The sequence below is a fragment of the Hordeum vulgare genome, chromosome 7H (assembly GCF_904849725.1).
Source record: "Hordeum vulgare subsp. vulgare chromosome 7H, MorexV3_pseudomolecules_assembly, whole genome shotgun sequence".
NCBI classification, from domain to species: domain Eukaryota; kingdom Viridiplantae; phylum Streptophyta; class Magnoliopsida; order Poales; family Poaceae; genus Hordeum; species Hordeum vulgare.
In genome coordinates this window covers 249938712-250983629 of record NC_058524.1, presented here as the reverse complement: position 1 = coordinate 250983629, position 1044918 = coordinate 249938712, and the positions used below count along the sequence as shown (strand labels likewise).

The window sequence follows — 1044918 nt, the reverse complement described above, 5'->3', positions numbered from 1 at the left end:
GTTTTGCTGCTGTCAATATTGCTTCAGATCTAAAACTCCACTTTCATGAGGTGTAATTTTCACTAAGTCTGAAATAGTGTGTGAGATGCCGTTTTGTGTCTTCTTGTACTAGTGCTCCTTGCTGCCATGCTAGTGGTTGTTAGTTGTTTGTAGTAGAGCGTCTTGCCCTCTTTCGTGCCATGGCTTGCTTGAGTTTATCGGAGTTGTGTAGCCGTAGTTGTGGGGGCGTAGAAAGTGCTATGTGGCTGATTTTGGCAGATTGTAGTCAGTTCTTGTTTTGCTCGTAGTTGTTGAACCGTAGCTCCGATTTGAACGTGTCCTACATGAAACTTGCTTAGAATCTCATGTAGTTTCATTTTATCTTGCTGGTTGTATGTTTTGAAGTGCTCGTAGCCATCGTTGCACACATATTGCATTCATGCCATCATATCTTGAGGTGCTTGTATCTTTTGAACCGTAGCTCCGTTGGAGATGTTCTTTATGTGTAGATTGCTTGAAATGACGCGTAGAATCACGTGAACCTATTGGTTTTGCTGTTTAACAACTATTTAAATGCATTAGTTCAGATCTGGACAGGATTGTAAATTAACATGTGAGGTCGTCTCGGAGGTGCTATACGTCATTTCCGACCTCATTTAAAATGAGTCGATAGGTAGTCTGCTTCACGGAGTCATTCTTCTTCTCAGCGGGATCTCAGGCAAGATGATCATTTCCCCTGATACTATTACTATCATTGCCATGCTAGTTACCGTTTCTATCGTTATGTCTCGTTGCCTACCACATGTTAAATATCAGCCTCTCAACAATGCCATGAAACCTTCAACCTGTTCAACCTAGCAAACCACTGATTGGCTATGATACTGCTTGCTTAATCCTGCTGATAGCGTTGCTAGTTGCAGGTGCATTGCTTCCAAGTGACAACCTGGGTTCCTTGTTATATCACCATATTAATGTTATTTAATTTAATGGACCTATATACTTGGTAAAAGGTGGAAGGCTCGGCCTTTCTAGCCTGGTGTTTTGTTCCACCTTTGCCCCCTTAGTTTCCGGCTACCGGTGTTATGTTCCATAAACGAGCGCTCCTAACACGATCGGGGTTGTTATGGGGACCCCCTTGATAATTCGTTTTAGATTAAAGCTGGTCTGGCAAGGCCCAACATTGGTACTACATTTGCCTAATCACCTAATAAAATTGGATAGGGACTTCTCGGGCCTCGAGGATAATTTAATCAACCCCCGGGCCAGTGCTCCTCATGAGTGTTGGTCCAAAATAGAGCAGCTTATTAACGCTACCCGGGGCAACTCGGCGTTTGGCGTGGTAACCATCGCTCATCCGTCGTGTCCTGAGAACGAGGTACGTGACTCCTATCGGGATCGTCGACACGTAGGGCGGCCTTGCTGGATTAGTTTTACCTTTCACGAGATATCTTGTGCATCGGGATTCCGGTGATGCTTTGGGTAATCTCAGAGTTGAGGTTTTCCATTAGGGAATCCGACGAGATCGCGAGCTTCGTGATTGAGGATTTCTATGCGGCTTGTGGTTATTTGTGATGGACTAGTTGGAGCACCCCTGCAGGGTTAAATCTTTTCGGAAAGCCGTGCCCGCGGTTATGTGGCAACGTGGAAGCTTTGTTTAACACTGGTTCTAGATAACTTGAAGTTAACTTAATTAAAACTTGCCAACTGTGTGCGTAACCGTGACTGTCTCTTTCGTGAGTTCCTTCTCCGATCGAGGACACGGTGGTGTTATGTCTGACGTAGGTAGGTGTTCAGGATCATTCATTTGATCATCAGTAGTTCATGTCCGTTATGCGTAGATCTCCCCCCCTCTTATTTCTTGTACTCGTAAGTTTAGCCACCAAATATATGCTTAGTCGCTGCTGCAACCTCACCACTTAACCATGCCTCACCCATTAAGCTTTGCTAGTTTTGATACCTTTGGAAATGAGATTGCTGAGTCCCCTGTGGCTCACAAATTACTACAACACCAGTTGCAGGTTCAGGTAAAGGTTACTTGACGCGAGCGCGTTGATTGTTCATTTGGAGTTGCTTCTTCTTCTTCTTCTTCATCGATCTAGGATGGGTTCCAGGCCGGCAGCCTGGGATAGCAAGGATGGACGTCGTTCTTCTTTTGTCGTTTGTTTTCGTCCGTAGTCGGACCCTGCTCTTACTCTTGATTTTTATGTAATGTGCTGATGTGACTCTGATGTAGCTTGTGGCGAGTGTAAGCCAATTCTATTATATCTCTCTTCTTTTCAGTACATGTACTTGTATCGATATCCATTCTTGCGACACGATGAGATGCGCTTCTATCCCTGACGAGGCCCTCGTGCCAAATTGAGGATAGGGTCGCATCTTGGGCGTGACAAGTTGGTATCAGAGCCGTACCGACCTAGGAGCCCCCTTGATTGATCGAACTTGGCCTAGTCGAGTCTAGTGAAAAAATTGCTTTGAGTATAGTTATATATCGGAGAGTAGGATTCTTTTTTCTCCTCTTCTATGCTCTGGTGAGGAATCTTGACGTAATATTTTAATTCTACTCCTCTTCTCACTCAAATTTTTTTAGGATCTCGCGGATATTTTAGGAATCTATATGATGCCGATGTGACGGAGTTCTGTCTTGGTGCCTCCTGTCTGACTTGATTTTCTTCCGGGGAGTTGAGCTCCAGGGGATTCTTGAGCACATCGTTATCATTCAGGTTTCTTAGTATCTCAGAACGAAGGATGTTCGTAATTGCTTCAATACTAGTAGTGGCGAGATAACCCGATGTCCCCAGTACTGGTGCAGATTGTTTGGGAGTACTGCCATACTTTGTATCGTTGTGATCACGAGGGTCTGTTGTAGATGAAGGTCCGAGATTCTGGTCGTGTGTTGACGGATGTGATACAGGTGACGGGTTAGTATAGGAGTTGTGTGATTATTACTCCTTGTATCCGTGTACCAGATTGCATGACCAGATATTTCAGGAATTCATAGGTGGGAATTCAAGTAGTTGCTTATAGGACAATCTTCCAACAAATGCATGATGTTAGGTTGGGGTTCGACATCTAGTGGATTTGTTTGTTCACGGTCGACTTACAGCGGTACACGTTGTGTCTTATAGAGTCCTTGTAGCTTGCTATGACTCGGGGACGCTTCGTATGTCGGGTGCACTGCCTTGCACTTGATGGCTACTGTAAAATCGAGCCCGTGCGATCCTGTCCACGAAAATATCGGACAAAATCTTTCTCATGAGTTTGTTCTGGCTTGTTTCATAAGCCTCATCCTTTGTTTTGTTGAATGTGTTAATTCGTGTTGCTTCGATGTCAAGTGGTGATTTCAAATCTCTCCGAAGAGGTATTCTCATATTTTATGTGAGAATGCAAATTCTTTTTTTCGTTCATTTGTCATGTCATTTCCTTTTCAACCGGAGTCATCGTATCAATTCCATTTTACCGGTGTGCTTCTCTTCAGTGGATTCAATCCTCTCTAATATTTGCAAGATCTTTCTCTCATTTTATTCCGGAGTTCATCTCATCTAGTCCAAGTTGTCTTTTGTTTTCCCCGCCCTCCCACCCTTTTCTTCAGTGATTGGATTTTCATCCAAGAGTTTCCTCTTCTTGGTGCTTCCGCTTTCTGTTCTTTTCTCTCTTATCCGGTGATTCGTTGTGAAGATTCCCAGGAGCTTCGTGTTCATCTTTATTCAATCTTGTCATCCTTACCGGTGATTTTAATTCAGCTATCCTTGTTCATCATATCCTAATTATCCTTGTAATTATTTTGCATGTTGGAGATTCTTTCAGCCTATCTTGGTTATTCATTCCTCTCTTTTCATCCAGAGTATTGAAGATATCTCGGAAGTTTCGTGTTTTCAATTCTTTTAATTATTTCGGGGTGCTAACCTCATGTAGTTTTCTTATTCCGGTGCAATATCTCTCGTTCTAGCAATTGTCAACGGTGATTTTCTTTGAGTGGGCCCATAACCCACAGGTTTTCCCAGGATCTTTCCTGGCTCTTTTTTTTAATCTTTCCCGAAGATCTCTAATTCTTTCAACTATGACGTAAGTATGAATTTCATCAGTCATATTCATTCTTGAAGATCTATTTGAATTAACTCTCATATTTGGCTCAATCTTGCATTCTTCTTTATTCCGGAGTGTCTCGGTCATCCTTGGTGCTGTTTTTCGTCATCTTTCTCAGCTTGCAAATTCGAAGGAGTGTTTCTCTCAGTCTTGGTCCATACTCTTGGAGATTCATCATTTAAGCTTTGTGGCATTATCTTATTTGTTCCAATCATGAGTAATTCCTTTCGTGCTATCCGGTGCTTCTTTGATTTGTTTTTATTTCTCGATCCTCCGAAGGCCATCGTTTTAGAAGATTATTCGTTCTCAGCTTTCAGCTTTCGTTCTCTAATTCTTCTCAATTGTTGTCTCTTCGCTTGTCTCTCGATTATTCGGTGCCTTGTTCAAGTTTTCTCTCAGCTGGCTCATGAGCTCTTCATTCTCATGTTTCTCCATTAATTCGTGGTGTTCCCATTCAGTTGTGAATTCTTACCGGTGCTTCCTTCAATTTTGCCTCAAGTGGTGCTTATCTACCTCTCCCTTCAAGATTCAATTCTAGTAGAATAAATGGTATGCTAAATCCGTTGCTTGTCATCAATTTAACTTGGTGAAGGATTAGCATAACATAATTCTTATTCTTGTTCTTCCTTCTTTCAAGAGATTTCAATTCTTCTTCCAGAGTGGCTCATGATATCAATTCTTTTCTCGTGTGGTTATCTTTATTTTCCGGAGGTCCAAGTTCTATCAAGTTTCTCTCCATGAGGCTTCATCTAAATCTTGGCAAGGTCATAATCTTATTCTTTTCTACCATCTTATTTTTGCATCATTCATTTATATACGGAGGTCCTTCTTGGTGGTTCATCAAGGATGTGATTCATTCTCATGTGTTCTTCAAGGTTCCTGTTGGAATACCTCAAGTATTCTTTCTCTTCCATTTTCAGTGCATTTGTTCTTCCGTTATCCTTTGAGGTGGTATTATAGCATTCTTGTTAGTGTAGGAGCCTCGAAGAGAATTCCTTTCAAGGATGACATAAATAAACCCACCAATTCTATGATCATGAGATATTTGCAACCCACGATTACTTCTTTGAGCTATCTTGGTTTGGATTTCACCTAAAGCTTGTCTAAGGATGTTGCTATTATGGTGCTTATCATTGATCCTAGTTCTCAATGTATCCTCTTGGTGTAAGAGTGCTCATTTCTTGTTGCTCCCAAGCTATCCTTGTTTCTCTCAATGGTTGGTTGTCACCTCATAGTTGTTGAGATGATTTTCATAAGCCCACTACTATCTTGTTCTTTTCGTTGTTGTTTTTCCAACAACTCCGTCCAATTCTTGTTGCAAGGATGCTTGCCAAGTTCATTGGAGTTAGTAGTTGTCATTCTTTTCTTCATTCTCTTCTTCCGTTTGAGCTAGTCCCTATTCTATTGTTCCGGAGGCATTGTGTTGTTGCTCTTTGGGTCAATCTTGTTGTTTTATCAAGATCATGGTGTTCCCTTGCTCTATTTAGTTGTTTGTTATGTATATTGTCTAATTCTCTCGTCTTATCGAATTTTTTGTCCCATTTTCCTACCGAAGTGCTGCCAAATTTTTCCGTGAATTCTTGCCTCTTTCTCATATCATTCCTCATCTCTTTGCAACCTTCAAGGATCATTGGTTTCACTCGTTTGTCAAAGAAGCGACTAAGTTTTACCTCGTGTTCTTTCTCATCTTCTCCCCCTTTCATTCTTGGATCTCGGGGCGAGATCCTCTTGTAGTGTAGGAGAGTTGTGACACCCTGATGCCGACGTTCCTGAAGATTCCCCTCTCTTTCCGTTTTCGTCGTGTGGGTATTTTCATTTGTCGCATCATCATCGCATCATTCACATCATCTGCATTGCATCGGCGTCTCCGTTGCCGCCCGTTTTCAAAACTTGCACCCGTTGTTAGTTGCCGGTCAGCGTCGTTGTTCGTTCTGAGTCCGACCGCACACGCATGCGCCCGCGGCACCGTCGTGACCCTGTTTTAAAAAGTGCGCGTAAAACTTTCTCTGATCGGGGTGAAACTTGGCATGCGGTCGTGATTAGTTATAGCTAGGTCGCCTGTCGAAATTCGTCGCGATCGGAGTTCGTCTGGTACCCGAACGGTCGTCCGTAGCGGCACCGTATTCGGTCTACCGTCGGACGTTTGTCGGTGTTTTAAAAATCGTTGCAGCGCCGCCCGTTCTCCCTCTCGTCTACGGATATCCCCTCTACACGGCCGCGTACCCATACCCGCGTTCGGAATCATCTGAATCCGACCCCGCGGTTGGATCCGGAACGCAATTCCGGCTAACCTAGCCCCCCCATTTGTCAATAAATAGACCCCCTCCTAAAATTTAGGCAGCCAACCCCCCTCTGCCTCGAAAATCATGCCTAACCCTAACCCTATCCCACCTCTCTCTCTCCTCCCACCAGCCCCAGCCGCCACGGGCCCGCCGAGCCCAGATCGGGCCTGGGCAGGCCCATCAACACGCTCCCGCCGTTCGGCCGAGCCGCTGCCAACTCCGTGCTGCCCGCACCTCCTCCTCTAGCGCCTCACCGGGAACTGCGCCGCCCCAAGATCCCCGTCGGCCCCGCCTTCGGCCGCCGCTCGCCGGAAGTCCCACCGAGCCCCACCAGTCGCGTGCACCTTGTCTCTCCGCCAACAGGGGCCGACCGCCATGGATAGCATCGCCCTAGCGCTGGCCACCTCCGCCGCCAAGTCTCCGGCCGCCGCGTTTTGGCTCCCGTGCAGTGAGCTGCCCGCCGCCAGATCTGGCCGCCGCGCCGCCGTTGGACCCGCTGCAGCCTCCTCTCCGGCCTCCCGCGGGATCTCCTCCACGTTCGCTGCATGCACCGGCCGCCGCCAGGCCCGTGCCCTCGGGCACGACGAGGGGCACGACGCTCGAGCCGCGCGTGGCTCCAGCGCCACCAACCGCTGCGGCCCAGTGCGCCCAGCAGTCGGCCCAGTCGCCCCGCTCGTCAGTGCCAAGGCCTGGCCAGCTCCACCGAGCAGGCCCAACCGCCTCCTTTCCTGGCCCGATGGCCCAAGGTGAGGCTGGCCATCCCCCCGCCTTGCATTTTTCTTCTGTTATATTGCGCCCCTGTCGGCCCATGTAGTATTTTAGGTTTTTATTACGTTTTAGATAATTCCAGTAAATAAACGTATATATAAATGCCCGTAACTTTTTATCCGTAAGTCGGAACGAGGCATATCTTATATGGTTTTGGGGTAGTTTTGCGAGTAGAACATGATTTCACAACTTGCATAATTATTTGACGTAGTTTTACGAGCCGAACGCCTAGTTTAAAGCGCTGTCCTATTTTGTTTCGTCCCGTATTTATTTTTCTTACGGTCCGGATTGCTCGAGTGCCTTAGATAAAATGCCTATGTTTTAGGGACTATTTATCCATGTATTTTAGAGCGGTCAATTGTATTTTTACGTGTAGGGATTTGCCGGTAGCTTATTTTCCCGTATATAGGCGTTTATCTCGCATTAATGTGTGGCATTATTTTGTGTTGCAAATCCCACATATTTTATATGTTTCCGGGGTAGAAAAATTCCATGGATTTTTCTGTGCAATTAGTTTTAGCATTAGAGCAAGTTAGTTCGCGAGATATTTTGCTATGTTGCCCTTTTGTTTAATTCGTAGGATTTCTTCCGTGCCTCGTTTCAATTAGTTGTCAACTAGGGAGTTCTTCTTAGGTGTTTAGACTAGCCCCTGGTATTTTTAGTTGCAATAGAAATGCATGGTTAGGTGTGTTTTGGTTGCCCTCAAGTTGCTAGAAATAGTGCTGTTTTGGACGTGCTAAAATATTTCTAAGTCTGCAATCTGTTATATTTTGTTGCCGTCTTGTCTTGCTTGCATCTTGTGATCTGTAGCTCTTTTGAGGTTGGCCAATGGAGTTAGTTGTACCCCTTGTGTTTCTCTAGCATGCTGTAAATTTTCATGCTATTTGGAGTCCTGTAGCTATAGGTTTTGCTGCTGTCAATATTGCTTCAGATCTAAAACTCCACTTTCATGAGGTGTAATTTTCACTAAGTCTGAAATAGTGTGTGAGATGCCGTTTTGTGTCTTCTTGTACTAGTGCTCCTTGCTGCCATGCTAGTGGTTGTTAGTTGTTTGTAGTAGAGCGTCTTGCCCTCTTTCGTGCCATGGCTTGCTTGAGTTTATCGGAGTTGTGTAGCCGTAGTTGTGGGGGCGTAGAAAGTGCTATGTGGCTGATTTTGGCAGATTGTAGTCAGTTCTTGTTTTGCTCGTAGTTGTTGAACCGTAGCTCCGATTTGAACGTGTCCTACATGAAACTTGCTTAGAATCTCATGTAGTTTCATTTTATCTTGCTGGTTGTATGTTTTGAAGTGCTCGTAGCCATCGTTGCACACATATTGCATTCATGCCATCATATCTTGAGGTGCTTGTATCTTTTGAACCGTAGCTCCGTTGGAGATGTTCTTTATGTGTAGATTGCTTGAAATGACGCGTAGAATCACGTGAACCTATTGGTTTTGCTGTTTAACAACTATTTAAATGCATTAGTTCAGATCTGGACAGGATTGTAAATTAACATGTGAGGTCGTCTCGGAGGTGCTATACGTCATTTCCGACCTCATTTAAAATGAGTCGATAGGTAGTCTGCTTCACGGAGTCATTCTTCTTCTCAGCGGGATCTCAGGCAAGATGATCATTTCCCCTGATACTATTACTATCATTGCCATGCTAGTTACCGTTTCTATCGTTATGTCTCGTTGCCTACCACATGTTAAATATCAGCCTCTCAACAATGCCATGAAACCTTCAACCTGTTCAACCTAGCAAACCACTGATTGGCTATGATACTGCTTGCTTAATCCTGCTGATAGCGTTGCTAGTTGCAGGTGCATTGCTTCCAAGTGACAACCTGGGTTCCTTGTTATATCACCATATTAATGTTATTTAATTTAATGGACCTATATACTTGGTAAAAGGTGGAAGGCTCGGCCTTTCTAGCCTGGTGTTTTGTTCCACCTTTGCCCCCTTAGTTTCCGGCTACCGGTGTTATGTTCCATAAACGAGCGCTCCTAACACGATCGGGGTTGTTATGGGGACCCCCTTGATAATTCGTTTTAGATTAAAGCTGGTCTGGCAAGGCCCAACATTGGTACTACATTTGCCTAATCACCTAATAAAATTGGATAGGGACTTCTCGGGCCTCGAGGATAATTTAATCAACCCCCGGGCCAGTGCTCCTCATGAGTGTTGGTCCAAAATAGAGCAGCTTATTAACGCTACCCGGGGCAACTCGGCGTTTGGCGTGGTAACCATCGCTCATCCGTCGTGTCCTGAGAACGAGGTACGTGACTCCTATCGGGATCGTCGACACGTAGGGCGGCCTTGCTGGATTAGTTTTACCTTTCACGAGATATCTTGTGCATCGGGATTCCGGTGATGCTTTGGGTAATCTCAGAGTTGAGGTTTTCCATTAGGGAATCCGACGAGATCGCGAGCTTCGTGATTGAGGATTTCTATGCGGCTTGTGGTTATTTGTGATGGACTAGTTGGAGCACCCCTGCAGGGTTAAATCTTTTCGGAAAGCCGTGCCCGCGGTTATGTGGCAACGTGGAAGCTTTGTTTAACACTGGTTCTAGATAACTTGAAGTTAACTTAATTAAAACTTGCCAACTGTGTGCGTAACCGTGACTGTCTCTTTCGTGAGTTCCTTCTCCGATCGAGGACACGGTGGTGTTATGTCTGACGTAGGTAGGTGTTCAGGATCATTCATTTGATCATCAGTAGTTCATGTCCGTTATGCGTAGATCTCCCCCCCTCTTATTTCTTGTACTCGTAAGTTTAGCCACCAAATATATGCTTAGTCGCTGCTGCAACCTCACCACTTAACCATGCCTCACCCATTAAGCTTTGCTAGTTTTGATACCTTTGGAAATGAGATTGCTGAGTCCCCTGTGGCTCACAAATTACTACAATACCAGTTGCAGGTTCAGGTAAAGGTTACTTGACGCGAGCGCGTTGATTGTTCATTTGGAGTTGCTTCTTCTTCTTCTTCTTCATCGATCTAGGATGGGTTCCAGGCCGGCAGCCTGGGATAGCAAGGATGGACGTCGTTCTTCTTTTGTCGTTTGTTTTTGTCCGTAGTCGGACCCTGCTCTTACTCTTGATGTTTATGTAATGTGCTGATGTGACTCTGATGTAGCTTGTGGCGAGTGTAAGCCAATTCTATTATATCTCTCTTCTTTTCAGTACATGTACTTGTATCGATATCCATTCTTACGACACGACGAGATGCGCTTCTATCCCTGACGATGCCCTCGTGCCAAATTGAGGATAGGGTCGCATCTTGGGCGTGACAACTTGGGTTAAGCTTGACGAGCCTAGCATGTGCAGACATGGCCTCGGAACACATGAGACCGAAAGGTCGAGCATGAATCGTATAGTTGATATGATTAGCATAGAGATGCTTACCACTGAAACTATTCTCGACTCATGTAATGATCGGACTTGAGATAGTGGATTTGGATCATGTACCACTCAAATGACTAGAGAGATGTACTTTTTGAGTGGGAGTTCTTAAGTAATATGATTAATTGAACTAATTGTCATGAACATAGTCTAATGGTCTTTGCGAATTACGATGTAGCTTGCGCTATAGCTCTACTGTTTTTATATGTTCCTAGAGAAAATTTAGTTGAAAGTTGATAGTAGCAAACTTTGCAGAGGATTGTCCTCGTTGCTGCATAGAAGGCTTATGTCCTTAATGCACCACTCGGTGTGCTGCACCTCGAGCGTCGTCTGTGGATGCTGTGAACATCCGACATACACGTTTCTGATGACTACACGATAGTTCAGTGCAAAATACTTAATGGCTTAGAAGCAAGGCGCCGAAGACGTTTTGAAACGTCACGGAACATAAGTGATGTTCTAAAGAGATGAAATTGTGATTTTATGCTTGTGCCCTTGTTAAGAGGTACGAGACCTCCGACAAGACTCTTTGTCCACAAAGTAAAGGAGAAAAGCTCAATCGTTGAGCATGTGCTCAGATTGTCTGAGTACGACAATCGCTTGAATCAAGTGGGAGTTAATCTTCCAGATGAGATAGTGATGGTTCTCCAAAGTCACTGCCACCAAGCTGTGAGAGCTTCGTGATGAACTATAACATATCAAGGATAGATACAATGATCCTTGAGCGGTTCGCGATGTTTGACACTGCGAAAGTAGAAATCAAGAAGGAGCATCAATAGTTGATGGTTAGTAAAACCACTAAGTTTCAAGAAAGGCAAGGGCTAGAAGGGATACTTCGTGAAACGGCAAAACAGTTGCTGCACTAATGAAGAGACCCAAGATTAAACCCAAACCCGAGACTAAGTGCTTCTGTAATGAGGGGAACAGTCACTGAGGCGGAGCAACTCTAGATACTTGTTAGATAAGAAGGCTGGCAAAAGTCGAAAGAAGTATATTTGATATACATGATGTTGATGTGTACTTTACTAGTACTCCTAGTAGCGCGAGGGTATTAGATACCGGTTCGGTTGCTAAGTGATTAGTGACACGAAATGAAAGCTACGACATAAACGGAGACTAGCTAAAGGCGAGGTGACGATACGTGTTGGAAGTGTTTCCAAGGTTGATATGATCAAACGTCGCACACTCCATCTACCATCGGGATTGGTGTTAAACCTAAATAATTGTTATTTGGTACTTGCGTTAAGCATGAACATGATTGGATCGTGTTTATTGCAATACGATTATTCATTTAAAGAGAATAATGGTTACTCTATTTGCTTGAATAAATCACCTTCAATGGTTTATTGAATCTTGATCGTAGTGTTACACATGTTCATAACATTGGTGCCAGAAGATACGAGGTAATGATGATAGTACCACTTACTTGTGGCACTGCCGCTTGAGTCATGTTGGTATAAATTGCATGAAGAGGCTCCATGCTGATGGATCTTTATACTCACTTGATTTTGAATCACTAGTGACATGCAAATCATACCACATGAGCAAGGCCTTGTTTTCATTGAGATGAAACAAGATAGTAACTTGTTGGAAGTGATACATTTTGATGTATGCAGTCCAATGGGTGCTGAGGCACGCAGTGGATATCATTACGTTCTTACTTCAATGACGACTTGAGTGGATACAAGAGTATTTACTTAATGAATCACAAGTCTGAAATATTGAAAAGTTCAATTCTGTTTCGGAGTGAAGTTCGTCGTAACAAGAGGATAAACTGTCTACTATATGATCATAGAAATGAATATCTGAGTTAGGAGTTTTGGTACGCAGTTAAGACAATATGGAAATTGTTTCGCAGTCCATGCCACCTGCAACATCATAGTGTGATGATGTGTCTGAACGTCATAGCCACGCACTATTTGTTATGGTGCATGCTATGATGTCTCTTATCGAATTACCACCATCGTTTATGGGTTATGCATTAGAGACAACCGCATTCACTTTAAATAGGGCACCACGTATTTCCGTTGAGATGACACAGTATAGACTGAGGTTTAGAGAAATCTAAACTATCGTTTCTTGAAAGTTCGGGGCTTCGACACTTACGTGAAAAAGTTTCAGTCTGATAAGCTCGAACCCAAAGCGGATAAATGCATCTTCATAGGATATCCAAAACAGTTGGGTACATCTCCTATCTCAGATCCGAAAGCAAAGTGTTTGTTTCTAGAAACGAATCCTTTCTCGAGGAAAGGTTTCTCTCGAAAGAATTGAGTGGGAGGGTGGTAGAACTTAATGAGGTTATTGAACCATCACTTTAACCAGTGTGTAGCAGGGCGCATGAAGTTATTCCTGTGGCGCCTACATCAATTGAAGTGAAAGCTGATGATGGTGATCATCGAGCATCGGATCAAGTTACTACAAACCTCGTAGGTTGACCAGGTCGCGTACTATTGCAGAGTGGTACGGTAACCCTGTCTTGGAGGTCATGTTGTTGAGCAGCAGTGAACCTACGAGTTATGGAGAAAGCAATGGTGGGCCCGGATTCTGACAAATGGCTGGAAGCCATGAAATCCGAGAGAGGATCCATGTATGAAAACAAAGTGTAGACTTTGGAAGAACTACTTGATGGTCATAGGACTGTTGAGTAAATATGGATCTTTAAAAGGAAGACAGACGATGATGGCGATAAGTCACTATTAAGAAAAGCTCGACTTGTCGCAAAGATGTTTCCGACAAGATCAAACAGCTGACTATGATGAGACTTTCTCACTCGTAGCGATGCTAAAAGTCTGTTAGAATTATGTTAGTAGTTGTTGCATTATTTATGAAATATTGCACATATGATGTCAAAACATTGTTTCCTCGACGGTTTCCTTGAGCAAACATTGTATGTGATACAACCAGGAGGTTTTGTCGATCCTAAAGATACTAGCAAGTATGCAAGCTCCAGCGATCCTTCAATGGACTGGTGCAAGCATCTCGGAGTTGGAATATACACTTTTATGAGATGATCAAAGATTTTTTGGTTTGTACAAGGTTTATGAGAAACTAGTATTTCCAAAGGAGTGAGTGGGAGCACTATAGAATTTCTGATAAGTATATGTGGTTGACATATTGTTGATCAGAAGTAATGTAGAATTTCTGTGAAGCATAAAAGTTTGTTTGAAAGGAGTTTTTCAAAGGAATACCTGGATTGAGCTACTTGAACGTTGAGCATCAAGATCTATGGAGATAGATCAAAACGCTTAATAGAAGTTTCAACAAGATGCATGCCTTGACAAGTTTTTGAAGGAATTCGAAATAGATCGGCAAAGAAGCAGTTCTTGACTGTGTTGCAAGGTGTGAATTTGAGTAAGACTCAAAACCCAACCACGGAAGAATAAAGAGAATAGACGAAGGTCGTCTTCTATGCCTTGGCCGTAGAATATTAAGTATGCCATGCTGGGTACCGCACCTGATGTGTGCCTTGACTCAAAGTCTGTTGAGAGGTACAGAGAGTGATCCATGATTGAATCACTAGCAGCGGTCAAAATTTATCCTTAGTAACTGATGGACTAAGGAATTTTTCTCGATTATGGAGGTGGTTAAAGAGTTTGTCGTAAAGGGTTACGTCGATGCAAGCTTTGACACTAATCCGAATAACTATGAGTAGTGAAACGGATTCGTATAGTAGAGTAGATATTTGGAGTATTTCCGAATAGCACATAGTAGCAGCATCTATAAGATGACATAAAGATTTGTAAAGAACACACGGGTCTGAAAGTTTCAGAACCGTTGACTAAAACCGCTCTCATGAGCAAGACGTGATCAGACCCCATGACTATATGGGTGTTGGATTCGTTTGAATCACATGGTGATGTGAACTAGATTATTGACTCTAGTGCAAGTGGGAGACTGTTGGAAATATGCCCTAGAGGCAATAATAAATTAGTTATTATTATATTTCTTTGTTCATGATAATCATTTATTATCCATGCTATAATTGTATTGATTGGAAATACAGTGCATGTGTGGATACATAGACAAAACACTGTCCCTAGTAAGCCTCTAGTTGACTAGCTCGTTGATCAAAGATGGTCAAGGTTTCCTGACCATAGGCAAGTGTTGTCACTTGATAACGGGATCCCATCATTAGGAGAATCATGTGATGGACTAGACCCAAACTAATAGACGTAGCATGTTGATCGTGTCATTTTGTTGCTACTGTTTTCTGCGTGTCAAGTATTTGTTCCTATGACCATGAGATCATATAACTAACTGACACCGGAGGAATGCTTTGTGTGTATCAAACGTCGCAACGTAACTGGGTGACTATAAAGATGCTCTACAGGTATCTCTGAGGGTGTTCGTTGAGTTAGTATGGATCGAGACTGGGATTTGTCACTCCGTGTGACGGAGAGGTATCTCGGGGCCCACTCGGTAATACAACATCACACACAAGCCTTGCAAGCAATGTGACTTAGTGTAAGTTGTGGGATCTTGTATTACGGAACGAGTAAAGAGACTTGCCGGTAAACGAGATTGAAATAGGTATGCGGATACTGATGATCGAATCTTGGGCAAGTAACATACCGAAGGACAAAGGGAATGACATATGGGATTATATGAATCCTTGGCACTGAGGTTCAAATGATAAGATCTTTGTAGAATATGTAGGATCCAATATGGGCATCCAGGTCCCGCTATTGGATATTGACCGAGGAGTCACTCAGGTCATGTCTACATAGTTCTCGAACCCGCAGGGTCTGCACACTTAAGGTTCGACGTTGTTTTATGCGTATTTGAGTTATATGGTTGGTTAAGGAATGTTGTTCGGAGTCCCGGATGAGATCACAGACGTCACGAGGGTTTCCGGAATGGTCCGGAAACGAAGATTGATATATAGGATGACTTCATTTGGTTACCGGAAGGTTTTCGGGCATTACCGGTAATGTACCGGGAATGACGAATGGGTTTCGGATCTTCACCGGGAGGGGGGACCACCCACCCGGGAGGGCCCAAGGACCTTGGGGGTGGCGCACTAAGTAGGTGGGTTAGACCAATGCTGTCTTGCGCAAGAGAAAGAAAAACCAAAGGAAGAGAAAAAAAAGGAAAGGTGGGAAAAGAGAGAAGGACTCCACCTTCCAATCCTAGTTGGACTAGGATTGGAGGAGGACTCCTCCTCCCTTGGTGGCGCAGCCCTTGGGGCTCCTTGAACCTCAAGGCAAGCCTCCCCTCCCCTCCTCCTATATATATGGAGCTATTAGGGCTGATCTGAGACAACTTTTCAAGGGCAGCCCGACCACATACCTCCACGGTTTTACCTCTAGATCGCGTTTCTGCGGAGCTCGGGCGGAGCCCTGCCGAGATTAGATCATCACCAACCTCTGGAGCGCCGTCACGCTGCCGGATAACTCATCTACCTCTCCATCTCTCTTGCTGGATCAAGAAGGCTGAGATCATCGTCGAGCTGTACGTGTGCTGAACGCGGAGGTGTCGTCCGTTCGGCACTAGATCGTGGGACGGATCGCGGGACGGTTCGCGGGGCGGATCGAGGGACGTGAGGACGTTCCACTACATCAACCGCGTTCACTAACGCTTCTGCTGTGCGATCTACAAGGGTACGTAGATCGGAAATCCCCTCTCATAGATGGACATCACCATGATAGGCCTTCATGCGCGTAGGAATTTTTTTGTTTCCCATGCGACGTTCCCCAACATGGAGATGCCCATCAATTGATATAAATGTGAGGAGTAGGGATTGTCATGTGTGGGATGAAGATGTGTCTAGAGGGGGGGGGGTGAATAGACTACTTGTCAAGATAAAATTCCTAACCTAACTCAAGTTCAAGGAAGGCCGAAATTCAGCAGTTCTAACAACTCTAGTACACCCTACACATGCTGGTCAACATATATGGCGGCGGAAAAGTACATACTTTGCATATGTAAAGGAGTATACTTTAGAAGATCCAACGCAAAGAGGTTGACACACCGATTTTTGGCATGGTTCCGATAGGTGGTGCCATCGTACGTCCATGTTAGTGGAGACTTCAACCCACGGAGGGAAACGACTGCAAGAGTCCACGGAGGGCTCCACCCACAAGGGGTCCACGAAGAAGCGACCTTGTCTATTGCACCACGGCTTCCGCCCATGAAGGATTAGCTTTACTCACGAAAGATCTTCACGAAGTAGGCGATCTCCTTGCCCTTACAAACATCTTGGTTCAACTCCACAACACGAAGTAGGAGGCTCCCAAGCAACACCTAACCAATCTAGGAGGCATCACCCTCCAAAACTTAATAGATGTGGTAGACCAATGAACTCCTTGCTCTTGTGCTTCTAAAGATAGTCTCCTAAAAAATCACTTTCTCATAGGATAGGCATGGGTAGGAGAGATTGATTTGGTGGAAAGCTGTTTGGGGAGGCTAGAGATCAAGTTTCAAATGATTGGATTGGAATATCTTAGTCTCAACACATAAGTAGGTGGTTCTCTCTCAGAAAATGGATCTCGCAATGAAGTGTGTGTTCTGAGTGCTTCTCCCACGAGTGAGAGGTGGGTGAAGGGGTATATATAGGCATCACACAAAATCCAACTGTTACACCTAAACTGGCAAACTCGGTGACACAGAAGTCATACTCGGTGGTACCGATTCACACAAAGGTAGTAACTTTTCAATCTCGCTGGGACCGATATACACAAATCGGTGGCACCGAAAAGGTGGCTAATGGTCAGATGGACAAACTCGGTGGCATCGATACTCAAACTTGGAAATTCTTATTTTGTGTACCGAGGCAATAGAAAGTTGGTCACACTGAACTCGGTAGCACCGACATGGATTCGGTTGCACCGATTTGGTGGGAATGGCTAGGGTTTTTGTGCGAGGTCAAACTTGGTGGGTCCGAAATGTGAAAGTTGGTGACACTGAATTTGAGTATGTCGAATTGGAGAGAATGGTTATGTGGGAAAATGATTGAGTATTTTGGTGGCTAACTTTGAGCACTTGAGCAATCAGTTCATTTTACTACCTCACCCCTTTTAATAGTATTGGCTTTTCTATGGACTCAAAAGTGATTTCTCACAAATATAAAATGAAGAGTCTTCTAGCTTGAAGCTTGAGCCAATCTTATTCCTTTCTTGCATAAAGGGGCATATCCACATAAACCTATAGCCAAAGCTCTCCGTGGACTAATCCTGAAATATCTAGGTAAAAGTGTTAGTCCAAGAGACAATGTATGTTGTCATGAATTATAAAAACCACCAAGGGAGCATATTGTGCTTTCAATCTCCCCCTTTTTGATAATTGATGACACCATACAATCAAAGCTTCAAATAAGGATAAGCATTAAAATATGTCATCTTTGAAAGAAACATGACTCGTACAACCCCCCCCCCCCCAAATGTGTGCAATTCCTTTTAAAGGATAGCTGCTTTGGAATGCATAGACATACACAAGATAGAAGGACCACACAAATCATAGACATCCTGGCTATATGCATCAAACATGAGTGAATAAAGGATTTCCATGTTCAAGACTCCCTCTTGCAAACAATGTTTGTAAGAAACAAGAGATCATCACGAACAAGGATATGCTGCATATACTTACCTTGAGGATTTTGAGCGTCTTAACATAGGAGTACAATTGGGAAAAGAAATGTTAGATAACACAAGAGTACTCTATTGTAAAGATGCAAAGAGATTCAAAAGTACCAAGATATTGAAGACATATTGAAGATAGGATTTGATGAAGGATATGTCTCCAAGAAAAATAAGATTTGTTCTCCCCTAAGGATGAATATGTAAAAATTTCCTCTCCCCCTGAATCATGGCATTGAAGATATTGGGAGTGGGTAGGGTAAGATAAGTTCAAACCAATAAAGAAATTTTACCTCTCCCCCCTTAATATGTAAGGTTTGATATATCTCTAGATCTCCCTTTAGGTAGACCTTCCTTCAGGAACAAATATCTCCCCGAGTGTAATTTCTCCCCCATTTTGTGTAAGCTTCTAGCTGATATTTCTCCCCTATAAATAGGTTCATTGGATGGAAGCTTTGGTATTTCTCCCCCTTTGGCATTAATTTCCAAAAAGGCACAGGGTAAGGGCTCATTGAGAGAAAGGAACCTGGATTCTTTTCTCTTTGTAAGGGTTCCTTGAATTTGTCTTTTCTCCCCCTTAGATAGTATGTAGGGTTCATCGAATGTTCTCCCCCTTATATATGGATAAGAGTTCCTTGAATTATCTCCCCTATGTTAGGGATCCTAGATGATTCTCCCTCTTATACTGTATGGGAGCACTAAAAATTTTCTCACCCAAGAGAAGTTTTCTCCTCCTAGAAAAATAATGCTAAAATGGATTTTGTCTCAGAAATTTTTCAATACGTTGTTAGGAGGCAATGAATCATAGGATCATTGATAATATTTATCCCCCTAAGGCAAAAAAACGAGAAGAAAATATCAGAAATTTCTAAGGCAGTGTTAATATCGGAGTCACAGAGGCAAATTGATTCGGCAGAACCGAGAATGAGAATGAGGCCTCTGGGAGTAATCAGTTGGACCAAGCTTCCTAGATCGGTGAGACCGAGTTGCAATGAAATTAAACTCCTTAACTAAAAATAGGTAAAAATAATCTTATCTGCCTCTTTTTGGTTAAGAATCAAAGGATTGTTTCAAGATACCTATTGTAAAAGATAACTATAGTGAAAGAAAACAAAAGTAAAAGAGAAACATAAGGTTGCAACAATTTTTTTATTTGTTTTTGAAAATATACACACAAATAGATGAGATTCAAATGGTTCCAAAATAATATGAAATGTAAAATGTGAACCATGCAATAATCTCACTCTAGATGTGGGGAGGTGACTATGTCACCTATATTGGAGTATTTGACTTGAGGAGTCAAGCAAGGATGCTTGATCATAGGTCATACTCATCGTTAAGCGTGAAATGGGGTTAACATTCTTGTATTAAGCATTTCAGTGTCTACATATCTCTTGAGTTGCTTTACCTCATGAATTGGTGTAAAGCTTTATCAAGGATATGAGTACATACCTTCGAATGATGTTGATGACGTGGCATGTAGGTGAACTTGTTGTGGATGCTCAAAGTTGATGGAGATCATCTTGAGTTGGGAGCTATCCATGTTGTTTTGGGTTCACTTTTCACCTACAATGGTTAGTCACGCAAGGAAGAACATAATATATCCAAATGACTAGAGTGAAATTCAAGATCATAGAATTGTCAAGGATATGATTTTGTTGTCCTCTTCCTCCATCTCCAAAGAAAAGGTTGTTGATACTTGGCCATGTCAAGATTGCTTATGATGTGAGTTGATTGCAATATTATGGACTGTATTTCTTCCAAGTAGCACAAAAGGTTAGACGCAATACGAGGGAGCATAGTTTCCAAGATATAGGATAGTCATATCAATGGCATCATGGAACGGGCAATCAAGCTCATGCCCTTGCATGCATCCGAGTAAGTCTAGCTTAGGTTTGAAGCATAAATGATGTTCAACCCACTTCTAAAATGACAGAACACTTTCGCATCAAGTGGTTTGGTAAAGATATCAGATAATTGTTTGTCAGTACGAACATGCTTGATATCTATATCTGCTTTACCAACATGATCACGAATGAAATGATGTCGCACTTGGATGTGTTTTGTTCTAGAGTGTTGCACAGGATTATAGGCAGTCTTAATAGCACCTTCGTTGTCACATAACAATGGATCTTTTCTCACATGAATGTCATAATCCTTAAGCATTTGAGTCATCCAAAGTAACTGTGCACAACATGATCCAGCGGCAATGTATTTAGCTTTGGCAGTAGATAAGGATACTGAATTTTGTTTCTTGGATGACCAAGACACAAGAGATCTCCCAAGAAATCGACATGTACCCGAGGTGGATTTTCTGTCAACCATGTCTCCAGCATAGTGCGAGTCAGAATAGCCAACAAGATTAAAAGAAGATCCCTTGGGATACCATATGCCAAAGTTTGGTGTACGTATATGGTATCTCACTATCCTTTTCGCATCCAATAGATGACACTCTTTTGGTGCTGCTTGGTATCGGACACACATGCAAACGCTCAACATGATGCCAGGATGAGAGGTACATAAATATAGCAATGAACCAATCATTGATCGATAAACCTTTTGATCAACTGGTTTGTCCTCCTTAGTGAGGTCAAGATGTCCACTAGTAGGCATGGGGGTTCTCATAACTTTGAATTCTTGCATGTTGAACTTTCTAATTAAGACCTTGGTGTACTTGGTTTGAGAGATAAATGTACCTTCTCTCGATTGTTTGATTTGCAATCCAAGGAAGAACTCCAATTCACTCATCATGGACATCTCATCCTTCTTTGACATCAACTTTCCAAACTTTTCACTAAAATGTGGGTTAGTAGAACCAAAGATAATATCATCCACATATATTTGGCGAACAAATAGTTCTCCATTAACTCTTTTAGTGAATAAGGTTGCGTCAATTTTACCAATCTCAAAACCCTTTTCAATTAGAAACTTCGTTAGGCATTTGTACCAAGCTCTAGGGCTTGTTTAAGACCATATAAAGCTTTACGAAGTTTGTAGACATGATTAGCTTTCTTAGGCTTCACAAATCTAGAAGGTTGTTTAACATAAACTTCCTCCTCAATTCCTCCATTGAGAAAAACACTTTTCATATTCATTTGGTAAAGAGTTATATCATGGTGATTGGCATAAGCTAGAAGAATGCGAATGGCTTCAAGTCTAGCAACACGAGCATAAGTCTCACTGTAGTCCATACCTTCCACTTGCGTGTATCCTTGGGCTACGAAACGTGCCTTGTTGCGTACAACTTGTCCGTCTTCATCTTGCTTGTTCTGAAACACCTATCTTGTACCAATGGTGTTCTCCTCGCCTTCAGGCTTTTCAACAAGTGTCCATACCTGGTTCCTCTCAAAGTTGTGTAGCTCTTCGTGCATGGCGATCACCTAATCTGGATCTTGAAGGGCTTATTCAACCTTCAAAGGTTAAATGCTAGAGATGCAAGAATAATGCTCACAAAAGTTAGCTAAATTAGGTTTAGAGCGAGTGATTCTCCCAGTTTTATGTCACCATAGATTTGATTCAACGGATGATCTCTATCCACTCTTGCTTAACTCTTGACAGCTTCTTCTTGTTGAATGGTGGATCTTCTTCTTCATCATCATTATCTTGCACGTTGTCATTGCCGTTGTCATCTCCTTGAGGTGGTGGTGAGGAAGGTTGAGGTGTATCATCATGATGTTCTTCTTCCTCTTGTTCATCATTTCGTGTACCGCTTATGGGTGCTTCCATGTTGTTTTGTGGTTTGCCTTGACGCGAAGTAGGAGCTTCGACTTGAATTGATGAAGTTCTTTCCTTCACCTCTATGGGACGAATCTTGCCAATGTACAAGTCTTTGATCGCTTCCGAAGGTTCCTTATCTCCTACATTATTTGGCAATTGTTCAACTTGCGAACCATTAGTCTCATCAAACTTCACATCTACCGTATCTTCAACTTTTCGAGTTAAGTTGTTGTAGACACGGTAAGTGTGAGAGTTCGATCCATAACCGAGTAGGAAACCTTCATAAGATTTAGGTGCAAATTTAGAGCGACGATGCGTATCAATAATATAGCACTTAGAGCCGAATACTCGAAAGTATCTAACTTGGGGTTTGTTACCGGTGAGTAGCTCGTATGCCGTTTTGCCGGGAAGCTTGTGCAGGTAGAGTCGATTTATGGCATGGTAAGCCGTTTCCACAGCTTTTGCCCAAAAATGTCTTGGAGTCTTGTATTTGTCAAGCATCGTTCTCACCATCTGTATGAGAGTCCAGTTCTTCCTCTGAACAACTCCATTTTGTTGAGGTGTGTGCATTGCCGAGAACTCATGTGAGATACCTTCTTCGTCAAGAAAAGTATCCACATTCGTGTTCTTAAACTCCGTTCCGTTGTCGCTCCGAACCTTCTTGATCTTCACTTCAAACTGATTTTGAGTTTTCTAAGCAAAGTTCTTGAAGATCTTTTGTACCTGTGACTTATGATCAAGAAATAATACCCACGTAAATCTGGAAAAATCATCAACAATGACCAAACCATAAGAATTTCCACTGAAGCTTTTGTAAAAATTGGGACCAAAGAGATCCATGTGAAGCAGCTCGAGTGGTCTTCTAATAGTCATGATTTTTTTCACGGGATGACTTCCACCGACTCGCTTTCTTGCTTGACAAGCACTACAAAGTCTATCTTTGTCAAAGATAGCATATTTAAAACCAAAAATATGATCACATTTGATAAGTTTGTCAATATTACGCATACCAACATGTCCTAGCCTTCTATGCCATAACCAACCATTAGAAGATTTTGCAATAAGACATGTACGAGGTTTGGATATCTTAGAGAAATCAAAAATGTATAGGTCACCTCTACAGAAACCAGTAAAGACAATGTTATGATTGTCGCTATGAAACACTCGGCAATCAAATTTTGTAAATATGACATCAAAACCAAAGTGTGCTAGTCTAGATACGGAAAGAAGATTGCAGCCAAGGGATTCAACAAGCATGACATTTTGAATGGAACTATATGAGATACGACCACCTTACCAAGCCAAGTACCTTACCCTTGGAGTTATCTCAAAAGTCACATACCTTCGAGGTCCACGATTTGGTGTGATCTCATGGAACACGTCTTTATCTCCGGTCATGTGATCGGTGCATCCATTGTCAAGAAACCATTCCTTTTCACCGGCCATGTAGTCTCTAAGGTTCGCTATAATACTAAGGTACCTCATGGTCTTCTGATACTCGATGTCAAAGTCCTCATCTTCATCGTAGTAGCCATGCTCCACATAATCATCATCGGATGAAGTTCCCTCATAAGAAATAAGAGTTTCATAAGAAATTTTACTATGACAATGTTCACGTTTATGCATTCGAATGGCTTCAACAATGATATTGTTAATAGTAAGGACATCTCCTTTGGCACGCATGAGGTCACGAAGCTCAAATAGGAATTTACCAAAATTAGGATCGACTGGCTTCATTTTGTGAAAAGCAATGCATTTGTGGACAATGATATCAAGATTTTTCAAGGAATAATTTGGATATCTTTTCTCTAAGTCTTTCTACAAGGTATGAGCGCACTCAAAGTTTCGCAACTGATTAAGCACATTTCTTGGTAATCCTCTAATGATTAGATTGACAATGTTAAGATTACCAATCATATCAATTACGTCATCATGAGAACGATGTATGGGATCAATGGGAGGCGCATAGGGATATTCAAAATACTTCCGCAAGTGGAATTCATCAAATTTGTCAAGCATTTCATCTTTCCATTGTCTAAAATAGTCCCCATCAAGAATAGCACTATACAACTAAAAATCCCGGAACTAGTCACACTCATCTTCCTCCAATGGTTATTAAACCAAGGTTTTGGAGACCTTGCTCTCATACCAATTGTGGGATCGATAGAAGATGTGTCTAGAGTGGGGGGGAATAGACTACTTGTCAAGATAAAATTCCTAACCTAACCCAAGTTCAAGGAAGGCAGAAATTCAGCAGTTCCAACAAGTCTAGTACACGCTACACATGCTAGTCAACATATATGGCAGCGGAAAAGTAAAAACTTTGCACGTGTAAAGGAGTAGCGTTCAGAAGATCAAACGCAAAGAGGTTGACACACCGATTTTTGGCATGGTTCCGATAGGTGGCGCTATCGTACGTCCATGTTAGTGGAGACTTCAACCCACGGAGGGTGACGACTGCGGGAGTCCACGAAGGGCTCCACCCACAAGGGGTCCACGAAGAAGTGGCCTTGTCTATTCCACCACGGCTTCCTCCCATGAAGGACTAGCCTCACTCATGGTAGATCTTCACGAAGTAGGCGATCTCCTTGCCCTTACAAACATCTTGGTTCAACTCCAGAACACGAAGTACGAGGCTCCCAAGCGACACCTAACCAATCTAGGAGGCACCACCCTCCAAAAGGTAATAGATGTGGTAGACCAATGAACTCCTTGCACTTGTGCTTCTGAAGATACTCTCGTCAACACAAAACCACTCTCTCACAGAATAGGCATGGGTAGGAGAGATTGATTTGGTGGAAAGCTGTTTGGGGAGGATAGAGATCAAGTTTCAAATGATCGGATTGGAATATATTGGTCTCAACACATGAGTAGGTGGTTCTCTATCAGAAAATGGATCTGGCAATGAAGTGTGTGTTCTAAGTGCTTCTCCCATGAGTGAGAGGTGGGTGAAGGGGTATATATAGGCAGCACAAAAAATCCAACCGTTACACCTAAAGTGGCAAACTCGGTGACACCAAAGTCATAAACTCGATGGTACCGATTCACACAAAGGCAGTAACTTTTGAATCTCGGTGGGACTGATATACACAACTTGGTGGCACCAAAAAGGTGGATAATGTATCGAGGCAAGAGAAAGTTGGTCACAGTGAACTCGGTAGTGCCGATATGGATTTGGTTGCACCAATTTGGTGGGAATGGCTAGGGTTTTTGTGTGAGGTCAAACTTGGTGGGTCCAAAATATGAAAGTTGGTGACACCGAATTTGAGTATGTGGAATTGGACAGAATGGTTATGTGGGAAGAACGACTCAGTAATTTGATGGCTAACTTTGAGCACTTGAGCAATTAGTTCATTTTACTACCTCACCCCCTTTTAATAGTATTGGCTTTCCTATGGACTCAAAAGTGATTTCTCACAAATATAAAATGAAGAGTCTTCAAGCATGAAGCTTGAGCCAATATTATTCCTTTCTTGCATCAAGGGGCATCTCCAGATAAACCTTTAGCCAAAGCTCTCCATGGACTAATCCTGAAATATCTAGGTAAAAGTGTTAGTCCAAGAGACAATGTATGTTGTCATGTATTATCAAAACCACCAGGGGAGCATATTGTGCTTTCAATCTCCCCCTTTTGGTAATTGATGACAACATACAATCAAAGCTTCAAATAAGGATAATCATTAAAATATGACATCTTTGAAGGAAACATGACTGGTACAAACCCCCCTAAATGTGTGCAATTCCTTTTAAAGGATAGTTGCTTTGGAATGCATAGACACACACAAGGTAGAAGGGCCAAACAAGTCATAGACATCCTAGGTATATGCCTCAAACATGACTGAATGAAGGATTTCCATGGTGAAGACTCCCTCTTGCAAACAATATGTGCAAGAAACAAGAGATCATCATGAACAAGGATATGATGCATATACTTACCTTGAGGATCTTGAGCGTCTTAACATAGGAGTACACTTGGGAAAACAAAAATAGTATTCTATTGCAAATATGCAAAGAGCTTCAAAAGTACCAAGATATTGAAGACATGTTGAAGATAGGATTTGATGAAGGATATGTCTCCAAGAAAAATACGAACTTTTCTCCCCTAAGGATGAATATGTATAAATTTCCTCTCCCCCTGAATCATAGCATTGAATATATTGGGAGTAGGTAGGGTAAGATAAGTTCAAACCAATAACACAATTTTACCTCTCTCCCCTTAATATGTAAGGTTTGATCCCTTGAGGTAGATCTCCCTTTAGGTAGACCTTCCTTTAGGAACAAATATCTCCCCGATTGAAATTTCCTACGCCTTTTTGTGTAAGATTCTAGGTGATATTTATCCCCTATAAATAGGTTCATTGGATGGAAGCTTTGATATTTCTCCTCCTTTGGCATTAATTTCCAAAAAGGACACAGGGTAAGGGCTCATTGAGAAAAGAGGATCCTGGATTCTTCTCTCTTTTATAAGGGTTCCTTGAATTTGTCTTTTCTCCCCCTTAGATAGTCTGTAGGGTTCATCGAATGTTCTCCACCTTTTATATGGATAATAGTTCCTTGAAATATGCCCCCCTATGTTAGGGATCCTAGATGTTTCTCCCTCTTATATTGTATGGTATCACTGAGAATTTTCTCCTCCAAGAGAAGTTTTCTCCTCCTAGAAAAATAATGCTAAAATGGACTTTGTCTCAGAAAATTTTCAATAAGATGTTAGGAGGCAATGAATCATAGGATCATTGATAATATTTCTCCCCTAAGGCAAAAATCCTGAAGAAAATATGAGAAATTTATAAGGCACTGATAATATCGGATTCACCGTGGCAAATTGGTTCGGTAGAACCGAGAATGAGAAGCATGCCTCTGGGAGAAATTGGTTGGACCGAGTTTCCTAGATCGGTGAGACCCAGTTGCAATGAAATCCATCTCCTTAACTGAAAATAGGTAAAAATAATCTTATCTGCCTCTTTTTGGTTAAGAATCGAAGGATTGTTTCAAGATACCTATTGTAAAAGATAACAATAGTGAAAGAAAATGAAAGTACAAGAGAAACATAAGGTTGGAGAATTTTTTTTAAAATATACACACAAATATATGAGAGTCAAATGGTCCCAAAATAATATGAAATGTCAAATGTGAACCATACAATAATCTCCATCTAGATGTGGGGAGGTGCCTAGGTCACCTATATTAGAGTATTTGACTTGAGGAGTCAAGCAAGGATGCTTGATCATAGGTCATACTCATCGTTAAGCGTGAAATGGGGTTAGCATTCTTTGATTGAGCATTCCAATGTCTTCATATCTCTTGAGTTTCTTCACCTCATGAATTGGTGTAAAGCTTATCAAGGATATGAGTACATACCTTTGAAAGATGTTGATGACATGGCATGTAGGTAAACTTGTTGTGGATACTCAAAGTTGATGAAGATCATCTTAAGTTGGGAGCTATCCATGTTGTTTTTGGGTTCACTTTTCACCTACAATGGTTATTCACGCAAGGAAGAACATAATATATCCAAATGACTAGAGTGAAATTCAAGATCGTAGAATTGTCAAGGACATGATTTTGTTGTCTTCTTCCTCCATCTCCTAAGAAGAGGTTGTTGATACATGGCCATGTAAAGGTTGCTTCTGATGTGATTTGATTGCAATCTTGTGGAGTGTATTTCTTCCAAGTCCCTACAAAAGGTTGGATGCAATACAACGGAGCATAGTTTCCAAGATATAGGATAGTCATATCAATGGCATTATGGAATGGGCAATCAAGCTCATGCCCTTGCATACATCCGAGTGAGTCTAGCTTAGGTTTGAAGCATCAATGATGTTAAAATCACTCCTAAAATTATATAATACTTTCTCATCAAGTGGTTTGGTAAAGATATCAGCTAATTGTTTGTTAGTACGAACATGCTTGAGATCTATATCTCCTTTACCAACATGGTCATGAATGAAATGATGTGGCACTTGGATGTGTTTTGTTCTAGAATGTTGCACAAGATTATAGGTAATCTTAATAGCACTTTCATTGTCACATAACAAAGAAACTTTCCCGACATGAATGTCATAATCCTTAGGCGTTTGAGTCATCCAAAGTAATTGTGCACAAATTGATCCAACGACAATGTATTGAGCTTCGACAGTAGATAAGGATATCGAATTTTGTTTCTTCGATGACCAAGACACAAGAGATCTCCCAAGAAATTGACATGTACCCGAGGTGGATTTTCTGTCAACCTTGTCTCCGACATAGTCCGAGTCAGAATAACCAACAAGATTAAAAGAAGATCCCTTGGGATACCATATGCCAAAGTTTGGTGTATGTATAAGGTATCTCACTATCCTTTTCACAGCTAATAGATGAATCTCTTTTGGTGTTGTTTGGTATCGGGCACACACGCAAATGCTCAACATGATGTGAGGACGGGATGCACATAAATATAGCAATGAACCAATCATTGATCGATAAACCTTTTGATCAAGTGGTTTTTCCTCCTTAGTGAGGTCAAGATGTACATTAGTAGGCATGGGGGTTCTCATACCTTTGCATTATTGCATGTTGAACTTTTTGATGAAGTCCTTGGTGTACTTAGTTTGAGAGATAAATGTACCTTCTCTCGATTGTTCGATTTGCAATCCAAGGAAGAACTTCAGTTCACTCATCATGGACATCTCATACATCTTTGACATCAACTTTCCAAACTTTTCACTAAAATGTGGGTTAGTAGAACCAAATATAACATCATCCACATATATTTGGCAAACAAATAGTTACCCATTAACTCTTCTAGTGAATAAGGTTGCATCAATTTTACCAATCTCAAAACCCTTTTCAATGAGAAACTTCGTTAGGCATTTGTACCAAGCTCTAGTGCTTGTTTAAGACCATATAAATATTTACGAAGTTTGTAGACATGATTATGTTTCTTAGGGTTCACAAATCCAGGAGGTTGTTTAACATAAGCTTCCTCCTCAATTTATCCATTGAGAAAAGCACTTTTGATATACATTTGGTAAAGAGTTAAATCTTGGTGATTGACATAATCTAGAAGAATGCGACTAGCTTCAAGTCTAGCAACAGGAGCATAAGTCTCACCATAGTCCATACCTTTGACTTGCGTGTATGCTTGGGCTACGAGACGTGGCTTGTTGCGTACAACTTTTCTGTCTTCATCTTGCTTGTTCCGAAACACCCATCTTGTACCAATGATGTACTGCTCGACTTCAGGCTTTTCAACAAGTGTCCATACTTGGTTCCTCTCGAAGTTGTGTAGCTCTTAGGGAAAGGTGTTCACGCAATCCGGATCTTGAAGGGCATATTCGACCTTCAAAGGTTCAATGCTAGAGATGAAAGAATAATGCTCACAAAAGTTAGCTAAACGAGATTTAGAGTGAGTGATTCTCCCGTTTTTATGTCACCATAGATTTGATTCAACGGATGATCTCTGCCACTCTTTCTCTAACTCTTGACAGCTTCTTCTTGTTGGATGGGGGAGCTTCTTATTCATCGTCATCATCTTGCACGTTGTCATTGACGTTGTCATCACCTTGAGGTGGTGGTGAGGAAGGTTGACGCTGTTCTTCTTCCTCTTCTTCATCATGGCGTGTACCGCTTGTGGATGCTTCCATGCCATTTTGTGTTTCGCCTTGATGCGAAGTAGGAGCTTCCTATTGAATTGATGAAGTGCTTTCCTTCACCTCTATGGGACGAATCCTGCCAATGGACAAGTCTTTGATAGCTTCCGAATGTTCCTTATCTCCTACATCACTTGGAAATTCTTCGACTTGCGAACCATTAGTCTCATCAAACTTCACATCTACCGTCTCTGCAACTTTTTGAGTGACGTTGTTGTAGACATGGTAAGTGTGAGAGTTTGATCCGTAACCGAGTAAGAAACCTTCATAAGATTTAGCTGCAAATTTAGAGCGATGATGCTTATCAAGAATATAGCACTTAGAGCCGAATACATGAAAGTATCCAACTTGGGGTTTGTTATTGGTGAGTAGCTCGTATGCCGTTTTACCGAGAAGCTTGTGCAGGTAGAGTCGGTTTATGGCATGGCAAGATGTTTCCACGGCTTCTTCCCAAAAATATCTTGGAGTCTTGTATTCATCAAGCATCGTTCTCGCCATCTTTATGAGAGTCCGGTTCTTCCTCTCAACAATTCCATTTTGTTGAAGTGTGTACGTCGCCGAGAACTCGTGCGAGGTAACTTCTTCATCAAGAAAAGTATCCATATTTGTGTTCTTGGACTCTGTTCCGTTGTCGCTCCGAACCTTCTTGATCTTCACTTCAAACTAATTTTCAGCTTTCCGAGCAAAGTTCATGAAGATCTTTTGTACCCGTGACTTATCATCAAGAAAGAATACCCACGTAAATCTGGAAAAATTATCAACAATGACTAAACTACAAGAATTTCCACTGAGGCTCTTGTAAGCATTGGGACCAAAGAGATCCATGTGAAGTAGCTCGAGTGGTCTTCTAGTAGTCATGATGTTTTTCACGGGATGACTTCCACCAACTTGCTTTCCTGCTTGAGAAGCACTACAAAGTCTATGTTTGTCAAAGATAACATCTTTAACACCAAGAATAAGGTCACCTTTGATAAGTTTGTCAAGATTACGCATACCAACATGTCCTAGCTTTCTATGCCATAACCAACCTTTAAAGATTTTGTAATAAGACATGTACGAGGTTTGGATATCTTAGAGAAATCAACATGTATAGATCACCTCTATGGAAAACAGTAAAGACAATGTTATGATTGCCGCTACAAAACGCTCGGCAATCAACTTTCAAAAATAGAAGATTGAAACCAAAGTCTCCTAGTCTAGATATGGAAAGAAGATTGTAGCCAAGGGATTCAACAAGCATGCCATTTTGAATGGAACTATCATGAGATACGACCACCTTACTAAGACCAAGTACCTTACCCTTGGAGTTATATCCAAAAGTCACATACCTTTGAGGTCCAGGTTTGGTGTGATCTCATGGAACATGTCTTTATCTCCGGTCATGTGATCGGTGCATCCACTGTCGAGAACCCATTCCTTTCCACCGACCATGTAGTCTCTAAGGTTCGCCATACGACTAAGGTTCTTCATGGTCTTCTCATACTCGATGTCAAAGTCCTCATCTTCATAGTAGTAGCCATGCTCCACATAATCATCATAGGATGAAGTTCCTTCATAAGAAATAAGAGTTTAATTAGAATTTTGACTATGACAATGTTGATGTTTATGCATCCGAATGGCTTCAACAATTATATTGTTAATAGTAATGACATCTCCTTTGACACGAATGAGATCACGAAGCTCAAATAGGAATTTATCAAATTTAGGATTGGTTGGCTTCATTTTGTGAAAATAAATGCATTTGTGGACAATGATATCAAGATTTTTCAAGGAATAATTTGTATATCTTTTCTCTAAGTCTTTCCACAAGGTATGAGCACACTCAATGTTTTGCAACCGATTAAGCACATTTCTTGGAATCCTCTAATGATTAGATTGATAGTGTTAAGATTACCAAGCATATGAATTTCATTATCATGAGAAGGATGTATGGGCTCAATGGGAGGCGCATAGTGATATTCAACATACTTGCGCAAATGGAACTCATCAAATATATCAAGCATTTTATCTTTCCATTGTCTAAAATACTCCCCATCAAGAATAGGCACTCTACAACTCAAAATCTTGGAACTAGTCACACTCATTGTTGGGTATATTATCCCGCTATGAGACCCACGCTAGGGGTCTGGGTAAAAGACGATGGTGGCTCAACATCTCATACTCAAGACGGGCCCTGAGTTTGGAAGCAGAAGGCACAAGGCGTTTACAACAAGAGCAGCCTATGGCCCAAGACAAGAAGAGGGAAACTCACGACCCATGCAGGAGAAGGATCGCGAGGAGTTCACTTGCTTAAGGGACAAGGCGAGTTAGAGACATATCGGGTCACGAATCGTAAGGCGACCCGGACTCTTGTAAATCCTACAGCCTCGACCTGTATATAAAGGCGAGTCTCTAGGGCTGGTAGGATTATGTTAACATCGATCGAGAGCTAGGTCAGGTGAATACACACCCTTGTAATCGATTTCCACAGCAATATATACATAGTAGGACGTAGGCTTTTACCTTAATCTGAGGTGCCGAACCTGGGTAAACTCGTCTCCCGTTCCCGATCAACACCTTTGTGTTGCCACATAGTTGCGATGGCTTCACCACTAAGTCCTTTCACGAGGACATCTGCCATGACAAAACAACGATAGTTGGCGCCCACCGTGGGGCCTCGCACGGTGGAGTTGAGTTCTCGAAGGGAGCCCTTCCAGGGTTCGGGAGCTATGCGATCGGCCTCATGACCAAGAGTCGTCGCAGAACATGTTACATCAACAATTTAAGCTGGGGCCCCAAGGACGGTTCGATCGAATCAGGGTACCGGGTCCCCTTCGGCAAGATCCACGTCTTCATCGGCAAGATCGGAACATCGGTTCCCGAGCCGAACATCTACACCGACATTGTTGAGCCGTGTGGTGACCCCGACTTACGAGTCGAGTTTGCCGAATGAATGTGCTCAGTGATCCCGAAGATCAATGCTCACCGAACACACATAAACTGAATAACAAGAGTCTTACATCTATACATACTGTTCGATACAATAAATGACCTTTGTTGTCAAGTCTCACATGTATAGGGCCTTGAGGGCCAACACACCAAACTTGACCAATAGCGGAGATATTGGTCGAAAGCATGAACCCATGCCATCAGCCTTAACCTATATGCATTCTGACTGGGAGGCGTCCTAGCTCCCAGGAACGTCACCAACTTACTCTTCACCATTTCATGGTCTCTCATACCTGGTCAATGAAATAACCAGTGGCAAGCCAATGAGTACTTTGAATGTACTCGCAAACATCCCATGATATGGATAGTGCAGTTGATACAATAATAAGTAATATGCAGCCTTTGCAGAAAGCAGGTTTTGGTTGTAAATAAACATGATCAAATACTTGTATGGACATGCATCATAACTAGATGGTATTCATAATAACATGTCACAGATATCCACATATCTGGGGGGGTTCAACACCACCGGTTCACCCTGTATGCCAAGTCATCGAACTTGTCATATCATCTTTCTCACATAACACCTTTAAACACACACACACACACACTTGGTTTATGCGGAAACGACTAGACGTAGTTTAAGCAGGATTACCCAACTGCCCTTGACCGTGGACACAACTATTCAAATAGTTTTACACTCTACAGAGGTTGTAAGCTGTACCCACGAGATCTGGAAAACTTTCGTGTCATCCAGGACTCGCGGTATATAACATACCTGAGGTAAGTACCCGATCAATGCCTTTCCTCCGGAGACACCAGACAAAGAGTTCCACTCGATTGGTACCCATCCCACATGATGCACGTCTTACGAGCACCAACTCTGGACCGTATCATCCATGCGGGGACCAACGGTGTGCCCGGAACACATAAAAACAACATAGTCAACCTACCTGGTACGACCCCGTCACGAGAGTGACCACATATCACTCTCGCCACTAGTAATGTGGCTCTTTGCTAGCTCTGACCAAAGTAGTCAACAAAGCCCCGTCCTATAAAGGGGTAACGTGGTCGCACATGTACGTATTGATTTTTTACCGAATACTCATGAACATATGCAACGGGAATAATTACTCTACATGGCATGCAATAAACATTTTGCTTAAACATGGTCAAAGGGCTGCTTGCCTTGGTCACTTAAGTCCTCGGGGTCTTCGAGGTCTTCCGGTCCAACTCTGAGTACTCCGTCTACCCGTCAACCATCATCAGAAACAACCACAGTAAACCACTTAGCCAGCAGAAATAGAAGTGCTATATAAATGGAAGTCTTGTTTTTCTTGGACCTCTCTCGTCATAAGAAAAATACCTGAAGCTTGCTAGAGGAGATTTGGACCATCAGAGGATTTTGAATGGATAAAAGGAGGAATAGGAGATCCTTTATGAAGCCTACAGAAAGTATTCTGCTAAAAATGAGTGGAGGCACTCATTTGACAGAGCATGATTTTAGAAACATTTAGGAAGTTGTTTCACTCGATTTGGAGTCGATATGAATATACTAGGGATTTTCTAATGTTGGATAAATAGCAAAAGGAAGCTATTTGTTTAATGCAACAAAATCATGCCAGATAAAAATGTTGACTAAGGCTTCAGAAATAGTGCAAGATATAAGAAGGCTCTGGAAATTGGAATCACTCCATTTGGAGTTGATTTGAACCCTCTAGAATTTTTCATTAAAATATTCAAATTGGTATTTGAATATTAACCCCATAGAAAAGTCCCCTGGAAAAATGTGCAATTCACATATCTGGATAGATCTTGAATTTAGGAACCTGTAGAAATTTGGATCAAAAATGAATTTATTTTGGATTTACGAAGTTTCTGATAAAAGACAAATGGGAAGGGGTTCCTACCGCAGGGCTATCCTGCGCCCACTGGCGCTGGGGAGGAAGTGGGCCGGCCTGTTTGCTCGGACTAGCGAGCGGTGGCCACGCAGAAGACGCCATGGTGGGGGCGCTTTCCCCATAGGGAGACGGGAACTCCGCGGGGCGCCTCCACTTATGGGGCGAGCCCAACCCTTGGGGTCGCTGACGAGCGGGCCCTAGCTACAGGTCTATCCCTCTCCTCCCGCTCGAGCGGGTAGGGAGAGGAGGCAGTGATACGTCTCAAACGTATCTATAATTTTTGATGGTTTCACACTGTTATCTTGCCATATTTGGATGTTTTATGTACCTTTTATATCTTTTTTGGGACTAACTTATTAATTCAGTGCCAAGTGCCACTTCTTGTTTTTTCTGTGTTTTTGACTCTTTTCAGATCTGAACGGAATAAAAACCCCGAAATGATATTTTCCCGAACGGAAGAAGATCAAGGGGCCTCTGGGCCAAGCCAGGTGGGCTCCAGGGAACCCACAAGCTCCCACTCGACCACTAGGGGGAGGCGGCGGTGTCAGGGCTTGTGGCCTCCCTGGCCGCCCCATGACCTAGATCCTTGCCTATATATTCCCAAAAATTCAGCAAAAAATCAGGGGAGCCTCGAAAATACTTTTCCGCCGCCGCAAGCTTCCGTTTCCGCGAGATCTCATCTGGAGACCCTTCCCGGCACCCTCCCCGAGGGGACTTTGGAGTTGGAGGGCTTCTTCATCATCATCATCGCACCTCCAATGACTCGTGAGTAGTTCACTTCAGACCTACGGGTCCGTAGTTAGTAGCTAGATGGCTTCTTCTCTCTCTTGGATCTTCAATACAAAGTTCTCCATGATCTTCATGGAGATCTATCCGATGTAATCTTCTTTGGCGGTGTGTTTGTCGAGATCCGATGAATTGTGGATTTGTGATCAGATTATCTATGATATATATTCGAGTCTTTGCTGATTTCTTTTATGCATGATTTGATATCCTTGTAAGTCTCTCCGAGTCTTGGGTTTTGTTTGGCCAACTAGATCTATGATTCTTGCAATGGGAGAAGTGCTTGGTTTTGGGTTCTACCATGTGGTGACCTTTCCAGATGACAGTAGGGGCAGCAAGGCACACATTAAGTAGTTGCCATCAAGGGTAACAAGATGGGCTGTGTCGTTGATGTGAGATTGTCCGTCTACATCATGTCATCTTGCTTAAGACGTTACTCTGTTCTTTTGGACTTAGTACACTAGATGCATGCTGGATAGCGGTCGACGTGTGGAGTAATAGTAGTAGATGCAGAAAGTATCAGTCTACTTGTTTTGGACGTGATGCCTATAGATATAATCATTTCCATAAATATCGTCACGACTTTGCGCGGTTCTATCAATTGCTTGACAGTAATTTATTCACCCACCGTCTACTTGCTTTCATGAGAGAAGCCACTAGTAAACACTACGGCCCCCGGGTCTATTCACATCCATCGTTTACACCTCCGCTTTTACTTTGCTTTGTTACTTTGTTGCTTTCAGTTCTCACTTGGCAAACAATCTATAAGGGATTGACAACCCCTTCATAGCGTTGGGAGCAAGCTTTTGTGTTTGTGCAGGATCTTGTGATACTGCTCCACTAGATTGATACCTTGGTTTTCAAACTGAGGGAAATACTTATCACCGCTGTGCTACATCACCCTTTCCGCTTCGAGGGAACACCAACGCAAGGCTCCAAGGCCACGGGGGAAATCCTTTGCATATTTGCCTAGGAAGTCCCTTAAGGCGTAGCCGTAGCAGAAGGATTCCTGGTGCCGTTGCTGAGGAGTATCAAGCAACACTCCTATTTCTGACGCCGTTGGAAGGTCTTTTGTTGCAGTAGCAGAAGTATTTCTGGCGCCGTTGCCAGGGAGGAGAGATCTATCCAAGTAGGTCTCACAAACTCATCTCCTGCATTTACCTTTTTTGCCAGTTGCCTCTCGTTTTCCTCTCCCCCACTTCACATTTGCCGTTTTCATTTGCCTTTTTCCGTTCGCCCTTCTTTTGCTCGCTTTCTGTTTGCTTGTGTTACCATGTGCCTTCTTTTAGCTTGCATCTTTGCTTGCTAAAAATCCTTTGATATGGATCCTCATCCACTAGCTAATCTCTTTAAGAGTCCCACTTATGTGGAACGGATTGCTAGTGAGTTGAGGGCACTTGACTATTTCTATGGAGTTTTGCTTAAGATGCGTGAATGTGAAAATTGTGAGGAATAAATTCATGAAGTGATTCACGAGGGCTCCTTGGATGAAAAGCATGATTGCAATGGTTTCACTATAAATTCTATTAGTGACAATCATGCTAAAATTATGCAAAACCCCAAGCTTGGGGATGCTAGTCTTGCTATGACCACTACTTGTTGCAAAGACCATGATTGGGGTGATGATTTTTCTTTTGATCTTGAAAATTTGTTCAAGCCTCAAGATGAATATGATATTTGCAATAATATTGAAAGTGGATTTGGAGAAGTCATGACTTTAGTTGATGATAATCCCACTATTTTTGAAGAGCGTCAACTTTGCATGCATGTGGGTCATGAAAGGAATATCCTATGGGATAGCTATATTGTTGAATTTGAATATGATCCCACATGTAATTGCTATGAGAGAGGAAAATATTTTGGTAGAAACTTTCATGTTACCAAATCACCTCTCGTGATGTTGAGATTGCTCTTGTCTCTTTCTTCTTCCTTGCATATGGCAGCTATTGGTTGTCTTGACAATTTGTTTTCCTATAAAATGCCTATGCATAGGAAGTATGTTAGACTTAAATGTGATTTTCACATGCTTTAGGATGCTCTCGTTGTGCTTCAATTCTTCTCTTTTCTGAGAGCATCATAGAATGCCTAGCTAAGGGCGTTAAACAATAGCGCTTGTTGGGAGGCAACCCAACGAATCTATCCTTTTTATTTCTGTTTTGTGTTTTCCACACTTTCATAATTCTGTTATGATTGTGTTTTTTGTGTGTTTCTTTTTGCGTTTGTGCCAAGTAAAACCGTTAGGATTAGTCTTGGGGATGATCATTTGGTCATGCTGGAAAATATAGAAACTTTCTGCTCACGAAAAGAATTTTCGTTTTTTTATGTAATAGCTGTTGAGTTTATTCTTTTTGCTTCTGATTTCTACGCAAATTCTTCAGACTGTCGTAATTTTTCGGAATTTTTGGAGTACCAGAGGTATACGAAATATAAAGATTGCTACAGACTGGTCTGCTGTTAACAGATTCTGTTTTTGTTGTGTTGGTTACTTATTTTGATGAAACTATGGATAGTATCGGGGGGGGGGGGGGAGGGCGGTATTAGCCATGGAAGATTGAAAGTACAGTAACCCAACATCAGCACAAGTAGAATTTAAGTTTGCTACAGTACCTAAGGAAGTGGTGGTTTGCTTTCTCATACTAATGTTATCACGAGTTTCTGTTTAAGTTTCGTGTTGTGAAGTTTTCAAGTTTTGCGTAAAGTTCTTATGGACAAAGAGATCAAGAGTGGCCAGAGCTCAAGCTTGGGGATGCCCAAGGCACCCCGATAGATTCAAGGATGCCGTAAAAGCCTAAGCTTGGGGATGCCCCGGGAATGCATCCCCTCTTTCGTCTTCATTCCATCGGTAACGTTACTTGGGGCTATATTTTTATTCACCACATGTTATGTGTTTTTGCTTGGAGCGTCTTGTATCGTAGGAGTCTTTTATTTTTGTTGTGTCACAATCATCCTTGCTGCACACCTAGAGAGAGAGACAATCAATTGCTCGACAGTAATTTGTTCACCCACCGTCTACTTGCTTTCGTGAGAGAAGCCACTAGGAAACACTACAGCCCTCGGGTCTATTCAGATCCATCGTTTACACCTCCGCTTTTACTTTGCTTTGTTACTTTGTTGCTTTCAGTTCTCACTTGGCAAACAATCTATAAGGGATTGACAACCCCTTCATAGCGTTGGGAGCAAGCTTTTGTGTTTGTGCAGGATCTTGTGACACTCCTCCACTGGATTGGTACATTGGTTCTCAAACTGAGGGAAATACTTACCACTGCTATGCTACATCACCCTTTCCGCTTCGAGGGAACACCAACGCAAGGCTCCAAGGCCACGGGGGAAATCCTTTGCATATTTGCCTAGGAAGTCCCTTAAGGCGTAGCCGTAGCAGAAGGATTCCTGGTGCCGTTGCTCAGGAGTATCAAGCAACACTCCTATTTCTAGCACCGTTGTACGTCTTTTGTTAGGGTTTTAGAATAATTAGGGGAATAAAATCAACTTGGATTGAGATGAAACTTGGCAAGATCATCACATATATCATATGTGACATGCTATAATTTTATAGGAATTTATTGAGAATATTTCTTATAGAAATATTCCAAAAGCTTGAAATAGGCACGAAGGGTTTTGAAGGGGTTTGCCCAATATTTTGAACATGACCATGTGTTGAAACTCATATATATGGAATATTTATGTCCACTGAGTTTTGCTAAACTTCTCTCAAATATTTTCAAAGCAATATAAATAACTTTCCTTCATAAGAGACCATTTCTGGCCTCATAGGATGACATTTAAATAAAATAGTAAAATAACTTCTAAAATAATAATATTGTGGTTTTGGGAAGTAATTTTGATAATGGGTTTTAAATAAAATATTTGGTGAAAAATAACTTCCCTCATTTGAGGACTTGTAGTACAATCCCAACTCATGGGTTCTGCAAGCTTAAATCAAGGAAATGTTTTTTGGTGAAAATGATATTTGGTAAAAATAGTTTTTGGTCCTATACACATGGCATGATCATTAGGCAAGTGTTTAGGTCAAGGAGCTGAGTTGGAGAGTAGCAGGAGCATTGGATTCAAACACAAGCAATAGGCAAACAAGCAAACATCACATCAAGCATCACAAGCATTCACAAAAAAATTAATTCGTCGTAATTTTTGAGATAAGTCAAATCAGTTAGGAGAGTTAAAAATAGGGTGTTACAGACCTTACCCCCTTAAGAAAATCTCGTCCCCGAGATTTCTAGGCTAGGTGTTGGAGAGACACAAAATTTTAAGCTGGAGGCAGCATTCACGTCCCCATTTGCTGTTGTGGGTCTTGAGGTGCTTGATGATATTACAAAGAATGCTCCACTCGTCCTTGTCTGACCATGAGCAGCTTTTTGGTAGTAATCTAGGCTTGACTGAGGGTCAAGGGCGGGCTTGGTGTGCCAAGTTTCGCAAGGGTCTGACTTGCAGGTGCATTCCAAAGTCGGAATACGCGGCAAGGTAATGTGTATGGGTTGTTGGTCCTGTTGGAAATATGACCTAGAGGCAATAATAAAATAGTTATTATTATATTTCCTGTTTCAAGATAATCGTTTATTATCCATGCTATAACTGTATTGAATGGAAACATAAATACATGTGTGGATATATAGACAAAACTGTGTCCCTAGTGAGTCTCTAGTTGACTAGCCTATTGATCAAGGATGGTTAAGGTTTCCTAGCCATAGACAAGTGTTGTCACATGATGATGGGATCACATCATTAGGAGAATGATGTGATGGACAAGACCCAAACTATAAATGTAGCATATGATCGTGTCATTTTGTTGCTATTGTTTTTTGCATGTCAAGTATTCATTCCTATGACCATGAGATCATGTAACTCACTGACACCGGAGGAATGCCTTGTGTGTATCAGACGTTGCAACGTTACTGGGTGACTATAAAGGTACTCTACATGCATCTCCAAAGGTATCCGTTGAGTTAGCATGGATCAAGACTGGGATTTGTTACTCCGTGTGACAGAGAGGTATCTCGGGGCCCACTCGATAATACAACATCACATACAAGCCTTGTAAGTAATGTGACTAAAGAGTTAGTCACGAGATCTTGTATTAAGAAACAAGTAAAGGGATTTGCTAGTAACGAGATTGAAATAGGTATGGAGATATCGACGATCGAATCTCGGGGAAGTAACATACCGAAGGACAAAAGGAATGTTATACGAAACATATGAATCCTTGGCATAGAGGTTCAACCGATAAGACCTTCGTAGAATATGTAGGATCCAATATGGACATCCACGTCCTGCTATTGGATATTGACCAGAGAGTGTCTCAGGTCATGTCTGCATAGTTCTCGAACCCGCAGGGTCTGCACACTTAAGGTTCGGTGACGTTTCGATATAATTGAGTTATAGGTGCTGGTGACCGAAGTTTTGTTCGGAGTCCCGGATGAGATCCGTGATATCAGAGGAGTTCTGGAATGGTCCGGAAACGCATATTGATATATAGGAAGTTGGTATTTGGATTCCGAAAGGATTTCGGGCAATACCGGTAGTGTACCAAGAGTGATGAATGGGTACGGGGGGGGGGGGGGGGGGTCCACCAGGTGGTCCCACCACTCCCCAAGAGGGATACGTGGACTTGATGGTGGCGCAAGAGCCCTTGATGGGCTGACTAGTCAACCAAAGAAAGCCCATGAGGTAAAAAGTGGAAAAACCAAAAGAGGTGGACAACTTGGGGAGGAGTCCTACTCCAAGTAGGATTGGAGGAGGACTCCTCCTCTCCTAGTTCGGTTGAGCCAAGGGAAGGCTCCTTTGGTGGGCAAGCCTAGCCCTCCCTTCCTCCTATATATACTAGAGGTTTGAGGGTTTTTGAGACAATAATTTCAGCCACGTCCTACCCTTTCCTCTAGTTTGTAGTTTTCCTCCAGATCGGATTTCTGCGGTGCTTAGGTGAAGCCCTGCAGGAATAGATCGCCACCATCATCGGCGCGATGTCACGCCGCCGGAGAACTCATCTACTTCCCTGTCCCTCTTGCTTGATCGACAAGGCGGAGATCGTCATCGAGCTATACGTGTGCTGAACGCGGAGGTCCCGTCCGTTTGGTGCTATATCGGGACGGATCTTGGGACGGCGGCGATTTGGATCACGAAGACGTTCCACTACATCAACCGCGTTTATTAATGCTTCTCGCTTAGCGATCTACAAGGGTATGTATATTCGATCTCCCTCTCATAGATGATCATCACCATGATAGGTCTTCATGTGCGTAGGAATTTTTTTGTTTCCCATGCAATATTCCCCAACAGTGGCATCATGAGCTAGGTTCATGCGTAAATGAAATGTCGAGTAGAACACAAAAGAGTTTGTGGGCGTTGATGTTCAATTTGCTGCTCTCCTTAGTCTTTTCTTGATTCGGCAGTATTGTTGGATTGAAGCGGCCCAGACCAACCTTACTCGTACGCTTACGAGAGACCGATTTCATCGACTAACATGCAACTTGTTGCATAAAGATGACTGGCGGGTGTCTATTTATTCAACTTTAGTTGAATCGGATTTGACCGAGGCGGTCCTTGGAGAAGATTAAATAGCAAGTTGCATATCACCGTTGTGGTTTTGCGTAAGTAAGATGCGATCATACTAGATACCCATAGCAGCCACGTAAAGCATGCAACAACAAATTAGAGGACGTCTAACTTATTTTTTCAGGGTATGCATGTGATGTGATATGGCCAAAGACATGATGCGATATATTGGATGTATGAGATGATCATGTTGTAATAGTTAAATATCGACTTGCACGTCGATGCTACGGCAACCGACATGAGACATAGGGTTGTGTTTAAACTAACGTTTCTGCTTGCAGATGCGTTTACTATATTCCTAGGTAGTAGCTTTAGTAGTAATAACATATATAGCACGACAACCTCGATGGCGGCACAATGATGGAGATCATGATGATGGATATCATGGTGTGGCGCCGGTGACGATGAAGATCATGCCGGTGCTTTGGTGATGGAGATCAAGAAGCACAAGATCATGGCCATATCATGTCACTTATGATTTGCAGGTGATGTTAATCCTTTTATGCACCTTATTTTGCTTAGAACGATGGTAGCATTATAAGGTGATCCCTCACTAAAATTTTAAGATAAAATTGTGTTCTCCCCCACTGTGCACCGTTGCGACAGTTCGTCGTTTCGAGACACCACATGATGATTGGGTGTGATAGACTCAAGGTTCACATACAACGGGTGAAAAACAGTTGCACACGCGAAACACTAGGGTTCAACTTGACGAGCCTAGCATGTACAGACATGGTCTCGGAACACAAGAGACTGAAAGGCCGAGCATGAATCATATAGTAGATATGATCAACATGGAGATGTTCACCATTGAAACTAATACTCAACTCACGTGGTGATCGGACTTGAGTTAGTGAATTTGGATCATGCGACACTCAAATAACTAGAGGGATGTCTATTTGAGTGAGAATTTATGAGTAATATGATTAGCTAAACTCAATTATCTTGAACATAGTCTAAGTAATCTTTGCAAAATTTCATGTTGTAGATCAATGGATCGCACAGTAGCATCCCTGAATTTCAATACGTTCCTAGAGAAAGCTAAGCTAAAAGATGATGGTAGCAACTTTGTAGACTGGGTACGAAATCTGAGGCTTATCCTCCAAGCTGGGCAAAAGAATTCTGTCCTTGGTGCAACGCTAGGAGATGAACCACCCGCTACGGCTGACCAAGATGTTTTGAACGCTTGGCAAGCTCGTAAGGATGACTTCACTAGTTCAATGTGCAGTTTTGTATGGCTTAGAACCGGGACTTCAAAGACGTTTTGAACGTCATGGAGCATATGAGATGTTCCAGGAGTTGAAGTTTATCTTCGAGAAGAATGCCCGGATCGAGACGTATGAGACCTCCGATAAATTTTATGCTTGTGAAATAGAGGAGGATTCGTCTGTTAGTGAACATGTGCTCAAAATGTGTGGGTACTCAAACCGTCTAGCTGAGTTGGGAATTGCTCTCCCGCAAGAAGCTATCACTGACAGAATTCTTCAATCACCGCCACCTAGCTACATGAGCTTCGTGTTGAACTATAACATGCAAGCAATGAATAAGTCACCCGGTGAGTTATTTGCGATGCCGAAAGTCACTAAGTCAGAAATCCAGAAAGAACATGAAGTGTTGATGGTCAATAAGACCTCTAGTTTCAAGAAGAACGGCAAAGGCAAGAAGCGTAACTCCAAGAAGAGTGGCAAAGCTGTTGCCCCTCTGACGAAGAAACCCTAGGCTGGGCCTAAGCCGGAACCTGAGTGCTATTATTGCAAGGGGACTGGTCACTGGAAGCGCAACTGCCCCAAGTATCTGGCCGATAAGAAGGCGGCCAACGCCAAACAAGGTATATATGATATACATGTTATTGATGCGTACCTCACCAACTCTCGTAGTAGTGCCTGGGTATTTGATACCGGTTCTGTTGCTCACATTTGCAACTCAAAATAGGAAATGCAGAATAAATGAAGGTTGGCGAAGGGTGAAGTGACGATGCGCGTGGGAAATGGTTCCAAGGTTGATGTGATCGCCGTCGGCATGGTCTCACTTAAGTTACCATCGGGATTAGTTATGAACTTAAATAATTGTTATTTAGTGGCTGCGTTGAGCATGGAAATTATATCTGGATCTTGTTTATTGCGAGACGGCTACTCATTTAAGTCTGAGAATAATGGTTTATTCTATTTATATGAGTAATATCTTTTATGGTCATGCACCCAATGTGAGGGGTTTGTTCATATTGAATCTTGATTTGTGATTACACTCATATCCATAACATTGGGACCAAAAGATGTAGAGTTAATAATGATAACGCAACTTTCTTGGGGCACTGCCGCTTAGGTCATATTGGTGTTAAGTGCATGAAGAAACTCCATGCTAATGGACTTTTGGAGTCAGTTGATTTTGAATCACTTGACACATGCGAACCATGCCTCATGGGCAAGATGACTAAGACTCCGTTCTCTGGAACAATGGAACGTGCAAGTGACTTATTGGAGATCATATATACTGATGTGTGCGGACCAATGAGCATAGAGGCGCGTGGCGGATATCGTTATTTTCTCACCTTCACTAACGATTTGAGTAGGTATGGCTATATCTACTTGATGAAGCACAAGTCTGGAATGTTTGAAAAGTTTAAGCAATTTTAGAGTGAAGTTTAAAATCATCGTAGCAAGAAGATCAAGTTCCTACGATCTGATCGAGGAGGAGAATATCTGAGTTAGGAGTTTGGTGCTCACTTAAGACAATGTGGAATTGTTTCACAGTTGACACCGTGTGGAACACCACAACGTAATGGTGTGTCCGAACATCGTAATCGTACTTTATTAGATATTGTGCGATCTATGATGTCTCTTATAGTTTTGCCACTATCGCTTTGGGGTATGCATTAGAGACAGCTGCATTCACTTTAAATAGGGCACCATCAAAATCCATTGAGACGACACCATATGAGATATGGTATGGCAAGAAGCCAAAGTTGTCGTTTCTTAAAGTTTGGGGATGCGATGCTTATTTCAAAAAGCTTCAGCTTGAAAAGCTGGAACCCAAAGCGAAAAAGTGCGTCTTCATAGGTTACCCAAAAGAGACAGTTGGGTATACCTTCTATCTCAGATCGGAGGACAAAGTGTTTGTCTCTAAGAACAGAGCTTTTCTTGAGAAAAAGTTTCTCTCAAAAGAATTGAGTGGGAGGAAGATAGAACTTGATGAGGTTACAGAACCTCTGCTTCAACAAGATGGTGGCGCAGGGCAGAAAGAAATTTCTGTCGAGGCAACACCAGTTAAAGAGGAAGCTAATGATGATGATCATGAAGCTTCAGATCAAGTTACTGTCGGACCTTGCAGGTCAACAAGAGCACGTGCTGCTCCCGAGTGGTACGGGAATCCTGTCTTGTCTATCATGTTGTTAGACAACAATGAGCCTGCGAGTTATGGAGAAGTAGTGGTGGGCCCAGATTCCAACAGATGGTTAGAAGCCATGAAATCCGGGATAGGATCTATGTATGAAAACAAAGTGTGGAGTTCCGAAGTATTACCTGAAGGTCGCAAGGCTATTCAGAACAAATGTACATTTAAGAAGAAGACGGACGCAGACGGTAATGTGACCGTTTATAAAGCTCAACTTGTGGCAAAGGTGTTTTCACAAGTTCAAGGAGTTGACTACAATGAGACATTATCACTCGTAGCGATGCTTAAGTCCGTCCGAATCATGTTAGCAATAGCTGCATTTTTCGATTAGGAAATCTGGCAGATGGATGTCAAAACAGCATTCCTTAATGGGTTTCTTAAGGAAGAGTTGTATATGATACAACCCGAAGGTTTTGTCGATCCAGAGAATGCTGAAAATGTGTTCAAGCTCCAGCGATCCATTTATGGACTGGTGCAAGCATCTCGGAGTTGGAATCAACGCTTTGATGAGGTGATCACGGTGTTTGGGTTTATACAAGTTTTTGGAGAAGCTAGTATCTACAAGAAAGTGAGTGGGAGCTCTATAGCATTTCTAATATTATATGTGGATGACATATTGCTGATTGGAAACAATGTGGAGTTTTTGGAAAGCATAAAGGATTACTTGAATAAGAGTTTTTCAATGAAAGACCTAGGAGAAGCTGCTTACATATTGGGCATAAAGATCTATAGAGATAGGTCGAGGCGCCTAATAGCTCTTTCACAAAGCACATACCTTGATAAAGTTTTGAAGAAGTTCAAAATGGAACAATGCAAGAAGGGGTTCTTGTCTGTGTTACAAAGTATAAAGTTGAGTAAGACTCAATGTCGAGTAACTGTAGAAGATAGAGAAAAGATGAGGGTCGTCCCCTATGCTTCAACCATAGGGTCTATCATGTATGCAATGTTGTGCACAAGATCGGATGTCAACCTGGACATAATTATGACAGGCAGGTTTCAAAGTGATCCAGGAGTGGAACACTGGGCGACGGTCAAGAATATTCCGAAGTACCTGAAAAGGACTAAGGAAATGTTTCTCATTTATGGGGGTGACGAAGAGCTCATCGTAAAGGGTTACGTCAATGAAAGCTTTGACACTGATCCGGATGACTCTAAGTCGCAAACAAGATATGTAATTGTTCTTAACAGGCGTGCGGTAAGCTGGTGCAGTTCCAAGCAAAGCGTCGTAGCTGATCCTACATGCGAAGCGGAGTACATAACTGCCTCAGAGGCGGCCAAGGAGGGTGTCTGGATGAAGCGGTTCATGTGAGATCTTGGAGTGGTGCCAAGTGCACTTGATCCAATCAATCTGTTCTCTCACAACACTGGTGCCATTGCTCCAGCCAAGGAACCAAGGTTTCACAAGAGGACCAGACACATAAAGCGATGCTTCAACGCCATCCGTGATTACATCAAGGAGGAATACATAAATATTTGCAAAGTGCACGGATCTGAATGTTGCAGATCCGCTGACTAAACCTCTACCACGAGCAAAACATGAACAACACTAGAACTGTATGGGTGTTAGATTCATTACATTATAAATCACATGAAGATGTGAGACTAGATTATTGACTCTAGTGCAAGTGGGAGACTGTTGGAAATATGCCCTAGAGGCAATAATAAAATAGTTATTATTATATTTCCTGTTTCAAGATAATCGTTTGTTATCCATGCTATAGATGTATTGAATGGAAACATAAATACATGTGTGGATATATAGACAAAACTGTGTCCCTAGTGAGTCTCTAGTTGACTAGCCTGATGATCAAGGATGGTTAAGGTTTCCTAGCCATAGACAAGTCTTTCCACTTGATGACGGGATCACATCATTAGGAGAACTAGATGATACCCCGCGCGTTGCTGCGGAAAGGAGTGCAAATATGGCTATCTATAGAAATACAGATAGACACCTATAGACAAATTAGTAACATGGACATAATATGAAGAAACATATTTGCAAGTTGATTGGCGGATTGCCCTTGGCGCAAAATGATTCCCATGTGCATAAAGTCTCTAATAAAAAGAAAATAACTTTGAAGCATCCAGATAAAAAAAGTGGTTCAAATACTTGTAAAATTTGGCCCAAATATTACAATTTGTCTTGATCCCCACCGCTCTGTATGAAAAATCATCCTCGTCAATGTGATTTTTTTACATATAAGAGAGTAAACTTTGCAAGTAGAAATTGGAATTGATACAACCAGTCATCACAATTAGATTAGAACTATATATTAACCACAAAATGGGTAACTTTAAATTTATAACTACTATATTACAAAAAAGTAGACCAACAATAATATATTACAAAGAAGTATTACAACAAAATTAAGTGAAAAAAGTATATCCTAAAACATCGAGCGGCTGCATTTTACAATTTCAATAGAGCATCTTCCAAAAAAAAGGGTGGGAAAAGGTCTCACTAAATTAGTGGGAAACAAAATTCTCACCTCAATTGTGGGATCTCATAAACAAATAATGAATGGGCCACCTTTGCCACATAAGACACGACGACTGACTTATCTTCTTGTGAAATATGCCCTCTTCACGGATGAAACAAATCTTATACTTCCTCCGTCCCAAAATAAATGTCGGTGTTTTAGTACAAAATTTATACTAACTTAGTACTAAATTTGCGACACATAATTTGCGACGGAGGGGCATTCCAAAACCAATAGAATATCAAAGTATTATAAGGTGCGGACATTAAAGCTAAATCACAATATGAAGATGAAATGACTTATTTTTAATTCAAAGCACTAACCTGGGATTCTTGATATGAGCAATATAATAGTGTATCTATTGATATTTTTGCCACTCTGATATGAAAATAATAACAGTAAGAAAAACAGCAGGGAAAATAGGCTGCATTTGCCAAACAAAATCGCATAGAGAAAAGGTCACAACATATATGTGTGAGGTAATAGCTTAGCAACCCTTCAAATTTTGTTGGTAGATACTGACCTATTGAGAAGAGCATTTGTATGTAAGAACATACTCCAATTGAAAAGGCATCCCAGTAAAGTGCATGCACGTACATGTACCTGGATAGGAGAGTATCGGAGGCGTGTCACGTCGTAGCACAGATTGTGCAGACTGCGGTGTGAGTAGTGGGATGCAACTGCAAAACCAGAGCCTAAATGAACATGACACGCATAAGCATGTCAAGAGTGGTATTCATCATCTCACAGTTGAATGTAAGAGCGCAATGATGCTCACCTGATAAGCTGATGTTACCGTCCCGAAGATGGACAGGAGTCTCTATGGAAATTGTCTTTGCTGTTTCGTTTCTTGCTGCCCCCTTGCTTGATGATATAGGATGGCCAGCAAAGAAATGGCGGGCCAACCCGTGTCCCAACACTCATAGAAACATCAAGAGGAAAAACGTACTGGCAAGCGTGGCGGAGGAGGTTCAGAGGAGAGCAGTGGCAATGGAACGGTGGACCAGCAGCCAGCTTCCCATCACTCAGAAAAATTTGGGACGACGCAGAGGAGGTCAACGACCCACGCAGGTCGACTTGGCTATGTCTTCCTCGACGATTTGGCTGCTCAGCAATTGAACCGCTGCCCGACCTGCGACCCAAGAACGAGGATGGGGACAGAGGCAAGGCAGACCGATGGTCTTGCGGGAGAATGGCAGCACTTAAACACAAAGGCGGTGTCCGCTCAGTTGCAGGGTAATGTGGGCGATTAATCCTGCAGTTTCATATGCATTTGAAGCTATAATTTGTGGCATATGAGAGGTATGGTTGTGGCGGGAGATGAGAGTCGCAGCGTGGGAAAGATGACCCATGTGAAAACCTAGCACGCATGGGCTACAACCTACAACCCACATGACACATATGTCGGCTTCCGAAGCCAGCCTAGCAGCGACAGGTCCAGGTCTAGCCCACCTACAAAAACATGAGTGGGGCAGTGAGATCGAAGAATAGGGGGCGCTGGGGAGAAACAACGAATCGTTACTTTCCACTTAGCGGTGGCAAGTCTCGGTAAATTGCACCAAAATGTGATCAAACGGCTGCAAACGTGTGAACTATACGTATCCACGGCTATATCAATTCGGATGACGTGGCTTCATGTGGAGTTAGGAAAATCAGCTAGTGGGGTGTCCCTATTTAGATATAGAAGATGATGTGATGGACAAGACCCAAACTATAAATGTAGCATATGATCGTGTCATTTTGTTGCAATTGTTTTGTGCATGCCAAGTATTCATTCCTATGACCATGAGATCATGTAACTCACTGACACTGGAGGAATGAATTGTGTGTATCAAATGTCACAATGTTACTGGGTGACTATAAAGGTACTCTACAGGCATCTCCGAAGGTGTCCGTTGAGCTAGCATGGATCAAGACTGGGATTTGTCACTCCGTGTGACGGAGAGGTATCTCAGGCCCACTCTGTAATACAACATCACATAAAAGCCTTGCAAGCAATGTGACTAAAGATTTAGTCACGGGATCTTGTATTACGAAATGAGTAAAGAGACTTGCCGGTAACGAGATTTAAATAGGTATGGAGATACCGACGATCGAATCTCGGGAAAGTAACATACGGAAGGACAAAGGGAATGGTATACGTGATTATATGAATCCTTGGCATGGAGGTTCAACTGATAAGATCTTCGTAGAATATGTAGGATCCAATATTGACATCCAGGTGCCGCTATTGGATATTGACTGAAGAGTGTCTCAGGTTATGTCTGCATAGTTCTCGAACCCGCAGGGTCTGCACACTTAAGGTTCAGTGACGTTTCGATATAGTTAAGTTATAGGTGCTAGTGACCGAAGTTTTGTTCGGAGTTCCGGATGAGATCCCGGATGTGAAGAGGAGTTTCGGAATGGTCCGGAAACGAAGATTGATATATAGGAAGGTTGTATCTGGATTCCGGAAGGATTTCGAGCATTACCGCGAGTGTACAGGGAGTGAAGAATGGGTACCGGGGGTCCACCAGGTGGGCCCACCACTCCCCAAGAGGGCCACGTGGACTTGATGGTGGTGCAATAGCCCTTGATGGTCTGACTAGTCAACCAAAGAAAGCCCATGAGGTAAAAAGTTGAAAAACCAAAAGAGGTGGACAACTTGGGGAGGAGTCCTACTCCAAGTAGGATTGGAGGAGGACTCCTCCTCTCCTAGTTCGGCCGAGCCAAGGGAAGGCTACCTTGGTGCGCAAGCCTAGCCCTTTCTTCCTCCTATATATACTAGAGGTTTGAGGGTTTTTGAGACGACAATTTCAGCCACGTGCTACCCTCTCCCCTAGTTTGTAGTTCTTCCTCCAGATCAGATTTCTGCGGTGCTTAGGCGAAGCCCTGCAGGAATAGATCGCCACCATCACTGGCGCACCGTCACGCCACCATAGAACTCATCTACTTCCCCGTCTCTCTTGCTGGATCAAGAAGGCGTAGATCGTCATCAAGCTGTACGTGTGCTGAACGCGGAGGTGCCGTCTGTTTGGTGCTAGATCGGGACGGATCATGGGAGGGCGGCGATTTGGACCGCGAAGACGTTCCACTACATCAACCGCGTTTCTTAACGCTTCCTACTTAGCGATCTACAAGAGTATGTAGATCCGATCTCCCTCTCGTAGATGATCATCACCATGATAGGTCTTCGTGTGCGTAGGCATTTTTTTGTTTTCCATGCAACTTTCCCCAACAGGTCCTGGGGCTGCTCATGCGAGTTAGTGACATCTAGATGTCTCGTGTTGGAACCTAAGGGTCAAGGTCTTCGCATATCTCCCTGCTGACGGGGAAGTCCCTGACTCCCTTAAGGTACGCGAGCTATGGTCGCGGTTGGTCTTCGTCCTCGAGGGTGTTGAAGTGGGTCTTCGAAGGCTTCTCGCGAAAGGGTCTGGATTGGGTATCGTCAATGAGTATAAGCTCGGAGACTCCGTGTTTAGAATAGGCTCTACCGTCTCGGAGGGTTTGAGAGGGGTCCTGGATGAGATGGTTACCCAAGAGTATAGACAAGTCGTCCACTCCCAAGGTCTGCGGCTCGACAAGCGGTGAATCACCTTTAGCAGGTTTTCACCATGACCCAATTAGGACTCTCGTCCTTGGTTTGGACCAATAAGAAGCTCTCTGATTTCTCTTGTTATCCAAAGGTCTCATCGGCTTGGATCGTCGAGGCTTCTTGACATTGTTGATGTAGTCGACGCAGGATTGGTGGTTTACTTATTTTGCTTCTTCTTCATTGTCGTGGTTTCCCAACCATGGCGCTTCTTCGTCTTGTCTAGGGTAGGATAGACTTCCCGCTGCCTTGAGGTTGCTTAGAGAAGCCCACCTTCTCGAGATAACACCTTACTCTCGAGGGGCATAGTGGTCGGTGTTCCTCGGGCTCGTCCAAATAGGACTAAGTGTTCCTCCTCTTACTGGGTGGATAACTACGTCATCCATGAGAATAACAACATACTTCCCCAAGCATCACATAAGCACAATGGTCATGAGACAGGTGAGGGGAACGGGAACTTGCTACGGGTGGTCACTGGCCGAGAGGTTCGCGGTCCTACATGATCTAGTCCTTCATGCCCATGTTCATCATAGGCACGATGGGTGGTGATCGGGCGGAGTACTGGCCATATTCCAACGACTTAGAGTTGTTTATTATGGTCATGACCCGACCATCTTATGGCTCGGTGAAGCTTTGGGGATTTAAGGAACTTAGGATGTGAGTGAACATCTACCATCTTATCGCTAAGCACAATCCTCGGATGCCAATAGTCTGACCTCTAACTCTGCAAAAATCACCCTATTTCATCAAAGATACCATCTCACATAAGTCAACTCCGCACCACTCATGCTAGTCAACTCCGGGGTTGAGGGAAGGACTAAACCCAACACCACTAGTACGATATAGCTACGTTGCACATACATTCCTACACAAGAACCTCAAGAAGGCGTACAAGCTCCTAGCTTGAATCATGACACCACAAATCCAAATATCCAGCTAGATCATCCAATGGACAGGGTACTGCATTCCTATATTAAGGAAACACGTAGTATACCAATCCAAAGTCTTGTTTCCTTTCTACGAATCCAATCAAGTGGTCCATCAATCCGGTCGATCATCACTGGACCCCTTACTCCTACAAATCCAGTATTGATGGGGTTCTACATAATCACTTTAAGTCCTCATAATCCACATTATTATCGCCAGAACTACGTTGTAGTGTATCCACCAACTTTCAATATCATGGCCAACTAATCTCTGAAGCCAACTTATATAGGGCCATAAATCAATTCGACAACTCCAAATACTCGTATTCGCTATTAACCGAGAGACATGGTAACGCGATCGAGATCGTCGGCTAAATCCAATTTACTCCGAACCATGTGGCCTCATTCATAATTAATACTCCATTAAGGTTACCTATTTAAATCCAAAACTCAATTCCAATAAGAACTCTTACTCGTTACTCCAAGTCAGTATGGTAAAATCATCAAACCATGTCAACTACTCGATAAAGTCAATTATACCACCAAGAATTATTGCTCTTGATCATAATCGTCCTACTGAATCCAATCTTACTCCAGGAATATATAGGTTGTGCTACTTATCAACTTGCTCCACCAAGTTCACCTACCTTTATAAGGGTATTACGATCCACCAAGATAGTCTAGCTATATCCTCAAGACACATATCATCATCACAACAACCTTAGTCTAATACTCTTATATCCTAGAATGGTCCTTCTTTTGGCATCAGGCTTATGGTGCTAGCTTAAGAATGAAGGATACTCATTCACCATGATCACTTGTTCCATAAAGAACCCGATGCAAAGTGGGGGTTTATCGGGGCTCGACCGGGGTTCTCGCAAATCCGTGTATCAGACACGTGACCAGAAATTTGAGCCAGAAAGGCTTGTGGAGGTTAGGCTGGGCTAGGGAGGGATCTCCATTCTCGAGGAAAAGCATAACCTCTATAGGTTGTGCCTAGTTGCGTACGTTGCCGTCGGAGTCTTCCGTGCCAACCGTCTGTCGGGGTGGATCCTCGGTGTATCTTGCCTTGCGGGTCTCCAGTTGTAGAGAAAGGTGGGGGAGAGGGAGTAGCATAGAGGGAGTGTAGAAGAGGGCGGTATAGTGCAAGTGCAATCAAATAGGTGTTGGAAAGTCAACTCAAACATCAAGACGAGGCATGTGATATAACCGCATGCTTGTTGCCTAGAGCAAAAGTGCGACTTATATCAAAGCGCAAACAAAAACAAGCAACACACAACATGGTCCCATCCAATCCATTTCACGGACTCGACTTCGTATATGGGATTCACGACTCATCCTGCCCTAGGGGTTCTCGGACTCGACGGTCATGATTGCTTCATGCTCAAGAGAGGAGGCTGCTCAGTCTTCTAGACCTTCACATGGTGTTGCCACATCTTTTGTTGTTGCTTGGTGAAATGACTTGGGTTGAGTTGAAAAGAGTTCTTGATGTCTTCTCGTCAGGGGAGTTGCTGACGAAGGTGGTTCCTCATGGCTGTTATTGACAAGGTCTTCTGTTGTCTTCATAATCTTGTCATTGTCTCCTTGCCTTCCAAGGCATCGAGAGTTCCAAGTGGGCGACCTTTATGCAATGACGTCAGCAAGGCATGACAGAGTCTCGACTTGTCAGTCACGTTGCTCACAATGTCGACACCTAGAGCGGGGGATGAAGAGAACCATTTTCTTGCTCAGTAAGGTGAGGCAGACCAAATGGCGAGGTTCTCATCCACCGGTGGTGGTCGACACAACCTTGATGTTGACACGGTCTTCTATTAGCGATGCACATCATGGTCTTGCACATATTACGTCCTGATCATTGTAGGTGAAGGTGGCATCACTCCAGAACAGTGCCGAGGGTGTCGCCCTCTTCTGGGCCTCGATGTCCTCGTTCCTCATGGAGGTACTTCTGTTGGTGTCGTCTGGTCGTAGCATTGTAATCCTTGTCCTCCAAGTTTGTGGGTGGTCGCTTCGAAAGGTTGTTTCCTTCCGAGTTACCCACGAGGATTTTTGGTAATCCCATGGTCACGCATAAGGGTGCTAGCGGCCATTTGCAAGTTCCGAAGAAGCAGACGAGTGTCAAGAAAATAAGAGTGGAAGTGCTAAGGCAAAAACCTTGCTTCCTTTGAAAATTTAGGAGAGGTGAGAAAGATAGAGGTTTTGCAAGTACTTCTGAAAGATCTAGAAAACAGTTTGTCCTAACCAACGTCCATGCTAACTAAGGGCTTCCTACAGTCAAGATGGCTCTGATACCAGCTCTGTGGGGACCCCGACTTACGAGTCGAGATCGCCGAATGAACGTGCTCAGTGATCCCAGAAATCAATGCTCACCGAACACACATAAACTGAATAACAAGAGTTTTACATCCATAAATACCGTCTGATACAATAAATGACCTTTGCGGTCAAGTCTCACATATATAGGGCCTTGAGGGCCAACACACCAGACTTGACCAATAATGGAGATATTGGTCTAAAGTGTGAACCCATGCCATCAGCCTTAACCTACAAGCATTCTGACTGGGAGGCGTCCTAGCTCGCAGGACCGTCACCAAGTTACTCTTCACCATTTCCTGGTCTCTCCTACCCGGCCAATGAAATAACCAGTGGCAAGCCAATGAGTACTTTGAATTTACTCGCAAACAGCCCATGATATGGATAGGGTAGTTGATATGATAATAAGTAATATGTAGCCTTTGCGGAAAGAAGGTTTTGGTTGTAATAAACATGATCAAATACTTGTATGGACATGCATCATAACTGGATGGTATTCATAATAACATGTCACACATATCCACATATCTGCTGGGGGTTGAACACCACCGGTCACCCTGTATGCCAAGTCACCGAACTTGTCATATCATCTTTCTCAGATAACACCTTTAAACACACACACACTTGGTTTATGCGAAAACGACTGTATGTAGTTTAAGTAGGACTACCCAACCGTCCTTGACCATGGACATGACTATACAAACAGTTTTATACTCTGCAGAGGTTGTACGCTGTACCCACGAGATCCGGGAAACTTCCGTGTCATCCACAACTCGGGGTATATAACATACCCGAGGTAAGTACCCGATCAATGCCTTTCCTCCGGCGACACTAGACAAAGAGTTCCACTCGATTGGTACCCATACCACATGATGTACGTCTTACGAGCACCAACTCTGGACCGTATCATCCATGCGGGGACCAACGGTGTGCCCAAAACACGTAAAAAAACATAGTCGACCTACGTGGTACTACCCCGTCACGAGAGTGACCACATATCACTCCCGCCACTAGTAATGTGGCTCTTTCCTAGCACCGACCAAAGTAGTCAACAAAGCCCCATCGTATAAAGGGGTAACGTGGTCGCACATGTAAGGTTGGGATGGTCGACACATCGTAAATCTATTCCCATTTCCGAAACCAATCACACAAAACTTTACCCGGTGCACCACTGCTTCACAAGTGGCCACCTAACTCATCATTATGACCCTGGGGCATTAGTGGCACCCGACGGGGTTTTCGTAAACCTTTGATATCAACTTTACCATCATCAAGCATATGGTTCTACTATGCATAGCTCTACTATCTACATGTCAACATAATATCAGTGTGACCCTCATAGGTGGTAGGATCATGCTGATATGCAAGTGCTAGGTAGGAGCCATCGGTGACACCGTATTGTTTTTTTTACCAAATACTCATGATCATATGCAACGAGAACAATTACTCTACATGGCATGCAATAAACATTTTGCTCAAACATGGTCAAATGGCTACTTGCCTTGCTCACTTAAGTCCTCGGGATCTTCGAGGTCTTCCGGTCCAACTCTGAGTACTCCGTCTACCCGTCAACTATCATCGGAAACAACCACAGTAAGCCACTTAGCAAGCACAAACAAAAGTGCTATATAAATGGAAGTCTAGTTTTTCTAGGACCTCTCTGGTCATAAGAAAAATATGTGAAGCTTGTTAGAGGAGATTTGGACCATCAAGGGATTTTGAATGGATGAAAGGAGGAATAGGTGATCCTTTATGAAGCCTAGAGAAAATATTCTGTTAAAAATGAGTGGAGGCACTCATTTGAGAGAGCATGATTTTAGAAACATTTAGGAAGTTGTTTCACTGGATTTGGAGTTGATATGAATATACTAGGGATTTTCTAATGTTGGATAAAAAGAAAAAGGAAGATATTTATTTAATGCAACAGAATCATGCGAGATAAAAATGTTGACGAAGGCTTCAAAAATAGTGCAAGATATAAGAAGGCTCTGGAAATTGGAATCACTCCATTTGGAGTTGATTAGAACCCTCTAGAATTTTTGCAAGGTGGTGATTAAAATATTGAAATTGGTATTTGAATATTAAACCCACACAAAAGTCCTCTGGAAAAATGTGCAATGCACATATCTGGATAGATCTTGAATTTAGTAACTTGTAGAAATTTGAATCATCAATTTTGGATCAAAAATGAATTTATTTTGGATTTATGAAGTTTCTGATAAAACAAAATGGGAAGGGGTTCCTACCTCAAGGCTATCCCTGTGCCCACTGGCGCTGGGGAGGAAGTGGGCCGGCCCGTTTGCTCGGCCTGGTGAGCGTTGGACACGCAGAAGACGCCCTGGTGGGGGCGCTTTCCCACCGGGAGACGGGAACTCCACAGGACGCCTCCACTTATGGGGCGGGCCCGACCCTTGGGGTCATTGACAAGCGGGCCCCAGCTGCAGGTCCATCCCTCTCCTCCCTCTCGAGCGGGGAGGCAGAGGAGGTAGCACAAGCCGCACGAGCGTCCAGCCCCGGCGGCACTGGCCGTCCTCGAGGTGGCTCTGATCTCCGGCGGCTCGGGGCGGCGCTCTGCAGCCGCATGGGTGGCCTTGGACCCATGGGGAGGTTGTAGCTGACCACGGCTTCGACCATGGCGTGGGCCGCTGTTGGCATTGCTGGGCACGGTCCTGAGGACACGAGGAGTGGGAGCGGAGCTTGGGGGAGCTTCGCAACGACGCAGGAGGGCTACTCCAGAGGCCCAAAGAAGCAGCGGCCATCCACCGCGCTAGATTCGAGCGGAGGCTGTCGTTGGAAGTTCGACCATTGCCTTGCATGCATGGAGGCAGAGGGCTAGAGGGATATTGAGGGTGTTCTGGGGAAGGGGGAGGGTGATATAGGAGGCAGCAGGGCTCGGGGCTTGGTCAAAAAGGAGGGGGCACACACAGGAGGGCTCGGGAGCGTCTCGGTGCTCAGTGCACGGCGAGAGCATGCGTGCTAGGGGAAACTTGGCGGCTTCTAGGCGTCAAGAATGGCTTGCACCAGCTGGATATAGTCTGGAAGATGAGGACAAGGTGCAGAGCACCATTTCTGCATGCCAAGGAGGTGGTCAGCATGGCCACTCATGTCTACATTAGCCTTTTGACCACAAGGATGTCCTACAAGAAAGGCACGTATGCAGGAAGATGACTCTGTAGTTTGGTTGCATATGGGGCTGGGTAGGTGGGGTTTTGACTGAGGTCAAGTTTGCAAAAGCAAACTTGGAGCTAATAAAAATGATTTTTAAATGGGGAGTCTTGGGGGAAAACTATGTCTAGTAGTGTTATATATGCAAGAACTACAATACTGCTAAGTTTCAGCTCATGAGGAGGAGTGTAGCTAGTACTTGCAGCTCAAAGCTACATTTCAGCCAGAAATGAACTTTCAGAGGTGCTGCTCATTTGTCCTACACGAGCATGCCATATCTTTGTTTGAAAAGATGCCTTGGTATGCTAGGGGCTCTCTGGAAAGAGGTGGGGGCATTACATTAAGCACATGTGCGGCAAGAGGGGTAAAAATGGTGCTGCCAAGGTAAAAATGAAGGGTAGCTACATGGGGTCTCCCTCCAATATTGACCATAGGCCATGGTAAAGCTACTCGAGGTAAAAGGTAACTATATAGAGTTGTGGTAGAAATTTAAGCTCAAGGGTAATAGTGGAAGGGGCCAAAGTAGCTACTTTGGTGAGTGCACACAAGGTGTTTGATGAGTGTTAGGGCTACCAGATGGACTTCAACTGTTATGAAACTTAACAGGATCACATAATAGATGAAAATAAGCTTGGACACCAAATTTGGGATTTGGTGGAGGAGTTTTGCAATGTAGACTGGGAAAACTCATGAAATGGGCAGAAATGGCCTTCTACTTACAAAACTATTCAAATCAATTCCCACAAATCCAATATTTGGTATGGGGCATTATTTGAGCATTAAAGCATGCCCAAAAGGTTTGGGATCAATTGGAGAACTTTATAATGTAAAGTTTCCCAAAGTCAGAAATCAACAGAGAGGGTTTTGAGGGGGTTGGGACAAGTTCTTCTATTCTCCTTGATGCACCACTTGGTGTGGATGCATTATTGGAGTATCAGAACATGTCTACCAAATTTGAGCACAATTGGAGACACTTGGCAATGTAGAGTTGCTCAAATTTGGATTGGATAGATAGGGTTTTAGAATAATTAGGGGAATCAAATCAACTTGGATTGAGATGAAACTTGGCAAGATCATCACATATATCATATGTGACATGCTAGAATTTTATAGGAATTTATTGGGAATATTTCTTATAGAAATATTCCAAAAGCTTGAAATAGACAGGAAGGGTTTTGAAGGGGGTTGCCCAATATTTTGAACATGACCATGTGTTGAAACTCATATATATGGAATATATATGTCCAGTGAGTTTTGCTAAACTTTCTCAAATATTTTGAATGCAACAAAAATAACTTTCCTTCAAAAGAGACCATTTCTGGCCTCACAGGAAGGCATTTAAAGAAAATAGTAAAATAACTTTTAAAATAATAATATTGTGGTTTTGGGAAGTAATTTTGATAATGGGTTTTAAATAAAATATTTGGTGAAAAATAACTTCCCTAATTTGAGGACTTGTAGTACAATCCCAACTTAGGGGTTTTGAAAGCTTAAATAAAGGGAATGCTTTTTGGTGAAAATGATATTTGGTAAAAATAGTTCTTGGTCCTACACACATGGCATGATCATTAGGCAAGGGTTTGGTCAAGGAGCTGAGTTGGAGAGTAGCAGGAGCATTGGATTCAAACACAAGCAACATGCAAGCAAGCAAACATCACATCAAGACTCACAAGCATTCACAAAAATTTTAATTGGTCCTAATTTTTGAGATGAGTCAAATCGGTCAGGAGAGTTAAACACACGGTGTTCGTGTTTTTGTCGGCTTCACACACGGAGCTAGCCTCCCGGATGAGCAAGAAGCTGGTGGAGATACCCTTGTCAATTCTGATGGAGAGTCATCGATAGGAGATACTGACTCGATCTGCCCTCTCCATGAGGGAAGGCTGGACGGTTTCCCTGAGGCGGCGATCTCACAAGGGCCACAGGAGTTGTCCTGCCAAGTCGCCATCTATATGGTGGGGGCCGCAAAGGCTCAGAACCAGCCAAACGCGGCAACCACCAATGGGGCCAGCGGATCTGGGAAGAGGCCGACCCAGGCCATGTCAGATCTGATGGTTGAGATCTCAAAACTCATGGCAGTAGCCGTGATGGCCGATAACCAAGAGGAAGTTAATGCTGAATTGGCCAAACTTCGTGAAGAGATGGCTCAGATACAACACCATATCGATGCGGAGAAGACCCGAATGGTGGTTCAACAGGCTTAGATCGACGAAGAGGTGGAGTGTTTGAAGGTGCAGGTGTGGCGACTTGAACGCCAGCGAGCCGTTTCAGACACTGTTTATCAGAGAAGGTGTTAGAGTCGTGTCCCACCCAACCTTAACCCTACTCGCGTGTTCAGCAGCCTGCATACGCCCAACGCGGACCATAACCCACCTTGCCAGAGCGATCCGCGGGTTGAGATTGTCCAGCAGCGAATGCAACCCCCTTTGAACCCACGGGCGGCTCAGCACTTCCAAACGCCTCAAGTTCACTTCTCCAACCCGGTGGATAGTGTGATGGCTGCGACCCGCCATTTGGAGTCTCTTCCTATTCATGGGAATACCACGTTGGAAGTGGAGGCAAGGAACGCCATTGAGATGTTAAAAACGACGGTAGTCCAGCAGGCGCAGTCTTCATACAGTCGTGATCATCTACACTCCACGCCACAGGCAAGCCACACGAAGAGTCGCCCAGATGATCCTCTGACGGTTTCTAGCGATGGCTATCGACACCAGCCTCAGATCAATCCACCAGAGCCGCCAGCGTCAAATGCTCACGCGCTTGTCAATGCTGCATGAGCCGCCCGGCAGGCAGAGGCAGAAGTAGCGGCGACATTGGCGGGTCAGGGAGTTCCACCATATACCCAGCTGGCTCCTGGATACAGTGGGCAAGGAGGAAGGAATGTAGGTGTCCCCTGCCTATACTTTGCTCTACACAATGAGCGCATGCCTGGAGACTTTAAGGGCCCTCATAAGGTACCCAACTATACACCTGATCTTGAGCCAGGGGCGTGGGTTGAGAGCTTTGAGCTGGCTATGGACATGCTTGATGCTAGCGATGGAGTCTACGCCAAGTATTTAACCATGATGTTGGAAGAGCCGGCTCGCACGTGGTTGAAGAATCTACCCCCAACTCCATTAACACTTGGGCGGAACCCAAGGAGCGCATCGTTAAAAACTTTTGAGGAACATGCAAGCGTTCGATGACCATTGTAAATCTACAACATTGTGTTCAACGGGCGGATGAATCAGCTCATCATTGGACAAGGCGGGTCTCGGAGATCATCGACTCTTCAGATGACATTACGGTGGCTTAGACCATGCTGATCTTGGAGAAGAACTGTCATTTTCAGCCCCTCGTGTTGAAGCTTGGCGCCTCAAGCTGAAGGTGCAGGATATGGGCGAGCTGATGGACACCCTCACCAGGTATGCTGAGTCGGACGGTATGAAGGATGCCGACACTGATGACGAAAAGGCTAGTGAGGTTAAAAGGGGAGACAGAGTTAAGGGTCATTTCCGGACTCCTCAGCGCAATAAAAATCAGGGAGGTCAAGGAAAAAGAAGGCAGCAAGATGGCGTGTCTAATTTTGTTGCTAATACCAATGCCAAACCCCGGAACCAGTGTCGAAACATGAGTCAGGGCGGCTTTCAAGACCGGGACTTAGCGGAAGGAATCCACGCAATTATGAAGAGCTGCTCAAGGGACCTTGCCCTAAGCATAGTACTCCTGATGCCCCGTCTACTCACTCTTGGGAAAACTGTTTTGCGATGTAGGAATTTCGCCTCCAGGTATCCTAGGATCACCAAGGAGGTAACAATGGTGCCCAGCAGGGTCAATTTGGCCCGGGTGGGTCGCGAGGAGGCTCGTTCAGTGACTTTCCTAATCCAGGTCCTCAAGGGCAAGGCGAGACACATAATAATGGTGGACAATCATCTGGCCAAGGCTGAGAGCAGTATAATGGCCAGGGTAGTTTCCTGCAACCAAACATCCAAGGCGGTTTCTAGAGCAATCCTAAGCAGTTGAATGGCGGGCAATACCATGTCTTCACCACTCATACCTGTAAGAGGGAAAATAAGGTAAAGCATAGAGCCATCAATATGGCTGAGCCGGCGGTTCCTAGATACTTAAACTGGTCTGAACAACTTGCCACATGGAGTAGAGTTGACCACCCGCCTCAGATTGATAATCCTGGCGACTTGGCATTGGTGGTGGCGCCTCAGGTTGGGGTATACACGCTCTCTAAGGTCCTTCTGGATGGAGGTAGCAGTATCAACATCCTGTACTATGACAACTTCCGACAAGTGAACTTTGATGAGAAGAATTTGATGCCCTCAACCACAGTTTTCTACGACATTGTTCCGGGCAAGTCGGCATATCCTGTTGGGAAGATCAAGTTGAATGTGGCTTTTGGTGATGAGTCCAATTACAAAAGTGAGTCATTGATGTTTGAGGTGGTCAAAATTAGAAGTCCTTCTCATGATTTGTTCGGGCGACCGGCTTATGCTTGCTTCATGGCTCGACCTTGTTATGTTTACCTTAAGCTTAAAATGCCAGGTCTCAAGGGCACCATCACAGTCAATGGGGATCGAAAGATAGCTCAGGAGTGTGAAGAAGGAGACGCCACATATGCTAAGTCGGCGGGCGCTGCCGAAGAGTTGAAGTTCCACAAGGCTAATGTGGATCTAGCTGACATGAGCCCGCTCAAGAAGCTAATGGTTGATTCTGAGCCGCCCCTTAAGTTCAAACCGGCAGATGATACCAAGCAAGTTGATTTCATCCCTAGCGACTCTTCCAAGCAATTTACTATTGAGACCAGCTTAGATCCCAAATAGGAAAGCGTGCTCCCAATAGGAAAGCACACTCATCGAATTCATGTGTGAGAATCAGTAAATCTTTGCATGGAAACCTTCTGACATGCATGGACTACCGAGAGAATTCGCTGAGCACCATCTCAATGTGGATCCCAAGATGAAGCCAGTCCGTCAGTACCTTCATCGTTTTATTGAGGAGAGGCGTAAGGCAATTCGAGAAGAAGTCGCCCGGCTCTTGGCCGCCGGGTTCATCGTCGAGGTTTTTCACCTTGAGTGGTTGGCTAACCCGGTCTTAGTTCTCAAGAAGAACGACACTTTTTGCATATGCATTGACTATACAAACCTCAACAAAGCTGGTCCGAAGGATCCTTTTGCCCTTCCCCATATCGATCAAATCATTGACTCTACGACGGGTTGTGAGCATTTGTGCCTTCTGGATGCGTACTGTGGTTATCATCAGATCAATATGGCCAAGGAGGATCAGGAGAAGACGACCTTTACCACCCCCTTCGGTGCTTTTTGCTATGTCTCGATGACTTTTGGTCTCAAAAGCGCGAGGGCGACTTATCAGCATTGCATTCAGAATTGTTTACACAACCAGATTGGACGTAACGTCCATGCTTATGTCGATGACATCGTGGTGAAGTCAGAAAAGACGAAGACACTTCTAGGCTACCTCAAGGAGACATTTGACAACCTCCGGGTGTATCAAATGAAGCTTAACCCGACAAATTGTGTGTTTGGGGTTCACGCGGGAAAATTGCTGGGATTCCTGGTGTCCAGGAGTGGCATAGTAGCTAACTAGGACAAAATCAAGGCGATAAATTTGCTTGGGAAGCCGGCTAACATTAATTAGGTCCAGCGTATGGCAAGTCGTATTGTGGCACTGAGTCGTTTCATAAGTCGCCTTGGTGAGAAGGCCATCCCTCTTTATCAACTGCTCAGGAAAACACATCACTTCGTCTGGACCGATGCGGCTAATGAGATCTTCGAGGCCCTTAAGAAGCAACTTGCTGAGCCAACCGTGCTGGCAGCCCCGGCTCACAAAGAGCCAATGCTCTTGTACATTGCCGCCAACTCTAAGGCTGTGAGTGTGGCGGTGGTTGTTGAATGCAAGGAAGAAGGCAAAGAATATCCTATTCAGCGGCCAGTGTATTTCATGAGTGAAGTATTGACCCTGTCCAAACAGCAATATCCGCATTGGTAGAAGCTCGTCTTTGGGATTTTCATGGCAAGCCGAAAGTTGAAGCACTACTTCCTGGAGCACCCAATCACTGTGGTCAGTTGTACGCCGACCGGGGACATTATACAGAACCGGGAAGCCACTGGGCGAATTGCTAAATGGGCAATAGAGCTTGGTCCTCATCATCTGAAGTATATGCCTCGCACAACCATCAAGTCAGAGGCTGTGGTAGACTTCATCAATGATTGGACCGAGTTGCAGATTCCGGAAGTTAGGCCTGATAACACATATTGGACTATTCATTTTGATGGCTCTAGGCACTTGGAAAGCTCATGATCTGGAGTGGTGTTATCGTCCGCAAGAGGTGACAAGTTTTGCTATGTTCTGCAGTCATGTTTCCTTGCACAAACAATGCAGCTGAGCACGAGGAGTTGCTCCATGGGCTCAAGATAGCTAAGGAGATGAAGTCGAGCTGGGTCTAGTGCTTAGGCGACTCAGATTTGGTGGCTCAGCATGTATCAGGAACCTGGGATTCCAAAGATTCATTGATGGCGGCTTATAGGCGTGCGGTAACCGAGGTAGCAGGTTATTTCCATGGCTACCAAGTTGATCACATTGATCGTCGACAGAACGAGGCGGCTGATGCTTTATCCCGACTCGGATCACAATGTAAGCCCGTTCCCCCCAATGTGTTCTTAGTTGTCTTACGTAATCCTTCTGTGAAGTTGCCTTCTGAAGAAGACATAGCGGTTCCTGACCCAGAGTCACGATTGATGGCGGCTCTCCGGGCGATTCCTGACAGGACAATACCTTACATGGCTTATCTAGCTTGAGGCGAGTTGCGAGATGATGAAGTTTTTGCTAGGCAAATTATGCGGCGATGCAAGTCCATGGTCATACACAAAGGCGAGTTGCACAAGAGAAGTACGTGTGGGGTTTTTCAGCGTTGTGTTTCACCGGAAGAAGGGCGAGATATTCTCAACGAGATACATGCTGGCGACTGTGGACATCACGTCGGGTCACGTTCTTTGGTGTCAAAAGCTTTTCGCCATGGTTTCTACTGGTTGACGGCTCATGCCGCCGTAGAGGATATAGTGCGCCGATGTGACGGATGTCAGAAGTTTGGACGTCAAGAACATGTGCCGGCTCAGGAGTTGCGCATGATCCCAATTACATGGCCTTTTGTAGTTTGGGGGCTTGATATGGTTGACCCGTTTAAAATGTCTTTTGACAAAAAGGCCCATCTATTGGTGGCGGTTGATAAGTTTACCAAGTGGGTTGAAGCAGAGCCAGTCAGCAATTGCAAAGCAGAGACGACAGTCAAGTTCCTCAAGAAGCTCATTTTCCGTTTTGGTTATCCCAACAACATCATTACTGATAATGGTACTAACTTGTCTAAAGGGGAAATGAAGGAGTTTTATCAAGAAGAACACATCCGGCTTGATGTATCCGCAGTAGCTCATCCACAGTCCAATGGTCAAGCTGAGCGGGCTAACCAGGAAATCTTGCATGGGATCAAGCCCCGGCTCATGGTTCCTCTGCAGCGTACTCCTGGTTGTTAGGTCGAAGAGCTTCCTTCTGCACTTTGGAGTATGAGAACAACACCAAACAAATATACTGGTTACACTCCTTTTTTCCTCGTCTATGGGGCTGAGGCGGTTCTGCCAAGTGATATAAGGCACGATTCCCCCAGAGTCGCCGCATACATAGAAGCCGATAATGAGCAAGCACATCAGGATTCTTTGGATGCTCTCGAGGAGGAGCGTGATTTAGCTGCAGCACGATCGGCTATCTACCAACAATCGACGATTCTTTGGATGCTCTCGAGGAGGAGACTTGCGTCGTTACCACAGTCGACAAGTCAAGAGTCGGGTCTTCCAGGAGGGTGACTTGGTGCTTCGACTGATTCAAGATCATACGGGTATGCACAAGATTTCGCCTCCATGGGAAAGACCCTTCGTCGTCAGCAGAAACCTTTGCAACGACTCTTATTACTTGATTGATCTACGTCCTGACAAGCCAACCTCGGAGGAAGAGACAACCCGCCCGTGGAAGATTGCTCATCTGCGGCCTTACTACACTTAGAGCCATTGGCTCCTTATCCATGTACATAGTTTGGTCTTTGCCGTTTCAGCCTATATCTTGAGCATGAGTCTTTATTGATTAAATAAGCCGCCCAAGAGGATGAGTCGCTGCTAAGGAGGCCATCCAAACATGGACGCTATTAGTATCAAAGAGAGCGAGTCACCCTATTGTGATCGCTCAAACATGGATACTAGTAAGCCAAAGAAGATCAAGTGCCATGATGCACGGTTCAAACATAGGCACCAATGTATGGTCATGAACAATAAAAATCGGCTTACTTGGGGGCTAATAGCCCCCAGGTCGTTTAGCAGTAATAGCATTGTCTTCTGCTATCCTATGCCCGTTTTCCTTGATCATAGGTCACTTGGGGGCTTCTGACTCATTGAGTCCCGCCTTTACTACCCTCTTGGCTAGCGTAAAATTAACGCATTACAATGGTTATACTGGACTGTATGCTTTGCGACTCGCCCATAAGCCCCGTGTACTCTTGGCGAGTCAATCCAATATTGGAACCGGAACTTCCAAAGTTAAAACATCGAGGTGCTTGCGAGAGCCAGCATATGAAAAATAGACAAACCATGGGTTCAGTGAACCTGCTTCACTAAAGCTTGACTTGATCCTAATCAGCCAGTCTAAAAACATAAAGGTTTTTGCAAAAACCTCTTAGGGTACGACTAGAGCCTTGCAAGCCCGTCTACCCGCCGTGACTCACTGAGCCGGCTTATTTTTTCACCTTACATGGTGTTATATTTTCAGGCAGATATCCAACAGCTATGCTGACTCATTCAAATTGGGTGATGTTAAAGGTTTTTTATTTCAACAAATAGAAGGACAAAAATACTTCCTAACCACCGATAGCTCAAACCGACGACTTATATTACAAGGTAACGCCAGCAAAGTTTGGCATCCCTGTTCATGCAAGTATATAAACAGTTTAAGTATGCTCGAAAGAAAATTACATGGCTCGTAAAGGCCAAACGTTTTTCTATATTAACCTGGTGGCAAGTTTCCTCCGGGTTTATACTTTTTCTTCAGGTTGAAGTTCCGAGGGTCGCCACATCTAAGCCGCCTCCGGGTCACCCTGTGCCGAGTTTTCGAGGTCATGGATCTGGAAGTTGTCCACATCCCAGGTGCAATTGATTAAAGCGTGAAATTCAGCTTCCTCTATCAAGATGGTTGACGGGTCAGCATCAGAGGCAAAAGATGCTTACGACACTGAGGAGTCAAATCCATTGGTGCAAAACTGGGAGTCGCCATGCGCTTATAGTCATCATCATAAGCCGCCTGATACTTTGACAGGTCAAGACTCTTGGCAAGTTGGCTTGCTGCAGGACGAACATCCTTTACGCACTGGGCGTAGTTTTCATGCTTGAACTCTGATTCATCATCCTTATACTTAGGGAACCCGCCGGCTATTTCATTCGGCTTGAGCTCTGGAGCATAGGCTAAACACCGGCTCATAGTTGTGATCAGGCCTTTCCGTGCGGATGATTTCCTTATTTCCTCTATATGCTGGGATATGGTTGAAAGCCGTCTCAGCATGTCCCTGTTATATTTCACCGGGTCTTTGTCACCCCATACAACCTTGACGGTGAGTAAGCCACCGGCATAGAGTTGTTCTGTCAGGGTATATATTGCCTTTAGCTTCAGCACACAGTCATCCTGAAGGTTGGCGGATCGAGGGGCCGCAAGGAGCAAATAAAATATAAGTCGCCTAACACCTTGTATCCTTTACAAATATTATAATAGGCGCTATCTCAAGGACTTACCTAATATGGAACTAGTCGTATTGGAGATGTGTCGACGAAGACCACTTAATTATTCTGTGACTTGTTTCAGCTAACCCTCGGCGTTTTCAGCATGTTTCACCAGGGCAGCTTTATCATCTTCAGTTGACTCTTTGTATAGTAGGTGCTCCGCCTTTGCTTTTTCAAGTTCTACCAAAGTGGCTCAAAGTTGTTCTTCCGCCACAGCCCTGGCATCTTGTTGATGTCCCAAACTTTTTTTCATCCCACTTAAGGATGTGTCAGCTTGACTTATAGTCTCCTACAAAATCAAGCATGATGGATCAGTTACCTTGTTGCTACTTGATCGATTCACATCAAGTCTCAAGCAAATTACAAGCAATACACTTGACACTTGGGGGCTAATGTACTTGTTTTCTTAAAAGTTATTAAACAAGACCCGACTTATCTTCAAGAAGATCACCCGACCCTTGGTGACTATAGGTTGAAGTTTTCAAGATTATTAAACAAGACCCGACTCATCTCCAAGAAGATGACCTCACCCTTGGGGGTACAGGTTGAAGTTTTCAGGATTATGAAACAAGACCCGACTCATCTTCAAGAAGATGACCCGGCCCTTGGGGGATACAGGTTGAAGTTTTCAAGATTATTAAACAAGACCTGACTCATCTTCAAGAATATGACCCGCCCTTGGGGGCTACAGGTTGAAGTTTTCAAGATTATTAAACAAGACCCAACTCATCTTCAAGAAGATGACTCGGCCCTTGGGGGCTACAGGTTGAAGTTTTCAAAATTATTACACAAGACCCGGCTCATCTTCAAGAAGATGACCTGCTCTTTGGTGGCTACAGAGGGATATATGGGGTAATTTATGACACAACACCATACCTCGTATATTTTCTTCATCATGTTTACCAGTCCAGCTTCAAGGTCCCGACTTATGGAAAGGCGGTTTAGATATCCCGCATGTAGCTCTTCAAAGTTCAGCTTCTCGTTATTGGGAAGTTCTAATGGATATTTTCATTTGGCTATCTTGGTTGAGACGTCTCCGGTAGTATGTTTCGCCAACACATTACGGACGGGCGTCGTGTGACCCGTCCTAGTAATGAGAACATCATCTTCTTCGAACATGGCGTCTTTTGATGACTTCAGGGGGCTTGGCGGGTTGAGATTTCTTTCTGACTCAGATCCATGGTCACATCATCAGTTTTTGGTGGATTGGCTTGAATATCAGGGATATTATCCATGTTAGTCCTTTTTGGAGGTTCAATATAAGTTCCTGCTGGTTCAGCCAGAATGTCATGGATAGTGGCATATTTTTCTTCCACTTCAGGCATTTCAATGTTTGGAGCTGACCCGCCGGTTTTCCGTTTCTTCGCTTGATTTCTAAAAAAGGAAAGGTTAAGGTATATATAATTACATGTGAATGACGTGTGAAGTATTGAAGCAAGTGTTGATAAAACAAATAGTAACATACCCTGCGAGGCAAACAAGGGGTGGCAATTTTGAGGATGCTGAATCACCAGATGAAGGAGGAGACACCTATTATAGTGGAAAATTTTGGTGAGCTTGAGCAAATGGACATTATATTTTATAAGGAAAAAGAAGGCACCTCAGTGCAGCGTTTGCAGCCGGATGTTTTCTCAGGCAGACCCGCCATAAGATCACTCGAGGAGCTGCGAGTGTGGCGTTTTGGAGTATACAAAGCCTTCTTCAAAAGGAAGTTAGGATCCGAAAGAGCATCTGGATAATTCATAGGGACTTTCCTACAAACCCGCCTTTGAGGTCTTTCCAAGGAAATATTTGAGTCACAAGATATTGAAATTACCTCAGTATTTTCAGCGTCACTTTCCACTTCATCTTCCTGAGAATAAATTAAGTGATTAGAACAACATGTGACACAACAAAGGGATGGTCTAGACATTTACCTTAGAAAATTCCTCAATATTTTGTGACTCGCCTACACCTGTCTTGGCTTTCTTCTTCTTCTTTGCGAGAGTCTTGACCCTTTTTACAGGCCGCTTTACTGGCCTACGCTTCTAGAAGGGCACGTTTTTCTACAACATGGGAAGTTAGTCCTATAGAGAACAAGGGGAATACCAAATAAGGCGGGTGATGTTTTGATTTATTTACCTCAGGAGACGGATTCATGACGCAAAATGGTTTCAAACCAATCTTGGAGCATGCTTCTTTAGGATCACCACATAATTTCTTCACAAGGCTATTAACTTCTTCCATGTCAAGCATTACGTTGGTGAAGCGTTGAACATTGTTTAAGTCGTTATTGCAATGATACATCTGTCCATCTCGACGGATTAAGGGCGTAATATGACATTCCACCTAGAATCGGATTAAGGCAACTCCGGTCAAGCCATTAGCATTTAGAGCTCTCAGTTTTGCCCAAACAAAGGTGTGGGCGGCTTGTTCCTCTGGAGTCAGTGCGCCGGGAAGCTGGAAATTCATTGGAAGACGCTCTTCTCTGAAACCCGGCAAAGGACTTTCTTGAGCCGACACAATATTTTTACAATAAAACCAGGTTTTCCCCAGCCTTTGGGGTGACTGGGTAAGGTGGCAGCAGGAAAACTGATCTCACGCCGCCTGTGGATTGTGACACCACCAAGTTCTAAGCTGGGGCCGTCAGCCCATTCCGTCTAGCGGTTTAAGTAGAAGAATTCTCTAAATAAGGGGACGGTGGGTTCTATTCCAAGGTATGCCTCACAAAAGACATGAAACTGACATAAGTTACTGATTGAATTGGGACCTAGATCTTGGGGGTGAAGGTTGTAAAAGCTGAGAGCATCCCGAAAGAATTTTGAGCCAGGAGGAGACAAGCCTCGTTCTAAATGATCAGCGAAAACCACGACCTCTCCTTCGGCGGGTTGAGGTTGCATTTCTCCAGCAGTGGCTCTCCATCTAATTATCTCCATGGGAGACAAGGTCCCTACCGACACAAATCGTTGCAAGGCAGCATCGCTAATTTCTGAGGGTAACCAGTCGCATTTTGATGGTCTTGACATGACCCACAAATTCAGGAAGGAGCGAGCTGCGTAAGTATGATTGGTGGGTTATTCTAGCAAGTGAAAATCATTGAGAGAAATGAGGAGTTCAAGAAATAGGTAGTAAAGAAGTTCAGGATTCTTAAGTCGCCTGAATACAAGGCGGCTCACAAAGACGGCGAGTTACAAAATGTTTAAACCAGCTTGTGAGAGAATAACATTGGTTCACAAGAGAACTACGATATTGGATTCTCCTAAGTGTTGGATAAACAATTTTCTACCAAAACATATAGAAAGATGGATCTATCAACGAAATGAAAAAAAGAATTTTAATGGCTCAAGATAGCATTGAAATATGGTGGCAGCACAACTAATGTACACGAGGTTCCCGCAAAATTACACATGAAGTCTATGCGAGATTAGATTCATCTCCATCACGCAACCTATCGACGGAGGGTGTTCTTGCTACAGAGGTCGAATAGATCCGTCCCATCAATGGCGACGGGATGAACCCTAAGATCTCCAGTGAGCTAGGGTGGGTAACCTAAAGCAGATCAACTTCACGAAACGAAACCTTACCTGATGGCGTCGAATGAAGGTGGAAGGAGTTTGGCAACTCGAAGCAAAATATGTGCGGCGATGAAACCCACGTACCGGAGTGCTCGTTAGTGGGAGGTGCAGTAGCGGTGCGTCGCAAATTAAAAACTCGAGGTAGAAGACGTAGAGAGGCTAGGATAAAAGTAAAAGGAGATCCCCTTATAGGTATTTAAAGGCTGAGGGGGAAATGGAAACGGCAAGTGATGACGAGGTGATGTATATACTTCTCGCCCCTCGTTGGATACCCCAAGTGGAAGGTGGAGATGAAGTCAGCAACAAATTTCCCTTACACGGAGACTGTAAGGTTTATCGAACCAGGAGGACTCCTAGGCTCAACAAGTAGGTGTCTTCCACCCTAGCGCTAGCAGAAGACATGGACCTGCACACACAACAAATAACTTTGCTCCCAACGAGTACAGAGAAGTTGTCAATCTCTCCGGCCTTGTAGTTTGCAAAAGGATCAAAACACAAGCGGGAAGGTAATAGTGATTGCAACGGAAAAGTAAAGAAAGTGGTAAATGATGGAGGTGTAAACAATGATGGTGATATGGACCGGAGTCACATGACGTTCAATAGTAATGTCTCTCTCCAAAAAGACAATAAACAACTATGCTAGGGTAAACAAATCACAGTTGGGTAAGTGACAGAATTATGATCGCACCGCAATGCTAATTATGCTCCTTGATAATTAGAGGTTCAATAGTAATGGGCAGTACGCTAAGACAAGTAGACTGTTTATTCATCAACATCTACTTACTAATCATCCACCTTGAGATATCTATCCAGAACATCTCTCTGGTATTAAGTTGCGATCCCCACCCAAAGTGTAAACTCAAAGCAACGAAAAACTGCATTAACAAACTATGCGTAAGGTAAACAATCCTTGCAACCGTAGTCACAAGCACCGTTGTTTTCTCCCTGGTGGCAACAAGCACATCCCCTAGTCTCATGTTTCTGTCACTCAAGCTGGACATCGAGGGGCCCGAACCCACAATCATCCATAACGGTCCCTCTTGGAGTTACGATCTACTACTTGGCCAAAGCAATAAAAAGCAACGGAGAACATGCATGAATCACTAAGGAACATAATATAAAAGGATAATCAAATATATAAATCATATCAATCTGAACATAATCTCATAATACATCGGATCCCAACGAACCGAGCATAGCAATAGCGAGAGAATTACATAGATGCCTTGATCATGTAGGGAAGCTCACAAGGACTAACCATTGAAGCACAAGATTGGAGAGAAGACATCACATAGCTACTGTTCATGCACTCATGGTCCAAGGGAAACTACCCACGACACATCTGGGAAGATTCCATGGTGGTGGAGAAGCTCCCGGAGGTCGATCCTCCCTCCGGCAGGGTGCCGGGAAGAGGTCTCCTGACGCTCCCGATCTCGGTAGCGCTGCTGCGGCGGAACAAAGCAGAAATTCGCGATTCCAGAAAGTCTGCGAGGGTTTCCTCTCGGGACTCTAAATATAGGCCAAAGGAGGGCAGGCGACCTCCTGGCGCGGCCTAGGGCCTAGCCGTGCCAGCAGGCCGCCTGGGAGGCCCCTGTCCCCCCTCTGCCCCCCCTTCGGTGATCCGAAAGCTTCTATTTCGCTCATTTTTTTATATTTTTTCTATATTTTTTCGGGCTTTGGAAAATTGGGTAAAAGCCCCTGCAAAATAGACTTCAGCACACAGAAACTGGCACTGGGCGCACTGAGTTAGTAGGTTAGTCCAAATATGTGTAAAATGATATAAAAGTGTAGCAAAACATATAACAATGTCACCCAAAGATCATGGAACAAGCAGAAATTATAGATACGTTTGGGACGTATCAACATCCCCAAGCTTAATTTCTGCTCGTCCTTGAGTAGATAAATGATAACACAATAATTTCTTTGGTGACATGCTAACACACATATAAGAACTTCAAAGTAAAGCAAGTGAGATATGCAATTCAAGTCAAGACAATAACAAGCAAGAGTCTATATCTAGTATTGAGTTTAGCAAGGTAAGAACATAAAGGTGCAAGAGCTCTCGCTGTCCTTGACTCGAATGTCTCCAAATGGTGTTTGCATGCAAGAAGTGGGAGATGGGTTGAGATCATAAATATTTTTTTAATTGAGAACTCAATCTACTAAACCTCACACTTAGTCTCCTTCGAAATCTTATTTTGACTCATCCCCAGTCCACTTGTTAGGCACAAGTCAAAATGATCCTCTCCCTTTCGACTTTGAGAACTCATGCAATGGATGAACGTAAGCAAGATATGTTGGAACTTAGGATGGAAAATAGAATAATGATGGGTAAGGAAGACAAAAAGGTGTGATTGTCTCACATCAACGAGGACAACCATAGGCGAGAGAAAGCCAAATGATAGATATGATGTGAGGAGTAGGGATTGCCATGTAAAGGATGCACATATGAGCTCTCTCCAATGGAACTGGCGGGGGTGCATCCAACTTGTTTTCTCATGAATACCTAAAGCTCATTTGAGGAGGCTCATCATTGGAATATGCAAACCAAGTTATATAGTGTAAGGATCCCCATATAGTTATGCACGATTGATAATCTCTATGTAGTACCAATATAGTAATGGAGTACGAGTGTGGATCTTTCAAAAGGAATAGTAATGTTGCCCCCTTCTCTCTTTTTATTTCCTTTTTTTATTTTTTTGTGGCCTCTTTGTCTCTTTCTTTTTATCTCGCATTTGTCCTCTTTGGGATCTTTTGTTTTGTCCACTTTGGGATCTTTTCCTCTCTTGAGGGAAACACTCTATGTTTTACATGAATAAAAAGAAAAATCATCACACTTTATAAGAAGTACTCAACATAAAGACAAGTGAAAACTATCATGATGTATGAAAATGTATGCCTCTACTAGTGTAGCATGATATGAAATGATACTAGCGCGTCATGTAGCAGTAATCAGGGCAAGGCCCAACTATCATGCGGCTCTATGATCAAGCAAAAGCATGTATGACATGAAGATCAAGTCATGAGATCATGGATGTTACATGGCAATGTATCTCGGAAAGGCTATGGAAATGCCTTAATAGGTAGGTATGGTGGCTGTTTTGAGGAAAGATATAATGAGGCTTATGTATGATAGAGCGTATCATTTCATGGGTTTGGATGCACCGGCGGAGTTTGCACCAACTCTCAATGTGAGAAAGGGCAATGCACGGTACCGAAGAGGCTAGCAAGATATGGATGGTGGAAGTGCCAACAATCGAATACTCACATTAGTCCGAATAACTCATACACTTATTATCGGTAACTCTCTATCTAGTTAGGAAATTCACAAAGAGACAAGTACCCCGAGGAGGAATGTTTGGGGGTTTGGTTATCCTTGCGCATCCTCGACTCATGGTAACGTGAGGGTACTCTATATATTCCGACCCCTCCAGAGGTTAGCGATCAATTTAGTAGCTAGAGTTCTCAACTAATTTTTAGTTTCTGAAAAACACACAAATTTCCCAAAATACGACACCTATCACTAATAGGCTCAAGCTCTTGGCACGAGTAGTCCAAACATTACTCAAATCAATACCTCAAAACTATTGCAAGTTACCACTATACTTAAATAGCAACCTCAATTACCTACTTATGCAAGACACACAACTCAGTGCAACAAGCCAACTCTCTAAACAAGACAAGCATGATAACTCGAGAGAGTTCCATAATCAACCTAAATAAAAGCTCTTAAGAAGATAAGCATGAAAGCTAAGAGCCAAACACGACAGTAGCTACGAAAAGATGAAGAACACACAAAAAGAATAAGCATGAAAAACTATGTTGTGTTCTAGAGAGGAATGGAGCCTGTCTCTCTCCAAAACAAGGTAGGCTAGGTTCCGACTTGTTATGAACAACATGCAAAACTAAAACAAACTAAAAAGTAAATAGCACAACGCTTCAAGCATAGCACATATCATATGAAGTGATAAAAATATAGTATGGGGATGGACGACCTGATGATTGTTGATAGAGAAGGGGATGCACGGGGGCATCCCCAAGCTTAGACACTCGAGTCTCATTTGAATATTTCTTCGGATGCATGGGGGCATCCCGGATCTTGAGCGTTTGACACTCCTTTATCTTCTTTCATAATCTCTCCCATCGCAATACTTGAAAACTCCCTTCATACAAAACTCATCATAAGCTGATTAGAGTAGTTAGTTCCCTTAATAAAATAATTCAATACCTTCTGGAAATAAATATTCTCATGAAAATCTACTGCTTCTCATGAATGCCAAAAGATATTTGCAAATAAAAAGCAAGCTTAGGATTCGCAAAACAATGAAAACACAAAACATGGCAGAATCTATGAAAACAGAACAACATGTAGTAAATAATTTATTCAGGGCACTTCTGCAACTCAAATCAAAAAACTCAGAACAGATGCGAGAAATAAAATTATATAGGGCATGCTTTCAAAAAAATTCAGATCAAAAATATGATCTGGTGATTTTTGGCGATTTGTTCCGTCAAGCACAGAGAATCTGTTTCTGGACAGCATGTCACAATTTTTGAACTTTCTTGCAATCGGAGGCTATAACTTGGCACAAAGCTTAAAAATAAAGATACAATGATGTTGCTACAGTAGTAACACACATCAAGACCACTAAAATAGAATGTAAAAACATATTGGGTTGCCTCCCAACAAGCGCTTTCTTTTATGCCTTTGAGCTAGGCATAATGCAAGAAGGAGGATCAAAGTTCTTCGAAGTTATCGGAATTATAAAGACCTTCAAATGGATCCTCAACAGATCCTCAACAAGTTCATCCTCATTTTATGCCTCTAAGATAGGCATAACGCCAGAAATTCGCTTGATGACGAGGTGATGTATATACTTCTCGCCCCTCGTTGGATACCCCAAGTGGAAGGTGGAGATGTAGTCAACAGCAAATTTCCCTTACACGGAGACTGTAAGGTTTATCGAACCAGGAGGACTCCTAGGCTCAACAAGTAGGTGTCTTCCACCCATGGACCAGCACACACAACAAATAACTTTGCTCCCAACGAGTACAGAAAAGTTGTCAATCTCTCCGGCCTTGTAGTTTGCAAAGGATCAAAACACAAGCGGGGAGGTAATAGTGATTGCAACGGAAAAGTAAAGAAAGTGGTAAATGATGGACGTGTAAACAATGATGGTGATATGGACCGGAGTCACATGACGTTCACTAGTGATGTCTCTATCCAAAAATACGATAAACAACTATGCTAGGGTAAACAAATCATAGTTGGGAAATTGACATAATTATGATCGCACCGCAATGCTAATTATGCTCCTTGATAGTTAGAGGTTCAATAGTAATGTGAAGTACGCCAAGACAAGTAGATTGTTTATTCATCAGCATCTACTTACTAATCATCCACCTTGAGAAACGATGGAGAAATTCGCAATTCCAGAAAGTCTGTGAGGGTTTCCTCTCGGGACTCTAAATATATGCCAAAGGGGGGCACCGTAGGAGGTGGGACCCACCTAGGCGACCTCCTGGCACGGCCTAGGGCCTGGCCGTGCCATCAGGCCGCCTGGGAGGCCAATGCCCCCCTCTGGCCCCCTTCAGTGAACCGGAAGCTTCTGTTTCGCTGATTTTTTAAATATTTTTTCTGGATTTTTTCGGGCTTCAGAAAATTGGGTAAAACCCTTGCAAAATAGACATCAACACACATAAACTGGCACTGGGTGCACTGAGTTAGTAGGTTAGTTCAAATATGTGTAAAATGATATAAAAGTGTAGCAAAACATATAACAATGTCACCCAAAAGATCATTGAACAAGCATAAATTATAGATACGTTTGGGACGTATCATCAAGCGTGGGAATCTAGGGGACGTCGTAAATCCTGGAATTGATGGCGCATCGATTGTCAAGCTAAACACATAGGCCAAAGAAGCCGTTGGAATGACGTCATGAAGATTCCTAAAATTTTAGTATAGCTGACGCCATTAATTACCACAACAGAAAATCAGGAAACGTTTATAAGCCGGAAATGTCTTCGTTGAAGACAAGCTGAGATTGTGTTTGAGCCACCAAGAATGTGACAGGTTTATTGACGCGAACAAGTTCAAGTCAATCTGGGGCCTAATGTTGGGGCTATTATCCTGCCATGAGACCTGCCCTAGGGGTCCGGGTCAAAGACGATGGCGGCTCAACATCTCATACTCAAGACAGGCCCTGAGTTAGGAAGAAGAAGGCACAAGGCGTTCACAACAAGAGCCGGCTATGGCCCAAGAGAAGAAGAGGGCGACTCACGCCCATGCGAGAGAAGGGTCGCCAGGAGTTTCCTTGCTTAAGGGGCAAGGTGATTTAGAGGCATATCTGGTCACGAATCATAAGACGACCCGGACTCTTGTAAAACCTAGAGCCTCGACCTGTATATAAAGGCAAGTCTCTAGGGATGGTAGGATTATGTTAACATCGATCGAGAGCTAGGTCAGGCGAATCCGCACCCTTGTAATCGATTTCCACAACAATATACACATAGCAGGATGTAGGCTTTTACCTCAATCTGAGGGGTCGAACCTGGGTAAACTTGCCTCCCGTTCCCCATCAACCCCTTTGAGTCACCACATAGTTGTGATGGCTTCACCACTAAGTCCTTTCACGAGAACATCTGCCGTGACAAAACCACGACACTCATCTTCCTCCAATGGTGATTAAACCAAGGTTTTGGAGACCTTGCCCTGATACCAATTGTGGGATCGATAGAAGATATGTCTAGAGTGGGGGTGAATAGACTACTTGTCAATATAAAATTCCTAACCTGACCCAAGTTCAAGGAAGGAAGAAATTCAGCAAATCTTACAAGTCTAGTACACCCTACACATGCTAGTCAACATATATGGCAGCAGAAAAGTAAAGACTTTGCACATGTAAAGGAGTAGAGTTTAGGAGATCAAACACAAAGAGGTTGACGCAACAATTTTTTTCATGGTTCTGATAGGTGGCACTATCGTGTGTCCATGTTTGTGGAGACTTCAATCCACACAGGGTAACGACTGCGAGAGTCCACGGAGGGCTCCACCTACAAGGAGTCCACGAAGAAGCAACCTTGTCTATCCCACCATGGCTTCCGCCCACGAAGGACTAGCCTTACTCATGGTAGATCTTCACGAAGTAGGTGATATCCTTGCCCTTACAAACATCTTGGTTCAACTCCACAATACGAAGTAGGAGGCTCCCAAGCGACACCTAACCAATCTAGGAGGCACCACCCTCCAAAAGTTAATAGATGTGGTACATCAATGAACTCCTTGCTCTTGTGCTTGTAAAGATAGTCTCCTCAACATAAAATCAATCTCTCACACGATAGGCATGGGTAGGAGAGATTAATTTGGTGGAAAGCTATTTGGGGAGGCTAGAGATCAAGTTTCAAATGATTGGATTGGAATATCTTGGTCTCAACACAATAGTAGGTGGTTCTCTCTAAGAAATGGATCTGGCAATGAAGTGTGTGTTCTGAGTGATTCTCCCACGAGTGTGAGGTGGGTGAAGGGGTATATATAGGGAGCACAAAAAATCCAACCGTTACACCTAAAGTGGCAAACTCGGTGACACTAAAGTCATAAACTCGGCAGTATCGATTCACACAAAAGCAGTAAATTTTGAATCCCGATGGGACCGATATACACAACTTGGTGGCACCGAAAATTTGGCTAACAGTCAGATGGCCAAACTCGGTGGCACAAATACTCAAACTCAGAAATTCCGATTTTGTGCATCGTGGCAACAGAAAGTTGGTCACGCTAAACTTGGTAGCACCGGTATGAGTTCAGTTGCACCGATTTGGTGGGAATGGCTAGGGTTTCTGTCTGAGGTGAAACTCGGTGGGTCCGAAATACGAAAGTTGGTCACACCGAATTTGAGTATGTGGAATTTGACAGAATGGTTATGTGGGAAAATTACTGAATATTTTGGTGGCTAACTTTGAGCACTTGAGCAATTAGTTCATTTTACTACCTCACCCCCTTTTAATAGTATTGGCTTTCCTATGGACTAAAAAGTGATTTCTCACAAATATAAAATGAAGAGTCTTCTAGCTTGAAGCTTGAGCCAATCTTATTCCTTTCTTGCATCAAGGGACATCTCCACATAAACCTTTAGCCAAAGCTCTCCATGGACTAATAATGAAATATCTAGGTAAAAGTGTTAGTACAAGAGACAATGTATGTTGTCATGAATTATGAAAACCACCAAGGGAACATAGTGTGCTTTCACCATGCAACAGATGCACTAGAACTACAAGTGTATGAAAGCTCAACTGAAGCTAAGTGGGTGTGCATCCAACTTGCTTGATCATGAAGACCTCGGGCATTTGAGGAAACCCATCATCAAAATACGCAAGCCAAGTTTTATAATGAAAAATTCCCACTACCATATGAAAGTGACAAAACATGAGACTCTCTATAAGAAAAACATGATGCTACTTGGAAGCACAAGTGTGAAAAATAGGTTGTAGCACTACCCCATCTCTCGTTTCTCTCATTTTTTTTGTTTTTTGTTGTTTCCGCTTTTTTCTTTCTTTCTTATTTTCATCTTTCGTCCAGAGTCTCATCCCGACTTGTGTGGGAATCATTATCTCCATCATCCTTTCCTCACTGAGACAGTGCCCTAATAATGAATATCATCACATTTCTATTTACTTACAACTCAATATGAAAAAAATACTGAACAATATGACTATATGAATGCCTCTGGCAGTGTACAAGCATGTGTAATGATCTAGAAGAACATGTATAATAATGATAAACGGTGGCTTTGCCACAAATACTATGTCACGTGCATGATTATGCAACACAATATGACAATGAGCGTAGTAGTCATATGATGTCACGGTGGAAATTGCATGTCAATATATCTCAGAATGGGTATGGAAATGCCATGATAGTAGGTATGGTGGCTGTTTTGAGGTAGATATAAGGTGGCTTATGTGCAACAAAGCATATCATGTCGCGGGGTTTGGATGCACCGACGAAGTTTACTCCGATCCTCGAGGTGAGAATGGGCAATGCACGGTACCGAATAGTCTAGCAAATATCAGGTGGTGAGAGTGTGTACATCCATGGATTCACATTAGTCATAAAGAACTTGCATACTTATTGCAAGATTTTATTAGCTCTCTCGAAGCAAAGTACTACTTGCATGCCCCTAGGGAGGAGGTTGGTAGGAGTTCACCATCACGCGCCCCGACCTAAACAACACTAGGATTTCAACAAGGAATAAGAATGCTCACACATCATCAACATGCCATAATCAATACATAGATGAAGAAGAAATTAACACCCTTTAACTATCGATATTTTTACTAACTAACAACCATTGACTTAAGCCCATTCGTATTACCACATCAATATCGTTAACTCACAATTTCCCTTTCATATTCTACCCATGGTTTTGATTATGCACTCTTTGAATACTTATTATTTTTTGACTAGTCTTATAACCCATGCAAATTACCATCACTATTTATGAACTCTTAATCTAATAGTGATGGTAATTTGTAGGGTGTGGGGACCCCGATCCTAAGCCATAGGAATCCAGCCTGTAACACATCGCATCCCTTTGTGGTCTCACGCACGGTTAACTCCACAGCTGCAGCCTTACCTTAGCCGGGACCGTTTGCGTCTTTTGACTCACGTATGCGAAGGTGTCGCTAGCAATCCAATGTCAAAGAACCCGGATCGACATGTCTAGTCATAAACCAAAGTGGCAGTACCGCACAAGGACAGGCATACATGACCCAACAAAGCAGGTGTCGGTCATCAGCGAATGTAGACGAGTCGTAGCAAGCTACAAGGACTCCATTACATCGCGTGACATTTCCCCAAAGGGGACAGACACAGCAGCTAAGAAGGACACATGCCGGTCAACCATTGTGTCCGGAGCAGTAGCGAACTACCAAGGCTCGTTGGATCACAAAGGGGCATTTCCTTGTAAGGAGTGCTACTAAAGTTCACGACTAAGTAATCGAACCCCATACATATCAAGTACGACACACGTACGCATGGCATACCGATATGTATAGATACATCGATGGCATCACAACATAACCATAAACATACAACCTTTATTTAAGAGGCTCGGAAGAGCCACACACATAATATTACACATTAAGGGTCTCACGACCCATAATAGCAGTCATACAATTACAAGCCAGCGGAAGAGTTATAAACTATCTAGGTACAGACAGGGCAACTAGAAGGCACATGGCCTGACTATACTACATAGCCGACGTAGGGCCAAATCGTAGCTGGGACACCAGCTACTCGTCGTCGTCGATGTCTACGAAGAACCCTCCATTAGGGTCATTAGCAACCTCTGCAACATTTATTAAGCAAACATGAGTACGAAGGTACTCAGCAAGACTTTAGGATGACTAACTACTCATGCAAGGTTTCAAAAGGTATTGTGGGGTTTCATGCGGAAAGCCAGCATTTGACTCGTGGCTAGACAACTTGCATTTTTAAATAATTTTGACAACTTGATTTCTCGCACACGAGTCCACTAACACCACAACAATACACTATCGTGGAATCATTCCGTCTCTGTACGGAAATGCCGTCCACGACACTCACGCTTATCTTGGCAATTTTATGAGTAGCCATTGAAGTTATCTATGAACAACATATGTCTCCAAGTAGTCCATATCCGCGGACGCGACTATTCGAATAGATCATAACCCTGCAGGGGTGTACTTCGTCACACACGCTCTCGCCACTTATCGCCATGTGCACGTCATGCACCTCGGCAACCTTCAAGCGGAAGCCCAGCGAGGGAGTCGGCCACGACCGTTAACCACACCAGTACCTAGTCGAGGTTTATCGCCTATCTGAGAGTAACCCGTACGGAAGTCCGGCCGAGGTTTATCGCCTATCTGAGAGTAACCCGTACGGAAGTCCGGCCGAGGTTTTCGCCACGGCCTCAAACGATGTGCGCAGGGTTCCCAAGCCCACCATCCTGGTGCCACTTGGTACACCGTGCCACTGCCTACCGCATCACGGCCCACCTGTTAGGTCAGCACCATGCACGGCCTCTAGCATTACTATAAACACCAGAAACTACTTGCAACTCCTGGACCGAGTACTACGCGATTAATAGGCCGAGCGGGGTCATATTTCAGGGCCCAGCATGTGGTAGTATCTAGTCTTGGATTACATACACGGAACTCAGTTCCTAAGGACGGTTCCAATGAAACAACCCACCATGTACTCCTACACAGCCTTTCACCGGTACCTTTACCAAATCAGGTTCAACACACAACCTTTACTTACTGAACACATTCTCACAATTCTGTTCATCTCCCAGATGACAGACCATACACAACTCTAAGCATAGCATGCATAGCAGGATAAGGCACAACATAGCTCAGGCAACAACCAGGTATGCTAGGTTGCAAGGTTCGGCTATTTACTGTGACAAGGTTAGGTCATGCAAAGGAAGTGGGTTCAACTATCGTGGCAAAAGCGGTTGAAGCATTTGATCCTAATGCAATAGATAAGTGCAGGAGCAAGAACATGGGAATTATCGGGATGATCAAAAGGGTTGCTTGCCTTGTTGCTCAGAGGAGGAACGATATCCGTCAGACGGATATTCGGTGGAATCCGGGGTTGCGGAGCCTACCGAAATAAATGGCAACATTCGATAACAATCATATGCAATCAAAATGATGCATGAGCATGGCATGAGAATGCAAGGTGATAAGTTATTATAATCAACACGTATTAGGTTTAGAGTTGATTTGAATCATATTCGGTATCACTTCAAACTGGGTATTCACGGTTACCGATTTAATTGATTCGACCTGATGCTCAGATCAACTTGATGTTAGCTTGCATGAGATGTCATGTTATGGTACTGATTTGTAACTAGGACAGTGTGTGATCATTGCATTCATAATGAAATTTGAATATTTTTCCAAATTCCATTTAAAAGTAATTATAAGAATTGAATTATTCCTTATTCCACATTTTAGGGTTCTGTAACTTTTTCAAACATGGTTGAAAATAGCATAATCAGAATCCTTGAATTTTTCTGATACTTTTTATATATAAATTATTTTCATTGGAGTTACAGATTAATTTCTATGATTTTTACAAGTTTTAGCAATTTACTGGAATTATTTCTATACTGGAAATTCTATTTATTGCATCAGGCTGACGTCAGCAGGTCAGCCGACCTGTTCAGGTCAAACCTGACAAGGGGGCCCCACTGGTCAGCCTCTCTAGGACTAATCCCGCGCTGACCAGCCCCTAATTGGGGTTTGACCAGGCGTGGGGCCCTCTGGCAGCGTCTGAGGGGAGGGCAATTATGCCCTAATGGTCGGCCACGTCGACGCCCACTGGAGGGAGGTCGCCGGCGACCAAGCCCGCGGCGGAGGGCTCGCCGGAGACGACCTAATCGGCGCTGCACAACACCAATTTGAACGCGGTTTGCAGCTAGGAACGCTGGTGAAGTGGCCGATCTGGCAGGGGCATCAGGGAGGCTAGGGTCGCCGGGAGAGGCGCCGACGACGAGCCGGAGCGGCGGCCGAAGCTCGGCCTTCTACGAGCGATGGCTCTAGGGCACGGGGAGGGCAGCTGGAGGGCTCATCGCACTCCTGGAGGCTCCAGGAGCTCGAATCCTAGCTCGAGCACGTGGATTAGACACCACAGCGACGGCGACGACATGACCGGCAGCGAGAAGCTCTCGGCCTTGGTGGGGAACGAGGCTACGATGCACGGGAGAGCGTGGGGCGAGAGGGGAAACGACGACGAGCTCACGGCGGTTCCGATGGTGTTGTTGAGGGGCTCGGGGACAGGTAAGAGTTTCCCATTTTTTTTTCTGTTTTTGTTTTTCTATTTTGCTAACTATTGTTTTGCTATTTATTTCAGCTCCAAAACAAAAAGTAAAAACTATTTTAGACCTCCTGAAATATTGTTATAATATTCCCAACCATTTCCAAAGTTTTCAACATTTTTGAAAATTTTTAGTTTCTGATTTCAAATTTAAAATTTGAAACCAGTGGCTTTTTGCATTAATTTAAAATGCTTAAAGTGTCAGGAAAATAGTTTTCTCCAATGCTCATTTACTTTCATGGTTTATCAGAAAGTTTGAACATTTCTTGAGGCCATTTTGGGTTCATTGATTTCAACTAGTTTGAGATTTTCTTTATTTAAAGTAGTGGCTAGGGTTTTGAGTTTTTCCTTTGCCACTTTCTTGTTCTTGTTGAAAAATTCTTAGATGCAAATGCAAAGAAGACATGAGAACAAGACTAACTTGCTTAAAGTGTCAGGGATGTGACAACTCACCCCCACTCAAAAGAATCTCGTCCCGAGATTTAGAAGTCGTCGGGAACAACGCAGGATACTCAAGTCGGAGACGATCCTCTCTTTCCCAAGTTGCCTCCTTTTCAGAATGATTTGACCATTGAACTTTAAGAAACTTGAGGTTTCGACGTCGAGTGGTACGCTCAGCTTGATCAAGAATACACACGGGGTATTCTCGGTATGAAAGGTTATCTTGGAGATCAAGCGTTTCGTGGCCCACTTCACGGATAGGATCCGAAAAGCAATGCCTGAGTTGCGAGACGTGAAAAACATCACGAACCTTGGAAAGATGCGGATGAAGTTCCAACTGGTAGGCAACTTCTCCTCGTTTGGCAAGAATGCGAAAAGGACCAATGTAACGAGGAGCCAACTTGCCCTTGATACCGAAACGATGGGTACCCTTCAAAGGTGTAACCCGAAGGTAAGCCTTCTCGTCAACTTCAAAGGTCACAGCCTTATGATGACGATCATATTGGCTCTTTTGACGAGACTGGGCTGTTTTCAACTTTTCACGAATAATGCGAACCTGCTCTTCTGCATCCTGGATCATATCCGGGCCAAAGAGTTGCCTCTCTCCGGTTTCTGACCAATTAAGAGGTGTTCGACATCTTCGTCCATAGAGAACTTCAAAAGGAGCTTTGCCCAAACTTGATTGGTAACTATTGTTATAAGAGAATTCGGCGAATGGAAGACACTTCTCCCAATTCATACCGAACGATATAACACAAGCTCTGAGCATATCTTCTAGGATTTGATTCACTCTTTCTACTTGACCACTTGACTGGGGATGAAAAGCAGTGCTAAAAGATAGGTGAGTCCCCATGGCATTCTGAAAACTTTCCCAGAAGTGAGAAGTAAAGATACTCCCACGGTCCGAGTTAATCTCGAGGGGAACACCATGAAGAGACACTATTCGAGAGATATATAATTCTGCTAGCTGGCTAGCTGTTATACTCTCACGAACGGGAAGAAAATGAGCCACTTTGGAAAGACGGTCAATGACCACAAAGATAGCATTATTCCCTTTCTTGGTCTTGGGAAATCCGGTAATGAAATCCATGCTAACTTTATCCCATTTCCATTCAGGAATAGCTAGAGGCTGAAGGGTGCCAGCAGGCCTTTGATGTTCTGCCTTAACTCGACGACAAACGTCGCAGTTAGCAACGAACTCAGCAATTTCTCTCTTCATCCTAGTCCACCAGAACCTCTGGCGTAGGTCCTGATACATCTTAGTACTACCGGGATGAATGGTGAGAGGAGAATCATGAGCCTCCTTAAGGATTAACTGCCTTAGATGTGGGTTCTTAGGAACCACTAAACGATTCTGGAAGAACACAACACCTTGATCGTTCATGGAAAATTCTTTAGCGTTTCCACTAAAAATATTCTCCTTGATCCGTGATATACCCTTGTCACGCTTTTGGCCAGCTATAATTTGATCCTTAAGAGTAGGCTTCGCCACCAGGGTAGAAAGGAATCCTTGAGAAACAATATGAAGATTCAACTTCCGAAAGTCCTCATGGAGATGTGGTTGACCTTGTTGTAGCATCAAATTGTTACAATAAGATTTACGACTTAGCGCATCGGCCATGACATTGGCCTTCCCCGGGGTGTAAGTTATCCCTAAGTCGTAATCCGAGATCAACTCAACCCACCGTCTTTGCCTGAGATTCAAATCCGGCTGGGTGAAGATATACTTCAGACTTTGGTGATCAGTGAATATTTCGCAACAATTACCCAGAAGGTAATGTCGCCAGGTTTTTAGTGCATGGACCACAGCTGCAAGCTCAAGGTCATGTGTGGGATAATTATCCTCATGTGGACGCAACTGTCGAGATGCGTATGCGATCACATGACGATCTTGCATGAGAATGCAACCTAATCCTTGTCGCGAGGCGTCGCAGTAGATAACAAAGTCCTTAGAGAAATCTGGTGGTAGCAACACAGGTGCGGAAGTCAGGCGTCTTTTCAGTTCCTGAAAACTATGCTCACACTGTGGTGTCCACTCAAACTTTTTATCTTTATTGAGGAGTTCAGTTAGAGGCTTTGCAACCTTGGAGATATTCTCGACGAAGCGGCGACAATAGCTCGCTAGACCAAGAAAACTCCTAACTTGCTTAACCTATTCAGGTTGAGTCCAATCAAGGACAACTTGAACTCTCTCGGGATTGACAGCAATACCCTTACCAGAGATTACGTGGCCTAGATAGGTCACTTCTGGTAACCAGAATTCACATTTTGAAAATTTGGCATAAAGGCGATGCTCTCGAAGTTTCATCAATACCAGCCTTAGATGCTCGGCATGTTCTTGTTCATTCTTCAAGTAGATGAGAATACCATCGAGGTATACTACGACGAATTTATCCAAATACTCCATGAAGATTGAATTCATCAGCCGAGAGAAGGTGGCTGGGGCATTGGTTAAACCGAAGGACATAACGATGTACTCATATTGGCCATAACGAGTAACAAAAGCCGTTTTTGGAATGTCCCCGTTCTTGATCTTGATTTGATGGTATCCCAACCTCAAATCCATTTTGGAGAAGACTGAGGATCCAGCGTGCTGATCGTACAAGTCGTTGATCCTGGGGAGCGGATACTTGTTCTTAATGGTGACCAGATTAACTGGTCGATAATCTACAACCATCCGATCCGTTCCGTCTTTCTTCTTGACGAAGAGGACGGGGCAAGCCCAAGGAGAAGAGCTAGGACGAATGAAACCCTTGTTCAAGGCCTCATCTAATTGCTTCTTAAGTTCGGCTAGCTCCAGGGGTGCGATCTTATAAGGTCTTCTGGCTATTGGGACAGTTCCCGGAACAAGATCTATTACAAACTCTACATCTCTGTCAGGTGGGATTCCTGGCAGTTCCTCTGGAAAAACATCCGGGAAGTCACGGACTACCGGAATGTCTTCAAGTTCCGGAAGAGGGTTGGCATTTAGAGAATAGAGTTGGCATTTGGCAACTCGAGTAGAGACATTTACTATCTCACCCGAGGGATGGGTAAGTTGGACATTTCTAGAATGAGTATCAATCTTGGCATAGTGAGCTGACATCCAGTCCATGCCCAAGATGATATTAATATCCGAAGATTTCAAGGCTATCAATGAGGCTAGAAAAACTAGCCTATCTACTAGAATTTCATTGTCATAGGTTATTCTAGAGGTTTGCCATTTACTACCAGGGGTTTGGACAACCAATGGGATTGGCATATCACAAAATGACATGTTATGCAACTGTGCATAACTTTCTGAAATGAAGGAATGAGAAGACCCAGTGTCAAAGAAAACGGACGCTGGGTGATGATTAACAAGAAGCGTACCCAGCATGACGTCGGGATCCTCTGCAGCTTCTTCTGCTGACACATAGTTCACATGGCCACGTGCAGGAGTTGGCTTCACATAAAAAGCTTTGCCCGACTTGGCTTGTCCGACGGACTTTCCGGGTTGCTTGGCACCCACATTCTGAGGACACTCACGGGAATAGTGCCCTGGTTCTCCACACTTGTAGCATATCACCTGGTTGGCACGTGGTGCAGCATTGCTAGCTGAACCACCATAAGCTTTTGCTGGAGGGTTGGCCTAATTCGTCTGAGGCGCCACGTAGGATGGCCTCGGAGTGTATCTTGGTGGCAGAGAACTGTTTGGAACCCACAGCCTGCGTTTTGGGAACGCGGAACCAGAAGACGAGCCAAAGTCACGGGAATGCTTCCTTGTGGCTTCGAAGTCAGTATGACTAGTCTCGGCACTGATCGCTTTGTTGACTAGGGCTTGAAAACTTGCACACTCATGGAGGCGCAGATCACGACGAAGCTCAGGGCTCAGACCCTTACGAAACCTTGCTTGCTTCTTGGCGTCAGTAGACACCTCCTCTGTTGCATAGCAGGCGAGGTTACCGAACTCGCGGCTATAGGCATCCACAGACAACTTGCCCTGAGTGAAGGCACAGAACTCCTCTCTCTTTATGTCCATCAGGCCCTCTGGAATATGGTGCAGACGAAAAGCTGCACTGAAGTCTGCCCATGTGGCCACTGGTTCAGCGGGACGCATAGCTTCAAAATTCTCCCACCACAGATTGGCGGGTCCTTCCAGGAAATACGCCACAAAGGTCACCTTGTCGGCCTCAGACACATTCGCAGAGTGAATGTTGCGTGAGATGCTGCACAACCAGTCATCAGCGTCGAGGGGATCGACGGAATGATGAAACTTTGGAGGATTCAGCTTCATAAAGTCATTGAGGGACACTGCAGCATTCCTAGGCTGTCGAGCCGTATTCTGCTCAATACGCTCTAGCAGTCGGTTGATCTCCCTTTTTTTTCTTTCTGCCTCAAGCATCACTTCTACCAGAGAAGGTGGGTGAGGCAGGTCTTCCTGCGACGCTTGACTACCCTCACCTTGCTCATGAGCAGGGGCACGGTTCAACCTGGTGAACACCATCCTGACAAACAAACTCATAGCTTAGACCAATATCATATCAATACTAGCTATGGATTAAGAATGTATTGAACACACGGAATGCAGAAATGAATATCCGAACAGCATGGTAACAAGCAACTGCTATATATACACCATGGCTCATACACACCCTTACATAGTTCAGTACAACCTTAACCGAAGAGCAAACTACTGAAATTATGAAACTACTCATCAGAGGTTTACAAGCTTCCTATACATTATTTATCTAGGCCTCCGGAATTCATTTCACATTACAGGCATACTTCACAAGTCACGCAGGACTGTGAACGTACGGCTACTACCATGCTATCCTTCCGCTCACAGCTCAGGCATCCGCATAGAACATCTCATAGAGATTACCTCCATGACCTGGAAGCTCAACCTGCGGATCAGGAAACACTCTAGCCTGAGATCCCTGGGATCCATAAGGACACGGATGTGGCCTTGGTCCCCTGACTGGTGGTAAGAGGGGTCCCCGAAGAGGTGTGACTCCTCCTATAGCTGGCCAGTCAACGTGGGCCGGAAGATGGGTCCTAACAGGGTTCAACATCTCCATCTCTCCATACCCTGTCTGGACTACCGGTGCCAGCTGCGTCAAAGCTGTCCACAGACGGGCACAGGTAGCATAAAGCTCCATGCGGAGAGCACGAGCATCCTTGTCTCTGTTCTCTAGCATCTCAACAGTGGACTGCAGTAGTGGATCCTCCATAGAAGAATCAAAATAGACTCCACTGAGGTATCCCTCTTCACCAGGCTGAGAGGCCGGAACATAGCAGAACTCTGAATTCTGCAGTAGTGCATGTCTCGCTCTCATAATGGTTAGCGTTGAGTAGGCACCATCCTGTACTGCCATGTCAACAGTGACCCCCAACCCATAGGACCAATGGATTGGCTTCTCCGCTCCAGGGTAGTCTGGAAATACCCTAACAGTGCAGATGTACTGGCTCTGGTTGAAGTCTCGGTACTGTTCCTCCACTGTGTACTCGGGGTACCAGCGGTAACCGCACACCGACATCACCCTGACCAGCATGGCCGTATGACCCGGCACATCAATGCACCTGGTCAGACGTACCACCTGACGAGAAGGACGGCCAGGCATCTGTAATTAGAGAGTAATGCAAAAGCATTAGAGCTCCGAATGAAAAATTGGGCAGCATAACGGCTGTAAATGCTCAAAACAAATTTTGAGACAACCCAAAAATGGAATAGCGTAACCACTCAACTATCAAGTTCAACTCTCTGATCATCAAACTTACTTCCTGCTTCCTAGGAATAAAAGAAACCCAATATCTCTCGACCCGTAGTCCTATAATCTACCGATCAGAAACACGAGCCTAGGAGAAGATGAGTAACCTAGTCCTTAATTCCCGTAGAAAAGACGAGGATGACCAGAATAGAATATCTTGAGAAGAGAACAAGAGTCTTATGTTCCCTTCCACAAACAATTCCCTTATATATAACTAAAGAAATTCTAGACTCAACTTCGACCAGTTTGGCTTAGTAATCCTACAGTCAGTCAGGCTCTCATACCAACGCTGTCGGGACCCCGATCCTAAGCCATAAGAATCCAGCCTGTAACACATCGCATCCCTTTGTGGTCTCACGCACGGTTAACTCCACGGCTGCAGCCTTACCTTAGCCGGGACCGTTTGCGTCTTTTGACTCACGTATGCGAAGGTGTCGCTAGCAATCCAATGTCAAAGAACCCGGATCGACATGTCTAGTCATAAACCAAAGTGGCAGTACCGCACAAGGACAGACATAGATGACCCAACAAAGCAGGTGTCGGTCATCAGCGAATGTAGACGAGTCGTAGCAAGCTACAAGGACTCCATTACATCGCGTGACATTTCCCCAAAGGGGACAGACACAACAGCTAAGAAGGACACATGCCGGTCAACCATTGTGTCCGGAGCTGTAGCGAACTACCAAGGCTCGTTGGATCACAAAGGGGCATTTCCTTGTAAGGAGTGCTACTAAAGTTCACGACTAAGTAATCGAACCCCATACATATCAAGTACGACACACGTACGCATGGCATACCGATATGTATAGATACATTGATGGCATCACAACATAACCATAAACATACAACCTTTATTTAAGAGGCTCGGAAGAGCCACACACATAATATTACACATTAAGGGTCTCACGACCCATAATAGCAGTCATACAATTATAAGCCAGCCGAAGAGTTATAAACTGTCTGGGTACAGACAGGGCAACTAGAAGGCACATGGCTTGACTATACTACAGAGCCGACGTAGGGCCAGATCGTAGCTGGGACACCAGCTACTCGTCGTCGTCGATGTCTACGAAGAACCCTCCATTAGGGTCATTAGCAACCTCTGCAACATTTATTAAGCAAACTTGAGTACGAAGGTACCCAGGAAGACTTTAGGATGACTAACTACTCATGCAAGGTATCAAAAGGTATTGTGGGGTTTCATGCGGAAAGCCAGCATTTGACTCGTGGCTGGACAACTTGCATTTTTAAATAATTTTGACAACTTGATTTCTCGCACACGAGTCCACTAACACCACAACAATACACTATCGTGGAATCATTCCGTCTTCGTATGGAAATGCCGTCCACGACACTCACGCTTATCTTGGCAATTTTATGAGTAGCCATTGAAGTTATCTATGAACAACATATGTCTCCAAGTAGTCCATATCCGCGGACGCGGCTATTCGAATAGATCATAACCCTACAGGGGTGTACTTCGTCACACACGCTCTCGCCACTTATCGCCATGTGCACGTCATGCACCTCGGCAACCTTCAAGCGGAAGCCCAGCGAGGGAGTCGGCCACGACCGTTAACCACACTAGTACCTAGTCCAGGTTTATCACCTATCTGAGAGTAACCCGTACGGAAGTCCGGCCAAGGTTTCCGCCACGGCCTCAAACGATGTGCGCAGGGTTCCCAAGCCCACCATCCGGGTGCCACTTGGTACACCGTGCCACTGCCTACCGCATCACGGCCCACCTCTCAGGTCAGCACCATTGACGGCCTCCAGCATTACTATAAACACCAGAAACTACTTGCAACTCCTGGACCGAGTACTACGCGATTAATAGGCCGAGCGGGGTCATATTTCAGGGCCCAGCATGTGGTAGTATCTAGTCTTGGATTACATACACGGAACTCAGTTCCTAAGGACGGTTCCAATGAAACAACCCGCCATGTACTCCTGCACAGCCTTTCACCGGTACGTTTACCAAATCAGGTTCAACACACAACCTTTACATACCGAACACATTCTCACAATTTTGTTCATCTCCCAAATGACAGACCATACACAACTCTAAGCATAGCATGCATAGCAGGATAAGGCACAACATAGCTCAGGCAACTACCACGTATGCTAGGTTGCAAGGTTTGGCTATTTACTGTGACAAGGTTAGGTCATGCAAAGGAAGTGGGTTCAACTATCGTGGCAAAAGCAGTTGAAGCATTTGATCCTAATGCAATAGATAAGTGCAGGAGCAAGAACATGGGAATTATCGGGATGATCAAAAGGGTTGCTTGCCTTGTTGCTCAGAGGAGGAACGATATCCGTCAGACGGATATTCGGTGGAATCCGGGGTTGCGGAGCCTACCGAAATAAATGGCAACATTCAATAACAATCATATGCAATCAAAATGATGCATGAGCATGGCATGAGAATGCAAGGTGATAAGTTATTATAATCAACATGTATTAGGTTTAGAGTTGATTTGAATCATATTCGGTATCACTTCAAACTGGGTATTCACGGTTACCGATTTAATTGATTCGACCTGATGCTCAGATCAACTTGATGTTAGCTTGCATGAGATGTCATGTTATGGTACTGATTTGTAACTAGGACAGTGTGTGATCATTGCATTCATAATGAAATTTGAATATTTTTCCAAATTCCATTTAAAAGTAATTATAAGAATTGAATTATTCCTTATTCCACATTTTAGGGTTCTGTAACTTTTTCAAACATGGTTGAAAATAGCATAATCAGAATCCTTGAATTTTTCTGATACTTTTTATATATAAATTATTTTCATTGGAGTTACAGATTAATTTCTATGATTTTTACAAGTTTTAGCAATTTACTGGAATTATTTCTATACTGGAAATTCTATTTATTGCATCACGCTGACGTCAGCAGGTCAGCCGACCTGTTCAGGTCAAACCTGACAGGGGGGCCCCACTGGTCAGCCTCACTCGGACTAATCCCGCACTGACCAGCCCCTAATTGGGGTTTGACCAGGCGTGGGGCCCTCTGGCAGCGACTGAGGGGAGGGCAATTACGCCCTAATGGTCGGCCACGTCGACGCCCACCGGAGGGTGGTCGCCAGCGACCAAGCCCGTGGCGGAGGGCTCGTCGGAGACGACCTAATCGGCGCTGCACAACACCAATTTGAACGCGGTTTGCAGCTAGGAACGCTGGTGAAGTGGCCGATCTGGCAGGGGCATCAGGGAGGCTAGGGTCGCCGGGAGAGGCGCCGGCGACGAGCCGGAGCGGCGGCCGAAGCTCGGCCTTCTACAAGCGATGGCTCTAGGGCACGGGGAGGGCAGCTGGAGGGCTCATCGCACTCCTGGAGGCTCCAGGAGCTCGAATCCTAGCTCGAGCGCGTGGATCAGACACCACAGCGACGGCGACGACATGACCGGCGGCGAGAAGCTCTCGGCCTTGGTGGGGAACGAGGCTACGATGCACGGGAGAGCGTGAGGCGAGAGGGGAAACGACGACGAGCTCACGGCGGTTTCGATGGTGCTGTGGAGGGGCTCGGGGATGCGCCGGAGGGAGCGAATCGACGGGAGATGTCTGGCGGCCGGTGGTGGAAGACGATGGTGTTGGGGGCGATGTAGAGCTCGGGGAAGCTTCGGCTTCTGCAGAGATGAACAGGGCGACGAGGCGGAGCTAACAGACTACTCGGAGGAGGGTTCCCATGGCTAGAGGTGCTGCGGCTCGAGCTCGAGCTCGGCTCCAATGGCGGCAGCAGGAAGGAGGGCAAGATCCGAGAGGAGGGAGAGAGAGTTAGCGCTGGGAATGGATGGAGGAGGCCTCGGGGAGCTTATCCCCGGCCTTGCCAGCGCGAGGCGGCGGCCAGGCAGGCGCACAGGTGCGTGGCCGCGCCGGAGGAGGCGGCGGCCACCTCCTGCTCCTACTGGCACGAGGGAGGGGACGAGCCAGGGAGATGGGCCGGGCCAGGCTAGGCGACTAGTTAAAATGCTTAAAGTGTCAAGAAAATAGTTTTCTCCAATGCTCATTTACTTTCATGATTTATCAGAAAGTTTGAACATTTCTTGAGGCCATTTTGGGTTCATTGATTTCAACTAGTTTGAGATTTTCTTTATTTAAAGTAGTGGCTAGGGTTTTGAGTTTTTCCTTTGCCACTTTCTTGTTCTTGTTGAAAAATTCTTAGATGCAAATGCAAAGAAGACATGAGCACAAGACTAATTTGCTTAAAGTGTCAGGGATGTGACATAGGGGTTATAAGCCTAGTCCAAAAATAAAAGGTATTCAAAGAGTGCATAATTTAAACCACATGTAGCACACAAAAGATAAATTGTGGGTTAATGATATCGATGTGGTAATATGGGACTTTGTTGAGCCACACAAGCAGCCCCTTGACCATGACTTGAAACCATTTTTATGCATGTCATATGGCAGTTTACCACCTTGGTAGGTTGTCTCCGATAACTCCTCGTTGACACTTGCACTGAGCATGACTCTACCTTCCTATGAGGTTGTGCGGGTGGGAAGTAGTTAGGATGCTATGCACTCCCTCCGTTCCTATATATAACTCTTTTTAGACATTTCACTAGAGGGCTACATACGGAGCAAAATGAATGAATCTATACTCTAAAGTATGTCTATATACATCCGTATGTAGTACTTTTAGTGAAACCTCTTAAAAGACTTATATTTAGGAACGGAGGAAGTAGTTTCTACGCAAATGGGATGGGAATATGCATGGTGACGGAAAATAAAAGATTTCAAAAACTTTTCGAAAACCCCGTCAGGTGCCACTAATACCCAAGGGAGATGGTGTTGAGTTACGTAACCCCTTGAGAAAGAAGTGGTATACCGAGGCAAGATGTGTGTGTGATTTCAAAAAGGAGATATTTAAGATGTGCTGACCGTCCCAACCTTACATGTGCGACCATGATACCCTTTATGGGATTGGGATTTTTTAAGGTGGTTTGGGCTTTATTGAGTACCTTGGTCGATGCTAGCAGAGAGCCCGCAATACTAGTGGAGGGAGAGCTGAGACACTCTTTCAATACGGGGTCGTGCTTGGTAGGGCGGCCATGGGTTGTTTTCACAAACACAGGGCACACTGTTGCGTGCCCTCATGGATGGTACAATCTTGAGCGAGGTTCGTATTATGTACATCATGAGGGATGGCACCAACGAGTAGACTCTTTGTTTATTGTCGCCAGGGGAAAGGCATTGTTCGTGTGCTTACCTCGGGTATGTTATATACCGTGAGTCTTGGATGACACGGAAGTTCCCTGACTCTTGCGGGAACAACGCGCAACCTCTGTAGAGTGTAAATCTATTCGAATAGTCGTGTCCATGGTCATGGAATGTTGGAGGTCCTGCTTAAAATATGTCTGATGTTTTCACAAACTTGGTGTGCGTGGGTGTGATAAAGGAGATACTTGACCTAAGTCAAATGACTTGACATGATGAGTGGATGATACGTCTCCAACGGATCTATAATTTTTGATGGTTTCATGCTATTATCTTGTCAAACTTTGGATGTTTTGCATGCCTTTTATATATTTTTTGGAACTAACTTATTAACTCAGTGCCAAGTGCCAGTTCCTGTTTTTTCCATGTTTTTGACCCCTTTCAGAGGAGATTTTGAAGCGGAGTCCAAACGGAAGAAAATCCCCGAAAAGATTTTTTCTAGAACGGAAGAAGATCGGGGAGCTTGGGAGCCAAGGCAGGGGAGCCCCAGGGCCCCACAAGCCCCCACCCCGCGGCCAGGGGGAGGCCGTGCTATCCAGGCTTGTGTGCCCCCTCAGTGTCCCCTGACCTAGGGGTTGCGCCTATAAATTCCCTAAAAATCCCAAAAAAATCAGGAGATCATCGAAAGTACTGTTCCGCCGCCGCAAGCTTCTGTCTCCGCAAGATCCCATCTGGGGCACGTCCTGGTGCCCTGCCGGAGGGGGGATTCGTACATGGAGGGCTTCTTCATCAACACCATGACCTCTCCGATGATGCGTGATTAGTTCACCATAGACCTACGGGTCCATAGCTAGTAACTAGATGGCTTCTTCTCTCTCTTGGATCTTCAATACAAAGTTCTCCATGATCTTCATGGAGATCTCTCCGATGTAATCTTCTTTTGCGGTGTGTTTGTCGAGATCCGATGAATTGTGGATTTATGAACTGATTATCTATAAATCTTATTTGAGTTTCTTCTGATCTCTCTTATGCATGATTTCATATCCTTGTAATTCTCTTCGAGTTGTGGGTTCTGTCTGGCCAACGAGATCTATGATTCTTGCAATGGGAGAAGTGCTTGGTTTTGGGTTCATACCGTGCGGTGACCTCACCCAGTGACAGAAGGGGTAGCGAGGCACGCATCGTGTTGTTGCCATCAAGGGTAAAAAGATGGGGTTTTCATCATTGGTTTGAGATTATCCCTCTACATCATGTCATCTTGCCTAAGGCGTTACTCTGTTTGTCATGAACTCAACACACTAGATGCATGTTGGATAGCGGTCGATGTGTGGAGTAATAGTAGTAGATGCAGAAACTATCGGTCTACTTGTCTCGGACGTGATGCCTATATGTATGATCATTGCCTTAGATATCGTCATGACTTTGCGCGGTTCTATCAATTGCTCGACAGTAATTTGTTCACCCACCGTGATATTTGCTATTATGAGAGAAGCCTCTAGTGAACACTATGGCCCCCAGGGTCTACTCCTCACCATATTTTCAGCCTTACACTTTTTACTTCGTTGCACTTTCCGCCGTCAGATCTCACTTTGCAAACAATCTTGAAGGGATTGACAACCCCTTTGAAGCGTTGGGTGCAAGCTTGTTTGTGTTTGCGCAGGTACTCTCGACTTGACGAGGCCCTCCTTCTGGATCGATACCTTGGTTCTCAAACTGAGGGAAATACTTACTGCTCCTGTGTTGCATCACCCTTTCCTCTTCAAGGGAAAAACCGACGCAAACCAGAGAAGTAACAAGAAGAATTCCTAAGCGCCAGGGAAGGACTTTTGTTGCCGCAGCAGTGGACATGAGATGTTCAACCCCCGTTTACATTGGTATCTGTAACTTATTCATATGGATATCTTCAACTTCATGATGCATGCTTTCACAAGTTGATTGATCATGTCAATGCACTCAAAATTTAGCTTTCTGCAACTTACCTGATTAGTGCTAACATGGGTTGCTTGCGAGTATATTCAAAGTACCCATTGGCTTGCCAGTGGTTATTTTATTGGCAAGGCATGGAAGAGCAGGATTATGGAGAAGAGTTTATTGGTGACGAACATGCGAACTAGGATGCTTCCCAGTCAGAATGCTTGTAGGGTTAAGGCAGATGGCATGGGTTCATACTTCCATTCAAGATTTCCGCTGCTATCTATGTTTGGTTTGTTGTCCTTCAAGGCCATGTCTATGTAAGACTTGACCTTAGTGTTCTTTATTTGTATGAGACAGTATGTATGGATGTAAGACTCTTGTTATTCAATTTGGTGTGTTCAGTGAGCATTGATCTCTAGGATCACTCTACACGTGCACTCGGTGACCACGACTTATGAGTCGGGGTCCCCACACTGGATTATATGATTTTTCAGCATTGAAATCACGCTACTCGGATCCACATAGGATGCACAAGCTATCATGGTGCGCTCAGTGGGTGGGCGCACCCTGTTATCTTGTGCTCCACAGGTGGCTCCCTCCGGTGGTCCTTTGCTCTAGTATTTCTTATTTTATTCAGAAAAGTTCATTAAAAAGTTTCGAGCAATTCTGAGGACTTTTATTTTTTGCACAAAAACAACACCACAATAATTCTACTGAAAACAACATTAGTCTGGGTTAGTTCTAAGTAAATCATATAAAGTGCATCAAAACCATATAAAATTATTGTAAACACATGTAAATATGGCATGAATACTTCATAAATTATCGATACGTTGGAGATGTATCAACATCCCAAGATTAATTCCTACTCGTCCTCGAGTAGGTAAATGATAAAAGAAGTAATTTATGAAGTGTGAATGCTAGCATAGTGAATAGTTTTGATCAATGATAATATCAGTCACTTTTATAGCATCATGACCAGCAATTTTTCTGATAAAAAATCATCATGATAGAGTAGCAATCAACTCACATGTCATGGTTTAAACAATGCATTCTATTGAAACTTATCAAAATTGTTCTTAGTCATCAAACAATTGCAATGCATCATCAAATCTAAGTAAGAGCTCCACATACTCAATTATCATATAGTATTCTATGATTGCTAAACTTAGAGCATATTTTTAGAACAAACAATATCCATCGAACATAGAGAAAGATAGGGGCTTAATGTTTCGCCTCCCATTGTAGTTATCATGAAGATAATTGTCAACAATAATGAGTTAAGATCAAATATATTTGACTGGATATATGTGTTTGGATCTTTCCCCACCACATGATGCTTGCAAAATAATAGATTGAAGTTGGAATAAGAAGTTAACTCAATAGGAAAAGTCAATAACATGAAATTAAATAGATTGTCCCTTCGCAAAGGGAAGCAGGGATTTGCGTAGGTGCGAGAGCTCGATGTTTAAAACAGGGATGAATAATTTTGGGTGGTGTGCCTATCGTGTGAATGTTATAACAAGGGATTTCAATATCTTCCATGGTAACTACATTATTGGCGGTTCACAAACAAAATTGAAATTTTACCCCCCAACCATTCAAACACTTTCCATGGCTAGCCGTATCCATGGTTTCCCTCCAAACAATCAACTTTCTAGGGGGGGTTTTTGTTTATTTATTTTTGTATTACGCATGACTGGGCATCCTTTTTACCATCCTCTCTCGTGCAATGAAAAGTGAATAAACATTTATCAGGAGAGAAACCCTCTTAGCATGGAAGATATTGACCTCCCTAATCGCTCCATGAGAGGTATGAGCACACAAAACAGATGTTTATTTGAATGATTTAGAGGTGGCACATGCAAATTTACTTGGAATGGCAATGAAATACCATATATAGGTAGGTATGATGTACTCTCATGGAATAAATTTGACTTAAGGATTTGGATGCACAAGTAGTATCTCTACTTTGTATGAAGTTTTGGCTAGCAAAAGATTCTAAACAAGCACCACATGCTGGAGGATACATAACAATATAACTTCTATGAAAATATACCCAAACATAAACATTATGTTTTCTTCCTTGTGAAACTTCAACAATTTGATCAAGTTCAAAAATAGTTAATGGGTATTCACAACCAGAAAATATGTCCAAGATAATATATTTGTATGTGAAAGTTCTCTTTCTTATACTAATCTTTCAAGAATTGCTTGTATGACCAATATCGTGATTGTAAAACTTCAATAGATTTTACTTTCTAAACCAAACGTGAAACTACTACTAATGGTATAGCAAATTGATAGCGTTAGATTTATGATATTTCAAACATTCACAATTTACTCTTAGGATAAGTGAAGCACACGCGTAAACAACAAACTACTCTCGAAAGATATAAGTTAAGATCAATGAGTAATCACAAAATTAAGTAGCTATGTGTCTATCTCAACAGTCTTTCAGATCTGAGAATATTATTCAAACAACAAACAAAACAAGAAACCAAAGTTGTCAGAATCGTGACTCGAGTCTTAGAATCTTACGATCTTACGATCCAAACTAGCCCCTTCGATTCTACTATTTTGCTCATAAAATCTAAGTTTCCACGATCCTCCTAGTTAAGATTCTACAATTCAAGATCCTAGCAATGGAGCTCCGATCTGATTCAAAATCACGATTCTGACAACTTTGCAAAAAACACTCCAAGAACAACACAAATTATGTGAACGAATAAAAACTTAGGATCAACATAGGCTAACCAATAGTTGTTGATGAAGAGAGGCGGGATGCGTAGCATCCCATAGATTAGATGTTTGAAATTACTTTTAATATTTCCTTGGGGTGCCTTGGGCATCCCCAAGCTTGAGCTTGTGTATCTCGTTCAATCCTCTCATATCTTGGTTTCACCTAAGTCTCAAAAACTTCATCCACACAAAACCTGAAAAGAACTCGTTAGATAGGTTAGTACACATAAGAATAAATCAACACTTCATGTACTGCCAATACAAGTTGCATAATAATTTTCAAACATTAGGTGCTTTATACTATCCTTTGCCCAATTTATGTCCATCAATATAAGCCGTGAAAACTCTAGGATAAGTAGATAACAAAACTGTGACAACAACGTGTCCAAATAGAACAATTTGTAGCAATAAATATAAAAAGTGTACTTGTCTATGTCCAACAATTATGAAAATTTAGGAAATGGAAACGAATTTGTATAAAAGCACTCTGTAAAAATTTCAGAAACTTTCCAAGCTCCAGTAAAATCACATAATTCATATACTACATAAATAAAATATGTTTTTATACAGCACACATCACACATGCAATTCAAGTATTCTAAAGGCAATTCTTGGAACTTTTTATTGATAAAACATGATTATAAGTAATACTTAACAGAGAAAAACAAACAAAATGATGCTCCAAGAAGAACACATATCATGTGACAAATAAAAATATAGCTCCAAGTAAGATATACTGATAATGTTGAAGACAAAAGAGGGGATGCCTTCCGGGGCATCCCCAAGCTTAGACACTTGAGTCTTCCTTGGATATTACCTTGGGGGTGCCTTGGGCATCCCGAAGCTTAGGTTATTGCCGCTCCTTATTCTTCTCATATCGATATCTCACCCAAAACTTGAAAACTTCAACCACACAAAATTTAACAAAACTTCGTGACATGGGTTATTGTAATAAATATAGATATTTCACTTAGGTACTGTCAAGACAAGATTCATAATTGTTCTCACATAATCCTACTGTATTATATCATTCGCATAATTTATATAACTAAATATAAGCTATGGAAACACTAAAGTAAGGAAACATAGCATGCAAAACAGAATCTATCAAAAACAGAATGGTTTGTGAATATCTGAATGAACACCATACTTCCCGGACTTTTAAAATTCTGAAAACTTAGGACAATACAGAGAATTTTGATAGAAAAATCATGTAAAAATTTCAGAATTTTTGACTACGAGTAAAATCAAAGAAATTCTGCACTATACGTAAAAGTTTCTATTTTTGCACAGAATCAAACAAACAAGTATCCACACTGTCCCAAAGGCTTTACTTGGCACCTTATTAAAGTAATAGACACAAAACATGATTAGTACAATATCTTAATCATGTTAACACACAAAAATAGAAAGGATAAGTGTTGGGTTGTCTCCAACAAGCGCTTTTCCTTAAGCTTTTTAGCTAGGCATGATGATTTGAATGATGCTCACATAAAAGTACATAACTGAAACACACTCGGAGCATCATGAAGCATATGACAAACACATTTAAGTCTAACCAACTTCCTATGCATAGGGATTTTGTGAGAAAACAATTTATGGGAGAAATAAACAACTGGCATAGGAAGGCAAAATAAGCATATCTTCAATATTTTCAACACATAGAGAGGAAACTTGATATTATTACGATTCCTACAAGCATATATTCCTCCCTCATAATAATTTTCAGTAGCATCATGAAGGAATTCAACAATATAATGATCACATAAAACATTCTTTTCATGATACGTAAGCATATAATTTTCATTACTACCCACACAATCAAACCTCTTATCATTCATTATAGAGCTGGGAGCAAACTCAAAAAAATAACTATCATGTGATAGTTGATTGATATAATCCAAACTAAAATTAAATTCATGATGACAAGTTTCATGGTTATCATTATTCTTTATAGCATACATGTCATCACAATAATTATCATATATAGGAACTTTGTAGTCATAATCAATTGAATGCTTTTCCAAAATAGTGAACTCATCACTAAAGAAAGTCATGACCTCTCCAAATCCATTTTTATCATTATGAAAATATTCAACACTGATACTTCTCCAATGTATCGATAATTTACGAAATATTCCTGCCATATTTGCCTATGTTCATAATACTTTTATATGGTTTTGATGCATGATACGTCTCCAATGTATCTTAACTTTTAATTTTCCATGTTGTTATATTATCATCCTACGATACTTTTTGGGTCAGAATTCACCAATTTATACTATTTTTGAGCACTAACCTATTAACCCAGTGCCCACTACCAGTTGTTGTTTTCTACGTATTTTTTGTGTTTCGGGTTTTCAGTACAAAACAAAGTCCAATCGCCACAAAACTTTTTTATGATTGACCTAGAAACCTTGGGAGGAGTCCTGGAGACACACGAGGGAGGCACAAGGCAACAAGGCGCAACCAGGGGACGGTCACACCCTGATGCCTTGTTCCTCCCTCGTGGCCCCTCTTGCTCTGTTCTCTCGCTTATAAATTCGCAAATATTCCAAAGACCCTAAATATGATCGCCAAACACTTTTTACGCCCCGCAAGTCTATCTCGAGCTCCGTTCTGGCACCCTGCTAGAGGGGATCAACCACAGAGCGCCTCTTCATCAACCTTGGTTCCCTCGTGTTGATGTGTGAATAGTTCACCATAGACCTACGGGTCCGTAGTTAGTATCTAGATGACTATATCTCTCTCTCTTGATCTTTAATACAGTGATCATCGCATCTTCGATTTGATCTATCCGATGTAATTCTTTTGTATGGTGTGTTTGTTGGGATCCGATGAATTGTGGGTTTATGTTCAGATTATTCATGAATAATATTTGAGTATTCTCTGAGTTTTATGATTCTTATTTGCATGATCATCATATCTTCGTAATTCTCTCCGATTGTGGGGACCCCGACTCATAAGTTTTGATCATCAAATGTACGTGTAGAGTGATCCCAGAGATAAATGCTTGCCGAACACATAGAAACTGAATAACAAGAGTCTTACATCCATTACATACCATTTTACATGAATATGGCCTTTATGGCCAAGTTTCATATATTTGCAGCAGAAATTTTCAACGATAGCATGGACCCATGACATCTGCCTTAACCCTACATGCATTCTAACTGGGAAGCGTCCTAGCTCGTACTAAGTCACCAAGGTACTCTTCATATAGCATGTGCTTTCATGGCTGGCCAATAAAATAACCAGTGGCAAGCCAATGAGTACTTTGAATGTACTCGCAAGCAACCCACGTTTGGAATGAGGCAATCACAATTCATGATATAGCACTAAGTAGGTAAGTTGCAGAAAGCTTGTTTTTGGTGCAATGACATGATCAATCAACTTGTAGAATCATGCATCAACAGGTTGCATATATCCATATGAACAAGTTACATATGTCAAAGCAGGGGTTAAACATCTCATGTTAAGTCATTATGTCAAGTCATCCGACTTAGCTCAAGTATCATATTTACCACTCTCTCACACACAAAGTTTTGTGAAAACATCTGGACGTAGTTTAAGCAGGACCACCAACTGTCCATGACTGTGGACACGGCTATTCGAATAGTTTAACACTCTGTAGAGGTTGCGCGCTTTACCCACAAGACTCGGGGAACTTCCATGTCATCTATGACTTGTGGTATATTGCATACCCGAGGTAAGCACCTGATGACCCACAAGTATAGGGGACCAATCGTAGTCCTTTCCATAAGTAAGAGTGTCGAACCCAACGAGGAGAAGAAGGCTCTGATAAACGGTTTTCAGCAAGGTAATAACTGCAAGCACTGAAAGTAGTGGTAACAAGTGATGGTGTCGTAAGGTGAAACGTAGCAAGCGAAGAGTAACAAGTGATAAGTAGTAGAAACGGTGCACCAAAGTGGCCCAATCCCTTTTGTAGCAAGGGATAAGCCTGAACAAAGTCTTATAAGGGGAAAACGCTCCCGAGGACACACGGGAATTTCTGTCATGCTAGTTTCATCATGTTCATATGATTCGCGTTCGTTACTTTGATAGTTTGATATGTGGGTGGACCGGCGCTTGGGTACTGCCCTTACTTGGACAAGAATCCCACTTATGATTAACCCCTCTCGCAAGCATCCGCAACTACGAAAGAAGAATTAAGACGACGTCTAACCATAGCATTAAACTAGTGGATCCAAATCAGCCCCTTACGAAGCAACGCATAGACTGGGGTTTAAGCTTCTGTCACTCTAGCAACCCATCATCTACTTACTACTCCCCAATGCCTTCCTCTAGGCCCAAATATGGTGAAGTGTTATGTAGTCGACATTCACATAACACCACTAGAGGAAAAACAACATACACCATATAAAAATTCTGAACGAATACCAAATTCACATGACTATTATTAGCATGACTTATCCCATGTCCTCAGGAACAAAAGTAAGTACTCACAAAGCATAATCATAATCATGATCAGAGGTGTGATGAGTAGCATCAAGGATCTGAACATAAACTCTTCCACCAAGTAATCCAACTAGCATCAACTACAAAGAGTAATCAACACTACTAGCAACCTTAGAAGTACCAATCGGAGTCGCGAGACGGAGATTAGTTACAAGAGATGAACTAGGGTTGGAGAGGAGATGATGCTGATGAAGATGTTGATGGAGATGACTCCCCTCCGACGAGAGGAGTGTTGGTGATGACGAAGGCGACGATTTCCCCCTCCGGGAGGGAAGTTCCCCGGCAGGATCGTCCTGCCGGAGCCCTAGATTGGTTCTTCTCAAGTTCCGCCTCGTGGCGACGGCGAATCCACGAAAAAGCTCCACCTTGATTTTTTCTCGGACGAAACCCTTCATATACAAAAGAGGGGGGCCAGTGGGCCACCAGGGTGCCCATAAACCCTGTTGCCTCGGCCAGGGGGGTAGGCCGCGGCAACCAGGCTTGTGGGATCCTGGCAGCTCCCCTCTGACACTTCTTTCGCCCAGTATTTTTTATATATTCCCAAAAAAATCCACGTTGATTTTCAGGGCATTTGGAGTTGCGCAGAATAGAGGACTCAGACTTGCTCCTTTTCTAGTCCAGAATTCCAGTTGCCGGTATTCTCCCTCTTCAAATAAACCTTGCAAAATAAGAGAGAAAAGTCATAAGTATGGTTCCACAAAGTATAATAACAGTCTATAAAGCGATAAATATCAACATGAAAGCATGATGCAAAATGGACGTATCAACTCCCCCAAGCTTAGACCTCGTTTGTCCTCAAGCGAAAACCAAGACCCAAAACATGTCCACATGTTTAGGGATGAAGGTGTCGATAAAACAAAATACGGACATGAGGGCATCATGATCACACATAGAATAGCAATACATCATAGAGATTCTTACGGGAAAGTAACAATTCCTTCACAAAGCAAAGTATGAAACAAAAACCTTACCGAGAAGTAGCCAACAACAGTCCATAGTCATTGAAGCAATTGAAATATATCATATTATCAGAAAGAGTCAAATAAGAGCTTGTAAGGCAAATCCACATACTCAATCATCTCTTTTATTTTCCACAATTGTTACAACTCACGTGGTACTCATGATATCAAAGTTTCAGTTGGACACAGAGAAAGATAGGGGCTTATAATTTTGCCTCCCAACCATTTACCTCAAGGGTAAAGTCAACAATAATAAAGTATAAGTACTCAGCTCCAATTTGATATATGAATATAGATCGTTCCCAAGCATATGACGTTCACTAAGAAAAAGGCTAAATAAGGAATTGGTGAAGATCACCATGACTCTTACAAAGGCAAAAAGTAAAGGTACAAGATAGGCCCTTCGCAGAGGGAAGCAGAGGTTGTCATGCGCTTTTGAGGTTTGGATGCGTGTCCTCTTAGTGCGGAGGAACGTCACTTTATTATGCAGTCTGTCGCTTTTTTGTCTTCCTCATCATAGGTTCGTACAACGCTTATTTTCCACACACTAACAGATCATACATATTAGAGAGCAATTTTTATTGCTTGCACCGATGACAACTTACTTGAGGGATCTTATTCAATCCATAGGTAGATATGGTGGACACTCATGGCAAAACTAGGTTGAAGGTTTATGGATGCACAAGTACTATCTCTACTTGGTGCGGGAGTTTTGGCTAATATGAGGTGGAAGCAATCGTCACATGCTAAGGGATCTCTAATCATATAACATTGTTTGGAACCAAGCAAACACAATTCATTATGTTGTCTTCCTTGTCCAACATCTACTTCTAAGCATGTAATAGTTTGGTGAGTGCTCACAATTGTAAAAAGTGTCTAAGATGATATATTTATATGTGAACCTCTCTTTCTTTATTACTTCTTATTAATTGCAACAATTATTGGGGTCTATGTTGGTCTATTCTCAACAAGTTTAAATCATCATACTTGTTATATGTGAAGCTATCACTTTCCATAAGATCATCTCAGGATCTTTCATGCTATCGTTATTTTAATACTTTTGATCACGGTGCAAAACAAAGCCCTTGACTGAGATACTCTTTATTATATAGCTCACAAGCTCGAATACATCGGGGGAGACACAAGGAAAAAGACTCAAACTAAACACTAAAGACTTATTCCACTAAGAGAAGAAATAAAAACTGAAAAGGAAAGAACTAAAACAAAGGTAAAAGCAAAAGATATAAAGGTTCTACGATACCAGGGCAACTCCCCCAAGCTTGGCATAAGCCAAGGGAATTGCCCATACCAATGCTTAGTTGTCTTCCTTTGGTGGTGATGGTGGTGAAGTTGCAACAAGAGTATGATCCTCCGTCTTCCAAGGCATAGGTGCTCCATCATGGCAGGATGAACGAGTCGCCGGAATCCTCAAATCTGCAGCCAACCGTATTGATTTAAATCTATACTCATACTCACAGTTTTGGTTCTGCAGGTCATAGATCTGGCCCTGGAGTTGATCAACCCTGTCATAGAGCCTGGAGAGGTGCTTCCCAATGTCAATGGTATCCATCTTGTGATTATTGGTGAACTCCGTGATCATCATGTGGTTGGCGTTGAGTCCACGCTCCACCATCCCTTGGCACTTGAAGACTTGTTGCTCCATTGCTTCGAGCCTCGTCTCCACACTTCCGGTCTTCTTAGGCCCCTCAACATCACGGATGTGGAACATCCCCTCGCTCATCTTGATAGATTGGGGGTGCTGCAATACTTCCGTGAGGTAGGGATTGATGACCTTCTCGAAGATCCTGTCCTTAGGAACTTTTGGGGAAGTCATGACGATCTAGATCTGCAACAAAAACATGCTCGAAACGAAAACAGAGGAAAACTGTGCGATACGGAGATCAAAACCCTCGGGCATATATATAATGATTTCTTCTGTACCAGAAGGAGTGCTCCGCAAGAAAACGGAGTCCGGGAGGCACACGAGGTGCCCACAAGCCATGTTGCCGTGGCCAGGGGGGAGGCCGCGGCAACCAAGCTTGTGCCCGCCTCGTGCGCTCTCCGGACTGCTTTTTATTTTTCTAATTTTCCATAAATTCCAAAACGGAGAAAATTTCCTATTGGAAATGTTTGGGAGTACCTCTTCGTTTTCACGGTCTGAAATAGGCTGATAAACATCCCTTATGTACTCCTCTGGAGTTATGATATTGATGATATTGGTCTCAACATTTATGGGAGTACCAGAGATGTAATGCTTGATTCTTTGCCCATTTACCACTCTAGGAAAATTACCTTCTGTGTTATCGATTTTGATGGCACCGGAATGATATACTTCCTCGACAACGTAGGGACCTTCCCATTTAGAGAGAAGCTTGCCTGCGAAGAATCTTAAACGAGAATTGTATAGCAGGATATAATCACCTACATTGAACTCTTGTTTTTGTATTCTTTTATCATGCCATCTCTTAACCTTTTCCTTGAACAACTTGGCATTCTCATATGCCTGGGCCCTCGATTCATCTAATGAGCTTATATCAAACAACCGCTTCTCACCGGCAAGTTTGAAATCGAAGTTGAGCTCTTTGATTACCCAATTAGCTTTGTGTTCCAGCTCAAGAGATAAATGACAGGCCTTACCGTAAACCATTTTGTACGGCGACATGCCCATGGGATTCTTATAAGCAGTCCTATAAGCCCATAGTGCATCCTCAAGTTTACTAGACCAATTCTTTCGAGATCTATTGACGGTCTTTTGTAAGATCAATTTGATCTCCCTATTACTCAACTCCACTTGACCACTAGACTGAGGGTGATAAGGAGATGCAACTCTATGGTTGACATCATACTTAGCGAGCATCTTGTGGAAAACACCATGAATGAAGTGTGAACCGCCATCAGTCATCAGATATCTAGGGACTCCAAATCTTGGGAAAATGACTTATTTAAGCATCTTAATAGAGGTGTGGTGATCAACATTTCTAGTGGGGATAGCTTCTACCCACTTAGTGACATAATCCACAGCAACTAAGATGTGAGTATACCCATTGGAACTCGGGAAAGGTCCCATATAATCAAAGCCCCATACATCAAATGGTTCAATGACAAGTGAATAGTTCATAGGTATTTCCTGACGCTTACTGATGTTCCCTATTCTTTGGCATTCGTCACAAGACAAGACAAACTTACGGGCATCCTTGAAGAGAGTGGGCCAATAGAACCCTGATTGCAATACCTTATGAGCAGTTCTGTCTCCTGCATGGTGTCCTCCGTAGGCTTCAGAATGACACTTCTGCAGGATCTGTCCCTGTTCATTTTCAGGCACACAACGTCTAATAACACCATCTACTCCTTCCATATAAAGCTGAGGATAATCCCAAAAGTAGTGTCTCAAATCAAAGAAGAATTTCTTATTTTGCTGGTAGGTGAAACTGGGTGGTATGTATTTGGCTACGATATAGTTTGCGTAATCAGCATACCACGGTGCATTATGTGAAGTGCGGATGACATTCAACTTCTCATCAGGAAAGTTGTCATCAATAGGTCGTGGGTCATCAAGGACATTCTCTAGCCTAGACAAGTTATCTGCTACAGGGTTATCAGCACCCTTTCGGTCAACAACGTGCAAATCAAATTCCTGTAGGAGGAGAACCCATCTGATTAGCCTAGGCTTAGCGTCCTTCTTCTCCATAAGGTACTTAATAGGAGCATGATCAGAGTGAATAGTGACTGGAGTCAACTATATAAGATCTGAACTTTTCACATGCAAACACGACTGCTAAAAACTCCTTCTCCGTAGTGGCATAGTTTCTTTCGGCACTGTCTAGAGTTTTACTAGCGTAGTGAATGACATTCAACTTCTTGTCAACTCTTTGTCCTAGAACAACACCAACAACATAATCACTAGCATCGCACATGATTTCAAAGGGCAAGTTCCAATTAGGTGGTTGAACAATAGGTGCGGTTATCAAGGCCTTCTTAAGTATTTCGAAAGCTTCCTCACAATCCTCATCGAAAACAAAAGGAACATCCTTCTGTAAGAGGTTGGTAAGAGGCCTAGAAATCTTAGAGAAGTCTTTAATGAACCTTCTATAGAAACCAACATGACCTAGGAAACTTCGTATACCTCTGATATCTGTGGGGCAAGGCATTTTCTCAATTGCATCAACCTTAGCCTTATCAACTTCAATGCCCTTCTCAGAGATTTTGTGTCCTAAGACGATGCCTTCATTAACCATGAAGTGGCACTTCTCCCAGTTCAAGAAGAGGTTGGTATGTTTGCATCTCTGTAAGACTCGATCAAGGTTGGTGAGGCAATCGTCAAAGGAAGAACCGTAAACGGAGAAATCATCCATGAAAACCTCAACAATCTTTTCACAAAAGTCAGAGAATATAGCCATCATACATCTTTGAAAGGTGGCAGGTGCATTGCACAAGCCAAAAGACATACGTCTATAAGCAAAGGTATCGAAGGGGCAGGTGAAAGTGGTTTTCTCCTGATCAGATTGTGCAATAGGTATTTGCGAGAAACCTGAATAACCGTCTAGAAAGCAGAAGTGTGTGTGTTTAGATAGCCTTTCTAGCATTTGGTCGATAAACGACGAAGGATAATGGTCTTTCCTAGTTGCCTTGTTTAGTTTCCGGAAGTCTATCACCATCCTATAGCCAGTAATAATCCTTTGTGGGATTAGTTCATTCTTATCATTAGGAACGATGGTGATACCTCCCTTCTTAGGTATGCAATGTAGTGGACTTACCCAATCACTATGAGCAACAACATAATTGATTCCTGCTTCCAGAAGCTTTAATATTTCTTTTCTCATGACCTCTTTCATCCTCGGATTTAATCTCCGTTGATGATCAACAACTGGCTTAGAATCAGATCGGTTTTAATCTTGTGCTGGCATAGAGTGGGACTAATGCCCTTAAGATCATCAAGAGTATATCCAATAGCAGCACAGTGCTTCCTCAAAGTTTTTAATAACTTCTTCTCTTCGTGATCCGAGAGGTGAGCACCAATAATAACATGATATATCTCCTTCTCATCAAGATAGGCATACTTAAGAGTATCTGGTAACTGTTTTAGCTCGAACACAGGATCACCCTTTTGTGGGGGAGGATCCCCAAGCAGTTCAACACGCAGATTATTGTTGAGAATAGGATATTGTTCTAAAACAGTTTTATCTATCTCATCTCTTTCATCCATATGCATATCATTTTCATGCTCAAGCAGATATTGCTCTAAAGGATCCGTAGGAGGTACGGAAATAGAGGCAAGAGCAATGATTTCATCCCTACCAGACGACTCTTTTTCATGGGGTTGTCTTCCAAACTTGGAGAAGTTAAATTCATGAGACACACCCTCGAAACTAACAGTGACAGTCTGTTTAATGCAATCAATGTGAGCATTGACAGTGTTGAGAAAGGGTCTACCAAATATGATGGGAGAAAAGCTATCTTGTGCAGTAGCAAGGACGAGGAAATCAGTAGGATACTTCGTCTTACCACATAGGACTTCTACGTCTCTCACAATTCCCAGAGGGCAGATAGTGTCTCTATTAGCTAGCGTAATAGTGACATCAATGGGTTCTAACTCACCAGGTGCAATCTCATCTTTGATTTCATCATAAAGGGACCGGGGTATTGCACTAACACTAGCACCCATATCACATAAACCATGATAACAGTGATCTCCTATCTTGACAGAAACAACGGGCAGGCCAACTAGAGGTCTGTATTTGTCTTTCGCGTGAGGTTTAGCAATTCTAGCGGAGTCCTCACAGAATTTGATAACATGCCCGTCTATGTCTTCGTCTAAGAGATCTTTGATAATAGCAACACTAGGTTCAACTCTGATTTCCTCAGGGGGTGCAAGTGGTCTAATGTAACCCCTACGTATCACAGTTGGAGCTTTAGAATAATCCTTTTTCCTAGCAGGGTAAGGTGGTTTCTCAGCGTAGGCACAAGGAACAATAGGATCACTAAAGGCAATGACTTTCTCTTCAACTAGATTGGGTTTAACTATGTTGACTTCTACAAGCGGATGATACTTAAACAACTTCTCTTGGGGAAGATCAATATGAGCAGCAAAAGATTCACATAGAGAAGCTACTATCTCAGAGTCAAGTCCATACTTAGCGCTAAAATCTCTAGAAGTGTTTGTTTCAACGAAAGATTTAACGCAATCAAACTGGAAATTCATACCTGACTCCTTACCTTCTTCAAGCTCCCAATCTTCAGAGTTACGTTTGATTCTTTCCAATAAATTCCACTTGTGGTCAATATCCTTCTTCATAAAAGAACCGGTACAAGAAGTGTCAAGCATGGTACGATCTTCATGAGAAAGCCGAGCATAAAAGTTTTGAGTGATAATTTCTCTCGAGAGCTCATGATTGGGGCATGAATATAGCATTGATTTAAGCCTCCCCCAAGCTTGAGCTATGTTTTCCCTGTCACGAGGCCAAAAGTTATAAATATAATTCCAATCACGATGTACTAAATGCATAGGATAAAACTTTTGATGAAATTCCAATTTCAACCGATTGTAGTCCCATGATCCAGTATCATCACATAGCCTAGACCATGTCAACGCCTTATCCTTCAAAGATAAAGGAAATAATTTCTTCTTTACCTCATCCCCGGGCAAACCTGCAAGCTTAAATAAACCACAAACTTCGTCTACATAGATTAGATGCATGTCTGGATTTGAAGATCCATCTCGTGTAAAAGGATTAGCCAGCAGTTTCGCAAGCATACCCGAAGGAATTTCATAAAAGATATTTTCAGTAGGTACCTCTGGTTGAGGAACAACTCCTCATGCTTCCGTTCGTGGTGAAGATACCCCGAACAAATTCCTCAAAGGAACAGTTTCCATAGTGACAAGTGAGAATAAATTTCAGCACAGTATATAAATGTTTCCTTACCATATTCCACTTACCAAAGGCGCTCCCCTCCCCGGCAACGGCACTAGAAAAGAGTCCTGATGACCCACAAGTCCTTTTGATAAGTAAGAGTGTCGAACCCAACAAGGAGAAGAAGGCTCTGATAAACGGTTTTCAGCAAGGTAATAACTGCAAGCACTGAAAGTAGTGGTAACAAGTGCTGGTGTCGTAAGGTGAAACATAGCAAGCGAAAAGTAACAAGTGACAAGTAGTAGCAACGGTGCAGCAAAGTGGCCCAATCCCTTTTTTTAGCAAGGGACAAGCCTGAACAAAGTCTTATAAGAGGAAAAACGCACCCGAGGACAGACGGGATTTTCTGTCATGCTAGTTTCATCATGTTCATATGATTTGCGCTCGTTACTTTGATAGTTTGATATGTGGGTGGACCGGCGCTTGGGTACTGCCCTTACTTGGACAAGCATCCCACTTATGATTAACCCCTCTCGCAAGAATCCGCAACTACGAAGGAAGAATTAAGACGACGTCTAACCATAGCATTAAACTAGTGGATCCAAATCAGCCCCTTACAAAGCAACGCATAGACTGGGGTTTAAGCTTCTGTCACTCTAGCAACCCATCATATACTTACTACTCCCCAACGCCTTCCTCTACGCCCAAATATGGTGAAGTGTTATGTAGTCGACGTTCAGATAACACCACTAAAGGAAGAACAACATACATCATATCAAAATACCGAACGAATACCAAATTCACATGACTATTATTAGCATGACTTATCCCATGTCCTCAGGAACGAAAGTAACTACTCACAAAGCATAATCACAATCAAGATCAGAGGTGTAATTAGTAGCATCAAGGATCTGAACATAAACTCTTCCACCAAGTAATCCAACTAGCATCAACTACAAAGAGTAATCAACACTACTAGCAACCTTACAAGTACCAATCGGAGTCGCGAGACGGAGATTAGTTACAAGAGATGAACTAGGGTTTGGAGAGGAGATGGTGCTGATGAAGATGTTGATGGAGATGACTCCCCTCCGATGAGAGGAGTGTTGGTGATGACGAAGGCGACGATTTCCCCCTCCGGGAGGGAAGTTTCCCCGGCAGGAACGTCCTGCCGGAGCCCTAGATTGGTTCTGCTCAAGTTCCGCCTCGTGGTGGCGGCGAATCCACGAAAAAGCTCCACCTTGATTTTTTATCGGACGAAACCCTTCATATAGCAAAAGAGGGGGGCCAGTCGGCCACCAGGGTTCCCACAAGCCCTATTGCCGTGGCCAAGGGGTAGGCCGTGGCAACCAGGCTTGTGGGCCCCTGGCAGCTCCCCTCTGACACTTCTTTCGCCCAGTATTTTTTATATATTCCCAAAAAAATCCATGTTGATTTTCAAGGCATTTGGAGTTGCGCATAATAGAGGACTCAGACTTGCTCCTTTTCCGGTCCAGAATTCTAGTTGCCGGTATTCTCCCTCTTCAAATAAACCTTGCAAAATAAGAGAGAAAAGGCATAAGTATGGTTCAAGTATGATAACAATCCATAAAGCAATATATATCAACTTGAAAGCATGATGCAAAATGGACGTATCAGCACCCAAACAACTTCTTTACCTTGATGATACTAAACAAAGAGTCCATTAATTTTACATGCCCCTGACGATGTACATCATATGAGACTCTCTCCAGATCATATCATCCAAGAGGGACTCAGTGGTGTGCCCGCTGTCTTTAAAAACGTCCCATGTTCGCCCTACCAGGCACAACCCCGTATCGAGAGAGTGACTCGGCTCTCGAGCCAATAGTAATGTGGGCTCTCTGCTAGCATCGACCAAGGTAATCAACAAAGCACCGTCCCATAAAGTGGTATTGTGGTCGTACATGTAAGGTTGGGACGGTCAACATATCTTAAATCTCTCTATTTCCAAAACATACACACAACTTGCCTCGGTACACCACTTCTTTCTCAAGTGGTTACCTACCTCAACATCATCTTCCTCAGGCAATAGTGGCACCCAACGGGTTTTCGGAAAGTCTTTGAATTCATTCCTTTTCTGCACCATTTAAATTCCCATGCCACTTGCATAGAAACTACTTACCATCCTATCTACTTCCCACCCTCATAAACCTCATAGGAAGGTGTGACATTCCCAACTTAATCGTACGCTAATCATACACCAAATGCACACAACCAAGATTAGAGAATCACGGGAATATATCACAACACAAGTCTAGACACAAATTTAGGTCATACAAGCTTCATATTACAAGCCAGGGGCCTCGAGGGATCGAATACATAAGCTCGGATGCAACGAGTCAATGAAAGCAATTAATATCTTAGTACAGACATAAGTTAAGAAGTTTGACTTAAGAAGGATATCACAAACATAAGAAATGGGTCAAAAGGCAAGGCCTCCTGCCTGGGAGCCTCCTAACTACTCATCAGCCTCCACGTAGTAGTACGCTCCCTCGGGGTTGTAGCCGTCGCCGGAATCAGCCATCTCCTCGGCTCCATCACCTGGTAGCAACAATCATATCAAGAGGAAAAGGGGGAGCAAAGCAACGGTGAGTACTCATCCAAAGTACTCACAAGACTGACATTAGAACTATGCTCAGTATGCACTAGTATCAAAGGAATGGGGCTATATCTTTGGACTGACTACAGAAATGCCAGAATAGAGAGAAGGCGTAGTCCTATCGAAGACTAGCATCTTCAGTGTCTTGCAGCAATAGAAGAGTACAGATCAATAACACATACGTAGTCATATTATTGCAGCAAATTTATTAAGGAACACCCAAATATTCTTTCACGACTCCCTGCGAGAAAGCAATCTTGGAGCCAATCATTCAAGTTAAGTTAGAGTTCTAGTTGTATTAGATTGGGATACAACTCCAAGTCGTCATGTTACCATGGATTGAATAGTTTAATCATCCCTATAGGGGTGCACCGCATTTCCCAACACGCTCGATCAACTATGTCCGGACACACTTTCCTGGGTCATGCCTGACTTTGGAAGATCAACACATCGCAATCCTACCTAGGCCTAACATAGAGGCCAGCCCGTCGGTCTACATCCTAAGCGCAGGGGTCATGGGCCCATCGTCATTTGCAGTCCCGCATGTTGCGACGGCAGTCAAGGTCAGTCCTAGCACCTCTTATACAAGATCAATGCTTACGTGGACCACTTGGGCGCGCGTCACTCCATGTTGACGTTCGAAGAGCTTCGACTGATACAACGATGCTGAGTGCCCATGACTGTCCCTTCGTGAAGGTTAGTGCAAAAAACTTCAATCGACCAACTCAAGTCAAATACCCAATCCCATTAATGTTTTATTAATTGCGGCGACGATCAACGATCAATGATATGTGGTCCCGTCGCCCCATCTCTGGGATGTGTGGCAAGGGCCTGGAATACCCAGCCTCGCACCATCACAATCACGCGGGAATCCACCCGCACCACACATTTCATCATGTCCCATTAGTAAGTGAAAGTAACAGTGCGTCTATAACATCATAGAAATCTGAGATATCACCCTCAACGGATTCCAGTCGATGTAACCAGCGAAGGTGACTAGGGAGGAATCACCCTCTATGGTGCACGCTTGAGGGGGTTGCACGACATGGTCATTATTGGAAGTGGTGAAGGAGGAATCACCCTTCGTAATCCACCTCCGGTTAACTACACTACAGAGTTAACTTCAAGAGTACATAACAAGGTGTCACCCTCAGTACTCGATAGTAGATCTGTAGGATCGTACAACTAAGGGTGTTGGAAGTGATGTGACAAGTCATGGCTAGTCGATCGGATGAGTCTTTTTATTCCGAGACTTCAAGCCGTCGAGTCTTCGATGATGAAATAGGGCAACTCAGACTAAGTGGGGTCACTCGGTATCACTAATCAACTTATACTAAGCATTTAATATATAGTAAGGTACAATGACAGTTTATCAAAAACATGATATGCATTAGAATAGAGGTATGTACAATAGTAGCAAAATCTAATGCAAGCGACACGGAGAAAGAATGGGTGAGATTGGAATGATCAAGGGAGGTTGCTTTCCTTGTTGCTGTACTGCAAAAGGCTGGTCATCACGGGCATAGTTGTACTCGGCAGGGCGTCAGTCTTGGTGTCTACCGAAGAGAAGAGGGGGAAGAAACAATAAATATAAAGCAAACAGATGCATCACAATGCATGGCATAACAATATGGAGTGCTAGAGATGAGCTAACGCGGTACAACACGTTGTAGATGGAGCGGAATAGTGTCTAACGATATTTCCCAGATCTTTGGCTATTACCGGGCAGATGATTGAGAGGGGGCAAGTTCCATGTTCATCATGCTAGAAGCATGTGCCATATGAATGGATGTCATATTTGGATGCTTTGGATTTTTCTGATCATTTTTCATATACAAAACATTTGATCTGAGTTACAAATTATTTTATATAATTTTTCAGAGTTCTAATAATATTTTGAAATAAACATATTTACTTCAATTCAAAAATGCCATTATGACATCAGCATGACATCATTGTGACATCACGAGTCAACAAGACTGTTGATTGGTCAAACCTGACCTGTGGGACCCATGTGTCATATACAAAGGGTTAACCGAGGGATTTATTTAAATCTAATTAGCGATTTAACAAGGACCCACCTGTCATATTGTCTTTAATTATCAGAGTTTTTAAACTAATCTAATTAGGGGTGGGACCCGATGTTAATAATTGTTAGCTGTTTTAATTAACACCTAAACTAACTGCTATAGTGCGGGCCCACTATCAGTGGCTATTGAGCATGGTTAGCTAGCTAATGATGGGGAGCCACCTATCATCAAGCCACCGTCGTTTTAAACGCGGCGGCTCACGGGCGCAGCTGCGGCGAGCTCCAGAAACGACGACGTGGCTCGAAAATGGTGCTCCGGCCACCATTTCATGCTCCATGACCTCTTATGCGATGCTAGTTGTGGCATGCGTCGATCTAGGCATCAGTAGCGCCGATGGTGGTCGGTAGGGGCATCGGCGATGAGTCGTGGCGGCGCAAGCTTTCGGGCATTGGTGTAGTACAGCGGCAGCACGCGGGCGACACTTTGGAGCGACCTGGGACACTCGACGCAAGCGCACGAAACGATAGGGCCCTAACGCATGACCAAATGGTCATTGGAAGGTCACAGATAGTGAGCTCTCGGCGGTGAAACAGGGCCTAGGGGACGAATTCGACCATATACTACTAGGGGTTTTGATCGTGAGCTCACCATGGTTGCAGGGGAGAGGTCGACGGAGCCGGAGAGGCATTGCAGCAGCTGCAATGTTGGCGATGGCATTGCGACAACCGGAGTGGGAGAAGAGCAGGGAGGAGATGGTGCTACATGCTCCAGCTCGAGTCAGTGCGAGAGAGGATGATTGGGAGGCCCACAGAGCTCCAAGGCGTGTCGAAGTATCATGAGGAGACGAGTGGCCACAAGGTCACCATGGCGCAACCATGGCAGCACTCGGACGAGCTCAAATCTGAGGGAGAGAGGCACAGTAGGTAGTTACTAGGTGCCCTAGGGTTTGCGGGGGGTAGAGAGTGAAATCACAATTGCTCCCTAGGGCGGTTTTGATAATTGATCACAACATATGCATCATTGGACTAATATGTTTATCCAAGTATATTTTAGAAAAGTTCAGAAGATGCTTTGGCTAAAGGCTTATGTGGAGATGCCCCTTGATGCAAGAAAGGAATAAGATTGGCTCAAGCTTCAAGCTAGAAGACTCTTCATTTTATATTTGTGGGAAATCACTTTTGAGTCCATAGGAAAGTCAATACTATTAAAAGGGCTGAGGTATTAAAATGAACTGGTTGCTCGAGTGCTCAAAGTTAGCCATCAAAATACTCAGTCATTTTCCCACATAACCATTCTGTCCAATACCACACACTCAAAATTGATGCCACCAACTTCCCCATTTCGGCACCATCGAGTTTGATCTCAGACATAACCCTAGCCATTCCCACCAAATTGGTGCAACCGAAACCATATCGGTGCTACCGAGTGTGGGTGACCAACTTTCTGTTGCCTCGATACACAAGATCAGAATTTCCGAGTTTGAGTATCGGTGTCACCGAGTTGTGCCATCTGACCGTTAGCCACCTTTTTGGTGCCACCGAGTTGTGTATATCGGTTCCATCGAGATTCAAAAGTTGCTGCATTTAGTACAAGTCGGTACCATCGAGTTTATGACTTTGGTGTCACCGAGTTTGCCACTTTAGGTGTAACGGTTGGATTTTGTGTGGTGCCTATGCATACCCCTTCACCCACCTCTCATTCGTGGGAGAAGCACTCAGAACACACACTTCATTGCCAGATCCATTTTTCTGAGAGAGAGCCACCTACTCATGTATTGAGACGAGGATATTCGAATCCAGTCATTTGAAATTTGATCTCTATTCTCCCCAATTAAATTTCTCCTACCCATGTCTATTTTGTGAGAGAGTGATTTTGTGCTGAGGAGACTATCTTTAGAAGCACAAGAGCAAGGAGTTCATTGTTCCACCGCCTTTATTACCTTTTGGAGGGTGGTGCCTCCTAGATTGGTTAAGTTCACTTGGGAGCCTCCTACTTTGTGTTGTGGAGTTGAACCAAGATATTTGTAAGGGCAAGGAGATCGCCTACTTCGTGAAGATCTACCATGAGTAAGGCCAGTCCTTCATGGGAGGAAGCCGTGGTGGAATGGACAAGGCCGCTTCTTCGTGGACCCCTTGTGGGCGGAGCCCTCCATGAAGTCTCGCAGCTGTTACCTTTCGTGGGTTGAAGTCTCTAGTAACATGGACGTACGATAGCGCCACCTATCGGAACCATGCCAAAAATCACCACGTCAACTTCATGCGTTTGATCTCCGAGCCTCACTCCTTTACTTTACACTTGCATGTTTTACATTCCCCTGCTGTAATCTTAGAACTACATATGAGGGTGTACTTGACTTGCCATAACTGCCCAAACTACCCATCAACTAAAATTGGGAAAAGGCTAAATTTTTATCTTGCAAGTTGTCTAATCACCCCCCCTCTAGACATACTTTCGATCCTACAAGTGGTATGAGAGCTTTGGTGCCCATTGCATTGGTTTCACAACCTAGGAGAGTATGGCATCTAGTGAGGTAAATTATCACCGTAGTGGTCCATACTTTGATGTCACTAATTTTGCTAGTTGGAAGCATAAGATGAAAATGCATATTCTTGGTTTAATCCTCACATACGGGTTGTTATTCGTGTTGGTGAGCAAGGTAATTTCTTCGGAGAAGGGCATGAACCGGATCGTGATGCGACAACTGATGAACTAAAGATTTTGCAACGCAATGGACAAGCCTATGACATAATCTTCAAGTGTCTATGCCCCGAAGAATTCAACAAAATCATACGCCTTGAGAATGCAAAACAAATTTGGGATACTTCGTGCCGGGACCCCGATCCAAAGCCATAGGAATCGAGCCTGTAACACATCGCATCACTTTGCGGTCTCACGCACAGTTAACTCCACGGCTGCCATCTTACCTTGGCTGGGACCGTTTGCGTCTTTTGACTCGCGTATGCAATTGTGTCGCTAGCATTACAATGTCAAAGAACCCGGGTCGACATAACTAGTCATAAACCCAAGTGGCACAACCCTACAGAGATAGGCATACGTAACCCAGCAAAGCAGGTGCCGGTCATCAGCATGTGTAGACGAGTCGTAGCAAGCTACAAGGACTCCATAACACCGCATGACATTTCCCCGTAGGGACAGACACAACAACTAAGAAGGATACATGCCGATCAACCAATGTGTCCGGAGCAGTAGCGAGCTACCAAGGCTCAGTGGAAGCACAGAGGGGCATTTCTCTATAAAGAGGGCTACTAAAGGCACACGACTAGGTGTCGAACCCCATACATATCGCAAACATCATACGTACGCATGACATACTCAATATGCATAGATACAACAATGGCATCACAACATAACCATACAACATCACAACATTTATTTAGAAGACTCGAAAGTGCCTTGCATAATAAGTTCATACAAGTAGGGGTCACATGATCCGACACTCAAGTCATACAAGCAAAGACATACAAGCCATGCGGAAGCATTAAAGCTCTCTGAGTACAGACAGATGAAAGGAACAAGCATAAAGCCTGACTATCTACAGATCCCTTCTGAAAGGGGTCAGGTCATAGCTGGGACACCACCTACTCATCATCATCGACGTCTAGGTAGAACCCACCTGATGGCTCGTGGGTATCTTCTGCAACATTTCTTAAGAAAGCATGAGTACGAAGGTACTCAACAAGACTTTAAATCAGATCTATCTACTCATGCACAAGTATCAACAAAGGGGGTTGTGGGGTTTCATGTAGCAAGCCAGCTTTGACTCTTGGCTAGCCTATACTACAACTTTATTTATTTTTGAACAAACTTTGATAAGTTGTACACGAGTCCAGTACCACCACAACAATACACCATCATGGATTCTTTTCCGTCTCCCTACGGAAATGCCATACATGATACTCACACTTATCTTGATACTTTTATGAGTAGCCATTAAAGTTATCCATGAACAACATATGTCTCTAAGTAGTACATATCCGCGGATGCGGCTATTCGAATAGATTATAACCTTGCAGGGGTGTACTTCTTCACACACGCTCTCGCCACTTATCGCCATGTGCACTTTACGCACCTCGTCAACTTTCAAGCGAAAGCCCAGGAAGGGAGTCGGCCACGACCGTTAACCACGCTAATACCTAGTCCAGGTTTATCGCCTATTTGAGAGTGAACCCACACGGAAGTCCGGCTGAGGTGTCCGCTACGGCCTCAAACGATGTGCGCAGGGTTCGCAAGCCCACCATCCGGGTGCCACTTGGTACACCGTGCCACAGCCTACAGCATCATAGCCCACCTCTAAGGTCAGCACTATGCACGGCCTCCAACATATGCTATAAACACCAGAAACTACTTGCAACTCATGGACCGAGTACTAGGCAATTAATAAGTCGAGAGGGTCCGTTGGTTTCGGGCCCAACGTATGGTAGCAGCTAATATTGGATTACATACACGAAACTCAGTTCCTAAGAACGGTTCCGATGAAAAACCCCGCCATGTACTCCTACATAGGCTTTCATCGGTACCTTTACCAAAACAAGTTCAACACTTAACCTTTTGTTACTCGAACACATTCAATCAATACTGTTCATCAGCCACATGAAACAGACCTGACACAACTCTAAGCATAGCAAGCATAGTAGGATAAAGCACATCATGGGTCAAGCAACTACCAAGTATGCTAGGTTGCAAGGTTTAGCTATTTACTGTGACAATAACATGTCATGCAAAGGAATGGGTTCAGCTACCGAAGTAAAAGAACTTGAAATATTTTGTCCTAATGCAATAAGTGAGAGCAGGAGCGAGAACATGGGTTTTATCGGGATGATCAAAAATGGTGCTTGCCTTGTGGGTCAGCGGAAGGATACACTCCTTCAGTTGGATACTCCTAAGTATCGTGTGGAGAAGAGCCTACCGAATCAAACAATCACAATCAGTACACAACAAGTGCAGGAATATGACGCGTGCTAATGGCATGCCAATAATATGGTGGATGAGCTAATGCATCCATAATGGTTTGGTTTGAAGCTGGTTTGAAACATAGTTTCAAATGCCACTTCAAATAGTTATTTCCATATACTCCTTTTAATTGATTTGACCTCATGCTCAGGTATAACTTATTTTATCATCCATGAAAATAGCACCATTGGATTCTTTGGAATTTTTAATCAATTTTCATATACAAATTATTTCAGTCTGAGTTACAAATTAATATCTCTGAATTTTTGAAGTTTTGAACTAAATTTGGAATTGTTTTAATCACTAAAATGGATTTACTTCATCAGCATGACCTCAGCAGGTCAAAGTGGCCGCTGCTGGTCAAACCTCACCAGTGGGACCCACTGGTCAGTGACTCTATCACTAACTGGAGTTTAAACTTAAACTAAAAACTAATTAACAGGGCTGGGCCCAATAGTGAGTGACTAATTAGGCTAATTAGTTTTAGTTAAAAATTTAATTAATCTTGGCTGGCCCCACCTGTCAGTGAGCCAAGGGACTCAAACCCACCGGCGATGGGGTCAAACCCACCGGCGGCAAGCCTCCGGTGACTCCAGGGATGGCGGAGGGCATCGAAAATGCTCCTCCGACCACCAAATGAATGGTGGAAGGCACCAGAAGATCGGTCGCTCGCCCGCGAGTCCATTTGCACAAACCCTAGGGGCTCAGGAGGCCGGAGTCGATGCCGGCGATGAGCTCGGCGGCTGCCGGAGCTCGGGCCTTGTCGGGCTCATTGAAGCAGGGCACGAAACGGCTGCGACTAAGCATCTACACGACCTACTCGACACGTTGAAGCTGCTGGTGGTCTCAGAAGGAGCAGCCGATCACTGGAGCCTCACCGGCGACGAGCTCCCGCAGCGGACCTCATAGGGCTCCGGTGGAATCGAGGGCTACGGCTTGGAATCGAAAGGAAAAGAGGTGGAAAAGGACCCTGAGCTAACAAGGAGTGTAGAGATGACGAGAATGGGCTCGGGGATGGCCTGGATAAGGAGAACGATGGCGGCGATTGACGGTGACCCGAGGAGGAAGACGACGGTGATATGGCGTCTCAGAGGCTCTTGGTGGCGTTTCTTCGCGCGTGGATCTGCAGGTCGTCGAGGTGGAGCTATTGCGCGGCTCAGAGGAAGGGGAGGACGGCTGGAGCAGCCTGGCGACGGTGACCTTGCACGGCGGCCATGGCAGCAGAGAGAAGAAGGAGAGGCAGAGCGAATGGAGACGAGAGAGCGATGGGGACGGCTTCGGGAGTCTATCTCCTTGTTGCCAGCGCGACGGAGGAGGCAAGCAAGCACGAACTGCGTGCTGCACCCATGGAGAGTGGCGGCCACCTCCTCCTCTGCCGACTGGCAAAGGTGGAAGACGACACGAGGAGGTGGTGGGCTGGGCCTCGGCGACAGGTAAGTTTTTTTTCTTCTTTCTGTTTTGTAATTCTGACATTTGTTTTATTTATTTTTGGCTCCAAACTATTCCCTAAAATATTGAATATATTTGTGGGGTTTTATTTAGAATACTTCCAAGCTCCACAAAATAACTCAACATTTTATAATGGCTAAAATAGTTATAGCTATTCATTTTGACAATTTCCATTGACTTCCATGGATTATTTTAAATGCCAAAAGTGTTTGGAAAATATTAATCATCCGTGAACCAATATTTAACTGAAAAGATGAACATTTTTTAGGGCCATTTTGGGTTCATGAAAAATTCACATCATCTGGAAGGGTTTGATTAAGGTGAAGTGCTAGGGTTTATTCAATCCCCAGTTCATTTTTAATGCAAAATAAAACATGATGCACAACCTTGATACAAACCAAGTAGTAATTCTAGGGATATGACAACTCACCCCCACTCAAAAGAATCTTGTCCCGAGATTTAGAAGTCATCGGGAAGAGCGCGGGGTACTCAAGTCGGAGACGGTCCTCCCTTTCCTAAGTTGCTTCTTTTTCAGAATGATTTGACCATTGAACTTTTAGAAACTTGAGGTTTCGATGTCGAGTGGTACGCTCAGCTTGATCCAGAATACGAATAGGGTATTCTCGGTATGAAAGGTTATCCTGGAGATCAAGCGTTTTGTGGTCCACTTCACGGATAGGATCCGAGAAGCAACACCTGAGTTGCGAGACGTGGAAGATATCATGAACCTTGGAAAGATGCGGAGGAAGATCCAATTGCTAAGAAACTTCTCCTTGTTTGGCAAGAATGCGAAAAGGACCAATGTAACGAGGAGCCAATTTTCCTTTGATACTGAATCGATGGGTACCCTTCAGAGGTGTAACCCGAAGGTAAGCCTTCTCGGCAACTTCAAAGATCACATCCTTATGATGACGATCATATTGGCTGTTTTGACGAGATTGAGCTGTTTTCAACTTTTCAAAAATAATGCGAACTTGCTCTTCTGCCTCCTGGATCATATCCGGACCAAAGAGTTGCCTCTCTCCGGTTTCTGACCAGTTAAGACTTGTTCTACATCTTCGTCCATAGAGAACTTCAAAAAGGGCTTTGCCCAAGCTTGATTGATAACTATTATTATAAGCAAATTCGGTGAACGGAAGACATTTCTCCCAATTCATGCCAAAAGATATAACGCAAGCTCGAAGCATATCTTCTAGAATTTGATTTACTCGTTCTACTTGGCCACTTGACCGAGGTTGGAAAGCAGTGCTAAAGGAGAGGTGGGTCCCCATGGCATTTTGAAAGATTTCCCAGAAACGAGAAGTAAAAATACTTCCAAGTTATGAGTTAATTTCCAAAGGAACACCATGAAGAGACACTATTCGAGAAATATATAACTTTGCTAGCTGGCTAGCTGTTATACTCTCCCGAACTTGAAGAAAATTAGCTACTTTGGAAAGACGGTCAATGACCACAAAGATAGCATTATTCCCTTTCTTGGTCCTGGGAAATCCGGCGATGAAATCCATACTAACTTTATCCCATTTCCATTCAGGAATAGCTAAAGGTTGAAGGGTGCGAGCAGACCTTTGATATTCTCCTTTAACCTGACGGCAAACGTCGTAGTTGGCTACGAACCTAGCAACTTCTCTCTTCATCCTAGTCCACCAGAACCTCTGGCGTAGGTCCTGATACATTTTGGTACTACGAGGATGTATCATGAGAGGAGATTCACGGGCCTCCTTAAGGATCAGGCGTCTCAAGTTTCGTACGGTGGTACCAACACAGGTGCGGTAGTCAGGCGTCTTTTCAGTTCCTGAAAACTATGCTCACACTGTGGTGTCCACTCGAACATTTTATCTTTCTTGAGGAGTTCAGTTAGAGGCTTGGCAACCTTGGAGAAGTTCTTGACAAAGCGGCTATAATAGCTCGCTAGACCAAGAAAACTCCTAACTTTCTTAACCGATTCAGGTTGAATCCAATCAAGGACGGCTTGAACTCTCTCGGGATTGATAGCAATACCTTTACCAGAGATTACGTGGCCTAGATAGGTCACTTCTCATAACCAGAATTCGCATTTTGAAAACTTGGCATAAAGGCGATGCTCTCGAAGTTTCACCAATACTATCCTTAGATGCTGAACATGTTCTTCTTCGTTCTTCGAGGAGATGAGAATGTCATCAAGGTATACCACGACGAATTTATCCAAGTACTCCATGAAGATCGAATTCATTAAGCGAGAGAAAGTGGCTGGGGCATTGGTTAAACCGAAGGACATGACAATGTACTCGTATTGGCCATAACGAGTGACAAAGGCCATTTTTGGAATGTCCCCATTCTTGATCTTGATTTGGTGGTATCCCAACCTCAAATCCATCTTGGAGAAGACCGAGGATCCAACGAGGTGGTCATACATGTCGTTGATCCTGGGGAGTGGATACTTGTTCTTTATGGTGACCAAATTAACTGGTCGATAATCTACAACCATCCGATCTGTTCCATCATTCTTCTTGACGAAGAGGACGAGGCCATCCCAAGGTGAAGAGCTAGGACGAATGAAACCTTTATTCAAGGCCTCATCTAGTTGTTTCTTAAGTTCGGCTAGCTCTAAGGGTGCCATCTTGTAGGGTTTTCTGGCTATTTGAACAGTTCCTGGAATAAGATCTATCACAAACTCCACATCCCTGTCAGGTGGAATGCCTGGCAGTTCTTCTGGGAAAACATCCGGGAAGTCACGGACTATCGGAATATCTTCTAGCTGTGGAAGAGGACTAGCATTGAGGGAATATAGTTGGCATTTGGCAACTCGAGTTGAGACATTAACTATCTCACCCGATGGATGTGTAAGCTGAACATTCCTAGAATGGGTATCAATCTTGGCATAATGAGCTGACATCCAGTCCATTGCCAAGATGATATTGATATCAGAAGACTTAAGAGCTATCAATGATGCTAGGAAGACTAGCCTGTCTACAAGAATTTCATTGTCATAACTTATCCTAGAAGTCTGTCATTTACTATCAGGAGTTTGAACCACAAATGGAATTGGCATATCACAGAAGGACATGTTATGAAACTGCGCATAACTTCCGAAAATGAAGGAATGAGATGACCTAGTGTCAAAAAGAGCAGACACTGGGTGACGATTGACAAGGAGCGTACCCAGAATGACGTCGGGATCCTGTGCAGCTTCTTCTAATGAAACATAGTTCACGCGGCCACGCGCAGGAGTTGGCTTCACATAAAATGCTTTGCCTAGCTTGCCATGCCCAACAAATTTTCTACATTGCTTGGCGGTGTTATTCTGAGGACATTCACGTTAATAGTGACCTGGTTCTCCACACTTGTAACAAATCACTTGATTGGCACGTGGTGCAGCATTGGTAGCTGGACCACCATAGGTCTTGGCTGGAAGGTTGGTATGATTTGCCTGAGGCACCACATAGGATGGCCTCGGAGTGTATCTTGGCGGCAGATAACTATTCGGGACCCACACTCGGTGCTTCTAAAACGCTGAACCGGATGAGGATCCGGAATCACAAGAGTGCTTTTTTGTTGCTTCATAGTCAGTATGACCAGTATCAGCATTGATCGCCTTGTTGACAAGAGCTTGGAAGCTCATACTTTCATGAAGGCGCAGATCACGACGAAGTTCGGGGATCAGTCCCTTGCGGAACCTTGCTTGCTTCTTGGCGTTAGTTGACACCTCTTCAGTTGCATAGCGGGCGAGGTTTCCGAATTCACGGTTGTATGCATCTACAGTCAGCTTCCCTTGAGTGAATGCGCATAACTCCTCTCTCTTGCGATCCATTAACCCTTCTGGAATGTGATGCAGACGGAAAGCTACGCTGAAATCGGCCCAGGTGGCTGCTGGTCTGGCAGGACACATAGCTTCATAATTCTCCCACCATAGATTGGCGGGGCCTTCCAGAAAGTAAGCAGCAAATGTCACGTTATCAACCTCAGCAATGTTGGCAGAACATATCTTGCATGATATACTACATAGCCAATCATGAGCGTCGACAGGATCGACGGAATGATGAAACTTGGGTGGATTGAGCTTCACAAAGTCATTGAAGGACACTTAGTCATTTCGCGGCTGACGAGCCGTATTCTGCTCAATACACTCTAATAGACGGTTGGTTTCTCTCTTATTCCTTTCCGACTCCAGCATAACGTCCGCCAGAGAGGGCGGGTGAGGCAGGTTCTCCTGAGCTGCTTGACTACCCTCTCCCTGCTCATGGCTAGGGGCACAGTTGTGCCTGGTGAACACCATCCTGACAAGCAACTCACAGCTTAGACTAGATCAACATCAATACTAGCTAAGAATTAAGAAATGCACCGAATAATATGGAATGCGGAAATGAACATCCAAACAACATGGCAACAAGCAAACTGCTATATATACACCATGGTTCATACACACCATAACATAGTTTAGTACAACCTCAAACTGAAGAGCAAACTACTGAAAAGATGATACTACTCATCAGAGGCTTTCCAAGCTTCCTATACATTTTTTATCTATGCCTCTGGAACTCATCTCACAACATAGTCATATTCCACAAGACACACAGGACTGTGGAAATACAACTGCTACAATACTACTGTTCCACTCACGAACTCAAGCATCCGCATAGAACATATCATACAGGTTTCCTTCGTACCTGGGAACTGAACCTGTGGATCAGGAAACACCCTAGTCTGAGATCCCTGGAAACCAGAAGGCCACGGATGTGGCCTCGGTCGCCTAACTGGTGGCAACAGAGGTCCACGAAGAGGGGTGACACCTCCGATAGCAGGCCAATCAACGTCTCCATGTCTCCATAGCCTGTCTGAACAACAAGTGCTAGCTGTGTCAAAGTTGTCCACAGACGCGCTCGAGTAGCATAAAACTCCATGCGAAGAGCACGAGCATATCGGTCTATATTCTCTAACATCTGGGTAGTAACCTGCAGTAACGGATCCTCCAAAGAAGAATCAAAGTAAACTCCACTCAGATAACCTTCTTCTCTTGGTTGAGAAGCTGGAATATAACAGAACTCTGAGTTTTGCAACAATGCATGTCTTGCTCTCATGATGGTCAACATTGAATAGGCGGCATCCTGAACCGCCATGTCAACGGTAACCCCCAATCCATAAGACCAATGGATTGGCTCCTCAGCTCCAGGGTAATCTGGATATACCCTAACAGTACACATATACTGGCTCTGGTTAAAATCTCGGTACTGCTCCTTGTTGACCCACAAGTATAGGGGATCAATCGTAGTCCTTTTCGATAAGCAAGAGTGTCAAACCCAACGAGGAGCAGAAGGCTCTGATAAACGGATTTCAGCAAGGTAATAACTGCAAGCACTGAAAGTAGCGGTAACAAGTGATGGTGTAGCGTGGTGAAACGTAGCAAGCAAAAAGTAACAAGTAACAAGTAGTAGAAACGGTGCAGCAAGTGGCCCAATCCCTTTTGTAGCAAGGGACAAGCCTGAACAAAGTCTTATAGGAGGAAAAACGCTCCCGAGGACACACGGGAATTTCTGTCATGCTAGTTTCATCATGTTCATATGATTCGCGTTCGTTACTTTGATAGTTTGATATGTGGATGGACCGGCGCTTGGGTACTGCCCTTACTTGGAAAAGCAACCCACTTATGATTAACCTCTCTCGCAAGCATCCGCAACTACAAAAGAAGAATTAAGACAAAGTCTAACCATATCAATAAACTAGTGGATCCAAATCAGCCCCTCACGAAGCAACGCATAGACTGGGGTTTAAGCTTCTGTCACTCCAGCAACCCATCATCTACTTACTACTTCCCAATGCCTTCCTCTAGGCCCAAATATGGTGAAGTGTTACGTAGTCGACGTTCACATAACACCACTAGAGGAAAAGACAACATATAGCATATCAAAATACCGAATGAATATCAAATTCACATGACTATTATTAACATGACTTATGCCATGTCCTCAGGAACAAAAGTAACTATTCACAAAACATAATCATAATCATGATCAGAGGTGTAATGAATAGCATCAAGGATCTGAACATAAACTCTTCCACCAAGTAATCCAACTAGCATCAACTACAAAGAGTAATCAACACTACTAGCAACCTTACAAGTACCAATCGGAGTTGCGAGACGGAGATTGGTTACAAGAGATGAACTAGGGATTGTAGAGGAGATGGTGCTGATGAAGATGTTGATGAAGATGCCTCCCCTCCGACGAGATGAGAGTTGGTGTTGACGATGGCGACGATTTCCCCCTCCGGGGGGGAAGTTTCCCTGGCAGGATCGTCCTGCCGGAGCTCTAGATTGGATCTGCTCAAGTTCCGCCTCGTGGCGGCGGCAAAACCACAAAAAAGCTCCCGATTGATTTTTTTCTGTACCAAGACGCTTCATATAGCAAAAGAGGGGGGCTAGTGGGCCGTCAGGGAGCCCACAAGCCCCCACTCCGCCACCAGGGGGTGGCGGTGTCAGGGCTTGTGGCGCCCTGGCAGCCCCCCTCTGGTAGTTCTTTCGCCCAATACTTTTTATATAATCCCAAAAAAATCCACGTAACTTTTCAGGACATTTGGAGATGTGCAGAATAGTGGACTAGGATTTGCTCCTTTTCCAGTCCAGAATTCTAGCTGCCTGAATTCTCCCTCTTCAAATAAACCTTGCAAAATAAGAGAGAAAAGGCATAAATATGGTACCACAAGTAATATAATAGCCCAAAAAGCAGCAAATAACAACATGAAAGCATGATGCAAAATGGACGTATCAACTCCCCCAAGCTTAGACCTCGCTTGTCCTCAAGCGAAAACCAAGTTCCAGAAACATGTCCACATGTTGAGGGACGAAGGTGTCGATAAAACATAATACAGACATGAGGGAATCATGATCACACATAGAACGGCAATACATCATAAAGATTCTTATGGGAAAGTAATAATTCCTTCACAAAGCAAAGCATGAAGCAAAAACCTTACCGAGAAGTAACCAACAATGAACCATAGTCATTGAAGCAATTGCAATTTATCACAACATCAGAAAGAGTCAAATAAGATCTTGTAAGGCAAACCCACATACTCAATCATCTCTTTTGTTTTCCACAATTGTTACAACTCATGTGGTACTCATGGTGTCAAAGTTTCAGCTGGACACAGAGGAAGATAGGGGCTTATAGTTTTGCCTCCCAACCATTTACCTCAAAGGTAAAGTCAACAACAATAAAGCATAAGTACTCAACTCCAAGTTGATATATGAATATAGATCTTTCCCAAGCATGTGACGGTAGCCAAGACAAAGGCAAAAATAGGGAATTGGTGATGATCACCATGACTCTTACAAGGGTAAAAAGTAAAGGTACAAGATGGGCCCTTCGTAGAGGGAAGCAGAGGTTGTCATGCGCTTTTGAGGTTTGAATGCGTGTCCTCTTAGTCTGGAGGAACGTCACTTTACATTGCCTCTTGTGATAAAGAACTTTATTATGCAGTCTGTCGCTTTTATGTCTTCCTCATCACAGGTTCGTACAAAGTTTATTTTCCACACACTAATAGATCATACATATTAGAGAGCAATTTTTATTGCTTGCACCGATGACAACTTACTTGAAGGATCTTATTCAATCCATAGGTAGGTATGGTGGACTCTCATGGAAAAATTGGGTTGGAGGTTTATGGATGCACAAGTAGTATCTCTACTTGGTGCGAGAGTTTTGGATAATATGAGGTGGAAGCAATCGTCACATGCTAAGGGATCTCTAATCGTATAACATTGTTTGGAACCAAGCAAACAAAATTCATTATGTTGTCTTCCTTGTCCAACATCTACTCCTAAGCATGTAATAGTTTGGTGAGTGCTCACAATTGTAAAAAGTGTCTAAGATGGTATATCTATATGTGAACCTCTCTTTCCTTATTACTTCTTATTTATTGCAACAATGACTGAGGTCTATGTTGATTTATTCTCAACAAGTTTCAATCATCATACGTGTCATAAGTGAAGTTATCACTTTCCATAAGATCATCTCATGATCTTTCATGCTATCGTTCTTTTCATACTTTTGATCATGGCACAAAGCAAAGCCCTTGACTAAGACACTCTTTATTTTATAGCTCGTAAGCTCGAATACATCAGGAGAGAGACAAAAGCAACAGACTCAAACTAAACACTAAAGACTTATTCCTCTAAGAGAAGAAATAAAAACTGAAAAGGAAAGAACTAAAACAAAGGTAAAAGCAAAAGATATAAAGGTGATACGATACCAGGGCAACCCCCCCCCCAAGCTTGGCAGATGCCAAGGGGAATGCCCATACCAATGCTTAGTTGTCTTCCTTTGGTGGTGATGGTGGTGTTGTTGGAGTAGTCTTGAACTTGTCTAATTTCCACTTGAGCAAAAAGTTCTGCTCCCTTAGATCGTCATTTTCTTTCTCAAGTTTCAACACTCTATGGCAAAGCTCCTGCTTACTCTCCTGCAAGAAAAGAGAGGGGATAAATATCGTCTTAGGCTTCTTCCTGTGGTCAGGGAGGCTTGACTTCTTGAACTACTCATGGGTGCTTGCAGGTTGAGGTAGAGGAGCCTCCTCTTCATCGGAACTCGTTTGATCCTTCCCTTTGGGCTCATAGTCCTCTTCCTCATTAGTGGTCCAGCCATAAGGTTCCAAGTCCCCATTAATCCTAGAGTTAGCACGATCATCGGCCACATAGATCTCTTCTTCTGAATCTTGAGAAGACATCTTGACCTAAATCTGCGGCAGACAACAAGCTCGAAACGAAAACAGAGGAAAACTGCGCGATATTGAGATCAAAACCTTCGGGCGAGTATATATTGATTTTTTATGGGCCAGAAGGAATCCTCCGCAAGAAAACGGAGTCTGGGAGGCACACAAGGTGCCCACAAGCTTGCCCTCCGCCACCAGGGGGTAGGGGGCGGTGGCAGGGCTTGTCGCCGCCTCGTTCGCTCTCCGGACTGCTTTTGATTTTTATAATTTTCCAAAAATTCCAAAACAGAAGAAATTTCCTATTGGAAAAGCATCGGAGTCCAATTTCTTACCGAAACAGATACATCTTCGTTTTCAAGGTCTGAAACAGGCTGATAAACATCCCTTATGTACTCCTGTGGAGTTATGACGTTGATGATATTAGTTTCAACATTTATGGGAGTACCAGAGATGTAATGCTTGATTCTTTGCCCATTTATCACTCTAGGAAAATTTCCTTCCGTGTTATTGATTTTGATGGCACCGGAACGATATTCTTCCTCGATAACATAGGGACCTTTCCATTTAGAGAGAAGCTTGCCTGCAAAGAATCTCAAACGAGAACTGTATAGGAAGACATAATCACCTACATTGAACTCTCGTTTCTGTATTCGTTTGTCGTGCCATCTCTTAACCTTTTCCTTGAACAACCTCGCATTCTCATATGGCTGGGCTCTCCATTCGTCTAACGAGCTGATATCAAACAACCGCTTCTCACCGGCAAGTTTGAAATCAAAGTTGAGCTCTTTGATTGCCCAATAAGATTTGTATTCCAGCTCAAGAGGTAAATGACAGGCTTTACCGTAAACCATTTTATACGGTGACATGCCCATGGGATTCTTATAAGCAGTCCTACAAGCCCATAGTGCATCGTCAAGTTTGTTAGACCAGTTCTTTCGAGATCTATTGACGGTCTTTTGTAGGATCAGCTTGATCTCCCTATTACTCAACTCCACTTGACCACTATACTAAGGATGATAAGGAGATGCAACTCTATGGTTGACATCATACTTAGCTAGCATCTTGTGGAAAACACCATGAATGAAGTGTGAACCACCATCAGTCATCAAGTATCTAGGGACTCCAAATCTTGGGAATATGACTTCTTTAAGCATCTTAATAGAGGTGTGGTGATCAGCATTTTTAGTGGGGATAGCCTCTACCCACGTAGTAACGCAATCCAGAGCAACTAAGATGTGAGTGTACCCATTGGAACTCGGGAAGGGTCCCATATAATCAAAGCCCCAGACATCAAATGGTTCAATGACAAGTGAATAGTTCATAGGCATTTCTTGTCGCTTACTGATGTTCCCTATTCTTTGGCATTCGTCACAAGACAAGACAAACTTACGGGCATCCTTGAAGAGAGTGGGCCATTAGAAACCTGATTGCAATACCTTATGGGAAGTTCTATCTCCAGCGTGGTGTCCTCCGTAGGCCTCGGAATGACACTTCTGCAAGATCTGTCCCTGTTCATGTTCAGGCACACAACGTCTAATAACACCATCTACTCCTTCCTTATAAAGGTGAGGATCATCCCAAAAGTAATGTCTCAAAACAAAGAAGAATTTCTTCTTTTGCTGATAGGTGAAACTGGGTGGTTTGTATTTAGCTACGATATAGTTTGCATAATCTGCATACCACGGTGCACTATGTGAAGTGCGGATGACATTTAGTTGCTCATCAGGAAAGCTATCATCAATAGGTAGTGGGTCATCAAGGACATTCTCTAACCTAGACAAGTTATCTGCTACAGGGTTATGAGCACCCTTTCGGTCAACGACGTGCAAATCAAATTCCTGTAGCAGGAGAACCCATCTGATCAGCCTAGGCTTAGCGTCCTTCTTCTCCATAAGGTACTTAATAGCAGCATGATCAGAGTGAATAGTGACTTTGGAGTCAACTATGTTAGTTCTGAACTTTTCACATGCAAACACGACTGCTAAAAATTCCTTCTCCATAGTGGCATAATTTCTTTGGGCACTATCTAGAGTTTTACTAGTGTAGTGAATGACATTCAACTTCTTGTCAACTCTTTGTCCTAGAACAGCACCAACAGCATAATCACTAGCGTCGCACATGATTTCAAAGGGCAAGTTCCAGTCAGGTGGTTGAACAATAGGTGCGGTTATCAAAGCCTTCTTAAGTATTTCGAAGGCTTCCTCACTATCCTCATCAAAAACAAAAGGAACATCCTTCTGCAAGAGATTGGTAAGAGGCCTAGAAATCTTAGAGAAGTCTTTAATGAACCTTCTATAGAAACCATCATGACCTAGGAAACTTCGTATACCTCTGATATCTGTGGGGCAAGGCATTTTCTCAATTGCATCAACCTTAGCCTTATCAACTTCAATGCCTCTTTCAGAGATTTTGTGTCCTAAGACGATACCTTCATTAACCATAAAGTGGCACTTCTCCCAATTCAAGACGAGGTTGGTTTCTTTGCATCTCTGTAAGACTTGATCAAGGTTGTTGAGGCAATCATCAAAGGAAGACCCGTAAACGGAGAAGTCATCCATGAAAACCTCGACAATCTTTTCACAGAAGTCAGAGAATATAGCCATCATACATCTTTGAAAGGTGGCAGGTGCGTTACATAAGCCAAAAGCATACGTCTATAGGCAAAGGTACCGAAAGGGCAGGTGAAAGTGGTTTTCTCTTGATCAGATTGTGCAACAGGTATTTGCGAGAAACCTGAATAACCGTCTAGAAAGCAGAAGTGTGTGTGTTTTGATAACCTTTCTAGCATTTGGTCGATAAACAACAAAGGATAATGATCTTTCCTGGTTGCCTTGTTCAGTTTCCGGAAATCTATCACCATTCTATAGCCGGTAATAATCCTTTGTGGGATTAATTCATCCTTATCATTAGGAACGAAGGTGATACCTCCCTTCTTAGGTACGCAATGTACTAGACTTACCCAATCACTATGTGCAAGAGGATAAATGATTCCTGCTTCCACAAGCTTTAATATTTCTTTTCTAACGACCTCTTTCATCTTAGCATTTAATATCCTTTGATGATCAGCAACTGGTTTAAAGTCAGGATCGGTTTTAATCTTGTGCTGACATAGAGTAGGACTAATACCCTTAAGATCATCAAGAGTATATCCAATAGCAGCATGGTGCTTCCTCAGAGTCCTTAGTAACTTCTTCCCTTCGTGCTCTGAGAGGAGAGCACTAATAATGACAGGATATATCTCCTTCTCATCAAGATAAGCAAATTTAAGAGTATCAGGCAACTGTTTAAGCTCGAACGCAGGATCACCCTTTGGTGGGGGAGGATCCCCATGCAGTTCAATAGGCATATTATTCTTCAGAATAGGATATTGTTCTAAGACAATTTTATCTATCTCATCTCTCTCCTCCATATGCATATCATTTTCATGCTCAAGCAGATAGTGCTCTAAAGGATCCGTAGGAGGTACAACAATAGAGGCAAGAGCAATGATTTCATCCCTACCAGACGACTCTCTTTCATGGGGTTGTCTTTCAAACTTGGAGAAGTTAAATTCATAAGACACACCCTCGAAACTAACTGTGACGGTCTGCTTAATGCAATCAATGTGAGCATTGACAGTGTTGAGAAAGGGTCTACCAAATATGATGGGACAAAAGCTATCTTGTGCAGTACCAAGGACGAGGAAATCAGTAGGGTACTTCGTCTTACCATACAGGACTTCTACGTATCTCACAATTCCCAGAGGGCAGATAGTGTATCTATTAGCTAGCGTAATAGTGACATCAATGTGTTCTAACTCAGCAGGTGAAATCTCATCTTTGATTTCATCATATAGAGAATGGGGTATTGCACTAACACTAGCTCCCATATCACATAAACCATGGTAATAGTGATCTCCTATCTTTATAGAAACAAAGGGCAGGCCAACTACAGGTCCATGTTTGTCTTTCGTGTGAGGTTTAGCAATTCTAGTGGAGTCCTCACAGGATTTGATAACATGCCCATCTATGTCTTCGGCTAAGAGAACTTTGATAGTAGCAACACTAGGTTCAACTCTAATCTCCTCAGGGGGTGCAAGTGGTCTAATGTAACCCCTACGTATCACAGTTGGAGCTTTAGAATAATCCTTTATCCTAGCAGGATATGGTGGTTTCTCAGTGTAAGCACGAGGAACAACGGGATCAATAAAAGCAATGACTTTCTCCTCAAATAGATTGGTTTTGGCTATGTTGCTTTCTACAGGAGGATGATATTTAAACCACTTCTCTTTGGGAAGATCAACAAGAGCAGAAAAAGATTCACATAGAGAAGCTACTATCTGAGAGTCAAGTCCATACTTAGCGCAAAAATCTCTAGAAGTCTTTGTCTCGACAAAATATTTAACGCAATCAAACTGGAAATTCATACCTGACTCCTTACCTTCCTCCAGCTCCCAATCTTCAGAGTTGCGTTTGATTCTCTCCAATAAATTCCACTTGTGATCAATATCCTTCTTCATAAAAGAACCGGTACAAGAAGTGTCATGCATGGTACGATTTTCATGAGAAAGCCGAGCATAAAAGTTTTGAGTGATGATTTCTCTCGAGAGCTCATGATTGGGGCATGAATATAGCATTGATTTAAGCCTCCCCCAAGCTTGAGCTATGCTTTCCCTGTCACGAGGCCAAAAGTTATAAATAAAGTTACGATCACGATGTACTAAATGCATAGGATGGAACTTTTGATGAAATTCCAATTTCAACCGATTGTAGCCCCATGATCCAGTATCATCACATAGCCTATACCATGTCAATGCCTTATCCTTCAAAGATAAAGGAAATACTTTCTTATTTACCTCATCCTCGGGCAAACCTGCAAGCTTAAATAAACCACAAACTTCCTCTACATAGATCAAATGCAAGTCTGGATGTGAAGATCCATCTCCTGTGAAAGGATTAGCCAGCAGTTTCTCAAGCATACCCGAAGGAATTTCATAAAAGATATTTTCAGTAGGTACCTCAGGTTGAGGAACAACTCCTCGTGCTTCCGTTCATGGTGAAGATACCCCGAACAAACTCCTCAAAGGAACAGTTTCCATAGTGACAAGTGACAATAAATTTCAGCACAATATAATAATGTTTCCTTACCAATTTCCACTTACCAAAGGTGCTTCACTCCCCGGCAACGGAAACAAAAAAGAGCCTTGATGACCAACAAGTATAGGGGATCAATCGTAGTCCTTTCTATAAGTAAGAGTGTCGAACCCAACGAGGAGCAGAAGGCTCTCGTAAACGGATTTCAGCAAGGTAATAACTGCAAGCACTGAAAATAGCGGTAACAAGTGATGGTGTAGCGAGGTGAAACGTAGCAAGCAAAAAGTAACAAGTAACAAGTAGCAGCAACGGTGCAGCAAGTGGCCCAATCCCTTTTTAGCAAGGGACAAGCCTGAACAAAGTCTTATAGGAGGAAAAACGCTCCCGAGGACACACGGGAATTTCTGTCATGCTAGTTTCATCATGTTCATATGATTCACGTTCGTTACTTTGATAGTTTGATATGTGGGTGGACCGGCGCTTGGGTACTGCCCTTACATGGACAAGCATCCCACTTGTGATTAACCTCTCTCGCAAGCATCCGCAACTACAATAGAAGAATTAAGACAAAGTCTAACCATAGCATTAAACTAGTGGATCCAAATCAGCCCCTCACGAAGCAACGCATAGACTGGGGTTTAAGCTTCTGTCACTCGAGCAACCCATCATCTATTTACTACTTCCCAATGCCTTCCTCTAGGCCCAACTATGGTGAAGTGTTATGTAGTCGACGTTCACATAACACCACAAGAGGAAAACACAACATATAGCATATCAAAATACCGAACGAATATCAAATTCACATGACTATTATTAACATGACTTATCACATGTCCTCAGGAACAAAAGTAACTACTCACAAAACATAATCATAATCATGATCACAGGTGTAATGAATAGCATCATGGATCTGAACATAAACTCTTCCACCAAGTAATCCAACTAGCATCAACTACAAAGAGTAATCAACACTACTAGCAACCTTACAAGTATCAATCGGAGTTGCGAGACGGAGATTGGTTACAAGAGATGAACTAGCGATTAGAGAGGAGATGGTGCCGATGAAGATGTTGATGAAGATGCCTCCCCTCCGACGAGAGTAGAGTTGGTGATGATGATGGCGACGATTTCCCCCTCCGGGAGGGAAGTTTCCCTGGCAGGATCGTCCTGCCGGAGCTCTAGATTGGATCTGCTCAAGTTCCGCCTCGTGGCGGCGGTGAAACCACAAAAAAGCTCCCCATTGATTTTTTTTTCTAGACCAAGACGCTTCATATAGCAAAAGAGGGGGGCTAGTGGGCCGTCCGGGAGCCCACAAGCCCCCACTCCGCCACCAGGGGGGTGGCGGTGTCAGGGCTTGTGGTGCCCTGGCAGCCCCCCTCTGGTGGTTCTTTCGCCCAATATTTTTTATATAATCCCAAAAAAGTCCACGTAACTTTTCAGGGCATTTGGAGATCTGCAGAATAGTGGACTTGGATTTGCTCCTTTTCCAGTCCAGAATTCCAGCTACCTGAATTCTCCCTCTTCAAATAAACCTTGCAAAATAAGAGAGAAAAGGCATAAATATGGTACCACAAGTAATATAACAGCCCAAAAAGCAGTAAATAACAACATGAAAGCATGATGCGAAATGGACGTATCACTCCTCCACTGTATACTCTCGGTACGAGCGGTAACCGGCTACTGACATCCTCCAGACCTGCATGGCCGTGTGATCCGGTACATCGATGCACCTAGTCAAACGGACCACGTGAAGAGCAGGACGAGAAGGCATCTGAAATAGAGAGTAATGCAAAGGCATTAGAGCTCTAGCAAAAAATCAGACAGCATAACGGCTGGAAATGCTCAAAAACAATTTTGAGACATCGTGGAAAAGATGGGATAGCATAACCACTCAACTGTTAGGTTCAAGGTTCCATGGTCAGCAAATACTTATTTACCTCGAAACAAACTAGAAAACTCGGATTGACTCTCGAACCACCTCCCTACAATCTATAGGATAGTAACACGTGATCCTGAGAGATAGGTAAGAAGCCTAGTTCCTAATCCCCGTAGAAAAGATGAGGGTGACCAGAATAGAATACTGGAGAAGAGAAGCAAGAACCTTACGTTCCCTTCGACAAACAATTCCCTTATATATAACTAATGCATTTCTAGACTCGACTTCGACCAGTTTGGCTTGGTAATCCTATAGTCAGTCAGGCTTTGATACCAACACTATCGGGACCCCGATCCTAAGACATAGGAATCCAGCCTGTAAGACATCGCATCACTTTGCGGTCTCACGCATGGTTAACCGCACAGCTGCCACCTTACCTTGGCCGGGACCATTTGCGTATTTTGACTCGCGTATGCAATTGTGTCGCTAGCATTCCAATGTCAAAGAAAACGGATTGACATAACTAGTCATAAACCCAAGTGGCACACCTGTACAGAGACAGGCATACGTAACCCAGCAAAGCAGGTGTCGGTCATCAGCGTGTGTAGACGAGTCGTAGCAAGCTACAAGGACTCCATTACACCATGTGACATTTCCCCATAGGGACAGACACAACAGCTAACAAGGATACATGCCAGTCAACCAATGTGTCCGGAGCAGTAGCGAGCAACCAAGGCTCAGTGGAAGCACAAAGGGGCATTTCTCTCTAAAGAGGGCTACTAAAGGCACACGGCTAGGTGTCGAACCCATACATATCGCAGCACGTCACACGTACGCATGACATACTCAATATGCATAGATACAACAATGGCATCACAACATAACCATACAACATCACAACATTTATTTACAAGACTCGGAAGAGCCTTGCATAATAAGTTCATATAGGTAGGGGTCACATGCCCCGACAATCAAGTCAAACAAGCAAACTCATACAAGCCATGCGGAAGCATTAAAGCTGTCTGAATACAGATAGATGAAAGGAAAATGCATAAAGCCTGACTATCTACAGATCCCTTCTGAAAGGGGCCAGGTCGTAGCTGGGACACTAGCTACTCGTCATCATCGACGTCTAGGTAGAACCCACCTGATGGCTCGTGGGTATCTTCTGCAACATTTATTAAGCAAACATGAGTACGAAGGTACTCAGCAAGACTTTAAATCAAATCTATCTACTCATGCACAAGTATCAACAAATGGGGTTGCGGGGTTTCATGCAGCAAGCCAGCTTTGACTCTTGGTTAGCCCATTCTACAACTTTATTTATTTTTTAACGAACTTTGATAAGTCGTACACGAGTCCACTGCCACCACAACAATACACCATCATGGATTCTTTTCCGTCTCCCTACGGAAATGCCATACATGATACTCACACTTATCTTGATACTTTTATGATTAGCCATTAAAGTTATCTATGAACAACATATGTCTCCAAGTAGTCCATATCCGCGGATGCGACTATTCGAATGGATTATAACCCTGCATGGGTGTACTTCTTCACACACACTCTCACCACTTATCGCCATGTGCACTTTATGCACCTCGGCAACCTTCAAGCGGAAGCCCAGCGCGGAAGTCGGCCACGCCCGTTAACCACGCTAATACCTAGTCCAGGTTTATCGCCTATTTGAGAGTGAATCCGCATGGAAGTCCGACCGAGGTTTCCGCTATGGCCTCAAACGATGTGCGCAGGGTTCTCAAGCCCAGCATCTCGGTGGCACTTGGTACACCATGCCACTGCCTACCGCGTCATAGCCCACCTCTAAGGTCAGCAGTATGCCCGGCCTCCAGCATATGCTATAAACACCAGAAACTACTTGCAACTCCTGGACCGAGTACTAGGTGATTAATAAGTCGAGAGATTCCATTGGTTTCGGGCCCAATGTATGGTAGGAGCTAACCTTGGATTACATACACGGAACTCAGTTCCTAAGAACGGTTCGGATCAAACAACCCGCCATGTACACCTACATAGCCTTTCATCGGTACCTTTACCAAAACAGGTTCAACACTTAACCTTTTGTTAATGGAACACATTCAATTAATATTGTTCATCGCCCATATGAAACAGACCTAACACAAATCTAAGCATAGCAGGATAAAGCACATCATGGCTCAAGCAACTACCAAGTATGCTAGGTTGCAAGGTTTAGCTATTTACTATGACAATAACAGGTCATGCAAAGGAATGGGTTCAGCTACCGAAGTAAAAGCATTTGAAATATTTTGTCCTAATGCAATAAGTGGGAGTAGGAGCGAGAACATGGTATTTATCGGGATGATCAAAAATGGTGCTTGCCTTGTGGATCAGCGAAAGGATACACTCCTTCAGTCGGATACTCCTGAGTATCCTGTGGAGCGGAGCCTACGAAATCTAACAATCACAATCAATACATAGCAAGTGCAGCAATATGATGCATGATCATGGCATGACAATAATATGGTGGATGAGCTAATGCATCTATAATGGTTTGGTTTGAAGCTGGTTTGAAACATAGTTTCAAATGCCACTTCAAATAGTTATTTCCATATACTCTTTTTAATTTATTTGACCTGATGCTGAGGTATAAGTTATTCTATCATGCATGAAAATAGCACCATTGGATTCTTTGGATTTATCTGATCAATTTTCATATATAAATTATTTTAATGTGAGTTACAGATTAATTTCTATGAATTTTTGAAGTTTTGAACTAAATGTGGAATTGTTTTAATCACTAAAACGGATTTACTGCATCAGCATGCCCTCAGCAGATCAAAGTGGCCATTGCTGGTCAAACCTGACCAGTGGGACCCACTGGTGAGTGACTCTATCACTAACTGGAGTTAAAACTTAAACTAAAACCTATTTAACAGGGCTAGGCCCACTAGTCAGTGACTAATTAGGCTAATTAGATTTAGTTAAAAAATTAATTAGTTAAATTTAATTAATCTTGGCTGGCCCCACATGTCAGTGATCCAGGGGAGTCAAACCCAGCGGCGGCGAGTCTCCGGTGACTCCATGGACGGCGGTGGGCATCAGAAATGCTCCTCCCACGACCAAATGGATGGCGGAAGGCACCAAAAGATCATCCGCTCGCTCGTGAGTCCATTTGCACAAACCCCAGGGGCTGAGAAGGCCGGAGTCGATGACGGCGACGAGCTCGATGGCTGCCAAAGCTCGGGCCTCATCAGGCTCATTGAAGCAGGGGGCGAAACGGCTGCGGCTAAGCATCTACATGACCTACTCGACGCGCTGAAGCTACTGGTGGTCTTAGATGGAGCAACTGATCACCGGAGCCTCACCAGCGACGAGCTCCTGTGGCAGACCTCGTCGGGCTCCGGTGGAATCGAGGGCTACGACTCGGAATTGAAGGGGAAAAGAGGGGGAAAAGGACCCTGAGCTCACAAGGAGTGCAGAGACGATGATAATGGGCTCGGGGACGGCCTCGAGACGGAGAACGACGCGGCTTTCGACGGTGTGCCAGGAGGAAGACGACGGTGATCTGGCGTCTTGGAGGCTCTTGGCGTTGTTTCTTCACTCGTGGGAAAGCAGGTCGTCGAGGCAGAGCTATTGCGATGCTCAGACATAGGGGAGGATGACTGGAGCAGCCTATCGACCGTGACCTTGCATGACGGCCATGGCGGCAGAGAGAAGAAGGAGAGGGAGAGTGAATGGAGAGGAGAGAGCGATGGGATGGCTTCGGGGAGTCTATCTCCTTGTTTCCAACGCGACGAAGGTGGCAAGCAACCACACAGCTGCGTGCCGCGCTCATGGAGAGCGGTGACCACCTCCTCCTCTGCCGACAGGCAAAGGTGGAAGACGACAAGAGGAGGTGGTGGGCTGGGCGTGTGTGACAAGGTTTTTTTTCTTCTTTCCTCTTTTTCTTCTTTCTGTTTTGTATTTCTGACATTTGTTTTATTTATTTTTGGCTGCAAACTATTCCCTAAAATATTGAATATATTTGTGGGGTTTTATTTGGAATATTTCCAAGCTCCACAAAATAAGTCAACATTTTATAATGGCTAAAATAGTTATATCTATTTATTTTGGCAATTTCCAGTGACTTCCATGGATTATTTTAAATGCCAAAAGTGTTTGGAAAATATTAATCATCCCTGAAATATTGTTTCCAATATTTAACAAGAAAAGATGAACATTTTTTAAGGCCATTTTGGGTTCATTGAAAATTCAGATCATGTGGAATGGTTTGATTAAGGTGAGGTGCTAGGGTTTATTCAATCCCCACTTCATTTTTAATGCAAAATAAAACATGATGCACAACCTTGCTAAACACCAAGTAGTAATTCTAGGGATGTGACACTTTGATCGATATGCACGAAGGTACTCATTCTGTCAGAGAATCTAAGTTGAATGTGCTTCAAAGTCGGCTTGACAATTTCAAGATGAAGGATGGTGAAGGTCTCGCTGAAATGTACTTTAGGCTAGCTCTCATCACCAATGAGATTGCGAGCTTATGAAGCGAAGAGATGACCAACAAATTCATCATTAAGAAGATACTTAGAGTTCTTGATGGAAAGTACGACACTATGTGCACATTGATCCAAATGATGCCAAACTACAACGATCTCAAGCCAACTGAAGCCATTGGTACAATTTTTGCTCATGATATGTCACTCAAGGACAAAGATGAGCTGCACAACAAGTCAAGCGGTGCTTACAAAGCTTCATGTGATGCTCCCTCTACTTCAAAGGACAATCTTGTCACTGATGAAGAGATAAGCTTCATGGTCAGAAAATTGAACAAGTTCTACAAGAGTAGAGGCAAAGAGAGAAGATCAAGCTCAAGACATGATGAGAAACGTTCGCCTAGTCGTGTCCGAAACTGCTATAACCGTGGGAAGTCCGGACACTACTCCAATGAGTGCTCGACTCCCTAGAAACAAAGAGAAGAGTCACCTTGAAGACGAAGCTCAAGGGATGAGTCACCTCACAAAGAGAGAAGGAGTACGGAAGATCGTCATGAACGAAGACACTCACGAAGAGGCGAAGAATCGGAGAATAAGGACAAATACACCAAGAACAGCTCGAGAAGCAGACATCAAGCTCATGTTCGTGAATGGGTTTCTGGCTCCGAGTTTGGCAACCAATCCGAGAGAAACTACCACTCCAACTCTGACTGTAGTCAAGATGAAGGTGTTGCCCGCATTGCACTTGTTTCCTCCAAATCCTACGACCTATTTGATTCACCAAATGAGGGGTTCGAAAACTACTTCATGGCTAAAGGCCCCAAGGTATCACACCCCTAGTATCTTGATTTTAATAGTGATGAGGATGACTTGTTAGGAGAAGATGACTTTCTGTTTGATAAAACTAGTGATTGCACTGAAAATGAACTTGCTAAAAATCGTGCTAGTCAAGAGAAATTGAGTGATGATGATAAGAAAGAGATTGAATGACTAACTTAAGAATTAAATATTCTTAAGTTAGCTCATGAAACTACTCTAGAATATCATAGAGATCTTGCAAGAACTCATGATAAGCTACGCTTTGAGAAGCTCAATTTGGAGCAAGAGCATGAGTTCCTAAAAGCGATCAATGATGATCTTCGAAAGAAGAGTTCTTCTTATCTAGGCAAACGATTACTCTTATCTACTTTTGTTCCACGAGTTAAACCTAAGAACACTAGTAACAAAGGCAAGAAAGTTTCTTCGTCTAGTAACAACAATGCTAAAGCTAAATCTAATGATGTTTTTGCTAGTAGCTCTCTTTATTCCACTAATGATTCTCTTAGCCAAGTTACACTTGAGCAAGAAAAGAACTATTGAAAGGGATTATAGAGAGAGGTGTCTTCAAGATTCTTGCGGGAAGTAAGCAATTTGAGGAAATTGTGCGCAAGGAAGGAGGACATCTAAAGAAACAAGGTGTTGGCTACTTCAATGCCAACGGAGATGATTGGGAAGAAGGTCCATATCCCATTCCTAAGTTTGTTCCTCAAGAGGAGAAGTATGATCCTACTCCTCCCAAGGCAACAAGCTCACAAGATGGCCTTCTACAACAAGACCACAAGGGCAAGGGAAAGCTTCAAGAGGACATTGACTTATTTGAAGAGGAACCCCAAGTCAAGGTCAAGTGGATTCCCAAGGACACTACTAGAACTACCTCATCTAGTGCTACCACAACTCCATGGATTCCCAACAAGTTCATGTGGATCCCCATGAAGAAGAACTATAAAGTTCTTGAGGGGTGACTCCGCCAATGAATTCACTCTTATTCATTTTGGCAAGAATTATATGCAATCAACCTCAACCATATGCATTAGTTCAAGGAGTCACACATTCCCTCAAAGTAAGCAAGGAACAAGGTAATTAATGTATCTTTGGACATCATCCCATGTGTGTTTGACTCCATGTCCATAGATATTCATGCATGTGTTCCTTGTGCTTTGGGACTAACCCATGTAGGTGAGAAGAGTAAGAAACAACAAGGATTGCTCCCAACTTAAGACGATCTTCATCAACATTGAGCATCCACCACTAGTTCACCTACTTGAAGTCTTCTACGACAAAACCCAAGGTTAGTTTATCCCTCTTAGGGGGGTGCCATATCAAGGGGGGGCTTTACTCTAAATCTTGAGTATAAACATCTCCTAAGGATATGAACACATTAATGCTTTATGTAAAAGGGGTAACCTCAATTGTGCTTAATGATGAGTATGACATATGATCAAGTATTCTTACTTGGCTCCTAAGTCAATATACTCATATATAGATGTGTCATCGCCCAAGTGCTTGATAGATGCTAGGATGTTTGTGCATGTTCACCATATTTTATCTATCATCTTATTATGTGAGCATGTTGGTCTGCATTTTTTGCTCATTCGAGGACATCCAATTGAGGGGCACGCATAAGGAACAAATAGATAGTTGCATGTTGGATGCGATCATACCAGCACTAAAGCACCGGATCCCATCAGAACTCCGAAGTTAAGCATGCTTGGGCGAGAGTAGTACTAGGATGGGTGACCTCTTGGGAAGTCCTCGTGTTGCATTCCCCTTTTTAAATATTTTTGCGCCACGTGACAAGGATAACGCGGGAGCGTGATCTATATGACCTCGTTTTCTTATTTTTGAAGTTTACTAGTTTTCTTATTTTTGACGTTTGTGATATGTTTTAGCTTGTGTCTCATTGTTGACGTGTCTAGGGGTGGCGTCGTTGGGTGTCAAGCGCGGTGGGAAAAGTCACAGAGGTCGTGGTGGTGCTCGTGTTGTCGGGGTAGAGAGGGAGCGGTGAAATTCTTGTGTTAAACTCGTCTCCGTTGTCGAGGCAAATGTGGCAATGGACACGGGAGGGGCAAGCATAAGGAACAAATAGATAGTTGCATGTCGCGTGCGATCATACCAGCACTAAAGCACCGGATCCCATCAGAACTCTGAAGTTAAGCGTGCTTGGGCGAGAGTAGTACTAGGATGGGTGAACTCTTGGGAAGTCCTCATGTTGCATTCCCCTTTTTATGTATTTTTGCGCCACGTGACAAGGATGGCGCGGGAGCGTGATCTATATGACCTCGTTTTCTTATTTTTGACGTTTACTAGTTTTCTTATTTTTGACGTTTGTGATATGTTTTAGCTTGCGTCTCATTGTTGACGTGTCTAGGGGTGGCGTCGTTGGGTGTCAAGCGCGGTGGAAAAAGTCACATAGGTCATGGCGGTGCTCGTGTTGTCGGGGTAGAGAGGGAGCGGTGAAATTCTTGTGTTAAACTCGTCTCCGTTGTCGAGGCAAATGTGGCAATGGACACGGGAGGGGCAAGCATAGGGAACAAACAGATAGTTGCATGTCGGACGCGGTCATACCAGCACTAAAGCACCGGATCCAATCAGAACTCCGAAGTTAAGCGTGCTTGGGCAAGAGTAGTACTAGGATGAGTGACCTCCTGGAAGTCCTCGTGTTGCATTCCCGTTTTTAAATGTTTTTGCGCCACGTGACGAGGATGACGCGGGAGCGTGTTCTATATGACCTCGTTTTCTTATTTTTGACGTTTGTGATATGTTTTAGCTTGCGTCTCATTGTTGACGTGTCTAGGGGCGGCGTCGTTGGGTGTCAAGCGCGATGGGAAAAGTCACACAGGTCGTGGCGGTGCTCGTGTTGTCGGGGTAGAGAGGGAGCGGTGAAATTCTTGTGTTAAACTCACCTCCGTTGTCGAGGCTAATATGGCAATGGACACGGGAGGGGCAAGCATAAGTAACAAATAGATAGTTGCATGTTGGATGCGATCATACCAGCACTAAAGCACCGGATCCCATGAGAACTCCGAAGATAAGCGTGCTTGGGCGAGAGTAGTACTAGGATGGGAGACCTCCTGGGAAGTCATCGTGTTGCATTCCCCTTTTTAAATATTTTTGCGCGACGTGACAAGGATGACGCGGGAGCATGATCTATATGACCTCGTTTTCTTATTTTTGACGTTTACTGGCTTTCTTATTTTTGACGTTTGTGATATGTTTTAGCTTGCGTCTCTTTGTTGACGTGTCTAGGGGCGGCGTCGTTGGGTGTCAAGCGCTGTGGGAAAAGTCACAGAGGTCGTGGCGGTGCTCGTGTTGTCGGGGTACAGAGGGAGCGGTGAAATTCTTGTGTTAAAATCGTCTCCGTTGTCGAGGAAAATGTGGCAATGGACACGGGAGGGGCAAGCATAAGGAACAAATAGATAGTTGCAAGTCGGATGCGACCATACCAGCACTAAAGCACCGGATTCCATCAGAACTCCGAAGTTAAGCGTGCTTGGGCGAGAGTAGTACTAGGATGGGTGACTTCCTAGGAAGTCCTCGTATTGCATTCCACTTTTTAAAAATATTGGCGCCACGTGACAAGGATGACGCGGGAGCGTGATCTATATGACCTCGTTTTCTTATTTTTGACGTTTACAAGTTTTCTTATTTTTGGTCCACGTGACAAGGATGACGCGGGAGCGTGATCTATATGACCTCATTCTCTTATTTTTGACGTTTACTAGTTTTCTTATTTCTGACGTTTGTGATATGTATTAGCTTGCGTCTCATTTGTTGACGTGTCTAGGGGCGGCGTCGTTGGGTGTCAAGCGCGGTGGGAAAGTCACAGAGGTCGTCGCGGTGCTCGTGTTGTCGGGGTAGAGAGGGAGTGGTGAAATTCTTGTGTTAAACTCGTCTCCGTTGTCGAGGCAAATGTGGCAATGGACACGGGAGGGGCAAGCATAAGGAACAAATAGATAGTTGCATCCCGGATGCGATCATACCAGCACTAAAGCACTGGATCCCATGAGAACTCCGAAGTTAAGCGTGCTTGGGCGAGAGTAGTACTAGGACGGGTCACCTCCTGGGAAGTCCTCGTGTTGCATTCCCCTTTTTAAATAATTTTGCGCCACGTGACAAGGATGACGCGGGAGCATGATCTATATGACCTCGTTTTCTTATTTTTGACGTTTACTAGCTTTCTTGTTTTTGACGTTTGTGATATGTTTTAGCTTGCGTCTCTTTGTTCACATGTCTAGGGGCGGCGTCGTTGGGTGTCAAGCGCGGTGGGAAAAGTCACAGAGGTCGTGGCGGTGCTCGTGTTGTCGGGGTAGAGAGGGAGCGGTGAAATTCTTGTGTTAAAATCGTCTCCGTTGTCGAGGCAAATGTGGGAATGGACACGGGAGGGGCAAGCATAAGGAACAAATAGATAGTTGCATGTTGCATGCCATCATACCAGCACTAAAGCACCGAATCCCATCAGAACTTCAAAGTTAAGCGTGCTTGGGCGAGAGTAGTACTAGGATGGGTGACCTCCTCGGAAGTCCTTGTGTTGCATTCCCCTTTTTAAATATTTTTGCGCCACGTGACAAGGATGACGCGGGAGCGTGATCTATATGACCTCGTTTTCTTATTTTTGACGTTTACTAGTTTTCTTATTTTTGGGCCACGTGACAAGGATGACGCGGGAGCGTGATCTATATGACCTCATTCTCTTATTTTTGACGATTACTAGTTTTCTTATTTCTGACGTTTGTGATATGTATTAGCTTGCATCTCCTTTGTTGACGTGTCTAGGGGCGGCGTCGTTGGGTGTCAAGCGCGGTGGGAAAAGTCACAGAGGTCGTGGCGTTGCTCGTGTTGTCGGGGTAGAGAGGGAGTGGTGAAATTCTTGTGTTAAACTCGTCTCCGTTGTCGAGCCAAATGTGGCAATGGACACGGGAGGGGCAAGCATAAGGAACAAATAGATAGTTGCATCCCGGATGCGATCATACCAGCACTAAAGCACCGGATCCCATGAGAATTCCGAAGTTAAGCGTGCTTGGGCGAGAGTAGTACTAGGACGCGTGACCTCCTGGGAAGTCCTCGTGTTGCATTCCCCTTTTTAAATAATTTTGCGCCACGTGACAAGGATGACGCGGGAGCATGATCTATATGACCTCGTTTTCTTATTTTTGACGTTTACTAGCTTTCTTACTTTTGACGTTTGTGATATGTTTTAGCTTGCGTCTCTTTGTTGACATGTCTAGGGGCGGCATCGTTGGGTGTCAAGCGCGGTGGGAAAAGCCACAGAGGTCGTGGCGGTGCTCGTGTTGTCGGGGTAGAGAGGGAGCGGTGAAATTCTTGTGTTAAAATCGTCTCCGTTGTCGAGGCAAATGTGGCAATGGACACGGGAGGGGCAAGCATAAGGAACAAATAGATAGTTGCATGTTGGATGCGATCATACGAGCACTAAAGCACCGGATCCCAACAGAACTTCAAAGTTAAGCGTGCTTGGGCGAGAGTAGTACTAGGATGGGTGACCGTGTCTAGGGGCGGCGTCGTTAGGAGTCAAGCGCGGTGGGAAAGTCACAGAGGTCGTGGCGGTGCTCGTGTTGTCGGGGTAGAGAGGGAGTGGTGAAATTCTTGTGTTAAACTCGTCTCCGTTGTCGAGGCAAATGTGGCAATGGACACGGGAGGGGCAAGCATAAGGAACAAATAGATAGTTGCATCCCGAATGCGATCATACCAGCACTAAAGCACCGGATCCCATGAGAACTCCGAAGTTAAGCGTGCTTGGGCGAGAGTAATACTAGGACGGGTCACCTCCTGGGAATTCCTCGTGTTGCATTCCCCTTTTTAAATAATTTTGCGCCACGTGACAAGGATGACGCGGGAGCATGATCTATATGACCTCGTTTTCTTATTTTTGATGTTTACTAGCTTTCTTATTTTTGACGTTTGTGATATGTTTTAGCTTGCATCTCTTTGTTGACATGTCTAGGGGCGGCGTCGTTGGGTGTCAAGCGCGGTGGGAAAAGCCACAGAGGTCGTGGCGGTGCTCGTGTTGTCGGGGTAGAGAGGGAGCGGTGAAATTCTTGTGTTAAACTCGTCTCCGTTGTCGAGGCAAATGTGGCAATGGACACGGGAGGGGCAAGCATAAGGAACAAATAGATAGTTGCGTGTTGGATGCGATCATACGAGCACTACAGCACCGGATCCTAACAGAACTTCAAAGTTTAGCGTGCTTGGGCGAGAGTAGTACTAGGATGGGTGACCTACTGGGAATTCCTCGTGTTGCATTCCCCTTTTTAAATATTTTTGCACCACGTGACAAGGATGACGCGGGAGCGTGATCTATATGACCTCGTTTTCTTATTTTTGACGTTTACTAGTTTTCTTATTTTTGACGTTTGTGATATGTTTTAGCTTGCGTCTCATTGTTGACGTGTCTAGGGGCGGCGTCGTTGGGTGTCAAGCGCGGTGCGAAAAGTCACAGCGGTCGTGGCGGTGCTCGTGTTGTCGGCGTAGAGAGGGAGCGGTGAAATTCTTGTGTTAAACTCGTCTCCGTTGTCGAGGCAAATGTGGTAATAGACACGGGAGGGGCAAGCATAAGGAACAAATAAATAGTTTCATGTCGGATGCGATCATACCAGCACTAAAGCACCGGATCCCATCAGAACTCTGAAGTTAAGCGTGCTTGGGCGAGAGTAGTACGAGGATGGGTGACCTCCTGGAAAGTCCTCGTTTTGCATTCCCCTTTTTAAATATTTTTGCGCCACGTGACAAGGATGACGCGGGAGCGTGATCTATATGACCACGCTTTCCTATTTTTGACGTTTACTGGTTTTCTAATTTTTGACGTTTGTGATATGTTTTAGCTTGCATCTCATTGTTGACGTGTCTACGGGCGGCGTCGTTGGGTGTCAAGCGCGGTGGGAAAAGTCACAGAGGTCGTGGCGGTGCTCGTGTTGTCGGGGTAGAGAGGGAGCGGTGAAATTCTTGTGTTAAACTCGTCTCCGTTGTCGAGGCAAATGTGGCAATGGACACGGGAGGGGCAAGCATAAGGAACAAATAGATAGTAGCATGTCGGATGCGATCGTACCAGAATAAAGCACCGGATCCCATCAGAACTCCGAAGTTAAGCGTGCTAGGGCGAGAGTAGTACTAGGATGGGTGACCTCCTCGTAAGTCCTCGTGTTGCATTCCCCTTTTTAAATATTTTTGCGCCACGTGACAAGGATGACGCGGGAGTGTGATCTATATGACCTCGTTTTCTTATTTTTGACGTTTACTAGTTTTCTTATTTTTGATGTTTGTGATATGTTTTAGCTTGCGTCTCATTGTTGACGTGTCTAGGGGCGTCGTCGTTGGGTGTCAAGCGCGGTGGGAAAAGTCACATAGGTCGTGGTGGTGCTCGTGTTGTCGGGGTAGAGAGGGAGCGGTGAAATTCTTGTGTTAAACTCGTCTCCGTTGTCGAGGCAAATGTGGCAATGGACACGGGAGGGGCAAGCATAAGGAACAAATAGATAGTTGCATGTCGGATGCGATCATACCATCACTAAAGCACCGGATCCCATGAGAACTCCGAAGTTAAGCGTGCTTGGGCGTGAGTAGTACTAGGATGGGTGACCTCCTAAAAAGTCCTCGTGTTGCATTCCCCTTTTTAAATATTTTTGCGCCACGTGACAAGGATGACGAGGGAGCGTGATCTATATAACCTTGTTTTCTTATTTTTGACGTTTACTAGTTTTCTTATTTTTGACGTTTGTGATATGTTTTACCTTTCGTCTCATTGTTGACGTGTCTAGGGGCGGCGTCGTTGGGTGTCAAGCGCGGTGGGGAAAGTCACAGAGGTCGTGGCGGTGCTCGTGTTGTCGGTGTAGAGAGGGAGCGGTGAAATTCTTGTGTTAAACTCTTCTCCGTTGTCGAGGCAAATGTGGCAATGGACACGGGAGGGGCAAGCATAACGAACAAATAGATAGTTGCATGTCGGATGCGATCATACCAGCACTAAACCACCGGATCCCATCAAAACTCCGAAGTTAAGCTTGCTTGGGCGAGAGTAATACTAGGATGGGGGACCTCCTGAGAAGTCCTCGTGTTGCATTCCCCTTTTTAAATTTTTTTGCGCCACGTGACAAGGATGACGCGGGAGCGTGAATTATATGACCTTGTTTTCTTATTTTTGACGTTTACTAGTTTTCTTGTTTTTGACGTTCGTGATATGTTTTAGCTTGCGTCTCATTGTTGACGTGTCTAGGGGCGGCGTCGTTGGGTGTCAAGCGCGGTGGGAAAAGTCACAGAGGTCGTGCCGGTGCTCGTGTTGTCGGGGTAGAGAGGGAGCGGTGAAATTCTTGTGTTAAACTCGTCTCCGTTGTCGAGGCAAATGTGACAATGCATACGGGAGGGGTAAGCATAAGGAACAAATAGATAGTTGCATGTCGGATGCGATCATACCAGCACAAAAGCACCGGATTCCATCAGAACTCCGAAGTTAAGCGTGCTTGGGCGAGAGTAGCACTAGGATGGGTGAACTCCTGGGAAGTCCTCGTGTTGCATTCCCCTTTTTAAATATTTTTGCGCCACGTGACAAGGATGACGTGGGAGCGTGATCTATATGACCTTGTTTTCTTATTTTTGACGTTTACTAGTTTTCTTATTTTTGACGTTTGTGATATGTTTTAGCTTGCGTCTCATTGTTGACGTGTCTAGGGGCGGCGTCGTTGGGTGTCAAGCGCGGTGGGAAAAGTCACAGAGGTCGTGGCGGTGCTCGTGTTGTCGGGGTAGAGAGGGAGCAGTGAAATTCTTGTGTTAAACTCGTCTCCGTTGTCGTGGCAAATGTGGCAATGGACACGGGAGGGGCAAGCATAACGAACAAATAGATAGTTGCATGTCGGATGCGATCTGCATTCCCCTTTTCAAATATTTTTGCGCCACGTGCCAAGGATGATGCGGGAGCGTGATCTATATGACCTCGTTTTCTTATTGTTGACGTTTACTAGTTTTCTTATTTTTGACGTTTGTGATATGTTTTAGCTTGCGTCTCATTGTTGACGTGTCTAGGGGCGGCGTCGTTGGGTGTCAAGCACGGTGGGAAAAGTCACAGAGGTCGTGCCGGTGCTCCTATTGTCGGGGTAGAGAGGGAGCGGTGAAATTCTTGTGTTAAACTCGTCTCCGTTGTCGAGGCAAATGTGGCAATGGACACGGGAGGGGCAAGCATAAGGAACAAATAGATAGTTGCATGTCGGATGCGATCATACCAGCACTAAAGCACCGGATCCCATGAGAACTTCAAAGTTAAGCGTGCTTGGGCGAGAGTAGTACTAGGATGGGTGACCTCCTGAGAAGTCCTCGTGTTGCTTTCCCCTTTTTAAATATTTTTGCGCCATGTCACAAGGATGACGCGGGAGCGTAATCTATATGACCTTGTTTTCTTATTTTTGACGTTTACTAGTTTTCTTAATTTTGACGTTTGTGATATGTTTTAGCTTGAGTGTCAATGTTGACGTGTCTAGGGGCGACGTCGTTGGGTGTCAACCGCGGTGGGAAAAGTCACAGAGGTCGTGGCGGTGCTCGTGTTGTCGGGGTAGAGAGGGAGCTGTGAAATTCTTGTGTTAAACTCGTCTCCGTTGTCAAGGCAAATGTGGCAATGGACACGGGAGGGGCAAGCATAAGGAACAAATAGATAGTTGCATGTCGGATGCGATCATACCAACACTAAAGCACCGGATCCCATCAGAATTCGGAAGTTAAGCGTGCTTGGGCGAGAGTAGTACTAGGATGGTTGACCTCCTGGGAAGTCCTCGTGTTGCATTCCCCTTTTTAAATATTTTTGCGCCACGTGACAAGGATGACGCAGGAGCGTGATCTATATGACCTAGTTTTCTTATTTTTGACGTTTACTAGTTTTGTTATTTTTGACGTTTGTGTTATGTTTTAGCTTGAGTGTCATTGTTGGCGTGTCTAGGGGCGGCGTCGTTGGGTGTCAAGCGCGGTGGGAAAAGTCACAGAGGTCGTGGTGGTGCTCGTGTTGTCGGGTTAGAGAGGGAGCATTGAAATTCTTGTGTTAAACTCGTCTCCGTTGTCGAGGCAAATGTGGCAATGGACACGGGAGGGGCAAGCATAAGGAACAAATAGATAGTTGCATGTCGGATGCGATCTGCATTCCCCTTTTTAAATATTTTTGCGCCACGTGACAAGGATGACGCGTGAGCGTGATCTATATGACCTCGTTTTCTTATTTTTGACGTTTACTAGTTTTCTTATTTTTGACGTTTGTGATATGTTTTAGCCTGCGTCTCAATTTTGACGTGTCTAGAGGCGGCGTCGTTGGGTGTCAAGCACGGTGGTAAAAGTCACAGAGGTCGTGGCGGTGCTCGTGTAGTCGGGGTAGAGAGGGAGCGGTGAAATTCTTGTGTTAAACTCGTCTCCATTGTCGAGGCAAATGTGGCAATGGACACGGGAGGGGCAAGCATAAGGAACAAATAGATAGTTGCATGTCGGATGCGATCATACCAGCACTAAAGAATCGGATCCCATCAGAACTACGAAGTTAAGCGTGCTTGGGCGAGAGTAGTACTAGGATGGGTGACCTCCTGAGAAGTCCTCGTGTTGCATTCCCCTTTTTAAATATTTTTGCGCCACTTAACAACGATGACGCGGGAGCGTGATCTATATGACCTTGTTTTCTTATTTTTGACGTTTACTAGTTTTCTTATTTTTGACGTTTGTGATATGTTTTAGCTTGCGTCTCATTGTTGACGTGTCTAGGGGCGGCGTCGTTGGGTGTCTAGCGCGGTGGGAAAAGTCACACAGGTCGTAGCAGTGCTCGTGTTGTCGGGTTAGAGAGGGAGTGGTGAAATTCTTGTGTTAAACTCGTCTCCTTTGTCGAGGCAAATGTGGCAATGGACACGGGAGGGGCAAGCATAAGGAACAAATAGATAGTTGCATGTCGGATGCGATCATACCAGCACTAAAGCACCGGATCCCATCAGAACTCCGAAGTTAAGCGTGCTTGGGCGAGAGTAGTACTAGGATCGGTGACCTCTTGGGAAGTCCTCGTGTTCCATTCCCCTTTTTAAATATTTTTGTGCCACGTGACAAGGATGACGCGGGAGCTTGTTCTATATGACCTCGTTTTCTTATTTTTGACGTTTACTAGTTTTCTTATTTTTGACATTTGTGATATGTTTTAGCTTGCGTCTCATTGTTGACGTGTCTAGGGGCGGCGTCGTTGGGTGTCAAGCGCGGTGGGAAAAGTCACACAGGTCGTGGCGGTGCTCGTGTTGTCGGGTTAGAGAGGGAGCGATAAAATTCTTGTGTTAAACTCGTCTCCGTTGTCGAGGCAAAGGTGGCAATGGACACGGGAGGGGCAAGCATAAGGAACAAATAGATAGTTGCATGTCGGATGCGATCATACCAGCACCAAAGCACCAGATCCCATCAGAACTCCGAAGTTAAGCGTGCTTGGGCGAGAGTAGTACTAGGATCGGTGACCTCCTGGGAAGTCCTCATGTTGCATTCCCCTTTTAAAATATTTTTGCGCCACATGACAAGGATGACGCGGGAGCGTGATCTATATGACCTCGTTTTCTTATTTTTGACGTTTACTAGTTTTCTTATTTTTGACGTTTGTGATATGTTTTAGCTTGCGTCTCATTGTTGACGTGTCTAGGGGCGGCGTCGTTGGGTGCCAAGCGCGGTGGGAAAAGTCACAGAGGTCGTGGCGGTGCTCGTGTTGTCGGGGTAGAGAGGGAGCGGTGAAATTCTTGTGTTAAACTCGTCTCCGTTGTCGAGGCAAATGTGGCAATGGACACGGGAGGGGCAAGCATAAGGAACAAATAGATAGTTGCATGTCTGATGCGGTCATACCAGCACTAAAGCACCGAATGCCATCAAAACTCCGAATATAATCGTGCTTGGGCGAGAGTAGGACTACGATGGGTGACCTCCTGGGAAGTCCTGGTGTTGCATTCTCCTTTTTAAATATTTTTTCGCCACGTGACAAGGATGACGCGGGAGCGTGATCTATATGACCTCGTTTTCTTATTTTTGACGTTTACTAGTTTTCTTATTTTTGACATTTGTGATATGTTTTAGCTTGCGTCTCATTGTTGACGTGTCTAGGGGCGGTGTCATTGGGTGTCAAGCGCGGTGGGGAAAGTGACAGAGGTCGTGGTTGTGCTCGTGTTGTCGGGGTAGAGAGGGAGCGGTGAAATTCTTGTGTTAAACTCGTCTCCGTTGTCGAGGCAAATGTGGCAATGGACACGGGAGGGGCAAGCATAAGGAACAAATAGATAGTTGCATGTCTGATGCGATCATACCAGCACTAAAGAACCGGATCCCATAAGAACTCCGAAGTTAAGCGTGCTTGGGCGAGAGTAGTACTAGGATGGGTGACCTCCTGAGAAGTCCTCGTGTTGCATTCCCCTTTTTAAATATTTTTGCGCCACGTGACAAGGATGACGCGGGAGCGTGATCTATATGACCTTGTTTTCTTATTTTTGACATTTACTAGTTTTCTTATTTTTGACGTTTGTGATATGTTTTAGCTTGCGTCTCATTGTTGACGTGTCTAGGGGCGGTGTCATTGGGTGTCAAGCGCGGTGGGGAAAGTGACAGAGGTCGTGGTTGTGCTCGTGTTGTCGAGGTAGAGAGGGAGCGGTGAAATTCTTGTGTTAAACTCGTCTCCGTTGTCGAGGCAAATGTGGCAATGGACACGGGAGGGGCAAGCATAAGGAACAAATAGATAGTTGCATGTCGGATGCGATCATACCAGCACTAAAGAATCGGATCCCATCAGAACTACGAAGTTAAGCGTGCTTGGGCGAGAGTAGTACTAGGATGGGTGACCTCCTGAGAAGTCCTCGTGTTGCATTCCCCTTTTTAAATATTTTTGCGCCACGTGACAAGGATGATGCGGGAGCGTGATCTATATGACCTTGTTTTCTTATTTTTGACGTTTACTAGTTTTCTTATTTTTGACATTTGTGATATGTTTTAGCTTGCGTCTCATTGTTGACGTGTCTAGGGGCGACGTCGTTGGGTGTCAAGCGCGGTGGGAAAAGTCACACAGGTCGTGGCGGTGCTCGTGTTGTCGGGGTAGAGAGGGAGCGGTGAAATTCTTGTGTTAAACACGTCTCCGTTGTCGAGGCAAATGTGGCAATGGACACGGGAGGGGCAAGCATAAGGAACAAATAGATAGTTGCATGTCGGATGCGATCATACCAGCACTAAAGCACCGAATGCCATCAAAACTCCGAAGTTAATCGTGCTTGGGCGAGAGTAGGACTACGATGGGTGACCTCCTGGGAAGTCCACTTGTTTCATTACCCTTTTTAAATATTTTTGCGCCACGTGACAAGGATGACGCGGAAGCGTGATCTATATGACCTCGTTTTCTTATTTTTGACGTTTACTAGTTTTCTTATTTTTGACGTTTGTGATATGTTTTAGCTTGCGTCTCATTGTTGACGTGTCTAGGGGCGGCGTCGTTGGGTGTCAAGCGCGGTGGGAAAAGTCACAGAGGTCGTGGCAGTGCTCGTGTTGTCGGGGTAGAGAGGGTGCGGTGAAATTCTTGTGTTAAACTCGTCTCCGTTGTCGAGGCAAATGTGGCAATGGACACGGGAGGGGCAAGCATAAGGAACAAATAGATAGTTGCATGTATTATGCGATCATACCAGCACTAAAGCACCGAATGCCATCAGAACTCCGAAGTTAATCGTGCTTGGGCGAGAGTAGTACTACGATGGGTGACCTCCTGTGAAGTCCACGTGTTGTATTCTCCTTTTTAAATATTTTTGCGCCGCGTGACAATTATGACGCGGGAGCGTGATCTATATGACCTCGTTTTCTTATTTTTGATGTTTACAAGTTTTCTTATTTTTGACGTTTGTGATATGTTTTAGCTTGCGTCTCATTGTTGACGTGCCTAGGGGCGGTGTCATTGGGTGTCAAGCGCGGTGGGGAAAGTCACAGAGGTCGTGGTTTTGCTCGTGTTGTCGGGGTAGAGAGGGAGCGATGAAATTCTTGTGTTAAACTCGTCTCCGTTGTCGAGGCACATGTGGCAATGGACACGGGAGGGGCAAGCATAAGGAACAAATAGATAGTTGCATGTGTGATGCGATCATACCAGCACTAAAGAACCGGATCCCATCAGAACTCCGAAGATAAGCGTGCTTGGGCGAGAGTAGTACTAGGATGGGTGACCTCCTGAGAAGTCCTCGTGTTGCATTCCCCTTTTTAAATATTTTTGCGCCACGTGACAAGGATGACGCGGGAGCGTGATCTATATGACCTTGTTTTCTTATTTTTGACGTTTACTAGTTTTCTTATTTTTGACGTTTGTGATATGTTTTAGCTTGCGTCTCATTGTTGACGTGTCTAGGGGCGGTGTCATTGGGTGTCAAGCGCGGTGGGGAAAGTGACAGAGGTCGTGGTTGTGCTCGTGTTGTCGGGGTAGAGAGGGAGCGGTGAAATTCTTGTGTTAAACTCGTCTCCGTTGTCGAGGCAAATGTGGCAATCGACACGGGAGGGGCAAGCATAAGGAACAAATAGATAGTTGCATGTCGGATGCGATCATACCAGCACTAAAGAATCAGATCCCATCAGAACTTCGAAGATAAGCGTGCTTGGGCGAGAGTAGTACTAGGATGGGTGACCTCCTGAGAAGTCCTCGTGTTGCATTCCCCTTTTTAAATATTTTTGCGCCACGTGACAAGGATGATGCGGGAGCGTGATCTATATGACCTTGTTTTCTTATTTTTGACGTTTACTAGTTTTCTTATTTTTGACGTTTGTGATATGTTTTAGCTTGCGTCTCATTGTTGACGTGTCTAGGGGCGACGTCGTTGGGTGTCAAGCGCGGTGGGAAAAGTCACACAGGTCGTGGCGGTGCTCGTGTTGTCGGGGTAGAGAGGGAGCGGTGAAATTCTTGTGTTAAACTCGTCTCCGTTGTCGAGGCAAATGTGGCAATGGACACGGGAGGGGCAAGCATAAGGAACAAATAGATAGTTGCATGTCGGATGCGATCATACCAGCACTAAAGAACCGGATCCCATCAGAACTCCGAAGTTAAGCGTGCTTGGGCGAGAGTAGTACTAGGATGGGTGACCTCCTGAGAAGTCCTCGTGTTGCATTCCCCTTTTTAAATATTTTTGCGCCACGTGACAAGGATGACGCGGGAGCGTGATCTATATGACCTTGTTTTCTTATTTTTGACGTTTACTAGTTTTCTTATTTTTGACGTTTGTGATATGTTTTAGCTTCCGTCTCATTGTTGACGTGTCTAGGGGCGACGTCGTTGGGTGTCAAGCGCGGTGGGAAAAGTCACACAGGTCGTGGCGGTGCTCGTGTTGTCGGGGTAGAGAGGGAGCCGTGAAATTCTTGTGTTAAACTCGTCTCCGTTGTCGAGGCAGATGTGCCAATGGACACGCGAGGGGCAACCATAAGTAACAAATAGATAGTTGCATGTTGGATGCGATCATACCAGCACTAAAGCACCGGATCCCATCAGAACTCCGAAGTTAAGCGTGATTGGGTGAGAGTAGTACTAGGATGGGTGACCTCCTGGGAAGTCCTCGTGTTGCATTACCCTTTTTAAATATTTTTGCGCCACGTGACAAGGATGACGCGGGAGCGTGATCTATATGACCTTGCTTTCTTATTTTTGACGTTTACTAGTTTTCTTATTTTTGACGTTTGTGATATGTTTTAGCATGCGTCTCATTGTTGACGTGTCTAGGGGCGGCGTCGTTGGGTGTCAAGCGTGATGGGAAAAGTCACAGAGGTCGTGGCGGTGCTCGTGTTGTCGGGGTAGAGAGGGAACGGTGAAATTCTTGTGTTAAACTCGTCTCCGTTGTCGAGGCAAATGTGGCAATGGACACGGGAGGGGCAAGCATAAGGACAAAATAGATTCATTCTCCTTTTTAAATATTTTTGCGCCACATGACAAGGATGACGCGGGAGCGTGATCTATATGACCTCGTTTTCTTATTTTTGACGTTTAGTAGTTTTCTTATTTTTGACGTTTGTGACATGTTTTAGCTTGCGTCTCATTGTTGACGTGTCTAGGGGCGGCGTCGTTGGGTGTCAAGCGTGGTGGGAAAAGTCACAGAGGTCGTGGCGGTGCTCGTGTTGTCGGGGTAGAGAGGGAGCGGTGAAATTCTTGTGTTAAACTCGTCTCCGTTGTCGACGCAAATGTGGCAATGGACACGGGAGGGGCAAGCATAAGGAAAAATAGATAGTTGCAAAGTCCTGGTGTTGTATTCTCCTTTTTAAATATTTTTGCGCCGCGTGACAAGGATGACGCGGGAGCGTGATCTATATGACCTCGTTTTCTTATTTTTGACGTTTACTAGTTTTCTTATTTTTGACGTTTGTGATATGTTTTAGCTTGCGTCTCATTGTTGACGTGTCTAGGGGCGGCGTCATTGGGTGTCAAGCGCGGTGGGGAAAGTCACAGAGGTCGTGGTTGTGCTCGTGTTGTCGGGGTAGAGAGGAAGCGGTGAAATTCTTGAGTTAAACTCGTCTCCGTTGTCGAGGCAAATGTGGCAATGGACACGGGAGGGGCAAGCATAACGAACAAATAGATAGTTGCATGTCGGATGCGATCATACCAGCACTAAAGATACGGATCCCATCAAAACTCCGAAGTTTAGCGTGCTTGGGCGAGTGTAGTACTAGGATGGGTGACCTCCTGAGAAGTCCTCGTGTTGCATTCCCCTTTTTAAATATTTTTGCTCCACGTGACAAGGATGACGCGGGAGCGTGATCTATATGACCTTGTTTTCTTATTTTTGACGTTTACTAGTTTTCTTATTTTTGACGTTTGTGATATGTTTTAGCTTGCGTCTCATTGTTGACGTCTCTAGGGGCGACGTCGTTGGGTGTCAAGCGCGGTGGGAAAAGTCACACAGGTCGTGGCGGTGCTCGTGTTGTCGGGGTAGAGAGGGAGCGGTGAAATTCTTGTGTTAAACTCGTCTCCGTTGTCGAGGCAAATGTGGCAATGGACACGGGAGGGGCAAGCCTAAGGAACAAATAGATAGTTGCATGTCTGATGCGGTCATACCAGCACTAAAGCACCGAATGCCATCAAAACTCCGAAGTTAATCGTGCTTGGGCGAGAGTAGGACTACGATGGGTGACCTCCTGGGAAGTCCTGGTGTTGCATTCTCCTTTTTAAATAATTTTGCGCCACGTGACAAGGATGACGCGGGAGCGTGATCTATATGACCTCGTTTTCTTATTTTGACGTTTACTAGTTTTCTTATTTTTGACATTTGTGATATGTTTTAGCTTGCGTCTCATTGTTGACGTGTCTAGGGGCGGCGTCATTGGGTGTCAAGCGCGGTGGGAAAAGTCACAGAGGTCGTGGCGGTGCTCGTGTTGTCGGGGTAGAGAGGGGGCGGTGAAATTCTTGTGTGAAACTCGTCTCCGTTGTCGAGGCAGATGTGCCAATCGACACGGGAGGGGCAACCATAAGGAACAAATAGATAGTTGCGTGTCGGATGCGATCATACCAGCACTAAAGCACCAGATCCCATCAGAACTCCGAAGTTAAGCGTGATTGGGCGAGAGTAGTACTAGGATGGGTGACCTCCTGGGAAGTCCTCTTGTTGCGTTCCCCTTTTTAAATATTTTTTCGCCACGTGACAAGGATGACGCGGGAGCGTGATCTATATGACCTCGTTTTCTTATTTTTGATGTTTACTAGTTTTCTTATTTTTGATGTTTGTGATATGTTTTAGCTTCCGTCTCATTGTTGACGTGTCTAGGGGCGACGTCGTTGGGTGTCAAGCGCGGTGGGAAAAGTCACAGAGGTCGTGGCGGTGCTCGTGTAGTCGGGGTAGAGAGGGAGCGGTGAAATTCTTGTGTTAAACTCGTCTCCGTTGTCGAGGCAAATGTGGCAATGGACACGGGAGGGGCAAGCATAAGGAACAAATAGATAGTTGCATGTCGTATGCGATCATACCAGCACTAAAGCACCGGATCCCATCAGTATCCGAAGTTAAGCGTGATTGGGCGAGAGTAGTACTAGGATGGGTGACCTCCTGGGAAGTCCTCGTGTGAAATTCCCCTTTTTAAATATTTTTGCGCCACGTGACAAGGATGACGCGGGAGCGTGATCTATATGACCTCGTTTTCTTATTTTTGACGTTTTCTAGTTTTCCTATTTTTTGACGTTTGTGATATGTTTTAGCTTGCGTCTCATTGTTGACGTGTCTAGGGGCGGCGTCGTTGGGTGTCAAGCGCGGTGGGCAAAGTCACACAGGTCGTGGCGGTGCTCGTGTTGTCGGGGTAGAGAGGGAGCGGTGAAATTCTTGTGTTAAACTCGTCTCCGTTGTCGAGGCAAATGTGGCAATGGACACGGGAGGGGCAAGCATAAGGAACAAATAGATAGTTGCATGTCGGATGCGATCATACCAGCACTAAAGCACCGGATCCCATCAGAAGTTCAAAGTTAAGCGTGCTTGGTCGAGAGTAGTACTAGGATGGTGACCTCCTGGGAAGTCCTCGTGTTGCATTACCCTTTTTAAATATTTTTGCGCCACGTGACAAGGATGATGCGGGAGCGTGATCTATATGACCTCGTTTTCTTATTTTTGACGTTTACTAGTTTTCTTATTTTTGACGTTTGTGATATGTTTTAGCTTGGGTCTCATTGTTGACGTGTCTAGGGGCGGCGTCGTTGGGTGTCAAGCGCGGTTGGAAAAGTCAAAGAGGTCGTGGCGGTGCTCGTGTTGTCGGGGTAGAGAGGGAGCGGTGAAATTCTTGTGTTAAACTCGTCTCCGTTGTCGAGGCAGATGTGCCAATGGACACGGAAGGGGCAACCATAAGGAACAAATAGATAGTTGCATGTCGGATGCGATCATACCAGCACTAAAGTACCGGATCCCATCAGAACTCCGAAGTTAAGCGTGATTGGGCGAGAGTAGTACTAGGATGGGTGACCTCCTGGGAAGTCCTCGTGTTGCATTCTCCTTTTTAAATATTTTTGCGCCACAAGACAAGGATGACGCGGGAGCGTGATCTATATGACCTCGTTTTCTTATTTTTGACGGTTACTAGTTTTCTTATTTTTGATGTTTGTGATATGTTTTAGCCTACGTCTCATTGTTGACGTGTCTAGGGGCGGCGTCGTTGGGTGTCAAGCGCGGTGGGAAAAGTCACAGAGGTCGTGGCGGTGCTCGTGTAGTCGGGGTAGAGAGGGAGCGGTGAAATTCTTGTGTTAAACTCGTCTCCGTTGTCGAGGCAAATGTGGCAATGGACACGGGAGGGGCAAGCATAAGGAACAAATAGATAGTTGCATGTCGGATGCGATCATACCAGAACTAAAGCACCGGATCCCATCAGAATCCGAAGTTAAGCGTGCTTGGGCGAGAGTAGTACTAGGATGGGTGACCTCCTGGGAAGTCCTCGTGTGAAATTCCCCTTTTTAAATATTTTTGCGCCACGTGACAAGGATGACGCGGGAGCGTGATCTATATGACCTCGTTTTCTTATTTTTGACGTTTTCTAGTTTTCTTATTTTTGACGTTTGTGATATGTTTTAGCTTGCGTCTCATTGTTGACGTGTCTAGGGGCGGCGTCGTTTTTGACGTTTGTGATATGTTTTAGCTTGCGTCTCATTGTTGACGTGTCTAGGGGCGGCGTCGTTGGGTGTCAAGCGCGGTGGGAAAACTCACAGAGATCGTGGCGGTGCTCGTGTAGTCGGGGTAGAGAGGGAGCGGTGAAATTCTTGTGTTAAACTCGTCTCCGTTGTCGAGGCAAATGTGGCAATGGACACGGGAGGGGCAAGCATAAGGAACAAATAGATAGTTGCATGTCGGATGCGATCATAACAGAACTAAAGCACCGGATCCCATCAGAATCCGAAGTTAAGCGTTTTGGGCGAGAGTAGTAATAGGATGGGTGACCTCCTGCAAAGTCCTCGTGTGAAATTCCCCTTTTTAAATATTTTTGCGCCACGTGACAAGGATGACGCGGGAGCGTGATCTATATGACCTCGTTTTCTTATTTTTGACGTTTTCTAGTTTTCTTATTTTTGACGTTTGTGATATGTTTTAGCTTGCGTCGCATTGTTGATGTCTCTAGGGGCGGCGTCGTTGGGTGTCAAGCGCGGTGGGAAAAGTCACACAGGTCGTGGCGGTGCTCGTGTTGTCGGGGTAGAGAGGGACCGGTGAAATTCTTGTGTTAAACTCGTCTCCGTTGTCGAGGAAAATGTGGCAATGGACACGGGAGGGGCAAGCATAAGGAACAAATAGATAGTTGCATGTCGGATGCGATCATACCAGCACTAAAGCACCGGATCCCATCAGAACTCCGAAATTAAGCGTGCTTGGGCGAGAGTAGTACTAGGATCGGTGACCTCCTGGGAAGTCCTCGTGTTGCATTCCCCTTTTTAAATATTTTTGCGCCACGTGACAAGGATGACGCGGGAGCGTGATCTATATGACCTCGTTTTCAATTTTTTGACGTTTACTAGTTTTCTTATTTTTGACGTTTGTGATATGTTTTAGGTTGCGTCTCATTGTTGACGTGTCTAGGGGCGGCGTCGTTGGGTGTCAAGCGTGATGGGAAAAGTCACAGAGGTCGTGGCGGTGCTCGTGTTGTCGGGGTAGAGAGGGAGCGGTGAACTTCTTGTGTTAAACTCGTCTCCGTTGTCGAGGCAAATGTGGCAATGGACACGGGAGGGGCATGCATAAGGAAAAAATAGATTCATTCTCCTTTTTAAATATTTTTGCGCCACGTGACAAGGATGACGCGGGAGCGTGATCTATATGACCTCGTTTTCTTATTTTTGACGTTTACTAGTTTTCTTATTTTTGACGTTTGTGATATGTTTTAGCTTCCGTCACATTGTTGACGTGTCTAGGGGCGGCGTCGTTGGGTGTCAAGCGCGATGGGAAAAGTCACAGAGGTCGTGGCGGTGCTCGTGTTGTCGGGGTAGAGAGGGAGCGGTGAAATTCTTGTGTTAAACCCGTCTCCGTTGTCGAGGCAAATGTGGCAATGGACACGGGAGGCGCAAGCATAAGGAACAAATAGATAGTTGCATGTTTGATGCGATCATACCAGCACTAAAGCACCGGATGCCATCAGAACTCCGAAGTTAATCGTGCTTTGGCGAGAGTAGTACTACGATGGGTGACCTCCTGGGAAGTCCTGGTGTTGCATTCTCCTTTTTAAATATTTTTGCGCCGCGTGACAAGGATGCCGCGGGAGCGTGATCTATATCACCTCGTTTTCTCATTTTTGACGTTTACTAGTTTTCTTATTTTTGACGTTTGTGGTATGTTTTAGCTTGCGTCTCATTGTTGACGTGTCTAGGGGCGGCGTCATTGGGTGTCAAGCGCGGTGCGGAAAGTCACAGAGGTCGTGGTTGTGCTCGTGTTGTCGGGGTAGAGAGGGAGCGGTGAAATTCTTGTGTTAAACTCATCTCCGTTGTCGAGGCAAATGTGGCAATGGACACGGGAGGGGCAAGCATAAGGAACAAATAGATAGTTGCATGTCAGATGCGATCATACCAGCACTAAAGCACCGGATCCCATCAGAACTCCGAAGTTAAGCGTGCTTGGGCGAGAGTGTTGGGGAACGTCGCATGGGAAACAAAAATTTTCCTACGCGCACGAAGACCTATCATGGTATTGTCCATCTACGAGAGGGGATTTCCGATCTACGTATCCTTGTGAATCGCACAGAAGAAGCGTCAGTGAACGCGGTTGATGTAGTGGAACGTCCTCACGTCCCTCGATCCGCCCCGCGAACCGTCCCACGAACCGTCCCGCGATCCGTCCCACGATCAAGTGCCGAACGGATAACACCTCCGCGTTCAGCACATGTACATCTCGACAATGTGACCTCGTTTTCTTATTTTTGACGTTTACTAGTTTTCTTATTTTTGACGTTTGTGATATGTTTTAGCTTGCGTCTCATTGTTGACGTGTCTAGGGGCGGCGTCGTTGGGTGTCAAGCGCGGTGGGGAAAGTCATAGAGGTCGTGGTTGTGCTCGTGTTGTCGGGGTAGAGAGGGAGCGGTGAAATTCTTGTGTTAAACTCATATCTGTTGTCGAGGAAAATGTGGCAATGGACACGGGAGGGGCAAGCATAAGGAACAAATAGATAGTTGCATGTCGGATGCGATCATACCAGCACTAAAGCACCGGATCCCATCAGAACTCCGAAGTTAAGCGTGCTTGGGCGAGAGTGTTGGGGAACGTCGCATGGGAAACAAAAAATTTCCTACGCGCACGAAGACCTATCATGGTATTGTCCATCTACGAGATGGGATTTCCGATCTACGTACCCTTGTGGATCGCACAGCAGAAGCGTCAGTGAACGCAGTTGATGTAGTGGAACGTCCTCACGTCCCTCGATCCGCCCCGCGAACCGTCCCATGAACCGTCCCGCGATCCGTCCCACGATCAAGTGTCGAACGGATGACACCTCCGCGTTCAGCACATGTACAGCTCGACAATGTGACCTCGTTTTCTTATTTTTGACGTTTACTAGTTTTCTTATTTTTCACGTTTGTGATATGTTTTAGCTTGCGTCTCATTGTTGACGTGTCTAGGGGCGGCGTCATTGGGTGTCAAGCGCGGTGGGGAAAGTCACAGAGGTCGTGGTTGTGCTCGTGTTGTCGGGGTAGAGAGGGAGCGGTGAAATTCTTGTGTTAAACTCATCTCCGTTGTCGAGGCAAATGTGGCAATGGACACGGGAGGGGCAAGCATAAGGAAGAAATAGATAGTTGCATGTCAGATGCGATCATACCAGCACTAAAGCACCGTATCCCATCAGAACTCCGAAGTTAAGCATGCTTGGGCGAGAGTGTTGGGGAACGTCGCATGGGAAACAAAAAATTTCCTACGCGCACGAAGACCTATCATAGTATTGTCCATCTATGAGAGGGGATTTCCGATCTACGTACCCTTGTGGATCGCACAGCAGAAGCGTCAGTGAACGCGGTTGATGTAGTGGAACGTCCTCACGTCCCTCGATCCGCCCCGCGAACCGTCCCACGAACCGTCCCGCGATCCGTCCCACGATCAAGTGCCGAACGGATGACACCTCCGCGTTCAGCGCATGTACAGCTCGACGATGATCTCGGCCTTCTTGATCCTGCAAGAGAGATGGAGAGGTAGATGAGTTCTCCGACAGCGTGACGGCACTCCGGAGGTTGGTGGTGATCTAATCTCAGCAGGGCTCCGCCCGAGCTCCGCAGAAACGCGATCTAGAGGAAAAACCGTGGAGGTATGTGGTCGGGTTGCCGTGGCAAAAGTTGTCTCAAATCAGCCCTAATAGCTCCATATATATAGGAGGAGGGGAGGGGAGGCTTGCCTTGAGGCTCAAGGAGCCCCAAGGGCTGCGCCACCAAGGGGAGGAGGAGACCTCCTCCAATCCTAGTCCAACTAGGATTGGAAGGTGGAGTCCTTCTCTTCTTTCCCACCTTTCCTTTTTTTTTCTCTTCTTTTGGTTTTTGTTTCTCTCTTGCCCAAGACTGCCTTGGGCTGACCCCACCTACTTGGTGCGTCACCCCCAAGGTCCTTGGGCCCTCCCGGGTGGGTGGCCCCCCTCCCGGTGAAGATCCGGAACCCATTCGTCATTCCCGGTACATTACCGGTAATGCCCGAAAACCTTCCGGTAACCAAATGAAGTCATCGTATATATCAATCTTCGTTTCCGGACCATTCCGGAAACCCTCGTGACGTCCGTGATCTCATCCGGCAGTTCGAACAACATTCGGTAACCAACCATATAACTCAAATACGCATAAAACAACGTCGAACCTTAAGTGTGCAGACCCTGTGGGTTCGAGAACTATGTAGACATGACCCGAGTGACTCCTCGGTCAATATCCAATAGCGGGACCTGGATGCCCATATTGGATCATACATATTCTACGAAGATCTTATCGTTTGAACCTTAGTGCCAAGGATTCATATAATCCCGTATGTCATTCCCTTTGTCCTTCTGTATGTTACTTGCCGGAGATTCGATCGTCAGTATCCGCATACCTATTTCAATCTCGTTTACCGGCAAGTCTCTTTACTCGTTCCGTAATACAAGATCCCTCAACTTACACTAAGTCACATTGCTTGCAAGGCTTCTCTGTGATGTTGTATTACCGAGTGGGCCCCGAGATACCTCTCCGTCACACGGAGTGACAAATCCCAGTCTCGATCCATACTAACTCAACGAACACCTTCGGAGATACCTGTAGAGCATCTTCATAGTCACCCAGTTATGTTGCGACGATTGATACACACAAAGCATTCCTCCGGTGTGAGTGAGTTATATGATCTCATGGTCATAGGAACAAATACTTGACACGCAGAAAACAGTAGCAAGAAAAATGAGACGATCATCATGCTACGTCTATTAGCTTGGGTCTAGTCCATCACATGATTCCCCTAATGATGTGATCCCGTTATCAAGTGACAACACTTGCCTATGGTCAGGAAACCTTGACCATCTTTGACCAACGAGCTAGTCAACTAGAGACTTACTAGGGACAGTGTTTTGTCTATGTATCCACACATGCACTGTGTTTCCAATCAATACAATTATAGCATGGATAATAAACGATTATCATGAACAAACAAATATAATAATAACTAATTTATTATTGCCTCTAGGGCATATTTCCAAAAGTCTCCCACTTGCACTAGAGTCTATAATCTAGTTCACATCACCATGTGATTCCAACGAATCCAACACCCATATAGTTATGGGGTCTGATCACGTCTTGCTCGTGAGAGAGGTTTTAGTCAACGGTTCTGAAAACTTTCAGATCCGTGTGTTCTTTACAAATCTTTATGTCATCTTATAGATGCTTCTACTATGTGCTATTCGGAAATGCTCCAAATATCTACTCTACTTTACGAATCCGTTTCACTACTCATAGTTATTCGGATTAGTGTCAAAGCATGCATCGACGTAACCTTTTACGACGAACTCTTTAACCACCTTCATAATCGATAAAAATTCATTAGTCCATCAGTTACTAAGGATAAATTTTGACCGCTGCTAGTGATTCAATCATGGATCATCTTTGTAGCTCTCAACAGACTTTGAGTCAAGGCACACATCAGGTGCGGTACCCAGCATGGCATAATTCAGATTCTACGGCCAAGGCATAGAAGACGACCTTCATCTATTCTCTTTATTCTGTCGGGGTCGGGTTTTGAGTCTTACTCAAATTCACACCTTACAACGCAACCAAGAACTCCTTCTTTGCTGATCTATTTTGAACTCCTTCAAAACTTGTCAAGGCATGCATCTTGTTGAAACTTCTATTAAGCGCTTTCGATCTATCTCCATAGATCTTTGATGCTCAACGTTCAAGTAGCGCAATCCAGGTAGTCCTTTGAAAAACTCCTTTCAAACAACCTTGTATGCTTTATAGAAATTCTACATTACTTCTGATCCACAATATGTCAACCACGTATACTTATCAGAAATTCTATAGTGCTCCCACTCACTTCTTTGGAAATACAAGTTTCTCATAAACCTTGTACAAACCCAAAATCTTTGATCATCTCATCAAAGTGTATATTCCAACTCCGAGATGCTTGCACCAGTCCATTGAAGGATCGCTGGAGCTTGCATACTTGCTAGTATCTTTAGGATCGACAAAACCTCCTGGTTGTATCACATACAATGTTTGCTCAAGGAAACCGTCGAGGAAACAATGTTTTGACATCCTATGTGCAATATTTCATAAATAATGCAGCAACTACTAACATAATTCTAACAGACTTTTAGCATCGCTACGAGTGAGAGAGTATCATCATAGTCAACTGTTTGATCTTGTCGAAAACATCTTTGCGACAAGTCGAGCTTTTCTTAATAGTGACTTATCACCATCATTGTCTGTCTTCCTTTTAAAGATCCATCTTTACTCAATAGCCTATGACCGTCAAGTAGTTCTTCCAAAGTCTACACTTTGTTTTCATACATGGATCCTCTCTTGGATTTCATGGCCTCCAGCCATTTGTCGGAATCCGGGCCCACCATTGCTTTCTTCATAACTCATAGGTTCACTGTTGCTCAACAACATGACCTCCAAGACAGGGTTACCGTACCACTCTGCAGTAGTATGTGACCTTGTCAACCTACGAGGTTCGTAGTAACTTGATCCGATGCTCGATGATCACCATCATCAGCTTTCACTTCAATTGGTGTAGGCGCCACAGGAACAACTTCCTGTGCCCTGCTACACAGTGGTTGAAGTGATGGTTCAATAACCTCATCAAGTTCTACCACCCTTCCACTCAATTCTTTCGAGAGAAACCTTTCCTTGAGAAAGGATCCGTTTCTAGAAACAAACACTTTGCTTTCGGATCTGAGATAGGAGATGTACCCAACTGTTTTGGATATCCTATGAAGATGCATTTATCCGCTTTGGGTTCGAGCTTATGAGACTGAAACTTTTTCACATAAGTGTCGAAGCCCCAAAATTTCAAGAAATGACAGTTTAGATTTCTCTAAACCTCAGTCTATACTGTGTCATGTCAACGAAAATACGCGGTGCCCTATTTAAAGTGAATGTGGTTGTCTCTAATGCATAACCCATAAACGATAGTGGTAATTTGATAAGAGACATCATAGCATGCAGCATACCGAATAGTGCGTGGCTATGACGTTCAAACACATCATCACACTATGATGTTCCAGGTGGCATGAATTGCGAAACAATTTCCACATTGTCTTAACTGCGTACCAAAACTCGTAACTCAGATATTCATTTCTATGATCATATCGTAGATAGTTTATCCTCTTGTTACGACGAACTTCACTCCGAAACATAATTGAACTTTTCAATATTTCAGACTTGTGATTCATTAAGTAAATACACTTGTATCTACTCAAATCGTCATCGAAGTAAGAACATAATGATATCCACTGCATGCCTCAACACCCATTGGACTGCATACATCAAAATGTATCACTTCCAACACGTTACTATCTTGTTTCATCTCAATGAAAACAAGGCCTTGCTCATGTGGTATGATTTGCATGTCACTAGTGATTCAAAATCAATAATGATCCATCAGCATGGAGCCTCTTCATGCAATTTATACCAACATGACTCAAGCGGCAGTGCCACAAGTGAGTGGTACTATCATCATTACCTCGTATCTTTTGGCACCAAAATCATGAACATGTGTAACACTACGATCGAGATTCAATAAACCATTAAAGGTGATTATTCAAGCAAGTAGAGTAACCATTATTCTCTTTGAATGAATAATCGTATTGCAATAAACATGATCCAATCATGTTCATGCTTAACGCAAGCACCAAATAACAATTATTTAGGTTTAACACCAATCCCGATGGTAGAGGGAGCGTGCGATGTTTGATCATATCAACCTTGGAAACACTTCCAACACGTATCGTCACCTCGCCTTTAGCTAGTCTCCGTTTATGCCGTAGCTTCATTAGTGCAGCAATTGTTTTGCCGTTTCACGAAGTATCCCTTCTAGCCCTTGCCTTTCTTGAAACTTAGTGGTTTTACTAACCATCAACTATTGATGCTCCTTCTTGATTTCTACTTTCGCAGTGTCAAACATCGCGAATCCCTCAAGGATCATTGTATCTATCCTTGATATGTTATAGTTCATCACAAAGCTCTCACAGCTTGGTGGCAGTGACTTTGGAGAACCATCACTGTCTTATCTGGAAGATCAACTCCCACTTGATTCAAGCGATTGTCGTACTCAGATAATCTGAGCACACGCTCAACGATTGAGCTTTTCTCCTTTACTTCGTGGACAAAGAATCTTGTCGGAGGTCTCATACCTCTTAACAAGGGCACAAGCATGAAATCACAATTTCATCTCTTTATATCATCTCTTATGTTCCGTGACGTTTCAAAATGTCTTCGGCGCCTTGCTTCTAAGCCATTAAGTATTTTGTACTGAACTATCGTGTAGTCATCAGAAACGTGTATGTCGAATGTTCACAACATCTACAGACGACGCTCGAGGTGCAGCACACCGAGTGGTGCACTAAGGACATAAGCCTTTTGCGCAGCAACGAGGACAATCCTCGATTTTACAGACTCAGTTTGCAAAGTTTGCTACTATCAACTTTCAACTAAATTTTCTCTAGGAACATATAAAAACAGTAGAGCTATAGCGCAAGCTACATCGTAATTCGCAAAGACCATTAGACTATGTTCATGACAACTAGTTCAATTAATCATATTACTTAAGAACTCCCACTCAAAAAGTACATCTCTCTAGTCATTTGAGTGGTACATGATCCAAATCCACTATCTCAAGTCCGATCATCACGTGAGTCGAGAATAGTTTCAGTGGTAAGCATCTCTATGCTAATCATATCAACTATATGATTCATGCTCGACCTTTCGGTCTCATGTGTTCCGAGGCCATGTCTGCACATGCTAGGCTCGTCAAGCTTAACCCGAGTGTTCCGCGTTTGCAACTGTTTTGCACCCGTTGTATGTGAACGTTGAGTCTATCACACCTGATCATTACGTGGTGTCTCGAAACGAAGAACCGTCGCAACGGTGCACAGTCGGGGAGAACACAATTTCGTCTTGAAATTTTAGTGAGAGATCACCTCATAATGCTACCGTCGTTCTAAGCAAGATAAGGTGCATAAAGGATTAACATCACATGCAATTCATAAGTGACATGATATGGCCATCGTCATGTGCTTCTTGATCTCCATCACCAAAGCACCGACACGATCTTCTTGTTACCGGCGTCACACCATGATCTCCATCAACGTGTCGCCATCGGGGTTGTCGTGCTACTCATGCTATTACTACTAAAGCTACGTCCTAGCAATATAGTAAACGCATCTGCAAGCACAAACGTTAGTTTAAAGACAACCCTATGGCTCCTGCCGGTTGCCGTACCATCGACGTGCAAGTCGATATTAACTATTAAAACATGATCATCTCATACATCCAATATATCACATCACATCGTTGGCCATATCACATCACAAGCATACCCTGCAAAAACAAGTTAGACGTCCTCTAATTGTTGTTGCATGTTTTACGTGGTGACCATGGGTATCTAGTAGGATCGCATCTTACTTACGCAAACATCACAACGGAGATATATGAATTGCTATTTAACCTCATCCAAGGACCTCCTCGGTCAATTCTGATTCAACTAAAGTTGGAGAAATTGACACCCGCCAGTCATCTTTGAGCAACGGAGTTACTCGTAGCGATGAAGCCAGTCTCTCGTAAGCATACGAGTAATGTCGGTTCGAGCCGCTTCGATCCAACAATACCGCGGAATTAAGAAAAGACTAAGGAGGGAAGCAAGACGCACATCACCGCCCACAAAAACTTTTGTGTTCTACTCGAGATTACATCTACGCATGAACCTAGCTCGTGATTCCACTGTTGAGGAACGTCTTATGGGAAACAAAAAATTTCCTACGCGCACGAAGACCTATCATGGTGATGTCCATCTACGAGAGGGGATTTCCGATCTACGTACCCTTGTAGATTGCACAGCAGAAGCGTTAGTGAACGCGGTTGATGTAGTGGAACGTCCTCACGTCCCTCGATCCGCCCTGCGAACCGTCCCACGATCCGTCCCACGATCAAGTGCCGAACGGACGGCACCTCCGCGTTCAGCACACATACAAATCGACGATGATCTCGGCCTTCTTGATCCAGCAAGAGAGACGGAGAGGTAGATGAGTTCTCCGGCAGCGTGATGGCGCTCCGGAGGTTGGTGGTGATCTAATCTCAGCAGGGCTCCGCTCGAGCTCCGCAGAAACGCGATCTAGAGGAAAAACCGTGGAGGTATGTGGTCGGGCTGCCGTGGCAAAAGTTGTCTCAAATCAGCCCTAATAGCTCCATATATATAGGAGGAGGGAAGGGGAGGCTTGCCTTGAGGCTCAAGGAGCCCCAAGGGCTGCGCCACCAAGGGGAGGAGGAGTCCTCCTCCAATCCTAGTCCAACTAGGATTGGAAGGTGGAGTCCTTCTCTTCTTTCCCACCTTTCCTTTTTTTCTCTTCTTTTGGTTTTTCTTTCTCTCTTGCGCAAGACAGCCTTGGGCTCACCCCACCTACTTGGTGCGCCACCCCCAAGGTCCTTGGGCCCTCCCGGGTGGGTGGCCCCCCTCCCGGTGAAGATCCGGAACCCATTCGTCATTCCCGGTACATTACCGGTAATGCCCGAAAACCTTCCGGTAACCAAATGAAGTCATCCTATATATCAATCATCGTTTCCGAACCATTCCGGAAACCCTCGTGACGTCCGTGATCTCATCTGGGACTTCGAACAACATTCGGTAGCCAACCATATAACTCAAATACGCATGAAACAAGGTCGAACCTTAAGTATGCAGACCCTGCGGGTTCGAGAACTATGTAGACATGACCCGAGTGACTCCTCGGTCAATATCCAATAGCAGGACCTGGATCCTACATATTCTATGAAGATCTTATCGTTTGAACCTCAGTGCCAAGGATTCATATAATCTCGTATGTCATTCCCTTTGTCCTTCGGTATGTTACTTGCCCGAGATTCGATCGTCAGTATCCGCATACCTATTTCATTCTCGTTTACCAGCAAGTCTCTTTACTCGTTCTGTAATACAAGATCCCGCAACTTACACTAAGTCACATTGCTTGCAAGGCTTGTGTGTGATGTTGTATTATCGAGTGGGCCCCGAGATACCTCTCAGTCACACGGAGTGACAAATCCCAGTCTCGATGCATACTAACTCAATGAACACCTTCGGAGATACCTGTAAAGCATCTTTATAGTCACCCAGTTACATTGCGACGTTTGATACACACAAAGCATTCCTCCGGTGTCAGTGAGTTATATGATCTCATGGTCATAGGAACAAATACTTGACACGTAGAAAACAGTAGCAACAATAATGACACGATCATCATGCTACGTCCATTAGTTTGGGTCTAGTCCATCACATGATTCCCCTAATGATGTGATCCCGTTATCAAGTGACAACACTTGCCTATGGTCAGGAAACCTTGACCATCTTTGATCAACGAGCTAGTCAACTAGAGGCTTACTAGGGACAGTGTTTTGTCTATGTATCCACACATGCACTATGTTTCCAATCAATACAATTATAGCATGGATAATAAACGATTATCATGTACAAAGAAATATAATAATAACTAATTTATTATTGCCTCTAGGGCATATTTCCAACACAGAGTAGTACTAGGATGGGTGACCTCCTCGGAAGTCCTCGTGTTGCATTCCCCTTTTTAAATATTTTGCGCCACGTGACAAGGATGACGCGGGAGCGTGATCTATATGACCTCGTTTTCTTATTTTGACGTTTACTAGTTTTCTTATTTTTGACGTTTGTGATATGTTTTAGCTTGCGTCTCATTGTTGACGTGACTAGGGGCGGCGTCGTTGGGTGTCAAGCGCGGTGTGAAAAGTCACACAGGTCGTGGTGGTGCTCGTGTTGTCGGGGTAGAGAGGGAGCACTGAAATTCTTGTGTTAAACTCGTCTCCGTTGTCGAGGAAAATGTGGCAAAGGACACGGGAGGGGCAAGCATAAGGAACAAATAGATAGTTGCATATCGGATCCTTGACAACGGAGACGAGTTTATCACAAGAATTTCACCGCTCCCTCTCTACCCCGACAACACGAGCACCGCCACGACCTCTGTGACTTTTCCCACCGTGCTTGACACCCAACGACGTCGCCCCTAGACACGTCAATAATGAGACGCAAGCTAAAACAAATCACAAACGTCAAAAATAAGAAAACTAGTAAACGTCAAAAATAAGAAAACGAGGTCATCTAGATCACGCTCCCGCGTCATCCTTGTCACGTGGCGCAAAAATATTTAAAAAGGGGAATGCAACACGAGGACTTCCCAGGAGGTCACCCATCCTAGTACTACTCTCGCCCAAGCACACTTAACTTCCGAGTTCTTATGGGATCCGGTGCTTTAGTGCTGGTAGGATCGCATCCAAAATGCAACTATCTATTTGTTCCTTATGCTTGCCCCTCCCGTGTCCATTGCGACATTTGCCTCGACAACGGAGACGAGTTTAACACAAGAATTTCACCGCTCCCTCTCTACCCCGACAACACGAGCACCGCCACGACCTCTGTGACTTTTCCCACCGCGCTTGACACCCAACGACGCCGCCCCTAGACACGTCAACAATGAGACGCAAGCTAAAACATATCACAAACGTCAAAAATAAGAAAACTAGTAAACGTCAAAAATAAGAAAAAGAGGTCATATAGATCACGCTCCCGCGTCATCCTTGTCACGAGGCACAAAAATATTTAAAAAGGGGAATGCAACACGAGGACTTCGCAGGAGGTCACCCATCGTAGTACTACTCTCGCCCAAGCACGCTTAACTTCGGAGTTTTGATGGGATCCGGTGCTTTAGTGCTGGTATGATCGCATCCGACATGCAACTATCTATTTGTTCCTTATGCTTGCCCCTCCCGTGTCCATTGCGACATTTGCCTCGACAACGGAGACGAGTTTAACACAAGAATTTCACCGCTCCCTCTATACCCCGACAACACGAGCACCTCCACGACCTCTGTGACTTTTCCCACCGCGCTTGACACCCAACGACGCCGCCCCTAGACACGTCAACAATGAGACGCAAGCTAAAACATATCACAAACGTCAAAAATAAGAAAACTAGTAAACGTCAAAAATAAGAAAAAGAGGTCATATAGATCACGCTCCCGCGTCATCCTTGTCACGTGGCGCAAAAATATTTAAAAAGGGGAATGCAACACGAGGACTACCGAGGAGGTCACCCATCCTAGTACTACTCGTGCCCAAGCACGCTTAAATTCGGAGTTCTGATGGGATCCGGTGCTTTAGTGCTGGTATGATCGCATCCGACATTCAACTATCTATTTGTTCCTTATGCTTGCCCCACCCGTGTCCATTGCCACATTTGCCTCGACAACGGATACGAGTCTAACACAAGAATTTCACCGCTCCCTCTCTACCCCGACACACGAGCACCGCCACGACCTCTGTGACTTTTCCCACCGCGCTTGACACCCAACTACGCCGCCCCTAGACACGCCAACAATGAGACGCACGCTAAAACATATCACAAACGTCAAAAATAAGAAAACTAGTAAACGTCAAAAATAAGAAAATGAGGTCATATAGATCACGCTCCCGCGTCATCCTTGTCACGTGGCGCAAAAATATTTAAAAAGAGGAATGCAACACGAGGACTACCGAGGAGGTCACCCATCCTAGTACTACTCGTGCCCAAGCACGCTTAACTTCGGAGTTCTGATGGGATCCTGTGCTTTTGTGCTGGTATGATCGCATCCGACATGCAACTATCCGTTTGTTCCTTATGCTTGCCCCACCCGTGTCCATTGCCACATTTGCCTCGACAATGGATACGAGTTTAACACAAGAATTTCACCGCTCCCTCTCTACCCCGACAACACGAGCACCGCCAAGACCTCTGTGACTTTTCCCACCGCGCTTGACACCCAACTACGCCGCCCCTAGACACGTCAACAATGAGACACAAGCTAAAACATATCACAAATGTCAAAAATAAGAAAACTAGTAAACGTCAAAAATAAGAAAATGAGGTCATATAGATCACGCTCCCGCGTCATCCTTGTCACGTGGCGCAAAAATATTTAAAAAGGGGAATGCAACACGAGGACTTCCCAGGAGGTCACCCATCCTAGTACTACTCTCATCCTTGTCACGTGGCGCAAAAATATTTAAAAAGGGGAAAGCAACACGACGTGCTGGTATTATCGCATCCAACATGCAACTATCTATTTGTTCCTTATGCTTGCCCCTCCCATGTCCATTGCCACATTTGCCTCGACAACGGAGACGAGTTTAACACAAGAATTTCATCGCTCCCTCTCTACCCCGACAACACGAGCACCGCCACGACCTCTGTGACTTTTCCCACCGTGCTTGACACCCAACGACGCCGCCCCTAAACACGTCAACAATGAGATGCAAGCTATAACATATCACAAACGTCAGAAATAAGAAAACTAGTAAACGTCAAAAATAAAAAACGAGGTCATATAGATCATGCTCCCGCGTCATCCTTGTCACGTGGCGCAAAAATATTTAAAAAGGTGAATGCAACACGAGGACTTCCGAGGAGGTCATCCATCCTAGTACTACTCTCGCCCAAGCACGCTTAACTTCGGAGTTCTGATGGGACCGGTGTTTAGTGCTGGTATAGTCGCATCCGACATGCAACTATCTATTTGTTCCTTATGCTTGCCCCTCCCGTTTCCATTGCCACATTTGCCTCGACAACGAAGACGAGTTTAACACAAGAATTTCACCGCTCCCTCTCTACCCCGACAACACGAGCACAGCCACGACCTCTGTGACTTTTCCCACCGCGCTTGACACCCAAAGCCGCCGCCCCTAGACACGTCAACAATGAGACGCACGCTAAAACATATCACAAACGTCAAAAATAAGAAAACTAGTAAACGTCAAAAATAAGAAAACGAGGTCATATAGATCACGCTCCCGCTTCATCCTTGTCACGTGGCACAAAAATATTTAAAAAGGGGAATGCAACACGAGGACTTCGCAGGAGGTCACCCATCGTAGTACTACTCTCGCCCAAGCACGCTTAACTTCGGAGTTCTGATGGGATCCGGTGCTTTAGTGCTGGTATGATCGCATCCGACATGCAACTATCTATTTGTTCCTTATGCTTGCCCCTCCCGTGTCCATTGCCACATTTGCCTCGACAACGGAGACGAGTTTAACACAAGAATTTCACCGCTCCCTCTCTACCCCGACAACACGAGCACCGCCACGACCTCTGTGACTTTTCCCACCGTGCTTGACACCCAACGACGTCGCCCCTAGACACGTCAATAATGAGACGCAAGCTAAAACAAATCACAAACGTCAAAAATAAGAAAACTAGTAAACGTCAAAAATAAGAAAACGAGGTCATCTAGATCACGCTCCCGCGTCATCCTTGTCACGTGGCGCAAAAATATTTAAAAAGGGGAATGCAACACGAGGACTTCCCAGGAGGTCACCCATCCTAGTACTACTCTCGCCCAAGCACACTTAACTTCCGAGTTCTGATGGGATCCGGTGCTTTAGTGCTGGTATGATCGCATTCGCGATGCAACTATCTATTTGTTCCTTATGCTTGCCCCTCCCGTGTCCATTGCGACATTTGCCTCGACAACGGAGACGAGTTTAACACAAGAATTTCACCGCTCCCTCTCTACCCCGACAACACGAGCACCGCCACGACCTCTGTGACTTTTCCCACCGCGCTTGACACCCAACGCCGCCGCCCCTAGACACGTCAACAATGAGACGCAGGCTAAAACATATCACAAACGTCAAAAATAAGAAAACTAGTAAACGTCAAAAATAAGAAAACGAGGTCATATAGATCACGCTCCCGCGTCATCCTTGTCACGTGGCACAAAAATATTTAAAAAGGGGAATGCAACAGGAGGACTTCGCAGGAGGTCACCCATCGTAGTACTACTCTCGCCCAAGCACGCTTAACTTCGGAGTTCTGATGGGATCCGGTGCTTTAGTGCTGGTATGATCGCATCCGACATGCAACTATCTATTTGTTCCTTATGCTTGCCCCTCCCGTGTCCATTGCCACATTTGCCTCGACAACGGAGACGAGTTTAACACAAGAATTTCACCGCTCCCTCTCTACCCCGACAACACGAGCACCGCCACGACCTCTGTGACTTTTCCCACCGCGCTTGACACCCAACGACGCCGCCCCTAGACACGTCAACAATGAGACGCAAGCTAAAACATATCACAAACGTCAAAAATAAGAAAACTAGTAAACGTCAAAAATAAGAAAACGAGGTCATCTAGATCACGCTCCCGCGTCATCCTTGTCACGTGGCGCAAAAATATTTAAAAATTGGAATGCAACACGAGGACTTCCCAGGAGGTCACCCATCCTAGTACTACTCTCGCCCAAGCACACTTAACTTCTGAGTTCTGAAGGGATCCGGTGCTTTAGTGCTGGTATGATCAAATCCGACATGCAACTATCTATTTGTTCCTTATGCTTGCCCCTCCCGTGTCCATTGCGACATTTGCCTCGACAACGGAGACGAGTTTAACACAAGAATTTCACCCCTCCCTCTCTACCCCGACAACACGAGCACCGCCACGACCTCTGTGACTTTTCCCACCGCGCTTGACACCCAACGCCGCCGCCCCTAGACACGTCAACAATGAGACGCAGGCTAAAACATATCACAAACATCAAAAATAAGAAAACTAGTAAACGTCAAAAATAAGAAAACGAGGTCATATAGATCACGCTCCCGCGTCATCCTTGTCACGTGGCACAAAAATATTTAAAAAGGGGAATGCAACACGAGGACTTCTCAGGAGGTCACCCATCCTAGTACTACTCTCGCCCAAGCACGGTTAACTTCGGAGTTCTGATGGGATCCGTTGCTTTAGTGCTGGTATGACCGCATACGACATGCAACTATCTATTTGTTCGATATGCTTGCCCCTCCCGTGTCCATTGCCACATTTGCCTCGACAAGGGAGACGAGTTTAACACAAGAATTTCACCGCTCCCTCTCTACCCCGACAACACGAGCACCGCCACGACCTCTGTGACTTTTCCCACCGCGCTTGACACCCAACTACGCCGCCCCTAGACACGCCAACAATGAGACGCAAGCTAAAACATATCACAAACGTCAAAAATAAGAAAACTAGTAAACGTCAAAAATAAGAAAATGAGGTCATATAGATCACGCTCCCGCGTCATCCTTGTCACGTGGCGCAAAAATATTTAAAAAGAGGAATGCAACACGAGGACTACCGAGGAGGTCACCCATCCTAGTACTACTCGTGCCCAAGCACGCTTAAATTCGGAGTTCTGATGGGATCCTTTGCTTTAGTGCTGGTATGATCTCATCCGACATGCAACTATCCGTTTGTTCCTTATGCTTGCCCCACCCGTGTCCATTGCCACATTTGCCTCGACAACGGATACGAGTTTAACACAAGAATTTCACCGCTCCCTCTCTACCCCGACAACACGAGCACCGCCACGACCTCTGTGACTTTTCCCACCGCGCTTGACACCCAACTACGCCGCCCCTAGACACGTCAACAATGAGGAGCAAGCTAAAACATATCACAAATGTTAAAAATAAGAAAACTAGTAAACGTCAAAAATAAGAAAATGAGGTCATATAGATCACGCTCCCGCGTCATCCTTGTCACGTGGCGCAAAAATATTTAAAAAGGGGAATGCAACACGAGGACTTCCCAGGAGGTCACCCATCCTAGTACTACTCTCGACCAAGCATGCTTAACTTCGGAGTTCTGATGGGATCCGGTGCTTTAGTGTTGGTATGATCGCATACGACATGCAACTATCTATTTGTTCCTTATGCTTGCCCCTCCCGTGTCCATTGCCACATTTGCCTCGACAACGGAGACTAGTTTAACACAAGAATTTCACCGCTCCCTCTCTACCCCGACAACACGAGCACCGCCACGACCTCTGTGACTTTTCCCACCGCGCTTGACACCCAACTACGACGCCCCTAGACTCGCCAACAATGAGACGCAAGCTAGAACATATCACAAACGTCAAAAATAAGAAAACTAGTAAACGTCAAAAATAAGAAAATGAGGTCATATAGATCACGCTCCCGCGTCATCCTTGTCACGTGGCGCAAAAATATTTAAAAAGGGGAATGCAACACAAGGACTACCGAGGAGGTCACCCATCCTAGTACTACTCGTGCCCTAGCACGCTTAACTTCGGAGTTCTGATGGGATCCGGTGCTTTAGTGCTGGTATGATCCCATCCGACATGCAACTATCCATTTGTTCCTTATGCTTGCCCCACCCGTGTCCATTGCCACATTTGCCTCGACAACGGATACGAGTTTAACACAAGAATTTCACCGCTCCCTCTCTACCCCGACAACACGAGCACCGCCACGATCTCTGTGACTTTTCCCACCGCGCTTGACACCCAACTACGCCGCCCCTAGACACGTCAACAATGAGACGCAAGCTAAAACATATCACAAATGTCAAAAATAAGAAAACTAGTAAACGTCAAAAATAAGAAAATGAGGTCATATAGATCACGCTCCCGCGTCATCCTTGTCACGTGGCGCAAAAATATTTAAAAAGGGGAATGCAACACGAGGACTTCCCAGGAGGTCACCCATCCTAGTACTACTCTCGACCAAGCATGCTTAACTTCGGAGTTCTGATGGGATCCGGTGCTTTAGTGTTGGTATGATCGCATACGACATGCAACTATCTATTTGTTCCTTATGCTTGCCCCTCCCGTGTCCATTGCCACATTTGCCTCGACAACGGAGACGAGTTTAACACAAGAATTTCACCGCTCCCTCTCTACCCCGACAACACGAGCACCGCCACGACCTCTGTGACTTTTCCCACCGCGCTTGACACCCAACTACGATGCCCCTAGACACGCCAACAATGAGACGCAAGCTAAAACATATCACAAACGTCAAAAATAAGAAAACTAGTAAACGTCAAAAATAAGAAAATGAGGTTATATAGATCACGCTCCCGCGTCATCCTTGTCACGTGGCGCAAAAATATTTAAAAAGGGGAATGCAACACGAGGACTTCCGAGGAGGTCACCAATCCTAGTACTACTTTCGCCCAAGCACGCTTAACTTCGGAGTTCTGATGGGATCCGGTGCTTTAGTGCTGGTATAATCGCATCCAACATGCAACTATCTATTTGTTCCTTATGCTTGCCCCTCCCGTGTCCATTGCCACATTTGCCTCGACAACGGAGACGAGTTTAACACAAGAATTTCACCGCTCCCTCTCTAACCCGACAACACGAGCACCGCCACGACCTTTGTAACTTTTACCACCGCGCTTGACACCCGAGGCCGCCGCCCCTAGACACGACAACAATGAGACGCACGCTAAAACATATCACAAACGTCAAAAATAAGAAAACTAGTAAACGTCAAAAATAAGAAAACGAGGTCATATAGATCACGCTCCCGCGTCATCCTTGTCACATGGCGCAAAAATATTTAAAAAGGGGAATGCAACACGAGGACTTTCCAGGAGGTCACCCATCCTAGTACTACTCTCATCCTTCTCACGTGGCGCAAAAATATTTAAAAAGGGGAATGCAACACGAGGACTTCCCACGAGGTCACCCATCCTAGTAATACTCTCGCCCAAGCACACTTAACTTTGGAGTTCTGATGGGATCCGATGCTTTAGTGCTGGTATGATCGCATCCGACATGAAACTATCTATTTGTTCCTTATGCTTGCCCCTCCCATGTCCATTGCCACATTTGCCTCGACAACGGAGATGAGTTTAACACTAGAATTTCATCGCTCCCTCTCTACCCCGACAACACGAGCACCGCCACGACCTCTGTGACTTTTCCCACCGCGCTTGACACCCAACGACGTCGCCCCTAAACACGTCAACAATGAGACGCAAGATAAACATATCACAAACGTCAAAAATAAGAAAACTAGTAAACGTCAAAAATAAGAAAATGAGGTCATATAGATCATGCTCCCTCGTCATCCTTGTCACGTGGCGCAAAAATATTTAAAATGGGGCATGTAACACGAGGACTTCACAAGAGGTCACCCATCCTAGTACTACTCTCGCCCAAGCACGCTTAACTTCGGAGTTCTAATGGGATCCGGTGCTAAGTGCTGGTATGATCACATCCGACATGCAACTATCTATTTATTCCTGATGCTTGCCCCTCCCGTGTCCATTGCCACATTTGCCTCGACAACGGAGACGAGTTTAACACAAGAATTTCACGGCTCCCTCTCTACCCCGACAACACGAGCACCGCCACGACCTTTGTAACTTTTACCACCGCGCTTGACACCCAACGCCGCCGCCCCTAGACACGTCAACAATGAGACGCAATCTAAAACATATCACAAACGTCAAAAATAAGAAAACTAGTAAACGTCAAAAATAAGAAAACGAGGTCATATAGATCACGCTCCCGCGTCATCCTTGTCACATGGCGCAAAAATATTTAAAAAGGGGAATGCAACACGAGGACTTCCCAGGAGGTCACCAATCCTAGTACTACTCTCACCCAAGGACGCTTAACTTCGGGGTTCTGATGGGATCTGGTGCTTTAGTGCTGGTATGATTCCATCCGACATGCAACTATCTATTTGTTCCTTATGCTTGCCCCTCCCGTGTCCATTCCCACATTTGCCTCGACAACGGAGACGATTTTAACTCAAGAATTTCACCGCTCCCTCTCTACCCCGACATCACGAGCACCGCCACGACCTCTGTGACTTTTCCCATCGCGCTTGACACCCGACGACGCTGCCCCTAGACATGTCAACAATGAGACACAAGCTAAAACATATCACAAACGTCAAAAATAAGAAAACTAGTTAACGTCAAAAATAAGAAAACGAGGTCATATAGATCACGCTCCCACGTCATCCGTGTCACGTGGACCAAAAATATTAAAAAAGGGGAATGCAACACGAGGACTTCCCAGGAGGTCACCCATCCTAGTACTACTCTCGCCCAAGCACGCTAAACTTCGGAGTTCTGATGGGATCCGGTGCTTTAGTGCTGGTATAATCGCACCCGACATGCAACTATCTATTAGTTCCTTATGCTTGACTGTCCCGTGTCCATTGCCACATTTGCCTCGACAACGGAGACGAGTTTAACACAAGAATTTCTCCGCTCCCTCTGTACCCCGACATCACGAGCACCGCCACGACCTCTATGACTTTTCCCACCGTGCTTCACACCCCATGACGCTGCCCTTAGACACGTCAACAATGAGACTTAAGCTAAAACATATCACAAACGTCAAAAATAAGAAAACTAGTAAACGTCAAAAATAAGAAAATGAGGTCATATAGATCACGCTCCCACGTCATCCGTGTCACGTGGACCAAAAATATTTAAAAAGGGGAATGCAACACGAGGACTTCCCAGGAGGTCACCCATCCTAGTACTACTCTCGCCCAAGCACGCTAAACTTGGGAGTTCTGATGGGATCCGGTGCTTTAGTGCTGGTATAATCGCACCCGACATGCAACTATCTATTAGTTCCTTATGCTTGACTCTCCCGTGTCCATTGCCACATTTGCCTCGACAACGGAGACGAGTTTAACACAAGAATTTCTCCGCTCCCTCTGTACCCCGACATCACGAGCACCGCCACGACCTCTATGACTTTTCCCACCGTGCTTCACACCCCATGACGCTGCCCCTAGACACGTCAACAATGAGACTTAAGCTAAAACATATCACAAACGTCAAAAATAAGAAAACTAGTAAACGTCAAAAATAAGAAAATGAGGTCATATAGATCACGCTCCCGCGTCATCCTTGTCACGTGGCGCAAAAATATTTAAAAAGGGGAATGCAACACGAGGACTTCCAGGAGGTCACCCATCCTAGTACTACTCTCACCCAAGCACGCTTAACTTCCTAGTTCTGATTGGATCCGGTGCTTTAGTGCTGGTATGATCGCATCCGACATGCAACTATCTAGTTGCTCCTTATGCTTGCCCCTCTCGTGTCCATTGCCACATTTGCGTCGACAACGGAGACGAGTTTAACACAAGAATTTAACCGCTCCCACTCTAGCCCGACATCACGAGCACCGCCACGACCTCTGTGACTTTTCCCACTACGCTTGACACCCGACGACGCCGCGCCTAGACACGTCGATAATGAGACGCAAGCTAAAACATATCACAAAAGTCAAAAATAAGAAAACTAGTAAACGTCAAAAATTAGAAAACGAGGTCATATAGATCACGCTCCCGCGCCATCCTTTTCACGTGGTGCAAAAATATTTAAAAAGGGGAATGCAAAACGAGGACTTCCAAGGAGGTCACCCATCCTAGTACTACTCTCCCCCAAGCACGCTTAACTTCGGAGTTCTGATGGGATCCGGTGCTTTAGTGCTGGTATGATCGCATCCGACTTGCAACTATCTATTTGTTCCTTATGCTTGCCCCTCCCGTGTCCATTGCCACATTTGCCTCGACAACAGAGACGAGTTTAACACAAGAATTTCGCCGCTCCCTCTGTACCCCGACAACACGAGCACCGCCACGACCGGTGTGACTTTTCCCACCGCGCTTGACACCCGACGACGCCGCCCCTAGACAGGTCAACAATGAGACGCAAGCTAAAACATATCACAAACGTCAAAAATAAGAAAACTAGTAAACGTCAAAAATAAGAAAACGAGGTCATATAGATCACGCTCCCGCGTCATCCTTGTCACGTGGCGCAAAAATATTAAAAAAGGGGAATGCAACACGAGGACTTACCAGGAGGTCACCCATCCTAGTACTACTCTCGCCCAAGCACGCTTAATTTCGGAGTTCTGATGGGATCCGGTGCTTTAGTGCTGGTATGATCGCATCCGACATGGAACTATCTATTTGTTCCTTATGCTTGCCCCTCCCGTGTCCATTGCCACATTTGCCTCGACAACGGAGACGAGTTTAACACAAGAATTTCACCGCTCCCTCTTTACCCCGACAACACGAGCAACGCCACGACCTCTGTGACTTTTCCCACCGCGCTTGACACCCGACGACGCCGCCCCTAGACAGGTCAACAATGAGACGCAAGCTAAAACATATCACAAACGTCAAAAATAATAAAACTAGTAAACGTCCAAAAATAAGAAAACGAGGTCATATAGATCACGCTCCCGCGTCATCCTTGTCACCTGGCGCAAAAATATTAAAAAAGCGGAATGCAACACGAGGACTTCCGAGGAGGTCACCCATCCTAGTACTACTCTCGCCCAAGCACGCTTAACTTCGCGGTTCTGATGGGATCCGGTGCTTTAGTGCTGGTATGATCGCATCCGACATGCAACTATCTATTTATTCCTTATGCTTGCCCCTCCCGTGTCCATTGCCACATTTGCCTCGACAACGGAGCGAGTTTCACACAAGAATTTCACCGCTCCCTCTCTAACCCGACAGCACGAGCACCGCCACGACCTCTGTGACTTTTCCCACCGCGCTTGACACCCGACGAAGCCGCCCCTAGACACGTCAACAATGATACGCAAGCTAAAACATATCACAAACGTCAAAAATAAGAAAACTAGTAAACGTCAAAAATAAGAAAACGAGGTCATATAGATCACGCTCCCGCGCCATCCTTGTCACGTGGCGCAAAAATATTTAAAAAGGGGACTGCAACACGAGGACTTCCCAGGAGGTCACCCATTCTAGTACTAGTGTCGCCCAAGCACGCTTAACTTCAAAGTTCTGCTGGGATCCGGTGCTTTAGTGCTGGTATGATCGCATACGACATGCAACTATCTATTTGTTCCTTATGCTTGCCCCTCCCGTGTCCATTGCCACATTTGCCTCGACAACGGAGACGAGTTTAACACAAGAATTTCGCCGCTCCCTCTCTACCCCGAAAACACGAGCACCGCCACGACGTCCGTGACTTTTCCCACCGCGCTTGACACCCAACGACGCCGCCCCTAGACACGTCAACAATGACACGCAAGCTAAAACATATCACAAAAGTCAAATATAAGAAAACTAGTAAACGTCAAAAATAAGAAAACGAGGTCATATAGATCACGCTCCCGCGTCATCCTTGTCACGTGGCGCAAAAATATTTAAAAAGGGGAATGCAACACAAGGACTTCCCAGGAGGTCACCCATCCTAGTACTAATCTCTCCCAAGCACACTTAACTTCGGAGTTCTCATGGGATCCGGTGCTTTAGTGCTGGTATGATCGCGTCCGACATGCAGCTATCTATTTGTTCCTTATGCTTGCCCCTCCCGTGTCCATTGCCACATTTGCCTCGACAACAGAGACGAGTTTAACACAAGAATTTCGCCGCTCCCTCTCTACCCCGACAACACGAGCACCGCCACGACCTGTGTGACTTTTCCCACCGCGCTTCACACCCGACGACGCCGCCCCTAGACAGGTCAACAATGAGACGCAAGCTAAAACATATCACAAACGTCAAAAATAAGAAAACTAGTAAACGTCAAAAATAAGAAAACGAGGTCATATAGATCAGGCTCCCGCGTCATCCTTGTCACGTGGCGCAAAAATATTTAAAAAGGGGAATGCAACACAAGGACTTCCCAGGAGGTTACCCATCATAGTACTACTCTCGCCCAAGCACGCTTAACTTCGGAGTTATCAAGGGATCCGATGCTTTAGTGCTGGTATGATCGCATCCAACATGCAACTATCTATTTGTTCCTTATGCTTGCCCCTCCCGTGTCCATTGCCACATTTGCCTCGACAACGGAGACGAGTTTAACACAAGAATTTCACCGCTCCCTCTCTACCCCGACAACACGAGCACCGCCACGACCTCCGTGACTTTTCCCACCACGCTTGACACCCAACGACGCCGCCCCTAGACACGTCAACAATGAGACGCAAGCTAAAACATATCACAAACGTCAAAAATAAGAAAACTAGTAAATGTCAAAAATAAGAAAACTAGTAAACGTCAAAAAGAAGAAAACGAGGTCATATGGATCACGCTCCCGCGTCATCCTTGTCATGTGGCGTTCCCAGGAGGTCACCCATCCAAGTACTACTCTCGCCCAAGCACGCTTAACTTCGGAGTTCTCATGGGATCCGATGCTTTAGTGCTGGTATGATCGCATCCGACATGCAACTATCTATTTGTTCCTTATGCTTGCCCCTCCCGTGTCCATTGCCACATTTGCCTCGACAACGGAGACGAGTTTAACACAAGAATTTCACCGCTCCCTCTCTACCCCGACAACACGAGCACCGCCACGACCTCCGTGACTTTTCCCACCACGCTTGACACCCAACGACGCCGCCCCTAGACACGTCAACAATGAGACGCAAGCTAAAACATATCACAAACGTCAAAAATAAGAAAACTAGTAAACGTCAAAAATAAGAAAACGAGGTCATATGGATCACGCTCCCGCGTCATCCTTGTCATGTGGCGCAAAAATATTTAAAAAGGGCAATGCAAGGCGAGGACTTCCCAGGAGGTCACCCATCCTAGTACTATTCTCGGCCAAGCATGCTTAACTTTCGAGTTCTAATGGGATCCGGGGCTTTAGTGCAGGTATGATCGCATCCGACATGCAACTATCTATTTTTCCTTATGCTTGCCCCTCCCGTGTCCATTGCCACATTTGCCTCGACAACGGAGACGAGTTTAACACAAGAATTTCACCGCTCCCTCTCTACCCCAACAACACGAGCACCGCCACGACCTCCGCGACTTTTCCCACCACGCTTGACACCCAACGACGCCGCCCCTAGACACGTCAACAATGAGACGCAAGCTAAAACATATCACAAACGTCAAAAATAAGAAAACTAGTAAACGTCAAAAATAAGAAAACGAGGTCATATAGATCACGCTCCCGCGTCATCCTTGTCACGTGGCGCAAAAATACTTAAAAAGGGGAATGCAACATGAGGACTTCCCAGGAGGTCACCCATCCTAGTACTACTCTCGCCCAAGCACGCTTAACTTCAAAGTTCTTCTGGGATCCGGTGCTTTAGTGCTGGTATGATCGCATCCAGCATGCAACTATCTATTTGTTCCTTATGCTTGCCCCTCCCGTGTCCATTGCCACATTTGCCTCGACAACGGAGACGAGTTGAACACAAGAATTTCTCCGCTCCCTCTCTACCCCGACAACACGAGCACCGCCAAGACCTTTGTGACTTTTCCCACCGCGTTTGACACCCAACGACGCCGCCCCTAGACACGTCAACAATGAAACGCAAGCTAAAACATATCACAAACGTCAAAAATAAGAAAACGAGGTCATATAGATCACGCTCCCGCGTCATCCTTGTCACGTTGCGAGAAAATATTTAAAAAGGGGAATGCAACACGAGGACTTCCCAGGAGGTCACCCATCCTAGTACTACTCTCGCCCAAGCACGCTTATCTTCGGAGTTCTGATGGGATCCGATGCTTTAGTGCTGGTATGATCGCATCGGACATGAAACTATCTATTTGTTTCTTATGCTTGCCCTCCCGTGTCCATTGCCACATTTGCCTCGACAACGGAGACGAGTTTAACACAAGAATTTCACCGCTCCCTCTCTACCCCGACAACACGAGCACCGCCATGACCTCTGTGACTTTTCCCACCGCGCTTGACACCCAACGACGCCGCCCCTAGACACGTCAACAATGAGACGCAAGCTAAAACATATCACAAACGTCAAAAATAAGAAATCTAGTAAACGTCAAAAATAAGAAAACGAGGTCATGTAGATCACGCTCCCGCGTCATCCTTGTCACGTGGCGCAAAAATATTTAAAAAGGGGAATGCAACACGAGGACTTCCTAGGAGGTCACCCATCCTAGTACTACTCTCGCCCAAGCACGCTTAACTTTGGATTTTCGATTGGATCCGGTGCTTTAGCGCTGGTATGATCGCATCCGATATGCAACTATCTGTTTGTTCCTTATGCTTGCCCCTCCCGTGTGCATTGCCACATTTGCCTCGACAACGGAGACGAGTTTAACACAAGAATTTCACCGCTCCCTCTCTACCCCGACAACACGAGCACCGCCACGACCTCCGTGACTTTTCCCACCACGCTTGACACCCAACGACGCCGCCCCTAGACACGTCAACAATGAGACGCAAGCTAAAACATATCACAAACGTCAAAAATTAGAAAACTAGTAAACGTCAAAAATAAGAAAACGAGGTCATATGGATCACGCTCCCGCGTCATCCTTGTCATGTGGCGCGAAAATATTTAAAAAGGGCAATGCAAGGCGAGGACTTCCCAGGAGGTCACCCATCCTAGTACTACTCTTGGCCAAGAACGTTTAACATTGGAGTTCTTATGGGATCCGGTGCTTTAGTGCTGGTATGATCGCATCCGACATGCAACTATCTATTTGTTCCTTATGCTTGCCCCTCCCATGTCCATTGCCACATTTGCCTCGACAACGGAGACGAGTTTAACACAAGAATTTCACCGCTCCCTCTCTATCCCGACAACACGAGCACCGTCACGACCTCCGTGACTTTTCCCACCACGCTTGACACCCAACGACGCCGCCCCTAGACACGTCAACAATGAGACGCAAGCTAAAACATATCACAAACGTCAAAAATAAGAAAACGAGGTCATGTAGATCACGCTCCCGCGTCATCCTTGTCACGTGGCGCAAAAATATTTAAAAAGGGGAATGCAACACGAGGACTTCCCAGGAGGTCACCCATCCTAGTACTACTCTCGCCCAAGCACGCTTAACTTTGGAGTTTTGATTGGATCCGGTGCTTTAGCGCTGGTATGATCGCATCCGACATGCAACTATCTATTTGTTCCTTATTCTTGCCCCTCCCGTGTCCATTGCCACATTTGCCTCGACAACGGAGACGAGTTTAACACAAGAATTTCACCGCTCCCTCTCTACGCCGACAACACGAGCACCGCCACGACCTCTGTGACTTTTCCCACCGCGCTTGACACCCAACGACGCCGCCCCTAGACACGTCAACAATGAGACGCAAGCTAAAACATATCACAAACGTGAGAAATAAGAAAACTAGTAAACGTCAAAAATAAGAAAACGAGGTCATATAGATCACGCTCCCACATCATCCTTGTCACGTGGCGCAAAAATATTTAAAAAGGGGAATACAGCACGAGGACTTCCTAGGAGGTCACTTAACTTCGGAGTTCTGATGGGATCCGGTGCTTTAGTGCTGGTATGATCGCATACGACATGCAACTATCTATTTGTTCCTTATGCTTGCCCCTCCCGTGTCCATTGCCACATTTGCCTCGACAACGGATACGAGTTTAACACAAGAATTCCACCGCTCCCTCTCTACCCCGACAACATGAGCACCGCCACGACCTCTGTGACTTTTCCCACCGTGCATGACACCCAACGACGCCGCCCCTAGACACATCAACAATGAGACGCAAGCTAAAACATATCACAAACTTCAGAAATAAGAAAACTAGTAAACGTCAAAAATAAGAAAACGAGGTCATATAGATCACGCTCCCGCGTCATCATTGTCACGTGGCGCAAAAATATTTAAAAAGGGGAATGCAACACGAGGACTTCCCAGGAGGTTACCCATCCTAGTACTACTCTCGCCCAAGCACGCTTAACTTTGGAGTTCTGATGGGATCCGGTGCTTTAGTGCTGGTATGATCACATACGACATGCAACTATATATTTGTTCCTTATGCTTGCCCCTCCCATGTCCATTGCCACATTTGCCTCGACAACGGAGACGAGTTTAACACAAGAATTCCACCGCTCCCTCTCTACCCCGACAACATGAGCATCGCCACGACCTCTGTGACTTTTCCCACCGCGCTTGACACCCAACGACGCCGCCCCTAGACACGTCAACAATGAGACGCAAGCTAAAACATATCACAAACGTCAGAAATGAGAAAACTAGTAAACGTCAAAAATAAGAAAACTAGGTCATATAGATCACGCTCCCGCGTCATCCTTGTCACGTGGCGCAATAATATTTAAAAATGGGAATGCAACACGAGGACTTCCCACGAGGATACCCATCCTAGTACTACTCTCGCCCAAGCACGCTTAACTTCGGAGTTCTAATGGGATCCGGTGCTTTAGTGCAGGTATGATCGCATACGACATGCAACTATCTATTTGTTCCTTATGCTTGCCCCTCCCGTGTCCATTCCCACATTTGCCTCGACAACGGAGACGAGTTTAACACAAGAATTTCACCGCTCCCTCTCTACCCCGACAACACGAGCACCGCCACGACCTCCGTGACTATTCCCACCGCGCTTGACACCCAACGACGCCGCCCCTAGACACGACAACGATGAGACGCAAGCTAAAACATATCACAAACATCAGAAATGAGAAAACTAGTAAACGTCAAAAATAAGAAAACGAGGTCATATAGATCACGCTCCCGCGTCATCCTTGTCACGTGGCGCAAAAATACTTAAAAAGGAGAATGCAACACGAGGACTTCCCAGGAGGTCACCCATCATAGTACTACTCTAGCCCAAGCATGCTTAAATTCGGAGTTTTGATGGGATTCGGTGCTTTAGTGCTGGTATGATCGCATCCGACATGCAACTATCTATTTGTTCCTTATGCTTGCCCCTCCCGTGTCCATTGCCACATTTGCCTCGACAACGGAGACGAGTTGAACACAAGAATTTCTCCGCTCCCTCTCTACCCCGACAACACGAGCACCGCCAAGACCTTTGTGACTTTTCCCACCGCGCTTGACACCCAACGACGCCGCCCCTAGACACGTCAACAATGAAACGCAAGCTAAAACATATCACAAATGTCAAAAATAAGAAAACGAGGTCATATAGATCACGCTCCCGCGTCATCCTTGTCACGTTGCGAGAAAATATTTAAAAAGGGGAATGCAACACGAGGACTTCCCAGGAGGTCACCCATCCTAGTACTACTCTCGCCCAAGCACGCTTATCTTCGGAGTTCTGATGGGATCCGGTGCTTTAGTGCTGGTATGATCGCATCGGACATGAAACTATCTATTTGTTCCTTATGCTTGCCCTCCCGTGTCCATTGCCACATTTGCCTCGACAACGGAGACGAGTTTAACACAAGAATTTCACCGCTCCTTCTCTACCCCGACAACACGAGCACCGCCATGACCTCTGTGACTTTTCCCACCGCGCTTGACACCCAACGACGCCGCCCCTAGACACGTCAACAATGAGACGCAAGCTAAAACATATCACAAACGTCACAAATAAGAAATCTAGTAAACGTCAAAAATAAGAAAACGAGGTCATGTAGATCACGCTCCCGCGTCATCCTTGTCACGTGGCGCAAAAATATTTAAAAAGGGGAATGCAACACGAGGACTTCCTAGGAGGTCACCCATCCTAGTACTACTCTCGCCCAAGCACGCTTAACTTTGGATTTTCGATTGGATCCGGTGCTTTAGCGCTGGTATGATCGCATCCGATATGCAACTATCTGTTTGTTCCTTATGCTTGCCCCTCCCGTGTGCATTGCCACATTTGCCTCGACAACGGAGACGAGTTTAACACAAGAATTTCACCGCTCCCTCTCTACCCCGACAACACGAGCACCGCCACGACCTCCGTGACTTTTCCCACCACGCTTGACACCCAACGACGCCGCCCCTAGACACGTCAACAATGAGACGCAAGCTAAAACATATCACAAACGTCAAAAATAAGAAAACTAGTAAACGTCAAAAATAAGAAAACGAGGTCATATGGATCACGCTCCCGCGTCACCCTTGTCATGTGGCGCGAAAATATTTAAAAAGGGCAATGCAAGGCGAGGACTTCCCAGGAGGTCACCCATCCTAGTACTACTCTTGGCCAAGAACGTTTAACTTTGGAGTTCTGATGGGATCCGGTGCTTTAGTGCTGGTATGATCGCATCCGACATGCAACTATCTATTTGTTCCTTATGCTTGCCCCTCCCATGTCCATTGCCACATTTGCCTCGACAACAGAGACGAGTTTAACACAAGAATTTCATCGCTCCCTCTCTATCCCGACAACACGAGCACCGTCACGACCTCCGTGACTTTTCCCACCACGCTTGACACCCAACGACGCCGCCCCTAGACACGTCAACAATGAGACGCAAGCTAAAACATATCACAAACGTCAAAAATAAGAAAATGAGGTCATGTAGATCACGCTCCCGCGTCATCCTTGTCACGTGGCGCAAAAATATTTAAAAAGGGGAATGCAACACGAGGACTTCCCAGGAGGTCACCCATCCTAGTACTACTCTCGCCCAAGCACGCTTAACTTTGGAGTTTTGATTGGATCCGGTGCTTTAGCGCTGGTATGATCGCATCCGACATGCAACTATCTATTTGTTCCTTATTCTTGCCCCTCCCGTGTCCATTGCCACATTTGCCTCGACAACGGAGACGAGTTTAACACAAGAATTTCACCGCTCCCTCTCTACGCCGACAACACGAGCACCGCCACGACCTCTGTGACTTTTCCCACCGCGCTTGACACCCAACGACGCCGCCCCTAGACACGTCAACAATGAGACGCAAGCTAAAACATATCACAAACGTGAGAAATAAGAAAACTAGTAAACGTCAAAAATAAGAAAACGAGGTCATATAGATCACGCTCCCACATCATCCTTGTCACGTGGCGCAAAAATATTTAAAAAGGGGAATACAGCACGAGGACTTCCTAGGAGGTCACTTAACTTCGGAGTTCTGATGGGATCCGGTGCTTTAGTGCTGGTATGATCGCATACGACATGCAACTATCTATTTGTTCCTTATGCTTGCCCCTCCCGTGTCCATTGCCACATTTGCCTCGACAACGGATACGAGTTTAACACAAGAATTCCACCGCTCCCTCTCTACCCCGACAACATGAGCACCGCCACGACCTCTGTGACTTTTCCCACCGTGCATGACACCCAACGACGACGCCCCTAGACACATCAACAATGAGACGCAAGCTAAAACATATCACAAACGTCAGAAATAAGAAAACTAGTAAACGTCAAAAATAAGAAAACGAGGTCATATAGATCACGCTCCCGCGTCATCATTGTCACGTGGCGCAAAAATATTTAAAAAGGGGAATGCAACACGAGGACTTCCCAGGAGGTTACCCATCCTAGTACTACTCTCGCCCAAGCACGCTTAACTTTGGAGTTCTGATGGGATCCGGTGCTTTAGTGCTGGTATGATCACATACGACATGCAACTATATATTTGTTCCTTATGCTTGCCCCTCCCATGTCCATTGCCACATTTGCCTCGACAACGGAGACGAGTTTAACACAAGAATTCCACCGCTCACTCTCTACCCCGACAACATGAGCATCGCCATGACCTCTGTGACTTTTCCCACCGCGCTTGACACCCAACGACGCCGCCCCTAGACACGTCAACAATGAGACGCAAGCTAAAACATATCACAAACGTCAGAAATGAGAAAACTAGTAAACGTCAAAAATAAGAAAACTAGGTCATATAGATCACGCTCCCGCGTCATCCTTGTCACGTGGCGCAATAATATTTAAAAATGGGAATGCAACACGAGGACTTCCCACGAGGATACCGATCCTAGTACTACTCTCGCCCAAGCACGCTTAACTTCGGAGTTCTGATGGGATCCGGTGCTTTAGTGCAGGTATGATCGCATACGACATGCAACTATCTATTTGTTCCTTACGCTTGCCCCTCCCGTGTCCATTCCCACATTTGCCTCGACAACGGAGACGAGTTTAACACAAGAATTTCACCGCTCCCTCTCTACCCCGACAACACGAGCACCGCCACGACCTCTGTGACTATTCCCACCGCGCTTGACTCCCAACGACGCCGCCCCTAGACACGACAACAATGAGACGCAAGCTAAAACATATCACAAACATCAGAAATGAGAAAACTAGTAAACGTCAAAAATAAGAAAACGAGGTCATATAGATCACGCTCCCGCGTCATCCTTGTCACGTGGCGCAAAAATATTTAAAAAGGAGAATGCAACACGAGGACTTCCCAGGAGGTCACCCATCATAGTACTACTCTAGCCCAAGCATGCTTAAATTCGGAGTTTTGATGGGATTCGGTGCTTTAGTGCTGGTATGATCGCATCCGACATGCAACTATCTATTTGTTCCTTATGCTTGCCCCTCCCGTGTCCATTGCCACATTTGCCTCGACAACGGAGACGAGTTTAACACAAGAATTTCACCGCTCCCTCTCTACCCCGACAACATGAGCACCGCCACGACCTATGTGCCTTTTCCCACCGCACTTGACACCCAATGACGCCGCCCCTAGACACGTCAACAATGAGACACAAGCTTAAACATATCACAAACGTCAGAAATAAGAAAACTAGTAAACGTCAAAAATAAGAAAACGAGGTCATATAGATCACGCTCCTGGGTCATCATTGTCACGTGGCGCAAAAATATTTAAAACGGTGAATGCAACACGAGGACTTCCTAGGAGGTCACCCATCCTAGTACTACTCTCGCCAAAGCACGCTTAACTTCGGAGTTCTGATGGGATCCGTTTCTTTAGTGCTGGTATGATCGCATCCAACATGCAACTATCTATTTGTTCCTTATGCGTGCCCCTCCCGTGTACATTGCCACATTTGCCTCGACAACGGAGACGAGTTTAACACAAGAATTTTACCGCTCCCTCTCTACCCCGACAACACGAGCATCGCCACGACCTCTGTGACTTTTCCCACCGCGCTTCACACCCAACGACGCCGCCCCTAGACACGTCAACATTGAGACGCAAGCTAAAACATATCACAAACGTCTGAAATGAGAAAACTAGTAAACGTCAAAAATAAGAAAACGAGGTCATGTAGATCACGCTCCCGCGTCATCCTTGTCACGTGGCGCAAAAATATTTAAAAAGGGGAATGCAACACGAGGACTTCCCAGGAGGTCACCCATCCTAGTCCTGTTGGAATTATGCCCTAGAGGCAATAATAAATATAGTTATTATTATAATTCCTGTATCAAGATAATCGTTTATTATCCATGCTATAATTGTATTGAATGAAGACTTATATACATGTGTGGATACATTGACAAAACACTGTCCCTAGCAAGCCTCTACTTGGCTAGCTAGTTGATCAAAGATAGTCAGGGTCTTCTGACTATGTACAAGGTGTTGTTGCTTGATAACTGGATCACGTCATTAGGAGAATCACGTGATGGACTAGACCCAAACTAATAGACATAGCATGTTGATCGTGTCATTTTGTTGCTACTGTTTTCTGCGTGTCAAGTATTTGTTCCTATGACCATGAGGTCATATAACTCACTAACACCGGAGGAATGCTTTGTGTGTATCAAACGTCGCAACGTAACTGGGTGACTATAAAGATGCTCTACAGGTATCTCCGAAGGTGTTCGTTGAGTTTGTATGGATCGAGACTGGGATTTGTCACTCGGTGTGACGGAGAGGTATCTTGGGGCCCACTCGGTAATACAACATCACACACAAGCCTTGCAAGCAATGTAACTTAGTGTAAGTTGCGGGATCTTGTATTGCGGAACGAGTAAAGAGACTTGCCGGTAAACGAGATTGAAATAGGTATGCGGATACTGATGATCGACTCTCGGGCAAGTAACATACCGAAGGACAAAGGGAATGACATACGGGATTATATGAATCCTTGGCACTGAGGTTCAAGCGATAAGATCTTCGTAGAATATGTTGGATCCAATATGGGCATACAGGTCCCAATATTGGATATTGACCGAGGAGTCACTCGGGTCATGTCTACATAGTTCTCGAACTCGCAGGGTCTGCACACTTAAGGTTCGACGTTGTTTTATGCGTATTTGAGTTATATGGTTGGTTACCGAATGTTGTTTGGAGTTTCGGATGAGATCACGGACGTCACGAGGGTTTCCGGAATGGTCCAGAAACGAAGATTGATATATAGGATGACCTCATTTGATTATCGAAAGGTTTTCGGAGTTACCGGGAATGTACCGGGAATGACGAATGGGTTCCGGATGTTAACCGGGGGGGGCAGCCCACCCCGGGGAAGCCCATAGGCCTGGGGGTGGCGCACCAGCCCTTGGTGGGTTGGTCGGACAGCCCAAGAAGGCCCTATGCGCCACAGATAGAAAATCAAAGAGAAAAGAAAAGAAAAAAGAGGTGGGAAGGAAGAGAAGGACTCCACCTTCAATTCCTAGTTGGACTAGGATTGGAGGAGGACTCCTCCTCCCCTTGGTGCGCAGCTCTTGGGGCTCCTTGGGCCTCAAGGCAAGCCTCCCCTCCCTCTTCCTATATATATGGAGCTATTAGGGCTGATTTGAGACAACTTTTTCAAGGCAGCCCGACCACATACCTCCACGGTTTTACCCCTAGATCACGTTTCTACGGAGCTCGGGCGGAGCCCTGCTGAGATTAGATCACCACCAACCTCCGGAGCGCCGTCACGCTGCCGGAGAACTCATCTACCTCTCCGTCTCTCTTGCTGGATCAAGAAGGCTGAGATCATCGTCGAGCTGTACGTGTTCTGAACGCGGAGGTGCCGTCCGTTCGGCACTAAATCGTGGGACGGATCGCGGGACGGTTCGTGGGACGGTTCGCGGGGCAGATCGAGGTACGTGAGGACGTTCCACTACATCAACCGCGTTCACTAACGCTTCTGCTGTGCGATCTACAAGGGCACGTAGATCGGAAATCCCCTCTCATAGATGGACATCACCATGATAGGTCTTCGTGCGCGTAGGAAATTTTTTGTTTCCTATGCGACGTTCCCCAACAGTGGCATCATGAGATAGGTTCATGCATAGATGTAATCTCGAGTAGAACACAAAAGTTTTTGTGGGCGGTGATGTGCGTCTTGCTGCCCTCCTTAGTCTTTTCTTGATTCCGCGGCATTGTTGGATTGAAACGGCTTGGACAGACATTACTCGTACGCTTACGAGAGACTGGTTTCATGGCTACGAGTAACTCCGTTGCTCAAAGATGACTGGCAAGTGTCGGTTTCTCCAACTTTGGTTAAATCGGATTTGACTGAGGAGGTCCTTGGATAAGGTTAAATAACAATTCATATATCTCCGTTGTGGTGTTTGCGTAAGTAAGATACGATCCTACTAGATACCCATGGTCACCACGTAAAACATGCAACAACAAATTAGAGGACGTCTAACTTGTTTTTGCAGGGTATGCTTGTGATGTGATATGGCCAACGATGTGATGTGGTATATTGGATGTATGAGATGATCATGTTGTAATAGATAATATCGACTTGCACGTCGATGGTACGGCAACCGGCAGGAGCCATAGGGTTGTCTTTAAACTAACGTTTGTGCTTGCAGATGCATTTACTATTTTGCTAGGATGCAGCTTTAGTAATAATAGCATGAGTAGCATGACAACCCCGATGGCGACACGTTGATGGAGATTATGGTGTGGCGTTGGTGACAAGAAGATCGTGCCGGTGCTTTGGTGATGGAGATCAAGGAGCACGTGATGATGGCCATATCATGTCACTTATGAATTGCATGTGATGTTAATCCTTTTATGCACCTTATTTTGCTTAGAACGACGGTAGCATTATGATGTGATCTCTCACTGAAATATCAAGACGAAATTGTGTTCTCCCCAAGTGTGCACCGTTGCTACAGTTCGTCGTTTCGAGACACCAAGTGATGATCAGGTGTGATAGACTCAACGTTCACATACAACGGGTGCAAAACAGTTGCACACACGGAACACTCGGGTTAAGCTTGACGAGCCTAGCATGTGCATACATGGCCTCGGAACACATGAGACCGAAAGGTCGAACATGAATCATATAGTTGATATGATTAGCATAGGGATGCTTACCACTGAAAGTATACTCAACTCACGTGATGATCGGACTTGAGTTAGTGTAAGTGGGTCATGAACCGCTCAAATGACTAGAGAGATGTACCTTTTGAGTGGGAGTTTAGCAAGTAATTTGATTAAGTTAAACTCTAATTATCTTGAACATAGTCTAAGTCCACTTTGAATATATTTGTGTTGTAGATCATGGCTCACGCAACAGTCACCCTGAATTTTAATACGCTCCTAGAGAAAGCTAAGTTGAAAGATGATGGAAGCAACTTTGTAGACCGGGCTCGTAATCTTAAGTTGATCCTACAAGCCGGGAAGAAGGATTATGTCCTTAATGCTGCGCTAGGAGATGAACCACCCGCTACGGCTGACCAAGATGTTAAGAACGCTTGGTTAACACGTAAGGAGGACTACTCAGTAGTTCAATGTGCAGTCTTGTATGGCTTAGAGTCGGGACTTCAACGTCACTTTGAGCGTCATGGAGCATGTGAGATGTTCCAGGAGTTGAAGTTTATCTTTCAGAAGAACGCCCGGATCGAGAGATATGAGACCTCCGATAAATTCTATGTTTGCAAGATGGAGGAGAATTCGTCTGTCAGTGAACATGTGCTCAAAATGTCTGGGAACTCAAACCGTCTAGCTGAGCTGGGGATTGAACTCCCGCAAGAGGCTATCACTGAGAGAATTCTTCAATCACTGCCGCCAAGCTATAAGGGCTTTGTGTTGAACTACAACATGCAAGGGATGAACAAGTCACCCGGCGAGTTGTTTGCGATGCTGAAAGTCGCAGAGTCTGAACTCCGTAAAGAGCATCAAGTGTTGATGGTGAATAAGACCACTAGTTTCAAGAGAAACGACAAAGGGAAGAAGGGTAATTCAAAGAAGAGCGGCAAGCCTGTTGCCAATCCGACGAAGAAACCCAAAGCTGGACCTAAGCCTGAAACAGAGTGCTACTATTGCAAGGGTATGGGTCACTAGAAGCGCAACTGCCCTAAGTATCTGGCTGATAAGAAGGCGGCCAAAGAAAAATCAGGTATATTTGATATACATGTTATCGATGTGTACTTAACCGGCTCTCGTAGTAGTGCATGGGTATTCGATACCGGTTCTGTTTCTCATATTTGCAACTCGAAACAGGAACTGCGGAATAGGCGAAGGCTGGCGAAAGATGAAGTGACGATGCGCGTAGGAAATGGTTCCAAGGTTGATGCAATCGCTGTCGGCATAGTTTCACTTCTGTTACCATCAGGATTAGTTATGAACTTGAATAATTGTTATTTAGTGCCTGCGTTGAGCATGAACATTATATCTGGATCTTGTTTATTGCAAGACGGTTACTCTTTTAAGTCAAAGAATAATGGTTGTTCTATTTCTATGAGTAACATATTTTATGGTCATGCACCCAATGTGAGAGGATTGTTCATATTGAATCTTGATAGTGATAATACACATATACATAACATTGAGACCAAAAGAGTTAGAGTTAACAATGATAGCGCCATGTTTTTGTGGCACTGCCGTTTAGGTCATATTGGTGTAAAGCGCATGAAGAAACTCCATACTAATGGACTTTTGGAGTCACTTGACTTTGATTCACTTGACACGTGCGAACCATGCCTCATGGGCAAGATGACTAAAACTCCGTTCTCCGGAACAATGGAGCATGCCAGTGACTTGTTGGAAATCATACATACCGATGTGTGCGGTCCGATGAGCGTGGAGGCACGCGACGGATATCGTTATTTTCTCACCTTCACTGACGATTTGAGTAGATATGGTTATGTCTACTTAATGAAGCACAAGTCTGAAAATTTGAAAAGTTCAAGCAATTTCAGAGTGAAGTTGAAAATCATCGTAACAAGAAGATCAAGTTCCTACGGTCTGATCGTGGGGGTGAATATCTGAGTTTCGAGTTTGGTGCTCACTTAAAACAATGTGGAATTGTTTCATAGTTGACACCGCCTAGAACACCACAGCGTAATGGTGTGTCCGAACGTCGTAATCGTACTTTATTAGAAATGGTGTGATCTATGATGTCTCTTACCGATTTGTCGTTATCGTTTTGGGGTTATGCATTAGACACACGTGCATTCACTTTAAATAGGGCACCATCAAAATCCGTTGAGACGACACCATATTAACTGTGGTATGGCAAAAGGCCAAAGTTGTCGTTTCTTAAAGTTTGGGGATGTGATTCTTATGTCAAAAAGCTTCAGCCTGAAAAGCTAGAACCCAAAGCGGAAAAGTGCATCTTCATAGGTTACCCAAAAGAGACAGTTGGGTACACCTTCTATCTCAAATCCGAGGGCAAAGTGTTTGTTGCTAAAAACGGAGCTTTTCTCGAGAAGGAGTTTCTCTCGAGAGAATTGAGTGGGAGGAAGATAGAACTTGATGAGGTTGTCGAACCTCTCATCCCTCTGGATGGTGGCGCAGGGCAAGGGGAAACCCCTGTCGTTGCGACGCCAGTTGAGGAGGAAGTTAATGATGATGATCATGAAACTCCGGTTCAAGTTCCTATCGAACCACGCAGGTCGACGAGACCACGTGCTGCTCCAGAGTGGTACGGTAATCCCGTTTTGTCAATCATGTTGTTAGACAACAATGAACCTGCAAATTATGAAGAAGCAATGGTGGGCCCAGATTCCAACAAATGGATGGAGGCCATGAAGTCCGAGATTGGATCCATGTATGAAAACAAAGTGTGGACTTTGGAAGTACTACCTGAGGGCCGCAAGGCTATTCACAACAAATGGATCTTTAAGAAGAAGACGGACGCTGACGGCAATGTGACCGTTTATAAAGCTCGACTTGTGGCAAAGGGTTTTTCACAAGTTCAAGGAGTTGACTACGATGAGACATTCTCACCCGTAGTGGTGCTTAAGTCCGTTAGAATCATGTTAGCAATAGCTGCATTTTTCGATTATGAAATCTGGCAGATGGATGTCAAAACGGCGTTCCTTAACGGTTTCCTTAAGGAAGAGTTGTATATGATGCAACCCGAAGGTTTTGTCGATCCTAAAAATGCTAACAAGGTATGCAAGCTCCAGCGATCCATTTATGGACTGGTGCAAGCATCTCGGAGTTGGAATAAACGCTTTGATGAGGTGATCAAAGCATTTGGGTTTATACAAGTGGTTGGAGAATCTTGTATTTACAAGAAAGTGAGTGAGAGCTCTGTGGCGTTTCTAATATTATATGTGGATGACATATTGCTGATTGGAAACAACGTAGAGTTTTTGGAGAGCATAAAGGTTTACTTGAATAAAAGTTTCTCTATGAAGGACCTAGGAGAAGCTGCTTACATTCTAGGCATTAAGATCTACAGGGATAGGTCGAAACGCCTGATAGGACTTTCACAAAGCACATACCTTGATAAAGTTTTGAAGAGGTTCAAAATGGAACAGTCCAAGAAAGGGTTCTTGCTAGTTTTGCAAGGTATGAGATTGAGTAAGACAAAGTGCCCAGCAACTGATAAAGCTAGAGAGCATATGAGCACCGTCCCCTATGCTTTAGCCATAGGATCTATCATGTATGCAATGTTGTGCACTAGACCGGACGTTAGCCTGGCCATAAGTATGGCAGGAAGGTTCCAGAATAATCCAGGAGTGGATCACTGGACGGCGGTCAAGAATATCCTGAAGTACCTGAAAAGGACTAAGGAGATGTTTCTCGTGTATGGAGGTGATGAAGAGCTCGCCTTAAAGGGTTACGTCGATGCAAGCTTTGACACAGATCCGGACGATTCTAAGTCGCAGACCAGATACGTATTTATTCTTAATGGGGGTTCGGTAAGCTGGTGCAGTTCCAAGCAAAGCGTCGTAGCTGATTCTACATGTGAAGCGGAGTACATGGCTGCCTCGGAGGCGGCTAAGGAGGGTGTCTGGATGAAGCAGTTCATGACGGATCTTGGAGTGGTGCCAAGCGCACTGAATCCAATAACCTTGTTCTGTGACAACACGGGTGCCATTGCCTTAGCAAAGGAACCACGGTTTCACAAGAAGGCCAGACACATCAAACGACGCTTCAACCTCATCCGCGACTACGTCGAAGGGGAGGACGTAAATATATGCAAAGTGCACACGGATCTGAATGTAGCAGACCCGCTGACTAAACCTCTTCCATGGGCAAATCATGATCAACACCAGAACTGTATGGGTGTTAGATTTATTACAATGTAATTCGCATGGTGATGTGAGGGCTAGATTATTGACTCTAGTGCAAGTGGGAGACTGTTGGAATTATTCACTGGAGGCAATAATAAATATAGTTATTATTATAATTCCTGTATCAAGATAATCGTTTATTATCCATGCTATAATTGTATTGAATGAAGACTTATATACATGTGTGGATACATAGACAAAACACTGTCCCTAGCAAGCCTCTAGTTGGCTAGCCAGTTGATCAAAGATATTCAGGGTCTTCTGACTATGTACAAGGTGTTGTTGCTTGATAACTGGATCACGTCATTAGGAGAATCACGTGATGGACTAGACCCAAACTAATAGACATAGCATGTTGATCGTGTCATTTTGTTGCTACTGTTTTCTGCGGGTCAAGTATTTGTTCCTATGACCATGAGATCATATAACTCACTAACACCGGAGGAATGCCTTGTGTGTATCAAACGTCGCAACGTAACTGGGTCACTATAAAGATGCTCTACAGGTATCTCCAAAGGTGTTCGTTGAGTTAGTATGGATCGAGACTGGGATTTGTCACTCCGTGTGATGGAGAGGTATCTTGGGGCCCACTTGGTAATACAACATCACACACAAGCCTTGCAAGCAATGTAACTTAGTGTAAGTTGCGGGATCTTGTATTGCGGAACGAGTAAAGAGACTTGCCGGTAAACGAGATTGAAATAGGTATGCGGATACTGACGATCGACTCTCGGGCAAGTAACATACCGAAGGACAAAGGGAATGACATACGGGATTATATGAATCCTTGGCACTGAGGTTCAAGCGATAAGATCTTCGTAGAATATGTTGGATCCAATATGGGCATACAGGTCCCGATATTGGATATTGACCGAGGAGTCACTCGGGTCATGTCTACATAGTTCTCGAACTCGCAGGGTCTGCACACTTAAGGTTCGACGTTGTTTTATGCGTATTTGAGTTATATGGTTGGTTACCGAATGTTGTTTGGAGTTTCGGATGAGATCACGGACGTCACGAGGGTTTCCGGAATGGTCCAGAAACGAAGATTGATATATAGGATGACCTCATTTGATTACCGGAAGGTTTTCGGAGTTACCGGGAATGTACCGGGAATGACGAATGGGTTCCGGATGTTCACCGGGGGGGCAGCCCACCCCGGGGAAGCCCATAGGTCTCCTGGGTGGCGCACCAGCCCTTGGTGGGCTGGTGGGACAGCCCAAGATGGCCCTATGCGTCATACATAGAAAATCAAAGAGAAATGAAAAGAAAAAACAGGTGGGAAGGAAGAGAAGGACTCCACCTTCCAATCCTAGTTGGACTAGGATTGGAGGAGGACTCCTCCTCCCCTTGGTGCGCAGCCCTTGGGGCTCCTTGAGCCTCAAGGCAAGCCTCCCCTCCCTCCTCCTATATATATGGAGCTATTAGGGCTGATTTGAGACAACTTTTTCAAGGCAGCCCGACCACATACCTCCACGGTTTTACCTCTAGATCACGTTTCTGCGGAGCTCGGGCGGAGCCCTGCTGAGATTAGATCACCACCAACCTCCGGAGCACCGTCACGCTGCGGGAAACTCATCTACCTATCCCTCTCTCTTGCTTGATCAAGAAGGCCGAGATCATCGTCGAGCTATACGTGGTCTGAACGCGGAGGTGTCGTCCGTTCGGCACTAGATCGTGGGACGGATCGCGGGACGGTTCGCGGGGCGGATCGAGGGACGTGAGGACGTTCCACTACATCAACCGCGTTCCCTAACGCTTCTGCTGTGCGATCTACAAGGGTAAGTAGATCGGAAATCCCCTCTCCTAGATGGACATCACCATGATAGGTCTTCGTGCGCGTAGGAAATTGTTTGTTTCCCATGCGACGTTCCCCAACAAGTACTACTCTCGCCCAAGCACGCTTAACTTCGGAGTTATGATGGGATCCGGTGCTTTAGTGCTGGTATGATTGCATCCGACATGCATCTATCTATTTGTTCCTTATGCTTGCCCCTCCCGTGTCCATTGCCACATTTGCCTCGACAACGGAGACGAGTTTAACACAAGAATTTCACCGCTCCCTCTCTACCCCGACAACACGAGGATCGCCACGACCTATGTGACTTTTCCCACCGTGCTTGACACCCAACGACGCCGCCCCTAGACACGTCAACAATGAGACGCAAGCTAAAACATATCACAAACGTCAAAAATAAGAAAACTAGTAAACGTCAAAAATAAGAAAACGAGGTCATATAGATCACGCTCCCGCATCATCCTTGGCACGTGGTGCAAAAATATCTCCCTAATAATAAAGCGTCTAAGGCTTGTGTCGTCCTCACAAAAGCCCCTGATGTTTGCTGAAATCAACCCGCAGTCATGTTTTAAGTCAGAAAAACGAATCATTTTTTGAATGTTTCAGAAACTCCCCTGATATTTCAGGTAATCAACCCGCAGTCCGGATTTAAGTCAGAAAACGAATCATTTTTTGCTTTTCTCAGAAAACCCCCTGATGTTTCAAGTAATTAACCCGCCCTCCGTTTTTAAGTCGGTCAAAACGTTTTTTTGTTTTAACAAAAAAAACCCGACTTTTCAGTTAATCAATCCACATATTATCTAAAACAAAAGTATTCATATCTTTTAAACCGTAACTCCGATTTTAACATGTTATATATGAAATTAGATTAAAAAAATATGTAGAATCTAAATAGGATGTTATTTTTAGCTGTTGAATACTTCTTAAATATTATTTTTGATGCAAACTTAATTTGTAGTGCACAATCCTTTTTTCTCTCTCTTTCCGGCGACGATACGAATTGCAATAAACATCCATTAAATTAAAACCAAATTGAAACGAAAGAAAACCATGGTTAACCACACATGCACACCTTTGGAAAACCTCATGGGGAGAAACAACATATTTCTCATCTTAATCCGAGTGATTATATATTCAAACGCATTTTCGTTGTATGAGCACTAAGGTCATCGTCGGCAACACAAATGTGATGCCATGTGAAAATATATTACGTTCAGAGCATGTGTTATTTTCTTTTCCGTTGCAACGCACGAGCTCTTTTGCTATATTTAAAAAGGGGAATGCAACACGAGGACTTCCTAGGAGGTCACCCATCCTAGTACTACTCTCGCCCAAGCACGCTTAACTTCGGTGTTCCGATGGGATCCAATGCTTTAGTGTTGGTATGATCGCATCCGACATGCAACTATCTATTTCTTCCTTATGCTTGCCCCTCCCGTGTCCATTGCCACATTTGCCTTGACAACGGAGACGAGTTTGACACAAGAATTTCACCGCTCCCTCTCTACCCCGACAAAACGAGCACCGCCACGACCTCTGTGACTTTTCCCACCGTGTTTAACACCCAACGACGCCGCCCCTAGACACGTCAACAATGAGACGCAAGCTAAAACATATCACAAACGTCAGAAATAAGAAAACTAGTAAACGTCAAAAATAAGAAAAAGAGGTCATATAGATCACGCTCCCGCATCATCCTTGTCACGTGGCGCAAAAATAATTAAAAAGGGGAATGCAACACGAGGACTTCCCAGGAGGTCACCCATCCTGGTACTACTCTCGCCCAAGAACGCTTAACTTCGGAGTTCTGATGGGATCCGGTGCTATAGTGCTGGTATGATCGCATCCAACATACAACTATCTATTTGTTCCATATGCTTGCCCCTACCGTGTCCATTGCCACATTTGCGTCGACAACAGAGATGAGTTTAACACAAGAATTTCACCGCTCCCTCTATACCCCGACAACACGAGCACCGCCACGACCTTTGTGACTTTTCCCACCGCGCTTGACACCCAACGACGCCGCCCCTAGACACGTCAACAATGAGACGCAAGCTACAACATATCACAAACGTCAAAAATAAGAAAACTAGTATAAGTCAAAAAATAAGAAAATGAGATCATATAGATCACGCTCCCACGTCATCCTTGTCACGTGGCGCAAAAATATTTAAAAAGGGGAATGCAACACGAGGACCTCCCAGGAGGTCACCCATCCTAGTACTACTCTCGCCCAAGCACGTTTAAGTTTGGAGTTCTGATGGGATCCGGTGCTTTAGTGCTGGTATGTTCGCATCCGACAGGCAACTATCTATTTGTTCCTTATGCTTGCCCCTCCCGTGTCCATTGCCACATTTGCCTCGACAACGGAGACGAGTTTAACACAAGAATTTCACCGCTCCCTCTCTACCCTGACAACACGAGCACCGCCACGACCTCCGTGACTTTTCCCACCGTGCTTGACACCCAACGACGCCGCCCCTAGACACGTCAACAATGAGACGCAAGCTAAAACATATCACAAACGTCAAAAATAAGAAAACTAGTAAACGTCAAAAATAAGAAAACGAGGTCATATAGATCACGCGGGACGTGGCGCAAAAATATTCAAAAAGGGGAATGCAACACTAGGACTTCCCAGGAGGTCACCCATCCTAGTACCACTCTCGCCCAAGCACGCTTAACTTCTGAGTTCTGATGGGATCCGGTGCTTTAGTGCTCGTATGATCGCATCCGACATGCAACTATCTATTTGTTCCTTATGCTTGCCCCTCCCGTGTCCATTGCCACATTTGCCTCGACAACGGAGACGAGATTAACCCAAGAATTTCACCGCTCCCTCTCTACCTCGACAACACGAGCACCGCCACGACCTCTGTGACTTTTCCCACCGCGCTTGACACCCAACGACGCCGCCCCTAGACACGTCAACAATGAGACGCAAGCTAAAACATATCACAAACGTCAAAAATAAGAAAACTAGTAAACATCAAAAATAAGAAAACGAGGTCATATAGATCACGCTCCCGCGTCATCCTTGTCACGTGGCGCAAAAATAATTAAAAAGGGGAATGCAACACGAGGACTTCCCAGGAGGTCACCCATCCTGGTACTACTCTCGCCCAGGCACGCTTAACTTCGGAGTTCTAAGGGATGCAATGCCTTAGTGTTGGTATGATCGCATCCGACATACAACTATCTATTTATTCTTTATGCTTGCCCCTCCCGTGTCCATTGCCACATTTGCCTCGACAACGGAGACGAGTTTAACACAAGAATTTCACCGCTCCCTCTCTACCCCGACAACACGAGCACCACCACGACCTCTGTGACTTTGACCACCGCGCTTGACACCCGACGACGCCGCCCCTAGACACGTCAACAATGAGACGCAAGCTAAAACATATCACAAACGTCAAAAAAAAAGAAAACTAGTAAACGTCAAAAATAAGAAAACGAGGTCATATAGATCACGCTCCCGCGTCATCCTTGTCACGTGGCGCAAAAATATTTTAAAAGGGGAATGCAACACGAGGACTTCCCACGAGGTCTGCCATCCTAGTACTACTCTCGCCCAAGCACGCTTAACTACGGAGTTCTGATGGGATCCGGTGCTTTAGTGCTGGTATGATCGCATTCGACATTTGACTATCTATTTGTTCCTTATGCTTGCCCCTCCCGTGTCCAATGCCACATTTGCCTCGACAACGGAGACGAGTTTAACACAAGAATTTCACCGCTCCCTCTCTACACCGACAACACGAGCACCGCCATGACCTCTGTGACTTTTCCCACCGCACTTGACACCCAACGACGCCGCCCCTAGACACGTCAACAATGAGACGCAAGCTAAAACATATCACAAACGTCAAAAATAAGAAAGCTAGTAAACGTCAAAAATAAGAAAACGAGGTCATATAGATCACGCTCCCGCGTCATCCTTGTCACGTGGCGCAAAAATAAGAAAACGAGGTCATATAGATCACGCTCCCGCGTCATCCTTGTCACGTGGCGCAAAAATATTTAAAAAGGGGAATGCAACACGAGGACTTCCCAGGAGGTCCCCCATCCTAGTACTACTCTCGCTCAAGCACGCTTAACTTCGGAGTTTTGATGGGATCCGGTGCTTTAGTGCTGGTATGATCGCATCCGACATTTGGCTATCTATTTGTTCCTTATGCTTGCCCCTCCCGTGTCCATTGCCACATTTGCCTCGACAACGGAGACGAGTTTAACACAAGAATTTCACCGCTCCCTCTCTACACCGACAACACGAGCACCGCCACGACCTCTGTGACTTTTCCCACCACGCTTGACACCCAACGACGCCACCCCTAGACACGTCAACAATGAGACGCAAGCTAAAACATATCACAAACGTCAAAAATAAGAAAGCTAGTAAATGTCAAAAATAAGAAAACGAGGTCATATAGATCACGCTCCCGCGTCATCCTTGTCACGTGGCGCAAAAATATTTTAAAAGGGAAATGCAACACTATGACTTCCCACGAGGTCACACATCCTAGTACTACTCTCGCCCAAGCACGCTTAACTTCGGAGTTCTGATGGGATCCGATGCTTTAGTGCTGGTATGATCGCATCCGACATGCAACTATCTATTTGTTCCTTATGCTTGCCCCTCCTGTGTCCATTGCCACATTTGCCTCGACAACGGAGACGAGTTTAACACAAGAATTTCACCGCTCCCTCTCTACCCCGACAACACGAGCACCTCCACGACCTCTGTGACTTTTCCCGCCGCGCTTGACACCCAACGACGCCGCCCCTAGAGACGTCAACAATGAGACGCAAGCTAAAACATCTCACAAACGTCAAAAATAAGGAAACTAGTAAACGTCAAAAATAAGAAAACGAGGTCATATAGATCACGCTCCCGTGTCATCCTTGTCATGTGGCGCAAAAATATTTAAAAAGGGGAATGCAGCACAAGGACTTCCCACGAGGTCACCCATCCTAGTACTACTCTCGCCCAAGCACGATTAACTTCGGAGTTCTGATGGGATCCGATGCTTTAGTGCTGGTATGATCGCATCCGACATGCAACTATCTATTTGTTCTTTTTTGCTTGCCCTTCCCGTGTCCATTGCACATTTGCCTCGACAACGGAGACGAATTTAACACAAGAATTTCACCGCTCCTTCTCTACCCCGACAACACGAGCACCGCCACGACCTCTTTGACTTTTCCCACCGCGCTTGGCACCCAACGACGCCGCCCCTAGACACGTCAATAATGAGACGCAAGCTAAAACATATCACAAACGTCAAAAATAAGGAAACTAGTAAACGTCAAAAATAAGAAAACGAGGTCATATAGATCACGCTCCCGCATCATCCTTGTCATGTGGCGCAAAAATATTTAAAAAGGGGAATGCAGCACAAGGACTTTCCACGAGGTCACCCATCCTAGTACTACTCTCGCCCAAGCACGATTAACTTCGGAGTTCTGATGGGATCCGATGCTTTAGTGCTGGTATGATCGCATCCGACATGCAACTATCTATTTGTTCCTTTTGCTTGCCCTTCCCGTGTCCTTTGCACATTTGCCTCGACAACGGAGACGAATTTAACACAAGAATTTCACCGCTCCTTCTCTACCCCGACAACACGAGCACCGCCACGACCTCTGTGACTTTTCCCACCGCGCTTGGCACCCAACGACGCCGCCCCTAGACAAGTCAACAAGGAGACGCAAGCTAAAACATATCACAAACGTCAAAAATAAGAAAACTACTAAACATCAAAAATAAGAAAACGAGGTCATATAGATCACGCTCCCGCGTCATCCTTGTCACGTGGCGCAAAAATTTTTAAAAAGGGGAATGCAACAGAGGACTTCCCAGGAGGTCACCCATCCTAGTACTACTTTCCCCCAAGCACGCTTAACTTCAGAGTTCTAATGGGATCTGGTGCTTTAGTGTTGGTACGATCACATTCGACATGCAACTATCTATTTGTTCCTTATGATGGCCCCTCCCGTGTCCATTGCCACATTTGCCTCAACAACGGAGACGAGTTTAACACAAGAATTTCACCGCTCCCTCTCTATCCCGACAACAGGAGCACCGCCACGACCTCTGTGACTTTTCCCACCGCGGTTGACACCCAACGATGCCGCCCCTAGACATGTCAACAATTAGACGCAAGCTAAAACATATCACAAACGTCAGAAATAAGAAAACTAGTAAACATCAAAAATAAGAAAACGAGGTCATATAGATCACGCTCCCGCGTCATCCTTGTTACGTGGCGCAAAAATATTTAAAAAGGGGAATGCAACACGAGGACTTCCGAGGAGGTCACGCTTAACTTCGGAGTTCTGATGGGATCCGGTGCTTTAGTGCTGGTATGATCGCATCCGACATGCAACTATCTATTTGTTCCTTATGCTTGCCCTCCCGTGTCCATTCCCACATTTGCCTCGACAACGGAGACGAGTTTAACACAAGAATTTCACCGCTCCCTCTCTACCCCGACAACACGAGCACCGCCACGACCTTTGTGACTTTTCCCACCGCGCTTGACACCCAACGACGCCGCCCCTAGACACGTCAACAATGAGACACAAGCTAAAACATATCACAAACGTCAAAAATAAGAAAGCTAGTAAACGTCAAAAATAAGAAAATGACGTCATATAGATCACGCTCCCGCGTCATCCTTGTCACGTGGCGCAAAAATATTTAAAAAGGGAAATGCAACACTAGGACTTCCGAGGAGGTCACCCATCCTAGTACTACTCTCGCCCAAGCACGCTTAACTTCGGAGTTCTGATGGGATCCGATGCTTTAGTGCTGGTATGATCGCATCCGACATGCAACTATCTATTTGTTCCTTATGCTTGCCCCTCCCGTGTCCATTGCCACATTTGCCTCGACAACGGAGACGAGTTTAACACAAGAATTTCACCGCTCCCTCTCTACCCCGACAACACGAGCACCGCCACGACCTCTGTGACTTTTCCCACCGCGCTTGACACCCAACGACGCCGCCCCTAGACACGTCAACAATGAGACGCAAGCTAAAAGATATCACAAACGTCAGAAATAAGAAAACTAGTAAACGTCAAAAATAAGAAAACGAGGTCAAATAGATCACGCTCCCGCGTCATCCTTGTCACGTGGCGCAAAAATATTTAAAAAGGGGAATGCAACACGAGGACTTCCCAGGAGGTCACCCATCCTGGTACTACTCTCGCCCAAGCACGCATAACTTCCGAGTTTTGATGGGATCCGGTGCTTTAGTGCTGGTATGATCGCATCCAACATGCAACTATCTATTTGTTCCTTATGCCTGCCCCTGCAGTGTCTATTGCCACATTTGCCTCGACAACGGAGACGAGTTTAACACAAGAATTTCACCGCTCCCTCTCTACCCCGACAACACGAGCACCGCCACGACCTCTGTGACTTTTCCCACCGCGCTTGACACCCAACGACGCCGCCCCTAGACACGTCAACAATGAGACGCAAGCTAAAACATATCACAAACGTCAAAAATAAGAAAACTAGTAAACGTCAAAAATAAGAAAACGAGATCATATAGATCACGCTCCCGCGTCATCCTTGTCACGTGGCGCAAAAATATTTAAAAAGGGGAATGCAACACGAGGAGTTCCCAAGAGGTCACCCATCCTTGTACTACTCTCGCCCAAGAACTCCGAAGTTGAGCGTGCTTGGGCGAGAGTAGTACTAGGATGGGTGACCTCCTGGGAAGTCCTCGTGTTGCATTCCCCTTTTTAAATATTTTTGCGCCACGTGACAAGGATGACGCGGGAGCGTGATCTATATGACCTCGTTTCTTATTTTTGACGTTTACTAGTGATGGGGTTATTGTCCTAGGGTAGGGTTATAGGTCTGCCCTATAGGTCCTACCCAAGGACTACCCTTCATAGAAGACAAGGCCCTTAGACAGTTCCGACTGAACTAAGGGCGCCCCCATCATCCAGTCGGAGACGATCCACTCGGAGCATACCTAACGTACCGACTGGAATCCACTCTGTACATCGTAACCTCCCAGGAGGGCAACGGTCATACGTTTTCGTACACCATTATTAGCATTTAACGCTTACGTTACTTGTAACATAAGCATTTACTCGCCACTATTCCACCGTTGTCCACTGGGCCATTATGAAGGGCAGCGCACTCTATATAAGCCGCCCTTCCCCACCAGTGCAAGGGTTGGCACTTGCTATAATCCTATAATTCACTCGACACAAAGCTCCCAAGAGCACTCAGACGTAGGGCTTTTACCTCCACCGTAGAGGGGCCTGAACTCATACATCCTCGCCGTAGCTAAGGCTCTGCCCATATACTTTTGTACCCCATACTTCTACTGTCATACTTATACCCACGACAGTTGGCGCCCACCGTGGGGCAGGCGTCTAAGCGACTTCCGGCGAGTTTCCGATTTCATCTTTTCGTCATGTCGTCCGGCGGAGATCTGTGCATGGGTCATGAGATCCTCTTCGGTACCCTCTCCTTCATCGCCGATGATTCGGCATGGCTTCGGGATGCGCCCCTCGACGTCGAGGCGCTCCCTAGTCGCGGGGCTACGCACTTCCGTGCCAGTTCCTGCGGTGTTCTTCTTCTCCAGCAATCGACCCCGGTGTCGATCTTCGCCCCCGTCACGCGCCGCAACAAGCGATCCCGTCGTCCGCGGCTCCAGCCTTGGTTGCGACACGCCCATGCGCGACAAAACGCGTCCTCTCAAGTGGCGGTGCTTGAATCGGTTGTGGTCCCGCCGTCATCCCATTGCTTGGAATCAGTTCCGACTGAACTACCTTCCGAGTATCCGGGTCGCGGGCTTGCAGCCGAAGTTCTCATGGCCGATTCCCACGAAAGTCCCCTCGGGACTGGGCGGAACGAGCATGAGTTCGGAGAATCATCCGGCGCTCGTCGTCAGCACCATCGTTCTTCCAGTCGACGCACTCACCAGAGCAACGTCGAGGTGTTCCGCACACCCATCCTCAACTTGGTTGCAGCCGCCAGAATAGCCGATTCTCTCCAGCCGACTGATTCAGAGGCTGGTAGGGGAATTGAGAAGATCCGTGCCTTGTTGCATACGACGCAGCAACAAAATTCGGCGGTCCCCCGGTCGCACAACAGGATCCACAACAGTTCGGTTTAAGCGAACAAGCATCGGTCGGTTTTCAGTCCCGACTCTCACCAGCGACGCAGAGGGGGCAGCCGTTATAGGGACTCGAGTCGGAATCCGCTTCCCATTTGGTCTCATCCCGAAGATCATCGCCGTTCGCGTACTCCTCCGCGGACTGGGCCTTACGGGCCCCGGCATTACGATGATCATCGTTCGGGCGGTGGCGGGCATGATCCAAGGCCTGATGCAAGAGGGTACATCGCCCAGAAGAAGGTTGACAGAAGTCGAGCCCACCGTGATGGTCACGATAGAGACCGTCCAAGTGGAAGCAGGACCGTTGTTTCTGGCCCCGAGTGCTTCAGTCGGGCCATCCGCTCAGCTGACATCCCTCCCAACTTCCGATTGGTGACGGGAATCAACAAATTCACGGGAGAGTCCAAACCAGAAACTTGGTTGGACGACTACAGAGTGGCGGTCCAGATCGGTGGCGGAGATGACCATGTCGCCATGAAACATCTCCCACTGATGCTCGACGGTTCGGCGCGAGCTTGGCTAAACCAGTTAGCTCCGTCAAGCATCTACAGTTGGGCAGATTTGGCCCGAGCCTTCATCAGAACCTTCGAGGGTACGTGCAAACGCCCTGCTGGTCTCGAAGAGCTTCAGCATTGTGTCCAGAAGCAAAACGAGCCCTTGCGCGATTTCATCCAGCGCTGGACGACCCTCTACCACAAGGTGGAGAATGTTACAGAACACCAAGCAGTCTACGCCTTCAAGGCAGGCGTTCGGTACAGCGATCTATACCTGAAGTTTGGTCGGACATGCGACATCTCCATGAGCAAGATGATGGAGATAGTCGCACGCTATGCAAATGGCGAAGAGGAGGACTGCATACGTAGCGGCAAGCATAAGTCAGTCGCCGATGGAGATGGGAACAACAATCGGAAGCAGAAACAGAAAGCTCAATCCACTCCGCAGGCAGAGACAACAGTCGTTACAAATGCCAAGTTCAAAGGCAAGGGGAAAGCACAGTACACTCCCAAGAAGAGGCAGTCAGGAAATTCCATCCTAGATCAACCGTGTCCAATCCACACGAAGACGGATGAAGAAGGCAATGTCATATTGCCGAAGCATACCACTCGGCAGTGTCGCCTCCTGATCCAAGGATTCGGTGAAGGACAGCCGAGTGAGAAGGACACCGAGCAGGATGATGAGAACAAGGAGGATCCGTTCCCCCAAGTCCATGCAACGTTGACGATTTTTGCTGATGTGGAAAGCAAGAGTCGACTGAAGCTGGTCAAGAGGGAGATAAACATGGCAACCCGATCCACTCACACGTTCCTCAAGTGGTCACAGACTGCAATCACCTTTGATCAGTCAAACCACCCAGCACACGTACCCACCCCAGGGAGGCAAGCTCTGGTCGTCGACCCGGTGGTGGAAGGAGTTAGGCTGCGCAAAGTCCTCATGGACGGCGGCAGCGGCTTGAATATCATGTACGCTGATGCTCTCAAGGGAATGGGCATTCCGATGTCCAGACTTAGCGAGAGCAGTATGCAGTTCCATGGAGTCGTCCGAGGAAGAAATGCCAAATCACTCGGCCAAATTGCGTTGGATGTCGTCTTCGGCTCTGACAAGAACTTCCGCAAAGAGAAGTTGACATTCGAGGTGGTTGACTTCCAGAGTGCATACCATGCGATTCTGGGCCGTCCGGCATATGCACGTTTCATGGCCCGTCCATGTTACGTCTATTTGAAGCTGAAGATGCCCGGTCCCAAAGGTGTGATTACTGTCACAGGCAATCGGCAGCGGGCCGAGGAGTGTCTACAACACGGGTCGAGAATTGCTGATCATCAGATGGCTATACTCGAGCTGGATGAGTACAAGAAGACCGCCGACCCAGCTGACCTGATGCGTTCAAAGAAGCCAGCTTCGGAGTCCGCATTCCAGTCGGCGGGAGACACGAAGAAAGTCAGCATCCACCCGACGGACGACACTGCCGCCCCGTCAAACATCTCCACCACCCTTGATCCAAAATAGGAAGCCGAGCTCATCCAATTCCTCCGTGAGAACTTGGACATTTTTGCATGGAAGCCTGCTGACATGCCAGGTGTACCCAGGGAGTTGGCTGAGCACCGACTGCATGTGGATCCTGCCTCTCGGCCCGTCCGAGAACGCCTGCGTCGGTCCGCCGCGCACAAGAGGAAAGCAATCGGAGAGGAGGTGGCTAAACTTTTGGCAGCCAACTTCATTCGCGAGGTACACCACTCCGAGTGGCTCGCTAATGTTGTCATGGTTCCCAAGAAGGACAAGTCTCTCCGTATGTGCATCGATTTCAAGCATCTCAATAAGGTCTGTCCGAAAGATCACTTCCCGCTCCCCCGCATTGATCAAATTGTTGATTCGACTGCGGGTTGCGAGCGCTTATCCTTCCTTGATGCCTATTCAGGCTATCATCAGATCCGTCTGTATGGTCGAGATTAATTAAAAACAGCCTTCATCACCCCATTCGGGTGCTTCTGTTACATCACTATGCCATTCGGTTTGAAGAATGCAGGAGCAACTTTTATGCGCATGATCCAAAAATGCCTCCTAGACCAGATCGGTCGAAATGTGGAGGCATATATGGATGATATCGTCGTCAAGTCACGCAAAGGTTCTGACCTGCTGACTGACTTGGCAGAAACATTCGCCAACCTACGTAGGTACGATATCAAGCTCAACCCAGCCAAGTGTTCATTAGGCGTTCCCAGCGGGAAGTTACTCAGTTTCTTCGTTTCCGAACGAGGGATCGATGTCAACCCCGAAAAGATCGGGACCATTGTCCGAATGGAGCGGCCGGTAAGAGTACATGATGCTCAAAGGCTCACAGGTTGCCTAGCGGCTTTGAGCAGGTTTATCGCTCTACTCAGCGAGAAGGCGTTACCTTTGTACCGACTCATGAAGAAGTCAGATACCTTCGAGTGGACAAACAAAGCCCAAATCGCATTCGACGACCTCAAAGCCCTGCTTTCCACCCAACCGGTACTTACTGCCCCGCTCAGTAAAGAACCCCTTCTTCTGTACATCGCGGCTACAAATCAAGTCGTCAGCACCGTTCTGACAGTCGAACGTGAAGAAGAAGGCAAAGCGTGCAAGGTTCAGCGGCCAGTATATTATGTTTCCGAAGTCCTGACTCCTTCCAAGCAGAGGTATCCCCATTATTAGAAGCTTATTTACGGGATCTACATGAATGCAAAGAAGGTGGCTCATTATTTTCAAGACCACTCGGTATCTGTCATATCTGATGCTCCGTTGTCGGAAATTCTCCACAACCGGGACGCATCAGGCCGAGTGGCAAAGTGGGCAATGGAGATGCTATATTGCGACATCAAGTTCGAAGCCAAGAAAGCTATAAAGTCTCAAGCTCTCGCTGACTTCATAGCAGAATGGGTAGAACAACAGCAACTGACTCACATCTACTCGGCTCATTGGACCATGTTCTTCGATGGGTCCAAGATGTTGAATGGCTCCGGCGCCGGCGTAGTGCTCATATCCCCGAAAGGTGATAAACTCAAGTATGTGTTGCAGATCCATTTTGATTCTTCCAACAACGAAGCAGAGTACCAAGCCCTCCTTTACGGGTTGCACATGGTCATCACACTCGGCGTCCGTCGCCTGATGGTCTATGGCGACTCAGATCTAGTGGTTAATCAAGTAATGAAGGAGTGGGATGTAAGGAACCCCTCCATGACTGCATACTGCAACGCAATAAGGAAGCTCGAGAAGAAGTTCGAAGGCCTGGAACTTCACCATGTTCCCCGACTGAAAAACCAAGCAGCAGATGAATTGGCAAAACTTGGATCCACTCGGAGACCGGTCCCGAGTGATGTCTGCCTCGAGCACCTACACCTCCCCTCGGTAAAAGAAGATCCTTTTTACAAAGGAACCAGTACAACCGAAGAGCTCAACAGATCAGACTGAAGTCGAGGTCCCCGCTGTGGTTGATTTGATCATGGAGATTCTAGCTGTCATTCCCGAATGGATTGTGCCGTTCATTGCGTACATCATGAGGCAAGAGTTACCAGAAGACAAAGTCCAAGCTAGGCAGATCGTTCGCAGCTGGAAGTCCTTCACCGTCATTGATGACCAGTTATACAGGGAAAGTGTTTCAGGCGTCCTTCAGCGGTGTATCTCTCCTGAGGAGGGACAGTTAATCTTGGAAGAAATTCACTCGGGAACCTGCGGTCATCATGCCTCCTCAAGGGCAATTGTCGCCAAAGCATTCAGAGCTGGTTTCTTCTGGTTGCAGGCGAATGAAATGGCAAAAGATATGGTCGACCGCTGCGAAGGTTGTCGGTTCTATTCAAACAAGTCCCACAAGCCAACGTCTGCGCTGAAGACAATTCCTCTTGCTTGGCCATTTGCCGTGTGGGGGATAGATACAGTTGGACCATTCAGAACAGGCCAAGGAGGATTCACCCATCTGCTGGTAGCAGTCGACAAGTTTACCAAGTGGATTGAAGCCAAGCCTATAAAGAAGCTTGATGCCCTTACGACCATCAAATTTATCAGAGACATCATCGCCAAATACGGGGTTCCGCACAGCATAATCACCGACAATGGCACAAACTTTGACTCGGACAGGTTCAAAGGTTTTTGCGCAGTCCAAGGTATCCGAGTGGATTTTGCATCCGTTGCACACCCCCAAACAAATGGACAAGCGGAGCGGGCGAATGGACTCATTCTTCAAGGGTTGAAGCCTCGACTCCTGCGAGAAGTTGGACATGTCGCCGGCGCATGGGTCACCGAGGTGCCTTCGGTGCTGTGGGGCCTCCGCACAACTCCGAATAGATCGACAAGGCGATCCCCGTTTTCCCTCATTTACGGAGCAGAGGCAGTCCTTCCGAGTGATTTGCTTCACAACTCTCCACGAGTCGAACTCTTCTCCGAAGCCGAAGCAGAGCAAGCCAGGCAAGACAGAGTGTACCTTTTAGAAGAGGAGCGCGAGATGGCACTGATCCGTTCAACAATTTATCAACAAGATTTGCGGCGATTTCATGCGCGGCACGTCAGGAGCCGCACGTTCCAAGCAGGCGATCTCGTGCTCCAAGTGGATCAACAGAGACCACACAAGTTGGCTCCTGCCTGGGAAGGACCGTTCATCATTTCTAAGGTGCTGAACAATGGAGCATATCGACTCTACAACCTCGACAGGGAAACAGACGAGCCCTGAGCATGGAATGGAGATCTATGAAGCGCTACTACACATAACCGCCGACGGAGACAATGTAAAGAACAAGTATCATCGAAGTAATACAAAGCAGATTGATTTCTTGCCAATTCGAAATTCTTCCGCATTTGCAGACTCCGGTATAGAAAACTAACTCCGAGTGTGCACTAAAAGTCACGCTCGAGGACTTAGCTGCGACCCAGAGTCGCCTAAGTGAACATCTCGCTCCGAGTGTGCACGAAAAGTCACACTCGGAGACTTAGCTATGACCCAGAGTCGCCAAAGTACTAACTCTCTCCGAGTGTGCACTAAAAGTCACACTCGGAGACTTAGCTGCGACCCAGAGTCGCCTAAGTACAAACTCGCTCCGAGTATGCACTAAAAGTCACACTCGGAGACTTAGCTGCGACCCAGAGTCGCCTAAGTACAAACTCGCTCCGAGTGTGCACTAAAAGTCACACTCAGGAACTTAGCTACGACCCAGAGTCACCTAAGTAACAACTCGCTCCCAGTGTGCACGAAAAGTCACACTCGGAGACTTAGCTGCGACCCAGAGTCGCCTAAGTACAAACTCGCTCCGAGTGTGCACTAAAAGTCACACTCGGAGACTTAGCTGCGACCCAGAGTCGCCTAAGTACAAACTCGCTCCGAGTGTGCACTAAAAGTCACACTCGGAGACTTAGCTGCGACCCAGAATCGCCTAAGTAAACAACTCACTCTGAGTGTACACGAAAAGTCACACTCGGGGACTTAGCTGCGACTCAGAGTCGCCTAAGTAAAAAGCTTCCTCCGAGTGTATACTCGAGATACACTCGGAGGCTTAGCAGACCCTCATTGAGGCTCATCTGGATGTGAAGACAACTGACAACTACATGACTAACAACTCGCTCCGCGTGTGCACGAAAAGTCACACTCGGGGACTTAGCTGCGACCCAGAGTCGCCTAAGTAAACAACTCGCTCCGAGTGCGCACTAACAGTCACACTCGGGGACTTAGCTGTAACCCAGAGTCGCCTAAGTAAAAACTCGCTCCAAGTGTGCACCAAAAGTCAAAATCGGGGACTTAGCCGCGACCCAGAGTGGCCTAAGTAAAAACTCGCTCCGAGTATGCACCAAAAGTCACACTCGGAGACTTAGCTGCGACTCAGAGTCGCCTAAGTAAACAAATTGCTCCGAGTGTGTATTTTAAGTCACACTAGGAGACTTAGATGCGAACCAGAGTCGCCTAAGTAAAAAGCTTCCTCCGAGTGGGCACTCGAGATACACTCGAAGGCTTAGCAGACCCTCATTGAGGCTCATGTGGACGTGAAGACAACTGACAACTACATGCTCCGCATGTTTGCCATTGGCTTCACCAAGAGACGCCCAAACAAAAACCACGAGCCAAAATTGTGTCAAAAAAACTCAGCGAAATAAGAGCAAAAGATCCGGTTCGAATTCAAATCGGTTCTGCGATCAGTCGGCTCGGTGTGAATCAAGTTTATCCATACCGAGCCACGAATGTATCGGCCAACAGCAGTGGCCAAAGTTTAATACAGACTCCACTCGGCATACCGAGGTAAATGTGCGTTCAGCATAAAGTTTATCAAGCGTCGCCGGGACTGGCAGGCTCCACAAAGGTGTCGAGGTCGATTCCATCTGCAATCTGAGTGGCTGCGTCGAGGAAGGTCTCCATGAAATTTTCAAATCGAAGCTTCTTGGCGTTGGCGACCTGCAACGTCTTCAGCTTGTCTTCACGAGCTTCCTTGCAGTGCACTCGGACCAGAGACAGCACCACGTCCACAGCACAACGAGCGGCAAACTTCTTCCATGCCTGCACTCTACTTGGAACGTCCTCCAGTCGAGTCATCAACCCCTCTATCTCGTTCCGGGAGTCATCTTCAGGCCACAACTCCTTGTCGATTCGGCCGACAACTCTTCTGAGGCGACCAATGAGAGGGCCCACCCTGTTAAGGCCATAATGCACTCGGAACATGTCCCGGTTAGCTTCATTGCCGAGTGGAACATTCGGAAGAAGCGACCGTTCGATTTCGGCTGTTTCAGCCTCAACGTCCCGACAGAAATCTGCAAAGAGAAGACAAGCAGAAAATAAGCGCGGAGTGAACTCCAAAGTCAAAAAGCACTCGGCAAGAACTTACCATCAAGCAGTGCGACCATCTTCTTCGCCCAGTCGCCGATGTAGTTCTCCTGCGCTCTGCACCGAGTGTTCATTACCTTCAGCTGGCCCATCCATTCGGATCTCTCCCTCTTCATTTTTTCTACTTCGGCTAGCAGTGCCTTGTTAGCCTCCCGAGATTCCTCCAAAGATTTCTCTCGGTCCGCGAGAGCCTCCTTCACACCAGCCAGATCATTCACAGCCACCTCCAAGTCCGCACCAAGTTGAATCTTCTCAACCTTCAGAGCATTATACGCCGATCCCATTTCACAAGTCTTCTGTCAAAGAGACACAAAGGGAGGATCAGCCACATTCAACAAGGAAAAAGTCTCGAAAGATATGACAAAACAATCAAAGCTCAAAATTCTTCAGACCCCTGCCAATGCAAGCAATCGACAGCGGTCTCGGGGACTACACCCAGTGGGTTCACTGAGAGTGACCCCACTGGCATGAAGCTCGAACAGGTCGGCCCTATTGAGCTCCATAGCAAACCAACAACACTATGAGATTACTATTACTCGACCCGAGTAACACTACTCTCGGGGACTACACCCAATGGGTGCACTCGGCGTGCCCCCACTAGTACCATTCGGGCAGATCAGCTCTGATCTGTACAGATTATGGAAAATACATATAAAGACAACTGCCGGCACAAGCACTCGGCAGAAGTCTCGGGGACTACACCCACTGGGTTCACTCGGAGTGAACCTACTGCAAAATCATCCTACTGTATCCGAGTATATCGCTGAAACCCCCAGTGGGTACCAAGAGGAATGTAAACACTTACTAGCGCACTTACTCGGATATCATCCCGAAGCTCCAAGCTCTTCTTGTACAGGGATGCGATGGAGTCATACGGTCCCACGGAGTCGCCCACCATCAGGTCTACTTCTACCATGGCGTCCTTGGCAGCTGCTACTTGATCTTCCAGGAGGCGTCGGGCATCATATTGAACAGCCGACGGACTCGACATGGCAGAAGGCTCCCTGGGAATCCCGAGCTCTGGTCCAGTCGGTTCCGCCGTGAGGGCCACCGTCTCAGTCGGCGGCACCGTCCCAGTCGGCGGCACGTTCATGACGGGATTGGCAGCAGGTTGGATAACCCCAGGGACAGGCGCCAAAGCTGGCTCCAACCTCCTATGGTCGTCGTCGTCCAGATGGATCACCTCCGAAGGAATCCCGACTAAACAGAATAAAATTATAGAAAAAGGTCAAGATCAAAGACAGCACTCGCGAAACAGTAATACAGCTCTCGGAGTCGTGACAACGTACCTTGCTGGGACGTGGCGGCGTTATCAGTGTCCATGGGATCATCGTCCTGGCGAGGCAGAGAGGTGGTGGAGGTAGCAGCTCTGTTGAGTGAAATCCACTCAACGGATAAACATGAGTTCCCAAAAAGAGGAGTTCAATCGGATACTGAAGGAAGATGAAAGAGTAAAGATACTTACGCTGAGGCGACCGGAACAGCGATCGTCATCCGGGGCAAGGCTTTCCTAGGTTTAGGCCCACTAGGTTTAGCCACCTTGGACGGCTGGTTCACGGGTTTGGCACAAGCACCCCTGGTTCTCTTCACACTCCGAGCACTCGAAGCCACGGGAGGAGCTGGCGGAGCACTCGGGGCCGCGGGAGCAGCCGGCGGAGCAGCGGGGTCATGACGGCGCTTGGTTCGGTGCACTGGTGGTGAGGGTGACGAGCTGTGCTCTCCACTCTCCTCCTCCTCCTCTTCCGTCTCCTCCTCCGTCTCCCCACTGTCAGAGACGTACTCGGTGCTATCCGCGCTGCCCTCCATGCTGCCCTCCTCTTCCTCGACTGGATTCACGTTCGAGACTGCAGAATGCCAGTTTGTCCACTCCTGCACAAAACACAGTCGGCAACGTCAGTCAGCAAGACAAGAAAAGCAATAAAGCTGAGAAGGTTAAAAGCACTCGACAACACGTACTCACCTCATTCGGAGGAGGATTTTCGGCGCGGAATTGCTTCACCAGCCGGGCTCCCACGGGGTTATCACACGTGCCTGTGATGCTGCGGACCCACGCACTCACAGTCTCCCAGCTCACGTCCTCTGGATGAGACCGAGTGGTATCCGAAGGCCCCGTGTAATGCCACATAGCGTGGTCTCGGGCCTGCAGCGGCTGGATGCGCTGACCCAAAAAAGTCTCCAGCAGGTCCATGCCGGTGACTCCCCTCCGGACGACGGCTATCAGCGCGTCGACCAAAGGATGGATCTGGGTTCTTTCTCCCTTAGAGAGCGCAAGCTTCCTGGGAGGGCCCGGACGGTCTAAACTGAAAGGTGGCAACCCACTCGAAGCATTCGGGCAAGCAATGTCCTGGCAATAGAACCAGGACGATTGCCAGTTCCTAACTGACTCGGATAGTTGGAGGGAGGGATAGCTACTCTTTGTTTTCTTCTGAAAGCCTAAACCCCCGCAGAGCTGGAGGATGTGTGTCTTATCATCCGACTGGCTAAGCTTCTTAACAGTTTGGGATCTAGCGGAGAAGACATATTTAAAGAGCCCCCGGTGGGGAGGACATCCTATGAAGCACTCGGAGAGGGTGACGAACGCGGGAAGATGAGCTATTGCATTTGGAGGAAAGTGATGGAGCTGCGCCCCGAAGTGATTCATGATACCTCGGAAGAAAGGATGGGGAGGCAAGGAGAAACCTCTGGCCCCATGGCTGAGCAGCAGAATGCGCTACCCCTCCTTCGATGCCGGCTCCGTCTCGCCCTCCGGCAGCCTCCAGGACTTGTTGGCGACCATGCCGTGCTCCACCAGCTCCAGCACGTCGTTCTCCGTCACCGAGGAGGGGAGGAATGTTGGAATTATGCCCTAGAGGCAATAATAAATATAGTTATTATTATAATTCCTGTATCAAGATAATCGTTTATTATCCATGCTATAATTGTATTGAATGAAGACTCATTTACATGTGTGGATACATAGACAAAACACCGTCCCTAGCAAGCCTCTAGATGGCTAGCCAGTTGATCAAAGATAGTCAGTGTCTTCTGATTATGAACAAGGTGTTGTTGCTTGATAACTGGATCACGTCATTAGGAGAATCACGTGATGGACTAGACCCAAACTAATAGACGTAGCATGTTGATCGTGTCATTTTGTTGCTACTGTTTTCTGCGTGTCAAGTATTTATTCCTATGACCATGAGATCATATAACTCACTGACACCGGAGGAATGCTTTGTGTGTATCAAACGTCGCAACGTAACTGGGTGACTATAAAGATGCTCTACAGGTATATCCGAAGGTGTTAGTTGAGTTAGTATGGATCAAGACTGGGATTTGTCACTCCGTGTGACGGAGAGGTATCTCGGGGCCCACTCGGTAATACAACATCACACACAAGCCTTGCAAGCAATGTAACTTAGTGTAAGTTGCGGGATCTTGTATTACGGAACGAGTAAAGAGACTTGCCGGTAAACGGGATTGAAATAGGTATACGGATACTGACGATCGAATCTCGGGCAAGTAACATACCGAAAGACAAAGGGAATGACATACGGGATTATATGAATCCTTGGCACTGAGGTTCAAACGATAAGATCTTCGTAGAATATGTAGGATCCAATATGGGCATCCAGGTCCCGTTATTGGATATTGACCGAGGAGTCTCTTGGATCATGTCTACATAGTTCTCGAACCCGCAGGGTCTGCCCACTTAAGGTTCGACGTTGTTTTATGCGTATATGAGTTATATGGTTGGTTACCGAATGTTGTTCGGAGTCCCGGATGAGATCACGGACATCACGAGGGTTTCCGGAATGGTCCGGAAACGAAGATTGATATATAGGATGACCTCATTTGATTACCGGAAGGTTTTCGGAGTTACCGAGAATGTACCGGGAATGACGAATGGGTTCCGGAAGTTCACCGGGGGGGCAACCCACCCCGGGGAAGCCCATAGGCCATAAGGGTGGCGCACCAGCCCTTAGTGGGCTGGTGGGACAGCCCAAAAGGGCCCTATGCGCCATAGAGATAAAAATCAAGGAGAAAGAAAAAAAAAGGGAGGTGGGAAGGAAGGGAAGGACTCCCACCCACCAAACCAAGTCCAACTCGGTTTGGGGGGGGGAGCCTTCCCCCCTTGGCTCGGCCGACCCCCTTGGGGCTCCTTGAGCCCCAAGGCAAGGTCCCCTCCCTCCCACCTATATATACGGAGGTATTGGGGCTGATCTGAGACGACTTTTCCACGGCAGCCCGACCACATACCTCCACGGTTTTTCCTCTAGATCGCGTTTCTGCGGAGCTCGGGCGGAGCCCTGCTGAGACAAGGTCATCACCAACCTCCGGAGCGCCGTCACGCTGCCGAAGAACTCTTCTACCTTTCCGTTTCTCTTGCTTGATCAAGAAGGCCGAGATCATCGTCGAGCTGTACGTGTGCTGAACGCGGAGGTGCCGTCCGTTCGGTACTAGATCATGGGACTGATCGCGGGATTGTTCGCGGGGCGGATCGAGGGACGTGAGGACGTTCCACTACATCAACCGCGTTCACTAACGCTTCTGCTGTACGATCTACAAGGGTACGTAGATCACTCATCCCCTCTTCTAGATGGACATCACCATGATAGGTCTTCGTGCGCGTAGGAAATTTTTTTGTTTCCCATGCGACGTTCCCCAACAAGGAAGTCCCCCTGGATCCATCCCGCCGACAACGCCCGCTGCCGACGCTGAGTGGAGGCCGCCCCCTTCTTCTTCTTTTGCGCCTCAAGCTTGCTGGTCTGCCCCTTCGTCATGGAGAGGACGACGGGTCCGCAGAGGAGGAGAGGTAAGAGGTGACTTGAGGTGTGCAGAGAGCTGCGGGAGGAGCGATATTAATGGGAGGATGATGAGCAACGCAACAGGAAATCCCGCCGGGGAGGCTTTAATAGGCCTCCGACTGGGTCAGTTACAAGTGGGCCCAGGATCTTAACCCCCCAACCGGCCGCTGCAAGATTAGCGGAGAGGATAACGGCGCGGTAATCAAGGAGCCAAAACCTAGTCGATGGCGATGTCTTCATCCCCGCTGAGCGCGCGGCAACCGATATTTGAGGATCCCGAAAAATCTCGCGCTGTCAGTTTGACCACTCACGTCAAAAGATTCCGCAGAAGCACTCAGTCCCTGATGGTTCGTTTCACTAGCATATTCACTCGGATCACTAGCTGAAGATAAAATGGATCGAGGCAAACAACACTAAAGTCACCTCAATAACAGTCGGTTCCAAACTCCAGACATCACTTCATCGTTCCAACCCCGATCCATTCAGGGACTAATGATGGGGTTATTGTCCCAGTGTAGGGTCATAGGTCTGCCCTATAGGTCCTACCCAAGGACTACCCTTCATAGAAGACAAGGCCCTTAGACAGTTCCGACTGAACTAAGGGCACCCCCATCATCCAGTCGGAGACGATCCACTCGGAGCATATCTAACGTACCGACTGGAATCCACTTTGTACATCGTAACCTCCCAGGAGGGCAATGGACATACGTTTTCATACACCATTATTAGCATTTAAAGTTTACGTTACTTGTAACGTAAGCATTTACTCGCCACTATTCCACCCTTGTCCACCGGGCCATTATGAAGGGCAGCGCACTCTATATAAGCCACCCTTCCCCACTGGTGCAAGGGTTGGCACTTGCTGTAATCCTATAATTCACTCGACACAAAGCTCCCAAGAGTAGTGAGACGTAGGGCTTTTACCTCCACCGTAGAGGGTCCTGAACTTATACATCCTCGCCGTAGCTAAGGCTCTGCCCATATACTTTCGTACCCCATACTTCTACTGTCAGACTTATACCCACGACAACTAGTTTTCATATTTTGACGTTTCTGAAATGTTTTAGCTTGTGTCTCATTGTTGACGTGTCTAGGGGCGGCGTCGTTGGGTGTCAAGTGCAGTGGGAAAAGTCACAGAGGTCGTGGCGGTGCTCGTGTTGTCGGGGTAGAGAGGGAGCGGTGAAATTCTTGTGTTAAACTCGTCTCCGTTGTCGAGGCAAATGGGGCAATGGACACGGGAGGGGCAAGCATAAGGAACAAATAGATAGTTGCATGTCAGATGCGATCATACCAGCACTAAAGCACCAGATCCCATCAGAACTCCGAAGTTAAGCGTGCTTGGACGAGAGTAGTACTAGGGTGGTGACCTCGTGGGAAGTCCTCGTGTTGCATTCCCCTTTTTAAATATTTTTGCACCACGTGACAAGGATGATGCGGGAGCGTGATCTATATGACCTCGTTTTCTTATTTTTGACGTTTACTAGTTTTCTTATTTTTGACGTTTGTGATATGTTTTAGCTTGCGTCTCATTGTTGACGTGTCTAGGGGCGGCGTCGTGGGGTGTCAAGCGCGGTGGGAAAGTCACAAAGGTCGTGGCGGTGCTCGTGTTGTCGGGGTAGAGAGGGAGCGGTGAAATTCTTGTGTTAAACTCGTCTCCGTTGTCGAGATAAATGTGGCAATGGACACGGGAGGGGCCAGCATAAGGAACAAATAGATAGTTGCATGTTAGATGGGATCATACCAGCACTAAAGCAACGGATCCCATCAGAACTTCAAAGTTAAGCGTGCTTGGGCGAGAGTAGCACCAGGATGGGTGACCTCGTGGGAAGTCCTCATGTTGCATTCCCCTTTTTAAATATTTTTGCGCCACGTGACAAGGATGACGCGGGAGCGTGATCTACATGACCTCGTTTTCTTATTTTTGACGTTTACTTGTTTTCTTATTTTTCACTTTTGTGATATATTTTAGCTTGCGTCTCATTGTTGACGTGTCTAGGGACGACGTCGTTGGGTGTCAAGCGCGGTGGGAAAAGTCAGAGAGGTCGTGGCGGTGCTCGAGTTGTCGGGTTAGAGAGGGAGCGGTGAAATTCTGGTGTTAAACTCGTCTCCGTTGTCGAGTCAAATGTGGCAATGGACACGGGAGGGGCAAGCATAAGGAACAAATAGATAGTTGCATGTCGGTTGCATTCCCCTTTTTAATATTTTTGCGCCACGTGACAAGGATGACGCGGGAGCGTGCTCTATATGACCTCGTTTTCTTATTTTTGACGTTTACTAGTTTTCTTATTTTTGACGTTTGTGATATGTTTTAGCTTGCGTCTCATTGTTCACGTGTCTAGGGACGGCGTTGTTAGTGTCAAGCGTGGTGGGAAAAGTCATAGAGGTCATGGCGGTGCTCGTGTTGTCGGGGTAGAGAGGGAGCGGTGAAATTCTTGTGTTAAACTCGTCTCCGTTGTCGAGGCAAATGTGGCAATGGACACGGGAGGGGCAAGCATAAGGAAAAAATAGATAGTTGCATGTCGGATGGGGTCAGACCAGCACTAACGCACCGGATCCCATCAAAACTCTGAAGTTAAGCATGCTTGGGCGAGAGTAGTACTAGGATGGGTGACCTCCTGGGAAGTCCTCGTGTTGCATTCCCCTTTTTACATATTTTTGCGCCACGTGACAAGGATGACGCGGGAGTGCGATCTATATGACCTCATTTTCTGATTTTTGACGTTTACTAGTTTTCTTATTTTTGACGTTTACTAGTTTTCTTATTTTTGACGTTTGTGATATGTTTTAGCTTGCGTCTCATTGTTGACGTGTCTAGGGGCGGCGTTGTTGGGTGTCAAGCGAGGTGGGAAAAGTCACACAGGTCATGGCGGAGCTCGTGTTGTCGGGGTAGAGAGGGAGCGGTGAAATTCTTGTGTTAAACTCGTCTCCGTTGTCGAGGAAAATGTGGCAATGGACACGGGAGGGCAAGCATAAGGAACAAATAGATAGTTGCATGTCGGATGCGATCATACCAGCACTAAAGCAACGGATCCCAACAGAACTCCGAAGTTAAGCGTGCTTGGACGAGAGTAATACTAGGATGGGTGACCTCCTGGGAAGTCCTCGTGTTGCATTCCCCTTTTTAAATATTTTTGCGCCACGTGACAAGGATGACGCGGGAGCGTGATCTATATGACATCGTTTTCTTATTTTTGACGTTTACTAGTTTTCTTATTTTTGACGTTTGTGATATGTTTTAGCTTGCGTCTCATTATTGACGTGTCTAGGGGCGGCGTCGTTGGGTGTCAAGCGCGGTGGGAAAAGTCACAGTGGTCGTGGCGGTGCTCGTGTTGACGGGGTAGAGAGGTAGCGTTGAAATTCTTGTGTTAAACTCGTCTCCGTTGTCGAGGCAAATGTCGCAATGGACACGGGAGGGGCAAGCATAAGGAACAAATAGATAGTTGCATGTCGGATCTGATCATACCAGCACTAATGCACCGGATCCCATTAGAACTCCAAAGTTAAGCGTGCTTGCGCGATAGTAGTACTAGGATGGGTGACCTCCTGGGAAGTCCTCGTGTTGCATTCCCCTTTTTAAATATTTTTGCGCCACGTGACAAGGATGACGCGGGTGCGTGATTTATATGACCTCGTTTTCTTATTTTTGACGTTAACTAGTTTTCTTATTTTTGACGTTTGTGATATATTTTAGCTTGCGTCTCATTGTTGACGTGTCTAGGGGCGGCGTCGGTGGGTGTCAAGCGCTGGAGGAAAAGTCACAGAGGTCGTGGCGGTGCTCGTGTTGTCGGGGTAGAGAGGGAGCGGTGAAATTCTTGTGTTAAACTCGTCTCCGTTTTCGAGGCAAATGTGGCAATGGACATGGGAGGGTCAAGCATAAGGAACAAATAGATAGTTGCATGTCGGATGTGATTATACCAGCTGATGGGGTCATAGTCCTAGGGTAGGGTCATAGGCCTGCCCTACATGTCCTACCCAAGGACTACCCCACATAAAGGACAGGACCTTAAGTCAACCCCGACTGAATTAAGGAGTCCCCATCATCTAGTCGGTAACATGCCCAGAATCATCCAGTCGGAGGCTAGCATTCGGAAGGCACCAGGCCAACCGACTGGATACACTCAGTACGTCGTAACCTCTCTGGAGGGAAACTGCCGTACATTTCCGGGTGCGTTTATTAGCATTTAGAGCATACGTTACCTGTAACGTATGCATTCAATCGCCACTACTCCACCCCTGAATCAGAACCGTTGTGGAGGGCAGCGCACTCTATATAAGCCGCCCTCCCCCACTGGTCAAGGGGTTAGAAAATCACTGTATTCCATATTACACTCGGTAACAAGCTCCGAGAGCACTGAGACGTAGGGCTGTTACCTCCACCGCAGAGGGGCCTGAACTCATACAACCTCGCCGTAGCTAGGACTCTGCCCATCTCATTCGTACCCTACACAGCTACTGTCAGGCTTATACCCACGACAGTTGGCGCCCACCGTGGGGCAGGCGTCTAAGCGACTTCCGGCGAGTTTGCGACTACGATCCTTCATCATGTCGTCTGGTGGAGATTGGAGCATGGGTCATGAGATCCTCTTCGGCGCTCTCTCCTTCACCGTCGATGATTTAGCATGGCTTCGGGAGGCGCCTCTCGACGTCAAGGCGCTTCCCCGTCGCGGGGCCATGCACTTCCGTGCTGGCGCTCGCGGCGTTCTTCTTCTCCAACAATCGGCTCCATTGTTGGCTTGCACCTCCGTCATGCGCCGCAACAAGCATTCCCGCAGTCCGCGTCTCCAACGTTGGGTGCAGCATGCTAGACCGCGTCAGATCGCGTCCTCTCAAGTGGCAGTTCTGGAGTCTGTTGTGGTTGCCCCGCATTCCCAGTGCTCGGGCTCGGTTCCGACTGAGCTCCCCTCCGAGTACACGGGCCGCGGACCTGCAGCAGAAGTCCACATGGCCAACACCCATGAAGATCCCCATCAGGCCGGCCGGGGCGAGCGCGAAGTCGGTGAAGCATCCGGCGCGCGCCGTCCGCCTCGTCGTTCCGCCAGTCGGCACACCCGGCAGAGCAACGTGGAGTTGTTCCGCACACCTCTCCTCAACTTGGCTGCGGCTACCAAGATCGCCGATTCCCTCCAACTGACTGATTCAGAGGCAGGAAGGGGAATTGAGAAGATCCGTGCTTTATTGCACACGGCATAGCAGCAGAACTCGGCAGTTTCCCAGTCGCACAATCGGATCCATAATAGTTCCGTCCATGCCAACACGCATCGGTCGGTTCACAGCCCTGGCTCCCATCAGCACCACAGGGGAGGCACCCGTTCTATGATCCGTGAAGATCGCCGCCGCTCACGCACCCCTCCGCGGGGTGGACCCTATGGGTCCCGTCATCATGATGATCGGCGTTCAGTCGGCGACACTTACGACCCAAGACCCGACGCAAGAGGGCGAATCGCCCAGCGAAGAGTCGACACAGGTCGAGCCCACCGCGATGGTCACGATCTGGATCGTCCGAGTAGCAGCAGGACCAACGTGTCTGGCCCCGAGTGTTTTAGCCGAGCCATCCGCTCGCCTGACATCCCGCCCAACTTCCGATTGGCAGCGGGAATCGGTAAATTTACAGGGGAGTCCAAGCCTGAAACATGGTTAGATGACTACCGAGTGGCAGTCCAGATCGGAGGAGGGGACGACCATGTCGCTATGAAGCACCTCCCTCTGATGCTCGACGGCTCGGCTCGAGCTTGGCTGAACCAGTTGGCCCCCTCAAGCATTTACAGTTGGGCAGATCTAGCCCGAGTGTTCATCAGAACATTCGAAGGGACGTGCAAGCGCCCTGCAGGCCTTGTGGAGCTTCAGCACTGCGTCCAGAAGCCGAATGAGCCCTTGCGCGACTTCATACAGCGATGGACAACTCTCTACCACACGGTGGAGAACGTCACCGAGCATCAAGCAGTCTGCGCTTTCAAGGCAGGCGTGCGGTACAGAGAACTGTACTTGAAGTTCGGCCGGATAGGGGACATCTCCATGAGCAAGATGATGGAGATAGCAGCTCGCTATGCAAACGGCGAGGAAGAGGACCGCATCCGGAGTGGCAAACACAAGACAGTCGGCTGTGCCGATGGAGGTAACACTCGGAAGCAGAAACAAAAGGTTCCGCCCACACCGCAAGTAGAAGCTGCAGCTGTGAACAACGCCAAGTTCAAGGGTAAAGGGAAAGCGCAGTCTGCTCCCAAGAAGAAGCCGTTCAACAATCCCATCCTGGACCAGCCTTGTCCGGTTCACACGAAGATGGACGAAGAAGGCAACCCCATATACGCGAAGCACACCACTCGACAATGTCGTCTCCTGATCCAGGGGTTCAGCGAAGGGCAACCGAGTGAGAAGAATCCTGAACAAGATGAGGAGGATAGAGAGGATCCGTTCCCCCAAGTCCATGCAACCCTCATGATTTTTGCTGACGTCGAAAGCAAAAGTCGACTGAAGTTTGTGAACAGAGAGGTCAACATGGCCGTTCCGACTGCTCCCAAGTTCCTTAAATGGTCTCTGACTGCGATCACCTTTGATCAGTCAGATCATCGAACGCATGTCCCCACCCCAGGAAGACAAGCTCTGGTCGTCGACCCGGTGGTGGAAGGAGTCCGACTGCGCAAAGTCCTCATGGACAGTGGTAGCGGACTAAACATCATGTACGCTGACACTCTCAAGGGAATGGGCATTCCGATGTCCCGACTCAGCGAGAGCAATATGCAGTTCCACGGAGTCGTCCCTGGACGGAAGGCCAACTCACTCGGCCAGATCGCATTGGAAGTCATCTTCGGCTCTGACAAGAACTTTCGCAAGGAGAAGCTCACATTCGAGGTGGTAGACTTCCAGAGTGCTTACCACGCAATTTTGGGCCGCCCGGCGTACGTGAGTTTCATGGCACGTCCATGTTATGTGTACTTGAAGCTGAAGATGCCCGACCCAAAAGGCGTTATCACCATCACAGGCAACCGCCAGCGAGCCGAGGAGTGTCTGCAGGAGGGATCAAGAATTGCTGACCAGCAGATGGCGGTACTCGAGCTCGACGAGTACAAGAAGACATTCGACCCTGCCGACCTGATGCGCTCGAAGAAACCAGCTTCTGAGTCCGTGTTCCAGTCGGCGGGGGAGACAAAGAAGGTCAGCATCCACCCGATCGACGACTCAGCCGCCCCGACGAACATCTCCACCACCCTCGATCCTAAATAGGAAGCCGAGCTCACCCAATTCCTCCGTGAGAACTGGGACATCTTCACATGGAAACCATCTGACATGCCGGGTGTACCCAGGGAGTTGGCTGAGCACCGACTGCATGTGGATCCCGCCGCTCGGCCTGTCTGAGAGCGCCTGCGCCGGTCCGCCGCGCACAAGAGGAAAGCAATCGGAGAGGAGGTGGCCAAGCTACTGGCTGCCAACTTCATTCGCGAGGTTCACCACTCCGAGTGGCTCGCAAATGTCGTCATGGTGCCCAAGAAGGACAAGTCACTCCGAATGTGCATTGACTTCAAGCACCTCAATAAGGTTTGCCCGAAAGACCATTTTCTGCTCCTCCGCGTAGATCAAATTGTCAACTCGACTGCGGGATGCGAGCGTTTGTCATTTCTTGATGCCTATTCGGGCTATCATCAGATCCGTCTGTATGGTCCCGATGAGTTGAAAACAGTCTTCATCACCCCGTTTGGGTGCTTCTGCTACATCACTATGCCTTTCGGTCTGAAGAATGCAGGAGCTACCTTTATACGCATGATTCAAAAATGTCTCCTCGACCAAATCGGTCGCAATGTGGAGGCATACATGGATGATATCGTAGTCAAGTCACACAAAGGTTCCGACCTACTGACTGACTTGGCAGAAACATTCGCCAACCTTCGTAGGTACGATATCAAGCTCAACCCAGCCAAATGTTCATTCGGTGTTCCCAGCGGAAAGTTACTCGGTTTCTTCGTTTCCGAACGAGGAATCGACGTTAACCCCGAAAAGATCGGGACCATCGTCCGAATGGAGAGGCCGGTCAGAATACACGATGTTCAACGGCTCACGGGTTGCCTAGCGGCTTTGAGCAGGTTCATCAAACGACTCGGCGAAAAAGCACTTCCTCTGTACCGACTCATGAAGAAGGCAGATACCTTCGAGTGGACAGACGAAGCCCAAGTCGCATTCGACGACCTCAAAGTCCTGCTTTCCACCCAGGCGGTTCTTACTGCTCCGCTCAGTAAAGAGCCCCTTCTTCTGTACATCGCGGCTACAAATCAGGTCGTCAGTACTGTTCTTACAGTCGAGCGAGAAGAAAAAGGCAAAGCGCATAAAGTTCAGCGGCCAGTGTACTACGTCTCCGAAGTCCTGACCCCTTCCAAGCAGAGATATCCCCATTATCAGAAACTTATCTATGGGATTTGTATGACTGCGAAGAAGGTGGCCCATTATTTCCAAGACCACTCGGTATCTGTCGTGTCGGATGCTCCGTTGTCGGAAATTCTCCACAATCGTGACGCATCAGGCCGAGTGGCGAAGTGGGCAATGGAGATGCTGTACTGCGACATCAAGTTCGAGGCCAAGAAAGCTATTAAGTCTCAAGCCCTGGCTGACTTTTTAGCAGAATGGGTAGAACAACAGCAACCGACCCACATCTACTCGGCTCATTGGACAATGTTCTTTGATGGGTCTAAGACGTTGAATGGCTCCGGCGCTGGCGTTGTGATCATATCACCCAAAGGCGACAAGCTCAAATACGTGCTTCAGATACACTTTGATTCCTCCAACAACGAGGCGGAGTATGAGGCCCTCCTCTACGGATTGCGCATGGCCATCTCACTCGGCGTCCGTCGCCTAATGGTCTACGGCGATTCGGATTTGGTGGTCAATCAAGTGATGAAAGAGTGGGACGTAAGGAACCCCACCTAACAGTGTACTGCAGTGCAGTGAGGAAGCTGGAGAAGAAGTTTTAAGGTCTAGAGCTCCATCATGTTCCGAGACCGAAGAACCAAGCAGCTGATGAGTTGGCGAAACTCGGATCCACTCGGAGACCAGTCCCGAGTGACATCTGCCTCGAGCACCTCCATCTTCCCTCAGTCAAAGAAGATCCCTTCAAGGAAGAACCGATACAACCCAAGTGCACAATAGATCCGACTGAAGTCGATGTACCTGCGGTGGTTGATCTGTCATTCCCGATTGGACTGTGCCGATCATCGCATATATCCTAAGGCAAGAGCTTCCAGAAGATGAGGTCCAAGCCAGGCAAATAGTTCGCTGGTCGAAGGCATTCACTGTCATTGACGGTCAATTGTACAAGGCGAGTGTGTCACGCGTTCTCCAACGCTGCATTTCCCCGGAGGAAGGACAGTTGATCCTAGAAGACATTCACTCGGGAACCTGCGGTCACCATGCTTCTTCAAGAGCAATCGTCGCCAAGGCGTTCAGAGCCGGTTTCTTTTGGCTGCAGGCCAACGAGATGGCTAAAGATATGGTCGACCAATGTGAAGGCTGTCAGTTCTACTTCAACAAGTCTCACAAGCCATCATCTGCTCCAAAAACGAACCCGCTTCTGTGGCCATTTGCAGTCTGGGGATTAGACACAGTCGGACCGTTCAAGATAGGCCAAGGGGGCTACACACATCTGTTAGTGGCAGTCGACAAGTTTACAAAATGGATAGAAGCCAAGCCCATCAAGAAACTCGACGCCTCAACAGCTGTCAAGTTTGTTAGGGACATCATCTCCAGATTCGGGGCACCTCACAGCATAATCACGGACAATGGGACAAACTTCGACTCGGACAGATTCAAAGGCTTCTGTGCGAGTCAGGGTATCCGAGTGGATTTCGCTTCCGTAGCACATCCTCAATCCAATGGGCAAGCTGAGCGAGCGAATGGGCTTATTCTTCAAGGTTTGAAGCCCCGACTCCTGCGAGAGGTAGGACACGCTTCTGGCGCTTGGGTCACCGAGTTACCTTCAGTGCTTTGGGGCCTCCGCACCACTCCGAATAGATCAACGGGGCGATCACCGTTCTTCCTCGTTTATGGAGCAGAAGCGGTCCTTCCGAGTGACCTGCTTCACAATGCCCCGCGAGTCGAACTCTTCTCCGAAGCTGAAGAAGAACAAGCAAGGCAAGATGGAGTCGATCTTCTAGAGGAGGAGCGCGAGATAGAACTTACTCGCTCAACAATTTACCAGCAAGATCTGCGACGCTTTCATGCGCGTCACGTAAGGAGCCGCACATTCCAAGTAGGCGACTTAGTGCTCCGAGTGGACCAAAGACCCCACAAGTTGGCTCCGTCCTGGGAAGGACCTTTCATCATTTCCAAGGTGCTGAACAACGGAGCATACAGAATCTACAATATTCAGGGGGAGACAGACGAGCCGCGCGCATGGAATGGAGATCTTCTCAAGCGTTTTTATACGTGATCGTCGACTGAAGCAGTGTAACGAACAAGTTTTGAAGAAATAATATATTCAGCAGATTCAGTTTTGTGCACAGTCAGAGTTCTCCCACACACACAAAAAAAAAACTTAGCTGCGGCCCTGCATCGCCTAAGTACTAATCTCCTCCGAGTGTGCACTATACGTCGCACTTAGGGACTTAGCTGCGATCCTGAATCGCCTAAGTACTAACCTCCTCCGAGTGTGCACTATGCGTCGCACTCGAGGACTTAGCTGTGATCAAGAATCACCTAAGTAATAACCTCCTCCGAGTGTGCACTATACGTCACACTCGGGGACTTAGCTGCGATCCTGAATCGCATAAGTAATAACTTCCTCCGAGTGTGCACTATACGTCGCACTCGGGGACTTAGCTGCAATCCTGAATCGCCTAAGTATTAACCTCCTTCGAGTGTGCACTATACGTCGCACTCGGGGACTTAGCTGTGATCAAGAATCACCTAAGTACTAACCTCCTTCGAGTACGCACTATACGTCGCACTCGGGGACTTAGCCGCGATCCTGAATCGCCTAAGTATTAACCTCCTCCGAGTGTGCTCTATACGTCACACTCGGGGACTTAGCTGCGATCCAGAATCGCCAAAGTATTAACCTCCTTCGAATGTGCACTATATGTCGCACTCGGGGACTTAGCTGTGATCAAGAATCACCTAAGTAATAACTTCCTCCGAGTGTGAACTATACGTCACACTCGGAGACTTAGCTGCGATCCTGAATCGCCTAAGCCTTAATCTCCTCCGAGTGTGCACTACAAGTCGCACTCGGGGACTTGGACGTGACCAAGAATCACCTAAGTCTTAATCTTATCCGAGTACGCACTAAGTGTTGCACTCGAAACAGCATTCAAACAACAGACTAAATGTTTTCATTCCGACAACATAAGTCCAAAAACGATAGCTGACTCAGTGCGGATGAAGATTACCCGCACCGATTTAAAAGTATGACGGCCAACAGAAGTGGCGAGAGTATCTTACAGGTAAACACTCGGCATACCGAGGATAAAGTTTGATCACGCGTCAGCTGAGCCGGCGTCAGGACTGGAAGGCTCCACAAAAGTGTCCAAGTCGATTCCATCAGCGATGCGGGTAGCAGTCTCAAGGAACGTCTCCATGAAGTCTTCGAATCGAAGCTTCTTTGTGTTGGCGACCTTCAATGCTTTCAGCTTATCTTCCTGCACCTCCTTGCAATGGACTCGGACCAAAGACAGCGCAACATCAGCACCGCAACGCGCTGCCGATTTCTTCCAGGATTGCACTCGGTTCGGAATCTCCTCCAGTCGCGCCATCAAGGTCTCCATCTCCTGCCGCGACTCGTCTTCTGGCCAAAGTTCCTTGTCAATTCGGCCGACGACGTCTCTCAGTCAGCCGATGAAAGGACCTACTTTACCTACGCGGATATGCGCCCGGAGCAGATCCCGGTTGGCTTCCTCGCTGAGTGGAACATTCTCCTTAATAGACCGCTCCACGGCCACCGCTTCAGCTTCAGCGTCGCCGCAAAAATCTGCAACAAACGGACAAGCAGACAATAAAAACTGAGTGTACGACACACGGTACAAGCACTCGGCAGAACATATGACTTACCAGCCAGACGAGTCATCATCTACACAGCCCAGTCGTTGACATACTTCTCCTGAGCTATGTTTCGTCTGTTCCGAACAGCCATTTGATTGTGCAGCTCAGTCCTCTGTTTCTTCAGCTTCTCCACCTCGCCCGTCAATATCCTGTTTGCCTCCAGAGCCTCCTCCAAGGACTTCTCTCGTACTTCTAGAGCGTCCTTCATGCCGGCCATGGTGAGCATTGCAGCTTCCAGTTCACCAGCATACTGGTTCCTTTCCGCTCTCAGAGCTTCATAAGCAGTTCCCATTTCACAAGTTTTCTGCACCAACAGACAAAGGGGAATCAGCAAGTTTATCAGTTCACAGGCTAGGTTCTTCAGACCCCTGCCGACGCAAGCAGTCAACAGCGGTCTCGGGGACTACACCCAGTGGGTTCACTAAGAGTGACCCCACTGGCATGCACCTCAAACACGCCCGCCCTATTGAGGTGCACGTTTTCACCTACGCCTCCGAGGCCAATACTACTCGACCTGCGTGAAACTTACTCTCGGGGACTCTTACCGCAAGAATGCTCCGACTGCAATAAGTACTCGCACTCGGAAGTCCTGTCTACGGACACAACCAAGCTAAAGACAAAATGTATAAAGACAACTGTCGGTGCAAGCACTCGACAGAAGTCTCGGGGACTACACCCACTGGGTTCACTCGGAGTGAACCCATTGCAACAATCAATAACACCCAGTGGGTTATACAAGAAAAGTAAGTACTTACTAGACTACTTACTCGAATGTCATCGCGCAGCTCCAAGCTCCGCTGGTACAAAGCCGCAACGGAGTCATAAGCCCTCTTGGCCTCTCCAGCCATCAGCTCCGCCTGGACCATGGCCCCCTTGGCCGCCCCCACCTGCTCCTCCGGAAGACACCGGATGCTGAATCCAGCAATCGACGAACCGGGAATCGTCGGAGGTTCCTGGGGCATCCCAAGGTCCGCCCCAGTCGGCTCCTCTCCCACCAGCACCGGGTCAGTCGGTGGCGGCGCTTCGGTCGGCGGAGCGTCGGCAGCAGGTGTGGCGACAGGAGGAGCAGCTTCAAGGACAGGCTCCAGGACAGGCTCCACGGCGGGGTCGGCTCTCCCCTGGTCGCCCTCGTCCAGGCAGATCGCCCTTGACAAGACGAATAACATGGCGCCTCAGAAAAAGAAAAGGATGGCACAGTCCGTGGGAACAAAACACCCGACTCTCCTACAACATACCTGGCTGGGACGAGACGACATTGTCAGTGTCCATGGGGTCATCCCCTTGGCGGGCCGGAGAGGTTGCAGAAGTGGCGACCCTGTCGAGTGAAGTCCGTTCGACTTGTAAAGCGGGAGTTCACTCGGATAACATAAAGAGCCGAAAGTTAGATTCACTTACGTGGATGTGACGGGGATGGCAACCCTCATGCGCGGCAGGGCCTTCCGAGGTTTGGGCCCACTCGGTTTGGGCGCCCTGGAAGACTGGCCTGCGGGCTCAGCGGCTGCGTCCCTGGACCTTTTCTTGCCTCGAGCACTCGGAGCCACCGGAGCAGCAGGCGGAGCACTCGACGACGCAGGAGGAGCCGAAGGGACGGCGGGCTCGTGTCGACGCTTACTCCGATGCTCTGGTCGTGGAGGTGGCGAGTCGCGTTCTTCGTCCTCTTCCTCTTCCTCGCTATCCTCCTCCTCCGACTCCCCGCTATCAGAGACGTATTCGGTGCTCTCCACGCTCCCTCCTGGCTGCCTTCCTCCTCTTCCTCCTCTGGATCCCCATTCGAGATGGGGGAGAACCAGTTGGTCAACTCCTGCATGAGGTTCAGTCAGAAATGTTAAGCATCGCACGGAGACATAAATAAACGACTGGAATCAAGACAGTTCAATGCACTCGGCTAATGCTACTCACCTGATTCGGTGGAGGGTTGTCCACGCTATAAGGCGTCACTCGGCGGGCTCCTTTGGGGTTCTCACAGGGACCCGCGATTTTGAGCACCCACGAGGTCACCTTCTCCTCGAGTATGCCCACCACGTTGGTCCGAGTGGAATCCTCGGGCCCTGTGTAGTGCCAAATAGCGTGGTCGCGGGCCTGCAGAGGCTGGATTCGCCGACCGATGAAGACTTCCAGCAGGTCAATACCGGTGACCCCCCTCCTGACAACATCCACGAGTGCCTCGACCAAATGTTGGATATCGTTCTTCTCGGCTTTCGAGAGCGCGAGTTGCTTGGGCGGAACAGGACGGTGTAGACTAAACGGAGGCAGCCCAGTCGACGCATTCGGACAGGCTATGTCCTGGCAGTAAAACCACGTCGACTGCCAGTTCCTAACCGACTCGCTCAACTGGAGAGCAGGGTAGCTGCTCCGACTCTTCTTCTGGAACCCTAAACCCCCACAGAGCTGGAGGAGATGTGTCTTGTCGTCCGACTGACTAAGACGTTTTATGGTTTGGGAGCGGGCGGAGAAGATATGTTTGAATAAACCCCAATGGGGAGGGCAACCAATAAAACACTCGCACAAAACGATGAAAGCAGAAAGATGGGCGATAGCATTCGGAGGAAAGTGATGGAGTTGAGCACCAAAATGATTCATGATGCCTTTGAAGAAGGGATGCGAGGGCAGAGAAAAACCTCTGTGAACATGGCTGAGGAGCAGGACGCGCTCCCCCTCCCGAGGCGCCGGCTCGACCTCGTCGTCCGCCGGCAGCCTCCAGGATTTGTGCACGAGCATCCCGTGCTCCACCAGCTCCAGTAGGTCCCCCTCCGTCACCGTGGAGGGGAGGAAATCTCCTTGGATCCACCCCGCCGGCAGCGGCCGCTGCCGCCGTTGAGCAGTCGCCGCCTTGTTCTTCTTCTTCCTCGCCTCCATCTTGCTGGTCTGACCCTTGGTCATGGAGGCGAGGGCGAGTCCTCGAGGAGGAGGAGGAAGAAGGAGCGTAGGTGCGTAGGGGGTGGCGAGGAAGACGGAGTGGGCGGGAGCGAAAGTTTCGGCGAGCGTAACCGAGGAGTCGCGCCGCCCAGAAGTTAAATAGAGCGCCGACTGGGTCACTCGCGAATGGGCCCGAAATCTTATCTACCCGACCAGCTGCGGCGATATCAGTGGAGGAGTTAAAGGCGCGAGGATCGAGGAGTCAGGCGCTACTCGAGCGCGTTGACGTCGTCTCCGCTGAGCGCGCGGAACCCGAAATTTGAGATCCCGGAAAATCCACCGCTGTCAGTTGACCAGTCGAGTCAAAAGATGCCGCGGAAGCACTCGGTACCCGACAGTCTGTTTCGCAAGCACCTCCACTCGGAGCGCTGGTCAAGAGAGGTAAAATGGATAGAGGCAAGCAACGTCCAAGCCGAACCTAGTCTAGTCGGACCCGAACCTCAAGCACTGCTTCGACGTTTCAACCCCAATCCATTCGGGGACTAATGATGGGGTCATAATCCTAGGGTAGGGTCATAGGTCTGCCCTACATGTCCTACCCAAGGACTACCCCACATAAAGGACAGGACCTTAAGTCAACCCCGACTGAATTAAGGAGTCCCCATCATCCAGTCGGTAACATGCCCAGAATCATCCAGTCGGAGGCTAGCATTCGGAAGGCACCAGGCCAACCTACTGGATACACTCGGTACGTCGTAACCTCTCTGGAGGGAAACTGCCGTACGTTTCCGGGTGCGTTTATTAGCATTTAGAGCATACGTTACCTGTAACGTATGCATTCAATCGCCACTACTCCACCCCTGATTCAGAACCGTTGTGGAGGGCAGCGCACTCTATATAAGCCGCCCTCCCCCACTGGTCAAGGGGTTAGCAAATAACTGTATACCATATTACACTCGGTAACAAGCTCCGAGAGCACTGAGACGTAGGGCTGTTACCTCCACCGCAGAGGGGCCTGAACTCATACAACCTCGCCGTAGCTAGGACTCTGCCCATCTCATTCGTACCCTACACATCTATTGTCAGGCTTATACCCACGACACGAGCATTAAAGCATCGGATCCCATCAGAACTTTGAAGTTAAGCGTGCTTGGGCGAAAGTAGTACTAGGATGGGTGACCCCCTGGGAAGCCCTCGTGTTGCATTCCCCTTTTTAAATATTTTTGCGCCACGTGACAAGGATGGCGCGGGAGAGTGATCTATATGACCTCGTTGTCTTATTTTTGACGTTTACTAGTTTACTTATTTTTGACGTTTGTGATAAGTTTTAGCTTGTGTCTCATTGTTGACGTGTCTAGGGGCGGCGTCGTTGGGTGTCAAGCGCGGTGGGAAAAGTCACAGAGGTCGTGGCGGTGCTCGTGTTGTCGGGGTAGAGAGGGAGCGGTGAAATTCTTGTGTTAAACTCGTCTCCGTTGTCGAGGCAAATGTGGCAATGGACACAAGAGGGGCAAGCATAAGGAACAAATAGACAGTTGCATGTCGGATGCGATCATACCAGCACTAAAGCACCGGATCCCATCAGAACTCCGAAGTTAAGCGTGCTTGGGAGAGACTAGTACTAGGATGGTTGACCTCCTGGGAAGTCCTCGTGTTGCATTCCCCTTTTTAAATATTTTTGCGCCACGTGACAAGGATGACGCGGGAGCGTGATCTATATGACCTCGTTTTCTTATTTTTGACGTTTACTAGTTTTCTTATTTTTGACGTTTGTGATATGTTTTAGCTTGCGTCTCATTGTTGACGTGTCTAGGGGCGGCGTCTTTGGGTGTCAAGCGCGGTGGGAAAGTCACAGAGGTCGTGGCGGTGCTCGTGTTGTCGGGGTAGAGAGGGAGCGGTGAAATTTTTGTGTTAAACTCGTCTCCGTCGCCAGGCAAATGTGGCAACGGACACGGGAGGGGCAAGCATAAGGAACAAATAGATAGTTGCATGTCGGATGCGATCATGCCAGCACTAAAGCACCGGATCCCATCATAACTCCGAAGTTAAGCGTGCTTGGGCGAGAGGAGTACTAGGATGGTTGACCTCCTCGGAAGTCCTCGTGTTGCATTCCCCTTTTTAAATATTTTTGCGCCATGTGACAAGGATGACGCGGGAGCGTGATCTATATGTCCTCGTTTTCTTATTTTTGACGTTTACTAGTTTTCTTATTTTTGACATTTGTGATATGTTTTAGCTTGCGTCTCATTGTTGACGTGTCTAGGGGCAGCGTCGTTGGGTGTCAAGCGCGGTGGGAAAAGTCACAGAGGTCGTGGTGGTGCTCGTGTTGTCGGGGTAGAGAGGGAGCGGTGAAATTCTTGTGTTAAACTCGTCCCCGTTGTCGAGGCAAATGTGGCAATGGACACGGGAGGGGCAAGCATAAGGAACAAATAGATAGTTGCATGTCGGATGCGATCATGCCAGCACTAAAGCACCGGATTCCATCGGAACTCCGAAGTTAAGCGTGCTTGGGCGAGAGTAGTCCTAGGATGGGTGACCTCCTGGGAAGTCCTCATGTTGCATTCCCCTTTTTAAATATTTTTGCGCCACGTGACAAGGATGACGCGGGAGCGTGATCTGTATGAACTCGTTTTCTTATTTTTGACGTTTGTGATATGTTTTAGCTTGCATCTCATTGTTGACGTGTCTAGGGGCGGCGTCGTTGGGTGTCAAGCGCCGTGGGAAAAGTCAAAAAGGTCGTGGCGGTGCTCGTGTTGTCGGGGTAGAGAGGGAGCAGTGAAATTCTTGTGTTAAACTCTTCTCCGTTGTCGAGGAAAATGTGGCAATGGATACGGGAGGGGCAAGCATAAGGAACAAATAGATAGTTGCATGTCGGATGCGATCATACCAGCACTAAAGCACCGGATCCCATGTGATGGGGTTATAGTCCCAGGGTGGGGTCATAGGTCTGCCCTATAGGTCCTACCCAAGGACTACCCTTCATAGGGGACAAGGCCCTTAGACAGTTCCGACTGAACTAAGGACGCCCCCATCATCCAGTCGGCGACGATCCACTCGGAGCATATCTAACGTACCGACTGGAATCCACTCTATACATCGTAACCTCCGAGGAGGGCAACGGTCATACGTTTTCACACACCATAACTAGCATTTAAGGCTTACGTTACCAGTAACGCCAGTGTTTACTCGCCACTACTCCACCCTTGTCCACCGGACCATTATGAAGGGCAGCGCACTGTATATAAGCCGCCTTTCAGCACTGGTACAGGGGTTGGCACTTGCTGTAATCCCTTGATATACTCGACACAAAGCTCCCAAGAGCACTGAGACGTAGGGCTTTACCTCCACCGTAGAGGGGCCTGAACTCATACATCCTCACCATAGTTAAGGCTCTGCCCATATACTTTCGTACCCCGTACTTGTACTGTCAGACTTATACCCACGACAGTTAGCACCCACCGTGGGGCAGGCGTCTAAGCGAGTTCCGGCGAGTTTGCGATTTCATCTTTTCGTCATGTCATCCGGCAGAGATCTGTGCATGGGTCATGAGATCCTCTTTGATGCACTCTCCTTCATCGCCGATGATTCGGCATGGCTTCAGGATGCGCCCCTCGACATCGAGACGCTTCCGAGTCGCGGGGCTACGCACTTCCGTGCCAGTTCGTGCGGCATTCTTCTTCCCCAGCAATCGACCCCGGCGTCGATCTTCACCCCCGTCACATGCCACAACAAGCGATCCGGTCGTTCGCGGCTCCAGCGTTGGGTGCGACACGCCCTAGCGCGAGAAAACATGTCCTCTCAAGTGGCGGTGCTCGAATCGGTTGTGGTCCCGCCATCATTCCAGTGCTTGGAGTCAGTTCTGACTGAACTACCTTCTAAGTATCAGGGTCACGGGCCTGCAGCCGAAGTACTCATGGCCAATTCCCATGAAAGTCCACCCGGGACTGGTCGGAACGAGCGTGAGATCGGAGAATCATCCAGCGCTCGTCGTCAGCACCTTCGTTCTTCCAGTCGACGCACTCGCCAGAGCAACGTCGAGGTGTTCCGCATACCCATCCTCAACTTGGTTGCAGCCGCCAGGATCGCTGATTCTCTCCAGCCGACTGATTCGGAGGCTGGTAGAGGAATCGAGCAGATCTGTGCCTTGTTACATACGGCGCAGCAGCAAAACTCGGCGGTCTCCCAGTCGCACAACAAGATCCACAACAGTTCCGTTCAAGCGAACACACATCGGTCGGTTTTCAGTCCCGGCTCTCACCAGCGACGCAGAGGGGGCAGCCGTTCCAGGGACCCGAGTCGGAATCCGCTTTCCATTCGGTATCATCCCGAAAATCATCGCCGTTCGCGTACTCCTCCGCGGAGTGGGCCTTACGGACCCCGGCATTACGATGATCATCGTTCGGGTGGTGGCGCGCATGATCAAAGACCTGATGCAAGAGGGTATATCACTCAGAAGAAGGTTGATAGAAGTCGAGCCCACCGTGATGGCCACGATAGAGACCGTCCGAGTGGAAGCAGGACCGTCGTTTCTGGTCCCGAGTGTTTCAGTCGGGCCATTCGCTCGGCTGACATCCCTCCCAACTTCCGATTGGCGACGGGAATCAGCAAATTCACAGGAGAGTCCAAACCAGAAACTTGGTTAGACGACTACAGAGTGGCAGTCCAGATCGGCGGCGGAGATGACCATGTTGCCATGAAACATCTCCCACTGATGCACGACGGTTCGGCTCGAGCTTGGCTAAACCAGTTAGCTCCATCAAGCATTTACAGTTGGGCAGATCAGTCCCGAGTCTTCATCAGGACCTTCGAGGGTAGGTGCAAACACCCTGCTGGTCTCACAGAGCTTCAGCACTGTGTCCAGAAGCAAAACGAGCCCTTGCGCGATTTCATCCAGCGATGGACAACCCTCTACCACAAGGTGGAGAATGTTACAGAACACCAAGCAGTCTGCGCCTTCAAGGCAGGCGTTCGGTACAGAGATCTATACCTGAAGTTTGGTCGGACATGCGACATCTCCATGAGCAAGATGATGGAGATAGCCTCACGCTATGCAGATGGCAAAGAGGAGGACCGCATACGTAGCGGCAAGCATAAGTCAGTCGCCGACGGAGATGGGAGCAGCAGTCGGAAGCAGAAACAGAAAGCCCAATCCACTCCGCAAGCAGAGGCGGCAGTCGTTAGAAACGCTAAGTTCAAAGGCAAGGGGAAACCACAGTATACCCCCAAGAAGAAACAGTCAGGAAATTCCATCGTAGATCAACCGTGTCCAATCTACACGAAGACGGATGAAGAAGGCAATGTCATATTGCCGAAACATACCACTCGGCAGTGTCGCCTCCTGATCCAAGGATTTGGTGAAGGACAGCCGAGTGAGAAAGACACCGAGCAAGATGATGAGGACAAGGAGGATCCATTCCCTCAAGTCCATGCAACGTTAATGATTTTTGCTGATGTAGAAAGCAAAAGTCGACTGAAGCTGGTCAACAGGGAGGTAAACATGGCAACCCCATCCGCTCCCACGTTCCTCAAGTGGTCACAGACTGCAATCACTTTTGATCAGTCAGACCACTCAGCACGCATACCCACCCCAAGGAGGCAAGCTCTGGTCGTAGACCCGGTGGTGGAAGGAGTTAGGCTACGCAAAGTCCTAATGGACGGCGGCAGCGGCTTGAATATCATGTACGCCGATACTCTCAAGGGAATGGGCATTCGGATGTCCAGACTTAGCGAGAGCAGTATGCAATTCCATGGAGTCGTCCCAGGAAGAAAGGCCAAATCACTCGGCCAGATTGCGTTGGATGTGGTTTTCGGCTCTGACAAGAACTTCCGCAAAGAGAAGTTAACATTCGAGGTGGTAGACTTCGAGAGTGCATACCATGCCATTCTGGGCCGTCCCGGATACGTACGTTTCATGGCCCGTCCATGTTACGTATATTTGAAGCTAAAGATGCCTGGTCCCAAAGGCGTGATTACAGTCACAGGCAATCGGCAGCGGGCCGAGGAGTGTCTGCAGCAGGGGTCGAGAATTGCAAACCATCAAATGGTTGTACTCGAGTTGGATGAGTACAAGAAGATTGCCGACCCCGCCGACCTGATGCGTTCAAAGAAGCCAGCTTCCGAGTCCGCATTCCAGTTGGTGGGAGACACGAAGAAAGTAAGCGTCCACCCGACGGATGCCACCGCCGCCCCAACAAACATCTCCACGACCCTTGATCCAAAATAGGAAGCCCAGCTCATCCAATTCCTCCGTGAGAACTGGGACATTTTTGCATGGAAGCGTGCTGACATGCCAGGTGTACCCAGGGAGTTGGCTGAGCACCGACTGCATGTGGATCCTGCCGCTCGGCCATCCGAGAACGCCTGCGTCGGTCCGCCGCGCACAAGAGAAAAGCAATCGGAGACGTCGGATACCTTCGAGTGGACAGACGAAGCCCAAACCGCATTCAGCGACCTCAAAGCCCTGCTTTCCACCCAGTCAGTTCTTACTGCCCCGCTCAGTAAAGAACCCCTTCTTCTGTACATCGCGTCTACAAATCAAGTCATCAGCACCGTTCTGACAGTCGAACGCGAAGAAGAAGGCAAAGCATACAAGGTTCAGCGGCCAGTATATTATGTTCCCGAAGTCCTGACTCCTTCCAAGCAGAGGTATCCCCATTATCAGAAGCTTATTTATGGGATCTACATGACAGCAAAGAAGGTGGCTCATTAGTTCCAAGACCACTCGGTATCTGTCATATCTGATGCTCCGTTGTCGGAAATTTTCCACAATCGGGACGCATCAGGCCGAGTGGCAAAGTGGGCAACGGAGATGCTATACTGCGACATCAAGTTCGAAGCCAAGAAAGCTATAAAGTCTCAAGCTCTTGCTGACGTCCTAGCAGAATGGGTAGAACAACACCAACCGACTCACATCTACTCGACTCATTGGACCATGTTCTTTGATGGGTCCAAGATGTTGAATGGCTCCGGCGCCGGCGTAGTGCTCATATCCCCGAAAGGTGATAAACTCAAGTATGTGTTGCAGATCCATTTTGATTCTTCCAACAACGAAGCAGAGTACGAAGCTCTCCTTTACGGGTTGCGCATGGCCATCACACTCGACTTCCGTCGCCTGATGGTCTATGGCGACTCAGATCTAGTGGTTAATCATGTAATGAAGGAGTGGGATGTAAGGAACCCCACCATGACTGCATACTGCAAAGCAATAAGAAAACTCGAAAAGAAGTTCGAAGGTCTGGAACTTCACCATGTTCCCCGACTGAAAAACCAAGCAGCAGATGAATTGGCAAAACTTGGATCCACACGGAGACCTGTCCCGAGTGATGTCTGCGTCGACCACTTACACCTCCCCTCGGTAAAAGAAGATCCTTTTACAGAGGAACCTGTGCAACCGAAGAGCTCAACAGATCAGACTGAAGTCGAGGTGCTCGCTGTGGTTGACCTAGTCATGGAGATTCTAGTGTCATTCCCGAATGGACTGTGGCATTCATTGCGTACATCCTGAGGCAAGAGTTACCGGAAGACGAGGTCCAAGCTAGGCAGATCGTTCACAGGTCGAAGTCCTTCACCGTCATTGATGACCAGTTATACAGAAAGTGTTTCAGGCGTCCTTCAGCGGTGTATCTCTCCTGAGGAGGGTCAGTTAATTTTGGAAGAAATTCACTCGGGAACCTGCGGCCATCATGCCTCCTCAAGGGCAATCGTCGCCAAAGCATTCAGAGCTGGTTTCTTCTGGTTGCAGGCGAATGAAATGGCAAAAGATATAGTCGACCATTGCGAGGGTTGTCAGTTCTATTCAAACAAGTCTCACAAGCCAACGTCCGCGCTGAAGACAATTCCCCTTTGTTGGCCATTCGCCGTGTGGGGATTAGATACAGTCGGACCATTCAGAACAGGCCAAGGAGGATTCACCCATCTGCTGGTAGCGGTCGACAAGTTTACCAAGTGGATTGAAGCCAAGCCAATCAAGAAGCTTGATGCCCTTACGACCATCAAATTTATCAGAGACATCATCGCCAGATACGGGGTTCCACACAGCATAATCGCCGACAATGGCACAAACTTTAACTCGGACGAGTCCAAAGGTTTTTGCACAGGCCAAGGTATCCGAGTGGATTTTGCATCCGTTGCGCACCCCCAAACAAATGGACAAGCGGAGCGGGCGAATGGACTCATTCTTCAAGGGTTGAAGCCTCGACTCCTGCGGGAAGTTGGACATGCCGCCGGCGCATGGATCACCGAGCTGCCTTCGGTGTTGTGGGGCCTCCGAACAACTCAGAATAGATCGACGGGACGATCCCCGTTTTTCCTCGTTTATGGAGCAGAGGCAGTCCTTCCGAGTGACTTGCTTCACAACTCTCCACGAGTCGAACTCTTCTTCGAAGCCGAAGCAGAGCAAGCCAGGCAAGACGGAGTAGACCTTTTAGAAGAGGAGCGCGAGATGGCATTGATCCGTTCAACAATTTATCAACAAGATCTGCGATGATTTCATGCGCGGCACGTCAGGAGCCGCACGTTCCAAGCAGGTGACCTGGTGCTCCGAGTGGATCAACAGAGACCACACAAGTTGGCTCCCGCCTGGGAAGGACCGTTCATCATTTCTAAGGTGTTGAATAGCGGAGCGTATCGACTCTACAACCTCGACAGGGAGACGGACGAGCCGCGAGCATGGAATGGAGATCTACTGAAGCGCTTCTACACATAACCGCCGACAGAGACAATGTAAAGAACAAATGTCATCGAAGTAATACAAAGCGGATTAATTTCTTGCCGATTCAAACTTCTTCCGCGTTTGCAGACTCCGTTCTAAAAAACTCGCTCCGAGTGTGCACCAAAAGTCACACTTGGAGACTTAGCTGCGACCCAGAGTCGCCTAAGTAAACAACTCGCTCGAAGTGTGCACCAAAAGTCACACTCGGGGACTTAGCTGCGACCCAGAGTCACCTAAGTAAACAACTCGCTCCGAGTGTGCACTAAAAGTCACACTCGGGCACTTAGCTGCGACCTAGAGTCTCCTAAGTAAACAACTCGCTCCGAGTGTGCACTAAAAGTCACACTTGGGGACTTAGCTGCGACACAGAGTCGCCTAAGTAAACAACTCGCTCCGAGTGTGCACTAAAAGTCACACTCGGAGACTTAGCTGAGACCCAGAGTCGCCTAAGTAAACAACTCGCTCCGAGTGTGCACCAAAAGTCACACTCGGGGACTTAGCTGCGACCCAAAGTCGCCTAAATAAACAACTCGCTCCGAGTGTGCACTAAAAGTCACACTCGGGGACTTAGGTGCAACCTAGAGTCGCCTAAGTAAACAACTTGCTCCAAGTGCGCACCCAAAGTCACACTCGGCGACTTAGCTGCGACCCAGAGTCGCCTAAGTAAACAACTTGCTCTGATTGTGCGCCAGAAGTCACACTCGGGGACTTAGCTGCGACCCAGAGTCGCCTAAGTAAACAACTTGCTCCGAGTGTGCACCAAAAGTCACACTCGGGAACTTAGCTGCGACCCAGAGTCGCCTAAGTAAACAACTCACTCCGAGTGTGCACCAAAAGTACCACTCGGGGACTTAGCTGCGACCCAGAGTCGCCTAAGTAAACAACTCGCTCCGAGTGTGCACTAAAAGTCACACTCGGAGACTTAGCTGCGACCCAGAGTTGCATGAGTAAACAACTCGCGTCGAGTGTGCACCAAAAGTCACACTCGGGGACTTAGCTGTGAACCAGAGTTGCCTAAGTAAAGAGCTTCCTCCGAGTAGGCACACAAGTTACACTCGGAGGCTTAGCTGAGTCCCCTAAACAAAAACCACGAGCAAAACTCGTGTCAAAAAAACTCAGCGAAAGAAGAGCAAAAGATCCAGTTCGAATTCAAATTGAGTTCAACGATCAGTCGGCTCGGTGTGAATCAAGTTTATCCACACTGAGCCACGAATGTACTGGGCAACAATAGTGGCCAAGGTTTAATACAAACTCCACTCGGCATACCGCGGTAAATGCGCGTTCAGCATAAAGTCAATCAAGCATCGCCGGGGCTGGCAGGCTCCACGAAGGTGTCGAGGTCGATTCCATCTGCAATCCGAGTGGACGTGTCGTGGAAGGTCTCCATGAAGTCTTCAAATCGAAGCTTCTTGGTGTTGGCGACCTGCAACGTCTTCAGCTTGTCTTCACGGGCTTCCATACAATGCGCTCAGACCAGAGACAGCGCCACGTCCGCGCGACACCGAGTGACAGACTTCTTCCATGCCTGCACTCTGCTTGGAACATCCTCCAGTCGAGTCATCAACCCCTCTATCTCATTCCGGGAGTCATCTTCAGGCCACAGCTCTTTGTCAATTCGGCTGACGACTTCTCTCAGGCGACCAATGAAAGGACCCACCTTGTTAAGGCGGGAATTCAGTCGGAACATGTCCCGGTTAGCTTCATCACCGAGTGGAACATTCGGTTGCCCAAGCGCCCGTTCAATTTCGGCGGTCTCGGCTTCAATGTCCCGACAGAAATCTGCAAAGAAAAAACAAGGAGAAAATAAGCGCGGAGTGAACTCCAAAGTCAAAGAGCACTCGGCAAGCAACTTACCACCAAGCAGTGCGACCATCTTCTTCGCCCACTCGCCGAAGTAGTTCTCCTGCGCTTTGCACCGAGCGTTCATTAACTTCAACTGGCCCATCCATTCAGATATCCCCTTCTTCATTTTTTCTAACTCGGCTAGCAGTGCCTTGTTAGTCCCCCGAGATTCCTCCAAAGATACTTCTCGTTTAGCGAGAACCTTCTTCATGCCAGCCAGATCATTCGCAACTACCTCCAAGTCGGTAGCAAGTTGAGTCTTCTCAGCCTTCAGAGCATTATAGGCCGATCCCATTTCACAAGTCTTGTGTCAAAGAGACACAAAGGGAGGATCAGCCAGGTTCAACAAGGAAAAACTCTCGATAGATTCTTCAGACCCCTGCCGATGCAAGCAATCAACAGTGGTCTCGGGGAATACACCCAGTGGGTTCACTGAGTGTGACCCCACTGGTATGAAGCTCGAACAGGTCGGTCCCATTGAGCTCCATAGAAAACCAACAACACTATGAGATTACTCTTACTCGATCCGAGTAACAGTACTCTCGGGGACTACACCTAGTGGGTGCACTCGGCGTGCCCCCACTGGTACCATTCGGGCAGATCAACTCTGATCTGTAGAGATTATGGAAAATACATATAAAGACAACTGCCGGTGCTAGCACTCGGCAGAAGTCTCGGGGACTACACCCACTGGGTTCACTCGGAGTGAACCCACTGGAAAATTAACCTACTGTATCCGAGTATGTCGCCAAAACCCCCAGTGGGCACCAAGAGGAATGTAAACACTTACTAGCGCACTTACTCGGATATCATCCCGAAGCTCCAAGCTCTTCTTGTACAGGGACGCAACGGAGTCATATGCTTCCTTGGCTTCGCCCACCATCAGCTCCACTTGTACCATGGCGTCCTTGGCGGCTCCTAGTTGATCTTCCGGGAGGCGTCAGGCATTATATTGAACAGTCGATGGACCCGGCGTGGCACAAGGCGCCCTAGGTATCCCGAGCTCCCTGGGCTTCCCGAGCTCTGCTCCAGTCGGTTCCGCCGTGAAGGCCACCGTCTCAGTCTACGGCACGCTCATGGCGGGGTTGGCAGCAGGTTGGATAACCCCACGGACATGCGCCAAAGCTGGTTCCGACCTCCTTTGGTCGTCGTCGTCTAGATGGATCACCTCCGAAGGAAGCCCGACTGAACAAAATAAAAATACAGAAAAAGATCAAGATCAAAGACAGCACTCGCGAAACGGTAATACAGCTCTCGGAGTCGTGACAACGTACCTTGCTGGGACGTGGCGGCATTATCAGTATCCATGGGATCGTCACCCTGACGCGGCGAGAGGTGGTGGAGGTAGTAGCTCTGTTGAGTGAAATCCATTCGACGGGTAAACATGAATTCCCAAAAGAAGAGTCCAATCGGATACTGAAGGAAGATGGAAGAGCAAAGATACTTACACTGAGGCGACCGGAACATCGATCCTCATCCGGGGCAAAGCTTTTCTAGGTTTAGACCTGTTGGGTTTAGCCACCTTGGACGGCTGATCCACGGGCTCGGCAGAAGAACCCCTGGTTCTCTTCACACTCCGAGCACTCGGGGCCACGGGAGGAGCCGGCAGAACAGCGGGGTCATGACGGTGCTTGGTTTCGTGTTCTGGAGGTGAGGGTGACGAGCTCTGCTCTTCACTCTCCTCCTCCTCCGTCTCCCTACTGTCAGAGACGTACTCGGAACTACCCGCGCTACCCTCCATGCTGCCTTCTTCTTCCTCGACCGGATTCCCATTTGAGACTGCAGAATGCCAGTTCGTCCACACCTACACAAAACACAGTCGGCAACGTCAGTCAGCGAGACAAGAAAAGCAGTAAAACTGAGATGGTTAAAAGCACTGGACAACATGTACTCACCTCATTCGGAGGAGGATTTTGGGCGCGGAAGGCCTTCACCCGACGAGCTCCCACGGGGTTATCACATGTGCCCGTGATGCTGCGGACCCACGCTCCCACGGTCTCCTCGCTCACGTCTTCAGGATGGGACCGAGTGGTATACGAAGGCCCCGTGTAATGCCACATTGCATGGTCTCGGGCCTGGAGCGGCTGGATGCGTCGACCCAGAAAAGTCTCCAATAGGTCCATGCCGGTGACTCCCTTCCGGACGACAGCTATCAGCGCGTCGATCAAAGGCTGGATCTGGGTTTTTTCTCCCTTAGAGAGCGCTAGCTTCCTGGGAGGGCCCGGACAGTCTAAACTGAAGGGTGGTAATCCACTCGAAGCATTCGGGCAGACAATGTCCTGGCAATAGAACCAGGACGATTGCCAGTTCCTAACCGACTCGAATAGCTGAAGGGAGGGTAACTACTTTTCGTTTTCTCCTGAAATCCTAAACCCCCGCAGATCTGGAGGATGTGTGTCTTATCATCAGACTGGCTAAGCTTCTTAACCGTTTGAGATCTAGCAGAGAAAACATATTTGAAGAGCCCCCGGTGGGGAGGAGATCCTATGAAGCACTCGCAGAGGGTGATGAATGCAGAAAGATGAGCTATCGCATTCGGCGGAAAGTGATGGAGCTGCGCCCTGAAGTAATTCATGATACCTCGGAAGAAAGGATGGGGAGGCAGGGAGAAACCTCTGGCCCGTGGCTGAGCAGCAAAACGCGCTCCCCCTCCTTCGGCGCTAGCTCCATCTCGCCTTCCGGCAACCTCCAAGACTTATTGACGACCATGTCGTGCTCCACCAGCTCCAGCACGTCGGTCTCCCTCACCGTTGAGGGGAGGAAGTCCCCCTGGATCCAGCCCACCGGCAACGCCCGCTGCCGCCGCTGAGTGGAGGCCGCCCCCTTCTTCTTCTTCTTCGCCTCGAGCTTGCTGGTCTGCCCCTTCGTCATGGCGAGGGCGACGGATCCGCAGAGGAGGAGGGGAAGGAGGTGGCTAGAGGTGTGCACGGAGTTGCGGGGAGGCGAGATCGATGGGAGGAAGACGAGGAGCGTAACAGGAAGGTCCGCCGGGAAGGCTTTAATAGCCTCTGACTGAGTCACCTACAGGTGGGCCGAAGATCTTATCCTCCCAACCGGCTGCTGCAAGATTAGTGGAGAATATCACGGCGCGGTAATCGAGGAGGCGAAATCAACTCGATGGCGATGTCATCATCCCCGCTGAGCGCAAGGCAACCGAAATTTGAGAATCCCGGAAAATCCGACGCTGTCAGTATGACCGGTCACGTCGAAAGATTCCGCGGAAGCAATCGGTCCCTCACGGTTCGTTTCGCTTGCATATTCACTCGGATCACTAGCCGTAAAGATAAAATGGATCGAGGCAGACAACGCTAAGATCACCTCAAAACAAGTCGGCTCCAAACTCCGGACATCACTTCATCGTTCCAGCCACGATCCATTCGGGGACTAATGATGGGGTTATAGTCCCGGGATGGGGTCATAGGTCTGCCCTATAGGTCCTACCCAAGGACTACCCTTCATAGGGGACAAGGCCCTTAGACGGTTCCGACTGAACTAAGGACGCCCCATCATCCAGTCGGCAACGATCCACTCGGGGCATATCTAACGTACCGACTGGAATCCACTCTGTACATCGTAACCTCCCAGGAGGGCAACGGTCATACGTTTTCACACACCATAACTAACATTTAAGGCTTACGTTACCAGTAACGCCAGCGTTTACTCGCCACTACTCCACCCCTGTCCACCGGACCATTATGAAGGGCAGCGCACTCTATATAAGCCGCCCTTCAGCACTGGTACAGGGGTTGGCACATGCTGTAATCCCTTGATACACTAGACACAAAGCTCCCAAGAGCATTGAGACGTAGGGCTTTACCACCACCGTTGAGGGGCCTGAACTCATACATCCTCGCCGTAGCTAAGGCTCTGCCCATATACTTTCGTACCCCGTACTTCTACTGTCAGACTTATACCCACGACACCATCAGAACTCCGAAGTTAAGCGTGCTTGGGCGAGAGTAGTACTAGGATAGGTGACCTCCTGGGAAGTCGTCGTGTTGCATTCCCCTTTTTAAATATTTTTGCACCACGTGACAAGGATGACGCGGGAGCGTGATCTATATGACCTCGTTTTCTCATTTTTGACGTTTACTAGTTTTCTTATTTTTGACGTTTGTGATATGTTTTAGCTTGCGTCTCATTGTTGACGTGTCTAGGGGCGGCGTCGTTGGGTGTCAAGCGCGGTGGGAAAAGTCACAAAGGTCGTGGCGGTGCTCGTGTTGTCGGGGTAGAGAGGGAGCGGTGAAATACTTGTGTTAAACTCGTCTCCGTTGTCGAGGAAAATGTGGCATTGGACACGGGAGGGGCAAGCATAAGGAACAAATAGATAGTTGCATGTCGGATGCGATCATACCAGCACTAAAGCACCGGATCCCATCAGAACTCCGAAGTTAAGCATGCTGGGGGGAGAGTAGTACTACGATGGGTGACCTCCTGGGAAGTCCTCGTGTTGCATTCCCCTTTTTAAATATTTTTGCGCCACGTGACAAGGATGACGCGGGAGCGTGATCTATATGACCTCGTTTTCTTATTTTTGATGTTTACTAGTTTTCTTATTTTTGACGTTTGTGATATGTTTTAGCTTGCGTCTCATTGTTGACGTGTCTAGGGGCCGCGTCGTTGGGTGTCAAACGCGGTGGGAAAAGTCACAAAGGTCGTGGCGGTGCTCGTGTTGTCGGGGTAGAGAGGGAGCGGTGAAATTCTTGTCTTAAACTCGTCTCCGTTGTCGAGGCAAATGTGGCAATGGACACGGGAAGGGCAAGCATAAGGAACAAATAGATAGTTGCATGTCGGATGCGATCATACCAGCACTAAAGCACCGGATCCCATCAGAACTCCGAAGTTAAGCGTGCTTGGACGAGAGTAGTATTAGGATGGGTGACCTCGAAGTCCTTGTGTTGCATTCCCCTTTTTAAATATTTTTGCGCCACATGACAAGGATGACGTGGGAGCGTGATCTATATGACCTCGTTTTCTTATTTTTGACGTTTACTAGTTTTCTTATTTTTGACGTTTGTGATATGTTTTAGCTTGCGTGTCATTGTTGACGTGTCTAGGGGCGGCTTCATTGGGTGTCAAACGCGGTGGGAAAAGTCACAAAGGTCGTGGCGGTGCTCGTGTTGTCGGGGTAGAGAGGGAGCAGTGAAATTCTTGTGTTAAACTCGTCTCCGTTGTCGAGGCAAATGTGGCAATGGACACGGGAGGGGCAAGCATAAGGAACAAATAGATAGTTGCATGTCGGATGCGATCATACCAGCACTAAAGCACTGGATCCCATTAGAACTCTGAAGTTAAGCGTGCTTGTTCGAGAGTAGTACTAGGATGGGTGACCTCGAAGTCCTTGTGTTGCATCCCCCTTTTTAAATATTTTTGCGCCACATGACAAGGATGACGTGGGAGCGTGATCTATATGACCTCGTTTTCTTATTTTTGACGTTTACTAGTTTTCTTATTTTTGACGTTTGTGATATGTTTTAGCTTGCGTCTCATTGTTGACGTGTCTAGGGGCGGCGTCATTGGGTGTCAAACGCGGTGGGAAAAGTCACAAAGGTCGAGGCGGTGCTCGTGTTGTCGGGGTAGAGAGGGAGCGATGAAATTCTTGTGGTAAACTCGTCTCTGCTGTCGAGGCAAATGTGGCAATGGACACGGGAGGGGAAAGCATAAGGAACAAATAGATAGTTGCATGTCGGATGCGATCATACCAGAACTAAAGCATTGGATCCCATCAGAACTCCAAAGTTAAGCGTGCTTGGGCGAGAGTAGTACTAGGATGGGTGACCTCTTGGGAAGTCCTCGTGTTGCATTCCCCTTTTTAAATATTTTCGCGGCACGTGACAAGGATGACGCGGGACCGTGATCTACATGACGTCGTTTTCTTATTTTTGACTTTTACTAGTTTTCTTATTTCTGACGTTTGTGATATATTTTAGCTTGCGTCTCATTGTTGACGTGTCTAGGGGCGGCGTCGTAGGGTGTCAAGCGTGGTGGGAAAAGTCACAAAGGTCGTGGCGGTGCTCGTGTTGTCGGGGTAGAGAGGGAGCGGTGAAATTCTTGTGTTAAACTCGTCTCCGTTGTCGAGGAAAATGTGGCAATGGACACGGGAGGGGCAAGCATAAGGAACAAATAGATAGTTGCATGTCGTATGCGATCATACCAGCAATAAAGCACCGGATCCCATCAGAACTCCGAAGTTAAGCGTGCTTGGGCGAGAGTAGTACTAGGATGGGTGACCTCTTCGGAAGTCCTCGTGTTGCATTGCCCTTTTTAAATATTTTTGCGCCACGTGACAAGGATGACGCGGGAACGTGATCTATATGACGTCGTTTTCTTATTTTTGACGTTTACTAGTTTTCTTATTTCTGACGTTTGTGATATGTTTTAGCTTGCGTCTCATTGTTGACGTGTCTAGGGGCGGCGTCATTGGGTGTCAAGCGTGGTGGGAAAAGTCACAAAGGTCGTGGCGGTGCTCGTGTTGTCGGGGTAGAGAGGGAGCGGTGAAATTCTTGTGTTAAACTCGTCTCCGTTGTCGAGGCAAATGTGGCAATGGACACGGGAGGGGCAAGCATAAGGAACAAATAGATAGTTGCATGTCGGATGCGATCATACCAGCACTAAAGCACCGGATCCCATCAGAACTCCGAAGTTAAGCGTGCTTGGACGAGAGTAGTACTAGGATGGGTGACCTCCAAGTCCTTGTGTTGCATTCCCCTTTTTAAATATTTTTGCGCCACATGACAAGGATGACGTGGGAGCGTGATCTATATGACCTCGTTTTCTTATTTTTGACGTTTACTAGTTTTATTATTTCTGACGTTTGTGATATGTTTTAGCTTGCGTCTCATTGTTGACGTGTCTAGGGGCGGCGTCATTGGGTGTCAAACGCGGTGGGAAAAATCACAAAGGTCGTGGCGGTGCTCGCGTTGTCGGGGTAGAGAGGGCGTGGTGAAATTCTTGTGTTAAACTCGTCTCCGTTGTCGAGGCAAATGCGGCAATGGACACCGGAGGGCAAGCATAAGGAACAAATAGATAGTTGCATGTCGGATGCGATCATACCAGCACTAAAGCATGAGATCCCATCACAACTTCGAAGTTAAGCGTGCTTGGGTGAGAGTAGTATTAGGATGGGTGACCTCCTGGGAAGTCCTCGTGTTGCATTCCCTTTTTAAATATTTTTGCGCCACGTGACAAGGATGACGCGGGAGCGTGATCTATATGACCTCGTTTTCATATTTTTGACGTTTACTAGTTTTCTTATTTCTGACATTTGTGATATGTTTTAGCTTGCGTCTCATTGTTGACGTGTCTTAGGGGCGGCGCCGTTGGGTGTCAAGCGCGGTGGGAAAAGTCACAGAGGTCGTGGCGGTGCTCGTGTTGTCGGGGTAGAGAGGGAGCGGTGAAATTCTTGTGTTAAACTCGTCTCCGTTGTCGAGGCAAATGTGGGAATGGACACGGGAGGGGCAAGCATAAGGAACAAATAGATAGTTGCATGTCGGATGCTATCATACCAGCACTAAAGCACCGGATCCCATCAAAACTCCGAAGTTAAGCGTGCTTGGGCGAGAGTAGTACTAGGATGGGTGACCTCCTCAGAAGTCCTCGTGTTGCATTCCCCTTTTTAAATATTTTTGCGCCACGTGACAAGGATGACGCGGGAGCGTGATCTATATGACCTCGTTTTCTTATTTTTGACGTTTACTGGTTTTCTTATTTCTAACGTTTGTGATTTGTTTTAGCTTGCGTCTCATTGTTGACGTGTCTAGGGGCGGCGTCGTTGGGTGACAAGCGCGGTTGGAAAAGTCACAGAGGTTGTGGCGGTGCTCGTGTTGTCGGGGTAGATAGGGAGCAGTGAAATTCTTGTGTTAAACTCGTCTCCGTTGTCGAGGCAAATGTGGCAATGGACACGGGAGGGGCGAGCATAAGGAACAAATAGATAGTTGCATGTCGGATGCGATCATACCAGCACTAAAGCACCGGATCCCATCAGAACTCCGAAGTTAAGCGTGCTTGGGCGAGAGTTGTACTAGGATGGCTGACCTCCTGGGAAGTCCTCGTGTTGCATTCCCCTTTTTAAATATTTTTGCGCCACATGACAAGGATGACGTGGGAGCGTGATCTATATGACCTCGTTTTCTTATTTTTGACGTTTACTAGTTTTCCTATTTTTGACGTTTGTGATATGTTTTAGCTTGCATCTCATTGTTGACGTGTCTAGGGGTGGCGTCATTGGGTGTCAAACGCGGTGGGAAAAGTCACAAAGGTCGTGGCGGTGCTCGTGTTGTCGGGGTAGAGAGGGAGCGGTGAAATTCTTGTGTTAAACTCGTCTCCGTTGTCGATGCAAATGTGGCAATGGACACCGGAGGGCAAGCATAAGGAACAAATAGATAGTTGCATGTCGGATGCAATCATACCAGCACTAAAGCATCAGATCCCATCGGAACTTCGAAGGTAAGCGTGCTTGGGCGAGAGTAGTATTAGGATGGGTGACCTCCTGAGAAGTCCTCGTGTTGCATTGCCCTTTTTAAATATTTTTGCGCCACGTGACAAGGATGACGCGGGAGCGTGATCTATATGACCTCGTTTTCTTATTTTTGACGTTTACTAGTTTTCTTATTTCTGACATTTGTGATATGTTTTAGCTTGCGTCTCATTGTTGACGTGTCTAGGGGCGGCGTCGTTGGGTGTCAAGCGCGGTGGGAAAAGTCACTGAGGTCGTGGCGGTGCTCGTGTTGTCGGGGTAGAGAGGGAGCGGTGAAATTCTTGTGTTAAACTCGTCTCCTTTGCCGAGGCAAATGTGGCAATGGATATGGGAGGGGCAAGCATAAGGAACAAATAGAGAGTTGCATGTCAGATGCGATCATACCAGCACTAAAGCATCGGATCCCATCAGCGCTCCGAAGTTAAGCGTGCTTGGGCGAGAGTAGTACTAGGATGGGTGACCGCCTGGGAAGTCCTCCTGTTGCATTCCCCTTTTTAAATATTTTTGCGCCACGTGACAAGGATGACGCGGGAGCGTGATCTATATGACCTCGTTTTCTTATTTTTGACGTTTACTAGTTTTCTTATTTCTAACGTTTGTGATATGTTTAGCTTGCGTCTCATTGTTGACGTGTCTAGGGGCGGCGTCGTTGGGTGACAAGCGCGGTTGGAAAAGTCACAGAGGTCGTGGCGGTGCTCGTGTTGTCGGGGTAGAGAGGGAGCGGTGAAATTTTTGTGTTAAACTCGTCTCCGTTGTCGAGGCAAATGTGGCAATGGACACGGGAGGGGCAAGCATAAGGAACAAATAGATAGTTGCATGTCGGATGCGATCATACCACCACTAAAGCACCGGATCCCATCAGAACTCCGAAGTTAAGCATGCTTGGGCGAGAGTTGTACTAGGATGGCTGACCTCCTGGGAAGTCCTCGTGTTGCATTCCCCTTTTTAAATATTTTTGCGCCACGTGACAAGGATGACGCGGGAGCGTGATCTATATGACCTCGTTTTCTTATTTTTGACGTTTACTAGTTTTCCTATTTTTGACGTTTGTGATATGTTTTAGCTTGCGTCTCATTGTTGACGTGTGTAGGGGCGGTGTCGTTGGGTGTCAAGCGCGGTGGGAAAAGTCACAAAGGTCGTGGCGGTGCTCGTGTTGCCGGGTTAGAGAGGGAGCGGTGAAATTCTTGTGTTAAACTCGTCTCCGTTGTCGAGGCAAATGTGGCAATGGACACGGGAGGGGAAAGCATAAGGAACAAATAGATAGTTGAATGCTGGATGTGATCATACCAGCACTAAAGCACCGGATCCCATCAGAACTTTGAAGTTCAGCGTGCTTGGGGGAGAGTAGTACTAGGATGGGTGACCTCCTGGGAAGTCCTCGTGTTGCATTCCCCTTTTTAAATATTTTTGCGCCACGTGACAAGGATGACGTGGGAGCGTGATCTATATGACCTCATTTTCTTATTTTTGACGTTTACTAGTTTTCTTATTTCTGATGTTTGTGGTAGGTTTTAGCTTGCGTCTCATTGTTGACGTGTCTTAGGGGCGGCGCCGTTGGGTGTCAAGCGCGGTGGGAAAAGTCACAGAGGTCGTGGCGGTGCTCGTGTTGTCGGGGTAGAGAGGGAGCGGTGAAATTCTTGTGTTAAACTCGTCTCCGTTGTCGAGGCAAATGTGGCAATGGACACGGGAGGGGCAAGCATAAGGAACAAATAGATAGTTGCATGTCGGATGCTATCATACCAGCACTAAAGCACCGGATCCCATCAAAACTCCGAAGTTAAGCGTGCTTGGGCGAGAGTAGTACTAGGATGGGTGACCTCCTCAGAAGTCCTCGTGTTGCATTCCCCTTTTTAAATATTTTTGCGCCACGTGACAAGGATGACGCGGGAGCGTGATCTATATGACCTCGTTTTCTTATTTTTGACGTTTACTAGTTTTCTTATTTCTGACGTTTGTGATATGTTTTAGCTTGCGTCTCATTGTTGGCGTGTCTAGGGGCGGCGTCGTTGGGTGTCAACCGCGGTGGGAAAAGTCACAGAGGTCGTGGCGGTCCTCGTGTTGTCGGGGTAGAGAGGGAGCGGTGAAATTCTTGTGTTAAACTCATCTTCGTTGCGAGGCAAATGTGGCAATGGATATGGGAGGGGCAAGCATAAGGAACAAATAGATAGTTGAATGTGGGATGCGCCAGATCCCATCAGAACTCCGAAGTTAAGCATGCTTGGGCGAGAGTAGTACTAGGATGGGTGACCTCCTGGGAATTCCTCATGTTGCATTCCCCTTTTTAAATATTTTTGCGCCACGTGACAAGGATGACGGGGGAGCGTGATTTATATGACCTCGTTTTCTTATTTTTGACGTTTACTAGTTTTCTTATTTCTAACGTTTGTGATATGTTTTAGCTTGAGTCTCATTGTTGACGTGTCCAGGGGCGGCGTCGTTGGGTGTCAAACGCGGTGGGAAAAGTCACAGAGGTCGTGGCGGTCCTCGTGTTGTCAGGGTAGAGAGGGAGCGGTGAAATTCTTGTGTTAAACTCGTCTCCGTTGTCGAGGCAAATGTGTTAATGGACACGGGAGGGGCAAGCATAAGGAACAAATAGATAGTTGCATGTCGGATGTGATCATACCAGCACTAAAGCACTGGATCCCATCAGAACTCCGAAGTTAAGCGTGCTTGGGCGAGAGTAGTACTAGGATGGGTGACCTCGTGGGAAGTCCTTGTGTTGCATTCCCCTTTTTAAATATTTTTGCGCCACGTGACAAGGATGACGCGGGAGCGTGATCTATATGACCTCGATTTCTTATTTTTGACGTTTACTAGTTTTATTATTTCTGACGTTTGTGATATGTTTTATCTTGCGTCTCATTGTTGACGTGTCTAGGGGCGGCGTCGTTGGGTGTCAAGCGCGGTGGGAAAAGTCACAGAGGTCGTGGCGGTGCTCGTGTTGTCGGGGTAGAGAAGGAGTGGTGAAATTCTTGTGTTAAACTCGTCTCCGTTGTCGAGGCAAATGTGGCAATGGACACAGGAGGGGCAAGCATAAGGAACAAATAGATAGTTGCATGTTGGATGCGATCATACGAGCACTAAAGCACCGGATCCCATCAGAACTCCGAAGTTAAGCATGCATGGGCGAGAGTAGTACTAGGATGGGTGACCTCCTGGGAAGTCCTCGTGTTGCATTCCCCTTTATAAATATTTTTGCGCCACGTGACAAGGATGACGCGGGAGCGTGATCTATATGACCTCCTTTTCTTATTTCTGACGTTTACTAGTTTTCTTATTTCTGACGTTTGTGATATGTTTTAACTTGCGTGTCACTGTTGGCGTGTCTAGGGGCGGCGTCGTTGGGTGTCAAGCGCGGTGGGAAAAGTCACAGAGGTCGTGGCGGTCCTCGTGTTGTCGGGGTAGAGAGGGAGCGGTGAAATTCTTGTGTTAAACTTGTCTCCGTTGTCGAGGCAAATGTGGCAATGGACACGGGAGGGGCAAGCATAAGGAACAAATAGATAGTTGAATGTGGGATGCGCCGGATCCCATCAGAACGAGTCGTTGGGTGTCAAGCGCGGTGGGAAAAGTCACAGAGGTCGTGGCGGTCCTCGTGTTGTCGGGGTAGAGAGGGAGCGGTGAAATTCTTGTGTTAAACTTGTCTCCGTTGTCGAGGCAAATGTGGCAATGGACACGGGAGGGGCAAGCATAAGGAACAAATAGATAGTTGAATGTGGGATGCGCCGGATCCCATCAGAACGAGTAGTACTAGGATGGGTGACCTCCTGGGAAGTCCTCATGTTGCATTCCCCTTTTTAAATATTTTTGCGCCACGTGACAAGGATGACGCGGGGGCGTGATCTATATGACCTCGTTTTCTTATTTTTGACGTTTACTAGTTTTCTTATTTCTGACGTTTGTGATATGTTTTAGCTTGCGTCTCATTGTTGACGTGTCTTAGGGGCGGCGCCGTTGTGTGTCAAGCGCGGTGGGAAAAGTCACAGAGGTCGTGGCGGTGCTCGTGTTGTCGGGGTAGAGAGGGAGCGGTGTAATTCTTGTGTTAAACTTTGTCTCCGTTGTCGAGGCAAATGTGGCAATGGACACGGGAGGGGCAAGGATAAGGAACAAATAGATAGTTGCATGTCGGATGCGATTATACCAACACTAAAGCATCGGATCCCATCAGAATTCCGAAGTTAAGCGTGCTTGGGCGAGAGTAGTACAAGGATGGGTGACCTCTTGGGAAGTCCTCGTGTTGCATTCCCCTTTTTAAAATATTTTTGCGCCACGTGACAAGGATGACGCGGGAGCGTGATCTATATGACCTCGTTTTCTTATTTTTGACGTTTACTGGTTTTATTATTTCTGACGTTTGTGATATGTTTTAGCTTGCGTCTCATTGTTGACGTGTCTAGGGGCGGCGTCGTTGGGTGTCAAGCGCGGTGGGAAAAGTCACAAAGGTCGTGGCGGTGCTCGTGTTGTCGGGGTAGAGATGGAGCGGTGAAATTCTTGTGTTAAACTCGTCTCCGTTGTCGAGGCAAATGTGGCAATGGACACGGGAGGGGCAAGCATAAGGAAAAAATAGGTAGTTGCATGTCGGATGCGATGATACCAGCACTGAAGCACCGGATCCCATCAGAACTCCGAAGTTAAGCATGCTTTGGCGAGAGTAGTACTAGGATGGGTGACCTCCTGGGAAGTCCTCGTGTTGCATTCCCCTTTCTAAATATTTTTGCGCCACGTGACAAGGATGACGCGGGAGCGTGATCTATATGACCTCGTTTTCTTATTTTTGACGTTTACTTGTTTTCTTATTTCTGACGTTTGTGATATGTTTTAACTTGCGTCTGATTGTTAGCGTGTCTAGGGGCGGCGTCGTTGGGTGTCAAGCGCGGTGGGAAAAGTCACAGAGGTCGTGGCGGTCCTCGTGTTGTCGGGGTAGAGAGGGAGCGGTGAAATTCTTGTGTTAAACTCGTCTCCGTTGTCGAGGCAAATGTGGCAATGGACACGGGAGGGGCAAGCATAAGGAACAAATAGATAGTTGAATGTGGGATGTGCTGGATCCCATCAGAACTTGTAGTACTAGGATGGGTGACCTCCTGGGAAGTCCTCATGTTGCATTCCCCTTTTTAAATATTTTTGCGCCACGTGACAAGGATGACGCGGGAGCGTGATCTATATGACCTCGTTTTCTTATTTTTGACGTTTACTAGTTTTCTTATTTCTGACGTTTGTGATAGGTTTTAGCTTGCGTCTCATTGTTGACGTGTCTTAGGGGCGGCGCCGTTGGGTGTCAAGCGCGGTGGGAAAAGTCACAGAGGTCGTGGCGGTGCTCGTGTTGTCGGGGTAGAGAGGGAGCGGTGAAATTCTGGTGTTAAACTCGTCTCCGTTGAAGAGGCAAATGTTGCAATGGACACGGAAGGGGCAAGCATAAGGAACAAATAGATAGTTGCATGTCGGATACGATCATACCAACACTAAAGCACCGGATCCCATTAGAACTCCGAAGTTAAGCGTGCTTGGGCGAGAGTAGTACTAGGATGGGTGACCTCCTAGGAAGTCCTCATGATGGATCCCCCTTTTTAAATATTTTTGCACAACGTGACAAGGATGACGCGGGAGCGTGATCTATATGACCTCGTTTTCTTATTTTTGACGTTTACTAGTTTTCTTATTTCTGACGTTTGTGATATGTTTTAGCTTGCGTCTCATTGTTGACGTGTCTTAGGGGCGGCGCCGTTGTGTGTCAAGCGCGGTGGAAAAAGTCACAGAGGTCGTGGCGGTGCTCGTGTTGTCGGGGTAGAGAGGGAGCGGTGAAATTCTTGTGTTAAACTTTGTCTCCGTTGTCAAGGCAAATGTGGCAATGGACACGGGAGGGGCAAGGATAAGGAACAAATAGATAGTTGCATGTCGGATGCGATTATACCAACACTAAAGCATCGGATCCCATCAGAATTCCGAAGTTAAGCGTGCTTGGGCGAGAGTAGTACAAGGATGGGTGACCTCTTGGGAAGTCCTCGTGTTGCATTCCCCTTTTTAAAATATTTTTGCGCCACGTGACAAGGATGACGCGGGAGCGTGATCTATATGACCTCGTTTTCTTATTTTTGACGTTTACTGGTTTTATTATTTCTGACGTTTGTGATATGTTTTAGCTTGCGTCTCATTGTTGACGTGTCTAGGGGCGGCGTCGTTGGGTGTCAAGCGCGGTGGGAAAAGTCACAAAGGTCGTGGCGGTGCTCGTGTTGTCGGGGTAGAGATGGAGCGGTGAAATTCTTGTGTTAAACTCGTCTCCGTTGTCGAGGCAAATGTGGCAATGGACACGGGAGGGGCAAGCATAAGGAACAAATAGGTAGTTGCATGTCGGATGCGATGATACCAGCACTGAAGCACCGGATCCCATCAGAACTCCGAAGTTAAGCGTGCTTTGGCGAGAGTAGTACTAGGATGGGTGACCTCCTGGGAAGTCCTCGTGTTGCATTCCCCTTTTTAAATATTTTTGCACAACGTGACAAGGATGACGCGGGAGCGTGATCTATATGACCTCGTTTTCTTATTTTTGACGTTTACTTGTTTTCTTATTTCTGACGTTTGTGATATGTTTTAACTTGCGTCTGATTGTTGGCGTGTCTAGGGGCGGCGTCGTTGGGTGTCAAGCGCGGTGGGAAAAGTCACAGAGGTCGTGTCGGTCCTCGTGTTGTCGGGGTAGAGAGGAAGCGGTGAAATTCTTGTGTTAAACTCGTCTCCGTTGTCGAGGCAAATGTGGCAATGGACACGGGAGGGGCAAGCATAAGGAACAAATAGATAGTTGAATGTGGGATGTGCTGGATCCCATCAGAACTAGTAGTACTAGGATGGGTGACCTCCTGGGAAGTCCTCATGTTGCATTCCCCTTTTTAAATATTTTTGCGCCACGTGACAAGGATGACGCGGGAGCGTGATCTATATGACCTCGTTTTCTTATTTTTGACGTTTACTAGTTTTCTTATTTCTGACGTTTGTGATAGGTTTTAGCTTGAGTCTCATTGTTGACGTGTCTTAGGGGCGGCGCCGTTGGGTGTCAAGCGCGGTGGGAAAAGTCACAGAGGTCGTGGCGGTGCTCGTGTTGTCGGGGTAGAGAGGGAGCGGTGAAATTCTGGTGTTAAACTCGTCTCCGTTGAAGAGGCAAATGTTGCAATGGACACGGAAGGGGCAAGCATAAGGAACAAATAGATAGTTGCATGTCGGATACGATCATACCAACACTAAAGCACCAGATCCCATTAGAACTCCGAAGTTAAGCGTGCTTGGGCGAGAGTAGTACTAGGATGGGTGACCTCCTAGGAAGTCCTCATGATGGATCCCCCTTTTTAAATATTTTTGCACAACGTGACAAGGATGACGCGGGAGCGTGATCTATATGACCTCGTTTTCTTATTTTTGACGTTTACTAGTTTTCTTATTTCTGACGTTTGTGATATGTTTTAGCTTGCGTCTCATTGTTGACGTGTCTAGGGGCGGCGTCGTTGGGTGTCAAGCGCGGTGGGAAAAGTCACAAAGGTCGTGGCGGTGCTCGTGTTCTCGGGGTAGAGATGGAGCGGTGAAATTCTTGTGTTAAACTCGTCTCCGTTGTCGAGGCAAATGTGGCAATGGACACGGGAGGGGCAAGCATAAGGAACAAATAGATAGTTACATGTCGGATATGATGATACCAGCACTAAAGCATTGGATCCCATCAAAACTCCGAAGTTAAGCGTGCTTGGGCGAGAGTAGTACTAGGATGGGTGACCTCCTGGGAAGTCCTAGTGTTGCATCCCCCTTTTTAAATATTTTTGCACAACGTGACAAGGATGACGCGGGAGCGTGATCTATATGACCTCGTTTTCTTATTTTTGACGTTTACTAGTTTTCTTATTTCTGACGTTTGTGATATGTTTTAGCTTGCGTCTCATTGTTGACGTGTCTAGGGGCGGCGTCGTTGGGTGTCAAGCGTGGTGGGAAAAGTCACAAAGGTCGTGGCGGTGCTCGTGTTCTCGGGGTAGAGATGGAGCGGTGAAATTCTTGTGTTAAACTCGTCTCCGTTGTCGAGGCAAATGTGGCAATGGACACGGGAGGGGCAAGCATAAGGAACAAATAGATAGTTGCATGTCGAATGTGATGATACCAGCACTAAAGCACCGGATCCCATCAAAACTCCGAAGTTAAGCGTGCTTGGGCGAGAGTAGTACTAGGATGGGTGACCTCCTGGGAAGTCCTAGTGTTGCATCCCCCTTTTTAAATATTTTTGCACAACGTGACAAGGATGACGCGGGAGCGTGATCTATATGACCTCGTTTTCTTATTTTTGACGTTTACTGGTTTTCTTATTTCTGACGTTTGTGATATGTTTTTGTGGGGACCCCAACTGGTAAGTCGAGATCATCGTGCCCAGTGATCCCAAGGATTAATGCTCACTGAACACAGATACTGAATAATAGAGTCTTACATCCATACATACTGTTTAAATATTTTTGCACAACGTGACAAGGATGACGCGGGAGCGTGATCTATATGACCTCGTTTTCTTATTTTTGACGTTTACTAGTTTTCTTATTTCTGACGTTTGTGATATGTTTTAGCTTGCGTCTCATTGTTGACGTGTCTAGGGGCGGCGTCGTTGGGTGTCAAGCGCGGTGGGAAAAGTCACAAAGGTCGTGGCGGTGCTCGTGTTCTCGGGGTAGAGATGGAGCGGTGAAATTCTTGTGTTAAACTCGTCTCCGTTGTCGAGGCAAATGTGGCAATGGACACGGGAGGGGCAAGCATAAGGAACAAATAGATAGTTGCATGTCGGATGTGATGATACCAGCACTAAAGCACCGGATCCCATCAAAACTCCGAAGTTAAGCGTGCTTGGGCGAGAGTAGTACTAGGATGGGTGACCTCTTGGGAAGTCCTAGTGTTGCATCCCCCTTTTTAAATATTTTTGCACAACGTGACAAGGATGACGCGGGAGCGTGATCTATATGACCTCGTTTTCTTATTTTTGACGTTTACTAGTTTTCTTATTTCTGACGTTTGTGATATGTTTTAGCTTGCGTCTCATTGTTGACGTGTCTAGGGGCGGCGTCGTTGGGTGTCAAGCGCGGTGGGAAAAGTCACAAAGGTCGTGGCGGTGCTCGTGTTCTCGGGGTAGAGATGGAGCGGTGAAATTCTTGTGTTAAACTCGTCTCCGTTGTGGAGGCAAATGTGGCAATGGACACGGGAGGGGCAAGCATAAGGAACAAATAGATAGTTGCATGTCGAATGTGATGATACCAGCACTAAAGCAACGGATCCCATCAAAACTCCGAAGTTAAGCGTGCTTGGGCGAGAGTAGTACTAGGATGGGTGACCTCCTGGGAAGTCCTAGTGTTGCATCCCCCTTTTTAAATATTTTTGCACAACGTGACAAGGATGACGCGGGAGCGTGATCTATATGACCTCGTTTTCTTATTTTTGACGTTTACTGGTTTTCTTATTTCTGACGTTTGTGATATGTTTTTGTGGGGACCCCAACTGGTAAGTCGAGATCATCGTGCCCAGTGATCCCAAGGATTAATGCTCACTGAACACAGATACTGAATAATAGAGTCTTACATCCATACATACTGTTTCATACAATAAATGACCTCTTCGGTCGAGTCTTACATACATAGGGCCTCAAAGGACAAAGCACCAAACTAGACCAATAGCGGAATTATTGGTTGAAAGCGTGAACCCATGCCATCAGCCTTAACCTACAGGCATTCTGACTGGGAAGCATCCTAGCTCGCAAGAACGTCACCGAGTTAATCCTCACCATATCCTGTCTTTCACACCTGGTCAATGAAATAACCAGTGGCAAGCCAATGAGTACTTTGAATGTACTCGCAAACAGCCCATGATACGAACAAGGAAAGTGAAGGATAACAGTATCATGCATCTTTAGTGTAACTCAACTGGGTGGAATGATCATGTATATGCATCAGGTTACAGAATTACTTTTGAAGAACAGGTTACAGATATCGACATATCTGACAAGGGTTGAACACACCGGGTTCACCCTATATGCAAAGTCATCGGACTTGTCATAACCTCAATGTATTAATGAGGGCTAAACCATCCAGGTTTACCCTACATGCCAATTCACCGAACTTGGTCATATTATTGTCATGATCATAACAACACCTTTTTAACACCACACACACACACTTGGTTTATGCGGAAACACTGGACGTAGTTTAAGCAGCACCACCCAACTGTCCTTGACCGTGGACACGGCTATTCGAATAGTTTACACTCCGCAGAGGTAGTACGCTGGACCCACGAGAAACGGGAAACTTCCGTGTCATCCACGACTCGCGCTATATCACATATACCCGAGGTAAGTACCCGATCATCATCTTTCCCCTGACGATACTAGACAAAGAGGTCCACTCGATTGGTAGCCAGCCTACATGTTGTACGTCTTACGAGCACCGACTCTGGACTGTAACAACCATGCAGGGACCAACGGTGTGCCTGGAACTCATAATAATGGCATAGTCGTCCTACCTGGCACGACCCCATCACGAGAGTGACACCGATCACTCCCGCCACTAGTAATGTGGCTCTTTGCTAGCACCGACCAGAGTAATCAACAAAGCCCCGTCCCATAAAGGGGTATCGTGGTCGTACTGGTAAGGTTGGGACGGTCGACACATCATAAGTCTAATCCATTTCCGAAACCATACTCACACCAAAATCACCGGTGCATCACTTCACCAAAAGTGATCACCAACTCATCCTCACCCTTGGGCATTAGTGGCACCCGACTGGGTTTTCATAAACTCTTTATTTAACTCATCATTATGATTGAGATAATATGCCTTAACATTACTTGTCTACATGATATTAACATGACCCTCACGGGGTAGGGTCAAGCTCGATGCAATGAACTACTTTACTAGTCAACATGACAGTAGCATGATCCTCGTAGATGGTAAGGTCCGCTCATCATGTTTGTGCTCCGATGAGCCATGTGAATAACATTACTATCAATGCAAGTGCTTCGAAGAAGCCTTCGGTACCATCACATCAATGATGAACCGACATCGTGATCACATGCAACGGAAAAATAATTGCTATTCTAGCATGCATCATTTTATATACTTAAGTCATGGCAAAAGGGTTGGTTGCGTTGCTCACGTAAGTCCTCGGGGTCTTCGAGGTCTTCCGCTCCGTCCCCGAATACTCCATGTATCGTCAACTATCGTCGGAAACAACTATAGTGAGCCATATATCCAGCAGAATAAAAGTGTTTTATAAATAGAAGTTATATTTTTCTTGGACCTCTCTGGTCATAAGAAAAATACCTGAAGCTTGATATAGGATATTTGAATCATCAAGGATTTTTGAATAGGTGAAAGGAGCAATAGGTGGCCATTGAATAAGCCAACAGAAATCTTTCTGTTAAAAATGAGTGGAGGCACCCATTTAACATAGAATTATTTTAGAAACATTTAGGAAGTGGTTTCACTGGATTTGGAGTTGGTATGAATATACTAGGAATTTTCTAATGTGGAATAAATAGCAATAGGAAGCTATTTATTATAAGCAACAGAATGAAGTTCGATAAAAATGTTGACCAATGCTCTAAAATTAGGAACTGATTTAAGAAGGTTCTGGAAATTTGAATCACTCCATTTGGAGTTGAAATGAACCCTACAGGATTTTACAAAGCCGGGCTAAATATATTCAAATCCGCATTTGAATAATAATACCACAAAAAGGTTTCTTGGAAAAATGTGCAAGGCACATATTCGGATAGAGCTTGATTTTAGGATCCTGCAAGAGTTTGAATCAACAGATTTGGAGTTAGTATGAATTTGATAGAGATTTTTGAAGTTGAAGCAAATCTGAAAAAGAAAAGCTTAGCTTTGGGGATATCCTGCGCACTGGCGCTTGGTAGGCCTCCAGGCCGGCCCAGTGGCTCGGGCCACCAGCGAAGCGCCACGCGGGAGGCGTATTTGCTGGAGTGCGCCTTCGACCCGAGGGAGACGGTTCCAGGGAACCCGCCTCCACTTAACCGCGCGAGCCCGAGGCTCCTCTCACTGACGGCGGGTCCCGCCGGTCAGCTCCGTCCCTAACCTCCAGCCAGCACGGGAGAGCAGCAGGGGAAGGGGCCGCGTGGGCGCCGTGCCTCGGCCCACCCCCTGCTCAGGCAAGAGCGTCGGCGAGTTCAGGAGGGTGCGCCGCCTCCATTCCCCTAAACAGCACCCGCGGAGGGGCTACCATAGGGGAGCCGGCGTGTATCTGCGGCCGATGATTCCACTGTCCCCGGCAGCAGCAGCGAGGAGGAGGGCTTGGAGGGTCTCGAGGGAGGAGGTGTGGTGTCCTGGGGTACCTCTGGGGTAGCTAGATGGGAAGGGGGGAGCCGAGGGAGCTCGAGCTCAAGCTCGGCCGAAGCGGAGCCGACGGTGGCAGTCGTGGGGAGGGCGCCCCGACGACTGAGAGGGGAAAAGGAGGAGTGGGGTGGCTCCGAGGGTGGCTAGGTGGGAGAATGGACTCGGGGGAGAGGATCTGAGGCTCTGGGCGCTCGGGGGAAGCCATATGGAGAGGGGGAAGAGGAGAGATCTCAGGAGCTCTCTGGAACTCTAAGAGCACAGGGTAGACAGGCATGCCAGAAGGGTTTGGAGGGTAGCTAATGGATGGAGATGGCTTGAACGGTCAAGGGGATGCTCAGGGACATGCTGGGGCAACCTGCCTCGCCAAGAAACGGTCGGGAGGGGCGAAACTAGGTACAGAGCACCCGGTTTGCACGCCAGGGTGGTGGTCACCACAGCCACCCACGCCCACAGGTTTGCAAAGACCAGTCAATCATGTCTGGGAGGTGGGGCATGCTATCAGGAAGAGAACTCTGAAGTTTGGAGGCTAGTGAAGTTGATTTGAATGGCTCTTCACTGCCGTAAAGTTTCTAACAGCAAACTTGGAGGTGATAAAAGTGGGTCTTAGGTGGGGATCCTTGGAGGGAAATTATGTCTGGCAGTGCTAAGCATGGAAGGACTACCAGACTGCGAAGTTTCAGATCAAACAAAGGAGGATAGCTACTACTTGTTGTACAAAGCCACATTTCAGCCAAAATGAACTTGAAGAGGTGCTGCTCATTTTTCCTACATGAGCATGCCATCAATTGATTTGAAATGGTGCATTGAGACACTAGAGAGGCTCTGGAAAGAAGTGGGGGTGATAGCTTAAGCAGAAGAATGGAAAGAGAGGTAAAACAGTGCTGCCAAGGGTGAAAATGAGAGAAAGTTACAAAGGAACCTTCTCCAATAATTGACCAGTGGCCATGGGAAAGTTACTGGAGGTAAAATGTGACTATGTGAGGCTGTGGTAGAAAGTTGAGCTCAAGGGTAAAAGTAGAAGGGGCAAAACAAGCCAAATTAGTGAGTGCACACAAGGTGTTTGATCTGTGGTTAGGCTACCAGATGGATTCCAATGGCTATGAAACTTAACAGGATCAAATAATAGATGAAAATAGGGTTGCACACCAAATTTGGGATTTGCTGGATAAGTTTTCCAATGTAGACTTGAAAAACCCTAGAAAGGGGCAGAAATGGGTTTCTGCTTAGAACCCTATTCAAATAAATTCCCACAAATCCAATATTTGGTGTAGGGGCATTATTTGAGCATTTAGGCTTGCACAAAAAGTTTGAGGTCAATTGGACAAACTTTATAATGTAAAGTTTGTCAAAGTCAGAAATCAACAGAAAGAGTTTTGAGGGTTTTAGGACAAGTTCCTCCATTCTTATTGGTGTACCACTTGGTGTGGATGCCTCATTGGAGTAGTGGAACATGTCCACCAAATTGGATCACCATTGGAGATACTTCACAATGTAGAGTTGCTCAAATTTGATTCTGGACAGATAGGGTTTTAGAGTGATTAGGGGAGCCAAATCAACTTGGATTGAAATGAAACTTGGCAAGATCATCAATAATATCATAGATGACATGCTAGAATTTTACTGGAATTTATTGAGAATATTTCTTATAGAAATATTCCAAAAGATTGAAATAGGCAGGAATGGTTTTGGAGGAGTTTGCCCAATATTTTGAACATGACCATGTGTTGAAACTCATATATATATGGAATAAATATATCCACTGAGTTTCCCTAAATTTTCTTAAATATTTTGAAAGCAATAAAATAACTTTCCTTCATAGGAGACCATTTCTGGCCTCACAGAAAGACTTTTAAATAAAATAACTTTTAAAATAATAATATGATGATTTTTGGAATACATTTTGATAATAGGTTTTAAATAAAAGTATTGGTGCAAAAGAAATTCCCTAATCTGAGGACTTGTGTTACAAACCTCATTTCAGGGGTTTGAAAGCTTAATTCAAAGAAAAGCTTTTTGGTGAGAATAATATTTGGTAAAAATAGTTATTTGCTCTAAACACATGGCATGATCATTAGGCTCATGGAGTATGGAGGTGATTAGGAGAGTGACAGGATCTGTTAGGTATCAAACTCAATCATGCAAACAAGCAAGGCAAACAACAGTCACTTCAAGCATCACAAGTATTCACAAAAATTTTAATTGGTCCCAAATTTTGAAATAAGTTAGTTAGTCAGGAAAGCCAAGAACTGGGATGTGACAGACCTTACCCCCTTAAGAGAATCTCGTCCCCGAGATTCCTGTGCTAGGGGTTGGTGAGATACAGAATCTTGAGTTGGAGGTAGTCTTCATGTCCCCATGTTGTTGTCGTAGTCTTGAGGTGCTTGATGATACAACTTCGATTGTCCACACGTCCATGACTGATCGTGAGCGGGATCTGGCAATAAGTTAGGCTTGACCGAGGTCAAGGGCTTGGTAAGCTAAGTCTGTGCAATGTTCTGGCGTGCGAGTGTATTCCAAAGTGAGAATACATGGCAAGATGGTGTGTCTAGGATTTGGTCCTGGGGTTTTGCATGCCGGTTAGTGACATCAAGATGTCTCGTGTTAGAACGCACTACCAAAGTCTTCGCATGGCTTCCTTTTTACGGGGAAGTCCTTGACTTCCTTTCAGCAGTGAAGCTATGGTTGCAATTAGTCATTGTAGGCTTCTCGTGAAATGGTCCGGGCTGGGTCTCACCTATGAGTCTAAGCTCGGAGGCTCGGGTCCCGAACAGGTCCTGCCATCTTGGGGGTTGCGAGGGTTTCTGGATAAGCTGGCTACCCAAGAGTATAGACCAGTCATCCATTCCCAAGGTTCGCGACTCGGCAAGCGGGAATCACCTTTAGCAGGTTTCCACCACAACTCACTAGTACTCTCGTCCTTGATTTGGACCAAGGAGAGGTCGTCTGATTCTGTCGCTTGTCCAAGGCTTCGTCATCTTGAATCGTCGAGGCTTCTTGACGTCGTTGATGTAGTCGGTGCGCGGTCGGTGGTTGACTTCTGCTGCTTCATCGTCGTTGTCGTGGCTTCCTCGTCGCGGTGGTTCTTCGTCTTGACTTGCGTAGGATAGTCTTCCGTCGTCTTGGGACTGCTTCGAGAAGTCCACCTTCTCGAGATATCACGGTACCTTCGAGGGCATAACAATCGGCGTTCCTGGGTTCGACCAGACACGGCTAAGGTGTTCTTCCTCTTACTGGATGAGTAAGTATGTCATCAGTAAGGATGACACCCTTCCTTCCCAAACACGACATAAGCACAGTGCTCAAAAGTCGGGTGAGGAGAACGGGACTTGCTATGGGCGGGTACTGGCCACATTTCAACGACTTAGAGTCGTCTTCTATGGTCGTAGTCCGTCCATCTTGTGGCTCAGCGAAGGTTTAGGGTCTCAAGGAATTTAGGATGTGGGCGAACAGTTATCATCTTATCTCTAAGCACATTCCTTAGATGCCAATAGTTCGACCGCTAACTTGAGACAACATCACCTCATCTCATCAAGGATACCATCCTACGTGGGTCAACTCCACACCGCTCAAGCTAGTCAACTCCGGGTTGAGGGAAGAACTAAACCCAAACACTTACAAGCATGGAGGAGCCCCAACTGTACATGCATTACTATGCAAGGACCTTGGGGAGACATACAGCTACCACGATTGAATCTGAGGCACAACAAATCCAATTGTCCACCTAAGTCATCCAATGGACAGGGTATTACACCACTATATCAAGGAAACACGTAGTAGACCAATCCAATATTTTGTTTCCTTCCTATGAATCCGATCAAGTGATCCATCAATCTGATCAATCATGACTAGACCTATCACTCTTACAAATCCAACATTGACGAGGTTCTACATAGCCTCTTAGAGTCCTCATAACTCACATATTACTGCAAGAATTACGTCATAGTATATCCACCAACTTTAATAAACATGGCCATCTAATCTCCAAGGCCAACTACATAGGTTGTAAATCTATTTGACAACTCCAAGTATACGTACTCTATATCCACCGAGAAACATGGTATCATAATCGAGATTAACGAGCTAAATCCAATTTACTCCGAACCATGTGGTCTTTATCATCCTCAATACTCTATTAAGATTACCTATTTAAATCCAAGACTCAATGCAATAAGAAGTCTACTTGATACTCCAAGTTATCTTGGCAAACGCATCAAATCATCCCAACTACTAGCTAAAGTCATGTATACCACCAAGAATAATGTTCACGATCATAATCATCCTACTAAATCCAATCTTACTCCAGATTATGCAAGTTATACTACTGTACCAACTCGTTCCACCAAATACACCTACCTTTATAAGGGTCTCACGATCCACCAAAGTAGTCTAGGTATATCCTCAAGACAACTATTATCATCGCAACAATCTTAGTCTAATGCTCTCATATCGGAGATTGGTCCTCTTATGGCATCAAGGTTACAGTGCTATCTTGAGATGGAAGGATACTTGTTCACGGTGATCACTTGTTCCACAAGGAACCCGGTGGTTAGCGGGGTTTATCGGGGACCTACACGAGTTCTCGCAAGTCCGTGTACTAGACACGTGACTAGAAAATTTGAGCCGGAAAGGCTTGTGGATGTTAGTCTGGTCTAGTGCGGTTTTCCAATCTCGAGGGAAAAACACACTCCTACGGGTTGCGTGTGGTTAAGCGTAGCACAGTCAGCGTCTTCAACGTCAGTCGTCCTTCGAAGTGGATCCTTGGTGCGTCTTGTCTTGCTGTCTTCAGTTGTCGAGAGAGGTGAGAGAAAGAGAGAGAGCACAGAGGGGAGTGTCTAAGGGTTTTAGCGCAATCAAACAAGCGTTGAAAAAAAATCAACTCAAACAAGTGCAAAAATTATTTTGAACATCAAAATAAGACAAGTGATATAACCGCATGTTTGTTGCCTAAGCAAAAGTGCGACTTATATCAAAGCACAAACAACAAAAACAAGCAACACACAACATGGTCCATCCGAACCATTTCACGGACTCGACTTCGCATAGGGGATTCACGAATCATCCTATCCTAGGTTCAGGGACTCGACAGTCGTGCTTGCTTCTTGTTCCGGAGAGGAGTCCGCTAAGTCTTCTGGACCTTCTCATGGTGTTGTCACGCCTCTTGTTGTCGCTTGCTGAAGCAATTCGCATGAGTTGTACGGAACTCTGGTTGTCTTCTCGTCTCGGAAGTTGTTGACGAAGGTGGTTCTTCATAGCCGTCACTTACAGGTTCTTCTGTTGTCTTCATGACCTTGTCAACGCCTTCTTGTCTGCTGAGGCTTCGAGAGTCTCAGGTGGACACCTTCATGCACCGATATTTGCATGACATGATAGAGTTCTGATCTGTCAATCATACTAATTGCGATATTGACACCTAGAGCGGGGGATGAAGAGAACCGTTTTCCTGCTCACTAAGGTGAGGCGGACGAAATGGCAAGATTCTCATCCACCGGTGGTGGTCGACACAATTATTTATAACTGACACGGTCGCTCTATTAGTGATGCAGATCAAGGTTTGCATATATTATGTCTAGATTATTGTGGGCGAAAGTGGCATCACTCTGGAACAGTGCCCAGGGTTTCACCATCTTCTAAGCCTCGATGTCCTCGTTCCTCTCAGAGGTACTACTATTGGTGCCGTCTGGTCGTAGAGTTGTCTTCTCTGTCCTTCAGCACAGGTGTTTGCGTGGAAAGGTTACTTCCTTCCGGGCTGCCCACGAGGATTTCAATTTATCCCGTGGTCAGAAGGGCATAAGGTTCTAGCGACCATTAGCAAGTTTTGAAAAAGTAGACGAGGAGTGTCAAGAAAATAAGAGTGGAAGGCTAGAGCATAACCTTCAATTTCTTTGAAATTTTAGGAGAGTTGAGGAAATATGTAAGTTTTGTAAGTATTTTGAAGGATCCTGAAAGCAGTTTTTATCCTAACTAACGTCCATGCTAACTAAGGATTTCCTATAGTCAGGATGGATCTGATACCAGCTCTGTGGGGGACCCAACTGGTAAGTCGAGATCACCGTGCCCAGTGATCCCAAGGATCAATGCTCACTGAACACAGATACTGAACAATAGAGTCTTACATCCATACATACCGTTTGATACAATAAATGACCTCTTCGGTCGAGCCTTACATACATAGGGCCTCAAAGGCCAAAGCACAAAACTAGACCAATAGCGGAATTATTGGTTGAAAGCGTGAACCCATGCCATCAGCCTTAACCTACATGCATTCTGACTGGGAAGCATCCTAGATTGCAAGAACGTCACCGAGTTAATCCTCACCATATCCTGTCTTTTACACCTGGTCAATGAAATAACCAGTGGCAAGCCAATGAGTACTTTGAATGAAATCGCAAACAGCCCATGATACGAACAAGGAAACTGAAGGATAACAGTATCATGCATCTTTAGCATAACTCAACTGGGTGGAATGATCATGTATATGCATCAGGTTAAAGAGTTACTTTTGAAAAACAGGTTACAGATATCGACATATCTGACAAGGGTTGAACACACCGGGTTCACCCTATATGCAAAGTCATCGGACTTTTCATAACCTCAATGTATTAATGAGGGCTAAACCATCCAGGTTTACCCTACATGCCAATTCACCGAACTTGGTCATATTATTGTCATGATCATAACAACACCTTTTTAACACCACACACACACACTTGGTTTATGCGGAAACACTGGACGTAGTTTAAGCAGCACCACCCAACTGTCCTTGACCGTGGACACGGCTATTCGAATAGTTTACACTCCGCAGAGGTAGTACGCTGGACCCACGAGAAACGGGAAACTTCCGTGTCATCCACGACTCGCGCTATATCACATATACCCGAGGTAAGTACCCGATCATCATCTTTCCCCTGACGATACTAGACAAAGAGGTCCACTCGATTGGTAGCCAGCCTACATGTTGTACGTCTTACGAGCACCGACTCTTGGACTGTAACAACCATCCAGGGACCTGCGGTGTGCCTGGAACTCATAAAATGGCATAGTCGTCCTACCTGGCACGACCCCATCACGAGAGTGACACCGATCACTCCCGCCACTAGTAATGTGGCTCTTTGCTAGCACCGACCAGAGTAATCAACAAAGCCCCATCCCATAAAGGGGTATCGTGGTCGTACTGGTAAGGTTGGGACGGTCGACACATCATAAGTCTAATCCATTTCCGAAACCATACTCACACCAAAATCACCGGTGCATCACTTCACCAAAAGTGATCACCAACTCATCCTCACCCTTGGGCATTAGTGGCACCCGACGGGGTTTTCATAAACTCTTTATTTAACTCCTCATTATGCTTGAGATAATATGCCTTAACATTACTTGTCTACATGATATTAACATGACCCTCACGGGGTAGGGTTAAGCTCGATGCAATGAACTACTTTACTAGTCAACATGACAGTAGCATGATCCTCGTAGATGGTAAGGTCAGCTCATCATGTTAGTGCTCCGATGAGCCATGTGAATAACATTACTATCAATGCAAGTGCTTCGAAGAAGCCTTCGGTACCATCACATCAATGATGAACCGACATCGTGATCACATGCAACGGAAAAATAATTGCTATTCTAGCATGCATCATTTTATATACTTAAGTCATGGCAAAAGGGTTGCTTGCCTTGCTCACGTAAGTCCTCGGGGTCTTCGAGGTCTTCCGCTCCGTCCCCGAATACTCCGTGTATCGTCAACTATCGTCGGAAACAACTATAGTAAGCCATATATCCAGCAGAATAAAAGTGTTTTATAAATAGAAGTTATATTTTTCTTGGACCTCTCTGGTCATAAGAAAAATACCTGAAGCTTGATATAGGATATTTGAATCATCAAGGATTTTTGAATAGGTGAAAGGAGCAATAGGTGGCCATTGAATAAGGCAACAGAAATCTTTCTGTTTTTAGAAACATTTAGGAAGTGGTTTCACTGGATTTGGAGTTGGTATGAATATACTAGGAATTTTCTAATGTGGAATAAATAGCAATAGGAAGCTATTTATTATAAGCAACAGAATGAAGTTCGATAAAAATGTTGACCAAGGCTCTAAAATTAGGAAATGATTTAAGAAGGTTCTGGAAATTTGAATCACTCCATTTGGAGTTGAAATGAACCCTATAGGATTTTACAAAGGCGGGCTAAATATATTCAAATCCGCATTTGAATAATAATACCATAGAAAGGTTTCTTGGAAAAATGTGCAAGGCACATATTCGGATAGAGCTTGATTTTAGGATCCTGCAAGAGTTTGAATCAACAGATTTGGAGTTAGTATGAATTTGATAGAGATTTTTGAAGTTGAAGAAAATCTGAAAAAGAAAAGCTTAGCTTTGGGGATATCCTGCGCACTGGCGCTTGGTAGGCCTCCAGGCCGGCCCAGTGGCTCGGGCCACCAGCGAAGCGCCACGCGGGAGGCGTATTTGCTGGAGTGCGCCTTCGACCCGAGGGAGACGGTTCCAGGGAACCCGCCTCCACTTAACCGCGCGGGCCCGAGGCTCCTCTCACTGATGGCGGGTCCCGCCGGTCAGCTCCGTCCCTAACCTCCAGCCAGCACGGGAGAGCAGCAGGGTAAGGGGCCGCGTGGGCGCCGCGCCTCGGCCCACCCCCTGCTCAGGCAAGAGCGCCGGTGAGTTCAGGAGGGTGCGCCGCCTCCATTCCCCTAAACAGCACCCGCGGAGGGGCTACCATAGGGGAGCCGGCGCGTATCTGCGGCAGATGATTCCACTGTCCCCGGCAGCAGCAGCAAGGAGGAGGGCTTGGAGGATCTCGAGGGAGGAGGTGTGGTGTCCTGGGGTACCTCTGGGGTAGCTAGATGGGAAGGGGGGAGCCGAGGGAGCTCGAGCTCAAGCTCGGCCGAAGCGGAGCCGACGGTGGCAGTCGTGGGGAGGGCGCCCCGACGACTGAGAGGGGAAAAGGAGGAGTGGGGTGGCTCCGAGGGTGGCTAGGTGGGAGAATGGACTCGGGGGAGAGGATCTGAGGCTCTAGGCGCTCGGGGGAAGCCATATGGAGAGGGGGAAGAGGAGAGATCTCAGGAGCTCTCTGGAACTCTAAGAGCACGGGGTAGACAGGCATGCCAGAAGGGTTTGGAGGGTAGCTAATGGATGGAGATGGCTTGAACGGTCAAGGGGATGCTCAGGGACATGCTGGGGCAACCTACCTCGCCAAGAAACGGTCGGGAGGGGCGAAACTAGGTGTAGAGCACCCGGTTTGCACGCCAGGGTGGTGGTCACCACGGCCACCCACGCCCACAGGTTTGCAAAGACCAGTCAATCATGTCTGGGAGGTGGGGCATGCTATCAGGAAGAGAACTCTGAAGTTCGGAGGCTAGTGAAGTTGATTTGAATGGCTCTTCACTGCCGTAAAGTTTCTAACAGCAAACTTGGAGGTGATAAAAGTGGGTCTTAGGTGGGGATCCTTGGAGGGAAATTATGTCTGGCAGTGCTAAGCATGGAAGGACTACCAGACTGCGAAGTTTTAGATCAAACAAAGGAGGATAGCTACTACTTGTTGTACAAAGCCACATTTCAGCCAAAATGAACTTGAAGAGGTGCTGCTCATTTTTCCTACATGAGCATGCCATCAATTGATTTGAAATGATGCATTGAGACACTAGAGAGGCTCTGGAAAGAAGTGGGGGTGATAGCTTAAGCAGAAGAATGGAAAGAGAGGTAAAACAATGCTGCCAAGGGTGAAAATGAGAGAAAGTTACAAAGGAACCTTCTCCAATAATTGACCAGTGGCCATGGGAAAGTTACTGGAGGTAAAATGTGACTATGTGAGGCTGTGGTAGAAAGTTGAGCTCAAGGGTAAAAGTAGAAGGGGCAAAACAAGCCAAATTAGTGAGTGCACACAAGGTGTTTGATCTGTGGTTAGGCTACCAGATGGATTCCAATGGCTATGAAACTTAATAGGATCAAATAATAGATGAAAATAGGGTTGCACACCAAATTTGGGATTTGCTGGATAAGTTTTCCAATGTAGACTTGAAAAACCCTAGAAAGGGGCAGAAATGGGTTTCTGCTTAGAACCCTATTCAAATAAATTCCCACAAATCCAATATTTGGTGTAAGGGCATTATTTGAGCACTTAGGCTTGCACAAAAAGTTTGAGGTCAATTGGACAAACTTTATAATGTAAAGTTTGTCAAAGTCAGAAATCAACAGAAAGAGTTTTGAGGGTTTTAGGACAAGTTCCTCTATTCTTCTTGGTGTACCACTTGGTGTGGATGCCTCATTGGAGTAGTGGAACATGTCCACCAAATTGGAGCACCATTGGACATACTTCACAATGTAGAGTTGCTCAAATTTGATTCTGGACCGATAGGGTTTTAGAGTGATTAGGGGAGCCAAATCAACTTGGATTGAAATGAAACTTGGCAAGATCATCAATAATATCATAGATGACATGCTAGAATTTTACTGGAATTTATTGAGAATATGTCTTATAGAAATATTCCAAAAGCTTGAAATATGAAGGGATGGTTTTGGAGGAGTTTGCCCAATATTTTGAACATGACCATGTGTTGAAACTCATATATATGGAATAAATATATCCACTGAGTTTCCCTAAATTTTCTTAAATATTTTGAAAGCAATAAATAACTTTCCTTCATAGGAGACCATTTCTGGCCTCACAGAAAGGCTTTTAAATAAAATAACTTTTAAAATAATAATATGATGATTTTTGGAATACATTTTGATAATAGGTGTTAAATAAAAGTATTGGTGCAAAAGAAATTCCCTAATCTAAGGACTTGTGTTACAAACCTCATTTAAGGGGTTCGAAAGCTTAATTCAAAGAAAAGCTTTTTGGTGAGAATAATATTTGGTAAAAATAGTTATTTGCTCTAAACACATGGCATGATCATTAGGCAGGAGGTCATGGAGTAACGAGGTGATTAGGAGAGTGACATGATCTATTAGGTATCAAAGTCAATCATGCAAACAAGCAAGGAAAACAACGGTCACTTCAAGCATCACAAGTATTCACAAAAATTTTAATTGGTCCCAAATTTTGAAATAAGTTAGTTAGTCAGGAAAGCCAAGAACTGGGATGTGATATGTTTTAGCGTGCGTCTCATTGTTGACGTGTCTAGGGGCGGCGTCGTTGGGTGTCAAGCACGGTGGGAAAAGTCAGAGAGGTCGTGGCGGTGCTCGTGTTGTCGGGGTAGAGAGGGAGCGGTGAAATTCTTGTGTTAAACTCGTCTCCGTTCTCGAGGCAAATGTGGAAATGGACACGGGAGGGGCAAGCATAAGGAACAAATAGATAGTTGCATGTCGGATGCGATCATACCAGCACTAAACCAACGGATCCCATCAGAACTTCGAAGTTAAGCGTGCTTGGGCGTGGGCGAGAGTAGTACTAGGATGGGTGACCTCCTGGGAAGTCCTCGTGTTGCATTCCCCTTTTTAAATATTTTTGCGCCACGTGACAAGGATGACGTGGGAGCATGATCTATATGACCTCGTTTTCTTATTTTTGACGTTTACTAGTTTTCTTATTTCTGACGTTTGTCATATGTTTTAGCTTGCGTCTCAATGTTGACGTGTCTAGGGGCGGCGGCGTTGGGTGTCAAGCGCGGTGGGAAAAGTCACAAAGGTCGTGGCGGTGCTCGTGTTGTCGGGGTAGAGAGGGAGCGGTGAAATTCTTGTGGTAAACTCGTCTCCGTTGTCGAGGCAAATGTGGCAATGGACACGGGGGGGGGGGGGGGGGCAAGCATAAGGAACAAATAGATAATTGCAAGTCGATGTGATCATACCAGCACTAAAACACCGGATCCCATTAGAACTCCGAAGTTAAGCGTGCTTGGGTGAGAGTAGTACTAGGATGGGTGACCTCCTGGGAAGTCCTCGTGTTGCATTCCCCTTTTTAAATATTTCCGCGCCATGTGACAAGGATGACGCGGGAGCGTGATCTATATGACCTCATTTTCTTATTTTTGACATTTACTAGTTTTCTTATTTCTGATGTGTGTGATATGTTTTAGCTTGCGTCTCATTGTTGACGTGTATAGGGGAGGCGTCGTTGGGTGTCAAGCGCGGTGGGAAAAGTCACAGAGGTCGTGGCGGTGCTCGTGTTGTCGGAGTAGAGAGGGAGCGGTGAAATTCTTGTGTTAAACTCGTCTCCGTTGTCGAGGCAAATGTGGCAATGGACACGGGAGGGCAAGCATAAGGAACAAATAGATAGTTGCATGTGTGATGCGATCATACAAGCCCTAAAGCACCGGATCCCATTAGAACTTCGAAGTTCAGCGTTCTTGGGCGAGAATAGTACTAGGATGGGTGACCTCCTGGGAAGTCCTCGTGTGTTGCATTCCCCTTTTTAAATATATGTGCGCCACGTGACAAGTATGACGCGGGAGCGTGATCTATATGACCTCGTCTTCTTATTTTTGACGTTTACTAGTTTTCTTATTTTTGACGTTTGTGATATGTTTTAGCTTGCATCTCATTGTTGACGTGTCTAGGGGCGGCGTCGTTGGGTGTCAAGCGCGGTGGGAAGTCACAGAGGTCGTGGTGGTGCTCGTGTTGTCGGGGTAGAGAGGGAGCGGTGAAATTCTTGTGTTAAACTCGTCTCCGTTGTCGAGGCAAATGTGGCAATGGACACGAGAGGGGCAAGCATAAGGAACAAATAGATAGTTCCATGTCGGATGCGATCATACGAGCACTAAAGCACCGGATCCCATCAGAACTTTGATGTTAAGCGTGCTTGGGTGAGAGTAGTACTAGGATGGTTGACCTCCTGGGAAATCCTTGTGTTGCATTCCCCTTTTTAAATATTTTTGCGCCATGTGACAAGGATGACGCGGGAGCGTGATCTATATGACCTCGTTTTCTTATTTTTGACGTTTACTAGTTTTCTTATTTTTGACGTTTGTGATATGTTTTAGCTTGCGTCTCATTGTTGACGTGTCTAGGGGCGGCGTCGTTGGGTGTCAAGCGCGGTGGGAAAAGTCATAGAGGTCGTGGCGGTGCTCGTGTTGTCGGGGTAGAGAGGGAGCGTTGAAATTCGTGTGTTAAACTCGTCTCCGTTCTCGAGGCAAATGTGGCAATGGACACGGGAGGGGCAAGCATAAGGAACAAATAGAGAGTTGCATGTCGGATGTGATCATACCAGCACTAAAGCACCGGATCCCATCAGAACTCTGAAGTTAAGCGTGCTTGGGAGAGAGTAGTACTAGGATGGGTGACCTGCTCGGAAGTCCTCGTGTTGCATTCCCCTTTTTAAATATTTTTGCGCCACATGACAAGGATGACGCGGGAGCGTGATCTATATGACCTCGTTTTCTTATTTTTGACGTTTACTAGTTTTCTTATTTTTGACGTTTGTGATATGTTTTAGCGTGCGTCTCATTGTTGACGTGTCTAGGTGCGGCGTCGTTGGGTGTCAAGCGCGGTGCGAAAAGTCACAGAGGTCGTGGCAGTGCTCGTGTTGTCGGGGTAGAGAGGGAGCGGTGAAATTCTTGTGTTGTCGTGGGTATAAGCCTGACAGTAGATGTGTAGGGTACGAATGAGATGGGCAGAGTCCTAGCTACGGCGAGGATGTATGAGTTCAGGCCCCTCTACGGTGGAGGTAATAGCCCTACATCTCATTGTTCTTGGAGCTTGTTACCGAGTGTAATATAGAGTACAATGTTTTTCTAACCCTTTTACCAGTGGGGGAGGGCGGCTTATATAGAGTGCGGTGCCCTCCACAACGGTTCTGATTCAAGGGTGGAGTAGTGGCGATTGAATGCATGCGTTACAGGAACGTATGCTATAAATGCTAGTTGATGCACCCGGAAACATACGACAGTTTCCCTCCCGGGAGGTTACGACGCACCGAGTGTATCCAGTCGGTAGGTCCGGTGTCCTCCGAGTCTTAGTCTCCGACTGGATGATCCTGAGCCCGTTACCTACTGGATGATGGGGGCACCTTAATACAGTCGGGCATACTTAAGGTCCTGTCCCTTGCGTGGCGTAGTCCTTGGGTAGGACCTGTAGGACAGGCCTATGACCCTACCCTAGGACTATGACCCCATCATTAGTCCCCGAATGGATTGGGGTTGAAACGTCAGAGCAGTGCTCGATGCTCAGATCCGACTGGACTTGGTTCGGCCTGGGCGTTGCTTGCCTCTATCCATTCTATCTCTCCTGGCCAATGATCCGAGTGAATGTGTTCTGCGGAACGGACTGTCGGGAACCGAGTGCCTTCGCGACATCTTTTGACACGACCGGTCAATTGAGAGCGGCGGATTTTCCGGGATCTCAAATTTCGGGTTCCGTGCGCTTAGCAGGGGCGACGTCAGCGCGCTCGAGTAGCGCCTGACTCCTCGATCCTCGCGCCTTCAACTCTTCCGCCGATATCGCCGCGGCTGGTTGGGCGGATAAGATTTCGGGCCCGCTCGTCAGCGACCCAGTCGGTGCTCTATTTAACTCCGGCCGATGAGACCCTTCGGTTACGCTCGCCGAATCCTCTGCTCTCGCTTGCTTCGTCTTCCTCGCCACCTCTTGCGCTCATACACCTTCCCCTTCCCATCCTTCTCGAAAGCTCGCCATCGCCGCCATGACCAAGGGCCAGACCAGCAAGATGGAGGCCAGGAAGAAGAAGGGCAAGGCGGCGGCTGCTCAGCGGCGGTAGCAGCCATTGCCAGCGGGATGGATCGAGGGAGACTTTCTCCCCTCCACCGTGACGGAGGGGGACCTGCTGGAGCTGGTAGAGCACGGCCAGCTCGTGCATAAATCTTGGAGGTGGCCGGCGGACGACGAGGTTGAGCCGGCGCCACGGGAGGGGGAGCGCGTCTTGCTCCTCAGCCACGTTCACCGAGATTTCTCTCTGCCCCCCCCACCCTTTCTTCAAGGGTATCATGAATCATTTTGGTGCACAACTCCATCACTTCCCTCCGAATGCCATTGCCCACCTTTCTGCCTTCATTGTTCTGTGCGAATGCTTTATCGGTTGCCCCCCTCATTGGGGTTTATTCAAACATATCTTCTCCGCCCGCTCTCAAACCATCAAACGTCTCAGTCAGTCGGATGACAAGACGCATCTCCTCCAGCTCTGCGGGCGTTTAGGGTTTCAGAAAAAGAGTCGTAGTAGCTACCCTGCTCTCCAGTTGAACGAGTCGGTTAGGAACTGGCAGTCGACGTGGTTCTACTGCCAGGATGTAGCCTGTCCGAACGCGTCGACTGGGCTGCCTCCATTTAGTCTAGACCGCCCTGCTCCACCCAAGCAACTCGCCCTCTCGAAAGCCGAGAGGAATGACATCCAGCCTTTGGTCGAGGCACTCGCGGATGTTGTCAGGAGGGGGGTCACCGGTATTGACCTGTTGGAAGTCTTCATCGGTCGGCGGATCCAGCCTCTACACAGGGCCCGAGGATTCCACCCGGACCGTTGCAGTGGGCATACTCGAGGAGAAGGTGACCTCGATAGTGCTCCAAATCACGGGACCTTGCGAGAACCCTAAAGGAGCTCGCCGAGTGGTGCCTTACAACGCGGACAACCCGCCACCGAATCAGGTGAGTAGCATTAGCCGAATATATCGAACTGTTTTGATTTCAGTCGTTCATTTATATCCTCGTGTGATGCTTAATGTTTCCGACTGAATCTCATGTAGGAATGGACCAACTGGTCCTCCCCTGTCTCGAACAGGGATCCGGAAGAGGAGGAGGAAGAAGGTAGCCAGGAGGGGAGCGTGGATAGCGCTGAATATGTCTCTGACAGTAGGGAGTCGGAGGAGGAGGACAGCGAGGAGGAGGAAGAAGACAAAGAGCGTGACTCTCTGACCCCACCGCCAGAACAGCGGAGTAAGCGTCGACATGAGCCTGTCATCCCTTCGGCTCCCCCCGCGTTGTCGAGTGCTCTACCTACCGCTCCATTGGTCCCGAGTGCTTGTCAGGGGGGAGAGCTGACCCGACCGCGGAGCCCGTCGAAGAGCCTGACCCTGAGGCTGCTCCTCCTGCCGCCGCCCCTACCGCCGACGCTCTACCAAACGAAGAGCCTCTGCCGACTGAACCGGCGCTGACGGGTGAGGAACCTACTGGGGCGAACCTTGGGATGAACCAGGATCTCCCCCTGATTCCCGGTTCGTCAAACCCCGAATTCAACATTCGGTGTGTCCCGGCGGAGCAGGTGGGAGCGGTCAAGGGGACCATGGTTCGGGCCGAGCTGATGGCCGGAGAGGCCAAGAGGGTTTATGACTCCGCTGCAGCTTTATATCAGCGGAGCTTGGAGCTGCGCGATGACATCCGAGTAAGTACCCTAGTAAGTACTTACTTTGCTTCTGTAACCCACTGGGTGTTGTCGAAGTCGGTTGTTTGCAATGGGTTCACTCCGAGTGAAGCAAGTGGGTGTAGTCCCCGAGACTTCTGTCGAGTGCTTGCACCGACAGTTGTCTTTATACATTTGGTCTTTATTGTTGTCGTGTCCGTAGACAACATTTCTGAGTGCAAGTACTTACTGCAATCGGAGCAGTCTTGCGGTAAGAGTTCCCTAGAGTAAACTGCGCACAGGTGGAGTAGCTTTAGCCTCGGAGGCGTAGGTGAAAACGTGCACCTCAATAGGGCAGACCTGCTTGAGGTGCATGCCAGTGGGGTCACTCTTAGTGAACCCACTGGGTATAGTCCCCGAGACCGCTGTCGACTGCTTGCGTCGGCAGGGGTCTGAAGAACATAGTTTGTATTGAGAAAGTTGTTGATAACCCTTTGTTTCGTTTTGTAGAAAACTTGTGATATGGGGAGCGCCTATGAAGCTTTGAAGGCTGAGAAGAACCAATATGCTGGTGAACTAGAAGCCGCGACGCTCGCCATGGCTGGCCTGAAGAACGCGCTGGAAGTTCGAGAGAAATCCTTGGAGGAAGCGTTGGAGGCAAACAGGGCGTTGGTGGCGGAGGTGGAGAGGCTGAAGAAACAGAGGACCGAAGTGTACGATCAAATGGCTGCTCGGAATAAACGATGGACAGCTCAGGAGAAGTATGTGAATGACTGGGCTGTCCAGATGATGAGTCGTCTCGCTGGTAAGTCTGATGATTTGTCGAGTGGTTGTATCTTGTGACGAACACTCGGTTTGTAATTTCTATTTGCTCGTTTGTGGCAGATTTTTGTGGTGACGCGGAAGCTGAAGCGGCGGCCGTGGAACGATCCATGAAGGACAATGTGCCACTCAGCGAGGACGCCAACTGGAATCTACTCCGGGCTCATATCCGCGTAGGCAAAGTGGGTCCGTTCATCAACCGACTGAGAGAAATCTTTGGCCGCATTGAGAAGGAGCTTTGGCCGGAAGACGAGTCGCGGGAGAAGATGGAGACTCTGTTGGGGCGACTGGGGGAGATTCCGGCCCGAGTGCAATCTTGGAAGAAATCGGCAGCGCGTTGCGGTGCTGATGTGGCACTGTCCTTGGTCCGAGTCCATTGCAAAGAAGTGCGGGAAGATAAGCTGAAAGGCTTGAAGGTCGCCAACACGAAGAAGCTTCAATTCGAAGACTTCATGGAGACATTCCTGGAGACCGCGACTCGCATTGCTGATGGAATCGACCTGGATACCTTTGTGGAACCCTCTAGTCCTGACGCGGGCCCAGCTGACTCATGATCGAACTTTATCCTCGGTATGCCGAGTGTTTGCCTGTACGATATTCTGGCCACTTCTGTTGGCCGCCATACTTTTAGATCGGTGCGGGTAAGCTTGATCCACACCGAGTCTGTTATTGTGTCTAGACTGTTGGAGTGACAACGAAAACACTTATTCTTTTGCTTGAATGCTGTTTGGAGTTGAACACTAAATGTGTACCCGTAAAATATTAGGACTTAGGTGATTCATGATTAGTGCTAAATTCTCGAGTGTAACATATAGAGCACACTCGGAGGAGCGATTAGTATTAGGCGATGCAGGATCGCAACTAAGTCCTCGAGTGTGACGTGAAGTGCAGACTCGAAGGAAGATTAGTACTTAGGCGATGCGTGATCGCAGCTAAGTCCCCGAGTGTGACGTAAAGTGCACACTCGGAGGAAGTTAATACTTAGGCGATGCGTGATGGCAGCTAAGTCTCCGAGTGTGACCTGAAGTGCACACTCGGAGGAAGTTAATACTTAGGCGATGCGTGATCGCAGCTAAGTCCCCGAGTGTGACGCAAAGTGCACACTCGGAGGAAGGTAATACTTAGGCGATGCGGGATCGCAGCTAAGTCCCCGAGTGTGACGCAAAGTGCACACTCGGAGGAAGGTAATACTTAGGCGATGCGTGATCGCAGCTAAGTCCCCGAGTGTGACGCAAAGTGCACACTCGGAGGAAGGTAATACTTAGGCGATGCGTGATCGCAGCTAAGTCTCCGAGTGTGACGCAAAGTGCACACTCGAAGGAAGTTAATACTTAGGCGATGCGTGATCGCAGCTAAGTCCCCGAGTGTGACGCAAAGTGCACACTCGGAGGAAGTTAATACTTAGGCGATGCGGGATCGCAGCTAAGTCCCTGAGTGCGACGTGAAGTGCACACTCGGAGAAGTTCTTACTTAGGCGATTCGGGATCGCAGCTAAGTCCCGGAGTGCGACGTGAAGTGTACATCGGAGAAGTTAATACTTAGGCGATGCGTGATCGCAGCTAAGTCTCCGAGTGTGACGCAAAGTGCACACTCGGAGGAAGGTGTTACTTAGGCGATTCGGGATCGCAGCTAAGTCCCCGAGTGTGACGTAAAGTGCACACTCGGAGAAGTTAATACTTAGGCGATGCAGGATCGCAGCTAAGTTCCCCGAGTGTGACGTAAAAGTGCACACTTGGAGGAAGTTAATACTTAGGCGATGCAGGATCGCAGCTAAGTTTTTTTTTGTGACCATAGTCTGCAACCAAGGAAGAACTCTGAATCTGCAAAAGAAATTGAATCAGCTGTATATTATTTCTCCAAAACTTGTTCGTTACACTGCTTCAGTCGGCGATCATGTATAAAAACGCTTGAGGAGGTCTCCGTTCCACGCGCGGGGTTTGTCGGTCTCCTTCTGAATGTTGTAAAGTCTGTATGCTCCGTTGTTCAGCACCTTTGAAATGATGAAAGGACCTTCCCAGGCCGGAGCCAACTTGTGTGGTCTCTGCTGATCCACTCGGAGCACCAAATCGCCAGCCTGGAACGTGCGGCTTCTGACATGTCGTGCATGAAAACGTCGCAGATCTTGCTGATAAATTGTTGAGCGAGTAAGTGCCATTTCGCGCTCCTCCTCTAGAAGATCGACTCCATCTTGCCTTGCTTGTTCTGCTTCGGCTTCGGAGAAGAGTTCGACTCGCGGGGCATTGTGAAGCAGGTCACTCGGAAGGACCGTTTCTGCTCCATAGACGAGGAAGAACGGTGATCGCCCCGTTGATCTGTTCGGAGTGGTGCGGAGACCCCAAAGTACTGAAGGTAACTCGGTTACCCACGCACCAGCACCATGTCCTATCTCTCGCAAGAGTCGAGGCTTCAAACCTTGAAGGATAAGTCCGTTTGCACGCTCAACTTGTCCATTGGATTGCGGATGTGCTACGGAAGCAAAATCCACTCGGATACCTTGACTCGCGCAGAAACCTTTGAATCTGTCTGAGTCGAAGTTTGTCCCATTGTCCGTGATTATGCTGTGAGGCACTCCGAATCTGGAGATGATGTCTCTGACAAACTTCACGGCTGTGGAGGCGTCGAATTTCTTGATGGGCTTGGCTTCTATCCACTTTGTAAACTTGTCGACTGCCACCAACAGATGTGTGTAGCCTCCTTGGCCTGTCTTGAATGGTCCGACTGTGTCTAATCCCCAAACTGCAAACGGCCACACAAGCGGGATTGTCTTTAGTGCAGATGTTGGCTTGTGGGACTTGTTGGAGTAGAACTGACAGCCTTCGCGTCGATCGACCATAGCTTTGGCCATTTCGTTAGCCTGCAACCAGAAGAATCCAGCCCTGAACGCCTTGGCGACGATTGCTCTTGAAGAAGCATGATGGCTGCAGGTTCCCGAGTGGATATCCTCTAGGATCAACTGCCCTTCCTCTGGGGAAATGCAACGTTGGAGAACGCCTGAAACACTCTCCTTATACAATTGACCGTCAATGACGGTAAACGCCTTCGACCTGCGAACTATTTGTCGGGCTTGGACTTCGTCTTCTGGAAGCTCTTACCTTAGGATATGTGCCATAATCGGCACAGTCCACTCGGGGATAATTACCAGAATCTCTGTGACCAGATCAACCCTAGCAGGCACATCGACTTCAGTCGGGTCTGTTGCGCTCTTGGGTTGCACTCGCTCTTCCGTGAAGGGATCTTCTTTAACTGAAGGAAGATGGAGGTGCTCGAGGCAGACATCACTCGGGACGGGTCTCCTAGTGGATCCGAGCTTAGCCAATTCGTCCGCCGCTTGGTTCTTCAGCCTTGGAACATGATGAAGTTCTAGACCTTCAAACTTCTTCTCCAGCTTCCTGACTGCATTGCAGTAGGTTGTCATAGTGGGGTTCCTTACGTCCCACTCTTTCATAACTTGGTTGACCACCAAGTCTGAATTGCCGTAGACCATCAGGCGACGGACGCCGAGTGAGATGGCCATGCGCAATCCGTAGAGAAGAGCTTCATACTCTGCCTCATTGTTAGAGGAATCAAAGTGTATCTGAAGCACATACTTGAGCTTGTCACCCTTTGGTGATACGATCACAACACCAGCGCCGGATCCATTCAACATCTTAGACCCATCGAAGAACATTGTCCAATGAGCCGAGTAGATGTGGGTCGGTTGCTGTTGTTCTACCCATTCTTCTATAAAGTCAGCCAGGGCTTGAGACTTAATAGCTTTCTTGGCCTCAAACTTGATGTCACAGTACAGCATCTCCATCGCCCACTTCGCCACTCGGCCTAACGCGTCTCGATTGTGGAGAATTTCCGACAAAGGAGAATCAGAAACGACAGATACCGAGTGGTCTTGGAAATAATGGGCAACCTTCTTCGCAGTCAAATAGATCCCATAGATAAGCTTCTGATAATGGGGATACATCTGCTTGGAAGGGGTCAGGACCTCAGAGACATAGTACACTGGCCGCTGAACTTTGTATGCTTTGCCTTCTTCTTCTCGCTCGACTGTAAGAACAGTACTGACGACTTGATTTGTAGCCGCGATATACAGAAGAAGGGGCTCTTTACTGAGCGGAGCAGTAAGAACCGGCTGGGTGGAAAGTAGGACTTTGAGGTCGTCGAACGCGACTTGGGCTTCGTCTGTCCACTCGAAGGTATCCGATTTCTTCATGAGTCGGTACAGAGGAAGTGCTTTTTCGCCGAGTCGACGGATGAACCTGCTCAAAGCTGCTAAGCAACCTGTGAGTCGTTGAACATCGTGTATTCTGACCGGCCTCTCCATTCGGACGATGGTCCCGATCTTTTCGGGGTTAACATCGATCCCTCGTTCGGAAACGAAGAAACCGAGTAACTTTCCGCTAGGAACACCGAATGAACACTTGGCAGGATTTAGCTTGATATCGTACCTACGAAGGTTGGCGAATGTTTCTGCCAAGTCAGTTAGCAGGCCGGAACCTTTGCGGGACTTGACTACGATATCATCCATGTATGCCTCCACATTGCGACCGATCTGGTCGAGGAGACATTTTTGGATCATGCGCATAAAGGTAGCTCATGCATTCTTCAGACCGAAAGGCATGGTGATGTAGCAGAAGCACCCAAACGGGGTGATGAAAGCTGTTTTCAACTCATCGGGACCATACAGACGGATCTGATGATAACCCGAGTAGGCATCAAGAAATGATAAACGCTCGCACCCCGCAGTCAAATCGACAATTTGATCTATGCGGGGGAGCGGAAAATGGTCTTTCGGGCAGACCTTATTGAGGTGCTTGAAGTCAATGCACATTCGGAGTGACTTGGCCTTCTTGGGCACCATGACTACATTGGCGAGCCACTCGGAGTGGTGAACCTCGCGAATGAATCTGGCAGCGAGCAGCTTAGCCACCTCTTCTCCGATTGCCTTCCTTTTGTGCGCGGCGGACCGGCGCAGGCACTCTCGGACAGGCCGAGTAGCGGGATCCACATGCAGTCGGTGCTCAGCCAACTCCCTAGGTACACCCGGCATGTCAGATGGCTTCCATGCGAAGATGTCCCAGTTCTCACGGAGGAATTGGGTGAGCTCGGCTTCCTATTTGGGATCCAGGGTGGTGGAGATGTTCGTCGGGGCGGCAGACTCGTCCGTCGGGTGGATGCTAACCTTCTTAGTCTCCCCTGCCGACTGGAACGCGGACTCAGAAGCTGGCTTCTTCGAGCGCATTAAGTCGGCGGGGTCAACTGTCTTCTTGTACTCTTCGAGCTCGAGTACAGCCATCTGATGGTCGGCGATCCTCGACCCCTCTTGCAGACACTCCTCGGCTCGCTGGCGGTTGCCCGTGATGGTGATAACGCCTTTTGGACCGGGCATTTTCAACTTCAAGTACACATAGCACGGCCGTGCCATGAAACTCACATATGCCGGGCGGCCCAGAATTGCATGGTAAGCACTCTGGAAATCCACCACCTCGAATATGAGCTTCTCCTTGCGAAAGTTCTTATCGGAGCCGAAGATGACCTCCAATGCGATCTGGCCGAGTGATTTGGCCTTCCGCCCTGGGACGACTCCGTGGAACTGCATATTGCTCTCGCTGAGTCTGGACATCGGAATGCCCATCCCCTTGAGAGTGTCCGCGTACATAATATTCAACCCGCTGCCGCCGTCCATTAGGACTTTGCGCAGTGGGACCCCTTCCACCACCGGGTCGACAACCAGAGCCTGCCTTCCTGGGGTGGGGACATGTGTTGGATGATCCGAGTGATCGAAGGTAATCGCAGTCTGAGACCATTTGAGAAACTTGGGGGCAGTCGGAACGGCCATGTTGACTTCTCTGTTTACTAGCTTCAGTCGACTCTTGCTTTCGACGTCAGCGAAGATCATGAGGGTTGCATGGACTTGGGGAACGGATCCTCCTTGTCCTCGTCATCCTGTTCAGGATTCTGCTCACTCGGCAGCCCTTCGCTGAAACCCTGAATCAGGAGGCGGCACTGCTGAGTGGTGTGCTTTGCGTATATGGAGTTACCTTCCTCAACCATCTTCGTACGGATTGGACAAGGCTGGTCCAGGATGGGATTGTTGAAAGGCTTTTTCTTGGGGGCGAACTGCGCTTTCCCTTTGCCCTTGAATTTGGCGCTGGTTACAGCTGCAGCTTCTGCTTGCGGTGTGGGCGGAACCTTCGGTTTCTGCTTCCGAGTGTTACCTCCGTCGGCATCGCCGACTGTCTTGTGTTTACCACTCCGGATGCGGTCCTCTTCTTCGCCATTTGCATAGAGAGTTGTTATCTCCATCATCTTGCTCATGGAGATGTCGCCGGTTCGACCAAACTTCAAGTACAGCTCCCTGTATCGCACGCCTGCCTTGAAGGCGCAGACCGCTTGATGCTCGGTGACGTTCTCCACCGTGTGGTACAGAGTCGTCCATCGCTGGATGAAGTCACGCAAGGTCTCATTCGGCTTCTGGACACAGTGTTGAAGCTCCACAAGACCTGCAGGGCGCTTGCACGTTCCTTCGAAGGTTCTGATGAACATTCGGGCTAGATCTGTCCAACTATAAATGCTTCAAGGGGCCAACTGGTTCAGCCAAGCTCGGGCCGAGCCGTCGAGCATTAGAGGGAGGTGCTTCATAGCGACATGGTCGTCTCCTCCTCCGATCTGGACCGCCACTCGGTAGTCGTCTAGCCATGTTTCAGGCTTGGACTCTCCTAAGAATTTACCGATTCCCGCAGCCAATCGGAAGTTGGGCGGGATATCAGCCGAGCGGATGGCTCGACTAAAACACTCGGGGCCAGATACGATGCCCCTGCTTCCACTCGGACGGTCCATATCGCGGCCATCGCGGTGGGCTCGACCCTTGTCAACTCTTCGCTGGGCGATTCGGCCTCTTGCGTCGGGTCTTGGGTCGTAAGTGTCGCCGACTAAATGCCGATCATCATGATGCCGGGACCCATAGGGCCCACCCCGCGGAGGGGTGCGTGAGCGACGGCGATACTGATGAGATCCAGGGCTGTGAACCGATCTATGCGTGTTTGCATGGACGGAACTATTGTGGATCCGATTGTGTGACTGGGAGACTGCCGAATTCTGCTGCTGCGCCGTGCGCAACAGGGCTCGGATTTGTTCGATTCCCTTCCTGCCTCTGAATCAGTCGGCTGGAGGGAATCGGCAATCTGGGCAGCCGCGGCCAGGATGAGGAGAGGTGTGCGGAACACCTCCACGTTGCTCTGCCGAGTGTGTCGGCTAGCAGAACGACGAGGCGGACGATGTGCACCGGATGCTTCGCCAACTTCACCTAGGTCGGCATGACGAGGATCTTCATGGGAGTTGGCCATGTGTACTTCTGCTGCAGGCCCACGACCCACGTACTCGGTAGGAAGCTCAGTCGGAACCGAGTCCGAGCACTGGGAGCGTGGGGCGACTACAACAGACTCCAGGACTGCCACCTGAGAGGAGGCGAACTGGCGCGCTCGGGCATGCTGCACCCAACGTTGTAGACGCGGACTGCAAGATCGCCTGCTGCGGCGCGTGACGAAGGTGCAAGCCGGCAACGGAGCCGATTGTTGGAGAAGAAGTACACCGCGAGCGCCGGCATGAAAGTGCGTGGCCCCGCGACGGGGAAGCGCCTTGGCGTCAAGGGGTGCCTCCCGGAGCCAGGCCGAATCGTCGACGACGAAGGAGAGAGCACCGAAGAGGATCTGGTGACCCATGCTCAAAACTCCTCCGGACGACATGACGAAAGGAAGTAGTCGCAAACTCGCCGGAAGTCGCTTAGACGCCTGCCCCAAGGTGGGCGCCAACTGTCGTGGGTATAAGCCTGACAGTAGATGTGTAGGGTACGAATGAGATGGGCAGAGTCCTAGCTACGGCGAGGTTGTATGAGTTCAGGCCCCTCTATGGTGGAGGTAATAGCCCTACGTCTCAGTGTTCTTGGAGCTTGTTACCGAGTGTAATATGGAGTACAATGTTTTTCTAACCCTTTTACCAGTCGGGGAGGGCGGCTTATATAGAGTGCGGTGCCCTCCACAACGGTTCTGATTCAAGGGTGGAGTAGTGGCGATTGAATGCATGCGTTACAGGTAACGTATGCTATAAATGCTAGTTGATGCACCCGGAAACGTACGGCAGTTTCCCTCCAGGGAGGTTACGACGCACCGAGTGTATCCAGTCGGTAGGTCCGGTGTCCTCCGAGTCTTAGTCTCCGACTGGATGATCCTGAGCCCGTTACCGACTGGATGATGGGGGCACCTTAATACAGTTGGGCATACTTAAGGTCCTGTCCCTTGCGTGGGGTAGTCCTTGGGTAGGACCTGTAGGACAGGCCTATGACCCTACCCTAGGACTATGACCCCATCATTAGTCCCCGAATGGATTGGGGGTTGAAACGTCAGAGCAGTGCTCGATGCTCAGATCCGACTGGACTTGGTTCGGCTTGGGCGTTGCTTGCCTCTATCCATTCTATCTCTCCTGGCCAATGATCCGAGTGAATGTGTTCTGCGGAACGGACTGTCGGGAACCGAGTGCCTTCGCGGCATCTTTTGACACGACCGGTCAACTGACAGCGGCGGATTTTCCGGGATCTCAAATTTCGGGTTCCGCGCGCTTAGCGGGGGCGACGTCAGCGCGCTCGAGTAGCGCCTGATTCCTCGATCCTCGCGCCTTCAACTCTTCTGCCGATATCGCCGCGGCTGGTTGGACGGATAAGATTTCGGGCCCGCTCGTCAGCGACCCAGTCGGTGCTCTATTTAACTCCAGCCGACGAGACCCTTCGATTACGCTCGCCGAATCCTCTGCTCTCGCTTGCTTCGTCTTCCTCGCCACCTCTTGCGCTCATACACCTTCCCCTTCCCATCCTTCTCGAAAGCTCGCCATCGCCGCCATGACCAAGGGCCAGACAAGCAAGATGGAGGCCAGGAAGAAGAAGGGCAAGGCGGCGGCTGCTCAGCGGCGACAGCGGCCATTGCCAGCGGGATGGATCCAGGGAGACTTTCTCCCCTCCACCGTGACGGAGGGGGACCTGCTGGAGCTGGTAGAGCACGGCCAGCTCGTGCATAAATCTTGGAGGTTGCCGGCGGACGACGAGGTTGAGCCGGCGCCACGGGAGGGGGAGCGCGTCTTGCTCCTCAGCCACGTTCACCGAGGTTTCTCTCTGCCCCCCCACCCTTTCTTCAAGGGTATCATGAATCATTTTGGTGCACAACTCCATCACTTCCCTCCGAATGCCATTGCCCACCTTTCTGCCATCATTGTTCTGTGCGAATGCTTTATCGGTTGCCCCCTCATTGGGGTTTATTCAAACATATCTTCTCCGCCCGTTCTCAAACCATCAAACGTCTCAGTCAGTCGGATGACAAGATGCATCTCCTCCAGCTCTGCGGGGGTTTAGGGTTTCAGAAAAAGAGTCGTAGTAGCTACCCTGCTCTCCAGTTGAACAAGTCGGTTAGGAACTGGCAGTCGACGTGGTTCTACTGCCAGGATGTAGCCTGTCCGAACGCATCGACTGGGCTGCCTCCATTTAGTCTAGACCGCCCTGCTCCACCCAAGCAACTCGCCCTCTCGAAAGCCGAGAGGAATGACATACAGCCTTTGGTCGAGGCACTCGCGGATGTTGTCAGGAGGGGGGTCACCGGTATTGACCTGTTGGAAGTCTTCATCGGTCGGCGGATCGAGCCTCTACACAGGGCCCGAGGATTCCACACGGACCGTTGTAGTGGGCATACTCGAGGAGAAGGTGACCTCGATAGTGCTCCAAATCACGGGACCTTGCGAGAACCCTAAAGGAGCTCGCCGAGTGGTGCCTTACAGCGCGGACAACCCGCCACCGAATCAAGTGAGTAGCATTAACCGAATATATCGAACTGTTTTGATTTCAGTCGTTCATTTATATCCTCGTGTGATGCTTAATGTTTCCGACTGAATCTCATGTAGGAATGGACCAACTGGTCCTCCCCTGTCTCGAACAGGGATCCGGAAGAGGAGGAGGAAGAAGGTAGCCAGGAGGGGAGCGTGGATAGCGCTGAATATGTCTCTGACAGCAGGGAGTCTGAGGAGGAAGAAGACTAAGAGCGTGACTCTCCGACCCCACCGCCAGAACAGCGGAGTAAGCATGGACATGAGCCTGTCTTCCCTTCGGCTCCCCCCGCGTTGTCGAGTGCTCTACCTACCGCTCCATCGGTCCCGAGTGCTCGAGGCACGAAGAGGTCCAGGGACGTCCCCGCTGAGCCTTCAGGCCAATCTCCCAGGGCGCCCAAACCGAGTCTTGGGTAGGACCTGTAGGACAGGCCTATGACCCTACCCTAGGACTATGACCCCATCATGTGTTAAACTCGTCTCCGTTGTCGAGGCAAATGTGGCAATGGACACGGGAGGGGCAAGCATAAGGAACAAATAGATAGTTGCATGTCAGATGCGATCATACCAGCACTAAAGCACCAGATCCCATCAGAACTTCGAAGTTAAGCGTGCTTGAGCGTGGGCAAGAGCAGTACTAGGATGGGTGACCTCCTAGGAAGTCCTCGTGTTGCATTCCCCTTTTTAAATATTTTTGCGCCACGTGACAAGGATGACGCGGGAGCGTGATCTATATGACCTCGTTTTCCTATTGTTGACGTTTACTAGTTATCTTATTTCTGACGTTTGTGATATGTTTTAGCTTGCGTATCATTGTTGACGAGTCTAGGGGCGGCGTCGTTGGGTGTCAAGCGCGGTGGGAAAAGTCACAAAGGTCGTGGTGGTGCTCGTGTTGTCGGGGTAGAGAGGGAGCGGTGAAATTCTTGTGTTAAACTCGTCTCCGTTGTCGAGGCAAATGTGGCAATGGACACGGGAGGGGCAAGCATAAGGAACAAATAGATAGTTGCATGTCGGATGTGATCATACCAGCACTAAAGCACTGGATCCCATTAGAACTTCGAAGTTAAGCGAGATTGGGCGAGAGTAGTACTAGGATGGAGGATGGGTGACCTCTTGGGAAGTCCTCGTGTTGCATTCCCCTTTTTAAATATTTTTGCACCACGTGTCAAGGATGACGCGGGAGCGTGATCTATATGACCTCGTTTCCTTATTTTTGACGTTTACTAGTTTTCTTATTTGTGACGTTTGTGGTATGTTTTAGCTTGCGTCTCATTGTTGACGTGTCTAGGGGCAGCGTCATTGGGTGTCAAGCGCGGTGGGAAAAGTCATAGAGGTCGTGGCGGTGCTCGTGTTGTCCGGGTAGAGAGGAAGCGGTGAAATTCTTGTGTTAAACTCATCTCCGTTCTCGAGGCAAATGTGGCAATGGACACGGGAGGGGCAAGCATAAGGAACAAATAGATAGTTGCATGTCGGATGTGATCATACTAGCACTAAAGCACCGGATCCCATCAGAACTCTGAAGTTTAGCGTGCTTGGGCGAGAGTAGTACTAGGATGGGTGACCTCCTCGGAAGTCCTCGTGTTGCATTCCCCTTTTTAAATATTTTTGCGCCACATGACAAGGATGACGCGGGAGCGTGATCTATATGACCTCGTTTTTTTATTTTTGACGTTTACTAGTTTTCTTATTTTTGACGTTTGTGATATGTTTTAGCGTGCTTCTCATTGTTGACGTGTCTAGGTGCGGCGTCGTTGGGTGTCAAGCACGGTGGGAAAAGTCACAGAGGTCGGGGTAGAGAGGGAGCGGTGAAATTCTTGTGTTAAACTCGTCTCCGTTGTCGAGGCAAATGTGGCAATGGACACGGGAGGGGCAAGCATAAGGAACAAATAGATAGTTGCATGTCGGATGCGATCATACCAGCACTGAAGCACCGGATCCCATCAGAACTTCGAAGTTAAGCGTGCTTGGGCGTGGGCAAGAGTAGTACTAGGATGGGCGACCTCCTGGGAAGTCCTCGTGTTGCATTCCCCTTTTTAAATATTTTTGCGCCACGTGACAAGGATGACGCGGGAGCGTGATCTATATGACCTCGTTTTCTTATTTTTGACATTTACTAGTTTCCTTATTTTTGACGTTTGTGATATGTTTTAGCTTGCGTCTCATTGTTGACGTGTCTAGGGGCGGCGTCGTTGGGTGTCAAGCGCGGTGGGAAAAGTCATAGGGTCGTGGCGGTGCTCGTGTTGTCGGGGTAGAGAGGGAGCGTTGAAATTCTTGTGTTAAACTCGTCTCCGTTCTCGAGGCAAATGTGGCAATGGACACGGGAGGGGCAAGCATAAGGAACAAATAGATAGTTTTATGTCGGATGTGATCATACCAGCACTAAAGCACCAGATCCCATCAGAACTCCGAAGTTAAGAGTGCTTGGGCGAGAGTAGTACTAGGATGGGTGACCTCCTCGGAAGTCCTTGTGTTGCATTCCCCTTTTTAAATATTTTTGCGCCACGTGACAAGGATGACGCGGGAGCGTGATCTATATGACCTCGTTTTCTTATTTTTGACGTTTTCTAGTTTTCTTATTTTTGACGTTTGTGATATGTTTTAGCGTGCGTCTCATTGTTGACGTGTCTAGGTGCGGCGTCGTTGGGTGTCAAGCGCGGTGGGAAAAGTCACTGAGGTCGTGGCAGTGCTCGTGGTGTCGGGGTAGAGAGGGAGCGGTGAAATTCGTGTGTTAAACTCATCTCCGTTGTCGAGGCAAATGAGGCAATGGACACGGGAGGGGCAAGCATAAGGAACAAATAGATAGTTGCATGTCGGATGCGATCATACCAGCACTAACTCATCGGATCCCATCAGAACTCCGAAGTTAAGTGTGCTTGGGCTAGAGTAGTACTAGGATGGGTGACCTCCTAGGAAGTCCTTGTGTTGCATTCCCCTTTTTAAATATTTTTTGCGCCACGTGACAAGGATGACGCGGGAGCGTGATCTATATGACCTCGTTTTCTTATTTTTGACGTTTATAGTTTTCTTATTTCTGACGTTTGTGATATGTTTTAGCTTGTGTCTCATTGTTGACGTGTCTAGGGGCGGCGTCGTTGGGTGTCAAGCGCAGTGGGAAAAGTCATAGAGGTCATGGTGGTGCTCGTGTTGTCGGGGTAGAGAGGGAACGGTGAAATTCTTGTATTAAACTCGTCTCCGTTGTCGAGGCAAATGTGGCAAAGCACACGGGAGGGGCAAGCATAAGGAACAAATAGATAGTTGAATGTCGGATGTGATCATACCAGCACTAAAGCAACGGATCCCATCAGAACTTTGAAGTTAAGCGTGCTTGGGCGAGATTACTACTACGATGGAGGATGGGTAACCTCCTGGGAAGTCCTCGTGTTGCATTCCCCTTTTTAAATATTTTTGCGCCACGTGACAAGGATGATGCGGGAGCGTGATCTATATGACCTCGTTTTCTTATTTTTGACGTTCACTAGTTTTCTTATTTTTGACGTTTGTGATATGTTTTAGCTTGCGTCTTATTGTTGACGTGTCTAGGGGCAGTGTCGTTGGGTGTCAAGCGCGGTGGGAAAAGTCACAGAGGTCGTGGCAGTGCTCGTGTTGTCGGGGTAGAGAGGGAGCAGTGAAATTCTTTTGTTAAACTCGTCTTCGTTGTCGAAGCAAATGTGGCAATGGACACGGCACGGGCAAGCATAAGCAACAAATAGATAGTTGCATGTAGTATGCGATCATACCAACACTAAAGCACCAGATCCCATCAGAACTTCAAAGTTAAGCGTGCTTGGGCGAGAGTAGTACTTAGATGGGTGACCTCCTGGGAAATCCTCGTATTGCATTCCCCTTTTTAAAATTTTTTGCGCCACGTGACAAGGATGACTTGGGAGCGTGATCTATATGACCTCATTTTCTTATTTTTGACGTTTACTAGTTTTCTTATTTCTCACGTTTGTGATATGTTTTAGCTTGCGTCTCATTGTTGATGTGTCTAGGGGCGGCGTCGTTGGGTGTCAAGCGCGGTGGGAAAAGTCACAAAGGTCGTGGCGGTCCTCGTGTTGTCGGGGTAGAGAGGGAGCGGTGAAATTCTTGTGTTAAACTTGTCTCCATTGTCCAGGAAAATGTGGCAATGGACACGGGAGGGGCAAGCATAAGAAACAAATAGATAGTTGCATGTCGGATGCGATCATACCAGCACTAAAGCACCGGATACCATCAGAACTCCGAAGTTAAGCGTGCTTGGGCGAGAGTAGTACTAGGATGGGTGACCTCCTCGGAAGTCCTCGTGTTGCATTCCCCTTTTTAAATATTTTAGCGCCACTTGACAAGGATGACGAGGGAGCATGATCTATATGACCTCGTTTTCTTATTTTTGACGTTTATTAGTTTTCTTATTTTTGACGATTGTAATATGTTTTAGCTTGCATCTCATTGTTGACGTGTCTAGGGGCGGTGTCGTTGGGTGTCAAGCGCGGTGGGAAAAGTCACCTAGGTCGTGGCGGTGCTCGTGTTGTCGGGGTAGAGAGGGAGCGGTCAAATTCTTGTGTTAAACTCGTCTCCGTTGTCGAGGCAAATGTGGCAATGGACATGGGAGGGGCAAGCATAAGGAAAAAAATAGATAGTTGCATGTCGTATGTGATCATACGAGCACTAAAGCACCGGATCCCATCAGAACTTCGAAATTAAGCGTGCTTGGGCGAGAGTAGTACTAGGATGGGTGACCTCCTGGGAAGTCCTCGTGTTGCATTCCCCTTTTTAAATATTGGCGTCGTTGGGTGTCAAGCGCGGTGGGAAAAGTCACAGAGGTCGTGGCGGTGCTCGTGTTGTCGGGGTAGAGAGGGAGCGGTGAAATTCTTGTGTTAAACTCGTCTCCGTTGTCGAGGCAAATGTGGCAATGGACACGGGAGGGGCAAGCATAAGGAACAAATAGATAGTTGCATGTTGCATGCCATCATACCAGCACTAAAGCACCGAATCCCATCAGAACTTCAAAGTTAAGCGTGCTTGAGCGAGACTAGTACTAGGATGGGTGACCTCCTCGGAAGTCCTCGTGTTGCAATCCGCGACTCGGGAGCGTGACCTATATGACCTCATTTTCTTATTTTTGACGTTTACTAGTTTTCTTATTTCTGACGTTTGTGATATGTTTTAGCTTGCGTCTCATTGTTGACGTGTCTAGGGGCGACGTCGTTGGGTGTCAAGCGCGGTGGGAGAAGTCACAAAGGTCATGGCGGTGCTCGTGTTGTCCGGGTAGAGAGGGAGTGGTGAAATTCTTGTGTTAAACTAGTCTCCGTTGTCGAGGCAAATGTGGCAATGGGCTCATTTTCTTATTTTTGACCTTTACTAGTTTTCTTATTTCTGACGTTTGTGATATGTTTTAGCTTGCGTCTCATTGTTGACGTGTCTAGGGGCGACGTCGTTGGGTGTCAAGCGCGGTGGCAAAAGTCACAAAGGTCATGGCGGTGCTCGTGTTGTCGGGGTAGAGAGGGAGTGGTGAAATTCTTGTGTTAAACTAGTCTCCGTTGTCGAGGCAAATGTGGCAATAGGCACGGGGGGGGGGGGGCAAGCATAAGGAACAAATAAATAGTTGCATGTCGGATGGGATCATACCAGCACTAAAGCACCGGATCCCAACAGAACTCCGAAGTTAAGCGTGCATGAGCGATAGTAGTACAAGGATGGGTGACCTCCTAGGAACTCCTCGTGTTGCATTCCCCTTTTTAAATATTTTTTGCGCCACGTGACAAGGATGACGCGGGAGCGTGATCTATACGACCTCGTTTTCTTATTTTTGACGTTTACTAGTTTTCTTATTTCTGACTTTTGTGATATGTTTTAGCTTCTGTCTCATTGTTGACGTGTCTAGGGACGGCGTCGTTGGGTGTCAAGCGCGGTGGCAAAAGTCACAGAGGTCGTGGCGCTGCTCGTGTTGTCGGGGTAGAGAGGGAGCGGTGAAATTCTTGTGTTAAACTCGTCTCCGTTGTCGAGGCAAATGTGCCAATGGACACGGGAGGGGCAAGCATAAGGAACAAATAGATAGTTGCATGTCGGATGTAATCATACCAGCACTAAAGCACCGGATCCCATCAGAACTTCGAAGTTAAGCGTGCTTGGGCGAGAGTAGTACTAGGATGGAGGATGGGTGACCTCCTGGGAAGTCCTTGTGTTGCAATCCTTTTTTAAATATTTTTGCGCCACGTGACAAGGATGACGCGGGAGCGTGATCTATATGACCTCGTTTTCTTATTTTTGACGTTTACTAGTTTTCTTATTTTTGAGATTTGTGATATGTTTTAGCTTGCGTCTCATTGTTGACGTGTCTAGGGGCGGTGTCGTTGGGTGTCAAGCGCGATGGGAAAAGTCACAGAGGTCGTGGCGGTGCTCGTGTTGTCGGGGTAGAGAGGGAGCGGTGAAATTCTTGTGTTAAACTCGTCTCCGTTGTCGAGGCAAATGTGGCAATGGACACGGGATGCGCAAGCATAAGGAACAAATAGATAGTTGCATGTCGGATGCGATCATACCAGCACTAAAGCATCGGATCCCACCAGAACTACGAAGTTAAGCGTTCATGGGCGAGAGTAGTACTAGGATGGGTGACCTCCTCGGAAGTCCTCGTGTTGCATTCCCCTTTTTAAATATTTTTGCGCCACGTGACAAGGATGGCGAGGGAGCGTGATCTATATGACCTCGTTTCCTTATTTTTGACGTTTACTAGTTTTCTTATTTCTCACGTTTGTGATATGTTTTAGCTTGCGTCTCATTGTTGACGTGACTAGGGGCGGCGTCGTTGGGTGTCAAGCGCGGTGGGAAAAGTCACACGGGTCATCGCGGTGCTCGTGTTGTCGGGGTAGAGAGGGAGCGATGAAATTCTTGTGTTAAACTCGTCTCCGTTGTCGAGGCAAATGTGGCAATGGACACGGGAGGGGCAAGCATAAGGAACAAATAGATAGTTGCATGTCGGATGCGATCATACCAGCACTAAAGCATCGGATCCCATCAGAACTCCGAAGTTAAGCATGCTTGGGCGAGAGTATTACTAGGATGGAGGATGGGTGACCTCCTCGGAAGTCCTCGTGTTGCATTCCCCTTTTTAAATATTTTTGCGCCACGTGACAAGGATGACGTGGGAGCGTGATCTGTATGACCTCGTTTCCTTATTTTTGACGTTTACTAGTTTTCTTATTTTTGACGTTTGTGATATGTTTTAGCTTGCGTCTCATTGTTGACGTGTCTAGGGGCGGCGTCGTTGGGTGTCAAGCGCGGTGGGAAAAGGAAAAGTCACACAGGTCGTGCGGTGCTCGTGTTGTCGGGGTAGAGAGGGAGCGGTGAAATTCTTGTGTTAAACCCGTCTCCATTGTCGAGGCAAATGTGGCAATGAACACGGGAGGGGCAAGCATAAGGAACAAATAGATAGTTGCATGTCAGATGCTATCATACGAGCACTAAAGCACCGGATCCCATCAGAGTTTCAAAGTTAAGCGTGCTTGGGCGAGAGTAGTACTAGGATGGGTGACCTCGTGGGAAGTCCTTGTGATGCATTCCCCTTTTTAAATATTTTTGTGCCACGTGACAAGGATGACGGGGGAGCGTGATCTATATGACCTCGTTTTCTTATTTTTGACGTTTAGTAGTTTTCTTATTTCTGACGTTTGTGATATGTTTTAGCTTGCGTCTCATTGTTGACGTGTCTAGGGGCGGCGTCGTTGGGTGTCAAGCGCGGTGGGAAAAGTCACAAAGGTCGCGGCGGTGCTCCTGTTGTCGGGGTAGAGAGGGATCGGTGAAATTCTTGTGTTAAACTCGTCTCCATTGTCGAGGCAAATGTGGCAATGGACACGGGAGGGGCAAGCATAAGGAACAAATAGATAGTTGCATGTCGGATGTGATCATACCAGCACTAAAGCACCGGATCCCATCAGAACTCCGAAGTTAAGCGTGCTTGTGCGAGAGTAGTACTAGGATGTGTGACCTCCTGGGAAGTCCTCGTGTTGCATTCCCCTTTTTAAATATTTTTGCGCCATGTGACAAGGATGACGCGGGAGCGTGATCTATATGACCTCGTTTTCTTATTTTTGACGTTTACTAGTTTTCTTATTTCTCACGTTTGGGATATGTTTTAGCTTGCGTCTCATTGTTGACGTGTCTAGGGGCGGCGTCGTTGGGTGTCAAGCGCGCTGGGAAAAGTCACAGAGGTCGTGGCAGTGCTCGTGTTGTCGGGGTAGAGAGGGTCCGGTGAAATTCTTGTGTTAAACTCGTCTCCGTTGTCGAGGCTAATGTGGCAATGGATACGGGACGGGCAAGGATAAGGAACAAATAGATCGTTGCATGTCGGATGCGATCATACCAGCACTAAAGCATCGGATCCCATCAGAACTCCGAAGTTAAGCGTGCTTGGGCGAGAGTAGTACTAGGATGGGTGACCTCCTCGGAAGTCCTCGTGTTGCATTCCCCTTTTTAAATATTTTTGCGCCACGTGACAAGGATGACGAGGGAGCGTGATCTATATGACCTCGTTTCCTTATTTTTGACGTTTACTAGTTTTCTTATTTCTCACGTTTGTGATATGTTTTAGCTTGCGTCTCATTGTTGATGTGTCTAGGGGTGGCGTCGTTGGGTGTCAAGCGCGGTGGGAAAAGTCACACAGGTCATCGCGGTGCTCGTGTTGTCGGGGTAGAGAGGGAGCGGTGAAATTCTTGTGTTAAACTCGTCTCCGTTGTCGAGGCAAATGTGGCAATGGACACGGGAGGGGCAAGCATAAGGAACAAATAGATAGTTGCATGTTGGATGTGATCATACCAGCACTAAAGCACCGGATCCCATCAGAACTCTGAAGTTAAGCGTGCTTGGGCGAGAGTAGTACTAGGATGTGTGACCTCCTGGGAAGTCCTCGTGTTGCATTCCCCTTTTTAAATATTTTTGCGCCATGTGACAAGGATGACGCGGGAGCGTGATCTATATGACCTCGTTTTCTTATTTTTGACGTTTACTAGTTTTCTTATTTCTGACGTTTGGGATATGTTTTAGCTTGCGTCTCATTGTTGACGTGTCTAGGGGCGGCGTCGTTGGGTGTCAAGCGCGGTGGGAAAAGTCACAGAGGTCGTGGCAGTGCTCGTGTTGTCGGGGTAGAGAGGGTCCGGTGAAATTCTTGTGTTAAACTCGTCTCCGTTGTCGAGGCAAATGTGGAAATGGATACGGGACGGGCAAGCATAAGGAACAAATAGATAGTTATATGTCGGATGCGATCATACCAGCACTAAAGCACCGGATCCCATCAGTACTTCGAAGTTAAGCTTGCTTGGGCGAGAGTAGTACTAGGATGGGTGACCTCCTGGGAAGTCCTCGTGTGTTGCTTTCCCCTTTTTAAATACTTTTGCGCCACGTGACAAGGATGACGCGGGAGCGTGATCTATATGACCTCGTTTTCTTTTTTTTGACGTTTAGTAGTTTTCTTATTTCTGACATTTGTGATATGTTTTAGCTTGCGTCTCATTGTTAACGTGTCTAGGGGCGGCGTCGTTGGGTGTCAAGCGTGGTGGGAAAAGTAACAAAGGCCGTCGCGGTACTCGTGCTGTCGGGGTAGAGAGGGAGCGGTGAAATTCTTGTGTTAAACTCGTCTCCGTTGTCGAGGCAAATGTGGCAATGGACACGGGAGGGGCAAGCATTAGGAACAAATAGATAGTTGCATGTCGGAGGCGATCATACCAACAATAAAGCACCGGATCCCATCAGAACTCCGAAGTTAAGCGTGTTTGGGCGAGAGTAGTACTTGGATGGGTGACCTCCTCGGATGTCCTCGTGTTGCATTCCCCTTTTTAAATATTTTTGTGCCACGTGACAAGGATGACGAGGGAGCGTGATCTATATGACCTCGTTTTATTAATTTTGATGTTTACTAGTTTTCTCATTTTTGACGTTTGTGATATGTTTTAGCTTGCGTCTCATTGTTGACGTGTCTAGGGGCGGCGTCGTTGGGTGTCAAGCGTGGTGGGAAAAGTCACACAAGTCGTGCGGTGCTCGTGTTGTCGGGGTAGAGAGGGAGCGGTGAAATTCTTGTGTTAAACTCGTCTCTGTTGTCGAGGCAAATGTGGCAATGGACACGGGAGGGGCAAGCATAAGGAACAAATAGATAGTTGCATGTTAGATGCGATCATATCAGCACTAAAGCGCCGGATCCCATCAGAACTTCAAAGTTAAGCATGCTTGGGCGAGAGTAGTATTAGGATGGGTGACCTCGTGGGAAGTCCTCGTGTTGTATTCCCCTTTTTAAATATTTTTGCGCCACGTGACAAGGATGACGGGGGAGCGTGATCTATATGACCTCGTTTTCTTATTTTTGACGTTTAGTAGTTTTCTTATTTCTGACGTTTGTGATATGTTTTAGCTTGCATCTCATTGTTGACGTGTCTAGGGGCGCCGTCGTTGGGTGTCAAGCGCGGTGGGAAAAGTCACAAAGGTCGTGGCGGTGCTCGTGTTGTCGGGGTAGAGAGGGAAAGGTGAAATTCTTGAGTTAAACTCGTCTCCGTTGTCGAGGCAAATGTGGCAATGGACACGGGAGGGGAAGCATAGTCGGGGTAGAGAGGGATCGGCGAAATTCTTGTGTTAAACTCGTCTCCGTTGTCGAGGTAAATGTGGCAATGGACACGGGAGGGGCAAGCATAAGGAACAAATAGATAGTTGCATGTTGGATGCGATCATACCAGCACTAAAGCATCGGATCCCATCAGAACTTCAAAGTTAAGCGTGCTTGGGTGAGAGTAGTACAAGGATGGGTGACCTCCTGGGAAGTTCTTGTGTTGCGTTCCCCTTTTTTAATTTTTTTGCGCCACGTCACAAGGATGACGCGGGAGCGTGATCTATATGACCTCGTTTTCTTATTTTTGACGATTACTAGTTTTCTTACTTCTGACGTTTGTGATATGTTTTAGCTTGCGTCTCATTGTTGATGTGTCTAGGGGCGGCGTCGTTGGGTGTCAAGCGCGGTGGGAAAAGTCACAAAGGTCCATTGTTGATGTGTCTAGGGGCGGCGTCGTTGGGTGTCAAGCGCGGTGGGAAAAGTCACAAAGGTCGTGGCGATGCTCGTGTTGTCGGGGTAGAGACGGAGCGGTGAAATTCTTCTGTTAAACTCGTCTCCGTTGTCGAGGCAAATGTGGCAATGGACACGGGAGGGGCAAGCATAAGGAACAAATAGATAGTTGCATGTCGGATGCGATCATACCAGCAATAAAGCACCGGATCCCATCAGAACTCCGAAGTTAAGCTTGCTTGGGCGAGAGTAGTACTAGGATGGGTGACCTCCTCGGAAGTCCTCGTGTTGCATTCCCCTTTTTAAATATTTTTGCGCCACGTGACAAGGATTACGAGGGAGCGTGATCTATATGACCTCGTTTTCTTATTTTTGATGTTTACTAGTTTTCTCATTTTTGACGTTTGTGATATGTTTTAGCTTGCGTCTCATTGTTGATGTGTCTAGGGGCGGCGTCGTTGGGTGTCAAACGCGATGGGAAAAGTCAAAAAGGTCGTGGCGATGCTCGTGTTGTCGGGGTAGAGAGGGAGCGGTGAAATTCTTGTGTTAAACTCGTCTCCGTTGTCGAGGCAAATGTGGCAATGGACACGGGAGGGGCAAGCATAAGGAACAAATAGATAGTTGCATGTCGGATGCGATCATACCAGCAATAAAGCACCGAATCCCATCAGAACTCCGAAGTTAAGCATGCTTGGGCAAGAGTAGTACTAGGATAGGTGACCTCCTCGGAAGTCCTCGTGTTGCATTCCCCTTTTTAAATATTTTTGCGCCACTTGACAAGGATGACGAGGGAGCGTGATCTATATGACCTCGTTTTCTTATTTTTGATGTTTACTAGTTTTCTCATTTTTGACGTTTGTGATATGTCTTAGCTTGCGTCTCATTGTTGACGTGTCTAGGGGTGGCTTCGTTGGGTGTCAAGCGCGGTGGGAAAAGTCACACAGGTCGTGCGGTGCTCGTGTTGTCGGGGTAGAGAGGGAGCTGTGAAATTCTTGTGTTAAACTCGTCTCCTTTGTCAAGGCAAATGTGGCAATGGACACGGGAGGGGCAAGCATAAGGAAAAAATAGATAGTTGCTTGTCAGATGCGATCATACCAGCACTAAAGCACCGGATCCCATTACAACTTCAAAGTTAAGCGTGCTTGGGCGAGAGTAGTACTAGGATGGGTGACCTCGTGGGAAGTCCTCATGTTGCATTCCCCTTTTTAAATATTTTTGCGCCACGTGACAAGGATGACGGGGGAGCGTGATCTATATGACCTTGTTTTCTTATTTTTGACGTTTAGTAGTTTTCTTATTTCTGACGTTTGTGATATGTTTTAGCTTGCGTCTCATTGTTGACGTGTCTAGGGGCGCCGTCGTTGGGTGTCAAGCGCGGTGGGAAAAGTCACAAAGGTCGTGGCGGTGCTCGTGTTGTCGGGGTAGAGAGGGATCGCTGAAATTCTTGTGTTAAACTCGTCTCCGTTGTCGAGGCAAATGTGGCAATGGACATGGGAGGGGCAAGCATAAGGAACAAATAGATAGTTGCATGTCGGATGTGATCATACCAGCACTAAAGCACCGGTTCCCATCAGGACTCCGAAGTTAAGCGTGCTTGGGCGAGAGTAGTACTAGGATGGTGACCTCCTGGGAAGTCCTCGTGTTGCATTCCCCTTTTTAAATATTTTTGCGCCACGTGACAAGGATGACGCGGGAGCGTGATCTATATGACCTCGTTGTATTATATTTGACGTTTACTAGTTTTCTTATTTTTGACGTTTGTGATATGTTTTAGCTTGTGTCTCATTGTTGACGTGTCTAGGGGCGGCGTCGTTGGGTGTGAAGTGCGGTGGGAAAAGTCACAGAGGTCATGGCGGTGCTCGTGTTGTCGGGGTAGAGAGGGAGCGGTGAAATTCTTGTGTTAAACTCGTCTCAGTTGTCGAGGCAAATGTGGCAATGAACACGGGAGGGGCAAGCATAAGGAACAAATAGATAGTTGCATGTCGGATGCTATCATACGAGCACTAAAGCACCGGATCCCATCAGAGCTCCGAAGTTAAGCGTGCTAGAGCGAGAGTAGTACTAGGATGGTGACCTCCTGGGAAGTCCTCGTGTTGCATTCCCCTTTTCAAATATTTTTGCGCGACGTCACAAGGATGACGCGGGAGCGTGATCTATATGACCTCGTTTTCTTATTTTTGACGTTTACTAGTTTTCTTATTTTTGACGTTTGTGATATGTTTTAGCTTGCGTCTCATTGCTGACGTGTCTAGGGGCGGCGTCATTGGGTGTCAAGCGCGGTGGGAAAAGTCATAGAGGTCGTGGCGGTGCTCCAGTTGTCGAGGTAGAGAGGGATAGGTGAAATTCTTGTGTTAAACTCGTCTCCGTTGTGGAGGCAAATGTGGCAATGGACACGGGAGGGGCAAGCATAAGGAACAAATAGATAGTTGCATGTCGGATGCGATCATACCAGCACTAAAGCACCGGATCCCATCAGAACTCCGCAGTTAAGGTGCTTAGGCGAGAGTAGTACTAGGATGGGTGACCTCCTGGGAATTCCTCGTGTTGCATTCCCCTTTTTAAATATTTTTGCGCCACGTGACAAGGATGACGCGGGAGCTTGATCTATATGACCTCGTTTTCTCATTTTTGACGTTTACTAGTTTTCTTATTTTTGACGTTTGTGATATGTTTTAGCTTGCGTCTCATTGTTGACGTGTCTAGGGGCGGCGTCGTTGGGTGTCAAGCGCGGTGGGAAAAGTCACAGAGGTCGTGGCGGTGCTCGTGTTGTCGGGGTAGAGAGGGAGCGGTGAAATTCTTGTGTTAAACTCGTCTCCGTTGTCGAGGCAAATGTGGCAATGAACACGGGAGGGGCAAGCATAAGGAACAAATAGATAGTTGCATGTCGGATGCTATCATACCAGCACTAAAGCGCCGGATCCCATCAGAGCTCCGAAGTTAAGCGTGCTTGGGCGAGAGTAGTACTAGGATGGTGACCTCGTGGGAAGTCCTCGTGTTGCATTCCCCTTTTTAAATATTTTTGCGCGACGTGACAAGGATGACGCGGGAGCGTGATCTATATGACCTCGTTTTCTTATTTTTGACGTTTACTAGTTTTCTTATTTTTGACGTTTGTGATATGTTTTAGCTTGCGTCTCATTGCTGACGTGTCTAGGGGCGGCGTCATTGGGTGTCAAGCGCGGTGGGAAAAGTCATAGAGGTCGTGGCGGTGCTCCTGTTGTCGGGGTAGAGAGGGTGCGGTGAAATTCTTGTGTTAAACTCGTCTCCGTTGTCGAGGCAAATGTGGCAATGGACACGGGAGGGGCAAGCATAAGGAACAAATAGATAGTTGCATGTCGGATGCGATCATACCACCACTAAAGCACCGGATCCCATCATAACTCCAAAGTTAAGGTGCTTGGGCGAGAGTAGTACTGGGATGGGTGACCTCCTGGGAATTCCTCGTGTTGCATTCCCCTTTTTGAATATTTTTGCTCCACGTGACAAGGATGACGCGGGAGCATGATCTATGTAACCTCGTTTTCTTATTTTTGACGTTTACTTGTTTTCTTATTTTTGACGTTTGTGATATGTTTTAGCTTGCGTCTCATTGCTGACGTGTCTAGGGGCGGCGTCATTGGGTGTCAAGCGCGGTGGGAAAAGTCATAGAGGTCGTGGCGGTGCTCCAGTTGTCGGGGTAGAGAGGGAGAGGTGAAATTCTTGTGTTAAACTCGTCTCCATTGTGGAGGCAAATGTGGCAATGGACACGGGAGGGGCAAGCATAAGGAACAAATAGATAGTTGCATGTCGGATGCGATCATACCAGCACTAAAGCACCGGATCCCATCAGAACTCCGAAGTTAAGGTGCATAGGCGAGAGTAGTACTAGGATGGGTGACCTCCTGGGAATTCCTCGTGTTGCATTCCCCTTTTTAAATATTTTTGCGCCACGTGACGAGGATGACGCGGGAGCTTGATCTATATGACCTCGTTTTCTCATTTTTGACGTTTACTAGTTTTCTTATTTTTGACGTTTGTGATATGTTTTAGCTTGCGTCTCATTGTTGACATGTCTAGGGGCGGCGTCGTTGGGTGTCAAGCACGGTGGGAAAAGTCACAGAGGTCGTGGCGGTGCTCGTGTTGTCGGGGTAGAGAGGGAGCGGTGAAATTCTTGTGTTAAACTCGTCTCCGTTGTCGAGGCAAATGTGGCAATGGACACGGGAGGGGCAAGCATAAGGAACAAATAGATAGTTGCATGTCGGATGCGATCATACCACCACTAAAGCACCGGATCCCATCATAACTCCAAAGTTAAGGTGCTTGGGCGAGAGTAGTACTGGGATGGGTGACCTCCTGGGAATTCCTCGTGTTGCATTCCCCTTTTTGAATATTTTTGCTCCACGTGACAAGGATGACGCGGGAGCATGATCTATATAACCTCGTTTTCTTATTTTTGACGTTTACTAGTTTTCTTATTTTTGATGATTGTGATATGCTTTAGCTTGCATCTCATTGTTGACGTGGCTAGGGGCGGCGTCGTTGGGTGTCAAGTGCGGTGGGAAAAGTCATAGAGGTCGTGGCGGTGCTCGTGTTGTCGGGGTAGAGAGGGAGCGGTGAAGTTCTTGTCTTAAACTCGTCTCCGTTGTCGAGGAAAATGTGGCAATGGACACGGGAGGGTCAAGCATAAGGAACAAATAGATAGTTGCATGTCGGATGCGTTCATACCAGAACTAAAGCACCGGATCCCATCACAACTCCGAAGTTAAGTGTGCTTGGGCGAGAGTGGTACTACGATGGGTGACCTCCTGGGAAGTCCTCGTGTTGCATTCCCCTTTTCAAATGTTTTTGCGCCACGTGACAAGGATGACGCGGGAGCGTGATATATATGACCTCGTTTTCTTATTTTTGACGTTTACTAGTTTTCTTATTTTTGACGTTTGTGATATGTTTTAGCTTGCGTATCATTGTTGACGTGACTAGGGGCGGCGCCGTTGGGAGTCAAGCGCGGTGGGAAAAGTCACAGAGGTCGTGGCGGTGCTCGTGTTGTCGGGGTAGAGAGGGAGCGGTGATATTCTTGTGTTAAACTCGTCTTAGTTGTCGAGGCAAATGTGGCAATGGACACGGGAGGGGCAAGCATAAGGAACAAATAGATAGTTGCATGTCGGATGCGATCATACCAGCACTAAAGCACCGGATCCCATCAGAACTCCGCAGTTAAGGTGCTTAGGCGAGAGTAGTACTAGGATGGGTGACCTCCTGGGAATTCCTCGTGTAGCATTCCCCTTTTTAAATATTTTTGCGCCACGTGACAAGGATGACGCGGGAGCTTGATCTATATGACCTCGTTTTCTCATTTTTGACGTTTACTAGTTTTCTTATTTTTGACGTTTGTGATATGTTTTAGCTTGCGTCTCATTGTTGACGTGTCTAGGGGCGGCGTCGTTGGGTGTCAAGCGCGGTGGGAAAAGTCACAGAGGTCGTGGCGGTGCTCGTGTTGTCGGGGTAGAGAGGGAGCGGTGAAATTCTTGTGTTAAACTCGTCTCCGTTGTCGAGGCAAATGTGGCAATGAACACAGGAGGGGCAAGCATAAGGAACAAATTGATAGTTGCATGTCGGATGCTATCATACCAGCACTAAAGCACCGGATCCCATCAGAGCTCCGAAGTTAAGCGTGCTTGGGCGAGAGTAGTACTAGGATGGTGACCTCGTGGGAAGTCCTCGTGTTGCATTCCCCTTTTTAAATATTTTTGCGCGACGTGACAAGGATGACGCGGGAGCGTGATCTATATGACCTCGTTTTCTTATTTTTGACGTTTACTAGTTTTCTTATTTTTGACGTTTGTGATATGTTTTAGCTTGCGTCTCATTGCTGACGTGTCTAGGGGCGGCGTCATTGGGTGTCAAGCGCGGTGGGAAAAGTCATAGAGGTCGTGGCGGTGCTCCTGTTGTCGGGGTAGAGAGGGAGAGGTGAAATTCTTGTGTTAAACTCGTCTCCGTTGTGGAGGCAAATGTGGCAATGGACACGGGAGGGGCAAGCATAAGGAACAAATAGATAGTTCCATGTCGGATGCGATCATACCAGCACTAAAGCACCGGATCCCATCAGAACTCCGAAGTTAAGGTGCATAGGCGAGAGTAGTACTAGGATGGGTGACCTCCTGGGAATCCCTCGTGTTGCATTCCCCTTTTTAAATATTTTTGCGCCACGTGACAAGGATGACGCGGGAGCTTGATCTATATGACCTCGTTTTCTCATTTTTGACGTTTACTAGTTTTCTTATTTTTGACGTTTGTGATATGTTTTAGCTTGCGTCTCATTGTTGACGTGTCTAGGGGCGGCGTCGTTGGGTGTCAAGCGCGGTGGGAAAAGTCACAGAGGTCGTGGCGGTGCTCGTGTTGTCGGGGTAGAGAGGGAGCGGTGAAATTCTTGTGTTAAACTCGTCTCCGTTGTCGAGGCAAATGTGGCAATGGACACGGGAGGGGCAAGCATAAGGAACAAATAGATAGTTGCATGTCGGATGCGATCATACCACCACTAAAGCACCGGATCCCATCGTAACTCCAAAGTTAAGGTGCTTGGGCGAGAGTAGTACTGGGATGGGTGACCTCCTGGGAATTCCTCGTGTTGCATTCCCCTTTTTGAATATTTTTGCTCCACGTGACAAGGATGACGCGGGAGCATGATCTATATAACCTCGTTTTCTTATTTTTGACGTTTACTAGTTTTCTTATTTTTGACGTTTGTGATATGTTTTAGCTTGCGTCTCATTGCTGACGTGTCTAGGGGCGGCGTCATTGGGTGTCAAGCGCGGTGGGAAAAGTCATAGAGGTCGTGGCCTGTGCTCCAGTTGTCGGGGTAGAGAGGGAGAGGTGAAATTCTTGTGTTAAACTCGTCTCCGTTGTGGAGGCAAATGTGGCAATGGACACGGGAGGGGCAAGCATAAGGAACAAATAGATAGTTGCATGTCGGATGCGATCATACCAGCACTAAAGCACCGGATCCCATCAGAACTCCGAAGTTAAGGTGCATAGGCGAGAGTAGTACTAGGATGGGTGACCTCCTGGGAATTCCTCGTGTTGCATTCCCCTTTTTAAATATTTTTGCGCCACGTGAAAAGGATGACGCGGGAGCTTGATCTATATGACCTAGTTTTCTCATTTTTGACGTTTACTAGTTTTCTTATTTTTGACGTTTGTGATATGTTTTAGCTTGCGTCTCATTGTTGACATGTCTAGGGGCTGCGTCGTTGGGTGTCAAGCGCGGTGGGAAAAGTCACAGAGGTCGTGGCGGTGCTCGTGTTGTCGGGGTAGAGAGGGAGCGGTGAAATTCTTGTGTTAAACTCGTCTCCGTTGTCGAGGCAAATGTGGCAATGGACATGGGAGGGGCAAGCATCAGGAACAAATAGATAGTTGCATGTCGGATGCGATCATACCAGCACTAAAGCACCGGATCCCATCAGAACTCCGAAGTTAAGCGTGCTTGGGCGAGAGTAGTACTAGGATGGGTGACCGCCTAGGAAGTCCTCGTGTTGCATTCCCCTTTTTAAATATTTTTGCGCCACGTGACAAGGATGACGCGGGAGCGTGATCTATATGACCTCGTTTTCTTATTTTTGACGTTTACTAGTTTTCTTATTGTTGACGTTTGTGATATGTTTTAGCTTGCGTCTCATTGTTGACGTGTGTAGGACCGGCGTCGTTGGGTGTCAAGCGCGGTGGGAAAAGTCACAGAGGTCGTGGCGGTGCTCGTGTTGTCGGGGTAGAGAGGGAGCGGTGAAACTATTGTGTTAAACTCGTCTCCGTTGTCGAGGCAAATGTGGCAATGGACACGGGAGGGGCAAGCATTAGGAACAAATAGATAGTTCCATGTCGGATGCGATCATACTATCATTAAAGCATCGGATCCCATCACAACTCCGAAATTAAGCGTGCTTGGGCGAGAGTAGTACTAGGATGGGTGACCTCCTGTGAAGTCCTCGTGTTGCATTCCCCTTTTTAAATATTTTTGCGCCACGTGAGAAGGATAACGCGGGAGCGTGATCTATATGACCTCGTTTTCTAATTTTTGATGTTTACTAGTTTTCTTATTTTTAACGTTTGCGATATGTTTTAGCTTGCGTCTCATTGTTGACGTGTCTAGGAGCGGCGTCGTTGGGTGTCAAGCGCGGTGGGAAAAGTCACAGAGGTCGTGGTGGTGCTCGTGTTGTCGGGGTAGAGAGGGAGCGGTGAAATTATTGTGTTAAACTCGTCTCCATTGTCGAGGCAAATGTCGCAATGGACACGGGAGGGGCAAGCATAAGGAACAAATAGATAGTTCCATGTCGGATGCGATCATACCAGCACTAAAGCACCGGATCCCATCCCAACTCCGAAGTTAAGCGTGCTTGGGCGAGAGTAGTACTAGGATGGGTGACCTCTTGGAAGTCCTCGTGTTGCATTCCCCTTTTTAAATATTTTTGCGCCACGTGACAAGGATGACGCGGGAGCGTGATCTATATGACCTCTTTTTCTTATTTTTGACGTTTACTAGTTTTCTTATTTTTGACGTTTGTGATATGTTTTAGCCTGCGTCTCATTGTTGACGTGTCTAGGGGCGGCGTCGTTGGGTGTCAAGCACGGTGGGAAAAGTCACAGAGGTCGTGGCGGTGCTCGTGTTGTCGGGGTAGAGAGGGAGCGGTGAAATTCTTGTGTTAAACTCGTCTCCGTTGTCGAGGCAAATGTGGCAATGGACACGGGAGGGGCAAGCATAAAGAACAAATAGATAGTTGCATGTCGGATGCGATTTGCATTCCCCTTTTTAAATATTTTTGCGCCACGTGACAAGGATGACGCGACAGCATGATCTATATGACCTCGTTTTCTTATTTTTGACGTTTACTAGTTTTCTTATTTTTGACGTTTGTGATATGTTTTAGCTTGCCTCTCATTGTTGACGTGTCTAGGGGCGGCGTCGTTGGGTGTCAAGCGCGGTGGGAAAAGTCACAGAGGTCGTGGCGGTGCTCGTGTTGTCGGGGTAGAGAGGGAGCGGTGAAATTATTGTGTTAAACTCGTCTCCGTTGTCGAGGCAAATGTGGCAATGGACACGCGAGGGGCAAGCATAAGGAACAAATAGATAGTTCCATGTCGTATGCGATCATACCAGCACTAAAGCACCGGATCCCATCACAACTCCGAAGTTAAGCGTGCTTGGGCGAGAGTAGTACTAGGATGGGTGACCTGGTGGTAAGTCCTCGTGTTGCATTCCCGTTTTTAAATATTTTAGCGCCACGTGACAAGGATGACGCGGGAGCGTGATCTATATGACCTCGTTTTCTTATTTTTGACGTTTACTAGTTTTCTTATTTTTGACGTTTGTCATATGTTTTAGCTTGCGTCTCATTGTTGACGTGTCTAGGGGCGGCGTCGTTGGGTGTCAAGAGCGGTGGGAAAAGTCACAGAGGTCGTGGCGGTGCTCGTTTTGTCGGGGTAGAGAGGGAGCGGTGAAATTCTTGTGTTAAACTCGTCTCCGTTGTCGAGGCAAATGTGGCAATGGACACGGTAGGGGCAAGCATAAGGAACAAATAGATAGTTGCATGTCGGATGCGATCATACCAGCACTAAAGCATCGGATCCCATCAGAACTCCGAAGTTAAGCGTGCTTGGGCGAGAGTAGTACTAGGATGGGTGACCTCCTCGGAAGTCCAAGTGTTGCATTCCCCTTTTTAAATATTTTTGCGCCACGTGACAAGGATGACGAGGGAGTGTGATCTATATGACCTCGTTTCCTTATTTTTGACGTTTACTAGTTTTCTTATTTTTGACGTTTGTGATATGTTTTAGCCTGCGTCTCATTGTTGACGTGTCTAGGGGCGGCGTCGTTGGGTGTCAAGCACGGTGGGAAAAGTCACAGAGGTCGTGGCGGTGCTCGTGTTGTCGGGGTAGAGAGGCAGCGGTGAAATTCTTGTGTTAAACTCGTCTCCGTTGTCGAGGCAAATGTGGCAATGGACACGGGAGGGGCCAGCATAAGGAACAAATAGATAGTTGCATGTCGGATGCGATATTACTAGCACTAAAGAATCGGATCCCATTAGAACTCTGAAGTTAAGCGTGCTTGGGCGAGAGTAGTACTAGGATAGGTGACCTCCTGGGAAGTCCTCGTGTTGCATTTCCCTTTTTAAATATTTTTGTGCCACGTGACAAGGATGACGCGGGAGCGTGATCTATATGACCTCGTTTTCTTATTTTTGACGTTTACTAGTTTTCTTATTTTTGATGTTTGTGATATGTTTCAGCTTGCGTCTCATTGTTGACGTGTCTAGGGGCGGCGTCGTTGGGTGTCAAGCGCGGCGGGAAAAGTCACAGAGGTCGTGGCGGTGCTCGTGTTGTCGGGGTAGCGAGGGAGCGGTGAAATTCTTGTGTTAAACTCGTCTCCGTTGTCGAGGCAAATGTGGCAATGGACACGGGAGGGGCAAGCATAAGGAACAAATAGATAGTTGCATGTCGGATGCGATCATACCAGCACTAAAGCACCGGATCCCGCCGACAGTAGTACTAGGATGGGTGACCTCCCAGGAAGTCCTCGTGTTGCATTCCCCTTTTTAAATATTTTTGCGCCACGTGACAAGGATGACGCGGCAGCGTGATCTATATGACCTCATTTTCTTATTTTTGACGTTTACTAGTTTTCTTATTTTTGACGTTTGTGATATGTTTTAGCTTGCGTCTCATTGTTGACGTGTCTAGGGGTGGCGTCGTTGGGTGTCAAGCGCGGTGGGAAAAGTCACACAGGTCGTGGCGGTGCTCGTGTTGTCGGGGTAGAGAGGGCGCGGTGAAATTATTGTGTTAAACTCGTCTCTGTTGTCGAGGCAAATGTGCCAATGGACACGGGAGGGGCAAGCATAAGGAACAAATAGATAGTTGCATGTCGGATGCGATCATACGAGCACTAAAGCACCGGATCCCATCAGAACTCCGAAGTTAAGCGTGCTTGGGCGAGAGTAGTACTAGGATCGGTGACCTCCTGGGAAGTCCTCGTGTTGCATTCCCCTTTTTAAATATTTTTGCACCACGTGACAAGGATGACGCGGGAGCGTGATCTACATGACCTCGTTTTCTTATTTTTGACGTTTACTAGTTTTCTTATTTTTGACGTTTGTGATATGTTTTAGCCCGCGTCTCATTGTTGACGTGTCTAGGGGCGGCGTCGTTGGGTGTCAAGCACGGTGGGAAAAGTCACACAGGTCGTGGCGGTGCTCGTGTTGTCGGGGTAGCGAGGGAGCGGTGAAATTCTTGTGTTAAACTCGTCTCCGTTGTCGAGGCAAATGTGGCAATGGACATGGAAGGGGCCAGCATAAGGAACAAATAGATAGTTACATGTCGGATGCGATCATACCAGCACTAAAGCACGGGATCCCATTAGAACTCTGAAGTTAAGCGTGCTTGGGCGAGAGTTGTACTAGGATGGGTGACCTCCTGGGAAGTCCTCGTGATGCATTTCCCTTTTTAAATATTTTTGTGCCACGTGACAAGGATGACGCGGGAGCGTGATCTATATGACCTCGTTTTCTTATTTTTGACGTTTACTAATTTTCTTAGTTTTGACGTTTGTGATATGTTTTAGCTTGCGTCTCATTGTTGACATGTCTAGGAGCGGCGTCGTTGGGTGTCAAGCGCGGTGGGAAAAGTCACAGAGGTCATGGCGGTGCTCGTGTTGTCGGGGTAGAGAGGGAGCGGTGAAATTCTTGTGTTAAGCTCGTCTCCGTTGTCGAGGCAAATGTGGCAATGGACACGCGAGGGGCAAGCATAAGGAACAAATAGATAGTTCCATGTCGGATGCGATCATACCAGCACTAAAGCACCGGATCCCATCACAACTCCGAAATTAAGCGTGCTTGGGCGAGAGTAGTACTAGGATGGGTGACCTCCTGGGAAGTCCTCGTGTTGCATTCCCCTTTTTAAATATTTTTGCGCCACGTGCCAAGGATGACGCGGGAGCGTGATCTATATGACCTCGTTTTCTTATTTTTGACGTTTACTAGTTTTCTTATTTTTGACGTTTGTCATATGTTTTAGCTTGCGTCTCATTGTTGACGTGTCTAGGGTCGGCGTCGTTGGGTGTCAAGCGCGGTGGGAAAAGTCACAGAGGTCGTGGCGGTGCTCGTTTTGTCGGGGTAGAGAGGGCGCGGTGAAATTCTTGTGTTAAATCGTCTCCGTTGTCGAGGCAAATGTGGCAATGGACACGGGAGGGGCAAGCATAAGGAACAAATAGATAGTTGCATGTCGGATGCGATCATACCAGCACTAAAGCATCGGATCCCATCAGAACTCCGAAGTTAAGCATGCTTGGGCGAGAGTAGTACTAGGATGGGTGACCTCCTCGGAAGTCCTCGTGTTGCATTCCCCTTTTTAAATATTTTTGCGCCACGTGACAAGGATGACGAGGGAGCGTGATCTATATGACCTCGTTTCCTTATTTTTGACGTTTACTAGTTTTCTTATTTTTGACGTTTGTGATATGTTTTAGCCTGCGTCTCATTGTTGACGTGTCTAGGGGCGGCGTCGTTGGGTGTCAAGCACGTTGGGAAAAGTCACAGAGGTCGTGGCGGTGCTCATGTTGTCGGGGTAGAGAGGCAGCGGTGAAATTCTTGTGTTAAACTCGTCTCCGTTGTCGAGGCAAATCTGGCAATGGATACGGCAGGGGCCAGCATAAGGAACAAATAGATAGTTGCATGTCGGATGCGATCATACCAGCACTAAAGCACGGTATCCCATTAGAACTCTGAAGTTAAGCGTGCTTGGGCGAGAGTAGTATTAGGATGGGTGACCTCCTGGGAAGTCTTCGTGTTGCATTTCCCTTTTTAAATATTTTTGTGCCACGTGACAAGGATGACGCGGGAGCGTGATCTATATGACCTCGTTTTCTTATTTTTGACGTTTACTAGTTTTCTTATTCTTGACGTTTATGATATGTTTTAGCTTGCGTCTCATTGTTGACGTGACTAGGAGCGGCGTCGTTGGGTGTCAAGCGCGGTGGGAAAAGTCACAGAGGTCGTGGCGGTGCTCGTGTTGTCGGGGTAGAGAGGGAGCGGTGAAATTCTTGTGTTAAACTCGTCTCCGTTGTCGAGGCAAATGTGGCAATGGACACGGGAGGGACAAGCATGAGGAACAAATAGATAGTTGCATGTCGGATGCGATCATACCAGCACTAAAGCATCGGATCCCATCAGAACTCCGAAGTTAAGCGTGCTTGGGCGAGACTAGTACTAGGATGGGTGACCTCCTCGGAAGTCCTCGTGTTGCATTCGCCTTTTTAAATATTTTTGCGCCACGTGACAAGGATGACGAGGGAGCATGATCTATATGACCTCGTTTCCTTATTTTTGACGTTTACTAGTTTTCTTATTTTTGACGTTTGTGATATGTTTTAGTGTGCGTCTCATTGTTGACGTGTCTAGGGGCGGCGTCGTTGGGTGTCAAGCACGGTGGGAAAAGTCACAGAGGTCGTGGCGGTGCTCGTGTTGTCGGGGTAGAGAGGCAGCGGTGAAATTCTTGTGTTAAACTCGTCTCCGTTGTCGTGGCAAATGTGGCAATGGACACGGGAGGGGCCAGCATAAGGAACAAATAGATAGTTGCATCTCGGAAGCGATCATACTAGCACTATAGAATCGGATCCCATTAGAACTCTGAAGTTAAGCGTGCTTGGGCGAGAGTAGTGCTAGGATGGGTGACCTCCTGGGAAGTCCTCGTGTTACATTTCCCTTTTTAAATATTTTTGTGCCACGTGACAAGGATGACGCGGGAGCGTGATCTATATGACCTCGTTTTCTTATTTTTGACGTTTACTAGTTTTCTTATTTTTGACGTTTGTGATATGTTTCAGCTTGCGTCTCATTGTTGACGTGTCTAGGGGCGGCGTCGTTGGGTGTCAAGCGCGGCGGGAAAAGTCACAGAGGTCGTGGCGGTGCTCGTGTTGTCGGGGTAGCGAGGGAGCGGTGAAATTCTTGTGTTAAACTCGTCTCCGTTGTCGAGGCAAATGTGGCAATGGACACGGGAGGGGCAAGCATAAGGAACAAATAGATAGTTGCATGTCGGATGCGATCATACCAGCACTAAAGCACCGGATCCCGCCGACAGTAGTACTAGGATGGGTGACCTCCCAGGAAGTCCTCGTGTTGCATTCCCCTTTTTTAAATATTTTTGCGCTATGTGACAAGGATGACGCGGGAGCGTGATCTATATGACCTCATTTTCTTATTTTTGACGTTTACTAGTTTTCTTATTTTTGACGTTTGTAATATGTTTTAGCTTGCGTCTCATTGTTGACGTGTCTAGGGGTGGCGTCGTTGGGTGTCAAGCGCGGTGGGAAAAGTCACACAGGTCGTGGCGGTGCTCGTGTTATCGGGGTAGAGAGGGCGCGGTGAACTTCTTGTGTTAAACTCGTCTCCGTTGTCGAGGCAAATGTGGCAATGGACACGGGAGGGGCAAGCATAAGGAACAAATAGATAGTTGCATGTCGGATGCGATCATACCAGCACTAAAGCACCGGATCCCATCAGAACTCCGAAGTTAAGCGTGCTTGGGCGAGAGTAGTACTAGGATCGGTGACCTCCTCGGAAGTCCTCGTGTTGCATTCCCCTTTTTAAATATTTGTGCGCCACGTGACAAGGATGACGTGGGAGCGTGATCTATATGACCTCGTTTTCTTATTTTTGACGTGTACTAGTTTTCTTATTTTTGACGTTTGTGATATGTTTTAGCCTGCGTCTCATTGTTGACGTGTCTAGGGGCGGCGTCGTTGGGTGTCAAGCACGGTGGGAAAAGTCACAGAGGTCGTGGCGGTGCTCGTGTTGTCAGGGTAGCGAGGGAGCGGTGAAATTCTTGTGTTAAACTCGTCTCCGTTGTCGAGGCAAATGTGGCAATGGACACGGGAGGGGCCAACATAAGGAACAAATAGATAGTTACATGTCGGATGCGATCATACCAACACTAAAGCACGGGATCCCATTAGAACTCTGAAGTTAAGCGTGCTTGGGCGAGAGTAGTACTAAGATGGGTGACCTCCTGGGAAGTCCTCGTGTTGCATTTCCCTTTTTAAATATTTTTGTGCCACGTGACAAGGATGACGCGGGAGCGTGATCTATATGACCTCGTTTTCTTATTTTTGACGTTTCCTAGTTTTCTTATTTTTGACGTTTGTGATATGTTTTAGCTTGCGTCTCATTGTTGACGTATCTAGGGGCGGCGTCGTTGGGTGTCAAGCGCGGTGGGAAAAGTCACAGAGGTCGTGGCGGTGCTCGTGTTGTCGGGGTAGAGAGGGAGCGGTGAAATTCTTGTGTTAAACTCGTCTCCGTTGTCGAGGCAAATGTGGCAATGGACACGGGAGGGGCAAGCATAAGGAACAAATAGATAGTTGCATGTCGGATGCGAGCATACCAGCAATAAAGCACCGGATCCCATCAGAACTCCGAAGTTAAGCGTGCTTGGGCGAGAGTAGTACTAGGATCGGTGACCTCCTGGGAAGTCCTCATGTTGCATTCCCCTTTTTAAATATTTTTGCGCCACGTGACAAGGATGACGCAGGAGCGTGATCTATATGACCTCTTTTTCTTATTTTTGACATTTACTAGTTTTCTTATTTTTGACGTTTGTGATATGTTTTAGCCTGCGTCTCATTGTTGATGTGTCTAGGGGCGGCGTCGTTGGTTGTCAAGCACGGTGGGAAAATTCACACAGGTTGTGGCGGTGCTCGTGTTGTCGGGGTAGCGAGGGAGCGGTGAAATTCTTGTGTTACACTCGTCTGCGTTGTCGAGGCAAATGTGGCAATGGACACGGGAGGGGCCAGCATAAGGAACAAATAGATAGTTGCATGTCGGATGCGATCATACCAGCACTAACGCACGGGATCCCATTAGAACTATGAACTTAAGCGTGCTTGGGCGAGAGTAGTACTAGGATGGGTGACCTCCTGGGAAGTCCTCGTGTTGCATTCCCCTTTTTAAATATTTTTGCGCCACGTGACAAGGATGACGGGGGAGCGTGATCTATATGACCTCATTTTCTTATTTTTGACGTTTACTAGTTTTCTTATTTTTGACGTTTGTGATATGTTTTAGCCTGCGTCTCATTGTTGATGCGTCTACGGGCGGCGTCGTTGGGTGTCAAGCACGGTGGGATAAGTCACAGAAGTTGTGGCGGTGCTCGTGTTGTCGGGGTAGAGAGGGAGCGGTGAAATTCTTGTGTTAAACTCGTCTCCGTTGTCGAGGCAAATGTGGCAATGGACACGGGAGGGGCAAGCATAAGGAACAAATAGATAGTTGCATATCGGATGCGATCATACCAGCACTAAAGGACCGGATCCCATCAGAACTCTGAAGTTAAGCGTGCTTGGGCGAGAGTAGTACTAGGATCGGTGACCTCCTGGGAAGTCCTCGTGTTGCATTCCCCTTTTTAAATATTTTTGCGCCACGTGACAAGGATGACGCGGGAGCGTGATCTATATGACCTCGTTTTCTTATTTTTGACGTTTACTAGTTTTCTTATTTTTGACGTTTTTGATATGGTTTAGCTTGCGTCTCATTGTTGACGTGTCTAGGGGCGGCGTCGTTGGGTGTCAAGCGCGGTGGGAAAAGTCACAGAGGTCGTGGCGGTGCTCGTGTTGTCGGGTTAGAGAGGGAGCGGTGAAATTCTTGTGTTAAACTCGTCTCCGTTGTCGAGGCAAATGTGGCAATGGACACGGGAGGGGCAAGCATATAGAACAAATAGATAGTTGCATGTCGGATGCGATTTGCATTCCCCTTTTTACATATTTTTGCGCCACGTGACAAGGATGACGCGGCAGCGTGATCTATATGACCTCGTTTTCTTATTTTTGACGTTTATTAGTTTTCTTATTTTTGACGTTTGTGATATGTTTTAGCTTGCGTCTCATTGTTGACGTGTCTAGGGGCGGCGTCGTTGGGTGTCAAGCGCGGTGGGAAAAGTCAAAGAGGTCGTGGCGGTGCTCGTGTTGTCGGGGTAGAGAGGGAGCGGTGAAATTCTTGTGTTAAACTCGTCTCCGTTGTCGAGACAAATGTGGCAATGGACACGGGAGGAGAAAGCATAAGGATCAAATAGATAGTTGCATGTCGGATGCGATCATACCAGCACTAAAGCACCGGATCCCATTAGAACTCCGAAGTTAAGCATGCTTGGGCGAGAGTAGTACTAGGATGGGTGACCTCCTGGGAAGTCCTCGTGTTGCATTCCCCTTTTTAAATATTTTTGTGCCACGTGACAAGGATGACACGGGAGCGTGATCTATATGACCTCGTTTTCTTATTTTTGACGTTTACTAGTTTTCTTATTTTTGATGTTTGTGATATGTTTTAGCTTGCGTCTCATTGTTGACGTGTCTAGGGGCGGCGTCGTTGGGTGTCAAGCGCGGTGGGAAAAACCGTGGAGGTATGTGGTCGGGCTGCCGTGGTAAAAGTTGTCTCAAATCAGCCCTAATAGCTCCATATATATATAGGAGGAGGGGAGGGGAGGCTTGCCTTGAGGCTCAAGGAGCCCCAAGGGCTGCGCCACCAAGGGTAGGAGGAGTCCTCCTCCAATCCTAGTCCAACTAGGATTGGAAGGTGGAGTCCTTCTCTTCTTTCCCACCTTTCCTTTTTTTTCTCTTCTTTTGGTTTTTCTTTCTCTCTTGCGCAAGACAGCCTTGGGTGGACCCCACCTACTTGGTGCGCCACCCCCAAGGTCCTTGGGCCCTCCCAGGTGGGTGGCCCCCCTCCCGGTGAAGATCCGGAACCCATTCGTCATTCCCGGTACATTACCGGTAATGCCCGAAAACCTTCCGGTAACCAAATGAAGTCATCCTATATATCAATCTTCGTTTCCGGACCATTTCGGAAACCCTCGTGACGTCCGTGATCTCATCCGGGACTTTGAACAACATTCGGTAACCAACCATATAACTCAAATACGCATAAAACAACGTCGAACCTTAAGTGTGCAGACCCTGCGGGTTTGAGAACTGTGTAGACATGACCCGTGTGACTCCTCGGTCAATATCCAATAGCGGGACCGGGATGCCCATATTGGATCCTACATATTGTACGAAGATCTTATCGTTTGAACCTCAGTGCCAAGGATTCATATAATCCCATATGTCATTCCCTTTGTCCTTTGGTATGTTACTTGCCCGAGATTCGATCGTCAGTATCCGCATACCTATTTCAATCTCGTTTACCGGCAAGTCTCTTTACTCGTTCCGTAATAGAAGATCCCTCAACTTACACTAAGTCACATTGCTTGCAAGGCTTCTGTGTGATGTTGTATTACCGAGTGGGCCCCGAGATACCTCTCCGTCACACGGAGTGACAAATCCCAGTCTCGATTCATACTAACTCAACGAACTCCTTCGGAGATACCTGTAGAGCATCTTTATAGTCACCCAGTTACGTTGCGACGTTTGATACACACAAAGCATTCCTCCGGTGTCAGTGAGTTATATGATCTCATGGTCATAGGAACAAATACTTGACACGTAGAAAACAGTAGCAAGAAAAATGACACGATCATCATGCTACGTCTATTGGTTTGGGTCTAGTCCATCACATGATTCCCCTAATGATGTGATCCCGTTATCAAGTGACAACACTTGCCTATGGTCAGGAAACCTTGACCATCTTTGACCAACGAGCTAGTCAACTAGAGGCTTACTAGGGACAGTGTTTTGTCCATCTATCCACACATGCACTGTGTTTCCAATCAATACAATTATAACATGGATAATAAACGATTATCATGAACAAAGAAATATAATAATAACTAATTTATTATTGCCTCTAGGGCATATTTCCAACAGTCTTCCACTTGCACTAGAGTCAATAATCTAGTTCACATCACCATGTGATTCCAACGAATCCAACACCCATATAGTTATGGGGTCTGATCACGTCTTGCTCATGAGAGAGGTTTTAGTCAATGGTTCTGAAAACTTTCAGATACGTGTGTTCTTTACAAATCTTTATGTCATCTTATATATGCTTCTACTATGTGCTATTCGGAAATGCTCCAAATATCTACTCTACTTTACGAATCCGTTTCACTACTCATAGTTATTTAGATTAGTGTCAAAGCTTGCATCGTCGTAACCTTTTATGAAGAACTCTTTAACCACCTTCATAATCGAGAAAAATTCCTTAGTCCATCAGTTACTAAGGATAAATTTTGACCGCTTCTAGTGATTCAATCATGGATCACTCTTTGTACCTCTCAACAGACTTTGAGTCAAAGCACACATCACGTGCGGTAGCCAGCATGGCATACTTCAGATTCTATGGCCAAGGCATAGAAGACGACCTTCGTCTATTCTCTTTATTCTGCCGGGGTCGGGTTTTGAGTCTTACTCAAATTCACACCTTACAACGCAACCAAGAACTCCTTCTTTGCTGATCTATTTTGAACTCCTTCAAAACTTGTCAAGGCATGCATCTTGTTGAAACTTCTATTAAGCGCTTTCGATCTATCTCCATAGATCTTTGATGCTCAACGTTCAAGTAGCGCAATCCAGGTATTCCTTTGAAAAACTCCTTTCAAACAACCTTGTATGCTTTACAGAAATTCTACATTACTTCTGATCCACAATATGTCAACCACATATACTTATCAGAAATTCTATAGTGCTCCCACTCACTTCTTTGGAAATACAAGTTTCTCATAAACCTTGTACAAACCCAAAATCTTTGATCATCTCATCAAAGTGTATATTCCAACTCCAAGATGCTCGCACCAGTCCATTGAAGGATCGCTGGACCTTGCATACTTGCTAGTATCTTTAGGATCGACAAAACCTCCTGGTTGTATCACATACAATGTTTGCTCAAGGAAACCGTCGAGGAAACAATGTTTTGACATCCTATGTGCAATATTTCATAAATAATGCAGCATCTACTAACATAATTCTAACAGTCTTTTAGCATCGCTACGAGTGAGAAAGTATCATCATAGTCAACTGCTTGATCTTGTCAAAAACATCTTTGCGACAAGTCGAGCTTTTCTTAATAGTGACTTATCATCATCATCGTGTGTCTTCCTTTTAAAGATCCATCTTTACTCAATAGTCCTATGACCATCAAGTAGTTCTTCCAAAGTCTACACTTTGTTTTCATACATGGATCCTCTCTCGGATTTCATGGCCTCCAGCCATTTGTCGGAATCCGGGCCCACCATTGCTTTCTTCATAACTCGTAGGTTCACTTTTTCTCAACAACATGACCTCCAAGACAGGGTTAACGTACCACTCTGCAGTAGTACGCGACCTTGTCAACCTACAAGGTTTGTAGTAACTTGATCCGATGCTCGATGCTCAACATCATCAGCTTTCACTTCAATTGTTGTAGGAGCCACAGGAACAACTTCCTGCGCCCTGATTCACACTGGTTGAAGTGATGGTTCAATAACCTCATCAAGTTCTACCACCCTTCCACTCAATTCTTTCGAGAGAAACCTTTCCTCGCGAAAGGATCTGTTTCTAGAAACAAACACTTTGCTTTCGGATCTGAGATAGGAGATGTACCCAACTGTTTTGGATATCCTATGAAGATGCATTTATCCGCTTTGGGTTCAAGCTTATCAGACTGAAACTTTTTCACATAAGTGCCGAAGCCCCAAACTTTCAAGAAACGACAGTTTAGATTTCTCTAAACCTCAGTCTATAATGTGTCATCTCAACGGAAATACGCGGTGCCCTATTTAAAGTGAATGTGGTTGTCTCTAATGCATAACCCATAAACGATAGTGGTAATTCGATAAGAGACATCATAGCATGCACCATACCGAATAGTCCATGGCTATGACGTTCAGACACATCATCACACTATGATGTTCTAGGTGGCATGAATTGCGAAACAATTTCCACATTGTCTTAAGTGCGTACCAAAACTCGTAACTCAGGTATTCATTTCTATGATCATATCGTAGACAGTTTATCCTCTTGTTACGACAAACTTCACTCCGAAACAGAATTGAACTTTTCAATATTTCAGACTTGTGATTCATTAAGTAAATACTCTTGTATCTACTCAAATCGTCATCGAAGTAAGAACATAATGATATCCACTGCGTGCCTCAACACCCATTGGACTGCATACATCAAAATGTATCACTTCCAACAAGTTACTATCTTGTTTCATCTCAATGAAAACAAGGCCTTGCTCATGTGGTATGATTTGCATGTCACTAGTGATTCAAAATCAATAAAGATCCATCAACATGGAGCCTCTTCATGCAATTTATACCAACATGACTCAAGCGGCAGTGCCACAAGTGAGTGGTACTATCATCATTACCTCGTATCTTTTGGCACCAATATCATGAACATGTGTAACACTACGATCGAGATTCAATAAACCATTAAAGGTGATTATTCAAGCAAATAGAGTAACCATTATTCTCTTTAAATGAATAATCGTATTGCAATAAACATGATCCAATCATGTTCATGCTTAACGCAAGCACCAAATAACAATTATTTAGGTTTAACACCAATCCCGATGGTAGAGGAAGCGTGCGACGTTTGATCATATCAACCTTGGAAACACTTCCAACACGTATCGTCACCTCGCCTTTAGCTAGTCTCCGTTTATGCCGTAGCTTTCATTTCGTGTTACTAATCACTTAGCAACCGAACCGGTATCCAATACCCTCGTGCTACTAGGAGTACTTGTAAAGTACACATCGACATCATGTATATCAAATATACTTCTTTCGACTTTTGCCAGCCTTCTTATCTACCAAGTATCTAGAGTTGCTCCGCCTCTGTGACCGTTCCCCTCATAACAGAAGCACTTAGTCCCGGGCCTGGGTTTAATCTGGGGTCTCTTCATTAGTGCAGCAACTGCTTTGCCGTTTCACGAAGTATCCCTTCTAGCCCTTGCCTTTCTCGAAACTTAGTGGTTTTACTAACCATCAACTATTGATGCTCCTTCTTGATTTCTACTTTCGCAGTGTCAAACATCGCGAATCGCTCAAGGATCATTGTATCTATCCTTGATATGTTATAGTTCATCACAAAGTTCTCACAGCTTGGTGGCAGTGACTTTGGAGAACCATCACTATCTTATCTAGAAGATCAACTCCCACTTGATTCAAGCGATTGTCGTACTCAGATAATCTGATCACACGCTCAACGATTGAGCTTTTCTCCTTTACTTCGTGGACAAAGAATCTTGTCGGAGGTCTGATACCTCTTAACAAGGGCAAAAGCATGAAATCACAATTTCATCTCTCTAGAACATCTCTTATGTTCTGTGATGTTTCAAAACATCTTCGGCGCCTTGCTTCTAAGCCATTAAGTATTTTGTACTGAACTATCGTGTAGTCATCAGAAACGTGTATGTCGGATGTTCACAACATCTACAGACGACGCTCGAGGTGCAGCACACCGAGTGGTGCATTAAGGACATAAGCCTTCTGCGCAGCAACGAGGACAATCCTCGGTTTTCAGACTCAGTCTTCAAAGTTTGCTACTATCAACTTTCAACTAAATTTTCTCTAGGAACATATAAAAACAGTAGAGCTATAGCGCAAGCTACATCGTAATTCGCAAAGACCATTAGACTATGTTCATGACAATTAGTTCAATTAATCATATTACTTAAGAACTCCCACTCAAAAAGTACATCTCTCTAGTCATTTGAGTGGTACATGATCCAAATCCACTATCTCAAGTCCGATCATCACGTGAGTCGAGAATAGTTTCAGTGGTAAGCATCTCTATGCTAACCATATCAACTATACGATTCATGCTCGACCTTTCGGTCTCATGTGTTCCGAGGCCATGTCTGCACATGCTAGGCTCGTCAAGCTTAACCCGAGTGTTCCGCGTGTGCAACTGTTTTGCACCCGTTGTACGTGAACATTGAATCTATCACACCCGATCGTTACGTGGTGTCTCGAAACGAAGAACTGCTGCAACGGTGCACAGTCGGGGAGAACACAATTTCGTCTTGAAATTTTAGTGAGAGATCACCTCATAATGCTACCGTCGTTCTAAGCAAGATAAGGTGCATAAAGGATTAACATCACATGCAATTCATAAGTGACATGATATGGCCATCATCATGTGCTTCTTGATCTCCATCACCAAAGCACCGGCACGATCTTCTTGTCACCGGCGTCACACCATGATCTCCATCATCATGATCTCCATCAACGTGTCGCCATCGGGGTTATCGTGGTACTCATGCTATTACTACTAAAGCTACGTCCTAGCAATATAGTAAACGCATCTGCAAGCACAAACGTTAGTTTAAAGACAACCCTATGGCTCCTGCCGGTTGCCGTACCATCGACGTGCAAGTCGATATTAACTATTACAACATGATCATCTCATACATCCAATATATCACATCACATCGTTGGCCATATCACATCACAAGCATACCCTGCAAAAACAAGTTAGACGTCCTCTAATTATTGTTGCATGTTTTATGTGGTGACCATGCGTATCTAGTAGGATCGCATCTTACTTACGCAAACACCACAACGGAGATATATGAATTGATATTTAACCTCATCCAAGGACCTCCTCGGTCAATTCTGATTCAACTAAAGTTGGAGAAACCGACACCCGCCAGTCATCTGTGAGCAACGGAGTTACTCGTAGCGATGAAACCAGTCTCTCGTAAGCGTACGAGTAATGTCGGTTCGAGCCGCTTCGATCCAACAATACCGCGGAATCAAGAAAAGACTAAGGAGGGCAGCAAGAAGGCACATCACCGCCCACAAAAACTTTTGTGTTCTACTCGAGATTACATCTACGCATGAACCTAGCTCATGATGCCACTGTTGGGGAACGTCGCATGGGAAACCAAAAATTTCCTACGCGCACGAAGACCTATCATGGTGATGTCCATCTACGAGAGGGGATTTCCGATCTACGTACCCTTGTAGATTGCACAGCAGAAGCGTTAGTGAACGCGGTTGATGTAGTGGAACGTCCTCACGTCCCTCGATCCGCCCCGCGAACCGTCCCACGAACCGTCCCGCGATCTGCCCCACGATCAAGTTCCGAACGGACGGCACCTCCGCATTCAGCACACGTACAGGTCGACGATGATCTCGGCCTTCTTGATCCAGCAAGAGAGACGGAGAGGTAGATGAGTTCTCCGGCAGCGTGACGGCGCTCCGGAGGTTGGTGGTGATCTAATCTCAGCAGGGCTCCGCCCGAGCTCCGCAGAAACGCGATCTAGAGGAAAAACCGTGGAGGTATGTGGTCGGGCTGCCGTGGCAAAAGTTGTCTCAAATCAGCCCTAATAGCTTACACTAAGTCATATTGCTTGCAAGGCTTGTGTGTCCTGTTGTATTATCGAGTGGGCCCCGAGATACCTCTCGGTCACATGGAGTGACAAATCCCAGTCTCGATCCATACTAACTCAACGAACACCTTCGGAGATACCTATAGAGCATCTTTATAGTCACCCAGTTACGTTGCAACGTTTGATACACACAAAGCATTCCTCCGGTGTCAGTCAGTTATATGATCTCATGGTCATAGGAACAAATACTTGACACGCACAAAACAGTAGCAACGAAAATGACACGATCATCATGCTGCGTCTATTAGTTTGGGTCTAGTCCATCACATGATTCCCCTAATGATGTGATCCCGCTATCAAGTGACAACACTTGCCTATGGTCAGGAAACCTTGACCATCTCTGATTAACGAGCTAGTCAACTAGAGGCTTACTAGGGACAGTGTTTTGTCTATGTATCCACACATGCACTGTGTTTCCAATCAATACAATTATAGCATGGATAATAAACGATTATCATGAACAAAAAAATATAAACTAATTTATTATTGCCTCTAGGGCATATTTCCAACAGAGAGTAGTACTAGGATGGGTGACCTCCTGGGAAGTCCTCGTGTTGCATTCCCCTTTTCAAATATTTTTGCGCCACGTGACAAGGATGACGCGGGAGCATGATCTATATGACCTCGTTTTCTTATTTTTGACATTTACTAGTTTTCTTTTTTTTTTTGACGTTTGTGATATGTTTTAGCTTGCGTCTCATTGTTGACGTGACTAGGGGCGGCGTCGTTGGCTGTCAAGCGCGGTGTGAAAAGTCACAGAGGTCGTGGCGGTGCTCGTGTTGTCGGGGTAGAGAGGGAGCGGTGAAATTCTTGTGTTAAACTCGTCTCCGTTGTCGAGGCGAATGTGGCAATGGACACGGGAGGGGCAAGCATAAGGAACAAATAGATAGTTGCATGTCGGATGCGATCATACCAGCACTAAAGCACCGGATCCCATCAGAACTTCGAAGTTAAGCGTGCTTGGGCGAGAGTAGTACTAGGATCAGTGACCTCCTGGGAAGTCCTCGTGTTGCATTCCCCTTTTTAAATATTTTTGCGCCACGTGACAAGGATGACGCGGGAGCGTGATCTATATGACCTCGTTTTCTTATTTTTGATGTTTACTAGTTTTCTTATTTTTGACGTTTGTGATATGTTTTAGCTTGCGTCTCATTGTTGACGTGTCTAGGGGCGGCGTCGTAGGGTGTCAAGCGCGGTGGGAAAAGTCACAGAGGCCGTGGCGGTGCTCGTGTTGTCAGGGTAGAGAGGGAGCGGTGAAATTCTTGTGTCAAACTCGTCTCCGTTGTCGAGGCAAATGTGGCAATGGACACGGGAGGGGCAAGCATAAGGAACAAATAGATAGTTGCATGTCGGATGCGATCATACCAACACTAAAGCACCGGATCCCATCAGAACTCCAAAGTTAACCGTGCTTGGGCGAGAGTAGTACTAGGATTCGTGACCTCCTGGGAAGTCCTCATGTTGCATTCCCCTTTTTCAATATATTTGCGCCACGTGACAAGGATGACGTGGGATCGTGATCTATATGACCTCGTTTTCTTATTTTTGACGTTTACTAGTTTTCTTATTTTTGACGTTGGTGATATTTTTTAGCTTGCGTCTCATTGTTGACGTGTCTAGGGGCGGCGTCGTTGGGTGTCAAGCACGGTGGGAAAAGTCATAGAGGTCGTGGCGGTGCTCGTGTTGTCGGGGTAGAGAGGGAGCGGTGAAATTCTTGTGTTGAACTCGTCTCAGTTGTCGAGGCAAATGTGGCAATGGACACCGGAGGGGCAAGCATAAGGAACAAATAGATAGTTGCATGTTGGATGCGATCATACAAGCACTAAAGCACCGGATCCCATCAGAACTCCGAAGTTAAGCGGGCGAGAGTAGTACTAGGATGGGTGACCTCCTCGGAAGTCCTCGTGTTGCATTCCCCTTTTTAAATATTTTTGCGCCACATGACAAGGATGACGTAGGAGCGTGATCTATATGACCTCGTTTTCTTATTTTTGACGTTTACTAGTTTTCTTATTTTTGACGTTTCTGATATGTTTTAGCTAGCGTCTCGTTGTTGACGTGTCTAGGGGGCGTCGTTGGGTGTCAAGCGTGGTGGGAAAAGTCACAGAGGTCGTGGCGATGCTCGTGTTGTCGGGGTAGAGAGGGAGCGGTGAAATTCTTGTGTTAAACTTGTCTCCGTTGTCGAGGCAAATGTGGCAATGGACACGGGAGGGGCAAGCATAAGGAACAAATAGATAGTTGCATGTCAGATGCGATCATACCAGCACTAAAGCACCGGATCCCATTAGAACTCCGAAGTTAAGCATGCTTGGCGAGAGTAGTACTAGGATGGGTGACCTCCTGGGAAGTCCTCGTGTTGCATTCCCCTTTTTAAATATTTTTGCGACACGTGACAAGGATGATGCGGGAGCGTGATCTATATGACCTCGTTTTCTTTTTTTTGACGTTTACTAGTTTTCTTATTTTTGACGTTTGTGATATGTTTTAGCTAGTGTCTCGTTGTTGACGTGTCTAGGGGGCGTCGTTGGGTGTCAAGCGTGGTGGGAAAAGTCACAGAGGTCGTGGCGATGCTCGTGTTGTCGGGGTAGAGAGGGAGCGGTGAAATTCTTGTGTTAAACTTGTCTCCGTTGTCGAGACAAATGTGGCAATGGACACGGGAGGGGCAAGTATAAGGAACAAATAGATAGTTGCATGTCGGATGCGATCATACCAGCACTAAAGCATCGGATCCCATCAGAACTCCAAAGTTAAACGTGCTTGGGCGAGAGTAGTAGTAGTACTAGGATGGGTGACCTCTTGGGAAGTCCTCGTGTTGCATTCCCCTTTTTAAATATTTTTGCGCCATGTGACAAGGATGACGCGGGAGCGTGATCTATATGACCTCGTTTTCTTATTTTTGACGTTTACTAGTTTTCTTATTTTTGACGTTTGTGATATGTTTTAGCTTGCGTCTCGTTGTTGACGTGTCTAGGGGGCGTCGTTGGGTGTCAAGCGCGGTGGGAAAAGTCACAGAGGTCGTGGCGATGCTCGTGTTGTCGAGGTTGAGAGGGAGCGGTGAAATTCTTGTGTTAAACTTGTCTCCGTTGTCGAGGCAAATGTGGCATTGGACACGGGAGGGCAAGCATAAGGAACAAATAGATAGTTGCATCTCGGATGTGATCATACCAGCACTAAAGCACCGGATCCCATCAGAAGTCCAAAGTTAAACGTGCTTGGGAGAGAGTAGTAGTAGTACTAGGATGGGTGACCTCCTGGGAAGTCCTCGTGTTGCAATTCCCTTTTTAAATATTTTTGCGCCACGTGACAAGGATGACGCGGGAACGTGATCTATATGACCTCGTTTTCTTATTTTTGACGTTTACTAGTTTTCTTATTTTTGACGTTTGTGATATGTTTTAGCTTGCGCCTCATTGTTGACGTGTCTAGGGGCGGCGTCGTTGGGTGTCAAGCACGGTGGGAAAAGTCACAGAGGTCGTGGCAGTGCTCGTGTTGTCGGGGTAGAGAGGAAGCGGTGAAATTCTTGTGTTAAACTCGTCTCCGTTGTCGAGGCAAATGTGGCAATGGACACGGGAGGGGCAAGCATAAGGAACAAATAGATAGTTGCATGTTGGATGTGATCATACCAGCACTAAAGCAACGGATCCCATCAAAACTCTGAAGTTAAGCGTGCTTGGGCGAGAGTAGTACTAGGATGGCTGACCTCCTGGGAAGTCCTCGTGTTGAATTCCCCTTTTTAAATATTTTTGCGCCACGTGACAAGGATGACGCGGGAGCGTGATCTATATGACCTCGTTTTCTTATTTTTGACATTTCTAGTTTTCTCATTGTTGACGTGTCTAGGGGCAGCGTCGTTGGGTGTCAAGCGAGGTGGGAAAAGCCACAGAGGTCGTGGCGGTGCTCGTGTTGTCGGGGTAGAGAGGGAGCAGTGAAATTCTTGTGTTAAACTCGTCTCCGTTGCCGAGGCAAATGTGGCAATGGACACGGGAGGGGCAAGCATAAGGAGCAAATAGATAGTTGCATGTCGGATGTGATCATACCAGCACTAAAGCATGGGATCCCATTAGAACTCCAAAGTTAATCTTGCTTGGGCAAGAGTAGTACTAGGATGGGTGACCTCCTGGGAAGTCCTCGTGTTGCATTCCCCTTTTTAAATATTTTTGCGCCATGTGACAAGGATGACGTGGGAGCGTGATCTATATGACCTCGTTTTCTTATTTTTGACGTTTACTAGTTTTCTTATTATTGACGTTTGTGATATGTTTTAGCTTGCGTCTCATTGTTGACGTGTCTAGGGGCGGCGTCGTTGGGTGTCAAGCACGGTGGGAAAAGTCACACAGGTCGTGGCAGTGCTCGTATTGTCGGGGTAGAGAGGGAGCGGTGAAATTCTTGTGTTAAACTCGTCTCCGTTGTCGAGGCAAATATGGCAACGGACACGGTAGGGCAAGCATAAGGAACAAATAGATAGGTGCATGTTGGTTGCAATCATACCAGCACTAAAGCACCGGATCCCATCAGAACTCTGAAGTTAAGCGTGCTTGGGCGAGAGTAGTACTAGGATGGGTGACCTCCTGGGAAGTCCTTGTGTTGCATTCCCTTTTTTAAAATATTTTTGCGCCACGTGACAAGGATGACGCTGGAGCATGATCTATATGACCTCGTTTTCTTATTTTTGACGTTTACTAGTTTTCTTATTTTTGACGTTTGTGATATGTTTTAGCTTGCGTCTCATTGTTGACGTGTCTAGGGGCGGCGTCGTTGGGTGTCAAGCGCGGTGGGAAAAGTCACAGAGGTTGTGGGGGTGCTCGGGTTGTTGGGGTAGAGAGGAAGCGATGAAATTCTTGTGGTAAACTCGTCTTCGTTGTCGAGGCAAATGTGGCAATGGACACGGGAGGGGCAAGCATAAGGAACAAATAGATAGTTGCATGTTGGATGCGATCATACCAGCACTAAAGCACCGGATCCCATGAGAACTCCGAAGTTAAGCGTGCTTGGGCGAGAGTAGTACTAGGATGGTGACCTCCTGGGAAGTCCTCGTGTTGCATTCCCCTTTTTAAATATTTTTGCGCCACGTGACAAGGAGTCCTTGTGTTGCATTCCCTTTTTTAAAATATTTTTGCGCCACGTGACAAGGATGACGCTGGAGCATGATCTATATGACCTCGTTTTCTTATTTTTGACGTTTACTAGTTTTCTTATTTTTGACGTTTGTGATATGTTTTAACTTGCGTCTCATTGTTGACGTGTCTAGGGCGGCGTCGCTGGGTGTCAAGCGCGGTGGGAGAAGTCACAGAGGTCGGGGCGGTGCTCGTGTTGTCGGGGTAGAGAGGGAGCGGTGAAATTCTTGTGTTAAACTCGTCTCCGTTGTGGAGGCAAATGTGGCAATGGACACGGGAGGGGCAAGCATAAGGATAAAATAGATAGTTGCATGTCGGATGTGATCATACCAGCACTAAAGCACCGGATCCCATTAGAACTCCGAAGTTAAGTGTGCTTGGGCGAGAGTAGTACTAGGATGAGTGACCTCCTGGGAAGTCCTCGTGTTGCATTCCCCTTTTTAAATATTTTTGCTCCACGTGACAAGGATGACGCGGGAGAGTGATCTATATCACCTCGTTTTATTATTTTTGACGTTTACTAGTTTTCTTATTTTTGACGTTTGTGATATGTTTTAGCTTGCGTCTCATTGTTGACGTGTCTAGGGGCGGCGTCGTTGGGTGTCAAGCGCGGTGGGAAAAGTCAAAGAGGTCCTGGCGGTGCTCGTGTTGTCGGGGTAAAGAGGGAGCGGTGAAATTCTTGTGTTAAACTCGTCTTCGTTGTCGAGGCAAATGTGGCAGTGGACACGGGAGGGGCAAGCATAAGGAACAAATAGATAGTTGCATGTCTGATGTGATCATACTAGCACTAAAGCACCGGATCCCATCAGAACTCCGAAGTTAAGCGTGCTTGGGCGAGAGTTGTACTAGGATGGGTGACCTCCTCGGAAGTCCTCGTGTTGCATTCTCATTTTTAAATATTTTTGCGACACGTGACAAGGGTGACGCGGGAGCGTGATCTATATGACCTCGTTTTCTTATTTTTGACGTTTACTAGTTTTCTTATTTTTGACGTTTGTGATATGTTTTAGCTTGCGTCTCGTTGTTGACGTGTCTTGGGGGCGTCGTTGGGTGTCAAGCGCGGTGGGAAAAGTAACAGAGGTCGTGGCGATGCTCGTGTTGTCGAGGTAGAGAGGGAGCGGTGAAATTCTTGTGTTAAACTTGTCTCCGTTGTCGAGGCAAATGTGGCATTGGACACGGGAGGGCAAGCATAAGGAACAAATAGATAGTTGCATCTCGGATGTGATCATACCAGCACTAAAGCACCGGATCCCATCAGAAGTCCAAAGTTAAACGTGCTTGGGAGAGAGTAGTAGTAGTACTAGGATGGGTGACCTCCTGGGAAGTCCTCGTGTTGCAATTCCCTTTTTAAATATTTTTGCGCCACGTGACAAGGATGGCACGGGAACGTGATCTATATGACCTCGTTTTCTTATTTTTGACGTTTACTAGTTTTCTTATTTTTGACGTTTGTGATATGTTTTAGCTTGCGTCTCATTGTTGACGTGTCTAGGGGCGGCGTCGTAGGGTGTCAAGCGCGGTGCGAAAAGTCACAGAGGTCGTGGGGGTGGTCGTGTTGTCGGGGTAGAGAGGGAGCGGTGAAATTCTTGTGGTAAACTCGTCTCCGTTGTCGAGGCAAGTGTGGCAATGAACACGGGAGGGGCGAGCATAAGGAACAAATAGATAGTAGCATGTCGGATGAGATCAGACCAGCACTAAAGCACCGGATCCCATCAGAACTCCGAAGTTAAGCGTGCTTGGGCGAGAGTAGTACTAGGATGGATGACCTCCTGGGAAGTCCTCGTGTTGCATCCCCCTTTTTAAATATTTTTGCGCCACGTGACAAGGATGACGCGGGAGCGTGATCTATATGACCTCGTTTTCTTATTTTTGACGTTTACTAGTTTTCTTATTTTTGATGTTTGTGATATGTTTTAACTTGCGTCTCATTGTTGACGTGTCTAGGGCAGCGTCGCTGGGTGTCAAGCGCGGTGGGAGAAGTCACAGAGGTCGTGGCGGTGCTCGTGTTGTCGGGGTAGAGAGGGAGCGGTGAAATTCTTGTGTTAAACTTGTCTCCGTTGTCGAGGCAAATGTGGCAATGGACACGGGAGGGGCAAGCATAAGGAACAAATGGATAGTTGCATGTCGGGTGCGATCATACCAGCACTAAAGCACCGGATCCCATCAGAACTCCGAAGTTAAGCATGCTTGGCGAGAGTAGTACTAGGATGGGTGACCTCCTGGGAAGTCCTCGTGTTGCATTCCCCTTTTTAAATATTTTTGCGACACGTGACAAGGATGATGCGGGAGCGTGATCTATATGACCTCGTTTTCTTATTTTTGACGTTTACTAGTTTTCTTATTTTTGACGTTTGTGATATGTTTTAGCTAGCGTCTCGGTGTTGACGTGTCTAGGGGGCGTCGTTGGGTGTCAAGCGTGGTGGGAAAAGTCACAGAGGTCGTGGCGATGCTCGTGTTGTCGGGGTAGAGAGGGAGCGGTGAAATTCTTGTGTTAAACTTGTCTCCGTTGTCGAGACAAATGTGGCAATGGACACGGGAGGGGCAAGCATAAGGAGCAAATAGATAGTTGCATGTCGGATGCGATCATACCAGCACTAAAGCACCGGATCCCATCAGAACTCCAAAGTTAAACGTGCTTGGGCGAGAGTAGTAGTAGTACTAGGATGGGTGGCCTCTTGGAAAGTCCTCGTGTTGCATTCCCCTTTTTAAATATTTTTGCGCCATGTGACAAGGATGACGCGGGAGCGTCATCTATATGACCTCGTTTTCTTATTTTTGACGTTTACTAGTTTTCTTATTTTTGACGTTTGTGATATGTTTTAGCTTGCGTCTCGTTGTTGACGTGTCTTGGGGGCGTCGTTGGGTGTCAAGCGCGGTGGGAAAAGTCACAGAGGTCGTGGCGATGCTCGTGTTGTCGAGGTAGAGAGGGAGCGGTGAAATTCTTGTGTTAAACTTGTCTCCGTTGTCGAGGCAAATGTGGCATTGGACACGGGAGGGCAAGCATAAGGAACAAATAGATAGTTGCATCTCGGATGTGATCATACCAGCACTAAAGCACCGGATCCCATCAGAAGTCCAAAGTTAAACGTGCTTGGGAGAGAGTAGTAGTAGTACTAGGATGGGTGACCTCCTGGGAAGTCCTCGTGTTGCAATTCCCTTTTTAAATATTTTTGCGCCACGTGACAAGGATGACACGGGAACGTGATCTATATGACCTCGTTTTCTTATTTTTGACGTTTACTAGTTTTCTTATTTTTGACGTTTGTGATATGTTTTCGCTTGCGCCTCATTGTTTACGTGTCTAGGGGCGGCGTCGTTGGGTGTCAAGCGCTGTGGGAAAAGTCACAGAGGTCGTGGCGGTGCTCGTGTTGTCGGGGTAGAGAGGAAGCGGTGAAATTCTTGTGTTAAACTCGTCTCCGTTGTCGAGGCAAATGTGGCAATGGACACGGGAGGGGCAAGCATAAGGAACAAATAGATAGTAGCATGTCGGATGAGATCACACCAGCACTAAAGCACCGGATCCCATCAGAACTCCGAAGTTAAGCGTGCTTGGGCGAGAGTAGTACTAGGATGGATGACCTCCTGGGAAGTCCTCGTGTTGCATCCCCCTTTTTAAATATTTTTGCGCCACGTGACAAGGATGACGCGGGAGCGTGATCTATATGACCTCGTTTTCTTATTTTTGACGTTTACTAGTTTTCTTATTTTTGATGTTTGTGATATGTTTTAACTTGCGTCTCATTGTTGACGTGTCTAGGGCAGCGTCGCTGGGTGTCAAGCGCGGTGGGAGAAGTCACAGAGGTCGTGGCGGTGCTCGTGTTGTCGGGGTAGAGAGGGAGCGGTGAAATTCTTGTGTTAAACTCGTCTCCATTGTGGAGGCAAATGTGGCAATGGACACGGGAGGGGCAAGCATAAGGATAAAATAGATAGTTGCATGTCGGATGTGATCATACCAGCACTAAAGCACCGGATCCCATTAGAACTCCGAAGTTAAGTGTGCTTGGGCGAGAGTAGTACTAGGATGAGTGACCTCCTGGGAAGTCCTCGTGTTGCATTCCCCTTTTTAAATATTTTTGCTCCACGTGACAAGGATGACGCGGGAGAGTGATCTATATCACCTCGTTTTATTATTTTTGACGTTTACTAGTTTTCTGATTTTTGACGTTTGTGATATGTTTTAGCTTGCGTCTCAGTGTTGACGTGTCTAGGGGCGGCGTCGTTGGGTGTCAAGCGCTGTGGGAAAAGTCACAGAGGTCATGGGGGTGCTCGTGTTGTCGGGGTAGAGAGGGAGCGGTGAAATTCTTGTGTTAAACTCGTCTCCGTTGTCGAGGCAAATGTGGCAATGGACACGGGAGGGGAAAGCATAAGGAAAAAAATAGATAGTTGCATGTCGGATGCGATCATACCTGCACTAAAGCAACGGATCCCATCAGAACTCCGAAGTTAAGCGAGTAGTACTAGGATGGGTGACCTCCTGGGAAGTCCTCGTGTTGCATTCCCCTTTTTAAATATTTTTGCGCCATGTGACAAGGATGACGTGGGAGCGTGATCTATATGACCTCGTTTTCTTATTTTTGACGTTTACTAGTTTTCTTATTTTTGACGTTTGTGATATGTTTTAACTTGCGTCTCATTGTTGACGTGTCTAGGGCAGCGTCGCTGGGTGTCAAGCGCGGTGGGAGAAGTCACAGAGGTCGTGGCGGTGCTCGTGTTGTCGGGGTAGAGAGGGAGCGGTGAAATTCTTGTGTTAAACTTGTCTCCGTTGTCGAGGCAAATGTGGCAATGGACACGGGAGGGGCAAGCATAAGGAACAAATGGATAGTTGCATGTCGGATGCGATCATACCAGCACTAAAGCACCGGATCCCATCAGAACTCCGAAGTTAAGCATGCTTGGCGAGAGTAGTACTAGGATGGGTGACCTCCTGGGAAGTCCTCGTGTTGCATTCCCCTTTTTAAATATTTTTGCGACACGTGACAAGGATGATGCGGGAGCGTGATCTATATGACCTCGTTTTCTTATTTTTGACGTTTGTGATATGTTTTAGCTAGCGTCTCGTTGTTGACGTGTCTAGGGGGCGTCGTTGGGTGTCAAGCGTGGTGGGAAAAGTCACAGAGGTCGTGGCGATGCTCGTGTTGTCGGGGTAGAGAGGGAGCGGTGAAATTCTTGTGTTAAACTTGTCTCCGTTGTCGAGACAAATGTGGCAATGGACACGGGAGGGGCAAGCATAAGGAACAAATAGATAGTTGCATGTCGGATGCGATCATACCAGCACTAAAGCACCGGATCCCATCAGAACTCCAAAGTTAAACGTGCTTGGGCGAGAGTAGTAGTAGTACTAGGATGGGTGACCTCTTGGGAAGTCCTCGTGTTGCATTCCCCTTTTTAAATATTTTTGCGCCATGTGACAAGGATGACGCGGGAGCGTCATCTATATGACCTCGTTTTCTTATTTTTGACGTTTACTAGTTTTCTTATTTTTGACGTTTGTGATATGTTTTAGCTTGCGTCTCGTTGTTGACGTGTCTAGGGGGCGTCGTTGGGTGTCAAGCGCGGTGGGAAAAGTCATAGAGGTCGTGGCGATGCTCGTGTTGTCGAGGTAGAGAGGGAGCGGTGAAATTCTTGTGTTAAACTTGTCTCCGTTGTCGAGGCAAATGTGGCATTGGACACGGGAGGGCAAGCATAAGGAACAAATAGATAGTTGCATCTCGGATGTGATCATACCAGCACTAAAGCACCGGATCCCATCAGAAGTCCAAAGTTAAACTTGCTTGGGAGAGAGTAGTAGTAGTACTAGGATGGGTGACCTCCTGGGAAGTCCTCGTGTTGCAATTCCCTTTTTAAATATTTTTGCGCCACGTGACAAGGATGACACGGGAACGTGATCTATATGACCTCGTTTTCTTATTTTTGACGTTTACTAGTTTTCTTATTTTTGACGTTTGTGATATGTTTTAGCTTGCGCCTCATTGTTTACGTGTCTAGGGGCGGCGTCGTTGGGTGTCAAGCGCGGTGGGAAAAGTCACAGAGGTCGTGGCGGTGCTCGTGTTGTCGGGGTAGAGAGGAAGCGGTGAAATTCTTGTGTTAAACTCGTCTCCGTTGTCGAGGCAAATGTGGCAATGGACACGGGAGGGGCAAGCATAAGGAACAAATAGATAGTAGCATGTCGGATGAGATCAGACCAGCACTAAAGCACCGGATCCCATCAGAACTCCGAAGTTAAGCGTGCTTGGGCGAGAGTAGTACTAGGATGGATGACCTCCTGGGAAGTCCTCGTGTTGCATCCCCCTTTTTAAATATTTTTGCGCCACGTGACAAGGATGACGCGGGAGCGTGATCTATATGACCTCGTTTTCTTATTTTTGACGTTTACTAGTTTTCTTATTTTTGACGTTTGTCATATGTTTTAACTTGCGTCTCATTGTTGACGTGTCTAGGGCAGCGTCGCTGGGTGTCAAGCGCGGTGGGAGAAGTCACAGAGGTCGTGGCGGTGCTCGTGTTGTTGGGGTAGAGAGGGAGCGGTGAAATTCTTGTGTTAAACTCGTCTCCGTTGTGGAGGCAAATGTGGCAATGGACACGGGAGGGGCAAGCATAAGGATAAAATAGATAGTTGCATGTCGGATGTGATCATACCAGCACTAAAGCACCGGATCCCATTAGAACTCCGAAGTTAAGTGTGCTTGGGCGAGAGTAGTACTAGGATGAGTGACCTCCTGGGAAGTCCTCGTGTTGCATTCCCCTTTTTAAATATTTTTGCTCCACGTGACAAGGATGACGCGGGAGAGTGATCTATATCACCTCGTTTTATTATTTTTGACGTTTACTAGTTTTCTTATTTTTGACGTTTGTGATATGTTTTAGCTTGCGTCTCATTGTTGACGTGTCTAGGGGCGGCGTCGTTGGGTGTCAAGCGCTGTGGGAAAAGTCACAGAGGTCATGGGGGTGCTTGTGTTGTCGGGGTAGAGAGGGAGCGGTGAAATTCTTGTGTTAAACTCATCTCCGTTGTCGAGGCAAATGTGGCAATGGACACGATAGGGGAAAGCATAAGGAAAAAAATAGATTGTTGCATGTCGGATGCGATCATACCTGCACTAAAGCACCGGATCCCATCAGAACTCCGAAGTTAAGCGAGTAGTACTAGGATGGGTGACCTCCTGGGAAGTCCTCGTGTTGCATTCCCCTTTTTAAATATTTTTGCGCCATGTGACAAGGATGACGTGGGAGCGTGATCTATATGACCTCGTTTTCTTATTTTTGACGTTTACTAGTTTTCTTATTTTTTACGTTTGTGATATGTTTTAGCTTGCGTCTCATTATTGACGTGTCTAGGGGCGGCGTCGTTGGGTCTCAAGCGCGGTGGGAAAAGTCACAGAGGTAGTGGGGGTGCTCGTGTTGTCGGGGTAGAGAGGGAGCGGTGAAATTCTTGTGGTAAACTCGTCTCCGTTGTCGAGGAAAATGTGGCAATGGACACGGGAGGGGCAAGCATGAGGAACAAATAGATAGTTGCATGTCGGATGCGATCATACCAGCACTAAAGCACCGGATCCCATCAGAACTTCGAAGTTAAGCGTGCTTGGGCGAGAGTAGTACTAGGATCAGTGACCTCCTGGGAAGTCCTCGTGTTGCATTCCCCTTTTTAAATATTTTGTCGCCACGTGACAACGATGACGTGGGAGCGTGATCCATATGACCTCGTTTCCTTATTTTTGATGTTTACTAGTTTTCTTATTTTTGACGTTTGTGATATGTTTTAGCTAGCGTCTCATTGTTGACGTGTCTAGGGGCGGCGTCGTTGGGTGTCAAGCGCGGTGGAAAAGTCACAGAGGGCGTGGCGGTACTCGTGTTGTCGGGCTAGAGAGGGAGCGGTGAAATTCTTGTGTTAAACTCGTCTCCGTTGTCGAGGCAAATGTGGCAATGGACACGGGAGGGGCAAGCATAAGGAACAAATAGATAGTTGCATGTTGGATGCGATCATTCCAGCACTAAAGCACCAGATCCCATTAGAACTCCGAAGTTAAGCGTGCTTGGGTGAGAGTAGTACTAGGATGGGTGACCTTGTGGGAAGTCCTCGTGTTGCATTCCCCTTTTTAAATATTTTTGCACCACGTGACAAGGATGTTGCGGGAGCATGATCTATATGACCTCGTTTTCTTATTTTTGACGTTTACTAGTTTTCTTATTTTTGACGTTTGTGATATGTTTTAACTTGCGTCTCATTGTTGACGTGTCTAGGGCGGCGTCGCTGGGTGTCAAGCGCGGTGGGAAAAGTCACAGAGGTCGTGGCGGTGCTCGTGTTTTCGGGGTAGAGAGGGAGCGGTGAAATTCTTGTGTTAAACTCGTCTCCGTTGTCGAGGCAAATGTGGCAATGGACACGGGAGGGGCAAGCATAAGGATAAAATAGATAGTTGCATGTCGGATGCGATCATACCAGCACTAAAGTACCGGATCCCATCAGAACTCCGAAGTTAAGTGTGCTTGGGCGAGAGTAGTACTAGGATGAGTGACCTCCTGGGAATGCGATCATACCAGCACTAAATCACCGGATCCCATCAGAACTCTGAAGTTAAGTGGGCTTGGGCAAGAGTAGTACTAGGATGAGTGACCTCCTGGGAAGTCCTCGTGTTGAATTCCCCTTTTTAAATATTTTTGCTCCACGTGACAAGGATGACGCGGGAGCGTGATCTATATGACCTCGTTTTATAATTTTTGATGTTTACTAGTTTTCTTATTTTTGATGTTTGTGATATGTTTTAGCTTGCGTCTCATTGTTGACGTGTCTAGGGGCGGCGTCGTTCGGTGTCAAGCGCGGTGGGAAAAGTCACAGAGGTCGTGGCGGTGCTCGTGTTGTCGGGGTAGAGAGGGAGCGGTGAAATTCTTGTGTTAAACTCGTCTTCGTTGTCGAGGCAAATGTGGCAATGGACACGGGAGGGGCAAGCATAAGGAACAAATAGATAGTTGCATGTCGGATGCGTTCATACCATGACTAAAGCACCAGATCTCATCATAACTCCGAAGTTAAGCGTGCTTGGGCGAGAGTAGTACTAGGATGGGTGACCTCTTGGGAAGTCCTCGTGTTGCATTCCCCTTTTTAAATATTTTTGCGACACGTGACAAGGATGACGCGGGAGCGTGATCTATATGACCTCGTTTTCTTATTTGTGACGTTTACTAGTTTTCTTATTTTTGACGTTTGTGATATGTTTTAGCTTGCGTCTCATTGTTGACGTGTCTAGGGGCGGCGTCGTTGGGTGTCAAGCGCGGTGGGAAAAGTTACAGAGGTCGTGGCGGTGCTCGTGTTGTCGGGGTAGAGAGGGTGCGGTGAAATTCTTGTGTTAAACTCGTCTCCGTCGTCGAGGCAAATGTGGCAATGGACACGGGAGGGGCAAGCATTAGGAACAAATAGATAGTTGCATGTTGGATGCGATCATACCAGCAATAATGCACCGGATCCCATCGGAACTCCGAAGTTAAGCGTGCTTGGGCGAGAGTAGTACTAGGATGGGTGACCTCCTGCGAAGTCCTCATGTTGCATTCCCCTTTTTAAATATTTTTGCGACACGTGACAAGGATGACGCGGGAGCGTGATCTATATGACCTCGTTTTCTTATTTTTGACGTTTACTAGTTTTCTTATTTTTGACGTTTGTGATATGTTTTAGCTTGCGTCTCATTGTTGACGTGTCTAGGGGCGGCGTCGTTGGGTGTCAAGCGCGGTGGGAAAAGTTACAGAGGTCGTGGCGGTGCTCGTGTTGTCGGGGTAGAGAGGGAGCGGTGAAATTCTTGTGGTAAACTCGTCTCCGTTGTCGAGGAAAATGTGGCAATGGACACGGGAGGGGCAAGCATGAGGAACAAATAGATAGTTGCATGTCGGATGCGATCATACCAGCACTAAACCACCGGATCCCATCAGAACTTCGAAGTTAAGCGTGCTTGGGCGAGAGTAGTACTAGGATCAGTGACCTCCTGGGAAGTCCTCGTGTTGCATTCCCCCTTTTTAAATATTTTGTCGCCACGTGACAACGATGACGTGGGAGCGTGATCCATATGACCTCGTTTCCTTATTTTTGATGTTTACTAGTTTTCTTATTTTTGACGTTTGTGATATGTTTTAGCTAGCGTCTCATTGTTGACGTGTCTAGGGGCGGCGTCGTTGGGTGTCAAGCGCGGTGGAAAAGTCACAGAGGGCGTGGCGGTACTCGTGTTGTCGGGCTAGAGAGGGAGCGGTGAAATTATTGTGTTAAACTCGTCTCCGTTGTCGAGGCAAATGTGGCAATGGACACGGGAGGGGCAAGCATAAGGAACAAATAGATAGTTGCATGTTGGATGCGATCATTCCAGCACTAAAGCACCAGATCCCATTAGAACTCCGAAGTTAAGCGTGCTTGGGTGAGAGTAGTACTAGGATGGGTGACCTTGTGGGAAGTCCTCGTGTTGCATTCCCCTTTTTAAATATTTTTGCACCACGTGACAAGGATGTTGCGGGAGCATGATCTATATGACCTCGTTTTCTTATTTTTGACGTTTACTAGTTTTCTTATTTTTGACGTTTGTGATATGTTTTAACTTGCGTCTCATTGTTGACGTGTCTAGGGCGGCGTCGCTGGGTGTCAAGCGCGGTGGGAAAAGTCACAGAGGTCGTGGCGGTGCTCGTGTTTTCGGGGTAGAGAGGGAGCGGTGAAATTCTTGTGTTAAACTCGTCTCCGTTGTCGAGGCAAATGTGGCAATGGACACGGGAGGGGCAAGCATAAGGATAAAATAGATAGTTGCATGTCGGATGCGATCATACCAGCACTAAAGTACCGGATCCCATCAGAACTCCGAAGTTAAGTGTGCTTGGGCGAGAGTAGTACTAGGATGAGTGACCTCCTGGGAATGCGATCATACCAGCACTAAATCACCGGATCCCATCAGAACTCTGAAGTTAAGTGGGCTTGGGCAAGAGTAGTACTAGGATGAGTGACCTCCTGGGAAGTCCTCGTGTTGAATTCCCCTTTTTAAATATTTTTGCTCCACGTGACAAGGATGACGCGGGAGCGTGATCTATATGACCTCGTTTTATAATTTTTGATGTTTACTAGTTTTCTTATTTTTGATGTTTGTGATATGTTTTAGCTTGCGTCTCATTGTTGACGTGTCTAGGGGCGGCGTCGTTCGGTGTCAAGCGCGGTGGGAAAAGTCACAGAGGTCGTGGCGGTGCTCGTGTTGTCGGGGTAGAGAGGGAGCGGTGAAATTCTTGTGTTAAACTCGTCTTCGTTGTCGAGGCAAATGTGGCAATGGACACGGGAGGGGCAAGCATAAGGAACAAATAGATAGTTGCATGTCGGATGCGTTCATACCATGACTAAAGCACCAGATCTCATCATAACTCCGAAGTTAAGCGTGCTTGGGCGAGAGTAGTACTAGGATGGGTGACCTCTTGGGAAGTCCTCGTGTTGCATTCCCCTTTTTAAATATTTTTGCGACACGTGACAAGGATGACGCGGGAGCGTGATCTATATGACCTCGTTTTCTTATTTGTGACGTTTACTAGTTTTCTTATTTTTGACGTTTGTGATATGTTTTAGCTTGCGTCTCATTGTTGACGTGTCTAGGGGCGGCGTCGTTGGGTGTCAAGCGCGGTGGGAAAAGTTACAGAGGTCGTGGCGGTGCTCGTGTTGTCGGGGTAGAGAGGGTGCGGTGAAATTCTTGTGTTAAACTCGTCTCCGTCGTCGAGGCAAATGTGGCAATGGACACGGGAGGGGCAAGCATTAGGAACAAATAGATAGTTGCATGTTGGATGCGATCATACCAGCAATAATGCACCGGATCCCATCGGAACTCCGAAGTTAAGCGTGCTTGGGCGAGAGTAGTACTAGGATGGGTGACCTCCTGCGAAGTCCTCATGTTGCATTCCCCTTTTTAAATATTTTTGCGACACGTGACAAGGATGACGCGGGAGCGTGATCTATATGACCTCGTTTTCTTATTTTTGACGTTTACTAGTTTTCTTATTTTTGACGTTTGTGATATGTTTTAGCTTGCGTCTCATTGTTGACGTGTCTAGGGGCGGCGTCGTTGGGTGTCAAGCGCGGTGGGAAAAGTTACAGAGGTCGTGGCGGTGCTCGTGTTGTCGGGGTAGAGAGGGAGCGGTGAAATTCTTGTGGTAAACTCGTCTCCGTTGTCGAGGAAAATGTGGCAATGGACACGGGAGGGGCAAGCATGAGGAACAAATAGATAGTTGCATGTCGGATGCGATCATACCAGCACTAAACCACCGGATCCCATCAGAACTTCGAAGTTAAGCGTGCTTGGGCGAGAGTAGTACTAGGATCAGTGACCTCCTGGGAAGTCCTCGTGTTGCATTCCCCCTTTTTAAATATTTTGTCGCCACGTGACAACGATGACGTGGGAGCGTGATCCATATGACCTCGTTTCCTTATTTTTGATGTTTACTAGTTTTCTTATTTTTGACGTTTGTGATATGTTTTAGCTAGCGTCTCATTGTTGACGTGTCTAGGGGCGGCGTCGTTGGGTGTCAAGCGCGGTGGAAAAGTCACAGAGGGCGTGGCGGTACTCGTGTTGTCGGGCTAGAGAGGGAGCGGTGAAATTCTTGTGTTAAACTCGTCTCCGTTGTCGAGGCAAATGTGGCAATGGACACGGGAGGGGCAAGCATAAGGAACAAATAGATAGTTGCATGTTGGATGCGATCATTCCAGCACTAAAGCACCAGATCCCATTAGAACTCCGAAGTTAAGCGTGCTTGGGTGAGAGTAGTACTAGGATGGGTGACCTTGTGGGAAGTCCTCGTGTTGCATTCCCCTTTTTAAATATTTTTGCACCACGTGACAAGGATGTTGCGGGAGCATGATCTATATGACCTCGTTTTCTTATTTTTGACGTTTACTAGTTTTCTTATTTTTGACGTTTGTGATATGTTTTAACTTGCGTCTCATTGTTGACGTGTCTAGGGCGGCGTCGCTGGGTGTCAAGCGCGGTGGGAAAAGTCACAGAGGTCGTGGCGGTGCTCGTGTTTTCGGGGTAGAGAGGGAGCGGTGAAATTCTTGTGTTAAACTCGTCTCCGTTGTCGAGGCAAATGTGGCAATGGACACGGGAGGGGCAAGCATAAGGATAAAATAGATAGTTGCATGTCGGATGCGATCATACCAGCACTAAAGTACCGGATCCCATCAGAACTCCGAAGTTAAGTGTGCTTGGGCGAGAGTAGTACTAGGATGAGTGACCTCCTGGGAATGCGATCATACCAGCACTAAATCACCGGATCCCATCAGAACTCTGAAGTTAAGTGGGCTTGGGCAAGAGTAGTACTAGGATGAGTGACCTCCTGGGAAGTCCTCGTGTTGAATTCCCCTTTTTAAATATTTTTGCTCCACGTGACAAGGATGACGCGGGAGCGTGATCTATATGACCTCGTTTTATAATTTTTGATGTTTACTAGTTTTCTTATTTTTGATGTTTGTGATATGTTTTAGCTTGCGTCTCATTGTTGACGTGTCTAGGGGCGGCGTCGTTCGGTGTCAAGCGCGGTGGCAAAAGTCACAGAGGTCGTGGCGGTGCTCGTGTTGTCGGGGTAGAGAGGGAGCGGTGAAATTCTTGTGTTAAACTCGTCTTCGTTGTCGAGGCAAATGTGGCAATGGACACGGGAGGGGCAAGCATAAGGAACAAATAGATAGTTGCATGTCGGATGCGTTCATACCATGACTAAAGCACCAGATCTCATCATAACTCCGAAGTTAAGCGTGCTTGGGCGAGAGTAGTACTAGGATGGGTGACCTCTTGGGAAGTCCTCGTGTTGCATTCCCCTTTTTAAATATTTTTGCGACACGTGACAAGGATGACGCGGGAGCGTGATCTATATGACCTCGTTTTCTTATTTTTGACGTTTACTAGTTTTCTTATTTTTGACGTTTGTGATATGTTTTAGCTTGCGTCTCATTGTTGACGTGTCTAGGGGCGGCGTCGTTGGGTGTCAAGCGCGGTGGGAAAAGTTACAGAGGTCGTGGCGGTGCTCGTGTTGTCGGGGTAGAGAGGGAGCGGTGAAATTCTTGTGTTAAACTCGTCTCCGTCGTCGAGGCAAATGTGGCAATGGACACGGGAGGGGCAAGCATAAGGAACAAATAGATAGTTGCATGTTGGATGCGATCATACCAGCAATAATGCACCGGATCCCATCGGAACTCCGAAGTTAAGCGTGCTTGGGCGAGAGTAGTACTAGGATGGGTAACCTCCTGCGAAGTCCTCATGTTGCATTCCCCTTTTTAAATATTTTTGCGACACGTGACAAGGATGACGCGGGAGCGTGATCTATATGACCTCGTTTTCTTATTTTTGACGTTTACTAGTTTTCTTATTTTTGACGTTTGTGATATGTTTTAGCTTGCGTCTCATTGTTGACGTGTCTAGGGGCGGCGTCGTTGTGTGTCAAGCGCGGTGGGAAAAGTTACAGAGGTCGTGGCGGTGCTCGTGTTGTCGGGGTAGAGAGGGAGCGGTGAAATTCTTGTGTTAAACTCGTCTCCGTCGTCGAGGCAAATGTGGCAATGGACACGGGAGGGGCAAGCATAAGGAACAAATAGATAGTTGCATGTTGGATGCGATCATACCAGCAATAATGCACCGGATCCCATCGGAACTCCGAAGTTAAGCGTGCTTGGGCGAGAGTAGTACTAGGATGGGTGACCTCCTGCGAAGTCCTCATGTTGCATTCCCCTTTTTAAATATTTTTGCGCCACGTGACAAGGATGACGCGGGAGCGTGATCTATATGACCTCGTTTTCTTATTTTTGACGTTTACTAGTTTTCTTATTTTTGACGTTTGTGATATGTTTTAGCTTGCGTCTCATTGTTGACGTGTCTAGGGGCGGCATCGTTGGGTGTCAAGCGCGGTGGGAAAAGTCACGAAGGTCGTGGCGGTGCTCGTGTTGTCGGGGTAGAGAGGAAGCGGTGAAATTCTTGTGTTAAACCCATCTCCGTTGTCGAGGCAAATGTGTCAATGGACACGGAAGGGGCCAGCATAAGGAACAAATAGATAGTTGCATGTCGGATGCGATCATACCAGCAATAAAGCACCAGATCCCATCAGAACTCCGAAGTTAAGCGTGTTTGGGCGAGAGTAGTACTAGGATGGGTGACCTGCTGGGAAGTCCTCGTGGTGCATTCCCCTTTTTAAATATTTTTGCGCCACGTGACAAGGATGACGTGGGAGCGTGATCTATATTACCTCGTTTTCTTATTCTTGACGTTTTCTAATTTTCTTATTTGTGACGTTTGTGATATGTTTTAGCTTGCGTCTCATTGTTGACGTGTCTAAGGGCGGCATCGTTGGGTGTCAAGCGCGGTGGGAAAAGTCACAGAGGTCGTGGCGGTGCTTATGTTGTCGGGGTAGAGAGGGAGCGGTGAAATTCTTGTGGTAAACTCGTCTCCGTTGTCGAGGCAAATGCGGCAATGGACACGGGAGGGGCAAGCATAAGGAACAAATAGATAGTTGCATGTCGGAAGCGATCATACCAGCACTAAAGCACCGGATCCCATCAGAACTTCGAAGTTAAGCGTGCTTGGGCGAGAGTAGTAATAGGATGGGTGACCTCCTGGAAGTCCTCTAGTTGCATTCCCCTTTTCAAATATTTTTGCGCCACGTGACAAGGATGACGCGGAGCGTGATCTATATGACCTCCTTTTCTTATTTTTGACGTTTACTAGTTTTCTATTTTTTGACGTTTGTGATATGTTTTAGCTTGCGTCTCATTGTTGACGTGTCTAGGGGCGGCGTCGTTGGGTGTCAAGCGCGGTGGGAAAAGTCACAGAGGTCGTGGCGGTGCTCGTGTTGTCGGGGTAGAGAGGGAGCGGTGAAATTCTTGTGTTAAACTCCTCTCCGTTGTCGAGGCAAATGTGGCAATGGACACGGGAGGGACATGCATAAGGAACAAATAGATAGTTGCATGTCGGATGCGATCATACCAGCACTAAAGCACCGGATCCCATCAGAACTCCAAAGTTAAGCGTGCTTGGGCGAGAGTAGTACTAGGATGGGTGACCTCTTGGGACGTCCTCGTGTTGCATTCCCCTTTTTAAATATTTTTGCGCCAGGTGACAAGGATGACGCGGGAGCGTGATCTATATGACCTCGTTTTCTTATTTTTGACGTTTACTAGTTTTCTTATTTTTGACGTTTGTGATATGTTTTAGCTTGCGTCTCATTGTTGACGTGTCTAGGGGCGGCGTCGTTGGGTGTCAAGCGCGGTGGGAAAAGTCACAGAGGTCGTGGTGGTGCTAGTGTTGTCGGGGTAGAGAGGGAGCGGTGAAATTCTTGTGTTAGACTCGTCTCCGTTGTCGAGGCAAATGTGGCAATGGACACGGGAGGGGCAAGCATAAGGAACAAATAGATAGTTGCATGTCGGATGCGATCATACCAGCAATAATACACCGGATCCCATTAGAACTCCGAACTTAAGCGTGCTTGGGCAAGCGTAGTACTAGGATGGGTGACCTCCTGGGAAGTCCTCATGTTGCATTCCCCTGTTTTTAAAAAAAAATCCATGTGACAAGGATGACGCGGGAGCGTGATCTATATGACCTCGTTTTCTTACTTTTGACGTTTACTAGTTTTCTTATTTTTGACGTTTGCGATATGTTTTAGCTTGCGTCTCATTGTTGACGTGTCTAGGGGCGGCGACGTTGGGTGTCAAGCGTGGTGGGAAAAGTCACGGAGGTCGTGGCGGTGCTCGTGTTGTCGGGGTAGAGAGGAAGCGGTGAAATTCTTGTGTTAAACTCGTCTCCGTTGTCGAGGCAAATGTGTCAATGGACACGGAAGGGGCAAGCATAAGGAACAAATAGATAGTTGCATGTTGGAGGCGATCATACCACCAATAAAGCACCGGATCCCATCAGAACTCCGAAGTTAAGCGTGTTTGGGTGAGAGTAATACTAGGATGGGTGACCTGCAGGGAAGTCCTCGTGGTGCATTCCCCTTTTTAAATATTTTTGTGCCACGTGACAAGGATGACGCGGGAGCGTGATCTATATTACCTCGTTTTCTTATTTTTGACGTTTACTAGTTTTCTTATTTTTGACGTTTGTGATATGTTTTACCTTGCGTCTCATTGTTGACGTGTCTAGGGGCGGCGTCGTTGGGTGTCAAGCACGGTGGGAAAAGTCACAGAGGTCGTGGCGGTGCTCGCGTTGTCGGGGTAGAGAGGGAGCGGTGAAATTCTTGTGTTAAACTCGTCTCCGTTGTCGAGGAAAATGTGGCAATGGACACGGGAGGGGCAAGCATAAGGAACGAATAGATAGTTGGATGTTGGATGCGATCATACCAGCACTAAAGCACCGGATCCCATCAGAACTCCGAAGTTAAGCGTGCTTGGGCAAGAGTAGTACTAGGATGGGTGACCTCTTGCGAAGTCCTCGTGTTGCATTCCCCTTTTTAAACATTTTTGCGACACGTGACAAGGATGACGCGGGAGCGTGATCTATATGACCTCGTTTTCTTACTTTTGACCCGCGTGATCTATATGACCTCGTTTTCTTACTTTTGACATTTACTAGTTTTCTTATTTTTGACGTTTGTGATATGTTTTAGTTTTAGTCTTATTGTTGACGTGTCTAGGGGCGGCGTCGTTGGGTGTCAAGCGTGGTGGGAGAAGTCACAGAGGTTGTGGCGGTGCTCGTGTTGTCGGGGGAGAGAGGGAGCGGTGAAATTCTTGTTTTAAACTCGTCTCCGTTGTCGAGGCAAATGTAGCAATGGACACGGGAGGGGCAAGCATAAGGAACAAATAGATAGTTGCATGTCGGATGCGATCATACCAGCACTAAAGCACCGGCTCCCATCAGAACTCCGAAGTTAAGCGTGCTTCGGCGAGAGTAGTACTAGGATGGGTGACCTTCTCGCAAGTCCTCGTGTTGCATTCCCCTTTTTAAATATTTTTGCGCCACGTGACAAGGATGACGCGGGAGCGTGATCTATATGACCTCGTTTTCTTACTTTTGACGTTTACTAGTTTTCTTATTTTTGACGTTTGTAATATGTTTTAGCTTGCGTCTCATTGTTGACGTGTCTAGGGGTGGCGTCGTTGGGTGCCAAGCGTGGTGGTAAAAGTCACAGAGGTTGTGGCGGTGCTCATGTTGTTGGGGTAGAGAGGGAGCGGTGAAATTCTTGTGTTTAACTCGTCTCCGTTGTCGAGGCAAATGTAGCAATGGACACGGGAGGGGCAAGCATAAAGAACAAATAGATAGTCGCATGTCGGATACAATCATACCAGCACTAAAGCACCGGATCCCATCAGAACTCTGAAGTTAAGCGTGCTTGGGCGAGAGTAGTACTAGGATGGTTGACCTTCTCGGAAGTCCTCGTGTTGCATTCTCCTTTTTAAATAATTTTGCGCCACGTGACAACGATGACGCGGGAGCGTGATCTATATGACCTCGTTTTCTTAATTTTGACGTTTACTGGTTTTCTTATTTTTGACGTTTGTGATATGTTTTAGCTTGTGTCTCATTGTTGACGTGTCTAGGGGCGGCGTCGTTGGGTGTCAAGCGCGGTGGGAAAAGTCACAGAGGTCGTGGCGCTGCTCGTGTTGTCGGGGTAGAGAGGGAGCGGTGAAATTCTTGTGTTAAACTCGTCTCCGTTGTCGAGGCAAATGTGGCAATGGACACGGGAGGGACAAGCATAAGGAACAAATAGATAGTTGCATGTAGGATGCTATCATACCAGCACTAAAGCACCGGATCCCATCAGAACTCCGAAGTTAAGCGTGCTTGGGTGAGAGTAGTACTAGGATGGTTGACCTCCTGGGAAGTCCTCGTGTTGCATTCCCCTTTTTAAATATTTTTGCGCCACGTGACAAGGATGACGCGGGAGCGTGATCTATACGACCTCGTTTTCTTATTTTTGACGTTTACTAGTTTTCTTATTTTTGACGTTTGTGATACGTTTTAGCTAGCGTCTCATTGTTGACGTGTCTAGGGGCGCCGTCGTTGGGTGTCAAGCGCGGTGGGAAAAGTCACAAAGGTCGTGGCGGTGCTCGTGTTGTCGGGGTAGAGAGGGATCGCTGAAATTCTTGTGTTAAACTCGTCTCCGTTGTCGAGGCAAATGTAGCAATGGACACGGGAGGGGCAAGCATAAGGAACAAATAGATAGTTGCATGTCGGATGCGATCATACCAGCACTAAAGCACCGGCTCCCATCAGAACTCCGAAGTTAAGCGTGCTTCGGCGAGAGTAGTACTAGGATGGGTGACCTTCTCGCAAGTCCTCGTGTTGCATTCCCCTTTTTAAATATTTTTGCGCCACGTGACAAGGATGACGCGGGAGCGTGATCTATATGACCTCGTTTTCTTACTTTTGACGTTTACTAGTTTTCTTATTTTTGACGTTTGTAATATGTTTTAGCTTGCGTCTCATTGTTGACGTGTCTAGGGGTGGCGTCGTTGGGTGCCAAGCGTGGTGGTAAAAGTCACAGAGGTTGTGGCGGTGCTCATGTTGTTGGGGTAGAGAGGGAGCGGTGAAATTCTTGTGTTTAACTCGTCTCCGTTGTCGAGGCAAATGTAGCAATGGACACGGGAGGGGCAAGCATAAAGAACAAATAGATAGTCGCATGTCGGATACAATCATACCAGCACTAAAGCACCGGATCCCATCAGAACTCTGAAGTTAAGCGTGCTTGGGCGAGAGTAGTACTAGGATGGTTGACCTTCTCGGAAGTCCTCGTGTTGCATTCTCCTTTTTAAATAATTTTGCGCCACGTGACAACGATGACGCGGGAGCGTGATCTATATGACCTCGTTTTCTTAATTTTGACGTTTACTGGTTTTCTTATTTTTGACGTTTGTGATATGTTTTAGCTTGTGTCTCATTGTTGACGTGTCTAGGGGCGGCGTCGTTGGGTGTCAAGCGCGGTGGGAAAAGTCACAGAGGTCGTGGCGCTGCTCGTGTTGTCGGGGTAGAGAGGGAGCGGTGAAATTCTTGTGTTAAACTCGTCTCCGTTGTCGAGGCAAATGTGGCAATGGACACGGGAGGGGCAAGCATAAGGAACAAATAGATAGTTGCATGTAGGATGCTATCATACCAGCACTAAAGCACCGGATCCCATCAGAACTCCGAAGTTAAGCGTGCTTGGGTGAGAGTAGTACTAGGATGGTTGACCTCCTGGGAAGTCCTCGTGTTGCATTCCCCTTTTTAAATATTTTTGCGCCACGTGACAAGGATGACGCGGGAGCGTGATCTATACGACCTCGTTTTCTTATTTTTGACGTTTACTAGTTTTCTTATTTTTGACGTTTGTGATACGTTTTAGCTAGCGTCTCATTGTTGACGTGTCTAGGGGCGGCGTCGTTGGGTGTCAAGCGCGGTGGGAAAAGTCACAGAGGTCGTGGCGGTGCTCGTGTTGTCGGGGTAGAGAGGGAGCGGTGAAATTCTTGTGTTAAACTTGTCTCCGTTGTCGAGGCAAATGTTGCAATGGACACGGGAGGGGCAAGCATGAGGAACAAATAGATAGTTGGATGTCGGATGTGATCATACCAGCACTAAAGCACCGGATCCCATCAGAACTCCGAAGTTAAGCGTGCTTGGGCGAGAGTAGTACTAGGACGGGTGACCTCTTGCGAAGTCCTCGTGTTGCATTCCCCTTTTTATATATTTTTGCGACACGTGACAAGGATGACGCGGGAGCGTGATCTATATGACCTCGTTTTCTTACTTTTGACGTTTACTAGTTTTCTTATTTTTGACGTTTGTGATATGTTTTAGCTTGCGTCTCATTGTTGACGTGTCTAGGGGCGGCGTCGTTGGGTGTCAAGCGCGGTGGGAAAAGTCAGAGAGGTCGTGGCGGTGCTCGTGTTGTCGGGGTAGAGAGGGAGCGGTGCAATTCTTGTGTTAAACTCGTCTCCGTTGTCGAGGCAAATGTGGCAATGGACACGGGAGGGGCAAGCATAAGGAACAAATTGATAGTTGCATGTCGGATGCGATCATACCAGCACTAAAGCACCGGATCCCATCAGAACTTCGAAGTTAAGCGTGCTTGGGCGAGAGTAGTACTAGGATGGGTAACCTCTTGGGAAGTCCTCCTGTTGCATTCCCCTTTTTAAATTTTTTTGCGCCACGTGACAAGGATGACGCGGGAGCGTGATCTATATGATCTCGTTTTCTTACTTTTGACGTTTACTAGTTTTCTTATTTTTGACGTTTGTGATATGTTTTAGCTTGCGTCTCATTGTTGACGTGTCTAGGGGCGGCGTCGTTGGGTGTCAAGCGTGGTGGGAAAAGTCACAGAGGTTGTGGCGGTGCTCGTGTTGTCGGAGTAGAGAGAGAGCGGTGAAATTCTTGTGTTAAACTCGTCTCCGTTGTCGAGGCAAATGTTGCAATGGACACGGGAGGGGCAAGCATAAGGAACAAATAGATAGTTGCATGTCGGATGCGATGATACCAGCACTAAAGCACCGGATCCCATCAGAACTCCGAAGTTAAGCATGCTTGGGCGAGAGTAGTACTATGATGGGTGACCTTCTTGGAAGTCCTCTTGTTGCATTCCCCTTTTTATATATTTTTGCGCCACGTGACAAGGATGACGCGGGAGCGTGATCTATATGACCTCGTTTTCTTACTTTTGACGTTTACTAGTTTTCTTATTTTTGACATTTGTGATATGTTTTAGCTTGCGTCTCATTGTTGACGTGTCTAGGGGCGACGTCGTTGGGTGTCAAGCGTGGTGGAAAGTCACAGAGGTTGTGGCGGTGCTCGTGTTGTCGGGGTAGAGAGGGAGCGGTGAAATTCTTGTGTTAAAATCATCTCTGTTGTTGAGGCAAATGTAGCAATGGACACGGGAGGGGCAAGCATAAGGAACAAATAGATAGTTGCATGTAGGATGCTATCATACCAGCACTAAAGCACCGGATCCCATCAGAACTCCGAAGTTAAGCGTGCTTGGGCGAGAGTAGTACTAGGATGGGTGACCTCTTGGGACGTCCTCGTGTTGCATTCCCCTTTTTAAATATTTTTGCGACACGTGACAAGGATGACGCGGGAGCGTGATCTATATGACCTCGTTTTCTTATTTTTGACGTTTACTAGTTTTCTTATTTTTGACGTTGGTGATATGTTTTAGCTTGCGTCTCATTGTTGACGTGTCTAGGGCGGCGTCGTTGGGTGTCAAGCGCGGTGGGAAAAGTCACAGAGGTCGTGGGGGTGCTCGTGTTGTCGGGGTAGAGAGGGAGTGGTGAAATTCTTGTGTTAGACTCGTCTCCGTTGTCGAGGCAAATGTGGCAATGGACACGGGAGGGGCAAGCATAAGGAACAAATAGATAGTTGCATGTCGGATGCGATCATACAAGCACTAAAGCATCAGATCCCATCAGAACTCCGAAGTTAAGCATGCTTGGGCGAGAGTAGTACTAGGATGGGTGACCTCTTGCGATGTCCTCGTGTTGCATTCCCCTTTTTAAACATTTTTGCGACACGTGACAAGGATGACGCGGGAGCGTGATCTATATGACCTCGTTTTCTTACTTTTGACGTTTACTAGTTTTCTTATTTTTGACGTTTGTGATATGTTTTAGTTTTAGTCTTATTGTTGACGTGTCTAGGGGCGGCGTCGTTGGGTGTCAAGCGTGGTGGGAAAAGTCACAGAGGTTGTGGCGGTGCTCGTGTTGTCGGGGTAGAGAGGGAGCGGTGAAATTCTTGTTTTAAACTCGTCTCCGTTGTCGAGGCAAATGTAGCAATGGACACGGGAGGGGCAAGCATAAGGAACAAATAGATAGTTGCATGTCGGATGCGATCATACCAGCACTAAAGCACCGGCTCCCATCAGAACTCCGAAGTTAAGCGTGCTTGGGCGAGAGTAGTACTAGGATGGGTGACCTTCTTGGAAGTCCTCGTGTTGCATTCCCCTTTTTAAATATTTTTGCGCCACGTGACAAGGATGACGCGGGAGCGTGATCTATATGACCTCGTTTTCTTACTTTTGACGTTTACTAGTTTTCTTATTTTTGACGTTTGTGATATGTTTTAGCTTGCGTCTCATTGTTGACGTGTCTAGGGGCGGCGTCGTTGGGTGCCAAGCGTGGTGGTAAAAGTCACAGAGGTTGTGGCGGTGCTCATGTTGTTGGGGTAGAGAGGGAGCGGTGAAATTCTTGTGTTTAACTCGTCTCCGTTGTCGAGGCAAATGTAGCAATGGACACGGGAGGGGCAAGCATAAAGAACAAATAGATAGTCGCATGTCGGATACAATCATACCAGCACTAAAGCACCGGATCCCATCAGAACTCTGAAGTTAAGCGTGCTTGGGCGAGAGTAGTACTAGGATGGTTGACCTTCTCGGAAGTCCTCGTGTTGCATTCTCCTTTTTAAATAATTTTGCGCCACGTGACAAGGATGACGCGGGAGCGTGATCTATATGACCTCGTTTTCTTAATTTTGACGTTTACTGGTTTTCTTATTTTTGACGTTTGTGATATGTTTTAGCTTGTGTCTCATTGTTGACGTGTCTAGGGGCGGCGTCGTTGGGTGTCAAGCGCGGTGGGAAAAGTCACAGAGGTCGTGGCGCTGCTCGTGTTGTCGGGGTAGAGAGGGAGCGGTGAAATTCTTGTGTTAAACTCGTCTCCGTTGTCGAGGCAAATGTGCCAATGGACACGGGAGGGGCAAGCATAAGGAACAAATAGATAGTTGCATGTAGGATGCTATCATACCAGCACTAAAGCACCGGATCCCATCAGAACTCCGAAGTTAAGCGTGCTTGGGTGAGAGTAGTACTAGGATGGTTGACCTCCTGGGAAGTCCTCGTGTTGCATTCCCCTTTTTAAATATTTTTGCGCCACGTGACAAGGATGACGCGGGAGCGTGATCTATACGACCTCGTTTTCTTATTTTTGACGTTTACTAGTTTTCTTATTTTTGACGTTTGTGATACGTTTTAGCTAGCGTCTCATTGTTGACGTGTCTAGGGGCTGCGTCGTTGGGTGTCAAGCGTGGTGGGAAAAGTCACAGAGGTCGTGGCGGTGCTCGTGTTGTCGGGGTAGAGAGGGAGCGGTGAAATTCTTGTGTTAAACTCGTCTCCGTTGTCGAGGCAAATGTGGCAATGGACACGGGAGGGGCATGCATAAGGAACAAATAGATAGTTGCATGTTGGATGCGATCATACCAGCACTAAAGCACCGGATCCCATCAGAACTCCAAAGTTAAGCGTGCTTGGGCGAGATTAGTACTAGGATGGGTGACCTCTTGGGAAGTTCTCGTGTTGCAATCCCCTTTTTAAATATTTTTGCGCCACGTGACAAGGATGACGTGGGAGCGTGATCTATATGACCTCGTTTTCTTATTTTTGACGTTTACTAGTTTTCTTATTTTTGACGTTTGTGATATGTTTTAGCTTGCGTCTCATTGTTGACGTGTCTAGGGGCAGCGTCGTTGGGTGTCAAGCGCGGTGGGAAAGTCACAGATGTCGTGGCAGTGCTAGTGTTGTCGGGGTAGAGAGGGAGCGATGAAATTCTTGTGTTAAACTCCTCTCCGCTATCGACACAAATGTGGCAATAGACACGGAAGGGGCAAGCATAAGGAACAAATAGATAGTTGCATGACGGGTGCGATCATACCAGCAATAAAGCACCGGATCTCATCAGAACTCCGAAGTTAAGCGTGCTTGGGCGAGAGTAGTACTAGGATGGGTAACCTCTTGGGAAGTCGTCGTGTTGCATTCCCCTTTTTAAATATTTTTGTGCCACGTGACAAGGATGACGCGGGAGCGTGATCTATATGACCTCGTTTTCTTATTTTTGACGTTTACTAGTTTTCCTATTTTTGACGTTTGTGATATGTTTTAGCTTGCATCTCATTGTTGACGTGTCTAGGGGCGGCGTCGTTGGGTGTCAAGCGCGGTGGGAATAGTCACAGATGTCGTGGCGGTGCTTGTGTTGTCGGGGTAGAGAGGGAGCGGTGAAATTCTTGTGTTAAACTCGTCTCCGTTGTCGAGGCAAATGTCGCAATGGACACGGGAGGGACATGCATAAGGAACAAATAGATAGTTGCATGTCGGATGCGATCATACCAGCACTAAAGCACCGGATCCCATCAGAACTCCAAAGTTAAGCGTGCTTGGGCGAGATTAGTACTAGGATGGGTGACCTCTTGGGAAGTTCTCCTGTTGCAATCCCCTTTTTAAATATTTTTGCGCCACGTGACAAGGATGACACGGGAGCGTGATCTATATGACCTCGTTTTCTTATTTTTGACGTTTACTAGTTTTCTTATTTTTGACGTTTGTGATATGTTTTAGCTTGCGTCTCATTGTTGACATGTCTAGGGGCGGCGTCGTTGGGTGTCAAGCGCGGTGGGAAAAGTCACAGAGGTCGTGGCGGTGCTCGTGTTGTCGGGGTAGAGAGGGAGCGGTGAAATTCTTGTTTTAAACTCGTCTCCGTTGTCGAGGAAAATGTGGCAATGGACACGGGAGGGGCAAGCATAAGGAACAAATAGATAGTTGGATGTCGGATGCGATCATACCAGCACTACAGCACCGGATCCCATCAGAACTCCGAAGTTAAGCGTGCTTGGGCGAGAGTAGTACTAGGATGGGTGACCTCTTGCGAAGTCCTCGTGTTGCATTCCCCTTTTTAAATATTTTTGCGACACGTGACAAGGATGACGCGGGAGCGTGATCTATATGACCTCGTTTTCTTACTTTTGACGTTTACTAGTTTTCTTATTTTTGACGTTTGTGATATGTTTTAGCTTGCGTCTCATTGTTGACGTGTCTAGGGGCGGCATTGTTGGGTGTCAAGCGTGGTGGGAAAAGTCACAGAGATCGTGGCGGTGCTCGTGTTGTCGGGGTAGAGAGGGAGCGGTGAAATTCTTGTGTTAAACTCGTCTCCGTTGTCGAGGCAAATGTGGCAATGGACACGGGAGGGGCAAGCATAAGGAACAAATAGATAGTTGCATGTCGGATGCGATCATACCAGCACTAAAGCACCGGATCCCATCAGAACTTCGAAGTTAAGCGTGCTTGGGCGAGAGTAGTACTAGGATGGGTAACCTCTTGGGAAGTCCTCGTGTTGCATTCCCCTTTTTAAATTTTTTTGCGCCACGTGACAAGGATGACGCGGGAGCGTGATCTATATGACCTCGTTTTCTTACTTTTGACGTTTACTAGTTTTCTTATTTTTGACGTTTGTGATATGTTTTAGCTTGCGTCTCATTGTTGACGTGTCTAGGGGCGGCGTCGTTGGGTGTCAAGCGTGGTGGGAAAAGTCACAGAGGTTGTGGCGGTGCTCGTGTTGTCAGAGTAGAGAGAGAGCGGTGAAATTCTTGTGTTAAACTCGTCTCCGTTGTCGAGGCAAATGTTGCAATGGACACGGGAGGGGCAAGCATAAGGAACAAATAGATAGTTGCATGTCGGATGCGATCATACCAGCACTAAAGCACCGGATCCCATCAGAACTCCGAAGTTAAGCATGCTTGGGCGAGAGTAGTACTAGGATGGGTGACCTTCTCGGAAGTCCTCTTGTTGCATTCCCCTTTTTAAATATTTTTGCGCCACGTGACAAGGATGACGCGGGAGCGTGATCTATATGACCTCGTTTTCTTACTTTTGACGTTTACTAGTTTTCTTATTTTTGACATTTGTGATATGTTTTAGCTTGCGTCTCATTGTTGACGTGTCTAGGGGCGGCGTCGTTGGGTGTCAAGCGTGGTGGAAAGTCACAGAGGTTGTGGCGGTGCTCGTGTTGTCGGGGTAGAGAGGGAGCGGTGAAATTCTTGTGTTAAAATCATCTCTGTTGTTGAGGCAAATGTAGCAATGGACACGGGAGGGGCAAGCATAAGGAAAAAGATAGATAGTTGCATGTCGGATGCGATCATACCAGCACTAAAGCACCGGATCCCATCGGAACTCTGAAGTTAAGCGTGCTTGGGCGAGAGTAGTACTAGGATGGGTGACCTTCTTGGAAGTCCTCGTGTTGCATTCCCCTTTTTAAATATTTTTGCGCCACGTGACAAGGATGACGCGGGAGCGTGATCTATATGACCTCGTTTTCTTAATTTTGACATTTACTAGTTTTCTTATTTTTGACGTTTGTGATATGTTTTAGCTTGCGTCTCATTGTTGACGTGTCTAGGGGCGGCGTCGTTGGGTGTCAAGTGCGGTGGGAAAAGTCACAGAGGTCGTGGGGCTGCTCGTGTTGTCGGGGTAGAGAGGGAGCGGTGAAATTCTTGTGTTAAACTCGTCTCCGTTGTCGAGGCAAATGTGGCAATGGACACGGGACGGGCAAGCATAAGGAACAAATAAATAGTTGCATGTCGGATGCTATCGTACCTGCACTAAAGTACCAGATCCCATCAGAACTCCGAAGTTAACCATGCTTGGGCGAGAGTACTACTACGATGGGTGATCTCTTGGGAGGTCCTCGTGTTGCATTCCCCTTTTTAAATATTTTTGCGCCACGTGACAAGGATGATGCGGGAGCGTGATCTATATGACCTCGTTTTCTTATTTTTGACGTTTACTAGATTTCTTATTTTGGACGTTTGTGATATGTTTTAGCTTGCGTCTCATTGTTGACGTGTCTAGGGGCAGCGTCGTTGGGTGTCAAGCGCGGTGGGAAAAGTCACAGATGTCGTGGCGGTGCTAGTGTTGTCGGGGTAGAGAGGGAGCGATGAAATTCTTGTGTTAAACTCCTCTCCGCTATCGACGCAAATGTGGCAATAGACACGGAAGGGGCAAGCATAAGGAACAAATAGATAGTTGCATGACGGATGCGATCATACCAGCAATAAAGCACCGGATCTCATCAGAACTCCGAAGTTAAGCGTGCTTGGGCGAGAGTAGTACTAGGATGGGTAACCTCTTGGGAAGTCGTCGTGTTGCATTCCCCTTTTTAAATATTTTTGTGCCACGTGACAAGGATGACGCGGGAGCGTGATCTATATGACCTCGTTTTCTTATTTTTGACGTTTACTGGTTTTCCTATTTTTGACGTTTGTGATATGTTTTAGCTTGCATCTCATTGTTGACGTGTCTAGGGGCGGCGTCGTTGGGTGTCAAGCGCGGTGGGAAAAGTCACAGATGTCGTGGCGGTGCTTGTGTTGTCGGGGTAGAGAGGGAGCGGTGAAATTCTTGTGTTAAACTCGTCTCCGTTGTCGAGGCAAATGTCGCAATGGACACGGGAGGGACATGCATAAGGAACAAATACATAGTTGCATGTCGGATGCGATCATACCAGCACTAAAGCACCGGATCCCATCAGAACTCCAAAGTTAAGCGTGCTTGGGCGAGATTAGTACTAGGATGGGTGACCTCTTGGGAAGTTCTCCTGTTGCAATCCCCTTTTTAAATATTTTTGCGCCACGTGACAAGGATGACGCGGGAGCGTGATCTATATGACCTCGTTTTCTTATTTTTGACGTTTACTAGTTTTCTTATTTTTGACGTTTGTGATATGTTTTAGCTTGCGTCTCATTGTTGACATGTCTAGGGGCGGCGTCGTTGGGTGTCAAGCGCGGTGGGAAAAGTCACAGAGGTCGTGGCGGTGCTCGTGTTGTCGGGGTAGAGAGGGAGCGGTGAAATTCTTGTTTTAAACTCGTCTCCGTTGTCGAGGAAAATGTGGCAATGGACACGGGAGGGGCAAGCATAAGGAACAAATAGATAGTTGGATGTCGGATGCGATCATACCAGCACTACAGCACCGGATCCCATCAGAACTCCGAAGTTAAGCGTGCTTGGGCGAGAGTAGTACTAGGATGGGTGACCTCTTGCGAAGTCCTCGTGTTGCATTCCCCTTTTTAAATATTTTTGCGACACGTGACAAGGATGACGCGGGAGCGTGATCTATATGACCTCGTTTTCTTACTTTTGACGTTTACTAGTTTTCTTATTTTTGACGTTTGTGATATGTTTTAGCTTGCGTCTCATTGTTGACGTGTCTAGGGGCGGCATTGTTGGGTGTCAAGCGTGGTGGGAAAAGTCACAGAGATCGTGGCGGTGCTCGTGTTGTCGGGGTAGAGAGGGAGCGGTGAAATTCTTGTGTTAAACTCGTCTCCGTTGTCGAGGCAAATGTGGCAATGGACACGGGAGGGGCAAGCATAAGGAACAAATAGATAGTTGCATGTCGGATGCGATCATACCAGCACTAAAGCACCGGATCCCATCAGAACTTCGAAGTTAAGCGTGCTTGGGCGAGAGTAGTACTAGGATGGGTAACCTCTTGGGAAGTCCTCGTGTTGCATTCCCCTTTTTAAATTTTTTTGCACCACGTGACAAGGATGACGCGGGAGCGTGATCTATATGACCTCGTTTTCTTACTTTTGACGTTTACTAGTTTTCTTATTTTTGACGTTTGTGATATGTTTTAGCTTGCGTCTCATTGTTGACGTGTCTAGGGGCGGCGTCGTTGGGTGTCAAGCGTGGTGGGAAAAGTCACAGAGGTTGTGGCGGTGCTCGTGTTGTCAGAGTAGAGAGAGAGCGGTGAAATTCTTGTGTTAAACTCGTCTCCGTTGTCGAGGCAAATGTTGCAATGGACACGGGAGGGGCAAGCATAAGGAACAAATAGATAGTTGCATGTCGGATGCGATCATACCAGCACTAAAGCACCGGATCCCATCAGAACTCCGAAGTTAAGCATGCTTGGGCGAGAGTAGTACTAGGATGGGTGACCTTCTCGGAAGTCCTCTTGTTGCATTCCCCTTTTTAAATATTTTTGCGCCACGTGACAAGGATGACGCGGGAGCGTGATCTATATGACCTCGTTTTCTTACTTTTGACGTTTACTAGTTTTCTTATTTTTGACATTTGTGATATGTTTTAGCTTGCGTCTCATTGTTGACGTGTCTAGGGGCGGCGTCGTTGGGTGTCAAGCGTGGTGGAAAGTCACAGAGGTTGTGGCGGTGCTCGTGTTGTCGGAGTAGAGAGGGAGCGGTGAAATTCTTGTGTTAAAATCATCTCTGTTGTTGAGGCAAATGTAGCAATGGACACGGGAGGGGCAAGCATAAGGAAAAAGATAGATAGTTGCATGTCGGATGCGATCATACCAGCACTAAAGCACCGGATCCCATCGGAACTCTGAAGTTAAGCGTGCTTGGGCGAGAGTAGTACTAGGATGGGTGACCTTCTTGGAAGTCCTCGTGTTGCATTCCCCTTTTTAAATATTTTTGCGCCACGTGACAAGGATGACGCGGGAGCGTGATCTATATGACCTCGTTTTCTTAATTTTGACATTTACTAGTTTTCTTATTTTTGACGTTTGTGATATGTTTTAGCTTGCGTCTCATTGTTGACGTGTCTAGGGGCGGCGTCGTTGGGTGTCAAGTGCGGTGGGAAAAGTCACAGAGGTCGTGGGGCTGCTCGTGTTGTCGGGGTAGAGAGGGAGCGGTGAAATTCTTGTGTTAAACTCGTCTCCGTTGTCGAGGCAAATGTGGCAATGGACACGGGACGGGCAAGCATAAGGAACAAATAGATAGTTGCATGTCGGATGCTATCATACCTGCACTAAAGCACCAGATCCCATCAGAACTCCGAAGTTAAGCGTGCTTGGGCGAGAGTACTACTACGATGGGTGACCTCTTGGGAGGTCCTCGTGTTGCATTCCCCTTTTTAAATATTTCTGCGCCACGTGACAAGGATGACGCGGGAGCGTGATCTATATGACCTCGTTTTCTTATTTTTGACGTTTACTAGCTTTCTTATTTTGGACGTTTGTGATATGTTTTAGCTTGCGTCTCATTGTTGACGTGTCTAGGGGCAGCGTCGTTGGGTGTCAAGCGCGGTGGGAAAAGTCACAGATGTCGTGGCGGTGCTAGTGTTGTCGGGGTAGAGAGGGAGCGGTGAAATTCTTGTGTTAAACTCGTCTCCGCTATCGACGCAAATGTGGCAATGGACACGGAAGGGGCAAGCATAAGGAACAAATAGATAGTTGCATGCCGGATGCGATCATACCAGCAATAAAGCACCGGATCCCATCAGAACTCCGAAGTTAAGCGTACTTGGGCGAGAGTAGTACTAGGATGGGTGACCTCTTGGGAAGTCGTCGTGTTGCATTCCCCTTTTTAAATATTTTTGCGCCACGTGACAAGGATGATGCGGGAGCGTGATCTATATGACCTCGTTTTCTTATTTTTGACGTTTACTGGTTTTCTTATTTTTGACGTTTGTGATATGTTTTAGCTTGCGTCTCATTGTTGACGTGTCTAGGGGCAGCGTCGTTGGGTGTCAAGCGCGGTGGGAAAAGTCACAGATGTCGTGGCGGTGCTCGTGTTGTCGGGGTAGAGAGGGAGAGGTGAAATTCTTGTGTTAAACTCGTCTCCGTTGTCGAGGCAAATGTGGCAATGGACACGGGAGGGGCAAGCATAAGGAACAAATAGATAGTTGCATGTCGGATGCGATCATACCACCACTAAAGCACCGGATCCCATCAGAACTCCGAACTTAGGCGTGCTTGGGCGAGAGTAGTACTAGGATGGGTGACCTCCTGGGAAGTCGTCGTGTTGCATTCCCCTTTTTAAATATTTTTGCGCCACGTGACAACGATGACGCGGGAGCGTGATCTATATTACCTCGTTTTATTATTTTTGACATTTACTAGTTTTTTTATTTTTGACGTTTGTGATATGTTTTAGCTTGCGTCTCATTGTTGACGTGTCTAGGGGCGGCGTCGTTGGGTGTCAAGCGCGGTGGGAAAAGTCACAGAGGTCGTGGCGGTGCTCGGGTTGTCGGGGTAGAGAGGGAGCGGTGAAATTCTTGTGTTAAACTCGTCTCCGTTGTCGAGGCAAATGTGGCAATGGACACGGGAGGGGCAAGCATAAGGAACAAATAGATAGTTGCATGTCTGATGCGATCATACGAGCACTAAAGCACAGGATCCCATCAGAACTCCGAAGTTAAGCGTGCTTGGGCGAGAGTAGTACTAGGATGGGTCGTGGGAAGTCCTCGTGTTGCATTCCCCTTTTTAAATATTTTTGCGCCACGTGACAAGGATGACGCGGGAGCGTGATCTATATGACCTCGTTTTCTTATTTTTGACGTTTACTAGTTTTCTTATTTTTGACGTTTGTGATATGTTTTAGCTTGCGTCTCATTGTTGACGTGTCTAGGGGCGGCGTTGTTGGGTGTCAAGCGCGGTGGGAAAAGTCACAGATGTCGTGGCGGTGCTAGTGTTGTCGGGGTAGAGAGGGAGCGGTGAAATTCTTGTGTTAAACTCGTCTCCGCTATCGACGCAAATGTGGCAATGGACACGGAAGGGGCAAGCATAAGGAACAAATAGATAGTTGCATGCCGGATGCGATCATACCAGCAATAAAGCACCGGATCCCATCAGAACTCCGAAGTTAAGCGTACTTGGGCGAGAGTAGTACTAGGATGGGTGACCTCTTGGGAAGTCGTCGTGTTGCATTCCCCTTTTTAAATATTTTTGCGCCACGTGACAAGGATGATGCGGGAGCGTTATCTATATGACCTCGTTTTCTTATTTTTGACGTTTACTGGTTTTCTTATTTTTGACGTTTGTGATATGTTTTAGCTTGCGTCTCATTGTTGACGTGTCTAGGGGCAGCGTCGTTGGGTGTCAAGCGCGGTGGGAAAAGTCACAGATGTCGTGGCGGTGCTCGTGTTGTCGGGGTAGAGAGGGAGAGGTGAAATTCTTGTGTTAAACTCGTCTCCGTTGTCGAGGCAAATGTGGCAATGGACACGGGAGGGGCAAGCATAAGGAACAAATAGATAGTTGCATGTCGGATGCGATCATACCACCACTAAAGCACCGGATCCCATCAGAACTCCGAACTTAGGCGTGCTTGGGCGAGAGTAGTACTAGGATGGGTGACCTCCTGGGAAGTCGTCGTGTTGCATTCCCCTTTTTAAATATTTTTGCGCCACGTGACAACGATGACGCGGGAGCGTGATCTATATTACCTCGTTTTATTATTTTTGACATTTACTAGTTTTTTTATTTTTGACGTTTGTGATATGTTTTAGCTTGCGTCTCATTGTTGACGTGTCTAGGGGCGGCGTCGTTGGGTGTCAAGCGCGGTGGGAAAAGTCACAGAGGTCGTGGCGGTGCTCGGGTTGTCGGGGTAGAGAGGGAGCGGTGAAATTCTTGTGTTAAACTCGTCTCCGTTGTCGAGGCAAATGTGGCAATGGACACGGGAGGGGCAAGCATAAGGAACAAATAGATAGTTGCATGTCGGATGCGATCATACGAGCACTAAAGCACAGGATCCCATCAGAACTCCGAAGTTAAGCGTGCTTGGGCGAGAGTAGTACTAGGATGGGTCGTGGGAAGTCCTCGTGTTGCATTCCCCTTTTTAAATATTTTTGCGCCACGTGACAAGGATGACGCGGGAGCGTGATCTATATGACCTCGTTTTCTTATTTTTGACGTTTACTAGTTTTCTTATTTTTGACGTTTGTGATATGTTTTAGCTTGCGTCTCATTGTTGACGTGTCTAGGGGCGGCGTTGTTGGGTGTCAAGCGCGGTGGGAAAAGTCACAGATGTCGTGGCGGTGCTAGTGTTGTCGGGGTAGAGAGGGAGCGGTGAAATTCTTGTGTTAAACTCGTCTCCGCTATCGACGCAAATGTGGCAATGGACACGGAAGGGGCAAGCATAAGGAACAAATAGATAGTTGCATGCCGGATGCGATCATACCAGCAATAAAGCACCGGATCCCATCAGAACTCCGAAGTTAAGCGTACTTGGGCGAGAGTAGTACTAGGATGGGTGACCTCTTGGGAAGTCGTCGTGTTGCATTCCCCTTTTTAAATATTTTTGCGCCACGTGACAAGGATGATGCGGGAGCGTTATCTATATGACCTCGTTTTCTTATTTTTGACGTTTACTGGTTTTCTTATTTTTGACGTTTGTGATATGTTTTAGCTTGCGTCTCATTGTTGACGTGTCTAGGGGCAGCGTCGTTGGGTGTCAAGCGCGGTGGGAAAAGTCACAGATGTCGTGGCGGTGCTCGTGTTGTCGGGGTAGAGAGGGAGAGGTGAAATTCTTGTGTTAAACTCGTCTCCGTTGTCGAGGCAAATGTGGCAATGGACACGGGAGGGGCAAGCATAAGGAACAAATAGATAGTTGCATGTCGGATGCGATCATACCACCACTAAAGCACCGGATCCCATCAGAACTCCGAAGTTAGGCGTGCTTGGGCGAGAGTAGTACTAGGATGGGTGACCTCCTGGGAAGTCGTCGTGTTGCATTCCCCTTTTTAAATATTTTTGCGCCACGTGACAAGGATGACGCGGGAGCGTGATCTATATTACCTCGTTTTATTATTTTTGACATTTACTAGTTTTTTTATTTTTGACGTTTGTGATATGTTTTAGCTTGCGTCTCATTGTTGACGTGTCTAGGGGCGGCGTCGTTGGGTGTCAAGCGCGGTGGGAAAAGTCACAGAGGTCGTGGCGGTGCTCGGGTTGACGGGGTAGAGAGGGAGCGGTGAAATTCTTGTGTTAAACTCGTCTCCGTTGTCGAGGCAAATGTGGCAATGGACACGGGAGGGGCAAGCATAAGGAACAAATAGATAGTTGCATGTCGGATGCGATCATACGAGCACTAAAGCACATGATCCCATCAGAACTCCGAAGTTAAGCGTGCTTGGGCGAGAGTAGTACTAGGATGGGTCGTGGGAAGTCCTCGTGTTGCATTCCCCTTTTTAAATATTTTTGCGCCACGTGACAAGGATGACGCGGGAGCGTGATCTATATGACCTCGTTTTCTTATTTTTGACGTTTACTAGTTTTCTTATTTTTGACGTTTGTGATATGTTTTAGCTTGCGTCTCATTGTTGACGTGTCTAGGGGCGGCGTTGTTGGGTGTCAAGCGCGGTGGGAAAAGTCACAGATGTCGTGGCGGTGCTAGTGTTGTCGGGGTAGAGAGGGAGCGGTGAAATTCTTGTGTTAAACTCGTCTCCGCTATCGACGCAAATGTGGCAATGGACACGGAAGGGGCAAGCATAAGGAACAAATAGATAGTTGCATGCCGGATGCGATCATACCAGCAATAAAGCACCGGATCCCATCAGAACTCCGAAGTTAAGCGTGCTTGGGCGAGAGTAGTACTAGGATGGGTGACCTCTTGGGAAGTCGTCGGGTTGCATTCCCCTTTTTAAATATTTTTGCGCCACGTGACAAGGATGATGCGGGAGCGTGATCTATATGACCTCGTTTTCTTATTTTTGACGTTTACTGGTTTTCTTATTTTTGACGTTTGTGATATGTTTTAGCTTGCGTCTCATTGTTGACGTGTCTAGGGGCGGCGTCGTTGGGTGTCAAGCGCGGTGGGAAAAGTCACAGATGTCGTGGCGGTGCTCGTGTTGTCGGGGTAGAGAGGGAGAGGTGAAATTCTTGTGTTAAACTCGTCTCCGTTGTCGAGGCAAATGTGGCAATGGACACGGGAGGGGCAAGCATAAGGAACAAATAGATAGTTGCATGTCGGGTGCGATCATACCACCACTAAAGCACCGGATCCCATCAGAACTCCGAAGTTAGGCGTGCTTGGGCGAGAGTAGTACTAGGATGGGTGACCTCCTGGGAAGTCGTCGTGTTGCATTCCCCTTTTTAAATATTTTTGCGCCACGTGACAAGGATGACGCGGGAGCGTGATCTATATTACCTCGTTTTATTATTTTTGACATTTACTAGTTTTTTTATTTTTGACGTTTGTGATATGTTTTAGCTTGCGTCTCATTGTGGACGTGTCTAGGGGCGGCGTCGTTGGGTGTCAAGCGCGGTGGGAAAAGTCACAGAGGTCGTGGCGGTGCTCGGGTTGTCGGGGTAGAGAGGGAGCGGTGAAATTCTTGTGTTAAACTCGTCTCCGTTGTCGAGGCAAATGTGGCAATGGACACGGGAGGGGCAAGCATAAGGAACAAATAGATAGTTGCATGTCGGATGCGATCATACGAGCACTAAAGCACAGGATCCCATCAGAACTCCGAAGTTAAGCGTGCTTGGGCGAGAGTAGTACTAGGATGGGTCGTGGGAAGTCCTCGTGTTGCATTCCCCTTTTTAAATATTTTTGCGCCACGTGACAAGGATGACGCGGGAGCGTGATCTATATGACCTCGTTTTCTTATTTTTGACGTTTACTAGTTTTCTTATTTTTGACGTTTGTGATATGTTTTAACTTGCGTCTCATTGTTGACGTGTCTAGGGGCGGCGTCGTTGGGTGTCAAGCGCGGTGGGAAAAGTCACAGAGGTCGTGGCGTTGCTCGTGTTGTCAGGGTAGAGAGGGATCGGTGGAATTCTTGTGTTAAACTCGTCTCCGTTGTCGAGGCAAATGTGGCAATGGACACGGGAGGGGCAAGCATAAGGAACAAATAGATAGTTGCATGTCGGATGCGATCATACCAGCACTAAAGCACCGGATCCCATCAGAACTCCGAAGTTAAGCGTGCTTGGGCGAGAGTAGTACTAGGATTGGCGACCTCCTGGGAAGTCCTCGTGTTGCTTTCCCCTTTTTAAATATTTTTGTACCACGTGACAAGGATGATGCGGGAGCGTGATCTATTTGACCTCGTTTTCTTATTTTTCACGTTTACTAGTTTTCTTATTTTTGACGTTCGTGATATGCCTTTGCTTGCGTCTCATTTATGACGTTTCTAGGGGCGGCGTCGTTGGGTGTCAAGCGCGGTGGGAAAAGTCACAGAGGTCGTGGCGGTGCTCGTGTTGTCGGGGTATAGAGGGAGCGGTGAAATTCTTGTTTTAAACTCGTCTCCGTTGTCGAGGCAAATGTGGCAATGGACACGGGAGGGGCAAGCATAAGGATAAAATAGATAGTTGCATGTCGGATGCGATCATACGAGCACTAAAGCACCGGATCCCATCAGAACTCTAAAGTTAAGCGTGGGCGAGAGTAGTACTAGGATGGGTGACCTCCTGGGAAGTCCTCGTGTTGCATTCCCCTTTTTAAATATTTTTGCGCCACGTGACAAGGATGACGCGAGAGTGTGATCTATATGACCTCGTTTTCTTATTTTTGACGTTCACTAGTTTTCTTATTTTTGACGTTTGTGATATGTTTTAGCTTGCGTCTCATTGTTGACGTGTCTAGGGGCGGCGTCGTTGGGTGTCAAGCGCGGTGGGAAAAGTCATAGATGTCGTGGCGGTGCTCGTGTTGTCGGGGTAGAGAGGAAGCGGTGAAATTCTTGTGTTAAACTCGTCTCCGTTGTCGAGGCAAATGTGGCAATGGACACGGAAGGGGCAAGCATAAGGAACAAATAGATAGTTGCATGTGGGATGTGATCATACCAGCAATAAAGCACCGGATCCCATCAGAACTCCGAAGTTAAGCATGCTTGGGCGAGAGTAGTACTAGGATGGGTGACCTCGTGGGAATTCGTCGTGTTGCATTCCCCTTTTTAAATATTTTTGCGCCACGTGACAAGGATGACGCGAGAGCGTGATCTATATGACCTCGTTTTCTTATTTTTGACGTTTACTAGTTTTCTTATTTTTGACGTTTGTGATATGTTTTAGCTTGCGTCTCATTGTTGACGTGTCTAGGGGCGGCGTCGTTGGGTGTCAAGCGCGGTGGGAGAAGTCACAGAGGTCATGGCGGTGCTCGTGTTGTCGGGGTAAAGAGGGAGCGGTGAAATTCTTGTGTTAAACTCGTCTCCGTTGTCGAGGCAAATGTGGCAATGGACATGGGAGGGGCAAGCATTAGGAACAAATAGATAGTTGCATGTCGGATGCGATCATAGCAGCAATAAAGCACTGGATCCCATTGGAACTCCGAAGTTAAGCGTGCTTGGGGAAGAGTAGTACTAGGATGGGTGACCTCCTGGGAAGTCCTCATGTTGCATTCCCCTTTATAAATATTTTTGCGCAACGTGACAAGGATGACGCGGGAGCGTGATCTATATTACCTCGTTTTCTTATTTTTGACGTTTACTAGTTTTCTTATATTTGACGTTTGTGATATGTTTTAGCTTGCGTCTCATTGTTGACGTGTCTAGGGGCGACGTCGTTGGGTGTCAAGCGCGGTGGGAAAAGTCACAGATGTCGTGGTGGTGCTCGTGTTGTCGGGGTAGAGAGGGAGCGGTGAAATTCTTGTGTTAAACTCGTCTCCGTTGTTGAGGCAAATGTGGCAATGGACACGGGAGGGGCAAGCATAAGGAACAAATAGATAGTTGCATGTCGGATGCGATCATACCAGCACTAAAGCACCGGATCCCATTAGAACTCGGAAATTAAGCATGCTTGGGCGAGAGTAGTACTAGGATGGGTGACCTCTTGGTAAGTCCTCGTGTTGCATTCCCCTTTTTAAATATTTTTGCGCCACGTGACAAGGATGACGCGGGAGCGTGATCTATATGACCTCGTTTTCTTATTTTTGACGTTTACAAGTATTCTTATTTTTGACGTTTGTGATATGTTTTAGCTTGCGTCTCATTGTTGACGTGTCTAGGGGCGGCGTCGTTGGGTGTCAAGCTCGGTGGGAAAAGTCACAGAGGTCGTGGCGGTGCTCGTGTTGTCGGGGTAGAGAGGGAGCGGTGAAATTCTTGTGTTAAACTAGTCTCCGTTGTCGAGGCAAATGTGGCAATGGACACGGGAGGGGCAAGCATTAGGAACAAATAGATAGTTGCATGTCGGATGCGATCATACCAGCACTAAAGCATCAGATCCCATGAGAACTCCGAAGTTAAGTGTACTTGGGCAAGAGTAGTACTAGGATGGGTGACCTCCTGGGAAGTCCTCATGTTGCCTTCCCCTTTTTAAATATTTTTGCGCAACGTGACCAGGATGACGCGGGAGCGTGATCTATATGACCTCGTTTTCTTATTTTTGACGTCTACTAGTTTTCTTATATTTGACGTTTGTGATATGTTTTAGCTTGCGTCTCATTGTTGACGTGTCTAGGGGCGGCGTCGTTGGGTGTCAAGCGCGGTGGGAAAAGTCACAGAGGTCGTGGCGGTGCTCGTGTTGTCGGGGTAGAGAGGGAGCGGTGAAATTCTTGTGTTAAACTCGTCTCCGTTGTCGAGGCAAATGTGGCAATGGACACGGGAGGGGCAAGCATAAGGAACAAATAGATAGTTGCATGTTGGATGCGATCATACCAGCACTAAAGCACCGCATCCCATCAGAACCCCGAATTAAGCGTGCTTTGGCGAGAGTAGTACTAGGATGGGTGACCTCTTGGGAAGTCCTCGTGTTGCATTCCCCTTTTTAAATTTTTTTGCGCCACGTGACAATTCCCCTTTTTAAATTTTTTTGCGCCACGTGACAATTCCCCTTTTTAAATTTTTTTGCGCCACGTGACAATTCCCCTTTTTAAATTTTTTTGCGCCACGTGACAATTCCCCTTTTTAAATTTTTTTGCGCCACGTGACAAGGATGACGCGGGAGCGTGATCTATATGACCTCGTTTTCTTATTTTTGACGTTTACTAGTTTTCTTATTTTTGACGTTTCTGATATATTTTAGCTTGCGTCTCATTGTTGACGTGTCTAGGGGCGCCGTCGTTGGGTGTCAAGCGCGGTGGGAAAAGTCATAGAGGTCTTGGCGGTGCTCGAGTTGTCGGGGTAGAGAGGAAGCGGTGAAATTCTTGTGTTAAACTTGTCTCCGTTGTCGAGGCAAATGTGGCAATGGACACGGGAGGGGCAAGCATAAGGAACAAATAGATAGTTGCATGTCGGATGCGATCATACCGGCAATAAAGCACTGGATCCCATCAAAACTCTGAAGTTAAGCGTGCTTGTGCGAAAGTAGTACTAGGATGGGTGACCTCCTGGGAAGTCCTCGTGTTGCATTCCCCTTTTTAAATATTTTTGCGCCACGTGACAAGGATGACGCGGGAGCGTGATCTATATTACCTCCTTTTCTTATTTTTGACGTTTACGAGTTTTCTTATTTTTGACGTTTGTGATATGTTTTAGCTTGCGTCTCATTGTTGACGTGTCTAGGCGCGGCGTCGTTGGGTGTCAAGCGCGGTGGGAAAAGTCATAGAGGTCGTGGCGGTGCTCGTGTTGTCAGGGTAGAGAGGGAGCGGTGAAATTCTTGTGTTAAACTCGTCTCCGTTGTCGAGGCAAATGTGGCAATGGACACGGGAGGGGCAAGCATAAGGAACAAATTGATAGTTGCATGTCGGATGCGATCATACCAGCACTAAAGCACCGGATCCCAGCAAAACTCTGAAGTTAAGCTTGCTTGGGCGAGAGTAGTACTAGGATGGGTGACCTCCTGGGAAGTCCTCGTGTTGTATTCCCCATTTAAATATTTTTGCGCCACGTGACAAGGATGACGCGGGATCGTGATCTATATGACCTCGTTTTCTTATTTTTGATGTTTACTAGTTTTCTTATTTTTGACGTTTGTGATATGTTTTAGCTTGCGTCTCATTGTTGACGTGTCTAGGGGCGGTGTCGTTGGGTGTCAAGCGCGGTGGGAGAAGTCACAGAGGTCATGGCGGTGCTCGTGTTGTCGGGGTAGAGAGGGAGCGGTGAAATTCTTGTTTTAAACTCGTCTCCGTTGTCGAGGCAAATGTGGCAATGGACACGGGAGGGGCAAGCATCAGGAACAAATTGATAGTTGCATGTTGGATGCGATCATACCAGCAATAAAGCATCGGATCCCATCAGAACTCCAGAGTTAAGCGTGCTAGGGCGAGAGTAGTACTAGGATGGGTGACCTCCTAGGAAGTCCTGGTGTTCCATTCCCCTTTTTAAATATTTCTGCGCCACGTGACAAGGATGACGCGGGAGCGTGATCTATATGACCTCGTTTTCTTATTTTTGACGTTTACTAGTTTTCTTATTTTTGACGTTTGTGATATGTTTTAGCTTGCGTCTGATTGTTGACGTGTCTAGGGGCGGCGTCGTTGGGTGTCAAGCGTGGTGGGAAAAGTCACACAGGTCGTGGCGGTGCTCGTGTTTTCGGGGTAGAGAGGGAGCGGTGAAATTCTTGTGTTAAACTCGTCTCCGTTGTCGAGGCAAATGTGGCAATGGACTCGGGAGGGGCAAGCATAAGGAACAAATAGATAGTTGCATGTCGGATGCGATCATACAAGCACTAAAGCACCGGATCCCATCAGAACTCCAAATTTAAGCGTGCTTGGGCGACATTAGTACTAGGATGGGTGACCTCTTGGGAAGTCCTCGTGTTGCATTCCTCTTTTTGAATATTTTTGCGCCACGTGACGAGGATGACGCGGGAGCGTGATCTATACGACCTCGTATTCTTATTTTTGACGTTTACTAGTTTTCTTATTTTTGACGTTTGTGATATGTTTTAGCTTGCGTCTCATTGTTGACGTGTCTAGGGGCGGCGTCGTTGGGTGTCAAGCACGGTGGGAAAAGTCACAGAGGTCGTGGCGGTGCTCGTGTTGTCGGGGTAGAGAGGGAGCGGTGAAATTCTTGTTTTAAACTCGTCTCCGTTGTCGAGGCAAATGTGGCAATGGACACGGGAGGGGCAAGCATAAGGATAAAATAGATAGTTGCATGTCGGATGCGATCATACGAGCACTAAAGCACCGGATCCCATCAGAACTCTAAAGTTAAGCGTGGGAGAGAGTAGTACTAGGATGGGTGACCTCCTGGGAAGTCCTCGTGTTGCATTCCCCTTTTTAAATATTTTTGCGCCACGTGACAAGGATGACGCGAGAGTGTGATCTATATGACCTCGTTTTCTTATTTTTGACGTTCACTAGTTTTCTTAGTTTTGACGTTTGTGATATGTTTTAGCTTGCGTCTCATTGTTGACGTGTCTAGGGGCGGCGTCGTTGGGTGTCAAGCGCGGTGGGAAAAGTCACAGATGTCGTGGTGGTGCTCGTGTTGTCGGGTAGAGAGGAAGCGGTGAAATTCTTGTGTTAAACTCGTCTCCGTTGTCGAGGAAAATGTGGCAATGGACACAGAAGGGGCAAGCATAAGGAACAAATAGATAGTTGCATGTCGGATGTGATCATACCAGCAATAAAGCACCGGATCCCATCAGAACTCCGAAGTTAAGCATGCTTGGGCGAGAGTAGTACTAGGATGGGTGACCTCGTGGGAATTCGTCGTGTTGCATTCCCCTTTTTAAATATTTTTGCGCCACGTGACAAGGATGACGCGAGAGCGTGATCTATATGACCTCGTTTTCTTATTTTTGACGTTTACTAGTTTTCTTATTTTTGACGTTTGTGATATGTTTTAGCTTGCGTCTCATTGTTGACGTGTCTAGGGGCGGCGTCGTTGGGTGTCAAGCGCGGTGGGAAAAGTCACAGAGGTCGTGGCGGTGCTAGTGTTGTCGGGGTAGAGAGGGAGCGGTGAAATTCTTGTGTTAAACTCGTCTCCGTTGTCGAGGCAAATGTGGCAATGGACACGGGAGGGGCAAGCATTAGGAACAAATAGATAGTTGCATGTCGGATGCGATCATAGCAGCAACAAAGCACTGGATCCCATTAGAACTCCGAAGTTAAGCGTGCTTGGGGAAGAGTAGTACTAGGATGGGTGACTTCTTGGGAAGTCCTCATGTTGCATTCCCCTTTATAAATATTTTTGCGCAACATGACAAGGATGACGCGGGAGCGTGATCTATATTACCTCGTTTTCTTGTTTTTGACGTTTACTAGTTTTCTTATATTTGACGTTTGTGATATGTTTTAGCTTGCGTCTCATTGTTGACGTGTCTAGGGGCGGCGTCGTTGGGTGTCAAGCGCGGTGGGAAAAGTCACAAATGTCGTGGTGGTGCTCGTGTTGTCGGGGTAGAGAGGGAGCGGTGAAATTCTTGTGTTAAACTCGTCTCCGTTGTCGAGGCAAATGTGGCAATGGACCGGGAGGGGCAAGCATAAGGAACAAATAGATAGTTGCATGTCGGATGCGATCATACCAGCACTAAAGCACCGGATCCCATTAGAACTCGGAAATTAAGCGTGCTAGGGCGAGAGTAGTACTAGGATGGGTGACCTCTTGGTAAGTCCTCGTGTTGCATTCCCCTTTTTAAATATTTTTGCGCCACGTGACAAGGATGACGCGGGAGCGTGATCTATATGACCTCGTTTTCTTATTTTTGACGTTTACTAGTTTTCTTATTTTTGACGTTTGTGATATGTTTTAGCTTGCGTCTGATTGTTGACGTGTCTAGGGGCGGCGTCGTTGGGTGTCAAGCTCGGTGGGAAAAGTCACAGAGGTCGTGGCGGTGTTCGTGTTGTCGGGGTAGAGAGGGAGCGGTGAAATTCTTGTGTTAAACTCGTCTCCGTTGTCGAGGCAAATGTGGCAATGGACACGGGAGGGGCAAGCATTAGGAACAAATAGATAGTTGCATGTCGGATGCGATCATACCAGCACTAAAGCATCGGATCCCATGAGAACTCCGAAGTTAAGTGTGCTTGGGCAAGAGTAGTACTAGGATGGTTGACCTCCTGGGAAGTCCTCATGTTGCCTTCCCCTTTATAAATATTTTTGCGCAACGTGACAAGGATGACGCGGGAGCGTGATCTATATGACCTCGTTTTCTTATTTTTGACGTCTACTAGTTTTCTTATATTTGACGTTTGTGATATGTTTTAGCTTGCGTCTCATTGTTGACGTGTCTAGGGGCGGCGTCGTTGGGTGTCAAGCGCGGTGGGAAAAGTCACAGAGGTCGTGGCGGTGCTCGTGTTGTCGGGGTAGAGAGGGAGCGGTGAAATTCTTGTGTTAAACTCGTCTCCGTTGTCGAGGCAAATGTGGCAATGGACACGGGAGGGGCAAGCATAAGGAACAAATAGATAGTTGCATGTTGGATGCGATCATACCAGCACTAAAGCACCGTATCCCATCAGAACTCCGAAGTTAAGCGTGCTTGGGCGAGAGTAGTACTAGGCTGGGTGACCTCTTGGGAAGTCCTCGTGTTGCATTCCCCTTTTTAAATTTTTTTGCGCCACGTGACAAGGATGACGCGGGAGCGTGATCTGTATGACCTCGTTTTCTTATTTTTGACGTTTACTAGTTTTCATATTTTTGACGTTTGTGATATGTTTTAGCTTGCGTCTCATTGTTGACGTGTCTAGGCGCGGCGTCGTTGGGTGTCAAGCGCGGTGGGAAAAGTCATAGAGGTCGTGGCGGTGCTCGTGTTGTCGGGGTAGAGACGGAGCGGTGAAATTCTTGTGTTAAACTCGTCTCCGTTGTCGAGGTAAATGTGGCAATGGACACGGGAGGGGCAAGCATAAGGAACAAATAGATAGTTGCATGTCGGATGCGATCATACCGGCACTAAAGCACCGGATCCCAGCAAAACTCCGAAGTTAAGCTTGCTTGGGCGAGAGTAGTAGTAGGATGGGTGAAGTCCTAGGAAGTCCTCGTGTTGTATTCCCCTTTTAAATATTTTTGCGCCACGTGACAAGGATGACGCGGGAGCGTGATCTATATGACCTCGTTTTCTTATTTTTGATGTTTACTAGTTTTCTTATTTTTGACGTTTGTGATATGTTTTAGCTTGCGTCTCATTGTTGACGTGTCTAGAGGCGGCGTCGTTGGGTGTCAAGCGCGGTGAAATTCTTGTGTTAAACTCGTCTCCGTTGTCGAGGCAAATGTGGCAATGGACACGGGAGGGGCAAGCATAATGAACAAATAGATAGTTGCATGTCGGATGCGATCATACCAGCAATGAAGCACCGGATCCCGTCAGAACTCCAAAGTTAAGCCTGCTTGGGCGATAGTAGTACTAGGATGGGTGACCTCCCGGGAAGTCCTCGTGTTGCATTCCCCTTTTTAAATATTTTTGCACCATGTGACAAGGATGACGCGGGAGCGTGATCTATATTACCTCGTTTTCTTATTTTTTACGTTTACTAGTTTTCTTATTTTTGACATTTGTGATATGTTTTAGCTTGCGTCTCATTGTTGACGTGTCTAGGGGCGGCTTCGTTGGGTGTCAAGCGCGGTGGGAGAAGTCACAGAGGTCATGGCGGTGCTCGTGTTGTCGGGGTAGAGAGGGAGCGGTGAAATTCTTGTTTTAAACTCGTCTCCGTTGTCGAGGCAAATGTGGCAATGGACACGGGAGGGGCAAGCATCAGGAACAAATTGATAGTTGCATGTTGGATGCGATCATACCAGCAATAAAGCATCGGATCCCATCAGAACTCCAGAGTTAAGCGTGCTAGGGCGAGAGTAGTACTAGGATGGGTGACCTCCTAGGAAGTCCTGGTGTTGCATTCCCCTTTTTAAATATTTTTGCGCCACATGACAAGGATGACGCGGGAGCGTGATCTAGATGACCTCGTTTTCTTATTTTTGACGTTTACTAGTTTTCTTATTTTTGACGTTTGTGATATGTTTTAGCTTGCGTCTGATTGCTGACGAGTCTAGGGGCGGCGTCGTTGGGTGTCAAGCGCGGTGGGAAAAGTCACACAGGTCGTGGCGGTGCTCGTGTTGTCGGGGTAGAGAGGGAGCGGTGAAATTCTTGTGTTAAACTACTCTCCGTTGTCGAGGCAAATCTGGCAATGGACTCGGGAGGGGCAAGCATAAGGAACAAATATATAGTTGCATGTCAGATGCGATCATACAAGCACTAAAGCACCGGATCCCATCAGAACTCCAAATTTAAGCGTGCTTGGGCGAGATTAGTACTAGGATGGGTGACCTCTTGGGAAGTCCTCGTGTTGCATTCCTCTTTTTGAATATTTTTGCGCCACGTGACGAGGACGACGCGGAAGCGTGATCTATACGACCTCGTATTCTTATTTTTGACGTTTACTAGTTTTCTTATTTTTGACGTTTGTGATATGTTTTAGCTTGCGTCTCATTGTTGACGTGTCTAGGGGCGGCATCGTTGGGTGTCAAGCGCGGTGGGAAAAGTCACAGAGGTCGTGGCGGTGCTCGTGTTGTCGGGGTAGAGAGGGAGCGGTGAAATTCTTGTTTTAAACTCGTCTCCGTTGTCGAGGCAAATGTGGCAATGGACACGGGAGGGGCAAGCATAAGGAACAAATAGATAGTTGCATGTCGGATGCGATCATACCAGCACTAAAGCACCGAATCCCATCAGAACTCCGAAGTTAAGCGTGCTTGGGCGAGAGTAGTACTAGGATGGGTGACCTCCTAGGAAGTCCTCGTCTTGCTTTACCCTTTTTAAATATTTTTGCGCCACGTGACAAGGATGACGCGGGAGCGTGATCTATATGACCTCGTTTTCTTATTTTTGACGTTTACTAGTTTTCGTATTTTTGGCGTTTGTGATATGTTTTAGCTTGCGTCTCATTGTTGACGTGTCTAGGGGCGGCGTCGTTGGGTGCCAAGTGTGGTGGTAAAAGTCACAGAGGTTGTGGCGGTGCTCGTGTTGTCGGGTTAGAGAGGGAGCGGTGAAATTCTTGTGTTAAACTCATCTCCGTTGTCGAGGCAAATGTGGCAATGGACACGGGAGGGGCAAGCATCAGGAACAAATAGATAGTTGCATGTCGGATGCGATCATACCAGCACTAAAGCATCGGATCCGATCAGAACTCCGAAGTTAAGCTTGCTTGGGCGAGAGTAGTACTAGGATGGGTGACCTCCTGGGAAGTCCTCCTCTTGCATTCCCCTTTATAAATATTTTTGCGCCACGTGACAAGGATGACGCGGGAGCGAGATCTATATGACCTCCTTTTCTTATTTTTGACGTCTACTAGTTTTCTTATATTTGACGTTTGTGATATGTTTTAGCCTGCGTCTCATTGTTGACGTGTCTAGGGGCGGCGGCGTTGGGTGTCAAGCGCGGTGGGAAAAGTAACAGAGGTCGTGGCGGTGCTCGTGTTGTCGGGGTAGAGAGGAAGCGGTGAAATTCTTGTGTTAAACTCGTCTCCGTTGTCGAGGCAAATGTGGCAATGGACACGGGAGGGGCAAGCATAAGGAACAAATAGATAGTTGCATGTCGGATGCGATCATACCAGCACTAAAACATTGGATCCCATCAGAACTCCAAAGTTAAGCGTGCTTGGGCGAGAGTAGTACTAGGATTGGTGACCTCGTGGGAAGTCCTCGTGTTGCTTTACCCTTTTTAAATATTTTTGCGCCACGTGACAAGGATGATGCGGGAGCGTGATCTATCTGACCTCGTTTTCTTATTTTTGACGTTTACTAGTTTTCTTATTTTTGACGTTTGTGATATGTTTTAGCTTGCGTCTCATTGTCGTCTTGCTTTACCCTTTTTAAATATTTTTGCGCCACGTGACAAGGATGACGCGGGAGCGTGATCTATATGACCTCGTTTTCTTATTTTTGACGTTTACTAGTTTTCGTATTTTTGACGTTTGTGATATGTTTTAGCTTGCGTCTCATTGTTGACGTGTCTAGGGGCGGCGTCGTTGGGTGCCAAGCGTGGTGGTAAAAGTCACAGAGGTTGTGGCGGTGCTCGTGTTGTCGGGTTAGAGAGGGAGCGGTGAAATTCTTGTGTTAAACTCATCTCCGTTGTCGAGGCAAATGTGGCAATGGACACGGGAGGGGCAAGCATCAGGAACAAATAGATAGTTGCATGTCGGATGCGATCATACCAGCACTAAAGCATCGGATCCCATCAGAACTCCGAAGTTAAGCTTGCTTGGGCGAGAGTAGTACTAGGATGGGTGACCTCCTGGGAAGTCCTCCTCTTGCATTCCCCTTTATAAATATTTTTGCGCCACGTGACAAGGATGACGCGGGAGCGAGATCTATATGACCTCCTTTTCTTATTTTTGACGTCTACTAGTTTTCTTATATTTGACGTTTGTGATATGTTTTAGCCTGCGTCTCATTGTTGACGTGTCTAGGGGCGGCGGCGTTGGGTGTCAAGCGCGGTGGGAAAAGTCACAGAGGTCGTGGCGGTGCTCGTGTTGTCGGGGTAGAGAGGAAGCGGTGAACTTCTTGTGTTAAACTCGTCTCCGTTGTCGAGGCAAATGTGGCAATGGACACGGGAGGGGCAAGCATAAGGAACAAATAGATAGTTGCATGTCGGATGCGATCATACCAGCACTAAAACATTGGATCCCATCACAACTCCAAAGTTAAGCGTGCTTGGGCGAGAGTAGTACTAGGATTGGTGACCTCGTGGGAAGTCCTCGTGTTGCTTTACCCTTTTTAAATATTTTTGCGCCACGTGACAAGGATGATGCGGGAGCGTGATCTATATGACCTCGTTTTCTTATTTTTGACGTTTACTAGTTTTCTTATTTTTGACGTTTGTGATATGTTTTAGCTTGCGTCTCATTGTTGACGTGTCTAGGGGCGGCGTCGTTGGGTGTCAAGCGCGGTGGGAAAAGTCATAGAGGTCGTGGCGGTGCTCGTGTTGTCGGGGTAGAGAGGGAGCAGTGAAATTCTTGTGTTAAACTCGTCTCCGCTGTCGAGGCAAATGTGGCAATGGACACGGGAGGGGCAAGCATTAGGAACAAATGAATAATTGCATGTCAGATGCGATCATACCAGCACTAAAACACCAAATCCCATCTTAACTCCAAAGTTAAGCGTGCTTGGGCGAGATTAGTACTAGGATGGGTGACCTCTTGGGAAGTCCTCGTGTTGCATTCCCCTTTTTAAATATTTTTGCGCCACGTGACAAGGATGGCGCGGGAGCGTGATCTATATGACCTCGTTTTCTTATTTTTGACGTTTACTAGTTTTCTTATTTTTGACATTTGTGATATGTTTTAGCTTGCGTCCCATTGTTGACGTGTCTAGGGGCGGCGTCATTGGGTGTCAAGCGCGGTTGGAAAGGTCACAGAGGTCGTGGCGGTGCTCGTATTGTCGGGGTAGAGAGGAAGCGGTGAAATTCTTGTGTTAAACTCCTCTTCATTGTCGAGGAAAATGTGGCAATGGACACGGGAGGGGCAAGCATAAGGAACAAATAGATAGTTGCATGTCGGATGCGATCATACCAGCACTAATGCACCGGATCCCATCAGAACTGTGAAGCTCCTTGGAAGTCCTTGTGTTGCATTCCCCTTTTTAATTATTTTTGCGCCACGTGACAAGGATGACGTGGGAGCGTGATCTATATGACCTCGTTTTCTTATTTTTGACGTTTACTAGTTTTCTTATTTTTGACATTTGTGATATGTTTTAGCTTGCGTCTCATTGTTGACGTGTCTAGGGGCAGCGTCGTTGGGTGTCAAGCGCGGTGGGAAAAGTCACAGAGGTCGTGGCGGTGCTCGTATTGTCGGGGTAGAGAGGGAGCGGTGAAATTCTTGTGTTAAACTCGTCTCCGTTGTCGAGGCAAATGTGGCAATGGACACGGGAGGGGCAATCATAAGGAACAAATAGATAGTTGCATGTCGGATGTGATCATACCAACACTAAAGCACCGGATCCCATCAGAACTCCGAAGTGAAGCATGCTTGGGTGAGATTAGTACTAGGATGGGTGACCTTGTGGGAAGTCCTCGTGTTGCATTCCCCTTTTTAAATATTTTTGCGCCACGTGACAAGGATGATGCGGGAGCGTGATCTATATGTCCTCGTTTTCTTATTTTTGACGTTTACTAGTTTTCTTATTTTTGACGTTTGTGATATGTTTTAGCTTGCGTCTCATTGTTGACGTGTCTAGGCGCGGCGTCGTTGGGTGTCAAGCGCGGTGGGAAAAGTCACAAAGGTCGTTGCGGTGCTCGTGTTGTCGGGGTAGAGAGGGAGCGGTGAAATTCTGGTGTTAAACTCGTCTCCGTTGTTGAGGCAAATGTGGCAATGGACACGGGAGGGGCAAGCATAAGGAACAAATAGATAGTTGCATGTTGGATGCGATCATACCAGCACTAAAGCACCGGATCCCATCAGAACCCCGAAGTTAAGCGTGCTTGGGCGAGAGTAGTACTAGGATGGGTGACCTCCTCGGAAGTCCTCGTGTTGCATTCCCCTTTTTAAATATTTTTGCGCCACGTGACAACGATGACGCGGGAGCGTGATCTATATGACCTCGTGTTCTTATTTTTGACGTTTACTAGTTTTCTTATTTTTGACGTTTACTAGTTTTCTTATTTTTGACGTTTGTGATATGTTTTAGCATGTGTCTCATTGTTGACGTGTCTAGGGGCGGCGTCGTTGGGTGTCAAGCGCGGTGGGAGAAGTCATAGAGGTCGTGCCGGTGCTCGTGGTGTCGGGGTAAAGAGGGAGCGGTGAAATTCTTGTGTTAAACTCGGCTCCGTTGTCGAGGCAAATGTGGCAGTGGACACGGGAGGGGCAAGCATAAGGAACAAATAGATAGGTGCATGTCGGATGCGATCATACCAGCACTAAAGTACCGGATCCCATCAGAACTCCGAAGTTAAGCGTGCTTGGGTGAGAGTAGTAATAGGATGGGTGACCTCCTCGGAAGTCCTCGTGTTGCATTCCCCTTTTTTAAATATTTTCGCGCCACGTGACAAGGATGACGCGGGAGCGTGATCTATATGTCCTCTTTTTCTTATTTTTGACGTTCACTAGTTTTCTTATTTTTGACGTTTGTGATATGTTTTAGCTTGCGTCTCATTGTTGACGTGTCTAGGGGCGGCGTCGTTGGGTGTCAAGCGCGGTGGGAAAAGTCACAAAGGATGACAAGGATGACGCGGGAGCGTGATCTATATGACCTCGTGTTCTTATTTTTGATGTTTATTAGTTTTCTTATTTTTGACGTTTGTGATATGTTTTAGCATGGGTCTCATTGTTGACGTGTCTAGGGGTGGCGTCGTTGGGTGTCAAGCGCGGTGGGAGAAGTCACAGAGGTCGTGCTGGTGCTCGTGGTTTCGGGGTAAAGAGGGAGCGGTGAAATTCTTGTGTTAAACTCGGCTCCGTTGTCGAGGCAAATGTGGCAATGGACACGGGAGGGGCAAGCATAAGGAACAAATAGATAGATGCATGTCGGATGCGATCATACCAGCACTAAAGCACCGGATCCCTTCAGAACTTCGAAATTAAGCGTGCTTGGGCGAGATTAGTACTAGGATGGGTGACCTCCTGGGAAGTCCTGGTGTTGCATTCCCCTTTTTAAATATTTTTGCGCCACGTGACAAGGATGACGCTGAGCGTTGGGTGTCAAGCGTGGTGGGAAAAGTCACAGAGGTCGTGGCGGTGCTCGTGTTGTCGGGGTAGAGAGGGAGCGGTGAAATTCTTGTGTTAAACTCGTCTCCGTTGTCGAGGCAAATGTGGCAATGGACACGGGAGGGGCAAGCATAAGGAACAGATAGATAGTTGCATGTCGGATGCGATCATACCAGCACTATAGCACCGGATCCCATCAAAACTCCGAAGTTAAGCGTGCTTGGGAGAGTGTAGTACTAGGATGGGTGACTTCCTGGGAAGTCCTCGTGTTGCATTCCCCTTTTTAAATATTTTTGCGCCACGTGACAAGGATGACGCGGGAACGTGATCTATATGACCTCGTTTTCTTATTTTTGACGTTCACTAGTTTTCTTATTTTTGACGTTTGTGATATGTTTTAGCTTGGGTCTCATTGTTGGCGTGTCTAGGGGCGGCGTCGTTGGGTGTCAAGCGCGGTGGGAAAAGTCACAGAGGTCGTGGCGGTTCTCGTGTTGTCAGTGTAGGGAGGGAGCGGTGAAATTCTTCTGTTAAACTCGTCTCCGTTGTCGAGGCAAATGTGGCAATGGACACAGGAGGGGCAAGCATAAGGAACAAATAGATAGCTGCATGTCGGATGCGATCATACCAGCACTAAAGCACCGGATCCCATCAGAACTCCGAAGTTAAGCATGCTTGGGCGAGAGTAGTACTAGGATGGGTGACCTCCTGGGAAGTCCTCCTGTTGCATTCCCCTTTTTAAATATTTTTGTGCCACGTGACAAGGATGATGCGGGAGCGTGATCTATATGACCTCGCTTTCTTATTTTTGACGTTTACTAGTTTTCTTATTTTTGCCGTTTGTGATATGTTTTAGCTTGCGTCTCATTGTTGACGTGTCTAGGGGCTGCGTCGTTGGGTGTCAAGCGTGGTGGGAAAAGTCACAGAGGTCGTGGCGGTGTTCGTGTTGTCGGGGTAGAGAGGGAGCGGTGAAATTCTTGTGTTAAACTCGTCTACGTTGTCGAGGAAAATGTGGCAATGGACACGGGAGGGTCAAGCATAAGGAACAGATAGATAGTTGCATGTCGGATGCGATCATACCAGCACTATAGCACCGGATCCCATCAGAACTGCGAAGTTAAGCGTGCTTGGGCGAGTGTAGTACTAGGATGGGTGACTTCCTGGGAAGTCCTCGTGTTGCATTCCCCTTTTTAAATATGTTTGCGCCATGTGACAAGGATGACGCGGGAGCGTGATCTATATGACCTCGTTTTCTTATTTTTGACGTTTACTAGTTTTCTTATTTTTGACGTTTGTGATATGTTTTAGCTTGCGTCTCATTGTTGACGTGTCTAGGGGCGGCGTCGTTGGGTGTCAAGCGCGGTGGGAAAAGTCACAGTGGTCGTGGCGGTGCTCGTGTTGTCGGGGCAGAGAGGGAGCGGTGAAATTCTTTTGTTAAACTCGTCTCCATTGTCGAGGCAAATGTGGCAATGGACACGGGAGGGGCAAGCATAAGGACCAAATAGATAGTTGCATGTCGGATGCGATCATACCAGCACTACAACACCGGATCCCATCAGAACTCTGAAGTTAAGCATGCTTGGGCGAGAGTAGTACTAGGATGGGTGACCTCCTGGGAAGTCCTCGTGTTGCATTCCCCTTTTTAAACATTTTTGTGCCACGTGACAAGGATGATGCGGGAGCGTGATCTATATGACCCCGTTTTCTTATTTTTGACGTTTACTAGTTTTCTTATTTTTGACGTTTGTGATATGTTTTAGCTTGCGTCTCATTGTTGACGTGTCTAGGGACGGCGTCGTTGGGTGTCCCCTTTTTAAATATTTTTGTGCCACGTGACAAGGATGATGCGGGAGCGTGATCTATATGACCTCATTTTCTTATTTTTGACGTTTACTAGTTTTCTTATTTTTGACGTTTGTGATATGTTTTAGCTTGCGTCTCATTGTTGACGTGTCTATGGGCGGCGTCGTAGGGTGTCAAGCGCAGTGGGAAAAGTTACAGAGGTCGTGGCGGTGCTCGTGTTGTCGGGGTAGAGAGGGAGCGGTGAAATTCTTGTGTTAAACTCGTCTCCGTTGTCGAGGCAAATGTGGCAATGGACACGGGAGGGGCAAGCATAAGGAACAAATAGATAGTTGCATGTCGGATGCGATCATACCAGCACTAAAGCACCGGATCCCATTAGAACTTTGAAGTTAAGTGTGCTTGGGCGAGAGTAGTACTAGGCATCTTGGGAAGTCCTCGTGTTGCGTTCCCCTTTTTAAATATTTTTGTGCCACGTGACAAGGATGATGCGGGAGCGTAATCTATATGACCTCGTTTTCTTATTTTTGACGTTTACAAGTTTTCTTATTTTTGACGTTTGTGATATGTTTTAGCTTGCTTCTCATTGTTGACGTGTCTAGGGACGGCGTCGTTGGGTGTCAAGCACGATGGGAAAAGTCACAGAGGTCGTGGCGGTGCTCGTGTTGTCGGGGTAGAGAAGGAGCGGTGAAATTCTTGTGTTAAACTCGTCTCCGTTGTCGACGCAAATGTGGCAATGGACACAAGAGGGTAAGCATAAGGAACAAATAGATAGTTGCATGTCGGATGCGATCATACCAGCACTAAAGCACCGGATCCCATTAGAACTTCGAAGTTAAGCGTGCTTGGGCGAGAGTAGTATTAGGATGGGTGACCTCCTAGGAAGTCCTTGTGTTGCATTCGCCTATTTAAATATTTTTGCGCCACGTGACAAGGATGACGTGGGAGCGTGATCTATATGACCTCGTTTTCTTATTTTTGACGTTTGTGATATGTTTTAGCTTGCGTCTCATTGTTGACGTGTCTATGGGCGGCGTCATTGGATGTCAAGCGCGGTGGGAAAAGTAACAGAGGTCGTGGCGGTGCTCGTGTTGTCGGGGTAGAGAGGGAGCGGTGAAATTCTTGTGTTAAACTCGTCTCCTTTGTCGAGGCAAATGTGGCAATGGACACGGGAGGGGCAAGCATAAGGAACAAATAGATTGTTGCATGTCGTATGCGATCATACCAGCACTAAAGCACCGTATCCCATCAGAACTCCGAAGTTAAGCGTGCTTTGGCGAGAGTAGTACTAGGATGGGTGACCTACTGGGAAGTCCTCGTGTTGCATTTCCCAGTTTAAATATTTTTGCGCCACATGACAAGGATGACGCGGGAGCGTGATCTATATGACCTCGTTTTCTTATTTTTGATGTTTACTAGTTTTCTTATTTTTGACGTTTGTGATATGTTTTAGCTTGCGTCTCATTGTTGACGTGTCTAGGGGCGGCGTCGTTGGGTGTGAAGCACGGTGGGAAAGTCACAGAGGTCGTGGCGGTGCTCGTGTTGTCGGGATAGAGAGGGAGCGGTGAAATTCTTGTGTTAAACTCTTCTCCGTTGTCGAGGCAAATGTGGCAATGGACACGCGAGGGGCAAGCATAAGGAACAAATAGATAGTTGCATGTCGTATGCTATCATACCAGCACTAAATCACCGGATCCCGTCAGTATTTTGAAGTTAAGCGTGCTTGGGCGAGAGTAGTACTAGGATGGGTGACCTCCTGGGAAGTCCTCGTGTTGCATTCCCATTTTCAAATATTTTTGCGCCAAGTAACAAGGATGACGCGGGAGCGTGATCTATATGACCTCGTTTTCTTATGTTTGACGTTTACTAGTTTTCTTATTTTTGACATTTGTGATATGTTTTAGCTTGCGTCTCATTGTTGACGTATCTAGGGGCGTCGTCGTTGGATGTCAAGCGCGGTGGGAAAAGTCACAAAGATCGTGGCGGTGCTAGTGTTGTCGGGGTACAGAGGGAGCGGTGAAAATCTCCCGGGAAGTCCTCGTATTGCATTCCCTTTTTAAATATTTTTGCGCCACGTGACAAAGATGACGCAGGAGCATGATCTATATGTCCTCGTTTTCTTAATTTTGACGTTTACTAGTTTTCTTATTTCTGACGTTTGTGATATATTTTAGCTTGCGTCTCATTGTTGACGTGTCTAGGGCGGCGTCGTTGGGTGTCAAGCGCGGTGGGAAAAGTCACAAAGGTCGTGGCGGTGCTCGTGTTGTCGGGGTAGAGACGGAGCGGTGAAAATCTTGTGATAAACTCGTCTCCGTTGTCGAGGCAAATGTGGCAATGGACACGGGAGGGGCAAGCATAAGGAACAAATAGATAGTTGCATGTCGGATGCGATCATACCAGCACTAAAGCACCGGATTCCATCAGAACTCTGAAGTTAAGCGTGCTTGGGGGAGAGTAGTACTAGGATTGGTGACCACTTGGGAAGTCCTCGTGTTGCATTCCCTTTTTAAATATTTTTGTGCCACGTGACAAGGATGACGCGGGAGCGTGATCTACATGACCTCGTTTTCTTATTTTTGACGTTTACTAGTTTTCTTATTTCTGACGTTTGTGATATGTTTTAGCTTGCGTCTCATTGTTGACGTGTCTAGGGGCGGCGTCGTTGGGTGTCAAGCGCAGTGGGAAAAGTCACAGAGGTCGTGGCGGTGCTCGTGTTGTCGGGGTAGAGAGGGAGCGGTGAAATTCTTGTGTCAAACTCGTCTCCGTTGTCGAGGCAAATGTGGCAATGGACACGGGAGGGGCAAGCATAAGGAACAAATAGATAGTTGCATGTCGGATGCGATCATACCAGCACTAAAGCACCGGATCCCATTAGAACTTCGAAGTTAAGCATGCTTGGGCGAGAGTAGTACTAGGATGGGTGACCTCCTGGGAAGTCCTCATGTTGCATTCCCCTTTTTAAATATTTTTGTGCCACGTGACAAGGATGACGCGGGAGCGTGATCTATATGACCTCGTTTTTTTATTTTTGACGTTTACTAGTTTTCTTATTTCTGACGTTTGTGATATGTTTTAGCTTGCGTCTCATTGTTGACGTGTCTAGGGGTGGCGTCGTTGGGTGTCAAGCGCGGTGGGAAAAGTCACAAAGGTCGTGGCGGTGCTCGTGTTGTCAGGGTAGAGAGGGAGCGGTGAAATTCTTGTGTTAAACTTGTCTCCGTTGTCGAGGCAAATGTGGCAATGGACACGAGAGGGACTAGCATAAGGAACAAATAGATAGTTGCTTGTCGGATGCGATCGTACCAGCACTAAAGCACCGGATACCATCAGAACTCCGAAGTTAGGCGTGCTTGGGCGATAGTAGTACTTGTTGGGAACGTCGCATGGGAAACAAAAAATTTCCTACGCGCACGAAGACCTATCATGCTGATGTCCATCTACGAGAGGGGATTTCCGATCTACGTACCCTTGTAGATCGCATAGCAGAAGCGTTAGTGAACGCGGTTGATGTAGTGGAACATCCTCACGTCCCTCGATCCGCCCCGCGAACCGTCCCACGAACCGTCCCGCGATCCGTCCCACGATCTAGTGCCGAATGGACGGCACATCGGCGTTCAGAACACGTACAGCTCGACGATGATCTCGGCCTTCTTGATCTAGCAAGAGAGACGGATAGGCAGATGAGTTCTCCGGCAGCGTGACGGCGCTCCGGAGGTTGGTGGTGATCTGATCTTAGCAGGGCTCCGCCCGAGCTCCGCAGAAACGTGATCTAGAGGTAAAACCGTGGAGGTATGTGGTCGGGCTGCCTTGAAAAAGTTGTCTCAAATCAGCCCTAATAGCTCCATATATATAGGAGGAGGGAGGGGAGGCTTGCCTTGAGGCTCAAGGAGCCCCAAGGGCTGTGCACCAAGGGGAGGAGGAGTCCTCCTCCAATCCTAGTCCAACTAGGATTGGAAGGTGGAGTCCTTCTCTTCCTTCCCACCTCTTTTTTCTTTTCTTTCCTCTTTGATTTTCTATCTATGGCACATAGGGCCTTCTTGGTCTGTCCCACCAACCCACCAAGGGCTGGTTTGCCACCCCCAGGCCTATGGACTTACCCGGGGTGGGCTGCCCCCCCCCCCCCCCCGGTGAACATCCGGAACCCATTCATCATTCCCAGTAACTCCGAAAACCTTCCGGTAATGAAATGAGGTCATCCTATATATCATTATTCGTTTCCGGACCATTCCGGAAACCCTCGTGACGTCCGTGATCTCATCCGGGACTCCGAACAAAATTCGGTAACCAACCATATAACTCAAATACGCATAAAACAACGTCGAACCTTAAGTGTGCAGACCCTGCAGGTTCGAGAACTATGTAGACATGACCCGAGTGACTCCTCGGTAAATATCCAATAGCGGAACCTGGATGCCCATATTGGATCCCACATATTCTACGAAGATCTTATCGTTTGAACCTCAGTGCCAAGGATTCATATAATCCCGTATGTCATTACCTTTGTCCTTCGGTATGTTACTTGCCCAAGATTCGATCGTCACTATCCGCATACCTATTTCAATCTCGTTTACCGGCAAGTCTCTTTACTCGTTCCGCAATACAAGATCCCGCAACTTACACTAAGTTACATTGCTTGCAAGGCTTGTGTGTGATGTTGTATTACCAAGTGGGCCCCAAAATACCTCTCCGTCACACGGAGTGACAAATCCCAGTCTCGATCCATACTAACTCAACGAACACCTTCGGAGATACCTGTAGAGCATCTTTATAGTCACCCAGTTATGTTGCGACGTTTGATACACACAAAGCATTCCTCCAGTGTTAGTGAGTTATATGATCTCATGGTCATAGGAACAAATACTTGACACGCAGAAAACAACAGCAACAAAATGACACGATCAACATGCTATGTCTATTAGTTTGGGTCTAGTCCATCACGTGTTTCTCCTAATGACGTGATCCAGTTATCAAGCAACAACACCTTGTACATAGTCAGAAGACCCTCACTATCTTTGATCAACTGGCTAGCCAACTAGAGGCTTGCTAGGGACACTGTTTTGTCTATGTATCCACACATGTATATAAGTCTTCATTCAATACAATTATAGCATGGATAATAAACGATTATCTTGATACAAGAATTATAATAATAACTATATTTATTATTGCCTCTAGGGCATAATTCCAATAGTCTCCCACTTGCACTAGAGTCAATAATCTAGCCCTCACATCACCATGCGAATTACATTGTAATAAATCTAACACCCATACAATTCTGGTGTTGATCATGCTTTGCGCGTGGAAGAGGTTTAGTCAGCGGGTCTGCTACATTCAGATCCGTGTGCACTTTGCATATATTTACGTCCTCCCCTTCGACGTAGTCGCGGATGAGGTTGAAGCGTCGTTTGATGTGTCTGGCCTTCTTGTGAAACCGTGGTTCCTTTGCTAATGCAATGGCACCCGTGTTGTCACAGAACAAGGTTATTGGATTCAGTGCGCTTGGCACCACTCCAAGATCCGTCATGAACTGCTTCATCCAGACACCCTCCTTAGCCGCCTCCGAGGCAGCCATGTACTCCGCTTCACATGTAGAATCAGCTACGACGCTTTGCTTGGAACTGCACCAGCTTACCGCACCCCCATTAAGAATAAATACGTATCCGGTGTGCGACTTAGAATCGTCCGGATCTGTGTCAAAGCTTGCATCGACGTAACCCTTTACGGCGAGGTCTTCGTCACCTCCATACACGAGAAACATCTCCTTAGTCCTTTTCAGGTACTTCAGGATATTCTTGACCGCCGTCCAGTGATCCACTCCTGGATTACTCTGGAACCTGCCTGCCATACTTATGGCCAGGCTAACGTCCGGTCTAGTGCACAACATTGCATACATGATAGATCCCATGGCTGAAGCATAGGGGACGGTGCTCATATGCTCTCTATCTTTATTAGTTGCTGGGAACTGAGTCTTACTCAATCTCGTACCTTGTAAAACTGGCAAGAACCCTTTCTTGGACTGTTCCATTTTGAACCTCTTCAAAACTTTACCAAGGTATATGCTTTGTGAAAGTCCTATCAGGCGTTTCGATCTATCCTTGTAGATCTTAATGCCTAGAATGTAAGCAGCTTCTCCTAGGTCCTTCATAGAGAAACTTTTATTCAAGTAATCCTTTATGCTCTCCAAAAATTCTACGTTGTTTCCAATCAGCAATATGTCATCCACATATAATATTAGAAACGCCACAGAGCTCCCACTCACTTTCTTGTAAATACAAGATTCTCCAACCACTTGTATAAACCCAAATGCTTTGATCACCTCATCAAAGCGTTTATTCCAACTCCGAGATGCTTGCACCAGTCCATAAATGGATCGCTGGAGCTTGCATACCTTGTTAGCATTTTTAGGATCGACAAAACCGTCGGGTTGCATCATATACAACTCTTCCTTAAGGAAACCGTTAAGGAACGCCGTTTTGACATCCATCTGCTAGATTTCATAATCGAAAAATGCAGCTATTGCTAACATGATTCTGACGGACTTAAGCATCGCTACGGGTGAGAATGTCTCATCGTAGTCAACTCCTTGAACTTGTGAAAAACCCTTTGCCACAAGTCGAGCTTTATAAACGGTCACATGGCCGTCAGCGTCCGTCTTCTTCTTAAAGATCCATTTGTTCTGAATAGCCTTGCGGCCCTCAGGTAGTACTTCCAAAGTCCACACTTTGTTTTCATACACGGATCCTATCTCGGACTTCATGGCCTCCATCCATTTGTTGGAATCTGGGCCCACCATTGCTTCTTCATAATTTGCAGGTTCATTGTTCTCTAACAACATGATTGACAAAACGGGATTACCATACCACTCTGGAGCAGCACGTGGTCTCGTCGACCTGCGTGGTTCGATAGGAACTTGAACCGGAGTTTCATGATCATCATCATTAACTTCGTCCTCAACTGGCGTCGCAATGAGAGGTGTTTCCCCTTGCCCTGCGCCACCATCCAGAGGGATGAGAGGTTCGACAACCTCATCAAGTTCTATATTCCTCCAACTCAATTCTCTCGAGAGAAACTCCTTCTCGAGAAAAGCTCCGTTTTTAGCAACAAACACTTTGCCTCGGATTTGAGATAGAAGGTGTACCCAACTGTCTCTTTTGTGTAACCTATGAAGATGCACTTTTCTGCTTTGGGTTCCAGCTTTTCAGGCTGAAGCTTTTTGACATAAGCATCACATCCCCAAACTTTAAGAAACGACAACTTTGGACTTTTGCCATACCATAGTTCATATGGTGTCGTCTCAACGGATTTTGATGGTGCCCTATTTAAAGTGAATGCATGTGTGTCTAATGCATAACCCCAAAACGATAACGGCAAATCAGTAAGAGACATCATGGATCACACCATCTCTAGTAAAGTACGATTACAACGTTCGGACACACCATTACGCTGTGGTGTTCCAGGCGGTGTCAACTGTGAAACAATTCCACATTGTCTTAAGTGAGCACCCAACTCGAAACTCAGATATTCACCCCCCACGATCAGACCGTAGGAACTTGATCTTCTTGTTACGTTGATTTTCAACTTCACTCTGAAATTTCTTGAACTTTTCAAATGTTTCAGACTTGTGCTTCATTAAGTAGACATAACCATATCTACTCAAATCGTCAGTGAAGGTGAGAAAATAATGATATCCGCCGCGTGCCTCCACGCTCATCGGACCGTACACATCGGTATGTATGATTTCCAACAAGTCACTGGCACGCTCCATTGTTCCGGAGAACGGAGTTTTAGTCATCTTGCCCATGAGGCATGGTTCGCACGTGTCAAGTGAATCAAAGTCAAGTGACTCCAAAAGTCCATCGGTATGGAGTTTCTTCATGCACTTTAGACCAATATGACCTAACGGCAGTGCCACAAAAACATGGCGCTATCATTGTTAACTCTAACTCTTTTGGTCTCAATGTTATGTATATGTGTATTATCACTATCAAGATTCAATATGAACAATCCTCTCACATTGGGTGCATGACCATAAAAGATGTTACTCATAGAAATAGAACAACCATTATTCTTTGACTTAAAAGAGTAACCGTCTCGCAATAAACAAGATCCAGATATAATGTTCATGCTCAACGCAGGCACTAAATAACAATTATTCAAGTTCATAACTAATCCTGATGGTAACTGAAGTGAAACTGTGCCGACGGCGATTGCATCAACCTTGGAACCATTTCCTACGCGCATCGTCACTTCATCTTTCACCAGCCTTCGCCTATTCCGCAGTTCCTGTTTCGAGTTGCAAATATGAGCAATAGAACCGGTATCGAATACCCACGCACTACTACGAGAGCTGATTAAGTACACATCAATAACATGTATATCCCTTGCATGTTGTAGTTCAACAAAAAGCCCTTATAGCTTGGCGGCGGTGATTGAAGAATTCTGTCAGTGATAGCCTTTTGAGGGAGTTCAATCCCCAGCTCAGCTAGACGGTTTGAGTACCCAGACATTTTGAGCACATGTTCACTGACAAACGAATTCTCCTCCATCTTGCAAGCATAGACTTTATCGGAGGTCTCATACCTCTCGATCCGGGCGTTCTTCTGAAAGATAAACTTCAACTCCTGGAACATCTCACATGCTCCATGACGCTCAAAGCGACGTTGAAGTCCCGGCTCTAAGCCATACAATACTTCACATTGAACTACTGAGTAGTCCTCCTTATGTGTTAACCAAGCGTTCTTAACATCTTGGTCAGCCGTAGCGGGTGGTTCATCTCCTAGCGCAGCATTAAGGACATAATCCTTCTTCCCAACTTGTAGGATCAACTTAAGATTACGAGCCGAGTCTACAAAGTTGCTTCCATCATCTTTCAACTTAGCTTTCTCTAGGAACGTATTAAAATTCAGGGTGACTGTTGCGTGAGCCATGATCTACAACACAAATATATTCAAAGTGGACTTAGACTATGTTCAAGATAATTAGAGTTTAACTTAATCAAATTACTTGCTAAACTCCCACTCAAAAGGTACATCTCTCTAGTCATTTGAGTGTTTCATGACCCACTTACACTAACTCAAGTCCGATCATCACGTGAGTTGAGTATAGTTTCAGTGGTAAGCATCCCTATGCTAATCATATCAACTATATGATTCATGATCGACCTTTCGGTCTCATGTGTTCCGGGGCCATGTCTGCACATGCTAGGCTCGTCAAGCTTAACCCGAGTGTTCCGCGTGTGCAACTGTTTTGCACCCGTTCTATGTGAACGTTGAGTCTATCACACCCGATCAGCACGTGGTGTCTCGAAACGACGAACTGTAGCAACGGTGCACAGTCGGGGAGAACACAATTTCGTCTTGAAATTTTAGTGAGAGATCACCTCATAGTGCTACCGCTGTTCTAAGCAAAATAAGGTGCATAGAAGGATTAACATCACATGCAATTCATAAGTGACATGATATGGCCATCATCACATGCTCCTTGATCTCCATCACCAAAGCACCGACACGATCTTCTTGTCACTAGCGCCACACCATGATCTCCATCAACGTGTCGCCATCGGGGTTGTCGTGCTACTCATGCTATTACTACTAAAGCTGCATCCTAGCAAAATAGTAAACGCATCTGCAAGCACAAACGTTAGTTTAAAGACAACCATATGGCTCCTGCCGGTTGCCGTACCATCGACGTATAAGTCGATATTATCTATTACAACATGATCATCTCATACATCCAATATATCACATCACATCGTTGGCCATATCACATCACAAGCATACCCTGCAAAAACAAGTTAGACGTCCTCTAATTTGTTGTTGCATGTTTTACGTGGTGACCATGGGTATCTAGTAGGAACATGCAAGGGATGAACAAAATGACACGATCAACATGCTACTTCTATCAGTTTGGGTCTAGTCCATCACGTGATTCTCCTAATGACGTGATCCAGTTATCAAGCAACAACACCTTGTACATAGTCAAAAGACCCTGACTATCTTTGATCAACTGGCTTGCCAACTAGGGGCTTGCTAGGGACAGTGTTTTGTCTATGTATCCACACATGTATATAAGTCTTCATTCAATACAATTATAGCATGGATAATAAACGATTATCTTGATACATGAATTATAATAATAACTATATTTATTATTGCCTCTAGGGCATAATTCCAACAGTACTAGGATGGGTGACCTCCTCGGAAGTCCTCGTGTTGCATTCCCCTTTTTAAATATTTTTGCGCCACGTGACAAGGATGACGCGGGAGCGTGATCTACATGACCTCGTTTTCTTATTTTTGACGTTTACTACTTTTCTTATTTCTAACGTTTGTGATATGTTTTAGCTTGCGTCTCATTGTTGACGTGTCTAGGGGCAGCGTCGTTGGGTGTCAAGCGCGGTGGGAAAAGTCACAGAGGTCGTGGCGGTGCTCATGTTGTCGGGGTAGAGAGGGAGCCGTGAAATTCTTGTGTTAAACTCGTCTCCGTTGTCGAGGAAAATGTGGCAATGGACACGAGAGGGGCAAGCATAAGGAACAAATAGATAGTTGAATGTCGGATGCGATCATACCAGCTCTAAAGCACCGGATCCCATCAGAACTCCTAAGTTAAGCGTGCTTGGGCGAGAGTAGTACTAGGATGGGTGACCTCCTTCGGAGTCCTCGTGTTGCATTCCCCTTTTTAAATTTTTTAGCGCCACGTGACAAGGATGACACGGGAGCGTGATCTATATGACCTCGTTTTCTTATTTTTGACGTTTACTAGTTTTCTTATTTTTGACGTTTGTGATATGTTTTAGCTTGCGTCTCATTGTTGACGTGTCTAGGGGCGGCGTCGTTGGGTGTCAAGCGTGGTGGGAAAAGTCACAGAGCTCGTGGCGGTGCTCGTGATGTCGGGGTAGAGAGGGAGCGGTGAAATTCTTGTGTTAAGCTTGTCTCCGTTGTCGAGGCAAATGTGGCAATTGACACGGGAGGGGCAAGCATAAGGAACAAATAGATAGTTGCATGTCGGATGCGATAATACCAGCACTAAAGCACCGGATCCCATCAGAACTTCGAAGTTAAGCGTGCTTGGGCGAGAGTAGTACTAGGATGCGTAGTACTAGGATGGGTGACCTCCTGGGAAGTCCTCATGTTGGATTCCCCTTTTTAAATATTTTTGCGCCACGTGACAAGGATGACACGGGAACGTGATCTATATGACCTCGTTTTCTTATTTTTGAAGTTTACCAGTTTTCTTATTTTTGACGTTTGAGATATGTTTTAGCTTGCGTCTCATTGTTGACGTGCCTAGGGGGGCTTCGTTGGGTGTCAAGCGCGGTGGGAAAAGTCAGGGAGGTCGTGGCGGTGCTCGTGTTGTCGGGGTAGAGAGGGAGAGGTGAAATTCTTGTGTTAAACTCGTCTCCGTTGTCGAGGCAAATGTGGCAATGGATACGGGAGGGGCAAGCATAAGGAAGAAATAGATAGTTGCATGTCGGATGCGATCATACCAGCACTAAAGCACCGAATCCCATCAGAACTTTGAAGTTAAGTGTGCTTGGGCAAGAGTAGTACTAGGATGGGTGACCTCCTGGGAAGTCCTCGTGTTGCATTGCCCTATTTAAATATTTTTGCGCCACGTGGCAAGGATGACGCGAGAGCGTGATCTATGTGACCTCGTTTTCTTATTTTTGACGTTTACTAGTTTTCTTATTTTTGACGTTTGTGATATGTTTTAGCTTGCGTATCATTATTGACGTGTCTAGCGGCGCCGTCGTTTGGTGTCAAGCACGGTGGGAAAAGTCACAGAGGTCGTGGCGGTGCTCGTGTTGTCGGGGTAGAGAGGGAGCGGTGAAATTCTTGTGTTAAACTCGTCTCCGTTGTCGAGGCAAATGTGGCAATGGACACGGGAGGGGCAAGCATAAGGAACAAATAGATAGTTGCATGTCGGATGCACTAAAGCACCGGATCCCATCAGAACTTTGAAGTTAAGCGTGCTTGGGCGAGAGTAGTACTAGGATGGGTGACCTCCTGGGAAGTCCTGGTGTTGCATTGCCCTTTTTAAATATTTTTGCGCCACGTGACAAGGATGACGCGGGAGCGTGATCTATATGACCTCGTTTTCTTATTTTTGACGGTTACTAGTTTTCTTATTTTTGACGTTTGTGATATGTTTTAGCTTGCGTCTCATTGTTGACGTGTTTAGGGGCGGCGTCGTTGGGTGTCAAGCGCGGTGGGAAAAGTCACAGAGGTCGTGGCGGTGCTCGTGTTGCCGGGGTAGAGAGGGAGCGGTGAAATTCTTGTGTTAAACTCGTCTCCGTTGTCGAGGAAAATGTGGCAATGGACCCGAGAGGGGCAAGCATAAGGAACACGTGTCAGATGCGATCATACCAGCATTAAAGCACCGGATCCCATCAGAACTCCGAAGTTAAGCGTGCTTGGGCGAGAGTAGTACTAGGATGTGTGACCTCCTGGGAAGTCCTCGTGTTGCAATCCCCTTTTTAAATATTTTTGCGCCACGTGACAAGGATGACGCGGGAGCGTGATCTATATGACCTCGTTTTCTTATTTTTGACGTTTACTAGTTTTCTTATTTTTGACGTTTGTGATATGTTTTAGCTTGCGTCTCATTGTTGACGTGTCTAGGGGCGGCGTCGTTGGGTGTCAAGCACGGTGGGAAAAGTCACGGAGGTCGTGGCGATGCTCGTGTTGTCGGGGTAGAGAGGGAGCGGTGAAATTCTTGTGTAAACTCGTCTCCGTTGTCGAGGCAAATGTGGCAATGGACACGGGAGGGGCAAGCATAAGGAACAAATAGATAGTTGCATGTTGGATGCGAAGATACCAGCACTAAAGCTCTGGATCCCATGAGAACTTCAAAGTTAAGCGTGCTTGGGCCAGAGTAGTACTAGGATGGGTGACCTCCTGGGAAGTCCTCGTGTTGGATTCCTCTTTTTAAATATTTTTGCGCCACGTGACAAGGATGACGCGGGAGCATGATCTATATGACCTCGTTTTCTTATTTTTGACGTTTACTAGTTTTCTTATTTTTGACGTTGGTGATATGTTTTAGGTTGCGTCTCATTGTTGACGTGTCTAGGGGGGCGTCGTTGGGTGTCAAGCGCGGTGGGAAAAGTCAGGGAGGTCGTGGTGGTGCTCGTGTTGTCGGGGTAGAGAGGGAGAGGTGAAATTCTTGTGTTAAACTCGTCTCCATTGTCGAGGCAAATGTGGCAATGGACACGGGAGGGGCAAGCATAAGGAACAAATAGATAGTTGCACGTCGGATGCGATCATACGAGCACTAAAGCACCGGATCCCATCAGAAGTCCAAAGTTAAGCGTGCTTGGGCGAGAGTAGTACTAGGATGGGTGACCTCCTGGGAAGTCCTCGTGTTGCATTGCCCTTTTTAAATATTTTTGCGCCACGTGACAAGGATGACGCGGGAGCGTGATCTATATGACCTCATTTTCTTATTTTTGACGTTTACTAGTTTTCTTATTTTTGACGTTTGTGATATGTTTTAGCTTGCGTCTCATTGTTGACGTGTCTAGGGGCGGCGTCGTTGGGTGTCAAGCGTGGTGGGAAAAGTCACAGAGCTCGTGGCGGTGCTCGTGATGTCGGGGTAGAGAGGGAGCGGTGAAATTCTTGTGTTAAGCTTGTCTCCGTTGTCGAGGCAAATGTGGCAATGGACACGGGAGGGGCAAGCATAAGGAACAAATAAATAGTTGCATGTCGGATGCGATAATACCAGCACTAAAGCACCGGATCCCATCAGAACTTCGAAGTTAAGCGTGCTTGGGCGAGAGTAGTACTAGGATGCGTAGTACTAGGATGGGTGACCTCCTGGGAAGTCCTCATGTTGGATTCCCCTTTTTAAATATTTTTGCGCCACGTGACAAGGATGACACGGGAACGTGATCTATATGACCTCGTTTTCTTATTTTTGAAGTTTACCAGTTTTCTTATTTTTGACGTTTGAGATATGTTTTAGCTTGCGTCTCATTGTTGACGTGCCTAGGGGGGCTTCGTTGGGTGTCAAGCGCGGTGGGAAAAGTCAGGGAGGTCGTGGCGGTGCTCGTGTTGTCGGGGTAGAGAGGGAGAGGTGAAATTCTTGTGTTAAACTCGTCTCCGTTGTCGAGGCAAATGTGGCAATGGATACGGGAGGGGCAAGCATAAGGAAGAAATAGATAGTTGCATGTCGGATGCGATCATACCAGCACTAAAGCACCGAATCCCATCAGAACTTTGAAGTTAAGTGTGCTTGGGCAAGAGTAGTACTAGGAAGGGTGACCTCCTGGGAAGTCCTCGTGTTGCATTGCCCTATTTAAATATTTTTGCGCCACGTGGCAAGGATGACGCGAGAGCGTGATCTATGTGACCTCGTTTTCTTATTTTTGACGTTTACTAGTTTTCTTATTTTTGACGTTTGTGATATGTTTTAGCTTGCGTATCATTATTGACGTGTCTAGCGGCGCCGTCGTTTGGTGTCAAGCACGGTGGGAAAAGTCACAGAGGTCGTGGCGGTGCTCGTGTTGTCGGGGTAGAGAGGGAGCGGTGAAATTCTTGTGTTAAACTCGTCTCCGTTGTCGAGGCAAATGTGGCAATGGACACGGGAGGGGCAAGCATAAGGAACAAATAGATAGTTGCATGTCGGATGCACTAAAGCACCGGATCCCATCAGAACTTTGAAGTTAAGCGTGCTTGGGCGAGAGTAGTACTAGGATGGGTGACCTCCTGGGAAGTCCTGGTGTTGCATTGCCCTTTTTAAATATTTTTGCGCCACGTGACAAGGATGACGCAGGAGCGTGATCTATATGACCTCGTTTTCTTATTTTTCACGGTTACTAGTTTTCTTATTTTTGACGTTTGTGATATGTTTTAGCTTGCGTCTCATTGTTGACGTGTTTAGGGGCGGCGTCGTTGGGTGTCAAGCGCGGTGGGAAAAGTCACAGAGGTCGTGGCGGTGCTCGTGTTGCCGGGGTAGAGAGGGAGCGGTGAAATTCTTGTGTTAAACTCGTCTCCGTTGTCGAGGAAAATGTGGCAATGGACCCGAGAGGGGCAAGCATAAGGAACACGTGTCAGATGCGATCATACCAGCACTAAAGCACCGGATCCCATCAGAACTCCGAAGTTAAGCGTGCTTGGGCGAGAGTAGTACTAGGATGTGTGACCTCCTGGGAAGTCCTCGTGTTGCAATCCCCTTTTTAAATATTTTTGCGCCACGTGACAAGGATGACGCGGGAGCGTGATCTATATGACCTCGTTTTCTTATTTTTGACGTTTACTAGTTTTCTTATTTTTGACGTTTGTGATATGTTTTAGCTTGCGTCTCATTGTTGACGTGTCTAGGGGCGGCGTCGTTGGGTGTCAAGCACGGTGGGAAAAGTCACGGAGGTCGTGGCGATGCTCGTGTTGTCGGGGTAGAGAGGGAGCGGTGAAATTCTTGTGTAAACTCGTCTCCGTTGTCGAGGCAAATGTGGCAATGGACACGGGAGGGGCAAGCATAAGGAACAAATAGATAGTTGCATGTTGGATGCGAAGATACCAGCACTAAAGCTCTGGATCCCATGAGAACTTCAAAGTTAAGCGTGCTTGGGCCAGAGTAGTACTAGGATGGGTGACCTCCTGGGAAGTCCTCGTGTTGGATTCCTCTTTTTAAATATTTTTGCGCCACGTGACAAGGATGACGCGGGAGCATGATCTATATGACCTCGTTTTCTTATTTTTGACGTTTACTAGTTTTCTTATTTTTGACGTTGGTGATATGTTTTAGGTTGCGTCTCATTGTTGACGTGTCTAGGGGGGCGTCGTTGGGTGTCAAGCGCGGTGGGAAAAGTCAGGGAGGTCGTGGTGGTGCTCGTGTTGTCGGGGTAGAGAGGGAGAGGTGAAATTCTTGTGTTAATATCGTCTCCATTGTCGAGGCAAATGTGGCAATGGACACGGGAGGGGCAAGCATAAGGAACAAATAGATAGTTGCACGTCGGATGCGATCATACGAGCACTAAAGCACCGGATCCCATCAGAAGTCCAAAGTTAAGCGTGCTTGGGCGAGAGTAGTACTAGGATGGGTGACCTCCTGGGAAGTCCTCGTGTTGCATTGCCCTTTTTAAATATTTTTGCGCCACGTGACAAGGATGACGCGGGAGCGTGATCTATATGACCTCATTTTCTTATTTTTGACGTTTACTAGTTTTCTTATTTTTGACGTTTGTGATATATTTTAGCTTGCGTCTCGTTGTTGCAGTGTCTAGGGGCGGCGTCGTTGGGTGTCAAGCGCGGTGGGAAAAGACACAGAGGTCGTGGCGGTGCTCGTGTTGTCGGGGTAGAGAGGGAGCGGTGAAATTCTTGTGTTAAACTCGTCTCCGTTGTCGAGGCAAATGTGGCAATGGAACGGGAGGGGCAAGAATAAGGAACACATAGATAGTTGCATGTCGGATGCGATCATACCAGCACTAAAGCACCGGATCCCATCAGAACTCCGAAGTTAAGCGTGCTTGGGCGAGTGTAGTACTAGGATGTGTGACCTCCTGGGAAGTCCTCGTGTTGCATTCCCCTTTTTAAATATTTTTGCGCCACGTGACAAGGATGACGCGGAAGCGTGATCTATATGACCTCGTTTTCTTATTTTTGACGTTTACTAGTTTTCTTATTTTTGACATTTGTGATATGTTTTAGCTTGCGTCTCATTGTTGACGTGTCTAGGGGCGGCGTCGTTGGGTGTCAAGCGCGGTGGGAAAAGTCACAGAGGTCGTGGCGGTGCTCGTGTTGTCGAGGTAGAGAGGGAGCGGTGAAATTCTTGTGTTAAACTCGTCTCCGTTGTCGAGGCAAATGTGGCAATGGACACGGGAGGGGCAAGCATAAGGAACAAATAGATAGTTGCATGTCGGATGCGATCATACCAGCACTAAAGCACCGGATCCCATCAGAACTCCGAAGTTAAGCGTGCCAGCACTAAAGCACCGGATCCTATCAGAACTCCGAAGTTAAGCGTGCTTGGGCGAGAGTAGTACTAGGATCGGTGACCTCGTGGGAAGTCCTCATGTTGCATTCCCCTTTTTAAATATTTTTGCGCCACATGACAAGGATGACGCGGGAGCGTGATCTATATGTCCTCGTTTTCTTATTTTTGACGTTTACTAGTTTTCTTATTTTTGACGTTTGTGATATATTTTAGCTTGCGTCTCATTGTTGAAGTGTCTAGGGGCGGCGTCGTTGGGTGTCAACCGCGGTGGGAAAAGTCACAGAGGTCGTGGCGGTGCTCGTGTTGTCGGGGTAGAGAGGGAGCGGTGAAATTCTTGTGTTAAACTCGTCTCTGTTGTCGAGGCAAATGTGGCACGTGACAAGGGAGGGGCAAGCATAAGGAACAAAAAGATAGTTGCATGTCGGATGCGATCATACCAGCACTAAAGCACCGGATCTCATCAAAACTTCGAAGTTAAGTGTGCTTGGGCGAGAGTAGTACTAGGATGGGTGATCTCCTGGGAAGTCCTCGTGTTGCATTCCCATTTTTAAATATTTTTGCACCACGTGACAAGGATGACGCGGGAGCGTGATCTATATGACCTCGTTTTCTTATTTTTGACGTTTACTAGTTTTCTTATTTTTGACGTTTGTGATATGTTTTAGCTTGCGTCTCATTGTTGACGTGTCTAGGGGCGGCGTCGTTGGGTGTCAAGCGCGGTGGGAAAAGTCATGGAGGTCGTGGCGGTGCTCGTGTTGTCGGGGTAGAGAGGGAGCGGTGAAATTCTTGTGTTAAACTCGTCTCCGTTGTCGAGGCAAATGTGGCAATGGACACGGGAGGGGCAAGCATAAGGAACAAATAGATAGTTGCATGTCGTATGCGATGATACCAGCTGTTAGAGCATATATCTCCATATGTGGTTTTGGTAATTGATGAGAATTCCTATGGACTAATGGTTGCCTTAAGTTACATTTATAGGATTTGTCCATAGGCACTTCTTGAAGTCCATCTGTTGGGTTCAAGGAGTTTATATGATGACCAAGATGGTATTCAAGGTATTATCCAAAGAATGGTCATAGAGACACATGGTTGATAAAGATCTCAGACAAAGAGTAAATCAAGATGATCAACACACAGAGCGTACAAGATGTACCGAGAGGGATCAAGTGATCCCATGGTATGGTAAGCATTGTCCATTACGTGTTTGTGTACTAATCCATGGTCTTCATGAGAGTTCTATGTGGCGGTTAGGTGTGTTTCCATAGGCTTGCGTCAAAGGGAATATCTCATACAACCCATGAAGTATGACGTCAAGTTGTGATCGTCATCAAGATTGTGATGTGCAAGTTCAAGTGGATCAGCACGAAGATATCATGCTTGAAGCTTGCCGTCCATTGTGGTGGCAATGGACTTGTGAAGATATGCTGAAGAGTGGCTCACCCATGGTGAGTATGGGGGAGCAATCAACTAGTCTTCATCAAGCCAACGCAATCAAGAAAGGTGGTCCATCTTGAGGAAGCCAAGATCGTCATCATCTAGCTCAAGAGGACGAGGTGCAAGGTATAGGTTTTCCCTTGATAGGTTTTCTGTTTAGGATATATTGTTGTACTATCAAGGGGGGATCTCAAGTGAGTAGCTTGATCGTATCGTTCGTTGAGAGCTCAAACCATTTGCATCCTTGCATCATACTTCTTGGTTCTTGTTTGGTGTTTCTCTTTGTGAGTTTTAGAGCTTATGGTCATCTTCCTGACAAGCTCGAGTTCATCGAAAACGGAGTCCATATGCATCTACTATGATGTTTTCGATGTTGGAGTTTTTGTCGGTTCTTCATTCATAGAGGACTCACATCTCTATATCATTGGCATTTTCATATCTGCATGGTCTTAAGATTTCCAATGGTTGTTTCAGTGGCGAGCGGTAGTACCGCTAGAGCTGGCCCTAGCGGTAGTACCGCTATTGCTGGCCCTAGCGGTAGTACCGCTAGAGCTGGCGGTAGTACCGCTGTCCCAGCGGTAGTACCGCCCCTGGCCAGCGGTAGTATCGCTCCAAGTTTTTAGTACCGTCATCTTTGCGGTTGTAGTGCGTCGGACATTTTTGCGAAGGCTTTCTTGGCGGTGGTTGGCTCGGTAGTATCTTTGCGCTACCATGAGCTCAGCGGTAGTACCGCTGCACCAGTGGTGGTACCGCTGGAGGGTTAGCGGTAGTACAGCTGCATCCAGCGGTAGTACAGCTGCAGGGTCAGCGGTAGTACCGCTGGAGCCAGCGGTAGTACCGCTGGGCTCGGGCTGTAAGTGGGGGTAACGGTCTGATTCCTTCCCCCACTATATAAAGGGGGTCTTCTTCCCCCTTGGTCTTATCTATCCGTTGAGCTCTTGTTCTACCTCCATTGTTGACATTCTTAGAGCTTGCTTACTCTCAATCCCTCCAATGATTCTTGCTTGTTCTTGAGGGAAAAGAGAGAGGAGATCTAGATCCATATCTCCACCAATCAGGTTCTCCTCTATGTGAGGGGAACCCCTTGATCTAGATCTTGGAGTTCTTTGTGATCTCCTTGTTCTTCCTCTCATATTTCTCCATAACTTTCGTTGTTGTGGAGGGATTTGAGTGTGAGGGACTTGACCACTTCGTGTGTTCTTGCCATTGCATTGGTTGCATCGGTTTGAGTTCTCCACGGTGATACGTGGAAGTGAAGTTTGAGAAGCTTATTACCTTTGGTACTTAGTACCCTAGATATTGTTCTTCGTGGATGCTTTAGCGTCCTAGAAGCTTGGTGGTGTCTCGGAGCTCAATCATTGTGGTGTGAAGCTCCGGGAAAGCGTCGGGGTCTCCAATTAGGTTGTGGAGATTGCCCCGAGCAATTTGTACGGGTACCGGTAACCGCCCCAAGGGTTGCCACGTGTACGGGTTCGGTGACCGCCCCCAAGGTTTGCCATTTGTACGGGTTCGGTGACCGCCCCCAAGGGTCCCTTAGTGGAATCACGGCATCTTGCATTGTGCGAGGGCGTGAGGAGATTACGGTGGCCTTAGTGGCATCTTGGGGAGCATTGTGCCTCCACACCGCTCCAACGGAGATTAGCATCCGCAAGGGTGTGAACTTCGGGATACATCATCGTCTCCGCGTACCTTGGTTTTATCTTACCCGAACCCTTTACTTATGCACTTTACTTTGTGATAGCCATATTGTCTCTTGTCATATATCTTGCTATCACTTAGTTGTTTATCTTGCTTAGCATAAGTTGTTGGTGCACATAGGTGAGCTTAGTTGTTTGAGGTTTTGTGCTTGACATATTAAACGTTAGTTTTATTCCGCATTTTTTCAAGCCTAAACCTTAATTATTTTAAAGCGCCTATTCACCCCCCCCCTCTTGGAGACATCCACGTCCTTTCAATTGGTATCAGAGCTAGGTCTCTCTTTATTAGGTTTAACCACCTAGAGAGTAAGGATGTCGACTAGGGGTTTAGGATTCACTGACACTCTTAGTTTCGATGGCACAAATTTTGATGATTGGGTAATTCGCATGCTTAATCACTTTCGGGTCTTGGACCCAAATTTAGAGTGAATTGTAGATATGGGTTTTTATCCTCTAAAGGATTCTCAAAATATATCTTTAGAGGATGAGAAATACTCTTATCTCAATGCTCAAGCTTCTAATGTGCTTTTTGATGCTTTGAGCAATGTAGTTATATTTCAACTCATGCCATTCCGGGATGCTCATGAGTTGTGGACAAAGCTTCAAGATAAATATGGTGTGTCCAAGATTTGCAGGGATGATTGTTCTCCCTCCACGTTCGGTTGTGTGGTCTTCTCAACTTCATCTACTTCACCTACATGTGGATTGCCACAAGGTAATGATATGGTGAATAGTGGTGACCATTGCAATAATGAAAGTGGGTTTATTGTTGATGATCCTTCATCACTATGTTATTGCAATGCTTCATCTTTGGGCGTTAACACTTCAAGCACTCTAAATGTTTCACATGCTTGTGTTGCTAGTCCGTGCATATCATGTAAAAACTGCGTGTCTAAATCTCATGATGATATGCCTCCTATATCTTGTTGCCATGATAAAAATGTATATATTTCCTCGAGTTGTTGTGCTAGCAATGTAGAGGAAATTCATCACTCCATGGAACAAGATGTGTCCTTGAATGATGCTTCAAGGGATCCTACATCATCATCTATTGTGACTCACTTTTGCCTTATGGCTAAGGCTTTAAAGGTATCTCCTACTTTGAATTCCAATATATCTCATGATGATGATGATGTTGATGATAATGGGGATGAGGATAATGATAAAGAGAGTGATAATATTGCATCCTTAAAAATTAAGGATGAAATGATTTTTAAATCTCTTTATAAGAATAAACTTGCTTGTTCCAACTTCTTGGAAATCATGTCTATTGCCACTGAGGGCAAGAAATACATTGAGGAGTTGGAAGCTCATCTTGAGGAGCATGAGGCCACCATTGAGACAATGGAAGGTCATAAGCGTGATTACGCTAATGAGATCGCAGAGCTATCTCAAGCTCTTGATAATGAACAAACCAGCAAGGAATCTCTTGAGGAAACCTTTGCTCTAGAATTATCTAGATTAAAGGGATCCTATGATAGAGCTCTCGAGGTGGCTAATGATTTTAGAACTAAAAATGATAAGCTTGAAGTTGCACATGTTGAACTGCTTGAGGACTATGAGCACCTCGAAATGGCTCAAGGGCTATTAAGAACTCGCTCATCGAACTCACCGAGTCTCATGCTCAACTTGAAGCCTCATATTCTAAAGAGCTTGCCAAGGTGCCTTCTCCTCTTATTGCTAATGATGATGCTTGTGCTACTAACTCTACTTCTTGTGAAGCATCCATTTTAAAGGAGAATGTTGAGCTAAGGGCTCAACTTGAGTTGCTATCTAGCAATTATGGGAAATTGGAAGAAAGTCATGTAATGCTCACAAGCTCTCATGATGATCTTCTAGCATCCCATAATGTGCTAAAATTAGCTCATGAGGCTATTACTACCAAGGTAACATCGAGTGAGCCTCATGTGGACATTAGCACTACTTCTAGTCAAAAAGCTATACTTCCTCTAGTACTTGTGTTGATACTAACCATGTAGAGGAAATCAAAGAGCTCAAGGCCCAAGTCACTTCCTTGAAGAAAGACTTGGAAAACAGTCATTAAGGGATGTCCACACTCAACAATGTCTTGTGTGGACAAAAATCCCCGAATGATAAAAATGGACTTGGATTCAACTCCAACAAGAATAATAACTCCAAAAGCTTCAAGAAGAAGGGCCAAGAACAAGTCAAGAATTTGGCCAAGATTATTTGCTTCAAGTGCAAAATTGAAGGGCACCATGTTAGATCTTTCCCACTAAAGAAGAAGCCCAAAGTCATAAGCAACAAGGGAAGAGGGCACAAGTGCACTCACATACTCGACTACAAGTTGAAGAAAGGCCCCTTCCCAAGAAGACCCAAGCCAACACTCCTCATGTTGAGAAATCAATAGGGAAGAAATTAAAGGGTAGATGTTGCTACTTATGTCGTGAGAAGGGTCACCTCGCTTCTTCTTGCAAGAGAGGTAATTTATCCAACCCAATCATTATTGATGATATATATTCTCTTGGGAAGGATAAGGTTGGCAATGTGTTTGCCAAGTTTATTGGTACTCAAAGTGGTGTGAAGAAAAGCACCATTTGGGTTGCCAAGCCTATTGTGACTAACCTCTTAGGACCCAACGTGATTGGGGACCAACAAGCTCAAACTTGATCAATAGGTGTTTGTGGAGGACATTAGAGACTTGGATACATAATGAAGAATTAAGGGGTATTCATCATTCATATTATCTCAAGCCAAGTCATTTGGATTATTGAGTTTCTATCTATACCCAATGTGCCTCCTTACGATAACTTGTACTTAAACTATTTACATTGTTAGTTGCTTGCCCCTTTGCATGTTGTGGTATTGTACGTTGCATGTGTTTGTATATGTTGTGCTTCCAACTTGCTTATGTTGAATAACCAAGTATGTGTATGTTAGTTTGCATATCATGTACATGTGAGTCTTGTATTGAGCCTTATTGCATCTTGTTTGTATCTTTGATTGGATCTTGTGAGAGATTAATGGATTATTTCATTATGGGGGAGTGATGTGCTTTGCACACCTCACGATCCTATAAATGTGTATACATGGGGAATACCACTTAGTATTGATATTTCAAGATTATCTAGTTTCTATGTGGTATGTCTTACTCATGAGAAATTCAAATTCTAAATGGTCCATTAATTATCTCTTGTTGGTTTTTCGTTTGCCACTTGTTAATATTGTTGGGTTATCACATTATGGGGGAGTAATATGCTATGTGCATATTACAAGCCTAGAGAATGTGTACATTTGAGGTATTGCCACTTAGTGTTGATATTGTAAATTATCTTGTTCCTAGGTGACATGTTTGCTCTACAAGTGTCATTTGCTTGCGTTTTATGGGGAAAGATGATCTTGGATATATTTGCAATCTACCAATGAGTATCATTTCCAAAATACTTCTTGTCCTTGACAATTGGTATTCCCATCATGTGGTAGGAATCGCTAATCGTCTTTACATTGGATTTTGTGTTTCGTTTGTCTTCCTTGCCTCTTGTGGATCTATTTTAACTTGTCTAGTGTTTTTATAGATATAGAGAAAGTGATGATCCCATCTTGTGCATTTTGTATTTAAATGCAAATTCTATATAATGGACAACCCTTGGGGAGCTATCATATTTTCTTTAGAACACTCTCTTTATTCGCCCATCATAAAATCTTTTGATCCTCATTAAGTGTATGTTCATGGGAGGCAAGTCTTGCTCTTTATGATGCTTTGTGCCATCATGCAAAATTGTCGAGGGTTTGGTTTGTTGGAACCTAGCTCTCTTTTGGAAACTAGATACCTCGTGTCTGTTTTCCTTCAATTGGTATCTTGTTTCCTTTTATTTGGCATGTGTCAATGGATATCTCATTCCTTGTTGTATATTTTAATTGATATCCCTCAAGTGATAGTTTTTCATTTGCTATCTTATTATCACTTGATACCTTGTCTTTTGGTATCTTATCAACTATATCTTGATTGGATTCTTGAAACCCTTGAGTATGCATATTTACTATATGTATTTCCTTTGGCATGCTTTCTTTCTTTGACCCAATATATAGGGGAAACTCCACCTTGTCATAAAATGGCTAACATGTGCATGAAATTCAAATTCATATCTATATGCACATATGTATGTGGAGTTTGTCCTATGTATTGTTGGTTTTCTAACACTTTGGTCCCAATGAGTTTGGGCACCATTTTGTTTGTTTTGTTGTTCTAGGAACAATTGGAGATGCATTGGATGCTCGGCTCACCTATAAGGAAGGTGTTGGGACCATGTGATTATTGGAGCCAAGTTAGGATGATCAAAGAACAACTATCTACTACATCAATCCAATGTTGTCTCGGTAACAAGTATCTACTTCATGCATTCTTTTCTTGCAAAGGCCCCTGTCTTTTCTTTGCAGGTTGCATCATGGCATGAATCTCTTGATTCGTTCTTGTAGTACTTGTTTCCTTTCTCAAAGAATTCTAACGATGATGTCTTATTACTAGTTGGGATGTCTTTGATGTTCTTATGTTGGAAATTCATATTGTACAATAAGAAAATATTAGGCCATGTGCTATGCTTCCAAGCAAAAGATCGTATTGATATATTTATGACTTCCTTTTGGATATCTAGTTTGTTCCTTCTTGTAACCATTTCGTGTGTACATCCTTCTTTGTGGATATATATCATCATGATTGTCTTCTACTTAGAATCTTTTACACATGAGAGACGTTACATCTCTAATTGATATCCTCTTTTCTTTTACGTCCACCGTTGCATTTCCTTTTTCAGTTTTTGGTGGCTTCGTGAAAGGATTTGTCTTGAGTGCGTATCTTATTTTCCTACATCTTGATGCACTCTTTGGCCGTGAAGATTATTTTTCCTCATGCCTGTCTTGATGAGGGTTTTGCCATTTCGATTGGTATCCCTCCTCTCTTGACAAGGTTCTTATTTCCTATCTTCACCATGGGTTGTCACAAGCGTTGGTTCTTATTTTGTTTATTAGTTAGCTTGTGAACCCATTTTCTAGTATGTGTGTGTGGGAATGATATGTCTTGCACTTTTTGTCTCATTTCATCAAGGCTATGTTGATGAGTAATGTTCATCCTTATCTTAGTCTTCTCAAGTGCCTTGCCATGACTCACCCACATTATTTTGGTTGAGCCTAATCTTAAGTTGCTTATTTTACATGTTGCTCAACCACTTGTTTTGTGCAAGAGATTTTCTTATTGTCTCATCTTTCTTCTTGCACCCGTTGTGTGTTTTTATTAATTTTGGGGGAGCAACGATCCTATTTTGTGCACTTGTATCATATACAAAAATCTCTTATTAGTGCACAAATCATGGGGAGCTTCTCTAGTTTTGATAAAACACTCCGTTGCTTTTATCATAATATCTTTTATTCATGTGGTTCGAAGGACCATATGATTGTTTGTTCCATCCGGTATCTTTTGATTGCTTGCCTCTATTTTGGTATGTCCTTGTGGCATACGATTCTTTTATTTGCAATCTTTGGGTCCTCAATATAGTTTGTTTTCCTCCAACTACTTATCATTGTATTTGTGTATTTCTTTGCACTCATTTGCTAAGAAGTACACACTTTTTGGAGGACCACCAAATATATTGGCTTTCTAAACTTTTCGTCCATTTTGGCAATCGATGCCAATGGGGGAGAAGTTTAGAGAGTTTACTTTGGATATGTTTAGAGGGGTTTGCTTTTATTGCGTAAGCATTTTCATCTTGCACACATGCATTATTGTTTTGTATGTGTGCGGTTGGTTATACTTATTTCCTTATATAAACTCTCTTGAAGTAGTTGTCATCAATTACCAAAATGGGGGAGATTGTTAGAGCATATATCTCCATATGTGGTTTTGGTAATTGATGACAATTCCTATGGACTAATGGTTGCCTTAAGTTACATTTATAGGATTTGTCCATAGGCACTTCTTGAAGTCCATCTGTTGGGTTCAAGGAGTTTATATGATGACCAAGATGGTATTCAAGGTATTATCCAAAGAATGGTCATAGAGACACATGGTTGATCAAGATCTCAGACAAAGAGTAAATCAAGATGATCAACACACAAAGCGTACAAGATGTACCGAGAGGGATGAAGTGATCCCATGGTATGGTAAGCATTGTCCATTACGTATTTGTGTACTAACCCATGGTCTTCGTGAGAGTTCTATGTGGGGGTTAGGTGTGTTTCCATGGGCTTGCGCCAAAGGGAAGATGTCATACAACCCATGAAGTATGACGTCAAGTTGTGATCGTCATCAAGATTGCGATGTGGAAGTTCAAGTGGATCAGCACGAAGATATCATGCTTGAAGCTTGCCGTCCATTGTGGTGGCAATGGACTTGTGAAGATATGCTGAAGAGTGGCTCACCCATAGTGAGTATGGGGGAGCAATCAACTAGTCTTCATCAAGCCACCGCAATCAAGAAAGGTGGTCCATCTTGAGGAAGCTAAGATCATCATCATCTAGCTCAAGAGGACGAGGTGCAAGGTATAGATTTGCCCTTGATAGGTTTTCTGTTTAGGATAGATTGATGTACTATCAAGGGGGGCTCTCAAGTGAGTAGCTTGATCGTATCGTTCGTTGAGAGCTCAAACCATTTGCATCCTTGCATCATACTTCTTGGTTCTTGTTTGGTGTTTCTCTTTGTGAGTTTTAGAGCTTATGGTCATCTTCGTGACAAGCTCAAGTTCATCGAAAACGGAGTCCATATGCATCTACTATGATGTTTGCGATGTTGGATTTTTTGCTGGTTCTTCATTCATAGAGGACTCACATCTCTATATCATTGGCATTTTCATATCTGCATGGTCTTAAGATTTCCAATGGCTGTTTCACTGGCGAGCGGTAGTACCGCTGGACCTAGCGGTAGTACTGCTAGAGTTGGCGGTAGTACCGCTGGCCCTAGCGGTAGTACCGCTAGAGCTGGCGGTAGTACCGTTCTCCCAGCGGTAGTACCGCTCCAAGTTTTTAGTACCGTCATCTTTGCGGTTGTACTGCGTCGGACATTTTTGCGAAGGCTTTCTTGGCGGTGGTTTGCCCGGTAGTATCTTTGCGCTACCACGGGCTCAGCGGTAGTACCGCTGCAGCCAGTGGTGGTACCGCTGGAGGGTTAGCGGTAGTACCGCTGCAGCCAGCAGTAGTACCGCCGGAGGGTCAGCGGTAGTACCGCTGGAGCTAGCGGTAGTACCGCTGGGCTCGGGCTGTTAGTGGGGGTAATGGTCTGATTCCTTCCCCCACTATATAAAGGGGGTCTTCTTCCCCCTTGGTCTTATCTATCCGTTGAGCTCTTGTTCTACCTCCATTGTTGACATTCTTAGAACTTGCTTACTCTCAATCCCTCCAATTATTCTTGCTTGTTCTTGAGGGAAAAGAGAGAGGAGATCTAGATCCATATCTCCACCAATCACTTTCTCCTCTATGTGAGGGGAATCCCTTGGATCTAGATCTTGGAGTTCTTTGTGATCTCCTTGTTCTTCCTCTCATATTTCTCCATAGCTTTCGTTGTTGTGGAGGGATTTGAGTGTGAGGGACTTGACCACTTCGTGTGTTCTTGCCATTGCATTGGTTACATCGGTTTGAGTTCTCCACGGTGATACGTGGAAGTGAAGTTTGAGAAGCTTATTACCTTTGGTACTTAGTACCCGAGATATTGTTCTTCGTGGATGCTTTGGCGTCCTAGAAGCTTGGTGGTGTCTTGGAGCTCAATCATTGTGGTCTGAAGCTCCAAAAAGCGTCGGGGTCTCCAATTAGGTTGTGGAGATTGCCCCGAGCAATTTGTACGGGTACCAGTAACCGCCCCCAAGGGTTGCCACGTGTACGGGTTCGGTGACCACCCCCAAGGTTTGCCATTTGTACGGGTTCGGTGACCGCCACCAAGGGTCCCTTAGTGGAATCACGGCATCTTGCATTGTGCGAGGGCGTGAGGAGATTACGGTGGCCTTAGTGGCATCTTGGGGAGCATTGTGCATCCACAGCGCTTCAACGGAGATTAGCATCCGCAAGGGTATGAACTTCGGGATACATCATCGTCTCCGCGTACCTCGGTTATCTCTTACGCGAACCCTTTACTTCTGCACTTTACTTTGAGATAGCCATATTGTCTATTGTCATATATCTTGCTATCACTTAGTTGTTTATCTTGCTTAGCATAAGTTGTTGGTGCACATAGGTGAGCCTAGTTGTTTGAGGTTTTGTGCTTGACATATTAAACGTTAGTTTTATTCCGCATTTGTTCAAGCCTAAACCTTAATTATTTTAAAGCGCCTATTCACCCCCCCCCTCTAGGAGACATCCACGTCCTTTCACCAGCACTAAAGCACGGGATCCCATCAGAAGTCCGAAGTTAAGCGTGCTTGGGCCAGAGTAGTACTAGGATGGGTGACCTCCTGGGAAGTCCTCGTGTTGCATTCCCCTTTTTAAATATTTTTGCGCCACGTGACAAGGACGACGCGGGAACGTGATCTATATGACCTCGTTTACTTATTTTTGACGTTCACTAGTTTTCTTATTTTTGACGTTTGTGATATCTTTTAGCTTGCGTCTCATTGTTGACGTGTCTAGGGGGCGTCGTTGGGTGTCAAGCGCGGTGGGAAAAGTCACGGAGGTCGTTGCGGTTCTCGTGTTGTCGGGGTAGAGAGGGAGAGCTGAAATTCTTGTGTTAAACTCATCTCCGTTGTCGAGGCAAATGTGGCAATGGACACGGGAGGGGTAAGCATAAGGAACAAATAGATAGTTGCATGCCGGATGCGATCATACCAGCACTAAAGCACCAGACCCCATCAGAACTTTGAAGTTAATCGTGCTTGGGCGAGAGTAGTACTAGGATGGGTGACCTCCTGGGAAGTCCTCGTGTTGCATTGCCCTTTTTAAATATTTTTGCGCCACGTGACAAGGATGACGCGGGAGCGTGATCTATATGACCTCGTTTTCTTATTTTTGACGTTTACTAGTTTTCTTACTTTTGACGTTTGTGGTATGTTTTAGCTTGCGTCTCATTGTTGACGTGTCTAGGGGCGGCGTCGTTGGGTGTCAAGCGCGGTGGGAAAAGTCACAGAGGTCGTGGCCGTGCTCGTGTTGTCGGGGTAGAGAGGGAGCGGTGAAATTCTTGTGTTAAACTCGTCTCCGTTGTCGAGGCAAATGTGGCAATGGACACGGGAGGGGCAAGCATAAGGAACAAATAGATAGTTGCATGTCGGATGCGATCATACCAGCACTAAAGCATCAGATCCCATCAGAACTCCGAAGTTAAGCATGCTTGGGCGAGAGTAGTACTAGGATGGGTGACCTCCTGGGAAGTCCTCGTGTTGCATTTCCCTTTTTAAATATTTTTGCGCCACGTGACAAGGATGACGCGGGAGCGTGATCCATATGACCTCGTTTTCTTATTTTTGACGTTTACTAGTTTTCTTATTTTTAACGTTTGTGATATGTTTTAGCTTGTGTCTCATTGTTGACGTGTCTAGGGGGCGTCGTTGGGTGTCAAGCGCGGTGGGAAAAGTCACGGAGGTCGTGGCGGTGCTTGTGTTGTCGGGGTAGAGAGGGAGAGGTGAAATTCTTGTGTTAAACTCGTCCTTTGTCGAGGCAAATGTGGCAATGGACACGGGAGGGGCAAGCATAAGGAACAAATAGATAGTTGCATGTCGGATGCACTAAAGCACCGGATCCCATCAGAACTTTGAAGTTAAGAGTGCTTGGGCGAGAGTAGTACTAGGATGGGTGACCTCCTGGGAAGTCCTCGTGTTGCATTGCCCTTTTTAAATATTTTTGCGCCACGTGACAAGGATGACGCGGGAGCGTGATCTAGATGACCTCGTTTTCTTATTTTTGACGTTTACTAGTTTTCTTATTTTTGATGTTTGTGATATGTTTTAGCTTGCGTCTCATTGTTGACGTGTCTAGGGGCGCCGTCGTTGGGTGTCAAGCGCGGTGGGAAAAGTCACGGAGGTCGTGGCGGTACTCGTGTTGTCCGGGTAGAGAGGGAGCGGTGAAATTCTTGTGTTAAACTCGTCTCCGTTGTCGAGGCAAATGTGGCAATGGACACGGGAGGGGCACGCATAAGGAACAAATAGATAGTTGCATGTCGGATGCGATCATACCAGAACTAAAGCACCGGATCCCATCAAAACTCCGAAGTTAAGCGTGCTTGGGCGAGAGTATTACTAGGAGGGGTGACCTCCTGGGAAGTCCTCGTGTTGCATTCCCCTTTTTAAATATTTTTGCGCCACGTGACAAGGATGACGCGGGAGCGTGATCTATATGACCTCGTTTTCTTATTTTTGACGTTTACTAGTTTTCTTATGTTTGACGTTTGTGATATGTTTTAGCTTGCGTCTCATTGTTGACGTGTCTAGGGGCGGCGTCATTGGGTGTCAAGCGCGGTGGGAAAAGTCACAGAGGTCGTGGCGGTGCTTGTGTTGTCGGGGTAGAGAGGGAGCATTCCCCTTTTTAAATATTTTTGCGCCACGTGACAAGGATGACACGGGAGCGTGATCTATATCACCTCGTTTTCTTGTTTTTGACGTTTACTAGTTTTCTTATTTTTGACGTTTGTGATATGTTTTAGCTTGCGTCTCATTGTTGACGTGTCTAGGGGCTGCGTCGTTGGGTGTCAAGCGCGGTGGGAAAAGTCACAGAGGTCGTGGCGGTGCTCGTGTTGTCGGGGTAGAGAGGGAGTAGTGAAATTCTTGTGTTAAACTCGTCTCCATTGTCGAGGCAAATGTGGCAATGGACACGGGAGGGGCAAGCATGAGGAACAAATAGATAGTTGCATGTCGGTTGCGATCATACCAGCACTAAAGCACCGGATCCCATCAAAACTCCGAAGTTAAGCGTGCTTGGGCGAGAGTAGTACTAGGATGGGTGACCTCTTGGGAAGTCCTCGTGTGGCATTCCCCTTTTTAAATATTTTTGCGCCACGTGACAAGGATGACGCGGGAGCGTGATCTATATGACCTCGTTTTCTTATTTTTGACGTTTGTGATATGTTTTAGCTTGCGTCTCATTGTTTACGTGTCTAGGGCGGCGTCGTTGGGTCTCAAGCGTGGTGGGAAAAGTCACGGAGGTCGTGACGGTGCTCGTGTTGTCGGGGTAGAGAGGGAGCGGTGAAATTCTTGTGTTAAACTCGTCTCCGTTGTCGAGGCAAATGTGGCAATGGACACGGGAGGGGCACGCATAAGGAACAAATAGATAGTTGCATGTCGGATGCGATCATACCAGCACTAAAGCACCGGATCCCATCAAAACTCCGAAGTTAAGCGTGCTTGGGCGAGAGTATTACTAGGAGGGGTGACCTCCTGGGAAGTCCTCGTGTTGCATTGCCCTTTTTAAATATTTTTGCGCCACGTGACAAGGATGACGCGGGAGCGTGATCTAGATGACCTCGTTTTCTTATTTTTGATGTTTACTAGTTTTCTTATTTTTGACGTTTGTGATATGTTTTAGCTTGCGTCTCATTGTTGACGTGTCTAGGGGCGCCGTCGTTGGGTGTAAAGCGCGGTGGGAAAAGTCACGGAGGTCGTGGCGGTGCTCGTGTTGTCCGGGTAGAGAGGGAGCGGTGAAATTCTTGTGTTAAACTCGTCTCCGTTGTCGAGGCAAATGTGGCAATGGACACGGGAGGGGCACGCATAAGGAACAAATAGATAGTTGCATGTCGGATGCGATCATACCAGCACTAAAGCACCGGATCCCATCAAAACTCCGAAGTTAAGCGTGCTTGGGCGAGAGTATTACTAGGAGGGGTGACCTCCTGGGAAGTCCTCGTGTTGCATTCCCCTTTTTAAATATTTTTGCGCCACGTGACAAGGATGACGCGGGAGCGTGATCTATATGACCTCATTTTCTTATTTTTGACGTTTACTAGTTTTCTTATGTTTGACGTTTGTGATATGTTTTAGCTTGCGTCTCATTGTTGACGTGTCTAGGGGCGGCGTCATTGGGTGTCAAGCGCGGTGGGAAAAGTCACATAGGTCGTGGCGGTGCTTGTGTTGTCGGGGTAGAGAGGGAGCATTCCCCTTTTTAAATATTTTTGCGCCACGTGACAAGGATGACACGGGAGCGTGATCTATATCACCTCGTTTTCTTATTTTTGACGTTTACTAGTTTTCTTATTTTTGACGTTTGTGATATGTTTTAGCTTGCGTCTCATTGTTGACGTGTCTAGGGGCTGCGTCGTTGGGTGTCAAGCGCGGTGGGAAAAGTCACAGAGGTCGTGGCGGTGCTCGTGTTGTCGGGGTAGAGAGGGAGTAGTGAAATTCTTGTGTTAAACTTGTCTCCATTGTCTTGGCAAATGTGGAAATGGACACGGGAGGGGCAAGGATGAGGAACAAATAGATAGTTGCATGTCGGTTGCGATCATACCAGCACTAAAGCACCGGATCCCATCAAAACTCCGAAGTTAAGCGTGCTTGGGCGAGAGTAGTACTAGGATGGGTGACCTCTTGGGAAGTCCTCGTGTTGCATTCCCCTTTTTAAATATTTTTGCGCCACGTGACAAGGATGACGCGGGAGCGTGATCTATATGACCTCGTTTTCTTATTTTTGACGTTTGTGATATGTTTTAGCTTGCGTCTCATTGTTTACGTGTCTAGGGCGGCGTCGTTGGGTCTCAAGCATGGTGGGAAAAGTCACGGAGGTCGTGACGGTGCTCGTGTTGTCGGGGTAGAGAGGGAGCGGTGAAATTCTTGTGTTAAACTCGTCTCCGTTGTCGAGGCAAATGTGGCAATGGACACGGGAGGGGCAAGCATAAGGAACAAACAGATAGTTGCATGTCGGATGCGATCATACCAGCACTAAAGCACCGTATCCCAACAGAAGTCCGAAGTTAAGCGTGCTTGGGCCAGAGTAGTACTAGGATGGGTGACCTCCTAGGAAGTCCTCGTGTTGCATTGCCCTTTTTAAATATTTTTGCGCCACGTGACAAGGACGACGCGGGAACGTGATCTATATGAACTCGTTTACTTATTTTTGACGTTCGCTAGTTTTCTTACTTTTGACGTTTGTGATATGTTTTAGCTTGCGTCTCATTGTTGACGTGTCTAGGGGGCGTCGTTGGGTGTCAAGCGCGGTGGGAAAAGTCACGGAGGTCGTGGCCGTGCTCGTGTTGTCGGGGTAGAGAGGGAGAGGTGAAATTCTTGTGTTAAACTCATCTCTGTTGTCGAGGCAAATGTGGCAATGGACACGGGAGGCCCAAGCATAAGGAACAAATAGATAGTTGCATGTCAGATGCGATCATACCAGCACTAAAGCACCAGACCCCAACAGAACTTTGAAGTAAATCGTGCTTGGGCGAGAGTAGTACTAGGATGGGTGACCTCCTGGGAAGTCCTCGTGTTGCATTGCCCTTTTTAAATATTTTAGCGCCACGTGACAAGGATGACGCGGAAGCATGATCTATATGACCTCGTTTTCTTATTTTTGACGTTTACTAGTATTCTTACTTTTGACGTTTGTGATATGTTTTAGCTTGCGTCTCATTGTTGACGTGTCTAGGGCGCGTCGTTGGGTGTCAAGCGCGGTGGGAAAAGTCACAAAGGTCGTGGCCGTGCTCGTGTTGTCGGGGTAGAGAGGGAGCGGTGAAATTCTTGTGTTAAACTCGTCTCCGTTGTCGAGGCAAATGTGGCAATGGACACGCAAAGGGGCAAGCATAAGGAACAAATAGATAGTTGCATGTCGGATGCGATCATACCAGCACTAAAGCATCAGATCCCATCAGAGCTCCGAAGTTAAGCATGCTTGCGCGAGAGTAGTACTAGGATGGGTGACCTCCTGGGAAGTCCTCGTTAAATATTTTTGCGCCACGTGACAAGGATGACGCGGGAGCGTGATCTATATGACCTCGTTTTCTTATTTTTGACGTTTACTAGTTTTCTTATTTTTGACGTTTGTGATATGTTTTAGCTTGTGTCTCATTGTTGACGTGTGTAGGGGGCGTCGTTGGGTGTCTAGCGCGGTGGGAAAAGTCACGGAGGTCGTGGCGGTGCTTGTGTTGTCGAGGTAGAGAGGGAGCGGTGAAATTCTTGTGTTAAACTCGTCTCCGTTGTCGAGGCAAATGTGGCAATGGACACGGGAGGGGCAAGCATAAGGAACAAATAGATAGTTGCATGTCGGATGCACTAAAGCACCGGATCCCATCACAACTTTGAAGTTAAGCGTGCTTGGGCGAGAGTAGTACTAGGATGGGTGACCTCCTGGGAAGTCCTCGTGTTGCATTGCCCTTTTTAAATATTTTTGCGCCACGTGACAAGGATGACACGGGAGCGTGATCTATATCACCTCGTTTTCTTATTTTTGACGTTTACTAGTTTTCTTATTTTTGACGTTTGTGATATGTTTTAGCTTGCGTCTCATTGTTGACGTGTCTAGGGGCTGCGTCGTTGGGTGTCAAGCGCGGTGGGAAAAGTCACAGAGGTCGTGGCGGTGCTCGTGTTGTCGGGGTAGAGAGGGAGTAGTGAAATTCTTGTGTTAAACTTGTCTCCATTGTCTTGGCAAATGTGGAAATGGACACGGGAGGGGCAAGGATGAGGAACAAATAGATAGTTGCATGTCGGTTGCGATCATACCAGCACTAAAGCACCGGATCCCATCAAAACTCCGAAGTTAAGCGTGCTTGGGCGAGAGTAGTACTAGGATGGGTGACCTCTTGGGAAGTCCTCGTGTTGCATTCCCCTTTTTAAATATTTTTGCGCCACGTGACAAGGATGACGCGGGAGCGTGATCTATATGACCTTGTTTTCTTATTTTTGACGTTTGTGATATGTTTTAGCTTGCGTCTCATTGTTTACGTGTCTAGGGCGGCGTCGTTGGGTCTCAAGCGTGGTGGGAAAAGTCACGGAGGTCGTGACGGTGCTCGTGTTGTCGGGGTAGAGAGGGAGCGGTGAAATTCTTGTGTTAAACTCGTCTCCGTTGTCGAGGCAAATGTGGCAATGGACACGGGAGGGGCAAGCATAAGGAACAAACAGATAGTTGCATGTCGGATGCGATCATACCAGCACTAAAGCACCGTATCCCAACAGAAGTCCGAAGTTAAGCGTGCTTGGGCCAGAGTAGTACTAGGATGGGTGACCTCCTAGGAAGTCCTCGTGTTGCATTGCCCTTTTTAAATATTTTTGCGCCACGTGACAAGGACGACGCGGGAACGTGATCTATATGAACTCGTTTACTTATTTTTGACGTTCGCTAGTTTTCTTACTTTTGACGTTTGTGATATGTTTTAGCTTGCGTCTCATTGTTGACGTGTCTAGGGGGCGTCGTTGGGTGTCAAGCGCGGTGGGAAAAGTCACGGAGGTCGTGGCCGTGCTCGTGTTGTCGGGGTAGAGAGGGAGAGGTGAAATTCTTGTGTTAAACTCATCTCTGTTGTCGAGGCAAATGTGGCAATGGACACGGGAGGCCCAAGCATAAGGAACAAATAGATAGTTGCATGTCGGATGCGATCATACCAGCACTAAAGCACCAGACCCCAACAGAACTTTGAAGTAAATCGTGCTTGGGCGAGAGTAGTACTAGGATGGGTGACCTCCTGGGAAGTCCTCGTGTTGCATTGCCCTTTTTAAATATTTTAGCGCCACGTGACAAGGATGACGCGGAAGCATGATCTATATGACCTCGTTTTCTTATTTTTGACGTTTACTAGTATTCTTACTTTTGACGTTTGTGATATGTTTTAGCTTGCGTCTCATTGTTGACGTGTCTAGGGCGCGTCGTTGGGTGTCAAGCGCGGTGGGAAAAGTCACAAAGGTCGTGGCCGTGCTCGTGTTGTCGGGGTAGAGAGGGAGCGGTGAAATTCTTGTGTTAAACTCGTCTCCGTTGTCGAGGCAAATGTGGCAATGGACACGCAAAGGGGCAAGCATAAGGAACAAATAGATAGTTGCATGTCGGATGCGATCATACCAGCACTAAAGCATCAGATCCCATCAGAGCTCCGAAGTTAAGCATGCTTGCGCGAGAGTAGTACTAGGATGGGTGACCTCCTGGGAAGTCCTCGTTAAATATTTTTGCGCCACGTGACAAGGATGACGCGGGAGCGTGATCTATATGACCTCGTTTTCTTATTTTTGACGTTTACTAGTTTTCTTATTTTTGACGTTTGTGATATGTTTTAGCTTGTGTCTCATTGTTGACGTGTGTAGGGGGCGTCGTTGGGTGTCTAGCGCGGTGGGAAAAGTCACGGAGGTCGTGGCGGTGCTTGTGTTGTCGAGGTAGAGAGGGAGCGGTGAAATTCTTGTGTTAAACTCGTCTCCGTTGTCGAGGCAAATGTGGCAATGAACACGGGAGGGGCAAGCATAAGGAACAAATAGATAGTTGCATGTCGGATGCACTAAAGCACCGGATCCCATCACAACTTTGAAGTTAAGCGTGCTTGGGCGAGAGTAGTACTAGGATGGGTGACCTCCTGGGAAGTCCTCGTGTTGCATTGCCCTTTTTAAATATTTTTGCGCCACGTGACAAGGATGATGCGGGAGCGTTATCTAGATGACCTCGTTTTCTTATTTTTGACGTTTACTAGTTTTCTTATTTTTGACGTTTGTGATATGTTTTAGCTTGCGTCTCATTGTTGATGTGTCTAGGGGCGCCGTCGTTGGGTGTCAAGTGCGGTGGGAAAAGTCACGGAGGTCGTGGCGGTGCTCGTGTTGTCCGTGTAGAGAGGGAGCGGTGAAATTCTTGTGTTAAACTCGTCTCCGTTGTCGAGGCAAATGTGGCAATGGACACGGGAGGGGCAAGCATAAGGAACAAATAGATAGTTGCATGTTGGATGCGATCATACCAGCACTAAAGCACCGGATCCCATCAAAACTCCGAAGTTAAGCGTGCTTGGGCGAGAGTATTACTAGGATGGGTGACCTCCTGGGAAGTCCTCGTGTTGCATTCCCCTTTTTAAATATTTTTGCGCCACGTGACAAGGATGACGCGGGAGCGTGATCTATATGACCTCGTTTTCTTATTTTTTACGTTTGTGATATGTTTTAGCTTGCGTCTCATTGTTGACGTGTCTAGGGGCGGCGTCATTGGGTGTCAAGCGCGGTGGGAAAAGTCACAGAGGTCGTGGCGGTGCTCGTGTTGTCGGGGTAGAGAGGGAGCATTCCCCTTTTTAAATATTTTTGCGCCACGTGACAAGGATGACGCGGGAGCGTGATCTATATGACCTCGTTTTGTTATTTTTGACGTTTACTAGTTTTCTTATTTTTGACATTTGTGATATGTTTTAGCTTGCGTCTCATTGTTGACGTGTCTAGGGGCTGCGTCGTTGGGTGTCAAGCGCGGTGGGAAAAGTCACAGAGGTCGTGGCGGTGCTCGTGTTGTCGGGGTAGAAAGGGAGTAGTGAAATTCTTGTGTTAAACTCGTCTCCATTGTCGAGGCAAATGTGGCAATGGACACGGGAGGGGCAAGCATGAGGAACAAATAGATAGTTGCATGTCGGTTGCGATCATACCAGCACTAAAGCACCGGATCCCATCAAAACTCCGAAGTTAAGCGTGCTTGGGCGAGAGTAGTATTAGGATGGGTGACCTCTTGGGAAGTCCTCGTGTTGCATTCCCCTTTTTAAATATTTTTGCGCCACGTGACAAGGATGACGCGGGAGCGTGATCTATATGACCTCGTTTTCTTATTTTTGACGTTTGTGATATGTTTTAGCTTGCGTCTCATTGTTGACGTGTCTAGGGCGGCGTCGTTGGGTGTCAAGCGCGGTGGGAAAAGTCACGGAGGTCGTGACGGTGCTCGTGTTGTCGGGTTAGAGAGGGAGCGGTGAAATTCTTGTGTTAAACTCGTCTCCGTTGTCGAGGCAAATGTGGCAATGGACACGGGAGGGGCAAGCCTAAGGAACAAATAGATAGTTGCATGTCGGATGCGATCATACCAGCACTAAATCACCGGATCCCATCAGAACTCCGAAGTTAAGCGTGCTTGGTAGAGAGTAGTACTAGGATGGGTGACCTCCTAGGAGGTCCTCGTGTTGCATTCCCCTTTTTTAATATTTTTGCGCCACGTGACAAGGATGACGCGGGAGCGTGATCTATATGACCTCGTTTTCTTATTTTTGACGTTTACTAGTTTTCTTATTTTTGACGATTGTGATATGTTTTAGCTTGCGTCTCATTGTTGACGTGTCTAGGGGCGGCGTCGTTGGGTGTCAAGCGCGGCGGGAAAACTCAAAGAGGTCGTGGCGGTGCTCGTGTTGTCGGGGTAGAGAGGGAGCGGTGAAATTCTTGTGTTAAACTAGTCTCCGTTGTCGAGGCAAATGTGGCAATGGACACGGGAGGGGCAAGCATAAGGAACAAATAGATAGTTGCATGTTGGATGCGATCATACCAGCACTAAAGCACCGGATCCCATCAAAACTCCGAAGTTAAGCGTGCTTGGGCGAGAGTATTACTAGGATGGGTGACCTCCTGGGAAGTCCTCGTGTTGCATTCCCCTTTTTAAATATTTTTGCGCCACGTGACAAGGATGACGCGGGAGCGTGATCTATATGACCTCGTTTTCTTATTTTTTACGTTTGTGATATGTTTTAGCTTGCGTCTCATTGTTGACGTGTCTAGGGGCGGCGTCATTGGGTGTCAAGTGCGGTGGGAAAAGTCACAGAGGTCGTGGCGGTGCTCGTGTTGTCGGGGTAGAGAGGGAGCATTCCCCTTTTTAAATATTTTTGCGCCACGTGACAAGGATGACGCGGGAGCGTGATCTATATGACCTCGTTTTCTTATTTTTGACGTTTACTAGTTTTCTTATTTTTGACATTTGTGATATGTTTTAGCTTGCGTCTCATTGTTGACGTGTCTAGGGGCTGCGTCGTTGGGGGTCAAGCGCGGTGGGAAAACTCACAAAGGTCGTGGCGGTGCTCGTGTTGTCGGGGTAGAAAGGGAGTAGTGAAATTCTTGTGTTAAACTCGTCTCCATTGTCGAGGCAAATGTGGCAATGGACACGGGAGGGGCAAGCATGAGGAACAAATAGATAGTTGAATGTGGGATGCGATCATACAAGCACTAAAGCACCGGATCCCATCAGAACTCCGAAGTTAAGCGTTCTTGGGCGAGAGTATTACTAGGATGGGTGACCTCCTGGGAAGTCCTCGTGTTGCATTCTCCTTTTTAAATATTTTCGTGCCACGTGACAAGGATGACACGGGAGCGTGATCTATATGACCTCGTTTTCTTATTTTTGACGTTTACTAGTTTTCTTATTTTTGACGTTTGTGATATGTTTTAGCTTGCGTCTCATTGTTGACGTGTCTAGGGGCGGCGTCGTTGGGTGTCAAGCGCGGCGGGAAAACTCACAGTGGTCGTGGCAGTGCTCGTGTTGTCGGGGTAGAGAGGGAGCGGTGAAATTATTGTGTTAAACTCGTCTCCATTGTCGAGGCAAATGTGGCAATGGACACGGGTGGGGCAAGCATAAGGAACAAATAGATAGTTGCATGTGGGATGCGATCATACCTGCACTAAAGCACCGGATCCCATCCGAACTCCGAAGTTAAGCTTTCTTGGGCGAGATTAGTACTAGGATGGGTGACCTCGTGGGAAGTCCTCGTGTTGCATTCCCCTTTTTAAATATTTTTGCGCCACGTGACAATGATGACGCGGGAGCGTGATCTATATGACCTCGTTTTCTTATTTTTGACGTTTACTAGTTTTCTTATTTTTGACGTTTGTGATATGTTTTAGCTTGCGTCTCATTGTTGACGTGGCTAGGGGCGGCGTCGTTGGGTGTCAAGCGCGGCGAGAAAACTCACAGAGGTCGTGGCGGTGCTCGTGTTGTCGGGGTAGAGAGGGAGTGGTGAAATTCTTGTGTTAAACTCGTCTCCGTTGTCGAGGCAAATGTGGCAATGGACACGGGAGGGGCAAGCATAAGGAACAAATAGATAGTTGCATCCCGGATGCGATCATACCAGCACTAAAGCACCGGATCCCATGAGAACTCCGAAGTTAAGCGTGCTTGGGTGAGAGTAGTACTAGGATGGGTGACCTCGAGGGAAGTCCACATGTTGCATTCCCCTTTTTAAATATATTTTTGCGCCACGTGACAATGATGACGCGGGAGCGTAATCTATATGACCTCGTTTTCTTATTTTTGACGTTTACTAGTTTTCTTATTTTTGACGTTTGTGATATGTTTTAGCTTGCGTCTCATTGTTGACGTGGCTAGGGGCGGCGTCGTTGGGTGTCAAGCGCGGTGGGAAAAGTCATAGAGGTCTAGGCGGTGCTCGTGTTGTCGGGTTAGAGAGGGAGCGGTGAAATTCTTGTGTTAAACTCGTCTCCGTTGTCGAGCCAAATATGGCAATGGACACGGGAGGGGCAATCATAAGGAACCAATAGATAGTTGCATGTCGGATGCGATCATACCAGCATTAAAGCACCCAATCCCATCAGAACTCCGAAGTTAAGCGTGCTTGGGCGAAATCCTTGTGTTGCATTCCCGTTTTTAAATATTTTTGCGCCACGTGACAAGGATGACGCGGGAGCGTGATCTATATGACCTCGTTTTCTTATTTTTGACGTTTACTAGTTTTCTTATTTTTGACGTTTACTAGTTTTCTTATTTTTGACGTTTGTGATATGTTTTAGCTTGCGTCTCATTGTTGACATGTCTAGGGGCGGCGTCGTTGGGTGTCAAGCGCGGTGGTAGAAATCACAAAGGTCGTGGCGGTGCTCGTGTTGTCGGGGTAGAGAGGGAGCGGTGAAATTCTTGTGTTACACTTGTCTCCGTTGTCGAGGCAAATGTGGCAATGGACACGGGAGGGGAAAGCATAAGGAACAAATAGATAGTTGCATTTCGGATGCGATCATACCTCCTGGGAAGTCCTCGTGTTGGATTCCCCTTTATAAATATTTTTGCGCCACGTGACAAGGATGACGCGGGAGCGTGATCTATATGACGTCGTTTTATTTTTTTGACATTTACTAGTTTTCTTATTTTTGACGTTTGTGATATGTTTTAGCTTGCGTCTCATTGTTGACATGTCTAGGGGCGGCGTCGTTGGGTGTCAAGCGCGGTGGGAAAAGTCACACAGGTCGTGGCGGTGCTCGTGTTGTCGGGGTAGAGAGGGAGCGGTGAAATTCTTGTGTTAAACTCGTCTCCGTTGTCGGGGAAAATGTGGCAATGGAGACGGGAGGGGCAAGCATATGGAACAAATAGATAGTTGCATTTTGGATGCGATCATACCAGCACTAAAGCACCGGATCCCATCAGAAGTCCGAAGGTAAGCGTGCTTGGGCGAGAGTAGTACTAGGATGGGTGACCTCCTGGGAAGTCATCGTGTTGCATTCCCCTTTTTAAATATGTTTGCGCCACGTGACAAGGATGACGCGGGAGCGTGATCTATATGACCTCGTTTTCTTATTTTTGACGTTTACTAGTTTTCTTATTTTTAACGTTTGTGATATGTTTTAGCTTGCGTCCCATTGTTGACGTGTCTAGGGGCGGCGTCGTTGGGTGTCAAGCGCGGTGGGAATAGTCAGAGAGGTCGTGGCGGTGCTTGTGTTGTCGGGGTAGAGACGGAGCGGTGAAATTCTTGTGTTAAACTGTTCTGCATTGTCGAGGCAAATGTGGCAATGGACACGGGAGGGGCAAGCATAAGGAACAAATAGATAGTTGCATTTCGGATGAGATCATACCAGCACTAAAGCACCAGATCCTATTAGAAGTCCGAAGTTAAGCGTGCTTGGGCGAGAGTAGTACTAGGATGGGTGACCTCCTGGGAAGTCCGTGTGTTGCATTCCCTTTTTAAATATTTTTGCGCCACGTGACAAGGATGACGCGGGAGCGTGATCTATATGACCTCATTTTCTTATTTTTGACGTTTACTAGTTTTCTTATTTTTGACGTTTGTGATATGTTTTAGCTTGCGTCCAATTGTTGACGTGTCTAGGGGCGGCGTCGTTGGGTGTCAAGCGCGGTGGGAAAAGTCACAGAGGTCGTGGCGGTGCTCGTGTTATCGGGGTAGAGAGGGAGCGGTGAAATTCTTGTGTTAAACTCGTCTCCGTTGTCGAGGCAAATGTGGCAATGGACACGGGAGGGGCAAGCATAAGGAACAAATAGATAGTTGCATTTCGGATGCGATCATACCAACACTAAAGCACCAGATCCCATCAGAAGTCCGAAGTTAAGCGTGCTTGGGCGAGAGTAGTACTAGGATGGGTGACCTCCTGGGAAGTCATCGTGTTGCATTCCCCTTTTTAAATATTTTTGCGCCACGTGACAAGGATGACGCGGGAGCGTGATCTATATGACCTCGTTTTCTTATTTTTGACGTTTACTAGTTTTCTTATTTTTGACGTTTATGATATATTTTAGCTTGCGTCTCATTGTTGACGTGTCTAGGGGCGGCGTCGTTGGGTGTCAAGCGCGGTGGGAAAAGTCACAGAGGTCGTGGCGGTGCTCGTGTTGTCGGGGTAGAGAGGGAGCGGTGAAATTCTTGTGTCAAACTCATCTCCGTTGTCGAGGCAAATGTGGAAATGGACACGGGCGGGACAAGCATAAGGAACAAATAGATAGTTGCGTGCTGGATACGATCATACCAGCAATAAAGCACCGAATCCCATCGGAACTCCAAAGTTAAGCGTGCTTGGGCAAGAGTAGTACTAGGATGGGTGACCTCTTGGGAAGTCCTCGTGTTGCATTCCCCTTTTTAAATATTTTTGCGCCACGTGACAAGGATGACGTGGGAGCGTGATCTATATGACCTCGTTTTCTTATTTTTGACGTTTACTAGTTTTCTTCTTTTTGACGTTTTTTATATGTTTTAGCTTGCGTCTCATTATTGACGTGTCTAGCAGCGGCACCTTTGGGTGTCAAGCGCGGTGGGAAAAGTCACAGAGGTCGCGGCGGTGCTCTTGTTGTCGGGGTAGAGAGGGAGCGGTGAAATTCTTGTGTTAAACTCGTCTCCATTGTCGAGGCAAATGTGGCAATGGACACGGGAGGGGCAAGAATAAGGAACAAATAGATAGTTGCATGTCGGATGCGATCATACCAGCACTGAAGCATCGGATCCCATCAGAACTCGAAGTTAAGCGTGCTTGGGCGAGAGTAGTACTAGGATGGGTGACCTCCTAGGAAGTCCTCGTGTTGCATTCCCCTTTTTAAATATTTTTGCGCCACGTGACAAGGATGACGCGGGAGCGTGATCTATATGACCTCGTTTTCTTATTTTTGACGTTTACTAGTTTTCTTATTTTTGACGTTTGTGATATGTTTTAGCTTGCGTCTCATTGTTGACGTGTCTAGGGGCAGCGTCGTTGGGCGTCAAACGCGGTGGGAAAAGTCACAGAGGTCGTGGCGGTGCTCGTGTTGTCGGGGTAGAGAGGGAGCGGTGAAATTCTTGTGTTAAACTCGTCTCCGTTGTCGAGGCAAATGTGGCAATGGACACGGGAGGGGCAAGCATAAGGAACAAATAGATAGTTGCATGTCGGATGGATCATACCGGCACTGAAGCACCGATTCCCATCAGAACTCCGAAGTTAAGCGTGCTTGGGGGAGAGTAGTACTAGGATGGGGGACCTCTTGGGAAGTCCTCGTGTTGCATTCCCCTTTTTAAATATTTTTGCGCCACGTGACAAGGATGACGCGGGGCGTGATCTATATGACCTCGTTTTCTTATTTTTGACGTTTACCAGTTTTCTTATTTTTGACGTTTGTGATATGTTTTAGCTTGCGTCTCATTGTCTACGTGTCTAGGGGTGGCGTCGTTGGGTGTCAAGCGCGGTGGGAAAAGTTACGGAGGTCGCGGCGGTGCTCGTCTTGTCGGGGTAGAGAGGGAGCGGTGAAATTCTTGTGTTAAACTCGTCTCCGTTGTCGAGGCAAATGTGGCAATGGACACGTGAGGGGCAAGCATAAGTAACAAATACATAGTTGCATGTCGGATGCGATCATAGCAGCACTTAAGGACCGGATCCCATAAGAACTCCAAAGTTAAGCATGCTTGGGCGAGAGTAGTACTAGGATGGGTGACCTCTTGGGAAGTCCTCGTGTTGCATTCCCCTTTTAAAATATGTTTGCGCCACGTGACAAGGATAACGCGGGAGCGTGATCTATATGACCTCGTTTTCTTATTTTTGACGTTTACTAGTTTTCTTATTTTTGATGTTTGTGATATGTTTTAGCTTGCGTCTCATTGTTCACGTGTCTAGGGGGGCGTCGTTGGGTGTCAAGCGCGGTGGGAAAGTCACGGAGGTCGTGGCGGTGCTCGTGTTGTCGGGGTAGAGAGGGAGCGGTGAAATTCTTGTTTTAAACTCGTCTCCGTTGTCGAGGCAAATGTGGCAATGGACACGGGAGGGGTAAGCATAAGGAACAAATAGATAGTTGCATGTCGGATGCGATCATACCAGCACTAAAGCATCGGATCCCATCAGAACTTTGAAGTTAAGCGTGCTTGGGCGAGAGTTGTACTAGGATGGGTGACCTCCTGGGAAGTCCTCGTGTTGCATTGCCCTTTTTAAATATTTTTGCGCCACGTAACAAGGATGACGCGGGAGCGTGATCTATATGACCTCGTTCTCTTATTTTTGACGTTTACTGGTTTTCTTATTTTTGACGTTTGTGATATGTTTTAGCTTGCGTCTCATTGTTGACGTGTCTAGGGGCGGCGTCGTTGGATGTCAAGCGCAGTGGGAAAAGTCACAAAGGTCGTGGCGGTGGTTGTTATGTCGGGGTAGAGAGGGAGCGGTGAAATTCTTGTGTTAAACTCGTCTCCGTCGTCGAGGCAAATGTGGCAATGGACACGGGAGGGGCAAGCATAAGGAACAAATAGATAGTTGCATTTCAGATGCGATCATACCAGCACTAAAGCACCGTATCCCAACAGAAGTCCGAAGTTAAGCATGCTTGGGCGAGAGTAGTACTAGGATGGGTGACCTCCTGGGAAGTCCTCGTGTTGCATTCCCCTTTTCAAATATTTATGTGCCACGTGACAAGGATGACGCGGGAGCGTGATCTATATGACCTCGTTTTCTTATTTTTGACGTTTACTAGTTTTCTTATTTTTGACGTTTGTGATATGTTTTAGCTTGCATCTCATTGTTGACGTGTCTAGGGGCGGCGTCGTTGGGTGACAAACGCGGTGGGAAAAGTCACAGAGGTCGTGACGGTGCTTGTGTTGTCGGGGTAGAGAGGGAGCGGTGAAATTCTTGTGTTAAACTCGTCTCCGTTGTCGAGGCAAATGTGGCAATGGACACGGGAGGGGCAAGCATAAGGAACAAATAGATAGTTGCATGTCGGATGCTATCATACTACAACTAAAGCATCGGATCCCATCAGAACTTCGAAGTTAAGCGTGCTTCGGCGAGAGTAGTACTAGGATGGTTGACCTCCTGGGAAGTCCTCGTGTTGCATTCCCCTTTTTAAATATTTTTGCGCCACGTGACAAGGATGACGCGGGAGCGTGATCTATATGACCTCATTTTCTTATTTTTGACGTTTACTAGTTTTCTTATTTTTGACGTTTTTGATATGTTTTAGCTTGCGTCTCATGGTTGACGTGTCTAGGGGCGGCACCGTTGGGTGTCAAGCGCGATGGAAAAAGTCAGAGAGGTCGCGGCGGTGCTCGTGTTGTCGGGGTAGAGAGGGAGCGGTGAAATTCTTGTGTTAAACTCGTCTCCGTTGTCACAGAGGTCGTGGCGGTGCTCTTGTTGTCGGGGTAGAGAGGGAGCGGTGAAATTCTTGTATTAAACTCGTCTCCGTTGTCGAGGCAAATGTGGCAATGGACACGGGAGGGGCAAGCATAAGGAACAAATAGATAGTTGCATGTCCGATGCAATCATACCAGCACTAAAGCATCGGATCCCATCAGAACTCGAAGTTAAGCGTGCTTGGGCGAGAGTAGTACTAGGATGGGTGACCTCGTGGGAAGTCCACGTGTTGCATTCCCCTTTTTAAATATATTTTTGCGCCACGTGACAATGATGACGCGGGAGCGTAATCTATATGACCTCGTTTTCTTATTTTTGACGTTTACTAGTTTTCTTATTTTTGACGTTTGTGATATGTTTTAGCTTGCGTCTCATTGTTGACGTGGCTAGGGGCGGCGTCGTTGGGTGTCAAGCGCGGTGGGAAAAGTCATAGAGGTCTAGGCGGTGCTCGTGTTGTCGGGTTAGAGAGGGAGCGGTGAAATTCTTGTGTTAAACTCGTCTCCGTTGTCGAGCCAAATATGGCAATGGACACGGGAGGGGCAATCATAAGGAACCAATAGATAGTTGCATGTCGGATGCGATCATACCAGCATTAAAGCACCCAATCCCATCAGAACTCCGAAGTTAAGCGTGCTTGGGCGAAATCCTTGTGTTGCATTCCCGTTTTTAAATATTTTTGCGCCACGTGACAAGGATGACGCGGGAGCGTGATCTATATGACCTCGTTTTCTTATTTTTGACGTTTACTAGTTTTCTTATTTTTGACGTTTGTGATATGTTTTAGCTTGCGTCTCATTGTTGACGTGTCTAGGGGCGGCGTCGTTGGGTGTCAAGCGCGGTGGTAGAACTCACAAAGGTCGTGGCGGTGCTCGTGTTGTCGGGGTAGAGAGGGAGCGGTGAAATTCTTGTGTTACACTTGTCTCCGTTGTCGAGGCAAATGTGGCAATGGACACGGGAGGGGAAAGCATAAGGAACAAATAGATAGTTCCATTTCGGATGCGATCATACCTCCTGGGAAGTCCTCGTGTTGGATTCCCCTTTATAAATATTTTTGCGCCACGTGACAAGGATGACGCGGGAGCGTGATCTATATGACGTCGTTTTATTATTTTTGACATTTACTAGTTTTCTAATTTTTGACGTTTGTGATATGTTTTAGCTTGCGTCTCATTGTTGACATGTCTAGGGGCGGCGTAGTTGGGTGTCAAGCGCGGTGGGAAAAGTCACACAGGTCGTGGCGGTGCTCGTGTTGTCGGGGTAGAGAGGGAGCGGTGAAATTCTTGTGTTAAACTCGTCTCCGTTGTCGGGGAAAATGTGGCAATGGAGACGGGAGGGGCAAGCATATGGAACAAATAGATAGTTGCATTTTGGATGCGATCATACCAGCACTAAAGCACCGGATCCCATCAGAAGTCCGAAGGTAAGCGTGCTTGGGCGAGAGTAGTACTAGGATGGGTGACCTCCTGGGAAGTCATCGTGTTGCATTCCCCTTTTTAAATATGTTTGCGCCACGTGACAAGGATGACGCGGGAGCGTGATCTATATGACCTCGTTTTCTTATTTTTGACGTTTACTAGTTTTCTTATTTTTAACGTTTGTGATATGTTTTAGCTTGCGTCCCATTGTTGACGTGTCTAGGGGCGGCGTCGTTGGGTGTCAAGCGCGGTGGGAATAGTCAGAGAGGTCGTGGCGGTGCTTGTGTTGTCGGGGTAGAGACGGAGCGGTGAAATTCTTGTGTTAAACTGTTCTGCGTTGTCGAGGCAAATGTGGCAATGGACACGGGAGGGGCAAGCATAAGGAACAAATAGATAGTTGCATTTCGGATGAGATCATACCAGCACTAAAGCACCAGATCCTATTAGAAGTCCGAAGTTAAGCGTGCTTGGGCGAGAGTAGTACTAGGATGGGTGACCTCCTGGGAAGTCCTTGTGTTGCATTCCCTTTTTAAATATTTTTGCGCCACGTGACAAGGATGACGCGGGAGCGTGATCTATATGACCTCGTTTTCTTATTTTTGACGTTTACTAGTTTTCTTATTTTTGACGTTTGTGATATGTTTTAGCTTGCGTCCAATTGTTGACGTGTCTAGGGGCGGCGTCGTTGGGTGTCAAGCGCGGTGGGAAAAGTCACAGAGGTCGTGGCGGTGCTCGTGTTATCGGGGTAGAGAGGGAGCGGTGAAATTCTTGTGTTAAACTCGTCTCCTTTGTCGAGGCAAATGTGGCAATGGACACGGGAGGGGCAAGCACAAGGAACAAATAGATAGTTGCATTTCGGATGCGATCATACCAGCACTAAAGCACCAGATCCCATCAGAAGTCCGAAGTTAAGCGTGCTTGGGCGAGAGTAGTACTAGGATGGGTGACCTCCTGGGAAGTCATCGTGTTGCATTCCCCTTTTTAAATATTTTTGCGCCACGTGACAAGGATGACGCGGGAGCGTGATCTATATGACCTCGTTTTCTTATTTTTGACGTTTACTAGTTTTCTTATTTTTGACGTTTATGATATATTTTAGCTTGCGTCTTATTGTTGACGTGTCTAGGGGCGGCGTCGTTGGGTGTCAAGCGCGGTGGGAAAAGTCACAGAGGTCGTGGCGGTGCTCGTGTTGTCGGGGTAGAGAGGGAGCGGTGAAATTCTTGTGTCAAACTCATCTCCGTTGTCGAGGCAAATGTGGAAATGGACACGGGCGGGACAAGCATAAGGAACAAATAGATAGTTGCGTGATGGATACGATCATAGCAGCAATAAAGCACCGAATCCCATCGGAACTCCAAAGTTAAGCGTGCTTGGGCAAGAGTAGTACTAGGATGGGTGACCTCTTGGGAAGTCCTCGTGTTGCATTCCCCTTTTTAAATATTTTTGCGCCACGTGACAAGGATGACGCGGGAGCGTGATCTATATGACCTCGTTTTCTTATTTTTGACGTTTACTAGTTTTCTTATTTTTGACGTTTTTTATATGTTTTAGCTTGCGTCTCATTATTGACGTGTCTAGCAGCGGCACCTTTGGGTGTCAAGCGCGGTGGGAAAAGTCACAGAGGTCGCGGCGGTGCTCTTGTTGTCGGGGTAGAGAGGGAGCGGTGAAATTCTTGTGTTAAACTCGTCTCCATTGTCGAGGCAAATGTGGCAATGGACACGGGAGGGGCAAGAATAAGGAACAAATAGATAGTTGCATGTCGGATGCGATCATACCAGCACTGAAGCATCGGATCCCATCAGAACTCGAAGTTAAGCGTGCTTGGGCGAGAGTAGTACTAGGATGGGTGACCTCCTAGGAAGTCCTCGTGTTGCATTCCCCTTTTTAAATATTTTTGCGCCACGTGACAAGGCGTTTTTTATATGTTTTAGCTTGCGTCTCATTATTGACGTGTCTAGCAGCGGCACCTTTGGGTGTCAAGCGCGGTGGGAAAAGTCACAGAGGTCGCGGCGGTGCTCTTGTTGTCGGGGTAGAGAGGGAGCGGTGAAATTCTTGTGTTAAACTCGTCTCCATTGTCGAGGCAAATGTGGCAATGGACACGGGAGGGGCAAGAATAAGGAACAAATAGATAGTTGCATGTCGGATGCGATCATACCAGCACTGAAGCATCGGATCCCATCAGAACTCGAAGTTAAGCGTGCTTGGGCGAGAGTAATACTAGGATGGGTGACCTCCTAGGAAGTCCTCGTGTTGCATTCCCCTTTTTAAATATTTTTGCGCCACGTGACAAGGATGACGCGGGAGCGTGATCTATATGACCTCGTTTTCTTATTTTTGACGTTTACTAGTTTTCTTATTTTTGACGTTTGTGATATGTTTTAGCTTGCGTCTCATTGTTGACGTGTCTAGGGGCAGCGTCGTTGGGCGTCAAACGCGGTGGGAAAAGTCACAGAGGTCGTGGCGGTGCTCGTGTTGCCGGGGTAGAGAGGGAGCGGTGAAATTCTTGTGTTAAACTCGTCTCCGTTGTCGAGGCAAATGTGGCAATGGACACGGGAGGGGCAAGCATAAGGAACAAATAGATAGTTGCATGTCGGATGGATCATACCGGCACTGAAGCACCGATTCCCATCAGAACTCCGAAGTTAAGCGTGCTTGGGGGAGAGTAGTACTAGGATGGGGGACCTCTTGGGAAGTCCTCGTGTTGAATTCCCCTTTTTAAATATTTTTGCGCCACGTGACAAGGATGACGCGGGGCGTGATCTATATGACCTCGTTTTCTTATTTTTGACGTTTACCAGTTTTCTTATTTTTGACGTTTGTGATATGTTTTAGCTTGCGTCTCATTGTCTACGTGTCTAGGGGTCGCGTCGTTGGGTGTCAAGCGCGGTGGGAAAAGTTACGGAGGTCGCGGCGGTGCTCGTCTTCTCGGGGTAGAGAGGGAGCGGTGAAATTCTTGTGTTAAACTCGTCTCCGTTGTCGAGGCAAATGTTCAATGGACACGTGAGGGGCAAGCATAAGTAACAAATACATAGTTGCATGTCGGATGCGATCATAGCAGCACTTAAGGACCGGATCCCATAAGAACTCCAAAGTTAAGCATGCTTGGGCGAGAGTAGTACTAGGATGGGTGACCTCTTGGGAAGTCCTCGTGTTGCATTCCCCTTTTAAAATATGTTTGCGCCACGTGACAAGGATAACGCGGGAGCGTGATCTATATGACCTCGTTTTCTTATTTTTGACGTTTACTAGTTTTCTTATTTTTGATGTTTGTGATATGTTTTAGCTTGCGTCTCATTGTTCACGTGTCTAGGGGGGCGTCGTTGGGTGTCAAGCGCGGTGGGAAAGTCACGGAGGTCGTGGCGGTGCTCGTGTTGTCGGGGTAGAGAGGGAGCGGTGAAATTCTTGTTTTAAACTCGTCTCCGTTGTCGAGGCAAATGTGGCAATGGACACGGGAGGGGTAAGCATAAGGAACAAATAGATAGTTGCATGTCGGATGCGATCATACCAGCACTAAGGCATCGGATCCCATCAGAACTTTGAAGTTAAGCGTGCTTGGGCGAGAGTTGTACTAGGATGGGTGACCTCCTGGGAAGTCCTCGTGTTGCATTGCCCTTTTTAAATATTTTTGCGCCACGTAACAAGGATGACGCGGGAGCGTGATCTATATGACCTCGTTCTCTTATTTTTGACGTTTACTGGTTTTCTTATTTTTGACGTTTGTGATATGTTTTAGCTTGCGTCTCATTGTTGACGTGTCTAGGGGCGGCGTCGTTGGATGTCAAGCGCAGTGGGAAAAGTCACAAAGTTCGTGGCGGTGGTTGTTATGTCGGGGTATAGAGGGAGCGGTGAAATTCTTGTGTTAAACTCGTCTCCGTCGTCGAGGCAAATGTGGCAATGGACACGGGAGGGGCAAGCATAAGGAACAAATAGATAGTTGCATTTCAGATGCGATCATACCAGCACTAAAGCACCGTATCCCAGCAGAAGTCCGAAGTTAAGCGTGCTTGGGCGAGAGTAGTACTAGGATGGGTGACCTCCTGGGAAGTCCTCGTGTTGCATTCCCCTTTTCAAATATTTATGTGCCACGTGACAAGGATGACGCGGGAGCGTGATCTATATGACCTCGTTTTCTTATTTTTGACGTTTACTAGTTTTCTTATTTTTGACGTTTGTGATATGTTTTAGCTTGCATCTCATTGTTGACGTGTCTAGGGGCGGCGTCGTTGGGTGACAAACGCGGTGGGAAAAGTCACAGAGGTCGTGACGGTGCTTGTGTTGTCGGGGTAGAGAGGGAGCGGTGAAATTCTTGTGTTAAACTCGTCTCCGTTGTCGAGGCAAATGTGGCAATGGACACGGGAGGGGCAAGCATAAGGAACAAATAGATAGTTGCATGTCGGATGCTATCATACTACAACTAAAGCATCGGATCCCATCAGAACTCCGAAGTTAAGCGTGCTTCGGCGAGAGTAGTACTAGGATGGTTGACCTCCTGGGAAGTCCTCGTGTTGCATTCCCCTTTTTAAATATTTTTGCGCCACGTGACAAGGATGACGCGGGAGCGTGATCTATATGACCTCATTTTCTTATTTTTGACCTTTACTAGTTTTCTTATTTTTGACGTTTTTGATATGTTTTAGCTTGCGTCTCATGGTTGACGTGTCTAGGGGCGGCACCGTTGGGTGTCAAGCGCGATGGAAAAAGTCAGAGAGGTCGCGGCGGTGCTCGTGTTGTCGGGGTAGAGAGGGAGCGGTGAAATTCTTGTGTTAAACTCGTCTCCGTTGTCACAGAGGTCGTGGCGGTGCTCTTGTTGTCGGGGTAGAGAGGGAGCGGTGAAATTCTTGTATTAAACTCGTCTCCGTTGTCGAGGCAAATGTGGCAATGGACACGGGAGGGGCAAGCATAAGGAACAAATAGATAGTTGCATGTCGGATGCAATCATACCAGCACTAAAGCATCGGATCCCATCAGAACTCGAAGTTAAGCGTGCTTGGGCGAGAGTAGTACTAGGATGGGTGACCTCCTAGGAAGTCCTTGTGTTGCATTCCCCTTTTTAAATATTTTTGCGCCACGTGACAAGGATGTCGCGGGAGCGTGATATATATGACCTCGTTTTCTTATTTTTGACGTTTACTAGTTTTCTTATTTTTGACGTTTGTGATATGTTTTAGCTTGCGTCTCATTGTTGCAGTGTCTAGGGGCGGCGTCGTTGGGCGTCAAACGCGGTGGGAAAAGTCACAGAGGTCGTGGCGGTGCTCGTGTTGTCGGGGTAGAGAGGGAGCGGTGATCTATATGACCTCATTTTCTTATTTTTGACCTTTACTAGTTTTCTTATTTTTGACGTTTTTGATATGTTTTAGCTTGCGTCTCATGGTTGACGTGTCTAGGGGCGGCACCGTTGGGTGTCAAGCGCGATGGAAAAAGTCAGAGAGGTCGCGGCGGTGCTCGTGTTGTCGGGGTAGAGAGGGAGCGGTGAAATTCTTGTGTTAAACTCGTCTCCATTGTCACAGAGGTCGTGGCGGTGCTCTTGTTGTCGGGGTAGAGAGGGAGCGGTGAAATTCTTGTATTAAACTCGTCTCCGTTGTCGAGGCAAATGTGGCAATGGACACGGGAGGGGCAAGCATAAGGAACAAATAGATAGTTGCATGTCGGATGCAATCATACCAGCACTAAAGCATCGGATCCCATCAGAACTCGAAGTTAAGCGTGCTTGGGCGAGAGTAGTACTAGGATGGGTGACCTCCTAGGAAGTCCTTGTGTTGCATTCCCCTTTTTAAATATTTTTGCGCCACGTGACAAGGATGTCGCGGGAGCGTGATATATATGACCTCGTTTTCTTATTTTTGACGTTTACTAGTTTTCTTATTTTTGACGTTTGTGATATGTTTTAGCTTGCGTCTCATTGTTGCAGTGTCTAGGGGCGGCGTCGTTGGGCGTCAAACGCGGTGGGAAAAGTCACAGAGGTCGTGGCGGTGCTCGTGTTGTCGGGGTAGAGAGGGAGCGGTGAAATTCATGTGTTAAACTCGTCTCCGTTGTCGAGGCAAATGTGGCAATGGACACTGGAGGGGCAAGCATAAGGAACAAATAGATAGTTGCATGTCGGATGGATCGTACGGGCACTGAAGCACCGAATCCCATCAGAACTCTGAAGTTAAGCGTGCTTGGGGGAGAGTAGTACTAGGATGGGGGACCTCTTGGGAAGTCCTCGTGTTGCATTCCCCTTTTAAATATTTTTGCGCCACGTGACAAGGATGACGCGGGGCGTGATCTATATGACCTCGTTTTCTTATTTTTGACGTTTACTAGTTTTCTTATTTTTGACGTTTGTGATATGTTTTAGCTTGCGTCTCATTGTCTACGTGTCTAGGGGCGGCATTGTTGGGTGTCAAGCGCGGTGGGAAAAGTCACGGAGGTCGCGGCGGTGCTCGTCTTGTCGGGGTAGAGAGGGAGCGATGAAATTCTTGTGTTAAACTCGTCTCCGTTGTCGAGGCAAATGTGGCAATGGACACGGGAGGGGCAAGCATAAGTAACAAATACATAGTTGCATGTCGGATGCGATCATAGCAGCACTTAAGCACCGGATCCCATAAGAACTCCGAAGTTAAGCATGCTTGGGCGAGAGTAGTACTAGGATGGGTGACCTCTTGGGAAGTCCTCGTGTTGCATTCCCCTTTTAAAATATTTTTGCGCCACGTGACAAGGATGACGCGGGAGCGTGATCTATATGACCTCGTTTTCTTATTTTTGACGTTTACTAGTTTTCTTATTTTTGATGTTTGTGATATGTTTTAGCTTGCGTCTCATTGTTCACGTGTCTAGGGGGCGTTGTTGGGTGTCAAGCGCGGTGGGAAAGTCACGGAGGTCGTGGCGGTGCTCATGTTGTCGGGGTAGAGAGGGTGCGGTGAAATTCTTGTGTTAAACTCGTCTCCATTGTCAAGGAAAATGTGGCAATGGAGACGGGAGGGGCAAGCATAAGGAACAAATAGATAGTTGCATGTCGGATGCGATCATACCAGCACTAAAGCATCGGATCCCATCAGAACTTTGAAGTTAAGCGTGCTTGGGGAGAGTAGTACTAGGAGGTCAGAGTAGTACTAGGATGGGTGACCTCCTGGGAAGTCCTCGTGTTGCATTGTCCTTTTAAAATATTTTTGCGCCACGTAACAAGGATGACGCGGGAGCGTGATCTATATGACCTTGTTCTCTTATTTTCGACGTTTACTAGTTTTCTTATTTTTGACGTTTGTGATATGTTTTAGCTTGCGTCTCATTGTTGACGTGTCTAGGGGCGGCGTCGTTGGATGTCAAGCGCGGTGGGAAAAGTCACAAAGGTCGTGGCGGTGGTCGTGTTGTCGGGGTAGAGAGGGAGCGGTGAAATTCTTGTGTTAAACTCATCTCCGTTGTCGAGGCAAATGTGGCAATGGACACGGGAGGGCCAAGCATAAGGAACAAATAGATAGTTGCATTTCAGATGCGATCATACCAGCACTAAAGCACCGTATCCCAGCAGAAGTCCGAAGTTAAGCGAGCTTGGGCAAGAGTAGTACTAGGATGGGTGACCTCCTGGGAAGTCCTCGTGTTGCATTCCCCTTTTCAAATATTTATGTGCCACGTGACAAGGATGACGCGGGAGCATGATCTATATGACCTCGTTTTCTTATTTTTGACGTTTACTAGTTTTCTTATTTTTGACGTTTGTGATATGTTTTAGCTTGCGTCTCATTGTTGACGTGTCTAGGGGCGGCGTCGTTGGGTGTCAAACGCGGTTGGAAAAGTCACAGAGGTCGTGACGGTGCTTGTGTTGTCGGGGTAGAGAGGGAGCGGTGAAATTCTTGTGTTAAACTCGTCTCCGTTGTCGAGGCAAATGTGGCAATGGACACGGGAGGGGCAAGCATAAGGAACAAATAGATAGTTGCATGTCGGATGCTATCATACTAGAACTAAAGCATCGGATCCCATCAGAACTCCGAAGTTAAGCGTGCTTCGGCGAGAGTAGTACTAGGATGGTTGACCTCCTGGGAAGTCCTCGTGTTGCATTCCCCTTTTTAAATATTTTTGCGCCACGTGACAAGGATGACGCGGGAGCGTGATCTATATGACCTCATTTTCTTAATTTTGACGTTTACTAGTTTTCTCATTTTTGACGTTTTTGATATGTTTTAGCTTGCGTCTCATTGTTGACGTGTCTAGGGGCGGCACCGTTGGGTGTCAAGCGCGATGGAAAAAGTCAGAGAGGTCGCGGCGGTGCTCGTGTTGTCGGGGTAGAGAGGGAGCGGTGAAATTCTTGTGTTAAACTCGTCTCCGTTGTCACAGAGGTCGTGGCGGTGCTCTTGTTGTCGGGGTAGAGATGGAGCGGTGAAATTCTTGTGTTAAACTCGTCTCCGTTGTCGAGGCAAATGTGGAAATGGACACGGGAGGGGCAAGCATAAGGAACAAATAGATAGTTGCATGTCGGATGCGATCATACCAGCACTAAAGCACCAGATCCCATCAGAACTCCGAAGTTAAGCGTGCTTGGGCGAGAGTAGTACTAGGATGGGTGACCTCGTGGGATGTCCTCGTTTTGTATTCCCATTTTTAAATATTTTTGCGCCACGTGACAAGGATGACGCGGATGCGTGATCTATACGACCTCGTTTTCTTATTTTTGACGTTTACTAGTTTTCTTATTTTTGACGTTTGTGATATGTTTTAGCTTGCGTCTCATTGTTGACGTGTCTAGGGGCGGCGTCGTTGGGTGTCAGGCGCGGTGGGAAAAGTCACAGAGGTCGTGGCGGTGGTCGTGTTGTCGGGGTAGAGAGGGAGCGGTGAAATTCTTGTGTTAAACTCGTCTGCGTTGTCGAGGCAAATGTGGCAACGGACACGGGAGGGGCAAGCATAAGGAACAAATAGATAGTTGCATTTCAGATGCGATCATACCAGCACTAAAGCACCGGATCCAATCAGAAGTCCGAAGTTAAGCGTGCTTGGGCGAGAGTAGTACTAGGAAGGGTGACCTCCTTCGAAGTCCTCGTGTTGCATTCCCCTTTTTTAATATTTTTGCGCCACGTGACAAGGATGACGCGGGAGCATGATCTATATGACCTCGTTTTCTTACTTTTGACGTTTACAAATTTTCTTATTTTTGATGTTTGTGATATGTTTTAGCTTGCGTCTCATTGTTGACGTGTCTAGGGGCGGCGTCGTTGGGTGTCAAGCGCGGTGGGAAAAGTCACAGAGGTCGTGGCGGTGGTCGTGTTGTCGGTGTAGAGAGGGAGGGGTGAAATTCTTGTGTTAAACTCGTCTCCGTTGTCGAGGCAAATGTGGCAATGGACACGGGAGTGGCAAGCATAAGGAACAAATAGATAGTTGCATGTCGGATGCGATCATACCAGCACGAAAGCATCGGATCCCATCAGAACTCCGAAGTTAAGCTTGCTTGGGCGAGAGTAGTACTAGGATGGGTGACCTCCTGGGAAGTCCTCGTGTTGCATTCCCCTTCTGAAATATTTTTGCGCCACGTGAGAAGGATGACGCGGGAGCGTGATCTATATGACCTCGTTTTCTTACTTTTGACGTTTACTAGTTTTCTTATTTTTGACGTTTGTGATATGTTTTAGCTTGCGTCTCATTGTTGACGTGTCTAGGAGCGGCGTCGTTGGGTGTCAAGCGTGGTGGGAAAAGTCACAGAGGTCGTGGCGGTGGTCGTGTTGTCGGGGTAGAGAGGAAGAAGTGAAATTCTTGTGTTAAACTCGTCTCCGTTGTCGAGGCAAATGTGGCAATGGACACGGGAGGGGCAAGCATAAGGCCAAATAGATAGTTGCATGTGGGATGCGATCATACCAGCACTAGAGCACCGGATCCCATCAGAACTCCGAAGTTAAGCGTGCTTGGGCGAGAGTAGTACTAGGATGGGTGACCTCCTTGGAAGTCCTCGTGTTGCATTCCCCTTTTTAAATATTTTGGCGCCACGTGACAAGGATGACGCGGGAGCGTCATCTATATGACCTCGTTTTCTTATTTTTGACGTTTACTAGTTTTCTTATTTTTGACGTTTGTGATATGTTTTAGCTTGCGTCTCATTGTTGACGTGTCTAGGGGCGGCGTCGTTGGGTGCCAAACGCGGTGGGAAAAGTCACAGAGGTCGTGGCGGTGCTCTTGTTGTCGGGGTAGAGAGGGAGCGGTGAAATTCTTGTGTTAAACTCGTCTCCGTTGTCGAGGCAAAAATATGGCAATGGACACGGGAGGGGCAAGCATAAGGAACAAATAGATAGTTGCATGTCGGATGCGATCATACCAGCACTAAAGCACCGGATCCCATCAGAACTCCGAAGTTAAGCGTGCTTGGGCGAGAGTAGTACTAGGATGGGTGACCTCGTGGGATGTCCTCGATTTGCATTCCCCTTTTTAAATATTTTGGCGCCACGTGACAAGGATGACGCGGGAGCGTGATCTATATGACCTCGTTTTCTTATTTTTGACGTTTACTAGTTTTCTTATTTTTGACGTTTGTGATATGTTGTAGCTTGCGTCTCATTGTTGATGTGTCTAGGGGCGGCGTCGTTGGGTATCAGGCGCGGTGGGAAAAGTCACAGAGGTTGTGGCGGTGGTCGTGTTGTCGGGGTAGAGAGGGAGCGGTGAAATTCTTGTGTTAAACTCGTTTCCGTTGTCGAGGCAAATGTGGCAATGGACACGGGAGGGGCAAGCATAAGGAACAAATAGATAGTTGCATTTCAGATGCGATCATACCAGCACTAAAGCACCGGATCCCATCAGAAGTCCGAAGTTAAGCGTGCTTGGGCGAGAGTAGTACTAGGATAGGTGACCTCCTTCGAAGTCCTCGTGTTGCATACCCCTTTTTTAATATTTTTGCGCCACGTGACAAGCATGACGCGGGAGCGTGATCTATATGACCTCGTTTCCTTACTTTTGACGTTTACTAGTTTTCTTATTTTTTACTTTGTGATATGTTTTAGCTTGCGTCTCATTGTTGACGTGTCTAGGGGCGGCGTCGTTGGGTGTCAAGCGCGGTGGGAAAAGTCACAGAGGTCATGGCGGTGGTCGTGTTGTCGTGGTAGAGAGGGAGCGGTGAAATTCTTGTGTTAAACTCGTCTCCGTTGTCGAGGCAAATGTGGCAATGGACACGGGAGGGGCAAGCATCAGGAACAAATAGATAGTTGCATTTTAGATGCGATCATACCAGCACTAAAGCACCGGATCCCATCAGAAATCCGAAGTTAAGCGTGCTTGGGCGAGAGTAGTACTTGCATGGGTGACCTCCTTCGAAGTCCTCGTGTTGCATTCCCCTTTTTTAATATTTTTGCGCCACGTGACAAGGATGACGGGGGAGCGTGATCTATATGACCTCGTTTTCTTACTTTTGACGTTTACTAGTTTTCTTATTTTTGACGTTTGTGATATGTTTTAGCTTGAGTCTCATTGTTGACGTGTCTAGGGGCGGCGTCGTTGGGTGTCAAGCGCAGTGGGAAAAGTCACAGAGGTCATGGCGGTGGTCGTGTTGTCGGGGTAGAGAGGGAGCGGTGAAATTCTTGTGTTAAACTCGTCTCCGTTGTCGAGGCAAATGTGGCAATGGACACGGGAGTGGCAAGCATAAGGAACAAATAGATAGTTGCATGTTGGATGCGATCATACCAGCACAAAAGCATCGGATCCCGTCAGAACTCCGAAGTTAAGCGTGCTTGGGTGAGAGTAGTACTAGGATGGGTGACCTCCTGGGAAGTCCTCGTGTTGCATTCCCCTATTGAAATATTTTTGCGCCACGTGACAAGGATGACGCGGGAACGTGATCTATATGACCTCGTTTTCTTACTTTTGACGTTTACTAGTTTTCTTATTTTTGACGATTGTGATATGTTTTAGCTTGCATCTCATTGTTGACGTGTCTAGGGGCGGCGTCGTTGGGTGTCAAGCATGGTGGGAAAAGTCACAGAGGTCGTGGCGGTGGTCGTGTTGTCGGGGTAGAGAGGGAGCAGTGAACTTCTTGTGTTAAACTCGTCTCCGTTGTCGAGGCAAATGTGGCAATGGACACGGGAGGGGCAAGCATAAGGCCAAATAGATAGTTGCATGTCGGATGCGATCATACGAGCACTAAAGCACCGGATCCCATCAGAACTCCGAAGTTAAGCGTGCTTGGGCAAGAGTAGTACTAGGATGGGTGACCTCCTTGGAAGTCCTCGTGTTGCATTCCCCATTTTAAATATTTTTGCGCCACGTGACAAGGATGACGCGGGATCTATATGACCTCGTTTTCTTATATTTGACGTTTACTAGTTTTCTTATTTTTGACGTTTGTGATATGTTTTAGCTTGCGTCGCATTGTTGACGTGTCTAGGGGCGGTGTCGTTGGGTGCCAAACGCGGTGGTAAAGGTCACAGAGGTCATGGCGGTGCTCGTGTTGTCGAGGTAGAGAGGGAGCGGTGAAATTCTTGTGTTAAACTCGTCTCCGTTGTCGAGGCAAATGTGGCAATGGACACGGAAGGGGCAAGCATAAGGAACAAATAGATAGTTGCATGTCGGATGCGATCATACCAGCACTAAAGCATCGGATCCCATCAGAACTCCGAAGTTAAGCGTGCGGGAAGTCCTCGTGTTGTATTCCCCTTTTGAAATATTTTTGCGCCACGTGAGAAGGATGACGCGGGAGCGTGATCTATATGACCTCGTTTTCTTACTTTTGACGTTTACTAGTTTTCATACTTTTGACGTTTGTGATATGTTTTAGCTTGCGTCTCGTTGCTGGCGTGTCTAGGGGCGGCGTCGTTGGGTGTCAAGCGTGGTGGGAAAAGTCACAAAGGTCGTGGTGGTGGTCGTGTTGTCGGGGTAGAGAGGGAGCAGTGAAATTCTTGTGTTAAACTCGTCTCCGTTGTCGAGGCAAATGTGGCAATGGACACGGGAGGGGCAAGCATAAGGCCAAATAGATAGTTGCATGTCGGATGCGATCATACCAGCACTAAAGCACCGGATGCCATCAGAACTCCGAAGTTAAGCGTGCTTGGGAGAGAGTAGTACTAGGATGGGTGACCTCCTTGGAAGTCCTCGTGTTGCATTCCCCTTTTTAAATATTTTTGCGCCACGTGACAAGGATGACGCGGGAGCGTGATCTATATGACCTCGTTTTCTTATTTTTGACGTTTACTAGTTTTCTTATTTTTGACGTTTGTGATATGTTTTAGCTTGCGTCGCATTGTTGACGTGTCTAGGGGCGGCGTCGTTGGGTGCCAAACGCGGTGGTAAAGGTCACAGAGGTCATGGCGGTGCTCGTGTTGTCGAGGTAGAGAGGGAGCGGTGAAATTCTTGTGTTAAAGTCGTCTCCGTTGTCGAGGCAAATGTGGCAATGGACACGGAAGGGGCAAGCATAAGGAACAAATAGATAGTTGCATGTCGGATGCGATCATACCAGCACTAAAGCATCGGATCCCATCAGAACTCCGAAGTTAAGCGTGCGGGAAGTCCTCGTGTTGCATTCCCCTTTTGAAATATTTTTGCGGCACGTGAGAAGGATGACACGGGAGCGTGATCTATATGACCTCGTTTTCTTACTTTTGACGTTTACTAGTTTTGTTATTTTTGACGTTTGTGATATGTTTTAGCTTGCGTCTCGTTGCTGGCGTGTCTAGGGGCGGCGTCGTTGGGTGTCAAGCGTGGTGGGAAAAGTCACAGAGGTCGTGGTGGTGGTCGTGTTGTCGGGGTAGAGAGGGAGTAGTGAAATTCTTGTGTTAAACTCGTCTCCGTTGTCGAGGCAAATGTGGCAATGGACACGGGAGGGGCAAGCATAAGGCCAAATAGATAGTTGCATGTCGGATGCGATCATACCAGCACTAAAGCACCGGATCCCATCAGAACTCCGAAGTTAAGCGTGCTTGGGAGAGAGTAGTACTAGGATGGGTGACCTCCTTGGAAGTCCTCGTGTTGCACTCCCCTTTTTAAATATTTTTGCGCCACGTGACAAGGTTGACGCGGAAGCGTGATCTATATGACCTCGTTTTCTTATTTTTGACGTTTACTAGTTTTCTTATTTTTGACGTTTGCGATATGTTTTAGCTTGCGTCCCATTGTTGACGTGTCTAGGGGCGGCGTCGTTGGGTGTCAGGCACGGTGGGAAAAGTCACAGAGGTCGTGGCGGTGGTTGTGTTGTCGGGGTAGAGAGGGAGCGGTGAAATTCTTGTGTTAAACTCGTCTCCGTTGTCAAGGCAAATCCTCGTTTTGCATTCCCCTTTTTAAATATTTTTGTGCCACGTGACAAGGATGACGCGGGAGCGTGATCTATATGACCTTGTTTTCTTATTTTTGACGTTTACTAGTTTTCTTATTTTTGACGTTTGTGATATGTTTTAGCTTGCGTCTCATTGTTGACGTGTCTAGGGGCGGCGTCGTTGGGTGTCAGGCGCGGTGGGAAAAGTCCCAGAGGTCATGGCGGTGGTTGTGTTGTCGGGGTAGAGAGGGAGCGGTGAAATTCTTGTGTTAAACTCGTCTCCGTTGTCGAGGCAAATGTGGCAATGGACACGGGAGGGGCAAGCATAAGGAACAAATAGATAGTTGCATTTCAGATGCGATCATACCAGCACTAAACCACCGGATCCCGTCAGAAGTCCGAAGTTAAGCGTGCTTGGGCGATAGTAGTACTAGGATGGGTGACCTCCTTCGAAGTCCCCGTATTGCATTCCCCTTTTTAAATATTTTTGCGCCACGTGACAAGGATGACGCGGGAGCGTGATCTATATGACCTCGTTTTCTTATTTGTGACGTTTACTAGTTTTCTTATTTTTGACGTTTGTGATATGTTTTAGCTTGCGTCTCATTGTTGACGTGTCTAGGGGCGGCTTTGTTGGGTGCCAAACGTGGTGGTAAAGGTCACAGAGGTCGTGGCGGTGCTCATGTTGTCGGGGTAGAGAGGGAGTGGTGAAATTCTTGTGTTAAACTCGTCTCCGTTGTCGAGGCAAATGTGGCAATGGACACGGGAGGGGCAAGCTTAAGGAACAAATAGATAGTTGCATGTCGGATGCGATCATACCAGCACTAAAGCATCGGATCCCATCGAAACTCCAAAGTTAAGCGTGCTTGGGAGAGAGTAGTACTAGGATGGGTGACCTCTTGGGAAGTCCTCGTGTTGCATTCCCCTTTTTAAATATTTTTGCGCCACATGACAAGGATGACGCGGGAGCGTGATCTATATGACCTCGTTTACTTATTTTTGACGTTTACTAGTTTTCTTATTTTTGACGTTTCTGATATGTTTTAGCTTGCATCTCATTGTTGACGTGTCTAGGGGCGGAGTCGTTGGGTGTCAAACGCGGTGGGAAAAGTCACAGAGGTCGTGGCGGTGGTCGTGTTGTCGGGGTAGAGAGGGAGCGGTAAAATTCTTGTGCTAAACTCGTCTCCTTTGTCGAGGCAAATGTGGCAATGGACACGGGAGGGGCAAGCACAAGGAACAAAAGATAGTTGCATTTCAGATGCGATCATACCACCACTAAAGCACCGGATCCCATCAGAAGTCCGAAGTTAAGCGTGCTTGGGCGAGAGTAGTACTAGGATGGGTGACCTCCTTCGAAGTCCTCGTGTTGCATTCCCCTTTTTTTAATATTTTTGCGCCACGTGACAAGGATGACGCGGGAGCGTGATCTATATGACCTCGTTTTCTTACTTTCGACGTTTACTAGTTTTCTTATTTTTGACGTTTGTGATATGTTTTAGCTTGCGTCTCATTGTTGACGTGTCTAGGGGCGGCATCGTTGGGTGTCAAGCGTGGTGGGAAAAGTCACAGAGTTTGTGGCGGTGGTCGTGTTATCGGGGTGGAGAGGGAGCGGTGAAATTCTTGTGTTAAACTCGTCTCCGTTGTCGAGGCAAATGTGGCAATGGACACGGGAGTGGCAAGCATAAGGAACACATAGATAGTTGCATGTCGGATGCGATCATACCAGCACTAAAGCATTGGATCCCATCAGAACTCCGAAGTTAAGCGTGCTTGGGCGAGAGTAGTACTAGGATGGGTGACCTCGTGGGATGTCCTCGTTTTGCATTCCACTTTTTAAATATTTTTGCGCCACGTGACAAGGATGACGCGGGAGCGTGATCTATATGACCTCGTTTTCTTATTTTTGACGTTTACTAGTTTTCTTATTTTTGAAGTTTGTGATATGTTTTAGCTTGCGTCTCATTGTTGACGTGTCTAGGGGCGGCGTCGTTGGGTGTCAAGCATGGTGGGAAAAGTCACAGAGGTCGTGGCGGTGGTCGTGTTGTCGGGGTTGAGAGGGAGCGGTGAAATTCTTGTGTTGAACTCGTCTCCGTTGTCGAGGCAAATGTGGGATGTCCTCGTTTTGCATTCCCCTTTTTAAATATTTGTGCGCCACGTGACAAGGATGACGCGGGAGCGTGATTTATATGACCTCGTTTTCTTTTTTTTTTGACGTTTACTAGTTTTCTTATTTTTGACGTTTGTGATATGTTTTAGCTTGCGTCTCATTGTTGACGTGTCTAGGGGCGGCGTCGTTGGGTGTCAAGCATGGTGGGAAAAGTGACAGAGGTCGTGGCGGTGGTCGTGTTGTCGGGGTAGAGAGGGAGCGGTGAAATTCTTGTGTTAAAGTCGTCTCCGTTGTCGAGGCAAATGTGGCAATGGACACGGGAGGGGCAAGCATAAGGAACAAATAGATAGTTGCATTCCAGATGCGATCATACCAGCACTAAAGCACCGGATCCCATCAGAACTCCGTAGTTAAGCGTGCTTGGGCGAGAGTAGTACTAGGATGGGTGACCTCCTTCGAAGTCCTCGTGTTGCATTCCCCTTTTTAAATATTTTTGCGCCACGTGACAAGGATGACGCGGGAGCGTGATCTATATGACCTCGTTTTCTTATTTTTGACGTTCACTAGTTTTCTTATTTTTGACGTTTGTGATATGTTTTAGCTTGCGTCTCATTGTTGACGTGTCTAGGGGCGGCGTCGTTGGGTGCCAAACGCGGTGGGAAAAGTCACAGAAGTCGTGGCGGTGCTCGTGTTGTTGGGGTAGAGAGGGAGCGGTGAAATTCTTGAGTTAAACTCGTCTCCGTTGTCGAGGAAAATGTGGCAATGGACATGGGAGGGGCAAGCATAAGGAACAAATAGATAGTTGCATGTCGGATGCGATCATACCAGCACTAAAGCACCGGATTCCATCAGAACTCCGAAGTTAAGCGTGCTTGGGCGAGAGTAGTACTAGGATGGGTGACCTCCTTCGGAGTCCTCGTTTTGCATTCCCCTTTTTTAGTATTTTTGCGCCATGTGACAAGGATGACGCGGGAGCGTGATCTATATGACCTGTTTTCTTATTTTTGACGTTTACTAGTTTTCTTATTTTTGAAGTTTGTGATATGTTTTAGCTTGCGTCTCATTGTTGACGTGTCTAGGGGCGGCGTCGTTGGGTGTCAAGCATGGTGGGAAAAGTCACAGAGGTCGTGGCGGTGGTCGTGTTGTCGGGGTTGAGAAGGAGCGGTAAAATTCTTGTGTTGAACTCGTCTCCGTTGTCGAGGCTAATGTGGCAATGGACATGGGAGGGGCAAGCATCAGGAACAAATAGATAGTTGCATGTCGGATGCGATCATACCAGCACTAAAGCACCGGATTCCATCAGAACTCCGAAGTTAAGCGTGCTTGGGCGAGAGTAGTACTAGGATGGGTGACCTCCTTCGGAGTCCTCGTGTTGCATTCCCCTTTTTTAGTATTTTTGCGCCATGTGACAAGGATGACGCGGGAGCGTGATCTATATGACCTCGTTTTCTTACTTTTGACGTTTACTAGTTTTCTTATTTTTGACGTTTGTGATATGTTTTAGCTTGCGTCTCATTGTTGACGTGTCTAGGGGCGGCGTCGTTGGGTGTCAAGCGTGGTGGGAAAAGTCACAGAGGTCGTGGCGGTGGTCGTGTTGTCGGGGTTGAGAGGGAGCGGTGAAATTCATGTGTTGAACTCGTCTCCGTTGTCGAGGTAAATGTGGGATGTCCTCGTTTTGCATTCCCCTTTTTAAATATTTTTGCGCCAAGTGACAAGGATGACGCGGGAGCGTGATTTATATGACCTCGTTTTCTTTTTTTTGACGTTTACTAGTTTTCTTATTTTTGACGTTTGTGATATGTTTTAGCTTGCGTCTCATTGTTGACGTGTCTAGGGGCGGCGTCGTTGGGTGTCAAGCATGGTGGGAAAAGTCACAGAGGTCGTGGCGGTGGTCGTGTTGTCGGGGTAGAGAGGGAGCGGTGAAATTCTTGTGTTAAATCGTCTCCGTTGTCGAGGCAAATGTGGCAATGGACACGGGAGGGGCAAGCATAAGGTACAAATAGATAGTTGCATGTTGGATGCTATCATACTAGAACTGAAGCATCGGATCCCATCAGAACTCTGAAGTTAAGCGTGCTTCGGCGAGAGAGCGTGATCTATATGACCTCGTTTTCTTATTTTTGACGTTTACTGGTTTTCTTATTTTTGACGTTTTTCATATGTTTTAGCTTGCGTCTCATTGTTGACGTGTCTAGGGGCGGCACCGTTGGGTGTCAAGCGCGATGGGAAAAGTCACAGAGGTCGCGGCGGTGCTCATGTTGTCGGGGTAGAGAGGGAGCGGTGAAATTCTTGTGTTAAACTCGTCTCCGTTGTCTTAGAGGTCGTGGCGGTGCTCTTGTTGTCGGGGTAGAGAGGGAGTGGTGTAATTCTTGTGTTAAACTCGTCTCCGTTGTCGAGGCAAATGTGGCAATGGACACGGGAGGGGCAAGCATATGGAACAAATAGATAGTTGCATGTCGGATGCGATCATACCAGCACTAAAGCACCGGATCCCATCAGAACTCCGAAGTTAAGCGTGCTTGGGCGAGAGTAGTACTAGGATGGGTGACCTCTTCGGAAGTGCTCGTGTTGCATTCCCCTTTTTAAATATTTTTGCGCCACGTCACAAGGATGACGCGGGAGCGTTATCTTTATGACCTCGTTTTCTTATTTTTGACGTTTACTAGTTTTCTAATTTGTTACGTTTGTGATATGTTTTAGCTTGTGTCTCATTGTTGACATGTCTAGGGGCGGCGTCGTTGGGTGTCAAGCGTGGTGGGAAAAGTCAGAGAGGTTGTGGCGGTGGTTGTGTTGTCGGGGTAGAGAGGGAGCGGTGAAATTCTTGTGTTAAACTCGTCTCCGTTGTCGAGGCAAATGTGGCAATGGACACGGGAGGGGCAAGCATAAGGAACAAATAGAAAGTTGCATTTCAGATGCGATCATACCAGCACTAAAGCACCGGATCCCATCAGAAGTCCGAAGTTAAGTGTGCTTGGGCGAGAGTAGTACTAGGATGGGTGACCTCCTTCGAAGTCCTCGTGTTGCATTCCCCTTTTTTAATATATTTGCGCCACGTGACAAGGATGACGCGGGAGCGTGATCTATATGACCTCGTTTTCTTACTTTTGACGTTTACTAGTTTTCCTCGTGTTGCATTCCCCTTTTTAAATACTTTTGCGCCACGTGACAAGGATGACGCGGGAGCGTGATCTATATGACCTCGTTTTCTTATTTTTGACGTTTACTAGTTTTCTAATTTTTTACGTTTGTGATATGTTTTAGCTTGCTTCTCATTGTTGACGTGTCTAGGGGCGGCGTCGTTGGGTGTCAAGCGCGGTGGGAAAAGTCAGAGAGGTCGTGGCGGTGGTTGTGTTGTCGGGGTAGAGAGGGAGCGGTGAAATTCTTGTGTTAAACTCGTCTCCGTTGTCGAGGCAAATGTGGCAATGGACATAGAAGTGGCAAGCATAAGGAACAAATAGATAGTTGCATGTCGGATGCGATTATACCAGCACTAAAGCATCGGATCCCATCAAAACTCTGAAGTTAAGCGTGCTTTGGCGAGAGTAGTACTAGGATTAGGTGTGGCGAGAGTAGTACTAGGATGGGTGACCTCCTGGGAAGTCCTCGTGTTGCATTCCCCTTTTGAAATATTTTTGCGCCACGTGACAAGGATGACGCGGGAGCGTGATCTATATGACCTCGTTTTCTTACTTTTGGCGTTTACTAGTTTTCTTATTTTTGACGTTTGTGATATGTTTTAGCTTGCGTCTCATTGTTGACGTGTCTAGGGGCGGCGTCGTTGGGTGTCAAGCATGGTGGGAAAAGTCACAGAGGTCGTGGCGGTGGTCGTGTTGTCGGGGTAGAGAGGGAGCAGTGAAATTCTTGTGTTAAACTCGTCTCCGTTGTCGAGGCAAATGTGGCAATGGACACGGGAGGGGCAAGCATAAGGCCAAATAGATAGTTGCATATCGGATGCGATCATACCAGCAATAAAGCACCGGATCCCATCAGAACTCCGAAGTTAAGCTTGCTTGGGCGAGAGTAGTACTAGGATGGGTGACCTCCTTGGAAGTCCTCGTGTTGCATTCCCCTTTTTAAATATTTTTGCGCCACGTGACAAGGATGGCGCGGGAGCGTGATCTATATGACCTCGTTTTCTTATTTTTGACGTTTACTAGTTTTCTTACTTTTGACGTTTGTGATATATTTTAGCTTGCGTCTCATTGTTGACGTGTCTAGGGGCGGAGTCGTTGGGTGCCAAACGCGGTGGGAAAAGTCACAGAGGTCCTGGCGGTGCTCGTGTTGTCGGGGTAGAGCGGGAGCGGTGAAATTCTTGTGTTAAACTCGTCTCCGTTGTCGAGGCAAATGTGGCAATGGAAACGGGAGGGGCAAGCATAAGTAACAAATAGATAGTTGCATGTCGGATGCGATCATACCAGCACTAAAGCACCGGATCCCATCAGAACTCCGAAGTTAAGCGTGCTTGGGCGAGAGTAGTACTAGGATGGGTGACCTCTTGGGATGTCCTCGTTTTGCATTCCCCTTTTTAAATATTTTTGCGCCACGTGACAAGGATGATGCGGGAGTGTGATCTATATGACCTCGTTTTCTTATTTTTGATGTTTACTAGTTTTCTTATTTTTGACGTTTGTGATATGTTTTAGCTTGCTTCTCAGTGTTGGCGTGTCTAGGGGCGGCGTCGTTGGGTGTCAAGCGCGGTGGGAAAAGTCACAGAGGTCGTGGCGGTGCTCGTGTGTCCTCGTTTTGCATTCCCCTTTTTAAATATTTTTGCGCCACGTGCCAAGGATGACGCGGGAGCGTGATCTATATGACCTCGTTTTCTTATTTTTGATGTTTACTAGTTTTCTTATTTTTGACGTTTGTGATATGTTTTAGCTTGCTTCTGAGTGTTGACGTGTCTAGGGGCGGCGTCATTGGGTGTCTAGCGCGGTGGGAAAAGTCACAGAGGTCCTAGCGGTGCTCGTGTTGTCGGGGTAGAGAAGGAGCGGTGAAATTCTTGTGTTAAACTCGTCTCCGTTGTCGAGGCAAATGTGGCAATGGACACGGGAGGGGCAAGCATAAGGAACAAATAGATAGTTGCATGTCGGATGTGATCATACCAGCACTAAAGCACCGGATCCCATCAGAACTCCAAAGTTAAGCGTACTTGGGCGAGAGTAGTACTAGGATGGGTTATGTGACAGCCCGAGACCGACGTTTGTCAAAGAAGCGACTAAGTTTTTACCTCTTGTTCTTTCTCATCCTCTTCCCCTTTCATTCTTGGATCTCGGGGCGAGATCCTCTTGTAGTGTAGGAGAGTTGTGACAGCCCGAGACCGACGTTCCAGCAGATTCCCCTTTCTTTCCGTTTACGTCGTGTGTCTATTTTCTTTTGTCGCATCATCATCGCATCATGCGCATCATCTGCATTGCATCGGCATTCCGTTGCCGCCAGTTTTCAAAACTTGCATCCGTTGTTAATTGCCGGTTCTCATCGTTGTTCATTCTGAGGCCGACCGCACACGCACGCGCTCGCGGCATTGGCAAATACTCTGTTTTTAAAGTGTGCGTAAAACTTTCTCTGATTGGGTTGAGATTTGACGTGCAGTGTTATTTTGATATAGGTAGGCCGCCTGTCAAGTTTCGTCGCGATCGGAGTTCGTCTGGTACCCGAACGGTCGACCGTAGTGGCACCGTATTCGGTTTATTGTCGGACGTTTTTCGGTGTTTAAAATTACGTTGCCGGGTGCCCGTGTTCCCTCTCATCTCCGGCTAGCCTACTCTACACAACGCACTGCAGCCCAACTAACCTCCCCATTCGTCGAGAGTCGTCCGATCGCGATCCGATGCCTCCAAACAGTCCCAACCTCCCTCTATTTGGACCCCTGTTATAAATAGGAGATGAACCCTAGCCATTTTAGTCCAACCCTAGAATCAAATCCCACCTCGGGATCCATCCGCGCCACCCCCGTGGCCACCTCGTTTTCAGCTCCACCCCAACCGGCAGCCACCAACCTCCACCACCGATCCATCCATCTGGGACCGTCGAATGGAGATCTGATGGCCTCCAGCCACCCGAGCGACCCACCTCTCCTCCCACAGTGCTCGATCCAATCTGGATCGAGGCAACTGCAGCGCCGCCACCTTCGGCTAGCCATCCGGCAGCTGCACCGGCGAGCGTCGCCGTCGGAGTAGCACCACCACAACCCAGACCCGTGCTGCCCTCTCCTTCTTCCTTCCCCTCCTACCTCTCTCTTCCCCTCACGCTCTTCCTCTCCACCCTCTCTGTCCCGCAGGAGCAGCCCAGGAGCTCCCCATCGTCGCCATGGACGTCAAGGAAAGACCTCCTGGAGCCGGATCCGGCCACCCTGACGCCCTGTACCTCCGGATCCGAGAGATCTTCCTGCCCCCGCTCCATTCCCGGCCAGCACGCGATGTCCAGCCCGCCGCCGCACCTGCGCTTGCATCCCCAGCCAAAGAAACAGTGCAGCGAATCTCTGTTTCAGGTTCAATTTCGTCAGCTAAGCATTGGGGCATGTTTCATCTGCAGCGAAATCTAGTACTGTACCACTATCCGCTTGTAGCCTAGTGGTGGCATGCGCTTTCACACAGCGAGAGGTGCTGGGTTCGAATCCCAGGCACCCAGTTTTTGCTCTGGTTATTTTGTGGAGTGAACTCATGTGCACCTTAGTGTAGTTCTGATTTATCCTTTTGCAAGTGGATTTTCGCATGAGTAAATGATTACTGCAGTGGCTAGTGCCCTCACCTTCCACCCAGGAGACCTGGGATCAAATCCAAGTGGGCACATATTTTTTTTGTTTTGTTTTTGTGCATCACGGTGTACCACCTGTTGATATGGGTTCAGTACATATTGGTAAGCCTCGCCCCAGCGCTCTGTAGCTATGTTGCGCATGTTGTTCGGCCCATTAGTATATTAGGTTTATTCGGAATTTAATTAAATTCCAGATATTAGAGTTATATTTAGGTGCCCGTAACCTTAAATCCGTAAGTCGGATCGCGATGAGTTGTATATGTTTTTCGTGTAGAAATTCACGTAGATTACGAATTTACGACTTGCATAATTGTTTGACGTCATTTAGCGTGCCATATGCCTAGATACGTGTGCTGTCCATTTTGTTTTGCACGCAGTTTTTTTTTCGCGCGTGTCCGGTTTGACCGTATGTCGTAGTAGAAATGTCCATGTTTTAGGAACCATTTTCCCATGTATTTTAGACCGGTCATTTGTATTTTTGCGTGTAGGGAATTGCCGCTAATTTATTTTCCCGCGTATAGGTTATTTTCTCGCATTTATGTGTGGCATTATTTTGTGTTGCAACCCCACATATTTTATATGTTTCCGGGGTAGAAAAATCCATGTGATTTTTCTGTGCAAATAGTTTTAGCATTTGAGTAAGTTAGTTCGCGAGATATTTTGCCGTGATGCCCTTTTGTTCAATTCGTAGGATTTATTCCGTGCGTCGTTTGACGGAGTTGTCAACTAGGAAGTTGTTCTTGGGTGTTTAGACTAGCCTATGAAATGTTTAGTTGCAATAGAAATGCATGCATAGGTGTGGTTTGATTGCCCTCAAGTTGCTAGAAATAGTGCTGATTTGGAGGAGCTGAAATATTTCTAAGTCTGAAATCTGTTATATTTTGTTGCTGTCTTGTCTTGCTTGTATCTTGTGATGTGTAGCTCTGTTGAGGTTGGTCCAATGGAGTTAGTTGTACCCCTTGTGTTTCTCTAGCATGATGTAAATTTTCATGCCATTTGGAGACCTGTAGCTATAGGTTTTGCTGCTGTCAATATAGCTTGAGATCGAAAACAGCACTTTCATGAGGTGTAATTTTCACTAAGTCTGAAATAGTGTGTGAGATGCCATTTTGTGTCTTCTTTTCCTAGTGCTCCTTGCTGCCATGCTAGTTGTTGTTAGTTGTTTGTAGAAGTGCTTCTTGCCCTCTTTTGTGTCATGCCTTTCTTGAGTTTATCGGAGTTGTGTAGCTCGTAGTTGTGGGGCGTAGAAAATGCTATGTGGCTGATTTTGGCAGATTGTAGTCAGTTCTTGTTTTGCTCGTAGTTGTTGAACCGTAGCTCCGATTTGATCGTGTCCTACATGAAACTTGCTTAGAATCTCGTGTAGTTTCATTTTCTCTTGCAGGATGTATGTTTTGAAGTGCTCGTGACCGTCGTTGCACACATATTGCATTCATGCCATCATATCTTGCGGTGCTTGTAACTTTTGATCCGTAGCTCCGTTGGAGATGTTCTTTATGTGTAGATTGCTTGAAATGACGCGTAGAATCACGTGAACCTATTTGTTTTTATGTTTAACAACTAATTAAATGCATTAGTTCAGATCTGGACAGAATTGTAAATTAACATATGAGGTCGTCTCGGAGATGCTATATGTCATTTCCGACCTCATTTAAAATGTCTAGATAGGTAGATTAATTTCCGCTTCACCTCTCGCATGTTTGCCAACATTAATATTGCCGTGTATCTAATCGGGATAGAACTAAATAATTAAATGTGGAGTTTCGCCAATATGCAACTCGTTGCAAATTGAACTTCACTTAATGTCTAGTGTTTGATTGTTGTGATTGTCATGCCTTGCATTAGACCGTTCATGCATCATATGTGTTGTGCACCATGTGGTGAATTCTCTGTGTTGATGCTTGTTTCTGTTTTCCTCCGTCTCGATAGAGTTCCGCAAGCGTGTCAGATGTGAGGACCCGTTCGACTACGTCGGTTCATCTGCTTCACGGAGGCATTCTTCTTCCAAGCAGGATCTCAGGCAAGATGACCATTTCCCCAGATACCATTACTATCATTGCCATGCTAGTTTATCGCTTCTATCGTTTATGTCTCGTTGCCTACCACATGTTTAATATCAGCCTCCCAACAATGCCATGAAACCTTCAACCTGTTCATCCTAGCAAACCACTGATTGGCTATGTTACCGCTTGCTTAACCATGTGTTAGCGTTGCTAGTTGCAGGTGCAGATGCTTCCATGCGAAAGCATGGGTTCCTTGTTATATCACCATATCAAATGCTATCTAATTAAATGCACCTATATATTTGGTAAAAGGTGGAAGGCTCGGCCTTTCTAGCCTGGTGTTTTGTTCCACCTTTGCCCCCTTAGTTTCCGGCTACCGGTGTTATGTTCCATAAATGAGCGCTCCTAACACGATCGGGGTTGTTATGGGGACCCCCTTGATAATTCGTTTTAGATTAAGGCTGGTCTGGCAAGGCCCAACTTTGGTACTACATTTGCCTAAACACCTAATAAAATTGCATGGGGACTTTCCGGACCCCGAGGATAATTTAATCAACCCCCGGGCCAGTGCTCCTCATGAGTGTTGGCCCCACCTGAGCGATGTCCGGCGCCCCTCTGGTCACCCGGAGGTTTAGCAATCCCGACGTCTAGCTCATCCGCCATGTCCTGAGAACGAGGTACGAGACTCCTATCGGGATCGTCGACACGTCGGGCGGCCTTGCTGGATTAGTTTTACCTTTGACGAGATATCTTGTGCATCGGGATTCCGGTGATGCTTTGGGTAATCTCAGAGTTGAGGTTTTCCACTAGGGAATCCGACGAGATCGCGAGCTTCGTGATTGAGGATTTCTATGCGGCTTGTGGTAATTTGTGATGGACTAGTTGTAGCACCCCTGCAGGGTTAAATCTTTCGAAAATCCATGCTCGCGTTTATGTGGCAAAGTGGAAGCTTTGTTTAACACTGGTTCTAGATAACTTGAAGTTAACTTAATTAAAAAACTTGCCAACTGTGTGCGTAACCGTGACTGTCTCTTTCGTGAGTTCCTTCTCCGATCGAGGACACGGTGCGGTTATGTCTGACGTAGGTAGGTGTTCAGGATCATTCATTTGATCAACTGTAGTTCACGTCCGTTATGCGTAGAACATCCCCCTCTTTATTCTTGTACTCGTAAGTTTAGCCACCAAATATATGCTTAGCCGCTGCTGCAACCTCACCACTTAACCATGACTCACCCATTAAGCTTTGCTAGTCTTGATACCTTTTGCAATGAGATTGTTGAGTCCCCTGTGGCTCACAGATTACTACAACACCAGTTGCAGGTACAGGTAGAGGTTACTTGACGCGAGCGCGTTGATTGTTCATTTGGAGTTGCTTCTTCTTCTTCTTCTTCATAGATCTAGGAAGGGTTCTAGGCCGGCAGCCTGGGATAGCAAGGATGGACGTCGTTCTTATTTTGTCGTTTGTTTTCGTCTGTAGTCGGACCCTTCTCTTACTCTTGATGATTATGTAATGTACTGATGTGACTCTAATGTACCTTGTGGCGAGTGTAAGCCAACTATATATATATATATATATATATATATATATATATATATATATATATATCTTCTTTTCAGTACATGTACTTGTGACGATATCCATTCTTGCGACACGACGAGATGCGCTTCTATCCCTGACGAGGCCCTCGTGCCAAACTGGGGATAGGGTCGCATCTTGGGCGTGACAAGTTGGTATCAGAGCAGTACCGACCTAGGAGCCCCCTTGATTGATCGAACTTGGCCGAGTCGAGTCTAGTGAAAAACTGCTTTGAGTCTAGTTATATATCGGAGAGTAGGGTTCTTTTTTCTCCTCTTCTATGCTCTGGTGAGGAATCTTGACGTAATATTTTAATTCTACTCCTCTTCTCACTCAAAAAAATTTTAGGATCGCGTAGATATTCTTGCGATCTATATGATGCTGATGTGATGGAGTTCTGTCTTGGTGCCTCCTATCTGCTCTAAGTCTCAGGGGAGTTGAGCTCGAGGGGATTCTTGAGCACATCGTTATCATTAAAATTTCTTAGTATCTCAGGACGAAGGATGTTCGTAATTGCTTCAATACTAGTAGTGGCGAGATAACCCCGATGTCCCCAGTACTGGTGGAGATTGTTTGGTAGTATTGCCATACTTTGTATCGTTGTGATCACGAGGGTCTGTTGTAGATGAAGGCCCGAGATTCTGGCCGTGTGTTGACGGATGTGATACAGGTGACGAGTTAGTTTAGGAGTTGTGTGAAATACTCCTTGTATCCGTGTACCAGATTGCATGACCAGAAATTTCGGGAATTCATAGGTGGGAATTCAAGTAGTTGCTTATAGGACAATCTTCCAACAAATGCATGATGTTAGGTTGGGGTTCGACATCTAGTGGATTTGTTTGTTCACGGTCGACTTACAGCGGTACACGTTGTGTCTTACAGAGTCCTTGTAGCTTGCTACGACTCGGGGATGCTTCGTATGTCGGGTGCACTGCCTTGCACTTGATGGCTGTTGTAAAATCGAGCCCGTGCGATCCTGTCCACGAAAATATCGGACGAAATCTCTCTCATGAGTTGGTTCTGGCTTGTTTCATAAGCCTCTCCCTTTGTTTTGTTGAATATGGTAATTCAAGTTGCTTCGATGTCAAGTGGTGATTTCAGATCTTTTCTAAGAGGTGTTCTCATATTTTTACGAGAGTATTAATTCTTTGCTCAATCAATTGTCATATCAATTCTTGTCAACCGGAGTCGTCATGTTCATTCTTTTTCAACCTGTGTGTCTCTCTTCAAGTAATTCTATCCTTTCCAATTTTTGCAAGATCATTCTCTCATATTACTCCGGAGTTCATCTCATCTGTCCCAAGTTATCTTTAATTTTCCCCGCCCTCCCACCCTTTTCTTCAGTGGTTCAATTTTCATCCAAGAGTTTTCTCTTCTTTGTGCTTCCGCTGTCTGTTCTTTTCTCTCTTACACGGTGTTTCATTGTGAAGATTCTCAGGACCTTCGTGTTCATCCTTATTCAGTCGTGTTATCTTTTCCGGTGAATTTAATTCAGTTGTCCGTGTTCATCATATCCTTTTCATCCTTGTAAATTCTTTCCCATGTTGGGAATTCTTTTCAGTCTATCTCGCTTATTCAATTATCTATTTTCGATCCAGAGCGTTGAAGTTATCTCAGTAATTTTTGTTTTTAATCTTTTCAATTATTTCGAGGTGCTCAACCTCATCTAGTTTTCTTTTTACCGGTGCAATATCTCTCTTCTAAGCAATCTTTTCTAACGGTGGTTTCTTCGAGTGGGCCCATAACCCACAGGGTTTTCCCAGGATCTTGTCTGGCTCTTGTAATCATCCGGAGATCTTTAACTCTTTTCAACTATGACGTAAGCATGATTTTCATCAGTCATATTCCTTCTCCAAGATCTATTTGAATTAATTCTCATATGGCTCAACCTTTCATTCTTTCTTATTCCGGAGTGTCTCATTAATTCTTGGTGTTGTTCTTGTCATCATTCTCACCTTGCAAATTCAAAGGAGTGTTTCTCTCAATCTTGGTTCATTCTCTTGGAGATTCATCATTTCAGCTTGGTGCCATCTTCTTAATTGTTGTCAATCATGAGAATCTATTTCTTGCTATCCGGTGCTTTTTTGAGTTGTTTTCATTCTCGATCCTCCGAAGGCCATCATCCAGAAGATTTTGGTCATTCTCAGCTTTCAGCTTTCATCCTCAATTCTTCCCAATTGTTGTCTCTTCGTTCGTCTCTCGGTTATCCGGTGCCTTGTTGAAGTTTTCTCTCAGGTGGCTCATGATCTCTTCATTCTCAGGTGTTTCCATGCATTCTTGGAATTTCCCATTCAATTGTGAATTCTTACCAATGCGTCGTGCAATCATGCCTCAAGTGGTGGTTATCTCTCTGTCTCTTCAAGATTATTTCAAGAATAACAAGTTGTATGCTAAATCCGTTGCTTGTCATCATTTAAACTTGATGAAGGATAAGCATAACATAATTCTTATTCTTGTTCTTCCTTCTTCCAAGATATTTCAATTCTTCTCCCAGAGTGACTCATGATATCGATTCTTTTCCCAGATGCTTATCTTTCTTTTCCAGAGTTCTAAGTTCTTTTAAGTATCTCTTTGTGATGCTTCATCTAAATCTTGACAAGGTCATAATCTTATTATTTTCTACCTTGATATCTTTGCATCATTCATTTGTATACGGAGGTCCTTCATGGTGGTTCATCAAGGTTTCAATCCATTCTCAAGTGTTCTTCAAGATTCTTATTAGAGAACCTCAAGTTTTCTCATCTTGCATTTCCGAGTGCATTTCTTCTTCCTTTATCTTTTGAGGTGGTATTACAGCATTCTTGTTAGTGTAGGAGCCTTGAAGAGATTTCCTTTCAAAAATGGGATAATTAAATCCACCAATCCTTTGATCATGAGATTATTCTTAACCCATGATTTCTTCATTGAGCTATCTTGGTTTGGATTTCACCTAAAGCTTTTCCTATGGATTGTGCTATCATGGTGCTTGTCATTAATCCCAGTTCTCAATGTTTCCTCCTGGTGTAAGTAATTTTTCATATCTTGTTTCTCGTAATCTATCCTTGGTTCTTTTAGTGGTTGTTTGTCACCTCATATTTGCTGAGACGATTTTCATAAGCCCACTACTATCTTATTCTTTTTGTTGTGGTTTTTCCAACTACTCCGTCTATTCTTCTGCCCGGAGGCTCCTCAATTCTATTGTGATGATAGTTGTCATTCTTTTCTTCATTCTCTTCTTCCGCTTGAGCTAGTTCCTATTCTATTGTTCCGGAGGCATTGTGTTGTTGCTCTTTTGGGTCAATCTTGTGGTTCTGTCAAGATCATGGTGTTCCCTTGCTCTATTTAGTTGTTTGTTATGAATATTGTCTATTTCTTCCATCTTATCGAATTTTTTGTCCAATTTTCCTACCGAAGTGCTGCCGAAATTTTCCGTGAATTCTTGCTTCTTTCTCATATCATTCCTCATCTCTTTGCAATCTTCAAGGGTCATTGGTTTCACTCATTTGTCAAAGAAGCGACTAAGTTTTTACCTCTTGTTCTTTCTCATCCTCTTCCCCTTTCATTCTTGGATCTCGGGGCGAGATCCTCTTGTAGTGTAGGAGAGTAGTGACAGCCCGAGACCGACGTTCCAGAAGATTCCCCTTTCTTTCCGTTTTCGTCGTGTGTCTATTTTCTTTTGTCGCATCATCATTGCATCATGCGCATCATCTGCATTGCATCGGCATTCCGTTGCCGCCAGTTTTCAAAACTTGCATCCGTTGTTAGTTGCCGGTTCTCGTCGTTGTTCGTTCTGAGGCCGACCGCACACGCACGCGCTTGCGGCATTGTCAAATACCCTGTTTTTAAAGTGTGCGTAAAAGTTTCTCTAATTGGGTTGAGATTTGATGTGCAGTGTTATTTTGATATAGGTAGGCCGCCTCTCAAGTTTCGTCGTGATCGGAGTTCGTCTGGTACCCGAACGGTCGACCGTAGTGGCACCGTATTCCGTTTATTGTTGGACGTTTTTTGGTGTTTAAAATTACGTTGCCGGGTGCCCGTGTTCCCTCTCATCTCCGGCTAGCCTACTCTGCACAACCCACTGCAGCCCAACTAACCTCCCCATTCGTCCAGAGTCATCCGATCGCGATCCGATGCCTCCAAACAGTCCCAACCTCCCTCTATTTGGACCCCTGTTATAAATAGGAGATGAACCCTAGCCATTTTAGTCCAACCCTAGAATCAAATCCCACCTCGGGATCCATCCGCCGCCACCCCCGTGGCCACCTCGTTTTCAGCTCCACCCCAACCGGCAGCCACCAACCTCCACCACCGATCCATCCATCTGGGACCGTGGGATGGAGATCTGATGGCCTCCAGCCACCCGAGCGACCCACCTCTCCTCCCATAGTGCTCGATCCAATCTGGATCGAGGCAACTGCAGCGCCGCCACCTTCATCCAGCCATCCGGCAGCTACACCGGCGAGCGTCGCCGCCGGAGTAGCACCACCACAACCCAGACCCGTGATGCCCTCTCCTTATTCCTTCCCCTCCTACCTCTCTCTTCCCCTCACGCTCTTCCTCTCCACCCTCTCTGTCCCGCAGGAGCAGCCCAGGAGCTCCCCATCGTCGCCATGGACGTCAAGGAAAGACCTCCTACAGCCGGATCCGGCCACCCCGACGCCCTGTACCTCCGGATCCGAGAGATCTTCCTGCCCCCGCTCCATTCCCGGCCAGCACGCGATGTCCAGCCCGCCGCCGCACCTGCGCTTGCATCCCCAGCCAAAGAGACAGTGCAGCGAATCTCTGTTTCAGGTTCAATTTTGTCAGGTAAGCATTGGGGCATGTTTCATCTGCAGCGAAATCTAGTACTGTACCACTATCCTCTTGTAGCCTAGTGGTGGCATGCGCTTTCACACAGCGAGAGGTGCTGGGTTCGAATCCCAGTCACCCAGTTTTTGCTCTGGTTATTTTGTGGAGTGAACTCATGTGCACCTTAGTATAGTTCTGATTTATCCTTTTGCAAGTGGATTTTCGCATGAGTAAATGATTACTGCAGTGGCTACTGCCCTCACATTCCACCCAGGAGACCTGGGATCAAATCCCAGTGGGCACATATTTTTTGTTTCGTTTTTGTGCATCACGGTGTACCACCTGTTGATATGGGTTCAGTACATATTGGTAAGCCTCGCCCCAGCGCTCTGTAGCTATGTTGCGCATGTTGTTCAGCCCATTAGTATATTAGGTTTATTCGGAATTTAATTAAATTCCAGATATTAGAGTTATATTTAGGTGCCCGTAACCTTAAATCCGTAAGTCGGATCGCGATGAGTTGTATATGTTTTTCGTGTAGAAATTCACGTAGATTGCGAATTTACGACTTGCATAATTGTTTGACGTCATTTAGCATGCCATATGCGTAGATACGTGTGCTGTCCATTTTGTTTTGCACATAGTTTTTTTTCGCGCGTGTCCGGTTTGACCGTATGTCGTAGTAGAAATGTCCATGTTTTAGGAACCATTTTCCCATGTATTTTAGACCGGTCATTTGTATTTTTGTGTGTAGGGAATTGCCGCTAATTTATTTTCCCGCGTATAGGTTATTTTCTCGCATTTATGTGTGGCATTATTTTGTGTTGCAACCCCACATATTTTATATGTTTTCGGGGTAGAAAAATCCATGTGATTTTTCTGTGCAAATAGTTTTAGCATTTGAATAAGTTAGTTCGCAAGATATTTTGCCGTGATGCCCTTTTGTTCAATTCGTAGAATTTATTCCGTGCGTCGTTTGACGGAGTTGTCAACTAGGAAGTTGTTCTTGGGTGTTTAGACTAGACTATGGTATTTTTAGTTGCAATAGAAATGCATGCATAGGTGTGGTTTGATTTCCCTCAAGTTGCTAGAAATAGTGTTGATTTGGAGGAGCTGAAATATTTCTATGTCTGAAATCTGTTATATTTTGTTGTTGTCTTGTCTTGCTTGTATCTTGTGATGTGTAGCTCTTTTGAGGTTGGTCCAATAGAGTTAGTTGTACCCCTTGCTGCCATGCTAGTTGTTGTTAGTTGTTTGTAGAATTGATTCTTGCCCTATTTTGTGTCATGCCTTTCTTGAGTTTATCGGAGTTGTGTAGCTCATAGTTGTGGGGCGTAGAAAATGTTATGTGGCTGATTTTGGCAGATTGTAGTCAGTTCTTGTTTTGCTCGTAGTTGTTGAACCATAGCTCCGATTTGATCGTGTCCTAAATGAAACTTGCTTAGAATCTCGTGTAGTTTCATTTTCTATTGCTGGATGTATGTTTTGAAGTGCCCGTGACCGTCGTTGCACACATATTGCATTCATGCCATCATATCTTGCGGTGCTTGTAACTTTTGATCCGTAGCTCCGTTGGAGATGTTCTTTATGTGTAGATTGCTTGAAATGACGTGTAGAATCACGTGAACCTATTTGTTTTGCTGTTTAACAACTAATTAAATGCATTAGTTCAGATCTGGACAGAATTGTAAATTAACATATGAGGTCGTCTCGGAGATGCTATATGTCATTTCCGACCTCATTTAAAATGTCTAGATAGGTAGATTAATTTCCAGTTCACCTCTCGCATGTTTGACAACATTAATATTGCCGTGTATCTAATCGGGATAGAACTAAATAATTAAACGTGCAGTTTCGCCAATATGCAACTCGTTGCAAATTGAACTTCACTTAATGTGTAGTGTTTGATTGTTGTGATTGTCATGCCTTGCATTAGACCGTTCATGCATCATATGTGTTGTGCACCGTGTGGTGAATTCTGTGTGTTGATGCTTGTTTCTGTTTTCCTCCGTCTCGATAGAGTTCCGCAAGCGTGTCGGATGTGAGGACCCGTTCGACTACGTCGGTTCGTCTGCTTCACGGAGGCATTCTTCTTCCAACCGGGATCTCAGGCAAGATGACCATTTCCCCAGATACCATTACTATCATTGCCATGCTAGTTTATCGCTTCTATCGTTTATGTCTCGTTGCCTACCACATGTTTAATATCAGCCTCTCAACAATGCCATGAAACTTTCAACCTGTTCATCCTAGCAAACCACTGATTGGCTATGTTACCACTTGCTTAACCCTGTGTTAGCGTTGCTAGTTGCAGGTGCAGATGCTTCCATGCGAAAGCATGGGTTCCTTGTTATATCACCATATCAAATGCTATCTAATTTAATGCACCTATATATTTGGTAAAAGGTGGAAGGCTCGGCCTTTCTAGCCTGGTGTTTTGTTCCACCTTTGCCCCCTTAGTTTCCGGCTACCGGTGTTATGTTCCATAAATGAGCGCTCCTAACACGATCGGGGTTGTTATGGCGACCCCCTTGATAATTCGTTTTAGATTAAGGCTGGTCTGGCAAGGCCCAGCTTTGGTACTACATTTGCCTAAACACCTAATAAAATTGCATAGGGACTTTCCGGGCCCCGAGGATAATTTAATCAACCCCCGGGCCAGTGCTCCTCATGAGTGTTGGCCCCAACTGAGCGACGTCCGGCGCCCCTCTGGTCACCCGGAGGTTTAGCGATCCCGACGTCTAGTTCATCCGCCGTGTCCTGAGAATGAGGTACGCGACTCCTATCGGGATCGTCGACACGTCGGGCGGCCTTGCTGGATTAGTTTTACCTTTGACGAGATATCTTGTGCATCGGGATTCCGGTGATGCTTTGGGTAATCTCAGAGTTGAGGTTTTCCACTAGGGAATCCGATGAGATCGCGAGCTTCGTGATTGAGGATTTCTATGCGGCTTGTGGTAATTTGTGATGGACTAGTTGGAGCACCCCTGCAGGGTTAAATCTTTCGGAAAGCCGTGACCGCGGTTATGTGGCAACGTGGAAGCTTTGTTTAACACTGGTTCTAGATAACTTGAAATTAACTTAATTAAAAAACTTCCCAACTCTGTGCGTAACCGTGACTGTCTCTTTCGTGAGTTCCTTCTCCGATCGAGGACACGGTGGAGTTACGTCTCACGTAGGTAGGTGTTCAGGATCATTCATTTGATCAACTGTAGTTCACGTCCGTTATGCGTAGAACATCCCCCTCTTTATTCTTGTACTCGTAAGTTTAGAAACCAAATATATACTTAGCCGCTGCTGCAACCTCACCACTTAACCATGACTCACCCATTAAGCTTTGCTAGTCTTGATACCTTTGGAAATGAGATTAATGAGTCCCTTGTGGCAAACAGATTACTACAACACCAGTTGCAGGTACACGTAAAGGTTACTTGACGCGAGCGCGTTGATTGTTCATTTGGAGTTGCTTCTTCTTCTTCTTCTTCTTCATCGATCTAGGAAGGGTTCAAGGCCGGCAGCCTAGGATAGCAAGGATGGACGTCGTTCTTATTTTCTCGTTTGTTTTCGTCCCTAGTCGAACCCTGCTCTTACTCTTGATGATTATGTAATGTACTGATGTCACTCTGATGTAGCTTGTGGCGAGTGTAAGCCAACTATATATATATATATCTCTTCTTTTCAGTACATGTACTTGTGACGATATCCATTCTTGCGACACGACGAGATGCGCTTCTATCCCTGACGAGGCCCTCGTGCCAAACTGGGGATAGGGTCGGATCTTGGGCGTGACAGGTTACCTCCTGCGAAGTCCTCGTGTTACATTCCCCTTTTTAAATATTTTAGCGCCACGTGACAAGGATGACGCGGGAGCGTGATCTATATGACCTAGTTTTCTTATTTTTGACGTTTACTAGTTTTATTATTTTTGACGTTTTTGATATGTTTTAGCTTGCGTCTCATTGTTGACGAGTCTAGGGGCGGCGTCGTTGGGTGTCAAGCACGGTGGGAAAACTCACGGAGGTCATGGCGGTGCTCGTGTTGTCGGGGTAGAGAGGGAGCGGTGAAATTCTTGTGTTAAACTCGTCTCCGTTGTCGAGGCAAATGTGGCAATGGACATGGGAGGGGCAAGCATAAGGAACAAATAGATAGTTGCATGTCGGATGCGATCATACCAGCACTAAAGCACCGGATCCCTTCAAAACTCCGAAGTTAAGCGTGCTTGGGCGAGAGTAGTACTAGGATGGGTCGTGCTTGGGCGAGAGTAGTACTATGATGGGTGACCTCCTGGGCTGTCCTAGTTTTGCATTCCCCTTTTTTAATATTTTTGCACCACGTGACAAGGATGACGCGGGAGCGTCATCTATATGACCTCGTTTTCTTATTTTTGACGTTTACTAGTTTACTTATTTTTGACGTTTGTGATATGTTTTAGCTTGTGTCTCATTGTTGACGTGTCTAGGGGCGGCGTCGTTGGGTGTCAAGCGCGGTGGGAAAAGTCACAGAGGTCGTGGCGGTGCTCGTGTTGTCGGGGTAGAGAGGAAGCGATGAAATTCTTGTGTTAAACTCGTCTCCGTAGTCGAGGCCAATGTGGCAATGGACACGGGTCGGGCAAGTATAAGGAACAAATAGATAGTTGCATGTCGGATGCGATCATACCAGCACTAAAGCACCGGATCCCAGGAAGTCCTCGTTTTGCATTCCCCTTTTTAAGTATTTTTGCGCCACGTGACAAGGATGACGCGGGAGCGTGATCTATATGACCTCGCTTTCTTATTTTTGACGTTTACAAGTTTTCTTATTTTTGACGTTTCTGATATGTTTTAGCTTGCTTCTCATTGTTGACGTGTCTAGGGGCGGCGTCGTTGGGTGTCAAGCGCGGTGGGAAAAGTCACAGAGGTCGTGGCGGTGCTCGTGTTGTCGGGGTAGAGAGGGAGCGGTGAAATTCTTGTGTTAAACTTGTCTCCGTTGTCGAGGCAAATATGGCAATGGACACAGGAGGGGCAAGCATAAGGAACAAATAGATAGTTGCATGTCGGATGCGATCATACCAGCACTAAAGCACCGGATCCCATCAGAACTCCAAAGTTAAGCGTGCTTGGGCGAGAGTAGTACTAGGATGGGTGACCTCCTTGGAACTCCTCGTGTTGCATTCCCCTTTTTAAATATTTTTGCGCCACGCGACACGGATGACGCGGGAGCGTGATCTATATGACCTCGTTTTCTTACTTTTGACGTTTACTAGTTTTCTTAGTTTTGACGTTTGTGATATGTTTTAGCTTGCGTCTCATTGTTGACGTGTCTAGGGGCGGCGTCGTTGGGTGTCAAGCGCGGTGGGAAAAGTCACGGAGGTCGTGGCGGTGGTCGTGTTGTCGGGGTAGAGAGGGAGCGGTGAAATTCTAGTGTTAAACTCGTCTCCGTTGTCGAGGCAAATGTGGCAATGGACACGGGAGGGGCAAGCATAAGGAACAAATAGATAGTTGCATGTCGGATGCGATCATACCAGCACTAAAGCACCGGATCCCATCAGAACTCCGAAGTTAAGCTTGCTTGGGCGAGAGTAGTACTAGGATGGGTGACCTCCTTGGAAGTCCTCGTGTTGCATTCCCCTTTTTAAATATTTTTGCGCCACGTGACAAGGATGGCGCGGGAGCGTGATCTATATGAACTCGTTTTCTTATTTTTGACGTTTACTAGTTTTCTTATTTTTGACGTTTGTGACATGTTTTAGCTTGCGTCTCATTGTTGACGTGTCTAGGGGCGGCGTCGTTGGGTGTCAACCGCGGTGGGAAAAGTCACAGAGGTTTTGGCGGTGGTCGTGTTGTCGGGGTAGAGAGGGAGCGGTGAAATTCTTGTGTTAAACTCGTCTCCATTGTCGAGGCAAATGTGGCAATGGACACGGGAGGGGCAAGCATAAGGAACAAATAGATAGTTGCATTTCGTATGCGATCAAACGAACACTAAAGCACCGGATCCCATCAGAACTCCGAAGTTAAGCGTGCTTGGGCGAGAGTAGTACTAGGATGGGTGACCTCCTTGGAAGTCCTCGTGTTGCATTCCCCTTTTTAAATATTTTTGCGCCACGTGACAAGGATGACGCGGGAACGTGATTTATATGACCTCGTTTTCTTATTTTTGACGTTTACTAGTTTTCTTATTTTTGACGTTTGTGATCTGTTTTAGCTTGCGTCTCATTGTTGACGTGTCTAGGGGCGGCGTCGTTGGGTGTCAAACGCGGTGGGAAAAGTCACAGAGTTTGTGGCGGTGCTCGTGTTGTCGGGTTAGAGAGGGTGCGGTGAAATTCTTCTGTTAAACTCGTCTTCGTCGCCGAGGCAAATGTGGCAATGGACACGGGAGGGGGAAGCATAAGGAACAAATAGATAGTTGCATGTCGGATGCGATCATACCAGCCCTAAAGCATCGGATCCCATCAAAACTACGAAGTTAAGCGTGCTTGGGCGAGAGTAGTACTACGATGGGTGACCTCCTGGGAAGTCCTCGTGTTGCATTCCCCTTTTTGAATATTTTTGCGCCACGTGATAAGGATGAGGCGGGAGCGTGATCTATATGACCTCGTTTTCTTATTTCTTACGTTTAGTAGTTTTCTTATTTTTGACATTTTTCATATGTTTTAGCTTGCGTCTCATTGTTGACGTGTGTAGGGGCGGCGTCGCCGGGTGTCAAGCGCGGTGGGAAAAGTCACAGAGGTCGTGGCGGTGCTCGTGTTGTCGGGGTAGAGAGGGAGCGGTGAAATTCTTGTGTTAAACTCTTCTCAGTTGTCGAGGAAAATGTTGCAATGGACACGGGAGGGGCAAGCATAAGGAACAAATAGATAGTTGCATGTCCGATGCGATCATACCAGCACTAAAGCACCGGATCCCATCAGAACTCCGAAGTTAAGCGTGCTTGGGCGAGAGTAGTACTAGGATGGGTGACCTATTGGGAAGTCTTTGTGTTGCATTTCCCTTTTTAATAATTTTGAGCCACGTGACAAGGATGACGCGGGAGCGTGACCTATATGACCTCGTTTTCTTATTTTTGACGTTTACTAGTTTTCTTATTTTTGACGTTTGTGATATGTTTTAGCATGCGTCTCATTGTTGACGTGTCTAGGGGCGGCGTCGTCGGGTGTCAAGCGCGGTGGGAAAAGTCACAGAGGTCGTGGCGGTGCTCGTGATGTCGGGGTAGAGAGGGAGCGGTGAAATTCTTGTGTTAAACTCGTCTCCGTTGTCGAGGCAAATGTGGCAATGGACACGGGAGGGGCAAGCATAAGGAACAAATAGATAGTCGCATGTCGGATGCGATCATACCAGCACTAAAGCACCGGATCCCATCAGAACTCCGAAGTTAAGCGTGCTTGGGCGAGAGTAGTACTGGGATCGGTGACCTCCTCGGAAGTCCTCGTGTTGCATTCCCCTTTTTAAATATTTTTGCGCCACGTGACAAGGACGACGCGGGAGATTGATCTATATGACCTCGTTTTCTTATTTTTGATGTTTACTAGTTTTCTTATTTTTGACGTTTGTGATATGTTTTAGCTTGCGTCTCATTGTTGACGTGTCTAGGGGCGGCGTCGTCGGGTGTCAAGCGCGGTGGGAAAAGTCACAGAGGTCGTGGCGGTGCTCGTGATGTCGAGGTAGAGAGGGAGCGGTGAAATTCTTGTGTTAAACTCATCTCCGTTGTCGAGGCAAATGTGGCAATGGACACGGGAGGGGCAAGCATAAGGCCAAATAGATAGTTGCCTGTCGGATGCGATCATACCATCACTAAAGCACCGGATCTGATCAGAACTCCGAAGTTAAGCATGCTTGGGTGAGAATAGTACTGGGATGGGTGACCTCCTGGGAAGTCCTCGTGTTGCATTCCCCTTTTTAAATAATTTTGCGCCACGTGACAAGGATGATGCGGAGCGTGATCTGTACGACCTTGTTTTCTTATTTTTGACGTTTACTAGTTTTCTTATTTTTAACGTTTGTGATATGTTTTAGCATGCGTCTCATTGTTGACGTGTCTAGGGGCGGCGTCGTCGGGTGTCAAGCGTTGTGGGAAAAGTCACAGAGGTCGTGGCGGTCCTCGTGATGTCGGGGTAGAGAGGGAGCGGTGAAATTCTTGTGTTAAACTCGTCTCCGTTGTCGAGGCAAATGTGGCAATGGACACGGGAGGGGCAAGCATAAGGAACAAATAGATAGTCGCATGTCGGATGCGATCATACCAGCACCAAAGCACTGGATCCCATGAGAACTCCGAAGTTAAGCTTGCTTGGGCGAGAGTAGTACCAGCATGGGTGACCTCCTGGGAAGTCCTCGTGTTGCAATCCCCTTTTTAAATATTTTTGCGCCACGTGACAAGGATGACGCGGGAGCGTGATCTATATGACCTCGTTTTCTTATTTTTGACGTTTACTAGTTTTCTTATTTTTGACGTTTGTGATATGTTTTAGCATGCGTCTCATTGTTGACGTGTCTAGGGGCGGCGTCGTCGGGTGTCAAGCGCGGTGGGAAAAGTCACAGAGGTCGTGGCGGTGCTCGTGATGTCGGGGTAGAGAGGGAGCGGTGAAATTCTTGTGTTAAACTCGTCTCCGTTGTCGAGGCAAATGTGGCAATGGACACGGGAGGGGCAAGCATAAGGAACAAATAGATAGTCGCATGTCGGATGCGATCATACCAGCACTAAAGCACCGGATCCCATCAGAACTCCGAAGTTAAGCGTGCTTGGGCGAGAGTAGTACTGGGATCGGTGACCTCCTCGGAAGTCCTCGTGTTGCATTCCCCTTTTTAAATATTTTTGCGCCACGTGACAAGGACGACGCGGGAGATTGATCTATATGACCTCGTTTTCTTATTTTTGATGTTTACTAGTTTTCTTATTTTTGACGTTTGTGATATGTTTTAGCTTGCGTCTCATTGTTGACGTGTCTAGGGGCGGCGTCGTCGGGTGTCAAGCGCGGTGGGAAAAGTCACAGAGGTCGTGGCGGTGCTCGTGATGTCGAGGTAGAGAGGGAGCGGTGAAATTCTTGTGTTAAACTCATCTCCGTTGTCGAGGCAAATGTGGCAATGGACACGGGAGGGGCAAGCATAAGGCCAAATAGATAGTTGCCTGTCGGATGCGATCATACCATCACTAAAGCACCGGATCTGATCAGAACTCCGAAGTTAAGCATGCTTGGGTGAGAATAGTACTGGGATGGGTGACCTCCTGGGAAGTCCTCGTGTTGCATTCCCCTTTTTAAATAATTTTGCGCCACGTGACAAGGATGATGCGGAGCGTGATCTGTACGACCTTGTTTTCTTATTTTTGACGTTTACTAGTTTTCTTATTTTTAACGTTTGTGATATGTTTTAGCATGCGTCTCATTGTTGACGTGTCTAGGGGCGGCGTCGTCGGGTGTCAAGCGTTGTGGGAAAAGTCACAGAGGTCGTGGCGGTCCTCGTGATGTCGGGGTAGAGAGGGAGCGGTGAAATTCTTGTGTTAAACTCGTCTCCGTTGTCGAGGCAAATGTGGCAATGGACACGGGAGGGGCAAGCATAAGGAACAAATAGATAGTCGCATGTCGGATGCGATCATACCAGCACCAAAGCACTGGATCCCATGAGAACTCCGAAGTTAAGCTTGCTTGGGCGAGAGTAGTACCAGCATGGGTGACCTCCTGGGAAGTCCTCGTGTTGCAATCCCCTTTTTAAATATTTTTGCGCCACGTGACAAGGATGACGCGGGAGCGTGATCTATATGACCTCGTTTTCTTATTTTTGACGTTTACTAGTTTTCTTATTTTTGACGTTTGTGATATGTTTTAGCATGCGTCTCATTGTTGACGTGTCTAGGGGCGGCGTCGTCGGGTGTCAAGCGCGGTGGGAAAAGTCACAGAGGTCGTGGCGGTGCTCGTGATGTCGGGGTAGAGAGGGAGCGGTGAAATTCTTGTGTTAAACTCGTCTCCGTTGTCGAGGCAAATGTGGCAATGGACACGGGAGGGGCAAGCATAAGGAACAAATAGATAGTCGCATGTCGGATGCGATCATACCAGCACTAAAGCACCGGATCCCATCAGAACTCCGAAGTTAAGCGTGCTTGGGCGAGAGTAGTACTGGGATCGGTGACCTCCTCGGAAGTCCTCGTGTTGCATTCCCCTTTTTAAATATTTTTGCGCCACGTGACAAGGACGACGCGGGAGATTGATCTATATGACCTCGTTTTCTTATTTTTGATGTTTACTAGTTTTCTTATTTTTGACGTTTGTGATATGTTTTAGCTTGCGTCTCATTGTTGACGTGTCTAGGGGCGGCGTCGTCGGGTGTCAAGCGCGGTGGGAAAAGTCACAGAGGTCATGGCGGTGCTCGTGATGTCGGGGTAGAGAGGGAGCGGTGAAATTCTTGTGTTAAACTCGTCTCCGTTGTCGAGGCAAATGTGGCAATGGACACGGGAGGGGCAAGCATAAGGAACAAATACATAGTTGCATGTCGGATGCAATCATACCAGTTCTAAAGCACCGGATGCCATGAGAACTCCAAAGTTAAGTGTGCTTGGGCGAGAGTAGTACTAGGATGGGTGACCTCCTGGGAAGTCCTTGTGTTGCATTCCCCTTTTTAAATATTTTTGCGCCACGTGACAAGGATGACGCGGGAGCGTGATCTATATGACCTCGTTTTCTTATTTTTTGCGTTTACTAGTTTTCTCATTTTTGACGTTTGTGATATGTTTTAGCTTGCGTCTCATTGTTGACGTGTCTAGGGGTGGCGTCGCCGGGTGTCAAGCGCGGTGGGATTTTCTTATTTTTTACGTTTACTAGTTTTCTTATTTTTGACGTTTGTGATATGTTTTAGCTTGCGTCTCATTGTTGACGTGTCTAGGTGTGGCGTCGCCGGGTGTCAAGCGCGGTGGGAAAAGTCACAGAGGTCGTGGCGGTGCTCGTGTTGTCGGGGTAGAGAGCGAGCGGTGAAATTCTTGTGTTAAACTCTTCTCAGTTGTCGAGGCAAATGTGGCAATGGACACGGGAGGGGCAAGCATAAGGAACAAATAGATAGTTGCATGTCGGATGCGATCATACCAGCACTAAATCACCGGATCCGATCAGAACTTCGAAGTTAAGCGTGCTTGGGCAAGAGTAGTACTAGGATGGGTGACCTCCTCGGAAGTCCTTGTGTTGCATTCCCCTTTTTAAATATTTTTGCGCCACGTGACAAGGATGACGCGGGAGCGTGATCTATATGACCTCGTTTTCCTATTTTTGACGTTTACTAGTTTACTTATTTTTTACGTTTGTGATATGTTTTAGCTTGCGTCTCATTGTTGACGTGTCTAGGGGCGGCGGATGGGTGACCTCCTCGGAAGTCCTCGTGTTGCATTCCCCTTTTTAAATATTTTTGCGCCACGTGACAAGGATGACGCGGGAGCGTGATCTATATGACCTCGTTTTCCAAATTTTGATGTTTACTAGTTTTCTTATTTTTGACGTTTGTGATATGTTTTAGCATGCGTCTCATTGTTGACTTGTCTAGGGGCGGCGTCGTCGGGTGTCAAGCGCGGTGGGAAAAGGCAGAGAGGTCGTGGCGGTGCTAGTGATGTCGGGGTAGAGAGGGAGCGGTGAAATTCTTGTGTTAAACGCGTCTCCGTTGTCGAGGCAAATGTGGCAATGGACACGGGAGGGGCAAGCATAAGGAACAAATAGATAGTCGCATGTCGGATGCGACCATACCAGCACTAAAGCACCGGATCACATCAGAACTCCGAAGATAAGCGTGCTTGGGTGAGAGTAGTACTAGGATGGGTGACCTCCTCGGAAGTCCTCGTGTTGCATTCCCCTTTTTAAATATTTTTGCGCCACGTGACAAGGACGATGCGGGAGCATGATCTATATGACCTCGTTTTCTTATTTTTGATGTTTACTAGTTTTCTTATTTTTGACATTTGTGATATGTTTTAGCTTGCGTCTCATTGTTGACGTGTCTAGGGGCGGCGTCGTCGGGTGTCAAGCGCGGTGGGAAAAGTCAGAGAGGTCGTGGCGGTGCTCGTGTTGTCGGGGTAGAGAGGGAGCGGTGAAATTCTTGTGTTAAACTCGTCTCCGTTGTCGAGGCAAATGTGGCAATGGACACGGGAGGGGCAAGCATAAGGAACAAATAGATAGTCGCATGTCGGATGCGATCATACCAGCACTAAAGCACCGGATCCCATCAGAACTCCGAAGTTAAGGTGCTTGGGCGAGAGTAGTACTAGGATGGGTGACCTCCTCGGAAGTCCTCGTGTTGCATTCCCCTTTTTAAATATTTTTGCGCCACATGACAAGGACGACGCGGGAGCATGATCTATATGACCTCGTTTTCTTATTTTTGATGTTTACTAGTTTTCTTATTTTTGACGTTTGTGATATGTTTCAGCTTGCGTCTCATTGTTGACGTGTCTAGGGGCGGCATCGTCGGGTGTCAAGCGCGGTGGGAAAAGTCACAGAGGTCGTGGCGGTGCTCGTGTTGTCGGGGTAGAGAGGGAGCGGTGAAATTCTTGTGTTAAACTCGTCTCCGTTGTCGAGGCAAATGTAGCAATGGACACGGGTGGGGCAAGCATAAGGCCAAATAGATAGTTGCCTGTCGGATGCGATCATACCATCACTAAAGCACCGGATCTGATCAGAACTCCGAAGTTAAGCATGCTTGGGTGAGAATAGTACTGGGATGGGTGACCTCCTGGGAAGTCCTCGTGTTGCATTCCCCTTTTTAAATAATTTTGCGCCACGTGACAAGGATGATGCGGAGCGTGATCTGTATGACCTTGTTTTCTTATTTTTGACATTTACTAGTTTTCTTATTTTTAACGTTTGTGATATGTTTTAGCATGCGTCTCATTGTTGACGTGTCTAGGGGCGGCGTCGTCGGGTGTCAAGCGTTGTGGGAAAAGTCACAGAGGTCGTGGCGGTCCTCGTGATGTCGGGGTAGAGAGGGAGCGGTGAAATTCTTGTGTTAAACTCGTCTCCGTTGTCGAGGCAAATGTGGCAATGGACACGGGAGGGGCAAGCATAAGGAACAAATAGATAGTCGCATGTCGGATGCGATCATACCAGCACCAAAGCACTGGATCCCATGAGAACTCCGAAGTTAAGCTTGCTTGGGCGAGAGTAGTACCAGCATGGGTGACCTCCTGGGAAGTCCTCGTGTTGCAATCCCCTTTTTAAATATTTTTGCGCCACGTGACAAGGATGACGCGGGAGCGTGATCTATATGACCTCGTTTTCTTATTTTTGACGTTTACTAGTTTTCTTATTTTTGACGTTTGTGATATGTTTTAGCATGCGTCTCATTGTTGACGTGTCTAGGGGCGGCGTCGTCGGGTGTCAAGCGCGGTGGGAAAAGTCACAGAGGTCGTGGAGGTGCTCGTGATGTCGGGGTAGAGAGGGAGCGGTGAAATTCTTGTGTTAAACTCGTCTCCGTTGTCGAGGCAAATGTGGCAATGGACACGGGAGGGGCAAGCATAAGGAACAAATAGATAGTCGCATGTCGGATGCGATCATACCAGCACTAAAGCACCGGATCCCATCAGAACTCCGAAGTTAAGCGTGCTTGGGCGAGAGTAGTACTGGGATCGGTGACCTCCTCGGAAGTCCTCGTGTTGCATTCCCCTTTTTAAATATTTTTGCGCCACGTGACAAGGACGACGCGGGAGATTGATCTATATGACCTCGTTTTCTTATTTTTGATGTTTACTAGTTTTCTTATTTTTGACGTTTGTGATATGTTTTAGCTTGCGTCTCATTGTTGACGTGTCTAGGGGCGGCGTCGTCGGGTGTCAAGCGCGGTGGGAAAAGTCACAGAGGTCGTGGCGGTGCTCGTGATGTCGGGGTAGAGAGGGAGCGGTGAAATTCTTGTGTTAAACTCGTCTCCGTTGTCGAGGCAAATGTGGCAATGGACACGGGAGGGGCAAGCATAAGGAACAAATACATAGTTGCATGTCGGATGCAATCATACCAGTTCTAAAGCACCGGATGCCATGAGAACTCCAAAGTTAAGTGTGCTTGGGCGAGAGTAGTACTAGGATGGGTGACCTCCTGGGAAGTCCTTGTGTTGCATTCCCCTTTTTAAATATTTTTGCGCCACGTGACAAGGATGACGCGGGAGCGTGATCTATATGACCTCGTTTTCTTATTTTTTACGTTTACTAGTTTTCTCATTTTTGACGTTTGTGATATGTTTTAGCTTGCGTCTCATTGTTGACGTGTCTAGGGGTGGCGTCGCCGGGTGTCAAGCGCGGTGGGATTTTCTTATTTTTTACGTTTACTAGTTTTCTTATTTTTGACGTTTGTGATATGTTTTAGCTTGCGTCTCATTGTTGACGTGTCTAGGTGTGGCGTCGCCGGGTGTCAAGCGCGGTGGGAAAAGTCACAGAGGTCGTGGCGGTGCTCGTGTTGTCGGGGTAGAGAGGGAGCGGTGAAATTCTTGTGTTAAACTCTTCTCAGTTGTCGAGGCAAATGTGGCAATGGACACGGGAGGGGCAAGCATAAGGAACAAATAGATAGTTGCATGTCGGATGCGATCATACCAGCACTAAATCACCGGATCCGATCAGAACTTCGAAGTTAAGCGTGCTTGGGCGAGAGTAGTACTAGGATGGGTGACCTCCTCGGAAGTCCTTGTGTTGCATTCCCCTTTTTAAATATTTTTGCGCCACGTGACAAGGATGACGCGGGAGCGTGATCTATATGACCTCGTTTTCCTATTTTTGACGTTTACTAGTTTACTTATTTTTTACGTTTGTGATATGTTTTAGCTTGCGTCTCATTGTTGACGTGTCTAGGGGCGGCGGATGGGTGACCTCCTCGGAAGTCCTCGTGTTGCATTCCCCTTTTTAAATATTTTTGCGCCACGTGACAAGGATGACGCGGGAGCGTGATCTATATGACCTCGTTTTCCAAATTTTGATGTTTACTAGTTTTCTTATTTTTGACGTTTGTGATATGTTTTAGCATGCGTCTCATTGTTGACTTGTCTAGGGGCGGCGTCGTCGGGTGTCAAGCGCGGTGGGAAAAGGCAGAGAGGTCGTGGCGGTGCTAGTGATGTCGGGGTAGAGAGGGAGCGGTGAAATTCTTGTGTTAAACGCGTCTCCGTTGTCGAGGCAAATGTGGCAATGGACACGGGAGGGGCAAGCATAAGGAACAAATAGATAGTCGCATGTCGGATGCGATCATACCAGCACTAAAGCACCGGATCACATCAGAACTCCGAAGATAAGCGTGCTTGGGTGAGAGTAGTACTAGGATGGGTGACCTCCTCGGAAGTCCTCGTGTTGCATTCCCCTTTTTAAATATTTTTGCGCCACGTGACAAGGACGATGCGGGAGCATGATCTATATGACCTCGTTTTCTTATTTTTGATGTTTACTAGTTTTCTTATTTTTGAAGTTTGTGATATGTTTTAGCTTGCGTCTCATTGTTGACGTGTCTAGGGGCGGCGTCGTCGGGTGTCAAGCGCGGTGGGAAAAGTCAGAGAGGTCGTGGCGGTGCTCGTGTTGTCGGGGTAGAGAGGGAGCGGTGAAATTCTTGTGTTAAACTCGTCTCCGTTGTCGAGGCAAATGTGGCAATGGACACGGGAGGGGCAAGCATAAGGAACAAATAGATAGTCGCATGTCGGATGCGATCATACCAGCACTAAAGCACCGGATCCCATCAGAACTCCGAAGTTAAGCGTGCTTGGGCGAGAGTAGTACTAGGATGGGTGACCTCCTCGGAAGTCCTCGTGTTGCATTCCCCTTTTTAAATATTTTTGCGCCACGTGACAAGGACGACGCGGGAGCATGATCTATATGACCTCGTTTTCTTATTTTTGATGTTTACTAGTTTTCTTATTTTTGACGTTTGTGATATGTTTCAGCTTGCGTCTCATTGTTGACGTGTCTAGGGGCGGCATCGTCGGGTGTCAAGCGCGGTGGGAAAAGTCACAGAGGTCGTGGCGGTGCTCGTGTTGTCGGGGTAGAGAGGGAGCGGTGAAATTCTTGTGTTAAACTCGTCTCCGTTGTCGAGGCAAATGTAGCAATGGACACGGGTGGGGCAAGCATAAGGAACAAATAGATAGTTGCATGTCGGATGCAATCATACCAGTTCTAAAGCACCGGATCCCATGAGAACTCCAAAGTTATGTGTGCTTGGGCGAGAGTAGTACTAGGATGGGTGACCTCTTGGGAAGTCCTTGTGTTGCATTTCCCTTTTTAAATATTTTTGCGCCACGTGACAAGGATGACGCGGTAGCGTGATCTATATGACCTCGTTTTCTTATTTTTTACGTTTACTAGTTTTCTCATTTTTGACGTTTGTGATATGTTTTAGCTTGCGTCTCATTGTTGACGTGTATAGGGGTGGCGTCGCCCGGTGTCAAGCGCGGTGGGATTTTCTTATTTTTTACGTTTACTAGTTTTCTTATTTTTGACGTTTGTGATATGTTTTAGCTGGCGTCTCATTGTTGACGTGTCTAGGGGTGGCGTCGCCGGGTGTCAAGCGCGGTGGGAAAAGTCACACAGGTCGTGGCGGTGCTCGTGTTGTCGGGGTAGAGAGGGAGCGGTGAAATTCTTGTGTTAAACTCTTCTCAGTTGTCGAGGCAAATGTGGCAATGGACACGGGAGGGGCAAGCATAAGGAACAAATAGATAGTTGCATGTCGGATGCGATCATACCAGCACTAAATCATCGGATCCGATCAGAACTTCGAAGTTAAGCGTGCTTGGGCGAGAGTAGTACTAGGATGGGTGACCTCCTCGGAAGTCCTTGTGTTGCATTGCCCTTTTTAAATATTTTTGCGCCACGTGACAAGGATGACGCGGGAGCGTGATCTATATGACCTCGTTTTCCTATTTTTGACGTTTACTAGTTTACTTATTTTTTACGTTTGTGATATGTTTTAGCTTGCGTCTCATTGTTGACGTGTCTAGGGGCGGCGGATGGGTGACCTCCTCGGAAGTCCTCGTGTTGCATTCCCCTTTTTAAATATTTTTGCGCCACGTGACAAGGATGACGCGGGAGCGTGATCTATATGACCTCGTTTTCCAAATTTTGATGTTTACTAGTTTTCTTATTTTTGACGTTTGTGATATGTTTTAGCATGCGTCTCATTGTTGACGTGTCTAGGGGCGGCGTCGTCGGGTGTCAAGCGCGGTGGGAAAAGGCAGAGAGGTCGTGGCGGTGCTCGTGATGTCGGGGTAGAGAGGGAGCGGTGAAATTCTTGTGTTAAACGCGTCTCCGTTGTCGAGGCAAATGTGGCAATGGACACGGGAGGGGCAAGCATAAGGAACAAATAGATAGTCGCATGTCGGATGCGATCATACCAGCACAAAAGCACCGGATCCCATCAGAACTCCGAAGATAAGCGTGCTTGGGCGAGAGTAGTACTAGGATGGGTGACCTCCTCGGAAGTCCTCGTGTTGCATTCCCCTTTTTAAATATTTTTGCGCCACGTGACAAGGACGACGCGGGAGCATGATCTATATGACCTCGTTTTCTTATTTTTGATGTTTACTAGTTTTCTTATTTTTGACGTTTGTGATATGTTTTAGCTTGCGTCTCATTGTTGACGTGTCTAGGGCCGGCGTCATCGGGTGTCAAGCGCGGTGGGAAAAGTCAGAGAGGTCGTGGCGGTTCTCGTGTTGTCGGGGTAGAGAGGGAGCGGTGAAATTCTTGTGTTAAACGCGTCTCCGTTGTCGAGGCAAATGTGGCAATGGACACGGGAGGGGCAAGCATAAGGAACAAATAGATAGACGCATGTCGGATGCGATCATACCAGCACTAAAGCACCGGATCCCATCAGAACTCCGAAGTTAAGCGTGCTTTGGCGAGAGTAGTACTAGGATGGGTGACCTCCTCGGAAGTCCTCGTGTTGCTTTCCCCTTTTTAAATATTTTTGCGCCACGTGACAAGGACGACGCGGGAGCATGATCTATATGACCTCGTTTTCTTATTTTTGATGTTTACTAGTTTTCTTATTTTTTACGTTTGTGATATGTTTCAGCTTGTGTCTCATTGTTGACGTGTCTAGGGGCGGCATCGTCGGGTGTCAAGCGCGGTGGGAAAAGTCACAGAGGTCGTGGCGGTGCTCGTGTTGTCGGGGTAGAGAGGGAGCGGTGAAATTCTTGTGTTAAACTCGTCTCCGTTGTCGAGGCAAATGTGGCAATGGACACGGGTGGGGCAAGCATAAGGAACAAATAGATAGTCGCATGTCGGATGCGATCATACCAGCACTAAAGCACCGGATCCCATCAGAACTCCGAAGTTAAGCGTGCTTGGGCGAGAGTAGTACTAGGATGGGTGACCTCCTACGAAGTCCTCGTTTTGCATTCCCCTCTTATTTTTGACGTTTGTGATATGTTTTAGCTTGCGCCTCATTGTTGACGTGTCTAGGGGCGGCGTCGTTGGGTGTCAAGCGCGCTGGGAAAAGTCACTGAGGTCGTGGCGGTGCTCGTGTTGTCGGGGTAGAGAGGGAGCAGTGAAATTCTTGTGTTAAACTCGTCTCCGTTGTCGAGACAAATGTGGCAATGGACACGGGAGGGGCAAGCATAAGGAAAAAATAGATAGTTGCATGTCGGATGCGATTATACGAGCACTAAAGCACCGGATCCCATCAAAACTCCAAAGTTAAGCGTGCTTTGGCGAGAGTACTACTAGGATGGGTGACCTCCTGGGAAGTCCTCGTGTTGCACTCCCCTTTTTAAATATTTTTGCGCCACGTGACAAGGATGACGCGGGAGCGTGATCTATATGACCTCATTTTCTTATTTTTGATGTTTACTAGTTTTCTTATTTTTGACGTTTGTGATATGTTTTAGCTTGCGTCTCATTGGTGACGTGTCTAGGGGCGGCGTCGTCGGGTGTCAAGCGCGGTGGGAAAAGTCACAGAGGTCGTGGCAGTGCTCGTGTTGTCGGGGTAGAGAGGGAGCGGTGAAATTCTTGTGTTAAACTCGTCTTCGTTGTCGAGGCAAATGTGGCAATGGACACAGGAGGGGCAAGCATAAGGAACAAATAGATAGTTGCATGTCGGATGCGATCATACCAGCACGAAAGCACCGGATCCGATCAGAACTCCGAAGTTAAGCTTGCTTGGGCGAGAGTAGCACTAGGATGGGTGACCTCCTCGGAAGTCCTCGTGTTGCATTCCCCTTTTTAAATATTTTTGCACCACGTGACAAGGATGACGCGGGAGCGTGATCTATATGACCTCGTTTTCTTATTTTGGACGTTTACTAGTTTTCTTATTTTTGACATTTGTGATATGTTCTAGCTTGCGTCTCATTGGTGACGTGCCTAGGGGAGGCGTCGTTGGGTATCAAGCGCGCTGGGAAAAGTCACAGAGGTCGTGGCGGTGCTCGTGTTGTCGGGGTAGAGAGGGAGCGGTGAAATTCTTGTGTTAAACTCGTCTCAGTTGTCGAGGCAAATGTGGCAATGGACACGGGAGGGGCAAGCATAAGGAACAAATAGATAGTTGCATGTCGGATGCGATCATACCAGCACTAAAGCACCGGATCCCATGAGAACTTCGAAGTTAAGCGTGCTTGGGAGAGAGTAGTACTAGGATGGGTGACCTCCTCGGAAGTCCTCGTGTTGCATTCCCCTTTTTAAATATTTTTGCGCCACGTGACAAGGATGACGCAGGAGCGTGATCTATATAACCTCGTTTTCCTATTTTTGACGTTTATTTGTTTTCTTATTTTTGACGTTTGTGATATGTTTTAGCTTGCGTCTCATTGTTGACGTGTCTAGGGGCGGCGTCGTCAGTTGTCAAGCGCGGTGGGAAAAGGCACAGAGGTCGTGGCGGTGCTCATGATGTCGGGGTAGAGAGGGAGCGGTTAAATTCTTGTGTTAAACTCGTCTCCGTTGTCGAGGCAAATGTGGCAATGGACACGGGTGGGGCAAGCATAAGGAACAAATAGATAGTCGCATGTCGGATGCGATCAGACCACCACTAAAGCACCGGATCCCATCAAAACTTCGAAGTTAAGCGTGCTTGGGCGAGAGTAGTATTAGGATGGGTGACCTCCTCGGAAGTCCTCGTGTTGCATTCCCCTTTTTAAATATTTTTGTGCCACGTGACAAGGACGACGCGGGAGCGTGATCTATATGACCTCGTTTTCTTATTTTTGACGTTTACTAGTTTTCTTATTTTTGACGTTTGTGATATGTTTTAGCTTGCGTCTCATTGGTGACGTGTCTAGGGGCGGTGTTTTCGGGTGTCAAGCGCGGTGGGAAAAGTCACAGAGGTCATGGCGGTGCTCGTGTTGTCGGGGTAGAGAGGGAGCGGTGAAATTCTTGTGTTAAACTCGTCTTCATTGTCGAGGCAAATGTGGCAATGGACACGGGAGGGGCAAGCATAAGGAACAAATAGATAGTTGCATGTCGGATGCGATCATACCAGCACGAAAGCACCGGATCCGATCAGAACTCCGAAGTTAAGCTTGCTTGGGCGAGAGTAGCACTAGGATGGGTGACCTCCTCGGAAGTCCTCGTGTTGCATTCCCCTTTTTAAATATTTTTGCGCCTCGTGACAAGGATGACGCGGGAGCGTGATCTATATGACCTCGTTTTCTTATTTTTTACGTTTACTAGTTTTCTCATTTTTGACGTTTGTGATATGTTTTAGCTTGCGTCTCATTTTTGACGTGTCTAGGGGTGGCCTCGGTGGGTGTCAAGCGCGGTGGGATTTTCTTATTTTTTACGTTTACTAGTTTTCTTATTTTTGACGTTTGTGATATGTTTTAGCTTGCGTCTCATTGTTGACGTGTCTAGGGGTGGCGTCGCCGGGTGTCAAGCGCGGTGGGAAAAGTCACAGAGGTCGTGGCGGTGCTCGTGTTGTCGGGGTAGAGAGGGAGCGGTGAAATTCTTGTGTTAAACTCTTCTCAGTTGTCGAGGCAAATGTGGCAATGGACACGGGAGGGGCAAGCATAAGGAACAAATAGATAGTTGCATGTCAGATGCGATCATACGAGCACTAAATCACTGGATCCGATCAGAACTTCGAAGTTAAGCGTGCTTGGGCGAGAGTAGTACTAGGATGGGTGACCTCCTCGGAAGTCCTTGTGTTGCATTCCCCTTTTTAAATATTTTTGCGCCACGTGACAAGGATGACGCGGGAGCGTGATCTATATGACCTCGTTTTCCTATTTTTGACGTTTACTAGTTTACTTATTTTTTACGTTTGTGATATGTTTTAGCTTGCGTCTCATTGTTGACGTGTCTAGGGGCGGCGGATGGGTGACCTCCTGGGAAGTCCTCGTGTTGCATTCCCCTTTTTAAATATTTTTGCGCCACGTGACAAGGATGACGCGGGAGCGTGATCTATATGACCTCGTTTTCCAAATTTTGATGTTTACTAGTTTTCTTATTTTTGACGTTTGTGATATGTTTTAGCATGCGTCTCATTGTTGACGTGTCTAGGGGCGGCGTCGTCGGGTGTCAAGCGCGGTGGGAAAAGGCAGAGAGGTCGTCGCGGTGCTCGTGATGTCGGGGTAGAGAGGGAGCGGTGAAATTCTTGTGTTAAACGCGTCTCTGTTGTCGAGGCAAATGTGGCAATGGACACGGGAGGGGCAAGGATAAGGAACAAATAGATAGTCGCATGTCGGATGCGATCATACCAGCACTAAAGCACCGGATCCCATCAGAACTCCGAAGATAAGCGTGCTTGGGCGAGAGTAGTACTAGGATGGGTGACCTCCTCGGAAGTCCTCGTGTTGCATTCCCCTTTTTAAATATTTTTGCGCCACGTGACAAGGACGATGCGGGAGCATGATCTATATGACCTCGTTTTCTTATTTTTGATGTTTACTAGTTTTCTTATTTTTGACGTTTGTGATATGTTTTAGCTTGCGTCTCATCGTTGACGTGTCTAGGGGCGGCGTCGTCAGGTGTCAAGCGCGGTGGGAAAAGTCAGAGAGGTCGTGGCGGTGCTCGTGTTGTCGGGGTAGAGAGGGAGCGGTGAAATTATTGTGTTAAACTCGTCTCCGTTGTCGAGGCAAATGTGGCAATGGACACGGGAGGGGCAAGCATAAGGAACAAATAGATAGTCGCATGTCGGATGCGATCATACCAGCACTAAAGCACCGGATCCCATCAGAACTCCGAAGTTAAGCGTGCTTGGGCGAGAGTAGTACTAGGATGGGTGACCTCCTCGGAAGTCCTCGTGTTGCATTCCCCTTTTTAAATATTTTTGCGCCACGTGACAAGGACGACGCGGGAGCATGATCTATATGACCTCGTTTTCTTATTTTTGATGTTTACTAGTTTTCTTATTTTTGACGTTTGTGATATGTTTCAGCTTGCGTCTCATTGTTGACGTGTCTAGGGGCGGCATCGTCGGGTGTCAAGCGCGGTGGGAAAAGTCACAGAGGTCGTGGCGGTGCTCGTGTTGTCGGGGTAGAGAGGGAGCGGTGAAATTCTTGTGTTAAACTCGTCTCCGTTGTCGAGGCAAATGTGGCAATGGACACGGGTGGGGCAAGCATAAGGAACAAATAGATAGTTGCATGTCGGATGCAATCATACCAGTTCTAAAGCACCGGATCCCATGAGAACTCCAAAGTTAAGTGTGCTTGGGCGAGAGTAGTACTAGGATGGGTGACCTCCTGGGATGTCCTTGTGTTGCATTCCCCTTTTTAAATATTTTTGCGCCACGTGACAAGGATGACGCGGGAGCGTGATGTATATGACCTCGTTTTCTTATTTTTTACGTTTACTAGTTTTCTCATTTTTGACGTTTGTGATATCTTTTAGCTTGCGTCTCATTGTTGACGTGTCTAGGGGTGGCGTCGCCGGGTCTCAAGCGCGGTGGGATTTTCTTATTTTTTACGTTTACTAGTTTTCTTATTTTTGACGTTTGTGATATGTTTTAGCTTGCGTCTCATTGTTGACGTGTCTAGGGGTGGCGTCGCCGGGTGTCAAGCGCGGTGGGAAAAGTCACAGAGGTCGTGGCGGTGCTCGTGTTGTCGGGGTAGAGAGGGAGCGGTGAAATTCTTGTGTTAAACTCTTCTCAGTTGTCGAGGCAAATGTGGCAATGGACACGGGAGGGGCAAGCATAAGGAACAAATAGATAGTTGCATGTCGGATGCGATCATACCAGCACTAAATCACCGGATCCGATCAGAACTTCGAAGTTAAGCGTGCTTGGGCGAGAGTAGTACTAGGATGGGTGACCTCCTCGGAAGTCCTTGTGTTGCATTCCCCTTTTTAAATATTTTTGCGCCACGTGACAAGGATGACGCGGGAGCGTGATCTATATGACCTCGTTTTCCTATTTTTGACGTTTACTAGTTTACTTATTTTTTACGTTTGTGATATGTTTTAGCTTGCGTCTCATTGTTGACGTGTCTAGGGGCGGCGGATGGGTGACCTCCTCGGAAGTCCTCGTGTTGCATTCCCCTTTTTAAATATTTTTGCACCACGTGACAAGGATGACGCGGGAGCGTGATCTATATGACCTCGTTTTCCAAATTTTGATGTTTACTAGTTTTCTTATTTTTGACGTTTGTGATATGTTTTAGCATGCGTCTCATTGTTGACGTGTCTAGGGGCGGTGTCTTCGGGTGTCAAGCGCGGTGGGAAAAGGCAGAGAGGTCGTGGCGGTGCTCGTGATGTCGGGGTAGAGAGGGAGCGGTGAAATTCTTGTGTTAAACGCATCTCCGTTGTCGAGGCAAATGTGGCAATGGACACGGGAGGGGCAAGCATAAGGAACAAATAGATAGTCGCATGTCGGATGCGATCATACCAGCACTAAAGCACCGGATCCCATCAGAACTCCGAAGATAAGCGTGCTTGGGCGAGAGTAGTACTAGGATGGGTGACCTCCTCGGAAGTCCTCGTGTTGCATTCCCCTTTTTAAATATTTTTGCGCCACGTGACAAGGACGACGCGGGAGCATGATCTATATGACCTCGTTTTCTTATTTTTGATGTTTACTAGTTTTCTTATTTTTGACGTTTGTGATATGTTTTAGCTTGCGTCTCATTGTTGACGTGTCTAGGGGCGTCGTCGTCGGGTGTCAAGCGCGGTGGGAAAAGTCAGAGAGGTCGTGGCGGTGCTCGTGTTGTCGGAGTAGAGAGGGAGCGGTGAAATTCTTGTGTTAAACTCGTCTCCGTTGTCGAGGCAAATGTGGCAATGGACACGGGAGGGGCAAGCATAAGGAACAAATAGATAATCGAATGTCGGATGCGATCATACCAGCACTAAAGCACCGGATCCCATCAGAACTCCGAAGTTAAGCGTGCTTGGGCGAGACTAGTACTAGGATGGGTGACCTCCTCGGAAGTCCTCGTGTTGCATTCCCCTTTTTAAATATTTTTGCGCCACGTGACAAGGACGACGCGGGAGCATGATCTATATGACCTCGTTTTCTTATTTTTGATGTTTACTAGTTTTCTTATTTTTGACGTTTGTGATATGTTTCAGCTTGCGTCTCATTGTTGACGTGTCTAGGGGCGGCATCGTCGGGTGTCAAGTGCGGTGGGAAAAGTCACAGAGGTCGTGGCGGTGCTCGTGTTGTCGGGGTAGAGAGGGAGTGGTGAAATTCTTGTGTTAAACTCGTCTAAGTTGTCGAGGCAAATGTGGCAATGGACACGGGTGGGGCAAGCATAAGGAACAAATAGATAGTCGCATGTCGGATGCGATCATACCAGCACTAAAGCACCGGATCCCATCAGAACTCCGAAGTTAAGCGTGCTTGGGCGAGAGTAGTACTAGGATGGGTGACCTCCTAGGAAGTCCTCGTGTTGCATTCCCCTCTTATTTTTGACGTTTGTGATATGTTTTAGCTTGCGCCTCATTGTTGACGTGTCTAGGGGAGGCGTCGTTGGGTGTCAAGCGCGCTGGGAAAAGTCACTGAGGTCGTGGCGGTGCTCGTGTTGTCGGGGTAGAGAGGGAGCAGTGAAATTCTTGTGTTAAACTCGTCTCTGTTGTCGAGACAAATGTGGAAATGGACACGGGAGGGGCAAGCATAAGGAAAAAATAGATAGTTGCATGTCGGATGCGATTATACGAGCACTAAAGCACCGGATCCCATCAAAACTCCAAAGTTAAGCGTGCTTTGGCGAGAGTACTACTAGGATGGGTGACCTCTTGGGAAGTCCTCGTGTTGCACTCCCCTTTTTAAATATTTTTGCGCCACGTGACAAGGATGACGCGGGAGCGTGATCTATATGACCTCGTTTTCTAATTTTTGACGTTTACTAGTTTTCTTATTTTTGACGTTTGTGATATGTTTTAGCTTGCGTCTCATTGGTGACGTGTCTAGGGGCGGCGTCGTCGGGTGTCAAGCGCGGTGGGAAAAGTCACAGAGGTCGTGGCAGTGCTCGTGTTGTCGGGGTAGAGAGGGAGCGGTGAAATTCTTGTGTTAAATTCGTCTTCGTTGTCGAGGCAAATGTGGCAATGGACACGGGAGGGGCAAGCATAAGGAACAAATAGATAGTTGCATGTCGGATGCGATCATACCAGCACGAAAGCACCGGATCCGATCAGAACTCTGAAGTTAAGCTTGCTTGGGCGAGAGTAGCACTAGGATGGGTGACCTCCTCGGAAGTCCTCGTGTTGCATTCCCCTTTTTAAATATTTTTGCACCACGTGACAAGGATGACGCGGGAGCGTGATCTATATGACCTCGTTTTCTTATTTTGGACATTTACTAGTTTTCTTATTTTTGACATTTGTGATATGTTCTAGCTTGCGTCTCATTGGTGACGTGCCTAGGGGAGGCGTCGTTGGGTATCAAGCGCGCTGGGAAAAGTCACAGAGGTCGTGGCGGTGCTCGTGTTGTCGGGGTAGAGAGGGAGCGGTGAAATTCTTGTGTTAAACTCGTCTCAGTTGTCGAGGCAAATGTGGCAATGGACACGGGAGGGGCAAGCATAAGGAACAAATAGATAGTTGCATGTCGGATGCAATCATACCAGCACTAAATCACCGGATCCGATTAGAACTTCGAAGTTAAGCGTGCTTGGGCGAGAGTAGTACTAGGATGGGTGACCTCCTCGGAAGTCCTCGTGTTGCATTCCCCTTTTTAAATATTTTTGCGCCACGTGACAAGGATGACGCGGGAGCGTGATCTATATGACCTCGTTTTCCTATTTTTGACGTTTATTAGTTTTCTTATTTTTGACGTTTGTGATATGTTTTAGCTTGCGTCTCATTGTTGACGTGTCTAGGGGCGGCGTCGTCGGTTGTCAAGCGCGGTGGGAAAAGTCACAGAGGTCGTGGCGGTGCTCATGATGTCGGGGTAGAGAGGGAGCGGTGAAATTCTTGTGTTAAACTCGTCTCCGTTGTCGAGGCAAATGTGGCAATGGACACGGGAGGGGCAAGCATAAGGAACAAATAGATAGTTGCATGTCGGATGCGATCATACGAGCACTAAAGCACCGGATCCCATCAAAACTCCAAAGTTAAGCGTGCTTTGGCGAGAGTACTACTAGGATGGGTGACCTCCTGGGAAGTCCTCGTGTTGCACTCCCCTTTTTAAATATTTTTGCGCCATGTGACAAGGATGACGCGGGAGCGTGATCTATATGACCTCGTTTTCCTATTTTTGACGTTTACTAGTTTACTTATTTTTTACGTTTGTGATATGTTTTAGCTTGCGTCTCATTGTTGACGTGTCTAGGGGCGGCGGATGGGTGACCTCCTGGGAAGTCCTCGTGTTGCATTCCCCTTTTTAAATATTTTTGCGCCACGTGACAAGGATGACGCGGGAGCGTGATCTATATGACCTCGTTTTCCAAATTTTGATGTTTACTAGTTTTCTTATTTTTGACGTTTGTGATATGTTTTAACATGCGTCTCATTGTTGACGTGTCTAGGGGCGGCGTCGTCGGGTGTCAAGCGCGGTGGGAAAAGGCAGAGAGGTCGTGGCGGTGCTCGTGATGTCGGGGTAGAGAGGGAGCGGTGAAATTCTTGTGTTAAACGCGTCTCTGTTGTCGAGGCAAATGTGGCAATAGACACGGGAGGGGCAAGCATAAGGAACAAATAGATAGTCGCATGTCGGATGCGATCATACCAGCACTAAAGCACCGGATCCCATCAGAACTCCGAAGATAAGCGTGCTTGGGCGAGAGTAGTACTAGGATGGGTGACCTCCTCGGAAGTCCTCGTGTTGCATTCCCCTTTTTAAATATTTTTGCGCCACGTGACAAGGACGACGCGGGAGCATGATCTATATGACCTCGTTTTCTTATTTTTGATGTTTACTAGTTTTCTTATTTTTGACGTTTGTGATATGTTTTAGCTTGCGTCTCATCGTTGACGTGTCTAGGGGCAGCGTCGTCGGGTGTCAAGCGCGGTGGGAAAAGTCAGAGAGGTCGTGGCGGTGCTCGTGTTGTCGGGGTAGAGAGGGAGCGGTGAAATTATTGTGTTAAACTCGTCTCCGTTGTCGAGGCAAATGTGGCAATGGACACGGGAGGGGCAAGCATAAGGAACAAATAGATAGTCGCATGTCTGATGCGATCATACCAGCACTAAAGCACCGGATCCCATCAGAACTCCGAAGTTAAGCGTGCTTGGGCGAGAGTAGTACTAGGATGGGTGACCTCCTCGGAAGTCCTCGTGTTGCATTCCCCTTTTTAAATATTTTTGCGCCACGTGACAAGGACGACGCGGGAGCATGATCTATATGACCTCGTTTTCTTATTTTTGATGTTTACTAGTTTTCTTATTTTTGACGTTTGTGATATGTTTCAGCTTGCGTCTCATTGTTGACGTGTCTAGGGGCGGCATCGTCGGGTGTCAAGCGCGGTGGGAAAAGTCACAGAGGTCGTGGCGGTGCTCGTGTTGTCGGGGTAGAGAGGGAGCGGTGAAATTCTTGTGTTAAACTCGTCTCCGTTGTCGAGGCAAATGTGGCAATGGACACGGGTGGGGCAAGCATAAGGAACAAATAGATAGTTGCATGTCGGATGCAATCATACCAGTTCTAAAGCACCGGATCCCATGAGAACTCCAAAGTTAAGTGTGCTTGGGCGAGAGTAGTACTAGGATGGGTGACCTCCTGGGATGTCCTTGTGTTGCATTCCCCTTTTTAAATATTTTTGCGCCACGTGACAAGGATGACGCGGGAGCGTGATCTATATGACCTCGTTTTCTTATTTTTTACGTTTACTAGTTTTCTCATTTTTGACGTTTGTGATATCTTTTAGCTTGCGTCTCATTGTTGACGTGTCTAGGGGTGGCGTCGCCGGGTCTCAAGCGCGGTGGGAAAAGTCACGGAGGTCATGGCGGTGCTCGTGTTGTCGGGGTAGAGAGGGAGCGGTGAAATTCTTGTGTCAAACTCGTCTTCGTTGTCGAGGCAAATGTGGCAATGGACACGGGAGGGGCAAGCATAAGGAACAAATAGATAGTTGCATGTTGGATGCGATCATACCAGCACTAAATCACCGCATCCGATCAGAACTCCGAAGTTAAGCGTGCTTGGGCGAGAGTAGTACTAGGATGGGTGACCTCCTCGGAAGTCCTCGTGTTGCATTCCCCTTTTTATATATTTTTGCACCACGTGACAAGGATGACGCGGGAGCGTGATCTATATGACCTCGTTTTCCTATTTTTGACGTTTACTAGTTTTCTTATTTTTGACGTTTGTGATATGTTTTAGCTTGCGTCTCATTGTTGACGTGTCTAGGGGGCGGCGTCGTCGGGTGTCAAGCGCGGTGGGAAAAGTCACAGAGGTCGTGGCGGTGCTCGTGATGTCGGGGTAGAGAGGGAGCGGTGAAATTCTTGTGTTAAACTCGTCTCCGTTGTCGAGGCAAATGTGGCAATGGACACGGGAGGGGCAAGCATAAGGAACAAATAGATAGTCGCATGTCGGATGCGATCATACCAGCACTAAAGCACCGGATCCCATCAGAACTCCGAAGTTAGGCGTGCTTGGGCGAGAGTAGTACTAGGTTGGGTAACCACCTGGGAAGTCCTCGTGTTGCATCCCCCTTTTTAAATATTTTTGCGCCATGTGACAAGGATGACGCAGGAGCGTGATCTATATGACCTCGTTTTCTCATTTTTGACGTTTGTGATATGTTTTAGCTTGCGTCTCATTGTTGACGTGTCTAGGGGCGGCGTCGTCGGGTGTCAAGCGCGGTGGGAAAAGTCACAGAGGTCGTGGCGGTGCTCGTGTTGTCGGGGTAGAGAGGGAGCGGTGAAATTCTTGTGTTAAATTCGTCTCCGTTGTCGAGGCAAATGTGGCAATGGACACGGGAGGGGCAAGCATAAGGAACAAATAGATAGTTGCATGTCGGATGTGATCATACCAGCACTAAAGCACCGGATCCCATCAGACCTCCGAAGTTAAGCGTGCTTGGGCGAGAGTAGTACTAGGATGGGTGACTTCCTGGGAATTCCTTGTGTTGCATTCCCCTTTTTAAATATTTTTGCACCATGTGACAAGGATGACGCGGGAGCGTAATCTATATGACCTCGTTTTCTTATTTTTGACGTTTACTAGTTTTCTTATTTTTGACGTTTGTGATATGTTTTAGCTTGCGTCTCATTTTTGACGTGTCTAGGGGCGGCGTCGTCGGGTGTCAAGCGCGGTGGGAAAAGTCACAAAGGTCGTGGCGGTGCTCGTGTTGTCGGGGTAGAGAGGGAGCGGTGAAATTCTTGTGTTAAACTCGTTTCCGTTGTCGAGGCAAATGTGGCAATGGACACGGGAGGGGCAAGCATAAGGAACAAATAGATAGTTGCATGTCGGATGCGATCATACCATCACTAAACACCGGATCCCATGAGAACTCCGAAGTTATGCGTGCTTGGGCGAGAGTAGTACTAGGATGCGTGACCTCGTGGGAAGTCCTCGTGTTGCATCCCCCTTTTTAAATATTTTTGCGCCACGTGACAAGGATGACGCGGGAGCGTGATCTATATGACCTCGTTTTCTTATTTTTGACGTTTACAAGTTTTCTTATTTTTGACGTTTGTGATATGTTTTAGCTTGTGTCTCATTGTTGACGTTTCTAGGGGCGGCGTCGTCGGGTGTCAAGCGCGGTGGGAAAAGTCACATAGGTCATGGCGGTGCTCGTGTTGTCGGGGTAGAGAGGGAGCGGTGAAATTCTTGTGTTAAATTCGTCTCCGTTGTCGAGGCAAATGTGGCAATGGACACGGAAGGGCAAGCATAACGAACAAATAGATAGTCGCATGTCGGATGCGATCATACCAGCACTAAAGCACCAGATCCCATCCGAACTCCGAAGTTAAGCGTGCTTGGGCGAGAGTAGTACTAGGATGGGCGACCTCCTGGGAAGTCCTCGTTTTGCATTCCCCTTTTTAAATATTTTTGCACTACGTGACAAGGATGACGCGGGAGCGTGATCTATATGACCTCGTTTTCTTATTTTTGACGTTTACTAGTTTTCTAATTTTTGACGTTTGTGAAATGTTTTAGCTTGCGTCTCATTTTTAACGCGTCTAAGGGCGGCATCGTTGGGTGTCAAGCGCGGTGGGAAAAGTCACAGAGGTCGTGGCGGTGCTCGTGTTATCAGGGTAGAGAGGGAGCGGTGATATTCTTGTGTTAAACTCGTCTCCGTTGTCGAGGCAAATGTGGCAATGGACACGGGAGGGGCAAGCATAAGGAACAAATAGATAGTTGCATGTCGGATGCGATCATACCATCACTAAAGCACCGAATCCCATCAGAACTCTGAAGTTAAGCGTGCTTGGGCGAGAGTACTACTAGGATGGGTCACCTCCTCGGAAGTCCTCGTGTTGCATTCCCCTGTTTAAATATTTTTGCGCCACGTGACAAGGATGACGCGGGAGCGTGATCTATATGACCTCGTTTTCTTATTTTTGACGTTTACTAGTTTTCTTATTTGGACGTTTGTGATATGTTTTAGCTTGCGTCTCATTGTTGACGTGGCTAGGGCGGCGTCGTCGGGTGTCAAGCGCGGTGGAAAATGTCACAGAGGTCATGGCGGTGCTCGTGTTGTCGGGGTAGAGAGGGAGCGGTGAAATTCTTGTGTTAAACTCGTCTCCGTTGTCGAGGCAAATTGTGGCAATGGACACGGGAGGGAAAGCATAAGGAACAAATAGATAGTTGTGTGTCGTATGCGATCAAACCAGCACCGGATCCCATGAGCACTCCGAAGTTAAGCGTTCTTGGGCGAGAGTAGTACTAGGATGGGTGACCTCCTGGGAAGTCCTCGTGTTGCATTCCCGTTTTTAAATATTTTGGCGCCACGTGACAAGGATGACGCGGGAGCATGATCTATATGACCTCGTTTTCTTATTTTTGACGTTTACTAGTTTTCTTATTTTTGACGTTTGTGATATGTTTTACCTTGCGTCTCATTGTTGACGTGTCTAGGGGCGGCGTCGTCGGGTGTCAAGCGCGGTGGGAAAAGTCACAGAGGTCGTGGCGGTGCTCGTGTTGTCGGGTTAGAGAGGGAGCGGTGAAATTCTTGTGTTAAACTCGTCTCTGTTGTCGAGGCAAATGTGGTAATGGACACGGGAGGGGAAAGCATAAGGAACAAATAGATAGTTGCCTGTCGGATGCGATCATACCAGCACTAAAGCACCGGATCCCATTAGAACTCCTAAGTAAAGCGTGTTTGGCCGAGAGTAGTACTAGGATGGGTGACCTCCTGGGAAGTCCTCGTGTTGCATTCCCCTTTTTAAATATTTTTGCGCCACGTGACAAGGATGACGCGGGAGCGTGATCTATATGACCTCGTTTTCTTATTTTTGACGTTTACTAGTTTTCTTGTTTTTGACGTTTGTGATATGTTTTACCTTGCGTCTCATTGTTGACGTGTCTAGGGGCGGCGTCGTCGGGTGTCAAGCGCGGTGGGAAAAATCACACAGGTCGTGGCGGTGCTCGTGTTGTTCGGGTAGAGAGGGAGCGGTGAAATTCTTGTGTTAAACTCGTCTCCGTTGTCGAAGCAAATGTGGCAATGGACACGGGAGGGGCAAGCATAAGGAACAAATAGATAGCTGCATGTCGGATGCGATCATAGTAGCACTAAAGCACCGGATCGCATCAGAACTCGGAAGTTAAGCGTGCTTGGGCGAGATTAGTACTAGGATGGGTGATCTCCTGGGAAGTCCTCGTGTTGCATTCCCCTTTTTAAATATTTTTGCGCCACGTGACAAGGATGACGCGGGAGCGTGATCTATATGACCTCGTTTTCTTATTTTTAACGTTTACTAGTTTTCTTGTTTTTGACGTTTGTGATATGTTTTAGCTTGCGTCTCATTGTTGACGTGTCTAGGGGCGGCGTCGTCGGGTGTCAAGCGCGGTGGGAAAAGTCACACAGGTCGTGGCGGTGCTCGTGTTGTTCGGGTAGAGAGGGAGCGGTGAAATTCTTGTGTTAAACTCGTCTCCGTTGTCGAGGCAAATGTGGCAATGGACACGGGAGGGGCAAGCATAAGGAACAAATAGATAGCTGCATGTCGGATGCGATCATACTAGCACTAAAGCACCGGATCGCATCAAAACTCCGAAGTTAAGCGTGCTTGAACGAGAGTAGTACTAGGATGGGTGATCTCCTGGGAAGTCCTCGTGTTGCAGTCCCCTTTTTAAATATTTTTGCGCCACATGACAAGGATGACGCGGGAGCGTGATCTATATGACCTCGTTTTCTTATTTTTAACGTTTACTAGTTTTCTTATTTTTGACGTTTGTGATATGTTTTAGCTTGCGTCTCATTGTTGACGTGTCTAGGGGCGTCGTCGTCGGGTGTCAAGCGCGGTGGGAAAAGTCATAGAGGTCGTGGCGGTGCTCGTGTTGTCGGGGTAGAGAGGGAGCGGTGAAATTCTTGTGTTAAACTCGTCTCCGTTCTCGAGGCAAATATGGCAATGGACATGGGAGGGGTAAGCATAAGGAACAAATAGATAGTTGCATGTCGGATGCGATCATACCAGCACTAAAGCACCGGATCCCATCAGAACTCCGAAGTTAAGCGTGCTTGGGCGAGAGTAGTACTAGGATGGGGAAGCGAGAGTAGTACTTGGATGGGTGACCTCCTCGGAAGTCCTTGTGTTGCATTCCCCTTTTAAAATATTTTTGCGCCACGTGACAAGGATGACGCGGGAGCGTGATCTATATGACCTCGTTTTCTTATTTTTGACGTTTGTGATATGTTTTAGCTTGCGTCTCATTGTTGACGTGTCTAGGGGCGTCGTCGTCGGGTGTCAAGCGCGGTGGGAAAAGTCACAGAGGTCGTGGCGGTGCTCGTGTTGTCGGGGTAGAGAGGGAGCGCTGAAATTCTTGTGTTAAACTCGTCTCCGTTGTCGAGGCAAATGTGGCAATGGACATGGGAGGGGTAAGCATAAGGAACAAATAGATAGTTGCATGTCAGATGCGATCATACCAGCACTAAAGCACCGGATCCCATCAGAACTCCGAAGTTAAGCGTGCTTGGGCGAGAGTAGTACTAGGATGGGGAAGCGAGAGTAGTACTTGGATGGGTGACCTCCTCGGAAGTCCTTGTGTTGCATTCCCCTTTTTAAATATTTTAGCGCCACGTGACAAGGATGACGCGGGAGCGTGATCTATATGACCTCGTTTTCTTATTTTTGACGTTACTAGTTTTCTTATTTTTGACGTTTGTGATTTAATTTAGCTTGCGGCTCATTGTTGACGTGTCTAGGGGCGGCGTCGTTGGGTGTCAAGCGCGGTGGGAAAAGTCACAGAGGTCGTGGCGGTGCTCGTGTTGTCGGGGTAGAGAGGGAGCGGTGAAATTCTTGTGTTAAACTCGTCTACGTTGTCGAGGCAAATGTGGCAATGGACACTGGAGGGGCAAGCATACACTAGTGGGGACAAGGCCTATAGTCCCGGCCCGTAAGGGGCTTTAGTCACCGTTCAACAACCGGGACCAATGGGCCGGGACTAAAGGCCTAACCTTTAGTCCCAGTCCTGTTCCAAGCCGGGACCAAAGGTGCTCCACGTGGGCGCCTCGGAGCGCCCTCAGGGGCAGGCCCTTTAATCCCGGGTCTTTACACGGACCGGGACTAAAGAGTTACAGATTTTGTTTATTTTTGGGTTTTAGGGTTTTAGGGTTTAGGTGTTCGGGAGATTAACTGATGCCTCGTTTGGTGTTCGGGAATTAGTTTTCATATAATTCTAAATATAAATAATTATGCATATATATATAAGATTAACTTATCTTACAAGCGAGCATATATATACAATTATATGGAGATCTGAATTATCGGGACTAGAGCCCGTCTATTCGATTACATGGACCAACATCAGTAATGGCCCCTAGCTACACTAAATCGTCCTTTGTCATCTATAGCTTCCGTCCTCAGAAAGGTTGCAAGCTCCTCTGCAACAGCAATCGCGCGTTGCTCTGATAGGGACTTCTCCCTCATGGCCGTGTACTATATAAGAAGAGGAGATGAATATGAATATCAATCATGATAACAAAGAATGAGGGGTAAAAATAGAGGTGTGAATGTTCATTGCTTACGTCGAATCTGTGATCCTTGTGCTCAGAGGTAAACGTGTGAATGGTCTCGCAAACATAGTATTCGCATAGATGCGTCCCCCGTGGCTGCTGGTCGCACTTTACGAGAATAGAATATATATAATCAAAATAATAATCTAGCATCATAAATGTATTGAAAATAGAAGTATATCATACTACTACTTACCTGAGCCGCTCTAAAGGTCAGCTTCTCAGGCTCGATACCGGGAGTCACGCACTTGAACCGCTTCCAAACCCTGCCCGACAAGGATAATGATTTGCTAAGTTTTTCACTAATTGATATATCAGAAAATCATCGAAAGAGACCGATAGAGCGCAAGAATGATTGAAATTACCCTTGGAGCATGTCTTGCAGGCTTTGGAACTGTTCCAAGGGTCTCGATAATGGGTCGAAGGCATCAACTCTTCCCTTATCAATTTGAATGTCCAACAGAATCCAATGGAAGTTGCACATGTATGTATGTATATATATATATATGTGTGTGTGTGTGTGTGTGTGTTAGTAACTTATCAATTACACTTATAAGTGAATGGACACAACACAGTAAAGACCCTCACCTGAAGTTGTATGGAAACAGTATGTGGTCACAGAAATTTTGATCTGTTAGAAACCTTAGAAGGTTTTCCTCCGTCTCCTTGGGTTTATCAGTTAGCGTCGCTATATGTATTTTATCTGGGTCAATAAACCCAATATTTAGGATGTTCCTATTTTTACAATCCAGAATCTTCATTCTGCATAATAGAGTACAAGTTATATATAGAAAATGAATTGAAATAACTAAACAAGTTATATGTAGACAACGAATTGAAAAACTTACAAACAATAGCAACTCATAAGCGATTTGTCGAGGGCGTCGGCATTGTACATCTGGAAGAGTTCATCAAAGTCGATATGGATTTCTTCGGGGCGGCCGTAGTACTGCCATGGGACACTCACCACGATCATCGTTCTCCCATTCTTTGATTCACTTAAGTACAATGTATGCAAGTAACACATATTTGTTGGGAGATCATCTTTGCTGACCAAAGGCGCTCCCATGACAAACTGTGGCTTAGGGGCTACCACAACCTTGGGTAACCTGTCATCTTGGGAAGCCAGAATGTCTTCAACCGGGATACCCCATTCATTTGCCCACTTCTTTGCTAATTCCAAATCTTGCCCCTGCACCAGAGGGGGGACATTCTCGGGTAACACCCTGAGGGGTGGGATCGACTGTTTGGACTGTTGTCCAAGCTGAGGAACGTTTGATCTTTTTTTGCTTGTAGTTGAACTTGATTTCCTCCCACTTGCACTTGCACGTGATCTGCTCTTTTTCACTTCCTTCTGCAATGTGCGTGTATAGTCATCAGGCTTATGGTGTAAGTCATACTGTGATGGAAGGGTCGTGAAGTATTTTGCATATGCTATTTGCTTCTCGGTGTATTCCGGGCGGGGCTCGGGTTCCTTCTTTTTCATCTGCGCATCATGATGTTCCTTTGCTATCCTGGCGTTTTCCTCGGGGGTACGATCATAAGGTCTGATAGGAAGATTAGCATGAGGTACCTTTGGGAGGGGCGACAGTTTGCGCTTTGGGGGGCTCCGTGGCTTAGAAATCATCGGCGGAGCATTCTTGCTGGCACGCTTCCGCTTAGTATCCGGAGCGGGCGGCGGCGGAGACGGACGACCCAAGTCCGTCGGTGGTGATCGAGATGGACTCGTGTTGTGCTGGCCGACGTCATGTGGTGGGCTTGGAGGTGATGGACGTGTAGGTGACCTGCGACGACTCGGAGGCGGTGTTGTCCTTGGGGCCGAGCCTGGAAGCTTGATGTAGTTCTTGTCCCATAGGATGACTCCACCCAGTACTTCTCCGAGTGTCCTCTCATCTTCGGGTCCAGCTATGTCGAGCTCCATATCATGAAACCCCGCCATGATTTAATCCACCCCGACTTTAGCAAAGCCAGCTGGAATCTCACGGCCATGCCAGCGTGCATCAGGGCCAGAAGGTAAAGCTTGTCCGAAGGCCACCTTCATGGATATGTTCTTGAATTTCTGATGGAGTTCACATGATGTTGACTCCTTGATTCCATCCACGGGGTAGCCGGGACCGCCCTCTATCATTCTTCGTGCATCGTCGGGCGGGGCCTCAGATTCAGCCACGCTGCTTTTCTGCTTAGATGGGGCGCCGGTAATATCAAGTGCAGGATCTTCCTGGCGCGCTACTCCTCTAAGCTCATCAATCTGCTTCTGTTGCTCGTTAATCCTGGCAAGCAACTCGTTGAACTTGTCATTCTCCTCATCCTGCTACCGCTTCTTCGCTCTTGCTCGGCTTCTGTAAGTGTCTTGGTCTCTGGCAAACCCAAGCCACCACGGGTAAGAAGGACCGAAGCCTCGCGCTCGTCCTCCATGTTCGTCATTGCCGAGGACCAGTGCGCGCAAATCTTTCTCTCTATCTGCAATGAACTTTCTTTTTCCCTCCTTAATTTCTATCACTATCTTTTTCCAATTATCCCTGGGTATCCTAAGACCGTCACTTTAGATGAGGTCCCCTGTTTCTTCGTCATACGAACCACCATGCGCAAGGAACCAATTTCTTGCTCTCAATTCCCACTCATCACGGAGTGGTTCAGGTATGATGCCTTTAGCTAGCAGATCTTGCTCTTTCTTATCCCACTTTGGGATGGCAGTCTCATAGCCCCCTGGCCCCAGCTTGTGGTGATATTTCTTCTTGTCGGCATTTTTCTTGTTCTTTTCTGATAATGCCTGGGCATCTTCTGACTCCTTGTAATCTTGAAATGCCTTCCAGTGATTCGCCTGCTTGGCTAGATACCCCTCGAATACTGGCACTTTCTTTGTCTTCAGATAGTTTTTCCATAGCTTCTTCTTCCACCTACGGAACAGTTCGGCCATCTTCTTTAGAGTCCACTGCTTGACTTTGGCCCTCAGTTTGTCTGCGGCATCTTCATTCTCACATTCTGGCAGGTTGAAATGTGACATGAGATCATTCCAAAGATTATCTTTGTATCTTTCGGCGACATAGTCACTATCGGCTGCCCCATTGCGCTTGTTCCACTCTCGAACGCTGATCGGGACGTGATCCCTAACGAGAACTCCGCATTGCTTCCTGAATGTGTCAGCAGCATTCTTAGGAAGCTTGGGTTCGCCCGTAGGCAATATCACCTCAAAGGTGTAATGCGTCCGTGCATCCAACTTTCTAGTCGGGCCTCGTTTTGTAGCTTTGCTCGATGTGGAGGCCTAAGAGGGAGAAACATTTGTCAAATGAATGTATATGTATACAATATAGAGCTATCTCCAATATTTTTCACATATTACTAGTGATTGTCGAACTTCATATGTATACCTCGCCGGACTTTATTATTTCTCCACCGGCTTCTCCATCAGTGGAGCTATCACCTTCTCCGTCATTGGACCTATCTCCTGCCCCATCGGCTTCATCTTCGTGTCGGTCGACCTCCATTCCATATCCGGAGGGGTTTAGATATGACGATGGAGATTCAGCTGGTTCAACGTCGGGGCCGTCTTTGATTATATCTTCGAGAAGTTCTTCCTCTTCGAGGTTCCTGATATGTGGATCCATAGTTCTGCAAAAAACGGACATTTGATTAACTAATAAACTAACAAACTATATAAGAGGGGTTGGAAACTTCGAAGTGTCGTTTTATATAGGAGGACCTTGAGTCCCGGGTCTTGGCTAGAACCTAAACTCTAAAATATGTCTAACGGATTCTCTTAACCTTTAAGGATTTAACAAAATGGCGACATTCTAGATGTGTAGAAAATGATCCTATTTTTCCTGATCTCATCTACCCTTCTATATGTCACATTGTCTAGTGTAAAAGGACTTTGTTGAACTTTGTACCAAAAAAGAATTATTCTATCAGGAACTCCGTTCCAAAACAACTTTAGTCCCGGGTCGTGGCTCCACCCGCGACTCCTAGATTTCTGCATAGTATTCAAAGTAGGATTACTTTTCCAATTTGAGCATTCAATAAGCAAAACCAAATCGTAAAATAAAGTAGTATTCAAATTAGCATGCATTCAATTATAAGCAAAACTACATCATCTCTATTGTCCGTAGATCGTCGAATATTATCACTAATACTCCTCGAATACTTTCATACATATAGCATCACTGATACAGCTAGAACCGTAGCGCCCGACGGGTATCGTCGCGGGCGGTGGACACCCAAAGAGAAGGAACCATCACAGGATCATTGCTCCAGTGAGATCCCCGAAGAACCTGCCAGGTATGCTCGAACCTGCCCTCCAACGCAACCATGTAGCGACGGACGTGCTCATCCTCCTCGCTTACACGGTGACGTACCACCTCCGCGGTGTCCGGAAGCCTCGGTACCGTCACTGGCCCACGCGACCGCCACCAAACAAGGATTGGGTCAACATCGGGATTGCTCCTCACCAACCTACGCCCCCCGGAAGGTAGCACCTCCCAATACCAGCCGGGCGGAGCCCAGTCCCGGACATGGCCCCTCTGATCAAGCAGGTGTCCTCCGCCGAGTCGACGACGAGGATGCGGGATAGGCATCATAAAATGAACTAAAAAAATAAACTAGTTCTATTAATTTTCTTGCTAAAAATAAACTATTAACACTTAAGCATATACAATAGCAAAATTAAACTATTAACACTTCAGCATATACAATAGCAAAATTAAGCAATAATATAAGAAACACTAATTAAGCATCTATATACGTAGAAATGTCTTCTTCTTCTTCTTCTTCTTCTTCTTCTTCTTTCTTATTTTCTTCTCCGCTTCTTCTTCAACTTCTCTTCTTCTACTTCTCCTCTTCTTCTATTTTTCCTCTTCTTCTCTTCTCCTCCTCTTCTTATTCTCCTTATTCTTCTTTTCTTCTCCTCCTCTTCTTATTTTCCTTTTTCCTAATCTTCTTTTCTTATTTTTGTTCATCTTTCTTCTTCTTGTAACCCTAACCTAATTCTAAATATTACTAACCCTAATAATCTAGCACAAACCTAATAATAATAGGAATTAAATGACAAAAAAAATCTTTTTATTTTTCTTCTTTTCTTCCCTTTTTCTTCTTTTCTTCTCCTTTTTCTTCCTTTCTTCTCCTTTTTCTTCCTTTCTTCTCCTTTTTCTTCCTTTCTTCCCTTTTTCTTCTTTTCTTCTCCTTTTTCTTCTTTTCTTCTCCTTTTTCTTCTTTTCTTCTCCTTTTTCTTCCTTTCTTCTCCTTTTTCTTCTTTTCTTCTCCTTTTTCTTCCTTTCTTCTCCTTTTTCTTCCTTTCTTCTCCTTTTTCTTCCTTTCTTCTCCTTTTTCTTCCTTTCTTCTCCTTTTTCTTCTTTTCTTCTCCTTTTTCTTCTTTTCTTCTCCTTTTTCTTATTTTCTTCCCTTTTTCTTCTTTTCTTCTCCTTTTTTTCTTTTCTTCTCCTTTTTCTTCTTTTCTTCTACCAACCGGAGTGTTGGCAAGGAGGGGGCGGGGGGCTTACCGGCCGGAGGCGTCGACGACGGCGAGGAGGACGGCAGGCAGCGGCGAGGAGGAGGACGACGACGGCGAGGAGGACGGCAGGCGGCGGAGAGGAGGACGGCGGGTAGCCTGACGGCGTCGTCGAGTTCGTCGGTGTGCCGCGCCGGGCAGGAGAACGAGGAAGAAGGAGAGAACGAAATGCGATTTGGGTTGGAAATTTTCTAACTCCCGCTTATATAGGTGGATCTTTAGTCCCGGTTCGGGGCTCGAACCGGGACTAAAGACACCCTTTAGTCCCGGGTGGAGCCACGACCCAGGACTAAAGGCCCTTTTTCGGCAGACCAGAAGGCGGAAAGCAGGGGCCTTTAGTCCTGGGTCGGGGCTCGTGCCGGGACTAAAGACACCCTTTAGTCCCGGGTCGTGGCTCCACCCGAGACTAAAGCCCCTCCGCTGGTTGCACGATAAGTTTAGTCCCACCTCGCCCAGCGAGGGGGACTAACACTAGTTTATAAGCCCCGTCGCAGCATCTCCATCGAGCTCCTCTCTAAAGCAGGCTTACGGGCCTAAACTCAATGTAAATTTGAAAATTGAAACTATATTCGAAATTATGGAGAAAATTCAACCTGAATTCAAAGTGAGGTCACTTTGAATTTAGGTTGAATTTTCTCTATAAATTCTCATATAGTTTCAATTTTTTTCTATTTTCAAAATTAATTGTTTTGACTATCCAAACTATTGTCTATTTTTTTATTTTCAATTAAAAACTATGTTTATTAAAAATTCTTTTTGCATATTTGAGAATTTGGCAAAACTATGAAAATGAAAAGTGCTTGAAATTGAATAAATAATTCAAAACTATTTTCTATTTTCCAAATTAATTATTTTGACTATCCAAACTATTAACTATTTTGTTATTTTCAATTAAAAACTATGTTTATTAAAATTCTTTTTGCATATTTGAGAATTTGACAAAACTATGAAAATGAAAAGTGTTTGAAATTGAATAAATAATTCAAAACTATTTTCAATTTTCAAAATTAATTATTTTGAATATCCAAACTATTAACTATTTTTTTATTTTCACTTATAAACTATGTTTATTAAAATTCTTTTTGCATATTTCGGAATTTGACAAAACTATGATAATGAGAAGTGTTTGAAATTAAATAAATAATTCAAAACTGTTTTCTATTTTCAAAAGTAATTGTTTTGACTATCCAAACTATTAACTATTTTGTTATTTTCAATTAAAAACTATGTTTACTAAAATTCTTTTTGCATATTGGAGAATTTGACAAAACTATGAAAATGAAAAGTGTTTGAAATTGAATAAATAATTTAAAACTATTTTCAATTTTCAAAATTAATTATTTTGACTATCCAAACTATTAACTATTTGGTTATTTTCAATTAAAAACTATGTTTATTAAAATTCTTTTTGCATATTTGAGAATTTGACAAAACTATGATAATGAGAAGTGTTTGAAATTGAATAAATAATTCAAAACTGTTTTCTATTTTCAAAAGTAATTATTTTGAATATCCAAACTATTAACTATTTTTGTTATTTTCAATTAAAAACTATGTTTATTAAAATTCTTTTTGCATATTTGAGAACTTGACAAAACTATGATAATGAAAAGTGTTTGAAATTGAATAAATAATTCAAAACTATTTTCTATTTTCAAAAGTAATTATTTTGACTATCCAAACTATTAACTATTTTGTTATTTTCAATTTAAAAACTTTTTTTTTGAGCTAGTTGACCCTGAAATTGAAAAGCACTACAAATGAACTCTGAAAATGTTGAAAGTTGGCATGCTATCATCATTTCACCCACATAGCATGTGTTAAAAAGTTGAGAGGGCTACGACAAAAACTGGATGCACTTCGTGTACAAAACGGACAATCTCTCTCGAAGTATCAGGGTTTCGAACGAGAACTCATCTCTTACAAAGGGATTTCATTTTTTTGAACTTATTTGAACTCCATAATTTTTGTGTGTTCAAAATGCACCATTCAAAGGCACATCACAAAATTTCAACAATTTCTGACTTCATTTGGTATTCTTCGTGCATTTACTTATTTTTTTGAGCTAGTTGACCCTGAAATTGAAAAGCACTACAAATGAACTCTGAAAATGTTGAAAGTTGGCATGCTATCATCATTGCACCCACATAGCATGTGTTAAAAAGTTGAGAGGGCTAAGACAAAATCTGGATGCACTTCGTGTACAAAATGGACAATCTCTCTCGAAGTATCAGGGTTTCGAACGAGAACTCATCTCTTACAAAGGGATTTCATTTTTTGAACATATTTGAACTCCATACTTTTTGTGTGTTCAAAATGCACCATTCAAAGGCACATCACAAAATTTCAACAATTTGTGACTTAATTTTGTATATTTCGTGCATTCACTTATTTTTTTGAGCTAGTTGACCCTGAAATTGAAAAGAACTACAAATGAACTCTGAAAATGTTGAAAGTTGGCATGCTATCATCATTTCACCCACATAGCATGTGTTAAAAAGTTGAGAGGGATAAGACAAAAACTGGATGCACTTCGTGTACAAAACGGACAATCTCTCTTGAAGTATCAGGGTTTCGAACGAGAACTCATCTCTTACAAAGGGATTTCATTTTTTGAACTTATTTGAAATCCATACTTTTTGTGTGTTCAAAATGAACCATTCAAAGGCACATGACAAAATTTCAACAATTTCTGACTTCATTTGGTATTCTTCGTGCATTTACTTATTTTTTTTTGAGCTAGTTAACCCTGAAATTGAAAAGCACTACAAATGAACTCTGAAAAAGTTGAAAGTTGGCATGCTATCATCATTTCACCCACATAGTATGTGTTAAAAAGTTGAGAGGGCTACGACAAAAATTTGATGCACTTCGTGTACAAAACGGACAACCTCTCTCGAAGTATCACGGTTTCGAACGAGAACTTATCTCTTACAAAGGGATTTCATTTTTTTGAACTTATTTGAACTCCATACTTTTTGTGTGTTCAAAATGCACCATTCAAAGGCACATCACAAAATTTCAACAATTTCTGACTTCATTTGGTATTCTTCGTGCATTTACTTATTTTTTTTAGCTAGTTGACCCTGAAATTGAAAAGCACTACAAATGAACTCTGAAAATGTTGAAAGTTGGCATGCTATCATCATTTCACCCACATAGCATGTGTTAAAAAGTTGAGAGCGCTACGACAAAAATTGGATGCACTTCGTGTACAAAACGGACAATCTCTCTCGAAGTATCAGGGTTTCGAACGAGAACTCATCTCTTACAAAGGGATTTCATTTTTTTGAACTTATTTGAACTCCATACTTTTTGTGTGTTCAAAATGCACCATTCAAAGGCACATCACAAAATTTCAACAATTTCTGACTTCATTTGGTATTCTTCGTGCATTTACTTTTTTTTTTGAGCTAGTTGACCCTGAAATTGAAAAGCACTACAAATGAACTCTAAAAATGTTGGAAGTTGGCATGCTATCATCATTTCACCCACATAGCATGTGTTAAAAATTTAAGAGGGCTACAACAAAAACTGGATGCACTTCGTGTACAAAACGGATAATCTCTCTCGAAGTATCAGGGTTTCGAACGAGAACTCATCTCTTACAAAGGGATTTCATTTTTTTGAACTTATTTGAACTCCATACTTTTTCTGTGTTCAAAATGCACCATTCAAAGGCACATCACAAAATTTCAACAATTTCTGACTTAATTTGGTATTTTTCGTGCATTTACTTTTTTTTTTGAGCTAGTTGACCCTAAAATTGAAAAGCACTACAAATGAACTCTGAAAATGTTGAAAGTTGGCATGCTATCATCATTTCACCCACATAGCATGTGTTAAAAGGTTGAGAGGGCTACGACAAAAACTGGATGCACTTCGTGTACAAAACGGACAATCTCTCTCGAAGTATCAGCGTTTCGAACGAGAACTCATCTCTTACAAAGGTTTATTAAAATTCTTTTTTGCATATTTGAGAATTGACAAAACTATGAAAATGAAAAGTGTTTGAAATTTAGTACATTCCATACATTCATTACATAAAAGGTTTAAGACATTATTACATTATTGCACCAATATTCCTATCTATTATTTCTGTTTTCTTCTGGGTCGTAGCCATGGAGAATCTTCATCATTCAGTAGGATGCTTGGGTCAGTTTTGACTTTGAAGGGCAGAATTTCATGGAACTTATTATAATCTTTTGGCATGTGTGTCTTGTCATCTACTCCCACGATGTTTCTTTTCCCTGAAAGAACTAAGTGGTGTTTTGGCTCATCGGACGATATCTTCTTTTGCTGATTTCTTTTTCTCGTTTTTGTAGACATGTCCTTCACATAGAAAACCTGAGCGACATCATTGGCTAGGACAAATGGTTCGTCCATGTACGCAAGATTGTTGAGATCCACTGTTGTCATGCCGTACTTTTGGTCTACAACTACCCCGCCTCCTGTCAGCTTCACCCATTTGCACCGAAACAAAGGGATCTTAAAAGTAGGTCCATAGTCAAGTTCCCATATCTCCTCTATGTACCCGTAATATGTTTCCAAACATTGCACATTCTCGTCTGTTGCATCAAAGCGGACACCACTATTTTGGTTGGTGCTCTTTTTATCTTGGGCAACCGTGTAAAATGTATTCCCATTTATCTCATACCCTTGGAAAGTACATATAGTCGAAGATGGTGGCCTGGCCAAACAGTACAACTGATCTCCAACGGTGTCGTCATTCATGAGATGTGTCTGCAACCAACTGCCGAAAGTCTTGTCGTGTTCCCCTTTAATCCAAGAGTCAGCCTTCCCCGGGTTTTCGGAGCGTAGAATATTCTTGTGTCTCACGATATACGGAGCCACCATGGTGGAATTGTGTAGAACTGTGTAGTGTGCTTGAGAGAAAGAATGCCCGTCCGTACATACTTTTGCTTTCCTTCCTAGTGAGCCTTTTCCTGTCAGCCTACCCTCATACCGAGATTCAGGAACACCAATCGGCTTAAGGTCAGGAAGAAAGTCCACACAAAACTCAATGACCTCCTCTGTTACATAGCCCTTGGAGATGCTTCCTTCTGGCCTAGCACGGTTACGAACATATTTCTTTAAGACTCCCATGAACCTCTCGAAGGGGAACATATTGTGTAGAAACACAGGACCGAGAATTCCAATCTCTTCGACTAGGTGAACTAGGAGGTGTGTCATTATATTGAAGAAGGATGGCGGGAACAAGAACTCAAAGGTGACCAGACATTGGACCACATCAATCTGTAACCCTGATAGACTTTCTCGATCGATTACCTTCTGAGAAATTGCATTGAGGAATGCACATACCTTCACAATTGCCAGGCGAACATTTTCCGGTAGAATTCCCCTCAATGCAACCGGAAGCAATTGCGTCATAAGCACGTGGCAGTCATGAGACTTTAGGTTTTGGAATTTTTTGTCTTTCATATTTACGATTCTCTTTATATTCGACGAGAAGCCAGTCGGGACCTTGATACTGAAAAGGACTTCAAAGAAGATTTCCTTCTCTTCCTTAGTAAGAGCATAGCTGGCACGCCCTTGAAACTGCCCTGGATGCATGCCATCTCTTCCTTTATGACGTTCCTGGTCCTCCCGTGCTTCCGGTGTATCTTTTGACTTCCCATACAAGCCCAGGAAGCCTAGAATATTCACGCAGAGATTTTTCGTCAGGTGCATCACGTCGATTGCCGAGCGGACCTCATGGACTTCCCAGTAGGGTAGCTCCCAAAATATAGATTTCTTCTTCCACATGGGTACGCGCTTATCAGGGCCGTTAGGAACAGGTTGGCTGCCAGGACCCTTTCCAAAGATTACTATTAAATCTTTGACCATATCCAATACTTCAGCACCAGTACGGATGACAGGCTTCCCCCGGGGTTCTGCCTTGACATTGAAATGCTTGCCTTTTTTCTTTAAGGGATGCTTGGGCGGAAGAAAACGACGATTGTACGAGTACACATTCTTCCTACATTTGTCCAGATATATACTTTCTGTCTGATCCAAACAGTGCGTGCATGCATTGTATCCCTTGTTTGACTGTCCTGAAATGTTACTAAGAGCAGGCCAATCATTGATGGTTACGAAAAGCAATACTCGAAGGTCAAATTCCTCTTGTTTGTGCTCGTCCCACACACGTACACCTGGTTCGGCCCACAGTTGTAAAAGTTCATCAACTAATGGCCTTAGGTACACATCAATATCGTTGCCGGGTTGCTTTGGACCTTGGATAAGCACTGGCATCATAATGAACTTCCGCTTCATGCACAACCAAGGAGGAAGGTTGTAGATACATAGAGTAACAGGCCAGGTGCGGTGACTGCAACTCTGCTCCCCAAAAGGATTCATGCCATCTATACTCAGACCTAACCATAAGTTCCTTGCATCAGCTGCAAATCTCGGGAACTCTCTCTCGATTTTTCTCCACTGCCGACCATCAGCTGTGTGCCTCAACTTATCGTCTTTCATACGATCTTCCATGTGCCATCGCAACAACTTCCCATGATCTTTATTTCTGAATAGACGTTTCAGCCGTGGTATTATAGGAGCATACCACATCACCTTGGCAGGAACCCTCTTCCTGGGTGGCTCGCCCTCAATATCACCAGGGTCATCTTTTCTGATCTTATACCGCAATGCAGTGCATACCGGGCATTTATCCATATTCTCGTACTTCTCACCGCGGTAGAGGATGCAGTCATTAGGGCATGCATGTATCTTCTACACGTCTAATCCTAGAGGGTAGACAAGCTTCTTTGCTTTGTACGTGCTGGCGGGCAATTCGTTCTTTCTTGGAAGCATCTTCTTCATCAGTACCAGCAACTTTTCAAATGACGAGTTAGTCACACCGGTCTCTGCCTTCCACTTCAGCAATTCCAGTGTGCCACCCAGCTTCTTCTAGCCATCGTCACAAGTTGGGTACAACAATTTGTTGTGGTCCTGTAACATCTGCTCGAACTGCAACCTCTCCTTTTCTGTGTCGCAACCTCGCCGTGCATCAGAAATGACCCGGCCAAGATCATCAGCGGGCTCATCTGGTTCCCGTTCTTCATCGTGATCTTCTTCTTCATTGTCTTCCATTGTGGTATCAGCATACTCAGGGAACATAGATCGTTAGTTGTCATCATCGTTTTCTTCGTCTTCATTGTCGTCTTCCATCATAACACCTCTTTCTCCGTGCTTGGTCCAAACATTATAGCCCGACATAAAACCGGACCGAAGCAGGTGGCTCTGAATGACTCTTGAGGAAGTGTAATCCTTCTCATTCCGACATTCAACACATGGACAAACATAAAGCCACCACCATGCTTGTTCGCATCGGCTGCATCTCGAAAAGAATGCACGCCTTCTCTGTAAGCGGCTGTGCGTCGATCACCGTACATCCATGGATGGCTCATCTGCGTAATACGACAGTATATCAAATACAATCACGATCCTAAAAATTAGTACCGCATGGTATAAACGAGGAAATATAGTTGCTAACCTTTTAGAATAAGTAGAAATGAAGAGGAAGAGGTTTTAGCATGGCTCAGGCATCTCATATCGTAGTTGTGTTCGGTGAACTGAAGCGGCATCGCTCTAACACACATTTCAACAAACACCTCTAGTGCATCAAAAAAATGAAGAGCTAGCACACACCCACACTCTTCCATCCAAAAAAATGCAAGGAAGAGGGGAGAGGGGGGTTGTGCTATATATAGGCAGAGGACTTTAGTCCCGGTTTGAGACACAAACCGGCACTAAAGGTGGCGCACATGCGGGCTGCACACCGCGTAGCCCTTTACGGGCCGGGACCAAAGCCTCGTGGGAGGCATTGCAATTTGGGGCGACGTGGCCGGGCCTTTAGTCCCGACCGAGAGGCAGGCCGGGAGTAAAGGGTCCAGGCCAAAGGCCCGTTTTCCACTAGTGATAAGGAACAAATAGATAGTTGCATGTCGGACGCGATCATACCAGCACTAAATCACCGGATCCCATTAGAACTCCAAAGTTAAGCGTGCTTGGGCGAGAGTAGTACTAGGATGGGTGACCTCGTGGGAAGTCCTCGTGTTGCATTTCCCCTTTTTAAATATTTTTGCGCCACGTGACAAGGATGACGCGGGAGCGTGATCTATATGACCTCGTTTTCTTATTTTTGACGTTTACTAGTTTTCTTATTTTTGACGTTTGTGATATGTTTTAGCTTGCGTCTCATTGTTGCCGTGTCTAGGGGCGGCGTCGTCGGGTGTCAAGCGCGGTGGGAAAAGCCACAGAGTTCGTGGCGGTGCTCGTGATGTCGGGGTAGAGAAGGCGCGGTGAAATTCTTGTGTTAAACTCGTCGCCGTTGTCGAGGCAAATGTGGCAATGGACACGGGAGGGGCAAGCATAAGGAACAAATAGATAGTTGCATGTCGAATGCGATCATACCAGCACTAAAGCACCGGATCTCATCAGAACTCCGAAGTTAAGCGTGCTTGGGCGAGAGTAGTACTATGATGGGTGACCTCCTGGTTAGTCCTCATGTTGCATTCCCCTTTTTAAATATTTTTGCGCCACGTGACAAGGATGACGCGGGAGCGTGATCTATATGACCTCGTTTTCTTATTTTTGACGTTTGTGATATGTTTTAGCTTGCGTCTCATTGTTGACGTGTCTAGGGGCGGCGTCGTCGGGTGTCAAGCGCGGTGGGAAAAGTCACAAAGTTCGTGGCGGTGCTCGTGATGTCGTGGTAGAGAGGGAGCGGTGAAATTCTTGTGTTAAACTCGTCGCCGTTGTCGAGGCAAATGTGGCAATGGACACGGGAGGGGCAAGCATAACGAACAAATAGATAGTTGCATGTAGGATGCGATCATACCAGCACTAAAGCACCGGATCCCATCAGAACTCCGAAGTTAAGCGTGCTTGGGCGAGAGTGGTAGTAGGATGGCTGACCTCCTCGGAAGTCCTCGTGTTGCATTCCCCTTTTTAAATATTTTTGTGCCACTTGACAAGGATGACGCGGGAGCGTGATCTATATGACCTCGTTTTCTTATTTTTGACGTTTACTAGTTTTCTTATTTTTGACGTTTGTGATATGTTTTAGCATGCGTATCATTGTTGACGTGTCTAGGGGCGGCGTCGTCGGGTGTCAAGCACGGTGGGAAAAGTCACAGAGGTCGTGGCGGTGCTCGTGATGTCGGGGTAGAGAGGGAGCAGTGAAATTCTTGTGTTAAACTCGTCTCCATTGTCGAGGCAAATGTGGCAATGGACACGGGAGGGGCAAGCATAAGGAACAAATAGATAGTTGCATGTCGGATGCGATCATACCAGCACTAAAGCACCGGATCCCATCAGAACTCCAAAGTTAAATGTGCTTTGGCGAGAGTAGTACTAGGATGGGTGACCTCCTCGGAAGTCCTCGTGTTGCATTCCCATTTTTAAACATTTTTGCGCCACGTGACAAGGATGACGCGGGAGCGTGATCTATATGACCTCGTTTTCTTATTTTTGACGTGTACTAGTTTTATTATTTTTTACGTTTGTGATATGTTTTAGCTTGCGTCTCATTGTTGACGTGTCTAGGCGCGGCATCGTTGGGTGTCAAGCGCGGTTGGAAAAGTCACAGAGGTCATGGCGGTGCTCGTGATGTCGGGGTAGAGAGCGAGCGGTGAAATTCTTGTGTTAAACTCGTCTCCGTTGTCAAGGAAAATGTGGCAATGGACACGGGAGGGGCAAGCATAAGGAACAAATAGATAGTTGCATGTCGGTTGCGATCATACCAGCACTAAAGCACCGGATCCCATCAGAACTCCGAAGTTAAGCGTGCTAGGGCGAAAGTAGTACTAGGATGGGTGACCTCTTGGGAAGTCCTCGTGTTGCATCCCCCTTTTTAAATATTTTTGCGCCACGTGACAAGGATGACGCGGGAGCGTGATCTATATGACCTGGTTTTCTTATTTTTGACGTTTACTAGTTTTCTTATTTTTGACGTTTGTGATATGTTTTAGCTTGCGTCTCACTTTTGACGTGTCTAGGGGCGGCGTCGTCGGGTGTCAAGCGCGGTGGGAAAAGTCACAGAGGTCGTGGCGGTGCTCGTGTTGTCGGGGTAGAGAGGGAGCGGTGAAATTCTTTTGTTAAACTCGTCTCCGTTGTCGAGGCAAATGTGGCAATGGACACGGGAGGGGCAAGCATAAGTAACAAATAGATAGTTGCATGTCGGATGCGATCATACCAGCACTAAATCACCGGATCCCATCAGAACTTCGAAGTTAAGCTTGCTTGGCGAGTGTAGTAGTTGGATGGGTGACCTCCTGGGAAGTCCTCGTGTTGCATTCCCCTTTTTAAATATTTTTGCGCCATATGACAAGGATGACGCGGGAGCGTGATCTATATGACCACGTTTTCTTATTTTTTACGTTTACTAGTTTTCTAATTTTTGACGTTTGTGATATGTTTTAGCTTGCATCTCATTGTTGATGTGTCTAGGGGCGGCGTCGTTGGGTGTCAAGCGCGGTGGGAAAAGTCACAGAGGTCGTGGCGGTGCTCGTGTTGTCGGGGTAGAGAGGGAGCGCTGAAATTCTTGTGTTAAACTCGTCTCCGTTGTCGAGGCAAATGTGGCAATGGACACGGGAGAGGCAAGCATACGGAACAAATAGATAGTTGCATGTCGGATGCGATCATACGAGCACTAAAGCACCGGATCCCATGAGAACTCCGAAGTTAAGCGTGCTTGGGCGAGAGTAGTACTATGATGGGTGACCTCCTGGGAAGTCCTCGTGTTGCATTCCCCTATTATTTTTGACGTTTGTGATATGTTTTAGCTTGCGTCTCATTGTTGACGTGTCTAGGGGCGGCGTCGTCGGGTGTCAAGCGCGGTGGGAAAAGTCACAGAGTTCGTGGCGGTGCTTGTGATGTCGGGGTAGAGAGGGAGCGGTGAAATTCTTGTGTTAAACTCGTCGCCGTTGTCGAGGGAAATGTGGCAATGGACACGGGAGGGGCAAGCATAAGGAACAAATAGATAGTTGCACGTCGGATGCGATCATACCAGCACTAAAGCACCGGATCCCATCAGAACTCCGAAGTTAAGCGTGCTTGGGCGAGAGTGGTAGTAGGATGGCTGACCTCCTCGGAAGTCCTCGTGTTGCATTCCCCTTTTTAAATATTTTTGCGCCGCTTGACAAGGATGACGCGGGAGCGTGATCTATATGACCTCGTTTTCTTATTTTTGACGTTTGTGATATGTTTTAGCTGGCGTCTCATTGTTGACGTGTCTCGGGGCGGCGGCGTCGGGTGTCAAGCGCGGTGGGAAAAGTCACAGAGTTCGTGGCGGTGCTCGTGATGTCGGGGTAGGGAGGGAGCGGTGAAATTCTTGTGTTAAACTCGTCGCTGTTGTCGAGGCAAATGTGGCAATGGACACGCGAGGGGCAAGCATAAGGAACAAATAGATAGTTGCATGTCGGATGCGATCATACCAGCACTAAAGCACCGGATCCCATCAGAACTCCGAAATTAAGCGTGCTTGGGCGAGAGTGGTAGTAGGATGGCTGACCTCCTCGGAAGTCCTCGTGTTGCATCCCCCTTTTTAAATATTTTTACGCCACGTGACAAGGATGACGCGAGAGCGTGATCTATATGACCTCGTTTTCTTATTTTTGACGTTTACAAGTTTTCTTATTTTTAACGTTTGTGATATGTTTTAGCTTGTGTCTCACTGTTGACGTGTCTAGGGGCGGCGTCGTCGGGTGTCAAGCGCGGTGGGAAAAGTCACAGAGGTCGTGGCGTTGCTCGTGTTGTCGGGGTAGCGAGGGAGCGGTGAAATTCTTTTGTTAAACTCGTCTCCGTTGTCGAGGCAAATGTGGCAATGGACACGGGAGGGGCAAGCATAAGGAACAAATAGATAGTTGCATGTCGGATGCGATCATACCAGCACTAAAGCACCGGATCCCATCAGAACTTCGAAGTTAAGCGTGCTTGGGCGAGACTAGTAGTTGGATGGGTGACCTCCTGGGAAGTCCTCGCCATGTGACAAGGATGACGCGGGAGCGTGATCTATATGACCTCGTTATCTTATTTTTTACGTTTACTAGTTTTCTTATTTTTGACGTTCGTGATATGTTTTAGCTTGCGTCTCACTGTTGACGTGTCTAGGGGCGGTGGCGTCGGGTGTCAAGCGCGGTGGGAAAAGTCACAGAGGTCGTGGCGGTGCTCGTGTTGTCGGGGTAGAGAGGGAGCGGTGAAATTCTTGTGTTAAACTCGTCTCCGTTGTCGAGGCAAGTGTGGCAATGGACACGGGAGGGGCAAGCATAAGGAACAAATAGATAGTTGCATGTCGGATGCGATCATACCAGCACTAAAGCATCGGATCCAATCAGAACTCCGAAGTTAAGCTTTCTTGGGAGAGAGTAGTACTAGGATGGGTGACCTCTTGGGAAGACCTCGTGTCGCATTCCCCTATTTAAATACTTTTGCGTCACGTGACAAGGATGACGCGGGAGCGTGATCTATATGACCTCGTTTTCTTATTTTTGACGTTTACTACTTTTCTTATTTTTGACGTTTGTGATATGTTTTAGCTTGCGTCTCATTGTTGACGTGTCTAGGGGCGGCGTCGTTGGGTGTCAACCGCGGTGGGAAATGTCACAGAGATCGTGGCGATGCTCGTGTTGTCGGGGTAGAGAGGGAGCGGTGAAATTCTTGTGTTAAACTCGTCTCGCGTCACGTGACAAGGATGACGCGGGAGCGTGATCTATATGACCTCGTTTTATTATTTTTGACGTTTACTACTTTTCTTATTTTTGACGTTTGTGATATGTTTTAGCTTGCGTCTCATTGTTGACGTGTCTAGGGGCGGCGTCGTTGGGTGTCAACCGCGGTGGGAAATGTCACAGAGATCGTGGCGATGCTCGTGTTGTCGGGGTAGAGAGGGAGCGGTGAAATTCTTGTGTTAAACTCGTCTCCGTTGTCGAGGCAAATGTGGCAATGGACACGGGAGGGGCAAGCATAAGGAACAAATAGATAGTAGCATGTCTGATGCGATCATACCAGCACTAAAGCACAGGATCCCATCAGAACTCCAAAGTTAAGCGTGCTTGGGTGAGAGTAGTACTAGGATGGGTGACCTCCTAGGAAGTCCTCGTGTTGCATTCCCCTCTTATTTTTGACGTTTGTGATAAGTTTTAGCTTGCGCCTCATTGTTGACGTGTCTAGGGGCGGCGTCGTCGGCTGTCAAGCGCGGTGGGAAAAGTCACAGAGTTCGTGGCGGTGCTTGTGATGTCGGGGTAGAGAGGGAGCGGTGAAATTCTTGTGTTAAACTCGTCGCCGTTGTCGAGGCAAATGTGGCAATGGACACGGGAGGGGCAAGCATAAGGAACAAATAGATAGTTGCATGTCAGATGCGATCATACCAGCACTAAATCACCGGATCCCATCAGAACTCCGAAGTTAAGCGTGCTTGGCCGAGAGTGGTAGTAGGATGGCTGACCTCCTCGGAAGTCCTCGTGTTGCATTCCCCTTTTTAAATATTTTTGCGCCACTTGACAAGGATGACGCGGGAGCGGGATCTATATGACCTCGTTTTCTTATTTTTGACGTTTACTAGTTTTCTTATTTTTGACGTTTGTGATATGTTTTAGCATGCGTCTCATTGTTGACGTGTCTAGGGGCGGCGTCGTCGGGTGTCAAGCATGGTGGGAAAAGTCACAGAGGTCGTGGCGGTGCTCGTGATGTCGGGGTAGAGAGGGAGCGGTGAAATTCTTGTGTTAAACTCGTCTCCGTTGTCGAGGCAAATGTGGCAATGGACACGGGAGGGGCAAGCATAAGGAACAAATAGATAGTTGCATGTCGGATGCGATCATACCAGCACTAAAGCACCGGATCCCATCAGAACTCCGAAGTTAAGTGTGCTTTGGCGAGAGTAGTACTAGGATGGGTGACCTCCTCAGAAGTCCTCGTGTTGCATTCCCCTTTTTAAACATTTTTGCGCCACGTGACAAGGATGACGCGGGAGCGTGATCTATATGACCTCGTTTTCTTATTTTTGACGTGTACTGGTTTTATTATTTTTGACGTTTGTGATATGTTTTAGCTTGCGTCTCATTGTTGACGTGTCTAGGCGCGGCATTGTTGGGTGTCAAGCGAGGTTGGAAAAGTCACAGAGGTCGTGGCGGTGCTCGTGATGTCGGGGTAGAGAGGGAGCGGTGAAATTCTTGTGTTAAACTCGTCTCTGTTGTCAAGGCAAATGTGGCAATGGACACGGGAGGGGCAAGCATAAGGAACAAATAGATAGTTGCATGTCGGTTGCGATCATACCAGCACTAAAGCACCGGATCCCATCAGAACTCCGAAGTTAAGCGTGCTAGGGCGACAGTAGTACTAGGATGGGTGACCTCATGGGAAGTCCTCGTGTTCCATCCCCCTTTTTAAATATTTTGCGCCACGTGACAAGGATGACGCGGGAGCGTGATCTATATGACCTCGTTTTCTTATTTTTGACGTTTACTAGTTTTCTTATTTTTGACGTTTGTGATATGTTTTACCTTGCGTCTCACTGTTGACGTGTCTAGGGGCGGCGTCGTCGGGTGTCAAGCGCGGTGGGAAAAGTCACAGAGGTCGTGGCGGTGCTCGTGTTGTCGGGGTAGAGAGGGAGCGGTGAAATTCTTTTGTTAAACTCGTCTCCGTTGTCGAGGCAAATGTGGCAATGGACACGGGAGGGGAAAGCATAAGGAACAAATAGATAGTTGCATGTCGGATGCGATCATACCAGCACTAAAGCACCGGATCCCATCAGAAATTCGAAGTTAAGCGTGCTTGGGCGAGAGTAGTAGTTGGATGGGTGACCTCCTGGGAAGTCCTCGTGTTGCATTCCCCTTTTTAAATATTTTCGCGCCATGTGACAAGGATGACGCGGGAGCGTGATCTATATGACCACGTTTTCTGATTTTTTACGTTTACTAGTTTTCCAATTTTTGACGTTCGTGATATGTTTTAACTTGCGTCTCACTGTTGACGTGTCTAGGGGCGGTGGCGTCGGGTGTCAAGCGCGGTGGGAAAAGTCACAGAGGTCGTGGCGGTGCTCGTGTTGTCGGGGTAGAGAGGGAGCGGTGAAATTCTTGTGTTAAAATCGTCTCCGTTGTCGAGGCAAGTGTGGCAATGGACACGGGAGGGGCAAGCATAAGGAACAAATAGATAGTTGCATGTCGGATGCGATCATACCAGCACTAAAGCATCGGATCCAATCAGAACTCCGAAGTTAAGCGTTCTTGGGCGAGAGTAGTACTAGGATGGGTGACCTCTTGGGAAGACCTCGTGTCGCATTCCCCTATTTAAATATTTTTGCGCCACGTGACAAGGATGACGCGGGAGCGTGATCTATATCACCTCGTTTTCTTATTTTTGACGTTTACTACTTTTCTTATTTTTGACGTTTGTGATATGTTTTAGCTTGCGTCTCATTGTTGACGTGTCTAGGGGCGGCGTCGTTGGGTGTCAAGCGCGGTGGGAAAAGTCACAGAGATCGTGGCGATGCTCGTGTTTTCGGGGTAGAGAGGGAGCGGTGAAATTCTTGTGTTAAACTCGTCTCCGTTGTCGAGGCAAATGTGGCAATGGACACGGGAGGGGCAAGCATACGGAACAAATAGATAGTTGCATGTCGGTTGCGATCATACGAGCACTAAAGCACCGGATCCCATGAGAACTCCGAAGTTAAGCGTGCTTGGGCGAGAGTAGTACTAGGATGGGTGACCTCTAGGGAACTCCTCGTGTTGCATTCCCCTTTTTAAATATTTTTGCGCCACGTGACAAGGATGACGCGGGAGCGTGATCTATATGACCTCGTTTTCTTATTTTTGACGTTTACTAGTTTTCTTATTTTTGACGTTTGTGATATGTTTTAGCTTGCGTCTCACTTTTGACGTGTCTAGGGGCGGCGTCGTTGGGTGTCAAGCGCGGTGGGAAAAGTCACAGAGGTCGTGGCGGTGCTCGTGATGTCGGGGTAGAGAGGGAGCGGTGAAATTCTTGTGTTAAACTCGTCTCCGTTGTCAAGGCAAATGTGGCAATGGACACGGGAGGGGCAAGCATAAGGAACAAATAGATAGTAGCATGTCGGTTGCGATCATACCAGCACTAAAGCACCAGATCCCATCAGAACTCCGAAGTTAAGCGTGCTTGGGCGACAATAGTACTAGGATAGGTGACCTCCTGGGAAGTCCTCGTGTTGCATCCCGCTTTTTAAATATTTTTGCGCCACGTGACAAGGATGACGCGGGAGCGTGATCTATATGACCTCGTTTTCTTATTTTTGACGTTTACTAGTTTTCTTATTTTTGACGTTTGTGATATGTTTTAGCTTGCATCTCACTGTTGACGTGTCTAGGGGCGGCGTCGTTGGGTGTCAAGCGTGGGGGGAAAAGTCACAGAGGTCGTGGCGGTGCTCATGTTGTCGGGGTAGAGAGGGAGCGGTGAAATTCTATTGTTAAACTCGTCTCCGTTGTCGAGGCAACTATGGCAATGGACACGGAGGTGCAATCATAAGGAAGAAATAGATAGTTGCATGTCGGATGCGATCATACCAGCACTAAAGCACCGGATCCCATCAGAACTTTGAAGTTAAGCGTGCTTGGGCGAGAGTAGTAGTTGGATGGGTGACCTCCTGGGAAGTCCTCGTGTTGCATTTCCCTTTTTAAATATTTTTGCGCCACGTGACAAGGATGACTCGGGAGCGTGATCTATATGACCTCGTTTTCTTATTTTTTACGTTTACTAGTTTTCTTATTTTTTACGTTTGTGATATGTTTTAGCTTGCGTCTCATTGTTGACGTGTCCACGGGCGGCGTCGTTGGGTGTCAAGCACGGTGGGAAAAGTCACAGAGGTCGTTGCGGTGCTCGTGTTGTCGGGGTAGAGAGGGAGCGGTGAAATTTTGTGTTAAACTCGTCTCCTTTGTCGAGGCAAATGTGGCAATGGACATGGGAGGGGCAAGCATAAGGAACAAATAGATAGATGCATGTCGGATGCGATCATACCAGCACTAAAGCACTGGATCCCATTAGAACTCCGAAGTTAAGCGTGCTTGGGCGAGAGTTGTACTAGGATGGGTGACCTCCTAGGAAGTCCTCGTGTTGCATTCCCCTCTTATTTTTGACGTTTGTGATAAGTTTTAGCTTGCGCCTCATTGTTGACGTGTCTAGGGGCGGCGTCGTCGGCTGTCAAGCGCGGTGGGAAAAGTCACAGAGTTCGTGGCGGTGCTTGTGATGTCGGGGTAGAGAGGGAGCGGTGAAATTCTTGTGTTAAACTCGTCGCCGTTGTCGAGGCAAATGTGGCAATGGACACGGGAGGGGCAAGCATAAGGAACAAATAGATAGTTGCATGTCAGATGCGATCATACCAGCACTAAATCACCGGATCCCATCAGAACTCCGAAGTTAAGCGTGCTTGGCCGAGAGTGGTAGTAGGATGACTGACCTCCTCGGAAGTCCTCGTGTTGCATTCCCCTTTTTAAATATTTTTGCGCCACTTGACAAGGATGACGCGGGAGCGGGATCTATATGACCTCGTTTTCTTATTTTTGACGTTTACTAGTTTTCTTATTTTTGACGTTTGTGATATGTTTTAGCATGCGTCTCATTGTTGACGTGTCTAGGGGCGGCGTCGTCGGGTGTCAAGCATGGTGGGAAAAGTCACAGAGGTCGTGGCGGTGCTCGTGATGTCGGGGTAGAGAGGGAGCGGTGAAATTCTTGTGTTAAACTCGTCTCCGTTGTCGAGGCAAATGTGGCAATGGACACGGGAGGGGCAAGCATAAGGAACAAATAGATAGTTGCATGTCGGATGCGATCATACCAGCACTAAAGCACCGGATCCCATCAGAACTCCGAAGTTAAGTGTGCTTTGGCGAGAGTAGTACTAGGATGGGTGACCTCCTCAGAAGTCCTCGTGTTGCATTCCCCTTTTTAAACATTTTTGCGCCACGTGACAAGGATGACGCGGGAGCGTGATCTATATGACCTCGTTTTCTTATTTTTGACGTGTACTGGTTTTATTATTTTTGACGTTTGTGATATGTTTTAGCTTGCGTCTCATTGTTGACGTGTCTAGGCGCGGCATTGTTGGGTGTCAAGCGAGGTTGGAAAAGTCACAGAGGTCGTGGCGGTGCTCGTGATGTCGGGGTAGAGAGGGAGCGGTGAAATTCTTGTGTTAAACTCGTCTCTGTTGTCAAGGCAAATGTGGCAATGGACACGGGAGGGGCAAGCATAAGGAACAAATAGATAGTTGCATGTCGGTGGCGATCATACCAGCACTAAAGCACCGGATCCCATCAGAACTCCGAAGTTAAGCGTGCTAGGGCGACAGTAGTACTAGGATGGGTGACCTCATTGGAAGTCCTCGTGTTCCATCCCCCTTTTTAAATATTTTGCGCCACGTGACAAGGATGACGCGGGAGCGTGATCTATATGACCTCGTTTTCTTATTTTTGACGTTTACTAGTTTTCTTATTTTTGACGTTTGTGATATGTTTTACCTTGCGTCTCACTGTTGACGTGTCTAGGGGCGGCGTCGTCGGGTGTCAAGCGCGGTGGGAAAAGTCACAGAGGTCGTGGCGGTGCTCGTGTTGTCGGGGTAGAGAGGGAGCGGTGAAATTCTTTTGTTAAACTCGTCTCCGTTGTCGAGGCAAATGTGGCAATGGACACGGGAGGGGAAAGCATAAGGAACAAATAGATAGTTGCATGTCGGATGCGATCATACCAGCACTAAAGCACCGGATCCCATCAGAAATTCGAAGTTAAGCGTGCTTGGGCGAGAGTAGTAGTTGGATGGGTGACCTCCTGGGAAGTCCTCGTGTTGCATTCCCCTTTTTAAATATTTTCGCGCCATGTGACAAGGATGACGCGGGAGCGTGATCTATATGACCACGTTTTCTGATTTTTTACGTTTACTAGTTTTCTAATTTTTGACGTTCGTGATATGTTTTAGCTTGCGTCTCACTGTTGACGTGTCTAGGGTCGGTGGCGTCGGGTGTCAAGCGCGGTGGGAAAAGTCACAGAGGTCGTGGCGGTGCTCGTGTTGTCGGGGTAGAGAGGGAGCGGTGAAATTCTTGTGTTAAAATCGTCTCCGTTGTCGAGGCAAGTGTGGCAATGGACACGGGAGGGGCAAGCATAAGGAACAAATAGATAGTTGCATGTCGGTTGCGATCATACGAGCACTAAAGCACCGGATCCCATGAGAACTCCGAAGTTAAGCGTGCTTGGGCGAGAGTAGTACTAGGATGGGTGACCTCTAGGGAACTCCTCGTGTTGCATTCCCCTTTTTAAATATTTTTGCGCCACGTGACAAGGATGACGCGGGAGCGTGATCTATATGACCTCGTTTTCTTATTTTTGACGTTTACTAGTTTTCTTATTTTTGACGTTTGTGATATGTTTTAGCTTGCGTCTCACTTTTGACGTGTCTAGGGGCGGCGTCGTTGGGTGTCAAGCGCGGTGGGAAAAGTCACAGAGGTCGTGGCGGTGCTCGTGATGTCGGGGTAGAGAGGGAGCGGTGAAATTCTTGTGTTAAACTCGTCTCCGTTGTCAAGGCAAATGTGGCAATGGACACGGGAGGGGCAAGCATAAGGAACAAATAGATAGTAGCATGTCGGTTGCGATCATACCAGCACTAAAGCACCAGATCCCATCAGAACTCCGAAGTTAAGCGTGCTTGGGCGACAGTAGTACTAGGATAGGTGACCTCCTGGGAAGTCCTCGTGTTGCATCCCGCTTTTTAAATATTTTTGCGCCACGTGACAAGGATGACGCGGGAGCGTGATCTATATGACCTCGTTTTCTTATTTTTGACGTTTACTAGTTTTCTTATTTTTGACGTTTGTGATATGTTTTAGCTTGCATCTCACTGTTGACGTGTCTAGGGGCGGCGTCGTTGGGTGTCAAGCGCGGGGGGAAAAGTCACAGAGGTCGTGGCGGTGCTCATGTTGTCGGGGTAGAGAGGGAGCGGTGAAATTCTATTGTTAAACTCGTCTCCGTTGTCGAGGCAACTATGGCAATGGACACGGAGGTGCAATCATAAGGAAGAAATAGATAGTTGCATGTCGGATGCGATCATACCAGCACTAAAGCACCGGATCCCATCAGAACTTTGAAGTTAAGCGTGCTTGGGCGAGAGTAGTAGTTGGATGGGTGACCTCCTGGGAAGTCCTCGTGTTGTATTTCCCTTTTTAAATATTTTTGCGCCACGTGACAAGGATGACTCGGGAGCGTGATCTATATGACCTCGTTTTCTTATTTTTTACGTTTACTAGTTTTCTTATTTTTTACATTTGTGATATGTTTTAGCTTGCGTCTCATTGTTGACGTGTCCAGGGGCGGCGTCGTTGGGTGTCAAGCACGGTGGGAAAAGTCACAGAGGTCGTTGCGGTGCTCGTGTTGTCGGGGTAGAGAGGGAACGGTGAAATTTTGTGTTAAACTCGTCTCCTTTGTCGAGGCAAATGTGGCAATGGACATGGGAGGGGCAAGCATAAGGAACAAATAGATAGATGCATGTCGGATGCGATCATACCAGCACTAAAGCACTGGATCCCATTAGAACTCCGAAGTTAAGCGTGCTTGGGCGAGAGTTGTACTAGGATGGGTGACCTCTTGGGAAGTCCTTGTGTTGCATTCCCCTTTTTAAATATTTTTGCGCCACGTGACAAGGATGACGCGGGAGCGTGATCTATATGACCTCGTTTTCTTATTTTTGACGTTTACTAGTTTTCTAAATTTTGACGTTTGTGATATGTTTTAGCTTGCATCTCATTGTTGACGTGTCTAGGGGCGGCGTCGTTGGGTGTCAAGCGCGGTGGGAAAAGTCACAGAGGTTGTGGCGGTGCTCGTGTTGTCGGGGTAGAGAGGCGGTGAAATTCTTGTGTTAAACTCGTCTCCGTTGTCGAGGAAAATGTGGCAATGGACACGGGAGGGGCAAGCATAAGGAACAAATAGATAGTTGCATGTCTGATCGATCACATCAGAACTCCAAAGTTAAGCGTGCTTGAACGAGAGTAGTACTAGGATGGGTGACCTCGTGGGAAGTCCTCGTGTTGCATTCCCCTTTTTAAATATTTTTTCTCCACGTGACAAGGATTACGCGGGAGCGTGATCTATATGACCTCGTTTTCTTATTTTTGACGTTTACTAGTTTTCTTATTTTTGACGTTTGTGATATGTTTTAGCTTGCGTCTCATTGTTGACGTGTCTAGGGGCGGCGTCGATGGGTGTCAAGCGCGGTGGGAAAAGTCACACAGGTCGTGGCGGTGCTCGTGTTATCGGGCTAGAGAGGGAGCGGTGAAATTCTTGTGTTGGACTCGTCTCCGTTGTCGAGGCTAATGTGGCAATGGACACGGGAGGGGCAAGCATAAGGAACAAACAGATAGTTGCATGTCGGATGCGATCATACCAGCACTAAAGCACCGGATCCCATCAAAACTCCGAAGTTAAGCGTGCTTGGGCGAGAGTAGTACTAGGATGGGTGACCTCGTGGGAAGTCCTCGTGTTGCATTCCCCTTTTTCAATATTTTTTCTCCACGTGACAAGGATTACGCGGGAGCGTGATCTATATGACCTCGTTTTCTTATTTTTGACGTTTACTAGTTTTCTTATTTTTGACGTTTGTGATATGTTTTAGCTTGCCTCTCATTGTTGACGTGTCTAGGTGCGGCGTCGTTGGGTGTCAAGCGCGGTGGGAAAAGTCACAGAGGTCGTGGCGGTGCTCGTGTTGTCGGGGTAGAGAGGGTGCGGTGAAATTCTTGTGTTAAACTCGTCTCCGTTGTCGAGGACAATGTGGCAATGGGCACGGGAGGGGCAAGCATAAGGAACAAATAGAGAGTTGAATGTCGTATGCGATCATACCAGCACTAAAGCATTGGATACCATCAGAACTTCAAAGTTAAGCATGCTTGGGCGAGAGTAGTACTAGGACGGGTGACCTCCTGGGAATCCTCGTGTTGCATTCCCCTTTTTAAATTTTTTTGCGCCACTTGACAAGGATGATGCGGGAGCGTGATCTATATGACCTCGTTTTCTTATTTTTGACATTTACTAGTTTTCTTATATTTGACGTTGGTGATATGTTTTAGCTTGGGTCTTATTTTTGACGTGTCTAGGGGCGGCGCCCTTGAGTGTCAAGCGCGGTGGGAAAAGTCACAAAGGTCGTTGCGGTGCTCGTGTTGTCGGGGTAGAGAGGGAGCGGTGAAATTCTTGTGTTAAACTCGTCTCCGTTGTCGAGGCAAATGAGGCAATGGACACGGGAGGGGCAAGCATAAGGAACAAATAGATAATTGCATGTCGGATCGATCCCATCAGAACTCCGAAGTTAAGCGTGCTTGGGCGAGAGTAGTACTAGGATGGGTGACCTCTGGGGAAGTCCTCGTGTTGCATTCCCCTTTTTAAATATTTTTGCGCCACGTGACAAGGATGACGCGGGAGCGTGATCTATATGACCTCGTTTTCTTATTTTTGACGTTTACTAGTTTTCTTATTTTTGACGTTTGTGATATGTTTTAGCTTGCGTCTCACTGTTGACGTGTCTAGGGGCGGCGTCGTTGGGTGTCAAGCGCGGTGGGAAAAGTCACAGAGGTCGTGGCGGTGCTCGTGATGTCGGGGTAGAGAGGGAGCGGTGAAATTCTTGTGTTAAACTCGTCTCCGTTGTCAAGGCAAATGTGGCAATGGACACGGGAGGGGCAAGCATAAGGAACAAATAGATAGTAGCATGTCGGTTGCGATCATACCAGCACTAAAGCACCTGATCCCATCAGAACTCCGAAGTTAAGCGTGCTTGGGCGACAGTAGTACTCGGATAGGTGACCTCTTGGGAAGTCCTCGTGTTGCATCCCGCTTTTTAAATATTTTTGCGCCACGTGACAAGGATGACGCGGGAGCGTGATCTATATGACCTCGTTTTCTTATTTTTGACGTATACTAGTTTTCTTATTTTTGACGTTTGTGATATGTTTTAGCTTGCGTCTCACTGTTGACGTGTCTAGGGGCGGCGTCGTTGGGTGTCAAGCGCGGGGGGAAAAGTCACAGAGGTCGTGGCGGTGCTCGTGTTGTCGGGGTAGAGAGGGAGTGGTGAAATTCTTTTGTTAAACTCGTCTCCGTTGTCGAGGCAACTATGGCAATGGACACGGAGGTGCAATCATAAGGAACAAATAGATAGTTGCATGTTGGATGCGATCATACCAGCACTAAAGCACCGGATCCCATCAGAACTTTGAAGTTAAGCGTGCTTGGGCGAGAGTAGTAGTTGGATGGGTGACCGCCTGGGAAGTCCTCGTGTTGCATTTCCCTTTTTAAATATTTTTGCGCCACGTGACAAGGATGACTCGGGAGCGTGATCTATATGACCTCGTTTTCTTATTTTTTACGTTTACTAGTTTTCTTATTTTTTACGTTTGTGATATGTTTTAGCTTGCGTCTCATTGTTGACGTGTCCAGGGGCGGCGTCGTTGGGTGTCAAGCACGGTGGGAAAAGTCACAGAGGTCGTTGCGGTGCTCGTGTTGTCGGGGTAGAGAGGGAGCGGTGAAATTCTTGTGTTAAACTCGTCTCCTTGGTCGAGGCAAATGTGGCAATGGACATGGGAGGGGCAAGCATAAGGAACAAATAGATAGATGCATGTCGGATGCGATCATACCAGCACTAAAGCACCGGATCCCATTAGAACTCCGAAGTTAAGCGTGCTTGGGCGAGAGTTGTACTAGGATGGGTGACCTCTTGGGAAGTCCTCGTGTTGCATTCCCCTTTTTAAATATTTTTGCGCCACGTGACAAGGATGACGCGGGAGCGTGATCTATATGACCTCGTTTTCTTATTTTTGACGTTTACTAGTTTTCTAAATTTTGACGTTTGTGATATGTTTTAGCTTGCATCTCATTGTTGACGTGTCTAGGGGCGGCGTCGTTGGGTGTCAAGCGCGGTGGGAAAAGTCACAGAGGTTGTGGCTGTGCTCGTGTTGTCGGGGTAGAGAGGCGGTGAAATTCTTGTGTTAAACTCGTCTCCGTTGTCGAGGAAAATGTGGCAATGGACACGGGAGGGGCAAGCATAAGTAACAAATAGATAGTTGCATGTCTGATCGATCACATCAGAACTCCAAAGTTAAGCGTGCTTGAACGAGAGTAGTACTAGGATGGGTGACCTCGTGGGAAGTCCTCGTGTTGCATTCCCCTTTTTAAATATTTTTTCTCCACGTGACAAGGATTACGCGGGAGCGTGATCTATATGACCTCGTTTTCTTATTTTTGACGTTTACTAGTTTTCTTATTTTTGACGTTTGTGATATGTTTTAGCTTGCGTCTCATTGTTGACGTGTCTAGGGGCGGCGTCGATGGGTCTCAAGCGCGGTGGGAAACTTCACACAGGTCGTGGCGGTGCTCGTGTTATCGGGCTAGAGAGGGAGAGGTGAAATTCTTGTGTTGGACTCGTCTCCGTTGTCGAGGCTAATGTGGCAATGGACACGGGAGGGGCAAGCATAAGGAACAAACAGATAGTTGCATGTCGGATGCGATCATACCAGCTCTAAAGCACCGGATCCCATCAAAACTACGAAGTTAAGCGTGCTTGGGCGAGAGTAGTACTAGGATGGGTGACCTCGGGGGAAGTCCTCATGTTGCATTCCCCTTTTTTAATATTTTTGCGCCACGTGACAAGGATGACGCGGGAGCGTGATCTATATGACCTCGTTTTCTTATTTTTGACGTTTACTAGTTATCTTATTTTTGACGTTTGTGATATGTTTTAGCTTGCGTCTCATTGTTGACGTGTCTAGGGGCGGCGTCGTTGGGTGTCAAGCGCGGTGGGAAAAGTCACAGAGGTCGTGGCGGTGCTCGTGTTGTCGGGGTAGAGAGGGTGCGGTGAAATTCTTGTGTTAAACTCGTCTCCGTTGTCGAGGAAAATGTGGCAATGGGCACGGGAGGGGCAAGCATAAGGAACAAATAGATAGTTGAATGTCGTATGCGATCATACCAGCACTAAAGCATTGGATACCATCAGAACTTCAAAGTTAAGCATGCTTGGGCGAGAGTAGTACTAGGACGGGTGACCTCCTGGGAATCCTCGTGTTGCATTCCCCTTTTTAAATTTTTTTGCGCCGCATGACAAGGATGATGCGGGAGCGTGATCTATATGACCTCGTTTTCTTATTTTTGACATTTACTAGTTTTCTTATATTTGACGTTTGTGATATGTTTTAGCTTGGGTCTTATTGTTGACGTGTCTAGGGGCGGCGCCCTTGAGTGTCAAGCGCGGTGGGAAAAGTCACAAAGGTCGTTGCGGTGCTCGTGTTGTCGGGGTAGAGAGGGAGCGATGAAATTCTTGTGTTAAACTCGTCTCCGTTGTCGAGGCAAATGTGGCAATGGACACGGGAGGGGCAAGCATAAGGAACAAATAGATAGTTGCATGTCGGATCGATCCCATCAGAACTCCGAAGTTAAGCGTGCTTGGGCGAGAGTAGTACTAGGATGGGTGACCTCTGGGGAAGTCCTCGTGTTGCATTCCCCTTTTTAAATATTTTTGCGCCACGTGACAAGGATGACGCGGGAGCGTGATCTATATGACCTCGTTTTCTTATTTTTGACGTTTACTAGTTTTCTTATTTTTGACGTTTGTGATATGTTTTAGCTTGCGTCTCACTGTTGACGTGTCTAGGGGCGGCGTCGTTGGGTGTCAAGCGCGGTGGGAAGAGTCACAGAGGTCGTGGCGGTGCTCGTGATGTCGGGGTAGAGAGGGAGCGATGAAATTCTTGTGTTAAACTCGTCTCCGTTGTCAAGGCAAATGTGGCAATGGACACGGGAGGGGCAAGCATAAGGAACAAATAGATAGTAGCATGTCGGTTGCGATCATACCAGCACTAAAGCACCAGATCCCATCAGAACTCCGAAGTTAAGCGTGCTTGGGCGACAGTAGTACTAGGATAGGTGACCTCCTGGGAAGTCCTCGTGTTGCATCCCGCTTTTTAAATATTTTTGCGCCACGTGACAAGGATGACGCGGGAGCGTGATCTATATGACCTCGTTTTCTTATTTTTGACGTTTACAAGTTTTCTTATTTTTGACGTTTGTGATATGTTTTAGCTTGCGTCTCACTGTTGATGTGTCTAGGGGCGGCGTCGTTGGGTGTCAAGCGCGGTGGGAAAAGTCACAGAGGTCGTGGCGGTGCTCGTGTTGTCGGGGTAGAGAGGGAGCGGTGAAATTCTTTTGTTAAACTCGTCTCCGTTGTCGTGGCAACTATGGCAATGGACACGGAGGTGCAATCATAAGGAACAAATAGATAGTTGCATGTCGGATGCGATCATACCAGCACTAAAGCACCGGATCCCATCAGAACTTTGAAGTTAAGCGTGCTTGGGCGAGAGTAGTAGTTGGATGGGTGACCTCCTGGGAAGTCCTCGTGTTGCATTTCCCTTTTTAAATATTTTTGCGCCACGTGACAAGGATGACTCGGGAGCGTGATCTATATGACCTCGTTTTCTTATTTTTTACGTTTACTAGTTTTCTTATTTTTGACGTTTGTGGTATGTTTTAGCTTGCGTCTCATTGTTGACGTGTCCAGGGGCGGCGTCGTTGGGTGTCAAGCACGGTGGGAAAAGTCACAGAGGTCGTTGCGGTGCTCGTGTTGTCGGGGTAGAGAGGGAGCGGTGAAATTTTGTGTTAAACTCGTCTCCTTTGTCGAGGCAAATGTGGCAATGGACATGGGAGGGGCAAGCATAAGGAACAAATAGATAGATGCATGTCGGATGCGATCATACCAGCACTAAAGCACTGGATCCCATTAGAACTCCGAAGTTAAGCGTGCTTGGGCGAGAGTTGTACTAGGATGGGTGACCTCTTGGGAAGTCCTCGTGTTGCATTCCCCTTTTTAAATATTTTTGCGCCACGTGACAAGGATGACGCGGGAGCGTGATCTATATGACCTCGTTTTTTTATTTTTGACGTTTACTAGTTTTCTAAATTTTGACGTTTGTGATATGTTTTAGCTTGCATCTCATTGTTGACGTGTCTAGGGGCGGCGTCGTTGGGTGTCAACCGCGGTGGGAAAAGTCACAGAGGTTGTGGCGGTGCTCGTGTTGTCGGGGTAGAGAGGCGGTGAAATTCTTGTGTTAAACTCGTCTCCGTTGTCGAGGAAAATGTGGCAATGGACACGGGAGGGGCAAGCATAAGGAACAAATAGATAGTTGCATGTCTGATCGATCACATCAGAACTCCAAAGTTAAGCGTGCTTGAACGAGAGTAGTACTAGGATGGGTGACCTCGTGGGAAGTCCTCGTGTTGCATTCCCCTTTTTAAATATTTTTTCTCCACGTGACAAGGATTACGCGGGAGCGTGATCTATATGACCTCGTTTTCTTATTTTTGACGTTTACTAGTTTTCTTATTTTTGACGTTTGTGATATGTTTTAGCTTGCGTCTCATTGTTGACGTGTCTAGGGGCGGCGTCGATGGGTGTCAAGCGCGGTGGGAAAAGTCACACAGGTCGTGGCGGTGCTCGTGTTATCGGGCTAGAGAGGGAGCGGTGAAATTCTTGTGTTGGACTCGTCTCCGTTGTCGAGGCTAATGTGGCAATGGACACGGGAGGGGCAAGCATAAGGAACAAACAGATAGTTGCATGTCGGATGCGATCATACCAGCACTAAAGCACCGGATCCCATCAAAACTCCGAAGTTAATCGTGCTTGGGCGAGAGTAGTACTAGGATGGGTGACCTCGTGGGAAGTCCTCATGTTGCATTCCCCTTTTTTAATATTTTTGCGCCACGTGACAAGGATGACGCGGGAGCGTGATCTATATGACCTCGTTTTCTTATTTTTGACGTTTACTAGTTTTCTTATTTTTGACGTTTGTGATATGTTTTAGCTTGCGTCTCATTGTTGACGTGTCTAGGTGCGGCGTCGTTGGGTGTCAAGCGCGGTGGGAAAAGTCACAGAGGTCGTGGCGGTGCTCGTGTTGTCGGGGTAGAGAGGGTGCGGTGAAATTCTTGTGTTAAACTCGTCTCCGTTGTCGAGGACAATGTGGCAATGGGCACGGGAGGGGCAAGCATAAGGAACAAATAGAGAGTTGAATGTCGTATGCGATCATACCAGCACTAAAGCATTGGATACCATCAGAACTTCAAAGTTAAGCATGCTTGGGCGAGAGTAGTACTAGGACGGGTGACCTCCTGGGAATCCTCGTGTTGCATTCCCCTTTTTAAATTTTTTTGCGCCACATGACACGGATGATGCGGGAGCGTGATCTATATGACCTCGTTTTCTTATTTTTGACATTTACTAGTTTTCTTATATTTGACGTTTGTGATATGTTTTAGCTTGGGTCTTATTGTTGACGTGTCTAGGGTCGGCGCCCTTGAGTGTCAAGCGCGGTGGGAAAAGTCACAAAGGTCGTTGCGGTGCTCGTATTGTCGGGGTAGAGAGGGAGCGGTGAAATTCTTGTGTTAAACTCGTCTCCGTTGTCGAGGCAAATGAGGCAATGGACACGGGAGGGGCAAGCATAAGGAACAAATAGATAGTTGCATGTCGGATCGATCCCATCAGAACTCCGAAGTTAAGCGTGCTTGGGCGAGAGTAGTACTAGGATGGGTGACCTCTGGGGAAGTCCTCGTGTTGCATTCCCCTTTTTAAATATTTTTGCGCCACGTGACAAGGATGACGCGGGAGCGTGATCTATATGACCTCGTTTTCTTATTTTTGACGTTTACTAGTTTTCTTATTTTTGACGTTTGTGATATGTTTTAGCTTGCGTCTCACTGTTGACGTGTCTAGGGGCGGCGTCGTTGGGTGTCAAGCGCGGTGGGAAAAGTCACAGAGGTCGTGGCGGTGCTCGTGATGTCGGGGTAGAGAGGGAGCGGTGAAATTCTTGTGTTAAACTCGTCTCCGTTGTCAAGGCAAATGTGGCAATGGACACGGGAGGGGCAAGCATAAGGAACAAATAGATAGTAGCATGTCGGTTGCGATCATACCAGCACTAAAGCACCTGATCCCATCAGAACTCCGAAGTTAAGCGTGCTTGGGCGACAGTAGTACTAGGATAGGTGACCTCTTGGGAAGTCCTCGTGTTGCATCCCGCTTTTTAAATATTTTTGCGCCACGTGACAAGGATGACGCGGGAGCGTGATCTATATGACCTCGTTTTCTTATTTTTTACGTATACTAGTTTTCTTATTTTTGACGTTTGTGATATGTTTGAGCTTGCGTCTCACTGTTGACGTGTCTAGGGGCGGCGTCGTTGGGTGTCAAGCGCGGGGGGAAAAGTCACAGAGGTCGTGGCGGTGCTCGTGTTGTCGGGGTAGAGAGGGAGTGGTGAAATTCTTTTGTTAAACTCGTCTCCGTTGTCGAGGCAACTATGGCAATGGACACGGAGGTGCAATCATAAGGAACATATAGATAGTTGCATGTTGGATGCGATCATACCAGCACTAAAGCACCGGATCCCATCAGAACTTTGAAGTTAAGCGTGCTTGGGAGAGAGTAGTAGTTGGATGGGTGACCTCCTGGGAAGTCCTCGTGTTGCATTTCCCTTTTTAAATATTTTTGCGCCACGTGACAAGGATGACTCGGGAGCGTGATCTATATGACCTCGTTTTCTTATTTTTTACGTTTACTAGTTTTCTTATTTTTGACGTTTGTGATATGTTTTAGCTTGCGTCTCATTGTTGACGTGTCCAGGGGCGGCGTCGTTGGGTGTCAAGCACGGTGGGAAAAGTCACAGAGGTCGTTGCGGTGCTCGTGTTGTCGGGGTAGAGAGGGAGCGGTGAAATTCTTGTGTTAAACTCGTCTCCTTGGTCGAGGCAAATGTGGCAATGGACATGGGAGGGGCAAGCATAAGGAACAAATAGATAGATGCATGTCGGATGCGATCATACCAGCACTAAAGCACCGGATCCCATTAGAACTCCGAAGTTAAGCGTGCTTGGGCGAGAGTTGTACTAGGATGGGTGACCTCTTGGGAAGTCCTCGTGTTGCATTCCCCTTTTTAAATATTTTTGCGCCACGTGACAAGGATGACGCGGGAGCGTGATCTATATGACCTCGTTTTCTTATTTTTGACGTTTACTAGTTTTCTAAATTTTGACGTTTGTGATATGTTTTAGCTTGCATCTCATTGTTGACGTGTCTAGGGGCGGCGTCGTTGGGTGTCTAGCGCGGTGGGAAAAGTCACAGAGGTTGTGGCGGTGCTCGTGTTGTCGGGGTAGAGAGGCGGTGAAATTCTTGTGTTAAACTCGTCTCCGTTGTCGAGGAAAATGTGGCAATGGACATGGGAGGGGCAAGCATAAGTAACAAATAGATAGTTGCATGTCTGATCGATCACATCAGAACTCCAAAGTTAAGCGTGCTTGAACGAGAGTAGTACTAGGATGGGTGACCTCGTGGGAAGTCCTCGTGTTGCATTCCCCTTTTTAAATATTTTTTCTCCACGTGACAAGGATTACGCGGGAGCGTGATCTATATGACCTCGTTTTCTTATTTTTGACGTTTACTAGTTTTCTTATTTTTGACGTTTGTGATATGTTTTAGCTTGCGTCTCATTGTTGACGTGTCTAGGGGCGGCGTCGATGGGTCTCAAGCGCGGTGGGAAAAGTCACACAGGTCGTGGCGGTGCTCGTGTTATCGGGCTAGAGAGGGAGCGGTGAAATTCTTGTGTTGGACTCGTCTCCGTTGTCGAGGCTAATGTGGCAATGGACACGGGAGGGGCAAGCATAAGGAACAAACAGATAGTTGCATGTCGGATGCGATCATACCAGCACTAAAGCACCGGATCCCATCAAAACTACGAAGTTAAGCGTGCTTGGGCGAGAGTAGTACTAGGATGGGTGACCTCGGGGGAAGTCCTCATGTTGCATTCCCCTTTTTTAATATTTTTGCGCCACGTGACAAGGATGACGCGGGAGCGTGATCTATATGACCTCGTTTTCTTATTTTTGACGTTTACTAGTTATCTTATTTTTGACGTTTGTGATATGTTTTAGCTTGCCTCTCATTGTTGACGTGTCTAGGGGCGGCGTCGTTGGGTGTCAAGCGCGGTGGGAAAAGTCACAGAGGTCGTGGCGGTGCTCGTGTTGTCGGGGTAGAGAGGGTGCGGTGAAATTCTTGTGTTAAACTCGTCTCCGTTGTCGAGGAAAATGTGGCAATGGGCACGGGAGGGGCAAGCATAAGGAACAAATAGATAGTTGAATGTCGTATGCGATCATACCAGCACTAAAGCATTGGATACCATCAGAACTTCAAAGTTAAGCATGCTTGGGCGAGAGTAGTACTAGGACGGGTGACCTCCTGGGAATCCTCGTGTTGCATTCCCCTTTTTTAATTTTTTTGCGCCACATGACAAGGATGATGCGGGAGCGTGATCTATATGACCTCGTTTTCTTAATTTTGACATTTACTAGTTTTCTTATATTTGACGTTTGTGATATGCTTTAGCTTGGGTCTTATTGTTGACGTGTCTAGGGGCGGCGCCCTTGAGTGTCAAGCGCGGTGGGAAAAGTCACAAAGGTCGTTGTGGTGCTCGTGTTGTCGGGGTAGAGAGGGAGCGGTGAAATTCTTGTGTTAAACTCGTCTCCGTTGTCGAGGCAAATGTGGCAATGGACACGGGAGGGGCAAGCATAAGGAACAAATAGATAGTTGCATGTCGGATCGATCCCATCAGAACTCCGAAGTTAAGCGTGCTTGGGCGAGAGTAGTACTAGGATGGGTGACCTCTGGGGAAGTCCTCGTGTTGCATTCCCCTTTTTAAATATTTTTGCGCCACGTGACAAGGATGACGCGGGAGCGTGATCTATATGACCTCGTTTTCTTATTTTTGACGTTTACTAGTTTTCTTATTTTTGACGTTTGTGATATGTTTTAGCTTGCGTCTCACTGTTGACGTGTCTAGGGGCGGCGTCGTTGGGTGTCAAGCGCGGTGGGAAAAGTCACAGAGGTCGTGGCGGTGCTCGTGATGTCGGGGTAGAGAGGGAGCGGTGAAATTCTTGTGTTAAACTCGTCTCCGTTGTCAAGGCAAATGTGGCAATGGACACGGGAGGGGAAGCATAAGGAACAAATAGATAGTAGCATGTCGGTTGCGATCATACCAGCACTAAAGCACCAGATCCCATCAGAACTCCGAAGTTAAGCGTGCTTGGGCGACAGTATTACTAGGATAGGTGACCTCCTGGGAAGTCCTCGTGTTGCATCCCGCTTTTTAAATATTTTTGCGCCACGTGACAAGGATGACGCGGGAGCGTGATCTATATGACCTCGTTTTCTTATTTTTGACGTTTACTAGTTTTCTTATTTTTGACGTTTGTGATATGTTTTAGCTTGCGTCTCACTGTTGATGTGTCTAGGGGCGGCGTCGTTGGGTGTCAAGCGCGGTGGGAAAAGTCACAGAGGTCGTGGCGGTGCTCGTGTTGTCGGGGTAGAGAGGGAGCGGTGAAATTCTTTTGTTAAACTCGTCTCCGTTGTCGTGGCAACTATGGCAATGGACACGGAGGTGCAATCATAAGGAACAAATAGATAGTTGCATGTCGGATGCGATCATACCAGCACTAAAGCACCGGATCCCATCAGAACTTTGAAGTTAAGCGTGCTTGGGCGAGAGTAGTAGTTGGATGGGTGACCTCCTGGGAAGTCCTCGTGTTGCATTTCCCTTTTTGAATAATTTTGCGCCACGTGACAAGGATGACTCGGGAGCGTGATCTATATGACCTCGTTTTCTTATTTTTTACGTTTACTAGTTTTCTTATTTTTGACGTTTGTGATATGTTTTAGCTTGCGTCTCATTGTTGACGTGTCCAGGGGCGGCGTCGTTGGGTGTCAAGCACGGTGGGAAAAGTCACAGAGGTCGTTGCGGTGCTCGTGTTGTCGGGGTAGAGAGGGAGCGGTGTAATTCTTGTGTTAAACTCGTCTCCTTTGTCGAGGCAAATGTGGCAATGGACATGGGAGGGGCAAGCATAAGGAACAAATAGATAGATGCATGTCGGATGCGATCATACCAGCACTAAAGCACCGGATCCCATTAGAACTCCGAAGTTAAGCGTGCTTGGGCGAGAGTTGTACTAGGATGGGTGACCTCTTGGGAAGTCCTCGTGTTGCATTCCCCTTTTTAAATATTTTTGCGCCACGTGACAAGGATGACGCGGGAGCGTGATCTATATGACCTCGTTTTCTTATTTTTGACGTTTACTAGTTTTCTAAATTTTGACGTTTGTGATAAGTTTTAGCTTGCATCTCATTGTTGACGTGTCTAGGGGCGGCGTCGTTGGGTGTCAAGCGCGGTGGGAAAAGTCACAGAGGTTGTGGCGGTGCTCGTGTTGTCGGGGTAGAGAGGCGGTGAAATTCTTGTGTTAAACTCGTCTCCGTTGTCGAGGCAAATGTGGCAATGGACACGGGAGGGGCAAGCATAAGGAACAAATAGATAGTTGCATGTCTGATCGATCACATCAGAACTCCAAAGTTAAGCGTGCTTGGGCAAGAGTAGTACTAGGATGGGTGACCTCGTGGGAACTCCTCGTGTTGCATTCCCCTTTTTAAATATTTTTTCTCCACGTGACAAGGATTACGCGGGAGCGTGATCTATATGACCTCGTTTTCTTATTTTTGACGTTTACTAGTTTTCTTATTTTTGACGTTTGTGATATGTTTTAGCTTGCGTCTCATTGTTGACGTGTCTAGGGGCGGCGTCGATGGGTCTCAAGCGCGGTGGGAAAAGTCACACAGGTCGTGGCGGTGCTCGTGTTATCGGGCTAGAGAGGGAGCGGTGAAATTCTTGTGTTGAACTCGTCTCCGTTGTCGAGGCTAATGTGGCAATGGACACGGGAGGGGCAAGCATAAGGAACAAACAGATAGTTGCATGTCAGATGCGATCATACCAGCACTAAAGCACCGGATCCCATCAAAACTCCGGAGTTAAGCGTGCTTGGGCGAGAGTAGTACTAGGATGGGTGACCTTGGGGGAAGTCCTCATGTTGCATTCCCCTTTTTTAATATTTTTGCGCCACGTGACAAGGATGACGCGGGAGCGTGATCTATATGACCTCGTTTTCTTATTTTTGACGTTTACTAGTTTTCTTATTTTTGACGTTTGTGATATGTTTTAGCCTGCGTCTCATTGTTGATGTGTCTAGGGCGGCGTCGTTGGGTGTCAAGCGCGGTGGGAAAAGTCACAAAGGTCGTGGCGGTGCTCGTGTTGTCGGGGTAGAGAGGGTGCGGTGAAATTCTTGTGTTAAACTCGCCTCCGTTGTCGAGGAAAATGTGGCAATGGGCACGGGAGGGGCAAGCATAAGGAACAAATAGATAGTTGAATGTCGTATGCGATCATACCAGCACTAAAGCATTGGATCCCATCAGAACATCAAAGTTAAGCATGCTTGGGCGAGAGTAGTACTAGGACGGGTGACCTCCTGGGAATCCTCGTGTTGCATTCCCCTTTTTAAATTTTTTTGCGCCACATGACAAGGATGATGCGGGAGCGTGATCTATATGACCTCGTTTTCTGATTTTTGACATTTACTAGTTTTCTTATATTTGACGTTTGTGATATGTTTTAGCTTGGGTCTTATTGTTGACGTGTCTAGGGGCGGCACCCTTGAGTGTCAAGCGCGGTGGGAAAAGTCACAAAGGTCGTTGCGGTGCTCGTGTTGTCGGGGTAGAGAGGGAGCGGTGAAATTCTTGTGTTAAACTCGTCTCCGTTGTCGAGGCAAATGTGGCAATGGACACGGGAGGGGCAAGCATAAGGAACAAATAGATAGTTGCATGTCGGATCGATCCCATCAGAACTCCGAAGTTAAGCGTGCTTGGGCGAGAGTAGTACTAGGATGGGTGACCTCCTGGGAATTCCTCGTGTTGCATTCCCCTTTTTAAATATTTTTGCGCCACGTGACAAGGATGACGCAGGAGCGTGATCTATATAACCTCGCTTTCTTATTTTTGACGTTTACTAGTTTTCTTATTTTTGACGTTTGTGATATGTTTTAGCTTGCGTCTCATTGTTGACGTGTCTAGGGGCGGCGTCGTTGGGTGTCCAGCACGGTCGGAAAAGTCACAGAGGTCGTGGCGGTGCTCGTGTTGTCGGGGTAGAGAGGGAGCGGTGAAATTCTTGTGTTAAACTCGTCTGCATTGTCGAGGCAAATGTGGCAATGGACACGGGAGGGGCAAGCATAAGGAACAATAAGATAGTTGCATGTCGGATGCGATCATACCAGCACTAAAGCACCAGATCCCATCAAAACTCCGAAGTTAAGCGTGCTTGGGCGAGAGTTGTACTAGGATGGGTGACCTCCTGGGAAGTCCTCTTGTTGCATTCCCCTTTTTAAGTAGTACTAGGATGGGTGACCTCCTGGGAAGTCCTCTTGTTGCATTCCCCTTTTTAAATATTTTTGCGCCACGTGACAAGGATGACGCGGGAGCGTGATCTATATGACCTCGTTTTCTTATTTTTGACGTTTACTAGTTTTCTAAATTTTGACGTTTGTGATATGTTTTAGCTTGCATCTCATTGTTGACGTGTCTAGGGGCGGCGTCGTTGGGTGTCAAGCGCGGTGGGAAAAGTCACAGAGGTTGTGGCGGTGCTCGTGTTGTCGGGGTAGAGAGGCGGTGAAATTCTTGTGTTAAACTCGTCTCCGTTGTCGAGGCAAATGTGGCAATGGACACGGGAGGGGCAAGCATAAGGAACAAATAGATAGTTGCATGTATGATCGATCACATCAGAACTCCGAAGTTAAGCGTGCTTGGGCGAGAGTAGTACTAGGATGGGTGACCTCGTGGGAAGTCCTCGTGTTGCATTCCCCTTTTTAAATATTTTTTCTCCACGTGACAAGGATTACGCGGGAGCGTGATCTATATGACCTCGTTTTCTTATTTTTGACGTTTACTAGTTTTCTTATTTTTGACGTTTGTGATATGTTTTAGCTTGCGTCTCATTGTTGACGTGTCTAGGGGCGGCGTCGATGGGTCTCAAGCGCGGTGGGAAAAGTCACACAGGTCGTGGCGGTGCTCGTGTTATCGGGCTAGAGAGGGAGCGGTGAAATTCTTGTGTTGAACTCGTCTCCGTTGTCGAGGCTAATGTGGCAATGGACACGGGAGGGGCAAGCATAAGGAACAAATAGATAGTGGCATGTCGGATGCGATCATACCAGCACTAAAGCACCGGATCCCATCAAAACTCCGAAGTTAAGTGTGCTTGGGCGAGAGTAGTACTAGGATGGGTGACCTCGGGGGAAGTCCTCATGTTGCATTCCCCTTTTTTAATATTTTTGCGCCACGTGACAAGGATGACGCGGGAGCGTGATCTATATAACCTCGTTTTCTTATTTTTGACGTTTACTAGTTTTCTTATTTTTGACGTTTGTGATATGTTTTAGCTTGCGTCTCATTGTTGACGTGTCTAGGGCGGCGTCGTTGGGTGTCAAGCGCGGTGGGAAAAGTCACACACGTTGTGGCGGTGCTCGTGTTGTCGGGGTAGAGAGGGTGCGGTGAAATTCTTGTGTTAAACTCGTCTCCGTTGTCGAGGCAAATGTGGCAATGGGCACGGGAGGAGCAAGCATAAGGAACAAATAGATAGTTTAATGTCGTATGCGATCATACCAGCACTAAAGCATTGGATCCCATGAGAACTTCAAAGTTAAGCATGCTTGGGCGAGAGTAGTACTAGGACGGGTGACCTCCTGGGAATCCTCGTGTTGCATTCCCCTTTTTAAATTTTTTTGCGCCACATGACAAGGATGACGCGGGAGCGTGATCTATATGACCTCGTTTTCTTATTTTTGACATTTACTAGTTTTCTTATATTTGACGTTTGTGATATGTTTTAGCTTGGGTCTTATTGTTGACGTGTCTAGGGGCGGCGCCCTTGGGTGTCAAGCGCGGTGGGAAAAGTCACAAAGGTCGTTGCGGTGCTCGTGTTGTCGGGGTAGAGAGGGAGCGGTGAAATTCTTGTGTTAAACTTGTCTCCGTTGTCGAGGCAAATGTGGCAATGGACACGGGAGGGGCAAGCATAAGGAACAAATAGATAGTTGCATGTCGGATCGATCCCATCAGAACTCCGAAGTTAAGCGTGCTTGGGCGAGAGTAGTACTAGGATGGGTGACCTCCTGGGAAGTCCTCGTGTTGCATTCCCCTTTTTAAATATTTTTGCGCCACGTGACAAGGATGACGCAGGAGCGTGATCTATATAACCTCGCTTTCTTGTTTTTGACGTTTACTAGTTTTCTTATTTTTGACGTTTGTGATATGTTTTAGCTTGCGTCTCATTGTTGACGTGTCTAGGGGCGGCGTCGTTGGGTGTCAAGCGCGGTGGGAAAAGTCACAGAGGTCGTGGAGGTGCTCGTGTTGTCGGGATAGAGAGGGAGCGGTGAAATTCTTGTGTTAAACTCGTCTCCGTTGTCGAGGCAAATGTGGCAATGGACACGGGAGGGGCAAGCATAAGGAACAAATAGATAGTTGCATGTATGATCGATCACATCAGAACTCCGAAGTTAAGCGTGCTTGGGCAAGAGTAGTACTAGGATGGGTGACCTCGTGGGAAGTCCTCGTGTTGCATTCCCCTTTTTAAATATTTTTTCTCCACGTGACAAGGATTACGCGGGAGCGTGATCTATATGACCTCGTTTTCTTATTTTTGACGTTTACTAGTTTTCTTATTTTTGACGTTTGTGATATGTTTTAGCTTGCGTCTCATTGTTGACGTGTCTAGGGGCGGCGTCGTTGGGTCTCAAGCGCGGTGGGAAAAGTCACACAGGTCGTGGCGGTGCTCGTGTTATCGGGCTAGAGAGGGAGCGGTGAAATTCTTGTGTTGAACTCGTCTCCGTTGTCGAGGCTAATGTGGCAATGGACACGGGAGGGGCAAGCATAAGGAACAAATAGATAGTGGCATGTCAGATGCGATCATACCAGCACTAAAGCACCGGATCCCATCAAAACTCCGAAGTTAAGTGTGCTTGGGCGAGAGTAGTACTAGGATGGGTGACCTCGGGGGAAGTCCTCATGTTGCATTCCCCTTTTTTAATATTTTTGCGCCACGTGACAAGGATGACGCGGGAGCGTGATCTATATAACCTCGTTTTCTTATTTTTGACGTTTACTAGTTTTCTTATTTTTGACGTTTGTGATATGTTTTAGCTTGCGTCTCATTGTTGACGTGTCTAGGGCGGCGTCGTTGGGTGTCAAGCGCGGTGGGAAAAGTCACAGACGTCGTGGCGGTGCTCGTGTTGTCGGGGTAGAGAGGGTGCGGTGAAATTCTTGTGTTAAACTCGTCTCCGTTGTCGAGGCAAATGTGGCAATGGGCACGGGAGGAGCAAGCATAAGGAACAAATAGATAGTTGAATGTCGTATGCGATCATACCAGCACTAAAGCATTGGATCCCATCAGAACTTCAAAGTTAAGCATGCTTGGGCGAGAGTAGTACTAGGACGGGTGACCTCCTGGGAATCCTCGTGTTGCATTCCCCTTTTCAAATTTTTTTGCGCCACATGACAAGGATGACGCGGGAGCGTGATCTATATGACCTCGTTTTCTTATTTTTTACATTTACTAGTTTTCTTATATTTGACGTTTGTGATATGTTTTAGCTTGGGTCTTATTGTTGACGTGTCTAGGGGCGGCGCCCTTGGGTGTCAAGCGCGGTGGGAAAAGTCACAAAGGTCGTTGCGGTGCTCGTGTTGTCGGGGTAGAGAGCGAGCGGTGAAATTCTTGTGTTAAACTTGTCTCCGTTGTCGAGGCAAATGTGGCAATGGACACGGGAGGGGCAAGCATAAGGAACAAATAGATAGTTGCATGTCGGATCGATCCCATCAGAACTCCGAAGTTAAGCGTGCTTGGGCGAGAGTAGTACTAGGATGGGTGACCTCCTGGGAAGTCCTCGTGTTGCATTCCCCTTTTTAAATATTTTTGCGCCACGTGACAAGGATGACGCAGGAGCGTGATCTATATAACCTCGCTTTCTTGTTTTTGACGTTTACTAGTTTTCTTATTTTTGACGTTTGTGATATGTTTTAGCTTGCGTCTCATTGTTGACGTGTCTAGGGGCGGCGTCGTTGGGTGTCAAGCGCGGTGGGAAAAGTCACAGAGGTCGTGGCGGTGCTCGTGTTGTCGGGATAGAGAGGGAGCGGTGAAATTCTTGTGTTAAACTCGTCTCCGTTGTCGAGGCAAATGTGGCAATGGACACGGGAGGGGCAAGCATAAGGAACACTTATATAGTTGCATGTCGGATGCGATCATACCAGCACTAAAGCACCAGATCCCATCAAAACTCTGAAGTTAAGCGTGCTTGGGCGAGAGTAGTACTAGGATGGGTGACCTCCTGGGAAGTCCTCGTGTTGCATTCCCCTTTTTAAATATTTTTGCGCCACGTGACAAGGATGACTCGGGAGCGTGATCTATATGACCTCGTTTTCTTATTTTTTACGTTTACTAGTTTTCTTATTTTTGACGTTTGTGATATGTTTTAGCTTGCGTCTCATTGTTGACGTGTCCAGGGGCGGCGTCGTTGGGTGTCAAGCACGGTGGGAAAAGTCACAGAGGTCGTTGCGGTGCTCGTGTTGTCGGGGTAGAGAGGGAGCGGTGAAATTCTTGTGTTAAACTCGTCTCCTTTGTCGAGGCAAATGTGGCAATGGACATGGGAGGGGCAAGCATAAGGAACAAATAGATAGATGCATGTCGGATGCGATCATACCAGCACTAAAGCATCGGATCCCATTAGAACTCCGAAGTTAAGCGTGCTTGGGCGAGAGTTGTACTAGGATGGGTGACCTCTTGGGAAGTCCTCGTGTTGCATTCCCCTTTTTAAATATTTTTGCTTCGTGTTGCATTCCCCTTTTTAAATATTTTTGCGCCACGTGACAAGGATTACGCGGGAGCGTGATCTATATGACCTCGTTTTCTTATTTTTGACGTTTACTAGTTTTCTTAGTTTTAACATTTGTGATATGTTTTAGGTTGCGTCACCTTGTTGACGTGTCTAGGGGCGGCGTCGTTGGGTGTCAAGCGCGGTGGGAAAAGTCACAGAGGTCTTGGCGGTGCTCGTGTTGTCGGGGTAGAGAGGGAGCGGTGAAATTCTTGTGTTAAACTCGTCTCCGTTGTCGAGGCAAATGTGGCAATGGACACGGGAGGGGCAAGCATAAGGAACAAATAGATAGTTGCCTGTCGGATGCGATCATACCAGCACTAAAGCACCGGATCCCATCAGAACTCCGAAGTTAAGCGTGCTTGGGCGAGAGTAGTACTAGGATGGGTGACCTCCTCGGAAGTCCTCATGTTGCATTGTGGGGACCCCGACTAGCAAGTCGAGTTCGTCGTGCCCAGTGACCCCAAGGACCAATGTTCACTGAACACAGATACTGAATAATAGAGTCTTACATCCAAGTACCAAATTATTACATCAAATGACCAGAAGGTCGGGTTGAAGAGCAAGGCCTAAAGCCAAATAAAATGGATACATCGAGTAGCGGAAACTCGTAAGGGCTAAGCGGTGCCCATGCCATCAAGCCTACACCGACAGGCATTCTGACTCGAAAGCGTCCTAGATCGCAGGTCCGTCTCCGACGACGTACTCATCGCCAAACTCCGGTCCTTCCATATCTGGTCTATAACATAACCAGTGGCAAGCCAATGAGTAATTTGAATGTACTCGCAAACAGCCCATGACGTATATATGGTAATGAATAACAGTAACAGATATCTTGAGTGGAATGCGATGTGGTGGTATGATCAAGTATGTGCAACAAGTTAAGGAACTACATGCGAATAACAGGTTACAGATATTGACATATCTATCAAGGGTTGAACACACTGGGTTCACCCTATATGCCAAGTCATCGGACTTGTCATATCCTCAAGATATTAATGAGGGCTAAACCATCCGGGTTTACCCTATATGTCAAGTCACCGAACTTGGTCATATTATTGTGATCATCATGATTATATCAACACCTTTTTAACACCACGCACACACACTTGGTTTATGCGGAAACTCAGGACGTAGTTTAAGCAGCACCACCCAACTGTCCTTGACCGTGGACATGGCTATTCGAATAGTTTACACTCTGGAGAGGTAGTACGTTGGACCCACCAGAAACGGGAAACTTCCGTGTCATCCACGACTCGCGGTATATCACATATACCCGAGGTAAGTACCCGATCATCATCTTTCCCATGACGATACTAGACAAAGAGATCCACTCGATTGGTACCCAGCCCACATGTTGTACGTCTTACGAGCACCGACTCTGGACTGTAACAACCATGCAGGGACCAATGGTGTGCCTGGAACTCATAATAATGGCATAGTCGTCCTACCTGGCATGACCCCATCACGAGAGTGACACCGATCACTCCCGCCACTAGTAATGTGGCTCTTTGCTAGTACCGACCAGAGTAATCAACAAAGCCCCGTCCCATAAAGGGGTATCGTGGTCGTACTGGGTAAGGTTGGGACGGTCGACACATCATAAATCTAATCCATTTCCGAAACCATACTCACACCAAAATCACCGGTGCATCACTTCACCAAAAGTGATCACCAACTCATCATCACCCTCGGGCATTAGTGGCACCCGACGGGGTTTTCATAAACTCTTTATTTAACTCAACATTATGCTTGTGATAATATGCTCTATCATTACTTGTCAATATGGTAACAACATGACCCTCAAGGGGTAGGGTCAAGCTCAATGCAAGGATCTTATAACGTTATTAATCAACATGACAGTAGCATGATCCTCATAGACAGTAGGGTCAGCTCATCATGTTTGTGCTCCGAGGAGCCATGCGAATATCATTACTATCATGCAAGTGCTTCGAAGAAGCCTTCGGTACCATCATATCAATGATGAACCGGCACTGTGATCACATGCAACGGAAAAGGTACTTGCTATTCTAGCATGCATCATTTCATATGCTCAAGTCATGGTCAAAGGGCTGCTTGCCTTGGTCAGCTAGGTATCCGGGGTCTTCGAGGTCTTCCGCTCCGGATCCTCCGTCACTCGGTAACTCTACCATCGAGAAAGGAATAAATAAATACTAGCTCTCACTAAAACATATCACAAAGTGCTTCTAAAAATGTTGCAAGGCTTGAATAAATTCAGGGTATTATTTTGAAAAATGTTTCCTATTGTTTTATTAGCTAAGCATATTTATTTAAAAGCAAACAGAAGCAAACAAGTGCGTTTTAATATCATTTTATTATACCAACATAGTTTCTGTTTTTGATAAATGTCAACTATTATAGAATCAAATACTACTCGTTTTTAGAAAAATACTGGTGGAAGAATTATATTTTCCTACTGGCTAAATCTTTTTATAAAAATCATTTAGTTTGCTGGATTAAAAAAAGAAAAAGGCCAGGGGAAACAGATCCAGTCGGCCCAGCCAGCACGCCTGGCCACCAGGCGCGCGCGGGCAAGGTTTAAACCTGACCTGCGGGCACTTGGGGTCAGCGTCAGCGGCTGCGCACGCTGGCTGCCCCAGGACACCGACAGGTGGGCTCCACCTGTCGGGTCCTTCTCCTACCTCCGGCCAGAGAGGTGGAGATGGACGCCGGCGAGGCTGCCGTTGTCCTCAGGCCTAGCTAGGAACGGGAACGGGTTCCTCGTGCCTCCGCCTACCTGCTCATGGTCGGGACGTCACCGGAGGTGGTCTGGGTTGCCGGGGACGAGGTGCTCGTGGCGGAAGGGTTTCGGGTTCGCGATGAACTAGGGGCTAGGGGTATGGATTCGCTCGGGAGAGTTAGGGGAAACGTTCCTGGTGTCGAGGGGAGTGTAATGAGAGGTCGGGCAGCGCAGGAGCCGACGTGTAGCCGGAGATCGACCGGAGCTTCGAGGCGGAGGGGCCTCGGTCGATCTCGAGCACCGGGGCTCTGCGAGCTCGATTGGGCGGCTAGGGAGTGTCTACTGGTTGTGCTGAAGATGCTTGGAGGGTGCTGGAGTGCCGGGGGGGGGTCTATTTATAGGCCAATGACGGTGACCCGACTCGGGCACGCCGGTGACTCACTGTGGCACGCGTGCAAGCACAGTGAGGTGCTGGCCGCGAAACCACGGGTTCGGGACGTGGTTTAGGGCCTCCTGGTGCAACGGCCGCAGAGGGAAAGCGAGTGGGGACGAGCTGCATCGACCGTGTCCATTGCCTGAGCTCTTGCGTGAGGGGGAGAGGGTCCCTGGGGTAGCTTTGCACTGAATGGTTGTCGGGGGAGCGCTTGGACATAACTGGGGAGGCTGGGACCGGCCGGAGCGTCGGCCCCTTGCGGGTGGCTCTCTGCAGCGCGCCCAGAGCGCAGTTTTGGCATGCCACGGCATGCTGGCTCGCTCTGGGGCACTTGGGACGTGTCCTCCATGTCCTGAGTGTTGCTGGGGGTGTGCCTAGCCGTTGTGGTTTAGTGGGAGCTCGAGCTGGTCAAGGGAGCAAGGAACACTAGTGTTGCCAGTACTTTCCTGCAGCTCAAATTGGAGTTCTTGTCACTTGTGCTTGGAGTTGGGGAGGGGCTGGTTGATTGGGTGTTCAGGGTGTTCGGGTGCTCTAACCCACCAAGTTTGGGGCCTTGACATTGGGTAAAACAGTGGCTAGGAAGGTTTTTACCTTCCTATTAGTACGTGTTCGACAGTGACTTGGGGTGCTTCCACTCCACCACTGTAAATGAAACTTAACAGGTTTGGTCTTGGGGTAAAAACATGGGGTTCCACCAAATCTGAGCTCCATTGAACAAGTTTGGCTTTGCAAACTTGAAAATGTCTCAAAGTGACCAGTACTATCCTTTACAAAGGCAGTATGGCCAAACAGAGTCTCACAAATCCCATTTTTGGTGTGGAGTCCTCATTTGGGGTGTTAAACACCTCTGCAAAGTTTCAGCTCCATTGGAGAAGCTTTGCAATGTAGAGTTGTTCCAACTCTACTCTCGACAGAGAGGGTTTTGGGATCTTTAAGTGCACTTCCCCACCTTGGATCAAGGTGAGATTTTAAGTGAGCACCTAATATGGTTTGGGAGGGCTCCTGTAATTTTATGGGAATTTACTGAGATAATTTCCTTTGGAAACATCTCAAAAAGCTAAAACAGGCAGAAATGGTTTTCAGGGTTTTACTCAAATAATATTAATATAAAATAGGGTTGAAAATCTTATGTATGGAAAATATATGTCCTTCTGAGCTTCCATGAATTTACTCAGAATTTTCTAAGGCAGGAAAGTAATTTTCCTTGTGGAAATATCATTATTGGCCTTAGAAATAGACACGTATATAAAATAGAAAAATAATATTTTAAATCACCAAATAATGTTTTTAATGAATGAAAATGATATTAGGATCAGATCACCAACTTTGGTTGGAAGTGCCACTTGGCTTCATGAGCTAGTAGTGTATCCCAACATGATGAAGGTGATCTTGATGTAAATGAAAAAAGGGTTTTTGATGAGAGCAAAATAATAAGTTTTTCATGGGTTTGAGTCATCAAACAAGCAAGCATACACTCAAACAAGGGCTGACATTGCACTCACAACATTATTTGAAAAAGTTTTAACAAGCTCTGATTTTTGCAACACAAAAAACTTGGGGTGAAAAACAGGGTGTGACAGACCTATCCCCCTTACAAGAATCTCGTCCCCGCGATTCCTAAGCTAAACGTTAAACAGCTCGGGAAACTCTGATCGGAGATAGTCTTCACGTTCCCATGTGGCTTCTGCTGTGGTATGGTTGCTCCACTGAACCTTGAAAAACTTGATGGTGCGGCTTCTGGTGCAACGCTCTGCTTCGTCCAAAATGCGGATCCGTCTCTCGCGGTAGGTAAGGTCCGGTTGAAGGTCAATAGCTTGATGATCAATGTCCTTGTAAAGATCGGGACGGTTCAGCACTTGCAAACTCTTCCTGAGCTGTGACACGTGGAACACATTGTGCACACCTGAAAGTTCGGGAGGTAGCTCTAACTGATAAGCTACTTCCCCGCGCCTTGCCATGATCTTGAAGGGTCCAACGAACCTTGGAGCTAGCTTCCCCTTGACGTGGAAACGCTTGGTCCCCTTGAGAGGCGTGACTCGCAAGTACACTTGGTCTCCGGAAACAAACTCCACGTTTCTGCGGCGAGGGTTCACATAGCTCTTGTGCCTTGACTTAGCTGCCTCCAAGTTCTCTCGGACAAGCTGAACCTTGTCCCATGCTTCCTGCAGTGCTTCTGGTCCGAAAACTAGCCCTTCACCGGTTTCGGTCCAATTGAGTGGGGTGCGGCATTTCCGCCCATATAATGCTTCGAATGGGGCCATTTGAAGACTGGACTAGTAGTTGTTGTTGTAAGAGAACTCAGCAAATGGTAGGCAGTCTTCCCACTTGGCACCATGGGCCAAAACACAAGCGCAGAGCATGTCCTCAAGTATCTGGTTTACCCTCTCGGTCTGTCCGCTCGTCTGCGGGTGGAAAGCCGTACTGAAGGAGAGTTTGGTTCCGAGAGCTTGTTGAAACTTCTTCCAGAATCTTGAGGTGAACTACGTGTCGTGGTCGGACACAATCTCTTTGGGAACTCCATGGAGACTCGCCACTCGATGAATGTACAGACTGGCCAGCTGGCTGCCATCGTAAGTGGTGTTAACGGGGATGAAATGGGCCACCTTGGTCAAATTATCAACTATGACCCAAATGGAGTTATGACCCTTATTCGACCGGGGCAACCCGGTGATGAAGTCCATGCCGACTATATCCCACTTCCATTCTGGCACTTGAAGAGGTTGTAGCAATCCAGTGGGTCGCTGGTGTTCAGCCTTGACTCGCTGACATACATCGCATTTAGCGACATAGGAGCCAATTTCCCTCTTCATGCCATGCCACCAGAATCGTTCTCGGATGTCTTGGTACATATTGGTACCACCTGGATGGATAGAGTACGGTGTGTCATGTGCCTCTTGCAGGATCAAGTCCTTAAGTTCGGCCTTGTTGGGTACGCATAAGCGCTTCCCGTACCACAATACTCCTTGCTCATCAATCGAGAATCCAGGGGCTTTGCCTTCTCGCACCTTCCTCTTGAGGCCTTCGATACTCTTGTGCCCCTTCTGGGCTTCCTTCATGTCATCTGCCAGAGTAGGCTTGACTTCGAGGTTGGCCAGGTACCCTGGTTCGACTATCTCAAGTCCTAGGCCCTCCATCTCTTCATACAAGGCGGGTAACCTTTCCTTGAGCGCGACGTTCAAGGAGCCTGCCTTCCGGCTCAGGGCATTGGCTACCACATTCGCCTTGCCGGGATGGTACTGAATGCTGAGGTCGTAATCCTTGATTAACTCAAGCCATCTCCGCTGTCTCATATTCAGCTCCCTCTGGGTGAAGATATACTTCAAACTTTTGTGGTCTGTATCTATCTCGCATCGCTTTCCCAGAAGGTAATGTCGCCACGTCTTCAGAGCATGCACTACAGCTGCTAGCTCGAGATCATGGGTGGCGTAGTTCTCCTCATGCGGTCGCAGTTGCCGTGACAAGTACGCCACGACCCTGCCATCTTGCATCAGGACTCCACTGAGCCCGGTTCCCGAGGCATCACAATATATCACGAATTCCTTGTTGATGTTCGGAGTAGCCAATACCGGGGCGGTAGTTAGCCTCTTCTTCAACTCCTGGAAGCTTGCTTCACACGCCGGTGTCCACTCGAACTTCCGGCCTTTCTTCAAGAGCTGAGTCATAGGTTGAGCGATGCTGGAGAATCCCTCGACAAACTTGCGGTAGTATCCCGCGAGCCCGAGGAAACTCCTGACATCCTTCACGTCCTTGGGTGATTCCCAGTTGGTCACTGTAGAAATCTTGGACTGATCCACGGCTAAACTGCGTGCCGTTAGGGTATGACCTAGAAATCCAACTTCATTTAGCCAGAACTGACACTTGCTGAATTTGGCATAAAGTTGGTGCTCTCGAAGCTTTCCCAGAACTAGCCTCAGGTGTTGCTCATGATCTTCTTCGGACTTGGAAAAGATTAGTATGTCATCGATGAACACGACGAGAAACTTGTCCAAATATTCCATGAATACCTTGTTCATGAGGTACATGAAGTAGGCTGGGACATTTGTCAAACCGAAGGGCATGACCGTACATTCATATAGACCGTACCGGGTCACGAATGCAGTCTTGGGTATATCTTCTGGTCGGATCTTCAACTGGTAGTATCCCGATCGGAGATCGATCTTGGAAAATACCCTGGCCCCATTTAACTGGTCAAACAGGTCTTCGATCTTGGGGAGCGGGTACTTGTTCTTAATTGTGACTGCATTAAGGGAACGGTAGTCGACGCAGAGTCGAATGGTACCATCCTTCTTTGAAACAAACAGAACAGGTGATCCCCAAGGTTACACACTCGGACGAATGAACCCTTTCCTGAGTTGCTCATCCAGCTGCTTCTTCAGCTCTGCCAACTCCTCGGAACCCATCCTATAAGGCTTTTTATAAATAGGCCTCGATCCGGGCATAAGCTCAATGATGAACTCAATGTCTCGGTCAGGAGGCATTCCGGGTAGCTCGTCAGGAAAGACGTCCGGGTATTCACAGACTATAGGCACTCGATCAAGCTCTACCTCGGAGAGACTGTTGACTCGAGGTGCATGAGCCGATACTGGCTCGGAGACGAACTTGACCTTGACCCCTTGGTTGCTTATCATGGTGATGGCTATGTTGGCACAGTCCAAAAGACTCTGGTGCTTGGCCAACCAATCCATACCGAGGATTACTTCCACACCTTGTGATTTAAGCACAATGAGGTCTGCCAAGAAACTCGTCCCATTGATAACTATCTCAACCCTTCTACACCCTTGGTTGGTCTTTAATACTGCTCCCGGGGTTTGGATTGCCATCTGCCCGCGGAGTAAAGTGGGTTTTAAACCGCATTTTTCCACAAACCCTTGAGTAACAAAAGAATGCGAGGCACCACAATCAAACAACACTGTTGCTGGAGTTGAGTTGACGAGGAACATACCCAGAATGCAGTCCGGGTCTTCCTGTGCTTCTTCTGCAGTGATGTGATTGATCCGGCCCCTACCATTGAACTATTGGTTGCGGGGGGCCTGGTTCCTCCCTGGTGCACCTTGACCGGGGTTGGGTGCATTGGGACGCGGTGCGTCGGGCTTCTTGTTGGGGCACTGCCTGGAATAGTGCCCAGTCTGACCACACCCAAAGCAGGTGACTTGCCCCGGAGGGTTGGTCTTGACTCCACTGTTGTTCGGCGGTTTGACTACTGGCTTGACTTACTGCTGAGGCTGATAATTCTGGCGGAACACCGGGTACTTGTACTGTTGCTGCTGAAAGTTGGGTCTTGCAGGTGCTGACTGCCACGGTCTTGGTCTTGCGTTACCGGGTCCTCCACTACCTATCAGCTTGCGCTTGCGGGTGTCGTCCATTACACGACGCTTGTCTTCCAGCATAAGCGCTTTGTTAACCAACTCGCTGAAAGTCTGGCAGTCGCAAACCACCAGCTGGTATTGCAGGGACTGTTGTAACCCTTCCATGAAGCGTTCCACCTTAGCGGCCTCAGTGTTAACATCTTCAGGTGCGTACCTTGACAAGACATTAAACTTCTGCAGGTACTCCTTAACAGTTCCACTGCCCTGCCTCAAGGCTCGGAATTCTCGCTTCTTAATGGTCATCCGTCCAGGCGGAATGTGAGCCGCGCGAAATCCTTCCTTGAACATCTCCCACGTGATGACTTGCCCTGCCCGCATGATCTGGAATCCATCCCACCATACCCTCGCAGTGCCTCCGAGACAGTGAGAAGCATAAAGGACCTTCTCATGATCATCGGTGCACTTGACCAGCGCAAGGAGGTCTTCAATGGTGCGAATCCAGTCATCGGCGTCCAGGGGTTCAGTCGACTCCGTGAATATGGGGGCGTAGTCCGCATGAACTCAGAAAGAGTAGAGCGACCACCGCCATACTCATTCCGCGGCGGGTTGTCCACCAGGACTTGGGTCAGCTGCTGGATAGCGGCATTGCTGGCTTGACGCTCCTCTCGAAGAGCTTGAAGGAACTGAGCCATCGTCAAGTTCTCAGGAGGAGGTGGTGGTGGAAGGTCTCTAGGCTGCTCGTGGTGACCTCCAGTGTGAGCTTCTCCTTCGGTTCCCTACGACGTCCCTGAGGAGCCGGCGCCGGGGTTGCCGAAGGTGCTGTTGCGGGTTGCGTTCACCATCCTGTCATAGAAACAGACAGGTCAAAATGCCACCTTGCTCGGGAGTACAAGGATTTGCTCCTAGTAAGAGGGGGTCCAATACGTGCATGTGCCAAGTTTTGAAAACCAAAGTTTTTTGACAAACTGGAAATTGCATTCATGACAACTAGGTGATGTAGTCACTTACAGGCTGCCCAAGGCAATAGGTGACTTACATCAAGCACACATACGCAAATTAAAAATGGATACAAGGATACCCTATACTCGGGTACTCCAAATTGCCTACGCTAAAACCTACCCGGCGGACTACTCGGTCTCAAAGGCGTGCTCAACAGGATCCACATCTTCATCAACATCCTCTTCCTTTATAGGAGTGGAAGAAAGAATCTGCACGTCTCGGCATCTCTTGGGCGAGGCGGCGAAGATCTCAGTGTACTCTTCCGCTGTCAGGCGGCGACTCCGAAGAGGGACTGCCTGGATGGGTAACACACCACCCCTAGTGGCAACAGCTGCCCTCCCTTCAGGTGCGCCTGCCTTCTTTACTTTGCGGTTCTGCATCTTCTCAGTGTGGAGCAGGCCTTTGACTAGGTGCAGCTCTTGGTGTAGCTTGACTGATTCCTTAACCAGGAAGTGTGTCAAGGTGTCTGACGAGAGACTGAAGTAGGTCTGAAACCTCAGTGGCATCCCATCCTCCATGGCTGGGGTGAGTGTCCAGCTCCCATCCACTCCTTCCTTAATGAAAGGTAGATGACGAGTGACAGGCTCATTAGCCATCTCAGGGAGGATGCTGCGGAGTTGCACGAGCGCCTCTCATGCAGCCGTCTCCACTGCCAACATCAGCCCTCCCATCTGTGGTCCTTCAAAGAACCAACTAGCCGGGAGTCATTAGCCTTCACTATCACGTCCATGTGATATTCCTTGGTGTCGACGTTGACCCGGTGCTCGTGGTAGAGGAAGATGGGCGTGCGTCGTACGTGGCACTTCTCGAGACAATCCACCAGAAGTAGTGGAAAGCCGGTCTCCAGAGGCGTCTCAGGTACAGCAGCCATCTACAAGGCATAGGAGAGAAGTCAGGAGGTTGTATGTGCAAGAGTCTTGTGCAAGGCTCGCGTCCTAACGTTCTTGGTTAACGTCCATGCTATCTAAGGCTTCCTATAGTCAGGATGGCTCTGATACCAGTTCTGTGGGGACCCCGACTAGCAAGTCGAGTTTGCCGTGCCCAGTGACCCCAAGGATCAATGTTCACTGAACACATATACTGAATAATAGAGTCTTACATCCGAGTACCAAATTATTACATCAAATGACCAGAAGGCCGGGTTCAAGAGCAAGGCCTAAAGCCAAATAAAACGGATACATCGAGTAGCGGAAACTCGCAAGGGCTAAGCGGTGCCCATGCCATCAAGCCTACACCGACAGGCATTCTGACTCGGAAGCGTCCTAGATCGCAGGTCCGTCTCCGACGGCGTACTCATCGCCAAACTCCGGTCCTTCCATGTCTGGCCAATAACATAACCAGTGGCAAGCCAATGAGTAATTTGAATGTACTCGCAAACAGCCCATGACGTATATATGGTAATGAATAACAGTAACAGATATCTCGAGTGGAATGCGATGTGCTGGTATGATCAAGTATGTGCAACAAGTTAAAGAACTACTTGCGAATAACAGGTTACAGATATTGACATATCTGTCAAGGGTTGAACACACTGGGTTCACCCTATAAGCCAAGTCATCGGACTTGTCATATCCTCAAGATATTAATGAGGGCTAAACCATCCGGGTTTACCCTATATGTCAAGTCACCGAACTTGATCATATTATTGTGATCATCATGATTATAACAACACTTTTTTAACACCACACACACACACTTGGTTTATGCGGAAACTCAGGACGTAGTTTAAGCAGCACCACCCAACTGTCCTTGACCGTGGACACGGCTATTCGAATAGTTTACACTCTGCAGAGGTAGTACGCTGGACCCACGAGAAACGGGAAACTTCCGTGTCATCCACGACTCGCGGTATATCACATATACCCGAGGTAAGTACCTGATCATCATCTTTCCCCTGACGATACTAGACAAAGAGATCCACTCGATTGGTACCCAGCCCACATGTTGTACGTCTTACAAGCACCGACTCTGGACTGTAACAACCATGCAGGGACCAACGGTGTGCCTGGAACTCATAATAATGGCATAGTCGTCCTACCTGGCACGACCCCATCACGAGAGTGACACCGATCACTCCCGCCACTAGTAATGTGGCTCTTTGCTAGTACCGACCAGAGTAATCAACAAAGCCCCGTCCCATAAAGGGGTATCATGGTCGTACTGGGTAAGGTTGGGACGGTCGACACATCATAAATCTAATCCATTTCCGAAACCATACTCACACCAAAATCACCGGTGCATCACTTCACCAAAAGTGATCACCAACTCATCATCACCCTCGGGCATTAGAGGCACCCGACGGGGTTTTCATAAACTCTTTATTTAACTCAACATTATGCTTGTGATAATATGCTCTATTATTACTTGTCAATATGGTAACAACATGACCCTCAAGGGGTAGGGTCAAGCTCAATGCAAGGATCTTATAACCTTATTAATCAACATGACAGTAGCATGATCCTCATAGACAGTAGGGTCAGCTCATCATGTTTGTGCTCCGAGGAGCCATGCGAATATCATTACTATCATGCAAGTGCTTCGAAGAAGCCTTCGGTACCATCACATCAATGATGAACCGGCACTGTGATCACATGCAACGGAAAAGGTACTTGCTATTCTAGCATGCATCAGCTCAAGTCATGGTCAAAGGGCTGCTTGCCTTGGTCAGCTAGGTATCCAGGGTCTTCGAGGTCTTCCGCTCCGGATCCTCCGTCACTCGGTAACTCTACCGTCGAGAAAGGAATAAATAAATACTAGCTCTCACTAAAACAGATCACAAAGTGCTTCTAAAAATGTTGCAAGGCTTGAATAAATTCAGGATATTATTTTGAAAAATGTTTCCTATTGTTTTATTAGCTAAGCATATTTATTTAAAAGCAAACAGAAGCAAACAAGTGCGTTTTAATATCATTTTATTATACCAACATAGTTTCTGTTTTTGATAAATGTCAACTATTACAGAATCAAATACTACTCATTTTTAGAAAAATACTGGTGGAAGAATTATATTTTCCTACTAGCTAAATCTTTTTAGAAAAATCATTTAGTTTGCTGGATTAAAACAAAAGAAAAAGGCCAGGGGAAACAGATCCAGCTGGCCCAGCCAGCACGCCTGGCCACCAGGCGCGCGCGGGGCAGGTTCAAACCTGACCTGCGGGCCCCTGGGGTGAGCGTCAGCGGCTGCGCGCGCTGGCTGCCCCAGGACACCGACAGGTGGGCTCCACCTATCGGGTCCTTCTCCTACCTCCGGCCAGAGAGGTGGAGATGGACGCCGGCGAGGCTGCCGTTGTCCTCAGGCCTAGCTAGGAACGGGAACGGGTTCCTCGTGCCTCCGCCTACCTGCTCATGGTCGGGACGTCACCGGAGGTGGTCTGGGTTGCCGGTGACGAGGTGCTCGTGGCGGAAGGGTTTCGGGTTCGCGATGAACTAGGGGCTAGGGGTATGGATTCGCTCGGGAGAGTTAGGGGAAACGTTCCTGGTGTCGAGGGGAGTGTAATGAGAGGTCGGGCAGCGCAGGAGCCGGGTGTAGCCGGAGATCGACCGGAGCTTCGAGGCGGAGGGGCCTAGGTCGATCTCGAGCACCGGGGCTCTGCGAGCTCGATTGGGCGGCTAGGGAGTGTCTACTGGTTGTGCTGAAGATGCTTGGAGGGTGCTGGAGTGCCGGGGGGGGGGGGGGTCTATTTATAGGCCAATGACGGTGACCCGACTCGGGCACGCCGGTGACTCACTGTGGCACGCGTGCAAGCACAGTGAGGTGCTGGCCGCGAAACCATGGGTTCGGGACGTGGTTTAGGGCCTCCTGGTGCAACGGCCGCAGAGGGAAAGCGAGTGGGGACGAGCTGCATCGACCGTGTCCATTGCCTGACCTCTTGCGTGAGGGGGAGAGGGTCCCTGGGGTAGCTTTGCACTCAATGGTTGTCGGGGGAGCGCTTGGACATAACTGGGGAGGCTGGGACCGGCCGGAGCGTCGGCCCCTTGCGGGTGGCTCTCTGTAGCGCGCCCAGAGCCCAGTTTTGGCATGCCACGGCATGCTAGCTCGCTCTGGGGCACTTGGGACGTGTCCTCCATGTCCTGAGTGTTGCTGGGGGTGTGCCTAGCCGTTGTGGTTTAGTGGGAGCTCGAGCTGGTCAAGGGAGCAAGGAACACTAGTGTTGCCAGTACTGTCCTGCAGCTCAAATTGGAGTTCTTGTCACTTGTGCTTGGAGTTGGGGAGGGGCTGGTTGACTGGTTGTTCAAGGTGTTCTAGTGCTCTAACCCACCAAGTTTGGGGCCTTGACATTGGGTAAAACAGTGGCTAGGAAGGTTTTTACCTTCCTATCAGTAGGTGTTCGACAGTGACTTGGGGTGCTTCCACTCCACCATTGTAAATGAAACTTAACAGGTTTGGTCTTGGGGTAAAAACATGGGGTTCCACCAAATCTGAGCTCCATTGAACAAGTTTGGCTTTGCAAACTTGAAAATGTCTCAAAGTGACCAGTACTGTCCTTTACAAAGGAAGTGTGGCCAAACAGAGTCTCAGAATTCCCATTTTTGGTGTGGAGTCCTCATTTGGGGTGTTAAACACCTCTACAAAGTTTCAGCTCCATTGGAGAAACTTTGCAATGTAAAGTTGTTCCAACTCTACTCTCGAGAGAGAGGGTTTTGAGCTCTTTAAGTGATCTTCCCCACCTTGGATCAAGGTGAGATTTTAAGTGAGCACCTAATATGGTTTGGGAGGGCTCCTGTAATTTTATGGGAATTTACTGAGATAATTTCCTTTGGAAACATCTCAAAAAGCTAAAACAGATAGAAATGGTTTTCAGGGTTTTACTCAAATAATATTAATATGAAATAGGGTTGAAAATCTTATGTATGGAAAATATATGTCCTTCTGAGCTTCCATGAATTTACTCAGAATTTTCTAAGGCAGGAAAGTAATTTTCCTTGTGGAAATATCATTACTGGCCTTAGAAATAGACAAATATATAAAATAGGAAAATAATATTTTAAATCACCAAATAATGTTTTTAATGAATGAAAATGATACTAGGATCAGATCACCAACTTTGGTTGGAAGTGCCACTTGGCTTCATGAGCTAGTAGTGTATCCCAACATGATGAAGGTGATCTTGATGTAAATGAAAAAGGGTTTTTGATGAGAGCAAAATAATAAGTTTTTCATGGGTTTGAGTCATCAAACAAGCAAGCATACACTCAAACAAGGGCTGACATTGCACTCACAACATTATTTGAAAAAGTTTTAACAAGCTCTGATTTTTGCAACACAGAAAACTTGGGGTGAAAAACAGGGTGTGACATGCATTCCCCTTTTTAAATATTTTTGCGCCACGTGACAAGGATGACGCGGGAGCATGATCTATATGACCTCGTTTTCTTATTTTTGACGTTTACTAGTTTTCTTATTTTTGACGTTTGTGATATGTTTTAGCTTGCGTCTCATTGTTGACGTGTATAGGGGTGGCGTTGTTGGGTGTCAAGCGCGGTGGGAAAAGTCACAGAGGTGGTGGTGGTGCTCGTGTTGTCGGGGTAGAGAGATGCGGTGAAATTCTTGTGTTAAACTCATCTCCGTTGTCGAGGCAAATGTGGCAATGGACACTGGAGGGGCAATCATAAGGAACAAATATTTTTGCGCCACGTGACAAGGATGAAGCGGGAGCGTGATCTATATGACCTCGTTTTCTTATTTTCGACGGTTACTAGTTTTCTTATTTTTGACGTTTGTGGTATGTTTTAGCTTGCATCTCATTGTTCACGTGTCTAGGGGCGGCGTCGTTGGGTGTCAACCGCGGTGGGAAAAGTCACCGAGGTCGTGGCGCTGCTCGTCTTGTCGGGGTAGAGAGGGAGCGGTGAAATTCTTGTGTTAAACTCGTCTCCGTTGTCGAGGCAAATGTGATAATGGACACTGGAGGGGCAATCATAAGGAACAAATAGATTGATGCATGTCGGATATGATCATACCAGCACTAAAGCACCGGATCCCATTAGAACTCCGAAGTTAAGCGTGCTTAGGCGAGAGTTGTACTACGATGGGTAACCTCCTAGGAAGTCCTCGTGTTGCATTCCCCTTTCTAAATATTTTTGCGCCACGTGACAAGGATGACGCGGGAGCGTGATCTATGTGACCTCGTTTTCGAATTTTTGACGTTTACTAGTTTTCTTATTTTTTAACGTTTCTCATATGTTTTAGCTTGCGTCTCATTGTTAACGTGTCTAGGGGCGGCGTCATTGGGTGTCAAGCGCGGTGGGAAAAGTCACATAGGTCGTGGCGGTGCTCGTGTTGTCGGGGTAGAGAGGGAGCGGTGAAGTTCTTGTTACACTCGTCTCCGTTGTCGAGGCAAATGTGGCAATGGACACGGGAGGGGCAAGCATAAGGAACAAATAGTTAGTTGCATGTCGGATGCGATCATACCAGCACTAAAGCACCGTACCCCATCAGAACTCTGAAGTTCAGCGTGCTTGGGCGAGAGTAGTACTAGGATGGGTGACCTCCTGGGAAGTCCTCGTGTTGCATTCCCCTTTTTAAATATTTTCGCGCCACGTGACAAGGATGACGCGGGAGCGTGATCTATATGACCTCGTTTTCTTATTTTTGACGTTTACTAGTTTTCTTATTTTTGACGTTTGTGATATGTTTTAGCTTGCATCTCATAGTTGACGTGTCTAGGGGCGGCGTTGTTGGGTGTCAAGCGCGGTGGGAAAAGTCAGAGAGGTGGTGGCGGTGCTCGTGTTGTCGGGGTAGAGAGGAAGCGGTGAAATTCTTGTGTTAAACACGTCTCCGTTGTCGAGGCAAATGTGGCAATGGACACTGGAGGGGCAATCATAAGGAACAAATATTTTTGCGCCCCGTGACAAGGATGACGCGGGAGCGTGATCTATATGACCTCGTTTTCTTATTTTTGACGTTTACTAGTTTTCTTATTTTTGACTTTTGTGATATGTTTTAGCTTGCATCTCATTGTTCATGTGTCTAGGCGCGGCGTCGTTGGGTGTCAAGCGCGGTGGGAAAAGTCACAGAGGTCGTGGCGGTGCTCGTGTTGACGGGGTAGAGAGGGAGCGGTGAAATTCTTGTGTTAAACTCGTCTCCGTTGTCGAGGCAAATGTGGCAATGGACACTGGAGGGGCAATCATAAGGAAAAATAGATAGTTGCATGTCGGATATGATCATACCAGCACTAAAGCACCGGATCCCATTAGAACTCTGAAGTTAAGCGTGCTTTGGCGAGAGTAATACTAGGATGGGTGACCTCCTAGGAAGTCCTCGTGTTGCATTCCCATTTTTAAATATTTTTGCGCCCCGTGACAAGGATGACGCGGGAGCGTGATCTATATGACCTCGTTTTCTAATTTTTGACGTTTACTAGTTTTCTTATTTTTGACGTTTGTGATATGTTTTAGCTTGTGTCTCATTGTTGACGTGTCTATGGGCGGCGTCGTTGGGTGTCAAGCACGGTGGGAAAAGTCACAGAGGTCGTGGCGGTGCTCGTGTTGTCGGGGTAGAGAGGGAGCGGTGAAATTCTTGTGTTAAACTCGTCTCCGTTGTCGAGTCAAATGTGGCAGTGGACACGGGAGAGGCAAGCATAAGGAACAAATAGATAGTAGGATGTCGGATGCGATCATACCAGCACTAAAGCACCGAATCCCATGAGAACTCCGAAGTTAAGCGTGCTCTGGAGAGAGTAGTACTATGATGGGTGACCTCTTGGGAAGTCCTCGTGTTGCATTTCCCTTTTTAAATATTTTTGCGCCACGTGACAAGGATGACGCTGGAGCGTGATCTATATGACCTCGTTTTCTAATTTTTGACGTTTACTAGTTTTCTTATTTTTGACGTTTGTGATATGTTTTAGCTTGCGTCTAATTGTTGACGTGTCTAGGGGCGGTGTCGTTGGGTGTCAAGCGCGGTGGGAAAAGTCACAGAGGTCGTGGCGGTGCTCGTGTTGTCGGGGTAGAGAGGGAGCGGTGAAATTCATGTGTTAAACTCGTCTCCGTTGTCGAGGCAAATGTGGCAATGGACACGGGAGGGGCAAGCATAAGGAACAAATAGATAGTTGCATGTCGGATGCGATCATACCAGCACTAAAGCACCGGATCCCATCAGAACTCAGAAGTTAAGCGTGCTTGGGCGAGAGTAGTACTAGGATGGGTGACCTCCTCGGAAGTCCTCGTGTTGCATTCCCCTTTTTAAATATTTTTGCGCCACGTGACAAGGATGACGCGGGAGCGTGATCTATATGACCTCGTTTCCTTATTTTTGACATTTCCTAGTTTTCTTATTGTTGACGTTTGTGATATGTTTTAGCTTGCGTCTCATTGTTGACGTGTGTAGGGGCGGCGTCGTTGGGTGTCAAGCGCGGTGGGAAAAGTCACAGAGGTCGTGGCGGTGCTCGTGTTGTCGGGGTAGAGAGGGAGCGATGAAATTCTTGTGTTAAACTCGTGTCCGTTGTCGAGGCAAATGTGGCAATGGACACGGGAGGGGCAAGCATACGGAACAAATAGATAGTTGCATGTTGGATGCGATCATACCAGCACTAAAGCACCGGATCCCATGAGAAGTCCGAAGTTAAGCGTGCTTGGGCGAGAGTAGTACTAGGATGGGTGACCTCTTGGGAAGTCCTCGTGTTGCATTCCCCTTTTTAAATATTTTTGCGCCACGTGACAAGGATGACGCGGGAGCGTGATCTATATGACCTCGTTTTCTTATTTTTGACGTTTACTAGTTTTCTTATTTTTGACGTTTGTGATATGTTTTAGCTTGCGTCTCATTGTGGACGTGTCTAGGGGCGGCGTCGCTGGGTGTCAAGCGCGGTGGGAAAAGTCACAGAGGTCGTGGCGGTGCTCGTGTTGTCGGGGTAGAGAGGGAGCGGTGAAATTCTTGTGTTAAACTCGTCTCCGTTGTCGAGGCAAATGTGGCAATGCACACGGGACGGGCAAGCATAAGGAACAAATAGATAGTTGCATGTCTGATGCGATCATACCAGGACTAAAGCATCGGATCCCATCAGAACTCCGAAGTTAACCGTGCTTGGGCGAGAGTAGTACTAGGATGGGTGACCTCGTGGGAAGTCCTCGAGTTGCATTCCCCTTTTTAAATATTTTTGCGCCAAGTGACAAGGATGACGCGGGAGCGTGACCTATATGACCTCGTTTTCTTATTTTTGACGTTTACTAGTTTTCTTATTTTTGACGTTTGTGATATGTTTTAGCTTGCCTCTCATTGTTGACGTGTCTACGGGCGGCGTCGTTGGGTGTCAAGCACGGTGGGAAAACTCACAGAGGTCGTGGCGGTGCTCGTGTTGTCGGGGTAGAGAGGGAGCGGTGAAATTCTTGTGTTAAACTCGTCTCCATTGTCGAGGCAAATGTGGCAATGGACACGGGAGGGGTAAGTATAAGGAACAAATACATAGTTGCATGTCGGATGCGATCATACCAGCACTAAAGCACCGGATCCCATCAGAACTCCGAAGTTAAGCGTGCTTGGGCGAGAGTAGTACTAGGATGGGTGACCTCCTCGGAAGTCCTCGTGTTGCATTCCCCTTTTTAAATATTTTTGCGCCACGTGACAAGGATGACGCGGGAGCGTGATCTATATGACCTCGTTTTCCTATTTTTGACGCTTACTAGTTTTCTTATTTTTGACGTTTGTGATATGTTTTAGCTTGCGTCTCATTGTTGACGTGTCTAGGGGCGGCGTCGTTGGGTGTCAAGCGCGGTGGGAAAAGTCATAGAGGTCGTGGCGCTGCTCGTGTTGTCGGGGTAGAGAGGGAGCGATGAAATTCTTGTGTTAAACTCGTCTCCGTTGTCGAGGCAAATGTGGCAATGGACACGGGAGGAGCAAGCATAAGGAACAAATAGATAGTTGCATGTCGAATGCGATCATACCAGCACTAAAGCACCGGATCCAATGAGAACTCCGAAGTTAAGCGTGCTTGGGAGAGAGTAGTACTAGGATGGGTGACCTCTTGGGAAGTCCTCGTGTTGCATTCCCCTTTTTAAATATTTTTGTGCCATGTGACAAGGATGACGCGGGAGCGTGATCTATATAACCTCGTTTTCTTATTTTTGACGTTTACTAGTTTTCTTATTTTTGACGTTTGTGATATGTTTTAGCTTGCGTCTCATTGTTGACGTGTCTAGGGGCGGCGTCGTTGGGTGTCAAGCACGGTGGGAAAAGTCACAGAGGTCGTGGCGGTGCTCGTGTTGTCGGGGTAGAGAGGGAGCGGTGAAATTCTTGTGTTAAACTCGTCTCCGTTGTCGAGGCAAATGTGGCAATGGACACGGAAGGGGCAAGCATAAGGAACAAATAGATAGTTGCATGTCGGATGCGATCATACCAGCACTAAAGCACCGGATCCCATCAGAACTGCGAAGTTAAGCGTGCTTGGGCGAGAGTAGTACTAGGATGGATGACCTTCTCGGAAGTCCTCGTGTTGCATTCCCCTGTTTAAATATTTTCGCGCCACGTGACAAGGATGACGCGGGAGCGTGATCTATATGACCTCGTTTTCTTATTTTTGACGTTTACTAGTTTTCTTATTTTTGACGTTTGTGATATGTTTTAGCTTGCGTCTCATTGTTCACGTGTCTAGGGGCGGCGTCGTTGGGTGTCAAGCGCGGTGGGAAAAGTCACAGAGGTCGTGGCGGTGCTCGTGTTGTCGGGCTAGAGAGGGAGCGGTGAAATTCTTGTGTTAAACTGGTCTCCGTTGTCGAGGCAAATGTGGCAATGGACACGGGAGGGGCAAGCATAAGGAACAAATAGATAGTTGCATGTTCGATGCGATCATACTAGCACTAAAGCACCGAATCGCATCAGAACTCCGAAGTTAAGCGTGCTTGGGAGAGAGTAGTACTAGGATGGGTGACCTCCTCGGAAGTCCTCGTGTCGCATTCCCCTTTTTAAATATTTTTGCGCCACGTGACAAGGATGACGCGGGAGCGTGATCTACATGACCTCATTTTCTTATTTTTGACGTTGACTAGTTTTCTTATTTTTGACGTTTGTGATATGTTTTAGCTTGCGTCTCATTGTTGACGTGTCTAGGGGCGGCGTCGTTGGGTGTCAAGCGCGGTAGGAAAAGTCACAGAGGTCGTGGCGGTGCTCGTGTTGTCGGGGTAGAGAGGGAGCGGTGAAATTCATGTGTTAAACTTGTCTCCGTTGTCGAGGCAAATGTGGCAATGGACACGGGAGGGGCAAGCATAAGGAACAAATAGATAGTTGCATGTCTGATGCGATCATACCAGCACTAAAGCACCGGATCCCATCAGAACTGCGAAGTTAAGCGTGCTTGGGCGAGAGTAGTACTAGGATGGGTGACCTCCTCGGAAGTCCTCGTGTTACATTCCCCTTTTTAAATATTTTTGCGCCACGTGACAAGGATGACGCGGGAGCGTGATCTATATGACCTCGTTTTCTTATTTTTGACGTTTACTAGTTTTCTTATTTTTGACGTTTCTGATATGTTTTAGCTTGCGTCTTATTGTTGACGTGTCTAGGGGCGGCGTCGTTGGGTGTCAAGCGCGGTGGGAAAAGTCACAGAGGTCGTGGCAGTGCTCGTGTTGTCGGGGTAGAGAGGGAGCGGTGAAATCCTTGTGTTAAACTTGTCTCCGTTTTCGAGGCAAATGTGACAATGGACACGGGAGGGGCAATCATAAGGAACAAATAGATAGTTGCATGTTCGATGCGATCATACCAGCACTAAAGCAGTGGATCCCATCAGAACTCCGAAGTTAAGCGTGCTTGGGCGAGAGTAGTACTAGGATGGGTGACCACCTCGGAAGTCCTCGTGTTGCATTCCCCTTTGGAAATATTTTTGTGCCATGTGACAAGGATGACGCGGGAGCGTGATCTATATGACCTCGTTTTCTTATTTTTGATGTTTACTAGTTTTCTTATTTTTGACGTTTGTGATATGTTTTAGCTTGCGTCTCATTGTTGACGTGTCTAGGGGCGGCGTCATTGGGTGTCAAGCGCGGTGGGAAAAGTCACAGATATCGTGGCGGTGCTCGTGTTGTCGGGGTAGAGAGGGAGCGGTGAAATTCTTGTGTTAAACTCGTCTCCGTTGTCGAGGCAAATGTGGCAATGGACACGGGAGGGGCAAGCATAAGGAAAAAATAGATAGTTGCATGTTGGATGCGATCATACCAGCACTAAAGCACCGGATCCCATGAGAACTCCGAAGTTTAGCGTGCTTGGGAGAGAGTAGTACTAGGATGGGTGACCTCTTGGGAAGTCCTCGTGTTGCATTCCCCTTTTTAAATATTTTTGCGCCACGTGACAAGGATGACGCGGGAGCGTGATTTATATGACCTCGTTTTCTTATTTTTGACGTTTACTAGTTTTCTTATTTTTGACGTTTGTGATATGTTTTAGCTTGCGTCTCATTGTTGACGTGTCTAGGGGCGGCGTCGTTGGGTGTCAAGCGCGGTGGGAAAAGTCACAGAGGTCGTGGCGGTGCTCGTGTTGTCGGGGTAGAGAGGGAGCGGTGAAATTCTTGTGTTAAACTCGTCTCCGTTGTCCAGGCAAATGTGGCAATGGACACGGGAGGGGCAAGCTTAAGGAACAAATAGATAGTTGCATGTCGGATGCGATCATACCAGCACTAAAGCACCGGATCCCATCAGAACTCCGAAGTTAAGTGTGCTTGGGCGAGAGTAGTACTAGGATGGGTGACCTTCTCGGAAGTCCTCGTGTTGCATTCCCCTTTTTAAATATTTTCGCGCCACGTGACAAGGATGACGCGGGAGCGTGATCTATATGACCTCGTTTTCTTATTTTTGACGTTTACTAGTTTTCTTATTTTTTACGTTTGTGATATGTTTTAGCTTGCGTCTCATTGTTCACGTGTCTAGGGGCGGCGTCGTTGGGTGTCAAGCGCGGTGGGAAAAGTCACAGAGGTCGTGGCGGTGCTCGTGTTGTCGGGCTAGAGAGGGAGCGGTGAAATTCTTGTGTTAAACTGGTCTCCGTTGTCGAGGCAAATGTGGCAATGGACACGGGAGGGGCAAGCATAAGGAACAAATAGATAGTTGCATGTTCGATGCGATCATACTAGCACTAAAGCACCGGATCCCATCAGAACTCCAAAGTTAAGCGTGGTTGGGAGAGAGTAGTACTAGGATGGGTGACCTCCTCGGAAGTCCTCGTGTCGCATTCCCCTTTTTAAATATTTTTGCGCCACGTGACAAGGATGACGCGGGAGCATGATCTACATGACCTCATTTTCTTGTTTTTGACGTTTACTAGTTTTCTTATTTTTGACGTTTGTGATATGTTTTAGCTTGCGTCTCATTGTTGACGTGTCTAGGGGCGGCGTCGTTGCGTGTCAAGCGCGGTAGCAAAAGTCACAGAGGTCGTGGCGGTGCTCGTGTTGTCGGGGTAGAGAGGGAGCGGTGAAATTCATGTGTTAAACTTGTCTCCATTGTCGAGGCAAATGTGGCAATGGACACAGGAGGGGCAAGCATAAGGAACAAATAGATAGTTGCATGTCTGATGCGATCATACCAGCACTAAAGCACCGGATCCCATCAGAACTGCGAAGTTAAGCGTGCTTGGGCGAGAGTAGTACTAGGATGGGTGACCTCCTCGGAAGTCCTCGTGTTACATTCCCCTTTTTAAATATTTTTGCGCCACGTGACAAGGATGACGCGGGAGCGTGATCTATATGACCTCGTTTTCTTATTTTTGACGTTTACTAGTTTTCTTATTTTTGACGTTTCTGATATGTTTTAGCTTGCGTCTCATTGTTGACGTGTCTAGGGGCGGCGTCGTTGGGTGTCAAGCGCGGTGGGAAAAGTCACAGAGGTCATGGCAGTGCTCGTGTTGTCGGGGTAGAGAGGGAGCGGTGAAATTCTTATGTTAAACTTGTCTCCATTGTCGAGGCAAATGTGACAATGGACACGGGAGGGGCAAGCATAAGGAACAAATAGATAATTGCATGTTCGATGCGATCATACCAGCACTAAAGCACTGGATCCCATCAGAACTCCGAAGTTAAGCATGCTTGGGCGAGAGTAGTACTAGGATGGGTGACCTCCTCGGAAGTCCTCGTGTTGCATTCCCCTTTGGAAATATTTTTGTGCCATGTGACAAGGATGACGCGGGAGCGTGATCTATATGACCTCGTTTTCTTATTTTTGATGTTTACTAGTTTTCTTATTTTTGACGTTTGTGATATGTTTTAGCTTGCGTCTCATTGTTGACGTGTCTAGGGGCGGCGTCGTTGGGTGTCAAGCGCGGTGGGAAAAGTCACAGATATCGTGGCGGTGCTCGTGTTGTCGGGGTAGAGAGGGAGCGGTGAAATTCTTGTGTTAAACTCGTCTCCGTTGTCGAGGCAAATGTGGCAATGGACACGGGAGGGGCAACCATAAGGAAAAAATAGATAGTTGCATGTTGGATGCGATCATACCAGCACTAAAGCACCGGATCCCATGAGAACTCCGAAGTTTAGCGTGCTTGGGCGAGAGTAGTACTAGGATGGGTGACCTCTTGGGAAGTCCTCGTGTTGCATTCCCCTTTTTAAATATTTTTTCGCCACGTCACAAGGATGACGCGGGAGCGTGATCTATATGACCTCGTTTTCTTATTTTTGACGTTTGTGATATGTTTTAGCTTGCGTCTCAATGTTGACGTGTCTAGGGGCGGCGTCATTGGGTGTCAAGCGCGGTGGGAAAAGTCACAGAGGTCGTGGCGGTGCTCGTATTGTCGGGGTAGAGAGGGAGCGGTGAAATTCTTGTGTTAAACTCGTCTCCGTTGTCGAGGCAAATGTGGCAATGGACACGGGAGGGGCAAGCATAAGGAACAACAAATAGATAGTTGCATATGGGATGCGATCATACCAGCACTAAAGTACCGGATCCCATCAGAACTCTGAAGTTAAGCGTGCTTGGGATCGAGTAGTACTAGGATGGGTGACCTCTTGGGAAGTCCTCGTGTTGCATTCCCCTTTTTAAATATTTTTGCGCCACGTGACAAGGATGACGCGGGAGCGTGATTTATATGACCTCGTTTTCTTATTTTTGACGTTTACTAGTTTTCTTATTTTTGACGTTTGTGATATGTTTTAGCTTGCGTCTCATTGTTGACGTGTCTAGGGGCGGCGTCGTTGGGTGTCAAGCGCGGTGGGAAAAGTCACAGAGGTCGTGGCGGTGCTCGTGTTGTCGGGGTAGAGAGGGAGCGGTGAAATTCTTGTGTTAAACTCGTCTCCGTTGTCCAGGCAAATGTGGCAATGGACACGGGAGGGGCAAGCTTAAGGAACAAATAGATAGTTGCATGTCGGATGCGATCATACCAGCACTAAAGCACCGGATCCCATCAGAACTCCGAAGTTAAGCGTGCTTGGGCGAGAGTAGAACTAGGATGGGTGACCTTCTCGGAAGTCCTCGTGTTGCATTCCCCTTTTTAAATATTTTCGCGCCACGTGACAAGGATGACGCGGGAGCGTGATCTATATGACCTCGTTTTCTTATTTTTGACGTTTACTAGTTTTCTTATTTTTGACGTTTGTGATATGTTTTAGCTTACGTCTCATTGTTCACGTGTCTAGGGGCGGCGTCGTTGGGTGTCAAGCGCGGTGGGAAAAATCACAGAGGTCGTGGCGGTGCTCGTGTTGTCGGGGTAGAGAGGGAGCGGTGAAATTCTTGTGTTAAACTTGTCTCCGTTGTCGAGGCAAATGTGGCAATGGACACGGGAGGGGCAAGCATAAGGAACAAATAGATAATTGCATGTTCGATGCGATCATACCAGCACTAAAGCACTGGATCCCATCAGAACTCCGAAGTTAAGCATGCTTGGGCGAGAGTAGTACTAGGATGGGTGACCTCCTCGGAAGTCCTCGTGTTGCATTCCCCTTTGGAAATATTTTTGTGCCATGTGACAAGGATGACGCGGGAGCGTGATCTATATGACCTCGTTTTCTTATTTTTGATGTTTACTAGTTTTCTTATTTTTGACGTTTGTGATATGTTTTAGCTTGCGTCTCATTGTTGACGTGTCTAGGGGAGGCGTCGTTGGGTGTCAAGCGCGGTGGGAAAAGTCACAGATATCGTGGCGGTGCTCGTGTTGTCGGGGTAGAGAGGGAGCGGTGAAATTCTTGTGTTAAACTCGTCTCCGTTGTCGAGGCAAATGTGGCAATGGACACGGGAGGGGCAACCATAAGGAAAAAATAGATAGTTGCATGTTGGATGCGATCATACCAGCACTAAAGCACCGGATCCCATGAGAACTCCGAAGTTTAGCGTGCTTGGGCGAGAGTAGTACTAGGATGGGTGACCTCTTGGGAAGTCCTCGTGTTGCATTCCCCTTTTTAAATATTTTTTCGCCACGTCACAAGGATGACGCGGGAGCGTGATCTATATGACCTCGTTTTCTTATTTTTGACGTTTGTGATATGTTTTAGCTTGCGTCTCAATGTTGACGTGTCTAGGGGCGGCGTCATTGGGTGTCAAGCGCGGTGGGAAAAGTCACAGAGGTCGTGGCGGTGCTCGTATTGTCGGGGTAGAGAGGGAGCGGTGAAATTCTTGTGTTAAACTCGTCTCCGTTGTCGAGGCAAATGTGGCAATGGACACGGGAGGGGCAAGCATAAGGAACAACAAATAGATAGTTGCATATGGGATGCGATCATACCAGCACTAAAGTACCGGATCCCATCAGAACTCTGAAGTTAAGCGTGCTTGGGATCGAGTAGTACTAGGATGGGTGACCTCTTGGGAAGTCCTCGTGTTGCATTCCCCTTTTTAAATATTTTTGCGCCACGTGACAAGGATGACGCGGGAGCGTGATTTATATGACCTCGTTTTCTTATTTTTGACGTTTACTAGTTTTCTTATTTTTGACGTTTGTGATATGTTTTAGCTTGCGTCTCATTGTTGACGTGTCTAGGGGCGGCGTCGTTGGGTGTCAAGCGCGGTGGGAAAAGTCACAGAGGTCGTGGCGGTGCTCGTGTTGTCGGGGTAGAGAGGGAGCGGTGAAATTCTTGTGTTAAACTCGTCTCCGTTGTCCAGGCAAATGTGGCAATGGACACGGGAGGGGCAAGCTTAAGGAACAAATAGATAGTTGCATGTCGGATGCGATCATACCAGCACTAAAGCACCGGATCCCATCAGAACTCCGAAGTTAAGCGTGCTTGGGCGAGAGTAGAACTAGGATGGGTGACCTTCTCGGAAGTCCTCGTGTTGCATTCCCCTTTTTAAATATTTTCGCGCCACGTGACAAGGATGACGCGGGAGCGTGATCTATATGACCTCGTTTTCTTATTTTTGACGTTTACTAGTTTTCTTATTTTTGACGTTTGTGATATGTTTTAGCTTACGTCTCATTGTTCACGTGTCTAGGGGCGGCGTCGTTGGGTGTCAAGCGCGGTGGGAAAAATCACAGAGGTCGTGGCGGTGCTCGTGTTGTCGGGGTAGAGAGGGAGCGGTGAAATTCTTGTGTTAAACTTGTCTCCGTTGTCGAGGCAAATGTGGCAATGGACACGGGAGGGGCAAGCATAAGGAACAAATAGATAGTTGCATGTTCGATGCGATCATACCAGCACTAAAGCACTGGATCCCATCAGAACTCCGAAGTTAAGCATGCTTGGGCGAGAGTAGTACTAGGATGGGTGACCTCCTCGGAAGTCCTGGTGTTGCATTCCCCTTTGGAAATATTTTTGTGCCATGTGACAAGGATGACGCGGGAGCGTGATCTATATGACCTCGTTTTCTTATTTTTGATGTTTACTAGTTTTCTTATTTTTGACGTTTGTGATATGTTTTAGCTTGCGTCTCATTGTTGACGTGTCTAGGGGCGGCGTCGTTGGGTGTCAAGCGCGGTGGGAAAAGTCACAGATATCGTGGCGGTGCTCGTGTTGTCGGGGTAGAGAGGGAGCGGTGAAATTCTTGTGTTAAACTCGTCTCCGTTGTCGAGGCAAATGTGGCAATGGACACGGGAGGGGCAACCATAAGGAAAAAATAGATAGTTGCATGTTGGATGCGATCATACCAGCACTAAAGCACCGGATCCCATGAGAACTCCGAAGTTTAGCGTGCTTGGGCGAGAGTAGTACTAGGATGGGTGACCTCTTGGGAAGTCCTCGTGTTGCATTCCCCTTTTTAAATATTTTTTCGCCACGTCACAAGGATGACGCGGGAGCGTGATCTATATGACCTCGTTTTCTTATTTTTGACGTTTGTGATATGTTTTAGCTTGCGTCTCAATGTTGACGTGTCTAGGGGCGGCGTCATTGGGTGTCAAGCGCGGTGGGAAAAGTCACAGAGGTCGTGGCGGTGCTCGTATTGTCGGGGTAGAGAGGGAGCGGTGAAATTCTTGTGTTAAACTCGTCTCCGTTGTCGAGGCAAATGTGGCAATGGACACGGGAGGGGCAAGCATAAGGAACAACAAATAGATAGTTGCATATGGGATGCGATCATACCAGCACTAAAGTACCGGATCCCATCAGAACTCTGAAGTTAAGCGTGCTTGGGATCGAGTAGTACTAGGATGGGTGACCTCTTGGGAAGTCCTCGTGTTGCATTCCCCTTTTTAAATATTTTTGCGCCACGTGACAAGGATGACGCGGGAGCGTGATTTATATGACCTCGTTTTCTTATTTTTGACGTTTACTAGTTTTCTTATTTTCGACGTTTGTGATATGTTTTAGCTTGCGTCTCATTGTTGACGTGTCTAGGGGCGGCGTCGTTGGGTGTCAAGCGCGGTGGGAAAAGTCACAGAGGTCGTGGCGGTGCTCGTGTTGTCGGGGTAGAGAGGGAGCGGTGAAATTCTTGTGTTAAACTCGTCTCCGTTGTCCAGGCAAATGTGGCAATGGACACGGGAGGGGCAAGCTTAAGGAACAAATAGATAGTTGCATGTCGGATGCGATCATACCAGCACTAAAGCACCGGATCCCATCAGAACTCCGAAGTTAAGCGTGCTTGGGCGAGAGTAGAACTAGGATGGGTGACCTTCTCGGAAGTCCTCGTGTTGCATTCCCCTTTTTAAATATTTTCGCGCCACGTGACAAGGATGACGCGGGAACGTGATCTATATGACCTCGTTTTCTTATTTTTGACGTTTACTAGTTTTCTTATTTTTGACGTTTGTGATATGTTTTAGCTTACGTCTCATTGTTCACGTGTCTAGGGGCGGCGTCGTTGGGTGTCAAGCGCGGTGGGAAAAATCACAGAGGTCGTGGCGGTGCTCGTGTTGTCGGGGTAGAGAGGGAGCGGTGAAATTCTTGTGTTAAACTGGTCTCCGTTGTCGAGGCAAATGTGGCAATGGACACGGGAGGGGCAAGCATAAGGAACAAATAGATAGTTGCATGTTCGATGCGATCATACCAGCACTAAAGCACCGGATCCCATCAGAACTCCAAAGTTAAGCGTGCTTGGGAGAGAGTAGTACTAGGATGGGTGACCTCCTCGGAAGTCCTCGTGTCGCATTCCCCTTTTTAAATATTTTTGCGCCACGTGACAAGGATGACGCGGGAGCATGATCTACATGACCTCATTTTCTTGTTTTTGACGTTTACTAGTTTTCTTATTTTTGACGTTTGTGATATGTTTTAGCTTGCGTCTCATTGTTGACGTGTCTAGGGGCGGCGTCGTTGCGTGTCAAGCGCGGTAGCAAAAGTCACAGAGGTCGTGGCGGTGCTCGTGTTGTCGGGGTAGAGAGGGAGCGGTGAAATTCATGTGTTAAACTTGTCTCCGTTGTCGAGGCAAATGTGGCAATGGACACAGGAGGGGCAAGCATAAGGAACAAATAGATAGTTGCATGTCTGATGCGATCATACCAGCACTAAAGCACCGGATCCCATCAGAACTGCGAAGTTAAGCGTGCTTGGGCGAGAGTAGTACTAGGATGGGTGACCTCCTCGGAAGTCCTCGTGTTACATTCCCCTTTTTAAATATTTTTGCGCCACGTGACAAGGATGACGCGGGAGCGTGATCTATATGACCTCGTTTTCTTATTTTTGACGTTTACTAGTTTTCTTATTTTTGACGTTTCTGATATGTTTTAGCTTGCGTCTCATTGTTGACGTGTCTAGGGGCGGCGTCGTTGGGTGTCAAGCGCGGTGGGAAAAGTCACAGAGGTCATGGCAGTGCTCGTGTTGTCGGGGTAGAGAGGGAGCGGTGAAATTCTTATGTTAAACTTGTCTCCATTGTCGAGGCAAATGTGACAATGGACACGGGAGGGGCAAGCATAAGGAACAAATAGATAGTTGCATGTTCGATGCGATCATACCAGCACTAAAGCACTGGATCCCATCAGAACTCCGAAGTTAAGCATGCTTGGGCGAGAGTAGTACTAGGATGGGTGACCTCCTCGGAAGTCCTGGTGTTGCATTCCCCTTTGGAAATATTTTTGTGCCATGTGACAAGGATGACGCGGGAGCGTGATCTATATGACCTCGTTTTCTTATTTTTGATGTTTACTAGTTTTCTTATTTTTGACGTTTGTGATATGTTTTAGCTTGCGTCTCATTGTTGACGTGTCTAGGGGCGGCGTCGTTGGGTGTCAAGCGCGGTGGGAAAAGTCACAGATATCGTGGCGGTGCTCGTGTTGTCGGGGTAGAGAGGGAGCGGTGAAATTCTTGTGTTAAACTCGTCTCCGTTGTCGAGGCAAATGTGGCAATGGACACGGGAGGGGCAACCATAAGGAAAAAATAGATAGTTGCATGTTGGATGCGATCATACCAGCACTAAAGCACCGGATCCCATGAGAACTCCGAAGTTTAGCGTGCTTGGGCGAGAGTAGTACTAGGATGGGTGACCTCTTGGGAAGTCCTCGTGTTGCATTCCCCTTTTTAAATATTTTTTCGCCACGTCACAAGGATGACGCGGGAGCGTGATCTATATGACCTCGTTTTCTTATTTTTGACGTTTGTGATATGTTTTAGCTTGCGTCTCAATGTTGACGTGTCTAGGGGCGGCGTCATTGGGTGTCAAGCGCGGTGGGAAAAGTCACAGAGGTCGTGGCGGTGCTCGTATTGTCGGGGTAGAGAGGGAGCGGTGAAATTCTTGTGTTAAACTCGTCTCCGTTGTCGAGGCAAATGTGGCAATGGACACGGGAGGGGCAAGCATAAGGAACAACAAATAGATAGTTGCATATGGGATGCGATCATACCAGCACTAAAGTACCGGATCCCATCAGAACTCTGAAGTTAAGCGTGCTTGGGATCGAGTAGTACTAGGATGGGTGACCTCTTGGGAAGTCCTCGTGTTGCATTCCCCTTTTTAAATATTTTTGCGCCACGTGACAAGGATGACGCGGGAGCGTGATTTATATGACCTCGTTTTCTTATTTTTGACGTTTACTAGTTTTCTTATTTTTGACGTTTGTGATATGTTTTAGCTTGCGTCTCATTGTTGACGTGTCTAGGGGCGGCGTCGTTGGGTGTCAAGCGCGGTGGGAAAAGTCACAGAGGTCGTGGCGGTGCTCGTGTTGTCGGGGTAGAGAGGGAGCGGTGAAATTCTTGTGTTAAACTCGTCTCCGTTGTCCACGCAAATGTGGCAATGGACACGGGAGGGGCAAGCTTAAGGAACAAATAGATAGTTGCATGTCGGATGCGATCATACCAGCACTAAAGCACCGGATCCCATCAGAACTCCGAAGTTAAGCGTGCTTGGGCGAGAGTAGAACTAGGATGGGTGACCTTCTCGGAAGTCCTCGTGTTGCATTCCCCTTTTTAAATATTTTCGCGCCACGTGACAAGGATGACGCGGGAGCGTGATCTATATGACCTCGTTTTCTTATTTTTGACGTTTACTAGTTTTCTTATTTTTGACGTTTGTGATATGTTTTAGCTTACGTCTCATTGTTCACGTGTCTAGGGGCGGCGTCGTTGGGTGTCAAGCGCGGTGGGAAAAATCACAGAGGTCGTGGCGGTGCTCGTGTTGTCGGGGTAGAGAGGGAGCGGTGAAATTCTTGTGTTAAACTGGTCTCCGTTGTCGAGGCAAATGTGGCAATGGACACGGGAGGGGCAAGCATAAGGAACAAATAGATAGTTGCATGTTCGATGCGATCATACCAGCACTAAAGCACCGGATCCCATCAGAACTCCAAAGTTAAGCGTGCTTGGGAGAGAGTAGTACTAGGATGGGTGACCTCCTCGGAAGTCCTCGTGTCGCATTCCCCTTTTTAAATATTTTTGCGCCACGTGACAAGGATGACGCGGGAGCATGATCTACATGACCTCATTTTCTTGTTTTTGACGTTTACTAGTTTTCTTATTTTTGACGTTTGTGATATGTTTTAGCTTGCGTCTCATTGTTGACGTGTCTAGGGGCGGCGTCGTTGCGTGTCAAGCGCGGTAGCAAAAGTCACAGAGGTCGTGGCGGTGCTCGTGTTGTCGGGGTAGAGAGGGAGCGGTGAAATTCATGTGTTAAACTTGTCTCCGTTGTCGAGGCAAATGTGGCAATGGACACAGGAGGGGCAAGCATAAGGAACAAATAGATAGTTGCATGTCTGATGCGATCATACCAGCACTAAAGCACCGGATCCCATCAGAACTGCGAAGTTAAGCGTGCTTGGGCGAGAGTAGTACTAGGATGGGTGACCTCCTCGGAAGTCCTCGTGTTACATTCCCCTTTTTAAATATTTTTGCGCCACGTGACAAGGATGACGCGGGAGCGTGATCTATATGACCTCGTTTTCTTATTTTTGACGTTTACTAGTTTTCTTATTTTTGACGTTTCTGATATGTTTTAGCTTGCGTCTCATTGTTGACGTGTCTAGGGGCGGCGTCGTTGGGTGTCAAGCGCGGTGGGAAAAGTCACAGAGGTCATGGCAGTGCTCGTGTTGTCGGGGTAGAGAGGGAGCGGTGAAATTCTTATGTTAAACTTGTCTCCATTGTCGAGGCAAATGTGACAATGGACACGGGAGGGGCAAGCATAAGGAACAAATAGATAGTTGCATGTTCGATGCGATCATACCAGCACTAAAGCACTAGATCCCATCAGAACTCCGAAGTTAAGCATGCTTGGGAGAGAGTAGTACTAGGATGGGTGACCTCCTCGGAAGTCCTGGTGTTGCATTCCCCTTTGGAAATATTTTTGTGCCATGTGACAAGGATGACGCGGGAGCGTGATCTATATGACCTCGTTTTCTTATTTTTGATGTTTACTAGTTTTCTTATTTTTGACGTTTGTGATATGTTTTAGCTTGCGTCTCATTGTTGACGTGTCTAGGGGCGGCGTCGTTGGGTGTCAAGCGCGGTGGGAAAAGTCACAGATATCGTGGCGGTGCTCGTGTTGTCGGGGTAGAGAGGGAGCGGTGAAATTCTTGTGTTAAACTCGTCTCCGTTGTCGAGGCAAATGTGGCAATGGACACGGGAGGGGCAACCATAAGGAAAAAATAGATAGTTGCATGTTGGATGCGATCATACCAGCACTAAAGCACCGGATCCCATGAGAACTCCGAAGTTTAGCGTGCTTGGGCGAGAGTAGTACTAGGATGGGTGACCTCTTGGGAAGTCCTCGTGTTGCATTCCCCTTTTTAAATATTTTTTCGCCACGTCACAAGGATGACGCGGGAGCGTGATCTATATGACCTCGTTTTCTTATTTTTGACGTTTGTGATATGTTTTAGCTTGCGTCTCAATGTTGACGTGTCTAGGGGCGGCGTCATTGGGTGTCAAGCGCGGTGGGAAAAGTCACAGAGGTCGTGGCGATGCTCGTATTGTCGGGGTAGAGAGGGAGCGGTGAAATTCTTGTGTTAAACTCGTCTCCGTTGTCGAGGCAAATGTGGCAATGGACACGGGAGGGGCAAGCATAAGGAACAACAAATAGATAGTTGCATATGGGATGCGATCATACCAGCACTAAAGTACCGGATCCCATCAGAACTCTGAAGTTAAGCGTGCTTGGGATCGAGTAGTACTAGGATGGGTGACCTCTTGGGATGTCCTCGTGTTGCATTCCCCTTTTTAAATATTTTTGCGCCACGTGACAAGGATGACGCGGGAGCGTGATTTATATGACCTCGTTTTCTTATTTTTGACGTTTACTAGTTTTCTTATTTTTGACGTTTGTGATATGTTTTAGCTTGCGTCTCATTGTTGACGTGTCTAGGGGCGGCGTCGTTGGGTGTCAAGCGCGGTGGGAAAAGTCACAGAGGTCGTGGCGGTGCTCGTGTTGTCGGGGTAGAGAGGGAGCGGTGAAATTCTTGTGTTAAACTCGTCTCCGTTGTCCAGGCAAATGTGGCAATGGACACGGGAGGGGCAAGCTTAAGGAACAAATAGATAGTTGCATGTCGGATGCGATCATACCAGCACTAAAGCACCGGATCCCATCAGAACTCCGAAGTTAAGCGTGCTTGGGCGAGAGTAGAACTAGGATGGGTGACCTTCTCGGAAGTCCTCGTGTTGCATTCCCCTTTTTAAATATTTTCGCGCCACGTGACAAGGATGACGCGGGAACGTGATCTATATGACCTCGTTTTCTTATTTTTGACGTTTACTAGTTTTCTTATTTTTGACGTTTGTGATATGTTTTAGCTTACGTCTCATTGTTCACGTGTCTAGGGGCGGCGTCGTTGGGTGTCAAGCGCGGTGGGAAAAATCACAGAGGTCGTGGCGGTGCTCGTGTTGTCGGGGTAGAGAGGGAGCGGTGAAATTCTTGTGTTAAACTGGTCTCCGTTGTCGAGGCAAATGTGGCAATGGACACGGGAGGGGCAAGCATAAGGAACAAATAGATAGTTGCATGTTCGATGCGATCATACCAGCACTAAAGCACCGGATCCCATCAGAACTCCAAAGTTAAGCGTGCTTGGGAGAGAGTAGTACTAGGATGGGTGACCTCCTCGGAAGTCCTCGTGTCGCATTCCCCTTTTTAAATATTTTTGCGCCACGTGACAAGGATGACGCGGGAGCATGATCTACATGACCTCATTTTCTTGTTTTTGACGTTTACTAGTTTTCTTATTTTTGACGTTTGTGATATGTTTTAGCTTGCGTCTCATTGTTGACGTGTCTAGGGGCGGCGTCGTTGCGTGTCAAGCGCGGTAGCAAAAGTCACAGAGGTCATGGCGGTGCTCGTGTTGTCGGGGTAGAGAGGGAGCGGTGAAATTCATGTGTTAAACTTGTCTCCGTTGTCGAGGCAAATGTGGCAATGGACACAGGAGGGGCAAGCATAAGGAACAAATAGATAGTTGCATGTCTGATGCGATCATACCAGCACTAAAGCACCGGATCCCATCAGAACTGCGAAGTTAAGCGTGCTTGGGCGAGAGTAGTACTAGGATGGGTGACCTCCTCGGAAGTCCTCGTGTTACATTCCCCTTTTTAAATATTTTTGCGCCACGTGACAAGGATGACGCGGGAGCGTGATCTATATGACCTCGTTTTCTTATTTTTGACGTTTACTAGTTTTCTTATTTTTGACGTTTCTGATATGTTTTAGCTTGCGTCTCATTGTTGACGTGTCTAGGGGCGGCGTCGTTGGGTGTCAAGCGCGGTGGGAAAAGTCACATAGGTCGTGGCGGTGCTCGTGTTGTCGGGGTAGAGAGGGAGCGGTGAAATTCTTGTGTTAAACTTGTCTCCGTTGTCGAGGCAAATGTGACAATGGACACGGGAGGGGCAAGCATAAGGACAAATAGATAGTTGCATGTTCGACGCGATCATACCAGCACTAAAGCACTGGATCCCATCAGAACTCCGAAGTTAAGCGTGCTTGGGCGAGAGTAGTACTAGGATGGGTGACCTCCTCAGAAGTCCTCGTGTTTCATTCCCCTTTTGAAATATTTTTGTGCCATGTGACAAGGATGACGCGGGAGCGTGATCTATATGACCTCGTTTTCTTATTTTTGACGTTTACTAGTTTTCTTATTTTTGACGTTTGTGATATGTTTTAGCTTGCGTCTCATTGTTGACGTGTCTAGGGGCGGCGTCGTTGGGTGTCAAGCGCGGTGGGAAAAGTCACAGATGTCGTGGCGGTGCTCGTGTTGTCGGGGTAGAGAGGGAGCGGTGAATTTCTTGTGTTAAACTCGTCTCCGTTGTCGAGGCAAATGTGGCAATGGAAACGGGAGGGGCAACCATAAGGAAAAAATAGATAGTTGCATGTTGGATGCGATCATACCAGCACTAAAGCACCGGATCCCATGAGAACTCCGAAGTTTAGCGTGCTTGGGCGAGAGTTGTACTAGGATGGGTGACCTCTTGGGAAGTCCTCGTGTTGCATTCCCCTTTTTATATATTTTTGCGCCACGTCACAAGGATGACGCGGGAGCGTGATCTATATGACCTCGTTTTCTTATTTTTGACATTCGTGATATGTTTTAGCTTGCGTCTCAATGTTGACGTGTCTAGGGGCGGCGTCATTGGGTGTCAAGCGCGGTGGGAAAAGTCACCGAGGTCGTGGCGGTGCTCGTGTTGTCGGGGTAGAGAGGTACCGGTGAAATTCTTGTGTTAAACTCGCCTCCGTTGTCGAGGCAAATGTGGCAATGGACACGGTTGGGGCAAGCATAAGGAACAAATAGATAGTTGCATATCGGATGCGATCATACCATCACTAAAGTACCGGATCCCATCAGAACTCCGAAGTTAATCGTGCTTGGGCGAGAGTAGTACTAGGATGGGTGACCTCGTGGGAATTCCTCGTGTTGCATTCCCCTTTTCAATTATTTTTGCGCCACGTGACAAGGATGACGCGGGAGCGTGATCTATATGACCTCGTTTTCTTATTTTTGACGTTTCTGATATGTTTTAGCTTGCGTCTCAATGTTGACGTGTCTAGGGGTGGCGTCGTTGGGTGTCAAGCGCGGTGGGAAAAGTCACAGAGGTCGTGGCGGTGCTCGTATTGTCGGGGTAGAGAGGGAGCGGTGAAATTCTTGTGTTAAACTCGTCTCCGTTGTCGTGGCAAATTTGGCAATGGACACGGGAGGGGCAAGCATAAGGAACAAATAGATAGTTGCATATCGGATGCGATCATACCAGCACTAAAGCACCGGATCCCATCAGAACTCCGAAGTTAAGCGTGTTTGGGCGAGAGTAGTACTAGTTGCACCGGATCCCACCCGATGGATGCCGCCGCCGCCCCAACAAACATCTCCACCACCCTTGATCCAAAATAGGAAGCCGAGCTCATCCAATTCCTCCGTGAGAACTGGGACATTTTTGCATGGAAGCCTACTGACATGCCAGGTGTACCCAGGGAGTTGGCTGAGCACCGACTGCATGTGGATCCAGCCGCTCGGCCCGTCCGAGAACGCCTACGTCGGTCCGCCGCGCACAAGAGAAAAGCAATCGGAGAGGAGGTAGCTAAACTTCTGGCAGCCAACTTCATTCGCGAGGTACACCACTCCGAGTGGCTCGCTAATGTGGTCATGGTGCCCAAGAAGGACAAGTCTCTCCGTATGTGCATAGATTTCAAGCACCTTAATAAGGTTTGTCTGAAAGACCAGTTCCCGCTCCGCCGCATTGATCAAATCGTTGATTCGACTGCGGGTTGCGAGCGCTTATCCTTCCTTGATGCCTATTCGGGCTATCATCAGATCCGTCTATATGGTCCAGATGAATTAAAAACATCTTTCATCACCCCATTCGGGTACTTCTGTTACATCACTATGCCATTCGGTTTGAAAAATGCAGGAGCAACTTTTATGCAAATGATCCAAAAATGCCTCCTAGACCAGATTTGTCGAAATGTGGAGGCATAGATGGACGATATCATAGTCAAGTCACGCAAAGGTTCCGACCTGCTGACTGACTTGGCAGAAACATTCGCCAACCTACGTAGGTACGATATCAAGCTCAACCCAGCCAAGTGTTCATTCGGCGTTCCCAGCGGGAAGTTACTCGATTTCTTCGTTTCCGAACGAGGGATCGATGTCGACCCCGAAAAGATCGGGACCATTGTTCGAATGGAGCGGCCGGTAAGAGTACATGACGTACAAAAGCTCATAGGTTGCCTAGCGGCTTTGAGCAGGTTTATCGCTCGACTCGGCGAGAAGACGTTACCTCTGTACCGACTCTTGAAGACGTCGGATACCTTCGAGTGGACAGACGAAGCCGAAACCGCATTCGGCGACCTTAAAGCCCTGCTTTCCACCTAGCCGGTTCTTACTGCCCCGCTTAGTAAAGAACCCCTTCTTCTGTACATCGCGGCTACAAATCAAGTCGTCAGCACCGTTCTGACATTCGAACGCGAAGAAGAAGGCAAAGCATACAAGGTTCAGCGGCCAGTATATTATGTTTCCGAAGTCCTGACTCGTTCCAAGCAAAGGTATCCCCATTATCAGAAGCTTATTTATGGGATCTACATGACCACAAAGAAGGTGGCTCATTATTTCCAAGACCACTCGGTATCTGTCATATCTGATGCTCCGTTGTCGGAAATTTTCCACAATCGGGACGCATCAGGCCGAGTGGCAAAGTGGGCAACGGAGATGCTATAATGCGACATCAAGTTCGAAGCCAAGAAAGCTATAAAGTCTCAAACTCTTGCTGACTTCATAGCAGAATGGGTAGAACAACAGCCACCGACTCACATCTACTCGGCTCATTAGACCATGTTCTTCGATGGGTCCAAGATGTTGAATGGCTCCGGCGCCGGCGTAGTGCTCATATCCCCGAAAGGTGATAAACTCAAGTGTGTGTTGCAGATCCATTTTGATTCTTCCAACAACGAAGGAGAGTACGAAGCTCTCCTTTACGGGTTGCGCATGGCCATCACACTCGGCGTCCGTCGCCTGATGGTCTATGGCGACTCAGATCTAGTGGTTAATCAAGTAATGAAGGAGTGGGATGTAAGGAACCCCACCATGACTGCATACTGCAACGCAATAAGAAAGCTCGAAAAGAAGTTTGAAGGTCTGGAACTTCACCATGTTCCCCGACTGAAAAACCAAGCAGCAGATGAATTGGCAAAACTTGGATCCACACGGAGACCTGTCCCGAGTGATGTCTGCGTCGAGCACTTACACCTCCCCTCGGTAAAAGAAGATCCTTTTATAGAGGAACCTGTGCAACCGAAGAGCTCAACAGATCAGACTGAAGTCGAGGTGCCCGCTGTGGTTGACCTGGTCATGGAGATTCTAGCTGTCATTCCCGAATGGACTGTGCCATTCATTGCGTACATCCTGAGGCAAGAGTTACCGGAAGACGAGGTCCAAGCTAGGCAGATCGTTTGCAGGTCGAAGTCCTTCACCGCTATTGATGACCAGTTATACAGAGAAAGTGTTTCAGGCGTCCTTCAGCGGTGTATCTCTCCTGAGGAGGGTCGGTTAATTTTGGAAGAAATTTACTCGGGAACCTGCGGCCATCATGCCTCCTCAAGGGCAATCGTCGCCAAAGCATTCAGAGATGGTTTCTTCTGGTTGCAGGCGAATGAAATGGCAAAAGATATAGTCGACCATTGCGAGGGTTGTCAGTTCTATTCAAACAAGTCTCACAAGCCAACGTCCGCGCTGAAGACAATTCCCCTTTGTTGGCCATTCGCCGTGTGGGGATTAGATACAGTCGAACCATTCAGAAGAGGCCAAGGAGGATTCACCCATCTGCTGGTAACGGTCGACAAGTTTACCAAGTGGATTGAAGCCAAGCCAATCAAGAAGCTTGATGCCCTTATGGCCATCAAATTTATCAGAGACATCATCGTCAGATACGGGGTTCCACACAGCATAATCACCGACAATGGCACAAACTTTAACTCGGACAAGTTCAAAGGTTTTTGCGCAGGCCAAGGTATCCGAGTGGATTTTGCATCCGTTGCGCACCCCCAAACAAATGGACAAGCGGAGCGGGTGAATGGACTCATTCTTCAAGGGTTGAAGCCTCGACTCCTGCGGGAAGTTGGACATGCCGCCGGCGCATGGGTCACCGAGCTGCCTTCGGTGCTGTGGGGCCTCTGAACAACTCCGAATAGATCGACAGGACGATCCCCGTTTTTCCTCGTTTATGGAGCAGAGACAGTCCTTCCGAGTGACTTGCTTCACAACTCTCCACGAGTCAAACTCTTCTCCGAAGCCGAAGCAGAGCAAGCCAGGCAAGAAGGAGTAGACCTTTTAGAAGAGGAGCGCGAGATGGCATTGATCCGTTCAACAATTTATCAACAAGATCGGCGACGATTTCATGCGTGGCACGTCACGAGCCGCAAGTTCCAAGCAGGCAACCTGGTGCTCCGAGTGGATCAATAGAGACCACACAAGTTGGCTCCCGCCTGAGAAGGACCGTTCATCATTTCTAAGGTGCTGAACAACGGAGCGTATCGACTCTACAACCTCGATAGGGTGACAGACGAGCCGCGAGCATGGAATGGAGATCTACTGAAGCGCTTCTACACATAACCGCCGACAGAGACAATGTAAAGAACAAATGTCATCGAAGTAATACAAAGCGGATTAATTTCTTGCCGATTCAAAATTCTTCCGCGTTTGCAGACTCCGGTCTAAAAAACTCGGTCCGAGTGTGCACCAAAAGTCACACTCGGAGACTTAGCTGTGACCCAGAGTCGCGTAAGTAAACAACTCGCTCCGAGTGTGCACCAAAAGTCACACTCGGGGACTTAGCTGCGACCCAGAGTCGCCTAAGTAAACAACTCGCTCCGAGTGTGCACTAAAAGTCACACTCGGGGACTTAGCTTCGACCCAGAGTCGCCTAAGTAAACAACTCGCTCCGAGTGTACACTAAAAGTCACACTCGGGGACTTAGCTACGACCCAGAGTCGCCTAAGTAAACAACTCGCTCCAAGTGTGCACTAAAAGTCACACTCGGAGACTTAGCTGCGACCCAGAGTCGCCTAAGTAAACAACTCGCTCCGAGTGTGCACCAAAAGTCACACTCGGGGACTTAGCTGCGACCCAAAGTCGCCTAAGTAAACAACTCGCTCCGAGTGTGCACTAAAAGTCACACTCGGGGACTTAGCTGCCACCCAGAGTCGCCTAAGTAAACAACTTGCTCCGAGTGCGCACCCAAAGTCACACTCGGGGACTTAGCTGCAACCCAGAGTCGCCTAAGTAAACAACTTGCTCCGAGTGCGCACCCAAAGTCACACTCGGGGACTTAGCTGCGACCCAGAGTCGCCTAAGTAAACAACTTGCTTCGAGTGTGCGCCAAAAGTCACACTCGGGGACTTAGCTGCGACCCAGAGTCGCCTAAGTAAACAACTTGCTCCGAGTGTGCACCAAAAGTCACACTCGGGGACTTAGCTGCGACCCAGAGTCGCCGAAGTAAACAACTCGCTTCGAGTGTGCACCAAAACTCACACTCGGGGACTTAGCTGCGACCCAGAGTCGCCTAAGTAAACAACTCGCTCCGAGTGTGCACTAAAAGTCACACTCGGAGACTTAGCTGCGACCCAGAGTTGCATGAGTAAACAACTCGCGCCGAGTGTGCACCAAAAGTCACACTCGGGGACTTAGCTGCGAACCAGAGTTGCCTAAGTAAAGAGCTTCCTTCGAGTAGGAACACAAGTTACACTCGGAGGCTTAGCTGAGTCCCCTAAACAAAAACCACGAGCAAAACTCGTGTCAAAAAAACTCAGCGAAAGAAGAGCAAAAGATCCGGTTCGAATTCAAATTGAGTTCAACGATCAGTCGGCTCGGTGTGAATTAAGTTTATCCACACTGAGCCACAAATGTACCGGCCAACAACAGTGGCCAAGGTTTAATACAAACTCCAATCGGCATACCGAGGTAAATGCGCGTTCAGCATAAAGTTTATCAAGCATCGCCGGGGCTGGCAGGCTCCACGAAGGTGTCGAGGTTGATTCCATCTGCAATCCGAGTGGCCGTGTCAAGGAAGGTCTCCATGAAGTCTTCAAATCGAAGCTTCTTGGTGTTGGCGACCTGCAACGTCTTCAACTTGTCTTCACGGGCTTCCATACAATGCGCTCGGACCAGAGACAGCGCCACGTCCGCGCCACACCGAGCGGCAGACTTCTTCCATGCATGCACTCTGCTTGGAACATCCTCCAGTCGAGTCATCAACCCCTCTATCTCATTCCGGGAGTCATCTTCAGGCCACAGCTCTTTGTCAATTCGGCCGTCGACTTCTCTCAGGCGACCAATGAAAGGACCCACCTTGTTAAGGCGGGAATTCAGTCGGAACATGTCCCGGTTAGCTTCATCACCGAGTGGAACATTCGGTTTCCCAAGCGCCCGTTCAATTTCGGCGGTCTCGGCTCCCACGTCCCGACAGAAATCTGCAAACAAAAGACAGGGAGAAAATAAGCGCGGAGTGAACTCCAAAGTCAAAGAGCACTCGGCAAGCAACTTACCACCAAGCAGTGCGACCATCTTCTTCGCCCAGTCGCCGAAGTAGTTCTCCTACGCTTTGCACCGAGCGTTCATTAACTTCAACTGGCCCATCCATTCCGATCTCTCCTTCTTCATTTTTTCTAACTCGGCTAGTAGTGCCTTGTTAGTCCCCGAAGATTCCTCCAAAGATACTTCTCGTTCAGCGAGAACCTTCTTCATGCCAGCCAGATCATTCGCAGCTACCTCCAAATCGGTAGCAAGTTGAGTCTTCTCAGCCTTCAGAGCATTATAGGCCGATCCCATTTCGCAAGTCTTCTGTCAAAGAGACACAAAGGGAGCATCAGCCAGGTTCAACAAGGAAAAATTCTCGACAGATTCTTCAGACCCCTGCCGATGCAAGCAATCAACAGTGGTCTCGGGGACTACACCCAGTGGGTTCACTGAGAGTGACCCCACTGGTATGAAGCTCGAACAGGTCGGTCCCATTGAGCTCCATAGCAAACCAACAACACTATGAGATTACTCTTACTCGATCCGAGTAACACTACTCTCAGGGACTACACCCAGTGGGTGCACTCGGCGTGCCCCCACTGGTACCATTCGGGTAGATCAGCTCTGATCTGTAGAGATTATGGAAAATACATATAAAGACAACTGCCGGTGCAAGCACTCGGCAGAAGTCTCGGGGACTACACCCACTGGGTTCACTTGGAGTGAACCCACTGGAAAATTAACCTACTGTATCCGAGTATCTCGCCAAAACCCCCAGTGGGCACCAAGAGGAATGTAAACACTTACTAGCGCACTTACTCGGATATCATCCCGAAGCTCCAAGCTCTTCTTGTACAGGGACGCAACAAAGTCATATGCTCCCTTGGCTTCGCCCACCATCAGATCCACTTGTACCATGGCGTCCTTGGAGGCTCCTACTTGATCTTCCGGGAGGCGTTAGGCATCATATTGAACAGTCGATGGACCCGGCATGGCACAAGGCGCCCTAGGTATCCCGAGCTCCCTGGGCATCCCGAGCTCTGCTCCAGTCAGTTCCGCCGTGAAGGCCACCGTCTCAGTCGGCGGCACGCTCATGGCGGGGTTGGCAGCAGGTTGGATAACCCCAAGGACAGGCGCCAAAGCTGGTTCCGACCTCCTTTGGTCGTCGTTGTCCAGATGGATCACCTCCGAAGGAAGCCCGACTGAACAAAATAAAAATACAGAAAAAGATCAAGATCAAAGACAGCACTCGCGAAACGGTAATACAGCTCTCGGAGTCGTGACAATGTACCTTGCTGGGACGTGGCGGCGTTATCAGTGTCCATGGGATCGTCACCCTGACGCGGCAGAGAGGTGGCGGAGGTAGCAGCTCTCTTGAGTGAAATCCATTCAACGGGTAAACATGAATTCCCAAAAGAAGTGTCCAATCGGATACTGAAGGAAGATGGAAGAGCAAAGATACTTACGCTGAGGCGACCGGAACATCGATCCTCATCCGGGGCAAAGCTTTTCGAGGTTTAGACCCGTTGGGTTTAGCCACCTTGGACGGCTGATCCACAGGCTCGGCAGAAGAACCCCTGGTTCTCTTCACACTCTGAGCACTCGGGGCCACGGGAGGAGCCGGCGAAACAGCGGGGTCATGACGGTGCTTGGTTTGGTGTTATGGTGGTGAGGGTGACGAGCTCTGCTCTTCACTCTCCTCCTCCTCCGTCTCCCTACTGTCAGAGACGTACTCGGCACTACCCGCGCTACCCTCCATGCTGCCTTCTTCTTCCTCGACCGGATTTCCATTTGAGACTGCAGAATGCTAGCTCGTCCACTCCTGCACAAAACACAGTCGGCAACGTCAGTCAGCGAGACAAGAAAAGTAGTAAAACTGAGAAGGTTAAAAGCACTCGACAACATGTACCCACCTCATTCGAAGGAGGATTTTGGGCGCAGAAGGCCTTCACCCGCCGAGCTCCCACGGGGTTATCACATGTGCCCGTGATGCTGCGGACCCACGCACCCACGTTCTCCTCGCTCACGTCTTTAGGATGGGACCGAGTGGTATCCAAAGGCCCCGTGTAATGCCACATTGCATGGTCTCGGGCCTGGAGCGGCTGGATGTGTCGACCCAGAAAAGTCTCTAATAGGTCCATGCCGGTGACTCCCTTCCAGACGACGGCTATCAGCGCGTCGATCAAAGGCTGGATCTAGGTTTTTTCTCCCTTAGAGAGCGCTAGCTTCCTGGGAGGGCCCGTACGGTCTAAACTGAAGGGTGGTAATCCACTCGAAGCATTCGGGCAGGTAATGTCCTGGCAATAGAACCAGGACGATTGCCAGTTCCTAACCGACTCGGATAGCTGAAGGGAGGGATAACTACTTTTCGTTTTCTTCTGAAATCCTAAACCCCCGTAGAGCTGGAGGATGTGTGTCTTATCATCACACTGGCTAAGTGATGGGGTTATAGTCCTAGGGTAGGGTCATAGGCCTGCCCTATAAGTCCTACCCAAGGACTACCCTTCATAAGGGATAAGGCCCTTAGTCAGTTCCGACTGAATTAAGGACTTCCCATCATCCAGTCGGTGACGAATCCTCCATCACCCAGTCGGAGATGAGCATTCGGAGTATATCAAACTAACCGACTGGATTCCACTCTGTGCATCGTAACCCCCCTGGAGGGAAACGGTCATACGTTTCCATGTGCCTTTATTAGCATTTAAGACGTACATTACCTGTAACGTAGGCATTTATTCGCCACTACTCTACCCCTGTGCACCGAACCGTTGTGAAGGGCAGCGCACTCTATATAAGCCACCCTTCCTCACTGGTGCAGGGGTTAGCAATTCATTGTAATCCATATGCCACTCGATAACAAGCTCCCAAGAGCACTGAGACGTAGGGCTATTACCTCCACCGTAGAGGGGCCTGAACTCGTAAAACCTCGCCGTAGCTAAGGCTCTACCCATCCTTTCGTACCCTACACATCTACTGTCAGACTTATACCCATGACAGTTGGCGCCCACCTTGGGGCAGGCGTCTAAGCGACTTCCGGCGAGTTTGCGACTACATCTTTTAATCATGTCATCCGGTGGAGATTTGAGCATGGGTCACGAGATTTGAGCATGGGCCATGAGCAAGATGATGGAGATAGCAGCACGCTATGCAAATGGCGAAGAAGAGGACCGCATCCGTAGCGGCAAGCACAAAGCAGTCGCCGATGGAGATGGGAATAACACTCGGAAGCAGAAGCAGAAAGCTCCGTCCACTCCGCAGGCAGAAGCCGCAGCTGTTACCAATGCCAAGTTCAAAGGCAAGGGGAAGGCTCAATTCACCCCCAAGAAGAAGCAGTTCAACAACCCCATCCTGGACCAGCCATGTCCGACTCACACGAAGATGGATGAAGAGGGCAACGCTATATATCCGAAGCATACCACTCGGCAATGTCGCCTCCTGATCCAGGGGTTCGGCAAAGGGCAACCGAGTGAAAAGGGCAATGAACAGGAGGAGGACGACAAGGAGGATCCATTCCCCCAAGTCCATGCAACACTGATGATTTTTGTGGACGTTGAGAGCAAGAGTCGACTGAAGCTGGTGAACAGGGAGGTGAACATGGCCACGCCGACCAACCCCACGTTCCTCAAATGGTCTCAGACTACGATCACCTTTGACCAGTCGGATCATCCAACACACGTACCCACCCCAGGGAGGCAGGCTCTGGTCGCCGACCCGGTGGTGGAAGGAGTACAACTGCGCAAAGTCCTCATGGACGGCGGCAGTGGCTTGAACATCATGTACGCCGACACTCTCAAGGGGATGGGCATTCCGATGTCCAAACTTAGCGAGAGCAGCATGCAGTTCCATGGAGTCGTCCCTGGACGAAAGGCCAAGTCACTCAGCCAGATCGCGTTGGATGTCGTATTCGGCTCCGACAAGAACTTCCGCAAGGAAAAGCTGACGTTCGAGGTGGTGGACTTCCAGAGTGCGTACCACGCGATTCTGGGCCGCCCGGCGTATGCGCGTTTCATGGCCCGTCCATGTTACGTGTACCTGAAGCTGAAGATGCCAGGCCCGAAAGGTGTGATCACTATCACAGGCAATCGGCAGCGTGCCAAGGAGTGTCTGCAGCAGGGATCGAGGATCGCCGATCAGCAGATGGCTGTCCTCGAGCTTGACGAGTACAAGAAGACAATCGACCCCGCTGACTTGATGCATTCGAAGAAGCCAGCTTTGGAGTCCGCGTTCTAGTCGGCGGGAGAGACGAAGAAGGTCAGCATCCACCCGACGGACGACACCGCTGCCCCGACGAACATCTCCACCACCCTCGATCCTAAATAGGAAGCCGAGCTCATCCAATTCCTCCGTGAGAACTGGGACATCTTCACATGGAAGCCCTCTGACATGCTAGGTGTACCCAGGGAGTTGGCTGAGCACCGACTGCATGTGGATCCTGCCACTCGGCCTGTCCGAGAACGCCTGCGTCGGTCCGCCGCGCACAAGAGGAAGGCAATTGGAGAAGAGGTGGCCAAGCTTTTGGCAGCCAACTTCATTCGCGAGGTACACCACTCCGAGTGGCTCGCCAATGTTGTCATGGTGCCCAAGAAGGACAAGTCGCTCCGAATGTGCATCGACTTTAAGCACCTCAATAAGGTCTACCCGAAAGACCATTTTCCGCTCCCCCGCATCGATCAAATTGTCGACTCGACTGCGGGTTGCGACCGTTTGTCATTTCTTGATGCCTACTCGGGCTATCATCAGATCCGTCTGTATGGCCCCGATGAATTAAAGACAGCCTTCATCACCCCATTCGGGTGCTTCTGCTACATCACTATGACATTTGGTTTGAAGAATGCAGGAGCAACCTTCATGCGCATGATCCAAAAATGCCTTCTCGACCAGATCGGTCGGAATGTGGAGGCGTATATGGATGATATCGTAGTCAAGTCATGCAAAGGTTCCGACCTGCTGATTGACTTGGCAGAAACATTCGCCAACCTTCGTAGGTACGATATCAAGCTCAACCCAGCCAAGTGTTCATTCGGCGTTCCGACCGGAAAGTTACTCGGTTTCTTCGTTTCTGAACGAGGGATCGACGTCAACCCCGAAAAGATCGGGACCATCGTCTGAATGGAGCGGCCGGTTAGAATACATGATGTTCAAAGGCTCACAGGTTGCCTAGCGGCTTTGAGCAGGTTTATCAGTCGACTCGGCGAGAAGGCGCTTCCTCTTTACTGACTCATGAAGAAATCAGATACTTTCGAGTGGACATACGAAGCCCAAGTTGCATTCGACGACCTCAAAGTCCTACTTTCCACCCAGCCGGTTCTTACTGTCCGCTCAGTAAAGAGCCCCTTCTTCTGTACATCGTGGCTACAAATCAAGTCGTTAGCACTGTTCTCACAGTCGAACGAGAAGAAGAAGGCAAAGCATACAAAGTTTAGCGGCAAGTGTATTACGTCTCCGAAGTCCCGACTCCTTCCAAGCAGAGGTATCCCCACTATCAAAAACTTATCTACGGGATTTACATGACTACGAAGAAGGTGGCTCATTATTTCCAAGACCACTCGGTGTCTGTCGTCTCTGATGCTCCGTTGTCGGAAATCCTCCACAATCGAGACGCATCGGGTCGAGTGGCGAAGTGGGCAATGGAGATGTTATACTGCGACATCAAGTTTGAGCCCAAGAAAGCTATAAAGTCTCAAGCTGTGGCTGACTTCATAGCAGAATGGGTAGAACAACAGCAACCGACCCACATCTACTCGGCTCATTGGACAATGTTCTTCGATGGGTCCAAGATGTTGAATGGCTCCGGCGCTGGCGTTGTGATCGTATCGCCAAAAGGTGACAAACTCAAGTATGTGTTGCAGATACACTTTGATTCCTCCAACAATGAGGCAGAGTATGAAGCTCTCCTTTATGGACTGCGCATGGCCATCGCACTTGGCGTCCGTCGCCTGATGGTTTATGGCGATTCGGATTTGGTGGTTAATCAGGTGATGAAGGAGTGGGACGTCAGGAACCCCACCATGACCACATACTGCAATGCAGTGAGGAAGCTCGAGAAAAAGTTTGAAGGTCTAGAACTCCACCATGTTCCGCGACTAAAGAACCAGGCAGCTGATGAGTTGGCAAAACTCGGATCCACTCGGAGACCAGTCCCGAGTGACGTATGCCTCGAGCACCTCCACCTTCCCTCAGTTAAAGAAGATCCTTTCACACAGGAACCGGTACAACCAAAGAGCTCGACAGATCCGACTGAAGTCGACGTACCTGCTGTGGTTGATTTGATCATGGAGATTCTTGCTGTCATCCCCGATTGGACTATGCCGATCATTGCATACATCCTGAGGCAAGAATTACCAGAAGACGAAGTCCAAGCCAGACGGATCGTCCGCAGGTCAAAGTCGTTCACTGTCATCGATGGCCAGATGTACAAGGAAAGCGTGTTAGGCGTTCTTCAACGATGCATCTCCCCTGAGGAGGGACAGTTAATCCTGGAAGAAATTCACTAGGGAACCTGCGGTCATCACGCCTCTTCAAGAGCAATCGTCGCCAAAGCATTCAGAGCTGGCTTCTTCTGGCTGCAGGCGAATGAAATGGCGAAAGAAATGGTCGACCGATGTGAAGGCTGTCAGTTCTACTCTAACAAGTCCCACAAGCCAACATCTGCGTTGAAGACAATCCCTCTTGTTTGGCCGTTTGGAGTATGGGGATTAGATACAGTCGGTCCATTCAGGAGAGGCCAGGGGGGATTCGCACATCTGTTGGTAGCAGTCGACAAGTTCACGAAGTGCATCGAAGCCAAGCCCATCAAGAAGCTCGACGCCCTAACGGCCATCAAGTTTGTCAGGGACATCATCTCCAGATTCAGGGTACCTCACAGCATAATCACTGACAACGGAACAAACTTTGACTCGGACAGATTCAAAGGTTTCTGTACAGGCCAAGGTATCCGAGTGGATTTTGCATCTGTGGCGCATCCCCAAACAAACGGGCAAGCAGAGCGGGCGAATGGACTTATTCTGCAAGGCTTGAAACCTCGACTCGTGCGAGAGGTGGGACATGTTGCTGGTGCATGGGTCACCGAGCTACCTTCGGTGCTTTGGGGTCTCCGCACAACCCCAAATAGATCTACAGGGCGATCCCCGTTCTTCCTTGTTTACGGAGCAGAGACAGTCCTTCCGAGTGACTTGCTTCACAACGCTCCACGAGTTGAACTCTTCTCCGAAGCTGAAGCAGAACAAGCAAGGCAAGACAGAGTGGATCTTCTAGAGGAGGAGCGCGAGATGGCACTGACTCGCTCAACTATTTATCAACAAGATCTGCGGCATTTTCACGCGCGACACGTCAGGAGTCGTACATTCCAAGGAGGCGACCTGGTGCTCCGAGTGGATCAGCAGAGACCTCACAAGTTGGCTCCCGCCTGGGAAGGACCCTTCATCATCTCCAAGGTGTTGAACAACGGAGCATACCGACTCTAAAACATCGACAGGGAAACGGACGAGCCCCGAGCATGGAACGGAGATCACCTGAAGCGCTTCTACACGTCACCGTCGACTGAAACAATGTAAAGAACAAGTATCGGTGAAATAATACAAAGCAGATTGAGTTTTTGCAGATTCAAAAAAAATTCGCGGTCGCAGACTCTGGTCTCAAAAAAAAACTTAGTTGTGATCAAGAATCGCCTAAGTACTAACTTTCTCCGAGTGTGCACTAAACGTCGCACTCGGGGACTTAGCTGCGATCCAGAATCGCCTAAGTATTAACTTTCTCCGAGTGTGCACTAAACGTCGCACTTGGGGACTTAGCTGCGATGAAGAATCGCCTAAGTATTAACTTTCTCCGAGTGTGCACTAAACGTCGCACTCGGGGCCTTAGCTGCGATCCAGAATCGCCTAAGTATTAACTTTCTCCGAGTGTGCACTAAACGTCGCACTCGGGGACTTAGATGCGATCCAGAATCGCCTAAGTATTAACTTTCTCCGAGTGTGCACTAAACATCGCACTCGAGGACTTAGCTACGATCCAGAATCGCCTAAGTATTAACTTTCTCCGAGTGTGCACTAAACGTCGCACTCGGAGACTTTGCTGCAATCCAGAATCGCCTAAGTATTAACTTTCTCCGACTGTGCACTAAACGTCGCACTCAGGGACTTAGCTGCGATCAAGAATCGCCTAAGTACAAATTTTCTTCAAGTATGCACTAATCGTCGCACTCGAGGACTTAGCTGCGATCGCGAATCGCTTAACTACACACTTTCTCCGATTGTGCACTTAACGTCGCACTCGGGGACTTGTCTGCGATCAAGAATCGCTTAAACAGAAAGCTTCCTTCGAGTGTATTTCACAGATCCACTCGGAGGCTTAGCAGACCCTCATTGAGGCTCATGTAGATGTCAAGACCACTAACAATTACATGAGTAGCAGAACCTCATTGAGGCTCATGTAGATGTCAAGAACACTGGCAATTACATGAGTAACAACTCGCTCCGAGCACCACCTCACAGTCGCACTCGAAGACTTAGCCGCGATCACGAATCGCCTAAGTACTCAATGGCCTTCGAGTGTATCCTACAGATACACTCGGGGACTCACCAGACCCTCAGTGAGGCTCATGTAGATGTCAAGACAACTGACAATTACATGAGTAGCATGACCCTCATTGAGGCTCATGTAGATGTAAAGACCAATGACAATTACATGAGTAGCAACTCGCTCCGAGTACGACCTTACAATCGCACTCGAAGACTTAGCTGCGATCACGAATCGCCTAAGTACTCAATTGCCTTCGAGTGTATCCTACAGATCCACTCGGGGACTCAGCAGACCCTCAGTGAGGATCATGCAGATGTCAAGACAACTGAAAATTACATGCTCCGCATGTTTTCCATTGGCTTCACCAAGAAACGCCAAACAAAAACCACGAGCCAAAATCATGTCAACAACTCTTTGGCAAAAGAAGAGCAAAAGTTTCGATTCAAATTCAAAGTTCGCCTAAAGATAGTCGGTTCGGTGTAGATCAAGCTTATCCACACCGAACCAAGAATGTGACGGCCAACAGCAATGGCCAAAGTTTCTTACAACCAACACTCGGCATGCCGAGGCAAAAAGTTTTCTTAAACGTCGTCAGGACTGGCACTAGGACTGGCAGGCTCCACGAATGTGTCGAGGTCGATCCCGTCGGCGATGCGAGTGGCGCTCTCAAGGAAGGTCTCTATGAAGTCTTCGAATCGAAGCTTTTTCGTGTTGGCGACCTGCAACGCCTTCAGCTTCTCTTCGCGAGCCTCCTTGCAGTGCACTTGGACAAGCGACAGAGCGACGTCCGCACCACAGCGAGCCGCAGATTTCTTCCATGCCTGCACTCGGTTCGGGACCTCCTCCAGCCGAGTCATCAAGCCTTCCATCTCGTGACGAGACTCGTCTTCAGGCCAAAGCTCCTTGTCGATTCGGCCGACGACCTCTTTCAGTCGACCGATGGAAGGTCCCACTTTGCCCAGGCGAATGTGCTCTCGGAGCATATCTCGATTGGCGTCCTCGCCGAGTGGAACGTTCGCAAGAATCGACCGCTCAACGTCAGCCGCTTCAACCTCAGCGTCCATGCAAAAATCTGCAAAGACAGGATGAGCACACAGTAAGCACAGAATGAAATGCACAGTCCACAAGCACTCGGAAAAACAGAACTTACCACCGAGAAGCGCTATCATCTTCCGGGCCCAGTCACTGACGTAATTTTCCTGTGCTATGCACCTCCTGTTCAACACTTCCATCTGTCCCATCAGCTCGGTCCTTTGTTTCCCCATTTTCTCCACTTCAGCCGCCAATGCCTTGTTTGCCTCACGGGCCTCCTCCAAGGACTTTTCTCGTTCAGCCAGAACATCCTTCATACCAGCCAACGCAACCATTGTTGCATCCATTTCCCCAGCAAACTGCACCTTTTCAGCCCTCAGAGTCTCGTACGCTGCTCCCATCTTGCAAGTTTTCTGCAAGTCACCGCCAAGAGACGATCAGACAAATTCAACAAGGACAACAATTAAAATTCTAAGTTCTTCAGACCCCTGCCGACGCAAGCAGTCGACAGCGGTCTCGGGGACTACACCCAGTGGGTTCACTAAGAGTGACCCCACTTGCATGAAGCTCAAACAGGTCCGCCCTATTGAGATACATGACAACAAACAAGCCTATGAGGTTACAACTACCCGACTTGAGTAAAATTACTCTCGGGGACTCATCCAGTAGGTGCACTCGGAGTGCCATTCGAACAGATTAGTTTTTGATCTGATCAAGTTAAAGAATATGTGTATAAATACAACTGCCGGTGCAAGCACTCGACACAAGTCTCGGGGACTACACCCACTGGGTTCACTAAGAGTGAACCCAATGCAAAATAATCATACCATATCCGAGTGCATTGCTCAAACACCTAGTGGGTTACAAGAGGAAAGTAAATACTTACTAGCCCACTTACTCGGATATCGTCCCGCAGTTCCAAGCTTCGCTTGTACATGGAGCGATGGAGTTGTACGCTTTCTTGGCCTCTCCCGCCATCAGCTCTGCCTGCACCATGGCCTCCTTGGCAGCTCCCACCCGATCTTCCGGGAGGCGCTGGACGTTGTACTCGACAGTCGACGGACCTAGCATCGTAGGAGGCTCCTTGGGCATCCCAAGGCCTGCTCTAGTCAGTTCAGCAGCGATCAGCGCCGTTTCAGTCGACGACATCGTCTCAGTCAGCGGCGCGTCCATGGCGAGAGTAGTAACCGGCGGAACAGCCTCAAGGACAGGCACCGCAGCTTGCTCGGACCTCCTCTGGTCGCCCTCCCCCACATAAATCACCCCTGAGGGAAACCCGACCGAACGGCGTGAGACCACAGGAAAAAGGCAAGACCAAAGACAGAATTCGTGATGCAATAATGTAAACTCTCGGAATCGCCACGACGCACCTGGCTGGGATGTGACAACATTGTCCATGTCCATGGGATTGTCCCCCTGGCGTGCCGGAGAGGTGGCAACTCTGTCGAGTAAAATTCATTCGACCAATAAGCAGGAGTTCAATCAAATACTGTAAGAAGACAGAAGAACCATGCACTTACGTTGAGGTGACGGGAACTGTGACCCTCATCCGCGGCAAAGCCTTCCGAGGCTTAGATCCACCCGGTTTAGCCACCTTAGAGGGCTGACCCGCAGGCTCAGGAGCAGAGTCCCTGGTCCTCTTTGTGCTCCGAGCACTCGGAGCCACGGGAACGGCTGGCGAGGCACTCGGTACCACAGGAGCAGCTCGCGGAGCTGGCGTCGCACTCGAGGATGCTGGAGGAGCCGAAGGAGCCACAGGTTCATGACGACGCTTAGTCCGAGGCTTTGGTGGTGGAGGTGGCGAGTTCTGCTCCTCATCTGCCTCTTCTTCTTCTGCGGACTGCTCCTCCGTCTCCCCACTGTCGGAGACGTACTCGACGCTCTCCACGCTGCCCTCCTGGCTGCCTTCCTCCTCCTCGGCCGGATTCCCGTTCGAGACAGGAGAAAACCAGTTAGTCCACTCCTGCACAAGATACAGTCGACAACATCAGACGTCAGACAGTGATTCAAGAAAGTGATCAATCTAAGACAGTTGTGTGCACTCGACAAGTTATACTCACTTCGTTCGGAGGAGGATTGTCCGCGGGGAAGGCCTTCACTCGCCGGGCTCCTCTAGGGTTTTCGCAGGCGCCGGTGATGTTGAGGACCCACGACGCCACCATCTCCCCGGTCACGCACTCGACGTTAGTCCGAGTAGAGTCCTCAGGCCCTGTGTAGTGCCACATGGCGTGGTGTCGAGCTTGCAGAGGCTGGATACGCCGACCCAGGAAAACCTCCAGCAAATCTATGCCGGTGACTCCCCTTCGAACGACCTCTACAAGCGCATCGACCAGAGCCTGGATCTGGGTCATCTCCGCCTTCGTGAGCGCGAGCTGCCTAGGCGGGGCCGGTCGGTCTAAGCTAAAAGGAGGCAGTCCAGTTGTGGCATTCCGGCAAGCAACATCCTGGTAGTAGACCCATGTCGACTGCCAGTTCCTAATAGATTCACTCAACTGAAGAGCGGGATAGCTACTTTAACTGTTCTTTTGGAAGCCTAAGCCTCCGCAGAGCTTGAGGAGGTGAGTTTTATCATCCGACTGGTTAAGTCGTTTGATAGTTTGGGATCTAGCAGAGAAGATGTGTTTGAAAAGCCCCCAATGGGGAGGACAGCCGATGAAACACTCGCACAACACGACGAAGGCGGAGAGATGAGCTATGGCATTTGGGGGAAAATGGTGGAGCTGCGCCCCGAAGTGGTTCATTATACCTTTGAAGAAGGGATGTGGAGGCAGAGAGAAACCTCGGTGCACGTGGCTGAGCAGCAAGACGCGCTCCCCCTCCCGGGGCGCCAGCTCGGTCTCGCCCTCCGCCGGCAACCTCCATGACTTGTGCGCAATCATTCCGTGCTCCACCAACTCCAGCAAGTTCTCCTCCGTCACCGTGGAGGGGAGGAAATCCCCCTAGATCCACCCCGCCGGTAGCGCTCGCTGCCGCCGCTGAGCAGGAGCCGCCGCCTTCCCCTTCTTCTTCCGCGCCTCTAGCTTGCTAGTCTGCCCCTTTGTCATGGCGGAGGCTGCAGATCCGCGAGGGAGAAGGAGAAGGATCTTGGGATGCGCAGGAGATGGCGAGAGAAGCGGGGCAAGTGCAAGTTATCCGGCGAGTGTAACGAAAAACCCTCGCCGCGAAAGTTTAAATAAGGTTCTGACTGGGTCACTAGCAAGTGGTCCCGAAATCTTATCCCCCGACCGGTTGCTGCGATATTAGTGGAGTAGATGAAGGCGCGGGAATCGAGGCGTCAGGTACTACTCGATTGCGATGTCGTCATCCCCGTTGAGCGCGCGGCAACCGAAATTTGAGGATCCCGGAAAATCCGCCGCTGTCAGTTGACTGGTCACGTCAAAAGATACAACGGAAGCACTCGGTCCTTGGCGGTTCGTTTCACAAACACATCCACTCGAATCATTGGTCAAAGAAGATAAAATGGATCGGGGCAGACAACGCCAAAGTCGCATCCGTACCAGTCGGATCCGTACTCCAAGCATCGCTTCGTCGTTCCAACCCCAATCAATTCGGGGACTAATGATGGGGTTATAGTCCTAGGGTAGGGTCATAGGCCTGCCCTATAAGTCCTACCCAAGGACTACCCTTCATAAGGGATAAGGCCCTTAGTCAGTTCCGACTGAATTAAGGACTTCCCATCATCCAGTCGGTGACGAATCCTCCATCACCCAGTCGGAGATGAGCATTCGCAGTATATCAAACTAACCGACTGGATTCCACTTTGTGCATCGTAACCCCCCTGGAGGGAAACGGTCATACGTTTCCATGTGCCTTTATTAGCATTTATGACGTACGTTACCTGTAACATAGGCATTTATTCGCCACTACTCCACCCCTGTGCACCGAACCTTTGTGAAGGGAAGCGCACTCTATATAAGCCACCCTTCCCCACTGGTGCAGGGGTTAGCAATTCACTGTAATCCATATTCCACTCGACAAGAAGCTCCCAAGAGCACTGAGACGTAGGGCTATTACCTCCACCGTAGAGGGGCCTGAACTCATAAAACCTCGCCGTAGCTAAGGCTCTGCCCATCCTTTCGTACCCTACACATCTACTGTCAGACTTATACCCACGACACTAAGCTTCTTAACCGTTTGAGATCTAGCGGAGAAAACATATTTGAAGAGCCCCCAGTGGGGAGGACATCCTATGAAGCACTCGCAGAGGATGATGAATGCAGAAAGATGAGCTATCGCATTCGGCGGAAAGTGATAGAGCTGCGCCCTGAAGTAATTCATGATACCTCGGAAGAAAGGATGGGGAGGTAGGGAGAAACCTCTAGCCACGTGGCTGAGCAGCAGAATGCGCTCCCCCTCCTTCGGTGCCGGCTCCATCTCGCCTTCCCGCAGCCTCCAAGACTTATTGAAGACCATGCCGTGCTCCACCACCTCCAGCACGTCGGTCTCCCTCACCGTGGAGGGGAGGAAGTCCCCCTGGATCCAGCCCGCCGGCAACGCCCGCTGCCACCGCTGAGTGGAGGCCACCCCCTTCTTCTTCTTCTTCGCCTCGAGCTTGCTGGTCTGCCCCTTCGTCATACCGAGGGCGACGGATCCGCAGACGAGGAGGGGAAGGAGGTGGCTAGAGGTGTGCAGGGAGTTGCGGGGAGGCGAGATCGATGGGAGGAAGATGAGCAGCGCAATAGGAAGGTCCGCCGGGAAGGCTTTAATAGGCCTCCGACTGAGTCACCTACAGGTGGGCCCAAGATCTTATCCTCCCAACCGGCTGCTGCAAGATTAGTGGAGAATATCGCGGCGCGGTAATCGAGGAGGCGAAATCAACTCGATGGGGATGTCGTCATCCCCGCTGAGCGCGCGGCAACCAAAATTTGAGAATCCCGGAAAATCCGACGCTGTCAGTATGACCGGTCATGTCGAAAGATTCCGCGGAAGCAATCGGTCCCTCATGGTTCGTTTCGCTTGCATATTCACTCGGATCACTAGCCGCAAAGATAAAATGGATCGAGGCAGACAACGCTAAGATCACCTCAATACCAGTCGGCTCCAAACTCCGGACATCACTTCATCGTTCCAGCCACGATCCATTCGGGCACTAATGATGGGGTTATAGTCCGAGGATGGTGTCATAGGTCTGCCCTGTAGGTCCTACCCAAGGACTACCCTTCATAGGGGACAAGGCCCTTAGACAGTTCCGACTGAACTAAGGACGCCCCCATCATCCAGTCGGCGACGATCCACTCGGAGCATATCTAACGTACCAACTGGAATCCACTCTGTACATTGTAACCTCCGAGGAGGGCAACGGTCATACGTTTTCACACACCATAACTAGCATTTAAGGCTTACGTTACCAGTAACGGCAGCGTTTACTCGCCACTACTCCACCCCTGTCCACCAGACCATTATGAAGGGCAGCGCACTCTATATAAGCCGCCCTTCAGCACTGGTACAGGGGTTGGCACTTGCTATAATCCCTTGATACACTGGACACAAAGCTCCCAAGAGCATTGAGACGTAGGGCTTTACCACCACCGTAGAGGGGCTTGAACTCATACATCCTCGCCATAGCTAAGGCTCTGCCCATATACTTTCGTACCCCGTACTTCTACTGTCAGACTTATACCCACGACACCATCAGAACTCCGAAGTAAAGCGTGCTTGGGCGAGAGTAGTACTAGGATGGGTGACCTCTCGGGAAGTCCTCGTGTTGCATTCCCCTTTTTAAATATTTTTGCGACACGTGACACGGATGACGCGGGAGCGTGATCTATATGACCTCGTTTTCTTATTTTTTACGTTTGCTAGTTTTCTTATTTTTGACGTTTGTGATATGTTTTAGCTCGCGTCTCATTCTTGACGTGTCTAGGGGCGGCGTCGTTGGGTGTCAAGCGCGGTGGGAAAAGTCACAAAGGTCGTGGCGGTGCTCGTGTTGTCGGGGTAGAAAGGGATCGGTGAAATTCTTGTTTTAAACTCGTCTCCGTTGTCGAGGCAAATGTGGCAATGGACACGGGAGGGGCAAGCATAAGGAACAAATAGATAGTTGGATGTCGGATGCGATCATACCAGCACTAAAGCATCGGATCCCATCAGAACTCCGAAGTTAAGCGTGCTTGGGCGAGAGTAGTACTAGGATGGTTGACCTCCTAGGAAGTCCTCGTGTTGCATTCCCCTTTTTAAATATTTTTGCGCCACGTGACAAGGATGACGCGGGAGCGTGATCTATATGACCTCGTTTTCTTATTTTTGATGTTTACTAGTTTTCTTATTTTTGACGTTTGTTATATGTTTTAGCTTGCGTCTCATTGTTGAGGTGTCTAGGGCGGCGTCGTTGGGTGTCAAGCGCGGTGGGAAAAGTCACAGAGGTCGTGGCGGTGCTCGTGTTGTCGGGGTAGAGAGGGAGCGGTGAAATTCTTGTGTTAAACTCGTCTCCGTTGTCGAGGCAAATGTGGCAATGGACACGGGAGGGGCAAGATAAAGGAACAAATAGATAGTTGCATGTCGGATGCGATCATACGAGCACTAAAGCACCGGATCCCATTAGAACTTCGAAGTTAAGCGTGCTTGGGCGAGAGTAGTACTAGGATGGGTGATCTCCTCGGAAGTCCTCGTGTTGCATTCCCCTTTTTAAATATTTTTGGGCCACGTGACAAGGATGACGCGGGAGCGTGATCTATATGACCTCGTTTTCTTATTTTTGACGTTTACTAGTTTTCTTATTTTTGACGTTTGTGATATGTTTTACCTTGCGTCTCATTGATGATGTGTCTAGGGGCGGCGTCGTTGGGTGTCAAGCACGGTGGGAAAAGTCACAGAGGTCCTGGCGGTGCTCGTGTTGTCGGGGTAGAGAGGGAGCGGTGAAATTCTTGTGTTAAACTCGTCTCCATTGTCGAGGCAAATGTGACAATGGACACGGGAGGGGCCAGCATAAGGAACAAATAGATAGTTGCAAGTCGGATGCGATCATACCAGCACTAAAGCACCAGATCCCATAAAAACTCCGAAGTTAAGCGTGCTTGGGCGAGAGTACTACTAGGATGGGTGACCTCCTGGGAAGTCCTCGTGTTGCATTCCCGTTTTTAAATATTTTTGCGCCACGTGCCAAGGATGACGCGGGAGCGTGATCTATATGACCTCATTTTCTTATTTTTGACGTTTACTAGTTTTCTTATTTTTCACGTTTGTGATATGTTTTAGGTTGCGTCTCATTGTTGACGTGTCTAGGGGCGGCGTCGTTGGGTGTCAAGCGCGGTGGGAAAAGTCACAGAGGTCGTGGCAGTGCTCGTGTTGTCGGGGTAGAGAGGGAGCGGTGAAATGCTTGTGTTAAACTCGTCTCCGTTGTCGAGGCAAATGTGGCAATGGACACGGGAGGGGCAAGCATAAGGAACAAATAGATAGTTGCATGTCGGATGCCATCATACGACCACCAAAGCACCGGATCCCATTAGAACTCCGAAGTTAAGCGTGCTTGGGCGACCATAGTACTAGGATGCGTGACCTCCTGGGAAGTCCTCGTGTTACTTTTCCCTTTTAAATATTTTTGCGCCTCGTGACACGGATGACGCGGGAGCGTGATCTGTATGACCTCGTTTTCTTATTTTGGACGTTTACTAGTTCTCTATTTTTGACGTTTGTGATATGTTTTAGCTTGCGTCTCATTGTTGACGTATCTAGGGGCGGCGTCATTGGGTGTCAAGCGCGGTGGGAAAAGTCACAGAGGTCCTAGCGATGCTCGTGTTGTCGGGGTAGAGAGGGAGCGGTGAAATTCTTGTGTTAAACTCGTCTCCGTTGTCGAGGCAAATGTGGCAATGGACACGGGAGGGGCCAGCATAAGGAACAAATAGATAGTTGCATGTCGGATGCGATCATACCAGCACTAAAGCACCGGATCCCATCAAAACTCCGAAGTTAAGCTTGCTTGGGCGAGAGTAGTACTAGGATGGGTGACCTCCTGGGAAGTCCTCGTGTTGCATTCCCCTTTTTAAATATTTTTGCGCCAGGTGACAAGGATGACGCGGGAGCGTGATCTATATGACCTCGTTTTCTTATTTTTGACGTTTACTAGTTTTCTTATTTTTGACGTTTGTGATATGTTTTAGGTTGCGTCTCATTGTTGACGTGTCTAGGGGCGGCGTCGTTGGGTGTCAAGCGCGATGGGAAAAGTCACAGAGGTCATGGCGGTGCTCGTGTTGTCGGGGTAGAGAGGGAGCGGTGAAATTCTTGTGTTAAACTCGTCTCCCTTGTCGAGGCAAATGTGGCAATGGACACGGGAGGGGCAAGCATAAGGACCAAATAGATAGTTCCATGTCGGATGCGGTCATACCAGCACCAATGCACCAGATCCCATTAGAACTCCGAAGTTAAGCGTGCTTGGGAGAGCGTAGTACTAGGATGGGTGACCTCCTGGGAAGTCCTTGTGTTACTTTTCCCTTTTAAATATTTTTGCGCCACGTGACAAGGATGCTGCGGGAGAGTCATCTATATGACCTCGTTTTCTTATTTTTGACGTTTACTAGTTTTCTTATTTATGACGTTTGTGATATGTTTTAGCTTGTGTCTCATTGTTGACGTGTCTAGGGGCGGCGTCGTTGGGTGTCAAGCGCGGTGGGAAAAGTCACAGAGGTCCTGGCGTGCTCGTGTTGTCGGGGTAGAGAGGGAGCGGTGAAATTCTTGTGTTAAACTCGTCTCCGTTGTCGAGGCAAATGTGGCAATGGACACGGGAGGGGCAAGCATAAGGAAAAAATAGATAATTGCATGTCGGATGCGATCATACCAGCACTAAAGCACCGGATCTCATTAGAACTCTGAAGTTAAGCGTGCTTGGGCGAGAGTAGTACTAGGATGGGTGACCTCCTGGGAATTCCTCGTGTTGCATTAACCCTTTTAAATATTTTAGCGCCGCGTGACAAGGATGACGCGGGAGCGCGATCTATATGACCTCGTTTTCTTATTTTTGACGTCTACTAGTTTTATTATTTTTGACGATTGTGATATGTTTTAGCTTGCGTCTCATTGTTGACATGTCTAAGGGCGGCGTCGTTGGGTGTCAAGCGCGGTGGGAAAATTCACAGAGGTCGTGGCGGTGCTCGTGTTGTCGGGGTAGAGAGGAAGCGGTGAAATTCTTCTGTTAAACACGTCTCCGTTGTCGAGGCAAATGTGGCAATGGACACGGGAGGGGCAAGCATAAGGAACAAATAGATAGTTGCGTGTCGGATGCGATCATACGAGCACTAAAGCACCGGATCCCATTAGAACTCTGAAGTTAAGTGTGCTTGGGCGAGAGTAGTATTAGGATGGGTGATCTCCTCGGAAGTCCTCGTGTTGCATTCCCTTTTTTAAATATTTTTGCGCCACGTGACAAGGATGACGCGGGAGCGTGATCTATATGACCTTGTTTTCTTATTTTTGAAGTTTACTAGTTTTCTTATTTTTGACGTTTGTGATATGTTTTAGCTTGCGTCTCATTGTTGACGTGTCTCGGGGCGGTGTCGTTGGGTGTCAAGCGCGGTGGGAAAAGTCACGGAGGTCGTGGCGGAGCTCGTGTTGTCGGGGTAGGGAGGGAGCGGTGAAATTCTTGTGTTAAACTCGTCTCCGTTGTCGAGGCAAATGTGGCAATGGACACGGGTGGGGCAAGCATAAGGAACAAATAGATAGTTGCATGTCGGATGCGATCATACCAGCACTATACCACCGGATCCCATCAGAACACCAAAGTTAAGTGTGCTTGGGCGAGTTAAGTGTGCTTGGGCGAGAGTAGTACTAGGATGGGTGACATCCTGGGAAGTCCTCGTGTTGCATTCCCCCTTTTAAAAAAATTTGCGCCACGTGACAAGGATGACGCGGGAGCGTGATCTATATGACCTCGTTTTCTTATTTTTGACGTTTACTAGTTTTCTTATTTTTGACGTTTGTGATATGTTTTAGCTTGCGTCTCATTGTTGACGTGTCTAGGGGTGGCGTCGTTGGGTGTCAAGCGCGGTGGGAAAAGTCATAGAGGTCGTGGCGGTCCTCGTGTTGCATTCTCCTTTTTAAATATTTTTGCGCCACGTGACAAGGATGATGCGGGAGCGTGATCTATATGACCTCGTTTTCTTATTTTTGACGTTTACTAGTTTTCTTATTTTTGATGTTTGTGATATGTTTTAGCTTGCGTCTCATTGTTGACGTGTCTAGGGGCAGCGTCGTTGGGTGTCAAGCGCGGTGGGAAAAGTCACAGAGGTCCTGGCGGTGCTCGTGTTGTCGGGGTAGAGAGAGAGCGGTGAAATTCTTGTGTTAAACTCGTCTCCGTTGTCGAGGCAAATGTGGCAATGGACGCAGGAGGGGCAAGCATAAGGAAAAAATAGATAATTGCATGTCGGATACGATCATACCTGCACTAAAGCACCGGATCCCATTAGAACTCCGAAGTTAAGTGTGCTTGGGCGAGAGTAGTACTAGGATGGGTGACCTATTGGGAATTCCTCTTGTTGCATTAGCCCTTTTAAATATTTTTGCGCCGCGTGACAAGGATGACGAGGGAGCGCGATCTATATGACCTCGTTTTCTTATTTTTGACGTCTACTAGTTTTCTTATTTTTGACGTTTGTCATATGTTTTACCTTGCGTCTCATTGTTGACGTGTCTAGGGGCGGCGTCGTTGGGTGTCAAGCGCGGTGGGAAAAGTCACAGAGGTCGTGGCAGTGCTCGTGTTGTCGGGGTAGAGAGGGAGCGGTGAAATGCTTGTGTTAAACTCGTCTCCGTTGTCGAGGCAAATGTGGCAATGGACACGGGAGGGGCAAGCATAAGGAACAAATAGATAGTTGCATGTCGGATGCCATCATACGACCACCAAAGCACCGGATCCCATTAGAACTCCGAAGTTAAGCGTGCTTGGGCGACCATAGTACTAGGATGCGTGACCTCCTGGGAAGTCCTCGTGTTACTTTTCCCTTTTAAATATTTTTGCGCCTCGTGACACGGATGACGCGGGAGCGTGATCTGTATGACCTCGTTTTCTTATTTTGGACGTTTACTAGTTCTCTATTTTTGACGTTTGTGATATGTTTTAGCTTGCGTCTCATTGTTGACGTATCTAGGGGCGGCGTCATTGGGTGTCAAGCGCGGTGGGAAAAGTCACAGAGGTCCTAGCGATGCTCGTGTTGTCGGGGTAGAGAGGGAGCGGTGAAATTCTTGTGTTAAACTCGTCTCCGTTGTCGAGGCAAATGTGGCAATGGACACGGGAGGGGCCAGCATAAGGAACAAATAGATAGTTGCATGTCGGATGCGATCATACCAGCACTAAAGCACCGGATCCCATCAAAACTCCGAAGTTAAGCTTGCTTGGGCGAGAGTAGTACTAGGATGGGTGACCTCCTGGGAAGTCCTCGTGTTGCATTCCCCTTTTTAAATATTTTTGCGCCAGGTGACAAGGATGACGCGGGAGCGTGATCTATATGACCTCGTTTTCTTATTTTTGACGTTTACTAGTTTTCTTATTTTTGACGTTTGTGATATGTTTTAGGTTGCGTCTCATTGTTGACGTGTCTAGGGGCGGCGTCGTTGGGTGTCAAGCGCGATGGGAAAAGTCACAGAGGTCATGGCGGTGCTCGTGTTGTCGGGGTAGAGAGGGAGCGGTGAAATTCTTGTGTTAAACTCGTCTCCCTTGTCGAGGCAAATGTGGCAATGGACACGGGAGGGGCAAGCATAAGGACCAAATAGATAGTTCCATGTCGGATGCGGTCATACCAGCACCAATGCACCAGATCCCATTAGAACTCCGAAGTTAAGCGTGCTTGGGAGAGCGTAGTACTAGGATGGGTGACCTCCTGGGAAGTCCTTGTGTTACTTTTCCCTTTTAAATATTTTTGCGCCACGTGACAAGGATGCTGCGGGAGAGTCATCTATATGACCTCGTTTTCTTATTTTTGACGTTTACTAGTTTTCTTATTTATGACGTTTGTGATATGTTTTAGCTTGTGTCTCATTGTTGACGTGTCTAGGGGCGGCGTCGTTGGGTGTCAAGCGCGGTGGGAAAAGTCACAGAGGTCCTGGCGTGCTCGTGTTGTCGGGGTAGAGAGGGAGCGGTGAAATTCTTGTGTTAAACTCGTCTCCGTTGTCGAGGCAAATGTGGCAATGGACACGGGAGGGGCAAGCATAAGGAAAAAATAGATAATTGCATGTCGGATGCGATCATACCAGCACTAAAGCACCGGATCTCATTAGAACTCTGAAGTTAAGCGTGCTTGGGCGAGAGTAGTACTAGGATGGGTGACCTCCTGGGAATTCCTCGTGTTGCATTAACCCTTTTAAATATTTTAGCGCCGCGTGACAAGGATGACGCGGGAGCGCGATCTATATGACCTCGTTTTCTTATTTTTGACGTCTACTAGTTTTATTATTTTTGACGATTGTGATATGTTTTAGCTTGCGTCTCATTGTTGACATGTCTAAGGGCGGCGTCGTTGGGTGTCAAGCGCGGTGGGAAAATTCACAGAGGTCGTGGCGGTGCTCGTGTTGTCGGGGTAGAGAGGAAGCGGTGAAATTCTTCTGTTAAACACGTCTCCGTTGTCGAGGCAAATGTGGCAATGGACACGGGAGGGGCAAGCATAAGGAACAAATAGATAGTTGCGTGTCGGATGCGATCATACGAGCACTAAAGCACCGGATCCCATTAGAACTCTGAAGTTAAGTGTGCTTGGGCGAGAGTAGTATTAGGATGGGTGATCTCCTCGGAAGTCCTCGTGTTGCATTCCCTTTTTTAAATATTTTTGCGCCACGTGACAAGGATGACGCGGGAGCGTGATCTATATGACCTTGTTTTCTTATTTTTGAAGTTTACTAGTTTTCTTATTTTTGACGTTTGTGATATGTTTTAGCTTGCGTCTCATTGTTGACGTGTCTCGGGGCGGTGTCGTTGGGTGTCAAGCGCGGTGGGAAAAGTCACGGAGGTCGTGGCGGAGCTCGTGTTGTCGGGGTAGGGAGGGAGCGCGATCTATATGACCTCGTTTTCTTATTTTTGACGTCTACTAGTTTTATTATTTTTGACGATTGTGATATGTTTTAGCTTGCGTCTCATTGTTGACATGTCTAAGGGCGGCGTCGTTGGGTGTCAAGCGCGGTGGGAAAATTCACAGAGGTCGTGGCGGTGCTCGTGTTGTCGGGGTAGAGAGGAAGCGGTGAAATTCTTCTGTTAAACACGTCTCCGTTGTCGAGGCAAATGTGGCAATGGACACGGGAGGGGCAAGCATAAGGAACAAATAGATAGTTGCGTGTCGGATGCGATCATACGAGCACTAAAGCACCGGATCCCATTAGAACTCTGAAGTTAAGTGTGCTTGGGCGAGAGTAGTATTAGGATGGGTGATCTCCTCGGAAGTCCTCGTGTTGCATTCCCTTTTTTAAATATTTTTGCGCCACGTGACAAGGATGACGCGGGAGCGTGATCTATATGACCTTGTTTTCTTATTTTTGAAGTTTACTAGTTTTCTTATTTTTGACGTTTGTGATATGTTTTAGCTTGCGTCTCATTGTTGACGTGTCTCGGGGCGGTGTCGTTGGGTGTCAAGCGCGGTGGGAAAAGTCACGGAGGTCGTGGCGGAGCTCGTGTTGTCGGGGTAGGGAGGGAGCGGTGAAATTCTTGTGTTAAACTCGTCTCCGTTGTCGAGGCAAATGTGGCAATGGACACGGGTGGGGCAAGCATAAGGAACAAATAGATAGTTGCATGTCGGATGCGATCATACCAGCACTATACCACCGGATCCCATCAGAACACCAAAGTTAAGTGTGCTTGGGCGAGTTAAGTGTGCTTGGGCGAGAGTAGTACTAGGATGGGTGACATCCTGGGAAGTCCTCGTGTTGCATTCCCCCTTTTAAAAAAATTTGCGCCACGTGACAAGGATGACGCGGGAGCGTGATCTATATGACCTCGTTTTCTTATTTTTGACGTTTACTAGTTTTCTTATTTTTGACGTTTGTGATATGTTTTAGCTTGCGTCTCATTGTTGACGTGTCTAGGGGTGGCGTCGTTGGGTGTCAAGCGCGGTGGGAAAAGTCATAGAGGTCGTGGCGGTCCTCGTGTTGCATTCTCCTTTTTAAATATTTTTGCGCCACGTGACAAGGATGATGCGGGAGCGTGATCTATATGACCTCGTTTTCTTATTTTTGACGTTTACTAGTTTTCTTATTTTTGATGTTTGTGATATGTTTTAGCTTGCGTCTCATTGTTGACGTGTCTAGGGGCAGCGTCGTTGGGTGTCAAGCGCGGTGGGAAAAGTCACAGAGGTCCTGGCGGTGCTCGTGTTGTCGGGGTAGAGAGAGAGCGGTGAAATTCTTGTGTTAAACTCGTCTCCGTTGTCGAGGCAAATGTGGCAATGGACGCAGGAGGGGCAAGCATAAGGAAAAAATAGATAATTGCATGTCGGATACGATCATACCTGCACTAAAGCACCGGATCCCATTAGAACTCCGAAGTTAAGTGTGCTTGGGCGAGAGTAGTACTAGGATGGGTGACCTATTGGGAATTCCTCTTGTTGCATTAGCCCTTTTAAATATTTTTGCGCCGCGTGACAAGGATGACGAGGGAGCGCGATCTATATGACCTCGTTTTCTTATTTTTGACGTCTACTAGTTTTCTTATTTTTGACGTTTGTCATATGTTTTACCTTGCGTCTCATTGTTGACGTGTCTAGGGGCGGCGTCGTTGGGTGTCAAGCGCGGTGGGAAAAGTCACAGAGGTCGTGGCGGTGCTCCTGTTGTCGGGGTAGAGAGGAAGCGGTGAAATTCTTCTGTTAAACACGTCTCTGTTGTCGAGGCAAATGTGGCAATGGACACGGGAGGGGCAAGCATAAGGAACAAATAGATAGTTGCGTGTTAGATGCAATCATACCAGCACCAATGCATCGGATCCCATTAGAACTCCAAAGTTAAGCGTGCTTGGGCGAGAGTAGTACTAGGATGGGTGACCTCCTAGGAAGTCCTCTTGTTGCTTTTCCCTTTTTAAACTTTTTTGCGCTACGTGACAAGGATGATGCGGGAGCGTGATCTATATGACCTCGTTTTCTTATTTTTGACGTTTGTGATATGTTTTAGCTTGCGTCTCATTGTTGACGTGTCTAGGGGCGGCGTCGTTGGGCGTCAAGCGCGGTGGGAAAATTCACAGAGGTCGTGGCGGTGCTCGTGTTGTCGGGGTAGAGAGGAAGCGGTGAAATTCTTCTGTTAAACAGGTCTCCGTTGTCGAGGCAAATGTGGCAGTGGACACGGGAGGGGCAAGCATAAGGAACAAATAGATAGTTGCGTATTAGATGCGATCATACCAGCACCAATGCATCGGATCCCATTAGAACTTCAAAGGTAAGCGTGCTTGGGCAAGAGTAGTACTAGGATGGGTGACCTCCTGGGAAGTCCTCGTGTTGCATTCCCCTTTTTAAATATTTTTGCGCCACGTGACAAGGATGACGCGGCAGCGTGATCTATATGACCTCGTTTTCTTATTTTTGACGTTTACTAGTTTTCTTATTTTTGACGTTTGTGATATGTTTTAGGTTGCGTCTCATTGTTGATGTGTCTAGCGGCGGCGTCGTTGGGTGTCACCTCCTGGGAAGTCCTCGTGTTGCATTCCCCTTTTTAAATATTTTTGCGCCACGTGACAAGGATGACGCGGAAGCGTGATCTATATGACCTCGTTTTCTTATTTTTGACGTTTACTAGTTTTCTTATTTTTGACGTTTGTGATATGTTTTAGGTTGCGTCTCATTGTTGATGTGTCTAGGGGCGGCGTCGTTGGGTGTCAAGCGCGGTGGGAAAAGTCACACAGGTCGTGGCGGTGCTCGTGTTGTCGGGGTAGAGAGGGAGCGGTGAAATTCTTGTCTTAAACTCGTCTCCGTTGTCGAGGCAAATGTGGCAATGGACACGGGAGGGGCAAGCATAAGGAACACCCATTTTTAAATATTTTTGCGCCACGTGACAAGGATGACGTGGAAGCGTGATCTATATGACCTCGTTTTCTTATTTTTGACGTTTACTAGTTTTCTTATTTTTGACGTTTGTGATATGTTTTAGGTTGCGTCTCATTGTTGACGTGTCTAGGGGCGGCGTCGTTGGGTGTCAAGCGCAGTGGGAAAAGTCACAGAGGTCGTGGCGGTGCTCGTGTTGTCGGGGTAGAGAGGGAGCGGTGAAATTCTTGTCTTTAACTCGTCTCCGTTGTCGAGGCAAATGTGGCAATGGACACGGGAGGGGCAAGTATAAGGAACAAATAGATAGTTGCATGTCGGATGCGATCGTACCAGCACCAATGCACCGGATCCCATTAGAACTCCGAAGTGCAGCGTGCTTGGGCGAGTGTAGTACTAGGATGGGTGACCTCCTGGGAAGTCCTCGTGTTGCTTTTCCCTTTTAAATATTTTTGCGCCACGTGACAAGGATGACGCGGGAGCGTGATCTATATGACCTCGTTTTCTTATTTTTGACGTTTACTAGTTTTCTTATTTTTGACGTTTGTGATATGTTTTAGCTTGCGTGTCATTGTTGACGTGTCTAGGGGCGGCGTCGTTGGGTGTCAAGCGCGGTGGGAAGAGTCACAGAGGTCCTGGCGGTGCTCGTGTTGTCGGGGTAGAGAGGGAGCGGTGAAATTCTTGTGTTAAACTCGTCTCCGTTGTCGAGGCAAATGTGGCAATGGACACAGGAGGGGCAAGCATAAGGAAAAAATAGATAGTTGCATGTCGGATGTGATCATACCAGCACTAAAGCATTGGATCCCATCAGAACTCCGAAGTTGAGCGTGCTTGGGCGAGAGTAGTACTAGGATGGGTGACCTCTTGGGAATCCTCGTGTTGCATTCCTCTTTTTAAATATTTTTGCGCCACGTGACAAGGATGACGCGGGAGCGTGATCTATATGACCTCGTTTTCTTATTTTTGACGTTTACTAGTTTTCTTATTTTTGACGTTTGTGATATGTTTTAGCTTGCGTCTCATTGTTAACGTGTCTAGGGGCGGCGTCGTTGGGTGTCAAGCGCGGTGGGAAAAGTCACAGAGGTCGTGGCGGTGCTCGTGTTGTCGGGGTAGAGAGGGTGCGGTGAAATTCTTGTGTTAAACTCGTCTCCGTTGTCGAGGAAAATGTGGCAATGGACACGGGAGGGGCAAGTATAAGGAACAAATAGATAGTAGCATGTCGGATGCGATCATAGCAGAACTAAAGCATCGGATCCCATCAGAACTTCGAAGTTAAGCGTGCTTGGGCAAGAGTAGTACTAGGATGGGTTACCTCCTAGGAAGTCAGGATGACGCGGGAGCGTGATCTATATGACCTCGTTTTCTTATTTTTGACGTTTACTAGTTTTCTTATTTTTGACGTTGGTGATATGTTTTAGCTTGCGTCTCATTGTTGACGTGTCTAGGGGCGGCGTCGTTGGGTGTCAAGCGCGGTGGGAAAAGTCACAGAGGTCGTGGCGGTGCTCGTGTTGTCGGGGTAGAGAGGGAGCGGTGAAATTCTTGTGATAAACTCGTCTCCGTTGTCGAGGCAAATGTGGCAGTGGACACGGCAGGGGCAAGCATAAGGAACAAATAGATAGTTGCATGTCGGATGCGATCATACCAGCACCAATGCATTGGATCACATTAGAACTCCAAAGTTAAGCGTGCCTGGGCAAGAGTAGTACTAGGATGGGTGACCTCCTGGGAAGTTCTTGTGTTGCATTCCTTTTTTAAATATTTTTGCGCCACGTGACAAGGATGACGCGGGAGCGTGATCTATATGACCTCGTTTTCTTATTTTTGACGTTTACTAGTTTTCTTATTTTTGACGTTTGTGATATGTTTTAGCTTGCGTCTCATTGTTGACGTGTCTAGGGGCGGCGTCGTTGGGTGTCAAGCGCGGTGGGAAAAGTCACAGAGGTCGTGGCGGTGCTCGTGTTGTCGGGGTAGAGAGGGTGCGGTGAAATTCTTGTGTTAAACTCGTCTCCGTTGTCGAGGAAAATGTGGCAATGGACACGGGAGGGGCAAGTATAAGGAACAAATAGATAGTAGCATGTCGGATGCGATCATATCAGAACTAAAGCACCGGATCCCATCAGAACTTTGAAGTTAAGCGTGCTTGGTCAAGAGTAGTACTAGGATGGGTTACCTCCTAGGAAGTCAGGATGACGCGGGAGCGTGATCTATATGACCTCGTTTTCTTATTTTTGACGTTTACTAGTTTTCTTATTTTTGACGTTTGTGATATGTTTTAGCTTGCGTCTCATTGTTGACGTGTCTAGGGGCGGCGTCGTTGGGTGTCAAGCGCGGTGGGAAAAGTCACAGAGGTCGTGGCGGTGCTCGTGTTGTCGGGGTAGAGAGGGTGCGGTGAAATTCTTGTGTTAAACTCGTCTCCGTTGTCGAGGCAAATGTGGCAATGGACACGGGACGGGCAAGCATAAGGAAAAAATAGATAGTTGCATGTTGAATGCGATCATACCAGCACTAAAGCACTGGATCCCATTAGAACTCCGAAGTTAAACGTGCTTGGGCGAGAGTAGTACTAGGATGGGTGTCTTCCTGGGAAGTCCTCGTGTTGCATTCCCCTTTTTAAATATTTTTGCGCCACGTGACAAGGATGACGCGGGAGCGTGATCTATATGACCTCGTTTTCTTATTTTTGACGTTTACTAGTTTTCTTATTTTTGACGATTGTGATATGTTTTACCTTGCGTCTCATTGTTGACGTGTCTAGGGGCGGCGTCGTTGGGTGTCAAGCGCGGTGGGAAAAGTCACAGAGGTCGTGGCGGTGCTCGTGTTGTCGGGGTAGAGAGGGTGCGGTGAAATTCTTGTGTTAAACTCGTCTCCGTTGTCGAGGCAAATGTGGCAATGGACACGGGACGGGCAAGCATAAGGAAAAAATAGATAGTTGCATGTCGGATGCGATCATACCAGCACTAAAGCACCGGATCCCATCAGAACTCCGAAGTTAAGCGTGCTTGGGCGAGAGTACTACTAGGATGGGTGACTTCCTGGGAAGTCCTCGTGTTGCATTCCCCTTTTTAAATATTTTTGCGCCACGTGACAAGGATGATGCGGGAGCGTGATCTATATGACCTCGTTTTCTTATTTTTGACGTTTACTAGTTTTCTTATTTTTGACGTTTGTGATATGTTTTAGCTTGCGTCTAATTGTTGACGTGTCTAGGGGCGGCGTCGTTGGGTGTCAAGCAAGGTGGGAAAAGTCACAGAGGTCGTGGCGGTGCTCGTGTTGTCGGGGTAGAGAGGGTGCGGTGAAATTCTTGTGTTAAACTCGTCTCCGTTGTCGAGGCAAATGTGGCAATGGACACGGGACGGGCAAGCATAAGGAAAAAATAGATAGTTGCATGTCGGATGCGATCATACCAGCACTAAAGCACCGGATCCCATCAGAACTCCGAAGTGAAGCGTGCTTGGGCGAGAGTAGTACTAGGATGGGTGACTTCCTGGGAAGTCCTCGTGTTGCTTTCCCCTTTTTAAATATCTTTGCGCCACGTGACAAGGATGACGCGGGAGCGTGATCTATATGACCTCGTTTTCTTATTTTTGACGTTTACTAGTTTTCTTATTTTTGACGTTTGTGATATGTTTTAGCTTGCGTCTCATTGTTGACGTGTCTAGGGGCGGCGTCGTTGGGTGTCAAGCAAGGTGGGAAAAGTCACAGAGGTCGTGGCGGTGCTCGTGTTGTCGGGGTAGAGAGGGTGCGGTGAAATTCTTGTGTTAAACTCGTCTCCGTTGTCGAGGCAAATGTGGCAATGGACACGGGAGGGGCAACCATAAGGAACAAATAGATAGTTGCATGTCGGATGCGATCATACCAGCACCAATGCACCGGATCCCATCAGAACTCCGAAGTGAAGCGTGCTTGGGCAAGAGTAGTACTAGGATGGGTGACTTCCTGGGAAGTCCTCGTGTTGCATTCCCCTTTTTAAATATCTTTGCGCCACGTGACAAGGATGACGCGGGAGCGTGATCTATATGACCTCGTTTTCTTATTTTTGACGTTTACTAGTTTTCTTATTTTTGACGTTTGTGATATGTTTTAGCCTGCGTCTCATTGTTGACGTGTCTAGGGGCGGCGTCGTTGGGTGTCAAGCGCGGTGGGAAAAGTCACAGAGGTCGTGGCGGTGCTCGTGTTATCGGGGTAGAGAGGGTGCGGTGAAATTCTTGTGTTAAACTCGTTTCCGTTGTCGAGGCAAATGTGGCAATGGACACGGGAGCGGCAAGTATAAGGAACAAATAGATAGTTGCATGTCGCATGCGATCATATCAGAACTAAAGCACCGGATCCCATCAGAACTTTGAAGTTAAACGTGCTTGGGCGAGAGTAGTACTAGGATGGGTTACCTCCTAGGAAGTCAGGATGACGCGGGAGCGTGATCTATATGACCTCGATTTCTTATTTTTGACGTTTACTAGTTTTCTTATTTTTGACGTTTGTGATATGTTTTAGCTTGCGTCTCATTGTTGACGTGTCTAGGGGCGGCGTCGTTGGGTGTCAAGCGCGGTGGGAAAAGTCACAGAGGTCGTGGCGGTGCTCGTGTTGTCGGGGTAGAGAGGGTGCGGTGAAATTCTTGTGTTAAACTCGTATCCGTTGTCGAGGCAAATGTGGCAATGGACACGGGACGGGCAAGCATAAGGAAAAAATAGATAGTTGCATGTTGAATGCGATCATACCAGCACTAAAGCACTGGATCCCATTAGAACTCCGAAGTTAAACGTGCTTGGGCGAGAGTAGTACTAGGATGGGTGTCTTCCTGGGAAGTCCTCGTGTTGCATTCCCCTTTTTAAATATTTTTGCGCCACATGACAAGGATGACGCGGGAGCGTGATCTATATGACCTCGTTTTCTTATTTTTGACGTTTACTAGTTTTCTTATTTTTGACGATTGTGATATGTTTTACCTTGCGTCTCATTGTTGACGTGTCTAGGGGCGGCGTCGTTGGGTGTCAAGCGCGGTGGGAAAAGTCACAGAGGTCGTGGCGGTGCTCGTGTTGTCGGGGTAGAGAGGGTGCGGTGAAATTCTTGTGTTAAACTCGTCTCCGTTGTCGAGGCAAATGTGGCAATGGACACGGGACGGGCAAGCATAAGGAAAAAAATAGATAGTTGCATGTCGGATGCGATCATACCACCACTAAAGCACCGGATCCCATCAGAACTCCGAAGTTAAGCGTGCTTGGGCGAGAGTAGTACTAGGATGGGTGACGAGAGTAGTACTAGGATGGGTGACTTCCTGGGAAGTCCTCGTGTTGCATTCCCCTTTTTAAATATTTTTGCGCCACGTGACAAGGATGATGCGGGAGCGTGATCTATATGACCTCGTTTTCTTATTTTTGACGTTTACTAGTTTTCTTATTTTTGACGTTTGTGATATGTTTTAGCTTGCGTCTAATTGTTGACGTGTCTAGGGGCGGCGTCGTTGGGTGTCAAGCGCGGTGGGAAAAGTCACAGAGGTCGTGGCGGTGCTCGTGTTGTCGGGGTAGAGAGGGTGCGGTGAAATTCTTGTGTTAAACTCGTCTCCGTTGTCGAGGCAAATGTGGCAATGGACACGGGACGGGCAAGCATAAGGAAAAAATAGATAGTTGCATGTGGGATGCGATCATACCAGCACTAAAGCACTGGATCCCATTAGAACTCCGAAGTTAAACGTGCTTGGGCGAGAGTAGTACTAGGATGGGTGTCTTCCTGGGAAGTCCTCGTGTTGCATTCCCCTTTTTAAATATTTTTGCGCCACGTGACAAGGATGACGCGGGAGCGTGATCTATATGACCTCGTTTTCTTATTTTTGACGTTTACTAGTTTTCTTATTTTTGACGATTGTGATATGTTTTACCTTGCGTCTCATTGTTGACGTGTCTAGGGGCGGCGTCGTTGTGTGTCAAGCGCGGTGGGAAAAGTCACAGAGGTCGTGGCGGTGCTCGTGTTGTCGGGGTAGAGAGGGTGCGGTGAAATTCTTGTGTTAAACTCGTCTCCGTTGTCGAGGCAAATGTGGCAATGGACACGGGACGGGCAAGCATAAGGAAAAAATAGATAGTTGCATGTCGGATGCGATCATACCAGCACTAAAGCACCGGATCCCATCAGAACTCCGAAGTTAAGCGTGCTTGGGCGAGAGTAGTACTAGGATGGGTGACTTCCTGGGAAGTCCTCGTGTTGCATTCCCCTTTTTAAATATTTTTGCGCCACGTGACAAGGATGATGCGGGAGCGTGATCTATATGACCTCGTTTTCTTATTTTTGACGTTTATTAGTTTTCTTATTTTTGACGTTTGTGATATGTTTTAGCTTGCGTCTAATTGTTGACGTGTCTAGGGGCGGCGTCGTTGGGTGTCAAGCAAGGTGGGAAAAGTCACAGAGGTCGTGGCGGTGCTCGTGTTGTCGGGGTAGAGAGGGTGCGGTGAAATTCTTGTGTTAAACTCGTCTCCGTTGTCGAGGCAAATGTGGCAATGGACACGGGACGGGCAAGCATAAGGAAATAATAGATAGTTGCATGTGGGATGCGATCATACCAGCACTAAAGCACCGGATCCCATCAGAACTCCGAAGTGAAGCATGCTTGGGCGAGAGTAGTACTAGGATGGGTGACTTCCTGGGAAGTCCTCGTGTTGCTTTCCCCTTTTTAAATATCTTTGCGCCACGTGACAAGGATGACGCGGGAGCGTGATCTATATGACCTCGTTTTCTTATTTTTGACGTTTACTAGTTTTCTTATTTTTGACGTTTGTGATATGTTTTAGCTTGCGTCTCATTGTTGACGTGTCTAGGGGCGGCGTCGTTGGGTGTCAAGCAAGATGGGAAAAGTCACAGAGGTCGTGGCGGTGCTCGTGTTGTCGGGGTAGAGAGGGTGCGGTGAAATTCTTGTGTTAAACTCGTCTCCGTTGTCGAGGCAAATGTGGCAATGGACACGGGAGGGGCAACCTTAAGGAACAAATAGATAGTTGCATGTCGGATGCGATCATACCAGCACCAATGCACCGGATCCCATCAGAACTCCGAAGTGAAGCGTGCTTGGGCAAGAGTAGTACTAGGATGGGTGACTTCCTGGGAAGTCCTCGTGTTGCATTCCCCTTTTTAAATATCTTTGCGCCACGTGACAAGGATGACGCGGGAGCGTGATCTATATGACCTCGTTTTCTTATTTTTGACGTTTACTAGTTTTCTTATTTTTGACGTTTGTGATATGTTTTAGCCTGCGTCTCATTGTTGACGTGTCTAGGGGCGGCGTCGTTAGGTGTCAAGCGCGGTGGGAAAAGTCACAGAGGTCGTGGCGGTGCTCGTGTTGTCGGGGTAGAGAGGGTGCGGTGAAATTCTTGTGTTAAACTCGTCTCCGTTGTCGAGGCAAATGTGGCAATGGACACGGGAGCGGCAAGTATAAGGAACAAATAGATAGTTGCATGTCGCATGTGATCATACCAGCACTAAAGCACCGGATCCCATTAGAACTCCGAAGTTAAACGTGCTTGGGCGAGAGTAGTACTAGGATGGGTGACTTCCTGGGAAGTACTCGTGTTGCATTCCCCTTTTTAAATATTTTTGCGCCATGTGACAAGGATGACGCGGGAGCGTGATCTATATGACCTCGTTTTCTTATTTTTGACGTTTACTAGTTTTCTTATTTTTGACGTTTGTGATATGTTTAAGCTTGCGTCTCATTGTTGACGTGTCTAGGGGCGGCGTCGTTGGGTGTCAAGCGCGGTGGGAAAAGTCACAGAGGTCGTGGCGGCGCTCGTGTTGTCGGGGTGGAGAGGGAGCGGTGAAATTCTTGTGTTAAACTCGTCTCCGTTGTCGAGGCAAATGTGGCAATGGACACGGGAGGGGCAAGCATAAGGAACAAATAGATAGTTGCATGTCGGATGCGATCATACCAGCACCAATGCACCGGATCCCATCAGTACTCCGAAGTGAAGCGTGCTTGGGCGAGTGTAGTACTAGGATGGGTGACTTCCTGGGAAGTCCTCGTGTTGCATTCCCCTTTTTAAATATTTTTGCGCCACGTGACAAGGATGACGCGGGAGCGTGATCTCTGTGACCTCGTTTTCTTAATTTTTACGTTTACTAGTTTTCTTATATTTGACGTTTGTGATATGTTTTAGCTTGCGTCTCATTGGTGACGTGTCTAGGGGCGGCGTCGTTGGGTGTCAAGCGCGGTGGGAAAAGTCACAGAGGTCCTGGCGGTGCTCGTGTTGTCGGGGTAGAGAGGGAGCGGTGAAATTCTTGTGATAAACTCGTCTCCGTTGTCGAGGCAAATGTGGCAATGGACACGGGAGGGGCAACCATAAGGAACAGATAGATAGTTGCATGTCGGATGCGATCATACCGGAACTAAAGCACCGGATCCCATCAGAACTACGAAGTTAAGCGTGCTTGGGAAAGAGTAGTACTAGGATGGGTGACCTCCTGGGAAGTTCTCTTGTTGCATTCCCTTTTTAAATATTTTTGCGCCACGTGACAAGGATGACGCGGGAGCGTGATCTATATGACCTCGTTTTCTTATTTTTGACGTTTACTAGTTTTCTTATTTTTGACGTTTGTGATATGTTTTAGCTTCCGTCTCATTGTTGACGTGTCTAGGGGTGGCGTCGTTGGGTGTCAAGCGCGGTGGGAAAAGTCACAGAGGTCGTGGCGGTGCTCGTATTGTCGGGGTAGAGAGGGAGCGGTGAAATTCTTGTGTTAAACTCGTCTCCGTTGTCGAGGCAAATGTGGCAATGGACACGGGAGGGGCAAGTATAAGGAACAAATAGATAGTTCCATGTCGAATACGATCATACCAGCACTAAAGCATTGGATCCCATCAGAACTCCGAAGTTAATCGTGCTTGGGCGAGCGTATTACTAGGATGGGTGACTTCCTGGGAAGTCCTCGTGTTGCATTCCCCTTTTTAAATATTTTTGCGCCACGTGACAAGGATGACGCGGGAGCGTGATCTATATGACCTCGTTTTCTTATTTTTGACGTTTACTAGTTTTCTTATTTTTGACGTTTGTGATATGTTTTAGCTTGCGTCTCATTGTTGACGTGTCTAGGGGCGGCGTCGTTGGGTGTCAAGCGCGGTGGGAAAAGTCACAGAGGTAGTGGCGGTGCTCGTGTTGTCGGGGTAGAGAGGGAGCGGTGAAATTCTTGTGTTAAACTTATCTACGTTGTCGAGGCAAATGTGGCAATGGACACGGGACGGGCAAGCATAACGAACAAATAGATAGTTGCATGTCGGATGCGATCATACCAGCACTAAAGCACCGGATCCCATCAGAACTCCGAAGTTAAGCGTGCTTGGGCGAGTGTAGTACTAGGATGGGTGACTTCCTGGGAAGTCCTCGTGTTGCATTCCCCTTTTTAAATATTTTTGCGCCACGTAACAAGGATGACACGGGAGCGTGATCTATATGACCTCGTTTTCTTATTTTTGACGTTTACTAGTTTTCTTATTTTTGACGTTTGTGACATGTTTTAGCTTGCGTCTCATTGGTGACGTGTCTAGGGGCGGCGTCGTTGGGTGTCAAGCGCGGTGGGAAAAGTCACAGAGGTCCTCGCGGTGCTCGTGTTGTCGGGGTACAGAGGGAGCGGTGAAATTCTTGTGTTAAACTCGTCTCCGTTGTCGAGGCAAATGTGGCAATGGACACGGGAGGGGCAAGCATAAGGAACAAATAGATAGTTGCATGTCGGATGCGATCATACCAGCACCAATGCACCGGATCCCATCAGTACTCCGAAGTGAAGCGTGCTTGGGCGAGTGTAGTACTAGGATGGGTGACTTCCTGGGAAGTCCTCGTGTTGCATTCCCCTTTTTAAATATTTTTGCGCCACCTGACAAGGATGACGCGGGAGCGTGATCTCTATGACCTCGTTTTCTTATTTTTTACGTTTACTAGTTTTCTTATATTTGACGTTTGTGATATGTTTCAGCTTGCGTCTCATTGTTGACGTGTCTAGGGGCGGCGTCGTTGGGTGTCAAGCGCGGTGGGAAAAGTCACAGAGGTCGTGGCGGTGCTCGTGTTGTCGGGGTAGAGAGGGAGCGGTGAAATTCTTGTGATAAACTCGTCTCCGTTGTCGAGGCAAATGTGGCAATGGACACGGGAGGGGCAACCATAAGGAACAAATAGATAGTTGCATGTCGGATGCGATCATACCGGAACTAAAGCACCGGATCCCATCAGAACTACGAACTAAAGCGTGCTTGGGCAAGAGTAGTACTAGGATGGGTGACTTCCTGGGAAGTTCTCGTGTTGCATTCCCTTTTTAAATATTTTTGCGCCACGTGACAAGGATGACGCGGGAGCGTGATCTATATGACCTCGTTTTCTTATTTTTGACGTTTACTAGTTTTCTTATTTTTGACGTTTGTGATATGTTTTAGCTTGCGTCTCATTGTTGACGTGTCTAGTGGCGGCGTCGTTGGGTGTCAAGCGCGGTGGGAAAAGTCACAGAGGTCGTGGCGGTGCTCGTGTTGTCGGGGTAGATAGGGAGCGGTGAAATTCTTGTGTTAAACTCATCTCCGTTGTCGAGGCAAATGTGGCAATGGACACGGGACGGGCAAGCATAAGGAACAAATAGATAGTTGCATGTCGGATGCGATCATACCAGCACCAATGCACCGGATCCCATCAGTACTCCGAAGTGAAGCGTGCTTGGGCGAGTGTAGTACTAGGATGGGTGACTTCCTGGGAAGTCCTCGTGTTGCATTCCCCTTTTTAAATATTTTTGCGCCACCTAACAAGGATGACGCGGGAGCGTGATCTCTATGACCTTGTTTTCTTATTTTTTATGTTTACTAGTTTTCTTATATTTGACGTTTGTGATATGTTTTAGCTTGCGTCTCATTGGTGACGTGTCTAGGGGCGGCGTCGTTGGGTGTCAAGCGCGGTGGGAAAAGTCACAGAGGTCCTGGCGGTGCTCGTATTGTCGGGGTAGAGAGGGAGCGGTGAAATTCTTGTGATAAACTCGTCTCCGTTGTCGAGGCAAATGTGGCAATGGACACGGGAGGGGCAACCATAAGGAACAAATAGATAGTTGCATGTCGGATGCGATCATACCGGAACTAAAGCACCGGATCCCATCAGAACTACGAACTTAAGCGTGCTTGGGCAAGAGTAGTACTAGGATGGGTGACTTCCTGGGAAGTTCTCGTGTTGCATTCCCTTTTTAAATATTTTTGCGCCACGTGACAAGGATGACGCGGGAGCGTGATCTATATGACCTCGTTTTCTTATTTTTGACGTTTACTAGTTTTCTTATTTTTGACGTTTGTGATATGTTTTAGCTTGCGTCTCATTGTTGACGTGTCTAGGGGCGGCGTCGTTGGGTGTCAAGCGCGGTGGGAAAAGTCACAGAGGTCGTGGCGGTGCTCGTGTTGTCGGGGTAGAGAGGGAGCAGTGAAATTCTTGTGTTAAACTCGTCTCCGTTGTCGAGGCAAATGTGGCAATGGACACGGGAGGGGCAAGTATAAGGAACAAATAGATAGTTCCATGTCGAATGCGATCATACCAGCACTAAAGCATCGGATCCCATCAGAACTCTGAAGTTAATCGTGCTTGGGCGAGAGTAGTACTAGGATGGGTGACTTCCTGGGAAGTCCTCGTGTTGCATTCCCCTTTTTAAATATTTTTGCGCCACGTGACAAGGATGACGCGGGAGCGTGATCTATATGAACTCGTTTTCTTATTTTTGACGTTTACTAGTTTTCTTATTGTTGACGTTTGTGACATGTTTTAGCTTGCGTCTCATTGTTGACGTGTCTAGGGGCGGCGTCGTTGGGTGTAAAGCGCGGTGGGAAAAGTCACAGAGGTCGTGGCGGTGCTCGTGTTGTCGGGGTAGATAGGGAGAGGTGAAATTCTTGTGTTAAACTCATCTCCGTTGTCGAGGCAAATGTGGCAATGGACACGGGACGGGCAAGCATAAGGAACAAATAGATAGTTGCATGTCGGATGCGATCATACCAGCATTAAAGCACCGGATCCCATCAGAACTCCGAAGTTAAGCGTGCTTGGGCGAGCGTAGTACTAGGATGGGTGACTTCCTGGGAAGTCCCCGTGTTGCATTCCCCTTTTTAAATATTTTTGCGCCACGTGACAAGGATGACGCGGGAGCGTGATCTATATGACCTCGTTTTCTTATTTTTGACGTTTACTAGTTTTCTTTTTTTTGACGTTTGTGATATGTTTTAGCTTGCGTCTCATTGTTGACGTGTCTAGGGGCGGCGTCGTTGGGTGTCAAGCGCGGTGGGAAAAGTCACAGAGGTCGTGGCGGTGCTCGTGTTGTCGGGGTAGAGAGGGAGCGGTGAAATTCTTGTGTTAAACTCATCTCCGTTGTCGAGGCAAATGTGGCAATGGACACGGGACGGGCAAGCATAAGGAACGAATAGATAGTTGCATGTCGGATGCGATCATACCAGCATTAAAGCACCGGATCCCATCAGAACTCCGAAGTTAAGCGTGCTTGGGCGAGCGTAGTACTAGGATGGGTGACTTACTGGGAAGTCCTCGAGTTGCATTCCCCTTTTTAAATATTTTTGCGCCAGGTGACAAGGATGACGCGGGAGCGTGATCTATATGACCTCGTTTTCTTATTTTTGACGTTTACTAGTTTTCTTATTTTTGACGTTTGTGATATGTTTTAGCTTGCGTCTCATTGGTGACGTGTCTAGGGGCGGCGTCGTTGGGTGTCAAGCGTGGTGGGAAAAGTCACGGAGGTCATGGCGGTGCTCGTGTTGTCGGGGTAGAGAGGGAGCGGTGAAATTCTTGTGTTAAACTCATCTCCGTTGTCGAGGCAAATGTGGCAATGGACACGGGACGGGCAAGCATAAGGAACAAATAGATAGTTGCATGTCGGATGCGATCATACCAGCATTAAAGCACCGGATCCCATCAGAACTCCGAAGTTAAGCGTGCTTGGGCGAGCGTAGTACTAGGATGGGTGACTTCCTGGGAAGTCCCCGTGTTGCATTCCCCTTTTTAAATATTTTTGCGCCACGTGACAAGGATGACGCGGGAGCGTGATCTATATGACCTCGTTTTCTTATTTTTGACGTTTACTAGTTTTCTTTTTTTTGACGTTTGTGATATGTTTTAGCTTGCGTCTCATTGTTGACGTGTCTAGGGGCGGCGTCGTTGGGTGTCAAGCGCGGTGGGAAAAGTCACAGAGGTCGTGGCGGTGCTCGTGTTGTCGGGGTAGAGAGGGAGCGGTGAAATTCTTGTGTTAAACTCATCTCCGTTGTCGAGGCAAATGTGGCAATGGACACGGGACGGGCAAGCATAAGGAACGAATAGATAGTTGCATGTCGGATGCGATCATACCAGCATTAAAGCACCGGATCCCATCAGAACTCCGAAGTTAAGCGTGCTTGGGCGAGCGTAGTACTAGGATGGGTGACTTACTGGGAAGTCCTCGAGTTGCATTCCCCTTTTTAAATATTTTTGCGCCAGGTGACAAGGATGACTCGGGAGCGTGATCTATATGACCTCGTTTTCTTATTTTTGACGTTTACTAGTTTTCTTATTTTTGACGTTTGTGATATGTTTTAGCTTGCGTCTCATTGGTGACGTGTCTAGGGGCGGCGTCGTTGGGTGTCAAGCGCGGTGGGAAAAGTCACGGAGGTCATGGCGGTGCTCGTGTTGTCGGGGTAGAGAGGGAGCGGTGAAATTCTTGTGTTAAACTCATCTCCGTTGTCGAGGCAAATGTGGCAATGGACACGGGAGGGGAAGCATAAGGAACAAATAGATAGTTGCCTGTCGGATGCGATCATACCAGCACCAATGCACCGGATTCCATCAGAACTCCGAAGTTAATCGTGCTTGGGCGAGTGTAGTACTAGGATGGGTGACTTCCTGGGAAGTCCTCATGTTGCATTCCCCTTTTTAAATATTTTTGTGCCACGTGACAAGGATGACGCGGGAGCGTGATGTCCTCGTGTTGCATTCCCCTTTTTAAATATTTTTGCGCCACCTGACAAGGATGACGCGGGAGCGTGATCTCTATGACCTCGTTTTCTTATTTTTTACGTTTACTAGTTTTCTTATATTTGACGTTTGTGATATGTTTTAGCTTGCGTCTCATTGGTGACGTGTCTAGGGGCGGCGTCGTTGGGTGTCAAGCGCGGTGGGAAAAGTCACAGAGGTCCTGGCGGTGCTCGTGTTGTCGGGGTAGAGAGGGAGCGGTTAAATTCTTGTGATAAACTCGTCTCCGTTGTCGAGGCAAATGTGGCAATAGACACGGGAGGGGCAACCATAAGGAACAAATAGATAGTTGCATGTCGGATGCGATCATACCGGAACTAAAGCACCGGATCCCATCAGAACTACGAAGTTAAGCGTGCTTGGGCAAGAGTAGTACTAGGATGGGTGACTTCCTGGGAAGTTCTCGTGTTGCATTCCCTTTTTAAATATTTTTGCGCCACGTGACAAGGATGACGCGGGAGCGTGATCTATATGACCTCGTTTTCTTATTTTTGACGTTTACTAGTTTTCTTATTTTTGACGTTTGTGATATGTTTTAGCTTGCGTCTCATTGTTGACGTGTCTAGGGGCGACGTCGTTGGGTGTCAAGCGCGGTGGGAAAAGTCACAGAGGTCGTGGCGGTGCTCGTGTTGTCGGGGTAGAGAGGGAGCGGTGAAATTCTTGTGTTAAACTCGTCTCCGTTGTCGAGGCAAATGTGGCAATGGACACGGGAGGGGCAAGTATAAGGAACAAATAGATAGTTCCATGTCGAATGCGATCATACCAGCACTAAAGCGTCGGATCCCATCAGAACTCCGAAGTTATTCTTACTTGGGCGAGAGTAGTACTAGGATGGGTGACTTCCTGGGAAGTCCTCGTGTTGCATTCCCCTTTTTAAATATTTTTGCGCCACGTGACAAGGATGACGCGGGAGCGTGATCTATATGACCTCGTTTTCTTATTTTTGACGTTTACTAGTTTTCTTATTGTTGACGTTTGTGATATGTTTTAGCTTGCGTCTCATTGTTGACGTGTCTAGGGGCGGCGTCGTTGGGTGTCAAGCGCGGTGGGAAAAGTCACAGAGGTCGTGGCGGTGCTCGTGTTGTCGGGGTAGATAGGGAGCGGTGAAATTCTTGTGTTAAACTCATCTCCGTTGTCGAGGCAAATGTGGCAATGGACACGGGACGGGCAAGCATAAGGAACAAATAGATAGTTGCATGTCGGATGCGATCATACCAGCATTAAAGCACCGGATCCCATCAGAACTCCGAAGTTAAGCGTGCTTGGGCGAGCGTAGTACTAGGATGGGTGACTTCCTGGGAAGTCCTCGTGTTGCATTCCCCTTTTTAAATATTTTTGCGCCACGTGACAAGGATGACGCGGGAGCGTGATCTATATGACCTCGTTTTCTTATTTTTGACGTTTACTAGTTTTCTTATTTTTGACGTTTGTGATATGTTTTAGCTTGCGTCTCATTGTTGACGTGTCTAGGGGCGGCGTCGTTGGGTGTCAAGCGCGGTGGGAAAAGTCACAGAGGTCGTGGCGGTGCTCGTGTTGTCGGGGTAGAGAGGGAGCGGTGAAATTCTTGTGTTAAACTCATCTCCGTTGTCGAGGCAAATGTGGCAATGGACACGGGACGGGCAAGCATAAGGAACAAATAGATAGTTGCATGTCGGATGCGATCATACCAGCATTAAAGCACCGGATCCCATCAGAACTCCGAAGTTAAGCGTGCTTGGGCGAGCGTAGTACTAGGATGGGTGACTTCCTGGGAAGTCCTCGTGTTGCATTCCCCTTTTTAAATATTTTTGCGCCAGGTGACGAGGATGACGCGGGAGCGTGATCTATATGACCTCGTTTTCTTATTTTTGACGTTTACTAGTTTTCTTATTTTTGACGTTTGTGATATGTTTTAGCTTGCGTCTCATTGGTGACGTGTCTAGGGGCGGCGTCGTTGGGTGTCAAGCGCGGTGGGAAAAGTCACAGAGGTCATGGCGGTGCTCGTGTTGTCGGGGTAGAGAGGGAGCGGTGAAATTCTTGTGTTAAACTCATCTCCGTTGTCGAGGCAAATGTGGCAATGGACACGGGAGGGGCAAGCATAAGGAACAAATAGATAGTTGCCTGTCGGATGCGATCATACCAGCACCAATGCACTGGATTCCATCAGAACTCCGAAGTTAATCGTGCTTGGGCGAGTGTAGTACTAGGATGGGTGACTTCCTGGGAAGTCCTCATGTTGCATTCCCCTTTTTAAATATTTTTGTGCCACGTGACAAGGATGACGCAGGAGCGTGATGTCCTCATGTTGCATTCCCTTTTTTAAATATTTTTGTGCCACATGACAAGGATGACGCGGGAGCGTGATCTCTATGACCTCGTTTTCTTATTTTTTACGTTTACTAGTTTTCTTATTTTTGACGTTTGTGATATGTTTTAGCTTGCGTCTCATTGGTGACGTGTCTAGGGGCGGCGTCGTTGGGTGTCAAGCGCGGTGGGAAAAGTCACAGAGGTCGTGGCGGTGCTCGTGTTGTCGGGGTAGAGAGGGAGCGGTGAAATTCTTGTGTTAAACTCGTCTCCGTTGTCGAGGCAAATGTGGCAATGGACACGGGAGGGGCAAGCATAAGGAACAAATAGATAGTTGCATGTCGGATGCGATCATACCAGAATTAAAGCACCGGATCCCATCAGAACTCCGAAGTTAAGCGTGCTTGGGCGAGTGTAGTACTAGGATGGGTGACTTCCTGGGAAGTCCTCGTGTTGCATTCCCCTTTTTAAATATTTTTGCGCCAGGTGACAAGGATGACGCGGCAGCGTGATCTATATGACCTCGTTTTCTTATTTTTGACCTTTACTAGTTTTCTTATTTTTGACGTTTGTCATATGTTTTAGCTTGCGTCTCATTGTTGACGTGTCTAGGGGCGGCGTCGTTGGGTGTCAAGCGCGGAGGGAAAAGTCACAGAGGTCCTGGCGGTGCTCGTGTTGTCGGGGTAGAGAGGGAGCGGTGAAATTCTTGTGTTAAACTCGTCTCCGTTGTCGAGGCAAATGTGGCAATGGACACGGGAGGGGCAAGCATAAGGAACAAATAGATAGTTGCATGTCGGATGCGATCATACCAGCACCAATGCACCGGATCCCATCAGTACTCCGAAGTGAAGCGTGCTTGGGCGAGTGTAGTACTAGGATGGGTGACTTCCTGGAAAGTCCTCGTGTTGCATTCCCCTTTTGAAATATTTTTCCGCCACGTGACAAGGATGACGCGGGAGCGTGATCTCTATGACCTCCTTTTCTTATTTTTTACGTTTACTAGTTTTCTTATTTTTGACGTTTGTGATATGTTTTAGCTTGCGTCTCATTGGTGACGTGTCTAGGGGCGGCGTCTTTGGGTGTCAAGCGCGGTGGGAAAAGTCACAGAGGTCCTGGCGGTGCTCGTGTTGTCGGGGTAGAGAGGGAGCGGTGAAATTCTTGTGTTAAACTCGTCTCCGTTGTCGAAGCAAATGTGGCAATGGACACGGGAGGGGCAAGCAGAAGGAACGAATAGATAGTTGCATGTCGGATGCGATCATACCGGAACTAAAGCACCGGATCCCATCAGAACTTCGAAGTTAAGCGTGCTTGGGCAAGAGTAGTACTAGGATGGGTGACCTCCTAGGAAGTCCTCGTGCTGCATTCCCTTTTTAAATATTTTTGCGCCACGTGACAAGGATGACGCGGGAGCGTGATCTATATGACCTCGTTTTCTTATTTTTGACGTTTACTAGTTTTCTTATTTTTGACGTTTGTGATATGTTTCAACTTGCGTCTCATTGTTGACGTGTCTAGGGGCGGCGTCCTTGGGTGTCAAGCGCGGTGGGAAAAGTCACAGAGGTCGTGGGGGTGCTCGTGTTGTCGGGGTAGAGAGGGAGCGGTGAAATTCTTGTGTTAAACTCGTCTCCGTTGTCGAGGCAAATGTGGCAATGGACACGGAAGGGGCAAGTATAAGGAACAAATAGATAGTTCCATGTCGAATGCGATCATACCAGCACTAAAGCATCGGATCCCATCAGAACTCCGAAGTTAACCGTGCTTGGGCGAGAGTAGTACTAGGATGGGTGACTTCTTGGGAAGTCCTCGTGTTGCATTCCCCTTTTTAAATATTTTTGCGCCACGTGACAAGGATGACGCGGGAGCGTGATCTATATGACCTCGTTTTCTTATTTTTGACGTTTACTAGTTTTCTTATTTTTGACGTGTCTAGGGGCGGCGTCGTTGGGTGTCAAGCGCGGTGGAAAAAGTCACAGAGGTCGTGGAGGTGCTCGTGTTGTCGGGGTAGAGAGGGAGCGGTGAAATTCTTGGTTTAAACTCATCTCCGTTGTCGAGGCAAATGTGGCAATGGACACGGGACGGGCAAGCATAAGGAACAAATAGATAGTTGCGTGTCGGATGCGATCATACCAGCACTAAAGCACCGGATCCCATCACAACTCCGAAGTTAAGCGTGCTTGGGCGAGTGTAGTACTAGGATGGGTGACTTCCTGGGAAGTCCTCGTGTTGCATTCCCCTTTTTAAATATTTTTGCGCCAGGTGACAAGGATGACGCGGGAGCGTGATCTATATGACCTCGTTTTCTTATTTTTGACGTTTACTAGTTTTCTTATTTTTGACGTTTGTGATATGTTTTAGCTTGCGTCTCATTGGTGACGTGTCTAGGGGCGGCGTCTTTGGGTGTCAAGCGCGGTGGGAAAAGTCACAGAGGTCCTGGCGGTGCTCGTGTTGTCGGGGTAGAGAGGGAGCGGTGAAATTCTTGTGTTAAACACGTCTCCGTTGTCGAAGCAAATGTGGCAATGGACACGGGAGGGGCAAGCATAAGGAACGAATAGATAGTTGCATGTCGGATGCGATCATACCGGAACTAAAGCACCGGATCCCATCAGAACTTCGAAGTTAAGCGTGCTTGGGCAAGAGTAGTACTAGGATGGGTGACCTCCTAGGAAGTCCTCGTGTTGCATTCCCTTTTTAAATATTTTTGCGCCACGTGACAAGGATGACGCGGGAGCGTGATCTATATGACCTCGTTTTCTTATTTTTGACGTTTACTAGTTTTCTTATTTTTGACGTTTGTGATATGTTTTAGCTTCTGTCTCATTGGTGACGTGTCTAGGGGCGGCGTCGTTGGGTGTCAAGCGCAGTGGGAAAAGTCACAGAGGTCCTGGCGGTGCTCGTGTTGTCGGGGTAGAGAGGGAGCGGTGAAATTCTTGTGTTAAAGTCGTCTCCGTTGTCGAGGCAAATGTGGCAATGGACACGGGAGGGGCAAGCATAAGGAACAAATAGATAGTTGCATGTCGGATGCGATCATACCAGCACCAATGCACCGGATCCCATCAGTACTCCGAAGTGAAGCGTGCTTGGGCGAGTGTAGTACTAGGATGGGTGACTTCCTGGAAAGTCCTCGTGTTGCATTCCCCTTTTTAAATATTTTTGCGCCACGTGACAAGGATGACGCGGGAGCGTGATCTCTGTGACCTCGTTTTCTTATTTTTTACGTTTACTAGTTTTCTTATATTTTACGTTTGTGATATGTTTTAGCTTGCGTCTCATTGGTGACGTGTCTAGGGGCGGCGTCGTTGGGTGTCAAGCGCGGTGGGAAAAGTCACAGAGGTCCTGGCGGTGCTCGTGTTGTCGGGGTAGAGAGGGAGCGGTGAAATTCTTGTGATAAACTCGTCTCCGTTGTCAAGGCAAATGTGGCAATGGACACGGGAGGGGCAACCATAAGGAACAAATAGATAGTTGCATGTCGGATGCGATCATACCGGAACTAAAGCACCGGATCCCATCAGTACTCCGAAGTGAAGCGTGCTTGGGCGAGTGTAGTACTAGGGTCGGTGACTTCCTGGGAAGTCCTCGTGTTGCATTCCCCTTTTTAAATATTTCTGCGCCACGTGACAAGGATGACGCGGGAGCGTGATCTCTATGACCTCGTTTTCTTATTTTTGACGTTTACTAGTTTTCTTATTTTTGACGTTTGTGATATGTTTTAGCTTGCGTCTCATTGTTGACGTGTCTAGGGGCGGCGTCGTTCGGTGTCAAGCGCGGCGGGAAAAGTCACAGAGGTCGTGGCGGTGCTCGTGTTGTCGGGGTAGAGAGGGAGCGGTGAAATTCTTGTGTTAAACTCATCTCCGTTGTCGAGGCAAATGTGGCAATGGACACGGGACGGGCAAGCATAAGGAACAAATAGATAGTTGCATGTCGGATGCGATCATACCAGCACTAAAGCACCGGATCCCATCACAACTCCGAAGTTAAGCGTGCTTGGGCGAGTGTAGTACTAGGATGGGTGACTTCCTGGGAAGTCCTCGTGTTGCATCCCCCTTTTTAAATATTTTTGCGCCAGGTGACAAGGATGACGCGGGAGCGTGATCTATATGACCTCGTTTTCTTATTTTTGACGTTTACTAGTTTTCTTATTTTTGACGTTTGTGATATGTTTTAGCTTGCGTCTCATTGGTGACGTGTCTAGGGGCGGCGTCTTTGGGTGTCAAGCGCGGTGGGAAAAGTCACAGAGGTCCTGGCGGTGCTCGTGTTGTCGGGGTAAAGAGGGAGCGGTGAAATTCTTGTGCTAAACTCGTCTCCGTTGTCGAAGCAAATGTGGCAATGGACACGGGAGGGGCAAGCTTAAGGAACGAATAGATAGTTGCATGTCGGATGCGATCATACCGGAACTAAAGCACCGGATCCCATCAGAACTTCGAAGATAAGCGTGCTTGGGCAAGAGTAGTACTAGGATGGGTGACCTCCTAGGAAGTCCTCGTGTTGCATTCCCTTTTTAAATATTTTTGCGCCACGTGACAAGGATAACGCGGGAGCGTGATCTATATGACCTCGTTTTCTTATTTTTGACGTTTACTAGTTTTCTTATTTTTGACGTTTGTGATATGTTTCAGCTTGCGTCTCATTGTTGACGTGTCTAGGGGCGGCGTCCTTGGGTGTCAAGCGCGGTGGGAAAAGTCACAGAGGTCGTGGCGGTGCTCGTGTTATCGGGGTAGAGAGGGAGCGGTGAAATTCTTTTGTTAAACTCGTCTCCGTTGTCGAGGCAAATGTGGCAATGGACACGGGAGGGGCAAGTATAAGGAACAAATAGATAGTTCCATGTCGAATGCGATCATACCAGCACTAAAGCATCGGACCCCATCAGAACTCCGAAGTTAATCATGCTTGGGCGAGAGTAGTACTAGGATAGGTGACTTCCTGGGAAGTCCTCGTGTTGCATTCCCCTTTTTAAATATTTTTGCGCCACGTGACAAGGATGACGCGGGAGCGTGATCTATATGACCTCGTTTTCTTATTTTTGACGTTTACTAGTTTTCTTATTTTTGACGTTTGTGATATGTTTTAGCTTGCGTCTCATTGTTGACGTGTCTTGGGGCGGCGACGTTGGGTGTCAAGCGCGGTGGGAAAAGTCACAGAGGTCGTGGCGGTGCTCGTGTTGTCGGGGTAGAGAGGGAGCGGTGAAATTCTTGTGTTAAACTCATCTCCGTTGTCGAGGCAAATGTGGCAATGGACACGGGAGGGGCAACCATAAGGAACAAATAGATAGTTGCATGTTGTATGCGATCATACCGGAACTAAAGCACCGGATCCCATCAAAACTACGAAGTTAAGCGTGCTTGGGCAAGAGTAGTACTAGGATGGGTGACTAGGGGGTTCTCGTGTTGCATTCCCTTTTTAAATATTTTTGCGCCACGTGACAAGGATGACGCGGGAGCGTGATCTATATGACCTCGTTTTCTTATTTTTGACGTTTACTAGTTTTCTTATTTTTTACGTTTGTGATATGTTTTAGCTTGCGTCTCATTGGTGACGTGTCTAGGGGCGGCGTCGTTGGGTGTCAAGCGCAGTGGGAATATCACACAGGTCCTGGCGGTGCTCGTGTTGTCGGGGTAGAGAGGGAGCGGTGAAATTCTTGTGTTAAACTCGTCTCCGTTGTCGAGGCAAATGTGGCAATGGACACGGGAGGGGCAAGCATAAGGAACAAATAGATAGTTGCATGTCGGATGCGATCATACTAGCACCAATGCACCGGATCCCATCAGTACTCCGAAGTGAAGCGTGCTTGGGCGAGTGTAGTACTAGGATGGGTGACTTCCTGGAAAGTCCTCGTGTTGCATTCCCCTTTTTAAATATTTTTGCGCCACGTGACAAGGATGACGTGGGAGTGTGATCTCTATGACCTCGTTTTCTTATTTTTTACGTTTACTAGTTTTCTTATATTTGACGTTTGTGATATGTTTTAGCTTGCGTCTAATTGGTGACGTGTCTAGGGGCGGCGTCGTTGGGTGTCAAGCGCGGTGGGAAAAGTCACACAGGTCCTGGCGGTGCTCGTGTTGTCGGGGTAGAGAGGGAGCGGTGAAATTCTTGTGATAAACTCGTCTCCGTTGTCGAGGCAAATGTGGCAATGGACACGGGAGGGGCAAGCATAAGGAACAAATAGATAGTTGCATGTCGGATGCGATCATACCGGAACTAAAGCACCGGATCCCATCAGTACTCCGAAGTGAAGCGTGCTTGGGCGAGTGTAGTACTAGGATGGGTGATTTCCTGGGAAGTCCTCGTGTTGCATTCCCCTTTTTAAATATTTTTGCGCCACGTGACAAGGATGACGCGGGAGCGTGATCTCTATGACCTCGTTTTCTTATTTTTGACGTTTACTAGTTTTCTTATTTTTGACGTTTGTGATATGTTTTAGCTTGCGTCTCATTGTTGACGTGTCTAGGGGCGGCGTCGTTGGGTGTCAAGCGCGGCGGGAAAAGTCACAGAGGTCGTGGCGGTGCTCGTGTTGTCGGGGTAGAGAGGGATGGGTGAAATTCTTGTGTTAAACTCGTCTCCGTTGTCGAGGCAAATGTGGCAATGGACACGGGACGGGCAAGTATAAGGAACAAATAGATAGTTGCATGTCGGATGCGATCATACCAGCACTAAAGCACCGGATCCCATCACAACTCCGAAGTTAAGTGTGCTTGGGCGAGTGTAGTACTAGGATGGGTGACTTCCTGGGAAGTCCTCGTGTTGCATTCCCCTTTTTAAATATTTTTGCGCCACGTGACAAGGATGACGCGGGAGCGTGATCTATATGAACTCGTTTTCTTATTTTTGACGTTTACTAGTTTTCTTATTTTTGACGTTTGTGATATGTTTTAGCTTGCGTCTCATTGTTGACGTGTCTAGGGGCAGCGTCCTTGGGTGTCAAGCGCGGTGGGAAAAGTCACAGAGGTCCTGGCGGTGCTCGTGTTGTCGGGGTAGAGAGGGAGCGGTGAAATTCTTGTGTTAAACTCGTCTCCGTTGTCGAGGCAAATGTGGCAATGGACACGGGACGGGCAAGTATAAGGAACAAATAGATAGTTCCATGTCGAATGCGATCATACCAGCACTAAAGCACCGGATCCCATCAGAACTTCGAAGTTAAGCGTGCTTGGGCAAAGTAGTACAGTGATGGGTGACCTCCTAGGAAGTCCTCGTGTTGCATTCCCTTTTTAAATATTTTTGCGCCACGTGAGAAGGATGACGCGGGAGCGTGATCTATATGACCTCGTTTTCTTATTTTTGACGTTTACTAGTTTTCTTGTTTTTGACGTTTGTGATATGTTTCAGCTTGCGTCTCATTGTTGACGTGTCTTGGGGCGGCGTCGTTGGGTGTGAAGCGCGGTGGGAAAAGTCACAGAGGTCGTGGCGGTGCTCGTGTTGTCGGGGTAGAGAGGGAGCGGTGAAATTCTTGTGTTAAACTCATCTCCGTTGTCGAGGCAAATGTGGCAATGGACACGGGAGGGGCAAGTATAAGGAACAAATAGATAGTTGCATGTCGGATGCGATCATACCGGCACTAAAGCATCGGATCCCATCAGAACTTCGAAGTTAAGCGTGCTTGGGCAAGAGTAGTACTAGGATGGGTGACCTCCTAGGAAGTCCTCGTGTTGCATTCCCTTGTTAAATATTTTTCGCCAGGTGACAAGGATGACGCGGGAGCATGATCTATATGACCTCGTTTTCTTATTTTTGACCTTTACTAGTTTTCTTATTTTTGACGTTTGTGATATGTTTCAGCTTCCGTCTCATTGTTGACGTGTCTAGGGGCGGCGTCCTTGGGTGTCAAGCGCGGTGGGAAAAGTCACAGAGGTCGTGGCGGTGCTCGTGTTGTCGGGGTAGAGAGGGAGCGGTGAAATTCTTGTGTTAAACTCGTCTTCGTTGTCGAGGCAAATGTGGCAATGGACACGGTAGGGGCAAGTATAAGGAACAAATAGATAGTTGCATGTCGGATGCGATCATACCGGAACTAAAGCATCGGATCCCATCAGAACTCCAAAGTTAATCGTGCTTGGGCGAGAGTAGTACTAGGATGGGTGACTTTCTGGGAAGTCCTTGTGTTGCATTCCCCTTTTTAAATATTTTTGCGCCACGTGACAAGGATGACGCGGGAGCGTGATCTACATGACCTCGTTTTCTTATTTTTGACGTTTACTAGTTTTCTTATTTTTGACGTTTGTGATATGTTTTACCTAGTGTCTCATTGTTGACGTGTCTTGGGGCGGCGTTGTTGGGTGTCAAGCGCGGTGGGAAAAGTCACAGAGGTCGTGGCGGTGCTCGTGTTGTCGGGGTAGAGAGGAAGCGGTGAAATTCTTGTGTTAAACTCGTCTCCGTTGTCGAGGCAAATGTGGCAATGGACACGGGACGGGCAAGCATAAGAAACAAATTGATAGTTGCATGTCGGATGCGATCATACCAGCATTAAAGCACCGGATCGCATCAGAACTCTGAAGTTAAGTGTGCTTGGGCGAGTGTAGTACTAGGATGGATGACTTCCTGGGAAGTCCTCGTGTTGCATTCCCCTTTTTAAATATTTTTGTGCGAGGTGACAAGGATGACGCGGGAGCGTGATCTACATGACCTCGTTTTCTTATTTTTGACGTTTACTAGTTTTCTTATTTTTGACGTTTGTGATATGTTTTAGCTTGCGTCTCATTGGTGACGTGTCTAGGGGCGGCGTGTTTGGGTGTCAAGCGCGGTGGGAAAAGTCACAGAGGTCCTGGCGGTGCTCGTGTTGTCGGGGTAGAGAGGGAGCGGTGAAATTCTTGTGTTAAACTCGCCTCCGTTGTCGAAGCAAATGTGGCAATGGACACGGGAGGGGCAAGCATAAGGAACGAATAGATAGTTGCATGTCGGATGCGATCATACCGGAACTAAAGCACCGGATCCCATCAGAACTCTGAAGTTAAGCGTGCTTCGGCGAGTGTAGTACTAGGATGGGTGACTTCCTGGGAAGTCCTCGTGTTGCATTCCCCTTTTTAAATATTTTTGCGCCATGTGACAAGGATGACGCGGGAGCGTGATCTATATGACCTCGTTTTCTTATTTTCGACGTTTACTAGTTTTCTTATTTTTGACGTTTGTGATATGTTTTAGGTTGCGTCTCATTGTTGACGTGTCTAGGGGCGGCGTCGTTGGGTGTCAAGCGCGGTGGGAAAAGTCACAGAGGTCGTGGCGGTGCTCGTGTTGTCGGGGTGCAGAGGGAGCGGTGAAATTCTTGTGTTAAACTCATCTCCGTTGTCGAGGCAAATGTGGCAATGGACACGGGACGGGCAAGCATAAGGAACAAATAGATAGTTACATGTCGGATGCGATCATACCAGCACTAAAGCACCGGATCCCATCAGAACTCCGAAGTTAATTGTGCTTGGGCGAGAGTAGTACTAGGATGGGTGACTTCCTGGGAAGTCCTCGTGTTGCATTCCCCTTTTTAAATATTTTTGCGCCACGTGACAAGGATGACGCGGGAGCGTGATCTATATGACCTCGTTTTTTATTTTTGTCGTTTACTAGTTTTCTTATTTTTGACGTTTGTGATATGTTTTAGCTTGCGTCTCATTGTTGACGTGTCTAGGGGCGGCGTCGTTGGGTGTCAAGCGCGGTGGGAAAAGTCACAGAGGTCGTGGCGGTGCTCGTGTTGTCGGGGTGGAGAGGTAGCGGTGAATTTCTTGTGTTAAACTCATCTCCGTTGTCGAGGCAAATGTGGCAATGGACACGGGACGGGCAAGCATAAGGAAGAAATAGATAGTTACATGTCGGATGCGATCATACCAGCACTAAAGCACCGGATCCCATCAGAACTCTGAAGTTAATCGTGCTTGGGCGAGAGTAGTACTAGGATGGGTGATTTCCTGGGAAGTCCTCGTGTTACATTCCCCTTTTTAAATATTTTTGCGCCACGTGACAAGGATGACGCGGGAGCGTGATCTATATGACCTCGTTTTCTTATTTTTTGACGTTTACTAGTTTTCTTATTTTTGACGTTTGTGATATGTTTTTGCTTGCGTCTCATTGTTGACGTGTCTAGGGGCGGCGTCGTTGGGTGTCAAGCGCGGTGGGAAAAGTCACAGAGGTCGTGGCGGTGCTCGTGTTGTCGGGGTGGAGAGGGAGCGGTGAAATTCTTGTGTTAAACTCATCTCCGTTGTCGAGGCAAATGTGGCAATGGACACGGGATGGGCAAGCATAAGGAACAAATAGATAGTTACATGTTGGATGCGATCATACCAGCACTAAAGCACCGGATCCCATCAGAACTCTGAAGTTAAGCGTGCTTTGGCGAGTGTAGTACTAGGATGGGTGACTTCCTGGGAAGTCCTCGTGTTGCATTCCCCTTTTTAAATATTTTTGCGCCAGGTGACAAGGATGACGCGGGAGCGTGATCTATATGACCTCGTTTTCTTATTTTTGACGTTTACTAGTTTTCTTATTTTTGACGTTTGTGATATGTTTTAGCTTGCGTCTCATTGTTGACGTGTCTAGGGGCGGCGTCGTTGGGTGTCAAGCGCGGTGGGAAAAGTCACAGAGGTCGTGGAGGTGCTCGTGTTGTCGGGGTGGAGAGGGAGCGGTGAAATTCTTGTGTTAAACTCATCTCCGTAGTCGAGGCAAATGTGGCAATGGACACGGGACGGGCGAGCATAAGGAACAAATAGATAGTTACATGTCGGATGCGATCATACCAGCACTAAAGCACCGGATCCCATCAGAACTCCGAAGTTAATCGTGCTTGGGCGAGAGTAGTACTAGGATGGGTGACTTCTTGGGAAGTCCTCGTGTTGCATTCCCTTTTTAAATATTTTTGCGCCACGTGACAAGGATGACGCGGGAGCGTCATCTATATGACCTCGTTTTCTTTTTTTTGACGTTTACTAGTTTTCTTATTTTTGACGTTTGTGATATGTCTTAGCTTGCGTCTCATTGTTGACGTGTCTAGGGGCGGCGTCGTTGGGTGTCAAGCGCGGTGGGAAAAGTCACAGAGGTCGTGGCGGTGCTCGTGTTGTCGGGGTGGAGAGGGAGCGGTGAAATTCTTGTGTTAAACTCATCTCCGTTGTCGAGGCAAATGTGGCAATGGACACGGGACGGGCAAGCATAAGGAACAAATAGATAGTTACATGTCGGATGCGATCATACCAGCACTAAAGCACCGGATCCCATCAGAACTCTGAAGTTAAGCGTGCTTCGGCGAGTTTAGTACTAGGATGGGTGACTTCCTGGGAAGTCCTCATGTTGCATTCCCCTTTTTAAATATTTTTGCGCCAGGTGACAAGGATGACGCGGCAATGTGATCTATATGACCTCGTTTTCTTATTTTTGACATTTACTAGTTTTCTTATTTTTGACGTTTGTGATATGTTTTAGCTTGCGTCTCATTGGTGGCGTGTCTAGGGGCGGCGTCGTTGGGTGTCAAGCGCGGTGGAAAAAATCACAGAGGTCGTGGCGGTGCTCGTGTTGTCGGGGTAGAGAGGGAGCGGTGAAATTCTTGTGTTAAACTCGTCTCCGTTGTCGAGGCAAATGTGGCAATGGACACGGGAGGGGCAAGTATAAGGAACAAATAGATAGTAGCATGTCGGATGCGATCATACCGGAACTAAAGCACCGGATCCCATCAGAACTTTGAAGTTATGCGTGCTTGGGCAAGAGTAGTACTAGGATGGGTGACCTCCTGGGAAGTCCTCGTGTTGTATTCCCTTTTGAAATATTTTTGCGCCAGGTGACAAGGATGACGCGGGAGCGTGATCTATATGACCTCGTTTTCTTATTTTTGACGTTTACTAGTTTTCTTATTTTTGACGTTTGTGATATGTTTTAGCTTGCGTCTCATTGTTGACGTGTCTAGGGGCGGCGTCGTTGGGTGTCAAGCGCGGTGGGAAAAGTCACAGAGGTCGTGGCGGTGCTCGTGTTGTCGGGGTGGAGAGGGAGCGGTGAAATTCTTGTGTTAAACTCATCTCCGTTGTCGAGGCAAATGTGGCAATGGACACGGGACGGGCAAGCATAAGGAACAAATAGATAGTTACATGTCGGATGCGATCATACGAGCACTAAAGCACCGGATCCCATCACAACTCTGAAGTTAAGCTTGCTTCGGCGAGTGTAGTACTAGGATGGGTGATTTCCTGGGAAGTCCTCCTGTTGCATTCCCCTTTTTAAATATTTTTGCGCCAGGTGACAAGGATGACGCGGGAGCGTGATCTATATGACCTCGTTTTCTTATTTTTGACGTTTACTAGTTTTCTTATTTTTGACGTTTGTGATATGTTTTAGCTTGCGTCTCATTGGTGGCGTGTCTAGGGGCGGCGTCGTTGGGTGTCAAGCGCGGTGGGAAAAATCACAGAGGTCCTGGCGGTGCTCGTGTTGTCGGGGTAGAGAGGGAGCGGTGAAATTCTTGTGTTAAACTCGTCTCCGTTGTCGAGGCAAATGTGGCAATGGACACGGGAGGGGCAAGTATAAGGAACAAATAGATAGTTGCATGTCGGATGCGATCATACTGGAACTAAAGCACCGGATCCCATCAGAACTTTGAAGTTAAGCGTGCTTGGGCAAGAGTAGTACTAGGATGGGTGACCTCCTAGGAAGTCCTCGTGTTGCATTCCCTTTTGAAATATTTTTGCGCCATGTGACAAGGATCACGCAGGAGCGTGATCTATATGACCTCGTTTTCTTATTTTTGACGTTTACTAGTTTTCTTATTTTTGACGTTTGTGATATGTTTTAGCTTGCGTCTCATTGTTGACGTGTCTAGGGGCGGCGTCGTTGGGTGTCAAGCGCGGTGGGAAAAGTCACAGAGGTCGTGGCGGTGCTCGTGTTGTCGGGGTGGAGAGGGAGCGGTGAAATTCTTGTGTGAAACTCATCTCCGTTGTCGAGGCAAATGTGGCAATGGACACGGGACGGGCAAGCATAAGGAACAAATAGATAGTTACATGTCGGATGCGATCGTACGAGCACCAAAGCACCGGATCCCATCAGAACTCTGAAGTTAAGAGTGCTTCGGCGAGTGTAGTACTAGGATGGGTGACTTCCTGGGAAGTCCTCGTGTTGCATTCCCCTTTTTAAATATTTTTGCGGCAGGTGAGAAGGATGACGCGGGAGCGTGATCTATATGACCTCGTTTTCTTATTTTAGACGTTTACTAGTTTTCTTATTTTTGACGTTTGTGATATGTTTTAGCTTGCGTCTCATTGGTGGCGCGTCTAGGGGCGGCGTCGTTGGGTGTCAAGCGCGGTGGGAAAAATCACACAGGTCCTAGCGGTGCTCGTGTTGTCGGGGTAGAGAGGGAGCGGTGAAATTCTTGTGTTAAACTCGTCTCCGTTGTCGAGGCAAATGTGGCAATGGACACGGGAGGGGCAAGTATAAGGAACAAATAGATAGTTGCATGTCGGATGCGATCATACCAGAACTAAAGCACCGGATCCCATCAGAACATCGAAGTTAAGCGTGCTTGGGCAAGAGTAGTACTAGGATGGGTGACCTCCTAGGAAGTCCTCGTGTTGCATTCCCTTTTGAAATATTTTTGGGCCATGTGACAAGGATGACGCGGGAGCGTGATCTATATGACCTCGTTTTCTTATTTTTGACGTTTACTATTTTTCTTATTTTTGACGTTTGTGATATGTTTTAGCTTGCGTCTCATTGTTGACGTGTCTAGGGGCGGCGTCGTTGGGTGTCAAGCGCGGTGGGAAATGTCACAGAGGTCGTGGCGGTGCTCGTGTTGTCGGGGTGGAGAGGGAGCGGTGAAATTCTTGTGTTGAACTCATCTCCGTTGTCGAGGCAAATGTGGCAATGGACACGGGACGGGCAAGCATAAGGAACAAATAGATAGTTACATGTCGGATGCGATCATACCAGCACTAAAGCATCGGATCCCATCAGAACTCTGAAGTTAAGCGTGCTTCGGCGAGTGTAGTACTAGGATTGGTGACTTCCTGGGAAGTCCTCGTGTTGCATTCCCCTTTTTCAATATTTTTGCGCCAGGTGACAAGGATGACGCGGGAGCGTGATCTATATGACCTCGTTTTCTTATTTTTGACGTTTACTAGTTTTCTTATTTTTGACGTTTGTGATATGTTTTAGCTTGCGTCTCATTGGTGGCGTGTCTAGGGGCGGCGTCGTTGGGAGTCAAGCGCGGTGGGAAAAATCACAGAGGTCCTGGCGGTGCTCGTGTTGTCGGGGTAGAGAGGGAGCGGTGAAATTCTTGTGTTAAACTCGTCTCCGTTGTCGAGGCAAATGTGGCAATGGACACGGGAGGGGCAAGTATAAGGAACAAATAGATAGTTGCATGTCGGATGCGATCATACCGGAACTAAAGCACCGGATCCCATTAGAACTTCGAAGTTAAGCGTGCTTGGGCAAGAGTAGTACAAGGATGGGTGACCTCCTAGGAAGTCCTCGTGTTGCATTCCCTTTTGAAATATTTTTGCGCCATGTGACAAGGATGACGCGGGAGCGTGATCTATATGACCTCGTTTTCTTATTTTTGACGTTTACTAGTTTTCTTATTTTTGACGTTTGTGATATGTTTTAGCTTGCGTCTCATTGGTGACGTGTCTAGGGGCGGCGTCGTTGGGTGTCAGGCGCGGTGGGAAAAGTCACAGACGTCGTGGCGGTGCTCGTGTTGTTGGGGTAGAGAGGGAGCGGTGAAATTCTTGTGATAAACTCGTCTCCGTTGTCGAGGCAAATGTGGCAATGGACACGGGAGGGGCAAGCATAAGGAACAAATAGATAGTTGCATGTCGGATCCGATCATACCAGAACTAAAGCACCGGATCCCATCAGAACTCCGAAGTTAAGCGTGTTTGGGCAAGAGTAGTACTAGGATGGGTGACCTCCTGCGAAGTCCTCGTGTTGTATTCCCTTTTTAAATATTTTTGCGCCACGTGACAAGGATGACGCGGGAGCGTGATCTATATGACCTCGTTTTCTTATTTTTGACGTTTACTAGTTTTCTTATTTTTGACGTTTGTGATATTTCTTATCTTGCGTCTCATTGTTGACGTGTCTAGGGGCGGCGTCGTTGGGTGTCAAGCGCGGTGGGAAAAGTCACAGAGGTCGTGGCGGTGCTCGTGTTGTCGGGGTAGAGAGGGAGCGGTGAAATTCTTGTGTTAAACTCGTCTCCGTTGTCGAGGCAAATGTGGAAATTGACACGTGAGGGGCAAGTATAAGGAACAAATAGATAGTTGCATGTCGGATGCGATCATACCAGCACTAAAGCACCGGATCCCATCAGAACTCTGAAGTTAAGCGTGCTTGGGCGAGAGTAGTACTAGGATGGGTGACTTCCTAGGAAGTACTTGTGTTGCATTCCCCTTTTTAAATATTTTTGCGCGACGTGACAAGGATGACGCGGGAGGGTGATCTATATGACCTCGTTTTCTTATTTTTGACGTTTACTAGTTTTCTTATTTTTGACGTTTGCGATATGTTTTAACTTGCGTCTCATTGGTGACGTGTCTAGGGGCGGTGTCGTTGGGTGTCAAGCGCGGTGGGAAAAGTCACAGAGGTCGTGGCGGTGCTCGTGTTGTCGGGGTAGAGAGGGAGCGGTGAAATTCTGGTGATAAACTCGTCTCCGTTGTCGAGGCAAATGTGGAAATTCACACGGGAGCGGCAAGCATAAGGAACAAATAGATAAGTGCATGTCGGATGCGATCATACTAGAACAAAAGCACCGGATCCCATCAGAACTCCGAAGTTAAGCGTGCTTGGGCGAGAGTAGTACTAGGATGGGTGACTTCCTGGGAAGTCCTCTTGTTGCATTCCCCTTTTTAAATATTTTTGCGCCACGTGACAAGGATGACGCGGGAGCGTGATCTATATGACCTCGTTTTCTTATTTTTGACGTTTACTAGTTTTCTTATTTTTGACGTTTGTGATATGTTTTAGCTTGCGTCTCATTGTTGACGTGTCTAGGGGCGGCGTCTTTCTCGTTTTCTTATTTTTGACGATTACTAGTTTTCTTATTTTTGACGTTTGTGATATGTTTTAGCTTGCGTCTCATTGTTGACGTGTCTAGGGGCGGCGTCGTTGGGTGTCAAGCGCGGTGGGAAAAGTCACAGAGGTCGTGGCGGTGCTCGTGTTGTCGGGGTAGAGAGGGAGCGGTGAAATTCTTGTGTTAAACTCGTCTCCGTTGTCGAGGCAAATGTGGCAATGGACACGGGAGGGGCAAGCATAAGGAACAAATAGATAGTTGCATGTCGGATGCGATCATACCAGCACCACTGCACCGGATCCCATGAGAACTTCGAAGTTAAGTGTGCTTGGGCGAGAGTAGTACTAGGATGGGTGACTTCCTGGGAAGTCCTCGTGTTGCATTCCCCTTTTTAAATATTTTTGCGCCACGTGACAAGGATGACGCGGGAGTGTGATCTATATGACCTCGTTTTCTTATTTTTGACGTTTACTAGTTTTCTTATTTTTGACGTTTGTGATATGTTTTAGCTTGCGTCTCATTGGTGACGTGTCTAGGGGCGGCGTCGTTGGGTGTCAGGCGCGGTGGGAAAAGTCACAGACGTCGTGGCGGTGCTCGTGTTGTTGGGGTAGAGAGGGAGCGGTGAAATTCTTGTGATAAACTCGTCTCCGTTGTCGAGGCAAATGTGGCAATGGACACGGGAGGGGCAAGCATAAGGAACAAATAGATAGTTGCATGTCGGATCCGATCATACCAGAACTAAAGCACCGGATCCCATCAGAACTCCGAAGTTAAGCGTGTTTGGGCAAGAGTAGTACTAGGATGGGTGACCTCCTGCGAAGTCCTCGTGTTGTATTCCCTTTTTAAATATTTTTGCGCCACGTGACAAGGATGACGCGGGAGCGTGATCTATATGACCTCGTTTTCTTATTTTTGACGTTTACTAGTTTTCTTATTTTTGACGTTTGTGATATTTCTTATCTTGCGTCTCATTGTTGACGTGTCTAGGGGCGGCGTCGTTGGGTGTCAAGCGCGGTGGGAAAAGTCACAGAGGTCGTGGCGGTGCTCGTGTTGTCGGGGTAGAGAGGGAGCGGTGAAATTCTTGTGTTAAACTCGTCTCCGTTGTCGAGGCAAATGTGGAAATTGACACGTGAGGGGCAAGTATAAGGAACAAATAGATAGTTGCATGTCGGATGCGATCATACCAGCACTAAAGCACCGGATCCCATCAGAACTCTGAAGTTAAGCGTGCTTGGGCGAGAGTAGTACTAGGATGGGTGACTTCCTAGGAAGTACTTGTGTTGCATTCCCCTTTTTAAATATTTTTGCGCGACGTGACAAGGATGACGCGGGAGGGTGATCTATATGACCTCGTTTTCTTATTTTTGACGTTTACTAGTTTTCTTATTTTTGACGTTTGCGATATGTTTTAACTTGCGTCTCATTGGTGACGTGTCTAGGGGCGGTGTCGTTGGGTGTCAAGCGCGGTGGGAAAAGTCACAGAGGTCGTGGCGGTGCTCGTGTTGTCGGGGTAGAGAGGGAGCGGTGAAATTCTGGTGATAAACTCGTCTCCGTTGTCGAGGCAAATGTGGAAATTCACACGGGAGCGGCAAGCATAAGGAACAAATAGATAAGTGCATGTCGGATGCGATCATACCAGAACAAAAGCACCGGATCCCATCAGAACTCCGAAGTTAAGCGTGCTTGGGCGAGAGTAGTACTAGGATGGGTGACTTCCTGGGAAGTCCTCTTGTTGCATTCCCCTTTTTAAATATTTTTGCGCCACGTGACAAGGATGACGCGGGAGCGTGATCTATATGACCTCGTTTTCTTATTTTTGACGTTTACTAGTTTTCTTATTTTTGACGTTTGTGATATGTTTTAGCTTGCGTCTCATTGTTGACGTGTCTAGGGGCGGCGTCTTTCTCGTTTTCTTATTTTTGACGATTACTAGTTTTCTTATTTTTGACGTTTGTGATATGTTTTAGCTTGCGTCTCATTGTTGACGTGTCTAGGGGCGGCGTCGTTGGGTGTCAAGCGCGGTGGGAAAAGTCACAGAGGTCGTGGCGGTGCTCGTGTTGTCGGGATAGAGAGGGAGCGGTGAAATTCTTGTGTTAAACTCGTCTCCGTGGTCGAGGCAAATGTGGCAATGGACACGGGAGGGGCAAGCATAAGGAACAAATAGATAGTTGCATGTCGGATGCGATCATACCAGCACCACTGCACCGGATCCCATGAGAACTTCGAAGTTAAGTGTGCTTGGGCGAGAGTAGTACTAGGATGGGTGACTTCCTGGGAAGTCCTCGTGTTGCATTCCCCTTTTTAAATGTTTTTGCGCCACGTGACAAGGATGACGCGGGAGTGTGATATATATGACCTCGTTTTCTTATTTTTGACGTTTACTAGTTTTCTTATTTTTGACGTTTGTGATATGTTTTAGCTTGCGTCTCATTGTTGACGTGTCTAGGGGCGGCGTCGTTGGGTGTCAAGCGCGGTGGGAAAAGTCACAGAGGTCGTGGTGGTGCTCGTGTTGTCGGGGTAGAGAGGGAGCGGTGAAATTCTTGTGATAAACTCGTCTCCGTTGTCGAGGCAAATGTGGCAATGGACACGGGAGGGGCAAGCATAAGGAACAAATAGATAGTTGCATGTCGGATGCGATCATACCGGAACTAAAGCACCGGATCCCATTAGAACTCCGAAGTTAAGCGTGCTTGGGCGAGAGTAGTACTAGGATGGGTGACTTCCTGGGAAGTCCTTGTGTTGCATTCCCCTTTTTAAATATTTTTGGTCCTTGTGTTGCATTCCCCTTTTTAAATATTTTTGCGCCACGTGACAAGGATGACGCGGGAGCGTGATCTATATGACCTCGTTTTCTTATTTTTGACGTTTAACAGTTTTCTTATTTTTGACGTTTGTGATATGTTTTAGCTTGCATCTCATTGTTGACGTGTCTAGGGCGGCGTCGTTGGGTGTCAAGCGCGGTGGGAAAAGTCACAGAGGTCGTGGCGGTGCTCGTGTTGTCGGGGTAGAGAGGGAGCAGTGAAATTCTTGTGTTAAACTCGTCTCCGTTGTCGAGGCAAATGTGGCAATGGACACGGGAGGGGCAAGCATAAGGAACAAATAGATAGTTGCATGTCGGATGCGATCATGCCAGCACCAATGCACCGGATCCCATCAGAACTCCGAAGTTAAGCGTGCTTGGGATGGGTGACTTCCTGGGAAGTCCTCGTGTTGCATTCCCCTTTTTAAATATTTTTGCGCCAGGTGACAAGGATGACGCGGGAGCGTGATCTATATGACCTCGTTTTCTTATTTTTTGACGTTTACTAGTTTTCTTATTTCTCATTGTTGACGTGTCTAGGGGCGGCGTCGTTGGGTGTCAAGCGCGGTGGGAAAAGTCACAGAGGTCGTGGCGGTGCTCGTGTTGTCGGGGTGGAGAGGGAGCGGTGAAATTCTTGTGTTAAACTCATCTCCGTTGTCGAGGCAAATGTGGCAATGGACACGGGAGGGGCAAGCATAAGGAACAAATAGATAGTTGCATCTCGGATGCGATCATATGAGCACCAATGCACCGGATCCCATTAGAACTCCAAAGTTAAGCATGCTTGGGCGAGAGTAGTACTAGGATGGGTGACTTCCTGGGAAGTCCTTGTGTTGCATTCCCCTTTTTAAATATTTTTGCGCCACGTGACAAGGATGACGCGGGAGCGTGATCTATATGACCTCGTTTTCTTATTTTTGACGTTTACTAGTTTTCTTATTTTTGACGTTTGTGATATGTTTTAGCTTGCGTCTCATTGTTGACGTGTCTAGGGGCGGCGTCGTTGGGTGTCAAGCGTGGTGGGAAAAGTCACAGAGGTCGTGGCGGTGCTCGTGTTGTCGTGGTAGAGAGGGAGCGGTGAAATTCTTGTGTTAAACTCGTCTCCGTTGTCGAGGCAAATGTGGCAATGGACACGGGAGGGGCAAGCATAAGGAACAAATAGATAGTTGCATGTCGGATGCGATCATAACAGCACGAAAGCATTGGATCCCATCAGAACTCCGAAGTTAAGCGTGCTTGGGCGAGAGTAGTACTAGGATAGGTGACTTCCTGGGAAGTCCTCGTGTTTCATTCCCCTTTTTAAATATTTTTTCGCCAGGTGACAAGGATGACGCGGGAGCGTGATCTATATGACCTCGTTTTCTTATTTTTGACGTTTACTAGTTTTCTTATTTTTGACGTTTGTGATATGTTTTAGCTTGCGTCTCATTGTTGACGTGTCTAGGGGCGGCGTCGTTGGGTGTCAAGCGCGGTGGGAAAAGTCACAGAGGTCGTGGCGGTGCTCGTGTTGTCGGGGTAGAGAGGGAGCGGTGAAATTCTTGTGTTAAACTCGTCTCCGTTGTCGAGGCAAATGTGGCAATGGACACGGGAGGGGCAAGCATAAGGAACAAATAGATAGTTGCATGTCGGATGCGATCATACGAGCACCAATGCACCGGATCCCATCAGAACTCCGAAGTTAAGCGTGCTTGGGCGAGAGAAGTACTAGGATGGGTAACTTCCTGGGAAGTCCTTGTGTTGCATTCCCTTTTTTAAATATTTTTGCGCCACGTGACAAGGATGACGCGGGAGCGTGATCTATATGACCTCGTTTTCTTATTTTTGACGTTTACTAGTTTTCTTATTTTTGACGTTTGTGATATGTTTTAGCTTGCGTCTCATTGTTGACGTGTCTAGGGGCGGCGTCTTTCTCGTTTTCTTATTTTTGACGATTACTAGTTTTCTTATTTTTGACGTTTGTGATATGTTTTAGCTTGCGTCTCATTGTTGACGTGTCTAGGGGCGGCGTCGTTGGGTGTCAAGCGCGGTGGGAAAAGTCACAGAGGTCGTGGCGGTGCTCGTGTTGTTGGGGTAGAGAGGGAGCGGTGAAATTCTTGTGTTAAACTCGTCTCCGTTGTCGAGGCAAATGTGGCAATGGACACGGGAGGGGCAAGCATAAGGAACAAATAGATAGTTGCATGTCGGATGCGATCATACCAGCACCACTGCACCGGATCCCATGAGAACTTCGAAGTTAAGTGTGCTTGGGCGAGAGTAGTACTAGGATGGGTGACTTCCTGGGAAGTCCTCGTGTTGCATTCCCCTTTTTAAATATTTTTGCGCCACGTGACAAGGATGACGCGGGAGTGTGTTCTATATGACCTCGTTTTCTTATTTTTGACGTTTACTAGTTTTCTTATTTTTGACGTTTGTGATATGTTTTATCTTGCGTCTCATTGTTGACGTGTCTAGGGGCGGCGTCGTTGGGTGTCAAGCGCGGTGGGAAAAGTCACAGAGGTCGTGGTGGTGCTCGTGTTGTCGGGGTAGAGAGGGAGCGGTGAAATTCTTGTGATAAACTCGTCTCCGTTGTCGAGGCAAATGTGGCAATGGACACGGGAGGGGCAAGCATAAGGAACAAATAGATAGTTGCATGTCGGATGTGATCATACCGGAACTAAAGCACCGGATCCCATGAGAACTCCAAAGTTAAGCGTGCTTGGGCGAGAGTAGTACTAGGATGGGTGACTTCCTGGGAAGTCCTTGTGTTGCATTCCCCTTTTTAAATATTTTTGCGCCACGTGACAAGGATGACGCGGGAGCGTGATCTATATGACCTCGTTTTCTTATTTTTGACGTTTAATAGTTTTCTTATTTTTGACGTTTGTGATATGTTTTAGCTTGCATCTCATTGTTGACGTGTCTAGGGCGGCGTCGTTGGGTGTCAAGCGCGGTGGGAAAAGTCACAGAGGTCGTGGCGGTGCTCGTGTTGTCGGGGTAGAGAGGAAGCGGTGAAATTCTTGTGTTAAACTCGTCTCCGTTGTCGAGGCAAATGTGGCAATGGACACGGGAGGGGCAAGCATAAGGAACAAATAGATAGTTGCATGTCGGATGCGATCATGCCAGCACCAATGCACCGGATCCCATCAGAACTCCGAAGTTAAGCGTGCTTGGGCGAGAGTAGTACTAGGATGGGTGACTTCCTGGGAAGTCCTCGTGTTGCATTCCCCTTTTTAAATATTTTTGCGCCAGGTGACAAGGATGACGCGGGAGCGTGATCTATATGACCTCGTTTTCTTATTTTTTGACGTTTACTAGTTTTCTTATTTTTGACGTTTGTGATATGTTTTAGCTTGCGTCTCATTGTTGACGTGTCTAGGGGCGGCGTCGTTGGGTGTCAAGCGCGGTGGGAAAAGTCACAGAGGTCGTGGCGGTGCTCGTGTTGTCGGGGTGGAGAGGGAGCGGTGAAATTCTTGTGTTAAACTCATCTCCGTTGTCGAGGCAAATGTGGCAATGGACACGGGAGGGGCAAGCATAAGGAACAAATAGATAGTTGCATCTCGGATGCGATCATATGAGCACCAATGCACCGGATCCCATTAGAACTCCAAAGTTAAGCGTGCTTGGGCGAGAGTAGTACTAGGATGGGTGATTTCCTGGGAAGTCCTTCTGTTGCATTCCCCTTTTTAAATATTTTTGCGCCACGTGACAAGGATGACGCGGGAGCGTGATCTATATGACCTCGTTTTCTTATTTTTGACGTTTACTAGTTTTCTTATTTTTGACGTTTGTGATATGTTTTAGCTTGCGTCTCATTGTTGACGTGTCTAGGGGCGGCGTCGTTGGGTGTCAAGCGTGGTGGGAAAAGTCACAGAGGTCGTGGCGGTGCTCGTGTTGTCGTGGTAGAGAGGGAGCGGTGAAATTCTTGTGTTAAACTCGTCTCCGTTGTCGAGGCAAATGTGGCAATGGACACGGGAGGGGCAAGCATAAGGAACAAATAGATAGTTGCATGTCGGATGCGATCATACCAGCACGAAAGCATTGGATCCCATCAGAACTCCGAAGTTAAGCGTGCTTGGGCGAGAGTAGTACTAGGATAGGTGACTTCCTGGGAAGTCCTCGTGTTGCATTCCCCTTTTTAAATATTTTTTCGCCTGGTGACAAGGATGACGCGGGAGCGTGATCTATATGACCTCGTTTTCTTATTTTTGACGTTTACTAGTTTTCTTATTTTTGACGTTTGTGATATGTTTTAGCTTGCGTCTCATTGTTGACGTGTCTAGGGGCGGCGTCGTTGGGTGTCAAGCGCGGTGGGAAAAGTCACAGAGGTCGTGGCGGTGCTCGTGTTGTCGGGGTAGAGAGGGAGCGGTGAAATTCTTGTGTTAAACTCGTCTCCGTTGTCGAGGCAAATGTGGCAATGGACACGGGAGGGGCAAGCATAAGGAACAAATAGATAGTTGCATGTCGGATGCGATCATACGAGCACCAATGCACCGGATCCCATCAGAACTCCGAAGTTAAGCGTGCTTGGGCGAGAGAAGTACTAGGATGGGTAACTTCCTGGGAAGTCCTTGTGTTGCATTCCCCTTTTTAAATATTTTTGCGCCACGTGACAAGGATGACGTGGGAGCGTGATCTATATGACCTCGTTTTCTTATTTTTGACGTTTACTAGTTTTCTTATTTTTGACGTTTGTGATATGTTTTAGCTTGCGTCTCATGGTTGACGTGTCTAGGGGCGGCGTCGTTGGGTGTCAAGCGTGGTGGGAAAAGTCACAGAGGTCGTGGCGGTGCTCGTGTTGTCGTGGTAGAGAGGGAGCGGTGAAATTCTTGTGTTAAACTCGTCTCCGTTGTCGAGGCAAATGTGGCAATGGACACGGGAGGGGCAAGCATAAGGAACAAATAGATAGTTGCATGTCGGATGCGATCATACCGGAACTAAAGCATCGGATCCCATCAAAACTCCGAAGTTAAAGTTTTCTTATTTTTGACGTTTGTGATATGTTTTAGCTTGCGTCTCATTGTTGACGTGTCGAGGGGCGGCGTCTTTGGGTGTCAAGCGCGGTGGGAAAAGTCACACAGGTCGTGGCGGTGCTCGTGTTGTCGTGGTAGAGAGGGGGCGGTGAAATTCTTGTGTTAAACTCGTCTCCGTTGTCGAGGCAAATGTGGCAATGGACACGGGAGGGGCAAGCATAAGGAACAAATAGATAGTTGCATGTCGGATGCGATCATACCAGCACCAATGCACCGGATCCCATCAGAACTCCGAAGTTAAGCGTGCTTGGGCGAGAGTAGTACTAGGATTGGTGACTTTCTGGGAAGTCCTCGTGTTGCATTCCCCTTTTTAAATATTTTTGCGCCACGTGACAAGGATGACGCGGGAGCGTGATCTATATGACCTCGTTTTCTTATTTTTGACGTTTACTAGTTTTCTTATTTTTGACGTTTGTGATATGTTTTAGCTTGCGTCTCATTGTTGACGTGTCTAGGGGCGGCGTCGTTGGGTGTCAAGCGTGGTGGGAAAAGTCACAGAGGTCGTGGCGGTGCTCGTGTTATCGTGGTAGAGAGGGAGCGGTGAAATTCTTGTGTTAAACTCGTCTCCGTTGTCGAGGCAAATGTGGCAATGGACACGGGAGGGGCAAGCATAAGGAACAAATAGATAGTTGCATGTCGGATGCGATCATACCGGAACTAAAGCATCGGATCCCATCAAAACTCTGAAGTTAAAGTTTTCTTATTTTTGACGTTTGTGATATGTTTTAGCTTGCGTCTCATTGTTTACGTGTCGAGGGGCGGCGTCGTTGGGTGTCAAGCGAGGTGGGAAAAGTCACACAGGTCGTGGCGGTGCTTGTGTTGTCGTGGTAGAGAGGGAGCGGTGAAATTCTTGTGTTAAACTCGTCTCCGTTGTCGAGGCAAATGTGGCAATGGACACGGGAGGGGCAAGCATAAGGAACAAATAGATAGTTGCATGTCGGATGCGATCATACCAGCACTAAAGCATTGGATCCCATCAGAACTCCGAAGTTAAGCGTGCTTGGGCGAGAGTAGTACTAGGATGGGTGACTTCCTGGGAAGTCCCCGTGTTGCATTCCCCTTTTTAAATTTTTTTGCGCCACGTGACAAGGATGACGCGGGAGCGTGATCTATATGACCTCGTTTTCTTATTTTTGACGTTTACTAGTTTTCTTATTTTTGACGTTTGTGATATGTTTTAGCTTGCGTCTCATTGTTGACGTGTCTAGGGGCGGCGTCGTTGGGTGTCAAGCGCGGTGGGAAAAGTCACAGAGGTCGTGGCGGTGCTCGTGTTGTCGGGGTAGAGAGGGAGCGGTGAAATTCTTGTGATAAACTCCTCTCCGTTGTCGAGGCAAATGTGGCAATGGACACGGGAGGGGCAAGCATAAGGAACAAATAGATAGTTGCATGTCGGATGCGATCATACCGGAACTAAAGCATCGGATCCCATCAAAACTCCAGAGTTAAGCGTGCTTGGGCAAGAGTAGTACTAGGATGGGTGACCTCCTGGGAAGTTCTTGTGTTGCATTCCCTTTTAAATATTTTTGCGCCACGTGACAAGGATGACGCGGGAGCGTGATCTATATGACCTCGTTTTCTTATTTTTGACGTTTACTAGTTTTCTTATTTTTGACGTTTGTGATATGTTTTAGCTTGCGTCTCATTGTTGACGTGTCTAGGGGCGGCGTCGTTGGGTGTCAAGCGCGGTGGGAAAAGTCACAGAGGTCGTGGCGGTGCTCGTGTTATCGGGGTAGAGAGGGAGCGGTGAAATATATTTTTGCGCCACGTGACACGGATGACCCGGGAGCGTGATCTATATGACCTCGTTTTCTTATTTTTGACGTTTACTAGTTTTCTTATTTTTGACGTTTGTGATATGTTTTAGCTTGCGTCTCATTGTTGACGTGTCTAGGGGCGGCGTCGTTGGGTGTCAAGCGCGGTGGGAAAAGTCACAGAGGTCGTGGCAGTGCTCGTGTTGTCGGGGTAGAGAGGGAGCGGTGAAATTCTTGTGTTAAACTCGTCTCCGTTGTCGAGGCAAATGTGGCAATGGACACGGGAGGGGCAAGCATAAGGAACAAATAGATAGTTGCATGTCGGATGCGATCATACCAGCACCAATGCACCGGATCCCATCAAAACTCCGAAGTTAAGCATGCTTGGGCGAGAGTAGTACTAGGATGGGTGACTTCCTGGGAAGTCCTCGTGTTGCAATCCCCTTTTTAAATATTTTTGCGCCACGTGACAAGGATGACGCGGGAGCGTGATCTATATGACCTCGTTTTCTTATTTTTGACGTTTACTTGTTTTCTTATTTTTGACGTTTGTGATATGTTTTAGCTTGCGTCTCATTGTTGACGTGTCTAGGGGCGGCGTCGTTGGGTGTCAAGCGCGGTGGGAAAAGTCAGAGAGGTCCTGGCGGTGCTCGTGTTGTCGGGGTAGAGAGGGAGCAGTGAAATTCTTGTGATAAACTCGTCTCCGTTGTCGAGGCAAATGTGGCAATGGACACGGGAGGGGCAAGCATAAGGAACAAATAGATAGTTGCATGTCGGATGCGATCATACCGGAACTAAAGCATCGTATCCCATCAGAACTCCAAAGTTAAGCGTGCTTGGGCAAGAGTAGTACTAGGCTGGGTGACCTCTTGGGAAGTTCTTGTGTTGCATTCCCTTTTTAAATATTTTTGCGCCACGTGACAAGGATGACGCGGGAGCGTGATCTATATGACCTCGTTTTCTTATTTTTGACGTTTACTAGTTTTCTTATTTTTAACGTTTGTGATATGTTTTAGCTTGCGTCTCATTGTTGACGTGTCTAGGGGCGGCGTCGTTGGGTGTCAAGCGCGGTGGGAAAGTCACAGAGGTCGTGGCGGTGCTCGTGTTGTCCGGGTAGAGAGGGAGCGGTGAAATTCTTGTGTTAAACTCGTCTCCGTTGTCGAGGCAAATGTGCCAATGGACACGGGAGGGGCAAGCATAAGGAACAAATAGATAGTTGCATATCGGATGCGATCATACCAGCACCAATGCACCGGATCCCATTAGAACTCCGAAGTGAAGCGTGCTTGGGCGAGTGTAGTACTAGGATGGGTGACCTCCTGGGAAGTCCTCGAGTTGCATTCCCTTCTTAAATATTTTAGTGCCACGTGACAAGGATGACGCGGGAGCGTGATCTATATGACCTCGTTTTCTTATTTTTGACGTTTACTAGTTTTCTTATTTTTGGCGTTTGTGATAAGTTTTAGCTTGCGTCCCATTGTTGACGTGTCTAGGGGCGGCGTCGTTGGGTGTCAAGCGCGGTGGGAAAAGTCACAGAGGTCGTGGCGATGCTCGTGTTGTCGTGGTATAGAGGGAGCGGTGAAATTCTTGTGTTAAACTCGTCTCCGTTGTCGAGGCAAATGTGGCAATGGACACGGGAGGGGCAAGTATAAGGAACAAATAGATAGTTGCATGTCGGATGCGATCATACTAGCACTAAAGCATCGGATCCCATCAGAACTCCGAAGTTAAGCGTGCTTGGGCGAGAGTGGTACTAGGATGGGTGATGGGCGAGAGTAGTACTAGGATGAGTGATGGGCGAGAGTAGTACTAGGATGGGTGACTTCCTGGGAAGTCCTCGTGTTGCATTCCCCTTTTTAAATATTTCTGCGCCACGTGACAAGGATGACGCGGGAGCGTGATCTATATGACCTCGTTTTCTTATTTTTGACGTTTACTAGTTTTCTTATTTTTAACGTTTGTGATATGTTTTAGCTTGCGTCTCATTGTTGACGTGTCTAGGGGCGGCGTCGTTGGGTGTCAAGCGCGGTGGGAAAGTCACAGAGGTCGTGGCGGTGCTCGTGTTGTCAGGGTAGAGAGGGAGCGGTGAAATTCTTGTGTTAAACTCGTCTCCGTTGTCGAGGCAAATGTGCCAATGGACACGGGAGGGGCAAGCATAAGGAACAAATAGATAGTTGCATGTCGGATGCGATCATACCAGCACCAATGCACCGGATCCCATTAGAACTCCGAAGTGAAGCGTGCTTGGGCGAGTGTAGTACTAGGATGGGTGACCTCCTGGGAAGTCCTCGAGTTGCATTCCCTTCTTAAATATTTTAGTGCCACGTGACAAGGATGACGCGGGAGCGTGATCTATATGACCTCGTTTTCTTATTTTTGGCGTTTACTAGTTTTCTTATTTTTGACATTTGTGATATGTTTTAGCTTGCGTCTCATTGTTGACGTGTCTAGGGGCGGCGTCGTTGGGTGTCAAGCACGGTGGGAAAAGTCACACAGGTCGTGGCGGTGCTCGTTTTGTCGGGGTAGAGAGGGAGCGGTGAAATTCTTGTGTTAAACTCGTCTCCGTTGTCGAGGCAAATGTGGCAATGGACACGGGAGGGGCAAGCATAAGGAACAAATAGATAGTTGCATGTTGGATGCGATCATACCAGCACCAATGCACCAGATCCCATCAGAACTTCGAAGTTAAGCGTGCTTGGGCGAGAGTAGTACTAGGATGGGTGACTTCCTGGGAAGTCTTCGTGTTGCATTCCCCTTTTTAAATATTTTTGCGCCACGTGACAAGCATGACGCGGGAGCGTGATCTATATGACCTCGTATTCTTATTTTTGACGTTTACTAGTTTTCTTATTTTTGACGTTTGCGATATGTTTTAGCTTGCGTCTCATTGTTGACGTGTCTAGGGGCGGCGTCGTTGGGTGTCAAGCGCGGTGGGAAAAGTCAGAGAGGTCCTGGCGGTGCTCGTGTTGTCGGGGTAGAGAGGGAGCAGTGAAATTCTTGTGATAAACTCGTCTCCGTTGTCGAGGCAAATGTGGCAATGGACACGGGAGTGGCAAGCATAAGGAACAAATAGATAGTTGCATGTCGGATGCGATCATACCGGAACTAAAGCACCGGATCCTATCAGAACTCCGAAGTTAAGCGTGCTTGGGCGAGAGTAGTACTAGGATGGGTGACTTCCTGGGAAGTCCTGGTGTTGCATTCCCCTTTTTAAATATTTTCGCGCCACGTGACAAGGATGACGCGGGAGCGTGATCCACATGACCTCGTTTTCTTTTTTTTGACATTTACTAGTTTTCTTATTTTTGACGTTTGTGATATGTTTTAGCTTGCGTCTCATTGTTGACGTGTCTAGGGGCGGCGTCGTTGGGTGTCAAGCGCGGTGGGAAAAGTCACAGAGGTCGTCGCGGTGCTCGTGTTGTCGGGGTAGAGAGGGAGCGGTGAAATTCTTGTGATAAACTCGTCTCCGTTGTCGAGGCAAATGTGGCAATGGACATGGGAGGGGCAAGCATAAGGAACAAATAGATAGTTGCTTGTCGGATGCGATCATATCGGAACTAAAGCACCAGATCCCATCAGAACTCCGAAGTTAAGCGTGCTTGGGCAAGAGTAGTACTAGGATGGTTGTCCTCCTGGGAAGTTCTCGTTTTCCATTCCCTTTTCAAATATTTTTGCGCCACGTGACAAGGATGACACGGGAGCGTGATCTATATGACCTCGTTTTCTTATTTTTGACGTTTACTAGTTTTCTTATTTTTGGCGTTTGTGATAAGTTTTAGCTTGCGTCCCATTGTTGACGTGTCTAGCGGCGGCGTCGTTGGGTGTCAAGCGCGGTGGGAAAAGTCACAGAGGTCGTGGCGATGCTCGTGTTGTCGTGGTATAGAGGGAGCGGTGAAATTATTGTGTTAAACTCGTCTCCGTTGTCGAGGCAAATGTGGCAATGGACACGGGAGGGGCAAGTATAAGGAACAAATAGATAGTTGCATGTCGGATGCGATCATACTAGCACTAAAGCATCGGATCCCATCAGAACTCCGAAGTTAAGCGTGCTTGGGCGAGAGTAGTACTAGGATGGGTGATGGGCGAGAGTAGTACTAGGATGGGTGATGGGCGAGAGTAGTACTAGGATGGGTGACTTCCTGGGAAGTCCTCGTGTTGCATTCCCCTTTTTAAATATTTCTGCGCCACGTGACAAGGATGACGCGGGAGCGTGATCTATATGACCTCGTTTTCTTATTTTTGACGTTTACTAGTTTTCTTATTTTTAACGTTTGTGATATGTTTTAGCTTGCGTCTCATTGTTGACGTGTCTAGGGGCGGCGTCGTTGGGTGTCAAGCGCGGTGGGAAAGTCACAGAGGTCGTGGCGGTGCTCGTGTTGTCAGGGTAGAGAGGGAGCGGTGAAATTCTTGTGTTAAACTCGTCTCCGTTGTCGAGGCAAATGTGCCAATGGACACGGGAGGGGCAAGCATAAGGAACAAATAGATAGTTGCATATCGGATGCGATCATACCAGCACCAATGCACCGGATCCCATTAGAACTCCGAAGTGAAGCGTGCTTGGGCGAGTGTAGTACTAGGATGGGTGACCTCCTGGGAAGTCCTCGAGTTGCATTCCCTTCTTAAATATTTTAGTGCCACGTGACAAGGATGACGCGGGAGCGTGATCTATATGACCTCGTTTTCTTATTTTTGACGTTTACTAGTTTTCTTATTTTTGGCGTTTGTGATAAGTTTTAGCTTGCGTCCCATTGTTGACGTGTCTAGGGGCGGCGTCGTTGGGTGTCAAGCGCGGTGGGAAAAGTCACAGAGGTCGTGGCGATGCTCGTGTTGTCGTGGTATAGAGGGAGCGGTGAAATTCTTGTGTTAAACTCGTCTCCGTTGTCGAGGCAAATGTGGCAATGGACACGGGAGGGGCAAGTATAAGGAACAAATAGATAGTTGCATGTCGGATGCGATCATACTAGCACTAAAGCATCGGATCCCATCAGAACTCCGAAGTTAAGCGTGCTTGGGCGAGAGTGGTACTAGGATGGGTGATGGGCGAGAGTAGTACTAGGATGAGTGATGGGCGAGAGTAGTACTAGGATGGGTGACTTCCTGGGAAGTCCTCGTGTTGCATTCCCCTTTTTAAATATTTCTGCGCCACGTGACAAGGATGACGCGGGAGCGTGATCTATATGACCTCGTTTTCTTATTTTTGACGTTTACTAGTTTTCTTATTTTTAACGTTTGTGATATGTTTTAGCTTGCGTCTCATTGTTGACGTGTCTAGGGGCGGCGTCGTTGGGTGTCAAGCGCGGTGGGAAAGTCACAGAGGTCGTGGCGGTGCTCGTGTTGTCAGGGTAGAGAGGGAGCGGTGAAATTCTTGTGTTAAACTCGTCTCCGTTGTCGAGGCAAATGTGCCAATGGACACGGGAGGGGCAAGCATAAGGAACAAATAGATAGTTGCATGTCGGATGCGATCATACCAGCACCAATGCACCGGATCCCATTAGAACTCCGAAGTGAAGCGTGCTTGGGCGAGTGTAGTACTAGGATGGGTGACCTCCTGGGAAGTCCTCGAGTTGCATTCCCTTCTTAAATATTTTAGTGCCACGTGACAAGGATGACGCGGGAGCGTGATCTATATGACCTCGTTTTCTTATTTTTGGCGTTTACTAGTTTTCTTATTTTTGACATTTGTGATATGTTTTAGCTTGCGTCTCATTGTTGACGTGTCTAGGGGCGGCGTCGTTGGGTGTAAAGCACGGTGGGAAAAGTCACGCAGGTCGTGGCGGTGCTCGTTTTGTCGGGGTAGAGAGGGAGCGGTGAAATTCTTGTGTTAAACTCGTCTCCGTTGTCGTGGCAAATGTGGCAATGGACACGGGAGGGGCAAGCATAAGGAACAAATAGATAGTTGCATGTTGGATGCGATCATACCAGCACCAATGCACCAGATCCCATCAGAACTTCGAAGTTAAGCGTGCTTGGGCGAGAGTAGTACTAGGATGGGTGACTTCCTGGGAAGTCTTCGTGTTGCATTCCCCTTTTTAAATATTTTTGCGCCACGTGACAAGCATGACGCGGGAGCGTGATCTATATGACCTCGTATTCTTATTTTTGACGTTTACTAGTTTTCTTATTTTTGACGTTTGCGATATGTTTTAGCTTGCGTCTCATTGTTGACGTGTCTAGGGGCGGCGTCGTTGGGTGTCAAGCGCGGTGGGAAAAGTCAGAGAGGTCCTGGCGGTGCTCGTGTTGTCGGGGTAGAGAGGGAGCAGTGAAATTCTTGTGATAAACTCGTCTCCGTTGTCGAGGCAAATGTGGCAATGGACACGGGAGTGGCAAGCATAAGGAACAAATAGATAGTTGCATGTCGGATGCGATCATACCGGAACTAAAGCACCGGATCCTATCAGAACTCCGAAGTTAAGCGTGCTTGGGCGAGAGTAGTACTAGGATGGGTGACTTCCTGGGAAGTCCTGGTGTTGCATTCCCCTTTTTAAATATTTTCGCGCCACGTGACAAGGATGACGCGGGAGCGTGATCCACATGACCTCGTTTTCTTTTTTTTGACATTTACTAGTTTTCTTATTTTTGACGTTTGTGATATGTTTTAGCTTGCGTCTCATTGTTGACGTGTCTAGGGGCGGCGTCGTTGGGTGTCAAGCGCGGTGGGAAAAGTCACAGAGGTCGTCGCGGTGCTCGTGTTGTCGGGGTAGAGAGGGAGCGGTGAAATTCTTGTGATAAACTCGTCTCCGTTGTCGAGGCAAATGTGGCAATGGACATGGGAGGGGCAAGCATAAGGAACAAATAGATAGTTGCTTGTCGGATGCGATCATATCGGAACTAAAGCACCAGATCCCATCAGAACTCCGAAGTTAAGCGTGCTTGGGCAAGAGTAGTACTAGGATGGTTGTCCTCCTGGGAAGTTCTCGTTTTCCATTCCCTTTTCAAATATTTTTGCGCCACGTGACAAGGATGACACGGGAGCGTGATCTATATGACCTCGTTTTCTTATTTTTGACGTTTACTAGTTTTCTTATTTTTGGCGTTTGTGATAAGTTTTAGCTTGCGTCCCATTGTTGACGTGTCTAGCGGCGGCGTCGTTGGGTGTCAAGCGCGGTGGGAAAAGTCACAGAGGTCGTGGCGATGCTCGTGTTGTCGTGGTATAGAGGGAGCGGTGAAATTATTGTGTTAAACTCGTCTCCGTTGTCGAGGCAAATGTGGCAATGGACACGGGAGGGGCAAGTATAAGGAACAAATAGATAGTTGCATGTCGGATGCGATCATACTAGCACTAAAGCATCGGATCCCATCAGAACTCCGAAGTTAAGCGTGCTTGGGCGAGAGTAGTACTAGGATGGGTGATGGGCGAGAGTAGTACTAGGATGGGTGATGGGCGAGAGTAGTACTAGGATGGGTGACTTCCTGGGAAGTCCTCGTGTTGCATTCCCCTTTTTAAATATTTCTGCGCCACGTGACAAGGATGACGCGGGAGCGTGATCTATATGACCTCGTTTTCTTATTTTTGACGTTTACTAGTTTTCTTATTTTTAACGTTTGTGATATGTTTTAGCTTGCGTCTCATTGTTGACGTGTCTAGGGGCGGCGTCGTTGGGTGTCAAGCGCGGTGGGAAAGTCACAGAGGTCGTGGCGGTGCTCGTGTTGTCAGGGTAGAGAGGGAGCGGTGAAATTGTTGTGTTAAACTCGTCTCCGTTGTCGAGGCAAATGTGCCAATGGACACGGGAGGGGCAAGCATAAGGAACAAATAGATAGTTGCATATCGGATGCGATCATACCAGCACCAATGCACCGGATCCCATTAGAACTCCGAAGTGAAGCGTGCTTGGGCGAGTGTAGTACTAGGATGGGTGACCTCCCGGGAAGTCCTCGAGTTGCATTCCCTTCTTAAATATTTTAGTGCCACGTGACAAGGATGACGCGGGAGCGTGATCTATATGACCTCGTTTTCTTATTTTTGACGTTTACTAGTTTTCTTATTTTTGGCGTTTGTGATAAGTTTTAGCTTGCGTCCCATTGTTGACGTGTCTAGGGGCGGCGTCGTTGGGTGTCAAGCGCGGTGGGAAAAGTCACAGAGGTCGTGGCGATGCTCGTGTTGTCGTGGTATAGAGGGAGCGGTGAAATTCTTGTGTTAAACTCGTCTCCGTTGTCGAGGCAAATGTGGCAATGGACACGGGAGGGGCAAGTATAAGGAACAAATAGATAGTTGCATGTCGGATGCGATCATACTAGCACTAAAGCATCGGATCCCATCAGAACTCCGAAGTTAAGCGTGCTTGGGCGAGAGTAGTACTAGGATGGGTGATGGGCGAGAGTAGTACTAGGATGAGTGATGGGCGAGAGTAGTACTAGGATGGGTGACTTCCTGGGAAGTCCTCGTGTTGCATTCCCCTTTTTAAATATTTCTGCGCCACGTGACAAGGATGACGCGGGAGCGTGATCTATATGACCTCGTTTTCTTATTTTTGACGTTTACTAGTTTTCTTATTTTTAACGTTTGTGATATGTTTTAGCTTGCGTCTCATTGTTGACGTGTCTAGGGGCGGCGTCGTTGGGTGTCAAGCGCGGTGGGAAAGTCACACAGGTCGTGGCGGTGCTCGTGTTGTCAGGGTAGAGAGGGAGCGGTGAAATTCTTGTGTTAAACTCGTCTCCGTTGTCGAGGCAAATGTGCCAATGGACACGGGAGGGGCAAGCATAAGGAACAAATAGATAGTTGCATGTCGGATGCGATCATACCAGCACCAATGCACCGGATCCCATTAGAACTCCGAAGTGAAGCGTGCTTGGGCGAGTGTAGTACTAGGATGGGTGACCTCCTGGGAAGTCCTCGAGTTGCATTCCCTTCTTAAATATTTTAGTGCCACGTGACAAGGATGACGCGGGAGCGTGATCTATATGACCTCGTTTTCTTATTTTTGGCGTTTACTAGTTTTCTTATTTTTGACATTTGTGATATGTTTTAGCTTGCGTCTCATTGTTGACGTGTCTAGGGGCGGCGTCGTTGGGTGTCAAGCACGGTGGGAAAAGTCACACAGGTCGTGGCGGTGCTCGTTTTGTCGGGGTAGAGAGGGAGCGGTGAAATTCTTGTGTTAAACTCGTCTCCGTTGTCGAGGCAAATGTGGCAATGGACACGGGAGGGGCAAGCATAAGGAACAAATAGATAGTTGCATGTTGGATGCGATCATACCAGCACCAATGCACCAGATCCCATCAGAACTTCGAAGTTAAGCGTGCTTGGGCGAGAGTAGTACTAGGATGGGTGACTTCCTGGGAAGTCTTTGTGTTGCATTCCCCTTTTTAAATATTTTTGCGCCACGTGACAAGCATGACGCGGGAGCGTGATCTATATGACCTCGTATTCTTATTTTTGACGTTTACTAGTTTTCTTATTTTTGACGTTTGCGATATGTTTTAGCTTGCGTCTCATTGTTGACGTGTCTAGGGGCGGCGTCGTTGGGTGTCAAGCGCGGTGGGAAAAGTCACAGAGGTCGTGGCGGTGCTCGTGTTGTTGGGGTAGAGAGGGAGCGGTGAAATTCTTGTGATAAACTCGTCTCCGTTGTCGAGGCAAATGTGGCAATGGACATGGGAGGGGCAAGCATAAGGAACAAATAGATAGTTGCATGTCGGATGCGATCATACCGGAACTAAAGCACCGCATCCCATCAGAACTCTGAAGTTAAGCTTGCTAGGGCGAGAGTAGTACTAGGATGGGTGACTTCCTGGGAAGTCTTCGTTTTGCATTCCCCTTTTTAAATATTTTTGCGCCACGTGACAAGGATGACGCGGGAGCGTGATCTATATGACCTCGTTTTCTTATTTTTTACGTTTACTAGTTTTCCTATTTTTGACGTTTGCGATATGTTTTAGCTTGCGTCTCATTGTTGACGTGTCTAGGGGCGGCGTCGTTGGGTGTCAAGCACGGTGGGAAAAGTCACAGAGGTCGTGGCGGTGCTCGTGTTGTTGGGGTAGAGAGGGAGCGGTGAAATTGTTGTGATAAACTCGTCTCCGTTGTCGAGGCAAATGTGGCAATGGACATGGGAGGGGCAAGCATAAGGAACAAATAGATAGTTGCATGTCGGATGCGATCATACCGGAACTAAAGCACCGCATCCCATCAGAACTCCGAAGTTAAGCTTGCTTGGGCAAGAGTAGTACTAGGATGGGTGACCTCCTGGGAAGCTCTCGTGTTGCATTCCCTTTTTAAATATTTTTGCGCCACGTGACAAGGATGACGCGGGAGCGTGATCTATATGACCTCGTTTTCTTATTTTTGACGTTTACTAGTTTTCTTATTTTTGACGTTTGTGATATGTTTTAGCTTGCGTCTCATTGTTGACGTGTCTAGGGGCGGCGTCGTTGGGTGTCAAGCGCGGTGGGAATAGTCACAGAGGTCGTGGCGGTGCTCGTGTTGTCGTGGTAGAGAGCGAGCGATGAAATTCTTGTGTTAAACTCGTCTCCGTTGTCGAGGCAAATGTTGCAATGGACACGGGAGGGGCAAGCATAAGGAACAAATAGATAGTTGCATGTTGGATGCGATCATACTAGCACTAAAGCATCGGATCCCATCAGAACTCCGAAGTTAAGCGTGATCTATATGACCTCGTTTTCTTATTTTTGACGTTTACTAGTTTTCTTATTTTTGACGTTTGTGATATGTTTTAGCTTGCGTCTCATTGTTGACGTGTCTAGGGGCGGCGTCGTTGGGTGTCAAGCGCGGTGGGAATAGTCACAGAGGTCGTGGCGGTGCTCGTGTTGTCGTGGTAGAGAGCGAGCGATGAAATTCTTGTGTTAAACTCGTCTCCGTTGTCGAGGCAAATGTTGCAATGGACACGGGAGGGGCAAGCATAAGGAACAAATAGATAGTTGCATGTTGGATGCGATCATACTAGCACTAAAGCATCGGATCCCATCAGAACTCCGAAGTTAAGCGTCCTTGGGCGAGAGTAGTACTAGGATGGGTGACTTCCTGGGAAGTCCTCGTGTTGGATTCCCCTTTTTAAATATTTCTGCGCCACGTGACAAGGATGACGCGGGAGCGTGATCTATATGACCTCGTTTTCTTATTTTTGACGTTTACTAGTTTTCTTATTTTTAACGTTTGTGATATGTTTTAGCTTGCGTCTCATTGTTGACGTGTCTAGGGGCGGCGTCGTTGGGTGTCAAGCGCGGTGGGAAAAGTCACAGAGGTCGTGGCGGTGCTCGTGTTGTCGGGGTAGAGAGGGAGCGGTGAAATTCTTGTGTTAAACTCGTCTCCGTTGTCGAGGCAAATGTGCCAATGGACACGGGAGGGGCAAGCATAAGGAACAAATAGATAGTTGCATGTCGGATGCGATCATACCAGCACCAATGCACCGGATCCCATTAGAACTCCGAAGTGAAGCGTGCTTGGGCGAGTGAAGTACTAGGATGGGTGACCTCCTGCGAAGTGCTCGAGTTGCATTCCCTTTTTAAATATTTTTGTGCCACGTGACAAGGATGACGCGGGAGCGTGATCTATATGACCTCGTTTTCTTATTTTTGGCGTTTACTAGTTTTCTTATTTTTGACATTTGTGATATGTTTTAGCTTGCGTCTCATTGTTGACGTGTCTAGGGGCGGCGTCGTTGGGTGTCAAGCGCGGTGGGAAAAGTCACCGAGGTCGTGGCGGTGCTCGTTTTGTCGGGGTAGAGAGGGAGCGGTGAAATTCTTGTGTTAAACTCGTCTCCGTTGTCGAGGCAGATGTGGCAATGGACACGGGAGGGGCAAGCGTAAGGAACAAATAGATAGTTCCATGTCGGATGCGATCATACCAGCACCAATGCACCAGATCCCATCAGAACTCCGAAGTTAAGCGTGCTTGGGCGAGAGTAGTACTAGGATGGGTGACTTCCTGGGAAGTCTTCGTGTTGCATTCCCATTTTTAAATATTTCTGCGCCACGTGACAAGGATGACGCGGGAGCGTGATCTATATGACCTCGTTTTCTTATTTTTGACGTTTACTAGTTTTCTTATTTTTGACGTTTGCGATATGTTTTAGCTTGCGTCTCATTGTTGACGTGTCTAGGGGCGGCGTCGTTGGGTGTCAAGCGCGGTGGGAAAAGTCACAGAGGTCGTGGCGGTGCTCGTGTTGGTGGGGTAGAGAGGGAGCGGTGAAATTCTTGTGATAAACTCGTCTCCGTTGTCGAGGCAAATGTGGCAATGGACATGGGAGGGGCAAGCATAAGGAACAAATAGATAGTTGCATGTCGGATGCGATCATACCGGAACTAAAGCACCGCATCCCATCAGAACTCCGAAGTTAAGCTTGCTTGGGCGAGAGTAGTACTAGGATGGGTGACTTGCTGGGAAGTCTTCGTGTTGCATTCCCCTTTTTAAATATTTTTGCGCCACGTGACAAGGATGACGCGATAGCGTGATCTATATGACCTCGTTTTCTTATTTTTGGCGTTTACTAGTTTTCTTATTTTTGACGTTTGCGATATGTTTTAGCTTGCGTCTCATTGTTGACGTGTCTAGGGGCGGCGTCGTTGGGTGTCAAGCGCGGTGGGAAAAGTCACAGAGGTCGTGGCGGTGCTCGTGTTGTTGTGGTAGAGAGGGAGCGGTGAAATTCTTGTGATAAACTCGTCTCCGTTGTCTAGGCAAATGTGGCAATGGACATGGGAGGGGCAAGCATAAGGAACAAATAGATAGTTGCATGTCGGATGCGATCATACCGGAACTAAAGCACCGCATCCCATCAGAACTCCGAAGTTAAGCTTGCTTGGGCAAGAGTAGTACTAGGATGGGTGACCTCCTGGGAAGTTCTCGTGTTGTATTCCTTTTTTAAATATTTTTGCGCCACGTGACAAGGATGACGCGGGAGCGTGATCTATATGACCTCGTTTTCTTATTTTTGACGTTTACTAGTTTTCTTATTTTTAACGTTTGTGATATGTTTTAGCTTGCGTCTCATTGTTGACGTGTCTAGGGGCGGCGTCGTTGGGTGTCAAGCGCGGTGGGAAAAGTCACAGAGGTCGTGGCGGTGCTCGTGTTGTCGGGGTAGAGAGGGAGCGGTGAAATTCTTGTGTTAAACTCGTCTCCGTTGTCGAGGCAAATGTGCCAATGGACACGGGAGGGGCAAGCATAAGGAACAAATAGATAGTTGCATGTCGGATGCGATCATACCAGCACCAATGCACCGGATCCCATTAGAACTCTGAAGTGAAGCGTGCTTGGGCGAGTGAAGTACTAGGATGGGTGACCTCCTGCGAAGTGCTCGAGTTGCATTCCCTTTTTAAATATTTTTGTGCCACGTGACAAGGATGACGCGGGAGCGTGATCTATATGACCTCGTTTTCTTATTTTTGGCGTTTACTAGTTTTCTTATTTTTGACATTTGTGATATGTTTTAGCTTGCGTCTCATTGTTGACGTGTCTAGGGGCGGCGTCGTTGGGTGTCAAGCGCGGTGGGAAAAGTCACCGAGGTCGTGGCGGTGCTCGTTTTGTCGGGGTAGAGAGGGAGCGGTGAAATTCTTGTGTTAAACTCGTCTCCGTTGTCGAGGCAGATGTGGCAATGGACACGGGAGGGGCAAGCATAAGGAACAAATAGATAGTTCCATGTCGGATGCGATCATACCAGCACCAATGCACCAGATCCCATCAGAACTCCGAAGTTAAGCGTGCTTGGGCGAGAGTAGTACTAGGATGGGTGACTTCCTGGGAAGTCTTCGTGTTGCATTCCCATTTTTAAATATTTCTGCGCCACGTGACAAGGATGACGCGGGAGCGTGATCTATATGACCTCGTTTTCTTATTTTTGACGTTTACTAGTTTTCTTATTTTTGACGTTTGCGATATGTTTTAGCTTGCGTCTCATTGTTGACGTGTCTAGGGGCGGCGTCGTTGGGTGTCAAGCGCGGTGGGAAAAGTCACAGAGGTCGTGGCGGTGCTCGTGTTGGTGGGGTAGAGAGGGAGCGGTGAAATTCTTGTGATAAACTCGTCTCCGTTGTCGAGGCAAATGTGGCAATGGACATGGGAGGGGCAAGCATAAGGAACAAATAGATAGTTGCATGTCGGATGCGATCATACCGGAACTAAAGCACCGCATCCCATCAGAACTCCGAAGTTAAGCTTGCTTGGGCGAGAGTAGTACTAGGATGGGTGACTTGCTGGGAAGTCTTCGTGTTGCATTCCCCTTTTTAAATATTTTTGCGCCACGTGACAAGGATGACGCGATAGCGTGATCTATATGACCTCGTTTTCTTATTATTGGCGTTTACTAGTTTTCTTATTTTTGACGTTTGCGATATGTTTTAGCTTGCGTCTCATTGTTGACGTGTCTAGGGGCGGCGTCGTTGGGTGTCAAGCGCGGTGGGAAAAGTCACAGAGGTCGTGGCGGTGCTCGTGTTGTTGTGGTAGAGAGGGAGCGGTGAAATTCTTGTGATAAACTCGTCTCCGTTGTCTAGGCAAATGTGGCAATGGACATGGGAGGGGCAAGCATAAGGAACAAATAGATAGTTGCATGTCGGATGCGATCATACCGGAACTAAAGCACCGCATCCCATCAGAACTCCGAAGTTAAGCTTGCTTGGGCAAGAGTAGTACTAGGATGGGTGACCTCCTGGGAAGTTCTCGTGTTGCATTCCTTTTTTAAATATTTTTGCGCCACGTGACAAGGATGACGCGGGAGCGTGATCTATATGACCTCGTTTTCTTATTTTTGACGTTTACTAGTTTTCTTATTTTTGACGTTTGTGATATGTTTTAGCTTGCGCCTCATTGTTGACGTGTCTAGGGGCGGCGTCGTTGGGTGTCAAGCGTGGTGGGAATAGTCACAGAGGTCGTGGCGGTGCTCGTGTTGTCGTGGTAGAGAGGGAGCGATGAAATTCTTGTGTTAAACTCGTCTCCGTTGTCGAGGCAAATGTTGCAATGGACACGGGAGGGGCAAGCATAAGGAACAAATAGATAGTTGCATGTTGGATGCGATCATACTAGCACTAAAGCATCGGATCCCATCAGAACTCCGAAGTTAAGCGTGCTTGGGCGAGAGTAGTACTAGGATGGGTGACTTCCTGGGAAGTCCTCGTGTTGCATTCCCCTTTTTAAATATTTCTGCGCCACGTGACAAGGATGACGCGGGAGCGTGATCTATATGACCTCGTTTTCTTATTTTTGACGTTTACTAGTTTTCTTATTTTTAACGTTTGTGATATGTTTTAGCTTGCGTCTCATTGTTGACGTGTCTAGGGGCGGCGTCGTTGGGTGTCAAGCGCGGTGGGAAAAGTCACAGAGGTCGTGGCGGTGCTCGTGTTGTCGGGGTAGAGAGGGAGCGGTGAAATTCTTGTGTTAAACTCGTCTCCGTTGTCGAGGCAAATGTGCCAATGGACACGGGAGGGGCAAGCATAAGGAACAAATAGATAGTTGCATGTCGGATGCGATCATACCAGCACCAATGCACCGGATCCCATTAGAACTCCGAAGTGAAGCGTGCTTGGGCGAGTGTAGTACTAGGATGGGTGACCTCCTGGGAAGTCCTCGAGTTGCATTCCCTTTTTAAATATTTTTGTGCCACGTGACAAGGATGACGCGGGAGCGTGATCTATATGACCTCGTTTTCTTATTTTTGGCGTTTACTAGTATTCTTATTTTTGACATTTGTGATATGTTTTAGCTTGCGTCTAATTGTTGACGTGTCTAGGGGCGGCGTCGTTGGGTGTCAAGCGCGGTGGGAAAAGTCACAGAGGTCGTGGCGGTGCTCGTTTTGTCGGGGTAGAGAGGGAGCGGTGAAATTCTTGTGTTAAACTCGTCTCCGTTGTCGAGGCAAATGTGGCAATGGACACGGGAGGGGCAAGCATAAGGAACAAATAGATAGTTCCATGTCGGATGCGATCATACCAACACCAATGCACCAGATCCCATCAGAACTCCAAAGTTAAGCGTGCTTGGGCGAGAGTAGAACTAGGATGGGTGACTTCCTGGGAAGTCTTCGTGTTGCATTCCCATTTTTAAATATTTCTGCGCCACGTGACAAGGATGACGCGGGAGCGTGATCTATATGACCTCGTTTTCTTATTTTTGACGTTTACTAGTTTTCTTATTTTTGACGTTTGCGATATGTTTTAGCTTGCGTCTCATTGTTGACGTGTCTAGGGGCGGCGTCGTTGGGTGTCAAGCGCGGTGGGAAAAGTCACAGAGGTCGTGGCGGTGCTCGTGTTGGTGGGGTAGAGAGGGAGCGGTGAAATTCTTGTGATAAACTCGTCTCCGTTGTCGAGGCAAATGTGGCAATGGACAGGGGAGGGGCAAGCATAAGGAACAAATAAATAGTTGCATGTCGGATGCGATCATACCGGAACTAAAGCACCGCATCCCATCAGAACTCCGAAGTTAAGCTTGCTTGGGCGAGAGTAGTACTAGGATGGGTGACTTCCTGGGAAGTCTTCGTGTTGCATTCCCCTTTTTAAATATTTTCGCGCCACGTGACAAGGATGACGCGGGAGCGTGATCTATATGACCTCGTTTTCTTATTTTTGACGTTTACTAGTTTTCTTATTTTTGACGTTTGCGATATGTTTTAGCTTGCGTCTCATTGTTGACGTGTCTAGGGGCGGCGTCGTTGGGTGTCAAGCGCGGTGGGAAAAGTCACAGAGGTCGTGGCGGTGCTCGTGTTGTTGGGGTAGAGAGGGAGCGGTGAAATTCTTGTGACAAACTCGTCTCCGTTGTCGAGGCACATGTGGCAATGGACATGGGAGGGGCAAGCATAAGGAACAAATAGATAGTTGCATGTCGGATGCGATCATACCGGAACTAAAGCACCGCATCCCATCAGAACTCCGAAGTTAAGCTTGCTTGGGCAAGAGTAGTACTAGGATGGGTGACCTCCTAGGAAGTTCTCGTGTTGCATTCCCTTTTTAAATATTCTTGCGCCACGTGACAAGGATGACGCGGGAGCGTGATCTATATGACCTCGTTTTCTTATTTTTCACGTTTACTAGTTTTCTTATTTTTGACGTTTGTGATATGTTTTAGCTTGCGTCTCATTGTTGACGTGTCTAGGGGCTGCGTCGTTGGGTGTCAAGCGCGGTGGGAAAAGTCACACAGGTCGTGGCGGTGCTCGTGTTGTCTTGGTAGAGAGGGAGCGGTGAAATTCTTGTGTTAAACTCGTCTCCGTTGTCGAGGCAAATGTGGCAATGGTCACGGGAGGGGCAAGTATAAGGAACAAATTGATAGTTGCATGTCGGATGCGATCATACCAGCACTAAAGCACCGGATCCCATTAGAACTCCGAAGTTAAGCGTGCTTGGGCGAGAGTAGTACTAGGATGGTTGACTTCCTGGGAAGTCCTCGTGTTGCATTCCCCTTTTAAATATTTCTGCGCCACGTGACAAGGATGACGCGGGAGCGTGATCTATATGACATCGTTTTCTTATTTTTGACGTTTACTAGTTTTCTTATTTTTAACGTTTGTGATATGTTTTAGCTTGCGTCTCATTGTTGACGTGTCTAGGGGCGGCGTCGTTGGGTGTCAAGCGCGGTGGGAAAAGTCACAGAGGTCGTGGCGGTGCTCGTGTTGTCGGGGTAGAGAGGGAGCGGTGAAATTCTTGTGTTAAACTCATCTCCGTTGTCGAGGCAAATGTGCCAATGGACACGGGAGGGGCAAGCATAAAGAACAAATAGATAGTTGCATGTCGGATGCGATCATACCAGCACCAATGCACCGGATCCCATTAGAACTCCGAAGTGAAGCGTTCTTGGGCGAGTGTAGTACTAGGACGGGTGACCTCCTGGGAAGTCCTCGTGTTGCATTCCCTTTTTAAATATTTTTGCGCCACGTGACAAGGATGACGCGGGAGCGTGATCTATATGACCTCGTTTTCTTATTTTTGACGTTTACTAGTTTTCTTATTTTTGACATTTGTGATATGTTTTAGCTTGCGTCTCATTGTTCACGTGTCTAGGGGCGGCGTCGTTGGGTGTCAAGCACGGTGGGAAAACTCACACAGTTCGTGGCGGTGCTCGTGTTTTCGGGGTAGAGAGGGAGCGGTGAAATTCTTGTGTTAAACTCGTCTCCGTTGTGGATGACGCGGGAGCGTGATCTATATGACCTCGTTTTCTTATTTTTGACGTTTACTAGTTTTCTTATTTTTGACGTTTGTGATATCTTTTAGCTTGCGTCTCATTGTTGACGTGTCTAGGGGCGGCGTCGTTGGGTGTCAAGCGCGGTAGGAAAAGTCACAGAGGTCATGGCGGTGCTCATGTTGTCGTGGTAGAGAGGGAGCGGTGAAATTCTTGTGTTAAACTCGTCTCCGTTGTCGAGGCAAATGTGGCAATGGACACGGGAGGGGCAAGCATAAGGAACAAATAGATAGTTGCATGTCGGATGCGATTATACCAGCACTAAAGCACCGGATCCCATAAGAACTCCGAAGTTAAGCGTGCTTGGGCGAGAGTAGTACTGGGATGGGTGACTTCCTGGGAAGTCCTCGTGTTGCATTCCCCTTTTTAAATATTTCTGCGCCACATGACAAGGATGACGCGAGAGAAGTCCTCGTGTTGCATTCCCCTTTTTAAATATTTCTGCGCCACGTGACAAGGATGACGCGGGAGCGTGATGTATATGACCTTGTTTTCTTATTTTTGACGTTTACTGGTTTTCTTATTTTTAACGTTTGTGATATGTTTTAGCTTGCGTCTCATTGTTGACGTGTCTAGGGGCGGCGTCGTTGGGTGTCAAGCGCGGTGGGAAAAGTCACACAGGTCGTGGCGGTGCTCGTGTTGTCGGGGTAGAGAGGGAGCGGTGAAATTCTTGTGTTAAACTCGTCTCCGTTGTCGAGGCAAATGTGCCAATGGACACAGGAGGGGCAAGCATAAGGAACAAATAGATAGTTGCATGTCGGATGCGATCATACCAGCACCAATGCACCGGATCCCATTAGAACTCCGAAGTGAAGCGTGCTTGGGCGAGTGTAGTACTAGGACGGGTGACCTCCTGGGAAGTCCTCGTGTTGCATTCCCTTTTTAAATATTTTTGCGCCACGTGACAAGGATGACACGGGAGCGTGATCTATATGACCTCGTTTTCTTATTTATGACGTTTACTAGTTTTCTTATTTTTGACATTTGTGATATGTTTTAGCTTGCGTCTCATTGTTGACGTGTCTAGGGGCGGCGTCGTTGGGTGTCAAGCACGGTGGGAAAACTCACACAGTTCGTGGCGGTGCTCGTGTTGTCGGGGTAGAGAGGGAGCGGTGAAATTCTTGTGTTAAACTCGTCTCCGTTGTGGATGACGCGGGAGCGTGATCTATGTGACCTCGTTTTCTTATTTTTGACGTTTACTAGTTTTCTTATTTTTGACGTTTGTGATATCTTTTAGCTTGCGTCTCATTGTTGACGTGTCTAGGGGCGGCGTCGTTGGGTGTCAAGCGCGGTGGGAAAAGTCACAGAGGTCGTGGCGGTGCTCGTGTTGTCGTGGTAGAGAGGGAGCGGTGAAATTCTTGTCTTAAACTCGTCTCCGTTGTCGAGGCAAATGTGGCAATGGACACGGGAGGGGCAAGCATAAGGAACAAATAGATAGTTGCATGTCGGATGCGATCATACCAGCACTAAAGCACCGGATCCCATCAGAACTCCGAAGTTAAGCGTGCTTGGGCGAGAGTAGTACTAGGATGGGTGACTTCTTGGGAAGTCCTCGTGTTGCATTCCCCTTTTTCAATATTTCTGCGCCACGTGACAAGGATGACGCGAGAGAAGTCCTCGTGTTGAATTCCCCTTTTTAAATATTTTTGCGCCACGTGACAAGGATGACGCGAGAGCGTGATCTATATGACCTCGTTTTCTTATTTTTGACGTTTACTAGTTTTCTTATTTTTAACGTTTGTGATATGTTTTAGCTTGCGTCTTATTGTTGACGTGTCTAGGGGCGGCGTCGTTGGGTGTCAAGCGCGGTGGGAAAAGTCACAGAGGTCGTGGCGGTGCTCGTGTTGTTGGGGTAGAGAGGGAGCGGTGAAATTCTTGTGTTAAACTCGTCTGCGTTGTCGAGGCAAATGTGCCAATGGACACGGGAGGGGCAAGCATAAGGAACAAATAGATAGTTGCATGTCGGATGCGATCATACCAGCACTAATGCACCGGATCCCATTAGAACTCCGAAGTGAAGCGTGCTTGGGCGAGTGTAGTACTAGGATGGGTGACCTCCTGGAAAGTCCTCGTGTTGCATTCCCCTTTTTAAATATTTTTGCGCCACGTGACAAGGATGATGTGGGAGCGTGATCTATATGACCTCGTTTTCTTATTTTTGACGTTTACTAGTTTTCTTATTTTTGACGTTTGTGATATGTTTTAGCTTGCGTCTCATTGTTGACGTGTCTACGGGCGGCGTCGTTGGGTGTCAAGCGCGGTGGGAAAAGTCACATTGGTCGTGGGGGTGCTCGTGCTGTCGGGGTAGAGAGGGAGCGGTGAAATTCTTGTGTTAAACTCGTCTCCGTGGTCGAGGCAAATGTGGCAATGGACACGGGAGGGGCAAGCATAAGGAACAAATAGATAGTTGCATGTCGGATGCGATCATACCAGCACTAAAGCATCGGATCCCATCAAAACTCCGAAGTTAAGCGTGCTTGGGCGAGAGTAGTACTAGGATGGGTGACTTCCTGGGAAGTCCTCGTGTTGCATTCCCCTTTTTAAATATTTTTGCGCCACGTGACAAGGATGACGCGGGAGCGTGATCTATATGACCTTGTTTTCTTATTTTTGACGTTTACTAGTTTTCTTATTTTTGACGTTTGTGATATGTTTTAGCTTGCGTCTCATTGTTGACGTGTCTAGGGGCGGCGTCGTTGGGTCTCAAGCGTGGTGGGAAAAGTCACAGAGGTCGTGGTGGTGCTCGTGTTGTCGGGGTAGAGAGGGAGCGGTGAAATATATTTTTGCGCCACGTGACAAGGATGACGCGGGAGCGTGATCTATATGACCTCGTTTTCTTATTTTTCACGTTTACTAGTTTTCTTATTTTTGACGTTTGTGATATGTTTTAGCTTGCGTCTCATTGTTGACGTGCCTAGGGGCGGCGTCGTTGGGTGTCAAGCGCGGTGGGAAAAGTCACAGAGGTCGTGGCGATGCTCGTGTTGTCGGGGTAGAGAGGGAGCGGTGAAATTCTTGTGTTAAACTCGTCTCCGTTGTCGAGGCAAATGTGGCAATGGACACGGGAGGGGCAAGCATAAGGAACAAATAGATAGTTGCATGTCGGATGCGATCATACCAGCACCAATGCACCGGATCCCATCAAAACTCCGAAGTTAAGCATGCTTGGGCGAGAGTATTACTAGGATGGGTGACTTCCTGGGAAGTCCTCGTGTTGCAATCCCCTTTTTAAATATTTTTGCGCCACGTGACAAGGATGACGCGGGAGCGTGATCTATATGACCTCGATTTCTTATTTTTGACGTTTACTAGTTTTCTTATTTTTGACGTTTGTGATATGTTTTAGCTTGCGTCTCATTGTTGACGTGTCTAGGGGCGGCGTCGTTGGGTGTCAAGCGCGGTGGGAAAAGTCAGAGAGGTCCTGGCGGTGCTCGTGTTGTCGGGGTAGAGAGGGAGCAGTGAAATTCTTGTGATAAACTCGTCTCCGTTGTCGAGGCAAATGTGGCAATGGACACGGGAGGGGCAAGCATAAGGAACAAACAGATAGTTGCATGTCGGATGCGATCATACCGGAACTAAAGCATCGGATCCCATCAGAACTCCAAAGTTAAGCGTGCTTGGGCAAGAGTAGTACTAGGCTGGGTGACCTCCTGGGAAGTTCTCGTGTTGCATTCCCTTTTTAAATATTTTTGCGCCACGTGACAAGGATGACGCGGGAGCGTGATCTATATGACCTCGTTTTCTTATTTTTGACGTTTGTGATATGTTTTAGCTTGCGTCTCATTGTTGACGTGTCGAGGGGCGGTATCGTTGGGTGTCAAGCGCGGTGGGAAAAGTCACAGAGGTCATGGCGGTGCTCGTGTTGTCGTGGTCGAGAGGGAGCGGTGAAATTCTTGTGTGAAACTCGTCTCCGTTGTCGAGGCAAATGTGGCAATGGACACGGGAGGGGCAAGTATAAGGAACAAATAGATAGTTGCATGTCGGATGCGATCATACCAGCAATAAAGCATCGGATCCTATCAGAACTCTGAAGTTAAGCGTGCTTGGGCGAGAGTAGTACTAGGATGGGTGAATTCCTGGGAAGTCCTCGTTAAATTTTTTTGCGCCACGTGACAAGGATGACGCGGGAGCGTGATCTATATGACCTCGTTTTCTTATTTTTGACATTTACTAGTTTTCTTATTTTTGACGTTTGTGATATGTTTTAGCTTGCGTCTCATTGTTGACGTGTCTAGGGGCGGCGTCGTTGGGTGTCAAGCGCGGTGGGAAAAGTCACAGAGGTCGTGGCGGTGCTCGTGTTGTCGGGGTAGAGAGGGAGCGGTGAAATTCTTGTGTTAAACTCGTCTCCTTTGTCGAGGCAAATGTGGCAATGGACACGGGAGGGGCAAGCATAAGGAACAAATAGACAGTTGCATGTCGGATGCGATCATACCAGCACCAATGCACCGGATCCCATCAAAACTCCGAAGTTAAGCATGCTTGGGCGAGAGTAGTACTAGGATGGGTGACTTCCTGGGAAGTCCTCGTGTTGCAATCCCCTTTTTAAATATTTTTGCGCCACGTGACAAGGATGACGCGGGAGCGTGATCTATATGACCTCGTTTTCTTATTTTTGACGTTTACTAGTTTTCTTATTTTTGACGTTTGTGATATGTTTTAGCTTGCGTCTCATTGTTGACGTGTCTAGGGGCGGCGTCGTTGGGTGTCAAGCGCGGTGGGAAAAGTCAGAGAGGTCCTGGCGGTGCTCGTGTTGTCGGGGTAGAGAGGGAGCAGTGAAATTCTTGTGATAAACTCGTCTCCGTTGTCGAGGCAAATGTGGCAATGGACACGGGAGGGGCAAGCATAAGGAACAAATAGATAGTTGCATGTCGGATGCGATCATACCGGAACTAAAGCATCGGATCCCATCAGAACTCCAAAGTTAAGCGTGCTTGGGCAAGAGTAGTACTAGGCTGGGTGACCTCCTGGGAAGTTCTCGTGTTGCATTCCCTTTTTAAATATTTTTGCGCCACGTGACAAGGATGACGCGGGAGCGTGATCTATATGACCTCGTTTTCTTATTTTTGACGTTTGTGATATGTTTTAGCTTGCGTCTCATTGTTGACGTGTCGAGGGGCGGTATCGTTGGGTGTCAAGCGCGGTGGGAAAAGTCACAGAGGTCGTGGCGGTGCTCCTGTTGTCGTGGTCGAGAGGGAGCGGTGAAATTCTTGTGTTAAACTCGTCTCCGTTGTCGAGGCAAATGTGGCAATGGACACGGGAGGGGCAAGTATAAGGAACAAATAGATAGTTGCATGTCGGATGCGATCATACCAGCAATAAAGCATCGGATCCCATCAGAACTCTGAAGTTAAGCGTGCTTGGGCGAGAGTAGTACTAGGATGGGTGAATTCCTGGGAAGTCCTCGTTAAATTTTTTTGCGCCACGTGACAAGGATGACGCGGGAGCGTGATCTATATGACCTCGTTTTCTTATTTTTGACATTTACTAGTTTTCTTATTTTTGACGTTTGTGATATGTTTTAGCTTGCGTCTCATTGTTGACGTGTCTAGGGGCGGCGTCGTTGGGTGTCAAGCGCGGTGGGAAAAGTCACAGAGGTCGTGGCGGTGCTCGTGTTGTCGGGGTAGAGAGGGAGCGGTGAAATTCTTGTGTTAAACTCGTCTCCGTTGTCGAGGCAAATGTGGCAATGGACACGGGAGTGGCAAGCATAAGGAACAAATAGATAGTTGCATGTCGGATGCGATCATACCGGAACTAAAGCACCTGATCCTATCAGAACTCCGAAGTTAAGCGTGCTTGGGCGAGAGTAGTACTAGAATGGGTGACTTCCTGGGAAGTCCTGGTGTTGCATTCCCCTTTTTAAATATTTTCGCGCCACGTGACAAGGATGACGCGGGAGCGTGATCCATATGACCTCGTTTTCTTATTTTTGACGTTTACTAGTTTTCTTATTTTTGACGTTTGTGATATGTTTTAGCTTGCGTCTCATTGTTGACGTGTCTAGGCGTGGCGTCGTTGGGTGTCAAGCGCGGTGGGAAAAGTCACAGAGGTCGTGGCGGTGCTCGTGTTGTCGGCGTAGAGAGGGAGCGGTGAAATTCTTGTGATAAACTCGTCTCCGTTGTCGAGGCAAATGTGGCAATGGACATGGGAGGGGCAAGCATAAGGAACAAATAGATAGTTGCATGTCGGATGCGATCATATCGGAACTAAAGCACCAGATCCCATCAGAACTCCGAAGTTAAGCGTGCTTGGGCAAGAGTAGTACTAGGATGGTTGACCTCCTGGGAAGTTCTCGTGTTCCATTCCCTTTTTAAATATTTTTGCGCCACGTGACAAGGATGACGCGGGAGCGTGATCTATATGACCTCGTTTTCTTATTTTTGACGTTTACTAGTTTTCTTCTTTTTGGCGTTTGTGATAAGTTTTAGCTTGCGTCTCATTGTTGACGTGTCTAGGGGCGGCGTCGTTGGGTGTCAAGCGCGGTGGGAAAAGTCACAGAGGTCGTGGCGATGCTCGTGTTGTCGTGGTAGAGAGGGAGCGGTGAAATTCTTGTGTTAAACTCGTCTCCGTTGTCGAGGCAAATGTGGCAATGGACACGGGAGGGGCAAGTATAAGGAACAAATAAATAGTTGAATGTCGGATGCGATCATACTAGCACTAAAGCATCGGATCCCATCGGAACTCCGAAGTTAAGCGTGCTTGGGCGAGAGTAGTACTAGGATGGGTGACTTCCTGGGAAGTCCTCGTTTTGCATTCCGCTTTTTAAATATTTCTGCGCCACGTGACAAGGATGACGCGGGAGCGTGATCTATATGACCTCGTTTTCTTATTTTTGACGTTTACTAGTTTTCTTATTTTTAACGTTTGTGATATGTTTTAGCTTGCGTCTCATTGTTGACGTGTCTAGGGGCGGCGTCGTTGCGTGTCAAGCGCGGTGGGAAAGTCACACAGGTCGTGGCGGTGCTCGTGTTGTCAGGGTAGAGAGGGAGCGGTGAAATTCTTGTGTTAAACTCGTCTCCGTTGTCGAGGCAAATGTGCCAATGAACACGGGAGGGGCAAGCATAAGGAACAAATAGATAGTTGCATGTCGGATGCGATCATACCAGCACCAATGCACCGGATCCCATTAGAACTCCGAAGTGAAGCGTGCTTGGGCGAGTATAGTACTAGGATGGGTGACTTCGTGGGAAGTCCTCGAGTTGCATTCCCTTCTTAAATATTTTTGTGCCACGTGACAAGGATGACGCGGGAGCGTGATCTATATGACCTCGTTTTCTTATTTTTGGCGTTTACTAGTTTTCTTATTTTTGACATTTGTGATATGTCTTAGCTTGCGTCTCATTGTTGACGTGTCTAGGGGCGGCGTCGTTGGGTGTCAAGCGCGGTGGGAAAAGTCACACAGGTCGTGGCGGTGCTTGTTTTGTCGGGGTAGAGAGGGAGCGGTGAAATTCTTGTGTTAAACTCGTCTCCGTTGTCGAGGCAAATGTGGCAATGGACACGGGAGGGGCAAGCATAAGGAACAAATAGATAGTTGCATGTCGGATGCGATCATACCAGCACCAATGCACCAGATCCCATCAGAACTCCGAAGTTAAGCGTGCTTGGGCGAGAGTAGTACTAGGATGGGTGACTTCCTGGGAAGTCTTCGTGTTGCATTCCCCTTTTTAAATATTTTTGCGCCACGTGACAAGGATGACGCGGGAGCGTGATCTATATGACCTCGTTTTCTTATTTTTGACGTTTACTAGTTTTCTTATTTTTGACGTTTGCGATATGTTTTAGCTTGCGTCTCATTGTTGACGTGTCTAGGGGCAGCATCGTTGGGTGTCAAGCGCGGTGGGAAAAGTCAGAGAGGTCGTGGCGGTGCTCGTGTTGTCGGGGTAGAGAGGGAGCGGTGAAATTCTTGTGATAAACTCGTCTCCGTTGTCGAGGCAAATAAGGCAATGGACACGGGAGGGGCAAGCATAAGGAACAAATAAATAGTTGAATGTCGGATGCGATCATACCGGAACTAAAGCATCGGATCCCATCAGAACTCCGAAGTTAAGCGTGCTTGGGCAAGAGTAGTACTAGGATGGGTGACCTCTTGGGAAGTTCTCGTGTTGCATTCCCCTTTTAAATATTTTTGCGCCACGTGACAAGGATGACGCGGGAGCGTGATCTATATGACCTCGTTTTCTTATTTTGGACTTTTACTATTTTTCTTATTTTTGACGTTTGTGATATGTTTTTGCTTGCGTCTCATTGTTGACGTGTCGAGGGGCGGCGTCGTTGGGTGTCAAGCGCGGTGGGAAAAGTCACATAGGTCGTGGCGGTGCTCGTGTTGTCGTGGTAGAGAGGGAGCGGTGAAATTCTTGTGTTAAACTCGTCTCCGTTGTCGAGGCAAATGTGCCAATGAACACGGGAGGGGCAAGCATAAGGAACAAATAGATAGTTGCATGTCGGATGCGATCATACCAGCACCAATGCACCGGATCCCATTAGAACTCCGAAGTGAAGCGTGCTTGGGCGAGTGTAGTACTAGGATGGGTGACCTCGTGGGAAGTCCTCGAGTTGCATTCCCTTCTTAAATATTTTTGTGCCACGTGACAAGGATGACGCGGGAGCGTGATCTATATGACCTCGTTTTCTTATTTTTGGCGTTTACTAGTTTTCTTATTTTTGACGTTTGTGATATGTTTTAGCTTGCGTCTCATTGTTGACGTGTCTAGGGGCGGCGTCGTTGGGTGTCAAGCGCGGTGGGAAAAGTCACACAGGTCGTGGCGGTGCTCGTTTTGTCGGGGTAGAGAGGGAGCGGTGAAATTCTTGTGTTAAACTCGTCTCCGTTGTCGAGGCAAATGTGGCAATGGACACGGGAGGGGCAAGCATAAGGAACAAATAGATAGTTGCATGTCGGATGCGATCATACCAGCACCAATGCACCAGATCCCATCAGAACTCCGAAGTTAAGCGTGCTTGGGCGAGAGTAGTACTAGGATGGGTGACTTCCTGGGAAGTCTTCGTGTTGCATTCCCCTTTTTAAATATTTTTGCACCACGTGACAAGGATGACGCGGGAGCGTGATCTATATGACCTCGTTTTCTTATTTTTGACGTTTACTAGTTTTCTTATTTTTGACGTTTGCGATATGTTTTAGCTTGCGTCTCATTGTTGACGTGTCTAGGGGCAGCGTCGTTGGGTGTCAAGCGCGGTGGGAAAAGTCAGAGAGGTCGTGGCGGTGCTCGTGTTGTCGGGGTAGAGAGGGAGCGGTGAAATTCTTGTGATAAACTCGTCTCCGTTGTCGAGGCAAATAAGGCAATGGACACGGGAGGGGCAAGCATAAGGAACAAATAAATAGTTGAATGTCGGATGCGATCATACCGGAACTAAAGCATCGGATCCCATCAGAACTCCGAAGTTAAGCGTGCTTGGGCAAGAGTAGTACTAGGATGGGTGACCTCTTGGGAAGTTCTCGTGTTGCATTCCCCTTTTAAATATTTTTGCGCCACGTGACAAGGATGACGCGGGAGCGTGATCTATATGACCTCGTTTTCTTATTTTGGACTTTTACTATTTTTCTTATTTTTGACGTTTGTGATATGTTTTTGCTTGCGTCTCATTGTTGACGTGTCGAGGGGCGGCGTCGTTGGGTGTCAAGCGCGGTGGGAAAAGTCACATAGGTCGTGGCGGTGCTCGTGTTGTCGTGGTAGAGAGGGAGCGGTGAAATTCTTGTGTTAAACTCGTCTCCGTTGTCGAGGCAAATGTGCCAATGAACACGGGAGGGGCAAGCATAAGGAACAAATAGATAGTTGCATGTCGGATGCGATCATACCAGCACCAATGCACCGGATCCCATTAGAACTCCGAAGTGAAGCGTGCTTGGGCGAGTGTAGTACTAGGATGGGTGACCTCGTGGGAAGTCCTCGAGTTGCATTCCCTTCTTAAATATTTTTGTGCCACGTGACAAGGATGACGCGGGAGCGTGATCTATATGACCTCGTTTTCTTATTTTTGGCGTTTACTAGTTTTCTTATTTTTGACGTTTGTGATATGTTTTAGCTTGCGTCTCATTGTTGACGTGTCTAGGGGCGGCGTCGTTGGGTGTCAAGCGCGGTGGGAAAAGTCACACAGGTCGTGGCGGTGCTCGTTTTGTCGGGGTAGAGAGGGAGCGGTGAAATTCTTGTGTTAAACTCGTCTCCGTTGTCGAGGCAAATGTGGCAATGGACACCGGAGTGGCAAGCATAAGGAACAAATAGATAGTTGCATGTCGGATGCCATCATACCGGAACTAAAGCACCGGATCCTATCAGAACTCCGAAGTTAATTGTGCTTGGGCGAGAGTAGTACTAGGATGGGTGACTTCCTGGGAAGTCCTGGTGTTGCATTCCCCTTTTTAAATATTTTTGCGCCACGTGACAAGGATGACGCGGGAGCGTGATCCATATGACCTCGTTTTCTTATTTTTGACGTTTACTAGTTTTCTTATTTTTGACGTTTCTCATATGTTTTAGCTTGCGTCTCATTGTTGACGTGTCTAGGGGCGGCGTCGTTGGGTGTCTAGCACGGTGGGAAAAGTCAGAGAGGTCGTGGCGGTGCTCGTGTTGTCGGGGTAGAGAGGGAGCGGTGAAATTCTTGTGATAAACTCGTCTCCGTTGTCGAGGCAAATGTGGCAATGGACACGGGAGGGGCAAGCATAAGGAACAAATAGATAGTTGCATGTCGGATGCGATCATACCGGAACTAAAGCATCGGATCCCATCAGAACTCCGAAGTTAAGCGTGCTTGGGCAAGAGTAGTACTAGGATGGGTGACCTCTTGGGAAGTTCTCGTGTTGCATTCCCCTTTTAAATATTTTTGCGCCACGTGACAAGGATGACGCGGGAGCGTGATCTATATGACCTCGTTTTCTTATTTTGGACTTTTACTATGTTTCTTATTTTTGACGTTTGTGATATGTTTTTGCTTGCGTCTCATTGTTGACGTGTCGAGGGGCGGCGTCGTTGGGTGTCAAGAGCGGTGGGAAAAGTCACATAGGTCGTGGCGGTGCTCGTGTTGTCGTGGTAGAGAGGGAGCGGTGAAATTCTTGTGTTAAACTCGTCTCCGTTGTCGAGGCAAATCTGGCAATGGACACGGGAGGGGCAAGTATAAGGAACAAGTAGATAGTTGCACGTCGGATGCGATCATACTAGCACTAAAGCATCGGATCCCATCAGAACTCCGAAGTTAAGCGTGCTTGGGCGAGAGTAGTACTAGGATGGGTGACTTCCTGGGAAGTCCACGTGTTGCATTCCCCTTTTTAAATTTTTTTGCGCCACGTGACAAGGATGACGCGGGAGCGTGATCTATATGACCTCGTTTTCTTATTTTTGACGTTTACTAGTTTTCTTATTTTTGACGTTTGTGATATGTTTTAGCTTGCGTCTCATTGTTGACGTGTCTAGGGGCGGCGTCGTTGGGTGTCAAGCGCGGTGGGAAAAGTCACAGAGGTCGTGGCGGTGCTCGTGTTGTCGGGGTAGAGAGGGAGCGGTGAAATTCTTGTGTTAAACTCGTCTCCGTTGTCGAGGCAAATGTGGCAATGGACACGAGAGTGGCAAGCATAAGGAACAAATAGATAGTTGCATGTCGGATGCGATCATACCGGAACTAAAGCACCGGATCCTATCAGAACTATGAAGTTAATTGTGCTTGGGCGAGAGTAGTACTAGGATGGGTGACTTCCTGGGAAGTCCTGGTGTTGCATTCCCCTTTTTAAATATTTTCGCGCCACGTGACAAGGATGACGCGGGAGCGTGATCCATATGACCTCGTTTTCTTATTTTTGACGTTTACTAGTTTTCTTATTTTTGACGTTTCTCATATGTTTTAGCTGGCGTCTAATTGTTGACGTGTCTAGGGGCGGCGTCGTTGGGTGTCAAGCGCGGTGGGAAAAGTCACAGAGGTCTTGGCGGTGCTCGTGTTGTCGGGGTAGAGAGGGAGCGGTGAAATTCTTGTGATAAACTCGTCTCCGTTGTCGAGGCAAATGTGGCAATGGACACGGGAGGGGCAAGCATAAGGAACAAATAGATAGTTGCATGTCGGATGCGATCATACCGGAACTAAAGCATCGGATCCCATCAGAACTCCGAAGTTAAGCGTGCTTGGGCAAGTGTAGTACTAGGATGGGTGACCTCTTGGGAAGTTCTCGTGTTGCATTCCCCTTTTAAATATTTTTGCGCCACGTGACAAGGATGACGCGGGAGCGTGATCTATATGACCTCGTTTTCTTATTTTGGACTTTTACTATTTTTCTTATTTTTGACGTTTGTGATATGTTTTTGCTTGCGTCTCATTGTTGACGTGTCGAGGGGCGGCGTCGTTGGGTGTCAAGCGCGGTGGGAAAAGTCACATAGGTTGTGGCGGTGCTCGTGTTGTCGTGGAAGAGAGGGAGCGGTGAAATTCTTGTGTTAAACTCGTCTCCATTGTCGAGGCAAATGTGGCAATGGACACGGGAGGGGCAAGTATAAGGAACAAATAGATAGTTGCACGTCGGATGCGATCATACTAGCAGTAAAGCATCGGATCCCATCAGAACTCCGAAGTTAAGCGTGCTTGGGCGAGAGTAGTACTAGGATGGGTGACTTCCTGGGAAGTCCTCGTGTTGCATTCCCCTTTTTAAATTTTTTTGCGCCACGTGACAAGGATGACGCGGGAGCGTGATCTATATGACCTCGTTTTCTTATTTTTGACGTTTACTAGTTTTCTTATTTTTGACGTTTGTGATATGTTTTAGCTTGCGTCTCATTGTTGACGTGTCTAGGGGCGGCGTCGTTGGGTGTCAAGCGCGGTGGGAAAAGTCACAGAGGTCGTGGCGGTGCTCGTGTTGTCGGGGTAGAGAGGGAGCGGTGAAATTCTTGTGTTAAACTCGTCTCCGTTGTCGAGGCAAATGTGGCAATGGACACGGGAGTGGCAAGCATAAGGAACAAATAGATAGTTGCATGTCGGATGCGATCATACCGGAACTAAAGCACCGGATCCTATCAGAACTCCGAAGTTAATTGTGCTTGGGCGAGAGTAGTACTAGGATGGGTGACTTCCTGGGAAGTCCTGGTGTTGCATTCCCCTTTTTAAATATTTTCGCGCCACGTGACAAGGATGACGCGGGAGCGTGATCCATATGACCTCGTTTTCTTATTTTTGACGTTTACTAGTTTTCTTATTTTTGACGTTTCTCATATGTTTTAGCTTGCGTCTCATTGTTGACGTGTCTAGGGGCGGCGTCGTTGGGTGTCAAGCGCGGTGGGAAAAGTCACATAGGTCTTGGCGGTGCTCGTGTTGTCGGGGTAGAGAGGGAGCGGTGAAATTCTTGTGATAAACTCGTCTCCGTTGTCGAGGCAAATGTGGCAATGGACATGGGAGGGGCAAGCATAAGGAACAAATAGATAGTTGCATGTCGGATGCGATCATATCGGAACTAAAGCACCAGATCCCATCAGAACTCCGAAGTTAAGCGTGCTTGGGCAAGAGTAGTACTAGGATGGTTGACCTCCTGGGAAGTTCTCGTGTTCCATTCCCTTTTTAAATATTTTTGCGCCACGTGACAAGGATGACGCGGGAGCATGATCTATATGACCTCGTTTTCTTATTTTTGACGTTTACTAGTTTTCTTATTTTTAACGTTTGTGATATGTTTTAGCTTGCATCTCATTGTTGACGTGTCTAGGGGCGGCGTTGTTGGGTGTCAAGCGCGGTGGGAAAGTCACAGAGGTCGTGGCGGTGCTCGTGTTGTCAGGGTAGAGAGGGAGCGGTGAAATTCTTGTGTTAAACTCGTCTCCGTTGTCGAGGCAAATGTGCCAATGGACACGGGAGGGGCAAGCATAAGGAACAAATAGATAGTTGCATGTCGGATGCGATCATACCAGCACCAATGCACCGGATCCCATTAGAACTCCGAAGTGAAGCGTGCTTGGGCGAGTGTAGTACTAGGATGGGTGACCTCTTGGGAAGTCCTCGAGTTGCATTCCCTTCCTAAATATTTTTGTGCCACGTGACAAGGATGACGCGGGAGCGTGATCTATATGACCTCGTTTTCTTATTTTTGGCGTTTACTAGTTTTCTTATTTTTGACATTTGTGATATGTTTTAGCTTGCGTCTCATTGTTGACGTGTCTAGGGGCGGCGTCGTTGGGTGTCAAGCGCGGTGGGAAAAGTCACAGAGGTCGTGGCGGTGCTCGTTTTGTCGGGGTAGAGAGGGAGCGGTGAAATTCTTGTGTTAAACTCGTCTCCGTTGTCGAGGCAAATGTGGCAATGGACACGGGAGGGGCAAGCATAAGGAACAAATAGATAGTTGCATGTCGGATGCGATCATACCAGCACCAATGCACCGGATCCCATTAGAACTCCGAAGTGAAGCGTGCTTGGGCGAGTGTAGTACTAGGATGGGTGACCTCCTGGGAAGTCCTCGAGTTGCATTCCCTTCTTAAATATTTTTGTGCCACGTGACAAGGATGACGCGGGAGCGTGATCTATATCACCTCGTTTTCTTATTTTTGGCGTTTACTAGTTTTCTTATTTTTGACATTTGTGATATGTTTTAGCTGTTGGAATTATGCCCTAGAGGCAATAATAAATGTATAGTTTATATTATAATTCCTGTATCAAGATAATAGTTTATTATCCATGCTATAATTGTATTGAATGAAGACTCATTTACATGTGTGGATACATAGACAAAACACCGTCCCTAGCATGCCTCTAGTTGGCTAGCCAGTTGATCGATGATAGTCAGTGTCTTCTGATTATGAGCAAGGTGTTGTTGCTTGATAACTGGATCACGTCATTGGGAGAATCACGTGATGGACTAGACCCAAACTAATAGACGTAGCATGTTGATCGTGTCATTTTGTTGCTACTGTTTTCTGCGTGTCAAGTATTTATTCCTATGACCATGAGATCATATAACTCACTGACACCGGAGGAATGCTTTGTGCGTATCAAACGTCGCAACGTTACTGGGTGACTATAAAGATGCTCTACAGGTATCTCCGAAGGTGTTAGTTGAGTTAGTATGGATCAAGACTGGGATTTGTCACTCCGTGTGACGGAGAGGTATCTCGGGGCCCACTCGGTAATACAACATCACACACAAGCCTTGCAAGCAATGTAACTTAGTGTAAGTTGCGGGATCTTGTATTATGGAACGAGTAAAGAGACTTGCCGGTAAAACGAGATTGAAATAGGTATGTGGATACTGACGATCGAATCTCGGGCAAGTAACATACCGAAGGACAAAGGGAATGACATGCGGGATTATACGAATCCTTGGCACTGAGGTTCAAACGATAAGATCTTCGTAGAATATGTAGGATCCAATATGGGCATCCAGGTCCCGCTATTGGATATTGACCGAGGAGTCTCTCGGGTCATGTCTGCATAGTTCTCGAACCCGCAGGGTCTGCACACTTAAGGTTCGACGTTGTTTTATGCGTATTTGAGTTATATGGTTGGTTACCGAATGTTGTTCGGAATCCCGGATGAGCCACGGACGTCACGAGGGATTCCGGAATGGTCCGGAAACGAAGATTGATATATAGGATGACCTCATTTGATTACCGGAAGGTTTTCGGAATTACCGGGAATGTACCGGGAATGACGAATGGGTTCCGGGAGTTCACCGGAGGGGGGCAACCCACTCCGGGGAAGCCCATAGGTATTTGTGGGGGTCAGACCAGCCCTTAGTGGGCTGGTGGGACAGCCCACCAAGTCCTATGCGCCAAGGAAGAAAAATCAAAGGAAGAAAAAAAAAGAGGAAGAAGTGGGAAGGGGGAAGGACTCCCTCCCACCAAACCAAGTAGGACTCGGTTTGGGGGGGGAGAGTCCTCCCCCCTGGCTCGGCCGACCCCTTGGGGTTCCCTTGGACCCCAAGGCAAGGTCCCCCTCCCTCCTCCTATATATATGGGGCTTTTAGGGCAGATTTGAGACGACTTTCTCACGGCTGCCCGACCACATACCTCCATAGTTTTTCCTCTAGATCGCGTTTCTGCGGAGCTCGGGCGGAGCCCTGCTGAGACGAGATCATCACCAACCTCCGGAGCGCCGTCACGCTGCCGGAGAACTCTTCTACCTCTCCGTCTCTCTTGTTGGATCAAGAAGGCCGAGATCATCGTCGAGCTGTACGTGTGCTGAACGCGGAGGTGCCGTCCGTTCGGTACTAGATCGTGGGACTGATCGCGGGATTGTTCGCGGGGCGGATCGAGGGACGTGAGGACGTTCCACTACATCAACCGCGATCTCTAATCGCTTCTGCTGTACGATCTACAAGGGTACGTAGATCACTCATCCCCTCTCGTAGATGGACATCACCATGATAGGTCTTCGTGCGCGTAGGAAATTTTTTGTTTCCCATGCGACGTTCCCCAACATTAGCTTGCGTCTCATTGTTGACGTGTCTAGGGGCGGCGTCGTTGGGTGTCAACCGCGGTGGGAAAATTCACAGAGGTCGTGGCGGTGCTCGTTTTGTCGGGGTAGAGAGGGAGCGGTGAAATTCTTGTGTTAAACTCGTCTCCGTTGTCGAGGCAAATGTGCCAATGGACACGGGAGGGGCAAGCATAAGGAACAAATAGATAGTTGCATGTCGGATGCGATCATACCAGCACCAATGCACCAGATCCCATCAGAACTCCGAAGTTAAGCGTGCTTGGGCGAGAGTAGTACTAGGATGGGTGACTTCCTGGGAATTCTTCGTGTTGCATTCCCATTTTTAAATATTTCTGCGCCACGTGACAAGGATGACGCGGGAGCGTGATCTATATGACCTCGTTTTCTTATTTTTGACGTTTACTAGTTTTCTTATTTTTGACGTTTGCGATATGTTTTAGCTTGCGTCTCATTGTTGACGTGTCTAGGGGCGGCGTCGTTGGGTGTCAAGCGCGGTGGGAAAAGTCACAGAGGTCGTGGCGGTGCTCGTGTTGGTGGGGTAGAGAGGGAGCGGTGAAATTCTTGTGATAAACTCATCTCCGTTGTCGAGGCAAATGTGGCAATGGACATGGGAGGGGCAAGCATAAGGAACAAATAGATAGTTGCATGTCGGATGCGATCATAGCGGAACTAAAGCACCGCATCCCATCAGAACTCCGAAGTTAAGCTTGCTTGGGCGAGAGTAGTACTAGGATGGGTGACTTCCTGGGAAGTCTTCGTGTTGCATTCCCCTTTTTAAATATTTTTGCGCCACGTGACAAGGATGACGCGGGAGCGTGATCTATATGACCTCGTTTTCTTATTTTTGACGTTTACTAGTTTTCTTATTTTTGACGTTTGCGATATGTTTTAGCTTGCGTCTCATTGTTGACGTGTCTAGGGGCGACATCGTTGGGTGTCAAGCGCGGTGGGAAAAGTCACAGAGGTCGTGGCGGTGCTCGTGTTGTTGGGGTAGAGAGGGAGCGGTGAAATTCTTGTGATAAACTCGTCTCCGTTGTCTAGGCAAATGTGGCAATGGACATGGGAGGGGCAAGCATAAGGAACAAATAGATAGTTGCATGTCCGATGCGATCATACCGGAACTAAAGCACCGCATCCCATCAGAACTCCGAAGTTAAGCTTGCTTGGGCAAGAGTAGTAATAGGATGGGTGACCTCCTGGGAAGTTCTCGTGTTGCATTCCCTTTTTAAATATTTTTGCGCCACGTGACAAGGATGACGCGGGAGCGTGATCTATATGACCTCGTTTTCTTATTTTTGACGTTTACTAGTTTTCTTATTTTTGACGTTTGTGATATGTTTTAGCTTGCGTCTCATTGTTGACGTGTCTAGGGGCGGCGTCGTTGGGTGTCAAGCACGGTGGGAAAAGTCACAGAGGTCGTGGCGGTGCTCGTGTTGTTGGGGTAGAGAGGGAGCGGTGAAATTGTTGTGATAAACTCGTCTCCGTTGTCGAGGCAAATGTGGCAATGGACATGGGAGGGGCAAGCATAAGGAACAAATAGATAGTTGCATGTCGGATGCGATCATACCGGAACTAAAGCACCGCATCCCATCAGAACTCCGAAGTTAAGCTTGCTTGGGCAAGAGTAGTACTAGGATGGGTGACCTCCTGGGAAGTTCTCGTGTTGCATTCCCTTTTTAAATATTTTTGCGCCACGTGACAAGGATGACGCGGGAGCGTGATCTATATGACCTCGTTTTCTTATTTTTGACGTTTACTAGTTTTCTTATTTTTGACGTTTGTGATATGTTTTAGCTTGCGTCTCATTGTTGACGTGTCTAGGGGCGGCGTCGTTGGGTGTCAAGCGTGGTGGGAATAGTCACAGAGGTCGTGGCGGTGCTCGTGTTGTCGTGGTAGAGAGGGAGCGATGAAGTTCTTGTGTTAAACTCGTCTCCGTTGTCGAGGCAAATGTTGCAATGGACACGGGAGGGGCAAGCATAAGGAATAAATAGATAGTTGCATGTTGGATGCGATCATACTAGCACTAAAGCATCGGATCCCATCAGAACTCCGAAGTTAAGCGTGCTTGGGCGAGAGTAGTACTAGGATGGGTGACTTCCTGGGAAATCCTCGTGTTGCATTCCCCTTTTTAAATATTTCTGCGCCACGTCACAAGGATGACGCGGGAGCGTGATCTATATGACCTCGTTTTCTTATTTTTGACGTTTACTAGTTTTCTTATTTTTAACGTTTGTGATATGTTTTAGCTTGCGTCTCATTGTTGACGTGTCTAGGGGCGGCGTCGTTGGGTGTCAAGCGCGGTGGGAAAAGTCACAGAGGTCGTGGCGGTGCTTGTGTTGTCGGGGTAGAGAGGGAGCGGTGAAATTCTTGTGTTAAACTCGTCTCCGTTGTCGAGGCAAATGTGCCAATGGACACGGGAGGGGCAAGCATAAGGAACAAATAGATAGTTGCATGTCGGATGCGATCATACCAGCACCAATGCACCGGATCCCATTAGAACTCCGAAGTGAAGCGTGCTTGGGCGAGTGTACTACTAGGATGGGTGACCTCCTGGGAAGTCCTCGAGTTGCATTCCCTTTTTAAATATTTTTGTGCCACGTGACAAGGATGACGCGGGAGCGTGATCTATATGACCTCGTTTTCTTATTTTTGGCGTTTACTAGTTTTCTTATTTTTGACATTTGTGATATGTTTTAGCTTGCGTCTCATTGTTGACGTGTCTAGGGGCAGCGTCGTTGGGTGTCAAGCGCGGTGGGAAAAGTCACAGAGGTCGTGGCGGTGCTCGTTTTGTCGGGGTAGAGAGGGAGCGGTGAAATTCTTGTGTTAAACTCGTCTCCGTTGTCGAGGCAAATGTGGCAATGGACACGGGAGGGGCAAGCATAAGGAACAAATAGATAGTTCCATGTCGGATGCGATCATACCAGCACCAATGCACCAGATCCCATCAGAACTCCGAAGTTAAGCGTGCTTGGGCGAGAGTAGTACTAGGATGGGTGACTTCCTGGGAAGTCTTCGTGTTGCATTCCCATTTTTAAATATTTCTGCGCCACGTGACAAGGATGACGCGGGAGCGTGATCTATATGACCTCGTTTTCTTCTTTTTGACGTTTACTAGTTTTCTTATTTTTGACGTTTGCGATATGTTTTAGCTTGCGTCTCATTGTTGACGTGTCTAGGGGCGGCGTCGTTGGGTGTCAAGCGCGGTGGGAAAAGTCACAGAGGTCGTGGCGGTGCTCGTGTTGGTGGGGTAGAGAGGGAGCGGTGAAATTCTTGTGATAAACTCGTCTCCGTTGTCGAGGCAAATGTGGCAATGGACATGGGAGGGGCAAGCATAAGGAACAAATAGATAGTTGCATGTCGGATGCGATCATACCGGAACTAAAGCACCGCATCCCATCAGAACTCCGAAGTTAAGCTTGCTTGGGCGAGAGTAGTACTAGGATGGGTGACTTCCTGGGAAGTCTTCGTGTTGCATTCCCCTTTTTAAATATTTTTGCGCCACGTGACAAGGATGACGCGGGAGCGTGATCTATATGACCTCGTTTTCTTATTTTTGATGTTTACTAGTTTTCTTATTTTTGACGTTTGCGATATGTTTTAGCTTGCGTCTCATTGTTGACGTGTCTAGGGGCGGCGTCGTTGGGTGTCAAGCGCGGTGGGAAAAGTCACAGAGGTCGTGGCGGTGCTCGTGTTGTTGGGGTAGAGAGGGAGCGGTGAAATTCTTGTGATAAACTCGTCTCCGTTGTCTAGGCAAATGTGGCAATGGACATGGGAGGGGCAAGCATAAGGAACAAATAGATAGTTGCATGTCGGATGCGATCATACCGGAACTAAAGCACCGCATCCCATCAGAACTCCGAAGTTAAGCTTGCTTGGGCAAGAGTAGTACTAGGATGGGTGACCTCCTGGGAAGTTCTCGTGTTGCATTCCCTTTTTAAATATTTTTGCGCCACGTGACAAGGATGACGCGGGAGCGTGATCTATATGACCTCGTTTTCTTATTTTTGACGTTTACTAGTTTTCTTATTTTTGACGTTTGCGATATGTTTTAGCTTGCGTCTCATTGTTGACGTGTCTAGGGGCGGCGTCGTTGGGTGTCAAGCGCGGTGGGAAAAGTCACAGAGGTCGTGGCGGTGCTCGTGTTGTTGGGGTAGAGAGGGAGCGGTGAAATTCTTGTGATAAACTCGTCTCCGTTGTCTAGGCAAATGTGGCAATGGACATGGGAGGGGCAAGCATAAGGAACAAATAGATAGTTGCATGTCGGATGCGATCATACCGGAACTAAAGCACCGCATCCCATCAGAACTCCGAAGTTAAGCTTGCTTGGGCAAGAGTAGTACTAGGATGGGTGACCTCCTGGGAAGTTCTCATGTTGCATTCCCTTTTTAAATATTTTTGCGCCACGTGACAAGGATGACGCGGGAGCGTGATCTATATGACCTCGTTTTCTTATTGTTGACGTTTACTAGTTTTCTTATTTTTGACGTTTGTGATATGTTTTAGCTTGCGTCTCATTGTTGACGTGTCTAGGGGCGGCGTCGTTGGGTGTCAAGCGTGGTGGGAATAGTCACAGAGGTCGTGGCGGTGCTCGTGTTGTCGTGGTAGAGAGGGAGCGATGAAATTAAACTCGTCTCCGTTGTCGAGGCAAATGTTGCAATGGACACGGGAGGGGCAAGCATAAGGAAAAAATAGATAGTTGCATGTTGGATGCGATCATACTAGCACTAAAGGATCGGATCCCATCAGAACTCCGAAGTTAAGCGTGCTTGGGCGAGAGTAGTACTAGGATGGGTGACTTCCTGGGAAGTCCTCGTGTTGCATTCCCCTTTTTAAATATTTCTGCGCCACGTGACAAGGATGACGCGGGAGCGTGATCTATATGACCTCGTTTTCTTATTTTTGACGTTTACTAGTTTTCTTATTTTTAACGTTTGTGATATGTTTTAGCTTGCGTCTCATTGTCGACGTGTCTAGGGGCGGCGTCGTTGGGTGTCAAGCGCGGTGGGAAAAGTCACAGAGGTCGTGGCGGTGCTCGTGTTGTCGGGATAGAGAGGGAGCGGTGAAATTCTTGTGTTAAACTCGTCTCCGTTGTCGAGGCAAATGTGCCAATGGACACGGGAGGGGCAAGCATAAGGAACAAATAGATAGTTTCATGTCGGATGCGATCATACCAGCACCAATGGACCGGATCCCATTAGAACTCCGAAGTGAAGCGTGCTTGGGCGAGTGTAGTACTAGGATGGGTGACCTCCTGGGAAGTCCTCGAGTTGCATTCCCTTTTTAAATATTTTTGTGCCACGTGACAAGGATGACGCGGGAGTGTGATCTATATGACCTCGTTTTCTTTATTTTGGCGTTTACTAGTTTTCTTATTTCTGACATTTGTGATATGTTTTAGCTTGCGTCTCATTGTTGACGTGTCTAGGGGCGGCGTCGTTGGGTGTCAAGCGCGGTGGGAAAAGTCACAGAGGTCGTGGCGGTGCTCGTTTTGTCGGGGTAGAGAGGGAGCGGTGAAATTCTTGTGTTAAACTCGTCTCCGTTGTCGAGGCAAATGTGGCAATGGACACGGGAGGGGCAAGCATAAGGAACAAATAGATAGTTCCATGTCGGATGCGATCATACCAGCACCAATTCACCAGATCCCATAAGAACTCTGAAGTTAAGCGTGCTTGGGCGAGAGTAGTACTAGGATAGGTGACTTCCTGGGAAGTCTTCGTGTTGCATTCCCATTTTTAAATATTTCTGCGCCACGTGACAAGGATGACGCGGGAGCGTGGGAAGTCTTCGTGTTGCATTCCCATTTTTAAATATTTCTGCGCCACGTGACAAGGATGACGCGGGAGCGTGATCTATATGACCTCGTTTTCTTATTTTTGACGTTTACTAGTTTTCTTATTTTTGACGTTTGCGATATGTTTTAGCTTGCGTCTCATTGTTGACGTGTCTAGGGGCGGCGTCGTTGGGTGTCAAGCGCGGTGGGAAAAGTCACAGAGGTCGTGGCGGTGCTCGTGTTGGTGGGGTAGAGAGGGAGCGGTGAAATTCTTGTGATAAACTCGTCTCCGTTGTCGAGGCAAATGTGGCAATGGACATGGGAGGGGCAAGCATAAGGAACAAATAGATAGTTGCATGTCGGATGCGATCATACCGGAACTAAAGCACCGCATCCCATCAGAACTCCGAAGTTAAGCTTGCTTGGGCGAGAGTAGTACTAGGATGGGTGACTTCCTGGGAAGTCTTCGTGTTGCATTCCCCTTTTTAAATATTTTTGCGCCACGTGACAAGGATGATGCGGGAGCGTGATCTATATGACCTCGTTTTCTTATTTTTGACGTTTACTAGTTTTCTTATTTTTGACGTTTGCGATATGTTTTAGCTTGCGTCTCATTGTTGACGTGTCTAGGGGCGGCGTCGTTGGGTGTCAAGCGCGGTGGGAAAAGTCACAGAGGTCGTGGCGGTGCTCGTGTTGTTGGGGTAGAGAGGGAGCGGTGAAATTCTTGTGATAAACTCGTCTCCGTTGTCGAGGCACATGTGGCAATGGACATGGGAGGGGCAAGCATAAGGAACAAATAGATAGTTGCATGTCGGATGCGATCATACCGGAACTAAAGCACCGCATCCCATCAGAACTCCGAAGTTAAGCTTGCTTGGGCAAGAGTAGTACTAGGATGGGTGACCTCCTGGGAAGTTCTCGTGTTGCATTCCCTTTTTAAATATTTTTGCGCCACGTGACAAGGATGACGCGGGAGCGTGATCTATATGACCTCGTTTTCTTATTTTTGACGTTTACTTGTTTTCTTATTTTTGACGTTTGTGATATGTTTTAGCTTGCGTCTCATTGTTGACGTGTCTAGGGGCTGCGTCGTTGGGTGTCAAGCGCGGTGGGAAAAGTCACACAGGTCGTGGCGGTGCTCGTGTTGTCGTGGTAGAGAGGGAGCGGTGAAATTCTTGTGTTAAACTCGTCTCCGTTGTCGAGGCAAATGTGGCAATGGTCACGGGAGGGGAAAGTATAAGGAACAAATTGATAGTTGCATGTCGGATGCGATCATACCAGCACTAAAGCAACGCATCCAATTAGAACTCCGAAGTTAAGCGTGCTTGGGCGAGAGTAGTACTAGGATGGTTGACTTCCTGGGAAGTCCTTGTGTTGCATTCCCCTTTTAAATATTTCTGCGCCACGTGACAAGGATGACGCGGGAGCGTGATCTATATGACCTCGTTTTCTTATTTTTGACGTTTACTAGTTTTCTTATTTTTAACGTTTGTGATATGTTTTAGCATGCGTCTCATTGTTGACGTGTCTAGGGGCGACGTCGTTGGGTGTCAAGCGCGGTGGGAAAAGTCACAGAGCTCGTGGCGGTGCTCGTGTTGTCGGGGTAGAGAGGGAGCGGTGAAATTCTTGTGTTAAACTCGTCTCCGTTGTCGAGGCAAATGTGCCAATGGACACGGGAGGGGCAAGCATAAAGAACAAATAGATAGTTGCATGTCGGATGCGATCATACCAGCACCAATGCACCGGATCCCATTAGCACTCCGAAGTGAAGCGTGCTTGGGCGAGTGTAGTACTAGGATGGGTGACCTCCTGGGAAGTCCTCGTGTTGCATTCCCTTTTTAAATATTTTTGCGCCACGTGACAAGGATGACGCGGGAGCGTGATCTATATGACCTCGTTTTCTTATTTTTGACGTTTACTAGTTTTCTTATTTTTGACATTTGTGATATGTTTTAGCTTGCGTCTCATTGTTGACCTGTCTAGGGGCGGCGTCGTTGGGTGTCAAGCACGCTGGGAAAAGTCACACAGTTCGTGGTAGTGCTCGTGTTGTCCGGGTAGAGAGGGAGCGGTGAAATTCTTGTGTTAAACTCGTCTCCGTTGTGGATGACGCGGGAGCGTGATCTATATGACCTCGTTTTCTTATTTTTGACGTTTACTAGTTTTCTTATTTTTGACGTTTGCGATACGTTTTAGCTTGCGTCTCATTGTTGACGTGTCTAGGGGCGGCGTCGTTGGGTGTCAAGCGCGGTGGGAAAAGTCACAGAGGTCGTGGCGGTGCTCGTGTTGGTGTGGTAGAGAGGGAGCGGTGAAATTCTTGTGATAAACTCGTCTCCGTTGTCGAGGCAAATGTGGCAATGGACATGGGAGGGGCAAGCATAAGGAACAAATAGATAGTTGCATGTCGGATGCGATCATACCGGAACTAAAGCACCGCATCCCATCAGAACTCCGAAGTTAAGCTTGCTTGGGCGAGAGTAGTACTAGGATGGGTGACTTCCTGGGAAGTCTTCGTGTTGCATTCCCCTTTTTAAATATTTTTGCGCCACGTGACAAGGATGACGCGGGAGCGTGATCTATATGACCTCGTTTTCTTATTTTTGACGTTTACTAGTTTTCTTATTTTTGACGTTTGCGATATGTTTTAGCTTGCGTCTCATTGTTGACGTGTCTAGGGGCGGCGTCGTTGGGTGTCAAGCGCGGTGGGAAAAGTCACAGAGGTCGTGGCGGTGCTCGTGTTGTTGGGGTAGAGAGGGAGCGGTGAAATTCTTGTGATAAACTCGTCTCCGTTGTCGAGGCACATGTGGCAATGGACATGGGAGGGGCAAGCATAAGGAACAAATAGATAGTTGCATGTCGGATGCGATCATACCGGAACTAAAGCACCGCATCCCATCAGAACTCCGAAGTTAAGCTTGCTTGGGCAAGAGTACTACTAGGATGGGTGACCTCCTGGGAAGTTCTCGTGTTGCATTCCCTTTTTAAATATTTTTGCGCCACGTGACAAGGATGACGCGGGAGCGTGATCTATATGACCTCGTTTTCTTATTTTTGACGTTTACTAGTTTTCTTATTTTTGACGTTTGTGATATGTTTTAGCTTGCGTCTCATTGTTGACGTGTCTAGGGGCTGCGTCGTTGGGTGTCAAGCGCGGTGGGAAAAGTCACACAGGTCGTGGCGGTGCTCGTGTTGTCGTGGTAGAGAGGGAGCGGTGAAATTCTTGTGTTAAACTCGTCTCCGTTGTCGAGGCAAATGTGGCAATGGTCACGGGAGGGGCAAGTATAAGGAACAAATTGATAGTTGCATGTCGGATGCGATCATACCAGCACTAAAGCACCGGATCCCATTAGAACTCCGAAGTTAAGCGTGCTTGGGCGAGAGTAGTACTAGGATGGTTGACTTCCTGGGAAGTCCTCGTGTTGCATTCCCCTTTCAAATATTTCTGCGCCACGTGACAAGGAAGACGCGGGAGCGTGATCTATATGACCTCGTTTTCTTATTTTTGACGTTTACTAGTTTTCTTATTTTTAACGTTTGTGATATGTTTTAGCTTGCGTCTCATTGTTGACGTGTCTAGGGGCGACGTCGTTGGGTGTCAAGCACGGTGGGAAAAGTCACAGAGGTCGTGGCGGTGCTCGTGTTGTCGGGGTAGAGAGGGAGCGGTGAAATTCTTGTGTTAAACTCGTCTCCGTTGTCGAGGCAAATGTGCCAATGGACACGGGAGGGGCAAGCATAAAGGACAAATAGATAGTTGCATGTCGGATGCGATCATACCAGCACCAATGCACCGGATCCCATTAGCACTCCGAAGTGAAGCGTGCTTGGGCGAGTGTAGTACTAGGATGGGTGACCTCCTGGGAAGTCCTCGTGTTGCATTCCCTTTTTAAATATTTTTGCGCCACGTGACAAGGATGACGCGGGAGCGTGATCTATATGACCTCGTTTTCTTATTTTTGACGTTTACTAGTTTTCTTATTTTTGACATTTGTGATATGTTTTAGCTTGCGTCTCATTGTTGACCTGTCTAGGGGCGGCGTCGTTGGGTGTCAAGCACGCTGGGAAAAGTCACACAGTTCGTGGCGGTGCTCGTGTTGTCCGGGTAGAGAGGAAGCGGTGAAATTCTTGTGTTAAACTCGTCTCCGTTGTGGATGACGCGGGAGCGTGATCTATATGACCTCGTTTTCTTATTTTTGACGTTTACTAGTTTTCTTATTTTTGACGTTTGTGATATGTTTTAGCTTGCGTCTCATTGTTGACGTGTCTAGGGGCGGCGTCGTTGGGTGTCAAGCGCGGTGGGATAAGTCACAGAGGTCGTGGCGGTGCTCGTGTTGTCGTGGTAGAGAGGGAGCGGTGAAATTCTTGTGTTAAACTCGTCTCCGTTGTCGAGGCAAATGTGGCAATGGACACGGGAGGGGCAAGCATAAGGAACAAATAGATAGTTGCATGTCGGATGCGATCATACCAGCACTAAAGCACCGGATCCCATCAGAACTCCGAAGTTAAGCGTGCTTGGGCGAGAGTAGTTCTAGGATGGGTGACTTCCTGGGAAGTCCTCGTGTTGCATTCCCCTTTTTAAATATTTCTGTGCCACGTGACAAGGATGACGCGAGAGCGTGATCTATATGACCTCGTTTTCTTCTTTTGACGTTTACTAGTTTTCTTATTTTTAACGTTTGTGATATGTTTTAGCTTGCGTCTCATTGTTGACGTGTCTAGGGGCGGCGTCGTTGGGTGTCAAGCGCGGTGGGAAAAGTCACAGAGGTCGTGGCGGTGCTCGTGTTGTTGGGGTAGAGAGGGAGCGGTGAAATTCTTGTGTTAAACTCGTCTCCGTTGTCGAGGCAAATGTGCCAATGGACACGGGAGGGGCAAGCATAAGGAACAAATAGATAGTTGCATGTTGGATGCGATCATACCAGCACCAATGCACCGGATCCCATTAGAACTCCGAAGTGAAGCGTGCTTGGGCGAGTGTAGTACTAGGATGGGTGACCTCCTGGGAAGTCCTCGTGTTGCATTCCCTTTTTAAATATTTTTGCGCCACGTGACAAGGATGACGCGGGAGCGTGATCTATATGACCTCGTTTTCTTATTTTTGACGTTTACTAGTTTTCTTATTTTTGACGTTTGTGATATGTTTTAGCTTGCGTCTCATTGTTGACGTGTCTAGGGGCGGCGTCGTTGGGTGTCAAGCACGGTGGGAGAAGTCACAGAGTTCGTGGCAGTGCTCGTGTTGTCGGGGTAGAGAGGGAGCGGTGAAATTCTTGTATTAAACTCGTATCCGTTGACGAGGCAAATGTGGCAATGGACACGGGAGGGGCAAGTATAAGGAACAAATAGATAGTTACATGTCTGATGCTATCATACCAGCACTAAAGCACCGGATCCCATCAGAACTCCGAAGTTAAGCGTGCTTGGGCGAGAGTAGTACTAGGATGGGTGACCTCATGGGAATTCCCCTTGTTGCGTTCCCCCTTTTAAATATTTTTTCGCCACGTCAAAAGGATGACGCGGGAGCGTGATCTATATGACCTCGTTTTCTTATTTTTGACGTTTACTAGTTTTCTTATTTTTGACGTTTGTGATATGTTTTAGCTTGCGTGTCATTGTTGACGTGTCTAGGGGCGGCGTCGTTGGGTGTCAAGCGCGGTGGGAAAAGTCACAGAGGTCGTGGCGGTGCTCGTGTTGTCGGGGTAGAGAGGGAGCGGTGAAATTCTTGTGTTAAACTCGTCTCCGTTGTGGATGACGCGGGAGCGTGATCCATATGACCTCGTTTTCTTATTTTTGGTGTTTACTAGTTTTCTTATTTTTGACGTTTGTGATATGTTTTAGCTTGCGTCTCATTGTTGACGTGTCTAGGGGCGGCGTCGTTGGGTGTCAAGCGCGGTGGGAAAAGTCACAGAGGTCCTGGCGGTGCTCGTGTTGTCGGGGTAGAGAGGGAGCGGTGAAATTCTTGTGTTAAACTCGTCTCCGTTGTCGAGGCAAATGTGGCAATGGACACGGGAGGGGCAAGCATAAGGAACAAATAGATAGTTGCATGTCGGATGCGATCATACCAGCACCAATGCACCGGATCCCATCAGAACTCCGAAGTTAAGCTTGCTTGGGCGAGGGTACTACTAGGATGGGTGACTTCCTGGGAAGTCTTCGTGTTGCATACCCCTTTTTAAATATTTTTGCGCCACGTGACAAGGATGACGCCGGAGCGTGATCTATATGACCTCGTTTTCTTATTTTTGACGTTTACTAGTTTTCTTATTTTTGACGTTTGTGATATGTTTTAGCTTGCGTCTCATTGTTGACGTGTCTAGGGGCGGCGTCGTTGGGTGTCAAGCGCGGAGGGAAAAGTCACAGAGGTCGTGGCGTTGCTCATGTTGTCGGGGTAGAGAGGGAGCGGTGAAATTCTTGTGTTAAACTCGTCTCCGTTGTCGAGGCAAATGTGGCAATGGACACGGGAGGGGCAAGCATAAGGAACAAATAGATAGTTGCATGTCGGATGCGATCATACCAGCACCAATGCACCTTATCCCATCAGAACTCCGAAGTTAAGCGTGCTTGGGCGAGGGTAGTACTAGGATGGGTGACTTCCTGGGAAGTCTTCGTGTTGCATTCCCCTTTTTAAATATTTTTGCGCCACGTGACAAGGATGACGCGAGAGCGTGATCTATATGACCTCGTTTTCTTATTTTTGACGTTTACTAGCTTTCTTATTTTTGACGTTTGTGATATGTTTTAGCTTGCGTCTCATTGTTGACGTGTCTAGGGGCGGCGTCGTTGGGTGTCAAGCACGGTGGGAAAAGTCACAGAGGTCGTGGCGGTGCTCGTGTTGTCGTGGTAGAGAGGGAGCGGTGAAATTCTTGTGTTAAACTCGTCTCCGTTGTCGAGGCAAATGTGGCAATGGACACGGGAGGGGCAAGGATAAGGAACAAATTGATAGTTGCATGTCGGATGCGATCATACCAGCACTAAAGCACCGGATCCCATCAGAACTCCGAACTTAAGCGTGCTTGGGCGAGAGTAGTACTAGGATGGGTGATTTCCTGGGAAGTCCTCATGTTGCATTCCCCTTTTTAAATATTTCTGCGCCACGTGACAAGGATGACGCGGGAGCGTGATGTATATGACCTCCTTTTCTTATTTTTGACGTTTACTGGTTTTCTTATTTTTAACGTTTGTGATATGTTTTAGCTTGCGTCTCATTGTTGACGTGTCTAGGGGCGGCGTCGTTGGGTGTCAAGCGCGGTGGGAAAAGTTACAGAGGTCGTGGCGGTGCTCGTGTTGTCGGGGTAGAGAGGGAGCGGTGAAATTCTTGTGTTAAACTCGTCTCCGTTGTCGAGGCAAATGTGGCAATGGACACGGGAGGAGCAAGCATAAGGAACAAATAGATAGTTGCATGTCGGATGCGATCATACCATCACCAATGCACCGGATCCCATTAGAACTCCGAAGTGAAGCGTTCTTCGGCGAGTGTAGTACTAGGACGGGTGACCTCCAGGGAAGTCCTCGTGTTGCATTCCCTTTTTAAATATTTTTGCGCCACGTGACAAGGATGACACGGGAGCGTGATCTATATGACCTTGTTTTCTTATTTTTGACGTTTACTAGTTTTCTTATTTTTGACATTTGTGATATGTTTTAGCTTGCGTCTCATTGTTGACGTGTCTAGGGGCGGCGTCGTTGGGTGTCAAGCACGGTGGGAAAACTCACACAGTTCGTGGCGGTGCTCGTGTTGTCGGGGTAGAGAGGGAGCGGTGAAATTCTTGTGTTAAACTCGTCTCCGTTGTGGATGACGCGGGAGCGTGATCTATATGACCTCGTTTTCTTATTTTTGACGTTTACTAGTTTTCTTATTTTTGACGTTTGTGATATCTTTTAGCTTGCGTCTCATTGTTGACGTGTCTAGGGGCGGCGTCGTTGGGTGTCAAGCGCGGTGGGAAAAGTCACAGAGGTCATGGCGGTGCTCGTGTTGTCGTGGTAGAGAGGGAGCGGTGAAATTCTTGTGTTAAACTCGTCTCCGTTGTCGAGGCAAATGTGGCAATGGACACGGGAGGGGCAAGCATAAGGAACAAATAGATAGTTGCATGTCGGATGCGATCATACCAGCACTAAAGCACCAGATCCCATAAGAACTCCGAAGTTAAGCGTGCTTGGGCGAGAGTAGTACTAGGATGGGTGACTTCCTGGGAAGTCCTCGTGTTGCATTCCCCTTTTTAAATATTTCTGCGCCACGTGACAAGGATGACGCGAGAGAAGTCCTCGTGTTGCATTCCCCATTTTAAATATTTCTGCGCCACGTGACAAGGATGACGCGGGAGCGTGATCTATATGACCTCGTTTTCTTATTTTTGACGTTTACTCGTTTTCTTATTTTTAACGTTTGTGATATGTTTTAGATTGCGTCTCATTGTTGACGTGTCTACGGGCGGCGTCGTTGGGTGTCAAGCGCGGTGGGAAAAGTCACATCGGTCGTGGGGGTGCTCGTGCTGTCGGGGTAGAGAGGGAGCGGTGAAATTCTTGTGTTAAACTCGTCTCCGTTGTCGAGGCAAATGTGGCAATGGACACGGGAGGGGCAACCATAAGGAACAAATAGATAGTTGCATGAGGGATGCGATCATACCAGCACTAAAGCACCGGATCCCATCAGAACTCCGAAGTTAAGCGTGCTTGGGCGAGAGTAGTACTAGGATGGGTGACCTCTTGGGAAGTCCTCGTGTTGCATTCCCTTTTCTAAATATTTTTGCGCCATGTGACAAGGATGACGCGGGAGGGTGATCTATATGACCTCGTTTTCTTATTATTGACGTTTACTAGTTTTCTTATTTTTGACGTATGTGATATGTTTTAGCTTGCGTCTCATTGTTGACGTGTCTAGGGGCGGCGTCGTTGGGTGTCAAGCGCGGTGGGAAAAGTCACATAGGTCGTGGGGGTGCTCGTGCTGTCGGGGTACAGAGGAAGCGGTGAAATTCTTGTGTTAAACTCGTCTCCGTTGTCGAGGCAAATGTGGCAATGGACACGGGAGGGGCAAGCATAAGGAACAAATAGATAGTTACATGTTGGATGCGATCATACCAGCACTAAAGCAAAGAATCCCATCAGAACTTCTAAGTTAAGCGTGCTTGGGCGAGAGTAGTACTAGGATGGGTGACCTCCTGGGAAGTCCTGTTGTTGCATCCCCCTTTTTAAAGATTTTTGCGCCACGTGACAAGGATGATGCGGGATCGTGATCTATATGACCTCGTTTTCTTATTTTTGACGTTTACTAGTTTTCTTATTTTGACGTTTGTGATATGTTTTAGCTTGCGTCTCATTGTTGACGTGTCTAGGGGCGGTGTCGTTGGGTGTCAAGCGCGGTGGGAGAAGTCACAGAGGTCGTGGCGGTGCTCGTGTTGTCGGGGTAGAGAGGGAGCGGTGAAATTCTTGTGTTAAACTCGTCTCCGTTGTCGAGGCAAATGTGGCAATGGACACGGGAGGGGCAAGCATAAGGAACAAATAGATAATTGCATGTCGGATGCGATCATACCAACACTAAAGCACCAAATCCCATCAGAACTCCGAAGTTAAGCGTGCTTGGGCGAGAGTAGTACTAGGATGGGTGACCTCCTGGGAAGTCTTGGTGTTGCATTCCCCTTTTTAAATATTTTTTGCGCCACGTTACAAGGATGACGCGGGAGCGTGATCTATATGACCTCGTTTTTTATTTTTGTCGTTTACTAGTTTTCTTATTTTTGACGTTTGTGATATGATTTAGCTTGCGTCTCATTGTTGACGTGTCTTGGGGCGGCGTCGTTGGGTGTCAAGCGTGGTGGGAAAAGTCACAGAGTTCGAGGCGGTGCTCGTGTTGTCTGGGTAGAGAGGGAGCGGTGAAATTCTTGTGTTAAACTCGTCTCCGTTGTCGAGGTAAATGTGGCAATGGACACAGGAGAGGCAAGCATAAAGAACAAATAGATAGTTGCATGTCGGATGCGATCATACCAGCACTAAAGCACCGGATCCCATCAGAACTCCGAAGTTAAGCGTGCTTGGGCGAGAGTAGTACTAGGATGGATGACCTCCTGGGAAGTCCTCGTGTTGCATTCCCCTTTTTAAATATTTTTGTGTCACTTGACAATGATGACGCGGGAGCGTGATCTATATGACCTCGTTTTCTTATTTTTGACGTTTACTAGTTTTCTAATTTTGACATTTGTGATATGTTTTAGCTTGCGTCTTATTGTTGACGTGTCTAGGGGCCGCGTCGTTGGGTGTCAAGCGCGGTGGGAAAAGTCACAGAGGTCCTGGCGGTGCTCGTGTTGTCGGGGTAGAGAGGGATCGGTGAAATTCTTGTCTTAAACTCGTCTCCGTTGTCGAGGCAAATGTGGCAATGGACACGGGAGGGGCAAGCATAAGGAACAAATAGATAGTTGCATGTGTGATGCGATCATACCAGCACTAAAGCACCGGATCCCATCAGAACTCCGAAGTGAAGCATGCTTGGGCGAGAGTAGTACTAGGATGGGTGACCTCCTAGGAAGTCCTCGTGTTGCATTCCCCTTTTTAAATATTTTTGCGCCACGTGACAAGGACGACGCGGGAGCGTAATCTATATGACCTCGTTTCTTATTTTTGACGTTTACTTGTTTTCTTATTTTTGACATTTGTGATATGTTTTAGCTTGCGTCTCATTGTTGACGTGTCGAGGGGAGGCGTCGTTGGGTGTCAAGCGCGGTGGGAAAAGTCATAGAGGTCGTGGCGGTGCTCGTGTTGTCGGGGTATAGAGGGAGCGGTGAAATTCTTGTGTTAAACTCGTCTCCGTTGTCGAGGCAAATGTGGCAATGGACACGGGAGGGGCAAGCATAAGGAACAAATAGATAGTTGACAGTTGGATGCGATCATACCAGCAATAAAGCACCGGATCCCATTAGAACTCGGAAGTGAAGCGTGCTTGGGCAAGAGTAGTACTAGGATGGGTGACCTCGTGGGAAGTCCTCGTGTTGCATTCCCCTTTTGAAATATTTTTGCGCCACGTGACAAGGATGACGCGGGAGCGTGATCTATATGACCTCGTTTTCTTATTTTTGACGTTTACTAGTTTTCTAATTTTGACATTTGTGATATGTTTTAGCTTGCGTCTTATTGTTGACGTGTCTAGGGGCCGCGTCGTTGGGTGTCAAGCGCGGTGGGAAAAGTCACACAGGTCGTGGCGGTGCTCGTGTTGTCGGGGTAGAGAGGGAGCGGTGAAATTCTTGTGTTAAATTCGTCCCCGTTGTCGAGGCAAATGTGGCAATGGACACGGGAGGGGCAAGCATAAGGAACAAATAGATGGTTGCGTGTCGGACGCGATCATAACAGCACCAAAGCACCGGATCCCATCAAAACTCTGAAGTTAAGCATGCTTGGGCGAGAGTAGTATTAGGATGGGTGACCTACTGGGAAGTCCTCGTGTTGCATTCCCCTTTTTAAACAGTTTTGCGCCACGTGACAAGGATGACGCGGGAGCGTGATCTATATGACCTCGTTTTTTTTTATTTTTGACGTTTACTAGTTTTCTTTTTTTGATGTTTCTGATATGTTTTAGCTTGCGTCTCATTGTTGACGATTCTAGGGGCGGCGTCGTTGGGTGTCAAGCGCGGTGGGAAAAGTCAGAGAGGTCCTGGCGGTGCTCCTGTTGTCGGGGTAGAGAGGGAGCGGTGAAATTCTTGTGTTAAACTCGTCTTCGTTGTCGAGGCAAATGTGGCAATGGACACGGGAGCGGCAAGCATAAGGAACAAATAGATAGTGGCATGTTGGATGCGATCATACCAGCACTAAAGCACCGGATCCCATCAGAACTCCGAAGTTAAGCGTGCTTGGGCGAGAGTAGTATTAGGACGGGTTAACTCCTTGGAAGTCCTCGTGTTGCATTCCCCTTTTTAAATATTTTTGCGCCACGTGACAAGGATGACGCGGGAGCGTGATCTATATGACCTCGTTTTCTTATTTTTGACGTTTACTAGTTTTCTTATTTTTGACGTTTGTGATATGTTTTAGCTTGAGTCTCATTGTTGACGCGTCTAGGGGCGGCGTCGTTGGGTGTCAAGCGCGGTGGGAAAAGTCACAGAGGTCGTGGCGGTGCTCGTGTTGTCGGGGTAGAGAGGGAGCGGTGAAATTCTTGTGTTAAACTCGTCTCCGTTGTCGAGGCAAATGTGGCAATGGACACGGGAGGGGCAAGCATAAGGAACAAATAGATAGTTGAATGTCGGATGCGATCATACCAGCACTGAAGCATTGGATCCCATCAGAACTCCGAAGTTAAGCGTGCTTGGGCGAGAGTAGTACTAGGATGGGTTAACTCCTTGGAAGTCCTCGTGTTGCATTCCCCTTTTTAAATATTTTTGCGCCACGTGACAAGGATGATGCGGGAGCGTGATCTATATGACCTCGTTTTCTTATTTTTGACGTTTACTAGTTTTCTTATTTTTGACGTTTGTGATATGTTTTAGCTTGCGTCTCATTGTTGACGCGTCTAGGGGCGGCGTCGTTGGGTGTCAAGCGCGGTGGGAAAAGTCACAGAGGTCGTGGCGGTGCTCGTGTTGTCGGGGTAGAGAGGGAGCGGTGAAATTCTTGTGTTAAACTGGTCTCCGTTGTCGAGGCAAATGTGGCAATGGACACGGGAGGGGCAAGCATAAGGAACAAATAGATAGTTGAATGTCGGATGCGATCATACCAGCACTGAAGCATTGGATCCCATCAGAACTCCGAAGTTAAGCGTGCTTGGGCGAGAGTAGTACTAGACCTCCTGGGAATTCCTTGTGTTGCATTCCCCTTTTTAAATATTTTTGCGCCACGTGACAAGGATGACGCGGGAGCGTGATCTATATGACCTCGTTCTTTTATTTTTGACGTTTACTAGTTTTCTTATTTTTGATGTTTGTGATATGTTTTAGCTTGCGTCTCATTGTTGACGTGTCTAGGGGCGGCGTCGTTGGGTGTCAAGCACGGTGGGAAAAGTCACCGAGGTCCTGGCGGTGCTCGTGTTGTCGGGGTAGAGAGGGAGCGGTGAAATTCTTGTGTTAAACTCGTCTCCGTTGTCGAGGCAAATGTGGCAATGGACACGGGAGGGGCAAGCATAAGGAAAAAATAGATAGTTGCATGTCGGATGCGATCATACCAGCACTAAAGCACCGGATCCCATCAGAACTCCGAAGTTAAGCGTGCTTGGGCGAGAGTAGTACTAGGATGGGTGACCTCCTCGGAAGTCCTCGTGTTGCATTCCCCTTTTTAAATATTTTTGTGCCACGTGACAAGAATGAAGCGGGAGCGTGATCTATATGACCTCATTTTATTATTTTTTACGTTTACTAGTTTTCTTATTTTTGACGTTTGTGATATCTTTTAGCTTGCGTCTCATTGTAGACGTGTCTACGGGCGGCGTCGTTGGGTGTCAAGCGCGGTGGGAAGTCACAGAGGTCGTGGGGGTACTCGTGTTGTCGGGGTAAAGAGGGAGCGGTGAAATTCTTGTGTTAAACTCGTCTCCGTTGTCGAGGCAAATGTGGCAATGGACACGGGAGGGGCAAGCATAAGGAAAAAATGGATAATTGCATGTCGGATGCAGTCATACCAGCACTAAAGCACCGAATCCCATCAGAACTCCAAAGTTAAGCATGCTTGGGCGGGAGTAGTACTAGGATGGGTGACCTCCTGGGAAGTCCTCGTGTTGCATTCCCCTTTTTAAATATTTTTGCGCCACGTGCCAAGGATGACGCGGGAGCGTGATCTATATGACCTCGTTTTCTTATTTTTGACGTTTACTAGTTTTCTTATTTTGGACGTTTGTGATATGTTTTAGCTTGCGTCTCATTGTTGACGTGTCTAGGGGCGGCGTCGTGGGGTGTCAAGCGCGGTGGGAAAAGTCACGCAGGTCGTGGCGGTGCTCGTGTTGTCGGGGTAGAGAGGGAGCCGTTAAATTCTTGTGTTAAACTCGTCTCCGTTGTCGAGGCAAATGTGGCAATGGCCACGGGAGGGGCAAGCACAAGGAACAAATAGATAGTTGAATGTCGGATGCGATCATACTAGCACTACAACATTGGATCCCATCAGAACTCCCAAGTTAAGCGTGCTTGGGCGAGAGTAGTACTAGGATGGGTGACCTCGTTTTTTTTATATCATACTAGCACTGATCTATATGACCTCGTTTTTTTTATTTTTAACGTTTAATAGTTTTCTTGTTTTTGTCGTTCGTGATATGTTTTAGCTTGCGTCTCATTGTTGACGTGTCTAGGGGCGGCGTCGTTGGGTGTCAAGCGCGGTGGGAAAAGTCACAGAGGTCCTGGCGGTGCTCGTGTTGTCGGGGTAGAGCGGGAGCGGTGAAATTCTTGTGTTAAACTCGTCTCCGTTGTCGAGGCAAATGTGGCAATGGACACGGGAGGGCAAGCATAAGGAAAAAATGGATAGTTGCATGTCGGATGCGATCATCCCAACACTAAAGCACCGGATCCCATCAGAACTCCGAAGTTAAGCGTGCTTGGGCGAGAGTAGTACTAGGATAGGTGACCTCTTGGGAAGTCCTCGTGTTGCATTCCCCTTTTTAAATATTTTTGCGCCACGTGACAAGGATGACGCGGGAGCGTGATCTATATGACCTCGTTTTTCATTTTTAACGTTTACTAGTTTTCTTATTTTTGATGTTCGTGATATGTTTTAGCTTGCGTCTCATTGTTGACATGTCTAGGGGCGGCGTCGTTGGGTGTCAAGCGCCGTGGGAAAAGTCACAGAGGTCGTGGCGGTGCTCGTTTTGTCGGGATAGAGAGGGAGCGGTGAAATTCTTGTGTTAAACTCGTCTCCGTTGTCGAGGCAAATGTGGCAATGGACACGGGAGGGCAAGCATAAGGAAAAAATGGATAGTGGCATGTTGGATGCGATCATACCAGCACTAAAGCACCGGATCCCATCAGAACTCCGAAGTTAAGCGTGCTTGGGCGAGAGTAGTACTAGGATGGGTTAACTCCTTGGAAGTCCTCGTGTTGCATTCCCCTTTTTAAATATTTTTGCGCCACGTGACAACGATGATGCGGGAGCGTGATCTATATGACCTCGTTTTCTTATTTTTGACGTTTACTAGTTTTCTTATTTTTGACGTTTGTGATATGTTTTAGCTTGCGTCTCATTGTTGACGCGTCTAGGGGCGGCGTCGTTGGGTGTCAAGCGCGGTGGGAAAAGTCACAGAGGTCGTGGCGGTGCTCGTGTTGTCGGGGTAGAGAGGGAGCGGTGAAATTCTTGTGTTAAACTGGTCTCCGTTGTCGAGGCAAATGTGGCAATGGACACGGGAGGGGCAAGCATAAGGAACAAATAGATAGTTGAATGTCGGATGCGATCATACCAGCACTGAAGCATTGGATCCCATCAGAACTCCGAAGTTAAGCGTGCTTGGGCGAGAGTAGTACTAGGATGGGTGACCTTCTTGTAAGTCCTTGTGTTGCATTCCCATTTTTAAATATTTTTGCGCCACGTGAAAAGGATGACGCGGGAGCGTGATCTATATGACCTCGTTTTCTTATTTTTGACGTTTACTAGTTTCATATTTTTAACGTTCGTGATATGTTTTAGCTTGCGTCTCATTGTTCATGTGTCTAGGGGCGGCGTCGTTGGGTGTCAAGCGCGGTGGGAAAAGTCACAGAGGTCGTGGCGGTGCTCGTGTTGTCGGGGTAGAGAGGGAGCGGTGAAATTCTTGTGTTAAACTCGTCTCCGTTGTCGAGGCAAATGTGGCAATGGACACGGGAGGGGCAAGCATAAGGAACAAATAGATAGTTGCATGTGAGATGCGATCATACCAGCACTAAAGCACTGGATCCCATCAGAACTCTGAAGTTAAGCGTGCTTGGGCGAGAGTAGTACTAGGATGGGTGACCTCCTGGGAATTCCTTGTGTTGCATTCCCCTTTTTAAATATTTTTGCGCCACGTGACAAGGATGACGCGGGAGCGTGATCTATATGACCTCGTTCTTTTATTTTTGACGTTTACTAGTTTTCTTATTTTTGATGTTTGTGATATGTTTTAGCTTGCGTCTCATTGTTGACGTGTCTAGGGGCGGCGTCGTTGGGTGTCAAGCACGGTGGGAAAAGTCACCGAGGTCGTGGCGGTGCTCGTGTTGTCGGGATAGAGAGGGAGCGGTGAAATTCTTGTGTTAAACTCGTCTCCGTTGTCGAGGCAAATGTGGCAATGGACACGGGAGACAAGGATGATGCGGGAGCGTGATCTATATGACCTCGTTTTCTTATTTTTGACGTTTACTAGTTTTCTTATTTTTGACGTTTGTGATATCTTTTAGCTTGCGTCTCATTGTAGACGCGTCTAGGGGCGGCGTCGTTGGGTGTCAAGCGCGGTGGGAAAAGTCACAGAGGTCGTGGCGGTGCTCGTGTTGTCGGGGTAGAGAGGGAGCGGTGAAATTCTTGTGTTAAACTCGTCTCCGTTGTCGAGGCAAATGTGGCAATGGACACGGGAGGGGCAAGCATAAGGAACAAATAGATAGTTGAATGTCGGATGCGATCATACCAGCACTGAAGCATTGGATCCCATCAGAACTCCGAAGTTAAGCGTGCTTGGGCGAGAGTAGTACTAGGATGGGTGACCTTCTTGGAAGTCCTTGTGTTGCATTCCCATTTTTAAATATTTTTGCGCCACGTGACAAGGATGACGCGGGAGCGTGATCTATATGACCTCGTTTTCTTATTTTTGACGTTTACTAGTTTCATATTTTTAACGTTCGTGATATGTTTTAGCTTGCGTCTCATTGTTCATGTGTCTAGGGGCGGCGTCGTTGGGTGTCAAGCGCGGTGGGAAAAGTCACAGAGGTCGTGGCGGTGCTCGTGTTGTCGGGGTAGAGAGGGAGCGGTGAAATTCTTGTGTTAAACTCGTCTTCTTTGTCGAGGCAAATGTGGCAATGGACACGGGAGGGGCAAGCATAAGGAACAAATAGATAGTTGCATGTGAGATGCGATCATACCAGCACTAAAGCACTGGATCCCATCAGAACTCTGAAGTTAAGCGTGCTTGGGCGATAGTAGTACTAGGATGGGTGACCTCCTGGGAATTCCTTGTGTTGCATTCCCCTTTTTAAATATTTTTGCGCCACGTGACAAGGATGAGGCGGGAGCGTGATCTATATGACCTCGTTCTTTTATTTTTGACGTTTACTAGTTTTCTTATTTTTGATGTTTGTGATATGTTTTAGCTTGCGTCTCATTGTTGACGTGTCTAGGGGCGGCGTCGTTGGGTGTCAAGCACGGTGGGAAAAGTCACCGAGGTCCTGGCGGTGCTCGTGTTGTCGGGGTAGAGAGGGAGCGGTGAAATTCTTGTGTTAAACTCGTCTCCGTTGTCGAGGCAAATGTGGCAATGGACACGGGAGGGGCAAGCATAAGGAAAAAATAGATAGTTGCATGTCGGATGCGATCATACCAGCACTAAAGCACCGGATCCCATCAGAACTCCGAAGTTAAGCGTGCTTGGGCGAGAGTAGTACTAGGATGGGTGACCTCCTCGGAAGTCCTCGTGTTGCATTCCCCTTTTTAAATATTTTTGTGCCACGTGACAAGAATGAAGCGGGAGCGTGATCTATATGACCTCATTTTATTATTTTTTACGTTTACTAGTTTTCTTATTTTTGACGTTTGTGATATCTTTTAGCTTGCGTCTCATTGTAGACGTGTCTACGGGCGGCGTCGTTGGGTGTCAAGCGCGGTGGGAAAAGTCACAGAGGTCGTGGGGGTACTCGTGTTGTCGGGGTAAAGAGGGAGCGGTGAAATTCTTGTGTTAAACTCGTCTCCGTTGTCGAGGCAAATGTGGCAATGGACACGGGAGGGGCAAGCATAAGGAAAAAATAGATAGTTGCATGTCGGATGCGATCATACCAGCACTAAAGCACCGGATCCCATCAGAACTCCAAAGTTAAGCATGCTTGGGCGGTAGTAGTACTAGGATGGGTGACCTCCTGGGAAGTCCTCGTGTTGCATTCCCCTTTTTAAATATTTTTGCGCCACGTGCCAAGGATGACGCGGGAGCGTGATCTATATGACCTCGTTTTCTTATTTTTGACGTTTACTAGTTTTCTTATTTTGGACGTTTGTGATATGTTTTAGCTTGCGTCTCATTGTTGACGTGTCTAGGGGCGGCGTCGTGGGGTGTCAAGCGCGGTGGGAAAAGTCACGCAGGTCGTGGCGGTGCTCGTGTTGTCGGGGTAGAGAGGGAGCCGTTAAATTCTTGTGTTAAACTCGTCTCCGTTGTCGAGGCAAATGTGGCAATGGCCACGGGAGGGGCAAGCATAAGGAACAAATAGATAGTTGAATGTCGGATGCGATCATACTAGCACTACAACATTGGATCCCATCAGAACTCCGAAGTTAAGCGTGCTTGGGCGAGAGTAGTACTAGGATGGGTGACCTCGTTTTTTTTATATCATACTAGCACTGATCTATATGACCTCGTTTTTTTTTATTTTTAACGTTTAATAGTTTTCTTGTTTTGGTCGTTCGTGATATGTTTTAGCTTGCGTCTCATTGTTGACGTGTCTAGGGGCGGCGTCGTTGGGTGTCAAGCGCGGTGGGAAAAGTCACAGAGGTCCTGGCGGTGCTCGTGTTGTCGGGGTAGAGCGGGAGCGGTGAAATTCTTGTGTTAAACTCGTCTCCGTTGTCGAGGCAAGTGTGGCAATGGACACGGGAGGGCAAGCATAAGGAAAAAATGGATAGTTGCATGTCGGATGCGATCATCCCAACACTAAAGCACCGGATCCCATCAGAACTCCGAAGTTAAGCGTGCTTGGGCGAGAGTAGTACTAGGATAGGTGACCTCTTGGGAAGTCCTCGTGTTGCATTCCCCTTTTTAAATATTTTTGCGCCACGTGACAAGGGTGACGCGGGAGCGTGATCTATATGACCTCGTTTTTCATTTTTAACGTTTACTAGTTTTCTTATTTTTGATGTTCGTGATATGTTTTAGCTTGCGTCTCATTGTTGACATGTCTAGGGGCGGCGTCGTTGGGTGTCAAGCGCGGTGGGAAAAGTCACAGAGGTCGTGGCGGTGCTCGTGTTGTCGGGGTAGAGAGGGAGCGGTGAATTTCTTGTGTTAAACTCGTCTCTGTTGTCGAGGCAAATGTGGCAATGGACACGGGAGGGCAAGCATAAGGAAAAAATGGATAGTTGCATGTTGGATGCGAACATACCAGCACTAAAGCAGCGGATCCCATCAGAACTCCGAAGTTAAGCGTGCTTGGGCGAGAGTAGTACCAAGGTGGGTGACCTCCTGGGAAGTCCTCGTGTTGCATTCCTCTTTTAAAATATTTTTGCGTCACGTGACAAGGATGACGCGCGAGCGTGATCTATATGACCTAGTTTTCTTATTTTTGACGTTTACTAGTTTTCTTATTTTTGACATTTGCGATATGTTTTAGCTTGCGTCTCATTGTTGACGTGTCTAGGGGCGGCGTCGTTGGGTGTCAAGCGCGGTGCGAAAAGTCACAAAGGTCGTGGCGGTGCTCGTGTTGTTGGGGTAGAGAGGGAGCGGTGAAATTCTTGTGTTAAACTCGTCTCCGTTGTCGAGGCAAATGTGGCAATGGACACGGGAGGGCAAGCATAAGGAAAAAATGGATAGTTGCATGTCGGATGCGATCATACCAGCACTAAAGCACCGGATCCCATCAGAACTCCGAAGTGAAGCGTGCTTGGGCGAGAGTAGTACTAGGATGGGTGACCTCCTCGGAAGTCCTCGTGTTGCATTCCCCTTTTTAAATATTTTTGTGCCACGTGACAAGAATGAAGCGGGAGCGTGATCTATATGACCTCATTTTATTATTTTTTACGTTTACTAGTTTTCTTATTTTTGACGTTTGTGATATCTTTTAGCTTGCGTCTCATTGTAGACGTGTCTACGGGCGGCGTCGTTGGGTGTCAAGCGCGGTGGGAAAAGTCACAGAGGTCGTGGGGGTACTCGTGTTGTCGGGGTAAAGAGGGAGCGGTGAAATTCTTGTGTTAAACTCGTCTCCGTTGTCGAGGCAAATGTGGCAATGGACACGGGAGGGGCAAGCATAAGGAAAAAATGGATAGTTGCATGTCGGATGCAATCATACCAGCACTAAAGCACCGAATCCCATCAGAACTCCAAAGTTAAGCATGCTTGGGCGGGAGTAGTACTAGGATGGGTGACCTCCTGGGAAGTCCTCGTGTTGCATTCCCCTTTTTAAATATTTTTGCGCCACGTGCCAAGGATGACGCGGGAGCGTGATCTATATGACCTCGTTTTCTTATTTTTGACGTTTACTAGTTTTCTTATTTTGGACGTTTGTGATATGTTTTAGCTTGCGTCTCATTGTTGACGTGTCTAGGGGCGGCGTCGTGGGGTGTCAAGCGCGGTGGGAAAAGTCACGCAGGTCGTGGCGGTGCTCGTGTTGTCGGGGTAGAGAGGGAGCCGTTAAATTCTTGTGTTAAACTCGTCTCCGTTGTCGAGGCAAATGTGGCAATGGCCACGGGAGGGGCAAGCATAAGGAACAAATAGATAGTTGAATGTCGGATGCGATCATACTAGCACTACAGCATTGGATCCCATCAGAACTCCGAAGTTAAGCGTGCTTGGGCGAGAGTAGTACTAGGATGGGTGACCTCGTTTTTTTTATATCATACTAGCACCGATCTATATGACCTCGTTTTTTTTATTTTTAACGTTTAATAGTTTTCTTGTTTTTGTCGTTCGTGATATGTTTTAGCTTGCGTCTCATTGTTGACGTGTCTAGGGGCGGCGTCATTGGGTGTCAAGCGCGGTGGGAAAAGTCACAGAGGTCCTGGCGGTGCTCGTGTTGTCGGGGTAGAGCGGGAGCGGTGAAATTCTTGTGTTAAACTCGTCTCCGTTGTCGAGGCAAATGTGGCAATGGACACGGGAGGGCAAGCATAAGGAAAAAATGGATAGTTGCATGTCGGATGCGATCATCCCAACACTAAAGCACCGGATCCCATCAGAACTCCGAAGTTAAGCGTGCTTGGGCGAGAGTAGTACTAGGATAGCTGACCTCTTGGGAAGTCCTCGTGTTGCATTCCCCTTTTTAAATATTTTTGCGCCACATGACAAGGATGACGCGGGAGCGTGATCTATATGACCTCGTTTTTCATTTTTAACGTTTACTAGTTTTCTTATTTTTGATGTTCGTGATATGTTTTAGCTTGCGTCTCATTGTTGACATGTCTAGGGGCGGCGTCGTTGGGTGTCAAGCGCGGTGGGAAAAGTCACAGAGGTCGTGGCGGTGCTCGTGTTGTCGGGATAGAGAGGGAGCGGTGAAATTCTTGTGTTAAACTCGTCTCCGTTGTCGAGGCAAATGTGGCAATGGACACGGGAGGGCAAGCATAAGGAAAAAATGGATAGTGGCATGTTTGATGCGATCATACCAGCACTAAAGCACCGGATCCCATCAGAACTCCGAAGTTAAGCGTGCTTGGGCGAGAGTAGTACCAAGGTGGGTTAACTCCTTGGAAGTCCTCGTGTTGCATTCCCCTTTTTAAATATTTTTGCGCCACGTGACAAGGATGACGCGGGAGCGTGATCTATATGACCTCGTTTTCTTATTTTTGACGTTTACTAGTTTTCTTATTTTTGACGTTTGTGATATGTTTTAGCTTGCGTCTCATTGTTGACGTGTCTAGGGGCGGCGTCGTTCGGTGTCAAGCGCGGTGGGAAAAGTCACAGAGGTCGTGGCGGTGCTCGTGTTGTCGGGGTAGAGAGGGAGCGGTGAAATTCTTGTGTTAAACTCGTCTCCGTTGTCGAGGCAAATGTGGCAATGGACACGGGAGGGGCAAGCATAAGGAACAAATAGATAGTTGAATGTCGGATGCGATCATACCAGCACTAAAGCACCGGATCCCATCAGAACTCTGTAGTTAATAGTACTAGGATGGGTGACCTCCTGGGAAGTCCTCGTGTTGCATTCCCCTTTTTAAATATTTTTGCGCCACGTGACAAGGATGACGCGGGAGCGTGATCTATATGACCTCGTTTTCGTATTTTTGACGTTTACTAGTTTTCTTATTTTTGACGTTTGCGATATGTTTTAGCTTGCGTCTCATTGTTGACGTGTCTAGGGGCGGCGTCGTTGGGTGTCAAGCGTGGTGGGAAAAGTCACAGAGGTCCTGGCGGTGCTCGTGTTGTCGGGGTAGAGAGGGAGCGGTGAAATTCTTGTGTTAAACTCGTCTCCGTTGTCGAGGCAAATGTGGCAATAGACACGGGAGGGATAAGCATAAGGAACAAATGGATAGTTGCATGTTGGATGCGAACATACCAGCACTAAAGCATCGGATCCCATTAGAACTCCGAAGTTAAGCGTGCTTGAGCGAGAGTAGTACTAGGATGGGTGACCTCTTGGGAAGTCCTCTTGTTGCATTCCCCTTTTTAAATATTTTTGCGCCACGTGACAAGGATGACGCGGAACATGATCTATATGACCTCGTTTTCTTATTTTTGACGTTTACTAGTTTTCTTATTTTTGACGTTTGCGATATGTTTTAGCTTGCGTCTCATTGTTGACGTGTCTAGGGGCGGCGTCGTTGGGTGTCAAGCGCGGTGGGAAGAGTCATAGAGGTCGTGGCGGTGCTCGTGTTGTCGGGGTAGAGAGCGAGCGGTGAAATTCTTGTGTTAAACTCGTCTCCGTTGTCGAGGTAAATGTGGCAATGGACACGGGAGGGCAAGCATAAGGAAAAAATGGATAGTTGCATGTCGGATGCGAACATACCAGCACTAAAGCACCGGATCCCATCAGGACTCCGAAGTTAAGCGTGCTTGGGCGAGAGTAGTACTAGGATGGGTGACCTCCTGGGAAGTCCTCGTGTTGCATTCCTCTTTTTAAATATTTTTCCGCCACGTGACAAGGATGACGCGGGAGCGTGATCTATATGACCTCGTTTTCTTATTTTTGACGTTTACCAGTTTTCTTATTTTTGACGTTTGCGATATGTTTTAGCTTGCGTCTCATTGTTGACGTGTCTAGGGGCGGCGTCGTTGGGTGTCAAGCGCGGTGGGAAAAGTCACAGAGGTCGTGGCGGTGCTCGTGTTGTCGGGGTAGAGAGGGAGCGGTGAAATTCTTGTGATAAACTCGTCTCCGTTGTCGAGGCAAATGTGGCAATGGACACGGGAGGGGCAAGCATAAGGAAAAAATAGATAGTTGCATGTCGGATGCGATCATACCAGCACTAAAGCACCGGATCCCATCAGAACTCCGAAGTTAACGTGCTTGGGCGAGAGTAGTACTAGGATGGGTGACCTCCTCGGAAGTCCTCGTGTTGCATTCCCCTTTTTAAATATTTTCGTGCCACGTGACAAGAATGAAGCGGGAGCGTGATCTATATGACCTCGTTTTATTATTTTTGACGTTTACTAGTTTTCTTATTTTTGACGTTTGTGATATATTTTAGCTTGCGTCTCATTGTAGACGTGTCTAGGGGCGGCGTCGTTGGGTGTCAAGCGCGGTGGGAAAAGTCACAGAGGTCGTGGGGGTGCTCGTGTTGTCGGGGTAAAGAGGGAGCGGTGAAATTCTTGTGTTAAACTCGTCTCCGTTGTCGAGGCAAATGTGGCAATGGACACGGGAGGGGCAAGCATAAGGAAAAAAATGGTTAGTTGCATGTCGGATGCGGTCATACCAGCACTAAAGCACCGGATCCCATCAGAACTCCAAAGTTAAGCATGCTTGGGCGAGAGTAGTACTAGGATGGGTGACCTCCTAGGAAGTCCTCGTGTTGCATTCCCCTTTTTAAATATTTTTGCGCCACGTGCCAAGGATGACGCGGGAGCGTGATCTATATGACCTCGTTTTCTTATTTTTGACGTTTACTAGTTTTCTTATTTTTGGACGTTCGTGATATGTTTTAGCTTGCGTCTCATTGTTGACGTGTCTAGGGCCGGTGTCGTTGGGTGTCAAGCGCGGTGGGAAAAGTCACAGAGGTCCTGGCTAGTACTAGGATGGGTGACCTCCTGGGAAGTCCTCGTGTTGCATTCCCCTTTTTAAATATTTTTGCGCCACGTGACAAGGATGACGCGGGAGCGTGATCTATATGACCTTGTTTTCTTATTTGTGACGTTTACTAGTTTTCTTTTTTTTGACGTTTGTGATATGTTTTAGCTTGCGTCTCATTGTTGACGTGTCTAGGGGCGGCGTCGTTGGGTGTCAAGCGCGGTGGGAAAAGTCACAGAGGTCGTGGCGGTGCTCGTGTTGTCGGGGTAGAGAGGGAGCGGTGAAATTCTTGTGTTAAACTCGTCTCCGTTGTCGAGGCAAATGTGGCAATGGACACGGGAGGGGCAAGCATAAGGAACAAATAGATAGTTGAATGTCGGATGCGATCATACCAGCACTGAAGCATTGGATCCCATCAGAACTCCGGAGTTAAGCGTGCTTGGGCGAGAGTAGTACTAGGAAGGGTGACCTTCTCAGAAGTCCTCGTGTTGCATTCCCATTTTTAAATTTTTTTGCGCCACGTGACAACGATGACGCGGGAGCGTGATCTATATGACCTCGTTCTTTTATTTTTGACGTTTACTAGTTTTCTTATTTTTGATGTTTGTGATATGTTTTAGCTTGCGTCTCATTGTTGACGTGTCTAGGGGCGGCGTTGTTGGGTGTCAAGCGCGGTGGGAAAAGTCACCGAGGTCCTGGCGGTGCTCGTGTTGTCGGGGTAGAGAGGGAGCGGTGAAATTCTTGTGTTAAACTCGTCTCCGTTGTCGAGGCAAATGTGGCAATGGACACGGGAGGGGCAAGCATAAGGGAAAAATAGATAGTTGCATGTCGGATGCGATCATACCAGCACTAAAGCACCGGATCCCATCAGAACTCCGAAGTTAAGCGTGCTTGGGCGAGAGTAGTACTAGGATGGGTGACCTCCTCGGAAGTCCTCGTGTTGCATTACCCTTTTTAAATATTTTTGCGCCACGTGACAAGAATGACGCGGGAGCGTGATCTATATGACCTCGTTTTCTTATTTTTGACGTTTACTAGTTTTCTTATTTTTGACGTTTGTGATATGTTTTAGCTTGCGTCTCATTGTTGACGTGTCTAGGGGCGGCGTCGTTGGGTGTCAAGCGCGGTGGGAAAAATCACAGAGGTCGTGGGGGTGCTCGTGTTGTCGGGGTAAACAGGGAGCGGTCAAATTCTTGTGTTAAACTCGTCTCCGTTGTCGAGGCAAATGTGGCAATGGACACGGGAGGGGCAAGCATAAGGAACAAATAGATAGTTGCATGTCCGATGCGATCATACCAGCACTAAAGCACCGGATCCCATCAGAACTCCAAAGTTAATCATGCTTGGGCAAGAGTAGTACTAGGATGGGTGACCTCCTGGGAAGTCCTTGTGTTGCATTCCCCTTTTTAAATATTTTTGCGCCACGTGACAAGGATGACGCGGGAGCGTGATCTATATGACCTCGTTTTCTTATTTTTGACGTTTACTAGTTTTCTTATTTTTGACGTTTGTGATATGTTTTAGCTTGCGTCTCATTGTTGACGTATCTAGGGGCGGCGTCGTTGGGTGTCAAGCGCGGTGCGAAAAGTCACAGAGGTCGTGGTGGTGCTCGTGTTGTCGGGGTAGAGAGGGAGCGGTGAAATTCTTGTGTTAAACTCGTCTCCGTTGTCGAGGCAAATGTGGCAATGGACACGGGAGGGGCAAGCACAAGGAACAAATAGATAGTTGAATGTCGGATGCGATCATACCAGCACTGATCTATATGACTTCGGTTTTTTATTTTTAACGTTTATTTGTTTTCTTATTTTTGTCGTTCGTGATATGTTTTAGCTTGCGTCTCATTGTTGACGTGTCTAGGGGCGGCGTCGTTGGGTGTCAAGCGCGGTGGGAAAAGTCACAGAGGTCCTGGCGGTGCTCGTGTTGTCGGGGTAGAGAGGGAGCGGTGAAATTCTTATGTTAAACTCGTCTCCGTTGTCGAGGCAAATGTGGCAATGGACATGGGAGGGCAAGCATAAGGAAAAAATGGATAGTTGCATGTCGGATGCGATCATACCAGCACTAAAGCACCGGATCCCATCAGAACTCCGAAGTTAAGCGTGCTTGGGCGGGAGTAGTACTAGGATGGGTGACCTCTTGGGAAGTCCTCGTGTTGCATTCCCCTTTTTAAATATTTTTGCGCCATGTGACAAGGATGACGCGGGAGCGTGATCTATATGACCTCGTTTTTTTATTTTTAACGTTTACTAGTTTTCTTATTTTTGATGTTCGTGATTTTGCGCCACGTGACAAGGATGACGCGGGAGCGTGATCTATATGACCTCGTTTTTTATTTTTAACGTTTACTAGTTTTCTTATTTTTGATGTTCGTGATATGTTTTAGCTTGCGTCTCGTTGTTGACGTGTCTAGGGGCGGCGTCGTTGGGTGTCAAACGCGCTGGGAAAAGTCACAGAGGTCCTGCCGGTGCTCATGTTGTCGGGGTAGAGAGGGAGCGGTGAAATTCTTGTGTTAAACTCGTCTCCGTTGTCGAGACAAATGTGGCAATGGACACGGGAGGGGCAAGCATAAGGAACAAATAGATAGTTGCATGTCGGATGCGAACATACCAGCAGTAAAGCACCGGATCCCATCAAAACTCCGAAGTTAAGCATGCTTGAGCGAGAGTAGTAGTAGGATGGGTGACCTCCTGGGAAGTCCTCTTGTTGCATTCCCCTTTTTAAATATTTTTGCGCCACGTGACAAGGATGACGCAGAACGTGATCTATATGACCTCGTTTTCTTATTTTTGACGTTTACTAGTTTTCTTATTTTTGACGTTTGCGATATGTTTTGGCTTGCGTCTCATTGTTGACGTGTCTAGGGGCGGCGTCGTTGGGTGTCAAGCGCGGTGGGAAGAGTCACAGAGGTCGTGGCGGTGCTCGTGTTGTCGGGGTAGAGAGGGAGCGGTGAAATTCTTGTGTTAAACTCGTCTCGTTTGTAGAGGCAAATGTGGCAAATGTGGCGGTCCTCTTGTTGCATTCCCCTTTTTAAATATTTTTGCGCCACGTGACAAGGATGACGCAGAACGTGATCTATATGACCTCGTTTTCTTATTTTTGACGTTTACTAGTTTTCTTATTTTTGACGTTTGCGATATGTTTTAGCTTGCGTCTCATTGTTGACGTGTCTAGGGGCGGCGTCGTTGGGTGTCAAGCGCGGTGGGAAAAGTCACGGAGGTCGTGGCGGTGCTCGTGTTGTTGGGGTAGAGACGGAGCGGTGAAATTCTTGTGTTAAACTCGTCTCCGTTGTCGAGGCAAATGTGGCAATGGACACGGGAGGGCAAGCATAAGGAAAAAATGGATAGTTGCATGTCGGATGCGATCATACCAGCACTGATCTATATGACTTCGGTTTTTTATTTGTAGCGTTTATTAGTTTTCTTATTTTTGTCGTTCGTGATATGTTTTAGCTTGCGTCTCATTGTTGACGTGTCTAGGGGCGGCGTCGTTGGGTGTCAAGCGCGGTGGGAAAAGTCACAGAGGTCCTGGCGGTGCTCGTGTTGTCGGGGTAGAGAGGGAGCGGTGAAATTCTTGTGTTAAACTCGTCTCCGTTGTCGAGGCAAATGTGGCAATGGACATGGGAGGGCAAGCATAAGGAAAAAATGGATAGTTGCATGTCGGATGCGATCATACCAGCAGTAAAGCACCGGATCCCATTAGAACTCCGAAGTTAAGCGTGCTTGGGCGAGAGTAGTACTAGGATGGTTGACCTCTTGGGAAGTCCTCGTGTTGCATTCCCCTTTTTAAATATTTTTGCGCCACGTGACAAGGATGACGCGGGAGCGTGATCTATATGACCTCGTTTTTTTATTTTTAACGTTTACTAGTTTTCTTATTTTTGATGTTCGTGATTTTGCGCCACGTGACAAAGATGACGCGGGAGCGTGATCTATATGACCTCGTTTTTTATTTTTAACGTTTACTAGTTTTCTTATTTTTGATGTTCGTGATATGTTTTAGCTTGCGTCTCGTTGTTGACGTGTCTAGGGGCGGCGTCGTTGGGTGTCAAACGCGCTGCGAAAAGTCACAGAGGTCCTGGCGGTGCTCATGTTGTCGGGGTAGAGAGGGAGCGGTGAAATTCTTGTGTTAAACTCGTCTCCGTTGTCGAGACAAATGTGGCAATGGACACGGGAGGGGCAAGCATAAGGAACAAATAGATAGTTGCATGTCGGATGCGAACATACCAGCAGTAAAGCACCGGATCCCATCAAAACTCCGAAGTTAAGCATGCTTGAGCGAGAGTAGTACTAGGATGGGTGACCTCCTGGGAAGTCCTCTTGTTGCATTCCCCTTTTTAAATATTTTTGCGCCACGTGACAAGGATGACGCAGAACGTGATCTATATGACCTCGTTTTCCTATTTTTGACGTTTACTAGTTTTCTTATTTTTGACGTTTGCGGTATGTTTTAGCTTGCGTCTCATTGTTGACGTGTCTAGGGGCGGCGTCGTTGGGTGTCAAGCGCGGTGGGAAGAGTCACAGAGGTCGTGGCGGTGCTCGTGTTGTCGGGGTAGAGAGGGAGCGGTGAAATTCTTGTGTTAAACTCGTCTCCGTTGTCGAGGCAAATGTGGCAAATGTGGCGGTCCTCTTGTTGCATTCCCCTTTTTAAATATTTTTGCGCCACGTGACAAGGATGACGCAGAACGTGATCTATATGACCTCGTTTTCTTATTTTTGACGTTTACTAGTTTTCTTATTTTTGACGTTTGCGATATGTTTTAGCTTGCGTCTCATTGTTGACGTGTCTAGGGGCGGCGTCGTTGGGTGTCAAGCGCGGTGGGAAGAGTCACAGAGGTCGTGGCGGTGCTCGTGTTGTCGGGGTAGAGAGGGAGCCGTGAAATTCTTGTGTTAAACTCGTCTCCGTTGTCGAGGCAAATGTGGCAATGGACACGGGAGGGCAAGCATAAGGAAAAAATGGATAGCTGCATGTCGGATGCGAACATACCAGCACTAAAGCACCGGATCCCATCAGAACTCCGAAGTTAAGCGTGCTTGGGCGAGAGTAGTACTAGGATGGGTGACCTCCTGGGTCCTCGTGTCGCATTCCTCTTTTTAAATATTTTTGCGCCACGTGACAAGGATGACGCGGGAGCGTGATCTATATGACCTCGTTTTCTTATTTTTGACGTTTACTAGTTTTCTTATTTTTGACATTTGCGATATGTTTTAGCTTGCGTCTCATTGTTGACATGTCTAGGGGCGGCGTCGTTGGGTGTCAAGCGCGGTGGGAAAAGTCACAGAGGTCGTGGCGGTGCTCGTGTTGTTGGGGTAGAGACGGAGCGGTGAAATTCTTGTGTTAAACTCGTCTCCGTTGTCGAGGCAAATGTGGCAATGGACACGGGAGGGCAAGCATAAGGAAAAAATGGATAGTTGCATGTCTGATGCGATCATACCAGCACTATAGCACCGGATGCCTTCAAAACTCCGAAGTTAAGCGTGCTTGGGCGAGAGTAGTACTAGGATGGGTGACCTCCTGGGAAGTCCTCGTGTTGCATTCCCTTTTTTTAATATTTTGACGCCACATGACAAGGATGACGCGGGAGCGTTATCTATATGACCTCGTTTTCTTATTTTTGACGTTTATTAGTTTTCTTATTTTTGACGTTTGTGATATGTTTTACCTTGCGTCTCATTGTTGACGTGTCTAGGGGCGGCGTCGTTGGGTGTCAAGCGCGGTGGGAAAAGTCACACAGGTCGTGGCGGTGCTCGTGTTGTCGGGGTAGAGAGGGAGCCGTTAAATTCTTGTGTTAAACTCGTCTCCGTTGTCGAGGCAAATGTGGCAATGGACACGGGAGGGGCAAGCATAAGGAACAAATAGATAGTTGAATGTCGGATGCGATCATACTAGAACTAGAACATTGGATCCCATCAGAACTCCGAAGTTAAGCATGCTTGGGCGAGAGTAGTACTAGGATGAGTGACCTCGGTTTTTTTTATATCATACTAGCACTGATCTATATGACCTCGTTTTTTTTTTATTTTTAACGTTTATTAGTTTTCTTATTTTTGTCGTTCGTGATATGTTTTAGCTTGCGTCTCATTGTTGACGTGTCTAGGGGCGGCGTCGTTGGGTGTCAAGCGCGGTGGGAAAAGTCACAGAGGTCCTGGCGGTGCTCATGTTGTCGGGGTAGAGCGGGAGCGGTGAAATTCTTGTGTTAAACTCGTCTCCGTTGTCGAGGCAAATGTGGCAATGGACACGGGAGGGCAAGCATAAGGAAAAAATGGATAGTTGCATGTCGGATGCGATCATACCAACACTAAAGCACCAGATCCCATCAGAACTTCGAAGTTAAGCGTGCTTGGGCGAGAGTACTACTAGGATGGGTGAGCTCTTGGGAAGTCCTCGTGTTGCATTGCCCTTTTTAAATATTTTTGCGCCACGTGACAAGGATGACGCGGGAGCGTGATCTATATGACCTCGTTTTTTATTTTTAACGTTTACTAGTTTTCTTATTTTTGATGTTCGTGATATGTTTTAGCTTGCGTCTCATTGTTGACGTGTCTAGGGGCGGCGTCGTTGGGTGTCAAGTGCGGTGGGAAGAGTCAATGAGGTCCTGGCTAGTACTAGGATGGGTGACCTCCTGGGAAGTCCTCGTGTTGCATTCCCCTTTTTAAATATTTTTGCGCCACGTGACAAGGATGACGCGGGAGCGTGATCTATATGACCTCGTTTTCTTATTTGTGACGTTTACTAGTTTTCTTATTTTTGACGTTTGTGATATGTTTTAGCTTGCGTCTCATTGTTGACGTGTCTAGGGGCGGCGTCGTTGGGTGTCAAGCGCGGTGGGAAAAGTCACACAGGTCGTGGCGGTGCTCGTGTTATCGGGGTAGAGAGGGAGCCGTTAAATTCTTGTGTTAAACTCGTGTCCGTTGTCGAGGCAAATGTGGCAATGGACACGGGAGGGGCAAGCATAAGGAACAAATAGATAGTTGAATGTCGGATGCGATCATACTAGCACTACAGCATTTGATCCCATCAGAACTCCGAAGTTAAGCGTGCTTGGGCGAGAGTAGTACTAGGATGGGTGACCTCGTTTTTTTTATATCATACTAGCACTGATCTATATGACCTCGTTTTCTTATTTTTGACGTTTACTAGTTTTCTTATTTTTGACGTTTGCGATATGTTTTAGCTTGCGTCTCATTGTTGACGTGTCTAGGGGCGGCGTCGTTGGGTGTCAAGCGCGGTGGGAAAAGTCACAGAGGTCCTGGCGGTGCTCGTGTTGTCGGGGTAGAGCGGGAGCGGTGAAATTCTTTTGTTAAACTCGTCTCCGTTGTCGAGGCAAATGTGGCAATGGACACGGGAGGGCAAGCATAAGGAAAAAATGGATAGTTGCATGTCGGATGCGATCATACCAACACTAAAGCACCGGATCCCATCAGAACTCCGAAGTTAGGCGTGCTTGGGCGAGAGTAGTACTAGGATAGGTGACCTCTTGGGAAGTCCTCGTGTTGCATTCCCCTTTTTAAATATTTTTGCGCCACGTGACAAGGATGACGCGGGAGCGTGATCTATATGACCGCGTTTTTTATTTTTAACGTTTACTAGTTTTCTTATTTTTGATGTTCGTGATATGTTTTAGCTTGCGTCGCATTGTTGACGTGTCTAGGGGCGGCGTCGTTGGGTGTCAAGCGCGGTGGGAAAAGTCACAGAGGTCCTAGCGGTGCTCGTGTTGTCGGGGTAGAGAGGGAGCGGTGAAATTCTTGTGTTAAACTCGTCTCCGTTGTCGAGGCAAATGTGGCAATGGACACGGGAGGGGCAAGCATAAGGAACAAATAGATAGTTGCATGTTGGATGCGAACATACCAGCACTAAAGCAGCGGATCCCATCAGAACTCCAAAGTTAAGCGTGCTTGAGCGAGAGTAGTACTAGGATGGGTGACCTCCTCGGAAGTCCTCTTGTTGCATTCCCCTTTTTAAATATTTTTGCGCCACGTAACAAGGATGACGCGGAACGTGATCTATATGACCTCGTTTTCTTATTTTTGACGTTTGCGATATGTTTTAGCTTGCGTCTCATTGTTGACGTGTCTAGGGGCGGCGTCATTGGGTGTCAAGCGCGGTGGAATGAGTCACAGAGGTCGTGGCGGTACTCGTGTTGTCGGGGTAGAGAGGGAGCGGTGAAATTCTTGTGTTAAACTCGTCTCCGTTGTCGAGGCAAATGTGGCAATGGACACGGGAGGGCAAGCATAAGGAAAAAATGGATAGTTGCATGTCGGATGCGAACATACGAGCACTAAAGCACCGGATCCCATCCGAACTCCGAAGTTAAGCGTGCTTGGGCGAGAGTAGTACCAAGATCGGTGACCTCCTGGGAAGTCCTCGTGTTGCATTCCTCTTTTTAAATATTTTTGCGTCACGTGACAAGGATGACGCGGGAGCGTGATCTATATGACCTAGTTTTCTTATTTTTGACGTTTACTAGTTTTCTTATTTTTGACATTTGCGATATGTTTTAGCTTGCGTCTCATTGTTGACGTGTCTAGGGGCGGCGTCGTTGGGTGTCAAGCGCGGTTGGAAAAGTCACAGAGGTCGTGGCGGTGCTCGTGTTGTTGGGGTAGAGAGGGAGCGGTGAAATTCTTGTGTTAAACTCGTCTCCGTTGTCGAGGCAAACGTGGCAATGGACACGGGAGGGCAAGCATAAGGAAAAAATGGATAGTTGCATGTCTGATGCGATCATACCAGCACTAAAGCACCGGATCCCATCAGAACTCCGTAGTTAATAGTACTAGGATGGGTGACCTCCTGGGAAGTCCTCGTGTTGCATTCCCCTTTTTAAATATTTTTGCGCCACGTGACAAGGATGACGCGGGAGCGTGATCTATATGACCTCGTTTTCATATTTTTGACATTTACTAGTTTTCTTATTTTTGACGTTTGCGATATGTTTTAGCTTGCGTCTCATTGTTGACGTGTCTAGGGGCGGCATCGTTGGGTGTCAAGCGCGGTGGGAAAAGTCACAGAGGTCCTGGCGGTGCTCGCGTTGTCGGGGTAGAGAGGGAGCGGTGAAATTCTTGTGTTAAACTCGTCTCCGTTGTCGAGGCAAATGTGGCAATAGACACGGGAGGGGCAAGCATAAGGAACAAATGGATAGTTGCATGTGGGATGCGAACATACCAGCACTAAAGCACCGGATCCCATCAGAACTCCGAAGTTAAGCGTGCTTGAGCGAGAGTAGTACTAGGATGGGTGACCTCTTGGGAAGTCCTCTTGTTGAATTCCCCTTTTTAAATATTTTTGCGCCACGTGACAAGGATGACGCGGAACGTGATCTATATGACCTCGTTTTCTTATTTTTGACGTTTACTAGTTTTCTTATTTTTGACGTTTGCGATATGTTTTAGCTTGCGTCTCATTGTTGACGTGTCTAGGGGCGGCGTCGTTGGGTGTCAAGCGCGGTGGGAAGAGTCACAGAGGTCGTGGCGGTGCTCGTGTTGTCGGGATAGAGAGGGAGCGGTGAAATTCTTGTGTTAAACTCGTCTCCGTTGTCGAGGCAAATGTGGCAATGGACACGGGAGGGCAAGCATAAGGAAAAAATGGATAGTTGCATGTCGGATGCGAACATACGAGCACTAAAACATCGGATCCCATCAGAACTATGAAGTTAAGCGTGCTTGGGTGAGAGTAGTACTAGGATGGGTGACCTCCTGGGAAGTCCGCGTGTTGCATTCCCCTTTTTAAATATTTTTGCGCCACGTGACAAGGATGACGCGGGAGCGTGATCTATATGACCTCGTTTTCTTATTTTTGACGTTTACTAGTTTTCTTATTTTTGACGTTTGCGATATGTTTTAGCTTGCGTCTCATTGTTGACGTGTCTAGGGGCGGCGTCGTTGGGTGTCAAGCACGGTGGGAAAAGTCACAGAGGTCCTGGCGGTACTCGTGTTGTCGGGGTAGAGAGGGAGCGGTGAAATTCTTGTGTTAAACTCGTCTCCGTTGTCGAGGCAAATGTGGCAACGGACACGGGAGAGGCAAGCATAAGGAACAAATGGATAATTGCATGTCGGATGCGAACATACCAGCACTAAAGCACCGGATCCCATCAAAACTCTGAAGTTAAGCGTGCTTGAGCGAGAGTAGTACTAGGATTGGTGACCTCTTGGGAAGTCCTCTTGTTGCATTCCCCTTTTTAAATATTTTTGCGCCACGTGACAAGGATGACGCGGAACGTGATCTATATGACCTCGTTTTCTTATTTTTGACGTTTACTAGTTTTCTTATTTTTGACGTTTGCGATATGTTTTAGCTTGCGTCTCATTGTTTACGTGTCTAGGGGCGGCGTCGTTGGGTGTCAAGCGCGGTGGGAAGAGTCATAGAGGTCGTGGCGGTGCTCGTGTTGTTGGGGTAGAGAGGGAGCGGTGAAATTCTTGTGTTAAACTCGTCTCCGTTGTCGAGGCAAATGTGGCAATGGACACGGGAGGGCAAGCATAAGGAAAAATGGATAGTTGCATGTCGGATGCGAACATACCAGCACTAAAGCACCGGATCCCATCAGAACTCCGAAGTTAAGCGTGTTTGGGCGAGAGTAGTACTAGGATGGGTGACCTCCTGGGAAGTCCTCGTGTTGCATTCCTCTTTTTAAATATTTTTCCGCCACGTGACAAGGATGACGCGGGAGCGTGATCTATATGACCTCGTTTTCTTATTTTTGACGTTTACTAGTTTTCTTATTTTTGACGTTTGCGATATGTTTTAGCTTGCGTCTCATTGTTGACGTGTCTAGGGGCGGCGTCGTTGGGTGTCAAGCGCGGTGGGAAAAGTCACAGAGGTCGTGGCGGTGCTCGTGTTGTCGGGGTAGAGAGGGAGCGGTGAAATTCTTGTGTTAAACTCGTCTCCGTTGTCGAGGCAAATGTGGCAATGGACACGGGAGGGGCAAGCATAAGGAACAAATAGATAGTTGCATGTCGGATGCGAACATACGAGCACTAAAGCACCGGATCCCATCCGAACTCCGAAGTTAAGCGTGCTTGGGCGAGAGTAGTACCAAGATCGGTGACCTCCTGGGAAGTCCTCGTGTTGCATTCCTCTTTTTAAATATTTTTGCGTCACGTGACAAGGATGACGCGGGAGCGTGATCTATATGACCTAGTTTTCTTATTTTTGACGTTTACTAGTTTTCTTATTTTTGACATTTGCGATATGTTTTAGCTTGCGTCTCATTGTTGACGTGTCTAGGGGCGGCGTCGTTGGGTGTCAAGCGCGGTGGGAAAAGTCACAGAGGTCGTGGCGGTGCTCGTGTTGTTGGGGTAGAGAGGGAGCGGTGAAATTCTTGTGTTAAACTCGTCTCCGTTGTCGAGGCAAACGTGGCAATGGACACGGGAGGGCAAGCATAAGGAAAAAATGGATAGTTGCATGTCTGATGCGATCATACCAGCACTAAAGCACCGGATCCCATCAGAACTCCGTAGTTAATAGTACTAGGATGGGTGACCTCCTGGGAAGTCCTCGTGTTGCATTCCCCTTTTTAAATATTTTTGCGCCACGTGACAAGGATGACGCGGGAGCGTGATCTATATGACCTCGTTTTCATATTTTTGACATTTACTAGTTTTCTTATTTTTGACGTTTGCGATATGTTTTAGCTTGCGTCTCATTGTTGACGTGTCTAGGGGCGGCATCGTTGGGTGTCAAGCGCGGTGGGAAAAGTCACAGAGGTCCTGGCGGTGCTCGCGTTGTCGGGGTAGAGAGGGAGCGGTGAAATTCTTGTGTTAAACTCGTCTCCGTTGTCGAGGCAAATGTGGCAATAGACACGGGAGGGGCAAGCATAAGGAACAAATGGATAGTTGCATGTGGGATGCGAACATACCAGCACTAAAGCACCGGATCCCATCAGAACTCCGAAGTTAAGCGTGCTTGAGCGAGAGTAGTACTAGGATGGGTGACCTCTTGGGAAGTCCTCTTGTTGAATTCCCCTTTTTAAATATTTTTGCGCCACGTGACAAGGATGACGCGGAACGTGATCTATATGACCTCGTTTTCTTATTTTTGACGTTTACTAGTTTTCTTATTTTTGACGTTTGCGATATGTTTTAGCTTGCGTCTCATTGTTGACGTGTCTAGGGGCGGCGTCGTTGGGTGTCAAGCGCGGTGGGAAGAGTCACAGAGGTCGTGGCGGTGCTCGTGTTGTCGGGATAGAGAGGGAGCGGTGAAATTCTTGTGTTAAACTCGTCTCCGTTGTCGAGGCAAATGTGGCAATGGACACGGGAGGGCAAGCATAAGGAAAAAATGGATAGTTGCATGTCGGATGCGAACATACGAGCACTAAAACATCGGATCCCATCAGAACTATGAAGTTAAGCGTGCTTGGGTGAGAGTAGTACTAGGATGGGTGACCTCCTGGGAAGTCCGCGTGTTGCATTCCCCTTTTTAAATATTTTTGCGCCACGTGACAAGGATGACGCGGGAGCGTGATCTATATGACCTCGTTTTCTTATTTTTGACGTTTACTAGTTTTCTTATTTTTGACGTTTGCGATATGTTTTAGCTTGCGTCTCATTGTTGACGTGTCTAGGGGCGGCGTCGTTGGGTGTCAAGCACGGTGGGAAAAGTCACAGAGGTCCTGGCGGTACTCGTGTTGTCGGGGTAGAGAGGGAGCGGTGAAATTCTTGTGTTAAACTCGTCTCCGTTGTCGAGGCAAATGTGGCAACGGACACGGGAGAGGCAAGCATAAGGAACAAATGGATAATTGCATGTCGGATGCGAACATACCAGCACTAAAGCACCGGATCCCATCAAAACTCTGAAGTTAAGCGTGCTTGAGCGAGAGTAGTACTAGGATTGGTGACCTCTTGGGAAGTCCTCTTGTTGCATTCCCCTTTTTAAATATTTTTGCGCCACGTGACAAGGATGACGCGGAACGTGATCTATATGACCTCGTTTTCTTATTTTTGACGTTTACTAGTTTTCTTATTTTTGACGTTTGCGATATGTTTTAGCTTGCGTCTCATTGTTGACGTGTCTAGGGGCGGCGTCGTTGGGTGTCAAGCGCGGTGGGAAGAGTCACAGAGGTCGTGGCGGTGCTCGTGTTGTCGGGGTAGAGAGGGAGCGTTGAAATTCTTGTGTTAAACTTGTCTCCGTTGTCGAGGCAAATGTGGCAATGGACACGGGAGGGCAAGCATCAGGAAAAAATGGATAGTTGCATGTCGGATGCGAACATACCAGCACTAAAGCACCGGATCCCATCAGAACACCGAAGTTAAGCGTGCTTGGGCGAGAGTAGTACCAGGATGGGTGACCTCTTGGGAAGTCCTCGTGTTGCATTCCTCTTTTTAAATATTTTTGTGTCACGTGACAAGGATGACGCGGGAGCGTGATCTATGTGACCTCGTTTTCTTATTTTTGACGTTTACTAGTTTTTTATTTTTGACATTTGCGATATGTTTAAGCTTGCGTCTCATTGTTGACGTGTCTAGGGGCGGCGTCGTTGGGTGTCAAGCGCGGTGGGAAAAGTCACACAGGTCGTGGCGGTGCTCGTGTTGTTGGGGTAGAGAGGGAGCGGTGAAATCCTTGTGTTAAACTCGTCTCCGTTGTCAAGGCAAATGTGGCAATGGACACGGGAGGGGCAAGCATAAGGAACAAATAGATAGTTGCAAGTGGGATGCGATCATACCAGCACTAAAGCACCGGATCCCATCAGAACCCCGAAGTTAAGTGTGCTTGGGCGAGAGTAGTACTAGGATGGGTAACCTCCTGGGAAGTCCTCGTGTTGCATTCCCCTTTTTAAATATTTTTGCGCCACGTGACAAGGATGACACGGGAGCGTGATCTATATGACCTCGTTTTCTTATTTTTGACGTTTACTAGTTTTCTTATTTTTTGACGTTTGTGATATGTTTTACCTTGCGTCTCATTGTTGACGTGTCTAGGGGCGGCGTCGTTGGGTGTCAAGCGTGGTGGGAAAAGTCACACAGGTCGTGGCGGTGCTCGTGTTGTCGGGGTAGAGAGGGAGCCGTTAAATTCTTGTGTTAAACTCGTCTCCGTTGTCGAGGCAAATGTGGCAATGTACACGGGAGGGGCAAGCATAAGGAACAAATAGATAGTTGAATGTCGGATGCAATCATACTAGCACTAAAGCATTGGATCCCATCACAACTCCGAAGTTAAGCGTGCTTGGGCGAGAGTAGTACTAGGATGGGTGACCTTCTCGGAAGTCCTCCTGTTGTATTCCCATTTTTAAATATTTTTGCGCCACGTGACAAGGATGACGCGGGACGTGATCTATATGACCTCGTTTTCTTATTTTTGATGCTTACTAGTTTTCTTATTGTTGACGTTCGTGATATGTTTTGGCTTGCGTCTCTTCGTTGACGTGTCTAGGGGCAGCGTCGTTGGGTGTCAAGCGCGGTGGGAAAAGTCACAGAGGTCGTGGCGGTGCTCGTGTTGTCGGGGTAGAGAGGCAGCCGTTAAATTCTTGTGTTAAACTCCTCTCCGTTGTCGAGGCAAATGTGGCAATGGACACGGGAGGGGCAAGCATAAGGAATAAATAGATAGTTGCATGTCGGATGCGAACATACCAGCACTAAAGCACCGGATCCCATCAGAACTCCGAAGTTAAGCGTGCTTGGGCGAGAGTAGTACTAGGATGGGTGACCTCCTGGGAAGTCCTCTTGTTGCATTCCCCAGTAGTACTAGGATGGGTGACCTCCTGGGAAGTCCTCTTGTTGCATTCCCCTCTCGTTGTTGACGTGTCTAGGGGCGGCGTCGTTGGGTGTCAAGCGCGGTGGGAAAAGTCACAGAGGTCGTGGCGGTGCTCGTGTTGTTGGGGTAGAGAGGGAGCGGTGAAATCCTTGTGTTAAACTCGTCTCCGTTGTCAAGGCAAATGTGGCAATGGACACGGGAGGGGCAAGCATAAGGAACAAATAGATAGTTGCAAGTGGGATGTGATCATACCAGCACTAAAGCACCGGATCCCATCAGAACCCCGAAGTTAAGCGTGCTTGGGCGAGAGTAGTACTAGGATGGGTGACCTCCTGGGAAGTCCTCGTGTTGCATTCCCCTTTTTAAATATTTTTGCGCCACGTGACAAGGATGACACGGGAGCGTGATCTATATGACCTCGTTTTCTTATTTTTGACGTTTACTAGTTTTCTTATTTTTGACGTTTGTGATATGTTTTACCTTGTGTCTCATTGTTGACGTGTCTAGGGGCGGCGTCGTTGGGTGTCAAGCGTGGTGGGAAAAGTCACACAGGTCGTGGCGGTGCTCGTGTTGTCGGGGTAGAGAGGGAGCCGTTAAATTCTTGTGTTAAACTCGTCTCCGTTGTCGAGGCAAATGTGGCAATGTACACGGGAGGGGCAAGCATAAGGAACAAATAGATAGTTGAATGTCGGATGCGATCATACTAGCACTAAAGCATTGGATCCCATCACAACTCCGAAGTTAAGCGTGCTTGGGCGAGAGTAGTACTAGGATGGGTGACCTTCTCGGAAGTCCTCCTGTTGTATTCCCATTTTTAAATATTTTTGCGCCACGTGACAAGGATGACGCGGGACGTGATCTATATGACCTCATTTTCTTATTTTTGATGCTTACTAGTTTTCTTATTGTTGACGTTCGTGATATGTTTTGGCTTGCGTCTCTTCGTTGACGTGTCTAGGGGCAGCGTCATTGGGTGTCAAGCGCGGTGGGAAAAGTCACAGAGGTCGTGGCGGTGCTCGTGTTGTCGGGGTAGAGAGGCAGCCGTTAAATTCTTGTGTTAAACTCCTCTCCGTTGTCGAGGCAAATGTGGCAATGGACACGGGAGGGGCAAGCATAAGGAATAAATAGATAGTTGCATGTCGGATGCGAACATAGCAGCACTGAAGCACCGGATCCCATCAGAACTCCGAAGTTAAGCGTGCTTGGGCGAGAGTAGTACTAGGATGGGTGACCTCCTGGGAAGTCCTCTTGTTGCATTCCCCTCTCGTTGTAGACGTGTCTAGGGGCGGCGTCGTTGGGTGTCAAGCGCGGTGGGAAAAGTAAAGCACCGGATCCCATCAGAACTCCGAAGTTAAGCGTGCTTGGGCGAGAGTAGTACTAGGATGGGTAACCTCTTGGGAATTCCTCGTGTTGCATTCCCTTTTTAAAAAAATTTGCGCCACGTGAGAAGGATGACGCGGGAGCGTGATCTATATGACCTCGTTTTTTTAGTTTTAACGTTTACTAGTTTTTTTATTTTTGACGTTCGTGATATGTTTTAGCTTGCGTCTCATTGTTGATGTGTCTAGGGGCGGCGTCGTCTATATGACCTCGTTTTTTTAGTTTTAACGTTTACTAGTTTTTTTATTTTTGACGTTCATGATATGTTTTAGCTTGCGTCTCATTGTTGATGTGTCTAGGGGCGGCGTCGTTGGGTGTCAAGCGCGGTGGGAAAAGTCACAGAGGTCCTGGCGGTGCTCGTGTTGTCGGGGTAGAGAGGGAGCGGTGAAATTCTTGTGTTAAACTCGTCTCCGTTGTCGAGGCAAATGTGGCAATGGACACGGGAGGGCAAGCATAAGGAAAAAATGGATAGTTGCATGTCGGATGCGATCATACGAGCAGTAAAGCACCGGATCCCATTAGAACTCCGAAGTTAAGCGTGCTTGGGCGAGAGTAGTACTAGGATGGGTGACCTCTTGGGAAGTGACCTTGACGTTCGTGATATGTTTTAGCTTGCGTCTCATTGTTGATGTGTCTAGGGGCGGCCCCCTTTTTAAAAAAAATTGCGCCACGTGAGAAGGATGACGCGGGAGCGTGATCTATATGACCTCGTTTTTTTATTTTTAACGTTTACTAGTTTTCTTATTTTTGACGTTCGTGATATGTTTTAGCTTGCGTCTCATTGTTGATGTGTCTAGGGGCGGCGTCGTTGGGTGTCAAGCGCGGTGGGAAAAGTCACAGAGGTCCTGGCGGTGCTCGTGTTGTCGGGGTAGAGAGGGAGCGGTGAAATTCTTGTGTTAAACTCGTCTCCGTTGTCGAGGCAAATGTGGCAATGGACACGGGAGGGCAAGCATAAGGAAAAAATGGATAGTTGCATGTCGGATGCGATCATACCAGCAGTAAAGCACCGGATCCCATTAGAACTTCGAAGTTAAGCGTGCTTGGGCGAGAGTAGTACTAGGATGGGTAACCTCTTGGGAATTCCTCGTGTTGCATTCCCTTGTTAAAAAAATTTGCGCCACGTGAGAAGGATGACGCGGGAGCGTGATCTATATGACCTCGTTTTTTTAGTTTTAACGTTTACTAGTTTTTTTATTTTTGACGTTCGTGATATGTTTTAGCTTGCGTCTCATTGTTGATGTGTCTAGGGGCGGCGTCGTTGGGTGTCAAGCGCGGTGGGAAAAGTCACAGAGGTCCTGGCGGTGCTCGTGTTGTCGGGGTAGAGAGGGAGCGGTGAAATTCTTGTGTTAAACTCGTCTCCGTTGTCGAGGCAAATGTGGCAATGGACACGGGAGGGCAAGCATAAGGAAAAAATGGATAGTTGCATGTCGGATGCGATCATACCAGCAGTAAAGCACCGGATCCCATTAGAACTCCGAAGTTAAGCGTGCTTGGGCGAGAGTAGTACTAGGATGGGTGACCTCTTGGGAAGTGACCTTGACGTTCGTGATATGTTTTAGCTTGCGTCTCATTGTTGATGTGTCTAGGGGCGGCCCCTTTTTAAAAAAAATTGCGCCACGTGAGAAGGATGACGCGGGAGCGTGATCTATATGACCTCGTTTTTTTATTTTTAACGTTTACTAGTTTTCTTATTTTTGACGTTCGTGATATGTTTTAGCTTGCGTCTCATTGTTGATGTGTCTAGGGGCGGCGTCGTTGGGTGTCAAGCGCGCTGGGAAAAGTCACAGAGGTCCTCGCGGTGCTCGTGTTGTCGGGGTAGAGAGGGAGCGGTGAAATTCTTGTGTTAAACTCGTCTCCGTTGTCGAGGCAAATGTGGCAATGGACACGGGAGGGCAAGCATAAGGAAAAAATGGATAGTTGCATGTCGGATACGATCATACCAGCAGTAAAGCACCGGATCCCATTAGAACTCTAAAGTTAAGCGTACTTGGGCGAGAGTAGTATTAGGATGGGTGACCTCTTGGGAAGTCCTCGTGTTGCATTCCCCTTTTTAAATATTTTTGCGCCACGTGACAAGGATGACTCGGGAGCGTGATCTATATGACCTCGTTTTTTTATTTTTAACGTTTACTAGTTTTCTTATTTTTGACGTTCGTGATATGTTTTAGCTTGCGTCTCATTGTTGATGTGTCTAGGGGCGGCCCCTTTTTAAAAAAATTTGCGCCACGTGAGAAGGATGACGCGGGAGCGTGATCTATATGACCTCGTTTTTTTATTTTTAACGTTTACTAGTTTTCTTATTTTTGACGTTCGTGATATGTTTTAGCTTGCGTCTCATTGTTGATGTGTCTAGGGGCGGCGTCGTTGGGTGTCAAGCGCGGTGGGAAAAGTCACAGAGGTCCTGGCGGTGCTCGTGTTGTCGGGGTAGAGAGGGAGCGGTGAAATTCTTGTGTTAAACTCGTCTCCGTTGTCGAGGCAAATGTGGCAATGGACACGGGAGGGCAAGCATAAGGAAAAAATGGATAGTTGCATGTCGGATGCGATCATACCAGCAGTAAAGCACCGGATCCCATTAGAACTCCGAAGTTAAGCGTGCTTGGGCGAGAGTAGTACTAGGATGGGTGACCTCTTGGGAAGTGACCTTGACGTTCGTGATATGTTTTAGCTTGCGTCTCATTGTTGATGTGTCTAGGGGCGGCCCCTTTTTAAAAAAATTTGCGCCACGTGAGAAGGATGACGCGGGAGCGTGATCTATATGACCTTGTATTTTTATTTTTAACGTTTACTAGTTTTCTTATTTTTGACGTTCGTGATATGTTTTAGCTTGCGTCTCATTGTTGATGTGTCTAGGGGCGGCGTCGTTGGGTGTCAAGCGCGGTGGGAAAAGTCACAGAGGTCCTGGCGGTGCTCGTGTTGTCGGGGTAGAGAGGGAGCGGTGAAATTCTTGTGTGAAACTCGTCTCCGTTGTCGAGGCAAATGTGGCAATGGACACGGGAGGGCAAGCATAAGGAAAAAATGGATAGTTGCATGTCGGATGCGATCATACCAGCAGTAAAGCATCGGATCCCATCAGAACTCCGAAGTTAAGCGTGCTTGGGCGAGAGTAGTACTAGGATGGGTGACCTCTTGGGAAGTCCTCGTGTTGCATTCCCCTTTTTAAATATTTTTGCGCCACGTGACAAGGATGACTCGGGAGCGTGATCTATATGACCTCCTTTTTTATTTTTAACGTTTACTAGTTTTCTTATTTTTGACGTTCGTGATATGTTTTAGCTTGCGTCTCATTGTTGATGTGTCTAGGGGCGGCGTCGTTGGGTGTCAAGCGCGGTGGGAAAAGTCACAGAGGTCCTGGCGGTGCTCGTGTTGTCGGGGTAGAGAGGGCGCGGTGAAATTCTTGTGTTAAACTCGTCTCCGTTGTCGAGGCAAATGTGGCAATTGACACAGGAGGGGCAAGCATAAGGAACAAATAGATAGTAGAATGTCGGATGCGAACATACCAGCACTAAAGCACCAGATCCCATCAAAACTCGAAAGTTAAGCGTGCTTGGGCGAGAGTAGTACTAGGATGGGTGACCTCCTGGGAAGTCCTCTGGTTGCATTCCCCTTTTTAAATATTTTTTGCGCCACGTGACAAGAATGACGCGGGAGCGTGATCTATATGACCTCGTTTTCTTATTTTTGACGTTTACTAGTTTTCTTATTTTTGACGTTTGAGATATGTTTTAGCTTGCGTCTCATTGTTGACGTGTCTAGGGGCGGCGTCGTTGGGTGTCAAGCGCGGTGGGAAAAGTCACACAGGTCGTGGTGGTGCTCGTGTTGTCGGGGTAGAGAGGGAGCGGTGAAATTCTTGTGTTAAACTCGTCTCCGTTGTCGAGGCAAATGTGGCAATGGACACGGGAGGGCAAGCATAAGGAAAAAATGGATAGTTGCTTGTCGGATGCGATCATACCAGCACTAAAGCACCGGATCCCATCAAAACTCCAAAGTTAAGCGTGCTTGGGCGAGAGTAGTACTAGGATGGGTGACCTCTTGGGAATTCCTTGTGTTGCATTCCCCTTTTTAAATATTTTTGCACCACGTGACAAGGATGACGTGGGATGGTGATCTATATGACCTCGTTTTCTTATTTTTTACGTTTACTAGTTTTCTTATTTTTGACGTTTGTGATATGTTTTAGCTTGCGTCTCATTGTTGATGTGTCTAGGGGCGGTGTCGTTGGGTGTCAAGCGCGGTGGGAAAAGTCACAGAGGTCGTGGCGGTGCTAGTGTTGTCGGGGTAGAGAGGGAGCGGTGAAATTCTTGTGTTAAACTCGTCTCCGTTGTCGAGGCAAATGTGGCAATGGACACGGGAGGGGCAAGCATAAGGAACAAATAGATAGTTGCATGTCGGATGTGATCGTACCAGCACTAAAGCACCGGATCCCATCAGAACTCCGAAGTTAAGCGTGCTTGGGCGAGAGTAGTACTAGGATGGGTGACCTCCTAGGAAGTCCTCTTGTTGCATTCCCCTTTTTAAATATTTTTGCGCCACGTGACAAGGATGACGCGGGAGCGTGATATATATGACCTCGTTTTCTTATTTTTGACGTTTACTAGTTTTCTTATTTTTGAAGTTTGTGATATGTTTTAGCTTGTGTCTCATTGTTGATGTGTCTAGGGGCGGTGTCGTTGGGTGTCAAGCGCGGTGGGAAAAGTCACAGATGTCGTGGCGGTGCTCGTGTTGTCGGGGTAGAGAGGGAGCGGTGAAATTCTTGTGTTAAACTCGTCTCCGTTGTCGAGGCAAATGTGGCAATGGACACGGGATGGGACAGGATAAGGAACAAATAGATAGTTGAATATCGGATGTGATCATACCAGCACTAAAGCACCGGATCCCATCAGAACTCCGAAGTTAAGCGTGCTTGGGCGAGAGTAGTACTAGGATGGGTGACATCCTGGGAAATCCTCGTGTTGCATTCCCCTTTTTAAATATTTTTGCACCACGTGACAAGGATGACGCGGGAGCGTGATCTATATGACCTCGTTTTCTTATTTTTTACGTTTACTAGTTTTCTTATTTTTGACGTTTGTGTTATGTTTTAGCTTGCGTCTCATTGTTGACGTGTCTAGGGGCGGCGTCGTTGGGTGTCAAGCGCGGTGGGAAAAGTCACAGAGGTCGTGGCGGTGCTCGTGTTGTCGGGGTAGAGAGGGAGCCGTAAAATTCTTGTGTTAAACTCGTCTCCGTTGTCGAGGCAAATGTGGCAATGGACACGGGAGGGGCAAGCATAAGGAACAAATAGATAGTTGAATGTCGGATGCGAACATACCAGCACTAAAGCACCGGATCCCATCAGAACTCCGAAGTTAAGCGTGCTTGGGGGAGAGTAGTACTAGGTTGGTGACCTCCTGGGAATACCTCTTGTTGCATTCCCCTTTTTAAATATTTTTGCGCCACGTGACAAGGATGACGCGGGAGCGTGATCTATATGACCTCGTTTTCTTATTTTTTACGTTTACTAGTTTTCTTATTTTTGACGTTTGCGATATGTTTTAGCTTGCGTCTCATTGTTGACGTGTCTAGGGGCGGCGTCGTTGGGTGTCAAGCTCGGTGGGAAAAGTCACAGAGGTCGTGGCGGTGCTCGTGTTGTCGGGGTAGAGAGGGAGCGGTGAAATTCTTGTGTTAAACTCGTCTCCGTTGTCGAGGCAAATGTGGCAATGGACACGGGAGGGCAAGCACAAGGAAAAAATGGATAGTTGCATGTCGGATGCGATCATACCAGCACTAAAGCACCGGATCCCATCAAAACTCCGAAGTTAAGCGTGCTTGGGCGAGAGTAGTACTAGGATGGGTGACCTCCTCGGAAGTCCTCGTGTTGCATGCCCCTTTTTAAATATTTTTGCGCCACGTGACAAGGATGACGCGGGAGCGTGATCTATATGACGTCGTTTTCTTATTTTTGACGTTTACTAGTTTTCTTAATTTTGACGTTTGTGATATGTTTTAGCATGCGTCTCATTGTTGATGTGTCTAGGGGCGGTGTCGTTGGGTGTTAAGCGCGGTGGGAAAACTCACAGAGGTCGTGGCGGTGCTCGTGTTGTCGGGGTAGAGAGGGAGCGGTGAAATTCTTGTGTTAAACTCGTCTCCGTTGTCGAGGAAAATGTGGCAATGGACACGGGAGGGGCAAGCATAAGGAACAAATAGATAATTGCATGTCGGATGCGATCATACCAGCACTAAAGCACCGGATCCCATCAGAACTCCGAAGTTAAGCGGGCTTGGGTGAGAGTAGTACATGGATGGGTGACCTCCTGGGAAGTCCTCGTGTTGCATGCCCCTTTTTAAATATTTTTGCGCCACGTGACAAGGATGACGCGGGAGCGTGATATATATGACCTCGTTTTCTTATTTTTGACGTTTACTAGTTTTCTTATTTGTGAAGTTTGTGATATGTTTTAGCTTGCGTCTCATTGTTGACGTGTCTAGGGGCGGCGTCGTTGGGTGTCAAGCGCGGTGGGAAAAGTCACACAGGTCGTGGCGGTCCTCGTGTTGTCGGGGTAGAAAGGGAGCGGTGAAATTCTTGTGTTAAACTCGTCTCCCTTGTCGTGGAAAATGTGGCAATGGACACGAGAGGGGAAAGCATAAGGAACAAATAGATAGTTGAATGTCGGATGCGATCATACTAGCACTAAAGCACCGGATCCCATCAGAACTCCGAAGTTAAGCGTGCTTGGGCAAGAGTAGTACTAGGTTGGGTGACCTCCTGGGAAGTCCTCGTGTTGCATTCCCCTGTTTAAATATTTTTGCGCCACATGACAAGGATGACGCGGGAGCGTGATCTATATGACCTCGTTTTCTTATTTTTGACGTTTACTAGTTTTCTTATTTTTAACGTTTGTGATATGTTTTAGCTTGCGTCTCGTTGTTGACGTGTCTAGGGGCGGCGTCGTTGGGTGTCAAGCGCGGTGGGAAAAGTCACATAGGTTGTGGCGATGCTCGTGTTGTCGGGGTAGAGAGGGAGCGTGAACTTCTTGTGTTAAACTCGTCTCCGTTGTCGAGGCAAATGTGGCAATGGACACGGGAGGGCAAGCATAAGGAACAAATGGATAGTTGCATGTCGGATGCGATCATACCAGCACTAAAGCACCGGATCCCATCACAACTCCGAAGTCAAGCGTGCTTGGGCTATAGTAGTACTAGGATGGGTGACCTTCTCGGAAGTCCTCGTGTTGCATTCCCATTTTTAAATATTTTTGCGCCACGTGACAAGGATGACGCGGGAGCGTGATCTATATGACCTCGTTTTCTTATTTTTGACGTTTACTAGTTTTCTTATTTTTGACGTTTGTGATATGTTTTAGCTTGCGTCTCATTGTTGACATGTCTAGGGGTGGCGTTGTTGGGTGTCAAGCACGGTGTGAAAAGTCACACAGGTCATGGCGGTGCTCGTGTTGTCGGGGTAGAGAGGGAGCCGTTAAATTCTTGTGTTAAACTCGTCTCCGTTGTCGAGGCAAATGTGGCAATGGACACGGGAGGGGCAAGCATAAGGAACAAATAGATAGTTGCATGTCGGATGCGAACATACCAGCACTAAAGCACCGGATCCCATCAGAACTTCGAAGGTAAGCGGGCTTGGGCGAGAGTAGTACTAGGATGGGTGACCTCCTCGGAAGTTCTCGTGTTGCATTCCCCTTTTTAAATATGTTTGCGCCACGTGACAAGGATGACGCAGGAGCGTGATCTATATGACCTCGTTTTCTTATTTTTCACGTTTACTAGTTTTCTTATTTTTGACGTTTGTGATATGTTTTAGCTTGCGCCTCGTTGATGTGTCTAGGGGCGGCGTCGTTGGGTGTCAAGCGCGGTGGTAAAAGTCACATAGGTCGTGGCGATGCTCGTGTTGTCGGGGTAGAGAGGGAGCGGTGAACTTCTTGTGTTAAACTCGTCTTCGTTGTCGAGGCAAAAGTGGCAATGGACACGGGAGGGCACGTATAAGGAACAAATGGATTGTTGCATGTCGGATGCGATCATACCAGCACTAAAGCACCGGATCCCATCAGAACTCCGAAGTCAAGCGTGCTTGGGTGATAGTAGTAGTAGGATGGGTGACCTCCTGGGAAGTCCTCGTGTTACATTCCCCTTTTCCCTTTTTAAATATTTTTGCGCCACGTGACAAGGATGACGCGGGTGGGTGATCTATATGACCTCGTTTTCTTATTTTTGACGTTTACTAGTTTTCTTATTGATGGGGTCATAGTCCTAGGGTAGGGTCATAGGCCTGCCGTACAGGTCCTACCCAAGGACTACCCCACACAAAGGACAAGACCCTAAGTCTACCCCGACTGAATTAGGGAATCCCCATTATCTAGTCGGGGACAGTTCCTATATCATCCAGTCAGATACTAGCATTCGGAGAATACCAAGCTAACCGACTGGATACACTCGGTACATCGTAACCTCCCTCGAGGGAAACGGTCGTACGTTTCCGGGTGCATTTATTAGCATTTAGAGCATACGTTACCTGTAACGTATGCATTCAATCCCCACTACTCCGCCCTTATACCGGAACCGTTGTGGAGGGCAGCGCACTCTATATAAGCCGCCCTCCCCCACTGGTAGAAGGGTTAGCAAATCATTGTATTCCATATTACACTCGGTAACAAGCTCCAAGAGCACTGAGACGTAGGGCTGTTACCTCCATCGCAGAGGGGCCTGAGCTCATACAACCTCGCCGTAGCTAGGACTCTGCCCATCTCATTCGTACCCTACACATCTACTGTCAGGCTTATACCCACGACAGTTGGCGCCCACCGTGGGGCAGGCGTCTAAGCGACTTCCGGCGAGTTTGCGACTACTTCCTTTCGTCATGTCGTCCGGTGGAGATTCGAGCATGGGTCACCAGATCTTCTTCGGCGCTCTCTCCTTCACCGTCGATGATTCGGCGTGGCTTCGGGACGCACCTCTCGACGTCGAGGCGCTACCCCGTCGCGGGGCCATGCACTTCCGTGCTGGCGCCCGCGGCGTTCTTCTTCTCCAACAATCAGCTCCGTTGTCGACCTGCACCTGCATCATGCGCCGCAACAAGCGGTCCCTCCGTCCGCGTCTCCTACGTTGGGTGCAGCATGCCCGAGCGCGTCAGATCGCGTCTTCTCAAGTGGCAGTTCTGGAGTCTGTTGTGGTTCCCCCACGTTCCCTGCACTCGGGCTCAGTTCTGACTGAGTTTCCTTCCGAGTACGCGGGCCGCGGGCCTGCAGCAGAAGTTCACATGGCCAACACCCATGAAGATCCCCGCCAAGCTGGTCGAAGCGAGCGCGAGGTCGACGAAGCATCCGGTGCGCACCGTCCACCTCGCCGTTCTGCCAGTCGACACACTCGGCGGAGCAACGTAGAGTTGTTCCGCACGCCCCTCCTCAACTTGGCTGCTGCTGCCAAGATAGCCGATTCCCTCCAGCCAACTGATTCAGAGGCTTGTAGAGGGATCGAGCAGATCCGATCCGTGTTGCACACGGCGCAGCAGCAGAATTCGGCAGTCTCCCAGTCGCACAACCGGATCTACAATAGTTCCGTCCACGCCAACATGCATCGGTCGGTTCACAGCCCTGGATCCCATCAGCGCCACAGGGGAGGCAGCCGTTCTTTGATTCATGAAGATCGTCGCCGCTCACGCACCCCTCCGCGGGGTGGTCCCTATGGGTCCCGACATCATGATGATCGGCGTTCAGTCGGCGACACTCACGACCCAAGACCCAACGCAAGAGGACGTATCTGTTGGAATTATGCCCTAGAGGCAATAATAAATATAGTTATTATTATAATTCCTGTATCAAGATAATCGTTTATTATCCATGCTATAATTGTATTGAATGAAGACTCATTTACATGTGTGGATACATAGACAAAACACCGTCCCTAGCAAGCCTCTAGTTGGCTAGCCAGTTGATCAAAGATAGTCAGTGTCTTCTGATTATGAACAAGGTGTTGTTGCTTGATAACTGGATCACGTCATTAGGAGAATCACATGATGGACTAGACCCAAACTAATAGACGTAGCATGTTGATCGTGTCATTTTGTTGCTACTGTTTTCTGCGTGTCAAGCATTTATTCCTATGACCATGAGATCATATAACTCACTGACACCGGAGGAATGCTTTGTGTGTATCAAACGTCGCAACGTAACTGGGTGACTATAAAGATGCTCTACAGGTATCTCCGAAGGTGTTAGTTGAGTTAGTATGGATCAAGACTGGGATTTGTCACTCCGTGTGACGGAGAGGTATCTCGGGGCCCACTCGGTAATACAACATCACACACAAGCCTTGCAAGCAATGTGACTTAGTGAAATTTGCGGGATCTTGTATTACAGAACGAGTAAAGAGACTTGCCGGTGAATGAGATTGAAATAGGTATGCGGATACTGACGATCGAATCTCGGGCAAGTAACATACCGAAGGACAAAGGGAATGACATACGGGATTATATGAATCCTTAGCACTGAGGTTCAAACGATAAGATCTTTGTAGAATATGTAGGATCCAATATGGGCATCCAGGTCCCGCTATTGGATATAGACCGAGGAGTCTCTCGGGTCATGTCTACATAGTTCTCGAACCCGCAGGGTCTGCACACTTAAGGTTCGACGTTGTTTTATGCGTATTTGAGTTATATGGTTGGTTACCGAATGTTGTTCGGAGTCCCGGATGAGATCACGGACGTCACGAGGGTTTCCGGAATGGTCCGGAAACGAAGATTGATATATAGGATGACCTCATTTGTTTACCGGAAGGTTTTTGGAGTTACCGGGAATGTACCGGGAATGACGAATGGGTTCCGGGAGTTCACCGGGGGGGGCAACCCACCCCGGGGAAGCCCATAGGCCTTGAGGGTGGCACACCAGCCCTTAGTGGGCTGGTGGGACAGCCCAAAAGGGCCCTATGCGCCTAGGAAAGAAAATCAAAGAGAAAAAAAGAGAGGAGGTGGGAAGGGAAGGAAGGACTCCCACCCACCAAACCAAGTCCAACTCGGTTTGGGGGGGGAGCCTTCCCCCTTGGACTCGGCCGATCCCCTTGGGGCTCCTTGAGCCCCAAGGCAAGGTCCCCTCCCTCCCACCTATATATACCGAGGTTTTAGGGCTTATTTGAGACGACTTTTCCACGGCAGCCCGACCATATACCTCCACGGTTTTTCCTCTAGATCGCGTTTCTGCGGAGCTCGGGCGGAGCCTTGCTGAGACAAGGTCATCACCAACCTCCGGAGCGCCGTCACGCTGCCGGAGAACTCTTCTACCTCTCCGTCTCTCTTGCTGGATCAAGAAGGCCGAGATCATCGTCGAGCTGTACGTGTGCTGAACGCGGAGGTGCCGTCCGTTCGGTACTAGATCATGGGACTGATCGCGGGATTGTTCGCGGGGCGGATCGAGGGACGTGAGGACGTTCCACTACATCAACCGAGTTCACTAACTCTTCTGCTGTACGGTCTACAAGGGTACGTAGATCACTCATCCCCTCTCGTAGATGGACATCACCATGATAGGTCTTCGTGCGCGTAGGAAATTTTTTGTTTCCCATGCGACGTTCCCCAACAGTGGTATCAGAGCTAGGTTCATGCGTAGATGTCTTCTCGAGTAGAACAGAAAAGTTTTTGTGGGCGGTGATGTGCGTTTGGCTGCCCTCCTTAGTCTTTTCTTGATTCCGCGGTATTGTTGGATTAAAGCGGCTTGGACCGACATTACTCGTACGCTTACGAGAGACTGGTTTCATCACTACGAGTAACCCCGTTGCTCAAAGATGACTGGCAAGTGTCGGTTTCTCCAACTTTAGTGGAATCGGATTTGACTGAGGAGGTCCTTGGATGAGGTTAAATAGAAACTCATATATCTCCGTTGTGGTGTTTGCGTAAGTAAGATGCGATCCTACTAGATACCCATGGTCACCACGTAAAACATGCAACAACAAAATTAGAGGACATCTAACTTGTTTTTGCAGGGTATGCTTGTGATGTGATATGGCCAACGATGTGATGTGATATATTGGATGTATGAGATGATCACGTTGTAATAGAAAATATCGACTTGCATGTCGATGGTACGGCAACCGTCAGGAGCCATAGGTTTGTCTTTATACTAACGTTTGTGCTTGCAGATGCGTTTACTATTTTGCTAGGATGTAGCTTTAGTAGTAATAGCATGAGTAGCACGACAACCCCGATGGCAACACTATGATGGAGATCATGGTGTGGCACCGGTGACAAGAAGATCGTGCCGGTGCTTTGGTGATGGAGATCAAGAAGCACGTGATGATGGCCATATCATGTCACTTATGAATTGCATGTGATGTTAATCCTTTTATGCACCTTATTTTGCTTAGAACGACGGTAGCATTATGAGGTGATCTCTCACTAAAATTTCAAGACGAAATTGTGTTCTCCCCGACTGTGCATCGTTGCTACAGTTCGTCGTTTTGAGACACCACGTGATGATCGGGTGTGATAGACTCAACGTTCACATACAACGGGTGCAAAACAGTTGCGCACGCGGAACACTCGGGTTAAGCTTGACGAGCCTAGCATGTGCAGACATGGCCTCGGAACACATGAGACCGAAAGGTCGATCATGAATCATATAGATGATATGATTAGCATAGGGATGCTTACCACTGAAACTATACTCAACTCACGTGATGATCGGACTTGAGCTAGTGTAAGTGGATCATGAACCACTCAAATGACTAGAGAGATGTACTTTTTGAGTGGGAGTTTAGCAAATAATTTTATTAAGTTCAACTCTAATTATCTTGAACATAGTCTAAGTCCACTTTGAATATATTTGTGTTGTAGATCATGGCTCACGCGACAGTCACCCTGAATTTTAATAAGTTCCTAGAGAAAGCTAAGTTGAAATATGATGGAAGCAACTTTGTAGACTGGGCTCATAATCTTAAGCTAATCTTACAAGCTGGGAAGAAGGATTATGTCCTTAATGCTGCGCTAGGAGATGAACCACCCGCTACGGCTGATCAGGATGTTAAGAACGCTTGGTTAGCACGTAAGGAGGACTACTGAGTAGTTCAATGTGCAGTCTTGTATGGCTTAGAGCCGGGACTTCAACGTCGCTTTGAGCGTCATGGAGCATTTGAGATGTTCCAGGAGTTGAAGTTTATCTTTCAGAAGAACGCCCGGATCGAGAGGTATGAGACCTCCGATAAATTCTATGCTTGCAAGATGGAGGAGAACTCGTCTGTCAGTGAACATGTGCTCAAAATGTCTGGGTACTCAAACCGTCTAGCTGAGCTGGGGATTGAACTCCCGCAAGAGGCTATCACTGACAGAATCCTTCAATCACTGCCGCCAAGCTATAAAGGCTTTGTGTTGAACTACAACATGCAAGGGATGAACAAGTCACCCGGCGAGTTGTTTGCGATGCTGAAAGTCACAGAGTCTAAACTCCGTAAAGAACATCAAATGTTGATGGTGAATAAGACCACTAGTTTCAAGAGAAACGACAAAGGCAAGAAGGGTAATTGAAAGAAGAGCGGCAAGCCTGTTGCCAATCCGACGAAGAAACCCAAAGCTGGACCTAAGCCTGAAACAGAGTGCTACTATTGCAAGGGTATGGGTCACTGGAAGCGCAACTGCCCCAAGTATCTGGCTGATAAGAAGGCGGCCAAAGAAAAATCAGGTATATTTGATATACATGTTATTGATGTGTACTTAACCGGCTCTCGTAGTAGTGCCTGGGTATTCGATACCGGTTCTGTTGCTCATATTTGCAACTCGAAACAGGAACTGCGGAATAGACGAAGGCTGGCGAAAGATGAAGTGACAATGCACATAGGAAATGGTTCCAAGGTTGATGCAATCGCCGTCGGCACAGTTTCACTTCAGTTACCATCGGGATTAGTGATGAACTTAAATCATTGTTATTTAGTGCCTGCGTTGAGCATGAACATTATATCTGGATCTTGTTTAATGCGAGACGGTTACTCTTTTAAGTCAGAGAATAATGGTTGTTCTATTTCTATGAGTAACATCTTTTATGGTCATGCACCTAATGTGAGAGGATTGTTCATATTGAATCTTGATAGCGATACACATATACATAACATTGAGACCAAAAGAGTTAGAGTTAACAATGATAGTGCCATATTTTTGTGGCACTACCGTTTAGGTCATATTGGTGTAAAGCGCATGAAGAAACTCCATGCTGATGGACTTTTGGAGTCACTTGACTTTGATTCACTTGACACGTGCGAACCATGCCTCTTGGGCAAGATGACTAAGACTCCATTCTCCGGAACTATGGAGCGTGCAAGTGACTTGTTGGAAATCATACATACCGATGTGTGTGGTCCGATGAGCGTAGAGGCGCGCGGCGGATATCGTTATTTTCTCACCTTCACTGACGATTTGAGTAGATATGGTTATGTCTACTTGATGAAGCACAAGTCTGAAACATTTGAAAAGTTCAAGCAATTTCAGAGTGAAGTGGAAAATCATCGTAACAAGAAGATCAAGTTCCTACGGTCTGATCGTGGGGGTGAATATCTGAGTTTCGAGTTTGGTGCTCACTTAAGACAATGTGGAATTGTTTCACAGTTGACACCGCCTGGAACACCACAGCGTAATGGTGTGTCCGAACGTCGTAATCGTACTTTATTAGAGATGGTGCGATCTATGATGTCTCTTACCGATTTGCCGTTATCATTTTGGGGTTATGCATTAGAAACAACTGCATTCACTTTAAATAGGGCACCATCAAAATCCGTTGAGACGACACCATACGAACTGTGGTATGGCAAAAGGCCAAAGTTGTCATTTCTTAAAGTTTGGGGATGTGATGCTTATGTCAAAAAGCTTCAGCCTGAAAAGCTGGAACCCAAAGCGGAAAAGTGCGTCTTCATAGGTTACCCAAAAGAGACAGTTGGGTACACCTTCTATCTCAAATCCGAGGGCAAAGTGTTTGTTGCTAAAAACAGAGCTTTTCTCGAGAAGGAGTTTCTCTCGAGATAATTGAGTGGGAGGAAGATAGAACTTGACGAGGTTGTCGAACCTCTCATCCCTCTGGATGGTGGCGCAGGGTAAGGGGAAACCTCTGTCATTGCGACGCCGGTTGAGGAGGAAGTTAATGATGATGATCATGAAACTCCGGTTCAAGTTTCTGTCGAACCACGCAGGTCGACGAGACCACGTGCTGCTCCAGAGTGGTACGGTAATCCCGTCTTATCAATCATGTTGTTAGACAACAATGAACCTGCAAATTATGAAGAAGCAATGGTGGGCCCAGATTCCAACAAATGGCTAGAAGCCATGAAATCCGAGATAGGATCCATGTATGAGAACAAAGTGTGGACTTTGGAGGTACTGCCTGAGGGCCGCAAGGCTATTCAGAACAAATGGATCTTTAAGAGAAAGACGAACGCTGACGGCAATGTGACCGTTTGTAAAGCTCGACTTGTGGCAAAGGGTTTTTCACAAGTTCAAGGAGTTGACTACGATGAGACATTCTCACCCGTAGCGATGCTTAAGTCCGTCAGAATCATGTTAGCAATAGCTGCATTTTTCGATTATGAAATCTGGCAGATGGATGTCAAAACGGCGTTCCTTAACGGTTTCCTTAAGGAAGAGTTGTATATGATACAACCCGAAGGTTTTGTCGATCCTAAGAATGCTGACAAGGTGTGCAAGCTCCAGCGATCCATTTATGGACTGGTGCAAGCATCTCGGAGTTGGAACAAACGCTTTGATGAGGTGATCAAAGCATTTGGGTTTATACAAGTGGTTGGAGAATCTTGTATTTACAAGAAAGTGAGTGGGAGCTCTGTGGCGTTTCTAATATTATATGTGGATGACATATTACTGATTGGAAACAACATGGAGTTTTTAGAGAGCATAAAGGATTACTTGAATAAGAGTTTCTCTATGAAGGACCTAGGAGAAGCTGCTTACATTCTAGGCATTAAGATCTATAGGGATAGATCAAAACGCCGGATAGGACTTTCACAAAGCACATACCTTGATAAAGTTTTGAAGAGGTTCAAAATGGAACAGTCCAAGAAAGGGTTCTTGCCAGTTTTACAAGGTACGAGATTGAGTAAGACTCAGTGCCCAGCAACTGATGAAGATAGAGAGCATATGCGCTCCGTCCCCTATGCTTCAGCCATAGGTTCTATCATGTATGCAATGCTGTGCACTAGACCGGATGTTAGCCTGGCCATAAGTATGGCAGGTAGGTTCCAGAGTAATCCAGGAGTGGATCACTGGACAGCGGTCAAGAATATCCTAAAGTACCTGAAAAGGACTAAGGAGATGTTTCTCGTGTATGGAGGTGACAAAGAGCTCGCCGTAAAAGGTTACGTCGATGCAAGCTTTGACACAGATCTGGACGACTCTAAGTCGCAAACCGGATACGTATTTATTCTTAATGGGGGTGCGGTAAGCTGGTGCAGTTCCAAGCAAAGCGTCGTAGAAGATTCTACATGTGAAGCGGAGTACATGGCTGCCTCGGAGGCGGCTAAGGAGGGTGTCTGGATGAAGCAGTTCATGACGGATATTGGAGTGGTGCGAAGCGCACTGAATCCAATAACCTTGTTCTGTGACAACACGGGTGCCATTGCCTTAGCAAAGGAACCACAGTTTCACAAGAAGATCAGACACATCAAACGACGCTTCAACCTCATCCGCGACTACGTCGAAGGAGAGGACGTAAATATATGCAAAGTGCACACGGATCTGAATGTAGCAGACCCGCTGACTAAACCTCTTCCACGGCTAAAGCATGATCAACACCAGAACTGTATGGGTGTTAGATTTATTACAATGTAATTCGCATGATGATGTGAGGGCTAGATTATTGACTCTAGTGCAAGTGGGAGACTGTTGGAATTATGCCCTAGAGGCAATAATAAATATAGTTATTATTATAATTCCTGTATCAAGATAATCGTTTATTATCCATGCTATAATTGTATTGAATGAAGACTCATTTACATGTGTGGATACATAGACAAAACACCGTCCCTAGCAAGCCTCTAGTTGGCTAGCCAGTTGATCAAAGATAGTCAGTGTCTTCTGATTATGAACAAGGTGTTGTTGCTTGATAACTGGATCACGTCATTAGGAGAATCACATGATGGACTAGACCCAAACTAATAGACGTAGCATGTTGATCGTGTCATTTTGTTGCTACTGTTTTCTGCGTGTCAAGCATTTATTCCTATGACCATGAGATCATATAACTCACTTACACCGGAGGAATGCTTTGTGTGTATCAAACGTCGCAACGTAACTGGGTGACTATAAAGATGCTCTACAGGTATCTCCGAAGGTGTTAGTTGAGTTAGTATGGATCAAGACTGGGATTTGTCACTCCGTGTGACGGAGAGGTATCTCGGGGCCCACTCGGTAATACAACATCACACACAAGCCTTGCAGGCAATGTGACTTAGTGAAAGTTGCGGGATCTTGTATTACGGAACGAGTAAAGAGACTTGCCGGTGAACGAGATTGAAATAGGTATGCGGATACTGACGATCGAATCTCGGGCAAGTAACATACCGAAGGACAAAGGGAATGACATATGGGATTATATGTATCCTTGGCACTGAGGTTCAAACGATAAGATCTTCGTAGAATATGTAGGATCCAATATGGGCATCCAGGTCCCGCTATTGGATATTGACCGAGGAGTCTCTCGGGTCATGTCTACATAGTTCTCGAACCCGCAGGGTCTGCACACTTAAGGTTCGACGTTGTTTTATGCGTATTTGAGTTATATGGTTGGTTACCGAATGTTGTTCGGAGTCCCGAATGAGATCACGGACGTCACGAGGGTTTCTAGAATGGTCCGGAAACGAAGATTGATATATAGGATGACCTCATTTGATTACCGGAAGGTTTTCGGAGTTACCGGGAATGTACCGGGAATGACGAATGGGTTCCGGGAGTTCACCGGGGGGGCAACCCACCCCGGGGAAGCCCATAGGCCTTGAGGGTGGCACACCAGCCCTTAGTGGGCTGGTGGGACAGCCCAAAAGGGCCCTATGTGCCTAGGAAAGAAAATCAAAGAGAAAAAAAAGAGGAGGTGGGAAGGGAAGGAAGGACTCCCACCCACCAAACCAAGTCCAACTCGGTTTGGGGGGGGGGGAGCCTTCCCCCTTGGACTCGGGCGACCCCCTTGGGGCTCCTTGAGCCCCAAGGCAAGGTCCCCTCCCTCCCACCTATATATACGGAGGTTTTAGGGCTGATTTTAGACGACTTTTCCACGGCAGCCCGAGCACATACCTCCACGGTTTTTCCTCTAGATCGCGTTTCTGCGGAGCTCGGGCGGAGCCCTGCTGAGACAAGGTCATCACCAACCTCCGGAGCGCCGTCACGCTGCCGGAGAACTCTTCTACCTCTCTGTCTCTCTTGCTGGATCAAGAAGGCCGAGATCATCGTCGAGCTGTACGTGTGCTGAACGCGGAGGTGCCGTCCGTTCGGTACTAGATCGTGGGACTGATCGTGGGATTGTTCGCGGGGCGGATCGAGGGACGTGAGGACGTTCTACTACATCAACCGCGTTCACTAATGCTTCTGCTGTACGGTCTACAAGGGTACGTAGATCACTCATCCCCTCTCGTAGATGGACATCACCATGATAGGTCTTCGTGCGCGTAGGAACTTTTTTGTTTCCCATGCGATGTTCCCCAACAGTATCGCCCAGCGAAGAGTCGACAGGGGTCGAGCCCACCGTGATGGTTTCGATATGGACCGTCCGAGTGGAAGCAGGGCCATCGTGTCCGGTCCCGAGTGTTCTAGTCGAGCCATCCGCTCGGCTGACATCCCGCCCAACTTCCGATTGGCAGCGGGAATCAGTAAGTTTACAGGAGAGTCCAAGCCGGAAACATGGCTGGATGACTACCGAGTGGCAGTCCAGATCGGAGGAGGGGACGACCATGTCGCTATGAAGCACCTCCCTCTGATGCCCGACGGCTCGGCGCGAGCGTGGCTAAACCAGTTGGCCCCCTCGAGCATTTACAGTTGGGCAGATTTGGCCCGAGTATTCATCAGGACCTTCGAGGGGACGTGCAAACGCCCTGCAGGCCTTGTGGAGCTCCAGCGCTGTGTCGAGAAGCCGAATGAGCCCCTGTGCGACTTCATCCAGCGTTGGACAACTCTCTACCACACGGTGGAGAACGTCACCGAGCATCAGGCAGTCTGCGCCTTCAAGGCAGGCGTACTGTACAGAGAGTTGTACTTAAAGTTCGGTCGAACGGGCGACATCTCCATGAGCAAGATGATGGAGATAGCGGCTCGCTATGCAAACGGCGAAGAGGAGGACCGCATCCGGAGCGGCATGCACAAGACAGTCGGCGATGCTAACGAAGGTAAGACTCGGAAGCAGAAACAGAAAGCTCCGCCCACACCGCAAGCAGAGGCTGCAGCCGTGACCAATGCTAAGTTCAAGGGAAAAGGGAAGGCGCAGTTTACCCCCAAGAAGAAGCCGTTCAACAATCCCATCCTGGACCAGCCTTGTCCGGTGCACACGAAGATGGACGAAGAAGGCAACTCCATATATGTGAAGCATACCACTCGACAGTGTCGCCTCCTGATCCAGGGATTCAGCGAAGGGCAACCGAGTGAGAAGGACCACGAACAGGATGAGGAGGATAAGGAGGATCCGTTCCCCCAAGTCCATGCCACCCTGATGATCTTTGCTGACGTCGAGAGCAAGAGCCGATTGAAGCTGGTGAACCGAGAGGTGAACATGGCCACCCCTTCCAACTCCAAGTTCCTCAAATGGTCCCACACTGCGATCACCTTCGACCAGTCGGATTATCCGGCACATGTACCCACCCCGGGAAGACAGGCCCTGGTCGTCGACCCGGTGGTAGAAGGAGTCCGACTGCGCAAAGTCCTCATGGATGGCGGCAGCGGCTTGAACATCATGTACGCCGACACCCTCAAGGGGATGGGCATCCCGATGTCCAGACTCAGCGAGAGCAGCATGCAGTTCCACGGAGTCGTCCCTGGACGGAAGGCCAAATCACTCGGCCAGATCGCGTTGGACGTCGTTTTCGGCTCCGACAAGAACTTCCGCAAGGAAAGGCTGACGTTCGAAGTGGTTGACTTCCAGAGCGCTTATCACGCGATTCTGGGTCGCCCAGCGTATGCGCATTTCATGGCCCGTCCATGTTAGGTGTACCTGAAGCTGAAGATGCCGGGCCCGAAAGGCGTGATCACCATCACAGGCAATCGGCAGCGGGCTGAGGAGTGTTTGCAGCAGGGATCAAGGATCGCCGACCAGCAGATGGCCGTCCTCGAGTTGGACGAGTACAAAAAAACAGTCGACCCCGCCGACCTGATGCGCTCGAAGAAGCCAGCTTCAGAGTCTGCATTTCAGTCGGCAGGAGAGACGAAGAAGGTCAACATCCACCCGACGGACGCCACTGCTGCCCCGACGAACATCTCCACCACCCTCGATCCTAAATAGGAAGCCGAGCTCACCCAATTCCTCCATGAGAACTGGGACATCTTCGCATGGAAACCCTCCGACATGCCAGGTGTACCCAGGGAGTTGGCTGAGCACCGACTGCACGTGGATTCCACGGCTCGGCCTGTCCGAGAACGTCTGCGCTGGTCCACCGTGCACAAGAGGAAGGCAATCGGGGAAGAGGTCGCCAAGCTGTTGGCAGCCAACTTCATTCGCGAGGTTCACCACTCCGAGTGGCTCGCCAATGTTGTCATGGTGCCCAAGAAGGATAAGTCGCTCCGAATGTGCATCGACTTCAAGCACCTCAATAAGGTCTGCCCGAAAGACCATTTTCCGCTCCCCCGCATAGATCAAATTGTCGATTCGACTGCGGGTTGCGAGGGTCTGTCATTTCTCGATGCCTACTCGGGTTATCATCAGATCCGTCTGTATGGTCCCGATGAGTTAAAGACAGCCTTCATCACCCCATTCGGGTGCTTCTGCTACATCACTATGCCTTTCGGTCTGAAGAATGCAGGGGCTACCTTTATGTGCATGATCCAAAAATGTCTCCTCGACTAGATCGGTCGTAATGTGGAGGCATATATGGATGATATCGTAGTCAAGTCACGCAAAGGTCCCGACCTGCTGACTGACTTGGCAGAAACATTTGCCAACCTTCGTAGGTACGATATCAAGCTCAACCCAGCCAAATGTTCATTCGGTGTTCCCAGCGGAAAGTTACTCGGTTTCTTCGTTTCCGAACGAGGGATCGACGTCAACCCTGAAAAGATCGGGACCATCGTCCGAATGGAAAGGCCGGTCAGAATACACGATGTTCAACGGCTCATAGGTTGCCTAGCGGCTTTGAGCAGGTTCATCAGTCGACTCGGAGAAAAAGCACTTCCTCTGTACCGACTCATGAAGAAATCAGATACCTTCGAGTGGATAGACGAAGCCCAAGTCGCATTCGACGACCTCAAAGTCCTGCTTTCCACCCAGCCGGTTCTTACTGCTCCGCTCAGTAAAGAGCCCCTTCTTCTATATATCGCGGCTACAAATCAAGTCGTCAGTACTGTTCTTACAGTCGAGCGAGAAGAAGAAGGCAAATCATACAAAGTTCAGCGACCAGTGTACTACGTCTCCGAAGTCCTGACTCCTTCCAAGTAGAGGTATCCCCATTATCAAAAACTTATCTATGGGATCTATATGACTGCGAAGAAGGTGGCTCATTATTTCCAAGACCACTCGGTATCTGTCGTTTCTGATGCTCTGTTGTCGGAAATTCTCCACAATCGAGACGCTTCAGGCCGAGTGGCGAAGTGGGCAATGGAGATGTTGTACTATGACATCAAGTTCGTGGCCAAGAAAGCTATTAAGTCTCAAGCCCTGGCTGACTTTATAGCAGAATGGGTAGAACAACAGCAACCGACCCACATCTACTCGGCTCATTGCACAATGTTCTTCGATGGGTCTAAGATGTTGAATGGCTCCGGCGCTGGTGTTGTGATCATATCACCAAAGGGCGACAAGCTCAAATACGTGTTGCAGATACACTTTGATTCCTCCAACAACGAGGCAGAGTATGAGGCTCTCCTCTATGGATTGCGCATGGCCATCTCACTCGGCGTCCGTCGCTTGATGGTCTACGGCGATTCGGATTTGGTGGTCAATCAAGTGATGAAAGAGTGGGACGTCAAGAACCCCACCATGACCGCATACTGCAATGCAGTGAGGAAGCTGGAGAAGAAGTTTGAAGGTCTCGAGCTCCACCATGTTCCAAGACTGAAGAACCAAGCAGCTGACGAGTTAGCTAAACTCGGATCCACTCGGAGACGAGTCCCGAGTGACGTCTGCCTCGAGCACCTCCACCTCCCCTCAGTCAAAGAAGGTCCTTTCACAGAGGAGTCGGTACAACCCAAGAGCGCAACAGATCCGACTGAAGTCGATGTACCTGCGGTGGTTGATCTGGTCATGGAGATTCTGGGTGTCATTCCCGATTGGACTGTGCCGATCATGGCATATATCTTGAGGCAAGAACTTCTAGAAGACGAAGTCCAAGCCAGGCAGATAGTCCGCAGATCGAAGTCATTCACTGTCATTGAAGGCCAATTGTACAAGGAAAGTATCTCGGGTGTTCTTCAACGATGCATCTCCCCAGAGGAGGGGCAGCTGATTCTGGAGGATATTCACTCGGGAACCTGCGGTCATCACGCTTCTTCGAGAGCAATCGTAGCCAAGGCGTTCAGGGCTGGCTTCTTTTGGCTACACACTAATGAGATGGCTAAGGATATGGTTGATCGATGTGAGGGCTGCCAGTTCTACTACAAAAAGTCCCACAAGCCAACGTCTGCGTTGAAGACGATCCCTCTTGTGTGGCCGTTTGCAGTGTGGGGATTAGATACGGTCGGCCCGTTCAAGACAGGCCAAGGTGGATACACACATCTGTTGGTGGTAGTCGACAAGTTCACGAAATGGATCGAAGCGAAGCCCATCAAGAAGCTCGACGCTTCGACATCCGTCAAGTTTGTCAGGGACATCATCTTCAGATTCGGTGTACCTCACAGCATAATTACGGACAACGGGACAAACTTTGACTCGGACAGATTCAAAGGGTTCTGTACAAGCCAGGGCATCCGAGTGGATTTTGCTTCCGTAGCACATCCTCAGTCCAATGGACAAGCAGAGCGGGCAAACGGGCTTATTTTGCAAGGATTGAAGCCCCGACTCCCGCGAGAGATAGGACATGCTGCTGGCGCTTCGGTTACCGAGCTACCTTCAGTGCTTTGGGGACTTCGAACAACCCCGAACAGATCTACAGGGCGATCACCGTTCTTCCTCGTTTATGGAGCAGAAGCGGTCCTTCCGAGTGACTTGCTTCACAATGCACCACGAGTCGAACTCTTCTCCGAAGCCGAAGCTGAACAAGCAAGGCAAGACGGAGTGGATCTTCTGGAAGAGGAGCGCGAGATGGCGTTAACTCGCTCGACCATTTAGCAACAAAATCTGCGGCGTTTTCATGCACGCCACGTCAGAAGTCGGACATTCCAAGCAGGCGACCTGGTGCTCCGAGTGGATCAACACAGACCCCACAAGTTAGCTCCAGCCTGGGAAGGACCCTTCATCATCTCCAAGGTGCTGAACAACGGAGCATACAGACTCTACAACATTCAGAGGGAGACAGACGAGCCACGCGCATGGAACGGAGACCTCCTGAAGCGCTTCTACACGTGACCGTCGACTGAAGCGATGTAACGAACAAGTATTGGCGAAATAATATAAAGCAGATTGAGTTTTTTGCAGGTTCAAAGTTCTTCCGCGGACACAGACTCCGGTCTCAAAAAAAAACTTAGCTGCGATCCAGAATCGCCTAAGTATTAACTTTCTCCGAGTTTGCACTACACGTCACACTCGGGGGCTTAGCTGCGATTCAGCATCGCCTAAGTATTAACTTTCTCCGAGTGTGCACTACACGTCACACTCGGGGGCTTAGCTGCGATTCAGCATCGCCTAAGTATTAACTTTCTCCGAGTGTGCGCTACACGTCACACTCAGGGGGCTTAGCTGCGATCCAGCATCGGCTAAGTATTAACTTTCTCCGAGTGTGTACTTAACGTCACACTCGGGGGCTTAGCTGCGATTCAGCATCGCCTAAGTATTAAACTTCTCCGAGTGTGGACTACACGTCACACTCGGGGGCTTAGCTGCGATCCAGCATCGCCTAAGTACTAAACTTCTCCGAGTGTGCACTACACGTCACACTCGGGGGCTTAGCTGCGATTCAGCATCGCCTAAGTACTAAACTTCTCCGAGTGTGCGATACACGCCACACTCGGGGGCTTAGCTGCGATCCAACATCGCCTAAGTACTAAACTTCTCCGAGTGTGCACTACACGTCACACTCGGGGGCTTAGCTGCGATTCAACATCGCCTAAGTACTAAACTTCTCCGAGTGTGCACTACACGTCACACTCGGGGGGCTTAGCAGCGATCCAACATCGACTGTTTGCCTTTGGCTTCACCAAGAAATGCCAAACAAAAACTCGAATCAACATTGCAACAGAAGAGCAAAAATTGGATTCCAAAATCCTCGCAAAGATAGCTAACTCGGTGCGGATCAAGTTTACCCGCACCGATTTAAAAGTGTGACGGCCAACAGAAGTGGCCAAAGTACCTTACAGATAAACACTCGGCATACCGAGGATAAATTTTCTTATGCGTCAGCTGGGCCGGCACAAGGACTGGAGGGCTCCATGAAAGTGTCCAAGTCAATTCTGTCGGCGATGCGGGTAGCACTCTCAAGGAACGTTCCATGAAGTCTTCGAACCGAAGCTTCTTCGTGTTGGCGACCTTCAGCATCATCAGTTTTTCCTCACACACCTCCTTGCAATGGACTCAGACCAGGGACAGAGCAACATCTGCACCGCAACGAGCTGCAGATTTCCTCCACGACTGCACTCTGTTGGGAATCTCCGCCAGTCGGGTCATCAGGTTCTCCATCTCTTGCCGCGACTCATCTTCTGGACAAAGCTCCTTGTCGATTCGGCCGACGACTTCTCTCAGTCGACCGATGGAAGGACCAACTTTGCCCACGCGGATGTGCGCACGGAGCAGATCCCGATTGGCGTCGTCGCCGAGTGGAACGTTCTCAAGAATCGAACGCTCCACATCAGCCGCTTCAGCTTCGGCGTCAAAGCAAAAATCTACGACAATAGGACAAACGGACTATAAGCGCCGAGTGCTACGCGCATAGCACAACCACTCGGAAATATAAGGACTTACCAGCCAGACGTGTCATCATCTGCCGAGCCCAGTCACTCACATATTTCTCTTGTGCTCTGCATCGTTTATTCAACACGTCCATCTGACTCATCAGCGCAGTCCTCTGCTTCCCCATCCTTTCCACTTTCTCAGTCAACACCATGTTCACTTCACGCGCCTGCTCCAATGACTTCTCCCGTTCCGCCAGAGCTTCCTTCATGCCGACCATTGCAAGCATGGCCGCATCAAGTTCACCAGCGAACTGATTCCTCTCCGCCTTGAGAGTCTCATAGCCTGATCCCATTGCACAAGTTTTCTGCCAACAACAAACAAGGGACAATCAGAAAGTTCAACAGTTAACAGTCTAAGTTCTTCAGACCCCTGCCGACGCAAGCACTCGACAGCGGTCTCGGGGACTACACCCAGTGGGTTCACTAAGCGTGACCCCACTGGCATGCACCTCAAGCAGGCCTGCCCTATTGAGATGCATGTTATCAACTACGCCTCCGAGGCCAATAATACCCGACCTGAGTACAACTTACTCTCGGGGACTGTTACCGTAAGTGCAATCCGACTACAACAACTACTCGCACTCGGTACTCCTATCTACAGACACAACCAAACTAAAAGCAACATGTATAAAGACAACTGTCGGTGCAAGCACTCGACAGAAGTCTCGGGGACTACACCCACTGGGTTCACTCAGAGTGAACCCATTGCAAATAACAGCTACTATTCAAGAACACCCAGTGGGTTACAGGGGAAAAGTAAATACTTACTAGACCACTTACTCGGATATCATCGCGCAGCTCCAAGCTCCGGTGGTACAAGGCCGCAATGGAGTCATAGGCCTTCTTGGCTTCTCCAGTCATCAGCTCCGCTTGCACCATAGCCCCCTTGGCCGCTCCCACCTACTCCTCCGGAAGACGCTGGATGCTGAATTCAGCATGCGACGAACCTGGAATCGTCGGAGGTTCCTGAGGCATCCCAAGGCCCGCCCCAGTCGGCTCCTCCTCCACCAGCACTGGTTCAGTCGGCGGTGCCTCTGTCGGCGACGCGTCGGCGGTGAGAGCGGCAGCGGGAGGAGCAGCCTCAAGAACAGGCTCCACGGCTGGGTCGGCTCTCCCCTAGTCGCCCTCATCCAGGCAGATCGCCCCTGACAGGCCGAACGACATGAGGTCTCAGAAAAAGAAAGAAGCGATGGTATAAAACACTCGACATTCGTACAATGCACCTGGCTGAGACGAGACGACGTTGTTCGTGTCCATGGGGTCGTCTTCCTGACGCGCCGGGGAGGTGGCAGAAGTAGCGACCCTGTCGAGTGAGATCCAGTCGGCCAGTAAACAGAAGTTCACTCGGATATCAGAAAAAACTGAAAGCTGAATACACTTACGTGGAGGTGACGGGGACAGCGACCCTCATTCGCGGCAGAGCTTTCCGAGGTTTAGGCCCGCTTGGCTTGGGCGCCTTAGAAGAATGGCCCGCAGGCTCAACGGCGGCATCCCTGGTCCTCTTAGCGCTTCGAACACTCGGGACCACTCGAGCAGTAGGCGGAGCACTCGAAGACGCGGGAGGAGCTGAGGGGACAGCGGGCTCGTGTCGGCAATTGGTCCGATGCTCCAGTTGTGGAGGTGGCGAGTCCTGCTCCTCAGCTTCTTCCTCCTCCTCGTTGGACTCTTCCTCCGACTCCCCACTGTCGGAGACATATTCAGCACTCTCCACGTTGCCCTCCTGGCTGCCCTCCTCCTCGGCCGAATTCCCGTTCGAGACGGGAGAAAACCAGTTGGTCCACTCCTGCATAAAATTTAGTCGGCGACATCAAACATCACACAGAGATTCAAGCAAACAACAAGATTAAGACAGTTAGGAGCACTCGACAAGAGTCTCTCACCTGATTCGGCAGGGGATTATCCGCGCAGAAGGGCTTCACTCGCCGTGATCCTTTGGGATTCTCACAGGGGCCTGTGATCTGGAGCACCCACGAGGTCACCCTCTCCTCAGTCACGCCCACAACATTGGTCCAAGTGGAATCCTCGGGCCCCGTATAATGCCACATGGCATGGTCGCGAGCCTGCAGAGGCTGGATCCGCCGACCAAGGAAGAATTCCAGCAGGTCTATTCCGGTGACCCCCTTCCTGACGACGTCCACCAGTGCCTCAACCAATGGCTGGACGTCGTTCTTCTCCGCCTTCGAGAGCGCGAGTTGCTTAGGCGGGGCGGGCCGATCTAGACTAAAAGGAGGCAGGCCAGTCGACGCATTCGGACAGGCGATATCCTGGCAGTAGAACCACGTCGACTGCCAGTTCCTAACCGACTCACTTAACTGGAGAGCAGGATAGCTACTCCGACTCTTCTTCTGGAATCCTAAACCCCCACAGAGCTGGGAGGAGGTGCGTCTTATCATCCGACTGGCTAAGTCGTTTGATGGTTTGGGATCGGGCGGAGAAGATGTGTTTGAACAAACCCCAATGGGGAGGGCAGCCGATAAAACACTCACATAAGACTATGAAGGCAGAAAGGTGCGCGATGGCATTCAGAGGGAAATGGTGAAGTTGGGCACCGAAGTGATTCATGATGCCCTTGAAGAAAGGGTGCGGGGGCAAAGAAAAACCTCGGTGGACATGACTGAGGAGCAGGACGCGCTCCCCCTCCCGGGGCGCTGGCTCAACCTCGTCCTCCGCCGGCAGTCTCCAGGACTTGTGCACGAGCACTCCGTGCTCTACCAGCTGCAGCAGATCTCCCTCCGTCACCGTGGAGGGGAGGAAGTCTCCTTGGATCCACCCCGCCGGCAGCGGCCGCTGCCGCCGCTGAGCAGGCGCCGCCGCCTTGCCCTTCTTCTTCCTCGCCTCCGTCTTGCTGGTCTGACCCTTGGTCATGGAGGCGACGGCGAACTCTCGAGGGGAAGGAGAAGGAGGGAGTGTTGGAGCGCTGGAGGTGGCGAGGAAGACGGAGCAGGCGAGAGCGAAAGATTCGGCGAGCGTAACGAAGAAGCCTCGCCGCCCAGATTTAAATAGGGTTCCGACTGGGTCACTAGCGGGTGGCCCCGAAACCTTATCCGCCCGACCGGCCGCGGCGATATCAGTGGAGGACTTGAAGGCGCGAGAATCGAGGCGTCAGGCGCTACTCGAGTGCGCTGACGTCGTCCCCGCTGAGCGCGCGGAACCCGAAATTTGAGATCCCAGAAAATCCGCCGCTGTGAGTTGACCGGTCGCGTCAAAAGATGCCGCGGAAACACTCGGCTCCCGACAGTCGGTTTCGCACGCACTTCCACTCGGATCATTGGTCAGAAAAGGTAAAATGGATAGGGGCAAGCAACGCCCAAGCCGAATCTAATCCAGTCGGATCCGAACTTCAAGCACCGCTTCGTCGTTTCAACCCCAATCCATTCGGGGACTAATGATGGGGTCATAGTCCTAGGGTAGGGTCATAGGCCTGCCGTACAGGTCCTACCCAAGGACTACCCCACACAAAGGACAAGACCCTAAGTCTACCCCGACTGAATTAAGGAATCCCCATTATCCAGTCGGGGACAGTTCCTATATCATCCAGACGGATACTAGCATTCAAAGAATACCAAGCTAACCGACTGGATACACTCGGTACATCGTAACCTCCCTGGAGGGAAACGGTCGTACGTTTCCGAGTGCATTTATTAGCATTTAGAGCATACGTTACCTGTAACGTATGCATTCAATCCCCACTACTCCGCCCTTATACCGGAACCGTTGTGGAGGACAGCGTACTCTATATAAGCCGCCCTCCCCCACTGGTAGAAGGGTTAGCAAATCATTGTATTCCATATTACACTCGGTAACAAGCTCCGAGAGCACTGAGACGTAGGGTTGTTACCTCCACCGCAGAGGGGCCTGAAGTCATACAACCTCGCCGTAGCTAGGACTCTGCCCATCTCATTCGTACCCTACACATCTACTGTCAGGCTTATACCCACGACACTTATTTTTGACGTTTGTGATATGTTTTAGCTTGCGTCTCATTGTTGACGTTTCTAGGGGCGGCGTCGTTGGGTGTCAAGTGCGGTGGGAAAAGTCACAGGGGTCGTGGCGGTGCTCGTGTTGTCGGGGTAGAGAGGGAGCGGTGAAATTCTTGTGTTAAACTCGTCTCCGTTGTCGAGGCAAATGTGGCAATGGACATGGGAGGGGCAAGCATAAGGAACAAATAAATAGTTGCATGTCGGATGCGATCATACCAGCACTAAAGCACCGGATCCCATCAGAACTCCGAAGTTAAGCGTGCTTGGGCGAGAGTAGTACTAGGATGGGTGACCTCCTAGGAAGTCCTCGTGTTGCATTCCCCTTTTTAAATATTTTTGCGCCACGTGAAAAGGATGACGCTGGAGCGTGATCTATATGACCTCGTTTTCTTATTTTTGACGTTTACTAGTTTTCTTATTTTTGACGTTTGTGATATGTTTTAGCTTGCGTCTCATTGTTGACGTGTCTAGGGGCGGCGTCGTTGGGTGTCAAGCTCGGTGGGAAAAGTCACACAGGTCGTGGCGGTGCTCGTGTTGTCAGGGTAGAGAGGGAGCCGTTAAATTCTTGAGTTAAACTCGTCTCCGTTGTCGAGGCAAATGTGGCAATGGACACGGGAGGGGCAAGCATAAGAAACAAATAGATAGTGGCATGTCAGATGCGATCATACCAGCACTAAAGCACCGGATCCCATCAAAACTCCGAAGTTAAGCATGCTTGGGCGAGAGTAGTACTAGGATGGGTGACCTCCTCGGAAGTCCTCGTGTTGCATTCCCTTTTTTAAATATTTTTGCACCACGTGACAAGGATGACGCGGGAGCGTGATCTATATGACCTCGTTTTCTTATTTTTGACGTTTACTAGTTTCCTTATTTTTGACGTTTGTGTTATGTTTTAGCTTGCGTCTCATTGTTGACGTGTCTAGGGGCGGCGTCGTTGGGGGTCAAGCGCGGTGGGAAAAGTCACAGAGGTCGTGGCGGTGCTCGTGTTGTCGGGGTAGAGAGGGAGCGGTGAAATTCTTGTGTTGAACTCGTCTCCGTTGTCGAGGCAAATGTGGCAATGGACACGAGAGGGGCAAGCATAAGGAACAAATGGATAGTTGCATGTCGGGTGCGATCATACCAGCACTAAAGAACCAGATACCATCAAAACTCCGAAGTTAAGCGTGCTTGGGCGAGAGTAGTACTAGGATGGGTGGCCTCCTGGGAAGTCATCGTGTTGTATTCCCTTTTTTCCTTTTTAAATATTTTTGCGCCACGTGAGAAGGATGACGCGGGAGCGTGATCTATATGACCTCGTTTTCTTATTTTTGACGTTTACTAGTTTTCTTATTTTTGACGTTTGTGATATGTTTTAGCTTGCGTCTCATTGTTGACTTGTCTAGGGGCGGCGTCGTTGGGTTTCAAGCGCGGTGGGAAAAGTCACAGAGGTCGTGGCGGTGCTCGTGTTGTCGGGGTAGAGAGGGAGCGGTGAAATTTTTGTGTTAAACTTGTCTCCGTTGTCAAGGCAAATGTGGCAATGGACACGGGAGGGGCAAGCATGAGGAACAAATAGATAGTTGCATATCGGATGCGATCATACCAGCACTAAAGCACCGGGTCCCATCAACACTCCGAAGTTAAGCGTGCTTGGGCGAGAGTAGTACTAGGATGGGTGACCTCCTGGGAAGTCCTCGTGTTGCATTCCACTTTTGAAATATTTTTGCGACACGTGACAAGGATGACGCGGAAGCATGATCTATATGACCTCGTTTTCTTATTTTTGACGTTTACTAGTTTTCTTATTTTTGACGTTTGTGATATGTTTTAGTTTGCGTCTCATTGTTGACGTGTCTAGGGGCGGCGTCGTTGGTTGTCAAGCGCGGTGGGAAAATTCACAGAGGTCATGGCGGTGCTCGTGTTGTCGGGGTAGAGAGGGAGCGGTGAAATTCTTGTGTTGAACTCGTCTCCGTTGTCGAGGCAAATGTGGCAATGGACACGGGAGGGGCAAGCATAAGGAACAAATAGATAGTTGCATGTCGGATGCGATCATACCAGCACTAAAGCACCGGATCCCATCAGAACTCCGAAGTTAAGCGTGCTTGGGTGAGAGTAGTACTAGGATGGGTGACCTCCTCGGAAGTCCTCGTTTTGCATTCCCCTTTTTAATTATTTTTGTGCGACGTGACAAGGATGACGCGGGAGTGTGATCTATATGACCTCGTTTTCTTATTTTTGACGTTTACTAGTTTTCTTATTTTTGACGTTTGTGTTATGTTTTAGCTTGCGTCTCATTGTTGATGTGTCTAGGGGCGGCGTCGTTGGGTGTCAAGCGCGGTGGGAAAAGTCACAAAGGTCGTGGCGGTGCTCGTGTTGTCGGGGTAGAGAGGAAGCGGTGAAATTCTTGAGTTAAACTCGTCTCCGTTGTCGAGGCAAATGTGGCAATGGACACGGGAGGGGCAAGCATAAGGAACAAATAGATAGTTGCATGTCGGATGCGATCATACGAGCACTAAAGCACCGGATCCCATTAGAACTCCGAAGTTAAGCGAGCTTGGGTGAGAGTAGTACTAGGATGGGTGACCTCTTGGGAAGTCGTCATGTTGCATTCCCCTTTTTAATTATTATTGTGCCACGTGACAAGGATGACGCGGGAGCGTGATCTATATCATCTTGTTTTCTTATTTTGGACGTTTACTAGTTTTCTTATTTTTGACGTTTGTGATATGTTTCAGCTTGGGTCTCATTGTTGACGTGTCAAGGGGCGGCGTCGTTGGGTGTCAAGCGCGATGGGAAATGTCACAGAGGTCGTGGCGGTGCTCGTATTGTCGGGGTAGAGAGGGAGCGGTGAAATTCTTGTGTTAAACTCGTCTCCATTGTAGAGGCAAATGTGGCAATGGACACGGGAGGGGCAAGCATAAGGAACAAATAGATAGTTGCATGTGGGATGCGATCATACCAGCACTAAAGCAACGGATCCCATCAAAACTCCGAAGTTAAGCCTGCTTGGGAGAGAGTAGTACTAGGATGGCTGACCTCCTGGGAAGTCCTCGTGTTGCATTCCCCTTTTTAAATACTTTTGCGCCACATGACAAGGATGACGCGGGAACGTGATCTATATGATCTCGTTTTCTTATTTTTGACGTTTACTAGTTTTCTTATTTTTTACGTTTGTGATATGTTTTAGCTTGCGTCTCATTGTTGACGTGTCTAGGGGCGGCGTCGTTGGGTGTCAAGCGCGATGGGAAAAGTCACAGAGGTCGTGGCGGTGCTCGTGTTGTCGGGGTAGAGAGGGAGCGGTGAAATTCTTGTGTTAAACTCGTCTCCGTTGTCGAGGCAAATGTGGCAATGGACACGGGAGGGGCAAGCATAAGGAACAAATAGATAGTTGCATGTGGGATGCGATCATACGAGCACTAAAGCACCGGATCCCATCAGAACTCCGAAGTTAAGCGTGCTTGGGTGAGAGTAGTACTAGGATGGGTGACCTCCTTGGAAGTTCTCGTGTTGCATTCCCCTTTTTAAATATTTTTGCGCCACGTGACAAGGATGACGCGGGAGCGTGATCTATATGACCTCGTTTTCTTATTTTTGACATTTACTAGTTTTCTTATTTTGGACGTTTGTGATATGTTTTTGCTTGTGTCTCATTGTTGACGTGTCTAGGGGCGGCGTCGTTGGGTGACAAGCGCGGTGGGAAAAGTCACAGAGGTCGTGGCGGTGCTCGTGTTGTCGGGGTAGAGAGGGAGCGGTGAAATTCTTGTGTTAAACTCGTCTCCGTTGTCGAGGCAAATGTGGCAATGGACACGGGAGGGGCAAGCATAAGGAACAAATAGATAGTTGCATGTCGGATGCGATCATACCAGCACTAAAGCACCAGATACCGTCAAAACTCCAAAGTTAAGCGTGCTTGGGCGAGAGTAGTACTTGTTGGGGAACGTTGCATGGGAAACAAAAATTTTCCTACGCGCACGAAGACCTATCATGGTGATGTCCATCTACGAGAGGGGATTTCCGATCTATGTACCCTTGTAGATCGCACAACAAAAGCGTTAGTGAACGCGGTTGATGTAGTGGAACGTCCTGACGTCCCTCGATCCGCCCTTCGAACCGTCCGAGGAACTGTCCCGCGATCCGTCCCACCATCTAGTGTCGAACGGACGGCACCTCCACTTTCAGAACACGTACATGATGATGTCGGCCTTCTTGATCCAGCAAGAGAGATGGATAGGTAGATGAGTTCTCCGACAGCATGACGGTGCTCTGGAGGTTGGTGGTGATCTAATCTCAGCAGGGCTTCGCCCAAGCTCCGCAGAAACGTGATCTAGAGGTAAAACTGTGGAGGTATGTGGTTGGGCTGCCTTGAAAAAGTTGTCTCGAATCAGCCCTAATAGCTCCATATATATAGGAGGAAGGAGGGGAGGCTTGCCTTGAGGCTCAAGGAGCCCCAAGGGCTGCGCACCAAGGGGAGGAGGAGTCCTCCTCCAATCCTAGTCCAACTAGGATTGGAAGGTGGAGTCCTTCTCTTCCTTTCCACCTCTTTTTTCTTTTCTTTTCTCTTTGATTTTCTATCTATGGCGCATAGTGTTTGGGGAACGCCGCATGGGAAACAAAAAATTTCCTACGCGCACGAAGACCTATCATGGTGATGTCCATCTACGAGAGGGGATGAGTGATCTACGTACCCTTGTAGACCGTACAGCAGAAGCGTTAGTGAACGCGGTTGATGTAGTGGAACGTCCTCACGTCCCTCGATCCGCCCCGCGAACAATCCCGCGATCAGTCCCACGATCTAGTACCGAACGGACGGCACCTCCGCGTTCAGCACACCTACAGCTCGACGATGATCTCGGCCTTCTTGATCCAGCAAGAGAGACGGAGAGGTAGAAGAGTTCTCCGGCAGCGTGACGGCACTCCGTAGGTTGGTGATGACCTTGTCTCAGCAGGGCTCCGCCCGAGCTCCGCAGAAACGCGATCTAGAGGAAAAACCGTGGAGGTATGTGGTCGGGCTGCCGTGGAAAAGTCATCTCAAATCAGCTCTAAAACCTTCGTATATATAGGTGGGAGAGGGGGGGCCTTGCCTTGGGGCTCAAGGAGCCCCAAGGGGGTCGGCCAAGCCAAGGGGGAAGGTCTCCCCCCCAAACCGAGTAGGACTTGGTTTGGTGGGTGGGAGTCCTTCCTTCCCTTCCCACCTCCTCCTTTTTTTTCTTTCTCTTTGATTTTTCTTCCAATGTGCATAGGGCCCTTTTGGGCTGTCCCGCCAGCCCACTAAGGGCTGGTACGCCACCCTCAAGGCCTATGGGCTTCCCCGGGGTGGGTTGCCCCCCCCGGTGAACTCCCGGAACCCATTCGTCATTCTCGGTACATTCCCGGTAACTCCGAAAACCTTCCGGTAATCAAATGAGGTCATCCTATATATCAATCTTCGTTTCCGAACCATTCCGGAAACCCTCGTGACGTCCGTGATCTCATCCGGGACTCCGAACAACATTCGGTAACCAACCATATAACTCAAATACGCATAAAACAACGTCGAACCTTAAGTGTGCAGACCCTGCGGGTTCGAGAACTATGTAGAGATGACCCGAGAGACTTCTCGGTCAATATCCAATAGCGGGACCTGGATGCCCATATTGGATCCTACATATTCTACGAAGATCTTATCGTTTGAACCTCAGTGTCAAGGATTCATATAATCCCGTATGTCATTCCCTTTGTCCTTCGGTATGTTACTTGCCCGAGATTCGATCGTCAGTATCCGCATACCTATTTTAATCTCGTTTACCGGCAAGTCTCTTTACTCGTTCCGTAATACAAGATCCCACAACTTACACTAAGTCACATTGCTTGCAAGGCTTGTGTGTGATGTTGTATTACCGAGTGGGCCCCGAGATACCTCTCCGTCACACGGAGTGACAAATCCCAGTCTTGATCCATACTAACTCAACTAACACCTCCGGAGATACCTGTAGAGCATCTTTATAGTCACCCAGTTACGTTGCGGCGTTTGATACACACAAAGTATTCCTCCGGTGTCAGTGAGTTATATGATCTCATGGTCATAGGAACAAATACTTGACACGCAGAAAACAGTAGCAACAAAACGACACGATCAACATGCTACGTCTATTAGTTTGGGTCTTGTCCATCACGTGATTCTCCTAATGACGTGATCCAGTTATCAAGCAACAACACCTTGTTAATAATCAGAAGACATTGACTATCTTTGATCAACTGGCTAGCCAACTAGAGGCTTGCTAGGGACAGTGTTTTGTCTATGTATCCACACATGTAAATGAGTCTTCATTCAATACAATTATAGCATGGATAATAAATGATTATCTTGATACATGAATTATAATAATAACTATATTTATTATTGCCTCTAGGGCATAATTCCAACATATAGGGCCTTCTTGGGCTGTCCCACCACCCCACCAAGGGCTGGTGCGCCACCCCCCAGGCCTATGGGCTTCCCCGGGGTGGGCTGCCCCCCCGGTGAACATCCGGAACCCATTCGTCATTCCCGGTAACCCCGAAAACCTTCCGGTAATCAAATGAGGTCATCCTATATATCAATCTTCGTTTCCGGACCATTCCGGAAACCCTCGTGACGTCCGTGATCTCATCCGGGACTCCGAACAACATTCGGTAACCAACCATATAACTCAAATACGCATAAAACAACGTCGAACCCTAAGTGTGCAGACCCTGCGGGTTCGAGAACTATGTAGACATGACCCGAGTGACTCCTTGGTCAATATCCAACAGCGGGACCTGGATGCCCATATTGGATCCTACATATTCTACGAAGATCTTATCGTTTTAACCTCAGTGCCAAGGATTCATATAATCCCGTATGTCATTCCCTTTGTCCTTCGGTATGTTACTTCCCCGAGATTCGATCGTCACTATCCGCATACCTATTTCAATCTCGTTTACCGGCAAGTCTCTTTATTCGTTCTGCAATACAAGATCCCGCAACTTACACTAAGTTACATTACTTGCAAGGCTTGTGTGTGATGTTGTATTACCAAGTGGGCCCCAAGATACCTCTCCGTCACACGGAGTGACAAATCCCTGTCTCGATCCATAGTAACTCAACGAACACCTTCGGAGATACCTGTAGAGCATGTTTATAGTCACCTAGTTATGTTGCGACGTTTGATACACAGAAAGCATTCCTACGGTGTTAGTGAGTTATATGATCTCATGGTCATAGGAATAAATACTTGACACGCAGAAAACAGTAGCAACAAAATGACACGACGAACATGCTATGTCTATTAGTTTGGGTCTAGTCCATCACGTGATTCTCCTAATGACGTGATCCAGTTATCAAGCAACAACACCTTGTACATAGTCAGAAGACCCTGACTATCTTTGATCAACTGGCTAGCCAACAAGAGGCTTGCTAGGGACAGTGATTTGCCTATGTATCCACACATGTATATAAGTCTTCATTCAATACAATTATAGCATGGATAATAAACGATTATCTTGATACAGGAATTATAATAATAACTATATTTATTATTGCCTCTAGGGCATAATTCCAACAGTCTCCCACTTGCACTAGAGTCAATAATCAAGCCCTCACATCACCATGCGAATTACATTGTAATAAATCTAACACCCATACAGTTCTGGTGTTGATCATGCTTTGCCCGTGGAAGAGGTTTAGTCAGCGGGTCTGCTACATTCAGATCCGTGTGCACTTTGCATATATTTACGTCCTCCCCTTCGACGTAGTCGCGGATGAGGTTGAAGCGTCGTTTGATGTGTCTGGCCTTCTTGTGAAACCGTGGTTCCTTTGCTAAGGCAATGGCACCCGTGTTGTCACAGAACAAGGTTATCGGCTTCAGTGCGCTTGGCACCACTCCAAGATCCGTCATGAACTGCTTCATCCAGACACCCTCCTTAGCCGCCTCCGAGGCAGCCATGTACTCTGCTTCACATGTAGAATCAGCTACGACGCTTTGCTTGGAACTGCACCAGCTTACCGCACCCCCATTAAGAGTAAATACGTATCCGGTCTGCGACTTAGAATCGTCCGGATCTGTGTCAAAGCTTGCATTGACGTAACCCTTTACGGCGAGCTCTTCGTTTCCTCCATACGCGAGAAACATCTCCTTAGTCCTTTTGAGGTACTTCAGGATATTCTTGACCGCCGTCCGGTGATCCACTCCTGGATTACTTTGGAACCTGCCTGCCATACTTATGGCCAGGCTAACGTCCGGTCTAGTGCACAACATTGCATACATGATAGATCCTATGGCTGAAGCATAGGGGACGGTGCTCATATGCTCTCTATCTTTATCAGTTGTTGGGCACTGAGTCTTACTCAATCTCGTACCTTGTAAAATTGGCAAGAACCCTTTCTTGGACTGTTTCATTTTGAACCTCTTCAAAACTTTATCAAGGTATGTGCTTTGTGAAAGTCCTATCAGGCGTTTCGATCTATCCCTGTAGATCTTAATGCCTAGAATGTAAGCAGCTTCTCCTAGGTCCTTCATAGAGAAACTTTTATTCAAGTAATCCTTTATGCTCTCCAAAAACTCTACGTTGTTTCCAATCAGCAATATGTCATCCACATATAATATTAGAAACGCCACAGAGCTCCCACTCACTTTCTTGTAAATACAAGATTCTCCAACCACTTGTATAAACCCAAATGCTTTGATCACCTCATCAAAGCGTTTGTTCCAACTCCGAGATGCTTGCACCAGTCCAAAAATGGATCGCTGGAGCTTGCATACCTTGTTAGCATTTTTAGGATCGACAAAACCTTCGGGTTGCATCATATACAACTCTTCCTTAAGGAAACTGTTAAGGAACGCCGTTTTGACATCCATCTGCCAGATTTCATAATCGAAAAATGCAGCTATTGCTAAAATGATTCTGACAGACTTAAGCATCGCTACGGGTGAGTGTCTCATCGTAGTCAACTCCTTGAACTTGTGAAAAACCATTTGCCACAAGTCGAGCTTTATAAACGGTCACATTGCCGTCAGCGTCCGTCTTCTTCTTAAAGATCCATTTGTTCTGAATAGCCTTGCGGCCCTCAGGTAGTACTTCCAAAGTCCACACTTTGTTTTCATACATGGATCCTATCTAGGACTTCATGGCCTCCATCCATTTGTTGGAATCTGGGCCCACCATTGCTTCTTCATAATTTGCAGGTTCATTGTTGTCTAACAACATGATTGACAAAACGGGATTACCGTACCACTCTGGAGCAGCACGTGGTCTCGACGACCTGCGTGGTTTGATAGGAACTTGAAACGGAGTTTCATGATCATAAACATTAACTTCGTCCTCAACTGGCGTCGCAACGACAGGGGTTTCCCCTTGCCCTGCGCCACCATCCAGAGGGATGAGAGGTTCGACAACCTCATCAACTGCTATCTTCCTCCCACTCATGTCTCTCGAGAGAAACTCCTTCTCGAGAAAAGCTCCGTTTTTAGCAACAAACACTTTGCCCTCGGATTTGAGATAGAAGGTGTACCCAACTGTCTCTTTTGGGTAACCTATGAAGATGCACTTTTTCGCTTTGGGTTCCAGCTTTTCAGGCTGAAGCTTTTTGACATAAGCATCACATCCCCAAACTTTAAGAAACGACAACTTTGGCCTTTTGCCATACCACAGTTCGTATGGTGTCGTGTCAACGGATTTTGATGGTGCCCTATTTAAAGTGAATGCAGCTGTGTCTAATGCATAACTCCAAAACAATAACGGCAAATCGGTAAGAGACATCATAGATCACACCATCTCTAATAAAGTACGATTACGACGTTCAGACACACCATTACGCTGTGGTGTTCCAGGCGGTGTCAACTGTGAAACAATTCCACATTGTCTTAAGTGAGCACCAAACTCGAAACTCAGATATTCACCCCCACGATCAGACCGTAGGAACTACATCTTCTTGTTATGATGATTTTCAACTTCACTCTGACATTGCTTGAACTTTTCAAATGTTTCACACTTGTGCTTCATTAAGTAGACATAACCATATCTACTCAAATCGTCAGTGAAGGTGAGAAAATAACGATATCCGCCGCGTGCCTCCACGCTCATCGGACCGCACACATCGGTATGTATGATTTCCAACGAGTCACTGGCACGCTCCATTGTTCCGGAGAACGGAGTTTTAGTCATCTTGCCCATGAGGCATGGTTCGCACGTGTCAAGTGAATCAATGTCAAGTGACTCTAAAAGTTCATCGGTATGGAGTTTCTTCATGCGCTTTACACCAATATGACCTAAGCGGCAGTGCCACAAAAACATGGCGCTATCATTGTTAACTCTAACTCTTTTGGTCTCAATGTTATGTATATGTGTATTATCACTATCAAGATTCAATATGAACAATCCTCTCACATTGGGTGCATGACCATAAAAGATGTTACTCATAGAAATAGAACAACCATTATTCTCTGACTTAAAAGAGTAACCGTCTCGCAATAAACAAGATCCAGATATAATGTTCATGCTCAACGCATGCACTAAATAACAATTATTCAAGTTCCTAACTAATCCTGATGGTAACTGAAGTGAAACTGTGCCGACGGCGATTGCATCAACCTTGGAACCATTTCCTACGCGCATCGTCACTTCATCTTTCGCCAGCCTTCGCCTATTCTGCAGTTCCTGTTTCGAGTTGCAAATATGAGCAATAGAACTGGTATCGAATACCCACACACTACTACGAGAGCCGGTTAAGTATACATCAATAACATGTATATCAAATATACCTGATTTTTCTTTGGCCGCCTTCTTATCAGCCAGATACTTGGGGCAGTTGCGCTTCCAGTGACCCATACCCTTGCAATAGTAGCACTCTGTTTCAGGCTTAGGTCTAGCTTTGGGTTTCTTCGTCAGATTGGCAACAGGCTTGCCGCTCTTCTTTTAATTACCCTTCTTCCCTTTGCCGTTTCTCTTGAAACTAGTGGTCTTATTCACCATCAACACTTGATGCTCTTTACGGAGTTCAGACTCTGCGACATTCAGCATCGCAAACAACTCGCCGGGTGACTTGTTCATCCCTTGCATGTTGTAGTTCAACACAAAGCCCTTATAGCTTGGCGGCAGTGATTGAAGAATTCTGTCAGTGATAGCCTCTTGCGGGAGTTCAATCCCCAGCTCAGCTAGACGGTTTGAGTACCCAGACATTTTGAGCACATGTTCACTGACAGACGAATTCTCCTCCATCTTGGAAGCTTAGAATTTATCGAAGGTCTCATACCTCTCGATCCGGGCGTTCTTCTGAAAGATAAACTTCAACTCCTGGAACATCTCACATGCTCCATGACGCTCAAAGCGACGTTGAAGTCCCAGCTCTAAGCCATACAAGACTGCACATTGAACTACTGAGTAGTCCTCCTTACGTGTTAACCAAGCGTTCTTAACATCTTGGTCAGCCGTAGCGGGTGGTTCATCTCCTAGCACAGCATTAAGGACACAATCCTTCTTTCCAGCTTGTAGGATCAACTTAAGATTACGAGCCCAGTCTACAAAGTTCCTTCCATCATCTTTCAACTTAGATTTCTCTAGGAACGTATTAAAATTCAGGGTGACTATTGCGTGAGCCATGATCTACATAACAAATATATTCAAAGTGGACTTAGACTATGTTCAAGATAATAAGAGTTTAACTTAATCAAATTACTTGCTAAACTCCCACTCAAAAGGTACATCTCTCTAGTCATTTGAGTGGTTCATGACCCACTTACACTAACTCAAGTCCGATCATCATGTGAGTTGAGTATAGTTTCATTGGTAAGCATCCCTATGCCAATCATATCAACTATATGATTCAAGATCGACCTTTCGGTCTCATGTGTTCCGAGGCCATGTCTGCACATGCTAGGCTCGTCAAGCTTAACCCGAGTGTTCCGCGTGTGCAACTGTTTTGCACCCGTTGTAGGTGAACGTTGAGTCTATCACACCCGATCATCACGTGGTGTCTCGAAACGACGAACTGTAGCAACGGTGCACAGTCGGGGAGAACACAATTTCGTCTTTAAATTTTAGTGAGAGATCACCTCATAATGCTACCGTCGTTCTAAGAAAAATAAGGTGCATAAAAGGATTAACATCACATGCAATTCATAAGTGACATGATATGGCCATCATCACGTGTTCCTTGATCTCCATCACCAAAGCACCGACACGATCTTCTTGTCACCGACGCCACACCATGATCTCAATCAACGTGTCGCCACCGGGGTTGTCGTGCTACTCATGCTATTACTACTGAAGCTGCATCCTAGCAAAATAGTAAACGCATCTGCAAGCACAAACATTAGTTTAAAGACAACCCTATGGTTCCCGCCAGTTGTCGTACCATCGACGTGCAAGTCGATATTATCTATTACAACATGATCATCTCATACATCCAACATATCACATCACATCGTTGGCCATATCACATCACAAGCATACCGTGCAAAAACAAGTTAGACGTCCTCTAATTTGTTGTTGCATGTTTTACGTGGTGACCATGGGTATCTAGTAGGATCGCATCTTACTTACGCAAACACCACAACGGAGATATATGAATTGCTATTTAACCTTATCCAAGGACCTCCTTGGTCAGATCCGATTCAACCAAAGTTGGAGAAACCGACACTTGCCAGTCATCTTTGAGCAACGGAGTTACTCATAGCGATGAAACCAGTGTCTCATAAGCGTACGAGTAATGTCGGTCCAAGCCGCTTCAATCCAACAATACCGCGGAATCAAGAAAAGACTAAGGAGGGCAGCAAGACGCACATCACCGCCCACAAAAACTTTTGTGTTCTACTCGAGATTACATCTACGAATGAACCTAGCTCATGATGCCACTGTTGGGGAACGTCGCATGGGAAACAAAAAATTTCCTACACGCACGAAGACCTATCATGGTGATGTCCATCTACGAGAGGGGATTTCCGATCTACGTGCCCTTGTAGATCGCACAGCAGAAGCGTTAGTGAACGCGGTTGATGTAGTGGAACGGCCTCACGTCCCTCGATCCGCCCCGCGAACCGTCCCACGAACCGTCCCGCGATCCGTCCCACGATCTAGTGCCGAACGGACGGCACCTCCGCGTTCAGAACACGTGCAGCTCGACGATGATCTCGGCCTTCTTGATCCAACAAGAGAGACAGAGAGGTAGATGAGTTCTCCGGCAGCGTGACGGCGCTCCGGAGGTTGATGGTGATCTAATCTCAGCATTGCTCCGTCCGAGCTCCGCAGAAACGTGATCTAGAGGTAAAACCGTGGAGGTATGTGGTCGGGCTACCTTGAAAAAGTTGTCTCAAATCAGCCCTAATAGGTCCATATATATAGGAGGAGGGAGGGGAGGCTTGCCTTGAGGCTCAAGGAGCCTCAAGGGCTGCGCACCAAGGGGAGGAGGAGTCCTCCTCCAATCCTAGTCCAACTAGGATTGGAAGGTGGAGTCCTTCTCTTCCTTCCCACCTCTTTTTTCTTTTCTTTTCTCTTTGATTTTCTATCTATGGCGCATAGGGCCTTCTTGGGCTGTCCCACCAGCCCACCAAGGGCTGGCGCGCCACCCCCCAGGCCTATGGGCTTCCCCGGGGTGGGCTGCCCCCCCGGTGAACATCCGGAACCCATTCGTCATTCCCGGTACATTCCCGGTAACTCCGAAAACCTTCCGGTAATCAAATGAGGTTATCCTATATATCAATCTTCATTTCTGGACCATTCCGGAAACCCTCGTGACGTTCGTGATCTCATCCAGAACTCCGAACAACATTCGGTAACCAACCATATAACTCAAATACGCATAAAACAACGTCGAACCTTAAGTGTGCAGACCCCGCGGGTTCGAGAACTATGTAGACATGACCCGAGTGACTCCTCGGTCAATATCCTATAGCGGGACCTAGATGCCCATATTGGATCCCACATATTCTATAAAGGTCTTATCGTTTGAACCTCAGTGCCAAGGATTCATATAATCCCGTATGTCATTCCCTTTGTCCTTCGGTATGTTACTTGCCCGAGATTCGATCGTCAGTATCCGCATACCTATTTCAATCTCGTTTACCGGCAAGTCTATTTACTCGTTCCGCAATACAAGATCCCGCAACTTACAGTAAGTTACATTGCTTGCAAGGCTTGTGTGTGATGTTGTATTACCGAGTGGGCCCCAAGATACCTCTCCGTCACACGGAGTGACAAATCCCAGTCTCGATCCATACTAACTCAATGAACACCTTCGGAGATACCTGTAGAGCATCTTTATAGTCACCCAGTTACGTTGCGATGTTTGATACACACAAAGCATTCCTCCGGTGTTAGTGAGTTATATGATCTCATGGTCATAGGAACAAATACTTGACACGCAGAAAACAGTAACAACAAAATGACACGATCAACATGCTATGTCTATTAGTTTGGGTCTAGTCCATCACGTGATTCTCGTAATGACGTGATCCAGTTATCAAGAAACAACACCTTGTACATAGTCAGAAGACCCTCACTATCTTTGATCAACTGGCTAGCCAACTAGAGGCTTGCTAGGGACACTGTTTTGTCTATGTATCCACACATGTATGTAAGTCTTCATTCATTACAATTATAGCATGGATAATAAACGATTATCTTGATACAGGAATTATAATAATAACTATATTTATTATTGCCTCTAGGGCATAATTCCCACAGTACTAGGATGGGTGACCTCCTGGGAAGTCCTCGTGTTGCATTCCCCTTTTTAAATATTTTTGCACCACGTGACAAGGATGACGTGGGAGCGTGATCTACATGACCTCGTTTTCTTATTTTTGACGTTTACTAGTTTTCTTATTTCTGACGTTTGTGATATGTTTTAGCTTGCGTCTTATTGTTGACGTGTCTAGGGGCGGCGTCGTTGGGTGTCAAGCACGGTGGGAAAAGTCACAGAGGTCGTGGCGGTGCTCGTGTTTTCGGGGTAGAGAGGGAGTGGTGAAATTCTTGTGTTAAACACGTCTCCGTTGTCAAGGTAAATGTGGCAATAGACACGGGAGGGGCAAGCATAAGGAACAAATAGATAGTAACATGTTGGATGTGATCATACCAGCACTAAAGCATGGGATCCCATCAGAACTCCGAAGTTAAGCGTGCTTTGGAGAGAGTAGTACTAGGATGGGTGACCTCCTGGGAAGTCCTCGTGTTGCATTCCCCTTTTTAAATATTTTTGCGCCACGTGACAAGGATGACACGGGAGCGTGATCTATATGACCTCGTTTTCTTATTTTTGATGTTTACTAGTTTTCTTATTTCTGACGTTTGTGATATGTTTTAGCTTGCGTCTCAGTGTTGACGTGTCTAGGGGCGACGTCGTTGGGTGTCAAGCGCGGTGGGAAAACTCATAGAGGTCGTGGCGGTGCTCGTGTTGTCGGGGTAGAGAGGGAGCGGTGAAATTCTTGTGTTAAACTCGTCTCAGTTGTCCAGGCAAATGTGGCGATGGACACGGGAGGGCAAGCATAAGGAACAAATAGATAGTTGCATGCCGGATGCATAAGGAACAAATAGATAGTTGCGCCACGTGACAAGGATGACACGGTAGCGTGATCTATATGACCTCGTTTTCTTATTTTTGATGTTTACTAGTTTTCTTATTTCTGACGTTTGTGATATGTTTTAGCTTGCGTCTCAGTGTTGACGTGTCTAGGGGCGACGTCGTTGGGTGTCAAGCGCGGTGGGAAAACTCATAGAGGTCGTGGCGGTGCTCGTGTTGTCGGGGTAGAGAGGGAGCGGTGAAATTCTTGTGTTAAACTCGTCTCAGTTGTCGAGGTAAATGTGGCGATGGACACGGGAGGGCAAGCATAAGGAACAAATAGATAGTTGCATGCCGGATGCGATTATACCGGCACTAAAGCACCGGATCCCATCAGACCTCCGAAGTTAAGCGTGCTTGGGCGAGAGTAGTACTATGATGGGTCTCCAAAGTCAAGCCTGCTTGGGCGAGAGTAGTACTATGATGGGTGACCTCCTGGGAAGTCCTCGTGTTGCATTCCCCTTTTTAAATATTTTTGCGCCACGTGAAAAGGATGACGCGGGAGCTTGATCTATAAGACCTCATTTTCTTACTTTTGACGTTTACTACTTTTCTTATTTCTGACGTTTGTGATATGTTTTAGCTTGCGTCTCATTGTTGACCTGTCTAGGGGCGGCGTCGTTGGGTGTCAAGCGCGGTGGGAAAAGTCATAGAGGTCGTGGCGGTCCTCGTGTTGTCGGGGTACAGAGGGAGCGGTGAAATTCTTGTGTTAAACTCGTCTCCGTTATCGAGGCAAATGTGGCAATGGAAACGGGAGGGGCAAGCATAAGGAACAAATAGATAGTTGCATGTCGGATGCGATCCTACCAGCACTAAAGCACCGGATCCCATCAGAACTCCAAAGTTAAGCGTGCTTGGGCGAGAGTAGTACTAGGATGGCTGACCTCCTCGGAAGTCCTCGTGTTGCATTCCCCTTTTTAAATATTTTTGCGCCACGTGACAAGGATGACGCGGGAGCGTGATCTATATGACCTCGTTTTCTTATTTTTGACGTTTACTTGTTTTCTTATTTCTGACGTTTGTGATATGTTTTAGCTTGCGTCTCATTGTTGACGTGTCTAGGGGCGGCGTCGTTGGGTGTCAAGCGCAGTGGGAAAAGTCACAGAGGTCGTGCCGGTGCTCGAGTTGTCGGGGTAGAGAGGGAGCGGTGAAATTCTTGTGTTAAACTCGTCTACGTTGTCGAGGAAAATGTGGCAATGGACACGGGAGGGGCAAGCATAAGGAACAAATAGATACTTGCATGTCGGATGCGATCATACCAGCACTAAAGCACGGGATCCCATCAGAACTATGAAGTTAAGCGTGCTTGGGTGAGAGTAATACTAGGATGGGTGATCTCCTGGGAAGTCCTCGTGCTGCATTGCCCTTTTAAAATATTTTTGCCCCACGTGACAAGGATGACGCAGGAGCGTGATCTATAAGACCTAGTTTTCTTATTTTTGACGTTTACTAGTTTTCTTATTTTTGACGTTTATGATATGTTTTAGCTTGCGTCTCATTGTTGACGTGTCTAGGGGCGGCGTCGTTGGGTGTCAAGCGCGATGGGGAAAGTCACGGTGGTCGTGGCGGTGCTCGTGTTGTCGGGGTAGAGAGGGAGCGGTGAAATTCTTGTGTTAAACTCGTCTCCGTTGTCGAGGCAAATGTGGCAATGGACACGGGAGGGGCAAGCATAAGGAACAAATAGATAGTTGCATGTCGGATGCGATCATACCAGCACTAAAGCACCGGATCCCATCAGAACTTTGAAGTTAAGCGTGCTTGGGCGAGAGTAGTACTAGGATGGGTGACCTCCTAGGAAGTCCTCGTGTTGCATTCCCCTTTTTAAATATTTTTGCGCCACGTGACAAGGAACGCGTGAGCGTGATCTATAAGACCTCCTTTTCTTATTTTTGACTTTTACTAGTTTTCTTATTTTTGACGTTTATGATATGTTTTAGCTTGCGTCTCATTGTTGACGTGTCTAGGGGCGGCGTCGTTGGGTGTCAAGCACGGTGGGAAAAGTCACGGAGGTCGTGGCGGTGCTCGTGTTGCCGGGGTAGAGAGGGAGCGGTGAAATTGTTGTGTTAAACTCGTCTCCGCTGTCGAGGCAAATGTGGCAATGGACACGGGAGGGGCAAGCATAAGGAACAAATAGATAGTTGCATGTCGGATGCGATCATACCAGCACTAAAGCACCGGATCCCATCAGAACTTCGAAGTTAAGCGTAGTAGTACTAGGATGGGTGACCTCCTGGGAAGTCATCGTGTTGCATTCCCCTTTTTAAATATTTTTGCGCCACGTGACAAGGATGACGCGGGAACGTGATCTATATGACCTCGTTTTCTTATTTTTGACATTTACTAGTTTTCTTATTTTTGACGTTTGTGATATGTTTTAGCTTGCGTCTCATTGTTGACGTGTCTAGGGGCAGCGTCATTGGGTGTCAAGCGTGGTGGGAAAAGTCACAGAGGTCGTGGCGGTGCTCGTGTTGTCGAGGTAGAGAGGGAGCATTCCCCTTTTTAAATATTTTTGCGCCACGTGACAAGGATGACGTGGGAGCGTGATCTATATGACCTCGTTTTCTTATTTTTGACGTTTACTAGTTTTATTATTTTTGACGTTTGTGATATGTTTTAGCTTGCGTCTCATTGTTGACGTGTCTAGGGGTGGCGTCGTTGGGTGTCAAGCGCGGTGGGAAAGTCACAGAGGTCGTGGCGGTGCTCGTGTTGTCGGGGTAGAGACGGAGCGGTGACTTTCTTGTGTTAAACTCGTCTCCGTTGTCGAGGCAAATGTGGCAATGGACACGGGAGGGGCAAGCATAAGGAACAAATAGATAGTTGGATTTCGGATCCGATCATACTAGCACTAAAGCACCAGATCCCATCAGAACTCCGAAGTTAATTGTGCTTGGGCGAGAGTAGTAATAGGATGGGTGACCTCCTGGGAAGTCCTCGTGTTGCATTCGCCTTTTTAAATATTTTTGCGCCACGTGACAAGGTTGACGCGGGAGCGTGATCTATATGACCTCGTTTTCTTATTTTTGACGTTTACTAGTTTTCTTATTTTTGACGTTTGTGATATGTTTTAGCTTGCGTCTCATTGTTGACGTGTCTAGGGGCGGCGTCGTTGGGTGTCAAGCGCGGTGGGAAAAGTCACGAAGGTCGTGGCGGTGCTCGTGTTGTCGGGGTAGAGAGGGAGCGGTGAAATTCTTGTGTTAAACTCGTCTCCGATGTCGAGGCAAATGTGGCAATGGACACGGGAGGGGCAAGCATAAGGAACAAATAGATAGTTGCATGTCGGATGCGATCATACCAGCACTAAAGCACCGGATCCCATCAGAACTCCGAAGTTAAGCGTGCTTAGGCGAGAGTAGTACTAGGATGGGTGACCTCCTGGGAGTCCTCGTGTTACATTCCCCTTTTTAAATATTTTTGTGCCACGTGACAAGGATGACGCGGGAGCGTGATCTATATGACCTCGTTTTCTTATTTTTGACGTTTACTAGTTTTCTTATTTTTGACGTTTGTGATATGTTTTAGCTTGCGTCTCATTGTTGACGTGTCTAGGGGCGGCGTCGTTGGGTGTCAAGCGCGGTGGGAAAAGTCATGGAGGTCGTGGCGGTGCTCGTGTTGTCGGATTAGAGAGGGAGCGGTGAAATTCTTGTGTTAAACTCGTGTCCGTTGTCAAGGCAAATGTGGCAATGGACACGGGAGGGGCAAGCATAAGGAACAAATAGATAGTTGCATGTCGGATGCGATCATACCAGCACTAAAGCACCGGATCCCATCAGAACTCCGAAGTTAAGCGTGCTTGGGTCAGAGTAGTACTAGGATGGGTGACCTCCTCGGAAGTCCTCGTGTTGCATTCCCCTTTTTAATTATTTTTGTGCCACCTGACAAGGATGACGCGGGAGCGTGATCTATATGACCTCGTTTTCTTATTTTTGACGTTTACTAGTTTTCTTATTTTTGACGTTTGGGATATGTTTTAGCTTGCGTCTCATTGTTGACGTGTCTAGGGCGGCGTCGTTGGGTGTCAAGCGCGGTGGGAAAAGTCACACAGGTCGTGGCGGTGCTCGTGTTGTCGGGGTAGAGAGGGAGCTGTGAAATTCTTGTGTTAAACTCGTCTCCATTGTCGAGGCAAATGTGGCAATGGACACGGGAGTGGCAAGCATAAGGAACAAATAGATAGTTGCATGTCGGATGCGATCATACCAGCACTAAAGCACCGGATCCCATCTGAACTCCGAAGTTAAGCGTGCTTTGGTGAGAGTAGTACTAGGATGGGTGACCTCCTAGGAAGTCCTTGTCTTGCATTCCCCGTTTTTAATATTTTTGCACCACGTGACAAGGATGACGCGGGAGCGTGATCTATATGACCTCGTTTTCTTATTTTTGACGTTTACTAGTTTTTTAATTTTTGACGTTTGTGATATGTTTTAGCTTGCGTCTCATCGTTGACGTGTCTGGGGGCGGCGTCGTTGGGTGTCAAGCGCGGTGGGAAAATTCACAGAGGTCGTGGCAGTGCTCGTGTTGTCGGGTTAGAGAGGGAGTGGTGAAATTCTTGTGTTAAACTCGTCTCCGTTGTCGAGGGAAATATGGCCATGGACACGGGAGGGGCAAGCATAAGGAACAATAGATAGTTGCATGTCGGATGCGATCATACCAGCATTAAAGCACCCGATCCCATCAGAACTACGAAGTTAAGCGTGCTTGGGGGAAGTCCTCGTGTTGCATTCCCCTTTTTAAATATTTTTGCGCCACGTGACAAGGATGACGCGGGAGCGTGATCTATATGACCTCGTTTTCTTATTTTTGATGTTTACTAGTTTTCTTATTTTTGACGTTTGTGATATGTTTTAGCTTGCGTCTCATTGTTGACGTGTCTAGGGGCGGCGTCGTTGGGTGTCAAGCGCGGTGGGAAAAGTCACGGAGGTCGTGGCGGTGCTCGTGTTGTCGGGGTAGAGAGGGAGCGGTGAAATTCTTGTGTTAAACTCGTCTCCGTTGTCGAGGCAAATGTGGCAATGCACACGGGAGAGGCAAGCATAAGGAAGAAATAGATAGTTGCATGTCGGATGCGATCATACCAGCACTAAAGCACCGGATCCCATCAGAACTTCGAATTTAAGCGTGCTTGGCCGAGAGTAGTACTATGATGGGTGACCTCCTAGGAAGTCGTCGTGTTGCATTCCCCTTTTTAAATATTTTTGCGCCACGTGACAAGGATGACGCGGGAGCGTGATCTATATGACCTTGTTTTCTTATTTTTGACGTTTGCTAGTTTTCTTATTTTTGACGTTTGTGATATGTTTTAGCTTGCGTCTCATTGTTGACGTGTCTAGGGGCGGCGTCGTTGGGTGTCAAGCGCGGTGGGAAAAGTCATAGAGGTCGTGGTGGTGCTCGTGTTGTCGGGGTAGAGAGGGAGCGGTGAAATTCTTGTGTTAAACTCGTCTCCGTTGTCGAGGCAAATGTGGCAATGGACACGGGAGGGGCAAGCATAAGGAACAAATAGATAGTTGCATGTCGGACGCGATTATACCAGCACTAAACCACCAGATCCCATAAGAACTCCAAAGTTAAGCGTGCTTGGGCGACAGTAGTACTAGGATGGGTGACCTCCTAGGAAGTCCTTGTGTTGCATTCCCCGTTTTTAATATTTTTGTGCCACGTGACAAGGATGACGCGGGAGCGTGATCTATATGACCTCGTTTTCTTATTTTTGACGTTTACTAGTTTTTTTATTTTTGACGTTTGTGATATGTTTTAGCTTGCGTCTCATTGTTGACGTGTCTGGGGGCGGCGTCGTTGGGTGTCAAGCGCGGTGGGAAAATTCACAGAGGTCGTGGCGGTGCTCGTGTTGTCGGGTTAGAGAGGGAGCGGTGAAATTCTTGTGTTAAACTCGTCTCCGTTGTCGAGGCAAATGTGGCAATGGACACGGGAGGGGCAAGCATAAGGAACAAATAGATAGTTGCATGTCGGACGCGATCATATTGGCACTAAAGCATCGGATCCTATCAGAACTCCGAAGTTAAGCATGCTTGGGCGAGAGTAGTACTATGATGGGTGACCTCCTGGGAAATCCTCGTGTTGCATTCCCCTTTTTAAATATTTTTGCGCCACGTGACAAGGATGACGCGGGAGCGTGATCTATATGACCTCGTTTTCTTATTTTTGATGATTACTAGTTTTCTTATTTTTGACGTTTGTGATATGTTTTAGCTTGCGTCTCATTGTTGATGTGTCTAGGGGCGGCGTCGTTGGGTATCAAGCGCGGTGGGAAAAGTCACAGAGGTCGTGGCGGTGCTCGTGTTGTCGGGGTAGAGAGGGAGCGGTGAAATTCTTGTGTTAAACTCGTCTCCGTTGTCGAGGCAAATGTGGCAATGCACACGGGAGAGGCAAGCATAAGGAAGAAATAGATAGTTGTATGTCGGATGCGATCATACCAGCACTAAAGCACCGGATCCCATCAGAACTTCGAATTTAAGCGTGCTTGGCCGAGAGTAGTACTATGATGGGTGACCTCCTGGGAAGTCGTCGTGTTGCATTCCCCTTTTTAAATATTTTTGCGCCACGTGACAAGGATGACGCGGGAGCGTGATCTATATGACCTTGTTTTCTTATTTTTGACGTTTGCTAGTTTTCTTATTTTTGACGTTTGTGATATGTTTTAGCTTGCGTCTCATTGTTGACGTGTCTAGGGGAGGCGTCGTTGGGTGTCAAGCGCGGTGGGAAAAGTCATAGAGGTCGTGGTGGTGCTCGTGTTGTTGGGGTAGAGAGGGAGCGGTGAAATTCTTGTGTTAAACTCGTCTCCGTTGTCGAGGCAAATGTGGCAATGGACACGGGAGGGGCAAGCATAAGGAACAAATAGATAGTTGCGTGTCGGACGCGATCATACCAGCACTAAACCACCGGATCCCATCAGAACTCCGAAGTTAAGCGTGCTTGGGCGACAGTAGTAGTAGGATGGGTGACCTCCTAGGAAGTCCTTCTGTTGCATTCCCCGTTTTTAATATTTTTGCGCCACGTGACAAGGATGACGCGGGAGCGTGATCTATATGACCTCGTTTTCTTATTTTTGACGTTTACTAGTTTTTTTACTTTTGACGTTTGTGATATGTTTTATCTTGCGTCTCATTGTTGACGTGTCTGGGGGCGGCGTCGTTGGGTGTCAAGCGCGGTGGGAAAATTCACAGAGGTCGTGGCGGTGCTCGTGTTGTCGGGTTAGAGAGGGAGCGGTGAAATTCTTGTGTTAAACTCGTCTCCGTTGTCGAGGCAAATGTGGCAATGGACACGGGAGGGGCAAGCATCAGGAACAAATAGATAGTTGCATGTCGGACGCGATCATATTGGCACTAAAGCATCAGATCCCATCAGAACTCCGAAGTTAAGCATGCTTGGGCGAGAGTAGTACTATGATGGGTGACCTCCTGGGAAATCCGTGTGTTGCATTCCCCTTTTGAAATATTTTTGCGCCACGTGACAAGGATGACGCGGGAGCGTGATCTATATGACCTTGTTTTCTTATTTTTGATGATTACTAGTTTTCTTATTTTTGACGTTTGTGATATGTTTTAGCTTGCGTCTCATTGTTGACGTGTCTAGGGGAGGCGTCGTTGGGTATCAAGCGCGGTGGGAAAAGTCACAGAGGTCGTGCCGGTGCTCGAGTTGTCGGGGTAGAGAGGGAGCGGTGAAATTCTTGTGTTAAACTCGTCTACGTTGTCGAGGAAAATGTGGCAATGGACACGGGAGGGGCAAGCATAAGGAACAAATAGATACTTGCATGTCGGATGCGATCATACCAGCACTAAAGCACGGGATCCCATCAGAACTCCGAAGCTAAGCGTGCTTGGGCGAGAGTAGTACTAGGATGGGTGACCTCCTGGGAAGTCCTCGTGCTGCATTGCCCTTTCTAGTTTTCTTATTTTTCACGTTTGTGATATGTTTTAGATTGCGTCTCATTGTTGACGTGTCTGGGGGCGGCGTCGTTGGGTGTCAAGCGCGGTGGGAAAAGTCACAGAGGTCGTGGCGGTGCTCGTGTTGTCGGGGTAGAAAGGGAGCGGTGAAATTCTTGTGTTAAGCTCGTCTCCGTTGTCGAGGCAAATATGGCAATGGACACAGGAGGGGCAAGCATAAGGAACAAATAGATAGTTGCATGTCGAACACCATAATACGAGCACTAAAGCACCGGATCCCAACAGAACTCTGAAGTTAAGCGTGCTTGGGGGAGAGTAGTACTAGGATGGGTGACCTCCTGGTAAGTCCGCGTGTTGCATTCCCCTTTTTAAATATTTTTGCGCCACGTGACAAGGATGACGCGGGAGCGTGATCTATATGACCTCGTTTTCTTATTTTTGACGTTTACTAGTTTTCTTATTTTTGACGTTTGTGATATGTTTTAGCTTGCGTCTCATTGTTGACGTGTCTAGGGGCGGCGTCGTTGGGTGTCAAGCGCGGTGGGCAAAGTCACACAGGTCGTGGCGGTGCTCGTGTTGTTGGGGTAGAGAGGGAGCGGTGAAATTATTGTGTTAAACTCGTCTCCGTTGTCGCGGCAAATGTGGCAATGGACACGGGAGGGGCAAGCATAAGGAACACATAGATAGTTGAATGTTGGACACGATCATACCAGCACTAAAGCACCGGATCCCATCAAAACTCCCAAGTTAAGCGTGCTCGGGCGAGAGTAGTACTAGGATGGGTGACTTCGTGGGAAGTCCGCGTGTTGCATTCCCCTTTTTAAATATTTTTGCGCCACGTGACAAGGATGACGCGGTAGCGTGATCTATATGACCTCGTTTTCTTATTTTTGAAGTTTACTAGTTTTTTTATTTTTGACGTTTGTGATATGTTTTAGCTTGCGTCTCATTGTTGACGTGTCTAGGGGCGCCGTCGTTGGGTGTCAAGCGCGGTGGGAAAAGTCACGGAGGTCGTGGCGGTGCCTTTTTAAATATTTTTGCGCCACGTGACAAGGATGACGCGGTAGCGTGATCTATATGACCTCGTTTTCTTATTTTTGACGTTTACTAGTTTTTTTATTTTTGACGTTTGTGATATGTTTTAGCTTGCGTCTCATTGTTGACGTGTCTAGGGGCGGCATCGTTGGGTGTCAAGCGCGGTGGGAAAAGTCACGGAGGTCGTGGTGGTGCTCGTGTTTTCGGGGTAGAGAGGGAGCGGTGAAATTCTTGTGTTAAACTCGTCTCCATTGTCGAGGTAAATGTGGCAATGGACACGGGAGGGGCAAGCATAAGGAACAAATAGATAGTTGCATGTCGGACGCGATCATACCAGCACTAAAGCATCGGATCCCATCAGAACTTCGAAGTTAAGCATGCTTGGGCAAGAGTAGTACTAGGATGGGTGACCTCCTGGGAAGTCCGCGTGTTGCTTTCCCCTTTTTAAATATTTTTGCGCCACGTGACAAGGATGACGCGGTAGCGTGATCTATATGACCTCGTTTTCTTATTTTTGACGTTTACTAGTTTTCTTATTTTTGACGTTTGTGATATGTTTTAGCTTGCGTCTCATTGTTGACGTGTCTAGGGGCGGCGTCGTTGGGTGTCAAGCGCGGTGGGAAAACTCACAGAGGTCGTGGCGGTGCTCGTGTTGTCGGGGTAGAGAGGGAGCGATGAAATTCTTGTGTTAAGCTCTTCTCCGTTGTCGAGGCAAATGCGGCAATGGACACGGGAGGGGCAAGCATAAGGAACACATAGATAGTTGCATGTCGGACGTGATCATACCAGCACTAAAGCACCGTATCCCATCAGAACTCCGAAGTTAAGCGTGCTTGGGCAAGAGTAGTACTAGGATGGGTGACCTCCTCGGAAGACTGCGTGTTGCATTCCACTTTTTAAATATTTTTGCGCCACGTGACAAGGATGACGCGGGAGCGTGATCTATATGACCTCGTTTTCTTATTTTTGACGTTTACTAGTTTTCCTATTTTTGACGTTTGTGATATGTTTTAGCTTGTGTCTCATTGTTGACATGTCTAGGGGCGGCGTCGTTGGGTGTCAAGCGCGGTGGGAAAATTCACAGAGGTCGTGGCGGTGCTCGTGTTGCCGGGGTAGAGAGAGAGCGGTGAAATTCTTGTGTTAAACTCGTCTCCGTTGTCGACGCAAATGCGGCAATGGACACGGGAGGGGCAAGCATAAGGACCAAATAGATAGTTGCATGTTGGATGCAATCATACCAGCACTAAAGCATCGGATCCCATCAGAACTCCGAAGTTAAGCTTGCTTGGGCGAGAGTAGTACTAGGATGGGTGACCTCCTGGGAAGTCCTCGTGTTGCATTCCCCTTTTTAAATATGTTTGCGCCACGTGACAAGGATCACGCGGGAACGTGATCTATATGACCTCGTTTTCTTATTTTTGACGTTTACTAGTTTTATTATTTTTGACGTTTTGTGATATGTTTTAGCTTGCGTCTCATTGTTGACGTGTCTAGGGGCGGCGTCGTTGGGTGTCAAGCGCGGTGGGAAAAGTCACAGAGGTCGTGGCGGTGCTCGTGTTGTTGGGGTAGAGAGGTGTTAGGGAACGTCGCATGGGAAACAAAAATTTTCCTACGCGCACGAAGACCTATCATGGTGATGTCCATCTACAAGAGGGGATGAGTGATCTACGTACCCTTGTAGATCGTACAGCAGAAGCGTTAGAGAACGCGGTTGATGTAGTGGAACGTCCTCACGTCCCTCGAACCACCCCGCGAACAATCCCGCGATCAGTCCCACGATCTAGTAACGAACGGACGGCACCTCCGCGTTCAGCACACGTACAGCTCGACGATGATCTTGGCCTTCTTGATCCAGCAAGAGAGACGGAGAGGTAGAAGAGTTCTCCGGCAGCGTGACGGTGCTCCGGAGGTTGGTGATGATCTCGTCTCAGCAGGGCTCCGCCCGAGCTCCGCAGAAACACGATCTAGAGGAAAAACTATGGAGGTATGTGGTCGGGCAGCCGTGAGAAAGTCGTCTCAAATCTGCCCTAAAAGCCCCATATATATAGGAGGAGGGAGGGGGATCTTGCCTTGGGGTCCAAGGGACTCCCAAGGGGTCGGCCGAGCCAAGGGGGGGAGGACTCCCCCCCAAACCGAGTTGGACTTGGTTTGGTGGGAGGAGTCCCCCTCCCTTCCCACTTCTCCCTCCTTTTTTTTCTTTTCCTTTGATTTTCTTATCTTGGCGCATAGGCTCCCTTGGGGCAGTCCCACCAGCCCACTAAGGGCTGGTGTGTCTCCCCAAAAGCCTATGGGCTTCCCCGGGGTGGGTTGCCCCCCCCCCCCCCCCCGGTGAACTCCCGGAACCCATTCGTCATTCCCGGTACATTCCCGGTAACTCCGAAAACCTTCCGGTAATCAAATGAGGTCATCCTATATATCAATCTTCGTTTCCGGACCATTCCGGAAACCCTCGTGACGTCCGTGATCTCATCCGGGACTCCGAACAACATTCGGTAACCAACCATATAACTCAAATACGCATAAAACAACGTCGAACCTTAAGTGTGCAGACCCTGCGGGTTCGAGAACTATGTTGACATGACCCGAGAGACTCCTCGGTCAATATCCAACAGCGGGACCTGGATGCCCATATTGGATCCTACATATTCTACGAAGATCTTATCGTTTGAACCTCAGTGCCAAGGATTCGTATAATCCCGTATGCCATTCCCTTTGTCCTTCAGTATGTTACTTGCCCGAGATTCGATCGTCAGTATCCGTATACCTATTTCAATCTCGTTTACCGGCAAGTCTCTTTACTCGTTCCGTAATACAAGATCCCGCAACTTACACTAAGTTACATTGCTTGCAAGGCTTGTGTGTGATGTTGTATTACCGAGTGGGCCCCGAGATACCTCTCCGTCACACGGAGTGACAAATCCCAGTCTTGATCCATACTAACTCAACTAACACCTTCGGAGATACCTGTAGAGCATATTTATAGTCACCCAGTTACGTTGCGACGTTTGATACACACAAAGCATTCCTCCGGTGTCAGTGAGTTATATGGTCTCATGGTCATAGGAATAAATACTTGACACGCAGAAAACAGTAGCAACAAAATGACACGATCAACATGCTACGTCTATTAGTTTGGGTCTAGTCCATCACGTGATTCTCCCAATGACGTGATCCAGTTATCAAGCAACAACACCTTGTTCATAATCAGAAGACACTGACTATCATCGATCAACTGGCTAGCCAACTAGAGGCATGCTAGGGACGGTGTTTTGTCTATGTATCCACACATGTAAATGAGTCTTCATTCAATACAATTATAGCATGGATAATAAACTATTATCTTGATACAGGAATTATAATAATAACTATACATTTATTATTGCCTCTAGGGCATAATTCCAACAGTCTCCCACTTGCACTAGAGTCAATAATCCAGCCCTCACATCACCATGTGATTTACATTGTAATAAATCTAACACCCATACAGTTCTGGTGTCGATCATGCTTTGGCCGTGGAAGAGGTTTAGTCAGCGGGTCCGCTACATTCAGATCCGTGTGCACTTTGCATATATTTACGTCCTCCTCCTTGACGTAGTCGCGGATGAGGTTGAAGCGTCGTTTGATGTGTCTGGTCTTCTTGTGAAACCTTGGTTCCTTTGCTAAGGCAATGGCACCAGTGTTGTCACAGAACAAGGTTATTGGATCCAGTGCACTTGGCACCACTCCAAGATCCGTCATGAACTACTTCATCCAGACACCCTCCTTAGCTGCCTCCAAGGCAGCCATGTACTCTGCTTCACATGTAGAATCTGCTACGACACTTTGCTTGGAACTGCACCAGCTTACTGCACCCCCATTAAGAATAAATACGTATCCGGTTTGCGACTTAGAGTCGTCCGGATCTGTGTCAAAGCTTGCATCGACGTAACCTTTTACGGTGAGCTCTTCGTCACCTCCATACACGAGAAACATCTCCTTAGTCCTTTTCAGGTAGTTCAGGATATTCTTGACCGCCGTCCAGTGATCCACTCCTGGATTACTCTGGAACCTACCTGCCATACTTATGGCCAGGCTAACATCAGGTCTAGTGCACAGCATTGCATACATGATAGAGCCTATGGCTGAAGCATAGGGGACGGAGCGCATATGCTCTCTATCTTCATCAGTTGCTGGGCACTGAGTCTTACTCAATCTCGTACCTTGTAACACTAGCAAGAACCCTTTCTTGGACTGTTCCATTTTGAACCTCTTCAAAACTTTATCAAGGTATGTGCTTTGTGAAAGTCCTATCAGGCGTTTTGATCTATCCCTATAGATCTTAATGCCTAGAATGTAAGCAGCTTCTCCCAGGTCCTTCATAGAGAAACTTTTATTCAAGTAACCTTTTATGCTCTCCAACAACTCTACGTTGTTTCCAATCAGTAATATCTCATCCACATATAATATTAGAAACGCCACAGAGCTCCCACTCACTTTCTTGTAAATACAAGATTCTCCAACCACTTGTATATACCCAAATGCTTTGATCACCTCATCAAAGCGTTTGTTCCAACTCCGAGATGCTTGCACCAGTCCATAAATGGATCGCTGGAGCTTGCACACCTTGTCAGCATTTTTAGGATCGACAAAACCTTCGGGTTGCATCATATACAACTCTTCCTTAAGGAAACTGTTAAGGAACGCCGTTTTGACATCCATCTGCCAAATTTCATAATCGAAAAATGCAGCTATTGCTAACATGATTCTAACGGACTTAAGCATCGCTACGGGTGAGAAGGTCTCATCGTAGTCAACTCCTGGAACTTGTGAAAAACCCTTTGCCACAAGTCGAGCTTTATAAACGGTCACATTACCGTCAGCGTCCGTCTTCTTCTTAAAGATCCATTTGTTCTGAATAGCCTTGCGGCCCTCAGGTAGTATCTCCAAAGTCCACACTTTGTTCTCATACATGGATCCTATCTCGGATTTCATGGCTTCTAGCCATTTGTTGGAATCTGGGCCCACCATTGCTTCTTCATAATTTGCAGGTTCATTGTTGTCCAACAACATGATTGATAAGACGGGATTACCGTACCACTCTGGAGCAGCGCGTGATCTCGTCGACCTGCGTGGTTCAACAGAAACTTGAACTGGAGTTTCATGATCATCATCATTAACTTCCTCCTCAACTGGCGTCGCAATGACAGAGGTTTCCCCTTGCCCTGCGCCACCATCCAGAGGGATGAGAGGTTCGACAACCTCGTCAAGTTCTATCTTCCTCCCACTCAATTCTCTCGAGAAAAACTCCTTCTCGAGAAAAGTTTCGTTCTTAGCAACAAACACTTTGCCTTCGGATTTGAGATAGAAGGTATACCCAACTGTCTCTTTTGGGTAACTTATGAAGACGCACCTTTCCGCTTTGGGTTCCAGCTTTTCAGGCTGAAGCTTTTTGACATAAGCATCACATCCCCAAACTTTAAGAAACGACAACTTTGGTCTTTTGCCATACCACAATTCGTATGGTGTCGTCTCAACGGATTTTGATGGTGCCCTATTTAAAGTGAATGCAGCTGTTTCTAATGCATAACCCCAAAACGACAACGGCAAATCAGTAAGAGACATCATAGATCGCACCATCTCTAACAAAGTACGATTACGACGTTCGGACACACCATTACGCTGTGGTGTTCCAGGCGGTGTTAACTGCGAAACAATTCCACATTGTCTTAAGTGAGCACCAAACTCGAAACTCAGATATTCACCCCCACGATCAGACCGTAGGAACTTGATCTTCTTGTTACGATGATTTTCCACTTCACTCTGAAATTCCTTGAACTTTTCAAATGTTTCAGACTTGTGTTTCATCAAGTAGACATAACTATATCTACTTAAATCGTCAGTGAAGGTGAGAAAATAACGATATCCGCCGCGCGCCTCCACGCTCATCGGACCACACACATCGGTATGTATGATTTCCAACAAGTCACTTGCACGCTCCATTGTTCCGGAGAACGGAGTCTTAGTCATCTTGCCCATGAGGCATGGTTCGCACGTGTCAAGTGAATCAAAGTCAAGTGACTCGAAAAGTCCATCAACATGGAGTTTCTTCATGCGCTTTACACCAATATGACCCAAGCGGCAGTGCCACAAAAATATGGCGCTATCATTGTTTACTCTAACTCTTTTGGTCTCAATGTTATGTATATGTGTATCGCTATCGAGATTCAATATGAACAATCCTCTCACATTCGGTGCATGACCATAAAAGATGTTACTCATAGAAATAGAACAACCATTATTCTCAGACTTAAAAGAGTAACCGTCTTGCAATAAACAAGATCCAGATATAATGTTCATGCTCAACGCAGGCAGTAAATAACAATGATTTAAGTTCATCACTAATCCCGATGGTAGTTGAAGTGACACTGTGCCGACGGCGATTGCATCAACCTTGGAACCGTTTCCTACGCGCATCGTCACTTCGTCTTTCGCCAGCCTTCGTCTATTCCGCAGTTCCTGCTTCGAGTTGCAAATGTGAGCAACAGAACCGGTATCGAATACCCAGGCACTACTACGAGAGCCGGTTAAGTACACATCAATAACATGTATATCAAATATACCTGATTTTTCTTTGCCCGCCTTCTTATCTGCCAGATACTTGGGGCAATTGCGCTTCCAGTGACCCATACCCTTGCAATAGAAGCACTCTGTTTCAGGCTTACGTCCAGCTTTGGGTTTCTTCGGCGGATTGGCAACAGGCTTGCCGCTCTTCTTCGAATTGCCCTTCTTGCCTTTGCCGTTTTCCTTGAAACTAGTGGTCTTGCTCACCATCAACACTTGATGCTCTTTACGGAGTTCAGACTCTGCGACTTTCAGCATCGCAAACAACTCGCCAGGAGACTTGTTCATCCCTTGCATGTTGTAGTTCAACACAAAGCCTTTATAGCTTGGCGGCAGTGATTGAAGGATTCTGTCAGTGATAGCTTCTTGCGGGAGTTCAATCCCCAATTCAGCTAGACGGTTTGAGTACCCAGACATTTTGAGCACATGTTCACTAACAGACGAGTTTTCCTCCATCTTGCAAGCATAGAATTTATCGGAGGTCTCATACCTCTCGATCCGGGCGTTCTTCTGAAAGATAAACTTCAACTCCTGGAACATCTCAAATGCTCCATGACGCTCAAAGCGACGTTGAAGTCCCGGTTCCAAGCCATACAAGACTGCACATTGAACTATTGAGTAGTCCTCCTTACGCGCTAACCAAGCGTTCTTAACATCCTGATCAGCCGTAGCGGGTGGTTCATCTCCTAGCGCAGCATTAAGGACATAATCCTTCTTTCCAGCTTGTAAGATTAGCTTAAGATTACGAGCCCAGTCTACAAAGTTGCTTCCATCATCTTTCAACTTAGCTTTCTCTAGGAACGTATTAAAATTGAGGATGACACTTGCGTGAGCCATGATCTACAACACAAATATATTCAAAGTGGACTTAGACTATGTTCAAGATAATTAGAGTTCAACTTAATCAAATTATATGCTAAACTCCCACTCAAAAAGTACATCTCTCTAGTCATTTCAGTGGTTCATGATCCACTTACACTATCCCAAGTCCGATCATCACGTGAGTCGAGAGTAGTTTCAGTGGTAAGCATCCCTATGCTAATCATATCAACTATATGATTCATGATCGACCTTTCGGTCTCATGTGTTCCGAGGCCATGTCTGCACATGCTAGGCTCGTCAAGCTTAACCCGAGTGTTTCGCGTGTGCAACTGTTTTGTACCCGTTGTATGTGAACGTTGAGTCTATCACACCCGATCATCACGTGGTGTCTCGAAACGACGAACTGTAGCAACGGTGCACAGTCGGGGAGAACACAATTTTGTCTTGAAATTTTAGTGAGAGATCACCTCATAATGCTACCGTCGTTCTAAGCAAAATAAGGTGCATAAAAGGATTAACATCACATGCAATTCATAAGTGACATGATATGGCCTTCATCACGTGCTTCTTGATCTCCATCACCAAAGCACCGGCACGATCTTCTTGTCACCGGCGCCACACCATGATCATCCATCAACGTGTTGCCATCGTGGTTGTCGTGCTACTTATGCTATTACTACTAAAGCTACATCCTAGCAAAATAGTAAACGCATCTGCAAGCACATATGTTAGTATAAAGACAACCCTATGGCTCCTGCCGGTTGCCGTACCATCGACGTGCAAGTCGATATTTCTATTACAACATGATCATCTCATACATCCAATATATCACATCACATCGTTGGCCATATCACATCACAATCATACCCTGCAAAAACAAGTTAGACGTCCTCTAATTTTGTTGTTGCATGTTTTACGTGGTGACCAAGGGTATCTAGTAGGATCGCATCTTACTTACGCAAACACCACAACGGAGATATATGAGTTGCTATTTAACCTCATCCAAGGACCTCCTCGGTCAAATCCGATTCAACTAAAGTTGGAGAAACCGACACTTGCCAGTCATCTTTGAGCAAAGGGGGTTACTCGTAACGATGAAACCAGTCTCTCGTAAGCGTACGAGTAATGTCGGTCCAAGCCGCTTCAATCCAACAATACCGCGGAATCAAGAAAAGACTAAGGAGGTCAGCAAAACGCACATCACCGCCCACAAAACCTTATGTGTTCTACTCGAGAAGACATCTACGCATGAACCTAGCTCTGATACCACTGTTGGGGAACGTCGCATGGGAAACAAAAAATTTCCTACGCGCACGAAGACCTATCACGGTGATGTCCATCTACGAGAGGGGATGAGTGATCTATGTACCCTTGTAGATCGTACAGCAGAAGCGTTAGAGAACGCGGTTGATGTAGTGGAACGTCCTCACGTCCCTCGATCCGCCCCGCGAATAATCCCGCGATCAGTCCCACGATCTAGTACCGAACGGACGGCACCTCCGCGTTCAGCACACGTACAGCTCGACGATGATCTCGGCCTTCTTGATCCAGCAAGAGAGACGGAGAGGTAGAAGAGTTCTCCGGCAGCGTGACGGCGCTCCCGAGGTTGGTGATGATCTCGTCTCAGCAGGGCTCCGCCCGAGCTCCGCAGAAACACGATCTAGAGGAAAAACTATGGAGGTATGTGGTCGGGCAGCCGTGAGAAAGTCGTCTCAAATCTGCCCTAAAAGCCCCATATATATAGGAGGAGGGAGGGGGACCTTGCCTTGGGGTCCAAGGGACTCCCAAGGGGTCGGCCGAGCCAAGGGGGGGAGGACTCCCCCCCCCCCAAACCGAGTTGGACTTGGTTTGGTGGGAGGAGTCCCCCTCCCTTCCCACTTCTCCCTCCTTTTTTTCTTTTCCTTTGATTTTCTTATCTTGGCGCATAGGCTCCCTTGGGGCAGTCCCACCAGCCCACTAAGGGCTGGTGTGTCTCCCCAAAATCCTATGGGCTTCCCCGGGGTGGGTTGCCCCCCCCCCCCCGGTGAACTCCCGGAACCCATTCGTCATTCCCGGTACATTCCCGGTAACTCCGAAAACCTTCCGGTAATCAAATGAGGTCATCCTATATATCAATCTTCGTTTCCGGACCATTCCGGAAACCCTCGTGACGTCCGTGATCTCATCCGGGACTCCGAACAACATTCGGTAACCAACCATATAACTCAAATACGCATAAAACAACGTCGAACCTTAAGTGTGCAGACCCTGCGGGTTCGAGAACTATGTAGACATGACCCGAGAGACTCCTCGGTCAATATCCAACAGCGGGACCTGGATGCCCATATTGGATCCTACATATTCTACGAAGATCTTATCATTTGAACCTCAGTGCCAAGGATTCGTATAATCCCGTATATCATTCCCTTTGTCCTTCGGTATGTTACTTGCCCGAGATTCGATCGTCAGTATCCGTATACCTATTTCAATCTCGTTTACCGGCAAGTCTCTTTACTCGTTCCGTAATATAAGATCCCGCAACTTACACTAAGTTACATTGCTTGCAAGGCTTGTGTGTGATGTTGTATTACCGAGTGGGCCCCGAGATACCTCTCCGTCACACGGAGTGACAAATCCCAGTCTTGATCCATACTAACTCAACTAACACCTTCGGAGATACCTGTAGAGCATCTTTATAGTCACCCAGTTACGTTGCGACGTTTGATACACACAAAGCATTCATCCGGTGTCAGTGAGTTATATGGTCTCATGGTCATAGGAATAAATACTTGACACGCAGAAAACAGTAGCAACAAAATGACACGATCAACATGCTACGTCTATTAGTTTGGGTCTAGTCCATCACGTGATTCTCCCAATGACGTGATCCAGTTATCAAGCAACAACACCTTGTTCATAATCAGAAGACACTGACTATCATCGATCAACTGGCTAGCCAACTAGAGGCATGCTAGGGACGGTGTTTTGTCTATGTATCCACACATGTAAATGAGTCTTCATTCAATACAATTATAGCATGGATAATAAACTATTATCTTGATACAGGAATTATAATAATAACTATACATTTATTATTGCCTCTAGGGCATAATTCCAACAAGAGGGAGCGGTGAAATTCTTGTGTTAAACTCGTCTCCGTTGTTGAGGCAAATGTGGCAATGGACACGGGAGAGGCAAGCATAAGGAACAAATAGATAGTTGCATGTCGGATGCGATCATACCAGCACTAAAGCACCGGATCCCATCATAACTTTGAAGTTAAGCGTGCTTGGACGAGATTAGTACTATGATGGGTGACCTCCTGGGAAGTCCTCGTGTTGCATTCCCCTTTTTAAATATTTTTGCGCCACGTGACAAGGATGACGTGGGAGCGTGATCTATTTGACCTCGTTTTCTTATTTTTTACGTTTACTAGTTTTCTTATTTTTGACATTTCGTGATATGTTTTAGCTTGCGTCTCATTGTTGACGTGTCTAGGGGCGGCGTCGTTGGGTGTCAAGCGCGGTGGGAAAAGTCACAGAGGTCGTGGCGGTGCTCGTGTTGTTGGGGTAGAGAGGGAGCGCTGAAATTCTTGTGTTAAACTTGTCTCCGTTGTCGAGGCAAATGTGGCAATGGACACGGGAGGGGCAAGCATAAGGAACAAATAGATAGTTGCATGTCGGACGCGATCATACCAGCCCTAAAGCACCGGATCCCATCAGAACTCCGAAGTTAAGCGTGCTTGGGCAAGAGTAGTACTAGGATGGGGACCTCCTGGGAGGTCCTCGTGTTGCATTCCCCTTTTTAAATATTTTTGCGCCACGTGACAAGGATGACGCGGGAGCGTGATCTATATGACCTCGTTTTCTTATTTTTGACGTTTACTAGTTTTCTTATTTTTGACGTTTGTGATATGTTTTAGCTTGCGTCTCATTGTTGACGTGTCTAGGGGCGGCATCGTTGGGTGTCAAGCGCGGTGGGAAAAGTCACAGAGGTCGTGGCGGTGCTCGTGTTGTCGGGGTAGAGAGGGAGCGATGAATTTCTTGTGTTAAGCTCGTCTCCGTTGTCGAGGCAAATGTGGCAATGGACACGGGAGGGGCAAGCATAAGGAACACATAGATAGTTGCATGTCGGACGTGATCATACCAGCGCTAAAGCACCGGATCCCATTAGAACTCCGAAGTTAAGCATGCTTGGGCAAGAGTAGTACTAGGATGGTGACCTCCTGGGAAGTCCTCGTGTTGCAATCCCCTTTTTAAATCTTTTTGCGCCACGTGACAAGGATGACGCGGGAGCGTGATCTATATGACCTCGTTTTCTTATTTTTGACGTTTGTGATATGTTTTAGCTTGCGTCTCATTGTTGACGTGTCTAGGGGCCGCGTCGTTGGGTGTCAAGCGCTGTGGGAAAAGTCACAGAGGTTGTGGCGGTGCTCGTGTTGTCGGGGTAGAGAGGCAGCGGTGAAATTCTTGTGTTAAGCTCGTCTCTGTTGTCGAGGCAAATGTGGCAATGGAGACGGGAGGGGCAAGCATAAGGAACAAATAGATAGTTGCATGTCGGACGCGATCATACCAGCACTAATGCACCGGATCCCATCAAAAGTCCGAAGTTAAGCGTGCTAAGGGCGAGAGTAGTACTAGGATGGGTGACCTCCTGGGAAGTCCGCGTGTTGCATTCCCCTTTTTAAATATTTTTGCGCCACGTGACAAGGATGACGCGGGAGCGTGATCTATATGACCTCGTTTTCTTATTTTTGACGTTTACTAGTTTTCTTATTTTTGACGTTTGTGATATGTTTTAGCTTGCGTCTCATTGTTGACGTGTCTAGGGGCGGCATCGTTGGGTGTCAAGCGCGGTGGGAAAAGTCACAGAGGTCGTGGCGGTGCTCGTGTTGTCGGGGTAGAGAGGGAGCGATGAATTTCTTGTGTTAAGCTCGTCTCCGTTGTCGAGGCAAATGCGGCAATGGACACGGGAGGGGCAAGCATAAGGAACACATAGATAGTTGCATGTCGGACGTGATCATACCAGCACTAAAGCACCGGATCCCATTAGAACTCCGAAGTTAAGCGTGCTTGGGCAAGAGTAGTACTAGGATGGGTGACCTCCTTGGAAGTCTGCGCGTTGCATTCCACTTTTTAAATATTTTTGCGCCACGTGACAAGGATGACGCGGGAGCGTGATCTATATGACCTCGTTTTCTTATTTTTGACGTTTACTAGTTTTCTTACTTTTGACGTTTGTGATATGTTTTAGCTTGTGTCTCATTGTTGACATGTCTAGGGGCTGCGTCGTTGCGTGTCAAGCGCGGTGGGAAAAGTCACAGAGGTCGTGGCGGTGCTCGTGTTGTCGGGGTAGAGAGGGAGCGGTGAAATTCTTGTGTTAAACTCGTCTCCGTTGTCGAGGCAAATGCGGCAATGGACACGGGAGGGGCAAGCATAAGGAACAAATAGATAGTTGCATGTCGAATGCAATCATACCATCACTAAAGCATCGGATCCCATTAGAACTCCGAAGTTAAGCGTGCTTGGGCGAGAGTAGTACTAGGATGGGTGACCTCCTGGGAAGTCTGCGTGTTTCATTCGACTTTTTAAATATTTTTGCGCCACGTGACAAGGATGACGCGGGAGCGTGATCTATATGACCTCGTTTTCTTATTTTTGAAGTTTACTAGTTTTCCTATTTTTGATGTTTGTGATATGTTTTAGCTTGTGTCTCATTGTTGACATGTCTAGGGGCGGCGTCGTTGGGTGTCAAGCGCGGTGGGAAAAGTCACAGAGGTCGTGGCGGTGCTCGTGTTGCCGGGGTAGAGAGGGAGCGGTGAAATTCTTCTGTCAAACTCGTCTCCGTTGTCGACGCAAATGCGGCAATGGACACGGGAGGGGCAAGCATAAGGACCAAACAGATAGTTGCATGTTGGATGCAATCATACCAGCACTAAAGCATCGGATCCCATAAGAACTCCGAAGTTAAGCTTGCTTGGGCGAGAGTAGTACTAGGATGGGTGACCTCCTGGGAAGTCCTCGTGTTGCATTCCCCTTTTTAAATATTTTTGCGCCACGTGACAAGGATGACGCGGGAACGTGATCTATATAACCTCGTTTTCTTATTTTTGACGTTTACTAATTTTATTATTTTTGACGTTTTGTGATATGTTTTAGCTTGCGTCTCATTGTTGACGTGTCTAGGGGCGGCGTCGTTGGGTGTCAAGCGCGGTGGGAAAAGTCACAGAGGTCGTGGCGGTGCTCGTGTTATTGGGGTAGAGAGGGAGCGGTGAAATTCTTGTGTTAAACTCGTCTTGGTTGTCGAGGCAAATGTGGCAATGGACACGGGAGAGGCAAGCATAAGGAACAAATAGATAGTTGCATGTCGGATGCGATCATACCAGCACTAAAGCACCGGATCCCATCATAACTTTGAAGTTAAGCGTGCTTGGGCGAGATTAGTACTATGATGGGTGACCTCCTGGGAAGTCCTCGTGTTGCATTCCCCTTTTTAAATATTTTTGCGCCACATGACAAGGATGACGCGAGAACGTGATCTATATGACCTCGTTTTCTTATTTTTGACGTTTACTAATTTTATTATTTTTGACGTTTTGTGATATGTTTTAGCTTGCGTCTCATTGTTGACGTGTCTATGGGCGGCGTCGTTGGGTGTCAAGCGCGGTGGGAAAAGTCACAGAGGTCGTGGCGGTGCTCGTGTTGTTGGGGTAGAGAGGGAGCGGTGAAATTCTTGTGTTAAACTCGTCTCCGTTGTCGAGGCAAATGTGGCAATGGACACGGGAGAGGCAAGCATAAGGAACAAATAGATAGTTGCATGTCGGATGCGATCATACCAGCACTAAAGCACCGGATCCCATCATAACTTTGAAGTTAAGCGTGCTTGGGCGAGATTAGTACTATGATGGGTGACCTCCTGGGAAGTCCTCGTGTTGCATTCCCCTTTTTAAATATTTTTGCGCCACGTGACAAGGATGACGCGGGAGTGAGATCTATATGACCTCGTTTTCTTATTTTTGACGTTTACTAGTTTTCTTATTTTTGACGTTTGTGATATGTTTTAGCTTGCGTCACATTGTTGACGTGTCTAGGGGAGGCGTCGTTGGGTGTCAAGCGCGGTGGTAAAAGTCACGGAGGTCGTGGCGGTGCTCGTGTTGTTGGGGTAGAGAGGGAGCGGTGAAATTCTTGTGTTAAACTCGTCTCCGTTGCCGAGCGAAATGTGGCAATGGACACGCGAGGGGCAAGCATAAGGAACAAATAGGTAGTTGCATGTCGGATGCGATCATACGAGCACTAAAGCACCGGATCCGATCAGAACTCTGAAGTTAAGCGTGCTTGGGGGAGAGTAGTACTAGGATGGGTGACCTCTTAGGAAGTCCTCGTGTTGCATTCCCCTTTTTAAATATTTTTGCGCCACGTGACAAGGATGACGCGGGAGCGTGATCTATATGACCTCGTTTTCTTATTTTTGACGTTTACTAGTTTTCTTATTTTTGACGTTTCTGATATGTTTTAGCTTGCGTCTCATTGTTGACGTGTCTAGGGGGCGTCGTTGGGTGTCAAGCGCGGTGGGAAAAGTCACGGAGGTCGTGGCGGTGCTCGTGTTGTCGGGTTAGAGAGGGAGCGGTGAAATTCTTGTGTTCAACTCGTCTCCGTTGTCGAGGCAAATCTGGCAATGGATACGAGAGGGGCATTCATAAGGAACAAATAGATAGTTGCATGTCGGACGCGATCATACCAGCACTAAAGCACTGGATCCCATCAGAACTCCGAAGATAAGCGTGCTTCGGAGAGAGTAGTACTAGGATCGGTGACCTCCTGGGAAGTCCTCGTGTTGCATTCCCCTTTTTAAATATTTTTGTGCCACGTGACAAGGATGACGCGGGTGCGTGATCTATATGACCTCGTGTTCTTATTTTTGACGTTTACTAGTTTTCTTATTTTTGACGTTTGTGATATGTTTTATCTTGCGTCTCATTGTTGACGTGTCTAGGGGCGGCGTCGTTGGGTGTCAAGCGCGGTGGGAAAAGTCACAGATGTCGTGGCGGTGCTCGTGTTGTCGGGGTAGAGAGGGAGCGGTGAAATTCTTGTGTTAAACTCGTCTCCGTTGTCGAGGCAAATGTGGCAATGGACACGGGAGGGGCAAGCATAAGGAACAAATAGATAGTTGCATGTCGGATGCGATCATACCACCACTAAAGCACCGGTTCCCATGAGAACTCCGAAGTTAAGCGTGCTTCGGTGAGAGTAGTACTAGGATGGGTGACGTCCTGGGAAGTCCTCGTGTTGCATTCCCCTTTTTAAATATTTTTGCGCCACGTGACAAGGATGACGCGGGAGCGTGATCTATATGACCTCGTTTTCTTATTTTTGACGTTTACTAGTTTTCTTATTTTTGACGTTTGTGCTATGTTTTAGCTTGCGTCTCATTGTTGACGTGTCTAGGGGCGGCGCCGTTGGGTGTCAAGCGCGGTGGGAAAAGTCACAGAGGTCGTGGCGGTGCTCGTGTTGTCGGGGTAGAGAGGGAGCGGTGAAATTCTTGTGTTTAACTCGTCTCCGTTGTCGAGGCAAATGCGGCAATGGACTCGGGAGGGGCAAGCATAAGGAACAAATAGATAGTTGCATGTTGGATGCGATCATACCAGCACTAAAGCACCGGATCCCATGAGAACTCCGAAGTTAATCGTGCTTGGGCGAGAGTAGTACTAGGATGGGTGACCTCCTAGGAAGTCCCGGTGTTGCATTCCCCTTTTTAAATATTTTTGCACCACGTGACAAGGATGACGCGGGAGCGTGATCTATATGACCTCATTTTCTTATTTGTGACGTTTACTAGTTTTCTTATTTTTGACGTTTGTGATATGTCTTAGCTTGCGTCTCATTGTTGACGTGTCTAGGGGCGGCGTCGTTGGGTGTCAAGCACGGTTGGAAAAGTCATAGAGGTCGTGGCGGTGCTCGTGTTGTCGGGGTAGAGAGGGAGCGGTGAAATTCTTGTGTTAAACTCGTCTCCGTTGTCGAGGCAAATGCGGCAATGGACACGGGAGGGGCAAGCATAAGGAACAAATGGATAGTTGCATGTCGGATGTGATCATACCAGCACTAAAGCACCGGATCCCATCAGAACTTCGAAGATAAGCGTGCTTCGGAGAGAGTAGTACTAGGATCGGTGACCTCCTGGGAAGTCCTCGTGTTGCATTCCCCTTTTTAAATATTTTTGCGCCACGTGACAAGGATGACGCGGGAGCGTGATCTATATGACCTCGTGTTCTTATTTTTGACGTTTACTAGTTTTCTTATTTTTGACGTTTGTGATATGTTTTAGCTTGCGTCTCATTGTTGACGTGTCTAGGGGCGGCGTCGTTGGGTGTCAAGCGCGGTGGGAAAAGTCACAGAGGTCGTGGCGGTGCTCGTGTTGTCGGGGTAGAGAGGGAGCGGTGAAATTCTTGTGTTAAACTCGTCTCCGTTGTCGAGGCAAATGTGGCAATGGACACGGGAGGGGCAAGCATAAGGAACAAATAGATAGTTGCATGTCGGATGCGATCATACCACCACTAAAGCACCGGATCCTATGAGAACTCCGAAGTTAAGCGTGCTTCGGTGAGAGTAGTACTAGGATGGGTGACGTCCTGGGAAGTCCTCGTGTTGCATTCCCCTTTTTAAATATTTTTGCGCCACGTGACAAGGATGACGCGGGAGCGTGATCTATATGACCTCGTTTTCTTATTTTTGACGTTTACTAGTTTTCTTATTTTTGACGTTTGTGCTATGTTTTAGCTTGCGTCTCATTGTTGACGTGTCTAGGGGCGGCGCCGTTGGGTGTCAAGCGCTGTGGGAAAAGTCACAGAGGTCGTGGCGGTGCTCGTGTTGTCGGGGTAGAGAGGGAGCGGTGAAATTCTTGTGTTAAACTCGTCTCCGTTGTCGAGGCAAATGCGGCAATGGACTCGGGAGGGGCAAGCATAAGGAACAAATAGATAGTTGCATGTTGGATGCGATCATACCAGCACTAAAGCACCGGATCCCATGAGAACTCCGAAGTTAAGCGTGCTTGGGCGAGAGTAGTACTAGGATGGTGATCTCCTGGGAAGTCCCCGTGTTGCATTCCCCTTTTTAAATATTTTTGCGCCACGTGACAAGGATGAAGCGGGAGCGTGATCTATATGACCTCATTTTCTTATTTGTGACGTTTACTAGTTTTCTTAGTTTTGACGTTTGTGATATGTTTTAGCTTGCGTCTCATTGTTGACGTGTCTAGGGGCGGCGTCGTTGGGTGTCAAGCGCGGTGGGAAAATTCACAGAGGTCGTGGCGGTGCTCGTGTTGTCGGGGTAGAGAGAGAGAGCGATGAAATTCTTGTGTTAAACTCGTCTCCGTTGTCGAGGAAAATGTGGCAATGGACACGGGAGGGGCAAGCATAAGGAACAAATAGATAGTTACATGTCGGACGCGATCATACCAGCACTAAAGCACCGCGTCCCATCAGAACTCCGAAGTTAATCGTGCGTGGGCGAGAGTAGTACTAGGATGGGTGACCTCCTGGGAAGTCCTCTGTTGCATTCCCCTTTTTAAATATTTTTGCGCCACGTGACAAGGATGACGCGGGAGCGTGATCTATATGACCTCGTTTTCTTATTTTTGACGTTTGTGCTATGTTTTAGCTTGCGTCTCATTGTTGACGTGTCTAGGGGCGGCGCCGTTGGGTGTCAAGCGCGGTGGGAAAAGTCACAGAGGTCGTGGCGGTGCTCGTGTTGTCGGGGTAGAGAGGGAGCGGTGAAATTCTTGTGTTAAACTCGTCTCTGTTGTCGAGGAAAATGCGGCAATGGACTCGGGAGGGGCAAGCATAAGGAACAAATAGATAGTTGCATGTTGGATGCGATCATACCAGCACTAAAGCACCGGATCCCATGAGAACTCCGAAGTTAAGCGTTCTTGGGCGAGAGTAGTACTAGGATGGTGACCTCCTGGGAAGTCCCGGTGTTGCATTCCCCTTTTTAAATATTTTTGCACCACGTGACAAGGATGACGCGGGAGCGTGATCTATATGACCTCATTTTCTTATTTGTGACGTTTACTAGTTTTCTTATTTTTGACGTTTGTGATATGTTTTAGCTTGCGTCTCATTGTTGACGTGTCTAGGGGCTGCGTCGTTGGGTGTCAAGCGCGGTTGGAAAAGTCACAGAGGTCGTGGCGGTGCTCGTGTTGTCGGGGTAGAGAGGGAGCGGTGAAATTCTTGTGTTAAACTCGTCTCCGTTGTCGAGGCAAATGCGGCAATGGACACGGGAGGGGCAAGCATTAGGAACAAATGGATAGTTGCATGTCGGATGTGATCATACCAGCACTAAAGCACCGGATCCCATCAGAACTTCGAAGATAAGCGTGCTTCGGAGAGAGTAGTACTAGGATCGGTGACCTCCTGGGAAGTCCTCGTGTTGCATTCCCCTTTTTAAATATTTTTGCGCCACGTGACAAGGATGACGCGGGAGCGTGATCTATATGACCTCGTTTTCTTATTTTTGACGTTTACTAGTTTTCTTATTTTTGACGTTTTGTGATATGTTTTAGCTTGCGTCTCATTGTTGACGTGTCTAGGGGCGGCGTCGTTGGGTGTCAAGCGCGGCGGGAAAAGTCACAGAGGTCGTGGCGGTGCTCGTGTTGTCGGGGTAGAGAGGGAGCGGTGAAATTCTTGTGTTAAACTCGTCTCCGTTGTCGAGGCAAATGTGGCAATGGACACGGGAGGGGCAAGGATAAGGAACAAATAGATAGTTGCATGTCGGACGCGATCATACCAGCACTAAAGCACCGGATCCCATGAGAACTCCGAAGTTAAGCTTGCTTGGACGAGAGTAGTACTAGGATGGGTGACCTCCTGGGAAGTCCTCGTGTGGCTTTCGTCTTTTTAAATATTTTTGCGCCACGTGACAAGGATGACGCGGGAGCGTGATCTATATGACCTCGTTTTCTTATTTTTGACGTTTACTAGTTTTCTTATTTTTGACATTTGTGCTATGTTTTAGCTTGCGTCTCATTGTTGACGTGTCTAGGGGCGGCGCCGTGGGGTATCAAGCGCGGTGGGAAAAGTCACAGAGGTCGTGGTGGTGCTCGTGTATTCGAGGTAGAGAGGGAGCGGTGAAATTCTTGTGTTAAACTCGTCTCCGTTGTCGAGGCAAATGGGGCAATGGACTCGGGAGGGGCAAGCATATGGAACAAATAGATAGTTGCATGTTGGATGCGATCATACCAGCACTAAAGCACCGGATCCCATCAGAACTCCGAAGTTAAGCGTGCTTGGGCGAGACCAGTACTAGGATGGTGACCTCCTGGGAAGTCCTCATGTTGCATTCCCCTTTTTAAATATTTTTGCGCCATGTGACAAGGATGACGCGGGAGCGTGATCTATATGACCTCGTTTTCTTATTTTTGATGTTTGTGCTATGTTTTAGCTTGCGTCTCATTGTTGACGTGTCTAGGGGCGGCGCCGTTGGGTGTCAAGCGCGGTGGGAAAAGTCACAGAGGTCGTGGCGGTGCTCGTGTTGTCGTGGTAGAGAGGGAGCGGTGAAATTCTTGTGTTAAACTCGTCTCTGTTGTCGAGTAAAATGCGGCAATGGACTCGGGAGGGGCAAGCATAAGGAACAAATAGATAGTTGCATGTTGGATGCGATCATACCAGGACTAAAGCACCGGATCCCATCAGAACTCCGAAGTTAAGCGTGCTTGGGCGAGACTAGTACTAGGATGGTGACCTCCTGGGAAGTCCTCATGTTGCATTCCCCTTTTTAAATATTTTTGCGCCATGTGACAAGGATGACGCGGGAGCGTGATCTATATGACCTCGTTTTCTTATTTTTGACGTTTGTGCTATGTTTTAGCTTGCGTCTCATTGTTGACGTGTCTAGGGGCGGCGCCGTTGGGTGTCAAGCGCGGCGGGAAAAGTCACAGAGGTCGTGGCGGTGCTCGTGTTGGGGGTAGAGAGGGAGCGGTGAAATTCTTGTGTTAAACTCGTCTCCGTTGTCGAGGCAAATGTGGCAATGGACACGGGAGGGGCAAGCATAAGGAACAAATAGATAGTTGCATGTCGGATGCGATCATACCAGCACTACAGCACCGGATCCCATCAGAACTCCGAAGTTAAGCGTGCTTGGGCGAGAGTAGTACTAGGATGGGTGAGCTCCTGGGAAGTCCTCGTGTTGCATTCCCCTTTTTAAATATTTTTGCGCCACGTGACAAGGATGACGCGGGAGCGTGATCTATATGACCTCGTTTTCTTATTTTTGACGTTTACTAGTTTTCTTATTTTTGACGTTTGTGATATGTTTTAACTTGCGTCTCATTGTTCACGTGTCTAGGGGCGGCGTCGTTGGGTGTCAAGTGTGGTGGGAAAAGTCACAGAGGTCGTGGCGGTGCTCGTGTTGTCGGGGCAGAGTGAGAGCGATGAAATTCTTGTGTTAAATAATTTTGCGCCACGTGACAAGGATGACGCGGGAGCGTGATCTATATGACCTCGTTTTCTTATTTTTGACGTTTACTAGTTTTCTTTCTTTTGACTTTTGTGATATGTTTTAGCTTGCGTCTCATTGTTGACGTGTCTAGGGGCGGCGTCGTGGGGTGTCAAGCGCGGTGAGAAAAGTCACAGAGGTCGTGGCGGTGCTCGTGTTGTCGGGGTAGAGAGGAAGCGATGAAATTCTTGTGTTAAACTCATCTCCGTTGTCAAGACAAATGTGGCAATGGACACGGGAGGGGCAAGCATATGGAACAAATAGATAGTTGCATGTCAGATGTGATCATACCAGCACTAAAGCGCCGGATCCCATCAGAACCCCGAAGTTAAGCGTGCTTGGGTGAGAGTAGTACTAGGATGGCTGACCTCCTGGGAAGTCCTGATTTTGCATTCACCTTTTTAAATATTTTTGCGCCACGTGACAAGGATGACGCGGGAGCGTGATCTATATGACCTCGTTTTCTTATTTCTGACGTTTACTAGTTTTCTTATTTTTGACGTTTGTGATATGTTTTAGCTTGCGTCTCATTGTTGACGTGTCTAGGGGCGGCGTCATTGGGTGTCAAGCGCGGTGGGAAAAGTCACAGAGGTCGTGGTGGTGCTCGTGTTGTCGGGGTAGAGAGGGAGCGGTGAAATTATTGTGTTAAACTCGTCTGTGTTGTCGAGGCAAATGTGGCAATGGACACGGGAGGGACAAGCATAAGGAACAAATAGATAGTTGCATGTCGGATGCGATCATACCAGCACTAAATCACCGGCTCCCATGAGAACTCCGAAGTTAAGCGTGCTTGGGCGAGAGTAGTACTAGGATGGATACCTCCTGGGAAGTCCTCGTGTTGCATTCCCCTTTTTAAATATTTTTTAGCCACGTGACAAGGATGACGCGGGAGCGTGATCTATATGACCTTGTTTTCTTATTTTTGACGTTTACTTGTTTTCTTATTTTTGACGTTTGTGATATGTTTTAGCTTGCGTCTCATTGTTGACGTGTCTAGGGGCGGCGTCGTTGGGTTTCAAGCGCGGTGGGAAAAGTCACAGAGGTCGTGGCGGTGCTCGTGTTGTCGGGGTAGAGAGGGAGCGGTGAAATTCTTGTGTTAAACTCGTCTCCCTTGTCAAGGCAAATGTGGCAATGGACACGGGAGGGGCAAGCATAAGGAACAAATAGATAGTTGCATGTCGGATGCGAACATATCTGCACTAAAGCACCGGATCCCATCAGAACTCCGAAGTTAAGCGTGCTTGGGCGAGAGTAGTACTAGGATGGGTGACCTCCTCCTCGTGTTGCATTCCCCTTTTTAAATATTTTTGCGCAACGAGACAAGGATGACGCGGGAGCGTGATCTATATGACCTTGTTTTCTTATTTTTGACGTTTACTAGTTTTCTTATTTTTGACGTTTGTGATATGTTTTAGGTTGCGTCTCATTGTTGACGTGTCTAGGGTCGGCGTCGTTGGGTGTCAAGCGCGGTGGGAAAAGTCACAGAGGTCGTGGCGGTGCTCGTGTTGTCGGGGTAGAGAGGGAGCGGTGAAATTCTTGTGTTAAACTCGTGTCCGTTGTCGAGGCAAATGTGGCAATGGACACGGGAGGGGCAAGCATAAGGAACAAATAGATAGTTGCATGTGGGATGCGATGATACCAGCACTAAAGCACCGGATCTATCACAACTCCGAAGTTAAGCGTGGTTGGGCGAGAGTAGTACTAGGATGGGTGACCTCGTGGGAAGTCCTCGTGTTGCATTCCCCTTTTTAAATATTTTTGCGCCACGTGACAAGGATGACGCGGGAGCGTGATCTATATGACCTCGTTTTCTTATTTTTGACGTTTACTAGTTTTCTTATTTTTGACGTTTTTGATATGTTTTAGCTTGCGTCTCATTGTTGACGTGTCTAGGGGCGGCGTCGTTGGGTGTCAAGCGCGGTGGGAAAAGTCACAGAGGTCGTGGCGGTGCTCGTGTTGTCGGGGTAGAGAGGGAGCGGTGAAATTCTTGTGTTAAACTCGTCTCGTTGTCGAGGGAAATGTGGCAATGGACACGGGAGGGGCAAGCATAAGGAACAAATAGATAGTTGCATGTCGGTTGCGATCATACCAGCACTAAAGCACCGGATCCCATCAGAACTCCGAAGTTAAGCGTGCTTGGGCGAGACTAGTACTAGGATGGGTGACCTCCTAGGAAGTCCTCCTGTTGCATTCCCCTTTTTAAATATTTTTGCGCCATGTGACAAGGATGACGCGGGAGCGTGATCTATATGACCTCGTTTTCTTATTTTTGACGTTTACTAGTTTTCATATTTTTGACGTTTGTGATATGTTTTAGCTTGCTTCTCATTGTTGACGTGTCTAGGGGCGGCTTCGTTGGGTGTCAAGCGCGGTGGGAAAAGTCACAGAGGTCGTGGCGGTGCTCGTGTTGTCGGGGTAGAGAGGGACGGGTGAAATTCTTGTGTTAAACTCGTCTCCGTTGTCGAGGCAAATGTGGCAATGGACACGGGAGGGGCAAGCATAAGGAACAAATAGATTGTTGCATGTCGAATGCATGATACCAGCACTAAAGCACCGGATCCATCACAACTCCGAAGTTAAGCGTGGTTGGGTGAGAGTAGTACTAGGATGGGTGACCTCGTGGGATGTCCTTGTGTTGCATTCCCCTTTTTAAATACTTTTGCGCCACGTGACATGGATGACGCGGGAGCGTGATCTATATGACCTCGTTTTCTTATTTTTGACCTTTACTAGTTTTCTTATTTTTGACGTTTGTGATATGTTTTAGCTTGCTTCTCATTGTTGACGTGTCTAGGGGCGGCGTCGTTGGGTGTCAAGCGCGGTGGGAAAAGTCACAGACGTCGTGGCGGTGCTCGTAATGTCGGGGTAGAGAGGGAGCGGTGAAATTCTTGTGTTAAACTCATCTCCGTTGTCGAGGCAAATGTGGCAATGGACACGGGAGGGGCAAGCATAAGGAACAAATAGATAGTTGCATGTCGGATGCGATCATACCAGCACTAAAGCACCGGATCCCATCAGAACTCCGAAGTTAAGCGTGCTTGGGCGAGAGTAGTACTAGGATGGGTGAGCTCCTGGGAAGTCCTCGTGTTGCATTCCCCTTTTTAAATATTTTTGCGCCACGTGACAAGGATGATTCGGGAGCGTGATCTATATGACCTCGGTTTCTTAGTTTGGACGTTTACTAGTTTTCTTATTTTTGACGTTTTTGATATGTTTTAGCTTGCGTCTCATTGTTGACGTGTCTAGGGGCGGCGTCGTCGGGTGTCAAGCGCGGTGGGAAAAGTCACAGAGGTCGTGGCGGTGCTCGTGTTGTCGGGGTAGAGTGGGAGCGGTGAAATTCTTGTGTTAAACTCGTCTCCGTTGTCGAGGCAAATGTGGCACTGGACACGGGAGGGGCAAGCATAAGGAACAAATAGATAGTTGCATGTTGGATGCGATCATACCAGCACTAAATCACCGGATCCCATCAGAACTTTTTCTTATTTTTGACGTTTGTGATATGTTTTAGCTTGCGTCCCATTGTTGACGTGTCTAGGGGCGGCGTCGTCGGGTGTCAAGCGCGGTGGGAAAAGTCACAGAGGTCGTGGCGGTGCTCGTGTTGTCGGGGTAGAGAGGGAGCGGTGAAATTCTTGTGTTAAACTCGTCTCCGTTGTCGAGGCAACTGTGGCAATGGACACGGGAGGGCAAAGCATAAGGAATAAATAGACAGTTGCATGTTGGATGTGATCATACCAGCACTGAAGCACCGGATCCCATCAAAACTCCGAAGTTAAGCGTGCTTGGGCCAGAGTAGTACTAGGATGGGTGACCTCTTGGGAAGTCCTCGTGTTGCATTCCCCTTTTTAAATATTTTTGCGCCACGTGACAAGGATGACGCGGGAGCGTGACCTATATGACATCGTTTTCTTACTTTTGACGTTTACTAGTTTTCTTATTGTTGACGTTTGTGATATGTTTTAGCTTGCGTCTCATTGTTGACGTGTCTAGGGGCGGCGTCGTTGGGTGTCAAGCGCGGTGGGAAAACTCACAGAGGTCGTGGCAATGCTCGTGTTGTCGGGTAGAGAGGGAGCGGTGAAATTCTTGTATTAAACTCGTCTCTGTTGTCGAGGCAAATGTGGCAATGGACACGGGAGGGGCAAGCATAAGGAACAAATAGATAGTTGCATGTCGGAAGCGATCATACCAGCACTAAAGCACCGGATCCCATCAGAACTCCGAAGTTAAGCGTGCTTGGGCGAGAGTAGTACTAGGATGGGTGACCTCCTCGAAAGTCCTCGTGTTGCATTTCCCTTTTTAAATATTTTTGCGCCACGTGACAAGGATGACGCGGGAGCGTGATCTATATGACCTCGTTTTCTTATTTTTGACGTTTACTAGTTTTCTTATTTTTGACATTTATGATATGTTTTAGCTTGCGTCTCATTGTTGACGTGTCTAGGGGCGGCGTCGTTGGGTGTGAAGCGCGGTGGGAAAAGTCACAGAGGTCGTGGCTGTGCTCGTGTTGTCGGGGTAGAGAGGGAGCGGTGAAATTCTTGTGTTAAACTCGTCTCCGTTGTCGAGGCAAATGTGGCAATGGACACGGGAGGGGCAAGCATAAGGAACAAATAGATAGTTGCATGTTGGATGCGATCATACCAACACTAAAGCACCGGATCCCATCAGAACTCCGAAGTTAAGCGTGCTTGGGCGAGAGTAGTACTAGGATGGATGACCTCCTCGGAAGTCCTCGTGTTGCATTCCCCTTTTTAAATATTTTTGCGCCACTTGACAAGGATGACGCGGGAGCGTGATCTATATGACCTCGTGTTCTTATTTTTGACGTTTACTAGTTTTGTTATTTTTGACGTTTGAGATATGTTTTAGCTTGCGTCTCATTGTTGACGTGTCTAGGGGCGGCGTCGTCGGGTGTCAAGCGCGGTGGGAAAAGTCACAGAGGTCGTGGCGGTGCTCGTGATGTCGGGGTAGAGAGGGAGCGGTGAAATTCTTGTGTTAAACTCGTCTCCGTTGTCGAGGCAAATGTGACAATGGACACGGGAGGGGCAAGCATAAGGAACAAATAGATAGTTGCATGTCGGATGCGATCATACCAGCACTAAAGCACCGGATCCCATGAGAAGTCCGAAGTTAAGCATGCTTGGGCGAGAGTAGTACTAGAATGGGTGACCTCCACGGAAGTCCTCGTCTTGCATTCCCCTTTATAAATATTTTTGCGCCACGTGACAAGGATGACGCGGGAGTGTGATCTATATGACCTCGTTTTCTTATTTTTGACGTTTACTAGTTTTCTTATTTTTGACGTTTGTGATATGTTTTAGCTCGCGTCTCATTGTTGACATGTCTAGGGGCGGCGGCGTCGGGTGTCAAGCGCGATGGGAAAAGTCACAGAGGTCGTCGCGGTGCTCGTGTTGTCGGGGTAGAGAGGGAGCGGTGAAATTCTTGTGTTAAACTTGTCTCCGTTGTCGAGGCAAATGTGGCAATGGACACGGGAGGGGCAAGCATAAGGAACAAATAGATAGTTGCATGTCGGATGCGATCATACCAGCACTAAAGCACCGGATCCCATCAGAACTCCGAAGTTAAGCGTGCTTGGGCGAGAGTAGTACTAGTATGGGTGACCTCCTGGGAAGTCCTCGTGTTACTTTTCGCTTTTTAAATATTTTTGCGCCACGTGACAAGGATGATGCAGGAGCGTGATCTATATGACCTCGTTTTCTTATTTTGACGTTTACTAGTTTTCTTATTTTTGACGTTTGTGATATGTTTTAGCTTGTGTCTCATTGTTGACGTGTCTAGGGGCGGCGTCGTCGGGTGTCAAGCGCGGTGGGAAAAGTCACAGAGGTCGTGGCAGTGCTCGTGATGTCGGGGTAGAGAGGGAGCGGTGAAATTCTTGTGTTAAACTCGTCTCCTTTGTCGAGGCAAAAGTGGCAATGGACACGGGAGGGGCAAGCATAAGGAACAAATAGATAGTTGCATGTTGGATGTGATCATACCAGCACTAAAGCACCGGATCCCATGAGAACTCCAAAATTAAGCGTGCTTGGGCGAGAGTAGTACGAGGATGGGTGACCTCCTGGGAAGTCCTCGTGTTGCATCCCCCTTTTTAAATATTTTTGCGCCACGTGACAAGGATGACGCGGGAGCGTGATCTATATGACCTCGTTTTCTTATTTTTGACGTTTACTAGTTTTCTTATTTTTGACGTTTGTGATATGTTTTAGCTTGCGTCTCATTGTTGACATGTCTAGGGGCGGCGTCGTCGGGTGTCAAGCGCGGTGGGAAAAGTCACAGAGGTCGTGGCGGTGCTCGTGATGTCGGGGTAGAGAAGGTGACCTCCTGGGAAGTCCTCGTGTTGCATCCCCCTTTTTAAATATTTTAGCGCCACGTGACAAGGATGACGCGGGAGAGTGATCTATATTACCTCGTTTTCTTATTTTTGACGTTTACTAGATTTCTTATTTTTGACGTTTGTGATATGTTTTAGCTTGCGTCTCATTGTTGACGTGTCTAGGGGCGGCGTCGTCGGGTGTCAAGCGCGGTGGGAAAAGTCATAGAGGTCGTGGCGGTGCTCGTGATGTCGGGGTAGAGAGGGAGCGGTGAAATTCTTGTGTTAAACTCGTCTCCGTTGTCGAGGCAAATGTGGCAATGGACACGGGAGGGGCAAGCATAAGGAACAAATAGATAGTTGCATGTCGGATGCGATCATACCAGCACTAAAGCACCGGATCCCATCAGAACTTCGAAGTTAAGCGTGCTTGGGCGAGATTAGTACTAGGATGGGTGACCTCCACGGAAGTCCTCGTGTTGCATTCCCCTTTATAAATATTTTTGCGCCACGTGACAAGGATGACGCGGGAGTGTCATCTATATGACCTCGTTTTCTTATTTTTGACGTTTACTAGTTTTCTTATTTTTGACGTTTGTGATATGTTTTAGCTTGCGTCTCATTGTTGACGTGTCTAGGGTGGCGTCGTCGGGTGTCAAGCGCGGTGGGAAATGTCACAGAGGTCGTGGCGGTGCTCGTGATGTCGGGGTAGAGAGGGAGCGGTGAAATTCTTGTGTTAAACTCGTCTCCGTTGTCGAGGAAAATGTGGCAATGGACACGGGAGGGGAAAGCATAAGGAACAAATAGATAGATGCATGTCGGATGCGATCATACCAGCACTAAAGCACCGAATCCCATCAGAACTCCGAAGTTAAGCATGCTTGGGCGAGAGTAGTTCTAGGATGGGTGACCTCCTGGGAGGTCCTCGTGTTGCATCCTCCTTTTTAAATATTTTTGCGCCACGTGACAAGGATGACGCGTGAGCGTGATCTATATGACCTCGTTTTCTTATTTTGGACGTTTACTAGTTTTCTTATTTTTGACGTTTGTGATATGTTTTAGCTTGCGTCTCATTGTTGACGTGTCTAGGGGCGGCGTCGTCGGGTGTCAAGCGCGGTGGGAAAAGTCATAGAGGTCGTGGCGGTGCTCGTGATGTCGGGGTAGAGAGGGAGCGGTGAAATTCTTGTGTTAAACTCGTCTCCGTTGTCGAGGCAAATGTGGCAATGGACACGGGAGGGGCAAGCATAAGGAACAAATAGATAGTTGCATGTCGGATGCGATCATACCAGCACTAAAGCACCGGATCCCATCAGAACTTCGAAGTTAAGCGTGCTTGGGCGAGATTAGTACTAGGATGGGTGACCTCCACGGAAGTCCTCGTGTTGCATTCCCCTTTATAAATATTTTTGCGCCACGTGACAAGGATGACGCGGGAGTGTCATCTATATGACCTCGTTTTCTTATTTTTGACGTTTACTAGTTTTCTTATTTTTGACGTTTGTGATATGTTTTAGCTTGCGTCTCATTGTTGACGTGTCTAGGGTGGCGTCGTCGGGTGTCAAGCGCGGTGGGAGAAGTCACAGAGGTCGTGGCGGTGCTCGTGATGTCGGGGTAGAGAGGGAGCGGTGAAATTCTTGTGTTAAACTCGTCTCCGTTGTCGAGGAAAATGTGGCAATGGACACGGGAGGGGCAAGCATAAGGAACAAATAGATAGATGCATGTCGGATGCGATCATACCAGCACTAAAGCACCGAATCCCATCAGAACTCCGAAGTTAAGCATGCTTGGGCGAGAGTAGTTCTAGGATGGGTGACCTCCTGGGAGGTCCTCGTGTTGCATCCCCCTTTTTAAATATTTTTGCGCCACGTGACAAGGATGACGCGTGAGCGTGATCTATATGACCTCGTTTTCTTATTTTGGACGTTTACTAGTTTTCTTATTTTTGACGTTTGTGATATGTTTTAGCTTGCGTCTCATTGTTGACGTGTCTAGGGGCGGCGTCGTCGGGTGTCAAGCGCGGTGGGAAAAGTCACAGAGGTCGTGGCAGTGCTCGTGTTGTCGGGGTAGAGAGGGAGCGGTGAAATTCTTGTCTTAAACTCGTCTCCGTTGTCGATGCAAATGTGGCAATGGACACGGGAGGGGCATGCATAAGGAACAAATAGATAGTTGCATGTCGGATGCGATCATACCGGCACTAAAGCACCGGATCCCATCAGAACTCCGAAGTTAAGCGTGCTTGGGCGAGAGTAGTACTAGTATGGGTGACCTCCTGGGAAGTCCTCGTGTTGCATTCCCCTTTTTAAATATTTTTGCTCCACATGACAAGGATGATGCGGGAGCGTGATCTATATGACCTCGTTTTCTTATTTTTGACGTTTACTAGTTTTCTTATTTTTGACGTTTGTGATATGTTTTAGCTTGCGTCTCATTGTTGACGTGTCTAGGGGCGGCGTCGTCGGGTGTCAAGCGCGGTGGGAAAAGTCACAGAGGTCGTGGCGGTGCTCGTGATGTCGGGGTAGAGAGGGAGCGGTGAAATTCTTGTGTTAAACTCGTCTCCGTTGTCGAGGCAAATGTGGCAATAGACACGGGAGGGGCAAGCATATGGAACAAATAGATAGTTGCATGTTGGATGTGATCATACCAGCACTAAAGCACCGGATCCCATGAGAACTCCGAAATTAGGCGTGCTTGGGCGAGAGTAGTACGAGGATGGGTGACCTCCTGGGAAGTCCTCGTGTTGCATCCCCCTTTTTAAATATTTTTGCGCCACGTGACAAGGATGACGCGGGAGCGTGATCTATATGACCTCGTTTTCTTATTTTTGACGTTTACTAGTTTTCTTATTTTCGACGTTTCTGATATGTTTTAGCTTGCGTCTCATTGTTGACATGTCTAGGGGCGGCGTCGTCGGGTGTCAAGCGCGGTGGGAAAAGTCACAGAGGTCGTGGCGGTGCTCGTGATGTCGGGGTAGAGAAGGTGACCTCCTGGGAAGTCCTCGTGTTGCATCCCCCTTTTTAATTATTTTAGCGCCACGTGACAAGGATGACGCGGGAGCGTGATCTATATGACCTCGTTTTCTTATTTTTGACGTTTACTAGTTTTCTTATTTTTGACGTTTGTGATATGTTTTAGCTTGCGTCTCATTGTTGACGTGTCTAGGGGCGGCGTCGTCGGGTGTCAAGCGCGGTGGGAAAAGTCGTAGAGGTCGTGGCGGTCTTCGTGATGTCGGGGTAGAGAGGGAGCGGTGAAATTCTTGTGTTAAACTCGTCTCCGTTGTCGAGGCAAATGTGGCAATGGACACGGGAGGGGCAAGCATAAGGAACAATTAGATAGTTGCATGTCGGATGCGATCATACCAGCACTAAAGCACCGGATCCCATCAGAACTTCGAAGTTAAGCGTGCTTGGACGAGAGTAGTACTAGGATGGGTGACCTCCACGGAAGTCCTCGTGTTGCATTCCCCTTTATAAATATTTTTGCGCCACGTGACAAGGATGACGCGGGAGTGTCATCTATATGACCTCGTTTTCTTATTTTTGACATTTACTAGTTTTCTTATTTTTGACGTTTGTGATATGTTTTAGCTTGCGTCTCATTGTTGACGTGTCTAGGGTGGCGTCGTCGGGTGTCAAGCGCGGTGGGAAAAGTCACAGAGGTCGTGGCGGTGCTCGTGATGTCGGGGTAGAGAGGGAGCGGTGAAATTCTTGTGTTAAACTCGTCTCCGTTGTCGAGGCAAATGTGGCAATGGACACGGGAGGGGCAAGCATAAGGAACAAATAGATAGTTGCATGTCGGATGCGATCATACCAGCACTAAAGCACCGGTTCCCATTAGAACTCCAAAGTTAAGCGTGCTTGGGCGAGAGTAGTACTAGGATGGGTGACCTCTTCGGAAGTCCACTTGTTGCATTCCCTTTTTGAAATATTTTTGCGCCACGTGACAAGGATGACGCGGGAGCGTGATCTATATGACCTCGTTTTCTTATTTTTGACGTTTACTAGTTTTCTTATTTTTGACGTTTGTGATATGTTTTAGCTTGCGTCTCATTGTTGACGTGTCTAGGGCGGCGTCGTCGGGTGTCAAGCGCGGTGGGAAAAGTCAGAGAGGTCGTGGCGGTGCTCGTGTTGTCGGGGTAGATAGGGAGCGGTGAAATTCTTGTGTTAAACTCGTCTCCGTTGTCGAGGCAAATGTGGCAATGGACACAGGAGGGGCAAGCATAAGGAACAAATAGATAGATGCATGTAGGATGCGATCATACCAGCACTAAAGCATCGGATCCCATCACAACTCCGAAGTTAAGCGTGCTTGGGCGAGAGTAGTACTAGGATGGGTGACCTCCTTGGAAGTCCTCGTGTTGCATTCCCCTTTTTAAATATTTTTGTGCTTGGGCGAGAGTAGTACTAGGATGGGTGACCTCCTGGGAAGTCCTCTTGTTGCATTCGCCTTTTTAAATATTTTTGCGCCACGTGACAAGGATGACGCGGGAGCGTGATCTATATGACCTCGTATTCTTATTTTTGACGTTTACTGGTTTTCTTATTTTTGACGTTTGTGATATGTTTTAGCTTCCGTCTCATTGTTGACGTGTCTAGGGGCGGCGTCGTTGGGTGTCAAGCGCGGTGGGAAAAGTCACAGAGGTCGTGGCGGTGCTCGTGTTGTCGGGGTAGAGAGGGAGCGGTGGAATTCTTGTGTTAAACTCGTCTGTGTTGTCGAGGCAAATGTGGAAATGGACACGGGAAGGGCACGCATAAGGAACAAATAGATAGTTGCATGTCGGATGCGATCATACCAGCACTAAACCACCGGATCCCATCAGAACTCCGAAGTTAAGCATGCTTCGGTTAGAGTAGTACTAGGATGGGTGACCTCCTCGGAAGTCCTCGTGTTGCATTCCCCTTTTTAAATATTTTTGCGCCACGTGACAAGGATGACGCGGGAGCGTGATCTATATGACCTCGTTTTCTTATTTTTGACGTTTACTAGTTTTCTTATTTTTGGCGTTTGTGATATGTTTTAGCTTGCGTCTCATTGTTGACGTGTCCAGGGGCGGCGTCGTCGGGTGTCAAGCGCGGTGGGAAAAGTCACAGAGGTCATGGCGGTGCTCGTATTGTCGGGGTAGAGAGGGAGCGGTGAAATTCTTGGGTTAAACTCGTCTCCGTTGTCGAGGCAAATGTGGCAATGGACACGGGAGGGGCAAGCATAAGGAACAAATAGATAGTTGCATGTCGGACGCGATCATACCAGCACTAAAGCACCGGATCCCATCAGAACTCCGAAGTTAAGCGTGCTTGGGCGAGAGTAGTACTAGGATAGGTGACCTCCTGGGAAGTCCTCGTGTTGCATTCCCCTTTTTAAATATTTTTGCGCCACGTGACAAGGATGACGCGGGGAGCGTGATCTATATGACCTCGTTTTCTTATTTTTGACGTTTACTTATTTTTCCTATTTTTGACGTTTGTGATATGTTTTAGCTTGCGTCTTATTGTTGACGTGTCTAGGGGCGGCGTCGTCGGGTGTCAAGCGCGGTGGGAAAAGTCACAGAGGTCGTGGCAGTGCTCGTGTTGTCGGGGTAGAGAGCGAGCGGTCAAATTCTTGTGTTAAACTCGTCTCTCTTGTCGAGGCAAATGTAGCAATGGACACGGGAGGGGCAAGCATAAGGAACAAATAGATAGTTGCATCTCGGATGCGATCATACCAGCACTAAAGCACCGGATCCCATCAGAACTCCGAAGTTAAGCATGCTTGGGCGAGAGTAGTACTAGGATGGGTGACCTCCTGTGAAGTCCTCGTGTTGCATTCCCCTTTTTAGATATTTGTGCGCCACGTGACAAGGATGACGCGGGAGCGTGATCTATATGACCTCGTTTTCTTATTTTTGACGTTTACTAGTTTTCCTATTTTTGACGTTTGGGATATGTTTTAGCTTGCGTCTCACTGTTGACGTGTCTAGGGGCGGCGTCGTCGGGTGTCAAGCGCGGTGGGAAAAGTCACAGAGATCATGGCGGTGCTCGTGTTGTCGGGGTACAGAGGGAGCGGTGCAATTCTTGTGTTAAACTCGTCTCTCTTGTCGAGGCAAATGTGGCAATGGACACGGGAGGGGCAAGCATAAGGAACAAATAGATAGTTGCATGTCGGATGCGATCATACCAGCACTAAAGCACCGGATCCCATTAGAACTCCGAAGTTAAGCGTGGTTGGGCGAGAGTAGTACTAGGATGGGTGACCTCTTCGGAAGTCCTCTTGTTGCATTCCCTTTTTTAAATATTTTTGCGCCACGTGACAAGGATGACGCGGGAGCGTGATCTATATGACCACGTTTTCTTATTTTTGACGTTTACTAGTTTTCTTAATTTTGACGTTTGTGATATGTTTTAGCTTGCGTCTCATTGTTGACGTGTCTAGGGCGGCGTCGTCGGGTGTCAAGCGCGGTGGGAAAAGTCAGAGAGGTCGTGGCGGTGCTCGTGTTGTGGGGGTAGAGCGGGAGCGGTGAAATTCTTGTGTTAAACTCGTCTCCGTTGTCGAGGCAAATGTGGCAATGGACACGGGAGGGGCAAGCATAAGGAACAAATAGATAGTTGCATGTCGGATGTGATCATACCAGCACTAAAGCACCGGATCCCATCCGAACTCCGAAGTTAAGCGTGCTTGGGCGATAGTAGTACTAGGATGGGTGACCTCATGGGGAGTCCTCGCGTTGCATTCCCCTTTTTAAATATTTTTGCGCCACGTGACAATGATGACGCGGGAGCGTGATCTATATGACCTCGTTTTCTTATTTTTGACGTTTACTAGTTTTCCTATTTTTGACGTTTGTGATATGTTTTAGCTTGCGTCTCAGTGTTGACGTGTCTAGGGGCGGCGTCGTCGGGTGTCAAGCGCGGTGGGAAAAGTCACAGAGATCGTGGCGGTGCTCGTGTTGTCGGGGTAGAGAGGGACCAGTGAAATTCTTGTGTTAAGCTCGTCTCTCTTATCGAGGCAAATGTGGCAATGGACACGGGAGGGGCAAGCATACGCAACAAATAGATAGTTGCATATCGGATGCAATCATACCAGCACTAAAGCACCGGATCCCATTAGAACTCCGAAGTTAAGCATGCTTGGGCGAGAGTAGTACTAGGATGGGTGACCTCTTCGGAAGTCCTCTTGTTGCATTCCCTTTTTTAAATATTTTTGCGCCACGTGACAAGGATGACGCGGGAGCGTGATCTATATGACCTCGTTTTCTTATTTTTGACGTTTACTAGTTTTCTTAGTTTTGACGTTTGTGATATGTTTTAGCTTGCGTCTCATTGTTGACGTGTCTAGGGCGGCGTCGTCGGGTGTCAAGCGCGGTGGGAAAACTCAGAGAGGTCGTGGCGGTGCTCGTGTTGTCGGGGTAGAGAGGGAGCGGTGAAATTCTTGTGTTAAACTCGTCTCCGTTGTCGAGGCAAATGTGGCAATGGACACGGGAGGGGCAAGCATAAGGAACAAATAGATAGTTGCATGTCGGATGTGATCATACTAGAACTAAATCATCGGATCGCATCAAAACTCTGAAGTTAAGCATGTTTGAGCGAGAGTAGTACTAGGATGGGTGACCTCCTGGGAAGTCCTCTTGTTGCATTCCCCTTTTTAAATATTTTTGCGCCACGTGACAAGGATGACGCGGGAGCGTGATCTATATGACCTCGTATTCTTATTTTTGACGTTTACTGGTTTTCTTATTTTTAACGTTTGTGATATGTTTTAGCTTCCGTCTCATTGTTGACGTGTCTAGGGGCGGCGCCGTTGGGTGTCAAGCGCGGTGGGAAAAGTCACAGAGGTCGTGGCGGTGCTCGTGTTGTCGGGGTAGAGAGGGAGCGGTGAAATTCTTGTGTTAAACTCGTCTCTGTTGTCGAGGCAAATGTGGAAATGGACACGGGAAGGGCACGCATAAGGAACAAATAGATAGTTGCATGTCGGATGCGATCATACCAGCACTAAACCACCGGATCCCATCAGAACTCCGAAGTTAAGCATGCTTCGGTGAGAGTAGTACTAGGATGGATGACCTCCTGGGAAGTCCTCGTGTTGCATTCCCCTTTTTAAATATTTTTGCGCCACGTGACAGGGATGACGTGGGAGCGTGATCTATATGACCTCGTTTTCTTATTTGTGACGTTTACTAGTTTTCTTATTTTTTACGTTTGTGATATGTTTTAGCTTGCGTCTCATTGTTGACGTGTCTAGGGGCGGCATCGTTGGGTGTCAAGCGCGGTGGGAAAAGTCACAGAGGTCGTGGCGGTGCTCGTGTTGTCGGGGTAGAGAGGGAGCGGTGAAATTCTTGTGTTAAACTCGTCTCTGTTGTCGAGGCAAATGTGGCCATGGACACGGGAGGGGCAAGCATAAGGAACAATAGATAGTTGCATGTCGGATGCGATCATACCAGCACTAAATCACGGGATCCCATCAGAACTCCGAAGTTAATCGTGCTTGGGCGAGAGTAGTACTAGGATGGGTGACCTCTTGGGCAGTCCTCGTGTTGCATTCCCCTTTTTAAATATTTTTGCGCCACGTGACAAGTATGACGCGGGAGCGTGATCTATATGACCCCGTATTCTTATTTTTGACGTTTACTAGTTTTCTTATTTTTTACGTTTGTGATATGTTTTAGCTTCCGTCTCATTGTTGACGTGTCTAGGGGCGGCGTCGTTGGGTGTCAAGCGCGGTGGGAAAAGTCACAGAGGTCGTGGCGGTGCTCGTGTTGTCGGGGTAGAGAGGGAGCGGTGAAATTCTTGTGTTACCTCCTGGGAAGTCCTCGTGTTGCATTCCCCTTTTTAAATATTTTTGCGCCACGTGACAAGTATGACGCGGGAGCGTGATCTATATGACCTCGTATTCTTATTTTTGACGTTTACTAGTTTTCTTATTTTTTACGTTTGTGATATGTTTTAGCTTCCGTTTCATTGTTGACGTGTCTAGGGGCGGCGTCGTTGGGTGTCAAGCGCGGTGGGAAAAGTCACAGAGGTCGTGGCGGTGCTCGTGTTGTCGGGGTAGAGAGGGAGCGGTGAAATTCTTGTGTTAAACTCCCTCTGTTGTCGAGGCTAATGTGGCAATCGACACGGGAAGGGCAAGCATAAGGAACAAATAGATAGTAGCATGTCGGATACGATCATACCAGCACTAAAGCACCGGATCTCATCAGAACTCCGAAGTTAAGCGTGCTTGGGCGAGAGTAGAACTAGGATGGGTGACCTCTTCGGAAGTCCTCGTGTTGCATTCCCCTTTTTGAATATTTTTGCGCCACGTGACAAGGATGACGCGGGAGCGTGACATATATGACCTCGTTTTCTTATTTTTGACGTTTACTAGTTTTCTTATTTTTGACGTTTGTGATATGTTTTAGCTTGCGTCTCATTGTTGACGTGTCTAGGGGCGGCATCGTTGGGTGTCAAGCGCGGTGGGAAAAGTCACACAGGTCGTGGCGGTGCTCGTGTTGTCGGGGTAGAGAGGGTGCGGTGAAATTCTTGTGTTAAACTCGTCTGTGTTGTCGAGGCAAATGTGACAATGGACACGGGAAGGGCAAGCATAAGGGACAAATATATAGTTGCATGTCGGATGCGATCATACCAGCACTAAATCACGGGATCCCATCAGAACTCCGAAGTTAAGCGTGCTTGGGCGAGAGTAGTACTAGGATGGGTGACCTCCTTGGAAGTGGGTGACCTCCTGGGAAGTCCTCGTGCTGCATTCCCCTTTTTAAATATTTTTGCGCCACTTGACAAGGATGACGCGGGAGCGTGATCTATATGACCTCGTTTTCTTATTTTTGACGTTTACTAGTTTTCTTATTTTTGACGTTTGTGATATGTTTTAGCTTGCGTCGCATTGTTGACGTGTCTAGGGGCGGCGTCGTCGGGTGTCAAGCATGGTGGGAAAAGGCACAGAGGTCGTGGCGGTGCTCGGGTTGTCGGGGTAGAGAGGCAGCGGTGAAATTCTTCTGTTAAACTCGTCTCTGTTGTCGAGGCAAATGTGGCAATGGACACGGGAAGGGCAAGCATAAGGAACAAATAGATAGTTGCATGTCGGATGCGATCATACCAGCACTAAAGCACCGGATCCAATCAGAACTCCGAAGTTAAGCATGCTTGGGCGAGAGTAGTACTAGGACGGATGACCTCCTGGAATTCTCGTGTTGCATTCCCCTTTTTAAGTATTTTTGCGCCACATGACAAGGATGACGCGGGAGCGTGATCTATATGACCTCGTTTTCTTATTTTTGACGTTTACTAGTTTTCTCATTTTTGACGTTTGTGATATCTTTTAGCTTGCGTCTCATTGTTCACGTGTCTAGGGGTGGCGTCGTCGGGTGTCAAGGGCGGTGGGAAAAGTCACACAGGTCGTGGCGGTGCTCGTGTTGTCGGGGTAGAGAGGGAGCGGTGAAATTCTTGTGTTAAACTCGTCTCTGTTGTCGAGGCAAATGTGGCAATGGACACGGGAAGGGCAAGCATAAGGGACAAATAGATAGTTGCATGTCGGATGCGATCATACCAGCACTAAATCACGGGATCCCATCAGAACTCCGAAGTTAAGCGTGCTTGGGCGAGAATAGTACTAGGATGGGTGACCTTGTGGGAAGTCCTCGTGTTCCATACCCCTTTTTAAATATTTTTGCGCCACGTGACAAGGATGACGCGGGAGCGTGATCTATATGACCTCGTTTTCTTATTTTTGACGTTTACTAGTTTTCTTATTTTTGACGTTTGTGATATGTTTTAGCTTGCGTCTCATTGTTGACGTGTCTAGGGGCGGCGGCGTCGGGTGTCAAGCGCGGTGGGAAAAGGCACAGAGGTCGTGGCGGTGCTCGTGTTGTCGGGGTAGAGAGGGAGCGGTGAAATTCTTCTGTTAAACTCGTCTCTGTTGTTGAGGCAAACGTGGCAATGGACACAGGAAGGGCAAGCATAAGGAACAAATAGATAGTTGCATGTCGGATGCGATCATACCAGCACTAAAGCACTGGATCCCATCAGAACTCCGAAGTTAAGCGTGCTTCGGTGAGAGTAGTACTAGGATGGGTGACCTCCTAGTAAGTCCTCGTGTTGCATTCCCCTTTTTAAATATTTTTGCGCCACGTGACTAGGATGACGCGGGAGCGTGATCTATATGACCTCGTTTTCTTATTTTTGACGTTTACTAGTTTTCTTATTTTTGACGTTTGTGATATGTTTTAGCTTGCGTCTCATTGTTGACGTGTCTAGGGGCGGCGTCGTCGGGTGTCAAGGGCGGTGGGAAAAGTCATAGAGGTCGTGGCGGTGCTCGTGTTGTCGGGGTAGAGAGGGAGCGGTGAAATTCTTGGGTTAAACTCGTGTCTTTTGTCGAGGCAAATGTGGCAATGGACACGGGAAGGGCACGCATAAGGAACAAATAGATAGTTGCATCTTGGATGCGATAATACCAGCACTAAAGCACCGGATCCCATCAGAACTCCGAAGTTAAGCGTGCTTTGGCGAGGGTAGTACTAGGATGGGTGACCTCGTGGGAAGTCCTCGTGTTGCATTCCCCTTTTTAAATATTTTTGCGCCACGTGACAAGGATGACGCGGAAGCGTGATCTATATGACCTCGTTTTCTTATTTTTGACGTTTACTAGTTTTATTATTTTTTACGTTTGCGATATGTTTTAGCTTGCGTCTCATTGTTGACGTGTCTAGGGGCAGCATCGTTGGGTGTCAAGCGCGGTGGGAAAAGTCACAGAGGTCGTGTCGGTGCTCGTGTTGTCGGGGTAGAGAGGGAGCGGTGAAATTCTTGTGTTAAACTCGACTGTGTTGTCGAGGCAAATGTGGCAATAGACCCGGGAAGGGCAAGCATAAGTGACAAATAGATAGTTGCCTGTCGGACACGATCATACCACCACTAAATCATCGGATCCCATCAAAACTCCGAAGTTAAGCGTGCTTGGCCGAGAGTAGTACTAGGATGGGTGACCTCCTGGGAAGTCCTCGTGTTGCATTCCCCTTTTAAAATATTTTTGCGCCATGTGACAAGGATGACGCGGGAGCGTGATCTATATGACCTCGTTTTCTTATTTTTGACGTTTACTAGTTTTCTTATTTGTGACGTTTGTGATATGTTTTAGCTTCCGTCTCATTGTTGATGTGTCTAGGGGCGGCGTCGTTGGGTGTCAAGCGCGGTGGGAATAGTCACAGAGGTCGTGGTAGTGCTCGTGCTGTCGGGGTAGAGAGGGAGCGGTGTAATTCTTGTGTTAAACTCGTCTCTGTTGCCGAGGCAAATGTGGCAATGGACACGGGAAGGGCAAGCATAAGGAACAAATAGATAGTTGCATGTCGGATGCGATCATACCAGCTCTAAAGCATCGGATCTCATCAGAACTCCGAAGTTAAGCGTGCTTTGGTGAGGGTAGTACTAGGATGGGTGACCTCCTGGGAAGTCCTCGTGTTGCATTCCCATTTTTAAATATTTTTGCGCCACGTGACAAGGATGACGCGGGAGCGTGATCTATATGACCTCGTTTTCTTATTTTTGACGTTTACTAGTTTTCTTATTTTTTACGTTTGTGATATGTTTTAGCTTCCGTCTCATTGTTGACGTGTCTAGGGGCGGCATCGTTGGGTGTCAAGCGCGGTGGGAAAAGTCACAGAGGTCGTGGCGGTGCTCGTGTTGTCGGGGTAGAGAGGGAGCGGTGAAATTCTTGTGTTAAACTCCCTCTGTTGTCGAGGCAAATGTGCCAATCGATACGGGAAGGGCAAGCATAAGGAACAAATAGATAGTAGCATGTCGGATGCGATCATACCAGCACTAAAGCACCGGATCCCATCAGAACTCCGAAGATAAGCGTGCTTGGGCGAGAGTAGTACTAGGATGGGTGACCTCTTGGGAAGTCCTTGTGTTGCATTCCCCTTTTTGAATATTTTTGCGCCACGTGACAAGGATGACGCGGGAGCGTGACATATATGACCTCGTTTTCTTATTTTTGACGTTTACTAGTTTTCTTATTTTTGACGTTTGTGATATGTTTTAGCTTGCGTCTCATTGTTGACGTGTCTAGGGGCGGCATCGTTGGGTGTCAAGCGCGGTGGGAAAAGTCACACAGGTCGTGGCGGTGCTCGTGTTGTCGGGGTAGAGAGGGAGCGGTGAAATTCTTGTGTTAAACTCGTCTGTGTTGTCGAGGCAAATGTGACAATGGACACGGGAAGGGCAAGCATAAGGGACAAATATATAGTTGCATGTCGGATGCGATCATACCAGCACTAAATCACGGGATCCCATCAGAACTCCGAAGTTAAGCGTGCTTGGGCGAGAGTAGTACTAGGATGGGTGACCTCCTTGGAAGTGGGTGACCTCCTGGGAAGTACTCGTGCTGCATTCCCCTTTTTAAATATTTTTGCGCCACTTGACAAGGATGACGCGGGAGCGTGATCTATATGACCTCGTTTTCTTATTTTTGACGTTTACTAGTTTTCTTATTTTTGACGTTTGTGATATGTTTTAGCTTGCGTCTCATTGTTGACGTGTCTAGGGGCGGCGTCGTCGGGTGTCAAGCGCGGTGGGAAAAGGCACAGAGGTCGTGGCGGTTCTCGTGTTGTCGGGGTAGAGAGGCAGCGGTGAAATTCTTCTGTTAAACTCGTCTCTGTTGTCGAGGCAAATGTGGCAATGGACACGGGAAGGGCAAGCATAAGGAACAAATAGATAGTTGCATGTCGGATGCGATCATACCAGCACTAAAGCACCGGATCCAATCAGAACTCCGAAGTTAAGCATGCTTGGGCGAGAGTAGTACTAGGATGGGTGACCTCCTGGAATTCTCGTGTTGCATTCCCCTTTTTAAATATTTTTGCGCCACATGACAAGGATGACGTGGGAGCGTGATCTATATGACCTCGTTTTCTTATTTTTGACGTTTACTAGTTTTCTCATTTTTGACGTTTGTGATATCTTTTAGCTTGCGTCTCATTGTTCACGTGTCTAGGGGTGGTGTCATCGGGTGTCAAGCGCGGTGGGAAAAGTCACAGAGGTCGTGGCGGTGCTCGTGTTGTCGGGGTAGAGAGGGAGCGGTGAAATTCTTATGTTAAACTCGTCTCTGTTGTCGAGGCAAATGTGGCAATGGACACGGGAAGGGCAAGCATAAGGGACAAATAGATAGTCGCATGTCGGGTGCGATCATACCAGCACTAAATCACGGGATCCCATCAGAACTCCGAAGTTAAGCGTGCTTGGGCGAGAGTAGTACTAGGATGGGTGACCTTGTGGGAAGTCCTCGTGTTCCATACACCTTTTTAAATATTTTTGCGCCACGTGACAAGGATGACGCGGGAGCGTGATCTATATGACCTCGTTTTCTTATTTTTGACGTTTACTAGTTTTCTTATTTTTGACGTTTGTGATATGTTTTAGCTTGCGTCTCATTGTTGACGTGTCTAGGGGCGGCGGCGTCGGGTGTCAAGCGCGGTGGGAAAAGGCACAGAGGTCGTGGCGGTGCTCGTGTTGTCGGGGTAGAGAGGGAGCGGTGAAATTCTTCTGTTAAACTCGTCTCTGTTGTCGAGGCAAATGTGGCAATGGACACGGGAAGGGCAAGCATAAGGAACAAATAGATAGTTGCATGTCGGATGCGATCATACCAGCACTAAAGCACTGGATCCCATCAGAACTCCGAAGTTAAGCGTGCTTCGGTGAGAGTAGTACTAGGATGGGTGACCTCCTAGGAAGTCCTCGTGTTGCATTCCCCTTTTTAAATATTTTTGCGCCACGTGACAAGGATGACGCGGGAGCGTGATCTATATGACCTCGTTTTCTTATTTTTGACGTTTACTAATTTCTTATTTTTGACGTTTGTGATATGGTTTAGCCTGCGTCTCATTGTTGACGTGTCTAGGGGCGGCGTCGTCGGGTGTCAAGCGCGGTGGGAAAAGTCACAGAGGTCGTGGCGGTGCTCGTGTTGTCGGGGTAGAGAGGGAGCGGTGAAATTCTTGTGTTAAACTCGTGTCTGTTGTCGAGGCAAATGTGGCAATGGACACGGGAAGGGCACGCATAAGGAACAAATAGATAGTTGCATCTCGGATGCGATAATACCAGCACTAAAGCACCGGATCCCATCAGAACTCCGAAGTTAAGCGTGCTTTGGCGAGGGTAGTACTAGGATGGTTGACCTCCTGGGAAGTCCTCGTGTTGCATTCCCCTTTTTAAATATTCTTGCGCCACGTGACAAGGATGACGCGGGAGCGTGATCTATATGACCTCGTTTTCTTATTTTTGACGTTTACTAGTTTTCTTATTTTTTACGTTTGTGATATGTTTTAGCTTGCGTCTCATTGTTGACGTGTCTAGGGGCCGCATCGTTGGGTGTCAAGCGTGGTGGGAAAAGTCACAGAGGTCGTGGCGGTGCTCGTGTTGTCGGGGTAGAGAGGGAGCGGTGAAATTCTTGTGTTAAACTCGACTGTGTTGTCGAGGCAAATGTGGCAATGGACACGGGAAGGGCAAGCATAAGTGACAAATAGATAGTTGCATGTCGGACGCGATCATACCACCACTAAATCATCGGATCCCATCAAAACTCCGAAGTTAAGCGTGCTTGGCCGAGAGTAGTACTAGGATGGGTGACCTCCTGGGAAGTCCTCGTGTTGCATTCCCCTTTTAAAATATTTTTGCGCCATGTGACAAGGATGACGCGGGAGCGTGATCTATATGACCTCGTATTCTTATTTTTGACGTTTACTAGTTTTCTTATTTGTGACGTTTGTGGTATGTTTTAGCTTCTGTCTCATTGTTGATGTGTCTAGGGGCGGCGTCGTTGGGTGTCAAGCGCGGTGGGAATAGTCACAGAGGTCGTGGTAGTGCTCGTGTTGTTGGGGTAGAGAGGGAGCAGTGTAATTCTTGTGTTAAACTCGTCTCTGTTGCCGAGGCAAATGTGGCAATGGACACGGGAAGGGCAAGCATAAGGAACAAATAGATAGTTGCATGTCGGATGCGATCATACCAGCACTAAAGCACGGGATCCCATCAGAACTCCGAAGTTAAGCATGCTTTGGTGAGGGTAGTACTAGGATGGGTGACCTCCTGGGAAGTCCTCGTGTTGCATTCCCATTTTTAAATATTTTTGCGCCACGTGACAAGGATGACGCGGGAGCGTGATCTATATGACCTCGTTTTCTTATTTTTGACGTTTACTAGTTTTCTTATTTTTTACGTTTGTGATATGTTTTAGCTTCTGTCTCATTGTTGACGTGTCTAGGGGCGGCGTCGTTGGGTGTCAAGCGCGGTGGGAAAAGTCACAGAGGTCGTGGCGGTGCTCGTGTTGTCGGGGTAGAGAGGGAGCGGAGAAATTCTTGTGTTAAACTCCCTCTGTTGTCGAGGCAAATGTGCCAATCGATACGGGAAGGGCAAGCATAAGGAACAAATAGATAGTAGCATGTCGGATGCGATCATACCAGCACTAAAGCACCGGATCCCATCAGAACTCCGAAGATAAGTGTGCTTGGGCGAGAGTAGTACTAGGATGGGTGACCTCTTGGGAAGTCCTTGTGTTGCATTCCCCTTTTTGAATATTTTTGCGCCACGTGACAAGGATGACGCGGGAGCGTGACATATATGACCTCGTTTTCTTATTTTTGACGTTTACTAGTTTTCTTATTTTTGACATTTGTGATATGTTTTAGCTTGCGTCTCATTGTTGACGTGTCTAGGGGCGGCATCGTTGGGTGTCAAGCACGGTGGGAAAAGTCACACAGGTCGTGGCGGTGCTCGTGTTGTCGGGGTAGAGAGGGAGCGGTGAAATTCTTGTGTTAAACTCGTCTGTGTTGTCGAGGCAAATGTGACAATGGACACGGGAAGGGCAAGCATAAGGGACAAATATATAGTTGCATGTCGGATGCGATCATACCAGCACTAAATCACAGGATCCCATCAGAACTCCGTAGTTAAGCGTGCTTGGGCGAGAGTAGTACTAGGATGCGTGACCTCCTGGGAAGTCCTCGTTCTGCATTCCCCTTTTTAAATATTTTTGCGCCACTTGACAAGGATGACGCGGCAGCGTGATCTATATGACCTCGTTTTCTTATTTTTGACGTTTACTAGTTTTCTTATTTTTGACGTTTGTGATATGTTTTAGCTTGCGTCTCATTGTTGACGTGTCTAGGGGCGGCGTCGTCGGGTGTCAAGCGCGGTGGGAAAAGGCACAGAGGTCGTGGCGGTGCTCGTGTTGTCGGGGTAGAGAGGCAGCGGTGAAATTCTTCTGTTAAACTCGTCTCTGCTGTCGAGGCAAATGTGGCAATGGACACGGGAAGGGCAAGCATAAGGAACAAATAGATAGTTGCATGTCGGATGCGATCATACCAGCACTAAAGCACCGGATCCAATCAGAACTCCGAAGTTAAGCATGCTTGGGCGAGAGTAGTACTAGGATGGGTGACCTCCTGGAATTCTCGTGTTGCATTCCCCTTTTTAAATATTTTTGCGCCACATGACAAGGATGACGCGGGAGCGTGATCTATATGACCTCGTTTTCTTATTTTTGACGTTTACTAGTTTTCTCATTTTTGACGTTTGTGATATATTTTAGCTTGCGTCTCATTGTTCACGTGTCTAGGGGTGGCGTCGTCGGGTGTCAAGCGCGGTGGGAAAAGTCACAGAGGTCGTGGCGGTGCTCGTGTTGTCGGGGTAGAGAGGGAGCGGTGAAATTCTTGTGTTAAACTCGTCTCTGTTGTCGAGGCAAATGTGGCAATGGACACGGGAAGGGCAAGCATAAGGGACAAATAGATAGTCGCATGTCGGATGCGATCATACCAGCACTAAATCACGGGATCCCATCAGAACTCTGAAGTTAAGCGTGCTTGGGCGAGAGTAGTACTAGGATGGGTGACCTTGTGGGAAGTCCTCGTGTTCCATACCCCTTTTTAAATATTTTTACGCCACGTGACAAGGAAGACGCGGGAGCGTGATCTATATGACCTCGTTTTCTTATTTTTGACGTTTACTAGTTTTCTTATTTTTGACGTTTGTGATATGTTTTAGCTTGCGTCTCATTGTTGACGTGTCTAGGGGCGGCGGCGTCGGGTGTCAAGCGCGGTGGGAAAAGGCACAGAGGTCGTGGCGGTGCTCGTGTTGTCGGGGTAGAGAGGGAGCGGTGAAATTCTTCTGTTAAACTCGTCTCTGTTGTCGAGGCAAATGTGGCAATGGACACGGGAAGGGCAAGCATAAGGAACAAATAGATAGTTGCATCTCGGATGCAATAATACCAGCACTAAAGCACCGGATCCCATCAGAACTGCGAAGTTAAGCGTGCTTTGGCGAGGGTAGTACTAGGATGGTTGACCTCCTGGGAAGTCCTCGTGTTGCATTCCCCTTTTTAAATATTTTTGCGCCACGTGACAAGGATGACGCGGGAGCGTGATGTATATGACCTCGTTTTCTTATTTTTGACGTTTACTAGTTTTCTTATTTTTTACGTTTGTGATATGTTTTAGCTTGCGTCTCATTGTTGACGTGTCTAGGGGCCGCATCGTTGGGTGTCAAGCATGGTGGGAAAAGTCACAGAGGTCGTGGCGGTGCTCGTGTTGTCGGGGTAGAGAGGGAGCGGTGAAATTCTTGTGTTAAACTCGACTGTGTTGTCGAGGAAAATGTGGCAATGGACACGGGAAGGGCAAGCATAAGTGACAAATAGATAGCTGCATGTCGGACGCGATCATATCACCCTAAATCATCGGATCCCATCAAAACTCCGAAATAAAGCGTGCTTGGCCGAGAGTAGTACTAGGATGGGTGACCTCCTGGGATGTCCTCGTGTTGCATTCCCCTTTTAAAATATTTTTGCGCCATGTGACAAGGATGACGCGGGAGCGTGATCTATATGACCTCGTTTTCTTATTTTTGACGTTTACTAGTTTTCTTATTTGTGACGTTTGTGGTATGTTTTAGCTTCTGTCTCATTGTTGATGTGTGTAGGGGCGGCGTCGTTGGGTGTCAAGCGCGGTGGGAATAGTCACAGAGGTCGTGGTAGTGCTCGTGTTGTTGGGGTAGAGAGGGAGCGGTGTAATTCTTGTGTTAAACTCGTCTCTGTTGCCGAGGCAAATGTGGCAATGGACACGGGAAGGGCAAGCATAAGGAACAAATAGATAGTTGCATGTCGGATGCGATCATACCAGCACTAAAGCAAGGGATCCCATCAGAACTCCAAAGTTAAGCGTGCTTTGGTGAGGGTAGTACTAGGATGGGTGACCTCCTGGGAAGTCCTCGTGTTGCATTCCCATTTTTAAATATTTTTGCGCCACGTGACAAGGATGACGCGGGAGCGTGATCTATATGACCTCGTTTTCTTATTTTTGACGTTTACTAGTTTTCTTATTTTTTACGTTTGTGATATGTTTTAGCTTCTGTCTCATTGTTGACGTGTCTAGGGGCGGCGTCGTTGGGTGTCAAGCGCGGTGGGAAAAGTCACAGAGGTCGTGGCGGTGCTCGTGTTGTTGGGGTAGAGAGGGAGCGGTGAAATTCTTATGTTAAACTCCCTCTGTTGTCGAGGCAAATGTGCCAATCGATACGGGAAGGGCAAGCATAAGGAACAAATAGATAGTAGCATGTCGGATGCGATCATACCAGCACTAAAGCACCCGATCCCATCAAAACTCCGAAGATAAGCGTGCTTGGGCGAGAGTAGTACTAGGATGGGTGACCTCTTGGGAAGTCCTTGTGTTGCATTCCCCTTTTTGAATATTTTTGCGCCACGTGACAAGGATGACGCGGGAGCGTGACATATATGACCTCGTTTTCTTATTTTTGACGTTTATTAGTTTTTTTATTTTTGACGTTTGTGATATGTTTTAGCTTGCGTCTCATTGTTGACGTGTCTAGGGGCGGCATCGTTGGGTGTCAAGCGCGGTGGGAAAAGTCACACAGGTCGTGGCGGTGCTCGTGTTGTCGGGGTAGAGAGGGAGCGGTGAAATTCTTGTGTTAAACTCGTCTCTGTTGTCGAGGCAAATGTGACAATGGACACGGGAAGGGCAAGCATAAGGGACAAATATATAGTTGCATGTCGGATGCGATCATACCAGCACTAAATTACAGGATCCCATCAGAACTCCGAAGTTAAGCGTGCTTGGGCGAGAGTAGTACTAGGATGGGTGACCTCCTGGGAAGTCCTCGTTCTGCATTCCCCTTTTTAAATATTTTTGCGCCACTTGACAAGGATGAAGCGGGAGCGTGATCTATATGACCTCGTTTTCTTATTTTTGACGTTTACTAGTTTTCTTATTTTTGACGTTTGTGATATGTTTTAGCTTGCGTCTCATTGTTGACGTGTCTAGGGGCGGCGTCGTCGGGTGTCAAGCGCGGTGGGAAAAGGCACAGAGGTCGTGGCGGTGCTCGTGTTGTCGTGGTAGAGAGGCAGCGGTGAAATTCTTCTGTTAAACTCGTCTCTGCTGTCGAGGCAAATGTGGCAATGGACACGGGAAGGGCAAGCATAAGGAACAAATAGATAGTTGCATGTCGGATGCGATCATACCAGCACTAAAGCACCGGATCCAATTAGAACTCCGAAGTGAAGCATGCTTGGGCGAGAGTAGTACTAGGATGGGTGACCTCCTGGAATTCTCGTGTTGCATTCCCCTTTTTAAATATTTTTGCGCCACATGACAAGGATGACGCGGGAGCGTGATCTATATGACCTCGTTTTCTTATTTTTGACGTTTACTAGTTTTCTCATTTTTGACGTTTGTGATATATTTTAGCTTGCGTCTCATTGTTCACGTGTCTAGGGGTGGCGTCGTCGGGTGTCAAGCGCGGTGGGAAAAGTCACAGAGGTCGTGGCGGTGCTCGTGTTGTCGGGGTAGAGAGGGAGCGGTGAAATTCTTGTGTTAAACTCGTCTCTGTTGTCGAGGCAAATGTGGCAATGGACACGGGAAGGGCGAGCATAAGGGACAAATAGATAGTCGCATGTCGGATGTGATCATTCCAGCACTGAATCATGGGATCCCATCAGAACTCCGAAGTTAAGCGTGCTTGGGCGAGAGTAGTACTAGGATGGGTGACCTTGTGGGAAGTCCTCGTGTTCCATACCCCTTTTTAAATATTTTTGCGCCACGTGACAAGGATGACGCGGGAGCGTGATCTATATGACCTCGTTTTCTTATTTTTGACGTTTACTAGTTTTCTTATTTTTGACGTTTGTGATATGTTTTAGCTTGCGTCTCATTGTTGACGTGTCTAGGGGCGGCGGCGTCGGGTGTCAAGCGCGGTGGGAAAAGGCACAGAGGTCGTGGCGGTGCTCGTGTTGTCGGGGTAGAGAGGCAGCGGTGAAATTCTTCTGTTAAACTCGTCTCTGCTGTCGAGGCAAATGTGGCAATGGACACGGGAAGGGCAAGCATAAGGAACAAATAGATAGTTGCATGTCGGATGCGATCATACCAGCACTAAAGCACCGGATCCAATTAGAACTCCGAAGTTAAGCATGCTTGGGCGAGAATAGTACTAGGATGGGTGACCTCCTGGAATTCTCGTGTTGCATTCCCCTTTTTAAATATTTTTGCGCCACATGACAAGGATGACGCGGGAGCGTGATCTATATGACCTCGTTTTCTTATTTTTGACGTTTACTAGTTTTCTCATTTTTGACGTTTGTGATATATTTTAGCTTGCGTCTCATTGTTCACGTGTCTAGGGGTGGCGTCGTCGGGTGTCAAGCGCGGTGGGAAAAGTCACAGAGGTCGTGGCGGTGCTCGTGTTGTCGGGGTAGAGAGGGAGCGGTGAAATTCTTGTGTTAAACTCGTCTCTGTTGTCGAGGCAAATGTGGCAATGGACACGGGAAGGGCGAGCATAAGGGACAAATAGATAGTCGCATGTCGGATGCGATCATACCAGCACTAAATCACGGGATCCCATCAGAATTCCGAAGTTAAGCGTGCTTGGGCGAGAGTAGTACTAGGATGGGTGACCTTGTGGGAAGTCCTCGTGTTCCATACCCCTTTTTAAATATTTTTGCGCCACGTGACAAGGATGACGCGGGAGCGTGATCTATATGACCTCGTTTTCTTATTTTTGACGTTTACTAGTTTTCTTATTTTTGACGTTTGTGATATGTTTTAGCTTGCGTCTCATTGTTGACGTGTCTAGGGGCGGCGGCGTCGGGTGTCAAGCGCGGTAGGAAAAGGCACAGAGGTCGTGGCGGTGCTCGTGTTGTCGGGGTAGAGAGGGAGCGGTGAAATTCTTCTGTTAAACTCGTCTCTGTTGTCGAGGCAAATGTGGCAATGGACACGGGAAGGGCAAGCATAAGGAACAAATAGATAGTTGCATGTCGGATGCGATCATACCAGCACTAAAGCACTGGATCCCATCAGAACTCCGAAGTTAAGCGCGCTTCGGTGAGAGTAGTACTAGGATGGGTGACCTCCTAGGAAGTCCTCGTGTTGCATTCCCCTTTTTAAATATTTTTGCGCCACGTGACAAGGATGACGCGGGAGCGTGATCTATATGACCTCGTTTTCTTATTTTTGACGTTTACTAGTTTTCTTATTTTTGACGTTTGTGATATGTTTTAGCTTGCGTCTCATTGTTGACGTGTCTAGGGGCGGCGTCGTCGGGTGTCAAGCGCGGTGGGAAAAGTCACAGAGGTCGTGGCGGTGCTCGTGTTATCGGGGTAGAGAGGGAGCGGTGAAATTCTTGGATTAAACTCGTGTCTGTTGTCGAGGCAAATGTGGCAATGGACACGGGAAGGGCACGCATAAGGAACAAATAGATAGTTGCATCTCGGATGCGATAATACCAGCACTAAAGCACCGGATCCCATCAGAACTCCGAAGTTAAGCGTGCTTTGGCGAGGGTAGTACTAGGATGGGTGACCTCCTGGGAAGTCCTCGTGTTGCATTCCCCTTTTTAAATATTTTTGCGCCACGTGACAAGGATGACGCGGGAGCGTGATCTATATGACCTCGTTTTCTTATTTTTGACGTTTACTAGTTTTCTTATTTTTTACGTTTGTGATATGTTTTAGCTTGCGTCTCATTGTTGACGTGTCTAGGGGCAGCATCGTTGGGTGTCAAGCGCGGTGGGAAAAGTCACAGAGGTCGTGGCGGTGCTCGTGTTGTCGGGGTAGAGAGGGAGCGGTGAAATTCTTGTGTTAAACTCGACTGTGTTGTCGAGGCAAATGTGGCAATGGACACGAGAAGGGCAAGCATAAGTGAGAAATAGATAGTTGCATGTCGGACGCGATCATACCACCACTAAATCATCGGATCCCATCAAAACTCCGAAGTTAAGCGTGCTTGGCCGAGAGTAGTACTAGGATGGGTGACCTCCTGGGAAGTCCTCGTGTTGCATTCCCCTTTTAAAATATTTTTGCGCCATGTGACAAGGATGACGCGGGAGCGTGATCTATATGACCTCGTTTTCTTATTTTTGACGTTTACTAGTTTTCTTATTTGTGACGTTTGTGATATGTTTTAGCTACCGTCTCATTGTTGATGTGTCTAGGGGCGGCGTCGTTGGGTGTCAAGCGCGGTGGGAATAGTCACAGAGGTCGTGGTAGTGCTCGTGTTGTCGGGGTAGAGAGGGAGCGGTGTAATTCTTGTGTTAAACTCGTCTCTGTTGCCGAGGCAAATGTGGCAATGGACACGGGAAGGGCAAGCATAAGGAACAAATAGATAGTTGCATGTCGGATGCGATCATACCAGCACTAAAGCACCGGATCCCATCAGAACTCCGAAGTTAAGCGTGCTTTGGTGAGGGTAGTACTAGGATGGGTGACCTCCTGGGAAGTCCTCGTGTTGCATTCCCATTTTTAAATATTTTTGCGCCACGTGACAAGGATGACGCGGGAGCGTGATCTATATGAACTCGTTTTCTTATCTTTGACGTTTACTAGTTTTCTTATTTGTGACGTTTGTGATATGTTTTAGCTACCGTCTCATTGTTGATGTGTCTAGGGGCGGCGTCGTTGGGTGTCAAGCGCGGTGGGAATAGTCACAGAGGTCGTGGTAGTGCTCGTGTTGTCGGGGTAGAGAGGGAGCGGTGTAATTCTTGTGTTAAACTCGTCTCTGTTGCCGAGGCAAATGTGGCAATGGACACGGGAAGGGCAAGCATAAGGAACAAATAGATAGTTGCATGTCGGATGCGATCATACCAGCACTAAAGCACCGGATCCCATCAGAACTCCGAAGTTAAGCATGCTTTGGTGAGGGTAGTACTAGGATGGGTGACCTCCTGGGAAGTCCTCGTGTTGCATTCCCATTTTTAAATATTTTTGCGCCACGTGACAAGGATGACGCGGGAGCGTGATCTATATGACCTCGTTTTCTTATTTTTGACGTTTACTAGTTTTCTTATTTTTTACGTTTGTGATATGTTTTAGCTTCCGTCTCATTGTTGACGTGTCTAGGGGCGGCGTCGTTGGGTGTCAAGCGCGGTGGGAAAAGTCACAGAGGTCGTGGCGGTGCTCGTGTTGTCGGGGTAGAGAGGGAGCGGTGAAATTCTTGTGTTAAACTCCCTCTGTTGTCGAGGCAAATGTGCCAATCGATACTGGAAGGGCAAGCATAAGGAACAAATAGATAGTAGCATGTCGGATGCGATCATACGAGCACTAAAGCACCGGATCCCATCAGAACTCCGAAGATAAGCGTGCTTGGGCGAGAGTAGTACTAGGATGGGTGACCTCTTGGGAAGTCCTTGTGTTGCATTCCCCTTTTTGAATATTTTTGCGCCACGTGACAAGGATGACGCGGGAGCGTGACATATATATCCTCGTTTTCTTATTTTTGACGTTTACTAGTTTTCTTATTTTTGACGTTTGTGATATGTTTTAGCTTGCGTCTCATTGTTGACGTGTCTAGGGGCGGCATCGTTGGGTGTAAAGCGCGGTGGGAAAAGTCACACAGGTCGTGGCGGTGCTCGTGTTGTCGGGGTAGAGAGGGAGCGGTGAAATTCTTGTGTTAAACTCGTCTGTGTTGTCGAGGCAAATGTGACAATGGACACGGGAAGGGCAAGCATAAGGGACAAATATATAGTTGCATGTCGGATGCGATCATACCAGCACTGAATCACAGGATCCCATCAGAACTCCGAAGATAAGCGTGCTTGGGCGAGAGTAGTACTAGGATGGGTGACCTCCTGGGAAGTCCTCGTGCTGCATTCCCCTTTTTAAATATTTTTGCGCCACGTGACAAGGATGACGCGGGAGCGTGACATATATATCCTCGTTTTCTTATTTTTGACGTTTACTAGTTTTCTTATTTTTGACGTTTGTGATATGTTTTAGCTTGCGTCTCATTGTTGACGTGTCTAGGGGCGGCATCGTTGGGTGTAAAGCGCGGTGGGAAAAGTCACACAGGTCGTGGCGGTGCTCGTGTTGTCGGGGTAGAGAGGGAGCGGTGAAATTCTTGGGTTAAACTCGTGTCTTTTGTCGAGGCAAATGTGGCAATGGACACGGGAAGGGCACGCATAAGGAACAAATAGATAGTTGCATCTCGGATGCGATAATACCAGCACTAAAGCACCGGATCCCATCAGAACTCCGAAGTTAAGCGTGCTTTGGCGAGGGTAGTACTAGGATGGTTGACCTCCTGGGAAGTCCTCGTGTTGCATTCCCCTTTTTAAATATTTTTGCGCCACTTGACAAGGATGACGCGGGAGCGTGATCTATATGACCTCGTTTTCTTATTTTTGACGTTTACTAGTTTTCTTATTTTTGACGTTTGTGATATGTTTCAACTTGCGTCTCATTGTTGACGTGTCTAGGGGCGGCGTCGTCGGGTGTCAAGCGCGGTGGGAAAAGGCACAGAGGTCGTGGCGGTGCTCGTGTTGTCGGGGTAGAGAGGCAGCGGTGAAATTCTTCTGTTAAACTCGTCTCTGTTGTCGAGGCAAATGTGGCAATGGACACTGGAAGGGCAAGCATAAGGAATAAATAGATAGTTGCATGTCGGATGCGATCATACCAGCACTAAAGCACCGGATCCAATCAGAACTCCGAAGTTAAGCATGCTTGGGCGAGAGTAGTACTAGGATGGGTGACCTCCTGGAATTCTCGTGTTGCATTCCCCTTTTTAAATATTTTTGCGCCACATGACAAGGATGACGCGGGAGCGTGATCTATATGACCTCGTTTTCTTATTTTTGACGTTTACTAGTTTTCTCATTTTTGACGTTTGTGATATCTTTTAGCTTGCGTCTCATTGTTGACGTGTCTAGGGGCGGCGTCGTCGGGTGTCAAGCGCGGTGGGAAAAGGCACAGAGGTCGTGGCGGTGCTCGTGTTGTCGGGGTAGAGAGGCAGCGGTGAAATTCTTCTGTTAAACTCGTCTCTGTTGTCGAGGCAAATGTGGCAATGGACACGGGAAGGGCAAGCATAAGGAACAAATAGATAGTTGCATGTCGGATGCGATCATACCAGCACTAAAGCACCGGATCCAATCAGAACTCCGAAGTTAAGCATGCTTGGGCGAGAGTAGTACTAGGATGGGTGACCTCCTGGAATTCTCGTGTTGCATTCCCCTTTTTAAATATTTTTGCGCCACATGACAAGGATGACGCGGGAGCGTGATCTATATGACCTCGTTTTCTTATTTTTGACGTTTACTAGTTTTCTCATTTTTGACGTTTGTGATATGTTTTAGCTTGCGTCTCATTGTTCACGTGTCTAGGGGTGGCGTCGTCGGGTGTCAAGCGCGGTGGGAAAAGTCACAAAGGTCGTGGCGGTGCTCGTGTTGTCGGGGTAGAGAGGGAGCGGTGAAATTCTTGTGTTAAACTCGTCTCTGTTGTCGAGGCCAATGTGGCAATGGACATGGGAAGGGCAAGCATAAGGGACAAATAGATAGTCGCATGTCGGATGCGATCATACCAGCACTAAATCACGGGATCCCATCAGAACTCCGAAGTTAAGCTTGCTTGGGCGAGAGTAGTACTAGGATGGGTGACCTTGTGGGAAGTCCTCGTGTTCCATACCCCTTTTTAAATATTTTTGCGCCACGTGACAAGGATGACGCGGGAGCGTAATCTATATGACCTCGTTTTCTTATTTTTGACGTTTACTAGTTTCCTTATTTTTGACGTTTGTGATATGTTTTAGCTTGCGTCTCATTGTTGACGTGTCTAGGGGCTGCGGCATCGGGTGTCAAGCGCGGTGGGAAAAGGCACAGAGGTCGTGGCGGTGCTCGTGTTGTCGGGGTAGAGGGAGCGGTGAAATTGTTCTGTTAAACTCGTCTCTGTTGTCGAGGCAAATGTGGCAATGGACACGGGAAGGGCACGCATAAGGAACAAATAGATAGTTGCATCTCGGATGCGATAATACCAGCACTAAAGCACCGGATCCCATCAGAACTCCGAAGTTAAGCGTGCTTTGGCGAGGGTAGTACTAGGATGGGTGACCTCCTGGGAAGTCCTCGTGTTGCATTCCCCTTTTTAAATATTTTTGCGCCACGTGACAAGGATGACGCGGGAGCGTGATCTATATGACCTCGTTTTCTTATTTTTGACGTTTACTAGTTTTCTTATTTTTTACGTTTGTGATATGTTTTAGCTTGCGTCTCATTGTTGACGTGTCTAGGGGCGGCGTCGTCGGGTGTCAAGCGCGGTGGGAAAAGTCACAGAGGTCGTGGCGGTGCTCGTGTTGTCGGGATAGAGAGGGAGCGGTGAAATTCTTGGGTTAAACTCGTGTCTGTTGTCGAGGAAAATGTGGCAATGGACACGGGAAGGGCACGCATAAGGAACAAATAGATAGTTGCATCTCGGATGCGATAATACCAGCACTAAAGCATCGGATCCCATCAGAACTCCGAAGTTAAGCGTGCTTTGGCGAGGGTAGTACTAGGATGGGTGACCTCCTGGGAAGTCCTCGTGTTGCATTCCCCTTTTTAAATATTTTTGCGCCACGTGACAAGGATGACGCGGGAGCTGATCTATATGACCTCGTTTTCTTATTTTTGACGTTTACTAGTTTTCTTATTTTTTACGTTTGTGATATGTTTTAGCTTGCGTCTCATTGTTGACGTGTCTAGGGGCAGCATCGTTGGGTGTCAAGCGCGGTGGAAAAAGTCACAGAGGTCGTGGCGGTGCTCGTGTTGTCGGGGTAGAGAGGGAGCGGTGAAATTCTTGTGTCAAACTCGACTGTGTTGTCGAGGCAAATGTGGCAATGGACACGGGAAGGGCAAGCATAAGTGACAAATAGATAGTTGCATGTCGGACGCGATCATACCACCACTAAATCATCGGATCCCATCAAAACTCCAAAGTTAAGCGTGCTTGGCCTAGAGTAGTACTAGGATGGGTGACCTCCTGGGAAGTCCTCGTGTTGCATTCCCCTTTTAAAATATTTTTGCGCCATGTGACAAGGATGATGCGGGAGCATGATCTATATGACCTCGTTTTCTTATTTTTGACGTTTACTAGTTTTCTTATTTGTGACGTTTGTGATATGTTTTAGCTTCCGTCTCATTGTTGATGTGTCTAGGGGCGGCGTCGTTGGGTGTCAAGCGCGGTGGGAATAGTCACAGAGGTCATGGTAGTGCTCGTGTTGTAGGGGTAGAGAGGGAGCGGTGTAATTCTTGTGTTAAACTCGTCTCTGTTGTCGAGGCAAATGTGGCAATGGACACGGGAAGGGCAAGCATAAGGAACAAATAGATAGTTGCATGTCGGATGAGATCATACCAGCACTAAAGCACTGGATCCCATTAGAACTCCGAAGTTAAGCGTGCTTCGGTGAGGGTAGTACTAGGATGGGTGACCTCCTGGGAAGTCCTCGTGTTGCATTCCCATTTTTAAATATTTTTGCGCCACGTGACAAGGATGACGCGGGAGCGTGATCTATATGACCTCGTTTTCTTATTTTTGACGTTTACTAGTTTTCTTATTTTTTACGTTTGTGATATGTTTTAGCTTGCGTCTCATTGTTGACGTGTCTAGGGGCGGCGTCGTCGGGTGTCAAGCGCGGTGGGAAAAGTCACAGAGGTCGTGGCGGTGCTCGTGTTGTCGGGATAGAGAGGGAGCGGTGAAATTCTTGGGTTAAACTCGTGTCTGTTGTCGAGGAAAATGTGGCAATGGACACGGGAAGGGCACGCATAAGGAACAAATAGATAGTTGCATCTCGGATGCGATAATACCAGCACTAAAGCATCGGATCCCATCAGAACTCCGAAGTTAAGCGTGCTTTGGCGAGGGTAGTACTAGGATGGGTGACCTCCTGGGAAGTCCTCGTGTTGCATTCCCCTTTTAAAATAATTTTGCGCCACGTGACAAGGATGACGCGGGAGCTGATCTATATGACCTCGTTTTCTTATTTTTGACGTTTACTAGTTTTCTTATTTTTTACGTTTGTGATATGTTTTAGCTTGCGTCTCATTGTTGACGTGTCTAGGGGCAGCATCGTTGGGTGTCAAGCGCGGTGGAAAAAGTCACAGAGGTCGTGGCGGTGCTCGTGTTGTCGGGGTAGAGAGGGAGCGGTGAAATTCTTGTGTCAAACTCGACTGTGTTGTCGAGGCAAATGTGGCAATGGACACGGGAAGGGCAAGCATAAGTGACAAATAGATAGTTGCATGTCGGACGCGATCATACCACCACTAAATCATCGGATCCCATCAAAACTCCAAAGTTAAGCGTGCTTGGCCTAGAGTAGTACTAGGATGGGTGACCTCCTGGGAAGTCCTCGTGTTGCATTCCCCTTTTAAAATATTTTTGCGCCATGTGACAAGGATGATGCGGGAGCATGATCTATATGACCTCGTTTTCTTATTTTTGACGTTTACTAGTTTTCTTATTTGTGACGTTTGTGATATGTTTTAGCTTCCGTCTCATTGTTGATGTGTCTAGGGGCGGCGTCGTTGGGTGTCAAGCGCGGTGGGAATAGTCACAGAGGTCATGGTAGTGCTCGTGTTGTCGGGGTAGAGAGGGAGCGGTGTAATTCTTGTGTTAAACTCGTCTCTGTTGTCGAGGCAAATGTGGCAATGGACACGGGAAGGGCAAGCATAAGGAACAAATAGATAGTTGCATGTCGGATGAGATCATACCAGCACTAAAGCACTGGATCCCATTAGAACTCCGAAGTTAAGCGTGCTTCGGTGAGGGTAGTACTAGGATGGGTGACCTCCTGGGAAGTCCTCGTGTTGCATTCCCATTTTTAAATATTTTTGCGCCACGTGACAAGGATGACGCGGGAGCGTGATCTATATGACCTCGTTTTCTTATTTTTGACGTTTACTAGTTTTCTTATTTTTTACGTTTGTGATATGTTTTAGCTTCCGTATCATTGTTGAGGTGTCTAGGGGCAGCGTCGTTGGGTGTCAAGCGCGGTGGGAAAAGTCACAGAGGTCGTGGCGGTGCTCGTGTTGTCGGGGTAGAGAGGGAGCAGTGAAATTCTTGTGTTAAACTCCCTCTGTTGTCGAGGCAAATGTGCCAATCGACACGGGAAGGGCAAGCATAAGGAACAAATAGATAGTAGCATGTCGGATGCGATCATACCAGCACTAAAGCACAGGATCCCATCAGAACTCCGAAGATAAGCGTGCTTGGGCGAGAGTAGTACTAGGATGGGTGACCTCTTGGGAAGTCCTGGTGTTGCATTCCCCTTTTTGAATATTTTTGCGCCACGTGACAAGGATGACGCGGGAGCGTGACATATATGACCTCGTTTTCCTATTTTTGACGTTTACTAGTTTTCTTATTTTTGATGTTTGTGATATGTTTTAGCTTGCGTCTCATTGTTGACGTGTCTAGGGGCGGCATCGTTGGGTGTCAAGCGCGGTGGGAAAAGTCACACAGGTCGTGGCGGTGCTCGTGTTGTCGGGGTAGAGAGGGAGCGGTGAAATTCTTGTGTTAAACTCGTCTGTGTTGTCGAGGCAAATGTGACAATGGACACGGGAAGGGCAAGCATAAGGGACAAATATATAGTTGCATGTCGGATGTGATCATACCAGCACTTAATCATGGGATCCCATCAGAACTCTGAAGTTAAGCATGCATGGGCGAGAGTAGTACTAGGATGGGTGACCTCCTGGGAAGTCCTCGTGCTGCATTCCCCTCTTTAAATATTTTTGCGCCACTTGACAAGGATGACGCGGGAGCGTGATCTATATGACCTCGTTTTCTTATTTTTGACGTTTACTATTTTTCTTATTTTTGACGTTTGTGATATGTTTTAGCTTGCGTCTCATTGTTGACGTCTAGGGGCGTCGTCGTCGGGTGTCAAGCGCGGTGGGAAAAGTCACACAGGTCGTGGCGGTGCTCGTGTTATCGGGGTAGAAAGGGAGCGGTGAAATTCTTGTGTTAAACTCGTCTCCGTTGTCGAGGCAAATGTGGCAATGGACACGGGAGGGGCAAGCATAAGGAACAAATAGATAGTTGCATGTCGGATGCGATCATACCAGCACTAAAACATCGGATCCCATCAGAACTCCAAAGTTAAGCATGCTTCGGCGAGAGTAGTACTAGGATGGGTGACCTCCTGGGAAGTCCTCGTGTTGCATTCCCCTTTTTATATATTTTTGCGCCACGTGACAAGGATGACGCGGGAGCGTGATCTATATGACCTCGTTTTCTAATTTTTCACGTTTACTACTTTTCTTATTTTTGACATTTGTGATATGTTTTAGCTTGCGTCTCATTGTTGACGTGTCTAGGGGCGGCGTCGTCGGGTGTCAAGGGCGGTGGGAAAAGTCACAGAGGTCGTGGCGGTGCTCGTGTTGTCGGGGTAGAGAGGGAGCAGTGAAATTCTTGTGTTAAACTCGTCTCCGTTGTCGAGGCAAATGTGGCAATGTTCACGGCAGGGGCAAGCATAAGGAACAAATAGATAGTTGCATGTCGGATGCGATCATACCAGCACTGAACCACCGGATCCCGTCAGAACTTCGAAGTTAAGCGTGCTTGGGCGAGAGTAGTACTAGAATGGGTGACCTCTTGGGAAGTCCTCATGTTGCATTCCCCTTTTTAAATATTTTTGCGCCACGTGACAAGGCTGACGCTGGAGCGTGATCTATATGACCTCGCATTCTTGTTTTTGACGTTTACTAGTTTTCTTATTTTTGACGTTTGTGATATGTTTTAGCTTCCGTCTCATTGTTGACGTGTCTAGGGGAGGCGTCGTTGGGTGTCAAGCGCGGTGGGAAATGTCACAGAGGTCATGGCGGTGCTCGTGTTGTCGGGGTAGAGAGGGAGCGGTGAAATTCTTGTGTTAAACTCGTCTGTGTTGTCGAGGCAAATGTGGCAACGGACACGGGAAGGGCAAGCCTAAGGAACAAATAGATAGTTGCATGTCGGATGCGATCATACCAGCACTAAAGCATCGGATCCCATCAGAACTCCGAAGTTAAGCATGCTTCAGTGAGAGTAGTACTAGGATGGGTGACCTCCTGGGAAGTCCTCGTGTTGCATTCCCCTTTTTAAATATTTTTGCGCCACGTGACAAGGATGACGCGGGAGCGTGATCTATATGACCTCGTTTTCTTATTTTTGACGTTTACTAGTTTCCTTATTTTTGACGTTTGTGATATGTTTTAGCTTGCGTCTCATTGTTGACGTGTCTAGGCGCGGCGTCGTCGGGTGTCAAGCGCGGTGGGAAAAGTCACAGAGGTCGTGGCGGTGCTCGTGTTGTCGGGTAGAGAGGGAGCGGAGAAATTCTTGTGTTAAACTCTTCTCCGTTGTCGAGGAAAATGTGGCAATGGACACGGGAGGGGCAAGCATAAGGAACATATAGATAGTTGCATGTCGGATGCGATCATACCAGTACTAAAGCACCGGATCCCATCAGAACTCCGAAGTTAAGCGTGTACTAGGATGGGTGACCTCCTGGGAAGTCCTCGTGTTGCATTCCCCTTTTGAAATATTTTTGAGCCACGTGACAAGGATGACGCGGGAGCGTGATCTATATGACCTCGTTTTCTTATTTTTGACGTTTACTAGTTTTCTTATTTTTGACGTTTGTGATATGTTTTAGCTTGCGTCTCATTGTTGACGTGTCTAGGGGCGGCATCGTTGGGTGTCAAGCGCGGTGGGAAAAGTCACAGAGGTCGTGGCGGTGCTCGTGTTGTCGGGGTAGAGAGGGAGCGGTGAAATTCTTGTGTTAAACTCGTCTCTGTTGTCGAGGCAAATGTGGCAATGGACACGGGAAGGGCAAGCATAAGGGACAAATAGATAGTTGCATGTCGGATGCGATCATACCAGCACTAAATTACCGGATCCCATCAGAACTCTGAAGTTAAACGTGCTTGTGCGAGAGTAGTACAAGGATGGGTGACCTCGTGGGAAGTCCTCGTGTTGCATTCCCCTTTTTAAATATTTTTGCGCCACGTGACAAGAATGACGCGGGAGCGTGATCTATATGACCTTGTTTTCTTATTTTTGACGTTTACTAGTTTTCTTATTTTTGACGTTTGTGATATGTTTTAGCTTGCGTCTCATTGTTGACGTGTCTAGGGGCGGCGTCGTCGGGTGTCAAGCGCGGTGGGAAAAGGCACAGAGGTCATGGCGGTGCTCGTGTTGTCGGGGTAGAGAGGGAGCGGTGAAATTCTTTTGTTAAACTCGTCCCCGTTGTCGAGGCAAATGTGGCAATGGACACGGGAGGGGCAAGCATGAGGAACAAATAGATAGTTGCATGTCGGATGCGATCATAACAGCACTAAAGCACTTGATCCCATCAGAACTCCGTAGTTAAGCGTGCAAGCGTGCTTGGGCGAGAGTAGTACTAGGATGGGAGACCTCCTGGGAAGTCCTCGTGTTGCATTCCCCTTTTTAAATATTTTTGCGCCACGTGACAAGGATGACGCGGGAGCGTGATCAATATGACCTCGTTTTCTTATTTTTGACGTTTACTAGTTTTCTTATTTTTGACGTTTACTAGTTTTCTTATTTTTGACGTTTGTGATATGTTTTAGCTTGCGTCTGATTGTTGACGTGTCTAGGGGCGGCATCGTCGGGTGTCAAGCGCGGTGCAAAAAGTCACAGAGGTCGTGGCGGTGCTCGTGTTGTCGGGGTAGAGAGGGAGCGGTAAAATTCTTGTGTTAAACTCGTCTCCCTTGTCGAGGCAAAGGTGGCAATGGACACGGGAGGGCAAGCATAAGGAACAAATAGATAGTTGCTTATCGGATGCGATCATACCAGTACTAAAGCACCGGATCCCATTAGAACTTCAAAGTTAAGCGTGCTTGGGTGAGAGTAGTACTAGGTTGGGTGACCTCCTGGGAAGTCCTTGTGTTGCATTCCCCTTTTTAAATATTTTTGCGCCACGTGACAAGGATGACGCGGGAGCGTGATCTATATCACCTCGTTTTCTTATTTTTGACGTTTACTAGTTTTCTTATTTTTGACATTTGTGATATGTTTTAGCTTGCGTCTCATTGTTGACGTGTCTAGGGGCGGCGTCGTCGGGTGTCAAGCGCGGTGGGAAAAGTCACAGAGGTTGTGGCGGTGCTCGTGTTGTCGGGGTAGAGAGGGAGCGGTGAAATTCTTGTGTTAAACTCGTCTCTATTGTCGAGGCAAATGTGGCAATGGGCACGGGAGGGGCCAGCATAAGGAACAAATAGATAGTTGCATGTCGGATGCGATCATACCAGCACTAAATCACCGGATCCCGTCAGAACCCTGAAGTTAAGCGTGCTTGGGCTAGAGTATTACTAGGATGGGTGACCTCCTGGGAAGTCCTCGTGTTGCATTCTCCTTTTTAAATATTTTTGCGCCACGTGACAAGGATGACGCGGGAGCGTGATCTATATGACCTCGTTTTCTTATTTTTGACGTTTACTAGTTTTCTTATTTTTGCCGTTTGTGATATGTTTTAGCTTGCGTCTCATTGTTGACGTGTCTAGGGGCGGCGTCGTCGGGTGTCAAGCGCGGTGGGAAAAGTCACAGAGGTCGTGGCGGTGCTCGTGTTGTCGGGGTAGAGAGGGAGCGGTGAAATTCTTTCGTTAAACTCGTCTCCGTTGTCGAGGCAAATGTGGCAATGGACATGGGAGGGGCAAGCATAAGGAACAAATAGATAGTAGCATCAGAACTCAGAAGTTAAGCGTGCTTGGGCGGGAGTAGTGCTAGGATGAGTGACCTCCTGGAAAGTCCTCTTCTTGCATTGCGCTTTTTAAATATTTTTGCGCCACGTGACAAGGATGACGCGGGAGCGTGATCTGTATGACCTCGTTTTCTTATTTTTGACGTTTACTAGTTTTCTTATTTTTGACGTTTGTGATATGTTTTAACTTGCGTCTCATTGTTGACGTGTCTAGGGGCGGCGTCGTCGGCTGTCAAGCGCGGTGGGAAAAGTCACAGAGGTCGTGGCGGTGCTCATGTTGTCGGGGTAGAGAGGGAGCGGTGAAATTCTTGTGTTAAACTCGTCTCCGTTGTCGAGGCAAATGTGGCAATGGACACGGGAGGGGCAAGCATAAGGAACAAATAGATAGTTGCATGTCGGATGCGATCATACCAGCACTAAAGCACCGGATCCCATCAGAACTTCAAAGTTAAGCGTGCTTGGGCGAGAGTAGTACTAGGATGGTTGACCTCCTGGGAAGTCCACGTGTTGCATTCCCCTTTTTAAATATTTTTGCGCCACGTGACAAGGATGACGCGAGAGCGTGATCTATATGACCTCGTTTTCTTATTTTTGACGTTCACTAGTTTTCTTATTTTTCACGTTTGTGATATGTTTTAGCTTGCGTCTCATTGTTGACATGTCTAGGGGCGGCGTCGTTGGGTGTCAAGCGCGGTGGGAAAAGTCACAAAGGTCGTGGCAGTGATCGTGTTGTCGGGGTAGAGAGGGAGCGATGAAATTCTTGTGTTAAACTCGTCTCCGTTGTCGAGGCAAATGTGGCAATGGACACGGGAGGGGCAAGCATACACTAGTGGGGACATGGCCTATAGTCCCGGCCCGTAAGGGGCTTTAGTCCCGGTTCAACAATCGGGACCAAAGGGGCGGGACTAAAGGCCTAACCTTTAGTCCCGGCCCTGTTCCAAGCCGGGACCAAAGGTGCTCCACGTGGGCGCCTCGGAGCGCCCTCAGGGGCAGGCCCTTTAGTCCCGGGTCTTTACACGGACCGGGACTAAAGAGTTTCTGATTTTGTTTATTTTTGGGTTTTAGTGTTTTAGGGTTTAGGTGCTCGGGAGATTAACGTGATGCCTCATTTGGTGTTCGGGAATTAGTTTTCATATAATTCTAAATAGAAATAATTATGCATATATATATAAGATTAACTTATCTTACAAGCGAGTATATATATACAATTATATGGAGATCTGAATTATCGGGACTAGAGCCCGTCTATTCGATTACATGGACCAACATCAGTAATGGCCCCTAGCTACACTAAATCGTTCTTTGTCATCTATAGCTTTCGTCCTCAGAAAGGTCGCAAGCTCCTCTGCAACAGCAATCGTGCGTTGCTCTGGTAGGGACTTCTCCCTCATGGTCGCGTACTATATATGAAGAGGAGATGAATATGAATATCAATCATGATAACAAAGAATGACGGGTAAAAATAGAGGTGTGAATGTTCATTGCTTACGTCGAATCTGTGATCCTTGTGCTCAGAGGTAAACGTGCGAATGGTCTCGCAAACATAGTATCCACTTAGATGCGTCTCCCATGGCTGTTGGTCGCACTTTACGAGAATAGAATATATATAATCAAAATAATAATCTAGCATCATAAATGTATTGAACATAGAAGTATATCATACTACTACTTACCTGAGCCGCTCTAAAGGTCAGCTTCTCAGGCTCGATACCGGGAGTCACGCACTTGAACCGCTTCCAAACCCTACCCGACAAGGATAATGATTTGCTAAGTTTTTCATTAATTGATATATCAGAAAATCATCGAAAGAGACCGATAGAGCGCAAGAATGATTGAAATTACCCTTGGAGCATGTCCTGCAGGCTTTGGAAATGTTCCAAGGGTCTCGATAATGGGTCGAAGGCATCAACTCTTCCCTTATCAATTTGAATGTCCAACAGAATCCAATGGAAGCTGCACATGTATATATATATGTGTGTCAGGAACTTATCAATTACACTTATAAGTTAATGGACACAACACAGTAAAGACCCTAACCTGAAGTTGTATGGAAATAGTATGTGGTCACAGAAATTTTGATCTGTTAGAAACCTTAGAAGGTTTTTCTCCGTCTCCTTGGGTTTATCAGTTAGCATCGCTATATGTATTTTATCTGGGTTAATAAACCCAATATTTAGGATGTTCCTATTTTTACAATCCATAATCTTCATTCTGCATAATAGAGTACAAGTTATATATAGACAATGAATTGAAATAACTAAACAAGTTATATGTAGACAACGAATTGAAAAACCTCTGGCAGGGGCGAAGCCATCGGCGGGCGCGGAGGGAGGCGCTGCTCCCGCCTGGAGCAGCAGCTGACGCCGGAGAGGGGCAGAGCAATGGCGGCTCACGACGGCCGGGAGCAGCGGCGGCGACCAGATCTTGGCATGTGGCCACAGAGCCTCCGGCGGTGAGGCGAGGGGATTGGGAGGTGCGCCAGGGACGCAGGGTTCTCCAAGTGAGGTTAGGAGGGAGAGAGAGGGCTCGGGCTGCTCCAATTTCGGAGAAGCTCAGCGGCGGCCATGGCAATAATGCAAGGGTAGGGGAGCTCCGGGAGCTCGATTAGATGGCCGGGTACGCTTTTGGGAGAGAGCGGAAGCTGCCCCCTTGCTCGAGGGGCTCCGGGGCGGCCTTCAAATAGGCGCCCGACGGCGAGTGGATGAGCTCGGCCGCTGTGGCGGCCTTAGCCACACCCTGGTGGTCTACATCGGCGGGGCTGGAAGCTTGCGGCCTCGAGGAGCTTCAAGGAGGGGAGGGGATGGCTCAAGCAAGCTCGAGAGAGCTCGAGGACAGGACGCGACGGCGACAGGGATGGCCACGTCGCGGGCACGGCTACGTCACCGCTCAGGAGGGGACTTGAGAGGGGGAGAGGGGTCCAGGAGGTAGAGGGCGACGATGGGGAGCTGTTGGACATGACTAGAGCTCGGGGGAGAGGAGAAACCAACGAGGCCAAGGACTCCACTGCACAGAGCGTGACTATTGCATGCCACAGGCGTGGTCACCATGTGCACTGGCACTGAGGGGACAAGAGGGGCTGGCACACCTTGTCTGGGGTGGAGTCCTTGGTCCCCAAGGAAGCGTGGAAGTGATGGATCAGAAGAGGGGTCACTGGGGAGATGGAAAAAGTCACTATAAGTTTGTTGTAGCCAACTTGGCACTAATACTGTGGTCATCAGGAAAGAGATAAGAGCAAACTACCATGTCTGGGAGGTTCAGGGTTGGAGGGACTACAAACCTGGGAAGTTTGAGGATCACAGGGTCAATATTTGACAGGGTTGCTTTGGAACTAGCTAATCTGGTCCAGAATAGGGATTTTGATGTGGCACTCACATACTTTCTTAGATGAAGCTGAAACTTGAAGGAGATAAATATTTTGGGGTTATGGAGACGATGTATAAATTTCATGCCATATTGATAAGCATAGTGGCACTTCCTTCACACAGTATCTCTCTGGACAGAAACTTAGAAGAATTACTGGGAATAATTGGCTAGATAAACTGGGCTCAAAATTGGTTTAGCAAGGTTTTATAGATAGGAGAATGTCCTGGTAAAATTTCAGAATTTATGGAGCAACATAAAATATAGTTGCTTCACGAATCCAAATAATGACCACATACAAAGATTTGAAGCTATGGTTACATGGTTGAAGGTGTGATGCTCAAATTTGGCGGAGAGGCATAATTTGAGCATATTCAGAGAATGGAAATGTTTCAACTCATTTGAACACTCGTAGCTAGCACTTGCTTCACAAAGCTTCTTCTGGATCAGAAACTTTGGAAATTTGCCAAGAAATATTTATTAGCTAGATTGAGTTGAATTTTGGCATGAGGCAATCATATGGATAGGAAAGCGTGCCCACAAATGTTGAGAGCAATCCAGCAAATAGGAAGGGTACTTGCTTCACAACTTGACAGATAAGGAAGAATCAGAAAAGGAATTACTGAGGAATATTTTTGAACATGGCAAGGAAATATTTTGTCATATCTGAGGAATATATGACCCAAGAGATTTATGAGAATTGTTTGGGAATTTTTGGAGAGATATAAATGGGGGTTGTTTCACAACACAAGGCAAACACAATTATTTCTTTAAAAGAAAAAGGAATATTCCCATGGAAAAGAATATTGGGATAGGCTCAAGATGGAAATGGCTAGGTCTTGGGGTGGTTAGAAGGTTGGGAAGCCACTAGGAAAAGAAATCAAGGGTAATCCTTTTAAGTTTCAAAACTATCAAACCACAGAAAAGCAAATCCAGATGAAAATCAAAGAAAAATAAATGGGCAAAATCCAAGGTGTTACAAACCTACCCCCTTAAAGAAATCTCGTCCTCGAGATTTTATTGCTCAAGGTTCATCATAAATCTCCTCACTTGAGGAAACCGTTTGCAACTCGGGCTTCCTTCTTACCTTAGAATGATACTTCCGGTAAATCTTCGCTGACTGACTATCTCGCTTCAGGGTGGTTTGTTCCACTCGATTCTCATATATTACTCTAACTTCCATTTGTTTATATATGCTGACTTGACCGTCGGAGGTTCTGGTATAGAGATTTTGTTCACGACAAACTATCCTTTGACTGATTCCCATAGGTGCGGACACATGCTTCGAGGTTGTTGTCCCACATTCTGGTCGTTCGGTCTGTCGACACCTTTAAGTGGATAATGTGCCGTGTAATCCCTTGACACTGTTGTTGCCATCTGCTGAGTAGTCTTCATAGATTTGAATATTCCGATCTGGTTGGGCTGAGAAAATTGACTTGGTATAGGATCCTTGCAACTGGAATAGACTCCATGGGTATGTTCCCACGGTGTTTGATATCGAACCAGACTGCCTTGGATATATGCACCATGTTGATCTTGCAACCATTATCGTACCTGTGTGGGAAATCTAGCTCTTTCATTATAATTTTCTTTGCCTGGGTCCTTAGCTGAAAGAGCTTGGTCTCATGTATTCTTTATTCTTCGGATGACCATGGGTGCTGCCCAGTACCATGTTCTGGCAGGCATATTGCTTAACAAGTTGTAGCTGTAGGTTAACGATCGTCTGAACCCTTGGATAAAACCGGAAAATAAACCAGTAGCCACCAGAACGGTCTTTACAACTCAGATCTGGGACATTACTGGAGTAACTCAACCCCGACCCAAGACGGTTGAAAAGCAGCTCAGAGCATGAGACGGTGTTGATAAGAAGAAAGTAGCAGTTCGCTAAGACGGCCGAGAAATAGCTCAGAGCATAGGGTCACTACTATGAAAAGAAACTCAACAACTATCCGAGACACCCGAAAAGCAGCTCAGAACACGGGCCAGTTGTTCATAAGAGAAATAAAAGTCGGCATCCACCCCGGACGGCCGAAAACAGCTCAGAACACAGGCGTGGTGTCGTTTACCAAAGAAAGACGGGCAAGGGTTCATCCATGTCCCATACAACTTTTCCATAGGTTGTTTGTCATCCCACTGAAGTGTACAAAGAGTGTTCTTCTTCTTATATAGCTCATGCAATAGTCGGATTCTCACCGGGCTGGCATCATTGTATGAGTAACTCATATGACCTGGGTAACATGTCCACCATATATATTGGGTCTTTGTGACCGAGTGCTTGATTCCTGAAGCAGGCTTGTGTCTTGACTAACTATTCTGCCTTCTGACCAACTGTTCTGGATTTGATCCTTGAGATGCACGATGATATGCTGCCAACTGTCGGTGGAATAACTTGTACCAGTGAGAATGCGATACCTTTCCAACAAGGGTTTACTTAGTTTGTTTTGTAAGTCCTCCACGGTATCGTGTCATGGAAGACTGGGTAGCTTGTGCTTGGTGCTTCGATCGGGGTAGCTTCTTGAAGAAGATTGGGTACCATATCTCAAGTGCTTTCCTTTCTTGAAGAGTTGCTGGATAAGACTCGGTACCTTATGCTAGAAGCTTGCTGTGATGTCTTACTAGAGAAACATGGGTGTCTTGAACAAAGATCCGCGTGTCACATTGAGGAAGTCACCTGAATCTTGTGCCATAATCTTTTCGGGTAGCTTGCGGGGAAAGACTGGGTTGCTTATACTTGAAGCTTTCTTTTGCCATATGCATGCTAAGTGCATAAATATCTCCTTAACGTTCTTGATGTCAGTCACTTGTTGTATGCAATAGCGTATTCGGCTAACCTTCTTGTTGGACACTAAGTTCATAGCTCATCCTGACTTCCATTCGTAGTGTAGTCGGTTTCAAATTTTATTCATAACTGACTCAACCGTGTGTATGCATCATACCTTTGACTGGAACTGTACGCATATCTTCCTTCTTGTTGATTCCATGATTGCTGCTGGAAAAAAAAATTGCACGGATGTATACTTGATGCTGATAATTCATCTGGTCAGGATACCATTTATATTCGGGCTCGATATTCCTGATTGAATGCATTCTGCTGAAAATTCCATATCACTGAACTGAGCTTCCAACTGACTGTCTCTTCACAGATTCTTTGAGTCCAATGTTGGTGAGCAATTTCCATCAGGGGAAAATAAGGTAACACCAAGGACCCAAAGAAAGAAGCAAACGACAAACACAAAGCGGCAAAATCACATATCGGTAATAGCACACACTCTACAACTATTCACAACAATGATATGCATTCCTACTTAAGTACAAACATCTCGCAAGAACTCCGGTACTACAGTCTAACATGATGTGGCGGTGTGCACAAAGGTGAATCAATGTGTGTCGGTGTAAACAAAGCTACACCAAAAAAGAGCTTACACCGGTTCCGTGTGAATGTGTGGAAGGTTTGACACTTTGCAGAGGTTGCACACTTTACCCACACTATGGAGTACTTTCCTCGTGATCCCATTCGTGTGGACCAGTGTTGCTCCAACGAAACTTGCCTCACCCGTGATTCTTTCATCATACCGCCGGCATTCGTCCTCCCTCGGAGTCCTGCCCTGGGTGGCCCTGCGTCCTCATGACACCTGCCACCATCGTGGCCAAACTAAACTGTCCCATCCAGGGACGCCGACACAAACAACTCAACTATCTCACAGGGTTATGACCGCCCACTGGGCCAAGGTAGCATGCGTGCATAACCCTCCCTCTTTGGAAGTACCGGTGAAAGAGCATGTGATCAGCTCAAGTCAAGGTCGTCCCATATCGGCAACTGTGGTTGCACTGATGAGCCCAAACAGGTGACTCTGATCAACCAACTAGATTATCTTATCTCCGAATAATCTGTCACAGCTGACACTCCGATGTCATAGAAATCCGATAATTAATAAGGTCAAGCCACTAATGTTGATTCATGTTCACAAAGTAATCATAGCCAGTAATCTCAACCTCATGTTATCGACTAGTGTGTAAGACACTAAGGATCCCGTATTCATTTCAGTAATAATTTATTCGACCGTGCTGATACGTCTCCAACGTATATATAACTTTTGATGGTTCCTTGCTATTATCTTGTCAAACTTTGGATGTTTTGTATGCCTTTTATATCTTTTTTGGGACTAACTTGTTAACTCAGTGCCAAGTGCCAGTTTTTGTTTTTCCGTGTTTTTGACCCTTTTCAGAGGAGAATATTAAACGGAGTCCAAACGGAATAAAACTTCCAAATAGATTTTTTCTAGAACAGAAGATACGCACGGGGCGTGAGAACCAAGGCACATGCCACCAGGGCAGGCCACAAGCTCCCTAGGAGCGGGCAGGGGGCCCACGCCTAGATGGCTTGTGGGCCCCCTGTGGCTCATCTGCTCTATTTCTTCTGCCAATAAATCCCCGAAAAATCCAAAACCCCGAGAGAGATCCACAAAAATACTTTTCCGCCGCCGCAAGCTTCTGTCTCCGCAAGATCCAATCTGGGGCACATTCTGGTGCCCTGCCGGAGGGGGGATTCGGTTACGGTGGGCTTCTTCATCAACACCATGACCTCTCCGATGATGCGTGAGTAGTTCACCATAGACCTTCGGGTCCATAGCTAATAGCTAGATGGCTTCTTCTCTCTCTTGGATCTTCAATACAAAGTTCTCCATGATCTTCATGGAGATCTATCCAATGTAATCTTATTTTGCGGTGTGTTTGTCGAGATCCGATGAATTGTGGATTTATGATCAGATTATCTATGAATCTTATTTGAGTTTCTTCTGATCTCTTATATACATGATTTCATATCCTTGTAATTCTCTTCGAGTTGTGGGTTTTGTTTGGCCAACTTGATCTATGATTCTTGCAATGGGACACGTGCTTGGTTTTGGGTTCATACCGTGCGGTGACCTAACCCAGTGACAGAAGGGGTAGCGAGGCACGCATCGTGTTGTTTCCATCCTGGGTAAAAAGATGTGTTTATATCTATTGCATGAATTTATCCCTCTTCATCATGTCATCTTGATTAAGGCGTTACTCTGTTCGTCATGAAGTCAATACACTAGATGCCTGCTGGATAGCGGTCGATGTGTGGAGTAATAGTAGTAGATGCAGAAAGTATCGGTCTACTTGTCTCGGACGTGATGCCTATATGTATGATCATTGCCTTAGATATCGTCATGACTTTGCGTGGTTCTATCTATTTCTCGATAGTAATTCGTTCACCCACCGTAATATTTACATTCTTGAGAGAAGCCTCTAGTGAACACTATGGCCCCCGGGTCTACTTCACATCATATTTTCAGCCTTACACTTTTACTTTGTTGCACTTTCCGCCTTCAGATCTCACTTTGCAATCAATCTTGAAGGGATTGACAACCCCTTTATAGCGTTGGGTGCAAGCTCGTTTGTGTTTGCGCAGGTACTCTGGACACTTGGCTTGATTTTCCTACTGGATTGATACCTTGGTTCTCAAACTGAGGGAAACACTTACTGCTACTATGCTGCATCACCCTTTCCTCTTCAAGGGAAAAACCAACGCAAGCTCAAGAGGTAGCAAGAAGGATTTCTGGCGCCGTTGCCGGGGAGCATCAAGTCAAGAATAGTCTTCCTCCTACGTGTCAATTTCTGGCACCGGGGATTATTCTAAGCGAAGCTTATCCAAGTAACCGTCGAAACTCATCTCTTGCATTTACCTTTTTTGCCTCTCGTTTTCCTCTCCCCGACTTCTGAAAAACAAAAATTTACAAAAGTATTTTCCTTGTTCATTTGCCTTTCCGTTGCTTGTGTGATATGTGCCTTCAATATGCTTGCATCTTCGCTTGCTGAAAATCTATTGATATGGATCCTCATCCACTTGCTAATCTCTTGAAGAGATCCAATTATGTTGATCCAATTGCCAGTGAGTTGAGTGCACTTGACTTTCTCTATGGAGTTTTTCTTGAGATGCATGAATCTGAAAATCGTGATGAAGAAATTTATGAAGTGATTCATGAGGGCTCCTTGAATGAAAAGCAAGATTGCAATGGTTTCACTATGAATTCTATTAGTGACAATCATGCTAAAAATATGGAAAACCCTAAGCTTGGGGATGCTAGTTTTTCTATGTCCACTACTTGTTGCAATGATCGTGATTGGGGTAACGATTTTTCTTATGATCTTGAAAATTTGTTTAAGCCTCATGATAATTATGATATTTGCAATAATATTGAAAGTGGGTTTGGAGAAGTCATGACTTTAGTTGATGATAATCCCACTATTTTTGAAGAGCATCAACTTTGCATACATGTGGATCATGAAAAGAATATCCTTTGTGATAGCTATATTTTTTAATTTTATTATGATCCCACATGTAATTGCTCTGAGAGAGGAAAATATTGTGGTAGAAACATTCATGTTACCAAATCACCTCTCGTTATGTTGAGATTGCTATTGTCTCTTTCTTCTTCCTTGCATATGGTAACTATTGGTTGTCTTTACAATTTATTTTCCTATAAAATTCCTATGCATAGGAAGTATGTTAGACTTAGATGTGATTTTCACATGTTTCATGATGCTCTCTTCGTGTCCGATTGCTATCTTTCATGTGAGCATCACTGAATTATCAATACCTAGCTAAGGGTGTTATCAATAGTGCTTGTTGGGAGGCAACCCAATGAATTTATCTTTGAGTTTTGCTTTCTGTTTTGTTGCGTCCACACCATCATAATTCTGTTATGATTGTGTTTTTTGTGTTTCTCTTTGTGTTTGAGCCAAGTAAAACCTTTATGATTAGTTTGGTGATGCTTGTTTGATCCTGCTGGAAAAAGACAAAAACTTTTCGCTCATGAAAGTATTTTTCATTTTTATCCAAACAGAGATTTTGAGTTGATTCTTTTTGCTGCTGGTTGATATGCCAATTTCCCAGGCGGTCGTAAGGTTTCAGAATTTTTGAGATAACATAAGTATAAAAAGTATACAGATTGCTACAAACTAGTTTGTTTTTGACAGATTCTATTTTTGTTGTGTTGGTTGCTTGTTTTGATGAAACTATGGATAGTATCGGGGGTACCAGCCATGGAAAAGTGAGAATACAGTAATCTAACACCAATATAAATATAAATCAAGTTTGCTACAGTAACTCAAGAGGTGGTAGTTTGTTTTCTTGTGCTAATGATATCACGAGTTTCTGTTTAAGTTTTGTGTTGTGAAGTTTTCAAGTTTTGGGTGATGTTCTCATCTACAAAGGGATAAAGAGTGGAAAGAGCTCAAGCTTGGGGATGCCCAAGGCATCCCAAGCCAAATTCAAGGACACCAAAAAGCCTAAGCTTGGGGATGCCCCGGGAAGGCATCCCATCTTTCGTCTTCAATCGATCGGTAACATTACTTGGAGCTATATTTTTATTCACCACATGATATGTGTTTTTCTTGGAGCGTCTTGTATCGTAGGAATCTTTTATTTTTTGTTGTGTCACAATCATCCTTGCTGCACACCTTTTGAGAGAGACATGCACTCATCGTGATTTTTCTAGAATACTCTTTGAGCTTCGCTTATATCTTTTGAGTTAGGCAATTTAGCTCACATGTGCTTCACTTATATATTTCGAGCTAGATAACTTTGCTCTGTGTGCTTCACTTAGATCTTTTAGAGCACAGAGGTGAGTAACTTGGTAGTTGGCTTGTGCTATGAAAGTAGTCCCAAAGTTGATAGGCACCCAAAGAGGATACAATAAAACTTCCTTCTTCATGTGCATTGATTAGAAAGAGAAGTTTGATTCCTCTCAATTAGTTATGAGACGTGGATTTGGCAATATTAAGAGTTATGTTAGTAGGGTGTTGTCAATCTTGAAATACTTGTGTTGAAGTTAGTGATTCTCGTAACATGCACGTATGGTGAACCGCTATGTTAGGAAGTCGGAGCATAATTGATCTATTGATTGTCATCCTTTGTGTTGCGGTCGGGATCGCACGATGGTTAACACCTACCAACCCTTCCCCTAGGAGTATGCGTTTAGCACTTTGTTTCGATTACTAATAAAAACTTTCACAATAAGTATGTGAGTTCTTCATGACTAATGTGAGTCCATGGTATAGATGCACTTTCACCTTCCACCATTGCTAGCCTTTCCAGTGGCGCGCAATTTTCGCCGGTGCACAAACCCACCATATGCCTTCCTCAAAAGAGCCACCATACCTACCTACTACGGCATTTTCATAGCCATTCCGAGATATATAGCCTTGCAACTCCCGCCGTTTCGTCTCATGACTTGTGCCGCCACTCTCATATTGTGATTGCATGATCGTAAGATAGCTAGCGAGATGTTTCAACGTCATACCCAAGCTAGATCGTTGCACATCCTGGTACACTGCCGGAGGCATTTCCTATAGAGTCATCATCGTTCTAAGCTTTGAGCTGCAAGTAAATAAAAGTGTGATGATCATCATTATTAGAGCATTGTCCCATGTGAAGAAATAATAAAAAAAAGAGGCCAAAGTTGCCCACACAAAAAAAGAGATATGGAAGGAGGCCAAATAGCCCAAACAAAAATAAGAAAAAGAGAGAAGGGACAATGCTACTATCTTTTCCTCACTTGTGCTTCATAATAGCACCATGTGCTTCATGATTGAGAGTCTCTTGTTTCGTCACCACCATATGCTAGTGGGAATCTTCATTATATAACTTGGCTTGTATATTCCAATGATGGGCTTCCTCAAAATTGCCCTAGGTCTTCGTGAGCAAGCAAGTTGGATGCACACCCACTAGTTCTCCCTTTGAGCTTTCACATACTTATAGCTCTAAGTGCATCCATTGCATGGTAATCCCAACTCTTTCACATTGATATCTATTAGTGGGCATCTCCATAGCCCTTTGATACGCCGAGTCAATGTGACCATCTCCACCACACTCTATTCCACCTATAGTGCTATATCCATGGCTCACGCTCATGTATTGCGTGAGAGTTGAAAAAGGTTTGAGAAAGTAAGAGTGCGAAAACAATTACTTGGCCAATACCGGGGTTGTGCATGATTTAAATTAGTTGTGTGGGGATGATGGAGCATAGCCAGACTATATGATTTTATAGGGATAACTTTCTTTGGCCTTGGTATTTCGAAAGTTCATGATTACCTTGCTAGTTTTCTTGAAGTATTATTGTTTCCATGTCAATTGCAAACTATTGTTTTGAATCCTACGGATCTGAACATTCATGTCACATGAATGAAGTTACAAAGGGCAACTATGCTAGGTAGCATTCCACATCAAAAATTCAGTCTTTATCACTTCCCTACTCGAGACGAGCAGGAGTTAAGCTTGGGGATGCTTGATACGTCTCCAACGTATCTATAATTTTTTATGGTTCCATGCTATTATCTTGTCAAACTTTGGATGTTTTGTATGCCTTTTATATCTTTTTTGGGACTAACTTATTAACTCAGTGCCAAGTACCAGTTCCTGTTTTTTCCGTGTTTTTAACCCTTTTCACAGGAGAACATTAAATGGAGTCCAAACGGAATAAAACTTCCGAAAAGATTTTTTTCGGAACAGAAGATACGAAGGGGGCGTGAGAACCAAGGTAGAGGCCACCAGGGAATGCCACAAGCCCCCTAGGCACGGCCAAGGGCGGCCCGCGCCTAGCTGGCTAGTGGGGCCCCTGTGGCTCGTCGGCCCTACTTCTTCCACCTATAAATCCCCGAAAAATCCAAAACCCCGAGAGAGATCCACGAAAATACTTTTCCGCTGCCGCAAGCTTCTGTCTCTGCAAGATCCCATCTGGGGCACGTTTTGGTGCCCTGTCGGAGGGGGGATTTGGATACGGAGGGCTTCTCCATCAACACCATGACCTCTCTGATGATGCGTGAGTAGTTCACCATAGACCTTCAGGTCCATAGCTAGTTTCTAGATGGCTTCTTCTCTCTCTTGGATCTTCAATACAAAGTTCTCCATGATCTCGACCACGTGATCATCAAGCGTATGGGGAAACCGTACTCGTCCAGTGAATGGATGGCAAGAGAGGATAATTATGAAAAGAAGGGCTTGCGGGCATTGCCCTTTTCTGATGAACAAAATCAGTAAGGGTTGCCAACGCATTTAGAGGTATGGGCAAGATCCGGGATAGAAGCATGTCTATCACCGAAACATCAGGGCGGCTGAAGAGAATGCATTGGTGTGGTACCGGTGCATTAATACGACAAGGGATCGACATCACCATGCACCTTGGCATCACTTCACTGAAGCGAAGGTGACATCACACCAAGGAAGAAAAAGAAGGATGGAGAGTGCATGTGGTGAATCGAAACTGATGCCACCTACACTCACCACATCCATCGTTAGTAATAACATATCTAGTCTATATGCATGCCATGTGCAATAAAATGCAACAAACAAGTGCAGCAAACCAACTGGATCCTATACTACCGGTTACTAACGCTCGTGCGGTCTAGGGCGTCCTACATCCATACCTGCTCTGATACCAACTCTTGTGGCACCCCGGCTCAGAGGAAACCGGAACACCCCGTATTCCAGCCCAAGGACAAGTCTTATGGCATACGGAACCGTTGGCACAGAACAATTCAGCTCTTTATTACTATGGAAAAGATTACAAGGATACATGAATTACATCGCCTTGGCGATACTACACCTGCCTACGCTAAATCCTACGGTAGCAGCGAAACATACTACCGATGTGATGAACTCCACTCCGTAGGGACTCTGGTTGGAGCGTGCATCCTAGCTCGCAACTCGGAATCCCCGACAATCAAACACTCAAGGCATGACCTGCAAACTGGCATGACAAGCCAGGTTAGTACATTGAATGTACTCGCTAGCTCACAGCAAACATTAGCATTAAGGCAAGACAACATCATAGCAATCAAGATTAAGTAAAGGGTTATTATCACTAAAGGAGTGGTAGAAAACTAACTATACCAAGCGACTCTCACCGTACTCGGGTGATACATACTCTTGTGATCTTACCGAGAACCTTTAGTGAGTATCCTCAAGATGGATACCAGGACTTATCACTAGCACGATGCCCAAGTGTAACACCGACACTATGCCCAACTGTACATACTCAGACGATTTCTTCCATCATTACTATCATAGATACGGTTGACCATCTACTGAGTTCTGGTCGGGCTATCCATTACCGTGGACACAGCTATTCGAATAGGTTTAACACTCTGCAGAGGTTGCACACTTTACCCACACCATGGAGTACTAGCCTCGTGATCCCATTCGGGTGGACCAGTGTTGCTCCAACGAAGCTTGCCTTACCCGTGACTATTTCATCGTACCACCGGCATTCGTCCTCCCTCGGAGTCCTGCCCTGGGTGGCCCTATGTCCTCATGATACCTGCCACCATCGTGGCCAAACTAAATTGTCCCATCCAGGGACGTTGGCACAAACAACTCAACTGGCTCACAGGGTTATCACCGCCCACCGGGCCAAGGTAGCACGCATGCATAACCCTCCCTCTTTGGAAGTACCGGTGAAAGAGCATGCGATCAGCTCAAGTCAAGGTCGTCCCATATCGGCAACTGTGGTTGCACTGATGAGCCCAAATAGGTGACTCTGATCAACCAACTAGATTATCTCATCTCCGAATAATCTGTCACAGCTGACACTCCGATGTCATAGCAATCCGATAATTAATAAGGTCAAGCCACTAATGTTGATTCATGTTCACAAAGTAATCATAGCCAGTAATCTCAACCTCATGTTATCGACTAGTGTGTAAGACACTAATGATCCCGTACTCATCTCAGTAATAATTTATTCAACCGTTCTGATACGTCTCCAACGTATATATATTTTTTGATGGTTCCATGCTATTATCTTGTCAAACTTTGGATGTTTTGTATGGCTTTTATATCTTTTTTGGGACTAACTTATTAACTCAGTGCCGAGTGCTAGTTCCTATTTTTTCTGTGTTTTTGACCCTTTTCAGAGGAGAATATTAAACGGAGTCCAAACGGAATAAAACTTCTGAATTTTTTTTTCCGAAATAGAAGATATGCAGGGGGCGTGAGAACCAAGGCAGAGGACACCAGGGGAGGCCACAAGCCCCCTAGGCGCGGCCAGGGGGGCCGCGCCTAGCAGGCTTGTGGGCCCCCTGTGGCTCGTCTAACCTACTTCTTCCGCCTATAAATCCCCGAAAAATCCAAAATCCCGAGAGAGATCCACGAAAATACTTTTCCGCCGCCGCAAGCTTCTGTCTCCGCAAGATCCCATCTGGGGCACGTTCTGGTGCCCTGCCGGAGGGGGATTAAGATACAGAGGGCTTCTTCATCAACACCATGACCTCTCTGATGATGCGTGAGTAGTTCACCATTGACCTTCGGGTCCATAGCTACTAGCTAGATGGCTTCTTCTCTCTCTTGGATCTTCAATACAAATTTCTCCATGATCTTCATGGAGGTCTATCTGATGTAATCTTCTTTTGCAGTGTGTTTCTCGAGATCCGATGAATTGTGGATTTATGATCAGATTATCTATGAATCTTATTTGAGTTTCTTCTCATCTCTTATATGCATGATTTCATATCCTTGTAATTCTCTACGAGTTGTGTGTTTTGTTTGGCCAACTTGATCTATGGTTCTTGCAATGGGAGAAATGCTTGGTTTTGGGTTCATACCGCGCGGTGACCTAACCCAGTGACAGAAGGGGTAGCGAGGCATGCATCGTGTTGTTTCCATCAAGGATAAAAAGATGGGTTTATATCTATTGCATGAATTTATCCCTCTACATCATGTCATCTTGCTTAAGACGCTACTCTGGTTCGTCATGAACTCAATACACTAGATGCATGCTAGATAGCGGTCGATGTGTGGACTAATAGTAGTAGATGCAGAAATTATCGGTCTACTTGTCTCGGACGTGATGCCTATATGTATGATCATTACCTTAGATATCGTCATGACTTTGCGCGGTTCTATCAATTGCTCGATAGTAATTCGTTCACCCACCGTAATATTTGTATCTTGAGAGATCCTCTAGTGAACACTATGGTCCCGGGTCTACTTCACTTCATATTTTCAACCTTACACTTTTACTTTGTTGCACTTTCCGCCTTCAGATCTCACTTTGCAATCAATCTTGAAGGGATTGACAACCCCTTAATAGCATTGGGTGCAAGCTTGTTTGTGTTTGCGCAGGTACTCTGGAGACTAGGCTTGATTCTCCTACTAGATTGATACCTTGGTTCTCAAACTAAGGGAAATACTTAATGCTACTGTGCTGCATCACCCTTTGCTCTCGAAGGGAAAAACCAACGCAAGCTCAAGAGGTAGCACGTGCATACTCACATTCCAGACTATCAACAGATATATTTGTTATTAAAGTAGTAAATGAGACTATGATATTGCAATGCAATGAAGCAAATTAAAGTTGTGGCTTGCCTGGGATAATGAAACCACCGGGAAGAAGCGCGAGTAACTTGCGGAAGGAATTGCCGGAAACATATCTCTCTCGGAGGAGGGGCTGTTTACGGTTAGGGCAACAAGGTCATTTCCACTTTGAGATCACATGGTGGAAATGATACCATCTTTTCGGGCTCGACGAGACGAAGACTTGGGCTTTGGAATCACTGGGATCGGAGCTACGGGTAAAAAGATATGAAGGTTTTGGTGGCAGGGACTTGTTTGAAATGAAAATATTTACAACGGGGTTCCTGGCAGCTAAGTTGGTCGCGCCTTCCTCTGGTATACGCCTTCCTGCCAGGAAAACGTAAACGCGCAAAGGCGCTTCCACTTAACTGACGTGGCAAGGTGGGGCCGGCTTCTGGGCCACTGACGCTTGGGGCCCATGCTCCTTCTCTCTCCTCCCCTATCTTCTTCTTCCTCCTCTTGCCTTGCCCCGATAGAACAGACGAGGCAGGGGAGGGTCACGGCACACGTGATGTTCCCCCCGCGGCTCCGGCCACCTCTGGCAGGGGCGAAGCCATCGGCGGGTGCGGAGGGAGGCACTGCTCCCTCCTGGAGGAGCAGCATACGAAAGAGAGGGGTAATGCAACGGCGGCTCACGGCGGCCGGGAGCAGCGGCGGCGACCATATCTCGGCACGCGGCCACAGAGCCCCAGCGGTGAGGCCAGGGGATGGGGAGGTGCGCCAAGGACGAGGGGTTCTCCAGGTGAGGTTAGGAGGGATAGAGAGGGCTCGGGCTACTCCAATTTCGGAGGAGCTCAGCGGCGGCCATGGAGGCAATGCAAGGGCAGGGGAGCTCCGGGATCTCGATTGGATGGCCGGGGACTGATGACCCACAAGTATAGGGGATCAATCGTAGTCCTTTCGATAAGTAAGAGTGCCGAACCGAACGAGGAGCAGAAGGCTTTGATAAACGGTTTTCAGCAAGGTAATAACTGCAAGCACTGAAAGTAGCAGTAACAAGTGATGGTGTAGTGAGGTGAAACGTAGCAGGTGAAAAGTAACAAGTAACAAGTAGTAGCAACGGTGCAGAAAAGTGGCCCAATCCCTTTTTTAGCAAGGGCCAAGCCTGAACAATGTCTTATAGGAGGAAAAACGCTCCTGAGGACACACGGGAATTTCTGTCATGCTAGTTTCATCATGTTCATATGATTCGCGTTCGTTACTTTGATAGTTTGACATGTGGGTGGACCGGCGCTTGGGTACTTCCCTTACTTGGACACGCATCCCACTTATGTTTCCTTCCGTGTTATTGATTTTGATGGCACCGGAACGATATACTTCCTCGATAACATAAGGACCTTCCCATTTAGAGAGAAGCTTCCATGCGAAGAATCTCAAACGAGAATTGTATAGCACGACATATTCACCTACATTGAACTCTCGTTTCTGTATACGTTTGTCATGCCATGTCTTAACCTTTTCCTTGAACAACTTGGCATTCTCATATGCCTAGGCCCTCCATTCATCTAATGAGTTGATATCAAACAACCGCTTCTCACCGGCAAGTTTGAAATCGAAGTTGAGCTCTTTGATTGCCCAATAAGCTTTGTGTTCCAGCTCAAGAGGTAAATGACATGCCTTACCGTAAACCATTTATACGGCGACATGCCCATGCGATTCTTATAAGCAATCCTATAAGCCCATAGTGCATCGTCAAGTTTGCTAGACCAATTCTTTCGAGATCTATTGACGGTCTTTTGTAGGATCAATTTGATCTCCCTATTACTCAACTCCACTTGACCACTAGAATGAGGATGATAAGGAGATGCAACTCTATGGTTGACATCATACTTAGCGAGCATGTTGCGGAAAACACCATGAATGAAGTGTGAACCGCCATTAGTCATCAAATATCTAGGGACTCCAAATCTTGGGAAAATGACTTCTTTAAGCATCTTAATAGAGGTGTGGTGATCAGCATTTTTAGTGGGGATAACTTCTACCCACTTAGTGACATAATCCACAACAACTAAGATGTGAGTGTATGCATTGGAACTCGGGAATGGTCCCATATAATCAAAGCCCCAGACATCGAATGGTTCAATGACAAGTGATTAGTTCATAGGCATTTCCTGACGCTGATGTTCCCTATTCTTTGGCATCCGTCACAAGACAAGACAAACTTACGGGCATCCTTGAAGAGAGTGGGCCAATAGAAACCTGATTGCAGTACCTTATGGGAAGTTCTATCTCCAGCGTGGTGTCCTCCGTAGGCTTCGGAATGACACTTCTGCAAGATCTGTCCCTGTTCATGTTCAGGCACACAACGTCTAATAACACCATCTACTCCTTCCTTATAAAGGTGAGGATCATCCCAAAAGTAGTGTCTCAAATCAAAGAAGAATTTCTTCTTTTGTTGATAGGTGAAACTGGGTGGTATGTATTGGGCTACGATATAATTTGCATAATTGGCATACCACGGTGCACTATGTGAAGTGCGGATGACATTTAATTGCTCATCAGGAAAGCTGTCATCAATAGGTCGTGGGTCATCAAGGACATTCTCTAGCCTGGACAAGTTATCTGCTACAGGGTTATCAACACCCTTTCGGTCAACGACGTGCAAATCAAATTCCTGTAGCAGGAGAACCCATCTGATCAGCCTAGGCTTAGCGTCCTTCTTCTCCATAAGGTACTTAATAGCAGCATGATCAGACTGAATAGTGACTTTGGAGTCAACTATGTAAGGTCTGAACTTTTCACATGCAAACACAACTGCTAAAAACTCCTTTTCTGTAGTGGCATAGATTCTTTGGGCACTGTCTATAGTTTTACTAGCGTAGTGAATAACATTCAACTTCTTGTCAACTCTTTGTCCTAGAACAGCACCAACAGCATAATCACTAGCGTCGCACGTGATTTCAAAAGGCATGTTCCAGTCAGGTGGTTGAACAATAGGTGCGGTTATCAAAGCCCTCTTAAGTATTTCAAAGGCTTCCTCACAATCCTCATCAAAAACAAAAGGAACATCCTTCTGCAAGAGGTTGGTAAGAGGCCTAGTAATCTTAGAGAAGTCTTTAATGAATCTTCTATAGAAACCAACGTGACCTAGGAAACTTCGTATACCTCTGATATCTGTGGGGCAAGGCATTTTCTCAATTGCATCAACCTTAGCCTTATCAACTTCAATGTCTCTTTCAGAAATTTTATGTCCTAAGACGATACCTTCATTAACCATAAAGTGGCACTTCTCCCAATTCGAGACGAGGTTGGTATGTTCGCATCTCAGTAAGACTCGATCAAGGTTGCTAAGGCAATCATCAAAGGAAGACCCGTAAAAGGAGAAGTCATCCATGAAAACCTCGACAATCTTTTCAAAAAAGTCGGAGAATATAGCCATCATACATCTTTGAAAGGTGGCAGGTGCATTTCATAAGCCAGAAGGCATATGTCTATAAGAAAAGGTATCGAAGGGGCAGGTGAAAGTGGTTTTCTCCTGATCAGATTGTGCAACAGGTATTTGTGAGAAACCTGAATAACCGTCTAGAAAGCAGAAGTGTGTGTGTTTGGATAGCCTTTCTAGCATTTGGTCGATAAACGACATAGGATAATGGTCTTTCCTGGTTGCCTTGTTCAGTTTCCGGAAGTCTATTACCATCCTATAGCAAGTAATAATCCTTTGTGGGATTAATTCATTCTTATCATTTGGAACGACGGTGATACCTCCCTTCTTAGGTACGCAATGTACCTGACTTACCCAATCACTATGAGCAACAGGATAAATGATTCCTGCTTCCAGAAGCTTTAATATTTCTTTTCTCACGACCTCTGATGGGGTTATAGTCCCAGGGTAGGGTCATAGGCCTGCCCTATAGGTCCTACCCAAGGACTACCCTTCATAGAGGACAAGGCCCTTAGACAGTTCCGACTGAACTAAGGACTCCCCCATCATCCAGTCGGTGACGAGCACTCGGAGCGTATTTAACCTACCGACTGCATTCCACTCTGTACATCGTAACCTCCCAGGAGGGCAACGGTCATACGTTTTCATACACCATTATTATCATTTAAGGCTTACGTTACCTGTAACGTAGGCATTTATTCGCCACTATTCCACCTCTGTCCACCGGGCCATTATGATGGGCAGTGCACTCTATATAAGCCGTCCTTCCCCACTGGTGCAGGGGTTGGCTTTTGCTGTAATCCTATAATCCACTCGACACTAAGCTCCCAAGAGCACTGAGACGTAGGGCTTTTACCTCCACCGTAGAGGGGCCTGAACTCATACATCCTCGCCGTAGGTAAGGCTCGGCACATCCTTTCGTACCCTGCACTTCTACTGTCAGACTTATACCCACGACAGTTGGTGCCCACCGTGGGGCAGGCGTCTAAGCGACTTTCGGCGAGTTTGCGATTTCATCTTTTCATCATGTTGTCCGTCGGAGATCTATGCATGGGTCATGAGATCCTCTTCGGCGCATTTTCCTTCATCGTCGACGATTCAGCATGGCTTCGGGATGTGCCCCTCGACGTCGAGGCGCTCCCCAGTCGCGGGGCTACGCACTTCCATGCCGGTTCCCGGGGCGTCCTTCTTCTCCAGCCATCGGCCCCGGTGTCGATCTTCGCCCCCGTCACGTGCCGCAACAAGCGATACCGTCGTTCGCGGCTCCAGCGTTGGGTGCGACACGCCCAGGCGCGGCAGAACGCATCCTCTCAAGTGGCGGTCCTCGAATCGGTTGTGGTCGCGCCGCCATCCCAGTGCTTCGACTCAGTTCCGACTGAGCTACCTTCCGAGTACCTGGGTCGCGGGCCTGCAGCCGAAGTTCTCATGGCCGATTCCCATGAAAGTCCCCTCCGGACTGGTCAGAACGAGCATTAGGTCGGAGAATCATCCGGCACTCGTCGTCAACACCGTCATTCTGCCAGTCGACGCACTCGTCAGAGCGACGTTGAGGTGTTTCGCACACCCATCCTCAACCTGGCTGCGGCTGCGAGGATAGCCGATTCTCTCCAGCCGACTGATTCAGAGGCTGGCAGAGGGAACGAGCAGATCCGTGCCCTGTTGCATACGGCGCAGTAGCAAAATTCGGCGGTCTCCCAGTCGCACAACAGGATCCACAACAGTTCTGTTCACGCGGACACGCATCGGTCGGTTTTCAGCCCCGACTCTCATCAGCGACGCAGAGGGGGCAGCCGTTCCAGGAATCCCGAAGATCGTCGCCGTTCGTGCACCCCTCAGCGGGGTGGGCCTTACGTACCTCGGCATCACGAAGATCGTCGTTCAGTCGGTGACTTGCATGATCCAAGGCCCGACACAAGAGGGTACATCGCCCAGAGGAAGGTCGACAGGAGTCGAGCCCACTGTGATGGTCACGATAGAGACCGTCCGAGTGGAAGCAGGACCATCGTCTCTGGGCCCGAGTGCTTCAGTCGGGCCATCCGTTCAGCTGACATCCCTCCCAACTTCCGATTGGCGATGGGAATCAGCAAGTTCATAGGAGATTCCAAGCCAGAAACGTGGTTGGATGATTACATAGTGGCGGTCCAGATCGGTGGCGGAGATGACCAGGTCGCCATGAAACATCTCCCCCTGATGCTCGACGGCTCGGCGTGAGCTTGGCTGAACCAGTTGGCTCCGTCAAGCATCTACAGCTGGGCAGATCTGTCACGAGTCTTCATCAGGACCTTCGAGGGCACGTGCAAACGCCCTGCTGGTCTCGTGGAGCTCCAGCACTGTGTCCAGAAGCAGAACGAGCCCTTGCGCGATTTCATCCAGCGCTGGACGACCCTCTACCACACGGTGGAGAACGTCACGGAGCATCAAGCAGTGTGCGCCTTCAAGGCAGGCGTGCGGTACAGGGATCTGTACCTGAAATTCGGTCGGACATGCGACATCTCCATGAGAAAGATGATGGAGATAGCCGCACGCTATGCAAATGGCGAAGAGGAGGACCGCATACGTAGCGGCAAGCATAAGTCAGTCGCCGATGGAGATGGGAACAGCAGTCGGAAGCAGAAGCAGAAGCAGAAGGCTCAATCCACTCCGTAGGCAGAGGCAGCAGCCGTTACAAATGCCAAGTTCAAAGGCAAGGGGAAAGCTCAGTACACCCCCAAGAAGATGCAGTCAGGAAATTCCATCCTGGATGAGCCGTGTCCAATCCACACGAAGATGGACGAAGAAGGCAACGCCATATTCCCGAAGCATACCACTCGGCAGAGTCGCCTCCTGTTCCAAGGATTCGGTGAAGGACAGCCGAGTGAAAAGGACACCGAGCAGGATGATGAGGACAGGGAGGATCCGTTCCCCCAAGTCCATGCAACGCTGATGATTTTTGCTGATGTGGAAAGCAAGAGTCGATTGAAGCTGGTTAACAGGGAGGTGAACATTGCAACCCCAACCACCCCCACGTTCCTCAAATGGTCATAGACTGCGATCACCTTTGATTAGTCAGATCATCCAGCACATGTACCCACCCCAGGGAGGCAAGCTCTGGTCGTCGACCCGATGGTCGAAGGAGTCAGGCTACGCAAAGTCCTCATGGACGGCGGCAACGGCTTGAACATCATATACGCCGACACTCTCAAGGGGATGGGCATTCCGATGTCCAAACTTAGCGAGAGCAGTATGCAGTTCCACGGAGTCGTCACAGGACGAAAGGCCAAGTCACTCGGCTAGATCGCGTTGGATGTCGTCTTCGGCTCTGACAAGAACTTCCGCAAGGAGAAGCTGACATTCGAGGTGGTGGACTTCCAGAGTGCATACCATGCTATTCTGGGCCGCTCAGCATATGCGCGTTTCATGGCCCGTCCATGTTACGTCTATTTGAAGCTGAAGATGCCAGGTCCCAAAGGTGTGATTACGGTCACAGGCAATCAGCAGCACGCCGAGGAGTGTCTGCAGCAGGGGTCGAGGATTGCCGATCAGCAAATGGCTATTCTCGAGCTAGATGAGTACAAGAAGACCGCCGACCCCGCTGACCTGATGTGTTCAAAGAAGCCAGCTTCCGAGTCCGCATTCCAGTCGGCGGGAGACACGAAGAAGGTCAGCATCCACCCGACGGACGACGCCGCTGCCCCGACAAACATCTCCACCACCCTTGATCCAAAATAGGTAGCCGAGCTCATCCAATTCCTCCGTGAGAACTGGGACATTTTTGCATGGAAGCCCGCTGACATGCCAGGTGTACCTAGGGAGTTGGCTGAGCACCGACTGCATGTGGATCCTGCTGCTCGGCCCGTCCGAGAACGCATGCATCAGTCCGCCGCGCACAAGAGGAAGGCAATCGGAGAGGAGGTGGCTAAACTTTTGGCAGCCAACTTCATTCGCAAGGTACACCACTACGAGTGGCTCGCTAATGTTGTCATGGTGCCCAAGAAGGACAAGTCTCTCCATATGTGCATCGATTTCAAGCATCTCAATAAGGTCTGTCCGAAAGATCACTTCCCGCTCCCCCGCATTGATCAAATTGTTGATTCGACTGCGGGTTGCGAGCGTTTATCCTTCCTTGATGCCTATTCGGGCTATCATCAGATCCGTCTGTATAGTCCGGATGAATTAAAAACAGCCTTCATCACCCAATTCGGGTGTTTCTGTTACATCACTATGCCATTTGGTTTAAAGAATGCAGGAGCAACTTTTATGCGCATGATCCAAAAATGCCTCCTAGACCAGATCGTTCGAAATGTGGAGGCATATATGGACGATATCGTAGTCAAGTCACGCAAAGGTTCCGACTTGCTGACTGACTTGGCAGAAACATTCGCCAACCTACGTAGCTACGATATCAAGCTCAACCCAGCCAAGTGTTCATTCGGTGTTACCAGTGGGAAGTTACTCGGTTTCTTCGTTTTCGAACGAGGGATCGTTGTCAACCCCGAAAAGATCGGGACCATCGTCCGAATGGAGCGGCCGGTAAGAATACATGATGTTCAAAGGCTCACAGGTTGCCTAGTGGCTTTGAGCAGGTTTATCGCTCGACTCGGCGAGAAGGCGTTACCTCTGTACCGACTCATAAAAAATAAGATACTTTCGAGTCAACAGACGAAGCCCAAATTGCATTCGACGACCTCAAAGCCCTGCTTTATATCCAGCCGGTTCTTACTGCCCCGCTCAGTAAAGAACCCCTTCTTCTGTACATCGCGGCTACAAATCAAGTCGTCAGCACTGTTCTGACAGTCGAACGCGAAGAAGAAGGCAAAGCGTACAAGGTTCAGCGGCCAGTATATTATCAGAAGCTTATTTATGGGATCTACATGACTGCAAAGAAGGTGGCTCATTATTTCCAAGACCACTCAGTGTCTATCATATCTGACGCTCCGTTGTCGGAAATTCTCCACAATCGGGACGCATCAGGCCGAGTGGAAAAGTGGGCAACGGAGATGCTATACTGCGACATCAAGTTCGAAGCCAAGAAAGCTATAAAGTCTCAAGATCTGGCTGACTTCATAACAGAATGGGTCAAACAACAGCAACCGACTCACATCTACTCGGCCCATTGGACCATGTTCTTCGATGGGTCCAAGATGTTGAATGGCTCCGGCGCCGGCGTAGTGATCATATCCCCAAAAGGCGATAAACTCAAGTATGTGTTGCAGATACATTTTGATTCTTCCAACAATGAAGCAGAGTACAAAGCTCTCCTTTACGGGTTGCGCATGGCCGTCACACTCGGCTTCCGTCGCCTGATGGTCTATGGCGACTCAGATCTGGTGGTTAATCAAGTGATGAAGTAATGGGATGTAGGGAACCCCACCATGACTGCATACTGCAACGCAATAAGGAAGCTTGAGAAGAAGTTTGAAGGTCTGGAACTTCACCATGTTCCCCGACTGAAAAACCAAGCAGCAGATGAATTAGCAAAACTTGGATCCACTCGGAGACCAGTCCCGAGTGATGTCTGCCTCAAGCACCTACACCTCCCCTCGGTGAAGGAAGATCCTTTTACAGAGGAGCGAGTACAACCAAAGAGCTCAACAGATCCGACTGAAGTCAAGGTCCCCGCTGTGGTTGATTTGATCATGGAGATTCTTGGTGTCATCCCCGAGTGGACTGTGCCGTTCATTGCGTACATCATGAGGCAAGAGTTACCAGAAGACGAAGTCCAAGCTAGGCAGAACGTCCGCAGGTCGAAGTCCTTCACCGTCATTGATGGCCAGTTGTACAGGGAAAGTATTTCACGCGTCCTTCAGCGGTGTATCTCCCTTGAGGAGGAAAGTTAATCTTGGAAGAAATTCATTCGGGAACCTGCGGTCATCATGCCTCCTCAAGAGAAATCGTCGCCAAAGCATTCAGAGATGGTTTCTTCTGGTTGCAGGCGAATGAAATGGCAAAAGATATGGTCGACCGATGCGAAGGCTGTCAGTACTATTCGAACAAGTCCCACAAGCCAACGTCTGCGCTGAAGACAATTCCTCTTGTTTGGCCATTCGCCGTGTGGGGATTAGATACAGTCGGACCATTCAGAACAGGCCAAGGAGGATTCACTCATCTGCTGGTAGGAGTCGACAAGTTTACCAAGTGGATTGAAGCCAAGCCCATCAAGAAGCTCGACGCCCTTACGGCCATCAAATTTATCAGAGACATCATCGCCAGATTCGGGGTTCCGCACAACATAATCACCGACAATGGCACAAACTTTGACTCAGACAGATTCAAAGGTTTTTGCACAGGCCAAGGTATCCGAGTGGATTTTGCATCCATGGCGCACCCCCAAACAAACGGGCAAGCAGAGCGGGCGAGTGGACTTATCCTTCAAGGGTTGAAGCCTCGACTCCTGCGAGAAGTTGGACATGCCGCCGGCGCATGGGTCACCGAGCTGCCTTCGGTGTTGTGGGGCCTTCGCACAACTCCGAATAGATCTATAGGGCGATCCCCGTTCTTCCTCGTTTATGGAGCAGAGGCAGTCCTTCCGAGTGACTTGCTTCACAACTGCCCATGAGTCGAACTCTTCTCCCAAGCCGAAGCAGAGCAAGCCAGGCAAGACGGAGTGGATCTTCTAGAAGAAGAGTGCGAGATGGCACTGATTCGTTCAACGATTTATCAACAAGATCGGCGGCGATTTCACGCACGGCACGTCGGGAGCCGCACATTCCAAGCAGGCGACCTGGTGCTCCGAGTGGATCAGCAGAGACCACAGAAGTTTGCTCCCGCCTGGGAAGGACCTTTCATCATCTCTAAGGTGCTGAACGACGGAGCATATCGACTCTACAACCTCGACAGGGAAACGGACGAGCGCGAGCATGGAATGGAGCTCTCCTGAAGCGCTTCTACACATAACCGCCGACAGGGAAAATGTAAAGAACAAGTATCATTGAAGTAATACAAAGCAGATTGATTTCTTGCCGATTCAAATTTCTTCTGCGTTTGCAGACTTCGGTCTAAAAAACTCGCTCCGAGTGTGCACTGAAAGTCGCACTCGGAGACTTAGCTGCGAACCAGAGTCGCCTAAGTACAAACTCGCTCCGAATGTGCACTGAAAGTCGCACTCAGAGACTTAGCTGCGAACCAGAGTCGCCTAACTACAAACTCGCTCGGAGTGTGCACTAAAAGTCGCACTCGGAGACTTAGCTGCGAACCAGAGTCGCCTAAGTACAAACTCGCTCCGAATGTGCACTGAAAGTCGCACTCGGAGACTTAGCTGCGAACCAGAGTCGCCTAAGTAAAAACTCGCTCCGAATGTGCACTGAAAGTCGCACTCGGGGACTTAGCTCCGACCCAGAGTCGCCTAAGTACAAACTCTCTCCGAGTGTGCACTAAAAGTCGCACTCGGAGACATAGCTGCGAACCAGAGTCGCCTAAGTACAAACTCACTCCGAGTGTGCACGAAAAGTCACACTCGGGGACTTAGCTGCGACTCAGAGTCGCCTAAGTAAAAAGCTTCCTCCGAGTGTGTACTCGAGATACACTCGAAGGCTTAGCAGACCCTCATTAAGGCTCATGTGGATGTGAAGACAACTGACAAGTACATGAGTAACAACCCACTCCGAGTGTGCACGAAAAGTCACACTCGGGGACTTAGCTGCGACTCAGAGTCGCCTAAGTAAAAAGCTTCCTCCGAGTGTGTACTCGAGATACACTCGAAGGCTTAGCAGACCCTCATTGAGGCTCATGTGGATGTGAAGATAACTGACAACTACATGAGTAACAACTCGCTCCAAAGTACGCGCTTACAGTCACACTCGGGGACTTAGCCGCGACACAGAGTCGCCTAAGTAACAACTCGCTCCGAGTGCGCACTAACAGTCGCACTCGGAGACTTAGCCGCGACCCAGAGTCGCCTAAGTAAAAGCTCGCTCCGGGTGCGCACTCGGAGACTTGGCAGACCCTCATTGAGGCTCATGTGGATGTGAAGACAACTGGCAACTACATGCTCCGCATGTTTGCCATTGGCTTCACCCAGAAACGCCAAACAAAAACCACGAGCCAAAATCGTGTCAAAAAAACTTAGCGAAAGAAGAGCAAAAGATCCGATTCGAATTCAAAGTTGGATCTTCGATCAGTCGGCTCGGTGTGAATCAAGGTTATCCACACCGAACCATGAATCTGACGACCAACAGTAGTGGCCAAAGTTTAATACAGATACCTCTCGGCATACCGAGGTAAATGTGCGTTCACCATAAAGTTTTTCAAGCATCACCGGGACTGGCAGGCTCCACAAAGGTGTCAAGGTCGATTCCGTCTGCAATGCGAGTGGCTGTGTCGAGGAAGATCTCCTTGAAATCTTCGAATTGAAGCTTCTTGGTGTTGGCGACCTGCAACGTCTTCAGTTTTTCTTCACGAGCTTCCTTGCAGTGCACTCGGACCAGAGATAGCGCCACGCCCGCACCACAATGAGCGGCAGACTTCTTCCAAGCCTGCACTCTGCTTGGGACGTCCTCCAGCCGAGTCATCAACCCATCTATTTCTTGCCGGGAATCGTCTTCAGGCCACAGCTCCTTGTCGATCCAGCCGATGAGTTTTGTCAGGCGGCCAATGAAAGGTCCCACCCTGCTAAGGCGAATATGCGCTCGGAGCAAGTCCCGATTGGCTTCCTCGCCGAGTGGAACATTTGCAACAAGCGACCGTTCAATGTCGGTTGCTTCAGCCTCAACGTCCCGACAAAAGTCTGCGAAGAAAAGACAAGTAGAAAGTAAGCGCAGAGTGAACTCCAAAGTCAAGAAGCACTCGGCAACAACTTACCACCAAGCAGTGCAACCATCTTCCTTGCCCAGTCGCTGACATACTTCTCTTGCGCCATGCACCGAGTGTTCATCACCTTCAGCTGGCTCATCCATTCGGATCTCCGACTCTTCAATTTTTCAACTTCGGCTTGCAATGCCTTGTTGGTCTCCCGAGACTCCTCCAAAGACTTCTCTCGGTCAACAAGAGCCTCCTTCACACCAGCCAGGTCATCCACAGCCGCCTCCAAGTCCGCAGCAAGCTGAATCTTCTCAGCCTTCAGAGCATTGTACGCAGATCCCATTTCGCAAGTCTTCTGCCAAATAGGCACAGAGTGAGGATCAGACACATTCAACAAGGAAAAAGTATCGACACATATGACAAAACAATCAAAGTCCAAAATTCTTCAGACCCCTGCCGATGCAAGCAATCGACAGCGGTCTCGGGGACTACGCCCAGTGGGTTCACTAAGAGTGACCCCACTGGTATGCAGCTCGAACAGGTCGGCCCTATCGAGCTCCATAGCGAACAAACAACACTATGAGACTACTATTACCCGACCTGAGTAACACTACTCTCGGGGACTACACCCAGTGGGTGCACTCGGAGTGCCCACACTGGTACCATTCGGGCAGATCAGCTCTGATCTGTTCAGATTACGGAAAATACATATAAAGACAACTGCTGGTGCAAGCACTCAGCAGAAGTCTCGGGGACTACACCCACTGGGTTCACTCGGAGTGAACCCACTGCAAAATCATCCTACTGTATCCGAGTATATCGATGAAACCCCCAGTGGGTAACAACAGGAAAGCAAACACTTACTAGTGCACTTACTCGGATATCGTCCCGGAGTTCCAAGCTTTTCTTGTACAAAGACGCGATGGAGTCATACGCTCCCTTGGCGTCACCCACCATCAGCTCCTCCTGCATCATGGCGCCCTTGGCGGCCCCCACCTGGTCTTCCGGGAGGCGTCGGGCGTCATATTGAACGCTTGACAGACCCGACGCGACAGAAGACTCCTTGGGCATCCCGATCTCCGCTCCAGTCGGTTCCGCCGTGAGGGACACCGTCTCAGTCGGCGGCACGTTCGTGGTGGGAGCAGCAATAGATGGGAAACCTCAAGGACATGCGCCAAAGCTGGCTCCGACCCCCTTTGGTCGTCGTCCTCCAGATGGATCACCTCCGAAGGAAGCCCGACTGAACAACATGAAATTACAGAAAAATGGCAAGATCAAAGACAACACTCGCGAAACAGTAATACAAACTCTCGAAGTTGTGAAAACATACCTTGCTGGGACGTGGCGGCGTTATCCGTGTCCATGGGATCATCGTCCTGGCGCGGCAGAGAGGTGGCGGAGGTAGCAGCTCTGTTGAGTGAAATCCACTCGACGGATAAGCATGCGTTCAATCAGAGACTGAAGGAAGATGGAAGAACAAGACACTTACGCTGAGGCGACTGGAACAGCGATCCTCATCCGAGGCAAAGCTTTCCGAGGCTTAGGCCCACTAGGTTTGGCCACCTTGGACGGCTGGTCCGTGGGCTCGGTAGCAGCGTCCCTGGTCCTCTTCACACTCCGAGCACTCGGAGCCACGGGAGGAGCTGGCGGAGCACTCGGGGCCGCTGGAGGAGCCGGTGGCGCGGCGGGATCGTGACGGTGCTTAGTTCGATGCTCTGGTGGTGAAGGTGGTGAGCTCTGCTCCCCATCCTCCTCCTCCTCCTCTTCCGTCTCCTCCTCTGTCTCCCCGCTGTCGGAGACGTACTCGGCGCTATCCACGCTGCCCTCCTCTTCCTCGGCTGGATTCCCGTTCGAGACGGCAGAATACCAGTTGATCCACTCCTGCACAAAACACAGTCGGCAACGTCAGTCGGCGGGACAAGAAAAGCAATAAATCTAAGAAGATTAAAAGCACTCGACAAGATGTGCTCACCTCATTCGGAGAAGGATTGTCGTGCAGAAGGGCTTCACCCGCCGGGCTCCTTCGGGGTTGTCACACGCGCCTGTGATGCCGCGGACCCACGCTCTCACAGTCTCCCCGGTCACGCACTCTAGATGAGACCAAGTGGAATCCGAAGGCCCCGCGTAGTGCCACATGGCATGGTGTCGGGCCTGCAGAGGCTGGATGCGCCGACCCAGAAAAGTCTCCAGCAGGTCCGTGCCGGTGACTCCCTTGCGGACGATGGCTATCAGCGCGTCGACCAAAGGCTGGATCTGGATCCTTTCCCCCTTAGAGAGCGCAAGCTTCCTGGGAGGGCCCGGACGGTCTAGGCTAAAAGGTGGCAACCCACTCGAAGCATTCGGACAAGCAATGTCCTGGCAATAGAACCAGGTCGATTACCAGTTCCTAACCTACTCGGACAACTGGAGGGGGGTAGCTACTCTTTGTTTTCTTCTGGAAGCCTAAACCCCCGCAGAGCTGGAGGAGATGGGTCTTATCGTCCAACTGGCTAAGATTTTTGATGGTTTGGGATATAACGAAGAAGACGTACTTAAAGAGCCCCCAGTGGGGGGGGGGACATCCAATAAAGCACTCGCAAAGGGTGACGAATGCAGCAAGGTGGGCTATTGCGTTCGGCGGAAAATGATGGAGCTGCGCCCCGAAGTAGGTCATGATACCTCGGAAGAAGGGGTGGGGAGGCAAGGAGAAGCCCCTGAACACGTGGCTGAGCAGCAGAACGCGCTCCCCCTCCTTCGGCGCCGACTCCGTCTCGCCTTCCGGCAGCCTCCATGACTTGTTGACGATCATGCCGTGCTCCACCAGCTCCAGCAAGTCGTCCTCCGTCACCGAGGAGGGGAGGAAATCCCCCTGGATCCAACCCGCCGGCAGTGCCCGCTGCCCCCGCTGAGTAGGGGCCGCCCCCTTCTTCTTCTTCTTCTTTTGCGACTCAAGTTTGCTGGTCTGCCCCTTCGTCATGGTGAAGGGGACGGATCCGTAGAGGAGGAGGGGAAGGAGGAGGCTTGAGGCGTGCAGAGAGGTGCGGGAGGAGCGGGATTAATGCGAGGAAGATGAGCAGCGCAACAAGAAATCCCGCCGGAGAGGCTTAAATAAGCTTCCGACTGGGTCACTAACAGGTGGACCCGAAATCTTATCTCCCCAACCGGCTGCTGCGATGTTAGTGGAGAAGATAAAGGCATGGTAATCGAGGCAGCAAAACCTACTCGATGGCGATGTCGTCATCCCCGCTGAGCGCGCGGCAACTGAAATTTGTGGATCCCCGAAAATCCGGCGCTGTCAGTTTGACCAGTCACGTCAAAAGATTCCGCGGAAGCACTCGGTCTCTGACGGTTCGTTTCACTGATATATTCACTCGGATCACTAGTTGAAAGGATAAAATGGATCAAGGCAAACAGCGCCAAAGTCACCTCCATACCAGTCGGATCCATACTCGAGACATCATTTCATCGTTCCAACCCCGATCCATTCGGGGACTAATGATGGGGTTATAGTCCCAGGATAGGGTCATAGGCCTGCCCTATAGGTCCTACCCAAGGACTACCCTTCATAGAGGACAAGTCCCTTAGACAGTTTCGACTGAACTAAGGACTCCCCCATCATCCAGTCGGTGAGGAGCACTCGGAGCGTATTTAATGTACCGACTGGATTCCACTCTGTACATCGTAACCTCCCAGGAGGGAAACGGTCATACGTTTTCATACACCATTATTAACATTTAAGGCTTACGTTACCTGTAACGTAGGCATTTATTTGCCACTATTCCACCTCTGTCCACCGGGCCATTATGAAGGGCATCGCACTCTATATAAGCCGCCCTTCCCCATTGGTGCAGGGTTTGGCTTTTGCTGTAATCCTATAATCCACTCGACACTAAGCTCCCAAGAGCACTGAGACGTAGGGCTCTTACCTCCACCGTAGAGGGGCCTGAACTCATACATCCTCGTCGTAGCTAAGGCTCTGCCCGTCCTTTCGTACCCTACACTTCTACTATCAGACTTATACCCACGACAACCTCTTTCATCCTAGGATTTAACCTCCGTTGATGATCAGCAACTGGCTTAGAATCAGGATCAGTTTTAATCTTGTGCTGACATAGAGTGGGACTAATACCCTTAAGATCATCAAGAGTATATCAAATAGCAGCACGGTGCTTCCTCAAAGTTTTAAATAACTTCTTCTCTTCGTGATTCGAGAGGTGAGCACTAATAATAATAGGATATATCTCCTTCTCATCAAGATAGGCATACTTAAGTGTATCTGGTAACTGTTTTAGCTCGAACACAGGATCACCCTTTGGTGGGGGAGGATCCCCAAGTAGTTCAACAAGCAGATTATTCTTAAGAATAGGATATTGTTCTAAAACAGTTTTATCTATCTCATCTCTTTCATCCATATGCAAATCATTTTCATGCTCAAGTAGATATTGCTCTAAAGGATCCGTAGGAGGCATGGCAATAGAGGCAAGAGAAATGATTTCATCCCTACCAGACGACTCTTTTTCATGGGGTTGTCTTCCAAACCTGGAGAAGTTAAATTCATGATACACACCCTCGAAACTAACAGTGACAGTCTGTTTAACGCAATCAATGTGAGCATTGACAGTGTTGAGAAAGGGTCTACCAAATATGATGGGACAAAAGCTATCTTGTGCAGTAGCAAGGATGAGGAAATTAGTAGGATACTTCGTCTTACCACATAGGACTTCTACGTCTCTCACAATTCCCACAAGGCAGATAATGTCTCTATTAGCTAGCGTAATAATGACATCAATGGGTTCTAACTCAGCAGGTGCAATCTCATCTTTGATTTCATCATAAAGGGACCGGAGTATTGCACTAACACTAGCACCCATATCACATAAACCATGATAACAGTGATCTCCTATCTTGACAGAAACAACGGGCAGGCCAACTACAGGTCCGTATTTGTCTTTTGCGTGAGGTTTAGCAATTCCAGCGGAGTCCTCACAGAATTTGATAACATGCCTGTCTATGTCTTCGGCTAAGAGATCTTTGATAATAGCAACACTTCGTTCAACTCTAATTTTCTCAGGGGGTGCAAGTGGTCTAATGTAACCCCTATGTATCACAGTTGGAGCTTTAGAATAATCCTTTTTCCTAGCAGGGTAAGGTGGTTTCTGAGTGTAGGCACAAGGAACAATAGGATCATTATAGGCAATGACTTTCTCTTCAACTAGATTGGGTTTAACTATGTTGACTTCTACAGGAGGATGATACTTAAACCACTTCTCTTTGGGAAGATCAACGTGAGCAACAAAAGATTCACATAGAGAAGCTACTATCTCAGAGTCAAGTCCATACTTAGCGCTAAAATCTCTAGAAGTGTTTGTTTCAACAAAAGATTTGACGCTATCAAGCTTGAAATTCATACCTGACTCCTTACCTTCTTCAAGCTCCCAATCTTCAGAGTTACATTTGATTCTTTCCAATAAATTCCACTTGTGGTGAATATCCTTCTTCATAAAAGAACCGGTACAAGAAGTGTCAAGCATGGTACGATCTTCATGAGAAAGCCGAGCATAAAAGTTTTGAGTGATAATTTCTCTCGAGAGCTCATGATTGGGGCATGAATATAGCATTGATTTAAGCCTCCCCCAAGCTTGAGCTATGATTTCCCTGTCACGAGGCCAAAATTTATAAATATAATTCTCATGACGATGTACTAAATGCATAGGATAAAACTTTAGATGAAATTCCAATTTCAACCGATTGTAGTCCCATGATCCAGTAACATCACATAGACTATACCATGTCAACGCCTTATACTTCAAAGATAAAGGAAAGACTTTATTCTTTACCTCATCCTCGGGCAAACCTGCAAGCTTAAATAAACCACAAACTTCATCTACATAGATTAGATGCAATTCTGGATGTGAAGATCCATCTCCTGTAGAAGGATTAGCCAGCAGTTTCTCAAGCATACCTGAAGGAATTTCATAGAATATATTTTCAGTAGGTAACTTAGGTTGAGGAGCAACTCCTCGTGCTTCCGTTCATGGTGAAGATATCCCGAAAAAATTCCTCAAAGGAACAGTTTCCATAGGGACAAGTGACAATAAATTTCAGCACAGTATATATAAATGTTTCCTTACCAAATTCCACTTACCAAAGGCGCTTCACTCCCCAGCAACGGCGCCAGAAAAGAGTCTTGATGACCCACAAGTATAGGTGATCAATCATAGTCCTTTCGATAAGTAAGAGTGTCAAACCCAACGAGGAGCAGAAGGCTCTAATAACCGGTTTTCAGCAAGGTAATAACTGAAAGCACTGAAAGTAGCGGTAACAAGTGATGGTGTAGTGAGGCGAAACGTAGCAGGTGAAAAGTAACAAGTAACAAGTAGTAGCAACGGTGCAGTAAAGTGGCCTAATCCCTTTTGTAGCAAGGGACAAGCCTGAACAAAGTCTTATAGGAGGAAAAACGCTCCCGAGGACACACGGTAATTTCTGTCATGCTAGTTTCATCATGTTCATATGATTCGCGTTGTTTACTTTGATAGTTTGACATGTGGGTGGACCGGCGGTTGGGTACTGCCCTTACTTGGACAAGCATCACACTTATGATTAACCCCTCTCACAAGAATCCGCAACTACGAAAGAAGAATTAAGACAACGTCTAACCATAGCATTAAACTAGTGGATCCAAATCAGCCCTTTACGATGCAACGCATAGACTGGGCTTTAAGCTTCTATCACTCTAGCAACCCATCATCTACTTACTACTCCCCAATGCCTTTCTCTAGGCCCAAATAATGGTGAAGTGTTATGTAGTCGACGTTCACATAACACCACTAGAGGAAAAACAACATACAACATATCGAAATACCGAACGAATACCAAATTCACAAGACCATTATTAGCATGACTTATCCCATGGCCTCAGGAACAAAAGTAACTACTCACAAAGCATAATCATAATCATGATCAGAGGTGTAATGAGTAGCATCAAGGATCTGAACATAAACTCTTCTACCAAGTAATCCAACTAACATCAACTGAAAAGAGTAATCAACACTACTAGCAACCTTAAAAGTACCAATCGGAGTCACGAGACGGAGATTGGTTACAAGTGATGAACTAGGGTTTGGAGATGAGATGGTGCTGATGAAGATGTTGATGGAGACGAGTCCCCTTCGATGAGAGGAGTGTTGGTGATGACGATGGCGATGATTTCCCCTTCGGGAGGGAAGTTTCCCCGGCAGGATCGGCTTGCCGGAGCTCTAGATTGGTTCTGCTCAAGTTCCTCCTCGTGGCGGCGGAGAATCCACAAAAAAGCTCCGCCCTGATTTTTTTCGGACGAAACCCTTCATATTGCGGAAGAGGGGGGCCAGTGGGCCACCAGGGTGCCCATAAGCCCTGGTGCCTCTGCTAGGGGATAGGTTTGTGGCCCCCTGGCAGCTCCCTTCTGGTACTTCCTTCACCCAGTATATTTTATATATTCCCAAAAAATTCCACGTTGATTTCCAGGGCATTTGGAGTTGCGCACAATAGAGGACTCAGACTTGCTCCTTTTCGAGTCCAGAATTCGAGCTGCCGGTATTCTCCCTCTTCAAAATAAACCTTGCAAAATAAGAGAGAAAAGGTATAAGTATGGTACCACAAAGTATAATAACAATCCTTAAAGTGATAAATATCAACATGAAAGCATGATGCAAAATGGACGTATCAGGAACGCTTTTGGGAGTGAGGGGAAGTTGTCCCCTTGCTTGAGGGGCTCGAGGTTGGCCTTTACATAGGCGCCTCACGGTGAGTGGATGAGCTCGGCCACCGTGGCGGCCTTAGCCACACCCTGGTGCTCTACAGAGGCGGGGCTGGTAGCTTGCGGCCTCGGGGAGCTTCAAGGATGGGAGGGGATAGCTCAAGAAAGCTCGAGAGAGCTCGAGGACAGGACGCCACGGCGACAGGGACGGCCACGTTGCGGGCACAGTTACATCACCGCTCATTAGGGGACTTGAGAGAGGGAGAGGGGTCTAGGAGGTAGAGGGCTATGATGGGGAGCTGTTGGACATGACTAGAGCTCGGGGAGAGGAGAAACCGATGAGGCCAAGGGCTCCACTACACAGAGCACGACTATTGCATGCCACAGGCATGGTCACCACGTGTACTAGCACTGAGAGGACAAGAGCGGCTGGCACACCTTGTCTGGGGTGGAGTGCTTGGTCCCCAAGGCAGCCTGGAAGTGATGGATCAGAAGAGGGGTCACTGGGGAGACGGAAAAAGTCATTATAAGTTTGCTATAGCCAACTTGGCACTAATACTGTGGTCAACAGGAAAGAGATAAGAGCAAACTACCATGTCTGGGAGGTTCAGGGTAGGAAGGACTACAAACCTGGGAAGTTTGAGCATCACAGGGTCAATATTTGACACGGTTGGTTTGGAACTAGCTAATCTCGTCCAGAATAGGGATTTTGATGTGGCACTCACATACTTTCTTGGATGAAGCTGAAACTTGAAGGAAATAAATATTTTGGGGTTATGGAGATGCTGTATAAATTTCATGCCATCTTGATTAGCCAATGTGGCACTTCCTTCACATAGTATCTCCCTGGACAGAAACTTAGAAGAATTACTGATATTAATTGGCTTGATAAACTGGGCTCAAAATTGGTTTAGCAAGGTTTTATAGATAGGAGAATGTCCTGGTAAAATTTCAGAATTTATGGAGCAATATTAAATATAGTTGCTTCACAAATCCAAATAATGACCAGAGATGCTATGGTCACATGGTCACATGGTTGAAGGTGTGATGCTCAAATTTGGTGGAGATGCATAATTTGAGCATATTGAGAGAATGGCAAAGTTTTAGCTCATTTTAACACACCAAGATAGCACTTGCTTCACAAAGCTTCTTCTGGATCAGAAATTTGAAAACTTGCCAAGAAATATTTACTAGCTAGATTGAGTTGAATTTTGGCACGAGGCAATGATATGGCTAGGAAAGCGTGCCCACAAATTTTGAGAGCAATCCAGCAAATAGAAAGGGTACTTGCTTCACAACTTGACAGATAGGGAAGAATCAAAAAAGGAATTATTGAGGAATATTTTTGAACATGGCAAAGAAATATTTTGTCATATCTGAGGAATATATGACCCAAGAGATTTATGAGAATTGTTTGGGAATTTTTGGAGAGATATAAGTGGGGGTTGCTTCACAACACAAGGCAAACAAGATTATTCCTTTAAAAGAAAAAGGAATATTCCCATGGAAAAGAATATTGGGATAGGCTCAAGATGGAAATGGCTAGGTCTTGGGGTGGTTTGAAGGTTGGAAAGCCACTAGGAAGAAGAAATCAAGGGTAATCCTTTTAAGTTTCAAAACTATCAAACCACAGAAAAGCAAATCCAGATGAAAATCAAAGAAAAAGAAATGGGCCAAATCCAAGGTGTTACAGGAACTGCATGGTTGCGCGATTCGAGCCCCTCGACGGTGCGAGCTAGCGCATACATGGCGCTTTGGGTTGCCAAGTCGTAGTACTCGGATCTCAAGTTTGGGCCTGCTCGTAGCCCAGCGCGCCGGCATGGAGGCGGAGATAGCGGCGGTCGAAGACGTGCTCCTCCTGCAGGCCAGTGATCTGGCATTGTTCGCCCCTTGGGACGAGTTCGTCACCGAGCAGAGAGCCAACGGTAGTGCGATTCCAGAGCCCCAGTTCCGGCAGGCCAACCATGACGCTAAAGGCAACATCGATCAGATGGAGCTCGAGCTCACTAACTCCAGCAGCATCATGTACGCCGATCCCAAAATGGAGGCGGATACGGCCATGACGGGCGATGCGGGAGGCGCTGGAGCCGGAGACGGAGCGTCCACATCGGATACCGCGGGAGGGGACGGACCCGTCGACAAGGTGTCCGCCTCGGCTCTGGCGGAGGATCCGGAATCGTCGACGAACCGTCCTCCTCGACTGCCGCGGGTGATGCTGGAGCTAAGGGCGAAGCCGTTGCCTTGTAGATTTTCTTCCTTTCATGCATTTTTGTTAAGTCTGCAATTCCACCCACTCGGGGTGTAAATTATTGAACTTCTGGCCATGGGCCGTTTATGCTTGCTTGTAATATATGCATGCTTTATTTGCAAAGTTTGTGCATGCCCACTCTTCCCTTGTTTTCTTGTTCCTTTGACTTTTTCTTCTTCCAAAATTGTGCCATCCTTCAGCTTCTGCCCCGCCAGCCCGACAGCCGGGAGCCGTTCTATGACTAGGACGGTGCTTCTACCTTTGGGGGGTGGCCGTGGATCATTGGATCCGCGGGAACGTTTCAAGTTAGGGCGAGCTTAGGCAGAGGCCGGCTAGGAAATAACCGCAGGGGGTTCGCCTAGCCCGAGCCGGTCGCTCCTTCGTAGTCGGTGTTGATGCGCGACGAGCTTTTCCATCCCAAAGTCCCGCTAGCCGAACAGCCGGGAGCTGGTCTATAGATAGGCGGATTCGTAGGTTTTTCGCTTGGCTCACGCTACTTAAACGGCTACGAAGTGGAGAGGGGACTCGGTCCGGCCACCGAGCCCCCGGGTCCGGGGAGCCAGACCGGGGAGTTCGCTCGAGAAATGACACGATTCAGGGAATCGAAAAGGTATGCCCCAAACGTCATCTTGGGGCACCCACTGCATTCAGAAGCCCAAAAGGGTAGGGGATACATACGTACATTTGTTCTTTCTCTCTTAGTAGTAGAACGGGTGCAGGAGTGTCGCGTTCCATGGATGCTCTGACTCCTCGACGGAGGAGTCTTTTTTGCGCTTCTGCGGCTTCTGGGCATCTATCAGATAGTATGCATAGTTGTGCGGCGCCTTGCTGATGATGAAGGGCCCTTAGCATGGGGAGTAAAGCTTGTGCTGCCTGCGGTTCTTTGGATTCGCCTGAGCACCAGTTCCCCTTCGTGGAAGGAGAGGGGCCGGATGCACTTGCCGTGGTAGTCGCGAAGCTTCTGCTGGTAGATGGCCGTGCGTCTCAGAGCCAGTTCGCATGCTTCCTCGAGCAGGTCGAGGCCATCGTATCTTGCATCCTTTGCATCCGTCTCCGTGTACAAGGTCACCCGAGATGAGTTGAACTCGATGTCCATGGGGATGACCGCCTTCGACCCGTACACAAGGAAGAATGGAGTGAAGCCGATTGATCGGTTGGGCGTGGTGCGGAGACTCCATAAAACGGCTGGCAACTGTTCAATCCAGTAGTCGGCCGACCGGACCAGTTGCGTTACGAGCCGCGGCTTGATGCCGGCTAGGATGAAGCAATTAGCTCTTTCGGCCTGGTCATTCGACTGTGGATGGTCCACTGATCCATGGTCGAGCCGGATGCCTTCCTTGGCGTAGAAAATTGCCATCGCGTCCTTGGCGAAGTTGGTGCCATTGCGAGTGATGATGCTATGGGGAACCCCATAGCGGACGGTGATGTCCTTGACTGTCGGGGGGATAACCCCGGGGTAGGCTCATCGAGCCTACTCCTTTGCCTTCAACCAAGAAGGAATAACAAAAACCATTCTGCAAAGCCCAAGTCCCACTGGCCGGCTGGGGGAGAGACGGCTAACTCTCTGGCCGGTCAGGAAGCAGATGCCGGCCAGAGGCAAGACGGCTACCTCCCCCTAGCCGCCTAGGCCAAGCCAGTCGGCTGGGGGCAAGGCGGCCCTGCCGAGGCCAGCTAGTCAAGCGACTAGCCGGTTAGGGAGCACAAGTCACATCAGACCGTAGGTCATGATGAGACCCTACGGTTAAAGGTTGCTACGCGTCAGCAAATGTACGGTATCGGGATGCACGGCAGATACAGCGCCGGCGGCCATGCCACTGACCTCCTCTGGCTCTGATCCATCACCCTGCATAGTGTCGGCCTGTCAAACTCCCACTCCATTACTGCACTCGGCGTGGGAACAGTGGAGACGGCCGTACTGCCCATGATGATTCTCGCTGGACGACGCGAGACGTACCACACGTGTCCTGCGTCAACCTTACGCGAGAGCCTTATTAGCTAGCCGGGAGGTCCCACAGCCAGACGGGACCGTAGAAGCCGGCGAGGCTGCCAGCCGGGTCACACTCTTGTACTTTTATCCATATTGTAGGTCGGTCAGTTCGTATGTAAAAAAACCCCCGGCCCCCCTCCATGCAGAGGGTCGGCCAACTCAGCACACACACACCACATAGGAGTGGCAGATGCGATCCGGCAGCTCCTTCTTCCTCTTCTGCAATACAGCTCCAGGAGCACTTTGTAGTCCGATTCATACATCACACACTCCGGCAGGATTAGGGGTGTTATCTCTATGGAGAGCCCTGAACCTGGCTACATCATGCGTTCCATGCTTGTACCATCCTCATTCCCAGCGCCCTCCGGTGCCACTTCGGTTCCCACCATCTTTAGCCTACTCATGGCTTATGTTGTGAGTAAACACCGACATTTGGCGCCCACCGTGGGGCCGTCCGCGACATCGGCTGGCTTCACGCGCTTGGCGGGGCCCCGCGCTTACACGCCGGATGCATCGCGTCCGGACCGATCTGCATGCATGTGGAGCCTGCTTTCGATGAGGCTTCACCAATGATGATCGACGTCCCGGTCTGTCATGCGGACTCTGATGGGGAGTCCGACGATGAGTCGCTCCCCTGCGTCATCGCCGCGGCTATGGAGAACCTCAGCGTTCTCTTTAGCGACTTGCGTCTCGGCGATGGCCCTCGCTACTCTGGCGAGGACTTTGATGTCCAGGCACTATGCGCCAGCTTCATTCGGCTCTCTATCGCTGAGACGCCTGCATTCGACGTGTACCCCAGCAACGTAGTCATCTTCAATGGTCCTCTATCGTCTGTGGGGTTCTTTACCCCGTATCACGTCACCGATGTCTCCAGCGTTGTGGAGGTGATGGTTATTGGTGCCGGCACTAGCAAGGTTCATGGCAAGGCATCAGTAGACGCTGGTGAGCCTGCTGTGTTCTCCGCCGACACGCTTCAGGCTGCTCTTACCGGCTTGAAGACACCTATCGCCACCTCCACGAACCCTACTGACGTGCAGACCTCGCCGGAGGAGGCTCACATGCAGATCTAGGAGGAGGGCATTGCCATCGCCGCGGCTAAACGCCGGATGGAGGCCATGCAACGCGAGTATAACTCTGCCTATGGCCTCACTCCGGTTTCCGAGGGCCCTAGCCTGCTTGGCGCGGTCCGCGGCCGTGGCCGTGTCATTGCCGAGATCCTAGGTGGCAAGCAGCCCATCTATGAGACTCAAGCGGCCAACTTATGGGTGGCCCAGGCGGCCATGGCAGAAATGCCAGGCTTGGAGGGCGAGGAGCGTGTCCTTCAGGAGAAGCGGGTCAAGGATCTCCTTGATGCTGCCAACGAGCAGCAGACACGGTTTGACCCCACTCAGGCTCAGTCAGAATCTCCGGGACCCAATTCCGGAGTGTGCCGTAACTCAAACGGTCATCATCAAGCCAAGGGATCTTCCTCGCATCGCACTTCCGGCCAGAAGGGTGATGGCATCTACGACAGGCGTTCTCAGCGCCAGAGCAAGCCAACTTCGAGCCGGCATCGCGGGGATGATGAGAGTGATTCGGTGTATAGGGTTCCTTGTTCGGGGAGGACCCATGCTGCAGGCTCACAAGGCACCCTTCCGATCACAGCTCGGATCGACGCTCGCGTCCCACATGGCGACAACAACGCCCGCATGCGTCTCAATGCCCTGGCGCAGTCAGCTCTTCTGGAGGAAGACGGTCCCATCGGTCCGGCATGCTTCGGCCCCGGATCTGAGGGGAGCCGTTTCCCTGAGGCTTCAGTCTTCCTCGGGACACCCCCAAGTACAACGACACAGCCAAGCCAGAAGAATGGCTGATCGACAACACTACTACCGTTGGTATCACCAGGGGTAACAAGTGTTGGAAATATGCCCTAGAGGCAATAATAAAATGGTTATTATCATATTTCCTTGTTCATGATAATCGTCTATTGTTCATGCTATAATTGTATTAACAGGAAACAGTAATACATGTGTGAATAAATAGATCACAATGTGTCCCTAGCAAGCCTCTAGTTGGCTAGCTCGTTAGTCAATAGATGATCATGGTTTCCTGGTCATGGGCATTAGATGTCATTGATAACAGGATCACATCATTGGGAGAATGATGTGATGGAGAAGACCCAATCCTAAGCGTAGCACTATATCGTATTGTTCGTATGCTAAAGATTTTCTAATGTCAAGTGTCTTTTCCTTCGACCGTGAGATTGTGCAACTCCCGGATACCGTAGGAGTGCTTTGGGTGTATCAAACGTCACAACGTAACTGGGTGACTATAAAGGTGCACCATGGGTACCTCTGAAAGTGTTTGTTGGGTTGGTACGAATCGAGATCGGGATTTGTCACTCCATGTGATGGAGAGGTATCTCTGGTCCCACTCAGTAGAACATCATCATGAGCTCAATGTGACTAAGGAGTTAGTCACACGATGGCGTACTACGGAACGAGTCAAGAGACTTACCGGTAACGAGATTGAACAAGGTATAGGTATACCAACGATCGAAACTCGGGCAAGTTCTATACCGACAGACAAAGGGAATTGTATACGGGATTGATTGAATCCTTGACATCGTGGTTCATCCGATGAGATCATCGTGGAGCAAGTGGGAGCCACCATGGGTATCCAGACCCCGCTGATGGTTATTGGCCATAGAGGTGTCTCGGTCATGTCTACCTGTCCCCCGAACCCATAGGATCTAGACACTAAAGGTTCGATGACGCTATGGTTATAGGGAATTGTTATACGAGGTTATCGAAAGTTGTTCGGAGTCCCGAATGAGATCCCGGAAGTCACGAGGAGCTCCAGAATGGTCCGGAGGTAAAGATTGATATATAGGACGGATGGTTTCGAACACCGGAAGTGTTTCGCGCGTCACCGGTAACGTACCGGGACCACCGTGACCACCGGAAATGGCCCCGGGGGTCCACCGGAAGGGGGCAATGAACCCGGAAGGCTAGATGGGCTAACTGCAGGAGTGAACCAGCCCCTAGGTGGGCTGGTGCGCCCTCCACACTCAGCCCAAGGCGCAGGAGGTGGAAAGGAGGGAAACCCTAGGCGCTGGTGGGTCTAAGGCCCACCTAGGGATGCGCCACCCCTCCCCCCTGCCCTGGCCGCCGCACCTCCCATCTGGGGGGGCTTCCGCACCACCTAGGGTGGGAACCCTAGGGGTGGCACCCCTCCACCCCTCCTCCTATTTATAGTGGGCACTTTTGGGCTTTTGGAGACACAATTTTCCCTCTCCCTCGGCGCAGCCGTGCTCTTCTTTCTCCTCCTCTCTGCCGGTGCTTGGCGAAGCCCTGTCGGGAGACCTCGTCTCTCCATCAACACCACGCCGTCGTGCTACTGGAGATCTTCCCCAACCTCTCCCTCCTCCTTGCTGGATCAAGGTGCGGGAGACGTCACCGGGTTGCACGTGTGTTGAACGCGGAGGTGCCGTAGTTCGGCACTAGATCGGAATCACACCGCGATCTGAATCGCCGCGAATACGACTCCATCAACCGCGTTCTAGTAACGCTTCCACTTAGCGATCTTCAAAGGTATGAAGATGCACTCACCCCTCTCTCGTTGCTGGTCTCTCCATAGGAAGATCTGAATATGCGTAGGAATTTTTTTGAATTTATGCTATGTTACCCAACAGTGGCATCTGAGCCAGGTTTTCTATCCGGAGATTCTATGCACAAGTAGAACACAAAAGGTTGTGGGCGATGATTTGTCAATTGCTTGCCGCTAATAGTCTTATTCTTTTCCGAAGGTATTGTGGGATGAAGCGGCACGGACCGACATTACACGTACGCTTATGTGAGACTGGTTCCACTGACAGACATGCACACCGTGCATAAAGGTGGCTAGCGGGTGTCTGTCTCTCCTACTCTAGTCGGATTGGACTTCATGAAAAGGGTCCTTATGAAGGGTACATAGCTTTGGCATATCATCATTGTGGCTGTCACATAGGTAAGAAAGCGTTCTTGCTAGAAACTCAAATCAGCCACGTAAAACTTGCAACAACAATTAGAGGACGTCTAACATGTTTTTGCAGGGTTTGACATGTGATGTGATATGGCCAAAGTTGTGATGTTGCATGTATGATGTATGAGATGATCATGTTATTGTAATAGGTTTCACAACTTGCATGTCGATGAGTATGACAGTCGGCAGGAGCCATAGGAGTTGTCTTAATTTATTGTATGAGATGCAACGCCATGTGCTTACTACTTTTACTTCATTGCTAACGGTTAGGTATAGTACTAGTGATAATAGTAGTTGGCGTGACGACTTCACGGAGACATGTTAATGGAGATCATGGTGTCACGCCAGTGATGAAGATGATCATGCGATGCCTGAAGATGGAGATCAAAAGAGCAAAGATGATAATGGCCATATCATGTCACTATATGATTGCATTGTGATGTTTATCATGTTTTTCATCTTATTTCTTAGAACGACGGTAGCATAATAAGATGACCCCTCTTAAAATTTCGAGAACGTATTCCCCTAAGTGTGCACCATTGCGAAGGAATGTTGTCTCGAAGCACCACGTGATGATCGGGTGTGATAGATTCTAACGTTCACATACAACGGGTGTAAGCCAGATTTACACACGCGAAACACCTAGGTTGACTCGACGAGCTTAGCATGTACAGAAATGACCTCGAATACAAGAGACCAAAAGGTCGAACATGAGTCATATGGTTGAATACGATCAGCATGAAGTTTCTCACCTTGATGACTAGTCCGTCTCACGTGATGATCGGACACGGGTTAGTCAACATGGATCATGTATCACTTAGATGACTAGAGGGATGTCGATTTAAGTGGGAGTTCATACTTAATTTGATTAAATGAACTTAATTGTCATGAACTTAGTCTAAAAAATGTCTTTATAAATATTGTAGATGGCCAACGTCAACCTCAATTTCAACGGATTCCTAGGGAAAAACAAGCTGAAAGATGATGGTAGCAACTATGCGGACTAGGTTCGCAACTTGAAGCTCATCCTTGAAGCAGCTAAAAAGGCTTATGTCCTTGATGCGCCGCTAGGTGACCCTCCCGCTCCCGCAGCAGCCCAGGACATTCTGAACGTCTGGCAAACGTGGAGTGATGACTACTCTCTGGTTAGGTGTGGCATGTTATACAGTTTACAAACGGGGTTCCAAAGGCGTTTTGAGCAACACGGTGCATATGAGATGTTCCAAGAGCTGAAGCTAGTTTTTCAAGCTCATGCCCGTGTCAAGAGATATGAAGTCTCCGACAAGTTCTTTAGCTGTAAGATGGAGGAGACCAGTTCTGTGAGTGAGCACATACTCAAAATGTCTGGGTTACACGGTCGTCTGACTTCACTTGGAGTCAAACTTCCGGATGATGCTATAATTGACAGAATCTTCCAGTCTCTCCCACCAAGCTACAAAGGTTTTGTGCTTAACTACAACATGCAAGGGATGGAGAAGACCATTCCCGAGTTGTACTCGATGCTCAAGTCTGCAGAAGTAGAAATCAAGAAAGAGCATCAAGTGTTGATGGTCAACAAGACCACTAGTTTCAAGAAGGGAAAGGGTAAGAAGAACTTCAAGAAAGACGGCAAAGCCGTTGCCGCGCCCGTTAAGCCAGATGCCCGGAAGAAGAAAAAGAATGGACCCAAGCCTGAGACTGAGTGCTTCTATTGCAAGGGAAAAGGTCACTGGAAGTGGAACTGCCCCAAATACTTAGCGGACAAGAAGGCCGGCAACGTTAAAGGTATATGTGATATACATGTTATTGATGTGTACCTTACCAGCGCTCGTAGTAGCTCCTGGGTATTTGGTACCGGTGCTGTTGCTCACATTGGCAACTCAAAGCAGGAACTACGGAATAAGCGGAAACTGGCCAAGGACAAGGTGACGATGCGCGTTGGGAATGGCTCCAAGGTCGATGTGATCGCCGTCGTCACTTTACCTCTACATCTACCGTCGGGATTAGTTTTAAACCTTAATAATTGTTATTTAGTACCAGCTTTGAGCATGAATATTGTATCAGGGTCTTGCTTAATGCGTGACGGCTACTCATTTAAGTCAGAGAATAGTGGTTGTTCTATTTACATGAGTGATATGTTTTATGGTCATGCTCCGCTGGTGAATGGTTTATTCTTGATGAATCTCGATCGTGATGTTACGCATATTCATAGCATGAGTACCAAAATATGTAATGTTGATAATGATAGTCGCACATACTTGTGGCACTGCCGCCTTGGTCATATCGGCGTTAAGCGCATGAAGAAGCTCCATAGTGATGGAATATTAGAGTCTCTTGACTTTGAATCATTTGACACATGCGAACCGTGCCTCATGGGCAAGATGACTAAGACTCCATTCTCATGAATAATGGAGAGAGCAACCGACCTATTGGAAATAATACATGCTGATGTGTGTGGCCCAATGAACGTTGAAGCTCCTGGTGGCTATCGTTATGTTCTCAGTCTCACCGATGATTTGAGTGGGTATGGGTATATTTACTTGATGAAGCACAAATCTGAGACGTTTGAAAAGTTCAAGGAATTTCAGAGTGAGGTCGAGAATCAACGTGAAAGAAAAATTAAGTGTCTACGGTCTGATCGTGGAGGAGAATATTTTAGTCAGGAGTTTGGCACACACCTAAGGAAGTGTGGAATCGTTTCACAAGTGACGCCGCCTGGCACACCGCAACGCAACGGAGTGTCTGAACGTCGTAATCATACTTTATTAGATATTGTACGATCTATGATGTCTCTTACCGACTTACCGCTATTATTTTGGGGATACGCATTAGAAACTGCAGCATTCACTTTAAATAGGGCACCATCTAAATCCATTGAGACGACACCATATGAACTATGGTTTGGCAAGAAACCTAAGTTGTCGTTTCTTAAAGTTTGGGGATGCAATGCTTATGTGAAGAAACTTCAACCAGAATAGCTCGAACCCAAAGCGGAGAAATGCGTATTCATAGGATACCCTAAGGAAACTATTGGGTATACCTTCTATCTTAGATCCCAAGGTAAAACCTTTGTTGCCAAGAACGGACCCTTTCTAGAGAAAGAGTTTCTCTCGAAAGAAGTAAGTGGGAGGAAGGTAGAACTTGATGAGGTAATTACACCCCCTCTCGAACAGGATAATAGCGCAGCGCGGGAAGTTGTTCCTGTGGCGCCTACACCAACTCAAGAGGAAGTTAATGAAAATGATTATGAAGCGTCGGATCAAGTTACTACTGAACCTCGAAGATCCACAAGGGTACGATCCGCGCCAGAGTGGTACGACAACCCTGTAATGGAAATCATGTTGTTAGACAATGGTGAACCTTCGAACTATGAAGAAGCGATGGTGGGCCCGGATTCCAACAAATGGCTTGAAGCTATGAAATCCGAGATAGGATCCATGTATGAGAACAAAGTATGGACTTTGGTGGACTTTCCCGATGACCGGCAAGCCATAGAAAATAAATGGATCTTTTGAAGAAGACTGATGCAAACGGTAATGTAACCGTTTATAAAGCTCGACTTGTCGCAAAGGGTTTTCGACAAATTCAAGGAATTGACTACGAAGAGACTTTCTCTCCCGCAGCGAAGCTGAAATCAGTCCGAATCATGTTAGCAATTGCCGCCTTTTATGATTATGAAATTTGGAAAATGGACGTCAAAACAACGTTCCTTAACGGGAACCTTAAGGAAGAGTTGTATATGCTGCAACCAGAATGTTTCGTCGACCCTAAGGGTGCTAACAAAGTGTGCAAGCTCCAGCGCTCCATCTATGGGCTGGTGGAAGTATCTCGGAGTTGGAACATTCGCTTTAATGAGGTGATTAAAGCGTTTGGGTTCATACAGGTTTATGGAGACGCCTGTTTGTACAAGAGAGTGAGTGGGAGCTCTGTAGCTTTCCTCATACTGTATGTGGATGACATATTATTGATGGGGAATGATATAGTGATGTTGGAGAGCATAAAGGCCTATTTGAACAAGAGTTTTTCAATGAAGGACCTTGGAGAAGCGGCATACATATTAGGCATCAAAATTTATAGAGATAGATCAAGACGCCTCATAGGTCTTTCGCAAAGTACATACCTTGACAAGATATTGAAGAAGTTCAATATGGAAAACTCAAAGAAAGGGTTCTTGCCAGTTTTGCAAGGTATGAGATTGAGTAAGACTCAGTCGCCAACCACGGCAGCAGATAGAGAGAAGATGAGTTCTGTCCCCGATGCTTCAGCCGTAGGCTCTCTTATGTATGTCATGCTGTGTACCAGACCTGATATAAACCTTGCCATAAGTTTGGTAGGGAGGTACGAAACTGATCCCGATATGGAACACTGGACAACGGTCAAGAATATCCTTAAGTACCTGAAAAGGACTAAGGAAATGTTTCTCGTTTATGGAGGTGACGAAGAGCTCGTCGTAAAGGGTTACATTGACGCTAGCTTCGACACAGATCCGGATGACTCTAAGTCACAGACCGGATACGTATATGTTTTGAATGGTGGGGCAGTGAGCTGGTGCAGGAGCAAGCAAGAAGTCGTGGCAGCATCTACATGTGAAGCGGAGTACATAGCTGCTTCAGAAGCGGCTCATGAAGGAATTTGGATGAAGGAGCTCATAACCGACCTTGGAGTGGTTCCAAGCGCGTCGGGTCCAATGACACTCTTCTGTGATAACACTAGGGCCATTGCCATAGCCAAGGAGCCCAGGTTTCACCGGAAGACGAAGCACATCAAACGCCACTACAACTCCATCCAGGACCATGTACAGAGTGGAGTAATAGAGATTTGTAAAGTACACACGGATCTGAATGTCGCAGACCCGTTGACTAAACCTCTTTCACGAGCAAAACATGATCAACACCATAATGCTATGGGTGTTTGATACATCACAGTGTAACTAGATTATTGACTCTAGTGCAAGTGGGAGACTGTTGCTAATATGCCCTAGAGGCAATAATAAAATGGTTATTATCATATTTCCTTGTTCATGATAATCGTCTCTTGTTCATGCTATAGTTGTATTAACAGGAAACAATAATACATGTGTGAATAAATAGATCACAATGTGTCCCTAGCAAGCCTCTAGTTGGCTAGCTCGTTAGTTAATAGATGATCATGGTTTCCTGGTAATGGGCATTAGATGTCATTGATAACGGGATCACATCATTGGGAGAATGATGTGATGGACAAGACCCAATCCTAAGCGTAGCACTAGATCGTATTGTTCGTATGCTAAAGATTTTCTAATCTCAAGTGTCTTTTCCTTCGACCATGAGATTGTGCAACTCCCGGATACCGTAGGAGTGCTTTGGGTGTATCAAACGTCACAGCGTAACAGGGTGACTATAAAGGTGCACTACGGGTACCTCTGAAAGTGTCTGTTGGGTTGGTACGAATCGAGCTCGGGATTTGTCACTCCGTGTGACAGAGAGGTATCTCTGGGCCCACTCGGTAGAACATCATCATGAGCTCAATGTGACTAAGGAGTTACTCACACGATGACATAATACGGAACGAGTAAAGAGACTTACCGGTAACGAGATTGAACAAGGTATAGGTATACCACGATCGAATCTCGGGCAAGTTCAATAGCGACAGACAAAGGGAATTGTATACGGGATTGATTGAATCCTTGACATCGTGGATCATCCGATGAGATCGTCGTGGAGAAAGTGGGAGCCACCATGGGTATCCAGACACCGCTGATGGTTATTGGCCATAGAGGTGTCTCGGTCATGTCTACCTGTCTCCCGAACCCGTAGGGTCTACACACTTAAGGTTCGATGACGCTAGGGTTATAGGGAATTGTTATACGAGGTTATCGAAATTTGTTCAGAGTCCCGGATGAGATCTCGGACATCACGAGGAGCTCCGGAATGGTCCGTAGGTACATATTGATATATAGGACGGATGGTTTTGGAAACTGGAAGTGTTCCGGGCATCACCGGTAACGTACCGGGACCACAGGGACCACCGGAGGTGGCCCCGGGGGTCCACCAGAATGGGGCAACCACCCCGGGAGGCTAGATGGGCTAAGAGCTGGAGGGAACCAGCCCCTAGGTGGGCTGGTGCGCCCCCCACACTTAGCCCAAGGCGCAGGAGGTGGAAAGGGGGGGGGGAACCCTAGGCGCTGGTGGGTCTAAGGCCCACCTAGGGATGCGCCACCCCTCCCTCGTGCCCTGGCCGCCGCACCTCCCATCTGGGGGGGCTTCCGCACCACCTAGGGTGGGAACCCTAGGGGTGGCACCCCTCCTCCCCTCCTCCTATATATAGTGGACACTTTTGGGCTTTTGGAGACACAGTTTTCCCTCTCCCTCGGCGCAACCCTGCTCTTCTTTCTCCTCCTCTCTGCTGGTGCTTGGCGAAGCCCTGTCGGGAGACCTCGTTTGTCCATCGACACCACGCCGTCGTGCTGCTGCAGATCTTCCCAAACCTCTCCCTCATCTTTGCTGGATCAAGGTGCGGGAGACGTCACCGGGCTGCACGTGTGTTGAATGCGGAGGTGCCATAGTTTAGCACTAGATCGGAATCACACCGCGATCTGAATCGCCGCGAGTACGACTCCATCAACCGCGTTCTAGTAACGCTTCCGCTTAGCGATCTTCAAAGGTATGAAGATGCACTCACCCCTCTCTCGTTGCTGGTCTCTCTATAGGAAGATCTGAATATGCGTAGGATTTTTTTTGAATTTATGCTACGTTACCCAACAACAAGCGCGTAGCCGTCCGTTACGTGCCACTCATGCTGGTCGGCTCGGCTCGGACGTGGCTTAACAACCTTCCATCCGGCAGCGTCATATCATGGGTTGACTTCGAGGAGGCGTTCGTCCGCAACTTCATTGGCACCTACAAGCACACTGGCCGGCCTCGCGAGCTGGACATGTGCGTCCAGAGGCCCGACGAACCCCTTCGCGACTACATCTCGCGTTGGACGGAGCTTCACAACTCCTGCGAGGGAGTGCATGAGGTACAGGCCATCCAGTACTTCATCGACGGCTGCCGAGACGGCACTCTCCTCAAGCACAAGATAATGTGCTCCGATCCCACCTCTCTGGCGGTGCTCATGGTTAAGCCGGACAAGTACGCCACGACCGACTCCGCGATGCGGGTCAACGTGACCACCTTGGACAAAGCTGTCCCCACACCGACTACTCCCAAGCCGGCTGGTGACAATCGAGGCGGCCAGAACAACAACAAGCGCAAGGCGGATCAACTTGATTCGCGCTCCAACAACAAGCTTGTAGCCAACATGGAGGGAGAGACGCCGGCTACTCAAGCCGACTCTCAACGGAGGCGGACCGGCAAGAACGACTGGCAGCCCAAGCTCATCTTCGAGCAGATGCTTAACGCGCCCTGCAAGATGCACTCTATGGTGAAGCCCTCGACCCATACCCTTCGACAGTGCAGCTTTGCACGACGATTGTCGCAAGGAGAGGGCCCGCCGGCTCCTCTAGGTGCAGCTGCACCGCCTCATGCTCCGGCTCCCGATCCAGCTCCGGCTCCACCGCCGCCGCCACACAATGATGGCCGTCTCCACGGCGACTACCCCCATCAAGATGGAGCATTTGTGGTCTTCACCAGTGAAGGTGACGACAAGCACAACCAGCGCCAACGTCGGCGCGAGATGAATGCCACGGTCCCCTCGGTTCCCCAATACATGTATTGGTCTGAAAATCCCATCACATGTAGACGGGTTGACTATCCTGCAGTGATGCCAAATCCTGGCTCATACGCGCTCGTCCTTGACCCAACTTTCGCCTCCCAGAGGCTCACCTGCCGGTTCTCCCAGGTGTTGGTCGACGGCGGCAGCAGCATCAACATCCTCTACCTCGACACCCTCCTCAAGCTTGGGCTCAAGGAGAAGGACCTCCAGCCGACCAGCACTGTCTTCCACGGCATCATGCCGGGAAGTCCTGCTCGTCGATCGGCAAAATCCAACTGGATGCCCTTTTCAACGTCAAGGCTCACTTCCGCCATGAGTCCATATGGTTCGAGGTGGTGGATCTCAGCATCCCGTATCACACGCTGCTGGGCAGGCCGGCTCTAGCCAAATTCATGGCTATCCCCCACTACACCTGCCTCAAGATGAAGATGTCGGGTCCAAAGGGCACCATCACCATCGCTGGCGACTACAAGAAGTTGCACGAGTGTGCACAAAACGGTAGCCGCGTGGATGACGCCATGGTGATTTCTGAGGAGAAAAGGAGATCGACTGGCTCGTGGCTTAGGCTACCGAGCAGCTAGTGATCCCTACTCCTCGATCCCTGTCGGACGACGAAGGATCCCTCAAGTCGGCCAAAGAAACCAAGTAGGTTCCACTCGACCCTGCGAACCCCAAGTAGTGCATCACCATTGGGGCTAACCTTAGCCCCAAATAGGAAGGCGAGCTCGTCGACTTCCTCCTGAGAATCGGGACATCTTTGCATGGTTGTTCTGAGGAAGTACGTTGAGCACAAACTTCACGTGCGATCGGATGCAGAGCCGGTGAAACAACCTTTGTGCCTCTTCGCCGAGGGGAAGCGGCGCACAATTGGAGAAGAGGTTGCTCGGCTCCTTGCAACCGGCTTCATCATGGAGGTTTTCCACCCGGACTGGTTAGCCAATCCAGTCCTGGTGCTGAAGAAGAACAACACTTGATGAATGTGTATCGACTACACGAGCCTGAATAAGGCATGCCCGAAAGACCCTTTCGCCTTGCCCAGGATAGATCAAGTGATCGACTCCACAACCGGCTGCGAACTACTGTCGTTTCTGGATGCTTATTCAGGCTACCATCAAATCAAGCTGGATCCAGCTGATCGCTTGAAGACCTCCTTCATCATGCCCTTCGGGGCCAACTGCTACACCACCATGACGTTCGGTCTGAAGAACGCTGGTACAACATTCCAACACTGCATGCAGCAGTGCCTACTGCCATAGATTGGCAGAAACATCAACGTCTATGAGGATGACATCATCGTCAAAACCAAGCAGCACTTCAGTCTCCTTGGCGACTTGCGGGAGACGTTCGCCAACTTGCACGAATACAAGATCTGGCTCAACCCAGAGAAGTGCGTGTTCGGGGTTCCAGGCGGCAAGCTCTTGGGGTTCTTCGTGTCCATTCGTGGCATCAAAGCGGACCCTGAGAAAATCATCACCACCGAGCGGATGGTGAAGCGGCCTCAAAGAAGGTGAGCGGATGGTGAGCGGATGGTGAAACGTCCAGAATTTCGCCGGCTGCCTAGCGTCCCTTAGCCGGTTCGTCAGCCGGCTCGGCGAGAAGGCGCTTCCACTCTACCAGCTAATGAAGAAAACAACCAAGTTTGAGTGGAACGACCAGGCGGACGAGGCCTTCCGCGACCTCAAGCGGGTCATCTCAAGCCTGCCAATCCTGGTAGCACCAGCTGAAACGGAACCCATCCTCATATACATTGCAGCGACCACTCGCGTGGTTAGTGTAGTGTTGGTAGTAGAGCGCAAGGAGGAGGGCAAGGTACTGTTAGTACAACGCCCTATCGACTACCTCAGCAAGGTCTTGTCCGCCTCCAAGGAAAACTACCCCCACTACCAGAAAATGTGTTATGGTGTTTACCTTGCCGCAAAGAAGTTGAAGCAATACTTCCAAGAGCATGCCATCACCACTTTCAGAAATCATGTGCATCCATGATGCGACTGGCCAGAGTGCCAAGTGGTCCATCTCCATGGCCGACAACGACATCCGCTACGAGCCACGCACTGCCATCAAGTCTCAGGTGGTGGTCGACTTCCTTGTCGACTGGGCTGAAACCCAGTTTGAGCCGCCGCCTCCAGATTCCACTCATTGGCGGATGCACTCTGATGGCTCGAAGATGCAAACTGGTCTGGGAGCCGGCATTGTCTTTACGTCTCCGAAAGGAGACCAGCTCAAGTATGCTCTCCAGATTCACTTCGCCTTCAACAACGTCGCTGAGTACGAAGCGCTCGCTCATGGCCTCCGGCTTGCCGAGGAGATTGGCATCTGGCGGCTCCTTTGCTTTGCCGACTCGGACCTAGTGGTGCACCAAGTCTCTGGCGAATGGGACGCCAGGGACGTCAACGTGGCGAGCTATCACTTCCTCATCCAGCAGCTTAGCGGACCTTTCGAGGGTTGCTAGTTTCACCAGGTTCACAGGGCGGACAACGAGGCGGCTGATACATTGGCCAAGATTGGCTCTAGAAGACAAGCATTTCCAGCCGACGTCTCCCTCGAACAGCTGCACAAGCCGTCCATCAAGCCGTCTCCGGAGTCGGCGTCAATTTTTGTGCCGGCTGATCCCTCGGTACAAGCGCCGTCGGCTACGCCACCTATGTCGGCTACAGCTCCTGTGCCGGCTACACTAGCTGTGCCGACTCCAATTGATGCATTGGCTACAACTACTTTGCTGGCTACAACAACAATTCCGGCTTCGCCAAGCCTCGAATCCTGTCGTCTCGACACCCAGTGGGTGGACGTCATGGAGGTAGACGGCGAGCCAGCTGCCACAACGGCATCAAAGACATAGAGTCTCGAGCCTGCGGCTGCATCATCAAGCACGGGGGGGGGGGGGGGGGCAGAAGCCCCTAACACTCAGGTCGAGACGGAGCCAGCTCTTGTGTCGGCTCTGTCGTGGGCTCAGCAGCCTTCCTTCTTCGTGGCGAGCTTCCTCAAGATGAGGCGGAGGCAAGGCAGATTCAGCGCAGATCAGCAGCCTACGCCATCATCAATCGCGAGCTGGTTCGGCGTAGCGTGAATGGTGTGTTCCAGCGCCACGTCGAATCAGAAAAGGGGCAGGAGATCATCAGAGACATTCACCAGGGGGAGTGCGGGCATCATGGCATCTCTAGTACCCTGGTGGGAAAGGCGTTCCGCCATGGATTCTTTTTGCCCACGACGCTCGAGGAGGCCGTAGACATGGTCAACAAATGTGAGGGCTGCCAACACTTTGGCGCGCAAAGCCACATGCCACATTCAGCCCTTAAAAACATCCCCTTGTCATGGCCATTCGCCGTTTGGGGGTTGGACATGGTCGGACCATTCAAGACCGCTCGAGGCGGCATGACTCATCTCTTGGTAGCCATCGATAAATTTACCAAGTGGATCGAGGCTATGCCCATCAAGAAGCCTGATGGCCCCATGGCCATTAGGTTCATCAAGGACATCGTTATCCGATACGGCGTCCCCCACAGCATCATCACTGACAATGGCACCAACTTCGCCAAGGGTACTTTGGCGCTCTACTGCTCCAAAGAAGGCATCCGACTCGACTTGGCGTCGGTGGCCCACCCCCAGTCCAACGGCCAGGTAGAGAGGGCTAAGGCCTGATCCTGGCCGGCATCAAGCCAAGACTAGTGGCACCACTCGTCAGGTCACCCGGCTGCTGGATCGAAGAGCTGCCGGCAGTGTTGTGGAGCCTCCACACCACGCCCAACCGGTCAACCGACTTCACCCCCATTCTTTCTTGTACATGGGTCCGAGGCTATCATCCCTACGGATGTCGAGTTCCACTCGCCTCTGGTCACCCTATACACAGAAACGGAAGCGAAGGAGGCAAGAGAAGAAGGCGTCGATCTGCTCAAGTAGGCACGGGATCTAGCCTTGAGCCGGACGACCATTTATCAATAGAAGTTGAGATACTACCACAGCAAGAAGATCAAGCCTCTCTCTTTCAAAGAGGGGGGCTTGGTGCTCAGAAGAATCCGGCGAACAACCGGCCAGCACAAGCTCTCATCCCCATGGGAGGGACCCTTCATCGTCAGCAAGGCATTGCATAACAATGCATACTACCTGATCGATGCCCAGAAGCCAAGGAAGCGCAAGAGAGACGACTCCGGCTGGGAGACGGAGCGTCCATGGAACGCGGCGTTGCTTCGCCCGTTCTATTGCTAGAAGGCAAGTAAGAAAAATGGGAAGAGCGTGTACATATGTATCTTTCTTCCTCTTCGGGATTTCCAATGAATGCAATGGGTGTTTCAAGCCGAGGCTTGGAGCATGCCTCTTTTGGTTTCATAACTAGAGTCTTCAATCATTTTGTGAGTCCCTTGGCCCAGCTCTAAGGGGCTCGGGGGCTCGCTAGCCGGGCCGAACGATTTCCTTAGTTGTAGAAGAACATATAGTGTACGCTGGGTCGAACCCTCACCGTCTCGTCACAGCTACAGACCGGCTCCCGGCTGTCCGGCTAACGAGGCAGCGCCAGGTAAGGTTGGCTGCATGAAAAGTTCAAGTACAAAAAGGGTTGTCGGCTCGGGTTGGTTTGATCCTTTTTTGCGATCTTATTATTCTAGCCGGCCTCTGCTGGCTTGTGGTTGAGTCTTTAAGTCTTTATGGATTCGAAAAATCTAAGTCCAATATTCTCAATGACAGAAGCCTCGACCTAGTCACAGACCGGCTCCTAGCTATCGTGCTGGCGGGGTAGATGCTAGAGGGAGTAAATTGGTTGGAGAAAAAGAAGTGAAGCAAGAATCAAAAGATGAAAATACAAGGCAGAACGCATGGTGTTACGAATCTAATGCAAGTTCATTACACACACCCAGTGGGTGGAACTCTTGGACTGACAATGCATTGCAGACAACAAAAAACAAAAACAGGACCAACTAAGGGGCGGCGGCCTCGTTTGTTGCCCCGACTGCAGCTCCTGAAGTGGTGGCTTCACCATCGCTGGCTGCTCCCGAGGTGGTGGCGCTGTCTCCTCCGCGAGGGCTTTCGGCTCCGTCCTGGCGGAGTCGGCATAAGCTTTGCCGCTGGATTCGGCGTCTTCCTTTTCAAGGGCCGCCTCGTCGGAGCTGCCATCGGCATCATACGGCTGAAGACGGTGCAAGTTCTCATGGACCACATTCCCGTCTTCATCCCGCTCCAGGTTAAGCTCATCCCACGCGGCATATGAGGCGATGTCGCTGGCCCTCATCCGCAGCCTCCACGGCCTACTGTTCCCCCTCCGAGCTGTCGCGCTGGGCGACGAGCTTGCCCAAGTCCAGGTTCCGATACCAGGACTTGGCCAAGCGCAGCGCCATGTAGGCACGAGCACGCGCGGCTGAGGCGCGCCAGGTGTCAAGACGATTGCCACCAGCAGCAAGCCCGCGGGAGAGCCGGCTCACCGACGCCGGCTCCACAGCTTCGGGCCACAGAGCCTTTATCATTGACGTGCCGACACTTTAGAGCCGCTCCATGGATTCAGCCAAGACAAGCAGGCGGGCTCTGAGGCCCATGACGATATCCTCCACAGTCCAGCCGGCATTGGCATCCACCTCCTGACCAGCAGCGCGACGCTCCTCGCGGCTGGTCTCAACAGCCGTTTCAGCCGCTTCCCATGCCTCGGGGAAGATTCCTAGGGCAGGGGAAGGGGTGCGAAGAAGAATAAGAGGAGAGAGCAACAAAGAATAAAAATTCAAGAACAAATGAAAAAAGGACTTACGGTCGAAATGGGCGTCGATCTCGTGGGCTTCCTCCAGGGCCTCGCACCCCCGCATCGTGCTTGTGTGGGTTGCGCGGGAGAGCTCTTCGTGGAGGGTCACGACCGTCTCCATCGCCTAGGCCACTTGCGTCTGCTTCTTGATCAGGGCCTCCTCCTTCTCCTTCAGGGGGGCGTCCTTGAGCTTCGTCTCCTCGAGATGAGCTGTCTTAAGACGCTCCATGTCGGCAGCATAGGAGGAGTCCTTTGATACGTCTCCAACATATCTATAATTTTTGATGGTTTCATGCTATTATCTTGTCAAACTTTGGATGTTTTGCATGCCTTTTATATATTTTTTGGGACTAACTTATTAACTCAGTGCCAAGTGCCAGTTCCTGTTTTTCCATGTTTTTTACCCCTTTCAGAGGAGGATTTTGAACGGAGTGCAAACGGAATGAAACTGCCAAAAATATTTTTTCCGAAACAGAACGGAAGCGGGAGAATCAGGGCACGGGGCCTGCAGGGACACCACAAGCCCTCATGGCGCGGCCACGGGGGACCGTGCCTCCCTGGCTTGTGGGCTCCCTGGGTCACCTCTGCCCTAGGTTTTGCGCCTATATATTCGCTAAAATCCCAGAAAAAATCAAGAGATCATCGGAAGTACTTTTCCGCCGCCGCAAACTTCTGTCTCTGCAAGATCCCATCTGGGGCACATTCTGGTGTCCTGCCGGAGGGCGGATTCGGATACGGAGGGCTTCTTCATCAACACCTTGACCTCTCCGATGATGCGTGAGTAGTTCACCATAGACCTACGGGTCCATAGCTAGTAGCTAGATGGCTTCTTCTCTCTCTTGGATCTTCAATACAAAATTCTCCATGATCTTCATGGAGATCTATCCGATGTAATCTTCTTTTGTGGCGTGTTTGTTGAGATCCGATGAATTGTGGATTTATGATCAGATTATCTATGAATCTTATTTGAGTTTCTTCTGATCTCTCTTATGCATGATTTCATATCCTTGTAATTCTCTTCGAGTTGTGGGTTTTGTTTCACCAACTAGATCTATGATTCTTGCAATGGGAGAAGTGCTTGGTTTTGGGTTCATACCGTGCGGTGACCTCACCCAGTGACCGAAGGGGTAGCGAGGCACGCATCGTCTTGTTTCCATCAAGGGTAAAAGATGGGGTTTTCATCATTGGTTTGAGATTATCCCTCTACATCATGTCATCTTTCTTAAGGCGTTACTCTGTTCGTCATGAACTCAATACACAAGATGCAGAAAGTATCGGTCTACTTGTCTCGGACGTGATGCGTATATGTATGATGATTGCCTTAGATATCGTCATGACTTTGCACGGTTCTATCAATTGCTGGATAGTAATTTGTTCACCCACCGTAATATTTGCTATTTTGAGAGAAGCCTCTAGTGAACACTATGCCCCCCGGGTCTACTCCACACCATATTTTCAGCCTTACACTTTTTCTTCGTTGCACTTTCCTCCTTCAGATCTCCCTTTGCAATCAATCTTGAAGGGATTGACAAACCCTTTATAGCGTTGGGTGCAAGCTATTTTGTGTTTGCGCATGTACTCTGGACTTGACGAGATTCTCCTACTGGATTGATACCTTGGTTCTCAAACTGAGGGAAATACTTACTGCTCCTGTCCTGCATCACCCTTTCCTCTTCAAGGGAAAAACCGACGCAAGCAACAGAAGTAGCAAGAAGAATTCCTGGCGTTGCCGGGGAAGGACTTTTGTTGACGTGGTAGAAGAATTTCTGGCGCCGTTGCCGGGGAGGATCAAGTCAAGAACCCATCCAAGTAGGTGTCGCAAACTCATCTCTTGCATTTACTTTGTTTGCCAGTTGCCTCTTGTTTTCCTCTCCCCCAATTCACAATTTGCCTTTTTCGTTTGTCTTTTCCGTTTTCCTTTTCGTTCATCCTTTTTCTCGCTGGCTCTTTGTTCGCTTGTGTGCTTGCTTGCTTGCTGAAGTCACCATGAATGAAAACACCAAACTTTGTGACTTCTCGAATACTAATAATAATGATTTTATTAGTACTCCGATTGCTCCCGCCACTAGTGCGGAGTCATACGAAAGCAATTCTCCGTCCTGCCTAGTGAAGATGCCGCATCCCATCTCAATACCTTCATTGAGCTTTGCGATATACAAAAGAAGAAAGATGTGGATAATGATGTTATTACATTGAAGCTTTTTTCCTTTCTTGTTGTGAGATCGCGCAAAAACTTGGTTTTCTTCTTTGCATAAAAATAGTATCGATTCTTGGGATAATTGCAAAGATTCTTATATATCCAAGTATTTTCCGCCGGCTAAGATTATCTCTCTCTATAATGATATCATGAATTTGAAGCAACTTGATCACGAACATGTTGCACAATCTTGGGAGAGAATGAAATTGATGATTAGAAATTGTCCCGCTCATGGCTTGAGTCTTTGGATGATTATCCAAATCTTTTACGCTCGCTTGAATTTCGCTTCTAGAAATATCTTGGACTCCGCCTCAGGTGGAACGTTCATGGAAATCACGTTAGGAGAAGCCACAAAACTACTAGACAACATCATGACGAATTACTCTTAGTGGCACATTGAAAGGTCACCTACTAGTAAGAAGGTACACGCTATAGAAGAGTTAATGAATTAATGAATTTGGATGAGTTAATGAATTTGGTTGCTAGTAGAAGTGCTCCTTTAGATCCTAATGATAAGCCCTTGTCTTCCTTGATTGAGAGTAGAAATGCTAGCTTGGACGTTAATTTTGTTGGTAGGAATAATTTTGGCAACAACAATGCCTTTAGAGGAAACTATGTTCCTAGGCCTTTTCCTAGTAACTCCTCTAATAACTTTGGCAACTCCTACAACAATACTCATGGAAATTACAATAGATTACCATGTGATCTAGAGAGTAATATCAAAGATTTCATCAACTCGCAAAAGATTTTCAATGCGTCGATAGAGGAAAAACTACTTAAAATTGACGATTTAGCTAAGAGCGTTGATAGAATGTCTAGTGATGTTGATGCTTTGAAAGTTAGATGTGCTCCTCCCAAGATCAATATGGATGAACCTTTGAAAGCTATGCGTGTTTCCATGATTGAGAGCAAAGGAAGAACCACCCAAATTCGTGCTAGACATGAATGGCTTAAAAAGGCCTGTTCTCGTGATAAGAATCACGAAGATCTTAAAGTGCTTGGTGTGACTCCCATTGAGTCTTTGTTTTCTTGTGACAAACCTAATGATTATGGGGCTGGATATGAATCCACTTTGGTTGAAAAGGGCACCAATGATTCAGAGTCCATCTATCTTGATGCTAATAGCATTGAAAGTGGAGTAGAAGATATTAAAACTTTGAGTAGTAATGAAATTACTACCATGGATTTCAAGGAATTCAATTATGATAGTTGCTCCTTGATTGAATGCATTTCCTTGATGCAATCCATGTTAAACTCTCCATAGGCTTATAGCCAAAACAAGGCCTTTACCGATCATATCGTCGAAGCCATGATAAAATCTCTTGAAGAGAAACTTGAATTGGAAGTCTTTATCCCTAGAAATCTTCATGATGAGTGGGAACCTACTATCAACATCAAAATAAAAAACTATGAATGCAATGCTTTGTGTGATTTGGGTGCTAGTGTTTCCGCGATTCCAAAGTATTTATGTGATGTTCTGGGTTTTAATGATATTGAAGAGTGTTCTCCTAATTTGCATCTTGCGGATTCTAGTGTCAAGAAACCCATGGGGAGGGTCAATGATGTTCTTATTATTGCAAATATGAACTATGTACCCGTGGATTTCATTGTGCTTGACATTGATTGCAATCCTACATGCCCTATTATTCTTGGTAGACCTTTCCTAAGGACTATCGGAGCTATCCTCAATATGAAGGAAGGGAATATTAGATTTCAGTTTCCTTTAAACAAGGGCATGGATCACTTTCCTAGAAAGAAAATAAGATTGCCTTATGAATCCATGATAAGGGCCACTTATGGTTTGAGCACAAAAGACGACGATACGTGATTCGATCGCTTTTATGCCTAGCTAAGGGCGTTAAACAATACCGCTTGTTGGGAGGCAACCCAATGAACTTATCTTTTTATTTCTGTTTTGTTGCGTCCACACCATCATAATTCTGTTGTCATTGTGTTTTCTGTGTTTCTTTTTGTGTTTGAGCCAAGCAAAACCTTTATGACTAGTCTTGGTAATGGTTGTTTGATCCTGCTGGAAAAAGACAGAAACTTTTCGCTCACGAGATGATTTTTCATTTTTATTCAGAAAGAGATTTTGAGTTGATTCTTTTTGCTGCTGATTGATATGCCTTTTTCCGAGGCAGTCATCATTTTTAAGAATTTTTGAGATAACAGAAGTATACGAAGTATACAGATTGCTACAGACTGGTCTGTTTTTGACAGATTCTGTTTTTGTTGAGTTGGTTGCTTGTTTTGATGAAACAATGGATAGTATCGGGGGGTACTGGCCATGAAAAAGTGAGAATACAGTAGACCAACACCAATATAAAGATAAACCAAGATTGCTACAGTACCAAAAAGAGGTGGTAGTTTGTTTTCTTGTGCTAATGTTATCACGAGTTTCTGTTTATGTTTTGTGTTGTGAAGTATTCAAGTTTTGGGTGATGTTCTCATGGAAAAAGAGATAAGGAGTGGAAATATATCAAGCTTGGGGATGCCCAAGCCATCCCAAGCCAATTCAAGGACACCAAAAAGCCTAAGCTTGGGGATGCCCCGGGATGGCATCCCCTCTTTCGTCTTCAATCCATCGGTAACATTACTTGGAGCTATATTTTTATTCACCACATGATATGTGTTTTGCTTGGAGCGTCTTGTATCATAGGAGTCTTTTCTTTTTGTTGTGTCACAATCATACTTGCTGCACACCTTTTTGAGAGAGAGAGACATGCACTCCTCGTGATTTTGCTAGAATGCTCGTAGTGCTTCACTTATATCTTTTGGGCTAGATAATTTTGCTCTAGCTATGTGCTTCACTTATATATTTCAGAGCACGGTGGTGCGTGACTTGGTAGTTCACTTATTCTATGAAAGTAGTCCCAAAGATTATAGGCACCCAAAGAGGATACAAAAACCTCCATCTTCATGTGCATTGAGTAGAAAGAGAAGTCTTGATTCCTCTCAATTCGTTTTGAGACGTGGATTCGGTAATATTAAGAATTATGTTAGTAGGGTTTTGTGAATCTAGAAATACTTGGGTTGAAGTTAGTGATTCCCGTAGCATGCACATATGGTTAACTGCTATGTTAGGAAGTCGGAGCATAATTGATCTATTAATTGTCATCCTTTGTGTTGAGGTCGGGATCGCGCGATGGTTAACACCTACCAACCCTTCCCCTAGGAGTATGCATTTAGCACTTTGTTTTGATTACTAAAAAACTTCCGCAACAAGTATGTGAAATCTTCATGACTAATGCGAGTCCATGGTATAGATGCACTTTCACCTTCCACCAGTGCTAGCCTCTCTAGTGCCGCGCAACTTTTGCCGGTGCACAAACCCACCAAATGCCTTCCTCAAAACAGCCACCATACGTACCTACTATGGTATTTTCATAGCCATTACGAGATATATTGCCATGCAACTCCCACCGTTCCGTCTCATGACTTGTGCCTTCACTCTCATATTGCCATTGCATTATCGTAATATATCTAGAGAGATGTTTCAACGTCATACGCCAAGCTAGATCGTTGCACATCCCGGTACACTGCCGGAGGCATTTCCTATAGAGTCATCATCGTTCTAAGCTTTGAGCTGTGAGTAAATAATAGTGTGATGATCATCATTATTAGAGCATTGTCCCATGTGAGGAAATAAAAAAAAGAGGGCAAAGAGCCCAAAAATAAAAAAAAGGAGAAAAGAAAAAAAAGAGGCCTAAGAGCCCAAATAAAAAAAAGAGAGAAAAACAGAGAACGGACAATGCTACTATCTTTTTCCACACTTGTGCTTCATAATAGCACCATGTTCATCATGATTGAGAGCTTCTTGCTTTGTCACTACCATATGCTAGTGGGAATGTTTATCATATAACTTGGCTTGTATATTCCAATGATGGGCTTCCTCAAAATTGCCCTAGGTCTTCGTGAGCAAGCAAGTTGGATGCACACCCACTAGTTATCCTTTTGAGCTTTCACATACTTATAGCTCTACTGAATCCCTTGTATGACAATCCCTACTCATTCACATTGATATCTATTAATGGGCATCTCCATAGCCCTTTGATACGCCGAGTCAATGTGACCATCTCCTCCTTTTTGTCTCACAACCACCACCACACTCTATTACACCTATAGTGCTATATCCATGGCTCACGCTCATGTATTGCATGATAGTTATAAAAAGTTTGAGAAAGTACGAGTGCAAAAACAAATACTTGGCCAATATCGGGATTGTGAATGATTTACATTAGTTGTGTGAGGATGATGGAGCATAGCCAGACTATATGATTTTGTAGGGATAACTTTCCTTGGCCTTGTTATTTTGAAAGTTCATGATTACCTTGCTAGTTTGCTTGAAGTATTATTGTTTTCATGTCAATAGCAAACTATTTTTTTGAATCTTACGGATCTGAACATTCATGTCACATGAGAGAAGTTGCAAAGGACAACTATGCTAGGTAGCATTCCACATCAAAAATTCATTCTTTATCACTTCCCTACTCGAGGACGAGCAGGAGTTAAGCTTGGGGATGCTTGATACGTCTCCAACGTATCTATAATTTTTGATGGTTTCATCCTATTATCTTGTCAAACTTTAGATGTTTTGCATGCCTTTTACATATTTTTTGGGACTAACTTATTAACTCAGTGCCAAGTGCCAGTTCCTGCTTTTTCCATGTTTTTGACCCCTTTCAAAGGAGGATTTCGAACGGAGTCCAAACGGAATGAAACTACCAAAGGGATTTTTTCCGAAACAGAAAAAGATCGGGAAGCCAGAGAATCTGGGCAGGGGGCCTGCAGGGACCCCAAAGCCCTCATGGTGCGGCCAGGGGGGCCGCGCCTCCCTGGCTTGTGGCCTCCCTGGGCCACCTCTGCCCTAGGTTTTGCGCCTATATATTCCCTAAAACCCAGAAAAAAAATCAAGAGATCATCGAAAGTACTTTTCTGCCGCCGCAAGCTTCTGTCTCCACAAGATCCCATCCGGGGCACGTTATGTTGCCCTGCCGGAGGGGGGATTCGGATACGGAGGGCTTGGTCATCAACACCATGACCTCTCCAATGATGCGTGAGTAGTTCACCATAGACCTACGGGTCCATAGCTAGTAGCTAGATGGCTTCTTCTCTCTCTTGGATCTTCATCACAAAGTTTTCCATGATCTTCATGGAGATCTATCTGATGTAATCTTCTTTTGCGGTGTGTTTGTCGAGATCCGATGAATTATGGATTTATGATCTGATTATCTATGAATCTTATTTGAGTTTCTTCTGATCTCTCTTATGCATGATTTCATATCCTTGTAATTCTCTTCGAGTTGTGGGTTTTGTTTCACCAACTAGATCTATGATTCTTGCAATGGGAGAAGTGCTTGGTTTTGGGTTCATACCGTGCGGTGACCTCACCCAGTGACAGAAGGGGTAGCGAGGCACGCATCGTGTTTTTGCCATCAAGGGTAAAAAGATGGGGCTTTCATCATTGGTTTGAGATTATCCCTCTACATCATGTCATCTTGCTTAAGGCGTTACTCTGTTCGTCATGAACTCAATACACTAGATGCATGCTAGATAGCGGTCGATGTGTGGAGTAATAGTAGTAGATGCAGAAATTATCGGTCTACTTGTCTCGGACGTGATGCCCATATGTATGATTATTGCCTTAGATATCGTCATGACTTTGCGTGGTTCTATCAATTGCTCGACAGTAATTTGTTCACCCACCGGAATATTTGCTATTTCGAGAGAAGCCTCTAGTGAACACTATGGCCCCAGGGTCTACTCAACACCATATTTTCAGCCTTACACTTTTTCTTCGTTGCACTTTTCGCCTTCAGATCTCACTTTGCAATCAAACTTGAAGGGATTGACAACCCTTTTATAGAGTTGGGTGCAAGCTCTTTTGTGTTTGTGCAGGTACTCTGGACTTGACGAGATTCTCCTACTGGATTGATACCTTGGTTCTTAAACTGAGAGAAATACTTACTGCTCCTGTGTTGCATCACCATTTCCTCTTCAAGGGAAAAACCGACGCAAGCAAGAGAAGTAGCAAGAAGAATTCCTGGCATTGTCGGGGAAGGACTTTTGTTGCCGTAGCATCCTTCTCCTCAAGGGTGGCGCGCAGCTGTTCCAGTTCGTCCTGAAGGGCCGCCTCGCGATCCCTCTTCTCCTTCTGAAGAAGAGTCAGCTGCTGATGGAGCCGCTGGTTCGCCTTGCGCAATACTTCGCTCCGAGACAGCCACGCGCAGTCGGCCCTGAAGATCAGCAACATGGCCATCAGCCGCCTAGGTCTGAGCCCGTAGCGCGTTGTACACCTGCATTTGGGCGTCATGAAGCTCCTATGAGCAAAGCAAAAGAAAGCAAAGGAAGTAAGATTCGGCCCGGCTAATTCATAGTCGGCCTGATTCTCAAGGGCTACACCTAGTGGGTGCGCTAGCGCGCCCCCACTAAAAAAGCAAAGACAAGGCATAGCACGAAGAGATTCGGCCTGGCTAATGCTTGGTCGGCCCGATTCTCGGGGGCTACACCCAGTGGGTGCGCTGGCGCACCCCCACTGATTCAAGAGCAGAAAAAAACAAAACCAAGTTGATGAAGATGCAAAGGATGAAGCACTCACCCTAGCGCGCTCCTCCACGCGCTCCAAATCACTGTGGGCCACCTGGCCGCTTGCTTCACCTTGTCCAGGCTCCTGGCAAACATTGCCACCAGCTCCAGGACACCGCTGGGCTCGGCGCCTGGGGTCATCGTCAGGCGCTTGACGTTGGCCACGCGCCAAGTATTCATGAGCTGGCTCCCAGTGCTGGAGTCGGCTCCGGGAGCGGCCGGGCCACGGTTGGTCACGATGATGGTGCCGACTTCAGGTGGCTGGTTGGTGGCCGGCTCCATCGACGCCCTAGCCGGCGTCGTCTTTGTAGCTGGGGGAGGATCGACCACCTCCGACGCATCCATGGTCACCTCCGGCTCCTTCAGGTTCAGCTCCGGCGCGTCTCTCGCCTCGGCCTTCGGTGTGTCGGGGATCACCTCGAGGTCTACATGCGTGGAGAAGGCAGGATCGGGAGGCTTGGCCGCCTCGGTCCTCTGGGTGCGCCTCGGGGCTACCTCGCTAGCTGGCTCCTCCATGCGAGTTTGCTTGGAGGGGTCATGTCTAGACTTCGTACGCTTCTCCTTGGGCTTCTCGGCCCGACTGGGCTGATATTAGCCCACGACTCTCTTCTTCGCCGGCACTTCCAAGTGAAGGGCGAATTGATCATCGAGAGCCTTCTGGGCAGCTTCCGCTGCTGCTCAGCCGTCCCGTTCGACGGCGGAGGTAGTTTCTTCCTCCATGTCTTCTGCCTCCCTGCCAGGCACGAATTGAGGAACCTATCCTCACTCGACAAAACAAAAAGAGAATAGCGATGGACTCTTACCCCGCCATGATGGGCACCTGCTTCCTGCTGGCGCCGCCTGCTTGCCCTCCAGCTAGAGGTCCAGGCGCGACGCATTTGGAGGCCAGCTTGGAGGTGGTTGCACCCTTGCCCTTGTTCTTGGCTGCCTCGCCAGGCACGACCGTCTCACGAGCCTGGCGGCGGCCTCGGGTCATGGGAAGGCTGGTGACTTCCTCCACCTCTTCGACATCCTCCCGAAAGGCTGCATCATACGAAGATGGTGGCGTCTCATCACCATCCGTCTAGTCAACAAGGGGAGGCCTCAGGTGCTCACTAGACGGCTCGGAGCCTTCCGACTCCAGCGCCTCCTCCAAGACGGCATCCCGCAGCTTGATCATCCCCTCATCCTCAATCTCCGAGGGGTCTGATGTCTCCACGTCTGGAGTCGGCAGGGTGAGTCCTTGCAGCTTCTCAAACAGCTGGTGCAATAGATTTGGCAGCCGGCTTAACGAGAAGAAACAATAGTTTCAAAACACAAAGAAAATACCAGATCCATGAGGTCACTCACCATTGGGGGAGGATGGTTCCCGTCGTAAGGGACCAGCCCCCATTCCCAGTCTCCTCCTTGATCCATGTTGGCGAAGGAGATCTGGTTCACATTCTTCGCCACCGCGCCGGGGTGGAAATTTTTGGTGGAGAGCCAGCAAGGATCGTGTTGGTCGCTCATCTGGCATATCAGATGAGGCCGTCTCTGCAGAGGCAGGATCCGGCGGGTCATCATGGTGGTAAGCAGGTCGTGACCTACGAGGCCGCGAGCTTTCAGGCTGTCGAGGTAGATGCCTATCTGCACTACCTCGGGAACCGGCTTGGGGTACTTGGCTTGCCAGTTCTTCTTCGTCATCAGAGGCTTGATGGCGATGGGGGCATGTTGAGGGTGTCGCGGGTGGGGCTGGCATTCTTCACATAGAAGAAGCCCCTCTGCCACTGCTTGATGGAGTCTTGAAGCGGCATCTTGGGGAAGCCGCTCTTCGTCCGGTGATGCACCAGTGCCGCGCCGCACAGGGGTATCAGGCGTGGGCCATCGATCTTATCCACCTCGACCTTGTCCATGTTGATGGACTGTTGCTTAAAGAAGAATAGGCTCTGCCGGAGGTCGAGGCGGGGCTCGATCCCCAGAAACCCCTCGCACAGGACGACGAACGAGGCGAGCTGAAGGATGGAGTTTGGCGCCAGATGGTGCGGTTGTAAGCCAAAGAAGGTGAGGAAGTTGCAGAAGAAGGTGCTCGCCGGGAGCCCGAAGCCTCGGTAGAAGTGTTCATCGAACATGACAACCACTCCCTCCTACAGCGTTGGGGCATTCTCGGCCCCGGGGATCCGCACGGTCACAAGGGAGGCTAGAGGCAGCATTCGGCAATGGCGGAGCGTGTCGATGTGCTCGGCACGGATGTCGCTGCCGAGCGAGGCACCGTTGTGCTGGCCCTTGTTGGAAGAGCTGCTCGACATGGCGGCGAGCGGCGAGAGCTCTAAGGGGCGGCGACGGTTTGCGCGACGGTGAAGACGAAGAAGAAGACGAGGCTCTCTCTTTCTCTGGGCTCATGGAAGGAGGGACCACAAGTGCGGGGCGAGAAGGGGGAGAATGGCCTCCTCGGTACCCCCGCACCCCATTTAAACCCCACAAAGTATCGTGGGGAGGGGATCCGGTGCGCACCAGTCCCATTATCTCCGATTATTACGAAGGCTTTTACGACTCCAGAAACCAAACCGTCGCGGAGTGAATCCATAGAGGATCCTCCACGCGAGGGACGAGGGGGCGTCGTGGCGGGATCCAGGGCTCAGGCCCAGTCCCGTCAAACTGAACAATCCATCATCACGTCAGGCCGGGCCTGGCACGTGGCGCAATTTAAGCGGCCTACAATGAAGCCGAGGCGTCGCTTGGAAGCCAGCCGGCTTCCGAGAAGGTGTTCCCTGCCGCAGGCGGGAGCAGGAATTCAACAGCAAACAACTTAAGCTAGCGAGGCCACCCGCTCCAAGGCGGCAGGCCTACCCAGCTTCGGGGACTACTGTCGGGGGGATAACACCGGGGTAGGATTATCGAGCCTACTCCTTTGCCTTCAACCAAGAAGTAATAGCAAGAACCATTCTGCAAAGCCCAAGTCCCCCTGGCCGGCTAGGAAGTACCTGCCGGCTAGGGGCGAGACGGCCAACTCTTTGGCCGGCCAGGAAGCACCTGCCGGATAGAGGCAAGACGGCTACCTCCCCCTGGCCGCCTAGGCCAAGCCAGCCGGCTGGGGGAGAGGCAGCCGTGCCCAGGCCGGACCATAGGTCATGACGAGACCCTACGGTTAACGGTGGCTACACGTCAGCAAAGGTACGGGATCGGGGTGCACGGCAGGTACATCATCGGTGGCCACGCCGCTGACATCCTCCAGCTCTGATCCATCACCCTGCATAGTGTCGGCCCGTCAAACTTCCACTCCATTACTGCACTCGGCATGGGAACAGTGGAGACGCTCGTACTGCCTGCCCATGACGATTCTCGCTGGACGACGCCGGACATACCACACATGTCCTACATCAACCTTACGCGAGAGCCTTATTGGCTAGCCAGCGGGTCCCACAGCCAGACGGGACCTCGCAGCCGGCGGGGCCCTGCAGCGACAAGACAAGACTCCGTGGCCCCCCTGGCCAGCCAGCGAGGCTGCCAGCCGGGTTCCACTCTTGTACTTTTATCCATATTATAGGTCGGTGGGTTCGTCTATAAAACCCCCCGGCCCCCCTCCATGGAGAGGGTCGATCAACTCAGCACACACACACACCACATAGGAGAGGCAGACGCGAGCCAGCAGCTCCTTCTTCCTCTTCTGCAATACATCCTCCAGGAGCACTTTGTAGTCCCATTCATACATCATACACTCCGGCAGGATTAGGGGTGTAATCACTACGGAGAGCCCTGAACCTGGGTACATCATGCGTTCCATCCTTGTACTATCCTCGTTCCCAGCGCCCTCCGGTGTCACTTCGGTTCCCACCATGTTTAGCCTACCCATGGCTTATGTTATGAGTAAACACCGACATTAACAAATCGGGCAATCATGGGCCTGTCCAGCTTCTTGACGGGTCTTACCTCGATCCACTTGGTGAACTTGTCGACGGCTACCAGGAGGTGCGTCATGATGCCTCATTGTGTCTTGAATGTGTTGGAAATATGCCCTAGAGTCAATGATAAATAGTTATTATTATATTTCATGTTTAAAGATAATCGTTTATTAACCATGCTATAATTGTATTGTATGAAAACATAGATACATGTGTGGATACATAGACCAAACAATGTCCTTAGCAAGCCTCTAGTTGGCTAGCCAGTTGATCAATGATAGTCAAGGTTTTCTGACTATGTGCAAGTGTTGTCACTTGATAACTAGATCACATCATGGGGAGAATCATGTGATGGACTAGACCCAAACTATGAACGTAGCATATTGATCGTGTCATTTTATTGCTATTGTTTTATGCGTGTCAAGTATTTGTTCCTATGACCATGAGATCATATAACTCACTGGCACCGGAGGAGTACCTTGTGTGCATCAAAAGTCACAACGTAACTAGGTGACTATAAAGGTGCTCTATAGGTATCTCTGAAGGTGTCCGTTGAGTTAGTATGGATCAAGACTGGGATTTGTTACTCCGTGTGACGGAAAGGTATCTCGGGGCCCACTCGGTAATACAACATCACACACAAGCCTTGCAAGCAATGTGACTAATTGTAAGTGATGGGATCTTGTATTATGGAATGAATAAAGAGACTTGCTGGTAACGAGATTGAAATAGGTATGCGGATACCGACGATCAAATCTCGGGCAAGTAACATACGGAAGGACAAAGGGAATGACATACGGGATTATATGAATCCTTGACACTGAGGTTCAACAGATAAGATCTTCGGAGAATATGTAGGATCCAATATGGGCATCCAGGTTCCGCTATTGGATATTAACTGAGGAGTACCTCAGGGCATGTCTACATAGTTCTCGAACCTGCAGGGTCTGCACACTTAAAGTTTGATGATGTTTAATATAGTTGAGTTATATGTGTGGTTACCAAATGTTGCTCGAAGTCCCGGATGAGATCACAGATGTATCGAGGGTTTCCGGAATGGTGCGTAAAGGAAGATTGATATATAGGATGGCTTCATTTGGTTACCGGAAGGTTTTCGGGCATTACCGGGATTGTACTGGGAGTGATGAATGGGTTCCGGAAGTTCACCAGGAGGGGGGCCACCTACCCGGGGGAATCCCAATGGCCTTAGGGGTGGCGTACCAGCCCTTAGTGGGCTGGTGGGACAGCCCAAGAGGGCCTTGGCATCATAAGAAGAAAACCAAAGAAAAAAAATAGGGAGGTGGGAAGGAAGAGAAGGACTCCACTTTCCAATCCTAATTGGAGTAGGATTCCTCCTCCTCCTAGCCGGCGCACCCTTGAGGGCTTGGCCCTCAAGGCAAGCCTCCTCCCCCTCCCTCCTATATATAGTGGTGATTGAGGGCTGATTTGAGACAACTTTTGCCACGTGCAACACAGATCTAGACACCATAGTTTTACCTCTAGATCGTATTTCTGCGGAGCACGGGTAGAGCCCTAGAGGAGTAGATCCTCACCACCACCGGAGCGCCTTCACACTGCTGGAGAACTCATCTACTTCTCCGTCTTGCTTGCTGGATCAAGAAGGCCGAGATCATCGTCGAGCTATACGTGAGCTGAACGCGGAGGTGCCGTCCGTTCGGCACTAGATCGGAACGGATCGTGGGACGGATCGCGGGATGGTTCGTGGGGCTGACCGAGGGACGTGAAGACGTTCCACTACATCAACCACGTTTCTTAACGCTTCCTGCTGTGTGATCTACAAGGGTACGTAGATCCAAATGTCCTCTCATAGATGGACATCACCATGATAGGTCTTCATGTGCGTAGGAAAATTTTGTTTCCCATGCAACGTTCTCCAACAGTGGCATCATGAGCTAGGTTCATGCGTAGATGTTATCTCGAGTAGAACACAAAGTGGTTTGTGGACGGTGATGTTCGATTTTCCCTCCTTAGTCTTTTGCAGATGCGTTTACTATATGCTAGGACGTAGCTTTAGTAGTAATAGCATAAGTAGCACGACAACCCCGATGGCGACATCTTGATGGAGATCATTATGTGGCGCCGGTGACAAGAAGATCGTGTCGGTGCTTTGGTGATGGAGATCAAGACGAACATGATTATGGCCATATCATGTCACTTATAAATTGCATGTGATGTTAATCCTTTTATGCACCTTATTTTTCTTAGAACGACGGTAGCATTATGAGGTGATCTCTCAGTAAAATTTCAAGAAGAAATTGTGTTCTCTCCAATTGTCCACCGTTGTTACAGTTCATCGTTTTGAGACACCACGTGACGATTGGGTGTGATAGACTCAACGTTCACATACAACAGGTGCAAAACAGTTGCACACGCGAAACACTCGGGTTAAGCTTGACGAGCCTAGCACGTGCAGACATGGCCTCGGAACACATGAGACCAAAAGGTCAAGCATGAATCGTATAGTTGATATGATTAGCATAGAGATGCTTACCAGTAAAACTATTCTCAACTCAAGTGATGATCGGACTTGAGTTAGTGAATTTGAATCATGTACCACTCAAATGACTAGAGAGATGTACTTTTTGAGTGGGAGTTTAGCAAGTAATTTGATTTCTTAAACTCTAATTATCTTGAACATAGTCTAATTCCACTTTGAAAATATTTGTGTTGTAGATCAATGGCTCACGCGACAGTCACCCTGAATTTTAATACATTCCTAGAGAAACCTAAGTTGAAAGATGATGCAAGCAACTTTGTAGACTGGGATCGTAATCTTAACTTGCTGCTGCAAGCTGGGAAGAAGAATTATGTGATTAATGTTGCGCTAGGAGATGAACCACCCGCCATGGCTGACCAAGATGTTAAGAACGCCTAGTTAGCATGCAAGGAGGACTACTTAGTAGTTCAATGTGCAGTTTTGTATTGCTTAGAACCGGGACTTCAACGTTGCTTTCAGCGTCATGGAGCATTTGAGATGTTCCAGGAGTTGAAGTTTATATTTCCGAAGAACGCCCGGATCGATAGGTATGAGCCTCCGATAAATTCTATGCTTGCAAGATGGAGAAGAATTCGTCTATCATTGAACATGTGCTCAAAATGTCTGGGTACTCAAACCGTCTAGTTGAGCTAGGGATTGAACTCCCACAAGAGGCTACCACTGACAGAATTCTTCAATCACTGCCACCAAGCTACAAGAGCTTTTTGTTGAACTATAAGATGCAAGGGATGAACAAGTCACCCGGCGACTTATTCGTGATGCTGAAAGTCGCAGAGTCAGAACTCCGTAAAGAGCATCAAGTGTTGATGGTGAATAAGACCACTTGTTTCAAGAGAAACGACAAAGGAAAGAAGGGTAATTCCAAGAAGAGCGGCAAGCCTGTTGCCAATCCGATGAAGAAACCCAAAGCTGGACCTAAGCCTGAAACGGAGTGGTATTATTGCAAGGGTATGGGTCACTGGAAGCGCAACTGCCCCAAGTATCTGGCTGATAAGAAAGCGGCCAAGGAAAAATCAGGTATATTCGATATACATGTTATTGATGTGTACTTAACCAGCTCTCGCAGTAGTGGCTGGGTATTCGATACCGGTTCTGTTGCTCATATTTGCAACTCGAAACAGGAACTGCGGAATAAGAGAAGACTGGCGAAATATGAAGTGACGATGCGCGTGGGAAATGGTTCCAAGGTTGATGCAATCGTCGTCAGCACAGTTTCACTTCAGTTAACACCAGGATTAGTTATGAACTTAAATATTTGTTATTTAGTGCCTGCGTTAAGCATCAACATTAGATCTGGACCTTGTTTATTTTGAGATGGTTACTCGTTTAAGTCAGATAATAATGGTTGTTCTATTTCTATGATTAATATCTTTTATGGTCATGCACCCAATGTGAGAGGATTATTCATATTGAATTTTGATAGCGATGATACACATATACATAACATTGAGGCCAAAAGAGTTAGAGTTAACAATGATAGCGCCATGTTTTTATGGCACTGCCGCTTAGGTCATATTGGTGTAAAGCGCATGAAGAAACTCCATACCGATGGACTTTTGGAGTCACTTGACCTTGATTCACTTGACACGTGCGAACTATGCCTCATGGGCAAGATGACTAAAACTCCGTTCTCCGGAACAATGGAGCGTGCAAGTGACTTGTTGGAAAGCATACATACCGATGTATGTGGTCCGATGAGTGTGGAGGCACGCGGCGGATATCGTTATTTTCTCACCTTCACTAACGATTTGAGTAGATATGGTTATGTCTACTTGATGAAGCACAAGTCTAAAACGTCTGAGAAGTTCAAGCAATTTCAGAGTGAAGTTCAAAATCATCATAACAAGAAGATCAAGTTCCTACGGTCTGATCGTGGGGGTGAATATGTGAGTTTTGAGTTTGGTGCTCACTTAAGACAATGTGGAATTGTTTCAGAGTTGACACCGCGTGGAACACCACAGCATAATGGTGTGTCCGAACATCATAATCGTACTTCATTAGAGATGGTGTGATCTATGATGTCTCTTACCGATTTGCCGTTATCGTTTTGGGGTTATGCATTAGAGACAGTTGCATTCACTTTAAATAGGGCACCATCAAAATCCGTTGAGACGACACCATACGAACTGTGGTATGGAAAAAGACCAAAGTTGTCGGTTCTTAAAGTTTGGGGATGAGATGCTTATGTCAAAAAGCTTCAGCCTGAAAAGATGGAACCCATAGCGGAAAAGTGTGTCTTCATAGGTTACCAAAAGAGACAGTTGGGTATACCTTCTATCTCAAATCCGAGGGCAAAGTGTTTGTTGCTAAAAACGGAGCTTTTCTTGAGAAGGAGTTTCTCTCGAAAGAATTGAGTGGGAGGAATATAGAACTTGATGAGGTTGTCGAACCTCTAATCCCTCTATATGGTGGCGCAGGGCAAGGGGAAACCCCTGTTGCTGCGGCGCCGATTCAGGAGCAAGTTTATGATGATGATCATGAAACTTCGGATCAAGTTCCTATCGGACCTTGCAGGTCGACAAGATCACGTACTGCTCCTGAGTGGTACGGTAATCATGTCTTATCAATTATGTTGTTGGACAACAATGAATGTGCGAATTATGAAGAAGCAATGGTGGGCCCGGATTCCAACAAATGACTGAAGGCCATGAAGTCCGAAATAGGATCCATGTACGAGAACAAAGTGTGTACTTTGGAAGTACTACCTGAAGGCCGCAAGGCTATTTTCAGAACAAATGGATCTATAAGAAGAAGACGGACAAAGACGGTAATGTGACCATTTATAAACTTCGACTTGTGGCAAAGGGTTTTTTACAAGTTTAAGGAGTTCACTACGATGAGACTTTCTTACCGGTAGCGATGCATAAGTTCGTCTGAATCATGTTAGTAATAGCTGCCTTTTATGATTATGAAATCTGGCAGATAGATGTCAAAATGGCGTTCCTTAACGATTTTCTTAAGGAAGAGTTGTATATGATGCAACCGGAAGGTTTTGTCGATCCAAAGAATGCTAACAAAGTATGCAAGCTCGAGCGATCCATTTATGGACTGGTGCAAGCATCTCGGAGTTGGAATAAGCGCTTTGATGAGGTGATCAAAGCATTTGGGTTTATACAAGTGGTTGGAGAATCTTGTATTTACAAGAAAGTGAGTGGCAGCTCTGTGGTGTTTCTAATATTATATGTCGATGACATATTGCTGATTGGAAACAAGGTGGAGCTTTTGGAGAGCATAAATGATTACTTGAATAAAAGTTTCTCTATGAAGGACCTAGGAGAAGCTGCTTACATTCTAGGCATTAAGATCTATAGGGATAGATCGAAACGCGTGATAGGACTTTCACAAAGTACATACCTTGATACAGTTTTGAAGAAGTTCAAGATGGATCAGTCCAAGAAAGGGTTCTTGCCAGTATTTCAAGGTATAAAATTGAGTAAGACTCAGTGCCCAGCAACTTCGGAAGATTGAGAACAAATGAGTTCCGTCCCCTACGCTTCAGCCGTAGATTCTATCACGTATGCAATGTTGTGCACTAGACCAGACGTCAGCCTGGCCATAAGTATGGCAGGCAGGTCTCAGAGTAATCCAGGAGTGGATTAGTGGACGGCGGTCAAGAATATTCTGAAGTACCTGAAAAGGACTAAGGAAATGTTTCTTATTTATGAAGGTGACAAAGAGCTTGTCGTAAAAGGTTACGTCGATGGAAATTTTGACACCGATCAGGATGACTCTAAGTCACAAACCGGATACATATTTATTCTTAATGGGGTGCGATAAGCTGGTGCAGTTCCAAGCAGAGCGTCATAGCAGATTCTACATGTGAAGCGTAGTACATGGCTACCTCGGAGGCAACAAAGGAGGTTGTCTGGATGAAGCAGTTCATGACTGATCGTGGAGTTGTGCCGAGCGCACTAGATCCATTAACTCTGTTATGTGACAACACTGGTGCCATTGCCTTAGCAAAGGAACCAAGGTTTCACAAGAAGACCAAACACATCAAACGACGCTTCAACCTCATCGGCGACTACGTCGAAGGAGAAGACGTGAATATTTGCAAAGTGCACACGGATCTGAATGTAGCAGACAAGCTGACTAAACCTGTTCCACGGGCAAAACATGATCAAGACCAGAACTGTATGGGTGTTCGATTTATTACAATGTAAATCGCATGGCAATGTGAGGACTAGATTATTGAATCTAGTGCAAGTGGGAGACTGTTGGAAATATGCCCTAGAGGCAATGATAAATAGTTATTATTATATTTCCTGTTTAAAGATAATCGTTTATTATCCATGCTATAATTGTATTGAATTAAAACATAGATACATGTGTGGATACATAGACAAAACAATGTCCCTAGCAAGCCTCTAGTTGGCTAGCCAGTACATAAATGATACTCAATGTTTTCTGACTATGCGCAAGTGTTGCCACTTGATAACTCGATCACATGATTGGCAGAATCATGTGATGGACTAGACCCAAACTATGAACGTAGCATATTGATCGTGTCATTTTATTGCTATTGTTTTCTACGCATCAACTATTTGTTCCTATGACCATGAGATCATATAACTCACTGGCACCGGAGGGATACCTTGTGTGCATCAAACGTCACAACGTAACTGGGTGACTATAAAGGTGCTCTACAGGTATCTCCAAAGGTGTCCGTTGAGTTAGTATGGATCAAGACTGTGATTTGTCACTGCGTGTGACGCAGAGGTATCTCGGGGCCCACTCGGTAATACAACATCACACACAAGCCTTGCAAGCAATGTGACTAAGTGTAAGTCACGGGATCTTGTATTACGGAACGAGTAAAGGGACTTGCTGGTAACGAGATTGAAATAGGTATGCGGATACCGACGATCAAATCTCGGGCAAGTAACATACCGAAGGACAAAGGGAATGACATACGGGATTATATGAATCCTTGACATTGAGGTTCAACCGATAAGATCTTCGGAGAATATGTAGGATCCAGTATGGGCATCGAGGTCCGCTATTGGATGTTGACCGAGGAGTACCTGGGGCATGTCTACGTAGTTCTCGAACCCACAGGTCTGCACACTTAAGGTTCGATGATGTTTTAGTATAGTTGAGTTATATGTGTGGTTACCGAATGTTGTTCGAGGTCCCGGATGAGATCACAAACGTCACGAGGGTTTCGGAATGGTCCTTATTGAAGATTGATATATAGGATGGCTTCATTTGGTTATCGCAAGGTTTTCGGGCATTACCGGGATTGTACCGGGAGTGACGAATGGGTTTCGGAAGTTCACCAGGAGGGGGGGAACCCACCCGGGGTAAACCCAATGGCATTAGGGGTGGTGCACCAGCCCTTAGTGGGCTGGTGGGATAGCCCAAGAGGGCCTTGGCGCCATAAGAAGAAAACCAAGGAGAGAAAAAAAGGTGAGGTGGGAAGGAAGAGAAGGACTCCACTTTCCAATCCTAATTGGAGTAGGATTCCTCCTCCTCCTCCTCCTCCTAGCCAGCGCACCCTTGAGGGCTTGTCCCTCAAGGTAATCCTCCTCCCCCTCCCTCCTATATATAGTGGTGATTTAGGGCTGATTTGAGACAACTTTTGCCACGTGCAACTCAGATCTAGACACCATAGTTTTACCTCTATATCGTATTTCTGTGGAGCTCGGGCGGAGCCCTGCAGGAGTAGATCCTCACCAGCATCGGAGAGATGTCACGCTGCGAGAGAACTCATCTACTTCTCCGTCTTGCTTGCTGGATCAAGAAGGCCGAGATGATCGTCGAGTTGTACGTGTGCTGAACACGGAGGTGCCGTCCGTTTGGCACTAGATCGGAACGGATCGTGGGACGGATCGCGGGACGGTTCATGGGACGGTTAGTGGGGTTGATTGAGGGACGTGAAGAAGTTCCACTACATCAACCGCGTTTCTTAATGCTTCCTGCTGTGCGATCTACAAGGGTACGTAGATCGAAATCTCCTCTCGTAGATGGACATCACCATGATAGGTCTTTGTGTGCGTAGGAAAATTTTTGTTTCCCATGCAACGTTCCCCAACAGAATGACCCCACCATGTCGAGCCCCCAAACGGTAAAAGGCCAAGAGAGGGGAATAGTCTTGACGGCCATAGCCGGCAAGTTGTTGTGCATGTTGAAGCGCCGATAGCCTTCGCACTCGTCGATGACCTGCTTTGCCTCTTCCAAGGCTGTTGCCCAATAGAACCCGTGGTGAAAGGCCTTGGACACCAGGGTACTCGAGGTGGCATGGTGCCCGCACTTGCCCTGATGGATGTCTCTGAGTACCTCTTGTCCCTTTTTTGATTCAACGCAGCACTAAAAACGTCTGTCGTGCTGCGAGGAACCAGCTCCCGATTGACGATGGCGTAAGGTGTGGAGCGGCGCTGGATCTGTCGGGCTTCGGCTTCATCTGGTGGGAGCATGTCGCCCATGAGATAGGCGAGCATGGGTTGGGCCTTGGTTGGGTCTGATATCGGAGCCGGAGCCGGCTCGAGCATGGGGGCCGAATGAGCCGGAGCCCCCGGGTCTTCAACTGGAGTCCCCGAGGCGGATCCGTCAACCCCCGAGATGATGGTGGAGCCGGACGCGTCTTCCATCTCCATGACGGCTACAGATCCAGAGTCAGCCACTGTGGGGATATGCACAGCTGGCACTGCGGATGCCACCAGAGGATCCCCCAGGTCCGGGGTGGGATCGGAGGGGTCGGCCGACACGAAGATGGATGTCGACTTCAAAGGCGGCTTGATCAAAGGCTTGCGCAGTTTCTCGAGGCAGACGCCCGCGAGAAGCGCATGCGGGGTGGAGCCGATGTTTGCGAGTGCATCTGTCGCCTTGTTGTCCGCTTGGGGGACATGATGAAACTGACAACCCTCGAAGGATTCGGTCAACTATTGAACGAGGAAGCGGTAGCTGGCCATATTGGCGTCCATGGTGTCCCATTCTCCAGAACTTGCCGCACCACGAGCTCGGAGTCGCCGAAGCAGAGGATCCGGCAGACGCCGATCTCCTTGGCGAGCCGGAGGCCATGGACGACCGCCTCATATTCGGCTATGTTGTTGGAGGCAGCAAAGTGGATTTGGAGAGCATGTTTGAGTTGATCCACTTTCGGGGAACACAGAACAATGTCGGCTCCCAAACCAGTTTCATCTTGGATCTGTCGAAGTGCATGCGCCAATGCGTGGTGTTCGGACGCGGCGGTGTGAACTGATTCTCCACCGAGTCGACAAGGAAGTCGGCGAGCACCTCTAATTTGATGGCCGTGCGTGGCTCATACTGGATGTCCTGGTCGGCCATGGCGATGGTCCACTTGGCGATCCTGCCGGTTGCGTCTCGGTTTCCCATGAACTCTGTAAGCGGAGTCGTGCTCACCATGGTGATGGTGTGCTCCTGGAAGTATTGCATCAGCTCCTTGGCGGCAAAGTATACGTCGTAGTATATCTTCTGGTAGTGGGGGTAGTTCTTATTGGAGGCGGAGAGGGCCTCGCTTAGGTAGTAGACGGGGCGCTGAACCGGAAGCGTCTTGCACTCCTCAGGCCGCTCTACTACGAGAACGACGCTGACCACTCGCGTGGTTGCTGCGATGTACACCAGCATGGGCTCCTTCTCAGTCTCGACAAGGACATGAGTGTTGCCTGGTCGGTCCACTCGAACTTGGTCTTCTTCTTCATGAGCTGGTAGAGTATTAGCGCCTTCTCACCGAGCCGGCTGACGAATCGGCTGAGCGATGCCAGGCACCTTGCGAACTTCTGCACATCACGGAGCTCAGCCGGCTTGCCCATGCGCTCGATGGCCGTGATCTTTTCTGGGTTGGCTTCGATGCCGCATGCGGACAAGAAGTAACCAAGGAGCCGACCAACGGGCACACCGAAGACGCACTTCTCCGGGTTGAGCCTGATCCGAAACTCGCGCAGGTTGGCGAATGTGTCCTGGAGACTGTCGAGGAGGGTGAGGTGTTTCTTCGTATTGACGACAATGTCATCTACATATACATGCACGTTCCAACCGATTTAGGGCCGAAGACACTTCTGCATGCAACGCTAGAAGGTGGCGCGTGCATTCTTTACGCCTAAAGACATGGTACCATAGCATTAGGCTCCGAAGAGGTTGATGAAGGAGGTCGTCAGATGATCCGTCGGATCCAGCTTGATCTGATGGTAGCCGAAATAGGCATCTACGAAGGATAGCAAATCACAATCGGCCGTGGACTCAATCACTTGATCGATCCGCGACAGGACGAATGGATCCTTTGCACATGCCTTATTCAAGCTTGTGTAGTCGATACACATGCGCCAAGTCTTGTTTTTCTTCAGCACCAGGACTAGCTTGGCCAGCCATTCCGGGTGGAAAACTTCCATGATGAATCCGACTGCGAGCAACCGGGAAATTTCCTCTCCGATGGTGTGCAACTTTTTTTCGGAGAAGCAACACAAGGGTTGCTTGACTAGCTTTACATCCAGTCGCACATGAAGCTTGTTCTCGGAGAACTTCCTCGGAACACCACGCATGTACTTGGGGGACCATGTGAAAATGTCCCAATTCTCACGGAGGAAGTTGACAAGTTCGCCTTCCTATTTGCTGCTAAGGGTGGCGCCAATGGTGACGCACTGCTTCGGGTTGGCCGAGTCGAGTGGCACTTGCTTGGTGTCTTTGGAAGGTTGGAACATCGCCTCGCTAGACGGCTGGAATGGAGGAGTCGGCATGGCCGGCTTCTCAGTGGCGTGGCCCATGATCTGCTATCACCAGCGCCTCGGCCTGCCGGCTGCCATCGTGGGCGCACTCTATTGACTTCATGTAGTTGCGGGCTATGGTACTAATGCCTTTGGGACCCGACATCTTCATCTTGAGGTAAGCATAGTGCAGGATCGCCATGAACTTGGTGAGCGCCAGCCTGCCAAGGACCGCATGATAGGGGCTTTGGAGATCTACCACCTCAAACCATACCGGATTACGATGGAAGTGAGCCTTCTCTCTGAAGAGGACGTCGAATGATGGGGATATGTACCTAGGGTAGGGTCACAGGCCTAACCAAAGTGTCCTACCTAAGGGTACCTCATTATTAGGTGGGAGGTCACAAAGAAGATTCCGAGCGAATGGCCGTGGCATCTAAAAGTCACTCGGTAAGAAGTCACACTCGGAAGATATTCCCCTTCACTCGACAACCAACTTCGACTTGTAAGACACCAGTCAACATAGAAGACCAGAAGCCACCTCCACGGAGGCCAACGGGCGAGCGTTTGGCTGATGATCATGAATTGCCTTAATTACATACATACGTTATCAGTAACGTACACCTTTAAACCCTATTGATCGAACCCTTAGATGTTAGGGCGTTGATGAGGGGTAGCGCACTCTATATAAGCCACCCCTCCCCTCTCGCACAAGGGTTCGCATCCCTTGTAACACACATTCCATACTAGAAGAGCGCCCGAGCACTGAGACGTAGGGCTGTTACCTCTACAAGAGGGGCCTGAACTCATACGTCTTGCGTACAAGCTTTCTGTAGCTAAGACTCTGCCCACTCCATTCGTACCCTGCACCTCTACTGTCAGGTTCATTCCCATGACATTTGGTGCCCACCGTGGGGCAGGCGTCTAAGTGACTTCCGGCAAGTTTGCAATCTTCACTCCCCGTCATGTCTTTCGACTGCAATTCGTTCTTGGGCCATGAGATCCGTTTTGACGCGCTCATCTTCATCACCGGTAACTTGGCATGGCTTCAGGAGGCGCCTCTCGACATCGAGGCGCTCCCGATCCGTGGAGCAACGCACTTCCGTGCAAGCTCCTTCAGCGTACTCCTTCGGCAACAGTCGACTCTGTTGTCGATAGTTCACTCCGTTGTTCATCGTCACAAGTGATCCGGTCGCTCAGACTCCAACAATGGGTGAAGCACGTAGTAGCTCGCCAGGCATCATCTCTGTCGTCTCCGCAGGTTCCTGCCATCGAGCCTGCTGAACCTCTTCGGAATCCGATCCACTCGACGTCTGATCAGTCTGATGTTCCTTCCGATTGCGAGAGCTATAATCCAGAAGTGGAGGTCGTCATGGCGGGTTCTGCGGAGAGCCCACTCATACGCCTCCATCGTATCTACTTTTCCAAACTCTTTTGCCCTTGTTTTTTACTCTAATTTGCGTAATTTGAATGGAACTAACCTGGACTGACGCTGTTTTCAGCAGAATTGCCTTGGTGTTGTTTTTGTGCAGAAATGAAAGTTCTCGGAACGTCCTGAAAATTTACGGAGAATATTTCCGGAAAATATGAAAAATACTTGCGCAAAGATCCACCGGAGGGGCTGGGCCAGTGGGCCACAAGCCGTGTAGCCGCCCCCCTGGTGGCGGCTACCATGTTTGTGGAGCCCATGTGGCTCTGCCGCCCCCAAACTCAGCTCTATAAATTTACTTTCATCCCGAAAAAATCAAGAGAGAAGATTTCATCGCGTTTGCGATACGGAGGCGCCGCCACATCCTTTTCTTCATCTGGAGGGCAGATCTGGAGTCCGCTTTGGGCTCGAGAGAGGGGAAATCGTCGCCATCGTCATCATCAACCTTCTTCCCTCTCCAATTCCATGAATCTCTTCATCGTTCGTGAGTAATCTATTCGTAGGCTCGCTGGGCCGTGATGAGTAGGATGAGATCTATCATGTAATCGAGTTAGTTTTGACGGGGATTGATCCCTAGTATCCACTATGTTCTGAGATTGATGTTGCTACTACTTTGCCATGCTTAATGCTTGTCACTAGGGCCCGAGTGCCATGATTTCAGATCTGAAATTATTATGTTGTCACCAATATATGTGTGTTTTAGATCCGATCTTGCAAGTTGTAGTTACCTACTATGTGTTATGATCCGGCAACCCCGGAGTGACAATAATCGGAACCACTCCCGGTGATGACCATAGTTTGAGGAGTTCATGTGTTCACCAAGTGCTAATGCGTTGTTCCGGTTCTTTATTAAAAGGAGAACCTTAATATCCCGTAGTATCCTTTTGGATCCTGCTGCCGCGGGAGGGATGGACAATAGATGTCATGCAAGTTCTTTCCCTAAGCACGTATGACGACACACGGAATGCATTCCTACATCACATTGACGAACGGGAGCTAGCGACATATCTCTCCGTGTTATAATTGTTGCATGATGAATATCATCCAAACAAATCACCGACCCATTGCCTACGAGTTTGTCCCAGTGCTGATGTTACTTGTTTTTCTCTGCTGCTATTACCACTGTCGCTGTTGCTGTTACTTGCTACTAGTGTTACTCGCTACTGTTGCTACTTGCTACTGCTGTCACTACTGCTGTTCCTTGCCACTGTTGTTACTCGTTACACTGTTGCTACCTGCTACAATACTTTTTCTCCCACCGTTGCCGGGAAATAATATTTCTCGTCCACGGGCAACTTCTGGCGCCATTGATACAACAGTTAGGAATAGTCTGCCGTCAATAGATCGTTTCTGGCATCGTTGCTATCATACTACTTTGCTTGCAGATACTAATCTTTCATGTGCGGTTGAATCCGACACATTCAGCTGCTAATACTTGAGAGTATCCTTTCACTTCCTGTCGTGCGAACCAACAAATTTGGGTTGAATACTCTACCCTCGAAAACTGTCGCGAACCCACACGCTGGTGGGCCATTGCAAGACAATTGCTAATTGTTGAGAAACTGGGAGCAGTTCTGGCTCCGTTGCCGTGGAGGCATCAAGTCAGGAACACGTCAACAACATTTTTCTAGTGTCGTTGCCGGGGACTGCTAGCAGCATTTTTCTGGCGCCGTTGCCGGGGAAGGGATTGCTATATTCTCTGAGTCACTTGGGATTTATATCTGGTGATCACTATGAAGAATCTGAAAGATCCAAAAACCAAAGTCTTGCCCTCAACTACGAGGGGAGGTAAGGAACTGCCATCTAGCTCTGCACTTGATTCACCTTCAGTTATGAGTAAGTTTGTGACATCACCTCCTGCTAGAAATCTTGATCTGTCGCCTGGGCTTGATATCGCTAAAGATGCTATGCTTGATACTGCTAGAGATGCTATGCTTGATACTACTATGCCTGATACTGCTTTGCCTGATGATGCTAGAGATGCTATTTTGCTTGATGATGCTATGCTTGATACTGCTAGAGATACTACTTTGCCTGATATGCCACTAGGGGTATTCCTTGATGCTCATATTGCTAGAGTTACTGCCAATGCTCGTGATGCTTCTGAAACTGTCGATACTATTGAGATAGAACCTACTTTTGCTCCTGCTAGATCTAGCTCTCCTAGATATGAATTGCCTGATGTACCTGAGGGTTATGCTATGGAGGGAGAGATAGCTGAGAATTTTCTTGCGTGTAAGGATGCCTATGACGTTGAGAAATTACTTCTCAAGTGGAAGGAAAAATCTCTGAAAGCTAGGATGAAATACGACCCGAAGTTTTCCAATTCACCTATCTTTATCCCCGAAAAGGATTATGAATTCTCTGTCGACCCTGAGATAATCTCTCTAGTCGAATCTGATCCTTTCCACGGTTATAAGTATGAGACGGTCGTAGCCCATCTTACCAAACTACATGATATAGCCACCCTTTTCACTAGTGAGGAGAAGATCCGCTACTACTATATCCTTAAGATGTTTCCTTTCTCTCTAAAGGATGACGCTAAAGCCTGGTTCACTTCTCTTGCTCATGGATGTGTGAGTAGTCCCCAGGATATGGTCTATTACTTCTGTGAGAAATATTTCCCTGCCCATAAGAAGCAAGTTGCCTTGTAGGAAAAATACAACTTTGCTCAACTCAAAGAAGAGAGTCTCCCACAAGCTTGGGGGAGGCTCATCCAGCTACAGAATGCTTTGCCTGACCACCCTGTTAAGAAGAACGAGATACTTGATATCTTATATAACAGACTTACCGATGCTTCTAGACACCACCAAGATAGTTCTCTCGGTTGTGTTCTTAGGGAACGAACTATAGAACAAGCTGAGATTCTACTGAATAACATCTTGATCAACCATAATGCTTGGACTATTCCCAAAATACCCCCTAATCCAACTCCTAAGAAAAGAGGTATTCTATTCCTCAGTCTCGAAGATATGCAAGAAGCCAAGAAATCTATGCAAGAGAAAGGCATTAGATCTGAAGATGTAATAAATCTACCACCTATCGAACAGATCCATGGTCTCGATAACCCGATACAAGTAGTGGAAGTAAATTCTCTGTGTAGGTTTGATGAGAGTGATATTCCTTTTGATAAACCTGCTAGCCTATGCTTTGATGAATTTGACAATTTTGTTGCCAAACAACAGAGTGTCAGTGATTATGTTAGCAGACATTTGGAAGAAAGTACTCGTATGCTTAGTCATTTAAGTGCTTGTGTAGACAAAAATGTCAATGATCTGAAGCTTCTGAGTAAACATGCCTCTATGATTACTACTCAGGTAGAACAAGTACTTAAAGCTCAGAATGACTTGCTCAATGAATTAAATGACAACTCTGTCAGAGTCATTACTAGAGGAGGCAAAATGACTCAGGAACCTTTGTATCCTGAAGGCCATCCTAAGAGAATTGATCAAGATTCTCAAGGAATTAATGTTGATACACCCAGTCATCCTAAGAAGAAGGATGATAGAAACCTACATGTCAGTTCACCAAATACTGTCACACCTGAAGAACCAAATGATATTTCTGCGTCTCATGCAGAAACACAATCTGGTGATGAACATGAACCTGGTGACAATATGGACAGGGATGTTCATAATGATGCTCAACCTAGCAATGATAAGGATGTGGAGATTGAACCAATGGTTAATCCTGATAACCCACAACCTAAGAGATACGATAAGAATGACCTTGCTGCTAGGAAGCATGGTAAAGAAAGGGAGCCATGGGTTGAGAGACCCATGCCCTCTCCTCCTAAGCCATCCAAGAAAAAGGATGATGAGGATTTCGAGCGCTTCGTTGAGATGATAAGACCCGTCTTTATGCAGATGCGGTTAATTGATATGCTCAAAATGTCTCCATATGCAAAGTACATGAAAGATATCGTGACTAATAAACGGAAGATACCAGATCTTAAGATCTCCACCATGCTTGCCAATTACACTTTCAAAGGTGTAACTCCTAAAAAACTGGGTGATCTCGGAGTGTCCACTATACCTTGCTCCAATAAAGGAAACTACATAAGAACTACCTTATGTGACCTTGGAGCCGGTGTTAGTGTTATGTCGCTCTCTCTTTATCGTAGACTTGAACTGGATAAGTTGACAGCCACTTAAATTTCTCTGCAAATGGCCGACAAATCAACTGCTTTCCCTATCGGCATTTGCAAGGATGTGCCTGTTGTGGTTGCTAACACCACTATCTTAATAGACTTTGTTATCTTGGATATTCCCGAGGACGATGCCATGGCTGTCATCCTCGGAAGACCCTTTTTAAACACTGCAGGGGCTGTTATAGATTGCAACAAAGGCAATGTCACTTTCCATGTCAACGGTAATGAGCATACAGTGCACTTTCCGAAGAAACGATATCAAGTACATTGCATCAATGCTATCGAAAAAACTTCATCGATTCTTATTGGGATCTTTGAGTGCCCTATTCCTCGTGTCAAGATGAAGTATGATTTGCTTGTTGGTGAGATACCTATCCCCATTGAGGAGACTTAGTGGCTATTCGACAATTCTCCGTTCCCTCTTGCGATTCGAAAAGGTTTTGTCATGAGGATTTGATCAACCCCATTGATGGATTTCTTTCGATGATCATGAAATGGATGAATCAAAGAGTCACATACCTCTGTTTTAAGATTTCACTTTCTATTGCTTAGAAGAAAAATGATAGATTTAGTTTAGTTTTTCCTGCTTTCTGTTTTAGCGTCCCAGAGAAAAATACCCCGAAAATAAAAGTTCTCCGATGGTCCTGAAAATCTAGTATGATTTTTTCTGGAATATTTGAAAAATACTTGGACTGAGAGATGGCCTGGGGGCCACACGAGTGGGCCACAAGCCCTATAGCCGCTGCCCCCTGGTGGCGGCTACCAAGCTTGTGGGGCCCACAGGGACCCCCTCCACTCATTCCAGCTCCCATCCTCTTCTTCTACCTCCAGAAAAAATTGTTTCGCAGCTCAAACCCGTGTTCTTGCTCATTTGGCTGAGATTTTCGATCTCCTTGCTCAAAGCACCATTCTCCAAACCGTTTTGGGGAAACTACTACTTGGTAAGTGACTCCTCCATTGGTCCAATTAGTTTTTGCTCTAATGCTTTATCCTTCGCGTATTATTGCTACCTTGGTGACCCTGTTCTTGACCTTGAAATGTTGATTTTAGCTGGTCCCAAGTAGTTTTAGCACCTGATACGGTCTCTAGGCATTAGTAGGAGTAGTTGCTACGAGTTGGGTTAATCCTTACTCACTTTTCTTTCGAAGTATCTAACAATTTCAGAATTTTTTAGAGCTAGAAAAGGGAAAAGATGAGGAGGTTCTCGAGAGGCTCTTCAAGCTGTAAGCCCAAGGAGGATGAGAAGAACCACCTCAAGTACGTGGTTCCTCGAGTCACAGAAGTTCGAGCGTGCGAGTGGCCAAGTGATGAATTTTTGCACGCCACTGGGCTTTATGAAGACTTTTATTACTTGGTGGAGAACGCAGGTCTTACCGTGTTCGTTGAAGATAAGTGCTCACAATACCTCCTCCTCACCAATATTTTCGTTCAAAGCTTCAACTTTTATCCGAGGAAGAATCCTCCCATGGTTGAGTTCATGTTATACGACATCCCCTAGTGCATGACACTACAGGATTTTTGCAATGTAAGCAAATTACCTTATGTTGGGGATATTCATGACCCTCGTCCACGGGACTTGGAGGATTTCATATGTACTATTGCTGTTGGAGAGGAGAGAGGAGTGTCTCGCTTTAGAATTGCTAGCATACATTTTCCTGTGCTTCGGTACTTCTCATTATTTGTGGGAAAATGTTTGATTGGCCGTGGGGAGGCTAGATCACTTAGCTCTCCAGACCTTGCGGTTTCGCGCGAAGGTCTTTATAACGATAAGACTTATAGACTATGTGCTATAGTAGCCCAGCGGTTGAACACAAACCGTTCGAAGGGTGTCTTCTATGGAGGTATCTATGCTACCCGTCTTGCCAGACACTTTGGGGGAGGAAGGAGAGATGCTTCTTCCTGAGAAATATCTGGATTGTGACAGCATGGTTCGCCATGATTTTCTGGATAGAGATGCTAGTAGACGGATGATTTATAACCTGGTATTTAGTCAGGGTACTCGACAGACTATTAATTTGCCTGCTCCTTCTTTGTTCTATCTTCATGCAGGCAGGTACACTATTATGCCCTCGGACATCTACGCATATTGGGGCTTGGCCCAACTACAGGTGCTCATGTCCGAGCCGCCAGTCGAGTACGAGACGCCAGTTTATCAATGGGAGCCAAAGGAGCTCACACAGCAGTGGCATCCACAGTCCGCTCCGGAGTATCCCGGAGCTGGTTATTTCCCGCCTTGGGAGTAGACCAAGCTAGGCCAAAAGCCTAAGCTTGGGGGAGTACGTGTTCTCACCGACCTTACATTCATGCTTATGCTTTCACTTTGTTAGTTGGTGTTTACACTTTGCCATTGTATTATCCATGCTAGTTTATTTTCGTTTTCTTGTTTCTTGTTTTGTGTCCTTTTGGGAAAACCCAAAAAGATTTTCCTTTCTTCTTTTGCTTGTTGGGAGTTTTCTCGTGTAAATAGTTTTCTTTTTCTTTGGGTCATGGTAGAAGATATTGGTTACAATGTTTAGTGGCTCTTGCATGCATACCTCTTTAGCTTTCAAAGAGCCATATTACTTTGTCTTCTCCTTTGTGTTTGCCTGCAGATTCAGCTTAGTCCAATGCACGAGCAGTATTATTATTGTTCACATCGTTCGATCGTGCAAGTGAAAGGCAATAATGATGATATATGATGAAGTGACTGAGACTGGAAAAGCTGGTATGAACTCTATCTATTTTGTTTTTGTAAATATGACTAGGTTGTCGTCCCAGATTCAGCTTTGTTGTGAGAGAACCATGTTTGCAATGACAACTTAGAGATCATAGTTTCTGATGCCATGTTTAATTAGCTGAGAGCTCATAATGGTTTGTCTTGAATGGCAACATAGATTTTGAGATGACTATGATGTAGTATGATAGGATGGTATTCTCTTTTGAATGATTCAAGTGGCTTGACTTGGCGCACGTTCATGCATGTAGTTGAAACGAAATCAACATAGCCTCTATGATGTTCGTATTCGTGGTGATTTATATCCTGTTCATGCTTGCACTCAATGTTAGTCAAACTCGTTGCATCTTGATGACTATTGTCGCTCTCTAGTTGGTCGCTCCCTAGTCTTTTGCTAGCCTTCACTTGTACTAAGCGGAATACTGCTTGTGCATCCACTTCCATAAACCCAAAAGTTTTTCCATAAGAGTCCACCATACCTACCTATTTGCGGTATCTACCTGCCGTTCCAAGTAAATTTGCATGTGCCATTCTCTAAACCTTCAAGAAATAATCTGTTTTGCATGCCCGAACAGCTCATGTGGTGACAGGGGGCTATTGATATCTTCCATGTTAGGCGTGTTATCCTTGACATGTGTTTATTCATTGTCATTCACGAGAAAGGGGCCGGTAATTGGAATGCCCAGTTCCATGCCTAAATCGAAAACATAACTGTAAAACAAGACTCCCCCCGGATTGATGTTAGTATGGACGGTACCCGAGGATTCGGCTCGCCGTGGAGTGTGATTGATTGGTGGTGGGGGAGTTAAAACTTTACTTTTCTGTTTGGGAACCGCCCTATAGCATGAGTAGCGTGGAAGATATTGAGAACTCTTGGTCATTGCGTTGACAATGAAAGCATAACACCCAAAATTATTATCTCTGTTTTCAAAGCTTGAGCTCTAGAACCTCCGCAAATCAATGCTTCCCTCTGCGAAGGGCCTGTCTATTTATTTTCCTGTTGAGTCATCCTCTTCTTGTATAAGCACCAATTAGAGAGCACCTCTATCATTTTTATGCTTTGCTTTTGATTGATATTGAGTATGACTATGACTGGATCTTCGTTGCTATGAATTACAATGTTTAGTCAGCCCTTGATCTTTGAAAGTGCTCTGCATTTATGTTTTCCGGTCTCAGAAAGAAATAGCAAGATACCACCTATTCATATTGCTTCGTGCTTGTTTTGATTGAATTGTTGGTATCTGAAACTCATTATTATTTGCTCGCTAGCTGATTATGCCATTGATATTAGTTTACCGTGAGACCTTTGTGTCACTTGCTTATGTGGTTAACTTGTGATCTTGCTGAAATTCTGGTTATGAGTTAGACATAGTTGCAACAACAAGATCAAACAGAGTTTATCAAAGTTTTTCTTTCTCTTTCAGTTTGTCAACTGAGTAGCTTGACGACAAGCAAGGATTGAAGCTTGGGGAAGTTGATACGCCTCCATCATATCTACTTTTCCAAACTCTTTTGCCCTTGTTTTGGACTCGAATTTGCATGATTTGAATGGAACTAACCTGGACTGACGCTGTTTTCAACAGAATTGCCTTGCTGTTGTTTTTGTGCAGAAATGGAAGTTCTCGGAACGTCCTGAAAATTTACGGAGAATATTTCTGGAAAATATGAAAAAACTTGTGCAAAGATCCACCAGAGGAGATGAGCCAGTGGGCCACAAGCCCTGTAGCCGCCCCCCTGGTGGCGGCTACCAGGCTTGTGGGGCCCACGTGGCTCTGCCGCCCCCAAACTCAGCTCTATAAATTCACTTTCGTCCCGAAAAAAATCAAGAGAGAAGATTTCATCGCGTTTGCGATACGGAGGTGCCGCCACATCCTATTCTTCATCTGGAGGGTAGATCTGGAGTCCGTTTTGGGCTCCGGAGAGGGGAAATCGTCGCCATCGTCATCATCAACCTTCTTCCCTCTCCAATTCCATGAAGCTCTTCATCGTTCGTGAGTAATCTATTCATAGGCTCGCTGGGCGGTGATGAATAGGATGAGATCTATCATGTAATCGAGTTAGTTTTGACGAAGATTGATCCCTAGTATCCACTATGTTCTGAGATTGATGTTGCTACTACTTTGCCATGCTTAATGCTTGTCACTAGGGCCCGAGTGCCATGATTTCAGATCTGAAATTATTATGTTGTCACCAATATATGTGTGTTTTAGATCCGATCTTGCAAGTTGTAGTTACCTACTATGTGTTATGATTCGGCAACCCTGGAGTGACAATAACCGGAACCACTCCCGATGATGACCATAGTTTGAGGAGTTCATGTGTTCACCAAGTGCTAATGCGTTCTTCCGGTTCTTTATTAAAAGGAGAACCTTAATATCCCGTAGTATCCTTTTGGACCCCGCTGCCACGGGATGGATGGACAATAGATGGCATGCAAGTTCTTTTCCCGAAGCACGTATGACGACCCACGGAATGCATGCCTACATCACATTGATGAACGGGAGCTAGCAATATATCTCTCCGTGTTATAACTGTTGCATGATGAATATTATCCAAACAAATCACCGACCCATTGCCTACGAGTTTGTCTCACTGTTGTTGTTACTTGTTTTGCTCTGCTACTATTACCACTGTCGCTGCTGCTGTTACTTGCTACTGCTGTTACTCGCTACTGTTGCTACATGCTACTGCTGTCACTACGGCTGTTCGTTGCCACTGATGTTACTCGTTACACTGCTGCTACCTGCTACAATAATTTTTCTCGCACCGTTGCCGGGAAAGAATATTTCCCGTCCACGGGCAACTTCTGGCGCCATTGATACAATAGTTAGGAATAGTCTGCCGTCTACAGATCCTTTCTGGCACCGTTGATATCATACTACTTTGCTTGCAGATACTAATATTTCACGTGCGGGCGAACCAACAAATTTGGGTTGAATACTCTACCCTAGAAAACTGCCGTGAACCCACGCGCTGGTGGGCCATTGCAAGACAATTGCTAATTGTTGAGCAACTGGGAGCAGTTCTGGCTCCATTGTCGTGGAGGCATCAAGTTAGGAACACATCAACATCATTTTTCTAGTGTCGTTGTCGGTAACTGCTAGCACCCAACTGGGTTCCGTCGCGACAAGCACGAGGTCAGTGAACCGTCGACTGGACACGGCCGTCGTCGTCCTCCAACTTGCAGTCGGCGTCAGCGGCAACTCTTCTCGAGTGGACGTCAGGACACCATTGATGTATATCGTACTCCGGTACTAAATGTTGTAGCCGCTGCTAAGATAGCAGATTCTATTCAGCCATCAGATTCAGAGGTTGGTAGAGGCTTAGAGCACATTCGGACTTTGCGTCAAGTAGCGCAGCAACAAAACTCAGTTGTATCGGAGTTGCTCAATAGGTTGCATAGTAATTAACCTAGAGCAGATACAGTTCATTCAGTTTACCGTCCAGGGTCGCCTCGGCGTCGCACAGACGGGGGTTGCCAAGAGAATCAACATAGAGAACAGGGGTGAAACCAGTTCGTTCCCTGTTATCACCGTGATGACCGCTGTCGGGTGCATTCTCCTCCGAGGAGTGGTACATATGTGTCCCGGCACTACAATGACATGCGCCCGTTCAGTGAGCGAAATCCAGGTTTTGATGCGAGAAATGTACTCACGCAGAAAAGGATTGACAGGGGCAGAGCTCACAGAGATGGTTTTGACAGAGATCATCTGAGTGGAAACGGTACTGCATTTTGTGGTCCCGAGTGTTTCAGTAGAGCAATCCATTCAGCTCATATTCCCCCTACCTTCAGGTTGGAGGCTGGGATAAGTAAGTTCACAGGAGAATCCAAGCCTAAAACATGGCCTGACGACTACTGAGTGGCAGTGCAGATTGCTGGAGGCAATGACAGCGTCGCCATGAAGCATTTGCCTTTGATGTTGGATGATTCGTTTAGGGTGTGCCTGAATCAGTTGGCTCCTTCTAGCATCTATTGTTGGGAGGATATTGCCTGAGTGTTTGTAAAAACATTTGAAGGCACGTGCCAGCGTCTAGCCGGTCTGTCCAAGCTGCAGCTTTGCATGCACAAGTCAAACGAACCTTTGAGAGATTACATTCAGCCGTGTACCACCCATCATCACATGGTGGAGAAAGTTTCTGAGCACCAGGGAGTCCATGCCTTCAAAGCTGGCATTAGATACAGAGAGTTGTACTTGAGTTTCGGTCGTATAGGTGACATGTCCATGAGCAAGATGATGGATATTGCTGCCTGATACGCCAATAGCGAAGAAGAAGACTGCATCCGCATTGGTAAAGGGAAAGCAGTCGACAACGATGCTGGCGACAATTCCAATCGGAAGCAGAAGCACAAGGCTGATGGTTCCACTCCAACAGAAGCAGCCGCCCTGCCGGCACAAGGAAAATTCTAGGGAAAGTCCAAAGGACAGTTCCCCCCAAGAAGTCCAAGGGTCAGTCAGATGTTTTGGATCAGCCGTGTGTACTCCACACAAAGAAAGATGAAGATGTCAATCTGATATTCCCTAAGCCCACCACTCGTCAGTGTAGGCTATTGATCCAACAGTTTAAAGAGGATCAATCAAGTGAAAAGTATCCTAAAAAGGATAGCAACGAAGAGAAAGATGATTTTGTTGGATAATGTCACATGGGAAACAAAAAAATTCCTACGCGCACGAAGACCTATCATGGTGATGTCCATCTACGAGAGGGATTTCCGATCTACGTACCCTTGTAGATCACACAGCAGACGCGTTAAGAAACGCGGTTGATGTAGTGGAACGTCCTCACGTCCCTCGATCAGCTCCGCGAACCGTCCCACGAACCGTCTCGCGATCCGTCCCACGATCTAGTGCCGAACAGACGGCACCTCCGCGTTCAGCACACGTACAGCTCGACGATGATCTTGGCCTTCTTGAAGCAGCAAGAGAGACGGACAGGTAGATGAGTTCTCCGGCAGCGTGACGGCGCTCCGGAGGTTGGTGGTGATCTAATCTCAGCAGGGCTCCGCCCGAGCTCCGCAGAAACGCGATCTAGAGGTAAAACCGTGGAGGTATGTGGTCGGGCTGCCGTGGCAAAAGTCGTCTCAAATCAGCCCTAATAGCTCCATATATATAGGAAGAGGGGAGAGGAGGCTTGCCTTGAGGCTCAAGGAGCCCCAAGGGCTGCGCCACCAAGGGAGGAGGAGTCTTCCTCCAATCCTAGTCCAACTAGGATTGGAAGGTGGAGTCCTTCTCTTCTTTCCCACCTCCTTTTTTTTTCTTTTCTCTTTGATTTTCTACCTATGGCGCATAGGGCATTCTTGGGCTGTCCCACCAGCCCATCAAGGGCTGGTGCGCCACCCCCAAGGCCTATGGGCTTCCCCGGGGTGGGCTTCCCCCCCGGTGAACACCTGAAACCCATTCGTCATTCCCGGTAACTCCGAAAACCTTCCATTAATCAAATGAGGTAATCCTATATATCAGTGTTCGTTTCCGGACCATTCCGGAAACCCTCGTGACGTCCGTGATCTCATCCGAGACTCCGAACAACATTCGGTAACGAATCATATAACTCAAATACTAATAAAACAACGTCGAACCTTAAGTGTGCAGACCCTGCGGGTTCGAGAACTATGTAGACATGACCCGAGTGACTCCTCGGTCAATATCAAATAGCTGGACCTGGATGCCCATATTGGATCCCAGATATTCTACGAAGATCTTATCGTTTGAACCTCAGTGCCAGGGATTCATATAATCCCGTATGTCATTCCCTTTGTCCTTCGGTATGCTACTTGCCGGAGATTCGATAGTCAGTATCCGCATACCTATTTCAATCTCGTTTACCGGCAAGTCTCTTTACTCGTTCCATAATACAAGATCCCGCAACTTACACTAAGTTACATTGCTTCCAAGGCTTGTGTGTGATGTTGTATTACCGAGTGGGCCCCAAGATACCTCTCCGTCATACGGAGTGAAAAATCCCAGTCTCGATCCATACTAACTCAACGAACACCTTCGGAGATACCTGTAGAGCATCTTTACAGTCACCCAGTTACGTTGCGATATTTGATACACACAAAGCATTCCTCCGGTGTCAGTGAGTTATATGATCTCATGGTCATAGGAACAAATACTTGACACGCAGAAAATAGTAGCAACAAAATGACACGATCTACATGCTACGTCTATTAGTTTGGGTCTAGTCCATCATGTGATTCTCCTAATGACGTGATCCAGTTATCAAGCAACAACACCTTGTACATAGTCAGAAGACCCTGACTATCTTTGATCAACTAGCTAGACAACTAGAGGCTTGCTAGGGACAGTGTTTTGTCTATGTATCCACACATGTATATAAGTCTTCATTCAATACAATTATAGCATGGATAATAAACGAATATCTTGATACATGAATTATAATAATAACTATATTTATTATTGCCTCTAGGGCATAATTCCAACAGTCTCCCACTTGCACTAGAGTCAATAATCTAGCCCTCACATCACCATGCAAATTACATTGTAATAAATCTAACACCCATACAGTTCTGGTGTTGATCATGCTTTGCTCGTGGAAGAGGTTTAGTCAGCGGGTCTGCAACATTCAGATCCGTGTGCACTTTGCATATATTTACGTCCTGCCCTTTGACGTAGTCGCGGATGAGCTTGAAGCGTCGTTTGATGTGTCTGGTCTTCTTATGAAACCGTGGTTCCTTTGCTAAGGCAATGGCACCCGTGTTGTCACAGAACAAGGTTATTGGATTCAGTGCGCTTGGCACCACTCCAAGATCCATCATGAACTGCTTCACCCAGACACCCTCCTTAGCCGCCTCCGAGGTAGCCATGTACTCCGCTTCACATGTAGAATCAGCGACGACGCTTTGCTTGGAACTGCACCAGCTTACCGCACCCCCATTAAGAATAAATACGTATCCGGTTTGCGACTTAGAGTCGTCCGGATCTGTGTCAAAACTTGCATCGACGTAACCCTTTACGGCGAGCTCTTCGTCACCTCCATACACGAGAAACATCTCCTTAGTCCTTTTCAGGTACTTTAGGATATTCTTGACCGCCGTCCAGTGATCCACTCCTGGATTACTCTGGAACCTGCCTGCCATACTTATGTCCAGGCTAACGTTCGGTCTAGTGCACAACATTGCATACGTGATAGATCCTATGGCTGAAGCATAGGGGACGGTGCTCATATGCTCTCTATCTTTATCAGTTGCTGGGGACTGAGTCTTACTCAATCTTATACCTTGTAAAACTGGCAAGAACCCTTTCTTGGACTGTTCCATTTTGAACCTCTTCAAAACTTTATCAAGGTATGTGCTTTGTGAAAGTCCTATCAAGCGTTTCGATCTATCCCTATAGATCTTAATGCCTAGAATGTAAGCAGCTTCTCCTAGGTCCTTCATAGAGAAACTTTTATTCAAGTAATCCTTTATGCTCTCCAAAAACTCTACGTTGTTTCCAATCAGTAATATGTCATCCACATATAATATTAGAAACGCCACAGAGCTCCCACTCACTTTCTTGTAAATACAAGATTCTCCAACCACTTGTATAAACCCAAATGCTTTGATCACCTCATCAAAGCATTTATTCCAACTCCGAGATGCTTGCACCAGTCCATAAATGGATCGCAGGAGCTTGCATACCTTGTTAGCATTTTTAGGATCGAAAAAACCTTCGGTTTGCATCATATACAACTCTTCCTTAAGGAAACCATTAAGGAACGCCGTTTTGACATCCATCTGCCAGATTTCATAATCGAAAAAAGCAGCTATTGCTAACATGATTCTGACGGACTTAAGCATCTCTACGGGTGAGAATGTCTCATCGTAGTCAACTCCTTGAACTTGTGAAAAACCCTTTGCCACAAGTCGAGCCTTATAAACGGTCACATTGCCATCAACGTCCGTCTTCTTCTTCAAGATCCATTTGTTCTGAATAGCCTTGCGGCCCTCAGGTCATACTTCCAAAGTCCACACCTTGTTTTAATACATGGATCCTATCTCGGACTTCATGGCCTCTAGCCATTTGTTGGAATCTGGGCCCACCATTGGTTCTTCATAATTTGCAGGTTCATTATGGTCTAACAACATGATTGACAAAACGGGATTACTGTACCACTCTGGAGCAGCACGTGGTCTCGTCGACCTGCGCGGTTCGATAGGAACTTGAACCAGAGTTTCATGATCATCATCATTAACTTCCTCCTCAACCGGCATCGCAACGACACGGGTTTCCCCTTGCCCTACGCCACCATCCAGAGGGATGAGAGGTTCGACAACCTCATCAAGTTCTATCTTCCTCCCACTCAATTATCTCGAGAGAAACTCCTTCTCGAGAAAAGCTCCATTTTTAGCAACAAACACTTTGCCCTCGGATTTGAGATAGAAGGTGTACCCAACTATCTCTTTCGGGTAACCTATGAAGATGCACTTTTCCTCTTTGGGTTCCAGCTTTTCAGGCTGAAGCTTTTTGACATAAGCATCACATCCCCAAACTTTAAGAAACGACAACTTTGGCCTTTTCCCATACCAAAGTTTGTATGGTGTCGTCTCAACGGATTTTGATGGTGCCCTATTTAAAGTGAATGCAGCTATGTCTAATGCATAACCCCAAAACGATAACGGTAAATCGGTAAGAGACATCATAGATTGCACCATCTCTAATAAAGTACGATTACGACATTCGGACACACCATTACGCTGTGGTCTTCCAGGCGGTGTCAATTGTGAAACAATTTCCCATTGTCTTAAGTGAGCACCAAACTCGAAACTCAGATATTCACCCCCACGATCAGACCGTAGGAACTTGATCTTCTTGTTACGATGATTTTCAACTTCACTCTGAAATTGCTTGAACTTTTCAAACGTTTCAGACTTGTGTTCGTTAAGTAGACATACCCATATATACTCAAATCGTCAGTGAAGGTGAGAAAATAACGATATCCGCCGCGTGTCTCCACGCTCATCGGACCGCACACATCGGAATGTATGATTTCCAACAAGTCACTGGCACGCTCCATTGTTCCGGAGAACGGAGTTTTAGTCATCTTGCCCATGAGGCATGGTTCGCACGTGTCAAGCGAATCAAAGTCAAGTGACTCCAAAAGTCCATCGGTATGGAGTTTCTTCATGCGCTTTACACCAATATGACCTAAACGGCAGTGCCACAAAAACATGGCGCTATCATTGTTAACTCTAACTCTTTTGGTCTCAATGTTATGTATATGTGTATTATCACTATGAAGATTCAATACGAACAATCCTCTCACATTGGGTGCATGACCATAAAAGATGTTACTCATAGAAATAGAACAACCATTGTTCTATGACTTAAAAGAGTAACCGTCTCGCAATAAACAAGATCCAGATATAATGTTCATGCTCACCGCAGGCACAAAATAACAATTATTCAAGTTCATAACTAATCCTGATGGTAACTGAAGTGAAACTGTGCCGACGGAGATTGCATCAACCTTGGAACCATTTCCTACGCGCATCGTCACTTCATCTTTCGCCAGCCTTCGCCTATTCCGCAGTTCCTGTTTCGAGTTGAAAATATGAGCAACAGAACCGGTATCAAATACCCATGCACTACTAGAGAGCCGGTTAAGTACACATCAATAACATGTATATCAAATATACCTGATTTTTCTTTGGCCGCCTTCTTATCAGCCAGATACTTGGGGCAGTTGCGCTTCCAGTGACCCATACCCTTGCAATAGTAGCACTCTATTTCAGGCTTAGGTTCAGCTTTGGGTTTCTTCGTCGGTTTGGCAACAGGCTTGCCGCTCTTCTTTGAATTACCCTTCTTCCCTTTGCCGTTTCTCTTGAAACTAATGGTCTTATTCACCATCAACACTTGATGCTGTTTACGGAGTTCAGACTCTGCGACTTTCAGCATCGCAAACAACTCGCCGGGTTACTTGTTCATCCCTTGCATGTTGTAGTTCAACACAAAGCCCTTACAGCTTGGCGGCAGTGATTGAAGAATTCTGTCAGTGATAGCCTCTTGCGGGAGTTCAATCCCCAGCTCGGCTAGACGGTTTGAGTACCCAGACATTTTGAGCACATGTTCACTGACACACGAATTCTCCTCCATCTTGCAAGCATAGAATTTATCGGAGGTCTCATACCTCTCGATCCGGGCGTTCTTGTGAAAGATAAACTTCAACTCCTGGAACATCTCATATGCTCCATGACGCTCAAAGCGACGTTGAAGTCCCGGCTCTAAGCCATACAAGACTGCACATTGAACTACTGAGTAGTCCTCCTTACGTGTTAACCAAGCGTTCTTAACATCTTGGTCAGCCATAGTGGGTGGTTCATCTCCTAGCGCAGCATTAAGGACATAATCCTTCTTCCCAACTTGTAGGATCAACTTAAGATTACGAGCCCAGTCTACAAAGTTGCTTCCATCATCTTTCAACTTAGCTTTCTCTAGGAACGTATTAAAATTCAGGGTGACTGTCGCGTAAGCCATGATCTACAACACAAATATATTCAAAGTGGACTTATACTAGGCTCAAGATAATTAGAGTTTAACTTAATCAAATTATTTGCTAAACTCCCACTCAAAAAATACATCTCTCTAGTTATTTGAGTGGTTCATGACCCACTTACACTAGCTCAAGTCCGATCATCACGTGAGTTGAGTATAGTTTCAGTGGTAAGCATCCCTATGCTAATCATATCAACTATATGATTCATGATCGACCTTTCGGTCTCATGTGTTCCGAGGCCATGTCTGCACATGCTAGGCTCGTCAAGCTTAACCCGAGTGTTCTGCGTGTGCAACTGTTTTGCACCCGTTGTATGTGAACATTGAGTCTATCACACCCGATCATCACGTGGTGTCTCGAAACGACGAACTGTAGCAATGGTGCACAGTCGGGGAGAACACAATTTCGTCTTGAAATTTTAGTGAGAGATCACCTTATAATGCTACCGTTGTTCTAAGCAAAATAAGGTGCATAAAAGGATTAACATCACATGCAATTCATAAGTGACATGATATGGCCATCATCATATGCTCCTTGATCTCCATCACCAAAGCACCGGCACGAGCTTCTTGTCACCGGCGCCACACCATGATCTCCATCAACGTGTCGCCATCGGGGTTGTCGTGCTACTCATGCTATTACTACTAAAGCTACATCCTAGCAAAATAGTAAACGCATCTGCAAGCACAAACATTAGTTTAAAGACAACCCTATGGCTCCTGCCGGTTGCCGTACCATCGACGTGCAAGTCGATATTATCTATTACAACATGATCATCTCATACATCCAATATATTACATCACATCGTTGGCCATATCACATCATAAGCATACCCTGCAAAAACAAGTTAGACGTCCTCTAATTTGTTGTTGCATGTTATACGTGGTGACCATGGGTATCTAGTAGGATCGCATCTTACTTACGCAAACACCACAACGGAGATATATGAATTGCTATTTAACCTTATCCAAGGACCTGCTCGGTCAAATCCGATTCAACTAAAGTTGGAGAAACCGACACTCGTCGGTCATCTTTGAGCAACGGAGTTACTCGTAGCGATGAAACCAGTCTTGCGTAAGCGTACGAGTAATGTCGGTCCGAGCCGCTTCGATCCAACAATACCACGGGATCAAGAAAACACTAAGGAGGGCTGCAAAACGCACATCACCGCCCACAAAAACTTTTGTGTTCTACTCGAGAAGACATCTACGCATGAACTAGCTCATGATGCCACTGTTGGAGAACGTCGCATGGGAAACAAAAATTTTCCTACGCGCACGAAAACCTATCATGGTGATGTCCATCTACGAGAGGGGATTTCCGATGTACGTACGCTTGTAGATCGCACAGGAGAAGCGTTAAGAAACGCGGTTGATGTAGTGGAACGTCCTCATGTCCCTCGATCAGCCCCACGAATCGTCCCACGAACCGTCCCGCGATCCGTCCCACGATCTAGTGCCGAAGGGACGGCACCTCCGCGTTCAGCACACGTACAGCTCAACGATGATCTCGGCCTTCTTGATCCAGCAAGAGAGACGGAGAGGTAGATGAGTTCTCCGGCAGCGTGACGGCGCTCCGGAGGTTGGTAGTGATCTAGTCTCAGCAAGGCTCCCCCCGAGCTCCGCAGAAACGCGATCTAGAGGTAAAACCGTGGAGGTATGTGGTCAGGCTGCCGTGGCAAAAGTCATCTCAAATCATCCCTAATAGCTCCATATATATAGGAGGAGGGGAGGGGAGGCTTGCCTTGAGGCTCATGGAGTCCCAAGGGCTGCGCCACCAAGGGAGGTGGAGTCCTCCTCCAATCCTAGTCCAACTAGGATTGGAAGGTGGAGTCCTTCTCTTCTTTCCCACCTCCTTTTTTTCTTTTCTCTTTGATTTTCTATCTATGGCGCATAGGGCCTTCTTGGGCTGTCCCACCAGCCCACCAAGGGCTGGTGCGCCACCCCCAAGGCCTATGGGCTTCCCCGGGGTGGGCTGCCCCCCCCCCGGTGAACACCCGGAACCCATTCGTCATTCCCGGTACATTCCCGGTAACTACAAAAACCTTCCGGTAATCAAATGAGGTCATCCTATATATCAATCTTCGTTTCCAGAAAATTCCGGAAACCCTCATGACGTCCGTGATCTCATCCGAGACTCCAAACAACATTCAGTAACCAACCATATAACTCAAGTACGCATAAAACAACGTCGAACTTTAAGTGTGCAGACCCTGCGGGTTCGAGAACTATGTAGACATGACCCGAGTGACTCCTCGGTCAATATACAATAGCGGGACCTGGATGCCCATATTGGATCCCACATATTCTACGAAGATCTTATCGTTTGAACCTCAGTGCCAGGGATTCATATAATCCCGTATGTCATTCCCTTTGTCCTTCGGTATGTTACTTGCCCGAGATTCGATCGTCAGTATCCGCATACCTATTTCAATCTCGTTTACCGGCAAGTCTCTTTACTCGTTCCGTAATACAAGATCCCGCAACTTACACTAAGTTACATTGCTTGCAAGGCTTGTGTGTGATGTTGTATTACCGAGTAGGCCCTAAGATACCTCTCTGTCATACGGAGTGACAAATCCCAGTCTCGATCCATACTAACTAAACGAACACCTTCGGAGATACCTGTAGAGCATCTTTATAGTCACCCAGTTACATTGCGACGTTTGATACACACAAAGCATTCCTCCGGTGTCAGTGAGTTATATGATCTCATGGTCATAGGAACAAATACTTGACACGCAGAAAACAGTAGCAACAAAATGACACGATCTACATGCTACGTCTATTAGTTTGGGTCTAGTCCATCACGTGATTCTCCTAATGACGTGATCCAGTTATCAAGCAACAACACCTTTTACATAGTCAGAAGACCCTGACTATCTTTGATCAACTGGCTAGCCAACTAGAGGCTTACTAGGGACAGTGTTTTGTCTATGTATCCACACATGTATATAAGTCTTCATAAAATACAATTATAGCATGGATAATAAACGATTATCTTGATACATGAATTATAATAATAACTATATTTATTATTTCCTCTAGGGCATAATTCCAACAGATTTCCCAAAAGTTCAAGCAACCCTGATGATTTTTGCTGATGTAGAGTGCAGGAGTCACTACTGGAATCTGCTGGTTTGCCGACAGCGAGAGCTGACAGCAAAGGACAGTTTAACTGATGGCAAAGGCTTTTCCGTCAGTGTGCTGTCTGCAAAGGTACCGGCCAAGAATTTATCGGCAATGACCTTCTTTGCCGTCAGCTGAAGGTCGACCGACGGCAAAGACTTTGCCATCAGCTTTGTGGCACGGGCTGACGGCAAAGAGCAGTGGCGGCAACGGTGCAGGCCGAGCTTTGTTAGAAGGTTAACGACAGGCTTTGCCAACAGTCATAGCAAAGCTGACGGCAAAGCCGAATGCCCTGGATCCCCTAGGTCCCCTCTTTGCCCACAGCCATAGCAAAGCTGACGGCAAAGCCGAAACCCCTGGGTCCCCTTGGTCGCCTCTTTGCCGACAGCTGGAGCACAGCTGACGGCAAAGCCGAAAATCTGGGAAAATTTGGTATTCCCAGAGTTGTCAGGATACACAGGCTGCCGCCACGTGTCTTCTTTGCCGTCAGTCCACCGATGGCAAAGCCGTTGCCGTCAGTAAGCTGTAGGCAAAGACCCTCTCTTCTTTTTTCATATTTGTTTTCTGTTAATTCCCTGCATTTGCAAAACATAGATACAAACAACAACATATATATATTTGCCCAGCCCCTAAAGTGCAAACAACAACAGCACCACAAGTGCATCAAAAAGTGCAAACAGCACAACACAAGTGCAAACAACACGAATATATGTAATTAAAGTGCAAACAATATCAAAAAGTATTACAAAGCATCACAAGGGCATCCACAAATACAATTGCATTACAAAGTTCATCTAAGACTACACAAGTGCATTACAAAGTCCCTCGAGCATCCATCCATATGCCATGCTGCTTTATCAAAATCTGCATAATGAGAAAGAAGTTAGAAGAAGAATACAATAAGAAAGAAGTTATCTAAATTAAGCTAAGCAATTAGAAGAAGAAGTGGAAGAAGAAGAAGAAGAAGAACAGGAAGAACAAGAAGAAGAAGTGGAAGAAGTGGAAGAAGAAGAAGAAGATAGAGAAAAAGAAAGAAGAGAAGTTATCTTTTTCTCCTCTTTCTTCTTCTCTTATTTCTTCATATCTTGTTTGTTCTTCTCTTCTGGTTTCTTTTTAAACTTTCTAAACTAATTATGACATTTTTGAGCTCTAATATCAACTAGAATTTACTAAGCTAACTAAACCATGGCTAATATCAACTAGAATTTACTAAGCTAACTAAAGCATGGCATAATCTAAGTTGATCTAAACAATAGGAAGAATAAGAAGGAGAGGAATAACTTACCGAATGCCAAGAAACGGAGGAGAAGATCCATCTCCGTTGGTTGCTGGGTTGTTAGGGATCTCACTAGGAGAAGTAAAGGGATCGTGGGATTCAACTCTCGAATGATGCTGCAACAAGGCAAGAGTTAAAATATGTGGTTAGCACGGCAACAGACAATGGTATAAGACCGTGCCAGAGTTAATGAACACCCTGTGCTGCAACTCCAATCGGTCTGGAACTCGTGTCATACCACGTTGGTAGACCGACTTGTTGGCAGCCCCCTCAGCCTCTGCCTCAGCCCCCTCCGCCTCAGCCTCCGCCTCAGCACCCTCCGCCTCAGCCTCCGCCTCAGCACCCTCCGCCTCAGCCTCCGCCTCAGCCCCTGCATCGGTGTCTGCTCCTGGACAGGAGGACCCCGCACCGGTGACACCCTCGTCTTCAAGGGTGAAGTGGCTGAGACAGAAGTATCCGAGGGTGGTGGCGACTGGCTCCTATCATGCAGCCTCCCTCTCCCACGACCACGTCCTCTGCCTCTCTTCTTTCCTACGCCTCTCCCACGGGGCTCCTCGGCAAAGCTCTGCAACAAAGTTCTCCGTAGCTGCCGAGGTGCTATCCTCAACTTATCCCCGCCTGCCATGTCTCACCACCTGTAACGATAAATAGTTAAATAATTAGTACAAATTCAAGGACAATAATTAAATGAACAATGATAAATACATGAATAATTCAACTAATAATTGAATAATTAAACAACAATGTTTGGATGCATACAAAGTACTAATAGTCTGGATCATCTGTCTCTTCTCCATGGTCAATTGAAGCAAAATCATCATCAGTATCACACGTGTCGTCATGACTGATATCGTCATCGGGTTCAGGGACATCATGTGGAAGGCCTTTTTGTAACCGATCAAGCATTGATAGCTCATCGGCATTGGTAACTTCTTCTACTTCCACTTCTTCCTCATCATCACGTGAGTCTTGTTTCTCCATGTTGAGGGTGGACGTAGAGCAGTTTCGGGTACGACGTTTGACACCACGTGATTCTTGGAAGAATTCTCCATCATATGTTATTGGGTCAATTTGAGGTTCATAATCGTCTTCATTTGCGGGAGGTGGTCTAAGATGTGGCGGAACATCGAACACGACATACCAACCTTCTAGGTTCTTAACACTTTGACGACAATATGGCTGATAGAAAACTTGGGTGGCCTGTTGAGCCACAATATAGACATCGGCACCGCTTAACTGCCTGTCTTGTCGAATTTCGACAATCCCAAGATGTTCATGAGTCCGTCTTGTCTTAGTAGGATCAAACCAATGACATTCGAACACAACAACGTTCGGAGGATTTTCACCATAATAATGATGTTCGTAGACTTCTTCAAGTCTTCCATAATACTCGACACCTCACTCGCCTATAGCAGAGACACCGGAATTGTTTGTTTTTCGACCGGGCATTGAAAGCTCTTTCCTAGCAGTACGAAAGCGATACCCGTTGATGTCGTACTTCTGAAATGTACGGACCTTAAAGTCAAAACCATTAGCTATTTGTCTCCATTCATCGTCGACTTGCTCATCTGAATTAGCCTAGAAGTTAAGAAAAGATAGAGTTTGGTGTGTTACTCATGAGTAATAGCAACAAAGGAAATCACTTATTATATATAAGGGAGGTACCGTTTTTTTGAACCAAGAGATGAAACCGGGATAGCCGCCTCCTGTCTTTTCAAGAAGTTCATACTCGAGAATGGATTCTTTTTCGATTGCAACACCATTCGAGAATTGTTCGACGTATCGACTGTATCAATTAATAATAGTTGTTAGACACAAAACTTGTTAAAAGTTGCGAAACAATGTACAGAGCATTTACTCGATGTATGGCCGAACTTCTGTTAAATTGTTCAATATATACATCGTTAGTGTGCGCCACGCCTCGACGCACAGAAACTTTGGTTTTCCCACACCAGAAGGTGCGAGCTTCCCTTTGAAAAGGCTGAGATTGGATTCACGTCGTTTTGGGGTCGCCCAGATTGTACCGAGGCTTTGGATTATGCAAGCTGTGCATAGTGGCATCATAGTGTGTTGTGACGAAGTTTGCCGCCTCCTCGGTAATGAAGGCCTCGGCCATCGATGCTTCAATTTTACGTTTATTTTTAAATTTTCCTCCAAGTGTCTTCTGCATTCTTTCAGTTGCGTAGCACCAACGATTTTGCATAGGGCCACCCAATCTTGCCTCGGTTGGGAGATGCAAAATCATGTGTTGCATCGGATTAAAGAAGCCTGGTGGAAAAATCTTCTCTAACTTGCAGAGCAACTCAGGCGCCAACTCTTCCATGTCATCTATCAAGGCATGCGACAACTCTTTAGCACAAAGAACACGGAAGAAATAGCTCAACTCGGCCAATACTAGCCATTCAGCCTCGGGGATATAGCCACGCAACATCACCGGCATTATCCGCTCAAGCCATATGTGCCAATCATGACATTTGAGCCCAAAATTTTTCATTTTTTCAACGCTCGCTCCCCTCTCTATATTCGCAGCATACCCATCGGGGGACAACAAATTTTTTTGCACCCACAAGAGGATTTCCCTTATTGCTCCCTTCTCAAGATTGTACCAGGCAGGTGGTTTGGACCAATTTTTTCTTCCTTTCGGTTCTCGCATGTTTAGTGATGGCCTATCACACAGAGTGTCCTGGTCAACTCTAGCCTTTATATTATCTTTGCCCGTATCAGTGCCGAAAAATATGCCAAGAAGGGCCTCGGCGATATTCTTTTCAGTGTGCATCATGTCAATGTTGTGTGGAAGTAAGAGGTCTTCGAAGTAGGGGAGATCCCAGATGCATGGCTTGTGGGTCCAGGCGTGTTCCTCATTATAAACCAAGAAATACCCTGGACGGTTTGGATCAGGCTCCATAGATTTTAAATGTTCATTAATTTGTGCCCCGTCAACGCAGGTGGTGCTGAGTGTTTGACAACTTTACCTTTCATGAAATTCTTCTTGTCTTTTCTGAATGGATGGTCCATAGGCAAGAACTGTCTATGCAAGTCAAAGAAGGAATACTTCCCACCCGCCGGCAACCAATGAAACTTAAGAGCTGTCTTGCATTGTGGGCATGGGAACCTTCCATGCACACACCAGGCAACGAAAAGCGCAAATGCTGGCAGATCATGCAACGAGTATTGGTACCAAACATACATTTGAAAGTTCTCTTTCTTAGCTGCGTCGTATGTGTTGACCCCATTCACCCAAGCTTCTTCCAAGTCATCCATCAGCGGTTGCATGTACACACTCTTATTCTTCCGCGGGTAGTTTGGCCCTGGAACTATCAACGTCAGAAATATGTGCTTTCTTTGCATAATGGATGATGGTGGAAGATTGGGGGTAATGACAAATACAGGCCAGCAACTATATTGGGTAGCCGTCATACCAAAAGGATTGTACCCATCGAGGCTGATGGCGATTCGACAATTCCTTGGTTCTTTAGCTTTTTCCTTATGTATACTATCGAATGCCTTCCATGCGTCACCATCTGAAGGGTGTACCAACATCGGAACTCCATGTTCATCTAAATCTTTCCTAATTCCATGTTTGTGCCATGTCATCTGTTTTGCTGTTTCTTCGAGCATGTGAAGTCGTTGAAGTCTTGTTAGGATCGGCATATACCGTAGGACACTCACGGGGATTTTGCTCTGCTTCTTCTCACCTTCACCGTTTTCTACCTCAACATATCTGGAGGACTTGCAAAATGGACAATATGTTTTGTCCGCATACTCTTTCCTAAATAAGGCACATCCCTTCTCACAAGCATGTATCTGCTCATACGGCATCTTGAGTGCACTAAGGATTTTGTCTGACTCATATAAGTTCGAAGGCATAATATGACCTTCTGGTAGAAAGCGCCCAAATAGGATCATCACTGAGTCAAACAGGTCTCTTCCAATGTTGAGCTGGGCTTTCAGAGCCATTACTTGTGCGATGGCATCTAGCTGAGAAATCTTAGTGTGCTCGTGAAGAGGACGTTTTGAAGACTCCAACATGGCATAGAAGGCTTTCGCGGATTCCTCCATCTCTTCGTCCTTGTCCCGAGCATCATCAAAGTCATTCACCATGTCTTCAATCCCTGTACCATAATCATCGATGCGCCGACGCAACACCTCGTCTCTGTTACGTTGGGCCGACTCACCATGAAATGTCCACAAGGTATAGCCGGGAGTAAAACCATGCATCTGCAGGTGTTTACCCATTACATTCTTTGTCTGTCGCGAATAATTCTTGCACTTAGTGCAGGGGCACCATGTTTTTGGCTGGCCTTTAGAAAACGCCGTTTCCACGAATTCATAGGTTTTGCTCAACCATTCATCGGTCATATCTCTTTGACTATGACCGGTGTACATCCATTCACGATCAGTCATTCTGGCAAGCTAGCTACATAGTATTCACATATAAAACAATATAAATTATCAATTCATGAAGTATGTTAAATTAATTATGACCATTTTTTAATCATGGTTAATACATTGGGATGCACGGCATGCACACCTACCAGCTACTAGGTAAATATGGGTCCTAATCCCACCCGAGTATGTGTAGATTGGGTCATTTCCCCATGCTCTGCTCCCGACCCAACGCAAAATTTCGGCAGCACCTCCCCGTTGTTCTCCTGATACACGTCTCAGCAACTAACCGAGAGGATGTGTACCTGGATAACAACAAGGAGGAGCTGTCGAAACTCTGCATGGGATCGGGAGCAAAGCGTGGGAAACGACCCAATCTACACATACCCGGGCTGTCCATGGATAACATTGGACAATTCGAAAGAATCACCGTTATAAATATGCAAATGCATGCATATTTATGACAGGAACCCTTTCGAACGGGAGACGCATATTGGTTACACAACATCTTTGCATTTTAATACTAAAAATACCTAGCTAGATAGTGTCATCAGCACGAAGGCCGGAACAGAGCAAAATAAAGGGGGTGGAGGAGGAGTTAACAAATGTGCTCACTTTCGAATGCAGGGGAGGTCGTCGAAAACCAATCCCTCACGGAGAAGCTACTGCACATTTAAATGCACTCAATCAACACAAATACGCACTCGCGGTAATTAAATAATTGCTAACTAAATTTAACTTTTCTCCCCCTTCTACTTTCTCTTTTTCCTTTTCTTCTTTTCTTTCTCTTTTTCTACTCGCGGTAATTAAATAATTTCTAACTAAATAATTCTCCCCTTCTTCTTTCTCTTTTTCCTTTTCTTCTTCTTCCTCTTCTCTTACAACGTGTTTGGTTGGGGGAGTTGGAGGTAGGGAATGGGAGTTTAAGATTAACGAGACTAAAAATCTGTTGATTGGTTCAGGGACTTGGGATTTAACCAGGGAAGGGGAAGGGGAATTACTAGGGCCAACTCCCATCGATCTCTACCGTGGGGAGCCCTGGTAATTCAGCGAAGGAATGGGAGTTGACGTCTGAAAACATATTGTTACTGATTTTGTGGCCCACCTCCATGTTGGAGCATATATCTCCACATGTGGTTTTGGTACTTGATGACAATTCCTATGGACTAATGGCTGCCTTAAGTTACATTTATAGGATTTGTCCATAGGCACTTCTTGAAGTCCATCTGTTGGGTTCAAGGAGTTTATATGATGACCAAGATGGTATTCAAGGTATTATCCAAAGAATGGTCATAGAGACACATGGTTGATCAAGATCTCAGGCAAAGAGTAAATCAAGATGATCAACACACAAAGCGTACAAGATGTACCGAGAGGGATCAAGTGATCCCATGGTATGGTAAGCATTGTCCATTACGTGTTTGTGTACTAACCCATGGTCTTTGTGAGAGTTCTATGTGGGGGTTAGGTGTGCTTCCATGGGCTTGCGTCTAGAGGAAGATCTCATACAACCCATGAAGGATGACGTCAAGTGGTGATCGTTATCAAGATGGCGGTGTGCAAGTTCAAGTGGATCAACACGAAGATATCTTGCTTGAAGCCTGCTGTTCATTGTGGTGGCAATGGACTTGTGAAGATATGCTGAAGAGTGGCTCACCCATAGTGAGTATGGGGGAGCAATCAACTAGTCTTCATCAAGCCAACACAATCAAGAAAGGTGGTCCATCTTGAGGAAGCCAAGATCATCATCATGTAGCTCAAGAGGACGAGGTGCAAGGTATAGGTTTGCCCTTGATAGGTTTTCTGGTTAGGATAGATTGCTGTTCTATCAAGGGGGGCTCTCAAGTGAGTAGCTTGATCGTATCGTTCATTGAGAGCTCAAACCATTTGCATTCTTGCATCATACTTCTTGGTTCTTGTTTGGTGTTTCTCTTTGTGAGTTTTAGAGCTTATGGTCATCTTCGTGACAAGCTCGAGTTCATCGAAAACAGAGTCCATATGCATCTACTATGATGTTTTCGATGTTGGAGTTTTTGCCGGTTCTTCATTCATAGAGATATCACATCTCTAGATCTTTGGCATATTCATAGCCGCATGGTCTTAAGTTTTCCACGTCGCTGTTTGGATAGCCCTTGTCGTCCTGAATCCAACAAGCTTGGGTTTGCTCGACTCGGAGCTCGTATGCGAAAGTTATGGCTGTTTCAGTGGCGAGCGGTAGTACCGCTGGACCTAGCGGTAGTACCGCTGGAGTTGGCGGTAGTACCGCTGGCCCTAGCGGTAGTACCGCTAACTGGCGCTAGTACCGCCCCTGGTCAGCGGTAGTACGGCTCCAGGAGCTTAGTACCGCCTGCCTAGCGGTTGTTCGTGGACGGACCTTTTTGCGAAGACTTTCTTGGCGGTGGTAGTGCCATTGCACTACCATGGGCCCAGCGGTAGTACCGCTGGAGTGCCAGCGGTAGTACCGCTGCAGCTAGCGGTAGTACCGCTAGCTGGCGGTAGTACCGCTGGAGTGCGAGCGGTAGTACCGCTGGAGTACCAGCGGTAGTACTGCTGCAGCCAGCGGTAGTACCGCTGGAGCTCGGGCAGAAAGTGGGGGTAACGGTCTGATTCCTTCCCCCACTATATAAAGGGGGTCTTCTTCCCCCTTGGTCTTATCCATCCGTTGAGCTCTTGTTCTATCTCCATTGTTGACATTCTTAGAGCTTGATTACTCTCTATCCCTCCAATGATTCTTGCTTGTTCTTAAGGGAAAAGAGAGAGGAGATCTAGATCCACATGTCCACCAATCACTTTCTCCTCTATGTGAGGGGAACTCCTTGGATCTTGATCTTGGAGTTCTTTGTGAGCTCCTTGTTCTTCCTCTCATATTTCTCCATAGCTTTTGTTGTTGTGGAGGGATTTGAGTGTGAGGGACTTGACCACTTCGTGTGTTCTTGCCATTGCATTAGTTGCATCGGTTTGAGTTCTCCACGGTGATACGTGGAAGTGAGAAGTTGAGAAGCTTACTACCTTTGGTACTTAGTACCCTTGATATTGTTCTTCGTGGATGCTTCGGCGTCCTAGAAGCTTGGTGGTGTCCCGGAGCTCAATCATTGTGGTGTGAAGCTCCGGGAAGCGTCGGGGTCTCCAATTAGGTTGTGGAGATTGCCCCGAGCAATTTGTACGGGTACCGGTAACTGCCCCCAAGGGTTGCCACGTGTACGGGTTCGGTGACCGCCCCCAAGGGTTTCCATTTGTACGGGTTCGGTGACCGCCCCCAAGGGTTGCCATTTGTACGGGTTCGGTGACCGCCCTCAAGGGTCCCTTAGTGGAATCACGGCATCTTGCATTGTGCGAGGGCATGAGGACATTACGGTGGCCCTAGTGGCATCTTGGGGAGCATTGTGCCTCCACACCGCTCTAACGGAGATTAGCATCCGCAAGGGTGTGAACTTCGGGATACATCATCGTCTCCCCGTGCCTCGGTTATCTCTTACCCGAACCCTTTACTTATGCACTTTACTTTGTGATAGACATATTGTTTATTGTAATATATCTTGCTATCACTTAGTTGTTTATCTTGCTTAGCATAAGTTGTTGGTGCACATAGGTGAGCCTAGTTGTTTGTAGGTTTTGTGCTTGACATATTAAACGTTAGTTTTACTCCGCATTTGTTCAAGCCTAAACCTTAACTATTTTAAAGCGCCTATTCACCCCCCCCTCTAGGCGACATCCACGTCCTTTTCACTCCAGAAGCAAAAGAAAGAAAAAACTACGAACAAACTAGCTAAATGCATGCGGTAGCATAATTTCTCCTCTAAACAAACCGGCCAACGCTAACTACTTCCTAATCTACGTCAAATAGGAGAACATCTCTCGTAACCTACCCTTCCTTTCTTTGTTCATAAGAATTATTCCCACAGATAATTCCCAACCAATACCAAACGCTGGATTGGGACTAAATAGTCCACTACCCATGTAAATCCCTCGGCCAACTCCCTCTTACAAATTCCCAGTCCCTTTCCCATAAACTACCAAACACGCTAAGTATCTCCTTCTAATTGCTAACTAAATAATTGCTAACTAAATTTAACTAAAAATCTACCATTAAGTAATTGCTAACTAAATTTAACTAAAAATCTACTACTAACAGATCTAACTAACATAGAAAAATAAACTAAAAAAATGAAAAACGGGGAGGAGGAGCTCACCCGCGAGTCGGGCGAGGATGGCTCGGGGCAGCGGCAGGGTGGGGTTGGCGCGGGGTGGGGCTGGGATGGGCCGGCGCAGGGCGGGGCTGGTGCGGGGCTGGCGGGTGGCGGCGTGGGGTGGGGCTGGTGCAGGCGGTGCGGCGGGGCGTCGCGGGGTGGGGCTGGTGCGGGACGGCGCGGCGGGGCGGGGCGGCGCGGGGTGGGGCTGGCGCAGGGTGGGGCTAGTGCGGGGCGGCGCGGCGGGGCGGCATGGGGTGGGGCTGGTGCGAGACGACGGCGGTGGGTCGGGAGAGCAGGGAGAGTAGGGAGAGCAGGGAGAGAGAACCGACCGTTAGGGCATGCAGTTAGGTCGTGTGCACGGGGGAAACAACCGAGCTATGCCGTCAGCTAGCTGTCGGCAAAGACAACGTTTAGGCTTTGCCGTCAGCTGGTTGTCGGCAAAGCGGTGCCCCGTTAAGCCGTGGTCGGACGTGGGACCCGGGAGCTCCCTATGCCGTCAGTCTCCATATGCCGTCAGTGTTTTTCGCCTTTGCCGTCAGCTGGCTGACGGCTTAGACAAAGCGGACGGCATAGATTATCTATGCCGTCAGCCTCTCATATGCCGTCAGTACTTATTTTGGCCGAGGGCAAAGTCTCTTTGCTGTCAGCCCCGTGAAATTGCTGACGGCAAAACTGAAAGCTGTCGGCAAATTATGTTTTTCCAGTAGTGAGTCGATTGAAGGTCATCAACAAAGAAGTCAATATGGCCATGCCTTCCACCCCCACATACCTCAAATGGTCGCAGAGGCCCATAACGTTTGATCAGTCGGATCACCCAGCTCTTGTCACTACCCCTGGTCAACAGGCTTTGGTGGTCGATCGAGTTGTGGAGCGCATTCGGCTTCGCAAGGTCCTGATGGATGGAGGGAGTGGGCTGAATATTTTTTTATGCAGAAACTCTTAAGGGGATGGCCATTCCGATGTCCCGACTCAGCAAGATCACAATGCAGTTCCATGGAGTCATTCCCGGAAATAAGGCCAAGTCACTCGGCCAGATTGCTTTGGACGTCGTTTTTGGCTCCGACAAGATCTTTCACAGGTAGAAGTTAACATTGGAGGTGGTAGATTTCCAGAGTGCATACCATGCCATCCTTGGCCGTCCGACCTATGCTCGTTTCATGGTCCGACCATGTTACGTATATGTGAAGATGAAGATGCCAGTACCCAAGGGAGTCATTACAGTCACAAGCAATCGACACAGAGCCAAAGAGTGTTTGCAACAAGGCTCTAAATTTTTTGATCAACATATGGTTGTGATTGAACTCGAGGAATATCGGAAGAATGCTGATCCTGGCGACCTCATGCGCTCCCATAAGCCCACTTCTGAGTCTGCTTTACAATCGGCAGGTGAAGTCAAACCAGTGAGTATCCACTCGACATATCCCAATGTTGCTCCAACCAACATCTCCACAACACTCAACATCAAATAGGAAGCCGAGCTCATCTAGTTCCTCCATGAGAACTGGGACATCTTTGCATGGAAGCCTGCTGACATGCCGGGTGTACCCAGGGAACTGGCTCAGCACTGATTGAGAGTGGATCCGAAGGCAGGGCTTGTTAAGGAGCATTTGCGACAGTCCACAGTAGAAAATAGAAAAGCAATTGGCGAAGAGGTGGCGTGACTCTTGGAGGCAAAGTTCATTCGCGACGTCTACCACTCCGAGTGGCTCGCGAATGTCGGCATGGTCCCCAAGAAGGACAAATCCATTCGTATGTGTATCGACTTCAAGAACATTAATAAGGTATGCCCGAAAGATCACTTCTCGCTCTCCCGCATTGATCAAATTGTCGATTTGACCGCCGGGTGTGAGCGTTTATCTTTTCTTGATGCTTATTTTGGCTACCATCAGATCCGTTTGTTTGGTCCAGATGAAAAAAAGGCCTTCATCACCCCTTTTGGGTGTTTCTGTTATATCACCATGCCTTTTGTGTCTGAAGAATGTCGGTGCAACTTTCATGCATATGATCTAGAAGTGTCTGCTTGATCAGATCAGTTGGAACGTCGAACCGTACATGGATGATATTGTGGTCAGGTCTCGCAAAGGTTCCGACCTGTTGACTGACCAAGCAGAAACATTTGCTAACCTAAGGAAGTATGACATCAAACTGAACCCAGCTAAGTGCACCTTCGGAGTCCCTGGCGGTAAGTTACTCGGTTTTTTCGTTTCCGAAAGTGGGATCGATGTCAACCCCAAGAAGAACGGTGCCATCGTCCAGATGCAAATCCCTGTGTGGGTTCACGATGTCCAGAGGCTCATAGGCTTTCTGGCAGCATTGAGTCGGTTCATCTCTGGCCTCGGTGAGAAGGCACTACCTTTATACCAACTGATGAAAAAATCAGATGTGTTCAAGTGGAATGACGAGGCAGAAGCAACGTTTGTCGAGCTCAAAGCCCTGCTTTCCACCCAGTCGATGCTTGCTGCTCCGCACAGCAAATAACCTCTGCTCTTATACATCACAGCTACCAATCAGGTTGTCAGCACGGTTCTGACCGTCGAGCGAGAAGAAGAAGTAAAAGCCTACAAGGTCCACCGCCCAGACTATTACATTTCTGAAGTATTGACCCCTTCGAAGGAAAGGTATCCCCATTACTAGAAGCTCCTTTATGGAATATACATGTCATCGAAGAAGGTGGCGCATTACTTTCAAGATCATTCTATATTAGTCATCAGTGATGCTCCACTGTCAGAGATTCTTCACAATCGAGACGCATTGGGTCGTGTGGCTAAATGGGCCATTGAGCTCTTATATTTTGACATCAAATTTGAGGCACAACAAGCTATCAAGTCTCAGGCCCTTGCTCATTTCATGGTCGAGTGGGTGGAACAACAGCAACGAGCTTAAGTTCACTTGGCACACTAGACTATGTTCTTCGATGGCTCCAAAATGTTAAATGAGTCCGATGCTGGTATGGTATTGGTGTCTCCAAAAGGCGACAAGCTCAATTATGTCCTCCAGATTCATTTTGATTTCTCCAACAATGAGGCTGACTATGAAGCCCTCCTTTACGGGTTGTGTATGGCCATCTCACTCGGCGTCCGACACCTGATGGTATAGGGCGACTCAGATTTGGTGGTCAATCAAGTGATGAAGGAATGGGATGTCAGGAACCCTGCCATGAGTGGATATTGCAATGCAGTAAGGAAACTTGAAAAGAAGTTTGAAGGTCTCGAGCTCCACCATGTTCCTCGAGTGAAAAACCAAGCACCTGATGAAATGGCCAAGATTGGATGCACTCGGAAACCTGTCCCGAGCAATATGTTCTTGGAGCACTTGCATATTCCTTCGGTGCAAGAGGATCCTTTCACTGAAGAGCCCCCGGAACCGACGAGCACCTCCAATCTGACTGAGATTGACGTCCCTGCAGTGGTTGATATAGTTATGGAATCCCTAGTGATCACACCCGAGTGGACAGTACCATACATTGCATACATCCTGAGAAGAGAACTCCCTGAATATGAAGCCGAAGCTAAGCAAATTCTTCGGAGATCGAAGGCTTTTACTATGATGGGAGATCAGTTGTACAGAGAAAGCATTACTGGCATAGCTCAATGGTACATCTCCCCTGAGGAGGGCCAACTGATCCTGGAAGAAATCCAGTCGGGGACATGTGGCCATCATGTGTCCTCTTGGGCCACTGTTTCCAGAGCATACCCAGCTGGGTTCTTCTGACCGCATGCTAATGAGATGGCCAAAGATATCGTTGATCACTATGAAGGTTGCCAATTCTATTATAACTTGTCTCACAAGCATGCGTCTGCCTTGAAGATCATTCCGCTCGTCTGGCCATTTGTTGTTTGGGGTTAGGATATGGTCGGCCCCTTCCGAACAGGTCAGAATGGATTTACACACTTGCTTGTTGAAGTCGACAAGTTTACTAAATGTATTGAAGCCAAGCCAATAAAGAACTTGGACTCGTGCACCGCCATCAAATTCATGAGGGATATAACATTCCGATACGGAGTTCCTCACAACATCATAACCTACAATGGCTCCAACTTCGATTCAGAAGAGTTCAAGCGCTTTTGCTCTGCTCAAGGCACTCAGGTGGATTATGCGTCCGTCGCTCACCCCCAAACCAATGGACAAGCTGAGCGGGCGAACGGCCTTATCCTTCAAGGGCTGAAACCGTGACTCATGCGGGACTTGGAACATGCAGCGAGAGCCTGGGTAACTAAACTGCCATCTATTTTGTGGGGCTTGAGAACAACTCCTAACCGGTCAACTGGACGCACACCCTTCTTCTTGGTGTATGGAGCTGAAGTTGTCTTGCCAAGTGATATCCTTCATAATTCTCCCCGTGTGGATTTATACTCGGAGGCTGAAGCTGAACAGGCGCGTCAAGACCGAGTGGATCTTTTGGAAGAAGATCGTGAGATAACCTTAATTTGGCCGACTGCGTATCAACATGATCTTTGGCGCTTTCATGCAAGACATGTCATGAGTCGGGTGTTCCAGGAAGGTGATCTGGTGCTCCGAGTGGATGAACGGAGACCTCACAAGTTAGCCCCTACATGGGAAGGACCATTCATCATCACCAAGGTACTGAACAATGGAGCTTATAATCACTACAACCTCAAGAAGAGAGCCACTGAACCCCGAGCTTGAAATGTGGATCTACTCCGACGTTTTTATGCTTGACAACCAGTTGGATTGATGTAATAAGAGAGTTTATTGAACAATGTTGCTTGGCAAAGTCATAATTTGTTCAATTTGTGTCGATTCCGATCGAGCAGTTTCACATCCAAAACATACTCTGAGTGAAGAGAAATCCTCTCACTCGGGGGCTTAGCGGCGAACATGTTTCGCCTAAGTTAAAAACCATTCTGAGTGAATAACAATCTATTCGCTCGGACGCTTAGCTGCGAATCAGTCTTCGCCTAAGTATAGAAACTACTCTGAGTGAAGAGCAATCCTCTCACTCGGGGGCTTAGCTGCGAACCAGTCTTCGCCTAATTACAGAATATACTCCGAGTGAAGGACAATCCTTTCACTCGGGGGCTTAGCTTTGAAAATGTTTCGACTAAGTGAAAAACCTTTCCGAGTGAATAACAATCCATTCACTTGGATGCTTAGCTGCGAACCACTCTTGCCTAAGTATAGAAATTACTCCGAGTGAAGAGCAATTCTCTCACTTGGGGGCTTAGCTGCGAACATGTTTCGCGTGAGTTAAAAACCCTTTCGAGTGAATAACAATCTCTTCACTCGGATGCTTAGCTGCGAACCAGTCTTCGCCTAAGTATAGAAACTACTCAGAGTGAAGAGCAATCCTCTCACTTGGGGGCTTAGGTACGAACATGTTTCGCCTAAGTTAAAAACCCTTCCAAGTGAATAACAATCTATTCGCTCGGAAGCTTAGCTGCAAATCAGCCTTCGCCTAAGTATAGAAACTACTCCGAGTGAAGAGCAATCCTCTCACTCGGGGCCTTAGTTGTGAACCAGTCTTCGCCTAAGTATAGAATATACTCTGAGTGAAGGACAATCCTTTCACTCGCGGGCTTATCTGCAAATCTATCGCCTAAGTTAAACACTTTCCGAGTGAATAGCAACCTATTCACTCGAGAACATTCAAAAATCAAACAAACTCCAAATGGAGATAAATTCAAAGGAATCCAGCACGGGTTAAAGTCATCCATGCAGACAGAAAGTACTCGGGTTTAACACCCGAACGAAGTTTTAACGAGACAGTAACACTCGGCATACCGAGGCGAATTGTAGTTTGGTAGTGATCGTAGTTTCATCTCAAGGCTCGCCTGGACTTGCAGGCTCAACGAAGGTATCAAGGTTGATCCCATCAGCAATGCGAGTCGCCGCGCTGATGAAGGTCTCCAACAAATCTTCAAACTTGAGCCTCTTCGTATTCGCCACCTGGTGTGCCTTCAACGGATTTCTTCTCTTGCTTCCTTACAATGGACTATGACGAGTGAAAGGGTCACATCGGCTTTGCATCGCGCAACGGATTTCTTCCATGCCTACACTCTATCGGGAATCTGATCCAGGCCATCACAGATTCCAGATCATTCTGGAAAGTGTCTTCAGGCCACAACTCCTTGTCAATCTTCCCCACACTAGCTCGCAGTCAGGCAATGTACCCCTGGACCTTCAAGAGGCGAGCGTTGAGACGAAACATGTCTACGGCCATAGCATCTGGAACAGGTGACTTGGTAGGATCCAGATATAGCTCCACCTCTTCAGTCTCCTTGTCAAAGTCCAGACAGAATTCTGTGCGAGGGGAAAAATGAAAAATGAGTCACAATTCATTCGGTAAAGTTCGTAAATATTCACTCGGTGCAGGAAGCATACCAGTAAGCGTCGCGAGCATCTTGGTGAGGAAGTCCTTTAGAAAACTTTCCATAGCATTTCCCCTCTTCGCCATTTGATCAAGCTTTTTTCCCCATTCGAGTCGTTCTTTCTTCAACTTCGTGATTTCTTCTTCCAACTTACCAATGTCCAAGAGCTTCTTCTCAGCACCCTCAGACGTTTCTTTAACCTCTGCAAGGACCTTGTCCTTGTCTTCGAGTGTCTTCTTCAAGGCATCAAAGTCATTGGTCTTCACCTCCAAATCCAGGTGAAGCTGGTTCTTCTCTGATTCCACCTTGGCATACTTAGATCCAATCTCACAGGCTTTCTGAAAAACATCAAGGGAATAATTCAGTGGACACTAGTATTTTTCTACTTCCAAGTGGAGAAATACGGTTCATTCGACCAAATAGGGGACCACGCACCCACCCAAGTTCTTAAGACTAATGTCCTTCGTACACGATCGACATTAGTCTCGGGGACTACACCTAGTGGGTGCACTTAGCGTGCCCCTAGTGGATATGAAACCACTCGACTAGGTCCGTCCTAGCCGAGTCACGATAAAGATACAGAGCGTGTTTTACAATTAGACCCCTGCCGAGGCAAGCACTCGACAACGGCCTCGGAGACTACACCTAGTGGGTGCACTTAGCGTGCCCCCACTAGATACAAAACCACCTGACCAGGTCCGGCATCGCCGAGTCAAAAACGGGAATAACTTTTCAAATCAGACCCTTGCCGATGCAAGCATTCGACAGCGGTCTCGGGGACTACACCCACGGCGTTCACTCACCGTGCCCCCACTAGAATAGAGACAAACAACAACACAACGTACCCCTAGTGGGTGTAAAAGCAAGATTGACAAGACTCAGTCGGAAAGCAAGATTGACAAGACTCAATGGGAAAGCAAGATATACAACAAGGTTAACAGGATTCAATCAGAAATTAACTTATAATTGCACTTACTCGGATGTTCGCTTGAAGCACCGAACCGGCATCGCATGACAACTTACTAGCCTCGTATGCCTCTCTGGTCCGATGCATCATCAGTCCGGCTTGAATCATAACTTCTTTTGCAGCTCCAGTCTGATCCTCCGGGACATGTTGCATAGAATATGCAAGTGTGGAAGGAATCGTTATCACAGCGGTGGTAACGAGAGTCACCGGAGGAGGCAGAGTAGGCATAGTTGTCACAACAGTTGAACCAGTCGGCGGACTTGTAATCAGAGCGGTCGAACTGGCTAGAGGAACACTCAACATAGGTGTTGCACGCATGTCAGGAGTCTGTTCCGCAGCAGTATGTTGCAGTTCTCGATCATCATCCCAGAGGATGACGTCTTTGGCTGTCAATCGACAGTATCGGTTAAGTTCAACCGATAGACTCGATCTAGAAAATAGAGTAAAACAAAGACTTATTATACCTCGTTGAGAAGCAGGCATGTCCACAGCATCCAAGTCCATGGGATCTTCTTCATCCTCAACACGCGATGTCACCGCAGTAGCAGCCCTGGCGAACAAATTTCACTTGGTCATCAAGTAGATGGAAAGTCACAATGAAAATAGAAAGAAATAGATGAATACTCACGTTGAAGCAACTAGCACGGCAATTCTCATACGGGGCAGACCTTCCGAAACTTGGGCACATCTGGCTTGGGTTGTTTGGCAGCCTTTTCTACAGAGTCAGTCGCAATAGCTGTGTCGCGCTTCACATTCCTTCTGTTGGATGCTAAAGTCTTGCTTGGAGCAGCCGTTGGATCGTGACGATGCTTGGACCATGGCTCGGGGCGCAAAGGAGACACGTCTTCTTCCTTACTGTCACCCGAGTCATCCTCACTCTCCTCCCTATCCTCAATGTAATCATTGTCAATGCTGCCACCTTCACTTTCCCCTCCGATGTCAAATTGATCCCTGTTAGGTACGAGAGAATGCAAGTGAGTCTACACCTACAAGGAACAAAAGTAGAAAAATCAGTCGGTCAAATATCCAGTCACTCGACAGAAACATCAAAGCAATTGGAAAGGATATAACATACCAATTTCCGTGGTTTGTTCTCTATAGAATAAGGTGCAACCCGCTTGGCTCCTATGGGATTTTCACAAGGTTCGGTGATGCTCTTAATCCACTAGGCTACGGTTTCTTCCGAAACCTCCTCGGGATGCGACCGAGTGGAGTCCCTAGGGTCCGAGTAGTGCCACATGGCATGGTCTCTCGCCTGAAGAAGCTGGATGCGGCAGCCAAGGAATGTCTCGAGAAGATCCATCCCTGTCCCTCCACCTCGGAACAAGTTAATCACCTCGGCTACCAACATCCCCACTTCAGTCTTCTCATCTTCGAACACGTTTATCTGTCGGCATTCTGGGAATGGGGGTACCCAGACCTTCCTGCTTGTGGCCCAGGGCTGGCCCACTTCATCAAGCAGACCAACGGGCCCGACAACACTCAAGGCTAGGCCCTCGTGAGGGCTCAAGCCTCACGAGGAGGAACGACATCAAGACCCACAGAGGGCCTCCTCAGGACCCCTCAGGAGCGACGGATATTCCGAGGTGAGACCCGGCCTCAGGAGTTAAGTGTGACGCAAGGGAAGGACAGGCAAGCAGCAGACAACAGGGCGGAGCAGTTTCCCCTTTAGTGCAAAGGGGCAAGGACGTACTAGGGTTCCAAAGGCATCTTCCAAAGGTTTCCCTTCTGGTGCAACAAGGTCGTCGCCACCCGCCAGCAGGACAGACGTCATTCCCGGGCCCATCCCTGCAGCGCGGGCAGCCACTTTGCACGCGAAGACCACCTTTGGGCAGGGGAGCATGTTCCCGTCTTCCCCTTCAAAATTGGCTATTGTGGGATCCCTTCCCGCTAAAATGATAAGGGAAGAGGACCAGGGACGCCTCTATAATTAGAGGATAGGTTGCTTCGTAGAGGGGATCCGATCCGAACCATTCATTCGCCCACTAGCTCCACGCAAAGCCACCCAGCCTCCGAAGGCTCCCAAGCACTGTACTAGTTTATCCACCAACCTCCACAAGAGGGAATCCATCAAAGCAGTAGTTTTATGCTTCACAGTGGCCCGAACCTGGGTAAACTGTTGTGCTCTATTTTTCCCTCGCCATCGAGTGAGTTTCCTGCCATCCCAAGCGAGTAGCAAGCTAGGTGAGGCAAACCAGTGAGAGATTGATATGTCTCCGTCGTATCTACTTTTCCAAACTCTTTTACCCTTGTTTTGGACTCTAATTTGCATGATTCGAATGGAACTAACCCGGACTAACGTTGTTTTCAACAGAATTGCCATGGTGTTGTTTCTGCACAGAAATAAAAGTTCTCGGAATGACCTGGAAATTTATGAGAATTTATGTGGAATATATAAAAAATACTGGTGCAAGAATCAACCGGAGGAGTGGAACTTGGAGCCCACAAGCCCACCAGGCGCCCCCCTGGCCGCGTCTAGCAGGCTTGTGGGGCCCACGGAGCTCCACCGCCTCCAATTCCAGCTCTATTTAGTCCCTTTCGTCCAGAAAAAATAAAGGAGAAGGGTTCATCGCGTTTAACGATACGAAGGCGCCGCCACCTCCTGGAGTCCGTTCTGGCTCCGAAGAGGGGAGATTGTCGCCATCGTCATCACCAACCTTCCTTTATCGCCAATTCCATGATGCTCTTCACCGATCATGACTAATCTCATCGTAGGCTTGTTGGACAACGATGGGTTGGATGAGATCTATCATGTAATCGTGTTAGTTTTGACGGGGATCGATCCCTAGTATCCACTATGTTCTGAGATTGATGTTGCTACTACTTTGTCATGCTGAATGCTTCTCACAGGGCCCCAAGTGCCATGATTTCATATCTGAACCTATTATGTTCTCGTCCATATATGTGTGTTCTAGATCCTATCTTGCAATTGTAGTCACCTACTATGTGTTATGACCTGGCAACCCCGGAGTGACAATAGCCGGAACCACTCTCGGAGATGACCATAGTATGAGGAGTTCATGTATTCACCAAGCGCTAATGCGTTGTTCTGCTTCTCTATTAAAAGGAGAACCTTAATATCTCGTAGTTTCCATTAGGAACCCCCTGCCACGGGAGGGATGGACAATAGATGTCATGCAAGTTCTTTTCCCTAAGCACGTATGACTACATACGGAATGCATGCCTACATTACATTGACGAACTGGAGCTAGTTACATATCTCTCCGTGTTATAATTGTTGCATGATGAATACCATCCAGCATACTTATCCATCACCAATCGAATGCCTACGAGTTTTTCCTACTCGTCCTTGCTACGTTACTTTGCCGCTACTGCTTACACTATTACTATTGTTGCTATCACACTACCCTGCTACTGATACTAAATCTTTCAGGTGTGGTTGAATTGACAACTCAACTGCTAATACTTGAGAATATTCTTTGGCTTCCCCTTGTGTCGAATCAACAAATTTGGGTTGAATACTCTACCCTCGAAAACTGTTGCGATCCCTTATACTTGTGGGTTATCAAGACCTTTTTCTGGCGCCATTGCCGGGGAGACATAGCAATATTCTGTGAGTCACTTGGGATTTACGTCTGCTGATCACTATGAGGAATCCGAGAGGTCCGAAAACTAAAGTATTGCCCTCAACTACGAGGAGAGGTAAGGAACTTCCATCTAACCCTGCACTTGATTCACCTTCAGTTATGAGTAAGTTTGCAACACCACCTCTTGCTAGAAATTTTGATGTCTCGCCTGTGCTTGATGATGCTACTTCTGCTGTCCATGATGCTTGGGATGATGCTATGCTTGATACTGCTTTGCCACTAGGTGCATTCCTTGATGCACAAATTGCTAGAGTTGTTGCTAGATGTGATGATACGTCTGAAACTGCTGAGATTATTGAAGTAGAACCTGTTATTTCACCTGTTAGAACTAGCTCTCCTAGATATGAATTGCCTGATATGCCTGAGGGTTATGTTATGGAGGGAGAGATAGCTGAGGACTTTCTTGCTTGTAAGGATAGCTATGATGTTGAGAAATTACTACGCAAGTGGAAAGAAAAATCTTTGAACGCTAGGATGAAATATGACCTGAAGTTTGCTACCAAACTGCAGGATATAAATTCTCGCTAAGGATTATAAATTCTCTATCGACCCAGAGTTAATCACCCTGGTCGAATCTGATCCTTTTCTCGGTTATGAATCTGAAACGGTTGTAGCACATCTTACCAAACTGCAGGATATAGCCACCCTATTCACGAGTGAGGAAAAGATCCGCCACAACTATATCCTTAAGTTGTTTCCTTTCTCGCTAAAGGATGGTGCTAAGACCTGGTTCACTTCTCTTGATCCTGGTTGTGTGCGTAGCCCCCAAGATATGATCTACTACCTCTCTGAAAAATATTTCCCTGCCCATAAGAAGCAAGCTGCCTTGCAGGAAATATACAACTTTGCGCAAGTTGAAGAAGAGAGTCTCCCACAACCTTGGGGGAGGCTCGTCCAGCTACTGAATTCTTTGCCTGATCACCCTCTTGGGAAGAATGAAATACTTGATATATTCTATAATGGACTAACCGATGCTTCTAAGGACCACCTAGATAGTTGTGACGGTTGTGTTTTTAGGCAACAAATTGTGGAACAAGCTGAGATCCTATTGAATAATATCTTGTGCAATGAGAATGCTTGGACTATTCCCGAACCACCTCCAAAGCCAACTGCGAATAAAAGTGCTATTCTATTCCTCAGTCCTGAAGATATGAAAGAAGCTAAGAAATCTATGAGAGAGAAAGGCATTAAATCTGAAGATGTCAAAAATCTACCACCTATCGAAGAGATCCATGGTCTTGATAACCCGATACAGGTAGTAGAGGTAAATTCTCTTTGTAGATTCAACGAGAGTGATATTCCTTTTGATAAACCTGCTAGCCTATGCCTGGATGAATTTGATAACTTTGTTGCCAAACAACAAAGTTTCAATGATTATGTTAGCACACAATTGGAACGGAATGCTTGTATGCTTAGTCATTTAAGTGCTTGTGTAGACAGAAATGTCAATGATCTTAAGCTCTTGAGTAAACATGCCTTTATGGTTACTTCTCAGGTAGAACAAGTACTTAAGGCTCATAATGACTTGCTCAATGAGTTGAATGACAATTCTGTTAGAATCATCACTAGAGGCGGTAGAATGACCCAGGAACCTTTGTATCCTGAGGGACATCCTAAGAGAATTGAACAAGATTCTCAAGGAGTTAGCACTGATGCACCTAGTCATCCTATAAAGAAAAAGAAAGATGATAGGAACTTGCATGCTAGCAACCTTGTTGCTGTTACACCCAATAATCCAAACGATGTCTCAATCTCTGATGCTGAAACACAATCTGGTGAAGAACATGAGCCTAATAATAATATCGATAGTGATGTTCATGATGATGCTCAACCTAGCAATGATAAGGATGTGGAGATTGAACCTGTTGATCTTGATAACCCACAACCTAAGAATAGGAGATACGATAAGAATGACTTCATTGCTAGGAAGCATGGTAAAGAAAGGGAACCATGGGTTCAGGAACCCATGCCCTTTCCTCCCAAACCATCCAAGAAAAAGGATGATGAGGATTTTGAGCGATTTGTTGAAATGATTAGACCTGTCTTTCTCCAAATATGTTTGACAGATACGCTCAAAATGTCTCTGTATGCTAAGTACATGAAGGATATTGTGACTAATAAGAGGAGGATACTTAAGGTTGAGATTTCCACCATGCTTGCCAATTATACCTTCAAGGGTGGAACTCCTAAGAAACTAGGTGATCCCGGAGTGCCCACTATACCTTTCTCCATTAAAGGAAACTACGTTAGGACTGCTTTATGCGACCTTGGAGCCGGTGTTAGTGTTATGCCTCTTTCTCTCTCTTTATCGTAGACTTGAATTCGATAAGTTGACACCCACTGAAATCTCTCTGCAAATGGCCGACAAATCAACTGTTTTCCCTATTGGCATTTGCGAGGATGTGCCTGTTGTGGTTGCTAACGTTACTATCTTAACAGACTTTGTTATTCTGGATATTCCCGAGGATGATGCCATGGCAGTCATCTTTGGAAGACCCTTTTTAAACACTGCAGGAGCTGTTATTGATTGTAACAAAGGCAATGTCACTTTCCATGTCAATGGTAATGAGCATACGGTGCACTTTCCGAAGAAACAATATTGGGTACATTGCATCAATGCTATTGAAAAAACTTCATCGATTCTTATTGGGTGCTTTGAATGCCCTATACCTACTGTTAAGATGAAGTATGGTTTGCTTGTTGGGGATATGCACATCCCGACTGAGGTAATGTAGTGACTATTCGAAAATTCTTCATTCCTTTTTATGCGATTCGAAAAAGTTTGTCAAGGAGACTTGATCAACCTCATTGACGGATTTCTTTCGATGACCGTGGGATGGATGAATCGCGGAGTCACAACCGTGTGTTCCAAGCTTTCACCTTCGGTTGCTTAGAAGAAAAATGATAGATTCAGCTTTAGCTTTCCCTGTTTTCTGCTTTTTGTGTCCCGTAGAAAAGTGTCCCGAAAATAAAAGTTCTCCGAATGCCCTGAAAATCAAGTATGATTTTTTCTGGAATTTTTGAAAAATTCTGAGACGGACAGCTAGTCAGGGGATGCACCAGTGGGCCACAAGCCCTGGAGGCGCGGGCACCCCCCTGGCCGCGCCTACCAGGCTTGTGGGGCCCATGTGTGCCCCCTCTACTTATTCTAGCTCCCATCTCCTTCTCCTACCTCTAGAAAAACATTGTTTCGCAGCTCAAACCCGTGTTCTTGCTCTTCTTGCTGCGATTTTCGATCTCCTTGTACAAAGCCCCATTTACCAAACTGTTTTGGGGAATTGGTCCTTGGTATGTGACTCCTCCATTGGTCCAATTAGTTTTTGCTCTAGTGCCTTATTCGTTGCGTATTTTTGCTGCCTTGGCGACCCTGTTCTTGAGCTTTGCATGCTAATTTTAGCTGGTCCCAAGTAGTTTTGATGGGTGATATGGCTTCTAGGCACTTGAAGGAGTAGTTTCCACGAGTTTCGTTGGGCCTTGTTCACTTTTCCTTAGAGTCACCAAAAATTTCAGAAATTTTCAAAGAAAGAAAAGGGAAAGATGAGGAGGTTATTAAGAGGCTCTTCGAGCCGTGACCCCAAGGACGATGAAAATGAGAAGAAGAAACCCAACTATCCGGTCCCCCGAGTTGCAGAAGTTCGAGCGTGCGAGTGGCCAAGCGATGTGTTCTTACGCACCGCCGGACTTTATGAGGACTTTTACTACTTGGTGGAGAACGCATGCCTTACTTCCTTCGTTGAAGATAAGTGTCCGCAATACCTCCTCCTCACTAATATTTTCATGCAAAGATTTAACTTCTATCCAAGGAAGAACCCTCCTGTGGTTGAGTTCAAGTTCTATGATATCCCCCAGCGCATGTCACTTCAGGATTTTTGCAATGTTTGCAAACTACCTTATGTTGGGGATATTCATGAACCTCGTCCACGGGACTTGGAGGCTTTCATAGATACTATTACTGTAGGAGAGGAGAGAGGAGTGTCTTGCCCTAGAGCTGCTAGCATACATTTTCCCGTGCTTTGGTATTTATCTCTATTTGTGGGAAAATGTTTGATTGGCCGTGGGAAAGCTGGAGCCCTTAGCTCCCCAGATCTCGCGGTTTTGCGCGAAGCCCTTTATAATGATAAAACTTATAGCTTGGGCGCTATAGTAGCTCAACGGTTGAACACGAACCGTTCTTAAGGCGTAGTTTATGGAGGTATCTATGCTACCTGTCTTGCTAGACATTTTGAGATACCTATTAGACTTCACGATGAAGAAGATATTCTTCTTCCTGAGAGATATCTAGATTATGAAAGCATGGTTTGCCATGACTTCCTTGATAAGGATATAAACAAGAGGATGATTTATAACCTGATATTCAGTCAGGGTACTCGTGAGACTATTACTTTGCCTGCTCCTTCTTTCTTCAATCTTCATCTAGGCAGGTACATTATTATACCCTCGGACATCTACGCATATTGGGGCATAGCCCAACCACAGGCACCCGTGCCTGAGCTACAGTCGAGTACGAGACACCAGTTTATCTGTGGGAGCCAGAGGACCTCACGCAGCAGTGGCACCCTTAGTACACTCCGGAGTACCCCGGAGATGGTTACTTCCCACCATGGGAGTAAACCAACTTAGGCCAAAAGCCTAAGCTTGGGGGAGTACGTGTTTCTAATCGAATTTATATTCATGCTTGCGCTTTCACTTTGTTAGTGAGTGTTCACACCTTCCCACTGTATCATCCATGCTAGTTTATTTCTTTTTCTCGTTTTCTTCTCGTGTGTTTGTCTAGTTTGAGAAAACCCAAAAACATTTATCGTTCTTCTTTTGCTTGTTGGGAGCTTTCTCGTGTAAATAGTTTTCTTTTTCTTTGGGTCAAGGTAGAAGACCATGGTTACAATGTTTAGTGGCTCTCGCATGCATATCTGTTTATCTGTCAAAGAGCCATATTACTTTCTCTTCTCCTTTGTGTTTTCTTGCAGATTCCAGGGTATTCCAAGGCACGAGCACTCTTATTATTGTTCACATCATTCGGTCGTGCAAGTGAAAGGCAATAATGACGATATATGATGAAGTGACTGGACCTGGAATAGCTGGTATGAACTCGATCCATTTTGTTTTTGTAAATATGACTAGCTCATCGTTTCTGATTCATATTTGTTGTGAAAGAGCCATGTTTGCAATGACAACTTAGAGATCATAGTTTCTGATGCCATGCTTAATTAGCTAGGAGCTTATAATGGTTTGTCTTGGATGCCAACATGAATCTCGAGATGATTATGATGTAGTATGATAGGATGGTATCGTCCTTTGAATGATTCAAGTGGCTTGACTTGGCGCATGTTTACGCATGTAGTTGAAACAAAATCAACATAGCCTCTATGATATTCATGTTCATGGTGATTTATGTCCTACTCATGCTTGCACTCAATGTTGGTTAATCTCAATGCATTTTGATGACTATTGTCGCTCTCTAGTTGGTCATTTCCCAGTCTTCTGCTAGCCTTCACTTGTACTAAGCGGGAATACTGCTTGTGCATCCACTTCCATAAACCCAAAATTGTTCCATATGAGTCCACCATACGTACCTATATGCGGTATCTACCTGTCGTTCCAAGAAAATTTGCATGTGCCACTCTCTAAACCTTCAATAAATAATCTGTTTTGCATGCCCGAACCGCTCACGTGGCGACAAGGGGCGATCAGTATCTTCCATGCTAGGCGTGTTATACTTGACACGTGTTTATTCACTATCACTCACGAGAAAGGAACCGGTAATTGGAATGCCCAGATCCATGCTCAAATCGAAAAGATAATTGCAAACAAAACTCCCCTGGATTGATGTTGGTATGGACGGCACCCGAGTATTCGGCTAGCCGTGGAATGTGATTGATCGGTGGTGGGGGAGTCAAAACTTTACTTTTCTGTTTGGGAACCGCCTATAGTATGTGTAGCATGGAAGATGGTGAAAACTCATAGTCATTGCGTTGACAATGAAAGCATGCCACCCAAAATTATTTATCTCTGTTCTTAGAAGCTTGAGCTCTGGCACCTGTGCAAATCAATGCTTCCCTCTACGAAGGGCATGTCTATTTATGTTTCTGTTGAGTCATCCTCTTCTCATAAAAGCACCAATTAGAGATCACCTCTGTCATTTCTATGCTTTTCTATAATTGATATTGAGTATGACTGTGACTGGATCTTCTTTGCCATGAATTACAATGTTCAGTCAGCCCTTGGTCTTTGAAGGTGCTCTGCATTTATGTTTTGCGGTCTCAGAAAGAGCTAGCGAGATACCATTTGTTCACATTGCTTCATGATTGTTCTGATCGAAGTGTTGACATTTGAAACTTACTATTATTGCTCTCTAGTTGATTATGCCATTGATATGAGTTTACCGTGAGACCTAGATGTCATTGCTTATGTGGTTAGCTTGTGATCTTGCTGAAAGTCTGGATATGAGTTAGACATAATTGCAACAACAAGATCAAACAGAGTTTGTAAAAGTTTTTCTTTTGTCTCTTTCAGTTTGTCAACTGAATTGCTTCAGGACAAGCAAGGCTTTAAGCTTGGGGGAGTTGATACGTCTCCGTCGTATCTACTTTTCCAAACTCTTTTGCCCTTGTTTTGGACTCTAATTTGCATGATTTGAATGGAACTAACCCGGACTAACGATGTTTTCAGCAGAATTGCCATTTTGTTGTTTTTGTGTAGAATTAAAAGTTCTCGGAATGACCTGGAAATTTATGAGGATTTTTTTCGGAATATATAAAAAAAACTTGCGCAAGAATCAACCGTAGGAGTGGAGCGGGGATCCCACAAGCCCACCAGGTGCCCCCCTGGCCGCGCCTAGCAGGCTTGTGGGGCCACGGAGCTCCACCGCCTCCAATTACAGCTCTATTTAGTCCCTTTCGTACAGAAAAAATAAAGGAGAAGAGTTCATCGCGTTTTACGATACGGAGGAGCCGCCAGCTCCTGTTCTTCCTCTGGAGGGCACATCTGGAGTCTGTTCTGGGATCCGGAGAGGGGAGATTGTCGCCATCGTCATCACCAACCCTCCTTCATCGCCAATTCCATGATGCTCTTCACCGTTCATTAGTAATCTCATCGTAGGCTTGCTGGACGATGATGGGTTGGATGAGATCTATCATGTAATCGAGTTAGTTTTGACAGGGATTGATCTCTAGTATCCACTATGTTCTGAGATTGATGTTGCTACTACTTTGCCATGCTTAATGCTTGTCACTAGGGCCCGAGTGCCATGATTTCAGATCTGAACCTATTATGTTTTCGTCAATATATGTGTGTTCTAGATCCTATCTTGCAAAGTTGTAGTCACCTACTATGTGTTATGACCCGGCAATCCCGGAGTGACAATAGCCGGAACCACTCCCCGAGATGACCATAGTATGAGGAGTTCTTGTATTCACCAAGTGCTAATGCATTGTTCCGGTTCTCTTTTAAAAGGAGAACCTTAATATCCCATAGTTTCCATTAGGACCCCGCTGCCACGGGAGGGATGGACAATAGATGTCATGCAAGTTCTTTTCCCTAAGCACGTATGACTACATACGGAGTGCATGCCTACATTACATTGACGAACTGGAGCTAGTTACATGTCTCTCTGTGTTATAACGGTTGCATGATGAATACCATCCGGCATAATTATCCATCACCGATCCAATGCCTACGAGTTTTTCCTACTGGTCCTTGCTACGTTACTTTGCCGCTACTCCTGTCACTGATGTCACTGCTGTTACTGTTACTCTGTTGCTACTGCTCTCACTATTGCTATTGGTTACTGTTGCTACTCTTGCTATCACACTACCCTGCTACTGATACTTTGCTGCAGATACTAATCTTTCAGGTGTGGTTGAATTGACAACTCAACTTCTAATACTTGAGAATATTCTTTGGCTTCCCCTTGTGTCGAATCAACGAATTTTGGTTGAATACTCTACCCTCAAAAACTGATGTGATCCCCTATACTTGTGGGTTATCAAGAGAGATCTTCGTACACGCCCCTGAGTTCGTATCTTTAGGGTTTTGCAGAGCCCGAAATCCGACATTTGGCGCGCAAGGTATGGGGTGTGTCAAGATTTCCTCCAAGCTCCGCCTTCACCAAGCTTCACCTCTCCAGCGGCTGACGCCCTCCGGGATCGCGCGGAGCGCCGCGCCACCCGCGTTACCCAGACGGCGCCCGTCGGTGCCGCCGGCGCGGATCAGTCACCATCGCCCGTGGTGAATGCTGCCACCAGCCCCGAAGTTCAAGAGCAGCAAGGTTCCTCCCTGTCGGTGACCGAGCAGGCCGATGGCCGCTCGGCCACTCCATCGCTTGTCCGGCTTCAGGGTTGGCATCGCACGCTCAGCCAGAGGCGCCGCATGGGCGACGCGCGCTTGCCATGGCCAGGAATCTGCTCCACTACCGGCCCGCCCCTGACCGCCACAAAACAGCCTCCAACTCATCGCCACCGCCGGTGACTCCGCGGTGCTCTCCTACTCGCTCCGACCCCAACCGTCTATGGTGAATGACGAGGAGGAAGACGCGCCATCGCCATCTCCGCGGCATGGTGCAGACCCCGAGCCCAGACACGAAGCGCGTCCCCGCGATCGGCCTCACGAACCCAGGGTCAGGCCAAGAGATGAAGCTAGCTCTCAGCTGGTTACTCGGCCCCGCGCCGACACACGCGTGCGCCTGGCGCTGCAAATCCCACGTCATGAGAGCGCCCCGCTTGAAGCAGACCCAGTGGAGCAACAAGACTCGGCTGCTCCCGCGCGCGCCACACTTGTCGGGCCAATGGGGTGCCTCGCCATTGCCCCCGAGCTCTACCCAACTACGTGGCCCTGCAAGTTCAAGGCCGATCTACCCCCGCTCTACAACGGCTCCCTGGACCCGGCCGAGTACCAGCAACTCTACACGCTGAGCATCAGGGCGGCACGAGGAGGCGATAAGGTCATGGCGTGTTGGTTCCCCATGGCGCTCAAGGCCAGCATACTCTCTTGGCTCCTAAACCTCCCAAATGCATCCATCACCTCCACGGACGATCTGCGCGAACGCTTCATCACCAACTTCCAGGGCACCCGCGACCGTGCTCCTACCGTGAATTACCTGCGGCACATCAAGCAGCAGGGGGGGAGACCCTCACAAGTTCATACAACGCTTCATGGTAATGCCCCTCAAGATCCCCAAGGCGTCAGATGAAGACGTCATCTCGGCCTTCTCCGATGGAGTCGCCGACCTCAAGATGAGGAGCTCGCCATGAATGACGAAATGAGCACTGCACTAGAAATATTCAACATAGCAAGCAAATGCACCAGGGCTGAAGAAGGGCACTTGTCGCTCCTCGGGCCCCAGGCGGCGGACCCAGAAGAGAAGAAAGCCAAGGCCAAGGAGGTGAAGCGCAAGGCTCCGATGGTGCTCTTCGCCGATCCTGAGGCGAAGCACGACCGAGGGGGAGAGCGTCCGTCCGGAGGGGGGGCAACGTGCATCTTCCATGGCACCAGAGGCCATGATACCTCAGAGTGCCACGAGTTCCGACCGGTCCGTGCCGAGCACTTCAACATGCGCCTCGAACGAGGAGACAGAGGCCCCGCGTGCGGTGGTGGCCATAGTGGGGGTCGCTGGGACGACCGGGAGCCGCGTCAGGGGTGGTATGAGCAGCCTCAGGAGGTCCGCTGGCGCAGCCAGCCTCAGAAGGACTGTTGGCGCAACGACCTTCAGGAGGGGCAACGACGCGGTCAGCCTCGTGAGGCTCGCCCTCGTGAGGCTAGGCTGCCTCCGCTGCCTCCACCACCCAGAAAGAGGGATGAAGACAGGTAGAACGATGGGGCTGGGGGCTTCCAGGAAGTCAGGGTCGTGGCCTTCATCCTGGGCGCCGCCCAGTCCCTAACCTTGAACCACGCCTTCAAGTAGTTTTGTATGGGAGGTGAATGCCACTCTCCCTAGGCCTGAAGCGATGCGCCCCCTCAACTGGTCCCAGACCATCATCACCTTTGACCCCAGTGATCACCTAAGGTGCTCGTTCATGGCTGGCAAGCTTCCCATGATGTGCACCCCAACCATCAGCAACGTCCTCGTCACGAAGACGCTCATCGACAATGGAGAGGGGCTTAATGTCCTCTCGGTCAAGACCTTCGAGACACTCCAGCTGCCTTACGACCAGCTTATGCCCACCCAGCCCTTCACAGGGGGTCATGGAAGAGTCCACCGTGCCCATCGGGCAAGTGCGCCTGCCTGTCACCTTCGGCGAACGCAAGAACTACCACACTGAGATCATCATCTTTGACGTCACACACATCCACCAGCCATACAATGCGATCCTCGGGTATCTGGTTCTCGCCCAGTTCATGGCAGTGACCCACCACGGTTATAACGTCCTCAAGATGCCAGGGAGCAGTGGCGTCATCACCATGGCCTGCACGAGAAAGATGTCGTCCGCACCCTCGAGCACGCCTACCGCGAAGCGGAGGCTGAAGGAGATGAGACACCTCGCGATGACCCACACAAGAAGAAGGAGCAGCTCCTCCTCACAGAGCGCCCTGGGACTTCAGGCCTTGAGCCCGGGGACGCGGCCATGCCTCCCATCGCATAGGAAGGCGTGCTCGGTGCCCCCCTTGGGTCGGGCCTGGGGGCTCCCACCAGGGAGATCCCCGGCCTGACCTGTGAGGCGAGGGTGGCGTTCGAGCACATCCCGAGGGCGCACTCCGTTGCACGTCCACCCAGCTCCTGTGAGTCTGTCATCAGAGCAATCCAAGAACTTTGGCAGTCCCAAGCCGTGCGAGGCGAGGACTGTCCTGCTGTTGGGGATCGTAGTAATTTCAAAAAAAATCTTGCTGCATGCAAGGATCTATCTATGGACAAACCAGCAACGAGAGAGGTTGTAGAGCATGTTCATACCTTTGAAGATCGCTAAGGGGAAGCATTACTATGAACGCAGTTGATGGAGTCGTACTCGCAGCAATTCAAATCGCGGTGGATTCCGATCTATGTGCCGAACTACAACACTTGCGCGTTCAACACACGTGCAGCCCAGTGACGTCTCCCGTATCTTGATCCAGCAAGGAGGAGGGAGAGGTTGAGGGAGAGAGCTCCGGCAGCACAACGGCATGGTGGCGGTGGACCTACGTGGTTCTCCGGCATAGGTTCGCCAAGTTGTGCGGAGGACGAGGAGAGAGAGGGTAGGGCTGCGCCGAGAGAGAGAGTTTTCGTGTCTCAAATCAGCCCCAATACCTTGGGTATATATAGGAGGGAGGGAGAGACGGTACGCACCCCTAGGGTTCCCTCTCTAGGGGTGGAGGCAACCCTAGATGGCCAGGAGGGTGGCAGCCAGGGCACGGAGAGGAGGGGTGGCGCAACCAGATGGGCCTTGGGCCCCCTTCTGCGCTAGGGTTTGCCCCCCTTCCTCCCTTGCTGCGCATTGGCCCTAGGTGGTAGGCGCAGCAGCCCACTCTGGGCTGGTTCCCTTCCACCTTTTGGCCCAAGCCATCCTTTGGAGCTGGTGGCCCCTCCCGGTCGACCCCCGGAACCCTTCTGGAGGTCCCCATACGTTACCGGTGATATCTCAAACATTTCCGGTGTCCAAAACCTCTCAACCTATATATCAATCTTTACCTCGGGACCATTCCGGAGCTCCTCATGCCGTCCAAGATGTCATCCGGGACTACGAACAACCTTCGGTAACCACGTACACTATTTCCCTATAACCCTAGCGTCATCGAACCTTAAGTGTGTATACCCTACGGGTTCGGGAGACATGCAGACATGACCGAGACATCTCTCCGGCAAATAACCAACATCGGGGGTCTGGATATCCATGTTGGTTCCCACATGTTCCACGATTATGTCATTGGATGAACGACGATGTAAAGGATTCAATCAATCCCGTATGCAATTCCCTTTGTCTATCAGTATGATACTTGCCCGATATTCGATCGTCAGTATCCCTATACCTTGTTCAGTCTCGTTATCGGCAAGTCTCTTTACTCATTTTGTAACACATCATACCGTGGCTAACCCCTTAGTCACACCGAGCTCAATATGATGATGGATTACCAAGTGGGCCTAGAGATACCTCTCTGTCACACGGAGTGACAAATCCCGGTCTCGATTCGTACAACTTAACACACACTTACGGAGATACCTATAGTGCACCTTTATAATCACCGAATTACGTTGTGATATTTGGTACACCCAAAGCACTCCTACAGTATCCGGCAGTTGCACAATCTCACGGTCTAAGGAAATGATACTTGACGTTAGAAAAGCTTTAGCAGATGAACAACACGATCTAGTGCTATGCTTAAGATTGGGTCTTGTCCATCACATCATTCCCCAATGATGTGATCCCGTTATCAATGACATCCAATGTCCATGATCAAGAAACCATGATCATCTATTGATCAAGGAGCTAGCCAACTAGAGGCTCACTAGGGACACATTGTGATCTATATATTCACACATGCATTACGGTTTCTGGTTAATACAATTATAGAATGAATAATAGACTATTATCATCAACTAGAAATATAATAATAACTACTTTATTGTTGCCTCTAGGGCATATTTCCAACAGTCTCCCACTTGCACTAGAGTCAATAATCTAGTTACATTGTGATGAATCGAACACCCATAGAGTTCTGGTGCTGATCATTCTTTCCCCGTGGAAGAGGTTTAGTAAACGGGTCTGCGACATTCAGATCCGTATGTAGTTTACAAATATCTATATCTCCATCCTGGATGTATCCACGAATGGAGTTGAAGCGGCGCTTGATGTGCTTGGTCTTCTTGTGAAACCTGGGCTCCTTTGCAATAGTAATAGCTCCAGTGTTGTCACGGAACAGAGTCATCGGGCCCAGCGCACTTGGAATCACTCCTAGGTCGGTGATGAACTCCTTCATCGAGACTCCTTCCTGTGCTGCTTCCGAAGCAGCTATGTACTCCGCTTCACATGTAGATGCTGCCACGACGCTTCGCTTGCAATTGCACCAGCTAACTGCCCCATTATTCAAAATGTACACGTATCCGGTTTGTCACTTGGGGTCATATGGATCTGTGTTGAAGCTAGCATCGACGTAACCCTTTACGACGAGCTCTTCGGCACCTCCATAGATGAGAAACATATCCTTAGTCCTTTTCAGGTACTTTGGGATATTCTTGACCGCTGTCCAGTGATCCACTCTTGGATCACTCTGGTACCTCCCTACCAAACTTATGGCAAGTTTCACATGAGATCTGGTACACAGCATGGCATACATGATAGAGCCTATGGCTGAAGCATAGGGGGCGGTACTCATCTTTTCTCTATCTTCCGTCGTGGTCGGCCTTTGAGTCACACTCAACCTCACACCTTGCAATACAGGCAAGAATCCCTTCTTAGCCTTCTCCATACTGAACTTCTTCTATATCTTGTCAAGGTATGTGCTTTGTGAAAGACCTATGAGGCGTCTCGATCTATCTCTATAGATCTTGATGCCTAATATGTAAGCAGCTTCTCCAAGGTCCTTCATTGAAAAACTCTTATTCAAATAGGCCTTGATGCTTTCCAATAGTTCTATATCATTTCCCATCAACAATATGTGATACACATATAATATAAGAAATGCTACACAGCTCCCACTCACTTTCTTGTAAATACGGGCTTCTCCATAAGTCTGTATAAACCCAAACGCTTTGATCACCTCATCAAAGCGTCTGTTCCAGCTCCGAGATGCTTTTACCAACCCATAGATGGAGCACTGGAGCATGCATACCTTGTTAGCACTGCTAGGATCGACAAAACCTTCCGGTTGTATCATATACAATTCTTCTTTAAGAAAACCGTTTAGGAATGCCGATTTGACATCCATTTGCCAGATTTCATATTCATAAAATGCGGCAATTTCTAACATGATTCGGACCGACTTCAGCATCGCTACGGGTGAGAAGGTCTCATCGTAGTCAATCCCTTGAACTTGTCGATAACCCTTAGCGACAAGTCGAGCTTTATAGATGGTCACATTACCATCCGCGTCAGTCTTCCTCTTGAAGATCCATTTATTTTATATGGCTCGCCGATCATCGGGCAAGTCCACCAAATTCCATACTTTGTTCTCATACATGGATCCTATTTCAGATTTCATGGCCTCAAGCCATTTGTTAGAATCCGGGCCCGCCATTGCTTCTTCATAGTTTGAAGGTTCGATGTTGTCTAACAACATGATTTCCATGACAGGGTTGCCATACCACTCTGGTGCAGAACGTACCCTTGTAGACCTTCGAGGTTCAATCGCAACTTGATCCGAAGTGTCATGATCATCATCATTAACTTCATCTCTAGCCGGTGCAGGAGCCTCAGAAACATTTTCTTGCGCTGCGCTACTCTCCGGTTCGAGAGGAGGTACAACTACCTGATCAAGTTCTATTTTCCTCCCACTTACTTCTTTCGAGAGAAACACTTTCTCTAGAAAGGATCCGTTCTTAGCAACAAAGATCTTGCCTTCGGATCTAAGATAGAAGGTGTACCCAATAGTTTCCTTAGGGTATCCTATGAAGACAAATTTTTCCGCTTTGACTTCGAGCTTCTCTGGTTGAAGTTTCTTCACGTAAGCATCGCAGCCCCAAACTTTAAGAAACGACAGCTTAGGTTTCATGGCAAACCATAATTCATACGGTGTCGTCTCAACGGATTTAGACGGTGCCCTATTTAAAGTGAATGCGGCAGTTTCCAATGCATATCCGCAAAATGATAGCGGTAAATTGGTAAGAGACATCATAGATCGCACCATATCCAATAAAGTGCGATTACGACGTTCAGACACACAGTTACGCTGTGGTGCTCCAGGCGGTATGAGTTGTGAAACAATTCCGCATTTCCGTAGGTGTGTGCCAAACTCATGACTCAAATATTCTCCTCCACGATCAGATTGTAGAAACGTTATTTTCTTGTCACGTTGATTCTCCACCTCACTCCGAATTTCCTTCAACTTTTCAAAGGTTTCATACTTGTGCTCCATTATGTAGACATATCCATATCTACTTAAATCATGAGTGAGGGTGAGAACATAACGATAGCCACCGCGAGCTTCAATGCTCATTGGACCGCATTAATCGGTATGTCTTGTTTCCAACAAGTTAGTTGCTCGCTCCATTGTTCCGGAGAACGGAGTCTTGGTCATCTTGCCCATGAGGCACGGTTCGCATGTGTCAAATGATTCAAAATCAAGTGACTCCAAAAGTCCATCTGTATGGAGTTTCTTCATGCACTTTACACCGATATGACCAACGCGGCAGTGCCACAACTACGTGGGACTATCATTATCAACCTTGCATCTTTTAGCACTCACACTATGAATATGTGTAACATCATGATCTAGATTCATTAGGAATAAACCATTAACTAGCGGGGCATGACCATAAAACATTCCACTCATATAAATAAAACAACCTTTATTCTCAGATTTAAATGAGTAGCCATCTGGCATCAAGCGAGATCCCGATACAATGTTCATGCTTAAAGCTGGTACTAAAGAACAATTATTAAAGTTTATAACTAATCCCGAAGGTAGATGTAGAGGTAGCATGCCGACGGCGATCACATCGACCTTGGAACCATTCCTGATGTTGGAAATATGCCCTAGAGGCAATGATAAATAGTTATTATTATATTTCTTGTTTAAAGATAATCGTTTATTATCCATGCTATAATTGTATTGAATGAATATATAGATACATGTGTGGATACATAGACAAAACAATGTCCCTAGCAAGCCTCTAGTTGGCTAGCCAATTGATCAATGATAGTCAAGGTTTTCTGACTATGTGCAAAGTGTTGTTGCTTGATAACTGGATCACATCATTAGGAGAATCATGTGATGGACTAGACCCAAACTATGAACGTAGCATATTGATCGTGTCGTTTTATTGCTATAGTTTTCTGCATGTCAAGTACTTGTTCCTATGACCATGAGATCATATAACTCACTGGCACCAGAGGAATACCTTGTGTGTATCAAACGTCACAACGTAACTGGTTGATTAGAAAGGTGCTCTACAGGTATCTCTGAAGGTGTCCGTTGAGGTAGTATGGATCAAGACTGGGATTTGTCACTCCGTGTGACGGAGAGGTATATTGGGGCACACTCGGTAATACAACATTACACACAAGCCTTGCAAGCAATGTGACTAAGTGTAAGTCACGGGATCTTGTATTACGGAATGAGTAAAGAGACTTGCCGGTAAAGGGATTGAAATAGGTATGAGGATACCGACGATGAAATCTCGGGCAAGTAAAATACCGAAGGACAAAGGGAATGACATACGGTATTATATGAATACTTGACACTGAGGTTCAAGCGATAAGACCTTCGGAGTATATGTAGGATCCAATATGGGCATCCAGGTCCCGCTATTGGATATTGACCGAGGAGTACCTCGGGGCATGTCTACATAGTTCTCGAACCGCAGGGTCTCGACACTTAAGATTTGGCGATGTTTTACTATAGTTGAGTTATATGCGTGGTTAACGAATGTTGTTCGGAATCCCGGATGAGAACATGTACATCACGAGGGTTTCTGGAATGGTTTGGAAATGAATTTTGATATATAGGATGACTTCATTTGGTTACCGGAAGGTTTTCGGGCATTACCGGCATTGTACCGGGAGTGACGAATGGGTTCCGGAAATTCACCGGGAGGGGGGCAACCCACCCGGGGGAAGCCCAATGACCTTAGGGGTGGCGCACTAGCCCTTAGTGGGATGGTGGGACAGACCAAGAGGTCCTCTGCGCCAAGGAAAGAAACCCAAAGAAAAATAAGAAAAAAGAGAGGTGGGAAGGAAGAGACGGATTCCACTTTCCAATCCTAATTGGAATAGGATTGGAGTAGGACTTGTCCTCTCCCTTGGCCGGTGCACCCTTGAGGGCTTGTCCCTCAAGGCAAGACTCCTCCCCCTCCCTCCTATATATGGTGGTGATTTAGGGCTGATTTGAGACAACTTTTGCCACGTGCAACTCAGATCTAGACACCATAGTTTGACCTCTAGATCGTATTTCTGCGGAGCTCGGGCGGAGCCCTGCAGGAGTAGATCCTCACAACCACCGGAGCACAGTCACGCTGCCGGAGAACTCATCTACTTCTCAGTCTTGCTTGCTGGATCAAGAAGGCCGAGATCATCGTTGAGTTGTACGTGTGCTGAACGCGGAGGTGTTGTCCATTCAGCACTAGATCGAAACGGATCATGGGACGGATCGCGGGACGGTTCGTGGGACGGTTCGCGAGGCAGTTCGAGGGATGTGAGGACGATCCACTAGATCAACCGCGTTTCTTAACGCTTCCTGCTATCCGATCTAGAAGGGTACGTAGGTCCAAATCTCTTCTCATAGATGGACATCACCTTGATAGGTCTTCGTGTGCGTAGAATTTTTTTTGTTTCCCATGCAACATTCCCCAACAGTGGCATCATGAGGTAGGTTCATGCGTAGATGTTATATCGAGTAGAACACAAAGGGTTTTGTGGACAGTGATGTTCGATTTGCTGCCGTCCTTAGTCTTTTCTCGATTCAACGGTATTGTTGGATTGAAGCGGCCCGGGCCGACATTATTCGTACGCTTATGAAAGACTGGTTTCATCGATTGACATGCAACCTCGTTGCATAAAGATGACTACCGGGTGTCGGTTTCTTCAACTTTAATTGAATTGGTTTTGACCGAGGCGGTCCTTGGAGAGGTTAAATAGCAATTTGCACATCTCCATTGTGGTTTTTGCGTAAGTAAGATGCGATCATACTAGATACCCATAGCAGCCACGTAAAACATGCAACAACAAATTAGAGGACGTCTAACTTGTTTTTGCAGGGTATGCTTGTGATATAATATGGCCAATGACGTGATGTGATATATTGGATGTATGAGATAATCATGTTGTAATAGTTAATATCGACTTGCACGTTGATGGTACGGCAACCGACAGGAGCCATAGGGTTGTCTTTAAACTAACGTCTGTGTTTGCAGCCGCGTTTACTATATTACTAGGACGTAGCTTTAGTAGTAATAACATAAGTAGCACGACAACCCCGATAGAGACACGTTGATGGAGATCATGATGATGAAGATCATGGTGTGGCGCCGGTGACAAGAAGATCGTGTCGGTGCTTTAGTGATGGAGATCAAGAAGCACAATATGATGGCCATATCATGTCACTTATGAATTGCATGTGATGTTAATCCTTTTATGCACCCTATTTTTCTTAGAACGACGGTAGCATTATAAGGTGATCTGTCACTAAAATTTCAAGACGAAGTTATGTTCTCCCGGACTGTGCACCGTTGCTACAATTCGAGACACCATGTGATGATCGGGTATGATAAAATCAACGTTCACATACAATGGGTGCAAAACAGTTGCACACGCGGAACACTCGGGTTAAGCTTGACGAGCCTAGCATGAGCGAACATGGCCTCGAAACACATGGGACCGAAAGGTCGAGCATGAATCGTATAGTTGATATGATTAGCATAGAGATGCTTACCACTAAAATTATTCTCAACTCATGTGTTGATCGGACTTGAGTTAGTGAATTTGGATTATGTACCACTCAAATGACTGGAGAGATGTACTTTTTGAGAGGGAGTTTAGCAAGTAATTTGATTTGTTAAACTCTAATTATCTTGAACATAATCTAAGTCCACTTTAAAAATATTTGTGTTGTAGATCAATGGGTCACGCGACAGTCACCCTGAATTTTGATACGTTCCTAGAGAAAGCTAAGTTGAGAGATGATGGAAGCAACTTTGTAGACTCGGCTCGGAATCTTAAGTTGCTCCTGCAAGCTGGGAAGAAGGATTATGTCCTTAATGCTGCGCTAGGAGATGAACCACCCGCTACGGCTGACCAAGATGTTAAGAACGCTTGGTTAACACGTAAGGAGGACTACCCAGTAGTTCAATGTGCAGTGTTGTATGGCTTACAGCCGGGACTTCAACGTCTCTTTGAGCATCATGGAGCATTTCAGATATTCCAGGAGTTGAAGTATATCTTTCAGAAGAACACCCGGATCGAGAGGCATGAGACCTTCGACAAATTCTATGCTTGCAAGATGGAGGAGAATTCGTTTGCCAGTGAACATGTGCTCAAAATGTCTGGGTACTCAAACCATCTAGCTGAGCTTGGGATTGAATTCCCACAAGAGGCTATCATTGACAAAATTCTTCAATCACTGCCACCAAGCTACAAGAGCTTTCTGTTGAACTATAACCTGCAAGGGATGAACAAGTCACCCGACGAGTTATTCGCGATGCTGAAATTCGCAGAGTCGGAACTCCGTAAAGAGCATCAAGTGTTGATGGTGAATAAGACCACTAGTTTCAAGAGAAACGGAGAAGGAAAGAAGGGTAATTCCAAGAAGAGCGGCAAACATGTTGCCAATTCGATGAAGAAACCCAAAGCTGGACCTAAGCCTGAAAGGAGTGTTATTATTGCAAGGGTATGGGTCACTGGAAGCGCAACTGCCCCCAGTATCTTGCTAATAAGAAGGCGGCCAAGGAAAAATCAGGTATATTCAATATACATGTTATGGATGTGTACTTAACCAGCTCTCGTAGTAGTGTATCGGTATTCGATACCGTTTCTGTTGCTCATATTTGCAACTCAAAACATGAACTATGGAATAAGCGAAGGCTGGCGAAGGATGAAGTGACGATGCACGTGGGAAATGGTTCCAAGGTTGATGCAATCGTCGTCGGCACAGTTTCACTTCAGTTACCATCAGGATTAGTTATGAACTTAAATAATTGTTATTTAGTGCCTGCATTAAGCATGAACATTATATCTCGATCTTGTTTATTGCGAGACGGTTACTCGTTTAAGTCACAGAATAATGGTTGTTTTATTTCTATGAGTAACATATTTTATGGCCATGCACCCAATGTGAGAGTTTTGTTCATATTGAATCTTGATAGAGATGATACACATATACATAACATTGAGACCAAAAGAGTTAGAGTTAACAATGATAGCACCATGTTTTTATGGCACTGCCGCTTAGGTCATATTGGTGTAAAGCACATGAAGAAACTCCATACCGATGGACTTTTGGAGTCACTTGACTTTGATTCACTTGACACGTGCGAACCATGCCTCATGGGCAAGATGACTAAGACTCCGTTCTCCGGAACAATAGAGCATGCAAGTGACTTGTTGGAAATCATACATACCGATGTATGCGGTCCGATGAGTGTGGAGGCGCGCGGCGGATATCGTTATTTTCTCACCTTCACCAACGATTTGAGTAGATATGGTTATGTCTACTTGATGAAGCACAAGTCTGAAATGTTTGAGAAGTTCAAGAAATTTCAGAGTGAAGTTGAAAATCATCGTGACAAGAAGATCAAGTTCCTACGGTCTGATCGTGGGGGTGAATATCTGAGTTTTGAGTTTGGTGCTCACTTAAGACAATGTGGAATTGTTTCACAGTTGACACCGTCTGGAACACCACAGCGTAATGGTGTATCCGAACATCGTAATTGTACTTTATTACACATGCTGCAATCTATGATGCCTCTTACCGATTTGCCGTTATCGTTTCGGGGTCATGCATTAGAGACAACTGCATTCACTTTAAATAGGGCACCATCAAAATCCGATGAGACGACACCATATGAACTGTGGTATGGCAAAAGACCAAAGTTGTTGTTTCTTAAAGTTTGGGGATGTGATGCTTATGTCAAAAAGCTTCAGCCTGAAAAGCCGAAACCCAAAGCGGAAAGGTATGTCTTCATAGGTTACCCAGAAGAGACAGTTGGGTACACCTTCTATCTCAAATCTAAGGGCAAAGTGTTTGTTGCTAAAAACGGAGCTTTTCTTGAGAAGGAGTTTCTCTCGAAAGAATTGAGTGGGAGGAAGATAGAACTTGATGAGGTTGTCTAACCTCTAATCCCTCTAGATGGTGGCGTAGGGCAAGGGAAACCCGTGTTGCTGTGGCGCCGATTGAGGAGCAAGTTGATGATGATGATCATGAAACTTCAGAACAAGTTTCTATTGGACCTCGCAGGTCGACAAGATCATGTACTGCTCCTGAGTGGTACGGTAATCATGTCTTAACAATTATGTTGTTGGACAACAATGAACCTGCGAATTATGAAGAAGCAATGGTGGGCCCGGATTCCAACAAATGGCTGGAGTCCATGAAGTCCGAGATAGTATCCATGTACGAGAACGAAGTGTGTACTTTGGAAGTACTACCTGAAGGCTGCAAGGCTATTCAGAACAAATGGATCTATAAGAAGAAGACGGACGCAGACGGTAATGTGACCATTTATAAAGCTCGACTTGTGGCAAAGGGTTTTTCACAAGTTCAAGGAGTTGACTACGATGAGACTTTCTCACCGGTAGCGATGCTTAAGTGCGTCCGAATCATGTTAGCAATACCTACCTTTTACGATTGAAATATGGCAGATGGATGTCAAAACGACGTTCCTTAACGGTTTTCTTAAGGAAGAGTTCTATATGATGCAACCCAAAGGTTTTATAGATCCGAAGAATGCTAACAAAGTATGCAAGCTCCAGCAATCCATTTATGGACTGGTGCAAGCATCTCAGTGTTGGAATAAGCGCTTTGATGAGGTGATCAAGGCATTTGGGTTTATACAAGTGGTTGGAGAATCTTGTATTTACAAGAAAGTGAGTGGGAGCATTGTGGCGTTTCTAATATTATATGTGGATGACATATTGCTGATTGGAAACAACGTGGAGCTTTTGGAGAGCATAAAGGATTACTTGAATAAAAGTTTCTCTATGAAGGACCTAGGAGAAGATGCTTAGATTCTAGGCATTAAGATCTATAGGGATAGATCGAGACGCCTGATAGGACTTTCACAAAGCACATACCTTGATAAAGTTTTGAAGAAGTTCAAAATGGATCAGTCCAAGAAAGGGTTCTTGCCAGTATTACAACGTATAAAATTGAGTAAGACTCAGTGCCCAGCAACTGCAGAAGATAGAGAACAAATGAGTTTCGTCCCCTACGCTTTAGCCGTAGGTTCTATCATGTATGCAATGATATGCACTAGACCAAACGTCAGCTTGGACATAAGTATGGCACGCAGGTTTCAGAGTAATCCAGGAGTGGATCACTAGACGGCAATCAAGAATATTCTGAAGTACCTGGAAAGGAGTAAGGAAATGCTTCTCTTTTATGGAGGTGACAAAGAGCTCGTCGTAAAGGGTTACATCGACGCAAGTTTTGACACCGATCTGGATGACTCTAAGACGCAAACCGGATACGCATTTATTCTTAATGGGGTTGCAGTAAGCTGGTGCAGTTCCAAGCAGAGCGTCGTAGCAGATTCTACATGTGAAGCGGAGTACATGGCTGCCTCGAAGGCAGCAAAGGAGGGTGTGTGGATGAAGCAGTTCATGACAGATCTTGGAGTTGTGCCGGGCGCACTAGATCCATTAACTCTGTTATGTGACAACACTGGTGCCATTGCCTTAGCAAAGGAACCAAGGTTTCCCAAGAAGACCAGACACATCAAACAACGGTTCAACCTCATCCACGACTACGTCGAAGGAGAGGATGTGAATATTTGCAAAGTGCACATGGATCTGAATGTAGCAGACCCGCTGACTAAACCTCTTCCACGGGAAAAACATGATCAACACCAGAACTGTATGGGTGTTCGGTTTATTACAATGTTATCGCATGGCGATGTAAGGACTAGATTATTGACTCTAGTGCAAGTGGGAGACTGTTGGAAATATACCCTAGAGGCAATGATAAATAGTTACTATTATATTTCCTGTTTAAAGATAATCATTTATTATCCATGCTATAATTGTATTGAATGAAAACATAGATACATGTGTGGATACATAGGCAAAACAATGTCCCTAGCAAGCCTCTAGTTGGCTAGCTAGTTGATCAAGGATAGTCAAGGTTTTTTGACTATGTGCAAAGTGTTGTGGCTTGATAACTGTATCACATCATTAGGAGAATCTTGTGATGGACTAGACCCAAACTATGAACGTAGCATATTGATCGTGTCATTTTATTGCTATAGTTTTCTGCGTGTCAAGTATTTGTTCCTATGGCCATGAGATCGTATAACTCACTAGCACCGGAGGAATACCTTGCGTGTATCAAACGTCACAACGTAACTTGGTGACTATAAAGGTGCTCTACATGTATCTTCGAAGGTGTCCGTTGAGTTAGTATGGATCAAAACTGGGATTTGTCACTCCGTGTGACGGAGAGGTATCTTGGGGCCCACTCGGTAATACAACATCACACACAAGCCTTGCAAGAAATGTGACTAAGTGTAAGTCACGGGATCTTGTATTATGGAACGAGTAAAGAGACTTGCCGGTAACGGGATTGAAATAGGTATGCGGATACCGACGATCAAATCTCGGGCAAGAAACATACCGAAGGACAAAGGGAATAACATACGGGATTATATGAATCCTTGACACTGAGGTTCAACTGATAAGATCTTCGGAGAATATGTAGGATCCAATATGGGCATCTAGGTCCCTCTATTGGATATTGACCGAGGAGTACCTCGGGCCATGTCTACATAGTTCCCGAACCCGCAGGGTCTGCAGACTTAAGGTTCGGCGATGTTTTAGTATAGTTGAGTTATATGCGTTGTTACGGAATGTTGATCGGAGTCCCGTATGAGATCACAGACGTCACGAGGGTTTCCGTAATGGTCGGGAAAGGAAGATTGATATATAGGATGACTTCATTTGGTTACCGGAAGGTTTTCGCGCATTACCGGCATTGTACCGGGAGTGACGAATGGGTTCCGGAAGTTCACCGGGAGGGGCGCAACCCATGAGGGCTTGGCCCTCAAGGAAAGCCACCTCCCCCTCCCTCCTATATATAGTGGTGATTTAGGGCTGATTTGAGAAAACTTTTTCCACGTGCAACTCAAATCTAGACACCATAGTTTTACCTCTAGATCGTATTTCTACACAGCTCGGGCGGAGCCATGCAGGAGTAGATCCTAACCCCCACCGGAGCTCCATCACGCTGCCGGAGAACTCATCTACTTATCCGTCTTGCTTGCTGGATCAAAAAGGTCGAGATCATCGTCGAGTTGTACGAGTGCTGAACGCGGAGGTGCCGTCTGTTCGGCACTAGATCGGAACGGATCATGGGACGGATCGCGGGACGGTTCGTGGGACGGTTCGCGGGGTGGATCGAGGGACGTGAGGACGTTCCACTACATCAACTGCATTTCTTAACGCTTCCTGCTGTGTGATCTACAAGGGTATGTAGATCCAAATCTCCTCTCGTAGATGGACATCACCATGATAGTTCTTCGTGTGCGTAGGAAATTTTTTGTTTCCCATGCAACGTTCCCCAACACCCGTCACGCATTGTCACCTCGTCCTTAGCCAGCCTACGCTTGTTCTATAGTTCCTGCTTATAGTTGCAAATGTGAGCAACAACACCGGTATCAAATACTATGAGCTACTACGAGCGCTGGTAAGGTACACATCAATAACAAGTATATCACATTTACCTTCGACGTTGTCGGCCTTCTTGTCCGCTAAGTACTTGGGGGCAATTCCGCTTCCAGTGGCCGGTTCCCTTGCAGTAGTAGCACTCAGTCTCAGGCTTAGGTCCTTTCTTTTATTTCTTCCCGGCAACTGGCTTACCAGGCGCGGCAACAGCTTTGTCGTCTTTCTTGAAGGTTTTCTTACCCTTGCCCTTTTGAAACTGGTGATCTTATTGACCATCAACACTTGATGCTCTTTCTTGATTTCTACCTCTGCAGATTTTAGCATTCAATACAACTCAGGAATAGTCTTTTCCATCCATTGCATGTTGTAATTCATCACAAAGCCTTTGTAGCTAGGTGGAAGTGACTGGAGGATTCTGTCAATGACCGCATCATCCGGAAGTTCAACTCCCAGTTGAGTCAAGCGGTTGTGCAACCCAGACATTGTGAGTATGTGCTCACTGACAGAACTATTCTCCTCCATCTTACAACTAAAGAACTTGTGAGAGACTTCATATCTCTCGACCTGGGCATGAGCTTGAAAAACAAGTTTCAGCTCCTCGAACATCACATATGATCCGTGTTACTCAAAACGCCTTTGGAGCCCCAGTTCTAAACTGTATAGCATGTCGCACTGAACGAGAGAGTACTCATCACTCCGCGACTGCGAGGCAATCCTAACATCCTGTGTTGCCGCGGGAATGGGAGGATCACCTAGCGGTGCATCAAGGACATATGCCTTCTTGGAAGCAATGAGGATGAGCTTTAAGTTACGAGCCCAGTCCGCATAGTTGCTCCCATCGTCTTTCAACTTGGTTTTCTCTAGGAACGTGTTGAAGTTGAACGGGACATTTGCATTGGCCATTGGATCTACCATATTTGTAAAGACAATTTTGGACTAAGTTCATTATAATTAAGTTCATCTAATCAAATTACTAATGAGCACCCACTTAGATCGACATCCCTCTAGTCATCCAAGTATTACATGATCAACGTCGACTAGCCCGTGTCCGATCATCATGTGAGACGGACTAGTCATCAATGGTGAGCACCTCCATGCTGATCGTATCAACCATATGACTCATGTTCGACCTTTCGGTCTCCCGTATTCGAGGCCATGTCTGTACATGCTAGGCTCGTCGAGTCAATCTAAGTGTTTTGCATGTGTAAACTAGCTTACACCCGTTGTATGTGAACGTTAGAATCTATCACACCCGATCATCATGTGGTGCTTCGAGACAACGAACCTTCGCAACGGTGCACACTTAGGGGAATACTTATCTCGAAATTTTAATGAGGGATCATATTATATTTCCTACCGTCGTTCTAAGCAATAAGATGTAAAACATGATAAACATCACATGCAATCATATAGTGACATGATATGGCCAATATCATCTTGCTCCTTTGATCACCATCTTCGGGGCACCATGATCATCATCATCACCGGCATGACACCATGATCTCCATCATTGTGTCTCCATGAAGTTGTCACGCCAACTATTACTTCTACTACTATATCTAACCATTAGCGATAAAGTAAACTAATCAACATGGCGTTGCATCTCATACAATAAATTAAGACAACTCCTATGGCTCCTGCCGGTTGTCATACTCATCGACATGCAAGTCGTGAACCCTATTACAATAGCATGATCCATCTCATACATCACATATGTAACATCACAACCTTTTGGCCATATCACATCACATAGCATACCCTGCAAAAACAAGTTAGACGTCCTCTAATTGTTCTTGCAAGTTTTACGTGGCTGGTTTGGGTTTCTAGCAAGAACGTTTCTCACCTACGTGACAGCCACAACGTTCATATGCCAATGCTATTTACCCATCATAAGGACCCTTTTCATAAAATCCAATTCGACTAAAGTGGGAGACACAGACACCCGCTAGCCACCTTATGCACCAAGTGCATGTCTGTCGATGGAACCAGTCGCACGTAAGCGTACATGTAAAGTCGGACTGGACCGCTTCATCCCACAATACCGCCAAAAAAAGATAAGACTAGTAACGGCAAGCAAGTTGACAAATCAGCGCCCACAACTTTTGTGTTCTACTCGTGCATAGAATGTACGCATGGCTCTAATACCACTGTTGGGGATTGCAGTCATTTAAAAAAAATTCCTACGCCATGCAAGGATCTATCCATGGAAAAACCAGCAACGAGAGAGATTGTAGAGCATCTTCATACCTTTGAAGATCGCTAAGCGGAAGCGTTACTATGAACGTGGTTGATGGAGTCGTACACGCAGCGATTCAGATCGCGGTGGATTCCGATCTATGTGCCGAACTATGGCACCTCCGGGTTCAACACACATGCAGCCCGGTGACGTCTCCCGCACCTTGATCTAGCAAGGAGGAGGGAGAGCTTTAGGGAGAGAGCTCCGGCAGCACGACGGCATGGTGGCGGTAGAGCTACGTGGTTCTCCGGTAGAGCTTCGCTAAGTTGTGCGGAGGACGAGGAGAGAGAGGGGTAGGGTTGCGCCGAGAGAGAGAGAGAGTTTTCGTGTCTCAAATCAGCCCCAATACCTCGGGTATATATAGGAGGGAGGGAGAGAGGGTCTGCACCCCTAGGGTTCCCTCCCTGGGGGTGGCAGAAGCCCTAGAAGGCCAGGAGGACGGCAGCCAGCGCAGGGAGAGGAGGGGTGGCGCACCCAGATGGGCCTTGGCCCCCCTCCTGCGCTAGGCTTTGCCGCCCTTCCTCCCTTGCTGCGGCTTGGACCTACGTGGGAGGCACACCAGCCCACTATGGGATGGTTCCCTTCCACCTTTTGGCCTATGCCATCCTCTGCGGCTAGTGGACCCTCCCGGTGGACCCCCGGAACCCTTCCGGTGGTCCCGGTACGTAACCGGTGACGCCCGAAACATTTTCGTTGCCCAAAACCACTCATCCTATATATCAATTTTTTACCTCTGGACCATTCCGTAGCACCTCGTGATGTCCGGGATCTCATCCGGGACTCCGAACAACCTTCGGTAACCACATACACTATTTCCCTCTAACCCTGGCGTCATCGAACCTTAAGTGTGTAGACCCAACGGGTTCGGGAGACATGCAAACATGACAGAGACATCTCTCCGTCCAATAACCAACAGCGGGGTCAGGATATCCATGTTGGTTCCCACATGTTCCACGATGATCTCATCGGATGAACCACGATGTCAAGGATTCAATCAATCCCATATGCAATTCCCTTTGTCTATCGGTATGATACTTTCCCAAGATTCGATCGTCGGTATCCCTATACCTTGTTCAATATCGTTACCGACAAGTCTCTTTACTCTTTCCGTAACACATCATCCTGTGGCTAACCCCTTAGTTACACTGAGCTCAATATGATGATGGATTTCCGAGTGGGCCCAAAGATACCACTCCGTCACACGGAGTGACAAATCCCGGTCTCGATTCGTACAACTCAACAGACACTTTCGGATATACCCGTAGTTCACCTTTATAATCACCCAGTTATGTTGTGACGTTTCGTACACCCAAGGCACTCCTACGGTATCCGGGAGTTGCACAATCTCACGGTCTAAGGAAATGATACTTGACATTAGAAAAGCTTTAGCAGACGAACAACACGATCTAGTGCTATGCTTAAGATTGGGTCTTGTCCATCACATCATTTCCCAATGATGTGATCCCGTTATCAATGACATCCAATGTCCATGATCAAGAAACCATGATCATCTATTGATCAACGAGCTAGCCAACTAGAGGCTCACTAGGGACACATTGTGATCTATATATTCACGCATGTATTACGGTTTCTAGTTAATACAATTTTAACATGAATAATAGACAATTATCTTGAGCTGGAAATATAATAATAACTACTTTATTATTGCCTCTAGGGCATATTTCCAACACCTACACCACCAATCGCTGTCACTGTCATCGGCACGGTCGACCGGCCCCGCATCTGCATCAACGCGCTCACAACCGACAGAGCCGCGGCTCAAGGCCCTTTCTAGCCCGCGCTAACTCACCATCGGTGGGTCTACCCCCGCACCGGTGCCCTCATGCCCTTCGGGCTAGGGAACGTGGCTGCCACCTACCAGCGGCTCCAGCACGCCATACTCTTGACTGGCCTATTGGGGCATGGCGAGGAAGAGGAGGAGATGCTCAGGACGAGCGAAGGCCCCGAACCTCGGGAGACGATGGTCCCATGAGGATCGTGACCACGGAGGCAGGAGATCGGGCGACGACGGCGCCTTCCGCACATCAGCGGCATGGCCGCCAGGTGACTTTTTGTCGGCTGCTGCCAGGTAACATTTTGGCTCACCCTGTCGTAGGGTGCCCCCAAGGCCAAGCGCCCTCCAAGAGATCGGGGCACTCCCCCAGCCGCTACTTTCATTTACACACCCTTCAGTTGTTTCTATCTCACCGATTTCGAACCCTAACATTCTACTTTGTTTGTATTGTCGGGCAGTCGACCCTCCGCTTGGGGGCTCCTGTCAAACCTTATCCTTGCAAGCCACCTAAGGTAGCAGATACCCAGCCTCACACCCGAAGAAGAAGAAGTCAGCGGGGTCCACCAATGACCCGAGCAAAATCAACTCAGTCCACCAATGACTCGGCGGTAGGGACACACGCGAGGCCAAAGCGTCCTCGCGACCTCCCATATACACCCCCACCGTGACACTCTCACGTAATAATGAGCTGAGGCTGTATACGCCCAGGGCCCCCCAAGGATGCGGAGGGGTCCATCCCACGCCTAGTGACAGCCCTACACTCCACGTTGGGGAGAAGACAAAGGCAATCAACACAGTCCGCCAATGACTACACCCGCAACTGGCATCAACACAGTCCACCAATGACTACGATCGCGGTTCGCATCAACACAACCCACCAATGGCTACGCCCGCAGCTGGCAAGGAAGTCAACATAGTTCCCCTGCGACTATGCCCATGCCCTGTGCAAGGGACACGCAACTGGAGGCATGGAGCCGCTCGTACGTCAATGGGGACCCTTGAGCATCGCGACTCAGGGGCCTAACTGCGGTTGTAGCCCCTTCCCCATTTGGGCCGTCCATGGCTTCTGGTCGGTTCACTCGCGGGGAGGTACGCGTGGGGCGGGCCCTGCCCACGCAGAGCCTAGTGCGCTCAACAAGCCACCTCAAATCTCTTAGGAAGAACGTTGGAGTCACTCGTACGTCAAGCGGACTCCTGAGCATCGCGACTTAGGAGTCTGAACTGCGCGCGTAGCCCCTTCCCCCTTTGGTTGTCCTTGGTTTCCAGTCGGTTGAACCGCGGGGAGCTACGCGTGGGGCGGGCGCTGCCGTCGCAGAGTGCTGAAGGAGATCGAGAGTCTTAAATTATCAGCTTCTTCGGAGGGCCATCGGAGTCACTCGCACGTCAAGGGGGACCCCTGAGCATCGCGACTCAGGGGCCAAACTGTGCTCGTAGCCCCGTCCCCCTTTGGGCCGTCCTTGGTTTCTGGTCGGTTCAATCGCGGGAAGTACGCACGGGGCGGGCCCTGCCGACGCGGAGTGTTGAAGGTGTTTTGAAGTTTCTAAATCCTCGCCGCGTTCCTCTCATGAGGGCAACTCGCGCGTCAAGGGGTCTCTTGAGCATCGCGACTCAGGGGCCTAACTGTGTTCGTAGCCCCTTCCCCTTTTGGACCGTCCTAGAATTCCGGTCGGTCCAACCACGTTGAAGGTACCCGCGGGGCGGGCCCTAGCGGTGCAGAGTAACACAGCAAACATGACAGGAACGAGGCAAAGAAAAAATTCAAGCATTCAGTTATTACAAGCCTTGACAAGTTCATGAAAGCGCAAATGAGTTTGACGCCTCCACAAGGCATGATGTGCATTGCAGGGAAAAGACAAGGATAAGAAATCAGGAGGAACCGTCACCGGTCACCCCTCCTCAGGGGGCTTGTCGTCGGCATCAGAAGCGTCGTCTTCCCCGTCGTCAGCTTCAGCGGCATCCTGAGACGAAGGAGCTGCGACGCGGGAAAACCTCTTCACCAACGCCTCCACGGGGCCCTTCACCGCCTGTGCGGTGCGGTTGCGGGCCTCGGCAGGGACTGGCAGGATCACGGAGCCGAGGTCAAATCCCGGCTCGTGAAGATGAAGGTGTCGCGGACGTGAAGAAGAGGTCGCGACACTCGCTGTCCAAGATCTTGTCCACCTGGAAGACGGCGTTCTACAACGCCACGACGAGCTCCATCGCAAGCGCGGCGAAGCCGCGCTCTCGGGTGGCCAAAGGCTCATCGAACCCATCCCGATAGAGGGAGCAGAGCACCGTGCGAAGACGGAGCTCAACATCAGGGAAGTTTCCCAGCTCCACAGCCTTCTTCCTCTCGGCCGCGGCGAGGGCTTCATCCTGGGCATCAAGGAGGGCCTTCCTTGAGGCGGCCTCCTTCTCCTGCTCATCCAAGCGCACCTGCTTCGTGCCTAGGCTATTCGCCTCCTAGGACAACTCTTCTTCCCGAGCGGCGAGCTTGGCCTCGCGGGCCTCAAGTCCCTCTTCCCGCAGACGACGCTGCTCGGCTAGCTTGGTATGTTCCCCTTGGAGGGCCTGCAGGCGGGCCTCCACCTCTTCGCAACGTTTGGCAGCCGCCTCGTCTTCGTTCAGCGCCTCCTCACACGCAGCACGGGTGGCCGTGGCCTCCCTCTCGCCGTTCCCCATCTCGATAGAGACCTTGCCCACGGCAGTGAAGGCCGCGTTCAGGACGACCTGGGTGAATACCGAGGTCCTCTGGACCTCCCCCTGAAGAACCTCCAGTGTTGTCGTGGGCGGTGCCGTCGGGGAGGCAGCGTCACGAGGAATAGGGGGCTCCGAAGGCTGTCTGGAGGTTGATGGCATTGTTGCATCAGCAGGCTGAGGGCCCTCCAGAGCCCGCCCCTCGGGCAATGGCGTCACCACGACCGCCTCAGGACGCTTTAGTGCTCGGGGGCGCGATGATCAAGGCCTGGGAGGTCACCGTGCGAGCCTCCCCCTCTCCATCAGCTGGTGGCGACGCGTTGGAGAGGGCCAGCGGTGTGTCAGGAGTCGCCTTCGGTTTGACGCTCGTCTTCTTCCTCTTCGCCCTCGGCGAGACGACGCCCCTGGACATGAGGCAAAATTGGGAATTAGCCAAGCGCGGACTTTGGACGCGCATGGCGTGCCAACACAAGTGACTCACTCTTCAGGGTCAATCCACCTCTTCCTCTTCACCGCCCCCGTGCCGGCAGGAGCAACAGGACCCCCCCCAGGGAGGGGGGCGAGCCTCACGCCTCAGGTTTTCCATCGGCGGAGGCGGGATGTGCCAAGGATGACCCAGCATCGCACTTCTGCAGGGCGGACACGCACGCGGACCGCGTAGCGCGGGGGGTCAACGCGGGCCCCGTGGATGTCATGGTCAGGCGTGAGGAGACCCCCGCAGAGACCTCACCGGCGGTATCATCATCTGCAAGCTCGCACAGAAGGACAGCTTCTGACGGGAGAGGCACGCTCGCTGGGCAGTTGTCGACGGTCTTCTCCGAATCCTCCTCACCGGAGGTCTCACGAAATGACACCTCTACCGGACCGGATCACTCGGCTTGGAGGATCCCCCGCTCATCAAAGACAGGCAGCCCGGCGATCACGTCGGCCCGGTCATCAAGATGGTCCAACGGACCCAGAGCCTGAGGCACGTCACCAGGGTCACCCCCGAGCAAGATCGCCACGACCTAGCTCAGCTCCTCAATGGGGAGATCTTGGGACCATAGACTGAGCTTATCGTCACCGGAACGGTAGTCCCACAAGGTCCTGGAGTGGGCCTAAAGGTGCCCCAGGCGCTGCACCAAGAATTTCTTCACTATCTTCCCACCGGTCAGCTTTTTGGCACTGATGTTGCGGGAGAAATGCTCCAGGACGGGCGCGACCCGAGGGTCGGAGAGCTTCGCTAATCTCCATACGAAAGTCTTCTCCGGCAACCGGCATCCTTGAGGCTCATGAAAACCTAACGGTGTCTGAAGTTCTCCACCTTCTTTCTAGCCTTAAGAAGAAGATTGCTGCTCTGGGGCGCCACGAAGGAGACACATGCCGACAAATGGGCGTCGTCATGTAGGCGCAGGCTGAAGAAATGGCGGAAGAGGGCCACTAAAGGCCGCACGCCTATGAAAGCCTCACAGTACAAAGCGAATACGGAAAGGAGCAAGACGGAGTTGGGATGGAAGTGAAGGGCGGGGCTCCCGTAGTGGTACAAGATAGAGGTGAAGAACGAGGAGAAAGGTGGCACCAGCCCGATGTAGACACTGTGGAGTAAGAAGGGGTACATCACCTTCAACGTGGGCCGCTCCTCTATGGCGCCAGGCCAGATCAGGGTCTGCCCGTGCTCGTTGGACGTGGCCGCGGTCCATGGAAGCATGGGAATGAGATCCACGTCCTTGGAAAGGGTGCATTCCAAGAGAGGAGGAGCCGGGGCTGGACCTTGCGCCTCTGGCTTCTGCTTGCCGGCGGGCGCCATCGGTGGACTGCCACCCAGCCTCCGGAGGCTCTCAAGCACTATACTAGTTCATCCGCCAACCTCCATGAGAGGCAATCCATCAAAGAAGGAGTAGGGTTTTACGCTTCACAGCGGCCCGAACCTGGGTAAACTGTTGTGCTCTGTTTTTCCCTCACCGTCGAGTGAGTTTCCTGCCATCCCAAGCAAGTAGCAAGCTAGGTGAGGCGAACCAATGAGAGATCTTCGTACACGCCCCTGAGTTCGAATCTTTAGGGTTCTGCAAAGCCCGAAATCCGACATTATCGACCTAGGAGTAGTCAGTCGCTCCAAGTGAAAGGAGGAAGGGCAGTCGACTTATTCGGAGACGCAACATCATTGGAGTAGAACCATGTCGACTACCAATTCCGGACTGATTCAGGAAGGGTCATTTGGGGATACGTACTCCTACCCCTCTTTTGGATCCCTAGACCGCCGCATAACTAGATGACGTGAGTCCTACTGTCACTCGGGTTCGCTTTCTTCACTGTTTGGGATCGCACGGAGAAGATGTGCTTCAACAGTCCCCAGTGAGGAGGACAGCCCAGGAAGCACTCGCACAGCGTGAAGAATGCGGAGAGATGTGCAATGGAGTTTGGAGGGAGTTGATGAAGTTGCACTCCGAAATAATATAGAAAGACACGGATAAAAGGATGCGGGGGCAGAGAGAAACCTCGCTCAATGTGGGTTAGGAGAAGGACTGGTTCCCCTTCACGGGGCTCCAACTCAAGCTCTCCTTCTGGCAACCTCCAAGATTTTCCGGCCACCATCCCATGCTCAACAAGCTCAAGGACGTCCTCCTTCTTGACGGTGGATGGGAGGACGACTCCCTGAATCCACCCCGACGGCGGCGCAGATTGGCCGCCTGGTTTCTTCTATTTCCCACCCTTCTTGGCACACTCAATCTTGCTGGTCTTACCCTTCGTCATTGCCGCAGCGGCGGATATGAACCCAAGCAGCGCCTGTGAAACAGAGGTGGAGAGGAGGCGGGGAAGAATCAGGACAAAGGATTGCCTCAACCCTAACACCGGCCAGATTTATATTATTGCCCGAGTGAGTCGCTGACTGGTGGACCCCCCAGATCTCTGCCTATCCCGATAACACACGAGATGTGACATGTGGCTATAATGACGGCGTGATAATCGAGGCGTCGTTGCCCCACTTGCCATGGTGGTTGCATCATCACCGCACAGCGCGTGGAACCCGAAATTTCAAATCCCGTGAAATCCGTACCTGACTAAGTGATCAGTCACATCTCAAGATCTCGTAAATCACTCGGATTAACTTCAAATACTTAAATTCACTCTGACGTGCCTTGCAACAGAATCAATCAAGGTGAATGATGAAGACTTAAGTCAACACGAAGTTCTATCAAACCCAGAAGTATGGTCAAGACCAGTATGGCTCGACAGAATCCGCATCGACCCCTTCCTCACTCGAACCCCGATCCATCCGGGGGCTAATGATGGGGATATGTACCTAAGGTAGGGTCACAGGCCTGACCTAAGTGTCCTACCTAAGGACACCTCATTATTAGCTGGGATGTCACAAAGAAGATTCCGACTGGATGGCCATGGCATCTATAAGTCACTCGGTAAGAAGTCACTCGAAAGATATTCCCCTTCACTCGACAACCAACTTCCACTCGGAAGACACCAGTCAACACAAAAGACCAGAAGCCACCTCCAGGGAGGCCCAAGGGCGAGCATTCGGCAGATGATCATGAATTCCATTAATTACATACATAGTTTATCAGTAACGTACACCTTTAAACCCTATTGATTGAACCCTTAGATGTTGCGGCCTTGATGAAGGGTAGCGCACTCTATATATGCCACCCCTCCCCTTTGGGACAAGGGTTCGCATCCCCTGTAACACACATTCCACACTGCAAGAGCTCCCGCGCACTGAGACGTAGGGTTGTTACCTCTACGAGAGGGGCCTGAACTCTTACATATTGCGTACAAGCTTGTCGTAGCTAATACTCTGCCCTCTCCATTCGAATGCTACACCTCTACTGTCAGGTTCATTCCCACGACATCGAGTTAGATCTTCCTGATGGGGAGCAGGATTGCCCCGACACAATGCCGTGGAAGACCGTCCGGGTCGGCTACATGTCTTTATCCTTGAGCCCCAGCTTGAGCAGCGTGTCGCGGTAGACCATGTTGATGCTGCTCCTGCCGTCGAGCATTACCCGCAAGAATAGGCAGGTGAGCATCTTGGTGGTGATGGTGAGTTCGAGGACGAGGGCGTAGCTGCCGGGATTCGACATCATGGCCGGATGGTCAGTCCGGCTCCAAGTGACCGGCTTCTCCCACCACTGCATGTACTGTGGGACTGAGGGCATGGTTGCATTCACCTCATGCCGGCGCTGGCGTTGGCTGTGCTTGAAGTTGGCTTCGCTGGTGAAGACTTCATAGGCCCTTACCTGATTGGGGAACAGATTAAGGAGAATGTCGTCAATGGGGGGTGGTGGAGCCGGAGACGGCATGTGAGGAGCCGGTGCTTGTGGAGCAAGAGGTAGGGGAGTCGGAAGGCCCTCACCTCGAGCCAACTGCTCGGAGAAGCAACATTGTCGGAGCGTATGCGTAACTGGCTTCGCCCCAATGTGCATCTTGTAGGGGGCGTCGAGCATCTGATCAAAGGTGAGCTTGGGCTGCCAGGCGGCCTTGCCGTCGCGTTGGCGCTGGCTGGTGGCCTGGGTAGCCGGCTGCTCTTCCTCCATGGTGGCGACCTTCTTGCTCCCGTATCGGGGATTTGTGTGGTCGGCCTTGCGTTTGTTGTTCTCCTGCCCCCTGACGTCGGCGGCGGGCTTAGGCGTAGCAAGCGGCACGGCGGCCTTGCCGGTGGCAGTGACCTTGATCCACATCGCGGAGTCGGTCGTGGCATACTTGTCCCCCTTGGCCATGAGCTCAGCAAGTCTAGTCGGCTCCAAGCAGACGAGCTTGTGCTTGAGGAGGGTTCTGGCTCGGTAGCCCTTGACGAAGTACTTGATGGCCCGGACCTCATGCACACCTTCGTAGGAGTTGTGTAGCTCGGTCCAGCGGTTGAGGTAGTCGCGGAGAGGCTCCTGCTCCGCCTGGATGCACATGGCTAGCTCGTTGTGGGGACCCCGACTTACAAGGTGAGATCGTCGAATGAACGTGCTCACTGATCCCAGAGATCAATGCTCACCGAACACAAAGATGCTGAATATTAAGAGTCTTACATCCAAGTACCAAATTATTACAACACATGACCGAATGGTCAAGTTCACAAGGTAGGGCCTCTAAGGCCAAATCACACTGATACAACTAGTAGCGGAAATCTTAGGGCTAAGCGGGTGCCCATGCCATTAGCCTACACCAAAAGGTATTCTGACTGGGAAGCGTCCTAGTTTGCAGGGCCATCTCCGAAGACATATTCTTCTCCAAACTCCGGTCCTTCCATGTTTGGTCAATAATATAACCAGTGGCAAGCCAATGAGTACTCTGAATGTACTCGCAAACATCCCTTGATATCAACAATGCAATTGGTAGATTAACAAGTACTATGCAGTTTTGTAGATAGCAGCTTAACTCTAAATAAACATGATCATGGATATGCAACATAAGCTAGATGGTACTTAGAAGAACAGGTTACAGATATCAATATATCTGTTATGGGCTAAACACTCCGGGTTCACCCGATATACCAAGTCACCAAACTTGGTCATATCTACTCTTTCTCAGATGCACCATTAAACACACACACGCACTTGGTTTATGCGGAAACGATTGGACGTAGTTTAAGCAGGATTACCCAACTGCTGTTCACCGTGCACACAGCTATTCGAATAGTTTTACACTCTGCAGACGTTGTATGATGTACCCACGAGATCCAGGAAACTTCTGTGTCATCCACGACTCACGGTATATAACATACCCGAGGTAAGTACCCGATCAATGCCTTTCCCGTGACGATACTACACAATGAGATCCACTCGATTGGTACCCAGCCCACATGATGTACATCTTATGAGCACCGACTCTGGTCAGTATCATCCATGCGGGGACCAAAGGTGTGCCCGGACCACACATCACTCCCGCCACTAGTAATGTGGCTCTTTCCTAGCACCGACCAGAGTAATCAACAAAGCCCCGTCCCATAAAGGGGTAACGTGGTTGCACATATTAGGTCGGGACGATCGACACATCATAAATCTAATCCCATTTCCGAAACCATACACACACAAAATACCCGGTGCACCACTTCACCAAAAGTAGCCACCTAACTCATTATCACCCTCGGGCATTAGTGGCACCCGACGGGGTTTTCATAAAACTTTGATTTATCCATCATCATGCTCATGCTTCTACTATCCTTAGCTCTACTTGTCCACACGATATTAGCGTGACCCTCATAGGTGGTAGGATCATGCTCAAAATGCAAGTGCTACGGAGGAGCCATCGGTAACATCACTTCAATGATTTACCAATACTTATGATCACATGCAATGAAAATATTTGTTCTGCTTAGCATGCAAAACATATGCTCAAACATGGTCAAAGGGTTGCGGGTCTTCGGGGTCTTCAAGTCCAACTCCTTCGTCAAGCGTGGTTTCTATCGTCGTATTAAATAAAAATCAATAAGTAGCTCACTGAAAAACAGATCACAAAGTCACTTTAAAAATGTTGTTTAATTCTGATAAATCCATATTGTTATTTTAAAAATACTTGTCTCTGGTTTTAGTGACAAGATAATTTTAAAAATCAATTTAACACAAGCAAAATTAATCCAAATTAGCCTTTTTAATTATTATAAAACAGAAGAGTTGTCCTAAAGTTTGTCTAACAGTTCTATTAAATACTCCTCATTTTTAGAAGAATAATGGTGGAAGAATCATAAATTTCCATTGGTTAAATCTTTTTATAAAAATCTTTTAAAACAGAGTTTAAAAATAAAAAGAAAAAGGGCAACAACCCTGGCCTGTCTCGCCCTGGGACTCGGCTGGCCCAGATGGCCAGCCAGCCAGCCTGCCCAGGTGCGCGCGCCGTCAAGTTCAAACCTGACGTGCGGGCCCGTGTGGTCAGCGGCTGCGGGACGCGAGGGAGGGGTGGATGGGCCACCGACAGGTGGGGCACACCTATCGGGGTCGTCTTCCACCTCTGGACAGAGGGGAAGGGAGGCACGCCGGCGTGGCTACCAATGCCCTCAGGCCCTAACAACGGCATGAAGGGGTCTGGCTCGTCGTCTCCTACCTGCTGGTGGTCGAGTCGACAACGGCAGGTGGGGGTCTTGGTTCACCGTCGACGAGGTGGCCGTGATGGAGTCGTTTCGGTCGACGGGGGGAATGGTGGCTACGGGCACGAAATCGTTCGGGGAAGAGAGAGGAAAGGTTCCTGGGGTCACAGGGAGTGCGTAGGAGAGCAGAGGGACGCGAGAACTGCCGTGTAGCAGGAGATCGACACGAGCTTCAAGGCGGAGGGTCCTCGGTCGATCTCGAGCACCGGGGCTCTTCTTGCTCGATGGGGTGGCTAGGGAGACGATTGAGGCCTAGGTGGAGTGGACTGACGGGTGTTGGAGCAAGGGGTGGCTATATATAGGCCTGCGACGGTGCACCAGGCGGGAAGCTCCTGTGGTTTCACCGTGGCGTGCAGGGGGCGCAGAGAGAGGTTGGGCTTGAAACCACGGTCTTAGGATGTGGTTTTGGACCTCCGAGCTCACTACGAGAGAGGGGGGAGTAAGGAGTTGCGTGCCTGCGTGGCCGTGCTCCTCTAACCGAACCTGGTGCGCGCGGGCACGCGTCGCACCGGCTCTCAGCGCGGGAAAGGAGGGGCCCTGGGGGCTGCCTGATGTAGTGGAGCTACCGGGGGAGAGGAGAGACAACGTGGGCAGGCTAGAACTAGCCGTGGGAGGTAGCCCCCACCTCGAATGCTCCCTGTAGCCCGCCCAGAATGCAGCTTTGGCATGCCACGGCATTCTAGCTCCCTCTGGGGCGCCTTGGACTCGTATGCGTGTCCTGGGGCCTTTCTTGGAGACGCCTAGCCATTTGAATACCGTGGGAACATCTGCTAGTTAAAGGAGGGAAGGAAAACAGATGTTGTCAGCCTTTGGGTGAAGCATAGATTGGGGTTTTGGGCTTTTCTACTTAGAACGAGAGAAGGGACACTGGACTGTTGTTGGGCATTGATGTTGGCCACCTAATCTAGGAGTTTGAGAGAAAGGGAATGGGTGTAGCTGGGGTTAAGAGGGGTTTTGCCATACTGTGAGAAGGTGCTCGACAGTGGTTTAGGGTGGTTACACTCCACCAGTGCCTATGAAACTTAACAAGAGTAGTTTTGGTTCCAAAACATGAGGCTATGCCAAGTTTGGGATGCATTGGACAAGTTTAGCAATGTAAACTTGAAATCAGTCAGAAATGGCCAGATCTCACCATTTTGAAGGGAGTGTGGGCAAATCAAGTCCCACAAATCCCATTTTTGGCAGGGAGTCCTCATTTGAGGTATTAGGCACTCCCGCAAAGTTTCAGCTCCATTGGATAAACTTTGCTATGTAGAGTTGCTCTAACTTCATACCGGACACAAAGGGTTTTGAAATTCTTTGGTGACCCTAAGCACCTTGGATCAAGGTGAAACTTTATATGGGCACCAAATATGGCTTAGGGAGGTCACTAGAATTTTCTAGGAATTTATTGAGAATATTTCCTTTGGAAATATTTCAAAACGTCAAAACAGACAGAATAGGTTTTGTGGGTTTAATCAATTATTTATTATATAAATAGGGGTTGAAAATCCTATGTATGGAAAATATATGTCTTCTGAGTATCTCCAATTTTTCTCAGATTTTTCTAAGGCAACAAAGTATTTTTTTCCATATAGGAATATCATTTCTGGCCTAAAAAACAGACATGCAAATAAAATAGGAAAATAATTTATCAAATAATTATTTTATGATTTTGGTAAGCAAAAATAGTTTTAGAACCAACTCACCAACTTCCGGTAAGAGCTCTCTCTTGCCATCAAGGACTTGTAGTGCAACCCAAATCAGGGTTTGAAATAAGCAGAAATAGGAAAAGGATTTTGAGAATATCTAACTTATGAAAAAAATATGGTTTTGCTAATACACAATCAAGCATACGAGCATACAATGACAACCATGGCACAAACATCAATGATTTTGGAAAAGTTTCAATAAACTCAGATTTTTGAATTAGAGTAAAAGTGAAGTGAAAACTGGATGTGACACTCGCGGGGGCGACCAGGGCACTTGTAGGTGTCGGTGAACTTGCACACGAAAGCTTCTTCGAAGTCGACCCATGCTTTGATGCCTCCGACTGGCAAACTATTAAGCCAAGTACGAGTCGAGCAGATCAGCATGAGCGGGATGTAGCGCACTACGATGCGCTTGTTGCCCCCACAAGATGCCGATTGCGATGGTGTAGTCGATTAGCCAATCTTTTGGCTTGGTCGTTCCATTGTACTTCGGGGTGTCGAGAGGAAGGGTGAAACCTGTGGGGAATGGCTCGTCGTGGATCCAGGGACCGAAGCATGTCGGTCCAATTGGACTGTCCTCCTCGAGGAGGGAAGACTCGGCCAGCTGGTCAATTCGGTTGCGTGCATCGTTCTCGCTTCGAGGGACGTGCGGGTGGAGCCGGTGAATGAGCTCGAACCGAATGGAAGGGCCCGGCGAGGGTACTCGCTCCCACCTCAGTGGCGGAGTGTGGTCGCGAGCCGACTGGCCGTTGCCTTCGCTGGTGCCATAACCCGGCTCCTCGCCGGTGCGTCGGGTGCGCCCACACGACTCCCGTCAATGCGTCGTCCGGAGTCGCGGGGGGACGACGAACGTTTGGCCGGCTGGCGGATGGAGGCCGCCCGCAGGCCCTCACCTCCTAGCAAAGGCGACTCACCGCAGGGGTAATCCCGCTCAAAGCAAGCCTGCTGCGAGTTAGCAGTGGCGAGGAGGTCGTGGATGTGCTTCTCTTGGTGCATGTGCTCATCGCCCTCCATGTTGGCCAACTCGTCGTGGACCACGTGGGTGGCCCTCATCTTGGCTGCAGGGTTGTCGTAAGTGGGGAGCTTGTCATCGAGGATCTCGACGACTGTGCTTCCACGACTACGAACCGAACCATGCCGGCTGGGCATATCGCCAGCCGGGTGAGGCCATAGGCGGAGTTGTACTCGCTGCTGCGCGATCTCCATCCGGCGCTTAGCAAACGCGAGAGTGTTGGCCTCCAAGAGCAGTTGCTCGCGAGCAGCCTCCAGCTTGGCCGCAGATGTGGCTGGGTTAGCCGTTGGCGCGATAGGGGTGCTCATCCCCTGCAGTGTCGTGCGAAGAGGATCGGAAGGGTCAGGACGTGCCCAGGCGGAAGTAGCACGCACCTCGACCCTGGCGCGAGAGGAGCTCATGGCGGAGCTGGTGACCATCACCTCCGCGAGGGCACGGAAGCCATAGGTGTCGCTCGAGGTGGTTGTTCCTACGAATAATGGTGGGTCGGAGCAGTCCAGCACGTCGTTGGGGTACTCGTCGAGCGCAGGCGCGTCGTCAAGCCGTAGCTTGTTGAACAGGTTGCACAGAGCGTCTACATCGGACGAGGCGAGGCTGTGACTCGTCTCGATGAGGGGAGCGGCGGCGGAGACAACGGAGCAGGCAAAACCGGGGCTCAATGCCGCGGAAGCTTACGCAGGGGAAAGCTCCACGGGCTTGCTGATCAGCCCAGACGTTGTGGGTCCGGCGGAGTAGATGAAGGGTCCTGCCCGTAGCGTGATTCCGGCCGGCTCCACGGACGACCCCACGGTGGGTGCCAACTGTTGTCGTTTTTCTCACGACAGATGCCACGGGGTGGCTAGTCGTACATGGCTGGGACCGAAAGGACGCCGTCGGGCTCCGGAAACGAGAATGCGAACAAGCGGTGCGAGACACACGAAGTACCCAGGTTCGGGTCCCTCCGTGGGAGGTAACACCCCTAGTCCTGCTGGAGTTGGTTGAAGATTCGGCTGGGGATACCATATGCTCCTGCAAGTGTATGCTGGAGGAAGAAGGAGATGGCTGCTCTCTTTTCCCCTCGTATGTGTGTGTGAGTGTGTGATCGGTCGACCCCTGCATGGGGGGTGCCAGGGGGTTTTAAAGGCCAACCCCCTAGCTTACAATAGGAGCAGAAGGTATTGGGGGGACCCAGCTCGCAGCCTCCGCAGCCGTCCAGGGGTCCCATCGACTGGAGAGGTTTTGTTTCAAGTGAGGTCCCGCCGGCTGCTGGGTCCCGCATAGCGCTGGGGCACGCCGGCTGGGCCTCAACATTGGTGCGTGCTTGCTACGCAGTGGCGTGTGTCATGTTATGCGCATCGCCTTGCGTAGCCGGCTTTGGTCATCATACAACCGGCTGCACTGTTACCTACGCTGGGGCAGGTAATGGAGTGGACGGGGGTGTGGCGTGTGGCGTGTGTCATCAATTACCAAAACCACATATGGACATATAAGCTCTAACAACTTTGTTAATAGGTTATTGCTCAAACCTAATGTAAAACAACAAGGTAATGCCTAAAAAGCATCCTAGAATTATAATATAATAGCATGAAACAATAAAAAACTATAGATATGTTGAAGACGTATTACCAGGTAATTAAGGTTATAAAAAGCATGCATGAGCATTGCAAACATCCATATATCTAACCATTCATTGTTGATGATTTCAGACTGTTGCCAGGAATACGTATAACGTCTGCCTTCTCCAGCATATGTTGAGCAGCAGCCATGTGACATCGACGTGTTCAGTCATGATCTGATCGCTTCACATCGGAGTACCGTCAAGACCCTCCAAGAGTTGAATGACTCCGTGATAAAGGACATGGATAAGGCTATCGATGACAATGCTATTGTCCATACCAAGATAGTCTGTCTAGAAGATGAGAAGGACAAGCTGGACCGCGAGATAAGTGAGCTCAAAAAGGACATGTCACTCCTAAAGGCCGAGAGAACTCAAGTGGAGACGGAGAAATCACATTACATCACGGAGAGGTAGAAACATAGAAATAACCTTCGTGAAATAAAGTTAGTCCTTAGAAGGTAGTGTCGAGAGGAGCAGATCCCTTGTACTATTAGTACTAACCTTTTATTGCAACTTAGTGTATATGTTTATATTGCTGCATATATGGAATAAGTTTCCAGTGTTGCATATTTTTTTATTAGCTAAATATGAAAGTGCCGGCGTGCAACTCTATCAAACGCCATAGGTATTCAAGTACTGTTGGCACCGTCACCAACACCACCACTAATTTCTAATAGCGGCAGCATATTAATGACGTCGGGTGTCCATGCTAGCAAATTCATTTTTACCACAACAGAGCTAGGCTAGCTCTCACTAAGACCTTATTACATCTAACATGGTGTAGAGGGGTACTGTTTAAATCTGATGTTTTGGTGGACGGGTATATTGATGTTCAAAAGTAATATTTTTAACTCACAAAAAAAATATGTGGAAACTTATAAATTCGCGACGGGTTTATAAAATTCCGTTACAACAATATGATTTGGAAGCTGCACCAAAAAACAAAATCCCAACCGAGAACAACAAAAAAATCGTCCATTTTCATCTATGTATTATTTTATACACCACGTATGAAAGTATATTGCTATCAATTTTTTCTGAACGTGTTATATATGTACTAGTACAAATGCCCGTGCGTTGCAACGGGCGAAAAAAATTCTTTTACACGTCGTTTCTTATATTTAGTTTTGGCAAACTTACAAAATAAGATTACACTGAACTATCGCTTTTTGGGCCATATAATTTAGATGTGCATAAAACATTCTAATCGTTTGTTTGGACCTACTTTAGCTCGACACTTTCATCTGATGAAAGAGTTTGGGTGCATTTAATACATGCTAGATGAACATGATTTTTATTTGTTTTGAAAGATGTTATTCTTTTGTAAATTTGAAGAGTATTTTTTGGATTTTCAAATGGATTTTTTTTTGGAGATGAACATTATCTGGTTGGAAAATTGCACAATGCTTTTCTGTTCTTATATTTAGTTTGCAGATCCATCAATTATTAAAAAAATGAAATTATGCATGATGCTACGCACGAGTAAAAGTAGCAGGCTGTTGATGTAATTGTCCTGACATTGGAGAGTCGAGATCTAGGTCAAAATTACATTGTTATATTTTTCTACATCAAGTATACCAGTTGCTACCACACGCGAACATAGAGCAGCAGTGCATCACTTCAGTTAGAGAGGCGAGATGAGCAGTACAACACTTCAGCTAGACAGGTGAGTTAAAACGTCATAAGTACCGAATTAACATATTATTTTACACAATTTATGACAGCAATAGATCTAGCGCCAGAATAGGTGGATCTATAATCACTCTTGTAAAATATGTGTTCATTTTTATCAAATATATAAATTCACTATGCAATGTTGATAGTAAAAACCAATATAAACCAATGTTGATAAATTCAACGCACATTTAGGGTCATCCTCATCCATAGCTTATTGTTAAAGAGTACATATGTACATATGTCCCATAATACAACAACTTTTTAGAAAAAACATTCTTAAATTATGAGACGAAGGAAGTAGATTTTATGAAAGCTAAATACTCATGTCATTTACAGCCAACGATATCTAATTGACCATATTGGTTTACATCCAATGAATTATGAGGCGCGCTTTTCTTAGCTTCATATCTGAAACCACCAGCATGGGTTGCTATCCAACAAAGAAACTCTATTTTCATAATAGCACATGTCCTGTTGAGAGAAAATGGAAGTTAGCACGAAGTATATAAATCTTGAAAAAATAATAAAGTTTCCAGAGTAGCTTATAGAATCAATTTAGGCAAATATCTGGAGATTTTACATAGCAGTTTTAATTTTGGTTTTCTTGATACAACTGAGGAACTCTAGTACACCGGCAGGTATGTTGTCTTCAAATTCGTTGTCGTTGAATGTTAGCAGTTGTCCTAGAATTATTTTTCGGAGTTCGCATTCATCCTGTACATCCATATTTTTGCAAACGAATAAGATTTACATCACATTTCTAAAATATAATATGTTGGTATTGTATGGCAAGACACACTATGGCAGGTAACATTCTTTTCTTGGATAATAATCGGTGTCAATTCCTTTGGATATATAGAACCATATAATAGATTGAAACGATCACCATTTTTTCTGTTCATATATATTGCTGCTAGATATTCTCGATGGAACATTAGAAGTTTACCATGCCGCCATAATGGTTACTACTTGCTTGCATCAATTCAAGCTACTACTTGCTGCAGAAAGTTTGATAAAGGAAACAACATGGCAAATGTACAAATCGAAGAGGTGTTTGCTTGAGTCTATGGCAATAGACCAATTGTGTTAAATACTTTCTCAAATTAATTTAAATTTCTAGTTTAACCATCAGTAAATCCTGGTTGTAAATCACTGTAAATCAAATATAGCTTCATCATAATTTACACAAAGAAAAAGAGATACCTGCAGCAAAGTAGGTCTAGGCGATGGTTGATGGTCTTCAGACAAAGTCTACGGAGGCAAAATTTTGTGTAACAACAACAAAAATTGAAGTTAAAACTCCAACAGTTACCTTGTTCAAACAACATTCCAGATTTTGCAAAGATGCAATCAGCACAGAGTTCAATCAAAGAGGAGGAGTTATAACAATACCGTAAATAGTGGAGTGACATATAATCTTGAGAAGCTAACTATAGGATGCATAAGCTACTGGGTGGGCCCATAGTGGAGTGATCTGGATGTTCCTTCCAACATTATTTTGTCAGCACGAGCAGATCATGGCTTTAATTACTTGCTAGTAGCTAGCTGCACAAACTAAAGATTCACGCATACAGATCGAAGAGGGGCTTGTTTACCCAGTCGGTAAGAGCAGATCGAGGTTTCAAGTAATTGCTAGCATTAAGTTAAGTTGGTGCCTGCTACAGCTAACTGCACCAACAAACAAAGATTCACACAAATATAGATAGTACAGGTGCTTGCTTCAGCCTATGTCAACACACAGTTTTTCCAATCAAAGTGTTGCTTACTTGCTTGCATCAATCTAAACTTCTACTTGCTGCAGCTACTTTCACAAACAAAATAAGATAGCAAAATAATATAAAGTTTACATCCTATAATCACAACTGAACTCTGGTTCTAAATCAAAGGTAGCTACTATAGAACCTGATCCATGTTTTCAACATCAGAGTGTTATGTACCACTACCACAACCAGTAGTCAAATAAGACCAAAGACCTATCTGAGACAATGTTACACCGGGCTAGAAAAAAGTACATAACCTACTTGTTTTGCCATTATGCGGCATTAATTTTAATAAGTGTCAATTATAATGTTAAATGTAAGACATTTATTTTTAGACGGAAGGAGTTTCTTTTAAAGTTTGAAAATATAATGTAATGCTTACATAAAAATTGTATTACTTTTTTAATAATAATTATCATTTTTATTGAGTGGTAATAATGTTTTGTTTTTTGATGGGTAATAGCATTTTTGTGTACAACATATTTTGAAAAAAAAAATTGAACAATATATATTTTAAATTGTTTTCTGCACAACTTGCTAAGCTCCTGCGAGTGAGCTGCCCTGAGCGTGGACACCAAGCCTCCGCACGAGACACAAAGCGCGTCCTCCAGAGCATTTTCCTCATCTTCTTCTCAAAAAAAAGTTCTCCTCATCTTCTTCTCAAAGAAAAAAAATTGTCCTTATCTCTTCACTTTGTTCCCGTCACTCCCCCCATTCCAACGATGGCCACCCCCCTTCCATTCCTTGTGAGGCTGAGCTCTCGATGTACCTCCAATGGTGGCCGCCCCTTGCCGTTCATCCCCTCCTCTGGCGCGAGGCCCCGCCTGATCTTCCCACTGCCTCCTTTCCCCGCAAGCACTCGTACGCCGCCTCCTCACCCCCTCCCCACCGCCTCGCCCCGGCCCATCCTCTTCCCCTCCCCACGGCCTCGCCACGACGCACCCTCTCGCATCTCACTATTCTTTTCTGGACGAGCTATTTTGTTCAGGTTGTTTGCTAACAGGTCGTTATTTTCAGATGCCCCAAGTGCGCACAGCTGAAGCTCCCCCGTGAAGCTGCTGCTTTCTGGTGAGTTGCATGCTCCTTTTTCTTCCCACAATTTTGTACTGCGATAAACCCAATGAAGATTTTCAGTTGTTCTATAGGTGCTGCTCGTTTCACAGCTGGCATGAACTACAATTTGTCCTGGAGCCCTTGAATTGATACCAATACTTCTAAGCAGAGTTCTGAATGACCTTGTAAAAATGTCTAGAGTTTTACCTAATTGTTGGCCAAATAAAATACTAAAGTAAGTCGCCTTGTCACTTTGTAGGGTGATGTCTCCCAGTTGAAAAAGGAATTAGCTGACAAGGAGCATCAGTTAAGCGTAAAACCTACTGAAAAGGCTGCAGATAATGAGCTATCTTGGCTAAATGTCTTGAGTCAGGAAACTGGCGAAAATGTTCGGGAACGCATAAATCTACAGAAGGCACTGTTTGAACTTGAAGAAACCAACAAGCGTAACCGGATGGAGCTCCAGCATCTTGACGATGCAATCGCAAGACCGCAGGTTGGTAGCCTGACTGATCATTTTTTTGAGAACTTTTCCATCAAACAGACTGTAGCAGCTCTTTCCTACATCTATTGTCGCAACAAATCTCTGAGAAATTCCACCCTATGTACAGTGCACTGATGGTTTTGTATTCAGGTGAATGAGAAGGATTATGCCCTTTTCCAAGCCTTAACATCAAGGAGGCAAGTTATTCTTGACAACATCTGTGACAATGACGAAGCTGGTGCTAGCTACAGAAAGGTACATATTAAGTATAATTCTGCTCTATTACCTTGGTGTGTTGTCCTTCAAGAATATGATATCCCACAGGCTGCTTATGCATGATGTATCCTTTAGGGAATGAATAATGTTGAGCTTCAAATTGAGATGGAATCTTTAAGGAGCCTATGGAACATTCTCTATGGAACAGGGCTAAATCAGAAACAGATTCTGAAGTTCGCTGCTAAGCAAGGATTAACTGTAGAAGGCTGTCCTTTGCCTAGCTCGAGCCCTGATGTTGCTATGCCCCATGGAAGGCTACCACCATTCATGTCGTTTCCTAGTCCACAGTCACAGTCTTCTTCTTCTCCCTCTAGTTGCTTTTTCCAACAAGGCTTCAGCACCATGTCTGTTCTCAAAAATTAACACGAAACACCTACCATCTGTAGGCAGGAACATCTCAGCTCTTACTACATGATGTCTGGCTGCTCGCGAGTACATGCCTAGATTACACAGACTGATTTTGATTTCTTAAAAAGGGCAAATCTCCAAGCAATATCCAACAAGATTGGACTGATATGAGTACTTCAATTAAAAAAAGTAAGGAGTAACAACTCAAGTACAAAATCAAGAAGATCGAACCTGATATTCAATGACGTACAGTGAACATCATGAAAATTTACTCCTTCGCTGCATCACAATAGCCAGCATCAACAGTGGTATATCATTTTCACCTTGACTAATTATCGGGATACAAACGGAATCAAATCTGGCCCTAAAATTTGTCTCTGTAGCCAACAGAGTGAAGCAGAGTCACTTATCTCGCTCGCGTATGCTGAATACCAGTACTTTGGGCGAGGCGACCTCCATACTCCATCCCCCGAGCGAATCCGCGGCCGCGCGCGGCTCCGCCCGCTCCATATCCACACGCACGCGTAGCCTCCCGCGCTGGCTCCGCCGCTCCGACCGCCCCTGCACTCCACTCCGCCCGCGGCCGGTGCTCGTAACGTCGTGCTGCCGCCCCAGAGCCCCGGCGAGGCGGCCTCCATCCTCCATCCCGGAGCGCCTCTGCGACCGCGCGCGGCTCCGCCCGCTGCGTCTCCACATGCCCGCGGTGCCTTCTAGCGCCGGATCCGTCGCCCCGACCGCCCCGGGCGCCACCCCGTCAATGAAGGACAGGAATGGATAAGCCATGGTGCCCGATGGTGATTGCGAGGGGGTTCACGTAAAAACGAAACGTTTTTTTAACTTATAAAAGGACCGCGGGTTGAATACCCGAAAACAGAAGGACTTTTTTACAAAACCGCCAACGACGGACGACAGAAACCATTGGTGCTTTATTATTAGGGAGAGATTTGTGTACGTACCAAAAGAAAGTTGATTTTTTCGTGATGTGGAAGTATAGAGTTTCCTTAAGTTCACCATGGAGCCCGTCCTCCATTTGTTCTTTTACGGCTAATATATTTTTTGGCAGGGTTTTTACTACTTATATCATCATATTATACTTGCTCTTATCAAGCGTGATTGCGTGAAGAATATGCCCGGGCTGCCACCTTGAATCAATCATCGCAGGCGTCGTTTCCTTCCAAGAAAACGCACATGCCTCTTGGAAACGCACGCAGGAGAGCATCTTGGAGCGAGTCGTGTTATTAGTTTCCACGAGGGTGGAGATTGGATGGAGATGGTGACGGGGCCGAACGTGGATATAAACACCATTATGCAGTGCAGCACAGAGAAGAATATTTCTATTAGCGTCGCTGACCTGGTTTGATTAATTTATGGGTTCGCTAGCTTACTGATCAATCTCCTTATGTGTTCCGGTCCTTGTTGCTTCATAATGTACTCCGCTTTTAGCTGAAACTTGAGACATCGAAGCAAGAACATGAATGGCCATTTGCCAATGCGGCATGAAGCCTATGCTTTCCGCCGGGGCCGCTTTCTGTAACAAATATATAAAAAAAAGCAAATTTTATGCAAACCCCCACGATTGTTATGCGACCCAATTTTTTTCCGACAAAGAGTCAAATATTAATATCAATATGGTACTGTACTGATTATATCCGATCTTTACAACGACAAAATATACGGACCTAGTCTAGACAACAAGGCTGCACACAAAAATAAATTAAGAAAAGAAACAGAAGAAAGGACACGAGGAAGACACACAACGTCCAAGTAACGACACCATCAATCGTCTTTACCAATGCATAAACTACAAGAAATGTTTTTTGACACGGGCAAGCTAGGCATCCGTCGGCTCACCAGAGTAGCAAGCCGTCAGATCTACCGCATCGAACGGTCGGACATGTCTTTCCATTATTGCAGCACAAATCTCGAATCAAGAAGGACGTTCGAACTTTCAGATGCGCTCGCTCTTCAACCCTTTTTACCTCTCAACTTCGCAGCGATTCTCGGACGGCTCGATCTAAGGGAAGCTAACAGGAACACATGGCAATTTTTTCAGGTTCGGGCCACCTTCCGGTGTAAAATGCTACTCCTGCTTGTCTGGGATTGCTTGAGGTGGAAAACGAGTACAAAGGTGGGTTATTGCCATAGCAGAGATCATGGGGGTCGGATCAGCCTCCCCTACTACAGAGGTCGGGTCTCTCTTTTGTACTGGTCTTGGTCCTCTTCCCACCCAAAAACACACTCGGCGGGAAGGGTCGCCACAACGGCCATTTTGAAAGGGGATATGACTGTGGCCCGTCCTGAAAAACGTGGTCTTCGCATGCAAATAGCCCTTCTCCATGACGCGCTGGTGGGCTCGGGGGTGACCTCCGTCCCACTGAGCCCCCGATTTGTGTCCTTTTGCACCAAACAGGAAACCTTTGGGAGTTGCTTTGGGGACCCACGAGCTGGCTTTACCCCCGTTGCACCAAAGGGGAAAACCTGTTGGTATGTGCTTGCTCGCACCGCTCCTGCGCCACCTGTGCGGCTCACATCGTCCATGTGATGGGGCAGGGCCATGTGACCCCACCTGGATGCCCTTGACCAGTTCACCCCTCGGGGGCTTCGGGTGGCCTCGGGATGCATCTCATGGGAGAGCCGCCCCTTGAGGCCCTTGATGTCGACCCCCCGACGCCTGCCTCGTGAGGCGAGGGCCCTCGCGAGTGTCTTACTTGCTGCGCCCACCCCCAGGCCGAATTGAATAGATGTCGCGCGTTCCACCTGGTGCCGCAGGCCGATGGGCCTGGGTACCCCGGGGCCCTGGGGCCCGACAGTAGCTCCAGGGCCCGCACTGTGCATGACTCATCCCGATAGGAGGGGCGAAGCAGTGCGTGCCCCAACCGCCCGCAGGCGAGGCTCGAGGCATAGCACTTGACAGACCGCGGGACTCTCCCTCTTCCCGCGACGCCTCGGGGATCACCCCGAGTGAGTTGACGTAAAGCATGCTTGCGGCGCCTACTATCATTGCTCTCCTTGACTTGCGCCGTCCTTCTGCACTTTCTTTCTCGCGTAAGATTGCCCCCGTGTGGCTAGGCTGTTGCTCCATGTCGTGCCTTGCTTGTGGAGCCCTCCCGTGAGGTGCCATGCTCCAGACTTCGCATGCTTGTGAGCTCGCGCTTGGGTCCCGCACGGGGGCCTGCCATGAGAGGTCTTGGTGAAGTGGCCAAAGGCCCCGGTAAGATGTCGCACGTGGGGGCAGGCCCACGGGGCAGGACCCGCTCCTCGTAGCCGGCCAACCAGGCATGTCGTCCTTCCTCACGTTCCCTTGGCCTTCCTCCCCCGCGAAGTCCCTCGAGGCAGCCTCTCGATGCGGCCCCAAGGAGGCGCCATGAAGCCCCGGGCGGTGGTTGCTTGTGCGAGCCCACCAAGGTTGATGCCCTCGCGGGGGCCCTCTCCCAGCAGTTTGGCGGTGGTGCCTCGGGAACACGATCTTCCTTCTTTTGTGTTCCCTTCTTTTTCCTGTAATGCAACATGCTGAACCCGTGGGGGCGTATAAAATGGGTTATGTCCTTCACGCCACAAATTTATTTGAGTGCTATTTTGGGTCGAAAATAAACTTCTCCTTGGTACTCCCTGTCGATCTTGCTCCTTCTCCGTGGTCGTTTCAACGCTTCGTGGTGTTAAGGCCCAACCCCCTAGCATGGGTATGAGGGCTCCTCAGGCACGACGCTCCGGGGCTTGCCTTCTTCGCGCGAGCGGCTCACACGAGTGGTTGCTGCTTGCGAGGACCGCCTCATGAGGCCCCTTGATGGAAGTCCTGCATAGAAAACACCTTGTTTCAAGTGGTACGCGCTAGCCCGCTTGCATTTGGGTGTCCCCACTTGCAGTTGGGTGTGGTAAGAGGACGGAAAACCAAGGAAGATCCGCGAAAACCGGAAAACCAAGACCTTCGCCAGAAAACCCAAAGCTAACTCGTTTGCGAGCCCAGAAAGGAGAGGTGCAGCTGCCATAGCAAACATGGGCCAGCCCGGTGAGCTCGTTCGCAAGTTGAAGACAAGAAATAATAAAGGCGGTCGTCGTGCCCAGCATGGGCCAGCTTAGAAAGAAACATAGTTGCCGTATCCAGCATGATTCAACCTAAAAGAAATCTTAGTTGCAGACCCCGAGGTGTCTCCTTTGTCTTATTCCCCGGTGTGGAGCATGGGGACTACCACTGGGCATGGGAGGGGACCCTCCTCCGTGGCCACGATGCGGCTCATCGTGGGCTTCCACTTCAGGGGGCCCGGGCATATACAACCCACTCATTATTACGTGAGAGTGTCACGGTCTTCTTTCGGGCGTTTTACTCCAAGCTCCCACCCACCGTCTCTAGGCGAGTGGTGCGGGGCATGGAGACACGGGCGGCTCTGGAGGGGTCCTCCCCTAGATTGTTCTTATCTGACGTTTCCTGCCCCTCGACGTGGAAACGCGTACGTTAGCGCAACACTCAAGTGGCCCAAGCATGACAACCATCACATCCAATACGACCCAAAGAGCCTTGCAAGGCAACGACTTGACACTAAAGCTTAGGATTAAGGCAAACAACACCATCTCAAGTGAAGGTTAATCAAGTTCATTATATATTCAGGAAACATCCGTATGTGGTGATATAAAATAGTAGGAACTGTTTAACCCGAACGGTCCAAAAAGTCACTTGAGGGCTCAACCATTACGGGTACATCAGGCCACCTATCGTTACATATCGTGGGGGTCCACATCGCTGGTGGGGGGCAGCTGGGAACTAAGGCTTCTAGCTCCTGAAGCTTCACGAGCCCGCCGGATCCCGACACCTCACAAGGTGCGCACGACCTACACTCCTTGCAACCTGTCAACCTCCTGAATGGCGAAGTCCCATGACCTCGGCGCTTGGCGCCACTCTCCTGGCCTATGGGGGCGCACGTCGGGGCTCGCCTCTGTGGGCCCCAGAGCGCCTCCTCGTCTCGCCGGCCATACTCGGCGGCCCTAGGCTGGAGCCCCCAGGCCTGATTTGACGGTGGCGCCCAGCGTAACCCCTTAAGCCGGGGGCAGCGAGTGTCGGCTTGGAGCGCCAGGCCCGTGACACTAGTGCTCGGCACGACACCCCTCTCGTCGGGAGGGGGGCACAGGCGTGGCGGCAAGGCGGCACTATCATGGTGGCGCACGTCGCGGGAGCACCCGCGCCAAGTGTCATTTTGGGACAGACCACTTACGCCATCGCCGCGGGGTCGGCAGAGATGGTCGCCAAGGTCGCCCCTTCCTCCGCTACCGCGGTCACCTCCGTGGTCAGCGGCGAGGGTGCGGTCTCAGCGCCGAGCAGCGCGCTTGCTGTAGGGGACCCTGATCGCCTTGCAATCCTCCGTGTTGTGGGTGTGCATGTTGTGACGGGCGCAGAACATCTCACTGGCCTCTCCAGGCGTGCCACTGCAGGGGTGTGGCGGTGGCTCGAAGCCGGTTACCGGGACCCTTACGAGCAAGAGCACGGCATCAGGCGGGGCCTGCTTGGGTCCCTATGGTTGCGTATCGAGCGAGCCACCGCACGGCGCGGGGGCGGCTCGCTGGTCGAACCCCCTGACTATGGCGGCGGGCCCGAAGTGGGGCGTAGGGCGCCAAGGCCTTCATGGTGACAGTGACGACTTCGGCGATGTGGTCTACCCAAGAGTCATGCCCTCCGTCGGCCGGGTCGTGGTGAAGTACCTCGCTCTCCATGAGTAGTGTGTCATGCGCGTTCACGTCCCCTACGTGAACGCATGCTGAGATAGACGTTGCGGGGGACTGATACGTCCATTTTGCGTCATGTTTTCATGTTGATATTTATTGCTTCTTTGGCTGTTATTTCACTTCATGGTACAATTCCTTTTCTCTCTTATTTCGCAAGGTTTACATGAAGAGGGAGAATACCGACAACTGGAATTCTGGCCCGAAAGTAGAGCAAAGTTGAGATACCTATTCTCCGCAACTCCAAACGCCGTAAAAATCAACGAGGATTTTTTTTCCCGATTTATCAAAAATACTGGGCCGAAGAAGTGCCAGAGGGGGGCGTGTAGGTAGCCACAAGCCTGCACGATGCGGCCACCCCCCGAGGCCGCGCCATGGGGGCTTGTGGGCACCCTGCTGGCCCACTTGGCCCCTTCTTTTGCTATATGAAGGGTTTCGTCCAGGAAAAATCAAGGAGAAGCTTTTTCGTGGTTTCGGCCCCGCCACGAGGCGGAACTTGAGCAGAACCAATCTAGAGCTCCGGCAGGACGATCCTGCCGGGGAAACTTCCCTCCCGGAGGGGGAAATCGTCGCCATCGTCATCACCAACAATCCTCTCCTCGGAGGGGACTCATCACCATCAACATCTTCATCAGCACCATCTCATCTCCAAACCCTAGTTCATCACTTGTAACCAATCTCCGTCTCGCAACTCCGATTGGTACTTGTAAGGTTGCTAGTAGTGTTGATTACTTTGTAGTTGATGCTAGTTGGATTACTTGGTGGAAGAGTTTATGTTCAGATCCTTGATGCTACTCATTACCTCTCTGGTCATGAATATGATTATGCTTTGTGAGTAGTTACTTTTGTTCCTGAGGACATGGGATAAGTCAAGCTAATAGTAGTCATGTGAATTTGGTATTCGTTCGATATTTTGATGTGTCGTTTGTTGTTTTTCCTCTAGTGGTGTTATGTGAATGTCGACTACATAACACTTCACCATTATTTGGGCCTAGAGGAAGGCATTGGGAAGTAGTAAGTAGATGATGGGTTGCTAGAGTGAAAGAAGCTTAAACCCTAGTTTATGTGTTGCTTCGTAAGGGGTTGATTTGGATCCACTAGTTTAATGCTATGGTTAGACTTTGTCTTAATTCTTCTTTCGTAGTTGCGGATGCTTGCGAGAGGGGTTAATCATAAGTGGGATGCTTGTCCAAGTAAGGGCAGTACTCAAGCGCCGGTCCACCCACATATGAAACTATCAAAGTAACGAACGTGAATCATATGAACATGATGAAACTAGCATGACAGAAATTCCCGTGTGTCCTCGGGAGCATTTTTCCTCCTATAAGACTTTGTCCAGGCTTGTCCCTTGCTACAAAAGGGATTGGGCCACTTTTCTGCACCGTTGCTACTTTTGTTACTTCTTGCTCCCTACGAATCATCTCACCACACAATCACTTGTTACCGACAATTTCAGTGCTTGCAGATATTTCCTTGCTGAAAACCACTTGTCAGATCCTTCTGCACCTCGTTGGGTTCGACACTCTTACTTATCTAAAAGACTGCGATTGATCCCCTATACTTGTGGGTCATCAAGACTCTTTTCTGGCACCGTTGCCGGGGAGTGAAGCGCCTTTGGTCAGTGGAACTTGGTAAGGAAACATTCATATAGTGTGCTCAAATTTATTGTCACTTGTCACTATGGATACTAATCCTTTGAGGGGCTTGTTCGGGGTATCTTCACCTTGAACGGAATCACAAATAGTTGCTCCTCAACCTGCTGCACCTACTGAAAATATTTGCTTTGAATTTCCTTCGGGTATGCTTGAGAAACTGCTGGCTAATCCTTTTACAGGAGATGGAACATCACATCCAGACTTGCATCTAATCTATGTAGATGAAGTTTGTGGTTTATTTAAGCTTGCAGGTGTGCCCGAGGATGAGGTCAAGAAGAAGGTATATCCTTTATCTTTGAAGGATAAGGCGTTGACATGGTATAGGCTATGTGATGATACTGGATCATGGGACTACAATCGGTTGAAATTGGAATTTCATCAAAAGTTTTATCCTATGCATTTAGTACATCGTGATCGAAATTATATTTACAATTTTTGGCCTCGTGACAGAGAAAGCATCGCTCAAGCTTGGGGGAGGCTTAAATCAATGTTATATTCATGCCCCAATCATGAGCTCTCGAGAGAAATTATCATTCAGAACTTCTATCCTCGGCTTTCTCATGATGATCGCACCATGCTTGACACTTCTTGTACCCGTTCTTTTATGAAGAGAGATATTGACTTCAAATGGAATTTATTGGAGAGAATTAAACGCAACTCTGAAGATTGGGAGCTTGAAGAAGGTAAGGAGTCAGGTATGAATTTCACATTTGATTGCGTTAAATCCTTTGTTGAGGCAAATACCTTTAGTGATTTGAGCGCTAAGTATGGACTTGACTCTAAGATAGTAGCTTCATTGTGTGAATCCTTTGCTGCTCATATTGATCTCCCCAAAGAGAAGTGGTTTAAATATCATCCTCCTTTAGAAGTCAATGTAGTTAAACCCACTCCAGTTGAAGAGAAAGTCATTGCCTATAATGATCTTGTGGTTCCCAGTGCTTATATTGAGAAACCACCTTTCCCTGTTAGGATAAAGGATCATTCTAAAGCTTCAACTATGATACGTAGAGGCTATATTAGAACACCTACACCCCCTGAGCTAATTAGAGTTGAACCTAGCATTGCTATTATCAAAGATCTTCTGTCCGACGATGTTGAGGGACATAATATTCACTTCTGTGAAGATGCTGCTAGAATTGCTAAACCTCACGTTAGAGACAAACATAGGCCTGTTGTTGGCATGCATGTGGTTTTTGTTAAGATAGGAGATCACTGTTATCATGGTTTATGTGACGTGGGTGCTAGTGTTAGTGCAATACCTCAATCCTTATACGATGAAATCAAAGATGAGATTGCACCTGTTTAGATAGAGCCTATTTATGTCACTATTCAGCTTGTCCATAGAGATACTATCTGCCCTATGGGAATTGCTAGGGATGTTGAAGTCTTATGTGGTAAAACGAAGTATCCTGCTGATTTCCTCGTTCTTGCTACCGCACAAGATAGATTTTGTCCCATCATATTTGGTAGACCTTTTCTCAATACTGTCAATGCTCATATCGATTGTGAGTAGCAAATTGTCACTGTTGGCTTTGAAGGTGTGTCACATGAGTTCAACTTCTCTAATTTTTTAGACAACCTCATGAAAAGGAGTTGCCTAGTAAGGATGAAACTATTGCCTTAGCTTCTATTGCCGTGCCCCCTACTGATCCCTTAGAGCAATACTTGCTTGAGCATGAAAATGATATGCATATGGATGAAAGGGATGAGATAGATAGAGTTGTCTTAGAACAATATCCTATCCTTAAGAATAACTTGCGTGTTGAACTGCTTGGGGATCGACCCCCACCAAAGGGTGATCCTGTGTTCGAGCTTAAACAGTTGCCTGATACTCTTAAGTATGCCTATCTTGATGAAAAAGAGATATATCCTGTTATTATTCATGCTAGCCTCTTAGAGCATGAAGAAAAGAAGTTACTAAAAACTCTGAGGAAGCACAGTGCTGCTACTGGATATACTCTTGATGATCTTAAGGGCATTAGTCCCACTCTATGCCAGCATAAGATTAAAGCCGATCCTGATTTCAAACCCGTTGCTGATTATCAAAGGAGATTGAATCCTAAGATTAAAGAAGTAGTAAGAAAAGAAATACTAAAGCTCCTCGAAGCGGGTATTATCTATAATGTTGCTCATAGCGATTGGGTGAGTCCGGTGCATTGCGTCCCTAAGAAGGGAGGCATTACCGTTGTCCCTAATGATAAGGATGAATTGATCCCACAGAGGAGTATTACTGGCTATAGGATGGTGATCGATTTTAGAAAATTGAATAAAGCCACTAGGAAAGATCATTACCCTTTGCCTTTTATCGACCAAATGCTAGAAAGGCTGTCTAAACACACACACTTCTGCTTTCTAGACGGTTATTCTGGTTTCTCCCAAATACCAGTTGCACAATCTGATCAGGAGAAAACCACTTTCACCTGCCCTTTCGGTACCTTTGCTTATAGACGTATGCCTTTTGGCTTATGTAATGCACCTGCCACCTTTCAAAGATGTATGATGGCTATATTCTCTGACTTTTGTGAAAAGATTGTTGAGGTTTTCATGGATGACTTTTCCGTTTATGGGTCTTCCTTTGATGATTGCCTCAGCAACCTTGATCGAATCTTATAGAGATGTAAAGACACCAATCTTGTATTGAATTAGGGGAAGTGCCACTTTATGGTTAATGAAGGCATCGTCTTAGGACATAAAATTTCTGAAAGATGTATTGAAGTCAATAAGGCTAAGGTTGATGCAATCGAGAAAATGCCATACCCCACAGATATCAAAGGTATAAGAAGTTTCCTTGGTCATGCTGGTTTCTATAGAAGGTTCATTAAAGACTTCTTTAAGATCTCTAGGCCTCTTACCAATCTCTTGCAAAAGGATATTCCTTTTGTCTTTGACGAAGATTGTGAGGAAGCTTTCAAAATACTTAAGAGGGCTTTGATAACTGCACCTATTGTTCAACCACCTGATTCGAACTTGCCTTTTGAGATCATGTGTGACGCTAGTGATTATGTTGTTGGTGCTGTTCTAGGGAAAAGAGTCGATAAGAAGTTGACTGTTATTCACTACGCTAGTAAAACTCTAGACAGTGCCCAAAGAAAATATTCTACTACGGAGAAGGAGTTTTTAGCAGTCGTGTTTGCGTGTGAAAAGTTTAGGTCTTACATAGTTGATTCCAAAGTCATTATTCACACTCATCACGCTGCTATTAAGTACCTCATGGAGAAGAAGGACGCTAAACCTAGACTTATCAGATGAGTTCTCTTGCTACAAGAATTTGATTTGCACGTTGTCGACAGAAAGGGTGCTGATAACCCCGTAGCAGATAACTTATCTAGGTTGGAGAACGTTCTTGATGACCCACAACCTATTGATGATAGCTTTCCGTGAGCAACTGAATGTCATCAATACTTCAAGTAGTGCACCGTGGTATGCTGATTATGCAACCTATATCGTTGCCAGATTTATACCACCTAGTTTCACGTACCAGCAAAATAAGAAATTCTTCTTTGACTTGAGACACTACTTTTGGGATGATCCTCACCTTTATAAGGAAGGAGAAGATGGTGTTATTAGACGTTGTGTACCTGAACATGAACAGGGACAAATCCTACATAAGTGCCACTCCGAGGCCTACGGAGGACACCATGCGGGAGATAGAACTGCACACAAGGTATTGCAATCAGGTTTCTATTGGCCCACTCTCTTCAAGGATGCCCGTAAGTTTGTCTTGTCTTATGAAGAATGTCAAAGAATAGGTAATATTAGCAAACGTCAGGAAATGCCTATGAACTATTCACTTGTCATTGAACCATTTGATGTTTCGGGCTTTGATTATATGGGACCTTTTCCAAAATCCAATGGGTATACTCACATCTTAGTTGCTGTTGATTACGTCACTAACTGGGTAGAAGCTATCCCCACTAGTAGTGATGATCACAACAACTCTATCAAGATGCTGAAAGAAGTTATCTTCCCTAGATTTGGAGTCCCTAGATATCTAATGACCGACGGTGGTTCGCACTTCATTCATGGTGCTTTCCGTAAAACGCTTGCTAAGTACGATGTCAACCATAGAATTGCGTCTGCCTATCACCCTCAGTCCAGTTGTCAAGTAGAGCTAAGTAATAGAGAGATTAAACTAATTCTGCAAAAGACTGTCAACAGGTCAAGAAAGAATTGGTCTAAGAAGCTCGATGATGCACTGTGGGCTTATAGAACTGCCTATAAGAATCCCATGGGCATGTCTCCGTACAAAATGGTGTATGGGAAAGCATGTCACTTACCTCTTGAGCTAGAGCATAAAGCTTATTGGGCAATGAAAGAGCTCAACTTTGATTTCAAACTTGCCGGTGAGAATAGGCTATTTGATATTAGCTCGCTTGATGATTGGAGAACTCAGGCATATGAGAATGCCAAGCTGTTCAAAGAGAAGGTTAAGAGGTGGCATGATAACAGGATACAAAAGCGTCAATTCAATGTAGGTGATTATGTCTTGCTATATATCTCTCGTTTAAGATTCTTTGCAGGCAAGCTTCTCTCTAAATGGGAACATCCCTATGTTGTTGAGGAAGTATATCGTTCCGGTGCTATCAAAATCAACAACACGGAAGGTAATTGTCCAAGAGTTGTAAATGGGCAGAGAATCAAGCATTATATCTCAGGTACTCCCATAAATGTTGAAAGCAATATCATCAATAACATAACTCCGGAAGAATACCTAAGGGATATTTATCAGCCTGTTTCAGACTCCGAAAACGAAGAGGTATGTGATTCGGTAAGAAAACAGAGTCCAAAACTTTTCAAGTAGGAAATTTTCTCCGCTTTGGAATTTTTGAAAAAAATACAAAAATTGGAAGTAGTCCAGAAAGTGCGCGAGGAGGCGACAAGCCTGCACGGTGCGGGCCCACCCCCTGGCCGCGCCGTGAGGGCTTGTGGCCACCTCATGCGACTCCCGGACTCCGTTTTCATGCAGGGCACTCCTTCTGGTCTGAAAAAAATCATTATATATACTCCCGTTTGGTATGACCCCTGCATCATGCAGATTTCCTTTGTTTTTCATTTCGAGCATGTTTCCTGCCGCAGATCTAGGTCAAGATGTCTTCTCAGGATTCAGAGGGGGGAGCTATGTAGCTGATTACCTTGCTAACCCCAAGGTCTATGGGGACTTGGATCCTTATGGCTGGACAACTGATGAGGAAGAAGATTATGATCCGAAGGGGAAGGAACAAACAAGTTCCGACGAAGAGGAGGCTCCTCTACCTCAACCTGGAGACACTCATGTGGAGTTCAAGAAGTCGAGCCTCCCTGAATCAAGGAACAAGCCTAAGACCTTGTTTATCCCTTCTCGTTTCTTGCACGAGAGTAAGCAGGAATTATGCCAAAGGGTGTTGAAGCTTGAAAAGGAAAATGATGATCTGAGGGAGCAGAATTTTATGCTCAAGTGGAAATTAAACAAACTCAAGACCTCTTCAACAAGTCCTCCACCATCACCACCAAAGAAAGACAACTGAGCATTGGTATGGGCAATCCCCTTGGCTTGTGCCAAGCTTGGGGGAGTTTCCCCGGTATCGTATCACCATCACATCTTTTGCCTTTACCTTTGTTTTAGTTTTCCTTTTCAGTTTTCTTTTTCTCTAGTAGTTTAAAGTCTTAGTCTTTTAGTCTTGAGTTTTGCTTTGTGTCACCCCCGATGTATTCGAGCTCGTGAGCCATATAATAAAGAGTGTCTTAGTTGAAGGGCTTTGCCTCTTGCCATGATCAAAAGAGTGAGAATAGAACAAAAGCATGAAAGATCATGTAATGATCTTATGGGAAGTGATGGCTTCACATATAAAAAGAATGAGGATTAAACTTGCTGACGGTAGGCAAACGTAGACCTTGGTCATGGTTGAAATTAATAGGAAGTGATAAAGAAGGAGAGGTTCACATATAAATATATCATCTCTGACACCATCTATGATTGTGAACACTCACCAAACTATTGCATGCCTAGAAGTAGATGTTGGACAAGGAAGACAACGTAATGAATTGTGTTTGCTTGGCTCTGAACAATGTTATATGATTAGAGATCCCTTAACATGTGACGATTGCTTCCACCTAATATTAGCCAAAACTCCCGCACCAAGTAGAGATACTACTTGTGCATCTATAAACCTTCAAACCAGTTTTTCCATGTGAGTCCACCATACCTACCTAGGGATTGAATAAGATCCCTCAAGTATGTTGTCATCGGTGCAAGCAATAAAAATTGCTCTCTAATATGTATGATCTATTAGTGTGTGGAAAATAAGCTTTATACAAACCTGTGATGAGGAAGACATAAAAGCGACAGACTGCATAATAAAGTTCTTTATCACAGGAGGCAATATAAAGTGACGTTCCTCAGCACTAAGAGGACACGCATCCAAACCTCAAAAGCGCATGACAACCTCTGCTTCGCTCTGCGAAGGGCCTATCTTGTACCTTTACTTTTTGCCCTTGAAAGAGTCATGGTGATCTTCACCAATTCCTTATTTCGCCTTTATCTTTGCTAACGTCATATGCTTGGGAAAGATCTGTATTCATATGTCAACTTGGAGGTAGGCATTCATGAATTATTATTGTTGACATCACCCTTGAGGTAAGCAGTTGGGAGGCAAAACTATAAGCACCTATCTTTCTCTGTGTCCAGCTGAAAATTTGATCTCATGAGTACCACGTGAGCTGTAGCAATTGTAGAGAATGAAAGAATGATTGAGTATGTGGATTTTCTTTACAAGCTCTTATTTGACACTTTCTGATGTTATGATAAATTGCAATTGCTTCAATGACTAAAGGCTATCGGTTGTTACTTCTCGGTAAGGTTCTTGATCCATGCTTTACTTTGTGAAGGAATTATCACTTTAGCATGAGAGATTATATGTTGGTATTGCTATTCTGATCTTGATCATGATGCATGCATGTTCGTATCTTGTTTTGTCGACACCTCTCTCCGTAAACATGTGGACATATTTAGTGAGCTAGGCGTTCTCTTGAGGAGCAGCGAGGTCTAAGCTTGGGGGAGTTGATACGTCCATTTTGCATCATGTTTTCATGTTGATATTTATCGCTTCTTTGGCTGTTATTTCACTTCACGGTACAACTCTTATGCCTTTTGTCTCTTATTTTGCAAGGTTTACATGAAAAGGGAGAATGCCGGCAACTGGAATTCTGGCCTGAAAGTGGAGAAAATTTCAGATACCTATTCCACGCAACTCCAAACGCTGTAAAAATCAACGAGGATTCTTTTCCCGATTTATCAAAAATATTGGGCCGAAGAAGTGCCAGAGGGGGGCGTGCAGGTGGCCACAAGCCTGCACGGCGCGACCACCCCCCCCAGGCCGCGCCATGGGGGCTTGTGGGCACCCTGCTGGCCCACTTGCCCCCTTCTTTTTCTATATGAAGGGTTTCTTCCAAGAAAAAAATCAAGGAGGAGCTTTTTCGTGGTTTCTCCGCCGCCACGAGGCGGAACTTGAGCAGAACCAATCTAGAGCACCTGCAGGACGATCCTGCCAGGGAAACTTCCCTCCCGGAGGGGGAAATCGTCGCCATCGTCATCACCAACACTCCTCTCATCGGAGGGGACTCGTCACCATCAACATCTTCATCAACAACATCTCATCTCCAAACCCTAGTTCATCACTTGTAACCAATCTCCGTCTCGCGACTCCGATTGGTACTTGTAAGGTTGCTAGTAGTGTTGATTACTCTTTGTAGTTGATGCTAGTTGGATTACTTGGTGGAAGAGTTTATGTTCAGATCCTTGATGCTACTCATCACCTCTCTGATCATGAATATGATTATGCTTTGTGAGTAGTTACTTTTGTTCCTGAGGACATGGGATAAGTCATGCTAATAGTAGTCATGTGAATTTGGTATTCGTTCGATATTTTGATGTGTTGTATGTTTTTTTTCTTCTAGTGGTGTTATGTGAACGTTGACTACATAACACTTCACCATTATTTGGGCCTAGAGGAAGGCATTGGGAAGTAGTAAGTAGATGATGGGTTGCTAGAGTAAAAGAAGCTTAAACCCTAGTGTATGCGTTGCTTCGTAAGGGGCTGATTTGGTTCCACTAGTTTAATCCTATGGTTAGACTTTGACTTAATTCTTCTTTCGTAGTTGCGGATGCTTGCGAGAGGGG

The 1044918-nt window shown here is 47.3% G+C and overlaps 924 non-coding genes and 85 pseudogenes across 924 annotated transcripts; 951 read left to right on the top strand and 58 right to left on the bottom strand.

The window, feature by feature from the left end:
- The first annotated feature begins 145576 nt into the window (after positions 1 to 145576).
- On the top strand, positions 145577 to 145695 carry LOC123414676. The gene has a single exon (XR_006614604.1). It is a non-coding gene; the product is annotated as a 5S ribosomal RNA (ribosomal RNA).
- Positions 145696 to 146028: 333 nt separating this feature from the next.
- LOC123413766 lies at positions 146029 to 146147 on the top strand. Its single transcript, XR_006613880.1, has one exon. It is a non-coding gene; the product is annotated as a 5S ribosomal RNA (ribosomal RNA).
- A 333-nt stretch (positions 146148 to 146480) lies between these two features.
- Positions 146481 to 146598, top strand: LOC123414090. The gene has a single exon (XR_006614172.1). It is a non-coding gene; the product is annotated as a 5S ribosomal RNA (ribosomal RNA).
- Positions 146599 to 146906: 308 nt separating this feature from the next.
- Positions 146907 to 147025, top strand: LOC123414769. Its single transcript, XR_006614691.1, has one exon. It is a non-coding gene; the product is annotated as a 5S ribosomal RNA (ribosomal RNA).
- A 333-nt stretch (positions 147026 to 147358) lies between these two features.
- Positions 147359 to 147477, top strand: LOC123414631. Its single transcript, XR_006614560.1, has one exon. It is a non-coding gene; the product is annotated as a 5S ribosomal RNA (ribosomal RNA).
- Positions 147478 to 147895: 418 nt separating this feature from the next.
- LOC123414673 lies at positions 147896 to 148014 on the top strand. Its single transcript, XR_006614601.1, has one exon. It is a non-coding gene; the product is annotated as a 5S ribosomal RNA (ribosomal RNA).
- Positions 148015 to 148347: 333 nt separating this feature from the next.
- LOC123415014 lies at positions 148348 to 148466 on the top strand. Its single transcript, XR_006614920.1, has one exon. It is a non-coding gene; the product is annotated as a 5S ribosomal RNA (ribosomal RNA).
- Positions 148467 to 148885: 419 nt separating this feature from the next.
- On the top strand, positions 148886 to 149004 carry LOC123415000. Its single transcript, XR_006614907.1, has one exon. It is a non-coding gene; the product is annotated as a 5S ribosomal RNA (ribosomal RNA).
- Positions 149005 to 149619: 615 nt separating this feature from the next.
- Positions 149620 to 149738, top strand: LOC123414761. The gene has a single exon (XR_006614684.1). It is a non-coding gene; the product is annotated as a 5S ribosomal RNA (ribosomal RNA).
- A 333-nt stretch (positions 149739 to 150071) lies between these two features.
- LOC123414176 lies at positions 150072 to 150190 on the top strand. The gene has a single exon (XR_006614248.1). It is a non-coding gene; the product is annotated as a 5S ribosomal RNA (ribosomal RNA).
- A 333-nt stretch (positions 150191 to 150523) lies between these two features.
- LOC123414825 lies at positions 150524 to 150642 on the top strand. The gene has a single exon (XR_006614744.1). It is a non-coding gene; the product is annotated as a 5S ribosomal RNA (ribosomal RNA).
- A 333-nt stretch (positions 150643 to 150975) lies between these two features.
- On the top strand, positions 150976 to 151093 carry LOC123414091. The gene has a single exon (XR_006614173.1). It is a non-coding gene; the product is annotated as a 5S ribosomal RNA (ribosomal RNA).
- A 333-nt stretch (positions 151094 to 151426) lies between these two features.
- On the top strand, positions 151427 to 151545 carry LOC123415008. The gene has a single exon (XR_006614914.1). It is a non-coding gene; the product is annotated as a 5S ribosomal RNA (ribosomal RNA).
- A 333-nt stretch (positions 151546 to 151878) lies between these two features.
- On the top strand, positions 151879 to 151997 carry LOC123413790. Its single transcript, XR_006613905.1, has one exon. It is a non-coding gene; the product is annotated as a 5S ribosomal RNA (ribosomal RNA).
- A 333-nt stretch (positions 151998 to 152330) lies between these two features.
- LOC123415019 lies at positions 152331 to 152449 on the top strand. Its single transcript, XR_006614925.1, has one exon. It is a non-coding gene; the product is annotated as a 5S ribosomal RNA (ribosomal RNA).
- A 684-nt stretch (positions 152450 to 153133) lies between these two features.
- LOC123414809 lies at positions 153134 to 153252 on the top strand. The gene has a single exon (XR_006614729.1). It is a non-coding gene; the product is annotated as a 5S ribosomal RNA (ribosomal RNA).
- A 333-nt stretch (positions 153253 to 153585) lies between these two features.
- LOC123413702 lies at positions 153586 to 153704 on the top strand. Its single transcript, XR_006613821.1, has one exon. It is a non-coding gene; the product is annotated as a 5S ribosomal RNA (ribosomal RNA).
- A 684-nt stretch (positions 153705 to 154388) lies between these two features.
- LOC123414920 lies at positions 154389 to 154507 on the top strand. Its single transcript, XR_006614832.1, has one exon. It is a non-coding gene; the product is annotated as a 5S ribosomal RNA (ribosomal RNA).
- A 333-nt stretch (positions 154508 to 154840) lies between these two features.
- Positions 154841 to 154959, top strand: LOC123414856. Its single transcript, XR_006614773.1, has one exon. It is a non-coding gene; the product is annotated as a 5S ribosomal RNA (ribosomal RNA).
- A 333-nt stretch (positions 154960 to 155292) lies between these two features.
- Positions 155293 to 155411, top strand: LOC123413711. Its single transcript, XR_006613830.1, has one exon. It is a non-coding gene; the product is annotated as a 5S ribosomal RNA (ribosomal RNA).
- Positions 155412 to 155744: 333 nt separating this feature from the next.
- LOC123414254 lies at positions 155745 to 155863 on the top strand (annotated as a pseudogene).
- A 333-nt stretch (positions 155864 to 156196) lies between these two features.
- Positions 156197 to 156315, top strand: LOC123414615. Its single transcript, XR_006614544.1, has one exon. It is a non-coding gene; the product is annotated as a 5S ribosomal RNA (ribosomal RNA).
- A 333-nt stretch (positions 156316 to 156648) lies between these two features.
- Positions 156649 to 156767, top strand: LOC123414919. The gene has a single exon (XR_006614831.1). It is a non-coding gene; the product is annotated as a 5S ribosomal RNA (ribosomal RNA).
- A 333-nt stretch (positions 156768 to 157100) lies between these two features.
- Positions 157101 to 157219, top strand: LOC123414242 (annotated as a pseudogene).
- Positions 157220 to 157552: 333 nt separating this feature from the next.
- Positions 157553 to 157671, top strand: LOC123414122. Its single transcript, XR_006614201.1, has one exon. It is a non-coding gene; the product is annotated as a 5S ribosomal RNA (ribosomal RNA).
- A 333-nt stretch (positions 157672 to 158004) lies between these two features.
- On the top strand, positions 158005 to 158123 carry LOC123414675. Its single transcript, XR_006614603.1, has one exon. It is a non-coding gene; the product is annotated as a 5S ribosomal RNA (ribosomal RNA).
- Positions 158124 to 158456: 333 nt separating this feature from the next.
- Positions 158457 to 158575, top strand: LOC123413792. Its single transcript, XR_006613906.1, has one exon. It is a non-coding gene; the product is annotated as a 5S ribosomal RNA (ribosomal RNA).
- Positions 158576 to 158908: 333 nt separating this feature from the next.
- On the top strand, positions 158909 to 159027 carry LOC123414724. The gene has a single exon (XR_006614648.1). It is a non-coding gene; the product is annotated as a 5S ribosomal RNA (ribosomal RNA).
- Positions 159028 to 159360: 333 nt separating this feature from the next.
- On the top strand, positions 159361 to 159479 carry LOC123414784. The gene has a single exon (XR_006614705.1). It is a non-coding gene; the product is annotated as a 5S ribosomal RNA (ribosomal RNA).
- A 1010-nt stretch (positions 159480 to 160489) lies between these two features.
- On the top strand, positions 160490 to 160608 carry LOC123414004. The gene has a single exon (XR_006614099.1). It is a non-coding gene; the product is annotated as a 5S ribosomal RNA (ribosomal RNA).
- A 333-nt stretch (positions 160609 to 160941) lies between these two features.
- LOC123414220 lies at positions 160942 to 161060 on the top strand (annotated as a pseudogene).
- Positions 161061 to 161392: 332 nt separating this feature from the next.
- Positions 161393 to 161511, top strand: LOC123413690. The gene has a single exon (XR_006613811.1). It is a non-coding gene; the product is annotated as a 5S ribosomal RNA (ribosomal RNA).
- Positions 161512 to 161844: 333 nt separating this feature from the next.
- Positions 161845 to 161962, top strand: LOC123414219 (annotated as a pseudogene).
- Positions 161963 to 162296: 334 nt separating this feature from the next.
- LOC123414120 lies at positions 162297 to 162414 on the top strand. Its single transcript, XR_006614199.1, has one exon. It is a non-coding gene; the product is annotated as a 5S ribosomal RNA (ribosomal RNA).
- A 333-nt stretch (positions 162415 to 162747) lies between these two features.
- LOC123414274 lies at positions 162748 to 162866 on the top strand. Its single transcript, XR_006614278.1, has one exon. It is a non-coding gene; the product is annotated as a 5S ribosomal RNA (ribosomal RNA).
- Positions 162867 to 163199: 333 nt separating this feature from the next.
- On the top strand, positions 163200 to 163317 carry LOC123414124. The gene has a single exon (XR_006614203.1). It is a non-coding gene; the product is annotated as a 5S ribosomal RNA (ribosomal RNA).
- Positions 163318 to 163714: 397 nt separating this feature from the next.
- Positions 163715 to 163831, top strand: LOC123414268 (annotated as a pseudogene).
- Positions 163832 to 164164: 333 nt separating this feature from the next.
- On the top strand, positions 164165 to 164283 carry LOC123414697. The gene has a single exon (XR_006614624.1). It is a non-coding gene; the product is annotated as a 5S ribosomal RNA (ribosomal RNA).
- Positions 164284 to 164945: 662 nt separating this feature from the next.
- On the top strand, positions 164946 to 165064 carry LOC123414075. The gene has a single exon (XR_006614158.1). It is a non-coding gene; the product is annotated as a 5S ribosomal RNA (ribosomal RNA).
- A 10664-nt stretch (positions 165065 to 175728) lies between these two features.
- Positions 175729 to 175847, bottom strand: LOC123414775. The gene has a single exon (XR_006614697.1). It is a non-coding gene; the product is annotated as a 5S ribosomal RNA (ribosomal RNA).
- A 333-nt stretch (positions 175848 to 176180) lies between these two features.
- LOC123414280 lies at positions 176181 to 176299 on the bottom strand. Its single transcript, XR_006614282.1, has one exon. It is a non-coding gene; the product is annotated as a 5S ribosomal RNA (ribosomal RNA).
- Positions 176300 to 176632: 333 nt separating this feature from the next.
- LOC123413754 lies at positions 176633 to 176751 on the bottom strand. The gene has a single exon (XR_006613868.1). It is a non-coding gene; the product is annotated as a 5S ribosomal RNA (ribosomal RNA).
- Positions 176752 to 177083: 332 nt separating this feature from the next.
- LOC123413802 lies at positions 177084 to 177202 on the bottom strand. Its single transcript, XR_006613916.1, has one exon. It is a non-coding gene; the product is annotated as a 5S ribosomal RNA (ribosomal RNA).
- Positions 177203 to 177989: 787 nt separating this feature from the next.
- LOC123414099 lies at positions 177990 to 178106 on the bottom strand. Its single transcript, XR_006614181.1, has one exon. It is a non-coding gene; the product is annotated as a 5S ribosomal RNA (ribosomal RNA).
- A 333-nt stretch (positions 178107 to 178439) lies between these two features.
- LOC123414592 lies at positions 178440 to 178558 on the bottom strand. The gene has a single exon (XR_006614523.1). It is a non-coding gene; the product is annotated as a 5S ribosomal RNA (ribosomal RNA).
- A 333-nt stretch (positions 178559 to 178891) lies between these two features.
- On the bottom strand, positions 178892 to 179010 carry LOC123414890. Its single transcript, XR_006614804.1, has one exon. It is a non-coding gene; the product is annotated as a 5S ribosomal RNA (ribosomal RNA).
- A 333-nt stretch (positions 179011 to 179343) lies between these two features.
- LOC123414635 lies at positions 179344 to 179462 on the bottom strand. The gene has a single exon (XR_006614564.1). It is a non-coding gene; the product is annotated as a 5S ribosomal RNA (ribosomal RNA).
- Positions 179463 to 179795: 333 nt separating this feature from the next.
- On the bottom strand, positions 179796 to 179914 carry LOC123413728. The gene has a single exon (XR_006613846.1). It is a non-coding gene; the product is annotated as a 5S ribosomal RNA (ribosomal RNA).
- Positions 179915 to 180247: 333 nt separating this feature from the next.
- LOC123414691 lies at positions 180248 to 180366 on the bottom strand. The gene has a single exon (XR_006614618.1). It is a non-coding gene; the product is annotated as a 5S ribosomal RNA (ribosomal RNA).
- Positions 180367 to 180699: 333 nt separating this feature from the next.
- On the bottom strand, positions 180700 to 180818 carry LOC123414209 (annotated as a pseudogene).
- Positions 180819 to 181151: 333 nt separating this feature from the next.
- On the bottom strand, positions 181152 to 181270 carry LOC123414838. Its single transcript, XR_006614756.1, has one exon. It is a non-coding gene; the product is annotated as a 5S ribosomal RNA (ribosomal RNA).
- A 333-nt stretch (positions 181271 to 181603) lies between these two features.
- LOC123414831 lies at positions 181604 to 181722 on the bottom strand. Its single transcript, XR_006614749.1, has one exon. It is a non-coding gene; the product is annotated as a 5S ribosomal RNA (ribosomal RNA).
- A 333-nt stretch (positions 181723 to 182055) lies between these two features.
- LOC123414837 lies at positions 182056 to 182174 on the bottom strand. The gene has a single exon (XR_006614755.1). It is a non-coding gene; the product is annotated as a 5S ribosomal RNA (ribosomal RNA).
- A 333-nt stretch (positions 182175 to 182507) lies between these two features.
- Positions 182508 to 182626, bottom strand: LOC123414938. The gene has a single exon (XR_006614849.1). It is a non-coding gene; the product is annotated as a 5S ribosomal RNA (ribosomal RNA).
- Positions 182627 to 183046: 420 nt separating this feature from the next.
- LOC123414832 lies at positions 183047 to 183165 on the bottom strand. Its single transcript, XR_006614750.1, has one exon. It is a non-coding gene; the product is annotated as a 5S ribosomal RNA (ribosomal RNA).
- A 332-nt stretch (positions 183166 to 183497) lies between these two features.
- LOC123414984 lies at positions 183498 to 183615 on the bottom strand. The gene has a single exon (XR_006614892.1). It is a non-coding gene; the product is annotated as a 5S ribosomal RNA (ribosomal RNA).
- Positions 183616 to 183948: 333 nt separating this feature from the next.
- LOC123414117 lies at positions 183949 to 184067 on the bottom strand. Its single transcript, XR_006614196.1, has one exon. It is a non-coding gene; the product is annotated as a 5S ribosomal RNA (ribosomal RNA).
- A 333-nt stretch (positions 184068 to 184400) lies between these two features.
- LOC123414465 lies at positions 184401 to 184519 on the bottom strand. Its single transcript, XR_006614428.1, has one exon. It is a non-coding gene; the product is annotated as a 5S ribosomal RNA (ribosomal RNA).
- A 333-nt stretch (positions 184520 to 184852) lies between these two features.
- Positions 184853 to 184971, bottom strand: LOC123414874. The gene has a single exon (XR_006614790.1). It is a non-coding gene; the product is annotated as a 5S ribosomal RNA (ribosomal RNA).
- Positions 184972 to 185304: 333 nt separating this feature from the next.
- On the bottom strand, positions 185305 to 185422 carry LOC123414115. The gene has a single exon (XR_006614195.1). It is a non-coding gene; the product is annotated as a 5S ribosomal RNA (ribosomal RNA).
- Positions 185423 to 185755: 333 nt separating this feature from the next.
- On the bottom strand, positions 185756 to 185874 carry LOC123414774. The gene has a single exon (XR_006614696.1). It is a non-coding gene; the product is annotated as a 5S ribosomal RNA (ribosomal RNA).
- Positions 185875 to 186207: 333 nt separating this feature from the next.
- On the bottom strand, positions 186208 to 186326 carry LOC123414628. Its single transcript, XR_006614557.1, has one exon. It is a non-coding gene; the product is annotated as a 5S ribosomal RNA (ribosomal RNA).
- Positions 186327 to 186660: 334 nt separating this feature from the next.
- Positions 186661 to 186779, bottom strand: LOC123414980. Its single transcript, XR_006614888.1, has one exon. It is a non-coding gene; the product is annotated as a 5S ribosomal RNA (ribosomal RNA).
- Positions 186780 to 187111: 332 nt separating this feature from the next.
- LOC123414102 lies at positions 187112 to 187230 on the bottom strand. The gene has a single exon (XR_006614183.1). It is a non-coding gene; the product is annotated as a 5S ribosomal RNA (ribosomal RNA).
- Positions 187231 to 187563: 333 nt separating this feature from the next.
- On the bottom strand, positions 187564 to 187682 carry LOC123413683. Its single transcript, XR_006613805.1, has one exon. It is a non-coding gene; the product is annotated as a 5S ribosomal RNA (ribosomal RNA).
- Positions 187683 to 188015: 333 nt separating this feature from the next.
- On the bottom strand, positions 188016 to 188134 carry LOC123413914. The gene has a single exon (XR_006614019.1). It is a non-coding gene; the product is annotated as a 5S ribosomal RNA (ribosomal RNA).
- A 322-nt stretch (positions 188135 to 188456) lies between these two features.
- LOC123414236 lies at positions 188457 to 188573 on the bottom strand (annotated as a pseudogene).
- A 335-nt stretch (positions 188574 to 188908) lies between these two features.
- Positions 188909 to 189027, bottom strand: LOC123414187. The gene has a single exon (XR_006614256.1). It is a non-coding gene; the product is annotated as a 5S ribosomal RNA (ribosomal RNA).
- Positions 189028 to 189359: 332 nt separating this feature from the next.
- Positions 189360 to 189478, bottom strand: LOC123413789. Its single transcript, XR_006613904.1, has one exon. It is a non-coding gene; the product is annotated as a 5S ribosomal RNA (ribosomal RNA).
- Positions 189479 to 189786: 308 nt separating this feature from the next.
- Positions 189787 to 189905, bottom strand: LOC123414647. The gene has a single exon (XR_006614576.1). It is a non-coding gene; the product is annotated as a 5S ribosomal RNA (ribosomal RNA).
- A 332-nt stretch (positions 189906 to 190237) lies between these two features.
- On the bottom strand, positions 190238 to 190356 carry LOC123414017. Its single transcript, XR_006614110.1, has one exon. It is a non-coding gene; the product is annotated as a 5S ribosomal RNA (ribosomal RNA).
- A 333-nt stretch (positions 190357 to 190689) lies between these two features.
- Positions 190690 to 190808, bottom strand: LOC123414179. The gene has a single exon (XR_006614251.1). It is a non-coding gene; the product is annotated as a 5S ribosomal RNA (ribosomal RNA).
- A 308-nt stretch (positions 190809 to 191116) lies between these two features.
- LOC123414917 lies at positions 191117 to 191235 on the bottom strand. Its single transcript, XR_006614829.1, has one exon. It is a non-coding gene; the product is annotated as a 5S ribosomal RNA (ribosomal RNA).
- Positions 191236 to 191989: 754 nt separating this feature from the next.
- LOC123414011 lies at positions 191990 to 192108 on the bottom strand. The gene has a single exon (XR_006614104.1). It is a non-coding gene; the product is annotated as a 5S ribosomal RNA (ribosomal RNA).
- Positions 192109 to 192441: 333 nt separating this feature from the next.
- On the bottom strand, positions 192442 to 192560 carry LOC123414154. The gene has a single exon (XR_006614228.1). It is a non-coding gene; the product is annotated as a 5S ribosomal RNA (ribosomal RNA).
- A 333-nt stretch (positions 192561 to 192893) lies between these two features.
- Positions 192894 to 193012, bottom strand: LOC123414082. Its single transcript, XR_006614165.1, has one exon. It is a non-coding gene; the product is annotated as a 5S ribosomal RNA (ribosomal RNA).
- A 308-nt stretch (positions 193013 to 193320) lies between these two features.
- Positions 193321 to 193439, bottom strand: LOC123413809. Its single transcript, XR_006613923.1, has one exon. It is a non-coding gene; the product is annotated as a 5S ribosomal RNA (ribosomal RNA).
- Positions 193440 to 193771: 332 nt separating this feature from the next.
- LOC123414016 lies at positions 193772 to 193890 on the bottom strand. Its single transcript, XR_006614109.1, has one exon. It is a non-coding gene; the product is annotated as a 5S ribosomal RNA (ribosomal RNA).
- A 333-nt stretch (positions 193891 to 194223) lies between these two features.
- Positions 194224 to 194342, bottom strand: LOC123414033. Its single transcript, XR_006614124.1, has one exon. It is a non-coding gene; the product is annotated as a 5S ribosomal RNA (ribosomal RNA).
- Positions 194343 to 194650: 308 nt separating this feature from the next.
- On the bottom strand, positions 194651 to 194769 carry LOC123414916. Its single transcript, XR_006614828.1, has one exon. It is a non-coding gene; the product is annotated as a 5S ribosomal RNA (ribosomal RNA).
- A 754-nt stretch (positions 194770 to 195523) lies between these two features.
- LOC123413999 lies at positions 195524 to 195642 on the bottom strand. The gene has a single exon (XR_006614094.1). It is a non-coding gene; the product is annotated as a 5S ribosomal RNA (ribosomal RNA).
- A 333-nt stretch (positions 195643 to 195975) lies between these two features.
- Positions 195976 to 196094, bottom strand: LOC123414863. Its single transcript, XR_006614779.1, has one exon. It is a non-coding gene; the product is annotated as a 5S ribosomal RNA (ribosomal RNA).
- A 333-nt stretch (positions 196095 to 196427) lies between these two features.
- On the bottom strand, positions 196428 to 196546 carry LOC123414080. The gene has a single exon (XR_006614163.1). It is a non-coding gene; the product is annotated as a 5S ribosomal RNA (ribosomal RNA).
- Positions 196547 to 196879: 333 nt separating this feature from the next.
- LOC123413778 lies at positions 196880 to 196998 on the bottom strand. Its single transcript, XR_006613891.1, has one exon. It is a non-coding gene; the product is annotated as a 5S ribosomal RNA (ribosomal RNA).
- Positions 196999 to 207499: 10501 nt separating this feature from the next.
- LOC123413901 lies at positions 207500 to 207618 on the bottom strand. Its single transcript, XR_006614008.1, has one exon. It is a non-coding gene; the product is annotated as a 5S ribosomal RNA (ribosomal RNA).
- A 333-nt stretch (positions 207619 to 207951) lies between these two features.
- On the bottom strand, positions 207952 to 208070 carry LOC123415020. Its single transcript, XR_006614926.1, has one exon. It is a non-coding gene; the product is annotated as a 5S ribosomal RNA (ribosomal RNA).
- A 334-nt stretch (positions 208071 to 208404) lies between these two features.
- On the bottom strand, positions 208405 to 208523 carry LOC123414935. The gene has a single exon (XR_006614846.1). It is a non-coding gene; the product is annotated as a 5S ribosomal RNA (ribosomal RNA).
- A 318-nt stretch (positions 208524 to 208841) lies between these two features.
- LOC123413698 lies at positions 208842 to 208960 on the bottom strand. Its single transcript, XR_006613819.1, has one exon. It is a non-coding gene; the product is annotated as a 5S ribosomal RNA (ribosomal RNA).
- Positions 208961 to 209293: 333 nt separating this feature from the next.
- LOC123414201 lies at positions 209294 to 209411 on the bottom strand. The gene has a single exon (XR_006614269.1). It is a non-coding gene; the product is annotated as a 5S ribosomal RNA (ribosomal RNA).
- Positions 209412 to 209745: 334 nt separating this feature from the next.
- LOC123413691 lies at positions 209746 to 209864 on the bottom strand. The gene has a single exon (XR_006613812.1). It is a non-coding gene; the product is annotated as a 5S ribosomal RNA (ribosomal RNA).
- A 393-nt stretch (positions 209865 to 210257) lies between these two features.
- On the bottom strand, positions 210258 to 210376 carry LOC123414702. The gene has a single exon (XR_006614628.1). It is a non-coding gene; the product is annotated as a 5S ribosomal RNA (ribosomal RNA).
- A 333-nt stretch (positions 210377 to 210709) lies between these two features.
- LOC123413938 lies at positions 210710 to 210828 on the bottom strand. The gene has a single exon (XR_006614041.1). It is a non-coding gene; the product is annotated as a 5S ribosomal RNA (ribosomal RNA).
- A 333-nt stretch (positions 210829 to 211161) lies between these two features.
- Positions 211162 to 211280, bottom strand: LOC123414760. The gene has a single exon (XR_006614683.1). It is a non-coding gene; the product is annotated as a 5S ribosomal RNA (ribosomal RNA).
- Positions 211281 to 211613: 333 nt separating this feature from the next.
- On the bottom strand, positions 211614 to 211732 carry LOC123414998. The gene has a single exon (XR_006614905.1). It is a non-coding gene; the product is annotated as a 5S ribosomal RNA (ribosomal RNA).
- Positions 211733 to 212064: 332 nt separating this feature from the next.
- Positions 212065 to 212182, bottom strand: LOC123413942. Its single transcript, XR_006614045.1, has one exon. It is a non-coding gene; the product is annotated as a 5S ribosomal RNA (ribosomal RNA).
- A 755-nt stretch (positions 212183 to 212937) lies between these two features.
- On the bottom strand, positions 212938 to 213056 carry LOC123414776. Its single transcript, XR_006614698.1, has one exon. It is a non-coding gene; the product is annotated as a 5S ribosomal RNA (ribosomal RNA).
- Positions 213057 to 213389: 333 nt separating this feature from the next.
- LOC123415017 lies at positions 213390 to 213508 on the bottom strand. Its single transcript, XR_006614923.1, has one exon. It is a non-coding gene; the product is annotated as a 5S ribosomal RNA (ribosomal RNA).
- Positions 213509 to 228750: 15242 nt separating this feature from the next.
- On the top strand, positions 228751 to 228868 carry LOC123413687. Its single transcript, XR_006613808.1, has one exon. It is a non-coding gene; the product is annotated as a 5S ribosomal RNA (ribosomal RNA).
- A 332-nt stretch (positions 228869 to 229200) lies between these two features.
- On the top strand, positions 229201 to 229319 carry LOC123414186. Its single transcript, XR_006614255.1, has one exon. It is a non-coding gene; the product is annotated as a 5S ribosomal RNA (ribosomal RNA).
- A 675-nt stretch (positions 229320 to 229994) lies between these two features.
- Positions 229995 to 230113, top strand: LOC123413936. The gene has a single exon (XR_006614039.1). It is a non-coding gene; the product is annotated as a 5S ribosomal RNA (ribosomal RNA).
- A 357-nt stretch (positions 230114 to 230470) lies between these two features.
- On the top strand, positions 230471 to 230589 carry LOC123414881. The gene has a single exon (XR_006614795.1). It is a non-coding gene; the product is annotated as a 5S ribosomal RNA (ribosomal RNA).
- A 333-nt stretch (positions 230590 to 230922) lies between these two features.
- LOC123414043 lies at positions 230923 to 231041 on the top strand. The gene has a single exon (XR_006614131.1). It is a non-coding gene; the product is annotated as a 5S ribosomal RNA (ribosomal RNA).
- Positions 231042 to 243433: 12392 nt separating this feature from the next.
- On the top strand, positions 243434 to 243552 carry LOC123414256 (annotated as a pseudogene).
- Positions 243553 to 243885: 333 nt separating this feature from the next.
- LOC123414679 lies at positions 243886 to 244004 on the top strand. The gene has a single exon (XR_006614607.1). It is a non-coding gene; the product is annotated as a 5S ribosomal RNA (ribosomal RNA).
- Positions 244005 to 244335: 331 nt separating this feature from the next.
- Positions 244336 to 244454, top strand: LOC123413817. Its single transcript, XR_006613931.1, has one exon. It is a non-coding gene; the product is annotated as a 5S ribosomal RNA (ribosomal RNA).
- Positions 244455 to 244787: 333 nt separating this feature from the next.
- LOC123413707 lies at positions 244788 to 244906 on the top strand. The gene has a single exon (XR_006613826.1). It is a non-coding gene; the product is annotated as a 5S ribosomal RNA (ribosomal RNA).
- A 12327-nt stretch (positions 244907 to 257233) lies between these two features.
- On the top strand, positions 257234 to 257352 carry LOC123414821. The gene has a single exon (XR_006614740.1). It is a non-coding gene; the product is annotated as a 5S ribosomal RNA (ribosomal RNA).
- Positions 257353 to 257685: 333 nt separating this feature from the next.
- Positions 257686 to 257800, top strand: LOC123413870. Its single transcript, XR_006613979.1, has one exon. It is a non-coding gene; the product is annotated as a 5S ribosomal RNA (ribosomal RNA).
- Positions 257801 to 258133: 333 nt separating this feature from the next.
- On the top strand, positions 258134 to 258248 carry LOC123414207 (annotated as a pseudogene).
- Positions 258249 to 258581: 333 nt separating this feature from the next.
- Positions 258582 to 258700, top strand: LOC123414596. Its single transcript, XR_006614526.1, has one exon. It is a non-coding gene; the product is annotated as a 5S ribosomal RNA (ribosomal RNA).
- A 333-nt stretch (positions 258701 to 259033) lies between these two features.
- Positions 259034 to 259152, top strand: LOC123414819. Its single transcript, XR_006614738.1, has one exon. It is a non-coding gene; the product is annotated as a 5S ribosomal RNA (ribosomal RNA).
- Positions 259153 to 259485: 333 nt separating this feature from the next.
- Positions 259486 to 259600, top strand: LOC123414035. Its single transcript, XR_006614126.1, has one exon. It is a non-coding gene; the product is annotated as a 5S ribosomal RNA (ribosomal RNA).
- Positions 259601 to 259932: 332 nt separating this feature from the next.
- LOC123414161 lies at positions 259933 to 260051 on the top strand. The gene has a single exon (XR_006614235.1). It is a non-coding gene; the product is annotated as a 5S ribosomal RNA (ribosomal RNA).
- Positions 260052 to 260384: 333 nt separating this feature from the next.
- On the top strand, positions 260385 to 260503 carry LOC123414779. Its single transcript, XR_006614701.1, has one exon. It is a non-coding gene; the product is annotated as a 5S ribosomal RNA (ribosomal RNA).
- A 333-nt stretch (positions 260504 to 260836) lies between these two features.
- Positions 260837 to 260955, top strand: LOC123414961. Its single transcript, XR_006614870.1, has one exon. It is a non-coding gene; the product is annotated as a 5S ribosomal RNA (ribosomal RNA).
- Positions 260956 to 261287: 332 nt separating this feature from the next.
- LOC123414019 lies at positions 261288 to 261406 on the top strand. Its single transcript, XR_006614112.1, has one exon. It is a non-coding gene; the product is annotated as a 5S ribosomal RNA (ribosomal RNA).
- A 333-nt stretch (positions 261407 to 261739) lies between these two features.
- Positions 261740 to 261858, top strand: LOC123413893. The gene has a single exon (XR_006614001.1). It is a non-coding gene; the product is annotated as a 5S ribosomal RNA (ribosomal RNA).
- Positions 261859 to 262190: 332 nt separating this feature from the next.
- LOC123414988 lies at positions 262191 to 262309 on the top strand. Its single transcript, XR_006614896.1, has one exon. It is a non-coding gene; the product is annotated as a 5S ribosomal RNA (ribosomal RNA).
- Positions 262310 to 262642: 333 nt separating this feature from the next.
- On the top strand, positions 262643 to 262761 carry LOC123413858. Its single transcript, XR_006613968.1, has one exon. It is a non-coding gene; the product is annotated as a 5S ribosomal RNA (ribosomal RNA).
- A 334-nt stretch (positions 262762 to 263095) lies between these two features.
- Positions 263096 to 263214, top strand: LOC123414778. The gene has a single exon (XR_006614700.1). It is a non-coding gene; the product is annotated as a 5S ribosomal RNA (ribosomal RNA).
- Positions 263215 to 263523: 309 nt separating this feature from the next.
- LOC123414276 lies at positions 263524 to 263645 on the top strand (annotated as a pseudogene).
- A 333-nt stretch (positions 263646 to 263978) lies between these two features.
- On the top strand, positions 263979 to 264097 carry LOC123414925. The gene has a single exon (XR_006614837.1). It is a non-coding gene; the product is annotated as a 5S ribosomal RNA (ribosomal RNA).
- Positions 264098 to 264430: 333 nt separating this feature from the next.
- Positions 264431 to 264549, top strand: LOC123414659. Its single transcript, XR_006614588.1, has one exon. It is a non-coding gene; the product is annotated as a 5S ribosomal RNA (ribosomal RNA).
- A 944-nt stretch (positions 264550 to 265493) lies between these two features.
- LOC123413800 lies at positions 265494 to 265612 on the top strand. Its single transcript, XR_006613914.1, has one exon. It is a non-coding gene; the product is annotated as a 5S ribosomal RNA (ribosomal RNA).
- A 334-nt stretch (positions 265613 to 265946) lies between these two features.
- Positions 265947 to 266065, top strand: LOC123414720. Its single transcript, XR_006614644.1, has one exon. It is a non-coding gene; the product is annotated as a 5S ribosomal RNA (ribosomal RNA).
- Positions 266066 to 266806: 741 nt separating this feature from the next.
- On the top strand, positions 266807 to 266925 carry LOC123413994. Its single transcript, XR_006614089.1, has one exon. It is a non-coding gene; the product is annotated as a 5S ribosomal RNA (ribosomal RNA).
- Positions 266926 to 267260: 335 nt separating this feature from the next.
- Positions 267261 to 267379, top strand: LOC123413799. The gene has a single exon (XR_006613913.1). It is a non-coding gene; the product is annotated as a 5S ribosomal RNA (ribosomal RNA).
- A 334-nt stretch (positions 267380 to 267713) lies between these two features.
- Positions 267714 to 267832, top strand: LOC123414046. Its single transcript, XR_006614134.1, has one exon. It is a non-coding gene; the product is annotated as a 5S ribosomal RNA (ribosomal RNA).
- Positions 267833 to 268573: 741 nt separating this feature from the next.
- On the top strand, positions 268574 to 268692 carry LOC123414112. The gene has a single exon (XR_006614192.1). It is a non-coding gene; the product is annotated as a 5S ribosomal RNA (ribosomal RNA).
- A 333-nt stretch (positions 268693 to 269025) lies between these two features.
- LOC123414001 lies at positions 269026 to 269144 on the top strand. Its single transcript, XR_006614096.1, has one exon. It is a non-coding gene; the product is annotated as a 5S ribosomal RNA (ribosomal RNA).
- A 333-nt stretch (positions 269145 to 269477) lies between these two features.
- On the top strand, positions 269478 to 269596 carry LOC123414923. Its single transcript, XR_006614835.1, has one exon. It is a non-coding gene; the product is annotated as a 5S ribosomal RNA (ribosomal RNA).
- Positions 269597 to 270155: 559 nt separating this feature from the next.
- Positions 270156 to 270274, top strand: LOC123414804. Its single transcript, XR_006614724.1, has one exon. It is a non-coding gene; the product is annotated as a 5S ribosomal RNA (ribosomal RNA).
- A 333-nt stretch (positions 270275 to 270607) lies between these two features.
- Positions 270608 to 270726, top strand: LOC123413840. The gene has a single exon (XR_006613952.1). It is a non-coding gene; the product is annotated as a 5S ribosomal RNA (ribosomal RNA).
- Positions 270727 to 285034: 14308 nt separating this feature from the next.
- Positions 285035 to 285159, top strand: LOC123413962 (annotated as a pseudogene).
- A 341-nt stretch (positions 285160 to 285500) lies between these two features.
- LOC123414632 lies at positions 285501 to 285619 on the top strand. Its single transcript, XR_006614561.1, has one exon. It is a non-coding gene; the product is annotated as a 5S ribosomal RNA (ribosomal RNA).
- Positions 285620 to 285951: 332 nt separating this feature from the next.
- Positions 285952 to 286072, top strand: LOC123414204 (annotated as a pseudogene).
- Positions 286073 to 286403: 331 nt separating this feature from the next.
- LOC123414022 lies at positions 286404 to 286522 on the top strand. Its single transcript, XR_006614114.1, has one exon. It is a non-coding gene; the product is annotated as a 5S ribosomal RNA (ribosomal RNA).
- Positions 286523 to 286855: 333 nt separating this feature from the next.
- Positions 286856 to 286974, top strand: LOC123415026. The gene has a single exon (XR_006614931.1). It is a non-coding gene; the product is annotated as a 5S ribosomal RNA (ribosomal RNA).
- A 14198-nt stretch (positions 286975 to 301172) lies between these two features.
- On the top strand, positions 301173 to 301297 carry LOC123414183 (annotated as a pseudogene).
- Positions 301298 to 301630: 333 nt separating this feature from the next.
- Positions 301631 to 301756, top strand: LOC123414211 (annotated as a pseudogene).
- A 333-nt stretch (positions 301757 to 302089) lies between these two features.
- On the top strand, positions 302090 to 302208 carry LOC123414948. The gene has a single exon (XR_006614858.1). It is a non-coding gene; the product is annotated as a 5S ribosomal RNA (ribosomal RNA).
- Positions 302209 to 302521: 313 nt separating this feature from the next.
- On the top strand, positions 302522 to 302646 carry LOC123413753 (annotated as a pseudogene).
- A 332-nt stretch (positions 302647 to 302978) lies between these two features.
- On the top strand, positions 302979 to 303097 carry LOC123414453. Its single transcript, XR_006614419.1, has one exon. It is a non-coding gene; the product is annotated as a 5S ribosomal RNA (ribosomal RNA).
- A 333-nt stretch (positions 303098 to 303430) lies between these two features.
- On the top strand, positions 303431 to 303549 carry LOC123414892. Its single transcript, XR_006614806.1, has one exon. It is a non-coding gene; the product is annotated as a 5S ribosomal RNA (ribosomal RNA).
- A 333-nt stretch (positions 303550 to 303882) lies between these two features.
- On the top strand, positions 303883 to 304008 carry LOC123414213 (annotated as a pseudogene).
- A 333-nt stretch (positions 304009 to 304341) lies between these two features.
- On the top strand, positions 304342 to 304460 carry LOC123413770. The gene has a single exon (XR_006613884.1). It is a non-coding gene; the product is annotated as a 5S ribosomal RNA (ribosomal RNA).
- Positions 304461 to 304793: 333 nt separating this feature from the next.
- Positions 304794 to 304912, top strand: LOC123414603. The gene has a single exon (XR_006614533.1). It is a non-coding gene; the product is annotated as a 5S ribosomal RNA (ribosomal RNA).
- Positions 304913 to 305246: 334 nt separating this feature from the next.
- LOC123414971 lies at positions 305247 to 305365 on the top strand. The gene has a single exon (XR_006614880.1). It is a non-coding gene; the product is annotated as a 5S ribosomal RNA (ribosomal RNA).
- A 193-nt stretch (positions 305366 to 305558) lies between these two features.
- LOC123414051 lies at positions 305559 to 305677 on the top strand. The gene has a single exon (XR_006614139.1). It is a non-coding gene; the product is annotated as a 5S ribosomal RNA (ribosomal RNA).
- A 534-nt stretch (positions 305678 to 306211) lies between these two features.
- Positions 306212 to 306330, top strand: LOC123414126. Its single transcript, XR_006614205.1, has one exon. It is a non-coding gene; the product is annotated as a 5S ribosomal RNA (ribosomal RNA).
- A 334-nt stretch (positions 306331 to 306664) lies between these two features.
- Positions 306665 to 306790, top strand: LOC123414027 (annotated as a pseudogene).
- A 332-nt stretch (positions 306791 to 307122) lies between these two features.
- LOC123413997 lies at positions 307123 to 307241 on the top strand. The gene has a single exon (XR_006614092.1). It is a non-coding gene; the product is annotated as a 5S ribosomal RNA (ribosomal RNA).
- Positions 307242 to 307574: 333 nt separating this feature from the next.
- On the top strand, positions 307575 to 307700 carry LOC123414163 (annotated as a pseudogene).
- Positions 307701 to 308038: 338 nt separating this feature from the next.
- On the top strand, positions 308039 to 308157 carry LOC123414195. The gene has a single exon (XR_006614264.1). It is a non-coding gene; the product is annotated as a 5S ribosomal RNA (ribosomal RNA).
- A 333-nt stretch (positions 308158 to 308490) lies between these two features.
- Positions 308491 to 308609, top strand: LOC123414811. Its single transcript, XR_006614731.1, has one exon. It is a non-coding gene; the product is annotated as a 5S ribosomal RNA (ribosomal RNA).
- Positions 308610 to 308942: 333 nt separating this feature from the next.
- Positions 308943 to 309061, top strand: LOC123413704. Its single transcript, XR_006613823.1, has one exon. It is a non-coding gene; the product is annotated as a 5S ribosomal RNA (ribosomal RNA).
- Positions 309062 to 309394: 333 nt separating this feature from the next.
- On the top strand, positions 309395 to 309513 carry LOC123414639. Its single transcript, XR_006614567.1, has one exon. It is a non-coding gene; the product is annotated as a 5S ribosomal RNA (ribosomal RNA).
- A 333-nt stretch (positions 309514 to 309846) lies between these two features.
- LOC123413803 lies at positions 309847 to 309967 on the top strand. Its single transcript, XR_006613917.1, has one exon. It is a non-coding gene; the product is annotated as a 5S ribosomal RNA (ribosomal RNA).
- A 333-nt stretch (positions 309968 to 310300) lies between these two features.
- Positions 310301 to 310419, top strand: LOC123413795. The gene has a single exon (XR_006613909.1). It is a non-coding gene; the product is annotated as a 5S ribosomal RNA (ribosomal RNA).
- Positions 310420 to 310751: 332 nt separating this feature from the next.
- On the top strand, positions 310752 to 310870 carry LOC123414078. Its single transcript, XR_006614161.1, has one exon. It is a non-coding gene; the product is annotated as a 5S ribosomal RNA (ribosomal RNA).
- Positions 310871 to 311295: 425 nt separating this feature from the next.
- Positions 311296 to 311414, top strand: LOC123413882. The gene has a single exon (XR_006613990.1). It is a non-coding gene; the product is annotated as a 5S ribosomal RNA (ribosomal RNA).
- A 399-nt stretch (positions 311415 to 311813) lies between these two features.
- LOC123414629 lies at positions 311814 to 311932 on the top strand. The gene has a single exon (XR_006614558.1). It is a non-coding gene; the product is annotated as a 5S ribosomal RNA (ribosomal RNA).
- A 333-nt stretch (positions 311933 to 312265) lies between these two features.
- Positions 312266 to 312384, top strand: LOC123413900. The gene has a single exon (XR_006614007.1). It is a non-coding gene; the product is annotated as a 5S ribosomal RNA (ribosomal RNA).
- A 332-nt stretch (positions 312385 to 312716) lies between these two features.
- On the top strand, positions 312717 to 312835 carry LOC123414063. Its single transcript, XR_006614150.1, has one exon. It is a non-coding gene; the product is annotated as a 5S ribosomal RNA (ribosomal RNA).
- A 333-nt stretch (positions 312836 to 313168) lies between these two features.
- On the top strand, positions 313169 to 313286 carry LOC123415016. The gene has a single exon (XR_006614922.1). It is a non-coding gene; the product is annotated as a 5S ribosomal RNA (ribosomal RNA).
- A 333-nt stretch (positions 313287 to 313619) lies between these two features.
- On the top strand, positions 313620 to 313737 carry LOC123414028. Its single transcript, XR_006614119.1, has one exon. It is a non-coding gene; the product is annotated as a 5S ribosomal RNA (ribosomal RNA).
- A 333-nt stretch (positions 313738 to 314070) lies between these two features.
- LOC123414860 lies at positions 314071 to 314188 on the top strand. Its single transcript, XR_006614777.1, has one exon. It is a non-coding gene; the product is annotated as a 5S ribosomal RNA (ribosomal RNA).
- A 333-nt stretch (positions 314189 to 314521) lies between these two features.
- LOC123414993 lies at positions 314522 to 314639 on the top strand. The gene has a single exon (XR_006614900.1). It is a non-coding gene; the product is annotated as a 5S ribosomal RNA (ribosomal RNA).
- Positions 314640 to 314972: 333 nt separating this feature from the next.
- On the top strand, positions 314973 to 315090 carry LOC123414059. Its single transcript, XR_006614146.1, has one exon. It is a non-coding gene; the product is annotated as a 5S ribosomal RNA (ribosomal RNA).
- Positions 315091 to 315423: 333 nt separating this feature from the next.
- LOC123414865 lies at positions 315424 to 315541 on the top strand. Its single transcript, XR_006614781.1, has one exon. It is a non-coding gene; the product is annotated as a 5S ribosomal RNA (ribosomal RNA).
- A 333-nt stretch (positions 315542 to 315874) lies between these two features.
- Positions 315875 to 315992, top strand: LOC123414057. The gene has a single exon (XR_006614144.1). It is a non-coding gene; the product is annotated as a 5S ribosomal RNA (ribosomal RNA).
- A 333-nt stretch (positions 315993 to 316325) lies between these two features.
- On the top strand, positions 316326 to 316444 carry LOC123413894. The gene has a single exon (XR_006614002.1). It is a non-coding gene; the product is annotated as a 5S ribosomal RNA (ribosomal RNA).
- A 333-nt stretch (positions 316445 to 316777) lies between these two features.
- On the top strand, positions 316778 to 316895 carry LOC123413794. Its single transcript, XR_006613908.1, has one exon. It is a non-coding gene; the product is annotated as a 5S ribosomal RNA (ribosomal RNA).
- A 333-nt stretch (positions 316896 to 317228) lies between these two features.
- LOC123414871 lies at positions 317229 to 317346 on the top strand. The gene has a single exon (XR_006614787.1). It is a non-coding gene; the product is annotated as a 5S ribosomal RNA (ribosomal RNA).
- A 333-nt stretch (positions 317347 to 317679) lies between these two features.
- LOC123414887 lies at positions 317680 to 317797 on the top strand. The gene has a single exon (XR_006614801.1). It is a non-coding gene; the product is annotated as a 5S ribosomal RNA (ribosomal RNA).
- Positions 317798 to 318130: 333 nt separating this feature from the next.
- On the top strand, positions 318131 to 318248 carry LOC123414114. Its single transcript, XR_006614194.1, has one exon. It is a non-coding gene; the product is annotated as a 5S ribosomal RNA (ribosomal RNA).
- Positions 318249 to 318582: 334 nt separating this feature from the next.
- Positions 318583 to 318700, top strand: LOC123414864. The gene has a single exon (XR_006614780.1). It is a non-coding gene; the product is annotated as a 5S ribosomal RNA (ribosomal RNA).
- Positions 318701 to 319033: 333 nt separating this feature from the next.
- Positions 319034 to 319152, top strand: LOC123413969. Its single transcript, XR_006614067.1, has one exon. It is a non-coding gene; the product is annotated as a 5S ribosomal RNA (ribosomal RNA).
- A 333-nt stretch (positions 319153 to 319485) lies between these two features.
- Positions 319486 to 319604, top strand: LOC123414159. Its single transcript, XR_006614233.1, has one exon. It is a non-coding gene; the product is annotated as a 5S ribosomal RNA (ribosomal RNA).
- Positions 319605 to 319937: 333 nt separating this feature from the next.
- LOC123414911 lies at positions 319938 to 320055 on the top strand. The gene has a single exon (XR_006614823.1). It is a non-coding gene; the product is annotated as a 5S ribosomal RNA (ribosomal RNA).
- Positions 320056 to 320739: 684 nt separating this feature from the next.
- LOC123413811 lies at positions 320740 to 320858 on the top strand. Its single transcript, XR_006613925.1, has one exon. It is a non-coding gene; the product is annotated as a 5S ribosomal RNA (ribosomal RNA).
- A 333-nt stretch (positions 320859 to 321191) lies between these two features.
- Positions 321192 to 321310, top strand: LOC123414644. The gene has a single exon (XR_006614573.1). It is a non-coding gene; the product is annotated as a 5S ribosomal RNA (ribosomal RNA).
- Positions 321311 to 321643: 333 nt separating this feature from the next.
- LOC123414103 lies at positions 321644 to 321762 on the top strand. The gene has a single exon (XR_006614184.1). It is a non-coding gene; the product is annotated as a 5S ribosomal RNA (ribosomal RNA).
- Positions 321763 to 322519: 757 nt separating this feature from the next.
- Positions 322520 to 322638, top strand: LOC123414758. Its single transcript, XR_006614681.1, has one exon. It is a non-coding gene; the product is annotated as a 5S ribosomal RNA (ribosomal RNA).
- A 333-nt stretch (positions 322639 to 322971) lies between these two features.
- LOC123414981 lies at positions 322972 to 323090 on the top strand. The gene has a single exon (XR_006614889.1). It is a non-coding gene; the product is annotated as a 5S ribosomal RNA (ribosomal RNA).
- A 333-nt stretch (positions 323091 to 323423) lies between these two features.
- LOC123414787 lies at positions 323424 to 323542 on the top strand. The gene has a single exon (XR_006614708.1). It is a non-coding gene; the product is annotated as a 5S ribosomal RNA (ribosomal RNA).
- Positions 323543 to 323874: 332 nt separating this feature from the next.
- Positions 323875 to 323993, top strand: LOC123414642. Its single transcript, XR_006614570.1, has one exon. It is a non-coding gene; the product is annotated as a 5S ribosomal RNA (ribosomal RNA).
- A 333-nt stretch (positions 323994 to 324326) lies between these two features.
- On the top strand, positions 324327 to 324445 carry LOC123413970. The gene has a single exon (XR_006614068.1). It is a non-coding gene; the product is annotated as a 5S ribosomal RNA (ribosomal RNA).
- Positions 324446 to 324778: 333 nt separating this feature from the next.
- LOC123414643 lies at positions 324779 to 324897 on the top strand. Its single transcript, XR_006614572.1, has one exon. It is a non-coding gene; the product is annotated as a 5S ribosomal RNA (ribosomal RNA).
- A 333-nt stretch (positions 324898 to 325230) lies between these two features.
- LOC123414167 lies at positions 325231 to 325349 on the top strand. The gene has a single exon (XR_006614239.1). It is a non-coding gene; the product is annotated as a 5S ribosomal RNA (ribosomal RNA).
- A 758-nt stretch (positions 325350 to 326107) lies between these two features.
- Positions 326108 to 326226, top strand: LOC123414630. The gene has a single exon (XR_006614559.1). It is a non-coding gene; the product is annotated as a 5S ribosomal RNA (ribosomal RNA).
- Positions 326227 to 326559: 333 nt separating this feature from the next.
- LOC123414965 lies at positions 326560 to 326678 on the top strand. Its single transcript, XR_006614874.1, has one exon. It is a non-coding gene; the product is annotated as a 5S ribosomal RNA (ribosomal RNA).
- A 333-nt stretch (positions 326679 to 327011) lies between these two features.
- Positions 327012 to 327130, top strand: LOC123413849. Its single transcript, XR_006613961.1, has one exon. It is a non-coding gene; the product is annotated as a 5S ribosomal RNA (ribosomal RNA).
- A 333-nt stretch (positions 327131 to 327463) lies between these two features.
- LOC123413903 lies at positions 327464 to 327582 on the top strand. Its single transcript, XR_006614010.1, has one exon. It is a non-coding gene; the product is annotated as a 5S ribosomal RNA (ribosomal RNA).
- A 333-nt stretch (positions 327583 to 327915) lies between these two features.
- LOC123414929 lies at positions 327916 to 328034 on the top strand. Its single transcript, XR_006614840.1, has one exon. It is a non-coding gene; the product is annotated as a 5S ribosomal RNA (ribosomal RNA).
- Positions 328035 to 328718: 684 nt separating this feature from the next.
- Positions 328719 to 328837, top strand: LOC123414699. Its single transcript, XR_006614626.1, has one exon. It is a non-coding gene; the product is annotated as a 5S ribosomal RNA (ribosomal RNA).
- Positions 328838 to 336848: 8011 nt separating this feature from the next.
- Positions 336849 to 336967, top strand: LOC123414955. The gene has a single exon (XR_006614865.1). It is a non-coding gene; the product is annotated as a 5S ribosomal RNA (ribosomal RNA).
- A 333-nt stretch (positions 336968 to 337300) lies between these two features.
- LOC123414172 lies at positions 337301 to 337419 on the top strand. The gene has a single exon (XR_006614244.1). It is a non-coding gene; the product is annotated as a 5S ribosomal RNA (ribosomal RNA).
- Positions 337420 to 337752: 333 nt separating this feature from the next.
- On the top strand, positions 337753 to 337865 carry LOC123414212 (annotated as a pseudogene).
- Positions 337866 to 338196: 331 nt separating this feature from the next.
- On the top strand, positions 338197 to 338314 carry LOC123413726. Its single transcript, XR_006613844.1, has one exon. It is a non-coding gene; the product is annotated as a 5S ribosomal RNA (ribosomal RNA).
- Positions 338315 to 338645: 331 nt separating this feature from the next.
- LOC123413909 lies at positions 338646 to 338770 on the top strand (annotated as a pseudogene).
- Positions 338771 to 339100: 330 nt separating this feature from the next.
- Positions 339101 to 339225, top strand: LOC123414225 (annotated as a pseudogene).
- Positions 339226 to 339558: 333 nt separating this feature from the next.
- LOC123414042 lies at positions 339559 to 339677 on the top strand. Its single transcript, XR_006614130.1, has one exon. It is a non-coding gene; the product is annotated as a 5S ribosomal RNA (ribosomal RNA).
- Positions 339678 to 339972: 295 nt separating this feature from the next.
- Positions 339973 to 340091, top strand: LOC123413956. Its single transcript, XR_006614056.1, has one exon. It is a non-coding gene; the product is annotated as a 5S ribosomal RNA (ribosomal RNA).
- Positions 340092 to 340423: 332 nt separating this feature from the next.
- Positions 340424 to 340542, top strand: LOC123413987. The gene has a single exon (XR_006614083.1). It is a non-coding gene; the product is annotated as a 5S ribosomal RNA (ribosomal RNA).
- Positions 340543 to 340876: 334 nt separating this feature from the next.
- On the top strand, positions 340877 to 340994 carry LOC123414616. The gene has a single exon (XR_006614546.1). It is a non-coding gene; the product is annotated as a 5S ribosomal RNA (ribosomal RNA).
- A 385-nt stretch (positions 340995 to 341379) lies between these two features.
- LOC123414574 lies at positions 341380 to 341498 on the top strand. The gene has a single exon (XR_006614507.1). It is a non-coding gene; the product is annotated as a 5S ribosomal RNA (ribosomal RNA).
- Positions 341499 to 341831: 333 nt separating this feature from the next.
- LOC123414801 lies at positions 341832 to 341950 on the top strand. Its single transcript, XR_006614721.1, has one exon. It is a non-coding gene; the product is annotated as a 5S ribosomal RNA (ribosomal RNA).
- Positions 341951 to 342280: 330 nt separating this feature from the next.
- Positions 342281 to 342405, top strand: LOC123414224 (annotated as a pseudogene).
- Positions 342406 to 342738: 333 nt separating this feature from the next.
- Positions 342739 to 342857, top strand: LOC123414690. Its single transcript, XR_006614617.1, has one exon. It is a non-coding gene; the product is annotated as a 5S ribosomal RNA (ribosomal RNA).
- Positions 342858 to 343189: 332 nt separating this feature from the next.
- On the top strand, positions 343190 to 343307 carry LOC123414960. Its single transcript, XR_006614869.1, has one exon. It is a non-coding gene; the product is annotated as a 5S ribosomal RNA (ribosomal RNA).
- Positions 343308 to 343638: 331 nt separating this feature from the next.
- On the top strand, positions 343639 to 343763 carry LOC123414040 (annotated as a pseudogene).
- A 330-nt stretch (positions 343764 to 344093) lies between these two features.
- LOC123414223 lies at positions 344094 to 344218 on the top strand (annotated as a pseudogene).
- Positions 344219 to 344551: 333 nt separating this feature from the next.
- On the top strand, positions 344552 to 344670 carry LOC123414656. The gene has a single exon (XR_006614585.1). It is a non-coding gene; the product is annotated as a 5S ribosomal RNA (ribosomal RNA).
- Positions 344671 to 345002: 332 nt separating this feature from the next.
- LOC123414566 lies at positions 345003 to 345121 on the top strand. Its single transcript, XR_006614500.1, has one exon. It is a non-coding gene; the product is annotated as a 5S ribosomal RNA (ribosomal RNA).
- Positions 345122 to 345894: 773 nt separating this feature from the next.
- Positions 345895 to 346012, top strand: LOC123414822. Its single transcript, XR_006614741.1, has one exon. It is a non-coding gene; the product is annotated as a 5S ribosomal RNA (ribosomal RNA).
- A 306-nt stretch (positions 346013 to 346318) lies between these two features.
- On the top strand, positions 346319 to 346443 carry LOC123413742 (annotated as a pseudogene).
- Positions 346444 to 346773: 330 nt separating this feature from the next.
- LOC123414245 lies at positions 346774 to 346898 on the top strand (annotated as a pseudogene).
- A 333-nt stretch (positions 346899 to 347231) lies between these two features.
- LOC123414689 lies at positions 347232 to 347350 on the top strand. Its single transcript, XR_006614616.1, has one exon. It is a non-coding gene; the product is annotated as a 5S ribosomal RNA (ribosomal RNA).
- Positions 347351 to 347682: 332 nt separating this feature from the next.
- On the top strand, positions 347683 to 347801 carry LOC123414559. Its single transcript, XR_006614495.1, has one exon. It is a non-coding gene; the product is annotated as a 5S ribosomal RNA (ribosomal RNA).
- Positions 347802 to 348135: 334 nt separating this feature from the next.
- Positions 348136 to 348242, top strand: LOC123414275 (annotated as a pseudogene).
- A 333-nt stretch (positions 348243 to 348575) lies between these two features.
- Positions 348576 to 348694, top strand: LOC123414954. The gene has a single exon (XR_006614864.1). It is a non-coding gene; the product is annotated as a 5S ribosomal RNA (ribosomal RNA).
- Positions 348695 to 349026: 332 nt separating this feature from the next.
- Positions 349027 to 349145, top strand: LOC123414757. Its single transcript, XR_006614680.1, has one exon. It is a non-coding gene; the product is annotated as a 5S ribosomal RNA (ribosomal RNA).
- A 430-nt stretch (positions 349146 to 349575) lies between these two features.
- Positions 349576 to 349694, top strand: LOC123414095. Its single transcript, XR_006614177.1, has one exon. It is a non-coding gene; the product is annotated as a 5S ribosomal RNA (ribosomal RNA).
- Positions 349695 to 350027: 333 nt separating this feature from the next.
- LOC123414073 lies at positions 350028 to 350146 on the top strand. Its single transcript, XR_006614156.1, has one exon. It is a non-coding gene; the product is annotated as a 5S ribosomal RNA (ribosomal RNA).
- Positions 350147 to 350479: 333 nt separating this feature from the next.
- LOC123414900 lies at positions 350480 to 350598 on the top strand. The gene has a single exon (XR_006614813.1). It is a non-coding gene; the product is annotated as a 5S ribosomal RNA (ribosomal RNA).
- A 333-nt stretch (positions 350599 to 350931) lies between these two features.
- LOC123413757 lies at positions 350932 to 351050 on the top strand. Its single transcript, XR_006613871.1, has one exon. It is a non-coding gene; the product is annotated as a 5S ribosomal RNA (ribosomal RNA).
- A 333-nt stretch (positions 351051 to 351383) lies between these two features.
- Positions 351384 to 351502, top strand: LOC123414756. Its single transcript, XR_006614679.1, has one exon. It is a non-coding gene; the product is annotated as a 5S ribosomal RNA (ribosomal RNA).
- A 430-nt stretch (positions 351503 to 351932) lies between these two features.
- Positions 351933 to 352051, top strand: LOC123414093. Its single transcript, XR_006614175.1, has one exon. It is a non-coding gene; the product is annotated as a 5S ribosomal RNA (ribosomal RNA).
- Positions 352052 to 352384: 333 nt separating this feature from the next.
- On the top strand, positions 352385 to 352503 carry LOC123414072. The gene has a single exon (XR_006614155.1). It is a non-coding gene; the product is annotated as a 5S ribosomal RNA (ribosomal RNA).
- Positions 352504 to 352836: 333 nt separating this feature from the next.
- Positions 352837 to 352955, top strand: LOC123414899. Its single transcript, XR_006614812.1, has one exon. It is a non-coding gene; the product is annotated as a 5S ribosomal RNA (ribosomal RNA).
- Positions 352956 to 353288: 333 nt separating this feature from the next.
- Positions 353289 to 353407, top strand: LOC123413756. Its single transcript, XR_006613870.1, has one exon. It is a non-coding gene; the product is annotated as a 5S ribosomal RNA (ribosomal RNA).
- A 333-nt stretch (positions 353408 to 353740) lies between these two features.
- Positions 353741 to 353859, top strand: LOC123414755. Its single transcript, XR_006614678.1, has one exon. It is a non-coding gene; the product is annotated as a 5S ribosomal RNA (ribosomal RNA).
- A 430-nt stretch (positions 353860 to 354289) lies between these two features.
- LOC123414092 lies at positions 354290 to 354408 on the top strand. Its single transcript, XR_006614174.1, has one exon. It is a non-coding gene; the product is annotated as a 5S ribosomal RNA (ribosomal RNA).
- A 333-nt stretch (positions 354409 to 354741) lies between these two features.
- LOC123414071 lies at positions 354742 to 354860 on the top strand. Its single transcript, XR_006614154.1, has one exon. It is a non-coding gene; the product is annotated as a 5S ribosomal RNA (ribosomal RNA).
- Positions 354861 to 355193: 333 nt separating this feature from the next.
- LOC123413681 lies at positions 355194 to 355312 on the top strand. Its single transcript, XR_006613803.1, has one exon. It is a non-coding gene; the product is annotated as a 5S ribosomal RNA (ribosomal RNA).
- Positions 355313 to 355645: 333 nt separating this feature from the next.
- On the top strand, positions 355646 to 355764 carry LOC123414898. The gene has a single exon (XR_006614811.1). It is a non-coding gene; the product is annotated as a 5S ribosomal RNA (ribosomal RNA).
- A 333-nt stretch (positions 355765 to 356097) lies between these two features.
- Positions 356098 to 356216, top strand: LOC123415012. The gene has a single exon (XR_006614918.1). It is a non-coding gene; the product is annotated as a 5S ribosomal RNA (ribosomal RNA).
- Positions 356217 to 356549: 333 nt separating this feature from the next.
- On the top strand, positions 356550 to 356667 carry LOC123413998. The gene has a single exon (XR_006614093.1). It is a non-coding gene; the product is annotated as a 5S ribosomal RNA (ribosomal RNA).
- A 332-nt stretch (positions 356668 to 356999) lies between these two features.
- LOC123414600 lies at positions 357000 to 357118 on the top strand. Its single transcript, XR_006614530.1, has one exon. It is a non-coding gene; the product is annotated as a 5S ribosomal RNA (ribosomal RNA).
- Positions 357119 to 357451: 333 nt separating this feature from the next.
- LOC123414026 lies at positions 357452 to 357570 on the top strand. The gene has a single exon (XR_006614118.1). It is a non-coding gene; the product is annotated as a 5S ribosomal RNA (ribosomal RNA).
- A 332-nt stretch (positions 357571 to 357902) lies between these two features.
- On the top strand, positions 357903 to 358021 carry LOC123414173. The gene has a single exon (XR_006614245.1). It is a non-coding gene; the product is annotated as a 5S ribosomal RNA (ribosomal RNA).
- Positions 358022 to 358354: 333 nt separating this feature from the next.
- Positions 358355 to 358473, top strand: LOC123413752. The gene has a single exon (XR_006613867.1). It is a non-coding gene; the product is annotated as a 5S ribosomal RNA (ribosomal RNA).
- A 371-nt stretch (positions 358474 to 358844) lies between these two features.
- LOC123413992 lies at positions 358845 to 358963 on the top strand. The gene has a single exon (XR_006614088.1). It is a non-coding gene; the product is annotated as a 5S ribosomal RNA (ribosomal RNA).
- Positions 358964 to 359296: 333 nt separating this feature from the next.
- Positions 359297 to 359415, top strand: LOC123415024. Its single transcript, XR_006614929.1, has one exon. It is a non-coding gene; the product is annotated as a 5S ribosomal RNA (ribosomal RNA).
- A 333-nt stretch (positions 359416 to 359748) lies between these two features.
- LOC123414609 lies at positions 359749 to 359867 on the top strand. The gene has a single exon (XR_006614539.1). It is a non-coding gene; the product is annotated as a 5S ribosomal RNA (ribosomal RNA).
- Positions 359868 to 360200: 333 nt separating this feature from the next.
- LOC123413991 lies at positions 360201 to 360319 on the top strand. The gene has a single exon (XR_006614087.1). It is a non-coding gene; the product is annotated as a 5S ribosomal RNA (ribosomal RNA).
- Positions 360320 to 360652: 333 nt separating this feature from the next.
- On the top strand, positions 360653 to 360771 carry LOC123415023. The gene has a single exon (XR_006614928.1). It is a non-coding gene; the product is annotated as a 5S ribosomal RNA (ribosomal RNA).
- Positions 360772 to 361104: 333 nt separating this feature from the next.
- On the top strand, positions 361105 to 361223 carry LOC123414608. The gene has a single exon (XR_006614538.1). It is a non-coding gene; the product is annotated as a 5S ribosomal RNA (ribosomal RNA).
- Positions 361224 to 361556: 333 nt separating this feature from the next.
- LOC123414118 lies at positions 361557 to 361675 on the top strand. Its single transcript, XR_006614197.1, has one exon. It is a non-coding gene; the product is annotated as a 5S ribosomal RNA (ribosomal RNA).
- A 333-nt stretch (positions 361676 to 362008) lies between these two features.
- Positions 362009 to 362127, top strand: LOC123414796. Its single transcript, XR_006614717.1, has one exon. It is a non-coding gene; the product is annotated as a 5S ribosomal RNA (ribosomal RNA).
- A 333-nt stretch (positions 362128 to 362460) lies between these two features.
- On the top strand, positions 362461 to 362579 carry LOC123413712. Its single transcript, XR_006613831.1, has one exon. It is a non-coding gene; the product is annotated as a 5S ribosomal RNA (ribosomal RNA).
- A 331-nt stretch (positions 362580 to 362910) lies between these two features.
- LOC123414624 lies at positions 362911 to 363029 on the top strand. Its single transcript, XR_006614553.1, has one exon. It is a non-coding gene; the product is annotated as a 5S ribosomal RNA (ribosomal RNA).
- Positions 363030 to 363361: 332 nt separating this feature from the next.
- On the top strand, positions 363362 to 363480 carry LOC123414074. The gene has a single exon (XR_006614157.1). It is a non-coding gene; the product is annotated as a 5S ribosomal RNA (ribosomal RNA).
- Positions 363481 to 363813: 333 nt separating this feature from the next.
- LOC123414623 lies at positions 363814 to 363932 on the top strand. Its single transcript, XR_006614552.1, has one exon. It is a non-coding gene; the product is annotated as a 5S ribosomal RNA (ribosomal RNA).
- Positions 363933 to 364265: 333 nt separating this feature from the next.
- On the top strand, positions 364266 to 364384 carry LOC123415021. Its single transcript, XR_006614927.1, has one exon. It is a non-coding gene; the product is annotated as a 5S ribosomal RNA (ribosomal RNA).
- A 333-nt stretch (positions 364385 to 364717) lies between these two features.
- Positions 364718 to 364836, top strand: LOC123414607. The gene has a single exon (XR_006614537.1). It is a non-coding gene; the product is annotated as a 5S ribosomal RNA (ribosomal RNA).
- Positions 364837 to 365169: 333 nt separating this feature from the next.
- On the top strand, positions 365170 to 365288 carry LOC123413820. Its single transcript, XR_006613934.1, has one exon. It is a non-coding gene; the product is annotated as a 5S ribosomal RNA (ribosomal RNA).
- A 332-nt stretch (positions 365289 to 365620) lies between these two features.
- LOC123414982 lies at positions 365621 to 365739 on the top strand. The gene has a single exon (XR_006614890.1). It is a non-coding gene; the product is annotated as a 5S ribosomal RNA (ribosomal RNA).
- A 333-nt stretch (positions 365740 to 366072) lies between these two features.
- Positions 366073 to 366191, top strand: LOC123414859. The gene has a single exon (XR_006614776.1). It is a non-coding gene; the product is annotated as a 5S ribosomal RNA (ribosomal RNA).
- A 333-nt stretch (positions 366192 to 366524) lies between these two features.
- Positions 366525 to 366643, top strand: LOC123414748. The gene has a single exon (XR_006614671.1). It is a non-coding gene; the product is annotated as a 5S ribosomal RNA (ribosomal RNA).
- Positions 366644 to 366976: 333 nt separating this feature from the next.
- LOC123414914 lies at positions 366977 to 367095 on the top strand. The gene has a single exon (XR_006614826.1). It is a non-coding gene; the product is annotated as a 5S ribosomal RNA (ribosomal RNA).
- A 333-nt stretch (positions 367096 to 367428) lies between these two features.
- LOC123414870 lies at positions 367429 to 367547 on the top strand. The gene has a single exon (XR_006614786.1). It is a non-coding gene; the product is annotated as a 5S ribosomal RNA (ribosomal RNA).
- A 332-nt stretch (positions 367548 to 367879) lies between these two features.
- LOC123414430 lies at positions 367880 to 367998 on the top strand. Its single transcript, XR_006614399.1, has one exon. It is a non-coding gene; the product is annotated as a 5S ribosomal RNA (ribosomal RNA).
- Positions 367999 to 368331: 333 nt separating this feature from the next.
- Positions 368332 to 368450, top strand: LOC123414193. Its single transcript, XR_006614262.1, has one exon. It is a non-coding gene; the product is annotated as a 5S ribosomal RNA (ribosomal RNA).
- Positions 368451 to 368783: 333 nt separating this feature from the next.
- LOC123414846 lies at positions 368784 to 368902 on the top strand. Its single transcript, XR_006614763.1, has one exon. It is a non-coding gene; the product is annotated as a 5S ribosomal RNA (ribosomal RNA).
- Positions 368903 to 369235: 333 nt separating this feature from the next.
- Positions 369236 to 369354, top strand: LOC123414858. The gene has a single exon (XR_006614775.1). It is a non-coding gene; the product is annotated as a 5S ribosomal RNA (ribosomal RNA).
- A 333-nt stretch (positions 369355 to 369687) lies between these two features.
- On the top strand, positions 369688 to 369806 carry LOC123414737. The gene has a single exon (XR_006614660.1). It is a non-coding gene; the product is annotated as a 5S ribosomal RNA (ribosomal RNA).
- Positions 369807 to 370139: 333 nt separating this feature from the next.
- LOC123414902 lies at positions 370140 to 370258 on the top strand. The gene has a single exon (XR_006614815.1). It is a non-coding gene; the product is annotated as a 5S ribosomal RNA (ribosomal RNA).
- A 333-nt stretch (positions 370259 to 370591) lies between these two features.
- On the top strand, positions 370592 to 370710 carry LOC123414869. The gene has a single exon (XR_006614785.1). It is a non-coding gene; the product is annotated as a 5S ribosomal RNA (ribosomal RNA).
- Positions 370711 to 371042: 332 nt separating this feature from the next.
- LOC123414418 lies at positions 371043 to 371161 on the top strand. Its single transcript, XR_006614388.1, has one exon. It is a non-coding gene; the product is annotated as a 5S ribosomal RNA (ribosomal RNA).
- Positions 371162 to 371494: 333 nt separating this feature from the next.
- LOC123414932 lies at positions 371495 to 371613 on the top strand. The gene has a single exon (XR_006614843.1). It is a non-coding gene; the product is annotated as a 5S ribosomal RNA (ribosomal RNA).
- Positions 371614 to 371946: 333 nt separating this feature from the next.
- Positions 371947 to 372065, top strand: LOC123414851. Its single transcript, XR_006614768.1, has one exon. It is a non-coding gene; the product is annotated as a 5S ribosomal RNA (ribosomal RNA).
- A 333-nt stretch (positions 372066 to 372398) lies between these two features.
- Positions 372399 to 372517, top strand: LOC123413932. Its single transcript, XR_006614035.1, has one exon. It is a non-coding gene; the product is annotated as a 5S ribosomal RNA (ribosomal RNA).
- A 333-nt stretch (positions 372518 to 372850) lies between these two features.
- Positions 372851 to 372964, top strand: LOC123414196. The gene has a single exon (XR_006614265.1). It is a non-coding gene; the product is annotated as a 5S ribosomal RNA (ribosomal RNA).
- A 333-nt stretch (positions 372965 to 373297) lies between these two features.
- On the top strand, positions 373298 to 373416 carry LOC123414850. Its single transcript, XR_006614767.1, has one exon. It is a non-coding gene; the product is annotated as a 5S ribosomal RNA (ribosomal RNA).
- Positions 373417 to 373749: 333 nt separating this feature from the next.
- On the top strand, positions 373750 to 373868 carry LOC123413931. The gene has a single exon (XR_006614034.1). It is a non-coding gene; the product is annotated as a 5S ribosomal RNA (ribosomal RNA).
- Positions 373869 to 374201: 333 nt separating this feature from the next.
- Positions 374202 to 374315, top strand: LOC123414152. Its single transcript, XR_006614226.1, has one exon. It is a non-coding gene; the product is annotated as a 5S ribosomal RNA (ribosomal RNA).
- A 333-nt stretch (positions 374316 to 374648) lies between these two features.
- On the top strand, positions 374649 to 374767 carry LOC123414849. Its single transcript, XR_006614766.1, has one exon. It is a non-coding gene; the product is annotated as a 5S ribosomal RNA (ribosomal RNA).
- Positions 374768 to 375100: 333 nt separating this feature from the next.
- Positions 375101 to 375219, top strand: LOC123414970. The gene has a single exon (XR_006614879.1). It is a non-coding gene; the product is annotated as a 5S ribosomal RNA (ribosomal RNA).
- Positions 375220 to 375552: 333 nt separating this feature from the next.
- On the top strand, positions 375553 to 375666 carry LOC123414218 (annotated as a pseudogene).
- A 333-nt stretch (positions 375667 to 375999) lies between these two features.
- LOC123414793 lies at positions 376000 to 376118 on the top strand. The gene has a single exon (XR_006614714.1). It is a non-coding gene; the product is annotated as a 5S ribosomal RNA (ribosomal RNA).
- A 333-nt stretch (positions 376119 to 376451) lies between these two features.
- Positions 376452 to 376570, top strand: LOC123413777. Its single transcript, XR_006613890.1, has one exon. It is a non-coding gene; the product is annotated as a 5S ribosomal RNA (ribosomal RNA).
- Positions 376571 to 376903: 333 nt separating this feature from the next.
- On the top strand, positions 376904 to 377017 carry LOC123414151. Its single transcript, XR_006614225.1, has one exon. It is a non-coding gene; the product is annotated as a 5S ribosomal RNA (ribosomal RNA).
- Positions 377018 to 377350: 333 nt separating this feature from the next.
- On the top strand, positions 377351 to 377469 carry LOC123414657. The gene has a single exon (XR_006614586.1). It is a non-coding gene; the product is annotated as a 5S ribosomal RNA (ribosomal RNA).
- Positions 377470 to 377802: 333 nt separating this feature from the next.
- Positions 377803 to 377917, top strand: LOC123414171. The gene has a single exon (XR_006614243.1). It is a non-coding gene; the product is annotated as a 5S ribosomal RNA (ribosomal RNA).
- A 333-nt stretch (positions 377918 to 378250) lies between these two features.
- LOC123414706 lies at positions 378251 to 378369 on the top strand. Its single transcript, XR_006614632.1, has one exon. It is a non-coding gene; the product is annotated as a 5S ribosomal RNA (ribosomal RNA).
- Positions 378370 to 378702: 333 nt separating this feature from the next.
- On the top strand, positions 378703 to 378821 carry LOC123414025. The gene has a single exon (XR_006614117.1). It is a non-coding gene; the product is annotated as a 5S ribosomal RNA (ribosomal RNA).
- A 333-nt stretch (positions 378822 to 379154) lies between these two features.
- On the top strand, positions 379155 to 379273 carry LOC123413928. The gene has a single exon (XR_006614032.1). It is a non-coding gene; the product is annotated as a 5S ribosomal RNA (ribosomal RNA).
- A 333-nt stretch (positions 379274 to 379606) lies between these two features.
- LOC123414125 lies at positions 379607 to 379725 on the top strand. Its single transcript, XR_006614204.1, has one exon. It is a non-coding gene; the product is annotated as a 5S ribosomal RNA (ribosomal RNA).
- Positions 379726 to 380058: 333 nt separating this feature from the next.
- On the top strand, positions 380059 to 380176 carry LOC123414184. Its single transcript, XR_006614253.1, has one exon. It is a non-coding gene; the product is annotated as a 5S ribosomal RNA (ribosomal RNA).
- Positions 380177 to 380649: 473 nt separating this feature from the next.
- Positions 380650 to 380768, top strand: LOC123414055. The gene has a single exon (XR_006614142.1). It is a non-coding gene; the product is annotated as a 5S ribosomal RNA (ribosomal RNA).
- Positions 380769 to 381101: 333 nt separating this feature from the next.
- On the top strand, positions 381102 to 381220 carry LOC123413898. Its single transcript, XR_006614005.1, has one exon. It is a non-coding gene; the product is annotated as a 5S ribosomal RNA (ribosomal RNA).
- A 332-nt stretch (positions 381221 to 381552) lies between these two features.
- Positions 381553 to 381671, top strand: LOC123414135. The gene has a single exon (XR_006614212.1). It is a non-coding gene; the product is annotated as a 5S ribosomal RNA (ribosomal RNA).
- Positions 381672 to 382004: 333 nt separating this feature from the next.
- On the top strand, positions 382005 to 382123 carry LOC123413978. Its single transcript, XR_006614074.1, has one exon. It is a non-coding gene; the product is annotated as a 5S ribosomal RNA (ribosomal RNA).
- Positions 382124 to 382456: 333 nt separating this feature from the next.
- LOC123414229 lies at positions 382457 to 382571 on the top strand (annotated as a pseudogene).
- Positions 382572 to 382903: 332 nt separating this feature from the next.
- Positions 382904 to 383022, top strand: LOC123414705. The gene has a single exon (XR_006614631.1). It is a non-coding gene; the product is annotated as a 5S ribosomal RNA (ribosomal RNA).
- A 333-nt stretch (positions 383023 to 383355) lies between these two features.
- Positions 383356 to 383474, top strand: LOC123414144. The gene has a single exon (XR_006614221.1). It is a non-coding gene; the product is annotated as a 5S ribosomal RNA (ribosomal RNA).
- Positions 383475 to 383806: 332 nt separating this feature from the next.
- On the top strand, positions 383807 to 383925 carry LOC123413759. The gene has a single exon (XR_006613873.1). It is a non-coding gene; the product is annotated as a 5S ribosomal RNA (ribosomal RNA).
- A 333-nt stretch (positions 383926 to 384258) lies between these two features.
- LOC123413989 lies at positions 384259 to 384377 on the top strand. The gene has a single exon (XR_006614085.1). It is a non-coding gene; the product is annotated as a 5S ribosomal RNA (ribosomal RNA).
- A 333-nt stretch (positions 384378 to 384710) lies between these two features.
- LOC123414547 lies at positions 384711 to 384829 on the top strand. Its single transcript, XR_006614483.1, has one exon. It is a non-coding gene; the product is annotated as a 5S ribosomal RNA (ribosomal RNA).
- A 333-nt stretch (positions 384830 to 385162) lies between these two features.
- Positions 385163 to 385281, top strand: LOC123414231 (annotated as a pseudogene).
- A 274-nt stretch (positions 385282 to 385555) lies between these two features.
- Positions 385556 to 385674, top strand: LOC123414969. Its single transcript, XR_006614878.1, has one exon. It is a non-coding gene; the product is annotated as a 5S ribosomal RNA (ribosomal RNA).
- A 333-nt stretch (positions 385675 to 386007) lies between these two features.
- On the top strand, positions 386008 to 386126 carry LOC123413920. Its single transcript, XR_006614025.1, has one exon. It is a non-coding gene; the product is annotated as a 5S ribosomal RNA (ribosomal RNA).
- Positions 386127 to 386459: 333 nt separating this feature from the next.
- Positions 386460 to 386578, top strand: LOC123413813. The gene has a single exon (XR_006613927.1). It is a non-coding gene; the product is annotated as a 5S ribosomal RNA (ribosomal RNA).
- Positions 386579 to 386911: 333 nt separating this feature from the next.
- On the top strand, positions 386912 to 387030 carry LOC123413782. The gene has a single exon (XR_006613896.1). It is a non-coding gene; the product is annotated as a 5S ribosomal RNA (ribosomal RNA).
- Positions 387031 to 387363: 333 nt separating this feature from the next.
- On the top strand, positions 387364 to 387482 carry LOC123414005. The gene has a single exon (XR_006614100.1). It is a non-coding gene; the product is annotated as a 5S ribosomal RNA (ribosomal RNA).
- Positions 387483 to 387815: 333 nt separating this feature from the next.
- On the top strand, positions 387816 to 387934 carry LOC123413812. Its single transcript, XR_006613926.1, has one exon. It is a non-coding gene; the product is annotated as a 5S ribosomal RNA (ribosomal RNA).
- Positions 387935 to 388418: 484 nt separating this feature from the next.
- LOC123413797 lies at positions 388419 to 388537 on the top strand. The gene has a single exon (XR_006613911.1). It is a non-coding gene; the product is annotated as a 5S ribosomal RNA (ribosomal RNA).
- Positions 388538 to 388870: 333 nt separating this feature from the next.
- LOC123414129 lies at positions 388871 to 388989 on the top strand. The gene has a single exon (XR_006614207.1). It is a non-coding gene; the product is annotated as a 5S ribosomal RNA (ribosomal RNA).
- A 333-nt stretch (positions 388990 to 389322) lies between these two features.
- LOC123414032 lies at positions 389323 to 389441 on the top strand. Its single transcript, XR_006614123.1, has one exon. It is a non-coding gene; the product is annotated as a 5S ribosomal RNA (ribosomal RNA).
- A 745-nt stretch (positions 389442 to 390186) lies between these two features.
- Positions 390187 to 390305, top strand: LOC123413807. Its single transcript, XR_006613921.1, has one exon. It is a non-coding gene; the product is annotated as a 5S ribosomal RNA (ribosomal RNA).
- A 333-nt stretch (positions 390306 to 390638) lies between these two features.
- Positions 390639 to 390757, top strand: LOC123414262. Its single transcript, XR_006614277.1, has one exon. It is a non-coding gene; the product is annotated as a 5S ribosomal RNA (ribosomal RNA).
- A 358-nt stretch (positions 390758 to 391115) lies between these two features.
- On the top strand, positions 391116 to 391234 carry LOC123414844. The gene has a single exon (XR_006614762.1). It is a non-coding gene; the product is annotated as a 5S ribosomal RNA (ribosomal RNA).
- Positions 391235 to 391740: 506 nt separating this feature from the next.
- Positions 391741 to 391859, top strand: LOC123415015. The gene has a single exon (XR_006614921.1). It is a non-coding gene; the product is annotated as a 5S ribosomal RNA (ribosomal RNA).
- A 218-nt stretch (positions 391860 to 392077) lies between these two features.
- LOC123413744 lies at positions 392078 to 392196 on the top strand. Its single transcript, XR_006613860.1, has one exon. It is a non-coding gene; the product is annotated as a 5S ribosomal RNA (ribosomal RNA).
- A 333-nt stretch (positions 392197 to 392529) lies between these two features.
- LOC123414655 lies at positions 392530 to 392648 on the top strand. The gene has a single exon (XR_006614584.1). It is a non-coding gene; the product is annotated as a 5S ribosomal RNA (ribosomal RNA).
- A 333-nt stretch (positions 392649 to 392981) lies between these two features.
- LOC123414834 lies at positions 392982 to 393100 on the top strand. Its single transcript, XR_006614752.1, has one exon. It is a non-coding gene; the product is annotated as a 5S ribosomal RNA (ribosomal RNA).
- Positions 393101 to 393433: 333 nt separating this feature from the next.
- LOC123414370 lies at positions 393434 to 393552 on the top strand. Its single transcript, XR_006614353.1, has one exon. It is a non-coding gene; the product is annotated as a 5S ribosomal RNA (ribosomal RNA).
- Positions 393553 to 394056: 504 nt separating this feature from the next.
- LOC123414221 lies at positions 394057 to 394167 on the top strand (annotated as a pseudogene).
- A 332-nt stretch (positions 394168 to 394499) lies between these two features.
- Positions 394500 to 394618, top strand: LOC123414862. The gene has a single exon (XR_006614778.1). It is a non-coding gene; the product is annotated as a 5S ribosomal RNA (ribosomal RNA).
- A 308-nt stretch (positions 394619 to 394926) lies between these two features.
- LOC123413771 lies at positions 394927 to 395045 on the top strand. The gene has a single exon (XR_006613885.1). It is a non-coding gene; the product is annotated as a 5S ribosomal RNA (ribosomal RNA).
- Positions 395046 to 395377: 332 nt separating this feature from the next.
- LOC123413949 lies at positions 395378 to 395496 on the top strand. The gene has a single exon (XR_006614050.1). It is a non-coding gene; the product is annotated as a 5S ribosomal RNA (ribosomal RNA).
- A 602-nt stretch (positions 395497 to 396098) lies between these two features.
- Positions 396099 to 396217, top strand: LOC123413865. Its single transcript, XR_006613974.1, has one exon. It is a non-coding gene; the product is annotated as a 5S ribosomal RNA (ribosomal RNA).
- Positions 396218 to 396549: 332 nt separating this feature from the next.
- Positions 396550 to 396668, top strand: LOC123414820. The gene has a single exon (XR_006614739.1). It is a non-coding gene; the product is annotated as a 5S ribosomal RNA (ribosomal RNA).
- Positions 396669 to 404265: 7597 nt separating this feature from the next.
- On the top strand, positions 404266 to 404384 carry LOC123413779. Its single transcript, XR_006613892.1, has one exon. It is a non-coding gene; the product is annotated as a 5S ribosomal RNA (ribosomal RNA).
- A 333-nt stretch (positions 404385 to 404717) lies between these two features.
- LOC123414233 lies at positions 404718 to 404851 on the top strand (annotated as a pseudogene).
- A 332-nt stretch (positions 404852 to 405183) lies between these two features.
- LOC123414873 lies at positions 405184 to 405302 on the top strand. Its single transcript, XR_006614789.1, has one exon. It is a non-coding gene; the product is annotated as a 5S ribosomal RNA (ribosomal RNA).
- Positions 405303 to 405624: 322 nt separating this feature from the next.
- Positions 405625 to 405742, top strand: LOC123414264 (annotated as a pseudogene).
- Positions 405743 to 406063: 321 nt separating this feature from the next.
- On the top strand, positions 406064 to 406182 carry LOC123414843. The gene has a single exon (XR_006614761.1). It is a non-coding gene; the product is annotated as a 5S ribosomal RNA (ribosomal RNA).
- Positions 406183 to 406514: 332 nt separating this feature from the next.
- On the top strand, positions 406515 to 406633 carry LOC123414137. The gene has a single exon (XR_006614214.1). It is a non-coding gene; the product is annotated as a 5S ribosomal RNA (ribosomal RNA).
- Positions 406634 to 406965: 332 nt separating this feature from the next.
- LOC123413761 lies at positions 406966 to 407084 on the top strand. Its single transcript, XR_006613875.1, has one exon. It is a non-coding gene; the product is annotated as a 5S ribosomal RNA (ribosomal RNA).
- A 333-nt stretch (positions 407085 to 407417) lies between these two features.
- On the top strand, positions 407418 to 407551 carry LOC123414232 (annotated as a pseudogene).
- A 332-nt stretch (positions 407552 to 407883) lies between these two features.
- LOC123413738 lies at positions 407884 to 408002 on the top strand. The gene has a single exon (XR_006613855.1). It is a non-coding gene; the product is annotated as a 5S ribosomal RNA (ribosomal RNA).
- Positions 408003 to 408324: 322 nt separating this feature from the next.
- LOC123414263 lies at positions 408325 to 408442 on the top strand (annotated as a pseudogene).
- A 321-nt stretch (positions 408443 to 408763) lies between these two features.
- LOC123414744 lies at positions 408764 to 408882 on the top strand. Its single transcript, XR_006614667.1, has one exon. It is a non-coding gene; the product is annotated as a 5S ribosomal RNA (ribosomal RNA).
- Positions 408883 to 409214: 332 nt separating this feature from the next.
- On the top strand, positions 409215 to 409333 carry LOC123414136. Its single transcript, XR_006614213.1, has one exon. It is a non-coding gene; the product is annotated as a 5S ribosomal RNA (ribosomal RNA).
- Positions 409334 to 409665: 332 nt separating this feature from the next.
- LOC123413760 lies at positions 409666 to 409784 on the top strand. Its single transcript, XR_006613874.1, has one exon. It is a non-coding gene; the product is annotated as a 5S ribosomal RNA (ribosomal RNA).
- A 332-nt stretch (positions 409785 to 410116) lies between these two features.
- Positions 410117 to 410235, top strand: LOC123413939. The gene has a single exon (XR_006614042.1). It is a non-coding gene; the product is annotated as a 5S ribosomal RNA (ribosomal RNA).
- Positions 410236 to 410568: 333 nt separating this feature from the next.
- LOC123414108 lies at positions 410569 to 410734 on the top strand (annotated as a pseudogene).
- A 333-nt stretch (positions 410735 to 411067) lies between these two features.
- On the top strand, positions 411068 to 411186 carry LOC123414936. The gene has a single exon (XR_006614847.1). It is a non-coding gene; the product is annotated as a 5S ribosomal RNA (ribosomal RNA).
- Positions 411187 to 422071: 10885 nt separating this feature from the next.
- On the top strand, positions 422072 to 422190 carry LOC123414240 (annotated as a pseudogene).
- Positions 422191 to 422521: 331 nt separating this feature from the next.
- LOC123414977 lies at positions 422522 to 422640 on the top strand. The gene has a single exon (XR_006614885.1). It is a non-coding gene; the product is annotated as a 5S ribosomal RNA (ribosomal RNA).
- Positions 422641 to 422973: 333 nt separating this feature from the next.
- LOC123414770 lies at positions 422974 to 423092 on the top strand. Its single transcript, XR_006614692.1, has one exon. It is a non-coding gene; the product is annotated as a 5S ribosomal RNA (ribosomal RNA).
- A 318-nt stretch (positions 423093 to 423410) lies between these two features.
- Positions 423411 to 423528, top strand: LOC123414239 (annotated as a pseudogene).
- Positions 423529 to 423861: 333 nt separating this feature from the next.
- On the top strand, positions 423862 to 423980 carry LOC123413769. The gene has a single exon (XR_006613883.1). It is a non-coding gene; the product is annotated as a 5S ribosomal RNA (ribosomal RNA).
- A 572-nt stretch (positions 423981 to 424552) lies between these two features.
- Positions 424553 to 424671, top strand: LOC123414785. The gene has a single exon (XR_006614706.1). It is a non-coding gene; the product is annotated as a 5S ribosomal RNA (ribosomal RNA).
- A 307-nt stretch (positions 424672 to 424978) lies between these two features.
- LOC123413765 lies at positions 424979 to 425097 on the top strand. The gene has a single exon (XR_006613879.1). It is a non-coding gene; the product is annotated as a 5S ribosomal RNA (ribosomal RNA).
- Positions 425098 to 425430: 333 nt separating this feature from the next.
- LOC123414855 lies at positions 425431 to 425549 on the top strand. The gene has a single exon (XR_006614772.1). It is a non-coding gene; the product is annotated as a 5S ribosomal RNA (ribosomal RNA).
- Positions 425550 to 426121: 572 nt separating this feature from the next.
- On the top strand, positions 426122 to 426240 carry LOC123414336. The gene has a single exon (XR_006614329.1). It is a non-coding gene; the product is annotated as a 5S ribosomal RNA (ribosomal RNA).
- Positions 426241 to 426547: 307 nt separating this feature from the next.
- LOC123414140 lies at positions 426548 to 426666 on the top strand. The gene has a single exon (XR_006614217.1). It is a non-coding gene; the product is annotated as a 5S ribosomal RNA (ribosomal RNA).
- A 331-nt stretch (positions 426667 to 426997) lies between these two features.
- Positions 426998 to 427116, top strand: LOC123413943. Its single transcript, XR_006614046.1, has one exon. It is a non-coding gene; the product is annotated as a 5S ribosomal RNA (ribosomal RNA).
- Positions 427117 to 427448: 332 nt separating this feature from the next.
- Positions 427449 to 427567, top strand: LOC123414244 (annotated as a pseudogene).
- A 304-nt stretch (positions 427568 to 427871) lies between these two features.
- On the top strand, positions 427872 to 427989 carry LOC123414271 (annotated as a pseudogene).
- Positions 427990 to 428322: 333 nt separating this feature from the next.
- On the top strand, positions 428323 to 428441 carry LOC123414328. Its single transcript, XR_006614326.1, has one exon. It is a non-coding gene; the product is annotated as a 5S ribosomal RNA (ribosomal RNA).
- A 307-nt stretch (positions 428442 to 428748) lies between these two features.
- Positions 428749 to 428867, top strand: LOC123414139. Its single transcript, XR_006614216.1, has one exon. It is a non-coding gene; the product is annotated as a 5S ribosomal RNA (ribosomal RNA).
- Positions 428868 to 429198: 331 nt separating this feature from the next.
- Positions 429199 to 429317, top strand: LOC123413955. Its single transcript, XR_006614055.1, has one exon. It is a non-coding gene; the product is annotated as a 5S ribosomal RNA (ribosomal RNA).
- A 332-nt stretch (positions 429318 to 429649) lies between these two features.
- On the top strand, positions 429650 to 429768 carry LOC123414243 (annotated as a pseudogene).
- Positions 429769 to 430072: 304 nt separating this feature from the next.
- LOC123414270 lies at positions 430073 to 430190 on the top strand (annotated as a pseudogene).
- A 333-nt stretch (positions 430191 to 430523) lies between these two features.
- Positions 430524 to 430642, top strand: LOC123414614. Its single transcript, XR_006614543.1, has one exon. It is a non-coding gene; the product is annotated as a 5S ribosomal RNA (ribosomal RNA).
- A 547-nt stretch (positions 430643 to 431189) lies between these two features.
- On the top strand, positions 431190 to 431308 carry LOC123414753. Its single transcript, XR_006614676.1, has one exon. It is a non-coding gene; the product is annotated as a 5S ribosomal RNA (ribosomal RNA).
- Positions 431309 to 431615: 307 nt separating this feature from the next.
- On the top strand, positions 431616 to 431734 carry LOC123415025. Its single transcript, XR_006614930.1, has one exon. It is a non-coding gene; the product is annotated as a 5S ribosomal RNA (ribosomal RNA).
- A 333-nt stretch (positions 431735 to 432067) lies between these two features.
- Positions 432068 to 432186, top strand: LOC123414613. Its single transcript, XR_006614542.1, has one exon. It is a non-coding gene; the product is annotated as a 5S ribosomal RNA (ribosomal RNA).
- Positions 432187 to 432733: 547 nt separating this feature from the next.
- On the top strand, positions 432734 to 432852 carry LOC123414947. Its single transcript, XR_006614857.1, has one exon. It is a non-coding gene; the product is annotated as a 5S ribosomal RNA (ribosomal RNA).
- A 333-nt stretch (positions 432853 to 433185) lies between these two features.
- On the top strand, positions 433186 to 433304 carry LOC123414683. Its single transcript, XR_006614611.1, has one exon. It is a non-coding gene; the product is annotated as a 5S ribosomal RNA (ribosomal RNA).
- Positions 433305 to 433637: 333 nt separating this feature from the next.
- Positions 433638 to 433756, top strand: LOC123413892. Its single transcript, XR_006614000.1, has one exon. It is a non-coding gene; the product is annotated as a 5S ribosomal RNA (ribosomal RNA).
- A 1155-nt stretch (positions 433757 to 434911) lies between these two features.
- Positions 434912 to 435030, top strand: LOC123414883. The gene has a single exon (XR_006614797.1). It is a non-coding gene; the product is annotated as a 5S ribosomal RNA (ribosomal RNA).
- Positions 435031 to 435363: 333 nt separating this feature from the next.
- On the top strand, positions 435364 to 435482 carry LOC123413953. Its single transcript, XR_006614053.1, has one exon. It is a non-coding gene; the product is annotated as a 5S ribosomal RNA (ribosomal RNA).
- A 332-nt stretch (positions 435483 to 435814) lies between these two features.
- Positions 435815 to 435933, top strand: LOC123413826. Its single transcript, XR_006613939.1, has one exon. It is a non-coding gene; the product is annotated as a 5S ribosomal RNA (ribosomal RNA).
- A 333-nt stretch (positions 435934 to 436266) lies between these two features.
- Positions 436267 to 436385, top strand: LOC123414053. The gene has a single exon (XR_006614140.1). It is a non-coding gene; the product is annotated as a 5S ribosomal RNA (ribosomal RNA).
- A 333-nt stretch (positions 436386 to 436718) lies between these two features.
- LOC123413686 lies at positions 436719 to 436836 on the top strand. Its single transcript, XR_006613807.1, has one exon. It is a non-coding gene; the product is annotated as a 5S ribosomal RNA (ribosomal RNA).
- Positions 436837 to 437169: 333 nt separating this feature from the next.
- LOC123414191 lies at positions 437170 to 437287 on the top strand. The gene has a single exon (XR_006614260.1). It is a non-coding gene; the product is annotated as a 5S ribosomal RNA (ribosomal RNA).
- A 332-nt stretch (positions 437288 to 437619) lies between these two features.
- LOC123413941 lies at positions 437620 to 437738 on the top strand. The gene has a single exon (XR_006614044.1). It is a non-coding gene; the product is annotated as a 5S ribosomal RNA (ribosomal RNA).
- Positions 437739 to 438069: 331 nt separating this feature from the next.
- LOC123414999 lies at positions 438070 to 438188 on the top strand. Its single transcript, XR_006614906.1, has one exon. It is a non-coding gene; the product is annotated as a 5S ribosomal RNA (ribosomal RNA).
- A 333-nt stretch (positions 438189 to 438521) lies between these two features.
- Positions 438522 to 438640, top strand: LOC123413980. The gene has a single exon (XR_006614076.1). It is a non-coding gene; the product is annotated as a 5S ribosomal RNA (ribosomal RNA).
- A 333-nt stretch (positions 438641 to 438973) lies between these two features.
- Positions 438974 to 439092, top strand: LOC123414168. The gene has a single exon (XR_006614240.1). It is a non-coding gene; the product is annotated as a 5S ribosomal RNA (ribosomal RNA).
- A 413-nt stretch (positions 439093 to 439505) lies between these two features.
- LOC123413828 lies at positions 439506 to 439623 on the top strand. Its single transcript, XR_006613941.1, has one exon. It is a non-coding gene; the product is annotated as a 5S ribosomal RNA (ribosomal RNA).
- Positions 439624 to 440754: 1131 nt separating this feature from the next.
- LOC123414882 lies at positions 440755 to 440873 on the top strand. The gene has a single exon (XR_006614796.1). It is a non-coding gene; the product is annotated as a 5S ribosomal RNA (ribosomal RNA).
- A 333-nt stretch (positions 440874 to 441206) lies between these two features.
- Positions 441207 to 441325, top strand: LOC123413917. Its single transcript, XR_006614022.1, has one exon. It is a non-coding gene; the product is annotated as a 5S ribosomal RNA (ribosomal RNA).
- Positions 441326 to 441657: 332 nt separating this feature from the next.
- On the top strand, positions 441658 to 441776 carry LOC123414867. The gene has a single exon (XR_006614783.1). It is a non-coding gene; the product is annotated as a 5S ribosomal RNA (ribosomal RNA).
- A 333-nt stretch (positions 441777 to 442109) lies between these two features.
- On the top strand, positions 442110 to 442228 carry LOC123414180. Its single transcript, XR_006614252.1, has one exon. It is a non-coding gene; the product is annotated as a 5S ribosomal RNA (ribosomal RNA).
- Positions 442229 to 442561: 333 nt separating this feature from the next.
- Positions 442562 to 442679, top strand: LOC123413685. Its single transcript, XR_006613806.1, has one exon. It is a non-coding gene; the product is annotated as a 5S ribosomal RNA (ribosomal RNA).
- Positions 442680 to 442941: 262 nt separating this feature from the next.
- On the top strand, positions 442942 to 443059 carry LOC123413907. Its single transcript, XR_006614014.1, has one exon. It is a non-coding gene; the product is annotated as a 5S ribosomal RNA (ribosomal RNA).
- Positions 443060 to 443392: 333 nt separating this feature from the next.
- On the top strand, positions 443393 to 443510 carry LOC123414222 (annotated as a pseudogene).
- A 331-nt stretch (positions 443511 to 443841) lies between these two features.
- LOC123413940 lies at positions 443842 to 443960 on the top strand. The gene has a single exon (XR_006614043.1). It is a non-coding gene; the product is annotated as a 5S ribosomal RNA (ribosomal RNA).
- Positions 443961 to 444291: 331 nt separating this feature from the next.
- On the top strand, positions 444292 to 444410 carry LOC123413804. Its single transcript, XR_006613918.1, has one exon. It is a non-coding gene; the product is annotated as a 5S ribosomal RNA (ribosomal RNA).
- A 333-nt stretch (positions 444411 to 444743) lies between these two features.
- On the top strand, positions 444744 to 444862 carry LOC123413859. Its single transcript, XR_006613969.1, has one exon. It is a non-coding gene; the product is annotated as a 5S ribosomal RNA (ribosomal RNA).
- A 333-nt stretch (positions 444863 to 445195) lies between these two features.
- On the top strand, positions 445196 to 445314 carry LOC123414097. The gene has a single exon (XR_006614179.1). It is a non-coding gene; the product is annotated as a 5S ribosomal RNA (ribosomal RNA).
- Positions 445315 to 445727: 413 nt separating this feature from the next.
- LOC123413819 lies at positions 445728 to 445845 on the top strand. The gene has a single exon (XR_006613933.1). It is a non-coding gene; the product is annotated as a 5S ribosomal RNA (ribosomal RNA).
- Positions 445846 to 446447: 602 nt separating this feature from the next.
- On the top strand, positions 446448 to 446565 carry LOC123413818. Its single transcript, XR_006613932.1, has one exon. It is a non-coding gene; the product is annotated as a 5S ribosomal RNA (ribosomal RNA).
- A 333-nt stretch (positions 446566 to 446898) lies between these two features.
- Positions 446899 to 447016, top strand: LOC123414235 (annotated as a pseudogene).
- A 331-nt stretch (positions 447017 to 447347) lies between these two features.
- Positions 447348 to 447466, top strand: LOC123414802. The gene has a single exon (XR_006614722.1). It is a non-coding gene; the product is annotated as a 5S ribosomal RNA (ribosomal RNA).
- Positions 447467 to 447796: 330 nt separating this feature from the next.
- LOC123414259 lies at positions 447797 to 447933 on the top strand (annotated as a pseudogene).
- Positions 447934 to 448266: 333 nt separating this feature from the next.
- Positions 448267 to 448385, top strand: LOC123414138. The gene has a single exon (XR_006614215.1). It is a non-coding gene; the product is annotated as a 5S ribosomal RNA (ribosomal RNA).
- A 333-nt stretch (positions 448386 to 448718) lies between these two features.
- LOC123413855 lies at positions 448719 to 448837 on the top strand. Its single transcript, XR_006613966.1, has one exon. It is a non-coding gene; the product is annotated as a 5S ribosomal RNA (ribosomal RNA).
- A 413-nt stretch (positions 448838 to 449250) lies between these two features.
- Positions 449251 to 449369, top strand: LOC123414940. The gene has a single exon (XR_006614851.1). It is a non-coding gene; the product is annotated as a 5S ribosomal RNA (ribosomal RNA).
- A 333-nt stretch (positions 449370 to 449702) lies between these two features.
- On the top strand, positions 449703 to 449821 carry LOC123413944. The gene has a single exon (XR_006614047.1). It is a non-coding gene; the product is annotated as a 5S ribosomal RNA (ribosomal RNA).
- Positions 449822 to 450154: 333 nt separating this feature from the next.
- On the top strand, positions 450155 to 450273 carry LOC123414818. The gene has a single exon (XR_006614737.1). It is a non-coding gene; the product is annotated as a 5S ribosomal RNA (ribosomal RNA).
- A 332-nt stretch (positions 450274 to 450605) lies between these two features.
- On the top strand, positions 450606 to 450724 carry LOC123414759. Its single transcript, XR_006614682.1, has one exon. It is a non-coding gene; the product is annotated as a 5S ribosomal RNA (ribosomal RNA).
- Positions 450725 to 451059: 335 nt separating this feature from the next.
- LOC123414752 lies at positions 451060 to 451178 on the top strand. The gene has a single exon (XR_006614675.1). It is a non-coding gene; the product is annotated as a 5S ribosomal RNA (ribosomal RNA).
- Positions 451179 to 451511: 333 nt separating this feature from the next.
- On the top strand, positions 451512 to 451630 carry LOC123413871. The gene has a single exon (XR_006613980.1). It is a non-coding gene; the product is annotated as a 5S ribosomal RNA (ribosomal RNA).
- Positions 451631 to 451962: 332 nt separating this feature from the next.
- Positions 451963 to 452081, top strand: LOC123415007. Its single transcript, XR_006614913.1, has one exon. It is a non-coding gene; the product is annotated as a 5S ribosomal RNA (ribosomal RNA).
- A 333-nt stretch (positions 452082 to 452414) lies between these two features.
- LOC123414599 lies at positions 452415 to 452533 on the top strand. The gene has a single exon (XR_006614529.1). It is a non-coding gene; the product is annotated as a 5S ribosomal RNA (ribosomal RNA).
- A 332-nt stretch (positions 452534 to 452865) lies between these two features.
- Positions 452866 to 452984, top strand: LOC123414733. The gene has a single exon (XR_006614657.1). It is a non-coding gene; the product is annotated as a 5S ribosomal RNA (ribosomal RNA).
- Positions 452985 to 453727: 743 nt separating this feature from the next.
- On the top strand, positions 453728 to 453846 carry LOC123413677. Its single transcript, XR_006613799.1, has one exon. It is a non-coding gene; the product is annotated as a 5S ribosomal RNA (ribosomal RNA).
- A 749-nt stretch (positions 453847 to 454595) lies between these two features.
- Positions 454596 to 454714, top strand: LOC123414780. Its single transcript, XR_006614702.1, has one exon. It is a non-coding gene; the product is annotated as a 5S ribosomal RNA (ribosomal RNA).
- A 627-nt stretch (positions 454715 to 455341) lies between these two features.
- Positions 455342 to 455460, top strand: LOC123414013. Its single transcript, XR_006614106.1, has one exon. It is a non-coding gene; the product is annotated as a 5S ribosomal RNA (ribosomal RNA).
- A 333-nt stretch (positions 455461 to 455793) lies between these two features.
- Positions 455794 to 455912, top strand: LOC123413899. The gene has a single exon (XR_006614006.1). It is a non-coding gene; the product is annotated as a 5S ribosomal RNA (ribosomal RNA).
- Positions 455913 to 456244: 332 nt separating this feature from the next.
- LOC123413851 lies at positions 456245 to 456363 on the top strand. The gene has a single exon (XR_006613963.1). It is a non-coding gene; the product is annotated as a 5S ribosomal RNA (ribosomal RNA).
- Positions 456364 to 456697: 334 nt separating this feature from the next.
- On the top strand, positions 456698 to 456816 carry LOC123414888. Its single transcript, XR_006614802.1, has one exon. It is a non-coding gene; the product is annotated as a 5S ribosomal RNA (ribosomal RNA).
- A 638-nt stretch (positions 456817 to 457454) lies between these two features.
- Positions 457455 to 457573, top strand: LOC123414634. Its single transcript, XR_006614563.1, has one exon. It is a non-coding gene; the product is annotated as a 5S ribosomal RNA (ribosomal RNA).
- Positions 457574 to 457906: 333 nt separating this feature from the next.
- LOC123414950 lies at positions 457907 to 458025 on the top strand. Its single transcript, XR_006614860.1, has one exon. It is a non-coding gene; the product is annotated as a 5S ribosomal RNA (ribosomal RNA).
- A 332-nt stretch (positions 458026 to 458357) lies between these two features.
- LOC123414782 lies at positions 458358 to 458476 on the top strand. The gene has a single exon (XR_006614703.1). It is a non-coding gene; the product is annotated as a 5S ribosomal RNA (ribosomal RNA).
- A 1077-nt stretch (positions 458477 to 459553) lies between these two features.
- LOC123414854 lies at positions 459554 to 459672 on the top strand. Its single transcript, XR_006614771.1, has one exon. It is a non-coding gene; the product is annotated as a 5S ribosomal RNA (ribosomal RNA).
- Positions 459673 to 460005: 333 nt separating this feature from the next.
- Positions 460006 to 460124, top strand: LOC123414946. Its single transcript, XR_006614856.1, has one exon. It is a non-coding gene; the product is annotated as a 5S ribosomal RNA (ribosomal RNA).
- A 442-nt stretch (positions 460125 to 460566) lies between these two features.
- LOC123414248 lies at positions 460567 to 460712 on the top strand (annotated as a pseudogene).
- Positions 460713 to 461044: 332 nt separating this feature from the next.
- LOC123414604 lies at positions 461045 to 461163 on the top strand. Its single transcript, XR_006614534.1, has one exon. It is a non-coding gene; the product is annotated as a 5S ribosomal RNA (ribosomal RNA).
- A 333-nt stretch (positions 461164 to 461496) lies between these two features.
- On the top strand, positions 461497 to 461615 carry LOC123414476. Its single transcript, XR_006614435.1, has one exon. It is a non-coding gene; the product is annotated as a 5S ribosomal RNA (ribosomal RNA).
- Positions 461616 to 476349: 14734 nt separating this feature from the next.
- On the top strand, positions 476350 to 476500 carry LOC123414237 (annotated as a pseudogene).
- Positions 476501 to 477225: 725 nt separating this feature from the next.
- LOC123413763 lies at positions 477226 to 477344 on the top strand. Its single transcript, XR_006613877.1, has one exon. It is a non-coding gene; the product is annotated as a 5S ribosomal RNA (ribosomal RNA).
- A 333-nt stretch (positions 477345 to 477677) lies between these two features.
- Positions 477678 to 477796, top strand: LOC123413916. Its single transcript, XR_006614021.1, has one exon. It is a non-coding gene; the product is annotated as a 5S ribosomal RNA (ribosomal RNA).
- A 333-nt stretch (positions 477797 to 478129) lies between these two features.
- Positions 478130 to 478248, top strand: LOC123413697. The gene has a single exon (XR_006613818.1). It is a non-coding gene; the product is annotated as a 5S ribosomal RNA (ribosomal RNA).
- A 333-nt stretch (positions 478249 to 478581) lies between these two features.
- Positions 478582 to 478700, top strand: LOC123413895. Its single transcript, XR_006614003.1, has one exon. It is a non-coding gene; the product is annotated as a 5S ribosomal RNA (ribosomal RNA).
- Positions 478701 to 479033: 333 nt separating this feature from the next.
- On the top strand, positions 479034 to 479152 carry LOC123414721. Its single transcript, XR_006614645.1, has one exon. It is a non-coding gene; the product is annotated as a 5S ribosomal RNA (ribosomal RNA).
- Positions 479153 to 479484: 332 nt separating this feature from the next.
- On the top strand, positions 479485 to 479603 carry LOC123414651. The gene has a single exon (XR_006614581.1). It is a non-coding gene; the product is annotated as a 5S ribosomal RNA (ribosomal RNA).
- A 332-nt stretch (positions 479604 to 479935) lies between these two features.
- On the top strand, positions 479936 to 480054 carry LOC123413923. The gene has a single exon (XR_006614028.1). It is a non-coding gene; the product is annotated as a 5S ribosomal RNA (ribosomal RNA).
- A 332-nt stretch (positions 480055 to 480386) lies between these two features.
- LOC123413788 lies at positions 480387 to 480505 on the top strand. Its single transcript, XR_006613903.1, has one exon. It is a non-coding gene; the product is annotated as a 5S ribosomal RNA (ribosomal RNA).
- Positions 480506 to 480838: 333 nt separating this feature from the next.
- On the top strand, positions 480839 to 480957 carry LOC123414650. The gene has a single exon (XR_006614580.1). It is a non-coding gene; the product is annotated as a 5S ribosomal RNA (ribosomal RNA).
- A 332-nt stretch (positions 480958 to 481289) lies between these two features.
- LOC123413922 lies at positions 481290 to 481408 on the top strand. Its single transcript, XR_006614027.1, has one exon. It is a non-coding gene; the product is annotated as a 5S ribosomal RNA (ribosomal RNA).
- A 332-nt stretch (positions 481409 to 481740) lies between these two features.
- Positions 481741 to 481859, top strand: LOC123413787. Its single transcript, XR_006613902.1, has one exon. It is a non-coding gene; the product is annotated as a 5S ribosomal RNA (ribosomal RNA).
- A 333-nt stretch (positions 481860 to 482192) lies between these two features.
- LOC123414649 lies at positions 482193 to 482311 on the top strand. The gene has a single exon (XR_006614579.1). It is a non-coding gene; the product is annotated as a 5S ribosomal RNA (ribosomal RNA).
- A 333-nt stretch (positions 482312 to 482644) lies between these two features.
- On the top strand, positions 482645 to 482763 carry LOC123413958. Its single transcript, XR_006614058.1, has one exon. It is a non-coding gene; the product is annotated as a 5S ribosomal RNA (ribosomal RNA).
- A 452-nt stretch (positions 482764 to 483215) lies between these two features.
- Positions 483216 to 483334, top strand: LOC123414928. The gene has a single exon (XR_006614839.1). It is a non-coding gene; the product is annotated as a 5S ribosomal RNA (ribosomal RNA).
- A 529-nt stretch (positions 483335 to 483863) lies between these two features.
- Positions 483864 to 483982, top strand: LOC123414729. The gene has a single exon (XR_006614653.1). It is a non-coding gene; the product is annotated as a 5S ribosomal RNA (ribosomal RNA).
- Positions 483983 to 484315: 333 nt separating this feature from the next.
- On the top strand, positions 484316 to 484433 carry LOC123414674. The gene has a single exon (XR_006614602.1). It is a non-coding gene; the product is annotated as a 5S ribosomal RNA (ribosomal RNA).
- Positions 484434 to 484765: 332 nt separating this feature from the next.
- On the top strand, positions 484766 to 484884 carry LOC123413921. Its single transcript, XR_006614026.1, has one exon. It is a non-coding gene; the product is annotated as a 5S ribosomal RNA (ribosomal RNA).
- Positions 484885 to 485216: 332 nt separating this feature from the next.
- LOC123413785 lies at positions 485217 to 485335 on the top strand. The gene has a single exon (XR_006613899.1). It is a non-coding gene; the product is annotated as a 5S ribosomal RNA (ribosomal RNA).
- Positions 485336 to 485668: 333 nt separating this feature from the next.
- On the top strand, positions 485669 to 485787 carry LOC123414648. The gene has a single exon (XR_006614578.1). It is a non-coding gene; the product is annotated as a 5S ribosomal RNA (ribosomal RNA).
- Positions 485788 to 486120: 333 nt separating this feature from the next.
- On the top strand, positions 486121 to 486239 carry LOC123413957. Its single transcript, XR_006614057.1, has one exon. It is a non-coding gene; the product is annotated as a 5S ribosomal RNA (ribosomal RNA).
- A 452-nt stretch (positions 486240 to 486691) lies between these two features.
- Positions 486692 to 486810, top strand: LOC123414979. Its single transcript, XR_006614887.1, has one exon. It is a non-coding gene; the product is annotated as a 5S ribosomal RNA (ribosomal RNA).
- Positions 486811 to 487339: 529 nt separating this feature from the next.
- On the top strand, positions 487340 to 487458 carry LOC123414786. The gene has a single exon (XR_006614707.1). It is a non-coding gene; the product is annotated as a 5S ribosomal RNA (ribosomal RNA).
- A 333-nt stretch (positions 487459 to 487791) lies between these two features.
- LOC123414495 lies at positions 487792 to 487910 on the top strand. The gene has a single exon (XR_006614442.1). It is a non-coding gene; the product is annotated as a 5S ribosomal RNA (ribosomal RNA).
- A 333-nt stretch (positions 487911 to 488243) lies between these two features.
- On the top strand, positions 488244 to 488362 carry LOC123413983. The gene has a single exon (XR_006614079.1). It is a non-coding gene; the product is annotated as a 5S ribosomal RNA (ribosomal RNA).
- A 452-nt stretch (positions 488363 to 488814) lies between these two features.
- LOC123414002 lies at positions 488815 to 488933 on the top strand. Its single transcript, XR_006614097.1, has one exon. It is a non-coding gene; the product is annotated as a 5S ribosomal RNA (ribosomal RNA).
- Positions 488934 to 489462: 529 nt separating this feature from the next.
- On the top strand, positions 489463 to 489581 carry LOC123414130. The gene has a single exon (XR_006614208.1). It is a non-coding gene; the product is annotated as a 5S ribosomal RNA (ribosomal RNA).
- Positions 489582 to 489914: 333 nt separating this feature from the next.
- LOC123414739 lies at positions 489915 to 490033 on the top strand. The gene has a single exon (XR_006614662.1). It is a non-coding gene; the product is annotated as a 5S ribosomal RNA (ribosomal RNA).
- A 333-nt stretch (positions 490034 to 490366) lies between these two features.
- LOC123413963 lies at positions 490367 to 490485 on the top strand. The gene has a single exon (XR_006614061.1). It is a non-coding gene; the product is annotated as a 5S ribosomal RNA (ribosomal RNA).
- A 243-nt stretch (positions 490486 to 490728) lies between these two features.
- Positions 490729 to 490847, top strand: LOC123413947. The gene has a single exon (XR_006614049.1). It is a non-coding gene; the product is annotated as a 5S ribosomal RNA (ribosomal RNA).
- Positions 490848 to 491180: 333 nt separating this feature from the next.
- Positions 491181 to 491299, top strand: LOC123413680. The gene has a single exon (XR_006613802.1). It is a non-coding gene; the product is annotated as a 5S ribosomal RNA (ribosomal RNA).
- A 333-nt stretch (positions 491300 to 491632) lies between these two features.
- LOC123414968 lies at positions 491633 to 491751 on the top strand. Its single transcript, XR_006614877.1, has one exon. It is a non-coding gene; the product is annotated as a 5S ribosomal RNA (ribosomal RNA).
- Positions 491752 to 492084: 333 nt separating this feature from the next.
- On the top strand, positions 492085 to 492203 carry LOC123414049. The gene has a single exon (XR_006614137.1). It is a non-coding gene; the product is annotated as a 5S ribosomal RNA (ribosomal RNA).
- Positions 492204 to 492536: 333 nt separating this feature from the next.
- On the top strand, positions 492537 to 492655 carry LOC123413678. Its single transcript, XR_006613800.1, has one exon. It is a non-coding gene; the product is annotated as a 5S ribosomal RNA (ribosomal RNA).
- A 452-nt stretch (positions 492656 to 493107) lies between these two features.
- Positions 493108 to 493226, top strand: LOC123414113. The gene has a single exon (XR_006614193.1). It is a non-coding gene; the product is annotated as a 5S ribosomal RNA (ribosomal RNA).
- A 529-nt stretch (positions 493227 to 493755) lies between these two features.
- On the top strand, positions 493756 to 493874 carry LOC123414997. Its single transcript, XR_006614904.1, has one exon. It is a non-coding gene; the product is annotated as a 5S ribosomal RNA (ribosomal RNA).
- A 333-nt stretch (positions 493875 to 494207) lies between these two features.
- On the top strand, positions 494208 to 494326 carry LOC123414376. The gene has a single exon (XR_006614354.1). It is a non-coding gene; the product is annotated as a 5S ribosomal RNA (ribosomal RNA).
- A 333-nt stretch (positions 494327 to 494659) lies between these two features.
- Positions 494660 to 494778, top strand: LOC123413879. The gene has a single exon (XR_006613988.1). It is a non-coding gene; the product is annotated as a 5S ribosomal RNA (ribosomal RNA).
- A 452-nt stretch (positions 494779 to 495230) lies between these two features.
- Positions 495231 to 495349, top strand: LOC123414978. Its single transcript, XR_006614886.1, has one exon. It is a non-coding gene; the product is annotated as a 5S ribosomal RNA (ribosomal RNA).
- Positions 495350 to 495878: 529 nt separating this feature from the next.
- LOC123414985 lies at positions 495879 to 495997 on the top strand. Its single transcript, XR_006614893.1, has one exon. It is a non-coding gene; the product is annotated as a 5S ribosomal RNA (ribosomal RNA).
- Positions 495998 to 496330: 333 nt separating this feature from the next.
- Positions 496331 to 496449, top strand: LOC123414711. Its single transcript, XR_006614637.1, has one exon. It is a non-coding gene; the product is annotated as a 5S ribosomal RNA (ribosomal RNA).
- A 333-nt stretch (positions 496450 to 496782) lies between these two features.
- LOC123414848 lies at positions 496783 to 496901 on the top strand. The gene has a single exon (XR_006614765.1). It is a non-coding gene; the product is annotated as a 5S ribosomal RNA (ribosomal RNA).
- Positions 496902 to 497144: 243 nt separating this feature from the next.
- LOC123413982 lies at positions 497145 to 497263 on the top strand. Its single transcript, XR_006614078.1, has one exon. It is a non-coding gene; the product is annotated as a 5S ribosomal RNA (ribosomal RNA).
- A 333-nt stretch (positions 497264 to 497596) lies between these two features.
- LOC123413843 lies at positions 497597 to 497715 on the top strand. Its single transcript, XR_006613955.1, has one exon. It is a non-coding gene; the product is annotated as a 5S ribosomal RNA (ribosomal RNA).
- A 333-nt stretch (positions 497716 to 498048) lies between these two features.
- LOC123414959 lies at positions 498049 to 498167 on the top strand. The gene has a single exon (XR_006614868.1). It is a non-coding gene; the product is annotated as a 5S ribosomal RNA (ribosomal RNA).
- Positions 498168 to 498500: 333 nt separating this feature from the next.
- Positions 498501 to 498619, top strand: LOC123413875. The gene has a single exon (XR_006613984.1). It is a non-coding gene; the product is annotated as a 5S ribosomal RNA (ribosomal RNA).
- A 529-nt stretch (positions 498620 to 499148) lies between these two features.
- Positions 499149 to 499267, top strand: LOC123414973. The gene has a single exon (XR_006614882.1). It is a non-coding gene; the product is annotated as a 5S ribosomal RNA (ribosomal RNA).
- A 333-nt stretch (positions 499268 to 499600) lies between these two features.
- LOC123414806 lies at positions 499601 to 499719 on the top strand. Its single transcript, XR_006614726.1, has one exon. It is a non-coding gene; the product is annotated as a 5S ribosomal RNA (ribosomal RNA).
- Positions 499720 to 500052: 333 nt separating this feature from the next.
- LOC123413878 lies at positions 500053 to 500171 on the top strand. Its single transcript, XR_006613987.1, has one exon. It is a non-coding gene; the product is annotated as a 5S ribosomal RNA (ribosomal RNA).
- A 333-nt stretch (positions 500172 to 500504) lies between these two features.
- Positions 500505 to 500623, top strand: LOC123413781. The gene has a single exon (XR_006613895.1). It is a non-coding gene; the product is annotated as a 5S ribosomal RNA (ribosomal RNA).
- A 334-nt stretch (positions 500624 to 500957) lies between these two features.
- Positions 500958 to 501076, top strand: LOC123414215. Its single transcript, XR_006614272.1, has one exon. It is a non-coding gene; the product is annotated as a 5S ribosomal RNA (ribosomal RNA).
- A 308-nt stretch (positions 501077 to 501384) lies between these two features.
- LOC123414524 lies at positions 501385 to 501503 on the top strand. Its single transcript, XR_006614461.1, has one exon. It is a non-coding gene; the product is annotated as a 5S ribosomal RNA (ribosomal RNA).
- Positions 501504 to 501836: 333 nt separating this feature from the next.
- Positions 501837 to 501954, top strand: LOC123414121. The gene has a single exon (XR_006614200.1). It is a non-coding gene; the product is annotated as a 5S ribosomal RNA (ribosomal RNA).
- Positions 501955 to 502286: 332 nt separating this feature from the next.
- On the top strand, positions 502287 to 502405 carry LOC123413715. Its single transcript, XR_006613834.1, has one exon. It is a non-coding gene; the product is annotated as a 5S ribosomal RNA (ribosomal RNA).
- A 333-nt stretch (positions 502406 to 502738) lies between these two features.
- On the top strand, positions 502739 to 502857 carry LOC123414029. Its single transcript, XR_006614120.1, has one exon. It is a non-coding gene; the product is annotated as a 5S ribosomal RNA (ribosomal RNA).
- A 331-nt stretch (positions 502858 to 503188) lies between these two features.
- Positions 503189 to 503299, top strand: LOC123414234 (annotated as a pseudogene).
- Positions 503300 to 503632: 333 nt separating this feature from the next.
- LOC123414992 lies at positions 503633 to 503751 on the top strand. Its single transcript, XR_006614899.1, has one exon. It is a non-coding gene; the product is annotated as a 5S ribosomal RNA (ribosomal RNA).
- Positions 503752 to 504084: 333 nt separating this feature from the next.
- On the top strand, positions 504085 to 504203 carry LOC123413930. The gene has a single exon (XR_006614033.1). It is a non-coding gene; the product is annotated as a 5S ribosomal RNA (ribosomal RNA).
- A 333-nt stretch (positions 504204 to 504536) lies between these two features.
- Positions 504537 to 504655, top strand: LOC123414085. The gene has a single exon (XR_006614167.1). It is a non-coding gene; the product is annotated as a 5S ribosomal RNA (ribosomal RNA).
- A 333-nt stretch (positions 504656 to 504988) lies between these two features.
- On the top strand, positions 504989 to 505132 carry LOC123413856 (annotated as a pseudogene).
- Positions 505133 to 505440: 308 nt separating this feature from the next.
- LOC123413973 lies at positions 505441 to 505584 on the top strand (annotated as a pseudogene).
- A 14407-nt stretch (positions 505585 to 519991) lies between these two features.
- LOC123414810 lies at positions 519992 to 520110 on the top strand. Its single transcript, XR_006614730.1, has one exon. It is a non-coding gene; the product is annotated as a 5S ribosomal RNA (ribosomal RNA).
- Positions 520111 to 520444: 334 nt separating this feature from the next.
- On the top strand, positions 520445 to 520563 carry LOC123413696. The gene has a single exon (XR_006613817.1). It is a non-coding gene; the product is annotated as a 5S ribosomal RNA (ribosomal RNA).
- Positions 520564 to 520871: 308 nt separating this feature from the next.
- Positions 520872 to 520990, top strand: LOC123414817. The gene has a single exon (XR_006614736.1). It is a non-coding gene; the product is annotated as a 5S ribosomal RNA (ribosomal RNA).
- A 333-nt stretch (positions 520991 to 521323) lies between these two features.
- Positions 521324 to 521442, top strand: LOC123414934. Its single transcript, XR_006614845.1, has one exon. It is a non-coding gene; the product is annotated as a 5S ribosomal RNA (ribosomal RNA).
- Positions 521443 to 521775: 333 nt separating this feature from the next.
- On the top strand, positions 521776 to 521894 carry LOC123413832. Its single transcript, XR_006613945.1, has one exon. It is a non-coding gene; the product is annotated as a 5S ribosomal RNA (ribosomal RNA).
- A 333-nt stretch (positions 521895 to 522227) lies between these two features.
- On the top strand, positions 522228 to 522345 carry LOC123414107. The gene has a single exon (XR_006614188.1). It is a non-coding gene; the product is annotated as a 5S ribosomal RNA (ribosomal RNA).
- A 333-nt stretch (positions 522346 to 522678) lies between these two features.
- On the top strand, positions 522679 to 522797 carry LOC123414317. The gene has a single exon (XR_006614315.1). It is a non-coding gene; the product is annotated as a 5S ribosomal RNA (ribosomal RNA).
- Positions 522798 to 523040: 243 nt separating this feature from the next.
- On the top strand, positions 523041 to 523159 carry LOC123414816. The gene has a single exon (XR_006614735.1). It is a non-coding gene; the product is annotated as a 5S ribosomal RNA (ribosomal RNA).
- A 308-nt stretch (positions 523160 to 523467) lies between these two features.
- On the top strand, positions 523468 to 523586 carry LOC123413716. Its single transcript, XR_006613835.1, has one exon. It is a non-coding gene; the product is annotated as a 5S ribosomal RNA (ribosomal RNA).
- Positions 523587 to 523919: 333 nt separating this feature from the next.
- Positions 523920 to 524038, top strand: LOC123414197. Its single transcript, XR_006614266.1, has one exon. It is a non-coding gene; the product is annotated as a 5S ribosomal RNA (ribosomal RNA).
- Positions 524039 to 524340: 302 nt separating this feature from the next.
- LOC123414003 lies at positions 524341 to 524459 on the top strand. The gene has a single exon (XR_006614098.1). It is a non-coding gene; the product is annotated as a 5S ribosomal RNA (ribosomal RNA).
- A 578-nt stretch (positions 524460 to 525037) lies between these two features.
- On the top strand, positions 525038 to 525156 carry LOC123414789. The gene has a single exon (XR_006614710.1). It is a non-coding gene; the product is annotated as a 5S ribosomal RNA (ribosomal RNA).
- A 243-nt stretch (positions 525157 to 525399) lies between these two features.
- LOC123414006 lies at positions 525400 to 525518 on the top strand. The gene has a single exon (XR_006614101.1). It is a non-coding gene; the product is annotated as a 5S ribosomal RNA (ribosomal RNA).
- Positions 525519 to 525851: 333 nt separating this feature from the next.
- On the top strand, positions 525852 to 525970 carry LOC123414694. Its single transcript, XR_006614621.1, has one exon. It is a non-coding gene; the product is annotated as a 5S ribosomal RNA (ribosomal RNA).
- A 333-nt stretch (positions 525971 to 526303) lies between these two features.
- LOC123414987 lies at positions 526304 to 526422 on the top strand. Its single transcript, XR_006614895.1, has one exon. It is a non-coding gene; the product is annotated as a 5S ribosomal RNA (ribosomal RNA).
- Positions 526423 to 526754: 332 nt separating this feature from the next.
- LOC123414732 lies at positions 526755 to 526873 on the top strand. The gene has a single exon (XR_006614656.1). It is a non-coding gene; the product is annotated as a 5S ribosomal RNA (ribosomal RNA).
- Positions 526874 to 527206: 333 nt separating this feature from the next.
- Positions 527207 to 527325, top strand: LOC123414773. The gene has a single exon (XR_006614695.1). It is a non-coding gene; the product is annotated as a 5S ribosomal RNA (ribosomal RNA).
- Positions 527326 to 527658: 333 nt separating this feature from the next.
- LOC123414897 lies at positions 527659 to 527777 on the top strand. The gene has a single exon (XR_006614810.1). It is a non-coding gene; the product is annotated as a 5S ribosomal RNA (ribosomal RNA).
- Positions 527778 to 528110: 333 nt separating this feature from the next.
- Positions 528111 to 528229, top strand: LOC123413736. Its single transcript, XR_006613853.1, has one exon. It is a non-coding gene; the product is annotated as a 5S ribosomal RNA (ribosomal RNA).
- Positions 528230 to 528561: 332 nt separating this feature from the next.
- LOC123414767 lies at positions 528562 to 528680 on the top strand. Its single transcript, XR_006614689.1, has one exon. It is a non-coding gene; the product is annotated as a 5S ribosomal RNA (ribosomal RNA).
- Positions 528681 to 529012: 332 nt separating this feature from the next.
- LOC123414166 lies at positions 529013 to 529131 on the top strand. Its single transcript, XR_006614238.1, has one exon. It is a non-coding gene; the product is annotated as a 5S ribosomal RNA (ribosomal RNA).
- A 243-nt stretch (positions 529132 to 529374) lies between these two features.
- On the top strand, positions 529375 to 529493 carry LOC123414160. The gene has a single exon (XR_006614234.1). It is a non-coding gene; the product is annotated as a 5S ribosomal RNA (ribosomal RNA).
- Positions 529494 to 529826: 333 nt separating this feature from the next.
- LOC123414693 lies at positions 529827 to 529945 on the top strand. The gene has a single exon (XR_006614620.1). It is a non-coding gene; the product is annotated as a 5S ribosomal RNA (ribosomal RNA).
- Positions 529946 to 530278: 333 nt separating this feature from the next.
- Positions 530279 to 530396, top strand: LOC123413905. The gene has a single exon (XR_006614012.1). It is a non-coding gene; the product is annotated as a 5S ribosomal RNA (ribosomal RNA).
- Positions 530397 to 530729: 333 nt separating this feature from the next.
- Positions 530730 to 530848, top strand: LOC123414731. Its single transcript, XR_006614655.1, has one exon. It is a non-coding gene; the product is annotated as a 5S ribosomal RNA (ribosomal RNA).
- A 333-nt stretch (positions 530849 to 531181) lies between these two features.
- LOC123414896 lies at positions 531182 to 531300 on the top strand. The gene has a single exon (XR_006614809.1). It is a non-coding gene; the product is annotated as a 5S ribosomal RNA (ribosomal RNA).
- Positions 531301 to 531633: 333 nt separating this feature from the next.
- LOC123414991 lies at positions 531634 to 531752 on the top strand. Its single transcript, XR_006614898.1, has one exon. It is a non-coding gene; the product is annotated as a 5S ribosomal RNA (ribosomal RNA).
- A 332-nt stretch (positions 531753 to 532084) lies between these two features.
- LOC123414956 lies at positions 532085 to 532203 on the top strand. Its single transcript, XR_006614866.1, has one exon. It is a non-coding gene; the product is annotated as a 5S ribosomal RNA (ribosomal RNA).
- Positions 532204 to 532535: 332 nt separating this feature from the next.
- LOC123414190 lies at positions 532536 to 532654 on the top strand. Its single transcript, XR_006614259.1, has one exon. It is a non-coding gene; the product is annotated as a 5S ribosomal RNA (ribosomal RNA).
- A 757-nt stretch (positions 532655 to 533411) lies between these two features.
- LOC123414830 lies at positions 533412 to 533530 on the top strand. The gene has a single exon (XR_006614748.1). It is a non-coding gene; the product is annotated as a 5S ribosomal RNA (ribosomal RNA).
- Positions 533531 to 533863: 333 nt separating this feature from the next.
- On the top strand, positions 533864 to 533981 carry LOC123414048. The gene has a single exon (XR_006614136.1). It is a non-coding gene; the product is annotated as a 5S ribosomal RNA (ribosomal RNA).
- A 760-nt stretch (positions 533982 to 534741) lies between these two features.
- On the top strand, positions 534742 to 534860 carry LOC123413886. Its single transcript, XR_006613994.1, has one exon. It is a non-coding gene; the product is annotated as a 5S ribosomal RNA (ribosomal RNA).
- A 332-nt stretch (positions 534861 to 535192) lies between these two features.
- Positions 535193 to 535311, top strand: LOC123414791. Its single transcript, XR_006614712.1, has one exon. It is a non-coding gene; the product is annotated as a 5S ribosomal RNA (ribosomal RNA).
- A 333-nt stretch (positions 535312 to 535644) lies between these two features.
- LOC123414664 lies at positions 535645 to 535763 on the top strand. The gene has a single exon (XR_006614593.1). It is a non-coding gene; the product is annotated as a 5S ribosomal RNA (ribosomal RNA).
- A 757-nt stretch (positions 535764 to 536520) lies between these two features.
- Positions 536521 to 536639, top strand: LOC123414018. The gene has a single exon (XR_006614111.1). It is a non-coding gene; the product is annotated as a 5S ribosomal RNA (ribosomal RNA).
- A 333-nt stretch (positions 536640 to 536972) lies between these two features.
- LOC123414047 lies at positions 536973 to 537090 on the top strand. The gene has a single exon (XR_006614135.1). It is a non-coding gene; the product is annotated as a 5S ribosomal RNA (ribosomal RNA).
- Positions 537091 to 537850: 760 nt separating this feature from the next.
- On the top strand, positions 537851 to 537969 carry LOC123414989. The gene has a single exon (XR_006614897.1). It is a non-coding gene; the product is annotated as a 5S ribosomal RNA (ribosomal RNA).
- A 332-nt stretch (positions 537970 to 538301) lies between these two features.
- On the top strand, positions 538302 to 538420 carry LOC123414766. Its single transcript, XR_006614688.1, has one exon. It is a non-coding gene; the product is annotated as a 5S ribosomal RNA (ribosomal RNA).
- Positions 538421 to 538752: 332 nt separating this feature from the next.
- Positions 538753 to 538871, top strand: LOC123413679. Its single transcript, XR_006613801.1, has one exon. It is a non-coding gene; the product is annotated as a 5S ribosomal RNA (ribosomal RNA).
- A 757-nt stretch (positions 538872 to 539628) lies between these two features.
- On the top strand, positions 539629 to 539747 carry LOC123414868. The gene has a single exon (XR_006614784.1). It is a non-coding gene; the product is annotated as a 5S ribosomal RNA (ribosomal RNA).
- A 333-nt stretch (positions 539748 to 540080) lies between these two features.
- On the top strand, positions 540081 to 540198 carry LOC123414045. Its single transcript, XR_006614133.1, has one exon. It is a non-coding gene; the product is annotated as a 5S ribosomal RNA (ribosomal RNA).
- A 760-nt stretch (positions 540199 to 540958) lies between these two features.
- LOC123413814 lies at positions 540959 to 541077 on the top strand. The gene has a single exon (XR_006613928.1). It is a non-coding gene; the product is annotated as a 5S ribosomal RNA (ribosomal RNA).
- A 332-nt stretch (positions 541078 to 541409) lies between these two features.
- On the top strand, positions 541410 to 541528 carry LOC123413805. The gene has a single exon (XR_006613919.1). It is a non-coding gene; the product is annotated as a 5S ribosomal RNA (ribosomal RNA).
- Positions 541529 to 541861: 333 nt separating this feature from the next.
- Positions 541862 to 541980, top strand: LOC123414652. The gene has a single exon (XR_006614582.1). It is a non-coding gene; the product is annotated as a 5S ribosomal RNA (ribosomal RNA).
- Positions 541981 to 542737: 757 nt separating this feature from the next.
- Positions 542738 to 542856, top strand: LOC123413891. The gene has a single exon (XR_006613999.1). It is a non-coding gene; the product is annotated as a 5S ribosomal RNA (ribosomal RNA).
- Positions 542857 to 543189: 333 nt separating this feature from the next.
- Positions 543190 to 543307, top strand: LOC123414044. The gene has a single exon (XR_006614132.1). It is a non-coding gene; the product is annotated as a 5S ribosomal RNA (ribosomal RNA).
- A 759-nt stretch (positions 543308 to 544066) lies between these two features.
- LOC123413902 lies at positions 544067 to 544185 on the top strand. Its single transcript, XR_006614009.1, has one exon. It is a non-coding gene; the product is annotated as a 5S ribosomal RNA (ribosomal RNA).
- Positions 544186 to 544517: 332 nt separating this feature from the next.
- LOC123414764 lies at positions 544518 to 544636 on the top strand. Its single transcript, XR_006614687.1, has one exon. It is a non-coding gene; the product is annotated as a 5S ribosomal RNA (ribosomal RNA).
- Positions 544637 to 544969: 333 nt separating this feature from the next.
- On the top strand, positions 544970 to 545088 carry LOC123414641. Its single transcript, XR_006614569.1, has one exon. It is a non-coding gene; the product is annotated as a 5S ribosomal RNA (ribosomal RNA).
- A 757-nt stretch (positions 545089 to 545845) lies between these two features.
- LOC123413915 lies at positions 545846 to 545964 on the top strand. The gene has a single exon (XR_006614020.1). It is a non-coding gene; the product is annotated as a 5S ribosomal RNA (ribosomal RNA).
- A 332-nt stretch (positions 545965 to 546296) lies between these two features.
- On the top strand, positions 546297 to 546414 carry LOC123414007. Its single transcript, XR_006614102.1, has one exon. It is a non-coding gene; the product is annotated as a 5S ribosomal RNA (ribosomal RNA).
- Positions 546415 to 547174: 760 nt separating this feature from the next.
- LOC123413682 lies at positions 547175 to 547293 on the top strand. Its single transcript, XR_006613804.1, has one exon. It is a non-coding gene; the product is annotated as a 5S ribosomal RNA (ribosomal RNA).
- An 814-nt stretch (positions 547294 to 548107) lies between these two features.
- LOC123414966 lies at positions 548108 to 548226 on the top strand. Its single transcript, XR_006614875.1, has one exon. It is a non-coding gene; the product is annotated as a 5S ribosomal RNA (ribosomal RNA).
- A 332-nt stretch (positions 548227 to 548558) lies between these two features.
- On the top strand, positions 548559 to 548676 carry LOC123413889. Its single transcript, XR_006613997.1, has one exon. It is a non-coding gene; the product is annotated as a 5S ribosomal RNA (ribosomal RNA).
- A 1187-nt stretch (positions 548677 to 549863) lies between these two features.
- On the top strand, positions 549864 to 549982 carry LOC123413806. The gene has a single exon (XR_006613920.1). It is a non-coding gene; the product is annotated as a 5S ribosomal RNA (ribosomal RNA).
- A 332-nt stretch (positions 549983 to 550314) lies between these two features.
- Positions 550315 to 550432, top strand: LOC123413755. The gene has a single exon (XR_006613869.1). It is a non-coding gene; the product is annotated as a 5S ribosomal RNA (ribosomal RNA).
- A 760-nt stretch (positions 550433 to 551192) lies between these two features.
- Positions 551193 to 551311, top strand: LOC123415009. Its single transcript, XR_006614915.1, has one exon. It is a non-coding gene; the product is annotated as a 5S ribosomal RNA (ribosomal RNA).
- A 333-nt stretch (positions 551312 to 551644) lies between these two features.
- Positions 551645 to 551763, top strand: LOC123413975. Its single transcript, XR_006614072.1, has one exon. It is a non-coding gene; the product is annotated as a 5S ribosomal RNA (ribosomal RNA).
- Positions 551764 to 552130: 367 nt separating this feature from the next.
- LOC123414788 lies at positions 552131 to 552249 on the top strand. Its single transcript, XR_006614709.1, has one exon. It is a non-coding gene; the product is annotated as a 5S ribosomal RNA (ribosomal RNA).
- Positions 552250 to 567212: 14963 nt separating this feature from the next.
- Positions 567213 to 567331, top strand: LOC123413888. Its single transcript, XR_006613996.1, has one exon. It is a non-coding gene; the product is annotated as a 5S ribosomal RNA (ribosomal RNA).
- A 332-nt stretch (positions 567332 to 567663) lies between these two features.
- On the top strand, positions 567664 to 567782 carry LOC123413808. Its single transcript, XR_006613922.1, has one exon. It is a non-coding gene; the product is annotated as a 5S ribosomal RNA (ribosomal RNA).
- A 639-nt stretch (positions 567783 to 568421) lies between these two features.
- Positions 568422 to 568540, top strand: LOC123413988. Its single transcript, XR_006614084.1, has one exon. It is a non-coding gene; the product is annotated as a 5S ribosomal RNA (ribosomal RNA).
- A 333-nt stretch (positions 568541 to 568873) lies between these two features.
- Positions 568874 to 568992, top strand: LOC123414060. The gene has a single exon (XR_006614147.1). It is a non-coding gene; the product is annotated as a 5S ribosomal RNA (ribosomal RNA).
- Positions 568993 to 569325: 333 nt separating this feature from the next.
- Positions 569326 to 569444, top strand: LOC123414177. Its single transcript, XR_006614249.1, has one exon. It is a non-coding gene; the product is annotated as a 5S ribosomal RNA (ribosomal RNA).
- A 333-nt stretch (positions 569445 to 569777) lies between these two features.
- On the top strand, positions 569778 to 569896 carry LOC123414488. The gene has a single exon (XR_006614441.1). It is a non-coding gene; the product is annotated as a 5S ribosomal RNA (ribosomal RNA).
- A 333-nt stretch (positions 569897 to 570229) lies between these two features.
- On the top strand, positions 570230 to 570348 carry LOC123413692. The gene has a single exon (XR_006613813.1). It is a non-coding gene; the product is annotated as a 5S ribosomal RNA (ribosomal RNA).
- Positions 570349 to 570681: 333 nt separating this feature from the next.
- LOC123414282 lies at positions 570682 to 570800 on the top strand. Its single transcript, XR_006614284.1, has one exon. It is a non-coding gene; the product is annotated as a 5S ribosomal RNA (ribosomal RNA).
- Positions 570801 to 571133: 333 nt separating this feature from the next.
- On the top strand, positions 571134 to 571252 carry LOC123414853. The gene has a single exon (XR_006614770.1). It is a non-coding gene; the product is annotated as a 5S ribosomal RNA (ribosomal RNA).
- Positions 571253 to 571585: 333 nt separating this feature from the next.
- On the top strand, positions 571586 to 571704 carry LOC123414918. The gene has a single exon (XR_006614830.1). It is a non-coding gene; the product is annotated as a 5S ribosomal RNA (ribosomal RNA).
- Positions 571705 to 572037: 333 nt separating this feature from the next.
- Positions 572038 to 572156, top strand: LOC123414056. Its single transcript, XR_006614143.1, has one exon. It is a non-coding gene; the product is annotated as a 5S ribosomal RNA (ribosomal RNA).
- Positions 572157 to 572489: 333 nt separating this feature from the next.
- LOC123413725 lies at positions 572490 to 572608 on the top strand. Its single transcript, XR_006613843.1, has one exon. It is a non-coding gene; the product is annotated as a 5S ribosomal RNA (ribosomal RNA).
- Positions 572609 to 572941: 333 nt separating this feature from the next.
- Positions 572942 to 573060, top strand: LOC123414880. Its single transcript, XR_006614794.1, has one exon. It is a non-coding gene; the product is annotated as a 5S ribosomal RNA (ribosomal RNA).
- Positions 573061 to 573393: 333 nt separating this feature from the next.
- Positions 573394 to 573512, top strand: LOC123414909. The gene has a single exon (XR_006614822.1). It is a non-coding gene; the product is annotated as a 5S ribosomal RNA (ribosomal RNA).
- Positions 573513 to 573845: 333 nt separating this feature from the next.
- Positions 573846 to 573964, top strand: LOC123414866. Its single transcript, XR_006614782.1, has one exon. It is a non-coding gene; the product is annotated as a 5S ribosomal RNA (ribosomal RNA).
- A 333-nt stretch (positions 573965 to 574297) lies between these two features.
- Positions 574298 to 574416, top strand: LOC123414062. Its single transcript, XR_006614149.1, has one exon. It is a non-coding gene; the product is annotated as a 5S ribosomal RNA (ribosomal RNA).
- Positions 574417 to 574749: 333 nt separating this feature from the next.
- LOC123413724 lies at positions 574750 to 574868 on the top strand. The gene has a single exon (XR_006613842.1). It is a non-coding gene; the product is annotated as a 5S ribosomal RNA (ribosomal RNA).
- Positions 574869 to 575201: 333 nt separating this feature from the next.
- Positions 575202 to 575320, top strand: LOC123414814. The gene has a single exon (XR_006614733.1). It is a non-coding gene; the product is annotated as a 5S ribosomal RNA (ribosomal RNA).
- Positions 575321 to 575653: 333 nt separating this feature from the next.
- Positions 575654 to 575772, top strand: LOC123414305. Its single transcript, XR_006614305.1, has one exon. It is a non-coding gene; the product is annotated as a 5S ribosomal RNA (ribosomal RNA).
- A 311-nt stretch (positions 575773 to 576083) lies between these two features.
- Positions 576084 to 576202, top strand: LOC123413748. The gene has a single exon (XR_006613864.1). It is a non-coding gene; the product is annotated as a 5S ribosomal RNA (ribosomal RNA).
- Positions 576203 to 576535: 333 nt separating this feature from the next.
- LOC123414719 lies at positions 576536 to 576654 on the top strand. Its single transcript, XR_006614643.1, has one exon. It is a non-coding gene; the product is annotated as a 5S ribosomal RNA (ribosomal RNA).
- A 333-nt stretch (positions 576655 to 576987) lies between these two features.
- LOC123414812 lies at positions 576988 to 577106 on the top strand. Its single transcript, XR_006614732.1, has one exon. It is a non-coding gene; the product is annotated as a 5S ribosomal RNA (ribosomal RNA).
- Positions 577107 to 577439: 333 nt separating this feature from the next.
- LOC123414293 lies at positions 577440 to 577558 on the top strand. The gene has a single exon (XR_006614294.1). It is a non-coding gene; the product is annotated as a 5S ribosomal RNA (ribosomal RNA).
- Positions 577559 to 577869: 311 nt separating this feature from the next.
- Positions 577870 to 577988, top strand: LOC123413747. The gene has a single exon (XR_006613863.1). It is a non-coding gene; the product is annotated as a 5S ribosomal RNA (ribosomal RNA).
- A 333-nt stretch (positions 577989 to 578321) lies between these two features.
- Positions 578322 to 578440, top strand: LOC123414716. Its single transcript, XR_006614642.1, has one exon. It is a non-coding gene; the product is annotated as a 5S ribosomal RNA (ribosomal RNA).
- Positions 578441 to 578773: 333 nt separating this feature from the next.
- LOC123413773 lies at positions 578774 to 578892 on the top strand. The gene has a single exon (XR_006613887.1). It is a non-coding gene; the product is annotated as a 5S ribosomal RNA (ribosomal RNA).
- A 333-nt stretch (positions 578893 to 579225) lies between these two features.
- Positions 579226 to 579344, top strand: LOC123414285. The gene has a single exon (XR_006614286.1). It is a non-coding gene; the product is annotated as a 5S ribosomal RNA (ribosomal RNA).
- Positions 579345 to 579655: 311 nt separating this feature from the next.
- On the top strand, positions 579656 to 579774 carry LOC123413746. Its single transcript, XR_006613862.1, has one exon. It is a non-coding gene; the product is annotated as a 5S ribosomal RNA (ribosomal RNA).
- Positions 579775 to 580107: 333 nt separating this feature from the next.
- LOC123414715 lies at positions 580108 to 580226 on the top strand. Its single transcript, XR_006614641.1, has one exon. It is a non-coding gene; the product is annotated as a 5S ribosomal RNA (ribosomal RNA).
- Positions 580227 to 580559: 333 nt separating this feature from the next.
- LOC123414976 lies at positions 580560 to 580678 on the top strand. Its single transcript, XR_006614884.1, has one exon. It is a non-coding gene; the product is annotated as a 5S ribosomal RNA (ribosomal RNA).
- Positions 580679 to 581011: 333 nt separating this feature from the next.
- Positions 581012 to 581130, top strand: LOC123413723. The gene has a single exon (XR_006613841.1). It is a non-coding gene; the product is annotated as a 5S ribosomal RNA (ribosomal RNA).
- Positions 581131 to 581463: 333 nt separating this feature from the next.
- On the top strand, positions 581464 to 581582 carry LOC123413772. Its single transcript, XR_006613886.1, has one exon. It is a non-coding gene; the product is annotated as a 5S ribosomal RNA (ribosomal RNA).
- Positions 581583 to 581915: 333 nt separating this feature from the next.
- LOC123414283 lies at positions 581916 to 582034 on the top strand. Its single transcript, XR_006614285.1, has one exon. It is a non-coding gene; the product is annotated as a 5S ribosomal RNA (ribosomal RNA).
- Positions 582035 to 582345: 311 nt separating this feature from the next.
- Positions 582346 to 582464, top strand: LOC123413745. The gene has a single exon (XR_006613861.1). It is a non-coding gene; the product is annotated as a 5S ribosomal RNA (ribosomal RNA).
- Positions 582465 to 582797: 333 nt separating this feature from the next.
- LOC123414714 lies at positions 582798 to 582916 on the top strand. The gene has a single exon (XR_006614640.1). It is a non-coding gene; the product is annotated as a 5S ribosomal RNA (ribosomal RNA).
- A 333-nt stretch (positions 582917 to 583249) lies between these two features.
- On the top strand, positions 583250 to 583368 carry LOC123414975. The gene has a single exon (XR_006614883.1). It is a non-coding gene; the product is annotated as a 5S ribosomal RNA (ribosomal RNA).
- Positions 583369 to 583701: 333 nt separating this feature from the next.
- Positions 583702 to 583820, top strand: LOC123413722. Its single transcript, XR_006613840.1, has one exon. It is a non-coding gene; the product is annotated as a 5S ribosomal RNA (ribosomal RNA).
- A 333-nt stretch (positions 583821 to 584153) lies between these two features.
- On the top strand, positions 584154 to 584272 carry LOC123414131. The gene has a single exon (XR_006614209.1). It is a non-coding gene; the product is annotated as a 5S ribosomal RNA (ribosomal RNA).
- A 333-nt stretch (positions 584273 to 584605) lies between these two features.
- Positions 584606 to 584724, top strand: LOC123414281. The gene has a single exon (XR_006614283.1). It is a non-coding gene; the product is annotated as a 5S ribosomal RNA (ribosomal RNA).
- A 311-nt stretch (positions 584725 to 585035) lies between these two features.
- Positions 585036 to 585154, top strand: LOC123413996. The gene has a single exon (XR_006614091.1). It is a non-coding gene; the product is annotated as a 5S ribosomal RNA (ribosomal RNA).
- Positions 585155 to 585487: 333 nt separating this feature from the next.
- On the top strand, positions 585488 to 585606 carry LOC123414713. Its single transcript, XR_006614639.1, has one exon. It is a non-coding gene; the product is annotated as a 5S ribosomal RNA (ribosomal RNA).
- A 333-nt stretch (positions 585607 to 585939) lies between these two features.
- Positions 585940 to 586058, top strand: LOC123414972. Its single transcript, XR_006614881.1, has one exon. It is a non-coding gene; the product is annotated as a 5S ribosomal RNA (ribosomal RNA).
- A 333-nt stretch (positions 586059 to 586391) lies between these two features.
- On the top strand, positions 586392 to 586510 carry LOC123413721. The gene has a single exon (XR_006613839.1). It is a non-coding gene; the product is annotated as a 5S ribosomal RNA (ribosomal RNA).
- A 332-nt stretch (positions 586511 to 586842) lies between these two features.
- On the top strand, positions 586843 to 586961 carry LOC123413848. Its single transcript, XR_006613960.1, has one exon. It is a non-coding gene; the product is annotated as a 5S ribosomal RNA (ribosomal RNA).
- A 333-nt stretch (positions 586962 to 587294) lies between these two features.
- Positions 587295 to 587413, top strand: LOC123414684. Its single transcript, XR_006614612.1, has one exon. It is a non-coding gene; the product is annotated as a 5S ribosomal RNA (ribosomal RNA).
- Positions 587414 to 587721: 308 nt separating this feature from the next.
- On the top strand, positions 587722 to 587840 carry LOC123414736. Its single transcript, XR_006614659.1, has one exon. It is a non-coding gene; the product is annotated as a 5S ribosomal RNA (ribosomal RNA).
- A 21172-nt stretch (positions 587841 to 609012) lies between these two features.
- On the top strand, positions 609013 to 609131 carry LOC123414441. The gene has a single exon (XR_006614409.1). It is a non-coding gene; the product is annotated as a 5S ribosomal RNA (ribosomal RNA).
- A 332-nt stretch (positions 609132 to 609463) lies between these two features.
- Positions 609464 to 609582, top strand: LOC123414995. The gene has a single exon (XR_006614902.1). It is a non-coding gene; the product is annotated as a 5S ribosomal RNA (ribosomal RNA).
- A 333-nt stretch (positions 609583 to 609915) lies between these two features.
- LOC123414893 lies at positions 609916 to 610034 on the top strand. The gene has a single exon (XR_006614807.1). It is a non-coding gene; the product is annotated as a 5S ribosomal RNA (ribosomal RNA).
- Positions 610035 to 610367: 333 nt separating this feature from the next.
- Positions 610368 to 610486, top strand: LOC123414267 (annotated as a pseudogene).
- A 331-nt stretch (positions 610487 to 610817) lies between these two features.
- On the top strand, positions 610818 to 610936 carry LOC123414606. Its single transcript, XR_006614536.1, has one exon. It is a non-coding gene; the product is annotated as a 5S ribosomal RNA (ribosomal RNA).
- Positions 610937 to 611269: 333 nt separating this feature from the next.
- On the top strand, positions 611270 to 611388 carry LOC123414158. The gene has a single exon (XR_006614232.1). It is a non-coding gene; the product is annotated as a 5S ribosomal RNA (ribosomal RNA).
- Positions 611389 to 611719: 331 nt separating this feature from the next.
- On the top strand, positions 611720 to 611838 carry LOC123414678. Its single transcript, XR_006614606.1, has one exon. It is a non-coding gene; the product is annotated as a 5S ribosomal RNA (ribosomal RNA).
- A 333-nt stretch (positions 611839 to 612171) lies between these two features.
- On the top strand, positions 612172 to 612290 carry LOC123413885. The gene has a single exon (XR_006613993.1). It is a non-coding gene; the product is annotated as a 5S ribosomal RNA (ribosomal RNA).
- A 333-nt stretch (positions 612291 to 612623) lies between these two features.
- On the top strand, positions 612624 to 612761 carry LOC123414206 (annotated as a pseudogene).
- A 555-nt stretch (positions 612762 to 613316) lies between these two features.
- Positions 613317 to 613435, top strand: LOC123414039. The gene has a single exon (XR_006614128.1). It is a non-coding gene; the product is annotated as a 5S ribosomal RNA (ribosomal RNA).
- A 333-nt stretch (positions 613436 to 613768) lies between these two features.
- LOC123414266 lies at positions 613769 to 613887 on the top strand (annotated as a pseudogene).
- Positions 613888 to 614218: 331 nt separating this feature from the next.
- On the top strand, positions 614219 to 614337 carry LOC123414605. Its single transcript, XR_006614535.1, has one exon. It is a non-coding gene; the product is annotated as a 5S ribosomal RNA (ribosomal RNA).
- Positions 614338 to 614670: 333 nt separating this feature from the next.
- Positions 614671 to 614789, top strand: LOC123414157. Its single transcript, XR_006614231.1, has one exon. It is a non-coding gene; the product is annotated as a 5S ribosomal RNA (ribosomal RNA).
- A 331-nt stretch (positions 614790 to 615120) lies between these two features.
- On the top strand, positions 615121 to 615239 carry LOC123414677. The gene has a single exon (XR_006614605.1). It is a non-coding gene; the product is annotated as a 5S ribosomal RNA (ribosomal RNA).
- Positions 615240 to 615572: 333 nt separating this feature from the next.
- On the top strand, positions 615573 to 615691 carry LOC123413884. Its single transcript, XR_006613992.1, has one exon. It is a non-coding gene; the product is annotated as a 5S ribosomal RNA (ribosomal RNA).
- A 521-nt stretch (positions 615692 to 616212) lies between these two features.
- LOC123413883 lies at positions 616213 to 616331 on the top strand. Its single transcript, XR_006613991.1, has one exon. It is a non-coding gene; the product is annotated as a 5S ribosomal RNA (ribosomal RNA).
- Positions 616332 to 616664: 333 nt separating this feature from the next.
- On the top strand, positions 616665 to 616802 carry LOC123414205 (annotated as a pseudogene).
- A 555-nt stretch (positions 616803 to 617357) lies between these two features.
- Positions 617358 to 617476, top strand: LOC123414038. The gene has a single exon (XR_006614127.1). It is a non-coding gene; the product is annotated as a 5S ribosomal RNA (ribosomal RNA).
- A 333-nt stretch (positions 617477 to 617809) lies between these two features.
- Positions 617810 to 617928, top strand: LOC123413985. Its single transcript, XR_006614081.1, has one exon. It is a non-coding gene; the product is annotated as a 5S ribosomal RNA (ribosomal RNA).
- A 308-nt stretch (positions 617929 to 618236) lies between these two features.
- LOC123414021 lies at positions 618237 to 618355 on the top strand. The gene has a single exon (XR_006614113.1). It is a non-coding gene; the product is annotated as a 5S ribosomal RNA (ribosomal RNA).
- Positions 618356 to 619205: 850 nt separating this feature from the next.
- LOC123413908 lies at positions 619206 to 619324 on the top strand. Its single transcript, XR_006614015.1, has one exon. It is a non-coding gene; the product is annotated as a 5S ribosomal RNA (ribosomal RNA).
- Positions 619325 to 619656: 332 nt separating this feature from the next.
- On the top strand, positions 619657 to 619774 carry LOC123414875. Its single transcript, XR_006614791.1, has one exon. It is a non-coding gene; the product is annotated as a 5S ribosomal RNA (ribosomal RNA).
- Positions 619775 to 620107: 333 nt separating this feature from the next.
- On the top strand, positions 620108 to 620226 carry LOC123414269 (annotated as a pseudogene).
- Positions 620227 to 620514: 288 nt separating this feature from the next.
- Positions 620515 to 620633, top strand: LOC123414792. The gene has a single exon (XR_006614713.1). It is a non-coding gene; the product is annotated as a 5S ribosomal RNA (ribosomal RNA).
- Positions 620634 to 620965: 332 nt separating this feature from the next.
- On the top strand, positions 620966 to 621084 carry LOC123414261 (annotated as a pseudogene).
- A 288-nt stretch (positions 621085 to 621372) lies between these two features.
- Positions 621373 to 621491, top strand: LOC123414598. Its single transcript, XR_006614528.1, has one exon. It is a non-coding gene; the product is annotated as a 5S ribosomal RNA (ribosomal RNA).
- Positions 621492 to 621824: 333 nt separating this feature from the next.
- On the top strand, positions 621825 to 621943 carry LOC123413904. Its single transcript, XR_006614011.1, has one exon. It is a non-coding gene; the product is annotated as a 5S ribosomal RNA (ribosomal RNA).
- Positions 621944 to 622276: 333 nt separating this feature from the next.
- LOC123414202 lies at positions 622277 to 622395 on the top strand. Its single transcript, XR_006614270.1, has one exon. It is a non-coding gene; the product is annotated as a 5S ribosomal RNA (ribosomal RNA).
- Positions 622396 to 622728: 333 nt separating this feature from the next.
- Positions 622729 to 622847, top strand: LOC123414728. Its single transcript, XR_006614652.1, has one exon. It is a non-coding gene; the product is annotated as a 5S ribosomal RNA (ribosomal RNA).
- A 333-nt stretch (positions 622848 to 623180) lies between these two features.
- On the top strand, positions 623181 to 623299 carry LOC123414255 (annotated as a pseudogene).
- Positions 623300 to 623587: 288 nt separating this feature from the next.
- On the top strand, positions 623588 to 623706 carry LOC123414597. Its single transcript, XR_006614527.1, has one exon. It is a non-coding gene; the product is annotated as a 5S ribosomal RNA (ribosomal RNA).
- Positions 623707 to 624040: 334 nt separating this feature from the next.
- LOC123413952 lies at positions 624041 to 624183 on the top strand (annotated as a pseudogene).
- Positions 624184 to 624516: 333 nt separating this feature from the next.
- LOC123414640 lies at positions 624517 to 624635 on the top strand. The gene has a single exon (XR_006614568.1). It is a non-coding gene; the product is annotated as a 5S ribosomal RNA (ribosomal RNA).
- A 333-nt stretch (positions 624636 to 624968) lies between these two features.
- On the top strand, positions 624969 to 625087 carry LOC123413850. Its single transcript, XR_006613962.1, has one exon. It is a non-coding gene; the product is annotated as a 5S ribosomal RNA (ribosomal RNA).
- A 333-nt stretch (positions 625088 to 625420) lies between these two features.
- Positions 625421 to 625539, top strand: LOC123414754. The gene has a single exon (XR_006614677.1). It is a non-coding gene; the product is annotated as a 5S ribosomal RNA (ribosomal RNA).
- Positions 625540 to 625872: 333 nt separating this feature from the next.
- On the top strand, positions 625873 to 625991 carry LOC123414727. Its single transcript, XR_006614651.1, has one exon. It is a non-coding gene; the product is annotated as a 5S ribosomal RNA (ribosomal RNA).
- Positions 625992 to 626324: 333 nt separating this feature from the next.
- On the top strand, positions 626325 to 626443 carry LOC123414625. Its single transcript, XR_006614554.1, has one exon. It is a non-coding gene; the product is annotated as a 5S ribosomal RNA (ribosomal RNA).
- A 333-nt stretch (positions 626444 to 626776) lies between these two features.
- LOC123414828 lies at positions 626777 to 626895 on the top strand. Its single transcript, XR_006614747.1, has one exon. It is a non-coding gene; the product is annotated as a 5S ribosomal RNA (ribosomal RNA).
- Positions 626896 to 627228: 333 nt separating this feature from the next.
- Positions 627229 to 627347, top strand: LOC123415013. The gene has a single exon (XR_006614919.1). It is a non-coding gene; the product is annotated as a 5S ribosomal RNA (ribosomal RNA).
- Positions 627348 to 627679: 332 nt separating this feature from the next.
- LOC123414041 lies at positions 627680 to 627798 on the top strand. Its single transcript, XR_006614129.1, has one exon. It is a non-coding gene; the product is annotated as a 5S ribosomal RNA (ribosomal RNA).
- A 333-nt stretch (positions 627799 to 628131) lies between these two features.
- LOC123414688 lies at positions 628132 to 628250 on the top strand. Its single transcript, XR_006614615.1, has one exon. It is a non-coding gene; the product is annotated as a 5S ribosomal RNA (ribosomal RNA).
- A 333-nt stretch (positions 628251 to 628583) lies between these two features.
- LOC123414827 lies at positions 628584 to 628702 on the top strand. The gene has a single exon (XR_006614746.1). It is a non-coding gene; the product is annotated as a 5S ribosomal RNA (ribosomal RNA).
- Positions 628703 to 629035: 333 nt separating this feature from the next.
- LOC123414065 lies at positions 629036 to 629154 on the top strand. The gene has a single exon (XR_006614152.1). It is a non-coding gene; the product is annotated as a 5S ribosomal RNA (ribosomal RNA).
- A 332-nt stretch (positions 629155 to 629486) lies between these two features.
- On the top strand, positions 629487 to 629605 carry LOC123414826. Its single transcript, XR_006614745.1, has one exon. It is a non-coding gene; the product is annotated as a 5S ribosomal RNA (ribosomal RNA).
- Positions 629606 to 629938: 333 nt separating this feature from the next.
- Positions 629939 to 630057, top strand: LOC123413964. Its single transcript, XR_006614062.1, has one exon. It is a non-coding gene; the product is annotated as a 5S ribosomal RNA (ribosomal RNA).
- A 332-nt stretch (positions 630058 to 630389) lies between these two features.
- LOC123414722 lies at positions 630390 to 630508 on the top strand. Its single transcript, XR_006614646.1, has one exon. It is a non-coding gene; the product is annotated as a 5S ribosomal RNA (ribosomal RNA).
- Positions 630509 to 630841: 333 nt separating this feature from the next.
- Positions 630842 to 630960, top strand: LOC123414394. Its single transcript, XR_006614368.1, has one exon. It is a non-coding gene; the product is annotated as a 5S ribosomal RNA (ribosomal RNA).
- Positions 630961 to 631293: 333 nt separating this feature from the next.
- On the top strand, positions 631294 to 631412 carry LOC123414824. Its single transcript, XR_006614743.1, has one exon. It is a non-coding gene; the product is annotated as a 5S ribosomal RNA (ribosomal RNA).
- A 333-nt stretch (positions 631413 to 631745) lies between these two features.
- Positions 631746 to 631864, top strand: LOC123414383. The gene has a single exon (XR_006614357.1). It is a non-coding gene; the product is annotated as a 5S ribosomal RNA (ribosomal RNA).
- Positions 631865 to 632197: 333 nt separating this feature from the next.
- LOC123414823 lies at positions 632198 to 632316 on the top strand. The gene has a single exon (XR_006614742.1). It is a non-coding gene; the product is annotated as a 5S ribosomal RNA (ribosomal RNA).
- Positions 632317 to 632648: 332 nt separating this feature from the next.
- Positions 632649 to 632767, top strand: LOC123413816. The gene has a single exon (XR_006613930.1). It is a non-coding gene; the product is annotated as a 5S ribosomal RNA (ribosomal RNA).
- Positions 632768 to 633169: 402 nt separating this feature from the next.
- On the top strand, positions 633170 to 633288 carry LOC123413693. The gene has a single exon (XR_006613814.1). It is a non-coding gene; the product is annotated as a 5S ribosomal RNA (ribosomal RNA).
- A 332-nt stretch (positions 633289 to 633620) lies between these two features.
- LOC123414050 lies at positions 633621 to 633739 on the top strand. Its single transcript, XR_006614138.1, has one exon. It is a non-coding gene; the product is annotated as a 5S ribosomal RNA (ribosomal RNA).
- A 333-nt stretch (positions 633740 to 634072) lies between these two features.
- Positions 634073 to 634191, top strand: LOC123414094. Its single transcript, XR_006614176.1, has one exon. It is a non-coding gene; the product is annotated as a 5S ribosomal RNA (ribosomal RNA).
- Positions 634192 to 634524: 333 nt separating this feature from the next.
- LOC123414081 lies at positions 634525 to 634643 on the top strand. Its single transcript, XR_006614164.1, has one exon. It is a non-coding gene; the product is annotated as a 5S ribosomal RNA (ribosomal RNA).
- Positions 634644 to 634976: 333 nt separating this feature from the next.
- LOC123413918 lies at positions 634977 to 635095 on the top strand. The gene has a single exon (XR_006614023.1). It is a non-coding gene; the product is annotated as a 5S ribosomal RNA (ribosomal RNA).
- A 402-nt stretch (positions 635096 to 635497) lies between these two features.
- LOC123414654 lies at positions 635498 to 635616 on the top strand. Its single transcript, XR_006614583.1, has one exon. It is a non-coding gene; the product is annotated as a 5S ribosomal RNA (ribosomal RNA).
- Positions 635617 to 635949: 333 nt separating this feature from the next.
- Positions 635950 to 636068, top strand: LOC123413741. The gene has a single exon (XR_006613858.1). It is a non-coding gene; the product is annotated as a 5S ribosomal RNA (ribosomal RNA).
- A 333-nt stretch (positions 636069 to 636401) lies between these two features.
- Positions 636402 to 636520, top strand: LOC123413703. The gene has a single exon (XR_006613822.1). It is a non-coding gene; the product is annotated as a 5S ribosomal RNA (ribosomal RNA).
- A 332-nt stretch (positions 636521 to 636852) lies between these two features.
- On the top strand, positions 636853 to 636971 carry LOC123414619. The gene has a single exon (XR_006614549.1). It is a non-coding gene; the product is annotated as a 5S ribosomal RNA (ribosomal RNA).
- A 296-nt stretch (positions 636972 to 637267) lies between these two features.
- On the top strand, positions 637268 to 637386 carry LOC123414803. Its single transcript, XR_006614723.1, has one exon. It is a non-coding gene; the product is annotated as a 5S ribosomal RNA (ribosomal RNA).
- A 333-nt stretch (positions 637387 to 637719) lies between these two features.
- LOC123414857 lies at positions 637720 to 637838 on the top strand. Its single transcript, XR_006614774.1, has one exon. It is a non-coding gene; the product is annotated as a 5S ribosomal RNA (ribosomal RNA).
- A 332-nt stretch (positions 637839 to 638170) lies between these two features.
- On the top strand, positions 638171 to 638289 carry LOC123413739. Its single transcript, XR_006613856.1, has one exon. It is a non-coding gene; the product is annotated as a 5S ribosomal RNA (ribosomal RNA).
- Positions 638290 to 638622: 333 nt separating this feature from the next.
- LOC123413839 lies at positions 638623 to 638741 on the top strand. Its single transcript, XR_006613951.1, has one exon. It is a non-coding gene; the product is annotated as a 5S ribosomal RNA (ribosomal RNA).
- Positions 638742 to 639074: 333 nt separating this feature from the next.
- Positions 639075 to 639193, top strand: LOC123414772. The gene has a single exon (XR_006614694.1). It is a non-coding gene; the product is annotated as a 5S ribosomal RNA (ribosomal RNA).
- A 333-nt stretch (positions 639194 to 639526) lies between these two features.
- LOC123413710 lies at positions 639527 to 639645 on the top strand. The gene has a single exon (XR_006613829.1). It is a non-coding gene; the product is annotated as a 5S ribosomal RNA (ribosomal RNA).
- A 332-nt stretch (positions 639646 to 639977) lies between these two features.
- Positions 639978 to 640096, top strand: LOC123414945. The gene has a single exon (XR_006614855.1). It is a non-coding gene; the product is annotated as a 5S ribosomal RNA (ribosomal RNA).
- A 333-nt stretch (positions 640097 to 640429) lies between these two features.
- Positions 640430 to 640544, top strand: LOC123414251 (annotated as a pseudogene).
- A 331-nt stretch (positions 640545 to 640875) lies between these two features.
- LOC123413876 lies at positions 640876 to 640994 on the top strand. Its single transcript, XR_006613985.1, has one exon. It is a non-coding gene; the product is annotated as a 5S ribosomal RNA (ribosomal RNA).
- A 333-nt stretch (positions 640995 to 641327) lies between these two features.
- LOC123413780 lies at positions 641328 to 641446 on the top strand. The gene has a single exon (XR_006613893.1). It is a non-coding gene; the product is annotated as a 5S ribosomal RNA (ribosomal RNA).
- Positions 641447 to 641779: 333 nt separating this feature from the next.
- On the top strand, positions 641780 to 641898 carry LOC123414903. Its single transcript, XR_006614816.1, has one exon. It is a non-coding gene; the product is annotated as a 5S ribosomal RNA (ribosomal RNA).
- Positions 641899 to 642231: 333 nt separating this feature from the next.
- On the top strand, positions 642232 to 642349 carry LOC123413959. Its single transcript, XR_006614059.1, has one exon. It is a non-coding gene; the product is annotated as a 5S ribosomal RNA (ribosomal RNA).
- Positions 642350 to 642681: 332 nt separating this feature from the next.
- Positions 642682 to 642800, top strand: LOC123414815. Its single transcript, XR_006614734.1, has one exon. It is a non-coding gene; the product is annotated as a 5S ribosomal RNA (ribosomal RNA).
- Positions 642801 to 643131: 331 nt separating this feature from the next.
- On the top strand, positions 643132 to 643250 carry LOC123413868. The gene has a single exon (XR_006613977.1). It is a non-coding gene; the product is annotated as a 5S ribosomal RNA (ribosomal RNA).
- Positions 643251 to 643583: 333 nt separating this feature from the next.
- LOC123413776 lies at positions 643584 to 643702 on the top strand. The gene has a single exon (XR_006613889.1). It is a non-coding gene; the product is annotated as a 5S ribosomal RNA (ribosomal RNA).
- A 333-nt stretch (positions 643703 to 644035) lies between these two features.
- Positions 644036 to 644154, top strand: LOC123413796. The gene has a single exon (XR_006613910.1). It is a non-coding gene; the product is annotated as a 5S ribosomal RNA (ribosomal RNA).
- A 333-nt stretch (positions 644155 to 644487) lies between these two features.
- On the top strand, positions 644488 to 644606 carry LOC123414070. The gene has a single exon (XR_006614153.1). It is a non-coding gene; the product is annotated as a 5S ribosomal RNA (ribosomal RNA).
- Positions 644607 to 644938: 332 nt separating this feature from the next.
- LOC123415001 lies at positions 644939 to 645057 on the top strand. The gene has a single exon (XR_006614908.1). It is a non-coding gene; the product is annotated as a 5S ribosomal RNA (ribosomal RNA).
- A 334-nt stretch (positions 645058 to 645391) lies between these two features.
- Positions 645392 to 645510, top strand: LOC123414808. The gene has a single exon (XR_006614728.1). It is a non-coding gene; the product is annotated as a 5S ribosomal RNA (ribosomal RNA).
- Positions 645511 to 645843: 333 nt separating this feature from the next.
- On the top strand, positions 645844 to 645962 carry LOC123413798. Its single transcript, XR_006613912.1, has one exon. It is a non-coding gene; the product is annotated as a 5S ribosomal RNA (ribosomal RNA).
- A 332-nt stretch (positions 645963 to 646294) lies between these two features.
- On the top strand, positions 646295 to 646413 carry LOC123413873. Its single transcript, XR_006613982.1, has one exon. It is a non-coding gene; the product is annotated as a 5S ribosomal RNA (ribosomal RNA).
- Positions 646414 to 646746: 333 nt separating this feature from the next.
- LOC123413979 lies at positions 646747 to 646865 on the top strand. Its single transcript, XR_006614075.1, has one exon. It is a non-coding gene; the product is annotated as a 5S ribosomal RNA (ribosomal RNA).
- A 332-nt stretch (positions 646866 to 647197) lies between these two features.
- LOC123414210 lies at positions 647198 to 647316 on the top strand (annotated as a pseudogene).
- A 333-nt stretch (positions 647317 to 647649) lies between these two features.
- LOC123413841 lies at positions 647650 to 647768 on the top strand. The gene has a single exon (XR_006613953.1). It is a non-coding gene; the product is annotated as a 5S ribosomal RNA (ribosomal RNA).
- A 332-nt stretch (positions 647769 to 648100) lies between these two features.
- LOC123414941 lies at positions 648101 to 648219 on the top strand. The gene has a single exon (XR_006614852.1). It is a non-coding gene; the product is annotated as a 5S ribosomal RNA (ribosomal RNA).
- Positions 648220 to 648552: 333 nt separating this feature from the next.
- LOC123413837 lies at positions 648553 to 648671 on the top strand. The gene has a single exon (XR_006613950.1). It is a non-coding gene; the product is annotated as a 5S ribosomal RNA (ribosomal RNA).
- Positions 648672 to 649003: 332 nt separating this feature from the next.
- Positions 649004 to 649122, top strand: LOC123413863. Its single transcript, XR_006613972.1, has one exon. It is a non-coding gene; the product is annotated as a 5S ribosomal RNA (ribosomal RNA).
- Positions 649123 to 649455: 333 nt separating this feature from the next.
- Positions 649456 to 649574, top strand: LOC123413821. Its single transcript, XR_006613935.1, has one exon. It is a non-coding gene; the product is annotated as a 5S ribosomal RNA (ribosomal RNA).
- A 332-nt stretch (positions 649575 to 649906) lies between these two features.
- On the top strand, positions 649907 to 650025 carry LOC123413847. The gene has a single exon (XR_006613959.1). It is a non-coding gene; the product is annotated as a 5S ribosomal RNA (ribosomal RNA).
- Positions 650026 to 650357: 332 nt separating this feature from the next.
- On the top strand, positions 650358 to 650476 carry LOC123414743. The gene has a single exon (XR_006614666.1). It is a non-coding gene; the product is annotated as a 5S ribosomal RNA (ribosomal RNA).
- A 333-nt stretch (positions 650477 to 650809) lies between these two features.
- On the top strand, positions 650810 to 650928 carry LOC123413737. Its single transcript, XR_006613854.1, has one exon. It is a non-coding gene; the product is annotated as a 5S ribosomal RNA (ribosomal RNA).
- A 436-nt stretch (positions 650929 to 651364) lies between these two features.
- Positions 651365 to 651483, top strand: LOC123414915. The gene has a single exon (XR_006614827.1). It is a non-coding gene; the product is annotated as a 5S ribosomal RNA (ribosomal RNA).
- A 333-nt stretch (positions 651484 to 651816) lies between these two features.
- Positions 651817 to 651935, top strand: LOC123413846. Its single transcript, XR_006613958.1, has one exon. It is a non-coding gene; the product is annotated as a 5S ribosomal RNA (ribosomal RNA).
- A 332-nt stretch (positions 651936 to 652267) lies between these two features.
- On the top strand, positions 652268 to 652386 carry LOC123414742. Its single transcript, XR_006614665.1, has one exon. It is a non-coding gene; the product is annotated as a 5S ribosomal RNA (ribosomal RNA).
- Positions 652387 to 652719: 333 nt separating this feature from the next.
- On the top strand, positions 652720 to 652838 carry LOC123414904. The gene has a single exon (XR_006614817.1). It is a non-coding gene; the product is annotated as a 5S ribosomal RNA (ribosomal RNA).
- A 436-nt stretch (positions 652839 to 653274) lies between these two features.
- On the top strand, positions 653275 to 653393 carry LOC123414913. Its single transcript, XR_006614825.1, has one exon. It is a non-coding gene; the product is annotated as a 5S ribosomal RNA (ribosomal RNA).
- Positions 653394 to 653726: 333 nt separating this feature from the next.
- Positions 653727 to 653845, top strand: LOC123414633. Its single transcript, XR_006614562.1, has one exon. It is a non-coding gene; the product is annotated as a 5S ribosomal RNA (ribosomal RNA).
- A 775-nt stretch (positions 653846 to 654620) lies between these two features.
- Positions 654621 to 654739, top strand: LOC123414024. Its single transcript, XR_006614116.1, has one exon. It is a non-coding gene; the product is annotated as a 5S ribosomal RNA (ribosomal RNA).
- A 333-nt stretch (positions 654740 to 655072) lies between these two features.
- LOC123413676 lies at positions 655073 to 655191 on the top strand. Its single transcript, XR_006613798.1, has one exon. It is a non-coding gene; the product is annotated as a 5S ribosomal RNA (ribosomal RNA).
- A 333-nt stretch (positions 655192 to 655524) lies between these two features.
- Positions 655525 to 655643, top strand: LOC123415005. Its single transcript, XR_006614912.1, has one exon. It is a non-coding gene; the product is annotated as a 5S ribosomal RNA (ribosomal RNA).
- A 436-nt stretch (positions 655644 to 656079) lies between these two features.
- Positions 656080 to 656198, top strand: LOC123414912. The gene has a single exon (XR_006614824.1). It is a non-coding gene; the product is annotated as a 5S ribosomal RNA (ribosomal RNA).
- Positions 656199 to 656531: 333 nt separating this feature from the next.
- LOC123413675 lies at positions 656532 to 656650 on the top strand. The gene has a single exon (XR_006613797.1). It is a non-coding gene; the product is annotated as a 5S ribosomal RNA (ribosomal RNA).
- A 332-nt stretch (positions 656651 to 656982) lies between these two features.
- Positions 656983 to 657101, top strand: LOC123414278. The gene has a single exon (XR_006614279.1). It is a non-coding gene; the product is annotated as a 5S ribosomal RNA (ribosomal RNA).
- A 334-nt stretch (positions 657102 to 657435) lies between these two features.
- On the top strand, positions 657436 to 657554 carry LOC123414185. Its single transcript, XR_006614254.1, has one exon. It is a non-coding gene; the product is annotated as a 5S ribosomal RNA (ribosomal RNA).
- A 333-nt stretch (positions 657555 to 657887) lies between these two features.
- Positions 657888 to 658006, top strand: LOC123414783. Its single transcript, XR_006614704.1, has one exon. It is a non-coding gene; the product is annotated as a 5S ribosomal RNA (ribosomal RNA).
- A 333-nt stretch (positions 658007 to 658339) lies between these two features.
- Positions 658340 to 658458, top strand: LOC123415004. The gene has a single exon (XR_006614911.1). It is a non-coding gene; the product is annotated as a 5S ribosomal RNA (ribosomal RNA).
- A 634-nt stretch (positions 658459 to 659092) lies between these two features.
- Positions 659093 to 659211, top strand: LOC123414595. Its single transcript, XR_006614525.1, has one exon. It is a non-coding gene; the product is annotated as a 5S ribosomal RNA (ribosomal RNA).
- Positions 659212 to 659845: 634 nt separating this feature from the next.
- Positions 659846 to 659964, top strand: LOC123414601. Its single transcript, XR_006614531.1, has one exon. It is a non-coding gene; the product is annotated as a 5S ribosomal RNA (ribosomal RNA).
- A 333-nt stretch (positions 659965 to 660297) lies between these two features.
- On the top strand, positions 660298 to 660416 carry LOC123413827. Its single transcript, XR_006613940.1, has one exon. It is a non-coding gene; the product is annotated as a 5S ribosomal RNA (ribosomal RNA).
- Positions 660417 to 660980: 564 nt separating this feature from the next.
- LOC123413784 lies at positions 660981 to 661099 on the top strand. Its single transcript, XR_006613898.1, has one exon. It is a non-coding gene; the product is annotated as a 5S ribosomal RNA (ribosomal RNA).
- Positions 661100 to 661432: 333 nt separating this feature from the next.
- On the top strand, positions 661433 to 661551 carry LOC123413890. The gene has a single exon (XR_006613998.1). It is a non-coding gene; the product is annotated as a 5S ribosomal RNA (ribosomal RNA).
- A 331-nt stretch (positions 661552 to 661882) lies between these two features.
- Positions 661883 to 662001, top strand: LOC123414667. The gene has a single exon (XR_006614596.1). It is a non-coding gene; the product is annotated as a 5S ribosomal RNA (ribosomal RNA).
- A 332-nt stretch (positions 662002 to 662333) lies between these two features.
- On the top strand, positions 662334 to 662508 carry LOC123414150 (annotated as a pseudogene).
- Positions 662509 to 662840: 332 nt separating this feature from the next.
- Positions 662841 to 662959, top strand: LOC123414666. Its single transcript, XR_006614595.1, has one exon. It is a non-coding gene; the product is annotated as a 5S ribosomal RNA (ribosomal RNA).
- A 332-nt stretch (positions 662960 to 663291) lies between these two features.
- On the top strand, positions 663292 to 663410 carry LOC123414953. The gene has a single exon (XR_006614863.1). It is a non-coding gene; the product is annotated as a 5S ribosomal RNA (ribosomal RNA).
- Positions 663411 to 663743: 333 nt separating this feature from the next.
- On the top strand, positions 663744 to 663862 carry LOC123415003. The gene has a single exon (XR_006614910.1). It is a non-coding gene; the product is annotated as a 5S ribosomal RNA (ribosomal RNA).
- A 333-nt stretch (positions 663863 to 664195) lies between these two features.
- Positions 664196 to 664314, top strand: LOC123414143. The gene has a single exon (XR_006614220.1). It is a non-coding gene; the product is annotated as a 5S ribosomal RNA (ribosomal RNA).
- Positions 664315 to 664646: 332 nt separating this feature from the next.
- Positions 664647 to 664821, top strand: LOC123414069 (annotated as a pseudogene).
- A 332-nt stretch (positions 664822 to 665153) lies between these two features.
- Positions 665154 to 665272, top strand: LOC123414665. Its single transcript, XR_006614594.1, has one exon. It is a non-coding gene; the product is annotated as a 5S ribosomal RNA (ribosomal RNA).
- A 332-nt stretch (positions 665273 to 665604) lies between these two features.
- Positions 665605 to 665779, top strand: LOC123414148 (annotated as a pseudogene).
- A 332-nt stretch (positions 665780 to 666111) lies between these two features.
- On the top strand, positions 666112 to 666230 carry LOC123414663. Its single transcript, XR_006614592.1, has one exon. It is a non-coding gene; the product is annotated as a 5S ribosomal RNA (ribosomal RNA).
- A 332-nt stretch (positions 666231 to 666562) lies between these two features.
- On the top strand, positions 666563 to 666681 carry LOC123414952. Its single transcript, XR_006614862.1, has one exon. It is a non-coding gene; the product is annotated as a 5S ribosomal RNA (ribosomal RNA).
- Positions 666682 to 667014: 333 nt separating this feature from the next.
- LOC123415002 lies at positions 667015 to 667133 on the top strand. The gene has a single exon (XR_006614909.1). It is a non-coding gene; the product is annotated as a 5S ribosomal RNA (ribosomal RNA).
- Positions 667134 to 667466: 333 nt separating this feature from the next.
- LOC123414141 lies at positions 667467 to 667585 on the top strand. The gene has a single exon (XR_006614218.1). It is a non-coding gene; the product is annotated as a 5S ribosomal RNA (ribosomal RNA).
- A 332-nt stretch (positions 667586 to 667917) lies between these two features.
- On the top strand, positions 667918 to 668092 carry LOC123414067 (annotated as a pseudogene).
- Positions 668093 to 668424: 332 nt separating this feature from the next.
- LOC123414762 lies at positions 668425 to 668543 on the top strand. The gene has a single exon (XR_006614685.1). It is a non-coding gene; the product is annotated as a 5S ribosomal RNA (ribosomal RNA).
- A 332-nt stretch (positions 668544 to 668875) lies between these two features.
- LOC123414066 lies at positions 668876 to 669050 on the top strand (annotated as a pseudogene).
- A 332-nt stretch (positions 669051 to 669382) lies between these two features.
- On the top strand, positions 669383 to 669501 carry LOC123414662. Its single transcript, XR_006614591.1, has one exon. It is a non-coding gene; the product is annotated as a 5S ribosomal RNA (ribosomal RNA).
- Positions 669502 to 669833: 332 nt separating this feature from the next.
- LOC123413720 lies at positions 669834 to 669952 on the top strand. The gene has a single exon (XR_006613838.1). It is a non-coding gene; the product is annotated as a 5S ribosomal RNA (ribosomal RNA).
- A 333-nt stretch (positions 669953 to 670285) lies between these two features.
- Positions 670286 to 670404, top strand: LOC123414153. The gene has a single exon (XR_006614227.1). It is a non-coding gene; the product is annotated as a 5S ribosomal RNA (ribosomal RNA).
- A 333-nt stretch (positions 670405 to 670737) lies between these two features.
- Positions 670738 to 670856, top strand: LOC123413864. The gene has a single exon (XR_006613973.1). It is a non-coding gene; the product is annotated as a 5S ribosomal RNA (ribosomal RNA).
- Positions 670857 to 671532: 676 nt separating this feature from the next.
- On the top strand, positions 671533 to 671651 carry LOC123413910. Its single transcript, XR_006614016.1, has one exon. It is a non-coding gene; the product is annotated as a 5S ribosomal RNA (ribosomal RNA).
- Positions 671652 to 671984: 333 nt separating this feature from the next.
- Positions 671985 to 672103, top strand: LOC123414768. Its single transcript, XR_006614690.1, has one exon. It is a non-coding gene; the product is annotated as a 5S ribosomal RNA (ribosomal RNA).
- A 332-nt stretch (positions 672104 to 672435) lies between these two features.
- LOC123414751 lies at positions 672436 to 672554 on the top strand. Its single transcript, XR_006614674.1, has one exon. It is a non-coding gene; the product is annotated as a 5S ribosomal RNA (ribosomal RNA).
- Positions 672555 to 672887: 333 nt separating this feature from the next.
- Positions 672888 to 673006, top strand: LOC123414077. The gene has a single exon (XR_006614160.1). It is a non-coding gene; the product is annotated as a 5S ribosomal RNA (ribosomal RNA).
- Positions 673007 to 673339: 333 nt separating this feature from the next.
- On the top strand, positions 673340 to 673458 carry LOC123413971. Its single transcript, XR_006614069.1, has one exon. It is a non-coding gene; the product is annotated as a 5S ribosomal RNA (ribosomal RNA).
- A 332-nt stretch (positions 673459 to 673790) lies between these two features.
- LOC123414930 lies at positions 673791 to 673909 on the top strand. The gene has a single exon (XR_006614841.1). It is a non-coding gene; the product is annotated as a 5S ribosomal RNA (ribosomal RNA).
- Positions 673910 to 674241: 332 nt separating this feature from the next.
- On the top strand, positions 674242 to 674360 carry LOC123414750. Its single transcript, XR_006614673.1, has one exon. It is a non-coding gene; the product is annotated as a 5S ribosomal RNA (ribosomal RNA).
- Positions 674361 to 674693: 333 nt separating this feature from the next.
- On the top strand, positions 674694 to 674812 carry LOC123414076. Its single transcript, XR_006614159.1, has one exon. It is a non-coding gene; the product is annotated as a 5S ribosomal RNA (ribosomal RNA).
- A 333-nt stretch (positions 674813 to 675145) lies between these two features.
- On the top strand, positions 675146 to 675264 carry LOC123413834. The gene has a single exon (XR_006613947.1). It is a non-coding gene; the product is annotated as a 5S ribosomal RNA (ribosomal RNA).
- Positions 675265 to 675596: 332 nt separating this feature from the next.
- Positions 675597 to 675715, top strand: LOC123414513. The gene has a single exon (XR_006614450.1). It is a non-coding gene; the product is annotated as a 5S ribosomal RNA (ribosomal RNA).
- Positions 675716 to 676048: 333 nt separating this feature from the next.
- On the top strand, positions 676049 to 676167 carry LOC123414661. Its single transcript, XR_006614590.1, has one exon. It is a non-coding gene; the product is annotated as a 5S ribosomal RNA (ribosomal RNA).
- A 332-nt stretch (positions 676168 to 676499) lies between these two features.
- LOC123414132 lies at positions 676500 to 676618 on the top strand. Its single transcript, XR_006614210.1, has one exon. It is a non-coding gene; the product is annotated as a 5S ribosomal RNA (ribosomal RNA).
- A 333-nt stretch (positions 676619 to 676951) lies between these two features.
- On the top strand, positions 676952 to 677070 carry LOC123413968. Its single transcript, XR_006614066.1, has one exon. It is a non-coding gene; the product is annotated as a 5S ribosomal RNA (ribosomal RNA).
- Positions 677071 to 677403: 333 nt separating this feature from the next.
- On the top strand, positions 677404 to 677522 carry LOC123413946. The gene has a single exon (XR_006614048.1). It is a non-coding gene; the product is annotated as a 5S ribosomal RNA (ribosomal RNA).
- A 332-nt stretch (positions 677523 to 677854) lies between these two features.
- LOC123413857 lies at positions 677855 to 677973 on the top strand. The gene has a single exon (XR_006613967.1). It is a non-coding gene; the product is annotated as a 5S ribosomal RNA (ribosomal RNA).
- Positions 677974 to 678305: 332 nt separating this feature from the next.
- Positions 678306 to 678424, top strand: LOC123414933. Its single transcript, XR_006614844.1, has one exon. It is a non-coding gene; the product is annotated as a 5S ribosomal RNA (ribosomal RNA).
- A 569-nt stretch (positions 678425 to 678993) lies between these two features.
- Positions 678994 to 679112, top strand: LOC123413880. Its single transcript, XR_006613989.1, has one exon. It is a non-coding gene; the product is annotated as a 5S ribosomal RNA (ribosomal RNA).
- A 398-nt stretch (positions 679113 to 679510) lies between these two features.
- On the top strand, positions 679511 to 679629 carry LOC123414670. The gene has a single exon (XR_006614598.1). It is a non-coding gene; the product is annotated as a 5S ribosomal RNA (ribosomal RNA).
- A 569-nt stretch (positions 679630 to 680198) lies between these two features.
- On the top strand, positions 680199 to 680317 carry LOC123414617. Its single transcript, XR_006614547.1, has one exon. It is a non-coding gene; the product is annotated as a 5S ribosomal RNA (ribosomal RNA).
- Positions 680318 to 680715: 398 nt separating this feature from the next.
- Positions 680716 to 680834, top strand: LOC123414602. Its single transcript, XR_006614532.1, has one exon. It is a non-coding gene; the product is annotated as a 5S ribosomal RNA (ribosomal RNA).
- Positions 680835 to 681167: 333 nt separating this feature from the next.
- Positions 681168 to 681286, top strand: LOC123414726. Its single transcript, XR_006614650.1, has one exon. It is a non-coding gene; the product is annotated as a 5S ribosomal RNA (ribosomal RNA).
- Positions 681287 to 681852: 566 nt separating this feature from the next.
- Positions 681853 to 681971, top strand: LOC123413984. Its single transcript, XR_006614080.1, has one exon. It is a non-coding gene; the product is annotated as a 5S ribosomal RNA (ribosomal RNA).
- A 333-nt stretch (positions 681972 to 682304) lies between these two features.
- Positions 682305 to 682423, top strand: LOC123414964. The gene has a single exon (XR_006614873.1). It is a non-coding gene; the product is annotated as a 5S ribosomal RNA (ribosomal RNA).
- A 307-nt stretch (positions 682424 to 682730) lies between these two features.
- On the top strand, positions 682731 to 682847 carry LOC123414265 (annotated as a pseudogene).
- Positions 682848 to 683166: 319 nt separating this feature from the next.
- LOC123413783 lies at positions 683167 to 683285 on the top strand. The gene has a single exon (XR_006613897.1). It is a non-coding gene; the product is annotated as a 5S ribosomal RNA (ribosomal RNA).
- Positions 683286 to 683618: 333 nt separating this feature from the next.
- Positions 683619 to 683737, top strand: LOC123414963. The gene has a single exon (XR_006614872.1). It is a non-coding gene; the product is annotated as a 5S ribosomal RNA (ribosomal RNA).
- A 307-nt stretch (positions 683738 to 684044) lies between these two features.
- LOC123414252 lies at positions 684045 to 684161 on the top strand (annotated as a pseudogene).
- Positions 684162 to 684480: 319 nt separating this feature from the next.
- LOC123413986 lies at positions 684481 to 684599 on the top strand. Its single transcript, XR_006614082.1, has one exon. It is a non-coding gene; the product is annotated as a 5S ribosomal RNA (ribosomal RNA).
- Positions 684600 to 684932: 333 nt separating this feature from the next.
- LOC123413976 lies at positions 684933 to 685051 on the top strand. Its single transcript, XR_006614073.1, has one exon. It is a non-coding gene; the product is annotated as a 5S ribosomal RNA (ribosomal RNA).
- A 332-nt stretch (positions 685052 to 685383) lies between these two features.
- LOC123414852 lies at positions 685384 to 685502 on the top strand. The gene has a single exon (XR_006614769.1). It is a non-coding gene; the product is annotated as a 5S ribosomal RNA (ribosomal RNA).
- A 332-nt stretch (positions 685503 to 685834) lies between these two features.
- On the top strand, positions 685835 to 685953 carry LOC123414986. The gene has a single exon (XR_006614894.1). It is a non-coding gene; the product is annotated as a 5S ribosomal RNA (ribosomal RNA).
- Positions 685954 to 686285: 332 nt separating this feature from the next.
- Positions 686286 to 686404, top strand: LOC123414749. The gene has a single exon (XR_006614672.1). It is a non-coding gene; the product is annotated as a 5S ribosomal RNA (ribosomal RNA).
- Positions 686405 to 686737: 333 nt separating this feature from the next.
- On the top strand, positions 686738 to 686856 carry LOC123414709. The gene has a single exon (XR_006614635.1). It is a non-coding gene; the product is annotated as a 5S ribosomal RNA (ribosomal RNA).
- Positions 686857 to 687188: 332 nt separating this feature from the next.
- Positions 687189 to 687307, top strand: LOC123414700. The gene has a single exon (XR_006614627.1). It is a non-coding gene; the product is annotated as a 5S ribosomal RNA (ribosomal RNA).
- A 332-nt stretch (positions 687308 to 687639) lies between these two features.
- Positions 687640 to 687758, top strand: LOC123414747. Its single transcript, XR_006614670.1, has one exon. It is a non-coding gene; the product is annotated as a 5S ribosomal RNA (ribosomal RNA).
- A 333-nt stretch (positions 687759 to 688091) lies between these two features.
- On the top strand, positions 688092 to 688210 carry LOC123414708. Its single transcript, XR_006614634.1, has one exon. It is a non-coding gene; the product is annotated as a 5S ribosomal RNA (ribosomal RNA).
- Positions 688211 to 688542: 332 nt separating this feature from the next.
- Positions 688543 to 688661, top strand: LOC123414698. The gene has a single exon (XR_006614625.1). It is a non-coding gene; the product is annotated as a 5S ribosomal RNA (ribosomal RNA).
- Positions 688662 to 688993: 332 nt separating this feature from the next.
- Positions 688994 to 689112, top strand: LOC123414111. Its single transcript, XR_006614191.1, has one exon. It is a non-coding gene; the product is annotated as a 5S ribosomal RNA (ribosomal RNA).
- Positions 689113 to 689445: 333 nt separating this feature from the next.
- LOC123414707 lies at positions 689446 to 689564 on the top strand. The gene has a single exon (XR_006614633.1). It is a non-coding gene; the product is annotated as a 5S ribosomal RNA (ribosomal RNA).
- A 332-nt stretch (positions 689565 to 689896) lies between these two features.
- Positions 689897 to 690015, top strand: LOC123414501. The gene has a single exon (XR_006614445.1). It is a non-coding gene; the product is annotated as a 5S ribosomal RNA (ribosomal RNA).
- A 333-nt stretch (positions 690016 to 690348) lies between these two features.
- Positions 690349 to 690467, top strand: LOC123414188. The gene has a single exon (XR_006614257.1). It is a non-coding gene; the product is annotated as a 5S ribosomal RNA (ribosomal RNA).
- Positions 690468 to 690800: 333 nt separating this feature from the next.
- LOC123414840 lies at positions 690801 to 690919 on the top strand. The gene has a single exon (XR_006614758.1). It is a non-coding gene; the product is annotated as a 5S ribosomal RNA (ribosomal RNA).
- Positions 690920 to 691251: 332 nt separating this feature from the next.
- LOC123414836 lies at positions 691252 to 691370 on the top strand. Its single transcript, XR_006614754.1, has one exon. It is a non-coding gene; the product is annotated as a 5S ribosomal RNA (ribosomal RNA).
- Positions 691371 to 691703: 333 nt separating this feature from the next.
- On the top strand, positions 691704 to 691822 carry LOC123413911. Its single transcript, XR_006614017.1, has one exon. It is a non-coding gene; the product is annotated as a 5S ribosomal RNA (ribosomal RNA).
- Positions 691823 to 692155: 333 nt separating this feature from the next.
- LOC123413974 lies at positions 692156 to 692274 on the top strand. The gene has a single exon (XR_006614071.1). It is a non-coding gene; the product is annotated as a 5S ribosomal RNA (ribosomal RNA).
- Positions 692275 to 692605: 331 nt separating this feature from the next.
- Positions 692606 to 692724, top strand: LOC123414710. The gene has a single exon (XR_006614636.1). It is a non-coding gene; the product is annotated as a 5S ribosomal RNA (ribosomal RNA).
- A 332-nt stretch (positions 692725 to 693056) lies between these two features.
- On the top strand, positions 693057 to 693175 carry LOC123414660. The gene has a single exon (XR_006614589.1). It is a non-coding gene; the product is annotated as a 5S ribosomal RNA (ribosomal RNA).
- Positions 693176 to 695335: 2160 nt separating this feature from the next.
- On the top strand, positions 695336 to 695454 carry LOC123414763. Its single transcript, XR_006614686.1, has one exon. It is a non-coding gene; the product is annotated as a 5S ribosomal RNA (ribosomal RNA).
- Positions 695455 to 695787: 333 nt separating this feature from the next.
- LOC123414147 lies at positions 695788 to 695906 on the top strand. Its single transcript, XR_006614224.1, has one exon. It is a non-coding gene; the product is annotated as a 5S ribosomal RNA (ribosomal RNA).
- Positions 695907 to 696239: 333 nt separating this feature from the next.
- LOC123414155 lies at positions 696240 to 696358 on the top strand. The gene has a single exon (XR_006614229.1). It is a non-coding gene; the product is annotated as a 5S ribosomal RNA (ribosomal RNA).
- A 332-nt stretch (positions 696359 to 696690) lies between these two features.
- Positions 696691 to 696809, top strand: LOC123413833. Its single transcript, XR_006613946.1, has one exon. It is a non-coding gene; the product is annotated as a 5S ribosomal RNA (ribosomal RNA).
- A 332-nt stretch (positions 696810 to 697141) lies between these two features.
- LOC123414612 lies at positions 697142 to 697260 on the top strand. Its single transcript, XR_006614541.1, has one exon. It is a non-coding gene; the product is annotated as a 5S ribosomal RNA (ribosomal RNA).
- A 333-nt stretch (positions 697261 to 697593) lies between these two features.
- On the top strand, positions 697594 to 697712 carry LOC123414922. Its single transcript, XR_006614834.1, has one exon. It is a non-coding gene; the product is annotated as a 5S ribosomal RNA (ribosomal RNA).
- Positions 697713 to 698044: 332 nt separating this feature from the next.
- LOC123414746 lies at positions 698045 to 698163 on the top strand. Its single transcript, XR_006614669.1, has one exon. It is a non-coding gene; the product is annotated as a 5S ribosomal RNA (ribosomal RNA).
- Positions 698164 to 698496: 333 nt separating this feature from the next.
- LOC123413967 lies at positions 698497 to 698615 on the top strand. The gene has a single exon (XR_006614065.1). It is a non-coding gene; the product is annotated as a 5S ribosomal RNA (ribosomal RNA).
- Positions 698616 to 698948: 333 nt separating this feature from the next.
- LOC123413831 lies at positions 698949 to 699067 on the top strand. Its single transcript, XR_006613944.1, has one exon. It is a non-coding gene; the product is annotated as a 5S ribosomal RNA (ribosomal RNA).
- A 332-nt stretch (positions 699068 to 699399) lies between these two features.
- Positions 699400 to 699518, top strand: LOC123414054. The gene has a single exon (XR_006614141.1). It is a non-coding gene; the product is annotated as a 5S ribosomal RNA (ribosomal RNA).
- Positions 699519 to 699842: 324 nt separating this feature from the next.
- Positions 699843 to 699961, top strand: LOC123414886. Its single transcript, XR_006614800.1, has one exon. It is a non-coding gene; the product is annotated as a 5S ribosomal RNA (ribosomal RNA).
- A 333-nt stretch (positions 699962 to 700294) lies between these two features.
- On the top strand, positions 700295 to 700413 carry LOC123414996. The gene has a single exon (XR_006614903.1). It is a non-coding gene; the product is annotated as a 5S ribosomal RNA (ribosomal RNA).
- Positions 700414 to 700745: 332 nt separating this feature from the next.
- On the top strand, positions 700746 to 700864 carry LOC123414835. The gene has a single exon (XR_006614753.1). It is a non-coding gene; the product is annotated as a 5S ribosomal RNA (ribosomal RNA).
- A 404-nt stretch (positions 700865 to 701268) lies between these two features.
- Positions 701269 to 701387, top strand: LOC123413966. Its single transcript, XR_006614064.1, has one exon. It is a non-coding gene; the product is annotated as a 5S ribosomal RNA (ribosomal RNA).
- Positions 701388 to 701720: 333 nt separating this feature from the next.
- LOC123413830 lies at positions 701721 to 701839 on the top strand. The gene has a single exon (XR_006613943.1). It is a non-coding gene; the product is annotated as a 5S ribosomal RNA (ribosomal RNA).
- Positions 701840 to 702171: 332 nt separating this feature from the next.
- On the top strand, positions 702172 to 702290 carry LOC123414098. Its single transcript, XR_006614180.1, has one exon. It is a non-coding gene; the product is annotated as a 5S ribosomal RNA (ribosomal RNA).
- Positions 702291 to 702622: 332 nt separating this feature from the next.
- Positions 702623 to 702741, top strand: LOC123414704. The gene has a single exon (XR_006614630.1). It is a non-coding gene; the product is annotated as a 5S ribosomal RNA (ribosomal RNA).
- A 569-nt stretch (positions 702742 to 703310) lies between these two features.
- On the top strand, positions 703311 to 703429 carry LOC123413965. The gene has a single exon (XR_006614063.1). It is a non-coding gene; the product is annotated as a 5S ribosomal RNA (ribosomal RNA).
- A 333-nt stretch (positions 703430 to 703762) lies between these two features.
- Positions 703763 to 703881, top strand: LOC123414015. The gene has a single exon (XR_006614108.1). It is a non-coding gene; the product is annotated as a 5S ribosomal RNA (ribosomal RNA).
- Positions 703882 to 704213: 332 nt separating this feature from the next.
- LOC123413844 lies at positions 704214 to 704332 on the top strand. Its single transcript, XR_006613956.1, has one exon. It is a non-coding gene; the product is annotated as a 5S ribosomal RNA (ribosomal RNA).
- Positions 704333 to 704664: 332 nt separating this feature from the next.
- On the top strand, positions 704665 to 704783 carry LOC123414703. Its single transcript, XR_006614629.1, has one exon. It is a non-coding gene; the product is annotated as a 5S ribosomal RNA (ribosomal RNA).
- A 569-nt stretch (positions 704784 to 705352) lies between these two features.
- On the top strand, positions 705353 to 705471 carry LOC123413951. The gene has a single exon (XR_006614052.1). It is a non-coding gene; the product is annotated as a 5S ribosomal RNA (ribosomal RNA).
- Positions 705472 to 705803: 332 nt separating this feature from the next.
- On the top strand, positions 705804 to 705922 carry LOC123413927. The gene has a single exon (XR_006614031.1). It is a non-coding gene; the product is annotated as a 5S ribosomal RNA (ribosomal RNA).
- Positions 705923 to 706254: 332 nt separating this feature from the next.
- LOC123414962 lies at positions 706255 to 706373 on the top strand. Its single transcript, XR_006614871.1, has one exon. It is a non-coding gene; the product is annotated as a 5S ribosomal RNA (ribosomal RNA).
- Positions 706374 to 706943: 570 nt separating this feature from the next.
- On the top strand, positions 706944 to 707062 carry LOC123413829. The gene has a single exon (XR_006613942.1). It is a non-coding gene; the product is annotated as a 5S ribosomal RNA (ribosomal RNA).
- A 333-nt stretch (positions 707063 to 707395) lies between these two features.
- On the top strand, positions 707396 to 707514 carry LOC123413862. Its single transcript, XR_006613971.1, has one exon. It is a non-coding gene; the product is annotated as a 5S ribosomal RNA (ribosomal RNA).
- A 333-nt stretch (positions 707515 to 707847) lies between these two features.
- On the top strand, positions 707848 to 707966 carry LOC123413689. The gene has a single exon (XR_006613810.1). It is a non-coding gene; the product is annotated as a 5S ribosomal RNA (ribosomal RNA).
- A 333-nt stretch (positions 707967 to 708299) lies between these two features.
- Positions 708300 to 708418, top strand: LOC123414178. The gene has a single exon (XR_006614250.1). It is a non-coding gene; the product is annotated as a 5S ribosomal RNA (ribosomal RNA).
- Positions 708419 to 708987: 569 nt separating this feature from the next.
- LOC123414226 lies at positions 708988 to 709106 on the top strand. The gene has a single exon (XR_006614273.1). It is a non-coding gene; the product is annotated as a 5S ribosomal RNA (ribosomal RNA).
- Positions 709107 to 709504: 398 nt separating this feature from the next.
- LOC123413673 lies at positions 709505 to 709623 on the top strand. Its single transcript, XR_006613795.1, has one exon. It is a non-coding gene; the product is annotated as a 5S ribosomal RNA (ribosomal RNA).
- Positions 709624 to 709956: 333 nt separating this feature from the next.
- LOC123414799 lies at positions 709957 to 710075 on the top strand. The gene has a single exon (XR_006614719.1). It is a non-coding gene; the product is annotated as a 5S ribosomal RNA (ribosomal RNA).
- Positions 710076 to 710407: 332 nt separating this feature from the next.
- On the top strand, positions 710408 to 710526 carry LOC123413872. Its single transcript, XR_006613981.1, has one exon. It is a non-coding gene; the product is annotated as a 5S ribosomal RNA (ribosomal RNA).
- Positions 710527 to 710859: 333 nt separating this feature from the next.
- Positions 710860 to 710978, top strand: LOC123414967. The gene has a single exon (XR_006614876.1). It is a non-coding gene; the product is annotated as a 5S ribosomal RNA (ribosomal RNA).
- A 332-nt stretch (positions 710979 to 711310) lies between these two features.
- Positions 711311 to 711429, top strand: LOC123414680. The gene has a single exon (XR_006614608.1). It is a non-coding gene; the product is annotated as a 5S ribosomal RNA (ribosomal RNA).
- Positions 711430 to 711761: 332 nt separating this feature from the next.
- Positions 711762 to 711880, top strand: LOC123413719. Its single transcript, XR_006613837.1, has one exon. It is a non-coding gene; the product is annotated as a 5S ribosomal RNA (ribosomal RNA).
- Positions 711881 to 712212: 332 nt separating this feature from the next.
- Positions 712213 to 712331, top strand: LOC123414164. The gene has a single exon (XR_006614237.1). It is a non-coding gene; the product is annotated as a 5S ribosomal RNA (ribosomal RNA).
- Positions 712332 to 712665: 334 nt separating this feature from the next.
- LOC123413743 lies at positions 712666 to 712784 on the top strand. Its single transcript, XR_006613859.1, has one exon. It is a non-coding gene; the product is annotated as a 5S ribosomal RNA (ribosomal RNA).
- A 333-nt stretch (positions 712785 to 713117) lies between these two features.
- On the top strand, positions 713118 to 713236 carry LOC123413688. Its single transcript, XR_006613809.1, has one exon. It is a non-coding gene; the product is annotated as a 5S ribosomal RNA (ribosomal RNA).
- A 333-nt stretch (positions 713237 to 713569) lies between these two features.
- Positions 713570 to 713680, top strand: LOC123414203 (annotated as a pseudogene).
- A 333-nt stretch (positions 713681 to 714013) lies between these two features.
- On the top strand, positions 714014 to 714132 carry LOC123414208. The gene has a single exon (XR_006614271.1). It is a non-coding gene; the product is annotated as a 5S ribosomal RNA (ribosomal RNA).
- A 331-nt stretch (positions 714133 to 714463) lies between these two features.
- Positions 714464 to 714582, top strand: LOC123414891. Its single transcript, XR_006614805.1, has one exon. It is a non-coding gene; the product is annotated as a 5S ribosomal RNA (ribosomal RNA).
- A 737-nt stretch (positions 714583 to 715319) lies between these two features.
- On the top strand, positions 715320 to 715438 carry LOC123414807. Its single transcript, XR_006614727.1, has one exon. It is a non-coding gene; the product is annotated as a 5S ribosomal RNA (ribosomal RNA).
- Positions 715439 to 715769: 331 nt separating this feature from the next.
- On the top strand, positions 715770 to 715888 carry LOC123414686. The gene has a single exon (XR_006614613.1). It is a non-coding gene; the product is annotated as a 5S ribosomal RNA (ribosomal RNA).
- Positions 715889 to 716221: 333 nt separating this feature from the next.
- Positions 716222 to 716340, top strand: LOC123413714. Its single transcript, XR_006613833.1, has one exon. It is a non-coding gene; the product is annotated as a 5S ribosomal RNA (ribosomal RNA).
- Positions 716341 to 716672: 332 nt separating this feature from the next.
- Positions 716673 to 716791, top strand: LOC123414618. Its single transcript, XR_006614548.1, has one exon. It is a non-coding gene; the product is annotated as a 5S ribosomal RNA (ribosomal RNA).
- A 603-nt stretch (positions 716792 to 717394) lies between these two features.
- On the top strand, positions 717395 to 717513 carry LOC123414712. Its single transcript, XR_006614638.1, has one exon. It is a non-coding gene; the product is annotated as a 5S ribosomal RNA (ribosomal RNA).
- A 332-nt stretch (positions 717514 to 717845) lies between these two features.
- On the top strand, positions 717846 to 717964 carry LOC123414951. Its single transcript, XR_006614861.1, has one exon. It is a non-coding gene; the product is annotated as a 5S ribosomal RNA (ribosomal RNA).
- A 333-nt stretch (positions 717965 to 718297) lies between these two features.
- On the top strand, positions 718298 to 718416 carry LOC123414088. The gene has a single exon (XR_006614170.1). It is a non-coding gene; the product is annotated as a 5S ribosomal RNA (ribosomal RNA).
- Positions 718417 to 718749: 333 nt separating this feature from the next.
- On the top strand, positions 718750 to 718868 carry LOC123414790. The gene has a single exon (XR_006614711.1). It is a non-coding gene; the product is annotated as a 5S ribosomal RNA (ribosomal RNA).
- Positions 718869 to 719606: 738 nt separating this feature from the next.
- On the top strand, positions 719607 to 719725 carry LOC123414805. The gene has a single exon (XR_006614725.1). It is a non-coding gene; the product is annotated as a 5S ribosomal RNA (ribosomal RNA).
- Positions 719726 to 720056: 331 nt separating this feature from the next.
- Positions 720057 to 720175, top strand: LOC123414646. Its single transcript, XR_006614575.1, has one exon. It is a non-coding gene; the product is annotated as a 5S ribosomal RNA (ribosomal RNA).
- Positions 720176 to 720507: 332 nt separating this feature from the next.
- Positions 720508 to 720626, top strand: LOC123414771. Its single transcript, XR_006614693.1, has one exon. It is a non-coding gene; the product is annotated as a 5S ribosomal RNA (ribosomal RNA).
- Positions 720627 to 720959: 333 nt separating this feature from the next.
- LOC123414798 lies at positions 720960 to 721078 on the top strand. Its single transcript, XR_006614718.1, has one exon. It is a non-coding gene; the product is annotated as a 5S ribosomal RNA (ribosomal RNA).
- Positions 721079 to 721815: 737 nt separating this feature from the next.
- LOC123413709 lies at positions 721816 to 721934 on the top strand. Its single transcript, XR_006613828.1, has one exon. It is a non-coding gene; the product is annotated as a 5S ribosomal RNA (ribosomal RNA).
- A 331-nt stretch (positions 721935 to 722265) lies between these two features.
- Positions 722266 to 722384, top strand: LOC123415010. Its single transcript, XR_006614916.1, has one exon. It is a non-coding gene; the product is annotated as a 5S ribosomal RNA (ribosomal RNA).
- A 768-nt stretch (positions 722385 to 723152) lies between these two features.
- Positions 723153 to 723271, top strand: LOC123413853. The gene has a single exon (XR_006613965.1). It is a non-coding gene; the product is annotated as a 5S ribosomal RNA (ribosomal RNA).
- A 331-nt stretch (positions 723272 to 723602) lies between these two features.
- Positions 723603 to 723721, top strand: LOC123414937. Its single transcript, XR_006614848.1, has one exon. It is a non-coding gene; the product is annotated as a 5S ribosomal RNA (ribosomal RNA).
- A 333-nt stretch (positions 723722 to 724054) lies between these two features.
- On the top strand, positions 724055 to 724172 carry LOC123414696. Its single transcript, XR_006614623.1, has one exon. It is a non-coding gene; the product is annotated as a 5S ribosomal RNA (ribosomal RNA).
- A 334-nt stretch (positions 724173 to 724506) lies between these two features.
- On the top strand, positions 724507 to 724625 carry LOC123414681. Its single transcript, XR_006614609.1, has one exon. It is a non-coding gene; the product is annotated as a 5S ribosomal RNA (ribosomal RNA).
- A 584-nt stretch (positions 724626 to 725209) lies between these two features.
- Positions 725210 to 725328, top strand: LOC123413699. Its single transcript, XR_006613820.1, has one exon. It is a non-coding gene; the product is annotated as a 5S ribosomal RNA (ribosomal RNA).
- Positions 725329 to 725661: 333 nt separating this feature from the next.
- Positions 725662 to 725780, top strand: LOC123413740. The gene has a single exon (XR_006613857.1). It is a non-coding gene; the product is annotated as a 5S ribosomal RNA (ribosomal RNA).
- Positions 725781 to 726113: 333 nt separating this feature from the next.
- LOC123414921 lies at positions 726114 to 726232 on the top strand. The gene has a single exon (XR_006614833.1). It is a non-coding gene; the product is annotated as a 5S ribosomal RNA (ribosomal RNA).
- A 638-nt stretch (positions 726233 to 726870) lies between these two features.
- LOC123414611 lies at positions 726871 to 726989 on the top strand. The gene has a single exon (XR_006614540.1). It is a non-coding gene; the product is annotated as a 5S ribosomal RNA (ribosomal RNA).
- Positions 726990 to 727421: 432 nt separating this feature from the next.
- Positions 727422 to 727540, top strand: LOC123414134. Its single transcript, XR_006614211.1, has one exon. It is a non-coding gene; the product is annotated as a 5S ribosomal RNA (ribosomal RNA).
- A 946-nt stretch (positions 727541 to 728486) lies between these two features.
- LOC123414580 lies at positions 728487 to 728605 on the top strand. The gene has a single exon (XR_006614512.1). It is a non-coding gene; the product is annotated as a 5S ribosomal RNA (ribosomal RNA).
- Positions 728606 to 729037: 432 nt separating this feature from the next.
- LOC123414030 lies at positions 729038 to 729156 on the top strand. The gene has a single exon (XR_006614121.1). It is a non-coding gene; the product is annotated as a 5S ribosomal RNA (ribosomal RNA).
- A 641-nt stretch (positions 729157 to 729797) lies between these two features.
- On the top strand, positions 729798 to 729913 carry LOC123413852. Its single transcript, XR_006613964.1, has one exon. It is a non-coding gene; the product is annotated as a 5S ribosomal RNA (ribosomal RNA).
- Positions 729914 to 730245: 332 nt separating this feature from the next.
- On the top strand, positions 730246 to 730364 carry LOC123414905. Its single transcript, XR_006614818.1, has one exon. It is a non-coding gene; the product is annotated as a 5S ribosomal RNA (ribosomal RNA).
- A 740-nt stretch (positions 730365 to 731104) lies between these two features.
- On the top strand, positions 731105 to 731223 carry LOC123414119. Its single transcript, XR_006614198.1, has one exon. It is a non-coding gene; the product is annotated as a 5S ribosomal RNA (ribosomal RNA).
- A 985-nt stretch (positions 731224 to 732208) lies between these two features.
- On the top strand, positions 732209 to 732327 carry LOC123414908. Its single transcript, XR_006614821.1, has one exon. It is a non-coding gene; the product is annotated as a 5S ribosomal RNA (ribosomal RNA).
- Positions 732328 to 732659: 332 nt separating this feature from the next.
- Positions 732660 to 732778, top strand: LOC123414086. Its single transcript, XR_006614168.1, has one exon. It is a non-coding gene; the product is annotated as a 5S ribosomal RNA (ribosomal RNA).
- Positions 732779 to 733084: 306 nt separating this feature from the next.
- Positions 733085 to 733203, top strand: LOC123413695. Its single transcript, XR_006613816.1, has one exon. It is a non-coding gene; the product is annotated as a 5S ribosomal RNA (ribosomal RNA).
- A 767-nt stretch (positions 733204 to 733970) lies between these two features.
- On the top strand, positions 733971 to 734089 carry LOC123413935. The gene has a single exon (XR_006614038.1). It is a non-coding gene; the product is annotated as a 5S ribosomal RNA (ribosomal RNA).
- A 331-nt stretch (positions 734090 to 734420) lies between these two features.
- LOC123414110 lies at positions 734421 to 734539 on the top strand. The gene has a single exon (XR_006614190.1). It is a non-coding gene; the product is annotated as a 5S ribosomal RNA (ribosomal RNA).
- Positions 734540 to 734872: 333 nt separating this feature from the next.
- LOC123414175 lies at positions 734873 to 734991 on the top strand. Its single transcript, XR_006614247.1, has one exon. It is a non-coding gene; the product is annotated as a 5S ribosomal RNA (ribosomal RNA).
- A 330-nt stretch (positions 734992 to 735321) lies between these two features.
- LOC123414949 lies at positions 735322 to 735440 on the top strand. The gene has a single exon (XR_006614859.1). It is a non-coding gene; the product is annotated as a 5S ribosomal RNA (ribosomal RNA).
- Positions 735441 to 735773: 333 nt separating this feature from the next.
- On the top strand, positions 735774 to 735892 carry LOC123413694. Its single transcript, XR_006613815.1, has one exon. It is a non-coding gene; the product is annotated as a 5S ribosomal RNA (ribosomal RNA).
- Positions 735893 to 736659: 767 nt separating this feature from the next.
- On the top strand, positions 736660 to 736778 carry LOC123413934. The gene has a single exon (XR_006614037.1). It is a non-coding gene; the product is annotated as a 5S ribosomal RNA (ribosomal RNA).
- Positions 736779 to 737109: 331 nt separating this feature from the next.
- LOC123414109 lies at positions 737110 to 737228 on the top strand. The gene has a single exon (XR_006614189.1). It is a non-coding gene; the product is annotated as a 5S ribosomal RNA (ribosomal RNA).
- A 333-nt stretch (positions 737229 to 737561) lies between these two features.
- On the top strand, positions 737562 to 737680 carry LOC123414174. Its single transcript, XR_006614246.1, has one exon. It is a non-coding gene; the product is annotated as a 5S ribosomal RNA (ribosomal RNA).
- A 331-nt stretch (positions 737681 to 738011) lies between these two features.
- Positions 738012 to 738130, top strand: LOC123414668. Its single transcript, XR_006614597.1, has one exon. It is a non-coding gene; the product is annotated as a 5S ribosomal RNA (ribosomal RNA).
- Positions 738131 to 738462: 332 nt separating this feature from the next.
- Positions 738463 to 738581, top strand: LOC123414346. Its single transcript, XR_006614338.1, has one exon. It is a non-coding gene; the product is annotated as a 5S ribosomal RNA (ribosomal RNA).
- A 334-nt stretch (positions 738582 to 738915) lies between these two features.
- LOC123414200 lies at positions 738916 to 739034 on the top strand. The gene has a single exon (XR_006614268.1). It is a non-coding gene; the product is annotated as a 5S ribosomal RNA (ribosomal RNA).
- A 332-nt stretch (positions 739035 to 739366) lies between these two features.
- On the top strand, positions 739367 to 739485 carry LOC123414591. Its single transcript, XR_006614522.1, has one exon. It is a non-coding gene; the product is annotated as a 5S ribosomal RNA (ribosomal RNA).
- Positions 739486 to 739742: 257 nt separating this feature from the next.
- LOC123413727 lies at positions 739743 to 739861 on the top strand. Its single transcript, XR_006613845.1, has one exon. It is a non-coding gene; the product is annotated as a 5S ribosomal RNA (ribosomal RNA).
- A 333-nt stretch (positions 739862 to 740194) lies between these two features.
- Positions 740195 to 740313, top strand: LOC123414199. Its single transcript, XR_006614267.1, has one exon. It is a non-coding gene; the product is annotated as a 5S ribosomal RNA (ribosomal RNA).
- Positions 740314 to 740645: 332 nt separating this feature from the next.
- Positions 740646 to 740764, top strand: LOC123414906. Its single transcript, XR_006614819.1, has one exon. It is a non-coding gene; the product is annotated as a 5S ribosomal RNA (ribosomal RNA).
- A 34-nt stretch (positions 740765 to 740798) lies between these two features.
- On the top strand, positions 740799 to 740923 carry LOC123414260 (annotated as a pseudogene).
- Positions 740924 to 741365: 442 nt separating this feature from the next.
- LOC123414246 lies at positions 741366 to 741488 on the top strand (annotated as a pseudogene).
- Positions 741489 to 741863: 375 nt separating this feature from the next.
- Positions 741864 to 741982, top strand: LOC123414745. Its single transcript, XR_006614668.1, has one exon. It is a non-coding gene; the product is annotated as a 5S ribosomal RNA (ribosomal RNA).
- Positions 741983 to 742313: 331 nt separating this feature from the next.
- LOC123414228 lies at positions 742314 to 742436 on the top strand (annotated as a pseudogene).
- A 374-nt stretch (positions 742437 to 742810) lies between these two features.
- Positions 742811 to 742929, top strand: LOC123414064. Its single transcript, XR_006614151.1, has one exon. It is a non-coding gene; the product is annotated as a 5S ribosomal RNA (ribosomal RNA).
- A 490-nt stretch (positions 742930 to 743419) lies between these two features.
- LOC123414227 lies at positions 743420 to 743542 on the top strand (annotated as a pseudogene).
- Positions 743543 to 743916: 374 nt separating this feature from the next.
- Positions 743917 to 744035, top strand: LOC123414279. Its single transcript, XR_006614281.1, has one exon. It is a non-coding gene; the product is annotated as a 5S ribosomal RNA (ribosomal RNA).
- A 332-nt stretch (positions 744036 to 744367) lies between these two features.
- LOC123414083 lies at positions 744368 to 744486 on the top strand. Its single transcript, XR_006614166.1, has one exon. It is a non-coding gene; the product is annotated as a 5S ribosomal RNA (ribosomal RNA).
- Positions 744487 to 744819: 333 nt separating this feature from the next.
- Positions 744820 to 744938, top strand: LOC123414682. Its single transcript, XR_006614610.1, has one exon. It is a non-coding gene; the product is annotated as a 5S ribosomal RNA (ribosomal RNA).
- A 333-nt stretch (positions 744939 to 745271) lies between these two features.
- Positions 745272 to 745390, top strand: LOC123414800. Its single transcript, XR_006614720.1, has one exon. It is a non-coding gene; the product is annotated as a 5S ribosomal RNA (ribosomal RNA).
- A 333-nt stretch (positions 745391 to 745723) lies between these two features.
- Positions 745724 to 745842, top strand: LOC123414406. Its single transcript, XR_006614377.1, has one exon. It is a non-coding gene; the product is annotated as a 5S ribosomal RNA (ribosomal RNA).
- Positions 745843 to 746175: 333 nt separating this feature from the next.
- On the top strand, positions 746176 to 746293 carry LOC123414994. The gene has a single exon (XR_006614901.1). It is a non-coding gene; the product is annotated as a 5S ribosomal RNA (ribosomal RNA).
- Positions 746294 to 746625: 332 nt separating this feature from the next.
- On the top strand, positions 746626 to 746744 carry LOC123414658. The gene has a single exon (XR_006614587.1). It is a non-coding gene; the product is annotated as a 5S ribosomal RNA (ribosomal RNA).
- Positions 746745 to 747077: 333 nt separating this feature from the next.
- Positions 747078 to 747196, top strand: LOC123414876. Its single transcript, XR_006614792.1, has one exon. It is a non-coding gene; the product is annotated as a 5S ribosomal RNA (ribosomal RNA).
- Positions 747197 to 747529: 333 nt separating this feature from the next.
- LOC123414058 lies at positions 747530 to 747648 on the top strand. Its single transcript, XR_006614145.1, has one exon. It is a non-coding gene; the product is annotated as a 5S ribosomal RNA (ribosomal RNA).
- A 331-nt stretch (positions 747649 to 747979) lies between these two features.
- LOC123414079 lies at positions 747980 to 748098 on the top strand. The gene has a single exon (XR_006614162.1). It is a non-coding gene; the product is annotated as a 5S ribosomal RNA (ribosomal RNA).
- Positions 748099 to 748431: 333 nt separating this feature from the next.
- On the top strand, positions 748432 to 748550 carry LOC123413713. Its single transcript, XR_006613832.1, has one exon. It is a non-coding gene; the product is annotated as a 5S ribosomal RNA (ribosomal RNA).
- A 329-nt stretch (positions 748551 to 748879) lies between these two features.
- Positions 748880 to 748998, top strand: LOC123413810. The gene has a single exon (XR_006613924.1). It is a non-coding gene; the product is annotated as a 5S ribosomal RNA (ribosomal RNA).
- A 21260-nt stretch (positions 748999 to 770258) lies between these two features.
- Positions 770259 to 770377, top strand: LOC123414730. Its single transcript, XR_006614654.1, has one exon. It is a non-coding gene; the product is annotated as a 5S ribosomal RNA (ribosomal RNA).
- A 333-nt stretch (positions 770378 to 770710) lies between these two features.
- LOC123414927 lies at positions 770711 to 770829 on the top strand. Its single transcript, XR_006614838.1, has one exon. It is a non-coding gene; the product is annotated as a 5S ribosomal RNA (ribosomal RNA).
- A 333-nt stretch (positions 770830 to 771162) lies between these two features.
- LOC123414169 lies at positions 771163 to 771281 on the top strand. Its single transcript, XR_006614241.1, has one exon. It is a non-coding gene; the product is annotated as a 5S ribosomal RNA (ribosomal RNA).
- A 340-nt stretch (positions 771282 to 771621) lies between these two features.
- On the top strand, positions 771622 to 771740 carry LOC123414740. The gene has a single exon (XR_006614663.1). It is a non-coding gene; the product is annotated as a 5S ribosomal RNA (ribosomal RNA).
- A 333-nt stretch (positions 771741 to 772073) lies between these two features.
- LOC123414536 lies at positions 772074 to 772192 on the top strand. Its single transcript, XR_006614472.1, has one exon. It is a non-coding gene; the product is annotated as a 5S ribosomal RNA (ribosomal RNA).
- A 333-nt stretch (positions 772193 to 772525) lies between these two features.
- Positions 772526 to 772644, top strand: LOC123413750. The gene has a single exon (XR_006613865.1). It is a non-coding gene; the product is annotated as a 5S ribosomal RNA (ribosomal RNA).
- Positions 772645 to 772977: 333 nt separating this feature from the next.
- Positions 772978 to 773096, top strand: LOC123414061. The gene has a single exon (XR_006614148.1). It is a non-coding gene; the product is annotated as a 5S ribosomal RNA (ribosomal RNA).
- A 333-nt stretch (positions 773097 to 773429) lies between these two features.
- LOC123414672 lies at positions 773430 to 773548 on the top strand. Its single transcript, XR_006614600.1, has one exon. It is a non-coding gene; the product is annotated as a 5S ribosomal RNA (ribosomal RNA).
- Positions 773549 to 785085: 11537 nt separating this feature from the next.
- LOC123413887 lies at positions 785086 to 785204 on the top strand. The gene has a single exon (XR_006613995.1). It is a non-coding gene; the product is annotated as a 5S ribosomal RNA (ribosomal RNA).
- Positions 785205 to 785878: 674 nt separating this feature from the next.
- Positions 785879 to 786042, top strand: LOC123413925 (annotated as a pseudogene).
- A 333-nt stretch (positions 786043 to 786375) lies between these two features.
- Positions 786376 to 786494, top strand: LOC123414842. The gene has a single exon (XR_006614760.1). It is a non-coding gene; the product is annotated as a 5S ribosomal RNA (ribosomal RNA).
- Positions 786495 to 786827: 333 nt separating this feature from the next.
- On the top strand, positions 786828 to 786946 carry LOC123414192. Its single transcript, XR_006614261.1, has one exon. It is a non-coding gene; the product is annotated as a 5S ribosomal RNA (ribosomal RNA).
- Positions 786947 to 787279: 333 nt separating this feature from the next.
- Positions 787280 to 787398, top strand: LOC123414358. Its single transcript, XR_006614348.1, has one exon. It is a non-coding gene; the product is annotated as a 5S ribosomal RNA (ribosomal RNA).
- A 331-nt stretch (positions 787399 to 787729) lies between these two features.
- LOC123414277 lies at positions 787730 to 787837 on the top strand (annotated as a pseudogene).
- Positions 787838 to 788408: 571 nt separating this feature from the next.
- Positions 788409 to 788527, top strand: LOC123414000. The gene has a single exon (XR_006614095.1). It is a non-coding gene; the product is annotated as a 5S ribosomal RNA (ribosomal RNA).
- Positions 788528 to 788860: 333 nt separating this feature from the next.
- On the top strand, positions 788861 to 788978 carry LOC123414692. Its single transcript, XR_006614619.1, has one exon. It is a non-coding gene; the product is annotated as a 5S ribosomal RNA (ribosomal RNA).
- A 333-nt stretch (positions 788979 to 789311) lies between these two features.
- On the top strand, positions 789312 to 789430 carry LOC123414723. Its single transcript, XR_006614647.1, has one exon. It is a non-coding gene; the product is annotated as a 5S ribosomal RNA (ribosomal RNA).
- A 332-nt stretch (positions 789431 to 789762) lies between these two features.
- Positions 789763 to 789881, top strand: LOC123413706. The gene has a single exon (XR_006613825.1). It is a non-coding gene; the product is annotated as a 5S ribosomal RNA (ribosomal RNA).
- A 753-nt stretch (positions 789882 to 790634) lies between these two features.
- Positions 790635 to 790753, top strand: LOC123413937. The gene has a single exon (XR_006614040.1). It is a non-coding gene; the product is annotated as a 5S ribosomal RNA (ribosomal RNA).
- A 333-nt stretch (positions 790754 to 791086) lies between these two features.
- LOC123414128 lies at positions 791087 to 791205 on the top strand. Its single transcript, XR_006614206.1, has one exon. It is a non-coding gene; the product is annotated as a 5S ribosomal RNA (ribosomal RNA).
- Positions 791206 to 791538: 333 nt separating this feature from the next.
- LOC123413960 lies at positions 791539 to 791657 on the top strand. The gene has a single exon (XR_006614060.1). It is a non-coding gene; the product is annotated as a 5S ribosomal RNA (ribosomal RNA).
- Positions 791658 to 791990: 333 nt separating this feature from the next.
- On the top strand, positions 791991 to 792109 carry LOC123413825. Its single transcript, XR_006613938.1, has one exon. It is a non-coding gene; the product is annotated as a 5S ribosomal RNA (ribosomal RNA).
- A 333-nt stretch (positions 792110 to 792442) lies between these two features.
- On the top strand, positions 792443 to 792561 carry LOC123414123. Its single transcript, XR_006614202.1, has one exon. It is a non-coding gene; the product is annotated as a 5S ribosomal RNA (ribosomal RNA).
- A 333-nt stretch (positions 792562 to 792894) lies between these two features.
- On the top strand, positions 792895 to 793013 carry LOC123414031. The gene has a single exon (XR_006614122.1). It is a non-coding gene; the product is annotated as a 5S ribosomal RNA (ribosomal RNA).
- A 333-nt stretch (positions 793014 to 793346) lies between these two features.
- LOC123414725 lies at positions 793347 to 793465 on the top strand. The gene has a single exon (XR_006614649.1). It is a non-coding gene; the product is annotated as a 5S ribosomal RNA (ribosomal RNA).
- Positions 793466 to 793718: 253 nt separating this feature from the next.
- Positions 793719 to 793837, top strand: LOC123414249 (annotated as a pseudogene).
- Positions 793838 to 794170: 333 nt separating this feature from the next.
- LOC123414096 lies at positions 794171 to 794289 on the top strand. Its single transcript, XR_006614178.1, has one exon. It is a non-coding gene; the product is annotated as a 5S ribosomal RNA (ribosomal RNA).
- A 540-nt stretch (positions 794290 to 794829) lies between these two features.
- Positions 794830 to 794948, top strand: LOC123413836. The gene has a single exon (XR_006613949.1). It is a non-coding gene; the product is annotated as a 5S ribosomal RNA (ribosomal RNA).
- A 333-nt stretch (positions 794949 to 795281) lies between these two features.
- Positions 795282 to 795400, top strand: LOC123413972. The gene has a single exon (XR_006614070.1). It is a non-coding gene; the product is annotated as a 5S ribosomal RNA (ribosomal RNA).
- Positions 795401 to 795733: 333 nt separating this feature from the next.
- On the top strand, positions 795734 to 795852 carry LOC123414238. The gene has a single exon (XR_006614275.1). It is a non-coding gene; the product is annotated as a 5S ribosomal RNA (ribosomal RNA).
- Positions 795853 to 805138: 9286 nt separating this feature from the next.
- On the top strand, positions 805139 to 805257 carry LOC123413758. The gene has a single exon (XR_006613872.1). It is a non-coding gene; the product is annotated as a 5S ribosomal RNA (ribosomal RNA).
- Positions 805258 to 805591: 334 nt separating this feature from the next.
- LOC123413919 lies at positions 805592 to 805709 on the top strand. Its single transcript, XR_006614024.1, has one exon. It is a non-coding gene; the product is annotated as a 5S ribosomal RNA (ribosomal RNA).
- Positions 805710 to 806042: 333 nt separating this feature from the next.
- On the top strand, positions 806043 to 806160 carry LOC123414104. Its single transcript, XR_006614185.1, has one exon. It is a non-coding gene; the product is annotated as a 5S ribosomal RNA (ribosomal RNA).
- A 308-nt stretch (positions 806161 to 806468) lies between these two features.
- On the top strand, positions 806469 to 806588 carry LOC123413981. The gene has a single exon (XR_006614077.1). It is a non-coding gene; the product is annotated as a 5S ribosomal RNA (ribosomal RNA).
- Positions 806589 to 806921: 333 nt separating this feature from the next.
- LOC123413824 lies at positions 806922 to 807040 on the top strand. The gene has a single exon (XR_006613937.1). It is a non-coding gene; the product is annotated as a 5S ribosomal RNA (ribosomal RNA).
- Positions 807041 to 807373: 333 nt separating this feature from the next.
- LOC123413912 lies at positions 807374 to 807492 on the top strand. The gene has a single exon (XR_006614018.1). It is a non-coding gene; the product is annotated as a 5S ribosomal RNA (ribosomal RNA).
- A 333-nt stretch (positions 807493 to 807825) lies between these two features.
- Positions 807826 to 807944, top strand: LOC123414645. Its single transcript, XR_006614574.1, has one exon. It is a non-coding gene; the product is annotated as a 5S ribosomal RNA (ribosomal RNA).
- Positions 807945 to 808278: 334 nt separating this feature from the next.
- LOC123414944 lies at positions 808279 to 808397 on the top strand. The gene has a single exon (XR_006614854.1). It is a non-coding gene; the product is annotated as a 5S ribosomal RNA (ribosomal RNA).
- Positions 808398 to 808731: 334 nt separating this feature from the next.
- LOC123414943 lies at positions 808732 to 808850 on the top strand. Its single transcript, XR_006614853.1, has one exon. It is a non-coding gene; the product is annotated as a 5S ribosomal RNA (ribosomal RNA).
- A 333-nt stretch (positions 808851 to 809183) lies between these two features.
- LOC123413995 lies at positions 809184 to 809302 on the top strand. The gene has a single exon (XR_006614090.1). It is a non-coding gene; the product is annotated as a 5S ribosomal RNA (ribosomal RNA).
- A 331-nt stretch (positions 809303 to 809633) lies between these two features.
- LOC123414162 lies at positions 809634 to 809752 on the top strand. Its single transcript, XR_006614236.1, has one exon. It is a non-coding gene; the product is annotated as a 5S ribosomal RNA (ribosomal RNA).
- Positions 809753 to 810085: 333 nt separating this feature from the next.
- On the top strand, positions 810086 to 810204 carry LOC123414170. Its single transcript, XR_006614242.1, has one exon. It is a non-coding gene; the product is annotated as a 5S ribosomal RNA (ribosomal RNA).
- A 333-nt stretch (positions 810205 to 810537) lies between these two features.
- LOC123414833 lies at positions 810538 to 810656 on the top strand. Its single transcript, XR_006614751.1, has one exon. It is a non-coding gene; the product is annotated as a 5S ribosomal RNA (ribosomal RNA).
- A 333-nt stretch (positions 810657 to 810989) lies between these two features.
- On the top strand, positions 810990 to 811108 carry LOC123414146. The gene has a single exon (XR_006614223.1). It is a non-coding gene; the product is annotated as a 5S ribosomal RNA (ribosomal RNA).
- Positions 811109 to 811441: 333 nt separating this feature from the next.
- LOC123414156 lies at positions 811442 to 811560 on the top strand. The gene has a single exon (XR_006614230.1). It is a non-coding gene; the product is annotated as a 5S ribosomal RNA (ribosomal RNA).
- A 333-nt stretch (positions 811561 to 811893) lies between these two features.
- Positions 811894 to 812011, top strand: LOC123414839. Its single transcript, XR_006614757.1, has one exon. It is a non-coding gene; the product is annotated as a 5S ribosomal RNA (ribosomal RNA).
- Positions 812012 to 812346: 335 nt separating this feature from the next.
- Positions 812347 to 812464, top strand: LOC123414189. Its single transcript, XR_006614258.1, has one exon. It is a non-coding gene; the product is annotated as a 5S ribosomal RNA (ribosomal RNA).
- Positions 812465 to 812772: 308 nt separating this feature from the next.
- LOC123413842 lies at positions 812773 to 812890 on the top strand. Its single transcript, XR_006613954.1, has one exon. It is a non-coding gene; the product is annotated as a 5S ribosomal RNA (ribosomal RNA).
- Positions 812891 to 813223: 333 nt separating this feature from the next.
- Positions 813224 to 813342, top strand: LOC123414145. The gene has a single exon (XR_006614222.1). It is a non-coding gene; the product is annotated as a 5S ribosomal RNA (ribosomal RNA).
- Positions 813343 to 813676: 334 nt separating this feature from the next.
- LOC123413867 lies at positions 813677 to 813795 on the top strand. The gene has a single exon (XR_006613976.1). It is a non-coding gene; the product is annotated as a 5S ribosomal RNA (ribosomal RNA).
- A 333-nt stretch (positions 813796 to 814128) lies between these two features.
- LOC123414983 lies at positions 814129 to 814246 on the top strand. Its single transcript, XR_006614891.1, has one exon. It is a non-coding gene; the product is annotated as a 5S ribosomal RNA (ribosomal RNA).
- Positions 814247 to 814554: 308 nt separating this feature from the next.
- On the top strand, positions 814555 to 814672 carry LOC123413751. Its single transcript, XR_006613866.1, has one exon. It is a non-coding gene; the product is annotated as a 5S ribosomal RNA (ribosomal RNA).
- Positions 814673 to 814978: 306 nt separating this feature from the next.
- On the top strand, positions 814979 to 815097 carry LOC123414106. Its single transcript, XR_006614187.1, has one exon. It is a non-coding gene; the product is annotated as a 5S ribosomal RNA (ribosomal RNA).
- Positions 815098 to 815674: 577 nt separating this feature from the next.
- LOC123414101 lies at positions 815675 to 815793 on the top strand. The gene has a single exon (XR_006614182.1). It is a non-coding gene; the product is annotated as a 5S ribosomal RNA (ribosomal RNA).
- A 333-nt stretch (positions 815794 to 816126) lies between these two features.
- LOC123413906 lies at positions 816127 to 816244 on the top strand. Its single transcript, XR_006614013.1, has one exon. It is a non-coding gene; the product is annotated as a 5S ribosomal RNA (ribosomal RNA).
- Positions 816245 to 816577: 333 nt separating this feature from the next.
- On the top strand, positions 816578 to 816689 carry LOC123414253 (annotated as a pseudogene).
- Positions 816690 to 817022: 333 nt separating this feature from the next.
- Positions 817023 to 817140, top strand: LOC123414105. Its single transcript, XR_006614186.1, has one exon. It is a non-coding gene; the product is annotated as a 5S ribosomal RNA (ribosomal RNA).
- Positions 817141 to 817472: 332 nt separating this feature from the next.
- On the top strand, positions 817473 to 817591 carry LOC123414847. Its single transcript, XR_006614764.1, has one exon. It is a non-coding gene; the product is annotated as a 5S ribosomal RNA (ribosomal RNA).
- A 333-nt stretch (positions 817592 to 817924) lies between these two features.
- Positions 817925 to 818041, top strand: LOC123414247 (annotated as a pseudogene).
- Positions 818042 to 818374: 333 nt separating this feature from the next.
- LOC123414841 lies at positions 818375 to 818493 on the top strand. The gene has a single exon (XR_006614759.1). It is a non-coding gene; the product is annotated as a 5S ribosomal RNA (ribosomal RNA).
- A 622-nt stretch (positions 818494 to 819115) lies between these two features.
- LOC123414777 lies at positions 819116 to 819234 on the top strand. The gene has a single exon (XR_006614699.1). It is a non-coding gene; the product is annotated as a 5S ribosomal RNA (ribosomal RNA).
- A 332-nt stretch (positions 819235 to 819566) lies between these two features.
- Positions 819567 to 819685, top strand: LOC123414741. Its single transcript, XR_006614664.1, has one exon. It is a non-coding gene; the product is annotated as a 5S ribosomal RNA (ribosomal RNA).
- A 333-nt stretch (positions 819686 to 820018) lies between these two features.
- Positions 820019 to 820137, top strand: LOC123414687. The gene has a single exon (XR_006614614.1). It is a non-coding gene; the product is annotated as a 5S ribosomal RNA (ribosomal RNA).
- A 333-nt stretch (positions 820138 to 820470) lies between these two features.
- LOC123413990 lies at positions 820471 to 820589 on the top strand. The gene has a single exon (XR_006614086.1). It is a non-coding gene; the product is annotated as a 5S ribosomal RNA (ribosomal RNA).
- A 333-nt stretch (positions 820590 to 820922) lies between these two features.
- LOC123414735 lies at positions 820923 to 821041 on the top strand. The gene has a single exon (XR_006614658.1). It is a non-coding gene; the product is annotated as a 5S ribosomal RNA (ribosomal RNA).
- Positions 821042 to 821373: 332 nt separating this feature from the next.
- Positions 821374 to 821492, top strand: LOC123414931. The gene has a single exon (XR_006614842.1). It is a non-coding gene; the product is annotated as a 5S ribosomal RNA (ribosomal RNA).
- A 596-nt stretch (positions 821493 to 822088) lies between these two features.
- Positions 822089 to 822207, top strand: LOC123414622. The gene has a single exon (XR_006614551.1). It is a non-coding gene; the product is annotated as a 5S ribosomal RNA (ribosomal RNA).
- Positions 822208 to 822539: 332 nt separating this feature from the next.
- LOC123414924 lies at positions 822540 to 822658 on the top strand. Its single transcript, XR_006614836.1, has one exon. It is a non-coding gene; the product is annotated as a 5S ribosomal RNA (ribosomal RNA).
- Positions 822659 to 822991: 333 nt separating this feature from the next.
- LOC123414620 lies at positions 822992 to 823110 on the top strand. The gene has a single exon (XR_006614550.1). It is a non-coding gene; the product is annotated as a 5S ribosomal RNA (ribosomal RNA).
- A 332-nt stretch (positions 823111 to 823442) lies between these two features.
- On the top strand, positions 823443 to 823561 carry LOC123414885. The gene has a single exon (XR_006614799.1). It is a non-coding gene; the product is annotated as a 5S ribosomal RNA (ribosomal RNA).
- A 333-nt stretch (positions 823562 to 823894) lies between these two features.
- Positions 823895 to 824013, top strand: LOC123413734. The gene has a single exon (XR_006613851.1). It is a non-coding gene; the product is annotated as a 5S ribosomal RNA (ribosomal RNA).
- Positions 824014 to 824346: 333 nt separating this feature from the next.
- Positions 824347 to 824465, top strand: LOC123413718. Its single transcript, XR_006613836.1, has one exon. It is a non-coding gene; the product is annotated as a 5S ribosomal RNA (ribosomal RNA).
- A 596-nt stretch (positions 824466 to 825061) lies between these two features.
- Positions 825062 to 825180, top strand: LOC123414695. Its single transcript, XR_006614622.1, has one exon. It is a non-coding gene; the product is annotated as a 5S ribosomal RNA (ribosomal RNA).
- A 332-nt stretch (positions 825181 to 825512) lies between these two features.
- On the top strand, positions 825513 to 825631 carry LOC123413823. Its single transcript, XR_006613936.1, has one exon. It is a non-coding gene; the product is annotated as a 5S ribosomal RNA (ribosomal RNA).
- Positions 825632 to 825963: 332 nt separating this feature from the next.
- LOC123414895 lies at positions 825964 to 826082 on the top strand. The gene has a single exon (XR_006614808.1). It is a non-coding gene; the product is annotated as a 5S ribosomal RNA (ribosomal RNA).
- Positions 826083 to 826494: 412 nt separating this feature from the next.
- On the top strand, positions 826495 to 826613 carry LOC123414008. The gene has a single exon (XR_006614103.1). It is a non-coding gene; the product is annotated as a 5S ribosomal RNA (ribosomal RNA).
- Positions 826614 to 826946: 333 nt separating this feature from the next.
- LOC123414034 lies at positions 826947 to 827065 on the top strand. Its single transcript, XR_006614125.1, has one exon. It is a non-coding gene; the product is annotated as a 5S ribosomal RNA (ribosomal RNA).
- A 335-nt stretch (positions 827066 to 827400) lies between these two features.
- LOC123414879 lies at positions 827401 to 827519 on the top strand. The gene has a single exon (XR_006614793.1). It is a non-coding gene; the product is annotated as a 5S ribosomal RNA (ribosomal RNA).
- A 333-nt stretch (positions 827520 to 827852) lies between these two features.
- Positions 827853 to 827971, top strand: LOC123413729. Its single transcript, XR_006613847.1, has one exon. It is a non-coding gene; the product is annotated as a 5S ribosomal RNA (ribosomal RNA).
- Positions 827972 to 828303: 332 nt separating this feature from the next.
- Positions 828304 to 828422, top strand: LOC123414872. The gene has a single exon (XR_006614788.1). It is a non-coding gene; the product is annotated as a 5S ribosomal RNA (ribosomal RNA).
- A 333-nt stretch (positions 828423 to 828755) lies between these two features.
- On the top strand, positions 828756 to 828874 carry LOC123414939. The gene has a single exon (XR_006614850.1). It is a non-coding gene; the product is annotated as a 5S ribosomal RNA (ribosomal RNA).
- A 332-nt stretch (positions 828875 to 829206) lies between these two features.
- LOC123414258 lies at positions 829207 to 829325 on the top strand (annotated as a pseudogene).
- A 333-nt stretch (positions 829326 to 829658) lies between these two features.
- Positions 829659 to 829777, top strand: LOC123413815. The gene has a single exon (XR_006613929.1). It is a non-coding gene; the product is annotated as a 5S ribosomal RNA (ribosomal RNA).
- A 332-nt stretch (positions 829778 to 830109) lies between these two features.
- On the top strand, positions 830110 to 830228 carry LOC123414901. The gene has a single exon (XR_006614814.1). It is a non-coding gene; the product is annotated as a 5S ribosomal RNA (ribosomal RNA).
- Positions 830229 to 830841: 613 nt separating this feature from the next.
- LOC123413801 lies at positions 830842 to 830960 on the top strand. The gene has a single exon (XR_006613915.1). It is a non-coding gene; the product is annotated as a 5S ribosomal RNA (ribosomal RNA).
- Positions 830961 to 831293: 333 nt separating this feature from the next.
- Positions 831294 to 831431, top strand: LOC123413948 (annotated as a pseudogene).
- Positions 831432 to 831764: 333 nt separating this feature from the next.
- On the top strand, positions 831765 to 831881 carry LOC123414012. The gene has a single exon (XR_006614105.1). It is a non-coding gene; the product is annotated as a 5S ribosomal RNA (ribosomal RNA).
- A 333-nt stretch (positions 831882 to 832214) lies between these two features.
- On the top strand, positions 832215 to 832333 carry LOC123413767. Its single transcript, XR_006613881.1, has one exon. It is a non-coding gene; the product is annotated as a 5S ribosomal RNA (ribosomal RNA).
- Positions 832334 to 832666: 333 nt separating this feature from the next.
- LOC123413877 lies at positions 832667 to 832785 on the top strand. Its single transcript, XR_006613986.1, has one exon. It is a non-coding gene; the product is annotated as a 5S ribosomal RNA (ribosomal RNA).
- Positions 832786 to 833118: 333 nt separating this feature from the next.
- LOC123414023 lies at positions 833119 to 833237 on the top strand. The gene has a single exon (XR_006614115.1). It is a non-coding gene; the product is annotated as a 5S ribosomal RNA (ribosomal RNA).
- A 333-nt stretch (positions 833238 to 833570) lies between these two features.
- Positions 833571 to 833689, top strand: LOC123414194. The gene has a single exon (XR_006614263.1). It is a non-coding gene; the product is annotated as a 5S ribosomal RNA (ribosomal RNA).
- Positions 833690 to 834022: 333 nt separating this feature from the next.
- On the top strand, positions 834023 to 834141 carry LOC123415018. Its single transcript, XR_006614924.1, has one exon. It is a non-coding gene; the product is annotated as a 5S ribosomal RNA (ribosomal RNA).
- A 332-nt stretch (positions 834142 to 834473) lies between these two features.
- Positions 834474 to 834592, top strand: LOC123414794. Its single transcript, XR_006614715.1, has one exon. It is a non-coding gene; the product is annotated as a 5S ribosomal RNA (ribosomal RNA).
- A 333-nt stretch (positions 834593 to 834925) lies between these two features.
- On the top strand, positions 834926 to 835063 carry LOC123414010 (annotated as a pseudogene).
- A 333-nt stretch (positions 835064 to 835396) lies between these two features.
- LOC123413735 lies at positions 835397 to 835513 on the top strand. Its single transcript, XR_006613852.1, has one exon. It is a non-coding gene; the product is annotated as a 5S ribosomal RNA (ribosomal RNA).
- Positions 835514 to 835846: 333 nt separating this feature from the next.
- Positions 835847 to 835965, top strand: LOC123413866. The gene has a single exon (XR_006613975.1). It is a non-coding gene; the product is annotated as a 5S ribosomal RNA (ribosomal RNA).
- A 333-nt stretch (positions 835966 to 836298) lies between these two features.
- Positions 836299 to 836417, top strand: LOC123414884. The gene has a single exon (XR_006614798.1). It is a non-coding gene; the product is annotated as a 5S ribosomal RNA (ribosomal RNA).
- Positions 836418 to 836749: 332 nt separating this feature from the next.
- Positions 836750 to 836868, top strand: LOC123414627. Its single transcript, XR_006614556.1, has one exon. It is a non-coding gene; the product is annotated as a 5S ribosomal RNA (ribosomal RNA).
- A 333-nt stretch (positions 836869 to 837201) lies between these two features.
- Positions 837202 to 837320, top strand: LOC123414089. The gene has a single exon (XR_006614171.1). It is a non-coding gene; the product is annotated as a 5S ribosomal RNA (ribosomal RNA).
- A 333-nt stretch (positions 837321 to 837653) lies between these two features.
- On the top strand, positions 837654 to 837772 carry LOC123414957. The gene has a single exon (XR_006614867.1). It is a non-coding gene; the product is annotated as a 5S ribosomal RNA (ribosomal RNA).
- Positions 837773 to 838104: 332 nt separating this feature from the next.
- Positions 838105 to 838223, top strand: LOC123413869. Its single transcript, XR_006613978.1, has one exon. It is a non-coding gene; the product is annotated as a 5S ribosomal RNA (ribosomal RNA).
- Positions 838224 to 838556: 333 nt separating this feature from the next.
- LOC123413926 lies at positions 838557 to 838675 on the top strand. The gene has a single exon (XR_006614030.1). It is a non-coding gene; the product is annotated as a 5S ribosomal RNA (ribosomal RNA).
- A 333-nt stretch (positions 838676 to 839008) lies between these two features.
- LOC123413732 lies at positions 839009 to 839125 on the top strand. Its single transcript, XR_006613850.1, has one exon. It is a non-coding gene; the product is annotated as a 5S ribosomal RNA (ribosomal RNA).
- A 333-nt stretch (positions 839126 to 839458) lies between these two features.
- LOC123413835 lies at positions 839459 to 839577 on the top strand. Its single transcript, XR_006613948.1, has one exon. It is a non-coding gene; the product is annotated as a 5S ribosomal RNA (ribosomal RNA).
- A 333-nt stretch (positions 839578 to 839910) lies between these two features.
- On the top strand, positions 839911 to 840029 carry LOC123413768. Its single transcript, XR_006613882.1, has one exon. It is a non-coding gene; the product is annotated as a 5S ribosomal RNA (ribosomal RNA).
- Positions 840030 to 840362: 333 nt separating this feature from the next.
- LOC123414272 lies at positions 840363 to 840480 on the top strand (annotated as a pseudogene).
- Positions 840481 to 840813: 333 nt separating this feature from the next.
- Positions 840814 to 840932, top strand: LOC123413708. The gene has a single exon (XR_006613827.1). It is a non-coding gene; the product is annotated as a 5S ribosomal RNA (ribosomal RNA).
- Positions 840933 to 841264: 332 nt separating this feature from the next.
- On the top strand, positions 841265 to 841383 carry LOC123413674. The gene has a single exon (XR_006613796.1). It is a non-coding gene; the product is annotated as a 5S ribosomal RNA (ribosomal RNA).
- A 333-nt stretch (positions 841384 to 841716) lies between these two features.
- On the top strand, positions 841717 to 841835 carry LOC123414907. Its single transcript, XR_006614820.1, has one exon. It is a non-coding gene; the product is annotated as a 5S ribosomal RNA (ribosomal RNA).
- Positions 841836 to 842168: 333 nt separating this feature from the next.
- On the top strand, positions 842169 to 842285 carry LOC123413896. Its single transcript, XR_006614004.1, has one exon. It is a non-coding gene; the product is annotated as a 5S ribosomal RNA (ribosomal RNA).
- A 333-nt stretch (positions 842286 to 842618) lies between these two features.
- Positions 842619 to 842737, top strand: LOC123413954. The gene has a single exon (XR_006614054.1). It is a non-coding gene; the product is annotated as a 5S ribosomal RNA (ribosomal RNA).
- A 333-nt stretch (positions 842738 to 843070) lies between these two features.
- On the top strand, positions 843071 to 843187 carry LOC123413861. The gene has a single exon (XR_006613970.1). It is a non-coding gene; the product is annotated as a 5S ribosomal RNA (ribosomal RNA).
- A 333-nt stretch (positions 843188 to 843520) lies between these two features.
- LOC123413874 lies at positions 843521 to 843639 on the top strand. Its single transcript, XR_006613983.1, has one exon. It is a non-coding gene; the product is annotated as a 5S ribosomal RNA (ribosomal RNA).
- Positions 843640 to 843972: 333 nt separating this feature from the next.
- On the top strand, positions 843973 to 844091 carry LOC123413793. Its single transcript, XR_006613907.1, has one exon. It is a non-coding gene; the product is annotated as a 5S ribosomal RNA (ribosomal RNA).
- Positions 844092 to 844424: 333 nt separating this feature from the next.
- LOC123413786 lies at positions 844425 to 844543 on the top strand. The gene has a single exon (XR_006613901.1). It is a non-coding gene; the product is annotated as a 5S ribosomal RNA (ribosomal RNA).
- Positions 844544 to 844876: 333 nt separating this feature from the next.
- On the top strand, positions 844877 to 844995 carry LOC123414087. The gene has a single exon (XR_006614169.1). It is a non-coding gene; the product is annotated as a 5S ribosomal RNA (ribosomal RNA).
- A 333-nt stretch (positions 844996 to 845328) lies between these two features.
- On the top strand, positions 845329 to 845447 carry LOC123414142. The gene has a single exon (XR_006614219.1). It is a non-coding gene; the product is annotated as a 5S ribosomal RNA (ribosomal RNA).
- Positions 845448 to 845780: 333 nt separating this feature from the next.
- Positions 845781 to 845899, top strand: LOC123414738. Its single transcript, XR_006614661.1, has one exon. It is a non-coding gene; the product is annotated as a 5S ribosomal RNA (ribosomal RNA).
- Positions 845900 to 846231: 332 nt separating this feature from the next.
- Positions 846232 to 846350, top strand: LOC123414671. Its single transcript, XR_006614599.1, has one exon. It is a non-coding gene; the product is annotated as a 5S ribosomal RNA (ribosomal RNA).
- A 333-nt stretch (positions 846351 to 846683) lies between these two features.
- On the top strand, positions 846684 to 846802 carry LOC123414250. Its single transcript, XR_006614276.1, has one exon. It is a non-coding gene; the product is annotated as a 5S ribosomal RNA (ribosomal RNA).
- A 333-nt stretch (positions 846803 to 847135) lies between these two features.
- LOC123414626 lies at positions 847136 to 847254 on the top strand. The gene has a single exon (XR_006614555.1). It is a non-coding gene; the product is annotated as a 5S ribosomal RNA (ribosomal RNA).
- Positions 847255 to 847587: 333 nt separating this feature from the next.
- LOC123413731 lies at positions 847588 to 847704 on the top strand. Its single transcript, XR_006613849.1, has one exon. It is a non-coding gene; the product is annotated as a 5S ribosomal RNA (ribosomal RNA).
- Positions 847705 to 848037: 333 nt separating this feature from the next.
- Positions 848038 to 848154, top strand: LOC123413730. Its single transcript, XR_006613848.1, has one exon. It is a non-coding gene; the product is annotated as a 5S ribosomal RNA (ribosomal RNA).
- A 333-nt stretch (positions 848155 to 848487) lies between these two features.
- Positions 848488 to 848606, top strand: LOC123413924. The gene has a single exon (XR_006614029.1). It is a non-coding gene; the product is annotated as a 5S ribosomal RNA (ribosomal RNA).
- Positions 848607 to 848937: 331 nt separating this feature from the next.
- Positions 848938 to 849056, top strand: LOC123413774. The gene has a single exon (XR_006613888.1). It is a non-coding gene; the product is annotated as a 5S ribosomal RNA (ribosomal RNA).
- Positions 849057 to 849389: 333 nt separating this feature from the next.
- Positions 849390 to 849508, top strand: LOC123414638. Its single transcript, XR_006614566.1, has one exon. It is a non-coding gene; the product is annotated as a 5S ribosomal RNA (ribosomal RNA).
- A 332-nt stretch (positions 849509 to 849840) lies between these two features.
- On the top strand, positions 849841 to 849959 carry LOC123414217 (annotated as a pseudogene).
- A 333-nt stretch (positions 849960 to 850292) lies between these two features.
- On the top strand, positions 850293 to 850411 carry LOC123413764. Its single transcript, XR_006613878.1, has one exon. It is a non-coding gene; the product is annotated as a 5S ribosomal RNA (ribosomal RNA).
- Positions 850412 to 850744: 333 nt separating this feature from the next.
- LOC123414636 lies at positions 850745 to 850863 on the top strand. Its single transcript, XR_006614565.1, has one exon. It is a non-coding gene; the product is annotated as a 5S ribosomal RNA (ribosomal RNA).
- Positions 850864 to 851195: 332 nt separating this feature from the next.
- LOC123414216 lies at positions 851196 to 851314 on the top strand (annotated as a pseudogene).
- Positions 851315 to 851647: 333 nt separating this feature from the next.
- Positions 851648 to 851766, top strand: LOC123413762. The gene has a single exon (XR_006613876.1). It is a non-coding gene; the product is annotated as a 5S ribosomal RNA (ribosomal RNA).
- A 332-nt stretch (positions 851767 to 852098) lies between these two features.
- LOC123414795 lies at positions 852099 to 852217 on the top strand. Its single transcript, XR_006614716.1, has one exon. It is a non-coding gene; the product is annotated as a 5S ribosomal RNA (ribosomal RNA).
- Positions 852218 to 852550: 333 nt separating this feature from the next.
- Positions 852551 to 852669, top strand: LOC123414014. The gene has a single exon (XR_006614107.1). It is a non-coding gene; the product is annotated as a 5S ribosomal RNA (ribosomal RNA).
- A 331-nt stretch (positions 852670 to 853000) lies between these two features.
- Positions 853001 to 853119, top strand: LOC123413705. The gene has a single exon (XR_006613824.1). It is a non-coding gene; the product is annotated as a 5S ribosomal RNA (ribosomal RNA).
- A 333-nt stretch (positions 853120 to 853452) lies between these two features.
- LOC123414889 lies at positions 853453 to 853571 on the top strand. Its single transcript, XR_006614803.1, has one exon. It is a non-coding gene; the product is annotated as a 5S ribosomal RNA (ribosomal RNA).
- Positions 853572 to 853904: 333 nt separating this feature from the next.
- LOC123413950 lies at positions 853905 to 854023 on the top strand. Its single transcript, XR_006614051.1, has one exon. It is a non-coding gene; the product is annotated as a 5S ribosomal RNA (ribosomal RNA).
- A 769-nt stretch (positions 854024 to 854792) lies between these two features.
- On the top strand, positions 854793 to 854911 carry LOC123413845. The gene has a single exon (XR_006613957.1). It is a non-coding gene; the product is annotated as a 5S ribosomal RNA (ribosomal RNA).
- Positions 854912 to 855244: 333 nt separating this feature from the next.
- LOC123414037 lies at positions 855245 to 855371 on the top strand (annotated as a pseudogene).
- Positions 855372 to 855728: 357 nt separating this feature from the next.
- On the top strand, positions 855729 to 855847 carry LOC123415011. The gene has a single exon (XR_006614917.1). It is a non-coding gene; the product is annotated as a 5S ribosomal RNA (ribosomal RNA).
- A 333-nt stretch (positions 855848 to 856180) lies between these two features.
- LOC123413933 lies at positions 856181 to 856299 on the top strand. The gene has a single exon (XR_006614036.1). It is a non-coding gene; the product is annotated as a 5S ribosomal RNA (ribosomal RNA).
- Positions 856300 to 857043: 744 nt separating this feature from the next.
- Positions 857044 to 857162, top strand: LOC123414593. The gene has a single exon (XR_006614524.1). It is a non-coding gene; the product is annotated as a 5S ribosomal RNA (ribosomal RNA).
- Positions 857163 to 1024041: 166879 nt separating this feature from the next.
- Positions 1024042 to 1029495, top strand: LOC123408691 (annotated as a pseudogene).
- Positions 1029496 to 1044918: the final 15423 nt, after the last annotated feature.